Source organism: Macaca nemestrina, chromosome 13, assembly GCF_043159975.1.
Source record: "Macaca nemestrina isolate mMacNem1 chromosome 13, mMacNem.hap1, whole genome shotgun sequence".
NCBI classification, from domain to species: domain Eukaryota; kingdom Metazoa; phylum Chordata; class Mammalia; order Primates; family Cercopithecidae; genus Macaca; species Macaca nemestrina.
This window is the reverse complement of record NC_092137.1, coordinates 118372731-119526163: the sequence shown is the minus strand read 5'-3', so window position 1 is coordinate 119526163 and position 1153433 is coordinate 118372731. Positions and strand designations below refer to the sequence as shown.

Genomic DNA, 1153433 nt, shown 5'->3' with positions numbered 1-1153433 from the left:
CTGTAACCAAGCTATAAAATCTGCATGTGGAAACAACAGGTGCTGGAGAAGATGTGGAGAAATAGGAATGCTTTTACATTGTTGGTGGGAGTGTAAACTAGTTCAACCATTGTAGAAGACAGTGTGGCAATTCCTCAAGGATCTAGAACTAGAAATACCATTTGACCCAGCCATCCCATTAGTTAGAAATACCATTTGACCCAGTCATCCCATAGTTGGAGTTGGTAAAGCCCCTGAAGTATATCAAAGTATTTATATTTTGCATTGTGAAGGGCCCGATGGACAACCTGGTACTAGTCAACCAATTGTAACTTCTGTACCTATAAATTTATGGGGAAGAGATTTATTACAACAATGGGGAGCACAAGTTCTAATTCCAGAGCAATTATACAGCCCTCAAAGTCAACATATAATGCATGAAATGGGGTGTGTCCCTGGTATGGGACTAGGAAAATATTTGCAAGGTTTGAAGGAACCGCTTCAAGCTACCCAAAGGATTATAAAGCATGCTACTAGAAAGACACATGCACACGTACATTTATTGCAGCACTATTCACAATAGCAAAGACTTGGAACCAACCCAAATGTCCATCAATGATAGACTGGATTAAGAAAATGTGGCACATATACACCATGGAATACTATGCAGCCATAAAAAAAGGATGAGTTTATGTCCTTTGTAGTGACATGGATGAAGCTGGAAACCATCATTCTGAGCAAACTACTGCAAGGACAGAAAACCAAACACCACACTCACAAGTGAGAACTGAACCATGAGAACACTTGGACACAGGGCAGGGTACATCACACACCGGGACCTGTGACAGGATAGGGGGATGGGGGAGGGATAGCATTAGGAGAAATACCTAAAGTAAATGATGAGTTGATGGGTGCAGCAAACCAACACAGCACATGTATACATATGTAACAAACCTGCACATTGTGCACATGTACCCTAGAACTTAAAGTATAATTTTTTAAAAATCTGCATACGGTTCTTTTGGTCCCTGTTTTACAGCATTAAAGGAAGGGTATTGTTCTCCTCCTGAAGTGATTTTTTTCCCAAGCTCTAAAGCACACTCCTCCAAGCTCTTCTATGGCACCATCCTGCATGACCACTTGTGTATCTAAACCAGCCTGGTCACTGACACCCAAAAGTTGGTCTGCAGTTATATTAATTTGAGGTTGGGCCTAGGCGTTGTGAGCAGCCTGAATGGAAGCTTCATCTGCCCACCAAGTTTTAAATTGTAAGAACTGAGTAGGAGTTAGATAAGCTTGAGTAAGAGCATCCCAGTCAGTAGGAATCATTTGACTGGAGACAGCAATATTCTTTAACAGTCCCATTACAAAAGGAGAACCTGGTCCATATTGATTAACAGCTTGCTTAAATTCTTTGAGTAATTTAAAAGGAAAAGGCTCAAACGTAGCTATAATATTTCCCTGTTGATCTGGGGGGGTGTATCCTAACAGGGGACTGCCAAGCCTCTATATCACCCTCTCATCTAGCTTGCTGAATTCCTGCCTGAATAGAACTGAGAGCAGTAGCTTGAGGCCCTGCTCGAACAGTCACTGGGGTAACTACGATTTGCCCAGTGTCCTCTGGAAAAGAAAGATCTGGAGGGTCAGGCCACTCTTTTTCTTCAAAATAATGAAGGGGTGCAGAAAGGTAGGGACAAACCTCTCCCTCCTTTGCCGCTTTACCTTTAACTGGCAAACAAACCTGCTCTGTCACCTCTTCTGTTACTTCGTTATATTCTCCTTCCTCCTCCTCATCAGTGTGAAAAGGTTCCAAGGTGGAACAAACCAGAGCCCATACTTGTCCCATTGTTACCCTGATACTTCCGAGCTCCCCTTCTTACTCACCACATGGATTGCTTAAGAGGTTTTGTGTGTCCTCCAGCGTAGTTCCACATTCTCCAACCGACGCTCCGGCAACCCTTCAACCTGGGTTCGAGCCCCACGTATGGGTACCACTTGCCAAGACCAGCTTGGTCATGGAGACCCTAACCCAGTGGTGCTAGAGGAATTAAAGACACTCACACAGAAATAGAGAGTGCGGAGTGGGAAATCAGGGGGCTGACAGCCTTCGGAGCTGAGAGCCACAGACAGAGTTTTACCCACATATTTATTGAGAGCAAGCCAGTGATAAGCATTGTTTCTATAGATTATAGATTAACTAAAACGGGAAACAAAGGGATGGGCTCTGGCTAGTTATCTGTAGCAGGAACATGTCCTTAAGGCAGAGATCGCTCATGCTATTGTTTGTGGTTCAGGAATGCCTTAAGCGATTTTCCGCCCTGGGTGGGCCAGGTGTTCCTTGCCCTCATTCCAGTAAACCCACAACCTTCAACATGGGCGTCATAGCCATCACGAGCACGTCACAGTGCTGCAGAGATTTTGCTTATGGCCAGTTTTGGGGCCTGTTTATGGCCAGATTTGAGGGCCTGTTCCCAATAGATTCTTGGCTGGAGACATCAGGGCAGCACGTCACCCACAGGAAAAAAACACTGAGGGGAGCTTTCCAGTGGCGCTTAGGAATGAACAAAAAAATTATGAACTGTAAACTGTTTCCCTCAGAAGTCAAGGAGAAAACAGAGTCACAAAAATCTTTTTTAAATGCCTGGATGCTTTCCGTGTTGTGTTTTCTCTTAGCTTAGAAAGGACAATGCCTGCCAGGCTGTAATCCATGTTGTTACATCAGGCTCTAAGGACAGTTACGAACAGTCTTCTCTCCTGAGATGTTTCAAATAACACATCCCAAGGCAACTTTATCAAATAAGGCAGCTGCAGATTCTCCAAGACCACATAAATACTGTGTTTTCCTGAGGATTAGGTTGCATAATTCCAGAGATGTCTGTGGTTTGAAGCAAATGAATTATCAACAGAAGAGTCATGTGTCAATGAGCGAAATGGAAAAACAAGGGTAGAGGCAGTCTTTCATCTGAGGAGCATGCAGGGTCACCCTTCAGGATGGACAGATGGTTCACCCATCTTCCACAGGAAAATGAAACCACAGCTGCAGGTCTGAGTGCCAATGTTGGATGAAAGCTGGAAGCTGTTTCTGAAAAGCAGGCTTCCCCCAGGCTGGATGAGTCAGGCCAGGGTGCTGCTCTTCTGGTAAAGTCAGAATTCCACTAAGCAAGTAAGAAGCCCTTTGGTGTGAAGTGTCAAACATGCATGTAACAAAGAAAATATTTTACAATCTTCTAAAGCAATTATGTCCAACCTGGGCCTCATGCAGTCCAAGACAGCTTTGAATGTGACCCAACCCAAATTAGTAAAATTTCTTTTTTTTTTTTTTTTTTTTGAGATTGGGTTTCGCTCTTGTTGCCCAGGCTGGAGTGCAATGGTGCAATCTCAGCTCACCACAACCTCCGCTTTCTGGGTTCAAGCAATTCTCCTGCCTCAGCCTCCCAAGTATTTTTAGTAGAGACAGGGTTTCTCCATGTTGGTCAGGCTGGTCTTGAACTCCCAACCTCAGGTTATCCATCCATCTCGGCTTCCCAAAGCCCTGGGATTACAGGTGTGAGCCACTGCGCCCAGCCCGTAAACTTTCTTAAAACATTATGAGATTTTTTTTTTTTTTTTTTTTTTTTTTTTTTTGAGACGGAGTCTCGCTCTGTCGCCCAGGCTGGAGTGCACTGGCCGGATCTCAGCTCACTGCAAGCTCCGCCTCCTGGGTTTACGCCATTCTCCTGCCTCAGCCTCCCGAGTAGCTGGGACTACAGGCGCCCGCCACCTCGCCCGGCTAAGTTTTTGTATTTTTTTTTAGTAGAGACGGGGTTTCACCGTGTCAGCCAGGATGGTCTCGATCTCCTGACCTCGTGATCCGCCCGTCTCGGCCTCCCAAAGTGCTGGGATTACAGGCTTGAGCCACCGCGCCCGGCCGAGATTTTTTTTTTTTTTAAGCTTATCAGCTATCATTAGTGTTAGGGTATTTTATGTGTGGCCCAACACAATTCTTCTTCCAGTGTGTCCAGGGAAGGCAAAAGATTGGACACCACTGTTCTAAAGAGAAGGAAGAGAATATATAGAGAGAGGATTAAAACCAAAACAATTTCAGGCTTCTCAAGAGTAACCCTAAAAGCCCAAAGACCAACAGAGCAATGCTTTAAAAACTCCAAAGGGAAATTATTTCCAAACTAGAATTCTGTTCCAGGACAAATTCACTAATTCATGTGAGAATAGAAAGAAAGATATTTTGGACATGGAAAGTCTCAAAAAACTTATCTCCTATTCACTTTTCTCAGAAAGCTGCTAGAGGATGTGCTCCATCAAAACAAAGGAGTAAGCTGAGAAAGGATGTAAAAAATGAAAGGTGCAACACAGGACAGCTACAAAGGAATATGGGACAGGGGATCCCAGGATATTTGTAGAGCTTTCTGACTTACCTCAGACAGGAGCAGGTCAGAAGTTTCCAGGAAAGAGTTCTTCATGAAAAATAATTGATGGACTCTCTGACATGAATTACCAATTAAGAGGAAATTTAGAGTTGAACTAGTGATAAGTACAGACAGAAGTAAGGCAGCAAGCAATGGATAATTATTAACTCCATTATTATTCAAGAAAGTAAAATAATCTCGGATGATTATACAACTCAGCTGTAAACAGTGTTTGCATAATATCTGATCTGAGACCAAACTATTTTTTGTGATGTAATTCACAGTTTGTAGGAAGAAATCTCTGGCATCCTAATAGAAAAATCTTGTACTTGAAAACAAACAAATAATAACTTTAATGTGATTAAGACTTACACTGAGACACCAGCCCCCTACACACCCAGCTGTCAGCCCAGAGTTTAGTGATCTTTAACCAAATATTCTTTTCTTTTTGTATTGTTGGGAAATTTAAAATCTCTACAAAACATCAAAACGAAAGAAAGCAGTTTTATTATTGAATAAGCAAAAACCAGCATACCATGGACAAAGCTTGATCATCTGCAAAGAGATTTTACATGCAGAAAGAAATTCCACCCTACTTAGGCAGCCAAGAAGTTACAATCCTTTTTTCATTCTCAAAAGAGGTGAGGAGTTACAATCCTTTTCCACTGCTCTATTTTTAGCCATTACATACATATGTTCTCTATTAACAGTAACCTGTCCTCCTATGAGAAGACTTAACAGAGCCATTTGATGTACATTCTTTCATAGTTTAGCCTAAATTCACCTTTATCAAAAGGAATAATAATGGCATGGCAACATGGTGAGACCTCATATCTAAAAAAAAATTTAAAGTTACCAAGGCGTGGTGGCACATACTTGTGGTCCCAGCTACTCAGAAGACTGAGACGGGAGGATCACTTGAGCCCAGGAGCTCGAGGCTGCAGTGAGCTGTGATTGTGCCACTGCACTCCAGCCTGGGTGACAGAGCAAGACCCTGTCTTGAAAAAAAAAAGGAATAATAAATTTGTCTTATCTCTGTGACAAGCAGATTAAGATGGAGACAGAAAGATGCTCAGAGGTTAAACTTCCACAGCGAATGGGACATAGAGACATTATTTTCCCAGGTGTTTACATTTCAAAGAGATGGCTGTCAGATTTCTGAACAAAACAATATGGGTTGTAAAGCTGACAAAAGGCTAAATCAGGAAGACGTAAAAAAAAATTTTTTTTTATATCCTTTTCATTGGGTAGGACCATCCCGCCCAGCGCAAACTGCAAAATATTTAGCAGTCTTTGCCCACCCACTTCCCAAAATACCAGTAATGTCTAACCCCAACCGCCTACCCCAGACTTTGTAACAATACCAAAAGAAAGAGAATGAGAAGGGAGGGTGGGAAGAAAACTGCCCTCACATATTTTCAAATACCTCCTGGAAAAGGAAGGCCAAGCTAGAGTGACCAACTCATCAAATTGGTCAAAAAGACCAATTTGCCTGGGACTTTTCAAGTTTAATTTTACCAGTTGTAGCACTAAAAACTGCATGTCCCAGAAAATCCACTAGTTCCAGGCAAACCAGGCCAGCTGGTCAACTGAACACCCCATGACATATGCACACATGTGCATGTGTGTGCCAACCATCTAATTATGTACATGTGCCACTTGGGAAAAAATTAAAACTTAAAATAAAAAGATGGGCTTTAACATTGAAGATATCTGGGTTTGGATTATGGTCCTGTCCCTTACCGGTTTTGTGACCTAGGGCCAGTTTCTGTTGATGAATTACAATCATCCCTCGGTATCCTGAGGGACTGGGGCCAGGAGCCACCCAAATCCATGGATGCTCAAGTCCCTGATACAAGATAATGGAGGGTTTGCATATAACCTATGTACAACTTCATGTATACTTTAAATCATCTCTGGATGACTTATAATACCTAATACAATGTAAATGATATGTTAATAGTTGTACCGTTTAGGGAATAATGACAAGAAAAAAAAGTCTATGTTTACAGTACAGATAAAAAAATTTTTTTTTTCTTAAAACAAGGTTTCACTGTGTTGCCTAGGCTAGAGTGCTGTGGTGCATAGCTCACTGCAGCTTCAAACTCCTGGGCTCTAGTTATCTTCCTGCCTCAGCCTCCCAAGATGCAATTTTTTCCCCAAATATTTTCCATTCACATTGAATCCACGGATGCCGAAACCATGGCTATGGAGGGCCGACTATACCATCAACAACTCTGGTTGCCACTTCTCTTGTCTGTTCAAGGGAATAAAAACGATGCAACCTGTCAGGGCTGGTGTGAGAGCAACACCTAATAAATGGCCTTGTCTCTTGCTTGTGTGAATTTGGGCCTCAGTTCTCCAAAATTCACCTACTGATACACCCTTGATTTTTTTTATTTCTTCTTTAGCGAAATTAGCTTATTGTGTTCTTGGCTAATTATCTGTATCTGAATTAGAAAAGGAGCTGATATGGCTTGGCTGTGTCCCTGCCCGAGTCTCATCTTGAATTGCAGTTCCCATAATCCCCACATTCCCATTACCTCCGTGCTGCTGTTCTCATGATAGTGAGTGAGTTCTCACAAGATCTGGTGGTTTCATAAGGGGCTTTTCCCTCTTTGCTTGACTCTTCTCCTTCCTGCCATCATATGAAGAGGATGTGTTTGCTTCCCCTTCTGTCACGATTGTAAGTTTCCTGAGGCCTCCCCAGCCGTGAGGAACTGTGAGACAATTAAACCTCTTCCTTTACAAATTACCAAGTCTCAGGCAGTTCTTTAGAGCAGTGTGATAATGGACTAATACAGGAGCCTTTGTGGACAAGGACAATGTCTTTGCATCCTGGTTTTATCGTTCTTAATGCAGTACCTGCAGATAGAGGATTCAGTAGGATTCGTTAGTTGCTATATCATCTTTATCAGTCTGTAAAGTGCTGATTTGTACAGATGATAGAATGGGACATGAATAACTTTTATAGAATATAAATCTTCAAATTCAGTAATTTACTAGTACAGTGCACAGCCAATGTGCTTGCGGGCAGCTCTGGCTGATGAATTACCTCCCATGGCCCGGCTCTCTTGGTGACTTAAGTGCCCCCAAACAAGGGAATAGTTTAGCTGCGTTAGAGATAATTTGGGCAGGAAAATTAGGGAGTGTGGGTGTAGGAAAAGGTTCAGTTGTCCAGGAAAGGAAAGGAGACAGTAGCTTTCATGACAGAGAGACAATTCTAGGGTTAAGATGATGCCAGAAAGTTAGCAAGAGACTTTCCTGAAGCCATTTCATGCAGTAGATGGGACTGGCTGCCATCTTATCCTTTTTCTCATCAAAAATTTTCTTTTTCTTTTTTTTTTTTTTGAGATGGAGTCTCGCTCTGTCGCCCAGGCTGGGGTGCAGTGGCCCAATCTCGGCTCACCGCAACCTCTGCCTCCCGGGTTCACGCCATTCTCCTGCCTCAGCCTCCTGAGTAGCTGGGACTACAGGTGCCCACCACCACGCCTGGCTAATTTTTTGTATTTTTAGTTGAGACGGGGTTTCACCATGTTAGCCAGGATGGTCTCAATCTCCTGACCTCGTGATCTGTCTGCCTCAGCCTCCCGAAGTGCTGGGATTACAGGCATAAGCCACTGCGCCTGGCAAAATTTTTCAATTAAAATTTGAAACACTGACTTTTATCAAAGAAGTTAATGATAGGATTGCCAGATAAAATACAGGAAGCCCAGATAATTTTGAATTTTAAATAAACAGTTAGTAATTTGTTAGTATAAATGTGTTCCAAATATTGCGTGGGACTTATACTAAACAATTACTTGTCATTTATCTGGAATTCAGATTTAACCTGGGCTTCCTATATTTTTGTTTGCTAAATCTGGCAACGCTAGTCAGTGAAAAATAAAATTCACTTCACAGAAACCCACAGCACGGCTAATGTCCACGAGAATGCCTTTAAAGAAACACGGCCCTTGATCCACACAGACAGACACTACACACCATAAATGCAGGTCAAAATGCTTCCTTTAATGTGATTCATGTTATTTCAACGACTTTTAGGTTAAACTCAGATTCCCAGTTACAGGTGGCCTTGGCTAGTTTTATCCGGGTAACATTTGAGGCTGCACATGTGATCACGGTCTTGGGTTTCCTCTGAGGTGTTAAAAGCCATGTCTCTTGAGGTACTTGGCTCGCGCAAGGACATCATTGCAGAAGTCACAGCTCAGGTCCTGGCTGCTTTGGACATAGCCAGCACCCCCACTGTAGGCACAGAGTCCACCTGAAATGCACGAGATGATAGGTGAATACTGACCTAGGGTACTCAGCTCGGCAGTTAACTCTGAGTCTCTTTACTAACTGCCTATCAGGAGGCAGCTGGGGAATCTGGTGCACTGTAATACATTTGTCCCTATTAATTCTGTGCTTGAGACAACTGACTGACAGCGTTACACGTACCTCTCAGGTACTGGTCAGGGGTCCAGGTTGGAAACCTCCTCTGGATTTCTTTGATTCTAGTAGTCAGAGCTTCAGTCATCTGGGAAACCTGAGACTCACTAATCCAGTATGCGGGAGCGTGAGAGCCAGGTTCCTGGAAGGAGGGAGGCAAAGAAGCCACGTAAGCTGGGTGGGAGGGTGATCTGGCTTCTTGGGCTCAGTGGCGCTTGTTCATTTCCTTTCTCTTATTCTCCTTTCACCTTTGATGGAACCAATGCCACCTTCAGTCTCCCTGTGAGGTAGGTTACATACGGTGGTCATAGCCTCCCTTATGGGGAACAAATTTACCAGATAGATGGAGAGAACAAACCACTGACAGTGCACAAACTACATTCGGGACTCATGGTCAGAATATCCTACAGTGCCAGGCTCATGCCTGTAATCCCAGCACTTTGGGAGGCCGAGGCAGGTGGACCACTTAAGCTCAGGAGTTCGAGACGAGCCTCAGCAACATGGGAGAACTTCATCTCTACAAAAAATACGAAACTTAGCCGGGCGTCATGGTGTGCGCCTGTAGTCCCAGCTACTTGGGAGGCTGAGGTGGGAGGATCACCTGAGCCTAACAGGATGGATCGATTGAGCCTGGGAGGCAGAGGTTGCAGTAAGCCATGATTGCTCCACTGCATAGCCTGGGTGACAGAGTGAGACCCTGTCTAAAAATAAAAAAAAATAAAAAATAAAAAAAATCTGCGGTAAGCAGGACAAAGAACAGAAGGGAAAATCCCCAGATCCATGCAAGCACAGAAACCCATGATGAGTATCCTTGGGTTGACCTATGCTCATTATAAGAATGAAAAAAAAGCACACCCCTAGGTGGAGAATTCAGATGCGGAGACACGCGATATACGTGCTAGCATGCAAAGCAATAGCACATGTGCATGCAGGAGACCCCGAAACATGCATAACAGCAACAGCCATCCCCTCTCTCATACGAATAATCATATAAGCTTTCCTTGAAGGGATTTCCCCATGTCACATGAGGCTGTCTCATTCTCCACCCAGCTACCAGAGTGCACTTTTGCTTTGCAATACACTTCTTCGCCTACTTTTACTTCGGACTTGTGCCCCAATTCTTTTGTGCAGCAAAGTCAAGAACTTGACCTGGCCCTCCAACAGCACCTGGAGATCAAACAGTAAAGCTATTTATACCGGTTAGAATAGCTACTGTCATGCAAAAATGCAAAAGACCGGTGCTATAATTTGAATGTTTGTCCCCTGTGAAACTCATGTTGAAACTTAATCACCGATGTGGCAGTGTTGAGAGATGGGGCCTTTAAGAGGTGATTAGACTGGCCGGGCGCGGTGGCTCAAGCCTGTATTCCTAGCACTTTGGGAGGCCGAGACGGGCGGATCACGAGGTCAGGAGATCGAGACCATCCTGGCTAACACAGTGAAACCCCGTCTCTACTAAAAAATACAAAAAAACTAGCTGGGCGAGGTGGCGGGCGCCTGTAGTCCCAGCTACTCGGTAGGCTGAGGCAGGAGAATGGCGTGAACCCGGGAGGCGGAGCTTGCAGTGAGCTGAGATCCGGCCACTGCACTCCAGCCTGGGCGACAGAGCGAGACTCCGTCTCCAAAAAAAAAAAAAAAAAAGAGGTGATTAATCTATTCATAGATTAATGAAGGGGTGGCCTGCCCCTCCACACCTGTGGGCGTTTCTCGTTAGGTGGAACAAGAGACTTGAGAAAAGAAACGAGACACAGAGACAAAGTACAAAGAAAGAAAAGGTGGGCCCAGGGGACCAGCGCTTAGCATACAGAGAACCTACGCGGGCACCGGTCTCTGAGTTCCCTCAATATTTATTGATCATTATCCTTACCGTCTTAGAAAAAGGGAGGTGGCAGGATAATAGGATCATCGTAGGGAGAAGGTCAGCAGTAAGACATATGAATAAAGATCTCTGTGACATAAGTTTAAGAAAAAGTGCTGTGCCTTGATATGCATACGTAAACATCTCCATAAACCTTTTTAGTGCATAAAGAGCAGCATTGCCACTAGCAAGTCCCACCTTTCGCCCTAAGGCGGTTTTCTCCTTTCTCAGTAAACAGAACATACAATCGGGTTTTACACCGAGATGTTCCATTGCCCAGGGATGGGGAGGAAACAGATGCTTTTCTCTATTTCAACTGCCAAGAGACCTTCTTTCCTCTTATACTAGTCCTCCTCAGCACAGACCCTTCACGGGTGTCAGGCTGGGGGACGATCAGGTCTTTCCCTTCCCATGAGGCCATATTTCAGACTATCACATGGGGAGAAACCTTGGACAATACCTAGCTTTCCCAGGCAGAGGTCCCTGCGACCTTTGGCAGTGTACGTGTCCCTGGGTACTTGAGATTAAGAGAATGGTGATGACTTTTAACCAGCAAGCTGCCTTCAGGCACTTGTTTAACAAAGCACACCCTGCACAGCCCAAAATCTGTTAAACCTTGAGTCACCACAGCACATGTCTCTTGCAAGCACAAGGTTGGGTCGGTCACAGATTAACAGCATCTCAAATACAGAACAAAATGGAGTCTCTTATGTCTACTTCTTTCTATACAGACACAGTAGCAGTCTGATCTCTCTTTTCCCCACAGATTAATGGGTTAGGGGGTTCATGGTTCTCACAGGAGTGGGGCTGGTGGCTTTTTAAGAAGAGGAAGACAGACTAAGCCAGTACAGTCAGCCACTCACCATGGGAGGCCCTGAGCCACCTTGAACTCTGCAAAGGGTCCCCACCAGCAAGAAGGCTCTACCAGATGTGTCCCCTTGACCTTGGGGTCCCCAGCCTCCAGAACTGTAAGACATAAATTTTACTTTTCATAAATTACCCATATTGAGGAACCCATGTTATTTTATGTTGCTTATTCTGTAAAAAGCAACAGAAAACAGACTAAGACAACGAGGGTTGGTGAGGATGTAGAGAAACTGGAATCATTGTACATTGTTGATGGCAATGCAAAATGGTGCAGCTACCGTGGAAAACTATACTGTGGTTTCTCAAAAAATTAAAATTAGAACTACTATACAGGCTGGGTGCAGTGGCTCACACCTGTAATCCCAGAACTTTGGGAGGCCAAGGAGGGTGGATCACCAGGCAGGAGTTTGAGACCTGCCTGGCCAAAATGGTGAAACCCCATCTCTACTTAAAATACAAAAATTAGCCAACTGTGGTGGTGGGGGCCTGTAATCCCAGCTACTGGGGAGGCTGAGACAGGAGCATTGCTTGAACCCAGTAGGTGGAGGCTGCAGTGAGCTGAGATCATGCCATTGTATTCCAACCTGGGCAACAAGAGTGAGACTCTGTCTCAAAAAATTAAAAAAAAAAGTAAAAATGAATACCATATGATTTAGTAATCCCCTTTCTGGGTATTCATCCAAAAGAATTGGAATCAGGATCTCAAAGAGATATCTGAGCTCCCACATTCATCGCAAAGCTATTCCCAAAAGCCAAGAGGTAGAAACAACGTAAATGTACCTGACAGATGAATGAATAAAGAAAATGTGGTATACACATATCATGGAATATTATTCAACCTTAAAAAGAAGTAAATTCTGCATTATGTGACAACATAGATGAACCCTGAGGACACTATGTAAGTGAAATAAGCCAGTCACAGAACAAATATACTGCATGATTTCACTTATATGAGGTATCTAAAATAGTTAAGTTCGTAGAAGCAAAGAATAGAATGATGGTTGCCAGGGGCTGATGGGGAGAGGGAAACTGGGAGTTGCTAATTAATGGGTATAAAATTTTAGTTATGCAAGACAAGTAAGACCTAGAGATCTGATGTATGACATTGTGCCTATAATTAACAACACCGTATTGTACACTTACACATCTGTAGACAGCATTAGCCTTAGCAAACTAACACATGAACAGAAAACCAAATACCACATGTTCCACATGTTCGCACTTATAAGTGGGAGCCAGATGATGAGAACACATGGACACACAGATGGGAACAACACACAATGGGGCCATTGGATGGTGGAGGGAGGGAGGAGGGAGAGAATCAGGAAAAATAACTAATGGGTAGTAGGCTTAATACCTGGGTGATGAAATAATCTGTACAACGAACCCCATGACACACGTTTACCTACGTAACAAACCTGCACATAAACCCCTGAACTTAAAAGTTAGGAAAAAAGGCTTTCTTTTTTTTTTTTTTTTTTTGAGACGGAGCCTTGCTCTGTCGCCCAGGCTGGACTGCAGTGGCCGGATCGCAGCTCACTGTGAGCTCCGCCTCCCGGGTTTACGCCATTCTCCTGCCTCAGCCTCCCGAGTAGCTGGGACTACAGGGCCCGCCACCACACCCGGCTAGTTTTTTGTATTTTTTTAGTAGAGACGGGGTTTCACCGTGTTAGCCAGGATGGTCTCGATCTCCTGACCTCGTGATCCGCCCGTCTCGGCCTCCCAAAGTGCTGGGATTACAGGCTTGAGCCACTGGGCTTTCTTTTTTTTTAAAACTAGGTTTGTGACTGTAAATCTCCCTTAAAGCATTTTTACCGTATCTCATAGCTTCTAATATCTAATATATTTCTATCATCCTGTTTTAGTTATTTTTAAGTTTCACTATGATTTGTTTCTTTAACCTAAAGAGTTACTTAGTGTTGTGTATGTGTGTGTGCATGTTTAAATTTCCATATGATCAGAGATAATTTTAATTTTTAAAATTATCTTCTAGCATAATTGTATTATTGTGAGATCTGAAATTTTTGAGGGTTTCTTTAATAGATGATATATGATCAACTTTTGTAAAATGTTTCTCATGTGCGTAAGACAATTGTATATATCCTAATGGATACATAAATAATTATATCCCCCTCCTTCTCTCTTTTTCCTTCCAGCTCTCCCTCCCTCCCCCAATTAACAATCAAGCCTGTTAATTGTGTTCTTGTTACATCTGTTAATTGTTTTACTTATTTTTCTTCTATATCTTTGCCGGTTTGTTTATTGTATAACCTGTAAATAATCAAGAGAGATGTGTTAAAATTTCCTACTATGATAGCGGGTTTATTATTATAGTAATAATAATTTATGCTGCATATATTTTGAGGTTATTTTACTGGCGTCTATTTGTTTTAAATTGCTTTACTTCCTTAACAAATTCAATCTTTTTGTTATGTCATGATTCTCTCCATCCCAAATATTTTTTCTTCTAAAGTGTATTTTATTTAATGTATCATAGTTCTCAACATTATTTTGGTTATTGTATTCCTGGTAGGTCTTCTTTTTACCATACTCTTACTTCAAACTTTTGCATATTCAAATGCTTTAAGGGTTTCTCACACAAACCATGTAAATCTGAATTTGGGCTTTTAATCTCATTCATACATCTGTGTCTTTAAACCAGTAGGTTTCCTCTATATTTATTGCAATTATTAATATCTTGTAGTTGCTACTATCATCTTAATTTGTTATTTCAATATGTCCCTCTTTTTCTACATTCCTTTTGACTCCTGTCTTAATTATAATAATAATAATTATTATTAAAATAATGGAGACAGGGTCTCAGTCTCTCACCCAGACTGGAGTGCGGTGGCGTGATTTCAGCTCACCGCAACCTCCGCCTCCCAGGCTCAAGCGATTCTCCTGCCTCAGCCTCCTGAGTAGCTGGGATTACAGGCACCCCGCCACTACTGCCTGGCTAATTTTTGTATTTTTTGTAAAGACAGGATTTCACCTTGTTGGCCAGGCTGGTTTCAAACTCCTGACCTCAAATGATCCATCCACCTCAGCCTCCCAAAGTGCTGGGATTTTAAAGATACGAGCCACTATGCACAGCCTATTTTGTGACTGAAACTATGTCTCACCCTAAATAAGGCAAGGACTCTCTGATCCCTTGGCTCCCCACCCCTGCTTGCGGCACCCATCATATTGACCAAACCTATACCCCGGCTTTTACTTAAAATGTGGTCCAGGAACCAGCAACATCAGCAACAACTGAGAACTTATTTAGTAGAATTGCAGAACTTTGGGTCCCATTTCAGACCAACTGAATCAGAATTCTCATGTAAGCAAGAGCTCCAGGTGTTCATATGCACAATAAGCGTCTAGAGTCAGTAAACTAGACTTAACAACAACAACCAAAAAATCTGTGGCCAGGCAAAGTGACTCACTCCTGTAATCCCAGCACTTTGGGAGGCTGAGGCAGGCAGACCACTTGGGTCCAGGAGTTCGAGACCAGCCTGGGCAACATGATGAAACCCCATCTCTACAAAAAATACAAAAATTAGCCAGGCATGGTGGCGCATGCTTGCAGTCCCAGCTACTCAGGAGGCTGAGGAGGATCACGTGAGCCCAGGAGGCAGAGGTTGCAGTGAGCTAAGATCGTGCAACTATACTCCAGCCTGGGTGACAGAGCCAGACCCTGTCTTAAAAAAAAAAAAAAAAAAAAAAAAAAAATCTGTTAAGATGATAGATCTCACGTTAAATGTTCTTGCCAAAGAAAAAAGGTAATAAAGTTTCAAGGTTTGGGCTAAGGAAGGGACGAGCAGACATTTCACTGCTGCTTCAGCGTAAGGGTGTAACTCAGTTAATGACTGAGTTAGTGTAGGTAACAGTGGGATGCCCTTCTTCAACCTGCCAGTGCAAACCCTCCAAACAGGCCAGAAAGGAGTTTTTCTGTCTGAACTTGTCATTCTTTTTCCAGATGGTCTGATGTCTAAAGGGACTTCTAACCCTTCTTATATACCTTTGATTACCACTTCCATGTAGGTTTCATCATATTTGGGAGAAATGTCCAAATCTAGAGAATTCTCTTTTTTGTTTTTGTTTGTTTTTTTGAGATGGAGTTTCCCTCTGTCGCCCAGGCTGGAGGGCAGTGGCGCGATCTCAGCTCGCTGCAACCTCCACCTCCCAGGTTCAAGCAATCCTCCCACCTCAGCCTCCCAAGTAGCTGGAATTACAGGCATGCACCACCATGCCCAGCTAATTTTTGAATTTTAGTAGAGGTGGGGTTTCACCATGTTGGCTGGGCTGGTCTCGAACTCCTGACCTCATGTAATCCGCCTTCCTCGACCTCCCAAAGTGCTGGGATTATAGGCATGAGCCACCGTACCTGGCCCAAATCTAGGGAATTCTTATTTCATCTTCAAAGGAGATGGACTCATCCTTTCCTCAAAAACCAGATTTTGGCCGGGCGCGGTGGCTCACGCCTGTAATCCCAGCACTTTAGGAGGCCGAGGCGGGCGGATCACAAGGTCAGGAGATCGAGACCACGGTGAAACCCCGTCTCTACTAAAAATACAAAAAATTAGCCGGGCGCGGTGGCGGGCGCCTGTAGTCCCAGCTACTCGGGAGGCTGAGGCAGGAGAATGGCCTGAACCCGGGAGGCGGAGCTTGCAGTGAGCCGAGATCGCGCCACTGCACTCCAGCCTGGGCGACAGAGCGAGACTCCGTCTCAAAAAAAAACAAAAAAAACAAAAAAAAACCAGATTTTACAAAGGAGACAAAACAGCACAGCAGAAATGATCCCAGCCCTAACATCACAAAATACTGTCCTTGGTCCCAGTTCTGCCTCTTGCAGCTGCCATGTGACTCTGCAGCAGAGACTCCTTCCTTGTGATTCTATCTCCTCACTTGTCAAGGATGGATCGCGTGCCCCTCACCTCATCAGATTATTGGATGGGTCTCCAAATCCAAGTAAAATAAAGTATTTGAAAGTACTTGAAAAGTATCATACAAAAAAGTCAAGGGAAGCAAATTTAAAGAGATCATCGAGAAATACATTTTCCCAAAATCTTAAAAAATGACTGCAATACTCACAGGTTCCTCAACAACAACCACCACAAAAGCAGTGTGAGATCAATGGAAAAAAATCGAGCCTCATTCTCACCCCGGCCATCACTGATTCCCTGGTGCAGAGTTAATTCCACAGTGGATTAGTGACCAGTTCCCCAGAAGTCTCTATCTGACAAGTGATACCAGGCAGAATTCATGCGAAACTAAAACTCAATCTTCAGAACTAAGAATTGTATAGAAAAAAGATGGGGCCGGGCGCGGTGGCTCAAGCCTGTAATCCCAGCACTTTGGGAGGCCGAGACGGGCGGATCACGAGGTCAGGAGATCGAGACCATCCTGGCTAACACGGTGAAACCCCGTCTCTACTAAAAAATACAAAAAACTAGCCGGGCGAGGTGGCGGGCGCCTGTAGTCCCAGCTACTTGGGAGGCTGAGGCAGGAGAATGGCGTAAACCCAGGAGGTGGAGCTTGCAGTGAGCTGAGATCCGGCCACTGCACTCCAGCCCGGTCGACAAAGCGAGACTCCGTCTCAAAAAAAAAAAAAAAAAAAAAAAAAAGAAAAAAGATAAAGGAAAAGAAATTTAACATTTTTTGAGAATCCAACGGATATCAGGTACTTTTTTTGCATTATGTCATGGAATCTTCATAATCATGCTGTAAGAATGGCATTCTATAGGTAGAGAAACTAAGGCCCAGTGAGATTAAATGGTTTATTCAAGATCACATGGCTACAAAGTCACTGAGGAGAAATTTAATCCATGATCTTTCTCTTGGACCACTTAGGTCCAGAAATCCAGAATAGGGTGACCCGGATGATATTCTGGAAACATGGCATTATTTACTGTGAAAAGAAATTGTGGCTCAACATGAAGCAGAAATATTGCTGCTCATATCTCTCAGGCAGAACTTTGACTGTCACAGCTCTAAAGAGCTTCATTCGTGCTGTGTTCTACGAAGCTTTGCCATCATCCAAAAAACAAAGCAGTGGTGCCACATAGCAGAATGGCCACATGTGTCAACAGATGGAGAGTTACCTGCACCATGCTAGTCCTATCGCCCACGTTGACCAGAATTTTGTCACCAGGAGACTTCCTGGACAAGATACCAGCGATCACGGCAGGATCCACGCAGTACTTTTGGCCGATGGTTTGCATCGTGGGTTGATATTTCAGGAGGTATGGCATGTCTATTTCAGCCAGCCTTTCAGAAGCACGAACTCCTAAACCAAACAAAAGGAAGGATGCAGCTTGGTGTGACTTATGCTGCAACGGGAGCTCAAGGGAAGAGAGAAAGAACAGTCCAAGGATCTGGGTAGTGGTCGAGGACTGAGAATCCCAGATTTTGGTCTTAAATCTTTCGTAGTGGCCGCTCCCTGACCTGAGGTTAGGACTGTCCTCCCGTGAACTTGAGTCAGCATCTCCTGAGCCAGGGTCCCCTATGGCTGTCAGTGCCTTTGGCTGGGCTCTCAGGGGCTGCTCTGGCCCGCCCACGACAATTCCATGGCGATAGGAACCATTGATCCCGTTCTGAGCACACCAGTAAAATAAAACATGTCTGCCTATCAGCTGCAACATGACACGAAGGAGAAATTCTGCCAAACCCTTCAATAAGTCTTTAGATAGTGTTCCTCAACAAGTTTGTTCACAGTTGCACAGTTTTCCACTCCTAAACGACACCAAGAAATCATGCGAGTTTAAACCTTTCTGAAATAATAAGAATGCTGGGCAAAAGGAAAGCCAATATTAATCTACTTGGCTAGCCTTGCCTTCTAGGTGCTTTTATGGTTTAAAAAGAACTCTCGACCGAGCACAGTGGCTCACACCTGTAATCCCAGCACTTTGGGAGGCCAAAGAGGGAGGATCACCTGAGGTCAGGAGTTCAAGACCAGCCTGACCAACATGGTGAAATCCCATCTCTACTAAAAATACAAAATTAGCCAGGCATGATGGCACATGCCTGTAATCCCAGCTACTCGGGAGGCTGAGGGAGGAGAATTGCTTGAACCTGGGAGGTGGAGGCTGCAGTGACCCGAGATCACACCATTGCACTCCAACCTGGGCCACAAGACAGAAACTTCATCTCAAAAAATAAAAATAAAAACAAAAAATAAAAATAAAAACAAAAAATAAAAATAAAAACAAAAAATAAAAAGCACCCTTATCCACATTGTGTCGGTCAAAGCGCACAACAACACTGTAAATACTGTACTGCTAGCCCCCTTTCCATGGATGCAGGAGGCAGCTAAGTGACTTGTTCAAGAAGCAGAGCTTTGGGACCCCATACCCAGAACCCAGAACTCTTTCCAACAGTCAGTAGCGTGAGGCATGGGGAACAGTGAGAGCCAGGGGGACAGGTTGAGAGGGCGAGAGCTCATAACTACCACAGTAGTTCAGGCCGTGATGTCTTCCAATCCCACAAGATGCTCCAGGGGTGTCCAGGGTTTGGATGTTTCCATAGCATCCCCAGTTGCTGCTTTCAGACAAGTCTACAAGTTGAGAAAAGTTCAGCCTAAGGCACGGAACCAGTTCTTATCATTCTGCCGTCCATGAATGAAATTACGTTAATAAAAGTAACTATAATAAAATCAATTACATCACCTTCACTCTGCAACTGAAACTCTTTTGAAATTTAAATGAGACATATCCCAATAAATGATCACAAAAACTTCCTCAATACTCAATTCTCACCTGCTCTCCTGCAGACATGAGTAACTATTGGAGCTACTGAAGCAGTTACACTCTTTGTAAAGCTCTGGTGCCTTTGATGTTGTCAGCTGGTGTCTTGGAACACATCAGAGAGGATCTGTTCCCTGTAAAGTAGTCCTCATCTGACTTTTTTTTTTTTTTTTTTTCTGAGACAGAGTCTGGCTCTGTCACCTGGTCTGGAGTGCAGTGGCACGATCTCGACTGTTTGCAACCTCTGCCTCCTGGGTTCAAGTGATTCTCCTGCCTCAGCCGAGTAGCTGGGATTAAAAGTGCATGCCGCTAACCCAGCTAATTTTTGTATTTTTAGTAGAGACGAGGTTTCACCATGTTGGCCAGGCTGGTCTCGAACTTTTGACCTCAAGTGATCCGCCCGCCTCGGCCTCCCAAAGTGCTGGGATGACAGGTGTGAGCCACCACACCCAGCCTCATCTTTCATCTTACATGAACTCTGAGCACTTCTCCATCAAATACTCCTAACTTGTTGCTCTGATGAAATATTTATGTTTGCTCTGAAGAAACAATATAAAACTTGGATGTCTCTGGGATATCAACCCAGATCCAAAGTAAGGCACTGCTTGTAAATGGGGATTTGAGGCTGGTTACACTTTCTCTCAGGTACACTTCTAGATAAGAGCCGAAGGCTGCAGAAGGGAGTGAAGGAGAGAGGCATGGGACCAGTCTCCACATGGGATCACCCACTTTCCACTTCTTCCCTTTCTCTCTTTATCCTTTCCATCTCTCTCTACCTGTCATTCCAGTCATCACGGAAGGGGAGGAGTGGTTTCAGACACTCGGGATTTCACAAAGGCCATTGAAGAGGAGAATGTTCCTTCTCTTCACCCCAGGAGGAGGGTGCATGAGTATTTCGATCTACAATTCACACAAGGTGGGTGCACAAGTATTTATAATATATCTACAATTCACACCAGAATGGGGGCACATGAACCAGTACTGAGATACCTACAGTAGGCAGGAAATTGCTCCTTTTGAGAATCATGTCACCATTATAAGGCTGTAAGAATGTCTCATTAGATTACCTTTTTATTTATTCATTTATTTATAGACAGGGTCTCACTGCCACCCAGGCTGGAGTGTAGTGGCATGATCATGGCTCACCACAGTCTCAACCTCCCAGGCTTGAGCTGTCCTGCCACCTCAGTCTCTCAAGTAATTGGGACCACAGGCACAAGCTACCACACCTGTCTAATTTTTGAAGAGATGGGGTTTTGCCATGGTGCCCAGGCTGGTCTCAAACTCCTCAGCTCAAGCAATTTGCCCACCTCAACCTCCCAAAGTGCTGGGATTACAGGCGTGAGCCACTGCACCCAGCCAGATTACTCTTTTCAATGTATTTGATCCTTTAAAGTAGATTAGATTATCAAACCTTAATGATTTGCAGATCTTGGGAGATATATCTATTGCATATAATCACATGTTCGTGTATTTACATAAATGCATTTTCAGGTTCTATTTTCTTAAAACTTTATGGGGTTGATAAATACTCGTCTTTTGGAGTAAATACTTCTACTTTACAAACTTGTGATAAGTAACCTAAGAGAAATGTGGAAATGAAAAGACTCGATCTTTTATGAATATACTAAAAAGTAAACCAGCTGACATGTTCTTTTTTATTTTTTAAACAGTGCACCTTTATCTTTATGACTGGTGACAAATGCCCTTAGTATTGCAGTTGATTGCCTTCACTCCTTGGTTCCTGCCTTGTGAACCTCTCCCTAGCCACACTCTCTGATCCTCAAAGTTCTTTGTATTCCCGATGCTTAGCACCTGGTAGGCATTTTTAAATATTTGTTGAATGGGTCAATAACTAAATGAATGACTATAAGACCTCATCTGATAAATATATTGAATTTAGAGTCAGGAAAATGTAGCTTCTCCTGAGGAACTTTGCTTCCTCCTTTTATTAAAAAACAAGTAGGCCAGGCGCAGTGCATCACCCTGTAATCCCAGCACTTTGGGAGGCCTGATTGTGAGGTCAAGAGTTCAAGACCAGCCTGGCCAACATGGTGAAACCCTGTCTCTACTAAAAATACAAAAATTAGCCGGGTGTAGTGGCAGGCGCCTGTCATCCCCGCTACTTGGGAGGCTGAGGCAAGAGAATAGCTTGAAACTGGAAGGCAGATGTTCCAGTGAGCTGAGATTGCGCCACTGCCCTCCAGCCTGGGCGAAAGAGCAAAACTCCATCTAAAAAAACAAAATCAAAAACAAGTACGTTCTCTGTTTCCTCCAGCTGCAAAGCTGAAGTTCAATCACAGCAACTGAATCAGCCTCAATGTTCAGCTTAGTCACCTGTTCTCAGTTGGCTTGATTCTGGTTTTCTATTTGAATTAGTCTTATTCATTAGTCTTATTCTGGCAACCACCTCAATTCTTCTATGGAAATATATGCTCTAGAAAGAAATTCAATTTGGCATTTTTTATAGTGGACAATGAGCAGCTGTCGATGGTGTATATTTAAAGTCTGGCTTCGAGCAGTGCTGTTTTAAGCCCACCTTGCATTCCAGAGAACCCCACTCTTTTGTAGGACATCTGGGGAGAGGCTGCTTGTTGGTGGCTGTTCCTAACTCCGGGATTTGTTGGACAGTTTAGGAAAAAAAAAAATAATGTTTTTGTTGCATTTTCAAGTATTAGAAGTGCCATTATGTTCCTACGCCTATCCTTCCTATCTCCAAAGTCATTTGGAAAAATCAGCCACACTCACCTGTCAGGGCAAGGAGGCCCAGCAGCAGCCACAATGCAGACATGATGACGATCTGGCTCTACGGCTCCTGAAACACTTTTAAAACAAAAATTAGCTTGAGAATACAAAAATGTCAATCATCATCATAACAACATGTAATGTTTCTAGAGAAGCAGGGGTGAAAAGAACAAATTTCCCCCATATCTGACCTAAGAAAATGAATGATTTGAATCATAGTGGAAAAAAGCAAAAGTAGGACAAGTAAGTACTCCATTCATCCTTTCAATTAATCTAAAAATGAGAAGACTCTTACTCAGCCCACAGGAACTCAACATACAGTCAAGTTACCAACCACTTTCTCTCAAGAAGGCAAGAAGCTTCGAATCTTAACCACGGAGAAACATACTGACCTGGCTCCAGACCCTGAAAAGCAAATTTCTGGTGCTCATACCTCATCCCAAGAGCCTCTTGATTATCTCCATTATCAAAAGGAGAATTTTGTATGGGTGATTTCTTGGAATTTAGGTCCCTTCTTCTTGAGGTTTGAGGAAAGGCCACACTTTCCTCAGTGCCCTGGAATGTACACAGGTTGGAAAACATTTCCCACTGCTCTAATCCCAGCCGGGAATCACAGACCCCCTTTATCACCTTGAGCCGTGTTCCCCATTCTCCCTCTGTAAAACCCCAGTGTGGCAACAAACCTGGACTGGAGCCCGGGGAGAATGGAGAGATGAGCTACCTCCACCAGCAAATCCCCAAGAAGCTGGCTCATGGGCAGGGGTCCCGGGATTGAACTCATGAGGTGCTCACAAGACTGGAGAATGAAACACCTGGCCACCACGGAGCACCCGCTCATGTGCTCTCTCTCTCTTATCCCCGCCATTCCCCTAGTCACCTTCCACGAGTACAGACAGCCCTGGTTCTCCTACTGGCTACCAAACCAATACACAAATACCACCCCGGATAGTTTGCTGTTGACCTCAGGGAAAGGTAGCGTTTCGGGACCCTTGTCTCCAAAGCGCCTCCCACCAAGCCCTCCCACTCCAGCATGTATGTCTTCATTGCCCCAGTCAGCAGAGCCCGGCAGCCTAGCATTTTGAATTATTACTGTCATTACATGTGGGACTGTGCATATAAACATGGCACTTAGTACTTTCATGATGCTTTTCTCATCTCTTTTGTTTTGAAGTTAATCGTATGGGTTGTTTCTTTCAAACACCCAGGAAGAGATTACATCTCAGGATAGAGAGGCTTTAAGGAAGTCATTTGAAGCCAGGTGTGGTGGCATACACCTGTAGTCCCAGCTACTTGGGAGGCTGAGGCAGGAGGATTGCTTGAGCTCAGAGGGTCAAGGGTGCAGTGAGCTATGATCACACCACTGCACTCCATCTTGGGAAACAGAGCAAGAGCCTGCCTCAAAAAAATAAAAATAAAAATGGAAGTTATTCGATTTCTGTCTTCTTAAACTGAGGGAGCATATGCCCTTCAGATGCAGTCATGCTTTTTGTTATTCTCTCTACAACATTGAGATAGTCTGTCCGATTTTGCTTAGTTGAGCAGAAAATGTCATGCTCAGTCCCAACACCGAAAAGACTCAGGGACCTGGAATCTTAGCTGGGTCTGCAGGAACTCTCAGATTTAATCACCCAACAGGAGTCATTTGTTCAGCACCCTGAGCCTCCAGCAGTAAACATGAGAGGACAACCAATCCCAGGAGAAGAGAATGGAGAAAGAGCTGCTTGGATGTAAGAAAAGCTCATGGCCTCATGAAAGTGCACCACTGGCTTTATGGAAGGGCCCTTCAGGAAAAAGCACTGCTCACATTCAAATGCTCCACCCAGAGTATTTCACTCTTTTTGCTGCTTTTCCAGGAAAGAAAAATACTTCCTCTTGGAAATCCAGGTGGAAGGGCCAGCTTTTATTGTAACAGGAGAACTACCTTATTTTCCATGCTTGGAACTAAATACCTTTGTTGAGAAGTCGCTTTAATGAAAGAGTCTCTGTAAATACATGTGCCACCTAATGGAAACACAGAATTACTTTCTGGTTGCTCCTGGGACCGGGTCATCAAGGTAAAGTTTTTCAATTTCATCAGGGAAGAGCAAGAAGTGACAATGGACTTTTTCTTTTTTTTTTTCTTAGAGCCAGAGATTCACTCTGTCACCCAGGCTGGAGTGCAGTGGCGCGATCATGGCTCACTGCAGCCTTGACCTCCTGGGCTCAAGTGATACTCCCACCTCAGTCTCCCAAGTAGCTGAGACTAGAGGCATATGCCACCATGCCCAGATAATTTTTTAGTTTTTTTGTAGAAATGGGTCTCACTATGTTGCCCAGGCTGGTCTTGAACTTCAGGCCTCAAGTGATCCTTCCACCTCAGCTTCCCGAGTAGGTGGGATTACAAGCTTAAGCCACCACACCTAGCTTGGAATTCTTAAATGGATGAACAGTGTATTTTGTCCATAAATAAGCATGCTGAAGCAACCCAAACTCTATGGCCCAACTTTACAAGTGCTGAAAAGTACCGTATGTTTAGAAGAGATTGTTGAGACATCACTCAGGTGTGCTCAGAGAGTGTCTGTCAGTTCCCTATGACTCATTCGTTAATTCCCCTGTGGCTTCCTGCTTAAAACTATTATGAAGATGTCAGACCAAGGCAGCACAGTGGTCACGATGTCGGGCACAATGTCTCTGGTAGCATCCCTCTTCTCCCTACCCAGAGAGCAAAATAGTAACAAACAGCGAGGAGGTGTCAACAAGCTGGAGCAACAGGCCTGCCAGGCACACTGGAAACTGACAACCAGAGCAGCCCTCAGGAGCTACCTCACGTTCCTGGCGGCTTGGATGGGGACATCTTCCTCTACTCACCCTCTCTCCACTGAGTACTTTGGAATTCCCAAAGCACTGTGCAAGTTTGTAAGGCATAATGGACCATGTCTTCTTCAGTTCATCAATGTTTCTGGAGAAGGTGGAAACAGGTATCTTTGGTCTCATGGTTTTCTCACCTTAGAATCTTTTCCATGAATGCTCTCAATCTTTACCTTAACCTTAAACAGCATCATTGCAGGTCACTGGGGCCCTCCATCCAGCCCAGAAATGTGACGGATTAACACCTCAACATGCTGAGCAATGAAGGTGCCCCTGCCCCCTTGTGGTGTCCCCATCTAATCATGAGAGAAGTGAGAACTGCTGTATGCATCCACATTAGGTATGGTCTCCTGCTCTAAGCTGTGTTGTAACCTTTGTTTATTGCTAACATGTCTCTGTGCCTATCTACTCATTGTGTGCTGATAGGCCTTTCTTTTTTTCATGTTTAATTTTAATTTTATTTTAAATTACTTTTTGGTTTGTTGGGGTTTTGCTTTGTTTTGTTTAAGACAAAGTCTCACTGTGTTGCCCAGGCTGGAGTGCAGTGGTGTGATCTTGGCTCACTGCAACCTCCGCCTCCTGAGTTCAAGTGATTCTCTTGCCTTAGCCTCTCGAGTAGCTGGGATTATAGGCATGTACCTCCACGCCCAGCTGAATTTTGTATTTTTAGTAGAGAGAGGGTTTCACCATGTTGGCCAGGCTGATCTCGAACTCCTGACCTCAGGTAATCCACCCACCTCAGCCTCCCAAAGTGCTGGGATTACAGGCATGAGCTACCGCATCTAGCCCCTGCGTTTTTTGCTTTTTCTTTTTTTCTTTTTTCTTTTTTTATTGAGACTAGGTCTCACTCTGTCTCCCAGGCTGGAGTGCAGTGGCCCAAAATTGTGGAATCATCTCACCATTATAAGCCTGTAAGAATGTCTCATTAGATTACTCTTTAATTTTTAAAATTGTTTTAATTTTTTGTTGTTGTTTTTTGGGTTTTGTGTTTTTTTTGAGACAGGGTCTCACTGTCACCCAGGCTGGAATGAAGTGAAGTGCTCTTGGCTTACTGCACCCTCGACCTGCCTGAGGTCAGGTGATCCTCCTGCCTTCACCTCTGAGTAGCTGGGATTACAGCCGTGTGCCACGATGCCCGGCTAATTTTTGTATTTTTAGTAAAGACAGGGTTTTGCCGTGTTGGCCAGGCTGGTCTCAAACTCCAGGGCTCAAGTAATCTGCCTGCCTCAGCCTCCCAAAGTGCTGGGAACCACCAGCACCAGGCCTATTTTTAAATTATTTTTAATTTTTTGTTTTTTTTTACTTTTCACTTTTTTTAATTTTTTTAATTTTTAAAATGTTTATTTCATTTTTTAAATGTTTAAATTTTTAAATTTGTTAAAGGCCTTTCCAGTAGCATCACGTCGTACTCATCCTCCTCTCGCTATTCTAATCTTCTCCCTCCCTACATACACACACACACACACGTACACACACACACACGTACACACACACACACAGCAACACTCCAGCCCATTGCCTCACAGATTGCTAGGCACCAACAGGCCTACAATTAAAATAGTAATAGCAATGCAGTCATGAATATAAAATAATATAAATTATTCTGCCACTAAGATCCTGTTTTCTTGAGAAAAATATAACTTTTTAGAATAAAAACATAAGGCAGCAACATGAAGGCTCATTTTAAGCTGTTACGTTGTATAGACTTGCACTTTCACACGGCCTGTGAAAATATGTATTTACTGAATTTGGATTGTGATCAATAATGACCAGCCTAGAAGACCTCTGAAAGTTTGATCATGCTCTTCCCTCTGGGCAGGCACAGCCTTTCCCTGCAGAGACAGACTGTGAGCTGGAAGGGAGTTCCTTCTCTCAGCGTGTCCTCTGTGCCTGCTTTTCCCATTTGGGTTTTTGAGAGTTCAGAACTCCAGGAAGGATCTTCCTATGCTGGAGATTTCCCTGCGAATGTTTCATTCTGCACAAAGAACAAATCAGAGAGACCTTGGCCTCTCTGTTCCGTCTGTGGACTCTAGAGGCTTATCTGTCTTTTTATTCTGTTAGCCGAGACTGTTAGACATGTTGGCCTTGGTTCTTTCACAGGTTGCAGAGAAAATAAGACTGTTACAGAACCAACACTTATGGCGTATGGGTTAATGTAGCGTTGGCAAGACTGCCCATGAGGTCAGGCAAGGGATTTACCATCCGGCAAAATACAAGCACCTCAGTCTTTTGGCTTTCGGTTAACAAATGCGACATCGCATGTGGCCCTATTACAGCTACAGTTAAGTGCACACACATTTCTTTTCTCCCATTATTCGATTTGCACATGCTCACACATAAAAAGTAACGATATACTTGCATTAAAAGAAATCTAAATTTTGAAACATATTGTAATGAACAGGAAAAATTATTCTATCATCTACATATCTTTTCAAACGTGGGTTTTCCTGGCAAGGTCCTTAAGTTTCGCCTGAGTCCAATATTCCTTAGGCAGCAGCGACACAATGATTGCCAACTGATCACCATACACTGGATTTTCATCCTAAATAAGCCCGAGTGTAAGATCCACGCCTCTGCTTCACACTCACCTGTCTTCAGTCAGTGCTCCTCCTTAGAGGTGGTGAGCCCACAGCGATTTATATAGAGTCCTGTTCTCCTTTTAAAAGTGTTGATCTCATCCTCTTTTGGAGAGATTTATGACATCTCATAAATTATAATAATAATCATAATAATTATAAATACTTTGAACTTATATAGGGCCTTTTATTCAAGAATGTCCTGGCATTTTGCAAACATTAACCAATTCGTTTCTTGCCATACCTCAGAAGGCAGATCCTGGTGAAACTAGGCCGCATAAAACTTAGAAACTAGGCCTCATAAAAAAAAGAACTTAAAAAAAAATTAACACCAGGTGGCTCTGGATAGGGTCCCACCCTGCCTCAATAGGGTCCCACCCTGATAGGGTCCCACCCTGCCAATTCCGGGAAACAACCTCATGGGGTCCCACCCTGCCAATTCCGGGGATCCCACCCTGCCTCGAAGTTCCCGGAATCAACAACTCCAGGAAAAAACCTCATAAGGTCCTGCTCTAACCAATTAGAACAAGACACCTTGCTCAGGCCATAGACAGACCCAATTACCACGCGCCTAAAGCTTTGTTTGAATTTCGCGCCCTAAGCTGTGTTTGAACTTGTGTTTGCCTATATAAACAGCCTGTAACAAGCAGTCAGGGTCCCAGGGCCAACTTAGAGCTTGGGACCCTAGCGCGCTAGTAATAAATAACTCTCTGCTGTGAATCTCATGTCGGTGATCCTTCGCGGCGACCCCTGCCCAGGAAGGAATCGACAGTTCGGTTCCAACACTGGTTGTAGTTTAACTTTGACACATTCAGGTTCAACACTTGTTTTTATTCACATCAGTTGATGGGAATATGCGTTAGGTAAGAAAGCAAGGAAGGAAGAGAGAGAGAGAAAGAGGGAAGGGAGAAAGGGAGGACGGGAAGGAAGAAAAGGAATAGGAAAGAAGGAAGGGAAGGGGGAAATTGAACTTGACACTTGATGTGTCAGAAACTCATTATTAGTTTGTATTTCAGGTAAGCAGAGCTCCTAGACTGGGGTTGGCAACTTTTTCTTATAGGCCCATATAGGCTTTTGGGCTACGTGATCTTTGTCGTAAATACTCGCCTCTGACATTGTAGCACGAGAGCCATCATAGATAATATTTAAATGAATGGCCATGACTGTTCCAAAAAACTTTCTTTACCACACAGGTGGTGGCCCTAGGGCCTTAGGTTGCTGGCACTGTTCTGAACTACCGATACCAATCCACAGGTCCTCAGTTCAGCCACATGGGGAGAGGTGATCGGCTGGATGATGCTATTTTATAGACACCCAGGACCTACATCGTGTTCCAAATGTCTACATCAATAAGTACTTTGAGAGGGTTCGTATGAAGTTTCCAGGAAGGATTATTTCCCCAGTTGTGGAAAGGGTGCATTTCATGACTGAAAGAGGGAGCCCCTCCCTCACCACGCCCTGTGCCCCAGTTCAGCTGAACAGCTTGAATTTCCCAAACACAGCACCATTGTTTGCACTAGGCCTTCCTACAGGCTCTTTCCTTTTTATCTAACCCCTCAGGGACAGGGGCTGTGTCTCATTTGTCTTTGTAACACCAGCGTGCAACACTCTGCCTGACACATATTAGACACTCGATAAAAAACATGGAATCGATGGCGCTTATCGGCTGGTTGGTATATAGTCTGACTCTTCTGCATCCTCTGCCTTAGCTCCTTCCCCACACCACACCTCAAACACAAGCTCCATGAGAACTGTGAATCTGGCTACTTCATTTATAAGACTGAGTCTTCAGTGCCCAGATAACAGCCTGGCACATTGTAAAGTGTTTAGTAAATCTCTGTGGAATCAGTCAATGAATGAAGAATTCCTACAACCTCACCCAGCAAGATTTGAACTGGGTTTCCAATGCTGGGCCCCAGGTTAGACGTGGGTTCCTTGTGTTTCAAGCAACATGTGGATATTTCTACCACAGCACCTACAGCACTTGGGTCTGTTGTTGTCTTGAGAACAAAAACAAAGGCTTTTTTCCCCGTTTTCCTTATGGCACATAAGGGGTATTCAATACATGTTTATGGGTAGCAGGATGAGCCGCGGACAAAACTCCTCAGACACCAGATTAAAGAAGGAAGAGGTTTTTTTATTCGGCCAGGAGCGTCGGCAGACTTGCGTCTTAAGAACCGAGCTCCCCGACAAAGAAATACTTGGCCTTTTTAAAGGTTTACAACTTTAAGGGGTCCACGTGAAGGGGTCGTTATAAATCGAGCAAGAGTGGGAAACGTGACTGGGGGCTACATGCATCTCAGCTAACAGAACAAAAAGTTTTACAATGCTTTTTTCATACAGTGTCTGGAATTTACAGATAACACAAGTAGTTTAGGCCAGGGGTTGATGTTATAATTATTACTTTGTTTAACTCCTAGGGCCGGGTGGTGGTGCCAAGGTTGTCTGGCTATTTATCTTACTTTTGTTCCTTTCTCACTTTCCTCCTGTCTTGTGAACGAGGCAAGGTGTGAGGAGGAGGGCAGCAGGAGTAGTAGCGGTCTCCTTCCTTAATGGAACGAGTAAATGAATGATTTAAAGCGTATTGATGACTTTTTGGAAGTCACTGACTCTGCATCCTCAGTGGAGACATGGAGGGTTAAGTTTCTGTTGTTCTCGGCCGGGCACAGAGCCTCACGCCTGTAACCCCAGCGCTTTGGGAGGCCGAGGCAGGTGGATCACTTGAGGTCAGGAGTTCAGACCAGCCTGGCCAACATGGCGAAACCCCATCTCTACTAAAAATATAAAAAATAGCCAGGCATGGTGGCAGGCGCCTGTAATCCCAGCTACTCAGGAGGCTGAGGCAGGAGAATCACTTGAACCAGGAGGCAGAGATTGCAGTAAGCCGAGATCATGCCAGTGTACTCCAGCCTGGGCCACAGAGCGAGGCTCCATATAAAATAAATAAATAAATAAAAGATCTTGTTGTTCTCTACCTGTGGCTGAGATGGTGAGACCACAAGGCAGGGCACCGTGAGCAAGGATCCAGATTTGGACACCCTGGGAGTTCCTGAACTTTTACTCTGGGAGGGGAGTGTGAGAACACTGGATTCCTCTCTGTTGTTGGCAGAGTTGGGGTAAAAAGAGAACTAATGCACCCATTAAAAACTATATCCTGACTCCCAAAATGCAACTCTTTCATTTTTTTTCCAGCAAGCTCTAGCACATACCAACAATTCAAATGTATCACGGTGTGGGGAAATTTGGGGATGCCCGGCCCCACCTACAAAAGCACGCTGTCATCAGCCCAGAGGGCCACGTCCGCATCCTGGGAGGTTCTCCTGGGCAGCGGCCAGCATGTTGACTGGCAGTGGCTCCACAGAGACGATGCCCACCTGCGTCCTCAGGCTTGTTCAGTCCTTGCCAGCCCCTGTATAGATAACCTTCCTTTCAAAGAGCAGGCATACACTCTCAAATACTCACCTCCCAGACAGAGGGAGGATCCGAGACAGCCGGTGTGGGAGTGGAGGAGGTATTGAAAAGAAAGCTAGGTTGGGCATGGTGTTTCAGCCCTGTAATCCCAGTACTTTGGGAGGCTGGGAGGGAGGATTTACAGGAGTTCAAGGCCAGTCTGGGCAACATAGTGAGACCCTCCATCTCTACAAGAAATGAAAAAACAAAACAAAACAAAACCATAGCTGGGCATCATGGCTCACACCTGTAACCCCAGCACTTTGGAAGGTTAAGGTGGGCAGATCACTTGAGGTCAGGAGTTGAGACCAGCCTGGGCAATATGGTGAAACCCCATAGCTACTAAAAATATAAAAATTAGTGGGGCGTGCTGGCCATCTGTAATCCCAGCTGCTCAGGAGGCTGAGGCATGAGAATTGCTTAAACCTGGGTGGCAGAGGTTGCAGTGAGCCGAGATTGAGATCGTGCCACTGCACTCCAGCTTTGTTGAGAAAGCGAGACTCTGTCTTAAAAAGGAAAGAGAAAGGGAAGGGAAGGGGAGGGGAGGGGAGGGGAGGGGAGGGGAGGGGAGGGGAGGGGAGGGGAGGGAGGAAGGAAGGAAGGAAGGAGGGAGGGAGGGAGGGAGGGAGGGAGGGAGGGAAGAAAGAAAGAAGAAAGTGCTGGGATTACAGTGAGCCACCACGCCCGCCGGACTGGAGTAAGGGTTTTAAAGGAAGTAGAAGGAGCAAGGAAAAGCAATACCCCCACATTCTCACCCTGAAGTAGTTTAGAGTTTGAAAGAATGAGTACTCTCTACTTGAGATACAAGGGAAACAGTGTCCTCAAGAGAAACCAGGTACAGTTAAAGCCAGGAGTCACAGGAGACCGTCAATAAAGAAGCACTCTCAGGGAATAGGGGAGTTTGCTAAATCATGTGGCTGGACTTCAGAGAATATAAAGTTTTGTCAAATAATTAGACAGGAAAAGGATGTTGGGGAAAAATCAGAATATTATGGTGATGTTGATGAAAAGAGTTAAACTTTGTAAAATATTTTAAGAGATGTATTCTGCGCCAAATATGAGTGACCATGGCCCGTGACATGGCCCTCAGGAGGTTCTGAGAATATGTGCCCAAGGTGCTTGGGGTACAGCTTGGTTTTATATGTTTTAGGAAGGCATGAGACATTAATTACATTTAAGAAATACATTGATTTGGTTTAGAAATGGCGGGACTGGCCGGGCGCGGTGGCTCACGCCTGTAATCCCAGCACTTTGGGAGGCCGAGGCGGGCGGATCACGAGGTCAGGAGATTGAGACCATCCTGGCTAACAGTGACACCCCGTCTCTACTAAAAATACAAAAAATCAGCCGGGCGTGGTGGCGGCGCTGTAGTCCCAGCTACTCCGGAGGCTGAGGCAGGAGAATGGTGTAAACCCGGGAGGCGGAGCTTGCAGTGAGCCGAGATCGCAACACTGCGCTCCAGCCTGGGTGAGAGTGAGACTCCATTTCAAAAAAAAAAAAAAAAGAAAGAAAGAAAAAGAAAAGTCACAATATACAGGGTTAAATAAAATCCATCTGATGACAATTTAAGGTTTGTAGGGCATGAATCGCTAGACCCCTTAGGTAGGAATTTGGGTAAGATAAAAAAATTGGAGCTTGGTCCTCAGTGATCAAGTATGGTTGAGAATAGGAGAGAAAAGGGGCTTATGCTTTGGGTGGTGATCAAAGAAACCAGTAAAGTTCAGCAGAGAGGGTTTCTGCATCAGACAAAAGTGCAGCCTCCTTAATCATCTGGCAGGGAGGGAGGCATCTCAGGTAGGGAGCAAGGAAGTCCAAATCCAGTTATTAGGCGCTCGGGAGTGGGTAGTCATCCACCAGCTGTGACTCAACGTTTCTGGTTCTAGTTAAAAATAAAGCATCACACCAAGGAACACAGGGCCAAGGGTAAGCTAGGACACGCCCAGGTCTGCTCTGCCGCGCCCCCTGCAGGATCCCGTCCACACACGCACGCAGGAGCAGCCGCTGGTGCGAGCTTGGGCCCTTTTGCTTCCCTCCTACCTGCCCTCTGCTGCCACAGGTTCGAGCCCCACCTGCTTTGTCTCCCACCGCCAGCCTATGGAGGTTCCCTCTCTGGTCCTCCGTGTCCCACGGGTAAAATGGACGTAGCGTGTCTAATTGCGCATGTTCCCGCAGTGATGTGAGGGACTGAAGGGCTTTGAACGCTGTCGTAAGGGAAGGCGCCTGGGGCACTGACTTCGTCCCCTTTTCCCAGTTCCTGCTCAGAGCCGCTCTCCCAGGCCCCCGGCCCCTAACCGTATCCCAGCCCTCCGATCAGCCTTTGCCTACTGAGGGCAAAACTACGGGGTACAAGCACAGGGACTGCGACGTCGCCCCATTGCCTCTGTCTTCCATTTCCCCTGCTTGGTCCTAAACCCGGAGACGGGGCCCTGTGCCGACTGGCGGGGCGCTCCCGGGTTCGGACGCGGCGCGGGTCACAAAGCGCGTTCCGGCCTGGAACGCCCGGAGGAGATAAAAGCCGCGCAGGCCCCGCACTCGCCGCGCACTCCGGCCGTTCCGACGAGAGAGCGCTGCACGCGTGAAAATGACTCGAAAGCTGCCCCGCATCTCCGCCCCCCAGCCCCGGCGCCCGCTCGGCGCCACCCCGCAGCGCCCTGGCCGTCGGCTCTTCTTTCCTCCCATCCGTCCTCAGTTTCTGGACCCGCACACCACGCTCCTGTTCCATCCCACCTACTCGTCCTTCTGCCCCATCTGCTACCCGTCTCTGAACCAGTTCGTGCCCGTCCACTACCCCGTCGTGGGCATCGCCCTGCCGACCTCTTCGTGCGTGCATCTTCAGAAGGGCTGCATCTGCCGCCCGCACGTCCGCTGGGGCCCCAACTTCCACTACATCCCTCCCTATCCCCCCACGCCCCCGCCCAGCCCCTGCTTCTAGAGCCTGCCTGCAGCCCGCCCCCCGCCCCCAGCCACCCACGCGGCCTGACGATCCACGACCCCACGGAGAGGCCCCTGCAGGGACCGTGCTCGCGCAGCGAAGGAGCGGACCCCGGGGTCCCCACGGCCTGGCTGTGGACACGGGGACGCAGGACCACGGACACCCACCCTCGGCCTCCGCTGCCTGCTCAGCCGGCCGGGCCCGCCTCTGCATTTGGAACTGGCTTCCCCGTGGGCCTTGGTGTGGAACCCCCAGCAAACTGCTGGCCCGAGACGGAGAAGGGAGAGCACGAGGAAGCGGCGCCTCTGCTCGCTGCGAGGGAAACGACTGGCCAAGGTGAGGCCTAACCACATGCCCATGACCCCCGGGTCTGTCCCATGACCGGAAGCCCTTTCCTGGAGGGGTAAAGGCTGGATCGCAGGAAGCTGGGGCTGTGGGAGCGCTGTTGCCTGGAGACCGCGTGGGACGCCGTTGCCTGGAGACGGCAGAAGCCCGGGGCCAGGGAGAGAGGCACGAGGGAGCAGAGAGCGCATGGAGCCCGATGGAGCAACGCCAAGGCCATGGCGGGACACCCCAGGGAGAAGGTGACCCAGGATGAGGTCCGTCAGAACCAGATCTTGCAGCAGCTGTACTTCAAAGAGCTACCAGCCCGGAACGTCTATGTCCGGCATCACGTGAACTCCTCCACGAGGTCCACAGATCACCAGGAAGCCCGTGTCTTGGCATGGTAACCTGGAGGAGCCTGGAGACGCCAGGTGTCAGAATCTCATTCACCACGCTGCCCAGGGACCAAGGAAGAAGGACCCAGACACAGACTGAAAATTAGGAAACTGCATGGGACTCAGAGCCCTGGCTCAACCCAGAATGCCCGGATCGCAGGCTGAACCACTGCAGGGTCTGCAATGACATCGCTCTGTGCAAGGCTCAGATGTGGGGGCTGGGAGACGCTGATCGCCACCAGTGACATCCCAGCGGTGGACTGAGGCCCTGGATTTCACGTCCAAAGTGTGCACTGCCCCGAGAAATAAATGTTATTTTAAAGCCAAATAAATAAAAATTAACTAAGTTTTAGATGTTGGAATTTTGTAGTATGATTTTTCCCAGGAATTGTTCCCCATCTTCAGTCCTCCTGTAGTACAGGTGAGTGCCATGAGAGTAACCATGGTGACCTAGAGAGTAATATGTTGACCCTGCCTCCTCTGCCAGTCCTTTGGATCAGGGATGGGAAAGTGACCCCAGCTAGGCTAAGAGACAGCACAGAACCAAGAGAGAGCGGTGACTGTCTCTCTCCAAATTGCTGAACTGATGAGGACATGTGGACTTACTATCGGTATTAGTCTGTTCTCATGCTTCTAATAAAGACATACCCAAGACTGGGTAATTTATAAAGGAAAGAGGTTTAATGGACTCACGGTTCAGCATGGCTGAGGAGGCCTCACAATCATGGCGGAAGGCAAAGGAGAAGCAAAGTCAGGCCTTATACCGCTGCAGGCAAGAGAGCTTGTGCAGGGGAACTCCCCTTCATAAAACCATCAGGTCTTGTGAGACTTATTTACTACCATGAGAACAGCAGGAGGGAAATGGCCCCCACGAGTTAATTATCTCCACCTGGTCCTGCCCTTGACATGTGGGGATTATTACAATTCAAGGTGAGATTGGAGGGGGGCGGGGTGACACAGCCAAACCATATCAGTATCTATTGGTATTCTAGACCAGGGCCAGCACCTCTTTCTAAATAATTTTTTTTCCCCTTTTACTCTAACCTTTCCTTTTACTCTAGCCTCTATACTCTAAAAAATAATGTTTTGGTTTTTTTTTTTCCTTTTACTCTAAATCATGTTTTCTAGGAACACAGTAGTGGCCGTTTGTTTACCTGCTGTCTATGACTGCTTTTGTGCTCTAACGGCCAAGGTGAGCGGTTATGAGAGAGACCTCATGACCCTCAAGCCTATGTGACCAGTCCCTGAGGAACTCCAGAACTTAGGGGCTGGGTAGAGGAAAAAGCTGATAAATGACACCAGCTAAGAGAGGCTGTAGAGTAATGAAAACCAGGAGAGTGTCATATCATAAAGGTTGGGGCCTTTTCAAAAACCTGCCAGGCCGGGCATGGTGGCTCACACTTGTAATCCCAGCGCTTTGGGAGGTCGAGGCAGGCGGATCACGAGGTCAGGAGTCCAAGATCAGCCTGACCATCATGGGGGAAACCTCACCTCTACTAAAAATACAAAAATTAACCAGGTGTGGTGGTGCGCACCTGTAATCCCAGCTACTCAGGAGGCTGAATCGCTTGAATCCAGGAGACGGAGGTTGCAATGAGCCAAGATCTCGCCACTGCACTCCAACCTGGGTGACAGAGTGAGACTCTGTCTCAATAAATAAAATAAAATAAAAATAACAAAAAATCCCTGCCAATCCCAGTGGAGGTCTAGAATCTCCATTAGGTCTGAGGAACTAAAAAGGCAGCAAGAGAGAAAAATGAAGTAACTGCACACCAAGAAGGGGTGAGAGTTGAAGAAAGTCCTGACTGTCCAAAGCCAATGTTCTCAATAGTCTTGAGGTTCAACCACATTCCCCAAGTTCACTTGAGACACCCCCAGTTGTCTACACTAACTTCCTCTTTTTATTTAAACTACTTTAAGTTGGGATATCATGTTATTTGCAACCAGAGGGCACCATTAATTTCTTCACTCATCTGCTCCTCATTCATTCCTTCATTCCGAAGTTTCACGGACTCTTTCTGTGTGAGACAGGATGCTAAAAATGGGTGATACAGTGGCAAACAGGACAGCCATGGGCCCTGACCTCATGAAGTTTCTATTTTCTTTTTTTTTTTTTTTTTTTTTTTTTGAGACGGAGTCTCGCTCTGTTGCCGGGGCTGGAGCGCAGTGGCCGGATCTCAGCTCACTGCAAGCTCCGCCTCCCGGGTTTACGCCATTCTCCTGCCTCAGCCTCCTGTGTAGCTGGGACTACAGGCGCCCGCCACCTCGCCCGGCTAGTTTTTTGTATTTTTTTAGTAGAGACGGGGTTTCACCGTGTTCGCCAGGATGGTCTCGATCTCCTGACCTCGTGATCCGCCCGTCTCGGCCTCCCAAAGTGCTGGGATTACAGGCTTGAGCCACCGTGCCCGGCCTGAAGTTTCTATTTTCATATAACAAGTTAGGTTCTGGTCCTGGGAGACTGCCAAGACGTCACAATAGGCCGGGTGCAGTGACTCATGCCTTTAATTCCAACACTTTGGGAGGCCGAGGCAGGTAAATCACTTGAGCCCAGGAGTTATAGACCAGCCTGGACAACATGGCAAAATCCTGTCTCTACTAAAAATACAAAAATTATCTGGGCATGGTGGCATGCACCTATAGGCCCAGCTACTCAGGTGACTGAGGTGAAAGGATCAATTGAGCCTGGGAGGTCAAGGCTGCAGTGAGCTATGATCGGGCCACTGCACTCCAGTGTGAGTGACAAAGCAAGACCTTGTCTCAAAAAATTTAAAAAAAACAAAAAAAGTCCCAATAGCAGTTGCAACTCAGAAACGAGGTCTGAATTGAAGAGTATAAATTTGGGAGTCATTGCCCTGTTGTGGGATTTCAAGACAGGGAAATAAAAGACATTGCCTAGGAAGAAGGTATCAAGTGAGAATTGAAGTGTGCATGTGACCAGTCCTTGAAGACCTCCAATATTCAGGGGTTTGGTAGAGACAAAAGAGTGGATTCAGGAGACCAGAGAACAGAGGCTGTAGAGGAGGAGAAACACCAGTGAGCATAATATCATAGAAGGCCCGGGTGTGGTGGCTCACACCTGTCACCCCAACACTTTGGGAGGCCGAGGTGGGAGAAATGCTTGAGCCCAGGAGTTCAAGACTAGCCTGGGCAACATAGTGAGACCTCATCTCTACAAAAATTTTAAAAATTAGCTGGGCATGATGGCACACATCTCTGGACCCAGCTGCTTGGGAGGCTGAGGCAGGAGTATCGCTTGAGCCTCAGAAGTCAAGGCTGCAGTGAGTTGTGATCATGCCATCGTACTCCAGCATGGGTGACAGAGAAAGAATCTGTCTCAATATGTGTATATCTCACAGAAGCCATGCTAAGAGACTGCCTTAAGGAGTCAGTGGTATGTTTGTCAAATGCTGTCAAGAAGAGAAAATGAGACTGAAAGAGATTATTCTATTTAGCTACGTAGAGGTCAATCGGAACCAGGCAAGAACAATTTTAATACAAGTGTCTCAAGCTTTTTTAATTGCAGGTAACTAAAAACTAGGTAACTAAAGACTCAAACTGACTCAGGCAATACAGATTTATAAACCCACATAATAGAAAACTCAGGGATAGGGTGAGTTTCAGGGATGGTTTGATTCAGCATTTCAACAATGTCATCAGGCACCTGGAATCCTTTTGTCTCTCTGCTCTGCTTTCTTGCATGTCAGCTTCATCTTAAGGCTCCCGCCTTCCCCGAACCACTGCCCAAGATGGCTGCCAGCAACTCCCAGGGTTCAGACTTACTTATCCAAATGTGCAGGTCAGGTGATCACCTTAGCAACTCTCAGACTAGAGAAAGCTTCTTTCCTTCAAACAACCAGGAAGCCTTGCCTCCTGTCTTACTGACTCCAATTGAGCCAAATGTCCATCTCTTATTAGTGATAAAGAAGCAACGTCACTGTCACTAGGGACTCTTACGGCCTTGACAACCCTAGAGTCCAAGATGGAATCAGATCCTCCCAAGCACCTACACTGTTTCAGGTAGATCGGTAACGCAGTGGAAGTCAGGTTAGTTGTAAAGAGAAGAGGAATAGATGTCAAGGAATCAAGCACAATGAACACAGCAGAGGAGGAGTTGGATAGGAGAAAATTAAATAGTGAATGGGGGTGAAGTACTGGGGACAACACACGACACACGGAGACAACACTTTCAAGAAGTCTGGCTGTAAAGAGGGATAGAGAGATAAGGTGCTAACTGGATGGAGATGTGGAGGGAAAGGAAGGGTTTTACAACTTTTTTTTTTTTTTTTGAGACGTAGTTTCTTTCTTGTTGCCCAGGCTGGAGTGCAATGGTGGGATTTCGGCTCACTGCAACCTCTACCTCCCAGGTTCAAGCAATTCTCCTGTCTCAGCCTTCTGAGTAGCTGGGATTACAGGTACCCGCCTCCACGCCTGGCTAATTTTTTGTATTTTTAGTAAAGATGGGGTTTCATCATGTTGGCCAGGCTGGTCTTGAACTCCTGACCTCAGGTGATCTGCTCTCCTTGGCCTCCCAAAGTTCGGGATTACAGGCGTGAGCCACCACGCCCGGCCATTGTTATGATTTTTACCAGAGGAGCTACTAGAGCATCGCTGAATACTAATGGAGGGGTGGTTAGGAGGTGTGGATCCAGCAGGGGAAGAGGTTGAAAATGCATGGAGGAAATAAGAAATGGAGCAAAGTCTCCATGAAGATGAGAAGGGGTGGGGTCCTGAGTTGGTGTGAGGGCTTGGCTTTTACTGACCAAGGAGAAAGAGTGTCTGCAAGCATGAACTCCACACCTGGAGGATCTGGGTGACTTTGGGCAAGTTCATCTTGTTGAGCCTGTTTCCTTGGCTTTTAAAATGGAGGTGAAGCCTTTACTTCACAAGGATGTTGTGAGGATTAAATGAGATAATGTGTGTAAATGACTCAGTGATATCTTTTAGCTTTGTTCAGACCTTCCTCCTTCTCCTTCCAACCCCAATTCACTGTACCAACTCATTTTAAGCCAGTGATAAACATCTAGTTAAGTGTCAGATTGTCTTTTGGGGCTGTGAGACCAAGTAACACACTAAAGGAAAGGGAGAGGGATAGGCAAGAAGGAGAAAAGATGGATATAAATTTATGTTTGCAAGGCTTTTTTCAACAAATAGCCTCCAAGTTCCTTACCAAGGAATCTTTAACAAAGTCCTTGAGGCGCTTTTCAAGGTGGCAATTACACAAATCCTGCTGAGAAGAATATTGGCTACTTGGAAAAGAATGCAGTCAGCAGAGTCCTCCTCCCAGATGTCATTGAAAGACCAAGTTGTCATTGTTCTTCAATCATTTTTGACAGCTTTACTAGGTTATGGGCGGTTCTAGCCACAGAATCAGGAAGCAGACAGAAGGAAATAAGTCAGAGAAGGGCAACTACGAATGAGCCATCAGTGCTGGCTTTGGACACCACCAACTTGCTATGTCTGTTGTGGAAATCACTGAACTTCTTGCATTCTTAGATTTTCTTTTGGTGAAGAAAACAAACAAACAAACAGTAAAACAGGCTGATATGGTTTGGCTGTGTCTCCACCAAATCTCAACGTGAATTATATCTCCCAGAATTCCCACATGTTGTGAGAGAGACCCAGAGGGAGGTAATTGAATCATGGAGGCTGGTCTTTCCCGTGCTAGTCTCCTGATAGTGAATAAGTCTCATGAGATCTGATGGGTTTTTCAGGGGTTTCTGCTTTTGCTTCTTCCTCATTTTTCTCTTGTTGTTGCCATGTAAGAAGTGCCTTTCACCTCCCACCATGATTCTGAGGCCTCCCCTGGCATATGGAACTGTAAGTCCAATTAAACCTCTTTTTCTTACCAGTCTCGGGTATGTATGTATCAGCAGCATCAGAACGGGCTAATACACAGGCTGGACACAGTGGCTCACGCTTGTAATCCCAGCAATTTGGGAGGCAGAGGTGGGCAGATTACTTGAGGTCAGGAGTTCAAGACCAGCCTGGCCGACATGGTGAAACCCTGTCTTTACTTAAAAAAAAAAAAAAAAAAAAATGCCAGGCATGGTGGCAGGCACCTGCAATCCCAGCTACTCAGGAGGCTAAGCCATGAGAATCGCTTGAACCCAGGAGATGAAGGTTGCAGTGAGCCAATATCACACTATTGCACTCCGGCCTACGCGACAGAGTGAGAGCCTGTCTCAGAAAACAACAACAACAACAAAAGAAAAAACGTAAAACGAACAAAAAATGAAATCTTCTTCCTGTTTAGATCACTGGAACAGGCTAAATTGTTTTCAATTAAGGGTGCTTGGAAATACAGTATTTTGAGTTGCCATAATTCTGGAGTGTGCTACTGGCGTTCAGTGCCCCCTCCAGAAATGCTGTCGACTCTGTCCAGTAGGAAGCTTCGGTTGTGCCAGTCTTTTAAGTTCTGTACTACCACCCAGTTTGGAGTCCAGGAATGGTCCTGGTGATATTTCACAATAGGCGACTGGGTGGGGGAGAGGCTGCGGTGTACTCTGCTAACGTCTCCGGAAGAAACCTGGCAGCTCTCCTTGCCCTTCTCTGAGGCTGTTCCTAGGACAGTGTTCCAACTCCCAGCAAGTACCCAGTAGATATTGGGTGTGGCATACACTCCTATGACAGGCAGACTCAAGAGGACTCTCTGTTTCCACATCTTGGAAAGACTTTGTTAGTGCTTTTTTGGAAGGAACTGATATGATTCAGTGGGCACCTATAGCACCTTTGTAGTCAACTGAAGAGACCCCATAAACCTTATCATTTGGCCTCTACCATAGATAAGCGGAAACATCAGGAACAATAAAATCTACTTTATTCGTTTCACACCTTGAGCGCAGAATTTATGCGTTTTTTTCTGTTTTCACACTGTGTGATGCCATCTTCAGAAACAAAAGTTTACACGTAGTCAGGCATTCTCATTGTATATTTGTGTTTTAATTAAGGTCATGGAAGAAAGAGCTGTGATGAAGTTTCAGCATAAGAAAGGTTTGCCTGTGTAAAACTGTCAGATGGAAAAGAGTGCTGTGTCTCAGCTTGCTGCTGGCTGTGACCAAGGCAGTTCAAAATCTTGCTGCTCTTGTGAGTGATTCCCAAAACATGAGAAGCAGATTGGTCACTCTTGCCCAGGAAAACCTTCTGCTGGCTCTGGGGTTCAGAGACTGTTGAACTTGTCCCTAGTAATCAAACCTCAGTCTATTGAGAAGTTCTACCACGTTTGTTTATTTTTTCAGGGGGAATAAAACCCCCTCTAGTTTGCATTTCTACTTTTCTTTTTTTTTTTTTTTTTTTGTGACGGAGTCTCGCTCTGTCCCCGGGCTGGAGTGCAGTGGCCGGATCTCAGCTCACTGCAAGCTCCGCCTCCCGGTTTACGCCATTCTCCTGCCTCAGCCTCCCGAGTAGCTGGGACTACAGGCGCCCGCCACGTCGCCCGGCTAGCTTTTTGTATTTTTTAGTAGAGACGGGGTTTCACCCTGTTAGCCAGGATGGTCTCGATCTCCTGACCTCGTGATCCGCCCGTCTCGGCCTCCCAAAGTGCTGGGATTACAGGCTTGAGCCACAGCGCCCGGCCGCATTTCTACTTTTCATCTTTGATGAGGCACATCCCTAAATTGCACACACACATCCTTTGTGTGCTAAGATCAGTGACTCATACCGAGTTAGAACGCATGAGTACTTGTATAAATTCAGACACGTCAACATGCATCTTTATTGGCTTTCCTCTTATACCTAATAAAATCTCCAAGAGAAATGCTTTTCAATTATCAAAAACCTTAAATTACATGGACCTGAAACTACCTTTACCTGAAAGCACTGGGGAGAAGGGCTACAAAAGAAAGCTGGTTCTTTAATTTGTTTTAGAGTTCTTCCAGTTTACACACAGAAAAATAATAACTTGACATTTGAATGATGAACCTGAGATAGGTATTGTGTACGTATTTTCAATTAATATTCATGGTGCCTTTTCTCCTATAAGTGTGAAATAAAATACTGACCCCATGTGACAACAAAATATCACGCAAAAAACAAGACAAATAATGGTTATGGACATAGGCAATTCCAGGAAGCAAGTAACAACCTTATCCCTTCCAAAATATTTCTATCCATCCATAAATGTTTATCCTGCCCTAAATGTTTACTTAGCACCCACAATGTGCCAAGCACTGGGCTATATGCCAGGAATAAAAAGTTGAGTAAGACACAGCTTCTACCCTCAAGAAGCTCACTGCATTGGCCAGGCATTGGTGGTTCACGCCTGTAATCCCAGCACTTTGGGAGGCCAAGGCAGGTGGATTACCTGAGGTCAGGAGTTCGAGACCAGCCTGGCCAACATGGTGAAATGCCCGTCTCTCCTAAAAATACAAAAATTAGCCAGGTGTAGTGGTGGGAGTCTGTAATCCCAGCTGCATGGGAGGCTGAGGCAGAAGAATCGCTTGAACCTGGGGGACGGAGGTTGCAGTGAGCCTAGGTCATGCCACTGCACTCCAGCCTGGGCGATAGAGCAAGACTCAGTCTCAAAAATAAAAAATAAAATAAAAATAAAAAAATAAGAAGCTCACTGCTAGGTAATGAATGGAGGGGCTAAATTGCTGGGTCTCACTAGAACCAACATCAAACCCTTTATATTCATAGATCATAGAACTCCGTAGAATCCAGCAGCCCATCAGCCACAAACTGATACGGTAACGCTAAGTAGAATTCTTTATTGTCCACAGGCACGGGCATGTGAGCCATATTTAGGAACCAATAACACTGTCTTAGGTACAGTAACTCATGCAGCTTGTCTACAATATCTCAAATACCCCTGAACTGGTGCCCAGGGGACCAGTCCTACCTCACAGTTGTGGATTACTTCCCAGGGAATAAAGCACTTTCATGTATGCTATTACCACCTCCATGACGAATGTAGGGCAGGCATAATGAATACTCACATTTTATAGATGAGGAAACTGAAATACTTAATGAAATGACGAATCCAAGTTACCAAACCAGCAAGGGGCCAAAAGTCAGGTAAGGTAGACTTGTTTGTTTTCATTCAAATATTCTATAACTCCCCAGAGAACCTAGAGTTCCTCCCTTAAATGTAATGGGACCTCTGGGAAGTGCTGTGAGTTGAGAACCAGTATGAATCAAGGCCACAAAAAGTTGGCTATAATGTGGGGACTGGCCTGGTGAGGTGGCTCATGCCTATAATCCCAGCATTTTGGGAGGCCACAGTGGTGGGTCACTTGAGGCCAGGAGTTCAAGACCAGCCTGATCAACATGGCGAAACACCGTCTCTACTAAAAATACAAAAATTAGACAGGTACGGTGATGCACACCTGTAATCCTAGATACTCAGGAGGCTGAGGCACGAGAATCACTTGAGCCCGGGAGGCAGAGGTTGCAGTGAGCCAAGATCATGCCACTGCACCCCAGCCTGGGCGACAGAGACTCTGTCTCAAATAAAAAATAATAATAATGGTCGGGCGCGGTGGCTCACGCCTGTGATCCCAGCACTTTGGGGGGCTGAGGTGGGCGGATCATGAGGTCAGGAGATCGAGACCATCCTGCTAATGCGGTGAAACCCCGTTTCTACTAAAAATACAAAATATTAGCCGGGCGTGGCGGCGGGCACTTGTAGTCCCAGCCACTCGGGAGGCTGAGGCAAGAGAATGGCGTGAACCTGGGAGGCGGAGCTTGCAGTGAGCTGAGATTGCACCACTGCACTCCAGCCTGGGTGACAGAGCGAGACTCTGTCTCAAAAAAAAATAAAAAATAAAAATAATAATAATAATAACAATGTGAGGACCAGTGACCCAGCATGATTGTATAGGGGTGATTCCCTTAGGTGGTGTCTAAGATCCCAGGGGCATGCTGCATCCCGAACCAAGCTGGGGAGTTTGCTGTTGCCTCAGGTCAGGGAATGGATTAATGGGCTTACACCCTGGGGACTGCATTTGGGAAGGGGAGATTGGATGCACACTGACAGCTTCTATCGAAGAGCATAGAGCTCCAGGTGTTCTTAACTAAAATCAGATTGGGTTTGGGGATGGTGGGGGGAAGCCTTGGTTGCAGAGTCACTGATACCAGGTCTTTTCATGAAGATTCTATGGTACTGGAGGGTGACTCTGGAAATTCTGAAATGGGGGTTTACCTCAGTATTCGGATTTTTTGCCTCAGGAAGCAAAGAGCTGGGTCTTGGGGATTTCTTATTACTAGCCAATAACTTCAAGCCATCTAGGGACTCTTTAATAGTGGCCACTTGACTAAGGGGAGGAGGAAGCCCTATAGCTTCCACATGTTTCCTAGAAAAAGAACTGCCTAGTGTCTGTAGTCCCTGGCCAAACGTCTTGAAAGTGTTGTCTCCGTGTGTCGTGTGCTGTCCCCAGCACTTCACCCCCATTCACTAATCTTCTCCCATCCAATTCCTTCTCCTCTGCTGTGTTCATTGTGCTTGATTCCTTGACATCTATTCCTCTTCTCTTTACAACTAACCTGACTTCCATTGGGTTATCGATCTACCTGAAACAATGTAGGTGCTTCGGAGGATCTGATTCCATCTTGGACTCTAGGGTTGTCAAGGCCATAAGAGTCCCTAGTGACAGTGACGTTGCTTCTTTATCACTAATAAGAGATGGACATTTGGCTCAATTGGAGTCAGTAAGACAGGAGGCAAGGCTTCCTGGTTGTTTGAAGGAAAGAAGCTTTCTCACTAGTCTGAGAGTTACTAAGGTGATCACCTGACCTGCACATTTGGATAAGTAAGTCTGAACCCTGGGAGTTGCTGGCAGCCATCTTGGGCAGTGGTTCGGGGAAGGCGGGAGCCTTAAGATGAAGCTGACATGCAAGAAAGCAGAGCAGAGAGACAAAAGGATTCCAGGTGCCTGATGACATTGTTGAAACGCTGAATCAAACCATCCCTGAAACTCACCCTATCCCTGAGTTTTCTATTATGTGGGTTTATAAATCTGTATTGCCTGAGTCAGATTGAGTCTTTAGTTACCTAGTTTTTAGTTACCTGCAATTAAAAAAGCTTGAGACACTTGTTTTAAATTGTTCTTGCCTGGTTCTGGATTGAACTCTATGGAGCTAAATAGAATAATCTCTTTCAGTCTCATTTTCTCTTCTTGACAGCATTTGACAAACATACCACTGACTCCTTAAGGCAGTCTCTTAGCATGGCTTCTGTGAGATATACACATATTGAGACAGATTCTTTCTCTGTCACCCATGCTGGAGTACAATGGCATGATCACAACTCACGGCAGCCTTGACTTCTCAGGCTCAAGCGATACTCCTGCCTCAGCCTCCCAAGCAGCTGGGTCCAGAGATGTGTGCCATCATGCCCAGCTAATTTTTAAAATTTTTGTAGAGATGAGGTCTCATTGTGTTGCCCAGGCTAGTCTTGAACTCCTGGGGTCAAGCATTTCTCCCACCTCGGCCTCCCAAAGTGTTGGGGTGACAGGTGTGAGCCACCACACCCTGCCTTCTATGATATTATACTCACTGGTGTTTCTCCTCCTCTACAGCCTCTGTTCTCTGGTCTCCTGAATCCACTCTTTTGTCTCTACCAAACCCCTGAATATTGGAGGTCTTCAGGGAATGGTCACATGCACACTTCAATTCTCACTTGATACCTTCTTCCTAGGCAATGTCTTTTATTTCCCTGTCTTGAAATCCCACAACAGGGCAATGACTCCCAAATTTATACTCTTCAATTCAGACCTCGTTTCTGAGCTGCAACAGCTATTGGGTTTTTTTGGTGTTTTGTTTTGTTTTGTTTTGTTTGAGACAGGGTCTTGCTTTGTCACTCACACTGGAGTGCAGTGGCCCGATCATAGCTCACTGCAGCCTTGACCTCCCAGGCTCAATTGATCCTTCCACCTCAGTCACCTGAGTAGCTGGGCCTATAGGTGCATGCCACCATGCCCAGATAAGTTTTGTATTTGTAGTAGAGACACGGTGTTGCCATGTTGTCCAGGCTGGTCTACAAGTCCTAGGCTCAAGTGATTTACCTGCCTCAGCCTCCCAAAGTGTTGGGATTACAGGCATGAGCCACTGCACCTGGCCTATTGTGACGTCTTGGCGGTCTCCCAGGACCAGAACCTAACTCGTTATATGGAAATAGAAACTTCATGAGGTCAGGGCCCATGGCTGTCCTGTTTGCCACTGTATCACCCATTTTCAGCATCCTACTTCACACAGGAAGAGTCCATGAAACTTTGGAATGAAGGAATGAATGAAGGACAGATGAGTGAAGAAATTAAGTAATGGTGCTCTCTGGTTGCAAATAACAGGATATCCCAACTCAAAGTAGTTTAAATAAAAAGAGGCAGTTAGACAACTGGGGGTGTCTCAAGTGAAATTAGGGAATGTGGCTGAACCTCAAGACCATTTAGAACATTGGCTTTGGACACTGTTAGGACTTTCTTCAACTCTCGCCCCTTCTTGGTGTGCATGTACTTCATTTTTCTCTCTTGCTGCCTTTTTAGTTCCTCAGACAAAATGGAGATTCTAGACCGCCACTGGGATTGGCAGGTTTTTTTGTTGTTGTTTTTATTTTATTCTACTTTATTATTATCACTTTTATTGAGACAGAGTGTCACTCTGTCACCCAGGTTGGAGTGCAGTGGTGAGATCTTGGCTCATTGCAACCTCCGCCTCCTGGGTTCAAGCAATTCAGCCTCCTGAGCAGCTGGGATTACAGGTGCACACCACCATGCCCGGTTAATTTTTGTATTTTTAGTAGAGGTGGGGTTTCCCCATGTTGGTCAGGCTGGTTTTGAACTCCTGACCTTGTGATCCGCCTGCCTCGACCTCCCAAAGTGCTGGGATTACAAGTGTGAGCCACCATGCCTGGTCTGGCAGGTTTTTGAAAAGGCCCTGACCTTTATGATATCACACTCTCCCGGTTTTCACTCACTCTCTACAGCCTGTCTTAGCTGGTGTCATTTATCAGCTTTTTCCTCTACCCAGCCCCTAAGTTCTGGAGTTCCTCAGGGACTGGTCACATAGGCTTGAGGGTCATGAGGTCTCTCTCATAACCACTCACCTTGGCCGTTAGAGCACAAAAGCAGTCATAGACAGCAGGTAAACAAATGGCCACTACTGTGTTCCTAGAAAACATGATTTAGAGTAAAAGGAAAAAAAAAAAAAAAAGAAAACATTATTTCTTAGAGTATAGAGTCTAGAGTAAAAGGAAAGGTTAGAGTGAAAGGGGAAAAAAAAAGTATTTGCAAACAGGTGTTGGCCCTGGTCTAGAATACCAGTAGATACTGATATGGTTTGGCTGTGTCACCCCGCCCTGCTCCAAATCTCACCTTGAATTGTAATAATCCCCACATGTCAAGGGCAGGGCCAGGTGGAGATAATTAACTCTTGGGGGCAGTTTCCCTCCTGCTGGTCTCGTGGTAGTAAATAAGTCTGACAAGATCTGATGGTTTTATAAAGGCGAGTTCCCCTGCACAAGCTCTCTTGCCTGCAGCGGTATAAGGCCTGACTTTGCTTCTCCTTTGCCTTCCGCCATGATTGTGAGGCCTCCTCAGCCATGCTGAACCGTGAGTCCATTAAACCTCTTTCCTTTATAAATTACCCAGTCTTGGGTATGTCTTTACTAGAAGCATGAGAACAGACTAATACCGATACTAACTCCACATGTCATCAGTTCAGCAATCTGGAGAGAGACAGTCACCGCTCTTGGTTCTGTGCTGTCTCTTAACCTAGCTGGGGTCACTTTCCCATCCCTGATCCAAAGGACTGGCGGAGGAGGCAGGGTCAACATATTACTCTCTAGGTCACCATGGCTACTCTCATGGCACTCACCTGTACCGCAGGAGGACTGAAGATGGGGAACAATTCCTGGGAAAAATCATGCTACAAAATTCCAACATCTAAAACTTAGTTTATTTTTATTTATTTAGCTTTAAAATAACATTAATTGCTCGGGGCAGTGCACACTTTGGACGTGAAATCCGGGCCTCAGTCCACCGCTGGGATGCCACTGGTGGCGATAAACGTCTCCCAGCCCCCACATCTGAGCCTTGCACAGAGCGATGTCATTGCAGACCCTGCAGTGGTTCAGCCTGCGATCCGGGCATTCTGGGTTGAGCCAGGGCTCTGAGTCCCATGCAGTTTCCTAATTTTCAGTCTGTGTCTGGGTCCTTCTTCCTTGGTCCCTGGGCAGCGTGGTGAATGAGATTCTGAAACCTGGCGTCTCCAGGCTCCTCCAGGTTACCATGCCAAGACACGGGCTTCCTGGTGATCTGTGGACCTCGTGGAGGGGTTCACGTGATGCCGGGCATAGACGTTCCGGGCTGGTAGCTCTTTAAGGTACAGCTGCTGCAAGATCTGGTTCTGACGGACCTCATCCTGGGTCACCTTCTCCCTGGGGTGTCCCGCCATGGCCTTGGCGTTGCTCCATCGGGCTCCATGCGCTCTCTGCTCCCTCGTGCCTCTCTCCCTGGCCCCGGGCTTCTGCCGTCTCCAGGCAACGGCGCCCCACGCGGTCTCCAGGCAACAGCGCTCCCACAGCCCCAGCTTCCTGCGATCCAGCCTTTACCCCTCCAGGAAAGGGCTTCCGGTCATGGGACAGACCCGGGGGTCATGGGCATGTGGTTAGGCCTCACCTTGGCCAGTCGTTTCCCTCGCAGCGAGCAGAGGCGCCGCTTCCTCGTGTTCTCCCTTCTCCGTCTCGGGCCAGCAGTTTGCTCGGGGGTTCCACACCAAGGCCCACGGGGAAGCCAGTTCCAAATGCAGAGGCGGGCCCGGCCGGCTGAGCAGGCAGCGGAGGCCGAGGGTGGGTGTCCGTGGTCCTGCGTCCCCGTGTCCACAGCCAGGCCGTGGGGACCCCGGGGTCCGCTCCTTCGCTGCCCGAGCACGGTCCCTGCAGGGGCCTCTCCGTGGGGTCGTGGATCGTCAGGCCGCGTGGGTGGCTGGGGGCGGGGGGCGGGCTGCAGGCAGGCTCTAGAAGCAGGGGCTGGGCGGGGGCGTGGGGGGATAGGGAGGGATGTAGTGGAAGTTGGGGCCCCAGCGGACATGCGGGCGGCAGATGCAGCCCTTCTGAAGATGCACGCACGAAGAGGTCGGCAGGGCGATGCCCACGACGGGGTAGTGGACGGGCACGAACTGGTTCAGAGACGGGTAGCAGATGGGGCAGAAGGACGAGTAGGTGGGATGGAACAGGAGCGTGGTGTGCGGGTCCAGAAACGCAGGACGGATGGGAGGAAAGAAGAGCCGACGGCCAGGGCGCTGCGGGGTGGCGCCGAGCGGGCGCCGGGGCTGGGGGGCGGAGATGCGGGGCAGCTTTCGAGTCATTTTCACGCGTGCAGCGCTCTCTCGTCGGAACGGCCGGAGTGCGCGGCGAGTGCGGGGCCTGCGCGGCTTTTATCTCCTCCGGGCGTTCCAGGGCGGAACGCGCTTTGTGACCCGCGCCGCGTCCGAACCCGGGAGCGCCCCGCCAGTCGGCACAGGGCCCCGTCTCCGGGTTTAGGACCAAGCAGGGGAAATGGAAGACAGAGGCAATGGGGCGACGTTGCAGTCCCTGTGCTTGTACCCCGTAGTTTTGCCCTCAGTAGGCAAAGGCTGATCGGAGGGCTGGGATACGGTTAGGGGCCGGGGGCCTGGGAGAGCGGCTCTGAGCAGGAACTGGGAAAAGGGGACGAAGTCAGTGCCCCAGGCGCCTTCCCTTACGACAGCGTTCAAAGCCCTTCAGTCCCTCACATCACTGCGGGAACATGCGCAATTAGACACGCTACGTCCATTTTACCCGTGGGACACGGAGGACCAGAGAGGGAACCTCCATAGGCTGGCGATGGGAGACAAAGCAGGTGGGGCTCGAACCTGTGGCAGCAGAGGGCAGGTAGGAGGGAAGCAAAACGGCCCAAGCTCGCACCAGCGGCTGCTCCTGCGTGCGTGTGTGGACGGGATCCTGCAGGGGGCGCGGCAGAGCAGACCTGGGCGTGTCCTAGCTTACCCTTGGCCCTGTGTTCCTTGGTGTGATGCTTTATTTTTAACTAGAACCAGAAACGTTGAGTCACAGCCGGTGGATGGCTTACCCACTCCCAAGTGCCTAATAACTGGATTTGGACTTCCTTGCTCCCTACCTGAGATGCCTCCCTCCCTGCCAGATGATCAAGGAGGCTGCACTTTTGTCTGATGCAGAAACTCTCTCTGCTGAACATTACTGGTTTCTTTGATCACCACCCAAAGCATAAGCCCCTTTTCTCTCCTATTCTCAACCATCCTTTTATCACTGAGGACCAAGCTCCAATTTTTTTATCTTACCCAAATTCCTACCTAAGGGGTCTAGCGATTCATGCCCTACAAACCTTAAATTGTCATCAGATGGATTTTATTTAACCCTGTATATTGTGATTTTTCTTTTCTTTCTTTCTTTTTTTTTTTTTTTTTTTTTTTTTTCCTTTTTTGAAACGGAGTCTCACTCTCACCCAGGCTGGAGTGCGGTGGCGGGATCTCGGCTCACTGCATGCCCTTCTCTTGCCTCAGCCTCCTGAGTAGCTGGGAGTACAGGGGCTGCCACCACGTCTGGTTATTTTTTGTATTTTTAGTGGAGACAGAGTTTCACCCTGTTAGCCTGGATGGTGTGGATCTCCTGACCTCGTGATCTGCCCGCGTCGACCTCCCAAAGTGCGGGGATTACAGGTGTGACCCATCGCGTCCCACCTGTGACTTACTTAATCTAACTCTGGCATAACATTATAAGACAAGGAAACAATATTTAACCCCAAAATGTATTTCCTTGCCATACCTTAAAATTGCCCTGCAAAGTTTCTTGTGGGAAAAATCCACATTCTATAGAGAACCCCCTCCCCGTTTGTTTCCCTTCCTTTCTTTCTAGATCCAGGAGATAACGGACTAAGAGCCAGGCATCCTTTTAAGTCTGATAAGAAACATTTTACAACGTGCTCTCTCTAAAGTTTGCTATCTGAGAGCTTCTTCTGCACAATAAAACTTAGTCTCCACAATCCTTTATCTGTAAGCTAAACATTCCTGTCAATGCCAAGTCTTTAAACAAACTCAATCAATTGTCAACCAAAAAACTTTAAATTTACCTATATCCTGGCAGCCCCCACTTTAAATTGTCCCATCGTTCTAAACCAAACCAATGTATTTCTTAAATGTAATTTCTCATGCCTTCCTAAAACATATAAAACCAAGCTGTACCCCAACCACCTTGGGCACATATTCTCAGAACCTCCTGTGCAGGGGCCTTTGAAAACAGTATGCTGAGAATATATAGGGCTCAAGGACGGTATCTCCAACTGAACTTTTAATGAACTCCCGTAGGCGCCAAGAAGGCGGGTAGATAAGAAAGAATATAGAAACAAGGTACTGAGTAGAAGGTTACGTGTGGGAAAAAGAAAGTTTGTTTTGCATTGCATTCTTTCTGCTGACGTGAGGTTTATGGAGTATAAAGTGAGGCGGAGGCTCTGAGTGCGGCCGCCATGTTCTCTGTGTGTCTTTGTCTTTTGTGTGTTCTTTCATTCTCCACCACCCCCGGTGCGGCCCCCAACAAGTGGCCCAGGGAGCAGGGTCAGCACGGGTGAGTAGGGGAGAACAAGAAGGGGAACCACCTAGGAACGGGTAAGGCTCAGATATTGTTAAGGGGAACCTTCTTAAGCTTTCATTATGGGAATTCCATCTCTCTGGCCTCAGAATATTTATGGCTGTTTCAAGGACTGTTGCTGTCTATGGGAGTAGAAGTGAAAGAAAAAGACTTTGAAGCGATTGTTTGCCCATGTTGAACAACATTGTTACTGGTTTCAGTATCAGACTAAAGTGCAGCTGAATCGGAAAAAATGGTTACAGGTAGTAAAAGCTTTGCTTAGAGCTCTCCAGTTAGGGGATATTATGCCTCTAAAATTGTGGACCTTGTGTACTCTATCACTCAGACATTAGAGTTACTTGAGACTGATTCGGAGTGTGGTAATGTAGCCACAGGAGGAAAGGTATCTGAGGATTTGGAAAAATAAAATAAAATAAAATAAATCTGAAATGGAGCCCATTTGTGCCAGGGTAGCAAAAGGGGGAGAAGAGAAAAAGCCAGCTCTTCCTTCTTCTAAGGGAAATTCTGACATGCAGTGTATTATGGAAATGCTTCAACAAATATTACAGATACATTCTTTTTTTTTTTTTTTTTTTTTTTTTTTTTTGAGGCGGAGTCTTCACTCTGTCGCCCAGGCTGGAGTGCAGTGGCACCATCTCGGCTCACTGCAATCTCCGCCTCCCGGGTTCGCGCCATTCTCCTGCCTCAGCCTCCGGAGTAGCTGGGACTACAGGCGCCGCCACCGTGCCCGGCTAATTTTTTGTATTTTAGTAGAGACGGGGTTTCACCGTGTTAGCCAGGATGGTCTCGATCTACTGACCTCATGATCCGCCCGCCTCGACCTCCCAAAGTGCAGGGATTACAGGCGTGAGCCACCGCGCCCGGCCCAGATACATTCTTCTAATTCACCTTTGTGAGCTTTCCCTGTTTCTTTTCCTTCTGCCCTGTTAAAAGAGAATTTTCCAGTGCCTCCAACCCCCGGGCTTCCTTATATTTACCTTTGTTTGGCAAAGTTTTCCCAGTGCCTTGCCCGCCATTGGGGGAGGGAGAAAAGGAAAAGATAAAAAAAAAAAAAAAATTTAAGTAGCTGGATCTGTTTCCAATTATTTGTGCTTCTTTTGCTCCTAATGCTCAGTTTTCAAATGGCGGCAATAATGTCCAATTTAATGCCTTACAAATTAAGTTTTTAAAAGAAATGAAAGCTGCCATTTCTAACTATGAACCCCTATCCTTGGTCTTCTTGATATTTTTTCATCAGAAAATTTGATAATTTCTATAGACTAGAAGACTTTGGGGAAGGCTTTTCTTGATCGTTCTCAGTGGTTACAATTGCACAGCTGGTAAATGAACAAGGCGCATGTACAGGCTAGAAAAAATGTTATGTGTGATCCCCCAGGAGCCACTGAGGAACAACTCACAGGCACGGGCCAATATGCTACTCTTAGTGCTCAGGCTGGTCTAGAAGATGTTGCCCTTACTCAAATCAAGACTTTGTTTTTAAGGGCCTAAAATAAGGTAGAGATAACAGGAAAATCTTCCCTTTCCTCTGTGAAGATTTTACAGGGCACAAATGAACAATATTCAGATTTCGTAGCCCGTCTTCAGGATGCTGTCTTGAAAATTGTGGGTGCTGACCTTGCTTCAAAAATTTTGTTACAAACGTTGTCTTTTAAAAATGCTTATGCTGACTGTCAAAAATTGTTAAAATCATTAAAGGCCAATGGGGCCAACTTAGATAAATGTATTAAAACTTGTGTTAGTGTTGGAGGGGCTATTTATAATGCTCAATTATTTGCTGGAGCTTTGTCTAAAGCCTTAAAAGGAAATAACAAACAAGGTGTTTGCTTTCAGTGTGGTAAACCTAGACATTTCAAAAAAGAATGTCATAAAAATTGAACACTTTTATCCCTCAAGGCAGAAAGCTGCCTTTAGAGGTGTACAAATGTTGTGGTAAAGGTCGACATTGGACAAATAAATGTCGTTTCAAAACTGATAAAAGTGGAAATTTACTGTCTCCTCTCCTGGGAAATGGGAGCCGGGGCCCACAGGCTTGGGGCCCCAACAATTTATGTCACCAGCTCTGAAAGTGTAGTTGGTTTATCAGTCTTTACAAATGAGAAATATAAGAAAGGAAAAGAATGCACAAACTAACTAGGTTTCTTGTAATAAATCACTAAACTAGTCAAAGGACCAAAAAATACAAGATCAGCGTGACTCTGAAGGATGTGAGATTATGGTTCTGCACTTGTTACATTAAAGAGCTAAAATAAATAGACGTAATATTAACAATAATAACAGTAATAATAGCCATAGTATACTGAGTACTTACTATATGTCTACTACTGTGAAAAAATCTTCACTTGCATTTAGTTCTTCCAACATCCCTTTAAGACTGACAAATTTTATAATTATTACCATTTTGTAGACAGGAAAACAGAGTTAAGACAGTTTTATAAATATATCCAAGGTCATATTGCTATTATATTTTGAAAATATGACTTTCTGTCCCCAGAGCTTACATGCTTAACCCTTTCCTCTAGACTGCTCTATAAAGTACAAAAATGGTAGTCACCCTCCTTGGAATAATTGGAGGAAAGAAAAATCAATAACTAAGTAAAAGTTGTATCTCAGCACCAGATCCAATCCCAATTTCAAGTATCCATTTAGCCTTGGATAGTATCACTGTGTTTTGAAAACCAAAATCCGTTGAGTATTTTGTGGTCCACCATCTTTTACAAAGCAGATACTCTATTGAATAGTAAGCTACGAACTGAATTTCTGTACCTGTAATCACCTTATTTGTTTGCAAATATTTGTTATTGACTAAATCTGCATACAATACCCAGTGAGCAATGGCCTACAACATCAAGGAATAAATTCAAGTCCTCCTTAAGGATCCCACACCTTACCCCAGTTTCTCAGCTTTATGTGGCAACTAAGCAGAGCGCCACTGCTGACTTAGTTATTACTCAGCCTTATACTTTGTCTCCTAATAGAGGAGTATATAAATTAGCTATTAGAGTGTGTGGCCCTTTGCCAAAAGGACATGATGTTACTAATAAAATTCTTATTATGGTTCAAGTCTCACAATTTATATGCCTAGAGGCAGGGGAACGTATTCTCAATAGGGAGGGTTTGGTAGCACAGAAAAAACTGTTTTTTGGGAAACTTTAGTTTCTAATCAAAAGCCCTTATGTTCATTGCACATTAATGAAAGTTTTTAAAGGGTTAATTGATACGGTGGTGAATATGTCTATTATTTGTTTAAATTAGAGGCCTATACGATAGAAAAAAGACAAGTTTCAGTTATACTCACTGGCTTGGGTGCTGCTTCTGTGATTTATCAAGACGTAGAACCTTTAACCTGTGTCGGTCCTAAAGGTCAACAAGGTCAAGTGGTTTTTTTTTATTTTTATATTGTTCCTATCAATATTAATTTTTGGGAACAAGATCTTTCACAATAATTTGCTGCTTTTTTAAACATTCCTCATATTTCCTCAGCTGCCAAAAATATGATGTTCAAAATGGGCTACAATCCTTTAAACTCATAGCCACCACTCCTATTTAGGTGAAACAGTGACCATTATATAAAGAAATACTTAGGACTCTAAAAGAGTAAGTCAAAAAACAAATGGCCGAGAGGAATATAAAGCCACGTATTTCTGCATGGAATTCCCGTCTCTGTCTTGTCTTAAAACTATAAATGTTTACATTAAACCTAGGGAAAGTTTACAGCCTGGTCTTCCTAATCCTGCCCTTATCCCACAAAGTTAAAAATTAATGGTCATAGATCTCAAAAATTGTTTTTTCTCTATTCAGTTACAACATCTTTTTTCTATTCTAGAAGGAGACAGTCACTTGGACAGCTCACGTCATTTAACTCCTTTGGCTTTACAGGAACTCCAGCTTGTGGAAGAGCAACTTCAAAAGGCTCATTTACATTATATCCTTCCCAATGTTCCCCTTTCCCTTTGTTTATTTCATACTTTACATTCTCCTACAGGAATGATTCATCAGACCAATCGGCCGCTAGAATGGATCTTTTTGTCCAATAAAACATCTAAACGTTTGGCTATGTTGGAACCGAACTGTCGATTCCCTCCTGGGCAGGGGTCGCCGCGAAGGATCACCGACACGAGATTCACAGCAGAGAGTTATTTATTACTAGTGCGCTAGGGTCCCAAGCTCTAAGTTGGCCCTGGGACCCCGAGTGCTTGTTACAGGTTGTTTATATAGGCAAACACAAGTTCAAACACAGCTTAAGGCGCGAAATTCAAACAAAGATTTAGGCGCGTGGTAATTGGGTCTAGCTATGGCCTGAGCAAGGTGTCTTGTTCTAATTGGTTAGAGCAGGACCTTATGAGGTTTTTTTTCTTAGAGTTGCTGATTCCGGGAACTTCGAGGCAGGGTGGGACCCCCGGAATTGGCAGGGTGGGACCCCATGAAGTTGTTTCCCGGAATTGGCAGGGTGGGACCCTATCAGGGTGGGACCCTATCGAGGCAGGGTGGGACCCTATCCAGAGCCACCTGGTGTTAATTTTTTATATGAGGCCTAGTTTCTAAGTTTTATGAGGCCTAGTTTCAGCTACTTATATCGATCGTTTAGCTGAACTGATCATCAAAGGACGGCATCACTGTCAACAACTTTGGGGAGGAGATCCTTCCTTAATTATCTCTCAATTCACTCATAGTCAGATCATTTATCTTCTTGCAACTTCTGATTCTTGGCAAGAAGCTTCATCAATCTTGAGTTATAGTTTATCCTTATCCCTCGGTGCAACAGGGAGAATTGTTTGCTATTCTCATGGTCTTACTTGATTTCCCTTCTACTGGTTGTAATATTGTTAGTGATTCTCAATATGCCGTTTATGTTACTTCTTATATTTCTCAGGCCACTTTACCTCTTTGTGCTACTTCTTCTCTTCAAAAACTCTTTTCCTTGTTGTTTTCTACTTTGAGCCAACGTCGAGCTCCTTTATTCATCACTCATCTTTGTTCTCATTCTCAACTGCCTGGACCATTAGTTCATGGAAATACTCAGATTGATTCACTTCTAATTGGCCACTTGCAGGCTGCAGAACAAGAACATGCTCTACATCACACTAATAGTTCTGGCCTTCAACGACGGTTTCATTTAACTCGTAAACAAGCTCGTTCTCTTATTCGAGCTTGTCCTTCCTGTGCTCCTTTGAGCATTCCATCCTTCCATCCTGGAGTTAACCCGAGAGGTACTCAAGTTAATCAAATTTGGCAAATGGATGTTATACATATTCCTTCTTTTGGACGATTAAAGTATGTTCATCATACCATTGATACTTTTTCTCATTTTCAATGGGCCACTCCGTTGCCATCTGAGAAAGCTGATTCTGTTATTACACATCTCTTAGCTTGTTTTGCCATTATGGGCATTCCTTTTATACTTAAAACTGATAATGCCCCTGCCTATGTCTCTCATAAATTACAAGTTTTCTTACAGCAATACAATATTCAACATATCACCGGGATCCCGGGCAACAGTCAAGGTCAAGCCATCATTGAGCGCGCAAATTTAACTTTAAAAACTCAACTATTAAAACAAAAAGGGGGAAATGAGCCCCCCCAAAAAAAACCCAGATTTTTTTGAAGGTTAACCTTTCTACCTTAATTTTTTTGATTTTGAAGGTTCTTTTTACCTTAATTATTTTTTGAATCAATGGAGACCATTGCAAGACTCCGCTGTCGTAACCCATCTTTCCTCACCTCCCTCGGTGATAGTCCCCGCTGACAGTTTAAAGGTCTGGTATCCTAATGAAGAAGGTAAGTATGTTCAAGGGCAAGTTCTTTTTTTTTTTTTTTGAGACGGGGTCTCGCTCTGTCACCCAGGCTAGAGTGCAGTGGCCGGATCTCAGCTCACTACAAGCTCCGCCTCCCGGGTTCACGCCATTCTCCTGCCTCAGCCTCCCGAGTAGCTGGGACTACAGGCGCCTGCCACCTCGCCCGTCTAAGTTTTTGTATTTTTAGTAGAGACGGGGTTTCACTGTGTTACCCAGGATGGTCTCGATCTCCTGACCTCGTGATCCGCCCGTCTCGGCCTCCCAAAGTGCTGGGATTACAGGCTTGAGCCACCGCGCCCGGCCTCAAGGGCAAGTTCTAAAACAGGGACGGGGCTATGCTCTTGTCCTTACAGGGAGCGGACCTGAGTGGTTTCCTACAAGATGATTGAAACCCTGTTGAAAAGAAAACTGGATTCAGCATGCATTTCTTCCTTTGTTGGATGTGCCTCGGCGGGGGACTTATTTCTCTTAGTGAGGCTTTGTATGAATATTGGACTTATATTCCCTTTCCGCCCTTGTATCAGGGAGTCGCCTGGGGGGAGGTGGAAATTAAGGTTTTCACCAATGACACTACTTGGATGCCGTCCCCCTATATAGACAAGGACAATATAGAACAGGAAACGGGAATTATAAACAACACATACCAATTTGGAGTGGAAGAACTTCCAATATGTATGGGAAATAGTCCTCATTGTCTCCGAAAATCGCATGAAGCCTGGGCTGTTCGCTTTAATCATAGTCATGTGGCTGCTAATACTGTTATTATTGTAACTAGAAGCTTTTAATATAATCATACTGTATATAGTAATGAAACTATTCCTAGTTCTTTACCTTTTTGTCCTATTCCAGAGGTTTCTCCTAATATTGAGGTGCTGGAGTGGCAACTATGTCGGGGAAATAAACCCCGGATTTTATTAGAATACAATGGGATGCAAATAACTGATTGGAGTGTGCACGGTGATTTTCAAACAAAATTTAGTCACATGCCTTTGAAATGGCACCGGGTAAATAAAAGTATTGCTGCTAACAGTAATGAAACCTTGGTACGGCGTGAAGGAGGCCTAAGTACAGAGTCATCTTTGGAAGTTGTTAGCTGCAGGCGATGCCATTAGCACTTTTGTGGGGAATATGTCTCTTAATCTTTCTAACCCAACTAATTCCTTTCATATTCAGTTATATCGGAATACCTCTCGATATATTATTGCTTGTGTCCATAAGCCCTACCTATTATTAGCAGGGAATTTGACATGGGATAATAATACGGGAATTGTTAACTGTACAAATACGTGTACATTTTTGTCTTGCCTCAATCATTCTTGGTGGCACAACTTTGCTGGGGATATTTATATCCTCAGGGCTCGTAAGGAAATTTGGCTACCTGTTAATCTTACGCGACCGTGGGGGGCATCACCTCTTGAAACTTATATTTGGACTTCTCTTCAGCGAACCCGCCGTGCCCTTGGACTTATAATTGCCTCGGTGATGAGTCTTGTTGCCATTGCCTCCACTGCGGCTGTAGCAGGGCTCGCTCTACATCAAAGTATACAAAATGCTGAATTTGTGCAGCAATGGCACGAACAATCTCACCGGTTATGGCTTCAACAACGAAACATTGATTCTCAACTTGCTGAAAGATTGGACAACATGGAGCAAGCATTGACATGGCTTGGAGATCAGCTCACTGTACTCAGTACTCAGGTAACGTTACAATGTGATTGGAATTCCACTCAATTTTGTGTAACGCCTGTGCCTTTTAACATCTCTCAAAATTGGACTGTAATCCGAAAATTATTAATTGGCCATAAAAATATTAGTTTGGACATTCAAGAGCTCACTCAGAACATTTCCGAAGCATTTCGACAACAATTACATGTGCTGTCTGGAACTGTAACCTTGCAGGAGCTGGGGCAGCGCCTTGCTGCCTTTAACCCATGGACTCAGATAAAAACATGGATTTCTACAATCTCTGGAAGTATATTGCTTTGGGCACTTGGTTTGGGTCTACTTCTTTTGGTGATTCGATGCTCCCTCCGTCGCCACCAAAAACAAAAGAAAACACAGGAACAAATATGGGCTACCTTTTTAGGATTGAGGCAAAACAAAATTAAAAAGGGGGAAATGCAGGGGCCTTTGAAAACAGTATGCTGAGAATATATAGGGCTCAAGGACAGTATCTCCAACTGAACTTTTAATGAACTCCCGTAGGCGCCAAGAAGGCGGGTAGATAAGAAAGAATATAGAAACAAGGTACTGAGTAGAAGGTTACATGTGGGAAAAGAAAGTTTGTTTTGCATTGCATTCTTTCTGCTGACGTGAGGTTTATGGAGTATAAATAAAGTGAGGCGGAGGCTCTGAGTGCGGCCGCCATGTTCTCTGTGTGTCTTTGTCTTTTGTGTGTTCTTTCATTCTCCACCACCCCCGGTGCGGCCCCCAACACTGCTGAGGGCCATGTTACAGGCCATGGTCACTCATATTTGGCTCAGAATACATCTCTTAAAATATTTTACAAAGTTTAACTCTTTTCATCAACATCACCATAATATTCTGATTTTTCCCCAACATCCTTTTCCTGTCTAATTATTTGACAAAACTTTCCGTTATACTCTCTGAAGTCCAGCTACATGATTTAGCAAACTCCCCTATTCCCTGAGAGTGCTGCTTTATTGACGGTCTCCTGTGACTCCTGGCTTTAACTGTACCTGGTTTCTCTTGAGGACACTGTATCCCTTGTATCTCAAATAGAGACTACTCATTCTTTCTTTTTTTTTTTTTTTTTTTTTTTTTTTGAGACGGAGTCTCGCTCTGTCGCCCAGGCTGGAGTGCAGTGGCCAGATCTCAGCTCACTGCAAGCTCCGCCTCCTGGGTTCCCGCCATTCTCCGGCCTCAGCCTCCCGAGTAGCTGGGACTACAGGCGCTGCCACCTCGCCCGGCTATTTTTTTTTGTATTTCTTAGTAGAGACGGGGTTTCACCGTGTTAGCCAGGATGGTCTCGATCTCCTGACCTCGTGATCCGCCCATCTTGGCCTCCCAAAGTGCTGGGATTACAGGCTTGAGCCACCGCGCCCGGCCCATTCTTTCAAACTCTAAACTCCTTCGGGGTGAGAATGTGGGTGGGGTGTTCCTTCTCCTTGCTCCTTCTAATTCCTTTAAAACCATTACTCCACTCTTCCTATTAGAAAATCTCTGCTCCTTAGAAGCTTGTGCTATGAGCCACCATGTCCCTGGCTTTTCCTTTCAGATCTCCTGGATCCTCTTTTACAGTGAAAACGTTCACACTTGTCTCAAAGTCTGATTCTTGAGTCTGTCATGCTAAGTGGGTTCCATGTCCATTTAGATGGCTGGATTCAATTCTCTGGCCTCTCCTTTTTTGTGTGTTTGTTACTTATAAGAAATTATGTATTTTGTAAAAATTTTCTCTTTTTTTCTTTTTCTTTTTTTTTTTTTTGAGATGGTGTCTCGCTTTGTCACCCAGGGTAGAGTGCAGTGGCCGGATCTCAGCTCACTGCAAGCTCCGCCTCCCAGGTTCACGCCATTCTCCTGCCTCAGCCTCCCACGTAGTTGGGACTACAGGCACCCACCACCTTGCCCGGCTAGTTGTTTTTTTTTTTGTATTTTTAGTAGAGACGGCATTTCACCATGTTAGCCAGGACGGTCTCGATCTCCTGACCTCGTGATCCGCCCGTCTCGGCCTCCCAAAGTGCTGGGATTACAGGAAAAATTTTATTTTTCATTTAAACATAAGAATTGCATAGATTTATAGGATAAGTTATGTAATGATCAAATGAGGGTATTTAGCATATCCATCACCTCAAATACTTATCATTTCCTTGTGATGATAATATTAAATAGCTTCCCTTTTAGATATTTTGAAATATACAATATTGTTAAATATAGTCACTGCAGTGTGCAGTAGGACACCAGAACTTACTCCTCTTATCTAGCTGTAATTTTGCACTCAACCACTCTCTCCTCATTCCTCCCCAGCCTGTAGTAGCCACTATTCTGCTCTGTACTTCTATGAGATTACCTTTTTTTCTCATTTTTTTTTTTCTTGAGATGGAGTCTCGCTCTGTCTCCCAGGCTGGAGTGCAGTGGCAGGATCTCGGCTCACTGCACCCTCCACCTTCCGGGATCAAGCAATTCTCCTGCCCCAGCCTCCTGAGTAGCTGGGATTACAGGTGCCCACCACCATGCCCGGCTAATTTTTGTATTTTTATTAGGGGAGACGGGGTTTCTCCATGTTGGCCAGGCTGGTCTTGAACTCCTGACTCAGGTAATCTGCCTGCTTTGGCCTCCCAAAGTGTTGGGATTACAAGCATGAGCCACCACACCTGGCTATTACATGAGATCAACTTTTTAGATTTCACAAATGGGTGAGATCATTTGATTTTGTCCTTCTGTGCCTTATTTCCCTTAATGTCCTTTAGGTTCATCGTGTTGCTGCAAATGACAGGGTTTCATGCTTTTTAATGACAAAGTATTATTCCGTTATGTATATATACTGCATTTTCTTTATCCACTCATGTTGATGGACACTTAGGATGATTCTGTATCTTGGCTATTATAAATAATGCTGCAGTAAACATGGGAGTATGTATTTCCCTTTGACATATTCATTTTCTTTGAAAACATACCCAGCAGTGAAATTTCTGGGTCATATGGCACTTCTACTTTTAATTTTTCGAGGAACCTCCATACTGTTTTCCATAATGGCTAGATTAGTATATATACCCACCGAGAGTGTATAAGGGCTCAATTTCTTCACGTTTACACCAGCATTTGTTATTTTTTGTCTTTAAAAACATTTTTAGATTGAGGTGTACATGTGTAGGTTTGTTACACGGGAGTTAAAAGGGAGTTAAAACTTAATCCTTTTTCTTTTTCGTAAATAGAGACAGGGTCTTGCTGTGTTGCCCAGGCTGGTGTTGAAGTGCCTTGACCTCCTGAAGTGTTGGAACCACAGACATGAGCCACTCCACCCAGCCTAAAACTTTATCTTCTTTTGTAAATGTGCTTTTATCTTCAGCATTCCAGACTTAGTTCCATCCTCCCAGGCACTTAGTCCTCTTCTTTTCTCATCCTTGGCATGTTGTCCCTAACTGAGTCCTGTCAATTCCACCTCTAAAATGGATCCGTAGTATCTTTCCTGTTTGTCTTAGCCATCTGTATGAGTCCACTTTCATGCTGCTGATAAAGACATACCTGAGACTGAGCAATTTACAAAAGAAAGAGGTTTAATGGACTCACAGTTCCACATGGCTGGGGAGGCCTCACAATCATGGCAGAAGATGAAAGTTACGTCTCACATGGCAGCAGACAAGAGTGAGAGCCAAGCAAAAGGGGTTTCTTCTTATAAAATCATCAGATCTCATGAGACTTATTCACTACCATGAGAACAGTATGAGGGAAATCACCTCCATGATTTAATTATCTCCCACTGCCTCCCTCCCACAACACAGGGAATTATGGGAGCTACAATTTGAGATGAGATTTCAGTGGGGACACAGCCAAGTCATAGCCCCATCACTCTAGTCCAACTGTCATCTCTCATCTGGTCTTCTGTGAAGTCTCCCGAGTCATTCTGGCTCACCTCCAATGCAATCAGCAGCCAGGGGACACTTTTGAAAACATAAATCTGACCGTCATGTGCCTGCGGAGTGTCCAGGAGGCTGGAGGGAGGACGCCCTCCTCAGCTTCTAGGATTCTTAGGCTTGGGGACCCAGGTGCAGCAGGCGAGGAGTTGGAAGTCATCATAGAGAGGCAGGATTCATGAGAAGCCATTTCTCATAGGAATTTATGGGAACAGGACACAATAGCTCCCCTTGGGACTAAAGGCAGCTGGAATGTGGGACAGGAGACTGAAGAAGCAAGAGTCCAGGAAGCACCTGCCTAAAAGGAATTACCTAGAACTTAAGAGCTGAATGCAGCCAGGGACAGTACCCACAGGAAAGGAAGCTTTGATGTCAGCCTAGACTTGGGTTTCTAGCTGAGCTCCTCCATTCTCAAGGAAGTCACTTTTGTCAGCTGTCAATTCAGGTGAATTAATGAGAACTCAAAGAGATGACATTTGCAAACGATCCTGATATCCTCAAGAAATACTTTCAACCTGTATGCAACCGTGTCTTTTCTTATAATATTTATTACAATATTGGAGTAATAGGAAATGTTAAGAGGTACCAGACAGACGGAATGAGGAAGAAGACTTTATTTATTTATTTGAGACGGAGTTTCCCTCCTGTCACCCCAGCTGGAGTGCAGTGGCGCAATCTTGGCTCCCTGTAACCTCTTCCTCCTGGGTTCAAGCAATTCTCCTGTCTCAGCCCCCTGAGTAGCTGGGATTACAGGTGCACACCACCACGTCCAGCTAATTTTTTGTATTTTTAGTAGAGACGGGGTTTCACCATATTGGCCAGGCTGGTCTCAAACTCCTGACCTCAGGTGATCCACCTGCCTTGGCCTCCTAAAGTGCCGGGATTACAGGCATGAGCCGCCGCTCCTGGCCAGGAGGAAGATGTTTAGGAGACATTTCAGAGGAGAAATAATATGAGTGGGAGCAGACACTGTCTGAAACTTTGAAGAGACCACTGAACGAAGAGGATTTTTAGGAAGTCTGCTTTTCTGATGTGTGAAATGATTCTTTTTGGTGCCTGCAAGGTAATTTTCTCTAAAGCTCTGTTTTCATTTTACAGGCTTTTGGTGACTAATTTGTGCTCCTTGGAACAAGTACCAGTCAGAACCTGGAGTAAAGGTAAGAGAAGACTGAATTCATTTGAGACACTAATGGGAAGGTGTAGTCACAGCTCACCTGGCCCTGAGGGTGTGGCAAGGAATATCTTGTGCTGTTTCTGCTTAGTCCCATCTAAGTCCAGGTGCAGCAAGCATTCTTTTTCTCTTTTTCTTTTCTTTCTTTCTTTTTTTTTAAGACAGAGTCTTGCTTTGTCAACATGGCTGGAGTGCAGTGGCACGATCTCAATCTCGGCCCACTGCAACCTCTGTCACCCAGGTTCAAGCAATTCTCATGCCTCAGCCTCCTGAGCAGCTGGGATTATAGGTGGCCAGCACGACCCACTAATTTTTGTATTTTTAGTAGCTAGGGTTTCACCATACTGCTCAGGCTGGTCTCAAACTCCTGACCTCAAGTGATCTGCCCACCTTAGCCTTCCAAAGTGCTGGGATTCAGGTGTGTGCCATGATGCCCAGCTACGTTTTTGTTTTTTTCATTTCTTTTAGAGATAGAGGGTTTCACTATGTTGCCCAGGCTGGTCTTGAACTCCTGGCCTGCAGCAAATCCTCCCTCCCCAGCCTCCCAAAGTGCTGGGATTCAGGTGTGATCCATGATGCCCAGCTATGTTTTTGTTTTCATTTCTTGTAGAGATGGAGGGTCTCACTATGTTGCCCAGGCTGGTCTTGAACTCCTGGCCTCAAGTAAATCCTCCCTCCAAGCCTCCCCAAAACTGGGATTACAGGGCTGAAACACCATGCTCGACCTAAATTTTCAATACCTCCTCCACTCCCACACCGGCTGTCTCGGATCCTCCCTCTGTCTGGGAGGTGAGTATTTGAGAGTGTATGCCTGCTCTTTGAAAGGAAGGTTATCCATACAGGGGCTGGCAAGGACTGAACAAGCCTGAGGACGCAGGTGGGCATCGTCTCTGTGGAGCCATTGCCAGTCAACATGCTGGCCGCTGCCCAGGAGAACCTCCCAGGATGCGGACGTGGCCCTCTGGGCTGATGACAGCGTGCTTTTGTAGGTGGGGCCGGGCATCCCCAAATTTCCCCACATTGTAATACATTTGAATTGTTGGTATGTGCTAGAGCTTGCTGGAAAAAAAATGAAAGAGTTGCATTTTGGGAGTCAGGATATAGTTTTTAATGGGTGCATTAGTTCTCTTTTTACCCCAACTCTGCCAACAACAGAGAGGAATCCAGTGTTCTCACACTCCCCTCCCAGAGTAAAAGTTCAGGAACTCCCAGGGTGTCCAAATCTGGATCCTTGCTCACGGTGCCCTGCCTGGTGGTCTCACCATCTCAGCCACAGGTAGAGAACAACAAGATCTTTTATTTATTTATTTTTTTAAATGGAGCCTCGCTCTGTGGCCCAGGCTGGAGTACACTGGCATGATCTCGGCTTACTGCAACCTCTGCCTCCTGGTTCGAGTGATTCTCGGGCCTCAGCCTCCCGAGTAGCTGGGATTACAGGCGCCTGCCACCATGCCTGGCTATTTTTTATATTTTTAGTAGAGATGGGGTTTCGCCATGTTGGCCAGGCTGGTCTGAACTCCTGACCTCAAGTGATCCACCTGCCTCGGCCTCCCAAAGTGCTGGGATTACAGGCGTGAGGCTCTGTGCCCGGCCGAGAACAACAGAATCTTAACCCTCCATGTCTCCACTGAGGATGCAGAGTCAGTGACTTCCAAAAAGTCATCAATACGCTTTAAATCATTCATTTACTCGTTCCATAAACATGTATTGAATACCCCTTATGTGCCATAAGGAAAACGGGGAAAAAAGCCTTTGTTTTTGTTCTCAAGACAACAACAGACCCAAGTGCTGTAGGTGCTATGTTAGAAATATCCACATGTTGCTTGAAACACAAGGAACACACGTCTAACTGGGGCCCAGCATTGGAAACCCAGTTCAAATCTTGCTGGGTGAGGTTGTAGGAATTCTTCATTCATTGACTGATTCCACAGAGATTTACTAAACACTTACAATGTGCCAGGCTGTTATCTGGGCACTGAAGACTCAGTCTTATAAATGAAGTAGCCAGATTCACAGTTCTCATAGAGCTTGTGTTTGAGGTGTGGTGTGGGGAAGGAGCTAAGGCAGAGGATGCAGAAGAGTCAGACTATATACCAACCAGCCGATAAGCGCCATCGATTCCATGTTTTTTATCGAGTGTCTAATATGTGTCAGGCAGAGTGTTGCACGCTGGTGTTACAAAGACAAATGAGACACAGCCCCTGTCCCTGAGGGGTTAGATAAAAAGGAAAGAGCCTGTAGGAAGGCCTAGTGCAAACTGGTGCTGTGTTTGGGAAATTCAAGCTGTTCAGCTGAACTGGGGCACAGGGCGTGGTGAGGGAGGGGCTCCCTCTTTCAGTCATGAAATGCACCCTTTCCACAACTTGGGAAATAATCCTTCCTGGAAACTTCATACGAACCCTCTCAAAGTATTTATTGATGTAGACATTTGGAACACGATGTAGGTCCTGGGTGTCTATAAAATAGCATCATCCAGCCGATCACCTCTCCCCATGTGGCTGAACTGAGGACCTGTGGATTGGTATCTCTCGGTAGTTCAGAACAGTGCCAGCAACCTACGGCCCTAGGGCCACCACCTGTGTGGTAAAGAAAGTTTTTTGGAACAGTCATGGCCATTTATTTAAATATTATCTATGATATCTCTCGTGCTACAATGTCAGAGGCGAGTATTTACGACAAAGATCACGTAGCCCAAAAGCCTATGTGGGCCTATAAGAAAAAGTTGCCAACCCCGGTCTAGGAGCTCTGTTTACCTGAAATACAAACTAATAATGAGTTTCTGACACATCAAATTCAATTCCCTCCCTCCCCCCTCCTTCCTTCCTTCCTTCCTTTTTCCTTTTCTTCCTTCCCTTCCTCCCTTCCTTCTCCCTTCATCCCTTCTCACTCTCTCTCTTTCTCTGTCTCTCTCCCTTCCTTGCTTTCTTACCTAACCCACATTCCCAGCAACTGATGTGAATAAAAACAAGTGTTAGATCTGAATGTGTCAAAGTTAAACTACAACTAGGATCTGCCTTCTGAGGTATGGCAAGAAACGAATTGGTTAATGTTTGCAAAATGCCAGGACATTGTTTTGTTTTTGTTTTTGTTTTTGTTTTCGTTTTTGTTTTGAGACAGAGTCTCGCTCTGTTGCCCAGGCTGGATGCGGTGGCGCAATCTCGGCTCACTGCAAACTCTGCCTCCCAGGTTCATGCCATTCTCCTTCCTCAGCCTCCCGAGTAGCTGGGACTACAGGCGCCCGCCACTACGCCTGGCTAATTTTTTTTTTTGTATTTTTAGTAGAGACGGTTTCACTGTGTTAGCCCAGGATGGTCTCGATCTCCTGACCTCATGATCCGCCCGTCTCGGCCTCCCAAAGTGCTGGGATTACAGGCGTGAGCCACTGCACCCGGCCTACCAGGACATTCTTGAATAAAAGGCCCTATATAAGTTCAAAGTATTTATAATTATTATGATTATTATTATAATTTATGAGATGTCATAAATCTCTCCAAAAGAGGATGAGATCAACACTTTTAAAAGGAGAACAGGACTCTATATACATCGCTGTGGGCTCACCACCTCTAAGGAGGAGCACTGACTGAAGACAGGTGAGTGTGAAGCAGAGGCGTGGATCTTACACTCGGGCTTATTTAGGATGAAAATCCAGTGTATGGTGATCAGTTGGCAATGATTGTGTCGCTGCTGCATAAGAAATATCGGACTCAGGCAAAACTTAAGGACCTTGCCAGGAAAACCCACGTTTGAAAAGATATGTAGATGATAGAATAATTTTTCCTGTTCATTACAATATGTTTCAAAATTTAGATTTCTTTTAATGCAAGTATATCGTTACTTTTGGATGTGTGAGCATGTGCAAATCGAATAATGGGAGAAAAGAAATGTGTGTGCACTTAACGGTAGCTGTAATAGGGCCACATGCGATGTCGCATTTGCCTCTAGAGTCCACAGACGGAACAGAGAGGCCAAGGTCTCTCTGATTTGTTCTTTGTGCAGAATGAAACATTGGCAGGGAAATCTCCAGCATAGGAAGATCCTTCCTGGAGTTCTGAACTCTCAAAAACCCAAATGGGAAAAGCAGGCACAGAGGACGCGCTGAGAGAAGGAACTCCCTTCCAGCTCACAGTCTGTCTCTGCAGGGAAAGGCTGTGCCTGCCCAGAGGGAAGAGCATGATCAAACTTTCAGAGGTCTTCTAGGCTGGTCACTATTGATCACAATCCAAATTCAGTAAATATATATTTTCACAGGCCGTGTGAAAGTGCAAGTCTATACAACGTAACAGCTTAAAATGAGCCTTCATGTTGCTGCCTTATGTTTTTATTCTAAAAAGTTATATTTTTCTCAAGAAAACATGATCTTAGTGGCAGAATAATTTATATTATTTTATATTCATGACTGCATTGCTATTACTATTTTAATTTTAGGCCTGTTGGTGCCTAGCAATCTGTGAGGCAATGGGCTGGAGTGTTGCTGTGTGTGTACGTGTGAGTGTGTGTGTGTACACGTGTGTGTGTGTGTGTGTGTATGTAGGGAGGGAGAAGATTAGAATAGCAAGAGGAGGATGAGTACGACGTGATGCTCCTGAAAAGGCCTTTAACACATTTAAAAATTTAAACATTTTAAAAATGAAATAAAATAAAAGTTTTAAAAATTAAAAAAAATTTTTTTAAGTGAAAAGTAAAAGTAATAAAAATTTTAAAATAATTTAAAAATAGATCTGGTGCTGGTGGTTCCCAGCACTTTGGGAGGCTGAGGCAGGTGAATTGCTTGAACCCTGGAGTTTGAGACCAGCCTGGCCAACATGGCGAAACCCTGTACAAAAATTAGCTGAGCGTAGTGGCACACGGCTGTAATCCCAGCTACTCAGGAGCCTGAGGCAGGAGGATCACATGAGCTCAGGCAGGTCAAGGGTGCAGTGAGCGAGATCAAGTCACTTCATTCCAGCCTGGGTGACAGTGAGACCCTGTCTCAAAAAATAATAATAATAATTGAAACAATTTTAAAAATTAAAGAATAATCTAATGAGACATTCTCACAGGCTTATAATGGTGAGATATTTCCACAGTTTTGGGCCACTGCACTCCAGCCTGGGAGACAGAGTGAGACCTTGTTTCAATAAAAAAAAAAAAAAAAAAGAAAAGAAAAGAAAAAAAGAGAAAAACCCAGGGGCTGGGCACAGTGGCTCATGCCTGTAATCCCAGCACTTGGGGAGGCTGAGGCGGGTGGATCAACCTGAGCTGGAGACCATTCTGGCCAACATGGTTTACCTTCATGGCCTCAGGCACATTTCTTTTTTCCTTTTCTTTTTTTTTTTTGAGACAGAGTCTCACTCTATTGCTCAGGCTGAAGTGCAGTGGCACAATCTCGGCTCACTGCAACTTCCACCTCTCAGGTTCAAGTGATTCTCTTGCCTCAGCCTCCCGAGTAGCGAGATTACAGGCACGCGCCACCATGCCCAGCTAATTTTTGTATTTTTAGTAGAGATGGGGTTTTGCCATGTTGGTCAAGCTGGTCTTGAACTCCTGACCTCAGGTAATCCACCTGCCTCAGCCTCCCCAAGTGCTGGGATTACAGGTGTGAGGCACCGCGGCCAGCCTCCTCAGGCCAAGTTTGAGTCGGCTTCATCATCTGTAAAATGTGAATAAAAATAATACCTGCTTCATAGGGTTGTTGTGATGATTACTCAAGATGAAATATTTGTGACAGATCATCACAATAGTAGTACAACTAACTCATCACAGTGCCTGGCCTGTAAATGTTAGTTGTTAACTAAAAATAAATAGGTCATTGGGAAGGTTAAATGGCACCTACAGATTAAACACATCTATGGCAGTGCCAAGTACATGTATAGAAACAGAATATATGATCTCCTTGGAGCAGAAGATTTTGTGGTTTTCTTTTTTTGAGTCAGAGTCTCACTCTTGTCCAGGCTGGAATGCAGTGGCCCAATCACAGCAGCTCACTGCAGCCTCCAACTCCTGGGCTCAGGTAATCCTTGTGCCGCAGCCTCCCAAGTAGCTGGATCCTTGGCCTCGCAAGGTGCTGGGATTACAGGCATGAGACACCACGCCAGCCCAGAGCAGTGGTTTTCAATGGCTGCTCATTCGAATCACTTGGGGAGCATAACAGCATCTTGACGCCCAGGCCACACTCAAGGCCAATTACATCAAAATATCTTGGGGCGGAGCCCAGGTAGCGGTACTTTTTGAAGATCCCCAGGTAGGGTAGGCAGAATGATGACCTTTGGAAGAAGGCCCAGCCTACTCCCTGGAACCCATGTACATGTTAAGTTACATGGCACAGGAGACTCCAGATAGTAGATGGAATTAAGGTTCCTCATCACCTGACCGTAAAAGAGATAGGATATCCTGAATTATCAGGGTGGGCTCTTAAATGTGGAAGATGGAGGCAGAAGAGCCAGTGTCACAGAGACGGAACCAGCTATTGCTGCCTTTGAAAACAGAAGGAAGGCTGGGCGTGGTGGCTCACGCCTGTAATCCCTGCACTTTGGGAGGCCGAGGCGGGCAGATCACGAGGTCAGGAGATCGAGACCATCCTGGCTAACACGGTGAAACCCTGTCTCTACTAAAAAATACACACAAAAAAAACTAGCCAGGCGAGGTGGCGGGCGCCTGTAGTCCCAGCTACTCCGGAGGCTGAGGCAGGAGAATGGCCTAAACCTGGGAGGTGGAGCTTGCAGTGAGCTGAGATCCGGCCACTGCACTCCAGCCTGGGCGACAGAGCGAGACTCCATTTCAAAAAAGAAAAAAAAAAGAAAACAGAGGGAAGGGGCCAGGAGCGAGGGACTCTTGTCTCTAAAAATAAGTAAATTAAAAAAAAATAAACTTAGATTCTTTTAAGCCACCGACATTGTGGTGGTTTTTATAGCAGCAGCGGGCAACACAGTCAAGTTTATGAACCACTCACTGCAGAAGAGGTTCTGCTGCCTCTTGGCCGTCATTTGCCAAAATCTTTTCTCAGCTCCTTCCTGAGAGGCAAAGGCTGGTCCCAGCTGTTTCCAGTCGTCTTGATCAGAATTTTCCCCTTATTTGATTCACCCTGCTTTAGTTTTATTTGTGTCTTTTTCTTTTCTTTTCTTTTTTTAAGAGACAGGATCTCCCTCTGTTGTTCAGGCTGGAGTGCAGTGGTACAATCACAGTTCACTGTAACCTCAAACTCCTGGGCTCCAGTGAACCTCCCATCTCAGTCTCCCCAGTAGCTGGGACTACAGGTGGGTGCCACCACACTGAGCTGATGTTTAAATTTTACTTGTTTTTCAACTGGTCTTCTGACACAGGATAATTTTTTTTATCTTTTGTAGAGATGGGGGTCTTCCTGTGCAGCCCAGGCTGGTCCCCCCACCTCCTTTTTTTGAGGCAGGGTCTCTCTCTGTCCCCTAGACTGGTTTGCAGTGGTGTGATCACAGCTCTCTGCAACCTCAAACTCCTGGGCTCAAGTGATCTTCACACCTCAGCCTCTCAACTAACTAGGATTACAAGTGCGTGCCACCATACCCGGTTAATTTTTAAATATTTTGTAGAGATGGTGATGGGGAAGGGGTCTTATTATGTTGCCCAGGCTGGTCTCCAACTCCTGGGCTCAAGTGATCCTCGGCTTTGACCTCCCAAAGCTGAGATTACAGGCATGAACCACCACACCTAGCCCTCAGGCTGGTCTTGAACTCCTGGCCTCAAGCCATCCTCTATCCTTGGCTTTCCAATACCCTGGGATTACAGGCATGAGCCACCATGCCCAGCCCTCAGGCTGGTCTTGAACTCCTGGCCTCAAGCCATCCTCTGTCCTTGACCTCCCAATCCTCTGGGATTATAGGCATGAGCCACGATGCCCAGCCTTATTTTTGTCTTTATGATCAGATCCTTATTGTTGTTACCCAATTTAAAACTTAGAAAACCATAGTTTTAAGTAACGAAACTTAAAGTTTTATTCCATTAGCACAAGGATGCTAATGACAAGCTCAAAATTATTTGTCAGTTGGTTTAAAAATACATGAAAAGAGTTAAGCATTTACAGAATGTATAATAAAAGAGGACAAACAACAATATACATTTAATCAGTTTTATGAAGGCCATAACTTGTCTGAATGAACCTGGGAGGCTGAGGGGGCTCAGGCCCCTCAGAGAAGGGGCAGAAAGTACAGATGCAAGACCCTGGCAGTCATCTCTAAGGGAATAGAAGCCCCTAAAGGGGTCAGCACTAGTAAAGTAATAGCAGGAAGAGCCTGGTTCCCCCTCACCTCTTCAACCACTCCCCGCGGACCAAGCTCACACCCCTTATTCTGTGGACATTTTCCCAATAAAATATTTTACTTGGCACTTTGGGAGGCTGAGGTGGGTGGATCACTTGAGGTCAGGAGTTCAAGACCAGCCTGGCAAATATGGTGAAACCCCATCTCTACTAAAAATATGAAAAATTAGCTGGGCGTGGTGGTACACACTTGTACTCCCAGCTACTGGGGAGGCTGAGGCAGGAGAACTGCTCGAACCCGGGAGGCGGAGGTTGCAGTGAGCCGAGATCGCACCACTGCACTCCAGCCTGGGCGACAGAGCAAGACTTTGTCTCAAAACAAAAAAAAAAAAATTGTTTTTTTACTTGGAACAAGACACTTTGAAATGGGAAGGACTGGAGAAATTTCATTCCCAGCCTTGGACTTCTCAGTGGGACTGGTGTATTCAGTAATGTGTTTTTATCATACAATTAAAAACTGAAGACAGTTCTTAAGGCTATTTCATAATCTGTAATGTGTGCTTTACATATTTTGAACCCACACAGCCTAGTACTTTGATGAAGATTTTTCATGTTTATACCCTAAGATCTCATTTAGAGATCTGACTTCCTCTTGCTTTGTGGAAGAGGTTTAAAAAAACCCCAAAACCCATAGTCAAGCTTGCTGGTCCATAGCAGTCCAAATTTTCCTTCTTGTAGAGCTGAAGACACAGGGTATTTCTTAAAATAAGGGCTTTGAGACATGTTGAAAAGAAACAGAAGTCCAGGCCGGGCACGGTGGCTCAAGCCTGTAATCCCAGCACTGTGGGAGGCCAAGGTGGGCAGATCACGAGGGCAGGAGATCAAGACCATCCTGGCTAACACGGTGAAACCCCGTCTCTACTAAAAATACAAAACATCCATCCTGGCTAACACGGTGAAACCCCGTCTCTACTAAAAAATACAAAAAACTAGCCGGGCGAGGTGGCGGGCGCCTGTAGTCCCAGCTACTGGGGGGGCTGAGGCAGGAGAATGGCGTAAACCCAGGAGGCGGAGCTTGCAGTGAGCTGAGATGGTGCCACTGCACTCCAGCCTGGGCGACAGAGCGAGACTCGTCTCAAAAAAAAAAAAAAAAGAAACAAACAGAAGTCCAGAGGCTTTCCTCCTTCACCTTTGCCTGATTAAGAAATATGTTTGCCATGCGCAGTAGCTCACACCTATAATCCCAGCACTTTGGGAGGCTGAGGTGGGCGGATCACCTGAGGTCAGGAGTTTGAGACCAACCGGGCCAACATGGTGAAACTCCATCTGTACTAAAAATACAAAAAATTACCTGGGCATGGTGGCACATGACTGTAATCCCAGCTACTCAGGAGGCTGAGGCAGAAGAATCACTTGAACCCAGGAGGCAGAGGTTGCAGTGAGCTGAGATCGTACCACTGCACTCCAGCCTGGGCTACAGAGCAACTCTGTCTCAAAAGAAAAAAAAAAAATTTGTTTCACGTGTACCATCTGCACAATAGAACACTTTTCATTAATTAAAGAGAGAGGCAGCACCACCGTGATGACATAAGAAAATGTGCAGGCTGTACAGGTAAATGGGGAAAAAAAAAAAGCTGTAAAATAGAATGTACTCAGTGACCCCATTTAACAAAGACAAATGTTAGTGTATGTCTAGAAAACAAAAATTTGGGAGAAAATGCATCAAATCTTGAAAGAAGTTATCTGTGAGAGATGAGACTAGAGAACATTCTTATTTTTCATATTTCATATTTCCTTAATTATTGACTTTGTATGCCTTATTGCTTTCATAATCAGAAAAAAATAATGGTGTAATTAATGATAAAAACTGCCAACCAAGGCTAGGTGTGCTGGCCCGGAGGCCGAGGTCGGCAGATCATCTGAGGTCAGGAGTTCGAGACCAGCCTGGCCAACATGGCGAAACCTACTAAAAATACAAAAACCAGCCGGGTGTGGTGGTTTGCGCCTGTAATCCCAGCTGCTTGGGAGGCTAAGGCAGGAGAATTTTTGAACCAGGAACCGGGAGGCAGAGGTTGCAGTGAGCCGAGATCATGCCACTGCACTCCAGCCTGGGCTACAGAGTGAGACTCTGTCTCAAAAAACAACAACAAAAAAAAAACAAAAAAAGGAGGGATGTTCAGGATAAACCAGAAAGTCCAAGCATGTCATAATAGTTGGTGTAAATCACAATAAAAGGATTTATATATTTAAAAAAAACTTTTATATAATCAAGTTGTCATACTATTTTTAAATTTGGGTTTGCTTAGGGGAAAAAAACTGAGATAAAAATTTTTTAAATTAAGATTATTACATCCATGTATCTTCCTGTATGTGTTTTGAAAGTCCTTGCGACATTGAGTTACAGGGCTTTAACTCAAGTCTAAAAAAGACACCAATTCCTGCTAAATCTTAAACACTGACAGCAATTAAAGCCTCATCTTCAAGCCCCTGCAGAAGATACCAATCAAAATAAACTGCATTCCCAAGACACAGGGCCAGAAATTAAAGCTATTCAACTCCTCAAGGCCCAGGCACTATCGTGAAAGAGGGGGGTGCATAAGATTGTAAGGGGCAATTTTGAAAGATAAAGTTCAGTTTCTCTGTAAATTAATCATTAATGTCAAAGGCACATGGATGCAAAACCAGTACATGGATCCATGTCAGATTAACAAGGTTTTCTGGAAGCTTTATCCAACACTTTAATAAAGGCTATAGAAGGCTTATGGAAATTATATTTTACAATCAAGATTAAATTTTATAGATTATTCACAAAATTTTAAAAAACAAATGTAATTGGCTTCATGCTGTTATTTTATAAGTCTGACCCTCTCTCAAATAATGAAGACTTTTGCTTCTTTTGAAATCCTTGAATTATCACTTTAGTTAAATAAATGACTTTACAATGACCTGCAATTCTATTTTGTGATATCGAGTGTTTTAAACCTTTTATGTTTGACAAATTTTCCAAAATCAAATTATAAATTATATATATTTTAACCCAATTAACCCTTTAAGATATTAGGTTTCCTAAAGTCTAAAAATGACATAATTTGGCTTATATGGTATAAAAATTATACAGGAAGCATTGTCAAATATGAAATGGTGTTTGGTTTTATTTGGGCTATATTTGTATAAGTATGTGATTGGTATGTGTTCCAAAATTATGGGAAACTCCTATAATTCTGATACAACTTAGTGTATATTATCACTAATAATCATAATTGTTATGTTAAAATTATTGTGTGCCAGAGAGGTAACAAATTTGTCAATTGTGTCTTTTGACTATGGCTGCCTTAAAACTTTTTTTTTCATCCATGGACAATTGTTGTCTTGTTTTGGTCCTCTTTAGAAGGTGGTTTAATAATCAGCAATAAAACTCCAACAGGTGCTCTTAAATGCAGGTTTCTGATAACTTTGGAGATTGTGACATCAGAATAGAGGAAAACTGAGGACTCATGGAGAGGTAAAATGTTCAGAGTATCAAGCAGAACAGGAATTAACTGCACGAACTAAAACAATCTTTTTAACTTTTGCTTAAAATGTTTGCTGATCCTTTGTTTTGTTTTTCAGAGTCTTAAATCTTTTCTTTTGAGCTACTGACAGCTTTTTAAAATTTCGTATACTCCTATTAACAAAATTTGGAGCATATTTGTTTCCCTCTACCTGATTTCTCCAGAATTTGGAAACTATTTGTGAGTTTTCTCAACTTATGGCAATACAGTTATTTGCATAAGTAAGAATCTGTTTTCTTTTCTTTTCTTTTTTTTTTTTTTTGAGACAGAGTCTCGCTTAGTCGCCCAGGCTGGAGTGCAATGGCGCGATCTCGGCTCACTGCAAGCTCCGCCTCCCGGGTTCACGCCATTCTCCTGCCTCAGCCTCCCGAGTAGCTGGGACTACAGGCGCCCGCCGCCTTGCCTGGCTAATTTTTTGCATTTTTAGTAGAGACGGGGTTTCACTGTGTTAGCCAGGATGGTCTCGATCTCCTGACCTCGTGATCCGCCCGCCTCGGCCTCCCAAAGTGCTGGGATTACAGGCGTGAGCCACCGCGCCCAGCCAGAATCTGTTTTCATTTGTAACAGGATGCAATTGGAGAAATTGGTTATTTTACCAAGTCTTCGACTGGAATGGTGTGCTTTCCTTTAAGGAATCAAACTTAAGTAACGAATAAAGCCCTTAAAAAATCTGGCCTCATATTTTGTGTATACAGTCCCTGTGCAGAGTTTCTGACCTGCGTAAGTAAAGAATGTCACTTTCTGATAGGCACAGAAGCTCCAGGTTTAACTTGGAACCTCAAGAGGAGAGGAAATTCACCCAACTCATAGGTATTTGATGGCACAAATCCATAGCTGGGCTCTGCTTTAAAAAAGTCTTATCTGAGATTCCTCCTATGGAACAAAGTTCTGTCAAAGTCAATTAAAAAGCCTATGTAAAAAATAATTATTCTTGCTGCACTGTATACAAATAATTAGGCCAAGTAACAAATAAATAATAAAGCAAACCAGTCCTCCATGATTTGTCTTTAGTAAAAATGGGAAACTGGAGCAAGAAAAACAATTATTTTTCAAAACTATAGTAAACCTGTTGTTAAATTCTAGTCTTGCCTAATGTTTTTTTCAATTTTTATTATTTTCTACGGTTTGGACTGAATTCTAATTTTTCTTGGCTACAAGTCTTCAAAATAATGTTTTCAATTTTTTTTTCCTTCTTTCGTTTCTCAATTTTTCCTAATTTGGAGTCACTGAAACCTAAGCTGTGCTTTCTTAAAACCCTACAAACTGAAGCCAGACAACTTAAAACTTCAGAAGAAAATAACAGCAACCTATGTACATACATAAGCTACTTTCATACCTGGCTATTGATGTATGGACTTCAGAGTAATGTGGCCTATATTGATTTTTCCAGGAATGTTCTTTTGTTTGTTGTTTTCTCCCTCCCCACCCCCCCATTTTCTCTTAATAGGACATGAGACTTCATAACCTGCTAAAAATGAGCTTTTGAGACCTACACATCTTGGAATATACTGTCCTACCCATGAGAGATCAGATGAAACCTGAGACCAGAAACTCGTTTTCTCTCTTTTTTTTTTTTTGAGACAGAGTCTCGCACTGTTGCGCAGGCTGGAGTGCAGTGGTGCGATCTCGGCTCACTGCAACCTCCACCTCCCGGGTTCAAGCAATTCTCCTGCTTCAGCCTCCTGAGTAGCTGAGATTACAGGCACCCACCATCATGCCTGGCTAATTTTTTTTTTTTTTTTGTATTTTTAGTAGAGACAGGGTTTCACCATGTTGGCCAGGCTGGTCTTGAACTCATGACCTCGTGATCCACCCGTCTTGGCCTCCTAAAGTGCTAGGATGACAGGAGTGAGCCACCGTGACTGGCCCAGAGACTCATTTTCTTGTAAAATGCCTTCTCCAAAAGATTTTTAAAAAGAAAAAGGGGGAGATGTGAAAGGAAAATAATTTGGGCTTCTTGAAGCTGGGAACCACTCAGGGCAGCAAATCAGCCTCCCATTCTATTTAAGGTCATCCCTCTGCCCACAGAGACAGACATATATTCTGACTACCTCCTTTGGAAAGCCTTATCAGAAACTCAAAAGAATGCAACCATCTGTCTCTCACCTACCTGTGACCTGGAACCCCCTGGGAGGCTTGGGGGGCAGGGCTTTGCTTTGAGTTGTCTCCACCTTTCTAGATGGAGCTAATGTACTTCTTACATATACTGATTGATGTCACATCTCCCTACAACGTAGAAAATCAAGCTGTGCCCCAAACATCTTGGGCATGTGTCATCAGGACTTCCTGAGGCTGTGTCACGGGCACGTCCTCAACCTTGGCAAAATAAACTTTCTAAATTCACTGAGACCTGTCTCAGATTTTCTGGGTTCACAGTATTTTCTGTTCAGTTGTTTTGGTATTCTCCTACAGGGACTCCTGCTATGATGAATCTTCTTTGCTTAGGTTCTATATTTAACACTTTATTATTATTATTATTTACTTTTTGAGATAGGATCACACTCTGTTGCCCAGGCTGGAGTGCAGTGGCATGATCTCAGCTCACTGCAACCCCCACCTCCTGGGTTCAAGTGATTCTAATGCCTCAGCCACTTGAGTAGCTGGGATTTTTTTTTTTTTTTTTTTTTTTTTTTTTTTTTTTTTTGAGACGGAGTCTCGCTCTGTCGCCCAGGCTGGAGTGCAGTGGCCGGATCTCAGCTCACTGCAAGCTCCGCCTCCCGGGTTCACGCCATTCTCCTGCCTCAGCCTCCCGAGTAGCTGGGACTACAGGCGCCGCCACCTCGCCGGCTAGTTTTTTGTATTTTTAAAGTAGAGACGGGGTTTCACCGTGTCAGCCAGGATGGTCTCGATCTCCTGACCTCGTGATCCGCCCATCTCGGCCTCCCAAAGTGCTGGGATTACAGGCTTGAGCCACCGCGCCCGGCCGAGTAGCTGGGATTATAGATGCACATCACCATGCGCAGATAATTTTTTTATTTTTAGTAGAGACAGGGTTTCATCATGTTGGCCAGGCTGGTCTTGAACTCCTGGCCTCAAGTGATCTGCCTGTCTTGACCTCCCAAAGTTCCAGGAATTATTGGCGTGAGCCACCACACCAAGCCCTGTATTTAACCCTTTAATCTCTCTTGGTTGTGTCTATTTTCTCCTGTGTTGCTTACTTTTTAGTCTTCATTCATGAATTTCTAAAATTTAAAAAATTCTTTCCTAAACTCTGTCAGTACTCTTTTTCATACTGTCCTGTTTGTCTTATTTGACTTATTTTTATTTCTCCTTCACAGTTACTTTGAGATCTATTTCATATATCATACAATTCACCCTTTTAAAGTGTAGAATTCTATTATTTTTAGTATATGCACAGAGTTATGCAACCATCACCAAATCAATTTTAGAATATTTTCATTATCCCAAAAAGAACCCCATAGCCAAGACTGGCCATTCCCCATCCCCCAAAAATATTCATCCTATGCAACCACTAATCTATTTTCTGTTTATATAGATCTGCCTTTTCTGGAAAGAAACTGGCTTTCCTTTAGCATGTTTTAAGGTTTATTCATGTTATAGCATGTATTAGGTTGGTGCAAAAGTAACTGCAATTACTTTGCCAAGCTGAGGATGTGCGTCCATGACACAGCCTCAGGAAGTCCTGACATGTGCCCAGGGCAGTCAGGGCACAGCTTAGTTTTATACATTTTAGGGAGATGTGGGACATCAATCAATATACAACATGTGGTCAAAAGTAATGACAATTACTTTTGCACCAACCTACTGATGTGCTACTGATGTAACACTCCTTTTCACTGCTAAATAACATTCCATTGTATAGGTATGCCATATTTATGTATTGACATTTAGTCTGCTTCCATTTTTAGTTAAAAATAATGCTATAAACATTCGTGTACAAGTTTTTATGTGAACATGCATTTTCAGTTCTCTTGAACATACACTTAAGAGTGGAATTAAGTTGGGTGCAGTGGCTCACGCCTGTAATCCCAGCACTTTGGGAGGCTAAGGTGGGCAGATCACTTGAGGTCAGAAGTTTGGCCAGGTCAGCCTGGCCAACATGGTGAAACCCTGTCTCTACTAAAAACATAAAAATTAGCCGAGCGTGATGGTATACAACTGTAATCTCAGTTACCTGGGAGGCTGAGGCAGAATTGCTTGAACCTGGGAGGCGAACGTTGCAGTGAGTGAGATCATGCCATTGTACTCTCACCTGGGCAACAGAGCAAAAGTCCATCTCAAAAAAAAAAAAAAAGAAAAAAAAGGAAAGAGAAAAAGAGTGAAATGGCCGGGCGCGGTGGCTCAAGCCTGTAATCCCAGCACTTTGGGAGGCCGAGACGGGCGGATCACGAGGCCAGGAGATCGAGAGACGATCCCGGCTAACACGGTGAAACCCCGTCTCTACTAAAAAATACAAAAAACTAGCCGGGCGAGGTGGCGGCGCCTGTAGTCCCAGCTACTCGGGAGGCTGAGGCCGGAGAATGGCGTGAACCCGGGAGGCGGAGCTTGCAGTGAGCTGAGATCCGGCCACTGCACTCCAGCCTGGGAGACACAGCGAGACTCCGTCTCAAAAAAAAAAAAAAAAAAAAAAAAAAAAAAAAAAAAGGAAAAGAGTGAAATTATTGGGCTGTATAGGAATTATGTATGACTTTTTGGGACTTCCAAAATCTTTTATAAAGTGGTTGAAGCACTTTACAAACCTAAAACAATACATGAGGGTTCCAATTTTTACGCATCCTTGTCAACACTTATTGTCTGCCTTTTTTATGATCATCATCTCAGCTGGTACAAAGTGGGATGTCATTGTGGTCTGTATTTACATTTCCCTGATGGTTAACGATTTGAGCATCTTTTCATGTACTTACTGGCCAGTTGTCCATTTCCTTTGGGAAGATGTACAGATCCTTTACTTTTTTTTTTTTTTTTTTTTTTTTGAGACGGAGTCTTGCTCTGCTGCCCACGCTGGAGTGCCGTGGCACCATCTCGGCTCACTGCAAGCTCCGCCTCCCGGGTTCACGCCATTCTCCTGCCTCAGCCTCCTGAGTAGCTGGGACTACAGGCGCCCGCCACCACGCCCGGCTAATTTTTTGTATTTTTAGTAGAGACGGGGTTTCACCGTGTTAGCCAGGATGGTCTCCATCTCCTGACCTTGTGATCCGCCCGCCTCGGCCTCCCAAAGTGCTGGGATTACAGGCGTGAGCCGCCGCGCCCAGCCCCTTTAATCATTTTTAAAATTGGGTGTTTGTATTCTTCTTATTGAGTTGAAAGACTTCCCTACACGTTCTGGATACATTTTATCAGATATGTGATTTGCAAGTATTTTTCCAATTCTGAGCTGCTATTCTAATCTGTTATCAATTGCAGCAAAAGTGTTTTTATATTTGATGTTCATCTGCTTTTTCTTTTGTGACTTGTGCTTTTGATGTCACATCAAGAAGGCTTTGTGTAACCCAAAGTCGTGAAGATTTACTTAGATTTTCCTCTAAGAGTTTTATAGTTTTAATTCTTATATTTAGGTGTTTGATACATTTCGAGTTTAAGTTTTGTATGTCGCATAAAGGAGTGGTCAATATTTACTTGTCCCAACACCATTTGTTGAAGACACTATTCTTTCCCATTTGAATTGTCTTGGCACTTTTGCCAAACATCAATTGGCTACATAACACAAGGGTTTATTTCTGGACTTTTAATTCTATTTTGCTTATCTTTATGCCTGTCTTATAAGTGTAGTTTTGCCCTAAGTTTTGACATCAGAGTGTGTGAGTACTCCAAATATGTTATTTCTCAGGATTATTCTGGCTACACTGGCTCCACATAAATTTGAAGATCAACTTGTCAATTTTTGCAAAAAGGTATCTGGGAGTGGGGGTTTTTGGTTTTTTTGCATTTGTTGAATCTGCAGATTAACTTGGCAGGGGCAGTATTACAATCTTAAGACTTAATATCAAGTCCTCTGACTCATAAAATAAAGCTTTGCGTTTATTTAAGTTTTCGTTTATTTTTTTTAAACTTAAGATCATTGAAAAAAAAAAAAAAGAGAGACAAGGTCTTGTTCTGTTGCCCATGCTGGAGTATAGCGGTGCAGTCACAGCTTACTGCAGCCTCAAACTCCTGGGCTCAAGTGATCCTCCTGCCTCAGCCTTTCCAGTAGTTATGAGGTACATGCTACCACACCTGGCTAATTTAAAAATTTTTTTTTGTAGAGATGGGGTCTCACTATATTGCTCAGGCTGGTTTTGAATTCTTGGCCTCAAGCACTCCTGCCTCACGCTCCCAAAGTGCTGGGATTACAGGAGTGAGCCACAGCATTGGGCCAATGGGTTTTCTTATATACAATGAGTAGTTTTTATCTGTTTTCAAGATTTTTTTTCTTTCATTGTTTTTACTATAGTTTTGGTATGGATCTATGTTATCTTACAGTTTGTTGATCTTCTTCGATATGTATGTGTTCATCAAATATTGGATTTTCAGGCATCATTTCTTCCAATAATTTGCTGATTCTTTCTACTGTGAACACCATCTACTGTGGAACTCCAATGAAGTTTTCATTATAGTTACTTCACTTTTAAACTCTAGAATTTTTATTTGGCCCTTTAAAATTCCTTTCTTTTTTGATATTCTCTGATGGAATACTGTAAGCATACCTTCCTTTACCTCCAGCAGTTTCCTTTAGTTTTTTTGGGAACACACAATAATACTTCGAAGTTTTTATCTGCTTCCAACCTATTGATCCTCTCAGTTTCTTTTGATTGCTTTTTCGCTCCTTGTATGGATTAGTTTCCTATTCTTCTGCATGTCGTGTAATTTGTTGTTGAGGACTGGATATTTTAGATACTGTGTCATAGCAGCTCGGGCTACTAATTTCCTTCCAACCCCTACCCCCTACCCTCCAGCACATTTCTTCTTGTTTAGTTTCTTGGCTGGATAAGTCCACTTATCCTGAAGTATACAAGCTCTGATGTTCCCCCTCAGAGTACAGTCTGGGCGTGTGCAGTCACCATGACTACTCCCTCTAGCCCCAAGGACAGTGATTTTGATAGTGCTCTCTTTTACCTTTTCCTGATCTTTTGGGAAAGGTTCTAGTTAGTTAGAACCTCTTCTGTTACCACATCCTACTATTAGCACCCACTAATTTCCTAGCTAACCACTCTTTTTTTTTTTTTTTCATTTTTAGTAGAGACAGGGTCTCACTATGTTGCCCAGGCTGGTCTTGTACTCCTGGCTTCAAGTGGTCCTCCCGCCTCCGTGTCCCAAAGTGCTGGTATTAGAGGCATGAGCCACCACACCTGGCCACTCTATAGTTTCTGACAATGCTCTGGGGCACAAGTCGCCGCACAGTTTAATCCAGTTGAATTCAGGGTCCTTGGGTTTGTTCTAACCCTAGGACTAATAACAGCTGCCTCTATTTTTTTGAGACAGGGTCTGACTCCGTTACCCAGGCTGGGGTGGAGTGATGTGATCTTGGCTCACTACAACCTCTGCCTCCTGGGTTTAAGCAATTCCCATGCGTCAGCCTCCTGAATAGCTGGAATTACAGGCACATGCCACCACGCCTGGCTAATTTTTTTTTTTGAGACAGAGTCTCGCTCTGTCACCCAGGCTGGAGTGCAGTGGCCGGATCTCAGCTCACTGCAAGCTCCGCCTCCCAGGTTCACGCCATTCTCCCGCCTCAGCCTCCCGAGTAACTGGGACTACAGGCGCCCGCCACCTCGCCTGGCTAGTTTTTTGTATTTTTTAGTAGAGACGGGGTTTCACTATGTTAGCCAGGATGGTCTCGATCTCCTGACCTCGTGATCCACCCGTCTCGGCCTCCCAAAGTGCTGGGATTACAGGCTTGAGCCACTGCGCCCGGCCAAATTTTTAAATTTTTAGTAGAGACAGGGTTTCAGCATGTTGGCCAGGCTGGTCTTAAACTCCTAACCTCAAGTGATCTGCCCGCCTTGGCCTCCCGAAGTGCTGGGATTACAGGTATGAGCCACCATGCCAGGCTCTTTCTGTTGAGCTTGTTAACATTCCCTTTTGCTTGTTGCCATCAGGGAGCTATCAATCTGCTCTTGATTTCTCCCTTCCCCAGATCCAACGTATTTGGTGGCACCCTTACAATTCAGCATCTTCCCTCATTCTATTCTAGTCAATCCCTTTATGGAGTGTTACGGAGCTGTTTTTTCCTTTTTTTAGACAGTCTCGCTCTGTCACCAGGTTGGAGTGCAATGGTGTGATCTTGGCTGACTGCAACCTCTGCCTCCCAGGTTCAAGCGATTCTCCTGCCTCAGCCTCTGGAGTAGCTGGGACTATAGGTGCTCGCCACCATGCCCAGCTAATTTTTTATATTTTTAGTAGAGATGGGATTTCACCAAGTTAGCCAGGACGGTCTCAATCTCTTGACCTGTGATCCACCCACCTTGGCCTCCCAAAGTGCTGGGATTACAGGCGTGAGCCACCGTGCCCAGCCCGGAGCTGTTTTTATGACTTGCCATTTCCACTGGACAGAACCTCTGTTCTGCTGCTCCAGAGCTAGGGATGGGGACAATGGCCTGCTTTTCTAGGAGTTAAACCCACAGTCTACAAGGGGGAAAAGGGTGATATAACTCCGGGTCTCCTCCAAGTGCATCTCCTTGCATGGAACCTTCACCCTACGTACGAGCAGAGAGCCTTCATCCTCTGAGTAAGCTGGGGCAAAAGCAACTGAGGCCCAGGATTCTCAGTCTGCTATTCCTGGGTTAGAGTTTCTGTTCCGTAAGTGGGGACTGGGTGGAGGAAGGAGCGCCAAACCTCTTGGCTACTCTTGCTTACAAAAGGGCTTCCGCAACACAGAGCTTGAGGGAATGAGGCATGCTAGTAATCTACTCTCCCAGAGGAGAAACTGTAGTCTGGGACTGGGAACTGGAGAGAGGGAATGGGGTCATGGCTCAACTGCCACAGACTCCCTATTCCAAGATTAGAAGACTTTCTTGAAAACATGTTTTTGTTGGATGTATGCTTATATGACAATTTCCACATAAACTTAAACTTCTAGTTACAGGTGTTTTATTGAGCAGAGACAGTGAAGTTCCTTATGCTGTTATTTCAAAAGTGTTTCCTGATTTCTTTTTAACGAATGTCTTAAAATACAAGCAATCAGGACCCTTTACATAAGGCAGCATGTTCACAAATCAAAATAGCTTTCTGCTGGCATCAGTTGATTCCACATCAACATGCAGTGTCCAGAATTAATAAGCAGTTCTTTAATGGTTAAATATATTCCAGAGGAGTGTTTATAATTCATTTACAAATGTAGTACTGCGCCAGTAAATGGCTACTTGATCTCTTGTATAAATAATGCCAATTAAGTAGTAGTCCTGGAATAGTTTTTGAATTTCTAGCTCTGTAGATCAAAACACAATTGTAAGTGGTATAAAGACGTAAGAATCATATTGTGATAAAGTCAATCTCAAAAATAGAGAATCCAGACCCTTCCCAGATAATTTAAGAACTGAGAAGTTTTCCTCAACGTAAACATGATGGCCACACAGAAAATAATAAAGACGCCTTTCGATGTGATACAACTGTATCAAACTTGAGAATATGAGTATTTAGATGACCAATGTACGGACATTAATAGGATTTTAAAAACACATTTAAATCTGAAGCAGAAAAAAGGACAATTTACAAAGAATTACGGAGCTCTAATCATCATCAGAGTCTGAATCATATTTCTTTCCTCGGATAGTTTTCTTTTCCAGCTTTGTGAAGTTTGTTCCAAATTTCTTTTGGTTCTGAAATGGTGGCTCCATTAAATTTCCACTAAAAATAAAAATAAAAATAAAAAAAGCATTTTATTCTTTATGATTTAGTACTAGTATACTAAACTGCACAAAAATCTCTTTGCTCCCTTCCTGTAACATAGAATAAAATTTCTTTAAAATGCTGGTGGGTGTCAAGGAAGAGGTATAATGCTTATATTGATGGTTAATAGCCGTCAACCTTATTTCGTACTACTAAATGTTTTAGATCCATTTTATTTTCCTTTCTTTTTGAGACAGGGTCTCACTCTGTGGTCCAGGCTGAAGTGTAGTGGTGTGATCACAGCTCACTGCAACCTCCACTTCCTGGGCTCAAGTGATCCTCCCACCTCCGCCTCCTGAGTAGCTGGGACTACAGGTGTGTGCCACCGTGCTCAGCTAATTTTTAAATTTTTTGTAGTGATAACATCTCACTATATTGCCCAGGCTGGTCTTGAACTGTTAGGCTTAAGCGATCCTTCTGCTTTGGCATCCCAAAGTGCTGGGATTATAGGTATGAGCCACTGCACGAGACCTATTTTCCTTTTTATCATTAATTATGGATTAACATTTGGTTAACACAGTGCTCAGTTGTCATCAGAAATGAGAGAAACCAACACACACCTCCTGATACGATGCATCACTTCCATAACATACCTGTCAACAATCGATAATCTGAATCAAATCTTGAGGAAAGACAAGACAAACCCAAACTGGGAGATGTTCTCCAAAATAAACAGTTTGTACTCTTCAAAAACATCAGTCTTAAGAACCAAAGAATAACAACAGGAACTAGAGACATAATAACTAAATGTGCTGCATTTTTGGTATGAAGGACAATATTGGGACAATGATAAAATATGAAATACGAGCTGTAAATTACACGATAATTCCTGTTTTAATAATTGTACTGTCGCTGTGTAAGAAAATGTCCCTGTTCTTAGAAAATACAGGTGGAAGCCTTTAGGAGTAAAGGGACACTGTATTCACAGCTTCCACTCAAATGGTTCCCAAAGTACTTCATGGTATCTATAAAGACAATGAGAAAACAAATATAACATGCTTAACATTGGGTAATATGGGCAAAGGGTCAATGAGGATTCTTTGTATTAGTCTGCAGGGGGTGGTTTCCGCTAGTTTTTTGTAGCGACGAGGTCTCATCTCACCATGCTACCCAAGTTGGTCTCAAACTCCTGGCCTCAAGCGATTCTCCCACCTCAGCCTCTCAATGTTTGTAATCTTCTGGGATTATGGAAGTGCCCCACCTGGCTGCAATTTCTTTAAGGTTTAAAATTACTTCAGAATATATAACTTTAATAAATATTAATATGTTAATATTAGGAAAAATGAAACCAATTTCTACAACATAGGAATGATTTTGGCATGTGTAGGAGAATCAGAGAAAAGACGGGAGGGAAATGGGGGAGAGAGAAAAAATGGGAGAGAAACTTTTACTTCCTGAAAGGCACCATCACTCTGGAATGGTAATTGCACAATTTTACCTGCTACTTTTGCAAATCAAGAAAACGGCAAAAAAGACAAGATGATATGCTCTGATTTGTGGAATTAGATAAGTTATTTGTCTGAAGAAGTGGACAAAGAAATGGAAGTTGGAGTTTTAGATTGTTTTCAAACTAAAACATGGCCAGTAATGTAAGCTAGGCATAGAAACCTTTTTGTATTCATTAGCCTCTATAAGTAAAACAGAAATATCTATGTTAAAAATGTAGTATTTTAAAATACAACTTTCTTTGCAACAGTCTGCTTTTAATTTTTATTTTATCAAAGAGAATCACTTAAGTCAGTATCCATTTGAGTAATCTGGCTTAAATGAGGGAACAGCCAACTCTGGATTGCCATTTTAAGTTTCCAGATTAATACAAAATTAGTGTCAACAGCACATGTTAAGCTGACAACTTTTACAGTCAGGAGTACTGTGAGACTCAATTTTACCTATAAAATCAGTTCTATCTGTAACTTTGATTTTGCTGTAAAATCACGCTAACAATACACACTTCAAAAAATATGGGTTTCCTTTGAGAAACTTTGTACACCTCAGCCAAAACGCCCTGATTTCATATATGTTACAATTACAAAAATCTTCTGTAAAAACATCAACTATATATGAATTAAAATCAATCTCTTCTTTTGTTAAAAGTTACCTGTAATTAAGAATGTCCGAACAACCGAGCCTCCATTCTAAACTTTCTGTGGTGAAGTCATCTGTATTTCCTAGGTCAGTAAACCCAACAACATAATCCTGTGTTTTCCCGTCTTTTACCAGTGCTAGTGTGGGAATGACTTTGATACGCAGTCTCTCACAAAGGAAAGGTGCTTTTTCCACATTCAGCTTCAAAAATTTGGTCTCGAGGTGTTTCTTGGACAATATAGCCAGGTGTCTGTCTAGTATTTTACATCTGTAAGTAACCACACATAGAAAACTATAAGCTAAAACCACAGATCGCTGTTTTTCAAAATAAACGTCATTAAGGGAAATCTAATTATATAGTTTTTCTGTTGTCTGACTCTCATAACATGGCAGCCAACTTGCACTTGTGTCAGATGACCTCACTTCCAGATCAGAGGTTAGTTGCCTGATTAAGAGATGGGAAAACAGCCTATGAGATTCTAGAAAGTCAGATTTGCATTAATTCTCTTTTAAAATATTAAACATATGCTTTAAGTCATAAAGGAAGTTGTCGTATCTCTCATACAAGAAACTGGATGAGGAACAAATTGAAACTTGACAGAACTCAGAAGAGACAAGAGTCAGAAATGCACACATGGTGCCATATTTGGAAGTCACGAAGAAAAACTGAATGGCATTGCCAAGGAAAAACTTCTTACTCCTAAATACGCAACTCTATCAGTAAGAAGCACATTAAGACTAAGGGTTACTAATAATATTTAAATAAATGTGGCCATTATGCTTCTAGGGAATTAAAAAATATCAGTAATAACCTTTTTTTTTTTTTTTTTTTTGAGGTGGAGTCTTGCTGTGTTGCCCAGGCTGGAGTGCACTGGTGCAATCTTGGCTCACTGCAAGCTCCGCCTCCTGGGTTCACACCGTTCTCCTGCCTCAGCTTCCCGAGTAGCTGGGACTACAGGCGCCGCCACCACGCCCAGCTAATTTTTTGTATTTTAGTAGAGATGGGGTTTCACCATGTTAGCCAGGATGGTCTTGATCTCCTGACCTTGTAATCCGCCTGCCTCGTTCTCCCAAAGCGCTAGGATTACAGGCGTGAGCCACCACGCCCGGCAGCCATCTTCCAATGAAGAGGGAAACAAAAGTGAGATTTTCTTGGCTGAGCGCAGTGGCTCACGTCTGTAATCCAGACTGGAGTGCAGTGGCGTGACCTCGGCTCACTGTAACCTCTGCCTCCTGGGTTCAATCAATTCTCCTGCCTCAGCCTCCCAAGTAGCTGGGATTACAAGGGCCCACCACCATGCCTGGCTAATTTTTGTATTTTTAGTAGAGATGTGGTTTCACCATGTTGGCTAGGCTGGTCTTGAACTCCTGATCTCAAGCAATCCACCTGCCTCAGCCTCCAAAGTGCTAGGATTACAGGCGTGAGCCACCACACTCGGCCTGCAATTAGCCTTTAAAATATCCAGATGAATCAAAATTCTCTGGCAGTGGAGTTGAGAAACATACAGCTGTTCTTATGCTCAAACAAAGCTTGAGAACTACCTCTTTAGATGACTATCACACAAAATACTGCATGATTCTTTTTACCAGTAAGCTTTTTGTGCACTTGATGTAGTTTTTCCTGAACTAGGTTTGGGTCTAACATAAATTACGTGTAACCTTGGTGCCTCATCACTTTTTCCCTGGATATATCTTGTCATATGTCACTCATGTAGTTCAGTAATGAGATTTCAGTGAAAAATGGTTAAGAGAGAACAAATTAATAAATGGTTTTTAAATAAAGCTCAAAACAAATGATAAATGAACCATCATATGAGAAATATGTTCCTGAAAATTTGTAAATAAATCAACTCCATACTTTAACTGCAGTAAGGAACGTATTTTTTTTTTTTTTTTTTTTGAGATGGAGTCTTGCTCTGTCACCCAGGCTGGAGTGCAGTGGCACGACCTCTGCTCACTGCAACCTCCACCTCCTGGGTTCAAGTAATTCTCTTGTCTCAACCTCCTGAGAAGCTGGGATTACAGGTGCCCGCACCATGCCTGGCTAATTTTTGTATTTTAATAGACAGGGTTTCACCATATTGGTCAGGCTGGTCTTGAACTCCTGACCTCAGGTGATCTACCGGCCTCAGCCTCCCAAAGGTGCTGGGATTTCAGGTGTGAGCCACCACACCTGGCCACGAACCTATTTTAAATAAGTCTATGATTATACCATTTGTCAATCAATTTTTTTTTTTTTTTTTTGAGACAGAGTCTTGCTCTGTTGCCAGGCTGGAGTGCAGTGGTGTGATCTCGGCTCAGAGCAACCTCTGCCTCCCAGGTTCAAGCAATTCCCCTGCCTCAGACTCCTGTGCAACTGGGACTATGGGCACGTGCCACCAGGCCCAGCTAAGTTTTGGTACTTTAGTAGAGATGGGTTTTCATCATGTTGGGCAGGATGACCTCGATCTCCTGACCTCGTGATCCGCCTGCCTCAGCTTCTCAAAGTACTAGCATTACAGGCATGAGCCACGGTGCCCAACCCGTCAATCAATTTTTAAAAATCCAAAACAACAGTCATGGTATGAATAGCTGTAGGCCTTTATGTACTTTAAAAATAACTAAAAGAGCATAATTAGATTGTTTATAACACAAAGGATAAAAGCTTGAGGTGATTGATACTCTATTTACCCTGATGTGATTATTAAACATTTCATGCCTGTGTTAAAATATCTCATGTACCCCATATTTACCTATTACTACCCACAAAAATTTAAAAAATAGCAATAGGCTTAAAACATGGGTTCAGCCGGGCATGGTGGCTCATGCCTGTAATCCCAGCACTTTGGGAGGCCAAGGTCGGTGGATCACCTGAGGTCAGGAGTTCGAGACCAGCCTGACCAATATGGTAAAACCCCATCTAAAATTACAAAAATTAGCCAGGTCTGGTAGCATGCCCCTGTAATCTCAGCTACTCAGGAGGCGGAGGCAGGAGAATCGCTTGAACCCGGGAGGCAGAGGTTGCAGTGAGCCAACATCGTTGTCACTGCACTCCAGCCTGGGCGACAGAGAGACTCTGTCTCAAAAACAAAACAAAACAAAAAATCCAAAAAACATTGGTTCAAATCTTTTTTTTTTTTTAATTATTTAGTATCTGAGTGATACTAGGTGAGTCACTTAATTTCTCCAAATCTTGGTTTCCACACATGAAATACAGGAATAATAATAAGTGCCTCTGAAGATTATTGTGAATGTTCTAGGGATAATATACATGAAAGCATCCTACCTACTATGAGCTAGAAACTTTGCTAATATATAAAGTTAACTGGATGATTTTGATTTTTCAGTTCTGTTTGAAGGTGAGTACTCCTGGTGATGCACTGTTTATATACCGATCAAACGTATTTATTGACTACTATGTGTCAGGCAGTTGCCTTAGGGCTATGATCCCAGAGCACAGTGGGCCACAATACAGGCAAATGCTCTGCCTCTACAAAAACAACAATCTGGTTGGGGAAGACATACCACACCCAAGTGAGGCCGAGTGCCGTGGCTCATGCCTGTAATCCCCAACACTTTGGGAGGCCAAGGGGGGTGGATCACCTGAGGTCAGGAGTTTGAAACCAGCCTGGCCAACCTGGCGAAACCCCTTCTCTACTAAAAATACAAAAATTAGCCAGGTATGGTGGCGGGTTCCTGTAGTCCTGGCTACTCGGGAGGCCGAGGCAGGAGAATCACTTGAACCTGGGAGGTGGAGGTTGCAGTGAGCCGAGATCCCGCCATTGCACTCTAGCCTGGGTGACAGTGTAAGACTCTCTCTCAAAAACAAAAAAACAAGTGGACAAATAATATTTTACATACTAGTATATTTATATATCACTTCATCCTATTTGTCAGAGGTTGGCAACAGAGGAATGTGTGCCAATGGGAGATGGTTGTGTACCACAAGGGCAGAGGTTTCTCTGCTACCTTTCTACCTTCCTAATCCCTTCTCTCACTGTTCCTCACGAGGGATTTCACCATCTCAATATTTTCTTTCATTTTTATTCTCTTAGTCAATGAATACCAGGCAATCAATTCTTGAAAGGTGTTAACTAACAACGAAGCTGTTGGGTTGTGAGATGAAGACAAAGGGGCAGGCAGGCCACAGAAATGAGAAACACAGCAGGCCCAAAACCACAGTGAGTGCCAGAGACTCCAGAGCACAGTGCTTGTCTGTCCCGGGTGGGCAGGTGCCAGTCAGCAGATGACTGCCATTCTAGTTCCAGTGATGCTATTAGTAAGTTTTCTGATATTTTTTAAAGAAAAATTCCGAATGTGGATATTTTCTAAAGGGGTTATCTCTCAATTTTTAAGTGTTGGCGACTAATGAAATCTGTGCACCAAAACCCACAAAGGCTTGGGTTCTTTGGTTTAAGATAAGACTTTTTTTGGGGAGGTGTTAACATTTTATAAGAGATCGGCCTCCTTAGAGAGATATGGAGACGTAGGGTGGTCTAAGAAAAATCACTTCTCCTTCCAGCCAAGACTGGTATATCACAATACTAGAGGGAAATAATTACTGTCATGCTGATAAGAATTTTAAGTGGGCTGAGCGCAGTGGCTCAAGCTTGTAATCCCAGCACTTAGGGAGGCCGAGGCGGGTGGATCTTGAGGTCAGGAGATTGAGACCATTCTAGCTAACACAGTGAAACCCCATCTCTACTAAGAATACAAAAAAGTAGCCGGGCGTGGTGGCAGGTGCCTGTAGTTCCAGCTACTTGGGAGGCTGAGGCAGGAGAATTGCTTGAACCTGGGAGGTGGAGATTGCAGTAAGCTGAGATCTCACCACTGCACTCCAGTCTGGGCGACACAGCGAGACTCCGTCTCAAAAAAAAAAAAAAAGAATTTTAAGTGTACATTTCTAAGATGTTTTTAGAGTTAGCTAGTGAAAACACAATTCAAAAACATAAGCCGTTTATATGAGAATACTGACTTTCAGTAATATCCATTTATACTTTTGCAAGAAACTGTTCTTTAAGTTACTCCTTAAAATAACGATTAACTCTTTTTTTTTTTTTTTTTTTTTTTTTGGGACGGAGTCTCACTCTATCGCCCAAGCTGGAGTGCAGTGTCACGATCTCCACTCACTGCAACCTCTGTCTCCGGGTTCAAGCAATTCTCCCACCTCAGCCTCCCCAGTAGCTGGGACTACAGGTACCTGCCACCACATCTGGCTAATTTTGTAGTTTTAGTAGAGACAGGGTTTCTCCATGTTGGCCTGGCTGATCTCGAACTCCTGACCTCAAGTGATCCGCCCCCACCCTCGGCCTCCCAAAATGCTGGGACTGCAGGCTTGAGTGATTGGACCCCCACCTGCTTAATACTAAATAACATATGAGAGAGTACAATGAAACAACTTAGGAAGTTTTTCCTTTTAGTTTTCTTCATTTCTCTAGTAAGCCAGTGTATCTTTATCCAAACAATTCATTGTGGTTTTTTTAAGAAAAAGTCACAGATGGAAACAAAGTTACCTGAATGCGGAGTCTCTGTAGAAATGGCAAACCACTTTTTTACTCTCCTTGACTTCTTGAAAAAAATCTCTTTCACTAGGGATTTCTCTGTATTCCCCGTGTCCTTTAGAAAGCCATTCCTAATTTGGAGAGAAGCAAAACATGACACATGTGAAATCTCTCTTTCAGCACCACTTGACATTTTAAGTGTCCAAATCACCGTCGTATTTTGTAATGAATTTAAAAACAAACAAAAAAACCACTTTTTTTTTTTTTTTTTTTAGTTCCTTCAAGTAGGGACTGAAGGAACACGATTCTCAACAGCTGTTGCCTGTTCCCAATATCGTGGCTATATCACAATACTGGAGGGAAATAATTACTGTCACGCTGATAAGAATTTTAAGTGGGCCAGGCGCGGTGGCTCAAGCCTGTAATCCCAGCACTTAGGGAGGCCAAGACGGACAGATCATGCCTTTTTTTTTTTTTTTTTTTTTTTTTTGAGACAGTTTCACTCTATCGGCAGGCTGGAGTGCCGTGGTGCAATCTCGGCTCACTGCAACCTCCACCTCCCGGGTTCAAGCAATTCTGCTTCTGCCTCCCCAGTAGCTGGGACTACAGGCAGGCGCCACCATGCCCAGCTAATTTTTGTATTTTTAGTAGAGACGGAGTTTCACCATGTTGGCCAGGATGGTCTCGATTTCTTTTTTTTTTTTTGAGACGGAGTCTCGCTCTGTCGCCCAGCCCAGGCTGGAGTGCAGTGGCGCGATCTCGGCTCACTGCAAGCTCCGCCTCCCGGGTTCACACCATTCTCCTGCCTCAGCCTCCCGAGTAGCTGGGACTACAGGCGCCCACAACCGCGCCGGGCTAATTTTTTGTATTTTTAGTAGAGACAGGGTTTCACCGTGGTCTCGATCTCCTGACCTTGTGATCCGCCCGCCTCGGCCTCCCAAAGTGCTGGGATTACAGGCGTGAGCCACCGCGCCCGGCCCAGTCTCGATTTCTTGACCTTGTGATCCACCTGCCTCAGCTTCCCAAAGTGCTGGGTTTATAGGCGTGATCCACCATGCCCGGCCAAAAAGTTTTTTGTTTGTTTGTTTTTTGAGAATGGGTCTCACTAAAGTTGCCCAGGATGAAGTGCGACGGTGGCATGATCATAGCTCACTGCAGCCTCAACCTCCTGGGATCAAGAGATCCTCCTACGTCAGTCTCCCAAGGAGTTGGGACCACTGGCACACGCCACACCATGCCTGGTTAATTTTTTTTTTTTTTTTTTTTGGTAGAGACAGTGTTTTACTATATTGCCAGGCTGATCTCAAACTCCTAGGTTTAAGCAATCCTCCCACCTTGCCCTCCAAAAGTGCTGGGGTTACAGCTCTCTCAGTGGCTGCCACCCAAGCCTCTGCTTAACTCCTATTTCTCACCTTATCCCTCTGTTCTGGTCCCTACCTAAGTGCGCCAGCTCTAGTTAACAGTAGGAGGGTGCTTGGCTGACAGGAGAATATAGATTCGCCTAGGCCTATTAAGTGCTGATCTCCCCAATACCCTCAAAGATCAGAAAATCAAAATTACTGTATCATCTAATTACTGTATCATCTCTTATAAAAAGAATATCTACACAAATCACTAGGTTTCTTGCCTATTTCCAGAAAGCATTTTAATAAAAAAGATCTATTGAAATGAAATGAAAGTTCTAAAATAAGACCTTCTGAATTACTCGATGACAAATTCATTTTACATTGATTTATACATTAATAAAAAAAGGCCTATAGCCGGTTTGCCTTAGTTGGTTTTAATTATAAATACTCAGACCACTGTTTTGAACTGCCAAAAAAGTTCCTGTAAGACATGATTTAATGTATGTTCATCACTGCGAATCCGGTGAATTCAGTCTCTCTGCAAAAATATCCTAGTTACAAATAATTATTTGTAGTTGCACATTAGCAATTAGTACTTAAATGTGACCATGAAATATGAGTTTGTGGTGGAACCTAAACATATATTACCTTAAATTCCAATAATCTGTCCTCTGCACACTAATTATCAGCCCTATACTATGAAAAGGAGCCAATTGGGCCTGGTGTGGGGTGGCTCATGCCTGTAATCCCAGCACTTTGGGAGGCCGAGGCAGGCGGATCACTTGAGGTCAGAGTTCGAGACCAGCCTGACCAGCATGGTGAAACCCTGTCTCCACTAAAACACAAAAATTAGCTGGGCATGGTGGTGGGCACCTGTAATCTCAGCTACTTGGGAGGTCAAGGCAGGATAGGCAATAGACTGAGACTCCCTCTCAAAAAAGAAAAAAGAAAAAGAAAAAGAAAAGCAGTCTATTTTCTAAAATAGGGTACATGTAAAAGCCATATAACATACTCTACTTTAGAAAACTCAAAATGTAAAAATTTGGACTCATTCATAAAAGATTTCCTTTTGTAGTAACTCTTCTAAACATATCAACTCTTCTAAACATGAGGGTGTAAACATATAAAGTGATGCTACAGCAATACAAACAAAACTCCTTCTCTCTTTTTTTTTTTTTTTGTGGGGGAACTGGGTCTTGCTTTATCGTCCAGGCTGGAGTGCAGTAGCATAATCTCAACTCACTGCAACCTCCACCTCCCAAGTTCAAGAGATTCTCTTGTCTCAGCCTCCTGAGTAGCTGGGACTACAGGCACATGCCACCACACCTGGCTAATTTTTGTATTTTTAGTAGAGACAGGGTTTCACCATGTTGGCCAGGCTGGTCTTGAACTCCCAACCTCAGGTTGCCTGCCCGCCTTGGCCTCCCAAAGTGTTGGGATTACGGATGTGAGCCACCATGCCCAGTCAAAACTCTCTATTTCTTCAGAAAAGTTAAGCCTCATGTTTAAGTCACAGGCAACTGAAAAGGAACCAGAGTTGGTGATAATGTATTTCCATGCAACCCAATGGAAAAATGTTTTAATCAAAATTCAATTTACAGAATTTGGCCGGGTGCGGTGGCTCACGCTTGTAATTCCATCGCCAACCTGGGAGGCTAAGGTTGGTGGATTACTTGAGGTCAGAAATTCCAGGGCAGTCTGGCCAATATGGTGAAACCCCGTCTCTACTAAAAATACAAAAATTAGCCGGGCGTGTGATGTGCACCTGTAGTCCCAGCTACTCGGGTGGCTGAGGCAGGAGAATTGCTTGAACCCGGGAAGCGAAAGTTGCAGTGAGTCGAGATGACACCATTGCACTCCAGCCGGGGTGTCACAGCGAGACTCTAGCTCAAAAACAAGAAAAAAAATTCAATTTACAGAATTTAATCCGTTGGTTTCAATCCGAGTTTACAACTCTGTGTTTATTCTACACAAACATTCTAAGGGGCAACGAGGATAGAGCTGTGACCACCATTCTTTGTTACAAAGCATGCATTCTTTTGAACATGCCACTAATTAAATATTTCATTGGAAATGCCTGAAATAATTTTTTCAACATAAACTGACTTAATAGCTATTATCTCACCTGTCTTATCTTGTTTGCTTTGAAAATAGCTAAATTTTGATAGGCTTTAACATTACCTGAAATGGAAACCAATGACTCCCTTGCCCTCCATTCAACCACACAAATCCAAGCTCAGAAAAACGATCTTGGGCAGATCTTTCTTTTACTCGACTGTGGATTCACATAGAGATTGGGCTAATTTTGAATGTGTCTTTAAAACATATTTTTTTCTGGGCAAAATTTTAACAGTAATAGGTACTCTAAATTCCCAAAACCCTAAAAACAAAGAACGAAATGTAACTACTACGGCACATGGATATATAAGTTGTTAGGCGCATACTGTTATAGCAATTTCAGAAAGCAGAGCAGAGAGGTTACTTGTTTCTGCTGTTGAGCTTTCCTTAGGGCCTCAAGTCTCTTTTCTTTCAGGCGTTCCAATTCATCCTCATCCATCTGATCCAGTTTTTGAATTTCAGAATCCAAATGTTCTTCCACTAGTTTGGTTGTCTGAAGCAGCTGATTCTCCAGGACTTTGGAAAACATGTCAACAGATGCATCAGCTTCCATTCTTCCGAATGGTGCAGAGTTCGGCCTGGGTGCTGGGGAGATTTACAAACTATATTTTAAAAAATGCAAACAATAAGCCAGCTTTTCTCTACCATTTTTTTTTTTTGAGATGGAGTCTCGCTCTGTTCCCCTGGCTGGAGTGCAGTGGCGCGATCTCGGCTCACTGCAAGCTCCGCCTCCCGGGTTCACGCCATTCTCCTGCCTCAGCCTCCTGAGTAGCTGGGACTACAGGCGCCCACCACCGCGCCCGGCTAATTTTTTTGTATTTTTAGTAGAGACGGGGTTTCACTGTGTTAGCCAGGATGGTCTCAATCTCCTGACCTTGTGATCCGCCCGCCTCGGCCTCCCAGTGCTGGGATTACAGGCGTGAGCCACTGCGCCCGGCTTTCTCTACTATTTTCAAAAATTCTGGCACGTGTATGTCTACTCTATGGAGTATTCTAAAGACATCCAAGCCCCTGATGTTGGGCTTAAGAATTTTTATGTGTTTTTAAATTTAATTTTCAATAGGTTCTAGTCACACCACTCAAAAACCACTTATAGCAAATTTAGGGTGCTTCTGATTTAGCGTATGTTCTACTACACTAAAGCCAAGGCAAGTCTTTAAGACCATCACCAAACCACAGATAAATGAGTTGTGAAGTTATACCTAGTGATATATACTGATAATCAGTGTTCTTTACCAATGGGTAAGAGAAGTCAGAAACAACTGTCAACAATAGAAAGGTATACCTACTGAGGTTTTACACACACACACACACACATATATATATATATATATTTAACCTTACTGAAACACACAGAGTAGAGTTGAGCAAAACACATATTTTTTCATGGCTGCTGCCCAAATGAGCTTCATTTAACTCCTAAGACGTCTTATTACCACTTATGTAAAGAACAGTGCCTGGTGTTCCCTAAGCATTAATGTCCATTCCCGTTCTCCCATTACCTAACAAAAAAAAATCTGAGGCCACAAAAATTAATACTGGTTTCCATTTACTGACAGTGTTCCTAACTTTGATGTAAAACACTCCAAATACTTTTTAAAACTTTGGGTTTTTTTTTTCCATCATCACTCCTCTGTACAAAGTAAGAGTTTCAAAATAGAACTCATTCAGATTAGAAACAAAGACCCATCTCAATTAGAGTCATGCATTACTTAACAATGGGAATACATTCTAGGCTGGGCGCTATGGCTCACGTCCATAATCCCAGCACTTTGGGAGGCCAAGGTGGGCAGATCACTTGAGTTCAGGAGTTTGAGACCAGCCTGGGAACATGATGAAACCCTGTCTCTACTACAAATTGAAAAATTAGCCAGGCCTGGTGTTGTGTGGCGGTAGTCCGAGCTACTAGGGAGGCTGAGGTGGGAGGAGGATAGCTTGAACTTAGGAAGCGGAGGTTGCAGTGGGTTGAGGTCGCACCACTTGCACTCCACCCTGGGCGACAGAGCCAGACCCTGTCTCAAAAAACAAAACCCAAAAACCCACAAAAAATGGGAATACATTCTGAGAAATGTGTCATTAGGTGATTCTGATACTGTTTCAAACATTATAGACTGTATTTACACAAACCCAGATGGTACAGCCTGCTACACACCTCGGCTATACCATACAGCCCATTACTCCTAGTACAAATCTGTACAGCATGTTACTGTATTGAATACTGCAGGCAACTGTAACATAATGGCATTTACGTATCTAAACACAGAAAAGGTACAATAAATACAGTATTATAATCTCATAAAACTGAAATGTCCTTATGTGGCACATGACTACATATTTTTAAAACAATGGAGTATTTTGTACGAGAAATTTTTTTTTTTTTTTTTTTTTTTTGAGACGGAGTCTCGCTCTGTCGCCCAGGCTGGAGTGCAGTGGCGCGATCTCGGCTCCCTGCAAGCTCCGCCTCCCGGGTTCACGCCATTCTCCTGCCTCAGCCTCCCGAGTAGCTGGGACTACAGGCGCCCACAACCGCGCCCGGCTAATTTTTTGTATTTTTAGTCGCGACGGGGTTTCACCGTGGTCTCGATCTCCTGACCTTGTGATCCGCCCGCCTCGGCCTCCCAAAGTGCTGGGATTACAGGCGTGAGCCACCGCGCCCGGCTGTACGAGAAATTTTATACCAACAATTAGACGGCAATTTTATGTGTATCTCAGGATTATTACTGCAGAAATGACTTATAATTTGGCTATTAAAGCAGGAGACTGTTGCATGTCAATAAACTATGATACATTTGCAAATAATACCTAAGCACCCCAAACTTGATAATAAACTGTGAATTCATTCACTCAGCTTCTGACACAGATCCTGACCCACACGGGCCCTCTATCAACGTTGAGCTGAAGAGAAATATTCTTGCAAACTTCAGTTCTGATTCCTTTTTCTTTACAGGAAAAGCATTTCAAAAGGATACTTGATTTCATCTTTGTATCTCCATAGAACACAGCAGGTACTCAATACACATGTATTTAACCTTGAATGAACACGTGCCTAACTTCCATTCAGATTACTACACTGCTAAGTTTCAAAAGTATTTGAGTTTAAAAAAACAAATTGTAAGCTCCTCGTGAGTGCTATAAAATTGGAAAGGTGCTGTATTTCAAACACAGCAAAGATTTCCACACTCCCTACCACCCAAGAAAAATGTCAGTAGTACTGTGACCCTCGGTGAGGAAGCTGGAAGGAGAAAATAAGATACTGAATTGCACGTTGGAAGCTGTGCTCCAGGGATAAGCACAGAGAATGCTTATCCCTGCAATTTTATAGGATGAGGCCAGAATTTAATTATGGGATAACTGGAAACAGATGCGATTAAGAAGCGCTATTCTGGGTGTAGGTGTTGGTGGTTAGAGCATTGAGAACGGGGTAAAGAGACGATGCAATCCCCCGTTAGCTTTTCATTCTTCAAATCACAGCCTCTGATTCTTCCTTTTTACAGCTCCGCAGGAACGGTGGGACGGGACACCGCGCGTCCTCAAATTCCCTAGTCATTTCCTGGACACCCTTACAGGTATCCACCAAAACAATCAAGGGGCCTGGTCCTTAACCGAACCCCAGGTACCTCCCGAGTGGCATCCCGGCCACTCCCTGAGCCCGGGGAGACACAGGAAGGCACAGTCCCGGCTGCCTCAACTTCGACGCCTCCTGGTGCGCATGCGCAAGAGCCTCCACCAGGACCCCGACACCGGTGCTGGGGCGGCGCCCCTCCTCCGCTCCGGATGTGGAGCAGCAACATGTTCACCAGCACGCGGACGTGGTGGTCGGATTTTTCTCACTACCCTCTGCCTCACCTGAGCTCTCGGTGACGTCTGAGAAGTGAGACAGCAGCAGTTTCAAAAGAGAGGTCCACTCCGGCTTTTGCCTTGCAGTAGCTGCCGGCGGCTGCAAACCGGCCGTCACATCAGCCTCCCTATTGGCTGCGGACCTCTCGCGATATCACCTTGGACGCCAGAGGAAGGGGCGGGCGGGCGGCTGCCGGACAATTCTGCGCGTGCGCCTCCCGCCCAGCAGCCCGTAACCGGAGGTGTCTGACCCTTGCTTTCCTCCCGGTACACGGCCGAACTGGAAGGCCGCAAGGCATGGTGGGAGTTGCAGTTTCTTAGTGCGCAGGCTGGCGTGGCCGGACTTTTTCTGTACCGTGCTTCGGTACTCACGGTCCAGTGCGCGAGACTGGAAATGAGACAGCTGTGCTCTCGCTCAGCAGTGACGCTTGAACTGCGTTACCATTCTGTTAGTGTTGAATAAACATTTTTCTTTTTTTTTGTTTTATGTTTTGTTTTAACATTTTTCTTCTTCTTAAAGTCGAGGCATAAACATATACAGCACGATTAACTTTTCCATAGTTAAAACCCAAAATATCACCGGCCATATCCAGATATAGAACATTTTCCACCACCCCTGTAGGTTCCCTCTTGACTCTTCTAAACACAGGAATGTTTAGAACTCGCCCTCGCTTTGAGGGTAAAGATGAAGACCTATGTTAGGGAATTGATCGGATGTGTCCTGTTCTATGTTTTATTCAGTGACTGTACATAATGCATAACGCACGGATGTTACTGAGAGGTCCCTATTTTGTCCTGGATTTACCTCTCTCGCAAACCCCAGAGGACTCATTATTAGTTAGTTGTGGTTCTTTACTGAACTTCGTGCGGCTGAGAATACAAAGATATAAAGGGAAGCCCAAAGCCTACTCCTGAACCGAAGCGTGCGTTCCCCGTTGGGAGAGGGCTGAGGTGGGGAATTGACAGCTGCATTGTCCACCTCCGGGTTCTAGAACCTGGAAACCGCGCGGGCGTCGGCTCGCGGCGGACGCTTGCGGGCAGGGGGCGCTCGGGCTCCTGCCTGGCCGGCGGGTCAACCGGAGACGCTCTACCCGAAGCGCAGCTCTCGATGAGCCGCGCCCTGCGTCCTCACGCCGAGGCGGCGGGGCGATGCGCTTGCGCACTGAGAACTCACACCATATGTGCCCTGTTCCAGTGCGCGGGTCTGAGGAGAGCCGGGTGCGAGCGGCGGCAGTCCGGGGGGAAAGGAGCTGAGCGGAGACCAAAGTCAGCTGGGAGACAGTGGGTCTGTGAGAGAACGGATAGAGGAGCTGGGGCCACGAGCGCCGTTGACAAGCAATGGGGAAGAAACAGAAAAACAAGAACGAAGACAGGTAGCTAGGGGTTGGGTCCGTACGGCGGCAGCCGCGGTGGCTCAGTGGGGTGTGCGGGTCTCGCCGGGCGCGGAGTTGGACCGGGGTCTGGGCTCGCGACGAGCCTCGCGGGGTACCAGGCCTGGGCCCAGAGTGGGCGACGCGGGCCCAAGCCCCCGGGCCGGGTGGGCACGTAGGGCCTCGACGGCCGGTGGGTCCTCCCAGTTGAGCCTCGGTCCCCCGGCTACCCCTTCCCCGTCCTGAGGAGCGGGGCAGTCATTTCAGGGTTCCTGGCCGCGCGGGGGGAGTCAGGCGGCTTCGCCAGCGTGGCCCAGGCCAGTGTGAGTTTTTTTCCGCGCTACTCTTGGCGAGGGTGGGGAAGTTCTTTTTATGCCTCTTGTACCTGTGAGTAGTTGGGAGAGAAGGGAGCCTGAGTGTGATGTGCGGCCGGGTTTCTCTACTCGGGGTCTCAGGTCCATTAGAGTTGTGGGGAGGTGTTTAGCAGTTCGCTGTCTCTCAACTTAATCTGATTTGGATACAGTTCTCATTTATTTAAGGGCTGATTGTCCAGCCCTCATGCTTTTCGCTTTCCTTCTTCCGGCCTTTTGGTCGTGTCTTTGCTCTCTAGCCCTCCCCTAGGAAAGGAAATGAAAGGAAAGGAAGAAGAAACCTACCAACCGGGGTCGCTCCTTTCTAAGCACCTGAAATGATTTGGGGAGGGAGGATAAGGGTGTATGCGAGTTACTGACCTAGAGATTTTTGAGACGTTTCTGTGTGTCACATTCGATTGAGTTCTGTTACTCTCCTGATGGAAAGAGTTCACTTTCTGGGAGTGAACAACATCTGTTACTTTTCACGTTCGTACCCTACCCACCAAACTTAAATACGAGGCGGAGAGTAAGGTAAATTAAAAAACAAAACTAGTGCTAGTTCATTAGTCTGACTCAAAACAGGTATGTTGTCTTGAAGTTAAGTTTACTGATTATAAATTGGAAGCCTGGATCGTTTTCTCACCTAGCGTTTGACTAGCTTATGAGTAGAATTAAAAGACAACAGAGATAGTCTTGTATTTCAGTTTTAGGTATATTGGAGGAAGTTAATTGGTTTGGGGAATATAATTGTTAAACCAGATCAATGAGAAAAAATAAGGATTATGGGTGATGTAGTGGAACGCAAATTTCTGTACTTTTGACAGGAGCTTTTGATGTATAGGGTACTTTTTTCCTCGCTAGAGACATGTTCAGCTGTATCTAGAAAATGGAGAAATGAGTATAATAAACCTTTATATATTAATTACTTGCCTTCAACCGTTGTTAGCACATGACCTATTTGGTTTCATCTCACCTACTAGATATCTATAGATACATAGATTGATGTCTATCTAAATAGATAGTTTTGTTTTTTGTTTTTTTTTTTTTTGAGACAGAGTTTCGCTCTTGTTGCCCAGACAGCAATAAATTTAGGGCAATGGCGCGATCTCGGCTCACTGCAACTTCCGCCTCCTGGATTCAAGCGATTCTCCTGCCTCAGCCTCCGAGTAGCTGGGATTACAGGCATGTGCCATCACATCCGGCTAATTTTGTATTTTTAGTAAAGATGGGGTTACTCCATGTTGGTCAGGCTGGTCTCGAACTCCCGACCTCAGGTGATCTGCCCGCCTCAGCCTCCCAAAGTGCTGGAATTACGGGCGTGATCCACCGCTCCCGGTCCCCACCTACTAGATATTTTAAAGCCAATCTCAGTAGCTTTTCATCTGTAAGTCCACCAAGTATATCTGTAAGAAATATTAACAGTGATTCTTAAACATTAGCAAATATTCAGTCAGTTTTCTGATTTCCCTGATGGTCTTATTACAATTTGTTTTTTTCAATTAGTTCGTTTGGTTTAGGATTACACAAATGTGTTCTTTAGATTTAAAATTACATATATATGTGGTTTTGTTTTGTTTTGTTTTGGAGATGGAGGACCAGTCTCACTATGTTGCCCAGTCAGGTCTTGAACTCCTGACCAGTGATCCTCCCACCTCAGCCTCCCTAGTAGGTAGGACTACAAGCGTGAACCGGCTTATATGTTACCCTACTTACACTTTTTACTTTCCAGGCTCTTTCACAATGGAAAAAAGCCATTGGGAGACAAGATGTTTATTCTTGTCTGTTCTTTTTAGGGAAAAGTGAGTGTCTCATTGATTTATAAAGATTTTCAGGGATGGTGTAAAGTTTAAATTGCACACCAGACCCTGTTGTTAAATGATTGGTTTGGTAGTGTAGAAGAAATGCTGGTTTTTTTCCCCCTCTCAACCTAATCTGTGTTTTTTTGTTTGTTTGGTTTGTTTTGGCTCATGATGAAGGGAAAGTAGTGGCAATATAATTTTAAAACATTTATTTTCTCATATACCAATATATGAAGTTGATACATTTTGTGAGTGTGTGTGTATAGATGCCTCATGGACTCCTTTATATGTATGACTTTCAGATTGTGTCTAAGAAATCCTGAGCTTTAGCAGAGTCCCCTTTGACCAGAACTGCTTGGGTTTTTATTTTGGTCTTCCACGTGAGATATTGGGAGATGGGGAATGGGAAGTTCCACTCCTTTGTGAGTCAGCTTTTTCCCTTTAATATTTCTTTCCTTTCTTCAGGGATATTTTGAATATTTGTAAACGGGACAAGAACACAGACTGGAAAGAAAATCTAGAGGGAGAAAGTCCAATTTTAGGATTAGTATTCTTGTTTGTGTAAAATGAGATAGAGATCTTGTTTTATTCTCCTGTGTGAAGGTCCACACAGGACAGTAAAATTTAAAGATTTTACTGTCATCCCACCTCCCCTCCTTGGCTGTGTCAGGCATGTGTCTGGCAAGGTGTGAACTGGGTGAGAAATGCACAGCTGCTTATTTAGTTATCAAGAGAAGGCATGGAGCAACTTTTCAGTTCTTGGAAAGAACATAAAATACTTCACGGTCCTTAATTCCTGTATTTAATTAATCCTTATTTTAACTTCTTAGCCACTCAGTATTCATTTAAAATTAGATTTTAACTTATCTAATTTTATTTGTATAGCATGTGTCAATGATCAAGATATTTATTCTTGTCTGTGTATTTTTAGAATTCTAGAATTTTGGTTAAAGACCAAGTTCTAGTATTCTGTTCCAGTTTGTGTAATTCTTTTTTTTTTTTTTTTTGAGATGGAGTCTCACTCTGTCGCCCTAGGTGGAGTACAGTGGCACAATCTCAGCTCACTGCAACCTCTGCCTCCTGAGCTCAAGCGATTCTCCTCCCTCAGCCTCCCAAGTAGCTGGGATGACAGGCGCCCAACACCATGCCCGGCTAATTTTTGTATTTTTAGTAGGCACAGGGTTTCACCATGTTGGGTGGCTGATTTCAAACTCCTGATCTCAAGTGATCCTCCCACCTTGGCCTCCCAAAGGGCTGGGATTACAGGTGTCAGCCACCATACTCAGCCCCAGTTTGTGTAATTCTTAACAATGAGATTTTGATACGGTGTTGGTTCAGCAGGTTTTCCTGACCTTTTTCAGTTGACTTGGGAAACTTGTTGAGACAAAGGCTAGGATTCAGCATCCACATACCAAACAAATATAATACAGATAGCCTCGGTTTAATAAAGGAATTAATTTCTTACTTGCATATATTTGAATAATAAAACTCTTGTCTGCATAAATTACATCAAAAAAAGATGCATAGAGTTTTTTTGGTCTAGTCTGTTCCTATCCTGACGCTTTAGGAAGTGCTAGGGGAAGAAGTCCTAGTTTGCTGTAAATTAATAAGAAAACAGATTATAGATTTTTGTTGGTAGTAACCTCTCTAGCCTTCCATGCTGAGATTCCCTGTGGGGAGCTCATTCAGCTACTTTTAATGTTATTTGATCATTAGTTGTGCTTTATTTATGCTTCTAAGTTTATTCCAGTATTGCAGTTGATCTGTAAGGTGGGCAGAGTGTTGCTTTCCCGAGGAACTGAGTGTCAGTGGTTAGGTTAGAATAGCAATTCTCAAACTCTGGTCCTAGACTCCTTTACACTCTTAAATTCCTAAGGAACACAAAAGCCTTTTGTGTATGTGGGTTATATCTACCAGTTACAAGTATTACAACTAAAACTGAAAAGTTCTTCAAATATTTAATTTAAAAATAAAAATAAACTTACATTGTTATACATAACATTATTAAATAACCATGTTTTCAAAAATAGTGAGAAGAGCTAAACATTTTTGCAAACATCTTTACTATTATGACTTAAAAGATAGATCCTCATATCTGCTTATGCGTTTGATCTGCAGCATCATCACACATCATTTAGCTTCTGAAAAACTTTTCTGTACAGTTGTGAGAAAATGAGAATGAAAAGGCTAGTAGCCTCTTAGTATTATTTTGAAAATAGTTTTGACCCCCTAGAGTAGTTTAGACTCCCTAAAGAGATCTTGGGAACGAATTTGAGGACTGTTGGTCTAGGGATTTCTGAACTAGATTTAGGCATTTGTGAGATTTCTCAAGCTGTTTGACCATCATTTGTGTATGTTTTATAGGTGCTGAGAATGCTTGAGAATCACTTAAAGACAACTTAAGACATCTGTGGGCATGTTCATGTTCTTGATATTTTAACAATTTGAGATTTTTCCTTATTTTTTTAATGTAATACTTGCAAAGGTAAATATCAGTTGAGATTGATTTTAGTTGGGAGTCCATTAAGTTTTTAGATTATTTGTGACACTTGACGTCTTTATGGTATTGAATCATTCCATTCATTGAGGTTTAAGTGCTTGAGTGCCAGTTATTTTTCTGGATGCTAGAAATATATTTGTGAACAAATAAGTAATATACTTTGCCTCTCCATTTAGTTGGTTAATTTAATTGTATAACAGTAAAATGTTATTATTCACTTTAATCTTTAGGATTTGACTTTTTCCCAGGTATCTCAGAATTTTTCTTGCTGTTAATGTAATCATTCATCCCCTCCTTTTTTTTTTTTTTTTTAATTTGCTAAATAGTAAGCTTTTTATCTCCTTTTCTCCTTCCTTTCTGTTTAGAGATGGAATCTCACTCTGTCACCCAGGCTAGAGTGCAATGGTGTGATCATTGCTCACTGTAGCCTTGAACTCATGGACTCAAGCAGTCCTCCCTCCTCAGTCTCCCCAGTAGCTAGGACTGCAGGTATGCACCACTGTACTTAGCTTATTTTGAAAAATTTTTTGTAGAGATGGGGTGTCGCTTTGTTGCCTTGGCTGGTCTTCAGCTCCTGGCCTCAAGTGATCCTCCCATGTCAGCCTCCCAAAGTGTTGGTATTACAGGTGTGAGCCACTGTGCCTGGCCTGAGTTGTCTTTTTTTATTTCTTTTCTTCCTTTTTTCTTTTTTTTTTTTGAGACTGAGTTTCACTCTGTTGGCCAGGCTGGAGTGCAGTGGCGTGATACCGGCTCACTGCAACCTCCGCCTCCCGGGTTCAAGCGATTCTCACGCCTCAGCTTCCCAAGTAGCTGGGACTACAGGCGCATGCCACCATGCCTGGCTAATTTTTGTGTTTTTAGTAGAGATGTGGCACCATGTTGGCCAGGCTGGTCTTGAAATCCTGACCTCAGGTGATCCACCTCCCAAAGTGCTGGGATTATGGGCGTGAGCCACCGTGCCCAGCCTGGGTTGTATTTTTGTTGTTGGGTTGTAAGAGGTCTTGATATGTAGTCTGGATACTAGATCCTTATCAGATGTGTGATTTGCAGATACTTTCTCTCATTTCTGTAGGTTGTTTTTCCACTATCTTTTAAAGTTTCTTTTTCACAGAAGTTGTAAATTTTGTTGAAGTCCACTTTATTTTTTGTTGTTGTTGCTTGTATTTTGGTGTTGTATCTAAGAGAAACTGTTGCCAAATCCATGGTCATAAAGATTTACCTGTATGTTTTCTTAAGAGTTTTATTGCTGGCCGGGCATGGTGGCTCATGCCTGTAATCCCAGCACTTTGGGAGGCTGAGGCAGGTGGATCACCTGAGGTCAGGAGTTTGAGACCAGCCTGACCAACATGGTGAAACCGCGTCTCCACTAAAAATACAAAAATTAGCCGGGTGTGGTGGCGGGTGCCTGTAGTCCCAGCTACTCGGGAGGCTGAGGCAGGAGAATTGCTTGAACCTGGAAGGTGGAGGTTGCAGTGAGCCGAGATTGCGCCCCTGCACTCCAGCCTGGGTGACAGAGTCGACTCCATCTCAAAAAATAATAATAAAAAAAAAACCTTCTATTGCCTTACCTCTTGCATTTTGGTCTTTGTTCCAGTTTGAATTAATTGCTGTGTATGGTATGAGGTAGGGGTTCATCTGCATTCTTTTATGTACGGATATCTAGTTGTCCTGGTACCATTTGTTGAAGAGGTTTCTTTCCCTGTTGAAAGGTTTTGGCACCCTTGTCAGATCATTAGATGCTAGATATATGGATTTATTTCTGGACTTTAAATTTTATTTCTTTGGTCTGTATGTATGTCTGTGTCAATGTTGTCACCACAGTTTGTTGTTGTTGTTTCTGTTTCTGGGTTTTTTTTTTTTTGTCACCCAGGCTGGAGTACAGTGGTGTGATCTTGGCTCACTGCAACCTCCATCTCCTGGGTTCAAGCGATTCTCCTGCCTTAGCCTCCCGAGTAGCTGGGATTTTAGGTGTGCACCACCAGGCCTGGCTAATATTTGTGTTTTTAGTAGAGACAGGGTCTCACTGTGTTGGCCAGGCTGGTCTCAAACTCTTGACCTCAAATGATCCACCTGCTTCAGCTTCCCAAAGTACTAGGATTACAGGTGTGAGCCACCGCGTCCAGCCGGTACCACAGTTTTGATTACTGTGGTGTGAATTTCCTTAAATGAAAAATTTCAAACACATACAAAAGTAGAAGAGTCTAATGAACAAACATGTCCATCACCCAGGTTCAAATTCATTCATAGATCTCATTTCATATGTATTCTGTCCCCTCCTTTCTTTTCTCCATTATCTTGATACAACCTCAGACATTTGTAAATAGTTCAAGAAATTATATATCCATTATAAGAAACATTTATATCTCAAATATAAATTTGTAAAAGTGGTACATTTCATTCATTTGGAAAATTCACATACAATGGAATCCTTGTCTGTTGTCGGATAAATGAAATGTCATTGTACTTTTTCAGAGGCATTTAAACTACCGTTTCAATTTATTGCTTCAGAAAATTCCATTTGGAAGTTTTGTGATCAAAAGTATAGTAATTATTATAGTGTTAGACATGTTTTTTATTAAACTGCTGTGTTGAAACTGATTAGCTTTGCCTGTTGTATGAGAGTTGTGATTGCCATTCCAGAATAGGACTTTTTCCTTATTTATTAGTGCCTATTTGAAACATCTAACATGCGACCGGGCATGGTGGTGGCTCATGCCTGTAATCACAGAATTTTGGGAGGCCGTGGCGGGTGGATCAGTTGAGCGTAGGAGTTGGAGACCAGCCTGGCCAACATAGCGAAACCCTGTCTCTACTAAAAATACAAAAAATTAGCCAGGTGTGGTGGTGCATGCCTGTAATACCAGCTACTTGGGAGGCTGAGGCACAAGAATTGCTTGAACCTGGGAGGTGGAGGTTGCAGTGAGCCAAGATTACACCACTGCACTCCAGCCTGGGCAATGGAGTGAGACTGTCTCAAAAAAAAAAAAAAAAAAAAGGAATGTCTAACATGCCTTTCTGGTTGCCACTTGTAGAAGGTAGGTAGGTGGGCGGTGTGCAGTGGCTCATGTCTGTAATCCCAGCACTTTGGGAGGCTGAAGCAGGAGAATTGCTTGAGGCCAGGACTTTGAGACCAGCCCGTGCAACATGGGGAGACCCCATCTCTACCCCCTAAAAAAAAAATAGCTGAATGTGGTGGTGTGTGCCTGTGGTCTCAGCTACTCAGGAGGCTGAGGTGGGAGGATTGCTGGAGCCTTAGGAGGTCAAGGCTGCAGTGAGCCATGTTTGTGCCACTGCACTTCAGCCTGGGTGACAGAGCTAGACCCTGTCTCCAAAAAAAAAAAAAAAAAAAAAAGGGCGGTGAATTGGGAATACAAAACGGAGTTTTCTGTTCTCAGAGGGCATTACATTTTAATGTAGCAAATAGGGATATGCACAGATAATACAGAGTGAAATGCTGAAGGGAGAAAATGGAGTATGGGAGTACCACCATATGTGAAATGAGATTTCACATTTGCCTCTTAAAAATCCTTTTCTAATTAAGTTTGCCATCAAGAGAGCATGCAGATTGGAAGGAATGGGAGTATGCTGTGTATTTCTTTGTCTCTAGAGTACCAAGGGGGTGACCATGAGGAATATTTGAGATCTTCGGTTGCTCCTGTTTTGCCAATAATTTTGTACACAGGTGCAGCCAGACCATTCTAATGATGGTGTTCACCAAATTGGTTATTCAGAAATCCAGTCTTGAGAGTGGTTGTCTACATAAAAATTTTTGTTAAAATTTATTAGTAATTATTAGATTGTTAATATTAATGATTTATTAATATTACAGTGCCAGGCACTATACAAGTTAGGTGGGAAAAGGCCTCTAACAGTGATTAAGGATCAGAGTCAACTTCTATGGAGTACAGAGACTGAGTTTGCCTTGAGCACTTACCATGTGGTCAGTTATTTTAGAACATAAGTTATATATATATATATATATATTTTTTTTTTTTTGAGAAGGTGTCTCAAGCAATCTCAGCTCACTGCAAGCTCCGCCTCCCAGGTTCACACCATTCTCCTGCCTCAGCCTCTCGAGTAGCTGCGACTACAGTTGCCCACCACCACGCCCAAATAATTTTTTGTATCTTTAGTAGAGACAGGGTTTCATCGTGTTAGCCAGGATGGTCTCAGTCTCCTGACCCCGTGATCCACCCGCCTCAGCCTCCCAAAGTGCTGAGATTTTGCATTTTCAACAAGATGATGATACTGATGCTGATGCTGCTTGTCCTATAACTATACTTTGAGTAGCAGGATCTAAATGACCATTTCCATTGTGAATGTATTGCCTCTTATAATGGATTTCTTTTGAGTTCAGTTCAGCATGCCTGAACTAGCAAGAGCTCAATTCTTCTGATACTTTTTTTTTAATTTGAACTAGTGATTTTGAGCTTTATATGACAGTATCTTCTCTTGACAAGAAGGTTTAATTTACCTATTAAGTGTGCATCTGATCTTTTTCATCAACCAGAAACAATTTTGGGGGAAGGGGGTTGTAAACAAAAGCTTGGGTTGCCGTTCTGTGACAGTATACTGTGATAAGGTGGCTATCCATATTCATCTTAAATCTTTATTATCAAATTAAAATTTAAAACAGATAAAACAGAAGTTACTAGAGAGAATTTTGAAGCTTCTGAAATCCCTGCAACTCTGTTCCTCCCCACTCAATCCAGTTTGTAAAAGCTGTGCTGATCTGATAGTTAGACATACTGGAATCTATAATACATAAGAACTTAGGATATGTGTATCGGGGGGTCTACAAGATTTGTGTTCTTTTCAAATTAACGTATCATATTTAGAAAATAAAGGATTAGGTTGAATTTTGTAGAAGGTGATAAGATACACATATCCTTTGCATTGCGTTGTATAATATAGTAGCAGTATGGTTTCATATCCCTTTTAAAGGAGTCCAGTCTTCATAAGGACATCATAAGCTGGGAGGGGTTTCTTTTGAGACATAACTAGTTCTCAGCATATTGATTGTAGTACTTGAGCCATAACTTCATTAAGGGAGTCGAGAGTGAGAACTGTTGAGATTTGTGGTTATAAGTGGTGGGGGCCACTGAGGAGCAATGACTGCTGGGCTTTCCCTTCTTTTGTCTTGTTTTTCCTCTTTTTATATGTAACTGTTGATGATCAAGGATGTTCTGGGTAAGAAGATGAAGACCGGGGAAATGAGATGTCAGAAGGCAACCTGTAGAGAAGGTGGGACTGAATTTCCAATTTCTCTTATTGCAGCTGTTATTGCTGAGGTAGAGTTGAGAATAAAGAGAAGGATTCCCTCTTATGCTCTCAGTCTCGTTAGCGGTTATTAAGAGTTTTGGTGGGGAGGGACAGAAGCCAAATTAAGTGAAAAAGGGCAGCAACGATGTTATAAGTGACTTACCCTTCCTTTAGTACTTTGAGGTTTTGGACAATTTGTCCATCAACTTGGAGGTGGGGATGGAGGAAGGAGTGGTGTAGTTTGGATTTTACACTTCTACCAATGTGCTTTCCATTACTTTAGGCCCTGCTATTGATTAGGAATAGGAAGAAATATGGGGATGATTCGGTTATTATTGTATCATAACAAGTCATCCCAAACAGTGGCTTAAAACAAGAAAACTTGTGATTATCTTCCATGGTTCTGGAGGTTGACTGGGCTTAATCAGCTGGAGTTGTCAGCTGGAGCATCTCTGTTTGATCTCTCCTGACCTGGACATCCCCATTAGCTTGGCAGCTGCCAGGTTAAGGCCTGGGCCTAGAAACTATAACAAAAGCCGCATCCTTCTATTTAGCAAGCAGTCCTACAACTCCCTCATTAAAGGAGATAGACCTCCACCTCTCAAACAGTATCAGAGATATTTTGGGCCAGGTTTTAAAACCTCTGCAGTGGATAAAGAGGCATTGGAGAAGAGAGGCTGCTAAAAAGGACTCTTTAGACATCTTGGAGATTTTCAAGTGTGGAATAATTTGGAAAGGAGTTGGATTTCCTGTATTTCTTGTCAAACTTTACAATCATTACACAGTTTTTCAGTGGAAAATACCTATCATTATCAAGTGAAATTTGCTAAGTTTGGAATTGAGAGGAGATTTGTACATGAGGTTAATTTTCCTTTTCTTTGCAGTGAACAATTTTTTTGTAATATGTGTCTTTAAAAGACTTTGTACTATATTGGTCACAAGATGAAGTACGTGTCTTACTTTTTATTTTTATGTACGGTTTTTATTTAATTCCAAAAGCCAAACTCTAAAGTTGAGTACATGCCTGCACACACAATAAAATACTGTTTTTATACAGTTGAAAAAATACAGGTTGTATTTTGTTCTTGATACATAATAATTGTACATATTTATAGGGTACAATGTGATATTTTGATATCTCTACACTGTGTAATGATCAAATCAGGATAATTAGCGTATCACGTCAAACACTTGTCATTTCTTTGTGGTAAGAACATTCCAAATTCTCTTTTCTAGCTGTTTTGAAGTATAATACATTATTGTTAACTATAGTTATCCTACTGTGAAGTAGAACACCAGAACTTACTCTCCTAACTGTAACTTTGTACCTGTTGACCTACCTTTCCTCATTCCCTCTCCTCCCTACTCTTCCCAACCTCTGGTAACCACTATTCTACTCTCTACTTTTATGATATCAGCTTTTTCTGATTCCACATATGAATGGGATCATGCAGTATTTGTCTTTCCGTATATGGCATATTTCACTTAACATAATTACATTCGAGTTTGTATGTGTTGTCACAGAATGACAGGATTTCATTCTTTTTTATGGATGAATAGTATTTGCCTTGTGTAGATGTACATTTTCTTTATCCATTCATCTGTTGATGGACATTTAGGTTGATTCCATATCTTGGCTATTGTGAACAGTGCTGCAGTAAATGTGGGAGTGTAAATATTCTTCAACATAGCAATTTCATTTCCTTTGGCTATATAGACCCAGTAGTGGAATTGTTAGATTATATGATAGTTCTGGTTTTTTTTTGAGGAATTTCTGTACTGTTGTCTCTAATGGCTGTACTAATTTACGTTTCCACCAACAGTGTATAATAGTTCTCCTTTCTCCATATTCTCGCCATATTATTTTTTGTCTTTTTGTAAAAGCTAGTCTAAGGCGTGGTGATACCTCAATGTGGTTTTGATTTGCATTTCCCTGATGTTTAATAAACGTTGAGTGTTTTTTTTCCATATACCTGGTGCCCATTTTTATGTCTTCCTTTGAGAAATGTCTATTCTGATCTTTTGCCCATCGTTTAGTTGGATTATTTGCTTTTTTGCTATTGTTGTTTTGAGTTCCATATGTATTCTGGATATTAATCCCTTGTTAGATGCATAGTTTGTGAATATTTTCTCCCGTTCTATAGGCAGTCTCTTCACTCTGTTGGTTGTTTCCTTTGTTGTATTTGTCAGTTTTTGCTTTTGTTGCCTGAGCTTTTGAGGTCTTACTCAAACAATGTCATGAAGCTTTTTTCCTGTTTTCTTCTAATGGTTTCATAGTTTTGGATTTTACATTTAAGTCTTTAATTCATTTAGAGTTGATTTTTGTTAAGTGGTGAGAGAGAAGAATGAAGAAATAAAGAATAAAATGTTTTTAAAAGACTCCTTCATTAAACATCATTTTAACTCCACATTACTGTGTTTAATAGAAATTAAGATACTAGAAAAAGATTATAGATTTGTTCTTGTTTTTGTAACTTATAAAAATGGATAAAAGGGCCAGGCATGGTGACTCACACCGTAATCCCAGCACTTTGGGAGGCCAAGGCAGGTGGATCGCTTGAGCCCAGTAGTGACTATAGTTTTCATGTTTTATTTTTGGTCACTGTAGTTTTGCCTTTTCTAGAAATTCATATAACTAGAATGATATAGTACGTAGTCTTTGTTGGCTGACTGGGTTTCACTTAGTACAGTGTACTTTTGAGATTCATCTATGTTAGCGCTTGTAGCATTAGTTCTTCCCTTTGTTACCTGGTATTATTATTCCATTGCCTGGATATATGACAGTTTATTTATATATTATCTGGTAGATGGATATTTGGGTTGTTTCCAGCTTTTCCTGATTTTGGGTAAAGCTGCAATGAACATTTAAGTCTTTGTGTGGACATGTGTTTTCATTTCTCTTAGGTAAATAAATACCTAGGAGTGGGATTAGGAGTGGGATTGCTGGGTCATATGGTAAATGTATATTTAACAAGAAGCTGTCAAACTGTCTTCCAAAGTGACTGTGCCGTTTTTGCATTCCCTCTAGGGATGTATGTGTTCCAATTACTCCATATCCTGTTTCAGCACTTGGTATTATTACCAATCTTTAATTTTAGTGTTTCTAGTGGCTGTGTAGTGACATATTGTGGGTTTTTTGTGTGTGTGGTTGTTTGTTTGTTTGTTTTTGAGATGAAGTCTCACTCTGTTGCCCAGGCTGGAGTGTGGTGGCATGATCTTGGCTCACTGCCACCTTTGTTTCCCAGGTTCAAGCAATTCTCCTGCCTCAGCCTCCTGAGTACCTGGGATTACAGGCACGAGCTACCATGCCCAGCTACTTTTTTGTATTTTTAGTAGAGACAGAGTTTCACCTTATTAGCCAGGCTGGTCTTGAACTCCTGACCTCATGTGATCTGCCCACCCCAGCCTCCCAAAGTGCTGGAATTACCTGAGCCACCGCGCCCTGCTTTTATTGTGGTTTTAATTTACTTTTCCTTATTAGTGATAACATCTTGTCATGTGTTTGTCATTCTTTCATCTCGTTGGTTATGTGTCTGTTCAAATCATTTTCCCATTTAAAAAATTGTGTTGTTTCTTTGTAGGCAAATCCTTTGTGAGATATATGTATTGCAGATATTTTCTCTCGCTCTTTGTCCTGCCTTTTTTTTTGTTCTTTTTTTTTGAGACGGTTTCACTCTTGTTGCCCAGGCTGGGGTGCAATGGTGTGATCTTGGCTCACTGCACCCTCTGCCTCCTGGGTTCAAGCGATTCTCCTGCCTCAGCCTCCTGAGTAGCTGGGATTACAGGCATGCGCCACCACACCTGGCTAATTTTGTATTTTTAGTAGAGATGGAGTTTCTCCATGTTGGTCAGGCTGGTCTCCAACTCCCAACCTCAGGTGATCCGCCCACTTTGGCCTCCCAAAGTGCTGGGATTACAGGCGTGAGCCACTGCGCCCGGCCTGTCTTGCTTTTTCATTTTGCTAATTGTCTTTTCTTTTTTTTGAGACAGAGTTTTGCTCTGTTGCTCAGGCTGGAGCACAGTGACCGTCGTGCCTTAGCTTCCTGAGTAGCTGTGATTACGGGCATGTGCCACTACGCCTGGCTAATTTGTTTTTCTATTTTTAGTAGAAACAGGATTTCACTATATTGGCCAGGGTGGTCTCAAACTCCTGGCCTCAAGTGATCCACCCACCTCCCAAAGTGCTAGGATTACAGGCATGAGCTACTGTGCCTGACCTATTTTGTTAATAGTGTCTTTTGTAAAGTTAAACTTTTATTTCAAGATTATTATAGATTCATATGCAGTTGAGACAGGGTCTCACTCTGTTGTTCAGGTTGGAATGCAGTGGCACAATCATGGCTCACCATAGCCTCCCTCTCCTGGGCTGTCAATCCTCCCACCCCAGCCATTAGAGTAGCTGAAAGTACAGACACATGCCACCATGCCTGGCTAATTTTTTCTTTTCTTCTTCTTTTTTTTTTTTTTTTTTTTTTTGAGACAGAGTCTCGCTCTGTTGCCCAGGCTGGAGTGCAATGGCATGATCTCTGCTCCCTGCAACCTCCACCTCCTGGGTTCAAATGATTCTTCTGCCTCAGCCTCCTGAATAGCTGAGACTACAGGCGTGCACCGCCACACCCGTCTAATTTTTGTATTTTTAGTAAAGATGGAGTTTCACCGTATTGACCAGGCTGGTCTTGAACTCCTGACCTCGTGATCCACCAGCCTTGGGCGCCCAAAGTGCTGGGATTATAGGCATGAGCCACCACGCCTGGCCTGCCTGGCTAATTTCTTTGTAGTTTTTGTAGAGTCAGGGTTTCGCCATGTTGCCCAGTCTGATCTAGAACTCCTGGGCTTAAGCAAGCCACCCACCTCGGCTTCCTAAAGTGCCGGGATTACAGGCATGAGCCCCTGTGCCCAGCCATTACCCAGATAATGACACTGATACAATCCACTGATTATATTCAGGTTTGCCCAGTTTCATTTATACTCTTTGTGTGTGTGTGTTTCTATATTTAGTTCTATACAATATTGTTACATGTGTAGGTTTGTATATCCATTACACAGTCAAGATGCAGAATATCAGTTCAAGAATCCCTCATGTTGTATGTTTGTAACCACCTCCTTCCTGTACTCCCCACCCCACCACACACACTTCACCTGTCTCTAACCTCAAGTGTCTTATACATTTCTAAAGTTTTGTCCTTTCAAAAATGTTGTATCAGTGGAATTTAGTATGTATGTGACCTTTTGAGGTTGGCTTCTTTCTACTCAGCCTAATTCTCTTGAGATCTATCAAAGTTGTTGCATGTATTAATGGTTCATTCCTTTTTATTGATGAATAATATTTCGTGGAATGGAAATGAACCACGGTCTATTCAACCATTCACCTATTAAAGGAAATGTGGGTTGTTTCCAGTGTTTGGCTATTGAAAATAAAACTGCTATGAACTTCTGTCTGCAAGTTTCTCCATGAACATAAATTTTTGTTATTTAGGTATAAATGTGCAAGAATGCAGTTGCTGGGTTATGTGGTAAGTACATTTTTAGTTTTGCAAGAAACTAATAGACTGTTTTCCAGAGTGGCATTGCCATTTTATATTTCTACCAGCAGTGTGTGAATTTTCCAGTTCCTTTCTGTCCTTACCAGTATTGGTTATTATCCCTATTGTGGGGGAGGAGGGCATTCTCATTGGTATGTAGTGATTCGTATGTAGTGATACCCCATTGTGGTTTTAACTTGCATTTCCCAAATAGCTAATGATGTGAACATTTATTTGCCATCTGTATATCTTTAGTGGAATGTCTTTTCATGCCTTTTGCCCATTTTTTGATTGGATTGTTTGGATTTATTTTACTGTTGAGTTTTGGGTATATTCTAGTTGTTAATCTTTGTGGTTTGGAAATATTTTCTCTCATTTTGTATCTTGTTTTTCATTCCCTTCACATAGTCTTTCACAGCAAAAGTTTTTAATTTTGATGAGTTCCACTTCTTTTGGATTGTGCTTTTAGTTTCAGGCCGTAACTCTTAACTCTTTGCTTAGTGCTAGATCTGAAAGATATTTTACTCTTTTCCTAAAAGTTTATGCTTTTATTTATTTATTTTTTAAGTATATCATATATCTTGGGTTCACTCTTGGGTAAGGACTGAGAGTGAGGTTCATTGTTTTGTGACAGATAGGTGTCCATTTGCTCTAGCACTGTTAAAGAGGCTGTCTTCTGCTTTTGCACCTTTGTCAAAAATTAATTGTTTGTACTTTTTTTTTCTCGAGACAGTGTCTCCCTCTGTCACCCAGGCCGGAGTGCAGTGGTGCTATCTCAGCTCACTGCAACTTCTGCCTCCCAGGTTCAAGAGATTCTCCTGCCTCAGCCTCCTGAGTAGCTGGGATTACAGGCGCCCACCGCCACACCTAGCTACTTTTTGTATTTTTTAGTAGAGACGGGGTTTTACCATGTTGGCCAGGCCAGTCTCGAACTCCTGACCTCAAGTGATCCACCCGCCTTGGCCTCCCAAAGTGTTGGGATTACAGGCATGAGTCACTGTGCCTGGCCTGATTGGTTATACTTCTTTGGGACTGTTTTCCGGTTCTCTCTCTTCTCTTGTCTTGATCTATGTCTATTCCTTTGCCAGTACCAAGAGCTTTGGTTAAGTCTTGAAATCTGGTAGAGTGGTTTCTCACATTTTAGTCTTTTTTCAAAATTGGTTTAGCTATTCTAGTTTCTTGCCTTTTCATATAAATGTTAGGGTAACCTTGTCTATATTGGTTATGTCCTAAAAATCTTGCTGAGATTTTTATTGGAATTGCATTAAACCTATGTATCATTTTAGGGCTGATTGTCATCTTTACTGTGTTGAGTCTTGTAGTCCATGAACATGGCATGTCTCTTCACTTATTCAAGTCTTGGATTTCTTTCATAAGCATTTTGTAATTTTCCACATGTAAGTACTTTACTTGTTAGATTTAAGTATGTTACTTTCTTTGGAATAACTGTAAGTAATATGATGGTTTTTCCCCCCTCAGTTTTTTTGTTTGTTTTTTGTTTTTTGGGGGTTTTTTTTTTTGAGACAGAGTCTCGCTCTGTTGCCCAGGCTGGAGTGCAGTGGTGTGATCTCAGCTCACCACAACCTCCATCTCCCAGGTTCAAGCGATTCTCCTGCCTCAGCCTCCGGAGTAGCTGGGATTACAGGATGCGCCACCACGTCCAGCTAATTTTTGTATTTTTAGTAGAGATGGGGTTTCCCCATGTTGGCCAAGCTGGTCTTGAACTTCTGACCTCAGATGATCTACCTGCCTTGGCCTTCCAAAGTGCTGGGATTACAGGCATGAGCCACCGCGCCCAGCCTCCCTGCTCAGTTTTTTTTTTTTTTTTTTTTTTTGAGACGGAGTCTCGCTCTGTTGCCCAGGCTGGAGTGCAGTGGCCGGATCTCAGCTCACTGCAAGCTCTGCCTCCCGGGTTTATGCCATTCTCCTGCCTCAGCCTCCCGAGTAGCTGGGACTACAGGCGCCCGCCACCTCGCCTGGCTAGTTTTTTGTATTTTTTAGTAGAGACGGGGTTTCACCGTGTTAGCCAGGATGGTCTCGATCTCCTGACCTCGTGATCCGCCCGTCTCGGCCTCCCAAAGTGCTGGGATTACAGGCTTGAGCCACCGCGCCCGGCCCTTTGCTCAGTTTTTTAAAAATAAACTTTAATTTGTAGAAGTTCTAGATTGTGAAGACAATACAGAGTCTCCATATGCCCCACACCTAGTTTCCTCTGTTATTGCTATATTAGCATGGTACACTTGTTTCAATCAAAGAGCCAATATTATTAAGTGAAGTGCATACTTTGTGTAGATTTCTTTAGTTTTTCTCTACTGTCCTGTATCTGTTCCAGGATCCTATACGGGATACCACATTACATTTAGTAGTCATTTATCCTTAGATTTGTCTTATCCGTGATAGTTTCTCAGATTTCATTATATCACTGATGTCGATGTTGATCACTTGGCTGTGTTTGTCAGATTTCTGCATTATAATGTTACTTTTTTTTTCTCTTTCTATATTGTATTCTTTGGAATGAAATCACTGTACACAGCTCATTGTTTAGGAGTGGAAAATTATGTTCCACTTCCTTGAGGATGGAATTCTGCATAATTTATTTAGTTTTTTTCTGCACACGTTTGTCTCTTCCCCATTTATTTACTTAATCATTTCTATTTATGACTAGTGGAATTATTTCGTATTTAGGTTATAATTTAATATTGTTATTTAATTTGTTCTTCTAATTAATTAACATATTAATTTGTTGCTCCCATTGCCCATTGGGAGCTCTTTCAGTTGGCTCATGTGTCCCTTTGTCATAGACTCAACATTGTGTGTGTTTTTGTGTGTTTTAGCATTTTCTTATTTGTGTGTGTGTTTTTTGTTTTAAAATCATTTCCTTGCTTCCTACCATTACACAGTGCTCTAGGCTTATTTTGTCTATGTCTAGCCCCTGCCCTAGAATCAGCCATTTTGCTTTCTTACCAGGAATTGGTATTGTCAGTTTATTGGATTTTAGCAACTCTGATAGGTAAATACTACTATCTCTTTTTTTTAATTTGCATTTCCCCAGTGACAAATGATGACGAATATTTTTAATCTACTCCCCCTGCCCCTAATTTGACAAGGTGACTGCCCATATTTTAATTGGGTTGTTATTGTTGAGTTTTAAGAGTTCTCTGTGTATTTTGGATACAGATGTTTCAGCTAGTAGTGCTTTGCAAATGTTTCTTTCAGTCTGTGGTTAATGTTTTTATTGTAATACTAGTATCCTTCTCAGAGCTCTATTCATGGGCTACCTGGTCTGTTGCCTGGATCTATGTGTCTCTTCTTTCACCAGTACTACACTGTCTTGATAGTAGCTTTGTAATAAATCTTAAAATTGAGTAACGAGTCTTGCAGCTTTGTTCTTCAGTATTATGCTGACTTATGCTAAGTCTTTTGCCTTTGTATGTAAAGTGTAGGAATTTCATAGCTATGTTTGAAGTTTTCAAGCAGGTAATACACTAGATTATTTCCCATTTTCTAGGAAGGCAGTAGAATCTGCTGTTAAAATTTGGGCTTGAATTCTTGGTATGCTACTTTGTAGCTGGGTGGTCTTTGAAAAATTACCATCTTTAAGAATAGTTTTATGGAATTGTTATGAATATTAAGTGTCAGTATATATATTATGTCTAGGCATTAGTCAGCACAATGCCTGAATATAAGCATATTACAAAACTGTTCATCTTATATTGTTAGCTACAAGAAGCCTTTCAGACTTAATAATGTACAAATGTAGTCCTATACACTGTTATCCTAGAGATGTTTATTGATGAATTCTCCAGAAATATAGCTAATCACAAGAAGATTCTTGAAGCTATTTTGATGAGATGAATACAGTTTGGGTGAGGGCAGATAAATTTTTGGAAATGAGATGCCAAACTTCAACCTTCTCTTCTCACACAGTTGTCAGAAGCTGCTGTAGTGTGGAATGTTGCCAGAGATGCCTTGGGGGATACTCCTGGGAGATGCTAGGGCAGATTTAGGTTCTTGTTACCTGATGGGACCTGAGAATTGTCCTTGATTCTTCCTTAGGACTCCTTTCTATATACATCCTGTTGATCACTTAAGTGTTGTTGATTTGATTCCCTTAATATTTATCTAACTGATTTACATCTTGCCTGCCACTGGGCAAGTCTAGGTGCTCATTGTTTCTCCTTACACTTACTACAAAAGCTTCCTAACTGGTCTCCTTGCTTCCTGACTAGTCAGGATTCAGCCCTGCCATTCATACCAGAGGTAGCATTCTAAAATGCTTTTTTTTTTTTTTTTTAAACAGGGTTTTAACTCAGTGGCACAATTCTAGCTTACTGTAGCCTCAACCTCCTGGGCTCAGGTGATCTTCCCACCTCAGCCTCCCAAGTAGCTGGGACAAGAGGCATGTGCCACCATGCCTGGCTAAGTTTTATATTTTTTTAGAGACGGGGTTTCACAGTGTGGGCCAGGCTGGTCTCGAACTCCTGGGCTGAAGTGATCTGCCTGCCTCGGCCTCCCACAGTGCTGGGATTACAGGTGTGAGATACTGCGTCCAGCCCTAAAATGCAAATTGGATTATGTCAGCAGAAGTAAGACATCTGGCTATGGAATCAGACTTCCTGGGTTTAAATCCCACATCTCTGACTCGTGTGATCCTGGGCAGATGATTCTCTGTGCCTCAGTTACTAGTTACTTCATTTATAAAGGAAGAAGAGTGACAGTGTTCAGATCTGATGCACAATCACCTGAAAATAATGTTGCTAAAAATATACTGCCTGGCTTCCCCCTCAGTTTCTGTTTCCCTGTATCTTTGGTGGGATCAAGAAATACATAATGCTCAAACATTTCTTAGGTGGTTCGGATGTCTTTTGTGAGCCCTCTTGAGGCATAACACACCTTGTTGCCTTTAGCTTTTGGACTTACTGTGTCTGGTGTGTGTACCCCTTTAGCTAAGAGTAAGATGCCCCTGACTTTCCCATTCTAGATTTGGTGCTGTCGGAAGTCCCCACCACTGCAGCAGATCAGTGTCAGATTATCTAAAATATAGGAAGAAAAGGAGCACATTTCAGTTCTGGCCAACTATTTATAAAAGCATTACGTTCTTTTACTTCAAGGCATTTAACATTTTGCAATTTGTGCTTTACTGGTTTGCTGTCTGTCTTCCCTATTAAGCTCCTTAAGGCTAAATTCTATATCCTCAATGTCTTGTCATATAATCTTTTAATTATATTTATAATATAGTTGGAAGTTACTTCTCTTTATAAATTTTCTTTACTGAGGCTGGGTGCAGTGGCTCACCCTGGATGCAGCACTTCGGGAGGCTGAGGGTGGCAGATCACAAGGTCAGGAGTTTGAGACCAGCCTGGCCAATATTGTGAAACCCCGTCTTAAAATACAAAAAAAAAAAAAAAAAAAAGCCGGGCATGGCGGCGGGCTTCTGTAATCCCAGCTACTCAGGAGGCTGAGGCAGGAGAATCACTTGAACCTGGGAGGTGGAGGTTGCAGTGAACCAAGATCACGCCACTGCACTCCAGCCTAGGTGACAGAGTGAGACTCTGTCTCAAAAAAAAAAAAAAAAAAAAAAAAAACAAGAAAAAAAATTTTTTTCTTTGCTGAAATAAAGCATCTCTTTACAAGGCGTCCATTATAAAGGCCACGTTACATGAGTTGTTTTCTTACTGTGCCATTCATTTGGATTCATCTACCTTTGCTACTTGTACATTTTAGACTGGGCCGCCTTCATTTTCTGTAGGTTTTAGCTGGAACTTAATTTGGTTTACTCCAAGTAATGTTGGTAGGTGAGGACATTGTTGGATGGATCCAGAAATGAAACCAGATGCGAACAGGTTTAGTTCTGGATTTTTGGTTAAGTATTTTATTTAGTGAATCATTCCTAATTCATTTAGATTTGAATATGTAGTTATGTTTTTCTCAGGACATTCAGTCCTTGTGCATTTTAGTTTCCCCATTGGTAAAATGAGATTACAGGCTAGATGACTGATCTCTAAACTTCCTTCCAACTCTGAAATTTTTGCTATTCCAAGTAAAAATGCACAGGGGTCCAAATATTTAGGTGTTGTTACTGATAGTTGAGAAATAAGACTTGTTTTATGTTTTAAGATCTCTCCATTTTATAAATAACTTCATTCAGACACACAAAAAACCTTTGGAGCTTTTCATTATCACTCTCCCTTATTTGAGTGTAATCCAGAAACTTCATTGAAGCAGATGTAGGGAGGCTGATAAGTAGAGGTAGCTTGTGCTGTTATGAAAGAACTTGCCAAATGATTTTTCTCAGTGTGCTGCTAATGCATGAAGAAGGTCAAAATGATAAAATTTTCTATGTAAATGAATGATTATTTTACTTTTGAGTAACATTTAGGACGTCTTTGTTTTCATTTAAGTGCCAAGGATGACATTGATCTTGATGCCTTGGCTGCAGAAATAGAAGGAGCTGGTGCTGCCAAAGAACAGGAGCCTCAAAAGTCAAAAGGGAAAAAGAAAAAAGAGAAAAAAAAGCAGGATTTTGAGTAAGTATATTTTAAATATATTTGATTTTTATTTGTTTTGGTACTGAATTCACTTAATAAAACTATACCAGTGCTTCACAATGTATTTTAATCCTTTTCTAGTGAAGATGATATCCTGAAAGAACTGGAAGAATTGTCTTTGGAAGCTCAAGGCATCAAAGCTGACAGAGAAACTGTTGCAGTGAAGGTGAAAGACCTTTGTTACCTATTCCTGTTTCATATTGTATTCTTCTTAATGTTGGTTTGGGGAGTTACATTTGGAAACTTTGAGCAGTGTACAATATGTTATTTAAAAGCTTCTGTGAAATCTGATGCCAAAGGGAAAAATAGGAATGTAAAGGTATTTTGTGGTATATTGTTTATTCATAAAATTGGTACATTTGGAGATATGATGTAATCACTCATCTCCACCTTCAGTTTTCTCTGTTGTTTCTTTTTCATCCTTCGAATTTGGATAAGCCTCAGAGTAATGGGAAAATGATAAATATTTTTTCTTCTTTCAACTTGTCCCTTAAGCTTTGTAAAGTTAGTAAATGTGGAGTGGTGATTAGTGCCTGTTTCAAGAGGCCCTGGATTCTGAAATTTATAATGAATGCGAGATGTGTCTGAGGCCAAGGCCAACCTCTTGTGCTTGTTTGAATTTTATATTCCTATGAAAAAGACTTTGAAAAAGATTTTGAAATCATTTGAGATTTAAAAAAAATGTTTAGTTAATGAAGCGCATGACTCTGGTCTCAAATGTAATTCTGTTAATCTTTTCTAACAATGGAAATTTTTTAGCCAACAGAAAACAATGAAGAGGAATTCACCTCAAAAGATAAAAAAAAGAAAGGACAGAAGGGCAAAAAACAGAGTTTTGATGATAATGATAGCGAAGAATTGGAAGATAAAGATTCAAAATCAAAAAAGACTGCAAAACCAAAAGTGGAAATGTACTCTGGGAGTGATGATGATGATGATTTTAACAAACTTCCTAAAAAAGCTAAAGGGAAAGCTCAAAAATCAAATAAGAAGTGGGATGGGTCAGAAGAGGATGAGGATAACAGTAAAAAAGTTAAAGAGCGTTCAAGAGTAAATTCTTCTGGTGAAAGTGGTGATGAATCAGATGAGTTTTTGCAATCTAGAAAAGGACAGAAAAAAAATCAAAAAAACAAGCCAGGTCCTAACATAGAGAGTGGGAATGAAGATGATGACTCCTCCTTCAAAATTAAGACAGTGGCCCAAAAGAAGGCAGAAAAGAAGGAGCGCGAGAGAAAAAAGCGAGATGAAGAAAAAGCGAAACTGCGGAAGCTGAAAGAAAAAGAAGAGTTAGAAACAGGTAAAAAGGATCTGAGTAAACAAAAGGAATCTCAAAGGAAATCTGAAGAAGAAACTGTCAAATCCAAAGTGACTCTTGATACTGGAGTAATCCCTGCCTCTGAAGAGAAAGCAGAGACTCCCACAGCTGCAGAAGGTTGGTTAATACTTTACAGGAAAGAGCAACAGGCTTTTGATTCACAGTATAAGTTGTCATCATTATGCCCCAAGGTCATTTTGTTATTTGTCCATGGGTATAAAGGCACTTTATTGTAAGGAGCCATCTAAAAAATTACATCTAAGTATTTTACTTGATTTGCATTGTTAATCCTTTACATATATAGTATAAATATCTTTCAGATTATTTCTGTACAGACTGGAATTTTTATAGAATTTCATTATGAAAACTCTTTTTTTGCTGTTGATGAAGACTATAGAAGTTATTTAATGAAAAATTGATTGTTTCTGATAAGTCAGTGTCAGATAATACTTGAATTCTTTCCTGTCTTTAAAAACCTAGTTCAAGGGCCGGGTGCGGGGGCTCACGCCTGTAATCCCAGCACTGTGGGAGGCCGAGACGGGCGGATCACGAGGTCAGGAGATCGAGACCATCCTGGCTAACACGGTGAAACCCCGTCTCTACTAAAAATACAAAAACTAGCCGGGCGTGGTGGTGGCGCCTGCAGTCCCAGCTACTAGGGAGGCTGAGGCAGGAGAATGGCGGGAACCCAGGAGGCGGAGCTTGCAGTGAGCTGAGATCCGGCCACTGCACTCCAGCCTGGGCGACACAGCGAGACTCCGTCTCAAAAAAAATAGTAGTTTTTCTTTTGACTGGACAACTTTTAATGGGAAAAATGACACAACTTTTCTTTCTCTTTCTCTGTCTCTCTCTCTGTCTCTTTCTCTCTTTCTCTCTCTCTTTCTCTCTTTCTTTTCTTTGTTTTCTTTCTTTGACGGAATTTCACTCTTGTTGCCCAGGCTGGAGTGCAATGACGCGATCTCAGCTCACTGCAACGTCCTCTTCCCAGGTTCAACTGTCTCAGCCTCCCAGGTAGCTGGGATTACAGGTGCCCGCCACCATGCCCAGCTAATTTTTGTATTTTTAGTAGAAATGGGGTTTCGTCATGTTGGCCAGGCTGGTCGCGAACTCCTGACCTCAAGGTGATCCACATGCCTCAGCCTCCCAAAGTGTTGGGATTACAGGCGTGAGCCACTGTGCCCGGCAACTTTCTTAAATGCTAAGATTTTTATTATCTGGGTATCTTTGAGTAGGAACACCATGAAAGTGCCTTCATAGCTTTTAATTCTTTAGAGTCCTGGGTGTATAACTACCTATATTTTTGTATTTTATCCTACTAATATCCCCCTAAAGTAGACATCATTCTCATTATCTCCATCTTGTAGAAGTGAAATTAGCTACAGAACTTAGGTGGGTGTTAGTTCATTCTGATTGTTAGAACTTCATATAGGCATCTGTTGGATACCAGCCACTCAGGTACCATGGATTAAGAGATACATTAAGTACAGGATTGCCCTTTTGCTGCTGACAGTATCCTTCTGTCTTACTGTATTCCTCGGGACGTCTGAGACCAACACCAGCATTGCAGACTTCTCAGGAGGCCATCTGTGAGTTATTCTGAGCTATTCTAGTTACCGAAGTGCTCAGGATGCCTTGATGCCTAGAGAACTTAGCCTGCTGCTGGCATCAGCCTTGGCCCATTATGGTCCTTAAATTATGGTTGGGTTTTGCTCATCATCACCACAGGGAATTGTTTTTTCATTTCAATGCTTTGCCTTTATTCTTTTTTGGTAGATGACAATGAAGGAGACAAAAAGAAGAAAGATAAGAAGAAAAAGAAAGGAGAAAAGGAAGACAAAGAGAAAGAGAAGAAAAAAGGACCTAGCAAAGCCACTGTTAAAGCTATGCAAGAAGCTCTGGCTAAGCTTAAAGAGGAAGAAGAAAGACAGAAGAGAGAAGAGGAAGAACGTATAAAACGGCTTGAAGAATTAGAAGCCAAGCGGAAAGAAGAGGTATGTTTTCATGAAGTTGGTAACACTGATCCTGTGTTTAACTTAAAATCTATTCTCTGTAAAATATCTTTAATCTTCTCATTCTGAGAATTTCATAGTTGCATGGTAATTCAGTTTTATTATTTTTCTGATATAATAAGATGAGGTACAGCACATCTTTATTTTCTCAATAATAGATTGCTTGATACATAAGTTGCTTATGTATCATTGCCAATAATCTGATATTAATTAATAATCATGTACAACGTTTAAAATACTTTGATTTGGAATCTCCAAACATACTTTGCATGTGTCTCGAGATTTATTTGAAGTTTGGATTGTTTACATTTGGATTTTATAGTGTGTTAAATGAATACAGGTTTTGTCTGACATGTACTCTTTTATAGGAACGATTGGAACAAGAAAAAAGAGAAAGGAAAAAGCAAAAAGAAAAAGAAAGAAAAGAACGCTTGAAAAAAGAAGGGAAACTTTTAACTAAATCCCAGAGAGAAGCCAGAGCCAGAGCCGAAGCTACTCTTAAACTCCTACAAGCTCAGGGTGAGTGGTACTCTTCATTAACTGAACAGTCAGAGAGCTCTGCACATGCAGTTATATCCCTTAATGTACAGAAGGAGAATGGAATTTGCATCAGGACAGTTCCTATGAAAATCTGTGAAAAAGTTCAGTAAAACGTAAGGAATAGGTGATGTAATTTCATTGTTTAGGAAGATGACGTCTACACAAGAATACAAATGTATATGTAAATGATAGTATGTCTGAGTTCTCCCACAAACAAGAATAGTGATAATAATAGAATGAGTCCCTGTGTACCTATCAGCCAGCTTCAACAATCAGGACCATTTGACATTCTTGTTTTGTACTTCTCCATCTACTTTTTATCCTGGTGTGTTTTAAAGTGAATCCCAAAAAATAAAAAAGAAGTACAGTGAGTCTCGGACAGCATATTAGTTTACCCACATGACCACAGTGAAAAAGTATTCATGACCATTTTTTTTTTACCTTTTCCTTACTTTCTGACACAATAGGATATCCCAGGTTCATCTTGCATGGCCTGAGACCTGGAATCAGTTGTTGATCCAAAGAGCTTTGGTTCCTTTTAGAGGGGAATAGTGTTTAGAGATCACAACTGGGCATATAATTTATTACTTTTTTGAAAGGTAAGATGATTTAAAATAGTGTCTTTGCTCCAATGAGAAGAATATATTGGAGCCTCTCTTAAATTTCATGTTCCTATATTCCCTAGATTTTTAGATTGTAGTCATTTTGGTGTTTATGCTGTAATTACAGTAATAGCTACCATTTATTGTGTGCTTGTGTGCTTGGTGTGTAACTGATGCTGCAATGTCTTTGACATTGTCTATTTTTCCCTCATAAAAATTCTTATAGCTATTTTTACTTCCATCATATAGATGAGGAAATGGTGGTTCAGAGAGTGTAAACAGCCTACCCAAGGCCACAGAACTGAAATTTAAGCTGGTCTGTGCCACTTTTTCTTACACATATGTTCAGCTAGGAGCATTAGATGTGAAGAAACCCAGTACTTAGATTTTAGAAAATTTTATTCTTAACTGAGAATATAGCTTTTTTAAAAATTTTAAATGAAATTAGGTACGAACTTGAATATAGTTAGCATTCATACATCAGATTTCATCGTTGACTATTGGAGAGGCTAAAAGCACCCATGAAGAAATTGAGATGGGACCAAGCAGGGAGTAATTTGCCAGTCTCAAAAATGCTGTTTTAAGGAACAGTTAGAGTTGTAGTTATGGAAATTACAGTGTAAAATGATGGACTTTTAGCATCAGTCTTTAGCATAGGCTTGTAAGAGATGATCTCTCAAGTGGCATCTCTGACCCTGGTCTCTTCCTCTTCATAGTGTTGTCCAGTGTTTACCATCTTATTGGTTCCCTATTGTCTATTAATAAAAGTCCAAATTCCTTAGCTTCACATTCAAGGTCCCCCCTCACAGCCCACTCACAGGAGTCATCTCGTTAAAAGATCCTACGGTGTTGTTTCATCATATGTTTGGAAGATTGCTGCTTACTACATTTATTACCTAGGTATTGTAAAACTTAATTCATTGAGCTGAAAATGTACTCTCAGAGAGTGTAGGCATCTGCAGGTGTTTTCATATAATTACTCTGAAATGTGCAGCAGGTTAACTTTTCAATCATCCTTTAGCCTGTGACTACTAAGCACAGTCTCATATATATATATGAGTATATTTTATCAATAATTTGTAATAAACTCATTTCAGGCAAAGAGCTTCTTCAAGAACTTGATTGTGATGTCTCAGTTTGCAAAGTGAATGGAATGTCTAAACACATACAAGTCTTGGTGTTGATTCCAAATACAGCGGCTTATTTAAGAGTCCATGACTAGAGGAGTAGTCAGTTGATTAAGTCTGGGGTGTTACTGGGACCACCCTTCAGGTAATCCAGCCTACAGTTTCCCCTCAGGCCCATGCTTTTCATCTTAGTAGGTGTAGGCTGCTAGGCAAGGAAAACTTTAATCGAAGTGATGATCTCTGCATTCTCAGCTGGCTTTATCCTCTGTCTTTGGTTTGTTTAATGTATTTGTCTTATCAGTCATAGCTATGGTTTTACCATTCTAGACATTCTTCAGCACATGCACAGCACACATCCATATATATTCCTACTTTAGAGATAACATTTTTAGTCATTTTCCTTTATTAGTGACTTCATTCAAAATCCCATGGTATACAATTTCTGTTGTCTTTATTCTAAGGCTTCTGCCCCTAGTGAGAGACTGTGTCAGTAATCCAGTAATCTATAGATTCAGTTCAATCCCAGTCAAAATCACAGCATGATATTTTGTAGCTATCTGTCAACTAGTCTAAAATGGATATGAAGAGACCAGAGAGTTAGAATGGCCAAAATAAGTTTGAAAAAGGAGAACAAACTTAGAATACCTGATTTCAAGACTTAGTATAAAGCTATAGGAATTAATACAGTGTGATATTGCCAGAAAGATAGACAGATAGTCTATACACGGTTAGTATATAGGTGAAAGGTAATTCGGTGGATAAAATACAGTATTTGTAGCAAGTGGTACTAGAACAATTGGACGTCTGTATGCAGAAAAATCCAGAACACTAGTTTTAATCCCCACTATATAAAAATTGACCCGGCAGGGCGCTGTGGCTCATGCCTGTAATTCCAGCACTTTGGGAGGCCAAGGTGGGCGGATCACAAGGTCAGGAGATCCAGACCATCCTGGCTAACACGGTGAAACTCCCTGTCTACTAAAAACACAAAACAAAGTTAGCCGGGTGCTGTGGCACGCGCCTGTAGTCCCAGCTACTCTGGAGGCTGAGGCAGGAGAATGGCGTAAGCCGGGAGGCGGAGCTTACAGTGAGCCGAGATTGCGCTACTGCACTCCAGCCTGGGGACAGAGCGAGACTGTCTCAACAAAACAAACAAACAAACAAAAAACCCAAATGGGTATTATATCTAAATGTAAAATATACAATAATACTTTCAGAGGAAAACATAGGAGGATATCTTGTGTTAGGCAGAGTGCTTAGATAGGACTCTGAACCATAAAAGGAAAAAAGATACATTTTGAGAAAGACCAGTCAAAACTTTTCTCTGCAAAAGACACTGTTGAGAGAATTCCAAGACAGTACCTCCAAATCAGATATCTGACAAAGAATTAATGTCCAAAATATATAAAGACCTCTCAGAATTCAACTAGAAATAAGTTCATTTAAAAATGTGCAAAAAGTTTGAACAGACATTTTCAGCAAGAAGCTATACACATCTGAAAAGACTGTTCTAAAAAAAGAGAAACTTATCTTTACCACATTCAGAGCAGCTGAAACTCTCTTTTTTTTTTTTTCTTTTTTTGAGACAGAGTTTTGCTCTTGTTGCCCAGGCTGGAGTGTAATGGCGCAATCTCAGCTCACTGCAACCCCTGCCTCCCAGGTTCAAGCGATTCTCCTGCCTCAGCCTCCCGAGTAGCTGGGATTATAGGCACCCACCACCACAATATAATATTTTTTTTTATAATATAATTTTTTGTATTTTTAGTAGAGATGGGATTTCACCATGTTGGCCAGGATGGTCCCAAACTCCTGACCTCAGGTGATCCACCCACCTTGGCTTCCCAAAGTGCTGGGATTACAGGCGTGAGCCACCACACCCGGCCGAAACTCTTCTGCATTACTGGTGGGAAAGCAAAGTAGTATAGCCACTTTGGAAAACAACTGGCAGTGTCTTTATAAAAATTAAGGTCATATTTACGTTATGTTTCATCTTTCACACTACAAAATATTTGCCCAATAGAAATGTTCACACAAAAACCTATCTGAAAATGTTCATACCTGCTTTATTCATAATTGCAAAAAAGCAGAAACAATTCAAATGTCCTTCAGCTGTTGAATGGATAAGCAAACTGTGATATATCCATATGATGGAATGCTGCCCAACAATAAAAAGAAACGAAGTATTGACATGTGCAACAGAGTGAGTGGTTCTCAAATCCATTGTGATGATAGAGGCCAGACTAAGATTCCATTCATGTGACATTTTAGAAAAAGCGAATCTTTTGGTTGGAGAACATACCAGTGATTACCAGAGGCTGAGAAGGAAAGGAGGGTTTGACTACATGGAGCAGCACAGGGTGATGGAGCGATGGAGCTTTTCTGCGTCTTCATTGTGATGGTGATGCACGTATCAAAACTCTCACTGTGTATAAAAAAATAATTTTTACTGTATGTAAATTTTAAAATACCTTATATAAAAAAGATACAAGTTTTTCCATGAATATCCTTTCATATTTTAGGGTATGTGTCTCTGTGGTGAATGAAATGCTATTCTTTAAATAGTACTTCTCAGGTGACATGTAAGTAGTATAAGCCTGAAGTTTTTCATTTTTATCCCTCAGGTGTTGAAGTGCCATCAAAAGACTCTTTGCCAAAGAAGAGGCCAATTTATGAAGATAAAAAGAGGAAAAAAATACCACAGCAGCTAGAAAGTAAAGAAGGTTTGTATACAAAATAGCCTGTAACGTAGGAACTATTTTGTTTGCTGTTACCCCACAGTCTTCAAAACAGTATCTGTAAAGAAGAAAGGAAAAAATCTGAAATGCATATTGAAACTTATTTTCTAAACTTATTAATGCCATTATTCTCACTTGATTCAAATGACAAGCTAATGGAAAAAGTATTTTACTTTGAAAAATCTGAGTTCTACCCTATGAATATTGTAACTGTTAACTCTGAGAAGTAAAACTACAATTCTTATCTTTTCTTGGTTTCCTTCTTAGCCTTCTGTGATTTTTGTGTTTTATTTATTGAGCAGAAAGAATAGTTTCCTGTAAAACATATGACTGTATTTAAACATTTTCTAAACTTGGAGAAATAGGTTTGTACAGGCTGGGCGCGGTGGTTCACGCCTATAATCCCAGCACGTTGGAGGCTGAGGAGGGCGGATTACCTGAGGTCAGGAGTCCAAGACCAGCCTGGCCAACATGGTGAATCCCCGCCTCTACTGAAAATAAAAAAATTAGCCTGTCATAGTGGCAGGCACCTGTAATCCCAGCTACTTGGCAGGCCGAGGCAGGGAGAGTTGCTTGAACCTGAGAGGTGGAGGTTGCAGTGAGCTGAGATTGTACCATTGCACTCCAGCCTAGGTGACAGAGTGAGACTCCATCAAATAAATAAATAAATAAATAAATAAATAGATAAATAGGTTTGCACTACTGTTTTTTATTCAGTACTTAATGGAGTATCTTAACAGAAATTATACATCGGGAAAAAACCATTATCTTGGTTTCTGCCCTTTTTTCAGTGTCTGAATCAGTGGAATTATGTGCTCCTGTCGAAGTTACGGAACAAGGAGTACCAGAAAAGGAAGAGACACCACCTCCTGTTGAACCAGGTGGGTAGCATTATCTGATTAATTAGTAAATTCTTATTAAATAGTGTTGATGTGTCATACGTTGTCTTAGTTATTATAAATAGTTGGGGAGAACCAAATAAGTATCTGACTGGATGGCTCTCTTTCTTCATAGTTCTTTCTTTTCTATTTCTTTTCATTTCTACTTTGAATAAGTACCCAAGTGAGACTTGCATCAGTTTTATTCTTTCCAGCAGTGTTAATAAAATGTTTTGTAGAAAGGATACACTTTGGGAGGGTGAGGCGGATGGATCACGAGGTCAGGAGATCAAGACCATCCTGGCTAACATGGTGAAACCCTGTCTCTACTGAAAATACAAAAAATTAGCCAGGCGTGGTGGCGGGTGCCTGTAATCCCAGCTACTCGGGAGGCTGAGGCAGGAGAATTGCTTGAACCTGGGAGGCGGAGGTTACAGGGACATTGCAATGAGCTGAGATCATGCCATTGCACTCCAGCCTGGGTGACAGAGCACAAAAAAAAAAAAAAAAAAAAGGAAGAAAGAATAGTAGGTTTTGGATTTTCTCTGATGTTTTTATTTATGAGTCAGAAATCTCAAAAAAAGACCTGAAGGTCTTCATTTAATACTTGAGAAGCAAATTCAAAGCATTTTTAACTAGAACTTTTTAAGAACCATAAAAATTGGCATTTTTAGATCTTCCTAAAGGTCAACTTCTATTTACAATAATCAGAGAATTCAGCTTACTCATTGTGGGGTATCTGTGTATGTGTTGAGGAGTTGAGGAAAATCTCTGGCTTAAAAAAAAAAAAAAAGAAAACATTGTTCTAATTCTTTTTTTTTTTTTTTTTGAGACGGAGTCTCGCTGTGTCTCCCAGGCTGGAGTGCAGTGGCGTGATCTCGGCTCACTGCAAGCTCCGCCTCCCGGGTTCACGCCATTCTCCCGCCTCAGCCTCCCAAGTAGCTGAGACTACAGGCGCCCGCCACCACGCCCGGCTAGTTTTTTGTATTTTTAGTAGAGACGGGGTTTCACCATGTTAGCCAGGATAGTCTCGATCTCCTGACCTCGTGATCCACCCGCCTCGGCCTCCCAAAGTGCTGGGATTACAGGCTTGAGCCACCGCGCCCGGCCTCTAATTCTTAAGACTAGATATTGATAGGAGAGCTGGGGCTGCCTAAATGTATGTTTGGTATTCAAGAGAATCCCCAGCGTTTAAAGATAGGATCAGGAATGGGAAAAGCCTTTAGAGAATACTAAGTCCGATTAACACTGGTGAATTATATTATTGATAGTTCCTTTCCTTTTTCTCTTTTCTCTTCTGAGCGAATAGGATCATTTCACCTGGGTAGACCTCAGCCTAGCATTGATATGACGAGATTAGAGAAATTCAGATTGATATGCTTAATAGCAGTCCATTATTTTAGGTCGTATTTTTAACACCAGAAAGAATTGCTAATTTAGATGGATGTTTTGGGTACCTGTTTCTGAGTCTTATTTCCTCCTCAAGATAATTTACCCAGACTTGTTAGTAAATAATGATTATTTCAGGGAAGCCAGGTACTGCATGTCCTGTCCTACCCCTCATCTTCCTTTCATTTAAGAATAGTTGTGCCTGGTTAGATTTCAGTAAAGAAAAGCATTCTTGTTAAGAAGAGTATTAGGTCTGTAATATCTAAGTAATATTCAGAATTTAGCTTTCTGGCTGTTTTGGGGTTATGAGCACAGCATTCTATTCTTATTTTGAACTGGAGTGATGGTGGTACTTTTGTACCTTCTACTTTGGAATTTATATTTAAATACCTGTAAAGGTTAAAAGCAAAATAATAAATTCCTTGCATAAAGCATGAGTTGGATGATCAAAAAGAAGACATATGTGAAATTTCATTTGTTTTCAAGAACTGAGTACATTCATATAGCTTTTTCAAGATCTAAAGAAACATTTAAATTGATTAAATTAATGAAACAATTAGCTTGAATAGAAAATCGGTTATGTTTAATATGATGACAGTAGTAGGAAATGGAAGCATTTAGTAATAGTAAATTGTAACATGCTAGCTATATTAAAAAGAGTTCTAAAGATAATAGCTGCATACATATTTTTTACATAATTGAAAAATTATTTTTGTCTGTAATTTTTTACTTTTTTCTAAATTATTTAGAAATAAATAATTTTTTTCTAAATAATTCATGTTTCTAAATAATTTTTGTGTCTTAAATGCAAATTTTACTTACAGAAGAAGAAGAAGATACTGAGGATGCTGGATTGGATGATTGGGAAGCTATGGCCAGTGACGAGGAGACAGAAAAAGGTGAATACCTCATAAGCACACACTGATAAATCCAGTGGCTATTAGAAATGAATGATATATATTTAAATGAATAGTCTTTTGATTATGAAAGACATATGAGCATTTCTGGGGATGGGGATCAGTCTCGTGTTCTCTTCTTTGCCGTGGTTTCTAAGTCCTCATGTGGATCTTCGTTTTGTGAATGAGTGGTTCCTCAGAATGTTATTTGTAAGATAACTGCCTAAGGTTTAGAATGCATTTTTTCAGAGTGATGATGTTACAAATAGGGTTGTTACTAAAACTGACTTACAAAAAGCACTGCTAAAAGGTAATGAAGAGATAAATACTATAGTTCTTGATAAGTATGAATAGAGAGTAAGCGTTTTTGTCATTATTTCCCCTTCTTTATTACTAAAATCTCTACTTTGAGATTTAATTTCCTGTTAATTTTACTAACTTACTGATAATGATATCTGGCCCTTTGATTTTTTTCAGACTCCCCCCATCTTTGTGTTTAAAGGTATACATTTTTCTTTAAGCATGACTTTAGTCAAATTCTGTAAGTTCTGATATGTTGATATTTTCTCATTTTCATTTTGATGTATTTTACCTAAGATTTATTTAGTGTATTTCTTTTTTTTTTTTTTTTTTGAGATGGAGTTTCACTCCTGTTGCCCAGGCTGGAGTGCAATGGCGCAATCTTGACTCACAGCAACCTCTGCCTCCCGGGTTCAAACTATTCTCTTGCCTCAGCCTCCGGAGTAGCTGGGACTACAAGCATGCACCACCACACCTGGCTAATTTTGTATTTTTAGTAGAGACGGGGTTTCTCCATGTTGGTCAGGCTGGTCTCCAACTCCCGACCTCAGGTGATCCGCCCACTTCAGTCTTACAAAGTCCTGGGATTGCAGGCGTGAGCCACCGCACCCGGCCTAGTATATTTCTTAATTTACAAAAATGGGCATTTTCTCATTGTCTTTTGTTACTTCATTGTGATCAGAGAACATACATGATTCTATCCTTTGAAGTATGTTGAATATTGCTATACAACCTAGCATGGTCAGTTATTGTAAGTGTTTCATATTTGGAAAGAATTCATATTCTGTAGTAGTTGGATGCCTTGGTTTCTATATTTAGGTCAAGTCTGCTAATCATTTTGTTCAAGTCTTTTATAGCGTTCTGAGGGTTTTTTTGTTTTTGCTTTTTTTTTTTTTTCTGATCTGCTCTTTCTCTCTGTTACTGGGACCAGTGTCTTAAAATCTCCAATCATGATTGTAGATTTTCTGTTTCTCCCAAGTTCCGTTAATTTTTGCTTTATGTATTTTTATGCTATGTCATTAGGTGAATACAATCTTGTATCTTTCTAATGAATTGACTCTTTTATCATTTTTATATATATATATTTCTAACAATGCCTTTTGATATAAAAGTCTGCCTAAAACTCATATAGGTACATGAGCTTTGATTTACATGATCTTTTTTGTTCTTTGTTACTCTTTCTGTATCTGTAAATAGCATTTTAGTCCATTTGTACTGCTATAACAAAATACCACAGACTTGGTAGTACTAAAGAACAGAAATGTATTCCTCACAGTTCTGGCGGCTGGGAAGTCCCGAGATCAAGGCACCAGCACTGGTGTCTGGTAAAGGCTGCTCTCTGCTTCCAAGATGGCACCTTGGTGCTGCATCCTCCAGAGGGAAGGATGGTTGTGTCTTCACATGGTGGAAGGGAGGGAAGGGCAAGAGGAGCAAACTCTCTTCGAGAAGGCACTTTTCTGCGGGCATGAATCCATTTATGAGAGTGGCTTAATCAGTCCCCCAAACCTTCCCCACCACCCTGCTACCCGCTACCCGCAAAATGGGGATTAAGTTTTCAACGTGAATTTTAGAGGGGACACCATTTACAAATCACAGCTAGGATCTAGTTGAGATTTTTTTAATCCAGTTTGTCAATCTTTATATTTTACCTAGAGTACTTAGTCCATTAAAGGTAACAGTTGGTGTAATTAACATTTGGTGTAAGTATATTGATTTTAAACATTTCATCTTACCAAGTCCTTTTTTGTTCTACGTGGTTCTTTTTCTCTCTAATCATCTTTTGGGTTACTAGGTTTTAAAAATTTTATTTTTTTCTCCTTCCATGAGCTTAGCAGTTGTATACTTTTCTAAAAAACTTTTTAGTGATTAAGAAAATTTTTAGCATGTACCTTTGAACTAACAATGTGTAATGTTATCCTCTAACAATGCAGGGGCTTTAGAGTACTTGAATGACATTTACCCAATACTCTGTTTAGATATCATTGCTCTCGGCTGGGCGTGACGACTCGCACCTGCAATCCCAGCACTTTGGGAGGCCGAGGTAGGCAGAGCACTTGAGATCAGGAGTTTGAGACTAGCCTGGCCAACATGGCAAAACGCCACCTCTACTAAAAATACAAAAATTAGCTGGGCATGGTGGCATGCGCCTGTAATCCTAGCTACTCACGTGACTGAGGCACAAGAATCGCTTGAACCCGGAAAGCGTAGGTTGCAGCCAGTTGAGATTGCGCCACTGCATTCCAGCCTGGGCAACAGAGTGAGACTGTATCTCAAAAAAACCCAAAAAAGATATAATTGTTCTCATTTTTTTTCGTTATCTATTTAAAACCTCATCTTAGCTTATATTTTATATAGTCAGTACTTACAAGTTTACCCACATTATTAACATTTTGTCGTGCTTCATTTCCTGCATCTTTGACCTTCCGTTTGAGATAATTTCTTCCTATCTGAAGAACACTTTAGAGTTTTGTTTTTTTTTTTTTTTTAAATGAATCAGTTAGACATTCTGTTTTGCTTTGTAAAAACATCTTTATTACATCTTCGTTCTTTAGTTTTATATATTTACTGAGTGAGGAATTATTGGTTGAAGTTTAACACTTTTAAGTTATTATTCCCTTGCCCTGGCTTTCATTGTTCCTGTTGAGAAGTCAGGTATCAGCCTCAATTTTTCATGTGATTTTGGTTTTTAGCAGTTTTATCATGATGTAGCCAGAATAGGTTTTTTAAAAATACATTCTGCTTGTAGAGCTTTGTTAACATATGGTTTTATGTTTTTATCAGTTTTATGTTAGGAGCCATTTTCTCCCTCAGAATCCCAATCATGTCTCTGATAGGCCCTCTTATTGTATCATTGTTTCCTGTTTTCTTTTCTGTATTTTCCACCTAGTGAGTCTCTGTTGTGGTTCATTCTGGATTGCTTCTCTTGACTCTCTTCTAGGTCACTGATTTTCTCCTTGGCTCTTTCTATTCTGAGGTTAGGCCCACCTTTTGAATTCTTAATTTCATTTGTTGTATTTTTCAGTTTTAGTATTTCCATTTAACTTTTTTTATAGTTTTAATTTACCTTCTGAAGTTTTAACTTTGTCTTTTGCTTCTGACTGAACGTTAGAAGCACAGTCATTTTAAAATTTTGGTTTTATAACTTTATGAAAGTCCTTTTGGTGTTTTATATGTTGGTTCTTCTCATGTAAATTGTTTTCTCATGTGCCTTGTTATTTTTATATATGTGCTGGATATTTTGCTTGGAGAAGTAATTTGAGGTCAAGAATGATGTTTTCTTTTCTCCAGAGCTACTTTATATGTTACTTCCACAAGGTACCTGAGTGAACTAGCAATATGGAATCATCTTATTCTAGACTTAGAATCCAGAGGATCTGAAGGTGATCTGCCAATAATGGGGAGATCCTGTTTATTTCTTATTCATCCTTATTCCTAGGGTACAGCTCTTCATGATTTTACCCCACAGTAAGAGTGTAACCCAATGTCTGCTCACTGCACCCTCTTGAACTCTTAGTATTCTTGTAGGTCTGGATTCCCAGTGCAGCTTAGCCTTTCATCTGCCTCCTCCCGAATCAACAAATGACCATAAGGGGAAAGTGGCACTAAAGACTGTTCTCACCTCCTTGGGTTTCTGTTCTCCCATGGATTCTGGCTTACTAATGCTGACTTCAATATGGATTACTGCCTTAAGGTTTTACTGTTAAGTGACAGACTTCGTTTTAGCATGTAGACAAACACCTTGCATTTATGATGTATGAAAACACCGTGTTACCTCCCTAAGTACAAGTTGAGCCTCTGAAATTCAAAAATCTGAAATCTGAAATGCTCTAAAATCAAGTTTGAGCACCACTACGTGACGCTCAAAGGATATACTCATTGGAGCATTTCATATTTCAGGTTTTTCCTATTTCGGATACAAATATTCCAAATTAAAAAAAATACGAAGTAAGTATAGAATGCAAATATTCCAAATTTTAAAAAATCTGAAACAGTTCTGGTCCAGGCGTTATTTCCTTCCCCTACTTTAAAGCAGGCTTGTCCAATCTGCAGCCTGTGGGCCACATGCAGCCCAGGATGGCTTTCAATGTGGCCCAGCACTAATTCGTAAACTTTCTTAAAACATGAGACTTTTTTGTGTGATTTTTTTTTTTTTTAAAGCTCATCCACTATTATTAGTGTTAGTGTGTTAGTGTATTTTATGTGTGGCCCAAGACAATTCTTCTTCTAATGTGGCTCAGGGAAGCCAAAAGATTGGACACCCCTGCTTTAAAGTCTCTTATCTTGATATAAATCGATCATATTAATGCTTATTTATTTAAAAATATATTTGCCTTTCTAGTAGAAGGAAACACAGTTCATATAGAAGTAAAAGAAAACCCTGAAGAGGAAGAAGAGGAGGAGGAAGAAGAGGAAGAGGAAGATGAAGAAAGTGAAGAAGAGGAGGAGGAGGAGGGAGAAAGTGAAGGCAGTGAAGGTGATGAGGAAGATGAAAAGGTGTCAGATGAGAAGGATTCAGGGAAGACATTAGATAAAAAACCCAGTAAAGAAATGAGCTCAGATTCTGAATATGACTCTGATGATGATCGGTCTAAAGAAGAAAGGGCTTATGACAAAGCAAAACGGAGGATTGAGGTATTTATTCTACCCTTTCTCTTTACTTTCTTTCTTCTCACTCCTCTGTGATTATTAAAACTGTACAACTAAAGGCTTTGAACAGCACTTTATATATCCTCAAGAATAGAATACTTTTCAGTTTTTGTAATGTTGAAATATTATTGGCCTTCGATACTGGTCTTACCCAAGGACCCCCCTCTCTTACCTGAGATAGAATGGTGTGACTACTTTATTTTTTTCTTGTTTTCTCCAAATTTTAATGTGCTCTTGGAGTGATAGTTTGAAAGTATGCAGAGGTATTCTGAGCATGTGCCCTCTGCTTATAAACATCAGTTATAAGCAGTTATAAGCATCAGTTTGCCTCACATATTTAGGTTAGTCGCCCTGAGGTATCTGATCACTTCAGTTGTTTAAATCTGGTGGGTTGATGAGGCTTCTGTTTAGTAAAGTCCAATGCCTGATGGGCTTTCTGTATTTTTCCTGCTTAATGCCGTAGATTTCAGTGGCTTCAAGAGAAAGTTTTCTTTAGTTCTGTCAGCTTAATGTAAATAATACATTAAAAACTAGTTTGCTTGAGGATATTATACTATTTTAAAGCTAAAAACTATTTTAGCTTTCCTTTTTGTGTATTACTAATTTTTCAGTTTTTTAATACCTATATATCAACATTTGCCTTTTCTCCTGTAAAGTCTAAGTATGGATAAATTGTCTAAATTTTTAAAGGACTAAGAGGGTTTGTTATTCTAAATTAGGGTTTCTCAGCCCTGGCACTATTAAAATTTGGGGGCCAGATAATTCTTTGTTGTTGGGGACAGGGACTGTTCTCTTCCTTGTATGATATCGAACAACATCTTGGCCTTTACCTGCTAGATGCCTGTAGCATTCTTCCCCAACTGGCACCTCCGTTACGACTGTCTTTTCCCATAGCACCTGCTCCCACCAGCTCCCTTGCCATATACTCATGTTCGAGAGAGTGATGGAAAATCTGTACTGTGCTTGCTGATTTACAAACAAAATAAGTATAAAGCAGAAGAGCTTCTCAATTATCCTACTCCCTAGATTAGTTAATGGTAGTGTGTATGAGCTTCATGTTTTTAAAAATAAAGGCCCTAGCCCCCAGTATAGTCATATGGAGGGTTAGGGCTTCAAGGTAGGAATTTTGGGGAAATGTTCAGTCCATAACAAACTTCATGGATCCATAAACTTTGCTACGTATTATGATTTTCTGAAATTCACTCCATTCCTGGGTCAGAATCTCCATTGTGGAATGGGATTTGTATTCTTGTGCTGTCATTGCTTCAGTATACTTAGAATTTCTGAGTCGGTTTGTAACTCATTGCCCTCTAAAAATTTTGATACTTCACTAAGTGTGGGAGAGAGAGGCAGTCGTCCGCCATGTCAGATAAAGTCATGATGTTTGAATTTGAGTTGTATGTACTGTGAGGTTGTTGGGTACTACTGTTTGCTAGTGAATAAGTCCTACTTTGTACTCATCCCTGGCATCTCACTTTTGGTATTTTAAAGAGTTTTTCAGTTTCAGTTTCTACCAAAAAATCTAATGTCTAGTACTAGAAATGCAAGTAAAGAGTTCTTACAGAAATGGTTTTTAGATGAAAAATAGTTTTGTAAATGACATTACTTCATAGTTTTTGCTTCAGGCGTTTAATTTGAATGCCAACTTTATTTGAAAGGTCATTTCAAAGAAAAACTATTGCTGGCATGTGTTTTTGGTCCTCAGAAAGCTGAAGCATTTCGGTCAGTGCAACAGGAAGCACACTGTGGTTCGAGGAAAAGCTTTCTCGCCCTTGCTGGTGTTCATGGGAGTGGTAGAACCTCGGAAAGTCAGGACATGTTACACTTATTTAAGCTGAAGCTTAAATAAACGGTCTCCTCCTTGAGAAGTTTTATAGCGTTCGTATATTGGATAAAAGTGTGTAATACATTGCCTTTAAAAATCTTTAAAATTCTGGCCGGGCGCGGTGGCTCAAGCCTGTAATCCCAGCACTTTGGGAGGCCGAGGCGGGCGGATCACAAGGTCAGGAGATCGAGACCACAGTGAAACCCCGTCTCTACTAAAAATACAAAAAATTAGCCGGGCGCGGTGGCGGGTGCCTGTAGTCCCAGCTACTCAGGAGGCTGAGGCAGGAGAATGGCGGGAACCCGGGAGGCGGAGCTTGCAGTGAGCCGAGATCGCGCCACTGCACTCCAGCCTGGGCAACAGCATGAGACTCCGTCTCAAAAAAAAAAAAAAAAAAAAAATCTTTAAAATTCTTAGGCTGCAGTGAATTTTTAAAAATGTGCACGCTCACCTGTTTTTATGTAAATCCTCACACAAATTCAGGGTTGCTCTATATAGTCAGTATTATGGGAAGATTGATTCGTTTCGTAGTCATTCTATTCCATTAAAGTAACTATGTACAAAAGTATTCAAAAATTTTGAAATGACACTTTATAATATTCCTATTCATATTCAGCAGTGCTACTGTGAGATCTAAACAGGTTTTTCCTTGTCCAAAGGTGCTGTGGTGGGAATTAGATTGTAATGTTCACATTATAAATTGCAATTATGTGTAGTCAAATCAACAGAGAACTTGGATGCAGGCTGTGGCATTCTTTTGCCAAGGCAAAACAGAAAATAAGGATAGTGAGGATTTGATGTATTTAATTTTTGATTTTTTTTTCTTTCCTAGAAACGGCGACTTGAACATAGTAAAAATGTAAATACCGAAAAGCTAAGAGCCCCTATTATCTGCGTACTTGGGCATGTGGACACAGGGAAGACAAAAATTCTAGATAAAGTAAGAAACTATTATATGTATTGATAGAATTTTGAAAATAAGTGAATGGTACCTTATAAAAAAAAAAAACTTTTGAGACCAATAGGATATATAGGCAATTCTGCTTACAATAAAGAAGTTGCTAATCTCTTATTATTTTTGCTGCTATCTTTTCTATGTCGAAATACCAATCTGAACTTGCTGTCTTCTCATAGCTCCGTCACACACATGTACAAGACGGTGAAGCAGGTGGTATCACACAACAAATTGGGGCCACCAATGTTCCTCTTGAAGCTATTAATGAACAGACTAAGATGATTAAAAATGTAAGTACATTGTATTTCATATATTTTAATCTCTTACAAAAATTAAGATATGAACTATTTCAAACATAGAAAAAGGACGGAGACTAGTGTAACAGCTCCATATAGTCACCATTCGGAATTAATATGTATTATTTTGCCTATTTTGCTTTAGATCATTCTTTTTAAAGAATAAAACACTACATATTATAGGAGCTCTCACATTCCATTTCCTTCCCTCCCTTTCCCAGAGGCAGCCACTATTCCAGTTAAGTCATTCGCCTCCATGCTTTAACACTGATACCATTTATCCCCATAATTTAAAATTTTGTTTCGTTCTCTACTGTTTTTCCCTTCTAATCTAATCCATTTCTTTTCTTTTTGTCCCATATTTTTCTACTTGTTTGGAGGTATTCAGTTTATGTATGTTAGATGTAACACAGATAAATGTAAAGCTTAAAGAATCAGTATAATGCACACCACCCTTTAAGTGTCACCTTTGTTGGGCAGTAGAACCTTGCAGGCTACTTCAGAAGCCCTCCAGGTGTAGCTTTCCAATCAAAGATGTCCAGCCACAACTTTTTAAGATAATCTCTACCTTTTAATATGTTAGGAGTTGCAAAATGTTGATACTTGAACTCCATCAGCCATTATTGGATTACTTCTATAGAGAAATGTTGCCTAATCTACTATTTGGTTATTCAGTGATGGGTTATTTAGGAAAGGTAGAATTAATACCTGATCCTTTACCTTCTTTTAACCAGCTTTTAAAATAAAAAGTGACCAATATGATTTTTCTTTTTTTCTATTTTTTTTTTGCCCCTCATAGAGACAGGATCTCCCTATGTTGCCCAGGCTGGTCTTGAACTCCTGTGCTCAAGCGATCCTCCCACCTCAGCCTCCCAAAGTGCTGGGATTACAGATGTGAGCCACTGTGCCCAGCCTGATTTTGTTTTGTATTATTATGAACTAATGGATTTAAACATATTTACTGTGCATTAGTCCATTTCAGTTATTATTGTGCTGAGATAGTCCCATCTTTGCCCAGTGGTTGGCTCCTGAATCTTTCTCATACAATTATGGTTGTCCTAGTTTTGGTTGCATTCATGCTGTCTGGTATAGCAGGATATTCCAGGCTCATGTAATACAGAAACTACCCAGACTGAGAACTGGGCCTTGAAACAATTCCTCAGTTTCATTATCACAGAGCAGGTGAAAGTGGTAGCTTTGGAACTGAGAAGCAATAAGTTGAAAAACAGAGCATATGTTATTACATGCTAATGTCTCCTTTTTTTCCTTATTTAGTCTTGGTTCTGCATGTAAAAAGAGTCTATGAGTTTTGTCTCTCCAGTTTTTGTTTTGTTTCTTTGCAATTGGGTTTTATGAAGCTTGTCTTCTAGTCAATTCCTAAGGAAGGGATTAGAAGAATTAACATTCCTTGAATTTTTAAATATTGAAGAGTTATTTTGTGGCCTTTATACTGGAAAGTCAGTTGGCCACATATAAAATCCTTGGTTGACATTTTCATTCTTTAAGTATCCTGTGTCCAATTTCTTCTCGCATAAAGTATTGCTGTTAAGTTTGATCATAAGCTGATTTTCATCTTTTTACAAGGCATATGGTCATTTTACATCTTGGTGTTGGTTCTGAGTTTTCCAGTTATGTGGTGTTCTATTATAATATGTAGTATTGAATTTTTATTTTAGAACAGTTTTTTTGAATTATAACTTTTCAAATTTATAATTTATTTTCTTCCTATTTTAAGTAATATTTCTATGTTTTAGTCACTAGAGAAGAGGGTTCATAACACCTTATTCCATCAGTTGCCAGAACTTGAACTCTCATTGTTATTTTAGAACATCAGGAACAAGGTTATTATTAGGCCTGTATTAAAGTTCTTGGGATAACCTTTATATGACAATTGTAATTACTTATTGTTAGTATATAAGACACTGAAGTGAAAATAATTGTGGTGCTTAGTGAACATTGATTTACGACCACCAGAATGCATATCTGAAATGTTTTACGTTGCATTATTTTTATGTAGATCAGGATACCAAATTTTGAAAGATCATTTGGAGATTAGCAAAAAGAAAATGTAGATAAGCATAATACAAAAAAGGTGTGTGTGTGTGTGTGTGTGTGTGTGTGTGTGTGTGAGAGAGAGAGAGAGAGAGAGAAATTAGTTGGTCAGTGTTACTTTTTATACTAAAAGGGAATGTCCAAATGAGATCAGTTGTAATGTTATTTCCATTCATTTATGTGCTTTTGTCCAGAAAGTCAAGCATTTATGACATTATTTGAATACAATAGGGTATGCATTTACTCTTTAACATTTTTGATCAGTGTGGTAAATTTACTTTACAACATACTTTTGGGATATATTTGGAGTCAGAATTGCTTTAAAATTGGACCAGGTAACTTTTCCCAATGCTGAGAACCACCTCTTGCATGTCAGATTTCTATGGATTATTTCAGATGACTGCCCTGTGATTTGTATCACCACTTACTTAATAATCTGCTCAAACTTGGACTACAGTCATAGTTTTAAGACCCTAAGAAAGGAGATATTTTCTCATTTAATTTTTTTTTTTTTGGTTAAAATTTCTTTGGATTTTAGTGAAAATACTGACAATTGTACTTTGCTGGTTAACTCACTGTTTTTAAAGTCACTCATATGGAAAAGGGACTAGTGATACTTCCAGAGTTTTATGGCAAAAAGATTGTTTTGTAAAGAAGCTTTCATGTCTGACTTCCTTAAGCTTTGCACTTTTCCCCACTGTTTCTAGTTTGATAGAGAGAATGTACGGATTCCAGGAATGCTAATTATTGATACTCCTGGGCATGAATCTTTCAGGTAAGACCAATTTGAGTCTTTTCTCATCAAGCAAACTACTTGAAACCATTAAGTCTAAAAGTTCAGTGGAGTCATTAACCTTTGAGTAGTAATTTGATCTCTATAACTACCAATCCTCCTTTGTACTTCATTGATTTAGTAGTGTTGTCTTTGAATACTTGTTTTTTGTAGAGGGAAGTCTTTACTGCTTGAAAGGAGCAGAAAACGTGCTAATACATGCCAGGCCTGTCTCCCGTAAAACCCGTTACAAGTGGAATATTGTGCTGTTGTCTCTTGCCCATGTTGTTTAACACAGAAAACTTGATCAGCAAAATTATCAGAAATATTAGTTGGTTCTAAAACTAGCTCATTCCACTTGAGGTCGATTCAAGTGACTGTTATATGAGCATTTGGCAATTTAAGGGCTAATAGTACTTGAACAATTTAATACATATACTCTGTTTGTTTGGGTTTTACAAAGAAGTTTAAAAGTTTTAAGAAAAGTATTTCAAGATTTTCTACTTATAGATCTTTTCCTTCTTTTCAACAGTAATCTGAGAAATAGAGGAAGCTCTCTTTGTGACATTGCCATTTTAGTTGTTGATATTATGCATGGTTTGGAGCCCCAAACAATTGAGTCTATCAACCTTCTCAAATCTAAAAAATGTCCCTTCATTGTTGCACTCAATAAGGTACGTGCGCCTTCTGAAAAATTAACCTAGGAAAACACGTTTCTTAATTTTTTGTGATTAAAAAAAGTGGTATAATTAACATACAAGCATGGCTTATTTCATTGTGCTTCACTATATTGTGTTTCACAGATATTGTATATGTGTATAGTTTTTTGTTGTTTTTTTTTTGTTTGTTTGTTTTTTGAGACATAGTCTTGCTCTGTCACCCAGGCTGGAGTGCAGTGGCACGATCTTGGCTCACTGCAACCTCTGCCTCCTGGGTTCAGGCAATTCTCCTGCCTCAGCCTCCCAAGTAGCTGGGACTACAGGCGCTCGCCACCATGCCCGGCTAATTTTTGTATTTTTAGTAGAGACGGGGTTTCACCATATTGGCCAGGCTGGTCTCGAACTCCTGACCTTGTGATCCACCTGCCTCAGCCTCCCAAAGTGCTGGGATTACAGGCGCGAGCCACCGCGCCCAGCCTTTTAAATAAAATTTGTAAGTTTATAGCAGCCTTGCATCAAGCAAGTGTATTAAGTCTATTGGTGCCATTTTCCCAACAGCATGTGTTCACTTCTTGTCACATTTGTTAATTTGCAATATTTCAAACTTTGTCATTATTACATCTGTTACAGTTATCTGGGATAAATGATCTTTGTTATTATAATTGATTTGGGGTGCCACAAACCACACCCCTATAAGATGGCACACTTAGTCAATACATGTTGTGTGTGTTCTGACTGCTCCAGCAACCAGCTGTTCCCTTGTCTCTTTCTCTCTCCTTGGGCCCATTTCCTGAGACAGTATTGAAATTAGGCCAATTAATAACATTACAATGACCTGTAAGTGTTCAAGTGAAAGGAGGAGTCGCATGTATAATATCAGTCCAGCCGCAACACTCCCTTAAGCCAAAGCCTAATCTAAAGCAAGGCCCTCTCTTCAGTTCTAAAGCTGAGGAAGGTGAGGAAGCTGTCGAAGAAAAGTTTGAAACTAGTAGAGGCTGGTTCATGAGGTTTAAGGAAAGAAGCTGTTTCTGTAACCTAAAAGTACAAGGTGAAGCAGCAAGTGCTGATACAGAAGCTGCAGCAAGTTATCCAGAAGCTCTAGCTGAGATGATTGATGAAGGTGGCTACACTAAACAACAGATTTTCAATGTAGGCAAAAAAGCCTTCGGTTGGCAAAACATTCCATCTTGGACTTTCAGAGCTAGAGAGGAGAAGTCACTGCCTGGCTTCAAAGCTTCGAAGGGCAGGCTGACTCTCTAGTTAGGGTCTAATGTGGTTGGTGACTTTAAGCTGAAGCCAATGCTCATTGACCATTCTGAAAATCCTAGGGCCCTTAATAATTATGCCAAATCCATTCTACTGTGCTTTATAAATGGAAATATAAAACCTGGATGATAGCACGTCTGTTTATAGCATGGTTTACTGAATATTTTAAGCCCATTGTTGAGACCAACTCCTCAGAGAAAAAGATTGCTTTCAATGTATTACTGCTTGTTAACAGTGCACCTGATTACCCAAGCTCTGATGGAGACACACAAGGAGATTAATGTTTTCGTGCCTGCTAATATAGCATTCATTCTGTAGCCCATGGATCAAGGAGTGTCTTCAACTTTCAAGTATTGTTACTTAAGAAATACATTTTGTATGGCTATAGCTGCCATAGATTGAGATTCCTCTGATGGATTTGGGCAAAAGTTGAAAACCTTTTGGAAAGGATTCATCCTTCTAGATGTTATGAAGATTTCTGTTCATGATCCATAAAAGTACAAAATATAAACATTGATAGGAGTTTGGAAGAAGTTGATTTCAACTCTCATTTATGACTTTGAGGAGTTCAAGATTTCAGTAGAGGAAGTCACTGCGGATGTGGTAGAAAAATAGCAAGAGAACTGGAATTAAGTGGAACCAGAAGATGTAACTGAGTTGCTGCAATCTTAAGATAAAACTTGAACAGATGAGAAGCTGCTGCTCATAGGTGGGCAAACAAAGTGGTTTCTTGAGGTGGAGGTCTACTTCTGGTGAGGATATTGTGAACAGTGTTGAAATGACAAAAAAGGATTTAGGATAGCAGTCAACCTAATTGATAAAGCAGTGTCTGGGTTTGAGAGGATTGACTACAGTTTTGAAAAAAGCTCTATTATGGGTAAAATGCTGTAAGCAGCATTGCATGCTACAGATGGATTTTTTTTTTTTTTTTTTTTTTGGAGACAGAGTTTCACTCTTGTTGCCCAGGCTGGAGTGCAGTGGTGTGCAATCTCAGCTCACCGCAACCTCCGCCTCCCGGGTTCAAGCGATTCTCCTGCCTCAGCCTCCCGAGTAACTGGGATTACAGGCATCTGCCACCACGCCCGGCTAATTTTTTATTTTTAGTAGAGATGGGGTTTCTCCATGTTGGTCAGGCTGGTCTTGAACTCCAGACTTCAGGTGATCTGCCCGCCTCGGCCTGCCAAAGTGCTGGGATTACAGGCGTGAGCCGCTGTGCCCAGCCAGTAAATCTTTCATGAAAGGAAGAATCAGTTAATTGATGGGACAGATTTCTTTGCTGTCTCTTTTAAGAAATTGCTACAGCCACCCCAGCTTTTATCAACCACCATCCTGATCAGTCAGTAGCTATCAACATCGAGCCAAGACCCTCTACCAGCAAAAAGATTATGACTTGTTGAAGAATCAGGAGTTCGTTAGCATTTTTAGCAGTATTTTAAATTAAGGTGTATACATTGCTTTTTAAAAAAAGATATACTGCTATCACACACTTAATAGACTACAATATAATATAGTATAAGCATGTGTATAAGAAAATGCACCCCATGCTAAGTGTTTATTTTAATTTGACAAATTTCCAACCACTGTCATTCCAAAAAAGTTCTCTCACATTACTTTGCAGTCATTCTCCTGCCCTCCCTAAACCCAGGCTAGTATTGATCTTTCTGTGTCATACGGACTAGTTGTGCCTGTTTTATGATTTCATATAAATGAAATCATATAGTATGTAATTTTTTAAGTTTGGCATTTTTTGTTACGTTATTACGCTTTATTCATGTTGTCATTATATGTATAAAAGGTTTTTCCTTTTTATTGCTGAATAGTAGCCCACTCTCCGAATAATGCTGCACTTCATCCATTTGTCTGTTGAGAATTCCTGTTTCTGCATATCTTTGTGAATAGTCGCCCTACCTTCAGCATTCTAGTAGGTGTGTAGTTGAGGGCTAAATTATTGTGGTCTAGTTTGTTTCCACAGTGACTAATGGCTTTATGCAGCTTTTCACGTACTTATGCTTAGAGAGAGATGACAATATCTGTTTCTTTGAAAAGTTCAAAATCCTTTGTTCTTTATTAGATTGTTGTTTTATTGTTGAGTTTTAAGAGTTCTTTATACTTCTGGTTCTATGTATATAACTCCTTTTTTTGGGCCGGGCACGGTGGCTCACGCCTGTAATCCCAGCACTTTGGGAGGCCGAGGCAGGTGGATCACGAGGTCAGGAGATCGAGACAATCCTGGCTAACACAGTGAAACCCTGTCTCTACTAAAAATACAAAATATTAGCCGGGCATGGTGGCGGGCACCTATAGTCCCAGCTACTCGGGAAGCTGAGGCAGGAGAATGGTGTGAACCCAGGAGGCGGAGCTTGCAGTGAGCCGAGATCGCACCACCGCACTCCAGCCTGGACGACAGAGCAAGACTCCGTCTCAAAAAAAATAAAAATAAAAAAATAACTCCTGGCCGGGCGCAGTGGCTCACGCCTGTAATCCCAGCACTTTGGGAGGCCGAGGCGGGCGGATCGCGAGGTCAGGAGATCGAAACCATCCTGGTGAACACGGTGAAACCCCATCTCTACTGAAAATACAAAAAAATTAGCCAGGTGAGGTGGCGGTGCCTGTAGTCCCAGCTTCTAGGGAGGCTGAGGCAGGAGAATGGCGTTAACCCAGGAGGCAGAGCTTGCAGTGAGCAGAGATCACGCCACTGCACTCCAGGCTGGGTGACAGAGTGAGACTCCGTCTCCAAAAAACAAACAAACAAAAAAAACCAAAAAACTCCTTTTTCACTTGTATGTACTGCTGATATATTCTTATGGTCTGGGACTTGGGTTTTCATTTTCTTTGTTTTGTTTTTTTGTGTGTGTGTGTGTGTGTGTGTGTGTGTGTGTGTGTGTGTGTTTTGGTGACTGTCTCTCGCTGTATCCCAGGCTGGAGTGCAGTATGGCACACGCTTGGTTCACTACAATGTCCGCCTCCCAGGCTCAAGCGATTGTTGTGCCTGAACCACCAGTAGCTGGGATTATAGGCATGCACCACCACACGCGGTTGGGGCTTCTTTTCTTTTCTTTTCTTTTCTTTTCTTTTCTTTTCTTTTCTTTTCTTTTCTTTGTGTGTGTATGTGTGTGTGTATGTGTATGTATGTGTGTTTTAGTAAAGATGGGGTTTTGCCATGTTGGCCAGGCTGATCTCAAACTCCTGGCCTCAAGTGATCCACCACTTTGGCCAACCAAAGTGCTGGGATTACAGGCATGAGACACTGTGCCCAGCCTCCTTTTCTTAATAGTGTGTTTTGAAGAGAAGAAATTTCTGATTTTGGTGAAATGCAATTAATTTTTATATTTTATTTATTTTTGGGACAGGGCCTTGCTCTGTCGCCCAGGCTGGAGTACAGTGGCATTATGTCAGCTCACTGCACCTGTGCCTCCTGCGTTTAAGTGATTCTTGTTCCTCAGCCTCCCAAGTAGCTGGAATTACAGGTGCACACCACCACACCCAGCCAATTTGTATTTTTAGTAGAGACAGGGTTTCACCATGTTGGCCAGGCTGGTCTTGAGCTCCTGACATCAAGTGATCCGCCCACCTTGGCCTCCCAAAGTCCTGGGATTTCAGGCATGAGCCATCATGCCTGGCCCCCATTAATTTTTTTTATGATTTGTGTTTTATGTAAGTAATCTTTTCCTATCCCAAGTTCATTACATTTTTCTCGGGTGTTTCCAGATGTTTAATAGTTTAAGCTTTTACATTGAGATTGATGATCTTTTTTTATATAGTGTGAGGTCAGGGTTTACTTTTTTTCCATAGAAATATTTTGTTATTTAAAGACTCTTTGCTGAAAAGATTATTTTTTCCCCCATGGAATTAGTTTGGAATCTTTGTCAATAGTTAGTTGACCATATATGTCTGTTCCTAGAATCTATCTTTTGTTCCAGTGTTCTGTGTACATTCTTATGCTACTACTACCCTGTCTCATTATAGCTTCATAGTAAAGTTTTGAAAACTGGTAGTGGTAAATCCTTCAACTTAGTTTTTCTTTATATTGTTTTGGCTATTTTAGGTCCTTGGATTTCAATATAAAGTTTTCAAAAAAAGCCTTTTAGGATTTTGATTGGGATTGCTTTTCAATCTGTAGATAAATTTTGAGAGAATTGGTTCTTTTAGCAATATTGCATCTTCTGATCAGTGAACCTGGTATCTCTGTACATTTACTTAGTCCTTCTTTACCATTTTTTAAAATTATTTTTTATTTTATTTATTTTTTTAAATAGAGACAAGATCTCACTGTGTTACCCAGGCTGGTCCTGAACTCCTGGGCTCAAGCAGTCTGCCTGCGTCAGCCTCCCAAAGTATTAAGATTTAAGACAGCCACCATGCCTGGCCAGGCCTTCTTTACTTTCTCTTGGCAATATTTTGTAGTTTTATTGTCCACACGTTGAACATATTTTTCTGAATTTATCCCTAGGTATTTCATGGTTTAATGCTGTTGTAAATAGCATGAACATTTTTTTGATTTCCAGCTGTTTATGACATTTACATTCAGTTTGTATCTTGTGACCTTGTTAAATTCACTGATTAGGCCTAGTATCTTCTTTTGTAAATAATGTGGGTTTTTCTATGTATGTGATTATGTTATCTGCTTATAAATGCAGTTTTTCCCCCTTATCTACATGCTTTCTACTTCTTTTTCTTCTTTATTGTACTAACTAGACCTTCTAAATAATATTGAATAGAAGGAATGACAGTAGACGTCATCCTTTCGTTATTCCTGATATTAGGGGAAAGTGCTCAGTCTTTCACTCTTACGTATGATGTCAGCTGTAGGTTTTTTGTGTTTTTTGTCAATGCCCTTTATTAAGTTTGAGGAAGTTTCCTTCTATTCTAGGTTGTTTAGAGTGCTTTATGTTTTTATTTCTTTAATCATGAATGGTTGTTGATATTGTCAAATTCTTTTCCTGCATATTTAGAGATGTTCACGTGGATTTTCTCCTTCGTTCTGTTAACAACATAATTACTGTTGAATTTTTAAAATGTTAAACCAACTTTATTAAAATAAACCCTGGTTGGTTGTCATTTGTTATCCTTTTGATATATTGCTAGATTTGATTTGTAATGTTTCATTGTTGTTTTTGTGTCTGTGTTCATGAGTGATATGCATATGTAGTTTTCTTGTAATGCCTTTTATCTGGTTTTCATATCAGAGTAATGTTGGCCTCGTAAGATGAGTTGAGAAGTATTTCCTCCTCTGTTTTCTGAAAGAATGTGCAGGAATTGAATTATCTGCACATTCAAATTATTGAATTAGCTTTTGGTTATTCAATAACCAAATATTGAATTATCAAAGAATTAGCTTTTGGTTTTATTGATATTCTTTTCTGATATAAGCATTTAAAGGTATTAATTTCTAAGTACTAGTTAGACATGTTTTTATTATTTAGCTTTACAAGCTTCAGGCTTTTCCTTTAAAGGTGTTGAACATGTTTATAAATACTCTAAGGACCTCATATTCTAATTTTAACATCTGTCATTTCCTACTGATTTGTCTCCTTAGTAGCATTCAGAGTCATCTGCTTCTTTATTTGATCACCCTAAACTCAGTCCCCAGATTATGCTTTTGGTTGGGTGGTTGTTTGGCTAGTCAGTATTTTTCATTTCTTCTATGCTCATTTATCTCTCTTGTTGAAAAGTGAGGGAAAATAGATTCTGTCATTAACAAAACAGGTTTAATCCTAATTTGAGCAATAAAACAATTAAAATAGGCTGTTCCCTAAGACAGAAAATATATATACATTTTTAAGTTTTTGGTATATAATTTTATAGTGATGGTACTTGCTGGGATTGATTGTTCCTGTTACAAAAACTGTTTTGGAATTTCAACAATATACATTAATAGTTTTAGGATAATTCTAGGATATTATCTTTTGCAAACAAATGACAGCCACTTAGGAACTCATGGAGGTTGACAGGGCAGCATGGCACTGCAGCAGTTTCTAATTTAAGAGCAGGTGCCGATAAGCAGTCTGAAAGGAGCTTTTGGTACAGTAAAGTGTATGAGTAAGTCAGTCACACTGTTCTGTATAGATGAGACATACATGAGGAATTTTCTGGAGCTATTAATGCAATTCTTGAATGTTCTGAATTTTTTAGAGCTCTTTCTCATGAAAAAACTTTTTCAGATTGATAGGTTATATGATTGGAAAAAGAGTCCCGACTCTGATGTGGCTGCTACTTTAAAGAAGCAGAAAAAGAATACAAAAGATGAATTTGAGGAGCGAGCAAAGGCTATTATTGTAGAATTTGCACAGCAGGTAAGAAGGCTTCCTTCTTTCCGAAGAGCCTATCTCAGAATAGTTATTATGTTATCTTTATAAGGAAGTCAGTGTTTTCGTTAATACTGGTTCTTTTCCTCTGTTGACAGCAATTACTTTTTTAAAATTCTTCTTCCTTTTTCTCCTTTTTCTTTGCAGTCTGAATACTTTAATTTAGAAAACTGAGTTGACTTAGAACTACTTTGCTGTAATACAGTTAATGCTTATAGAATATACATGATGATTTTTAGTTTTTATGAGGAGTTTCAAAATGACGAGCCATTTGCTCATTCGCCTTCTAGTTAGTCACACCTATTCCAGATACGTTTTCTTTACAGCCTGGCGTTTTGGATGATTTTTGCTCCTAGGGTTTGAATGCTGCTTTGTTTTATGAGAATAAAGATCCCCGCACTTTTGTGTCTTTGGTACCTACCTCTGCACATACTGGTGATGGCATGGGAAGTCTGATCTACCTTCTTGTTGAGTTAACTCAGACCATGTTGAGCAAGAGACTTGCGCACTGTGAAGAGCTGAGGGCACAGGTGATGGAGGTAATGATCAATTTTTCAGTTTATTGTTTTTTTTTTTTTTTTTAAATGGCAAGTTCCTTGAGTGGAGGATATTGACTACTTTCAGATTTAATGAACATGGTGCATTGTATGTACGTCTTTCTCTTTGTAATAACGTCTTGTAGGTTAAAGCTCTCCCAGGGATGGGCACCACGATAGATGTCATCTTGATCAATGGGCGTTTGAAGGAAGGAGATACAATCATTGTTCCTGGAGTGGAAGGGCCCATTGTAACTCAGATCCGAGGCCTCCTGTTACCTCCTCCTATGAAGGAATTACGAGTGAAGGTACGCTGAGGTGGTAAGCGTTGACACAGGGGGACTTGTAAAGTTCTGCTGAGATTGTTTCCTCACCTTTAAAGCTGTTTGACTTAATACAGAACACATAACATCCCTCGCTCTCCCTTTTATCTTAGATGTCATCGTACTGGAAGGCCTGTCTGTCAAGAGTAGAGATGCGTGAAAGTACCTGCTTACCAGACTAGGCCTTTCCCAGATACTAAACTACATTGTTTTGGTTCTACACTGCTAACTACAGTTGACTCTTGAACAACATGAGGGCTAGGGGTACTGACTCCCTGGCCAGTTGAAAATCCACATATATTTTTTGACTCCCCAAAAACTTAACTCCTAATAGCCTACCATTGACCAGAAGCCTCACCGATCACATAAACAGTCGGTTAACACGTTTTGTATGTTTTATATATTACATACTGCATTCTTACAATAAAACAAGCTAGAGAAAAGAAAACGTGATTAAGCAAATCATAAGGAAGAGAAAATAGATTTCCTATTTGTTAGGTGGAAGTGGATCATCATAATGGTCCTCATTCTTCTCCTCATGTTGAGGAAGCTGACAGGGAGGAAGGAGAGGGGTTGGTCTTGTCTTTGGTGGCAGAGGTGGAAGAAAATCTGAGTGTAAGTGGACATACGCAGTTGTTCAAGGGTCAACTGTCGTTTTTTATTAACATTTTTAATTGTGAAATAAAATAATTGCTCCTGAAAAGTACACAAAACATAGCAGAAAAGTTTAACACATTTTTGGGAAGCAACCAGATGGAGAATGAGAATGCTGCTGGTGCCCAGAAGCTTCCTGTGTGCTTCTTCCTGATCAACCCTCCCCACCTTCCCCTCCTACCCCCAGACCTTTCATAGTTAACCATGGTTGCATTTTATGATAGTAACAGATATCCTTGCTTTGCTTTGTTTTTGTGTCTGAGAGTACTTCCCTTAGACGTGTCTATAGACTTTATGTAGAAATGGAGTTATTCTAAGTGTGTACTTTTATAGCTGGCTTTTTTTTTTTTTTTTTTTTTTTTGGGAGATAGGCTCTCACTCTGTCGCTCAGGCCGGAGTGCAGTGGTGCAGTCACAGCTCACTGCAGCCTCAACCTCCCTGGGGTTCAGGCGATCCTCCCACCTCAGCCTCCTGAATAGCTGGGACTACAGGTGCACACCACCACACCTGGCTAATTTGTTTACAGATGGGACTTTGCCATGTTGCCCAAGCTGGTCTTGAACTCCTGGGCTCAAGCAATCCACCCACTTTCATCTCCCCAAAGTGCTGGGATTATAGGCATGAGCCACTATGCCTGGCCTATATCTGGCTTCCTTTAGTGAAAAAAATGCATATAATTTTAAGATTTCTTTTCCATGGTGTGACTGTATCACAACATATCTATCTGTTCTGTTGATGGGAAATGTAGGTGATCTCCAGTTTTATTTTATTTTTTATTTTTTTTTGAGACGGAGTCTCACTCTGTCATCCAGGCTGGGATTATAGGTGCATGCCACCATGTCCGGCTAATTTATTTATTTTCAGTAGAGATGGGGTTTCACCATGTTGGCTAGGCTAGTCTCGAACTCCTGACTTCAGCCTCCCTAAGTGCTGGGATTACAGGTGTGAGCCACCGCACCCAGCCCAGTTTTTTATTTTTGTTCTTACTAACGATGCTGCTGCTGTGAACTTTTGTGTATATCTCTTGATGTGTTTGTGCCAGTTTCCCAGGGTATGTATACCTAGGAGTGAAGGCCACACTTGTCTACAGTGGGTGTAACAAATTATATTCTCAACCGCAGTATTAGTTTCATTGTTTTACATCTTCATCAGTTCTTGGATGTCAGATGTAAAATTTTTTTGCCATTCTGGTGTGTAGCTCATTGCCGTTTGAGTGTGCATTTGCCTAATTGTTAACCTGGTTGGTCATTTAAAAATGTTTATTAGCCATTTCTTTCCTCCTTCGTGAGATGTACGTGTTTCTTCTGCATTATCTTCCTTACAGATGTAGATGCGCTTGTATATTCAGGATGCTGGCTTGTTAGTCGGTGTGTTTGGCAGGATCTTCTACTCTTGTGACTTTTTTTTTTCCTGTGGTGTTTTGAGAAATGGAAATATTTCATTTTAATGTTAAACTTATCAATCTTTTATTTTGTGGTTATTGCTTTTCGTGCCTAGTTTAAGAAACCTCTAAGATCATGATGAGATTCTATCATCTCCTACTGCTAACCACTTTTAAAGTACATTTGGTAACAAATGTTTTTCTCTCTATAGAACCAGTATGAAAAGCATAAAGAAGTAGAAGCAGCTCAGGGGGTAAAGATTCTTGGAAAAGACCTGGAGAAGACATTGGCTGGTTTACCCCTCCTCGTGGCTTATAAAGAAGATGAAATCCCTGTTCTTAAAGTAAGTTCATTTAACATTTTTTTCCTCAAAAGTTCTGGCACGTGTCAGCATTGCACACGCTAGGGATGGTGACCACAACTGGCTTTGTCTTTGTGAAGCCCGCCGTCTCTTGGCCTCTTAGCAAACTTGACGCTTTTGAATTACTTCAGTTTGTACAGTCATAGGAATTGGTATGATTTTTATGTGTACTAGAATTATAAAAATAATGCATTTTATTCAAATAAAAAAATGAGTCAAAAGCTACAAGTTGGCTGGGCATGGTGATGCACGCCTGTAACCCAGCTTCTTGGGAGGCTGAGGCAGGAGAATCACTTGAACCTGGGAGGCAGAGGCTGCAATGAGCCGAGATCATGCCACTGCACTCCAACCTGGGCGACAGCAAGACCCTGTCTCAAAAAAAAAGCTAGAAGTTGTATATTCTTTTTTGGCCCATGTCCATTGTAGTTTCATAAAAGTGGACTTTGAGCCATAGTTTGTTCACTTGCCAAAGAGAAAATATAACTGTTCCCAGCACATGGCTCTTGTGTCCTGGGGCCATGTTTGTTAAGCAGCATCAAGTCATGCTGTTGGGAATAAGCTAGCTCAGGGCCAGGGAGAGATTAGAACAGGCCTGCCTCTTCAGCCAGTCCTGAGTATGGAGTGGACTTATGTCCCTTCAGTGGCTTTGATAAACTTGTTTTACTTATTTCTGGTTAAAATCTCTTCTTCCATTTCTAGACGAGCAGTGATGGAGGAAGGAGCTGCTGAGATCATGAGATTATGGTATTTCCTAGTTAACATAGTCAAGCTGAGCTTTTGGGCTATCGTAACACATTACAGTTTTTTTTTTTTTTTTTTTTTTTTTTTGAGACGGAGTCTCGCTCTGTCGCCCAGGCTGGAGTGCAGTGGCTGGATCTCAGCTCACTGCAAGCTCCGCCTCCCGGGTTCACGCCATTCTCCTGCCTCAGCCTCCCGAGTAGCTGGGACTATAGGCGCCCGCCACCTCGCCCGGCTAGTTTTTTGTATTTTTTAGTAGAGACGGGGTTTCACCGTGTTAGCCAGGATGGTCTTGATCTCCTGACCTCATGATCCGCCCGTCTCGGCCTCCCAAAGTGCTGGGATTACAGGCGTGAGCCACCGCGCCCGGCCCACATTACAGTTATATGGTGCTTTTTTAACTTTAAAAATATTTTTCTTCTCTATTGTTTAATTCTACCCACCCATCTATTATATTTGCCAAGTGGAGCAGAGATTAAACATATTTCAAAATTAGCAAACTTAAGACACAGGTGAAGTGAGATACAGTCAGGGTGTGGCCCCCAAATCTCCTCCTCCATTCCAGCACAGGTTCTGTTATGCCCTGCTCTATCTAAGCCTTAGTTTCATATTTGCAGATAAGTACTTGACCAAAGAAACACGATTTAATTCTAGACTGCTGAGGATAGAGGTGTGTTGACAACCTTATCAAATCTGATTTCTTTACAAGGATGAATTGATCCATGAGTTAAAGCAGACACTAAATGCTATCAAATTAGAAGAAAAAGGAGTCTATGTCCAGGCATCTACACTGGGTTCTTTGGAAGCTCTACTTGAATTTCTGAAAACATCAGAAGTGCCCGTAAGTAATTACACTTAGCTCCACAAGTGAGTGGTGGTTGGTCGTGGTTTTTGGTGCCATTACCATTACCTGATACATAGAGATAAACATGGAAACTCCCATTTTTTCAGTATGCAGGAATTAACATTGGCCCAGTGCATAAAAAAGATGTTATGAAGGCTTCAGTGATGTTGGAACATGACCCTCAGTAAGTAATTTTTCTTGCTATGAAGGCTTTCATGTTACTTACCTATCTTAAAACTGTCCTATCTTTAAAAACTGTCCTCTGTGACATACTGTTTTTCATTGAATGGTTTTTGATGTGTTTTAACCTTTTAGGTATGCAGTAATTTTGGCCTTCGATGTGAGAATTGAACGAGATGCACAAGAAATGGCTGATAGTTTAGGAGTTAGAATTTTTAGTGCAGAAATTATTTATCATTTATTTGATGCCTTTACAAAATATAGACAAGACTACAAGAAACAGAAACAAGAAGAATTTAAGTAAGTTACTGTTTTTATTTACTTCGACTCTTTGTTAATGAACATGATTGAGAATTACTGCATTCTAGAAAGGGCTGTAAACAGCAAAATCATGGCATTTACTCATCTACCAGAGGCTGCATCCTGAAATGGTGTGTTGCAAACCAGAAACCCAACATACTGGGGACATTCCAGCAGTATGCAAACAAGTCTTGTCTGTGACTTCAGTTTAATATAATCTTAGCAGGCTTGGGTCTTGTTAATGGGTTAGTAGTTATTAAATTTTGGGACTTTATCTTGCTCATCTGGGATTACACAGATTGGAAGTAACAAAACTTGAGTGAGGAAAACTGGGAAATAAGGTGAGAGATTCTGTGGGAGAGAAGTCCATTCCTGTAGCAAACTTTCCAAGTACTCACAGTGTAGGAATTAACTACATTGCTGCAGTGGTAGAGGAAGCATCAGCCAAGAACCAGGCCGGCCTCCCTCCTCTGAGACAGGGTCTCGCTCTGTCACCCATGCTGTAGTGCAGTCACATGATCACGGGGTACTCCAGCCTCTGCCTACTGGGCTCAAGTGAGCCTCCCACCTCAGCCTCCCGAGTGGTTGAGACTACAGGCTCACGCCGCTATGCCTGGCTAATTTGTTGTATTTTTGGTAGGACAGGGTTTTGCCATGTTGGCCAGGCTGGTCTTGAATTCCTGAGCTCAAGTGATCCACCTGCCTCTGCCTCCTGAAGTGCTGGGATTGTAGGTGTGAGCCACTGTGCCTAGTCTGGGACAGGCTCTTATTGCAGGACAATCAACACATGTTGAGAAGTGCTGAAAAACCAAATAAAGCAGGGAAGGGCCTAGATAAGGAGAGGAGAGACTGCGATTAATGATGTGGTTGAGGAAGGCATCTCATCTCTTCAGACAGAGCGCCCATGGGGAGTGTCCAGAGAGAACAGCAGTGTGAGGCGGAGTGACCAGAAGGGACAGTGATAAATGAGGTCAGAGAGGGTGGTGGGACCTGTATCGTCAAGGATCTTACAGGCCATGGGAAGGATTGAGCTTCTCTGAGTTGTGCAAGAAGCCATTGCCAAGGCTGTGTTCACCATCAGACTGGCTCACTGGGTTGTTATGTGGACCTTGGGTTGTTAGGAAGTCAGTGGCAAGACCCTGTCAGGAGGCTCCCACAGTCCAAGCAAGAAGTCTAGGTGATTCAGACCACAGTGAGGATAGGAGTGATGGTGTAGTTTGGGATACATTTTTAAGTGGCGCTTACTAGTAAATATTCGGATTTAGACTGGTATGTGCTCACTTTAGATCACGAAAGCTGGAGTGAGAAGAACTCTGCTTAAGACGCGGCCGGAAACACTGACCGCACTTTTAAGCGTGTGCTCAGGAAGCGGGGTCGCCATGTAGTGGCCTTCTGGATCCATGGTTTGGGAATGTGGTGGAGAAAAGCAGGGTGATAATGTGGTTTGATGCCTCTGTGGTCCCCCAGTAGCCTACACACGTGCCCAACGAAGCCCTGCCTGTCACCAGGTGCTGCCTAGGTTCTAAGCCCCAGCCTGGCTGACATCTTCAGCAGCCAAGCTCAGTGTTCAGACTAGGAACAGAACGCTACTGTGATGCAGCTTCTGTTGGAGGTAGGGCTTTAAAAGAGAAGAAAGCCCAGACTTGGGAAGCAGTAGAATGGGGAGGAGGAGGTTAAGAAGAAAAGGAAGAAGCACCTTGTTCCTCTAATGCGAGAAGCCTGATGTTCAGCTGCAGTTTTTCTGTTTATATTTAAGTGATTCTGTAAGCTTAAAAATTCTTCTCTTTTTTTCTTTCAGGCACATAGCAGTATTTCCCTGCAAGATGAAAATCCTCCCTCAGTACATTTTTAATTCTCGAGATCCGATAGTGATGGGGGTGACAGTGGAAGCAGGTCAGGTGAAACAGGGGACACCCATGTGTGTCCCAAGCAAAAATGTAAGTTCTAGTTGTACATTTTGTGGGTCATTTCTTAAAGCAGTAAATGGGTGTCCAAGAGTCGTAGCAACACAGCTTTGTGCCTGTAGGTCACAGTACTGGGCTGTGTATTTAGTGTGGTCTCCACCTTCTTAACAAATGTTTCAGTGTGTTTTACCTCAGTAGGAAGAAAATGTGGTAACTTTAAAACGAGCAGAGCCTGTCACCTGCTGTGCTTCAGTGTTGGTAAATACCAGTGCTCCATAGTCAGTGTTGAGTCAGCCCTGATCTCGTGCTTCAGTTAATTGGGCTCCAAGGCACTTGAAATTACTGCCTTTTATTTTATTTTGAAAGGTTTCAAGCCTGTGGAAAAGCTTAAAAATTAGTATAATGAACACCCATGTTTACCTTCCCTTTGTATCAGCATACCTAAGAAAAATTAATAATATTTCAACAATATCCTATAATTTGCAGCCCTCAGCATTTCACCAATTATCCCAAAGATGTCTTGGTAACTCTCCCCACGGATCTGGCTCAGTGCCCTGCAAACTGCATTGTACTGGGGCTGTTTTGTGGTTAAGCCTCAGTCAAAAACAGTCCTCCATCCTTTTTGAAGTGTCCCAGTGGTTTTGCAAATTCCTTCTCCATTTGGATTTATCTGTCTCTCCCTCCCGAGTAGACACAGGTTAGCATTATTGGAAAGACACTCATGCGGTTTCCCTGTGTGCCCGCGTCCTGCATGAGCCAGCCTGTCTCACTGCTGCCGACGCTCTTCTTCCCTGGGGAAGTGCTAGCCGCCAGTCATCTCCATGAGAAACTTGCCCTTTGTAATTACTCTGTAATCTATCTGGTACCTGGAGTTCCCAATGGACATCCTGTTTCCCAACAGCCTTTATCCCAGTGGTTTTCGTACCCACTGGCAAGCCTTGCCTGTCAGCTGTTACATAGATGGTGGCAAAATTGTGGATATACCTGTCCCCCCATTTCTTAGAAAGAACCTCTTCCCACTGACCTTTTTATTGACTCATAGACTTAGCAGGGGTTTTTTTTGTTTTGTTGTTTTTTAAATATAATCCATTACCTTTATTCTTTTGATAGATTGTCCAGTGTGGTCAGTAGGAGCTCATTTAAACTGGCTCCTATATCCTTGACACACAGTAGTCTGAGCATCTTCTTCCTTTCTGGTGCAGTGAGATGTTCCAGCCTCATCTGGTACTTTCCCTGCCCCAAACCTGGTTCCTGTAATGGGCAGTGGCACTTAGAAGTTGTCACTGATTCTCTACCATTTCAGTGGACTAAGCCAGGACATTTGTGTTATTTTCTATGTGGCTTTGGCCTCCTAAATCAAACAGAGCTCTCTTTCTTTTCACTCTTACTCTCCTGAATCCTTTTCTCCACAAAGGAGTCAGGGTTTTTTGCCCCAAACTCTGAGATCACATCACTCATCTGCTCACAGGCCATCATTCTTAAAATTTCAGGATCGGTCCTCACTCTGACTTCATTCCCACCAGTCACTTCAAGCTCATTCCTGACTCAGACCCGTTGTGCCTGCTGATCCCTTCTATTATGGCACCTGTCATGTGAAATGGTAGAGCAAAAATACGAAATGACATTGGGTCAACAGGGCACTTGGAATGTTTTGCAAAGCACATTATCTCCTGTCATTCTTACAGCCGTCGTGAAGGGAACAGGGTGTTGGTGGTGCCAGCCTAATTTACCAAAACATTACACTGTGAGACCTTAAGGGATGAATGAAGGATCGCACTGCCATGACTTTTAAAACAGGCTTTTGCTCCAGTTCTTATTTCAGTTGTCCAGCCATGGCGCCTGTGATTGGCATGAATTCTTCAGCATGCATTGTAATATGTTATTTTACAGTTTGTTGACATCGGAATAGTAACAAGTATTGAAATAAACCATAAACAAGTAGATGTTGCAAAAAAAGGACAAGAAGTCTGTGTAAAAATAGAACCTATCCCTGGTGAGTCACCCAAAATGTTTGGAAGACATTTTGAAGCTACAGACATTCTTGTCAGTAAGGTAAGCATTTCGGCAAAAGTGGCAGACTTTAAGAAATGGGGAATCACTCTTCTCGGGTCACCTGTGCCCAGAAGCTCCTTGGGCTTCAGTTTGATTGTAGTATCTGATGGGACTGGATCCCCCATTAGGGCCTGACCTTTAGCTGGGCCTTGTCTTTTGAGGAAGTTGCCCCATCAGGAAAGCAGCACCAACAGAGAAAGCTAGGACTTTTAGATCCCCTTGTGCCTGACATACCAACCAGATGTGATTTCGGAATTCTACTCCCTTAGGCAGGCAAGCCCTGCATAAGCTTTATTACGGTGAAAGCGGGCGTCTGGGGCCACAGCTTTCTTTGGCACATGTTTGTTACGTTCTGTTTACCCTGTTTGTGCCTCGGGCATTGCAGATCAGCCGGCAGTCCATTGATGCACTCAAAGACTGGTTCAGAGACGAAATGCAGAAGAGTGACTGGCAGCTTATTGTGGAGCTGAAGAAAGTATTTGAAATCATCTAATTTTTTTCACACGGAGCAGGAACTGGAGTAAATGCAATACTGTGTTGTAATATCCCACCAAAAAATGGAACAGACGTATCTGGACACTGATGGACTTAAGTATGGAAGGAAGAAAAATAGGTGTATAAAATGTTTTCCATGAGAAACCAAGAAACTTACACTGGTTTGACAGTGGTCAATTACATGTCCCCACAGTTCCAACGTGCCTGTTCACTCACCTCTCCTTTCCCCAACCCTTCTCTACTTGGCTGCTGTTTTAAAGTTTGCCCTTCCCCAAATTTGGATTTTTATTACAGATCTAAAGCTCTTTCGATTTTATACTGATTAAATCAGTACTGCAGTATTTGATTAACCAAGCTTCTGCAGATTTTGTGATTCTTGGGACTTTTTTGATGTAAGAAATACTTCTTTATTTATGCATATTCTTCCCACAGTGATTTTTCCAGCATTCTTCTGCCATATGCCTTTAGGGCTTTTATAAAATAGAAAATTAGGCATTCTGGTATTTATCTGCTTTGTGTGAAACCACGGTGTAAAAGCACAGCTGGCTGCTTTTTACTGCTTGTGTAGTCATGAGTCCATTGTAATCATCACAATTCCAAACCAAACTACCAATAAAGAAAACAGACATCCACCAGCAAGCTCTGTTAGGCTTCCATGTTAGTGTAGCTTCTCTCCCACAAGCTGTCCTCCTAGGATAAGAATTATCTTACCAACTATCACACTACCTTGTATGCCAGCACCTGGTAACAGTCGAGATTTTTATACATTAATCTGGATCTGTTTTGTCTTAGAAAATTCCATTATACATACATCTCCTGGTATTTGGGCTTAGTGCTTCTAAATTGTTGCGGACACAACTTAATGATTCATTCATAGTAGTAATCTGTAGCTAGTTTTAGGGTTTTGTTGAAGTCAGTGTGGGGTGTTTGAGGAAAAAGTTCCAAATATCCACTAGCACAGAATTTTAAACTACATTTTTATTTTAAAGTTACGGCATAACATAGCATAAAAATATTTTATATCCGTTTGAAAATCTATACCGTTCTTTTTTATCATCAAAGTTTCTCAATGGCCAGTAGAGGCAAAGACAACATCACCTCTGATCTATGGGACATAATGTTCCCAAGAAAAAATCTTCAAGTGGGTGTGAGGGTGTTTCTAATTCAAAATATGTAGATTTCTCCACATGGAAGAAGTAAAGATTTTCTTAACATGCTCCTGTGTTCATGCTTGGAGACAAGAATAAGATGGTTTAGAGGCTTTACCCTTTCTTGGAACAAGTAGAATCCCGGTCTGAGACCTCTCAGGAATTTCAGAGCTTAGCAGTCTGGCCTGGAGGTTTTTCAGCCTTTTAGTATAATAAACAGTAGTTGCTTCCTAGAGTTGAGTTTTTAAGGATTCACAAAAAGGAGCCTGTACAAAATATACATACAGTTCTTTATTAAACAACTGTAAACACTTCACTGTAAAAATCCATAAAACTTTATAAACAAACATTTTGTAAATAGAATCTATGCTACAGTAAAAGAATTAACACAATTATTTACATGCAATACTGACAAATTTGGCACTTTTTGAAAAGAAATGTACAAAACACTTGCTTTAAAAGAAATTTAAAATTATAAAAACTCCAAGCATTACTATCATGCACTTTGCAAATACCTCACAAGCACTTATGGCACAGCGATCGGAGAGCACCAGGCTCCCTGGTAATATTTATGTAACTTTTAATGTGCTTCCGTACGTTTGTTGTAAAACCACCTGAACATTGTCAAGAATAAAGTCAAACGCCATATTCCAAACTGATTCCACCGATTGCTGCATCAACCTAAAGGTGGGGAGAGAAGAAATGCCATCAGGAAAAGTCCTTAAGACTATTCCTTTTTAAAAATAAAAATTGATTTTGGCGAAAAAAAAAAAAACAAAAAAAAAACAACTCATGCCTGTAATCCCAGCACTTTGGGAGGCCGAGGTGGGCAGATCACCTGAGGTCGGGAGTTGGAGACTAGCCTGGCCAAACATGGTAAAACCCTGTCTCTATAGAAAATACAAAAATTAGCTGGGCGTAGTGGCACATGACTATAATCCCAGCTACCCGAGAGGCTGAGGCAGGAGAATCACTGGAACCCAGGAGGCAGAGGCTGCAGTAAGCCAAGATGCCACCACTGCACTCCAGCCTGGGTGACAGAGTGAGACTTCATCTCAAAAAATAAAATCCTAGAACACTTAAAAAAAAAAAAAAAAAAGCTTGTTTTGAGACAAGCTGTCAGGCTGGAGTGCAGTGGTACAATCATGGCTCACTGCAGCCTCTACCTCCCAAGTAACTGGGACCACAGGTGGGCACCAACCACGCCCAGGTTATTTTTTTTTTTTTGTATTTTTTTAGTAGAGATGGGGTTATGCCATTTTGGCCAGGCTGGTCTCAAAACAATGCACCCACCTCAGCCACCCGAAGTTAAGTGCTGTGATGACAGGCGTGAGCCACTGCGCCCAGCCCACTTCCTGTGGTCTTCTAATCACATGTAAGACTTGAGGGCGACACACTTGGAACCTCATTTACTACTTAGTCAACATGACAGAATAATGGATATCACTTTTTCATTAACCCTAATGAGGACAGTTTCCTAGAAAGTTTAAAACTTCTCAGTACACCCTCACTTAGCCATTGTGACATGCCATTTTTTCCCATTTGATAAAAGTGATGAATTACTACCTTTTCATGTATTTTATAACTAGATCCAGTTTTTCCAAATCTTTTTCTTCTATTAGATCAGTACAATATTTCACAACTTGGAGAATGTCTTCTTCCATTGGATCTAGGAAGGGGAAAAACTTCAAATGAGGACCAGTATATCTTTTTGAAGGAGAAAGTCAGAAATCTACACGGATAAAGGAAAACTGCCTTTCTACAAGTACGCCGCTAACAGCTATCAAAGGAATGGGCTTTGTTACTTGTCAAAGCAAGCCCCAGAATTTAAAAGATACTGGGGTAGCTGCTTTAAGCTTATTAGAGTTAGAGAAATGGGTTAAATCTACATAGTTTAGTCTGTTTATGTTCTCAAATCATGAGACGACTACATCTCAGCCTTGGGCCATCTAACAGGCCAAGCCAACCTGAAATTGTAGTTATCCATTCTCTGAGCAAGGTCTTCACATCATTGAATTCAACAGCTCCAGCTAGATTGGGTGCTGGAGGTCTCACACAGCCAGCTGGGTCAGACTGCAAACTAGAAAGGCCTGGCACACCTGAAGTAGAAGCAGAGAGTTCTTCCTGTTAAGAAAACAAAGGATAAAATTGCTATATTCACACATTATCCGGGTACATTAAGATCTCATAAAGGTCAAAGTTAAAGAATTACCAGGGGTTTCTCTGCAGGAGTTCCTTCATGTTTTAGAAACCCATCAATTAACTTCTGGGGACTGCCACAGGCCCCTGGCAGAGTTTTTGCAGGACTGTTTGGCAGCTTGTTTTTCAAAGGACTCTGAATCCTTTTTGGGGAACCGATGGTTTTTTTTTTCTTGTTTCTTTTCTTTTCTTTCACTGCTGCCTTTAGATGAAGTAAAGGATTCTTTGGCACTAAGAGAAGATAGATAGATACAAGATCCTCAACAAACTGATAGTATGGATAGTCTGGATGATAGTAGGTTGGGTTCTCTTTTCTCCTCCCGGATACAACAGGCTCCCTAGCCTACACCTCCCCTCCTGCCCCAAGTGAGAGGCAGTGAATGGCCATGGCCGAAAGTGCAGGCTCTCCAATTCTCTCTTTGCTTTGCCACTTACTAATTCGGCCTTTGGCATGTTGCTCATCTGTGATGGGTAGTAATAAATGTGGGTTTGGTGTTTGTGATGCATTTTGAACCTACATCCTTTGATTTATTCATCTCAAAGGACAACTAGCTGAACAAGTATTCAAGACACTTCTGGTAATGTCCTATCCCAACTTTTTAAAAAAGTAATAAGTGGTGTGTTTAAATCCTGAAAGTACAGACACAAATCCAACTAAAATATGACAATATTTACTCATACTGTAAACTTCAGATATTATCCCAATATAAAGAGCTCTTAATGCAACGAACAGCTTAGACTTTGGCCATTATATACTGCAATAATTAGACAACAGTGACTCCATTACTCTTTATCTTCATTTTTGTTACATGCCACTTCCAAGGCTCACCAGATGCGCTGGCTGACTGCTGGTGGCTGCTGTTCTCGCCCTGCCTTTGTCTTTGATCATATGCTGCTTTCAGCTCCCTTTGAAGTTCAGCAGGTAGGGCAGCAAATACCTCAGGGTCCACCTAGTGGAAAAGACAAGGTCAAAGTCAAACCTGAACTCCCTTCTAGATGGTAGCTGGTTTATCTTTTTTCACAAAATAGATTTTGTTTTCAAATCTTACTTTTCTGATCTGTACGAATTCTTAACGGTTCCTTAATATCAAAGCTGATTAAATCTTCAAAATGGTTAGAGCAAGAACAAGGAATTAAGAGTACTAACTTAAAAAAAACCACTACAACAGCAGAACAACCTGGGCAAAATGCACTAGTAGAAAATGGGAAGCAAAACATGAAAACAGGAGCTCGGGTTGTTGCTGCCCCCATGTAGGATTACACATCTCCACTCTGCTGTATTCAAGTGTGGCCACTGATCTGTTTGCGCCAGATCAATGTGCTTCTGTCTTATCGTGCCCTCCCCCGTCTCTTCCCTCTGCTGGCTTCAGCAGGAGGCTGCTCGGAGTGTCTACATCCTGCAGACGCAGGAGATGGAGACAAGCCCACTCTTCCCTCCCTCCCCTTCCCAGTGGAAGTGGTGTCAGATACGGGAGAAAGGGAAGTGAGACAGGTCCTGAGCTGGAGCAGGGGGGTGAGAATACTGAAACTACAGCAGAGGGTTCCCATATTTAACTTACCTGTGAAAATGCTGGAAGGGCTATTACATTTATTCCTGTGTCACTGTTCGATTCTTGAGGTTCTGGTATTTGCAACAAGACTGTCCCAACTGGTTGTGGCAAAATTCCTGTGTTACAGCCATTCACTGGTTCTTTCCTTTTGTCACCATGTGCCTCTGCTTGCTGGACAGCACAGACTTGCTCTACTTGTTCCCGGAGATCAGGTGGAAGTGCTTCTAAAACAGACTGATCCAGCTATAAAATGCCAAACATATGAGTTTGAAGTTTATTAAAGCATGCTCAGAGAGGAGGTGTTTGGGAGTTAACATGCCACTTTCCATTTCAATTTGAACACTGGATAATCAATGTAAGGTACAGACAGACCATCAGGCTAGGAAAGCCACCCCTAAATCAGCACATTTTTGGAACGTCTTGGCCTTTTGTCATTGAAGCCTGAAGTATGTGTAGTCTGGAGAAAAGTGTATATACTACTGGCCACTACCATATGACCAGGTAAGTCCAAATATACTCACAGAATGTCCTGCAATTGGGGCCAACAGATATGGATACCTTGGTGAAGCTCAAATTAGATCCCACCCCTGGGGAGGGGTGAAGGCCTGAGGCACATGTTAAAATTCTGGACAGGTTAACAGTCCTGAGTCAAAAGTTCACCTCTCAGATGAGAGACTGCCCAAAAATACAGATAATTCTACTCTGAGAGCAGCACACTGGAAGAAAGGGTTTCTAGAAGCTGAATTTTCTCTAACTTGCAGGACGGAGCCCACTGTTCCTTTGACCAGGGCCTCCCTCCATCTGTCCATGCACATCTGGCCCTCTGCAAACATACAATCCCGTCAACTTGGGTAGGCCAATCTTACCTGCCAGGAGTAACTAATTGTGGGTATCTGTCACCATACAAGCATATCAGCATTGCCCCTTCCCCTAGTTTTACAGCCAGTATGTAACATCTCCTGCCTCCTTCCATGCAGGGGGAGCGGGGGCACAAATGAACTTGCCCAATATAGCTTAAGGTGCTACCTTACTTTCAAGGACCAAAGGATGCCAGCAGCATATCACATGTACAGCCCACACAAGCTGAATTAAACCATCCAAAACTCCAGAGACCTGTTTGCAAATACTGCAAAAGCCCTTTGACATAAGGCCTCTACTTCACCACTAATCACCAAAGCTGCCTTGCTGAATACAGTAAGTCTACATGATGACCACTGTCACAGACAATGGCAGTCCACAGGAGGACTGCCTTTCAGCTATGCTTTACAACTTGCAAGAGTGGCAAATCTTTGCAAAAGCACTTTCATTCAACCCAATTATTGCTTATTTAGAATCCAACATCATGATCTACCCGAACAAGTGACCCATTCTCCCTTTCTTGGTTAAATGAAGAAATAAAAATGCCATTTTCATTTGTAAACTTATATTTTTGTACTTATATTTAAGAGTATAAAATGTACTTATATTTAGGACTATAAAAATGTACCTGGGAAGGTGACGGGACCTCTATACTCAGGTTAAGTCTTGACTGCACACTGACAGGAGAATGCAGACCGTTCCATTTCCCTGAAGACTCGGCCTTGTTAGTATCAGGACTGGTCGGCAGATGTGCGGGAAAAGGTGGCAAAGTGCAACTTCTAGAAGCAGATGATATTTCCAGATCCACAGCAGTCCGAAATACTACGAAGAGAAAATACATAAAATAGCCTCTTCAGATCATCGGGCAGGGCCTTTAATCCCTGATTTCCTCTGTCCATTACAAATAAAAAAACTTTATTATTGATACATCATAATGAAGAATATAATTTTTTTAAATCACATAAAGCTGTGTCAAGTTTAAAACCAACTGCCGTCTTTCCAAGGACATAAGCAGCACCTAAACGAGAACCCCACTGATGACCACCAACCTTCTTTGTGCTCCTCTTCTGTGGATTTCTTAGCTTTCTGAACTTGGAAGATATCACGGACAGAGTATGACCCACCAGGAAAGTGGCTCGACTGAACTGATGGGCGACTGGGACATGTGGAAGGGTTCAGATTAGTTGGAACCAACTGATTCACGTGAATCCCAACCTAGAACCCAGAATAAAGAGTATGCTTCCAGGAAAACTAAAGTAAAATATGAATTCAGCTAAGCAAAATCCTCAGCAAATCCTTTTCACTACCTCCTAGATCCTGTTTCTAGAATAAAGGTAAATGAAAGTATTCAAACAACAGCATTCTATATGAGTTATTACAAAAACAGTTTCTAGACTAGCTAGTGAGTGGTCATTCATCTCAAACTTCAGAGTATCCAATTCTCCCAAAATATACCAAAACGTCTTTAAAATCAGAAAATCCAAACAAGTGGAATACTGTATTTCACTGATGTTCTGGTCAACTAAGGTTTTAAATTAGGATAAAAAAAAATTAAGAGAGGACAGGCTACTTGGAAACTTAACTATTTTTATCTTTTTAAAATGAAATACTTCTCAAAAAATACTGGTGGGACTGGTGAACAGCAGGCACACCACAGACCCCTCTATAAAGTGCCATTGTAACAGTATTTCAGGGAGAAATTACAATTATGGCCGGCTTAGTGACTAATCCTTCAACAAAGTCCACAATCAAGCCAGAACAACCCTTAACTTACACACGCACACAATAAACTAAACCTACAAAGGTTCTTTTTTTTTTTTTTCCTCTTTTGAGACACAGCCTCATTGTGTCACCCAGGCTGGAGTGCAATGGCATGATCTTGGCTCATGCAAGCTCTGTCTCTTGGGTTCAAGTGATTCTCCTGCCTCAGCCTCCCGAGTAGATGGGACTATAACAGCATGTACCACAACACCCGGCTAATTTTTGTATTTTTAGTAGAGATGGGGGCCAGACACAGTGGCTCATGACTGTAATCCCAACACTTTGAGAGGCCGAAGCGGGCGGATCACCTGAGGTCAGGAGTTTGAGACCAGCCTGGCCAACATGGTGAAACTTCGTCTCTAAAAATACAAAAGGGCGTGGTAGCGGGTGCCTGTACCCACAGCTACTCGGGAGACTGAGGAAGGAGAACTGCTTGAACCCAGGAGGTGGAGGTTGCAGTGAGCTGAGATCGCGTCACTGTACTCCAGCCTGGGCAACAGGGCAAAAACTCTGTCTCAAAAAAAAAAAAAAAAACCCACACAAAAAATCTATGGTTTTGACATTTTGATGCCTCTTGCCTGTTTCAAAGGCATCTTGTTGTGCCTGTGGTTTCACTCCCTTCTAGGTCATCATATGGCAGACAGCAGAGTATGTTTCTGATTAAAAAGGAACTTAAAGGCACAAAATTTATGTATTCATACTCCTCAGTCATATCTACTTCTAGGAAACAAGAACAGGGAGGACATGTATATTAGCCCCTGGTTAATTAGGGATACCTTGGAAAAGCACAGTAAGAATCTGAGAAAATTATTCTAAAATGAAGAAGATCAAAATGGAGAAAGTCAAGAATTTTTGTTTCTCTTTTCCTTATATCACAAAGCAGCTAAAGACCTACATATAAAGTCCCTATATGCCAGCAATAACCATTCTGAGAGCAAGCCTCAAATGACACAAAAATTACAGAAAGTCAGAATTTACAATGTTACTATACACTTACCCCTCTCATGTCTGATATATTTAGTTTCATTGTATGAAACATGTTTAGCATCGCCTTTCCAATTATTTTTGCATTATCTGTTGCCTGGTCAAGAGTTACAGTCCTGTAAGTGATAGAATTATACAACAAAAGCTTCATTCCATATGTATTCACTAGTACTAAAGTAGTATGGAACGGTTTAAAAGAGTTACAGAAAAGTTGTAAACAGTTACAAAGATTATAAAAGTGAATGCCACAGTCCCCCTTCCAGGAAGCCAGAAATACCAAATTAGTTACACTGGCAAAGAAGGGGGAAAGGAAAATTATGGAACACTGGAACTTCAAGGTAATAACGATAACGGACACCTGGGTCAACTACAAATCAGTTGAGAAATTTAGAAAAAGGCATATTTTAGCTAACACATGCACAAATGAATACATATTTTCCAGCTAAAGCACAAATGAATGGTAAACACAATGTTCTTGATTCCAAGAGAAGTTTTAGGTTCCAAGATTATGTATGCTGAGGTACAGCAAATATTCAGAAGAGAAAGATGAATTCTCGGTATGTTGTTTCTTGACTCTCCTTCGTGTTTACAGTAAAGCCAATAAACAATTCTTAGATCTTTAAGAACTCTTGAGAGAGGACCAAATGATCCGTCAGCATTACTTGGTCCCAAAGATGTGATGACCTCACCCACCATTTCCTTCAGAGCTGTTTGAGCTTCTCTGGCATGAGCAGGGTGTCCCATTACAAACAGAATTACTCACTCAGTAACAGATTACAAATTACTACCAGTTCTCTTTCCAAAGGAAAGTTATTTCGTGTTTTAGATTAATGAACAAATGAAGTTCCAGGCCTTTAAACAAGAAATAGTCCCAGAAAAAAAATACTATAAATTGAATCTGATTTTCCCATAGAAATGTTTAAGAAGACAATCGCATTACTTCATCTGCTTATAGAAATGACCACTAAAAACTGGGCACAGTGGCTTACACCTGTAATCCCAAAACGTTGGGAGGTCAAGGCAAAAGGATTGTTCAAGGCCAGGCCTGGGCAACAGGGCAAGATCCTATCTCTACATAAATAAGTTTTTAAATAAATAAATGACCACTATTTACTATTTGAGATACATGTATATATCGTAACACTTCAGTAAATATAATTCAAGATAACCAACTGATAAAAAATGTATTTCATAAATCATGTTGTCTAATTGTAATTTGTAATTCCTGCTTTCATGGTAACTTGGGAGTTTCTCTGTTTGCAAAGAGCCGTCATCTCATGACTTAGCAATATCATCATATACATGAATGCACCATGTATGGTTGGCATGAGCTAATCTTCAATGAAACTGTACTTCATAGTTCCTTATAAGTAGCTTTCAAAAGTGTCAAAAGCCTCAAAACTTTGGTTTCACAGATGACATACAGTCTAACATAAAATGACACATAAAACCACATATCTTCATATTGGTCACAAATCTTACATGAAGTTTAATATTAAGTAGTTGGCCCTGACATAAAAAACGAGGGTTTCAGTCCAGGTACATTGGCTCACACCTGTAATCCGAACACTATGGAAAGCTGAGGTGGGCGGATCATTTGAAGTCAAGAGTTGAAGATCAGCCTTGCCAACATAGTGAAACCCTATGTCTACTGAAAATACAAAAATTCGCTGGGCATGGTGGCATGCCCCGTAATCCCAGCTACCCAAGAGGCTGAGACAGGAGGATCGCTTGAACCCAGGAGGCGGAAGTTGCAGTGAGATCAGATCACGCCACTGCCCTCAGGCCTGGGTGACAGAGTCAGAATCCATCTCAACAGAAACAAAAACAAAAAAACCCAGGTTTTTAAATGCTTTCACCAGTTTTCAGACATTACAGTGATTCACTCATCTTTTTACCAATTAAATTTATACACCTATGTAAATGAAATTGCTCTCCTTCACCAGCATTTTTCTAGCTACTATTAGCCTGCCTTTGTGTATCGTTTTTTTTTTTGAGACAAAATCTCACTCTTGCCCAGGCTGGCACAATCTTGGCTCACTGCAACCTCTGCCTCCTGGGTTCAAGCGATCCTCCTGCCCCAGCCTCCTGAGTAGCTGGGACTACAGCCGAATGCCACCAGGTCCGGCTAATTTTTGTACTTTTAATGGAAATGGAGTTTCACCATGTTGGCCAGGCTGGTCTCAAACTCCTGGCCTCAAGTAATCCAGCTGCCTTGGCCTCCCAAAGTGCTGGGATTACAGGCATGAGCCACCACACCCGGTCTGTATCACTGTTTTTAGGAACTACACTGAAATTTCCCTCAGGAAAAAAGTTTCACCAAGTCCAAAAATTACAGCAGTCCCTTTGCTCTGCAGCCTTGCCCTTTCTTTCTGTCCATGCAGTAAAGTTAACAGCCAAAGATGCCAAGCAAAGGCTGCCAAGGTCTGGAATGCTGTCAAACCAACCTCCTGTGTGTGGGCCTGGCTGAAACCAAGTGTATTAACCTAAGCTGAATGCCTTAGGCTGATGCCTGCTTCTACAGAATACCAGATAACATGGGCTTACAGGTCTTTATTCAAACTCCTCCTTGGTTTTCTTCATTTTCTATTACTTACACAATTTGTACTGAAATATAATTACCAATATCATTTTTGAGGTGAGCTTACCTGGCAACGTTATCACAAATTCCATGGCCTCCAAATTTTGCAGTTTCTATAGGAGCCCCGGCCTTTCGTACCATGATTTTGAGAGTTAGACGTTTACCCTTCATGCCAGTGGCTTCTAGTCTTCTTTGAATTTCTTCTGAAAGACTCAGAAGAAAAGCTTCTGCCTCTTTTGGCTATGGAAAGACAAACATGGAGAAACTTCCATTCCATTTTCCTATATACTTAATAATTGTTCTCAAGTATTTTAACTCTGAATATTAAACATGTTGGTTACTCATTATCATGCTCAGCATCTATTAAAAAGAAACGTGGCCAGGTGCGGTGGCTCACACCTGTAATCCCAGCACTTTCAGAGGCCGAGGCTGGTGGATCACCTGAGGTCAGGAGTTTGAGACCAGCCTGACCAACGTGGTAAAACCCTGTCTCTATTAAAAATGCAAAAATTAGCTGGGCATGGTGGCATGCGCCTGTAATCCCAGCCACTCAGGAGGCTGAGGTAGGAGAATTGCTTGAACTCAGGAGACGGAGGTTGCAGTGAGCTGAGATCACGCCACTGCATTCCAGCCTGGGTGACAGAGGGAGACTCTGTCTCAAAATACTAAAACTACAACAACAAAAACCGTTTGGTATACCCTCACTATTAAATAAAAATACCCACCTTACCAACAAAGTGAATGTAATGAGTACTTTTAAAAGATATTTTTCCTTTCTTTCTTTCCTTTTTTTTTTTTTTTGAGACAAAGTGTTGCTCTTGTCCCCCAGCCTGGAGTGCAATAGCATGATCTTGGCTCACTGCAACCTCTGCCTCCCAGGTTCAAGCGATTCTCTTGCCTCAGCCTCCCGAGTAGCTGGGATTACAGGCGCCTGCCACCATGGCTGGCTAACTTTTTTGTATTTTTAGTAGAGATGGGGTTTCACCATGCTGGCCAGGCTGGTCTCCAACTCCTGACCTCAGGTGATTGGCCCACCTCGGCCTCCGAAAGTGATGGGATTACAGGCGTAAGCCACCGTGTCGGGCCCCTTTCTTTCTTTTCTATGCCATCATTGACTTGTTGAAATTTTTTTGTAATTATGTTAGTAAGTTCTGCTAATAAAATGTGTTCCAACACTGTGCTTATAGCCCAAACATCATCCATCTCCATGCCTAAGGAAACAAACTTCTGAGGTCCACAGTGTAGGCAGAGAGGGCAATTAACTCATCACATTTCAAATCCTTATGATATGGTGTTGTTCGTACATACAAATTCCAGACATATCCAGCCGGGTGCAGTGGCTCACGCCTGTAATCCCAGCACTTTGGGAGGCTGAGGCGGGCGGATCACGAGGTCAGGAGTTTGAGACCAGCCTGACCAACATGACAAAACCCCGTCTCTACTAAAAATACAAAAAATTAGTCAGGCGTGGTGGCAGGTGCCTGTAATCCCAGCTACTTGGGAGGCTGAGGCGGGAGAATCTCTTAAATCCAGGAAACAGAGGTTGCAGTGAGCCAAGACTGTGCCATTACACTCCACGCGCGGCAACAGAGCGAGACTCCATCTCAGAAAGACAAGACATACCCAAATCCATAATCTGAAGGAAAATGGAAACCACTCAGCCATCTGTGCTGCAGCTTTCCAAAAGCCTGCATAAGGAGGGGCTTGCTGAAACTTAATTTAACTACAGCTTAAAAAGTATTTCCAATTTTTCTCATCTTTGTTATTGTTTCACTGTAAATTAGATTATAATCCCAAGTTCTCTAATAACTGGCCCCCAAGGCATAATCTTTTAGTATATTTCCTCAACAGCTAAGTTTCCTCAGTCTCAGCCTTATCTGGGGCTATACCTTACCACACACTGCCTTAAAAGGCCTTCTTGAGGCTCTGGGGATACAACAGTTTTAAGACTTAATTTCAAGCATCAAGGGTCTTATGGTTTAGCTGGAGAGGTAGGACTATGTAAAAATGTGAGGGAACAACAGATGGTAAAATCTGTTCAATGATCAGTACCTGGGTAAACCTTATTCCATAGTTGATCTCAGCTGACACAGATTTTCTTTCCTTTTCAGTTCGAACTGGTCTATCATCCAAGCCACGGCAGAACCTATAAAGCATCTGACCTGTTTTGGGACCAAATTCTTTTTGGAGTTTTGCCATGGTCATATATTGCAAGTCTCCACAAGTTTTAATTCCCAAAGATGCCAACTTAGATTCCATTGAACATCCAACTCCTAGGAAAAGGAATATATATAGTTCTTTAAGTATGCAGACTAAGCTACTAATAACAAGTTTATTAACACAAAATACCCACCATTTATGCACAAAATAACTAATTTAAAATAATCTTTAAAGTCTTTAGGTGACGTAACTGAAGCATCCACAGGTTGAAGAATTTCTTGGTGCAAAATCATGCTAGTAGGTGTATTTCTAGACTCTACTTCTCAATTAGGACTCCACACACAGATGAACAAGAAACTTTTAAAATACGTATAAACTCAAGCTATCAAAAATGTCCTTTCTTTATTAGTGAATAATATCAACATACCTATCTTATTCACAAAATCAACTAAGGAATCAACTGTCATTTAAACAAGTCTATAGTGTGACTAACAGACATACTAGCCGACTCACGAAATGTAAGGGACTCTGTTATGATTTCGGGCATCACCAAATCTCACAATGGTGTGTAAGCTGTATTTTTTCAGTGAAAAACAGAACAAGAATTCACAAAATGGGCCCAAGTCCAAAAGTGTTACATGCTATCATACGTACCACTGACCTGAGGATGAAGGATCCTAACCAAACCAACTCGTGGTGGGGTAGAAGACAGACTTTTTTTTTAATCGAAAGGATGATCTCTCTGAAGAGATATTAACTCTCCTACAGCTGGGTCAGCAGGCAGCAGTCCCTATGTCCTATTCTGCAAGGTTTGAACCCCACCCAAAGGATACTGATTCATTCTGTTGTTCTAAGTTGGAGTCTTGGTTTTCTTCAATTTGCCCTAAATGCTTAAAGGTACACAAATTTGGGAAAGAGGTTTGGAGTAACCGAGGGAAACTATAATGCTTACTAAAATGGTTCCACACCATCAAGTAAAACTTTTCCATTAATGAGGAAAAGACAGCGTTGTGTTTCTGGTCTTCTGTAGGAACTTATCCAAAGAGAACTCAGGCTGGGTGCGGTGGCTCACACCTGTAATCCCAATACTTTGGGAGGCCAAGGCAGGAGGATTTCTTGAGGCTAACAGTCTGAGTTTGAGGACAACCTGGGCAACTGAGGGAGACCCTGGCTCTATAAAATAGAAAACAGAATTAGCTGGGTGTGGTGGTGTACTCCTGTAGTCTCAGTTACTTGGGAGGCTGAGTTAGAAAGATCCCTTGAGCCCAAGAGTTCGAGGCTATAGTGAGCTATGAACCTGCCATTCCATTCCAGCCTAGGTGACAGAGCAAGACCCTGTCTTTAGACAAGAGACCTCAGAGTGAAGTCTGCTAACTTCTGTTCATTGTTACTATTGTTAATTCTAGCTCCTATCCTCCTGAGTGGTCTTCAGTAGCAGGAACCACCATCTAGTCCAAGTTCTCCCAGGAAAACCTCTGGAACACAAGGTTAGGAAGTCATCAATGTGGGTCCGACAAGTTTAAACCCAGATACTTTATTCCTTAATGGAAGTGAGATGAAAGGCATTAAGGGTGCTGGTTCACATCTGTGCCATTTTAAAGTCCAAGCCAGAACAAAAGGCAAGTAAATACCAAAGACCTCAAGTTAATAATTGAAAAAAAAAAAAAAAAAAAAATCCTCCAGAGAAGTACCATTCACCAAAAGGTAAAATTTTAAGTGAAACCTAAGTGCTTTTCAAAATGGGGAGGAGAAACACAAGGGAATAGACAAATTACATACTTGGTTGGACAAAGGTAGACACTTTGCACAGCTATTTGCTTTTAGGAAAGGCTTTTTTCTTCTATTTGCCCTTTTTGTATTTCTTTTTTGTCATAAGACTTCTCAACATCAGGGAAGACTTTCTCTCTTTTTTCCCTCCCATTGTTGCCCCACTTCCCACTCCCATAATCTGACCATGATCTTTCCCTTACAGTTCTGGGGAACCAATCTGTTCTCAGGGACTTGCAAGGTCAGCAAGAGAAAAGCATCATCCTGGGTTGTGTCAGTGTGTGCATGTGTGTTGGGGTGGATGGGCGTGGGGAGAAACCCATAGTTTAAAATTTTAGAGTATCCTGAGTATACTAGAACAAAATTATTAGGCACTACAGGTGCAAAGGAAAGGCTCTATTAAACATCACCAAGTTAACCATCATCGATCTAATCTAAGTGGACGTCCCTCTATGAAAGCAGCACAGCCCTTCTCCATGCAAGCTCATCTGATGGAATGAAACGGCCTGGACTGGAGGTGGGGGAGGGAGGCAGGGGTGTGGTGTACCTCCAACTCCTACTGAGTGCGGGTGGGAAGATTAAACTTGGAGCCAGGACCAAAACCTCGAAGAAGGCTGCTAGTTTTAACTAAATGCGTCAATTAAGTAGGTTTTTATAAGGGAAAGATGGCAACTTTATGGACAAAAGTAAGGGGGGTTCCGGGCCCAAACAGTGCAGCCACCTATTAAGAAAAAGATGAAGGAAAATGCGCTCCTTTAGAACCAAATCTCAAAGAAGAGAAGAAAGAGTGAAGGAGGTTCCTGGTCAAGCAACTGGGACAAAGACCTGGCGTCTGTCCTTGAAGGGGAACTATTACCCTAGGTTAAAAGTGGCCAACAATGTCCCCTCCTTGGCATCCAGAACTTGGCTATCCAATACAGACACAGAGGAGTAAACGTCAAAGAATAAAGTTTTCACCATCTACACGAGTGCTGTTCAACGGAACTTTCTGGAATGATGGAAATGTTCTCGTCTGCTATCCAATCCAGGAGAACCTTGCTCCATGTGACCACTGAGCACCTGAACTGTGGCCAGGGCAAGTGGGGAACTGAACTGCTAGTTTTATTCAACTTTAACTCTAACTGTACTAGCTTCATTTGGCTAAGTAGCTACTGAATTAGTGCAGATTTTATGAACACCTACGTGATCATGGTGGTTCTCTGAAAATGGGACAGAGATGGAACTCATATGCTGGATGCACAAACCCAGCAAAAGCTGAATGAGGTGCAGAGGGTCCTTCATTCGAGAGTGCATGCAAGGGTGAAAAGCCCTGCAAAGATCCAAAGAAAAAGCAGACACGGTTCTTCAAACTGTAACAGTCGTTGGGGTCCATCCTTTCTTTCATTAGGTCACCAGATCATAGTCTCCTAAAGCAAAAACTTATTATTGTTATTTCCTTCTTATGTAGCTATTCTAATTGTGTATTACTGTGCACAGCACGTGTGTGGTCGCTAAACATTTATGGGTACAAGGGGCTAAAGAGGTTGGAGATAGGGCAAGTTACCACTGAATTTCTCCTGGTTATTGGTTACAGGACCAAGTTCCCCAAAGCATGTTCTGTAAGATATAAATAGGTACTATAAATTTATCACCAAATATCTTTGAGAAATTACTAGTCTTTAACAAAGATAAACAGGGTTCTTTACTAAAGTAATTCTCAGGTCTTTCACTGTACAAACCCCTCCACCACAGAAGGTTCCCTCTCGTGTATGAAACCCCTTTTTAAAGTAACAGCTTATAATCTGTGGAACACATTTCAGGACAGGAGTAACAATGGAGAAGGCAGATATTTTACAGACCTGAAATGCTCTGTAACAGTCAGGTTAAGGATTTGGGGATTTTACGAAAACCACATGGACCACTTGAGCGATGCAGACCGTGGCTCTGGAGAAGGCCAGCTCTGCTGCCCTTTCAAATATCCCTTAGGAAATTCAAGGCTCTGCCTCAGCTTGGCCAGGACATGTAACTTCACACTTGCCCTTTAAGAAAAAAAGTCTTTCTGGCCATGAAGCAAATGAAGGTGAATGGTAGGATTACTAGGTCAAGTAGCTAAAACATCCCTATTTCTATTAAAAAACACCACCACCACCACCACGAAGAAAACTACAAAAAGCATTCAATTTAAAGATGGTGTTTTTGACTACATTGTGTCTTCTCCCAAATTATATGCTGAAATCCTAACCCCAGTACTTTACCATGTGACTGTGTTTTTGTTTTTCTTTTGTTGTGTTTTGTTTTTTCAACATAGTCTCACTCTGTCACCGGTGCTGGAGTGCCGTGGTGCGATCTTGGCTCACTGCAACCTCTGCCTCTCCGGCTCAAGCGACTCTTGTGCCTCAGCCTCCCGAGTAGCTGGGACTACAGGCAAGTGCCACCTACCCCTGGCTAATTTTTTTGTATTTTTAGTAGAGACAGGGTTTCACCATGTTGGCCAGGCTGGTCTTGAGCTCCTGGCCTCAAGTGATCCACCCGCCTCGGCCTCCCACAGTGCTGGGATTACAGGTGTGAGCCACCGCGCCCAGCCACAGTGTGACTGTATTTGGACACAGAATCTTTAAAGGGGTAATTAAGATAAAACAAGGTCATATGGATGCGCCTAATCCAACATGACCGGTATCCTCAAAAGAAGAGATCACGACGGAGACATGCATATGGGGAAGGCCATGTAAAGACACAGGGAGAGGGGGGTCACCTACAAGCCAAGGAGAGGCCTCAGAAGGAGCCAACCCTGCTGACACCTTGATCTTGAACTTCCAGTCTCCAGAGCTGTGAGACAACGCATTTCTGTAGTTTATGCCCCCCAGTCTGTGGTACTCTGTTATGGCACCCCTAGAAAACTAATAGAGATGGCTAGTGTAATAAACTTAAAACTCAAAATTTACATGCAGCTTTAAATATACCAGTTCCTTCTTACAGAAAACTGCAGTAAGATTTCTTATTAAAACTGTTCAAACTGTGCTGTCTACTAAGATAATTTGCTAGTTTGATTTTATAAAGTATTCTCAAATTAAATGTAAAACTAACCATCAAAAATGTCATATTACACATTTCTGACACTAATACATCATTTTAAGTTATATACTAAGGGGGTCAGGAAGTTTTAAAACTAACCTACCATAAAATCCCATTTCTGTCATTTAATGTTTATAGCCTGTTAACAGAAACTTCTAAGTTAGTTCGCACATTTTTATTAGGCTTAAAAATAGGCATCTAAAAATGCCACTAAATCTACTTTTAACAAATGAATTTTAAAACTTTCACTATAAATGAAGATGAAGACTTTACAAAGCTGACATAGGCACTTTATAATAAATAGGTAACTACACAAAAATATGAAATAATTCAACATCCTGCCCCTTAGGTGAGAAAGGTTAAGATGGAAGGTTTTCTTCCATGAGTGAGTCAACTGAAAACACAGTCCTTCTTTAGGTTTCCTTTTTCCTAATACAACTCACATACATGCTACTTTACTTCTAAACTACTTGTTTAATAAACTCAGAAAAATGTTGCTAGTCCTGCAGCATGAAATAGGAGAATCAATGCTCAAAACTTTTATCTTTGGCCCAGGAGTAAACTATTTCAATAATTGTTTATTTAAAGGACTCAAAGTCAATTTCATCATCCACCCTTTTAACACTGTTTCTTAGAATCTTGCTACTTGAGAAATACCTAAAGTAAAAACCCATTATAAGCAAAACAAAAATGTAACATTAGGGTCCTGACAAATCATTTGAGGGGATATTCAATGCAGAATTCCAAATTTTGTTTTTCATGGCACTCAGTAAGACTTAAAAATTTTTATAATATTCATGTCTAGGCAAAAAGAGGTCTCATAGTTCTATATTATAGACATGAAAAGGATTTATGATGCCTGTAATAAAAGTATTGTTAAAGTATTTGTATTTACCTGGTAGATTAGTAACTAGCTGACCTCTGATAAAATCATCTACTTCTTCTGGTTTTAGGTGGTACTGCCCATCTGGTTTTGCTTTTCTAGTTGCCATTCTAGCCAGGAGAATATTAGAACCTGTTTAAAAAAAAAAAAAAAAAGTCATCTAAGAAATAGTCACAATTATTCCTTAAATTTCCCAACAAAGATCTCTTCATACAGGTTATCTATCAAGTTTCTAAAAACAATGAAAATAAATTTTGATTATTTTAAATAAGGTGTAGAATTTTGCTAAGTATTTTAGATCATAACCTGAACAGAGGTTTCTCTTTGCTCTAACACAAGTGCCATTTCAGCAACTACCCAGAAGCAGGAATGGAGAAAGCAATCCTGATCTTATTTTTTTTTGTTTTTGTTTTTGAGACGGAGTCTCTCTCTGTCACCCAGGCTGGAGTGCAGTGGCGCGATCTCGGCTCACTGTAAGCTCCGCCTCCTGGGCTCACGCCATTCTCCTGCTTCAGCCTCCCAAGCAGCTGGGACTACAGGTGCCCACCACCTCGCCCGGCTAATTTTTTAATATTTTTAGTAGAGACGGGGTTTCACCGTGTTAGCCAGGATAGTCTCGATCTCCTGACCTCGTGATCCACCCGCCTCCGCCTCCCAAATGCTGGGATTACAGGCGTGAGCAGTCCTGATCTTAACAGTGGGTGTTTGTAGGAAGTGAAGGCCACGATCAAAGAGTAGTTCATGTTCCCAACCACAGGAGCCAGGACTTGTAGGGAAACGAGAATACAAGAGTGCTACTGTACTGGGGAAACCAGAAAGCCCAAAGAACCAGCAGGAACTGAGGGTAGAAGACTCTTCAAAACGCAGAGACAGGCAGTGAGGTTCACAGTGTGAGTGTGGGCAGGGGCCACAGAAGAGGTGGAGGAAAAGGGCACCAAGCCCTGAGGAAGGGGCAGGGACCTGCAGAGCTCGGCCGCTAGGTGGGCTTCTCTGTGAATACTAAAATCTCCAGACACAGAGAAGACCAATATTGAGGACATATGTTGGTTTTACAGAAGACTTATGTAAAAACTATGCACTTTCCTAAAGTAAATACAGAGATTCACGAAGAGGGCAAGTTCTGGGAAGTCACACCAAAATGATACAAGTAGTGAGTTCAGGGGAGGGAAAGGAACTGAGGAGTGGGAATATAAAGTGGGACTCTGGCATTACATATGCTTGAACTTAAAAGAATGGATTCATATGATCACTTATCAATGAAAATTAAGGACAATTAAAAACAAAAAAATAAAACTGTGCCTGACAATGGAATACAGAATTCCTAACTGAAATGTTACCAACGTCTGTGGGTCAACATCAGGGGGTAAAAGGTAAGCTAGCCAGTGGCTGTAGGAATGCTGGGAATGTATTAATCATACTTTTTATTTTCTGTATCTTGTGGTGTTTTGAAATCTTTACAATCCTGCTGGCTGAGGAGAGACTGCCCTCCCAGGGCTGGCTCATTCCTAAAGACAGTAAGCCTCTTACGTGGAAGCACACTTGTCACCTAACCTAACCACCTCCTGCCCCAAACTGTCCCAGGGCCAGCTACCAGGCAACTAGGGACCACCCTATGGCCCACAGCCCACCAGAATTACTCCAACTAGCCACTCCTAAAGTGTTTCCTCAGCCCTGCCTTGCCTTTCTGAAAACAAACAAACAAACAAAAAAACGCTAACAAAGGCTCTGGAGCCTAGGCTTTCGTTCCACCACTCCTCCTGCTTCTGTCTCCTAACCACCCTGGTGCTTCCCCGGTAGTCCTGTGTAGCATGGTATGCCCCCTCCTCTCGGGAAACAGAAGTAACAAATTCTTCTTTCAATGGCATTAGCCTCTCTGCATCACCACTCAGTCATCAGTAAATTTCATGGGTACAAAGGAGACAGGGAACTTTGGAGGAAGAAGAGTTTTTGGATGAAGATGAAGGAATAATAGTTGAAAGTGACAATGGCAAGCCAAGACAAAGTTAACTTTACCTTCCAAGCCTGTGGTATACTGAGTATGGCAGCGACCAACTGGCTCTAGTAACAGAATGGCAAGAAAAGGGGTATCTTGACAGAAGGTAATGAGTGGGTTAAGAAAGGAAGGGGTGACTCGGGGAAGCTTAAGTATGAAAGAGAGAGTTCCAGAGGACACGGCTGGAAGAATCAACAAAAGCAGGGTAAGTATTGGGAGTAGCTGTGGAAACAAAATGCAAGGCTTCAAGAGGGCACGGATGCAGATGGAGAAGAGACTGAATAGTTACTGAGAGCACTTGGAGTCAGGGTGACTTCTAGAACTGAGTGAAGACAGGAACAGCTCCATGTGCCGGGAGGCTAAGGTGCAGAGAGTAACAAGACTCAGACTTAACATGTAACTCTAAACCCATACCACCACCTAGCTTTAAATACAACTTCCGTTCACTTTTGGGGGGAAAAAATTGTTTACAAATGTTGAATTAAACCTTTCCAATCTTTTAAGAACAAGTAAGAAATATTCCAACTTATTTATTGTGAAGATTATCAACCACTTACTTATATTTCCAACACTTATCTCGTGTATCACACAATTGCAAGCAATGTTAAAAACTTTTACAAGTGAGAGGAAGCTAATAAAAACAAAAACTCCTTAAAATTAACTGAAATTCAAGAATCTCAAAGCAACTCTTTTGAGTACAAGATAAGCTAGATACTAACCAATTCCAACAGAGGCAGCACACTTCGTCTGGTCTTTGATTTCCATACGAACAGCATTTGCAAATTCATCAGGAGTAAGTTTGGTCTCTGCAAGGATTTCGGTGATGTCCACCAGTGCTTCATCACAGCTGACAGCTTCAATGTTATGAGTGTAGCTATCAACACAGAGCAAAGGCAACGAATCACAGCCACAGACACCATCTGGTAGACCCAATGTAGCAAAATAAAGGCTTCTTACCCTATCTTTTTTCTATTTCCTCACAAGGCATTTTAAATGAATTGGCTGAAGTACCATTTTAGTCACCCAACTTTTAACTACAAAGTTAATTAGTGTGTTCTCTTTCTCCTTATTAACTACCAAAATACAGCATATAGGACACGAAAACGTTTGAGGAGTAAAATAACCAACACAAAAAAATTTAAACACAAAAAAACAAAAATACAGCATAAATTATTATTTCAGTTTCTCTATACTGACAATACTTCTATAAACCTTTGAAAAGTTGAAAACTGGTGGGTGAATTTGAACTGTCAAAACATTTAATCTAATGGTTTATGAGACTCCTTTAAGGAACAGAAAAATGAGACAAATCAGTCAAATAAGTAATTCCTGCTCTCCTAAAACAAAAATATCAGTTAAATTCCATTCACTGTGGCAGGCCTAGAATACAGAAGGAAAAAGTGGCCAGTCATCCCAACTGCTTGTCTGAGAATAGCATCTACACTCTCTGCATCTGGAAATACATTTTAAAAAATCATCTCACAGGATCTATCCACAAAAAGGATTTGTTGTAATTAGAGAAAAGAAAAAGGAAGACAAGAGCTCCTATGTGGCCCCCAGAGGAATATAAGGACTAAGAAACCACAAAATAGAACCGGACCGAAAATGGGAGGAAACCTAAGAGGCCTAAGGATCAAAACTATGTCTTTCATAATCCACTTGGTAATGTACACTAGGAAGGCAATTCTCATCTCTCACCTACACCTTACTATAGGCAGATTACAATCAGATTAATATCACTATTAAGAAATAATCTCCCTATATTAAAGAAATAGGTATGTTTTGTTCAGGCTTAAACTGTGACATTTTTAAGAACAGAAGGGTATGACTGGTATGAGGTATTTTGCTTCAGAGTGAAAGTTGCCCTGAGACAGGGAGAATATGAAGCTGAGACAGGACTTCCCAAGGGTGGCAGAATAACAACACTGGATATTTTTCCCCTGAGAACAGAAACATGCCACTGAAACTGTCTCCAGCCTTCTACCAGGACCATGTGCATGTGACTGTGTAGGAGTATGGTCACAGCTCTCTCACACCCTCCTAACCTCAGGCACAGGCTGATGGTTTGCTCTAGGGCTTCAACACGCAGGTCACAGGAGCACACAGTACTCACCTCAGTCACCCATCCCTATCTAGCCCTCATTTGGATGCTACCACTGACTTCACCTTTCAAAGAGGATTTAAAGCACATTCCACTTGACAATACCAACATTCCTGTATTTGGGATTTATTTATTTAGTTACCCAACTCATACCTGGAAAGTTAATTAGTGTGTTCTCTTTGTGTTAATAGGATAGCTATAATAAGTGGCTTAACATTCAGCACTCCCTCCTATATACTGATGCCAGGTAACAACCAGTTCCTTTACATTCTCTCTCTCCTACTAAAGCAAGCTCCCACAAGGGCAAGGATTAGATATTCCTTTCTGAGACTAGCAGCATCTAGCAGTCACCTGTACTTAGCAGTACTGGTGTTCAAATTAACGCATAAAAAGGAAGAGGCAGAGGTGAAGACAGAGGCAAGAAGTCTATCTCTTAGAACATTAATACTGCCCAGGAGTTGACAAACCTTGGCCTAACATCCAGTAAATGCATTTTTACTGGAACTACACAAAGCCCATTCATATACATTTCCCATGGCTGCTTTCCATTCACAACGCAGAATGGAGTACTTCTGTTGAGTGACAGAAACTTTATCTGGCTCCCTTCAGAAAACCATGCTGACCCCTGGTTTACAGCATACATAGGCTGGTTATACTTTTAACAAATTTCAGTTCTGACTTAATATAAAATATATCTACATTTTAAAATATTTTTAAATACATCTACGATTTTAAATATTTTTAGCATTAATCACCTTTTCTCAAGCCAACTCATCAACTATTTTGAAACTATTAATAAAGACCCACTTTTATGAAAACTAACTCTTGGCATATCCAATGATTTTTAAGAAGATAAAGGGTTTAAAGTGTCTCCACTTGTTATCAACCCATCAGTTCTAAGTTTGAACAAAACCATAATTAAAATGAAATAAAAGAGAATAACCAGGTTAAAAAATTCCATCCTTCATCTATTTGGCTCCATGGGAAGAAAACCAGAACCACAGACTAGAAGTAACGTAAGTGAATGATCAGATCTTACATCAACCAAGGAAGCACATGAACAATTGTGGCAATACAAAACTATCCTTTGAGATTGAGCTACCTGGAAACTGCCCAAAGAAAGAAGGTCTCAGCCTGGGATGCTGAGGAGCGGTTCCTGAGAGAGAAAAGTCTAACAAAAGCGATCCCAACAATCCTAAAGAAAACTTGAACTATCTTTACTATTAGCTAAGAGAAGGAAAACAAACACAAAATGACAGTTTGATACACTGTACCTTGCCAACGTTTCATACAGCGTTCGTGCGACTTCCTTATATGCATGAAAATCGTATGGGACAGCTTGAAGATTGGGACATAGTTGTTTAGCATGCCCAAAAAACATTCCGTTCTTAATGCCAAGTTGCCTAGAGAGAGAACAAAACACAAATGGAGTTATTCTAGGAATTTTTAAACTCAAATATTTATCAAATATGTTGGTATCTCCCCATGCCACTAATTTATAATTTCCACTGAACTCCATTCTCAACAGGGGTTAAAGATAGGCATTAAAATTTACAGGCTTGTTTCCCCCCCAAATAAAGTCACAACTGTCTCAACAGTGCAAACATGACACATGTAGATGTGCCAACCATGTCATTAAAAGACCAGGTTTGGCTCTTGTCTGTATCTGAAGCTTTCTCATAAAACTCATACTTCTGGCCCCTTTGCAGAGATGCCAGCATGCCATATGCTGGTGATATCACAACCACCACAGAGCAGGAATATGCTGTCAAAAAGAGGTTTTCTTCCCCTAATACATGGCACAGTTTGGCCAGGGTTCATCCCCCAAAGACAAAGAATATAAACAAAAGAACTACACAAAACAGTGCTATGTGACAAACAGACAAAATGTACTCATCCTATTACCACCCAATTCCCAATTGACCAATTCCATGCTCCTGAAGTGGCTCCACAGTGGTTGAGATGCCAACAGCATTGTACATGGTAGGACATCACTCTGGGCAGGAGCCAGGGTTCCAGAACTTTGAGGGACCTAATTGAAAATGGTAAATTTTAAATCTGTGTGTCTCAGTGCCCCACATTACCTTTGATATTTGGAGCATTCACCACAAAACTATAATTATGGAACTATATATAATTAGTAAAATTCTATTTTATCACTCTATAAAGAATCAAGAAAAAAATTAGAGTAAAAATAAGCAAAATAATAAAGCAATGTTTCACTAAATTACATATTATTATGTAATACGATAATGGTCATTTGATGTATCTGTTCAATAAATATTTACTAACTACACAGCATGAAGACGTTCCCCGTTTTAAGAAACATATATACAAACAATCGCCAATTACTCACAGGCCTCTGGCACCCTCCCAACATTCAGACTCTGAGAGCCAAGAAGGAAGAGTCCTCCAAGAGACTCAGCGGTAGATGCAAAATCACATGCACTTTTTATGTTTCTAAAAATAGTAATATTATAAATGGCCTCAGTGCTAAGTCCCTAGTAGATAAGAAATACCTAAGTGGAAGGTAAATGACAGAGTCGTCAAGAGAACAATTGTTAATGTGTCGAGGACTCAGCGAGGTGCTGGGTACAGGATGGCAAATAAAGCAAACTCCATGATGTCCATGGGGACAAGCCCGCACTCGCCTAGAAAAGATGGCCTGTGGTCAACAAGCTTTGTCCACTAATGCAGGAAAGTAAATACCTAACAGTTTAGACATATATAGAGAAACATAAAATAGTTTAGAAACATTATCAGAAACAAAGCAGAAAAAAGGTCTAGTGTTGAAAAGGGTAAACTTCAGGTAATAATTATGCCAGATATATAGATTCAACATGTAAAAGCTGAGTTTACAAATTAAAGATAACTCATTTTTTAAAAATGTGTTTATAAGTCCAGGCACGGTGGCTCACGCCTGTAATCCCAGCACTTTGGGAGGCTGAGGTGGGCAGATCACCTGAGGTCAGGAGTTCGAGAACACCCTGATCAACATGGAGAAACCCCATCTCTAATAAAAATTAAAAATTAGCCAGGAGTGGTGGCGCATGCCTGTAATCCCAGCTACTCGGGAGGCTGAGGCAGGAGAATCGCTTGAACCTGGGAGGTGGAGGTTGCGGTGAGCCGAGATCATGCCATTGCACTCCAGCCTGGGCAACAAGAGCAAAACTCCATCTCAAAAAAAAAACCAAATATGTTTATAGTCCAGGCGTGATGGCACACGCCTGTAATCCCAGCACTTTGGGAGGCCAAGGTGGATGGATACCTGAGGTCAGGAGTTTGAGACCAGCCTGGCCAACATGGTGAAACCCTGTTTCTACTAAAAATACAAAAAAAACTAGCTGGGCGTGGTGGCGTGCACCTGTAATCCCAGCTACTCAGGAGGCTGAGGCAGGAGAATTGCTTGAACCTGGGAGGTGGAGGTTGCAGTGAGCCAAGATTGTGCCACTGTACCTCAGCCTGGGCAACAAGAGTGAAACTGTCTCAAAAAAAGAAAGAAAAAGAAATGTGTTTATAATCCCTGTAAAGATCATGTTCTTATATTTACAATATTTTCATTTTCAAAACATTTATTTATGCAAAAATTTTCCGAGGCACATTACTTAGTAAAGTATGGTACATCTACTTAGGTACTCATGTAAAATGTACCCAGAGAAAACTGTTTAAAAGCCATTAGACACTATAAGGAAGTTAAAAACAAAAAAGGAAAACCTTTTTCCTTTGGCTTGCCTTAGGTTTGCCATACTAAGGGAAGCCAAATACCTTGAAGATGGCTGGGAAATGAGGTTTGTTCCATAGAAAATAAATGAGTAAAGACAATTACAAGAAAGTCCAAAGTGACTCTTCATTACCATGACTCATCTATTACAACTAAAATCCCATGCAGGACAAATTACCAAAACTTCGTTAAGTGTATGCTGCAAAAACAGCTTATTCCCACGTTCAAAGCACAGAGGACATATTCTGTCTGGCAATATGCTTTGTTCAGACAGCTGTATTTGGTGTTGGATTCAACAATATTAAAAACTTGCTGGCCGGGTGCGGTGGCTCACGCCTGTTAATCCCAGCACTTTGGGAGGCCAAGGCGAGCGGATCACGAGGTCAGGAGTTCAAGACCACCCTGGCCAAGATGGTGAAACCCCACCTCTACTAAAAATACAAAAATTAGCTGGGCGTGGTGGCGGGAGCCTGTAATCCCAGCTACTCGGGAGGCTGAGGCAGGAGAATTGCTTCAACCCGGGAAGCAGGGGTTGCAGTGAGCCAAGAAAGGACCACTGCACTCCAGCCTGGGCAACAGAGCAAGACTTCGTCTCCAGGAAGAAAAAAAAAATTGCCATCAAACCACTGTCGCTGTCCATTCTACATACTAAAATACATCCATAAAGTAAGAAAGGTAGGGGTCCTTACAAAAGCACGTGAAAACGGGGTTTAGAAATTATTTGACTTTAAAAATCTATGATTCTAGGATACCTGTGTATCATTACCTATTCATGTACAATCTGCCTTCTTCTCATTTATTCCATACAAAGTTTGCTCTCTACTGTAAGTATAGGCCAACTACTAACAGCAGTGCAAACTGTGACCCACATATACACATTCTACCTTGTATTTCTACCATTTCATATTCACATTCTATCCTTTGCTGGCCCCGTTATTAGGCTATGTATAGTGAAAACTCACGAGTGCATAAAACTGAGCAGATCATCCCCACAATCTAGCCCCCACTCCAAACTCAGAAACATTTGTCTTATGCAACTACTTGTACCTGTTAAAAAAATTTTCCTCAGAAAAGGAAAATATAACCTGTTGGATGGCCACAAAACAAGTATCCAGAAACTATTTTCTAGAAACTTTCACTAGGAATAGTCTTCTAGAAAACAGAAAATTACAATTAAGGGACAAAAAACTCATGGTTGCACTTTTTTTCTTCAAGTTAAATTCATTTTCATCACTTTATGCATCTTAAACATCTGCACTTAAGTGGCACTTGAATGGCTCACTATATAGTATTCTGTCCTCATATACTGTCACCCCAATTATTTTGCAAGGCATGAAGCTTGACAGTCACCGTCCATGGATAAATACAAATGCACCATCCAAAGACCCAAGAGAAGCCTAGTGCCTAGACACAATGGTGGCTCCTGGAGTCCAAAGCCACCAGAGCTGGTGACACTTTCAGCTGGAGGCAGTCCTGCTTCCCAGCCAGCATTCATCTTGGTGGGGACCGGGTATGAAGGTGTAAAGGGAGACCCTGCAGAGGCAGTCTAGCAAGGGTAAACGGAGCTTGCATTTTACCAACTAGCGAAATTCAAGGACTGAGAGTATTTCTGGGCTTCATCACACCCTCCACATACTGCACGTAACTGTCTAGCCATCTGAAGTCCAGGCCACCATTCAATAACTTAGTAGGAAAAAAGAGACTACATAAACTCAGCTCTAGAGTGCCTGTGCTAATAAAAAGCAGTATAACAGTTCAAAACGTATTTGTATTTAATTATCATTTAAAGTGAGTTTCAATTCCTTGGCCACAGCATCAAGTGACAATGAAAACCATTAAAACATAATTCTGTCAATGAGAAAGGCAAAGTTAGCCTGGGAGGAAAAGTTTGGCATGTCATGAATGGAAAACAATTTAAAATATAAGCATGCATGTTTAAACTTAATGCTTTTACTTAAATATACTTTAAAAAAAATTAGCAAATTTAAAAAAAAACTATTATGATTAGACGATGCTGAGCTCAAATATCTTTTCTTCAGATTAGATGCTTGAATAGCCACAATTTTGAATCAAGATTAAGAAGATGTAACTGGGCCGGGCGTGGTGACTCACGCCTGTAATCCCAGCACTTTGGGAGGCTGAGGCGGGTGGATCACTAGGCCAGGAGATCGAGACCATCCTGGCTAACGAGGTGAAACCCCACCTCTACTAAAAAAATACAAAAAAATTAGCTGGGCGTGGTGGCGGGCACCTGTAGTCCCAGCTACTAGGGAGGCTGAGGCAGGGGAATGGCGTGAACCCAGGAGGCAGAGCTTGCAATGAGCTGAGATGGTGCCACTGCACTCCAGCCTGGGCGACAGAGCGAGACTTGTCTCAAAAAAAAAAAAAAAAAAAAAAAAAAAAGTAACTGATCTAAGACTGTTTCGTTTTGAAATTATTGAATACTTTAACACTTGCCAGCTATGTGTAAGGGCTTGCTGTGTTATACAGGTAAAAATGTCTGTTTGGTCGACAGGGAAAAAAAAAAATTAAGACTTCTCTTTAATTATTACTCCCTCTACTTTTACAACTATTCCAATTATTTCAAAAAGATTTTTTAAATTATGAGGAATATATATATATGTGTGTGTGTTTCTTCCTATACTGAAACAGCCAATTATAATTATGGTTTCAGATCACTATAACATAAACACCTATTCAAAAAGTTGGTGCTAACAAGCTGACAACACTATTACCACTTTTAAGTGAAGAGATATTAAGAATGTTAATAATTAAATTACTTACAATTGAATAGGCAATTGGGTTTTAACATTAAAAAAAAAACTGAGTATCAGGAAGAATGGATTACAAGAGATTTTTCTTAGCAATAAAAACAAAAGATTAGAGTAAATAAATATTAAAGTCCTCTTCCATTCAAAAACAATCTAATTCTTTTATTTCATGCTTCAAAAGACAATAAAAATGACAATCCCCAATGTCTTTTGGTTCCTACTACAGGACCTATTGGTTCTCATCAGGGAACTACTAAGCTGTTTGTTTAAAGTTATCTAGCACTGGTGAGGGGTTGTGGGGGGCATAAATGAAATGATTTAAGGCTGAAACCATTTATTTCCATAACACGTCTGTAACGTTTAAATCACTGGCCTGACTGGCAGGTCTGAATCCACTTCAAAAGATTACAGTTCAAAAAATTATATAAAAATAATTAGCCAAATTGTTCATTAAGAATTATAACACATAACTTCTACATACCTGGCCTCATAACTACAAGATGCAATTTCAGCCTTTGACAAAACAGAATCAATTCCATTTGCTTGTGCAGAATCTGGATTCTCCCACAGTGATGAATCTGGTATATCTGCTTTAAAAATTTAAAAAAAATTAATGGTTATTTGTTATAAACTGATTTTCCGTAACTTTTTCAAGAAATTTGTTTTCCATTACTTTCATATAAAAATGTTTAGTAAATTCCAAATACAGTTATCTCTATTGGCATTATCTCCTTATCTAATAAAAGAAAACTCTGTAACTCTAAAATGGTTTGCTTCCATTATATTCTTCATCAGCAGATAAAAACTTATAATAAATTCAAAGTGTCCTGGGAGTTGTTTTTTTTAAATACACCAGAAGATAAATATAGAATATCCTATAACACAGTCCCTTGAGGTGGACATGGATGAGAAGTGATCAGGGAGATGAACTCCCTCCTATAACCTTACAAGGACTGTACAGCTCTCGGTAATGGGGAAAAGTTAATGAAAAATATAAATTTCTCTGAATATTCGTTGCTGTTTCCTAAAAGATTTGCAAAACTTAAAGCTAATTAACGTGTACAACAAACATGAAATTCCTACCATCTATCTGATCAAACAATAATTTAGTAGGTCACAAACCATGAAGAGGTTTCATTCTGAATTCAAGCTTTTTCTTTTGAACAGACGTCACATTATCCCCTGCTACAGGTAATTGTATTTTGGTTTAATAACGCATGTTCAATTAAAAACATTCAAGTGTGATCAGAGTATCGATGCTTTAGAAAACACAGCTGGAGCTCAGTGTGGCTTACCAACATGTCTTAACATCCGAACCAAACGTACAACTTTACACAAGAATACAAAAGCACACACTCTGGAGAGCCTACTGGCTGCATGCCACTTTACTTCCTTTGCCACCTTTAGCTTCACTAGTAATTAAGAAATAAATTAAAACACAACTTCATCGTAGGTCTCTTGGGATACTACTATTAGGTTCCAAGAAGAGTATGCTGTTTAAAAAAAAAAAAAAAAAAAAAAAAACCACATTCTAAAACCACAATCTCAGCCACATCTCTACTATTATAAACAAAAATACCATTAGTAAAACAAAGCCAAAATATATCACTTCAGCTATTCCAGACAAATCTATTGTGAGTACACTGTAACAATACATAACTAACAAACCCAGCATTTCTCTTCTGTTTATTTCAGACTTACTGTTCTGTGAAAAGTCAGCCAAGTTAATGCACCACCAGGAAAACTGGCAAAGTCTCTGGCTTCATGGGCTTAAACAACTCTTCCTGGTTTGACTAGTAATCATCAACATCTTTCATCTAACTATGCAACCCATACAAGCATTTCTGGATTTCAGCAACCATATATACACAGCATAAATGCAAATCAAACTGATTGGCATCTCAGTGGGGTCAAATCCTACTTGCTTCAAAACAGCTGAGTGTGTAATGTGAGCTATAGTTTCTGACATATGAGTAACATATGCTAGCTATACTATTACAAATTAAAGACAGAATCCCAAGCAGACTACCCAGTGTTTCTGGACGGTTTTAAAAGGCTAAATATAAATTTTAATAGTCCATTCATCTAAGCTGAAAAACTGTAAGAATTTCAGGACTGTCAGTATCACTCTTCAACAGAGGGTGCTACTAGACCCCAAAAAAAGGAGTGCTGAAGCTTGAACAGCCACAACCGTCTTGTAACCATGGTGTAACCATGAGTTATGCCTTACAAGTTGGAGAATTACCTGACTTTGATATCTGAAGGGCTAGTTATCTAAGACACTGTCTTGAAAATAACAGAAAACTTATGCTTGAGGAGAGAACAGTCTCTGTGGTCCATGCGCCCCCAATGCCCTGGCCTGAGAGGCAGCACCATCGTGTTCCTCTCCATTGGGCTGGCTGACCTGTTCCACAGTGCAGCAGAATGCGTGGGTCCCTCCACGAGCGGAGTGAGTTGCTTCATGTGAGATTCAGGGAAATGCAGGGACACACTGTCCTCACTGGAGGGCAAAGTAGAGAACTGCTCATCAAAACTTGACAAACTAGACGGGCACATGGAGAATGTGGAGGAACGGTTGGAGAAATCAGAGGCCAGGACCCAAGTCTGTGAAAAAGAAATCGCTGAGAATAAATCTATGACTAATACGATTTTTAAAACTGTTGTTCTTTAGAATGAAAACTGAAGCTGTCGATGGGATAGAAAACATCTGTATCCTGGAAATCCAGGAAGGGGTAAAAGGCCCCAACCATGAAATTTGGAGCATAAATTGTTCCAAACAATGAGATCATCAATGAGAAGTGCCACTACTGAGTATTGCTCAGGAAGCAGCCTCCAAAAGAAGTCATGGATGGATGAGATATCCTGGTTGCACTGGTCTAATTAAAGAGCTTTTGGATATGACAACTAAGAAACTAAAGTTTCAAAAAGGACTAAGGATGCTATTTGTCCTAATACGTTGTCTAGACATATAAGCCAAACATTAGACTGATCTTTTTTTTTTTTTTTCAAAGCTAGTGCACAGAAGCCAAAGATTCTAATTCCTAAACTGATCCTCAATATTCTTCTATTTGGTGCCATGTCTGATAATGACCCAGAGAAAGAAAGATCAGGGAATAACAAGCAAAGAGGAACAAAAGCATTGAAAAAAGTTCTGAGCACAAGCTTAGTTGTAATCAAATTTTATAATAATCTATTCATTTTATATGTAGCAAATAATCTGGTGAGCTCCTAATGCATGAAAAGGCTTAGCATATAAAAGTAAATGGCATCAAGTTAAAGTAAGAGTATAAAATACAAACTGTCATATCACCTTTTCTAGTGACGGGACAATCTCCTTTTGACAGTTTTCAATGGCAAGTGAAATTTAACTATTTCTCCTAATACTTCCCTTCTGGTTTACCACCCACATTTAGATGTGAAGGGGATGTGATTAGAGAAGGTCATTAAAATGTTGTAAAAATTAGGTGACTAAACTGATGAAGACAATTAAGTAACCAATGACAGTATTGTGTTAATAAACCATTTATAGTAAGATTGTCTGTAACAGAAGAAAAGACAAAAGAGAACTAGCTCTCTGCTACTCCTAAGGAATGTGCGCTTGTCAAGGTGAAAATTTTAAATGTAGACTGCCGACAGAAGGACGTGTGTAGCAAGACCACCCACCAGAGAGACTCTGAGCACTGAAGATGCTACTGCACGTATATACATGGTGGTTTCTCTTCTTTCAACCTTCTTTAGTATTTCATAAACGCCTAATATATGACAAGTATTGTATACTTCCTTAAGCTATTTATTTCTTATTTTCTAGAACTTAAGATTTCACATGTTTAATAGCACATAGAATATACAAAAAGAAAAACCAACCTACCACAAAAACCATACTACCAATACTTAAAACTACCTATACCATAATACAACTAAATGTCAAGTTCAGTAACAGCTACTCCACACCTACTCATGACACACAAAATTCTAGAATCTCAAAAATCTCTGCAAAGATTTAAACACCAAGAAAACATTTATAAAACTTGGAAATAAATGTACACACAAAGCGTAAACATGTATCTAAAATTATGTTCTTTCATACTTAAGACCACATAAACAGATGATCAAAACCAACAAAAAGACTATAATCCCAAAAACGGTCCTCAGAGATGTTCGCTGGCTTTCCTTTTGCCTTAATTTCATTGGAGTCATTGTGACAAGTAAGCCCAACGTTTTATAACTGACAACAAGGGCACTGAAATAACTGCAGTAAAACTAAACTGCATGCTTTCCATTTCACTGCATATCTAACTTCTGACTACTTTCTGGGTAATATATTTCTGAGAAACTAATTAAAAAAATTCTCTTTGGCTTTGCAAAACAACCATGAGAAAACGAATCAATTATTTAAAAAATTTAATTTCTAAGAAAACATTTCTCAGCGAATTTACTCAGGGGAAGAAAGTAATAGACACATGAAAATCTTAATAAGTATCATGACTAGTACAACTTATAATTTTGCTTAATAATATCCAAAATTAAAAAGTCAAGAGAGGCAACAAGGTTATATCTCATAACAAATAGGTTCACTAAAGGATGTGGAGAATGATTACTGGTGTTCACTTTTAATTCCAATAAATTAAAAGTTCTACTGTTTGTTATCCTACTTCCTCATACAAATATCTTGAGCAACACAAACTTTAACATTCTTACAGTGATGCAATAACCAAATGACCAGTAATTAACTCTCACAATAAACAGAGGCTTCTTTAAATTATGCCCATGATTTTTATCCCCAATCTACATTTATACAAAGCAAATCAATCATATCTTGTAAAACATTCTTCACTCTCTCTTTCAGGAAAATGTCACCCTCCAATTCAATACAACCTAACAGTTGAAATCCTTAAAAGCCCTGAATGAAAAAGCTAATTGCTACAACTCTGCTCTCATTTCTGTAACAACCACGCCGACAGCAAAACCCAGAAGCCGTCCACAGGAGCACTGAGACTTCAGAGACAGCTCATGTGTACCTGCTTTGCCTTTCAGGATTTTATTCTGGTAATACTGCCACTCCAGCTGGGGGTTAGCGCCAGGACGTAAAGGTGCCCTTCCTGTGCCTCTGTTACTTGTAACAGCCACTGGTTTGCCTGTGAGGAAAATATTAAATTATTTCTGCATATGGGTATAAGAATGTTAACAACATGTCAGCAAAAATTTTTCAAATGATTTTTAAAACATGCCTTTTTTTCCTTTACCTTTACTTATGACATTAATCCTTAAAGAAGCTAATACTTTAAAGACTATCAATCACCATGTAAATGTCATCTAAGTTTCTCAGCACCTCCAAAAAAGCCAATTATTTGTGACCATTCTGATACATTTTTTCAGCCTGAAAGCAGTAGTCAACTCAGCCTTCCAGGGTTTTTGTTTGATTTCGTATTGTAGAAAACAGGCAACTCAAGACTCTAAATTCAGACATTAAGTGGTGGGGAAAGAAAAACTAAGTATACTTTTTTTGTATTTCTAGAGTTAACATCTATACTTCTCTCTCAATTTTACAGCAACAGAAACTAAATACATACACATCGGAATCACAATCTGACCTACCACATTATCAAACATGAGCATACAGCCCCTCAATTTTTGCTTTAGTATAAACTTACTTTCCTGTATCATTTCCTTTTGTATGTGTGTTAAGTTACAAGATGACTAACTTTGTAAAGCAACAGCATGGATAAATATGTATTTACTGAATGCATTATTTTGAGGACCAATAAATAAAATCAACAATGCATTAAAAAGTTACTCTATGAAAATCAATTATTTAACATTCTAATAACTCCTTTCAGAGCTGAGGAACCACTACCCATGACAAAAATAAAGTCCTGGTTTTAACACAGCAGCTTCTGTGCCACAGTGATTCCTTATTTAAGGGAAGAAAACACTAAGTTGTCTCTTTCAGACAGAGGCAAACACTGGAAAACCCAGAATGTATGCTTTTCAAAGTACTAACTAGTTCACAAATATCTGCAATTTCACTAAGACAAAGACTGTCCACACGACTTCACATATTTTAGCAATATTCAATAATGCAAAATTATCCTACAATCAAAACGCTGGGATGTTCATGGGCATCAAGACAGTTAATCAAGTTATTTGCTCAAAAGAGAAAGCATAATGACCCAAGTCTCACAGACAAGAGCCACCATAAAATTTCCATTCATTAACAAGGAATACAGATACAAATTTAGAAAATGCCCAATATAGACCCTGCCTACATTAGTCTTCGATGACATATCCTTCAGGTGAAGATGAATATTGCTCCCCGAAGATCTCTACAGGGAGAAAGAAAAACTCTAATTTCCCCTATACCTTCCTTGATAACTGAATACAGAAAATTTGGAAAAACTGATTTTCCCAAGAAAAATCACAATTTTTTAAAAAAAGATTTTGTAAACTCTTTGAATATGTATTTACAACAATATATCAATTTTCTTAAAACATAAGCAAGAATACAGACCTTTGAGATCTGGTCTATTTCGTATACCCACTGACACAAAGAAGCAATCCATATCAACATGCATTATACAGCTCTGATGTCTGGGAGAATTCAATACTGACATATCTCCTAGAAGGAAAAAGACAGCATTCAAACCCCAAGCTAATTTTTATTATTTAAAACATCAGGTCTAGTTAATTTTACAAACTATATTTAAAACATGCTTCACCCAGAATGGAGTCTTTTTAAAAAACCAGAAATGACTACAGATTATTGCTATCACCTCAAGAGAAGCCCAATTTAATTAAGTCTCTAGTTTGTCAAAAAGTACACCTTAAAATTATTTCATTGTGCTGATTATTTTATAAAAATACAAAGGTGTTGGCATACATTTAGTTACATGAAGCTAAGTAAAACTTATCTTGATGATCATTATTCCATGCAATCTATAAACACGCCTGGATAAAATAACAACAATAAAAATGGCTACTATTATCCAGTGCTTGGTAGGTGTCAGGCACTGCTGTTAAGAGGTTTACATGTATGTATTTATTTAAATTCTCACAACTATGAGGTAGGTAACCATATCATCTCCATTCTGTAGACTAAAAGTTTAAGTCACACAGCCTATTATTAAGTGGTTGAGCTGTGATTCTGTCCCAAGCAGTCTGATTTCTGAGCCTTAAAACTACCATGTTGCTGTTCTAAGTACTTGAAAAACAGTCTATAAAACATAAATCTGTAAATTTTTACCCTTATGCCATTAAATACTATTAAAGATCAGAGCTGAATGACATAGACCACATTTAAGGATATAAAGGTGAGTGTCCTCACCTAAGGACAAAAGCTTCTAATCATCCTGAGCTACAATGAGATTCATCAGGGTCACTTTAACCCTAATCCAGGCACAAGCAGAGCTTTCCTCTATTATCAGTCTCATCCTTAGCCTTTTCCTCTGGTCCTCTAAGATACACAAGTTCTGGAAATAAGAACCCTGAGCTTGTAAAAAGTTCTGATCTCATAAAGGAGTTTTTCTCAGGCTTGAAAATATTAGTACTGAGGGTTAGTCTTTATAATAGGCTTCCAAAAACAGATATCCCCTAGCAGTTTTGGACCACTCCATTTACCAAACTGTGCCTGCGATAGATAGCATGTACCTAGTTCTCCCCACTTTTTTTTTTTTTTGAGATAGGGTCTCACTGTGTTGCCCCATCTGAAGTGCAGTGGTGGAATCTGCAGCCTCAACCTCCAGGGCTCAAACAATCCTCCCGCCTCAGCCTTCCAAGTAGCTGGGACCACAGGCCCGTGCCACCACGCCCAGCTAATTTTTTTTTTTCTTTTTGATAGAAACAGGGTCTCACTGTGTTGCCCAGGTTGGTCTTGAACTCCTGGGCTCAAGCAATCCTCCTGCCTCAGCCTCCCCAAGTGTGGGAATTACAGGCATGAGCCACCGTGCCCAGCCTGCTCATGTATTCTTAAGCTCACAACCCCATGAGGCAAACATCGTGGACTATCTATCACTTCTGTTCACAAAGAAAACTAAGACTCAGAGAGGTGAACTAACTTGTCCATAGTCCTGCAGCATAAGAGTGGCAGAGTAAGGATTCAGATTCATGCTAAACTATCTAACTCCAAAGCCACGTACTTCCTTACTGCCCTCTGTATTATCTCAAATGATTCATAAAATAATCACAATTCTGCTGTATAGAAGTATTTTTCAAAGTATCACATAAACATAATGCAAGCAACTCAAAATAATGCTTTTAAACATTCAAGTAGTACAGAATGCGTAAGCCAAATATCTACCAAATGCTTTCACACAATAACAAAATTTCTCATTTTATTCCCATTCATAGAACTAATTAATCATAGTTCTCTGAAGCATTCAGAATTAAATAACCTTCAGGTAACAAGGCCAAGACATGATGTAAGGATAATCTAGTATCTATATTATTCTGAAATATTTCCTAAATACCAAACAGCATTTTTTGACTAAAAGTACGTAGGAACACATCAAACTCAGTAAAACGTAACAGAAAACACCCCACATAGAGTCTCTATCGCTTTCTAGGACAGAACCATGAGCTTCTCTCTATACCTCAGTTTCCACAGCTATAAATTAAAGGATAGTATTAATCTCTGAGGTCTCTCCCCATAAAAAAATCCTATAATCTGTAAAAGGAACTAAAACTTCAAACCAGATACTAATTTATGACTGGCACAGAAACACAGTCTGCTACTGTGTTTGCATTTGTTTTTGATAACAAGAAAAGTATTAAAATTCAAAATACAATGAACCAATGCACTTAGATGTCAAATAACCTCACTGAAAGTTTACCACTGTTAATTATAACAGCTCTATGTCAAAACTGATTTAAAAAATCATTATGATGCAAGCTTCTAGAAATTTAACAATTCCTCTTATCAAACCAATTGCATTCTTACAGGGGTTTAAGCACTGGATAGATGTTACATTAACACAGTTCAAAACTTCACCAACCGATAAGGTCTACATGAGGAATGAATGCTCAGAATCCCAACCATCTTACTGTTTAAATTCTCTGAAAATTTTCAGTCAGCCACAATTAAATCTAATTGTTTTAAAAACATTTTAATAAATAAGCTTTCTATAATGTTATGCTTACTGTAGATTACATGACTTGACATTCTGAGACTTTTATATTATGAAAACTTCATATTGACCAGAAATACCAATAATAGCGTAAGAGCAAAATGATCAAGCGTGACTGTTTCTTAAGAAAACAATTTTAGTAAGTATCTACCTGTGTCAGTTACAACAAGTGCAGACCTGCCTGTTTTCATTTTTTTTAACTTTTCCCTTCCTGGAAAGATACCATTACTTTGTCTTTGTAGGGTATTGACAAACTCAGTCAATTCACACTTCCACATTGATATGTGATGCAGTCTTGAATGAGAATAGAAGTTTGAAATAAAATTGCAGTCTGAAGGTTTGGATGGCACTGAAGGTGCTGCCTTGCTAAGAGTAGATACTGAAGAAGTGCTTTTTGTGCTTGAAGGCCCCTGAACAGTGGAGTGGTGAGCACCATTGATTTTAGTGTTACTGTGCAAAGGTGATAATGAGAAAGAATTAGTTCTGTGTGGATTCCGCAAAGCATCTGTGTTTCTGGTGCTTTGCTGCAACTGCTGCAGAGTGCAGTCTCTGAAATCAGTGCTGCTCTTCTCAGCCTTATCCTCCTCCTGGGAAGAGGCTGGAGAAAGCCTGCTGGCAACACTATTGACCATGGGCACCAAGCAATCCTGTGTCTTTAAGGCACCATTAGAGCTAGAAGTGTGTCCATTAAAAATGGCAGTGCTGCCTCTGGGATGAGGAATTCCATTCTGTTTCCTTCCCGGAGAGGTCTGTTCCAGATCCACAAAACTAAAATCATTATTTTCGTCTTCTTCATTCCAACTGTTCATGCCATTGACTTTGACTTCATTTTCTGCTTCAATCTTCTTAACGATGTGATTTCTAAAGCAGGAAAAAAAATTTAAGTTAATACTGTCTGACTTTTAGGTTAAAACAATTTTTTCATTTCAACATTTTCTTAGTGGTACACACTTTGGTATTTCTCTCTTTAGAAACAGGAAACTTTTTTTTTTTTTTTTTGAGACGGGGTCTCACTCTGTTGCCCAGGCTGGAGTGCAGTGGCACAATCTCAATTCGCTGCAAGCACGGCTTCCCAGGTTCACGCCATTCTCCTGCCTCAGCCTCCAGAGTAGCTGAGACTACAGGCGCCGCCACCATGCTGGGCTAATTTCTTTCTGTATTTTTAGTAGAGACGGGGTTTCACCGTGTTAGCCAGGATGGTCTCGATCTCCTGACCTCGTGATCCGCCTGCCTCGACCTCCCAAAGTGCTGGGATTACAGGCTTGAGCCACCTCGCCCAGCCAGGAAATTCTTATATCGAATATTGACAATGAAAAAAAACCCTGAAAATTAAACCACAAACTTTATATTCTGATTTGACAAAAGATCATTCTTTGCAAAAGTAGCAAGGTAACTAGAAAAATTCTAGAATATTAACAGCCCTTTAGGTGTTTTTTGTTTTTTATTTTCACTTCAGATAGTACCAAAGAAGAAATAAAATAGAATATTTCTCATGGCTGAAGAAAAACCCAAAAAACTTTTCAATTATTTTTTCCATAAAGAATTCATTGGAATCTATAAGCTCTAAATATCCAGTTCTGAAGCACAATGCTTGGCATTTACTCCATGGTCAATAAATATCTGCTGAATTAATATACTAAAAATAACTTTCACAAAAATGGATTTTAAAACCTTACTTGAATTCTTATTCCTAGTTTTAGTTTCTATGGAAGGTACTATTCGACACATTAAAAATCCAGTATGAAGCCAGCTAGTTTCAGTAGGAAAAAAAGTGACTATATTGATTAACCTATTAATGAGCTAATTGTTGCACAAGTAGACAAAAAGTAAAGCCATGTCAATGTGTGGGGGTAATTCAGTAAAATTTACACCCAGAAAAATGAGGACACTTGCCTTATTAACAAGGGAAATTGCACTTCATTTTAAGAAATGCACATTTAGATGCCTGGGTGGTACAAGGCAACATGGACCAAGTTTCCTGATGACAGCTTTATAAATGTAGAACCTATGACATATGTTATGCTAAAGTCACATCCTGGCTCCTCTAGACGTTTGTTTAGAAATGCATTCACAACAATCATCTAAGTAACAAAAACAAAAACCTGAATTACAAAGCAGTAATTCATTCTACTTAGAAATGTCCAAATGTCCATAGCACTAATTCAATTACAGTGCAGGCTCCAGATGTAGAGCTACCCTACAGAGTAGTAAGCCACAGGTGAAATTACCACAGTATTACCAGGTTCCACCAAAAGTCCCTCATCCTAATACCAACTTGGTTTCTCAGTAATGAGAGCCTGACTACACAGAAAATCTCCACAAGCTGGATGATCACCCATTTCAGGGTTAGCTCAGGCCCTGGCTAAACATCACATGGAATGTGACAGGCAACTCTGAGTAGACGCCATCCTCACAGATGATCATGCCAGTGAAGGGGAAAAAGACAAACTGGATATGATTAAAAGAAGAAAAAAAGAAAACCTAATTTGTCACATGCAGAGAAAGCCTCGAGATAAAGAGAATGCAAGGGAGCAAAATGTCACAGATAAGCATTTCAAAGAAATGTACAAAATGTACTGAATATACCCTCCAAAAAACCCCAGAAAACAACAAAAGTGATGTACGTCAGAAAGTCTTACATCTAGTTTTGTGTCAAAAACATTAAGATCCTTTACATGCATTATAGCAACACATCCAACAGAAATCCATATACTGGCAGGAAAATACACTGTTAACATACATTCTTCCTGTACTATATAGTTTCTCAGCCTAGACAAATGGACATTTGCAAAGTAGCTGTACTGGAAATATCATGGGTAGAGCTACATTTCTTAGGCAATGGCATAAATGTATTAAGAAGTAAAATCTAATAGGTAATTTCTTCCTAAAAGTGTCACAAAGAAGATCTTGAAAAAACATATCTATTTTCTACTTTTATTAATGTGGGTAAGAAGAGAAAGATAAAGCTATGTATTCTGTGAAAAGTTTTCTGGTATTATTTGCTATATACCTTGATACCACATTAGAAAAATTAAAAGCTATAGGTAACATGAAAAATATTTGAATACGTTTGTGAGTACAAGTTAAATAACAAATGACAACAAAAATTACAGAAGGCAGTGATACTGGATCCTCTCAGATTAATTAGACTCCTGGTCTTTTCAGAAAAAAAAAATATATACAACTCCCAAAGCAAGCAATTTAATAAAGAGAAGGCTAACAAAAATGAACCACTTGATATACAAGGTAAGGCAACCCACCAATTAATTGTGAAACCAATTTATCCAGGGTTGCAACTAAAGCTTTTATCAATATTTAAAAAAAAAAAAAGCAGCCACACGGAATAAAGTCTAGATTCACTCTCAATTCTATAACCAAGGGTCACCAACTAAACTTCCACTTATATATTTACATATTTAGAATTGTAGTTATGCATTTTGAATTTTTCAAAAACCACCCAGAAGTGTTAACATTTTCATTGTCTTTTTATGCATGGAACACAACAAAAATATAGCTGGTGCAGTTAGTTCAGTTTTTGAGAAAGCAATACAAAATACTTGTGAGGAAATAATTACTTTCATGAAAATCCACGAAAAAACTAACAATTAAGATCCACTAGCTTAAGGTGAGAAACTAGTATGAATGTAAAATCTTACTTACATGAATGAAATTTTCATAAAAATAATTCATTTTTAGATAAGACACTCATACACATAATTTCAACATATTCATTATAAATGAATAGCCAGGGTTCGTATCTGCTTCTGTCTGTCTGTAACAGAGCAGGGGCCATGCTCACTGATAAAAACCAGCTTTGCGGCCAGGCATGGTGGCTCATGCCTGTAACCTCAGCACTTTGGGAGGTCGAGGAGGGTAGATCACAAGGTTAGGAGTTTGAGAACAGCCTGGCCAAGACGGTGAAACTCCACTTCTACTAAAAATACAAAAATTAGCTAGGTGTGGTGGTACACGCCAGTAATGGGGGAGGCTGAGGCAGGATAATCACTTGAACCTTGGAGGCAGAGGTGGTAATGAGCCTAGATTGTACCATTGCACTCCAGCCTGGGCAACAAGAGCGAAACTTCGTCTTAAAAAAAAAAAAAACCCCAGCTTTGCAGTAATCCCCAACTAGACAAACTTACACCCTGTTGTTGAACTGTTTGGCTATATTGCTTGGACCTGGCACAGGATCCTCAGGTCTGCATACAGGATTAAAGCTGAGACCCTTCTGCACACTGGACTGCTTGGTGTACAGCTGATATGGAATGTAGGAGAGGAGTCGTCCAGCTTTGATGCTGAAACAAAAAGCAACATCAATTTAGAGTTCCATACTTGGTGACAATGAGCTTCATGAAAAAAAAAATCAATGTCTTCAAAGATACAGTATTTCACCAACAACAGGCCATCATCTGTTTTCCTAGTTTATTCCTTCTTGCTCAGTTTTAGTGGTCCCAATACAGTATGATCTTAGAGTGGGGAAACACTGCAAGCACAGAGCTGAACTAGTCAATATTTTAATCCTCATGACTTTATATTTACCACCCTGTCAACAGTTAAGACAGAATATTTAAGACTTCATCAAAATCTCATCTCACATATTAAGGTTTTCCAGGATAAGTAAACTGAATAAGGATTCTAAATTTCCAAATTCATGTCAGAAACTTAATAAAAATATAGGACAAACTAAAGAATCTCAACTTCAAGAGTAATAATTTATACTATTTTTATGTATACAGGAATGGTAAGAGCCAAGGCCATTTGAAGATATGAACTCTACAGGGGCCAAAACTACCATGTACATCCTCACAGCATATCACACATCACCACTCAAATCCAGGGAACACCAGTATTACAATGCTAGGTGGTACTAGCACTGTAACCGAAGCTCCCAAATGTCTGCTTTCTTGTGTACTTCAGAACTAAAACTAATTTGACTGCAGTATCTTAAACTGATATTTTCTTGCTAATAAACTGAGTTATATATGGCTACTCTACCTTTAAAATTATCATTTAACTTCAAATTTAAAAACAACCAATCAATATACTTAGGCTATCATCCAAATTTCAAAACAAGCTCCTTTAACAAATTAGAAAATATTTCAAAACAACCTCTGGATTTTAAACCTAAAAATATATATATATACCAAGGAATCATCACTTAGTTATTTAGAAAAAGACTGATAAATAACATGATAAAAATATATTTCTTATTGTCTCATAAATCTAAGACTTGATAGTTTCATTTTCTTAAATGGTGCCTCACAAAACTTTTTAAAAAATAATAATCATTTAAGAAATGACTGAATTGGCTTACAGAATACTAATTAAAAATAACTGAGTCAACAACTTGGAATACAGGAAAACATACTAACAGATTCTAAAAATGGAACTATATACGATACAGAGTATGTCCTTTATATAATTATGTCAATATATATTTAAAAATTCTACCTAAAGTACCTTAAACTATATCAAATGCTATAACTACTAAATTATGATAGTAAAGAACATACTATACTAGTCACAAGACATGTACCCAATGAATTTATTAGCAGGCTAAATGTTTTATCAAAATTTAGGTTACCTTCAAAATACATTCAAACACATTCAAAATTTGAGGTTACATTCAAGTATCAGAATCAAAATCCTAAAATTAGACTATTTTTTACTTTATTCTTCCTCAAACCAACTTTTCTTCCCTTTTTTGAGATGGACTCTCACTCTGTCGCCCAGGCTGGAGTGCAGTAGCACGATCTTGGCTTCACGCCATTCTCCTGCTTCAGCCTCCCGAGTAGTGGGACTACAGACACCTGCCACCAGGCCCAGCTAATTTTTTGTATTTTTTTAGTAGAGACGGGGTTCCACCTTGTTAGCCAGGATGGTCTCGATCTCCTGACCTCGTGATCCACCCGCCTCCGCCTCCCAAAGTGCTGGGATTACAAGTGTGAGCCACCTTGCCTGGCCCTTTTCTTCCTTTAATAGTTGGTCTCAATTGCCTAACTATAAATCTTTGTTCTGTGGTATTATGTGTATCAACCCACTTGCTTCCCCTGCCAAAAGAAGTACAGATACTTAATACCTAAAATAAAATCCCAACCTTAGCTTTCCACCCTTTATCATAGATAGCTGTAACTAAGAAATAAGTAGAGAGTGAAACTACACCCACTGTGCCAGCTGCACATCTCAGGTAAAACCAAAGTGCAATGAACAAAATGACAAAATGCCCTATGATCATGCTCGCCTTTCCTGACCTACTGACAGCATGCTGGAGTGATGCAGACTCTACAGGTGCTCTCTATGGTCAGCACTCATCATATACAAGACTGTCAGGCCTTGTCCAACTCCTAACAAGAGCCATGTGGCCACCCGCAGAATTCCTAGGCTTACATAAGTCAGTCCATGGAGACTGCTACAAAATTAGACAGCTAATTTGAATACTCCAAGTCTCAAATCAGATATCCTCAGAGATACTCAGTAAAAGAATTAAAGCCCAACACACTATAGTAATGTTAGCCAAGTAATGTCAGTTATAATCTGAAGCCTAAACCACTGATCTATCAGTTGTATACTCCTAATTATCCCTGCTTACCCATTTATCTATCTACAGATATATAGACAGAAATATTATCTGAAAGCATATTTGTGTAAGACCTTTTTAAAAATCTCTCTGTGATTAATTTCTCACATTTACTAATTTCCCCTCTTGTCCTAAGCGCAAAGAAACTGTACTGACATTTTCTACTATTCTTTCAAAACCAAAAGGAGGGGATAATAAAAAAAACCATCTTTATCCAAAAGATAATACTACACGATTTCCTTATACACTTTTTTCATGTACATTGAAACTAGACTCTGATATATATATATATATGAAAGAGTTTACATTCTATACAACGAATCAAAACATAGTCATAGCAAGTGAAATATTCACCTATTTTGCGAAGTCTTACTCTTGCTTTGTTCTATAGCCTCTGTGTTCAGGCAGAACAAAATAAAACACAAGGAATGGCAAAAAAACTAATGAGAAATAAAATTGCAATCAATTTTTATTTAAATGAGTTGAATAAGCACTCTAATATTTACACTGAATGTAATTAGAAACCAAAGTTTTGGCTCATATGTAAGCACATGACAAATGTAAATGGTTTGGGAATTTAGAAAGAAAAGATAAACTGAAAGTTCTACTAGTAGATCCCATTGAGTTGGCATGAACTGGAACAATAAATTATTCTGTCGCAACTCCCAACAGATCTACGTGACCATCTAATCACAGGATATACAAATATAAAAAGGCCAAGCTACGAGGTTCTCAATCTACAAGGATCAACACAAAATCAAGAACAACAAAAACAAGAACAATCTGTAGTAACTTAGGACAATATTTTAAAATTACGCTCCATGACACTCCTCAAGCTTGATGGGCCAGTGGGGTATGTCATAGCAGCTTCTCATCTATTCCACATTCCAAATTTCAATGTAAAATTATCTCAAGACAAAGACTGTGACAAAAATTTTTAAAACCATTACTTTCAATACACTATGTACAAGTTTGAGACTTACAAAACAAAGGGTTTAGTAAAATAATTTCAGACTTTAACGTACACAGGCTCCTCATTAAAGGACTCCCTTGCCTCTTCAAAGTCAGGGCCCTATAATGCAATGATTATGCCTACATTAACTCAGTTCTACTGACATACAGACCTCAGGGAACTGAAATGAAAGCAACACCCCACGTACTTACAAGTGGCAGTTTCTTTTCAAACTGCTCGAATAAAAACAAAAACTAATTATTCAGAATAGTATGTATCATTTATTAAATAGCTAATACATGTTAAGATTTTTAAGTATAATAAAATCTCATTAAAGCACAGCTAAGAAGAGATCAACCAGGGATTAGAGTGTGAATAAAAACAGTGCCATGATTTAACCAAAAGGATTCCATGTTACAATCACATAATGGACTCCTAGCATTTAAGACATATGAGACATATGCCAACACTGATCCATTTCCCCATGGGCCATCTGTAACAAGCTGAATCTAATGGTAAAGGAGGACACAAACAGGATTCAGAACACCCAGACTCTAAAACGTACTCTGTTCTTGGGCAAGTCAGTGAACCCTACTAGCCCTGTCTCCTCAAATACAAAATGAGGCCAATAGGATATATAATCATGCTGTCCAAAGTCACTCTTAAAGACAAATGATTCAGTCTCAGTCCACACTAAGATAAAATCCATTAAAGTGAATTTTAAAATGTATTATCGAAGTTGCTTTTTCTATCTTATTATCTCCCTAGCTGCATTTGGCAAAAAGAAAACGTGCAAAAAACTCAACTGTAATGGAAAACAGCATTTTCTTTTCTTTTTTTTTTTTGAGATGGAGTCTCGCTCTGTCACCCAGGCTGGAGTGTAGTGGTGTGATCTCAGCTCACTGCAACCTCCACGTCCCAGGTTCAAGCAATTCTCCTGCCTCAGCCTCCTGAGTAGATGGGATTACAGGTGCTTGCCACCACACCTGGCTAATTTTTGTATTTTTAGTAGAGACAGGCTTTCACCATATTGGCCAGGCTGGTCTTGAACTCCTGACCTTGTGATCCACCCACCTCGGCCTCCCAAAGTGGTGGGATTACAGGTGTGAGCTACCGCACCCGGCCGGAAAACACCATTTTCTACATAAATCAAAACTCCCCAGCAACAGCCCTTTCCCCTCGACGCTCCTCCCGCTCATAGAAATCCCCCATTCCCTCCAAAGCCTAACTATTGCTCCCAGATAAAAACTCTAGCTCTAGTGACAACACAGCTCAACTCTGAGTGATCCAACTTCAAATACTGAGAACAAGTCCTCTGAAGAGACACATCCCTAAAAGCCATTTTAATCAATACTATATCACTGATAGACAGTGGCTAGATCATGAGATCACAGTGTAAAGGAAGGAATCAGTGGGATGTTATAGGGATGAGCCTTTAACTTTATCCCTCAAAGTTTAAAAAATCCTTAATATGTCAAATATATTTGACTTTTTTGTTTGTTTGTTTGTTTGTTTTGAGACAGAGTCTTGCTCTGTCGCCAGGCTGGAGTGCAGTGACATAATCTTGGCTCATTGTAACCTTTGGCTCACTGCAACCTCCACCTCCCAGGTTTAAGCAATTCTGCCTCAGCCTCCCAAGCAGCTGGGACTACAGGCGCGCGCCACCACACCCAGCTAATTTTGTATTTTTAATAGACATAGAGTTTCACCATGTTGGCCAGGATGGTCTCGATCTCTTGACCTCATGATCCACCTGCATTGGCCTCCCAAAGTGCTGGGATTAAAGGTGTGAGCCACTGCGCCCAGCCAATATATTTGATTTTCTAGAGGTAGTAATGTACTTTTGAATTTTTGGAATTTTCTAATTGTTAATGTTACAGAATAAAAATAAAACAGTAACAGGAGCTTCTCATATATTACACCTCTACAACACGCCAGGCGGGCCAGGCTGTACACACAAACAATTTTTATCTCTCACATAACCACAGCAGGTAGATATTAGCCTTCTTTCACAAATGAGGAAACAAGGTTCTGAGTGACTGCATAAAGTTTTTTTTTTTTCCTTTTTCCTGAGACGGAGTCTTTCTCTGTCACCCAGGCTGGTGCAGTGGTGCCATCTCAGCTCACTGGAGCCTCCCATCTCCTGGGTTCAAGTGATTTTCCTGCCTCAGCCTCCCAAGTAACTGGGATTACAGGCGTAAGCCACCACACCCCAACTAATTGTATTTTTAGTACAGACGGGGTTTCACCATGTTGGCCACGCTGGTCTCCGCCCACGTCGGCCTCCCAAAGTGCTGGGATTACAGGCGTGAGCCACCACACCGGCCAAGCATAAAGTTTCTAAAATTATACCAGGTTACATGGATACTGGACTGCCGAGTTTGATGTGAAGCCAAGTATGTCTCCAGAGCCCAGGTGCAGCCTTTTCCACCATGTTGCTTCTCCGTGAATTTATGCAGCTAAATACACTATACAAAAGAACTGAGTTAATATATAACTTGTGGAACAGTTAATGGAGGGTGTTATAATTAGTAAAAGCAAGAACCAGAAAAAAAATTCAGGAACTGACTTAAAAAGATAAGCAATTTCTCATATACTGATTATAAACTATCCATACATAAAATTACTATTTTAATATTTTAATTCTATCTTTATAAATCAGCAACTGCTCATATGTATTGTATACCTCATGTCATTTAAAAATATAAACCACTTAAGTTTTGGCTCATCCCCAAGGTTTCAGATAACATATTTAAACTTAGGAAGTCAGTATGAATGGCCACCACTGATTTACAATTATCATTTCCAAACCAACAGCAGAGAAACCACAATATAATCATTAAAAAACAGTAAATAATACTGCGAACTGTACTCCCTCCTTTCCCCTACTCCTAGCATTCTAGGTCCACATTATCTTGATGAATTAATATGCTAAAAACCCATATAATAGGCAACATGGTATAATTTACTCATACATTACTCATTCTTTCTCTCCCAGCAGAATATAAACTCCATGAGGTAGTGAAGGGATCTTTGCTTTGTTCACTGTTATTTCCCAAGAACACAGAACACCGCCTAGTCTGTAGAAGGTGCACATATATTTGTTGAATAACATGCTTGATCCACCTTCTCCAATAACTGCTTCCTGACACTTTCCTGAGTCATCACCCCTAACTCCTGGCAAAAATATTAACATGCTACTTTTATTAGGATGCCAAATCCTAGGCTATAGTATTATCAACATGAGGTTAAAGGGTAGTGTTAAGACATTATTTTTCACCTTGTCAATTAGGAGGCAATACATTACATACTTATAAAAGAAATAAAAAGGCCAGGCACAGTGGTTGTAGTCTCAGCACTTTGGGAGGCCAAGGCTGGAGGACTGCTTGAGTTTGAGACCAATCTGGGCAACACAGTGAAACCCATCTCTACAAAAAATACAAAAAATCAGCTAGGTGTAGTGGCATATGCCTGTAGTCGCAGCTACTCAGGAGGCTGAAGTGGAAGGGTTGCTTGAGCCTGGGAGGTGGAGGCTGCAGTGAGCAGTGATTACACCACTGCACTCTAGCGTGGGCAACAAAGCGAGACCCTGTCTCAAAAAAAAATAAAAAATAAATAAATAAATAGTGTTCCAATTTTAAAAACTTATTAATTAAATTTAATAAAAAATTAAACTTACCTTTCCACAATCCATTCTGGTCGAATTACTTTTTCCCCCTTTAATTCTTTAATTTTAGCATTGGGAAGATTTGTGGCAATAATATGTGTTGTTTTAGATCTGGAATAATATACATGGTATTGACCTCCATGCAACATCATTAGTTTTCTCAATTCCTCAGCAGAAGGATCTGCAAAATTTATATTAAAATATATTAAGAGTCTTACCTGCAAGAAAGTAGAACCCTAGTGAATAACTCCTCAAATAGGTCAACTTTAAGAATGTCATTGGTTCACCTTCTCCTTGGCTGTGCTGCCAGGTAAACAAAGCTGGGAGGTAAATTACAAAGTGAGGAAGCTATGTTGCTTTAGTACATCCTCCTTCCCTAGCTGCCACACAGCCAACTAATACAAAAACATCTAACAAGTGCCTAGCAGAGCAAATAGGGACCTCAAGTAATGAATCAAATACTAATAACAGAACAAATATTTTTACATTTTTGACGTTACTTAACATATGACCTTGATATTGTTTATAAAAATTAACTATAAACCCATTTATGAATCATTTTATAAAGACTAATCCTTCAGCTCCTCCAGACTATACGAGAGGAGTCAGATAAATAATACTTACTCACACTTACTATAAAGGAGACTTACTGTAGGGCTTATTAGTAGATTTTACTTCTAGAAAGCTTTATGATTTTTATTTTTATTTAAGAAAATATCTTAAAACTTAATCGAATAGTAAATATTATCCAGTTCCCTAATATGAAATTTCATAAAGTCCAAAAAATAAAGTCCAGCAACACAAAAAGGATTGCAAACCAAGAAACACCATTTTTTCTTCAATTTTGTTTCAAATGATTTATTCTTAATAAAACTACAGAAAATATCTTAAATGTCTTAAATACTGGAAATATTTTAAGAAAATATCTTAAAGAAGCAATGTGACTTATGCTTCCCCCTAAAAAGCAATGTCTGATTCACTAAAGTCATATTATGACCTGCATTACTAGCATCACATTAATCATCACTGTTCTCTTCCTTTCACCTATCATCCTAACGAATGCTCTCACACCTCCCCTAACAACAGCTGTACCCAGGAGTTTCCACATGTGGCTTATCCCAAGCTTAATCCCAAGCAATATAGGTCCAAGTATTTAAATAAACATTTTCATTATGACAATAATTAGGTGAGCTTTAGTTTCTAGAAGATAAAAAACAGCACATACAGACATACTAGGTTTGTCTAAATTTTACAGCACATAATTTGACATTACTGATTACAAATATTAGCACTATTCAGCAGAAAATATAATGCAAGCCACATAAAAATTTTCTAGTAACCTCATTACAGTGAAAAGGTGAAATTAACTTTATTTAACCCAATATATCCAAAATATTATTTCAACATGTAATCAACAGAAAAAATATGAGATTTTTACATCCTGTTTTCTTCTTAAATCTCTGGAATCCAGTGCATATTTTACATTTACCACACATCTCAATTTAGAATAGCTGTATTTCAAGCGCTTAACGCATGTTACTAGTAGCTACCAAACTGGGCAGTGTCATACAAAGAGATTTAAAAGCATCCTTTTAAACAAAATGAATTCAAAATTAATAATGGAAGTTTTCAGGGTTAAGGTTAAGTTAAAAACTGAACTATAGCATCAGAGTGATTTAAAGTAAAACAGTGGAAATTAAACAGCTAGCCAGTCAGGAGTCTACAGTTCAGTTTCTTTCTCTAATATTAAAGAACCTGGCTGATCTTATAAAGTAACAGTGAGAAATATCAAATTAAAGGCTATATTATAACGCATTAATATGGGCACCAAATCCAATGAAGTCACAGAAATCTAAAAAATTAATTTGCAAGTTAATTTGTAACTTTCCTAAACTAATTCTATTTAATGACTTAAAGAGAAAATGGCTGTCCTTTACCAAATAAAAAGACATGTCAAGAACACATTAACTTTCCATATACATACTCATCAAGTACTCCCCCCTCTACTAGCTGCTCTTTGAAAACTAATTACTCCAGAAATTTGGAACTGGAAAATACATTGCCCTTCTACTGGATGAAGCGAAGAGGGCTCTTTGAAGTTCACTTTTGAAAGCTCTTACATATTCTTCAGTGTGAAGTGAAGCATGAAAACCAATCTAGTTAAAAGGTAAGATCATATAAACTATGGAATAAGACTGAACTGAGTTTAATCTTAGTTTTCACACTCCTGAGTTGTGTGACTTTGGAAAAGTTGTTTAACCTCTTTAGGCTTTCTCCTCTTTCTCCATAAACAAAGCTGTTACCATGAAATGAATCTGGCACGTAGATGGCACTCAATATGAAAACTGCTGTTATTATAAACTACGATCACACTAGAACTCCCTTTCGAGTAATGTATATGACCTCAGGATCCTGCCCTAGATTCTACAAAAAAAAAAAAAAAAAAAAAAAAAAATGACAGAAGACAACATACATAGGCTAGCACACGGTGACCCGAAGCTTCAACAAAAACAGACCTGCCAATAGTGCACTATGGACAGCAGCCAGGGACCACTTTGTCAGGCCCAACAGCCTGGCATGCTAACTCTTGGCGTGTACGATAGCTGGAAGCTACCCTATTTTGGTGTTTTGTTTTGTTTTTTTTTTTAATTTTTAGAGCAGTATTTCTCTCTGGTTCTATTTCTTCAATACTAGAACATACTTTCTTATTACAAGTCCAAAGGAACATACACTATAACTGCAGATTTGCATAATAAATTCATTTTTGTATTTAACACTCTCCTTTAATTCAGCAGATGGGTGAATTAGAAAAAAAAATTGGGAGTCAAGCACAGTGGCTCATACCTGTAATCCCAGCACTTTGGGAGGCCAAGGCGGGCAGACTGCTTGAGCTCAGGAATTCAAGACCAGCCTGGGCAACAAAGTGAGACCCTGTCTCTACAAAATATGGAAAAAAATTAACCAGGTGTGGTGGTGTGTGCTACTAGGGAGTCTGAGGTAGATACTTTGAGCCAGAGAGGCAGAGTTTGCAGTAAGCTGAGCTTGCACCACTGCACTCCAGCCTGGGTGACAGAGCCAGAGCCAGTCTTTAAAAAAAAAAAAAAAAAAAAAAAAGAAAAGAAAAGAAATAAATGGAAAAAAGAAAAAAAATGGGGAGATAATATCCAACCATGAAAGCTATGACATTAAACACTGTGTGACACACTGCCCACAGAACCCATCCCTGCAATGTACTGTAACAGTTAACTTTCTCCATAGCACTGATAATCTGAAATTACCATGTCTGTTTTTACTTGTTTACTGTGAGATTCCCCCCTGAAACATATGCTCTTTGAAGGCAGGAACCTTGTCTGTCAAGCACTTTCATATCCCTGACACAAAGCAGGTGCTCAGTGAGTATTTGCTCAATTCATTAACATCCTCAATGCATCAGACTCCTGCCTAGAATCCATCCTCCAGCAAAAGTGGAGTACAAGTGGTACCAATACTTAAAATCTCAAAACACTTATTCACTCACTCACAAATCAGAGAGGCCGTACAATGTATTAAGAGCACAGACTCCAACGCGGGAATGACTAAGGTCAAATCCTGGCTCCATCACTTGCTAGTTATGTGGATTTCAGGCAAGTTATTTAACTTCTCAGAACCTCAGTTTCCTCACATGTAAATTGGGGATAATAATAGTGTCTCAAAGGACTTCTGTAGGAATTAAGAACTAAAAATTATAAATTACTGAGAAAAGTATCTTGCACATAGTAAAAGTTATGTGGCCAGGTACGGTGGCTCACACCTGTAATCCCAGCACTCTGTGAGGCCGAGGCGGCAGATCACGAGATCAAGATATCGAGACCATCCTGGCCAACGTGGTGAAATCCCATCTCGATTAAAAATACAAAAATTAGCTGGGCATGGTGGCATGCACCTGTAGTCCCAGCTACTTGGGAGGCTGAGGCAGGAGAATCCCTTGAACCCGGGAAGCGGAGGTTGTAGTGAGACAAGATCACGCCACTTCACTCCAGCGTGGGTGACAGAGCAAGGCTCTGTCTCAAAAAAACAAAAAAACAACAACAACAACAAAAATCGAAACAAAACAAAACTAGATTCAGAGAAATTCTATCCTCCAAATTTTTACAATTGATGTCACTGTTTTGAAATGTTAGAGTGAGTGCTTTTCTCTTCATTGTTCTTTCCATTTTTATTTTTTATTTAGAGACAGGGTCTGGCTCTGTCACCCAGGCTAGACTGCAATGGCTCTATCATAGCTCACTGTAACCTCATCTCCTGGTTCATGCTTGTAATCTGAAAGATTTGGGAGGCTGAGGCAGGAGGATCATTTGAGGCCATGAGTTTGAGACCACCTAGGCAACACAGCAATATCCCGACTTAAAAAAAAAAAAAAAAAATCCACAAAACAACAAAAACAAAAACAAAAAACAAACAAAACAGGCTGGGCACGGTGGCTCACGCCCGTAATCCCAACACTTTGGGAGGCCAAGGCAGGTGGATCCTCTGAGGTCAGGAGTTCAAGATCAAGTCTGACAAACATGGAGAAACCCCGTCACTACTAAAAATACAAAATTATCTGGATGTGGTGGCATGTGCCTGTAACTCCAGCTACTTGGGAGGCTGAGGCAGGAGAATCACTGGAACCTGGGTGGCAGAGGTTGCAGTGAGCCAAGATCGCACCATTGCACTCCAGCCTGGGCAACAAGAGTGAAACTCCATCTCATAAAACAAAAAAAATCCAAAAATTAGCCAGGTGTAGTGACACACACCTCTAGTCTCAGCTACTCAGGAGGCTGAGACAGGAAGATCCCTTGCGCTCAGGAGTTTGGGGCTGCAGTGAGCTATGATCAGTCCACTGCATTCCAGCCTGGGTGACAGAGCTTATCTTAAATAAATAAATAAATAAAATTCCACAATACTCCTACTATTAGTTTCATTTTGCAGAACATTCTATATGCAACTAAATTTGAGGTTTAACTAAAACCAGACATAGGGACAGACAATTGAAAGCACAGTAAAAGTAAAAGCCATATACAAGGACCACAATTTGGCCGACATTTAGGCCTAAAGCTCTACAAGTAAAATGTCACAACAGCAAATGCCACCACCTAACATCAAAACAGTCATATGAAGACCACTTTCATGTCTGTAGGTCCAGCTTATAGAAACTGTTGCTCATCTGGTTAAAACAAATTCTATAAACAAAAATTTAAAATCTTGCACAAAAGCTTTCCTAGCTAGATTTCTACTGAGAAAACATTTACTACAAGCACCATTTCACCCTGCATATCCAAAGAACTTAACTGTTGGCTGTGCTATATAAATCACCGAAAAAAGTGAGGTGAATGGCTGCTTATACCTCCTGTGGTCCTACCATAGCAAGACCATCATCACTTCATCTGAGTTTCACAATCTTATAAATTAGAAAAGATAACTTATTGATGAGGAAACAGAGAAAACTTACTGTGCACACGCGTCTGTCTTTGGACTCCTGTCCCCCAGTTTCCGCAGCAGTGATACTTACTCTCTTGACTCTTCTTTCCCCTAACTACCTCAGACTTCCAACAAAGACCACAATCAACTAGAAGCCACAGATGCACTCAGCCAAACAAAAACCGAAGAAAAGTTTCAAATGCTTAGGGAACAAATCTTTGAGTACCAACTAGGTGCAAATTTCACATCAGGTACTAGCAAAATTACAGGAGGTGGCAAAAATTAATACAGTAAGTCTTCTCCTATGTCAGAGGTTCAATTCCTCCACCTCTGATCTACAGGATCAGAGTCTTACAGGAAATGGAAGGAGATATATCCATACAAAATAATATCTGGGAGGCATTTATTTCCAAAAATTTAGACTTGTCAACAATAAAGAGAATCCTCTCCTAAATCACCACATTTGTATGTTTAGAAAACATCAATGTAAGCTGTCAGCTTTCAAACAAATCCCTATCACTTGAAATGTAAGTCTGTTACACTTGCATATTCCCTTGTTTCATTTGTGAATTGTGCTAAAGTACTTGTCCGCCCCGCCACCTGCCCCATCTGCTTTTTCACAAACTTCAGCAGTGCCAAAATCAACAGACCTGGTCTTTTACCCACGTACTAAAGGAAGCAGAAGATAACCCGAACACCTCTTTCCATATGAACTGTCCCAATCTCATACCACTAGAGTGCAACCACTGTCCACGAGGTCTGAAGCACTGACTCCCCTAGGCAGCTTTCACAAAAATAAACATGCCCAGAGCTTACCTCCCAGAGATTACAATTCAGGCCTCAAATGTGGCCCATTCCTTAAGACTGAGTGGACTTAGCATGAGTGAAAATATTTTAACATTCTGATGTACAAATACAAAACCTGTTATTTATTTATTCACTCAACTAATGTTTATTGAGCATCTACAATGTGCCAGGCAAGGTAGGTGCTGGAGATACGGCAATGAACAAGACTCAAGTCTGTGCCCCGTGATAGCTCTTGTATTCCACTGAGGAGACAAAAGCCAGTCATGCAAGTAACACCACTTTAGGTGCAAATAAATGCAATGAAGTAGTTAAAGGGTTAGAGAGCGACTGGAGGGCAAAGTACGCCTGTTTTAGATAGGCGAAGTCAGGGATGGAGGGCAAAGTACGCCTGTTTTAGATAGGCGAAGTCAGGGATGGAGGGCAAAGTACGCCTGTTTTAGATAGGCGAAGTCAGGGACGGTCTGGTAAAAAGGTAACATTTGAGCACAGATGTGAATGATGAAGACCTGAGGAAGCAGAAGGAACAGCAAATTTAAGGCCCTGAGGTGTTATCTCTACTCCATGTTGGGCAAGGGATCACTACACATAAAACAGGCTTCCTAACGCCAGAGAACTTAATATAGAATTAAGACCTAACAACACAAGACACAAACCAGGTGTCAAAATAAATGTTTCTAGCAATAATGCTATGGACTATATATCTCTATATAAAATACTACTACTATGGACTAGCTTAGCCAGGGAAGGAGGCAAAACCTAACTTTATCTGGATCTTAATGAATGAATTTAATTCCAGTTCACACAAGTGAGGAGGGAAGGAGTTTTTCCTCAGAGGCAAAAGAACAGAAACACAGAACTGTAAAAGTAAAAAGACAAATCTAGAATATCAGAGTAATCTTGTTGAGCAAAATTTAAGAACATGAGGTTGGAAATGTAGGTTAGAATTAGGACTAGAATGTTTTTCCCCATTTTCATTTGAAAAATGCCTGTTTATCTAAGACCAAGCTAAACATTTCAACTCCTTTATGAAGTATTCACTCCCACTCCCAAAGGCAACTGTTTCCTCTCTTCTGTGTTGGCACTCACCTTCCTCTGTTCATGTCTAAGGCTTAGAGATTACTTTTTCATCACAAAATCTACATTCTCCATCAACTGCTATCTCTTTTCAAACATAGTTCCTAACCCACAAGCAGCATCCAAAATATATCTGTTCAATCAACTAAAGTAAAATAAAATGGGATGTAAGGTGTGTAAACTAGAAAACTCAACATAGTAAAGGTGCCAATTCTCCCCAAACTGATCCACAGGTTTAATGTAATTCCTATCAAAATCCCAGCAAGGTATTTTGTAGATAAATGACTTATTTTAACATTTATACAAGTCAGATGCACTGGCTCATGCCTGTAATCCCAGCACTCTGGGAGGCTGAGGCAAGCAAATCACCTGAGGTCAGGAGTTCGAGACCAGCCTGGCCAACATAGCAAAACCCCATCTCTACTAAAAACACACAAAAAATGAGCAGGGCGTCACGGCATGTGCCCGTAATCCCAGCTACTCGGGTAGCTGAGGCACAAGAATCACTTGAGCCAGGGAGGCAGAGGGTGCAGTAAGCTGAGATTACGCCACTGTACTCCAGCCTGGGTGACAAAGTGATACCCTGTCTCAAGAAAAAAAAAAAGAGAGAGAGAGGCATAGGTCCTAGAATAGCCAGAACTATCTTGACAAAGAAGAAACAAGTGAAAGGAATCACTCTACCTGATATCAAGGCTTACCACATGGGTACAGTATTTGATATAGTGTGGTACTGGTGAAGGAACAGACACAAACGTCAATGGAAGAGAACAGAGAACCCAGAAACAGATCCACCCAAATATGCCCAACTGACTGTGCTGAAACAACCAGAAATACACAAATTAAAAAAAAAAAAAACAATGTTAAAACCTCAAAATGAAACATGAACTTCAATGTAAAACATAAAACTACACAAATAAAAAAAAATGTTAAAACCTCAAAATGAAACATGAACTTCAATGTAAAACATAAAACTATAGAATTTAAAAATATAGAAGAAAATATTTTGGATCTAGCACCAAAGCGACAAGTTCTTAGACTTGCAAGCACAATCCGTAAAAGGAAAGATCTACATATCAGATCTCATCAAAATTAAAAACACTGTTCTGCAAAAGACCATTTCAAGAGGATGAAAAACCATAGACTGGGAGAAAATATCTGCAAACCACTTTTATGACAAAGCAGTAGTATCTAGAATATATAAGGAAATCTCAAAACTAAACAGTAAAAAAAACTAAACCCAATTAGAAAATGGGCAAAAAAACCATGAACAAACGTTTCACCAATGATGATGTAAAGATGAGAAATAAACACATGAAAGAATGTTCAACACTATTAGCCACCAGGCAAATGCAAATTAAAATCACAAAGAGATACAACACCATCTATTAAAATGGATAAAATGAAAACCACTAAATGCTGGCAAGGATGCAAAGACAGTTTATCCCTCATACAAGGCTAGTGGGAGTATAAAATAGTATAACCACTTTGAGTAACAGTTTGGCAGTTTCTTACAAAAACTAAAGACGTAACTATTACGGGAACCAACAACTGTACTCTTGTATTCATACAAAAACTCATACACAAATGTTCATAGCCTACCAAGAAATAACTCAGATGTCCCTAACGGATGAAAGGTTAACATACACATCCACACTATGAAATATAACTGAACAATAAAAAGGCAACAATTTTGATGACCTGAAAATTTATGCTCAGTGAAAAAAGCCAATCCCAAAAGGTTATATACTGTATGTTTTATTTATATAACATTCTTGAAATGACAAAATTATAAAAATGGAGACCAGATTAGTGGTTGCCAGGAGTTAAGGAAAGGCGGCGAACAGAAGTGGGTGTGACTATAAAAGAGTAACATGAAAGACCTTTGTAGTGTGGAAATGTTCTGTATATTAACTGCATCAGTATTAATTTCTTAGTTGTGATATTGTTTGCTAGTTTATTAGATGTTACCATTTGGGGAAACTGGGTAAAGGGTTCACAGTATCACTGTGTGCTATGTCTTACAACTGCAAGTGAATCTACAACTGCAAGTGAATCTACAATCTAAAAAAAAAATTTAATTTAAAAAATGGATGGGCCAGGCATGGTGGCCCATACCTGTAATCTTGACACTTTGGGAGGCTGAGGCAGAAGAATCGCTTGAGCCTAGGAGTTTCAGATCAGCCCGGGAAATACAGCAAGACCTCGCCTCTATAAAAAATTAAAAAATTAGTTGAGCATAGTGGTACACACTTGAGGTCCTAGCTACTTGGGAGCCTGAGGAGACAGGATGGCTTGAACCTGATGTAGAAGCTGCAGTGAGCCGTGATAGTGCCACTGCACTACAGCCTGGGTGACAGAGGGAGACCCTATCTCAAAACAAAGAAACAAACAAAACAAACAAAAAGGATAGAAGGCAAAGAAGTCAATCTTAACAAGCAAAAAACATTTTTGGGTACAGGTGGAGGGACGAATAGGTTGACAGGTGAACTATCAGAGGGTCTTCTCTCCAAGTTCAAGTTCGATGTTAACTTGGTTGGAAGGGACAAGGACCATGAAATCATGAGAGGCTCAGATGGCAGAACTGGGAGCTTTAAAGGAATCAAGAAAAACTTGGATTATTAAAGTCTGTGGGGAGCAGGGTTAAGAATCAACAAGAAAGGACCACACCTTCTTTTACAGTGAAAGCTGCAACTCCCAGGTTTGCAAACTGTTCACTGGAATGAAGTCTCTTTCCTCCAAATTCCTTTTCAGATAACTTTCTATTTTCTTTTTTTGAGAGGGAGTCTCACTCTGTCGCCAGGCTGGAGGGCACTGGCACAATCTCACCTCACTTCAACCTCCACCTCCCGGGTTCAAGCGATTCTCCTGCCTCAGCCTCCCGAGAAGCTGGGACTACAGGCATGCATCACCATGCCCAGCTAATTTTTGTATTTTTAGTAGAGATGGGGTTTCACCATGTTGGCCAGGATGTTCTCGATCTCTTGACCTTGTGATCCACCCGCTTCGGCCTCCCAAAGTGTTGGGATTATAGGCGTGAGCCACCGTGCCTGGCTTGAGAACTTTCTTTCACAATAGCAATGAACAAAACTGACAACGCCTGTAGCTTTGGTGTTACATGCTAATGGAGAAGAAAGATGATACAATTAAAAAAAAAAAAAAAAAATATATATATATATATATATATATAGGCATTCTACAAAATAGCTGACCAGTACACCTCAAACTGTGAAATAAAGCTTATTTTTTTTAATCAAAAACAAAATAGCACCCCCAACTTGTCTTACTGCATCTAAAGAGTTATTCTTTACTTGCTAATTGTTAATGCTGTTTTATCTATAAAGCTGTATTCACTAAAACTGAATTTTTCTAAAAATACAGTTATTTTATAGCACCACAGTTTGGATGTCTCTGTGAAATTCAGCATAATGGAACTTTATTTGTACAATTATAATGAAATCTTAATAACAGCAAAAATATTATCATCTCTATCCTACAGAAAAGGATAGAGATAATAGATCCAAACAGAAAATGTTTTACAGTCACAAAAATTAGTGATAAAAGCAGATTTAGAATTCCAGATTCTCAATCAAAAAAGTGATTACTGCAATATTAATTTGTCCTCCCTCACACAAAGAATCTCTTTTTCTTCCTTCTATGTGAATAAGGGTGCTCTCTTGAACTGGAGACTTCCATGACGGGCTAACGTAAGAAGCAATGCCTACCTGTTTTCATTAACATTTTTAATTTTTCATAGCGCATCTCAGAAGTCCACAGAGCTTGAATTTGTTAGGACACCTACCTACGGAGAAAAGTTACAAGCTTTCTGCATGTGAACTTCCCAATGCTGTACCAGCATTTATTTTGAGGTGACATTCTTAGACTAAACTCATCATCAATGATGTCTAATAAAACCCTTAATTACAAACAACACACTCTTCTCTTACTAAACCAGATAAATGTACCAGTTAATTAATACTTAACTCCAATTCAATAAATATGTCCTGAATGACTGTGTCCAGTCACTGTAGAGGCACCAAGGACAGAGTGATGAAAATGTAGCTCCAGCTCTCGTCCAGTAAACAGACAACTAAGGAAAGGTCTAAAAAACTCTAAGATGCAGATTCATTTAGGGAGCCGTAGCTCCAGAAGAGCACAAGTCACCTAAACCAGTATGAAGGGTCAAACTATCAAGGGGAAGTGAGGCATGGAGACCTGAAAGATAGCAGGTATCAGCCAGCTGAGAAGGGGCCAGGGGAATATGAAACAGACTGACACAAATATTTACAGCCATTCACTTCAAAAAATACAATGAAATGATAATAAGGAGAAGAATCCCCCAAGAAAATAAAGAGAAAAATTTAGGTGAAAACCTGATAACTAACAGACAAGTGCTAACTGACTTTACAGTTCAGAGAAAGATTAAAACTGAAGCTGGCCATATGGAAGCTCGGAAAGAAGCTGCTTGTTGCCAGTAAAACAAAGAGAAAGTCATGAAATAAAGACACAGGCACCTTCAAAAGTGGATGTGTGGATAAAATCATCCTTGAAACTGTGCCACAGACAAGTAAGAATTCGCAGATTTCTTTCCTCATTCACCAAGAATAAAGACTACACTACTCCTTCCAGATACCGGACTCAATGACAACAGGCACAGCTGGTGGAGAGGAGGTAGGAATGAAAAAATGAATAGAGAGATTAAGTGAAATTTTACTTCCTAAACTGTGAGAATTCAGGTCCTTTCCTTTCCTGCTTGGTGACCCAAATGCTGGCAGTTTACACTCTTCTCCAGACGAGACAGTAAAAGATTCTTCTCTAGGAAATCTGACACTGACACACACCCACACACCACCCTACCCTAAAGGACCTATGGATAATGACATCTAGAGTGTTACCAATGACATGGACCTACAGTGAAGCTCACAGTTTACAAGTCCTACGACCCATATGCAGTAATTTCCCAGTTAGCTTACACATTTTAAACCTCATGTGACTTTTTGAAACTACGTACTTTGATAAAAGTTAAAGACAATGGTAGGTAAAAGCAACATGGAAAGGAAAAAGAAGTATCTAAGCAGATGATTTATTTTTTATCATCTTACAATCATTTATTTATAATAAAAGAGTAAAAATAGAATTTTAAAACAAATCCTTCTCAATCCTAATAAAAATACATGCCAAAATAGGGTTAAGTAAAAAGTACTCAACCTGTGTATCCATTAACATAGATAGCAACTCCACTAAAAATTGTAGATGAAGTCCCATCCTTCTGCAGAGCAGCATCTGATCGAAACTGTTCCTCCAATTTCTGGACCTTGGCAGCCATATACCCACCCTAGAATTAAAGAAAAGATAAACCAATCACAAAGGTTACATTTTCTCCCCCCTTTTTTGAAAAAAATAAAAATTATATTTTAAAAACTAAATAAATGGACCTTATTCTGTGCTAGTGATCAGAACACAATGACAACCTCATAAGCGTAAACCACAGGCAAGGCAATACGTAAAACAGGAAGGCTGGGCCAGGTGCAGGGGCTCACACCTGTAAGGAGCCACCTTTGGGAGGCCGAGGCGGGCGGATCACCTGAGGTCAAGAGTTTGAGACCAGCTTGGCCAACATGGTGAAACCCTGTCTCTACTAAAAATACAAAAATCAGCCAGGTGCGGTGCCCAGCGCCTGTAATCCCAGCTACTCAGGAGGCTGAGGCAGGAGAATTGCCTGAACCCAGGAGGTGGAGGTGGCAGTGAGCCGAGACGGCGCCACTGCACTCCAGCCTGGGTGACAGAGCAAGACTCCATCTCAAAAAATAATAAACAAACAAACAAACAAACAAACACGTAGGTCAAAGAAGAATTTTCCCTCTATCAACTCATTTTAACTTTATTACATTCTTATGATTATAAAAGTTACTTTTAAAAAAAGCTAGGTCAATAATAATAATAATACCGACTGGGCACAGTGGCTCACACCTGTGATCCCAGCACTTTGGGAGGCCGAGGAGGGCAGATCACCTGAGGTCGGGAGTTTGAGATCAGCCTGATCAACATGATGAAACCCCGTCTCTACTAAAAATACAAAATTAGCCGGGCGTGGTGGCGCATGCCTGTAATCCCAGCTACTCAGGAGGCTGAGGCAGGAGAATCACTTGAACCCAGAAGGTGGAGGTTGCAAACAAGCTGAGATTGTGCTATTGCACTCCAGCTTGGGCAACAAGAGCAAAACTGCATCTCAAAAAATAGTAATAATAATAATATCACAACATATTGTTCTTATGTACGTAATTGAGCAAGTTACACCAAAGTTTAAACCAATTACAAATTTGACAAGTGGTCTCAGAGCATACTTCATTTTATTTTTTTGAGACAAGAGTCTTGCTGTTGTCGCCCAGGTTGGAGTGCCGTAGTGCAATCTCAGCTCACTGCAAACTCTGCCTCCCAGGTTCAAGTGATTCTCCTGCCTCAGCTTCCCAAGTAGCTGGGATTATAGGCGACCACCACCATGCCCAGCTAATTTTTGTATTTTTAATAGAGACGGGGTTTCACTATCTTGGCCAGGATGGTTTCCAACTCCTGACCTTAGGTGATCCACCCACCTCAGCCTCCCAAAGTGCTGCGATTACAGGTGTGAGCCACCGCGCCCAGCCTCAGAGCATATTTTAGACTGGCTTCCACTATCTCCCATATACAGAGAGCTTAAAATGAATTATTTCAGGTAAAAATGAGGCAACTGGATAAACCAGTGTAGTCCTCCCTACACATGGATAAGAATGCAATGAATGCTCCAGTGGGTAAATTCTGGATCTAATCAATCTATTTGACAGTAATATTAACTTTCATTAGATAACATCCACCTCACAGTAAATATTAAAAAATAACTTTTTTTGCTAAACATCTTGACAGATCTAGGGATTCAACTATACTTTTCCTGAACTTTGATATAATTAAGCTTGATTTCAATTATTAGGTCTTTAAATTAAAGCTGTAGGTGGCTAGAAGTACATGGTTTTTTTCCGAAAATGGAAGTGACTGCATAATTTTTGCTGATTATTATTACATGCTCACTATAAAGTCTCTTTTCAGAAAATACAGGAAATATAGGGAAGAAAATTAAAACTGGTATAATCCTATTCATTAAAACGTTGAAGTGTTGTTTTCAAAGCTTATTTCTGTATCTCAGAGCATAGAGGTTTTACAAAAATATAATCATGCAAAATATTTCTTTGTAACACACTGTTTTAGTCAAGGTTATCTTTCCAGGTTAAGATATATAAAGCTGAATAATGACTGTACAGTGCTCTACTATACACAGATAACTTATTTGACCAATCCCCTATTATTGGACATTTATGTGTTTTCCTGTTTTTCAGTATTATTAGCAATACTACAATAAAATCATCATACAGTAAATTATTGTGCACTAGGCGTATTTATTTCCTCAGGGTAAAATTCCTGAGAGTAAAGCTTAGGGGATAAAGTTTATAAACATCATAAGGCTTTCAATACATTATGAAAACTCAAGGATTTGGTGTCTAAAGTAATTTACAATTTAGAAAACAAGTTAAACCACATTATAAACTAAAAGAAGAATGAAAAATATCTAGACAGTTCGATATAATTATTTTTACTCTTTTAAAACACACCCATTTTTCCCAGCCATCATTTTCAGCTCGCTTCCTCCATCCACCTCGCCTCATGGTGGAGCTTCTGTATTGGGGAGGAAAAAAAATACGTCAGTTTTATAACATAATGTATTCCTTTTTGACATTTTATTTCAATATCAAGAAAATAAATTAAAATAAATTCAAATGTCCAATTGATGAAAGTCAAGAATACTAAGTAAACTTTTTCTGAAGTTCTCCATTCTCCAGCTTTACAAGTGAAATTTGTCTATAAAACACCCTCCTACAGATATGTTTAAACTGTAACTGTTAAATTTAAAATTCAATAGAAAAATATCTTTATGTATTCCTGAGCACCAATCCTAACACTCACTTACATAAAACATCACCAAATCCAACGAACATGGCCATGCTTACTTTACTTGTTACCATTATAAGATAATCTAACAAAATATTTCCCTTCATGAGTTGTCCCATAGCACGGCTCTTAAACTCTGTCTTTGCTTTACATACTGGACACTTAAGAGTTCAGTCATAGTGTGATTCACATATTCTGCCAAAGCCCTAGAAGAAGTCAATTAAAAATGATGCAGAAAAAATCACCATTGATAATAAACTATAACAGTAAATCTGTCATTCTCCTTAAGGCAACACTTACTTAAATAACTATACTACCACCAGGATGACCAAATGATGGTTCACATTAAGTGGCAGCTGGCTTAGTGGCTAGCAAAATATAAAATATAACTCATAAAAAGAGGCTAAATGAAACCCCTTGTAAAGTCAAAACCTTCTAACACAAATGACTACATTTTGGGATATGACTACATTTATCCTTAACAAAATTAATATAACTTCTATTTAGATAATTTTCTTCTAGTAACTATATACATGTATATCAAATGGTTACCATATGAAGCCTTATATATTATCCACGTCAAATCAGCTCTGACATGATCTATGAGAATTTTTTACTTAACACTTTAAACCATTGACACTTTACCCCACACACATTAGCGGATATTTTCTTTTTTTCTTTCTTTTGAGACAAAGTCTCGCACTGTCACCCAGGCTGAAGTGCAGAGGCACCATCTCGGCTCACAACCACTTCCGTCTCCCGGGTTCAAGTGATTCTCCTGCCTCAGACTCCCAAGAGCTGGGATTACAGGCGCCTGTCACCACGCCTGGCTAATTTTTGTACTTTTAGTAGAGATGGGGTTTCACCATGTTGGCCAGGCTGGTCTTGAACTCCTGACCTCAAGTGATCTGCCCGCCTCTGCCTCCCAAAGTGCTGGGATTATAGGCATGAGCCACCATGCCTAGCCAGCAGATATTTTCTTAAATATTTTTATTCTTAGTATACTGCAGGATTTAGTTTTTCTGTGTTGACATTTATAACAATTTGAATTTTTACTGTCACCCTTAAAAGATACCTAAAAGACATGCAGAAATGTTGTCAAAAGGTTAAGTCCCAACAGAGACAAGATAATACAAAAGTTTTAGGGGCATGTGCAAGGTGCTCTGAGAAAAGGTGGTAAACTGATTAACCCTGAGGAGAGATTTTATTTTTAAGTCCCAAGGTAGGAGGAGCATGAATACCCAATGTGCTCATTATCCAGTCCCAGAAGTGCCACATGCTCTGTTAAATATTTCTTCTGTTTTCAAGGGGCTCACTTTGTCCGGTCCCAACAGACTTCAGCCCTTAAACGAAATCTAGGAGACACATTAACACCCAGCTCTGGACTACATGTAAACTGAATCCATACACCTGCTGGAACAAGTAAAGAGTTTGGAGTTCTGGCCATTATACACTAAAAACACATACCCCGATAATTAAAGGCAGCTATTAAACTGTTAAACAAAGGTAAATAAAGGAGTAAAGTGTATTTTATACATGCGGCCCAATCATTTAAGAGCTCCAGTGTTTAACGTCTGTTGTATACCTACTGCACAAGGCCAATAAAATCCTTAATGATGGTTTAATGAGGGTAGCAGCATGAAGCACAGTTGTAATACAAAAACAAAAACAACAGCAACAACAACAAAAAATAAAACAGGTATTAAGGGTTCTTGCCCCCAACTCCAAAGTAACAAAACCACTCCAGACAAACGTTTAAAACTTTAAAAGGAAAAGGAAAGAACGAAGGACTGAACATTTTAGTTTCGTCGTTTCCAATAACTTGACTCATGAACAACAAACTCCTATTGATCCAGAAATCAAATAGTCAAAAATTACTAGCCAACATTCCAAAGAGGACAAAAATCTTCAGAGATCTGCCACCTCACCTCTCTTCCCCAAACCAGATTATTTTTCCCTCTGAGAATATTTGGCAATCCTAGAAGAGTGGCTGAGAGACTGGACAAAGTTTCTGACAAACAGTGCTGAGAGAGAAAAAGTGGAGTACAAGGGTCTTCCAAGGATACAGATTCCCACAATTGGTATTAGAACCCCACGAGTAACAAGAAATTGGAAGCAGACAGACCAAACTTTGCAGAAACTGTATTCTGCCTTACATTATTTCAATCTCTGAAAAGAGATTAAGGTGATCGTGGGCCAGGCGCGGTGGCTCACACCTGTAATCCCAGCACTTTGGGAGGCCAAGGTGGGTGGATCACCTGAGGTACAGTCTGGCCAACATGGTGAAACCCTGTCTCTATTAAAAATACAAGATTGCTGAGTGCAGTGGCTCACACTTGTAATCCCAGCACTTTGGGAGGCTGAGGTGGGTAGATCACCTGAGGTGGGGAGTTCGAGACCAGCCTGACCAACATGGAGAAACCCTGTCTCTACTAAAAATAAAAAATTAGCCGGGCATGGTGGTGTGTGCCTGTAATCCCAGCTACTCGGGAGGCTGAGGCAGGAGAATCGCTTGAACCCGGGAGGCGGAGGTTGCAGTGAGCTGAGATTGCACCATTGGACTCCAGGCTGGGCAACAAGAACGAAACTCCAACTCAAAAAAAAAAAAAAAATTAGCCGGCACGGTGGCTGTTTCTGCTACTCAGCAGGGATCTTCGAAAAAGAGACTCCACCAATGCCTCTGTACTCACATCCAGGGAAAAGTTCTCCACTCTAGATGACTGATTTGCTTCTTTAAACTCCATTTAAATTTTGCTCCATTCCCTAGAACGGAGGAGGGCATTTAATCAGGATACCACTACTTGACAGAAATATCCTTCAGAAATAACACATTCCCTCAGTTTTTTTCCTGTTCCAAGCAACCTCCTGAATTACAACGTGTCCTCTTGACTAAAGGTACTCACTGAGAAGTGACTGCGCTGCATTGACAAACCATCCAATTACCAAGCTAGACTTGTAAACAAAAATTGCCTTCCAGTTTTCAGAGGCACTCTTGCAGACCAGGCTCCCAATTTAATTCCACAGAACTTGATGACCTTGAGGAACGTGATAACGGTTTCTGAAACTGTGATTCACAACCTAAAATAACCTGCCAATCTCTCCTTATCCAGTCACATTAAAAGGGCAGCCAATTACTGTCTTTCAAAAAATTAGTTTAAAAAACAGATGAAGGGTGAATACACGAATGCAAAAGTACCCTTATCCTTAACATTTAGGGTACGCCTTCAATAAACACGAACTACTGTTACAGTAATCTACTCTGCCAGTCCACAGAGTGAAAATCGAATGAGACTACATATGTGGAAACCCTTTGAAAACTGTAACACAGGGAACACAGTTATTTTAAGTTAGTTATCCATGGTCTACAACATAACGATAACAGCAGACTAGTAGATTTGGTGATAAAAGATGGGCTCAAATCCCAGTTCCACGACTGCCTAACAGTGTGATTTGGAGTGAGTCCAACAGAACTGAGCCTAACATTTCTTCACCTATAAAACCAGAAAGTTTGACTGCAGAATCTTTATGGGGCCATGACTGGATGTAGGGTGGATGTGGCGGGGAGAAGAAGAGAGTTGGGGGTAAAAACAGCAAGCAGGCAGGGTTCCACTCTCCAAACCCACCTTCAATTTTAGCAGCCATGCTTTTTTTTTGTCCCCCGTGAGTTTTAGGTTTAGGGTCTGAACAAGATTGTTCTTGAAGAAAAAGCACAACAACTTGAAAAAGACTGATAATTAAGAGTAATGAACTAAAAACTAAGTACAAAATTTCTTCGTTCTTTTCTGTTTCCATATGTGACTCTACAAGAGAGTCATATGTGGAAATCTCCCAACCCTCGAAAGGTTCACAAGCTAAAACTCACCTACAAGCTAAAAATCAAATTATACAGACCAACTAAATTACAGGCTGTCAATACAGCCATGCCCAGTCCCCAGTGCTAACAAGCAGTAACAACTAGCCAGGTGAGGTAAGGTGAAGGCAAATGGGAGAGTAGCTCTGTCTACGAGGAGCCCAGGGATCCTGAACGCCTACACAAAACACTTCCTCTCTCCACTCTCTCAACAGGGATGTTCAAAACTCTATTAAGGGTCTCATCAAGGACATGCTTATTTAAAAATATAACAAGATCACTTATGCATGCATTTTTCCTAACGTTTATCTTCTGCTGGAACATACTACTCTCAGTTCATTCTAAACTTTATTCTTTCTTTTTACCATAGTTATTGGTGGATTTTACTATCTAGCCCAAGAATGATGTTTATCACCAGGAACATTCATTTTCATGTAAATATGATATTTCCCAGCACTTTGGGAGGCCGAGGCGGGCAGATCTTGAGGTCAGGAGATCAAGACCATCCTGGCTAACACAGTGAAATCCCGTCTCTACTAAAAATGCAAAAAATTAGCCGGGCATCATGGCAGGCGCCTGCAGTCCCAGCAATTCAGGAGGCTGAGGCAGAAGAATGGTGTGAACCCGGGAGGTGGAGCTTGCAGTGAGCTGATACCGGGCCACTGCACTCTAGCCAGGGCAACAGAGTGAGACTCCGGCTCAAAAAAAAAAAAAAAAGGTATTTCATCTATTTACAAAAGAACTACTAACATTACAAGGTTCCAAAGAGTTCATTACACACTAGAAAAACTCCCACTACAGGCCGGGCACGGCGGCTCACACCTGTGATCCCAACGCTCGGGGTGGCTCACACCTGTAATCCCAGAGCTTTGGGAGGCCGAGGCGGGTCGATCACATTGTCAGGGTATTGAGACCATCCTGGCTAATACGGTGAACCCCCATCTCTACTAAAAATATAAAAAATTAGCCAGGCGAGGTGGCGGGCACCTGTAGTCCCAGCTACTCGGGAGGCTGAGGCAGGAGAATGGCGTGAACCCGGGAGGCGGAGCTTGCAGAGAGCCAAGATTGAGCCACTGTACTCCAGCCTGGGCGACAGAGCGAGACTCCATCTCAAAAAAAAAAAAAGAAAGAAAAAAGAAAGAAAAACTCCCACTACATACCCACAAAATGTTCAAATGTTCAGTGTTAATCTGATGGTTACATATCTGTAACTCTAAAGTCTGTTGATTAATGAAACTGATTTTGAGTGGCTTTTAATCAGTCTTTATTACTACAGTCATATATAAATGTACACATTTATAAAAAGTAGAGGTTCCTCTTCAAAGACTTTCCTCCCCATCTAATTAGGAATAAATAGTAACTTCTCTTAGAAGCAAAATTTATTCAAAGACCTGTGTTAACATTCTTAAACATCTGCTAGCCGTAATAAAGAAATCAATGTACTTTATGTTCTTAGCTCCCACAATGTAGCCTAAATACTTGCCCTGGCACATATATATATATACACACACACACACACACACAAATACTGGTCCAAGTCAGCATTAGGTCATAGCCTGTTCCTCTTCCTTATCTGAAGGTGTTTTTACCTTTCTCTGCATTCCACAAGTTACTTCCTCCTTCCTTTGTTCTCCTCTGCCTTTGCCTCTTTTAAAAAGTTCTAAGTTGTTAGCCAATCAGGACAAATACAGAATGTGAGGTCCTGTTCCAGCCAATGGAAACCAGACATAACAGTAGGGTGGGCACAACAGGTTATAAATAACCCTGCCTTCTTTGTTTGGTGTACTCTCAAGGCAAAACTATTAGCGAGTGTACCCTTTCTGCACAAAGTATAAAACTGGCCTTGCTGAAGAAATTAATGTTCAAGTGCTACTTCTTTACAGCACCAGGGAACAAGCATTTCAATCAGGTTTATCCTATCTTTATGTAATAGTTACCTAAAAAACATTTGCTGAATGTAGTGAGAATCGACAGGCAAAGAATATGCAATGAATGAATGTGCACATTATAGCAGCATAACATAATTCATGAATGTGACACAAATGCAAAGAAAGCAGCCTGTGGCCACCCGTTATCTAGCAAGGCTGAAACAAAATTTGCCTTTGGCACCCTGCCATCTCTCTACTCCATACCTCTTTGTTTTCAGGGCCTCTTTGTCTTACTTAGCTGTCAATTCTCTGCTAAGGCATATACTGACAACTAAGGAACTGGTTAAAAACTGGCTTAAGGTATGATGCAACCCAGGGTCATCTGTGTTTAGAAGAACTTCTTCATGACCATTCAATGAGGAAAGGACAATCTTTTCAACAAATGGTGACAGGAAAACACCACGTTAAAAAAAAACTCAAAGTGTATGAAAGGCGTAAATATAAGAGCTAAAACGATCAAACTCTTAGGAGAAAACATAAAAGCTTCACGACACTGGATTTTGCAATGACTTCTTGGGGAAAATGTAACAAAAGAAAAAAACAGATAAACTGAACTACATCAAAATTTAAAACTTCTGTAAATCACAGGGCAAAAAAGGGTAAAAAGGCAATCCACAGAATGGGAGAAAATATCTGCAAATCATACATCTGATAAGGGGTTCATACACTTCCCATTATAAACAACTCCTACCATAAACCGTAACAATAAACACATAAAACCACTAAGAAATAAACAAAGGATCTAAACAGACACTTCTCTAAAGTTAGACAAATGGCCAATAAGCACATAAAAAAAGTTCAGTGTCATTAATCACTATGGAAATGCAAATAGAAACCACAATGAGATACCACCTCACACCCAGCAGGATAGTGACTATTTAAAAAAAAAAAAAAAAAAAGTGTTGATAAGGATGGAAAGAAATTGGGCCCAGTGAGCCCTGCTGATGGGAATTTAAAATGGTGCAGCTGATATGAAAAACAGTATGGCAATTACTCAAAAAATCAGAAATAGAATTATCCTGTAATTCCACTTGTGAGAATATATCCAAAGGAACGGAAACCTGGGACACACAGATATTTATGTGTACATTTATATTAATAAGCATTATTCGCAATAGCCAAAAGGCGGAAGCAACCCAAGTGTCCATCCACAGATGAACGGGTAAACCAAACGTGGCACATACGTACAATGAAATGCTATTCCGCCTTAAAAGGAAGGAAATTCCAAAGCTTGCTACAACTTGCATGAACCTTGAAGCCATTACGGTAAGTTAATTCACAAAAGGACAAATACTGTATGATTCTACCTATATGAAGTATTTAAAGTAGTTAAATTCAGAGACAGAAAGCGGAATGGTGGTTGCGGGTGGAGTTACTGTTTAACAGGTGGGCTCAGGCAAGATGAAAGAGTTCTGGAGACGGATGGTGGCGATGGTTGCACAACAGTGTGAATGTACTTAATGCAATCGGACTGTACACTTAAAAACAGCTAAAATGGTAAACTTTTACATGTATCTTACCACAATTAAGAAGAGTTTTTTAAAAAAAAGTACTTCTGAAGCTGCAAACACTCCACAGGCACCTGCAAGCTGCAGTAGACAGGATCTTCAGGTGGGGTGCAAAGCTGGGAAGAAGCCTACCTTCAAGAAAACTGTACAGCAGTATCTGGGTGTCTTGTTTATTTTTTACTTTGAATTGGGGGCAGTGGGAGGCCATTTGAGAATTTACAAGAACCAGGTATTGTCTTTATGAGTAACTAAGTACATAAAGTGCTAGCTAGCACACATGCCCTAAAAAAAGTTTGGTAACAGTCTGCTCCAATGTGCTCTTATTCTGTCCTTTAATGGTAAAAGTTTTAACACCAGAAACAGCTTTTTATGTAACATTTAGATACAAAAATACAGCTGTTTGTGGATCTTATTTTGATTCAACCTTAGAGACCATCATTGTCTAAGGCTACAGTTCTCAAACAACTGCTGAAGTTGTATGGGTACTACAGACATGCACATCCCACAAACTAGTCAGGTTTTGATCGTGAAGGGACTCTCACCAAGGTATATAAAACAAAACAAAAGGCCAGGCCTGGTGGCTCATGCCTGTAATCCCAGTACTTTGGGAGGCTGAGGTGGGCAGATCATTTGAGGTCAGGAGTTTGAGATCAGCCTGACCAACCTGGTGAAACCCCATCTCTAAAAATACAAAAAAAAAAAAATTAGCCGGGCATGGTGGCGCATGCCTGTAGTCCCAGCTACTCGGGAGGCTGAGACAGGAGAATCACTTGAACCCAGGAGGTGGAGGTTGCAGTGAGCCAAGATCGTGCCACTGTACTCCAGTCTGACAGAGTGAGACGGGAAGGGACGGGACAGGAAAGGAAGGGAAGAATTCAGACACCTAGGTGAAGGGCACAGTTTCCCAGAAGTACAAGTACTGGCTCTAATCTTCAACCTGTACTTGCTTTTAGCAACTGATTTTAAATCAAGCCAACAGTTCACATTCTAAGCATAGTGCTGTGTGTCTTTCATGTATTTAAGATATCTTTTAAAAATACACAAGTCCAAGATATTTAGATCAGGTTTTATTCCTAACCTAATAAAACCCATTTTTGCCACTTTGTGTGGTTTTTTTATACCTTCAGCATACTGAAACATTTTCCTGTTACTAATTTTTTCCTGCTGCAATAAAACAATTTCTGTACCAGATGAGATACTGTCTTGATAAACGCAGAACTCAAAGAACTTCAAACTATCAAAGTGGCACACAGCACTCTCCATAGAAAAAATTATAGGTTTTGGTATGTAAGCCTTTTCTTGAAGTCAGTATGATCTTTCAATCTTTTCTTGGGACATTCTCTATTATTCCCTCATCACTGAATTGTGTTTATACACTGCTTTGTAATGCTAAGTACATTATGCAATCCTGCTAAGTGTTCCTTTTCAAAAATAGCTTTTCTTGCTGTATTTATAAAAGCAATTCGTGTTCGTTGCAGAAAATTGGAAAATACAGAAAACAGAAAAGGAAAGGAAAAAATTACTCACATTCCTACCACCTAAAAAATTCACCTATTAACTGACACTTTATATTTCCTTCCTTTTAGTGTTCCTTTAATTTTTAACATTCAAATTTAATTTCTTTACATTTAAATACATTACTAGTAATACCTTTCACTTCTCAAGTGTCTTCAGTTTTCCAAGACCCCTTTACATCTACCATTTATCTTTACAACTCACCCATAGAGTAAGTCAGCCAAGTACTATTTATTTTGCACACAACAGTTGCCTTCTAGGGTAGAGAAGCTAAAAAGTTCTATAAGGCTGCACTGCTGGCTCGTGGTACAAAATCATACTCATCTTCTACAAAATTATGTTCCAAAATCTTCAATGGAAAAAATAATAATGGTATCAATATGAACTGCTAAAAAGTTAAGAACACTCCTATTGAACTGAAGTAACCTAACACAAAACAGATTCTTTACCAGGAAATCTAGCAACAGTCTGGATTATAATACAGCCATACATGTAACAAGACCAAGGAAGGAAACAGGTCCTACAAATAAGCTCCATCTAGACCCCAACTAGTCCATATTGATAAGTAGAGGTCGGGTGTGGTGGCTCACACCTGTAATCCCAGCACTTTGGGAGGCTGAGGCAGGCGGATCACTTGAGGTCAGGAGTTTGAGACCAGCCTGACCAACATGGTGAAACCCTGTCTCTACTAAAAAGAAAAAAATCAGCCAGGCATGGTAGCAGGCACCTGTAATCCCAGCTACTCGGGGGGCTGAGGCATGACAATCACTTGAATGCAGTAGGCAGAGGTCGCAACGAGCCGAGACTGTGCCACTACTCTCCAGCCTGGCGACAGAGCGAGACTCCGTTTCAAAAAAGAGAAAAAAAAAAAAAGTAGAGACCCAAAGACAGCATCAACTTTGTTGCTAAGCAGTTCTCTGAACTTAAGTCATAATCAGTCATATTTTAGTTCCTCTGTATGTGGAAAGAGTTGGACCTGTTTGAAATGCTTGTTCCCCGGTGCCATAAAGAAATAGCACTTGAACATAAATTTATTTAGTAAGGCCATTTTTATTTCCTGCAGAAAGGGTACACTTGCTAGCAGTTTTGCCATGAGAGTAAACCGAACAAAGGAGACAGGGTCATTTATAACCTGATGTGTCCATCCTACTGCTGTGTCCGGTTTCCACTGGCTAGAACGGGACCTCACATTCTGTATTTGTCCCGATTGGCTAACAACTTAGAACTTTTTAAAAGAGGCAAAGGCAGAAGAGAACAAAGGAAGGAGGAAGTAACTTGTGGAATGCTGAGAAAATTAAAAACACTTTTAAGTAAGGAAGAGGAAAAGGATATGACCTAATGCTTGCTTGGACCAGTATAAGCATGCCAGGGCAAATATTCAGGAGCAGAGGTCTTTGAATAAATTTTGCTTCTAAGATAAGTTAGCCAGATGGAGAGGAAAGCCTTTGAAAAGGAACTTCTACTTTTACTTTTTACAGACCTGACAAATTCTAGAGTCTTTTGCAATTGTTTAAATGTACATGATTCTATGCCTGAATCCAGGAGGCGGAGGTTGCAGGGAGCTGAGATCGTGACACTGCACTCCAGCCTGGGTGTCAGAGCAAGACTCCGTCTCAAAAATAAACAGGCAGTGGCTCATGCCTGTAATCCCAGCACTTTGGGAGGCCAAGGCGGGTAGATCACAAGGTCAGGAGTTCAAGACCAGCCTGGACAACATGGTGAAACCCCATCTCTACTAAAAAATACAAAAATTAGGCTTGGCGTGGTGGCTCACGCCTGTAATCCCAGCACTTTGGGAGGCTGAGACAGGCGGATCACAAGGTCAGGAGATCGAGACCACCCTGGCTAACATGGTGAAACCCCGTCTCTACTAAAAATACAAAAATTAGCCGGGCACAGTGGCGGGTGCCTGCAGTCCCAGCTACACGGGAGGCTGAGGCAGGAGAGTGGCGTGAAACCCGGAGGCGGAGCTTGCAGTGAGTGGAGATCGCGTCACTGCACTCCAGCCTGGTCGACAGAGCAAGACTCCGTCTCAAAATAAAAAATGAAAAAAAGAAAAAAAAAAAAAATTAGCCAGGCCTGATGGTGGGCACCTATAATCCCAGCTACTCCAGAGGCTGAGGCAGAGAACTGCTTGAACCTAAGAGGCGAAGGTTGCAGCAAGCCGAGATCACGCCACTGCACTCCAGCCTGCGCAACAGGTGACTCCGTCTCAAAAAAATAAATAAATGAAAATAAACAAACAAATAAATAAATAAATGTATACGATTATATACATCTAGTTTTAAAAGAGCTTTCAACAAACGCATACATATTAGACAACTTTATATAACTTTTTCTATGCTTTCCAAAAAACAGTAAGATGCGCCTATCCACAGATGTGGCTGTGCAGTAAAGATCCTAACCCGGAGGTTTGGCCTTTGCCCTTGGTTCCTGGGAGGTAATCCTTTCTTTTCCTCACCTTCACATGGTCCAAGATGAGACTGGGAGATTGTAATCTCTAAGCCCTTAGAATGTCCACTCTATGGGAGCAGTGGCTCACGCCTGTAATCCCAGCACGTTAGGAGGCCGAGGCGGGAGGATCACGAGGTCAGGAGTTCGAGACCAGCCTGGCCAACATGGTGAAACCCTGTCTCTACTAAAAATACAAAAATTAGCCAGGCACAGTGGCGCACACCTATAATCCCAGCTACTCAGAAGGCTGAGGCAGGAGAATTGCTTGAACCCGGGAGGCAGAGGTCGCGGTGAGCCAAGATTGTGCCATTGTACTCCAGGCTGGGTGACAGAGCAAGGCTCTGTCACAAAAGAAAAAAAAAAAAAAAAAAAGGATGTCCACCCTGTTAAGGGCTTTTGTTAACTGGGGGCTTTGAGCCACTCCAGATAGTTTCGCACTATGATTTACGGTGAAGGGCTTTCAGCCATGTATTATCAACTTCCTGAAGGGCTGAAAACGAAAGGTCACCATGCCAACAGTCAATCATATCCAAGTGACCAAGCCCCAGTACAAATGCTGGATGCCAAGGCTTGGGTGAGCTTCCTGATTGGCAATCTCCATAAGTACTGTCAGAAGTTGGCACTGTCCACAACTTCACCAGCAGAGGATAACTGGAAGTTTCGCAAGTGGAACTCTTCTGTGTGCCCCATGCACCTCTTCCCCTGGCTGATTCTATTCTGTATCTTTTCACTGTAATAAATCCAACGATAAGTAAAAGCCCTTTCAGTAGTTCTGTGAACCCTTCTAGCTAATTATTTAACCTAAGGATGGTGTAGATCCCCAGATTTGCAGTTGGTCTCATGAGGGTGGTCTTGGGACCCCCAACTCCGCGATGGCAAAATGGCACTGTCCTCCAGTATTCATTCTTCTTTCTTACTTTTAGTAATGGAACACCTCTCCTGCCCCTCTTAGCAGGACGCAGAGTGGGCAAACAGAGACTACATTTCCCAGGCTCTTCTAAAAATCAGGGGTGGCCACGTGACTCGGTTCTGGCCAAGGAGGTATGAGCAGAGTGATGTGCACAAAAATATGAGCCATATTCCTAAAGAAAGCTGTTTACTTCTTTTTCTGGGATGCGGTTGTAAGGTAACCCAGCTTCACCCATGGGAATAAGGACAATACCCTACGGAATGGCTAAGCACACAGAAGAAATGTGGAACCCCTAAAATACCAACGTGCTCACCCACTACGGACTGCCTGTCTACCTCTGGGCTATTACAGGAGAAAGAAAAACTTAAATATTGTTTGTCCTGTTGTATTCTGAAGTCCCTGTTACAGCAGGTTGGCCTGTACCCTAATGTATAAGTACATCTGAGCATTTTAATATGATTTTGATTCAGTATCTACATAAATCAGAGATAAAGAGAAAGACACAATAAGATGTACTGTATAAAAAATATTTGGATATATTAAACCTGAAAATGCATAACAAACATTTGTATGTCCCAGTTTGAGGCTGATCTGATTAAAAGGAAAGCATCTATCCCAAACAATTCAATATAACAAAGAGTTTTCTCTTATTCTTCTTGCTATTCATAACTACCAAAAAAGATGCTTGATTTAACAAAATCAATAGTTAATACAAACTGAAGGGGGCTTCCTGAACGAATGACTAATGCTTTTCTTCCCTTCAATCAGATTTCCACAGAAAAGGAAAGAAGTAGAGACACTGTTTTAATAAAGTACCTAGGAGGCTGGGCATGGGGGCTCATGCCTGCAATCCCAAGACTTTGGGAGGCCAAGGCAGGTGGATCACCTGAAGTCAGGAGTTTGAGAAGAACCTGGCCAAAATGGCAAAATCCCATCTTTATAAAAATACAAAAATTGGCCGGGCGCAGTGGCTCAAGCCTGTAATCCCAGCACTTTGGGAGGCCGAGACGGGCGGATCACAAGATCAGGAGATCGAAACCATCCTGGCTAACACGGTGAAACCCCGTCTCTACTAAAAAATACAAAAAACTAGCCGGGCGAGGTGGCGGGCGCCTGTAGTCCCAGCTACTCGGGAGGCTGAGGCAGGAGAATGGCGTAAACCGGAAGGTGGAGCTTGCAGTGAGCTGAGATCCGGCCACTGCACTCCAGCCTGGGCGACAGAGCGAGACTCCGTCTCAAAAAAAAAAAAAAAAAATACAAAAATTAGCCAAGCGTGGTGGTGCACACCTGTAGTCCCAGCTACTCGGAAGGCTGAGGCAGGAGGATCACTTGAACCCGGGAGGCGGAGGTTGTAGTGAACCGAGATCATACCACTGCACTGGGCAACACTGAGACTCTATCTCAAAAGAATAAAAAATTTAAAAAAGGAAATACCAAGGAGAACTGCCTTCTCTAGTTTTCCAGAGTGCAGCCAAATCACCCCGTTTCCAAACACCTTCACCTGAATTTTCCTGCTTTCCTGTGTTCCAAACCACGTGGCCCAACTGCATTTATTAAGCACCTCCATCCACTAGGATGTTCTACACATCTGAAAGTCAGCATGTCCATAAGTAGGATCAAGCTACAAAGTATGTTCTGGAGATGACATGATAAAAATTAAAATCTAGAGGCAGGAGATAAGAAGCCACTGATCTTCACTAAGGAGAAGTGGTATAATCTCACAGGAAAGCCAAATGATTATCTTTAGAAAAGTTCAAGGTTGCAATAAATAAGGGATTCCAAAGGCCACAGTAGAAGAGCTAGTAACAGGAACAGAACTTAGCTGAAGAATAAAGGAAGTAATATCAAAGAAGAGGGAAATGTATCTAAAGCAGTAATTCTCATGCCTGAGCATGCATCGCAATCACCAGCACAGGGCCTGTTAAAAGACAAGATGCTGGGCCCCAACTCCAGTGTTTCTGATTCAGTGAGTCTAAGGTAGGGCTGGAAATTTGCATTTCTAAAAAGTTCCCAGGGAATGTTGATGCTGCTGGACTGTGGCATACACTTTGAGAACCACTAGTTTTGCCAGTACCTAAAAATGTAACTATAGTGGTGAGAACAGAAAAGGACAGTTCAGTGATAATGAGAAAGGTTACATACAGTAGAAAGAATGATGCTACAATGTGTCCTAAGTAGAATGAATTTCACATCAGGAGTAATGCAATTCACCAGGTGAAGATTTTAATTAGATTGCAGGTGACAGGCTGGGCGCAGTTGCTCATACCCGTAACCCCAGCTCTTTAGGAGGCCAAGGAGGGCGGATCACGAGGTCAGGAGATGGACACCATCCTGGCCAACAAGGTGAAATCCCGTCTCTACTAAAAACACAAAAAATTAGCTGGGTGTGGTAGCACTCCCCAGTGTCCCAGCTACTTGGGAGCTGAGGCAGGAGAATTGCTTTAACCAGGGAGTGGGATGTTGCAGTCAGCCGAGATCACACCACTGCACACCAGCCTGGGTGACAGAGCGAGACTGTCTCAAAAAAAAAAAAAAGAAAAGAAAAAAAAAAAGATTGCAGATGACAAAATCTCTCCTGTCCTGCCCCCCACTTCCCCTTAACCCAAATTCCAGGTCTGAGCTAATGGTTTTTCTCCATTCACTTAGCATTTACTATAATCTTCAGTTTTCAAGGTGAGTAAAATGAGTATAAACCACAATCCAAGGTTATCAGAGATTTGCACACAACTATAATATGAGATCTGTAATCCCAGCATTTTTGGAGGCCAAGGTGGGAAGATCTCTTGCATGAGACCAGCCTGAGCAACATAGCAAGACCTCATCCCTAAAAAAAAAATAAAAATAATAAAAAGAGCCAGGCATGGTGGCACATACCTGTAGTCAGGAGGCTGAGGTCACTCGAGCCTGGAAGGTCAAGGCTGCAGTGAACCACTGCACTTGGCCTGGGAGACACAGCAAGACCAAAAAAGTAAAAATAATAATACTAATAAAAGATTCTGCATTATAGGCACTAATGGAATGAAATAAATGCACAGAGAAAACAGCCATAAATCTCACGTTCGAGAAGACACCCAAGAAAGCATCACTGAGAGTAGATCTAAACTAAGAACAATCAGCAGGATTTTATGGGATAGAAGGTAGGTGGGAAGGGGTGATATGAAGGCAAAGATTTCAGGAAGAAGAAAAATTCATAATCAAAAACTTAAAAGGGCCGAGCACAGTGGCTCACACCTGTATCTCAGCACTTTGGGAGGTTAAGGGAGGAGGACTGCTCAAGCTCAGGAGTTCGAGACCAGCCTAGGCAACAAAGTGAGACCCTCCTTGTCTCCACAAAAAAAAGTTCTTTAATTAGCCAGTCATGGTGGTGCACGTCCGTGGTCACAGCTACTTGGGGGACTGAGATGGGAGAACTGCTTGAGCCTGGGAGGTTAAGACTGCAGTGAGCTGTCATCACATCACTGCACTCAGGCCTATACTATACAGCGAGACCCTGCCTCATAAAAAATAAAAAGAAAAATACAAAAAGACGTTTAGGACAACATTCTAGAATTTACTGGTATGTAGGAACATGGCCAGATGTAGAGGTAGACCAACTAAGGTAGGTGGTAAAATATAACAGAAGGCCTTGAATATATCATACTAAGAAGTTTAAACCTTACTTTCTAAGTTTTAAGCAAGTGTAAATTGGGTGGGAGAGTGTCTGGCTCCTAAGCCTAGCCTACACCATAACCTATAAATCTTAGCTAAAGTCCTCACCTTGTGCATTCCACCCACACAAGTCATTAGATCTCTGAACTCACAAGGTAACTGGCATAAACAATGATACATAACTAAAAACAAATCCCTCAGAGCAACTGCATTTCAAAAATATAGTCAAACTCTTCTTTTCTGGACCTGCTATCAGTTCCAGCATTCATAAATCCCTTTTCTCACAAATCTTTCTATTAAATATAATTGCAAGTAAACAAAAAGGGAGCAGAAGTTGCCACTGCTTCTGGAATCTTCCCTTGCTTACATCAATAATTTAAAATTATACACTTTTAAAAAACAAAAACATAACACTACAACATGCTACATTCTTCATGACACCAGAAGTCTTATTCAATGTAACAATTTAGCACACTATAATCTCTGAGAAACAGTGAGTTCCAAGATAATTTAATATAATCTTTAAAGTGACAATCTGAAATAAGATTAGGCATAAATATGCAAAAGAACATTAACCTCCAACACAGTAAACCTGAAGCGTTAGTAACTTTGACTCAAGTGCTAAAATTCAAAACAGCAATTAAGTTACCGAAACATTTTACAACCCGAACACAGATTATCAATGCCTCCACCCCACCCATAAAAATCTCACTTCATATTTTCTTCTTCCAAATAACTAATGAATAATTACGTACATCTAAAAGTACAAATTCAAGAGCAATACCAAAATTCAAACTTTTTACAACCAATTATTAAGCTTTAAAGTATCAAATATGTAGTTTATAACCCAAGCTACAACAAAATTTATGTAATTAAAACATTTAACTCAAGTGAATAACCCAAGTTTTAAATTCTATTGTATCGATAAAAGAAAATGTTATGTAGCAATTCTCAACAGAAGGCAATGCTTCTATATATATTTAAATACAACCTGTTCCAATTTTTAATACAACAGAGGTAACTGGGTTACTATCACTACCACTAGTTTTAGCTGTCACAAATTGAGCAAGTATCTGTTCTCACTTATTTAGCCAGCATTGTGTAATAAAGAATTTGGGGCCCAGGCACAGTGGCTCATGCCTGTAATAGCAGTACTCTGGGAGGCCAAGGCAGGAGGATCACTTGAGGCCAGGAGTCTGAAGCCAGCCTGGGCAACATAGGGGGAGACACACACACACACACACACACACACACACACACACACACACACACACACACACACACACACACACACACACTACATGCCAGCCTGGGCAACATAGGGGGAGACACACACACACACACACACACACACACTCACTCTCTCTCTCTCTCTCTCTCTCTCTCACACACTATTTAAATTAGCCAGGTACGATGATGCATGCCTGTAGTCCTAGCTACTGGGGAGGCTGAGGCAGGAGGATCACTGTGGCTCGAAAGCTGGAGGGTACAGTGAGCTATGATAGCACCACTGTGACACAGTAAGACCCTGTCCCCAAACAAACAAAAACAAAAAAAAATTGGCCATTGTCTGATTCCTGGAAAACTCTACTCTTGGAGTCTCCCAACTGATAGGAGTGTCTTTGCTATCCATGAATCCATAATGGGTCCCTCTTGGCCCACAATTGAGTTTCTATTAACAGGGTGACGCCCAGTAGGCCCCTAGTCTCAGGATGGGGGTTGGCCATGCTAGAAATGCCAACCATGTGAATAGTGGGTTGGGGCTTTGAGCAAGCTGACACGAGCCTAACAACTTGACCTCCAGGGAGAAGCGGGCTGGCGACTGAGTTCAATCATACCTATGTAATAAAATTCCCACAAAAACTCTAGATGCTTGTAGAGTAAGAGAGAATTCCCGGTTGGCAACCACTCACTGATGTACTGGAAGGATGACACGTCCTGAGGACGTGGAAGCTTCATATTTGGGACCCTCCCAGATCTTGTTCTATGTGTCTCTTTGTCTGGTCCTGATTTGTATCTTTTAAAAAATAACTATAATTCCAAGAACAGCACTTTCCTGAGGTCTGTGAGTCATTCTAACAAATTATCAAACGTGAGGTGTAGTGGGAACTGATAAAGTCATAGCCAGTTGGTCAGAGTGTGGACAACCTGCAAGTTTGTAGAGTTTGTAGCTAATATACGAAGTGAGAAGAGTCTTGTAGTCTGTACCCTTAACTTACGATGCCTTACCTCACTCTGGGTAACGGATGCCCAAATGACACTACGGCTATAAAACAGGATACGCTGCCTTACCTCTCTTCCCAGTACTCTTAAGAGAATTAAATGAGAAAAAAGTTAGACAAAGCACTCTTTAAGATATAAAGCGTTGTGTTTGCTTCGGCCGCACATGTACTAAAACTGGAATGACACAGAGAAGATTATCATGGGAAAAAATTCTGTATTAAAAAATTTACACTTTGGGAGGCCGAGACAGGTGGGATCGCCTGAGGTCAGGAGTTCGAGACCAGCCTGGCCAACATGGTGAAATCCCTTCTCTACTAAAAATACTAAACTCAGTTGAGCGTGGTGGCAGGCACCCGTAATCTCAACCACTCCGGAGGCTAAGGCAGGAGAATGGCTTGAACCCGGGAGGAGGAGGTTGCACTGAACCAAGATCACGCCATTGCACTCCAGCCTGGTTGACAAAAGCAAAACTCCATCTTAAAAAAAAAAAAGATTGTTAGGCTCCTTAAAATATTGAAGAAGAAATTGTTAAAATATTTTTTAAAGTTCAGGACTGTCCAGGTTAAATGGCTTAAAAAAAAAAAAAAGGCTTAAAACAAACAGCTAAGGAGTCAAGAAACTGAATTTATAAGACTAAAATACAGAACTTAATGAAAACCAATTACAAGAACAAAATATCTAAATAAGAGTTTCAACTACATAATTCAGACCAGTGCCTAAAAGATAAAAATGCATTAAGTCCATTCCTAGAAATTGCAAATATAGAAATGATGGAGCTTAGAGAGTGTAAGATACAGCCATTGTTTCGTGACTAAACCTCCAAAAAGTTCATTTTAGCCTTGGGTATGATCAGGAATGACTGAGGTCAGTAAGCAACACTTTGCTTAATCAGATATGAGTTTGAATACGAACTACTCACATCACAACCAACTTTTCTTGCCCATCACTACCTAATATTTTAATTCAAGCACAAAGTCATGGGACCCAACTGGTCTTTAAAAGGTTTCTCAAAGTATCCTACATAAACAAGGCAGTTACCTGCCTACATGAGAAAGCATCACTTTCAACTGCATTATAATAGAGGACAAAATTTTTTTCTGCTATGTTCCAATAATAAAATCAAGACTTTAAATCATAATTCTACAAGAACGTATCATTTTATTTTCTGTCCTCTTGAATATGAGATACTAAGTGTTGCTGGTCTTTCCCTCAGTAATGCAGGGAACAGTTTAGTGTAGCAGGGGAAAAATGGCCTTGGGGGGAAAAACCTAGGCTCTAGTCTTATTTCTCCTCTTTAGCAGGCAAATGACCCTTGGGGTCTCACTTTCCTCCAGTAAGATATAACAGCATGGCCTATGGAATCTGTAAGATTCTTTCTACCCCTGACATTCTGAGGTGTTGAGAAGCCAATAACTCGTAATTTAGATATTCTTACAAATTAAAAAAGCCTTCCAAGGAAATGTCAGAAACCATTAAAATTTATGTAAAAACATCCCACCTATGTGTTCCTCCTTACTGAAGGAGATCCAGGTAAAGATCAGATATGTAGACTATTATCCTTAGCAAACTAACACAGGAACAGAACACCAAACACCACACGTTCTCACTTGTAAGTGGCAGCGGAATGATGAGAACTCATGAACGCAAAGAAGGGAGCAACAGACACTGGAGTCTACTTGAGCATGGAGGGTGGGAGGATGGAAAGGAGCAGGAAAAGTAACTATTGTGTATCAGGCTTAATACCTGAGTGATGAAACAATCTGTATAACAAACCCCCATGACATGAGTTTATCTATATAACAAACATTCATATGTACCCCAGAACTGAAGATAGAAGCTTAAAAAAAAATTGCCCCATAATCAGCAGGAACACATCACTAGGAACTTTCATTAAATATTTACTTGCTACCTCCAATTTAGCCTTAAGCAAACTTAGACGTTTATGTTTTCTTCAGTCTAACGTATTAGATGCAAAACCTTTTCAAACTATTTACAAAGCTGAAGCACCAAGACACAATTCTTTGACTTATTTTTAATGACTTTTAAATGTGAGTGAGAAAAACATTAATTATGATGCAAGTCATCATCCTATTAAAACATTTCACACTTATAACACAGGCATTTTAGTAGTTAAATCTAAAAAAAAAAAAAAAAAAATCAAAATATTAGCCATAATGATTAAGCTGCCAGTAGTTACACACACTCACAAATAATGTGATAAATTGTAACGGCAAGCTTCCAAACAAAAACCTTGTCATTTTTAACATGCCTCACAGCACACTGGGTATGACCTCAGCAACTAGCCTGAAATCTTGGCTCCTTTCTTGTGCAACCAGCCAAGTAACAACATCTCTTTAAATCTGTTTCTTTATAAGGTGCCAACCGCATATGGCAGCTGTAGATATTAAATAAGACACTGCACCTAGCAAAGAGCCTAGCACACAGTAAATATTTAATAACTTACAATTAATAAATTTTGGATGAAATGTTACCCAAAGCAGCAGCCCTTTGACTTTTTTTTTTTAAAATTTAGGCCTAGGGTTTAGGATCCTATTGCTTGTTAAAGTTCAGACTGAGAAATAAAATAACAAGCCTACAAAGAAGCATTTCACTAAGGACAAGTGAATTTAAAATAACCGGTATTATGCAAATTCAATTACCACAGGCAGAATTTTAGTTTATGAGAATAATTCAAGTTGTATTAGCTCAAAGTATCTATTATTACAAAGTCACTGTCTCCATCAATTCTTTCTCCTATTTCTGTAACTGCTAAAGAAAAATAAATCATATTATGAAAAGAACAGAAAGATGAAAAGAACAGAAAGATACAAAGCACAGCTGGGTTAAGTTCCAATTAATAACCAAATACAATTTGAGGGGAAAAACCCACTGAAAGGAGGGAGAAACTGAACACAACTGAAGATGATAAAAAATTTCCTTCCTAAATACTACAAGACTCATATTTCAACTGGATCTTCAAGGACTTTCCCTGTCTGAAGACAGGAAGCCTCTAGCAAGTCCTTTCATCACCACAATCGGATCTCAGCTGAACTTCAAAGGGAACTATATAAAAGCCACTTTGGTGGGCAGTTGTTGAGATAATCACTCTTAGCATCTTCTACAGATTGAAGACTAAAAAAACCTGACTTACACATTAAGACCAAACACCAGTCACCATTCTCAGCAGTTTATTTTTTAATTTGTTCTAGACATCCACAAAATGTATTTTTTAAAGGAGTTCCATAAATATAAATTTGGTAGCTAACAAAAATTCAGCACCAAAGTAATACATATAAAATTTAACCAGACACAGTGGCTCACACTTGTAATCCCACCACTTTAGGAGGATGAGGCAGGAGGATCACTGTAGCCCAAGAGTTTGAGACCAGCCTGGGCAACATAGTAGGACCCCATCTTTACAAAACATTAAAAAACTAGTCAGGCATGGTGGCACACGCCTGTAGTGACAGCTACTCGAGCGTCTGAGGCAGGAGGCTGGCTTGAGCCCATGAGGTTGAGGTTGCAGTGAGCCGTGATCACACCACTGTATTCCAGCTTGGGCAACAGAGTAAGACCCTGTCTCAAAAAATTTAAAAAAAGAAAAAAATTCAGTTAATCCAACTTTATCTCATGCCAAAATACAAAATCCTAAGTGAACAAGCTAATTTCAAATAGTTCTTAGAAGGTCTAAAATTACCCTGTTCTAAGCACTTTACATATATTAACTCAATTATTACTCACCATAATCCTGTGAAGTAGGTATTATCATAGTCATCTTACAGATGAGCAGAACTGAGGCACCACCAAGTTATTAATTTGCCCACGGTCTCACAATCAGTAAATGGTAGGAGCCAGAGAATTGTGACCCAAGCTGTCTGATTCCAGAACCAATATTCGAATCAACTATACTATTCATTTACTCAACAAGTTTTACTGACAGCCTACTATGTACCAGGCGCAGTTCTAAGCACTAGGGATAAAGCTGTGTACAAGTCAGACAAGGCCTCTGCTCTCTTATTGAGAAGAGGGCTGGCAGCAAACAAGTCTAAGCGGGGAAATAACTAAGTAAGTGAAAAAAACAGTGTATCTTCACCTAGTGATAAATGCTATAGAGAAAAAGAGAATAAAGAATAAAAGATTATAAAAGAAGGGGCTGATTCCTATTTTAGAATTAGAAAAGGCCTCTCTGAGGCGATGACATTTGAGCAGAAACACAAGATGTAAAGAGCCATGACCACTTAGAGGAAGGGGTCATGCTAAGAGAATAGTAAGTATAACATCCCAAGGTAGAAACACTTTGTTCAAGAACCGGCAAAATGACTATGGGACTGGGGTAGGTTGCTGAAAGTCTGTCACCTAATAAGAGGTAAGCTGGAAGTTGCCAAATCATGCTATACCCTGATGGGATGTGCTAAGGGCTAAGATTCAAATGTTAAGTGTTAACAGGAAGCTTTTGGAGGATATTAAGCAAGAAAGTGACAATCTGATTTCCATTTTTAAAAAGATCCCTCTGGTTGTCAAGGGGAATCCCTAGGGAACAGTCAGGGAGCAAGACAAATAAAGAAACCAGTAAAGGCACTATGGCAACAGTCCAACCAAGAGATAATGGAACTTAGACTAGGATTCATGTACTGTTTATAAGTAGATGCTAACAGAAGAGCCTGCAACCTCATTGCCTCTGAAGAGCCTTTTTAATATCCATTTTCCCGTCTCCTCTCCTCACTTGCTTTTGGAAACAAGAAAGATTCTTTTTTAATGTCCATGTTAACGCTTCAGCTGGTGCTATTACAGTAACAGAAAAAAACTTTTCATTTTTAAATGTTGTTTAACATACCCTATGATTAGTAATATGCCACATATACACGTCCATACATTCTTGAAAAGCAGAGAGCGCCACAATGCTCTTTAGTGTAGGACTTGTTCATTTATTTGGAGAGAAGAGGTACCTGTCACCTCTTCTGATTACCTTTCCTCTCACGCGTTGTCTCTAGCACATCCTGGCTCATTCTAGATTGTGAACTGCAATAAACTGGTATACCAAAGGGAGTATGTATTTACTGAGCACCTCCTGAGTACCATGGTGTCACTAGATGTCTCACATTTAAGAACTCATTTAATTCCCAGCTACCCAAGGTGGGAAATGGTATCTTCATGCCACAAACGAGAAAAAACCAGAGATACTAGTAACTTGTCTACAGTCACCAGCTAACAATTTGCAGGGCCAGATATCTAACCTCCATCTAACTGTGAAGTTCCTTTCTTTCCACTACAGCTGCTATCAAAGAAAGTGCTTTCAAACATATATTATATGCAGTCACTGCAACTTCTTACGAATAATGACCAGTCTGTTGCTGGTGAGGACAAGGTTTCTTTAATTCTCTTATGTAGAATCAGAGTTTTGAAGCTGGGAGTGGGGGAAATGTAGCGATCTTATACATTCAAGCACATTATTTTTCAAAAATTATGTTCTACTTGAAACTTCCTAGAAATTAATCCTAAAAGAGCAATTCCCATCTTTAGGAAAAAAATATTAAATATGTACTGTTTACCATAATATAGCGGTTAAGGTTCTACAACAAAAGACAGGAGTTTGGTACAGACTCTACCCTCAAAGGTCCTACAAAATAAGAGAAGACAGGGCCAAAAAAATCATAACACAGTGAAGGGGGCAAACAGCCTCAGAATTGAATGTAAGAGAGCCTTGTATACCGGAGAATGATTCCTGCAAGAAGAGGAACTTTAGGTGAGCTCTTAAGGGTCCAGAACAGGAAGGCAGGGAACAACATGCAGCACTTGTGCTTGCACGGGCAAACGCAAGGATATGTGTGAAAGGTTGGCGGACAGATAGATGGTTCCCAGAGGCTTATTGGCTATATACAGCACTCCACAGAGAGAACCAAGGTTATGGCTGGTCCTACCCTACCTAAACAGGAAATGGCTTATTCTCGGAGACTCAAGTGTAAAGTCAAGAGAAAAGACCAGACAGATACACAGAATTACGGACTGTTACATAAAGTCCTTAATAGTTACAAGACCTTGTTGTGCTATGTGCTAGTCTGCATTATTTTCACCTAAATGAAACCATTTCTACTTACTACATGGCGTGAGAAGACGTGGAGATAAAGAGAATTAGCAGACGTATATCACCTGCAATTTATTTTACGGGGCAGTACATTAAGGAGTGTTACGTAAGATTATTTCTTTACAAACTGGGAAGAGGCAGGAAAAGCAGCGAAACACAGAGTGGCATCACTGTAACAGTACGCAGGTGGGCAAGGGGCGCTCGGAAGGACAGTTGGGGAACGACGCCCTGCGTATTAAGGGAACAGACAAGCGGCAAGGAAAAACAAGCGAGCAGCAACCGCCTTCGGACGTTCCGACCGGTGCCGGGACGCCCCGGAGGCGTCGGAGCCGGGGTGCGGGGAAACGCTGCGGCTGGAGCGCGGCTGGGAGCGGCGGCTCCGCCGGGTCCACATTCTACAAACGCTTGTGGAACGAACGCCCGAACGCGCGCGCGAATGAATGGCGCGGAACTGAATGGCCGGCCGAGGCGCCGGCGCAGGAGGAAGGAGTTTGCGGCGCGGTCTGGCCGGGCCAGCGGGACGCGGGGAGCGCGGGGGGAAGGGCCGCAGGGCCAGGGGTCGGCGCAGGGCGGCCACGGAGCCGGCGGCGGCGCGGGGCTGGCCGCGCCATGACGAAAGGGAAGGGGAGGTCACACGTTACATAACCCGGCGGCTGCGGGCACGAGAGGAGGGCGCCGCGGGCAGCCCAGGCCGCGAGAGGACGGCCGCGGGGCCGGGGCCAAGCGCCCCTCCCCCGCCCCACCTCAGGCCGGCCGCGCTCTGGCCGCTGCCGCGCGGGTCTGCGGCGCCTCCGGGCGACGCGTGTCCGGTCCCGCCCCTCCCCCACCCGCCGCCGGCCCGGGGGTCGCTCACCTTCCGCGTTGCCCCAGACCACCATGCCCGGGCCCGGCCGCCTCCTCCGGCCTTGCGGACCCCGGCCCCGCCGCCGCCAGTGCCCCCGCCAGGGACCAGGGAAGAGGGCTGGGGAAAGGCAGACCCACCGCCGCGCCGCGGTCCACGCTCCGCCACGCTCACGGCAACCAACCCCGCGCGCGCTCCTCGGTGGCTCTCCGCCCCTCCCCCTCCGGCTGGCGCGCGCGCCGCAGCCACGCCCCCTATAGCGTCCCGCGCGCGCTCCCTGGCCCCGCCCACGCCCCCTCCTAGGCCCCGCTCGCGCTCACAGCCGCGCGGCGCACGCGCCCTGCTGCCCCCGGCCCCTGGCGACCCCAGCCTCGGGCGTGGCACCACGGAGCCCGGCGTGGGCCGTCGTGTTCCTCCCCTCCCCAGTCCCGCCCTCTTGTTCTGCAGCCGCCCGCAGGGGGCAGCGCCTGGGCGGCACGTGACCGTCTCGCTAGCAGGGCGGAGGGGAGCGTGGCACGGGCCCACCCCCGCACTGCGCCGCCCGCCCGCACTGCCCCGGCCACCTCCTCGCTTCGTGCCCGGGTAGCGGCGCCTAGGTTGCCATTGGGACAGCGCGCGGCTCCGTGCACAGCGAGTCACCGCGCCCGCTCCGCCTTGGGGCTCCCCAGTCGGGAAGGACACAAGTGCAGGCACTGACCGGGCTTCAAACCCCGGCACTGTGTGAAGATGCGCCAAACACCCGGGTTCTCTCCTTAAGCAATTGATTTACAGTGACATCTAGTGGAGAAGGGGACACATATGAACTGACATTCCTATGGCGGGAGCAACAGAGAACCACAGCCCACGCAGGTTCGCGAGAAGGAGCACTGCGCCACGGCGTTTTCGGGATTCGTGGCCAGCTCCCGCAGGGCACAGACACTTCTGTCCTTTGAGGGCCCGCGCAGCCTTGCACCTGGGTATTTGTAAAGGGAGGGCCGGTATCCCATCCCACGTACAGCACTGGAGTTACATGAGAAAGCAATTTTCTACGAATATAGAAATAATATCCTGTATTATGAATGCATATGTACAATTCTAATTGAGGGCCTTCCAGCTGGAAAGTATCCGTCCATAAGGACCACTTTCTCCCTCTTGGCAGGGTTGCTTTGAAGACGCCACGTTGTTATATAATCGTCTTTATTGTTGTAATGCACAACGTGAAAATACTTTTTACCCCTCATTCTCTTGCCTAAAATGCTTCAGAGTTTACAGGTACTTAGGAAACAGTTTCTTTTGAAAACTGATTTGCAGAGTTGGAACTTGTTTACTAGCAAGACAGAATACTCATAGCTCATTTCTCTCCCTTTCGGTTTTTGCCATTTTATAGACTTCTCTAAATGCCCTTCAACTTCAGTATTCTCACCCAACGAATTCAGATCGCATGCTTTTCAAAGACGTCATAATTTAAAACAAATGGCGTAAGTTTTTTTTTCTTTTCTTTTTTTTGAGACGGAATTTTGCTCTTTTGCCCAGGCTGGAGTGCAATGGCGCCATCTCGGCTTACTGCAACCTGTGCCTCCCGGGTTCAAGTGATTCTCCCACCTCAGCCTCCCGGGTAGCTGGGATTACAGGCATGCGCCACCATGCCTGGCTGGTTTTTGTATTTTTAGTAGGGACGGGGTTATGTATTTTTAGTAGAGAGGGGTTTCACCATGTTGGTCAAGCTGGTCTCGAACTCCTGACTTCAGGTAATCCACCCGCCTTGGCCTCCTAAAGTGCTAGGATTACCGGCATGAGCCACCGCACCTGCCCATAATTTCAATAGACTCACAACCAGTTGCCGACTGCAACACCAGGAGGTCATCTGCTGAGATGCTACAGAAAAACAGTGGCAACCCCTTGTTATGGGTGGTTTTGTTTGTTTTGGTGGTGGTGGTGGTTGCTGTTCTGCTGTTTTTAAATGTCTTGCAGCATTTCCATTAATGAGAAATGGCAAAACTCGATTTGAAAATGAAAAATAATTGGTGAACTCTGCCGGAAATGTACGATTGTATTTCAGTTTTCTTTTCCACTTTCCTACTCAAACCGAAGATCTTTTTTTTCTTCTTTCTGTATTTTTCTCAAGGAAGAAACACAAACCTTCAGCCAACTGACCTTGGCAATACCTTTATAGAATACAGTAAAATGGTATTAACTGCAAACTGGTAAGCAGCCTCCGTAAAGGAGGGAAAAAAATCACGTTGCTGTCTACATAAAATAGGATAAAAAGATAGATGGGGAATACATAAATAAAAGTGTATTTATCGACAAATTCTAGCATCCTTGTGACAGGGTCTTGCTCTATTGTCCAGGCTGGACTGCAGTGGCAAGATCATCGCTCAGTGTAACCTCAAAATCCTGGTCCCAAGCGAACCTCCCGCCTAGGTGTTCCAAAGCACTAAGATTACAGGCATGAACCACCTCACCCAGTCCAAAGTTTTATTTTTGTCCGTTCCAGAATATTCTGTTTTATTGCCATCACATAATGATTGAAGTCCTCTTGTTTCAATTTCATGCACCTACATTTATTCACCCACTTACCTATTTATATTTATTCTCATAGGATTATCTTTCTCATGAAGGGGAGTCAGGCTGACCTTTGGGCCACTCTGGGGGTTTAAAGATGGCCACTCTGGACCCCCACACTTGGGGGAGTGCTTTGAGGCACTGTACCTTATTTCTGTTTTCTGAACCTCATTAAAATTCATTTTTGAAAATTCTATCATTACTGCTATCTCAAGGGGCCTATGAAAGTGCCGACCAGTGACCTTTGGAGGGACAGCCATGGGTAAGGACATGACTTCTACTGTCCATCTAGTCTCTCAAATACCGGGAAAAAAAAAAAAAAAGCATGAAACTATTAAAAACAGAGGTTTGTACTCAAGACCCTTGGCTGATGTAGACACAATAACATGTGATTTACTCCATAGTAAAGAGTGTGCTGATTGTTATAAGGATTCTGTGCATTATGCTTAAAACCCTTAAGGTTTTAAGCAATAAAGTGAGTTTTGAAAGTCTCTCTGACTGATGCATGGAGAATGGGTTTGAGAGGTGGTCACGGGGTCTTGCAATAGTCCAGGAGTACAGGTGCAGCCCAGAGAAGGCAGGGGGCTAGATTTCACCAGGGCAGGGCGTCCGTAAAGCAATATAATGAAACAAGAAGAGGGCAAGAAAGTTGAGGGTGTAGGCAAGGGGGGAATCATAATGATTGATTGTGGCACTTAAGCTGAAGGGGGAAGAGCACATGCCAAGGGTAGGTGGAGGTTGCTGAAAGATGGTATCAATGGATGGGGGTGAAGGGCAGGTATGGAAGTTGTTTGAAAGGCTCTTTGGAGTCAGGCATTAACATTACATTACATGTGGCAATGACAAGCTTGCAGAGGGAGTTAGTGGCTGAGATACGAGGGAGAACAAAGTCATGGAAGAGAGAAGTTCAAGGATATAAGAGGCCACAGTGAGAGAAGGATCATCTCTGTGTACATTGAAATCATCAAGAATAAAGACTGGAGTCGTGTTGGAGCAAGGGACAGTGAGCCCGAATACTATCTTGATGGCTCCAGGTCAGAAGGATGAACATCATTCAGTATACTCCATTCTAATATAGTAGTGGTCCTAGGGCAGAGGTTCCCAAACATTGTCTGTTCATGGCATCCTTAGTGCATCCTTAGTGCCTCAGTAATTTTTTTCTCAACATCCCTTTTTGCCAAAAGTTATACCCAACAGTTTTGCTTTTTAAATAGGTAGGACCAAGCCAGGTGTGGTGGCTCACGTCTGTAATCCCAGCACTTTGGGAGGCCGAGGCAGGCACATCACTTGAGGCTAGGAGTTCAAGACCAGTCTGGCCAATATGGTGAAACTGCGTCACTACTAAAAATACAAAAGTGAGGCATAGGGGCGCATGCCTGTAATCCAAGCTACTTGGGAGGCTGAGGTATCAGAATTGCTTGAACCCTGAAGGCGGAAGTTGCAGTGAGCCGAGATGGCACCATGGCACTCCAGCCTGGATGAAGGAGGGAGACTCTGTGTCAAAAATAAAAATTTAAAAAAAGGGCTGAGAGCAGTGGCTCATGCCTGTAATCCCAGCACTTTGGGAGGCCAAGGCAGGCAGGAGTTCCTAGAATGGGTCAGGAGATGGAGACCATCCTGGCTAACATGGTGAAACCCTGTCTCTACTAAAAATACAAAAAATTAGCCGGGCGTGGTGGCAGGCGGCTGTGGTCCCAGCTACTCAGGAGGCTGAGGCAGGAGAATGGCGTGAACCCAGGAGGCGGAGCTTGCAGTGAGCGGAGCTTGGGCCACTGCACTCCAGCCTGGGCGACAGAGCAAGACTCTGTCTCAAGAAAAAAAAAAAAAAAAACCAAACTACATTTTCCCTTAGGTGAGCTCTAGAGGGGTAATTTTTTTTACCAAGTGGATATCCTCTTCAACAATCTTTTCACCGTATGGTTTCAACATCTATTAATGATTCTGGCCTGAATAAACCATTTTATTGATGTCTTAGTCCATTTTGGTTACTGTAAAGGAATACCTGAGTCTGGTTCATTTATAAAGAGAAGAGGAAGGCTGGGCACAGTGACTCATGCCTGTAATCCCAACACTTTGAGAGGCCAAGGCGTGTGGATCACCTGAGGTTAGGAGTTTGAGACCATCCTGGCCAACACAGCGAAACCCCGTCTCGACTATAAACACAAAAATTAGCTGGGCATGGTGGCAGGCGCTGTAATCCCAGCTACTTGGGAGGCTGAAGCAGGAGAATCACTTGAACCTGGGAAGCGGAGGTTGTAGTGATCCAAGATCATGCCTTTGCACTCCAGCCTGGGTGACAAAAGCGAAACTCCATCTCAAAAAAGAAAAGAAAAGAAGTGGCCGGGCACAGTGGCTCATGCCTGAAATCCCAGCACTTTGGGAGGCCAAGGCATGCAGATCACAAGGTCAGGAGATCGAGACCATCCTGGGTAACATGGTAAAACCCTGTCTCTACTAAAGATGGAAAAATTGGCCAGCCGTTGGTGGCGGGCACCTGTAGTCTCAGCTACTTGGTCGGCTGAGGCAGGAGAATGGCTTAAACCCGGGAGGCGGAGCTTGCAGTGAGCCAAGATCGTACCACTGCACTCCAGCCCGGCGACAGAGCAAGACTCCGTCTCAAAAAAAAAAAAAAAAAAAAAAAATTCCAGTGACTTTCCCAAAGCTTTCTTGCTGGTCATTTTCCCACAATAGGTGTTTCATTTCTAAATTGTTGTATACTTTGATTTGGTCTTTCTGTGTTATTTTGTTTATCATTTATTTTTCCCTTCAAGGTAAACGTGCTTCTTCCTATTTTGAAATCTTTCAAGTTTCACCTATATCTCTGTTTATTTGCTGAATACTCCTGAGACAATAATATCTGGGCTTGGCGCTCTGCTTGGCTGAAATGCATTCTGCCTGTTAATCATTTCTACTATCGTCACCCTTTAACTCAGCCTCCTGGATATCAGTTATTGTTCCTAGATGGGACTCTTCATTTTGGCAATTCTCTACACTCTCCCTTTGTGAGTAATGAAATTGTCTTTTCAAAATCTAGTCTGTCTTTATCTCTTTTGTACTTTGAACCCTTCTGTTTTCCTGTGTAATAATATTTTATGTCTGTATATGGTTAAAAAGCCTATGATGATGAATACTGCTTGCAATATTGAGCCCCTTGATTTTTAAAATATTTTCCTGATTAAACTCATATCATGATTAATTCTGCTTGTCTTTTATAATTCTCTTATCTTTATTCTGGCTTCTTCATATTATTTTTCTTAAAAGACCTGAAACAAAAGTCTTCTCTAGTGTTTTTTCTTTTTCTTTCTTTCTTTCTTTTTTTTTTTTTTTTTTTTTTGAGGTGAAGTCTTGCTCTGTGGCCTAGGCTGGAGTGAGTGGCATGATCTCAGCTCACTGCAGCCTCCACCTCCTGGGGTTCAGTGATTCTCCTGCCTCAGCCTCCCAGGTAGTTGGGATTACAGACACCTGGGAGACAATAGGTGTTCCCCTCCAAATCTCATGTTGAAATTTGGTTACAGACACCATCAAGCCCAGCTAATTTTTGTATTTTTAGTAGAGATGGGGTTTCATCACTGTTAGATATGAGTTCTAAATTTCTTTTCAAAGAATCAATATGTCAGTATGTTCAATTCTTTACCTTCTGCTTTTAAACTTAATTTCCTCATAAAGCAACCTTTTTCAATTACCTGCTCCACCCTGATTCATTTCAATCACCTGCTCCACCCTGACTCATTCGGATTACCTGCTCTGTCATAACCATTTTTCCTGCCAAACCACTCACCCCCATCACTCTCTTTAAATTAGCCAGTCGGAATTAGTTTAGCCTGTGCGGTCTAACCCTAGCCAATAGGTGAAAGACAGCAGCAGCTGCCACGTGCCTCAGGGATAAGAACCCCTTCCACTCCCTCCTCCAAGTGTTTCTCACCATTGCTTCATCTATAAGGGCACACCCTTCTATAGAGGTACCTTGCCTTGGCTAGGCACAGTGGCTCACGCCTGTAATCCCAGCACTTAGGGAGGCCGAGGCTGGTGGATCACCAGGTCAGGAGATCAAGACCATCCTGGCTAACATGGTGAAACCCTGTCTCTACTAAAAATATAAAAAATTAGCTGGGCATAGTGGCAGGCACTTGTAGTCCCAGCTACTCGGGAGGCTGAGGCGGGAGAATGGCATGAACCCGGGAGGCAGAGGTTGCAGTGAGCCGAGATCGCGCCACTGCACTCCAGCCTGGGCGACAGAGCGAGACTCCGTCTCAAAAAAAAAATAAATAAATAAAAGAAGTACGTTGCCTTGCTGAGAATTAAAAAGAAAATTTTATATTCGAGTGCTATTTCTTTCACAGCACCAAAACTTTATATATAAAACAATCAGGATGGCCAGACTGGTCTCGATCTCCTGACCTCAGTTGATCCTCCCACCTTGGCCTCCCAAAGTGCTCGGATTACAGGCATCAGCCACCGCACCTGGGCTATCTTCCTTTAATTGAATATATTTCTGTAAACATTTTATCTTTTTAAGGTTATAGTAAATGAATTGTATTATTAATGTTTCAAGACTACATGATATCATCATTTCAACTCACCTTCAAAATCCTTAAAATGAAGGTTTTCATACAATTTGGGAGCTAGAGAATATATTATGTACTTCGACACTTCCGTTTTCAGACCGAGTCTTTGAGGTCCAGAGAAGTTAAATTATTTGTCCAAAATTAAACAGCTCATTAGTTACAATGTCAGAACGAGAAACCTGGTTCCTGACTTCCGTCCAGTGCTCTTTCTACAGCAGGACTGCATCTCCATTTAAAGTGTCACTTATATTTGAATACCATGAGTATAAGTCATCATTTTCACATTGTGTGCATTTTTCCCCTTCAGTATCCGTAATTAGAACACGCACAACAGAGAAATCTTCCAATAAAATTCGATGTCCCTACAGGTCCCCAGAGTTATTACTGACGGCGTGGGCAGTGGAAGCCCCTGGGCTTTGTGTTCCGTTCTGCCGCTGATTTGGTGTATCACTTTGAGATTATTTCCCCCTTGGGCTTTCCTAACGTGTTGGATTCCAGTTATAGGCAGAATCTCTGAAAGCCCTCATCTAAGTCAGTCTATTGAGAAAAAATGTGTCTGCTAAAATGAAAAATAGAAAATAAAAAAGACCGTCAAAAAACAAGATATACAGCATCATTTAGGACATTACATTTGAGGAAGTGCACTTACTTTTAATCCAGAAACTTGATCCTCATGTCTCTCATGGTGGGTAAGGGTATATTTCTAAGCCTCTCCTCCTAAGTATAATCATCACTTACGTAGATTATTGATCTATCTTGGCCAGAAAGCACAGACCCTGGAACATCTGATGTGTTATAAAGGACTGACCTATAATTAACTGACCTAAGTATGAAAATAATCATTTGTTAATTTGAAAAAACCAAACAAGGTGACTTCCAGTGAAACTCTTGATTGAACACACATTAGTTTCTCTGGACCTTTTCAAATATAAAAATTACTGGAATTTTTTTTTTTTTTAATAAAAGGGACTTAAATACACAAGGAAAGGAGACTGGGAGAGGGGAGGAAATGTGTACAAAAGTTTGGAAGCTGGAAATCAGAAGGTGGGTGGCCATATACGTGACTGCCCAGGAGAAGCTGAAGGCCAGTTGCCAGTGGGGTGAGTCAACAGGAGGGTTCTCAGAAATTGGAAGTGCCATGTCCCTCTGAAGGCAGGGATGGAGGCGAGACCGTAAACAGGAGGATGGGTTGGAAGTCTGCTCCTCTCCATCCTCTGCATCTCTGTACATGGCAGCCAAGCAGAGTGCCAAGCCCAGATATTATAGTCTCAGGAGTGTTCCGCAAATAAACAGAGAGATAGGTGAAACTCGAAAAAAAAGTTATGGGAAAAAACAAACAACCCATATGAATAAAGATTTCAAAATAGGAAGAAGCACGTTTACCTTGAAGAGGGGGAAAAAAAGATAAAGAAAAGAACACAGAAGGACCAAATCAGAGTATATAACAATTTAGAAATGAAACACCTATTGTGGGAAAATGACCAGCAAGAAAACTTTGGGAAAGTCACCGGAATTTTTTAGAAGCACCATTTGGTCTCGTTTTTAGACACAAAGTAGTCACACATAACCAAACTTCAGGCACTTCTTGAGGTCATCGCTGTGATGATGAGGGAAAGCCAGTGGCTGGGCCGTCCTGAACACATCGATTCTTAGTAAGGATTATTTGCAAATTCCCACACGGGAAATTAATTTAAAATGCTAAGTCAGAGGCAGAAGTTGCCCAATTTGAGAGTCAGCAAGATGTAGGAAGGTGGCCCATCAGTGGACCTGGGACCAGGACATCACTGCTGAGAAAGTCTGTTAGGCAGGGGACGGTGGCTCATGCCTGTTAAATCAAATTTAGCCTAAAGCTGCCTCCTGACATATTTTAAGTTTGGCGGAAACATTTCTCTGTGCATGGTGAACTCTAACAAGTGGAGGTGTGAACAGACCATAGCCTACACTTGTGCCAATCACCAAGTTTTGGCCAATCGAATGTAGCCAACTGTTCAAATAAGGTAAAAGCCAACCTGTAACCAATCCAGCCGTTTCTGTACCTCACTTCTGTTTTCTGTTGGTCACTTGACTTTTTCTGTCCATACATCTTCTTCCATCACCTGGCTACACTGGAGTCTCAGAGCCTACTCTGGGTCGGGAGGCCACCCAATGTGCGAATCGTTAATTGCTCAATTAAACTCCTTTCAGTTTAATTCAGCTGAAGTTTTTCCTTTATCACACCTGTGATCCCGGCACTTTGGGAAGCCGAGGTGGGCAGGATGCTTGAGCCCAGGAGTTTGAGATCAGCCTGGGTGACATCGTGAAACCCTGTGTCTACTAAAAAATGCAAAAATTAGCTGGGTGTGGTGTTGGGCTCTTGATGTCTACCAAGGAGGTGGGGGCCGGGGGGTGGCTCAGGCGGGAGGATCACTTGAGCCCAGGAGGATGAGGCTGCAGTGAGCCCAGATGGTGCTACTGCACTCCAGCCTGGGTGAGAGAGTGAGACCTCGTCTAAACATAAAAATAAAAAAATAAAATGTTAGACACTAAGAGAGGAACTTGGGAAGGGCAGTAGGAAAGGAAGAAAGAGTGAGGGAAGGGCAAAGAAAGGAGATTTTGAGGTGAACAGCCTATATCTGTGCAATCTGGTTCCTCCTCCTTAGCAAAATTCTATTCTTGGCGTCTAAGACCCGGTGAGATCTGACCCTGCATCCTGTCCAGTGCCTCCTTTCTCACCACTCTGCAACCGAGCTCCATGCCTTTGTCTCATCTCAGGGTCTTCGCTCTTCAGTTCCTGGAATAATCTTTCCAGGCTCTCTGGCCAGCTCCTGCTTCTCACTCAGGTTTCAGCTCACAGCTCACTGCAACAGAGCCAGCTTCCCCCACCATTCTGTCTGAAGTTGCCACCTCCAGCCCTTGGTTCACTCTCCATCACACCATCATCCCTATCTGCTGGCTCTCCTCTTACACATGCACTGGTGGTCTTTGTCATTGTCTTCTCTCGTGGGAATATGAGCTCCTTTCAAAGAAGGACTCAGTTGTCTTGTTTAGCACTATGTTCCCGCACCTGGTATGCATTGCTTGCGTGAATGAATTCATGATAATTATTTAGTTCCTACTAGTTCTTACAAAATGTCTTTTCTTCCAAAATGCCACCGTCTTTATATACAGTCTTGGCACAATCCCTCATCTCTTTACTCTGAGGTAAGCACAGTTGTTTCCTAATTACCCAGAACCCCACACGTTACTTCCAGGTGATTCTTCCTAAAGCATCATCTTTGTTGCGAACTCTCCCTAGGATGGTGTTGTCAATGCCTGTCAGTCAAAGACCACCAGGGACACACTGGTAGTTGAAGAAGTTGGGTTTATTACTCATTGCAGTGAGGGAGAACACACACCATGGGGACTCATGGGTGTCTCAGACAAAGGGCGTCAGAAAGAACCTATTATGTGACTTGGCCGGGCACGGCGGCTCATGCCTGTAATCTCAGCATTTTGGGAGGCTAAGGTGGGTGGATTGTCTAAGGTCAGGAGTTCCAGACCAGCCTGGCCAACGTGGTGAAACCCCATCTCTACTAAACATGCAAAAAAAAAAAAAAATTAGCCAGGCATGGTGGTGCACACCTATAGTCCCAGCTACTCAGGAGGCTGAGGCAGGAGAATTGCTTGAACCTGGGAGGCAGAGGTTGCAGTGAGCTGGGATTGTGCCACTGCTCTCCAGTCTGGGCGACAGAGTGAGACTCTGTCTCAAAAAAAAAATAAATAAATAAATAAAATAAAATAAAAAATAACCTATTATGTGGCTTGGCTTTGGTTGAGTGATTTGAGGAAAGGCCCAAGGAAGTGGGGTATGCTCTAGATTGGATGTTGCCAGAAAGCAGGGGTGATTCTATGATTTCATGTCTTAATAAATCTTGGTTTTTGTTGTTGTTATTGTTTTTGTTTTTGAGACAGAGTCTTACTCTGTCACCAGCCTGGAATGCAATGGCACGATCTTGGCTCACCAAAACCTCCGACTCCCAGGTTCAAGCAATTCTCCTGCCTCAGCCTCCCGAGTAGCTGGGATTACAGGTACATGCCACCACGCCCAGCTAATTTTTGTATTTTTAGTAGTGATGGGGTTCCATCGTATTGGCCAGGATGGTCTTGATCTCCTAACCTCGTGATCTGCCCGCCTCGGCCTTCCAAAGTGCTGGAATTACAGGCATGGGTCACTGCACCTGGCCAGTACATCTTATCTATAGAGACGGGAATTTAGAACTAGGATAAAGTTATAACTGGTAAAGAAGCAATAGCCACTCTTTGGGATGGGAAAGGGGGTGTTTGGTATTTTGTGATTGGGAGAGTCACCTTGTTTTGCCTGTGCTTAGATCAAATTAGGAAGTGGTCTTGCTTTTTCTCATTTTATCATGATCTCATAATGGCTTTGTCTGAGATTGGGATTCTGTGAGATTGTTTATACCTATCTAACAGGAGATTAACATGCTTAATTGGGAGAGTCAGACCTGCTTCTGAATGTCAGGGGCTGCCTTTTTTTTTCTTTTTTTATTCCTTTTATTTCCCTTTTGGCCAACGGCAGACAAAGTCAGACCACAGAACATAATGATTATATCCAGATTTTCACCGTTGCCAAGATATTGTTGATTAAGATCAGAAGATTGCCCGTTGAATGTAGCCTCTGATTGATCTAGGGTTAATCTTTCCTTTACCTTCTGTTGTAGGATGAGTGGCTGAACCTCTGATGAGCTAATGGCTACACAGAAGCATTTAAGACTCTGGACGGGATCCATCAGCCAACTCCACCACAGGCCATTATCAGAAGCAAGATGACAATTAGTTTTTACATTACGGTTTGAGGCCAAGAGCCTAGATCATGAAACCCAGGCAATGAAACCATGTCCCATAATCCATCTGAGAGAGCCAGATGGCTCTTTCTTTTAGCTTAGTCATATACTGTTCTATTTACCCAGAAGTATTTATGTAGGTGCAGCTGGAGTGTCTACCGTGGCACAAACTCCTGCTTGGCTGGCTAAGAGAAAATCAAGGGCTATACAATTGTTCATGACAACTCTAGCTAATGAATTTAGATGAGTTCGCTTGGCTCCAACAGTAGGAGTAGTATTGTTTACAACTTTTGCTAAAGTCAGGGACAAATTTCTAGCCACTTTTTTTTTTTTGTTTAAAAGACAGGGTCTCCTTGTTGTCTAGGCTGGAGTACAGTGGCATGATCATGGCTCACGGTAACCTCAAACTCCTAGGTTCTCTCTCTTCCTCTCACCTCAGCCTCCTGAGTAGCTGGGACTATAGGTGTTTGCCACCACACCCAGCTAATTTTAATTTTTTTTTTTTTTTTTTTGGTAGAGATAATATCTCACTTTTTTTTTTTTTTTTCTGAGACAAAGTCTGGCTCTGTTGTCCAGGCTAGAGTGCAGTGGCATGATCTCGGCTCACTGCAATCTCCGCCTCCTGAGTTCAAGCAATTCTCATGCCTCAGCCTCTTGAGTAGCTGGGATTACAGGCGTACGCAACCACACCTGGCTAATTTTTGTATTTTTTTAGTATAGAGGGAGTTTCGCCAAGTTGTCCAGGCTGGTCTTGAACTCCTGACCTCAGGTGATCTGCCTGCCTCAGCCTCCCAAAGTGCTGGGATTACAAGCATGAGCCACTGCGCCCGACCAGGATCTCACTATGTTGTTCAGACTGGTCTTAAACTCCTTGGCTCAAGCGATCCTCCTACCTCAGCCTTCCAAAGTGCAAGGATTACAGGCGTGAGGCACCATACCCAGGCTCAAACCACTTTTCTAATTGTATGATTCCTGTTATAGGAATCACAGCTTGCAGAGTATACATGAAGAGGAAATGGGTATTGCTCCTGAAAGTTCCCCCCAATAATCTGTGTTTGCTTCATTTTGGAGGCTTCTGGATATGCTTCTCAAGGATATAGGGTCCAATAGAAGGACAATAGTTTTAAACATTTGGAAATCTCTGACAATTGCTCTGAACACACAGGATCAGTGAGTGTGAGGTAGGGAGGTCTATGCCTGATGTCCCTTTAAGGAGTAGTATCCTTAGTGCAACACGGACTGAATTCCCTCGAGATTAACAAATCCTTTGAGTGGAATTAAACAGTTCCTGCAAGGCAGGCTGAAGTATCTCAGAAGAGAACAAACTATCACAATCAGGCATAGCCCAATATTAGTGCTTATTACCTATTTACTAGACTTTGCTGATAGGATTGTAATGATCTGAGTAGAAATATTTCATTGATATGAAGTTAAGATCAATTTTTTGCAAGATGAGAGGTTGGGATTAATGACTTGAGGAAAACTCAAGTACCAGAAGCGTTCTGTAAAAGGGAATTTTCCTTCTAAAGTATTTAAAGGAACAGCTATTATATTTTTGTCCACAGGGTCAGTTAGGGGATTACAGATTCAGCAATCCATTGGCTTCAGAGCCACAGCTGCGATCTGGGAAAAACATATGAGAGTTTTGCTTTTCATTAAGGAATACAAGATCACAAGGGTCAGAAATATCAGGATGGGTCAGGCGCAGTGGCTCACGCCTGTAATCCCGGCATTTTGGGGGGCCAAGGTGGGCAGATCACGAGGTTAGGAGTTCGAGACCAGCCTGGCCAACATGGTGAAACCCCATCTCTACTACTAATAAAAAAATTAGCCGGGCATGGTGGTGCACAAAAAAAATATATTAAGATGAAAATAAGAGGCATTTATTAGTATTCTAGAAGGTGTTGAAGTGGCACATTAGACAACATTGTATTGTTAAGGGAAATCAGAAAATTGATGACAAATCTGAAAATGTATCTTGTTCCCTCATCTTCAGGAGAAGGTGTCCACTTTGGAGCTCCATTATTTTTTCTGTATTCTGGGGTCAATGCTGTCCATTTCTGAAGTTGACAACTTCTAGAGAATTCCTAAGAATCTTCAGTTTAAGGCTTCAGATGAAATGGATGTTTAGTAGTCAGGAGGAAGAGATGTGTATTTTTTTTTTTTTTTTTTTTTTTTTTTTGAGACGGAACCTTGCTCTGTTGCCCAGGCTGGAGTACAGTGGTGCATTTTCAGCTCACTGCAACCTCCGCCTCTCGGGCTCAAGCGATTCTCCTGCCTCAGCCTCCCAAGTAGCTGGGACTACAGGCACGTGCCGCTGCACCTGGCTAATTTTTGTCTTTTCAGTAGAGACGGGGTTTCACGGTGTTAGCCAGGATAGTCTCGATCTTCTGACCTCATGATCTGCCTGCCTCAGCCTCCCAAAGCGCTGGGATTACAGGCATGTGCCACTGCGCCCGGCCGAGACGTGTATCTTTTGAACTGGGAAATGTGAATCAGAGGACCTTTACTTTGGCGTTATACTGCTATGCTATTTGGCAATAGTACCTGGTAAGGTCCTTTCATTGTGGTTCAAGGGCAGTCTTTCTCTAGTGTCTTTTCCAGAAGACTAAACCTCCATGTTGCAGATAATATAGAGGTTGTTCAGAAGGTGGTTTGGAAATGCACCTTTTGCTTGTTGATGAAGTAATTAATCATATCTGCCTGTAGAAAGATAATGTGTTAGTTTCCTAGGACTGCCAAAACAGAGTTCTACAAACTGGATGGCTTAAAATGACAGAATACAGTTCTGGAGCCCGGAAGCCTGAAATCAGTGTGTTGAAGAGCCATTCTCCCTCTGAAGGCTCTAGGGAAGAATCCTTCCTCACCCTAACTTTTGGTGATTGTTGGTAACCCTTGGGTCTCCTTGGCTTGTAGAACCATCACTCCAATCTCTGCCTCCATCACCACATGGCCTTCTTTCTGTGTGTGTCTCTGTATCCAAATTTTATTTATTTATTTATTTATTGAGAAAGAGTCTTTCTCTGTCACCCAGGCTGGAGTGCAGTGGTGTGATCTCGGCTCACTGCAACCTCTGCCTCCCGGGTTCAAGCGAATCTCACACCTCAGCCTCCCTAGTAGCTGGGATTACAGGCATGCACCACCATGCCTGGCTAATGTTTTGTGTTTTTAGTGGAGACAGGGTTTTGCCATTTTGCCTGGGCTGGTCTCGAACTCCTGAGCTCAGGCAATCTGCCCACCTTGGCTTCTCAAAGTGCTAGGATTACAGGTATGAGCCACCGCACCCAGCCCAAATTTCTCTTTTCTTAAAAAGACGTCTGATGGCCAGGCTCACGCCTGTAATCCCATCACTTTGGGAGGCCAAGGTGGGCAGATAGCTTGAGCCCAGGAGTTTGGGACCAGCCTGGGCAACATGGCAAAGCCTTGTCTCTACCGAAAAGTACAAAAATTAGCTGGGCGTGTCAGTGTGCACCTGTAGTCCCAGCTACTTCAGAGGCTGAGGCAGGAGGATTGCTTGAGCCCAGGAGGCCGAGGCTGCAGTGAGTTGAGATCACACCACTGCACTCCAGCCTGGGCAACAGAGTAAGACTCTATCTCAAAAAAAAAAAAAAAAAAAAAAAAAAAACAAAAAAAAAACAAAAAAAGAAAGAAAGAAAGAAAAAAGAAGGAAAAGCACGAGGACAACTTGTAATTGGATTAGGGCCTACTGTGATCCATTGTAACTTAATCTTGATTGCATCTACCAAGATCCTGCTTCCAAATAAAGTCATATTCACAGGCATCAGGGGTTAGGACTTGAGCATAAATTTTAGGGGAGACAAGGTAGAATATAAGATTGGGGGTGAAATTCCCAAATACATGGGGCAATCTGTTATTAATTCATAAAGAGATAATCTATGGGTTTTCAGAGGGGGTTCATTTTATAGACATTAAATCTAACAGTAATACTTCAGGCCGTGGGAATTAAGAGTTCCTGAGTGCTTTGCTAATTTTATTTTAGAATTCCATTAGTTCTCTTTGTTCCCTGAGGATTATGGATAATGCATTTTTGAGTAAAAGACCAAACTTTACAGAGTGTTGTATTAATAGTACTAATAAAAAGAATGTCCTTCTCCCTAGAGAGATAAGTGGGAATTTCCCAAGTTGGAAAAACAAAAGCAAGATTTTTTTTTTTTTTTCTTGCCATAGTTAGAGGGGTAGCTCTCTGGCAAGGAGAAGATTCAACCTGCTCTGAGAATAAATAGACAATAACCAGAACATATTCATAACCCAGTGCAGGAGGCATTTATATAAAGTCCATCTGGAGTGTTCAAGGGGCCCTCCAGGTTTGGTTTCTGTCCATGTCTGATCTTTACAGTTTTGCCAGGATTTTGTCACTGGAAGGTAGGAGATGTTTTGGAAACATCCTCAGCAATACCTCTAAATTTAGCCCGCTTATGTTAGTCTAACATTGTTGCCAATTTATTTCTGCTATTATGCGTAATATCATGAAGCATCTTTACTAAATTCCTTTTTCCATTTTTTGGCACTACTGGCGGATCATCCTGCAAGTGCCAAATATTATCTGTATGCAATGAGCATCCCAATTTTTTCCATTTGCTTTTTTCCAAACCAGGAGTTTGTCTCTGACAGTCAATAATAGCCTTTTTGAATTCTTCAAGGCCTCTCTTTTCTGTGTGATTACAGGAACAATTATGTTTGGCTAATGTTGCCTTTTTTGGCATAGTGGTCAGCTAAAGCATTACCATGAGATTTGGGATTCTTGCATTCTATAAGCAAGGAAATAACTATCATAAAAGTGGAAGGTCATAAATTTAGGGTCCAGCCCTAAAAGTTTCTGTTTTTAAAAAGAAACCATCCACGAATAAAATTACATCAGACAGTCGGGTGCGGTGGCTTATGCCTATAATCCAAACACTTTGGGAGGCCGAGGCAGGCGGATCACCTGAGGTCAGGAGTTGAAGACCAGCTTGGCCAACATGGCAAAACTCCGTCTCTACTACAAATACAAAATTAGCCAGGTGTGGTGGCGAGTGCCTGTAATCCTAGCTACTGAGGAGACTGAGGCAGGGAGAATTGCTTGAACCTGGGAGGTGGAGGTTGCAGTGAGCAGAGATTGTGCCACTGCACTCCAGCCTGGGTGACAGAGGGAGGCTCCATCTCAAAAAAAAAAAAAAAAAAAAATTACGTCAGGGATATCCAGGGAATTGGTAACAAATCTGTATAAGATGCAGGTGAATCTGTAAGACAGACTTAATTGTAAAGTACTCCTTCAGATAAAGGAAAGGGAGTGGCTAGGTTTGGTGTGTTGCAGCGATAGTGATATTTGAAGGTGAAAGCATAGCATTTGATAGGATGTCAGGCAGCTAGCTGAGAAATGCTAACTATTTTCCATTAACAAAGGAGTATGTACATGGGAAACCATTAAGTTTCATGGAGAAACTAGAACTGAGCCACTTGAGGCTTCCATAAATATACAGGTGCTGCTATAGTTCTTAGACAAGGTGACTATGTCTTAGCTGCTGGATCTAATGGGAAGACTGAAATAAGCAAAGGGCCTCTGATGGTTGTCAGGTGATTGAGTTAGTATTCCTAGTGTTTAGACTTTTTTTTTTTTTTTTTTTTTGAGACGGAGTCTCACGCTGTTGCCCAGGCTGGAGTGCAGTGGCGCGATCTCGGCTCACTGCAAGCTCCGCCTCCTGGGTTCACGCCATTCTCCTGCCTCAGCCTCCTGAGTAGCTGGGACTACAGGCGCCTGCCACCGCGCCCGGCTAATTTTTTGTATTTTTAGTAGAGACGGGGTTTCACTGTGGTCTCGATCTCCTGACCTTGTGATCCGCCCGCCTCGGCCTCCCAAAGTGCTGGGATTACAGGCTTGAGCCACCGCGCCCGGCCCTGTGTTTAGACTTTTTATAGCAACATAGGAAAACAGTTTATGATAAAAAGGTGACCCCACATTTGGGGACTGTTGCAGAGACTTTTTTAGGTTTCGGAAGTATTATATGAATCTTCCTAGGGTAAGAGGTTCAGGATCTAAGGACTTAATTCATGGAAAGGGATTGCAATGGTAGAAGAGGTTGGCACCCATCACCCATAACATACAGTCACCCTAGGAACCCTCAAAGTTGTTTTGTAATAGTTGGTTTGGGAAAACTGAATAATTTGTAATTTTTATGCAGCGAGAGATGTGCCTTCTTGCGATGGTGTGTGCCCTAAATAATGAACATTTTGTTGTTGCTATTGTTGTTGCAGCAGAATTTTAATTTCTCTTTGAAGGCTTTATGTCTCTTCTGAACTAAGGTCTTTAATAAATACGCAAAATCAGTCTTAAAGTTTTGCTCGTTTTTTTTTTGAACATAGTAACAGATCATCTACATATTATATTAGAATAGACTCACAAGGAAATCTCAAATCCTTGAGGTCCCAATTAAGAACCTGAGAGAAATAAGAGAAAATCTTCAGTAAATCCCTGAGGCAAAACAGTCCAGGTACAGTATATTGTTGATTTTCCCATGAGAAGGGAAATAAATATTGACTGCCTAGATCTAATGGGATGCTAAAAAACATAAGCCCATCACAGTGAAGTGAGTGGCTTCAGGTAGTATTGAAGACAAAATAGAATTTGAATTAAGGACCACTGGGAAAAGAAGAATCACGATCTTATTTATGACCCCCTGGTCTTGCATAAATCAATATCTATGCCTACGAGGCTTTTTACAGAGCAACACTGGAGCATTACAAGGGCTGGTGCAAGGAATAATGAATGAGTCCCTGTTTATAAAATCTTCCATCGTGGGCCTTAATGTTTTCTTAGCTTCGGGCTTTGAAGGGTATTGAGCAAGAACAGGTTAAGGTTTAGAAAAGTCAGTTTCTGCTTTGATGGGCTTGGTCCCAGAATGCTTCCTTTATCAGAACTCTTGTCCCAGGCAGAATCAAGAACCTTACATTGGACCTTACCTCAAATAGACATTGGGTTAAATGTACAGGGACAAACAAAGTGCCATATGAATTGCATTATTAAAAGATCATGCCTGGGAGAGTTTTCAGGTGCTTTTGGAAACAGCCCATCTGAGGAACATTTGAGTTGGCAGTTCCATTTACATAAAAGATCCGTCCCGGCCGGGCGCGGTGGCTCACACCTGTAATCCCAGCACTCTGGGAGGCCAAGGCAGGCAGATCACGAGGTCAGGAGATTGAGACCATCCTGGCTAACATGGTGAAACCTCATCTCTACTAAAAATAAAAAAAAATTAGCCGGGTGTGGTGGCGGGCACCTGTAGTCCCAGCTACTTGGGAGGCTGAGGCAGGAGAATGGCGTGAACCTGGGAGGCGGAGCTTGCAGTGAGCTGAGATTGCGCCACTGCACTCCAGCCTGGGCGACAGAGTGAGACTCCACCTCAAAAAAAAAAAAAAAAAAAAAAGAAGATCCCTCCCAATGCAATGTACTTGGGTGGTGTCACAGAGAAGAAATGCATGCTGACTGGTGGAGGGGCTAAGAGTGATAGTCACAGGTTGCATAATAGGAAGTATTTGAGTGCTGTTTTGAAATTCCAAAATAGTTTAGTGACTTTAAGGAAGATGGGTAGGAATCATGGTAGAATTTGTATTTGACAGAGTAGCACCTGTACCTATCAGAAAGATTTGCTTTCTCCCTCTATTATTAAAGATAATCCTACTTAATGATTTGAAGGAGAAATTGGGCACTATAATATTGCCCTGAGTTGTTTCATTACTCCTATTTAGAATAACAGGGAAGAAACATTACTTCTGTTTCATTTTAGTTGAGATGGGTTACTTTTCCTAGTGCTCTGCCCTTTGTTAAGAGCAGTTGGCACTCTGTATCTGTGGATGACACATCCATGGATGTAACCAACCTCAGATCAAAAATATTTGGAAAAAAATGAAAAACAATAATACAGCAATAAAAAAAAATGCAAAATTAAAAAACAATGCTAACAACATGGTATTAGGTATTATAAGTAATCTGGACATGATTTAAAGTACGGGGGAGAATGTGTGTAGGTTATATGCAAATAGTACACCATTTTATTTTAGAGACTTGAGCATCTGTGGATTTTGGTGTCTGCAGTGGGTCCTGGAACCAGTCCCCCTCGGATATCAAGGGTGGACTGTGCAAGTAAGTGTTTTTGTCAAAGGGCAAGTTTTTACTGTCTCTTGAGGTACAGGAGGATAGAAATAATTGCTTTAATTGTTACATGATGTGCTTTGTGTGTTTGTTTTCCTTTTGGGTATCTAAAGCCTCTTCAAAGTGTTCGGCCAAATGTTGAAGTTCAGGCAATATGGTAATTTGTAAGCTATGTTTTTTGAGTTTATGTTCCATATCTGCCCAACAAAATGGTGGAAAGGGCACTAGAAATGCCAACACCAGGTGTTAACTTAGAACACTATCCGAATGTGCTCATTAGTCTGTAACCAAAGTCTCTTTGGTGTCTCTTTTGCTATTTGCAAGATTGAATCAAGGTCCAGTTTATTTTCTTCATTATTTTTATTTTTAAAATTAAAACAAAATTATGACAGTAATAGTGTGACCATTTTATTTTAGCAGGAAGGTTTCGTGTTATAATTCCAAGAGGTTGTCACCCATCTGCTGTGTTTTAAGTAATCCCAATTGAGTAAAATGCATTTGATTTTTTAAATTAAATTTTATGTGTGAATTCACATGCAATTCTGAGAAATAATACGGATACATCTCATGTATTCTTTACTTGGTTTCCTCCAATGGCAACATCTTGCAGTTATAACACAATTTCACAAAATACTGGCATTGATACAATCTACCCATCTTGTTCAGATATCCACAGTTTTACTTATATGCATTTCTGTGGGTGTATGTACTTAGTTCTATATGATTTTATGGGTAGGTGTAGTTTTGTGTATTCACCACTGCAATCAAGATATAGAACAGTTCCATTATCACAAGGACCCCCTTTGTTGTTCCTGGATAAACCCGTCCACCTCTCTCCCACCCCTTTTCCCCAAACTTCTAACGTCTGGCAGCCAATAATCCATTCTCCATTCCTAAAACTGCATCATTTCAAAAATGTTGTATAAATGAAATCCTACAGTGTGTAACCTTTTGAGATTGGCCTTTTTTACTCAGCTTACTTCTCTGGAGATTCACCCAGTTGTAACGTGTATCAAATAGTTTCTTCCTTTTTATTGCTGAGTCATATTCCACTTCTACCCGTTCACCCACTGAAGGACATCTAGGCTGTTTTCAGTTCTTGGCTCTAACGAGGAAAAATTGATACTAGGACACATGTACATGTTTTTGCACAAACATAAATTTTCATTTATCTTAAATAAATGCTCAAGAACATAATTACTGGATCATATGGTAGTTGCATGCTTAGTTTTATAAGAAACTGCCGAACAGTTCTCCAGAGCGGCCGTACTGTTTAACATTCCCACCAACAATGCATGAGTGATGTAGTTTCTCCACATCCCTGCTCACATTTTTTTTCTTTTGAGCCAGAGTCTCTCTCTGTCTCCCGGGCTGGAGTGCAGAGGCACGATCTCGGCTCACTGCAACCTCCACCTCCTGAATTCAAGTAATGCTCCTGCCTCAGCCTCCAGAGTAGCTGGGACTACAGGTGCACACCACCATGCCCAGCTAATTTTTGTATTTTAGTAGAGATGGGGTTATACCATGTTGGCCAAGCTGGTCTCGAACTCCTGACCTCAGATAATCTGCTCACCTCGGCCTCCTAAAGTGCTGGATTACAGGTGTGAACCACCGAGGAATCAACTTATTTCCTGATGAAGCCATTGTTAGTTTTGAGTCTCTGTCATAAGCAGCTGAAGCAAGACCTAGCTAATTTTTGTTTTGAGCCACCTTTGCCTGTGAGTGACAAAAATTCTGCCTCAGTCAACTTACTTTCCCTCAGTTTTGTCTAAATTTGAGGGTCTTCATGGGACCTGGGCACTTCAGGGTCCTTACGGTGTCCATCTCCACAGGCTGATCCTGCTGTCATCCATGCTGGCTGCCGGTCCACATCCATGTCCTCCCGAAGCCCAGGCACCTCCACACTTTTCCTCTCTGGGTTTGCTGCCTTCGCGGGCTCTGCTGGGGAGGAGGGCATGGCCACTTTCTGCTCTTGGCTCCCACACACGTATCTAGGGGTTGCACTGTCTGTAGCGCTCTGACCTGGAGCCAGTTGCTGGGCCTTCCCTGGAACCCATTTAAGTCAATACTCATACCATATCCTCAGCCACACTTCCCTCAGTCAGCCTGGGATCACTCTCTAGTGTCCTGAACACCTACACTCCTACTCTTGTCCTCTCCCTTTCCCTGGGGGTTTTGGCTTTTGGGTTTCCCTGTCTTTTAGCCTGACACATCTTTCTCTTAAGACAATGAGCACAGAATATTGAGAGTGCTTGAATTCTAAGGTGAGGACAGGTGATAAGTTTAAAAATGTGGGAAAACAACTGGCAAATACCTCAAAAAGTATTATTCTAGCCCAAGAGGAAATATTTAATTCCTTATTGACTCTGCTAATATTCTGTATACTCTACTTAATTCTTCTCCTCCTTCCCTTCTTCCCTTCCTTCTTTCTCCTTTTTTTTTTTTTTTTGTTTTGAGATGGAGTTTCATTCTTGTTGCCCAGGCTGGAATGCAATGGTGTGATCTTGGATCACTGCAACCTCTGCCTCCTGGGTTCAAGCGATTCTCCTGCCTCAGCCTCCCGAGTGGCTGGGATTACAGGTGAAGGCCACCACGCCTGGCTAAGTTTTGTATTTTTAGTAGAGACGCAGTTTCACCATGTTGGCCAGGCTGCTCGCAAACTCCTGACCTCAGGTGATCTGCCTGCCAAAGTGCTGGGCTTACAGGTGTGAGCTACTAAGCCCAGCCTTCGTTCCTTTCTTCTATCCTTTCCTTCTTTTATTTATTTATTTATTTTTTTGGCTCATTCAGGATGACTTTTTAATCCTAAGCGTAGTCAGCGCTGGAGTTTATTTTCATACTGCTTTGTGCTATTTCACTTCCAATAGGAAGATGACCCTCAGCCTCAGGCATGCCAGGGGATTAAGTGCCTGTACTTACGTGCCAGCTTTATGAGGGACCAGCATTTCTTTCAGAAATGCTTCAGTTCAGCGGATTCTGGAGGCCTCCTTGCAGTTTCGCAGGATCAGGTGGGCAGGTGGAGGAGGAAGAGGAGGAGCTCTGTGGCCACCTTTAAGGGAATTTCGATTGCTCAATTGAAAGACAGAGCTAGTGCCAGGTGTGGTGGCTCACACCTGTAATCCCAGCACTTTGGGAGGCCGAGGCAGGCGGATCACCTGAGGTCAGGAGTTTGAGACCAGCCTGACCAACGTGGTGAAACCCCATCTCTACTAAAAATACAAAAATTAGCTGGGTGTGGTGGCGGGCATCTGTAATCCCAGTTACTCAGGAGGCTGAGGCAGGAGAATCCCTTGAACCTGGGAAACAGGGGTTACAGTGAGCCGAGATAGCACCACTGCACTCCAGTGTGGGTGACAGAGCAAGACCCCGTCTCAGAAAACCAAAAAAAAAAAAAAAAAGAAGAGAAAAGAAAAAAAGAAGAGGAAAGGAGCTAGCGGTTGGCTGATGCCACTCTGGATGACGGCTTGTCTGAGAGTGCAGAGCGAGGCTGACAGCAGGGTGTGCTCCACCTGGGAAGCAGGTCTGAGGGGCTTCCATGGCTGGGCAGGTCACTGAGGGTTTCCTCCCCTCACACTCGGGGCAGTCACAGGCCAGTCACTGCCGGGAGCACATTAGGCAACAAGGGACACCTGTGAAAGGCCAGTGTTTGAATAAGGACCATCTGGAATAAGCAGTCATCATCAGAGAAATGATAAAATACTTTGCCTAGGATTCAGAAAAGTTTCGGCAACGGATCTAAGTACTAAGGACCTCACTTTATTGACAGACATCATTTTTATTAGAGACCAGCGTTTATTTTTATGGTTTAGTTAATGGACTCCTAGAAATAAAAATTGCATATAGACAGCAACAGTTACTACTCATGTAACACTAGAAAAATCTCTAACAGCCTTCCCTTCTTCTTTCTCCCCCTTCCCTCTCTTCCACCTTCCTTCTCCCTCCTTCTCTCGTTTCCTTTATTCCTCCCTGACTCCTTCCTTCCCCCCACATTTATTTGTTGGGCATCTACTCTGTGCTAGACATAGTAGGCTCGGTATTGCAAAGCGAAATAAAAGAGACCCCCCTGCCCTCACAGTCTAGTTCACAGTCTGGTGCCATTAAAGGTTTGCGTGCAGGTGATTACCAGGTAGTGCAGGAAGTGTCTGGATGGAGATCCATGCAAAAATGCTTTGAAGTTCAAAGGCAGTTCCCCTCACCCAGGTGGCGGACAGGGAGCAGTCAATAAAGGTTGGATTTGGGAGTGGGTTGGCTGGATGATGCCAGAGTAAGTTTTTTGTTTGTTTGTTTGTTCGTTTTTGTTTGTTTTTTTGTTTGTTTGTTTTGAAATGGAGTCTCCCTTTTATCCCCCAGGCTGGAGTGCAATGGTGCAATCTCGGCTCACTGCAACCTCTGCCTCCCGGGTTCAAGCAATTCTCCTGCCTCAGTCACCTGAGTAGCTGGGATTACAGGCGCCCGCCACCACACCTGGCTAATTTTTGTATTTTCAGTAGAGACGGGGTTTCACCGTGTTGGCCAGGTTGTTCTCAAACTCCTGACATCAGGCAATCTGCCTACCTCGGCCTCCCAAAATGCTGGGATTACAGGCCTGAGCCACCGTGCCCGGCCTTCAATGCTTTTAAAGGCACCTTTTTTCCTGCTTCTTGAACAAGGGGTCCCATAATTTCACTTTGCACTGGACCTTGCAAATTACATAGCCAACCCTGGGGGTGAGGTGGGGGGTGGGATATCCTGTGCATTGGAGGATGTTTACTGACCTTAACCTCTTGACCATTAGATGCCAGCGGCAACCTGTGTCCGTGATGGGACGATGAAAACTGTCTCCAGACATTGCCAAATGTCTCCTGAGGGGCAAAATTACCCCACATTGAGAACCACTGCTTTAGAAGAAAATCCAACCTCTCTGATACATAGGACCCTTAGTGACGTGGTCCTTGCCTCTCTTAACCCACTCACTTCTCGCCATGGAGGGCTCCCATTATGCTGAGCCTACTTGGGGATTCTTGAACAAGCCACACTTGAATGACTGCATGCCTTGGTGTACCCTCTTCCCACTCCCTAGACCACCTTTCTCCAATTTCACTCAGTCGATTCCTTATCAGCTTTCAAAACTCACTCTGGGTCGGGTGCGGTGGTTCATGGCTGTAATCCCAGCACTTTGGGAGGCCAAGTTGAGCAGATCACCCTGAGGTCAGGAATTCAACACCAGCATGGCCAACAGGGCAAGACCCTGTCTTTATAAAAAATACAAAAATTAGCTGGGCTAATTGCTTGAACCCAGGAGGCAGAGGTTGCAGTGAGGCAAGATTGCCCCATTGCACTCCAGCCTGGGCGACAGAGTGAGACTCCGTCTCAAAACAAAACAAAAACAACAAAAAGTATTAAAATAATAAGGCCAATATGGTGGCTCACATCCGCATTCCCAGTGCTTTGGGAGGCAGGAGGATCTCTTGATGACAGCCTGGGTGACATAGCAAAACCCCGTCTCTGCAAAAAATTTAAAAATTAGCCAGCACGGTAATTTGTATATGCCTATCGTCCCAGCTACTCAGGAAGCTGAGGCAGGGGGATCATTCGAGGCTGCAGTGAGCTGTGATCACACCACTGAACTTCAGTCTGAGCGATGGAGCAAGACCTTGGCTCTAAAATTTTAAAAAAAGTTTTAAAACCTAAAGATTTTTTTCCCTTTTTTCCATCGTCTCTTTTTATTTGTCACGGTGTATTTTATTTACTATTTAATGTCATTCTAAGTAAATAGAAATTTTAAAATTTAAAGTATGAGCATGAATTTTACCTTTTCACCACTCAATGCCAGTTTTAAATTGCAAACATAAGAATATTTAATTCATCTGCAGAATCACCAAAATTATGCTATTTGTATGTCATAGTTCATACAGACATATGTATTTTGTTCTTACGAGAACGGTAGAAATGGTGCACAACACTCAGCCACCTGTTTTTATTTTATTTTATTTTATTTTTTTGAGACGGAGTCTCGCTCTGTCCCCCAGGCTGGAGTGCAGTGGCGCGATCTAGGCTCACTGCAAGCTCCGCCTCCCGGGTTCCCGCCATTCTCCTGCCTCAGCCTCCTGAGTAGCTGGGACTACAGGCGCCCGCCACCGCGCCCGGCTGATTTTTTGTATTTTTAGTAGAGACGGGGTTTCACTGTGGTCTCGATCTCTTGACCTTGTGATCCGCCCACCTCGGCCTCCCAAAGTGCTGGGATTACAGGCTTGAGCCACCGCGCCCGGCCTCAGCCACCTGTTTTTATTTCACTTCTTCATATTGGCACATTCCACCAATACTCTCTACCTTCTGCCTAGTAATGAGGGAGGAAAGGCTGAAAGGAAAAGGAACGGAGTTTTCCTTTCCTTCTATGCAGGGTTACCTGATAAAATATAGGATTCCTAGTTTAATTTGGATTTTAGGTAAACGACAAATAAAAATGTATTTTAAGTATGTGCCATTATATATTTTGGGACATATTTATACTAAAAAATTATTTGCTATTGATCTGAGATTCAAATTTAACAGGTATCTTATAATTTTATTTGCTAAATTAAACCCTACTTCTGTAACATCATTTTCAGCAAAAGTAGTTGGCAAGTTCAGGGAAGTAACATTAGTAAGAGAGTATGTTAGAGTTTCTTGGTCATTTGCATTTCTTAGTAGGCATTGCCTGCTTTCTGCATTCGAAGCAGGTCGGAAAGCACCTTGGGGCTATCAGGGATGCTGTTTACTCAACTGCAGACTCAACATACTTATTTTGTACTTGCTTTTTCACGGAACTTCCAGGCATCATGGGTCCACCCAAATTCTGTGCTGTGGGGCACTGGGAACATTATATTGCAAATGGGGCATCAATGGCCATGGGCGTGCATCCTGCATGTATCTACTCTGCTCAGGGGCACACTGGATTGTCCCATTGAATTTAACTTACAAAACACAAGTTTATTTATTTATTTTTGAGGCAGAGTCTTGTTCTGTGGCCCAGACTGGAGTGCAGCGGCATGATGTTGGCTCTCTGTAACCTTCACCTCCCAGGTTCAAATGATTTTCCTGCCTCAGCCTCCCAAGTAGCTGGGACTACAGGCATGCACCACCACACTCAGCTAATTTTTGTATTTTTAGTAGAGACCGGGTTTTGCCATGTTGGCCAGGCTGGTCGCAAACTCCTGACCTCAGGTGACCCTCCCCCCTCGGCCTCCCAGAGGGCTGAGATTACAGGTGTGAGTCATTGTGCCTGGCCACAAAACACAGGTTTAAAGTTAAGCTTATTAAGAACGTCAAGATGGTGAAGCAGAGCAGGAAACCAGGTAGAGGGCCCTTCTGAGCACCTGGCCCTATGGGATTGTGTGAGTTGCATGCCCACGAATCCAGCCCTGTATGTGGCCCAATACTGCTGAGGTTGGGAAACCCTGTTCTAAAGGAAATAGAGAGCCATTGAAGGATTTTAAAAAGTTAGAGAAGACTGAGTTTGGGGACGGGTGGCAAGAACAGATTATGCTTTAGAAGAATCTTTCGGACAGACAGTGTAGCATTTGGATCCAAGTAGGGGAAGAGTGGACTTGCATCTTTCTTGCAGGGGAGAGGTTTAATATATTTTATTTATGTTTTTTTTTTTTTGAGATAGAGTCTCGCTCTGTGCCCCAGGCTGGAGTGCAGTGGTGCGATCTCAGCTTACTGCAACCTCTGCCACCCGGGTTCAAGTGGTTCTCCTGCTTCAGCCTCCTGAGTAGCTGGGATTACAGGCGCCCACCACCATGCCTGGCTAATTTTTGTATTTTAGTAGAGACAGGGCTTCATCATGTTGGTCAGACTGGTCTCGAACTTCTGACCTCAAGTGATCCACCTGCCTCTGCCTCCCAAAGTGCTGGGATACAGGAGTGAGCCACTGTGCCCGGCCATTAATATAGTTTAAAAAGTGTGAATTGAAACAATTGTGTGCAGTCAAATGCCCTTAAAATCCCTTAGGAAGGTGCTGGGTGGTGAAAGTCACACCTGCTTGCCATGTGCTGCACCCAACCAGGTTTCCTCCAGCTTCGGTGCAGATGATGTGTTAAGTTGGGAGCTTATGTTTAGCATCTGTGTTGCACGAAAAACATTTAAACACTGGAATTGCACTCAAGGTGGGGAGATGCTCATGCCACCAGCAGCCCACAGGTACTGAGACTGACTGGGAGGAGAGCAGACACTGGTCTCTGTATCCTGCTGACTCTAGAGTGGCCAGTCACTGGCTCACGGTACATACTGGTGGGTGGAATTAGCAGTGCCATTTAAATTGCTGCTCCAGCATCCATGATCTCCTTGCCCCATTTTGTAGCAGCCATATTGTGTGGGGAACTGACCCCAACCCTAGCCCTAGGCAAGGGTCCTGACTAGGACTAGTCTAAGCCAACCAGATTAATTCTATCTCCTAGCCACAGTGAGATTGGCTGAAATAACTCAGGCCTAAGTCAACAGACAATGGTGGTCCCATGGTCACAGCAAAGTGACTTGAAGTCAGGACTTCTGTTCCATGATTTGGACCTGCTTGCTTTTTCCTTCTTGGTGTAAACAAGGAGTCCCAGATGCCACCAGAAGCCATATTGTCATGATGAGGAAAGCCATGTCGGCAAAAAAGCCAACACATGAAGGAAGATAGAGCTGAGAGTGTAAGAATTAAAGAAAGAGGAGAGAAACATGAAGGGCAGCTTGACAGTCAACAGGTTTATTTCAGAAAACAAACCTGGGAGGGACTTCTGAGTTGGGTTAGGAGCTGCACCCTCTTACAGAGTAGGAGTTTTTAAGGATTCGTGGTTGGAGAGTTTATTAGAGGCTTGGACTGCTTCTGTGTCTCTTTGTTGTGCTTATCTGGGAGGCAGAATTGTATGTCTGTTCCCATACATCTTGAGGTAGCTGCAGGCATATCCCCCGAGTCTGCTTTTAGCTTCCCTATCTTAGTGCACTTGAAGGGAAAGGAATGTGCTTATTAAGGCCCACTGTTTTACTGGGGCCCGTTGTATGAGGGTGAAGTTTGGCAGTTACCCAAGAGACTTTCTTCCCACCTCCCAAGGAGCCACTATCTGCTCTTTCTGGCTCCTTGTAGTTAAAAGAGAAGTAATTTCCAGCCGGGTGCGGTGGCTCACGCCTATAATTCCAGCACTTTGGGTGGCTGTGGGGGGCGGATCACGAGGTCAAGAGATCGAGACCATTCTGGCCAACATGGTGAAACCCTGTCTCTACTAAAAATACAAAAATTAGCTGGGCATTGTGGTGTGCGCCTGTAGTCCCAGCTACTTGGGAGGCTGAGGCAAGAGAATCGCTTGAACCCGGGATGCAGAGGTTGCAGTGAGCTGAAATCCAGCCACTACTGCACTCCAGCCTGGTGACAGAGCGAGACTTCATCTCAAAAAAAAAAAAAAGAGAGAGAGAGAGAGAGAGAGAGAGAGAGAAGTAATTTCCTTGAAATGGATGAGGCTAGAAAGGGAGCTGGAATTTAAAGTGGTGGTGTTTGTCCAAGATAATGGTACTCCTGCTCTGTCAGAGAGAACTGCCAATAAATGAAGCCAAATCATTGACTGAATTACACCTGAAGCCTCCTCCCATGAAGCTCTTAACTTTTGGGTTACAATCCTCTTTATGGCTTACTCCGGTTTGAAGTAAACGGAAGTTGAGTTTTGTGATGTTCTCAAGCACAGGCATCCTGCCTTTCAAGCAGGACCCCATTGCACACACAAGATGAAAGGTGTGCCATCTTGTTACGGAACAGAGAGAATGAACTCTTAGAGAAGGGGGAAAGGGTTTTGCTAGGCGTTCTCAGTTGACTCATACCCATAACAGCTCCCTTTGTGGGTGTATTGCCACTGTTGTATCCATCTTGTGGGAGGTTTTATGACTTACCCACTGCCGCAGTGAAGTTGAATAAAGATGACTCTATTATCTATTACCCTGTGCAGATGACTTCCAGAGGTCTGATGGTCCTTGGGTTCCACAGCAAAGTGATACTGATGAGGCTTAGGATGCATGAGTGAGAAGGCTGTGCATAATGAGCCAGTGCACACTCAATGTCTAGTGTGAACTGGAGTAGTCAGAACTCCTCTATCCTCCCCAGCCAACACTCCTCCTCTCTCCTGGTTTCTGCTTTGCTCTTAGCCAGTTCCCATGTGGTAGGCAGAATTCTAAATTGGCTCCCCAAGATTTTCCACCTTAATCCCTGGGCCTGTGACTTTAATGAGATTATCCGTCCATGATTATGTTGTGTTACTACTCGCAAAAGAGATTTCGAAGATGTAATTAAGGCTAATAGTCATTTGGCTTAGAGTTAATCAAAAGGGAGATTATCCAAGTGGGCCTAACTAAATCACATCCTTTTTAAAAGCAGAGTTTTCTCTGGCTGGTGGAAGATGAGGAGGTCAGAGAGATTCAAAGCATGAGAAGGATCTGATATGTCCTTGCTGGCTTTGAAAATGGACCACAGTCAAGGACCAGAGAGAAGCCACAGTTGCTGATGGTGACCCTTCACCAACAGCCAGCAAGGAAATGGACCTGAGCCCTATAGCTGCATGGAACTTAATTCTGCCAGCAACCCACAAAGAATTTGGAAATGTGTTCCTTCCCACAGCACCCCAAATAAGAGCCCAGCCAAGCTGACATCCTGATTTCAGCCCCTGAGTAGAGAACCCAGTAGAGTTTGCCTGAGCTTCTGACCCACAGAACTGTGAGATAATAAAAGGGTGTTGTTTTAAACCATTACATTTCTAGTAATTCATCACAAAGCAACAGAAAACTAATACACTCCATTAAGGTGTCAGCTAGTAATTCCTCAAGTGCTTTTAATTAGGAGCTCTGGAGGTAGACAAACTTAAACATGCAAATGTATGAATCTCTATTTTAGGCACCTGGTTGAAGAGGAAGATATTTCGGGTTAAGAGGTATGTCTGGCATCTTATTTTCATTTATTTATTTATTTAGAGATGGAGTCTCGCTCTGTCGCCCAGGCTAGAGTGCAGTGGTGTGATCTCAGCTCACCGCAACCTCTGCCTCCTGGATTCAAGCGATTCTCCTGCCTCAGCTTCTTGAGTAGCTGGGATTACAGGCATGCACCACCACACCTGGCTAATTTTTGTATTTTTAGTAGAGACGGGTTTCACCATGTTGGTCAGGCTGGTCTCGAACTCCTGACCTCATCATCCGCCCGCCTCGGCCTCCCAAAGTGCTGGGATTACAGGAATGAGCCACCATGCTTGGCCTATTTTCTTTTTTTAAAAGCTGAGACCAATGGTGTGGGAGCGATCACATACCTCCTATGCATATATAAAAACCAGTAAGATCCTTAAAAATAGGTTTGGTTTCCAATCATTGTTAAGGTTTTCAGGCCGGGTGCAGTGGTTCACGCCTGTAATCCCAGCACTTTGGGAGGCCGAGTGGGTGGATCTTTAGGTCATGAGTTCGAGACCAGCCTGGCCAGCATGGTGAAACCCCGTCTCTACTAAAAATACAAAAATTAGCCGGACATGGTGGCACGCACCTGTTGTCCCAGCTACTCGGGAGGCTGAGGCAGGAGAATCGCTTGAACCCGGGAGGCAGAGATTGCAGTGAGCCAAGATTGCACCACTGAACTCTAGCCTAGGCAACAAGAGCGAGACTCCATCTCAAAAAATTTTTTTTAAATAAAAATTATAAATTGTGAAAGGCACAATTATAGCTTTGTGAACAGGCACGTAGTAACCCTGATAGGCAAAGGGGCTGTCTTAGTCTGTTTTATATTGCTATAACAAAATACCACTGACTGGGTAATTTATAAACAGTATAAATTTTTTTGGTTCACTGTTCTGGAGGCTGAGAAGTTCAAGATCAAGGGGCCACATCTGGTGACAGCCTTCTTGCTGCCTTATACCATGGTGGATAGAAAGAAGGGCAAGGGAGGGCAGGAGAGAAAGCATGAGGGTCAGACTCCTTTTTATAACGTCATCTTTTTATTTTTTTGGGGGATGGACTCTTGCTCTGTCACTCAGGCTGGAGTGCAGTGGTGCAATCTCGGTTCACTGCAACCTCCGCCACCTGGGTTCAAGCAATTCCCCTGCCTCATCCTCCCAAGCAGCTGGGATGACAGGCATGTTCCACCACACCTAGCTAACTTTCCGTATTTTTACTGGAGACAGGGTTTCACCATGTTGGCCAGGCTGGTCTCGAACTCCTCACCTTAGGTGATCCACCCACTTCAGCCTCCCAAAGTGCTGGGATTACAGGCATGAGCCGCTGTGCCCGGCTCTCCCTTTTATAACATCTGGCTCCCTCAAGATAACGAACCCACCCCCACATTAACAACACTAATCCATCCACTTCTTATTCACCCTTGCCTCCCAACATTTTTGCATGTTAAGTTTCCAACACAGGAACTCTCAGGGACACATTCAAATCACAGGTGTTCTAATATAGTGACCTGGGAAAAGATAAAAACAAAAAATATTCCTTGACCTGTCTAATGACCCTTTTAGAGGTGAAATGCTGCATTAGGTACTAAATAATTTAAGTCTAAAATACATATTCAAGTAATGCATTTTAACTTTTTTTTTGAGACAGAGTCTCACTCCATCACCCAGGCTGGAGTGCAATGGCTCAATCTCAGCTCACTGCAACCTCCGCCTCCTGGGTTCAAGTGATTCTCATGCCTCAGCCTCCCGAGTAGTTGGAATGACAGATGCGCATCACCATGCCCGGCTGATTTTTGTATTTGTAGTAGAGATGGGGTTCTGCCATGTTGGCTGGGCTGGTTTTGAACTCCTGACCTCAAGTGATCTGCCCACCTCAGCCTCCCAAAGTGCTGGGATTACAGGCATGAGCCACTGCACCTGGCCAAGTAATCCATTTTAGATTGGTACAAATGAAAGCAAAGAGGCAAATGCATGTATTAGAGTTGTAGTGCCAGATTCTGCCCATGAGGGTTTGTAATTCTCTTTACCTGAGTCTTCAGGTGGAGCGCATGAGTGTTGCCAAGGGAAACATCTAGCCCTTTCCTTGTCAAACATTGCTCTGAAAGCCAATTCATATGGCTATCTGTACTCTTAATTGGACACCCAGTAATTTTGCAGTATGTGCAAAATATCATTAGGCTGGAGGGTTAGGCGGAAGGATGAGCAGGCGGAGCACAGAGGATTTTTAGTGCAGTGAGGAAACTCTGATACATGTAATGGTAGATACATGTCAGTATACATTTGTCCAAACCCACAGAATGGACAACGCCAAGAATGAACCCTGAGAGAAACTATGGACTCTGGGTAATAAGAATGTATCAGTGCAGGTTCATCAGTTGTAATGAATGGATTACTCTGGGGAGGGACTTTGATAATGGGGGAATAAAGCTAGTCATGTGTGGGGACAGAGGATATATGGGATATCTCTGCACTTTCCTCTTAATTTTATTGTGAACCTAAAACTGCTCTGAAAAATAAAGTCTTAAAGATGTGGGCAGGAAAAAAAATACACCGGGCCTCGGGAAGCTGGAGAAGATGCCTTTTGACCTAATGCGCTGATCAGGGCCCCCTTTCAACATGAATACACCAACGCCCAATTATTGCACCTCTGTCTCATGTAAATTTCCTTCTTCCAATGTTAAGAGCAATTGCAGCCTGTTCAAAGGTTTTCTTTCTTTGTGTGTGTCGCATCAATCAACAAACAGGTAAAAAGAAAAACCCACTATTTTTCCAGATATTAAGAATGCAGAAGGCAGGAAGTATCAACAAAGTCACTTCATTCATTCATTCATTCATTCATTCATTCATTCATTCATTCATTCACAGAGCGCAGGACTCTGCACAGCACACCACAGTCCCTCACATTGGTTTTGGAGATCAAGCGGCTCACGAGGCTTCCCAAAGTCTAGGACCCTGGATCACCAATCCTCGTGTAAAAGCCAGCATCTGTGAGTCCGTACTCCTGTCAATTCCTCTTCCTCTTCAGAGCCTCCCTGCATCTTACTTTCTGTGCACTCAGCAACTACCTCTTCTACTTCCTAATTGTTGACCTCAGATGTAAAATTTTCTTTCTTGTTTTTTTTTTTTTGAGACGGAGTCTCTCTCTGTTACCCAGGCTGGAGTGCAGTGCCACGGTCTCGGCTCACTGCAAGCTCCGCCTGCCAGGTTCAAGCGAGTTTTCTGCCTCAGCCTCCCAAGTAGCTGGGACTACAGGCGCGCGCCACTATGCCAGGCTAATTTTTGTATTTTCAATAGAGACGGGCTTTCACCATATTGGCCAGGCTGGTCTTGAATTCCTGACCTCGTGATCCACCCGCCTTGGCCTCCCAAAGTGCTGGGATTACAGGCATGAGCCACCGCGCCTGGCCAAGAGGTAGAATTTTCAAGTCACCGACTATTTGGAGATTCTCAGGCCAAACCTGTCCATTTTCAGAATGAGTCTTTCATAGAAAGATACGAAGCGGCAATCCAGTGGGAAAGGATTGGTGGGCAAAGATTCAGCCTGTGTGCCCTGTCACAATCTGTCAGACTCTCGGGATCATTTAACCAGACGGAAGGGGCCTCCCTGAAGGTGGGAAATTATTTTTGTGACCTCTGATACACACTCATCTTAGCACGGATGATGGCTCCCTCCTCCCCATCTTAATGAATCCATGTGAATTAAAAGAAATCAGGCAGATCTAAAGACGTCATTCAACTGTGTTTCCCTTCCTCCCTCCCTGCTTCTTCTCTCTTTCTTCCTTCCCTCCCTCTCTGCCTCCCTCATTTCCTTTCTCCTCTCTCCCTTCTTCTCCCCCTCTAGGGCTCAGGTGTGCACCATGGTCAACAGGTCTCTCCCTTATTACCTTGAGCTGTAGAGAAAGAGGCTGGGACCACAAAAAGAGGGCAAAGGGAAGAGAATCCACGGAAACCTCTAAGAGTCCTCATTTTTCCTGGTCAGTCTGAGGTTGGGTTATATGGCTATAGAGGAGAACAGGATGAGAAGAACCTGTCCCTGCTTTACTCAGTGATTTCTTCATCGTGTTCTGGATCATTTGGAAGCTCCATGAGTAGAGTGAAGGAGAGAGGTTGAGCACCATCCCCGCTGCCCTCAGCTGTGTGAAGAAGTTGCACGGTTCCAGTTTCGCCATGTGTAAGCCAACCTCACACCAAATAGGGCGCCCTAGCTTCCTGCCCCGCATGTTGCAAGGGCTCGGTCAATGGCAGGCCTGTGTGCAATGGGTTATTACAGGAAATGCCAGTGTGGAAGTGATTGTAGGGGTCATTGAGCCCAACTGCTTGACCTTTCTGATGTGGAGACCACAGCCCAGAGAAGTTAATGCACTTTTCAAGGTCACAGGTGTTATTTCGCGGCACCATTCCCTGGGCGTCAGAGTCCTCGGCTGGAATTGTCAGCGCTTCCTAAACCCTTCTTGGAGTGAATACATCAGAACCATTGAAATACGCATTTGCGTCTTCCACGTTTTCTTTGATATGTGTACTGGCCATTGCCGAATACAGGGTTTGAAGCTATCTTTTTTTACACCAAAACAAAACAGAATAAAACAACCCATTCAAGTTGATTTACAAATTGAAGACACCTAATAACAACACCTTGCATTTCTGGAGAGCTTTTTATTTGCAGAACACTTCCCAGACAGTAACTAATGAATTCTCCAACTCCCCTTAGGAATGGAGACACATGCATTCCCACGCACACCAGGAACTTAATTTACATGAAATGAAGAAAAAGTCATTATAGAGCGGCATTCCCCTAAATCATAATTACAACCTTCAGCCCGAGGTAAACACGCTGAACCCTCCCAGGGATGCTGCGATGTTCACCCACAGCGGGGGTCTCCACTTCGATCCCAGCACTGCCTGCATAGGGAGGACAGACCAGGAGTATTCATGTAAAGTCTGCTCTCTCTGGGATCAAAGTCCCATTTTCCAGCCAAACGACTGGAGGTGAATGGCTTGTTAGGGAGCAAGTGCTGGGGCAGTGGTCTCCTCCTGTCAATCAAAAAGAAGACAGGGTGGTGAGATGTCATGGAGGTGCCAGGAACTCATGTGTGAACCAGGAATGTGCGTTTTTACAAACAGGAGCATGGAGGTGGACCTCTAGGAGTTTTTGGTCCCTGCGGGAGGAGCAGCAGTCTTTCCAGCACTTTATGAACCACATACTGGCTGTTGCTGCCTTTGCCTCCCCAAGGGACTGGTCTCATGCTCTGGCGGACAGGCTCAGGCGTCCACCTGTCCACTCAGCGCCCTGGCCCCTGCCGTCGGTCTTGCCTTATTTAGCACAAATAACCCTCAGTGCATTGGGATGATATAAGCCACCAACGTCGATGTCTCCAAGTACCACATTTGAAATGTCTCAGGCTAAATAGCTGCTTTTTTTGTTTCATTTTGTTTTTTAGATGGAGTCTCGCTCTGTTGCCCAAGCTGGAGTGCCGTGGTGCGATCTCAGCTCACTGCAATCTCCGCCTCCCGGGTTGAAGCGATTCTCCTGCCTCAGCCTCCCGAGTAGCTGGGATTACACGTGCCCACCACCATGCCTGGCTAATTTTTGTATTTTTAGTAGAGACAGGGGTTTCACCATGTTGGTCAGGCTGGTCTCGAACTCCTGGCTTCAAGTGATCCATCCACCTCGGCCTTCCAAAGTGCTGGGATTACAGGCGTAAGCCACCGTGCCCGGCCAATGGCTACTCTCTTAAGGGCACAGTGACCAAATATGGAACTGCCCCTCTCTGGTCAGCAGGCTCATTGAGAATGGGTCTGAGGGAGAGGCCTGCACTCTTTTACCTGCTCCTCACTCCTCAGCCTTTTCCTGCCCATGGCTGATGCCATGCGCCCCAGGCTCTGGACTCTGGGCTGTCCTAAGTCAGGAGCCACATCTCAGCCCAGGTGGCTCAGTCCACTCCCCTTGTGCTGCTCCAGCTCATGTGTCCCCACATTAATTAGTGGCTTCTGGCTGGGGGCGGTGGCTCACGCCTGTAATCCCAGCACTTTGGGAGGCTGAGGCGGGCGGAGCACGAGGTCAGGAGATGGAGACCATCTTGGCTAACACAGTGAAACCCATCTCTACTAAAAATACAAAATATTAGCCAGGTGTGGTGGTGGGTGCCTGTAGAGTCAGCTACTCAGGAGGCTGAGGGAGCAGAATGGCATGAACCCAGGAGGCGGAGCTTGAGTGAGCCGAGATTGCGCCACTGCAATCCAGTCTGGGCAACAAAGCGAGACTCTGTCTCACAAAATTAAAAATAAATAAATAAATAGGCCGGGCGCGGTGGCTCAAGCCTGTAGTCCCAGGACTTTGGGAGGCCGAGACGGGCGGATCACGAGGTCAGGAGATCGAGACCATCCTGGCTAACACGGTGAAACCCCGTCTCTACTAAAAAAAAAATACAAAAAACTAGCCGGGCGCGGTGGCAGGCGCCTGTAGTCCCAACTGCTCGGGAGGCTGAGGCAGGAGAATGGCGTAAACCCGGGAGGCGGAGCTTGCAGTGAGCTGAGATCCGGCCACTGCACTCCAGCCTGGGCGGTAGAGCGAGACTCCGTCTCAAAAAAAAAAAAAAAAAAAAAAAAAAAAATAAATAAATAAATAAATAAAAATGAATGAATGAATGAATAAATAAATAAATAAATAAATAAGTGGCTTCTGGCCAGGTGTGGTGGGCGGATTGCCTGAGGTCAGGAGTTCCAGACCAGCCTGGCCAACATGGTGAAACCCTGTCTGTACTAAAAATACAAAAATTAGCTAGGCATGGTGGCACAGGCATGTAATCCCAGCTACACGGGAGACTGAGGCAGGAGAATCACTTGAACCCGGGAGGCAAATGTTGCAGTGAGCTGAGATTGCACTACGGCACTCCAGCCTGGGTGACAGAGCGAGAGTCCGTCTCAAAAAAAAAAAAAAAAAGAAAAGAAAAAAAGAGGTGGCTTCTGCCCTTGTTCCTGGACTAGGTTCCTGGTTCATACCCAGCATAGGATGTACTGTGTTGACCTGCAGTAGGTGGGAACCATTTGGCCTGACTTCTGCGTGCACCTGTTTCAAGGCCAGAGTAGAAATGGTCCCAATGTGATCTCTGATAGATAAAATATTTCTGCCTCAAGGGGATATTTTTAAAGGCGAAAGAAGGGGTGCCTGCCAAAAATCCACCTCACACTAGACTCACAGCTGTGGCTGAGACAAACACAGTTCACAGGGAGAAGGGAGCTCCCCAGGGTCCCACTGGGTGCACTGAGCAGAGACGTGGCAAAGCAGCCAGCAGGAATGCACAGCAAAGTGAACCAGAAAGGCCAGAGTAGCCAGAGCCAAGTAGGGTGGCAGCCAGCAGGGTTGCAGCCTCAGTGAGGTGCCCAGATGGCCAAGCCACTCTCAGAAAGCAACTTAGACGGGGCCAGGCGCAGTGGCTCACACCCGTAATCCCAGCACTTTGGGAGGCTGAGGCGGGCGGATCCCTGGAGGTCATGAGTTTGACACCAGTCTGACCAACATGGTGAAACCCCGTCTCTACTAAAAATACAAAAACTAGCTGGGCGTGGTGGCACATGCCTGTGGTCCCAGCTACTTGAGAGGTTGAGACAGGAGAATCACTTAAACCTGGGGGGCAGAGGTTGCAGTGAGTCAAAAAAAAAAAAAAAAAAAAAAAAAAGAAAGTTAGGAAGAAGAAGGAACCCACCCACTAGCATGCACAACACCCCGTAGGAAAGTCTGAGCTGCATCAGGTCTGAGTCTTACATGGAAATTCCCCTGCCACCGGCAACCATTAAAACTTGATTTATTTTATTTTATTATTTTATTTTATTTTTTGAGAGAGAGTCTTGCTCTGTCTCCCAGGCTGGAGTGCAGTGGTGTGATCTTGGCTCACTGCAACCTCCGCCTCTTGGGTTCGAGCAATTCTCCTGCCTCAGCCTCCCGTGTAGCTGGGATTACAGGCATGTGCCATGACGCCCAGCTAATTTCTTTTGTATTTTTAGTAGAGATGGGGTCTCACCATTCTCGAACCCCTGATCTCAGGTGACCCGCCCGCCTCGGCCTCCCAAAGTGCTGGGATTACAGGCAGGAGCCACCATGCTTGACTGATGTTTTTAAAGGAGAGAGAGGATCAAGATGGCCATAGGGAAATAATAATAATAATAATAATAATAATATCCACGATTTCACTAAAAATCAAGAAGGGGTGCCTTAAAAGGTCCAGGAGCTTTGAGGCACCTCTAAGAGACGGAAGAAGCCTGGGATCATCGTGAAGAAGGAAATCACAGTCCAGAGGCTATGCAGAATGAAAAATATAAAGGCTGAGTACAGGCTGGATCATGCCTGTAATCCCAGCACTTACAGAGGCCGAGGTGGGAGGATCACTTGAGAGGCCAGGAATTTGCGACCAGCCTAGGCAACATAGGGAGACACTGTCTCTACAAATACAAAATTAAAAAATTAGTTGGCCATAGTGGAGGCACACTTGTAGTCCCAGCTATTCAGGAGGCTCAGGAGTCCAAGGCTGTGGTGAGCTATGATCACATCATTGCATTCCAGGCTGAGGAAGAAGAATGAGATCCTGTCTCTTTAAAAAAAAAAAAAAGAAAGAAAGAAAAGGCACAAAAAGAAAAAAAAACCCCAAAGGATGGGCTGCTCGTGCTTGTGGAAGATCCTCAGAGGAGCAGCCGCCGCTCCATCCTCAGGCCAGGAAGCAGGCAGCAAGATGTGGGCCCCTAGTAAGAGCAGAGGACTCAGACGGTTGGGATGGAGAGGTCGCTGGGGCCCCAGCAATGCCCAGCAGGGATGGCATGCTCTTTCTGTCCAGGAGGTGAAATGCAGACGATAGAAAGAGCATTGGTGGAGAGGCGGCAAACTGAAACCCAGTGTTGAGCTCACACCAATAACCCCTCAACACTTGAGAAAAGCCATAAAAGAGAGGCATCCATCCCAAGGGATGGAAAAGTTTACATCCAAAGAAGCTGCATTAATAGAGGAACCCGAACAAGGATTTGGCATATATATAATTAGAATCCTCAGAGAGAAGTAAAGTGATATTGCACCCATAAAAACGAATGTTTGAGAGATCTTGGAAATGAAAAATTTGATGATTGAAATAAAAATCTCTGTAAATGGGCAGAAGCATTGAAGATTATAGAATAAATTGAAAGGCCGAGCCACAGGATGTTCTTAGAATAGCAAAAATGGACAAGGAGATGGGGGTACAGAAAATGGTTAAGAGAATTTGAAGATAGACCCTATAGTTCCCAACATGCATCTAACAGAGCTTCGGAAGACAAGACAGCGGGACCAGAAGAGAGAGTGTGCTCACAGCAATCATGGAGAATGGGCTCCTAGGTCAAGGGCAGGTGACAGCCCCAGAGTGAAAGTGCCTGGGGATGGCTGAGCAGAATCATGGACAAGCTACAGCACGGTGACATTTCAGACATCGGGGATAAAGAGAAAATCCCAAACGCTTCTGGGGTCAGAGGAGTGGGGAGAGGTGAGACCGTATTACTACAAAGATGTACTGAATGCAAGAAGAAACTGGAGCAATCTCTTCCAACTTCTGAGGAAAATACTCCTGAATTAGAATTCCACAGCAAGGCCGGGCACGGTGGCTCACGTCTGTAATCCCAGCACTTTGGGAGGCCGAGGCAGGTGGATCACCTGAGGTCAGGAGTTCAAGACCAGCCTGGCCAGGTACGGTGGCTCACACCTGTAATCCTAGCACTTTGGAAGTCCAAGGCAAGTGGATCACTTGAGGTCAGGAGTTCAAGATCAGCCTGACCGACATGGTCTCTACTAAAAATACAAAAATTAGCTGGGCGTGGTGGCACATGCCTGTAGTCCTAGCTACTCAGGAGGCTGAGACAGGAGAATTGCTTGAACCCAGGAGGCGGAGGTTGCAGTGAGCTGACACTGCACCACTGCACTCCAGCCTGGGCAACAAGAGCAAAACTCTATCTCAAAAAAAAAAAAAATTCTGGAATTAGACAGTGGTGATGGTTGCATAATCTTGTGAATACACTAAAATCCACTGGACTTTGCACTTTAAAAGATAAATTTTATGCTTTGTGAATTACATATCAACTTTGAAAAACGTAATGAGTCAACTTAAATATCCATCAATAGGGAATGTTAAATAAACCAAGATGAGTTGTACTGTGGAGATACGGACCAGAAGTCCCAAGCAATGAGGTAGATCTTTCTGTACTGATACTGAACAATGTCCCAGATTTCCTACTAGATGATAAAAGCAAGTTTCAGAACACAAAACAGCATGTATAATGTGAATCTATTTGTGTTCAACACACACACACACACACACACACACACACACACACACACACACACACAAAGACATGTAAATGAATATGGACAAATATATCTAATTGACAAGAGTGGGTGCCGTGGCTCACACCTGTAATCCCAGCACTTTGGGAAGCTGAGGTGGAGGATCACTTAAGGAGCTCGAGACAAGAGTGGCTCTCTTTGGGGTGAAATGTATGGGGATTAAGGGGAACGCTTATCTATTTATATTTTGTACTTTTTAAAAGACAGTATTGTATTACTTGATTCAAAATAAATTTCAAAGAAGAAAAGGACAAAGAAATGTAGTGAACTAAAAATGGCTTACGTTAGGGTTTAGCATTGAATATTTTAAATGTTTGTCTGCTGGTTGTTTGAATTATGTCACAAAGTAACAGCTTCTATTTGCACACTGCTTTACAGTAAATAAAGCTTAGACATATTAAAAACAAAAAAGCAAAAAAAAAAAAAAAGCCCTTTAGCAAGAATAATCCAGACTGTATTACAGGTTGTTTCTTTTTTACTCTAACGTGACACTTTTAACATTCTCTTCCAAGAGCATTCTGATTGGCGCGCCTTTATCTTTTCTTTTTTGAAACAGGCTCTCATTCTGTTGCCCAGGCTGGAGTGCAGTGGTAATAGCTCAGTGTGATAATAGCTCACTGCAGCCTTGAACTCCTGGGCTCAAGTGATCCTCCTACCTCAGCCTTCCGAGTAGAGCAGCTGGGACCACAGGGATGTGTCAACACGCCTGGTTAATTCGTCTTTCTTTCTTTCTTTTTTTTTTTTGAGACAGTCTTGCTCTGTCACCAGGCTGGAGTGCAATGGTGCGATCTCAGCTCACTGCAACCTCTGCCTCCTGGGTTCAAGCAATTCTCCTGCCTCAGCCTCCCAAGTAGCTGGCACTACAGGCGTGCGCCACCACGTCCAGCTAAAGTTTTGTATTTTAGTAGAGACGGGGTTTTACCATGTTGGCCAAGATGGTTTTGATCTCCTGAACTCGTGATCTGCCCGCCTCGGCCTCCCAAAGTGTTGGGATTACAGGCGTGAGCCACCGCGCCAGGCCAATTTTTGTATTTCTTGTAGAGTCATGGTTTCGCCATGTTGCCCAGGCTAGTCTTGAACTCCTAGGCTCAAGCGAGCCGCCTGCCTCAGCCTCCCAAAGTGCTGGGATTACAGGCGTGAGCCACTGCCCCTGGCTGTTCCTTTCTTTACAGCGATGTTACCCATTTTGGTAGTTTGGGTGGATTCATACTTTTGTAGGGGAAAAGGTAGTTTTTTAATGCTTAGTTGATTATATTTAAGATAAAACGTAACACATGTGAAAGGACAACATTTTACTTGGAAAGAAGTTTCAGGAAGAGACACTGGGATGTTTTAGAGACAGAGTGATGTTGATTTCAAGGTTTATTGAGGCACTAAAAAAGTAAAATCACTGATGAATTAATATTTCCCTTTAAATATAAAAGTGCCTATGCTTACAAATCCTTAAGGCTCATTCTGTTACGGGACAATAAGATGTTTCCCCATCCCAAGAACTGCACTGTGTGAGTTTCAGGTGAATTACAGAAACAGCAAAATCTCCAAACAATAAAGGAAGTGGTCAACGACTCCATCATCTTTGCACTTGTAAATTTTAGACTCAGACAAAATACAAGATCCTTGTAGACAAATTCTTAACATTAGATGTGTTCTCCACTCCTTCCTAAGATCATGCCAAAATAATTCACTATTAAATTATTCATGATTTGAATGTGGAGTTTTCTTTGCAATATGACGAATGCAACTGTGGGGACATGAGAGAGAGAGAGACAGAGAGAGAAACAGAGAGAGAAAGAAAGAAGGAGGGTTTAACATTTGCACTGCCTCATGCAGATATAGGTAACCCCCAAAGTGAAGACTTTTGGTTCCGGGTGTCCAGGTATCTTAGAAGCAGACTGGGAGATGGGATTCCTAAACAGGAGTAAGAGATTTGGCCTGCTTAGTGGGAGAGATCCACTTAAACTTCCTAGGAAGACTTACAAGGTCACTGTTTCAGCTGATATACTTTGCAACCTCACTGCAGATTGCAAATTATTTTTGCACATTACTACACTAGAACTATGCGCAACGTCCTCATAGTTATGTGTAGATGTGCTTTCAGGAAGAAGACATTTATTGTAGGTTTTTATAATTTCTTTTTTTGTTTAGATAGAGTCTTACTCTGTCGCCCAGGCTGAAGTGCAGTGGCGCGATCTCGGCTCACTGCAACCTCCGCCTTCCAGGTTCAAGCAATTCTTCTGCCTCAGCCTGGTTTTTAGAATTTCTAATTTCAGAAAAATCACAAGCTCATTGCAGAAAATTTGGAACACAGAGATAAGCACAAAAGAAAACACCAGTCTTCCAAACGGTGAAATATTTTGATGCATGTACTCTCCAGTCTATTTATATGAATGCCTTCAAATACATTTTTATCATATATAATGTTTTGGAGTAGAAAAAAACTAAAGTTTCCATGCAAGAAGGATTCACAGATTTTGAGAAGAAAGGGCTGGAATAAGTGATTCTTACTAAAGCCACTGGTCTTTTTTTTTTTTTTTTTTTTTTTTTGAGACGGAGTCTCGCTCTGTCGCCCAGGCTGGAGTGCAGTGGCCGCATCTCAGCTCACTGCAAGCTCCGCCTCCCGGGTTCACGCCATTCTCCTGCCTCAGCCTCCCGAGTAGCTGGGACTACAGGCGCCCGCCACCTCACCCGGCTAGTTTTTTGTATTTTTTAGTAGAGACGGGGTTTCACCGTATTAGCCAGGCTGGTCTCGATCTCCTGACCTTGTGATCCGCCCGTCTTGGCCTCCCAAAGTGCTGGGATTACAGGCTTGAGCCACCGCGCCCGGCCCGCCACTGGTCTTTAATGAATTGCTTGGATTAACTTTTTTTTCCCCCACATACTCAGATACACAGATAGGAGCCCGCAACTTTCTCAGCAGTGGTGTTTGTAATGTTGCTGCTTAACAGAGCCATTACGGCGACTTGGATTAAAATAGTCACTGTCGTCTTTTTTTCTTCCCGTGCCGGTATCGCTCTCGCAAGCATGGTTAACGTCCCTAAAATCCGCCGGACTTTCTGTAAGAAGTGTGGCAAGCACCAACCCCACAAAGTGACACAGTACAAGAAGGGCAAGGATTCTCTGTATGCCCAGGGAAAGCGGCGTTATGACAGGAAGCAGAGTGGCTATGGTGGGCAAACTAAGCCGATTTTCCGGAAAAAGGCTAAAACTACAAAAAAGATTGTGCTAAGGCTTGAGTGCGTTGAGCCCAACTGCAGATCTAAGAGAATGCTGGCTATTAAAAGATGCAAGCATTTTGAACTGGGAGGAGATAAGAAGAGAAAGGGCCAAGTGATCCAGTTCTAAGTGTCATCTTTTATTATGAAGACAATAAAATCTTGAGTTTATGTTCAGTTAAAAGAAAAAAAAAAAGTCACTGTCAACACTGATGCTGGATTTTCTCCACAATCACATCCAAATGCACTAAGAAGAAGCCCCAAATGAGTATTAGATAACAAAATGAACTTGATCTGCTTTAATAGAGAATAACTAGAAGAGATATGAAAATGGTATTGGACCTAATAAAACTGCATTTTCATCAGTGCTACAATATGTACATTTTCACGACATATATTACTATACAGAATTGTCTTATTTAAAATCCTCTTCCATTCTTGAAACCATCCTAAGATCGATGCCTATAAGAAGATGAAGATCCTATAATTTGTTTTTGTGACTGCGAAAGCTGGATCACTGGAAAATTCTCGAGGGAGATAAGCTGGCTCCCAAGTTGCTGACAGCTTTCCCAAGACTGAAACACAGAATTTGAAACGGTGTTCGATATGACACACTAGGCCTTTGATATCAGAATACTGAAGTAGAGTTGCTAGCTCCATGAATAAACCTCCAAGATGACACACACAGCATAAAAAAAAGGTGGAACTTTAAATTCCTTCACTGACTGGGGCAGACTTCATGCAACGGACTTTAAATGTTTGCAGAACTGTGCTAGCAAGAGACTATTACACTGTAACAGGAGTATCTGTCCCTTAGCACCCTGCCTGAGAAAGGGTGAAGTCCAAGTGTCCACCTACTGTATTTCCTCCTGCTAATAAATATTGTGTTGCCAGGCTGGGCGCGGTGGCTCACGCCTGTAATCCCAGCACTTTGGGAGGTGGAGGAGGGCAGATCACCTGAGGTCAGGAGTTTGAGATCAGCCTGGCCAACACGGTGAAACCCCGTCTCTACTAAAAATACAAAAATTAGCTGGATGTGGTGGCAGGCGCCTGTAATCCCAGCTACTCGGGAGGCTGAGGCAGGAGAATTGCTTGAACCTGGGCTCGGGGGGTTGCAGGGAGCCAAGATTGCGCACCTGCACCCTAGCCTGAGTGACAGAATGAGACCCTCTCTCTTAAAAAAACAAAAACAAAAACAAAAAACAAAAACCGAAAGATTGTGCTGCCACTCTAGAAGTTTTTAGCCAACTACTTGGAATTTGCTTGCACTGGGCAAGGTCTCGTGCTCCTGTGAAAACGACATTAGCATTGAGTCAGGCATAAATCAGGCTGAACCTTTCATCATCTCCAGCCATGGTTCCTTTTTTTTTTTTTTAAACTGGAGAAAGGTTAGGAAAGGGGTTTCCAGTGAGTATGAAAAGAAGGGACTCTTGAGTATGTCACGATTACTTTGGTTAAGCTCAAAGCACTGATTTACCGATGCAAGGCAGACAGACACGCTGGCCCTGGGCCTAAATAATATAGCAGCTAAATATTTCAATCCAGCATTTAGGGCTTTGACCCTAGTGGTGTGCAACATCCAGATCACTGGTTGGATTTCTAGTCTTTGTCTGCATGTGTGGGGCTAGAAGGTCCAGTCATGAGTTGGGCATCACAAAGATCGATGAGATCATATGTTGATTTTCCCCTCTACTGGTACAGACACTAAGGTTTCTCCTACAAGTAAATAATTATGTTGATGCAGCCACCTAAGCCCCTAGAGAAAAAAAAAATCACCCATTTTCTCAAGAGAGGTTTCCTCTTTCTTTCCCGAAGCTCATGCGTGCCATACCTAAGTCCCTTATGACAGATCTCCTTTCTCAGAGATGAACCTCCCTGAGCAGGTGTCCTCTACCTCCTACCTCCACCCCCTAACAAAAATTACCATCAGAGGCACAAGATCCACATGAAGAGAACTCACCCTGGGGACACAGGAAGCCCGACTGTGCCACAGGCCTCTGGTGACACTCATACTGTGGTGTGCAGTACGCACGCTATTTTCTCATGGAAGACGGCAGCCATTGGAAGCTTGGACCCCATGGTGCTTCTTCCTTTTCCCATCTGGATAGCCCCTGCTTTTTTTTGGAGGGGTGGGGGGGGGACGGAGTTTTGCTCTTGTTGCCCAGGTTGGAGTGCAGTGGCACAATTTCAGCTCGCTGCAACCTCCGCCTTCCGGGTTCAAGCAATTCTTCCGCCTCAGTCTCCCAAGTAGCTGGGATTACAGGCGCCCACCACTACACTCAGCTGATTTTTTTTTATTTTTAGTAGGTTTCATCATGTTAGTCAGGCTGGTCTCAAACTCCTGACCTCAGGTGATCCGCCCGCCTTGGCATCTCAAAGTGTAGGGATTACAGGCATGAGCCATCGTGCCTGGTCCCTCTGATTTCTTGAAACTAGGGTGTGATGAGAAAGAGGAGGATGGGGTGTACCACCCACAGTGGGGTACTAGGTAGCCCTGCTGCCCTGCCCGCTTTGGTCTGTTAGAACTCTGCCTACAGCCAGGAAGGCCTCAAAGTGGTAGCCACACAGGTGAAGGAGCTCCCTCTTTGGTGTCTTCCCTGGCTGTTCCTGTCCCCTCCCATCTCATGGGGGTGGGTATAGCTACCCTGCTCTCACCCTCTTGGTCTGCTAGATCCTAGTCCAGATCTAGACCCTAGGAGAAAGTTCCATCTCCCACATTGTACACGTGTGCACCTTGGTGCCTGCAGACACAATGCATTTCCTTTGCCTCTGTTCCTACAGTAATGTTTAAAACCCTGTCAAGTGTGACACTTAGGTATTTCAAAAAGCTTGCCCAGATCTGTCGATCCTCACAGTCGCTCAGTAAGGTGATTGACATGTTGAGTTCCACTTCACATAGAGACAACTGAGGCATGGAGAGGAGCTTTATTCAAAGACCAGGTGCAGCAGGGCAAAGGAAGAGGGTGCTTGGACACTCCAGCTACTGTTCCAGCTGCTGGCCTGAACATGAGCACATTATTGTACTGGAGCTCTATTTCCTTAAAGCCTCCACTGTTGCTAACAACTGTTCTATTAATAGTAAGGAGTCAAGAAATGAAATCTGACTTATAGAACTTACAAGGAAAAAACTCTAAAGGAACAAAAAATCAACCCAGTCCAGAGGAGGACGTGTGTGTGTGTGTGTGTGTGTGTGTGTGTGTGTGTGTGTGTGAAGCCCTGGAACTTCAGGGAATTCATAATCAGTCTGCAAATTACTCAAAAGAAAGTGTCAGTGCTGCTACGTCACCACTTAAACAGGCCTCAGAGATGGCTGGTGATGCTGTGGAAGTGTCTATCAGTAAAGATCCGTGTGACGCATGCTTAGAATTACGGACATCTCAGCTACATGGCCATCCTTTGGGCTTTGTAATCACTCACGCTACAGATGAAGGTAAGATGGGAGACTCCAAGAACGTTCTTCGAAAAGTCAGATACCCTTGGCTCTTGCGGACGGAACGCTGCTTAGTGAAGTAACGCACATTCCTCGCTGCTGAGTATGTTCTTTTTGCTCCTGTGGGCATCTAGAAATGAAGGGATCCTGAATACTGGGAAAAATTCATTTTGTTTTATGGAAAATTGGAAAAGCAGCGATAAGGAAACTAGAACATCGATATTATTTTAATAACCCAACAGCACTCTGAAAATCCTAAACATGGGTACTATGTTATATCATGTCTAGATCCAAGTATTTCTGGATGAGCTTTCCTATTTTAAAAATGGGTAAAAACAAAACAAAACAAAACCAAACCCAGTCCTTGATTCAGCTTTTCAGGCTACATCAATACCCCCGGGGCTTCAACAGAAATGCTGACCCTTGTGTTGACTTGCAATTAGTGCCCTGAATTCAACCCTCAGATCAATGTCTATAAAATTGGCTGTAAGAGGTGGATTTTTAAAGTAACACACAGAGATTTAATCCCTTGATTCCCATTACTGTAAGTAAGAGCTGTGAACCTAAATCCCCTTGCAACCGACCCAAAATTTACCCCTTGCTGCCTCGGAGTGCCAATTAAAATAATACAAACCAAAACCGTGGTCAGATGTAATTAGTTTGAGAACCGAGTTTATAATTCTCCTCATGCCAGGCAAACAAGTTAACCCCTTTGGTGACAGATACAGAATAATCTGGACAAAAGGAACACAAATCTCAAGTCTGAACATTTCTTGTGCTATTTGCTGGAAGTTGTGATATTGAAAAACTGTGCTCTTCTGCGAACGGGAAAACGAGGACATAAACTCCGGTTCCAAATGGTTGGAAGTGCAGTTTATGTGGTAAGGTAGTTTTTCCCCTTTCATTAAAAAAATTTCAAGATGCCTCTTGATCGGGTTTCTTCGAAAACATATTACTTCTTAAAAATATAATTCTTATAGGGACAGACTTCAGCTGTGTAGCAGGCGAAGCTGCAGAAGAGAACGTTCTTGAAAGACTGCTGGGTGTTTCTTAGCACAAACCACCTCTGAAAGAGTATCAAGCTCAGCGGTTGGTGAAGCAAAGTCAAGTCCCTGTCCCACCCATCTTTGGGATGAGAAGTTCCCCATGGTGACCCTGAGTTAGGCTTCTTCTGTGCCCCTCTGCTTGGTTAATGAGGACTCAACTGAACTGCCCATCTGCAAACAAACCCTTTCTGCATTTTTCTCTCTAGACACGAGTGAATTGTGTCAGATGGTATAGGGGGAAAAAGACAAAGGATATTTGAATCTCAGGATATGGGCTGGATCGGGTGAAGGGATGGTTTTGCTTTTGTTGCTGTTTCTGCTTCTTTAGTTTGGGGAGGAGGATAAGGAAAAGGGAGGGAGATAAGGCTAAAAATGAGGTTAACAAACATACCCTCCCACATAGGGGATACTTCATGTCAAGCCACTGGTCTAACACCTCCGTCTTCTTTAGTTCAAAATTCTCTTATTTTACTCAACCAAAAATTGCAAACATGATTCCACCATGTTCGTTTCAGTTGTGCGCAGTTCCCTGACTGCACACAAGTCATGGAAGTAACTTGTGACTCTAAAGAATGACAAGCAAAGAGGCATCCCAGGGCTACTGGTTGAAGAGGAACTCTGTGGCCATTGAGATGACCTTCTCAAGCTTCCTGTTGAGCCTTCACTGGGACGCTGGAGAGTGTGCATGTGCATATGTGCATGTATGTGCGTGCGTGTGTGTGTATATGTATCAGGAAATAGCAAAGACAAATAGTAAACTATAGTTATAATGAAGAAAAACATACTTTTTTTCCATGAAAAATGTCAGACTTCATACTGATAATCTGTGGGAGCTACATTTAAGCCATTTATGAAACAAAAAGATTGCTTTTAAAGAGATTATAAACTGGGAGCCAGAACAACTGACTTGAACGTATTTTGATTCTCAAGTTTCCTTGTAAAAATATTCATAGAAATTGGTAGACGTCTTTTACGTACAACTCAACTTCTCTCATTTACAACATAAATCATTTAATGTAACATTTGCAACCTTAGAAAGGCAGACATATTTAATCCAAGTCCGTTTATAAATTCCAATTTCACATGGATTAAAAACTGCAGATAAATTAAGTCACAATAATATCCTGTACATGCATTAAGGCTGGTGACTGCTAAAGTCTCTTGGGAATCTACAAATAAGAAATCACACGCAGATTACTGGGTCTGAAGAGTGTCTACATTATTAAAAAAATCTTGCTTTTTTTTTTGGTGATGCAGATTTCAACAGTAACTCTGGAAAACTGTGAAAAATGTTATTTAAAAATATATATGTATATGCTACTGCACAGTTTCAAAGATGTGATTCATAAATAATGTTGGCTGCACTGATTAATTTTATAACAATTACTGCACTTCCAAGTTGATGCGAACACGCAGTGACTTTGACTCAATATTAGGCACTAGTAATATCCTTCAGGCGTACTACAGTTTTATGTTAGCTGTATTGTACATATATATTTTTAAATGTATGCATTTATACAAACTGTGTCTATTATGTATGGGTGTCAGAAATGTACACATCACTGTTATATAATACACATATCATTGTTGTACATATTAGGAGAAGTTTTAGTGCAGAACGTCTCATTGCATTGCATTCCATGTGTTCAATCTAGTACACAAATTTGTCAACTCTTCAGAGTATTTTTCCAGTACATTCCTCATTAGATCGTGGGTTTCAAGTTTCCATTTGCAATTTGAATGTTGCCAGAAATCTCTGTCTTAACCAAACCTCTCTCTCCAGGCACGATTCTGCACGTGAGTCTGATCTGTGCAGAGCAGTATCATCAAAAATGCCAAATTTTGATTAGGAATATACCTGGGCTACTCTCTTTCAAAGGCAATTGAACATTGTGATAAAGGATAGCATCCATTCAGGTCATGGAAGCATATGGTCAGTTGAACTTGGGTTGAACTTCGGAGGCAAATGTACGTCTTCAAAGAAAAAGATGTGGTGATAAAAATTATTTGCTTAAATGTGAGAGTCTCTGGAAGGATATACATCAAACTGCGAGCAGTGGTTGTCTCAGGCAGAAGGGACAACCGGGGACTTTTTCTACTTTCTACATTTCTGTACTGTTGGAATTCTTACAATGAGTAGGTATTACTTTTCTAATCAGAAAACACAAGAAAGATATTTCAACTTGAAACAAAACAAAACAGGCCAGGCATGGTGGCTCATGCCTGTAATCCCAGCACTTTGGGAGGCCGAGGCCAGAGGATCGCTTGAGCCCAGGAGTTTGAGACCAGCCTGGGCAACATAGTGAGACCCCATCTCTACAAAAAAATAAAGAAAAAATTAGCTGGGTGTGGTGGCATGTGCCTATCTTCCCAGCTGCTTGGGAGGCTGAGGCAGGAGGATCGCTTGAGCCCAGGAGTTTGAGGCTGCGGGGAGCCACGATCACGCCACCGCACTCCAGCTTGGGCCACAGAACCAGACCCGGTCTCAAAGCCAAACCAAACCAAACCAGTAACAACAGCAGCAACAACAAAACTAAGTAAAAGGAACAAGTTATGAATGGCTTTCACAAGCAACAATCGGAGGATGGTTTCTAACCAAAATCACCTATGCCAAACGCCACAGAAACTGCTGTGCTCCACAGATGAAACGAGAGACGGTCATAGGAACTGCATGCTCTGACCACTGCCCGCAAGGGCAAGTTGCAAGAAGTTTTCCTGGGAAACGTGGGCCATCAGAGTGCTGATAAAACACTGCTGGCTCACCTGTCAAACGGGGCTTCACAGGGAAGCTCATCACACAGATGCCACAACAAAGCCTGCAACTTTCCAGGAAGGCAAGATCAGAGAAGCTCTCCAGGGATGCAGGACAGACCTCCAGGGCCATCCCTTTATGTGTTTGAATATTTCATCAGGATTCTTCAAGAGTAAGTAGGACAAAGTCTCAGTCCTCCAAAAAAATGACTCAAAATTTCTTAAGTTAGGTTCAAGCTTCCGACATAGGATGAGATTGTGAACTCTGACAAAAATTAGTTGAAAGGGCTGGGTGTGGTGGCTCACGCCTGTAATCACAGCACTTTGGGAGGTGGAGGCGGGTGGATCACCTGAGGTCAGGAGTTTGAGACCAGCCTGGCCAACACTGTGAAACCTAGTCTCTACTAAAAATACAAAAATTAGCTGGGCATGGTGGTACATGCCTGTAATCCCAGCTACTCGGGAGGCTGAGGCAGGAGAATCATTGAACCCAGGAGGCAGAGGTTGCAGTGAGCCGAGATCGTGCCACTGTACTCCAGCCTGGGCGACAGAGCGAAACTCGTCTCAAAAAAAAGTGAAAGGATTGTAAGAAGCACCGCAGTTGGAGACATGTAAAATGGAAATTATCTTAATATTTCCAAATGCTTGAAGGCCAAAGCCAAATGCAAATCCCACAAGCCCTCTACTTGCTGTTTTCAATTTATTTCAAATCATCTAAGTTGTTCAATCATTTATACAATTTTGAATCAGTGCTCAGAGCTAGGGAATCACAATGATCTTATTTCCCACCTACAGATCAGGCTGACAAAAATGTTAACAGTACAACCCAACCTGAAAGAATATCAGTGAATGTATAGAGACCAGCACCTAGTCTAAGTATTTTGTGCCGTCATCACCTTGAAAAAATGGATTGCTCCATATGCTGCACCGCCTGCCTCTCTCAGACCGTCCTGGTGCAACTTTATCAAGCAACAGACCTCGAGGACATTATTTTTGTTTTTAAAGTGTGGCAAGATAGACCCTCTTTTTCAGGAGTTACTTTCTCTTCGCCAAGATTTCCTATCCAAATATATGTAACAAGATGACTAAATCTAGGGCATAAGACACTATAAAAGAAAAAACATCAGACAAAAACTGTAAACAAGATGTCAAAGAAACTAAAATGTAAGCTTAATTAAAAAAAGAAAACAAGAGAAAAACTCAGAGCAAGGTGTAAACACACCAGACACACAGGACACAGGAAGAGGCTCTGGTTGCTGCTGCCCCAGAAAAGAACTGTGGTCCGCACTGCAAGCAGCCTGCTAATCAAAGCCGGAAAACTCGCCCCCAAATCAAAACGCATCACAGGGCTGCAGTGGCACACTCTGCATGAGTGTGAGAGAATCAGACAGCATTATCATGGCAAAGAGCTCTTAGCCTGGTAAGCAAAGGATTCAGGCTCCTACTGAAGGGACATTCTAGGTCATGGCCTCATTTAGCCAAGAAAATCTGTAAGAAAGCTACTGGTGGAAAGAAAAGACTTGCAACAGATTGGCTGACAAATGCCATGTGGCTCTACAGCCACCGAGTCACAGTGGCAGGAAGAAGAAATGCATGTGGCTGGTGGGTTTGTTATCACAGGCGCAGAAACCTTCAACTCCTAACTGAGCTCCAACACACAGGCACTGCTGCTTCAGTGTCTGTGAACTTTCAAAGATGCGGAGTTTTCGCTAAATCTCAGTGCCATCTGCACACTACTTGGAGGTGGGGCTGGGAAGGGCTGTGAGTGTCCATCCGTTTGCCTGGAATGCATTGAGCTGACAATAAAGTCAGATGGGGGAAGGGAATTAGAGGAAGAGCAGGGTATTTGGTAACATGCAATCTAGGAAACTTCTGGCACAAAAATATCTGGCTTATTTTCATTATTCAATTACCCATTAATACATACCGATCAAAAAATAATTGGGGAATAGTATATTAATACCGAAAGTAATCAACAGTATAAGAGCAGGTCTATGTTCACCAGCAGTCAAGCTTTTGGTGTGCTGTATTGCACCTGGTTAACTAACCCATGAGATTTTGGTTGAATTTTCTAAGAAGTCATGGTTTAGCACTGGAATAGAAAGTGTGCGTCTGTGATTGTGTGTGAGTATGGTGTGTGTGTGTGTGTGTGTGTGTATTTCTTCTAACTAGAAACCTCTGATCACTTTGTCTAGCCTGGGATTATGGAAACTAGACAAAGAAGGTGTGTTCTGAAGAGCTGTGTTTCTTACACACATACACAGGCGGCTTCTTATATACCCACACATACAAACACACATGCCCTGCAAAAGACCATTGTTCAATGCTGAGGAAATGTTCACCGCAGTCTGATGAATGCTGTGGCTGGGAATTTCAGTAGCACAGTGTCCAAAAGTGTTGAGCCATCTGTGGAGACCAGAGCCCGATCTGGCTCCAGGGTGAGGTCCCTATGACAGGTGGGCGCTGTTCCGCAGCCAGTGCAGGCCCTGTTGGGAGTACTGGACCAGGTGCTCCATGCTGCTGTGCAGGGTGACCGGCCCCATGAGCAGATCCAGGTCGTTGAAGAATTCTGGGGGACAGAGAGAGTCGTTAAGAATGCCACAGATGCGAGGTGTGCTACCCTGAGCAAACGATGTAAGAAAAAATTGCATTCATGGTCTCTATATAAATCAAGGGTTCTCTGTTCCATCACGGAACTTAACATTCCTTTGAACAAAATAAAATCCAAGGGTGGGGAACTCATCCTATATCCAAATAAATAAATACATGATATCTGCCATTTCTAAGTCAAATCAATAGTATTTGCTTAGCCAAATCGCAAAGAAAATCCATATCCTCTGGCTGCATTCTCCTAGTCCAGTAATGCTTCCCACTCCTGAATGTGAGTGTGGCTCCATTGTCCCTCACCCTGTATTCAATTCAGGCCTGTGCTGAGCCCCCGGAGTGAGTCCAAGGGGTGAGGCTCTAGTTTTCTAGGGGTAAATCAGAGATGGGCCATGAGACACCTGAACTGAAGTCACCTTCTAGCTTTTGAACATTCCCTAGGTTTGCCCTTTCACCAAACATTTATGATGTGGCCAGGCACAGTGGCTCACACCTGTAATTCCGGCACTTTAGGAAGCAGAGGCCGGTAGATTGCTTGAGGTCAGGAGATCGTGACCAGCTGGGCCAACATGGCAAAACCCAGTCTCTACTAAAGACATAAACAAACATTAGCTGGGTGTGGTGGTGCACACCTGTAATCCCAGCTACTCCGGAGGCTGAGGTGGGAGAATCGCTTGAACCCGGGAGGCGGAGGTTGCAGTGAGCTGAGATTGTGCCACTGCACTCCAGCCTGGGCCACAGAGCAAGACTCTGCCTCAAAAACAAACAAATATTTATGATGTACCAAGGCACTCTGCTAGGTGCAGGGGGGTAGGGGAGGATAGCAGGATGAATCGTGTGGGCTCTGCTGTCTCTAAGATCATAGTTTGGTAGAGGCAAACACATTCTTATGGCTACTCTACTGTCATGCTGGCCACTGAATACACTTCTCGGTAAGTATCTGGGAGAAGTGTCTCAAAGGTCCTCACATACATGTTGAATGAAGACCTGCTGGGGCAGGGATGGGGAGGTGGCTGGGAGGTTGGCCGGGGCAGGGATCCAGGGGTAGAACAGAGGAGGAGCAGCAGGCAGGGGCAGGGGAACAATGCCAAGTCTGCACTGGACACTCGGCACTGAGCCCCCTGGTGGGAGACATCTAGCAGGCAGCTGGCAGCGCCATCTGGAGCTTGGCTTGCTCATAGTCTCCCAAACTAGACACGTGCATTTCTACACATTTGTCCTTTCTGTGTTGTCCACTGGTGACACCCACCCCACCCATTTCAGTCACTCAACTGCTAAGCACTTTTCTTTTTTTCTTTCCTTGAGATGGAGTCTCGCTCTGTCGCCCAGGCTGGGGTGCAATGGTGCGATCTTGGCTCACTGCAACCACCGCCTTCCAGGTTCAAGCAATCCTTCTGCCTCAGCCTCCTGAGTAGCTGGGATTACAGGTGTGCACCACAACACCCGGCTAATGTTTGTATTTTTAGTAGAGACGGGGTTTCACCATGTTGGCTAGGCTGGTCTCGAACTCCTGACCTCAGGCGATCCACCCACCTCGGCCTCCCAAAATCTAAGTGCTTTTCAAAGCCCTGTTTCATGATTCCATGCCAGACCCTCTAGCAAGCTCCTCTTTGTGGCTTCTGACCCCCATGGCATTCTCACTGGACTCTCTCTGGGCTGCATGTTATGTACTATGTGGTTTTATTTACAATCTCATGCACTCTGCCACACATTCCTTATCTCATCCTGAACATCTTGCTCTTCACTTTGGAGCTATCATGCCTCCATGCTATCACGGGAACATAATTTGCATTTCATGAGCTGAAAGTGAACTCAGATTTGCACTCTTACCTGCTGCTGCAGGGACAATAATAAATTAGTATAATCTTTCAGGAGAAGAGTTAACAGCATATGTCAATATAGAGAACAATATATATCTTAAGAGAATGTATACCTGTTGACCCCCAAATTTTATTCCACAACTCCCTCCTAAGAAAATAATCAGAAATGTGGCCAGGCGTGGTGGCTCATGCCTGTAATCCCAGTAATTTGGGAGGCCAAGGCAGGCAGATCACGAGGTCAAGAGATTGAGATCATCCTGGTCAACATGGTGAAACTCCGCCTCTACTAAAAATACAAAAAAATAGCTGGACATGGTGGCACACGCCTATAGTCCCAGCTACTTGGGAGGCTGAGAGACTCGCTTGAACCCGGGAGGCAGAGGTTGCCATGAGCCGAGATCAGGCCACTGCACTCCAGCATGGCAACAGAGCAAGATTCTGTCTCAAACCAAAAAAAAAAAAAAAAAAAAAGAAAAAAAGAAAATAACTAGAAATATGAACAATGACTTATGTAGGGATATTTATCCCAACACTATCTGTCACAGTGGAAAAAAACTGGAAGGAACGTAAATGTCTAACAACAGGAGAATGGTTTGAGAAATCAGGATACTTTGTGACTATATAATCAGTGTACTAGGATATTATCATAGAACCACCGTAAAGGGTGTTTTTGAACTAGTTAGTGACATGAGAAAATGCCTGATACAATGTCAAATGAAGAAAGGATATACAACTGGACGAGTATCCCAGCTACTCAGGAGGCTGAGGCAGAAGAATCGCTTGAACCCAGGAGGCAGAGGTTGCAGTGAGCCGAGATCACGCCACTGCACTCCAGCCTGAGCAACAGAGTGAGATTCCATCTCAAAAAAAAAAAAAAAATTATTGATGATTTAGAAGTTGTTTTCTCTGAAGTTTTCTGTGCTTTACAAATGTAGCCATGGTAAGTATGCATTATCTTTTTTTTTTTTTTGAGATGGGAGTCTCGCTCAGTCGCCCAGGCTGGAGTGCAGTGGCACTATCTCAGCTCACTGCAAGCTCCGCCTCCCGGGTTCACGCCATTCTCCTGCCTCAGCCTCCCGAGCAGCTGGGACTACAGGCGCCGCCACCATGCCCGGCTAATTTTTTGTATTTTTAGTAGAGACGGGGTTTCACTGTGTTAGCCAGGATGGCCTCGATCTCCTGACCTCATGATCCGCCTACCCTGGCCTCCCAAAGAGCTGGGATTATAGGCGTGAGCTACCATGCCTGGCTTTTTTTTTTTTTTTTTTTTTTTAGATAGAGTCTCGCTCTGTTTCCCAGGCTGGAGTGCAATGGCATGATCTTGGCTCACTGCAACCTCTGCCTCTAGCAAGTCTTTCTCCTGCCTCCTGGTTTCAAGCCATTCTCCTGCCTCAGCCTCCCGAGTAGCTGGGATTATAGGCGTGCACCACCATGCCTGGCTAATTTTGTGTATTTTTAGTGGAGACGGGGTTTTGCCACGTTGGCCAGGCTGCTCTTGGACTCCTGACCTCAGGTGATCTGCCCGCCTCGGCCTCCCAAAGTGTTGGGATTACAGGCGTGAGCCACCGTGCCCTGCTTTATATTACTTTTATAATTAGTAAAAACAAATGTTATTCAAAAAGAAATACAGCTTACACATAAAACACTCTTTTCAACTGTAAGCAGCCGGCACTCAGAGTTAGTAACATTCTCATTCATTCATTCATTCATTCATTCATTCATTCATTCAGTGTTTCAGAGCTCCACCTGTGTTCTAGGCACTGGGCTAGGTCTTAGGAACACAAACTTGAATACAATATAGTTCCTCCCTTCAGGAAGCCTGCTGGCTAAAGGGAAAAGTGTAGGTGTGCGTATTTATACCTGCACCTGGGTGTGTCTCACACCATCTTCCACTAAGGATAGAGGGAGACCAAGGCATTGGAGGTCCCGCGGTCAGGGAGAGGGCAGGAAGGGTCTCCCACCACTGGCGACAACTCCTCCTATTTCTCTTTCGAGAGGTCATGGAAACTTGCCCACCGCTGCCCCGATCAGGTGGGCTCCTGGTTCCCTGCGGGGCGCACTCACCTCGGTTTTCCTTGGCCAGGTTGTCGGCCATCTCCCAGTAGTCGTAGCTGTGCAGGATGCTGTTGGTGATGCTGACGTGGTTGGCCGCCATCTGGTGGATGCGCTGTGGGATGCTGACGATGGTCGACGGGGACAGGGCGCTGGCGTTGGAGAGGCTGCCCTGAGACCCCACTGAGCTGGCGGGAGAGGGGTTGGGAGACATGGGGGATGGGGTTCCAGTGCTCCTGGAAGGGGAGAGGTAGAAAAACCAGAGTGGCGAGGTCGGGAGCAAGCGAGGCAGGGCAGCCCCTTGGGGAACGGAAAGCAAAGCGCAGTGGCCCAGCACCATGCATTGTCTGGCTTACGGCATTGACTTTGGAAAAGTGAACTTACTTTCCACTGGCCCCCCACGGGGATGGGGCTTGGGCGGCTTTAGATGAGTTCTGCAAGAAAAGAACAACAGTGACAGTGAGTGCCATCTGAGGTGAAACAGGTGACACGAATGTGTTTTCACGTGACTGCAGAGAGAAGCAAAGGCAGACACTGCAGGAGAAAGGCCCCTTCAGAGAAACTGGACCTGGGAAGTCTCCATCACAGTTCTCTGTTCCCTTTCTGGAAGAGAGTCAGGGAAGCTGCTGGACTTCCGAAGCTTAACAATATTTCCCTTAAAGGAACTTGCTCTGGAATACTCCTAAGAGAATATACTTAAATGTATTTCCCTAGCAGACAGGATACTCCAAAGTTCTAGTTCATCTGAATATTCCGATTTAGAAGTTATTTTGCACGAACAAGGTGCCTGCATCAGCCCTCAGTGAGGTAAGTGAAGGGCTTCACCCACAGCCTGGGTTTTTATGCACAAATTTTAGGTACCACGTTAAGTCATAATCCCAAGGGTCTGTTAAATCTTGAAGCAGCCATATTTTTTCATTGTAAATTAATTTTTCTTAAAAGGAAAAAAGAGCAGGAACTCCCTCATATACCCCCTCATACACTTTATATTTAAAAGTAGGACATATTTGCAGAAACAGTCGACATACATTTACTTAGTGCCTGAAAATATATGACATCAGATTACATTGTTTTAACTTAGAAAGTTTAAAAGTATTTCTTCTTGAAGGAAGTTGCTATTGCATATTCCTAAAAGAATTGATTAAAATATATTTCCATAACTGACAGGATGTTCAGACATTCTGGTTTATCTGAATATTCTGGTTTGGGAAGTTCTGTTGCACAAGCCAGGGGCTTGCATCGATATTTAAAAGTTTGGCCTCTAGTTAGGGAAGCTGCTCAATGCACAGTTAGATTTCCTGTCAGAACCCAATCATGCCTTCGTAGGACTGTTAAAGAAGAAAACGGTCTTTGTGATGCTGATGGGAGTTTTTCCTTTCCAGAGACAAGAAAACAGCCTCAGGCTGCTTCTCCAGAGACAACACGTTTCTTTTGGTTAGAAACGACTTTATGGAGTGGTGACTGATTTTTCTGGTTTTAGCGCGGGTGTTATTAAAACGGCAAGAAATGGCCTGTCAGAACTCTGAGGTGCTACGATGGCAAGATGTACGTGTAAGGACAGCATTGCAAACCATGCCACTTCTGCCTGTCTCAGGAAATACAATTATTTTCATGAGGAGAATCAGGAAACCTTCCGGAACAGGGGAGCTTATCCTCCCTTTCCTGACGGAATGTTACTGACCCCTTTCTCAAGCTGGTGCTACTGGATGGATCGCTTTGTTTCCATTTCATCCTGTGGTTCTGAGAACGTGATCTATAGAATGGATGTTCTGGATATGAGAACACTAAGGGCAGAAGGGGAGAAAGGCTTGGGGGTTGCAGAAACAGTCCAATAAAGGCTACTGAATGGAGGAAGAAGGTGGTGGCTCACGCTTGTAATCCCAGCACTTTGGGAGGCTGAGGTGGGTGGATCACCTGAAGTCAGGAGTTTGAGACCAGCCTGGACGACACGGTGAAACCCTATCTCTACTAAAAATACAAAAAATTAGCCGGGTGTGGTGGCACATGCCTGTAATCCCAACTACTTGGGGGGCTGAGACAGAATCGCTTGAACCTGGGAGGTGGAGGTTAGGGTGAGCCAAGATTGTGCCACTGCACTCCAGCCTGGGTGACAGAGTGAGAATCCGTCTAAAAAAAAAAAAAAAAAAGAGGTCTTGAGTTCTCTTCCTCTACCCCTAAGTACCATGCCCAAGAAATATTGGCAGGAACAAAGTTCTTTTTTTTAGAGCTAGCTCTGTACTGATAAAACACATATAGCCACATTGTCTTGGGTACCTAAAGATTTCATAGTCTCTGAACTCAAAGTAGCATTTAAATAGCCCTTGAGGCTGGGTGTGTGGCTCACACTGGTAATCCTAGCACTGTGGGAGGCCGAGGCGGTAGGCTGGCTGGAGGACAGGAGTTCAAGAAGAGCCTGGACAACACGAGGAGATTCTATGTATACAGAAAATGAAAAAATGAGCTGGGTGTGGAGGCGTGTGTCTGTGGTCTCAGTGACTTGGGAGGCTGAGGTGGGAGGACTGCTTGAGCTCAGGAATTCACAGCTGCAGTGAGCTCTGACAGTACGACTGCACGACGGTACGACGATACGACTGTATGACCGTACGACTGTACGACTGTATGACCATACGACTGTACGACTGTATGACCGTACGATGGTGCGACTGTACGACTGTGCGACTGTACAACCGTGCGACTGCACGATGGTACGACTGTATGACCATACGACTGTACGGCGGTATGACTGTATGACCGTGTGACTGTATGACCATGCGACTGTACGACCGTACGACTGTATGACACTACGACTGCACTCCAGCCTGGGCAACAGAGCAGGACTCAAAAAACAAAACAAAACAAAGCCCTTGAAACTTTGTATCCCAGTTTCAGTTATCAGGAATAAGTTCTGGAGATCTACTGTAAGGCATGGTGACTACAATTCATAATAATGTATAGTATACTTGAAAATCTCTAAAAGAATCGATTTTAAATGTTCCCATCACAAAAACAGTATGTGAGGTGATGGATATGTTAATTAGCTTGGTTTAATCATTCCACGATGTATAAATATATCAAAACATCACATTATACATCATAAGCACATGCAATTTGTTGTTGGTTAATTAAAAAAATTTTAAAAATAGCTTTTGATGAAGGGTAAATGACATTAACTCCCAGAGGAGAAACTCTGATTTTCTTTTTTTTTTTTTTGAGACAAAGTCTTACTCTGTCGCCCAGGCTGGAGTGCAGCGGTGCAATCTTGGCTCACTACAACCTCCGCCTCCCAGGTTCAAGTAATTCTCGTGCCTCAGCCTCCCGAGTAGCTGGGATTACAGGCGCCTGCCACCAGGCCCGGTGTGTTTTCTACCCATTCTGTATGTATTCGTAGACTGCAGAGAATATTAAGAACTTGTATTCCTTAAAAGTTTGTTGTAGCTCCTGGCTGCTTACGGAATTCAGCTTCCTTCTTTATTCAAGCATTTTCCTTGACTGTAATAATTTTCTTTAGTATTAGCTCTTATGGTCTGGATTTCTGAGCACTATTGATGCTCAGGTACCTGAAGGAAAGGAAAGACTCAGTGCTGGTGCTTGTCCTGACGACACCAGAGGGTCAGCAGGCCGAGGAAGTGATGTCCACGGCCTAGCACCTGGTTACTCATGTGGACAATTAGAAGGCAGTGTGCTGAACATGCCTCAGGAACCCCCAGCACAGCCTGGCCATTAGAGATCACCTCTAGAGGAGGCTGGGCATGAACAGATCTCAAATGATGGTTGTGTATCTGACAAAGGGCTGTTGGAGATAGAGATGGCATAATTGCTAGTTTCTATAGACAAACAGAGAAGAGGCCCAGAAATCCCAAATGAATTATTAATGTAAGGTCAATCTCACAACAGTACATCAGAGAACGCTTTAAAAAATTTATTCTCCCAGTGAAAATAATTTCATTCCCTGAGAAAAATAAAAGGTGGCATGGTTTGCGATTTTATCCCTATAGCTACACATGACTATCTACTGCTTTCAACAAGCCATCTCTTACCATTTTAAATAACGCCTCTATTAAAAATTAAATTAGCTACCAGAGACTAGCTAAGAGGGAATGGCTCTAAGGGGTTACTTATAACGAAAAGAAGCTCTAAGTGAGCACAAGGAATTTATGTTAGCTATAAAGATGAATTTCCTAGGACACTGGAAAGAGTAACTGGATCTTCTTTCTCTTGAAGTCATAAAAATACTTGGACAAGGCTGGGCGTGGTGGCTACACCTGCATTCCCAGCACTTTGGGAGGCCAAGGCGGGCACATCACCTAAGGTCAGGAGTTCAAGACCAGCCTGACCAACATGGTGAAACTCTGTCTCTACTAAAAATACAAAATTAGCCAGGCGTGGTGGCAGGCACCTGTAATCCCAGCTACTCTGGAGGCTGAGGCAGGAGAATCGCTTGAACCCAGGAGGCGGAGGTTGCAGTGAGCCGAGATCACGCCCTTGCACTCCAGCCTGGGTGACAAAGAGTGAAACTCCATCTCCAAAAATACAAAAAAAAAAAAAAAAAAAAAATACTTGGACAAGGCAGGGAGATACATTAGATGGGCTCTCAAAGGCCCATTCTGAGTCCTGAAAGCCACAAGGGTGGCATCAATTGGGTTAGCTTGGGGACCAGAGGTGACCTAATTAGCCCCAAAGCAATGGGTTCTACCAGGTGCTCCACAAATGACCTTGACAGGGAGACAACTGAATTTAAGGAACAACTCCGCTCGTTCACTAGACAGTACCTTGAAATAGTCAATTAGTGCTTTTGAATACTTTACAGCGTGGTCCCTTTTGAGTCGAAACATCCGCCAGTACAGGAGAGCCAGGCATCGGTAACTGCAGGCGAAAAGAGAAACAGGCCCAGAAGCGACTGAGTGCGTCCTGTGCAAACAAGACTTAAACGTTTTTGTTGTTTGTTCTAAGGCACTCAATAACTAAACCTTGTTTCTATATAGGAAATCTTTCTCTATCTGCATATAATGTCTGTGAGTGAACGCCTTTTGTCCAAAAACAGAATTCAACATTCCAAGAAGGTTTTCCATAAATGCATTTACCACTAGGTAATTTCACAGCATGACGGAATCACTGTTGGGTCACAGGGGCTGGCCGCTTCCCTCTTCCACCACGAGAGGGCACTGTCTCTCCACGAGAGGCGCGCGGTACCTCTAGCACGCAGCCTTCACTGCTTCCTGGGCCAGCCCTGCTCTGCGGAAAGGACGGGGCTGCCACCTGACTTTACTGAACCATAACCAGCTCCACTAAAGTCGCAAACATGAATGTACTTTATAAACAATAAAAACACTACGCTGGGAATGGGTGCCATCATTTTATTGTTTCCTATACTATTCTGTATACTTCCATCAGTATTCTATCTTATATCATAATATTATTGTCATTTAGTGTATTATTCCAAGATGGGACTTAAAGTTTGAAAGGGGCACAAAAGGCATTTCTGAGACGTGTCCTCTCTTCCTTGCAGCTCTTCACTCAGTTATTTGCTAACTCGGATCTCATGCTTGACATCCAGAATGTGGACATTCTGGGTACAATGGCACCATCTCCTCCTAGCAAACCAAACCCAGGACAGGTAACAATCTGAGACCTTTTTTTGCGACTGTTGCTGTTATTATTATTTTTTAATTCAACTGTCTTTATTTCACTGCTTGATAGACATGTATTCTATCAACATTCTCTGCCTTCCACCTACTGATGAGTAAGGAAGGGCTGACAGGTAAAGGAACTATAGGTGACCCCATCGTTCCCTTTTTTCTATGGCATCATTTTCAAAGTAAGTGGCTGTGCCGCAGCTCACGCCTGTAATCCCAGCACTCTGGGAGGCCAAGGCGGGCAGATCACTTGAGGTCAGGAGTTCAAGACCAGCCTGACCAACATGGTGAAACCCCGTCTCTACTAAAAATACAAAAATTAGGCCGGGCACGGTGGCTCGTGCCTGTCATCCCAGCACTTTGGGAGGCCTGTCGATTTTCAATCACTGTGAATTCAGATCATGTATACAGCAGCAAAAAAATGGTCTGGACTTTCCCAGGTCATTAGAACTGCTCTGGGGCTTTGTATGTTAGAAGACACTGGGCCAACACTATGCATTTCAGCACCTGGTTTGCCAGTGACGGCATGCGAGGCTGGGGCTGCTATTCTAAGCGGAGAGGGGCACTCACCATAATGCAGCCAGTTGTTTGTCTTCTGGTGTGGCGTTGGGGCCTGAGTGGGTTTTTAGTCTCATGGCATACCTTAGAAAAAGGGAGGAGGAGGAATAGAATAAAAAATATAAAAAGCCAAGAAATTGTCAAACAAGCTTTCTTATTAACAGAACTTCTATGATGGGAGTTCTCCCTGCCTGATCCTTCGCTTTGCATAGTACTTGCTGATAATTCTTTCTTAAAAGCTAGCTGGTGCTGCTCCATTTTCCCAAGTGTTACAGTACTGTGATGACTAGAACAGCTACTTTCTGCTCTTTAACAATACAAGTTCGAATGCTACAGATTGTCGGGAGCGATACCAGTTCAAGAACTATTCATGTATATGGTAACATGTCCGTTTTTCCAAATTTTGATTTATGGCTGAGTGTCTGACAGATGGAGGTGAAGTTCCATCCTTCTGTGCTTACCTCCGGAAGAATTTCCACCCTGGGTATGCAGAGGAATGCTTAGATTTACCCCTCTTTCTTTGTTATGTAACTTTTGACAGCTATGTAAGTGTCCTGAGTACATTTTAAATCTCTATTTGCTTCTACAGACAGGTGTGAAGAGAAACTAGTGGCTTTTATGGGCTGCACTTAATTCCATTTATTTTTCTGAACCAAGGGGACTGTGGCCATTGCTTTCTCCCAACAACATACCAAATTACATATGTAGACTCTTTGAGAGAGCTGAGGCAATAGGTGTAATGATCAGATTGTCCTAGGTTCAAATCTCAGCTCAGCGACTTATAAGTTGTAAGAGCTTAGACAAATGGATGAACATATTTAAGCCTCCATTTACTTACCTATAAAATAAGACTAATACTGCCAATCACATAACATTGTTGTAAAAATTAACTAAGATAGTGTTTGTGAAGCTCTTGGGATAACAGGCCGGCTTGTAAATTGCTCAAGAAACATACTGTTACCATCGCACTATCTCCACAACATGCAGACTTGTAGCATGTTTGAGTGTTATCTCTTTGCATAATTTTTACAGTGGTTGCTCTGGGTTTTACAATATACATGTAATTTATTGGTATCAACATTTTATCACTTTGGAAGTATGGAAGTCTTACTTCAATTTAGATACCTTTACCTTCCCCACTTAAAAATAGCATTGTATCAGATGGTGGTATAATTTTTTTAGTTTTTTTTTGTTTTGTAGCAGTGGGGTCTTACTATGTTGTCTGGGCTGGTTTCAAACTCCTGGCCTCAAGCTATCCTCCCACCTTGGCCTCCCAAAGTGCTATGATTACAGATGTGAGCCACTGTGCCTGGCCTGCTGGTATAATTTTTGTTTCAATCCTCAAATCTGCTTTATAAACTCATAAGGAGAGTAGTATATTGTATATATCTATGTGTCTGTTCTTCTTTCTTTCCCAATGCTCCCATATTCCTTCTTTTGCCATTTTCTTTCTGTTTGAGAAACTTCCTTTAGTCAGTCTTTAAGGGTGGGTCTTTTAGAGACAAATACTTGTACTTTTCCTAAATCTGAGGATATCTTATTTCCCTTCATTCTTGAAGAACAGTTTCACTGAGTCTAGAATTCATGGCTTGAGAGTTCCTTCTTTCAACCCTTGGAAACTGTCACGCCAGTCCCTCCCAGCCTGCATAGTTTCAGAGAAGCCTGCTGTCATTTGAATTGATTCTCCCCAACAGATAATTATCATTTCTCCCTGGCTGCTTTCAGGATATTTGGTCTTCAGTTTTTGGAAATGTAATTATGGTGTGTTTTTGCATGCATTTCTTTGGGTTTATCTTATTTGGATTTTTCTCTGCTTCTTAAGTCTGTAGGTTTATGTCTTTTGACAAATTTGGCAAGTTTCAGCCATTATTTCTTTAAATACTCTCTCAGTCCCACTCTCTATTCCTCTCCTCTGAGACTTCCATGACACAAATGGATCTTTTCTTACTGTGCTTGAGGCTGTGTTCATTTAGCTTTTTCAGTCTATTTCTTCTTTACTGCTCAGATTGGGTAAATTATATTTTTTTGTCCTCAAGTTCATTGACTCTCTCCTGTCATCTCCACTCTACTACTGAGTCCATTTTTGGGGTTTATATTATCCAATTCTACAGTTTCACAATTTCCATTTGGTTCTTTTTAAAGTAACTTCCATTTCTTTGAAAAGATTTTGTATTTTTTGTTTGTCGAGTGATAACTGTGATTATTTATTGAAGCATTTTTACGATGGCTGCTTTAAAAACCCTTGTCAGGTAATTCCAGCAACCGATTCATCTCTGCACTGAGGTCTTCTGATCATCTTTTTTCATGCCAGTGGTGACTGTCCTGGTTCTTGGTATGAGGAGGGAGCTCCCGTGGTATCCCGGACATTTTGACCATGAGGTTAGGAGACTCTGAGTCCTATTTTAAATCCAGCCGCCCTGTTTAGGTCTAGCAGGAAGGCTCTAGCCTACTCTGGGGGCCGTGGTTCCAATTACAATTTAATTTTCAGGCCTTTCTGATACTATTTTAGTCTGTGTGGTTGATCTGGTGTCACCAGGGCTTCTGTTCATCCCTGATAGTGCTGCCTGCGGAGAGCGGGAGGGTGGGAAGAGAGGGTCACCAGGCTGGGCTCTTGTGGTGACAGTGCTCCAATGACCCACGCCCGCTTGGCCATCTGGAGTTCCCTGGTGGAGAAGGAAATTCTCCTGTCTGTAGGGACAAAGTGTACATCCTGGGCTGGGTCATTTTTGGTGGTGAGAACCCCTTGCCAGTGCTCCAGGCCCTTCAGTGTCTCAGTAGGGGAGAGGAGGGTCAGCAGGGTGGACAATGTGTGGATGTAATTCATGCTGTTTTTTTTTTTTCTTTTTTGAGATGGAGTCTTGCTCTGTCACCCAGGCTGGAGTGCGGTGGCACAATCTAGACTCACTGCAAGCTCCACCTCCCGGGTTCACGCCATTCTCCTGCCTCACCCTCCTGAGTAGCTGGGACTACAGGCGCCCGCCACCACGCCCGGCTAATTTTTTGTATTTTTATAGAGACGGGGTTTCACCGTGTTAGCCAGGATGGTCTCAATCTCCTGACCTTGTGATCTGCCCACCTCAGCCTCCCAAAGTGCTGGGACTACAGGCGTGAGCCACCGTGCCTGGTCAATTAATGTTGTTTTCTAACGTAGGTTGAAAAAACAGCTGGCCAGGTGCGGTGGCTCATGCTTGTAATCTCAGCAGTTTGGGAGGCCGAGGCAGGCTGATAACCTGAGGTCAGGAGTTCGAGACCAGCCTGACCAATATGGAGAAACCCTGTCTCTACTAAAAATACAAAATTAGCTGGATGTGGTGGCGCATGCCTGTAATCCCACTACTGGGGAGGCTGAGGCAGGAGAATCACTTGAACCCGGGAGGCGGAGGTTGTGGTGAGCCGCGATTGTGCCATTGCACTCCAGCCTGGGCAGGAAGAGTGAAAGTCTCAAAAAAAAAAAAAAAAAAAAAAAAGAAAAAGAAAAAGAAAAAAGAAAGAGCCAAACTTGTCTTTTTGTCTCCATTTTCTCTGTATTTTACGTGATTCTATTCATTCTGAAGTATCTAGAAGGTGGACAGTGTTCTCTACCTGTGAAAGGTTACTTCCAGCAGTGGGCGCAGTGGGTGTGGTACCCCAGCACCCTCTCCTTGATGGTATATCTGGCTGGCATTGTTTTTTGTTTGTTTGGGCTTGCTTGTTTGAATTTTCAAGCGTGAATGCCTTTAAGCAGGTCATGATACCCCAGTTCATAGCAGGTCCTATGGCTTGCTTATTCATTGATTCCTCAATTGTTTATTTTATTTAATTTTTTTTTTGAGGCGGAGTCTTGCTTTGTCGCCTAGGCTGGAGTGCAGTGGCGCGATCTCGGCTCACTGCAAGCTCCGCCTCCGGGGTTCACGCCATTCTCCTGCCTCAGTCTCCCGAGTAGCTGGGACTACAGGCACCCGCCACCACGCCCGGCTAATTTTTTGTATTTTTAGTATAGACAGGGTTTCACCGTGTTAGCCAGGATGGCCTCGATCTCCTGACCTCGTGATCCGCCCGTCTCGGCCTCCCAAAGTGCTGGGATTACAGGCGTGAGCCACCGCTCCCGGCCTGATTCCTCAATTGTTTATTAAGCACATACTATGTGCCAGAAAATGTTCGAGGGGCCGAGGATTTCCAGTGAGCAAATCAGACAAAACCCCAAAAAATCCTTGTGCTCAAGGTACTCACACTCTAGGGCATCTTCCAGCTTTGTCCCTGTCCAGTTTCTCCCACTTTCCTCCCTTGCCTGCCAATAAACATCTGAGGCTGGGCCTTGTTCTGAGGAAGGAATGTATGGATCGAGGATCTCTTAGAGTAATTTTTACCAGTCTTTTTACTTTGCTGTTTTTATTTCATCACTGCTGAAAGTAATGTGCCATATAAAAAGACAGTATAAAGGATTTGCCAATATATTGATTTAGTGGAAACACTTTATTAAGAAAAATGGGCAGTGTTGACTTTAAAACATTCCTGAAAAATGCTTTTGGAGGTGATGTGTTCTCTGATGTTGGAATGACAGTTTTGAAGGCTGGAAACTATTTACTGAGGGAGAGTGGTGTGTAAAACACCAAGTAGCATCTTTGGGCCAATGTAGACCAAAAAGATCACATCCTAAGACGATTAGAAATCTTCCATGCAGAATGTTGGGACATGGAAAATGTCTCAGCTTCAATTGCACAGAATCCCGGAATCAGAAAAACCTTTAAAAGTTTGTTTTAGGAAGAATTATTTCTCATTGTGGATATCAGACATTATGTCAAGCAGTTACACTGGCTAAAAACATACACCATACAATGAAGGTGCTCAGTAGGGCTAATGGATGAAATTCCCTGAACTGTTCATTACAGAGGCGTGACGGAGGTGCCTTTCCAGGTCTGCATCACGGAGGACGAGTGTTTTCCATCGAATGCCTTGACACGTCTGCTCACAGCTCTTAACCCAGGTTGGGGGATGGTGCCCATGGCCAGGTTCGAGAGCAGATAGAAGATGGGTTCTCCTTCCATAAAATCCCCCTGAATCTTCTTTCATTAAATACTCCAGAAGTATTTACTGATGGAGGTAAGATTTAGATGATACTAACCTGAACCAGATTTTTTTTTTTTTTTTTTTTTTTTAAAGCAGCCTAGGGCTGAAATAGGCTCAAAATCTTCCACTTCCTAGCTGGGAGGAGCAGGTATGTCACAGCCCACTCAGATTCAGTCTCCTCCCTCGGCAGTCGGGGGCCATAGCAGCTGCCCTCTTGCTCACGGAGGACAGAGCGGGGCAGGGTGTGCCAAGGTGCCTTGCACAACCTTACCCTCTTATTTTGGAGGATGAACACTGGTTCCTGGTGGGGGATGGTGCAGGCTGACATTCTTTTTTTTTTTTTTTGAGACAGAGTCTCGCTCTGTCGCCCAGGCTGGAGTGCAGTGGCACGATCTTGGCTCACTGCAAGCTCCACCTCCCGGGTTCACACCATTCTCCTGCCTCAGCCTCCCGAGGAGCTGGGATTACAGGCGCCCGCCACCACGCCAGGGTTATTTTTTGTATTTTTTAGTAGAGGCGGGGTTTCACCGTGTTAGCCAGGATGGTCTCGATCTCCTGACCTCGTGATCCACCGGCCTCGGCCTCCCAAAGTGCTGGGATTACAGGCGTGAGCCACCGCGCCTGGCCAGGCTGACATTCTTTTCTCTGTTTCCATAGTACTTCCCCACACTCCTCACCTCCTCCCCTCATCCAGCAAGAAAACACAGTGCTTACCTGATGAGCTCTACTGTTTCTGAATACATCGTATAAGGAGATTTGGATTCCATGGGGCCTTGTTCCATTGCATTTCCACACTCAATAAACGACAACGCCGCTTCAGCATAGTTCAAAGCCTTTCCAAACTTTTCCACCTGATCAACAGAGTTAATATAGTGTTTTCCTAAACAACAGTTTTTTTAAAAATGGCATTGTCATGTAGTTTATACACTTTGAGAAACCCAACTCTGACTTCTAAAATCCTGTGAATGAAGCTGAGAGAAGAAAGAAATAGAATACTTCTTTTTCTAGTTATTTTCTCAAACTGCTACTGGCTTGGAGTAAGTGAGCAAACAGTTACGTACAGAATTGTATCAAACCCATGTGACAGCTGCCAATCAACACAGCTCAGAACTGCATGGCTGCTCTGATTTCTGTTTCCCTCTTTCCAACCCCTAATGGTTTGGAGACTTCATTCCTTGTTCCTCCATGCTATGCTAAATATGCATCAAAGTTCATAGGTCTGGTCCCATATAAGAGTTTTCATACTTCTTTTGGTACATCCTCAACTCGGATGGTTCCAGGCCTTGGTTATTATCTTTTTTTTTTTTTTTTTTTTTTTGAGATGGAGTCTCGCTCTGTCACCCAGGCTGGAGTGCAGTGGCCGGATCTCAGCTCACTGCAAGCTCTGCCTCCTGGGTTTACACCATTCTCCTGCCTCAGCCTCCCGAGTAGCTGGGACTACAGGCGCCCGCCACCACGCCCGGCTAATTTTTTGTATTTTTTAGTAGAGACGGGGTTTCACCGTGTTAGCCAGGATGGTCTCGATCTCCTGACCTCGTGATCCGCCCGTCTCGGCCTCCCAAAGTGCTGGGATTACAGGCGTGAGCCACCGCGCCCAGCCTTGGTTATTATCTTTTACATTACTTGTGGCACTTACATCTCCATGCCTTCCTCTTCTCATTTTTTTTTTTTCTTTTTTGAGATAGAGTCTCCCTCTGTAGCCCAGGCTGGAGTGCAGTGGTGCCATCTGGATTCATTGCAACCTCTGCCTCCTGCATTCAAACGATTCTCCTGCCTCAGCCTCCCAAGTAGCTGGAATTACAGGCGTAAGTCACCACGCCTGGCCTCAATTGTTTGTTGTTGTTGTTGTTAATATTTAGAACCTCACTTAAGAGTGAGAGTGAGTAGGGGAAAGGAGAGGAGACAAATCTCAAGGAGCTATTTCAGCTTTGCTAAAATGGGGCAAAAAGTTGAAAATACAAATGATTTTTGGTTGGGCATGGTGGCTCATGCCTGTAATCCCAGTGTTTTGGGAAGGTGAGGCAGGAGCATCACTTGAGCCTGGAAGTTTGAGGTTACAGTGAGCTATGATCACCCCACTGTGCTCCAGCCTGGACACCAGAGCAAGACCCTGTCTCTAAAAGCAAAAGAAAACAAATTTCTATGGAATTATCTGTAGCTGTCTAAATTTGTGTTATTCTTTTCCCACATCAGCAAGGGCAGCCAGAGAGCAGCTTTATATTCTTAAGATCTCATAAATCTAAACTTACACATCAAGTTCCTGGCTCCATACCTTACTACTCTTTGTAGGTAATTACATAGTCTAACTCTGGATTGCAAAATCTCCACAATTTTCAAATGATTCATTCATCAATTAAAACCGAATGACATAATACTCAAATACTATTCCAAGTCTTGCCACTAAAAATACAAAAACAAAAAACAAAAAACAAAAAACTTCATTAGTAACGATAGCTTCAAAAACAGAAATGCGGAGCAAAACCTCCTCTCACTAGCAAATCAAATTTGTAAACAGCTTATAAAGCTAGTGTAGGTTATAATGCAACATTTCTTTTTTTTTTTTTTTGGAGACAGGGTCTTACTGTGTCACCCAGGCTGAAGCATGGTGGCGTGATCTTGGCTCACTGCAACCTCTGCCTCCTGGGTTCAAGCGAGTCTTCGTCTCAGCCTCCCAAGTAGCTGGGATTACAGGTGTGCACCACCACATCTGGCTAATTTTTTTTTTTTTTCTATTTTTAGTAGAGACAGGGTTTCACCATGTTGGCCAGGCTGGTCTCGAACTCCTGACCTCAAATGATCTGCCTGCCTCAGCCTCCCAAGGTACTGGGATTACAGGTGTGATCCTGTAATGCAATATTTCTTGGTAACACTTTCAGATGTTACCTGAAAGTGTTATGGCCTGTAATGCAGTATTTCTTGGTAACACTTTCAGATGAAGTCATTTCATTTAGTATTAATATTTCCTAAAGCACCGAATTCTGTGGTATGTGCACTCCACAAGCCAAACATATAATATACTTGGAGAGAGAAAATGTACACCTACAAGATAGCTCAAAGTGCAAGTCAGTCTGTGATTACCCAACAAAATGCAAAACGAGGCATCCAGTGCAAATGAGATGGAGGGAAGGGAGCTAGTGACAGGGCTGCAGAGAGGCTGGGAAGGCCACAGGGAGGAGACTGAACATGATGCCAGGAAGGAATGGTAGGGTTTGGCTAGATTTGGGGAGGACACTGAGGGTGTGAGTATGCCCGTGAGAGTATGTGTGACAGTGAATCCCTGCAAACGCCCGCTGGCTGGCAGGAGCCAGGTGTGCTTAGAGGTTAGTAGGGGACCAGCCTGGCTGGAGCAGTGTCTCCTCTTGGGAAATCGTCAACAGGAAAGATAGGGTTGGGCAAGAAGACAATGAATGAATAATGCTGTAAACTTTAGATGCTGGATTCAAGCAGAAAATCTCTTTCTCCTTAAAAATCTGATGCTCTTCTCCAAGAGTGGCCATACATCAGCTTCTCCAGACGACCAGAACTGTCCATCAGACTCAGATTGTGTGGACAAGAGCTTACCTTCCGCTGCCCTTCTCTATTTTCTGATACGTAGGGATAATTCCTCCTGTACCCCAGTGTGCCTAGGCAGTGGTCTTCACGTAAATAAGTGTTTAATAGGTGACGTCGGTAGCACTGGAAGAGGGGTATGTAACTGTTTTTTAAATTTTTTTTATTTTTTAAATTTTTTCTTGCGATGGAGTCTCGCTCTGTCGCCCAGGCTGGAGTGCAGTGGCCGGATCTCAGCTCACTGCAAGCTCCGCCTCCCGGGTTTATGCCATTCTCCTGCCTCAGCCTCCCGAGCAGCTGGGACTACAGGCGCCTGCCACCTCGCCCGGCTAGTTTTTTTGGTATTTTTTAGTAGAGACGGGGTTTCACCGGGTTAGCCAGGATGGTCTCGATCTCCTGACCTCATGATCCGCCTGCCTTGGCCTCCCAAAGTGCTGGGATTACAGGCTTGAGCCACCGCGCCCGGCCTGTAACTGTTTAAACATCTTCAGTATTCTGAAGGTCACTGGAAATGCCTTCTTCACGTCCAGCACCTGCCTCAATCTCAGTTATGAACACTGGAGGAGACTAAACTCGAGTTACTAGGTGGGAAGCAGTCCCTCTGGACTTCATTCATTTAAGATGGAACAAGCATATGACCTCTTTTAGAAAACAAAACAAAAGTTTTCTATCTCTTGCCTGGCAGCTTCAAGCTTTCCAAAACAGGAGATTATCCAAGCAAGAAAAGTTATTCTTTGAAAACATCAAATCATGGTGACTTTAGAGTCTTATGCACAGATAACAGTTCCCGTGTTGTACGGTTTCAGAGAAAGCATTCATTTTTGGCAGATACATGTGAAGAACACCAGTGTTTTTGAAAAGAGATTTGATCCTGGGACTCAGCCAAGGGTTTGTCAGGCTAACAAGAGAAAAATGCAAATCTAGATTTCACTTTTTGAAGGGGGAAGAAAAAATACTACCACCCACTGCCTCCACTGGCTCTAGTTACTATTCAAACCTTAGGACTAAACTGAAATATTCATTTATCCAGGGCTTTTTCCCAGTCAGGCATTATTGGTTGAAGTCATAATTTATTGGGCTATGAACACTTGATTATATAAACATTTCTCCATTTAACAGACCCAGCCATCCTTGTAATAGATTTTATAATTACCCTAGCTATATTGTCCCAGTGATGAAGATGCAGTACACACGTAATTTGGAAGAACGTATCTGGAAAGAAAAGGGTCTCACCATTGCATCTGCTTTATGCTTCATTCGTTTAGCTTCTTGCATAAAATAATCGGCACTGCGAGGCCTACAAGGAGGGAATGATATTAAACGTCATTATGCTTAAGTGCAAGATCTTTTTAAAATATTCCTTCCTTTCACTCAAACTTAAGGTGCAATTTAAAAACTCTGCTTAATGCGGAATTAAGTGTGTTTTCTGTCTTTCCAAATTACTGCCTATATGTCAAATATCACAATAAACTTTCTCTTAAGTTAGCAATTCGAAACACACTCAACATATGCCAGTAGTCGCTATTTACAGTGGCTTTAACATGGCCCCCTAGTGCCTAATTTGTGAATATATTTTTTATTGTATGGCAAAAAAAACAAGTGAGAAATCTTATTTTATGCAATATTTAAATAAAACAATCCGCTTTTAATGTAAACATTGTACATATACCTCATAATTGTATGGATATATATGGGTGAGTATATTTATGTATCCTTATGAAAATAAGTGCATTTATATGCATATCTAGTACCCAGAGTTTTATGTATATATATTGAATTATCTTAAAGCCTCACAGTGAAAAATAAAAAGAGATAGTGCTGGATGATTACATTCCAGTTGTAATGAAGTTAATTGTCAAATGATGTCTACCTTGTAACAATGCAAACATGCCATGTATTCTCTAGAGCTCTGATTAGCTAGCTGGTAAACATTAACAGCAGACATGTGGATTATTAAAGCAATAACCCTGGCCAGCGGTGACTCTGCCGGGAGATGAAGGTAACTCATCCAGAGACTGATTTGAGCGTGTGTAATGAGGTCCAGTGACGCTAAGGTACTCATTGGACAGTGCCTTTAAGTGTTTAGCCCGACAGATTAAAAAAATGACCTCCTTATAGGTACCAGCAGCATAAACTTTATATAATCAATAAACTTGACCTATTCATGAATATCAAATATAAGCCAGGACTCTCTGAATGGGAGATATGGCGGAATAGTGATATTCATCATGGACTGTTTAGCTTATTATTGCAGGCTTATTCTGAACTGCCTTATTTCAGATCCTAATGGGATCTTTTACCTTATTGTAATATTAGGTAGTCAGAGCGTTCGTGTATCCAGAGAGGTCAAAATGCTTAGAAAAGCAATGTGTGACAATGCTTTTCTGTGACAATGACATTGCCTTTTAATCAAACAAACCAGAATCACAGCATAGTTTTGGGGTCCAGATGGCTCCTCACCCCACCCCACGCACCCCACTGAGGGCTGGAACTGTGCATTCACTGTGCTGGGTCTTTCACTGAGGGTGAGGCCTGAGGTCTCCTTCCTAGGAAGGCCCTGCTCCTACCACTCCATCTTCTCTCTTCCAGCTCCTGGACACCCATGCTTTCCCCATATGAATGGCTTTGTTGTTGCCTTGGTGAGTTTTCCTTCTTTGTCCACAAATTGACACATATTGTCAGAATGTCCACATATTGTCTGGTCTTTGGTTCTAACTCTGGCAATTGACGTTATTGTTGTTGTTATTGTTGTTGTTTGAGAAAGGTTCTCACTCTGTTGCCTAGGCTGGAGGGCAGTGGTACTATCACCGATACTGTAGCATCGGCCCCCTGGGGTTAAGCGACCCTCCCACCACAGCCTCCCAGGTAGCTGCGACTACAGGCGTGTGCCGTGATGCCTGGCTAACTTTTTGTATTTTTAGTAGGGACGGGGTTTCGCCATGTTGTAAAGGCTGGTCTTGAACTCCCGAGCTCAAGTGATCCACCTGCCTCAGCCTCCCAAAGTGCTGGGATTACATGGCTTTCATCACCTTGCCATCCTGCTCACAGACCTAAAATCAGTCTCCAGGGTCTATGAGATCAAATCTCAGTTCAGATCCCCAAAAATCGTGCCTAACCCACTTAACTATGTCACTCATTCAAGAAGGCCCTTGACCAAAGTCAGAGGTGGCTCCTCATTGTCTTGATAACATGGCCTCCTGGTCCGAGGAGCTCTGCTCATCACTTCCGCCACCTGGAACACTCTGCTCGCTCTTCATTCACTGAGTGTCTTCCAGGAGCCAAATGCTGCCTGCCCCTCAACTTCCCCCGCTGTAAGGCATTCCGAGTAACCTTGGTCCATGTTCACCTTTGTCCTTCCTGACCTCACACAGCACTTCTTGTTTCCTACACTTGGTATTTCATTATCTTCTGAGCTCTACTGGGCATGTGTGCAACCTGGTTGCTGGTTCATTTGTAGTAAGGACCATGCTGTAGACCTCTTTGATCTTCCCCACCCTGTAGTTTTTGGCACACGGTAGAAGGTAAGCAGGTCTCCCTTGGATGAATGGCACTGAATTCATTTTGAGCTTAGAAGAGTGGTGCCTTCCGACGGGGTGCAGCATCGCGTCCAGTGAGCCAGAGAGTGTCTCCATGGCAACCTGAAATTCTCCACATCATTATCTGTTCTATACTCTAGTATATAAGTTAGGTCATTTTTTTTTTCTTGCCCTGTTTTGTCACTAACACATCGCTACTTCAAATGCATTTCGTTTTCATTAAAGGATTATCTTGGTAATAAGCTATGGCTTCTTAGTTTCCACCAGCCTTCTAAGTTACCCTTATGGATGGCAGGGGCTCATAATTCCTAATATAAGCTCCTTAATCACTATTGTTTTCATCTGCAGCATAGTAGCATATTTTAAAATCCTGATATGGAGGCTGAGTCACAGACTCTCACAATAGCGCATGTGGGTAAGTAACACACCTAATTTTCTGACTGTATCAGAGCAGCTATAATCAGAGCAGTAACCTGAGATGCTAATAGCATAGGTACCATCTGGAGGCCACTTACGAACACATTTGTTAGAACTCTCATCTTTGCATAGAATGGAGGGCTCACTGTAATGAGTCACTGAAGATTGCCTGATGATTGGCCCATTTTCTCCTTTTGGGTGATTTCTAGTGCCGTACTTCCAGAGCAGATCATTATAAAGCCAGTGGGACCAGTGGGATGTCACCCAGTGTCCAGCCTTGCCACCAACGCACGCTTTCACAAAGGCATCCCTTCTGACAGCAATACACAAATCAGTAGGAAAAGTAAAACTGCTGTCACCATTGTGACCGTTATAGAATAGAATACAGCAAAGGTACTAAAATGAGATCTTATCTCAGTGTTCAAACAGATTTTCCATCTAATCTTCTATTTTTTTTTTAACTTGGAAAACCTAGAGTTTTTGTCTTCCATTTGTGTAATAAAATTCCTCCCATTGTTTTCCACGGTGATGGTATTTTATGATGATAGATGAACAAACCTAATCAAAGTTTAATTAAACACCATAAATGTAACTAACTGTGAATCTCGGGCTCTTCAGAAACGGGGCGTGAGTGATCTGAAAGCCAGAGCTTAGCCGCATGCGTCTTCATTATGAGAGCTCTCTCCAACAAAAGCATTCTGAGCACTTGATCCAAATAGAAATGTTTTCTTTTCTTCTCTTCCCCCTCCTGCCACCCCAACCTAGAAACACACGGCCTTGGTTCTCAGCAACATCAGGGTTTGAGCTACCCCCATATTTCTTCTGGCACAGGAATATTAAAGCAACCTTGCTTTTTGTTCTCCTTTGTGACTGGGATAGAGTTGAATGGTCTCCCACGGAGAGCCTGGCAGGCTCCTTTCTGTAATTCCTACCTCTGTGAAATGCCGCCCTCGGTAGAACCAGCCTGTTTTGTGAAAACTGGCAGGGATGAGAGCTCAATGTGTTTGAACAACAAGTTCCTCGGCGCGGCAGAAATTGGATGATTTTCTTCGGGAAGTTGAAATCCAAATCAGACGAATAGGCAACTGCATACCAAATGAATTCATCATCTGCTATCCGATATGTCAGCTTGTCATCTGACAAGCCCCAGAGGTGTTAATATGTCCCAAGCTTTGCGGAGAATGCATAAGAAGTTAAGTAATTATTTTTAATACACAGAGTCAGTGATGACTACGGATGAGGGGACTTCAGAGTCCGCCGCTCCAGGATGCTGGCACCGGCTTTCCAGGCCCTTCCCCACAGACGCAGGTAGATTGCATCTGGGTAGCAAGGATTCAAAACAGCTTTTATTTCCACAACTTTGATGTTGGCTGGGGCCCCAGAGTCCCTGGAACCTGGCTTCTCCCAGGCACAAGCGGTCATTCACTGTGTCTTCCAGGCCACAGGCTCCTGCAGGCGACTGCTTCCCTCTCAGCTGGGCACAGGAGGCAGGGTCTGCTCTGCGGGATGCTCAGGTTAAGTGGGGCAGGTTTGGGTCATTGAATCCAAAGTAACTTTGTGTTGAAATGGGAAATTATCAATCTGATGATTGTTTTTCTCTGAGTGACATTTAAAATAATCTTACAAAACCCTAAAAATGATCGGACGGCTGAGATTTCAATCCAGGAGATCTGAATGTCCTTGTCCTCCCGCACCCCGCCTTGGCAAATCCTACTCTCCATTTCTTTCTCTCTGTCTCACTCATGCTTACTCTCACGCTCTGTTTTGGTTCGAACAAAAGAAGCACCTGGCCTTGAGACAGGGATTTCATAATGGGAGAAATTCTAAATGAAGACCAATAAAGGCTTAATGATTAATCAGGAAAACAAAAAGGTAGGGTCCTGCTTTGAAAGGACTAGGAGAGGAGACCCTCAGGAGAACATGCCCACTGCAAGCCCTGGGTTGGGGGGCGGTGGGAGCACCTTCCCTGCTGTAATTTCGCCTACTCAAGGATCTCAACTGGTGTCCTTTGACTAAATCATGCTGCTAGGGATCCAACCTTTTACAATATGGGAGTCTTCCCCTCCTCTATAAAATTAAAATCCTTTTAGCTTTGAGACTGCTGTGCTAAGTACATTACAAATGTCAAGTCCCTCTTCCTTCCTCGTGGCCACATTTCACACGCCATGACCTTCAGTGCCTGGCGTCTATAGTCAGTCTTTCCTCACTGTCAGGAGGTTCAGGTAGCCGGGCTCCTGTTATGGGCACCATGGGGACAGAAGGGACGTTCGGTGGTTTGGCTGAATGTGCTGATTGTGACTGACTTTTCCATGTGACATACAGGCAGCAGCCAGCACTTCCTCCGGGGAGCGGCAGGCGGCCCTGGCACCTGGGGTTCTCTGGCTTCCTAGCACAGCAGAACGGCGGCAGGATGGAGGAGGTGGTTTTCCAGCCAAGCATCTCATCACCACATAGCTCCGTTCAGGACTTCTGTACCGAGGCCTTCGTGACACAGGTGTTCGCTCTCCATTGTCCCCAGCCGAGAATTCCCCTGTCACTAATTATGATACCAAGTGACTTACAGCTCATGGCTTTGCACTAGTAAGATCAGTTCCTAGGCCTCAAGTTGAATCAAGTGCTACCTATTCATTGACATACATTCTTACAGATCTGTTTTTTAAACAAATGTTTGGTAATCATACGAGTGTCACCTTAATACTGCAGCTGTCAAGCAGTGAATGTTGTGTTACTTGCTAAATGTCAGGGGAGGAGGTGAGGTCGCACTGCCGCCAATATGAGCCCACAACGTACAAAGGACAGGTTGACCTGGATCACATTTTTAAAATAAATGTTATTCTGCTCAGTTCTGTCTGTATCCCAAAGGAACTAACTGGTGCCTGTTTACAGGCATTCCAGGAATCACAGGCGCACGCTACCATATCTGGCTAATTTTTGGTAAGTAACATAGGAAAAGGGGCTTGGAAGCCCATGAATTTACATTTACCTGCATGTAGATTCCTTACAGTCATAGAAAAAATTGCAGGCACTCTTTCCTGGGAATGTCATTTATAATTCAGCTGGGTTCATTCAACACTTGCTATTGAGAGCCTACTGGCTTCAGCTGTTGTCTGAATCCCATGTTTATTCAACCATTAACACGTATTTATAATACAAAGGGATGAGTTTACTTTTTTTAAAAAGCTGCATGATGCGGCTTTAAAAATTAAATGACAGTGTGGCATCTGTTACTTTTTGGATCACTGAAACTGGATTTTCATCAACTTGAAATCACTCCAGTGCTAATTATCTAGTCCTTTCTTTTCTTCCATTGGTGGCCTCTCTTTGGTCATTTCACTGCTTGTTTTTAAAAAGGGCTAAAGTTCACTCTTCACCCTGGGTGAAGAGAAGTCAAGGAAAGTGATGGGGCTGAGGTCCTCCTCTGTCACTGAGGGTGCTGGTGGGGAAGCTGGCACAGAATGGAGGTGGGCAGGGAGGAGGTAGAGAATTAAATTTAAGTAATCCTAGGAAACCTTCCTGGAGAGGTCACCATGTGCCTCTCTCTCCCCTGAAGAACTGAGAATTAATTAATCATTATACTTCAACTCTTGTGCCTGTACTTGGCACTTAGTAAGTACTCCATATGTACCAAATGGAACCTGGGAGACGTTCCTGTAATTGGTAAATTTGTTACCAATTTTAGGTAACATCTTAGCCCAGTGATCTCTTGAAGGTTGCTTATTTTTACTGCTTAAAGGAAGAGACGATGCCTATTTTTGCTTTTTTTCTTTTTGATATGAAGTTACACTCTTGTGGCCCACACTGGAGCGCAATGGCGCGATCTCAGCTCACTGCAACTTCCACTTCCTGGGTTCAAGTGATTCTCCTGCCTCAGCTTCCCGAGTAGCTGGGATTACAGGCACATGCTATCACGCCTGGCTAATTTTTCTTTTTTGTGTTTTTAGTAAAGATGGGACCAGCCTATGTTGGCCAGGCTGGTCTCAAACTCCTGACCTCAAGTGATCCACCCCGCTCGGTCCCGCAAAGTGCTAGGATTACAGGCATGAGCCACTGTGCCCGGCCTATTTTTGCTTTTCAAGCTTGAAGAATCTTTCCACAACTTTCTTAGTTCGACGGTTGAGTGGCTGTTTGAGTTGCATATTTATTTTACTGTTATGGATTTCAAATCAGTCGGGACACATGGCAATTGGAATGCGACATCTATCTCTCCATATGATGGATATGAAACAGTGCTTTTTTATTCTATTATATCTATATCCATAAAAGGAGAAACAGTTTCATTGTGGCTGTCAGCCAGGCAAATTATACGTATTGCTAATGGGAAGAACAAATGATAACAGCCTCTTTGTTGACACTGGTAGTGACAAAATTATATTAGTTTCAGCCATAGCAGATTGAGAGACATTTCCTCTTATAAAAAGTCCAAGGGCTGCCAGCCATGGTGGCTCCTGCCTATAATCCCAGCACTTTGGGAGGCTGGGGTGGGAGGGCTGCTTGAGGCCAGGAGTTTGAGACCAGCCTGGGCAACACAGTGAGACACTTTTTTTTTTTTTTTTTTTTTTGAGACGGAGTCTCGCTCTGTCACCCAGGCTGGAGTGCAGTGGCCGGATCTCAGCTCACTGCAAGCTCTGCCTCCCGGTTCACGCCATTCTCCTGCCTCAGCCTCCCGAGTAGCTGAGACTACAGGCGCCCGCCACCACACCTGGCTAATTTTTTTTTCTTTTCTTTTTTTTTTTTTGAGACAGAGTCTCGCTCTGTCTCCCAGGCTGGAGGGCAGTGGCGCGATCTCTGCTCACTGCAAGCTCCACCTCCTGATTTCATGCCATTCTCCTGCTTCAGCCTCCCGAGTAGCTGGGACTATAGGCGCCCGCCACGTTGCCCGGCTAGTTTTTTGTATTTTTTTTTTTAGTAGAGACGGGGTTTCAACGTGTTAGCCAAGATGGTCTCGATCTCCTGACCTCATGATCCGCTCGTCTCGGCCTCCCAAAGTGCTGGGATTACAGGCTTGAGCCACCGCACCCGGCCTTTTTTTTTTTTTGAGACAGAGTCTCGCTGTTGCCCAGGCTGGAGTGTGGTAGCAAGATCTCAGTTTACTGCAACCTCTGCCGCCCAGGTTCAAGCAATTATCTGCCTCAGCCTCCGGAGTAGCTGGGCTTACAGGCACCCACCACCACGCCCAGCTAATTTTTGTATTTTTAGTAGAGACGGGATTTCACCATCGTGGTCAGGTTGGTCTTGAACTCCTGACCTTGTGATTCACCCGCCCCAGTCTCCCAAAGTGCTGAGATTACAGGTATGAGCCACCGTGCCCAGCCATGAGACACTTTTTCTACAAAAAAAAAAAAAAAACTAACTGGGGGTGGTAGCATGCATCTGTGGACCCGGCTACTCAGGAGGCTGAGGCAGGAAGATAGCGTGAGCCCAGGACTTTGAGGCTGCACTGAGCCATGCTCATACCACTGCACTCTAGCCTGGGTGACAGGGCAAGCCTGTCTCAAAAAAAAAAAAAAAAAAAAAAAAGTCCCAAGTACCTGTAGATCAAAGTGCAATCATTTAGTCGTTGCTGTTTCTGACCTAGCTTTCTGGTTCATACACTGGAAAATTCCTTGCATTTTAATATGACATATGTATTTGTATTTTGTGTGTATATACCATGCTCTCAAAACCATCCACTGTAAGTATGCGGTGGTGTGAGTACCTCAGGGTCTAATGCTCCTTCTGTTTGATCATGTTGTTGGGTTATGACTTCCAAATGCAGATTTCTACATTATCCTTATACACAATTCTAATCTCTTCTTTTTACAAATGGCTGAAGTTCACATGAACAATTTATGTCCTGAACCTTAATTATAAATGTAGTTTGCCACCTGACTGTACTCCCACTCCATGCCCTCCCTGGGGATTAATCACCCACCTACCTCCCTGGCTGCTTGGCAAAGGCGATGTAGACAGTGAGAGGAAGGGGGCGGTGAGGGCCAGGAGTGTGGGTGGGACGCAGCTGCCACCACAGGAAGAGAGGAAACACACATGCCTTCCTGGGCTGCCCTCAAGCTTTCCCAAACCCAGTTGCCTTGGAATGTGTTCATTTAACAAAATAAACAACGAATGTGGACTTGGCTTTCAACCCCAAAACTCTGTACCCTCATTAGCTTACGGGAGTCCATGCAGTACTTGAAGACTACAACTTAGTATTTTAAATTTCCCAAGGAAGCGTACAGAGGTGAATAGATCATGCCAAGACTTCGGGTGGCAGTTATGGATGGAGGAGCGGGGCGGACGACGAGGCTGGAGTAGCCACCCCTGCATGGTGCTTTCTCTGCTCCACGTGATACACCTTAGGAGATGTCATTTAATGGATCCTAGGAGGGCCCCGTGGAGGGAGCCGTGGAATTTGTCATTGGGACTCTCGGACATGTAGAACCATTTTATTTTCCAACATCCAGTGGGGTTAGTGGTTTGCAGTCTGTCTCCTCAGCTAGACTAGAAGCCCTTAGAGGGCAGGAGAGCCTACTTCTGCAGCTGCTCCACCCTGGGGCCGAATTTTTCCTGCCTCACCCAGCCATGTATTTGACGTCCGTAGGACCACTAAACCTGAAAAGAGGATTCACACTGAGTATCTTCTGCCTTCCAGGCTTGTCCTTAACACATACATTTTCCCTAAGAGCCGAAATAATTTTCAGCATCATTTGATCATTTCTCATTTGTCATTTTCAGCCTCTCGAGAGCATTCCAGGATGTTATTTTTATTCATCTTCTCCTCTTGTTTTTCCTCCTTTTAAAATGATGCCGGGAATGGAAGTTATACTTGGGTGAGACTGAAAGTGCTAGAATTGGGTGAAGGATGATGGCATTTTTTTTCCTATAGAAGAATCATTTATACTATTATAAAGAATATAGCAGTTGGAGGAAAAAAGCTTTCAGGAGTAAATCACTATTATTCATTGCCTATTATAATTTACAACAACAACAATGCTTCTCTTTCTAGTAGCATAAAACCGCCAACAACCCACAGTACAAGTGCTTAGAAGCGTAAGACTCATTAATGCTATTCGCCTTTGTTTTCTATGTCCAACCCCGTTAGCACTGATTATTCTGTCTACCCAAAAACCCCACCACGACTCAGGCATGCACTCAAAATTAAGGCTCCAATTCCCTTCAAGAGGGACATTTAAATGACCAGGGGAAAAAAAGGCCACACTGTTGCTGAAGGTGGCCACACCAAGGTGTCCACGCCCCTTCCACCTGAGCAGCTTCTATTCTGTCTTACCCCTCACCATATTAAAAAAAGTCTGAACTTACATATCATCGAAGATGAGTTTCTGCCTCTTGCAGTCCCTGTGGCCGTTGGAGCCTGGAGACCACGGCTCCGTCTGCGGTCGTGACTTGTGGAGGGGAATGTTTTCAGAATTGTTGTGAGCTGCTTTCTAAACAAGAAACAACACATGTCTTTGAGAAATTGGCCACCTGGTGAAGCGAGCAGCCCATCACATACATATATACATACATACATAGAATATCTTTGGCTCTACAGAACATCTTTGTGTGCTGTATTAGAATGGATGGTGATTGTGTCTCAATAAAGAAACACCTGCCTTCTAGGTATTTGCCGAGGGCTTCTACCTGCGTTCTCAACCGTCATTCTCATGACACTATCCAAAGGGAAGTCATGACGCCCACTCTCACAGATCCAGAAACAGGCTTGGTGAGCTTCAGCAACTTGTCCACACTCAGTGACTGTGGTGGAGGCCAGGGGTTAGGGTTTAGACGCCTACTGTTCCCAGTCCGCTAGACCGGAGGCTGGCCAGTTCAGTTTTCATCAATCACCATCCTCCAGGGGGCTGGTGAAAACACAGATTGCCAGGCTCCGCACTGAGAGTCTGGGATTCAGCAGGGCTGGGGTGGGGACCTAGAATTTGCCCTTCCATCTGGTTCCCAGTGATGCGGATGCTGCAATCACCCATGATCCTGGAACCACGCTTTCAGAACCATTCACCTTCACTGCCTCTTGCAAAAGATAAGTCACTCAGCTCACAGTCTGTGAAGTCACTGTCTGTGAAGACCAGAAGGAGTCAACGGGAATCACTAGGAATTATTAAAAAATAAATTCTAGGCCAGGTGCAGTGGCTCTCACCTGTAATCCCAGCACTTTGGGAGGCCAAGGCAGGTGGATCACCTGAGGTCAGGAGTTCAAGACCAGCCTGGCCAACATGGCAAATCCCCGTCTCTACTAAAAATACAAAATTTAGCCGGGCGTGGTGGCGGGCACCTGTAATCCCAGCTACTCGGGAGGCTGAGGCAGGAGAATCACTTGAACCCAGGAGGTGGAGGTTGCAGTGAGCTGAGACTGCACCATTGCACTCCAGCCTGGGCGACAAGAACAAAAGTCCATCTCATATATATATACACACACACACACACATATACACACACACACATATATATACACACACACATATATACACACACATATATATACACACACACATATACACACACACACATATATACACACACACACATATATAAACACATATATACACACACATATACACACATATATACACACACACACATACACACACATATATACACACACATACACACACACATATATATACACACACATATACACATATATACACACACACATATACACACACACACACATATATATGGAACACATTAGTCTGTGGAAAAGTTTTAAAAATCACATTACTCAGGATAGAAACATTTACATGGCACCTACTGTGTGCTAAACACATGGATCATAAAACCACATCTGAGGTTAGGAAATGCAAATGGTTTCTCTGAAGTAATTAAAATTGAGTGTATACAAATGCTGCTTTAAATATGGACTGCTTTTACGTGTAACACTGTACAGGTTAGAGTCTACTGTTATAGAAGACCAGGAAACTCAGATGTCAACATTTAAAAATTGTTCTTAAACTCCTCCAGTGGCCTCTGCTTGCTATTGGTAAAAGGAGCGATCCCAGTCAAGTGGCCCCTCAGCCATTCTTCGCCTGTGGCCTCTGTGCCCCAGACTCATGGGCTGGTGTCCGGTTCTTTCTCGGGACCTTTGCACTGGCTGCTTCCTCTGCCTATAATGCTCTGTGCCCCTTACTATATGCCTACTTGCCTTTTACAGATCTCGCATCAGGGGTCAGCCATCTATGGACAGGGAGTCAAACCTGGCTCTTCTTGTAAATAAAGTTTTATTAGAAATGAATCCTGCCTATGCATTTATCTATCGTCCGTTTTCCTGCTACAATGGCAGAGTTGGGTAGTCAGGATGGAGACCGTGCAGCCCATAAACCCTTAGGTTATTTATCTGATTTTTTACAGCAGCAGTTCTCAACAGGGGGCAAACTGATAATGCCTGGAGACATTTTTAGTTGTCACCACTGCCAGTGGGTGCTCATAGGATCTACTGGGTGGAAGCCAGGGACACTGCCAAATATCCTGCGTTGCAGAGGACAGCCTCACCACAAGTAATTGGTCAGTCCAAAACGTCAAAACCTGCTTCGCAGAAAAAGTTTGCCACTCTTAGGACTAATTCAAGCCTCTTTGTTCTAAGAGCTCCTAGTTTTTTGTGAGTTCCCTTTTTGGCACTGAAACCGCTGGTGCTGAGTCATGGATGTGTGCTATCCCCTGTATGAGGCTCTCTCCCAGCTAACTGTAAGCTTCATTCAGGCACAAATGGAATCTGCTGGATTGTGACTGCATCTCTGGTGCCCAGCACGTAGTAAGTACTTACCAAATAAGCACCTGTTTGGTGAAGAATAACTAAATAAGATCTATAATTGGTTTACAGTTCTCTGTATATCATAGTTGCTCATGACTTAAGGATCTACAGGCAAATAAAAAAAACTTGAGTTGGTGTCTTTTTGTTCCACGTTTTTCTTTTTTTTTTTTTTTTTGAGACAGAGTCTTGCTCTGTCACCCAGGCTAGAGTGCAGTGGCCGGATCTCAGCTCACTGCAAGCTCCGCCTCCCGGGTTCATGCCATTCTCCTGCCTCAGCCTCCTGAGTAGTCGGGACTACAGGCGCCCGCCACCTCGCCCGGCTAGTTTTTTTGTATTTTTTTAGTAGAGACAGGGTTTCACCGTGTGTTAGCCAGGATGGTCTTGATCTCCTGACCTCGTGATCTGCCCGTCTCGGCTTCCCAAAGTGCTGGGATTACAGGCTTGAGCCACCGCGCCCGGCCCCATGTTTTTCTAATATAGGTCTTCCCCAATTCTTTCAGTCTAGAATTAAAGACCACTGCTCCCAAGTGAGGGTGCACAAAAGAAGGTTAATTTCCTGAGGATGCTGTAAGATTGAGGCTCTTGAGGGAACTTTCAGCAACTTTTAACGATCTTTAACTCATGGGATAAAGTGTTACACACTGCTTCCTCCCTCATCCTTCTTTGCAGAGTCCTGTTCTTTTTTTTTTTTTGAGATGGAGTCTCGCTCCGTCACCCAGGCTGGAGTGCAGTGGTGCGATCTTGGCTCATTGCAACCTCCACCTCCCAGGTTCAAGTGATTCTCCTGCCTCAGCCTCCTGAGTAGCTGGGATTACAGGTGTGTGCCACCACGCCTGGCCACCCAGCTGGTTTTGATAGGCACAGTGACTACCATGGGAGAGGGTTTGGAAGTAACTAATGTTCTCGAGAGGATGAGGGGTCCAGGGCCACTGGCTGTCAGAGGCTGGCATGGAGGCGAAGAGGAACTAACATACAGTGTTAGTTGCATAGGTGTCCCTAGGTGTTGGAGTTTTTTTGTTTTTTTCCATTGAGACAGAGTCTCGCTCTGTCACCCGGGCTGGAGTGCAGTGGTGGGATCTCAGCTCACTGCATCCTCTGCCTTCCAGATTCAAGCAATTCTCCTGCCTCAGCCTCCTGAGTAGCTGGGACTACAGATGCCTGCCACCATGCCTGGCTAATTTTTGTATTTTTAGTAGAGACAGGGTTTCACCATGTTGGCCAGGCTGGTCTTGAACTTCTGACCTCAAGTGATTCGCCCGCCTCAGCCTCTCAAAGTGCTGGGATGACAGGCGTGAGCCATCATGCCCAGTGGGGATCTTTTCATAATATTGTCTCTTTTAAAATATTGCAGGTAAAGAAACAGGAGCAGAGAGATTAAGTAACTGGCCCAAGATCACACTGTAGCTAAGAGGTGAGGTCAGACTGTGAACCCAAGTCCCCTGCTCTTCCCCTGGGGCGTGCTGGAATCACCCTTGAGATCACTGGAAAAGGGGTAGCGGGGGAGTTCCCCCACTGTGGCTGCAACACTGGCCAGTGAGGGCCAAGTGCGGGCCCTGTAGCTTTCAGTGTGGGGTTTTCAATCCCAGATTTAACTCTACCCTGGGCTCAGACATTTTTCCCAATAGAAAAGTTGGTTGGTTCAAACTCCTAATTTACTTTGTCCCGGGATGGTATTACTTTGAGGTCTTGTCTTTTCAGACAGAAAAATAAAATCCTGCCTAAGCAACAGAGGCTTAGAATTCTCCCTCAGTTCCTCTTCCCCGCTCTCTGTTGGGAGGGTGAGGGGGGATGTCTTTTGCTGGGTCTTCCTAGAAGCGGCTGGCATTCAGGAATTCTCAAGGGGACCTCAAGCATGTGTTTAGACTGTGCTAGGTTAGAGACAGAGCTTGGGGGTGCTCAGTTTCTATTTTTTTTTTTTTTTGAGACGGGGTCTCGCTCTGTTGCCCAGGCTGGAGTGCAGTGGCGCGATCTTGGCTCACTGCAAGCTCCAGTTCCCAGGTTCATGCCATTCTCCTGCCTCAGCCTCCCAAGTAGCTGAGACTACAGGCACCCACCACCATGCCCGGCTAATTTTTTGTATTTTTAGTAGAGACGAGGTTTCACTGTGCCAGCCAGGATGGTCTCGATCTGCTGACCTCGTGATCCACCCGTCTTGGCCTCCCAAAGTGCTGGGATTACAGGTGTGAGCCACTGTGCCCCACCCCTCATTTTGGTTTTAGTTGGAAAGGAAGAGAGAGCATCAACGAACCGTGAGGTCTCCGCCGTGAGGCTGCAGCTGGCTGTCGGCCTTAGGCTTTTTGCTGGAAGAGGCTGAAGTGAACAAACTGTTGCCATTAGGTCGGCTGGAAGAAGTTAAGTCCTCGCTGGTGTATTTGTGTTTAGATGCATCGGAGAGGGGTGAGATGGGCGACCGAAGCATTTTTTCATTTTTATTTATTGGTATTGCCACACTGAAAAAGGAAATGACAGCAATGGAATGTCACAGAGTCTGCACAGGGAAAGGTAAATGTTTTCCTATGACCCAAACCACCCAACTGGGACCTGTTGCTAGGAGAAGCTTCTTGGGAATTATTATACCAGGAAACAAGTTAATGGCATTAGGATCATAACAAACAAGAAGCAAGTCTCACTCACTGTTTCTTTTCTCTCCCCATCAGGATGATAGTAATTCTGGAGCCGGCACCAAAGGACGCAACTAAGACTAGTAACACTTTCATTTTCCAAGTCCTTTATCCAAGGATCTCAAAATACCCAGAAAACAACTTACTGTTTTCCTAACAAGCATCAGGAGCAAGCAGTGGGAAAGTCAGTCAACAACAATAAACGAATTCTACATTTCTTTCTCTTCTTGAGACAGGGTCTGGCTCTGTTACCCAGGCTGGAGAGCAGTGGCAGGATCTTGGCTCACTGTAGCCCTAACCTCCTGGGCTCAAGCAATCCTCCCACCTCAGTCCCCTGAGTAGCAGGGACTACAGGTATGCATCACCACATCTGGCTAATTTTTCATATTTTTTGTAGAGATGGGGTTTCACCATGTTGCCCAAGCTGGTCTCGAACTCCTGGATTCAAGGTGCCTCGGCCTCCCAAAGTGCTGGGATTACAGACATGAGCCATTGTGCCCAGCCAAATTCTACATTTCTTTTTATTTTTTATTTTTTTGAGACGGAGTTTCACTCTTGTCACCCAGGCTGGAGTACAATGGCGTGATCTCGGCTCACTGCAACCTCCGCCTCCTGGGTTCAAGTGATTTACCTGCCTCAGCCTCCCGAGTAGCTGGGATTACAGGCACCTGCCACCATGTCTGGCTAATGTTTTTATTTTTAGTAGAGACGGGATTTCACCATGTCAGCCAGGCTGGTCTTGAACTTCTAACCTCAGGTGATCCACCCGCCTCGGCCTCCCAAAGTGCTGGGATTATAGGCGTGAGCCACCGCACCCAGTCTGAATTCTACATTTCTTTTTTTTTTTTTTTTTTGAGACAGAGTCTCACGCTGTTGCCCAGGCTGGAGTGCAGTGGCGCGATCTCGGCTCACTGCAAGCTCCGCCTCCCGGGTTCACGCCATTCTCCTGCCTCAGCCTCCCGAGTAGCTGGGACTACAGGCGCCCGCCACCGCGCCCGGCTAATTTTTTGTATTTTTAGTAGAGACGGGGTTTCACTGTGGTCTCGATCTCCTGACCTTGTGATCCGCCCGCCTCGGCCTCCCAAAGTGCTGGGATTACAGGCTTGAGCCACCGCGCCCGGCCCTGAATTCTACATTTCTAAAAAGACTTTTGCTATCTCATCTGAGCTTATACTAAATATTATATAGAAAATAATAAAACCAGAGAACAACCTGCAATGTGTAAAGCCAATTCTTAATATCTGAGTTTATGACTTAAACAGGGATTGATCAGATTAAACCTAGAATATAAAAACAGTGAGTAGGAGGCTGGGTGTGGTGGCTCATGCCTGTAATCCCAGCACTTTGGGAGGCCAAGGTGGGCAGATCACTTGAGGTCTGGAGTTTGAGATCAGCCTGGCCAACATGGTGAAACCCCATTTCTACTAAAAATACAAAAATTGGCTGGGCGCAGGGGCTCACGCCTGTAATCCCAACACTATGGGAGGCCGAGGCGGGCGGATCACAAGGTCAGGAGATCGAGACCATCCTGGCTAACATGGTGAAAACCCGTCTCTGCTAAAAAAATACAAAAAATTAGCCAGGCATGGTGGTGGGCACCTGTAGTCCCAGCTACTTGGGAGGCTGAGGCAGGAGAATGGTGTCAACCCAGGAGGAGGAGTTTGCAGTGAGCCAAGATCGCGCCACTGCACTCCAGCCTGGGGGACAGAGCAAGACTCCACCTCAAAAAAAAAAAAAAAAAAAAAAAAAAAAATTAGCCAGGTGTGGTGGTGCATGCCTATAATCACAGCTACTCAGGAGGCTGAGGCAGGGGAATCACTTGAGGGAGGTGGATGTTGCAGTGAGGCGAGATTGCACCACTGCACTCCAGCCTGGGAGACAGAATAAGACTCTGTCTCCTAAATAAATAAATACGGTGAGTAGAAGTTACAGTTTCTGATTCCTAACTCCTTATTTCACCTTCAAAACTACTGTCTGTGCTTGAATATAATGTTCTCCAAAATCAACCATCAGTGAAGAGGGATTCACTTACATTTGAGTTTGCAATGTATATTACATTGTTAGGGCTCTATTCCTTAAAGTATTCTTTGGGGAAGACAGATTAGTCTGAAATGAACTCAGTCATCGCTCATTTAGAATACTTATAGAGGTCACCTGGTAGAGCCAGTTAAAACATGGTAAAGTCATCTAACAAAGATTGACTCATTATTCTTGGGCTTGGGCTCTTTTAATTGCACGTGTTCGTTATCACCGCAAACAAGCCATTAAAGTCACTTCGAAAAGCAATTTCCTTAGCTGGTGGTCACCGTGGAGAGATTACAAACACAGGCCTCTAGAAAAAATGACAAGACCAAGGTTCTGAATGTTATGCAAATGGATACATGTGGGGATAGAATTTCTGGTGATAGATTTCTGGTTCCAAAAGCACTGTGTGTCTAACAACATAGAGGCTGTGTTATGCAAAAGTGCTTTGGGAGAATCAAAAGTTACTCATCTAGCGATGGCAAAGATGCTGATGTTGAAGATAATGCGAACTGCCTGACTATAATTGTTTGTCGAAATGTGAGTGAAGAAAGACCTTTTCCTCAGTCTCTATTATTTGACGTACTTCATGATTTTCACAGGGCATGAAAAACAAAACTGTGACATTAAATATTATCATGGACATCATGATTGTCGGTTTTTCATCATTGCAAGTTTATAAATATATATATTCAAGTTGACCAAAGAAACTTTCTCGGGAGCTCCTCTTTGAAATTGGCAATCCCTTGGCCAGGCGCGGTGGCTCAAGCCTGTAATCCCAGCACTTTGGGAGGCCGAGGCGGGCGGATCACAAGGTCAGGAGATCGAGACCACAGTGAAACCCCGTCTCTACTAAAAATACAAAAAATTAGCCGGGCGCGGTGGCGGGCGCCTGTAGTCCCAGCTACTCAGGAGGCTGAGGCAGGAGAATGGCGGGAACCCGGGAGGCGGAGCTTGCAGTGAGCCGAGATCGCGCCACTGCACTCCAGCCTGGGCAACAGCGTGAGACTCCGTCTCAAAAAAAAAAAAAAAAAAGAAAAAAAAAAGAAATTGGCAATCCCCGTCTCTGGGACTGCTGTGCAGCACTGGTAAAACCTGATAGTAGCAATCACAGTTCCAGAGGTACACAGACCACCTTTCCCAGAAAGAACTCTAAGCATTTTATCTGCATTGTGTCACTACTTAACATAAATAAAACCATCAAAACTAGGAGGCTCTGCCAGACTAAGTCTCTAGAGCAAGAGTTTTTTTAACCTGGGGTTCAAGAACTTGAATGGAGAAGTGACCTCTTCATTTTCACTGACCTCTCACTGTAATAGAACATTTCCTTCAACTACGAGTAAAGGTATGAAACCAGAGTCGTGGTTTAGCAGGAGCAGTAGTATCAACACCTGTGACTGTGTCATCGGTATAAATCACAGCTATTTTCTTTTTTTCTTTTCTTTTTTGAGATGGAGCCTGTCTGTCACCCAGGCTGGAGTGCCGTGGTGCAATCTCAGCTCACTGCAACCTCCGCTTCCCGGGTTTGAGCGATTCTCTGGCCTCAGCCTCCCGAATAGCTGGGACTACAGGAGTGTGCCACCACACCCGGCTAATTTTTTTATATTTTTAGTAGAGACGGGGTTTCACCATATTGGCCAGGCTGGTCTTGAACTCCTGACCTCATGATCCGTCTCCCTCAGCCTCCCAAAGTGCTGGGATCACAGGCATGAGCCACTGCACCCGGCCAAATCACAGCTATTTTCCTATCATATTGCAGTTGTGCAGACACACAGTTTATATTCCTCACTGCTTAGAAATTATGGAAGCCACCAGATCAGCTAGATCATTTAGTGTATTAACACGCACTAAACGGTATCGCACATTTAAAAATATTTGGGTACCACATTTTCCCCATTTCCCCTTTCTCAATAATTTGGGCTGGCATCCACCCTGCACAGAGGACCGAGGAGTGGGCAGCGTGCAGGGGCAACCCTCCCTCCCATTCAGACCCACAGGAGCCCTCGCCTTCCAAGGTGATTCCGGCAGTGCAGTGGGCCTGTGTGTGTGCACCCTCGCTCTCCAATTTCCTCGCCAAGGTTTAGCACCGCTCTACATCTTTTCCTAACCTTTCAGTTTACATTTTTATGTGTTGTGCTGAGACATTCATCTCCCTTTAAAATTCTATGTATACGGTCAGAGAGGGCGAGGAGTGTCTTAGAGAGGAAAAGTGGCCTCTGTGCTGTGGTATTTCAAAATGGAAAGCGCTTCTATGACTGATGATAAGCTACTCGTTTCTAATAAATACCTGGGATTTTGCCTTGCTTGTAAGCCATTCATCAAAGATGGGAGTCAGTGCTGGGTGGGTCCATCTGGAACCTCTTGAGAGGAGTGTCTGGGTGGCCATTTAACCTTGGGAGCACGGACCCTTCTAAGGCCACAATTTTAGTCTATATCCAATTAATTGCTTTAGGTGCTACACATGGAGATTCAGCTCCAAGTGTGTATTTCTTCATTTGCGTAATAAGCTTAGTGTTCTTATGAGTTTAGTGGTTACCATTAAAATATTGATTAGAAATTCAGTTATTAAGTTTTTTGGGAGAAGGGCATGTCTTGGGGAGTGCAGAGCTGTGTGTAACTAGTATCTGGTCTTTGGTTATGGAGAAGTACCTTGCATGAGTATCTGGAGCTATAGTATGTGGCACATGTAGTCATAATGATAAGACTTGGGTTAAAGGAGGGAAGCAAGTCTGCAGACCTAGACCAGAGTAGTCCTCAAAAAATCCAACCCTCCTCCAACCCAGCAGGTGACTTTCAGACCCACAGATCTCTCCAGCTCACTTCCACTTTGGAGGGAATGCACGTACCTGTTGATGTTCATGTTGCAGTGGTTTGCAGACAAAGTATTACCGGTGGAGGTGGCCAGTCTTGAAGAGCTGTCTTTCTCTCCCTGGGCCTTCTTGATCTCCCTGTAGTCGTCTTCGTTGTCACACTGTATGGGAATAAAGTCAATCAGCACTGGATTTCAAGAGTTCCCAGGCGCCGACTTCCACAGAGCAAGGCCTCCTGGGAGCCCCACTCACCTGGCTTCCCCGAAGCATAACCTGAGCAGCTGTGCCCCTGCCATAGCTTCCCCATTAGCTCCTCAACAAGCAAGGATGAAATCTGTCGGTTTTACAATCGACAGCTGATGGAGAGGAGAGGCACGACGCCATGATTCAACATTTTGAATTCTGACAGCTGCTCTGCCATCAACGGGCCTAGGATTTAGTCCTCCAAAGCGGCCCTGGTCTGAGTTCCTACTGCAGCTCCAGTGGCACTCACCTTGGCATTTCTTGGTTTCGGAATAAAGTACAGCAAGTGTGTGTTCTCTGGGATTCATGCCATAAGGTCAGTGACAAGCTTGGACTTTTCTGCTTTAAAAATTCTTGCCTTGGCCAGGCGCGGTGGCTCATGCCTGTAATCCTGGCACTTTGGGAGGCCAGGGCAGGCAGATCACGAGGTCAGGAGATCGACACCATTCTGGCCAACATGGTGAAACCCCATCTCTACTATACAAAAAATTAGCCAGGTGTGGTGGTGGGCACCTGTAGTCCCAGGTACTCGGGAGGCTGAGGCAGAAGAATCGCTTGAACCCGGGAGGCAGAGATTGCAGTGAGCCAAGATCACACCACTGCACTCCAGCCTGGTGACAGAGTGAGACTCCATCTCAAAAAAAAAAAAAAAAAAAAAAAAAAGAATTGCCTTTTGTGAACTGCAACCAGAAGCTATTATCTCTTGATGCCTTAATTCTAGTTTTCAATTACTATCCCATGACATCTTAGAATCCATAAAGCACCTTTTTCTAAAACAGTACTTTGATTGGATCCTTGTTGCCATGATTGGGTTTAATTTTATTTATTTATTTAGAGATAGAGTCTTGCTCTGTCACCCAGGCTGGAATGCAGTGGTGCGATTATGGCTCACTGCAGCCTCGACCTCCCAGGCTCAAGTGATTCTCCTGCCTCAGCCTTCCAAGCAGCTGGGCCTGCAAGTGCGTGCCACCATGCCTGGCTAAATTTTTGTCTTTTTTTGTAGAGATGGGGTTTTGCCATGTTGCTCAGGCTGATCTCAAACTCCTGGGCTCAAGTGATCCTCCCACCTTGGCCTCCCAAAGTGCTGGGATTACAGGTGTGAGCGAACAGGCCAGCCTGTGTTTAACTTTAGATATGGGTTAAGGTGCAACACAAATATATTCGGAAAGTACCATTTTCCATGAGCTAACAGGAACCTAGTATGGTATCCTCAGGGCTGTCTGCCTTGTTTTGCAGGAGACAAGCGCCAGCACCAAAGAAAGACTCTGACCTTCTCGCTTTGGCTGGAATTTTGCCACACAGCCTCTGCCACAGGGGCTCCCAGATGCCCACACTGTAATAGTGCCCCCATGGAAGCCCCAAACCAAAGCTCCGAGATCTCGGTCCTTAGCTCCAGGGCTCCAGCAGGGCGAGACTCCACAGGTTTGTCAGCCAGGTCTACGGGGTCATGTTGGCCCATCTCCAGCACCCAGTACGGGGGTACTAGTGCCCAGAATACCAGGTAACGAGCACTATGGAAATGTTCTTTCATTTCTCTCGTGTCTGTGTTTAATGATGATTCCTTAGATTTTATGAGTACAGCCCGGTGTCAGGCTTAGTGTAAATGAAGTTTCTTAAGTTAAAATAAAAATGGCCATAAGTAATACAACTATTTTTTTTTCTTTTTCTTTTTTTTTTTTTGGAGATGGAGTCTCGCTCTGTCGCCCAGGCTGGAGTGCAGCGGTGTGATCTCGGCTCACTGCAAGCTCCACCTTCCAGGTTCATGCCATTCTCCTGCCTCAGCCTCCCGAGAGGCTGGGACTACAGGCGCCGCCACCACGCCCGGCTAGTTTTTTGTATTTTTTTTTTTTTTAGTAGAGACGGGGTTTCACTGTGTTAGCCAGGATCGTCTTGATCTCCTGACCTCGTGATCCGCCCGTCTTGGCCTCCCAAAGTGCTGGGATTACAGGCTTGAGCCACTGCGCCCGGCCAGCAATACAACTATTTAAACACAGAATATTATGGAATTTTATGTACATCTTTCTGCACCTCTCTCTAGTAAACTCTGTATGCCTGGACGGCTTTATGTATCTCCAATCTGTCTATATATTACCAATGTCTATCTCTGCATATTTCATATATGTGTATATTTCCATCAGCCTATTCATTTAGCCATCCATCCCAGAGGCAGTAGCCACACGCATTCCCAGATGATTAATTGATAGATTGATTCCTACACTCAACAAAGATTCAGTACCAGCAAGTAGTAAGGAAGACAGGGTGTATAGAGAAAAACAGGAGGAACAGTGGGTAGTGAAGAAAATGAGCTGCTAGGTATTACTGACTTGCATTGTTTGAACATATTGTGTGAATCTGACAGCACCTCTGCGAAGATGTCAGCATTTTCTTTTCTTTTCTTTTTTTTTTGAGATGAAGTCTCATTCTGTTGCCAGGCTGTCATGCAATGGCATGCTCTCAGCTCAGTGCGACCTCCGCCTCCCGGGTAGAAGTGATTCTCCTGCCTCAGCCTCCTGAGTAGCTGGGATTACAGGTGCGTGCCACCACATCCAGCTATTTTTGTATTTTTAGTTTTTTTTTTTTGTATTTTTGTTGGCCAGGATGGTCTCAATCTCTTGACCTTGTGATCCGCCCACCTTGGCCTCCCAAAGTGCTGGGATTATAGGCGTGAGCCACCATGGCCAGCCCCGATGTCAGCATTTTCTAGATGGAGAAACTGATGTTCAGAGAAAGTAAGGTCACCTGATTAAGGTCACCCAGGAGGCCAAGGACCATATATAAACTTTCTGGGTCTAGTGCAAAATGAAAATGCTGGGCCCCTTGTTCAAAAAGCAGGAAAAGAGTGATGCTATAAAGCCCTCAAATAGAAAACATTTTCCTTTCTTTCACAATCTCTGTCATGGAGGTGTCTACAGAATTTGCTATACACGTTGTACTTCTCTGGGCATGGGGATACCTGGAGTGGGGGCGAGGGTAGCTTCTCAAGGGCCCTGTCTGCCTTGGGATGAGGCATATGTGTGCGGCCCACCAGTGTGGGCGTGCATTCCCCTCCTGCCAATCAGAGGCCCTACCGTGGTGTCCGAGTCGTCAGGCATTTCCCCAATAACCCACAGCAATGGGCAACCCCCAGGGATTGCAAGACCCTCTTTGGAATGTCTTACTACCTGGATCAGGGATGGGCAAGATCCTTCCTGTGCCTGCACCTAGGCCCCTTCTTGGGGCAAGGGCAGCAATGGTCCCTGGACTCAGACAGGAAGTGGGAGGCTGCCTAGGGCCCAGGGTGCCAGGAGGCAGAAGTGCAGGCAGAACCTGCCCTGCAGAAACAGGCAGGAGGTGGGAACACAGTGAGTCAAAGCTCCATATGCCCCTGCACATGTACAATCAATTTGCAGCATCACAAATTCAAAGATTACAGGAAAAATTTTAAGATGGCAGCCACAAGCATTCAACTCCAAGGTGCCCTGGGTGATGCACACCAGTGTGGTCCCATGCATGGGGCCCATGAAAAGCTGGCCCTGCAGGAGGTAAATGGTAAAGACGGGATTTGAGGTCAGGTCACTTTGGTGTGAAAATCCACACAATTTCCATTATATGTGAGTACTCTCAGGGCAATGGGGACCAACTAAGGGCGCCCACTGTAGGCTCATAATGGCCAGTGCTGGGTGGAAACTATGTTGGGGTCTCTTTATAAAATCATCTTTGCTGGCTGGGCGCAGTGGCTCACTCCTATAATCCCAGCACTTTGGGAGACCGAGGCAGGCGGATCACCTGAGGTCAGGAGTTCAAGACCAGCCTGACCAACATGGTGAAACCTGTCTCTACTAAAAATACAAAATTAGCTGGGCATGGTGGCGCATGCTTGCAATCCCAGCTACTTGGGAGGCTGAGGCAGGAGAATCACTTGAACCCGGGAGGTGGAGGTTGCAGTGAGCCAAGATGGTGGAGCATCACTGCACTGCAGCCTGGGCAACAAGAGCGAAACTCCATCTCAAAAAAAAAAAAAAAAAATTGTTTTTTTCTTTGCATCCATACCAAGGAAAAGTAAAAAGCTGCCCCTTGAAGATATTTCTTTTCATGAACTTTCTTGCAAGGGCTTCAAATTCTACTTTATAGGCATAAATTACTTAATGTTATTAATACTATGTGAAGAAACACATCCTTTGGTACTTTATTTTTTATTTTATTTATTTATTTCTTTGAGATGGAGTCTTGCTCTGTTGACCAGGCTGGAGTGCAGTGGCATGATCTTGGCTCACTGCAACCTCCACCTCCCAGGTTCAAGTGATTCTCCTGCCTCAGCCTCCTGAGTAGTTGGGACTACAGGTGCGCACCATCATGTCCGGCTAATGTTTTGTATTTTAGTGGAGATGGGATTTCACCATGTTGCCCAGGCTGGTCTCGATCTCCTGAGCTCAGGCAATCTGCCCACCTCGACCTCCCAAAGTGCTAGGATTAGAGGCGTGAGCCACTGTACCCAGCCTGGTACTTTAGAATAAATTTCTCTGGTCATAGGTGCCCTTAGGTCACAAAGATGATTGTCATAAAAAGGAGACTGCATGCCTCCTCCACGCACACTTACAAAGCAAGGAATATATTCACTGTAGCCAGGACAAGGTAACAAGGCGTTCTCCTTAGTCCCCTTCTCAATGAGGGATTCGAAATAGTTGTGAAACATATGTGTCCAGTCTAACTTTTCTGTTGATAGACTAGACTGCCTTCAGAAAACTGTAAAATATACAAACCTCAGACTGATTTCTTATTGTGACGCTCTGAAGGCAGACAGCCTGGGTTCATTCCTGGCTCAGCCCCTGAGCACCTATGTAACCTTGGGCAAAGCTGCTTTAGGCTCTCTGAGCCTCTGTTCCCTCTCCGTAAGTGGGTATGACAATAATATTTGCCTCATAAAGTTATAAGGATGAAATGATTTAACATGTATAAAGTGCCTAGAGCAGCATCTGCCATGGGGACCTATAGACCTGTGAGCTGTTACTGAAAACTTTGTCCTGAATTTGGAGCCATCCATGCATATTGCAATCTTGGTCTGTCACCCATTGTATTTTTCACTGTGGTAAAAATTGCTTTTGAATACGCAGTAACAGGAGGGGTTAAAAATCCTCAAAATTGGCTTTAATGGATGATTAAGGTACTCCCTTGCGCAAAAACCTTCTTCGAAATGGGCTACACGTTCAGTGTCTGCTGCCAGAGATGCCCCCCAGCTCTCCCTGTCCTTGTGCTGCCCTTCTCACTCCCTGGCCTCACCGCTTCCATCCCCGAGCCTGGACGTATTCAAATGTCCCTCCTCTATAGAGCCCTGTTTTCAGGGCCCCTCCACCATGAAGCCCTCCTTGACCAATGCTAACGGAAGCAACAGCTGCTGGTTCTGATGCTGCATTAGGGTCTGCCGTGTTCATTTTCACCTGCCACAGCCTTGAACTTCATGAGGCCACTGGCCTCTTGGGTCAATGAGTGATCCCACCATCAATGTCACCCCATTCCTCCAGGCAAAGAGTGGGGTTCTCATGTGTTTAGCTTTCTCACAGAGCCTACATCCAGCTGTGTGTGCACACACTTGATACATATTTCCCATTCTGACATGCAGTGGGATAAGGCTTAATTACCTATAACTATAAAATAGGGATAATAGGCCGGGCGTGGTGGCTCATGCCTGTAATCCCAGCACATTGGGAGGCTGAGGCAGGCAGATCACCTGAGGTCAGGAGTTCGAGACCAGCCTGGCCAACATGGTGAAACCCTGTCTTTACTAAAAACACAAAAAAATTAGCTGGGCATGGTGGTGGACGCCTGTAATCCCAGATACTTGGGAAGCTGAGGTTGGAGAATCGCCTGAACCTGGGAGGCAAAGGTTGCAGTGAGCCGAGATCGTGCCATTGTACTCCTGCTTGGGCGACAGAGCGGGACTCCCTCTCAGAAAAAAAGGATAATAATGGTACTTTCCTCACTGAGTAGTTCTAAGGACTCAGCCAAGTTAGATGTTAAATGCTTACAACAGTGTCTGGATATAGAAAGTACCCTAGAAGTGTGTGTTAGGTAGGGACACACAAAATTCCTGCGGCAGCCTACGGTCCCTAACAGCAGCCTATGGGTGCTCTACCCAAGTACCCACAAGTTAAGAGATAGCCCCTTCCCCTCCATGTCCCCCCACCCCCCGCACCCCAGTCCCAGCCCCAGGCCTACCTTGCGTTTCCTCTTGGATTTTGGCAAAGCCTTTTCTGCAGGTGTGTCTGAGGTGTGGCTGGGCAGTGCGCTCTCAGAGTCCTTGGTGGCAGGGGCGCTCAAGACCCCTGGTTCCTGCGGCAGGTGCTCTGGGATCCTGGACAGGAGGGTCAGGTCGATTTTGACCCAGAGAGACCTGACCTCATCACTGTCCTTTAGAGGGGACAGAAGTTCGTTCCGGCCAAAGGGGACCAGGGTGTAGAACTGCTCCTCCAGCTCCTTGGCGATGTCACTGGTGGTCCTGGCGTTGATGGAGCCTACAGGGGCCCTGGGACCATTGCCCCCGTTGGCAGCGGCCTCCTTCAGCCTCTGATCATTCCCGGAGGAGGCAGAGGCAGCCACGGTCTGTGCTTTGGACAGAGGGTACTCCTCCTGCTCGGACTCCAGGTCGGAGTCCGAGGAGGAGGACGACGATGACGACTCTGTCTCAATGAACTCCTTGGATTTGGGGACGATCCTGCTCAGCCCCCGCGTGCGGCGCTTCTCGCAGGTCACGGAGGAGCGCAGCTCCTTGCGGTGGCTCGCTCTGTTGTTGCCACAGGGCCTGGTTTTGGTGGGCTCCGGGGGGACCACCACGCTTGCGCCCAGTGCGTCCGGGGCCGCGGGCTCCTCGGGCCGGTGGAGGTTGGCGCCGTCCCCGGCTGAGGTCCTCTCCGCGCGCCTGGTGGGCTTCTTGCCCGCCGACCTCCGGGCGGGCGCAGGTGCGTTCTCCGCGGGCGCACAGGGCACTGCGGGCGGCGGGGCGGCTGCGCTCACAGCCACGGCCACGGCCGCGGGCGGGGACTTCTGCTTCACGCCTTTACTCCCAGGGGCCTTGTTGGCTGTCCTCGGCCTCTGCTCCTCCTTGCAGGTGCTCTTGACCTCCTTCTCCCTCAGGCTGGGCTGGCAGACGTCGGGGACTTTCCCACAGTCCTGGACGTCCTCTTTCACCGGGTTGTAGTACTGATTGCTCTCTGGCCCGTGGCTTTCGTTTTGGATCAGAATAGGAGGCTTGTGGGGATTAACTTTGTTCAGCCATTTATCCAGCTGCCACTTGTTAGAGGATGCCGGTTCAGCCTGAAAGCAGGAAACCGGTGACAAACAAAACATCTTTCATTACGGGCTCACTTAACAGGGGCCTGGCTGTTTTCATCTTGACTTAACTCCTCTAAGGGTATGAGCAGAAAACGAATGGGCCGGAAGCAAAGGTAAAATGGAAGCATTAAGTGTGTGTCACAGCCCCATGTGGCACTCAGGATGCCTGGATGATGCTGTCCTTACCTGCCCGTGGCACTAAATGTCCTTGCAGCACTTTCAAGTGTCTTTGAAAAAATAACGAAAGCATTGTGCCTCATTAGAACCCATTTCCTAGTACTTTTGAGTGTTAGTATATATATATATATTTTATAATTATATGTACATATGTAAACTTGACATTCTCTAAAACTTAACTAGAGAATAGTTTAGAGGCCCTGAGCATAAATCCCTTGTTTTTTTTGGTGAGACTTAAACCTTTGGGAAGATCTGAAGAGGGGACTAAGTGGAACCTGCAATCCCAAACAATTAACACACGATTTATGTGTTGAGGGCAGGTAGGCTGTAGTTATTTGGTGGTAGGAGCAATGACCTTGGGAAGATGGCTTGTTTTGCATATAGATCTATTTCAGAGGGACTTGTGTATCTCTGGCAGCCTGACTGGGTCAGTCTATCTCCAACCTGCTTCCATCACACTTTGCTAGAAATATTTCGGACATGGAGGTGAGATGGAACACTTTCCCGCAAGCAGTTTTGCTGACTTAGAGCAACTCAAGAAAGTCACTGGTTTGGAACTGTGGCCTACAGGTTGGCTCTGGGACTGAAGGTGTGGGGATAGCTAGGGAATGCCCTGAAATGGATGGGAAATGTGTCGATGCATATTGTTCCTTGAAGAGGTCTGTAGTTTTCAGTTGTGTCTCTAAGAATCTATGTCTCGGAAAAATAAATAAATAAATAAATAAAGGACCAATCCAATAATTTTACAGGGATTAAATGCCGATGTCTAAAAAAAGTCAATTTATCCAGTATTATGATTAGTAAGACAAAAAAAGATGTATTGAGAATAAGAGAATTTTAGCCAGAGTATTTTCAATTTGTGACTCTAAGTGAAATGGGGAAAATATGTTGGCTAAGGTGATATGTTTTTTTCTTCCCTGTGGCCTTCCACCTTTCGAATTCGTGTCATCCGTTGTTTCAGGGGAGACCAGATACAAGGCTAGAGTAAGAAGACACTGCTTAGGCTCCATACTTCAAGCTTGATCAGTTTAAGTCTAGAGCAAATTGAGTCTGTTGCCAGAGAAAAAACAGTTTAACATAATAAATTGAAAAGGTTCCTTTGAAGTATCAGGTTTGTTTTTCAACAGTGAGGCCTGTATTAAGAGCAGAACTTGGCTGGGTGTGATGGCTCACGCCTGTAACTTTGGGAGGCCCAGCACTTTGGGAGGCAGAGGTGGGCGGATCACAAGGTCATGAGATCGAGATCATCCTGGCCAACGTGGTGAAACCCTGTCTCTACTAAAAATACAAAAAATAAGCCGGGCATATTGTTGGGTGCCTGTAGTCCCAGCTATTCGAGAGGCTGAGGCAGGAGAATGGTGTGAACCCAGGAGGTGGAGCTTGCAGTGAGCAGAGATCGCGCCACTGCACTGCAGCCTGGGCGACAGAGCGAGACTCCGTCTCAAAAAAAAAAAAAAAAAAAAGCAGACCTCAGGGCTCTTGGCCTCACCCCAGGCATTGAGGATTTCAGAGGGGGAACAAGAGGGCTGCATCATAGATGCAGGGGCCCTGGCTGAGTCCGGGGCACAGCTCAGGGAAATGGGAAGCCTCTGACGGACCAGAGGGGCCTGGGGCCAAAAGGAATTGGCCACAGAGCATGGGGATCGGGCAACCAGAGCTATGACATGGACTGTAGACATCTTGCTGGTTGCCCGAAACCAGATGGGACCAACTGCCCTTCAGGGCAGACTGGCACAGGGTGGCTGGTGACTTGGAGAAGCAGGAAAATTTCAGTGAAGGCCAGAAGGAGGATGAAGGCCCCTTCCCTGGGCTGTGAGGATGCAGAAGCCCATCCTGGAGTGTAGGTGGGGAAGGGGGGACCCCCCTGGCCCTGACACAGATTCTGGTCTCTGACATGACTTTTTTCTTTGCTTGTTTTCATGCCACCAACAGAACCAGAGGCTCCAGAGAAATATGCAAATGAGTAGAAAGACAACGTTTTTGCTCTGAGTTCTATGTAAATCATGATCTCGCTTTATTTAGCTTCTCCAGAGAACGGGAACATGGGAAACCTATGGAGCTTGCCCGGTGCATGTGGCAGTGGTAGGTGTCCTCCCATGGTCAGAGAAAGCAGGACAGTGGGACACAGAACAGCTTCTCGGCCAAGGGGATCCCTCACCTCCCCTGAGATTAGCTGAGACCGCCTGAAAGCTACTTTGGTGGCAAAAATCAATGGCTTCTAATTTTGTCTCCCCCAACCCCCTTTTCTCTCATTAAGTCAGTGCCTTCACCTGTGCCTCAGCTTCCCTAGAGAAATGGGGCACAGTAAATAGGAACGGGTGCTGAAGGGGCCTCCTGCAGAAAGGGCGCACATTGGGAGAGGGCGCACACACACACACACACACACACACACACACACACACACACGGTAGAACACACCCTTCAGGCTGGCCCCACCACTGCGTTTCACGCTAGTTCTCCTCGCTGCCACCATCCAGAGCCTTCTACCGCTCACATCTCTTATGTGAGAGAACACGGAAGTCTGTCTGTAGCCAAAACACAGCTGCACATGGGAAAATTCACACTGAAACTTCCCAGCAGGAGCATTAACAGAAGGGCAGAATTTAATACATTTAGTACAGGCCCACTGCCTGGTATGCTTTAGGGTCATTTTTTCGGCACTTCACAGCTGAAGAAATCAGTTTGAAGTACCCACTTTCCACACATCACTAAATCATACTTTTTTTTTTTTTTCTCAAGGATCTACAATAACCTCCTATTGCCTCTCAAACAAAATCCAAATTCCTAAGGCTGGCGTTCAAGGGCGTCCATTATCTTCCATTGTCAGAATACCTACAGTTTAACTCCCACTTCATGTGTATTATCTCATTTAATCTTTACCGCTAAGCACGGTTATCACCCCTAACTTGTAGATGAGGCTCAGAGAGCCTAAGGGACATACCCAGCGCTGCACAGCTACCGGGCTCTACCGAGACTAACTTCGTACTCATCTAGGTTTAAAGACCAGCTGTCTCCACTGCTGCATCACTGTGTCTCCCACTACTGTCTGGCAGAGCCTCGTGAGAGGGGGACCGCATTCCTTCGAGAAATGTCAGTCTTCAACCTAAGATGACAAAATTAGATCCGAATTTTGGAGAAAACACCAAGAACACTCCAAACAGTACTTGTTGCCCTCTGTTACACTCAATTGCCTTGTCTTTTGATGTTTGTATTTGTTTCATGTGTATATATGTCTTGTGTCTTCAAAAAAGCCAAATGCTTCTTTCAGGCGAGGGCCAGGTCTCTGTTTCTTTAGTATCCCTTGCGGCATCTATACTAGGTCAGGGAGGCAGATTACTATGTCTCTCCTCCTAATAAGAACTCACAATGAACTGTCACTCACATTGTACCACTTATTCCTTTATCATCATCATTCCCGCCCCCACCCACAACCTCACAGATTAGGCAGAGCAGGAATATCTTGCATTCTGGAAATGAGGCAATTGTGACCAAGGAAGCTGCAAGGATACAGAGTTTAGTGGCAGTGAGGAGGGGAAACTCAGGCTGCAGACGCCAGGCCACGGCATGCAGCAGTCCGCCTCCTGAGCCGTCCACCCGGGGTTTCTGCCCAAGCTTCTGGTTTGTTTGCTGGCTCGCTGCTTTATATTTTCAGCCACGACTCTCCTCCCTAATTGATCTTCCCTCTGACTCAGGCACCAGCTCTCCACCATGCACTCTGCTCCCTGCTTCATCTAAATCCTTCAAGTACCTGCTGCCACGCACCTCATAGGCACCTAATAAATGAGAAGCTTGTTGAATCAGTGAGCAACTTGAATCGCATTTCTGCTGATTTTAAAGAACGATCTAGGGCAGCATTTTCCAAAATGTGCTCTGAGCTCATCTGTCCCATGAAGGAGGATTTCCAGAGTCAGATCGATTTGGGAAATGTCACAATGGAAAACACAGTACACCCAAGCCATAGTAAGGGCTGGGTGATGATTCTGTAGGTAAAGAGGTGGGATAAACCTATTTTATCCCAGATCTCCTCAACATGATGTGTCTGGGATATTTTTTTTTCTCCTACATAATATTTATTGTACAACAAAGGTCGAGGGAGTTCCGTGTGTGGGGTCAACATGTTAACTGAGTGGAAAAGCAACTTCCCCTGCAAAGCTCTGGTGTAAGAGGCTGCACAGTGCCCGGAAAGCAGATTAGACGCCGGTGAGAAAAAGTATTCTGAGACCAATGAAGCCCACATCATGCCACAGAGCAGGCCCCTCCATGCCGCGTGGGAACATGGCATTACCATACTACAGTGATTTACGTGAAACAAATTGGCTCTCAACACACACAGCAGAAAGAACATCTCCTACACATCTCAGCTGAGCCCAGTGGGTTTTCTGAGTGCTGGGACACGGTGGGGAGAATGCAGGGCGCCTCCTACGCCCACAGCAGGATGTTACAGCAGGGGAGTGAGGAACAAAGGCGTTCTGCTTCAAAGCAGCACAAACTGGTCTGAGCAGCGGAATGTGAGGTGCATGGCTATGAAGAGCCCGACTGTCATGTGGGGTTGAGGAAAAGGAGTCTCACTGCTCTCTGTAAGGTGACCTGGGCCAGCTCCGCCAGACCAGGCAGCACAGTTGCGGAGGACACACAGGGTGATGTTACTTCCCGCCTTTGCCATTTGCAGTCTGCAAACTCATTTTCTTTCTAAAGGGTGTGTGTGTCTGTATTATCCTTCGGAAAAATGTTAAAAGAACTTTGCTTTTATTCCAACAAATACATTTCTTTCCTGCAGAAAGAAAGAACGTGCAGCGTGGCTAACACACGACCTGCTGCTTCTGCAGTCCTCTGTGTAGGGAAGCCAGGAATTCAAAACCACACGTAGCCTCAGGTGACTTAAACTTTTAAGACTGACTCCTTTAGGAGGCTCTTGCCGCCTCTCCTTAGTGAGGGGCCTCTGATAGCTGCTGGAAGAAGTGACAAGAGCCTCCTTTCATCACCCAAGAGTTCAAGTCTTTGTAATTATCTCAGTGACATTTAAAAAGCACTGGCTTAAAGCACTTTATAACTGCACTGCTCTTTTTTTTTTTTTTCTTTTTCTTTGAGACGGAGTCTGTCTCTGTCACCCAGACTGGAGTGCAGTGGTGTGATCTTGGCTCACTGCAACCTCCGCCTCCAGGATTCAAGTGATTCTCCTGCCTCAGGCTCTTGAGGAGCTGGATTACAGGCACCCACCACCACGCCCGGCTAATTTTTGTATTTTTAGTAGAGACGTGGTTTCACCATGTTGGTCAGGCTGGTCTCGAACTCCTGACCTCGTGATCCACCTGCCTCGGCCTCCCAAAGTGCTGGGATTACAGGTGTGAGCCACTGCGCCCGGCCAACTGTACTGGTCTTAAATGAGGTTTCAGTCAACACGGGAGCTCTAGGACCTACATTTCAGGATGAAAATAAGACTGAACATTCATGAATTTAACCTGCAAAGCCACAAGGAGGAGCCTGGATGGGGGATCTTCAGACACATGAACACTTTTTGGATATCCCCACTGCCTACCCTGTCCTTGTACTGTCCCTGGGACACAGTTATTTCTTATAACTAGATATTCCAGAATTTCTCTACAAAGTATAGCATAAAGCAGGCTTTAAAGAAGCCGGCTCAACTCTTCTACTTTATCTAACTCCTGTATGTTTTTCATTTTGAATTATCCCCATTAGAATGTCAGCTCTATGAAGATAGGGACATTTTCTGTCCTATAATTGCATATTCCAGGGCCAAGTACTGTGTGACTGATGCTCAGTAAATATTTGTTGAATGAATTCTGAATGAGTAAATGAATGAATGAATGAGTAAATGAAATTATGCGGAAGGAATAATAATTTAGTTTCTGGGAAAAGCCAGGGTTATGTTACCATAAGGCTTTCATAGGTTAATGTTGCTAAGAGCCTTCTCCTTATACAGAGATAGACAGTTGGATAAATAGATGGACAGATAGACGGATAGATGGAGAGACAGAGACAGAACCTCATGGGAAGGAGAGCGTGGAGAGACGGCATGGTTCAAGATGAATGGAGAGTCCTGAGGCAGGGCAGAAGGATGCTGAGGAGAAAATGAGGAGAGTGGGGAAACAAAATCTCCCTGATTTCACAGTGCTCCTGCAAAAATCCTCAGCCTCCTGAAAGAAGTAGGGAGGGGAAAAACCTGAAGGGACTGAAGAGCCACTATGTGAACCTGAGATGGAAATACCACTGCTTTCAGGTATGATAACATCTAAGGCACCGCTATAAAAGCTGGACACGGGGAGGCTGATCCGGCCCATTAAGATGCTCCCCTCCCACTATGATGGTTTGTAGAAGTGGGTTTAGTTCCATTTCAGAGCCTATTTAGGAATATGGTCCCCCACAGGGTACAGAGGGTTGCAAGTAAAAAATTAAACCTGACCATCATAGTCATGTCAAATGTTTACACACTCAAGAAGAAACTCTATTTTATTCCTTGTTTAGAAATTGGAGTCTACCCTTAAAGCTCTGCAGCCTGGGGAAGTTTCTCTCAGCCCTCTCCCAAGAATCTTCGTGCTCTGAATTACTATTTAATTTTCCCCTTTCTACTTTAAAGTAGAAATAGCAATGGTTTTTATTGGTACCTTCTAATGTTTTTATAGGAGGCACCTAAATCTTCCACATAGATACTCATCACAGCTCTAAAAGGTTCCATCACTTTTTGGAGGTTGATGCTAATTTTTCTTTTTATATTTTCACAAAGAAAATACAGTTAAGAAGGTTTTATTAATATTTATAGCCCTTGTTCTTCTGATCCATGACAAACGGCAAAAAGGTAAGAATCTGACCACGTCCAATCCATAAAACCCCTTTCCCTGTGATTTACAGGTGGTCACACTTCCCAGGCGGTGAGTGGCCCTGTCCAGTGACTGCCCTGGCTGACCCTGAGGGAGACCTGAGCCATAGGTTATTTCCTGTCAGTGATGTTTACAGCATACTTGGAAATTTCTGGAAGTCAAGATAGAGATTTGGGAGCAATGAAAGTTGATGTTTCTGTACTTCAAAGGAAGCTGTGTAATTAGGACACTGCGAGGTGGGGAAAGCATGGGGAAAATGTGGAGCCCAAGGCCCACAGCCTCCTCCTGTCCAGCACCTGGCTTGGGGCTCTGCAGGAGGGAGGAGACCTGCAGCAGTGTGACAGGGACGATGCCAGGACTTGCTATCATCCTGGAGACAAAAGTGGGCAGAGGAGGGGCCTGAGCCAGGTAGCGCTTACCTCAGGGCTGGAGAAGTGGGGGGGCTTGCTGCCCTCACTCTCGCTGGAGCTGCTCTCGGTCTCCGAGTCAGATCCTGAGCTGCTCTCTGAGTCGCTGGAGGAGCTGCTGCTGCCGCTGCTGCTGCTGCTGCTGCTGCCCTTGCTGGAAGGCACTGAGGTTCTGCAGTTGGGCTGCTGGACCACGGTGCTGCCAGCCCACGAGACCCCCGGGAAGGAGAGGGAAGGAAAGCCAAGTGAGCAAACAGGAAAACACCACCAAGCTGTCATGCACCCCAAGGAGGGAGGAGGCACGCAGCCTACACATCTGTCAACCATGACCTGGAACTCAAAGAGCAGGCGTCGAGGTCAAAGTCATCCTAAAGGTTAAAGCAACTCATATATAGAAGTAAAATCGGGAGTGAAGTTGGTGCCCCTTGGTAGTCGGGCACTGGTTATTCGTGTGGCCATTTTGGAAGGGAAGGTGGTGTAACATTCAAATGGCTGTTTCTATTTTGCTGCTGTTCTGGGAATGGCTTTTAAAATGCATCCCCAAATCCAATCATCTACAAAAATGCAAGGAAATCCAAAAAGCTTGAACTATTTTGCAAAGTATGAAAATGACTGCTTTATTTTTGCCCTAGAGGAAAATGCAGCATGATGGCAGGGATTAGGCAGAGGGCTGTCAGGAAGGGCATGGCATTCTGCTCTGAGCTTTCATGGCCTGCTGGAAGGTTCCAGAGACCGAGGGACTGTCCAAGTTCATGTCTTGCTTCCTCCCTTTTCCCACCTGTAGTTGAGTGCTGTAACGATTACAGGTGCTGGGATGTTGTTATAAACTGTAACCTTCCTTTGAGCGCTTTCCTGGAGAACTGAAGATCCCTCGCTGACACACTTTTGTATATTCTGGGCTTTACAATTCAATCCCAGTGCTGTGGCTTATAGGAACTGCATTTCACATTTATACTTGATGTTTACATCCATGCTGAAATTTGCCAGAAAGTCATTACATACTCAAAGATAACAAGAAAAATTGACTGATGCTTTCCAATAGTAATTCATTAACCATAAAAATTCAAATAGCATACATCCACCCAGAATGTGTTCGAGCAAAAAAGAAAATTTCAGTCCTCACATAATATTCAACATCTTCAACGTCCTTTATTAACAAAATCGAAAGACACCATAATGTGTTCTTTTGAGGTCAAGCTCTAAATACCAAAAATGCCAGTCACTCTTGTATGTTGAGTCAGCAAATACCTGCTTGCTTCCACCTATGACCAGCGCTTCTATAGGACCGAGCATCAGTGAAGGCCAGGGGCCAGGGAGCTTGTGGGGGTTGATGGTCTCAAGTGCAAAGCAGCCTGGACACGATAAAGGACTCCTTTTACCCACCCCTTAAATCTTTGATACATGCTTTGCCCCACGAGGACTTTCATGAATCCTGGGTATGGGGGTGGGGATGGAGGCAACACTCACTGCAGCTTTGTTTCTATAAAAACCGCCAGACAAGAAACTATCTTGCAGGATAGCTAAAAATAAAAGCACCTCTTGGAACGGCAGGGTTAGGGGAACTAGAGTTTGGATATAACTTTCCCCAGTGGGGTTTTCATTTCTTTCACCAATGTTGCCGCCCATACTGATTGTCTGGCAAAATTCTTCAGCATCAGACAACATCTGCACGTTCATGCCTTGCCTGAGCTGCAGCACTTTCTTTTCCAGCCTGTTGTTATTTGTGTCTAGAATTGAGTGAGGGATCCTGGATCTTAAGACAGAGTAGGGCAAGGGACAGTTAGAGCTCAGGGGCCGTAATATTTCTTTCCTTCCTTATGAACAAAAATCCGTCTTTCCTGTTGGCTGAATCTAGATGGTTACTATCAATGGAATCACAAAAAAAAAGACGATTGAATTCTGACTGAACATGAACATCTGGGATCCAGGTTAATAGTTTGTAGAACCTGACAGAAACAAGCAATGGGGAATATTTAATAAATGGTGCTGGGAGAACTGGCTAGCCATATGCAAAAGACTGAAACTGGACCCCTTCCTTATACCATATACAAAAATCAACTCAAGATAGATTAAAGACTTAAATTTACAAACTAAAACTGTAAACCCCTGCAAGACAACCTAGGCAACATCATTCAGGACACATGAATGGGCACAGATTTCATGACAAAGACGTCAAAAGCAATTGCAACAAAAGCAAAACTTGACAAATGAGATCTAATTAAACTAAAGAGCTTCTGCACAGCAAAAGAAACTGTCAACAGAGTAAACAGACAACCTACAGAATGGGAGGAAATTTTTGCAAACTATGCATTTGACAAAGCTCTAATATCCAGCATTTATAAGGAACTTAAACAAATTTACAAGAAAAAAAAAACTTATTAAAAAGTGGGCAAAGGACATGAACAGACACTTTTCAAAAGAAGACATACATGCGGCCAACAAGCATACGAAAAAAAGCTCAACATCACTGATCATCAGAGAAATGCAAATCAAAACCACAATGAGATACCATCTCACACCAATCAGAATGACTATTATGTAAAAGTCCAAAAAAAAAACAGGTGCTGGCGAGGTTGTGGAGAAAAAGGAACCCTTAGACACTGCTGGTAGAAGTGTACATTAGTTCAACCATCGTGGAAGACAGTGTGGTGATTCCTCAAAGACCTAAAGATAGAAACATCATTCAACCCAGCCATCCCATTACTGGGTATAAACCCAAAGGAATACAGATCATTCTGTCATAAAGACACATGCATACGTATGTTCACTGCAACACTATTCACAATAGCAAAAACACAGAATTAACTCAAATGCCCATCAATGACAGACTGGATAAAGAAAATGTGGTACACATATACCATGAAATACAATGCAACCATTAAAAAAAAAAAAAAAAAGATTATATCCTTTGCAGGGACATGGATGGAGCTGAAGGCCATTATCCTGACCAAACTAACACAGGAACGGAAAAACCAAATACTGCGTGTTCTCACTTATAAGTGGGAGCTAAATGATGAGAACACATGGACACTGAGAAGGGAACTACACACCCTGGGGCCTACTGGAGGGTGGAAGATGGGAGGAGGGCGATGGTCAGGAAAAATAAACTAATGGGTACTAGGCTTAATACCTGGATGATGAAATAATCTGTACAACAAACCCCCATGGCACGTTTACCTATGTAACAAACCCGCACATCCTGCACATGTGCCCCTTAACTTAAAAAAATAGTTTTTTGGTAGGTCCCAAAACACCCCAGACACTGGGGGGGAAACACACAAAAATAAACAAAAAAGCAAAACAACACATGGCTCAAAAGCTTCCCTGTTAAAAGGATGGGGTTGGGGGACACAGATGTGGAGGAAAGATATGTGTTTCTCTGCCACCCTCTGGAGTGACATCTGCCAACGATTAGCAAATGAAGATGAATAAAGAACATTCTGATCGGTGATCAAAACCACTGGACACCATAGAAAAACCAATCAGTCCATTCCATCTGCTTGCACTCAACAAAAAAACATGCGATGCTGGTTCTGTGTGCTCTGGCCTTTGTGTGTACAGCACAGGCAGCGAGGTGTGTGGGATTCCTTGTGGCGTGCACCCCAAAGTGACTGTCTTTTGAAAAGCGGCACTTCAACTTCTTGGAAAGTGCCCATTCGATAGTCACCACGCTGTCCGCCTTTAATGGCTTCGGTCCTGAAGTGATGAGGCACACTAGCCCAAGGAGGCAGCATCTCCGATCTGAATTATATTGGCAGAAAAACCTTATACTTTGATGTTTTCCTTTCTTCAATTACGAAATTCACTTAAAATGACAGCTTTACTGGCATAACTATTATCTGTTTCTAAAACAGCCGAGAGAGCCAAGAGTTTAGGTTTTTCTTCATACTTCACTTGTAAGGGTTGTGCAATTTACGATGTCTGGATTAAATATATTCACGTTTCAATGGTCCCGGTAGAGAGTATGTATTATAATCTAGAAACAGTCATAGCAAAGATGGGGCAGACTTTCCTGCGATGGTGCTAGTAGCTCCAGTTGTGGGATCAAGATCACTCTCCCCACTTCCACAAAGGCAGCTCCTTGGGGGTCAGCTGACCATTCTGGCCTCAGTGTAGTGACTGCTCCCACCACGGGTGCTTGCAGCTGCTTTACCCACCGTGGGGCTGCTGCGACAGCGAGGGTGGCAGAGCCAAGATGAGGAAGCCAGGAATGGACTTCCCTGCAGACAAGTACCAGTGAAAGGACGGACTCGGCTGAGTCACATACACACACATATACACACATCTCTAGAATTTGTTGTTGCCCAGGCTGGAGTGCAGTGGCGATCATGGCTCCCTGCAGCCTCAAACTCCTGGGCTCAGGCAATCATCCCTCCTCAGCCTCCCGAGTAGCTGGAACTACAGGTATGTACCACCACACCCGGCTAATTTTTCTATTTTTTACAAAGACAGGATCTTTCTATGTTGTCTAGGCTAGTCCTGAACTCCCGGCTTCAAGCAATCCTTCCACCTCAGCCTCCCAAAGTGCTGGGATTACAGGTATGAGCCGCTGCACCCGGCCTAGGCTTTATATATTTAAAATTGCAAACTGAAAATTTTGGTGTGCCGATTGGTTGTCATGTTTACGTACCAAAGATGCCTAAAAAAATTAACTTAAGCCTGGGCAACATAGTGAGACCCTGTCTCTACCAAACCCCTGCCCCCCACCCCAAAAAAACCAACAAATTAGCTGGGTGTGCTGGCGTGTGCCTGTGGTCCCAGCTACTCAGGATTACTTGAGCCTGGGAGGTCAAGGCTGCAGTAAACCATGATTGTGCCACGCACCCCAGTCTGGGTGACAGAGCAAGGCCCTGTCAAAAAAAAAATATGTTATAGTGGATTTTTTTCCTGAAATGATAACGCGGATTGGTTGACATGATGACACAAACTTGGACAATTTTTAGCATACTACCTACCAAGTTCTTGGACCCAGTGCCATCTCATGAACATGGTGCCATTTGACAGCAGCCGTAAAACATTACTGAGATCATGGAATAAAAGTCTTTGTGTCACCAAAGCTCAGCACAGTGCCTGGCACATAACAGGCGTTCATGTGTGATTACTGAATGAAAAAGTAAAGAGAAAAAATCCATCATTGGGTTAATGAGTTTTTTTTTTCATTAAAAAAAAGTTTGAATCTTTTGAAAAGGTTATACTGTCAGTTTTCCAATTAAAAAATATTTGAGAGTACTTCAGCAACCTTTAAGACAGACTTCTTCCTTTCTGAGAATATTTCTTTAAATGTCCTCTTAAGTTTCATCTGCTATAATTTAAGCACAGTTCCCTCTCGGATGGTTTGTTTACTTTTTGCATTTTGATTTCATGAAATGTTTGACTGGTTTTGTGAGTGGTCAGAGCCAAATACACCTTTGAGAGAGGTCCAGCTTTCTCTAAATGATCTGCTTGGTGTGTTTCTTCCTATGGCTGCAGTGACACCTTCCTTTTGGAATCCAGCCTTGGCTAAGTCTGAATGCAGACTGTAAAGTAAAAGACCTGGAGGCCGGGCGCGGTGGCTCATGCCTGTAATCCCAGCACTTAAGGAGGCCAAGGTGGGCAGATCACGAGGTCAAGAGTTTGAGACCAGCCCAGCCAACATAGTAAAACCCCGTCTCTACTAAAAATATAAAAAATTAGCTGGGTGTGCTGGCGGGCGCCTATAATCCCAGCAACTCGGGAGGCTGAGGCAGGAGAACTGCTTGAACCTGGGAGGCGGAGGTTGCAGTGAGCTGAGATTGTGCCACTGCACTCCAGCCCGGGTGACAATGTGAGACTCCGTCTCAAAAACAAAAAAACAAAAAAACAACAACAAAAAAACAAAACAAAAAATAACCCAAAAGATTTGGAACCCAAATGACAAAACCTTGGATCTCACAGTCAAGGGTGCTCCTGCCTGCCAAGTGTATTGTGGGGCCTGAAGACATATCCAAAATTGTCCACACACTTTTAACTGACAGGTAACTTAGAGGCTCTCTGCCTGGTTGGTGCTGTGTGGACAGCTGTGGTGCCCACACCGCACCACACATGCTGTGGACACTCCACTGGGATTGACTGAATAATAATGTTTCCTCCTCCTCATTCAACACTCTGAGAACACATGCTTGATATCCAAACCGTAACCAGTGTCCTGGCAACAGCAATCCTTTATTAATAGCATCACTATTGATATCAACTCATCTAACACCATACCACATAAGTAAAAATGGTAAATGCGGGCTTCAGGAGGTTTGCTATTGCTAGAGTTATCGTCCAAAAAAAAAACAAAAAAACAAAACAAAAAAAAACAACAACAAAAAAAAACCCAACTGGCAGGCTGTTGCTTCTATCCTGAAATGTAATTGTTTGTTCTGCAATACTTCCAAGAATGATTTCTCTATAAAACTTGGCTTTTGAAGCTCTTCAGGGTCTGGTCTCAACCAGATTCCCAGCTTCACCTCAGTGGGTTTATCCCTAAACCTTGGCAATAATACATTTCTCAGCATCTGGACAGGCTGGGTCTGTTTCGAGCAGGGTGTCCTTGCACATGCTATTTTCTGTGCCAGAAGGTCCTTTTTCTCTTTTTCCTTTGAGTTACTGTTACCTCCTACTCCTGCAGGACTAAGCGGCTATGTTTCCCTACTCTGTAAAGGTTTTCCCAGCTCCCCCAGGCACCAGTGATGTTTCCTCCCCAGTCCCTCCAGCACATTGCCCACTTCTCTATTGCAGCCCTTGCCACATTAAGGATTGGAATCATCTAATTTATTCATGCAATGTATTTTTTTCTGTTCCCTTGGGAATTGTAGGAGTTCTTAAAACTGGTAACTTTAGAACGCTACCATTTACATGTGTATCAGGTTGAAAACTGAGAACCCACAGGGGCCACACAAGTAGCATCCATGAGGGAAGTGTTCAGGTATAAGCAAAACAAACGTGTAACATGTGATTATAAATGTCAGCGGACCCTCAGCTCCCCAGCTGGGGCGAAGGAACCAAACTGGAGAATCCCACTAGGTCGAATGCTGCTTCTCCAGGCCAGCCTATCTCTGTACCTGGAGACAAGAACTCATTATTATCAAATCTTTTGATTTTTTTCACACGAAGTCCCAAATCCTTAGGTTTATATCAGATCTCCTGATTTTAAAATGCTGGTGACTAATCTGAAAAGTTTTAACAATGAAAAGTTTCATTGTATTTTAGCAATGAAACATATCTGCGGGTAGGACAAGGCCGGTGAGGCACTATTCTGAGACCTCTCATCTACGTCCCATTATTACACATTTTGAGATGGCTCAGTATAAAATAGAAAAATATAGAGACCCCAACCAGGAGAAGTTTTACCCACTCAGGAATCTACACTAGTAGGGCCAGGGACAAACAAGGGGTGAACCAAATACTTTTACTTCCTCAGCCCACCCTTTTTCTTCTGAAAGTGAAAGCAAGTTTATTAAGAAAGTAAAGGAATCAAAGAATGGCTACTCCATAGAGCAGTTACCAAATATCTTTCTTTTTCTTTTTCTTTTACCTTAGGAATATATATATATTTTTTTTTGGGACAGAGTCTTGCTCTGTCCCCCAGGCTGGAGTGCAGTGGCGCAATCTCGGCTCACTGCAAGCTCCGCCTCCCGGGTCCACGCCATTCTCCTGCCTCAGCCTCCCGAGTAGCTGGGACTACAGGCGCCGCCACCGTGCCCGGCTAATTTTTTTGTATTTTTAGTAGAGACGGGGTTTCACCGTGTTAGCCAGGATGGTCTCGATCTCCTGACCTTGTGATCCGCCCGTCTCGGCCTCCCAAAGTGCTGGGATTACAGGCTTGAGCCACCGTGCCCAGCCAAATTTGGCATTTTTAAAGCCATTATGAGTTTGAATACTTTCTGGATAATTTCCAGCCTCACTCTCCTTCTCTTGTCCTTCTGAAACTCTGATGACAACCATGTAAGATCTTTTCTTATAGTCCTGCAGGTCCCCAGGGCTCTGTCCTTCCCTGCCCCCCAGTCTGTTTATTCTCTGTTGTTCCTATCAGGCAATTTCTCTTGTTCCATCTTCAGGTTCACTAATTCTCCCCTGTGTTCTCTTCATTCTGTGGTTGAGCTCATCCACTGAGTTTTTCAAATTTTGCTTATTGAATTTTTCAGTTCTAAAATTTCTATTTGCCTTTTCCTTGTATTTTCTTTATCATTGTGGTGAGACCCCCTACTTTTTCAGTTGTCTCAAGCTTGTTTTTAATTGCTTATTGAAGCATTTTATGATGGCTGCTTTAAAATGCTTGTCAGATAATTACAACATCGGTGTTGGTCTCAGTATTCACATCTGTGGATTGTCTTTTCTCGTTCAAGTTGAGATTTTCCAGGTTCTTGGTATGACGAGTGATTTTCTATTGTATTCTGAACATTTTTGGTATGATAATACGTTGATTTTTAAAAATATGGCTTGTTTTTGCAGGCCTCCACTAATGCCATGTTGGCAGGTGTAGGGAGGGGTGTCTCCCTACAGTTGTGCAAAGGTGGACGTTTAAGCTCCCCCCACTCAGGCTTTGCTCATGGGGATGGGGACCACAGTTGTTTTTTTTTTTTTCCCCCATGGTATTTGTCTGGAATAGGGTGGTTATTGTCTAAAAGTTTTCCACGGTGGTTCACACCTGTAATCTCAACACTTTGGGGAGGTCGAGGCGGGTGGATCACCTAAGGTCAGGAGTTCAAGACCAGCCTGGCCAACATGGTAAAACCCCGTCTCTACTAAAAATACATAAATTAGCTGGGCGTGGTGGTACGTGCCTATAATCCCAGCTACTCGGGAGGCTGAGGCAGGGGAATCGCTTGAACCCGGGAGGCAGAGGTTGCAGTGAGCCGAGATTGTGCCACTGCACTCCAGTCTGGGCAACAGAGAGCGACTCCGTCTAAAAAAAAAAGAAAAAGAATGTTCATCTCGCTAGGATATGCATTTCCTGACCCTTTGGTTACAGGGAACTGGCTTTCCTGTGGCTTCTGTCTGTGCCTGCTGCCAGGTTGCTGGCTTCTCCAGCATCTACTCTGTGCTATATAAGGAAAAAAGGAAACCCAGGGAAGTCACCACCATGTCTTTTCCTCGGGCCCGAAGGCCCGAGCTGATTTGCCTTCTCCCTGCCTCTCAGCCTTGTTATGTTTGTTTTATATGTAACATCCATGGAGTTTAGCTGTACTTAGCAGGAGGCGGAGGAAAAAGGGCATTCACATCTTGTCCCAGAACAGGCAACCACCACTTGGTATTTAGCCAGTAGAAAGGAACCCTCTCTCAATACTTCCAACCTCCAGCTCTGGTTAATTATCTCAGAAGCTGATGAATGAAACAATTACAAAAGTGTCTGCTATAGTTCCTGCCCATTTTATCACCTCGTCAAATTAGGCATTAATTCATTCATTTTAAAACTGCTATTATGAGAATGAAGCTCAGATTTCACAAGGGTGTATACCAAACCTGAAAAGGACATGTTACCAAGAATGTACACAGCCTCGTGAGAAAAATGACTCAAATGAAATGAGGCTGTAAAAATGTTAAGGATAGAAAGTCGAGTGCTTTAAATGTTATGTTCATAGTGAAAAATTCTCTCAATAGATTTGTGAGGAAATGGGCTTTCCAGGATTCCAGTTAGCTGGGGACAGAGAAACGGATAGAATATCTAAGGGTTGACTTTGCTTTTTCCCTGGGAGAGGATAGGGTTTTGCTGATGCTGGGTTTTGCTGAAGATTGAGTTAGAGCCTCTCGGGGCACCTGGGATCTGAGCTGGTGCACGGCACACCTGTTCCAGCTCTGTGGGAGCACCTCTGCCTCAGCCGTTCCTGTGACCTTGGCTGAAGAAGCCGAGGACCTCATCTAAACTCAGAGGGTGTAAGTGTGTGGTCTTTCCCCGCCAGTGTGTGGATTACAAAGCAGCATGATCACAGTTATATAAAAATACACACACAGAGGAAAAACATGCTGAAAGGATATTCAAATGTTAACTGTGGGTGTTTTTGGATGGTGGAAATATGGGGATTAAACGGTTTTTGAACTTTTCTATATTTTCAAAATTTTATTGTCTTTTCACCAGTAAAATACATGTCACCATTTTCAAGTCTATGTGATTGTGGAAAATGACTATGCATGTATTCCTGAATGTCGCTTGCTAGCATTTTGTTTAGGAGTTTAGGGGGTTGATATTCACAGGTGAACTAAATATTTACATTGACATATTTTACATTTTGGGGGAGATTTTTGACAGCTTTGTATCATGATGGTTTTAGCTTAAAAGAATCAATTGGATAGTGTTTTACCTTTTCATAGTGTTCTGGGAAATGTTAAGTAATATGAAAGTTACCTGTTCTTTGAACGTTTAAAATCATTTGTCACCTATAAAATCATCTAATCTCAGAACCTTTAAGAATGGCAATTCTCTGATATCTTTCACAATTTATTATTTGGTTATTGGCCATTAATTCTTGTGTCAATTTTTAAATTTTTTTCCCAAAAGATTCTATTTAATTTATATTTTCAACTTTATTACCACAAAAGTTATATAATATTCTCTTATAATAAAAGCATGGTGTCTATTATATTACTTCTTTTAAAATTTTTCCTGTTTCTTGTTTCTTCATTATATTTGCCAAAAGTTTTCTAGAAACAGCTTTTGACTGATATACCATAATAACTCTAGTGTTTTCTGGCTTTGCTGCTACATTTTTCATGTTTATGTATAATACTTTTACAAACTTCTTGAGTTGAAGGCTTGTTTCAGCTATGTTTACTCTTCCTTAATAATAGCAGCCTCTGCGACTATCATTCTGCCTGAGTATACCCATGGTTGCAGGCGATCATCCTTGTTATGTTCTGTTTTTATTTTCCTTACTTTCTAAATAGATCATCGAAGTCATTTTTAAGTCTTGTTTGATCAAATAGTCATTTAGAAAAATGCTTTTCAATACCTGATGACATTTCAGTGGGATAAACATTATACTTAATTCCAAAAATAAACAGGATGGGAATGTGTAATAGCTTAGCACATGTGGAAACCTCAGTGGTCAGTGGCTTCAGCCTGGGGCAGGAACCTTGGAGCTGTTTTGAGCCGATTTGGACAAGGTGAGAGGAGGGACAGGCAGCACAGCTCATTAACTCTGAACCAGGAGTAGGATGGGAGTAGGGAATGGCCTGGGGAAGGGATTAGGCCATAAAGAAGACTTATGCACCACTGTGATATCCCGAAGGGCCCTGAAACCTTCTACTGGCCTTAGGGAACAATAAAAGTCAACAGAACCTGCCACATTTAGCTGAGGAGAAACTCAGTAATATAGGAGGTCCATAAACTTGGACATAAATTAAGTCTCATATTTCACTGCGGATGCTATTGTAGCATCTGGAACTCTTTCAGTTACAAACCAAAGAATTCAGAGATCCTCCTGACCAGCCCATTAGGCCATTTACACAGACGTATCAGAGAGTGAGGTGCTGAGGCCCAACTTCCAATTTCAGAAGAGTGCTGAGACACAAGGCTTGAACCCCAATTTGAGATACCAGAGAGACAGATGTCATCTTGTGGGGTCCTAGTTACTTCCTGGGTTTGTACCCTTTATGACATAAAATGTCACAGGTGACAATAAGCCATTAGTTCTTAACCAGCTGCCGGATCCTCTGCTCTCTTGCTTAGAGGGCCACTGTGACTTGGGGACTCTGTCCCAACACTCGAAACATTTCTTAGTATGGAATTCCTGAGTTTACAGCATCACTACCTGACTACTGACATTTGCTAAGAAATACAATTTCTTTTGTTCAGGGTTCAGCCCTGCTTTTGGATTTATCAGCTTTTCTTTTTCAGATGGGTGAAGAACGTTCTCCTGTAGATGAACCAAGACAAAAAAGCTATGCTTGGAGCTCTGGGTCATATTGGGAACAAAGTTTTACTTTCAGTTGAATAAAGATGCACGGGTAGCCCCACCAAAGAGAAAGGCATTTCACAAATAAAGAAAAAACACAATAATGTACAGACATGCATTGGTTCCCAAAGATTCGTGGGCTTGAAAGTTCTTCTGACTATAATGGAATAACATATTTATTTAATACTGAAAGTCCATCAGAGAACAGTTTCCATACAGCCGTCTTCTCTGGACCCAAGGCTTTGAATGGGGTAGAGTCCTCTAGCCTGTCCTTCGGACGGAAGTGTCTTTGGAGATCTGTACATGTCACTGGGCAGCATGGAAATGGCTACGGATCTTTTTATGTCCGAACATGAATTAGGCTGGGAGTCTAGATGGCGGAGGGCCCTGGAGGACGCCAGGCTTGTCCCCTGTAAAAGCCTTCTCTGAAAGCCCTGTGTTGGCTTGGCCAGGCCCCCTCTGCACCACACAGCTTGGCAAGACCAGTTTGCAGCTGCATTTCCCGCCTGTCCTGGGCCCTGTTTGAGAGACTGTGACAAGCAGCAGCTGCCTTCTGGTGATACAAACTTGCCTCCCCCTCTTTCAGGCGGGTGATACCACTAGAGACACTGAGTTGAAAAGCCCTTCTTGGCCCAGAGAGAAGCTCAAGCAGGGAATTCAACATCCTTCCTTGACAACTGGGATGGGAGCTGCCATGTGGCCTGGGCCCAGCCATGAGAAAGCTGAGAACATCCACTTGGACAACTTCTCCCCTGGCAGAGGGAGCTGAACGCGTGGACGGAGTGACGGCCATCTGGTGGGCGTGTGGGAGCCAGGGTGCATGGGATGGGAGGCGCTGCCTCTTCGGAGGTTAAGCTGACCGGCTGGCAGGTGGGACGGCCATGCCAGGGGTTGGGGGCCATTGCCCTCCAGCTGCCAAGAGTGAGCAGGCTGCCCCAGACGAGCGAACGACCTCGGCAGTGCTTCATCTGACCTGCTGGCAGGACACGGCTTCCGCATGCTTCCGACTTCCTCTGCGTGCTTTCCCTGCCTCTGCAGCTGCTGGATGTGGGCAGGGAAGCTCCCACGCGATGGCTTTTCAGGCACCAGGTCTATGGGGAAATGCTGGGAGATTCTGGGCTACAAGAATTGCCCGACACTCTGAGCTTCCTTCTAGCCCTGTCCTCGGGCGTTAGATTCCCAGGGACTGCTTATAGAGGTGAAAGCATGTTGAGGGCACCTCTGTAAACCCATCTGCTCCCTACTTCAATCCTGGAAGAGAGAGGCTGTACTGTGAGGCACACTTCTTTTACCCCAAGCAATGGGAGCGTTTTAAGGCAATATGACCCATTAGAGATCCTGCCACCCATATACTTATTTATAATAGTCCTTCCATTTATTCAGATATATTTTCAGTTCAAGGAGGCCTTTGGATAGCGCGGCCTCAAACTGCCATCCTCATGGAAACTCCATATTCCATATGGCAGTAACACTTTACCAGAGTTCTTTTTTTTTTTTTTTAACAGCTTCATTAAGATATAATTTACATACCACCCATTTCAAGTATATAATTCAATGTATTTTATAATCTTCATAGGATTATACAACTACCACCATGATCTAATTTTAAAACATTTTTTATCCTCCTTAAAAGAAAACAGCACTTTGGGAGGCCGAGGCGGGTGGATCATCTGAGATCAGGAGTTAGAGACCAGCCTGACCCATATGGTGAAACCCCGTCTCTACTAAAAATACAAAAAAATTAGCCAGGCGTGGTGGCAGGCGCCTGTAGTCCCAGCTACTCAGGAGGCTGAGACAGGAGAATCGCTTGAACCTGGGAGGCAGAGGTTGCAGTGAGCGGAGATTGCGCCACTACACTCCAGTCTGGGAGACAGAGCAAGACTCTTGTCTCAAAAAAAAAAAAAAAAAAAAAAAAAAAGGAAAAGAAAAGAAAAGAAAAGAAACTGTGTATCCATTAGCAGTCAACTCCCATTCTTCCCACTCCAAGCTTCCCTGACCCCAGCCCTAAGCAAGCACTAATCTCCTTTCTATAGCTGTAAATTTGCCTATTCTAGACATTTCATAGAGAGGGAATGATGTAAGTATGTGGTCTTTTGTGACTACTTCTTTCACTTAGCATAATGTTTTAAAGGGTCATCTATACTATAGCATGTATCAGCACTTCGCTGCTTTTCTTGGTTGAATAATATTCCATTGTATGAATATACCACATTTTGTTTATCCTTTCATTAGATGATGGACATCGGATTGTTTCCATTTTGGTCTACTATGGATAATGCCACTATGCGCATTCATGTCTAAGTTTTGTATGAACATATGTTTTCATTTCTCTTGGGTATACACATAAAAAAGGAACTGCTGGGTCCTTCGCTAACTCTGAGTTTAATCTTTTGAGAACTGTAAGACTGTTTTCCAAAGCAGTTGCACCACTTTGCATGCCCACCAGGAGTGCAGGGGGTTCTAACTTCTCCACACGCTCGTCAGCAATTGTTATTGTCCATCTTTTCGATTCTGCCCATCACGCTGGGTGTGAAGTGGTGTCTCACTGCGGTTTTGATTTGGATTTCCCCAGAGGCGAATGATATTCATTCAGTATCTTTCCATGTGCTCGTCAGCCATTTGCATATTTTCTCTGGAGAATGTGTATTCAAATCCTTTGGCCTTTTTATTAACTTGAGTTACATTAATTCTTTATATATTCTGGATACAAGTTGTTTATCTGATATACATTGTGCAAGTACTTTCTGTCTGTGGTTTGTGTTTTTACTTCCTTGATGGTATCATTTGCTACAACACAAACATTTCTAATTTTCTGGAAGTTCAGGTAACCTATATTTTTCTTTTGTCACTTGTCCTTACTTGACTCTGCTTAATAGTAACAGATGCTTAAATGTATAGGATTCTTTAACTCTGCTTAATAGTAAGAAATGCTTAAATGTATAGGATTCTTTAACTGTTTTCAAGGCATTTTTTTTCAAGTCCTACCTCTGAGCCTCACAACAAACCAATGGAGTAGGAAAGTCAGCTACAGTTATGTCTACGGAAGGCAAAGCAGAGGGGTCCAGTGACTTACTTTAGGCTGCACATCAGGTTAGTGGAGGAGAGAGGCTGGAGCGCAGATCTCGGGCACCTAATACTACCCTGTGCTTTCTCAACAAGTGGGGATAAATTTCCAGCCTTTCTGGCCCCAGTTGGATACATTAGGTCATTTTGCCCCGTGAGGCAGGATGACGCATAGTCAGACAGACCCAAGTGGACGTTTTACTGCCTCTGCTTGCTGGCTATATGACCTTTGGAAGTTACTTACCCTCTCTGCGCCTTGGCTACCTCACTGACATTAAAGGGGTAACAAAAGTGACAACCTCATAGTGTTGCTAGGTGGGTTAGATGAGAAAATGCTCATAACATTCTTTTTTTTTTTTTTTTTTTTTGAGACAGAGTCTTGCTCTGTCACCCAGGCTGGAGTGCAGTGGCGCGATCTTGGCTCACTGCAACCTCTGCCTCCTGGGTTCAAACGATTCTCCTGCCTCAGCTCCCTGAGAAGCTGGGATTACAGGCACCCGCCATCATACCCAGCTAATTTTTGTATTTGTAGTAGAGATGGGCTTTTGCCACGTTGGCCAGGCTGATCTCGAACTCCTGACCTCAGGTGATCTGCCTGCCTTGGCCTCCCAAAGTGCTGGGATTACAGGTGTGAGCCACCGAACCCAGACTCATGACATTCTTAACATAGTGCCTAGCACATAGCAAATGCTCAATTAATAGTTAATATTATTCTATCTATTTATTTATTTATTGAGACAGAGTCTCACTCTGTCACCCAGGCTGCAGTGCAGTGGTGCGATCTCAGCTCACTGCAAGTTCTACCTCCCAGGTTCTCCTGCCTCAGCCTCCCGAGTAGCTGGGACTACAGGTGCCCGCCACCAAGCCCGGCTAATTTTTTGTATTTTTAGTAGAGACGGGGTTTCACTGTGTTAGCCAGGATGGTCTCGATCTCCTGACCTCGTGATCCGCCTGCCTCAGCCTCCCAGAGTTCTGGAATTACAGGTGTGAGCCACCGCGCCCGGCCAATATTATTCTTTAATTTTTAATACCTGTAATGCTTTTTCCAACATAGTAGCCACACCAAGTAAGAATTCTTCCAGTTTACCTGCATTGTTAACTCACAGGACCCATCTGGTCATTTTGCAGAATTATAAATGTTTTCTCAGGAAGGAATTGAAGGGATCAGCTAGTCCAACTCCCCAGAAAAGGAAAGCGGCATGTACAAGATTGCACGACAAGTGAGTTTTGCAACACGACCTCTCAGGAGTCTCCTCTTTTGTTTCCATAAACCTGGGTGCTTCAGTGCAAAGCTACAGATAGCTCTGATTGACTGATTGATTGATTGATTGATTCATTCATTCATTCAGAGACGAGGGCTTGCTATGTTGGCCAGGGTTGTCTAGAACTCCTGGTCTCAAACAATTCTCCCAGCTTGGCCTCCCAAAATGCTCAGATTATGCGTGTGAGCCACCATGCCTGACCCAGACAGCTCTGATTCAGAACAAGGTCAAAGGAAGCTCCGAAGAGAGACTGGAAGGGCCCAAAGCGATGGCAGTGCCCAGATCTTAGTCTGGAATCATGTTTGGCTCCTGCTCCTGAAAACCCTCCTTCTAACCCAATCTCTGTCTGAACAAACCAGTTCCATTTCTCTCCTGTGTTTAAAGCAAATAAAGTGAGCTCTGAATGTCAGCAGCATGTGGTGTTTAATTTGCATCTCACCGAGGAATACAAGACTTAAGGATGATGAGCGAAAAAGATTTTTATGGAAGCCAAATTACAGCATCTGAGACACAGGCTTGTGGCCGTATCAGCTCAAGCTGTGATCTTGTTAGCTGTCATAAACCAAGCTGGGTTTGTTCCTTGGTTGAGGACTCTCAGGGCAAATGTGTAAAATATTACTCAGGTGTTTCTTCAGGGAGTGCTGTTTGTCCTTTTCAAAGGCTGCATCACAGAGCACAGCTGATAGACTGTGTCTGGTGACAGGGAACAGGGACCACAATTAAAATGAGTGAAAACACAGTTAGAACATGCATGTCTCGCCATCAGAAGCCCCTAAGGACGGCCGTGCCCAGATTTGGGTAATTCTGAGGCTCAGGGGCCTCACCAAGGACTTGGGCTCTGTCTGTCTGTCCTCACTGCCACCCTTGGCTTGTCTTTAGGTGGATTTGCCTCACTCCCCTGATGGCTGCTGCGGTTCTCACATGCAGATGACAGTGTCCAGAGAAAGGGATATTACTGCCCTGTGTCCCTTGCTAAGTAGATCACCCCTCACTGGCTTGAATGTCACCACATACCCATGACTAAACCGGTTCTACAGCGAGGGTAATAAGGCAACAAATGCTAGCTTAGGCCAATTAACAGTCACCCCTTAGTATGGAGGACAACCAACCTCCCCTGAAGACTCCGGCACTCCGAGGAGGGTGACCCAAACGGCTTCTCTGTCAGGGAGTGACAGGTGACTGCTGAGCAGGCAATCAGTGGTGTCTCTCTCATGCAGAAGGCCGGCTCCAGTCATGAGATCCTGGGTGTTCCAGACAAACCAGATTAGCTAGACATCTGCTCCAGACCAACAGGGCTGGCTTGGTGGGTCATCCCAACTGAGACTCGGGGAGAGAGGCACTGGGCCTAGGAACCTGCACACCAGGCCTCTAGTCACAGCTGTGCTGATAACCCCACTGTGGGTCTCAGTCTCCCCATCTATGAAGAGATGGGCTTAGACTAGATGATTTCTGTGGTCCCTGTCACTTCTAATACCCTTTGATAAATGTATACTTAATTAAAAAGAAAAAAACAGGCCAGGTGTGGTGACTCACACCTGTAATCCCAGCCCTTTGGGGGGTCAGGGTGGGAGGATCACTTGGGGCCAGGAGTTTGAGACCAGCATGGGTAACATAGTGAGACCCCTGTTTCTGCAAAATCAAAAAAATTTGCCAGGGGTGGTGGTGCATACCTGTAGTCCTAACTACTCGGAGGCTGAGGTGGCAGGATCACTTGAGCCAAGGAGTTAAGAGTTTCACTGAGCTATGATGGCATTACTGCATTCCAGCCTTAGTGACATAGCAAGGACCTGTCTTCTCCAAAAACAAAGAAAAAACCCCAAAGACCCTCTGACACTTCTTTGTCCCCTCCAAATCACATGGTGAAATCTGATCTGCATTGCTGGAGGTGGGGCCTAGTGGGAAGTGTTTGGGATGTGGGGGAGGATTGCTCAGTAATGGCTTGGTGCCCTCCCCCAGGTAATGAGTGAGTTCTCGCTTTATTAGTTTATGCAAGAGCTGGCTGTTTATAGGACCTGGTACCTCCTCCTCTTCTCCCTCTTCTTGTCATGTGAGACACCTGCTTACTCTGCCTTCTACCATGAGTGAAAGCTTCCCGAGGCCTCACCAGACACAGATGCTGGTGCCGTGCTTCCAGTACCGCCTGCAGAACTGTGAGCCAAATACACCTCTTTTCTTTATAGATTACCTGGCCTCCGGTATTCCTTTATAGCAATGCAAATAGACTAACACGCCATTTTAAAAAATTACTGTCCCTAGAGATGCCTAACCTGAATTTCCAACTAGAAGCTGTGTTAATTTCTATTTTAATTCTTTCTGTTCCTCCCATTTAGGCTGATGAGCAATGGTGAGGCCAAGAAAAGACCAGAGAACCCTGGAGCCAGAGTCACAGATGATTCACTCCTGCTCGTCTTCAGTTGACTATAACAAGCTGCCTGGGGTTTCCTCCCTAACTTCGCACACAGCATTGCTGTGTAACAGCTGAGCAGGTGCCAAATTCCTGGCTTTGCTACCTCTAGGAGTCTAGGTAATTGTCATCATAACTAAGTCTGCCATGCTGTGCTGTGGGTAGAGATTTCTTCTCTCGCTGTGTATAAAGTGGCTTCAAGGGATCTGCCTGCGACCACATCCACCCAGAGCATTTTGGATTTCAGGTTTAGGTGGGTGAGGATTTTTCTGCCATGAAGAAAGGTCGGTGCTCCTCGCCTGTCACTGTTGCTCTGCAGCCATATGTGCCTGGTACTGTTCTGAGTGTGGAGGGGGCAGAAGGCACAAGGTTAATCATGTCCTTAGAGTTGGAGGGCCTAGAATCACGTTCAAGAGAAAACTGTCTGTCAAGTGCTCAATGCGGCCATCAAATCCCAAGTCCTAATTCTTAGTTCTTAGACTTCAGAGGCCGGGGGGAGAACAAGGAATAGAGTTTCCAGGCAGGAATTCTTGGAGGAAGTGGGGCCTGAAACACTGAGTCGGATTTGCAAGGAAAAGAGAGAAGGGGGCAAGCTGCAGGCAAAGTGGGTGGAATAACAGGAGGCTGGGATTTGCAGGGTGGGTTGTGTGGGGGAAGCTGAAATAGATGCAGGCCCCGGGGAGGAACCATTTATGCTTCCTTCAATTTTATAGCATCCAGCACCAGGCAGCCCTTCTATTTAGATATGGGTGATCACGAAGAGAGCTGAAAAAACAGACTGGGATTGCCTGGTTTCCTATAGGGTGTGAAGCTGACATTCTATGAGCAAATCTGTGTAATTTAAATAACACTACACCAACTAGGAGGTGCTGAGAACAGTACAGGAGCAGGGGTCTCCAGCCCCACTTTGGTACAGTCACTGCTGGAGTGGAGGGAAAATGAATCGAGGGTGGGAGCGTTCTCCTCCAACCATGGAGACTCATTTGAATGCACTGCAGGGGGCTGTGCCCCCAGAGGACTCTCAGGGAGGTGGTCCTGATGGAAAATGGCACCCATGTGCAGACGCCGAGAATGAGCCCAACCCGTGACAGGCAAATTACCACGAACACATTTTATTCAAGGGAAGGAATGTTAAAGCCAGGCTTTTGTTTCTTTAAGGTTTGCTGAAAATAGAAAGGTTGTTTTATGGGCAGGCTGAGCAAAGAAAGAGAAGGCAGAGAGGGGGTGGTAAGAAAAAGAAGGGGGAATGAAATAAACTAGAATGCGGTCAATATAATTTTATTTGCTTTATTATTCCTGAGTATGGTGCCAATAAGTCTGAGTTCTGCGACTCCCAGCTCCACCATCACAGAGAACGCGAGCAATCTCGCTCCCAGAAATGAGCTGCCCACTAAAAGGAAAAGAATCACCACATCACAGAACAGGCCAATAAAACTCTCAGCCCAGCCCAGCCTGATTGGATGGAGTCCTCCCAGCAGGGTCTGAATGACCTGTGCATCAGTGCTGGAGGACAAGCCAGGCCTGCCAGGCTGCAGCCTGTTCTTTCATTGAACTCACACCACGGGGTCAGTGGATGCAGAGTCAGGCCCTGGCTGGGCATGGGTACAGGCAGGACAACTCAGACATGTACTGGAGACAGTCCTTGCCAACAGGGAGCTCCTGGTGAAAGCTCTGGTTCATGTCTTTGATCAGAATGACTCTGCTTCAAACAAAGGTAGCCTTGCCTGTTTCCACTGCAGAAAAGATGAGTGAGAGAGTTCCGAGGAGACTTTTGGTGGTCGAAGGGAGAGAGGACAGGAGGAAGGTATTTAGTCAGACTTCAGAGCACACCTGGCAGTGTGTGCCTCAGTTAACTCCAAGGAGCAAAATGCATTTGGAACTTCCATTTTTTTTTGTTGGCCTCTGTTTTTTTTTTTTTTTTTTTTTTTTAAACTTACAAGATAGGCCTTTCCTGATGCCATATAAGGGCAATGATCAGCTTCCCCATTCCTGGAGCCAGGACTTGCCACATCATTTGCAGCGCAAAATGCAAACGAGAGCCCCTTGTTCAAATAGCAACATCAAAGTGCCATCCTAGGCGCTCAAAATACAGAGGTTCTTCCTTTCTTCTATGGTGTCTCAGTTGGTCAAGGCATTTTAATTTGCTACTTAATGGCATGCTTTCGGGGCGATGGAATACTCATGTGGTGCATGTAGGATCTCACAGGTATCTGGCGGCTCGGCCTGCAATCTAGCATGTGCAGGGAGCTCACCACCTCTGCCAGCCCAGGATGGGCGTGCAATGCCCTGGCTGGGGTTAGTGAGGTCGAGCCAGGTATCTCTGTGTCTCGTTGGCCCAGCAGACATGGGAGAGAAGACAATCCCCATGGGGACTGCAACCTTTGAACTGGGACACACGATGCCTCTGGGTTAGGGGCGGGGACAGGCTCGCTCCGCTGCCCAGCCACCCACCGCATGTGCCCTCATGCTGTCAGCTTGTGGCAAAACGTGGGTGCCATGTCTGGGCCTGTGAGCTCTGTCCTGACCTGCCATGCACCTATGCCCTCCTGGGCTGCTGGATAGCAGCAGTTACTGTGTAGGGTGGAGCAGGAAAGGCCAGGTGGGGCCAGGGCAGCAGGCTGGAGCTGGCAGCTGAGAGGGACCCATGGGAGCCAAGGCTCTGAGCCCAGGCAGATGCTCCATCGTCCCATTGGACTTCACTTACAAAACATGAATTCAAAGATAAAGTTATTAAGGATTTCAAGATGCCAACCACACAGCATTAAACTAAGTAAGAGGCCATCTGCGTACAGGGCCCTGGGAGGCTGCGCAGGTCACTACTCCTGCCTGGAGCCACCAGTTGTCTTCTACCTTTGTCTTCCTCTAAGAGAAAATGCCCAAGCCACAGCTGCCACCAAGGTTCCGGGGACTGTTGCCTTCTGAAGCTGTCCAGTTCCTGCCAATCATCTACCCAGCTACCTATCTGCTTGAATTCCTCTAGGTGCTTGCTAGTAGAAAGGTGGAAGAAAATTTCCCAGACTATCTTCAGGTTACCAAGGAGGTGACAGTTTAGGAAGCTTACAGAAAGCTCTATGGAGACAGAATTTTAAATAAGCTGGAGTCCCATGTAATTAAAATAATTTTGAATTAAAACTATCACTTCAGTAATTGCTTTTATAGTGGAATATTTACTACCATTGCCATTGTGTAACTTACATCATTAGTTACTGTTGGAAAAAAGTCAGTCAATGAATAATTAATGGGATGTGATAACCAAGGGAGGAATGGTGCTTAAGAACAGAGCTTGAAGGCAAGTTTCACCCACACGCAGCCCCATTAATGAGCGCCTCGCAGTCCAACGCCACTTGCAAGGAGGTGAGGCCCTGGTCCGTTGCCTCCTGTTATTAGAGGTCAATAGAAAAATCTCCTTAGCCTCGTCACAGATGTGGACATAGGTCAGGGATTCTCCTTAGTGGCAGCAAGAAAAAACTTCCATTTTATCAAAGCAGACAGTCCTTCGCACAAGTAACTCAGCAAAACTACAAATTAGAAATAGCACCCAAAGGCCAGACTGGTGCTGAGGCTGCCAGCCATGCTTCAGAGAAAGTGGCAGTCTCATGTTTGCCCTCAGGAGACTAAGGCGGGAGGGCAGCAAGTGGGAGTTCCGCCAGATGCCTCCGACCTGCACACGGCCCCAGCCGACCGATTTCCAAACAGGCCCGGCGCGTGCAGCAAGCACCACACACACTCGACACACACAAGATACAGTCTCTCGTGGAAAATCTGGGGGAACGCTTGTGCACAGCTCCTGCTGGAAGTGAGATGCGGATTCTACTGTTTGGAACGAGAGGAAATTCATTTTCAAGGAAGCTTTCTTGAAGGGAGAGACAGAATTTTGACTTAAGTTGCATCCACTGTTTGTATACAGATGGTCTTTCAAGATCCCGACATTTTCTTACGTAATTTCCAAGAAAGATCAAATAGTTTTAGAGAACATTTTTTCTTTCTTTTTTTTTTCTTTTTTTCTTTTTTTATTATTATTATACTTTAAATTCTAGGGTACATGTGCATAACGTGCAGGTTTGATTCATATGTATACTTGTGCCATGTTGGCGTGCTGCACCCATCAACTCGTCAGCACCCATCAACTCGTCATTTACATCAGGTATAACTCCCAGTGCAATCCCTCCCCCCTGCCCCCTCCCCATGATAGGCCCCGGAGAACATTTCTTTCTTAATGGTCTTTCAATCAAAGTATCGTTTGTGTAGGGTTGCCAGGCAAAGTACAGGGCACCCTGTGAACTTTGAATTTCAGATAACAATGAAAAATATACAATATTAGGGATACATTGAGACTACAGAATTATTCATTGTTCCTGGATTTTTATTTGCTAAATCTGGCAACCTTAGGTTTGCAATCTTTCCTATCCATCCAATGTAAAGATGTGTGGTGCTGAGCATGTCTGGTGCTGAGTACAGAGAGGGCATTACTGGAGGGGTTGTGTATGGATTACTTAAGGAAGATAAATGACACCTGGAAACAGCGTCAACATGAAATCATGTGCAGGAGACTTCCTGCTTGAAATTTTGCAAAGTGTCTTCTGGGTTGTGTGACAGGATCCTAGATGAAATGACAAGCGAGAGGATTAATTATAATTAATCACAGAAGGAAAGTTTGGGGGCCTGGGAATTCGTATTTCAGGTTGCCAAAGCTATTTAAAAAGCAATGTAATACAACAGTTGTAATGGAAGAACAGTCAGAAGATAAAAGTAAAGCACTGATAAACTATCGTATGAGTCTATTTCAAAGTTGCAAAATTCAGGGTTAAAATATTTCTCTTTAGAGCTTTTGAATTAGTTGAAGAGGATGAAAGGCAAGCTTTATGTAACCACTTTTCCAGTGAAATAAAACCTGTTTACATCTTGGTGACTGAAACACCTTCCAGCTAATTTAGAATTCTCAAGTGGCCACATGAAAAGATTAGAATTTCTATAAAAAGAAATGTCCCAGGTGCGTTCCAGTTCAGGTATAGAGAACGCAGTTACTGAAGGGTCTTCAGTTCATGGGAGCTAGCCAAGTGCCACCCATCGGAAGCTGCTGCATTTGGACGCTAGAACATTAGAAGATGCTATTTTATCCAACAGAACCAGTTTGGTAGACATGTTGGAATTTAATAAAGACCAGTTCTCTTTGTGGTGTTTTACTGAAAGAACACAGTATCTGCAAACCTAGAGTCCATTTTCCAAGTTCAAGTTTGTTGCTGCCAGTTCTATTTTTATACTACATAAAAGGTAGAAAATTCCTTCGGAAATCCTTCCTTCCTTCCCTCCCTCCCTCCCTCCCTTCCTTCCTTCCTTTCTTCTCTCTCCCCTCCCTCCCTCCCCCTCCCTTCATTCCTTCCTCTCTCTCTCTTTCCTCTCCCCTCCCTTCCTCCCTCTTTCCCCCTCCCTTTCCTTTTCCTCTCCTCTTCCTTTCCTTTCCTTTCTTTCACTTTTAAGTTCAGGGGTACATGTGCAGGTTTGTTATATAGGTAAACTTATGTCACTGGGTTTGATGTGCAGAGTATTTTGTCACCCAGGAGTTAAGCCTATTACCCATTAGTTATTGTTTCTGATTCTCTCCCTCCTCCCACCCTCCATTGTCTGACAGGCCCCAGTGTCTGTTGTTCTCCTCTAGGTGTCCATGTGTTTTCATCACTTAGCTTTCACTTATAAGTGAGAACATATGGTAGGTGGTTTCCTTTCCTGCATTAGTTTGCTAAGGATAATGGATTCCTGCTCCAACCATGACCCTGCAAAGGACATGATTTCGTTCTTTTTTATGGCTGCATAGTAGGATAGTATTTCATGGTGTATATGTACCATATTTTCTTTGTCCAGTCCACCACTGACGGGCATTTGGGTTGATTCCATGTCTTTGCTATTGTGAATAGTGCTGCAATGGATATATGCATACATGTGTCTTATAATATGATTTATATTCCTTTAGGTATATATCTAGTAATGGGATTGCTGGGTTGAACAGTTCTGTTTTTAGGTCTTCGAGGAATCACCAGTGTCTTCCATAATGGCTGAACTAAAATTTACACTCCCACCAACAGTGTATAACATTCCTTTTTCTCCACAACCTCACTAACATCTGTTATTTTTTTGACTTTTAAATAATAGCCATTCTGATTGGTGTGAGATGGTATCTCAGTGTGGTTTTGATTTGCATTTCTCTAATGATCAGTGATGTTGAGCTTTTTTTTATATACTTGTTGGCCGCATGTATGTATTCTTTTGAAAAGTGTCTGATCATGTCCTTTGCCTACTTTTTAATAGGGTTGTTTTTTTCTTGTAAATTTGTTTAAGTTCCTTAGAAATGCTGGATATTAGAGCTTTGTCAGATGCATAGTTTGCAAAAATTTTCTCCCATTATGAAGGTTGTCTGCTTACTCTGTTGATGGTTTCTTTTGCTGTGCAGAAGCTCTTTAGTTTAACTGGATCTCATTTGTCAATTTTTTTTCTTTTATTGCAATTGCTTTTGGCATCTTTGTCATGAAACCTTTGCCCATTCATACGACCAGAATATTGCCTAGGTTGTCTTTCAGGGTTTTTATAGTTTTGGAGTTTTATACTTAAGCCTTTAATCTATCTTGAGTTGATTTTTGTGTATGGTATAAGGAAGGGGTCCAATTTCAATTTTCTGCATATGGCTACCCAGTTTTCCCAGCATTATTTATTAAATAGGGAATCCTTTCCCCAATGTTTGTTTTTGTCAGCTGTGTCAAAGATCAGATGGTTATAGGTGTGTGGCCTTATTTCTGGGCTCTCTATTCTGTTCCACTGGTCTATGTGTCTGTTTCTGTACCAGTACCATGCTGTTTTGGTTACCATAGCCCTGTAGTATAGTTTGAAGTTGGGTAGTACGATGCCTCCAGTTTTTTGTTCTTTTTGCTTAGGATTGCCTTGGCTATTAGGGCTCATTTTTGGCTTCATATGAACTTTAAAACAGTTTTTTTTCTAATTCTGTGAAGAATGTCAATGGTCGTTTAATGGGAATAACACTGAATCTGTAAATTACTTTGGACAGTATGGCCATTTTCATGATATTGATTCTTCCTATCCAAGACCATAATTTTTTTTTTCATTTGTGTCCTCTCTGATTTCTGTGGGCAGTGGTTTGTAGTTCTCTTTGAAGAGGTCCTTCATTTCCCTTGTTAGCTGTATTCCTAGGCATTTTATTCTTTTTGCTCCAGTTGTGAATGGGAGTTCATGATTTGGCTCTCTGCTTGCCTATTGTTGGGTGTATAGGAATGCTAGTGATTTTTGCACACTGATTTTTTTATCCTGAGACTTTGCTAAAGTTGCTTATCAGCTTGAGAAGCTTTTGAACTGAGACAATGGGGGGTTTTCTAGATACAGGATCATGTCATCTGCAAACAAAGATAATTTGACTTCCTCTCTTCCTATTTGAATACCCTTTTTATTGTTTCCTTTTTTCTTGAGATGGAGTCTCGTTCTGTCACCCATGCTGGAGTGCAACGGCATTATCTTGGCTGGCTGCAACCTCTGCCTCCTGTGTTCAAGTGATTCTCCTGCCTCAGCCTCCCAAGTAGTTGGGATTACAGGCACGTGTCACCATGCCCAGTTAATTTTTGTTATTTTTAGTAGAGATAGGGTTTTACCATATTGGCCAGGCTGGTCTCAAACTCCTGACCTCAGCTGATCTACCTGCCTCAGTCTCCCAAAGTGCTGGGACTACAGGTGTGAGCCACTGCACCCGGCCTAATTTTTGTATTTTTAGTAGAGATGGGGTTTCACCATGTTGGCCAGGCTAGTCTCGAACTCTTGACCTCAAGTGATCCACGTGCCTTGGCCTCCCAAAGTGCTGGGATTACAAGTGTGAGCCACCACACCCAGCCCCTTTATTTCTCTTGTCTGACTGCTCTGGCCAGAACTTCCAGTACTTTGATAAATATGACTGACTTTTGATTAGTTTTGACCCAGTACTGCTCTCGCGAGGTTAATCAGCCATTTCAGTTAAGGCTTGGCCCTGAGTGACTTTTGTCAGTGAAGTCACCAGATACAAACTTGACATACAAAAATCACTAGCATTCCTACATACCAACAATAGCTGAGCTGAGAGCCACATCAGGAATGCAATCTCATTCACAATTGTCCCAAGAAGAACAAAATACCTAGGAGTACAGCTAACCAGGGAGGTGAAGGACCTCTACCATGAGAACTACAAAACCCTGTTTAAAGAAATCAGAGATGATGCAATTCCTCTGTAGACCTGATTATATAGACCCTCCGACTGTACTGAGTGCAGCTCCCCTTTTTTGGAACAAGCAGGTAGGATGGTATCTCGGTCGGTTTGGGCTGGCTACAACAAAAAACTGTAGACTGGGAGGTTTAAACAACAGACATTTATTTCTCACAATTCTGAAATCTGGAAATCCAAGATCAAGGTGCCAGTGGATTTGGTCCCATGGGGAAGCTCCTCGTCCCGGCGTGCAGATGGCCATCTTCTTGCCGTGTGCTCACATGACCTCTCCTTTGTGAGTGGTCTGGTCCCTCTTACTCTTCTTATAAGGACTCTAATCCCATGATGGGATCCTATCCTTATGACTTCACCTAAATCTAATCACCCTCACCAAAGGCCCCACCTCCTAATACTATTGGGGATTAGGGCTTCATTGTGTGAATTTTAAGGGAACATGAACATTTAGTTTATAACAGGTGCTGAGATAGATAAGCTGGTGACAAGTACCATGTTTCACTATAGGCCCCCTTCTGAGGGCTGCCTATGGGGGCAAGCGTCCCCACACCTCAGAAATGCTAACATCATGGAAGGGCAAGCTCAGGAAGACCCGTATTTCTTTTAGGAGCTTTGCCTTTTCCTAGGTTTTAGCATCCAGACTTCCAGGAGATGCTCTTCACCAGAAAGCTCACGGCCAGAGGTAAAGATAACACTGGAAGCATGACGGGGATGTACTGCACGAAGCTTGCAAAGGGGGAAGTTAACACGGAAATGTTAAATACGAACCAAAGTGACCGCAGTGGTGTTAGAAAACATCAGTCTACAATAGCTACTGAACACCTGTCTCAGAATCAAAGACATGGCTAGGATACACTCTTTACTGTTTCCTCAACAAATTTACAACAAAACTAGAGATTAGGGCAGAGTGGGAAGGATTACAGTCCCAGGGAAAATCCACAGGGGTGCTTTCACACAGTTGGGGTACAGCAAAGGGGCCTCTGCCTTGGTGGAAACAGAGGCCAGGTGTATTAGCTCATTTTCACCCTGCTATCAAGAAACTACCTGAGAGTGAGTAATCTATAAAGAAACAAATTTAATTGACTCACAGTTCCACACAGCGGGGGAGGCCTCAGGACACCTACAATCATGGCAGAAGGTGAAGGGGTGGTAGCAAGGCATGTCTTACGTGGTGGCAGGAGAGAGACAGAGTGAGCAAAGAGAAAGTGCCACACTTTAAAACCATCACCTCCCATGAGAACTCACTCACAAGAACAGCATAGGGGAAACCACTCCCATAATCCAATCACCTCCCACCAGGTCCCTCTCTTGACATGTGGGGATGACAATTGGAGATGAGATTTGGGTGGTGACACAGAGCCAAACCATATCACCAGGCGTGTTCTGGGCTCACCTTGTGGAGGAAGCGACGTGGCAGAGAACACGGGGTTTCAATAGGGTCAGTGGAGCTGAGACAGAGGAGGACATTTCAGAAGGAAGCAGCTACCAGCTAAGGCTGGAAGACAGGGAAGCACTGTGAGCTGCTGCAGGGAGGCAGGCAGAGCAGAACGTGGAGCGGGGCTTAGGGAGGGCCCAGCACCTGGGAGTGCCTGGACGTGTGATCCTTCCCCCTGGCTGCCGAAGTCCCGGGACTAGCACTCCAGAAATGTGTGCGCTCTTCTTTCCCAAAGAAGCCCAGCCCCAGGTCAATGAAAGGGTTAAGCTGGACTTCTCTCCATAGGTGGCCTGATTCTCGTGTGAACTGCCACCTGTCATGACACCCAATCCAGACAATGTCCTTCAAATTTGTCTCCTTCTGCCTATCCAGAGGTTACTTATAGTAAAATACATACAATACACAAATAACCATGTTAACCATTTGTAAGTGTCCAGTTCAGTAGTGTTAGAGTATATTCACACTGCTGCACAACCATCACAACACCCATCTCCAGAACCCTTTTCATCTTCCCAAACTGAAACTCAATACCCCGAAACAGCAACTCCCATCTCCCGTCACCCCAGGCCCTGGCAATGACCACTCTACCTCCTGTCTCTATGAACTGGACTACTCCAGATACTGGATATAAGTGGAATCATATAGTATCTGTCCTTTTGTGACCATCTTCTATCATTGAGCACAATGTCCTTAAGATTCATCCGTGTTGCAGAATTGTGTTAGCATCTCCCTCTTTTGTAATGCTGAATGATATTCCAGTGTATGGATATGCCAGTTTTGTTTATACAGTCATCTGTTGATGGACACTAGGATTGCTTCTACCTTTTGGCTATTGTGAATAATGCTGCTGTGGACGTGGGTGTCCAGACATCTGTTCAAGTCTCTGTTTTCAATTATTTTGGGTAATACCTAAAAGTGGAATTGCTTGATGATGTGGTAATTTTATTTTTAATGTTTTGAGGAACTGCCATACTGTTTTCCATAGTGTCTGCACCATTTCAGTTCCCATAAAAAATGCATAAGGGATCCAATTTCTCCACAACCTTGCCAACACTTTTTTTTTTTTTTTTTTAGACAGAGTCTCGCTCTGTCACCCAGGTTGGAGTGCAATGGCACAATCTCGGCTCACTGCAGCCTCCACCTCCCGTGTTTAAGCAATTCTCCTGCCTTAGCCTCCCGAATAGCTGGGATTACAGGCACCCACCATCGTGCCAGGCTAATTTGTGTATTTTTGTAGAGAAGGGGTTTCACCATGTTGGCCAGGCTGGTCTTGAACTCCTGGCCTCAGGTGATCTGCCTGCTTTGGCCTCCCAAAGTGCTGGAATTACAGAAGAGAGTCACCGCGCCTGGCCTCAACACTTAATTCTTATTTTAAGTAGCTGTCCTAATGGGTGTGATAAGGGGTACTGAATTTCAGTTTGGGAAAATATGATATCTCATTGTGGTTTAAACCAGGACACTTTTAAGAGTGAAGGAGGCACCACCTATAATTATACAGGGGCACGGGTGCAAGCTGGGGTGACAGCAGCTATGGTCCGTCCAGGGCATCTCACGGGGAGTGGTGCCACTGTGGCCTTCTCAGCTCCCCGGGGCTGAGGTTTGGAAGACCAGAGCATCAGGCTTCGCTGCAGAGCAAAATAGCCTTCTTAGGGGCCCAGCTCCCGCCTATCATCTACCCAGCTGCCTGTCTACTTGAATTTCCCTAGTTGCTCACTGAAAGGTAGAAGAAAATTTCCCAGACTATCTCCAGGTAATCAAGGTAGAGACAGTTTTAGAAGCTCAAGGAGGCTCCTGTGGAAACAGGATTTTAAATTAGTTGAAGTCTCATGTAATTAAAATGATTTTGATTGTAATGGTCACTTCAGTAATTCCTTGTCTATGAAAATCTTTACCAGCACTGCTATTGTACACCTTATCATATCAGTCACTGTTTGAGAGAAGTCAGCTGCCGCCCTAACCACGGAGGTGAAGAGTTGAGGGTGAAGGAGGAAAAGGAGTGTTTGACTTTATCCTTCATCACTTGTCAAGGCTAATGGCGAATCACGTTGCTTTTCATTTTTTTAGTGCAACTGGACTACCTAGAGACACGGGCTATTTGGAATCAGCTTTTTGTTTTCCATGCCTCTTTCCCCAAAATCATCTGCTAAGGCTGACAACAAGGCTGAGAGGTGGACGGGGGTGACTATCACTCTCTCCACTTGACAGATGACAAAAAAGACTCAGAGAAATAGTCAGTCAGTCAATATCCAGGGGTGCATCAGGCACCGTACATGTGCCGAGATTTGACAGGCACAAGCTGGGGTTTGCTGTCCATGGCAGGCAGGAAATGAGGTGTCTCGGCACAGCGGTGATGAGGGTCGCCAAAAGGCAAGCAGAGGGTGCTGTGTGGACGACGGCAATGCGGGGAGCGCCTGCTGGCAGACAGGGTGTTTCAGCTGCAGCCTAACGTATGGGTAGAAGGTGGCCAGGTAAGCCGGAGGGGAGGGAAGAAAGGCAGCCAAAAGGAAAACAGCTTCAGGGAGAAGCGCCAGCCTGTGTGCTATAGTTTGGATATGTTTTTTCTGTCCCCCAACAAAAGCAACGTTGATTTGGATCCTCACTGTGTGGTTTTGGGCCTGGTGGGAGGTGTCTGGGTCATGGCCGCGGTGGATCCCTTATGAAGGGCTCGGTGCCGTCCTCCCAGTAGGGAGTGAGTTCTCATTCTGGCAAGATGGGATTAGCTCGCACGGAATGGATTAGTCCGTGAGGATGCATTGTTACAAAGCGAGTGGTTCCCCACTGCCTGGCCCCTCTTTGCACCCGCCCACTTCTCCTTTGCCCTTCTCTACCATGTTTTGAGGCAGCACAAAAGCCGTCACCAGAAGCCAAGCTGAGTGCCCCACTTCCTGTATAGCCAGTCACCAGAAGCCAAGCCAGTGCCCCACTTCCTGTATAGCCTGCAGAACCGTAAGCCAAATAAACCTCCTCCCTTCCTTCCTTCCTTCCTTCCTTCCTTCCTTCCTTCCTTCCTTCCTTCCTTCCTTCCTTCCTTCCTTCCTCCCTCCCTCCCTCCCTCCCTCCCTCCCTCCCTCCCTTTCTCTCTTTCTTTCTTTTTTTTGAGATGGAGTCTCGCTCTGTCATCCAGGCTGGAGTGCAATGGCATGATCTCAGCTCACTGCCTTCTCCGCCTCCTGGGTTCAAGCGATTCTCCTGCCTCAACCTCCTGAGTAGCTGGGATTACAGGCATGTGCTATCACGCCCAGCTAATTTTTGTATTTTTAGTAGAGACAGGGTTTCACCATATTGGCCAGGCTGGTCTCGAACTCCTGACCTCAGGTGATCCACCTGCCTCGGCCTTCCAAAGTGCTGGGATTACAGGCGTGAGCCACTGTGCCCGGCCACATCTTTTCTTTCTAAACCACCCAGTCTCAGGTATCCCTTTATAGCAAGAGAAAACAGACAAGAGAATGTGCATGAGCAGATGAGGGAGAAGGAAACCTCTGTGCCTGCAGTCACATGAGGCTGTGGCAGAGCCAGGCTGTGGCTTGGCAGAGCCGAGGCTTGAAGGGGACCCAGGAAGTCACTGGGGAGTCCTTCTGATTATTCAGGGAGTCTGCACGGTCTCTACAGCCCTGGAGTTTCACCTCCTTATTGAGGCAAGGGAGTTAGGATGACTGAAGGCCGGTGCCCAGAGCAACAATATATGGGCACAGTTCACATTTTAAAGACCAATGGCATACAAAGTTGGTGTAGAGAAGGGAGCAAAATCTGTCCTTCATTTTCAAATGTTAGTGAATAGGTAATAGTTCTCCAGTCAGTTGGAACGAAGAGGAAAAGCTTCAAGAAATATGTCTTAGGAAATAATGTTGGCTTGGCACTCCCCTCCTTCATTATATATCTAAACACGACCATTTGGAAGGCTGAGGCAGGAGAATGGTGTGAACCCAGGAGGAGGGTGCAGTGAGCCGAGACCACGCCACTGCACTCCAGTGGAGGCAACAGAGCAAGACTCTGTCTCAAACAAAACAAAACAAAACAAACACAACCATTGTACTTTTCAAGTTTTTTTTGTCATGTTCTATTTTTAAGTGAAGAACACAGAAGGATGGCTGAAGTCCCCAGATCCACTTCCTTGGCTAGAATAGAACTAGACGAGGTGTGTTCTTGCAAGCAACCCCCAGCAGAATCCAGCCATCTGGGCAGGAGAACAGAGCAGCCCCTGGCCCCATGTGCAGTGTTCAGACTTGTGCTGTGAGCACGACTCGAGGCAAAGCTGGATTCTGTCTCTCATATATATATGTATACACACACACACACACACACACACGGTTGCTGTATGTATATCATGTATATGATATATATCTCTAGGTATATGATATATATGCACATACCATATCTATGTATATGGTATATACACACATATCATTCATATATATATATATATATATATATATATATATATATATATATATATATATATATATGAGACAGGGTCTCGCTGCATCACCCAGGCTGGAGTGCAGCAGCACAATCACAGCTCACTGTAACCTCTGCCTCCTGGGCTCAAGCAATCCTTCCACCTCAGCCTCCCAAGTAGCTGAGACCACAGGTGTGCGCCACCATGCTAATTTGTGTGTATGTGTGTGTGTGTGTGTGTGTGTGTGTGTGTCTGCAGAGATGAGGTCTTGCCATGGCATCCAGGTTGGTCTCAAACTCCTAGGCTCAAGCGATCCTCCCACCTCGGCCTTCCAAAGTACTGGGATTGCAGGTGTGAGCTACTATACCTGGCCAATTTTTTTCTATTTCAAGGGCACTCAGGCCGATGGAGGAGGGATCTCTCAGACACCTAGCTCCATCTGCCAGGCCCTCCCTGCCCAAGACCACACTGCCACCCCTAAACCTGGGCTCCAGCTGGCTCTATCCCCTACTGTGTTCATTAACCTTGGGCAAGCGGCTCCATCTCTCTAGGCTTCAGTTTCCCCATGTGTAAAACAAGGATATTGACACTTGCACCCTGGGCTGTCTGGGGATGAAATGGGATGATGGCAGCAAGCCCCCAGCACAGGGCCTGGGGCAGCAAGCATGCAACCCTGAGAGACCACGAGGTCACATACACCCCCCACACCTGCCAGGACCCCATAGCTTTGTCAGAGAGGGGCACGTTATCATCTGGCTTGGTGGGAATCTTCCAACAACAGCAAAGGCCACGACCACAGTCCTTCTGTAATTCCACTAAATAGCTTAGTGGCTGGGGCCATGACTCAGAGAGAACCTGGACCTCCTTCATGTAGTCCCTCAGATGACTAACGCCTTAATTTGCTCGCTTGTGTTGGGTCCATGGTTATTTTTCTTGGCTTCTTAGCAGCAGGATTAGCCAGGCTGAATAGGGGTTTCTGTCTCCAAGGTAGGATGAGGAACTGTGGCCTAATGTGGCTCCCTGACTCACTGGCTAGGAGCAGGGTGAACAGGGCCACAGGGAGGCCACGTGGGGGAGCTGCCAGGGCTTCAGACTCTTGGCCTGGGCTGGGCTTCATCGAGGCCCTGTCCAATCGGCTGGACTGGGGCTAGCGAGCAGGCCCAATCTACTTTGTCTGTGAAATGGAAAAAAGCGGCCATGGATTCACCCTTCACAAGCAGTTGGTTCACTTCAACATTTTAATGGAACTGACCTGAAATTAATGAGCACTGTCGCACTGAGTAAATGCCGCCTCTCGGGACGAGAGGGGCAATGGGTAGAAGGCAGTGTGACAACTCAAACCCAAGGCCACGGACAATTACATAGAGGAAGTCTGTTCGGAATTTGGCGGATCGAATGGCTGTCCCCAAATAACAGGGATGCAGATGGCTGGGGTCTGATGCTGCCTGGCGAGAGCAGAGGCGGATGCTGCATTCTGAGGGCCAGCGGGAGGACACGACGCGGCACTGGGCCAGCCAGCCACAGCCGGGAGCCAGCACAGGAAAGGGAGTTGGATGGAGTCAGAAGGTCAGGCCGCCCCAGTGAACAGAGAGCACATTAACCTTTTCCACAGCAGCGGGGGAGCTTATCAGGCTCCAAAATGCAGTCATCAAAGGCCAGCCAGCCCAGTGCAGCCAAGGCTGGCCCGGGGCTACCTCTGGGAGCAGGTCACGGGGCGGCAGCCTGCAAGCGGAGGCGAGGGCAGGCCCCGTGCCCAGAGCGAGCAGCTGCAGGGTGGCGTGCGCCAGCTGGCTCTGGGAGTCCCAGGCTGGAGAGCGGAATGGTCAGGGTGGGACCGTTCCAGGGGTGGGAAAAGGTGGGAAATGGAGAGGATGGGAGTGGGTGGGGGGTGCTGGCCTGAAGGGTTCTTAAAGCCAGAGAGAAAAGATTCCATAGGCTCTGGCCCGTTTTCTTCACTCAAAGGAGATGAAAAACAGAACAAAACAGATTTGATATCATGACTTTAACTCCCTGAAAAGTAGTGAAGTAGTTTGGTTTTAAACAAAGCAAAACAAAGCAAAACACCTCAGTCTATCTACTGGCTTTAAAACCACCCACTCATCACAAATGCTTCTGCGGCACGGCCTCCGCCCACTGCGGGTACAGGCGTGAGTGATGAAGACAGCGGCACCTACGTTCAGAAACACATACGGCCACCGAAATGCATCTGCTTTGAATCTTTTTTTCTCCCTGTCAAATATATCATTTGTTGCCTTTGGGTGGCTTTTAAGGTCAGATCTGGCTCAGTGAGAATGGTGATGACATCTGCAAAATTAAAAAGTGGGGACTACCAGTTGTACCTTCACATGGCATCAGTGTAAACATTCTAAAAGAACCGACCACCAATTAACCAATCACCAACCAACACATTCCATGCAGACAGCAAGTGCTTAATTTAATCTAAGTACATTCAAGAAGGAACAGGTGTACTTCTACTTCAGAAATAGATATTTTAAAAAAAGAAGTAGGGTAGACAGCAGTGACAAATACTGAAAACTATGCTAATCAAGTCTTCTCTCTCTTAATTCCAACTATGAGATGTCACGTGTATTGGATACTTAAATTTTGTTTGGATGTAAATTTAAATACAAGCTAAATGAACCATTAAGCATTAGACACACAGTGTATGTTGTCCTTGGTCTAGAAGGGACAGCTACATTGGCATTCAAAAGGAGTATGACATAGTGACAAAGAATCAAGTAAAAATAATTTATAGCTTAGTGATTTCAATACTGTACCCCTGGTAACTTAATATACTTAGTCTGAGGATGAGTTCAGAAGAGAGGGAGCACAGAGTGGGATGACAATGTGTCAGAACCAGTATTTTTTTTTTTTTTGAGTTGGAGTCTTGCTCTGTTGCCCAGGCTGTAGTTCAGTGGCATGCTCTTGGCTCACTGCACCTCCGTCTTCCGGGTTCAAGCAATTTACCTACCTCAGCCTCTTGCAGGTGCACACTACCACACCCAACTAATTTTTGTATTTTTAGTAGAGACGAGGTTTTACCATGTTAGCAAGGCTAGTCTCAAACTCCTGACCTCAGGTGATATGCCTGCCTTGACCTCCCAAAGTGCTAGAATTACAGGCGTGAGCCACCGGCCAGAACCAGTTGTCTTTTCACTGCCTCTAGGGAGAGTCTGGTCCCTTTGGCCCTTTCCAGTGTTCACAGACTGCAGTGAGGCTGGGGGGCTCCGGTGGCGCGGGCGGGGGGCTCCGGTGATGCGGGTGGGGGGCTCCGGTGGCGCGGACGGGGGGCTCCGGTGGCGCGGGTGGGGGGCTCCGGTGGTGCGGGTGGGGGACTCCGGTGGTGCGGGTGGGGGACTCCGGTGGTGCGGGTTAGTTTTTCTCTTCCGTGGTCACAGACACCTGGCTAAGGAGCAGGGGAGGGTTGGTGTGTGGGGCTGTGCCCAGCTGTCCCCCCGCCCACAGAGGATCTGAGTAACTTGCAGGAGTTCTTCTCCACTAGCAGAGAGGGAAAGGAGGGATGTCCAGACTAGAACTCCAGCACCTCAAGCCCAGGAGAGAGAACATGGGATTCCCACCCCAGGCCTACGAGAAAGGGGGCGTCTGGAAGAACCTGGGATACTGGGATCTGCAGGATGTTCGCTCTTCCCTGCTGCCTGTTTTTCCTGTTTTTAATTCTGGAAACAGACATGTAACATCAGATTGGCCAAGGGTGTCCAGTTCGGTGGCATTAAGTACATGTACGTTGTTGTGCAGCCTAGACCACTATCATTCTTTCTGAAAGAGGTCAAAACTCTTCTAACTGTGCCCCAGACCGAGTCATCCCATGTGTTCCTGCAGGCTCTTGGGAATTGTGAGCATTGACTGAATGGGTTAAAACTGAATTTCACCCAGAGGCGCCTTGGGCTGTGGCCTCCTTGCCAGACATCAGGCAGCAAGTCTGTATTAATCCTCAGGAATCCCTGGCCACGAAACCATCTTAAACGGCAATTAGTGGCTTGATACAACTCATTATTTATTTACTCAAAAGACTGTATCCTTGCCCTGCTCTCTTCTTCTATTGTGTAAACTACATGTTTGGGACCTTTGAACATGTGTATTATGTACCTGATAGAACTCAATGGCTTCTCTGGAGCCATTCCGTTTTATTGTGGAAATTAGTACTAGGGGGCTTTTAAAAGCTGATTTTTAGACCCAACAGCCTGCGTTTGTTCACATTAATGCAGTGGATGGAGCTAACAGCCACCAAAGGGCTGTGAGGGACACCTCTGTGGCCTGTTGGAGCAGTGAGCCCCAGGGGCTCCACTTTTGTGAATACAGATGGTACTCGCTGGGCCTGTTGGAGAGGAGAGGGCTGCATGGAGAATCAGTTGGCACTTATCTCTCTTCACACCACCCCCGACAGTCCTCTGCCAGGGTTCCCCCATGTTATCTGGGCATGACTGTTTGCTTTTGAAATATTAAGTGTTATTTACTTTGAAATTGTAAAATGAGACCAATTCGTTGGAGATGAGCTGGAAAGGTATCAGGAAATGACCCATGGTGACTCTTTTGTTTTTTTTTTTTAAAATGCCTATTTATTTATTTATTCTTTTGAGATGGAGTCTTGCTCTGTCACCCAGGCTGGAGGGCAATGGCACAATCTCGGCTCACTGCAGCCTCTGTGTCCTGGGTTCAAGTGATCCTCCTGCCTCAGCCTCTCGAGGAGCTGTGATTACAGGGGTGTGCCACCGTGCCCAGCTGATTTTTGTATTTGTTTTGAGTAGAGGTAGGGTTTCACCATGTTGGCCAGGCTGGCCTTGAACTCCTGGCCTCAAGTGAGGGGATCCCAAAGTGCTGGGATTACAGGCGTGAGCCACCGCACCCGGCCCGGGATGACTTTTTTTCTGTGAGTAAAGGAGAAAGACAGTGTGGCAGAGAGAGGTGGTAGCCTCCTCAGAGGCATGCAGGAGCCTCATCTGGCACCCAAAGACCCACAGTTTGGCTTTTAGGACAGAACAGGGTCTACTAAAACATACTTCAAAATAGGGATGGCATGAGTAATAGAAGGGATATTTCTTAGGATTTGCTGATATTTGTTTTTCTACAAAATCAATGTAAAAACATGCTCCATACTACTAGCTATGAGTTGTTTCATACATTAAACCCATACTCTGTTATTTTCTTCTCTTGGTTTTTAAGCCTCTTGGTAGGACTTATATCAAAGAGCATCTTATGATACCTCATGCATGACTTTTCTTGGTGGTGCAATGAGGTAATTACTCTCATATGGGAGGAGAAAGGAAGTGCCTTTTCTATTCATCCCCTCTTTTAATCTGTACATAAACCTAACAAGGAGGGCATTAGTAGCAACCCGCTTCTGCAACTGGGAAAGCTGAGACTTGGATGTGTAAATGCTTTGCCCAAAGTAAATTCCAGACCAAGTTCAAGGACTCAAAGTCCTGGGCTTGCTTCATGATGTCTTGTAAAAAGAGGAGCGAGTGGGGAAAGCTGGGCCAGAGGGTTTTTGTTTTTTGCTTTTGCTTTCTTGTCTCCTTATCATGACAGCATAAATGAGTGCCATCATTTGCATTCTTGGTCTTAGTGCATTCGATAAGTCATGATTGAGCAGTCATTTTGTATAAAGTACTACTAATAGTCAGGATGTGGTTCTTGCTCTCAGTAGTTGAGACCAGACATAAATACATAAAGGAGGCAGAGACTGTAAGCTGGCCTGTGCCAGGAATTACATGAGGTGCTTATGCAATAGGAGCTGCGGGCGCTGGGGCAGTTGGCTGTTTAAGTTTTCCGCGGAAGAAGAGGCTTGATCCCATGCTTGAGGGATGTGCTGCATAGCAGAAGACCCCTCCCATGCCTCCTTGCATTGGCCGCTGTCTAGAGCTGGCCTCACACTTTCTACTCGGACGCCCACAGCCACAGAAGGGAGGCCTGCCACTCCCTGTCCACCCTGCAGCCTGGCCCTGCCCAGGTCATTCCTTCTGTGTTCTCCTCCCTTCTCCACTCCTGGGTCACCTGATGCTTCCTGTCCTCCACATGACACCTCATATGTCCCCTCCCCATTCTCCTTCCCCTGTAATCAGGGAGTAGGGTAATGTTATACCTGTGTCCCTCAGTGACACTGATTTCTTCATAGTCTGACGCAGAGGGCTGCTACTGAAGTCGCTAAAAGCACCAACTCTGGAGCCGCATAGACACTCTGTGGCTTTCCAGCTGTAAGACTGGGGGTGAATTACCTGCGTTTGGAAACCAAGACTCACTAGGACTTCAGGGAGAGTACTTTAGAACATGAAATGAGGCCAGGTGCGGTGGCTCACGCCTGTAATTCCAGCACTTTGCGAGGCTGGGGTGGGCGGATCACCTGAGGTCAGGAGCTGGAGACCAGCCTGGCCAACACGGTGAAACACCATCTCTACTGAAAATACTAAAATTAGCTGGGTATGGCGGCTCATGCCTATAATTCCAGCTACTTCGGAGGCTGAGGCATGAGAATCATTTGAACCCGGGAGGTGGAGGTTGCAGTGAACTGAGATCGCGCTACTGCTCCAGCCTGGGTCACTAGTCCAGCCTGGATGACAGAGTGAGACTCTGTCTCAAGAAAACAACAACAACAACAAAAGAACATGAAATGAAATGAAATGGACTTTCATGAAAAATGTCTCTTTAAGGCCCTCACATTGCATTCTTCCTTCCTCACTGAGAGAGTTGTCATGAGGATTAAATAAAGTAAGGTATGTGAGATGCTCAGTATACTACCGGACACGCGACTGTTCTAAGGAGATCTATGACTACTTATGTGTATGTCGGCATTGTAATATACTCAGTATTCATGCATGTGCCTACATGTCCTCTACCACACTGTAGATTCCCTGCGAGTGGAATCCATGGGTAATGAATTTTTTGGTCTTCTACGGAGACCAGAAGAATCCCTACCATTCTAGGGATTCAGTACTGTCAATATTCACTGAATGAATGAAGAAGTACAAATGAAAAACATAAGTATGAAGAGTTGGTGAAGATAGCACATTTTAAGTCATGTCAACAGTATACAAAGCACAAAAATCAGGGGACAGGAGAAGGAGGGAGGAGCCAGCAGCTATCTGGCCCAACCCTGATGTGGTACAAGAGACTTCTGGATAGCATCCTATAGTTCTCTTTTGTTACTGAGTTTCTAATCTAATTCCACTCTAATTTCATCATACTGAGTGGTTTTGATCTTTTTTTTGGAACTTTCTTGCCGACTTTTGGACTGAGTTTTTTTCTCATTTTTCCATTTCTTCCCCCTGTGTGTTTGTGGATTCTATAACATCCAAACAAGCAGGCATGAACACCTCTTTGAGACACTTAGCGATGAGCCCCTGATCATCTACCTCTGACTCCTGAGGCATCTGCTGCAAGGATGGATAGCCACAGTTGCAAAAAATTATTTTCTCTTTTAAGCCCAAAGTTGCCATTATTTTAACCACAAAGCATTGGTCTAGTTCATCCATTCATTTATCAAATGACTTACAGTGTCTCCTAATTGCCAGGTACTGTGCTAGGTGCTAGAGATAAAAAGGTTACCAAGCCAGAAATAATGTTAAGATGCAAAACGTGGCCCAAACCTCCTATCTCTGACCCCAGCCAAGCTGCTCTACTGGTGCATGATGGGAGGCAAGAGAATCATATTGACTGGGAGTCCAGGGACCTGGGATCTAGTCCTGGCTCTGCCACTTGCTCCTGTGTGGCCCTGGGTGAGTCACATCACCTGTTCGAGGCTCAGTTTTCTCATCTGTAAAATGGGTCCTATCTATCTTTCAGGGTTGTTGTGAGGACCATAAAATGAGGCAGTAAATGTGATAGTGATTCTAAACTCTAAAGCTCTGCAAGTTTTTATTCGCAACTTAATTGTACACTTAAAAATAACTAAAAGAGTATAACACAAGGGATAAATGCTTGAGGGAATGGATTTTTTAAAAGTTTTTATTCACATGGCATACTTAAAAGACTTCTTTTCTTTAAAGACTTTTTTATTTTTTTGAAACAGAGTCTTGCTCTGTCGCCCAGGCTGGAGTGCAATGGTGTGATCTCGGCTCACTGCAACCCCAGCCTCCCGGGTTCAAGCGATTCTCCTGCCTCAGCCCCCTGAGTAGCTGGGATTACAGGCGCGTGCCACCATGCCTGGCTAATTTTTGAATTTTTAGTAGAGACGGGGTTTCACCATGTTGTTCATGCTGGTCTTGAACTCCTGACCTCGTGATCCGCCTGCCTCGGCCTCCCAAAGTGCTAGGATTACAGGTGTGAGCCACCGTGCCCGGCCCTAAAAGACTTCTTTATAAGGAGCCGTCTTGCTTCGGGGAGATGGAACACTGCTGAGGGCCTCAGGGCAGAGTTGATGTGCACCTGCCAGCACACCACCTTCACATCTTCATGGAACCTTCACACTTTCTTAAAAGTGCTCCACCTCCTCCTCTTTTTTTTTTTTTTTGACCCTTAAAGAAGAGACTGTTACTACTGTGTGGCAATTGTGCCTGTCCTCTCACATGGCCAGGGACTGGATGACACATTATCCAGAAAGGTACACTTCTGTGCTGGTGGCCACTCCAACACACTTCCTTTATTTGGCTGGAGCTGGTCCACTTGACAAGGGGTCAGGAAGATGAAGCTGAATTCAACCTCCCACCCTGCCAGGCAGGCACCTGCCCTCCCCACCTTGCTATGGGGCCATTTCTGATCTGGCTTCTGACAGACCATTTCACATTCTTCTACCTACGTGGAGGTGAAACTCCCTTAGTTTTAGGCAATTCCTCATTTACTTGATTTCATTATATTCTCCCTAATGGGCAACAAGGAGATTTGATGTGTGAGATTGATTCAAGAAAGGACAAAACTGAGGGCAGCAAATGTGTGAGCCTCGAGTCCTTTCTCCTTGCAAAGGCAACACTCGCCTGGCTGGTGAAGCCAAGAGCACAGCCACACGGCTGCTTCTCATATCGGCACCCCCAGCCCCAGCGCAGCACCCCAAGGAGCATGCTGGATGCGCTCAGTAAATATTTGTGAAATAAATGAATAAATCAATGGCAGTTGTTTGGATTTCAATATAAATGGATCTTGGGCCTGAGATCCTGCCAGATGGGCAGACAGGTTACAGTCTGGTGATGCATCTCCAAGGCTATAAAAATGTAGCCATTGCTGGAGTCGCAGGCTGACATTTCAGAAGATGATTATATGCACAATTTAACCACATGGCTATTTGTGCCCTCCAAGTGCCATCGCTTCAACAACTGTTTTCATGTTGGCTTTTTTGCTCGTTCCTCTGTCTTTTTTTTTTTTTAAGTCAAGCATAATTTTTTGCAGCCTCTCATATTTCTAGCTGAATGTGATTTATTCATATAAAATTATGTTCCATTTTTATAAAACCCAAGTTACTGCAAATGATGCTTGAGGTTTCACAGAAAATATTAATTCCTGGTCGGCTGCTATAAAGCATGCCTGCTCGCCGAGAGCAGTGCTCTCGCTCTGAGACAGATGGAAGCAGTCCAAGGGTATGATTAACTTCTTAGTCCTGGCAATTGCCTAGTGCTCCTCTTGCCCTGGATTTCAAGATTGACCTCCAGCTTCTCTGCAGATGCACAGTTGCTCAGCTTGATAAATCACACGGATCCCTTTTTTGATCAGAGTTATCTACTATTGACTACTCATGAAGGGAAGTTAATCGTATTCAAGGCACTTCGTATGCTGCCCACATATCCTTGCTTCTTCCTAACAGCACTTTGCGTATTTTCTACATTGGAGGTGATGTGGCATCTTTCGCCGTGCAGAGGGTCCACACCAAAGATCCACCTTTATCCTGTTCATGCCTCTTTCTTTGTCTCTACCAACCAGCATCAAATACATCGACCCATAAGAAGAAAAAGCACGTGAGAGGCACACAATAAGCAGGGAGTAAGTGAGACGAATTGCGTCCCTTTACAAACTGAGATTTTCTTATAATTGGCCTGTTTACTTTGTCAAGAACTTTGCCGGGCCGCGTGCAGTGGCTCACACCTGTAATCCAGCACTTTGGGAGGCCAAGGCAGGCAGATCACTTGAGCCCAGGAGTTCAAGACCTGTCTGGGCAACATGGCGAAGCCCCGCCTCTACGAAAAGTCCAAAAATTAGCCGGGCGTGGTGGCTACCGTGGCACTGGGCAGGGCATGGGGAGGGCCGAGATCGCTCGAGGCTGCAGTGAGCTGTGATCGCACCACTGCACTCCACCCTGGGTGACAGAGTGAGACCCGGTCTCAAAAACCAGAAAAGAAAAAAGAATTTTGCCATCTCTTCTTGCCCTGTTTGTCTGCTTTTTTCATTTTTGGGGGACATAAATGGGCCTCTGGTAGGCCAGCTGACTCTCAGTGGTATAAAATAGATTTAAATATTCTACTGTCAGGGGTAGAAAAGAACAGACAACGCACCATCCCACTCTCACACACCCCTTCCGTCACGACCCCTTGCGTCACTGGTGGGCAGCAGGTGCAAGCGAGTGGGGCTGAAGCCCAAACTCCCGTTCGGCTTGCCATGGTGATCCAGTTTCACCCTGAAAGTACATTTTGCCTATTTGGGGTGAGTCATAAATTAAGTCCATTGGTCAGGCAAGACCAAGCAAAGGAAAAGGTTTTTTGGGGGATGATCACAGCTGATTTTTAACATTTATGTAATGGAAACATCACAGTTTTAATTTATCAAGATTGTGCGTCGATTACAGAAGATTCTCTGAACTTTAAAGCATACAGTCTGAACTGTCAGATATTGGATTTGTGCTGGAATGCCAATTTAGAAAATAAACCAGGAGACTGGAGAAATGAAAAGATAAGATTGACTTTCCAAAGACGTCTGGACATTCTCCAACCTCCAGCACCCCAGAGGGATGAGATTTTTTTTTTTTTTTTTTTTTTTGAGACGGAGTCTAGCAAGGGAAAGGGAAATGCACCTCTTTCTTTTTTGTATAACTGGCCTCATCAGGTCAGATCTCAAGGCTTTGAAGTCAGGTTTTCTTATAGGGAAACAGAGAACAAAAACCGGCTTCCAACAGTGTAAACTCATGTCCTTCCACCAAACCCAAGTCAATGAAATCCTGTTTCATCATCGATTTGTACATCTTGGAACACAATAGCTCCGGCCTTGTCTAAATGTCCTTGTGTTCACTGGACACTCAGGGTTGAGGCTCAGTGGAAGTGAAATGAGCCCACGGATGAGCAAACTTGCAGGACACTGAGGACCTGAAGGAGGATAAGACCCAGAGTGTGTCACAGACATGCTCCTCCATGAGGAGCCAGTGTGCATGGCCAGAGCCAGGGTGGGCTTTTCTGTCCCATCCCAGAATTACAGAACTCAGGAAGCACCTTGTGAGGTCTGAAAAGTGCTTCTTCCTCCAAGAACAAAGAGGAAGGCATGACCTAATCATTATGGAATTTTCTATAAAGAGCTGATAACAGGCTCAAAGCAAAAAGTTTACGAAACCAGGATGGTTTGTGTAAACGAATGTATAATAGCTTCATACCAGGCTCCAAGTAGCCAGAGGTATTGGGCCTAGAACCCCACTTTGGGATATTCAGGACCTGGGGAGACCTTTACTCAATTCCATTCCCACCCTGAGGTTCCTCTGGCAGACAGAACATTAGGCAAGTCATACAGTAAGTAGCCTGACTTGAGGCACTTGGGGCATTTTTCTAGAAAATATTGGTTTATTCAAAAGAGTAAGTAATGTGATAGAAAATGACATCTGTTGCTTGATAAGTTATTCTCTACTTACAAACTAGAAAATATGAATGCAATTAATTCAGTAGGTATTTTAAAATCATTATTTTGAAGAAGGGTTTTAATTTCCATCTTGAAATTTCTATCTTGAAATTTCTATCTTGAAATGGTTACAGATGCTTATCACTTATGGGGACTACTTCTGTGGCCCTGAATTCGTAGCAAATATACAATAGAAAAAGAATGGCTGTTATTGAAAAGTCAAAAAACAACAGATGCTGGAGAGGCTGTGGAGAAAAACGAATGTTTGTACACTGTTTGTGGGAGTGTAAATTAGTTCAACCATTGTGGAAGACATTGTGGCGATTCCTCAAAGACCTAGAGGCAGAAATAGCATATGATCCAGCAATCCCATTAATGGGTATATACCCAAAGGAATATAAATCATTCTACTATAAAGGCATATGCACCTGTATGTTCATTGCAGCACTGTTCACAATAGCGAAGACATGGAATCAACCCAAATGCCCATTAATGATAGACTGGGTAAAGAAAATATGGTACACATATGCCATAAAATACTCTACAGCCATAAAAAGGAACAAGATCATGTCCTTTGCAGGGACAGGGGTGGAGCCATTATCCTCAGCAAACTAATGCAGGAACAGAAAAACAAACACTGCATGTTCTCACTTGTAAGTGGGAGCTGAATGATGAGACCCAAGAGGGGAAACATACACTGGGGCCTGCCGGTGAGGTGTCGGGGGAGGGAGAACATCAGGAAGAACAGCTAACAGACGCTGGGCTTAATACCTAGGTGATGGGTTGACAGGTGCAGCAAACCACCATTGTACACATTGACCCATGTAACAAACCTGCATATCCTGCACATGTGCCCCTGAGCTTAAAATACAAGTTGAAGAAAAAAAAAAAGAAAAAAGAAAAAGCACAGAGAAGGTCGCTTTACACAACCGCATTGCTAGAATAGCAGACAAGGTCAACTCATCACTTTGAAATGACCAATTCTGAATAGAAAAAGTGCTACATGGCCGGGCGCAGTGGCTCACGCCTATAATCCCAGCACTTTGGGAGGCCGAGCTGGGCGGATCACCTGAGGTCAGGAGTTTGAGATCAGCCTGGGCAATATGGTGAAACTCTGTCTCTACTAAAAATACAAAATTAGCCAGGCGTGATGACACATGCCTATAATTCCAGCTACTCGGGAGGCTGAGGCAGGAGAATTGCTTGAACCTGGGAGGCGGAGGATGTGGTGAGCTGAGATCGCGCCATTGCACTCCAGCCTGGGCAACAAGAGTAAATCTCTGTCTCACCAAAAAAAAAAAAAAAAAAAAAAAAAAAAAAAAGAAAACAAAAAGAGCTACAGTACAGTAAGGGAAATGCCCTATTATATTTGAGAATAAAGAAATGTGTAAGAAGAATGGTGACAGTGAAAACCTCTGTTTTTGGGTGAGGAATGGGCTTGACAAGGGATTTTTTTGTGAAAATATCAGAAAAAAAGGAAATGGCATTGTTCATCATTAAAATCTACGCACATTTTCTCTTTAGGACAAAGTCGTATATCTTTTGGGAAGAAATCTTCAAATGTATCAGTCCTAGTTTCTGATGAATCGTCTTTGTATTTGCGACCATGTCTTCAAAATGAATCCATATTTTACTAAAATAGGTTTTGATTCATTCTACTAAAGGTCGTAATGACATTTTGTATTTATATGTGTAGCTTTACTAAAATATAATTTACATTCCATAAAGTTCACCCATTTAAAGCATACAATTCAGCGGTCTGGTATACTTACAAGGATGTGCAACCATCACCATAATCTATTTCTACAACATCATCATCCCCAAAAGAAATCTTGTACTCGTTAACAATGACAAAGTTTTGTAAACTTTGAGGGTTTTCCCTTGCGTCTCAGTGCATTTTGTTGAAGGAATTGCTTACTTAAGAAGAAAAGTCAGAGACAGAAAAGAAATATGTATAGGAAAGAAATGCCTACGTTATATTCTAAATGTGTTTTGATCTAGACTCTTTCCTCCTCCTACTAACATACTCAGAAGCACCGCAGTCATCAGCTTTTGTGAAAATCCCAAAAGCAATTCCAGAAGATCATGTGCCAGCCACTCAGGACACACAGGCTTGTGTGGTTGTCATGGGGAACGTTTTGTAATGGAAATAAAAATACTCATGCTCAGTCTGCCACCACACAGAAAATGCTTTTCACTCACGCACACCAGATAATTCGCCTAAGTGACAGGTTTTACTTTGGAGGAAGCACCAAGCTAAGCTGGTTTACACAGTCAATGATGGCTCATTCCATGAAAAAGGAACTGGAAAGAAAGGCAAGGTGGTGAAGGTTAGCTAGACAATGAGGAGGTGCCAGCCAGCCAGGCAAGGCACAGCTCCTCCTGCTGCTTTTAATGCTGTGGAGACACACAGGTACTTCCTCTTTACCTCCTGACAGTTCCTTAAAACATGCACACACGTGCGCACGCGCACACACACACACTCTCTCTCCAATCTTAGTAAGTTCCTTAAAACATGCACACGCGTGTGCACGCGCACACACACACTCTCTCTCCAATCTTAGTAAGTTCCTTAAAACATGCACACGCGTGTGCACGCGCACACACACACTCTCTCTCCAATCTTAGTAAGTTCCTTAAAACATGCACACGCGTGCGCACGCACACACACACACTCTCTCTCCAATCTTAGTAAGTTCCTTAAAACATGCACACGCGTGCGCACGCACACACACACACACTCTCTCTCCAATCTTAGTAAGTTCCTTAAAACATGCACACGCGTGCGCACGCACACACACACACTCTCTCTCCAATCTTAGTAAGTTCCTTAAAACATTCACACGCGTGCACACGCACACACACACACTCTCTCTCCAATCTTAGTAAGTTCCTTAAAACATGCACACGCGTGCGCACGCACACACACTCTCTCTCCAATCTTAGTAAGTTCCTTAAAACATGCACACGTGTGCGCACGCACGCACACACACTCTCTCTCCAATCTTAGTAAGTTCCTTAAAACATGCACATGCGTGCGCACGCGCGCACACACACTTTCTCTCCAATCTTAGTAAGTTCCTTAAAACATGCACACGCGTGCGCACGCACACACACACACACTCTCTCCAATCTTAGTAAGTTCCTTAAAACATGCACACGCGTGCGCACGCACGCACACACACACTCTCTCCAATCTTAGTAAGTTCCTTAAAACATGCACACGCGTGTGCACGCGCACACACACTCTCTCTCTCCAATCTTAGTAAGTTCCTTAAAACATGCACACGCGTGCGCACGCGCACACACACACACTCTCTCTCCAATCTTAGTAAGTGAAAAAACCAAAACCAAAACCAACCAAACCAAACCAAGGGTCTGGCCTATTCTAGAAAGTGACTTTACACACCCTCATTCAACTCTCTGTCTCCAGCCTTTCAGACAAAGCAGGATATAAAATAGAGCCTGTGTGTATTTCCTGATGAGGTTTACACATCTCACTCAGTAACACACGTCAGGAGAAAGAAGCCAAAGCAAGGAGTAAAAAGTCAAGCACGTGGGACCGTGAGTTGTTGGGTTATGTGCATAAAATATTTCAAGAGAGAGAATCTTATCAAAAGATAGATAGCTCCCAGTGAAATGATATGGAAAAAGTCCGAAGAAAACATCTCAAAATAAATGAAGTACTTATTGCTGAACAATGAGCTTAGAGCTCAGCCAATTCCAAAGTTCAGAATTTACCGCACCATTCAGGCCTCTCTCTCTAAGTTTCTTGTCTCTTGTTTCATTGCACAACAAGGGATTCTTCATATTTGCTATGAAATACAACAAGGCGATTTTTGCAGTGATAAACTCCACACATGCATGACAAATCCAAGCATGCAAAATGTTTAACATCCCAGTTCACAGATACTTTAGGGACAAAATCTGATTATGAATTATATGCCACAATAGGGCTCAATGTTTCATAAAGCAATTTATAGTTCATAAAAATGACAAAATGTACCTGTCAGACAGAGTGCGGAGAGCCGTTCTCTGAGCTGCCTGTTGGAAGAAAGAAAGGGCAGAGATGTTTATTTAATATTCTGACTTTTGAATTATGTGCTCAATCAACACTTAAAAAAAAAACAAAAACCCTGTGTTACACACATTTTTGCCATGTGGCCAAATTTTAAACGACTAGCAATGTAGTAGAAAGCACTGTTGTAAAATGTGTGCGATGAAATGAACCTTCACGGAGAGTTAACTGAAGCCTGGCAATGCACACTTGCAAACAGGGAGTGAGTTTGGGGGTGCCAAAGGACTGCACCCAGGTAAGCCTGGACAGGCCTCCGGCAATTGGCAAAGACCACAGCTACTTCTCTGAAATCACTTTCCCATTGTTTTATTGTTCTTTCCTATAAGAAAACAAAAAGGTCTGTTTTGGTTTCTTTGTAGCTTCTTTCCCAATGAAGGTGTAATTTCTCACTCAGATTTCAGATTGAAAAAGTTTCTACAGTTGGAATATGGAACGCCACTAGAAATCTCAAGGGATTATTGCTTTGTTTTAGGCATAATGATATTATGGCAATGGTTTTTAAAATTCACATAGAAATGTTAATGGATACAATTATCTGATGTTGGGATTTGCTTTAAAATAATATACGGGGAGGGCTGCGTGTGGTCCCTTATGCCTGTAATCGCAACACTTTGGGAGGCTGAGGCGGGTGGATCACCTGAGGTCAGGAGTTCAAGACCAGCTTGGTCAACATGGTGAAATCCCATCTCTACTAAAAACACAAAAGTTAGCTGCGCGTGGTGGCGGGTGCCTGTAACCCCAGCTACTCAGGAGGTTGAGGCAGGAGAATCGCTTGAAACTGGAAGGCAGAGGTTGCAGTGAGCCAAGATCATGCCACTGCACTCCAGCCTGGGCAACAAGAGCAAGACTCCATCTCAAAAAAATAAAATAAAATAAAATAAAATAAAATAAAATAAAATAAAATAAAATAAAATAAACACAAAAAACAGTGGGAGAAGGGCAGAGTGAGTGGGCACATACATAGATAAGATGGCCCTGGGTTGAGAACTGCTGATGTTCGGCAATGAGCACGGGGCAGGTTCTTATATTATTCTGGCTACTTCCCTACATGAGATGAACAAAACTTTCATTTTGTATTGAAAATGTATTGATTTGTTTCTTGCTTTTTTTGGTCTACTAAAATTAATGTGGGTGTGTGTGCTGAAATTTCCCATAATAAAAAACTAAAAGAAAAGATATGAAGAAGGCTCCATTTTGGCTGGGCACGGTGGCTCACGCCTGTAATCCCAGTACTTTGGGAGGCCAAGGTGGGTGGATCACCTGAGGTTGGGAGTTCGAGACCAGCCTGACCAACATGGAGAAACCCCATCTCTACTAAAAGTACAAAATTAGCCAGGCGTAGTGGCACATGCCTGTAATTCCAGCTACTTGGGAGGCTGAGTCAGGAGAATCTCTTGAACCCGGGAGGCAGAGGTTGCAGTGAGCCGAGATTGTGCCATTGTGCTCCAGCCTGGGCAACAACAGTGAAAGTCCGTCTCAAAAAAACAAAACAAAACAAAACAAAACAAAAGGCTCCAGTTCTCCATCAGATTCTCCTAAGTTTGTACTTGCTTTCCTTTTCTCTGGCTATTCTATTTTTCACCCATTTGCCTTCTATCTCTGGGCCCAATGAGGCCAAGGCAGGCAGACGGCATACGATGCTGTCTGTCTCAGAAGTCATGATTGGGAGGTCAGCAGACCAGGTCTACTCAGCATGCACCGGGAAACAAGGAATGTGCAATGGTCCTTTCCTCCTTGCATGATGCACAAGTCACGTTTACTGGTTTTTTTTTTTTTTTTTTTCTGAGACAGAGTCTCTCTCTGTTGCCCAGGCTGGAGTGTAGTGGCATGATCTCAGCTCACTGCAACCTCTGCCCTCTGGGTTGAAATGATTCTCCTGCCTCAGCCTCCCGGGTAGCTGGGATTCCAGGCGCTTGCCACCATGTCCAGCTAATTTTTGTATTTTTAGTAGAGACGGGGGTCTCACCATGTTGGCCAAGCTAGTCTCGAACTCCTGACCTCAAATGATCCACCCACCTCTGCCTCCCAAAGTGCTGGGATTACAGGTGTGAGCAACCGTGCCTGGCCTGCGTTTACTGTTGACCAAGGAACTCACAATACTTGTCATGCTGATCCCCCATCACATTTAGGTATCAGGAAAAATAGAATCTTTCGGTTAGAAAAAAATGACACCTCAGAACCATTTTCCCTGTTATGGAAATAAAATATACCCTTGGTGACAGTTTCACATCTTGGGATAAAAACAAAAGTAGAAGTAGTCATTGTCCCAGAAAAGCTCCTTCCTAGGTAGGAGCTGGATGACCTCGGTACACTTTTAGAATAACATGGACATGAAAGATTAAGGCGGGGCAGTGTCAGGAAGGGGCAGGGATGGGTGGCCGCTCCTCAAATGGTGCCTGGCACTGTGAGCAGGTGTCCGTACATATCTGCTGAGTAAATGTTAGAGGAACGAATCAGTCGGGGAAGCCTTCCCACTGAAATCTGAGCCTAATTTTACAGACAAGGAGGGATGTGGTCAGGAGAGCGGAGGCATCGGTAGTACTGGGTTAGATGGCACAGCAGGGGCCTGTCCCAGCCTCTGGCAGCAGCTCTCAACCAGGGCACCCATGACTCCCAAACCCTGGGTGTCTGGGAATTGATGAGGGTGTTTCTGTGCATTACATTCATGAGGGGGATCAATAATAGAAGTTAGTGTCTGGGGCCAGGGTTACTAACGCCCTTCAGAGAGCAGGAAGGTCCCTTGTACGATGAAGAATTGTCCCCTTAAAATGACAAAGGGTGTCCGCCGAGAAACAGTGCGGCAGAGTAGGAATGAAATGAGAGCCAAAAGAAGGGACGTAGCGAACATGAGCTCCGGGGCCTGGCAAAGGTAAGAGGAACTGAGACAACTTCCCTAAGTAATGCGACAACACCGAATTAGGAAAACCATCTAGTCTGTCGAGCCGGGGGTGGAGAGTCCGACATTCTGGGACAGGTTTCGCCATTCATTTGCCTTGCGTCTGGCCTTCAACCTCCGACGTAGTTTCCCAACCACCCTTTCCTCATCTGGATGGGGTGCTGAAAGAGACAGTCAGTCCGTGTCCAGGCTACTATGGACAATCCAAGGGGTTACTGTCCCCTCCTCATTCCCTAGATTCTAAATGAAGACCCCTTGTCCTGGCATTCCAGTGTCATAGGATTACCTCAACAGATAAAAAAAATGCAGATCCACCGATCTTCTTGATAAGGAGAGCTGAGGGAGCAGCGAGAGGCAGGGGAAGAGGACTGGAGCCCGAGGAGCCCACACAGACACCTCCAGGGATGGTGCTTCCCTCTCCCCTCAGTCCTCCTGGGCTCCTCCAGGGAGCCAGCCCAGAGCATGCCGATAAAACGCACCCAGCAGGCAACAGGTGGCATCACTGCTGGCAGGTCTGTCTCCTGGAGAGTTTCCCTCTCACTCAGCAAGACGGCTTTCGCTTTAGGCAGCGATACTTGAGTCGAACTTAACTCCCTACTCCTGACTGTTTGGCTGAATATACAAGAAGTATTTTTGAACTGCCCCAAAGAAAGGTGGAACGTATTATGAGTCTTGTCTCTTAACATCATCTCAGCAGGAGCCATCAGAGACTGGCTATTCCTGGAATAACAGAAATCGTAAGAGGTGTGACTAAAAGTTCAATAGAAACCTTCAACATGGCATCTGAATTTCCCCTTAGCCATGGAAATAGACCAAGGCTGTCAATATTTTAAAAGGCTATTGACTCTTTTCTCTCCCGCCTCCTTCTGTGATACGGAAACAGTGCTTGTTGGTGTGCGGCTTGTCAGAAAATGATTTAAAAAGCAAAAGGAACACAAACAAACAAAAAGCAAGAAACACTGCTGCCTGGCCACCACTGGAGTGCCTAGGAATTGAGGCATCCCAGGTGGCGGTACCTGTTGGCAACGCCACAGGACTGATGTCAGCCCCGTCTTCTAATATAAGCTGAGTTGGAAGCTTGGAACAAGGGCTGCTTTCCTTTAGCAGACTGGCATGATGCTGGGAACAAAAGGTCCTTCTCGGCTGAGAGACAGAGCACCCTACCGGGCACTAAGCAGTGTTCTCCTGTCATTCTTCACTCTTCCAATCTGTCACATGATGTATGCTACCATGCATGCAACACCGTGGTACTTAGCACCATCAATTGCCTGCACTGCTATTTTTTTTTTTTTTTTTTAGATATTGTTTTGCTCTTGTTGCCCAGGCTGGAGTGCAGTGATACGACCTCGGCTCACTGCAACCTCTGCCTCCCTGGTTCAAGCGATTCTCCTGCCTCAACCTCCCAGTAGCTGGAATTACAGGCCCATGCCACCATACCCAGCTAATTTCTTGTATTTAGTAAAGATGGGGTTTCACCATGTTAGGCTGGTCTTGAACTCCTGACCTCAAGTGATCCGCCCGCCTCAGTCTCCCAAAGTGCTGGGATTACAGGCAAGCACCACTGCACCTAGCCTGTTCTGCTATTTTTTAATGACCGATTTTCACTGTGCTATTGAATTTGCAGTTATTCTACATCATTAAAAATTTTACAAAAACTCATCATCGATTATGAAAGAAGAGGAGTTTATGTTAGATGTTTAAAATAATTCCTTGAGGGAAAAACCCTTTATGGCATTATATTAATTGTATGTCATATACCAGAGCAAAGAACACCAAGATGTTTTTACTGACTCCTCTTTTTAAAAAAAACTTCGTTTTTTGCACACTATTTTATTTTACCATTGGAAAATAATAAAACAAATAAATATTGGAATTAAATGGCAAAGAAAAAATTACTTAGGTGACTCATGGTTGAAACTTGAAAGAGCATTCATAGTAAACTAGATGAATCGCCCAATTTCATTCCTTCAAGAGTTATCCATTACTGGCCGGGCGCGGTGGCTCAAGCCTGTAATCCCAGCACTTTGGGAGGCCGAGACGGGCGGATCACAAGGTCAGGAGATCGAGACCATCCTGGCTAACATGGTGAAACCCCGTCTCTACTAAAAATACAAAAAACTAGCCGGGCGAGGTGGCGGGCGCCTGTAGTCCCAGCTACTCCGGAGGCTGAGGCAGGAGAATGGCGTGAACCCGGGAGGCGGAGCTTGCAGTGAGCTGAGACCCGGCCACTGCACTCCAGCCTGGGCGACAGAGCGAGACTCCGTCTCAAAAAAAAAAAAAAAAAAAAAAAAAAAAAAGAGTTATCCATTACAGCAACTATATTTTTCTCTTCCTAAATCTCTCATCATCTCTTCCTTGCAACTTTCCTTTTATTCAGTTCTCAGCAAAATAGGTTGAGAGGGTTAAGAGAACACGTCATTGATCTTTCCTGAGTTCATTATTCATTCATGAATGACTCTAAGCTCCAGTCTATGAGACAAAACATGTTCTTTTTTTTCTGCCAGAAATTGCCATTTTCAGGTTCTCCTCAAGAGATGACATATTTTCTCTGTCTTTATTATAGCAAGCTTGTTGCTTGGGAACACAAGCAGTAGATATTCAGGTTTCAATGTATGCTAAATGAATTACAAGTCACAATCTGTTATTGAAGGGAAATCAAAGAGGAAATTAAATGCCCTTACTGTAATTGGGTCAAGCACTGAACAAGTTCATGCATCCTGCAGTGGGGAGGAAAACAAAGGGAGAGGCTGAAATTCAGAGGGCTCTCAGAATGATCCCATTTTTTATTTGATAGAAACAGAACTTACGCCCAGACAGGTTTGTAATTCAGTCTGAAGCACCTACTATGTGCAAGCACTGGACTTGCCTTGGGTGACAGTCACAACAGACAAAGCCCTTGCCATGTTGTGCTTAGTGTCTAGAGGTGCGACAGACATGAAAAGCTACACACACACACACACACAACAGTCTACATTCCAAGGGGCATGGCTGAAGAGGACAGGGTGCTCTGAAACCAACTAATGAAGGAAACCTTGTTTGGAATGAGTGTCCACGGAGGCTTACTAAGTAAGAAATAACAAAGCTGAGGCTTAAAGGATAAAGAAAAATGATCAGATCAGAGAAATGGGGGTGGGTGGTGAGGGGAGTGCTCTAGGCAGGGAAGCTCTAGTTTGGGAGCAAAGGCCAGGAGCTGACCTAGATCCTGGCTCAGTTGAAGAACTACAAGATGTCACCGTGCTGCAGTTCAGCAAGTGGTAGGGACAGCAGCGCAGCAAGATGAGGCCAATCCCAAGGGTTTTAGAGGTCAAGTGAAGTATTTTAGCTATTAACTATAGGACAATAGAAAGTCATCGAAGGGTTGACATTAGGGGAAGCTGGGTGAAGCATGCATGGGGCTTGTTTACATGTTCTTTGCAACTTCCTGTGAATCTATTATATATCTTTTAAAAATAGTAGGGAGTGAGGCAATAAGATTTTTCAAACATCACGCTGGCTTCTGCATGACGAATGGAATTGGGTAGGAAGGGACAAAGTTTGAGGTTATTGCAGTGATGTGGGCAAGAGAGGAGCATGGTAGTAGTGAAGACGGAGAGAGCTTGTGTTACATTGTGAAGGTCTGATTGAGGGAACAGGTGACTGATTGGATGTGGCAGGCCAGGGAGAGGCGTGAGGCGTGAGGTGTGAGGTCCAGGTTTCTGGCTTCGGTGCCTGGTATGGATGGAGATCCACTTGTTAAGTGGATTAAACTGGGGGTATAAGAGCAGGGGGCAAAGGTAGAATTGAGTGTTGGGTGTGTGAAGTTAAAGTTGCCTACAAGATGTTTCAGTGGTGACTCTGAGTAGCTAGCTGGATACATGAGACTGAAGTTATTAAATGCCAATTAAGTAAGAAACATCAATAATAGTCAAATGGATTGAGGTTTCTGGGTCTACATTTTGCTACTGTTCTAAGAGAAAAAGATTTAAGTTTCAACTGGTTGGGATATATCTTTGTGTTTTCATTATGGATGTCAGTAATCTCCATTTTTGCTATCAACAGTATCAGATTTATTCTGCTACAATAAAGGAGGTATCTCTGCACAGGGATTTTAATCAGCTTGTTGCACCTGTGATAGGATGTTGTATCCATATTCAAGTACTTGAATAAATGCCCTTGCAGCCAATCTTAGTTTGTGTTTTACTGTTTTTGAAGCACACTGTAAAATTTAGACCCAATCACATATTTTTATACAAGTTCTATTTGTAAAGCCTTACTTTTTTGCTGTTCTTTTTCAGGTTGAGACTTGTACTTATTAATTTATTTCACAGTTTAATTTCCTTCCACATCTACAAGCAATTTTATGTTTCATTATCTTCACTTTTATGCCATTATTTTTCACTTTAGTCCTAGCTAATGGGTCTCTTAACTGTTTATGTTGTGGGCTTCCATTTAGTATTTTTCAACCCATTTAGTAATATTTGCAAGACAAAGGAAAAATTCTTACTCCTGTTTTTTCCTCAGTAATAATGAGTATTTTGCATTTGCGGATTCCTAGAAATAAATGCTGCCTAGAAAGCATTTTGTTCAGCCGACTTTGACCTCAACCCATTCTCAACAGGGGTCGGGCAGAGTCAGGGATGATAATATAATTTATCATCCAAATAAGAACAAATTTGAGAGTGGAAGGGGATGCTAACCAGACTGGAGTCAGAGACAAAATGAGAAAATCTGGCTGTTCCAGGCACATAGGGCTGTGCAGTCGCTCTAATAAGGACTGCTCTGTGCAAATATGCCTTGCTGCTTATAAACCTGTTAAATAAGATCATCACAAGAAGGCAGACCTCAGCGCCTGAGGACCATGCCAATAACGAAAGCACAGGGCTGCACGGGGTCAGCAGAGGACGAATCCCTCCAATTCCTAATGTTGAGTCCAGCTGATGCTTGTGTGATTTTCTGGCTCTCTGTCTGTCGGCTCCTCCCTCTGTTCACTGCAGACACTCGGAGGCCTAGCTCACCCTTTCTGTTAGGTGTTGAACTCTTTTGTAAAAATTCTCAAGCTCCTCTCCACGCACTCCTAGTCTGTACCATGGGGTAGCCCTGGATTCCAGTCATTTTTGGGGAGCATGCCGTCTGCCTCATGACAATTTTAGTTTTGGTTTCCCAAGTTCCTTACAAGGACACTGACGGCAGAGATCCTCGCTCATCTTCCCTCCACCTATAAGAGCTCTCTCTCAACCCATAACACTTACAAGATGTGAGCAGGTAACCTCAGGGGATGGCAAATACCACTACTATTTGCCACTATCTCCAATCTAAGAGGTGTGTGGAAATACGTATTTTTCATATCTGTGTATTATTTCCCTATTTGCTTTGCTTAAATACTTGGATCTACTTTCCTCTTTGAAAAATATTTGACTATCTTCTGCTTCCCCACATTGCTTAGGTTTGTTTACGTCTACTAGAAATTTGATAGACAATAACAAACATTTATTAAGCACCTAGTATATTCTGAGAAAAATGCTGACTAGGGTTGACCACACCAGATGAAGTTTGCACAGGCAACATTATCTCATAAGGTGGATCCTGTTATCAACAGAGTGATCTGGGGGCCTCATGTGAGGCCAGATTGTCAGGGAAGGCTCTGATTTGGCAGGTCAGATCTGAGAGGACTGAGAGGCATACTCATTTTTGTTGAGCATTTCTAGGACATTTCACCCCCTAGAGATACACCCACGTGTGACATCCACTTCGTGATTCTCCCTGCTCCAAAGCACGTGGCTCTTCTAGGCCCTGGAGGCTTTTGCCATCACAAATGAAAACGTAGGCAGCCGCTCTCAGTCAGGAGCAAGAAGAGAAAGGTGTGAGGACAACGTGAGAGGGAGTCACAGGGACTGTCCCTGTCCAGGCTAAAGCTCTACGGAGGGCACGGAAGATACGTGGCACCCTGCAGGGCAGGACATTCCGAACACCAGGAAAGCAACATTATGGGTGAGAGGGGCCCTGAAGGATGCTGGAGGAGGGCTATGGGACACATGACTGGTGTGGGGGTGGTAAGAGGTCACTCTGAAGTGGGAGGATGATGGCAAGAAGACCATGACCATGCGTGAGTTTATTAGTGTTCGCCATGATATAGGGTGGGTGATATCTAGCCCTAAGCCAGATTCTCGGGGGCAAGTCACAGTTTAAGAGATGCGGCATCACTGTCCTATAGGGAGTAGCAGCTGGACACTAACTCCATAAAGGCCCAGGCTTAGGGAGGCTAGATATCAGTTCCTTGAGGACAGGAAGTGGTACCAGTTACAGGACTGAATAACCCTTGGCACAAGGTGCAACCAATAGCTCTGGGTGCACCAATGCTTGACAACTGTCAGCAGATGACCAAGCTGTAATAGTGAACCTTTTGGAGGATGATGAATTAGCCTTCAACTCATTCATTCTTTTGATTCAACCTCATTTCAAAAAGCTTTTGTGTCAGAGGATGAGGCCATCAAACTGGTAATGAGGCTTCATTCTTTGACGTGGATTCTGAAGTTTAGTCAAGCTTCTGTTAGTACAATTACAAATTAAGCATTCCTTTTCTTTTCCCAAAGGAAGGTCTGCTTTGAAACAGGCATACTGTCAGGCCTCTGAGCCCAAGCCAAGCCATCGCATCCCCTGTGACTTGCATGTATACGCCCAGATGGCCTGAAGTAACTGCAGAATCACAAAAGAAGTGAAATGCCCTGCCCCGCCTTAACTGATGACATTCCACCACAAAAGAACTGAAAATGGCTGGTCCTTGCCTTAAGCGATGACGTTACCTTGTGAAAGTCCTTTTCCTGGCTCATCCTGGCTCAAAGAGCTCCCCCACAGAGCACCTTGTGACCCCCACTCCTGCCCGCCAGAGAACAACCCCCCTTTGACTGTAATTTTCCTTTACCTACCTAAATCCTATAAAACGGCCCCACCCTTATCTCCCTTCGCTGACTCTCTTTTCAGACTCAGCCCGCCTGCACCCAGGTGATTAAAAAGCTTTATTGCTCACACAAAGCCTGTTTGGTGGTCTCTTCACACGGACTGACACGTGTGACACATACCTCTTCGATTGTCAATTACTCTTTTAGGGAAAAGGATCTGACAAATTGTCACTGAACTGTTATTTTGCAAAAAATTAAAATGGTATTCTCTCTAATTCTCCTTGTAAGAAATTTATTTTTTTTCTTGTGACATTTTTTTCAGCAAAAATTTCTCTCAGGGTACTAGATTAGGGATTATTAAACTATACATGATCCCCACTGGACAGGTGGTAAAGTTACTAATCTTTCTCCTTTCTGTTCTAAACGTAACTATTTTGTCCTTCTAAAGAACATAGTCACAAAACTCCATTGCCATTAATTATGAGCTAGGTTCTGTTTGTTACCTCCACTCTCAACACTTCTAGTTTGCTCTGGGAGAAAGAAAATAGAGTCATACAAATACCAATATGTAACATCTAGCTAAAAGCCTTCAGATTTCAAACTTCTTCTTTATTGCATGCATAGGATACACACCGGGTGGGGGCGTTAAATTGTTCTAAACATACTAAGTAGTATATGTTTACCGCAGAAAAAAATAGCACATATAACAAGTAAAAAACAAACCCAACAAACCAAAACAAACACCACCTCCATCTCACTACTGTGGTGATACTACCATTAGCAGTCTGCGGTGAATCTATCCCTATTTTACATGTAACCCAAATAAATTAGGGCTGTCTCAGGGCCAGTCCAAACATGGTATTGCATCTGAAAGAAACACAGATATGCTACAGAAGCCTGGAAAAAGAACGTAAGTATCAACGTCTCCTGATAAGAGAAGTCCAAGGAAGAAACAGACTGTGTAAAATATCGTAAAACCCTCTGAATCTTCTGTACTCTGCCTTTTCTTCGTTTTTTTGAGATGGAGTTTCACTGCCACCCAGGCTGGAGTGCAGTGGCACAATCTCGGCTCACTGCAACTTCTGCCTCCCAGGTTCAAACAATTCTCCTGCCTCAGCCTCCTAGTGGCTGGGATTACAGGTGCGTGCCACCACGCCTGGCTAATTTTTGTATTTTTAGTAGAGATGGGGTTTCGCCTTGTTGGCCAGGCTGGTTTGGAACTCCTGACCTCACGTGATCCACCCACCTCGGCCTCCCAAAGTGCTGGGATTACAGGCATGAGCCACCGTGCCCAGCCCACTCTCTGCCTTTTTTTTTTTTTTTTTTTTGAGACGGAGTCTCGCTCAGTCCCCCAGGCTGGAGTGCAGTGGCCGGATCTCAGCTCACTGCAAGCTCCGCGTCCCGGGTTCACGCCATTCTCCTGCCTCAGCTTCCTGAGTAGCTGGGACTACAGGCGCCCGCCACCTCGCCCGGCTATTTTTTTGTATTTTTTTTTTTTTTTAGTAGAGACGGGGTTTCACCGTGTTAGCCAGGATGGTCTCTATCTCCTGACCTCGTGATCCACCCACCTCGGCCTCCCAAAGTGCTGGGATTACAGGCATGAGCCACCGTGCCCAGCCCACTCTCTGCCTTTTCTAAGTCCCACACCCTGTGGCAGTTGTCCAATCTCTTCTCCTTTTCAGAGAGGAGGCAGAAATCTCCTTTCTTTCTCCTTATCCTCTCCCCTAAAATTCCAGAGCACCATTCTCATCTCTTCCTCCTCTTCCCACCTTCTAGATCTCTTCTTCCATCGATAGCTCCCTGCCTTTTCTTACGTAAATCAACTTTCCTAACTTCTTCCTGTACTCCTTTTCTTCTATTATCTAAATAAGCACTGCAAAAAAAAAAAAAAAAAAAAAAAAAACTTTCAGCAATGCAAATAAAGAACATTCCTGAAGAGAGGGGAATGGAGATGAGGGTTCCAGAAGGGAGAAGGAGGAATTTTTAATTTAATTTTATTTTAGAGATGGAGTTTCACTCTTGTCATCCAGGCTGGAGTGCAATGGCACGATCTCGGCTCACTGCAACCTCCGCCTCCTAGGTTCAAGCGATTCTTCTGCCTCAGCCTCCCGAGTAGCTGGGATTACAGGTGCCTGCCACCACGCCTGGCTAATTTTTGTAGTTGCTTTTTAGTAGAGATGGGGTTTCACCACGTTGGCCAGGCTTGCTTTCATTAATTTTATACTAATGTTTATTTATATTCATAGAAAATATTTTATATTCATCTACTTTAATATTTTTGTCCAGTGCATTTAAGATACTGAAACAGAGGTCCAGGAAGATTAGCTTGCCTATGGTCTCAGAGTCAGTAAGTAAAGGAACCAGGCCAGTGAGGGCTCCACAGAGCAGCCCCATTCTGCCTCGGCCTCACTGTGGACTCCTGTGGCTGGAGGTAGAAAGCAGACGGGACTAGGTGAATTCTGAATTGTGGCAGTCTCAGTGAGAAGAGGACTGCCAGGACACTGGATGAATGCTAACAGACACTGGGGGAAACCTTTATCTGGGGGTGCTAGTCAAGGGGAATAACAGGAGTCACCTCTTAGACAAGTGTTGGCAAAGGAGATGGGAGGATTTCAGGTTTCCGAGATTAACTTCTCTTTCTCAAGAGGGTTATATCCTTATTGTTGATCTCAGCCCTTGTCAAAATCTTCTAGGGAAGAATTTTTATTTATTTATTTATTTATTTTTTTACCTCCAGGGCTCATCATGACAGAACTATGTAAAGGAATTACCTGCTGGGTGAGGTCTGGGTAGGAGCAAACATCACTGAAGATTCACCTGGCAGAGCAGGCAAACCTACTGGTGCTGTTGGATGCTAGTGGAAGATCCAAGCTCAGCTGCCTGTTCTCAGAAGCAGGTGGCTGAAACCTGGTTTCTGGGACTGAGTTTTGGCTAGGCAATTGTGCCTTCTGGATGTGCACACACGCATACATGTGCCTGTCTAGCTACAATTTCAAAGCGACAGCAAACAAACAAGAGTAGCCATTGGACCTAATGCTGGCTGAGCTGCTAGGAGATACAATGCAGGTAGTATATGCATTTCAACTCCTGGTTCTTAGGAATGGAAGTTTAAATGTGGAGTGCAGATGGTGATGCTGGTCAAAGTGAGGAGGTGGTTTACTTTCTGGACAGCTGCCTTGGCTTCCAGATCTCACTAGGATGGGCAGATCTTTTCTAGAGGTCTGTGACACACAATTTTAGGGGAAAAAAATAGAAAGTAAATCACCCGTAATAAGTGCTAAGTTCTAAAAGTGACAGTTGACTTGTCCTTCCAGCTAGTTCCAGCCTTGGTGGGATTTAATGCAGAAGAGATGACATGTCAGAGTGACTGGACTGTGGGGCGATCGTATGCACACGATGAAGCTTTGCATAAAGGTGATACCAACGTAGCTCCTCATCACAGCCTAGACTATTTAGGTCCTGCTCGGGCAACGGATCAAAAGTCCTGGCACAAAAAGACCTGTGTGCGGAGAAACTGCTGCTTTGGGGTCCAGTCCCTCCACCAGATGAAAGCACTAAGTACGGCAGGTTCCATCATGACTCTGTGGCCTGCTCGTCTGGGCTTGGGTCATCCACAGGTTCCAGGAACTCATCTCACAGGGCAATCTCAGTGCAGGCCAGACCTTGAGCAAGGCCAAGATGGCGATGCCCATTAATGGCTTTCATCTTTGGCTCAGCAGGTGGATACTGGGATTAGTCACTTCCTATTTTGTTGAGTTTGCCAAATACATTTTGGACCTTGAAAAAGTCCTTATGCGATCGCAATATGATGCTTCGGCAGAGTCCTGTCCACTTTCCACTGGCCTTGGCAGGTGGTTGAGTATTATGAGAGCAACTAGGGCCTAAATTGTGAAATACAAATGTTACTTTGTTTTTGTGGAAAGACCAGATGAAAATAACACAAAATGTTTTGGTAATTTTGTTAAGAATGCAATCTGTGCTTGAAGAACTTAAATCTAAGCCTGGCTTTATGTTTCATTTAAACCTTTTTTACTCAGGCAAAATAGCAATATTTGAAGGTAAAAATAGGTTTGTAATGATTAGGAAAGATTCTCCTAATTGCACTTTGCAAACCAATTGTATCAGAGAAAGCTGAACCGGTTCTGAGTGTGTTAGTACTGTTATTAGGATTTTCACCTCTCAAGTGAATAGTGCTTTACGATTTATATGTGAAAGTGCTTTCGCATTTAATGTCTAATAATCACACAGTCTTCTTTGAAATGCCTTGAACTTTAAGAACAAATCCAGGTTGAAAGAAGAGGTACTCAGAGAAATAGTGTGAGTCAGATCTCTCTGGAGAATCCGATCTCTCTACTGGAACCCCTGTGTGCAGGGTTTTCTAGTGTGTAGATGACCACGTCTGGGGGCCTAACATTCTAGCCACTATCTGGTCTGCTTCTTAAAGATGGTCTTGTTTTATTTAACACAACCTTTTGGCTGCAGATCTGGTGGGGATGGAATTGGGAAGTGCCAAGGGACTTTGAAGGAACACACGTGATTTTTCTCCATGTGGAAACAACAGGCTAAGAGAGTCTCCTGAGAAAAGCTGGGCTTATGAGATAACCAGCTCTACCCGGAGAAGCTTTGGAAAATCAAAAACAAAAACTCAACTTTACAACTGTGTATCTGGACCAAACACCTGAGTAACTGTCGGTAAATCCTTTATTATGTGACACTGCCCATGCCTGGATATGAGGGACAGCGTATACTCCAAGGAAAAACATCTCTTGCAGGGTTTCACTTCCTAAAAAGCTACTGAAGAAAAAAACCTGAAGTCATGGGACAAAGGGCTATTCCTCTGAGTTAAATAGGAATGTCCCCTGGAGGGAGAATTCCACTTCCTCTGCCAACTAGCAACCCTGCTGGCAGCTGTGTTTGAGAAAAGCGTGCCTATCAACTAATGAGGCCTAGCCCCTCTCCTGGTTCCTGAATGGAGAGTCTGTGTTGGTGGTATTGATATCCACCATTAACAAAAACTCGGCTTACTTTCAAAAATGTAGATCCTTTTAGGAATTCTTCAATATAACCAAGGCAATGGTTTCCCATTTTTGTGTTAACTGTATGTTTGCCCTAATTTGATGGATCGCGTTTTGATTTTTATATAATTTTCTCATTTTCCAGATTTCCATTCAGGGTCCTCAGGCTGAAATTAGGCATATCCCATGGCCCAGGTTGGTGGGGCACAACTAGTTCTCCATAAATCTCTATTGAGTCTCCAGAGGAGATTCAATGAGAAAATATTTTAGGAAACAGGGTTGTGAGCCTTTGTGCTCAGTGATGTTTAAGTTGACTGACCATTTCAATTTTGGAAATTATAGTCCATTAACATGAAACAAAGGCAATTACACGTTTGTATATTTCTACCTATGCTTGTGCTTTTTGCAAACGTTTATAAAGAGTGCCATGATAAAATAAAATAATTTTGTGTTTGCTTCTGGTGACAGTAAATTTTATTTATAAAATACAATTACTGGCCAGGCTCGGTGGCTCACACCTATAATGCTAACACTTTGGAAGGCCGAGGCAGGTGGATCACCTGAGGTCAGGGGTTTGAGACCATCCTGGCCAACACAGTGAAACCCTGTCTCTACTAAAAATGCAAAAATTAGCTGGGTGTGGTGGCGCACACTTATAGTCCCAACTGCTCAGGAGGCTGAGGCAGAAGAATCGCTTGAACTCGGAAGGTGGAGGTTGCAGTGAGCCAAGATCGCGCCACTGAACTCCAGCCTTGCGACAGAACAAGATTCTGTCAAAAAAAAAAAAAAAAAAAAAAAGCAATTACTTAACTAAAAGCTTTAGGATGGTTAAACAAACAAACCAAACCTTCTGCTGAACATTTGAGTTTCACTGATTATGATGGGAGGTTCAAATATATGATTACTTCATATATGGACGCGAAAAAGGTCTGATAGGCAGTTTTCAGTTAGAGTTATTGTTCTGTTTCCATATTAATAGAAACCAATTAGTTATTATGAATAGATTGGGTATTTAGCTCAGGCATAACATAAAATGCAAGACTAAAAAGAAAAACGAACATACAGTATTCTTTTTTACTATGTTGCTATGAGGTTTAATATATTTAGTATATACTTTTTGTATGATCCATTAGGGCAAGGGATTTCCTGGCATTGAACATTTACTTAAAATATCTGTGGTTATCATAATGAATATTACTAATGTGTAATTCATTAATACCAACAAGCCAGCATCTTACATGATGTTTGGTACTTAGCAGGTATTTGAGACTATGCTCAGGTTTTTGCAAAACCTGTCTAGCTCTTGTTTGCCTACAAATAACATTGACAATACAGTTCATTTCTAACATAGGAGAAACTTGATTTTGGAGCCTTGCCCCTCAAACCTGGTCCTGATTACTGCTTCAACTCCTGTTTATATAATTCTACACAATTTTGGCAGGATTCAAGAGCACATACCAGGGTGTTGGCTTTTACGAATCTCCTGGGATGTGAATGTCACGCTGACTGGATGAACCCTGGCCACAAATCCCAGACAAGCACAATGACTCTATTTATTCAGACTTGGCTGCCTGAATGCAGATTGACTCTGTGGGTAATAAATTTTCACAGGCCAAGAGCTTCAGGATCAACCAAGCTGATCCTCAGAAGAAAAATGCACCTCAGGAAGCAGAGTTGGGCTGCAAAAACCTCCTATGTTTTTATTTCATGTGTGCATATCATTTAGCTAATTCATTTAGTTACTGATTGACATGTACTGTCAATGCTTTCAGACATTTTAAAAGCTCTGCTTTGTGTTATGCAATTGTCATATTAAAAAGAAACAAGGGAAAAAATGAAGAGCTTCCATTACAATTGGCAATCTGCTTTTAATAGTACACCCCAAACTGATGTGAGTCATCCAGTAATCTCTATGGTAAAGAGCACAGAATTGAGATGGGAATGTTTCTTGTGCTGCTCCATAAGAAACCAAGGGAAACAGCAATAAGAACTGCAATTTTGTGCTCAGAGCAACCTCACCTACAATCTTGGTATCTTGATGAAGCGAGGCTTTCGATTATTTCTAAGAGACACGATTATTACTCAATGCATTATAAATAAGAAAATAATTGGCTCTTTAATTTGCAGATTTATGTTAATGATCTAGATATCTATTAAATTAATTGCATGCTCTCCAAACATTGATTGAGGATTAAAAGGTAACTTTTCATTGTGCAAGAAGTAAATTAACGCCAATGGGGAAATTTCCCTCTACAGATTAGATCCAATGATTGTCGCCTGTAAAATTAAAATAGTCAGTTAAAGTGGACAAACCATGCTCATTTAAAGAGAAAAAGGTGGCTACATAGTTAAAAATGAAAAGACTGCCCAATATGTTTGGATAATGTAATTACTGGAAGCTGCAGGCATGTACATAGCCATTCAATTTAGATCTCTGGTCCCTTCCTTTCCCTAAGCTATGTATTTGTCATCTCCGAAAAACCTGTCTGCAGTTGACACTATCTCGGCTGCTCCTTGCTGAAAGTCTTAATCATGTGTCCCTCTCCTCACGCCTTAGCTACAGTAATGCCATCTATATATTTGCTTGTGTCCAACCTCCCAAGCTTACCCTGACTTGAGAGGCAGAGCTCATCTTTTTGCCAAATGGGAAGACTTGCAATATAATTCATCACTCCCTTCCTAATCTATTATTATTATTATTATTATTTTTTTTTAGTACTTAATGTCTTAAGTCTTCTAATTCCTTCACACTGTTTCATAAAAACATTGGCCTTTGGAATTGTTAAAACCAACAGTTACAGAAAGGAGATCAAACAAATTACTCCAGGTATCACATGCCTTTCATTTACTCAGATAAATAAGAAAACTGATTCTCAAATCTTTTGTGCTATTTCCAGTTGGAACCTCATCCGGTATGAAAACCATAGGTGCAACCATAAGGCTATGCTTCCATTTCATTTATGTCTGTAAACTTTCTAAGGAAACCCCGTCACAACCCCAGCACTAGAGGCTACAACCAAAATTTGGTTATCCTTGAAAGGAAAGGCTGTGGAGAAACCCAGTCTCTTGGTTGTGAAGGCTTCTGTTTGAGATAACTTATGAAAACTTGTAACTTCAATATAGCTTGATGTAAGCATCTTTAAGAAGTGGCTATAGACATTTCCATGGAGATTGGATAAATGCTTTTTTCTCAAATAGGTTACTTTTGTATTAATCTACAGCTAACCTTAAGGTATTGGGCCTTATGTTTTTGTCATCTCTGTCAATACTTTTGATGTTTGGATAGAACTCATTTGAAAAATCACAGAGTTCAGAAAAAGGAACAAAGACAGAGCAAAGGTCATCTTTGATACTGTACAATGGACAGTGGGAAATACTCTCAATTGAAGGCATCACTATGCATTTATCCATGCATTCATTCAACAAATATTTAGCAGTTCTGCAGTGCCAGACACAGTCCCTGCCCTCAGGAAACTTCCAGTTTAGCTGCTGTAGACAGTTAGAAAAAGTAAACATAACAAGTAACTAAAATTACAATGAGATTTAGGTAAAAAGATGAAGGATACTGTGAGAAGGACTAACCGGGAGTCGATTAGATAAGAGGGAGGTCTCCCTGAGGAAGTGAAAGTTATGCTGCACCTCCAACATGAGTAGGTGTTCGCAAGGCAAAAATGAGGGAGTAGAGGCCTATGGAGGCCCCGAGGCAGCTGAGCTCAACTTCCTGCATCAGCTGAGCTCAGCTTCCTGCAGGAGCTGGGAGAAGGGCTAGGCTTCAAATGAGCTCAGTGTGAAGATGAGACGTGGACAAAGCCAGATGGTGCAGGGTAGTGGCGGCCATGCCGAGGGCTCTGAATTTGATCCCAGGTGGGATGGGAAACCCATTTAAGATTTTAGACCAAGGAATTACTTGATCTGATTTTTAAAAGATCACTGTGGGGAGGCTATATTACAGAGGGCAGGGAACAGAAATATGATAGTTCATACCAGACTGGTTTAGACTAGCTGGGAATGGAAAGAGGTAGATGGACCAATATTTAATTTTAGAGGCTGAGTTTATAGGACTTAGAGATGAGGTGACTACCTGAGTGAGGAACAGGGAATCATCAAGGATGAGTCTGAAGTTTCTAGGCTTGAACAGCTGGGCATTTGGCAGTGCTAGTTTTGGAAATGGGAACACTAACAAGAGGAACATGTTTGTGTGTCTTGGGTAGAGCGGTGGCAAAGGCCAGAAGTCCAGTTGGGCACAGAGTGAATTTGAAATGTCTGTGAGACATCCAAATGGAAAAGTCAAGTAGGTTTGCGGTTCAGAAGAGAGTTCTGAGCTGAGGATATAACTTTAGAAATTGTCAGTATATAAAAATTGAAGGTCATAGGAATGGATGAGATCACCCAGAGAACAGACATGGAGAAGAAAAGTCAGGAATAAACACGGAAAGTTTCTAACATTGGGGAGAAAATCTGAGTCAGCAAAAGAGCCTGAGAAGAGAAGCCGGAGAGGCAGGACCCAAACCAGGAGAGTGTGGGGTTAGACTCCTACAGAGAAGTGGGTAATGAACAGTGTTCAATGCTGTAAGTCATATAGTAAGACAGGGGACTGAAAAGAGCCCAGTATAATTGGCTCTATGGAGGTCACTGGGGGCCCAATGAGGAGCATTTCTGGTAAAGAGATGGGGCAAAATGAGATCAAAAGAACAAGTCTCTAAGTAGCTCTGAGGAAACGGATGAACTTTGGATAGGAGCAGGGCAGTGTCCTCTCACAACAGGAGAGCGGGGGGAGGATGAGTGAAGATGGAAGCAGGGGTGCAGATGTGGTATTGAGAAGTTTAGGTTTCTCTGCTAGAAGTCAGTCAGCCATGGCATGAGGTACAGAAATAAAGATAAATAAGACATACAGTGAAATTCAGGTTGTTTACTCATGAAGTTGGGAAGACAGAAAACTACATTTGTATGATCTATTAGTATAAATTCTATAACAAAGGTTACAGGATATTAAGGGAGAAAGCTTGCGAAATGACAGTACCAGTGAATTGTTATAAGTTATGTATATATAGCACAATACCTTGAATAGCCACTAAAAAAGCTGTACAGAGAGACACACACACAAATGTTACAGACAAATAAAAGTAGAAGTCAAAAGGTTTAAGGAATACACAGAAAGGCAACAAAAAAGAAAAAGAAAATAAAAACCAGGAAGAAACCCAACATAAAATAGAGTGGTAGACGTAAGCTTTAACAAATCAATAATTACATTAAATGTAAATGGTCTAAATGTATCAATTAAAATAACCTGGCAAAGTGAATAAAAATATGACAACTATTAATATATGCTGTATATAAGAAACTCATTTCAAATATAACAATATTGGTAAGCTGAAAGTGAAAAAATGGAAAAAAGTTACATTATGAAAGTATTAACCAAAAGAAAGCAGGAGTAGCTATACTGCTATCAGAAAAAGTAGACCTCAGAGCAAAGAAAATGACCAGACACAGAGTGGGTCATTACATAATGATAGAAGGGTCAATCTAGCAACAATACAGCAATCCTAAATGTACACACACCAACTAACAGAGCTGCGAAATATGTGAAAACAACCTGATTGAAGCAATAAATCCACAGTGATAGCCAGAGACTTCAACACCTCTCTGTCAACATTAGATAGAGCAATTAGACAGAAAGTCCAGAAAAGATACAAAAGAACATCAAATAAGAGAAATATAATTGATATTAATAGAACTCTCTAACCAACAACAGCAGAATATACATTCTTTTAAGTGCCTATAAAACATATACCAATACAAACCATATCTTGGGTGATAAAAAATCCTCAACAAACGTATAAGAATTGAAATCATACAGACTATGTTCTCTGACCATAAAGGAACCAAACTAGAAACCAATAAAAATTAAGATTAAGGGGGATCTCTGAGCACTTAAAAATTAAACAACACATTTCTAAATAATCTACGAGTCGAAGAAGAAGTCTCATTGAACTGAATGATGACGAAATACAACACATCAATATTTGTGGGATAAAGTTTATAGCATGGCTGAGAGTCAAAAGAACGAATCTCAAGTCAATAATCTAATCTCCCTCAAGAAACTAGAAAAAGGGTAAAAATGTGCCCAAAGCAAGCAAGAGGAGAGAAATAAAGATAAGAAATCAGTGAAACTGAAACAGAAAAATCAAATAGATAATATTAATGCAACAAGCTAGTTCTTTCAAAAGATCAATACAGTTAAGAAACCTCTAGCAAGACTGATAAAAAAAAGAAAGAAGACAAATGATGAGTATCAGTATTGAAACAGGGCTGACACTATAGATTTTGCAGTCGTCAAAAGGATAATAAAGGAATACTATAAACAACCCTATCCACATAAGCATGACAACTTAAGTGACACGGATAGACTTATTACCGAAGAGCACAGTACTACACACACCCAGTATGAAACAGATAATCTAATAGCCCTATGACTATTAGATAATCTGAGGAGCTCTATAACTATTAAATTTTTTTTTGGCTGGGCATGGTAGCTCACGTCTGTAATCCCAGCACTTCAGGAGGCCGAGACAGGTGGATCACGAGGTCAGGAGATTGAGACCATCCTGCCTAACATGGTGAAACCCCGTCTCTACCAAAAAATACAAAAAATTAGCTGGGCATGGTGGTGGGTGCCTGTAGTCCCAGCTACTCAGGAGGCAAGGCAGGAGAATGGCGTGGACCCAGGAGGTGGAGCTTGCAGTGAGCCAAGATTGCACCACTGCACTCCAGCCTGGGGGACAGAGCGAGACTCCATCTCAAAAAAACAAAAAAAAAATTTTTTTTTTTGAGACCATGTTGGCCAGGCTGGTCTCAAACTCCTGACCTCATGATCTGCCCTCCTCAGCCTCCCAAAGTGCTGAGATTACAGGCATGAGCCACCATGCCCGGCCAGGAAATAGAATTTTTAACTTTAAAAATCTCCAGGCCCATATGGTTTTACTAGAGAATTCTGCTAAATAATTAATATCTTTTTTTCTTTTTTTTTTTTTGAGATGGAGTCTTGCTCTGTCACGCAGGCTGGAGTGCAGTGGCACGATTTTGGCTCACTGCAACCTCTGCCTCCCAGGTTCAAGTGATTCTCTTGCCTCAGCCTCCCGAATAGCTGGGATTACAGGCGTATGCGCCATGCCTGGCTAATTTTGTATTTTTAGTAGAAACGGGGTTTCATCATGTTGGTCAGGCTCAACTCTATGATTTTTCAAATGAGTTTTATCCAAACATCAAAAGTATTGACAGAGATGACAAAAATATAAGGCCTAATATCTTAAATTGGCTATGTATTAATACACAAATAACCTATTTGAGTAAAAAAGCATTTATCCACTCTCCATGGCTATAGCCACTTCTTAAAGATGCTTCCATCAAGCTATATTGAGGTCTCGAACTCCTGACCTCAGGTGATCCATTCACCTTGGCCTCCCAAAGTGCTGGGATTACAGGCCTGAGCCACTGTGCTTGACTTAACATCGTTTTTTAAAAACACAGTCTTTTTGAGAAAAGGGTAGGGGACCCTTCTCAATTCATTTTATAAGGTCAGTATTATCCTGATATCAAAACTAGACAAAGACAGTACAAAACAGAAAACTTCCAATCAATATCCCTCGTGAACATTAAAAAGACAAATGTGTGGTGAGGATGTAGAGTAACTGAAATTCTCTTACACTGCTGGTGGGAGTGTCAACTGGTGGAACCATTTTGGAAAATGGTTTGAGATAATTTACTCAAATGAAAATGGTCTAAATGTATTAATTAAAATGTATCCGTAGGGTGTGTAAATATGCACACACCCTACTGTTCAGCATTTATACTTCTGGGTATAGACCCAACAAAAATGTTCCCATGTGCTCAAGAAATGACCTGTACAAGGATGAAAAGACCTGTACAAGGATGCTAATAAGAGCACATTATTTTACCCCCCAACCCCCACCGAAATATCCACGTGCCCGTTAGCAGTGGAATGAGTAAGTAAATTATGGCGTACACACATAATGAAACAGGATACAGCAATGAAAATGAACAAACTTCAATTACAGGTAACAACATGGGTGAACAATGTTGAACGAAAGAAGCCAGACACAAAAGAGTACATGCCAAATAATTCCATTGATATAAAGTGCAAAAATAAGCAAAATTACACTATGGTGTTAGAAAACAGGAAAGTGGTTATTCTTCTGTAGAGTGGTGACTGGTGGGAGCATGGGGGCACCTGGGAGGCTGGTCATGTCTGTGTTTTCATCTTGATATTGGTTATATCATACATATATATATAAAAAATCATTTTTAAAGACACATCATTTTTATAAATCATATACAAACAGGCTGGGCACGGTGGTTCACGCCTGTAATCCCAGCACTTTGGGAGGTCGAGGCAGGTGGATGACTTGAGGTCAGAATTTTGAGACCATTCTGGCCAACATGGTGAAACCCCGTCTCTACTGAAAATACAAAAATTAGCTGGGTGTGGTGGCAGGTGCCTGTAATCCCAGTGACTTAGGAGGCTGAGGCAGAAGAATCACTTGAACCCGGGAGGCGGAGGTTGCAGTGAGCCAAGATCGCACCATTGCCATTGCACTCCAGCCTGGGTGACGAGTGAAACTCCGTCTGTGTGTGTGTATGTGTGTGTGTGTGTGTGTGTATACATACAAAAAAAGTGCCTATTGGATCTAGTGACATGAAGATGATGGGTGACCTCAAGTTTTGACAAAGTGGCAGGCTTGGGGATCTAGCATTAATTCCAATTTTACAAACAGAGACACTGAGGCAGAGAGCAGTTCAGAGTCTGGGCCAAGGTTACAAAACTAAGTAGCAGAGTGGGGATTTGAATCCCTGGCGTGGGGCGGCTGTGCTCTTAACCACTAAACTAGACTGTCTTTTGACCTTTAGGATCACAAAGGCAATGGGGAGAAAAGGAAACTTCAGGTAGGAGTGTTCAAAAGCACGAAGTCTGAGGCGATCTGAGGAAGGGCAGGCAGGTATATCAACTTGAAGCTCTCATAGACACCTCTTTATTACAGTGGCACATAGGCTGGTTGGACCAATATTCACAAAGACAGCCAGATATAATGTCAGAAAAGGTTCAGGATTTTCACACACTGTACTATGTTTATTGAGGCAAGGGATTTTAAAAATATTTTGGGTTTAAGGTACAAACTCTGATTTTACATCCAGAAAAATCATTTATGTTAAATGTTCAATTATCTCGGAATGCCAGGGAACGATTGTGTGTGTGTGTGTGTGTGTGTGTGTGTGTTTGTGCACAGGCTATGCTGTTTCAGGGATAAAGCATAGTTTGGTCTTGAAGAGAAAAAAAATACCGTATCATTTGTCTTGTTTAAAAGTAGGGGAATTACAATTTTGTGATTAGACCAGGGTATAATTACAGGCCAAAGCAGGACAACTTAATGCAATTACTGTTGAAGCAATAACTTAAAGTATCATATGTGAAACCACTGTCTGGAGTCTTAATTAGGAAAAAGGGATTACTGTATAAAAATTATTCATTCTGTCAGTTCCTTTTATTGCAAAAATAGGAAGGTATAGTCACATAGGAATTAAATGCAAGAATAAAGGATCTGACCTGTACATTCATAACACAATATTATCAGTGAATACGGAATGGAAGGGAGTAGCTTAAAAAGCAAAATGAGTCAACTAAAAGCTCTTGCTGCCTTGGAGAACATGTATAGTATGTCATTAGTAATGTTTATTAAAATTGAGTTTTCATTGGAAATACTTCCTGGAAATAGCTCAGGAAATTATTTCCAAATTTAAAAAGGTTTGCAGATTGAAATAGTCTGTGAACCCTTTTTCTAATAAAAAGCATACACAATTTACATGTTTGATATGATTTAATCCATAACCTATGTATCCAGGCCACTTAATGGGAAAAAACACAAAGAGGTGAAATCATTTGCTTATCGTCATGTAGATAAGAAGCCAAAATTAGGAGTGAAGCCATTCTCCATTTCGGCTGAGACTGCTGTGTGGCAGATATCTGGCTGCCCTGGAAACAAATCAACAGATCTCTAAAAAACTCAAAGCCTCAGTGGCCTTCTTTGCCCAGTTAACCTTCTTCCACTGGGTATTCTCCACCTGCCAATCTGGTTTCCAGACTCCTCAAGCTCTTCTACCTTTTTGGTGCCTCAGTTTCTCCCATGAGATGAGTAACCTCTTTTTGTGACCTCATAGCTATGCTATGCTCAGATACTCTTACTTGAAATTCTCCTTTGACTTTTTTTTTTTTTTTGAGACAGAGTCTCGCTCTGTTGCCCAGGCTGGAGTGCAATGGTGCGATCTCGGCTCACTGCAAGCTCCGCCTCCTGGGTTCAGGCCATTCTCCTGCCTCAGCCTCCCCAGTAGCTGGGACTACAGGCACCTGCCACCACGCCAGGCTAACTTTTTGTATTTTTAGTAGAGACGGTTTCACCGTGCCAGCCAGGATGGTCTCGATGTCCTGACCTCGTGATCTGCCGGCCTCGGCCTCCCAAAGTGCTGGGATTATAGGCGTGAGCCACTGTGCCCAACCTCTCCTTTGACTTTTATTTAACCTCTGCTTGCTCTCTCTGTACATTATTTGTATTTGCATGTCTAGACAGCAAATCATCTGCATAGCATTTCATGATACTTTTCTATTAAGTTCACTATTCCAAAACCAATAGAATAGCATTAGTATTTTGTATTGCATACAAAAATGACTTATTAAAAAAAGCCTCTCTGAATTTTCTTTCTACACATCACATGTATCTAAACTTGACAAAATGCAACATGGGGGATGAGAAAAAGAAAATAGAAGTGTAGAAAAATCTGCCTTTAGTGTTTTTAAACTTGCTTTGAAATACAAACATTTCTTGAAATGCAGAAGTGAAAGTGATGAATGTTAAGTGGATATTTTTTCACCTTAACTGACTGATCAGAAGAGTATTTATAACCCCCTAACTGATGTCTGGAGCTGATAAATCAACACCAGGGGAGAATATTTCAAGCACATTTATCATTTAAGACAAACAGCCTATACCGAGCATGATTATTTTTTATTCATCATTTTGGCTCACCTCTACGTTTGCTCCTTCTCAATGTTAATAATATCTGTATAAGACTTCTCAATATTTAATGTTACAGATTGCCTGTTGCGTGCTGATGAAGTTAAGGTCATATGTTTGATCTCCAGAAGGCTGGTTAGCTAAATACACACACACACAAACACACACACACACACACACAAACACACACACACACACAGAGACACACACAGAGACACACACACACAAACACACACACACAAACACACATACAAACACACACACACAAACACACACACAGAGACACACACACAAACACACACACAAACACACACACAGAGACACACACACAAACACACACACACAGAGACACAAACACACACACACAAACACACACACAGAGACACACACACACAGAGACACACACAAACACACACAGAGACACACACACAAACACACACAAACACACAAACACACACACACAGAGACACACACACACAAACACACAAACACACACACAGAGACACACACACACAAACACACACACAGAGACACACACATACACACACAAACACACACACAAACACACACACAGAGACACACACACAGACACAAACACACACAGAGACACACACAAACACACACACACAGAGACACACACATACACACACACAAACACACACACAGAGACACACACACACACAGAGACACACACACAGACACACACACAGAGACACACACACAAACACACACACACAGAGACACAAACACACACACACAAACACACACACAGAGACACACACACAAACACACACAGAGACACACACACAAACACACACAGAGACACACACACAAACACACACAAACACACAAACACACACACACAGAGACACACACACACAAACACACAAACACACACACAGAGACACACACACACACACACACACACAGAGACACACACATACACACACAAACACACACACAAACACACACAGAGACACACACACAGACACAAACACACACAGAGACACAAACACACACACACAGAGACACACACATACACACACACACACAAACACACACACAGAGACACACACACACACAGAGACACACACACAGACACACACACACAGAGACACACACACACAAACACACACACACAGAGACACACACACAGAGACACACACAAACACACACACACAAACACACACACAAACACACACACACAAACACACAGAGACACACACACACACAGAGACACACACAAACACACACACAAACACACACACACAGAGACACACACACACACAAAAAAGGAAAAAAAGGGCTCTATTTCTGAGGGAAGCCTGATCTTAGCTTCCTTATAATACCCATTGGTGGTCTCAACATCATAAAAACTACAGAATTCAAGGTTTAAGGGAAATTATGGGCAAGCTATTTTAACATACTGACCCAACTGCATAGAAGCTCACACTTAGCAGACGAAAGACCAGCATCCTGAGTGCCACCATTCAGCTCCGTTAAAACCCAGCACAGTCCACCAGGTCACTGTTCTCAGTGTCACCTCCAAAGGATGCTGACATAAAAGAGAATCTTACCTGTTCATTCTCCTCTTCATCACTGCTTAGCTTAAGGTCATCTTCCAGCATTCTGAAAGAAGGTACAAAGAGGTACAGATAGTTAGTGGATTCAGAATAATTCAGCATCAAAATATCACCTTAATGTTGCTAATAGAGCAACATTTCGGAAATAAGTCTATTTGATTTCCTATTTTTTTCTTTCCTTTTTATGCACTTCTCCTCCGGTGCACTTAGGAAGTAGCAGACAGTCCCATCACAAAAATTAACCCTCACAACAGTCATCACCTAAGACGGGCAGCTTTCAGAAGATGCTGTGTTAGCAGGGAAATAATACTTAACAATAACGTATTGTATATTTCAAAATAGCTAGAAGAGAAGAATTGGAATGTTCCCAACAGGAAGAAAAGATAAATATTTGAGGTGACGAATATCCTAGTTACCCTGATTTGATCATTACACATTGAATACCTGTATCAAAATATCACACATTCCTGAAAATAGCAATAAAAAAGAAGATGCTTTTTTTCTTTCTCCCAAATACATAGGGGCTTTTCCCCTGGGCAGTTGGCATTCCACAATTACTTGTTTAGTGTTTTCCAAGCTCCCAGTAATGGGCTGTGTCTCCATGCCTGCCCCAGGGGCTTTCATGGTAAAGAGAGAAGAGAACAAGAGCCATAAAGCCATAAACTTGAGTTGTGAGCGAAGCTTCTCAGGCCATCCATCAGTCAAAGAGCTGGAAAAGATGTTGTCCCCCAGATCCTATCTAGTGGGGAAACCAAGCAGGAGGGCGTGTTCAGAAAAGCCTGTGAAGGTGATTCCCCAGCCCACCCAGATCCCCCCATTCATCCTGAGGAGACAGCGGGGAAGCATGAGGTTAAAAGTGAAAAAAAGAAACACAACTTCAGACTCTGTTATTTGTGATGATAACACTGTATTCTTTTCAGCATGGCTAAATTGTTTCTTTATAGAATAGTAGTTTTCAGATTAATTCACTTCAAAAGAAATCTTACTCAGAAGAGCACTGTATAAAAGCGTGCTCTCCACGCAGAGACGCTCTGAGGGAGCAGGGGAGAGCCTGCTTCTGAGGGACCCTGGGGCTCCACACATCAGTGCGAAGGCCGCTGAGCCCTTGTGCTCAAAGGCCTCATTGAAGCCAGCTTCCAAAGGCTGTCCCCTAAAATGTACCCGGTGTCCTTTAAAAGCCAGTTGTAGGCCCATCACTGATACATGCCTCTGAACATTCGTGGAAGTCATTTCAGTCACTTTTGGGGCAAACTAGGGGGTAAAGAACTGGCAGGATAAGGCATGGCCCAGGCTCTGCCGCACCTGTCTATGCATTTGGGGCGAGTCGCTTCATGCACCCTGCCCCCGTTTCCCTATTTGTGAAGTGACAGGTTATAGAGGGCAATCCTAAGGTCGAATCCTGCTTTAGATTCCGTCGCTTTAGATTCCGTCGTGAGTCTACAAAATAAATATGCTCCCCAGTTTCGTCAAGTACAAAAACCCTTCTATTTGTTCTAGAGAACACAACGGAGAAACTTCTAAGTAGTTTTTGGGGTATGATTTAGGGCATTGCCATCAGGGCACCAAATCTGCTTCCTCACAGGCTCCTGCTCATCTCCCCATGCTGAGAGGTGTCGTTCTTGTATTATTTAAACCACAAGTGAACAAATGAACACGTCAGCAGAGGCTGTAGAGCGGCACCCCCCAATTCCTCTGCACGTCTGGCATGCCATTCATTTCCTTCACCTCCCAGACACATAGGCTTGGCTTCAAAGAGAACAGAACTCTTGGTGATTTATTAGAGCATTGTTTGGGAGCAGCCTGGGGAAGCCGGCCGTGTTTCCTTTGTCCTTGAGTCCCCAGTGACGAGCACAGGGCAGCACAGAGCACAATACCAGTTTGCTGGCTGGGCTGAGGCGCCTACCCAAGACCATTTTCCTACCCAAAGGCACAGATTTCTTCCTAATGAAAAAGACTAGAGAAGGGGACAGGTCCTTGCGTCCACTGCCATGCCCTCTTTTGGGTAAACCACCACCGCAGTGTGGCTTAATCTCTAGGACTGTCCAGCAAGCGCTGGGTCTTTTAAAGGTGGGTGGTCCAGCTGGTGGGGGTGGAAAGAGTGGGGAGGACTCACATAATCATGGTTAATAACCCCCTTGCTGTCAGATGGAAGCTGTGTGGCTGGGAAATTTAATGTTTAAGTGGACAATAGTGTGCACGGATTGGAAGGCCATCATTCCCCCAAACAGGAAGGCCCAACATGCCCCAAAGTGAGGGTGCTTAGGCTGGCTGCAAACTAGCCGTGCAACTCAGTCACCACATGAGGCTGGCATGGCTGAAAGTCACAACAGTCAAAAGGCTTTGGGAGGCTCTCTTTCAAGGTAGGGAATGCAGCTTACTTTTGTTTATTTCAAACATATGCTAAACGTATCCACACATAGACACGTGTCTGTGTGAATCTCAGAGTCCCCTGCACCACGATCTCGTGTGAGGTGCGCCTCTGGGGCTAAGCGTTTGTGCTTCTGTAAAGAGACTCATCTATCTCATCACCATTTCCAGAAGAAAAGCAGTCAGAGATCAACCTTGCTTTGTGGATCATCATCACTCTGTTGCTGACTTTACCTCTCTTATATTAAAAAAATGAATTGACTGTGTTTCTGGCTGGGTTCTGAAAACAACAAATCACAGGTAAAAATACTCTGCCTTCAAGAGAGACTTCAAGAGAAATTCAAATCTAATTAAACTTCAGAATACCTCGAAGTACGAGAAACTGGCCATGGAAACACAAAATCACACAGCTGATATAACATTCCCAGAGCAACCCTGGGTGGTGCTATTTCCAAAGCACGAAATCACAGACCTGGGAAAGATGACTATGGCCCCGCCGCATCCCAGCCCCGACAGGCACAGAGGCACACCCCGAGGAGACCCGGGCTCCCTGCAGACTGAGAGCAGGAACCCTCTGCTTTCTTATTTTTTCTTTTTGTTTTGAGACAGAGTCTGGGTCTGTCACCCAGGCTGGAGTGCGGTGGCGCCATCTCGGCTCACTGCAAGCTCCGCCTCCCAGGTTCACACCATTCTCCTGCCTCAGCCTCCCGAGTAGCTGGGACTACAGGCACCTGCCACCACGCCCGGCTAATTTTTTTTTTTTTTTTTTGTATTTTTAGTAGAGACGGGGTTTCCCTACAGCAACTCCTCCAAGGTGGGAGGTGGGCGCTATAGGGAGCTGCGACCGTGCTGGTCACAGCAGCGACTCCAGGGTCACACTGCCCAGGACGAATGCTAGCTCTGCCTTTCATCTAGCCCAGAGCTCGGGGACCTGCCTCAGAGGGCTTCCCAGAGAACTTACTCCACAATCCTTGGATAGTGCTAAGCGTGGGACCTTACACCAGGGAGCCTCCAATCAATGCTCATTTTTACCAATATTCCCTTTTCCCTAGGAGGGAAGTGGGCCTCAGAGCATTTAAGAAACGTATGTGGATAAACAAGTTGAGAGACTCTTTGTAATGATGCCTCAAAACAGAGCCATTGGCTCTACTTTCAGGCCGTTTTGAAAAGAAAGGGTGGAGAGATGGTGGAGGGAATATATTTTGGCCTGTAACTGCTGTCAGCTGGTCTGAGTGGCTTTATGTCGACACAACAGAAAGCATGCCCATCAGCCCCAGTGCCCGGGGAGGTCCACCCTGGGAGCCAGCAGGTGGCCACGAGGCCAGGAGTCCCTCCACGAGGAGTCAAGAAGGCGTTGCCAGATGACAATGGGGAAGCTGAAATAAAATAGGTACTAAAATTGAACTTTTTGGCTGGGCGCGGTGGCTTGCTCCTGTAATCCCAGCATTTTGGGAGGCCGAGGCTGGTGGCTCATCGAGCCCAAGAGTTCGAGACCAGCCTGGGCAATATGGCAAAATCCCATCTCTATAAAAGAATATAAAAATTAGATAGGCACGGTGGTATGGACCTGTAAATCCAGCTACTAGGGAGGCTGAGGTAGGAGGATCACCTGAGTCTTAGCGGTCGAGGCTACAGTGAGCCGAGATTGTACCACTGCACTCCAGCCTGGGCATGAGACCCTGTCTCGAAAAAAAAAAATTGAACTTTTTGAATTGAGAGCAGAGGTGCAACCTGAGGTGTGGACAGATCTGAACATCATGGCCTTAACACTGAAGAGTTATCAAACTACTATCAGGGACACTCCACGTTAACACCTCATAGTGATTTTACAGTAGAGTCTGAACCAGGTACGTGAGAACTGTGATGCTTTAAGGACACAAACAAGATTTTTTTTAATGTGCAATTAAGTGATTGAGAGTCCACCCATTTTCACTTGGGAACCTGTCCTTACAGTGATCGTTGGGCATGTCCTAACACCCTCCCAGACAAGGAGTCGAAGGGTTCTGAGCCCCCAGCTACACCGGCTCACACTTTCATGCAGGGAGAGAGGGCCGTGCAGGAGCTCCGTAGAGGAAAGGATGCAACGGAACTTGCATTCAGAACTCTAAAGAGGGAGCCAAAGATAAACAGGTCCATTTGCAGTTTGCCGAGCACTACCTTGGAGGACCTTTTACTTTCTGAAAGGGAAAGATGAAGGAAACATGCCTCATCACCACCAGTGGAACCAGCATCCAAACTCCCAACTGTTGTTTTGCTTTGCTTCAGACACAGGGTCTTGCTCTGTCATCTAGGCTGGAGTGCGGTGGCGCAATCATAGCTCACTGCAGCCTCAAACTCGTAGGCTCAGCAATCCTCCCACCTCAGCCTCCCGCGTATCTGGGACTACAGACACTGGCTACCATGCCTGGCCAAACCTCCAACTGTTGATTCTTTCAATTACTTCTGTGTCCACTGTGTGGCAGGCACCTATCTACAGAAGGTGCACGTACCGTCTCCCAGAGGTGGTTCCCCTCACACATGACATTCAAATCAGCATGTCATTTTACCTATTTTTAAATGCCTTCAAATTGTGAAGCTCTGGCATATACAACTTTTGCAGAACCCAACTGTGTCATGTGAAGGTAAACTCAGTACTTTTCAGAAAAGGGAGTAATTCAATACCACCTTTGCAATGTTAACATTTGATTACCATAACTTCCCTGTGTGTATTATTTTCTTAATTGAGCAAGTGATACACTTATGTTGTAGCTGGCGCCTGCATTTTTGAGGCCTAAAATTTCTTGGGAAGCAGAAATAGCAGCCTACACTTAACAGATGGCCAACGGCTGCCAAAGCTCATCTGTATCTTCCACAGGTATTGCAAACGGGCACATTAACTACCTACAAGTGTAATGGCAGCCATTTCACAGAGCAGTGGTTTTTAATTAATAGGATTTTCCCTGAATTAGTTGTCATTTGGGGCCCTTAACAGATCGGAATCCTTTAGTCCTTTAAAGTTCATTTCATTTTGCTTTGTTTTAACGGTTTTTTAAAAAATCTGAGTTTTAATTGGGCTGTTTGATTTTCAGATTTGTTTCTATAGCTGGTGCTGCTACTATCTCCACCCATGTGAGATTTAAAGCCAAAGACAAATGTTTATGAATCTCCATTAAACATATTCATATATGCAAATATCTAACAATTAGCATTGCCCGAGAGCCTATTCATTATGCAAGTGCACCTCTCTGCAGGTATTCCCCAAGCCATCATCTCCACTGCCTGGAACACGGGAGGGAAAGTTATACAACTCATTTCATTCTTTCTGAAGTCTACTGCTTTGTCAGGGTCAGTGCTACCATCTGCCTGTGGTGATTTTCATTAACAAGTAACCACCTTCTTCTCGGCATTTGTTGGTAAGAACTTAGCTCATGCCATCCCAGCTAACTGGGAACAGGGAAGGCTAGCGTGGGCTCACTCTAGGCCTTGGCAATTTCGTGCATCCAAGGCACAGATGAAGTCCCTTAGTCAGGAGGCAAATGGAGAAATCAGGAACAAGATGAAGGGCTGCTCTACTTGACCTAAGTGTTTCCAACTCTGATGTTTTAAAACCCAGGGATCTCTACATGTTTTGAAGCAATTTTGGTCCATAGCAAGGTGGTATTTGCTCATGCATATCTCCTTCCTGGACTGCCTCCTTCCCAGGACCTGTTCTGATTGTAAGTGAAATCATCCATGATCCTGTAACTCTGCCACGTTGAACCTGGGGTGAAGGTGCACTGTCTCGCTTATGTTTAGGACCTTATTTTTAGTTAGCGACAGCAACTTCTGATGGTCCTTTTCTCCACTGATGTGCTGAATCCACTTGCCACCTTCTCTGCAGGCCCATCTTCCCTGGGGGATGGCATCTCATCTCCTACCCTAGAAGACCCTCTCAAAAGCCAATCTCATTTGGGAAACCTGCCAAATCCTGCTGAGATGCTGGATGATGTGTGTCTTCAAAATCTCAATCAGCCAACTGTCTTTCCCAACGGTACGCATAACTATATTAATAGAAAATAAACAGAAATAAAAGGAAAATGGAAATCAACAGTCATAAGAAGAAACAGTCAGTGTCACAGAGTCTGGGGTGGTGAAATAAGTTTTGAAATGGCAGCTTGGAGGCTATCCAGTATTATAGTCTAATTCTGTCCTTAACTAGCTCCGTGAACTTCGGCAAATCATTCACTTCCCCTAGACATTGTTTTCACATCTCTAAAGTGAGAGTTGGATAAAACAACCGCTATATCCTCTTACTGGTCTGAATTCCTTGGTTCTGTGCCTTTACCAATGGGTAGAATGTCCAGGAAGACTGCTGGAGAATGAGATGATCTGATACTACTCAGTTGAAAGTAAAACAAATAGGTTGGCATTTGAGTAAATGGCACCAAGATCCAACAGGATTGTGGAGTCCTAGGTGAAGTTCTCCATTTCCTTATAGTTCAAGTTACATGTGCCAAAGGGGTGTTCTAAAATTCAACAGAAAATGGATGTGGGATGTGGCAGTGCTTCCAGACAGTGGAGTGCTGTATAAACAGAATGTCTGAACACTTTATGAAGATATTCCCCATGTAATATGGTATGTGGCATAAAACCTCCCTCTCAGGCTCTAGTCCTATAAACATGTAACACTGAAGAGGCATCCCATCCCTGAAACAAGAACAAAGGCAACAGCCAGACTGTGCCCAGGTTCTCCTGCACAGGGAACGCCGACTACTGAACCGGGGGATGGTGCCAGCTCCCTACCTGGGCCTGAGACATGGGAAGTGTCTGTACTAACCAGTCAGCTCTAGTATTCTTTAGACTCTTCCCTATTATAGTGAAATATGACCCCCACACTCACACCTGATAGCTTTTTGGTAGTTAAAAAGAGAACTGAATGATAGAATAAGGTTCTGATGATCTATTACACAGTATAGTGACTATAGTTAATAGTAACATATTATGTATTTCTAAATGGCTAAAATAATGGATTTTAAATGTTCTCACTACAAAGAAACAATAAATATTTGAAGTGATGGATATGTTAATTATCCTGATTTGATGGTTCTATAATGTATATATGTATCTAAACATCACACTTACTCCACAAATATCTACAGTTACTATCTGTCAATTAAAAATGAAACTTTTTAAAACGAAAAAAAAACAACCTAAGAGGATCTTTATGTTAATAAAATCAGATGACATATAAGTTGATCATTTCCATAGATGCAGAAAACGCATTTGACAAAATTCAACATTTTTAAAAATTAAAACACTTAACAAAGTAGGTATGGATGGAATACACCTTAACACAGTAAGGCCATATCATATTTGACAAGCCCACAGTTAACATCAGACTCAATGGTCAAAGATGGAAAACTTTTCCTCTAAGATCAGGAACAAGACAAGGACACCCACTCTTATCATTTCTATTCAACACAGGACTGGATGTCCTAGCCAGAGCAATTAGGCAAGAGAAAAAAATAAAAGGCATCCAAATGGAAGAGGAGGTAGAACTGTCTCTGCAGATGACACGATCCTGTATATAGAAAATTGTAGGGATGCTACCAAATAAAATCCTGTTAGAACGAATAAATAAATTCAGATGACGTATAAGAAGATGGCGAACAGAACAATAAAGTAACCTGCAGTGTCTCAGAAGACCTTTCACCACGTTCTCTAGGCTCTGTTCCACATATCACCAGAAGTCTGTGTCCTCTCAAAAATCCTACATAATCCTTCAGTTCTTTCAAGGAACAGCTTGTTCCCAAACCCCACCATGAAGACACATGTAGAGAAGCATGAAATCACAAAATACTCTTCAAGGTAACTGAAATAATAAGTGGCATAGCTTGGGAAAAAAATAAAGTCACCTGGTATCAAAGTAGAGAAAGCATTGCTGGGGAGTACACAGCCTTCACCAGTCAGACACAGAAAATACCAAAATACTGCTCTCCACATTTTAACAAGAGGTAATCTATAAATGAGGACTTCCCAATGAAAGCTCTGAAAAATAGTCCACATTTTTCTTTTCAAATCATTTCATAGGCGGAGTGTACTAAGTTCCTCATCTGATCAGTCCTCGGGGAAGTAAAGGCTTTGAGAGTGCTGTGGGAAAATGTTTACAAAGGAATATGTGTTCTTAGAGCATGAATTGCTCTTACTTAGCTGTGGGGAAGTAGAAAGCTCCTTAGGAGCTTTAGGCATGAAAGTTAGGCCAGTGACTCTCAAGCTTGAGCCTGCATTAGAACACTAGTTAAAAGCTCCATTGCTGGTCCCATCCCCAAGGGTTTCTGATTTAGCAGGTGTAAATTAGTCCGTTTTCACGCTGCTGATAAAGATATACCCTAGACTGGGTAATTTATAAAGAAAAAGAGGTTTAATGGACTTATAGTTCCACGTGGCTGGGGAGGCCTCACAATCATGGCAGTAGATGAAATCATGTCTTACATGGCAGCAGGCAAAGAGAGAATGAGAACCAAGCCAAAACGGAAACCCCTTATAAAACCATCAGCTTGTGAGACGTATTCACCGCCATGAGAACAGCATGGGGGAAAACCGCCCCGTGATTCAGTTATCTCCCCCCCAGGTCCCTCCCACAACGCGTGGAATTATGGGAGCTACAATTGAAGATGAGATTTGGGTGGGGACACAGCCAAACCGTATCAGTAGGTCTGGAGCAGACCTCGCCCCAAGTTGGTGTTTCTCGTAAGTCCCCAGGTGATGCTAAGGCTGCTGGCCCAGGGGCCACACTTTGGGAATCAGTGAGCTGGGCCACACCTCCTTCCCACAATGCTGTATATATCTGGAGCTAGCAGCTGAAAGCAGAGTCTGTGAGGCTCCCTAGAGGGGCCTCTGAGGGCATATTAGGGAGGGCCGAACGGTGGGGACCTGAGGCCCCGACACCTAGACACTGCCCTGGTATGTATTCCTAATCAGATCTCACCCACAGTGACTGCCTGTCCACAGTGGGGATCCCAAAGAGAATCGGGAACTGCTAGGAACTGCTGCTCTTTCACTCAATCAGCGGAGCCCATCACTGGAATACAAATTCCACAAAGGCTTTGGACTTGCTCTCAAAGGGCTCCTGGTTAGTAGGGGACAGAGATGGGTAACCCCATGATTTTAACAAGGTGGAATGAGCTCTAGAGCAGACATGTGCTATTACAGACCAGGGGCTCAGGAAACACTAGCTGGAGGAGGGCATACCTGCGCTGTCCTGGGAGAGCCGGCGAGGCCAGGGAAGGCCAGCCACCCTCCACAGGGTGACAGTCCTGCAAAGGAAGGACAGCCTAGCACCGAGTGTGTGGGGGAACGGAGGCGGTTTCCTTCCCTCAGTTTTATAGACCTCTTTTTAAAAAAAGACAATACGGCCGGGCGCGGTGGCTCAAGCCTGTAATCCCAGCACTTTGGGAGGCCGAGACGGGTGGATCACGAGGTCAGGAGATCGAGACCATCCTGGCTAACACGGTGAAACCCCGTCTCTACTAAAAAATACAAAAAACTAGCCGGGCAAGGTGGCGGGCGCCTGTAGTCCCAGATACCCAGGAGGCTGAGGCAGGAGAATGGCGGGAACCCGGGAGGCGGAGCTTGCAGTGAGCTGAGATCCGGCCACAGCACTCCAGCCTGGGTGACAGAGCGAGACTCCGTCTCAAAAAAAAAAAAAAAAAAAAAAAAAAAAAGACAATACATAAACATGGCTAAAATATCTCCAAGTAGAAAAAGGTATCCAGTGAAATGTCTCCCTTCCAGCCTTGTCTCTACTTGCCCACTTCCTACTTTCATCCTCCACCATCACAATTGCTTAGAGTTTCTATTATTTCAGAGTGTATGTATTAGCATGTAAATGAATGGAGACCCATTAGAGTCAGTACCAGATGTTAAAGAGCAGCCGTGTGGTGGACAAATAGAAGGCTAACTGGAATCTTTTGTTTTTGAGGCAGGGTCTCACTCTGTTGCCCAGGCTGGAGTGTGGTGGTGTGATCGTGGCTCAAGCGATCCTCCTACTACCTCAGCCTCCCACATAGCTAATTCAGGAGACCTCCCAATTAGTGAATGCCTAGCTAATTTTTAAAAATATTTTTGTGGAGATGGGGATCTCACGATGTTGCCCAGACTGGCCTTGAACTCCTGGGCTCAAGCAATCCTCCCACCTTGGCCTCCCAACGTGTTGGGGTTGGGATTACACATGTGAACCACAGTGCTTCGCCTGGACTCTTATCTGTGAGTAGGAAGGTTCCTGATGAGCCCTGCCTCCTGCTATTCACACCCTTGTGTAATGCCTTCCCCTGAGGGGGCTGCAGCAGCGACTGGCCCCTATTGAACAGCATAGTGCCAACAGGGATGTTACTTGTGAGATTCGGTGACTTCTGCTTGCCAGCATGCATGCTCTTTTGCACTTCTTGCTGGCTTGTTTTGACAAAGCAAACTGCCACGTTGTGAGTCCCCATGGCAAGGAACTGAGGACAACCTCTGGACAACAGCCACTGAGGAACTGAGGCTCTCAGCCCAACAACTCAGAAGGAAACAGCCCCTGCCAGCAGACACAAGAAATGCATGTTTCCCCAGTCAAGCTTTGAGATGACTATAGTCCTCGATGGCAGCCCTGTGTCAGACCCTGGGCCAGGGGACCCCACTGAGCTAAGCTCACATTCCTGACCCACAGAAAACTATGACATAATAGATACTGTTTTAAGCTACTATGCTTTGGAGTAATTTGTTAGATATCAATAAATGATTGGTATGCTGGTGGACGGTATTTGATATTTAATGTGTCCCTTCTTCAAGACCGCTCCCAATTGCTTGAGCCAAAGCGTTCATAGCTATCATTCAAGTTGTCCAACAGAAGTATAATATGAGACAAGTTGGTAATTTAAACTTTTCTGATCTTCACATTAAAAAATACGGCTGGGCGTGGTGGCTCATGCCTGTAATCCCAGCACTTTGGGAGGCCGAGGCGGGTGGATCACGAGGTCAGAGATCAAGACCATCCTGGCTAACACGGTGAAACCCTGTCTCTACTAAAAATACAGAAAATTAGCCGGCCGTGGTGGCGGGTGCCTGTGGCCCCAGCTACTCAGGAGGCTGAGGCAGGAGAATCGCTTGAACCCGGGAGGCAGAGGTTGCAGTGAGCTGAGATCGCGTCACTGCACTCCAGCCTGGGCGACAGAGCGAGACTCAATGTCAAAAAAAAAAAAAAAAAAAAAAAAAAAAAGTAAAGAGAGGCTGGGCATGGTGGCACATGCCTATAATCCCAGCACTTTGGAAGGCCGAGGTGGGTGGATCACCTGAGGTCAGGAGTTTGAGACCAGCCTGGCCGACACGATGAAACCCTGTTTCTACTAAAAATACAAAAATTAGCCAGGTGTAGTAGCGTGTGACTGTGATCTCAGCTATTTTGGAGGCTGAGGCAGGAGAATTGCTTGAACCCAGGAGGTTGAGGTTGCAGTGAGCCAAGATCGCGCCATTGCACTCCGGCCTGGGCGACAGAGCGAGACTCTGCCTCAAGAAAAAAAAAAAAAAGAGAAATAGGCGAAATTAATGTTAATAATATATTTCATTTAAGACAACATGTCATTTCAATAGGATAAGATACACATCTCAAGTGCTCAATAGACACATGTGGCTGGCGGTTCCCATATCGGACAACAAAGGCTCAAACCTCTGGTCTGAAGGTGAGGGTGTTCACATTTCCAGGAGTTTTTGTTTTTCCCACTCACACTAAGCCCTCAGCCCCTCTCTGTCTCTTTTAGGATGGCAATAGCTTCCATATTTGCTGCCTAATAGGGTATACCAGCAAGCCTGTGAAAACAAAGATCCTGAAACATTTTTTTTATTTTTTTTTGAGACAGCGTCTCACTCTGTTGCCCAGTCTGGAGAGCAGTGGCACGAGGCACAATCACAGCTCGCTGCAGCCTTGACCTCCCCGGACTCAGGTGATCTTCCCACCTCAGCCTCCCAAGTAGCTGGGACTACAGGCATGTGCCACCATGCCCAGCTCATTTTTGTATTTTTTGTTGAGACAGGTTCTGCTATGTTGCCCAGGCTGGTCTCAAACTCCTAGACTCAAGTGATCCTCCCACCTCGACATCCCAAAGTGTTGGGATGAAAGGCATGAGCCACTGCAGCCAGCCAATCCTGAAAACTTAAGCAGGTAGAATTGCTGAGGGAAGAGAAATGGGAGGCTTTGGTCAGGATCAGTACAAATACATACCGCCACTGACTCTTCCTGGCGGGTAGTGGGATCCTAAAGGCCCATTTTGTCCCAGTTAAACCTGTCAATGACAAATCTTGCTACTAATTCTGATGCTACTGTTTATTTATGATCGGGCACTCCACAAGGTTCCAGTATGCACCGGCTTCACGGAAGAGCTGGGAAGTAGAAACTAACATGTAGCTGCAGGTGGCCCACAAGAGGAATAAGCTCAGCTCAGGGCAATGGGTTTAGGAGCCACGTCCTAGGAAAACTGCACAGCAGGCAGGCTCGCAAACACATCCTGTAAAACTGACCATTTGGCAAGGTAAGTCTGTACCCTTGTTGCTCTGATTTATCTCTTCCCCATTTCTCTTGGATGCAGTAAAGACATACAGTAAATCACTAAAGTTACCTGAAACTTCCCAGCTTAAAAAAACAAAACAAAACTGTATTTCAAAGAATGGAGTAACAGATACTGGGGTCTGTTTGAGGGTAGACTTTGGGAGGTGGAAGAGGAGCAGGAAAGGTAACTGTTGGGTACTGAGATTAATCCCTGGGTGATGAAAAAATCTGTACAACTAACCCCCCATGACACGAGTCTACCTGTGTAACCTATGTAGTCTACCTTCACATGCACCCCTGAACCTAAAATAAAAAGTTAAAAAAAGAATAAGATAGGAAAAAAAAAAAAACCCAAAAAACAGTGTATTCACAAAGTGTGCTGATTGTCCTTTTCACTTGGAATTGCAATGCTAGCTAGGGGAGCAGCACAGAGCGAACCCTTTGTCTTAGAGAACTGGGAGGCTGGGCCCCCTTTCCTTGAACATCCCATGATGCTTTCCACCCAGAAATATGTAAGTGCCACACACGGTTCATGTGTGATTGTGAAAATATAAAAATGCTCCATCTTTTCCACTTAGGGCAATGTAGGCCACAGTTATGAAGTAGCATTCTCCAAATATATTAGACTTTAAAATTGCTTCCTGCTAAAAGAATTACAGGGAAAGAGGGCTGGATGTATTCTATCATTTCTATCAGAAAACTGGGGCTTTAGAAAGAGCACTTCAACCCGGAGTGCTTTCTCCCTGAAGATGGGTTTAAATCCTGTCTTTGTCTGTTATAAGGACTTCCAGAAAATTAGTTTCTGAGCTCGATGTTCTCAGTATTAAAGAATTGACTTTCTAAGGCTAAATGAATGCAGGTACAGTTTGTGAAAGAACACAACACTTTCCCGGGCAGACAGCAGAGGACAGGTCAGAGGATCCCAACTGGGAACATAGTTTCTGTGGCTGTACAGATTTGATGGTGAACATTACTTAAACCTCTTCAAAGGGGGAGTTGCACCTAACCAGAGGGGAAACGAGATATGTATGTATTTATTTGGCTCAAATCTGATGTTGAATATTAATAATCAGTAAATAAGTTAGCTGCCTATTCTGTTTGCTCACTAGTGGTTTGCTTATTTAATAACTTTTGACATTAAGAATGTATTGAATCTATAAGGGTCATAACATACATCAGGTTAAGATTTGTTCTTTGGTTGGAAACGTAAGTTTTTGCATTTTTATGGCTGCTGTTATTGACAAGTTAATTGCTAAAAGAGTCCCTAATTAAGAGATTTGTTTGAACACATAAACGGTCAGAATTAGAAAAGAGAACCAAGCATCATCTCCTAATGAGCAAATTCATGCACTTTAAGCTATACCAACATTCACACGTTACCTGAGAATGGCATCACACAGGGGTTTCTAACCTTTATTGCACATTGGAGGCACCTGGGGATCTTTAAAAACTATTGATGTCCGGCTCCACTCCAACCCCATATTCTGATGGGATAGGTTTGGGGTGCAATCTGGGCATCTATTTTTTTTTTTTAAGCTCCCTAGGGAGCTGATTCATGGGCCTCATCTCCAGATATTCTGATTCGCAGCAAAGTTTGGGATGCACTCTATAACATAGAGCTGGACTGAGTCATAAGAGCTGAAAGTCATGAAGAGCTCTGCACCTTGGATAAAGTCCCACACTCTAAGTTTTAGTCTGTTCATTAATATAAGGGGATGATAGTTGAGATTCAAATAAGACAATAAAGGTGAAAGCCCACTGTTAACTGTAAAGCTTCACAGGAGTTTTCAGTAATGGGTTTAGCATTACCTGGGATGTTTTGAAAGATACTGGTCTATGGGCCTTACCCCCAGGGATCTGATTTAATTGTCTTGGATTGGCCACAGGCATGAGTACTTCTGACAAGCTGCTACGGTCTGAACGTTTTGTGTTCCCTCAAAATTCACATATTGAAACCTAACCTTAAATATGATAGTATTCAGAGATGGGTCTTTTGGGAGGTGATTAGCTCATGAGGGCAGAGCTTTCATGCATGGGATTAGTGCCCCCGTAAGAGACCTCAAAGAGCTCTTTCCACTTGGTGTCCTTTCCAACGTACGAGGACCCAGCTCATAGGTGCTGCTGATGAACCAAAAAGCAGTTTCTCAACAGACACCAAATCTGGTTTCTTGATCTTGGACTTCCCGGCCCCCAGAACCGTGAGGAATAAATTTCTGTCAGTCAGATGCTTCCTAGTTTATTTTGTTACTTTAGCCTGAGGTATTTTGTTACAGCAGCCTGAATAAACTGACATGAACATTCTAAGTGAATCTTCTATTCAGCCAGGGTTGAGAACCACTGCCTTAATTCTTTTTTTTTTTTTTTTTTTTTTTTTTAGACAGTGTCTTGTTCTGTCGTCCAGGCTGGAGTGCAATGGTGCGTGTTGGCTCACTGCAACCTCTGCCTCCCGGGTTCAAGTAATGCTCCCTACCTCAGCCTCCCAAGTAGCTGGGACTACAGGTGCCTGCTACCACGCCTGGCTGATTTTTGTATTTTTAGTAGAGACAGGGTTTGGCCGTGTTGGCCAGGCTGGTTTTGAACTCCTGATCTCAGGTGATCCGTCTGCCTTGGCCTCCCAAAGTGCTGGGATTACAGGTGTGAGCCACCACGCCTGGCCACTGCCTTAATTCTAACTCAACTATCACCTTCCTATTAAAGTCATCTCCAATCCACAGGACAGAATTAGTCACTTCGTATCTAACTGACTAATTTGTACATAGCTAATGCATTACGTTGGAATTTTCTAACTGATCTGGCTTCACTCTCCCTGCCATCTTCCACTGGAATAAGAATGCTTGAAGGGAAGGGGTGTGTTTCCTCAACGCCTAGGATAAGGCATAAGCCCATCATTACTAAGAAGTTAAGGAATTACCATGAGGCATTTTAGAATTCTTCAGTGGTTGTTTTCAGAAACCACAAGGCAGCGCTGGGGAATCTGAGATCCCCAGCTTGTTCTTCAGCCTCTGGGAGGAAACAGAAAATTATATGAATGCCACGCCTTCAAGCTCCCTGGAGAAGACCCCACACTTTCGTCAAGACTGCATAGGATAGTATGCTGGGTTTTCTGTCCAGTGGCAACTTGGCATCATCTCCCCTTTGAAGCACTCCTTTCTATCACAGGGGCTGGAGGCCTAGGAACTACATTTCCCAGAATCCCTGCCGATAAGGTTTTTGGTTAAATGTTGCCAGTGAGAGGCACCTGAATGGGGCTTGGAAAATCAAAGATTAACAGAAGCCTTTACTGCTCCCAGGACAGTGAAGCAGGTGCAGAAACTTCAGCAGATGGCAGATACGAGGTTCTGTGAGTGGCTTCCAGGCACCCTTCAGTGAATAATGCCTGCAGGTGCTGCAGACATCTGAGATTATTGTTAGCAGTTTTCTGTTATTCTTGCATTTATTGATTTCTTGAAATGACTTTCTGAACTGATGACTGATTTCCTGTTAGTCCCCCTTCCCTGGCCCTCCTGATGGGTTTGCAAGGCACTAATTCCCTATGTTAAGTGTCTTTCTACTTGAAATACCTAGAGTGGTTCCTCTTCTCCAGATCAAACTGACTGATGTGTATAGTAATTAAGAGCATGAGCTCTGCAGTCAGAAAGCCTGGTTTATTGATTTCTATCCAGATGCTGTACCTCCGGCTAGTTGTGTCCTTATGCAAAGAATTTAAGTTGCTCTGCCTTCCATTTCCTCATCTGTAAAATGGAAAAACGAAGTGTTTACCTCCTAGGAATGTTGTAGAAATTACATGGGGAAAATGTATAAAACATTCTATACAGTGTCTGGTATGTAGTAATTAATAAGTATTCAGTATTCTAACTGATATTTTATTACCCATTCCATCTTGTGGCAGTAACTATGCTACAATTTAAGACAATTTTTCCTTTTCTTTCTCTCTTTTTTTGAGATAGAGTCTCACTCTGTTGCCCAGGCTGGAGTGCAGCTGTGTGATGTCACGGCTCACTGCAGCCTTGACCTCCCAGGCTCAAGTGATCCTCCCGCCTCAGTCCTCCAAGTAGCTGGAACTGTAGGTGGCCCACCATGCCTGGCTAATTTTTGTAGAGATGAGAGGTTTTGTTATGTTGCCCAGGCTGGTCTCAAACTCCTGGGCTCAAGTGATCCACCTGCCTCAGCCTCCCAAAGTGCTGGGATTATAGTCATTTACTTTCTCTAACAGAGAAGATAAACTTCTTAATTTCTCGACCACCGCCAATGAGCACATTCTAGGTGTTAGAGATATAAAACTGGAGAAGTCTTTCTTTTCAAATGGCTCACTGTTTACTGGGAACAGAAGAAGAAAAGAAAGCCAGTGAGGTGATAAATACTATGGGAGCACAGATGACCATCTTCTTTCCTTGTCAGACAATCTCAGCCCTTTTATTTTTCCTTGTAGGTTTATTCTTCAGTCTGTAGTTCTCTTCTGTAAGTTCCCCAGTGTCCTTCCCAATTTATAGTCATGTGTGGGACACAGTCCACTCTACAGGCTCTATCGTCATGGACTGTAGGGGAGAATGACCTGCTTTATGTTGCAAGTCAACAGCTCTGAGAATTAAGGCCTAAGACCCACAACTTAAAGCTTTCTCCACCTAAGCTCATTGAGTCTCTCCTTCCCCAAATGTCTTGAGGAAAAACGTCATCTGTCCCCTTGTTCAGGACAGCCATGGGGTCACTTAAGACTCATCAAGGAATTTTAACAACCTTATCCTACGCTGTGTGGACCAAGACGACCATCTGGCTCCTGTGACTGCAGTGGGGACCACATTGTACCTGGGTACTACAGGGGTGCAGCCACCCCACCTCTCCTGCAGCCATCCAGTCCCTGGAACACGTGCTCCCAGGACCTGCAGCTGCTCGTGACTAGATGGAGGCTTTCACACTAATCCACAAATCCTCTCTGCCACAAACATCATAAGCAGATCGTATAAACGTGAAGAGGAGAAAAATACTTCAATGTTCCATATTAAAGAAAAAGCATCCTATGAGCTGTTTATTGGCTGGAGATCAGTAGATGATCCTCACACTAAGGCATTTCCATGAATTCATTTTTTTTTTTTTTTTTTTTGAGATAGGATCTCACTCTGTCACCCAGGCTGGAGTGCGGTGGTGTGATTACAGCTCACTGTAGCCTCAACCTCCTGGCTTCTAGTGATCCTCCCACCTCGGCCTCCCAAAGTGCTGGGATTACAAGCCTGAGACACTGTGTCCAGCCCATGAATTCAGCTTTAATACTACCACTTTTGTAGCACTTGGCATGTTATCTCTGATACTTCCAGAATTTTTCATTACAAAACGAATCCAGGTGGTTTGAATATAGAAATCAAATAACTCAAATCTCAAAAAATCTCACTATATACCAGGACTTTTTCTTCCTTTTTTTTTTTTTTTTTTTTTTTTGGGAGACTGAGTCTCACTTTATCGCCCAGGCTGGGGTGCAGTGGCACTATCTCAGCTCACCACAACCTCCACCTCCCAGGTTCACGTGATTCTTGTGCTTCAGCCTGCCAAGCAGCTGGGATTACAGGTGCCCGCCACCACGCCTGGCTAATTTTTGTATTTTTAGTGGAGACAGGTTTTCGCCATGTTGGCCAGGCTGGTCTCAAACTCCTGACCTCAAGTGATCTGCCCGCCTCAGCCTCCCAAAGTGCTGGGATTACAGGCCTCAGCCACTGCCTCTGGCCTTCTCTCTTTCTTTTTGAAAAATAGAGCTGAAAATTAGGCCAAGTATATTAAGTGTTCTAAATCCATTTTCAGGTACATATAACTGGCTTTTGCAATGAGAAACCTGATTACCCAGCCAACATGCATCTCTTGTCACCAATTACATTCTCCTGGGAGTTGTTCAACTCAAGGTGACACAGAATGTGTCGAATAATCCATGTAAATTAAGCCTCGCCATATCCATTGCAGAGGAGTGGTGCATTTACTGGGCTGGAACTGGGGTCACCAGGACCAGTCAAGGCCACTCTTTAAGAAAGGCTCAGCATTTCGTCATGGTTTTATATATTAGGTATATTTCGAGTTTACGTAAAAAAGAGTAAAACTGCAGAATCAAGTCCTTTGTTGCCTACCTAACTTTTAAAACATATTCATCTATTTCTCTTTCAGGTAGAAGAAAGGAATCTTAAGTACAAGAAAAAAATTCATGTGAAAAGCTCTAAGTGGGAATGTTCACTTTTGAAATAGGATCAGACTACAGAATAGTGTTGCTTCTGCTTAGTGCTTAAGAAAATAACCAGGAAAATAACGATATATTTAGTTACTATCCTAGAAGTCATGGTGTCCATACTGCTAAAGTGGGTCTGGCCGGGTGTGGTGGCTCACGCCTGTAATCCCAGCACTTTGGGAGGCTGAGGCGGGCAGATCACAAGGTCAGGAGATCGAGACCATGGTGAAACCCCGTCTCCACTAAAAATACAAAAAAAAAAAAGTAGCCAGGCGAGGTGGCAGGTGCCTGTAGTCCCAGCTACTCGGGAGGCTGAGGCAGGAGAATGGCATGAACCCAAGAGGCGGAGCTTGCAGTGAGCCGAGATCGCACCACTGTACTCCAGCCTGGGGGACAGAGCGAGACTCTGTCTCAAAAAAGAAAAAAAAAAAAATAATAAAGTGGGTCTATTCATTGATGGAGGACAGGAGAGTAGGGATAAAAACAGGCCGGGTGCAGTGGCTCAGGCCTGTAATCCCAACACTTTGGGAAGCCGAGGCGGGCGGATCATGAGGTCAGGAGATCAAGACCATCCTGGCTAACCCGGTGAAACACCGTCTCTGCTAAAAATACAAAAAAAATTAGCCTGGGGTGGTGGTGGGTGCCTGTAGTCCCAGCCACTTGGGAGGCTGAGGCAGGAGAATGGCATGAACCCGGGAGGTGGAGGTTGTGGTGAGCCAAGATCGTGCCACTGCACTCCAGCCTGGGTGACAAGAGTGAGACTCTGTCTCCAAAAACAAAAACAAAAACAAAAAAACAGACAGGATCCCAGTCCAATGCAGACTTTCTGACTTTCCTATTTCAGATGAGTCAAGAGTCCTGATCCACAGTTACAATTAAAATGACAGAAAGTCAACTGATATCAGGGCCAACACCAAATAACACTGTGAAGGAAGTTGAGTTTACCTTTGAGAAACCCCCACCACTTTAGGTGCACCCTCCCTCTCCAGGGCTCATAACCCCATGCAGACTATTCCTTTCTGACGAAGGAACTGGAGCCATTCCCATGGTCTGGAATGCGTCTCCTTTCCTGCCTACTTGCAAAAATGTTTCTCTTCTTAGTCCCATATCCTTGGGACTCCTTGTGAGCCAGCCACATTGCATATTGAAGAGTTGGTAAGATTTGACTCCTTCTAACAGGTTCCCAAGCACTACTGACCTGCAATTGCAAAAAATACAAATAAACAAAACCCCAAGAGCAACAGAGATCCTGAAGGAGTGACATTAATGGTAGAATTTTTAAGGTACAGTGGTAGCCCCCAAATGGGCCATTTTTCCTTCATTTAATCTTATTGCATGGCAAATATAGACAGCAGCAGGACCGAGAGCCCTGGTGATGGCCTGATGGAATCAGAGATGACACTGTAGGGCCCCTAAAGGGTCCTCTACAGCTGGGAGCTTCCCCTGTTCTGTAATAACTGCACATCAACAACCTCTATCATTGTGGCAATGGTAATCAATTATTTAAGTCATATTTCATTGACTGCCTTTAGGTGCCAGGCATGTTGCCAGCCAACAGCAAACCAATGATGAACAAGAAATGGTTCCTCCCTTAGGGAATTCCAGTCTGGGAGGGAACTCAGGGTTACTGAATTTTCTTATCCAGGCACCAAACCATCCCAGGATCTTTTAAATAGTTCCCTGAGTGCAATGAGTATGTAACATTAAACTCAGAACAGAGAGAAGGATCTAGGAATGCAATTTCCTATGTGGCCAAGAGATGTGTAGCTACCACAAATGTATCCCCGGCTTCTGAGGCACTGTGATCATCGTCACCCACGCAGCCATTGTTAATAGTAAAGAGCTAAACACACAGAAATAGGCACTTGGCAATTATTTATTTGATTTGGGTAGTGTCAGGCTAGGGAAACACTACCAGGACACCAAGACAAGAAGAGAAATGTCCCAGTATGGCAGGAGCCAGATGCGGCAGGAGAATCAGTTTCATCATATGAGCCAGGTGGGTGATGGGAGTGAGTGGGAGCTTCAAGTCAAGAAGAACAGAGGGAGTGTTCTAAGAACTCAGCGAGGACACTCTTCAAGCCACGAGGCTGAGCTCTCGGAACTCTAGGAGAGGGGAGCTAGAGGAGAGGCGGGCTCTCACTGGCCTGCAGAATAAAGAGGCTGACGAACATTCCGGAGCGAGGGTCCCACAAGCAGGGAGGAAAGCACGGGGCTTAGAGGGAGAATCAGGCGGGTGGCCAGTCAGCTGTTGTTATTTCTAAATACGCTTTTTATAGTAGTTTTAGATTTACAGAAAAGTTACCAAGAAAACACAGAGGGTTCTCGAATACTCAAGTGTCCAGTTTTCCTTGTCCTTAGGATCTTACAGCAGAATGATACATCTGTCACAACAAATACACCTGCACTGATATGATAACGTAAGTCCATTTGTAACGGAGTCTTGCTGTCACCCAGGTTGGAGTGCAGTGGCGTGATCGTGATCTCAGCTTACTGTGACCTCCGCCTCCCAGGTTCAAGCTATTCTCCTGCCTCAGCTTCCTGAGTAGCTGGGACTACAGGCGCATGCCACCACATGCAGCTATGTTTTGTGATTTTAGTAGAGATGGGGTTTCACCATGTTGGCCAGGCTGGTCTTGAACTCCAGGGCTCAAGCCATCCACCCGCCTCGGCCTCCCAAAGTGCTGGGATTACGGACATGGCCACCATGCCCAGCCCCATCCTTTATTTCGATTAGCTACTATTCTCTCCCTGTCCCAGGATGATGCCATCTAGGACAGAATGTTACATTTAGTCATCATGTCGCCTTAGGGTTCTCTTTGCTGGGACAGTTTCTCAGACTTGCTTTGTTTTCGATAACCTTGACTGTTTTGAGGCGATTGGCCACGATTTTGTAGAATGTCCCACAATTTGGGTTGTCTGATGTTTTTCTCACGATTAGATGGAGGTGATAGGTTTTTAGGAGGAAGACCCCAGAAGTAAAGGACCATTTTCATCACATCCCATCAACATGACCCATCACTGTGGACGCGGCTGAGGCTGCGTTTGTTGGGTTTCTCTGCTGTAAAGTTACTCTTTGTACTCCCTTTCTAGACAGGACACGGAGGCCACCACGCAGTGATATTCTCCCTCCTTGAGGGGCATTATCTATAATGCTTAGGTTATTTGGAGTTCTGTTTTATGGGAGATTTATTTGCCTTATTATTTATTCCAATCATTTATTTCTATCAGTATGGACTCTTGAATGCTTTCTTGCTTTGGATTATAATCCAATACTAGTCAACTGTTCCTGAATCACATAAAAGGTACGACACTGCAGTGGCGCAGACACTCTGCACATACAGCAAAGGGGCAGAATTACCATGTGCTGCCCATAGTAGTGACGGACACACATCCAAGGCTTATCATTACCTGGGCAAAGTGGTTAAAATTCTGGCCAAAAGGACATTTTCAGTCCCAACGAGGCAATCAGATGCTTGACCAGCAAAAGCAGTATTCTTTCCAAATTATAGTTATCTGCATATCCACACATATACCTTAGAACTAGTGGGGACATTTAACTGCCAAATCAAATGGCCACCTTGGTCTCCTTGTCTTCCTTGGTCACTCTGATTTATGTGACATTTCGTATATTCCTTCCTTGAGCTGCTCTTGTGCAACTTCTCTGATTCTCAAGGTGCTCTTTCTTTTCCTTTGATGATTCTACCCCTTTCTGGCCACTCTTCAGAGCTGCTGTCACCCTAGGATCCGGCCTCAGTTCTCTTCTGTGCTCTCTCATGTCCTCATCCACTCCCAAGCATGACATCCATGACTGCCTCCTCCAAGTGCCAGCCCCCTCGGGCCACTGCGTCTGGGTATCTCTGCATTGTGGCTTCCTGGAGGCTCGAGCTCCTATTTGATCTCACTGGGCATCTTCAGTAGCTAGGAAAATGCCCAGCATGCAATCACCACACAATAAATGTTTGTTGAGCCAATAAATTAATCCCTACTTGGATATGCCTCCACCTTGACTGGCCTCAAACCAGAACCTGTTTTCTCCCCACCTGGAATCCAGCGTGCACCCACCTGGTCCTCTACACGTGGGTTTTGACTTCCTCTCTCTCCTCCCTATAGACGACAAAACTCCTAGCAGTGTCCATCCTATTTCTCAAGCTTTTCTTGTAATCCCTCCCTTTCTCCATCCCGTGTGACGCTGCTTCTGTTCACATTTCATTTCTCACTGGCGTAACTAACTCTTCTCTTCAGTCCCTTCTCCAGGCTCTATTTCCCACCTTGCTGCAGTCCCCCTATGATTTAAACTCCTAACACCGGCTGCTTCTCAAGGTATACAAGGCTCTTCATGGTTGGCCTCAGCTCAGGGCAGCTGCTGCCTGGTCACAGTCCTGTAACTCAATAGTGGAATGATGCAAAGACTTTACAGTTCCGCTTCTCTGAGTCTTGGCCTGGGCTGCCCTTCCTGCCTGATGTCCTTCTCCCTGTTCTCATTTATTACTCACTCCTCAAAGGCCACCCCAAAGGGCACAGCTTTTTGGTGCTCAGTGACCTTATTGAATTACCTTCTGCTGTACACATGTCTATTAGTGCACTTGCCACTCCACGTTGGAATTACTAGTCATCATGTCTGTCTCATCTGCCTAACTCATGAGCTCCTTGAGAGTACTGTCTGAGCCTTACTCCCTTCTGTACCTCCAGTGCCTTGGAGACACAGGTATTTATTTAATTGCAAAAAACATGCGCATTCACCCCTTCAAAATAGGAGACAAGACCTGCAAAAGAGCACAGAAACACCCGATTCACAACTCCAAATGGAATGGAATACATTTAAAATACATCTGGAGTGAGCAGAAAAAGAAAAATGAGCTCAAAATACGTTATAAAAGCTTACTTTAAAAAAACAACACTTAGGCCGGGTGCGGTGGCTCAAGCCTGTAATCCCAGCACTTTGGGAGGCCGAGACGGGTGGATCACGAGGTCAGGAGATCGAGACCATCCTGGCTAACACAATGAAACCCCGTCTCCACTAAAAATACAAAAAAATTAGCCGGGCGTGGTGGTGGCGCCTGTAGTCCCAGCTACTCGGGAGGCTGAGGCAGGAGAATGGCGGGAACCCGGGAGGCGGAGCTTGCAGTGAGCTGAGATCGCGCCACTGCACTCCAGCCTGGGCGACAGAGCGAGACTCCGCCTCAAAAAAAAAAACAAAACAAAACAAAACAAAAAAAACAACACTTAGAGGCTGAGGCAGGCGGATCACCTGAGGTCAGGAGTTTGAGACCAGCATGACCAATATGATGAAACCCCATCTCTACCAAAAATACAAAAATTAGCTGGGTGTGATGGTGTGTGCCTGTAATGCCAGCTACTTGGGAGGCTGGGACAGGAGAACTACTTGAACCTGGGAGGTGGAGGTTGCAGTGAGCCGAGATCACATCACTGCACTCCAGCCTGGGTGACACAGCGAGACTCCATCTCAGAAAACAAACAAAAAAACCCCAAAGCCCCCATAACACCTAAATTTGTAATAACCACAATCTTTAAAGTTCATAGTCTTTTATCTTTAAAAGCAAAGGAGTAGTTGGGCAGATTTGTCTATTATATCATCAGACCAGCAGCGGGAAGGGCTCAACTGGAAAATGCTGAGAATCCCAGGGCTTCGACTGGTTGTGGGGCTGCTTATGAAATAAAAGTTGGAGAATGAGTGAACATGTACTGCTGTTTGAATCCATGTACGACTTTTTAGCCAAAGCTTTTCCCAGAAAAAAATAGACTTTTCACAAATATATTTTGGTTAAAAGTATACTAACCCAATGTAAGGGGTATTTTGAAGAGTTTATACTCAGGCTTAGTGGAGATCCCTTCTTTCTGTTTTCTTGGTGGGAAAGGCAGAAGCAGAGAGGCCAGGAGGAGGGAGATGGGGGTGGACAAAGGCACAGTGGGCAGTGCCAGGCACACTGGGTGCGTTTCTGTTTGAATGTTCAGGCTGTGACAAAGGGAAGTAAGGAATGCATGTTAGAGGGATCCATCTCTCATTTGCCCTCGTGTCTAGGGCCCAGAGGATCAGGCACTAAGGCAGCTGACGCCAAGCAAGCAACTGTTGGACATTTCTGGCCTTGTCTCCTCTTTTCCCTCACCAAAATGGTATTAGCCAGGACTTCCTCACCTCCTATCCAGAATGCATTCCCTGTTCCAGAAAAATCTCAGGCTGCCAGATTACCAAGGCTGGACCCAAACCAGGCTGTGCTCAGTCCTTGCTCATTCTGCCCATGTGGAGGAAAAGGTTCAAGGGGATACTTAGCGTCTCATTTGTTCACAGAGGGCTCCAGAATACACTTCTGCTAAAAATGCATGTTTCTCCTGAGCTTCCGCAGCCTGCGGTTTGGGACAGAGTGTTATTCTGGAGCATTCAGTGTTGCTGAGGCTCTTCTGCCCTTGTCCCTGCTTGGTGTCCAAACTTGGAGCATTTCCTTGCTTTCTTAGAGCTGCCGTGACTCGAGGCCACAAAAGACTCACACTATTAATGAGCTTGTGCACCAGACCAACTGCCGCCTGGTCATCCTCAAAACAACCTAGAGAAGTTTTTAGAGGTGAAGAGGCTTTAGTGATTATCAAGACCAACAGTTTATCAACTTTTGCTCTTGTTTGTGGCACCCCAACCTTTTCTTCAAAAGAGTCTTAAGGAAAGTGGTATCGCTTATCCTTCCTGTGGAGACAGAGTTGCAAAAATACAAGTGGTCACTCTGCTGTCTCTGGAGTCAGTTGCTCACCTGCTGTCAGTGACAGGGTGCCGGGTAATGGGATGAGCCCTGCAGAGTCCATGATCACAGGATTAGGTCAGGAAGAAGATTAACTCCAGGGAAAAGCTCCCACAATCGTAGGGCTCTTAGCTAGAGGGTAGAAATTCATTCTAACGGAGGTCTTGTTCAGAGGTTTCTACAAGCATATTTAATTAGCAGCAAGAGGCCAGAAAAGGACGACATTCGTGTAATTTAGGATGGTCTAAAGTATGGAAGGCTTTATGTACATTTCTGAACAGCCTTCTCCCACTTCTTGGAGGCAGCTGTTTCAAGTAGCGACTCGTGCTCAGCCTCTGGAGCTGGCAGCAGAGCCCGTGGGTGTGGCGGGGTCAGAAGAGCTTTGCTCAAAGCCAGGGTGTGGCTGCCTCTGCAGCCCTGGTCCACACCCTGCCTCTGTGGACTGAGGCCTCCTCCTGCCCAAATCCAGAGAGGACTCTTAACTCTTCCTCCTGCAGGACTCAGTCCTAAGGCCCAGGAAAGCCCCAGTTGCTAACTCTGATTTGGCCCTTGGTGAGCTCTCCATGGACACGGTGGCCCCTGTGGCCAGGGAGACAGGAGAGTGGATTCTGCTCTCCCCCTTCTTCAGCAGCGCGTTCCTCATTCTCACTCTCTCATTCACGGCGGCAACAGTTGGGAAGATGTCACAGCATATGGGGGCAGGAGGCAGGGGCTATGCTTCAGACAGGCGAGTGACCGCAAAGGACAGGCTGATGAAGGGCCTGGAAGAAGGTTAGGAGGGGAGTGGGGAGGGGGCAGTGAGCCTCATCCCATGGTGCTATATGCTGGGCTCCCACCTGCAATGCCTGGCCGCCTTCCTCTGCCAATTCATATCCTACACACCTCTGAGAGTCCATCCCAAGCATCACTCCTCTAGAAGCCCACCGGACATTCCTGCCTTCCCCGACCTTCCCTCTTCTCTGAGCCCCATGGAGGACATGTTGTCTTGAACTGAGCCCTGGCAGATCTTCCTTCACCAGACTTCTGGACTGAGATGACGCATTAAACTCCTCTGTGTCCTCCAGAGAGCCAGGTTATCAGGCACTAGCCTAATGCAGAAGGAGGTGACTTAGTCTCAAGCTGTATCAGCTTCCTGAAGGCCCAAGTGCCTTCCTGGGACAGGTGGCTCTGTAGAGCTCTGAGCCTCTGTGAATGGGTACCTCCTGTCACCTTCTACTGAAGTGACCATTCTCACTCCAGCCTCACCCTCTGCAGGGCAAACTGCTGCAGTCCCCAATCCATACTCCCATATTCATTTTGTTATTTCCAGGGCATTGCATAGAATTAACAGGGCAGGAACTCAACAAATGGACAGATTCCCAACAAACCAAATGGAAATTAAGACACTACTGTGAAGATACAGAAAAAAAAACTGGTTGATGAATAAGGAGAAGTGGGATTTAAAAAAGTCATGATGCAAATTCCATTATAAACTGGAATCAAAGTCAGCATTAACTAATAGTGACATGAAAATTATTGCCCAAAATGGGTAATTTTCAATGCGACTGTGCAAGAAAAATCTTATTTTTTCTTGTGTATGTTTAATCAGATTCTTGGAAATAAACTTTCTTTCTACTCCTGGATACTGCAAGAACTGGATATGCCCAAATCTAATTTTCATATGGAAATAGTTTATATACTACTAGGATTTTTAATCTGTGGGATTTTGAATTTTCTTCTATTAAAGAAAAATGCATAATTTTTTGAGAAGTCAGGATGATTTCAGTCAAAGAAAAATCAAAGAGTTGATGAGTATTAATAGAGAAATGGCCTCCTGGATACTGCAATTTGTAAGTCTTAGATTTATGGCCGGTTCCTTAAGAGCAGAGAAATAGCTATTGTATGTTCCCAGGCATGATTCTTTTTATCCAATTATTCTAATATTTCTTTCTATCTTTCCCTTATTACCAAAAAATAATGTCATTAAAATATTTTTAAGGAATAAAAGTGAAAGCCAGTAGGTTTGGGTTCCTTATTCATACTCTTAGGTTTGTAAATAAAGAAAAACACCCCAAACACTTATTTCCCACTGCATCATTATTTCCAATGTCAAGGTATCCTATCTAAAATCTAGGCTTTTCCCTGTAGAAATCTACATTTCTCATTCCTTAATACTTTTTCTTTCTTCGAGACAGAGTCTCACTCTGTCACCCAGGATGCAGTGCAGCAATGCCATCTCGGCTCACCGCAACCTCCACCTCCTGGGTTCAAGTGATCCTCCTGCCTCAGCCTCCTGAGTAGCTGGGATTACAGGCGTGCACCACCACACTCGGCTAATTTTTGTATTTTTAGTAGAGACGGGGTTTCACCGTGGTGGCCAAGCTGGTCTCGAACTCTTGATCTCAGCTGATCCGCCTGTCTCAGCCTCCCAAAGTGCTGGAATTACAAGTGCAAGCCACCGTGTCTGGCCTCATTCCTTAATCCTTTGTTAGAACTTTCTAGTCAATACATTAGAGATAGGTGTTTTAGATGTTCAAAGGATTTTACGCACATTAAGGTCAAATTCTGACTGAAGGGAAGATCCACTGGGCACTCTCCGCCCACTAGCCAGACAGCAGGTGTAAAGACAGGGGCACATTTGGTGTGAGCCATGAGCAGTAGACCACAGTGGCAGGCAGAGGAAGCTGGGTGCCCTGGACATGAGTGAGGGTGCTGGGTGTGTGCTGAGGCCACCGAGGAGCCAAGGAGAAGCCAGGGTGGCTGAGGGCTTTTAAGAACACAGACGCCTACTAATCAGTGTGACATTTTTTGCATTGCTCTCTGTAAGTCCCTTCCCCGTCCACCCCACATGCTGAATGTTTCTCTAGAACGATGTTCTCTAACAGAAATACGTGAGTTGCCTATGTAGTTTTAAATTTTCTAGGAGCTATGTTAAAAAAGCCAAAAAAAAAAACAAAAACAAAAATCAATGAATTTTTTTTTTTTTTTGAGATGGAGTCTTGCTCTGTTGCTCAGGCTGGAGTACAGTGGCATGATCTTTGCTCACTGAAACCTCAGCCTCCTGGGTTCAAGCAACTCTCCTGACTCAGCCTCCTGAGTAGCTGGGATTACAGGCACGTGCCATACGCCCGGCTAATTTTTGTATTGTTAGTAGAGACGGGGTTTCACTATGTTGGTTGGGCTGGTCTCAAACTCCTGACCTCGTGGATCTGCCCATCTTGGCCTCCCAGAGTGCCGGGATTACAGTCGTGAGCCACCGTGGCTGGAGTTAATTTTAATAATTATTTATTAATTTTAATAATAAATTAGTAAATTTTAATAATATATTTCACTCAATCCAATTATGTTGTCCAAATACTGCCATTTAAACATATGAAAATAACTTACGATACTGCTTACATTATTTTGGTACAAAGTGTTCACCATCATCTGTGTATTTAAGCCTACCTCAGTTCAGGCTCCACATTTCAAGGGTTTGACAGCCACGTGTGCCTAGGGGTTCCTGGAATGGACAGCACCAGTGCCCCCGGCTGGGCCAGTCCTTCGTATCTTGGGTGTTTCTGGCCTCACACTCAGTTCTTCACTGGGTGAGTCTCCCAGGGTGGGACCCTCCTTGCTGACAGCTTGATTCATTTAATTCATTAGCTTCCTAACAACCAGGGGATGTACTGCTGGCTCCTACCTCTATGGGCACACACGTATTCTTTTTAGTCAGGTCTCTTGAAAGAGCCTGGAAGTATGCCCTTAAACTGCAGGGGAAAAAAAATCTGGGAAATGCCTTTTCCTGTAAAAGCTCTGATTTTACATGCATGCCCACAGCCACCGCAGTCAGGGCTGCCACACAGGACAGAGAAGGAGGGGCTGCCCTTCCCTACTTTGCTCTGTTTTAAAAGAACATGTTCAGTTCCAACAACCTTAATAAGCAGAAGATTTCTCAACTGCACAACACAGTACTCCATTTCTACTTTTTTTATTGGCAAGCGATGGGATTTCATTTGTAATGTATAATCCTGAGAATTCGTGGACACTCATAAGCACTTTTATGCTCTCAGATGATTGAGGTGATGAAGAGACTGCAATAAGACATCTGTGAAAACAAAGATGATCAATCACAGGGTCGTTTTCCCTAGCCAGAGAGCTCTCTAGAATCTGTGAAAAGATTACTTACTGGAGAAAACGAAAAAAAAAAATCAAAAACCAAAAAACAAACAAACAAACAAAGCCCCAAGCTCTCCAACAGGGCTCTTTAACTGAACATTGGTCATCCCCTTCCCAAGAATGACATTCACTCCTCACAGCCTCACAGCCTCAGACAAGTTAGCTGTCCAAACCCATTCAGACAAAATTGATTATTTTTTTCTTTTTGGTGAGGGGTGCACATAAAATTCTCAAACGAATTGCCTGAGAAGTCAGTTTGACATAATATCCCATAAAATCTTTGCTGCTTGGAAGAACTATAAAAAGTTTCATTAACATAGAGCTTCATTCCACTCCAACTCTTTGCACCAACTTCATGGCACGTTAGAGCATCAAGGCTCAGGTGATTTACACACAGGGAGCAGAAATCATTGCATCTCAGCCAAAGAGTGTGCAATTTTAAGTCGGTCTATCTAACACTTCCATTACTCAAACTCTGCATTTAATATTTGCAAAAGGTCTAATCCAGGCAGTGCAACAGCATCCTACACAGTTATATCTGCACCCACGTGGTTTTCTACAAAGAGAAGAGATTCAGGTCAAACTTAATATTATACTAGTATTGCTCTTTCTTCTTTCTGTACTAGACATGGTCTCTGGAAGCCCAGAACATGGACTAACAAGCTCTGCCACATCTTACAGCACAGCATGTGCTTTCTAACTATGCAATAATGAAATTTTTTGTTTGTTTGTTTGTTTTTTGAGTCAGGGTCTCACTTTGTTGCCCAGGCTGGAGTGCAGTGGTGCAATCATGGCTAACTGCAGCCTCAAACTCCTGAGCTAAAGCGATCCTCCTGTCATAGCCTCTAGTGTAGTTAGGACTACAGGCATGCGCCACCATGCCCAGCTAATTTTAACATTTTTTTGTAGAGATGGAGTCTTGCTATGTTGCCTAGGTTGTTCATAAACTCCTGGCTTCAAGTGATCCTGCTACCTTGGCGTCCCAAAGCACTGAGATTACAGATGTGAACCACCATGCCTGGCCTGATGAAATTCTTGATGACTACAGGGAGGGACCTGCCAGCCTTGCAGTTCCCTTTGCTTTCCTCTTCTACCACCCATTTCCTTCTAAGGGGGTGAGACCCTTGTCATACCCTGAAAGTTTTGAAGGCATCAAGTCTCTTAATCTAACTTCTCTTCTCACCTCAGAATTTCAGTCCAGGGAAAAAAGTCCACCTAGCTCTTGATAAGCAGAGACTAGAAGTAGGAAAAAGCTGGCGAGGGCGTGTTTTACGAGAGTTCCAGTCAGCTTCCTGCAGATTTGAGAATCCTAAATGCCACTTGGAGTCCTGCCACCCACTCAGCTGGGCAGCACGGCAGGTGGGGCGAGATGGCCTTCCTGCCCAAATTCTGCCCAACTTCGGCCCATCACTGTCCTGGGTGTGGGGGATTGGGGGGGGCATGTATGTATGGTTGAGATTGTGGATATCTTACTTTGAAAAGGACTTTCCAGCCCAAAGAGCAACTGTGAAGAGTCCAGAGTTTTTACAGAGAAAAAATGCAAGTCTCAGGACTACAGAGCAAATACAGTGAGGAAGAGCAATTTGTGAAATACTAAATTAGGTTTCTGGACATACCTCTACTGTTAAGAGTAATTCTTTATTTAAATAGGCAAGGCTTTCTGCTCTTGCAGAAAGGCCCTTGGGATCAGAATAAGCAAACAGATCCTGGTAAGGACCCAGGTTCTGAGAACACCTTTTAGGGTCTGACATCTCTGCCAGGTGTGAAGAGCTGAGAATCAGTGGATCTGAGTTCTAGCCCGAGTTCTGGTGTGAACTCCTCAGCCATAACTTCCTCGTGCTCTCTTTACAATGAGGATAATAAAACCAGCCCTATCTTCTCCACAGGCTACCGCTGAAGACAACATGATGTAACAGAATTGGAACTACTTTCACAAGCATTGTTTTATGAACGCAACGTAAGGTAGTGAACAAATACCTGACTTCGTGAATTTGCATGCTGCCAATATCTGCACACCTGCATCATACGGCCTCATTTATGATGCTCTACGTTTGTTATATTTTTCCTTTAAACATTTTCTGTGTATTCCCAGCTGTTCAAAATACAATTCCAAGTGTGTATCATCTGTAGAACTGGGCAGAGAACTATGTTGTTCCTGAACCTAACCCAAAGTTCCAAGAGCCAGCCCATCTCTGAACTTCTCACCAGCATGAAAACCCTAATCTAATCTGTGCAACAATGATCTCTAGATAGGCATCTCTCATACTTGCCTTTGGAGTACTGTTTTAGTAGCTTATTTGTGTTTTTTAAAGTTCATTTCTCCACCTACAGGATAGCTCTATATCTTCCAGCACCACTAATGAGGGAGTATTAGGGCCAAGCTGGTATCTGCAGAGTGCTGACTGGCCAAGAGTCTGCCTGTGACTCATGGCTTAGGCTGTCCAGCATCGGGGTGCTGGGGGCTGTAGCCGTAACATTTGCAGGATTTGGAAATTCCACCTCAAGCTCTGCTCCCAGGGTGTAGATTCCGGCTAACCACGTTTATGCAAAGCAATCCAAGCACTTTGACTCACTTTGGGAATCTGGCATTCTTGGGCTTTTGATATTGAGACAGTGGAAAACTTTTATATCGGTTTAGGTCCTGCCAATAATTGCTATCCACTTAAGCACTTGATTTTTTACATATTTACCAGCAATTTCCAAGGCTTTAATGGATGGAGTTAGCACTCTTCTGCAAGGAGAAATTGCTCCACGGTGCCAATCGTCGTGGATTCACAGGCACCCAGTGAGAATATTTTAGGCATAAGCTTAGTTTTATTATTGTACCTTAGAGAAACCTTGCATTTTTAACTAGGTGGTAACTTTTTATTGTATTGGTTAATCAAAAGAAACATAAAAATAACCAAAATGTTATTTTTAGTTTGTACTGGATTCTATAAAAATATGATTACCCGTTCTAGCTTTATTTTGATGTTAATATTTACCTTTAAATAGAAAAAAAAAACAGTCAAGGGAGCGCATCAATGTAAGAACAGTGTATGGCTTTAGCAAAATATATAACAAACTTTGGTAAACAGGGGTTTAAAAAACTCGAATCCCTTCACCAACTCAGAATGCCAGTTTCTTACAAAGCTGCAGACCTAGGCGACCACACACATGGTTTCTGTGGATGAGACATTTAAATGATGCGATCATTTCGGGGTAACAGTTACATAATATAAAGGTTTCACACGAGTGTCCAGTTGAAAAATCACTGGGTTTTCCTAGGAATGCAGAGACACCTCTGCTCAGGTGTTCAAAGCGGTGCCCCTCCAGCTGCCTGCCATCTTCCACCCCTTCACCTAGGGCTTTTGCTGGTTTCTGATGGGCACCCTTTGATCACTGGGGTCAGTTCAATTTCCTGGGCCACTGGGTCATGGGCAGGACGTGAAACTGTAAGAAGAGGGACCACGGGATTCACCTAAATAACACTCATTCAATAACAACATCCAAATCCTTGAGGTGACAGGACCTATCGCCTGGCCTAGTAAAAGTGGGGAGAACAATTCTCTCATCGTCTGTTGTAGTTAATGATGTTTTCCTAAACCTGCATTAATCATAAAGTGAACGTCTAGGGATAAAGTAACTTCTGGGAGAATTTAAACTGAGACTGAATTTGCATCTCAGATGGTAGTACCCACAGAGGTGGGCAGTGGCACAGGCTTCCTTCAGCTTTATGTACCGGGTTTATGGGAGAACTCTTCTCCCTGCCCCTCGATCCACACACACACAAGTGCGGAACAGGATTACAAGTATAGGCCATGGGCAATTTCATGTACAGCTGTGCCGATCTCTGCCTCACTCCTTGAGGTCACCACAATGCTTTCCTTCTGTTCAGAACTATAATGGTTTCTGTGTGTCAATTCTTTGTGGACAACTGCTGAAAGGCAATTGAGGGGTAAGCATGATTCGAACCAATCGCATTCTGTGGTGTCTATGGGTTTCCTAACACATGGGAACCTTCCTCAATTCAGGGTCATCCTAAAGGATGATGAGGATATTTTCAAAAACTTTAAATCTGAAATATTTCTAGCTTCCCATGACGGTGTCACAAAATGTACAGGGAAGTCCTGAGCACTCTTCACCCAGCCTCTGCCAAGGTAAGAGTCACACATAACTGTAGTAAAATGTCAAAACCAGGAAACTGACATTAGAACAATCCACAGAGCTGATTCAGATTTCACCAGTTACGCATGGACTCATTTGTGCATGTGTGTGCACGCAGCTATATGTAATTTTATCACACATGTAGCTACATGTAACAGTCTGCCACAACCAAAGTATTTAACCGCACCATCACCACAAAGGTCTTTCATGCTAGCCCTGTATAGGCACCCTCCAACCCCAACCCTAACCACAGGTAACCACTAATCTGTTCTCCATCTCTCTAATTATGCTATTTCACAAATGTTATATATGTGGAATGTGAGGTATCTATCCTTTTGAAATTGGCTCTTTTTTCCCACTCAGCATAAATTCCCTGAGATCCATCCAAGTTGTGTGTATTAATAGTTTATTCCTTTTATTGCTGGGTAGCATTCAATGGACCTTTAGGTAGTTTCTGGTTTTTGGCTATTGCAAATAAAGCTGCTCTGAACCTTCACGTACAAGTTGCTGTGTGAAAATATATTTTTATTTCTCTGGGATATATGCCCAGGAGTGTAACTGCTGGGTCCATTTTAAACTATAAAAGGAACTACCAAACTATTTTCTGGAGTGCCTATACCATTTTACGTTTTCACCAGCAATATGTTCGTGAGCCAGTTACTCCACATCCTCACCAGTGTTTGGTGTTATCATTATTTTACGCATTCTGGTAGGTGTGTAGTGGTATCTCATTGTGGTTTTAAGATGCATATTCCTTTCTTTTCTTTCTTTTTTTTTTTTTTTTTTTGAGACGGAGTCTCACTCTGTCACCCAGCTGGAGTGCAGTGGCACCATCCCAGCGCATTGCAATCTCCGCCTCCCGGGTTCAAGCAATTCTTCTGCCTCAGCCTCCCGAGTAGCTGGGATTACAGGCATGGGCCACCACGCCCAGCTAATTTTTGTATTTTTAGTAGAGACAGGGTTTCTGACCATGTTGGTCAGGCTGGTCTTGAACCCCTGACTCAAGTGATCTGTCCGCCTCAGCCTCCTAAGTGCTGGGATTACAGGCGTGAGCCACCGTGCCCGGCCTTAAGTTGTATTTTCTAATGGCTAATGAAGTTCAGTATCTTTTCATGTGCTTATTTGCCATCTGTATATTCACTTCAGTGAAATGTCTGTGTATGTCTTTCATCCATTGTTTTAATTGGATGGTTTCTTTAATGCTAAGGTCTGGGAGTTCTTACTATATTCCAGTTACAAGTCGTTTGTTGAATATGTGGTTTACAAATACTTTCTCCCAAGCCATAATTTCTCTTGACATCCTTAGTAGGTCTTTCACAGAGCAAAAGGTTTTTAATATTGATGAAGTCCAATTTACCAATTTTTCCTTTTATGGATCAAGCTTTTGGTGTCAAGTCAGAGAACTTGTCCGTTTCCAGGTCCCAAAGATATTTTCTTAAGTTTTCATATTAGTTTCCTATTACTGCTATAAGAAATTACACAAATTTGGTAGCTTAAAACATCACAAATGTATTTACTATTCTGCAGGTGAGAAGTCCAAAATCAGTATCACTGGGTTAACATTAAGATGATGCAGGGCTGCGTTCCTTCCGAGGCCTCTAGGAAAGAATCCATTTCCTTGTTTTTTTGTTGTTGTTGTTTCTAGAGGCAGCCTGCCTTTCTGGACTCATGGACCCATTTTTCCATCTTCAAAGTCAGCAGCTCAGCATTTCCAAATCTGTCACTGGCTCTGCAAAGCTCCTTCTGCCATGTAAGGTAACATATTCACAGGTTTTGGGGATTAGGATGTGAATGATATGGCAGGGGGTATTATTCTATCACAGTTTTTTTCTAGAAGTTCGAATGCATTTTGAATTAATTTTTGGATATGATGTGAAGTTTGGATCGAAGTTCATTTTTTTTTTTTAGCCTATGAATATCCAATTGTTTCAACACCATTCACTGAAAACGTTCCACTCCACCAATCTGTCTTTTAATTGATATATTTAGATCATTTACATTAAAAGTAATTATTGATATGTTAGGATCGAAGTCTGCCATTTTCTTCGTTTACTGTGTTATTCCTTTTGTTTCTCATTTCTCTTTTTTTTTCTTTTCTTGCCTTCATGTGGGTTACTTGAACATTTTTCTTCTTTTTTCTTTTTGTTTAGAGACAGAGTCTCACTCTGTCACCCAGGCTGGAGTGCAGTGGCATTATCGTGGTTCACTACATCCTCAAACATCTGGCCTCAAGCAAGCCTTTTGCCTTGGCCTCCCAGAGCACTGGGAATACAGGCATGAGTCACTGCAACTGGCCTGAACATTTCTTAGAGTTGAATTTTGATTTACTTGTAATGTTTCTGAGTACACTGCTTTGTACACAGTTTCCTTAGGGGCTGTTCTAAGTATTGCATACACATAGATAACTTATCACAGCTTACTGGTGTCAACGTTTTACCACTTCCAGTGAAGTGTAGAAATCTTACCTCCATTTAGATCTCTGTATCTCCTCCAGTTTTAAAATACAATTATCTTAAGTACTTCTTCTACATGCACTAAGCAGCACCATCAGATGTCATTATAACTTCTGCATCACCATTTCTTTCATATGATGAAAGAAGTTCATGAGATAAAGAATAGTCTAGTATGTTTACTTCTATTTTAACTCATCCTGTTCTCCCTGCTCTGAAAATCCTAGCTTTGTGCTGTTACCATTTTCTTTCCGGTGGAGAACTTCCTTTAGCTATTTCTTAAGGGCAGATCTACTAGAAACAAGTTCTCTTACTTTTCCTGCAGCCATGCTGGAGACCTGTATGCCTTAAAGTCATCAGTGGCTGAGCCTCCTGGAAGACCTAGCACCTACCCACGTGGCACTCTGTAGACACTAACATGCATCACCTCAGCTCCTGGCACCCTGGTAATGGCCAACACCAGGTGGCCAGGTGCAGCCTAGGTTCCCCTTGCCCACTCTTGGTCTTGGGCCCACGGAAATTAGAGTTGAGGCCTATTCTCAAGAGAGACAGATTCCTTAGGAGGTCAATCAAGGAGAGGAGTGCCATGAAAACTATCTTCAATAGCTCAGTCGGGTCAGAATAGTGTTCTAGAAGTTTGAGTCTAAAATATGTGAGTCCTGAAATCCTTGAACTTTTAGTATGACCTTGAGGTGTCAGAGCCATTCCTATATCCTGTAGTACTCTATTGGCACAGGCCCCAGGCCTGAAGGTACCACATATAACACACCCTCCTTTATGCCCAGCGGTGTACCTTACAGGAATAAGAATATAACCATTCAGTATGGCTCAGACCTCAGATGTCAAAAACTCTTAGCAGAAGGATTGGCTAAGAGCTCCAGGAAGACATCAGAGTTAGAGATCTCGATCTGGGAGGCATCTGGACAGAGATGAAAATTGAAGCTATAGGAATCCATGAGATCACCCTGAGAAGAACGGAGAGGAAAAAAAAAAAAAAACCAAAACAGACCAAAGGCTGAACCCTGGTAGGACTATCAAGAGTATATAGTAGGATGGCAGCAAAGAATAGACGGTTCGAAGAAGGCCTTGTCAATGGGGTTCCATGCTGCAAAGAGGTCAAGGAAGTTAGACTGGGAAGATGTCATAGGCTTGGCCCAGTGGCAACTAAACCATGGGGGTCCACAAAGCACAGATGCTGGGAACCAGCTGTGAGGGAGGAAGGGCCAGTGAGAAGTTAAAGGATGGGAAAGGGAGAGAGCGCTCAGTAGGCACAGTGGTTGATGGATTTGCCTGTGTTTGTATTGTTTGTGAAAATATGGACATGTTATAAGCCTAAGTAGGAAGAACAATTAAGAAAACAACAAGAGAGGCCGGGCGCGGTGGCTCACGCCTGTAATCCCAGCACTTTGGGAGGCCGAGACGGGCGGATCACGAGGTCAGGAGATCGAGACCATCCTGGCTAACACGGTGAAACCCCGTCTCTACTAAAAATACAAAAAACGTTACCTGGGCATGGCGGCGGGTGCCTGTAGTCCCAGCTACTCGGGAGGCTGAGGCAGGAGAATGGCGTGAACCCGGGAGGCGGAGCTTGCAGTGAGCTGAGATCTGGCCACTGCACTCCAGCCCGGGCGACAGAGCGAGACTCCGTCTCAAAAAAAAAAAAAAAAAAAAAAAGAAAGAAATAAGTTTAAGGTGAAAAAAAGTGGAAATTTAGGATGCTGCTCCAAATGCACTACACAGCTGACTAGCTTATTTTTCTTTTGCATTAAAAAACCTTTGGGTTGGCCAGGCGTGGTGGTTCACGCCTGTAATCCCAGCACTTTGGGAGGCCAAGGTGGGTGGATCACCTGAGGTCACAAGTTTGAGACCAGCCTGGCCAACGTGGTGAAACCCTGTCTCTATTAAAAATACAAAAATTAGCTGGGTGTGATGACGGGCACCTGTAATCTCAGTTACTCAGGAGGATCACTTGAACCCAGGAGGCAGAGGTTGCAGTGAGCCAAGATCATGCCATTGCACTCCAGCCTGGGCGACAAGAGTGCAACTCTGCCTCAAAAAAAATAAAAAACAAAAAACAAACAAAAAGAAAGTCCTCTAGGTTGCTAAAATTAATGTGATTCTGTTGGGGCAATGATGGTTTCCAAATCTGATCAAAATCGATTAAGAAACTTTGCAAAAATACAGATTCCCAGGCCCCAACCCAGCCATACTTAAGCAGAATCCCTGGTAGAGGGGCCCAGGAAGCAGCATTTTAAAGTTTCTTTTGTGATTTAGAGGGTTAAACCAGGTTTAGGACCTCTTGAGCTCTGATGTTCAGCCATGTATGTGTATTAGAATCACAAGGCAGATATTGGTGGACCCAGACTCTCCAGATTACAGGTATTAATATTTTTAAAAAGCTCTGCAAGTGCTCTGATGTACACCCTGGTTATGAACCATAGTCAGGAGACTGGATTGGAAAAATAACCCGTATGAATAGGATACTTGACTTTACCATACTGATTGGTCCTCTGTCATTCAGATCACCTGACAGTTCTCTTTACACTTTTCTCCTATTAAAACAGCACCTGCTTCTATCCTGGCTGTCACTCGTGGGCTGATGGTTCCCTGTGGCTTCTCAGCTGATTTCCCCAGGCAGCCAGGCTTGTGGGGTTACCATCTCTGGCCCTTTGGAGAGAGCCTGGCTTTGGAAGTTTTTGTAGTATCTTTAATGTAAAGTATATGAAATCTCATTGTTCTTTATCTGAACTAACCACACAATGCACCTTATAAAAGAAATAATAAGACACAGAATGGAGGAAGGACTACAGAAAAAGCAATAATAGTTCATATTTCACTAATTAGAAAAAAAAAATAGGTAGATCCATCATTAATTTGGTGAGAAAATTCTTTGCACCATTAGCTCGATTTGTTTTAAAGCAGCAGTAACATCATCAAACAACTACAGAAATGATAGTCTCGCATATAGCTGTGTGGCTTTGAGGGAAGCTGTAAGCCCAGCCCTTTAAATGCCTCTCAAAGAAATACAAATTCTTCTTTTATCTAAAATGATGGTGTGATCCAATTCCTGCTCCAGCAGCCCCAACATATCATCTGTTGGACTCTTTAAAGTTTACGGCACAGACAGAAACTGTCAGCTCCTCTCCTCTTTTATAGGACATTCACATTTGCATATTCAGCAGACAGCACAAGCCTCAAAGGCCATATTCCCCAGAATGCAATAATCATACTCTTGAAATACTGAAGATATAATAGTAAAATGAAAATATTCTTACCCCGATGAAGGCTGGCTCCAGTTGTGGCTTAGCAAGTCAAAAACTAGTAAACTTGCCTGTAACAACATCCTAAAATTCCAAAGGTTATTCTGCCCCATCCACAGTTAAAAAGCCGTCTCCTACAGAACAGTGTCACATCTGTGACGTGTCCAAGATTAAGGGAAGAGCCTTCTTGCTTTTAGTAATTTGTCTGGTTAGAGATTAAAGAAAAAAAAAATCTTGAAGCTGTCAGTTAATATTTTTAAATTAAAAAAGTCATCTTCATGCTTCATGGGAGAAATGTGTGATTTTTAAACAGAGGTAAATTCCTGTCTGTATCAAGTATCAGATAATTTTTTGCATTTCAGCAGGAGGCAAACAAACAAAAGGTTATCCACGAAGTTTCAAACGCGTCTTAGTAACATAAACTGAAGTTAGGTAGCCTTCTTTGATATTGAATTACCGAAGTATCTCGCTGAAAAAAAAAATCCCCCTTGCAATTAATAAACAAATTGTGGTATTTTAACAAAGTTCCAAAGCTAAGAATCTTCACATTCCAAATCTTTCCATTCCTGGAAGAGCTTTGGTATTTAGATGTTCATAGGATGCCTGCCTTTTTTTTTTTTTTTTTCTTTTTTGGCCAATCTTCAGGCTAAAGAGTCTGTGAAGCAGACTTTTTCCATCCTATGACCTCAGTTTTAGGATTTCTTTCTCGCAAAATTTAGTTATTTTAGTTGGCAGATTGCCAGAATTCATTCTTATTTTGTTTCTCCTTCTGGTACTTTCTCTCTTTACCCCCTTCTGTTTCTCTTCCTTCTTCACCTATCTTGTATTATTCTATGAACTGAGTTAAGAATTTAAAGTTCAGTTGGTGGACTGGACTACAGCCTATACGGTGCTTGGTAGGCTTGTTAGAATTAGCAAATGAAAATATAGGATGCCTAGTTAAATCTGAATTTCAGGCAAACAATAAACACATTTTTAGCATAACTATGTCCCAAATATTGCATGAGACATGTTTACACCACAAATTATTTTCAGGTATTGCATGGGACATACATATTGTAAAAAATTACTCATGCTTATCTGAAATTCAAATTTAACTGGGCGTCTTATATTTTATCTGGCAATACTACTTTGGAGGTTCAAGGGAAGGGATTAAAAAAAAACAAAGGCATCCATTTACAATTCCTGGAAGAAGAGAAATTTCCACTCCTATCCTTTTGAACGCTTTTTGTCTAGATGTAATGTTCTCGACTGCATCATTTTAGTTTATTTTCGACCCAGTAAGTTGTACTAAAAGCTCCACAGAGCATGTCACATCCTGATATTAAAGAAGTCTACCCCAGGTTTCAGGTCTCACTATCACGCCAGACCAGAGCTTGCAAAATTGGTCCCCCAGGCAACAAGGGCCTCAGTGCAGTAACAGAACAATGCAAATACTCCAGTTTTAATTTTTTCCTTCAAAATTTGAACACCAAATTTAGTACTTTTAAAGGCACTGATATAGTTTTCTCTCCTCGATGCTCACTTTGGGGCAATTCAGCATGATTAGTAACAGTGATTATCAGAAAAACCAATAGAATTCACATGAATGTTGAAACATAATAAAATGATCACTTCTTGGGCGTTTGAAAGGGCAGATAAAAATACTGATATGCTTCTGACATTTAAAGATAAGATGTAGATCTTAATTACATTAATTATTAATTCAGGTGTATTTTTGAACATCTAAAGAAATCCAGGAGGGTGATACATAATTCCAAAATGCCGTTCTCTTATTTAGAGACACATTGATATTCAGTATTTTGGAAATATTTTGATGCTTAATAGCCGAAATGGAGGCCGTACTTTAAATTCTTAAACCGGACTTCAAATTCTTAGTTCAATTCACAGAATACTACAAGATAGGTGAAGAAGGAGGAGAAACAGAAGGGGGTCAAGGGAGAAAGTACCAGAAGGAGAAAGAAAATCATCACACAGAGGTGTGATTAAAAGTGTGGGCTCTAGGTGGGTTCAGACTCAGGCATTCTAGCACCTGTTTGTGACCCCAGCTACTCAGGAGGCTGAGCAGGGAGGATCACTGAAGCCCAGGAGGTCAAGGCCAGCCCAGGCAAGTAGGGAGATGTCTGTCTTTTTGTAAAAAAGTATGAGTTCAGGAGTCGAACTGGGTTCAAATCCTAGCTCTGTCACAAACTAGCTGTGTGAGCCTGGTCCAGTTTCCTAATCTCTCTGTGCACATATTCCTTATCTGAAAATGGGGGTAACCACCCCAGAGAGCCGTGAGAGTATGAGTCAAGCACTCAGAACAGTGCCAAGAACACAGTAAATGCTCAGTAAGTTTTGGGGGTGAAGATCACACAATGTAGCCCAAACTGTCAACAGAAAGATAAAACTCACAAAATCAGAGAATGTCTCCACTTTGATAACACGGTCATGAGAGAAAAGATGTTTCTCTTGCAGTCAAATGCGTATTTTTAAAAAATTATAAATAGCAATATTTTATGTATTTACTCATTAAAAAGAAACTTCTCTTTATTTTCAGAGGATACAACTTCCAAGGTTGTGTGAAATCAGCATGCTACTACTGTTCCGACAAGTGAAGCTATATGGTTATAGTTCTATCCAACTCTTGGTTATTCTTGTCTCACCCTGCTTATTATTCTATTTACTCCTAGAAACTCCACAAGCAAATAAATGACACTCTTTCTCATCCCTACCCCCAAAAGTCAATTAATCGAACTCAATCGTCTAGCTTTAGTGTTAAGCAGATTTTCAAATGAAATAGTCCCAAATCACTGGGTTTCCAGCCATCTGGAAACCACTTTGAACTTCATTTGTTTATCCATGTTTTTAATGCAGCTCAGGTGTCTGTAGTCTCAGGCAGTGAGGAAAACAAGTGCTTCTGCCTCAAACACCTCCGGGGTAAAATCCTGGCTTGGCCACACTGCCTACCTGGGTGAGCTCTCTCTGCCTTGGTTTCTTTATCTATACAATGGGAGATTCTAATGTTGTCTCCTTTCTGAGTTGCTATAAAAATTCAAAGAGCTGATTCATCTATAGGGTGATCCTGTATTTCACTTTACACTTATTGCCCTTGCAGAATTGTTACACTATTACCTTTATTTTTATAAAGCATTTAATACAGAGCCCAGTACACAGTATTCAGTATTTGTTTTTTTCTTTCTTTTTTTGAGACAGAGTCTCACTCTATTGTCCAGGTTGGAGTGCAGTGTTACGATCTTGGCTTACTGCAACCTTTGCCTCCTGGGTTCAAGGGATTATCATGCCTCAGCTTCTTCCCAAGTAGCTGGGATTACAGGCGTGCACCACCATGCCCGACTAATTTTTGTATTTTTAGTACAGATGAGGTTTCACCATGTTGGTCAGGTTGGCCTCGAACCCCCGACCTCAAGTGATCAGCCTTCCAAAGTGTTGGTATTACAGGTGTGAGGCACCGCGCCTGGCCAGTATTCAGTATTTGTTACCTCTTAGTCATGATACACCAACACCTGTAGTATTCTAACTCAATCCTTGAAATCCCATGGAATCCTTATTTTTAAAGCAAGAATAGCCTTTTTTTGACATAAAACGGTGAGTGCCTGCCTGAGTGTGAAAGTTTGGTCACCTGCCCATTATCTCCACATTCCCTGTCCCTTTGGATATTTCAGTCATTGAAGAAGTTAAAAGTAGGGGTGGAATTCTCTGCGGTGGAACCTCGGAGGCAGAGGCTAACATATTTTACATGCTTTGGCAGGATCATGTGAACACAGCTTTACTGAAATACACTCTGCCAACAGCAGAAGGCCCTCTGAGGTGAGCAGGTGGGACGAGGCTTGGAAGCTGTCACTTGACTTCTGCCAGCTACTCGGAATGTCAGATGAATCCCAGACTGCAGCCCCTGCGGTTTCCAAGGCCCCCATCACTGCACAGAAATACCAGGCTCACTCAGCAACGGGAGGGAGCCAGGCTTCCTCCTGTCGCTCCTCCCCGGCCTCCTCACAGCCTCAAGCTGCAATTCTCCTGACAGTAGGGAGGGAGGGCAGATATTAAGGGCTTTTAGGGAAATACCAGCCCTTTCTTCAGAAATGGGGTTTCTTCCTTAACATCTCTCCCATTTCACGCGCCCTCTGTGCCAGGCCACGTGCGGTGTCTCCAAGCGGCTCTGGAGCAGGCGGACCCAGTCGGAATCTTGGCTCCACGGCTCATGACTGCAAACCCCTCCAGGAGCCAACTCACTTCTCTGAGACCTCGTTTTTCTCTTCTGTAATACGAGATGTAATCATGTAATAATACATCTCATTGGATTGTTATGAGGATTAAATGAGACAACATGTCCAGTAGATTGCCTGGTACAAAACAGGCATCTAAGGCATGGGAAGTATCTTTATGGTCCCAGGCTGCGTGAGAAGGGGTCAGCACTAGAGGCATGCAGGTGCAAAGAGAACCTGCGATCTAGGGATGGAAGGTGGGTGGGCTTCAGTGTACAAATATGCAAGCTCGGCATTTAGGAGGTTTACATCTTAACTAGAATCCGAGGGAGAGTGAGAACAAATCCAGCGGACAGTATTTCTGAAAGAAGATGCACAGTCAATGTATGTATTCCAACCATCCTTTGTGGTATCCTGCATTTCTTCATTTCTTCATACCGTACTTGCTTATTGAATAAGTACGATGCTCTCAATGCTAGAAACACTCCAACACAAGAGCATGAAGATTCATTAAAAATAACACTGGGAGGAAGCACAGGCAGTCTGTCAAAGCCAGGCAATATTTATTGATTGCTTGCTGCAGTCAATAAATATGGTAATACAAGCCACACTCTCCCACCGTCTGGGCGACTCCTCAGAAAAACGTTGGCAACTGTTAAAGCCGCGGTGAGTACGGAGTAGATGAAGTTCCTTAACTCATGTCTTTGTGGACTGAAGAGCTCATTGCAAAAGAGCCAAACTCGCTTCCAGAGACTGTGCCCCACCGTAATCACGACGGAAGTGAACCATTGTTTATGTGGTCTAACGGGAGTCACTGAAAACTTCCCTCCTCCCATGACATATACTCCAAAGGCCTACTTGCTGAACCCGTGAATGGGACCTAAAACACTCTGGGTTGTCACCTTTGGGTTAAAACTTTCCTAGGTCCTACTGGCATGCTCCTGGGTTCTCCAAGGGGAATGCTTCAGGGAGCCATACACTCTAGTCGCCTCTAGGCAGCGCGCCAGAGGGAGGGCCTGTGTAGGGAGACGCTCACTGGCCGAGCTCTTTCAGCCTCGGTCTCCTCATCTGTCAAATGAGGAAAGATGAGCCCACCTTTCAGAGCTACTGGGAGGACTGAAGAGATCATTTACAGAAAGGGACAAGGCCAGGGCTGGAAACACGGCAGGGCCCCCTGCACGCCATTTCCTTCTCCTTCCTCACTCCTTTGGCACAAAGCATCTCAGGAGCTGGTCAGTAACCTCTATTGTGTTTTGTGAACAGGGGCTGACAAAAGTGAATGTGTGCAATTGTGACTTTCATTTAAAAATACGAAGAACAGAAAATGTCAGAGTAACGGCAGGTGATGTCTGCAACACTTTGGCTTCAGTACACACATTCACATGTGTACTGAATATGGTATAAAATATATTTGGTATAAATATATTTTATTTATATGGTAAATAAAATTTGGTATAAATATATTTTATTTGGTATATTTTATTTTATTTATACCAAATATATTTTATACCATATTCAGTACACATGTGATATGGTATAAAATATATTTCTGACTGTGTAAGTTATAGTCAAAAAGTTTTGAGGTGGGTATATACCCCAAAAAATCAAGAACAGGGGCTCAAAGAGGTAATGTAAACCCATGTTCCTAGCAGCCTTATTCACAATGGTCAAAAGGTGGAGCTAACCCAAGTGTTCATTGATGGATAAATGGATAAACGAAATGTGGTCTGTACATAGAATGGAATATTATTCAGCCTTAAAAAAGGAAGAAAATTCTGATACATGCTGCAACATGGGTGAACCCTGAGGATATTACAGTATGGAAAATAAGCCAGACACCCAAGGACAAATACTGTATGATTCCACTTATATGAAGTCCCCAGAGTAGTTAAATTTGAAGAGACAGCAATGGTGATTACCAGAAATGGGGAGGAGCAGGGAACGAGGAGTTACTGTTTAATGGGTACAGAGTTTCAGTTTGGGAAGATAAAAACAGAGTTCTAAGGAGAGGGTGGTGATGGCCGCTCAACATGTAAATGTATTAACATTTGATGCCACTGAACTGCATACCAGAAAATCACTAAGATGGTAAATTTTATGTTATGTATATTTTGCCACCAGAGTTAATTTTTTTGTTTGTTTGTTTGAGACAGGCTGCAGTGCAGTGGCACAATCTCAGCTCACTGCAACCTCTGACTCACTGGTTCAAGCGATTCTCCTGCCTCAGCCTCCCTGAGTAGCTGGGATTACAGGCACATGCCACCATGCTCAGCTAATTTTTGTATTTTTAGTAGAGACGGGGTTTCACCCTGTTGGCCAGGTTGGTCTCAATCTCCTGACCTCATGATCCACCTGCCTTGGCCTACCAAAGTGCTGGGATTACAGACAATTAAAATTTTTAAAAATTAAATTAAAAATATTTGAGGAATCTTGGCCTAGATAACCCCCTGAGTAAAGGTACATTTGGAAGAAGCCTGGGTGTAGAAGACAAAGGGTGGGCCCCTGAGCAATCAAACAGGAGACAGGGGGATGTAGACTCCCTAATTTTTTTTTTGACAGTCTTGGTCTGCTGCTCTGGCTAGAGTGCAATGGTGTGATCTCAGCTCACTGCAGCCTCCGCCTCCCAGGTTCAAGCGATTCTCCTGCCTCAGCCTCCTGAGTAGCTGGGATAACAGGTGCCCGCCACCATGCCCAGTTAATTTTTGTATTTTTAGTAGAGATGGAGTTTCACCATGTTGGCCAGGCTGGTCTTGAACTCCTGACCTCAGGTGATCTGCCTGGGATTGCAGGTGTGAGCCACCATGCCCAGCCAGACTCCCTAATTTTAAAAACTCTCTTTTCTGACCTCAGGGACTCCGGACCTTCCAATGTGGTGCCAGAACACAGAAGATGGGGTTTGCAGTCTTGTTCTATGATGGGATCATTTCCAATAGACAGTCCTGTGTTTTACTGTTTTATTCCGAGAGCAAAACAAATACAACAGCAAAGCCTAATCGCCCTCTCAGGTGAAACTGACCTTTCCTCCTCACTTCTTCTCCTTCAGTAACTCTCCCCAGCCCAAAGCTGACTCTTTGGTAGGCGAAGCCTGGTCAAAGTCTTCCTTCCTTACTCATTGATAAGCCACGCCCCTTTGCAGGCCTTCAGTCTAATTTGTGATTCTAATTAATGAGGGGTCTGAGGAACTTGAAGAGGCCCTTCCTATTTCATTTTTTATTCTTGGTATCTAATAGTTGGAGAAACAGGATCTGGCCAGCTTTCTCTAGACAAAGGCTGTATGCTAGGTTTTTCATTTTCTTAGCCGAAACGATTACGGCAAATCATTTAAACAGATACAAAAAGGAGTTCTCTGTGGACAGGCACCTCATAGACGAAAAGATCAGCCACAGTTCATCATTTTAGACACGTATTGCTGGAGCCAAAATAAGTATCAGGAAGGTTTCAAGTTTCTCCGGAAAAAAAAAAACAACTTTTCATCACAATTCTCAAATCGACCTTAATCTCTCAACTTCCAGACACTATTCTATGATCAGTTTGTGTAACGTTACTGTTAAATGCACTTGCATAAATGATAGATTTCTTGATATGTTTAGCACACAATTGTTCCTCTGTATTTCTTCCCTCCATATTTAATGTTTTCTAAGATAGTGCCACAATGAGCTAATGAAACATTTTAAATGAATACTATATCAATGCAGGGACACTGACATGAACATGTTGCACTTTGCATGATGACTCCGTTGCACATTATGTACCTGGAAAGAGCCTTTGGTATCATCCAGACCGGCTCCACCAATCTGTGGTGCTCACGTCTTCCAATACATTTTGAAATAGAAGTCAGTGGTGGAGGTGAATTCTTCAGCCTCCTGCAGGACCTGCATCCTTCACTCTGGGGAGAGGTAAAGCTACACGCTTCTTGCTGATGTTCCTACTCTCGGAGAAGGTCCTGTCTTTGGAGAAGAGCTCACTCTGGCTGGCATCTCTGGAGTAGACCACTCAGTCTCTCTTCTCCTCAGCCCCTAGCTTCACGAGATCTTTTAAAACTTTCTATTAATTTTTGTTTTTACCACCCTTAACATCTTCTTAGTTTTCCACTTTTTACTTTTAAAAAAGAAGAGAAAAATTCTAGTAAAGCTCTGATCAGTACCAACGGCAGACATGAAGCTGTTTTATAGCTTTTATAAGTTATGAATATTGTTATAACAGGAGGAACAATGATTTATTTAGTGCCTATTAGGAAACAGGTACTTTCCATATATTAATTCCAACTAATATATTAATTTTTGAAGAAGGAACATTTCATGGGTCTGAGCTTATAATAGTTATAGGACTTATAATGCAGTCTGAGCTTATAATAGTTTCCAGGTCTTTTACTGTACAATGGTACACACCTGGCTGGATCATTTTCCTTCTGCCTCATTTAAACACTCTGTGTTTAATCCTGTTTCTGATTTATGTAGGTCATTTCAAATCTTTTTTTTTTTTTTTTTGAGATGGAGTCTCGCTCTGTTACCCAGGCTGGAGTGCAGTGGTGCGGTCTTGGCTCACTGCAACCTCTGCCTCCTGGGTTCATGCCATTCTTCTGCCTCAGCCTCCAAAGTAGCTGGGACTACAAGTGCCCGCCACCATGCCCGGCTAATTTTTTTGTATTTTTAGTAGAGATGGGATTTCACCGTGTTAGCCAGGATGGTCTGATCTCCTGACCTCGTGATCCGCCCGCCTTGGCCTCCCAAAGTGCTGGGATTACAGGTGTAAACCACTGTGCCTGGCCTCAAATCTTCATTTTTTTCTTTAAGGCTACAGTTACTTTGTACAATTGAGGGTTATCTACAAAGGTAGAATGGTATGTTCTTGGGATCTGTCTAAAAGCCTGTGTAACTGACCCTTGACTTGAGAGTGGATTTTCAGTAGTGGTCAATGGGGACTGAGCATGCACAGTGATCCTGCCAAATTGTGGCCTTCACAGAATCTTGGAAATCTTCATTTGCTCATTATTCCTAGAATTTTTTCTAGTACAGTCAACAGTCTAGCAGGATGTTGACCTGCTGCTTTTCAGGCATTATTTCAATTACTTGGTCTTCTTGGGATGGTTGTCGTCTCTAGAGAAACAATATAAGAGCTCTGGGATAGTAGCAGAATGGGACAGTGGTTGAGAGCTTGGCTTCTAGGACCTGAATCTTGGGTTCAACTCTTGGCTTTGCCACTTTAAGCTAATAAATGCAGGGACATTAATTCGCCTCTTTCTGCTGGTTAAAAGGGAGTATTTCTGGATTGTTGTAAGGGTTAGAGGGGATAAAACATGTCAAGTGCCAAGAGTTGTACCTTGTTAAGGTAAGTGTTCAAAACAGGTTAATTATTATCAGGTAAAAAAGCTGTCACATAAATATTTTTATCATATATGTATATAAATACATAGACTGGGTGTGGTAGCTCACTTCTGCAATTGCAGCACTTTGGGAGGCCAAGGTGGGTGGATCACTGGATCAGGAGTTCGAGACCAGTCTGGCCAACATGGTGAAATCCCATCTGTACTTAAAATACAAAAACTATCTGGGCGTCGTGGTGCTTGCCTGTAATCCCAGCTACTTGGGGGCGCTGAGGCAGGAGAATCTTTTGAACCCAGGAGGGGGAGGCTGTAGTGAGCTGAGATCACACCACTGCACTCCAGCCTGGGTAACAGAGTGAGGCTCCATCTCAAAAACAAACAAACAACAACAACAACAAATATATATATATATATATATCCCATCATGGCAACTCCCAATCAATCCCCAGCCTCTCAGAGCAACCCCGGTTCCAAATTCTATCTCTGTAGATTAGTTTTGCCTGCTTTTTTGAACTTCATATAAAGCAAATTTTATAGTATACACTCTTGTGTGTCTGGCTTCTTTCATTTAACATAAGCTTCTGTGACTGATCCATGCTATAGTGTGAGCAGTTTGTTGCTATTTGATTAGAAGTATTCTGTTGTATGAATATACCACAACTGTTTATTCACCAGTTGATGGACACTGGGGTTCAGTTTTGCACTGTTACGAATCAATTAGCTATGAATATTCTTGCATGCATCTTTTTAATGAATATGTTTTTCATTTTTCCTGTATTAATGCCTACAAATGCAATGGCTAGGTCATGCAATAAATGTGTGTTTATTTATGAGAAACAAACAGTTTTCAAAAATTGTTACGCCATTTTACACTCCTACTAGCAATGCATGAGAGTTTACATTGTTCCATATGCTTACCATGATTTAGTGGTATTGGTCTTTTTAATTTGAGCCATTCTAGTCAGTGTATAGTGGTATCTCATTGTGGCTTTCATTTGTATTTCCCTAAAATAAATGTTATTAGTGAAAAGCACCTTTTCATCTGCTTATTGGCCAATTTGTGTATCTTCTTTTTTCTGTTCAAAGCTTTTGTCCATTTAAGAAATTTATCATTTTGTCATTGAATTGTTAGAGTATCTTATATATTCTAGATACAAATTATTTGTCAGATACTTGTATTGCAAATATATTCTTCCGGTTTGTAGCTTGACTTTTCATTCTGATGAGCAGTTATCTTTAAATTTTGATGAAGTCCAATCCATTAGAATTTTCTTTCATGTTGTGTGGTTTTGTGACCTCTGTAAGACATCTTTGTCTGTTCCTAGTTGTAAAGATACTGTCTTCTGTTTTCCTCTAGAAACTTTGTTGTTTTAGCATTTATATTGAGATCTATGCACCATCTCAGTTGTGTGTGGTATGAGATTCATTTTTCCCGAGAAGTTGCTCTGGCATCATTCGTTCAAAAGACCCGGCTTTCCCCACTGGACTGCTTCGGTGCCTTTGAGGAAAATCAGTTGACCATATCTGTGTGGATCCATTTCTAGACTATTTTTTCTATTGATTTGTCTGCCCTTATATCAGTGCCACACTGTCTTAAATTACTTCAGTTTTACAATAAGTCTTGAAGTCAGGTACTGTAAGGCCTCCAACTTTGTTGTTTTTCAAGATTATTTTGGCTACCTCTTTTGATTTTCTATAAAGATTTTAGAATCTGTAAAACCATTTTCTACAGAAATGTCCTGCAGGCCTTCGGATCAAGATTGTGTTGAATCCATAGATCAGAATGAGAAAAATCAAGATGTCAGCACTCTCAAGTTTTCCAATTCACGAACATCTCTCCATTTAGTTAGGTTTTAAATTTCTCTCATAAATGTTTTGTAACTTTCATTATACAGGTCTTACACAGGTCTTTGGCTACACTTATTCAGTTTTTATGTTTTTTTATGTCAGTTTAAATGGAATTGCTTTTTAAATCTCATTTTCCAATTGTTTATTGTTGATAAATGGAAACACAATAGATTTTTGGATATTGACCTTTTTAAGTTTACTTACTGATTCTAGCAGTTGTTTAGTAGTAGTCCTTAGATTCTTAGGACTTTGTCCATAAACAATAATTATTTTCAGGCTTTATGTCTACTACTTCCTTTCCTTGCCTTACTGCACTGACCAAAACCTCCAGGACAATGTTGAATAGAGGTGATAAGGGTAGATATCATTGTGGTATTCCTGATCTTAGGAGGAAGTGGTTGGAAATTCGCTATTGAATATGATGTTAGCAGTAAGTTTTTCAGGTTTTTTTTTTTTTCAGATGGCCATCATTAGATTAAATAAATTTCCTTCTAGTCCTAGTTGGCTGAGAGTGGCTTTTTTTTTCTTTTTAAATCATGAATGGGTGTTCCATTTTGCCAAAAGCTTTTTCTGAATCTATTTAGAGGATCATGTGGTTTTTCTCCCTTATTCTCTTTGTATAGTGGAATACATTAAGTGATTTTCTAATGGTAAACCAACCATGCATCCCTGTGATAAATCCTGCTTAGTCATAGTGAATGACATTATTTTCATGTATCACTGAATCAGATATGCTAATATGTTGTGAAGAATTTTTGCATCAGTGTTTGTGTAAACATTGATGGGATATTGTGTGACATTTTTCTTTTCTTATAAAGTTTACATCAGGTTTTGGTATCAGGATTGTACTGGCCTTATACAATAAATTGGGTAGTGTTCCTTCTCCCTTTATCTTATGAAAGTTTGTATAAGAGCGTTAGTTCATTTCTTGGTGTTCATTGATATAAATATGTCTTAAGGTTTTCATAGAATTTACTAGTGACCTTTTGAGTATTATAAAACATCCTTTTTTGCCTCTTATACTCTTTGTCTTGAAGTCTATGTGGTAGCACTAATACAGTCACATCAGCTTTCTTATGCTTATTATTTACACAGTTTATCTTTTCTGTCTTCTGGCTTCAACCAACCCGTGTTTTATTTAAAGTACGTATCATGTAGATAGCCAGCAGTCTTAATTTTGTAGCTGGTCTGACAATCTTTTCCTTTTAATTGGAGTTTTCAGTCCATGCTATAGTTTGGGTAGGGTTTGTCTGTATCCATCAAATCTCATGTTGGAATTTGATCCCCAGTGTGGTGGTATTGGAAGCTGGGGCCCGGAGAGTAGTGTTTGGGTCACGGGTGTGGATGCCTCAAAAATAGATTAATGTCCTCCCTGAAGCTGAGTTCTCACTCTTGAGATAATAAATTAGCTCTAGAGGGGATGGAAGAGTTCCTGGAAGAGTACATTGTTGCAAAGCCAGACCATCTCTTAGGTTTCTCTGTTTGCACCTGCCCACTGCCCCTTTGCCCTTCTCTACCATGTTTTGATGCAGCACAAAAGCCGTCACCAGAAGCCAAGCAGATGCTGGTGCCCTGCTTCCCATACAGCCTGTAGAACTGTGAGCTAAGGGTGCCTCTTTTCTTCACAAACCACCCAGGCTCAGGTATTCTGTAATAGCAACACTAAACGGACTATGACAGTCCATTTGTATTTAATGCAGTTACTAACATGACTGGGTTCAGGTTTACTATTTTTCAATCTCTTTTCTATTGATACCTTCTGTTTTTCATTTCTGGTTTTTTTCCTGCCATCTTTTATGTTAATCCATTTTTTGGTATTTTATTTTAATTCCTGCAATGACTTCTTAGCTCTGCTGGTTTTGGATATTTGTTTTTAGTGGTTTCTCTGGGTATTATACCACGCATCTTTATCTTATTCCCAGTCTACTTAGATTTAATATCATATCACTTCACATAAAATGTAAAAACCTTGCAGATGTGTAAAATTCCACTTGCTTTCCCTTACTGTTTGTGCTATTTTGTTATATATTTTACATCTGCATACATCACAAATCTCACAAAATAATATTTTGATTCTTCGGTTAATTTAAAAAAGATTTACCCATATATTTATTATTTCCTATAAATATTTTCTTCTCTTAGGTTTGAGCTTCCATCTCATATTATTACCCTTTGGTCTGACAAATTTTCTTTGTCAATTTACTGTAATGTAGGCCTACTGGAAATGAATTCTCTCATATTTTGTACATCCCAACATGTCTTTATTTTACTGTCAATTCTGAAGGATATTTTTGCTTATTTAGAATTCTGGGCCGGGTACAGTGGCTCATGCCTGTAACCCCAGCACTTTGGGAGGCCAAGGTGGGCGGATCATGAGATCAGGAGATTGAAATCATCCTGGCCAACATGGTGAAACCCTGTCTCTACTAAAAATACAAAAATTAGCTGGGTGTGGTGGCGGGCACCTGTAGTCCCAGCTACTCAGGAGGCTGAGGCAGGACAATTGCTTGAGCCCGGGAGGGCAAGGTTGCAGTAAGCCGAGAGAGCACCACTGCACTCCAGCCTGGGGACAGAGTGAGACTCTGTCTCACAAAAGAAAAAAAAAAAAAAGGAGGAAAAAAAAAGAATTCTGGCTTGACAATTCTTCCTTTTTCTCTTTTTGTCTTTCAGCATCTTAAAGATGCCACTGTGCTGTATTACAGCCTCCATATTTGTGATGAGAATTCTTCAGTTAATTGTATCTGTGTTCCCCTGTGTATAAGACTGTTTTTCTCTGACTGTCTTAAAGATTTTCTTTTTCTATTTAGTTTTCCATAATGTTCCACGGTGTAGTTTTATTTGTTTATCTTGCTTGCAGCTTGCTGAGCTTCTTGAATCTATAAAGTAATGTTTTCATCCAGTTTGGGAAGTTTTCAGCTATTATTCCTTCAGATATTTTTTGGGGTCTATTTTGTCTCTCCTCTCCTCCTGGCACCACAATGCATGTATATCAGACTACTTGATATTATCTTATAATTCACTGAGGTTTGATTGTTTTTTAATCTTTATTCTGATTTTCACATTGAACAATTCTTATTGATATGAGTTTAAGTTTTGTCTCTTCTATGCTTCATTTATTCCAAATGTTACATTTTTCAGTTCCAGAGTTTTCATTTGGTTATTCTTAGATTGGTTTCCATTACCCTGCTGAGATTCTCCTTCTTTTCAGTCATGATGACTATGTTTTCCTTTACATCCTTGGACATATTATAGTAGTTGCTTTATAATTCTTGTCTGAAAATTCTAACATCTAGGTCATCTCAGGGTCTATTACAGTGGCTATTTTTTCTCTTGATTATGGGTCACATTTTCCTTCTCATATGTCTTTTAAGTTTTGGTTAATGAACACTGTAAATTTTGTTTTAGAGATTCTAAACTCTCTTTTCTTCTTTTAAACAGTGTTGATTGTTTTTTATTCTATCAGGCAATAAAACCTTTAGCTGATTAGCTTGAGCTTTTAGATATTTAGTGTTATACTTTGTTAGGAAGGATCTGTTTTGGTTTTGCCCTTAATGTTAGGGTGACCCCTTTACTCTGAAAGCACATTCCCCTTCTGGGGTTTCAATAGAAAATCTGAGGCATTTACCAAGCCCCTCTAACTTGGGTAGGATTCAGATTCTGAACTTTGTAGGCAGTAGCTGTAGGCAGTAGGCAGCAGCTGAAATCTCTGCTCAGCATTTTTGGCTTTCTAGTAATTGTTTTCCACTAGGCTCACTGGCATATTCCCCACACATATGCAGTTTAGAGGTTATTCAAGGATTGATGGAAATTTATATACAGAAGGGAGGGCTCTTTTCTTTCTGTGACTTACTCAATTCCCAGCCACTCTGGCAGCCCTGAACTCTATCCCCTGACACCTCAAGCCATTACAGTTCTGGCTTTCTCCTTGAGTTCTAGTTGTTCTTTGTGGACTGGGGCATGCCCTCATGGGAGAAGCTATATAAACGTAGTTCTCACTCAGTCCAGTGACCCTCTTTCAAGGATCAAATTTCCTACATTCTCTGCCTTCTTTTAGTTAGACTACAAATAGTTATTTTTAACAAAAGTATTTTGTCCAGAGTTTATAACAGCTATCTGCCGGACAGTTAGTCCAAGATAAGTTCTTCCATCATTAATATAACTAGAAGTCTGTCACAGACATTTTAATTTGTGCTTTCGTGTGTGTGTACATGTTAAGATTAAATTACTTCTTTCATCATCCTGAATGCTCATAGGATCACTAAATAATACATATTGATGGGTTACTCAGGTATTATCCAGACTGTGTTGTACTGCCAGGCATTGACCATCTGAAACCAATCATGACAGATCTCCTGTTTTTAAAGGGGGCCATGAAGAAAGATGCTTCATTAGGAAATAAGCTCTTCTGTTCGGAGACTCCCAACCTTGGATTACAATTTAAGCCCATTTAATGGCTTTAGTGACTCAGGGTCATAGAGTTATACAGACAGAGGGATGTACAGGCACCTTTGCTGAAGCCACACCAGTTCCACAACACCATGAATGTGAAAGATGCATCTTTCCTAATGCCCCATGCTTGCTAGCCCCATTTTCTTTGCTCTGCTCCACTCCTTCAGCTGCCATGGAGCCCATCATGTTTCATGTTTTACTTAGGCTGTCTCCTCTTTTCCCATTTTCATAAATCTGTATACCCCTGGTTCTGTTTACCTGACTCCTGAATCATTCTGATTACTCTGCCCCTTAATGTTATGGGCCAAACTATTTCTTCCCAAAATTCATATGTTGAAACCCTAACTTCCAGTGTCTCAGAATGTGACTTTATTCAGAGACAGGGTCTTTACAGAGGTAATGAAGTTAAAACGAGGTCATTAGGGTGGGCCCTAATCCAATATGAATGCTGACCTTATACAAACAGACACAGAGATAGACGTGCACAGAGAGACTGCGTCAGGACATGTCGGGAGGAGATGGTCAAATACAAGCGAAGAGAGGCCTGGGACAACTCCTCTCTTTACATCTCCCAGAAGCAACCAACCCTGCTGACACCCTGACTGGGACTTCCAGCCTCCGGAACCATGAGAAAATAAATTTCTGTTACTCTTGCCACCTACTTGCTGGTACTTTGTTCTGGCAGCCCTACCAAACTAACATGCTTCCCACTTAACAAATCCTCTGCTCCCAATTTTCCTACTTATTGTGACTCATGGTCTTAGTTTGTCTCTTGAGACCCACACCCACCTTAGTATGGAAAATGGGTAAAAATCAGAAGGTTTATGCTCTAACTCCTCACTTACGTGGAATGACGCTTTTTTCTTTTCTTTTTTTTTTTTTTTGAGATGGAGTCTTACTCTGTTGCCTAGGCTGGTGTGCAGTGGTACAATCTTAGCTCACTGCAACCTCTGCCTCCCAGGTTCAAGTGATTTTCCTGCCTCAGCCTCCCCAGTAGCTGGGATTGCAGGCACGTGCCACCACACTCAGCTAATTTTTGTATTTTTAGTAGAGATGGGGTTTCGCCATGTTGGCCAGGCTGGTTTCAAACTTCTGACTTCAGGTGATCCACCCGCCCCGGCCTCCAAAGTGCTGGGATTATGGGTGTGAGACACCGCACCTGGCCTGGAGTGATCTTTCTGATCCTCAGATTCCTTATCCATAATATGCGGATATTATCTCTATCCTACCTACCTAAAGAAGCTCAGATAGATGCTGCACATAAGAATGTAAAATGCTACACAAATCGAAGGCATTCTGAATCTCACTCTTTATCCGTAACATACTGCACCTCATACCAATTATAACAGAACCTCTGTTAGAGGTCTCTTGAGTGGTTTCAAGTTCAGAATTCTCCACTTTTAGGAGAGATGCTTGCAACCTGTTATTTCTAGTTTAAGAGGCAGGTGCCTAAGAAACTGCTTTGCTCAAAGAGGCAGGAATATGGGGTGATGCTTCAAGCTCCCATTGTTTTTATATTTCCAGAGGGTTTAAAAGTAATTCCTCAGACAACATATATATATATATATATATATATACACACATATATATATATATTTTTTTTTTTTTTTTTTTTTTTTGAGATGGAGTCTCCCTCTGTTGCCCAGGCTGGAGTGCAGTGGCGTGATCTCTGCTCACTGCAACCTCCACCTCCCGGGTTCAAGTGATTCTCCTGCCTCAGCCTCCTGAGTAGCTGAGATTACAGGTGTGTGCCACCACACCCAGCTAATATATATATATATATTTTTTTGTATTTTTAGTGGAGACAGGGTTTCAGCATGTTGGCCAGGCTGGTTTTGATCTCCTGACCTCGTGATCTGCCTGCTTTGGCCTCTCAAAGGGCTGGGATTACAGGCGTGAGCCACTATGCCTGGCCAATATACTTACTTTTATAAATATGGTAAGAAATAAGGTACAGAGTAAAGCAAACCAATGCTTTTAGGGAATACACTTTTTATTTTTTTATTTATTATTTTTGAGACAGAGTCTTACTCCGTCACTCAGGCTGGAGTGCAGTGGCATGATCTTGGGTTTAAGCCATTCTTGTGTCTCAGCCTCCCGAGTAGCTGGGATTACAGGTGTGTGCCACCACGCCTGGCTAATTTTTTATTTTTAGTAGAGACGAGGTTTTGCCATGTTGGCCAGGCTGGTCTCAAACTCCTGGTCTGAAGTGATCCACCTGCCTCGGCCTCCCAAAGTGTTGGGATTACAGGTGTGAGCCATTGAGACTGGCTGGGAATGGACTGTTTAGAAATACGTGAGGGAAGGAGAACTTTAAAAGCACTTCCAACTGTCCTAACCAAAAGGGTGCCTACTGAATGTGATTTTAAAATACGTAAAATTAAACGTAGGATGCTAGTCACTTTCCAACATACTTTTTACGTTCTTTATCAGTCTTTAAAATAATTTCATTATTGAGAATTTGAAAAAAAATGTTTCTACAATTAAAACTTTTATAAAATAATTTATTAAAAAATACAACTTCCCCCAAATAGCTTACATTCTGGTCGCATGAATTTTTATGCAGTTTCTAATGTTACTCAAAAGAACTGAATTTCCAATGATTCTACCCTTTTCAGTTCTCTAGAATGCCTCCAGATGGCATTAAAAGCCTTTCCCATTATATTTTACAACACACAAAAATTAAAAATTAGTAATATTTTAACCATTTAAGACCAGTCACATTCATTATATCATCTGAAAGCAGGACAATGGAACTATTTAGAACTTTTAGGGAAGTATCTTACGAAAGACAAACATATATTCATATCTCTTATGAAATATACATCTCTCCTATTTAAGCCAAAGGATCTTTCTAGACCAAGAAGCAGATTTTGGGCAAAATAAGACACTCAATATTTTACTGCAAACTGATTTCCAATCAATAGCACTTAAAAAATGCTTCGTAATAAGAACACTGATCCCCATACAGATAAATTTACAAAGCCTGTCTTATAATAAGAAAACACACGCCACTGCTCATAAGTGATAAAAATAAAGATTTTTAAGGAGCAAACCTGTTACTGACTCTTACGGAGCTAAAATAAAGTCACGTGTTAGCTCATGAATTTTTTAATTTAAATGTTGGTATATCAATTTGGCATCAAATTAATCAGTAAAAATACATTTGGATTCCTTGAATATTGAGAAGAAACAGACAAAACACAGAGTGAGGAGCACATGTTTTATAAGGGCCTTTTCTTATGTTTTTAAAACTGCTTTTGTTAATTCAAAAAAATAAACTCTGGAGATTCCATAGATACCGATCATTGTACTTTTCACATAATTCCAAGGTGAGGTTGCAGATGGCAAGCTTCTGAAGTGACCCTGTTACTGCACAGCGGTGTGGGACAGTACACTTCCCAGTTTAAGTGTGAAAAGTTCTGTAATTCTTAAGACAATGCTGAAAATCTCCAACCAAATCCCCCCAGCACACGTGCTCAAATCTCATTACATTTCTACTTCATAAAGAGAAGCATCTGCATTTTTCAAGATTCCTCTTACTCTGCTAAAGCATAAAAAAGCCCTCAAAATGCATCTGCACCCAAAGCATTTAAAAAGACATTATCATGAGAAAAGAGAACCATGGGCTTCCTTCCATCATCATTATTACTATTACAAGATACTCGCACTATCTCATTTTATGAGGCATATTTAAGAAGAGGCATCTCTGATAGAAAAACGAAAGAGACTTACGATGTATTTGATGTGCCATTGTCTGGACTCTCTGGCTCTGCATCGCCTTTCTCTTAAAAAGGAAGCAGAAAAAAGTACCGACATATGAGTCTTACAGTCTTTAAAATTTAAGAGAGATTAAATATATTTCCATGCTCCCATTAACAATCTTTCAAAATGTGTAGCAGGAGGCTTTTCAAACATCTTTTATTGTCTGAGAACCCGATTTGCAAAATAATTTCTTCTCTGCAACAGAATTGCCCAGGCACAGATCTGTGAGTAGGTACCGAGGAGCTATTTGCAAACAACCAGAGGCTTGCAGTGGAGACCTTACCAGAAGATGAATATCTTACAGATGGAACCTGTTTCCTTCCACTTCACTTTACAGAAAATTTCAGGAAATAAACCCATTGGCATTCTAGATCCAAGGCACTTTGAACTTTGATTGCTTCTGCTAACACAAGCCAAACCAGGTCAGGCTGAATCAGGACTTGGAGGAAAGATTTTTTTTTTTTTTTTTTTTTTGAGACAAAGTCTCACTCTGTTGTCCAGGCTGGAGTGCAGTGGCACAAGCTCGGCTCGCTGCAACCTCCACCTACCGGGTGCAAGCAATTCTCCTGTCTCAGCCTCCCGAGTAGCTGGGATGACAGGCACCTGACACCACACCTGGCTAATTTTTTGTAGAGACGGGGTTTCATCATGTGGGCCAGGCTGGTCTTGAACTGACTTCAAGTGATCTGCCCGCCTCGGCCTCTCAAAGTGTTGGAATTACAGGCGTGAGCCCCCGTCCGGCCAGGAGGAGAGAATTTTTACAGAACACTGAGGTTGCACTGTAGGTCCCAAGATCCCCCCTTTCTTATACCCCATGGAGAGCCCTGGTGGCAGGTTCTGGGGCCCAAAGCTTAAAGCAGAATGAGATATAAACCAGAAATCCTTTCTGACCATCCGAAAGGCTAGTTAAGGAAACGCTTCTGTGGGCTGTGATCATTGAGGAATTAACAAGTAGTATGTAGTTGGAGGAGCTTGGAACCAGTTCACTTCTTGTAGTTTGCGGTAGGCTTAATGTAATTCCCAATCCTTAATCAATTGGTGGTTTGAACCATGCATCCTCATTTTGTAAGGACTTTCTTTGTATTTCCTTGAGGCTTGGCGATGGAAGAAGTCACTGATAACTGAGACTGTGGGCTTGTGTGTTTCCTGATGGTTGTGCAGAGCTAGTACACCCCAGAGAAGGCTGTGAGTTGCAAGAAATAGGTCTGTGGTAGTAACTTGCTTTGCTGTGCTCTTTCAAGTCAGGCCTGGAGATCTCTAGAATCTCTTGGTCTACTGCTCAGGTCCTCGGGCCCACACATTGTACCATACCCCTTTTGTCAGCTGTCAACATTAGCTTGTGTTCACCTAGTCCCAGGAATGACTCCCTCAATTACATAATGAACATATCCCAAAGGTACTGCCCAAACTGAACTCAAAAGCAAACTTTATATTTCCTTCTCTTTTTCTTATAGGGATAAAGAGTTGTGAGAAAAAGAAGACACAGTTTCTACAGTTCGTACATCTATCTCAGACATTTATCCAGTGCCAGAACAACTATGAGTGACTTTGGCTAAAAGCTGGTCAGATGAGGGGAAAAACAAAAAAGTCACAAAATCTATTTTAACTGCCTTGATAACAAACATTGATTAGACAGGGCCTCAATACATATAAAACCATGCTGGAATAAAGTCTAAAGTAGCAAATTAATAAACTTGCTTTACAGCTCCTTCTTGTGTATTTTCTTTTGTCTTCCAGGCAAGGTCTGTGGTGCACTCATTTAGGAGGCTAGTAAGGCCTGTTCAACTGGCTTCAGTGATGGAAAATAATTTAGTACTTTGCAGTAACATTTTTTCCATGGACTAACCACAATCCCTCCTGTAATCCTGAAACAGAGAGTTATAACACCTGCATTATATAAGACAAAACTAAATGGAAGTACATTTTTTTCCTCAAATATATGGATCCTTTTCCCCAACCTCCTTTAATTTGGTGAAATTGGTTACTTTCCCCAGTCTCTAGCCTCCAGTAGTCACCACATCCCATCTTAATGAAGAATGTAAAACAGCAGACTTGGAAGCGGCAGGCAATGGTAAAATTCCCAAAGAATTTATGTCAGAAAACAGGAAACTGAAAATAAAAACGAAGGCACTGTTTGGATGTTTGAAGAAATATGTTTCGCCTTGACCAATAACGCTGCCCAAGTCTTGGGCCGGCTTCAGCACAGGGACAGATGCGCAGCTGATTATCTTTGTTCTTAGTAGCACTTATGTTGTGGCAACAGGGCAAACAGAATAGGTTCTGGCAAATAGGAAGGATGTAGTGGGGCTGAACAGGACATGGCGAACAGTCTGAGAGGGAGTGTTCTCAGCAACTTCAGTGCTGATAACGAATTTGCCTTTCTGTGGGGGGAAAAGTAAGCAGGTCAGGAATGAGATGGGGTTAAAAGTATTTTTGTCCTTCAGAAAGATTAAAACACAAAATTTCCCCCAACATCTTGAAATGTTAGGTGATGCAATTTCTGAAGTTAACTTGAAATGTTTAAGTGCATACACCATTGAGAATTATTTTCTCTTTATTAGGACCCAAGGGAAAATGATGAATGTAATGGAACATTCTAGAACATTAGTACGATTTTTGTTTTTTTTCAGTTGGGTGCACAGGAGATGTTTCTCGTCCCGCCCCACCATCCAAAGAGAGTTCTCCAGGGTCCTCCTGTTTGTGTCAGCTGTTTTCATGATGGATACCACACGAGTCTCTTTGGGAGGGAACCTGCATCGGTCACTAATAAGCTGGGTGCAGCGAAGCCATTTTACATGTGGAAATACAATTACAGAGAGGAAGAGGGGAAAAAATGAGCCACAGAAAGAACTATATATGCACATGTATATGTATATATGTAAATATATGTAAAATCTTTGCATCTATATGTATTATCCACTTTCAATTTGACAGTCCATATTTGTCTGACTGGGCCTTCCACATTGCCTAACATATACTAGGTGCTCAGTATGTGTCTCCTGTTCCGACGATCTGTCACTAATACAGAATCCCATGCTGCAGTGGGAAAAGATGGGTAAGGTACCCTCGCCAGTGAAATAGAATATACAGTTTGAGGCATGAAACAGCTTGCTGACTCCAGTAGGTCACTTAAAAAAATTATAACAGTTACCTTTTTAACTCAATGTATAGAGGACTTCTACGTTGGGTGCTGTTGGGAGCATAAAGATAAATAATGTGGAATTCATGCTCTTTAAACATTTAAATGGACTGCACTGTTGGAGTATCTTGCTTTCCATCAATAGTGTCATATAGGGACTAAATATGTTTTTTGAAAAGGAAATCAAAACAATCCTTCATTAAACTGAATTCTGCAGAGGGAAGTTTTGCTATACCGCAACTTTTTTTGTTTTGTTTTTGAGATGAAGTCTCACTCTGTCGCCCAGGCTGGAGTGCAATGGTGCACTCTCTTCACTGCAACTTCTGCCTCCTGGGTTCAAGTGATTCTCTTGCCTCAGCCTCCCGAGTAGCTGGCACTACAGGTGCACGCCACCATGCCCGGCTAATGTTTGTATTTTTAGTAGAGACAGGGTTTCACCATATTGGCCAGGCCGGTCTCCAACTCCTGACCTTGTGATCTGTCTGCCTCAGCCTCCCAAAGTGCTGAGATTACAGGTGTGAGCCACCGTGCCCGGCCATATGCTGCAATGTTTCTACATAGTTATATTAAAAGCAATCCATGTTTATGGTTTTAAAAAAATGAACAGAAAAGAAAAGGTAATGACTTTGCTTGCTTTTTAAAAAAAAAATTCTGTTAGTCCTTCAATCATTAGTCTAAGTGACGTGTTTTTCCTTTTTTGAGATAGAGTCTCACTCTGGTGTCCAGGCTGGAGTGCAGTGGTGTGATCTCGGCTTACTGCAATCCCTGCCTCCCGGGTGATCTCACATGATTCTCCTGCCTCAGCCTCCTGAGTAGCAGGGATAATAGGTACATGCCATCACGCCTCGCTAATTTTTGTATTTTTAGTAGAGACGGGGTTTCACCGTGTTAGCCAGGCTGCTCTCAAACTCCTGGCCTCAAGTAACCTGCCCTCCTTGGCTTCCCAAAGTGCTGGGATTACAGGTGTGAGCTACCGTGTCCAGCCAATGTGTTTTTATTTCTAGATGTACCAACTTTAGACGGAGGCCAGGTATTTAATATTCTCCCCCCCACTTATAATTTTCATTAGTTCTGTTATTACTTTTAGTGCCTCTAGTGGGCATTTGTAACTTTAAATATATTTAATCTTATTTCTCTTGATTAATCACCTTCTGACAGTATCTTTTCTGAAACTCACCCATCTATCCTTCCCTCCCGCCTCCCCATCACAGCTATATCTTTCCTTTTATATCACCAAGATTTAAAATACTTATATCCTGTTCAGTAACTATTGAGTCATCCTCCTTAATATTAATTTAGTTAATAATTTAATTTTTGGTCTTGCCTATAGGTCAAGTAAAAAACTGTAAGCCAATAATGAGAATTTGCAATATTGTGACAATATAAATATTAGTCACTAAAGAACAAAGCAGCCTGAGTAGACCTGAACAGAAGTAGACCTGAATGTCCCTAAGGTGGAATGAGTGCAAATGTTCCTGACATTTATGTTAAATGAATTCTCATTGTTATGTTCCGCCACGTCACGGGTTTGTCTCAAGTTAAGGTTATGTTCTCCCTAAAATAGTGTTATATCGAGTACACATTTAGTGAACATAAAATGTATATTTACATGAAATGTACATAGACACTTTCAAAGCAGTAAAATGAATGAACTGTGAAAACACCTTCCAGGCCAGGGATGGAACATCATCAAACGTGCCTTCACTGGCTTCCATCTCTTCCCGCCCTTCCCACCAGCTACTGGTCAAACAATTGTGGCTGGGCGCGGTGGCTCACGCCTGTAATTCCAGCACTTTGGGAGGCCGCGGCAGGTGGATCACGAGGTCAGGAGATCGAGACCATCTTGGCTAACATGGTGAAACCCCGTCTCTACTAAAAATACAAAAAAATCACCTAGGCATGGTGGCGGTCACCTGTAGTCCCAGCTGCTTGAGAGGCTGAGGCAGGAGAATGGCATGAACCAGGGAGGCAGAGCTTGCAGTGAGCCGAGATCGCACCACTGCACTCCAGCCTGGGCGACAGAGTGAGACTCCGTCTCAAAAAAAAAAAAAAAAAAAAAAAAAGAATTGTGTGCCAATCATTCTCTTTGTTTTCTGGAGAGTTTTTTTTTTTTTTTTTTCTTTTTAACCACCTATGTGTGTATTAATAAATTAACTCTTTTTTGGTCACTGTTGTTTCTAAACTTCATACGACTCTAACCATACCTAGGCATTCTTCTGAGACTCACTTCTATCATGCAGCGTTATGAATTTTAGATTTAGCCATCATACTGCATGTAGCTACAGTTTGTTCATCTTCACTGCTGTGCAATACTTTATTGTATAAATATACCAGAGTTTCTTATTTGTTCTTCTCCTGATGGACATTTAGATTTTTTCCATTATGAACAACAGAACAGAAAACATTCATGAACACGCTTCCTCACGCACATGTTAGGAGTTCTGGGCCTTAAGACTTCCATATGGCCAACTGGAGCAGGGAATCCAAAACTGATTTCCAAATTAACACTCCCCAGACAGTACCTGAGACTTCCAACTGATTCACCTCCACACCAACACTCGTTATGATCAAGGTTTTAAAGGTTTTTCTAATTTAACAACGTCAAATAACATTTTGTTGTGTTGTTTGCATTTCTCTGAGCACTAATGAGGTAAATATTTTGTGCTTGCTCTTCTGTGTCGTATCTTAAAAATTATTTTTTAGTATTAATTTCTTATTCATAGAAACATTTTATTGTCTCAATAAGAGGCATACATATAGTCGTGTGTGTGTGTGTGTGTATAACTTTTCAATATACAGATAAAACTTGGCTGGTGTGGTGGCTCACGCCTGTAATCCCAGCACTTTGGGAAGCTGAGGCAGGCAGATAATGAGGTCAGGAGATGGAGACCATCCTGGCTAACACAGTGAAACCCCATCTCTACTAAAAATGCAAAAACAAACCCCCCCAAAAATTAGCCAGGCGTGGTGGCAGGTGCCTTGTAGTCTCAGCTACTATAAAGGCTGATACTAGAAAGGCTGAGACATGAGAATCATTTGAACCCAGGAGGCGGAGGTTGCAGTGAGCCGAGATTGGGCCACTGCACTCCAGCCTGGGCAACAGAGCGAGACTCCGTCTCAAAAACAAAAAAAAAAAACAAAAAAACTTTTCCCATTGTTAGCCTTTTTACCTTCTCTGTTATCTTTGGATAATATTGTTCTTAATTTTAATGTACTCAAATTTACAGATCATTTTCTTTATTTCACACTTTTTGTGATTTAAGAAAAACATCAGAAAAATGTTTTATACTGTCTTCTAAAAGCATATACTTTTACTGATCTTTAAAAAACACCTGCATTGGTTTTTGTATATGGTGTGAGGTAGGAGCTAGTTTCGTTTTTCTCCCTAGAAATAACCAGTTATTATGGTACTCAAAGTCCATTCTTTCTCCATTGATCTACATCATCATCTCTGCCATGAGTCCAGTTTTCAAACACCTGTGGATCTGCTTCCAGGTCTCTATGCAATCGCTTTCATTGCTCAATTTGTCTATTACCGCCCTCATTACTAAGCTTTAATATGTATTTTAAAAATATTGGTAAGGCAAAGCTCCAACCTTGCTCTTCAGGAACATCTGAGCTATTCCTAGCTCTTTGTTCTATTGTATAAATTTGAGTATCATCAGTTTGTCAATTTCCACATACACACAAGTTGGAAATTTGATTGGAGCTGTACTAAATCTACAGATACTTGGAGAAAACTTGTATCTTCACAACATTGCATCTTCCAATTCACGTACTTGGTATTAGGCATCTCCACTTATTTTGACCTGTCTTAACATATTTCAATAGTTGGTTAAGTTTCTCCATAGAGGTCTTAACACATCTTTTGACAGGGTTATTGCTTAGTAAGTTATATTTTTATGCTAACATTAAAAGTTGTATTAAACTATAGGTTTCAGTTGTTAGTGTAGGGAAATGAAATTGTGTATACAGAAATCTTGCTAAATTTTCTTATTAATCCTAATAATTAGTCTGTTGATTCTTTTGAGTTTTCCGCATAGACAAGATAATTTGAGAAAATGAATTTTTTTCTCCTAACAGATACTTTTTTTTCTTAGTTTATTGCCTCGACCAAGGATGTCCAGGATAATGTTGCATAAAAGTGGAACTCATGTCTTGTTCCTCATCTTGAGGGGAAAGCTGCAAATGTTTCAACACTAAATAGGATGGTTGTTTTGAGTTCTTTTGGCAGATACTGTTATTGTGTTAATGAAGTGGGCTTCTATTCCTGATTTGCTATTTTTCCTTTAAATCATGTATAGTGAATTTTATCAAATGCTTTTTCTTAACTTATTGAAACAATCATATTTTTCTCCTTTAATATTTTAATATAATTAATCATGTTAATATTATAAAAAGAATCCAATTTTGAATTCCTAAAATAGGTGCAATTTCTTAATTATGAGTTATATTTTAAAATATATTTTGTACTTTGCTGGATGGAATTTACAAATATTTGACCTAGAATGTTTACATTTATGATCATGAATGATACCTGTAAATTATTTTTCTTGTATTGGCTTGTCAAGTTTTGATATCAAAGTTATACTGCCTTGACAGAATGAGTTGAGAACCGCTGGCTTTTTCTAACTATCTGAAGAAGGGTGTAGGTTTGGAATTACCTCTTCCTGTGAATTTGGTAGAATCCCTGGTAAAAATGTCTAGCCTTGAAATTGTGTGTGTGGAATGATTTTTAAAAAATTACTGGGCCAATTGTTAAAATGGTTATAAGATTATTCAGGTTATATTTATATGTAAATTTCATATAAAACATCTACATATATACATATAATGCCTGAAGAATCATTTTAATCACAGTCATTTCATCTAGTTTTGAAAACATTTTGGCACAATTTTGCTCATATTTTTGTTCTTGATCTGCATCACATTTTTTCCCTTTTTGATTCCTAATATTATTTATTTGTGCCTTTTCTCTTTTTGTCCTGACCAATCTCTCTGGAAAGTGTGTCAACTGTATTATATCTTCAATGAATACACTTTTGGCTCCATTGACATTTAAACTTTTATCTTTGCTATTTTACTAATTTCTGCTTTTGTCTTTGTTTTGTAAATCTCTTTTCCATTTGTTCTGGGTTTATTTTCTCTTCTTTCAGCTCTTAAGATGGATGCTTAGTTCATTAATTTTTTTGTTTTCTAGTATGAGGCATTTCTTTACTTATTTACAGACGAAGTCTCACTCTGTCATCCAGGCTGGAGTGCGGTGGTGGGATCTTGGCTCACTGTAACATCCGCCTCCCAGGCTCAAGCGATTCTCCTGTCTCAGTCTCCCGAGTAGCTGGGACTACAGGTGCCCGCCACCACACCCAACTCAATTTTGTATTTTCAGTAGAGACGGGGCTTCACCATTTTGGCCAGGCTGGTCTCGAATTCCTGACCTCAATTGATCTGTCCACCTCAGCCTCCCAAAGTGCTTGGATTACACACTGCACCCGGCTTCTAGTATGAGTATTTTAGAGGGAAAGCTGCAATTTTCCCTCTAATTTAGTTTCTTCCTCCAGTTTTAATATTAGGTATTTCTATTACCTTTCAGTCCCAAATATTTACTAATATCTGAAGAGATTCTTAATTTCTAAACATGTGTTTTCCCTACTAGTCATATTTTCATTATCAACTTCTAATTTAATCATATTGTGGTTGGAGATCATGGTCAATATAATATTTTTATCTTAATTTATTTATTTATTTTTTATTATTATTATACTTTAAGTTCTAGGGTACATGTGCATAACGTGCAGGTTTGTTACATATGTATACTTGTGCCATGTTGGTGTGCTGCACCCATCAACTCGTCAGCACCCATCAACTCGTCATTTACATCAGGTATAACTCCCAATGCAATCCCTCCCCCCTCCCCCCTCCCCATGATAGGCCCCGGTGTGTGATGTTCCCCTTCCCGAGTCCAAGTGATCTCATTGTTCAGTTCCCACCTATGAGTGAGAACATGCGGTGTTTGGTTTTCTGTTCTTGTGATAGTTTGCTAAGAATGATGGTTTCCAGCTGCATCCATATCCCTACAAAGGACACAAACTCATCCTTTTTTATGGCTGCATAGTATTCCATGGTATATATGTGCCACATTTTCTTAATCCAGTCTGTCACTGATGGACATGTGGGTTGATTCCAAGTCTTTGCTATTGTGAATAGTGCCGCAATAAACATACGTGTGCATGTGTCTTTATAGCAGCATGATTTATAATCCTCTGGGTATATACCCAGTAATGGGATGGCTAGGTCATATGGTACATCTAGTTCTAGATCCTTGAGGAATCGCCATACTGTTTTCCATAATGGTTGAACTAGTTTACAATCCCACCAACAGTGTAAAAGTGTTCCTATTTCTCCACATCCTCTCCAGCACCTGTTGTTTCCTGACTTTTTAATGATCGCCATTCTAACTGGTGTGAGATGGTATCTCATTGTGGTTTTGATTTGCATTTCTCTGATGGCCAGTGATGATGAGCATTTTTTCATGTCTCTGTTGGCTGTATGCCTGTCTTCTTTTGAGAAATGTCTGTTCATATCCTTTGCCCACTTTTTGATTGTTTGTTTTTTTCTTGTAAATTTGTTTGAGTTCTTTGTAGGTTCTGGATCTTAGCCCTTTGTCAGATGAGTAGATTGCAAAAATTTTCTCCCATTCTGTAGGTTGCCTGTTCACTCTGATGGTAGTTTCTTTTGCTGTGCTGAAGCTCAATATTTTTCTCTTTAAAAATTTGTTGAAACTTGCTTTATGGTCCAGTAGTTGTCAATTTTCATAACTGTTCCCTGTCTGCTTGAAAATAATGCATATTCTGCAGCTGTTGGGTAATATAGTCTCGCTCATTGTGTTGTTTGAATCTTATGTATCCTTACCATTTTTTCTGTTTGCATGATATAACAGTTACGAATTTATGTTTACATCTCCCATTAAGATAATACATTTCTCCATGTAATTTAGTGATTTTTACTTTTAAAAATTTGAAGCTATGTTATTTGGAATTTACATATATCCAATTATTTTGTCCATATGGTAAGTCGTACCTTGGGTAGTGACCCTTTTTAACTGTAGTAATGCTTTTTGCTTAAAGTTTATTTTTCTGGTATAAGAATACATATATCATCTTCTTTTTCAGCAGTATTTGGTTGGCATATATTTTCCTATCCTTTTTCCTTTCAAATTTTCTGAATCTTTAATTTCTAAATGTGTCATTCTAATAGCACAGAGCTAGAGTTTTATTTTTTAATCCATTTGGCCATTATTTGTTACTGAATCATTGCATCTAATCCATTTGTTTAAATTACTGATTTTTTTTTTTTTTTTCTGTGAGACAGTCTCACTCTGCTGCCCAGGCTGGAGTGCAGTGGTGCAATCTTGGCTCACTGCAACCTCCGCCTCCCGGGTTCAAGCGAGTCTCCTGCCTCAGCCTCCTCAGTAGCTGCGACTACAGGCACGCGCCACCACACCCGGCTAATTTTTATATTTTTAGTACAGATGGGGTTTCACCATGTTGGCCAGGCTTGTCTCGAACTCCTGGCCTCAAGTGATCTGCCCACCTCAGCCTCCCAAACTGCTGGGATTACAGGCGTGAGCCACCACGCCCGGCCTTTAAATTACTGATTTAATTTATGCTACTATATTTTCCCATATACTCTGTTTCATTTTCTCTTCTTTAATTCTTTTGGATTAACTAATAATATTCATATTCTATTTTTAACTTGGTTTGTAAGATGTTCTCCACATTTGGTTTGCAGGTTAAATACCTTTTACTATAGTTTAGTTGGTACCCTAAAAATTGCAAATATTTACTTAATTTATCAAAGCCCAAAGTTAAAATTTTTATCCTTCTCTGAAATAATTACAGGAACTTAGAAGATTTTAATTCCAAATTCTCCTCATCTTATGTTATGCCATTGTTTTGTGGATTCCAATTGTATTTATTTTGATTACTTAATACATTAACAACATTGTTTAAATTTTCCCCATATTTACTTTCACTGCATTTAATCCTTCTCGCATCTCACATTCCTTCTGAACAAAGTATGTCTTTTAAAATTTCTTTTGCGAGGATTTACTGGTGGTAAACTTTCCCAGCTTTTGTCTGAAAACGTCTTGATTCATTACATTTTTTTTTTTGCAAGATCCACAATCCTAAGCTGATAGTTATTTTTTCTCAACTCAGTGATGCTTCAGCTTCTCTGCTTGTGGGTTCCCACTGATGCTGTTGTGAAGTCAGCTGTAAGTTGGCTGAGTTTTTGAAGATATTAAAGGGTATTTTAATTTTCATGTGCAGTTTAGCTACAATGTGTGTAGTGTGGACTTTTTTTTTTTCTTTTCCATTTATCCTTGGTATTCACTGGGTTCCTTGACTCTGTGGATTAATGTCTTTCAAGTCTAGAAAATTCTCAGCCATCAATCATCTTCTTCAGTACTGTCTCGCTTCCCTTTCCCTTTCTGAAATTCTAGCTAGATGTATGTTAGGCTTCCCCACTTTATCCCCATGTCTCTTAACTCATTTTCTGTTTTCATTTCTGTCTCTCTAGGCTGCATTCTAGATAATTTCTTAAATTCAACTTTCCAGTTTGTTAATTCTTTCTCAGCTATGTCTAATGTGCTGTTATGCCTGCCTATGGAAATTCTAATTTCTATTATGTTCTCTTATTCCTAGAAGTTCTGTTTAACACTCCTCCAAGTTTTCTTGCCTTTACCACATTTCCAGTCCTCTCTTTTATTTCCAAAAATTAACGCAAGGGCTCTAATTTTATATTCTGGGCTCGATAACCCCAGTTTCTGAATTAGGAGTCTGGTCCTCCGCTGTCCTGTTTGTTCTGGCCCTTGCTCATGGTCTTGTTTCCTTTTTTAGTAATCGTTTCTTTTCTGATTGTAAGTCGCTCATTTCCCTTAGTACTCTAGTTCTGTTATTATTCATTCCTCTCCATTTTCTTTTTTCTGGTATTACTACTAGCTGGATTTTGACCATGCCACCTTGACTGGCTGTGTACCTTCAATCCCTTTCACAGTTTCCATTTGTGTTTCGCTTTATACTCAGAAAAAAAAAAAGTCTTCAACTTTACATTCAAGGCTTCAGACTTCAGCTATTATCATCCCTCCTATTGATTTTATTTTGTCAATCATATTTTTAATTCTCAAGTGTTCATTTGTTCTCTAATTACCTCTTTTTCATACCAATCTGTTCTCTTTTTATTTAACACGAATAATTTCAAATCTTTCTAAGGACTGTAATTATACTTGAAACTTTTTTCTTTTTTTCCTTGAATTAGACTTCCTAGATTTCCTTTGGGACTAGTCTTTCTTTTTGGTGCTCACTGGTTATATATTCCTATTTTTAAATAAAAAATTGGTTCACCAAGGTAGTTGGTATGGCTTTCCTGTATCAGTATACCGAGCGATTTTTCTAACACACCTATGCCTTATAGGGAAGAGCTGATTTATGGCTCTTTGTAAGTGGGCAGGGTATGCTGACGTGAAGGATTCATTCAGGGCTCAAGAAAAGAGAAGCCTCCAGGCAAGCTGCAGGACCAAGCCCTTCCTCCACCCGCTCCTCTAAGAAAAATATAAAGCACTGTACTTTAGGTGTGTAGAATTTTTGTTTATTTCCCTCGAGAAATAGTTGACTCTTCTGCCATTACTCGATGTCATCTATTTTTAAGGTCTGGTACTATCTTAGAATCTATTCTGTTTCTCTCTTTGCTATTAGTTCCCAACGAGGAGTGAACTGTTTTTTAATTTTTTTTTTTTTAAGCAACTATTACTGTATTTTTTGTTTTGGGGGGTTTTTGAGAAAAAAAATCACCCTGAAAGCTCTGTGTGGGAATCCGTGAGGATGGGGCTGGAGGGGTAATGGTTGAAGGATGGCCAGGTGTTCCCATTACTGCAAACAATTCGCACTTGTTCTCTCTTGGGGGTCAGTGGAGATGTGGTCTTTCCTGGGGCTCCCGGGGGCTGTTCCCACCACCACTAAAGCTTGTTCCTGTTTGATTCTTCCTTTGCTGTGTGACGACCTTCCCTGTTCAGGAGTATTTTTCAGTAGGGTCTTATTACTTTTGTCTTTCCAGAAACACAACTAAATTTCTGGTTTGCTGATGGCCCTTCTTCCCAGTTTCGGTGCTATTTTGGATTTATTTCCATTTCTACAGCTTCACGGCTATCAGGTGGGGATTCTGAAGGGAGGGGAAGAAGTGCTCAGGTGCAGTCTCTCAACTGAACAAGACGTTCTCATAATTTTTAAAAATGTAGACAAATCATCCATGTTAATATTCAAGTATCTCAAGGCTTAACTAGATTCCATTTTATAATATCAAGTTCAATTGATCAGTAATTCAATGAACAATCTACCTTTTAAAAGATTTGTATTGAAAGTCATTTTCTGTTTATACAATCTTTCCTTTAGTTTCTACAATACAGTCTTTCTCACTTCAAAGAGAATAAAAGCACTGGCCTAAAATAATGAGTGAGTAATCAATCCACACAGATATTCTGTTTCTGGTTTCTCTGAAGTTCAATATTTCTTTATTTCCTACACGTTCACTGGAATCATGATTCCAAACCAAATACAAAAACAGCATGGGAAATGGTGGTGGGGTCAGTTCTCCTAAAGTTTCAAATGTGCTGTAAATTGCAGACAATTCTCAGACTTTTAATAGGAATATTATTTTTGTGTATATGTGCTGGGGTTTTGGAGAAAGATTTATTTAAAAATGAAAAAAGGCCAGGTGTGGTAGCTCACACCTATAATCTCAGCACTTTGGGAGGCCAAGGCAAGAGGACCACTTGAGGCCAGAAGTTCAAGACCAGCCTGTGCAACATAGTGAAAAGCTGTCTCTAAGAAAAATTTTAAAAAGTGGTATGTGCCTGTAGTCCTGGCTACTTAGGAAGCTAAGGTGGGAGGATTGCTTGAGCCCAGGAATTCAAGGTTATAGTGGGCTATAATTGTGCCACTGTACTCTAGCCTGGCAACAGAGCAAGACCTTGTCTCAAGAAAAAGAAATTAAAAAAAAAACCCTTATTCCTAGAAAAGAAAAAACTAATCAAAAACTTTTCCTGGACAATGAAATGCCAGAGGGTTTTATATCACACAGGGATAGTACCACATCATGTCCCATAGAAGAAGGGTCCATTTTTATATAATCTAAATTGCAGTGACTATTACGCATGCCATAAAAATATGCCAGACGCACACAGAAATCACAGCAGATAGTCCTCGGACAAGAATTCAATCTCATGGTGAAGTGATGGCAGCAGCTTTCCGGGAATCAACATAGTGGGATGAAAAGTTTGTGTCTTTGGGGCAGAGAGCTCTGAATTCAAATTCTAGCTGTCATTTTTTTTTAGCGCAGTGTCTAAGAAATGACTGGTTTTTAGCCTCAGAATCTAATTTTCTTCATGTGTAAAACTGAGATCCTAATGCCTCGCTCATGCAGCTATCGTGACGATTAAGTGAAATACCGTAAGTCAGGACGCTAGCACAGAACAGACACTCAGCAGGAATTTCTTTTGCTGTTCTGTCTTTTGTCTGTCAAAAGTGCCAAGCTGGCAGAAGGTACATGTATTCATCTATGGGATCTTCCATTTACTCTGAACGTTTAAATTCAATGGTGAGACACAGTGAGGAAAGCAAGGACAACTCTTCAAGACATTCTAGTCTGTGGTATGCGATGCTGACGCCTGTGTACCACCACATGGACTTAACCAGGATTTCTTCTGATCTCTTTTCTTAGAATTAGATTCATCATTTTCTTCAGATTTCATGTCTTTTGGCATTTTGCCTCATCGCTGATGCCTGTGCCCACAGCAAATCCCAACGGTGGGTTGGATAATTAAGAGATATTGCCTCCACACTACTATGCCATCACCCCCTCCACCGGCCTTTCTCTAGCTGTGCATGAAAATTCTGCTGCTTCCCAGTGCATTTGCCAGAACATCTTTTTTTTCTCCAGCCCATTTGTCTCCCAGACGCCCAGTGGTTGAGTCTCAGTTCCACAGAGAGATCTGCAGCTCAGAGGATGTTCAGTCTTCAAATGCAGCTTCGTAATTGGCAAGGGGTGCTCTCAGCTTGCTGGCTGGTCGTGAAACTAGCAAAGCCCAGTCTTTGTGAGTGTGCTTTTAGGACACAGGGTCACTTATGCATTTTTAATGCTCAAGACAACGTTAATACCAATTAGTAGTGCCAAAGAAGAGAATTAAAACACAACTTCATGGAATGATAACATCCTCTCTTTGACCAAAAGCCCATGTGTTTTATTAGCCACCAATTCAGTAAGGAAACTGCTTCTTAGATAGTTGAGTCTGTCTATTTCTGGAAGAGGACACAGTACACATACCCAGCTGGTTGTGACTTTTCTTCATGGATTCTAAGGTCATTTGTCTGAAGGTCTACTGATTGGTTTTCTTTGCCCACTCATTTTCCTTTAGTTCAGACAACCAATTATGTGCCTTTTAAGTTTTTTTCTCCCTCCACATATACTAGGAACAGCCATAATAAAGCACGATATTCCCTTCTCTTGGGATGGCTTTGGAATTCACTGTTTTCTGTTTTGGCCCTCCTTTCCTTGAATATGTGCACTCAAGGTCATCTTGAGTGACCTTTAATGATAAATCTTATCATTCATTCGGGTAGCACTTGAACAAATGGCCCCTTTCCCCAGTTTTTTAGTGCATTTCTTTGAAACCTACCATCCACTGCGTGCTCATCTTCCCGCCCCCTCTGCCCTCTGCCCCTGCCCCCTGCTCCCCATATGAAACTCCAGAGTGAAGTCTTTCTTACTTGGATTATTGTGTCCAGAGGATACAAGCTGAGAGTCCTGAAAGAACAAGAAACATCAATTAATTTTCTTATTGTGACTTTCAAAACCCAAGTTAACCACGAGATCATGTTTAAAACCGGTCATTCAGAACTGATTCATCGCTCTCAATCTCTATCAGCTACTTCAGTGAGAAACATGGACACGAAGGTGGACATGTACATGTTAAGCAGTTCTGGGAATACACTTCACAGTCATTTTTCTTTTGTATTAATGACTTTCTGTTTATTGAGGTGAAGTTCATGTAACATAAAATTAACCATTCTAAAGTGAACAATTCAGTGGCATTGGGTACATTCATAAGGTTGTGCAACCACTACCTCTATCTAATTACAAAATATTTCCATCACTCTGAAGTAAAATCCGTTACCCATTAGGCAGGGTCTCCCCATACCCCTGCCCCCCAACCCCCTGTGCCCCAGCCCCTCACAACCACCAATTTCCATCTGTCTCTTGGATTTATCTATTCTGGATATTTCATATAAATGGAATCATGCAATACGTGGCCTTTGTGATTGACTTCGTTTACTTAACGTAACGTTTCTGAGGTTCATCCACCCTGTAGCATATATCAGTACTTCCTTCTTTTTTATGGCTGAATAATATTGCATTGCATGGATATACAACAATGTGTTTATCCATTCATCTGTTAATAGGTATTTGGGCTGTTTCTACCTTTTGGATATTGTAAATAGCACTGCCATGAATACGCAGGTATGTACACTAGTTCGAATCCATGTTTTCAATCCTTTTTGTATATACTTAGGAGCAGAATTTCTGGGTTATATAATAACTCTATGTTAAACTTTTTAAGGAACTGCCAAGCGATTTTCCACAGCAGTGAAACCATTTTGCAATCCAACAATGTTTGAGGGTTCCAATGTATCTACATCCTTGCCAATGCTTGTTGTTTTCCATTAAAAAATTATAGCTATCCTTGTGTGTATGAAGTGGTATCTCAACATAGTTTTGATTTGTATTTCCCTAATAACTAATGATGCCGAGCATCTTTTCATGTGTTTGTTGGTCATTTGCACATCTTTGGAGAAATATCTATTCAAATCCTTTGCCATTTTTTAATTGGTTTGTCTTTCTGTTGCTGAGTTGAATGAGTTCTTGATATAGTTTGGATACGAGACTGTTACCAGATTTATGATTTGCAGTATTTTCTCCCATCCTGTCAATTATCTTTTCATTTTATCAATAATGTTCTTTGACGCATGAAAGTTCTAAATTTTCTAAATTTAAAATTCTAAAAATTTTCAATAAAGTTTAATTTACCTAATTTTTCCTTTGTTGCTCATGCTTTTGGTGTCATAGCTAAGATCCATTGCCAAATCCAAGGTCACGAAGATTTAAACCTACATTTTCCTTCCCGATACTTATGGTTTGGGTTCTTATACTCATGCCACTGACCTATTATCATATTGACTTTTAATCTAACTTTTCTTTGAATGAACCCTTCCTTCTACCCATTTCCTGTAGATGGGTTTGACAATCATCCCACCAGTAACACTCTATTAAACAGCAACTGCTGTCAATCTCACAATGGTGAATAAAAAGATTAGTATGGTATCTACTTATCTGCAGTGGAATAAAGCCAGTACTACACAGTATTTTAAGTTTAGCTATTGCTCAGGTTGAATTTGATTTTACTTGCATTAAAACAAACTATTAAAATCTGTTTTGAGGATTTACATCCTCTTTCTTTGCAAAATTCTCATTTAATAGAAAATAAACCACACACCATATGTTCTTATAAGTGGGAGTTAAGCTATGGGTATGCAAAGGCACACAGTGTGATATGATGAACTATGGAGGTTCAGAAGTGGGAGGATAGGAGTGGGACATGGGATAAAAACTACATACTGGGTACAATGTACACTACTTGGGTGATGGGTACACTAAACTCTCAGACTTCACTGCTATACAATTTACCCATGTAACCAAAAACCACTTGTACCTCAAAAGCTATTAAAATTAATAAAACTTTAAAATATGAAAGACTTATAAAAGAATGAGTGAAGAGGAATGTAAAAAAAAAAAAAAGTAGCAGGACATAAAATCCAGAAAAACTCCTTTAAAATTCCAGCACATGGAACAAAAATCCATTGAAATTGAATGAACTTCTATTACATGGCTTAACGTATTTTACCAGAATTTTGTTCCATGAGTATAGGTTGTTATGGGGTAAGGGGTGTCATTTGATGTGACTTGCGTTATACTCAAATCCAAGTACTAATGTCTGCTTTAAAAAGAAATTCTACTGAAACGGTATAAAATGAGCCAGTCTGGTGGGCAGAGGCTGGGTAGGAAAATGGAGACGGGAAGGGATTCCCACTCTATTAAACAGCCTGAGTCATATGCAGATGCCCAATAAACCTCTTTCAATTATGGTAATAATGAACTATTCATCTGAAGAAAAAGAACAAGCTCAACTCTCACCCTGAGATTCAGTTTTTGGAAATTATTATATGAAGATGAAATATCGTTCCTGAAATGGACTAAAATATCATCTGTAAGGATGATGTTGGCCTATTTTGGATAGATGCTGTCACTGAGAAGACATCCACAATTAAATCCTCCACGTAGATTGGTACGTTTTCCTTCTCTTCAAGGGAATTTAAGAGTTTATATCTGGACATGAGTTAGTTTTAGCTTTGGCATGTGAAAAATACTGTGAGTCCCATTTAGTTAACTCCTCTGTGCTGTCTGTAGATCTGGGCCATTTGGAGGCATCCATACTAGCGAGGGGAATTACTCACACACCATCAAACGGACAAGAATGGTAATTGACATAGTTTCCAGCATTAAGTTCATTTAAAAAAAAAAAAGAAAAAAAAGAACAGAATTTTTTCCAAGACCGTTAACACAAAATAGAATTATTTTATTTATTTATCGATTTATTTATTTAGAAATGGAGTTTTGCTCTTGTTGCCCAAGCTGGAGTGCAATGGCGTGATCTCAGTTCACTGCAGCCTCCGCCTCCCAGGTTCAAGCAATTCTCTTGCCTCAGCCTCCCACGTAGCTGGGATTACAGGCGCCCGCCACCAGGCCCTGCTAATTTTTTGAATTTTTAGGAGAGATGGGGTTTTGCCATGTCGGCCAGGCGGGTCTCGAACTCTTGGCCTCAGGTGATCCACCTGCCTCGGCCTCCCAAAGTACTGGGATTACAGGCATGAGCCACTGCACCCGGCATATTTTATTTATTTTTTAGAGACAGGGCCTCGTTCTGTTACCCAGTTTGGAGGGAAGTGGCACGATCATGGCTCACTGCAGCCTCAAACTCCTAGGCTCAAGCGATCCTCCTGCCTTCGTAGCTGGTACTACAGGCACGCGCCACCATGCCCAGCTAAAATTTTTAATTTCTTGGTGTGTCCTAAAACCCACAGGATGATTGTTGATCACCGACTCTTCAGCAAAGAACCAGAGATGAGCTTATAGATGACCTGAGTTAGGATGACAAACCGTAAGATCATGTATCTCATAGATAGTAAACTTTAAATTCTAACTAAAACACCTGTGTAATTAATAACTGTTATTATTTCTGTTTTGTGCGATAGGGAGTGAAGAGAGACTTCAAAACGGTGGAAGTAACTGCTATAAAAAAAATCTCTGTGGAAGTCTTCTGCAGGAGAGGCAAGAATAAAATCAAAGACTTTGTCCCTAATATATACTCTCACGTTGCCTGCTGATGTTTTCTTGGTGGTACACTGAAACAACTGTGAATGCAAAAGTAATGGCTATAACCTCAGTGTTCTAAACGGTGCCATTCTGTGGGTACAAACGTCATATTAGCATTCTTACCGGCATTTGGCCAGCCTGCTTGTGGAGGGGTCAGCTACCTTACCAGGCCACTCCTACCTTTTAGGTCCTCTTATCAGACACCCTGATAAGGTGTCTGCTGGCAAACCTCGGGTCTTGGGGCTGCTGCTTTTGAAGGAGGACTGTTCTTCCCAGCCAGCTACAGAACCCCAGGGGGCCCCACAGGCTATGCAGATCCTTCATTCTTCATGGAGCCAGAGCAAGGCTGGGTCCAGAACAGAGGGAGAGCAAAGCTCCTTTCTCCAAAGGGACCACACACTGAAGTTCTTTCCATTTTTGTGTCTCCTGCCACCCCATTCAGAGACCCACATATGTGCAGCTTCTGTCTCACCCGCCTTCTCTCCCTTTGCAAATGTCTTCTGTAGGTAGGTGCCTGGGGAGGTCCAGCCCCATCTGTGCATTGGTATTGTCTTTCTCTGGGAGCACTCGACTAGGCCTGCAGGATTCTCTACTAAGCTTTTTAAGGGTTACAGAAGTGAGTCCAGCAAGTTAGGAGTGGAGGTGACATGTGTACAAATCATTAGAACCCAGGGCTGAAAGTGATGTGGTGACTGCCACTCCCAGTACTTCCAGCTGTGTACCCTGTTCTGATCCCCTCCCCCTCGAATGCTCATCCTGCTGCCTTCTGTTTCCTGCCTGGCAAACTTCATTCTTCCTTCGAGGCGCTGCACAGGTAAACTCAAGGGTTACCCTGTGCTTTGAAATCTTCTTGACTCTAATGTTTTTGCTACACTGTGTCACACTTCCATTCCAGTAATTATTTTTTCAACAATGACTTTTGTTTTAAAGAAGTATGTGACATAACACAAACTGCACATATTTAAAGTATACAATTTGATAACAAGTCTCATATGAGGAAGGCTACCTTTATTACTTTCTTGACCCGAGGATGGCTCTGTAACACCTATTCATTGAAGAAAATTTAGCAGAACAGGAAAGTATAAAAAGGTTGCCTGTCATCCCGTATCAGGACATTTTCAAGGTTAATCTGCTGCTTTTGATTTTGTTAGCGTTGCTCAACAGATGTGTGTCATTCTGGGAGTCAAGTGCATAGAGGGAAAGCTACTCCCGATACCTAGAAGAATATCTACAGATGGGAATTAATTTTTCTCCATCATTAAATCCTAAAGTCCCAAAACCAAAACTATTTTTGGTACATGGGAATCCTAAAATCCTTTAAATGTGGTATTTAGCTGTGAAGTTTATACAAATCATCTTGCTGAAGGCAGAAATAACCAGGTATCCTGGTATCTGAGAAAACCCTTCAATGAAATACTAAGATAAATATCATATTTCATTAAATGTAACATGCCATCCAAATCGTATGAGGCTGCGTTATCTCATGTACTACCAACTGCTGCCAATTAATTGGAAGATGTCATCGACTATAAAACAAATCCTGATTTTAGGGATCTTAAAACGTAAACAAAAAAAAAATGCACCTTAGGTCAATGAAATACAGAAGTTCTTTAGCCATGTTTCTGATGCAGGACAGTCTGTTGTGACGGCATTACTTAAAAATGGCTTTTTGAAACCACTTGGGAATGGCTCCACCCCTCATACCTCTCTTACCCTATCAGTCCATCGCTGGAACTACAAAAGGCAAGAAATGGAAATATATCTCCTTATATTTCCAGAACCCCATGGAAAGCTAATTATGGTAGGAAAAATTACCATCTGATTTCGCTGGGTCTGCCTTCACACTCACTCTTAACTTGATAAAGCTCAAACAGTTGAAATAATTTGTTTTACAATTAATTTAAATGCTTATTTTGAGGTAATGCTAAACATGGAGTTTTAGTGCACAGAATTTTGTGGTAGTTTTTGAAGCACACTAGCAACCCAAAGAAGGAGATGCATAACAAACTTTCCAACTTCAAAGTACTCTCCTTTCACACTTGCTGGCTTTCATTCTCATTGTGATAGGTGAAGAGAAAGGTAACAGGAGTCTCAATTCTGTAAAGATGCTAGAATTCTTCTGTATAATGCTTTAAAAATCAATCAGCAAAAACAGTTTCAGGGCCAGGCACGGTGGCTCACGTCTGTAATCCCAGCACTTTGGGAGGCTGAGGCAGGCGGATCACTTGAGGTTAGAAGTTTGAGACCAGCCTGGCCAACATGGTGAAATCCCGTCTCTATTAAAAATACAAAAATTAGTTGGGCGTGGTTGTGGGTGCCTGTAATCCCAGCTACTAGGGAGGCTGAGGCATAAGAATTGCTTGAATCTGGGAGGCGGAGGTTGCAGTGAGCCAAGATCACACCACTGCACTTCAGCCTGGGCGACAGAGGCTGTCTCAAAAAAAAAAAAAAAAAAAAACTGTCTCAAAAAAATAAAAAATAAAAAAATAAAGTTTCAGGCCATGTCTGAACCTACCAGATACAGCATCCATGGCCACGTGAATGCTTGAAAAATGGCCTTAGCTTTGGACATCCACTTTCTTGAGGGTGGTAAATGCCCTACAATTTTGATTTCTTTATTTGCATTTCAAAATGTATGATATTGCTGCAGAAATGAAAGGAAAAAAGCAAAGCAAATACATTTTCTTCTCTCTTGGTTGAAATACCCGATAATGGCAGTCAATTTAAAGGAGTCATGGATTCTTTTCTTTACCAAATTCAATTACTTTTGAGATTTGAAGAACGAGGCAGAAATGTCTGGTGGTGTTTGTCTAGGGAATTGCGACTCCAAATTAAGTCCTCAGAGGATAGAAAATAGCCAAGTTCATTATCAATTGACTTTATTATATATGATATCCTTCAATACCCAGACAAAATGAGGAAATTCTAGGAAGTATTCAGCTAACTAATTTAGTGGTACTGGGAACTCAGAACCCACAGTTAAATCGATTTAACCCACAGTTAAATCAGAACCTACACTTAAATCTTATTAAGATTGCCCCCTCAATCTTAATAAGGGCTCAATTCTATTGTTTATTAGTCATTTCGGAGATTCTGCACCTCAAATTCCAAAAACAGTTTCAGCTCCTACACACTAGAAATGGTGAACATCTCAAAGGTTAACTGTCTCATTCATGAACTGCAAGGGCCAGCTGTCAGAATATAAAATTTGGCGAGATCCAGGTTCAAAGAGGTGTACTCTGTGTGAAAATTAGTAACACTCTTGGTTATAGGCAGAATAATGCCACCCCCAAAGATGTCTGTGCTCTAAGTCCCAGAACCTGTGAGGATGTTACCTCCCATGGAAAAAGAGACTTTGCAAATGTGATTAATGATTTGGAGATGGGAGATCATCGGGGCAGGGCCAATGTAATCACAAGGGCCTTTATAAGGGAAAGAAGGAGGCGGGAGAGTCCGAGAAGGAGACGTGAGAAGGGGAAGAGGTAAGTGGAGGTCACACTGATGTGAACCATGAGCCACGGACAGGGGGAGCCTCTAGACACTGGGAACAGCAAGAAAATAAATCCTTCCCTGGTGCTTGCAGTATGATTGCAGCTCTGCTGACACCTTGATTTTAGCTCAGTGACACAGATTTCAGACTTCTGACCACCAGAAGTATAAGATAATGAGTGTTGTCTGAAGTCACTAAGTTTGTGGTAATTTGTTATAATAGAAATAGGAAACTCACGTAGTCTTGTTTCATTTGTACAAGATAAATTATCAGTATTCATAGTGAACTTTTTGAAAAAAGGCATTACTAAAATCTGCAATGTTCCTACACTTTGTAAAATCACTTGTTCTTTTTCTTGGACAAGGCAAAAACATCTAGAGATGAAACAGCTCCATGTAAATCCTATAGTGGTCCTAAATAAGACACTTTTCTTTTCATTTAAATTTGAAATTCTGTGCTCTACCTGATAGATAATAATGTATTTTTGAGTGAAAAATAAAACACTTCTTATTTTCATTATTATTATTTTTTTTGACACGTAGTTTCGCTCTTGTTGCCCAGGTTGGAGTGCAGTGGCAGGATCTCAGCTCGCTGCAACCTCCACCTCCCAGGTTCAAGCGATCCTCCCGCCTCAGGCTCTTGAGTAGCTGGGATTGTAAGTGTGAACCACCACACCTGGCTGATTTTTGTATTTTTGGTAGAGACAGGGTTTCACCATGTTGGCCAGGCTGGTCTCGAACACTGACCTCAGGTGATCCGCCCATCTCCCAGAGTGCTGGGATTACAGGCATGAGCTGCGCCCAGCCTATTTTCTGTCTTTAAAATACAAAATTTTAACTATAGTCATGTTTCTGTGCATGAGGATCTCCAGAACTTATTTATCTTGCATAAATGACACTTTGTATCTTTGACTAACACTCCCATTGTCCCCTCCCCAGCCCCTAGCAACCGCCATTCTCCTCACTGCTTCTGTGTTGATTTTAGATTCTACATATAGGTAATGACATATAGTATTCAGCTTTCTGTGTCTGGCTTAGTTCACGCAGTATAATGCCTATGCTATGTGTGTGTGTACACATACGTGTGTATCTGAATAATATATGATGTATCAGAAATGTGACTATAGTTAACCATGAGGGTAGATCTTTAGAAATTTGCTAGGAGGTAATGTTCTCATCACCATAAAAAGAAAAGAAAAAATGGTAACTATGTGAGGTTACTGACATATTAATTAGCTTGATTGTGGTGATTACTTCACAATATCAAAACATCAAGTTGTTTACCTTAAATATATACATTTTTTGGTCAATTATAGCTCAATTGAGCTAAAAAATGAAATTTTTGTACTAATGGTTTAAAGTCTCAATATGACCTCAGAAATCAGTACTTGCACTTAAGTATCTACATGAAACGAAACAGAACAAACTGGTACAGTATGTTTGGAAAAGTCACAACCAACTATGCTTTTGTATATGCCCAATTAGATAAAAAGTTGTACTTATACCATGATACCTACACATAACAAAAATGTCCATGATTCTATTTTGAGTCTGAATTATTTTGGCTAGATTATGTACAAAGATTGTAAGCACTGTGCATTTTATTCTAAGGATGGCAGGATGCCACTGGAAGTACATACTGAATAAACTGTTCAGCTAAATTCCCTTGTACTGAATGAAAGGGCTAGAAGCCTGGGAACTTCATTTTGTATGGCAAATTCATACAAAATATTTTGTTGCTGTTTTGAAGAATGAAGAAAATCTCTATATATTCACTTGAAAAGGTCTTCAAATACATTTTATTGTAAGAAAAATCAACTCTTAGAATGGAATTTATCTTTGTGATAACAGCAATGAACAATTCTTTCAATAATTCACCTTAGAAAGCGGTGATATTGATATTTATTTTTTTGTTTGTTTGTTTTTGAAACACAGTCTCCATCTGTTGCCCAAGCTGGAGTGCAGTGGCACAATCTCAGCTCACTGCAAGCTCCACCTCTCAGGTTCAAGTGATTCTCCTGCCTCAGCCTCTCGAGTAGCTGCGATTACAGGCATGTACCACCATGCCTGGCTAATTTTGTATTTTTAGTAGACATAGGGTTTCACTATGTTGGCCAGGCTAGTCTTGAACTCCTGACCTCAACTGAGCCACCTGCTTTGGCCTCCCAAAGTGCTGGGATTATAGGAATGAGCCAGCATGCCCAACCAGAAAGCTGTGATATTGATATTGATATTGATAATGATACATATTGTTGAAAAAAATCAACTTTTGGAAAAAGTACTTTTAGTACCATACAACTTAGGAATTGGAAAAATTGCACATGTATATATGTGCCTATAATGCACAGGGAAAATGACTGAAATGGCACATAAACTCTTGATAGTAATCTCTGGGTAGGGAAATAATCTCTGGCTTGGAGTGCCACGGATGTTGAGATTTTGGTCTCTTCCCATTTGTATAATTTGATCCTTTATAATAAATATGTAGTATGTGTCAGTTATTCAAATCAAAGAAAGTCTATTACACTCATGATTACAGTCATTTATTCTGTGGCCAATTTTTTGGTGTGCTTTTCCTGAGAAAATACAGATATCTTTTTTTAAGTCCTAGAAAATATCTTAAGCTTTAAAAAAGATATTCAGGGAAATTAAATACCACATGTCTTCAACACTAAGACACTGATTTTAAAATACATCATTAATTTAATAACAGCTTTTCAGAAAAATCCAGGACATACAATTTTATACATCACATTGAATGTTTAAAATGATTATAAGATGCATTTCAACTTCACAAATGTTTTTTAGATAAAATGATAATTACAATAGTATCACATTTTGCAGAGAAGTGTAGGTAAGTAAGATTGGAGGCTTGATTCTCCCCCTTTCATAAATGATTACAGATGTGCTTGCAAATTGTTAAGAATCAGATTCACGTGCCTCTGGCAGGAATACTTACAGGAGAAAAGACAATCACAGGTAAACCCACTGCCCACTAGAAATGCCTGCATGAGTAAAGCATATTCCTCCTGAGGGGTGCAAGATCTCACCTTATTTGGAAATGGAAATTTGGTTGGTTCCACTTTGCCAGGTGCTTGAATAGCAGAAAGTGGTGGAAGCCAGGTCATCTCCTAAAGCATGGGAGAAAAAACAAACAATATTATGATATAGACAGTATCCAAAATCAGCGATATGTAAAGCGGCTGTACAAGCGGGCCTTCATAAGGCAGGGAAGGGGTAAGAAATGTACAAAGGCTGAAAGAATAAAAAAAAAAAAGATGTGAAATCCACTTTTATGATTTCATTTCCTAATTTTACCAATTCTTGATTCCTTGGCTCTCCCCATGCTCCCTTTGTACCTTAAAAAGGCTTGCAAGGCTGTCCTATTTTCACTTCATTTAAAGCGCTGAGTAAAGGGACAATCTAGTAGCAAAAGTTCTATGGAAAATGCCACATGAAGGGGACTTGGACTTGATCCCACAAAATTCACAGGGTGTCTCCAAAGGAATGCATAAGGTACTTTTAACTTTATGGATCTTTATTAGAGGAGTTATTTATACAATTAGAAATAAAGTATCAGTTCTCAATCAGGCCCACACATCACTGTGGTCTTCAGAAAAATGTCATTCACAGAGAGTGAAGAAACCAATCACGCCTATGAAATACAGAGAGAGAATGGTGTCATGTCTTACAACACGGTAGTAAGAACACAACATGAGCTTAACATGGAATAATTTCTCGTACACTTTTTCACACATTTTCTCTAAGCCTTGGGAGAGGGAAAGAAGGGCTGTTTTATTCACTTCCAGTATTCACCTTCAGTTTCATCTCCGGAAAAGAGCTCCAATCAATAAATGACTACAGAATTATATTGATTTCTGATGACCAGGACGCCAACTTGGCGTTTACGAATTGGATCTGAACCTTATTATTATTTTTTTTTTTTGAGATGGAGTCTCACTCTGTCACCCAAGCTGGAGTGCAGTGGTGCGATCTGGCTCACTGCAACCTCCGCCTCCCAGGTTCAAGTGATTCTCCTGCCTCAGCCTCCTGTGTAGCTGGGATTACAGGTGCCTACCACTATGCCTGGCTAATTTTTGTATTTTCAGTAGAGACAGTGTTTCACCATGTTGGCCAGGCTGGTCTCGAACTCCTGACCTCGGGCGATCAGCCCACCTCGGGCTCCCAAAGTGCTGGGTATACAGACATAAGCCACTGGGCCCGACAGAACCCTATTTCCTGATTTGCCTGCACTTCCAAACCTAAGCAAGCACAGAAGCAGTGGTCGATCCATTTTCAGAAAAGTGCGAAGTTCTCTCTCTTGAGGTGAGGACATTTCCTTACCTCCCTTTGGCGGGTGGGTGTTGAAAAGGGATCCTGTCAGGCTTTCGGAACGAAAGAGCTCTTGGGAACGGTCGTGCGCCTTCTTTTCTCGGGTCATTCACCTCCCCCAGCACCTCAGATAATGCAGAACCCACACAGGAAGCCGTGGGAGGGCGAGTGTGTTCAAAGCCATGCGGGAAGGATTTACTGACCCGATATCTTCTCTCCCACACCATGACACGTGACACAGGCAGTAGGTGGGTCAGGCACATACGCATTCCAGGTGTCCCTTCTCCATTCTGCCGTTACCAACGCTCCCCCAGGAAAGCAAAGGCAGATCCAGTGACCCTTTAAAACGTCCCTCTCTCCTCCCATCTCTGCCCTGCTGGTGCCTTGGTCTCCCTTTGAGGAGGCTGAGAAGCAGGACTGTCAAGTTTGTGTCCACAGTGGCATATTTGTCCATAGAGTCAAGGAACTATTCGTCATTCTCAGAGTTGGGCCACCTCGTCTAGGACCTGGTGAATTCTTACCCAGAGTGTCGCTACCCAATTAAGAAAGCCATAAAGACACAAGTGGATTTTCTACACCTCGGCTCTCCCATAGGGCCATCTCTCCTCTATAAGGTTTCTGATTTTCTTCTTCCATTTTCAATACTGGAGAGGATACGTGTTTTGGCTATAAGTGGCCTCAAAGCTTTTGTAGAGAAATTACTCATCAATTACAAACTATTAAACCAATCGTCCTTTTCCTCTTCTGTTGACTGTCTGATGTGTTCCTGAGTCCATCCCACTGCTAATCAGCCACTCCATAGCTGCCTTTGCAATCACTCTTTTGCTTACACAGTTTACACCGTTAAGATCCTCAGGGGCCAACATTGCAAAGTACAAACTAATTACTCATGATTAAACATCAGACTTAACACATACCACCCCGGTATGTCTATGTTAACTTTGCATACAGACTCGCTCTGTGTATCAGAATGCCTCACATTTGTGCAATTTGTCTCCGACTGTAGCTAAAATCCAAAAAGATAAACTATTATTTCAGTGTGTTCTCCAGCAACTCAGGAATAAAAAAAATGAAAAGTCCATAAAAAAAAATGAGTAACAGTACTTTCAAAAGAACACTTCCTAGACCAACAGCTTCTTACAACTGACACTTTCAGGTTCAAATCTGTTTAATACACTGTTTATCCAAGAGTGGAAGAGCAGAAAAACTTTGAGATACCATTGAGCTGTGATTCTTTTATTTTTTTCAGACGGAGTCTCGCTCTGTCGCCCAGGCTGGAGTGCAGTGGCGCGATCTCGGCTCACTGCAAGCTCCGCCTCCCGGGTTCACGCCATTCTCCTGCCTCAGCCTCCCGAGTAGCTGGGACTACAGGCGCCGCCACACCCGGCTAATTTTTTTGTATTTTTAGTAGAGACAGGGTTTCACCGTGTTTGCCAGGATGGTCTCGATCTCCTGACCTCGTGATCCGCCCGTCTCGGCCTCCCAAAGTGCTGGGATTACAGGCGTGAGCCACCGCGCCTGGCTGAGCTGTGATTCTTTAGGGCAGAAACCGTCCTCCTGATCTTTGTATCTTAATTGCGGTCCATCCCTGAGCACCCACTCGTTCCCTGCATGAACATTTCCTGAAAACTCACCCTTGGCAGGTACTATGACCATGTCTTATGTACACAAAGTGCTCAGTTCAGCATCTACTGAATTTGAAAGTTAGGGTGTCGATTCTGGCTGTGTCTATCATCAGTCTTTCTTCTCTAATTCCAGCAATGCTTGTAATCAATCTTTCCATTTCTTTCTTTCTTCCTTCCCTCCAACTCACCTGTTCATCCATCCAGTAACCACCCAACCTCAAAAGCAATTTCCACAGAAGGCAGATGACACATTCTCTTAGCTTGCTGACCTCATGCAAATACCCCTTCTCCTTTGAAGCTCTCGCCAGGTGGTTCTGGACCCTCACTAAAGACGCACTAAAGATGAGCTGTATGTTTCTCTGTCCACTCCACTCTTTTAAATCAGACTAATGGCTCCCTCCAAAATTGCCTCCTGCCCTCCCTGCCTTCATGATAGCTTCCTATTGTTTTTTTTTTGTTTTGAGATGGAGTTTTGCTCTTGTTGTCCAGGCTGGAGTGCAATGGTGTGATCTTGGCTCACCGCAACCTCCGCCTCCCGGTTCAAGCGATTCTCCTGACTCAGCCTCCCGAGTAGCTGGGATGACAGGCATGTATCACCACACCTGGCTAATTTTGTATTTTTAGTAGAGACGGGGTTTCTCCATGTTGGTCAGGCTGGTCTCGAACTCCTGACCTCAGGTGATCCGCCCGCCTCAGACTCCCAAAGTGCTGGGATTATAGGCGTGAGCCACTACACCCGGCCCCTATTGGTTTTTAAAGGCAACTGGGCAATCCTGTGGGTACCCCCAAGCATTTCACTTCACCTTCTCGACATGTTCTTCTTTTGAGTCCATCTCTGCTTCCCTCAAATTTTTGGCTTCACAACCCTGACTTTAACTCTGACCTTTGAACTTTGTCTTGAAGATTCGGAATCTTGGCTTTTCCTAGTCGACTCTGAGCCAGCTCATTCCAGGGAATCTCCAAGCCCTGTTTCTCATCAGGTAAAAATTGGCATATTAAATTGCTCTTGAAATTTAACATCCAACACCAGCCATCTCACAAACATCTTAGCTGGCTTCTCCTACACAAGGGGAGAATCACTGGTAGGTCCATATACATCTGGATCAAGCCCTCATGTCTCCAATTCTGGATCAAGCTCCCATTCTGGCTTCTCTGATTCTGTGATTGGGCTCCTTAGGAAAAGGTAACGGTGCACAATGGTGGGATACAGAAGTAGGACACTGACCTCTCTAAACTTGAGCCCTCCTTTCCTTCTCCTTTGAGGCTCTCACCAGGTGGTTCTGGATCCTCACTAAAGATGAGCTGCATCTTTCTTTGTCCATTCCACCCCTTTAAATCAGCCTAATGGCTCCCTCCAAAATCACCTCCTGCCCTACCTACCTCCCTATCTTTCTATTGGTTTTTAAAGGCAATTGCGCAATCTGGTGGTGGCTTGGGCCATGTGGCTTGGGCAGTCCTTGCATTCATTCCTAGTCCGTTCCTTTTTCTGAGTTCCTCGGACACTCTTTCCACATGGGTGATTTTTCTTGAGCCTCACTTTGATCCCTGCTTTCTCACAACAGGTGACCTTGCCTCCTATGGCACTGAATAAACAAAGGCTCTTAAGTGTAAATGCTTCCCAAGGACAGACCTGTGGGCATTCATGCCTGACCCTGTTGCCTTCCCTCTGGTCTGATTGGAAGAGACATGAGTTCCAAGCTGATGCCTGCCTGCGCCCTCTGTCTGTCTGTTCCTCTGTCCTTGGGGATCTAGTTCCATCAGTATCCCACTGGTACTGCTTTAACGTCAATTTTTCCTTCTCCACTGGCTTCTTCCCCTAAGACTGACAAATGATCTCAGGCCACAGCCCTTCCTGACCCTGTATTCCTTCCCCAGCTGCTCTTCATTTCTCTATTTTTCTTGATAGCTAACATTCTCAAAGAAGTCTTTATACTTGCTGTTTTGATATCCTCATCTACGATTTCTATTTTTGACTTAAGACTTTTTGTTGCAGATTATACACACAGGAGTCCATATAATATTGTGCATGTGTGTGTGTAAGCTTAAGATTAACGAAACGAATACCTGTGAACTCATGACCCACCTTCACATTTCCAAGACCTTAGCAACCATTTTCAATAGAAGCAGCCCTTACATAAGCCCTTCTGTTGTCAAGGTCATTGGATGTCCTTGAATGCTCATTTCCTCCTGACTCTCTTCCCCTCTGGCTCCCACGCTGTCCTCCTGGCCCAGCGCCACTCTTGGAGATCTCATGCTCATTCGTTTTTGCTGAAACTTCTTTTCTCTCACTGTTCCTCGGGTGTTCTGTGTTCAGCCTTCCTCTCACTACCCTTCTTTCCCTTGCTGATCTTGCTACTGTGGCTTTATAAACCATTTAGTATGCTAGTGATGCCTAAAAGCACATCCAGGTCTAATGTGCCCACTCTAGATGTCTACTGAGCCTCTCAACCTGGGTGCTCATGAGCGATTCAAACTTACCATGTTTAAAGCTAAACTTACACACCACACAAACTTTTATTCTTCTTGTATTTTATATCCTGGTTAATGACAGCAACATCTATTAACCTTCAAGTCAGCATACCTGGAGTTATCCCAGATTCCTTCTCTTTCACTCCCTCTCTCATAATAACAACAATAATTCTCATTTATTAAGCATTTAAAATATATTATGCATGATTTTAAACGCTTTAGGTGATTTACTTAATTCTCATACGCACCCTGAAAGGTAGGACTTACTATTTTCTTATTTTATAGATGAGGAAACTAAACCATTAAAAGGTTAAGTGATTTGCTGAAGTTCACGCAGCAGCTGGACTTACCGTATCCTGGGCTACCTCTAAGTGGATCCAAGACCTCGTACATTCTAGCCAGCTCCTAATTCCAGCCTCCCAAGCTGAGATCCTCTGAATATACCATGGTTTGCACGTGCTGGTAGCACCTCCCAACCTCCTACTCTGTGTTGGGTTGTTTACTCATCTGTCAAGACCCAGCTCCATTTCCTCCTTTGCTATGAAGCCTTCTTTGGCCAAACCAAGCCGCCGTTGACTTAACCTTCCTTCATGCCACATTTCCCACGTACAGGTCTCTATTAGAACACTTGTTCCCCTCTGTTGTGGTTACTTGTTTATACATCTGTGCCTCCCCTCTGACCTGTGATGAACCCCTCAAGGCTGTGTCATTTTTGTCTGGTGGCCCAGCACCTAACACAGAGCCTGGAGCAGAATGGGTGCTCACTTTATTTCTGAACAAATACTGAACTGAACATTCAGCACTGAATCTCTGCAGTGTGTTTACCTTTCTCTCCTTTCTGTTACCTGAACTGCCATCCTAATCACACCTTCATTATCTTTCACCTGAAGTACTCTTATAGCATCCTGATTGGTTCTCTGTCTTCTGTTAGCAGTCCACCCTCCACACTGCTGCAAACTGAATTTTCCTAATTCAGAAAAACTTCACTGTTCTAAAAATCTTCATAGGTGGCCGGGCACAGTGGCTCATGCCTGTAATCCCAGCACTTTGGGAGGCCAAGGAGGAAGGATCACCTGAAGTCAGGAGTTGGGAGACCAGCCTGGCCAACATAGTGAAATCCTGTTTCTACTAAAAATACGAAATTAGCCAGGCGTAGTGGCGCGCTCCTGTAGTCCCAGCTAGGGCAGCTGAGGCGGGAGAATTGCTTGAACCTGGGAGGCGGAGGTTGCACTGAGCCGGGATCGCGCCACTGCACTCCGGGCTGGGTGACAGAGCAAGACTCCATCTCAAACAAACAAACAAAAAACAACAAAACTTCATATGCATCATCACATCACAATGATGATGATGATGGCAATGGTGACTCTGAAGATGATGATGCCTCCTGTTAAGTTTTAGTTTTCAAAAGACTTCTTAAGTTTGTCAAAAGACTGTTAAGTTTGTCACTTATGCCCAACCTTTAAAGCAACAATTACCATCTCCACAGTACAGCGAGGAAGTTAAAGCTCAAAAAGATTAACTGATTAGTCCAAGGTCACTCAGTTCCTAGGTTTGGCCAGATAACTCTTTATCCCAGTCCAGTATTTGTTTTCCACTCTACTGCATTTACTTCCAGAAGCCTCACCCTAGTACTCAAGACCTTCTACAATAACGTCCCAGTGTTCAGCTTCATGCCTTTTTATTGCTCTGCAAATACTCTACTTACAAGAAAAACTAGCCTCTGCTTTTACTTACACCATCCCCTTAACGTGTGAATGCCCTTCCTCATAAGTATCTGGGTCTCTCTTTATCCATTAAGGCTCATCTCAAACATCATTTACGTCTTGAGGCTTTTGCAGATTTCCCTTCTATGCCAATATAATAGGACAGTTCCCTGCTCATGCTCCTCCAAAGCACGTATTTCTTTTTCTCTTACATTCTGTTTTGTGTTGTAGTTTTATGAATATGTACTTCAATCTATACCCAACCATTTCTCTCTCTTTGAATGCTCTTTCTCCAGGGTAAAATAAAAGCAATACTTAGGAATCCTAATAATCTCTTTTAAGAGCATTCAGTTTTACTAGACTTAATCCCCAAATAGGAATTCTAATAATCCCTTTCAAGAGCATTTGGATTTACTAAACATAATCGCCTAAAGAAGGACTATAAATTTCCTCTGAGAGGGATATTATCTACTTATCTTTGTGTAGACTGGAACATCTTACATAGTAAGTGCTCTATATAAACTTGTTGAATTGAACTGAACATCCACATTTCAACGCAAACTTGCTTGCTAATTTTGCTTTAATTATACCTAAGCATTTCTGTGTGATTTTTCCATCTAACGAATTCTACTAACTACCTGAAGGAACAGTAAAGAAAATATGGTTACTTAAAGCATTCAGGTCGGTAAGAATTTCCAAAAACTTAACAATTATTTATATGGATTATTTTAACACATGTGTAATGTAATACGAATACAAAATACATTATGTAATATATATACAAAATAAAATGTAATTTATGAGGTGCAATGCTTTTATAAGATTATCCATTACATTAAAATTTCACACTAGAATTGCATGGGAAAATCAAGGGTGAATAGACTATCTCCACTTCCTCTTCTATCACTTGCTAGCCTCCTGAACTTAGGTAAGTCACAGGCTCAGTAAACTACTGTGATTTCAAGCTGTGGACTTTGTGATCAATCAGATCTTAGTTTGTGGTATCTTAGAAGAACCAGAGGAAATGAGGATATAACTATCCCATGGTTTAGTCCATAATAAAGATTACATGAGATCATACATACATACATATACAAAGAAACTAGCATAGTTCCCCTCACATTTAAGCATTCAATAAAAGACAGCACTGATTAACATCAAGCTGAGTTTCTGAATTGTCTCTAAAACGAGAAATATAACTTCACTCTGATCTCTAGTTGTTGGGAGTCTGAGATGAGAGAATATATGGGAGTTTTTTAAATTAAAAGAATAAGCATCATGCAAATGTAGCCTATAATGAAGCTAGGTTTATTAATGCCAACTATGTATTACTAAAACAGAAAGATATTTAAAGAGATTATTAGGATTCCTAAGTATGATCTGCACTTTTTATTGGAGAAAATGTCCCTAAGTTTTATCATAGAAACAGATTTCTGACAAAATAATAGCAGTCAGTGGGATAATGCAATTTGATAAAAATGTATTTCATTTGCACCTCATTTCTCATAATGATTTAAAATATAAGCAAAGGTAAAATTTATCATTCCTGCTAAAATTGCACTTAGCTTGCTCCACATTCTTTTATCACTGAGAAAGAATGCTATTTCATTACAAGGACACTGATCCCATGTCACGTAGCGATGGTCCTCACCCCTGCCTGTGTTCCTGACTTCACCCCCAACCGCCCTTTCATTGCTGCTTTGCCTCTACTGACCTACTTCGGCCATGCTTTAACCACTTCCCATACCACATGTAAGACAGGAAGAGAAACGTAATGTTTAAAACCACTTACTCCAAAGTCTAGCTGGCGACCTTCCGACCTTATAAACTCCCCTGTCCTTTCTTTGATCTGTCTGCCTTCTCTCCTTTTTCATTTTCTTGTCACTCAGGAATAAGACTGCACCCTATTCCCCCAGCTTGAGAGGTCCTCAGTGTTGCCCTTGGGTTTCTTAGTCACCTGCCCTTGTTTTTGAGATAAAGTCTCACTAAGTTGCCCAGGCTGGCCTCAAACTCCGGGGCTCATACGATCCTCCTGCCTTGGCCTCTCGAGTAGCTGGAGCCACAGGTGCACGCTGCTATGTCCCACTCCTTAGCCTTTTAGATACTCCAAGCGATGGAACTGAGAATCCACATATCTGCCTCAACACAGCACCGCCAGTCCCTTCTCCCTACACAGATGTCTAGTTACTCAAGGGACATATTCAGGTGACTTCTTATTCCTTGTATAGACTTATAATGCCAAGACTCTTTATAGTAAATATACTCACTTTTCTCCTAAAATCAAAGAATAGATGGTTAAATAAGGGTACAGAATATTGCTCTTCATAACTGTCTAACGTTTTCTCTATCCTCCATATCCCAATTTTTAGAAGGTCATGGGCACATGGGCCAGTTTTCATCTTCACGTCTACTTTACAGCAAGACTGATGCCAGTCTCCAAGAACCCACACCTGATGGTGCACAGCCTTGCATGTACTCAGTCTGCACAATGCCCTCCATGTAGCTGACCACTTTTCTGATGCCAGCCGCCTCTGCCTGTTTTAGGACAACCGGTAGGAGGCCTCAGGCATCCCCACCTCACGTAGCAGCTCTTTGTTACCAAAGGAGAGAATACACAAAAATAGAATTTTTGCCTGAAGTTAAATCTTCGAGTTCAAACTGCAGCTATGAAGATCTGCAAAGTCTATTTAGCTTACAAATAGGTTCAACTAGAAAAAATTTAAACCAGGTTTTAATTTCCCTGTTAAAACAAGTGAGGAGAAACACATTTTTCCTGGTTTCTCTCCCTTGTCTGTCGCCACCACAGGAGTGTTCCATCTCAGTTACTATGTCACCTTTGCTCCGAAGTTTCCAGTGACCCCGGTCCAATTGTTCAAGATCCTCTGCCACATGGCACCATCAAGGACCGCTGTGGCATTACCGCCTGCTGCTTTTCTAAACATGGTCTTCCCCAAGCCTGATGGCTTACTTCCTGTCCTGCCCCAGGCTTTCCTGCCCCCACCTTGTTTCACTTTTCCTTTCACGTTATTCCATCTCACTTACCTCTGCATTCTTTCTCATCCTGGCCTGTCTGTGAAGGTGACCTGTACTACCCTGAGCGAGCCCTCTCTACCCTCCACTTAGACATAATCAATGCCACTTTTTTTTTTTTTTTTTTTTTTTGAGACTGAGTCTCCCTCTGTCGCCCAGGCTGGAGTGCAATGGCATGATCTCGGCTCACTGCAACCTCTGTCTCCTGGGTTCAAGCGATTCTCCCACCTCAGCCTCCTGAGTTGCTGGGATTACAGGCGCACACCGCCACGCCAGCCAATTTTTGTATTTTTTAGTAGAGACGGGGTTTCACCGTATTGGCCAGGCTGGTCTCAAACTCGTGACCTCAGGTGATCCACCTGCCTTGGCCTCCCAAAGTGCTGGGATTACGGGTGTCAGCCACTGCGCCTGGCCAATGCCAATGATTTAGCAACTACATGCTACTCAGTGCTGGGAGCTTTCTTGTCATGTGTCACCACTATCAGAACATTTTAAAAATCCCTACTAGATTACAATCTCTTTGAGGGAAGGGATCATGTCTAATAATGCTCATATAACTCCTCAAAGGCCTAGCACAATGGTCAGAAAAACAGGAATGCATTGAACCTCTCTGTAATTCTCTTTTCTTGCCTGTAAAAGAATGGTAGCAAGAAATTACACTGGTTTCACCAAGCATATATGACTGTTGCCAGGATCGAGGGATCTGCCTGGCAGGTGACCGCAGTTCACTCCAGAATTCTTTGTGCTCAGAAACTTACTGTTTTCTAAACAAGACACGGGATGAATTCTGTGACTCGGGAATAAAAATGCAAGATGCCAGCGCTGATGTTTATGGCAGTGGCTGCTGATCAGAGCGTGATTTCATTTTCAGTTTCTGTATCAGAATAATCATTCAGCTTTTCAGTTCTTTCACACATATTATTCGTGTTATGACATTCTTATCAGATAAGTGCTGCCAACAACAGACATGGTAATTTTTACTACACTGCATTTCATCTAAATGCCGGCAGCTAATGCCACTGTACCTGGTGAAGAGGAAGCACTCCCATGGGCCTGTACCTGGGACACCAGGCGGCAGCCTTGGAGTCAGATCAAGTGGGGAAACACATTCCTTCCCTAGTGGGACTGCAGAGTGCATTCTGCCTGTCAATCCATTCCTGGCATTTGTGGGCAAAGACCCGACATACCCCTTTAAACACAGATTCCAGGGTCAGGCTTGAAGGCTCAGGACTAGTAAGTGACACTTAAAACCTTTAAGTTGGCCTCTAAATCAACAAAAATTCACAAACAACCTTATTTTACCACTCTATAGTCAAACAAAACAAAACAAAACAAAAACCCTATAGTTTGAAAAGTAGTAAATATAACACATTCATATCGATTAATAATAGTAACAGGCCAGGACCAGTAGCTCACGCCTGCAATCCCAGCACTTTGGGAGGCTGAGGTGGGAGGATCTCTTGAGCCTAGGAATTCTAGGTTTCCGTGAGCTATGACTGCGCCACTGCACTCCAGCCTGGGTGGCAGAGGAAGATCCTGTCTTTAATCACAACAACAACAACAACAACAACAACAACAATAATTAGCATTTGGATGGAAATACTACTGATTGAAAACTTTTAGGAAAATAGTAGCTGCTGAAAAAAGTGCCTTTAAAAGAGAGCTCTTTCTCATAGTATAACACAGGCTGTAACATGCCAGAAACCAAAATTGCAACTGATTCAGACACACAGACGAGCAAATAACCAAAAAGACTGCACAAAAGAGGGTGAACAAAAATCACAGCAAAATCTTGTTTCTTCAGTCTGAAAACCCAGGAATATGTCCAGTTTGAACTGAAACAGGCCCGAGAAGGGGATTCCCGGGAGCTGTACACGTGTTTTCTGGTCTTATACGGACCCACAGGATGAGGGGATCTCAGAATGGGACGCTGATTCATCTACCTCATTGCAGTGCCTGAGCTTCTGGACTCCGCCCCTGCCTGCGATGAGGTTAGTCATCAAGGGATGAAATGGGGTGACAATCAATAGAATCAGTTTGAGAGGCAGCTTTCAGTTCAGGTTTTGCAGACTGACAAGTACTAAAGTAGCCCTTCAAACTGGAAACGCTGAGGGTAACTCAGACCTGTGCATTACACTTGCTCCTTGGTCTGTAGATTCTCACTTATCTAAAAGCAGAGGGCACAGGGCATCTGGCCTTTCATTATTTCCTTTGCATCGTCAAAAGCGCTCCTTATTGCCAGGAAGTCAATTCCATGCCGTTGGAGACCCTACCTTTCACCTCCTTGACTTCAGCTTCCCTGGAAACTGAACTCTCCACAGAGAGGATTAGAACATTGAGAAAAGTCAAGATACAGTCCTCACCTTAAAAGTTTGTTTCATGTTAGATCCCTTAATTTTGGACCTTTCTGGAGACGTCTTGTTCTCATTTTGCATTTTTCCAGCTTTCTTTTGGGGCAGAGGATGAGAGTCACCTGCCTTACTGGCTCTCCGTGTCAAGTACATTCCTGTTCTATTTATTTACTTGAAACTTTTTCGAACCATAAAAATGAAACATTAAAAAAAATTTATTCTTTGATCCACCTGGCTTTCAGTGTTCATTTGATTACTTGTGTTTAAAAAGTAATATGATTCTCATTCTTTAACTTGGAGATTGTTTTTAGAACTGAGCCTTGCGTTAAAATATTAAAAGTGGTAACATTTAGATTGGGTTTTCAGAATTTTAGGAAGATGGTTCTGCTGCTGAGTGTACAGCTGCATGGACTGAGTGACTCTTGTTAAACCCAGGTGACTCCAACTTCACCACAGAGCCCCTGCTGCAATAGACACACACCTGCTAGTTTCTGGCACTCGTACAAATCTCATGCTCATGAGGAGAAGCAATAATTGGTCTAATTTTATATTTTAAAAATGCTTTTTTTGACAAGCAAAAAAAAAAAAAAAAATTAAAACATCTGAGGGCCACTGAGAGAATTTCCCAAATTCTGAATCTGGGGCTGACACATCGCTGTGTCATTTCTGAGCCAAATCACGTTAACTTGAGGTTTATAAAAAATGAGCCAAATTTCTGACTGGCTCAGGAGAAAATGCACGTTACTAACTATGCCACTGACACTTTATTTCTGACTCACATAATACCTTTTAGTGGTAGCACAAACACCCAGAAGTGGGCCTTCCTAACAGACAAATAGATGATCGTTGAACTAACTGTGGTTTGCAACAATCAAACCGCTCTTTCATATATACTTAAAGGAAAAGATGGCATTATTTGGGACAGACCAGAAGACTGTGGAGGCTGGAAGGAGAAGAGGGTGAAAATTATATTCTTGGCCATGTTTTCCACACAACCCATTCCTGAACCCCTTTCCACAGACAATCTGGAAATGTGCATTCAATAAAACCCCTGTGGCAACTGCAGAGAAGCAGAGGTAGAAGAGATCAGGCTTGGAGTCCGCATCTGAGAAACCTTGTATAATTTTGGCCTTGCCACAAACCAGCAGAATGACCTTGGGCAAGTTCACTTTTCCGATTATTAGTGTCCTTATCTGCAAATTGGTATTAATCATCCTATCTGGCAGGATTACCTGAGTGGTTAGTGGTAAATATACAAAGAACCTAGCATAATAGCTGGCACATAGCAGGTGCTCATAAAAAATAAGTGCTGTATTTACTACCTTTATAACTAGTGTTGGCAGCTTCTGGATTCGACCTAGTGAGGAAAGGGGATGAATATAGAAGACGTTTATGAATTTGTTTTTTAATCTATTTTACTCAGTTAATTATTTAATATTTAACCGGTTAATTATTCATAGTCAAATAGAAGGCTTAATAAAAATGTGCTTATTAAACAACAATTTGCTTCCTTAACTCCCTTCGCCACTAAAGCAGCATGTGCATAAAGGGAATGAAGAATGCTATCTCAGGGTCCGGACTTTTTCTTGAAAGGGACAGTTACTAGAAATCAGCATCCTCTTTCCAGTTTGAGGCTCTACAGATCAGGAGCTTTGCCCTCATGCCTATACACTACCCGGGCAGGCACCAGCTTGTAGTATAGGAGGTGTTGGGCAGCCTGGGAGTGTAAGGCGAGGCCACCCGGCTATGATGACAAAGCAATGATTACTGTCCAGGCAGGCGGCTGAGCAAGGTGACAAGCCTGGGCAAGAATAAACCCTGGAAACTACTGGGGCTGGGATCAAACTCCCCGGTTGGGTGGGACTTCTGGCTTACTAGAGGGAAGGCTGGGCCAATCCTGCTGAAAGCACATGCCTTTCTCCCTTTCAAATGCTTCCCGGCTAAATCATTTCCAAATGAGCAGGCTTCTACTAACCTTATGCAAGTATTTTTCTCAGTTTTGAGAGGTGATTTATAAATCACTGAATGGCACTGCCCTAGGCCAGCAGGGATGTGTCTGGGTCTTACGGACGAATGTGAAAGGCAGGATGACTTTACAGGAAACAGAAAATGTCGACTAACGTGCTCCAGATATTGATAGTCACATCCAGAGGCTGTAGGAAAGCTGGTTAGCCTTGGAAAAACCATCTTTTCTTTTCTTCTTTTTTAGAAATAAGGTTAAATTATTCTTGAGAATAAGAAGGAAAATATTAAAACATTTACCCCCAGAAGGTCGTAGATCTTCAAGAAAAGAGAAGTTAGGACCAAAATCTAAACAGGATGACAACTGCTTTTATTTGAAGGAAACAGTTTTCTAGAAGACTGAATTAGTATAGCCTGATAAAGTGCTTATCCGTTGGGAAAAGATATTCTATGGGAGCAAATATATAAAGATAAAAGAGGAAGACACTAAATTAATCATGGCTAAAGGAGGTGAGAGTCTAAACTCAGTTACTAAATGTGTCTTTAAAGAGGGAGCCAACATGATCTTGCAAGAGTCTCTATGAGAAGGTGAGAAGGAAGGGTCTTAGTACTCAAGGGCAAATAGGCAACCTACAAATTTCAGATGAATGTTTTTATCCCGTGATGTTCACTGACAACACAGACGCAGTTCCCTGTTTTGAAAAGAAGTCTAACGATCATGCTGAACAGTCTGAGACTTAATAGAGCCAATCAGTTCAGTTTCTATTAGTGCACCTGTACATTCAGGCATGTGTTCAACCAAACACACATTTGAACATCTGAGCTACTCTAGGTCTTGGGAAACAAAGCAGAATACAACAGACATGGGCCCTGCTCTCAGGAGGTATAAGCACCATGAGAGGAGAGAATCAACAAACAATGAACAAAAACATGTAAACGCAACAGATCTATACTCGAACAGTTGCTGTATGGGTCTGACGGGTCTAATTAGCATTTTGGCAAAGAAGCAGCATGAGAAGGGCATGGATTCTGTGTCAGACATTTGAGGGGCTGGTTTGTGGAAAAGACACTATATGTGGTTTAAAGCCACAGGGAAGATTTTGGTTTTAATAAACTTCCTAACAATTTCTGTCAATAAACATTCCATAGGTGTTTTGTGCTAAGCACTGCTCCAGGTGGCTACATTCTGGTAAAATGAGGTAGACAGTAAACATGTATATGACACTATGTAACATCACATGCTGTAACCCAAAGCAGCATAATTTAGCATAATGTAATATAACATAGTAACCATTAAAACTGTGCATCAGGAAACTGGCCATCACCATCAGTAAGATGGTGAGCTGCAGCCGGGCGCAGTGGCTCACACCTGTAATCCCAGCACTTTGGGAGGCTGAGGCAGGCAGATCATGAGGTCAGGAGATCGAGACCATATTGGCTAACACAGTGAAACCCCGTCTCTAATAAAAATACAAAAAATTAGCCGGGCGTGGTGGCGGACACCTGTAGTCCCAGCTACTCGGGAGGCTGAGGCAGGAGAATGGCGTGAATCTGGGAGGCGGAGCTTGCAGTGAGCTGAGGTCACGCCACTGTACTCCAGCCTGGGTGACAGAGTGAGACTCTGTCACCAAAAAAAAAGAAAAGAAAGGGTGAGCTGCTTATCTTGGAGGCATTTGGGATCACAAGCAGAGTGGGATGTCTCTGGGAATCCCCAGCCTGGAGCAACTTCCTCTGACTTTGGTGGAGTCACATGGAGGGCTCAGGGCAACTTCTGCTCTCTATTCTTCTTCATGACTTAATTGTTGTGTCTCAATATTTTCGGTCTCTATTCCTGACTCAATGAAGTTCTTAATTTCATATGTGGTCCCTGGTGGGTTTGGGACACATGATTTCATTTTAGTTTTTAATTTAATTGAAAAAGTATTTCCATAATATTTTCTGCTTACATAAATAACACATGCTTCTGGTTAAACAGTTAAACATTGAAAAAAAAAAAAAGCAAACGCAGAAGAGTGAAACCCCCAGGATCCTAACACCTGCAGATAATGTCAATGGTGAACAGTGTTAAGCACTGGGTACTTATCTGATTTTTATATACATGCACGAAGATGGGGATTATATTAATACATGTATATTTAATGAGGTCATACTGTTTGTTGATATACTCTTTTTCACTGAGCATCTTTCCCAACACAACATAATGTGTCTTCTTTTCTTTTTTTTGGAGGTGGAGTCTCACTCTGTCGCCCAGGCTGGAGTGCAGTGGCGCAATCTTAGCTCACTGCAACTTCCGCCTCCCAGGTTCAAGCGATTCTCTTGCCTCAGCATCCTGAGTAGCTGGGACTACAGGCACACGCTGCCATGCCTGGCTATTCTTTTGTATTTTAGTAGAGACAGGGTTTTACCATGTTGCCCAGGCTAGTCTCAAACTCCTGAGCTCAGGCAATCCACCCGCCTCGGCCTCTCAAAGTGGTAGGATTACAGGCATGAGCCACCGTGCCCGTTCGTGTTTTCTTTTTTGTAGTTATTATTTTTGACTGGTTCATCTTTTAGTCTTTCTACCTAAGAATAGTTTATACACCACAGTTACAGTGTTATAATATTCTGTTTTTCTGTGTACTTACTGTTACCAGTGAGTTTTATGCCTTCAGTTGATTTCTTCTTGCTCATTGTCTTTTTCTTTCAGATTAAATATCTCCCTTCAGCATTTCTTGTAGGACAGGCCTGGTGTTGATGAAGTTCCTCAGCTTTTGTTTGTCTGGGAAGGTCTTAATTTCTCCTTCTTGTTTGAGGGATATTTTCACCAGAGACACTATTCCAGAGTAAAATTTTTTTTCTTTCAGCACTTTAAATATGCCATGCCACTGTCTCCTGGCCTGCAAGGTTTCCGCCTAAAAGTCTCCTGCCAGATGTATTGGAGCACCCTAGTATGTTACTTGTTTCTTTTCTCTTGTTGCTTTTAGGATTTTGTATTTATCCTTGACTTTTGGGAGTTTGATTATTAAATTTCCTGAGGTAGTCTTCTTTGGGTTAAATCTCCTTGGTGTTCTATAACCTTCTTGTCCTTGGATATTGATACCTTTCTCTAGGTTTGGGAAGTTCTGTTATTATTTCTTTGAACATACTTTCTTCCTATCTCTCTCTCTCTGCCTCCTCTTTAAGGCCAACAATTCTTAGACTTGCCTTTTTGAGGCTATTTTTCTACATTTTATACCTGTGCCTCATTGTTTTTTATTCTTTTTTTCCTTTGTCTTTGCTGATTACACATTTTCCAACAGCCTGTCTTCAAGCTCACTAATTCATTCTCCTGCTTGATCTGTTCAGCTATTAAGAGACTCTGATGCATTCTTCAGTATGTCAGCTGCATTTTTCAACTCCAGAATTTCTGCTTGATTCTGTTGAATTATGTCAATCTCTTTGTTAAATTTATCTGATAGAATTCTGAATTCCTTCTCTGTGTTATCTTGAATTTCTTTGAGTTTCCTCAGAACCGCCATTTTGAATCTCTGTCACGTATCTCTGCTTCTCCAGAATTGGTCCCTGACACCTTAGGCCTTATCTAGTTCATTTGGTGAGGTTGTTTACCTGGATGATCTTGACGCTTGAAGATGTCATTGGTGTTTGGGCACCGAATAATTAGGTCCTTATTGTAGTCTTTGCAGTCTGGGCTTGTTTGGAGCTGTCCTTCTTGGGAAGACTTTCCAGGTATTTGAAATGACTTGGGTGTTGTGATTGACCCTGTATCTGCATTAGGGGGCACCCCAAGTCCAGTAACCTTGTAGTTCATGCAGACTCACAGAAGTACTGCCTTGGTGGTCTTGGATAAGATCAGGAAGAATTCTCTGGAATACCAGACAGAGACTATCGTTCTCTTTTTTTTTTTTTTTTTTTTGAGACGGAGCCTGGCTCTGTCGCCCAGGCTGGAGTGCAGTGGCGCGATCTTGGCTCACCGCAAGCTCCGCCTCCGGGTTCGCACCATTCTCCTGCCTCAGCCCCCCGAGTAGCTGCTCATTCTCTTTCCTTACTTTCTCCCAAACAAATGGAGCCTCTCTTTCTCTCTGTGCTGAGCAGCCTGGGGCTGGGGGTGGGGCGACATAAGCATCCCCGTGGCTACCACCACTGGGACTGTGCTGGGTCAGACCTGAAGCCAGCACAACACTGAGTCTTACCCAAGGGCTACTGTAACCACTCCCTGGCTACGGCCTATATTTGCTCAAGGCCCTAGGGTGCTATGATTGGCAGATGGTGAAGCCAGCTGGGTTTGTGTCTTTCCCTTGAGAGCAACGAGGCACCCCAGCCGGGTCCAGTGATGCTGTCTAGGAGCCAGGGACTGACGTTAAAAACCTTAGAAATCTATGTGGTATTCTATTCTACTGTGGCGGAGCCGGCACTCAAACTATAAGACGCAGTCCTTCCCACGGTCCCCTCTCCTTTCCACAGGCAGAAGAGCCTCATCCCAAGGCCACCACCACGACGGGTCCACAGGGAGTATTGCCAGGCCACTGTTGATGCTAACTTAAGGCCTAAAGGCCCTTCAGTCAACTTGTGGTGAGCGCTGCCTGGACTGAGACTCACCCTTCAGGGCAGTGGACTCCCCTCTGGCCCAGGGAAGGTCCAGAAATGGTATCCAAGAGTCAAGGCCTGGAATCAGGAACGCCAAGAGCCTGCTTTGTGCTCTACCCTGCTGTGGCCCAGCTGGTACCTAAGGTGCAAGACAAAGTCCCTTTTACTTTTCCTTCTGCTTTTCCCAAGCAAAAGGAGTCTCTCACTATAGCCACCACAGCTGGGAATGTGGTGGGTCTCACCTGAAGCCAGCAGTCTCAGAGTCTCACCAAGGCCCATGGCGTATGACCTGGGTATCACTGCTGGTTATTCAGGGACCAAGGGCTCTTTAAGTCAGCAAGACATGGATCCTGCCAGGACTTGGTCCTTCCCTTCAAGGCAGTGTCTCCTTCTGGCCCAGGGTGTCTGTCTAGCAATGTTTTCTGAGAGGTGGGGCCTGAAAATGGGGTCTCACAACTCTGACTGGTGCCCTATCCCTCTGTGGCTTAGCTGGTAACCAAGATGCAAGACGAAGTCCTCTTTACTCTTGCCCCTCCTGTCTTGAAGCAGAAGGAAGGGGGTTCTCTTTTGAAGCTGTGAGCTTTGTTACCTGGGTTTGAAGGAGGGGTAGTGTAAGCGTTCCCTTAGCTTCCCCGGATGGTGTCTTAGTAAGTCATGCAGCCCCCAAATCCAATGACTCTGAGCCCAGCTCAGCACTAGGACTTGTCTAGGAATTACAGTGCTTGTAGCCTTGACTGCCTTTGAAGTTTACGTAGGGCCCCGGAGCCCACAGCATGTTGGTGGTGAGGCTTGAGGGAACTCAAGTTCCTGCTGCTCGCATGGGGACTTCCTCTCTGGCTACAGCTCATCTAAACACCCCCTCTGTGGGCAGGTGTCAGCTGCGTTCAGCCAGTTTTACCTTCCGCTGTAACAGGGCAGCACTGAGTTCAATGCGAAGTCACACAGTCACTGCACTCTCCCTCTCCCAAATGCGCAGACTTCTCTGTGCCATGTGGCTGCTGTGGGGGGATGGTGGAAGAGCAGCACTGGTGATTCCAAACTGTCTTTCCTACCCTCTTCAGTGCCTCCTTCAGTGATAGGAAGGTCAGACCAAATACTGTGAGTGCTCATCTGATTTCTGGTTCTTATGAAGGTACTTTTTTTGTGTAGATAGTTGTTAAATTTGGTGTTCCCACGGTGGGATGGGGGGTGGTGATTGGTGAAGCTTTCTATTCAGCCATCTTGCTCCATACCTCCCAAAGCATATCTTATTTTTAAAAGGCTGCACAGACTATCTCACTGCTTAGAGGTGCCATAGTTTATTTGATCAAAAGACAGAGAATTGAGTTTTTGTCATGTTTTCATTACTAAAAATCATGCTTTGGCAAAAATCCTTGTACATGTATCTCTTCACAGTTCCGTATTTCTTGTGTAGGATTAATTCCTTGAATAGAATTTCTAGGTCAAATAGCATAAATATTTAAAATTTTAATACATTGTCAAATGGTCTCCCTGAAATGGTCTGTCACTTTATATATCCTCCAATAGTACATGAGAGTCCCTGGTTCTAAACACTTTTACTAACATTCTTTTAAAATATTATTTTCTACATTATTGCCAACCTTATAGAAAAAATATTCTATTGTTTTAATCTCATCTCTAATTATTAGTGTACTATACTTATTAGTCACTTTCTGTTTGTGAAATGCTAATTCACACCCTTTGCCCATTTTTCTATTAGAATCTACACTTTTCATATTGGTGGTTAAAGAGTGCTCTGAGTATCTAGGAAATCAGTAATCTATCTTGCCAGCTGGCTGTCACATAAATATATTTTCCATACATGCATATATGGAACTAATTCCTAATGTAAAAATGAACAAGAACACTTGGAAGAAAAAAGAACTCTTGAGAAGAAAGAGTGAGTGATATAATTGTACCACGGAAAAGTATTGAACGCAGCCATCGAAGTATGCGGCAGGCAAGTTTTATTGCCTAGCAGCAAACTTTTCTAAATGTTGAACCAAAGAAAGTTTATTTCTAGAAATATTTGTAACAAAAACCTAAAGTGGCCAGGGCAGTAATGTTCCAGTTGTTGAACCATTAGGTGTGTGAATGAGGGCAAGCATGTGCTTGTGTGAGTGACTGTGAATGTGTGTGTCTGTGTGTGTTTTTGACTGTGTGTGCGTGCAAGTGTACGTGTCAGTGTGAATTTGTGAGTGTGAGAGTGAGTGTGCATGTGTGTGTGTGTGTGTGTGTATGAGATTATTTCCTATGGACTTAGCAAGGCATTTGCCACCAAAAGAGATCGAGAAGAAGCCAAATATATGATTCCTGTGCTCAGGCTATTCACAGATGGGAAACAAAACAGAACAAAAAACAAGTGTATCAAGAGTGATGTATAACTGTCCCGTGGTATCCATGTGGGATTGGTTCCAGGGCCCCTCTCAGATACTAACATTCACGGGTGCTCAATTCCCTGATATAAAATGGTGGAGTATTTGCATATATCTATGGACATCCTTCTACAACCTTTAAATTTTCTCTAGATTACTTATACCCCAATATGATACCTACACATCACTTCATTCTATTGGATTCAACATCGTACTCAGCATGGCAAATTACAGTTTTGTCTTTTGGAACTTTGTGGATTTTCCCCCCAAAACAGTTTTGATTTATGGTTGGTTGAATTCACCAATGTGGAACCCATAGCAGATATGGAGGGCTGACTACACATGCACATGCACATACACACACACACACACACTCTTACACACACACACACGTGCGCGCGCGCACACACACACACACATACACACACACACATATACACACACATATACACACATACACACACACACACATATACACACATATACACACACACAGAGTGGGCATAAGGAATCTTATTAGGGTGGAGAAGTGTTCTAAAACTATATGATGATGATGACTGTATAACTGTAAATTTACTAAATTTACTATATATTGCTGAATTGCACAGTTGAAATGGGTTAGTATTTTGATACACAAACTGTATCTTCTAAAGTTGAAAAAAAATGACGGATACTTGGTGCTTAATTACGTCCTGCAGACTATGAGTGTAATAGTGGTACTGAGAAGAGAAAGAGCTTTCTGACTTAGGGCAAAGTACACACAGAGAAGGCACAGCAGGTTTTGGAGGAGGTGTCAGAACCCACCTAAGTGTGGCTCTTCAGACAGTGGGAACGGAGCCTGACTGTGCAGGGGGAGGAGGGAGATTGTGTGTGCTCTGGCATAGTCAGTGATGAAAATGGAACAGGTGATGAGCACCCGGCTTATGGACACTTTAAAAAAAAACAGAGTAATTCATGCAGCACTATTCACAATAGCAAAGACATGGGATCAACCCAAAGGCCCATCAATGGTAGACTGGATAAAGAAAATGTGTACATATACACCACAGAATACTATGCAGCCATAGAAAGGAACAAGATCATGTCCTTTGCAGGGGCATGGATGGAACCGGAAGCTGTTCTCCTCAGCAAACTAATGCAGGAACAGAAAGCCAAACACTGCACGTTTTCACTTATTAAGTGGGAGCTGAACGATGAGAACACATGGACACATCGGGGGGAACAACACACACCGAGGCCTGTCATGGGGGATCATCAGGAAGAATAGCTAATGGACACTGGGTTTAATACCTGGGTGAAGGGTTGATCTGTGCAGCAAACCACCGAGGCACACGTTACCTATGCAATAAACCTGGATATCCTGCACATGTATCCCAGAACTTAAAAAATGAAGGAAAAAAAAAAACCAAAATAACAAAAAACCCAGAGCAATTCAGACTCAATAGCAAGCCAGGGGAGATGTCTCAGCCCTGGTGTCCTGACAAGAGCAGTTTCGGAGTAGGAAGAAGGCTGGCACAAATGGATACAGCAACACATTCCAGAGATGCAAAGTTCCCACAAAAGCATTTTAAAGGTCACCTTGTTTATATGATATTTATGTTTTAAGACTTTATGATTTCCCCCAATATTTCAAAGCTCTCAGAGACAAAAGAATAACATGGTATAAAGAAGTGGAACTCGGAATGAGGAGACATGGACTCTGGTCTCAGAGCCACAGGGAACCGTGGACTCTGGAGGTAAAGACAACCCCAGGAAGTGCTGTGTTTCTAAATTTTCTGATGAGGACACCCGGCCCCAGGAAGCTCTGTGAGCTGCCCAAGGCCTCTCAGTCACTTGTGATACAGCAGATAGAATGCAGGGCAGGGGCTACTGCACCCTTCTATGTCCCTTCAGTCTGCAAAACAGCGGTAAGAATAGCTAACTGGGATTTTCTGAGAAATTACTGTTTTGGAAACCATAAATATGTCACTTAATGTAGAACAATGAGCTTCGGCAGGATTTCTTAAGTGTGAATGCAGTCAACACGCAGTATTCCTGCCTTCTTGGTCCTCTCGTCTCGTACTCAACTCTGATCCCCTTTCCCATCCTCCTCCGCCTCGGAAAACAAGAAGTGGGACAAAATAGGAAAGGAGAGAAGAGGAAGAAAAGAGCGGCGATGAGCCCTGGGCGAGGTGGCAGGGGCCTGAGAGGCAGGGAAGGCAAATGGGGAGCTTTGCTCTGACCAGGCCATGTGCTTGGTCTGCGGGGCCTCTGGCTTCCCATCGGTAAGTCCTATGAGAAGAACTGTGATAGTCAAAGTGTCTGCCAAAAGAAGGGAGTGAATCAGATGGAACCCATTCCACCCTGCCCTAAGAACAATGTTGCACAAATACATGCCAGGATTCTCCCTGAACTTTACATAGAAATTGCCTGACTATGTTCGGTCTTCTCAGGGAGAGAAACAGAAAGTATTTGCTCTGGAAATCTCGTATCAATATATAACCAAGATCTTAACGTTTGCACACTTGCCCCTTCCTTTTTCTGGCATTTGTTGTTTCTTCTGTATCTCCTCAGGAACACATGGTAGCAATTAAAAGAAAAATGATTCTGACCAGCCTGAAGTGATATGGCTAAGCCTAGCACCACTTTTATTTCAGAGTTAAACAACCATGACTTAATTCTCAAATTGCTTCCCAAACCTGGGAAGTTAAGGTCCTAGTCTCCGGCTAATTCTAGAACCATCTATCGTTAAATGAAGTTGAACACAAAGAAGGGGCGACTGCAGCTAAGGGAAAGGCCATCAATCCTGACACCAGATTAATCTTCCCCAAGACACCTTTCCCGCCTGAGAGGGTTGGTGGCTGTCTGTTAGACTAGATCCAAGTTCTCAGCCTCGTCTCAGGCCTGCCCTGGCCACTGAGTGTCTGGCGTGCTTCCCACCATTCCTCATGGGAGCCTGGGTTCAGACAGGCCAGGTTCCCACTCCCGCTCACAGGAAGGAGGCTCTGCGGCTCTCACCTGCAGGCTCTGCTCACCTGTTGTCACTTCCCCATCCATATCCTACCCTTCTATCACATTTTCCTTCAAGAAGACTCACACTGCTCAGGAAACACCTGCTCACTGCCTCCTCTTCTTAAGTTCCTTTCTCTCAATGTCTACAGTGTTAACAGTTTGTAGCACTCAATCCGCCGATTGAGACCACAGCTAAGTTTCTGAGGGCAGAGACCCCCTCTGTTTAGTTCACTGCTGCTTCTCCAGTGCCAAGCTTAGCCAGGTGCTCATTAAAGAATTACAAAATGAGCAAATGGTTACTTAGCTTGTGAGGTAGGATAAGACAACGAGACGGATTCTTAAACTACCTCCTATAACGTAAATTCCTATAATTTTTTGTTGTTGTTGCTACAAAGCTGTCACCTAGGCAGGTGAGTCTTTTATTCCTAAAATGCCTGGAGTGCTCAAATGTTTTTTGAGTTCTTCTTTGGGAACTGTGCTACGTCAATTTCTGGCGTTGGGGTGGTGGGGGTGCAGGTTGGTGTGATGGGGGTGGGGGAATCTTCAGAGTTAAGAGTGGATATGAATTAACAAAGAGACAAAAGTTACTCAGGGCCAAGCCTTAACTGAAGTGGCTGATGAAGCTAGTGAGAGCAGTTCTGGATCAAAACTGATCAAAAGTCAGTCCTATTCAACATAGTATCGGAAGTTCTGGCCAGGGCAATCAGGCAAGAGAAAGAAATAAAGGGTATTCAAATAGGAAGAGAGGAAGTCAAATTATCTTTGTTTGCAGATGACATGATCCTATATCTAGAAAACCCCATCATTTCAGCCCAAAAGCTTCTTAAGCTGATAAGCAACTGCAGCAAAATCTCAGGATATAAAATCAATGTGCAGAAATCACAAGGATTTCTATACACCAACAACAGGCAAGCTGAGAGCCAAATCATGAAGGAATTCCCATTCACAACTGCCACAAAGAGAATAAAATACCTAGGAATATCACTAACAGGGGAAGTGGAGAATCTCTTCAAGAAGAACTACAAACCACTGCTCAAAGAAATCAGAGATGACACAAACAAATTGAAAAACATTCCATGCTCATGCCCAGGAAGAATCGATATCATGAAAATGGCCATACTGCCCAAAGCAATTTATAGATTCAATGTTATTCCCATTAAACTACCACTGACATTCTTCACAGAATTAGAAAAAACTATTTTAAAATTCACATGGAACCAAAAAAGAGCCCGAATAGCCAAGGCAATCCTAATCCTAAGCAAAAAGAATAAAGCCGGAGGCATTACACCACCCAACTTCAAACTATACTAGAAGGCTACAGTAACCAAAACAGCATGGTACTGGTACAAGACCAGACATACAGACCAATGGAACAGAATAGGAAACCCAGAAATAAGACCACACACCTACAATCATCTGATCTTTGACAAATCTGATAAGAACAAGCAATGGAGAAAGGATTCCCTATTTAATAAATGGTGCTGAGGCCGGGCGTGTAATCCCAGCACTTTGGGAGGCCAAGGCGGGTGGATCATGAGGTCAGCAGATCGAGACCATCCTGGCTAACATGGTGAAACCCCGTCTCTAATAAAAATACAAAGAATGAAACCCCGTCTCTACTAAAAACACAAAAAATTAGCTGGGCGTGGTGGCGGGTGCCTGTAGTCCCAGCTACTCGGGAGGCTGAGGCAGGAGAATGGCGTGAACCCGGGAGGCGGAGCTTGCAGTGAGCGGAGATGGCGCCACTGCACTCCAGCCTGGGCGACAGAGCGAGACTCTGTCTCAAAAAATAAAATAAAATAAAATAAAATAAAATAAAATAAAAAAATGATGCTGAGAGAACTGATTAGCAATATGTAGAAAACTGAAACCAGACCCCTTCCTTACACCATATACAAAAAATCAACTCATGATGGATTAAAGACTTAAATGTAAAACCCAAAACTAAAAAAGCTCTAGAAAAAACCTAGGCAATACCATTCAGGACATAGGCATAAGCAAAAATTTCATGACAAAGATGCCAAAAGCAATTGCAACAAAAGCAAAAATGGACAAATGGGATCTAATTAAACTAAAAAGCTTCTGCACAGCAAAAGAAAGTACCAACAGAGTAAACAGACAACCTACAGAATGGGAGAAAATTTTTGCAATCTATACCTCTGACAAAGGTTTAACATCCAGCATCTATAAGGAACTTAAACAAATTTACAAGAAAAAAATAAACAGCTCCATGAACAAATGGGCAAAGGACACGAACAGACACTTCTCTAAAGACATACACGCAGCCAACAAACACATGAAAAAAGCTCAACATCATTGATCATTAGAGAAATAGAAATCAAAACCACAATGAGATATTATCTCACACCAGTCAGAATGGCTATTAATAAAAAGTCAAAAAACAACATCTGGCAATGTTGTGGAGAAGAAGGAATGCTTTCACACTGTTAGTGGGAGTGTAAATTCAACCATTGTGGAAGACAGTGCGGCAATTCCTTAAAGACCTAGAGGCAGAAATACCATTTGACCCAGCAATCCCATTACTGGGTATTACCCAAAGGAAGAGAAATTGTTCATTATAAAGGACACATGCACGTGTTTGTGCACTGCAGCACTATTAGCAATAGCAAAGACATGGGATCAACCTAAATGCCCATCAATGATACACTGGATAAAGAAAATGTGGTACATATACACCATGGAACACTATGCAGCCATAAAAAAGAATGAGATCATGTCCTTTGCAGGGACACGGATGGAGCTGGAGGCCTTCATCCTTAGCAAACTAACACAGGAACAGAAAACCAAATACTGCACATTCTCACTTATAAGTGGGAGCTAGATGATGAGAACACATGGACACATGTGTGGGAAAAACACACACTGGGGCCTGTTAGAGGGAGGGAGGAGGTGGGAGGAGGGAAAAAATCAGGAAGAATAGCTAATAGGTACTGAGTTTAATACCTGGGTGATGGGCTGATAGGTGCAGCAAACCACCATGGCACATATTTACCTATGTAACAAACTTGCACATCCTGCACATGTACCCCAGAACTTAAAAGTTGGAAGAAAAAAAAAAAAAACCCAACTCAGGATGCCATTCCTCATGGCTCATCCTTCTTGCTCTGAAAAAAAAAAAAAAAAAAAAAAAAGCCATTATAGGAATTCTTGAAAGATGACAACAACATTAGAATGAGTATTTAGATTCTCAAGACGACTATTTCCAAGGACAGGAGCTCCTTGAATGCACTAAAAATACTCCCAAACACGAATACTTCTTTTTAAAAATGAATCTAGCAACCAGCACATCGAAGGAAACAAGTCAATACCCAGTGACCCAGTTGTGGTAGAACACTAGTTTAGTTCTGGGCAAATATAAACTTTAAAATAAACCCGATGCTTTAAAAATACCAAGCTTCCATAGTAGAATGATAAAATAATACAACAGTAGGAGACATGTGAAAATGCATGACTGTGTCTCAGGAGGAAAGAAAGCGTGGGGAACTTTTCAAATACAACTCTCAGAGGGGTTTCAAATAGCACCGGGGAGAAAAGGAATGCACTCAGTGTTCCTGGAGTTCCTTCTAATGGTGTCTCTTTGGCTCCTAACAAAGCAGCAGCAGCAGAGTCAAAATTATTTTGGGCAAATTTCAAGAAATGAAAACAAAGGTTTAAAAACCACAGAAGAGTAGGGGTCAGTTTGTTTACCTAGCACAGACAGATGGTTGTGTTTCTGTAGTCAGAGGAGCAATGCAGAAAGACTTGCAAAGTTCCAGAGGAGGCACATTTGCCAAGAAAATGCTTCAGGTTGGCAGAAGGTAGAAACGCTGTATTGGGTAAATATTTAGCAACACTGAAGAATTTTTAACACTAATATCTCATTTGGAGTGGAATATGCTTTATGGTCTGAATTCTTTCCCCGCTCTGTTTTACACGTGATGATAAAAATCAAAACATAATCACCTGTCGAGGATGAATCCTGCACCTGTGAAATTATATTTCAAACAAGCCAACTTCCTAATTACAATGGAGAGGGAACTGGCATGAGGAAGCAAGCTATTTCTACCATTCCGGCAGTGGGCTCCAGGCTCTCAGATGAAGGGCTGTTGGTACAACCACAAAAAAAAAACTGCTAAAATCATCTTTTATTATTCCTGTCTGCACAACAAATAGCTCCATCTGGGGCTCAATGGTAGACTCCAGCCAAAATTTGTAAGGGCTCAGCTCTGAGGCATCTGACAGCAGCCTGCATAAGGTAGAAAATCAGACCATCATCAGCATCAGGATCACTGTCTACATGAGTTGATGAAGGGTTTGTGCGGGGCACGGGGCTGAGCATGTCAAGGGGCACAGAAAATTGGAAGCATGGACCCTGCTCTAAAGAAGCTTACAGGGCAGCTGGGGAGATAGGAATCTACAAATGCACATACGTAAAAGCACAACAGTCCCTCAGTTATGTGTGGCAAATTCCAAATGAGGGACGGGAGGTGATGCTTGGAATTGAGCAAAGTCAGAGCCCGCTGTGAGTGGCAGTAGCCAGTGCCACACAAAGCAGGCAGGGTGTGAGCATCTTCCGAGAACTTCCTACCCGTAAGTCTCCATGCTAAGTTCCCACCCAGGTCCTCTCATTTACCTGATTCCTTTCCAGGAGCATCCTGGGAGAGTGCCACTAGGAGACCACAGTTCTTTCTGCACAGAGGAAACCTTCCATTTTTCCAAAATGTTTGCTTGATCCTACTTGACTCCAGGTCCTTCCTGCTGGGCTTCAAAGACAGTTGATACCAGACAGTGGCTGGTGCCACTCTGAAGGGAGCATGTTCAGAGTCCTGAATCCCTAGACCCTGGGCATCTACAGACTGAATGCTGCTGCATTCCAGGGCTCAGATGCCTGAGTCATGGGGAGTGGTCCTTGGGCTTTTCTCAAAGGAGTACACTGCACTGGATAATTGTGTCCTTACTTGGGTTGGGTTAAGCATTCCCATCTGCCTGCCCTGGTAAGTTTCTCTAATAGATGTTATGTACAAGGTTCTTCATTCGTAACTCTTTCAAATATCTCAGGTAAGGATTGCTAGCTCTTCGCCTCCAACATCTGGTAGGCTTTCCACCTGGTTCCTTTGCTTTCTGTCTCTATGAAAATGCTCTGAAGAGCTGGTCTCGGTCAGGCAAGCTACCTGTAGGCCGTGTCTTCACGCACACAAACAAGTTGGCTGCCTTCTACCAGCTCCCAGTAGCCCCACAGAGTAGAAGCGCCACAGGCTGTGTCCTGTACACTCTGGTCCTGGGAGCGCAGGCTCCGTTTGCACAGCATTACTGAAGCAGGCCCTGGGGTCGTTAAAAAAAAGCAAAAGCAAAAAAACTGCAAAAATTAGTTCCAGCACTGCCAGTTCAAATGGGCAGTGTGCACGTCCATATGGCTGGGCTCCTCCAGGTCTGACTGTGCCATAAAGACAGGTTTCGGTCGGCTCGTTCCAGGCCTGAGAGCCAGAAGGCAGAGCAGTCTTGGAAGCACCGAAGCCAGAGTGACTCCTGCACATTGCATCCCTTCTGGACCCTGCCTGGAGCTCCGTCTGCCCGGAACACCCTTCTCCCTCTGTCTTCCTCTGGTTTCCTCCTCCTCCTTCTCATCTCTTACCTCCTTCAGGTCTGTGGCTTTCCCCAGCAGTTTACACAGTACCTGGCACTGGGTGAAGCTCAACAATATTTGTCCAGAACATGAAGGAATGTACAATCGACACAAGGAAGGGATGACGCAAGGTGCCTCAGAAAGGCAGAAACAGAGGGGATGAACAGCACACATAGAAAGCAATAGATGTATTCACGCATAACCACACCAGCAGGATGCCACCCCACTCCCACCATAACTGGCTGGGACAATGCTTGCCAGCCTGTATCTCCCCACTCCCATCTCTAGATGTTCTTTCATTCATGTGATTATCAATGTGATCTACATGTCATCGGTCTGAGAATCTAACTTAACAATATTAAGTCTTCCTATCCATGAGCATAGAACATTTTCCCACTTTTTTAAGTTTTAATTTCTTTCAACAATGTTTTCTAGTTGTCAGTGTACAAGTATTGCACTTTCTTGGTTAACTTTATTGCTAAGTGTTTTATCCTTCTGATGCTATGGTAAATGAAATTTCCTTAATTTCATTTTTTGAATTGCTCATTGCTAGTGTATAGAAATAAAACTGATTTTTGTATATATTGATCTTGTATTCTGCAACTTTGCCAAACTTTTTTTATTACCTATGATTGTGTTTGTGTGTGTGGTGGGGGTGGCTCTTCAGGGTTTTCTATATAGAAGATAATGTTATCTGTGTATTAGAGATAGTTTTACTTCTTCCTTTCCAATTTGGATGCCTTTTCTTTTCTTGCCTAAGTGCTCTGGCTAGTACTTCCAGGATAACACGACTGGAAGTAGTGAGCAGACACCCTTGTTTAGCTCCTGATCTTAGGGAGAAAGCATTTGCTCTTTTATCATTAAACATGACGTTAGCTGTGGGTTTTCCATGGGTATCTGTTCTAGCTAGAGGAGGGCTGCCTCTATTGCTGGTTTGTTGCATGTTTTTATTATGGATGGGTGTTAGGATTTTGTCAAATGCTTTTTCTGTACCTATGGAGATGGCCATATGGCTGTTATCATTTATTTATAGTTAGAGTATGTTCTATTAATTTCAATATATAAAATCAACTTTGAATTCTTGGCATAAATCCCAAAGAAATAAATTCTCAAAACAACAAGAAGATGATAAATACGCTCATAATATTACATACCAATGCGGTGATTCACATTTTTCAGGGAATTTTCACAAACAAAAAACCCTGGGTAAGTGACCACACAGTTATTATTCTTATTAGTCAGTTATGTATTTTTGTGTATTCAGGGGGTACAAGTGTAGGTTTCTTACAAGCATACACTGGGTAGTGGTGAAGTCTGGGCTTTTAGTGAACCCATCACCCGAAGCATAAACACTGTACCCAGTAGGTAGTTTTTCAGCCCTCATTCCCCTCCCACCCTCCCACCTTTCATGGTCTATTATTCCGCTTTGTATGTCCATGTGTACCCGTTGATTAGCTTCCACTTGTAAGTAAGAACATGTGGTATTTGATTTTCTGTTTCTGAGCACACAGTTATTATTATTAGTCTTCATTTCACAAGTAAAGAAACAAAAGCTCAGAAACTTCTCCAAGGATACAACATTGGCAAATGGCAGAGCCAGGACCCGGATTCAGGTCTTCTCATTTCCGGTCTAAATAGTCACATGCACAGACAGAGTGTTATAGTTATACTGAAAAGATAGCTGCAGGATCATTACAAGAAAAGATGAAGAACACGTCTCATTCAAAACTGGAATCCCAGCATCTGAAGGACCACGGAAATCACCAAAGTGTTTAATGAGCATCTGTTCATAATCCCTTCTGTGGGTCATTCTGATCACTGTAGGAAGAGCAGGACATATCTCCCATCTCCAAACACCCTCCCTTGACCTCACAGCAGACTAGAGCAACCATCCCATTTATCCGCTCCTCTTTATAGCAAAACTCTCCGTCTAAACTCCCTGTCCCGATTCCAGTCTGTGCTTCGAGCTGATGCCAGTCTGGCATTCTTGGGGCTGATTCTCAGTTTCCCGCCTACGGAACCTCTCAGCACTCTGTTTGAGTAAATAATTCTCTCCTCAATGGATCACTTTCCTCCTGGCCATCAAAATATCTACTCTTAGCTTCTCCTTCCCAGGTTCCTTTGTAAGATCCTTCTCACCTTCCTGATTTTTATATGACTGTGCAACCCAGGGTTTGGCTCTACAATTGCTTCTGTTTTCCAGGTATACTTATGTTCTGGATGATCTCATCCTGGCCACGTTTACCCTGCCAAAACTATACCTTTCGCCTGAATGCCAAGCTTGTGCATCTAACTGCTTCCCAGCTGCCTCCACTCTGATATCTGAATAGAACCCTAAGTTAACACATTTAAAACTGAACTCTTGAGTTCCACCACAAACCTGCTTTTTCCATTGTCTTCCCCATCTTAGTGAATGGCAACTTCATTCTTCCAGTTGCTCAGGTCCAAACCCTGGACTCATCTTGACTTCTCTCTTTCTTTCACCCTAAGCATGCAATATATTAGTGAATCCTGACAGCCCAACCCTCAAAATGTATCCTGGATCTAGTCACTTGTGACCTCCAAGGCCACCACCTTAGTATACGCCACTGTCATCTCTCATTTGACTTTTCCTGAGGTCTCCTGCTTCCACCCTTGTTCCCTGACAAGCCTCCTCTCCCTATAGCAGCCAGTGGGATCATTTAAACACAAACAGATCATGTCAGTCTTCTGCTGATGTGGCTTCCTGTCTTACAGAGAATGATATCTTCCTATCTTACGGAGAATAAAACCCAAAGTTCTTGCATCTGGCCCTGGTTCCCTCCATGACTCAGTTCTCATCATTCTCCCCTTACTTACTGTAGTTTAGTTACAATGATTTTCTCCAAACAAACCAAACAGGTGCCTGCCTCAGGACCTTTGCACCTGCTGTTCCCTTGGCCTGTCCATCCCCCTCCATGACAGCAATGCCACTCCCTCCCCTACTTGATAGGTCTCTGCTCAACCACGACTTCAGCAGAGAGGGCCTCCCCGTCTGCCCTTTCTTACATAATACCAGCCCAGTTATTCTCTATTGCCTCACCTTGCCTTATTTTCCTTCTTAGCACTTATCACTGCCTAATATTTATATATTTATTGGTTTATCTGTTTCTTGTCTCCCGTTGCTAACATGTAAATATCATGAGAACAGGAAACTTTCTGTTTGTTCATTGCTATATCTTAGGACTGGGTCAGCAAAACAATGGCGGCCAGGCCAAACTGGCCTGCCACATTATTTTAAATTATGTTTTACTGGAACACAGCCATACCACTTCATTCACTGCTGTTATCCATGGGTGCTTCTGTGCTACAAAGGTATAACTGAGTAATCACATCAGAGACTGAATGGCCCTCAAAGCCTAAAATGTTGACCATTTGGTCCTTTCCAGAAAATGTTTGCCGGCTTGTTTTGGGGTCTAGAAGATGATGCTGGCACACAGTAGAGGCACCAAACGCATTTGCTCAATGAATAAATGCATGAATGAATGAAATAAAAGAAGAAACCAAGATGTGGGTAAACACATATTATAGCACAAGGGCATTTGCATTTGTTACTAGATTAAGTATAGCAAAATATTAGAAAGTGATTTAAACTTAACAGAAATCCAAATAAAGAGAAAAAAACTTACAATTCTATTTTCTGTAAGTTGGGAATAATATGAGGCGAGGGAAATGCTGGGGTGAATACTGCTAGCCTGTGTGACATTCAAGCTTATGTAGAACTTTATTATCCGGGGAACTTCAGTTCAAATAAATGAACACACACACACTAAAAACGATTGCCTCAGAAACCTGAAAGGGTTTTTTTTCTTTTTCTTTACATGTCTTCTTTACATTCAGGCCAATGCTTTGATCTTCCATTTCCCCTTGGGCATGAAGACAGTTTTCTTTTGGAGTTGGGGTCCCCACATTGTAATAACTGTTAACAGAGTGCACCTGAAAGGCTTAAATGTAGACATTACCGAAAGCCCTTTGGCCCAAACATCTGTAAATGCTAGCGAACATTATAAAATAAAAAAACAGGATTCCCTTTCTGGTATTTTTTTAAGGCACTAATTCTGCCAGCATGAGAGAGTAGAAGGAACAGAACTCAGAAAGCACAAGGTCAGAGTTAAACTTTTAAAAGACGGTACAAAGTCGCCAGTGAACATGTGCAGGACACACTGCCTGAGCTGTGCTGCCACCATAGGAAGAGGGGCCTTCCAGGGCCCTGCAAAGCTTTTCCACGGGAATCCATCTGAAACTGCTTCTGAAACTTTTGTCAACTTTGACCTACAACTCTGGTTCTCAAGAGAGCCAGTCAAAAAGCATTTGCTCAACTCCTTCTATGCTTTACTTTGAGTTTAACATCAAAGGCTCAGGCCTCTCTTCTGATATTTGACCATTTTTACTGGTAATTGGGTTTGTGGATGAACACCTTCATCCCAACACACGTACAAACGCAGTGTTCACGGCAAACTCAGACACAAGACTTCTGCAGGTAACATTAGGGTTCTCAAACCCACAATAACACACAAAATATTTTAAACGAATGGCATTCAGATATCCAGAAGCAAAAAAGACACAAATTCTTATTTTGGCGCATGAGTGTGTAGAAGATCTGTTTTCTTAAGCACAAACATTTTCCAAACAAATAGTTTTAAACATCCAAAAAGTCTGTCTTGCCTTGCTGTTCTAGAAAAGTTCCTAGGGCTTCTGAGAATTTTACGGGGGATTAAAGACGTGAATGGCTGCTTGGTACCTGGCGCCCAGGCTGGCCTTATCTTTCCTTGGCATATCTTTGGCAGAGGATAGTAGTAGATAAAATCCATTATTGACAGGAAAACAGACAATGAGCAGAGAAGTAAATGAGAAAGGCTCACTATTTACCCAACTTTCAAACAGTAATAAAGCTTTTGCTCTATCCCAAAGTTTGACAATTGCCATGCACTGCCAACCCCTACCTCTCAAGTCCCCTTTAAAATCCTCCTCCAAACTTGAGGGGTTCCAACTGCGGAGATTCTGAAAAGCTGTTGCACACCACCTCCTCTTCTAGAGCCTGCCTGTCCCGAGGGGCTCACGCATTGTCCGGGACGCTGGGTAGACAATGCAAAGGAGAGGGTGTAAATGTAAATTCTGTATTTGGGTACCAGTGGCTGTGCTGCTGTAGTGTGAGGGAACTCACCCATCTCAGGAACTCTGGCCTCTCTCATGAGAAGAAAGATGCCCTGTGAGAGCAGAGGAATACATGGCACAGGAGGATTCACGTCTGCCTCACACTGTCCTGAGGACTAAGCCATGCTGGCCACTGACGAAACACGTGTTCTTTTATCAACCAAACCGTATCTTTGCTCAAACCATCTGTAGCCAATCATTTAGCCTGACTGCTTTTCTGGAATCCAGAGCTGTCTTTCTGGAATTCGTGATGTGGAAGCTGTCATTTGCAGAAACTTCCAGAAAACGAAAGGACGGTCAAGAGACCATCCTGAAGGTATATATCCAGCCACTTTTCTAAAATATTTTATACTTGCTCTGGTACATGACAGGGCCCCCCCTGGAAAGGGAAAGAGATTCAAGAGGGTCTCCCATACCTGACTTGAGTGGTAAATCAACACACCCTTTCAGCACCCACTATGTGCTAAACATAGATATTGTATTTCATCAATTATACGTTGCCCACCGCAAGTACTTTTTGAAGCTGCCTTAACTCTCTCTGATCAAAAAGTTACTTTTTAAGCACACCCAGGTGTTTCTGAAAAGCATTCAAAGAAAACACTAAGGTAACCTCTGCAGATGCCTTGCTGAGAAGCCAGTCTTGCATTCACCTTGCCAGCAGCTCTAGCATAAGTGACTAGCAGGGGGGTTAAACCCCAAAGCCCCTCAGGGAATCAGGACACAGCATCTGTCAATCAGAACCAAGCCCAGACAGCCCAGTTACCAGAACTTTGTCCTCTCTGATAGTTTCTCGTCTAGAAACAAGGTTTGGGTGAGTCTCCACAGGTCTGCCGTTTTCAGCACCCTCGTGGATAGTCTGGAGGCATTCTTTGGGTTGTCACGGGGCATGTGTGTATATTTCAGTGTAGTACTATCCTGCCAAACCCCCGCAGGCTCTAAATATGATAGAGCACAGGCAGTCTCACAAAGCGCCTGTGCTGCACAGCACAGAAAGGAAATGAGGCCGGGCGCGGTGGCTCAAGCCTGTAATCCCAGCATTTGGGAGGCCGAGGCGGGCGGATCACGAGGTCAGGAGATCGAGACCATCCTGGCTAACACGGTGAAACCCCGTCTCTACTAAAAAATACAAAAAATTAGCCGGACGTGGTGGCGGGCGCCTGTAGTCCCAGCTACTCGGGAGGCTGAGGCAGGAGAATGCTGTGAACCCGGGAGGCGGAGCTTGCAGTGAGCTGAGATCCGGCCACTGCACTCCAGCCTGGGCGACAGAGCGAGACTCCGACTCAAAAAAAAAAAAAAAAAAAAAAGAAAGGAAATGAAAGATACAAGGCCCGGGAGTTAGGCCCGGGAGTTAGCCCCTCTAGAGGCCTGAAACAAGCTCAGAGCAAAGGGTGACCGGATGGCAAATAAAAGTGCATAGGTCAGTGAAGTATGCAAGTTCACCTTACATGCTAGTATGATATTCGAATGACATAAAGCTTTGTGCAGTATTAAGACATTCTGTTTCTCAACTTTAAAATCTTAGGCTATCGGCATTTGGGAGAACAAGCTCTACCAGGCATTTCACTGCAAGAGCAATTTTATTCTACTGAATAATGTGGACACCTTTTCTCTCAGCCACTTTTTATGTCAGGATCTGAAGTATTAATAAGTATACACCAAATGTGACTGTATTGTCCTATCATTCAGTCCATACCTTTTAGGTGATCTCTACAGGCTGATCGTGAGGTGAGTACATTTTAAGTTACTAGGATTTAAAAACTCACGATAACCTGATCGGGAGGCTGTGTTGGGCTTCCTCTTTGCAAATATGTGTTTGCTACCTTGGCTAGTGCGTTTCCTCACTCCTTCACTCCAGCTCTGCAATTATCCGGACTGTTGTTTATTTAAACCGTTGCATGTTGCTGAGTGTTTGCACATGTGAGGTTTTAGTCACTTATCCTCCTTTACATCCCTGCTTGTGTCCAGGCAGCCAGGAGAGGATGCAGGTGTGGTAAGAGCAGGACAGTGAGTTCCAGTTACTGCAGGTCAGCCTGAATTAGCTTGTCTGTTCCTAACTGAACTCTGGCAAAGCCATTCCAAGTTCTAATCTACGTGGACCTCTATAACAGAAAGCGAGTGAAATCGAAAATTACAGTCATGCAGTCCACGACAAATGAAAATTTATGCTATACCTTACTGCCACACTCACATTAAATGGCCATTTCCAAATTTACAGTAATAGCACAGAAGTGGATTCCACCTGCCTTTATAAGGACAGCGTTAGTTAGAAAATTATATCCAAACCTCCAAAAGTTACCTGTAAAGGTTACAACTACCAGAGACAGGAAGATTAGCTTAGAAATAATAAAACTTTACTCTCTCCTTATTCCTCTTCTCTTTTTACAATTGACTCTCATCAGAGGTTCTACATGGGCAATAAAAGGGGGACATTTTTATTTCCCCTCAGGTTTCTTTAACTTAAAAGTTCTAAAAACTGTTGTAGATAAAAGGCTTTTCTGCTGTCTCCTTCCACTGAATACGTGGAAGAGTTCAGAACTCTTCAGAAAACTTCCTACTCTTCACATACACTCAAGAAATTCTGAGAGTTTGAATCAGCATGAACCTTAAAATGATTTTTTATTTTATTTTATTTTTAGACAGTCGTGCCCTGTCACCCAGGCTGGAGTGCAGTGGCATGATCTCGGCTCACGGCAACCTCAGCCTCCAGGTTCAAGTGATTCTCCTGCCTCAGCCTCCCGAGTAGCTGGGATTACAGGCACGTATCACCACGCCCGGCTAATTTTTTGAATTTTTGGTAGAGATGGGGTTTCACCGTGTTAGCCAGGATGGTCTTGAACTCCTGACCTCAAGTGATCTGCCTGCCTTGACCTCCCAAAGTGCTTTAAGAAGAACCTGAATTCACTTAGTGCCTGTTCCCCATTGACATAGTCTCTGCCTGATGCCCCACGACCGTTCATTGAGTGCGGACTCTCAAATCTCGCACAATTACAGGTGCTTTCTGCAAAAGCACGGTAGGGAGATGAAGGGTTTGGGCTTTTTACTCTGACTGCCATTTCTTCTCTGTACTCTTGGGAAAGTTGTTTAATCTCTCAGGCTCAGTTTCCTCATCTGTAAATGGGGATCAGAGATTGATAACGGCATTTGACTCATGAGGCCAATGTGAGGCTCCATGAGATACTGGCACTGAAGCCACCATCAATCAGCACACAATAGGTCAGTGCACATTCGTAAATGTCAGTTGTGGCTATTGCAATGATTAAAGATGAACATGGCCATAAAGCAAAAGGTAGAATATTGAATGTTCAGATAAAGTTCATCTTTAAAACAACAAATGTTTAAAAAAATCAAGATTTTCCACCTTTTACTTCTCGATCTTATATGGTAATAATGCACGTATGACAGCGCAATGCAGTAAGGATAAGGCTGATAATTGTGACTCTGCCCAGAAATCAGGGGTGTGGGGGCCAGTAAATACAACAGATACTGAAAAACATTTGTGGGTTTTATGCCATAGTGCTATAAAGTTGCATAGTAAAAAAAAATAAACTACAACTTCAAACTAATCCTTTTATGCCAGCGTGCTGTAAAATATTTAGAGGATTCGGGCTGGTTTTAGTGATGGATTCAATGTGCCATGGAGTTTTGTCCTTTCCCAAACTTTAGCTGCAATGGCTGAATTCCTACCACACCATCTGTTCCTGACACTTGGTCTCATTAGTACAACTATTTTTACTGATACATGCAGCAATGCTTCTCATAGCATCTTAGCTAAGCATTATTTATTGTATCTATATATACAACAATATTAACACAGTCAAGCACCAGGATCGGTACTTGAGGGCATCATTAAAATCAGCCAGTGTTCAGTGAGAGACTTAATGATGGATTTAATAGTATTAAATGGGCAAAAATGCCCTTGGCCTTTACATTCTCATTTAAAAACATATAAAAGAGCAGTAATTCAGGCAGTTATACTTCTCTCAAAGATTTTGCTCTAAATCACAGATGGCAGCGGGAGGCCACGGCTGTGTGCTGGCTCACACCCCACTCACTCCAACCGAAGCCAGAAGTGCTCGTTGGGTCATAATTAGCAAACTACCCGCAAACTCGACTCTTTAAATCAGAGGCCAGTGACTGCCAGGCTGTGGCATAGATGGGAGAAAACAAGCAGAAACGTTCGAGGTGTTCTCTGGAGGCTGCCTTTGGATAGCTGTGACCCCCAGGTTTGGCATCGAGACAGGGTTCCACACCTGCGCCACCACCCCTGCAGTGTGCAGCGCTGTATTTTGCTTTCTGAGAAAGCCTCACGGTTTGGCTCTTCGGTGCATGAGGCTTTAAGGCGATGTGCCCCCTGCCCAGCTCTTGCCCTGCTCCAACCCCTTGCCACAGACGGCATACATCTCTGTTTTAGAAACAAATCATTTAGCCACTTAATCACGAATTCCCAATGATGTACATCCTGCAGAAGTCTGAGCTGGGGCTGCTGGTCTGAAAGTCTACCTACTTCTGACCAGAGATCTTAGGCTAGGCTGGGTTTCCAATTTGGATGAAGACAGTTTTGGCTGAGCAGGGAAAAGAAAACAAACAAACAAACAAACAAACAACCTTGGAGCCTGGAGTTTGCTGAGAGGCTCGGTTCTGCCTCTGCTCAGCTGTATACCAGCTCTGAGATTGGGGGCTGGCCATCCTTGGAGTCTGCTTCCTTATCAGCAAATGCCTCTTAAAGTTGTTATGATACTTCTCAGAACTAGACAACATATATGAAATTAGATAATGCATAGTCACGCACTACTTGGCGACATGTTGGTTAATGACAGACTGCATATATGAGGTGGGTCCTGGAAGATTATAATGGAGGGGGCGTCCTATCACTTAGTGACGTTGCAGCCATTGTAATGTCACAGTGTACCACATTACTCACGTGTCTGTGGTGATGCTGGCGTAAATAAACCTAATGCAATGCCAGTCATATAATAGTATGGCCCATACAACATTATGTACAGGACATACTATTTCATAATGCCAATAAACAACGATGTCACAGATTTATGTATTTACTACATTCCACTATACTTTTATTACTTTAGAGTGCACTCCTTCTACTTACTAAAAATAAGTTAACTGTACAACAGCTTCAAGCAGTTCCTCATGAGGTATCCAGAAGAAGGCATTGCTATCAGAGGAGAGGACAGCTCCATCCATGTTACCGCCCCTGAAGACCTCCCAGTGGGACAAGATGTGCAGGTGGAGGACAGTGATATTGATGATTCTGACCCTGTGTAGCCTACATTAATGTGCTGTGTCTTTGATTTTAGCCAAAAAAATTTAAAAAGAAAAGCAGTTTTAATTAAAAAAAAAAAAAGCTTGGCCGGGCGCCGTAGCTCAAGCCTGTAATCCCAGCACTTCGGGAGGCCGAGACGGGCGGATCACGAGGTCAGGAGATCGAGACTATCCTGGCTAACACGGTGAAACCCCGTCTCTACTAAAAAAAATACAAAAAAAAAAAAAAAAACTAGCCGGGCGAGGTGGCGGGCGCCTGTAGTCCCAGCTACTCGGGAGGCTGAGGCAGGAGAATGGCGTAAACCCGGGAGGCGGAGCTTGCAGTGAGCTGAGATCCGGCCACTGCACTCCAGCCTGGGCTACAGAGCGAGACTCCGTCTCAAAAAAAAAAAAAAATAAAAAAAAATAAAAAAAAATAAAAAATAAAAAAAATAAAAAAAATAAAAAAAGCTTACAGAATCAGGACGTAAAGAAACTATTTTTGAATAGTTGTACAATGTATTTGTGCTTAAGCTAAATGTTATTACGAAAGAGTCAAAAAGTTACACAACTTAAAAAATTTATAAAGGAAAAAGGTTACAGTAAGAATAGGCTAAGGTTAATTTATTACCGAAGAAATAAAAGTTTTTTTTTTTTTTTTTTTTTTTGAGACAGAGTCTTGCTCTGTCGCCCAGGCTGGAGTGTAGTGGCCGGATCTCAGCTCACTGCAAGCTCCGCCTCCCGGGTTTACGCCATTCTCCTGCCTCAGCCTCCCGAGTAGCTGGGACTACAGGTGCCCGCCACCTCACCCGGCTAGTTTTTTGTATTTTTTAGTAGAGACGGGGTTTCACCGGGTTAGCCAGGATGGTCTCGATCTCCTGACCTCGTGATCCGCCCGTCTCGGCCTCCCAAAGTGCTGGGATTACAGGCTTGAGCCACCGCGCCCGGCCAGAAATAAAAGTTTTTAAAAAATAAATGTAGTGTAGTCTACGTTCACAGGGTACAGTAGTGTACGGTAATGTCCTAGGGCTTCGCATGCACTCAGCACTCGCTCACTGACTCACCCAGAGCAACTTCCAGTCCTGCAAGCTCCTTTCGTGGTAAGGGTCCTATACAAGTGTGCTATTTTTAAAAAATCTTTTATGCTGTATTTTCACTCTACCTTTTGTGTTTAGATACATATATAGTTATCATTGCGGTACAATTGCCTATAGTATTCAGTATAGTAGCATGCTGTGTAGGTTTCTGGCCTAGCAGCAACAGACCAGACCATACAGCCTGGGTGTAGAGTAGGCTATACCATCTTAGTGTGTGATGTTCACAAAACAATGAAATGGCCTAACGACACATTTCTCAGAACGTATCCATATTGTTATACCATGCATGACTGCATATGAAATGCTTCGTACAAAGCTTGGCATTCATAATTTTAATAAGAAGTTGTTGGCCAGGTGCGGTGCCATGCCTGTAATTCCAACTCTTTGGGAGGCCAAGTTGGGAGGATTACTTGAGAGCAGGAGTTCAAGACCAGCCTGGGAAACACAGCGAGACCCTGTCTCTGCAAAAAATTATCTGGGCATGGCAGTGCATGCAGCTGGGTAGAGTGGTACATGCCTGTAGTCATAGCTACTTGGGAGGCTGGGGTGGGAGGATCGCTTGAGTTCAAGAGTTCGAGGCTACAGTGAGCTAACTGCGCCACTGCACTTCAGACTAGGTAACAGAGTGAGGCCCTGTCACCAAAAACAAAAAAACAAAAAACAAAAAACAAAAAAAAAGTAGTTGAGGATTCGGGCCACTGGTGCTGCCTTCTTTTCTAGACAGCCTAAAAATCATGAAAACGGAACCAGAATGACAGTATGGCTGCCCTCTCCCAGAACTTCCACCAGGCCTCTCTGCATGCCCCCAGGATTAACCTGCATGGATGGCAGCCCAGCTTCTTCCTGTCTCCGGCCTCAGGAGAGACTTTCATTTTGGAACTGCTGACAATCACACCAAGAACAGGTCATGTCAGGAGAGGCTGGGAGTGACGCTGCTCAAGGATTTGGAGGCTGCTTCCCTGGGAAGTTACAGACCTAACTGAGTCCTCCTCACACTTTTTAAAGGCTTTCAGGAAAAATAAAAATCAGTGGCATAAGCGCAAGCTCTGTGAATTAAAAGATGGCTACAAAATGATCTTCTCTGCATTTTAAGCAAATTATAGAATCATTCAACTAATTTCAACAATGAAAGGAATGTAGATCCAGTAAAAATTACACATGCATGGACCCTGGTGATGATACCTAAAATTAGATTGTTGATGGCAGCTCCTGCAAAAATAAATGCAAAGTGATTGCTCATCAGAAAATACATACTGAGTTCCCATGTGAAACTCTTGCCTGTGATAAATTCTTCCAACGAAATGACTACTCAAGCATTTACCAACCTGCCTTAGAAAATAGTGCAAGCTAATGTTTCTTGTCCAAAAATGTGTATACAGCACAGATAAGAAAAGAAATGTGACAGTAACAGCAGAGTCTTGACCTGGCTAAAAAGCCCATACAATAAGTGCTATAAGGACATCAACTAGGAACTGGGCTAATGTGTTAACCGGTGTCTGACAGTAGCACCCACAACAAAACAACTCAAAATTTATTAATAAAACTACCATATGCTTTCAACATCTACACACAATGGGCCTAAGGCTTTGTAATTTTTGAATGAAACCCACTACACAGAACCTCCGAGTGAATGAATGAAAGATCTAAGATTTGCTTCTCCTGCAAAGGAACCCTGAGCTGTATTTATGCATTTGAGGATAAGATGTTTCCTTTAAGGAGGAGTTTGCTTTTGCAGTAACTGAATTCTATAGCAGGTTTCAAACAGGGGCAATGTCTGGAGATATTTTTGGTTGCCGTAACAGAGCGGATGCTACTGGCATCAAGTGGCTAGACGCCGGGGGTATCGCTAAACATCCTACAGTGCATAGGACAGTCCCACAACCAAAAATCATCTGGCCTAAAATGTCCATAGTCCTAAGGCAAAGAAACCCTGATAAATATACAACAATCTACAACTCTGATAAATGTACAGTGATCATACTCTGGGTATTTACTCAAGATAAACGACAACACATGTCCACATGAAAACTTGCACACACGAGTAGCTTTACTGACAACAACCCAAACCGAAAACTTGAAATATCCAAGGCAAATTAACAATGGAGAAAGAAATTATGATATACTCATAGAATGGAACACTTCTCAGCAACCGAAAGAAGGGACCGAGTACACAAAACATGAGTAAATCTCAAAAACAGTTTGATAAGTAAAAGAAGCCAGGCACGAAGAGTATATACCATTTGATTCTAGGCAGGTGATGTTCCAGAACTGGTGATGCAGAACTAGGCTATACGGACTGCAAGCACTTTGGTGATCACGTTGGCCTGGGGATAGGAGAGTAAGGGTTGGGGTTCCTCTTTTTTTTTCCTTTATTCAAGAAGGAAATGTGTTGAAAATTAGTTGGCCACATACAGTTGTCCCTCGCTATCCTTGGGGGATTGGTTCTGGGACCTCTGTGGATACCAAAATCTATGGATGCTTATATAAAATGATATACAATGGTGTATTTCCATGTAATTCTCCTATATACTTTAATAAATAATCTCTAGGTTACTTATAGCATTTTATGTCATGTAAATGCCATGTAGATAGTTGCTCTATTGCACTGTTCGGGGACTAATGACAAGAAAAAGAGTCTGTGCCTGTTCAGGACAGACGCACCACTCTTTCCCCGGCCCCTGAACATTTTCGATCTGTGGTTGATTTAATCCGTGAATGTGGAACCCACAAATACAGAGGGCCGACTGTACAGTCAATCTTCATTATTCATGGATTCTTTATTTCCAAATATGCCCCCTCATTAAAGTTTACTGATGCCCCAAATTTCACACTCACAGTGCTTTCCTGGTCATTCATGGATATGCACAGAATGGTGAAAACCATGACTGGCCCAAGGTGCATGTTTCCAGCCAAGGCTGAAAAAGATGACACGCTGTCTTCTTGTTTCAGCTCTCATATTGCAAATGACTGTCCTTTTTGTGGTATATTTAGTGCCATATTTTTTGCAATTCCGTTTTTTTGTTTGTTTTTTAATTTTTCTGTTTAAAATAGACCCCAGGCATCGTGCTCAGAGCTGTCTAGTGATCCCAAGTGCAAAAAACATTGTAATGACCGTTATGGAGGAAATAAGTGCGTCAGATATGCTTCATTTGGGCATAGGTTATAGTGTTGTTGGCTGTGAATTCAGTGTTAGTGAATCAACAGTATATGTTAAATAAGGTGTCTTTAAACAGACACACATACATCAAGGTTATGTATTGATTGGCTGATGTGTGGTCGAAGGCTCACAGGAACTTAACTTGGCATTTTCCCTAGGTTCAGTATTTGCTAATTCAGTATGAGTTGGTAAAACATAATACTATGAATAAAGAGAATGGACTGCATGTGGGAGTCTTTTTCTAGACACTATTACACAGCACTCTGGCGTCGAGGCTAGAGGATCGCTTGAAGCCAGGAGTTCAAGACCAGCCTGGGTAACAAGACTCCATCTCCACAAAATATAAAAAAATTAGCTGGGCGCACTAGCAGCACATGCGTATAGTTCCAGCTACTTGGAAGGCTGAGGTGGGAGGATCTCCTGAGCCCAGGAGTTTGAGTTACAGTGAGCCGTGACTGAGTCGTTACACTCCAACCTGCCTGAGTGACAGAGTGAGACTCTGTCTTAAACAAACAAAAAACAAAACAACAACAACAACAACAAAAACCCAAACAAAATGAAATTGGCAAGAGTACATCTTTGCCTTACTATCTTAGGAGGAAAGCAATTTGTTCCTTTACCATTAGTTAAGCTACTATAGGCTTTTTGTGGATACCCTTTATCAAGCTGAGGAAGTTTCCATATATTCCTAGTTTGTTCAGAGTTATATATATCTTAAATTTTGCCAAATGCTTTTTCTGCACCAATTGAAATAGTCATATAATTTTATCCTTTATTCTGCTAATATGGAAAATTACATTGATTGATTTTTGTATGTTAAACCTTCTTGGCATTCCTGGAGTACTTTACTTCTTATAGATTTCTGAATTTAACTAGCTAAGTTTTGTGAAAGGTACTAGTCTGTTATTTTCTTTGTCTAGTTTTGATATCAGGCTAATGTTAGCCTCTTGAAAAACATATCTGGGACATGTTTCCTCCTCATTTGTTTTCTGAATAATTTTGAACATGGTTAATATTTCTTCCTCAACCGGTAACATTTGAGTGACACCATTTGATCATGGTGATATGGTTTGGATATCTGTCCCCTTCAAATCTCATGTTGAAACGCGATGACCCCCGGTGTTGGAGGTGATGCCTACTGAGACTTTTTTGGGTCATGAGGATGGATCCCTCATGAATGGCCTGGTGCCCTCCCCACGGTCATGAGTGAGTTTCTAGCTCTATTAGTTTCCACAAGAACTGGATGTTAAAAAAAGAACCACGGCACTTCCTTTTTCTCCAGCTCCTTCTCGCTCAGGGTGAGACGCCTGCTCCCGCTTCGCCTTCCATCCTGACTATAAGCTTCAGGAGGCCTCACCAGAGGTGAATGCTGGCACTGTCCTTCTTAAACAGACTGCAGAACCCTGAGCCCAAACAAACATCTTTTCTTTGTAAATTTCCCAGTCTTGGGCATTCCTTTACAGCAACACAAAACAGTCTAACGCACATGGAATTTGGGGGAATTACAAATTCAATGTCTTTAACACAGATAGGACTACGCAGATTCTAGTTTTTCTGGGGTAGATTTGGTCATTTTTATCTTTAAATAAATTTGTGCATTTCCTCTAAGTTGTTGAATCTATTGGCATAAAGTTGCTAACGGTAGCCCCTTATTTATTCTTTTAATGTTTGCAGTATCTGTGGTGAAGTTCTCTCTTTCATTGCTCATATTGATCATTCATGTTTTCTCTTTTCTGTTGTTTAGCTCACTTAGAACTTTATTAATTTTATTGATCTTCTCAAAGGAGCAGCTTTAGATGTCATAAATTTTCCGTATCTTTGTCCATTTTCTATTTTTAATGAGTTCTGCTCCTACCTTTATTATTTCTTCCTTCTACTTCCTTTGGGTTTAATTTACTCTTTGTACTTGAGATTCTTAAGGTGGAAACTCAAGGAACCTGATGTTCGACCTTTCTTCTTTTTTTGTTACGAACATTTAAAGCTATAAGATGTCCCTGACGAACTGCTCTAACTACATTTTACATATACATCTTCATTAGGGTCAATATCTCTTCTAATTTCTCTGATGATTTCTTCTTTGACACATGGATTTAGAAATTATGTTGTTTCATTTCCCCATATTGGGGGATTTTCCAGATATCTCTTTTATTTCTAAATTAATTTTGTTTTGGCCAGAAAACATATTCTGTATTTCAGTCCTTCTAATTTACTGAGATTTGTTTTAGATACAGAACATGGTCTATCTTCCTTTTGCTATGGGTCACATTTGCTGCTTCCTTTTCTTACAATTTTGGAACGGACGCTTAACATTTTGGATGTTGGTAAATGTTTTTCTTTTCTTTCTTCAGAGATTGATGAAGTTTGCTCTGTCAAGAAATTAGGTTACTTGGGTATCAAAGCTTATTTTTAAATTTTGTTACGGTGTAGCCAATCCCTTTATTCTAGAAATACTTTAGTTGCATTACTAAGACATAGCTAGTATCTCTACTTAATGCTCTGGGTTGTTAACGGGGTCTTTCCATTAAGGCTTGTGAGAATTTCAATGTATCTCTGCTGTATGTGAGTTCTGGGAATTGTTCATCTAGTAGCTCCATGGCAATTTTTATTTGCATAGCCTTGTGGAATTTCATATTATGCATGCAAGGATTAGTATTCAGCCAAAGACTCAAGGGGTCCCCTATGCAGATTTCTGGAGCTCTTCCTCTGAGTATCTCCACTTTAGTATTCTGCCTTGCAAATTCCAGCTGCCTAGGCCTTTTCAGTCTATTTTCCCTCAACTCAGTGCGACTTCTAGGTTCTGTTTAAAGCTCCCTCTCTTCACTACAGTCTAGAAAGCAGCTCTGAATATAAATCTGAGATGACTACAGTAGTCACCTAATTTATTTCCCTTCACGGGATCATGATTCTGTACTGACTGTTTTCCAATGTCTGAAAACAGTGATTTCATATATTTTGTGTAGTTTTCTAGTTGTTTATGGCAGGAGGGCAAATTCTATACCATTTATTACTTCATAAGAGGAACTAGAGTAATCACTCAAAAGTATGAACCTGATGATATCACTCCCCAGCTTAAAACCCTTCCATGCTGACTGTGTAATTTACTGTCTATACTGGTATATTTCTGAAGTGTTAAAATGCTAATCAGAAGACGTGCTGGTGATTCACAAGAGCAATGATATGGAATCAACCTAAGTGCCCATCAATGGATGATGGATAGAGAAAAAGTAGTGTGCATATAAACACACACACACACACCATGGAATACTACTCAGTCATGAAAAAGAATGAAATCATGTCTTTGGCAGCAACATCCCTGGCTGCACTGGAGGCCATTATCTTAAGTGAAACAACTCAGAAAGTCAAATACCGAGAGTCCCACTTATAAGTGGGAACTAAATAATGTGCACACATGGACATAGTATGTGGAATGACAGACACTGGGGACTCAGGAGGGCAGTGGGTGGGGGGCAGGTGGGAGGGCAGTGAGGGATGAGAAATTACATAACGGGCACAATCTACATTACTCAGATGGTGGATACACTAAACACCCAGATTTTACCACTGCACAATACACTCATTTAACAAAACAGCACTTGTAGCCCTTAAATTTACCCAAGAAAAAGGTGTGGGGATAACGAGCACAAAGCAGGATGATCACAGGAAAACTAGCACCTCTGTCACTGCTAAACTCCTCGGCTTGGCTTCTAAGCTCTCATTACTTCCCCTCCTCACTTCCCTCCCACCTTCATTTCTTAAGCTTGAATGCATCTACATTGCTGTATTTCTTACGTGTAGCGCCTCTCCTCTCTTGCTCATCTAGTAAACTCCTCTTTTGCCTTCCAGGCGGTTGAAACATTACCTTCCTCTAGGTCTACACAGTGCTTTGTACCTGATTTGGCTTGCACCTCATGGTATTCTATTAATTTATTTGCATGTTGCCTCCTCTTCTAGACTAGGTTTTTGAGAAAGTGAGAGAAAAATCAAGAAATCTGTTTTAGAAAAATTAATCCAGAAACAATATTTGTGAAAAATTGAATAAAGGATGAGGAACGGGGGCAATTTAGAAGATGGTTTAATATCTACATTCTTATTTAACAGCAGCCTTCAAGGCTAAAGAAGCCCAAAGGCCTCTTAACACCTAATCACCCCATTTATTCCTCTTAAACTCTCACCCGCGATCAAAACCTATTCAGAGAACCAGAATTTTAAAATGTAAAGATCTCAGTATGAAGGTTTTTGGTATTTTATGATCTAACCAAACCTTCCAAAGTCTGGTGAGCGTCAAGTTGGCAAACCACCTGCAATCTTCCCACTAAACTATATTTAGTATCCCACTGTAGCACCCACTGCAACCGACATATGAATACATTGTGCTAACAAATACATTATTTAATACAAAACTCTTCAATTTATTACATTGTATTATAAATTTATTTTGCTTTATAAGAAAATAGATTTTAACTCAAAAAGTTTCTTATTTGGAACAAATACACGAAGCAAAGGTTTTCAAGCACTAGACATCAAGCAACCACCAACTTAATTCCCAGGAAATGAAAAACTGCTGAGGCAAGCTGTATGACTGCCCCAGCTTACTGCACTAAGAGCTTCTGGGCTATAGCACAGGGAGCGGAGGCCCTGAGAAAGCCCAGCAAACACACTGAGCAGAGAGTCTGGGGAGAACAAGTTGACTTGAGTTTGCTGCTCAGAACACAAGAGCGGAGATTGCTGTAGAGAGAGAATCTTGGAGATCTGCAGGTCTTCCTTGAGTATTCAGCAGAGTTCTGAGTGGCACAAGTATATGAAAAAATAACCTGAGGCTAGGGAAAGAATCATCTGAAAGGATTACAGAAAAAAATACCAGGTGCTCACCAGCCAGACTGTAAAACCTTATAATTAACAGGGCATTGGATAGAGCACTCAAAAGAATCTTGCCTCAGTATTAGGCAATAATTAGCCATAGACTAAATGATGCTCTTTCTAACCTAACAAATTGTGGAGACAAAACCCAAAAGGATCAAACTATTTCCAAGTAACTTAACTATATCCCAGAACAAAGCACAGGGAGATCTGTAGAAATACAAAAAAGCAAAACTCTGTCTGGTGTCCAACCAAAGATGACCAGACAGACAGATTACCATACATGCAAAGAAGCAAGAAAATGCAACCTATAGTGAGAAAAAAATAAGACGGCCCAGAACGGCCACTGATGCCAGACTTATTGGACAAAGATATTAAACAGTTACTATTTGTAATATGTACGTCCAGAAAGTTAAGTAGAGACATAGAAGATACACCAAAGACCCAAACTGAGCTTCTAGAGATGGAAACTATATGAAATGAAAATATACATTGAATGCAATTAACGGCAGAATAGAGATTGTAAAAGAAAACATTAATGAGCTTGAAGACAACAACAGAAACTACACAAAATGAAACACAGAGAGAAAAAAAAAACATAAGTAAATGGCAGAATGACTTCATGTGTGATCTAATGTACATAAAATTGGAGTCCCTAAAGGAGAAGGGGAAGGTAGAAAATATATTTAAATAAATAATGAAGGAACAAAACCTTAACATTTGATAAAACACATAAATCTACAGATGTAAGAAACTTGGTTATGATAGATACAGAAAACATGAAGAAAGCTACAAAAGGACAAAGTATAATCAAACTGCTCAAAACCAGTGGTAAAAGAAAAACATTTAAAAGCAGCCAGAGAAAGACAAAACAGATTAGGATTACAACAGATTTACTGTTGGAAACAATGCAAGTAAGAAGACAGCGGAGCAACATCTTCAAAACATGGAAAGAAAATAAATAACTCCAAAATATATATATGACAAAAATATTTGTCAAAAACTAAGGTGAAATACAGACATTTTCAGATATGCAACAGCTGGAAAAGTTCATAACCAGCAGATCCGCACTACGGAAAATGTTAAAGGAAGTCCTTGAGGCAGAAGGAAAGTGCTAACAGATGGAAATATAAATATACTCAAAGGAATAAAGAGAACTGAAAACTGGTAAGTCTATTAAACATATTTTATAATTTGAATATGTTTAAGATATAATTGATTAGTTAAGAAAAAAATAGTAATATTTTTGGAATTGATAACATACAAGTAAGATGTTTAACAACAATAGGGAAAAGGTGGCTGGAGAAGGAGTAATGAAGAATTGTAAAGTTCTTACACTGAACATGAAGTGGTAAAATATTACCTGAAAGTTAGTTAAAGATGTCTACTATAATTCCTGAAGCAACCACTAAAATAACAAAGCAAAGAGTAATAGCTAATAAGACAACAAATGAGATTAAATGAAAACAAACAAACAAACAAAAAAACAAGTTAATGCAAAAGAAGACAGGAAAAGAGGAAAGGGTAATAATTATTCAATTACACTGAATAGTTGCATTCAATGTTAATTGCATTGAATTACATTGCATGTAATTATTGATATGGTTAGGACTGTCTATTTTCCAACCTGTTTTTATTTATCTAATCGGATCAATAATAATTAAATAATAAATGTAAACACTATAAAATCCCAGTTAAAAGACAGAAATGAGCAGACTGCATTAAAAGATCAAGACCCAATTATATGCTGTTCATAAGAAATACACTGTAAGTATAAGAAAAACCAAATAGATTAAAATAAAATGATAGAAATACATACATATTCCACGCTAACATTAATCAAAAGAAAGCTGAATTGGCTATATTAATATTAAAGTAGATCTCAATGCAGCCAGGGATAAAGAAGTTTATATCACAACGTCAAACCGACCGATCAACACAACATAAAAGTCTAAATGCTTATGTGCCTAACACAGCTTCAAAATACATGAAGCAAAAACAAATACAACTTCAAGGAGAAATAGTCCCTTAATTATGGTCAGAGATTTCAGTATCTCGCCCTTAGTAATTGATAGAATATGTAGGAAGAAAATCAGTCAGACTTTTCTGACTAATGTAGCCTCGACGAACACTATGACACCATGGTCTAGGTAGAAAATGTAATAGAATCTACAAAAAAGCTACCAAAATTAACAAGTTAGTTTCACAAAGTTGCAGGATACAAGATCAGTAAACAAATATAAATTACATATCTACATGCCAGCAACTAGTAAACAGAACCTGAAATTCAAAAAATAAATGCTATGTATATCAGTATTAAAAATAAAATATACTTAGGAATAAATCTGACAAAAGATATTCAAGTCCTGTGCATTAAAAACTATAAAACACTGCAGAGAGAAATTAAAGAGATCTAAACTCTAATGGTAGAACAGAGATTATAAAAGAAAGCACTAGTGAGCTTCAAGGCATAATAACAGAAACTACATAAAATGAAACACAGAGAGAAAAAAGAGTAAAAAGAGAAAAAAGAATATAAGTGAACTGTGGAATGATTTCATGTGTGGTCTAACCTAAAATTGGAGTTCCCAAAAGAAGGGGGAGGGTAGAAAATATATTTGAATAAATAATGAAGGAAAAAAAAAACCCTTAACATTTGATGAAAAGCAAATAGATATACCATGTTCATGATTTGGAAGAATCAATATTGTTAAGATGCCAATTCTTTCTAAATTCATTTGTAGATTCAATGCAATCATAATAAAAATCCTAATAGGCTTTTTTGTGTGTAGAAATTGACAAGTTGGTTCTAAAATTTACACAGAAAAGCAAAGGTGTTAAAATAACCAAAACAACTAGAAAAACAAGAATAAAATCGAAAGACTATACTATGTGATAGAAAATCATACAGCTATAGTGACCAAGACAGTGTGATACCAGTGTAAGGACTGACAAGAACCAGAGAATCCAGAAATACACCACATATCTACAAACAACTGATTTTCAGCAAAAGTGCAAAGGCAATTCAGTGAAGAAAGGACAGTATTTCAACAAACGGTACTGGAATAACTGGATACTCATGTGCAAAAGCTGAATTTCCAGCCACACTTCACGATGAATCTTAAACCCAAATGTAAAGTCTAAAATTGCAAAACGTTCTGAACCTAACAGAAAAAAATCCACCGTGACTTTAGATTATTCCAAGATTTCTTAGCCACAACTCCAAAAACAAGAACCACAAGCTAAAAATTGTAAAACAGAACTTCATAGGAATTAATTTTTAAAAAAAGTTTGAAAGACGTGTCTTCACAATCTCTAAAGACAAGCCCCATACTTAGAGCAGATATTTGCAAAGTATGTACACGACTTGAATGTAGAACATATAAAAAAGAATTTTCAAAAATCGACAATGAGAACAAAACAACCTAGTAAAAAAGGCCAAAGTTTTGAACACATCACCACAGAAGACATATGGATGGAAAATAGGTATATGAAAAGATGCTCAATACAATTAGTCATGAAGGCAATGCACATTAAAACCACAATGAGATACCACTACATACCTACTAGAACGTTTAGGATTAAAAAAGACCAACATTCCACTCCTAGGTACTTACCCCAGAGAAGAGAAAGCACAAAGACATTTTGTGTGTTATAAACATGTGCACAAATATTTATAATAGCTTTATGTATAACTGCCCCCAAATGGATACAACCAAATGTCCTCTGACAGGTTAAGGGATAAATAGATTTTGTTATGTCCGTACAAAGGAATGCAGCTCAGCAATGAAAAGTAATGAGTGACTGGGCCGGGCGCGGTGGCTCAAGCCTGTAATCCCAGCACTTTGGGAGGCCGAGACGGGCGGATCACAAGGTCAGGAGATCGACACCATCCTGGCTAACACGGTGAAACCCCGTCTCTACTAAAAAATACAAAAAACTAGCCGGGCGAGGTGGCGGGCGCCTGTAGTCCCAGCTACTCGGGAGGCTGAGGCAGGAGAATGGCATAAACCCGGGAGGCGGAGCTTGCAGTGAGCCGAGATCGCGCCACTGCACTCCAGCCTGGGTGACAGAGCCAGACTCCGTCTCAAAAAAAAAAAAAAAAAAAGAAAAGTAATGAGTGACTGATACATGCAACAACATGGATAAATTTCAGAATAATTACACAGAGTGACAGAAGCCAAACAAGAAAAGTACATGCTGTATGATCCCACATATACAAAACTCTAGGAAAAACGCAGACTCACCCATAGTGATGGAAAGCAGAGCAGTGGTGGCCTGGGGATAAGTGGGGTGTGTGGCGAAGGGTAGGAGGGATCAATTACAAGGGGTCTGAGAACGAATTTGGCAATGATGGATACATTCATTTGCCTTATCAAAACAATAAGAAATAATGCAAATTCCATAGCATGAGTTACTTATATATAATTATATGTATGTGATATTTTCTCCAGTGTATATGCCAATGTGAAAGTTAACCGAATTATCTTTCTAAATATTTGCAGTTTATATGTCAATTATATCTCAATAAAGAAATGGAAAAACGATATTTCGTATTTCTTCCTAATTCCATGCAATTTAGACTTCGTACATGTAATACTTTCTGTAAGCTCCCAGCAAGGTTTCTTTCATCAACATCAGCTACATAATTTGGAGAAATTTATCAGAAATTTCAAAGTATGTCAACTTCAATTTCTTTTTGTCATTTCATAGGTTAACTTTCTACTCTAATCTTAGTCCAAATGCGCTACAAAATACTTTCTCATGCCTTCATTAACCTGGTCTTCAGTGCTTCAACAGATTTTGGTGACTGTGATATTTACAGAGTCAACAAAGTGAAGCCAATAGCACTACTGATTGGAAAGGCAGGGGTGGTCCCCAAGCAAGGTAACCTGCAGACCAAGGAGAAGGTCCTGAGCAGGTACTTCCCCACTCTGCAGGGAGTCTCAAGTTGCCACTACTGCAGCACAGAACTTGTACTTCCCATCTCCTTCGGGACAATCTGGATGCAGGAGCCTGCTCTGCGAAAAAGTTTTCACCATGTCACTAGCTTCACATCTACTTTTACGACTCTCATTCTTAATCATCTCCCTGAATCCCACCTCCTGAGCTCATGTATTTACCTCTGCCCAGAAAAGAAGAAATTGTAAAAACAAATTCTATAGCATGAGTTACTTATATATAATTGTATGGGGGCTCTCTATTACTTCAAGTCATTAATCAGCCAAGTTCCATTATTTTCTGTAAGTCAATCCTTTTGCAACGCTCCCCATAACCACCTCCCAATAGAACTATTTCCTTTGTTAAATGCATGCATATGCAGGTTTTTACATGTATATTATGTATCAATTATCATATAATTACATAATTACTGTAATCGGATTTAACTGTATAATTAGAATGTGTAATTACATAATTAAAACATGTAATTACCAAGTTTAGAAAGTTATGGAAATTATTTCTTTTAAATGAATAATGCATGTATGGGAGACAAACTTTCGAAGCTCACTACTTAGGCCTTCTAAAAGTCACTTTAACTAAAAGCACAATTTAAAATCCAGTAAGCCAGTTATTTCACATGACATGCTGAATATCTTAAAATTTTTTAATGGATTTTTATCTTACGAGAATATCAGAAACCTTCAAGAGCTCAGCATCTGGATGCAGGAAAAGGAGATAAAAAGGGCAGCTCTCTTCAAGTGATCATGAGGTCTCACTGCATTTTTAACTTGATCCCGCTTACATTAAAAGTTTCTTGGCCGGGTGCAGTGCCTGTAATCCCAGCACTTTGGGAGTCTGAGGCAGGAGGATTGTTTGAGCCCAGGAGTTTGAGACCCGCCTGGGCAAGATGGTGCGACCCTGTCTCTACAAAAAATTTTAGAAACTTAGCCAGGTGCAGTGGTGTGCACCTGCAGTCCTAGCTACTCAGGAGGCTGAGGCAAGAGGGTCACTTGAGCCCAGTAGTTTGAGATGGCAGTGAGCTATGATCATGCCACTGCACTCCAGCCTAGCCAATAAAGCGAGACTCTGTCTCTAAAAAATAAAAAGTATTTTCCTAGGTTTTTTTTTTCAGCTATTGTAAAAGGGATTGAGTTCTTGATTTGACTCTCAGCTTGGTCATTGTTGGTGTATAGCTGTGCTACTGATTTGTGTACATGAATTTTGTACCCTAAGACTTTACTGAATTCATGTATCAAGTCTAGAAGTATTTTGGTGGAGTCTTTAGGGTTTTCTAGGTATACCATCATATTACCAGAAAAAAAAGATAGTTTGACTTCCTTTTTTCCAATCTGAATGCCCTTTAGTTCCTTCTCTTGCTTGATTGCCCCAGCTAGGACTTCCAGTGCTATCCTGAATAGGAGTGGTGAAAGTGGGTATCCTTGTCTTATTCCAGTTCTTAGGGGGAACACTTTCAACTTTTCCCCATTAAGTATGTGTGGATTTGTCATACGTGGCTTTTATTATTTTGAGGTATGTTCCTGCTATGCCTAGTCTGTTGAGGGTTTTTATCATAAAGTGTTGCTGGATTTTATAAAATGCTTTTTCTGTTTTTATTGAGAAGATCATATGGTTTTTGTTTACAATTCTGTTTATGTGATGTATCATATTTATTGTTTTGCATATGATGAACCATCCCTGCATCCCTGGTGATCATGGTGAATTATCTTTTTGATGTGCTGTTGGATTCTTTTTGCTAGTACTTCATTGAGGATTTTTGCATTTATGTTCATCAGGGATAGGAAGTGAAAGATCTCTACAAGGGGAGCTACAAAACACTACTAAAAGAAACAGTAGATGACACAAAGAAATGGAAATACATCCCATGCTCATGGATTGGAAGAATCAATATTATAAAAATGACCATGTGGCTCAAAGCAATCTACAGATTCAATGTAATTCTTTTCAAAATACCAACATCATTTTCACAGAACCATAAAAAAATCCTAAAATTCATAAGGAACCGAAAAAGAGCCTGAAAAACCAAAGCAATCCTAAGCAAAAAGAACAAAGCCAGAGGCATCACATGACAGGACTTCAAACTATACTATAAGGTTATAGTAACACAAACAGCATGGTACTGGTATAAATGTAGATACACAGACCAATGGAACAGAATAGAGAACCCAGAAATAAAGCCAAATACTTAAAACCAATTGATGTTTGACAAAGCATACAAAAACATAAATTGGAAAAGGGACACCCTATTCAATAAATGGTGCAAGGAAAACCAGATAGCCACATGTAGAAGAATGAAACTGGATTCTTCTCTCTTACCATCTACAAAATCAACTCCAGATGGATCAAGCACTTAAATCTAAGAACTGAAACCAGAAAAAAATCTAGAAGAAAACCTAGGAAGAACACTTCTGGATACTGGCCTAGGCAAAGAATTTATGACTAAGAACCCAAAAGCAAATGCAACAAAAACAAACAAACAAAAAATAAATGAGACATAATTCAGAAGCCCCATCACTGCACAATTCATCATGTAACCAAAAACCACTTGTACCCCAAAAGCTATTAAAATAAAATATATGTATTTTAAAAAGTTTTCTTAGTGTAATTGACAGCAAATAATGAGCAGTGATAACTAGTACAAAAGTCATCACCCAGCTGATGTTTTGGTAAATCCAGGAAATGGTATAACTGATTCAATCCCATGCTTGGTTTCAAAGGCATAATGTTACTTAAAAAAAATGTTGACTATATTTCTTTTGCACAGCAAAATAAATAATCATCAGAGCAAACAGATAACCCACAGAATGAGAGAAATATTTGCAAACTATTCATGTGACAAAGAACTAATATCTAGAATCTACAAAGAACTCAAACAAGTCATCAAGGAAAACCACATAATCCCATCAAACCATAGGAAATGACATGAACAGACATTTTTCAAAAGAAGATACACAAATGGTCAACAAATATATGAAAAAGTGTTCAACATCACTAGCATCAGGGAAATGCAAATGAAAACCACAATGAGATACCACCTTACCACAGCCAGAATGGACGTTATTAAAAAGTCAAAAAACAATAAATGTTGGTGTGGATGTGGTGAAAAGGGAACACTTATACACTGTTAGTGGGAATGTAAATTAGTACCGCCTGTATGGAAAACAGTATGGTGATTTCTCAAAGAACTAAAAGTAGATCTACTGTTCAATCCAGCAATCCCACTACAGGGTATCTATCCAAAGGAAAATAAGTCATTATCTTAAAAAGACATCTGCACACATGTTTATCGAAGCACAGTTCACAATTGCAAATATATGGAACCAATCTAAGTGCTCATCAACTGATGAGTGGATAAAGAAAATGTGGTATATACACCATAGGATAGTACTACACCATGAAAAAGAATGAAATAATGTGTTTTGTAGCAATGTGGATGGAGCTGGGGGCCATTATTCTAAGTAAAGTAGCTCAGGAATGGAAAACCAAATACCCTATACTCTCACTTAGACATGGAGGTAAGCCATGGATATGCAAAGGTATACAGAGTGGTAAAATGGACTTGGAGACTCAGAGCGGGGAAAGATGAAATGCGGGCGAGGGATAAAAAAACAACACACTGGGTACAATGTACACTACTTGGATGACAAGTACACTAAGATCTCAGACTCCATCACTACACAATTCATCATGTAACCAAAAACCACTTTTACCCCAAAAGCTATTAAAATAAAATATATGTATTTTTAAAAGTTTTCTTAGTGTAATTGACAGTAAATAATGAGCAGTGATGACTAGTACAAAAGTCATCACCCAGCTGATGTTTCGGTAAATCCAGGAAATAGTGTATGTGATTCAATCCCATGCTTGGTTTCAAAGGCATAATGTTACTTAAAAAAAAAATGTTGACTATATACCTGCTTGATAATAAGAAACATCGACCTCTCTCATTTAAGTTCAACTTAAAGAAGAAACATTTTTGAAAAGTGAGAAGTGTGTTACATCGGTGGTATTATGATAATAATTCAAGTGTGCTTGATGCTGGAGATAAAATGACAAATCAGATGTGTTCTCTGGCCTTGTGTTGTTCAGACAAACACATGAGCCAATAAATAAAACACAAAGAGAATACGGACAGTAATGGCTTTCAAAACTTCAAAGAAATCTAATAATAATTCATTATAATTTGTGCCTGAGGAAATAATCCTCATCATGTAAACCAGCAGTCAATTATTGATTTTTCTGACCACAATCAACACCACAGCTGAGTGCGCTCTGTGCAGGAAAATCCCTACTCCTCTTCAGACCTGCCTGTAACACCTGTACATACTTAATCATTAATACATAACACTTATCCTATTGCCTCATAATTATGTATATGTCTATTTCTTCCTTTGGATGCGAGTTCCAGGAGGGCAAATGCTTAGCGCGGGAAACATTTTTCTCACCTGCACTGAATGCCTGCAGGAATCTCTCTCTCTCTCTCTCTCTCTCTCTCTCTCTCTCTCACACACACACACACACACACACACACACACACACACACACAAAATGAAGGAACATTTGCCTGTTCTTTTCATGGAACAGGATGTTTTTGTCTCTTTACATCACATGTAACCAGCACATCTTTCAAAACTCAACAGTTTAACCTGGAAATGTTCATAAAGATCATTCTCAAATGACAACTTATTCTTGGACAAAATAAGAAACGCGGCCGGGCGTGGTGGCTCACGCCTGTAATCCCAGCACTTTGGGAGGCCGAGGCGGGTGGATCACGAGGTCAGGAGATCAAGACTACCTGGTTAACATGGTGAAACCCCGTCTCTACCAAGAATACAAAAAAAAAAATTAGCTGGGCGTGGTGGTGGGCACCTGTAGTCCCAGCTACTCGGGAGGCTGAGGCAGGAGAATGGCCTGAACCTGGGAGGCGGAGCTTGCAGTGAGCCGAGATCGTGCCACTGCACTCCAGCCTGGGTGACAGAGCGAGATTCCATCTCAAAAAAAAAAAAAAAAAAAAGAAGAAATGCAAACACAAAATGAAAGAATGTGTCCCACAGCGATGATAGAAGAAAAAAGAGCAGAACAGTTATAGTAAACTACAGGCTCATATTATACATTACATCAGTCATGATAAATAAGGTCTGCATTTGTCAGATCCGATCAACTTGGTTTCTAGGGTAGTCCAATTTCAGCAGACTGCTCTAGCACTAATCATCTTGTGAATTCATCTGCAGTAGGTTAATGTTCAATTCATTAATTAATTACTCCCATCAACATTTATTGAGCTTCTGTCTACTATATGTGAAGCAGCATGTGGGGTATGGGATATGCAACACAGAGCGGGAAACAGCAAATGCTCAGCTCTGTGATGGGAGTGTGAGCCAGGACCCTGGGAGGATGAGGATCCCTGAACAAATTCAACGCCGTGCACCAGGAATCTGGCTCCCTATTTGTTTCCTCTGGGTAACCACTTCAGACTTGATGGGGGGAAAATCCTAGTTGAACTTGCTATGACAGAGCAAGTAACTTAGAACAACCCTGATTCTGCAGAACCTGGACGAGCAGACCTACTAGTCTCAGGAGTCCCATCCCCTCTTCATATACCTGTCTCCACCCCCCCCTCCCCTCATTCAAGATAAAAAATTCACCAGCATTCTTCTTAATGCATCTTTGTTGGGAAGATGACTGAAGCCCAGCCCAGTGTATGGCAAACAGTAAGCACTCCATGTTGAATGTGGAATACTTACATGAAGGCCACTGAGAATCCACAGTAAAATACATTTGCGTGTTTTGGTTTTGTTCCAACAGATTTTCATCAGTTCTGAAGAAAGAGACATACTCCTGGAATGTGGCACATGGAAACTTCCCGGTTTATCACGCAGTGGATCATGACCTCAGGGGTGTAAGAGCTCAAAGCTCAGCTGAGGCTTTTGCAGAACTGGGAAGCATGGCATTCATCTCAGCCTAAGCCCCCACATTCCCTGTGTTGCTTGTGTGGTGTTACTGACACCACCAGGGCTATCCCTTGCATTCATCAACAAATACCGAGAGAAAATTGTTCACATGGTCATGAATTGAACCTGTCATCCATGAATGCACTTTTGGCTCATCAGATTAGCTGGTTGTCACCTCATAAATGAGGAAACAGGGTCCTGGATGGAAGAGGATGGTGCATATGACAAGGCAGAGAAAATGAAGTGGTGGGTGGGTTGCTGCATGGTCTGTTGGCTCCTGAAGTCTGATCAGATAGTTTGGAAAGGACCCTGGACTAACCACGTACCCAATGCATGAACTCCTACCAACGCACCCAGTTTCTGTTCTTCCTGGGATGGAGAACTGTCACATCCCCTAATCGACCATTTGGCTTTCTGATATCTCAGCTGGTGGAAAGGTCTTTTTGGTAGAGTCCCAATTCATCAATTCTACTCCGTGGTCCTGGTTTTTCACTCTGAGGTCAAAAGAACCAATTTAGTCACCTGGTGCTGTGATCTTAGTCCTGAAATTAAGAGTCAATACTACTTGCTGCCTTGACATCTGGTAAAATAAGGAAGGCCTCCAATGGCCTAACCACAAGTTCTCCCCACACCACCCTCAAGGATACGGTCTTGTAGCCAAACACCCTCTTTAGCAAGGGGAACAGGCACAGTTCCTGATCATCACTGAGTGGTGGGTTTAGCTCCCTGCCAGCCTGTGGAATTATTCAAACAAGCCAATCACATCGTACTGTGAGAACCGGGGGTCAACCTACCCTCCTGCTACTACAAAGCTGGCCTCCGGCAGTTCCCGCTGGCTCACTCTGCCCCTGAACACAACCCTGTGTGCCCCGAGCCCCTTGCCAGGATGTGAGTATATGAAATTAGTAAGCACCTGTCAATCTCAATCTCATCTGTCCATTGTCAGGGGCTGTGTGTTCAGCCATCCCCATTACCATAGGGTGGGAATCTCTCCCTCCCCAGTGGGGTGAAGGGGAGGCAACCAAGATAGCTACGTCTTAGTAGGAGGCTCTGGGAACCTTAGAAGAGTGGGTTCAAGAGAGGCCAGAAGAACTCTGTTTGATTAGAATTTACAATTCCCATCTCCTCACTCTTTCTACCTTTCCTAGACACCACTCTGGAGGTTTTCTTAAGCGACTGTGGGTATGGAAGCTGATGTGACACAACGGCAGGAAACAACAAGAACAAGAACAAGAACAAGCGAACAAGGCAGAATCAAGAGTCATACTTTAGGAAAAGGTATACAAAGAAATATTCTGGGATCCCAGGACCATCGATGACAGTAAGCTTACTCTAGAAAACAAGTGTAATTATTCATTGGATTCACCAGCACACTCTGTTGTTCTTACTGTAGTTCTTTGGCTATCACATGCCAAGGTACCAGAACTCCGTTTGTCTCTGTATGAAAACACAGAGTGATGAACAAGAAACCAGCGGTTACAATGAATGCATGTGTTCTAGTTACAAACACAAACCTGCCCTTCCCCCTCCTCTGAGCTAATGGATGAACCTCAATCAATACACTCAGGAAAGACCGCAGAATCAATAACAAGGCTAATTTAACAGAATTAAGAAGTGGCTTTTTTCAAAACAAAAGAAAAAAACAAGAAAGTAGACACAATTGCAATAACTGCATTCTTATGTTGCCTGGCAATGAGATATAAAAATGATGTACAATGTCAGTACCTTATTTTCACATAGAGAAGCAGCCCCCTGCCTTGGCAATGCTATAATGTACTTTTCCCCAACTAGAACTCCACAGAGACTATTAATGCTACCATTTTCCATAATACACCGTTAAACAATCATGTGTTTTTGTTAGTGCATTAAAACACTGAATTTACTTAATGACTACTCAGTGAGGCAGCGGCTACAGAAAAGGGAGGAGTTTGTGTTTCCTTTTTAAGCGCAGGAGATCATTCCGTGGGCAGGAGAATTTAATACACAGCAATGGAAATGAATCAAAGCACTGGAATTCACAGACCTAGAGAGGAAGGTGCACTCTTACGTCTTTTCAAGGGAAAGCAGAGAATGAAGTCGAAGTGCTGTATTAGTGTTCCTTGACTTTAAAAATTTTTCTTTAGAGTATGAAAGAAGTTTCTGGAAGGCAGAAAGCCTTTGAGGTTCCAAGACATATCCTTGGACAGGGGAGTGAAGGGTCAATAGAAAAGGAAAGTGACAGCAGAGAGATTTAGCTGAGAAGAAGAGAAGAACAAGGAGCCGCTACAGAGGCACCCAGCTCTCAGGGTCCACGGGGCAAGCCCTCAATGCGGGGGGCCAGCGCTCATACTGCAGCCTGAGCCTCTGGCAGTGGGGAAGGGGCACAGGTTTGCACCCTGCTGGGGACCATATATACATTAGCTCATTTCATCCTTCTATGAAAGCCCATTCAATAGAAGCAGAAAATAGACTCAATGGGATTAGGTGATTACCCAGCGTCTCTCAGCTAGGGAATTGGAAAGCTGGAATTCAACACCGAGCCCGTCTGTCCTCAGAGCCACCGCACACCTTTGCCTCCACTGGCTGTCACTAATTTCCAGCTGTGGGCGATGTTCTGGGATTGCCGCCATTTAGTGTCCATGGAGCACAAGTAAGGTGGAAACGTATTTCCTCCAAAGAAGCAATAAAACAAATAAAAACCAAGAAACCACTTTCCTGATGAGTCCCGCATCACACTGCACCCTATTTATGTGCACATTGGTTAACGTGCACGCTTCCATGATTTTTTGCAAGCTTCTTACTCATTGTTCACTAACTCCTTTGGTACAGGGCCAGGTATTATATTTTTTATAAGAAATAGTTTTAAAAAACTGTTTTCTGCTGAAGAGAGCATTTTATTCAGGAGACCTCCAGTAAATACGGATGGACAAGTTGCGAGTAGGGGAATGGTCACTTTGTTTTATGATATCTTTTGGGAAAGGAATCTGTCTTAGTCACAGTGCTAGCTTCAACACCTGCACTGGACTACAGTAAGTGCTCAATAAATAGGTACAAAAACAACATCAGAGACTCAGGAATTTCAAAGTCTTCCTGATATGCTGATTGATCAGTGATTTTTACTCAGGATCCTCTGGGGCTTGAATCAATACTGGTACCTCACAGCCTAACTGAAATGAGCAAAAAGACGGATAAAGTGAAGTGGAATGCTGTGGTTAGTGGAAAGGGCGGACAATTATAGGTAAAGACAACTTGATGTCAGCTCAGCATCCTCCCGGTTGCTATGCAACCCCAGAGAAGTCCCTTGTCTTACCTGGCCACTTTAACTTCACCACACCTGTTCCCCCATCTAAGAGATAATTACAACACTTACTGTGTCAGGCAGTCAACAAATATTTATGAAATGCCCACAGGGCACAGAGCAATAAACCTATTGCTTACTTAAGCCAGGAAATCAAGCCACAGCAAAGCAGAGGATTAGTACAAATACCTGGGCAAACGAGGCACCCGCAGAAGCATTAAGTTCTTAAATCCTCCAGGTAATTGTGGTCACACATTAGTCTTGGCTTTAGGGCCTTTTAAAGTAGTATCTGAAAAATCTTGTCTATCCACTTTAGTTCAAGTGTGTGTGCCTGTGTGTGTGTTGGTTTTCCATCTCCGCTTAACAAATCACCTCAAACTTAGTGGCTTGCAACAACACTGATCTTAGGGTTTGGCTGCTAAACGTTTAAAATGCATGAAAATCAAGGTGCTGGCAAGACCATGTTCTGTTCTGGAGGCCCTAGGGGAACCTCTGTTCTTGCTCCTTACAATTTCTCGGGGCCATCGCATTCTTTGGTTTGTGGCCCCTTTTTCCATCTTCAAAGCCGGCAACACTGGACAAGTCTTTCTGATGCTCTCATCTCTGGAATTCTCTTTCCTCTGTCTTCCTCCCCACATCTAAGGGCTTTTATGATTACATTGTACCCATCCAGATAATCCAGGATAATCTCCCCAACTCTAGGTGAGATGATTAGCAACTTTAATTCCCTCTTGCCATGTTACCTAACATATTCACATGGTCCGGGGATTAGGACATGGGGGGGATGCTTTTCTGTCTACCACAGTGTGTGTCTGGCTGTAATTATTTATCTGTTGAGAGCAATGAAAGGTCATTCATTCTATGGGTACAACTCAGGACCTTATGCAAGATCATCTACTGCCTTCAGAACTTTATGCTCTCAGGAAGGTGATAAGTATGTAAAATATTAACAACCAAAACCAACCCTGTAGTTTGCAAAGCACTTTGACATTCATCCTTTTGGTTAGAACCTCACAGCTACTTTGCAAGATAAATAAGGAAACTATTATTATCTCTGATTTACAGATGAGTAAACTGAGGCACAGAGGTTTTTTTTTTTTTTTTTTTTTCTTAAGGACACAAAACAGCATATTCAAACCTAGGCTGTGGTTTTCTGGTCTGGTGCTCTTTGTCCTCCCCATACTGCAAAAACCTTTACAGTATGTGTCATATTGACATATGTTGCCAAAAGAAGAGATTCTGCTCCTATTTCATGAAAGGAAAACAGACGTGAGGTTGTTCAGAAATCAAATAAAGTGCATAAAGTATGCCCCTTGCAGAGCTGAGGCACCAGATTCTCCCTCCATTAATTCAGTCTTATCCCTGATCCATGCTTGCAAAGCAAGAGACAAGGGAACGATAAGACAGAAAGAACTTTCTACAGGCAGAGTCACCATTTGGATGCGGAGCAACGTGGCAACGTGGGCACTTCGTGCACACAGTTAAAATAAATCACACACTTTATGTCTGCATATTTTCTTTGTATGAATAAAAGAATGCAGCTGTACGATGGCCTTGGCCTTGTGTGGACAGTGGTAGCTATGTACCTGAACACAGATAATGGGAAGTTGAGAACTTTCATTAACATATTTCAGTCACATAAGTCAATGAGCATTATTTTAGTCTCCATAAAGCTGCATTGTTTCAATAGAGAATCCAAGGCCAAAAATGTGCTCATTCTAACCACAATCTCATAGTCTGTCCTGATGTCTTACCTGAAAGGGGTGTGGGCAATGATTCTTGTGCCCAGGGCAAAGAGATGCCCTGATGATTAGTGTAAGGTGGCCAATCCTGATGACCAGGTTCAGACATCCAGAGCCTGCCAGCCAGCAAATCAGGCCCTATGTTGTCTCTTTCTCCATCTTTTTCCTTTCCTTTCCAGAAGCAGTCAGCTTCTAGAAGCCACCCACAGTGGCCTCTACCAGTAAGATATTACTTCTGAAGTAAGATCATTGTCTTCCTTCCAATACCCTCCGAAGAAACCTCTGAAGGTGAAACACTAGCAGAGGCTGAAAAGTCATGACTGCCTGCTGGTAATGCCCCACAAAGGCACGGAGGACACACGTGCTGGGTGGTACCTGATGCAGCAGCCTCTGGAGATAAGACTTCCCCCAGAATCCCCAGATTCTCACTGTACGTGGCATCGTCCATGACTCTGACAGTTACACTGATGACAGATAAGAAAAAAGATAGTCGTTGGTATCATAGAGGAAAATACATAAATGTAAATGCATAAAGGGAAGTCGAGTGTGACTCCCTTTCTTAATTGCCTAACACAATTCCCACTAGATGCATAAATTGCAGTTCCTATTAACAGCACTATGAATAATAATCGGTTTACTTTCTGACTTGTATCTAAATATACTTTCTATATGATTTCATCTTTTATTCAGCTGTTTAAAAGCAGAACATGTAATTACAGTTCCTATTAGTCAACATTAATTTTTTTTTTTCTTTTTGCCATGGAGCATGTGTGATGACTGATTTTCTAAAAACAGAATTCTTTAGCATATGGAACAAATCGTGTTATTATTAATGCATTCCCAGATGACTCTGCATTTCAATTCTCTTAATTATTTAGTCACTGCTGATTATGTCTTTTTATAATTCATTACCCTATTTCTCGCAGTGCAGGCATTTTATTCATTAAGTGTCAAAATGAAGGGCTTGACCTCTAAAAAAAAAAAAAGATAATCAGGAAATACCGACATAGTTTTACAAGTCTGTGCTTCCCTTCGGGAACATTTTCATGCTGTGTGATAACATGCTTTAAACAACTTTTTCAAGGGACGTCAGTAGGTACATGTGACAGGGTTGTAGGCGGAGGCTGGAGGGGCGTCGAGCAAGGGAGGCTGTGGAGTTGCTCACACGAGGATTCTCTAAAGATGAGATGGCACCAGTTCCAACTACAGCTCAATCACACTGCCATGTTCTCCTTCTAAATGAAAATGCCATTTGTGTAATAGATTTTTATACCAGTTTTATTCAAAAGCTAACATCATGTTTCCAAAACAGTTCTTTAAGTAGTAGTACTGGGAAGCCTAGGATAAGAAACATGTACTAAATTAAAAGAGGACTAGGTCTTAATAAGAATTCACTTTGTCCTCAGGCCGATCCTACTGAAGTTATGAAACCTGACCTGGGGTACACAACAAGGCCTGTGTATTACGATCCTCACGCTCATGTTGGCTTATTCTTTCAATGAGGTCTGTGCACCTTGTCTGAGACCAAATTCATTATTTATAAAAGGCAAATAAAAAATATGAAAAAGAATCAAGGAAGCTGAGAGTGTGCGGAGGTTAAAGGAGAACAAACACACCTACTTCTACCTGGGTAGAGCCTTCTCTGTATCTGAGATGTCAGCTTCACAGAGAGGGAATTTTGGGAGGAATCTCCCCAGGCTTCTTCAACAACTCTGCTTGATTTGTAACCTAGATGGCAGCCACTACAGCAGCAAAGATCACAGTTACATAGAACAAAACAGTCCATCTTTTATACAGTGCACCTTCCAGCTAAACACATGTCTCCTGACCCTGCTAAGCTGAGTGTTACTGAGCAAGCTATTCTAATGAAACTCATTCTGTCTGTGTTTCCTAAGAGCAAACAATAGATGCCACATACTCAACGAAGGGGTGTACCTAGGCAGGGCCAACCTTGGAATGGAGGAATCCAAGAACAGCATTACGACCTTCAGCTCAATATCCACCCGAGGGTCTACAAGGGTTGAGGCTGAAGAGGCCAAGAAAGACACTTTCTTGGGGGAAAGTTGCTGTAGTATGTGGCATTTCTCCTCCCCTATCTGAACTGGGTAAGGGGATGACAGATATTTCTTTCTCACCTCCAGCCTCAGTAAAAGAGCTTCTAATCACACAAACCACCACCACCACCACCACCACCCTCAAAGGACTTTATATGTGTTCTGGGGGCTTGAGGATACCTAACTTAAGCCTGAAAAAGCCCACAGGGGAGAGGTGACTGAATGGCGTGAGATACAGCACAGAAGGGTATACTGGATGTGAACTTCACTTCCACCTACAGAGAGACAAAATACACCACTGCATGCAGAAGCTGAGTTGGAGCACGCATAGGGAAGGAAGGGCAGGTCCTGCGGAAGACCAAAAGGGAGGTACCACCTTCATCAAAGGAGCTACAGCTCAACATTCACGTGGGGAAAATCTTTCCGGAAACACGAAAGCATCCCACAAGAGAAAGAATCCTCCAATCTCCAACGCCAGCTCACGAGAATAGCCAAGTAAGATTTTCCAGCCCGTTACCATTCTTTTACCACACTAGCTCCAGCTCCTGGAGGAGCCAGGGCCCCAGCTAAAAATCAAAAGGAGAAATGCAAGGCAGTGGAAGAGAGAAGGCGCAACCATGTCCCTCCCTCCCTCCCAGGATTACAGCCTGAAGAATGCCCAAGGTGGAGGAAGGAAAAATTTGAAGTTGAGAGCTTTGACTATGCCATATGATTTGGCATTTTAACTACACTTTTTTTTTTTTTTTGAAACGGAGTCTCACTCTGTTGCCCAGGCTGGAGTGCCGTGGTGTGATCTCGGCTCACCGCAACCTGTCTCCTAGGTTCAAGCGATTCTCATGCCTTCGCCTCCTGAATAGCTGGGATTACAGGTGTGTACCACCCCGCCTGGCTACTTTTCATATTAAAATGACACATTTTTGTCACTAAGAGTGACTGGAGAACTTTTTTATTACATAACAATGTCTAGAAACACCATGGAAGCTACCTGAGATTTCATCCAGGGGCAGGGGAGGAAGTAGCCCACAAATAAAGGTCTGCAGAGACAATGAGAAGAGAAACAGAGTTGCTTTAAGATCATAGGTTGTTCAGTCTTATTCCTTGGATGTAGCAGTTGCATTTTTTATTACAGCAAAACATATACACCATAAACTTTACCACTGTAACCCTTTCTAGATGTACAGTTCAGTTGAAATATGTTCACATTGCTGTGCAACCAGCACCACCATTCATCTGTAGAACTTCCTCATCTTCCCAAACTGAAACTCCATACTGATTAAACAATATGTAATGATTGCATTTTAATGAGCAAATAGAGGAATTCAGCACAAGTCCTGGCTCCTGCCTTTGGCACTTACTCATGCTGCTACTTCTGTTTTACTTTTACGTATTCAATTTCTGATGCTCTTATTTTCTTTGTGTAGATCTGACTTTCTGACTATATTATATTCCTTCTGCCTAAAAAATTGCCTCCAACATTTCTTGTAGAGTATGTCCACTAGCAATTAATTCCCTCAGTTTTTGTTTGAGAACGTATTTCTCCTTAACGTCTGAAGCAAATTTTTGCTGTGCATAGAATTCTGGGTTGAGAGTTTTTTTTTTTTTTCTCCTTCTTTCAGCATGTTAAAGATGTCACTCCACTGTTTTCTTGCCTGTTAGCTTCTGACAAGAAGTCTGCTGCACTTCTTATCCTGGTTCCTTTATGAGTAATGTGTCATTTTCTTTGGCTAACTTCAAGATTTTCTGTCTTTGGTTTTCAACAGTTTGAATACAACATACTCTCTCTCCCTCTCTCTCTCTCTCTCTCTCTCTCTGTGTGTGTGTGTGTGTGTGTGTGTGTATGTATGGATATTTACCTTGCAAGGTATCCTCTTGAGTTTGAGCCTCTGGGATATGTGGTTTGGTGTCTGTCACTAATTTTGGAAAATTCTTGGGCCTTATTTCTTCTGCCCTTCTTCGGCCCTGCTGTCTCTATTTTCCCCTCTGTGATTCCAAATACATGGATGTTAAACCATTTGATATTACCCAGTAGGTCTTAGATGAACTGTTTTTTTTTTTTTTTTTTTTTTAAATCTCATTGCATTTCAGTTTGGGTAACTTTAGTTGACTTATCTTCATGCTCACTGATTCTTCAATGGTGTCCAGTCTATTGATGAACTCATTAAATGCATTCTTTATCTCTGTTTTCCATTTAAAAATTTTTTTCATTTGGCTCTCTCCTGTAGTTTCCATCTCTTTGGTGACATGGCCTATATAATCTTGCACGCTGTTTACTTTCTCCATAAGAGCCGTTAACATATTGATTGTGCCATTTAAACTCTTAGGCTGAGAGTTCTAACATCTGTCTCAAATCTAATTCTACTTCTGATGACTGTTTTGTCCCTTCAGACTGTTGCTCTTGCTGTTTTGTAAGTCTTGTAATTTTTTGTTGAAAGCGAAACATGTCGTCTAGGACAGTGGATTCCGAGGTAAACACGCTGCATGACTGCAGATGAGGATGCCCTCCTCCTCCGTTAGCTCTTCAGTGTGGAGGTTTCTGTTAATGTGGTCAGGAGTTGCGTTGTGTGTGAAGACTGCTCTCTGCTTGGCTATGAGTCTCCCTCCTTGGCTTTGGGTCTCCCTTTGCGTGGTTCTCCAGGTTGTATTCCACTGTTATTCTTCTCAAAGCTTGTTAGTGTGGTGGCTGGAGAGTGGAGGAGAGAAGATGGTATCTGATGTTCTGATTAAACCTCAGCCTCAGGTAGGCACACTCTGAACAACAGTCTTGGTGATGTGTCCTTCACAAGTGTCCCTGACCTTTCTCCAGATATACCGTGATGTTAGGTAGTGCACATTCCTGCCCCTTCCCCGTGGGTAGAGTTTTTTGTGTTCTTCTTTTCTCCTCCTCTGGGTATAGCGAGTTTCTACCAGGAACCTCGGGATACATTTTGGTTGCCCTTCCTCCTGTAGATGAGGGCATTTGTTTCTTAGGAACGACAGGGGATATGATCCTGAGTTGAGTATTGCTGGTGGTTGCCATTCTTCCCCTTCTCTAGTAGGATCCACCAGTGCCTTCAGGCTGCAGTTCTGTATCCTTCCTGCAGATTAATGTTCTAGTCAGTAGGAGAGATGAAGGACATGGGTTCAGCTAGAGGTTCTGCAGTGGTTGCTGTTCAACTTCCTCAGTCAAGACCACAGCAGAGGCTTCTCAAGGTTCTCCCAGGTCCCCCCCTGGAGCACCTGGCAGAGGAGAAGCCTACAAGAAAATACAAACCTCCCAGGTCTGCCACCCTCTCCTGTGAGCCCACGTTCAGCCTTTAGCAATCTGTTTAAAGCTTCTAGCCGGATCTCCTTACTGGCTCCTATGGTCTTGTGTGGTATCCCATGTAAGCAAATGTTCAGGTCCTGCTTCTTCCTGACGCATCTGTCTCTCTTCATATTTCAGATTGTTGTTTTCCCTGCTATTTCAGATCTCTCAAAGGAATTTTCTGTTTCTTTGGCTTTTTTTCCTGTTGTAAGAGGGGGATTAGTGCTCCTTCCAGATTTCCGCCTCTAGCTCTGCGTTGAAAATTGCTGAGTTTTTGTTTTGTTTTTATTTGTTTTTAGAGATGGAGTCTTACTATGTTGCTCAGGTTGGCTTTGAACTCCTGGGTTCAAGCAATCTTTCCACCTAAGCCTGTGCATGCCAAAGTGCCCAGCCTGTTGCTGTATTTACTAGCACTTTACAAGTTGTGTGCAATCTTCAATCTCCGAGCTACACTACTAGCCTGGGTCAAGCACATGTTGCAGCTTCCATGGTCAGAGAAGAAAATGAGTTAGAAAAATTATTACTGTATTTACTACACTGAATATGCATGCCCAATCCTTCATTTTCAAGTAATTACAAGTGTCATTATAAACTCTAAATTCCTTCGAAGGTGACTTCTTATCAGAAGTAAAAAACAAAGTTTGTAATTTTAGACGCCTTTGCCTTTTTATGAAGACATATGGAGAATTCCATCTCTGACTCATTTCTGGACCCTGGAAATAACTGGCTTTGTACAGTAATAACTCAAGGGAGTGAATATAATTTAAAAGTAATATATCCAACGCAGGTTGAGCATCCCAAATTCCAAATTTCAAAATTGAAAATCTGAAACTTTTTGAGCACCAACGTGATGCTCACAGGAAATGTTTATTGTAGCATTTAGGATTTCAGATTTGGGATGTTCAACTGGTATAATGCAAATATTCCAAAATTCAAAATCTGAAACACTTACGGTCCCAGGCATTTCAGATGAGAGATACTCAAATCATTAAAGTACTTATTGAGACTATTAGGTGGGTGCTACAAAATCATTTCCCGACAGAAATGTAGGGAAACTCATTCTAATCAAATTAAAACTGCACATCAATGAAAAATACAATGTTGAAAAGAAATAGATAACCTTTCATCCATGGTAAAGGAATGTCAATCAGTTGCCCCTCGTGTGTCTTTGTTTAAAGGTCTATGTAAAGTCTGGGGATTTTCTGAGCCCATCTCTTTGGAAACTCCCACTATTTTAATTCACAGTCCTTTCAAGTCCAAGTAAATTTCTGAGTTTCACATTGCTTTCCTAGTTGGATAAGTCTTTATGTAGAAAGCACTTATATTTAAGTAGGAGGGTTTAGTTATTTGTCAATAAATGAGATAGCTGGTTCAAGCAATCTACCAAGTTTATTTCTATGTGAAAATATTGCTAGAAGTTAGGAGTTATACATGACTTACATGATTTTAAATTCTTTGTTAATTCTCAAAATAAATCTTTAGAAATATACTATACTAAAACATGTATTATAAAAATTACTTTGCCTGGGTAATCTAATTCATCAGTGGGCATACTTAGTATAGCCATATATACATACTTATAAACAAGGCAAAGACATTTACATAAGCACATCGTATTTATAGAGATAAAAAGCTATCAACTACCTATCAAATGTATGTTCCACCAGGGGGTGTAGTATGCATTTATTATGTCTGCCATCAATTTACCTGGCATACGCACCTAAAAAGAGTTGAACGAAAACTACATTTTTGTAGAATGATTTATGATGTCCCACTGGCTTTCATTTTTATTCCAAGGAAGCTTTGTCTGAATATTTTATTGCTTTTCAATTAAATCCAAAGTTATTTCCAACACTTTTGTTTTTCAAATTAATGCTAAGTTGTAAAGAAACTGTAAGCAAATATCTAGATCCTTCAGGGAAGTTTGCTATTAATGCTAGAGTAATTCTTTCCTATAGCCAAGAATCCTTTAGCAAAGCAATTGTTTCTTAGCATTAAGTACAATCTCACAAATATTCTACAAATGGATTTTATAGGTTGAGATTTCTTTTAAGTAAACCTCATTGCTAATGAATCTGGAAATATTCAGTTATTTTAACAAGAATAATAGCAGCTCACAGTCATTAGTCCCAAAATAAAATGTTTCCTTCAATCTCAGATTTACAAAATTGGTTTACCTCCACAACCACATTTGATGAATGAAAACATTTTATTAGATATGTTGATTCACTAAGATGGGTGTATTCACAAATTTATCCAGCAACAGATGTAACAAGCATATGAAATAATAAATGAGAACAGTCGCTTTTGTCCTTGCAAAATGTACCCTGTATTGACATCTATATTGGGTCAACGTCACCCAGCCAGTAAGCACCAAAGCTGTTGTCGAACGTAGGAGTGGCTGATGCTAAGGCTCAAGCTCTGGTGAAAACCCACACTGTGTGGTCAGGGGAGCCAGAGCGTCTGCCACCTGGAAACTCCTGGTTTCTCCTGACTCTCCATCTTCACCATCCCCCTCCTGGGGAAGAGGACAGCCTTGCCTGTTGTTGTTTTTACTGGGGGTAATGTGGGAAGGATGCCTCCACCAGGAGGTGCCAGTCATCACAGAGCTCCATGGAAGGCAGCATAGCACAGGCGGATGCAAAACGAATCCAACATTTTGAGATGCATTATTCAGTAACTAGGTTACACATGAACACACACTCAAGATCAATTTGCAAGGAACTATCAAAGGCACAGTCATGCATTGCTTGACGACAGGGATTCACTCTGAGAAACGTGTCGTTGGGTGACTCTGTCGTTGGGCAAGCATCATAGAGTGCACTTACACAAACCTGGGTGGCACAGCCTGCTACACACCTAGCCTATATGGTATGGCCTATTGCTCCTAGCCTGCAAAACTGTGCAGCATGTTACCGTACTCAATACTGTAGGCGACTGTAACACCCCTGGAACACAAGGGTAAGTATGTTGTATATCCGAACATACCGAAACATAGAAAAGGTGCAGTAAAAATATGGCACAAGAGGTTGAAAATGTTCCATCTGTATAGGGCTTTTTCCATGAATGGAGTTTGCAGGACTGGAGGTTGCTCTGGGTGAGTCGGTGCGTGAGTGCTGAGTGAAAGTGAAGGCGGAGGACATTACCAAACACTATTGTAGACTTTAGAAACACTAGGCACTTAAGCTACACTACATTTATAAAAATGTTTTTCTTTCTTCAATAAGAAGTTAACCTTAGCTTGCCGCAACATTTTTACTTTATAAACTTCTAAAGTTTCTTACTTTTTGACTCTTTTATAATAACATTTAAAACACACACACATTGTACAACTGTACAAAAAAGTTTCTTTATACCTCTTCTGTAAGCTTTTCCCTATTTTTACGACTTTTAAATTTTTTCTTACTTTTAAAATTTTTTTCTCAAAATTAAGTCACAAACATACACATTAGCCTAGGCCCACACAGGGTCAGGATCATCAATATCACTGTCTTCTCCTCCACATCTGTTTTTTTTTTTTTAAATACAGAGTCTCACTTTGTCCACCAGACTGGAGTCCAGTGGCGCAATCTCGGCTCACTGCAACCTCTGCCTCCCGGGTTCAAGTGATTCTCCTGCCTCAGCCTCCTGAGTAGCTGGGATTACAGGTGCACGTGACCATGCCTGTCTAATTTTTGTATTTTTAGTAGAGACAGCATTTCCTCATGTTGGCCAGGCTGGTCTCGAACTCCAGATGTCAAGTGATCTGCCCGTCTCGGCCTCCCAAAGTGCTGCAATGACAGGTGTGGGCCACTGCGTCTGGCCTCCCCCACACTTTTTCCCACTGGAAGGTCTTCGAGGGCAATTACATGCATGGGGCTGTCATCTCCTACGACAGCAATGCCTTCTTCTGGAACACCTCTGGAAGGACCTGCCTGAGGCTGTTTTACAGGTAACTTTTTAATATATAAGTAGAAGGAGTATGCTCTAAAATAACAATAAATATTATAGTATAGTCCAGGGGTTTGCAATTTTCGGCTTCCCTGGGCATGCTGGAAGAAGAACAATTGTCTTGGGTCACCTATAAAACACACTAACACTAACCATAGCTGATGAGCAAAAAAAAAAAAAAAAAAAAGAAAGGTCTGTGCATGAATCTCATGTTTTAAAAAAGTTTACGAATTTCAGTTGGGCCGCATTCAAAGCCGTCCTGGGCTGCACGCAGCCCGCGGGTTGGACCAGCTTGGTGTAGTCAATACTTAAACCAGTGACACAATTGCTCCTTGTCACTCTCGACTGTTCAGTGCTGGACACACCTGTGTGTGCTGGGCTTTTATCTGACCGGAAGCACAGTAGGTCTGCCTGCACCAACATCACCACAGGCGGTGAGTAATGCCTCGTGCTGTGACCTCGGGATGAACAAAACGTTGTCGTGCGGCACATGGCTAATCCTAAACTCACTAGGGCCCCTCGTGTCACACAACAGGCATTTGAGAGCCTCCGTGTAACTCCCCACAGCAGTCTGCAGCTTCTCACCAATGAAGAAACAAAGGCAGCCAGGGCACCACCTTTCCTTCCCCCAAGGCTGTGAGAAAGAGGTGATATAAACACAAGTCTTATGTCCCCACAAGAAGAATTTATGCCTTCTTACATTTTAGAAATATTGATATTTTTAAAAATTACTCTGTGTGGTTTTAGGAACGTGAGCCGGGCTCTGGGACGCTTGAGTTTAAACTGTCTCTTACTCGCTGTGTTAACCTCTCTGCATCTCAGTTTCCTTCTCTGTAAGACAAGATGATGTCACAAAACGCCTGATATCCCTGTGCCTCAAAGAAAGGGCGGTCATCACACAATACTGAGTTGACTGACCCTTTATCATTGTTGGGGAGAAGAGGTTTCTTCTTTTGTGGGAAGACAAGTTTTCCCGGTGATGCTAAGACACTGGGGATGGGGGTAGAGGTCAGGTTGGGGGTGGGGGTTGGGGTGGGGAGGTGGAAGCACACATTAAAAAAAAATTGCCAAACCAAATATATTGCTGATCTCATTTTCTCAGCATTTCTTCCACATTTATCAAATATTGTAGCCACTGCCTTTTCATTTCATTTTCCTCCAGTTGCACGTGCTTTGCTTTTGATGTGGCACACACTTTGAAAATACATTATTAAACAGATGAGCCCGTCACCCCTGGAGCTGGCACTCTGTCCCCTGCTTATTCTTAACAAATCTCTCTTTGTGTTCTTTTGTGCTGAAGTGATTAATCATTTCCACGATCCAAGGGCTGCTGACAATCTTTCTAGATGGCTCCGCTGCCATGACCCCTCCCCGCATCCACACGGTTTGAAACATGCTAGGAATCTGCTGCTGTTCCTGGGGCCTTCTTCCCATCACAGTGGGCTCCTCATCCATACGATAACTAGCCAACCTCTAAAAGAGCCCCGTTTTTATTTCCTGCCTTTTTCCAGAGTTCGGGGTGGGGGTATACATGAAGGGGTTCCTGGCAGACTTCAGCGGGAAAACAAGGAAGCTGCAAGTTAAAAAGTCAGAATGATAAATGCTTATTTTGTAGACCAGACAGGAGGTTTTTATCTCACTGTCTGGACAGAACCTGCTGCACCTCATTTTTCTGGGCAGGATCCTCCTCTTCACTGCACTGTGGCTGGGTTTTCTTCTCCCCTTCATGCTTTCACTCTGGTTATCTGTAACAAAGTTTTCAAATGGCTCCATACTGAAAGCCCAGCCTTTGACTCACCAGGCTCTCAATCTGTAATTTGGTTTCCACAGATGCAGCCTAGGTAGGTTTTGGGAAGTTGATCTTTTATTTCTAAGTGTTTACAAACATTTTTAGCTAACTTTAAAGGTACTATTTTTAAAAGCCTATCCTTCCGCAACCCCCTGCCCACCCCAAGCATGCACCACTGAATTCAAAAACATGTTCAAAGAACTGACCAAAAATACTATTAGATCACAAGTTACTGCCAGAGAAGGGAAAGCTACAATGATTCATAAAGTATCAATAAATATGCAGAAATAAGTATTCTGATAATGTTAAGGTAATTAGCATAGAATCCCAGGGTCATTTTAAAAAATAATATGTACTTTACAGGTAGAAATAAATCTATATTTGAGACTATTGAAAAGATATTTACAAGTATTGAGGAATAGTTTTAAATTAATACATTTTAAGTGGATAACAAGCATGCTGATCATATGATTTTAACTAGGTTTCAGAAACGTAATCACTGTTCATAGAAAGATACTTAAAACATGAGTAGTCAGATGTTCTTTGTAGTGCTATTCACAGTAGCAAAGACACGGAATCAACCTCTGTGTCCTTCAACAGTGGACTGGATAAAGAAAACGTGGCACATATACACCATGGAATATTATGCAGTCATACAAAAGAATGAAATTCTGTCCTTTGCGGCAACATGGATGGAGCTGGAGGCCATTATCCTAAGTGAATTAACGCAGGAACAGAAAATAAAATACCAGGTTCTCATTCGTAAGTGGGAGCTAGACACTGATCACACGGAGACATCAAGATGGGAACGACAGACATTGGGGACTACCAGATAGCAGTGGCTGAAAAACTAGAAATTGGATATACCAGGGCTCACTACCTAGATGAGGGGATCACTTGTACCCAAAACCTCAGCATCATGCAATACAGCCATGTAACAAACCTGCCAGGTACCCCCCAATCGAAAATAAAATTATTAAAGAAGAGAATATAAAATCCTTTTTTTTTTGTTTTTTGAGACGGAGTTTCACTCTTGTTGCCCAGGCTGGAGTGCCATGGCATGATCTCGGCTCACTGAAACCTCCACATCCAGGGTTCAAGCAATTCACCTGCTTCAATCTCCCGAGTAGCTGGGATTACAGGCATGCACCACCATGCCTGGCTACTTTTGTATGTTTAGTAGAGATGGGATTTCTCCATGTTGGTCAGGCTGGTCTCGAACTACCAACCTCAGGTGATCCACCCACCTCAGCCTCCCAAAGTGCTGGGATTACAGGCGTGAGCCACTGCACCCAGCCCAAAATCCTTAATATTTTTAATTCCACAGAACTGCAGACCTCTAATTGTTTAGAGTCACAATAAAAAGGCACTAAAATAAAAACTTACTAACCAAAAACTGCGATAATAGAGAATGAACTGCCCATAGGATATAACTTTTAGAACTTTCTAAGGAATCCAGGGGAGACAGAAAGACACACACTTGCATACACAGGTGTACCTTATTAGTGTGTGTATGGGAGCTATGATAAAATATACAGGCGAGTGCTAGCATATGATAATTCCTTTCAAACCTAGTGTTTGGAGACACAGGAAGAGGTCCACCTACCCTGAGCTGTCATCAGAAACTGAAGCTGCTTAGGAAAGTACTGGTGGCAGAGGGAGGGTCTTTAGAGCGCCAGAGGTGTTGCACACGGCACTTTTCTAGAATTTCCGGGTACAAGTGGGCCCAGGAATGGAGTTCTGGGCTAACGAAATAATGGCTCATGTTCAAAAAACAGTTAATTTAGGAGGCTACAGAACCCCAGCGGTGGGTTAGCGATTCTGCAATTATGGGCTGTGTGGACTGCTTCCAAAATCAGAACAAAACAACATGCAAATAAACATGGGAGCACGCTGGAGGAGTTCTGGAAATGTCTGAGTTCCAACCCTGCATTTTCCCAGAACTTACATGCCACTGAATCCAATGAGCATAAAAACAAAGAACGGCACATCCACACATCAGATTCATCAGAGCTTACAAAACAATGGATAAATGCAACGGCGAAGGAGAAATTAGGTTTCTGAGGTTTTTTGGTTACAATGAACTAAATAATTACGAGACTATAAGAAGGTAATTATGTCTTATTTAAGATATATGATTATTATCTAGGTAGATGTTCTAATTTTTCAAGGCTTATATCGCTTTCATCCTCAAATGATCATTTTCTACCTTAGAAATTATTTTCTAAGATCTGTGTGTGTACAATAGTAATTTGCAGCAAATCAGTGTGATTTCACAACCCTTAATTTGAAAAAATAACAGAGGACACTGTATGTGATTTTCATGATAATAAATACAAATTTAAAATGTATGTCTCGAGTTGATGACTTTGGATAGACGTGTTTTAATTGTTCCAAGAACTGCTTTACACAGAGCATATTAGCAGTGGAAACAGTTTTGACTTCCAGCCCTTGATTCTACCAGCAGCAACATGGTAATTAACCAAATCATCCCTGCAAATGTATTATCTTGATTTCTTCAACTTGTAAAAATTCATTACCTATCAAAATGAAAGGCTCAGTCTCATGAAAGATACTCAGGATACAAGTGGCAGATACAAAAGGTCGAGTTTTCTGACACAAACTTTAGCAGGAGCTGCTGCACTCCCTCCTGTTTCTAGCCCTTCGGGGTTAGCATGTGAATTTTCCTCTCTTGTATTTCTGCCAATTATGCAACCCAATGTGTTCTAATGCTTCCAGGTAACACAACAGTCTTGGCAGTCCTTGGAGAGCGGATGTTTTAGGGGATGGTACCTTGAACCTTTTGCCTCAGGACTAGAAGGACAACAGGGTGAAGAGCAAGAACAGACACTGGGCAAGAGGTCAAAATCACTCATTCAATATTCTTCATCCATTTATTCACTTAATTTTTTTTTTTTTTTTTTGAGATGGAGTCTCACTCTCTTACCCAGGCTGGAGTGCAGTGGTGCGATTTTGGCTTACTACAACCTCTGCCTCCTGGGTTCAGGTGATTCTCCTGCCTCAGTGTCCCAAGTAGCTGGGATTACAGTCACCCACCACCATGCCCAGCTAATTTTTGTTTTTTAGTAGTGATGGGGTTTCACCATGTTGGCCAGGCTGGTCTCGAACTCCTGATCTCAGGTGACCCACCCGCCTCGGTCTCCCAAAGTGTTGGGATTACAGGCGTGAGCCACCCCGCCCGGCCATTTATTCACTTTTTATTAAATGTCAACTATGTGCCTGCCATCGTGCACACCCATGGAGGTAGATGACAACAGTCCTGGAGGAAATAAGAAAGACCATTACATATTAAGTGTTGCAATAAGAATAAAGGGTAACTGGCAGACACGGAAGAGGAGCCTCTAACTCAGACTTTGGGAATCACGATGGCTTCCTGGAGGGAGTGATATCTCTAGTGAGGCTTGGAAGATATGCAGGAGTCGGTCAGCTACATGTGTGGTCAGGGGTAGGCAGAGTGTGTGCCAGGGCTGGGGAAGAGCATGAGTTGCACCCACAGGTGACAGTGAGAGCAGTGGTTACACCTGCAGAAGTGCAGCATGGATTGTGAGGGGCATCGTGGTGAAAGATGAGACTGGAAGCATATGCACGGCCACAGCACGTGCAACTCTGCAAACCACACCTGCGGGTCTGTGGTCTGACTCTATCCTGAGCCCAGGGGAGAGCCACGAACAGGTTTCCAGCAAACCTACGCTTTGGAAAGTGCATTCTGCCTCCATCGTGGAGACTGGCGGGAGGCAGAGGGCTGGCAAGCAGGTCTCCGGAGTCGTGTAGGAAAGGATGGTGGATGAACAAGGAGATGGCTGGAGATGAAGAGAAGCGGACCCATTGGAGGGAGACAGAATGGACAGGCTTGGTGAGGAACTGCACATGGTGAGTGTGAAGGAGAGGAAGAACCTGACAGCACGGACAGCCGGAGAATGAAGATAATCCAAGCTGCAGGAGGAGCCGGCAGAGGTGTGAGATGAGTTAAGGTGCAGGTATCCACGACGCATCTAAGTGGAGCAATCAGGTGGCCGCTGGGCAGGTGACAGGAAGTTCAGGAAACAGAGCTGGGTTGGAGACACACTTGAGACCCATCCCCACGCAGATGTTACCAGTCACCATGGAAGTACAGCGTGTGAGAAGAGAAGAGTGAGGACGGGACCCTGAGGAACACCAACATCGAGGGGGACTTACAGGAAGCGAGGTCCACGGAGGAGACCCAGGAGAAAGGACCACAAAGTGGGTGAACCCGGGAGGGTGTGACGGACACCAAGGGCATGAGCATTTTCACGTGGATCCTGCAGTCAGCAACATCAAATGCCTGCCAGAGATCACACGGGGAAATGCTCTCTGTACTTCTGATAAGCAAGCCTGGGGTGATGACCTCAGTAAAAGCCATTTCAGGAGGGGAGGCGGTGGGAGAGATGGCAGTTGGTTGAAGGGGAAATGAAAGTGAAGATGCAGAGAGACTGGTCTGGAGAGTCTAGTTAGGAAGGAAGACAGAGCTGCAAGAAAAGCAGCACTGAACATATATATATACACACACACACACAAACACACATATACATATATATGTACACGCACACACATATGACGGAAAGAATCTGTATGTGTTTACCGAGAATGAGACGCTAGTAGAGAGACAGGTTAGAAGAGGGCAGAGAGAGGGGGTGCTCGCTCCTGTGCTGGCTTCAGTAGTGCCTGTTTTGCTCACCCCTGCACCCCCAGCACTGAGAACAGAGCCTGGCACAGTGACCGTCTGATGTCACTGGCCCAGGGGTGCCCACTGGATGGCATCCATCTCTTTGGGGACAGAGAAAGTGAAGCGTCTGTGGAGGGTGATAAAGAGAGTGACAAGGAGGTGCTGGTGTCACAGGTGTGCAGCAAGCAGGGATGGTCTAAGCCAGGCATTCCCAATGGGCACCTTACAAAATTGGTTCTTGGGGATGAGAAAACCTTACTCTGTGTATGAGCAGACTCACATACCATATACAAAACAGACATGCGGTATCTCTGTGGTATAGGAATTTCATTCAGGAGCAATTGGGATAAAAGTGTGTTAAAGGTTCCTGAGGGGGTTGATAAAGTCCATGGTAAACTGACTGAAGGATACCCTCCAAGTCAGTAATGCTGGTGAACATCGCATTGATGGTGAGCTCCAGCGGGGAATAAGTCACCCTTCAAGGAAGAGAGGATAGTTTAGTTACTGTGATCCTGCCCTGGCAGTGAGATCCAGCATAAAGCAGAGGTCGGTCGTAACCGGCTGGCTGCCTGGAGGGGTCCACGATCCAGGCCTCTAGCACTGGCTGCTGGAGAGAAGCAGCCTGGACTCCATCCTGTCAGTCCTGGAGTGACTCAGGAGCAGTGCAGACCAGAGAGTGGACAAGCAAGGCACCAAGCATGAATGTGCAGTGAGCTAGCAGAGACTGCCATGAGAGGGACCCACTTCCAAAGAGGGCCATGACTCAGTATACCGATCCCAGCCACAGGCTGAAACCAGCAAGGCTTTTGGGAAGAAACCAGCAAGGCTTTTGGGGAATTTGATGGAGGCAGTAATGGGACTGAAAGGTCTTTGGTGGCTTATACTTGAGGACCTGTTTGTAAGGACCAGCTGCCTGATGGAATTCCTAGGTCAGAGTGAAAAGTTAAAAATGTTGGGTAGAGCTGAAGGTCACAGAGCCCTTCATGCTAGGGATTTTATGGCACAAGAATTGCACACACACATCACACACGTACACACATTCACACTCCAACAATACTTTTAGTAGAATCTTATTTGCCTTCGTATTTTAAGTACTAATATCACTTCAGCAGATATTTTGGTGTCTCTACAGTAAGTCCTCACTTAATGTCATCAATAGGGTCTTTGAAACTGAGGCTCCTCAGTCTTTGAAACTGAGGCTCCTAAGTGAAATGCTATATAATAAAACCAGTTTCACCATAGGCTGATTTTGATATAAACAGCACATTTCTAATCACAAAAACATCACCAAACTTCTTCATAAGGTCCAAACACTTTTAATATTAAATACTGAAAAAATGTGAGCTATGCCTACATTAAGAAAGACTAATAAAACAAGTAAGAAAAATACCATTCAGGACATAGGCATGGGCAAAGACTTCATGACTAAAACACCAAAAGCAATTGTAACAAAAGCCAAAATTGACAAATGGGATCTAAGTAAACTAAAGAGCTTCTGCTCAGCAAAAGAAATTATCATCAGAGTGAGCAGGCAACCTAAAAAAGGGGAGAAAATTTTTGCAAGCTACCCATCTGACAAAGGTCTAATATCCAGAATCTACAAGGAACTGAAACAAATTTACAAGAAAAAACAACCCCATCAAAAAGTGGGCGAAGGACATGAACAGACACTTCTCAAAAGAAGACATTTATATGGCCAACAAACGTATGAAAAAAAGCTCATGGTCACTGGTCATTAGAGAAATGCAAATCAAAACCACAATGTGATATCATCTTATGCCAGTTAGAATGGAGATCATTAAAAAGTCAGGAAACAGATGCTGGAGAGGATGTGGAGAAATAAGAACGCTTTTACACTGCTGGTGGGAGTGTAAATTAGTTCAACCATTGTGGAAGACAGTGTGGCGACTCCTCAAGGATCTAGAACCAGAAATACAATTTGACCCAGCAATCCCATTACTGGGTATATACTGAAAGGTATAAATCATTCTACTATAAGGACACATGCACACGAATGTTTATTGCAGCACTGTTCACAATAGCAAAGACATGGAACCAACACAAATGCCCATCAATGATAGACCGGATTAAGAAAATGTGGCACATATACAACATGGAATACTGTGCAGCCATAAAGAAGGACAAGCTCATGTCCTTTGCAGGGACATAGATGAAGCCGGAAGACATCATTCTCAGTAAACTAACACAGGAACAGAAAACCAAACACCGCATGTTCTCACTCATAAGTGGGAGTTGAACAATGAGAACACGAGGACACAGGGAGGGGGACATCACACACCAGGGCCTGCCAGAGGGTGGAGGGCAAGGGGAGGGAGAGCATTCGGACAAATACCTAACGCATGCAGTGCTCAAAACCTAGATGACCGGTCTATTGGTGCAGCAAACCACCATGGCACATGTATACCTATGTAACGAACCTGCACATTCTGCACATGTATCCCAGAGCTTAAAGTAAAATAAATAAATAAAAATAAATAACCAAGTAAGATAATTACTGACACCATTCTTGGTGAATCAGTGAGTGATTGCAGTTGTAGTGGTGGTGGTTTCCATCAAGGAATAAATGTCTGCAAAGCAAAAATTGTAAGGAGCACCTCCTCCTGCCATGAAGTTTAAAGATAATCACGGGCCAGGCGTGGTGGCTCATGCCTGTAATCCCAGCACTTTGGGAGGCTGAGGCAGGTGGATCCCCTGAAGTCAGGAGTTCAAGAACAGCCTGGTCAACATGGTGAAACTCTGTCTCTGCTAAAAATACAAAAATCAGCTGGGTGTGGTGGCATGTGACTGTAATCCCAGCTACTCGGGAGGCTGAGGCAGGAGAATTGCTTGAACCCGGGAGGCCGAGATTGTGCCACTGCACTCCAGCCTGGGTGACAGAGTGAGACTCTCTCTCAAAACAAAACAAAACAAAACTAAAACTAAAACAACAAAAACAAAATAAAACAAAGACAATCACAACAGGGCCTGCTCACCTGGTGCTTTCATACCACGCTGTTTAGTGATGTGCATCTGTATGACTGTTGTAGACTTGATGAATTTTTATGTTAGAATCATTTCTATTCATTCATTCTTTTTCAGGCCACCTATCCTAGTTCAGTGGGGCAGGTGGCTGGAGAAAGGCAGGCACCAGCCCTGGTCAGGTTGCCAGCCAACCCCTGGCAAGGCACATCCACACTCACTGGCACTAAGTGAAGACATGCCAGTGAACCTAAAGGGTACATCTTTGGGATGTGAGAGGAAACTGGAAAAAACCCAGAGAAAACCCACACAGGCATGGGGACAATGTACTGGCTCCACACGGTGGCCCTGGATGGGAACTGGGTTTTTTTCTCATCAACCTTATAACAAAACAAAGTTGAATGAAATGACGTTATTCGAGCACCTGCTGTATGCAAATTGCATTCTAAAAATCCTTTTAAACGCCTTAAAATATAATAACTATAAAAGTAATCTTCAGCTCTCATCTCCAGTAAGTTTTCAAAGTCTGATGAATACGTATGGTGATATAAAGTATGGGAACAAGAAAGAAAAAACAAAATTGCATTGGTTCTCTTAAATAAAGTCAACAAATGACATAAACCAGGTTAGCTGGCTAGTACCGAACACTAGCATTTCACTGCTGGAGAAGAACACTCAAATGAAACCCAGATTGAACATAAGTTAAGCGTTTTGGGAATTCACACATTTGAAAGTATTGATAGATACTATGATTTGACATGTATTAACCTTTCCAACTCTGTACAACTAAAAAACACTGCAATCAAAAACCTCATTCATGGATAAAGACAAGAATTTGTACTTATTGTTCTATGTGATTCACATTTAAGCACTTATTTTTTGAAAATGCTCACTCAAATATAAAGAAGAACAAACCATAAAGATGTTATGAAAATGTGAACGGACTATACGAATGACAATGTGTAGTCCAACAGCCCACATACACATGAGAGCAGTAAGGCTGTTTTCTCTCAGCTCCAGTCCCACCCCTCTACCCTCTTGTTTTGTGTTGCTGGGGCTGGACTCTCTGCAAACCACCTTTCAAGGAAGTCCTGCTGTTGAGAGAAGCACACCGCTGTTTTCTCCCCTGCATTCCTCCTCTAACTCACTAATCCCACCTGCTCAGTGCCTTCTGCATGTGGTAGGTGTTCGAAGGTACTGAGTACATCTACTTCTATTTGACGTACTTGCCTTGGTCCTCTAGTGTAGTGCTGAAGTTCTCCAAGTATCTCCAAGAAACTGTGAAACCTTCACAGTAAAATACTGACAAATGCCCCATGAAAAGATACTGACTGTGGTATCAGAACCCACTTTTTACTGTTAGGGCAGAAGTTATCATCTCACAGACTTTTAGATGCTTGGGCTACTAACATTCCCTTCATCTTCTAGGCATATGGTTCTGCAAACAACTTTGTGATGTCTAACGACATGCATCAAAATGAAACAGGTAACCATCGAAGCGCAAAGCTGTTCATTCTCAACAAGAGCTTCTGGACTTCCAGTGTTCCTTTACCCATCACCCCAAAGCCTCCGGGCTCAGAACAGATTCTGAATTAAGGTGGTCCCTTGTCCCACCTCTGTTAGAAAATGAACACCTCCAGAGCCACTGCCAAGTCCACAGATTGTAGTCACAGGGCCCTGCAACACAGTGGCAAGCTGTTGGCCACAGCTTGCAGGCACCAGGGTGCCCCTGGCAGGTAGAAGTGGAGCCATTTAGGAAGGGCTTTCGGTTTCACCCCACAGGATTAGTATAACAGCATTTATTAACAATTAATCTCACAGATATAAAATGAGATATGAAAGTATGGTATTTCTGTCCCTAACCGTTCACATGGCCAAATGCAAAAAGAAAACACAGGACTACCAAGTCAACTAACTTATCTTGGCTAGACTTATTGGAGGTTTTTCTCAGTGAATTTCTCTACCCCTCCATTGTGCTGACTTTTGAGTTTATTTAACTATAGCAAGTAATGGGATATATTAATGGCGCACCTCTACAGTTACACCTGGATTGATTTTGCCATTGGTGGGCTTCATTTCATCACTAATGAAATCTTTGCTCTTGGAAACAAATGAAATAACTTATAAAGGAAACAGTATGAGCAAGAGAAAAAAAGCCTGCCTGGTCTGAAGCAGGGAAGATTTGACCCGGATTGAACATAAGTTAAGTGTTTTGGGAATTTACACATTTGAAAGTATTGATAGATACTATGAGTTGACACGTATTAACCTTTTCAACTCTGTACAGTTAAAAAACACTGCAATCGAAAACCTCATTCATGGATAAAGATAAGAATTTGTTCTTATTGTCCTATGCGATTCACATTTAAGCACTTATTTTTTGAAAATGCTCACTCAGATAAAAAGAAGAAAAAACTATAATGATGTTACAAAAATGTGAACGGACTATATAGATGACAATGTGTAGTCCAACGGCCCACATACATACGAGGCCCCAAATAGGTCACTGAAAACAAGTTATCTCTTTGTCCTCTACCTTCCGGTAGGCATAGAATGGCAAGTAGGTTTTCATTTGATTGATATTTGTGAGCATAAGGCTTCTCTTGTCCCACCATCCGGGGGTCTGTACATGTGAGAGGCTATCATGATGTGCATTTCCCAGGTGAGTGCCCTCAACTCACACATCTCCCAGGACCACAACTGGAAATCATCCCACCCAGGATGCTCCTGAGTTTCTGGAAAACCAAGGAAAAAATGAGTTCACTTTATTTGCCTCAAGTGTGTCCCACTATAATGTCAGGAAACTGGTTGAGGTCTCCAAAATTTAAACAAGTACCCCTTACCCCCTTCAGATAAACAGAAATGCAACTCTATGTAAATGTTCCCTAAGAATATTTTGCAGCACACTGGAATTAAATTAGTGGCCGAAGATGATGACAGCCAAGAAAGTAATCTGCTCAGATGTTGCACTGAAATTGTCTCTAAATTCATTCCTTAACTCCAAACCAGAATCTCAAACACTGGTCTCTTATTGCAAAGGCACTCTATGTTATGTGTGTCTTCAACAAATGCCATGTAGAGCTGCCTTGCATAAAACCTGCACATCCTAGATTCCAGCCCTGCACCCCTACCCATTAAGTTGTAAACCAATTTTATTTGCTGAACAAATGTTAATGCCATTCTACGTTAATGGATAATGCTATGAAAAGCACCTAAGTATTACAGCACTGGAACCTTTAAGGATGAAATAGAGTGTAACTTAGAAAACTGCTTGTTACAAACATATGTCAGCCATGAAGGCTTCTAGCCCTGATCGCCCATCCTCACAGAACTCTGTTTTAATTTCTCCCTCAGTTAAGAGAAATTTGCAATAACACACAGATTTATTAGGTCCCAGGATTAAAATGCTCTGAGTAAGGATAAAAAATAATTATATGTTAGAACACAATGTAATATTCAAATGACTTGAAAACAGTCACCTCAGCAAAAATAAGGAGGAGAGAGGAACAAGTTAAAGATGAGGTTGATAACATGGCTATAAAACCTCTGAATTTAAGTGCCTAAATGCATAATTTGGCACTTTCGAATCATAGACAGGTAGAAACGGGAAACCTCCCGTTCACGACGAATTGCCTGAGTGGTTTTGTTAAAGAGCCAGGGGAACGTCTTCATCTAGTAAGTCAGCACGATAGTTAAGAGAGGTTGCTGTGCAAGGCGTCCTCATTAGAATCCCAGCTCTGCCACTTGCTAGCTGTGTGACCTTGGGCAAGTTGTGTCTAACTCATCCTCACTTCAGTTTCCTCATCTGTAAAATGGGAATGTTACCAACGCTGACCTCATGAGGCAGCTGTGAGGGTTAAATCACAGCTTAGAACTGTGCCTCACACACAATGCACGCTCAGTCAACATCAGCTCTTCATCGCCTGGTGGTGGTTACTGTATGAGGGACGCACTGCAATTGGAAAGGGAGCTGAAGGGAAGCTACAGCCTTTCCTCCCGAGAGGTCTCTAAATTCACTGACTGCATTTTCTCTTTTCTCTAGTGTGGCTTTTGCCCCCTCTACTCCACAAAAAGGGCACTCGCAAAGGTCACCAGCAACGTTTCTAGGCTCTCATCCATCGCGTGGTTTTAGATCCTCATCTTTCTCGTCCTCAGAAACTCTGAACACCACTGAGCTTGAATCCCATTCCTTGGATTCCACGACTTTTCACCGTCATAATTTTCCCTCCACGTTTCTTGTCACTCTCTCTCACTTCCACTTGCCAGCCGCTATTCCTTCCCTTGGTCTCTAAAAGTCAGAATTTAGATTCTCACTGTTCCTGGGTCTCTAGTCTCTCTCCAGAAAAATTTACCTATTTCTATGGTGTTATTACCAATGGCATGCTAATTAATCCAAAATGTTGGTCTAACAGCTCAGACCTCTGCTCTGACCTCCTGACCTCCAACAGGTTGTTCTATGTTCTCCGTGGTTTACTCGAATGTCCCAAAGCCACGTCAAACTCACTATGTCTAAAAATGAATTTATGATTTCCACCCTTCCCACAAGCCAGGATCTCCCCTAATGTTTCCCATGGCCGTGAGCGCACCACCAAGCATCTCTGGTCTGGACTCCTGCAACAGCCTCCCACTCCTTCTTGCTTCTCCTTTTCCCCGTGGATCCTCTCTCCATAGCAGCCAGAGTAGTGCATTTAAACTGCTAATGTGATCACATCACTCTGCTCAAATGCTCAGCTGATCTGCATCTTACAGGATCTATGACCTAGCTCCTTCTGCCTCTGCCACTTAGCTTTATCTACCTACTCACCAACCACTCTGGCTTTCCCTCTCCTTGGGGCCACAATCTTGGAGGAAGGCTGGTGTGTGACAGATACACAACAAATACTATGGGCGGTAACCAAGAAGGAGTCCTATGCTTGTGTTTGGAGGTTAAGAGGGGTAGATGATCTTGGAGAATGACTAATGTCAGTGATGCAGGCATAGACAGAAAGCCGTTCCAGGAAACACTGGGAACACTAACGCGATCCCCTAGGAGCTCCCCAGATACCAACTACTACTACTGACACCTTAGGCTGACAAGTAGGGAGAGAGAGTAAAAAGCTCCAGGCTCAACTAGTGCCACCATCATCCCTCTTTCCTCCTTGTCCATCCCACTTCCCCTCCTGACTGCTGCTCATGGGCTAGGAAGAGTGGAATTTGGAGCTCAGCTGCCTCCTGATCCAGCCACCATCTCCACTGCCCTCTTGCACACACATGCAAACTTCAGCCTTGCATATGGACACAAATCAGTGATCCGGTGGGTCCATGTTCTCCCTTTGTTTCAGGGCTCATCTGAAGAGGGTGTGGCACAGGTGCAGCACTGGCGGTGGGAGGGCGGGGAGGGGAGGACTGGGGTGAGGGGACATGAGGCTCTCATCAGCTCTCTTTAGAAAACAATAAGTGTAAAGCTGAATGAGCTATTGATTGTGACACTCAGTTTTATTCAAATTGAATTTTGCTTTACCTAAACTCTATTCTTTTGGTGTGTAAATTACTCAAGTCTTTATTCAAACTTCAAGCCTTGTATGGAAAACAGAATAGGAACATCAAAGGATGGATTTCTTCCATATCCTCAGAAGGGCCAAGACAGAAAAAGAAGGTAGAATTTTTCTACTTAGGGAAACCAAAGAGGGGATTGGTGTGTTCTGGTATTACCTTTTTGCGGACATAAACACCATAACCAATCAAAGGAAAATGGCTTAAAAATGGAATACGTGAACTGCAAACATGAAAGTATGTTGAAAGAGAAAAACAGGAAAAGTTATATCAGCATCTTATGTTGATTGTTCTTTAACTGGAAACAAAGTCCCAGAATAGAGACAATATAGATATAAAATAGACTATGTATTTTATTTAACATATACTTAAATACCAGAAATGAAGCTGCCTGTTTTGACAATTGCTTTCTCTATAAATCTCTGCCAGAAAAAAAAATCATTATGAATTCAACAAATCACACTTCAATTAGTTATTCTGGTCAACGTGCGACTTATTTATGAAATAATGCTTTCCAGAAAGAAAAACATTCTGCTTTTTAAAATCGTTGTGAATGTAAAATTTTAACCCAAGTAATTATATTACTGTAATTCACCAGCATTAAAAAAAAAAGTGTGTAGGATGTCCAAAAGAAAGGACCATATTAAATGAAAATAAAGTTTTTTCTTTTAACAGTGAAATTCCATACCATCTGGCCTAATTTGTCTTGGTGTTTTGCCCAGTGTAGTATCAGCTTTTTGAGAACTATAAATTATTAGGTAACTCCCCTGAAAAAATATGAGTGAAGGAAAATATGGGTTGATGACGACATCCTGATTATGTGTCTGAATATTTGGGAAAACACTGATGTGGCAGAACAGCTCAACCTAAGTCAAGCTGGGCACGAAACTGGTTCAGGGAGGGAACCCGCACTAGCCACAACAGTGATGAAAAGGACAGGCTCGCAGAGGGTGACAGGGCGAATAACATGTGGAACAACAGAGAAATAAGAGCTCCAGATCCTCAACATTACCTCTTTGTCAAGTGCTTCTGATTCCAATTAAGTTTACAGGAAAAATAACCAGGCAACCCCTGCCTGACTCAAAAAAAGTACAGACTATTAAAGGATGCTTTTAAACAGCAGGGTGATAAATGGGGCATCCAAATGCGAGCACCAGCATATTTTTCATCTAAATTCTCTCCTTCTGTCTTCCAGCTGATCACTTTAATAGGGTGTCACCTCAGCCTGTGCAGAGGTGCCCAGAGGGGGTACAGCTGCTAGATTGCTAACAGAAGTGTTGTTTCAAAAACTTATATGACCACTCTCAGAAAACGTACACGTCAAACAACAAACTATGGGCTCCTTTATCATGGAGCCACAGGTTTCCTTCCCATTTAGAGTCTATGTCCCACAGACTGGTAAGATTGTTTAAAGAATTATCTTACCCGGATTATTTCTTCAACACAGCTGTTGGTTTCTCCAGATCTACTCTCCTGAAAGCAAAGAAAAAAAAATTAAGCCTGATGGAATAGATCGATGACCACACAGAAGACATGCAAGATTCCAAATGAGTGGCCCCCCGCGCCAAAAAAAATTCATCGAGTTACAGGTTGAGGGGATGCCTGACCTGGGACTGGCAGACAGGCTCTTTCCCTAACAGCCAGCTCCCATTGTGGCTGCTGCTCCCCCTTCTCCGGCTGGAGCACCACGCACACACCCGAGAGGCTCAACTGTGGCCCCTGAAACCACACCCCTTACCCGGGATGGGCTCCTAGGGGCACAGAACGTGACCTGCAGGTATGAGCTCCATCCACCTTGGGCGCCATTAACGTGCGGAAACTGTGGCCTCCACTACAACAGTGGATCCAATTTATCCACCAAATACACGCAGTGGGCCTACCAAGTACCACAATGAGTGCTGCTGCTTAAGTAAAAGTCTGGTAGTTCCACCGTCCTCAGAGCCTTGGTTTACCGGTTTGATGGGCAGAAAACTGAAAGACCAAAAAGAGAAACATCCTCTGGATGTTGGCCTGGCATGTGGGGCGTCACGTTTGGGTCACTCGTTCTGTCACTCACGCTGCCCTGTGCTGTGCAGATTAAAGAAGTTCCGAGGTGCAGTGGCTTCAGGTCACAGCCGACTCGGGGGAGCATTTTAAGTTCCAGAGATACTACATGTTTCCTGCTGGCTACACAGCCAAGAGCGTAGGATGTGGGTTGGTGGGGACACAGAAGCAGTGGATGCTGGTGAAAGTGCCTACCTGTGGTCTCAGGGAGATCACTTCTCTTGGTCCTACAATTCAAGGATGTCAACCTGAGAGGAGATGTCACTGTGACATCCTGGAATGAGGCTCTTCTCCGCAGTCTCTTCTCCAAGCCCACTCTCCCTTCCTCCTCACTGTTCCCTCTCTACCAGGAACGCTATCTGCACCTTTCCTGGTTTTGCTAGTTAATTTCCTGAATTCATTCCTAGTTAGTTCCTAGTTAAGTCATCCTTCAGACAGCAGCTGATCCACAGCTTCCTCAGAGCAGCCGCCCTGACCCTGGAGTGCTTGCCCACAGCAGCCTCCACTTCTTCAGAGCCCTCGCCACGACTGCAACTCAATAATGAAGTCTCCAGTAATATCTCCTCCCTCTGAAACATCAGCTCCCTGGATTCTGGGGCTCCCTGTCTTCCAGCACCATGCTTCACACAGCATGGGGCACACCCCATAACTATTGGCTGGTGGTAGGTGTATGAAGAAATGAATGAGTTTACTGCCTGCAGTTCTGAGGGGCATGAGGCTCATCAGAATCAGCACTAGGACTTTAAACAATATTACAAAGGCTCTACCAGGGACCGTGCCATCACACTCTCCGTGCCCTGTGTCTGCCAGCTCATTCCTTGTCCTGGGGAAGAACATTTCCTTTGAAATACTCTCCCCTTCACTCGAGTAAGGTGCCAGGGTGAAGGAAGATCCATGAGGCTTGAAAAGGCCCCACACGTGATCGAGACCTTCTCCTACCCAGAATTAAGGGATTTATCCAAGTCTTCTTCCTAGGTCCAGAAAGTTTACACGACTTGCCCAAGGCCACGCAGAGTTACCACATGGTAATCTCTGTCTTAACTTTTTTTTTGAGACCGAGTTTCTCTCTTGTTGCCCAGGCTGGAGTGCAATGGCATGATCTTGACTCATTGCAACCTCATTGCAACCTCAGCCTCCTGGGTTCAAGCAATTCTTCTGTCTCAGTCTCCCAAGTAGCTGGGATTACAGGCTCCCACCACCATGCCCAGCTAATGTTTGTATTTTTAGTAGAGATGGGGTTTCACCATCTTGGCCAGGCTGGTCTCAAACTCCTGACTTCAGGTGATCCACTCGCCTCGACCTCCCAAAGTGTTGGGATTACAGGCATGAGCCACTGTGCCTGGCCTGTTTTAACTTTTTGAGGAACTGTCAAATTGTTTTCCACAATGGCTGTAGCATTTTATATTCCCACCATCAATGTATGAGGGTTCTAATTTCTCCACCTTTTCACCAATACTTGCTATTTTATTCTACTTTATAATAGCTATCCTAGTAGATAAAAAATGGTATCTCATTGTGGCTTTGATCTGCATTTTCTTTTTTTTCTTTTGAGATGGAGTCTCGCTCTGTCACCCAGGCTGGAGTGCAGTGGCATGATCTCGCCTCCCAGCAACCCCTGCCTCCCAGGTTCAAGTGATTCTCTGGCCTCAGCCTCCCGAGTAGATGGAACTACAGGCATGTGTCACGATGCCAGGCTAATTTTTGTATTTTTAGTAGAGATGGGGTTTCACCATGTTAGCCAGGCTGGTCTTGAACTCCTGACCTCGTGATCTGCCCGCCTTGGCCTCCCAAAGTGCTGGGATGACAGGCATGAGCCACTGGATCTGCATTGTCTTAATGACTAATGATGCTGCGCATCTTGTGTTTACTGATCATTTGTTTATCTTCTTTGGAGAAATGTTTATTCAAGTACTTTAACCATGTTGTAATCGGGTTGTCTTTTCATAGTTTTGTTATAGGAGTTCTTTGTATATTCTGGATACCAGACCTTTAGCAGGTATATGATTTACAAATATGTTCTTCCATTGTATGGGTTATTTTTCACGCTCTCGGTAGTGTTCATGGATGCACAAAACTTTAATTTTGATGAAGTCTAATTTATCTGTTTTTTCTTCTGCTGTTCGAGCTTTTGAGTATCATATCTAAGAAAACATTGCTAAATTCAAGCCATGAAAATTTCCCTGTATGTTTATTTTCTTTCAAGAGTTTTACAGACAGTTTTAGCTCTTTCATATAGGTCTTTGATACAATCGTCTGGGAACTTTTAGGTGAAGTTTATTTTCTTGTGGATTATTTGGTGAATTTTCGTTAAAACAGGAATGTTATCTTCTTGCTTCATTCTAGTCTCATCATTAAAAGACCAACAACAAAATGTGCAAGGCACAGCCACCGTTACGAGTAGTGCATGAAGATAACATGCATATCTATCCTTATGAGCCAAGAAAAAGAGTGTTCAACGTCATGACACCAGTGCTTTTACTAATACTTCACACCCTTTCCAATACTCATCCTTCCTTCTGTGTTCCCAAAAGCTTCAGCTGGCCACGCACTTACTACAAGCTTTCACTCCCATTCCCAATTCCTTACCCCGGGACTGCTCTGGAAACACCACCATTCTGACATTCTGATAAAACTAGATCAGAGAACTCTTTTGGAACCTGATCCTCTTCCAGGGAAGCCCGAGGTGACCATCACAAAGGTTATATAGGAAAGTCTCAGTCGGGCCAGGGCTTGATGGTCAATGGAAGAAAGATTTCCTTTGGCGCTCACGGTGGGGATGAGTGGTCTGAATTAGAAAATCTACTGTCAAACCTACAGAATCATTAATCATGTCTCTTATCCTACTTCTAAGTCCCAACCATTTCCTACTGTGTCACATGCTGGCAGGGCAAATGCTGAATTTTCAATGTGCTTTCTGTTTTCTACCCTAAAACAATTAATCAAAAAAATACTTGACCTCAGGTCTTCCTGGTGGAATCACCCAGATATAACAGCATACTAAAAACACTCTTCAGATTAAACTTTGGGTTTGAATCCTTAAAGCTAAGCTTCCCTGAATACCACACTTTTTTTGATGTAGTGTATATAAATGACAGGTTGCTTTTATAACTATCTGTTTTACAATCCTATAAGTTTCAACTATTCTACTCTAATAAGGAAATGCACTGAGAGAGAAATGCAGGATAGATGCCTTATTAGACACTTCTCTCATCACTGGAGACACAGATGTAGGATCTTTACACTAGGTCATCTCTATGGCAGCTCCAACCACAAGCCTTGATGGTCTGGACAGACATCATTCCCTACTAGGAAGGCCCTTTGTAAAGCTAAGGAGGCAGCAGAAATGAGGCCAGGATCGGAGCTTGCAGTGAGCTGAGATCTGGCCACTGCACCCCAGCCTGGGCAACAGAGCGAGACTCCGTCTCAAAAAAAAAAAAAAGAAAAAAAAAAAAGAAAAAGAAATGAGGCCAGGATCAGGGACTTCTAACGACAGTCTCAGGAAGTCCTGGCCTTAAATTACAGCATGGACAGTCTTTGGCAGAGGAGCCTCTTGAGTCTTTTCAGAACCCTGAGAAATGTTCTGGGGACTCAAGAAGAGTACCACATTGGTTTGAATCTCCAGGACCCCACTTAGATTGGAGTGAATCCATGGGCTACAGTATCATAGAAAATCTGAATGGGAAAGAACCTTGGAACTCCTTTCAGGCCAAGTCAGTGACTTTAACAGATGGAGACACCGTGGCTCAGAGAAGTGAAGGGCTCTGTCCAAAAATCATTGTGGCAGCAAGGCACAGTTGAGGCAGAATCCACTCACATTTCAACACCAGCTCGCTGAGTTCTCTACTTATCTCATGCTGTCTCCCTCAGCTCAATCCCTAGAGCTGGCTCATGTTGAGGTAACTTGCATGATCACAGCATGAAAATCCAAAAATGCAGACAGTATTGAGGTAAATTTCCTTCTCCTTTCCATGTGGCAGATTACTCAATGCTTGACCATTGCCTCTCACTAGCTAATCTCCAACACCACACGTGTAGACCAAAGGGGGAAGAGAGGAGAGGGGAAGTAGAGAAAAAAAGTCAAATCTACTACCCATTTGTGACATTAGAAAATAAGGGATAAGGATTTGTGTCCTTAGAATGAGGAGGATGGAATTCCACCTCATCTTCTCCAAATATACAGAAAGGGTAGGTAGATCGATAGGGTTGGGGTTGGGGGATCTGGGGGACCTTTTACCTTCTTGAGGTCTTTCTCAAACCTGGTTTCAGCTGCAGTTGTGTGCTGACTGTGATTATATTTACATTTTGAAAACTTTCCATGTTTATAGACAAGATTAAAATATGCATGTAATTTACGTCTCCAAATTCATGTTTATATTTTTCACAATAAAGTTATTGCTTTCCTTGGAAAGGTACCCACTGAGAAGGAGGGCTGCACAATGCACATTTTAATTACTCTGTATTTTTTCAGGGTTTGTAGCTGTTGTTTCACGCTGAGTTGCTGAGCCGTTGCTCCGTATTTACCCTGACTTTGATGAACCCACCTCATTTTCCTATCATTACATTTTGAAATCTGTCATAACAGTCTCACCTCACTGCACCTCCAACTAAACTTCAATTAAAAGCTAGCAACCCCAGCTGATTCTCCTCCTCTACAGCGCTGTCTATCGTGTGATTTCCCTAAGTCCTACCACTTACATGTACATGCCACACACTGCCAGGAAATGTACAGAACTACACTGTGGGTAAGTATAGCTCAGGGAATAGCCAGGAGCATCCCATCCCCGATGGCGGAAGTCCCTAATGACCACGCCGAGCACAGAATATGGGAAGGAGCAGGGCTTAAGAAAAAAGAGTGTGATCAAATCAGTGGGAAATGGTCTTTCATTGCAGAGACAGGCTGCACACGTCCTCATTTCTGAAAATAGTTTAACTCTTTATCAGACACATTTCAGGCGGGACTTCCATTCTAAAATACTACTACTTTCAAGTCACAATGCCTTTGTTTATCTTCAAGCACTCAAAGACCATCAAGCGTTTAGAAATTGCATATCCCATGTACACTCTTAAACATTCCTGCAGAAATATTTTTAAATCAATCTATTCTTGATTTATCAAAAAACTGACATACAAAAAGTTAGGTATGCCGTCAACACTGCAAAAGCATTGGTGAGGATCTGAGCTCAAATGCAGGGACCATCGTAAGTCCATGGGAAGCCCATCCCTACAACTATGTCTCCTGCCTTACCTTTTAGGATAGGGTCACCTGTGAACAGAGGCAGACAGCCAGTTCTCTCCCAAATTCAGCCTGTCTCACACCTAACCTGCCCCATCCCCTACCATGGGATTCACTCTGCTCCCAAACCCCAAGCTAGAAGCCCAGCTGCCTCTGTTCTCCCTCTGATCCTGCTGTCTACACCATCATCTACATATGTAGATGAGGAAAATGCAGAGGAAAAATACACAAACAGCCAGGGCTTTAACAGAGCATCAAAATAAGATATGCTAGGAAAAAGGAAGAGAAAATACAATTATTATAGTTAGAAGTATTTAATCCATCCCTATTTTTCCTAACAGACAAAGAATACAAAAGCTCAGCTTTAATACTCAATTTAAGGGTCTTTTTAAATTATTGTATCACCAAGGGAAAATAAGTCAACTGTATTCATATCAGCTTACAGAGTTTTTATCATAAACCTAGAAAAACTGAAAATACTCTACTGTTATTTTAAAATCAGGTTAATAATTATATTAGTTGAATATAAACGAAACAGTCAAATCTCAATAGCTCTTCTGTGTAGCAGTAATAAACAGTTTAAAAATATTTTAAAATCCCATCCATAATTTAAGAAAAATAAATAAGGATAACCTCAACAAGAAATGTTTGAGATTTGTTTTTAAAACTTCAGAGTTAGCCAGGCATGATGGTGTCTGTGGTCCCAGCTACTCTGGAGGCTGAGGCAGGAGAATCGCTTGAACCCAGGAGGTGGAGGTTACAGTGAGCCAAGAGTGCGTCACTGCACTCCAGCCTGGATGACAAAGTGAGACTCCATCTCAAAAACAACAACAATAAAAACAAAAAAACAAACAAAACGAAAATAAAAAACTTTCGAATTTTACTGAAAGATACAAAACAAGACCTGAAAGGGACTGAGCTAGACTTCGCAGATACCTCCGAATTCCAGTATATGGTATAAAGTCAAATCAATATATGAACAGGAACAAACCACAAACTACATTAACTTTAAAAAAAGTATTGAGGCAGGTGGGGCGCGGTGGCTCACGCCTGTAATCCCAGCACTTTGGGAGGCCGAGACGGGCAGATCACGAGGGTCAGGAGATCGAGACCATCCTGACTAACCTGGTGAAACCCCATCTCTACTAAAAATACAAAAAAACTAGCCGGGCGAGGTGGCGGGCTTCTGTAGTCCCAGCTACTTGGGAGGCTGAGGCAGGAGAATGGCGTGAACCCAGGAGGTGGAGCTTGTGGTAAGCCGAGATCCAGCCACTGCACTCCAGCCTGGGCGACAGAGCGAGACTCCACCTCAAAAAAAAAAAAAACAAAAAAAACCAAAAAAAAGTATTGAGGCAAAATTCAAGTAACATAAAATTTACCATTTTAAAGTAAACAATTCAGGGGCATTTAATACATTCACAATGTTGTAAACCATAATCACCTCTATTTGGTTCTGAACTATTTCCACTGTTTCAGAGTAAACCCTGTACACAATGAGTACATTCCCCATTCCCCAACAATATAAGAACTTTCTCTTTCTTTTTTTTTTTTTTTTGAGACGGAGTCTTGCTCTGTCTCCCAGGATAGAGCATAGCGGTGCCATCTCGGCTCACTGCAACCTCTGCCTCCCGGGTTCAAGTGATTCTCCTGCCTCAGCCTCCTGAGCAGTTGGGATTACAGGCATGCATTACCATGTCCTAATTTTTGTATTTTTAGTAGAGATGGTGTTTCACCATGTTGGCCAGGCTGGTCTCAAACTCTTGACTTCAGGTGATCTGCCCGCCTCGGCCTCCCAGAGCGCTGGGATTCCAGGCATGAGCCACTGTACCTGGCCTACTTTTTACGATGGTTTTGCTGTATTAAAACATTTTACACTGCACTGAAAAGAAGAAAATGAGAAAATGTTCATGGGTGCCATCTGCTTGTATTGGTAGATTTTCCAGTGGATGTGCTGCCTCTCGTTTACGTATTTCTGACCAGTTCCTAGCAGAGAACTCAGTACAACAGAGCAGGCATTCGATTATATTTGTTGAATGAATAAATAAATTAGTAGCCAATACACTAAAAAAAAAAAAAAAAAAAAAAAAAGACTATTTACAAAATGAAAGTCCTAAACTTAAGAATAACGCTGGTTATGGACATTACAAATAAATGTCTTTGCTTTATCCAAAAACTACAACAGCAGCAAACCACCAATGTTCTAAATTCTTAGAACACCAACATTTATTTACTTCATTAAAATTAGACTTATATCCATTAAGTACAGAAACCATTAGTAAGTCATTTGACTTCCCTAATTCCCACATTGGTACCTGTAAATTAGAGAGTAAGTATTAACCTTCTATTAGCAGACAATATTGTTAAAGAGCTAATAATTTTCTATCAGATATTTAGCAACAGGACGAGGTGTTTCAATTATGTTATTATATTTGTGAACTGAAATTAGCGATCTGAATCAGAACTTGTAGTTAAAAGCGTATTTGGTTTTCAGAAAGTTAAGTGGTCTGTCAGTGTGCTGACGATGTCAAGAACCTATTGATGGCACAAAGAGATGAGAGATGAGAAGCAGAGGCAGTGATTTCATATCCTGATCACTAATTGATATCGAGTGCTTATCCACAGGGTCATGTCTCAAAAAAGTGCCGCAGTACTGTCTACTGAGGTCGTCTTCCACACTGCTCTGTCAACACTGGGAGAAGAAACCATGTTACAGGGCTTCCCACTTGCAATTTGACATTGACGAGAATACTTTAAGATTTCTGTGTTCTTTCGCCTAAAACCCTGTAGTCATTAATTTTACCAAGAAGATCACACAGGTTCAGGCAGGAGTGACAATGCCGAAGTCATTTAACTCTCACATTACAGGCAAACTTCAGTGAGACTTTGTACATGTACCATTTCCTCTTGACCATTTTCCTGAATCTTTAATTTAATTAATTAATTAATTAATTTATTTATTTATTTATTTTGAGACACAGTCTTGCTCTGTCGCCCAGGCTGGAGTGCAGTGGTGCCATCTCGGCTCACTGCAAGCTCCGCCTCCCAGGTTCATGCCATTCTCCTGCGTCAGCCTACTGAGTAGCTGGGACTACAGGCACCCGCCACCACGCCTGGCTAATTTTTTTGTATTTTTAGTAGAGACGGGGTTTCACCGTGTTAGCCAGGATGGTCTCGATCCCCTGACCTCGTGATCCGTGCACCTTGGCCTCCCAAAGTGCTGGGATTACAGGCGTGAGCCACTGCACCCGGCCTGTTTATTTATTTTTGAGACAGAGTTTGGCTCTTGTTGCCCAGGCTGGAGTGCAATGGGGTGATCTCGGCTCACTGCAACCTCCGCCTCCCGGGTTCAAATGATTTGCCTGCCCCAGCCTCCTGAGTAGCTGGGATTATAGGCACACACCACCACGCCCGGTTAATTTTTGTATTTTTAGTAGAGATGAGGTTTCACCATGTTGACCACGTTGGTCTCGAACTCCTGACCTCAGGTGATCCGCCCGCCTCGGCCTCCCAAAGTGCTGGGATTACAGGCGTAAGCCACTGCGCCTGGGCGAACATTTTCCTGATTCTTTATATAATTCCATTTATGTAATCTAATATTCTTTTTTTAAGGGATGGTAGGAAATGTACATGAAAACACATCTGATTATCACTTATTTTCAGTTTTCTAATCATGAAATTCTGAACACAAAAGCTTGCAAGACAAACAGAGTAATCTAACGTGGCTGAAGAAACTAACCATTTAAAGATCCTACTTAGCACCGCTCTAATTTGTGTCCCATAGTAAGATGGATAATCAATTCCCTTTTAGCCATGAATGGAAATGACCACTGCAAATGGCAAAAGTGCTGCTGCGTATTTGACGATATTCTATTTGGCACATTATATTAATTTTATTTAAGCATTTTGCTAAAAGACGTAAAGAGCAGACTCACAAATCACCCTTTCTATGTCACGTTCTTTATGGATCTTTCTCTCCATTATCATCTGACCTTCCGAACGAGGTCTCAGCTCTTCCCAATCCTCAGAACAGAGCTCATTCTGCATACTCAGCATTGGCCATTTCTATGTATGCTCTCTGAGGTGATATGCTGGAAATAAATGCTGAATAAATAAATCCAGCTGAAATCAGCCAGAGCACAGGAGAGAAGGCTTATCTGAGAGGTGGAAGCAGGTAGCACTGGAAAACATGAGTGAGAAACTGGCACTTTTATTTTTGTTGGCTGTTGAGGAATTTTTCAATACTCCAAGTTTTATATTTTTAAATCAATCTACCTACAATACCCTAAAGATTTTCTTTTTTTAAAAATTTACGAACATTTATAGCATTTTCATTCTTTTAAAAATTATTATTATTATTATTATTATTATTATTATTATTATTTTTGGAAACAGTTTCACTCATTGGCCAGGCTGGAATGCAATAGCATGATCTTGGCTCACTGCAACCTCCGCCTCCTGGGTTCAAGCAATGCTCCCACCTCAGCCTCCAGAGTAGTTGGGATTACAGGCACCTGCCACCATGCCCAGCTAATTTTTGTATTTTTGGGAGAAGCGGGGTTTCACCATGTTGGCCAGGCTGGTCTCGAACTCCTGACCTTTGGCTCATGCCTGTAATCCCAGCACTTTGGGAGGCTGAGGCGGTTGCGTTTTCATTCTTTATTCTACTGGTGTAGCTTTACTGTTAGTCTTGGAAAACAGTTGCAGGATATGAAGAGAGCTATTATAGTAGCAATCTGTTTTATCTTTTCCCTTCTACTCCCATAAAATGTTCAGATCCTTGAAAAACAAGGCGTGTGTCCCAGTAAAAGGCAGAGTGAGTCCTTCTGCTTGTAGAACTTGGGGTATACGGGGCTGAACTCAGATGTTAATCCTCACATGTGTCCCCTCTCCTTTTTCAGAGCCGGCTTCAGAACGTCTCAGCAGTGACTGCTGACCATGGAATTTTCACGTAAAACATCACCAGCTAAAGTTAGCCCCAGGTGATCCTGCTCAGCAACTCAGAAGGGAAGGGAGCTTCAGAACTGCTTTCTATCATCATTCCAAAACCTCTGGGTAGGACCCAAGGAGAAGACAATCTGTATCTTGACGCACACACTAGTATTAGAAAACTCCATGGTATTGTAATCCAAAGGGAGAAAAAAATGGTTATACAAAAGGGTCAATAAGAAATAGACATCAGAGGCCAGGTGCGGTGGCTTATGCCTGTAATCCCAGCACTTTGGAAGGCCAACGTGGGAGGATCACCTGAGGTCAGGAGTTCAAGACCAGCAAACATGCTGAAATCCTGTCTCTACTAAAATTAGCTGGGCATGGTGGTGTGTGCCAGTAATCCAAGCTACCTGGGAGGCTGAGGTGGGAGAATCGCTTAAACCTGGGAGGCACAGGTTACTGTGAGCCAAGGTCATGCTGGTGCACTCCAGTCTGAGTGACAGAGCCAGACTCTGTCAAAAAAAAAAAAAAAAAGACATCACATGTAAAATATGCTCAGATTATTCCGGCATGATTCTATTTGGACAGAATGCAGGACATCCCCTCTTCAATGCCACCTAACACCGTGTGTGAGATCCTCCAAGTACAGGGAAGGGCTGGAAAGAAAACCACGTGCTTAGGTCACTTTTTGGCTTCACAACCTTTGGCTTCTCTCAAGAGAATATTAGAGTATAGAACTGATCATAAGGCAAATTTCTGCACCAACAACTTACCTTTCCAATAGAGAAAAGTTTGTGTTTACTGAATACAAAATAAATTAACTAAAAAGGCTTGTAATCCAACTAAAACACACCCAGGATGATGTTGGAACAATCTAACAAAAAAAATGACGTAACAAAATGTTGTGATAAACACCCATAAGAGCAGTCAAAATTAAGTCAGTAAGTGTCAATGAAAAATTGTCATGGTTATTTTCTATCTAATGCCATGACTTAAAGGCTTACAGAAAAATAAAATAAAAATCGTTCAGTTATCTCTCAAATCTCCTCTCCAATCATGCTAAGGAATAATAATGTGCTTGATTATGGATGTGATTTCTAGCACTGGGAAAATAGATGGGTTTTAGAAACTACTTCCATTAGGCTAAAAAAAAGAGGACACTTGGAAACATAGCAATAGCAAAGGAGTAAATGATACAGACTATTTAATGTAACATGCAACCAAATGGGGGACATGGAAAATCTGCAAGGTAGTCTAAAAAGTGAATGTAAGAAAAGGCTGGCTACTGCTTAGGCAGATGGTGTAGTGTGAAATGGTACAAAATCAATGGATGACAGAGAAAAGCATGATTCCACTTCTGCCTCGCTTCTGCCTGCGCACCATAAACCATCCTCAAAGTTACAAGCAGAACGAATTAAGAGAGGGCGCACCCCAGTTAGGTGGCAATAGTAAGAGAATGTTTTAAGCACTTTACATGGCAGCCCCAGAGAAAACAGCACCCATGGCATTGGAGGGACAGGCAGATACAGTCACAGAACAACTCTCTAAAAGAAACCACAGCCGGGGAAAGCAAATGTCCTAGCTCTTCCCTAAGATAGCATCCCCAAATTGCAGACTAATTTGTTGTTGGGTCCCCAAAATCACCAGAGGCTGTGTGGTGCAGTAGGTAGGAACATGGGCCTTTGCAAACCCAATTCTGCCATTAGCTACATGTGTCCCCACAGTGGGGGCATCATCTGATTTCTCTAGACCATATGTTTTTCGTTTGTAGAACTGAGACAGTAACAGCACCTACCAAATGTGAGGGCTAAAAATGAGGCAACGCATATAAAGCATTTACAAGGTGTCTACTACACAACAGCTGATCAGTATAGAAATACAATTATTTTATTTTAGAATTACACAGAAAGTATTTTCGTATTTAGAAAAGAAAGCAATGATTACTAGGAGGCAACAAGAGGTCACAAGAACCAGATGATGATATCCCTACCATTTTCCTCTGGTTTTGAATATAATGTGTTTAGATTTCTGCAAGATTGATTTCCCAGTGGGTAGAAGGACATGATGGATTGGTTGCTCATATAGCTGGACGGACTGGTCGCTAATTGAACAGCCATGCCTAAGAAGTATTGTTCAACATACTTTACCGTGTGCTTACTGTGTTTCTGGCATGTCCTATATGCTAGGGATTCATAAGTGAGTAAGACAGACAAAAATTCCTATCCTCATGGAGTTTATATTGTAATGAAATATAAACAGTAAAATAATAAATAAATTATACCATATAGTAGAATATGAAATGTTATGGGGAAAAATTAGACCAGGGTAAGAGTTTGGGAGTGTGGGATGGGGTTTTATGCTTGTAATCTGTCTGTTAAATAAACATGCTATCTGACAACCAAGACACAGTATAAGCCCCAGGCTGTTAGCCTCCTCCCCTCTTCCTACCTATAAACCTATAGTATTTTTTCCCTTCCACTATGAGAACTTCATTACTCTGAGTCTTAACTGCGTGTTTAATGTTTACCTGTCACTAAGCTGAAAGCTCCAGAGTCTAGGGACAACAGCAAGACCGAGGAAGGGTCTCAGCATTTGAGGAACGGCGGAAGAAAGTGTCACGGGAAGGAGAATCAAATGAACCACACTGGACGCCTCATGTTTGTAAAGGATATTGTTATTTATGGGACAGGGTTCAAACTCATTCTGGGTCATTCCAGACACAGGAGTTTGAACGAATGGGGGAAAGTCCAGGGATGATTCCAGCTTCCCAAAAGTTCTTTTTCACACTTAGAATAATCTACAAAGAAAGTAAGTATGATTGATTCCATGTTCAATCGGAAGTCAAATGACTGAGTGGAAGTTACTCATTAACCTGCACTTCTAAAATGTAAGATTCTAACTTTAAGACTCTAATTCTGGTCATTTCCAACACATTTTTTATTAATAAAATGTTGAATGGTAGATTTCTGTATCTTCTGGGTTAGTGTAGTAGTAAGTCTATGAGTTCTTTGTTAAGAAAATCCATACAGAGAATACAAAGACTATTCTAAAAGTACCAATCTAAAACTATGAAATAAGAGTAATTATAGTAGCCAACAAATTAAATGGATTAATTGGGTAGAGATTTGAGAGATTATAATTAATGATAAATCAATAAAGTATTCAACATGAAAATCTATTACAACCCTGTTTATGTTATTTAACTTCAAGCATTCAGTTCTGTATGCTTATAATTAGCAAGCTATAAAAGATGCCATCCACAAAAACATAATGAGAAGAACTGTTTATAATAATTAAGATTCATATGCACAGAGAGAAGGGTTCACACAGCTACAGGTTGCAGCAAACAAAGGGTTAAGCTCATTATTGAGGAAAATACTACATTTAGGCAGCATTTATTAGACACTTAACCCTATCAGGCAGAGCCCTGCTTGGAAAATACATCATCAACAATGCTTCTTACAAGATAGGCGAGATTTTCCAATGTGAGGTAGCAAGTACCGGGAGTCCATGACATTCTGTAACTTTGCTAGGCTTGACTCATCCAACTGTGTTAGTAATAATTAAACTCTAGCTGATGGCTTTTATGTTCTCTTCCTGGTTTCTCAAGTCTTCCCTGCACTGATGTTTTATTAAAAATATATTGTGTATTGTGAAGGCCAGTAGAGAAAAAAGTTTACATTTTCCCTTTCCGTCTCTGGGCTGGAGTCTGCCTTCTCTAGCACTTTGTCTCATACTCTAAGCACTGTTTGAGGCTTCTCATGGGCTTGCCAGTGGCAAAATCGACGCTCAGAGGTGGGAAACATAAACCCACAGTACAAAGACCCTCGCTTTTTAGATCCTTTTGTAATTCTGGCTTTAGAAAAATCAAAGTTTTCATTCAGCAGAGAAGCAGCTTCTTCCCCCTTTCATAGAAACTCTAATATCTACAAAGACCCACTCAGTGAAGCCTAAAATGCTTTCTAGACACATAATTGTAGCAATAAAAGTGTGTCTTCACCTCCCACTGTACCTCTGAGTTGATAGATACAATTTGTTACTCCATTGACAACCCGCCAACGCTTCACAATCATTAGAGTCAATGGTCCTTTTCTAGATATAGCATAATGTAACCTTCAATATTAACGTGGTTTTTTTTCCCCCATCGGTGCAGGCCTAAGACAGAACAACTCTAAGACTAGTCCCAGCCTGAAGTCACAGAGATCTTTAATGCAGGCCACGGGCAGGACAGCAATGATCAAGGAAGGGTAAACTCTAACACATATGAATTGGTAACCCAGCCAACAGCCACTGTGTGGCCTGGTCCATTAACTGCCCTCTGAGCCAAGCAGGCACCCCAGCAGTCCTCGTTTAAAAAGGACAAAATAAAGGAATCTTAATAGAGAGATTGGGGGGCTTATTTTTCACGATCACATGCCTTTAAAGGATAGTCCTGGAGTCAGCTCTGATCAATACAGCCTCTCCTGCTTCCTGCTTTCAATCTGTTAAGCAAGAAAATGCTTTTCTGTTGGCACTAATCCCACTGTGCCCCCAAAGAAGAGAAAAAAAAAAAACCTCCCGAGAGACTGTCTATTTAATATCCACACAGTCGGTTTTTAGAAAAACAAAACAAAACAAAAAGCCCAAGGAAATGAAGACGATCAGAACACTCCTGGAAAAACCCTCCTGAAAACTTGCCTGAGTAAAAGAAAAGTCAAAAGACTACAGAAAGAAATGATGTCCAGGGAGCTCATAATCTGCTTGTGGCAGAATTCTAGTTTCTAGAAAGTCACAGATTAATAAATTCATGTGCTCATTCATTCATTCACAGATGACCGCTGGGCACCAATGCTGTGCCACCAGGGATACCATGGTGAACAAAAGCCGTAGGGCCTACCTCTAAGGGAGCTGCACATTTTACAGGGGAGCAGGCAAAAAATAAACACCACAATTTTAGATAGTGACAGGTACTTGCAAACAAAGTAAATAGTGTGACGTAAAAAGGCTGGTCTGAGCATGACGATTCCTTTCAGCATGAAGCTTCCCTCAGATCCCAAGGTATAATGAGGACTTTTAGTCCTTTGGATGGAAGTTCTAAGATGAGAGACTATATTAATCATCATAGGTGTAAAAGCCAAAAATACAACAATGTAAATTTCAAATGAAGAAGGAATATACAATCTCAATTTCTACCACATCCCCAAGACCCTTGGAAGAACCTATTTATAGCTTTATCGCAGCCATTCTGAAAAGGTAGAGAAAAAAACATCACAGGTTTTTGAAAAGAAATTTTGCAAATAACATGGCAGTATTGCAAAATGCAAATGGAAATGCTGCTGAGCCATCTGCTCAATATTACAGCAACATTGGGAAAAGGCTCTGAAAGAAATGATGTTTGAAATCATTAAAAAAATAACATGTCAAGTTTAAAATACTCAAGAATCTTAAAACCAGCATCAACACATTCAGCAACCATATGGCCCTACAGCAGGTTAAAAAAATAATCGCCCTGCTTGCAATTTCTACTTCAACCCAATGGTTTCTAAAACATGTTTCTTTTTCCCATTTGAGTACCTTTTCTTTCCATTGAATTTCTTGGTGTTTACAGTTACTTGAATTATACCTGGAGCATAATTTTTGTTTCACCCTTTCCGAAGTAGAAATAAGATAGTAAGGAAGATTAAAAGTAACATGTTCAAGAAGAAGGAATGTGCAGATGACTCTGTATAAATTGTTGAACACATCTTGTTTTAGGTTTATTGATTTCTCCATCCTGATCTCACAGTCTCAGTAATAACTGCTAATCTCATCGAGTATTGTAATTTCCCAGGCACTCTGCTAAGTGCTTTATAGTCATTATATCATTCAATCACCACAAATTTATAAAGTAGATGCTGTTATTAACTGCATTTTCTAGATGCGAAATTTCCTCAAGGTCATACAGGTAGCATGTGGCAGGGCCACAGTCCAAACAATTGTGTGAGCCACGTCTGTGCTCTTAACTGCTATTATATGCAACGATTCAGTGTTCAGATGTTTGTGTTGACGTCTCAAGGTTAAAAAATGAGCAATATAGATTTCAGGGTAGAATTAGCTCCCTTGTCTCATCAAAAAGAGAATCTTGGAGAAGTGTTTTAAACTAAACTCTAAACCAGTGGTGTCCAATCTTTTGGCTTCCCTGGGCCACACTGGAAGAAGAATTTTCTTGGGCCACACATAAAATACATGAACACTAATGATAGCTGATGAGCTAAAAAAAAAAAAAAAACCACAGAAATATCTCATAAGGTTTTAAGAAAGTTTACAAATGTGTGCTGGGCTGCATTCAAAGCTGTCCTGGGTCGCATACAGCCTGCAGGCCATGGGTTGGACAAGCCTGCTCTAAACAACAGAATTAGATGTCTAAAGAAAAATTACTGCAGAAACAGAAGACAGAGAGTCAAAGAGTTGGGAAAACCAGGAGCAAATGGAAGAAACTGAGTGAGTTAACACCATCAGCAGGGTTTTAGAAGATTAAGATCAGAAAAATTTACCCTGCTCCCCACAAGAGGTCAGAGACCCAACATGTCAGCCTGACTTTCAAAATGACCTTGACAAAACCATCAGTTCCAGGGCCTTCAGCAGATGATATGCCCTACTGCATAACAAAAAGCACCTACCTCCAGGTAAGTAACTATTGCAACTATAGCAGCAGGGTTTCTGTCTGAGTAAACTTTCCAGCATTTATCTGAGGATAGGCCAATGGCACCTAACACAGTGCCTGACCAGCACTGCAGAGACGTGTATTCAGCAAATTCAGTGAAGAGTTTGTGACACAGAAAAGTGACACACTTTTCAATATGTGACACAGAAAAGTGATCTGAAATGGGTTGCTTTATTGTTCAAAACTCATAAGCCAATACCAATGTTTGGTAAAAATTACAAAATTTGGCCAGGTGCAGTGGCTCATGCCTGTAAACCCAAGGCTTTGGGAGGCTGAGGTGGAAGGATGGCTTGAGGCCAAGACTGAGACCACCTGGGTAACATAGCAAGCTCCCATCTCTACAAAAACATAATAATTTTTTAAATTACAAAATTTATAAAGGCCCAGAGAATTACAAATTTATAATGAAAATCCTTGGTGTTTCAAATGAATTAAAAAAGTAGTTTCATTCAACTTACTAGCTTCACATAGTCCCTTGTGGATGGAGTGGGAACTCAATACATGATTACTGATAGCAGTATTAATTCACATATAAAAATATTACATCGGGCTGGGCGTGGTGGCTCACGCCTGTAATCCCACCACTTTGGGAGGCCAAGGGGGGTGGATCACCTGAGGTCAGGAGTTCAAGACCAGCCTGACCAACATGGAGAAACCCCGTCTCTACTAAAAATACAAAATCAGCCAGGCATGGTGGCACATGCCTGTAATCCCAGCTACTTGGGAGGCTGAGGCAGGAGAATCACTTGAACCCAGGAGGCGGAGGTTGCGGTGAGCTGAGACTGCGCCACTGCACTCCAGCCTGGGCAAAAAGAGCGAAACTCTGTCTCAAAAAAAAAAAAAAATTACATCGAATGGTCAGTGTCTGGTGCATGCATTTTAAATGCTGAAGTTGTTTTTGTATCTGGATCATAAGAAGACTTTTTAAAATTATAAAGCATATTTAAACGTGATGATTAGTTTAGAATGGACCTGAGGGAAGTCAGGCAGTAGGACTATCTGCCAAACATGTAAATTCTCAAAATGTAGAGATATAAATGAAGTTATAAATGTAACACTATCAATAGCAAAAAAAAAAAAAAAAAAAAAAAAGACAAGGAATAAATGAGCATTACTGATGCACATGGCCTCATGCAATGGTCTCAGTGCAGAACTTTATTTGGTCTTATGAAATACTTTCCCAAAACTTCCACTTGGCATTCCTCTGTCTGCTGCTTTTGCCTAACGATCTTATCTCCTGACTGATTAGCTATCTTGTCTGTCTTTAGCAACCCTTTAAATCTCATGCAGCCAAAAGTTATAAATAAAACAAAGCGAATAAACCACAACTTGGGTAAAACAAACCAGTGTGATAAGCAGTTGTGAAGTTACAGACTGATCACAGAAAAATCCATGTAAACAAATCCACTAAACACACAGTCATGAATTACAGCTCACAACCTCCCATCACTTCTGCCTTCTGTTCTCTAATTTGGGGTGCTTGGTAAATCTCTGGTCTAGAGTGGCATCTTATTTTTGCAATCCTTGGCTGTAGGTAGAGCTTGGCCTCTTCTCCACTCATCAGGAAGTGTTGAAAACAAAGACGCTAAGGTTTAGAGTGTCATAACTGGAAATATGAAAGGCATTTTGCAATATTACCAAAAACTTGAAATGAAGGTTAAGAAATAGATCTGCATATAATGATCCATTTATTTTTGATGAAAATGATTTGTCAAAAGGTAACTCAGTGAGGAAAAGGTAATGTTTTCAAAAATGGTTCTAGAACAACTGGCTATCCATATGCAAATAGATGAACCTTGAACCTTGCCCCACAGCACGTAATTAAATCGTCTCAAACTGGATCTCAGACCTAAATATAAGAGCCAAAATGCAAAATTTCTAGAAGAGTAAACATGGGTGAAAATCTTAATGACTTTGGGGTTAGGAAAATATTTCCCAAATAAGACACAAAAACACAAACTACAAAAAAATCGTTAAAATTAAAAACTTTTATTCTTCAAAAAACTGTAAAAAAAAGGAAGAGATAAAGGGTAAAGGGTTTCTTTTGGGTGTGATGGAAATGTTTGAAAATTGATTGTGGTGGTGGTTGTGTAAGTCTGAATACAGTAAAAACACTGAATTGTACACTTTAAATTAGCGAATGGTAGGATGTGTGAGTTATGTCTTATAAAGCTGTCACAAAAAAATTAAGAGAATACACAGTCTGGAAGAAAATATTTGCAAAACATATATTTGGCAGAAGGTTTGTAACCAGACTTTAAAACTCTTAGAGCTCACTAAGAAGACCATCACGTCAATAAAATGAGAGCAAAAAAACACCTGGATGGGGTATGTCAAAAGGACAGATAGTCAATAGAAGGAATTCTAATGGCTAAAGCTTAGAACAAGAAAATAATTAAACAAAGTAGCATTGGATTATAAGGTGAAGTATTAAAAGAATGTTCATGATCCTATATTGATATAAATGAATGCCCAAATAAAAAAATAGGATAGGACAGATAAATATCTTGTGCATAAGAATTAAAATAATTTACGTAGCTACTCTGCCCTGAAGAAGGTGGAGCGTAACTCCCCACTCCTTAAGTCTGTCTGAGCTGCCAATAGTGACTTCTTTCCAACAAATATAGCATGGAAGGAGGGAAAAAGGATAACTCTGTAGTGGAGAAACCTGGCAAACACTGCCTCCGCCAAGTAATTAAAGTCAATGTCAGCTGTGCTAAGTCATGTTGATAGTATGTAGACCTGACATGATGTGCTTGGACTGGCACTCTGCCTGTGTGGTCTTCCTCCCTAAAACCCATAATCCCAGCCTAAACATAAGAAAAACATCAGACAAAGCCAAATTGAGGGGTAGTCTATAAATGTCAGACCAATATTCCTTAAAACTCAAGGTCATCAAAAATAAGGGAAGTCTGAAAAACTGTCACAATCTATAGAAGTCTAAGAAGATATGACAACAAAATGTGTGTTATCCTAGATGAAATTCTAGAATAAGAAAGACGTTAGGTAAAAACTAAGCAAATCTGAATAAAATATTGACTTTAGTTAATAATAATGTATCAATATTTGTTCCTTTGTTGTAATAAATACGCAATACTAATATAAAATGTTAACAATATGATTTAAACAAGAACCAGAATTTTATTACACAATATTCAAAATGTCCAAGACATAATCCAAAATTACTAGGCATACAAAGAATCAGGAAAAATATGAACTCACATGAGGAGAGACAATAGATGCCAAAAGTGAGATCATTCAGATATTGAAGTTAGCAAATTCACTGAATTGTCCATTTAAAATTGGTGGATTTTATTACACATAATTATGCCTCCAAAAAAATAAACAAAAAAGGAGTAAAAATTTTAAGAGTACAGATAACATTGAAATATTACATTAGAAGTAGTTTAGCTTGAGAGTGAGACAAATTGATTCTTATGGACTATTCTGCAACTCAATAACCACTATTCATACCATTATTTCTTAGATAAGTCACGTTTTAAGTTTCAAACAATCAGCTTACAAAAAACTTGGCACCTAATCCTTTCTTAAATGGATGGCCAACCATTTCAGAAAATGTTGAACTGCAGAAACCCCATCTTAAACCCAGGAACATGAGACTTCTGATTATTTGGGTATTAAATTATATATAAATATGTCAATGTTATTCATATCTCTCAAAGGATTTTGGACATAGTCAATTTGGAAGAAAGGTAGGATTTTAGAAACCTCTCTAAAATGATGACTTGGCTGACATGGGGCATATAGGAGAGAACTATTAAACTTTCTCCCTTCCTCTGGCATTGAAATTACTGTTAGGAATGAATGAGTGCTGCTTTTATAGAGTACTACTCATTAAGTCCCTCAGTCGTTTCCTAGAAAGAACCACAGAGACAGAGTTCTAATTTTCATCTTTACTTTTTACTCAACTATTTGCATAGGTACATAGGTTTCAAGAAGATAGCTCAAATGAATATTTATTTTCTCACAGAGAAAAATCTGTGAAACTGATAATCTTTCACTCTAAGTAAATAAATAATCATAATTGGTATCTATGTTTGAGAGCTCATTTGCAAACGGTTCCTATAATTGTGCCACTCATTTACAGGCACAACAGAGAGAATCAGAACATAATCCTGCACCCTACTTATTTGCATGAATTGTGATCAATTGTCACAGTTTGTTTATAAGACTGAATCATTTTTAGTCCTAAAATAATTATGCTGATGATCAAATGATTCTGTATTATTTAGTTTTTAGAAAATGTTTAATACAATCAATGCATTCTCAGATGTTGAACTACAGGGCTTTTTATTTCACTGTATTTGCTTTACGTCCAAGAATTGAGAGGTTTTTTTCAAGTCATTCTGTCAAGAGTTCATTAGAAAAATAAACTAAACTGAATCTACATTGTGCTTTTTAGGTGTAATAACAGGAATGTAACATTAGAGCTCATACACACACATCCCAGCTTGCAGCAGACCAACTTCCTGTGCCTGATGGTGAAGGATCCCCCTCATCCTACAACCCTACTCAATTCAGCCTTGGTCCTAAAAAGAATTCATCATTCTCTTGTATCTTCTTACAAAGTACTTTGTGTCTCCATTGTCCCATTTTTCCTTGACTACCTTTATTAGGGAAGTCTTTCTCCTCAAATTCACCTTTAACCCATGGAATTCAAGATCTCACTAATGGCTTTTTTTGCCTGACATAAACTAAAGAAAAATAGCTGGTTTACTACATTATACTGGATTCCTGTCCAGAAAATATTCACTCCCCTCCTTCTCCCACTGTGGATGGAATATCCTAACCTGCCCCTTGAGTTTGGTTGGTCAACTAACTTACTTTGACCAATGGGATGGACTGGACACGACAGCAGCTGAGGCTTAAAATGTGCTTGCTCAGCAGGGCTCACCCGCCTGAACTCCCACCATCACCATGAAAAGGACATGCCCCAGGTAACATATGGTTGAAGGACTGACTTGCAGATCAGATCTGAATTCAACCTTCAACATGGAGCTGGGCCCAACCAGTTCCAGCCTGGGCTGGCAGGCCCACAATGGAAGCAAAGTGAATAAACTGCTGTTTTGGCAGGGCATGGTGGCTCATGACTGTAATCCCAGCACTTTGGGATGCTGAGGGGGCGGATTACTTGAGCCCAGGAGTTTGAGACCAGTCTGAGCAACATGGCGAAACCCTGTTTCTACAAAAAAAAAAAAAAAAAAATTAGCTGGCCATGGTGGCATGCACCTGTAGTTCCAGTCCCTCTGGAGACTGAGGTGGCAGGGCTGCCTAAGTCCAGGAGGTCGAGGCTACAGTGAGCCATGATCTCACCACTGCACTCTAGCCTGGGCGACAGAGCAAGACCTTGTCTTAAGAAAAAAAAAATAGAGCCATATAAAAGAACGAGATCATGTCCTTTGCAGGGACATGGAAGGGGCTGGAGGCCATTATCCTTAGCAAACTAACCCAGGAACAGAAAACCAAATACCACATGCTCTCGCTTATAAGTGATAGCTAAATGATGAGAACGCATGGACACACAGAGGGGAACAACACTCACTGGGGACTTTTGGAGGGTGGAGGGTGGGAGGAGGGAGAGGATCAGGAAAAATAACTAAAGGGTACAGGCTTAATACCTGGTTGATGAAATAATCTGTACAACAAACACCCATGACACAAGTTTGCCTATGTAACAAACCTGCACTTGTACCCCTGAACTTAAAAGTTAAATAAAAAAGAAAACAAATGTTGTTCTAAGCCCCAGAATTTTGGGGTGGTTTGACCTTCAGTAATAGCAACTGATACACCTGCCTTATGAACATGGAACTTCATTCTCTATGAATATGGCTGGGTTAAATCACATTTTGGAAAAACTGCCAAAATAAAGCAGCTCTGCTTCTTCTGTCATAAGCACAGCGCTAAATTGAGTTTGGATGGCTTTCCTCTAATAGAATTATTTTACACTTGCCCACATCAAAGCTAATGTTTCTCCTTGCTGCCCACTCAGTCTTTCAAGATTTTCCTGTGAGTTATCCTCAGCACTCTGGTGCACTACTCTTCAGAATAGCTGGAGCTATCTGCAGACATGCCACTCTGCACCCTGCCTTCTAGAACCACATCCTTTTTAGTATGGAATTTCTTTTTCTTTTGAGAGCGGTCCGGGAACCACCAGCAGCACAAGCATTTAGAACTGCTGTTAAAATTACCGATTGCTGGGCCCACTCCAGACCTACTGAGTCAGAATCCCTGGGGTGGGATCCAAGACTTTACATTTTTAACCGGCTCCCTAGGAAAGTCTTATATTACAACAAGGTTTGCGAAACCCTGATTTATGAATATGCTAACTAACCAGAGCCCAAGCCAATACCTAATCCTAGAGGATTGCGATGATTATCCACCATCATCTAGAAATGCACTTGTTTATTCCTAATTTTTGTTTTCTATGTGTTCATTTTCCGTCTACTTCAACACATTTTCTTCACTTTTCATCACATGAAAGCTCAATTTTTTTAAAAAGTAATCTTGGTACAGCATATTTTCAAAGCCTTTGTTTGAACAAGAGAAGAAGTTGCAAAACTCTGAGCAAGCACCAGGAAAAATCATTTTTGATCAGTTGGTCGTAACTCACAACATGCTACAGAAGGGCCAGACGAAACCGGGAGCTTAGGCCTGGGGGTGCCCAGCCAGGAACATCCAGTCTTAGCAGACCAGGCTCCCAGAACTTTCAGTCAATAAAGCTTATGGTCACTCCCCCAAAAAAGGATAACCTAAATAAGTGATTTCAATGCCTCTTCTTTACTAAGAAATGCATATATTCTCTCAAAAATGTGATACTTGGGTCAGTCAGGTATTTTCCACATAGAACAATACTCTTTGCTCTTCAAAGACTTGTCCTTGCACTTTTAACTTTTTAAATTTATTAACAATTTTTTATATTAAAATATTTAATTGTGGCTGGGCACAGTGGCTTACAACTTGAAATCTCAGCACTTTGGGAGGCCGAGGCGGGAGGATCACTTGAGGTCAGGAGTTCAAGACCAGCCTGACCAACATGGCGAAATCTCATCTCTACTAAAAATACAAAAATTAGTGGCCGGGCACGGTGGCTCACGCCTGTAATCCCAGCACTTTGGGAGGCTGAGGCGGGTAGATCACGAGGTCAGGAGACAAAGACCATCCTGGGTAACATGGTGAAACCCCATCTCTACTAAAAATACAAAAAAAAACTAGTCAGGCATGCTGGCGGGCTCCTGCAGTCCCAGCTACTCGGGAGGCTGAGGCAGGACAATGGTGTGAACCTGGGAGGTGGAGCTTGCAGCCAGCCGCGATTGTGCCACTGCACTCCAGCCTGGGCAACAGAGTGAGACTCCATCTCAAAAAAAAAAAAAAAAATAGCTGAGTGTGGTGGTGCACACCTGTAATCCCAGCTACTCAGGAGGCTGAGGTAGGAGAATGGCTTGAACCTGGCAGGCAGAGGTTACAGTGAGCCAAGACCGCGTCATTGTCTAGCCTGGGCCATGAGAGCAAAACTCCGTTTCAATAAAAAATAAAATAAAATATTAAATTGACAGATAAAAGTTGTGTATATAATTCAAGGTATACAATGTGATCATCTGATATATGTATGTATTGTGTAAAGATTATCACAATAAAATTAACATGTCTGTCGCCACCCATAGTTATGTTCTGTGTGTTTGTATACACGTACAGTTAAGACACTTAAAATCTGCTCTCTCAACAAATTTCAGGTAAGCAGTGCAGTATTATGAATAGTCACCATGCTGTACACTAGGTCCCCAGAACCTATCCATCTTATAACTGAAAGTTTATACCCCCCCCTTTTTTTTTTTGAGACAGAGTCTCCCTCTGTCGCCCAGGCTGGAGTGCAGTGGCCAGATCTCAGCTCACTGCAAGCTCTGCCTCCCGGGTTCACGCCATTCTCCTGCCTCAGCCTCCTGAGTAACTGGGACTACAGGTGCCCGCCACCTCGCCTGGCTAGTTTTTTGTATTTTTTAGTAGAGACGGGGTTTCACTGTATTAGCCAGGATGGTCTCGATCTCCTGACCTTGTGATCCGCCCGCCTCGGCCTCCCAAAGTGCTGGGATTACAGGCTTCAGCCACCGCGCCTGGCCTGAAAGTTTATACCCTTAACCAACAGCCCCCGCTTTGAATTTAGTGATTCTCTCCTTTGCAGAAAGAATCACAGGGCTTCATACGGAAGTGACTCACAAATCCAAATTCTTTGGGTTTCTTATGGAAAGAAATCCTACTGGTAACAGACCAGATTTTCAGCAACGTTGCCAGTTAAATGACGGGTTTTGGTCAACAGCTCCAAAATTGATGTTGCCACTGATTCCGTTTCATGTGCAGCTTCCAACATCGCCAATTCAAAAGATAATGTTGATCCTTTCTATGTAAGAACTCATGCAAACTTACATACAGGCTCTTTCTATGGTATGACAAGAGGAGTAGAGAAGCGGCCAAGAATACGGGCTTTAGAGCCAAACTATCTGGATTTGACCCTGGTCACTCTCTGTGTCTCCTCAGTTTCCCCCACTGCATAAATGAGGGTAATGACCTACTGCACAGACCATGTGTACAAGATGGGTTACACACTTAAAATAAATGGCTAAATAATGTCTCATGCACTAGAAGAGGCCAAGATTTGAGAGTTATCATTCTTCTGAAATTCTGGACTGTATTCTTGGCACTGTTATAAAGCTTGGGTTGGGCTGCTCTGTACTTAACCACTTCCTCTTTTTGTTTTCTTAAGGGTCTTATCTTGAAACGCATCATACACATGAAAGAATGGACATAATTAATGTGTATGTACCTTGCAGAGAATAACAGTAAGTAAATATTTGTGTACCCAAATAGTGTAAGTTAGAACAATAAATGTCCAGAGCCACTGTGCTCCTCAATTATCTCATCAAACCCCCTTCACCATCCTAATTGGTGTTTTGTCATTCTTTTGCTTTTCTTTATAGTTTTACTATATATTTGTTTATCACTATTTTTAAGGAAACTTTGCAAGTTGCTCAAAAATTTGTTTATGGACCATTTTCTTGTTTACCTTCCCCATCTGCCACCGTTTTTAGGCTTCCCTGCTCTCCTCAACCAGGGAACCGCTGCAGATTTAGAAAGAAGTTTTCGTCTCCACGTTGGTCAAACTGCTTTTCTTCACTGACGAGTTTTTGAAGTCTTCCCCGACCCTTCCCCCGCCCTCCCCCAAGACCTCATCACTGTGATCCTGGGTAGTGAATGATAAACACATTTAAAGTTTCCAGGTTTTCTTTTAATTTCTATACTTTTTATTTTTTTCCTAAAAGCTGAGTTTTACTGTATTTTCTCTTAAATCTGTCAAAACAAGGGGTAGAGTTCTCCGGTTTTGCCGAACTCACTGGAATGGACTAGCTTCCGGCCAGGGACTGTCCTCTGTAGCACACTACTTCATCCACAGATAATGCCCAGGGGCGTTTTCTACTTACTGGGGTCAAAACGTGCTGAACATTTTGGGTTCTGAGTTTCATGTTTCAGAAACAATCGTATGACCTACCTACCCACCTTACTCCAGCACAGAGGACTTTTCTCAAACCCCGGATCACCAAAATTCCATGTCCACAGCCTTGCCTAACTTTTTAGGTGCATTTACAGATAATGCCCCACATCACCAGGTCTGGCCCAGTGCTCCATGGTGTGGTCCTGATGTTGGCCCAAATTACTGAGGAAAGGGAATTTCCACATTCCTAGCTTGTTCCTTTATGCTCTTCATCCTGCGTAAGAACTGAGCGTAAAACAATATTTTACAAACATAAAAGGGATCTTTGAAACCTATTTGATGTGTCAGCCTACCAAAGGCAAAGTCATCACAAAGGGGACCAAATGAGGTTGTGATTCAACTTCCTTAATTTTCTCTTCTAAATTAAAATCCAGTGCCAGACACCAAAAGGTTTCCTCTTCCTGTCCCTCTTTTATTAAGTAGTTACAATGGCAATTAAAAATACCCCTTTGGTCATTCCACACTACTCTCTACTCCAACCACGTCCTATAATCTAATGATGCTATCTTGGTAAACTAATATTATAAAGATTTTTTATTAAAATAAATAGGTTTTGGATGAAGCACTCAATCAAGTATCTCAGTGGATGTTTTCCCTGCAAAGGCAATGGCAGCACAGAAATTAAAAACGAATCCATCCCTTCTAGACAGCTGCCCACCTTGTCCCATAAAGACTCGACTATTCATTCCTTATGGCCATTGATTTTTGCAAGTAATAACAGAGGTTGAGAAGAAATGCGTGAGCTTTTTTACAGGTGGATGTTTCTATCGTTTGCCCACAGCTTCTGCATTGTCTTTGTAATGGGGAAAATGTAAAAATTTATCTTGTGCTAAAAGTATAACTATTTCAGAGTAACAGTAATGGTTCTGGGCAATAAAGATAAATATTTCAGTGTAAGTATTATATTTTCTTTTGGGCTACCGAGTCAGATGATGGCTGATTTAAACCATACAAATATCAAGAGTTAGACTATTCTATTTGTTGCCTCTTTAAGAAAAAAAAAAGGTTCAGAGAAGAGTTTGCATAATCCCAACCCTAACTCTTCAGCCACTATATAAAGTATCTTAAAATAAATATGACTTAGAGACGCTGGAAAAATATTTAGATTCCTCTAACTGATTTATGCTTTTAACATGCAACGTTATAGAGAACACTTCAAAAACTCAGCTGTTGATGTATATATGATACTCTGACCCCAAGATACAATCAATATTATTTGATGGAGACTAATTTACCCACATGGCAGACCCTTTTGAAACAGGGTATATCCAGAAGTTACTGGGCTAAGTGTGGCGAGAATGCATGAGTCGGCTGGTGGTTAGCACCCAACTGAGCAGCCCTGGGCCGGATTAGGATGCACACAGCAGATGAAAGAACATGACAGGGTCATGCTCAATTTTCATTTGAAATGCACATGCCACAAAGATGTCACTTCTTTCACCATGGTGGAACAAACTCTCCACGTTGGAAATGACAAAGAAGGGACACAAGACAGATAGCGTGAGGACCTTCTAAGCCGTCAGAATATCAGGAAACAGAAGCAGAGACATCAACCATCTACTTGGTACCTCCACTCCACAGAATCCTCCAGAAGGAAGTCAAGAAAGTCCGTCATTGCCACAGAGTCCCGAGCAATAATTCACCACTACTGGCAAGATCTGATTAGATGAGCTACTTACTAATCTTACCCACTGTGGTCTTGCAGAACTGCAACTTATCTAGCTTTTCCTTGCTTATGTGATACAAGGAACCTCATGATGGCTGCATAACACAGGCAAAAAACAGACGGGGAATAAGTTCAAGGTCTATTCTCTGGGCCTGTCACCTTTACCAAAGGTGTCTGATCCCACTGGTGGACCTCCATTCTGGGTCCCTGATAAGTTTATCTGCTGATAAAAGTCCCTACATGTACCACCTACTCTTTTCCTTGATGAGGAAGCCAGGAGTGGCAAAAAGGACTGAATCAATAATGTCTCCAATGTGCCTGCAGTAGAGCCCCAGGGTTGCTCTCCTGTATTCAATCTATGTTATACAATTATTTTTAAAAACACAAAAATAGATTTGTAGGCCGGCAGAACTATCCATCTAGTTCTTTGGGAGAGTCTCTCAAGTTAACAGGCTACCATTGTCATGAAAAGGCCTCACGACCAGCCATTCAAGGGCTGCCTGCCCACAACTGCTCTGAAAGACACACATATTCCAGACACTAGAAACACTCCGCTGTGACTGGTATCCGGCAAACCAACAATAAGGAATCAGAAGCTGAAGTTAACACGTTAGCCGGTGCCAGGGAACACTATAAGTAACCAAAGGGCTTCATCGGGGAAAGAGAACTGAAAGCTTTGCCTGAATTCTGCTTCACAGTCTGGTGTGTTCACCGGGCACAAAATAGTAAGGGCTAGGTAGTATGTTCTTTGGGAGTGTGACAGGCAGAGTTCAGCATCACGAAGACCTCACAAAACTCCAAATCAAACGAAAGGGCAGAGTCACGTTTTCCCAGCAGTTGGAGACTGAGAGGTGACACGAACGTTGCATGTTGCTCCTGAGGCATTTTAATCAGTGTCCCCTATGAACTTCCTTTAGCACTGAATAGAAAGAGATTCTGAAACAGAGCCAGTCTGACAACACTGCAACACTCAGAGTATTTGCTGAGCCCACGCTGCTGAGAACATGTGGTAGTTGGATGGAAACCAGACAGTTAAGCAATGATCGGGTGAGAGGCTGAATGGACATGAACATAAGCTGGGTGGGTGGACAAAATCCTCTAAGGGCACAATGGCACAGCTTCCATTGCCATGGCCCAGCCGTCAGGTGTGGGGGAAAGCAACAGTTGGACGATCTTAGCCAGTGGAAATGAGACAGCTTCTTTGAGCAGCCTCTGAAGCCTTCAAGGAAAACAGCAGGCAGCTTTGGCCCACGAGCAATACGCTCTGGAGACAGAGAGTGGTGAAATAACAAGCCAAAGAAAAATTTACATGAGCATGGAAGCTCCTGGCTGTCAAACTGCTTGGGTGAGCCACACGGAGTTCGCATGTTTAACGACAGAATCAGATTCAGAAAGATCTCGGTAAGCTGGATGGACCAACCCAGCAACATGAAATGTAATAAAGACAAATGGGTATTACATTTAGGTCCAATGATGAAACTCCAAGAACATATGAGTGGCAGCTCAGCAGCCCTGTGTGTCTCAAACTTAGGAGTTATGGTTGGGAGCCATCAAAGAAACAAGTTGATGAAAAATTAATTTGATTAATAATGTGAAACGAAGAAGGAGACAACTCTGTTTATAGACCAAAGGCAGTGCACTGTGCTGGGCTCCAGATGCCATCCATTAGGAAGGCGTTCAAAGAAGAGGAACACAGGAAGTCACTGACAGTGTTTACTCGGTGGGTGTGAGAACTCAAGGACATCAAGGCTCACATTTTTAAAGGGTTATGATGTGGACAAGAGATTGAAGTTATTCTATAAGGCTCTTATGGACAAAGTGAGAGGCAATGATGGACATTACAGTTCAATCATTCATTCAACAAATACCTGTTAAGCTCCTACTATGTGTCAGCCATTGTGCCAGGCAGCCCGATTGCCAGTTAAGGAAAACTTTCCCAATACTCACGCCTTCCAGAAATAAACCGGGCTACCCTCTGGAGACAATGCACACATGGTTGCTGAAGAGAGGAAGGCCAAAGTTGAAATTTCAGTCTTAGACTGGTTGGAAATGGAATGCACGCATCTTAAGCTCCCCACCTCAGAGAGGTTCACAATCATCTGTGAGTTACACTGTGTACCTCTCTTTTTCAGTTCTTCCACACTTCAAGAGAGATGCTAACCAACTCCACATGGTGTTCAGCAGAAAGCAGCCAAAGCCAACACTGGCAAATTTAAATGGAAATGAATGGCATTTTTAAGAGAATACTGGGTTTCCCGTAGGCTCTCCAGGAGACCTGCAAAGATAGGCTTGAAGACCTCATCAACAGAAAAATATGCCCAGCCATGCGCTGCAGAGCTGGTCTGGGACGACGCCTCCGCTGCGAACCATGAGCTCACATCACTATCAAGGGACACTGGATGGTGCTACAGGAAAACAGCAGCCTGAAAACCAGAAGAAACTGCCACCATCGTCACCCTCCTCACTGGAAGGGATTCCACGCATTCCCCAGGTCTTTGTGTCACCAGTCTCCACAAGAAAGTCTGGTGAGGCTGAATCAGACTGGCAGAGTCTGGGTCACGCTGGGTCATGGCTCTAAGTCCTGGCTTCAAGGCAGGATAAAAAATCAAGCACTGGCGGTCGGGCATGGTGTCTCACGTTTTAATCCCAGCACTTTGGGAGGCCAAGGCAGGCGGATCACCAGAGGTCAGGAGTTTGAGACCAGCCTGGGCAACATGGTGAAACCCTGTCTCTACTAAAAATACAAAATTAGCTGGGTGTGGTGGTGCGTGTCTGTAATCCCAGCTACTTGGGAGGCTGAGGCAGGAGAATCACTTGAACCGGGGAGGCGGAGGTTGCAGTGAGCTGAGATCACACCACTGCACTCCAGCCTGGGCAACGGAGCAAAATAATAATAATAATAAATTAAAACAAAAAACAAAAAACCCACGCACTGGCATTTTCAGCTTCTACAGGTAGGCCCTGCCTCACAAGAAAGGAGATTCTATGAGTACACTAGATGCTGAGTTTCAACATCTTAACAAAGACCCAAAACATTCAGCGTGAGGTACAGCCCTTCTTCTCCCACTACTCATTTAACAAAGCCCAGTACCTGAAGACAAAAGGTGAGAAAATTAAGGTTAGCAACACAACTTCCCTAACACGATGAAGAGTATTTGCTTCCAAGGATCCCTCTTCAGGAAGAATTGTGGTGGTCACAGTCACAAATGGGGTTGACATTGACTGGGAATTGTCCTAGTGGGTTTGAGAAAAGGTTGTTCTCCCCTGAATGGAACTGACAGGAGGACAAGTTGAAGAGAAACCAGGAGTTTCAGCTTGTATTATGGCAGATGAGTTTTCAGGTCATTCTGATGGGAAACTAAGTGACCAGGAATAACTTACTAGTATCACAGGAGTAAGAGAAACCTCCAGCAGTCAAGAAATCCACCATGCAGTCTCCCCAAGGCCTATAATTCTAAAAAAACAAAAAACAACAAACAACAAACAAACAAACAAAAAAAGATGGCTGGCAGCCCCCTTTCTCCAAAAGCCTTGAGAGAAAGTCGTCTGATAAGCGAGAACTGCAGGTGGTTGGAATGTTTCTTGCTAATGTCTTGTTCTTTCTCTCCATATCCCCCCAACCCCCGGTAGTGAAAGCAGAGTGGAAGGGCTCACCATCTCTTCCATTCATTTCCCTGTGGTTTCCAGAGGACAGTGCTGGGGTCAGAGCCAGGATAACCTCTCTGGCTACACAGTGAGGCATCCACTGGGGCATTCCAGACTCTGGGTGACACTTCAGAACGCCAGACTTCCTCCAGGAAGTGTGAGCAGGCTAATCACGCCCCTAGGCCAGGCGGGCACGTGGAGGGAGAGATTAGGTTCCCCCACAGCTGTCAAGCTGGGCCCCTCTCATTAACACCCACGACTCTCTTTCTTTCCTTTTTTTTTTTTTTAATTTTTATTTTTTTAAGGTCCTTTGACGGCAGCTCGTGTACTTGAAGTATGTCACTGAAAAATGCACAGATGGGATCTACCAGATCATAAGAATGCTTTCGCAGCTTTTCAAAGAGTGCTGGGTTTCTCTCCCTCAGAAGAAAAAAGAAATCCTGTATTCTCAGGTCTACCCATTTTCCACTCTCTTCCTGCTTTAGAAATAAACTACTGCAGAAGCCAACGTAGTAATAACCAACAGGGCAATACCTAAAATCTAGGTCTTTTGATTTTTTTTTAATCCTAAAGCAACTAATTGTATCTGCTAATCATATCTTCATAGTTCACAGAGAGGGCACAGCATCTGAAATACATTCAGCATTAGCTGCAACCTACCGAAATCCAATGTCAGGCCAGGAGGGAAGACAGCAGGCCAGGCAAGCGAATGTCTGACAGGTTGTGCCCTGAGGGAAGATGTGTCCCAAAGCAGGAGGAAGCGGCTCAGGGAAGGGATCTTTTATCTTGTTATAAAAGTTCTGGAGAAGGGTCTGGGTGCTTTAACATGGAAGCAGTAAGACAATGAGGCCTGGAGGAAGAGGACCAAGAACTGTGAGTCTGTCTCGGACGATCCAGAGGCTTCTTGAGCATCTTAACCAGCATCATCTATGATCCTTTGAACAATATCAAAGAGGTAAAGAGGATAAGGTTACTATTCTCTGGGCGGCCACTGTGTTCTCTTTTGTATGAAACTGTCTCTTTGTGCCTAGAAGAAAAGGAGCCAAAGTAGAACAGTCCTATTATTTTTTTGTTTTAGAGACAGGGTCTCCCTCTGTCACCCAGGCTGGAGTGCAGTGGTTTGATCATAGCTCACTGCAGCCTCGACCTTGTGGGCTCAAGCGATCCTCCGGGCCCAGTCTCCTGAGTAGCTGAGACTACTGATGTGCACCACTGTGCATGGCTAACATTTTTACTTTTAGTAGAGATGGTCTCGCTTTGTTGCCCTGGCTGGTCTTGAACTTCTGGCCTCAAGTGACTCCTCTGCCTCTGCCTCCCAAAGTGCTAGGATTACAGGTGCGAGCCACCGTGCCCAGCAAACAGTCCTATTTTTAATATAAGTTCTTAGTTCTGGACTTCCAGGTGGCACCTGCCACACCTACTGCACCCAGTCAGCTTAGGGGTTTTACCAAAAAAATCTGACACCAAGCAAAGCGGGTCCCCAGGAAGCTGTAAACTATAAGAAATGGCCGGGATTTGCAATCTTCTCAGAAAATACCCAGCAGCACTTATCTGTGAAGACGTTGCTGCTGATAATATCACAGTACTTCTTAAATCTCAGCAAGGGCCTTCCATAAAAAGAAGGCATTCACTCAATAAACATTTACTCAGCACCTTCTATACCCATGTGTCAGCTGTGGAGCTGAGGGGTGGGGGTGAGAAGAGAGGAGGGAATCTAAGATGACTTGATAGGCTCCCTACTGCACAGAACCCCATCATTTAAAATGCCACTAATATAATCTTGGAAATTACGACGTTTGGGGACTTCACAGGACTTGGACTGATAAGTAAGGTTGAAAACTAATTACTCAAACATGCCCACTTATTTCCAGCCCAGTATAGCCACTACTGTGCATCCTTTCAAGGGACATCAGGGCAGCACAGCTTACCCTGGGGTCCCCCTGGGGCAGCACCCCAGTATAAGCACTGATGTGCCAGACAGCCACCAAAACCAAAGCATAACTACAGAACCTTGTTCCAAAGGGTTCTGGGGGAGATTCAGGGGGGAAAGTCACATCTTCTTAAAATTTTGATCACTGGTGGATGCACTCAAAATCCTGCTTTTCTCTGGGAGTGGTTTTCATGCTGTTCCTGAAAGCCCGGAAAGAACAGGAAATTATGTTCAGTGATAGACAGGCTAGACGATGGGAAACCTGCCCTGAACCAGGCACAAAGGACCTAGCAGAGGTGATGCCTCAACATCTGCAGGGACCCCACTAGTAAGTTTCTATGAAAATGAATTAGACTGTGTGCCTTCTGGTCTGCAGGTCAGTCTCTTACCTCAACACCAGTGTCTGGACTGAACAGAGCCTGGCAGATTCTGATTCCCCCTCCAACCACTGCCCCAGCCTTAGCGTCTACACCATCTTCTTGGCTCTGCTCTGCTGTCAGGAGGAGCAAACAGTGCAGTCTGTGGTTAGCACCTTGTCACTTATCAGCCATAAGCCCCTGGACGTGACAGAATTACTCCTCCGAGGTTGAGGCTGTAGTTGGCTATCTGGACAACCTGCATCAACTTCCTACACCCTTTGGACCTAGATTTCCACCCTGACTCTGCAGCCACATGGGGCCCTTCCCCACAGCAGGTGGAGGAGAGGGCAAGGTCATGCCTGCCCTTTTCCATCATGTGCGAGGCTGGCCGAGACAAGCGGGGTTGTACCCTGAGCATCCTAGCTCTGAGAAGACCCTGCACCAGCCCTGTTGGATCTACCCACACAGACTCCATCCCTGTGATCTCCTGGAGAGCTACTTCCTAGATAAGGAGGTGAAACTCATGGAGAAGATGGGTGCCCACCTGACCATCCTCTGCAGGCCAGCAGGCCCCCTGGCAGGCTGGCCAAGTTCCCCCGAGAAAGAAATTGAAGGCACTTTGTAACCACCTTGGACCCTTCTCTCTTGAGCCGTGGAAAAAGTGCAGACAATATAGCTTTTTGTTGGAAAAAAAATAGCAACCACAAGAAACAGAATTTGACAATTGATCAACTAGATCAACTACACCAAGAAACCACTCTGTGGTCCCTCAAATTGATTTAAATACCATAATAAGTCATTTAAAATGTGGACTCTGGAACTGGGCTGCCTGAGTTCAAGCCTCTTTGTATCTCAGTTTGTTCTCCTATAAAATAGGCAATACCAGATTATTCCCTTCATAGGCGTTTTGTACCTACACACTGCACATCCTTAATCTGAAAATCTGAAATCCAGAATGCTCCAAAATCTGAAACTATTTGAACACCAACAGGACACACAAGGTGAAAATTCTACACACAAGCACTAACACAAACTTTGTTTTGTGCACAAAACTATTAAAATATTGTATAAATTACCTTCAGACTATGTGTACAGGTATATATGAAACGCAAATGAATTTCATGTATGGACTCAGGTACCATCCCCAAGATATCTCATTATGTCTATGCAAATATTCCAAAATTTAAAAATAAATACATAAATAAGTCAGAAACACTTCTGGTCCCAAGCATTTCAGGTTAAGTGATACTCAATCGGTCTCAGATGGACAGCAAAGTGCCAGGCACTTAGTGAGTGCTCATCTAACCAAGTAACTATGAGCTATCATTATTTTTATTAAATATTTATTTGTATCATAGAACTATTCTTGGTTCTATTTCTCACCTCAATGAATTATCTATGATCCATCACGAAAATAGATTAAAAACCCAGATAAGGTGATTAAAATTACTGTTCACCTTAACGATAAGGAAAGGCTCATAAAACTGGCTTATGTTGCAGATGTTTCTTCAAGGCTGACTCTTAATCAACAATGAATGGAAGGCCATATTATGAACACTGTTATTACACATGGAAAATATATTTTGAGAAATAAATGACAAAAGTTGTAATGTGAACTCTGAAATCATAACAATGAACTTTAAAAACTCTGTCACATTAAAATCTACTGGTCTTAGACACTGGAGACTCCAAAACAAGGGAGAAATGGAGGGGGAAAAGGGTCCAAAAACTACCTGTCAGGTGCTATGTTCACCATCTGGGTGATGGGTTTAGTTGCAACCCACACAATACATGAGGAAGCCCTCAGCCTCACACAATGTATCTATGTAACAAACTTGTACATGTATCCCGCCCTCCCAAATCCAAAATAAATATAAAAAGAGAAAAGTGGGCCGGGCGCGGTGGCTCACACCTGTAATCCCAGCACTTTGGGAGGCCGAGGCGGGCAGATCACGAGGTCAGGAGATGGAGACCATCCTGGCTAACACGGTGAAACCCCATCTCTACTAAAAATACACAAAAAATTAGCTGGGCGCGGTGGCGGCGGCACCTGTAGTCCCAGCTACTTGGGAGGCTGAGGCAGGAGAATGGTGTGAACCCGGGAGGCGGAGCTTGCAGTGAGCCGAGATTGCGCCACTGCACTCCAGCCTGGGCGAGAGAGAGAGACTTTGTCTAAAAAAAAAAAAAAAGGGGGGGCGGGGGAGTGGCATATGGCAAGAACATCTCTCATTAGTGATCACTGTGGAAATGCCTTAAGAACTTACTCCATATATGTGCTTTTGCCTCTGAGTCCAAAGCTATTTGTCTAAATACCACGTTTTGGGAGTTTGGGGGAAGCATTTTTGCTTCCAACGATGTGGAGACAGGCACTGAGAAAAACCACCACAGAGCGAAGGGGATTGACACACGCAGACAGGCAAGTACTGTGTTGTCTCTGCCTAGGAACCATCCCTCCAATCTGGGGAGAAATCCTAGGTCTCATTTTAAAAATATCCTTCAGAAAAGAAATAACCTCTTCAACCCATACAGTTCCCAATGAAGTCCTATGCAAAAATGCTTCTTACAAAAATAAAACAAAATTCTATCTTGTTTTCTTGAATAAGAAATTCTATCTTGAACAAAATTCTATCTTGAACACTAAATGAATCTCTTACACACGAATAATTTTATAACATCGTGCATCGGTCATTTAGAAAATCCTGGTTCACTGAGTTGTACTGATTTTCCAATATAACATCTTTCGCTATATGACATGAGAAAAAACCCCATATTCGGCCGGGCGCGGTGGCTCACGCCTGTAACCCCAGCACTTTGGGAGGCCGAGGCGGGCGGATCACAAGGTCAGGAGATTGAGACCACGGTGAAACCCTATCTCTACTAAAAATACAAAAAATTAGCCGGGCGCGGTGGCGGGTGCCTGTAGTCCCAGCTACTCAGGAGGCTAAGGCAGGAGAATGGCGTGAACCTGGGAGATGGAGCTCGCAGTAAGCCGAGATTGCCCCACTGCACTCCAGCCTGGGAGACAGAGTGAGACTCCGTCTCAAAAAAAAAACAAAAAAACAAACAAAAAAACCCCACATTCATTAATATTACCACTGATCTCCTTGAAAAAATTCTTTAAGTATTTAAGTTAAAGTAGTTGTCAAACTCCTGGTAGCAGATACAAGTTTTCTAAGATTCTAACTTTTGCTTAAAAGCTCAAATGTTATCATTAACAACAAACACTGTCAGTTGTTTTCCTTGAAGTGACAAGTTCACTCCATTCATTTCCGAGAAAATGTCTGTCAAATACTCAAGTTTGAAAATCATAGTCTGTCTCTCACCCATTCTTTAAGGTGAAATAGTGTTTCATGAATAAAAGTAGCTTTTCTCAAGACAACCATTCTACCTGAACAGGCAGAAGTACCTTGCACATATTTCATATTTATAGAGTATTATAAAGCACATACTCCACTGTTGAGAGTTGATAAAATTGGTAACATTTGTTGCTTCATCAAGGACATTCTTAAGCGAAACTGGCATTTTTTTAAAAACTGGGTGTTCGTGGCAGAAAAGAATAAAATGACTGCTAATATCGTTTGGTGGCAGCGCTTTGATTCCTGCTCAGGTGCCTGCAGTACTGTCATCCATTGTTTTTACATCTATCTAGTGTATTATCAACACAGGGAAAAAAGACAACATTTTTGTATTATTATGAAGATAGTTTTGATCTTGGGTATTCCCCATAGGGATCACCGGGCTTTCAAAGACTCTACTTGGAAAATCACTGCCTTAGGTAGATTCCTTCACCTCTGCATGCCTCAGTATTCTCATCGGTAAAATGGAGAGGATTCGCAGTACGTATCCTGCAGGGATGTGGTGAGGGCTAACTGGAATAAATCATGTAAACCATGAAGAACAAAGCTGGCTTATGGAGATGCTATCTAAGGACTGGCTATAAGGAGATCAGGCATCATTTGAGGCTCTTGGTTAATCCAGGTGTGACAAAAATCACCATCTTAGTGTTTTGTTTTTTTTTTAAGAGCATGTATCAGCTATCGCCACTGCATTTATCAATTATCTCCACTGAGAACATTCCTGAGATTGTTAGAGACACCAACAGGTCAGAGACTCTTTCAAACGCCAAAACAACTAGACCTCTCTTGAAGAAGCTCTACTCACTGTAATTTCGCCTGACGTGGCCTGAGAACATTACCTAGCCCACTTCTTCAGAGACTTCAGAGCACGTCTTCTCAGGGGCTGCCACTCAAAAACACTGGAGGAAAAAGGTGGATGTTTATATTCAAGTCCTTTTGTGTGTCTGTGTTCTCAAAATATTGTGACACCAAGACAGAGAAGAGAAATTGCCTGGTCTCTGAACCTGATGTGCAACGTCAGTTCTCTTTGGTTCAACACGGTTTTCAGAAACGGACAGACTCTGAACAAAGGTATCTGTCCCTTTAGTCAACAAGACGGGAAACTGATTTGGGGGGTTGTTTTTTCCTAATGATACTAGGTTGAATTTTAAAAAATAAAAGCAGATGTGGATATATTAGGAAGAAAAATAAAAATTTGCATAATTTTTTAGGACAATTTTTTTTGTGACTAAAGAAACATAACTTACTGAAATGCATGATTCTGGATTACAGGGCAGAAGGTTGGGGCGTGGGAGGAGCTACAAGAATCTTTATTAAGAAAACTGGTGAAATGTGAATATATTCTGTGGATTATATAATAGTGTTACATCAAAGTTAAATTTCCTGAATCTGAATGATTGTGTTTACGTAAGAGCCTCTCCTTGTTCTTAGGAAATACATTGAAATATTTAGCAGTAAAGGGGCATGATGTCTGCAAGTTACTCAAAAATGATTAGGAAAAAAAAAATTAGAGTGAGAAACAGAGAAAAAGAAGCAAATATGGTAAAATATTTAAAATTGTGGAATCTGAACGAAGTATATACAGGAGTTATTTGTATTATGCTTGTAACTTTTCTGTAAGTTTGAAATCATAAAATAATCACAAGTTTTAAAATGTCATTTACAAAAAGGACAAGACATTCTTTTGAGTTTCTTGTGTCACTTATTAATGACAGTGCTCCCCAGCAAATTTGCTCTCTGCTTATCTGTTTGGCCTTGTCCTGTACCATCTCCTTGTCCTGCTCAGAGCACTGCAGCCTCTGGGCCCTCATCTCTGACCCTCAAGTGGGCCCTGATCTGTCCCCAAGGGCACTCTGGGTGCTCCCTAGTCCTGGCTACTCTCCAGGCTCTCCTCCTCCAGGGCTGCCTGTATCACCACCTCAGAGGCCTTTTCTCATCCTCCTATTTAAAAGGAGTCCCCTCACTTCCACTTTTGTCACTCTTTATAACCATTCCTATTTTATTTATCTTTCCAATAATATTACCACTGCCCAAAATTGCCTTATTTACAGTTATCTCTCTTCCTCCAACAGATTATTCTCCATCTGGGTAGAGACCTTGCATTTTTGGTCACTACCACTCGTGCTTGGAACATTGTAGGCACGCACTAGATATCTGTTAGCTGAATGAATGAACAGATGTCCTCAGGATCTGGCAGTGGGTATTCAAATTCTTCCTCCACCAGGGGTACTGGGCATGGCAAGTACTCAATATAGATCTGTTGACTGAATGACAATATGTGAGTGAGTGGATAAATCAGAGAAAGGTTCTGATTCTAAAAAGAACTAGTTCTGCAAGGCCCGTGAGCTCAGGAATTACACAGAGAAAGCCACATTCAGCCTGGCTCAATATGGTCTTCCAGGCATGCACTCTGACATTTACCCTCCAAACAGCCCCAGTCTGGCTTTCATTCCATTGCTCCACAAAAGCCGTCCCCGCGAAGGCCATTCATGATCTGCACGTTGCTGAATCCAACAGGCTTTTCCATCTTTCCCTTCCATGTCACTCTAAGCAGCACTTGACAGAGTGGGCCCCTCCCTCCTCCTTCAGTGACTATTCTCCAGGCTTCCATGGCACGGGCGACTTCCAGTTTTTCCCTGATTCTCACTCTCCTCTCCTCTACCAGTTCCTCTCCAATCACTTAAGATCCCTAGGGGTTACAAAGAACCCAGTCCTGGGCCTCCTCCACTTCTCACTCCATGCTCATTCCCTAGGACATGCTATGAATCCCTGTGGCTTCGAAGACCATTTGTATTTCTAAGTTGAGTCCTGAATTTGTATGTCCATCCCAGATTTGCTGGCTGACCTCCAGGTGCATTTATCCAACCGCCTAGCTGATAACAACCATTTGGATATCTCACAGAAATCTCAAAATGTCTAAAGCTGAACTCTTGATCTTTGCTGCTAAACTTCTCCTTCTTCCATCCTTCTCGCCTCAGGGAACGTCTACCTTATAAACCCCGTGGATCTCTCCCTCTCACATTCACTTCATCAGTAAGTCAGGACAATTCTGCCTCCAAAAGATATCACACATCTACGATACCGCGATCCATGTCTAGTGCTGTCACTGTATCTTAAGGTACCATCACCTCTCTCCCCGCCTGTGTCCCACTTTCCATTCATGCTCAACTCCACTCTTTGCATAGAACCCAGAGGAGTGTCTGTAAAAGAGGAATCAGATCATGTCATTCCCCTGCTTGAGATCCTCTAACGGCTTTCCATGGCCAGTGGGACGAAAACCAAAATTCTTAACACAGCCTAAGTGGTCCTATACGATGTAGTGCCTCCCCACCCTCATGCCAAAATACTTCCTCTTGGCTCACGAAGCTCTAGTAACATGGATCTTCCCTCAGTTTCCCTAAAATATAAAGAAATCTCCTGCCCCAAGGCCTCTGCACATGCTGTTTCTCAACCTGGAATGTATTTCCTCCAGCTTTTCAGCTCTCTAAGTCAGCCACCGGCTCTCATTCATATGGAAAGACTTTAAGAAGGAAAACTGCTTAACATTGAGATGGATTTTATAGTGGCAAAAGAGTAGAAGCTGAATTGGAGTGGCGCAGGACCTAAGGGCAGGCTGGTAGAGTGGGTGGAGGCTGCCAACGCTGACGGAGAGAGGAAACTAAGAAGGTCTAACCTAACACCATCTCCGGGACAGGGAGGCATACACAGATTCTTGGGAAATTCCTGTCTCCCGCCGTTGTTGGGAAACATTCCTTAAGGACAGTCATGGGAATCAGCTGGACATGGTGGCCAGCATGGAAATGCTGAAGATGCCCTCTCAGTTTCTGGGTTGGATGAATGACTGGCCAAACAGTGAAGCTACTGAGATAGGGGACTGAGGGGGAGATATAATCGGTATGAAGGGCGGGAGGAAGATGATGAGCTCAGTTTGGGGCATGCATCTGGGATGCCAGGGGGCCTTCAGGCACAGATGTCCACCACCTGCTGTGATGGGGACTTGGGAAAATGCTAACAATTGGAATCACCACTACGAGAAATGAGACTGAAAGTGATTGGAAGCATGAAGAAAGAGGCTGTGAGGCCCATGGGTGGTGAAAGCCATTACAGTTGATGGCAGAACAGACAGGGAACCTCCTTTATGATGAGACTGCCACTGGCACTTTATTAAAGACCATCATTCTGTAGTCAGAAGTTCAGAGCATGTTCACAAAACACATGAAACCAGCATGACTATTTTTGGAATGCAATGAAAAGATTTAAATCAAAACATAAAACTATTTTATGAGTATAATGTGCTACTTTGTTCAGAAAAAAAAATACCATTTGTTTGTTACTAGTAGGAAGGTTGCTAAATACAGACTAGACACTATCATCTAGACTCTAGGTGTTAAATTTTTCCATTAAAAAAAAAGTAATTCACCAAAACACGCACTATTTATTCACGTAATAAATATTACTAAGTCCCACTGTGGGCCAGATGCTAATCTAGGTGATGGAGAGAGAGTAGTAAGAAGTACTGAAGGCACTTAAAAAATGCATGTTGGATGAACACATCAAATCAAATCACTCTATTATTACATCACACCCTCAACACTGCTCCCCAGTACCACAGACGTGATACTATCAGTTTACCTTGATTAGCAATCATTAAATGTTCCAAAAACACCTATCGGTTAAGTCCCATGTTGAAAAAAAATAGACATCCAATACAATGCCATTTTGTGGGAAGCAGTAGGAGAGAACAAGAAGCAGAAAGAGGAGGGCTGTCTAACCTTCGATGGCAATATTTTCTAGGTCATCCGTGAGTTCTGAGTCGAGAAGAAAAATCCAGGCAGGTCAGTTTGACCTTGGAATAAAATTCTTTTGGTTGAATGTTAAGTGGCTAAATTACAGCTTTGGGGAGAAACAGTTCTTGCAATGGAACGCTCTTCCCTGCGTGATTAGACTTTATCAGACTGTTTTGTACTTCAGGGTCAGGGAAAATTTTTGACCTATGATCACCTACTTATGGGACATACTAAGAGTTCATGACGGATTTGTAAACACCCAGAGCCTTCCAAATTAATTCAAAGTCTCATGGTTTCTCCCTTTAATATGTTACTTTACAACAAGCAGATTTTAATAAAAAATTAAGGGAAAAAATTTCAGGCTTCTTCCAGGAGGCACTGACTTGTATTTCTTCCAAGTCTCACGCTCTCTGGGGGTATGTAGGTATTGAATTCATAAAATAAAAACATACTAAATGGTCAATGTAAATGTAAGAAGAGGTAAGACATTTTCCTCAGTTCCCTAAGAAAACTATCACCGAACTCTTGATTTGGAAATAATGAAGTCTCCCAAGTAAAAGGAGTGTTGGCTAGGTGATTTCCAATGCCTACCAACAAAACTTGGTTTAGACTTTCTGTTTTAGAGCATTCTGGCCAATAAACTTCACAGGGATTTAAACAATAGCCCTTTGTATACACTTTTGATTCTTCACGTCCATAGACTGTCTTTCAAATATCTAAACAAAACATAGAAGTTAGAAAAAAAAAAAAAAAACAACTAGATAACCCTAAGGCCACAAAACTAGGTAACTTCAGAGAGAAGATGTCAGGATTTTTTTATGTGCATCAAGTCTACACTCATGGGCAGCCCAGGAATCTGTGGGGAAGAAGCACTGAAGTGATAACTCACAGGGTTGAAAAAAATTCCAGAGTTGGTCATGGTGAAGGAAACATAAAGCACGCAGTTCTAAAGCTGTTTTCCAGATTATATTCTTTAACAAAGATACCTATTATTTATGCTTTTGAAAAAAGTCAGTGACAACCTTACACAGTTCATAATGAGTTCTGCAGATTCATGGAATTCCTTTCTTGAAATCATTTCCTTTCCCTGAACTTTTATGTTTATACCATCCATAGTATCACATCCATCTTCCAGCTTATTTAAGTTCTGACTGTGAACAGGGACCATGTTTATATCTTCTGAGCTGTGCTCATCAACTTCCTAGTAGCTCCATAAATGTGTATAACAACAATATTAATAATATTAATGAAGCACTACATTAAAAACGACAGCGTGTGTTTCAGTATTTCTTCTATTTCCTTGAGGTACAGCAAGCAACCTTTGTAGAATTTCTCTATCAACTCGTGGGTAGGAGAATGAAAAGAGGTTCTCTGTCAAGATAATTTGGAGCTTTTGGATAATTTGCTCCAAGTCAACAGGGCATAAACAAATGGTCCTTATACTCTTGTGTATTTTGCCAAAGGCAGCAAAATAAATCAGTCATCATTTCACACATGGCCAAGTTCACAAACCATCACATCTTGCCAACATGCCCAAGGACCGTATCTGTGCTCTGTGACCTAAATATAGAAACCCTAGTCTTAATGTCCACCACTTTCTTATTTTATGTCCTTTTTGATTACTATTAATGTCCATGGGAACAGGTAAAGTAGCTACAAACTCTTTTAACAGGTATGAGTATCAACTATCACTGTAACTTTCATTAAAATATAAAAGTGGTTAAAAACCAACTAGAGTATCAGTTTTTAATATTACCTAAAATAACAGTACAGGTGGTCCGATGGGTTACATGTTCATTTAATTGCTAATGAAGCCAGACCAATGAGTCAAAGCTGGATTCCCTGTAGAATATCGATTTGAAGTATTAGCAGCAAGGATCATCTGATAAGACAGATTTAAAATAGGAGTAAAGATTTTACTTTCCAAGGATTCATCTTTGAATTCTTGTGGGTGGTTGTTTCATTTCCAGCCCGCTAAAAACCATAAGATCACCTGAAGCAAGCAGGCATGAGCCTGGAACGGGAGGGAAATGATGAGGAAACATTTGTACATGTTATTAAAGCTAATGAAGCAAGACACACACTGCATGGTTTTGTGTCACGCGCCCCTGGAGAGCCCAACTGTGCTCTGGGGCTGGCTGAGGCATCTCCCCAGGATACGGCTCACCCTGAGGCCTCTGATTCAGCGGCAGAGCTGTTTTTCCCCTCGGGAGAGACCAAACAGACACCTGACCTTTTATAAAACCTCTAGGATGAATCACAAGCAAAGTTCTTTGGCATTCTGAGGTGGTGGGTGGAAATCAAGGCTTGACAGGCGGCCACAGGATGGGCAGCGTGGGCTGGCGCTGTGGGCTGTGCCACAGCATGGAGAATCCCTCACGATAGGACCCCTGGCCTGCGTGTCATCTGGCATCCAGGACTCCCACTCAATTTCCAAAAGGTGCTACCCACCCTGGAAAAAAATCTAGCCCCCTGCGTAGCTGGGAAAATCCACAGCCAGGGAGACAGATGGCTCAGGAAGCAGCAATCTGGAATAATAGTGAGGGTGTGGGAGTTGGAGTGTAGGCTGGGCAAGGAGATCAGAGAGGAAAGAACGGGCATCTGTATGTGGCGACAGATGACGGAGTGCTGTTTGGGACGAGCAGTTGGAGGAGGCAAAGGAAATGGAAGTAATGTATTTATGCATAAGGGCTGTATCATAATTAGGAAAATTCCCCTTCTGTCTACCCCACAAGTCCCGCTTGGTTCAGATGGGGGCAGGCAGCAGAGAGCACTCACTTCACGGAGGAAGCAGAGGCTATCCGCTATTCCAACAGGCTTTCTATTTCTGATAGAAACAAATCCAAACTGAGCTAATTTGTGTACAGCTGCAGGCAATATAAACACGGCTATTTAGAATTCTTTATAGAGTCTAGGCCTTTGTACTCCATACTTCATGGAAGTTAATAAGTAGGTGTCAAACTCTGAATTAAAATTCCCAGAAGAGGACACAGCACAAAGGACAATAAAAATGATTTTTAAATAATCATAGGGATAAATAGCATCCACTTCTGACAAATGTAAGTGCTGGCATAAAATGTTATTAGGCTACAGAGATTGTCTTTTGTTCAGGAAGTATATTTTATTCTCCTGCCTCGTCATTCATCATCCTAATGAACCCTCAAAATGTAAATTAAATAGCAAAGATGGATTCATTTGAAAAGCATCTTTTCAAAAAAAAAAAAAAAAAGCTAGGTGTTAAACCATTTTTTTCTACCTTTATTCTATATATCGGTTCATTTTTTCATTGAATAAAAAAAGCCCTCAGTACTTGAACACTTTATGGGGTAAGTTCATGCAATTCATATTTTCAGTAAACAGTTCATTCATTCTCCAGTACTACGGGATTGGTGATTTGAAAAGAAAAAAAAATTGCATTTTAAAATGGTATGCCCTATAAATGATGTTTGATCTGGAAAATCTGAGAAACCTGTGCATGCATTCACTTCTTTGTTTTATTCAGAAGTGATTTGGTCCAGGGAAACCCTCAATGGAAAAGGATTAGCGAAAATTTCAAACAGCTTTAGTTTACTGAACTGAATGCATTAATGGCTAAGCAAACACCATTTCAACCATTAATGATAAAAGAAGAAGGTCATGAGCCAAATTAGTTGCGATTTCTTGTTATGTATTGATAAGAACATTACCCGTTCCTATGATGAATAGAGAAATCAGGGTTTTGTACTTGACCTGAATTTATGCATGAGCACACACAACAGAAGTGACTGAACAGCTCTGCTGGGGAGGCACCCAGGAAAAACACGCTGGGAAAGGAAAATAGCAGCAAATCATGTCTCATTTCAGCATGATTGGTCCTCACTTGCCTGTCTCTCTCTCTCTCTCTCTCTCTCCCGCACTCTCTCCACCCTCTCTCACTGCAACCCATAAATCATTCTTCGCATTCTTTGGCTGTCCCTGCTTCTGTGAGACAGCTCAGCTCACCCGTGTGTCTCTCCAGCTCCCAGCTCTGTGTGGGTGAATGTATATAAAATGAAGACACAAGTAACTGCACTGTTGAGGTTTGCCAGATGTCCAGGGAACAGCCATTAATCTGTGCAAGGAGGTTTCAAAGGCCCCGCTCTGCTGAATAAATTATTGTTAACCCATCTAGGCATTCTGAAGACACTATATTTTTATGAGGTCAAATGTTACAGAAATATCCCAGAGGGAGGGCTGCAACTATCCAGCTGTGAAAGGAGCAAGTTAGTGACAGCACTGCACAGAAGCCTGGGGGGTCCTGCAGTGGCTACAGATTGGCTGCAGCCCTGGCTGAAGGGACATCCCTGAAGTCGGCCTGGTTCATGGGGACTGCTGCATTCGGGAAGCACTCATCCCTCACAGCAGTGCCCGATGCAGGCTCACCTCTAGAAAGGGGCATCTCTCTTGGAAGGTCTGGCTGATGAAAGAGTATATCACGACAGACAGGAGCTCACGGTAAAGCCTGCAAAATCTACTGGCCATCCTGTTCCAGTGTACTTACTCAGTTATTTTTAATAGAGAATGTTTAATATGACAGAACTGAACTCAATGCAAGACTCAAGGCTGTCGTCATGACAGTTGCCCACATAAAGAAACTGTAGTCTGGGCGCAAGCCATGGCCCTATCAATTTCCAAATAATGCACATTTTGATGGGCACATCAGTTGGTTTATGATGTAAGAACAACACTGATTAGTGAGGAAGAAGCCAATGTCCTGTGTTGATACGGCTCGGTCAGTTTAAGCGATGAAGTGGATGTTACTTCTAACAAAGGAAAACAAGGTATTATTCTGCACAGATATTTAACTCTGGAGAAGTGTTGAACAATGATAGATGTATTTTAAAGTGGAATTGAAGCCTCATCCACAGTTTGGAAGAGAACTGGCTAGGATATCAATAAATTGTTTTATATTTGACCCCAGGCAGGAAAAACAACATACAACCCAAGGAAGGGATGGTGCCTTGCTGTGAAATATGTGCATTTTAACCTTCGCAATATGTTAATAATTAATATGAATTCACACCAATAAGATATCTTCATAAAAACACAGAACTCTCATGTATAAAACCTTTCAAGTATAAAAGAAATAAGCTACCCCCTAAAGGTTTTCTGAAAAAAATTCCCATTAAAGAAGGTTCTCACAGTTTGAATGTATAGACTTTTAACCAGACCTAAAATTCTTGTGACTAAGCCCCATGCTAAATGACTGACAGTACCACGAAAAACCTCTCAAAAATAAAATGCATGCTTCATTAGTCTCCCAGCTGAACTCAAAATCTCTGGCCCAGAATAAATCTTAGCCTTTAAAAATAAATTCTCTTCTGAATTAACATCTCAGAGTCATTAATCTTTGGAGTGACCCTTCAATTTCATTTGGAGAACTACTACATTTCTCAAAGGTCTTTTTTCCTTTTGGCAAGCCATGATTTCATGGAGAGAAGGAAAATAACACGATCTTTCTTTTATCATTTCCTCATTCTCGCCCTCAGGGTGGCTTCTCTTCCCTTCCCAACTGAAACATCCTAAATCTAAAATCAACAGAGAGCCTTCTACTGAGTCAGCAAGGGACTAAAATTTAACTTTAGGGATATGTGAAAATAAAAACAAGACTAGGTGGAATTATGATTATACATTTCAGGAAGAAAGGAAGCATTATCACGAACACAATTTTGCCAAATTAAAAACGGTACAGACTTTATTCTCTATTTTAGGGACCTTGTTTATTAAGCAGACAGAACTCTGCTTGATTATTCCACGAAGTCGCCAACCGTTAATCATGCACATTTGTTTAACAGGTCAAATGAAGAGAGGAAATCTGTGTGCAGTCACGGCAAATTCGGCCTCATTTTACCCACTGTGTGATACTAAAGGTACAGACATCGTGTTGTAAGTACATTAGGAGAGATTGGTCCATAAAGTAATCCGATTGTAATTCCTTCTTGAGCAGACAATTATTTTTGAGATGCAAATAACTATTTCTTTTTTGATTTATTTTTAACTGACAAAAAGTATATGTATTTATGGGGTTACAATGTGGTGTTCTGATAGATCTATACATTATGGAATGATTAAATCAAGCTATTTAACACATCCATCACCTCACATACTTTCGTTGTATGGCTCGAACATTTAAACTCTGCTTAGCAATTCTGAAATATACATTACTATTAACTGTAGTCACCATGCTTATTTGTTTATGTATGTATGTATGTATTTATTTTTGAGACAGAGTCTCACCCTGTTGCCCAGGCTGGAGTGCAGCGGCATGACCTCGGCTCACCGCAACCTCTGCCATTGGGGTTGAAGATATTCTCCTGCCCCAGCCTCCCCAGTAGCTGGAACTACAGGCACATAACACCACGCCTGGTTAATTTTTGTATTTTTTTTAGTAGAGATGGGGTTTCACCATGTGGGCCAGGCTAGTCTCAAACTCCTGGCCTCAAACGATCTGCCTGCCTTGGCCTCCCAAAGTGCTGGAATTACAGGCGTGAGCCACTGCGCTCGGCCTGCTTATTAGTCAAGATTTTCAAAGTTAGATGTTTAATTAAAGGAGAATATTTCTATACCACCCCTCCATCAATTTTCACTGTGAAGACCACATTAGCCAGCTCCCAGAGGAGACCCATTCTGGTGAGGGGGTGGCTGGGTTCACCATATTCGCTTCTACCATCCTTCAATCCCAGCCTTTCCCTCTACCTGGGGGATTCACTGGAACGATCCATTTGTATCACCACACTTTTGTGTTACTAAGCCAGAAATGTCTCCCGTATAGCTTGCCAACTGCCCACCCCTTCCAAACACCTCTATCCTCTACTGCCACGTGAATCTTAAAACAGAGCTTCCACTGTGCAGTTCTCCACACTTACCAGCCATTAATGGCCCCTCATCACCTACAGGATAAATCTGTAGTCCTCAGAGCCAAAAGCAGCCCTGCCCTCAGCCTTCCCGTCTGGCTCATTTGGGCATTTTCTTCTGAACAGTCTACAGGCGTTCCTGTTGGGAACATCTGCTCATCCATTCTACCTGCAATGCCTTTCAAACTGTGATTCAAATTCTTCCTCCGAAGTCCACTTTACCCTACCTCACGCAGAAAGGCCTTTCCCTCATTTTCCTCCTCTAAACCCAATGCCCACACTGTCTTGCTTGATACGCATTCCTTCCTGTCTCGCGGGGCTATTTAACATTTCACTTAAGTCTTATCCATGTTTCCCTGAGAGCAGGAATTGTGTTTCGCACTCACACGCACACAGCCTGCACGTAGCATCACACCTTTCCTAGACTAAAACAAAAATGTAATCACTTAAAAATTATTTTCTTGTTCCTTTTTTTTTTTTTTTTTGAGACAGAGTCTCGCGCTGTCGCCCAGGCTGGAGTGCAGTGGTGCCATCTCGGCTCACTGCAAGCTCCGCCTCCCGGGTTCACGCCATTCTCCTGCCTCAGCCTCCCGAGTAGCTGGGACTACAGGCACCCGCCACCACGCCCGGATAATTTTTTGTATTTTTAGTAGAGACGGGGTTTCACCGTGTTAGCCAGGATGGTCTCGATCTCCTGACCTCGTGATCCGCCTGCCTTGGCCTCCCGAAGTGTTGGGATTACAGGCGTGAGCCGCCGCGCCCGGCCTCTTGTTCCTACTTTCAATCAAGGCATCATGAGTCTCAGAGATACTCCAGGCCCCTAAATCTGTATTTGTGCCCAGGAGTTGCTGATTTCAGGGATGGGAGTTTCAAGGAGAGGGTGCAGGGTCTTTTTCAAGTCTTGACAATTCCATCCAGGGCCCCTTGTAAGTTTTAGAGGCATCAAAGATACTGAATTCTTGGGGTTCTTTTCAGTGACCATGATCTTGTCTGCAGTGGGTCTGTGCGTTCACTCCATCACACTCTAGCTCGACAGAGAAGCTCAGCCACTCACTTGGGCCAGTGGAACAAGGTCATTTAAAGGGCACAACTCAGTTTCGGGGCAGATCACACGTACAGGATTGGCTTTGGAATCTAGCAGGTGATAGAGCTTCTCCACCTACCTTCTCTTACTACGTTAACCCATGAGAGAGGCTTACCTGTTACCAACTAGTTTCATCACCTACTGTCTGGAGATATGCCAGGAGATACTGGAACAGGGAACACGTAGACAGTGAAAGTTTATTGATTCAGTTTACATTTAATGATCGATTGGTAGAAAGAGGAACAAGTCCTGAACCAAGTGTGCCCCTCCTTCTTGACGCCCCAACATGCATTTAAAAATCTCTTTCAAACGTACTTCGTATGCACCCTCTGCCTCACACCTAACGCTGATCACATTTTGTCCAGTTAGATTGCATCTTTCCTGCCTCAGAAAGGTTCACCTGACCTTACCTGACCACGCTAGCGAGGTCTGGTCACCACATTCCACGCACACGTTTTAAAGTTGGTGGAGCACTTACTTTGTCCCTGGCCAGCTCCTGCTGGGGAACCTTGTCTTTCAATGGATTGGCCTTAGCCTGTCCCAACATACACACGTCCCAAGATGCTCACAGTAAATTGCAATGTATTCACTGGAGTCATTACAATTTTTTTTTCCCCAGGAATAAAGGAGGTACGTGCAAGGTCAGAGAGCCTCCTAAAGCAGTTTGGATACATTTCCATGGTATCAGGCCTGAGAGCAGAGCTAAAAGCATCCACCATCCTCTACTGCCTCCCCTTCCCTGCTAGAAAAATGTAAAAGATGCACATTTGCCAGTAAGAAAACTCCTCATTGCCTTTTGGACTTTAATTTCAAGTCCACTGGAGTAGGGCCATTTAAAAATGGTCTATATACCACGCTTCATGAACAAGTTTTATTACCCAAACTGAAAAAAATTAGTGATGGAAAAAATAAGGCAGATGTATATTACATCAGAATAACGGCTGCAAAAAAAACTCCATCATCACAATTCATCTGAAGATTTCTTGAACGGCCAAAGAGCAGTATTTGTGAAAACTTTTACCATATTAATTTGGGATACTTTCTTAAAAGTTTTATTTTTTAAAGACTTCAATCTAGGAAAACCATGTTTAAAATGTATTGACTTCAACTCATACCTAGTGCTATAGGAAGTAATGCATCTCCCTTAACGAAATGTCCAGTTACTCCTAATTTTTAAAATTTCATCACTTCTCTCTTAACTTCCCTTAATGAGAAGGCTGAACTATCTCACCTAGCTGAATTTATCAGTAGTCCATGCTTGAAAGAGAAATGGTTCTGCCCTCTGTTGGGGGCTGGGTGCCCTAAAGCAGCAGGTGTGCTGATGGAAGACAGATGCGCTAATCTGTTCACCTGAACCCTCTGTGTCGTGTTCAATTTAGCCTCAATCTTTAGAAACACAACCTAAAAGGTCTAAGGCAAGGAGCAGCTGTCCAAATCAGAGACCAAATCAGAGACCCCGTCCCTGAGTCCAGAAAGGGTAAAAATACTCTACTGTTTCCTCACCATCTGTTTTTGGAAACACAAAATTATAGGAAGGGGGGAACCTTATTGTTATTAGAATCATCTTTCAGCAAGAAAGACCATAAATTCTAAGACCCTTAGCCTTTTGTATAACGGTTTCAGTCAGGGGAGGGTCAGCACTGTGCTTGTTAATTCAGAATCTAGTTTATGAAGCTGATTATCTTTTTAAAGCAACACATTATCCCTGCTCACAAAATATCATAGTATTACTAGGAATGAAGTTATCACATTAGATTGTAATTATCACTTAAATATCTGTGCTGTTTACCAGGAAATACAAGCTCTTCAATGTCAGGAGTTACTCCTTTTTTAAAAAAATCATGGTTCATAACACAATATTTGAAACATGGTTAGCATTCAATAAATATTTATTATTGCTATACTTATTAAACTATGCTAGTAGATATCAACTATTGAGTTCTTATTGCAAAAGGCATCGTGCTCAACTCTTTCTATACATTGTCTAATTTAATCCTTTATGGCATCCCTATGGGACAGGTATTACCACCCTCTGTTCACAGGTAAGCAAACAAGGCTTAGTAAGGTAGGTAATTGCTCCAGATCATTCAGCTGTGTAGGGAAGATACCGGCTTCCATCCAGGGCCACCCAACTCCAAACGAGCACGTCCCTAAATGCTACACTAAACATCCATGGACGTCCATGATTCTGAGAACTAGCTCTCCGCACTCACTATCTGTAATCAAAATCAGCAAGCGTTACATTAATAACTTCAGAAACGCTGTCATAGTCAAAAATTTGCATCAAATGTCTTAGTAATGAGCCTAATATTCACATACTCATAATCCCCAAGAAAGAGATGAAAAAGTATATTCCCAATAAAATACTTGGATGGAAAGGCACAACTCGAAAAATAAAACACTGTAAAACTTCACTGTAATTTGAGAACAAATGAAGAGAGTAGATGATGAAGGTATTGGAATAAATTAAAGAGAGCTCATCTATAAAGCATAGATATCGAGGACAATATTACAACTAATTTCAAATGAATAAAAACTCTTAATTAAACAGGAGCTTCAGGATATATACAATGTTTGAACTCTGCCACTTAAAAATAGCATTTCATTTTCTGCACCATTAGAAACTACATTTTGAACACAATCAGAATTTCACAGCTACAATACTAGAAATGTTTCTTCCAATTAAATGTTACAATTACTCTATTGTGTATTATCTTTTCCTTAATTTCTCCCTATTTCATCAATTTCTTTTTAAAACTCGTGTAAGTCATGCAGTTTTTGAAACTCACCATCTTACAATGACTTTTATTCTTAAGTATGTCAGACGGACATTTAACTCGATGTGACTTTAAGAACTCTTTCTTTTACGTAATCAATCACTTGTCCTAAAAAGACTAAAGCATGTGCATCAAAACTGTATCTTTTTTTTTTTTTTAAAGCATGCAGCTGCCTTTGTCAAGCACTGTGTCTTTTCAAGGAAATGTCAGCAATGTTATTCTTGGGCCTCCTTCTGCCCAAGAGGCCAAGGAGGGATGAACAATGAAGCCAACAAGACACATAATCAATAGCAGTCACAGCACCATTTTTTATCCTCCAGAATCTTCATTTTCAATGAGGTTTACATCATTAAAGAAAACAGGACCGTCAATCTCCATTGGCTTCAAGTGGTGGATGGAAGAATTAATATGACCGTCATAAAAATAATGATGCAGCTGTATGCTTTAAACCTTTAAAAATTTATTTTTAGGCTTAAAACCAAAAAGGAGGTCAGACATGTTGCCTAGAAATAAAAGCACTGATTTATCAATTCTTTCTTTTTCTCATATTCTAGATAGATTTTTTTTTTTTTTAATTTTATAGATGTGGTCTCACTGTGTTGCCCAGGCTGGAGTGCAGTGGCTATTCACAGGCGAGATCACAGCTCACTGCAGACTCAAACTCCTGGGCCCAAGCAATCCTTCAGTCAGTCTCCTGGGAAGCTGAACTACGGGCATGTGCCATTGTGACTGACTCCACATAGATTTCTAACAGATCTGAATCTTGTAAAGAAAGGCAACAGGCTTCAATCCAAGTCCTTTAAGGTGTTATGAATCATCTATTTGAAATATATGTATTAGCAGAGGTCCCGGTGCCATTGTTTTTGAATGATGTTGACACATGCCAACTCCAACAGGTGTTCTCACTATGACAGATTTATATGAAAGGAGTAAAAACATCACAAAGCACCCACATAACCCCTTCCCAGGGGCAGAGGCAGGTTTTCATTATAACCCCTTAAAGGCTATAATGCTATCTTTAAAGAAAAAAGCAAAATTATGGGTTCGAAATTAAGTAGAGGGCCTTAGAAGAGGACCACTGAACCCAGGAGCCCTGAAACTTAAGCTTTTTCTTTTTTTTTTTTTTTTTTTTTGAAACAGAGTCTCACTCTGTTGCCCAGGCTGGAGTGAGGTGGTGCGATCTCAGCTCACTGCAACCTCCGCCTCCAGGGTTCAAGCAATTCTCCTGCCTCAGCCTCCCGAGTAGCTGGGATTATAGGCATGTGCCACCACGCCGAGCTAATTTTTTTATTTTTAGTAGAAATGGGGTTTCTCCATGTTGGCCAGGCTGGTCTCGAACTCCCGACTTCAGGTGATCTGCCCGCCTCGGCAGAATGCGGCAGTGTTGGGATTACAGGCGCGAGCCACCACATCCAGCCTGTAAGTCAGGCTTCTTGAATGGTAAATCCGCCCCTGCCTCATCCACCAGAAAACACAGGTGTCCTTCGCGTGTGCACCGGCGAGTTCTGAAATAGGAGGGTTCTCTGTCTGGTCTTTGTGTTCCCCCGGTGTTCTCCCCCGAGTGCCCCAGACATTCTGTGTGAGTTTGGTACATGTGTGCCCGGAGTGGTCACGGGACACCAGCTCAGCCAGTGGTGCTCTGTGAATTTTCTGGAAAACTACACGTGGCCACTTCCACCCAATGAGGCAGCAGCAAGGGAAATGGCAGGACAGGTGAAGAGTTTTGATTTGTACACAATTCAGGGAACACACAGGCTCTTCTGTCATTAGGTGTGTGTTCTGGGTTCTCACGCCTAGCTCTACACACTCCAATACTTGGCTTCTAATCCTTTAGTTTTGGTATTCACTTCAACCGAACATTGTCAGAAACGCAATTAAAAACACTTTTAACAAGTGATTGAGATACATGCATTCCCGGCTCATTTTCAATGATGACAAAAACAAAACATGCCTTGCCTGAGACGGTCACGAGGCTTGACCAGGCACACTGAATGCTCAGAGGTCAGAGCGGGCAGGAGCCCCGGAACAGCAGGAAGAAACAGATAACCTCTGAGTTCTGCACTTTCTCCCAACCAGCACTGTCTCACACGTGCACACTAACTGCCCCTCCGTGCCCCCTGTCCTTCAAAGGGCAGGACGGCGGGGGTGCTGGGGGCAGACTTTGGCGTGCACCACTTCTGTCTGGGCAGAGTGACCTCTGCATGCCCCTGGCCTATCAGGTACAGATCCACGGCCTGTCAGTTGGACCCTCCCCGCCTCTACCACAGGGACCCACATGGACTGGGAATTCATTTCCTTGCTCACTGGGGCCTGCCTTCCCCAAGCTGGTGTCTTCTGATAGCCAAACGGAGGGGTGGGAGGTATTTTGAAATGCAGATTTAATTATTCACGTGTGGTGAGGCCTATAGATCAGGAGATGACTGCCACTGAAATGAGTTTGTTACTCACAGTTCCCAATGGGAGGGGACATGCCACACACGGTGGGGGTCACACAGGGAAGCACCAAGGTCAGGAGGGAGGTAGAGGGAGCCAGGGAGAAACGTGGGCAAGAGTCTTTATTGTTTTCCACGGGAGGGAATGGACAAGGATTTGAGTTATCAGGTTTAGGATTGGCTATTTGGAATAACTTCCGTGGGATCCAGAGCACAGAGGCTGTCCTGAGCTATCTGGTGCGTGTCCTGGATTGATTAGGGCGGGGGACAGGGGCCCAGAGTGTGAGAGCTGAACAAGGAGGCGGGGTATGGGCTTTGGAGCAGTTGTTTGTGGGTGAAAGGGATGTTCACAGCAGCAGACCAGTCTTTTGCTGTCTCTGGGAATTAGCTAGCTTTTCAGGGTCAGCGAGGCCCTAAGATGTCAAAGCTTCAAAAATGCAGAATAAAAAGACGTGATCAGTGCAGGACAGAACACGTAGCAGGCAGGTGAGCATCACAGCCTCCAGCAGAGGCACCCAGAGTCTGCCCAGCCCAGCAGGATGCTGAGGCTGGGGAAGACAGATTTCTCTCACCCCTGCTGCAGGTGCGGGCAGGCGGGCGACTGAGGTTTCCACTTTGGTCCTGTGACACATGGAGGACAGCTGCAGGTGGATGTTTCACCCAACACCAAGGAAGCAGACACAACCTCACTGCGGGAGGCGATACTACCTCCCTGTACAGATGAAGACACGGAGGTTCAGCGTGTGTGGAAGCGCTTTTCCCAGGGTCCCACAGCTCATAGTTGGTAGAGCCAGGATTGTCTCCATTTTCTCTCCCAGGCCCTGGGCTGAAATCCCACCAGCATTTTTTTTTTTTTTTTTTTTTTTTTTTTTTTTGTGACGGAGTCTCCCCCTGTCGCCCAGGCTGGAGTGCAGTGGCACGATCTCGGCTCACTCCAAGCTCCGCCTCCCGGGTTCACACCATTCTCCTGCCTCAGCCTCCCGAGTAGCCGAGACTACAGGCGCCCGCCACCACGCCCGGCTAATTTTTCATATTTTTAGTACAGATGGGGTTTCACCCTGTTAGCCAGGATGGTCTCCATCTCCTGACCTCGTGATCTGCCCACCTCAGCCTCCCAAAGTGCTGGGATTACAGGTGTGAGCCGCTGTGCTCGGCCAAAGCCCGCCAGCTTTTGAAGGTCGTGCACAAATGTTTGAGACCTTTAGAAGGGAAATACATGGGCTCCAAAATAAAAAGAGAAAGCAATCATGTCAAATTCATAATGTTTAATTAAATGTCTAAAAACATATTCAGCCATTTTTATTCATTGTTACATTTAGTTTTCATTACAAAATTCATTACGCTTGAAAATAATATGTAGCTGAGATTTTTTTCCCACATTCTAAGAATTCTTGAGTTTGCCTAACGATTACTGAGAAGCCAACGATAAATTAAATTACTCATAGTCAGATAACTCCAAAAGCGAAATTATAAAAAGCTCTTTAGAAAGTTTAAAGAAGTTTTTAAACTGTTGTATTTAATATGAGATGTGAGTCTATTTTAATCTGTCTCCCAGGATGCGGTGGGGCCTCTGAAAGAAAGCGGGCCTACTGTTTTTGGAGGTCTTCGAAGGGCCCTGCCTGCACCGACCTGCTCCCAAATTCCAGCTCCTTCTACTCGCATTCCCTCCCCAGCAACACCTGCCCCGGACGGGAGTTCCAGAGGTCCCTTCAGAGCAGACCCACTGCTGAGAATGGCTCAGAGGCTCTGCTTCCTGCTCAAGACAGCATCCAAAGTCTGTAGTGCTGCAGGACCTGACTGCTCCCACAGGGCGTGATGGCCTCTATGCACACCAACATCCTGAGCACCAGAGGGAATCTTGGGAGATCAATAACGTGGAGAATAATTCTAAGATTACCTCCTAGCTCGTGGTGGGGCCCAGCATTCAACCCTAGGTCCTTCCATCCTAGAAGAGCATGGAGGGAAGGTGTGGACTTGGGGGGTGACCAATGCCAGTGACTAAGGAGAAGCTGTTCCAAGGGTGGGCAAGGAAGGGAATGTGGTTGCTTAATTCTCACCTCCCTGGTACTCCCACAAATCATTCTGTGCCCATGAAGACATCACGGGGTGAACCATGACCATGAACAGTTTTGCCAAAAAAAATCCATGTAACTGTCTTTGTTACCCACGGCAGGGCCCGCCTGCTCCCTGGTGCTGGGGACACCTTCTGCTCAGGACGTGACAACGGTCATACCTTCTCAGCACCTTCCACAACAGGAATGTATCTGAATATATGAATATATCTAAAGTATTTCACAGAGTGTGCTACACAGAGCAAGCATTTAATACGTATGTCTGACTGGGAGCTTGACAGTCTCTATTGAGACGACGGCACTGTGGACTCAATATACGTTTTTCCTCAAAATTCACAAGTTGAAGCCCTAATCCCAGTGTGATGGGATTTGGAGATGGGGCCTTTGGGAGGTAATTCGGGCTGGATGAGATCAGGAAGGCAGAGCCCTTGTGATGAGTGTCCTTCTAAGAAGAGACATCAGAGACACAGCACAAAGGTGGCTGTCTGCAAGTCAGGACCGGGGCTCTCACCGACACTGAACCCTGCCTGGCCCTGATCCTGAGCTTTTCAGCCACCAGAACTGGGGGAAAATAAGTTACCCTTGTTGAACTCTACAGTCTATGGCATTTTGTTACGGCAGCCCAATAACACTTACAGATGGTTTTATAAACTGGAGAAGAACTTCAACTAACACTATTTGATTTTCATAAATCGAGAGGGGCTAGCCACACAAACTCCTAAATGCCTTTATCATTATCCTCAAATTCTACTTGAAATTTTTATCTATCAGTATTTAAGGGACTCAGAAACTAAGAATCTGGGTTCAGACTACTTGAGTTTACATCCTGTTCTGCCACTTTCTAAGTTTTGAGGCTCCGTGTATCTGAACCACAATCTCCTTATCTGTAAACTGGGACTAATAACTGGCCTTCTCTCACGGAGTGGTTGTGGAAATTAACCCATTTATGCCAGAGGTTGCAAATTTCTTTTTTTTTTTGTGCAAAATCAGACCTTTGCAATGACCTTGAGCAGTAGGGATAAATAACTCCCACAAGCTTAGCAATAATGGGACCAATAATGGAACACTAGGCATAAATGGGTTAAACAGGATGTTCCTCACAAAGCACAGAAAAATACACATGGAGCAGAAAAATGCACATTGATATGGTGCCTGGATGCCTTTTTTTGAAGGAAAAAAAAGGAAAAATAAAGATAATATTTATGGCTACATGTGTATCTGCTTAAAGAAAACTCTAGGACACACAAGATAATACTAAATATGGTTGTGGTGGGTTGAATGTTGAGAAAATATGTAGTGGGACGAAACAGAATAGATGGAGAACAAGGGGCAGCAGAACTTCATTATGCAGTTTAAAATACTGTTTACATTCGAAACATTACTTATTCAGAAGGAAGGAAGGGAGAGAGGAGAAAGAAGGAAGAAAGGAGGGAGGGAAAGGAGGAGAGAAAAAAGGGAGGCGGAAAGGAAGGAAGGAAGGAAGGAAGGAGGGAGGGAGGGAGGGAGGGAGGGAGGGAGGGAGGAAAGGAAGAAAGGAAGGAAGGAGGGAAGGAGGGAGGGAAGGAAGGAAGAAGCAGTGTTTGGTACTTCATCAGCATTCTGGCAGTTTGACATTTTTTCTGATCGGTGTCAGGAATTATTTTTTTTTTTTTTTTTTTTTTTTTTTTGAGATGGAGTCTCGCTCTGTCACACAGGTTAGAGTGCAGTGGCGCCATCTCGGCTCCCTGCAAGCTCTGCCTCCCAGGTTCATGCCATTCTCCTGCCTCAGCCTCCAGACTAGCTGGATCTACAGGCGCCCGTCACCACATCCAGCTAATTTTTTTTTTTTTTTGTATTTTTAGTAGAGGCGAGGTTTCACCATGTTAGCCAGGATGGTCTCGATCTCCTGACCTTGTGATCCGCCCACCTCAGCCTCCCAAAGTGCTGGGATTACAGGTGTGAGCCACTGCGCCCAGCCAGAAAAATATTTTTAAAATGCTTAAATTATGTAATACTTAGGTGTATGCTTTTCGAAACATCACACAGTACAAAAGCACATAGATTTAAAAATTTAAGTCCCTCTTTACTTCTGCTTCAGTCTGTATCCAAAATTAAGCAATTACTAATAGCTTTGTGTGCCATTATTTAAAAATAAAAATGGAACCACGCTATGTACTGGTGTGGCAGCTGCCTTTCGTTCGGCATTTCTCGAGGCCCTTTCATTGCCAGCACACATAGGCTGGCTCCATTCTGTGTAACTGACACATGAGAAACCACACCATGATTCCACCACAATTTACTGAACTTCTTCTGTATAAGAAAGCACGGGGGCTGTTGACAGTTTTTCTGTATTATGAGTTGGTGCATGAGCATGGCTATTTCTGCTGGATATGTTCTTAGTGTGGAACATCAAGCTCAAAGGACTCCCACTTTCAGATTGTATAGAACTGCCAAATTACACCCTGCAAAGACAATGCCTGTGTCCAACCCCACCAACAAGGTGTTTCCCATACTTTGGAAGAGAATGTATGTAAAAATCATGTAAATATTTTTAATGTGTTTTTTAAGTCGAACCGCATTTCAGAAACACAGAGTAGAAGCATGTCTTTGATTTTAAAAAGATGACATGCTGAAATTTAGATTACGCTAAAGTGCAGAGATAAGCTTGTGGAACAGGGATCAGAGCCTTCCCTTATATATTATTGAACTGCATCTACTTACATAACCTTCTGAAGTTAGTTTTATAAAGAGGCTACCAGGCTCACGGCAGAGAGGATCTTATCCCTGATAAAGGCTGACCTCTGACACTGCAAAGCCCCTCACCACCATGCTGGCCACAGTGAGCGTCCGGGCTATGCTCTCCATCCTTCCTGATAGAACAGAGAGAGCACACAGCAGGGATTCGGCGGGAGTGATTTAAAGTACTGAACTGAAGAAGGGAATAAATCGTATTTGCACATTCTCCATAGCTGCTTCTACAGTTATAAAAAGCTGTCTTGGACAGGCGTGGTGGTGGCTCACGCCTGCAATCCCAGCACTTTGGAAGGCTGAGGCAGGTGGATCACCTGAGGTCAGGAGTTCGAGACTAGCCTGGCCAACATGGTGAAACTCTGTCTCTACTAAAAATACAAAAATTAGCCAGGTGGTGGCACATGCCTGTAGTCCCAGCTACTCGGGAGGCTGAGGCAGGAGAATTGCTTGAACCCAGGAGGCAGAGATTGCAGTGAGGTGAGATGGCACCATTGCACCCCAGTCTGAGTGACAGAGTGAGATTCCGTCTCAGGAAAAAAAAAAAAGCTGTCTCATTTTTTTCTTTTTTTTTTCCCCTAAATTTCAATAGAGAAACTGGCAATAGAAAACTCTGTCCACCTTCAGTTTCTGGATAAATAACTAGGGAGGCCTAAGTTGGTTGTATAATAAGAAGGGCATTTATATGACCTTGTAAATTAATATGAAACTGTGTACTATGGAATGAATGAGCCAGACATTCCGCATTGAGGAGCTTCCTACTACTATCAGAGGCCTCTGAAGCTTCCCCACCTAAAGACTCACCTATGATCCCCAAATTCCAGAAATATAGAAATCCATCCTGACCTACTCCCGTGCTGCAGCCACCTGTCCGTAAGAGCACTCCTGCCACTTCTGCAGGAATCCCTGGTTCTTGGGGTATTTTCCCCGGTCAGTGCCTGATGCCTTTCGCGTGAACCATCACCCAAGAAGCTGTCAGAAGTTTCCATCTGAAGTGAAGCAGATTTAAGTGAAACGACTCTAAATTTCTAGTCAAGATGTTTCATTTGATCATTTGTTTCCCTGTCAAAATGCTTTTTTTTTTTTTGAGACGGAGTCTCACTCTGTCACCCAGGCTGAAGTGCAGTGGTGTGATCTCGGCTCACTGTGACCTCTGCCTCCCAGGTTCAAGAGATTCTCCTCCTTCAGCCTCTCCACTAGCTGAGACTACAGGCGCCTGCTACCATGCCCGGCTAAATTTTTGTATTTTTAGTAGAGACGGGGTTTTACTGTGTTAGCCGGGATGGTCTCTATCTCCTGACCTCGTGGTCCGCCCATCTAGGCCTCCCAAAGTGCTGGGATTACAGGCGTGAGCCACCGCGCCCAGCCCTGTGCATTCTTATTCAATAGTTCTCTCTCCATCTTCCCAGGTGTACATAAACTGTTATGCAAATATACCCTGTAAATTTTAAAGAAATGGTTTACTTTTATTAGTTACTATGCATTATTTTTTAAATTGTATTGTGAAGGCTTTTCTAAAAGCTGAATAATAGTTGGTTACTTTATCTACTAAAGTTAAATGAAACAGATATTTACTACAAAATAAATGAAAGGTGAATTCGACTAATTTGCCATAATTATGATTACCATTTTGGGATAACAAAGACCAATATTTAAACTGTATTTCAAGACTTTTTTTTTTTTTTTTTTTTTTTTTTGAGACGGAGTCTCGCTCTATCGCCCAGGCTGGAGTGTACTGGTGCGATCTCAGCTCACTGCAAGCTCCGCCTCCTGGGTTCATGCCATTCTCCTGCCTCAGCCTCCCAAGCAGCTGGGACTACAGGCGCCTGCCACCTCGCCCGGCTAGTTTTTTGTATTTTTTAGTAGAGACGGGGTTTCACCGTGTTAGCCAGGATGGTCTCCATCTCTTGACCTCGTGATCCGCCCATCTCGGCCTCCCAAAGTGCTGGGATTACAGGTTTGAGCCACCACACCTGGCCATTTCAGGACTTTTTATTCAGCAACAAGTATAAGACAAATTGGATGGTAAACACACATACTTTGAAATTTCATTTTCAGTCATGTGCAATTAATTTGAAAATAAAACAACCCCCTGCTCCCATTCTCTCCCCTAAAACATCATTCCAGCCTGATTTCCATAGAATCGTAGGAGTGAAATGGAGTCACACTCTGTTGACTCTGGGACTGTGGCAATCAGGCCCCCTCAGACTTACTCAAAATATCTCTTTGGCCGAGGTCTGCTCATCCTTTGGTGGAGACCTGCTCTGACCCACTCGGTTCCCTCTGCTGATGCTGGTCATCTCTCCTCACATTGACTTCCCACTGCCCACACCTGACAGCCCCTTCAAAGCCCAGCTTCTTCTCTCCCTGTGCAAAGCCTCTGCGGAGGACTTTAGTGCCTGTTTCTAACTTCTTTCCCGTTCTGGAGAGCTCACTGTCTAGGCCACTCCTATTAGTCCTCATTCACTTACTGTCTTCTATCATCATTTGACAGTCCTTTCCGATAAGATCCTTTAGGAGTGAGACACACATATATTGTTTTATTTGACCAGTAAGGTAATGAATATGTAGTTAGCAAATGCCAATAAACACTGAATTGAAATATGTAGTTGGAAAAAAAAATGTAGGCAAATGAATTTTATGCACTTAAGAGCCCCAGAACAACCCTAATGCAAAATTATAATCTGCCAGTTTAATAAAAACACATTAATTGTGAGTTGATAAGAAGAAACAAAGCCTCTCAAGTGATTCAAGGGATTACCTTCTGAAAAATACTGGAGACCTCATCTGATAAGCTGGGTTGACAAGTCTTAAGCTTTTCAAAGTCCAGCTCCCTCTGAATTTCCACCAAGTACACCACACAGTTATATGACAACCACAGAAAAAAGGTGGCTGTTTCTCTTCCTTCCTGTTATTAAGAAAAATGTTTGCAGAGTGGGAGATGCCTGAGTGCTCATTCCCTTCGTTTCTGCTTCAGCTTCTTAAAGAATGGACGTTTTTCCCCAAAGGATCTTCGAAATAAAAACCACTCCCATTTACTGGGCACCCAACCCATGTACAGCACAACGCCAAATGCTGTATGGGATCATCTCACTTGACCAACACTCCAGTCATAGGGGCAGGTCCTTCACAAGGACACTGAGGCACCGAGAGAGAGTGGGTACCACGATGCCATCTCGCAGCCACATCCTTGCCCTGCTGCCAGGCTAGCTCTTGATGCTGACCACAGCTCTCCAAGCCCATCGCCTAGGAGAAGCTGTCAGTGCAAACTTCAAGAACAAGCTCTTCCTCAGTAAGAGTGCTTCTGTGAGCCAGTGGATCTGGGGCACCTTCTCCTTTTCCATCTTCTCCTCTGCCCCAGGGCATGGCATCACAGTCTTGTCCTCAGTCCTGCACTTGCTCATGCTGACACTGGGGGCTGCCATGGGTCACCTCTGACCCGCCTGCTACACCTGGATACTGAGGGAGCCCATTCCCCAGGAAGCCTCTTGCAGCTGTCCACTCTGATCACCTCCTGCCACCAGACCCATTTTTCAATCACACGTTTTCATCTCAGCATAAAATTCTAAGACAGTCCCCACTGCCTTCAGGCCCGACATCCAAGGCTCCACTGCCTGGGGCTCTTGCTTTGGCCAATGCCGCCTCCCACTCTGCTCCACCCTCACAGGGCCCGTCCCGCCTCCTCCCCACCAGCAGCCCAGTCTCCTTCCTGTTTCCCGTCCTCCTTGCTCCCACTCTTCCCTCAAACCTCTGCTTACGCTAATCTCACCTTCAAAACCAAGACCACTGCAAATGCCATATTTCTGTTACGGCCATCCTCACAGGGCTGGGCACACAGATGTCGTTAAGAAGTACCTGTGGATTTGACATGTCTGGATTTTGGCAACACAAATGGAATGTAAAATACTGAATAGATAGGAAAACAAAAATGCCTATTTCGGAAAAAATACCTCTTCCTACTTTCGCGCCACATTCACAAATATACACAAGTTCTTCCAACTCTCCTAATCTTGGCAAGTTTAAACTACAGTTTTCTGAAACAAAGGTCACTTGCTCAGCTACAGATAAATAAAAATTCACAAGCATCTCCAGGAAAATCAATACAGGTACTAAAAAATCTAAGTTGATAATAAATTTCAGTTCCCCTTGCACATAGCTCAGGAATGTCACTATTTACTGGAACCACTGTAATATCAGATATTTCAGAAGAGTATTGATTTTGCCACTGAAGTGTGACTAAAGGGATAAATAAACTGCTCCTGGGGTCAATCGATCCATTTATCTTCACTGGTATTTTATAAAAAGTCAAAGTAGCATAAACTTTGATAAATAAATGTTATCATGAAAGAAGTATTGCTGACATAAGGATTTGAAGGAAAAAAGAACAAACAATTCTGCTACCTGAAAGCCACACAATTGGCTTCACATTTTAGTAGTTTTAATAGTAGCTACCCACATAGAAACATTCTTTTTCACCTGCCCTACATAATCCATGGGGCCAGGTCAGAGTTTGAGCCACATGGCCAAGAAACAGAGGGGCCACAAGTCAGGTCCTAATGAAATAGAAAAGCAAAGGAAATAACATTTTTCTTCTGCCTTATTAGAAAGTAACTGCTAGGGTCTCCAAGGTAGACACACGTCTTTGGATATTTGAAAGGCACGTCTGGAAATGGCAGAACTATCTAGACTTAGAAAATCAGGATGTTGTGCACTCTGAAGTGGCTTTTTAGGGCTTTATTGCTAAACCATGCTGTACCAACAACCACTTAACTGCACCGCAATGATCCCATAAAGATTTCAACGCAAGGCCATGGAGAGCTCGCAACCTCGTGGCTGTAATAGGATATTAAGGCTTCAGAAGAATTTTAATTCAAGTGTAGGAAATGTGGGAACCCTGTGAAGAGGCTATAACTTACCATGAGGAATTACACTGGCAAGGTTTTTACTGCAGTTGGATGGAGACAGTATTACCATCTCGTGATGAAACAAAGTGACGATGATGAAAGTCCACGAGTTGATACTGTAATTTCAGCCCAATAAAGACTTTGCTTAAATGACCATACCCCAGGGGAACGCACAGCTTTCAGGACGCAGAGACTGTTAAAGATCAGAAATCTGGTCTGGGTCACCTCTAAGAGGGCTCTTAAGCTTTAAAACATTTCCAATCCAAATATGTAGCTCTAAGATTCAGGCCCGCCCCCGCTCCCCCTCTCAGTGACCACCCAGGGCTCATTCAGAAGCTCCTTATTTTAATTCTTGCCTTCACACAGACCACTGGACCACTGCTGCCTTCAAAGACCCCTGCCCAGAACCACGATGTTTTTCAGGGTCCTACTGGAGGAAAGCCCACTCAGCATTTGGTGAGGCAGCGAAAAGGGCTGTATCTCCTGCGGGCTGTGCAGTGCCCAGCAGGACACAGTGGGCCCTGGATACAATGGCATTTACTGACTGGAAGTGTCTGGGTGGCCAGACCAGGCCTGGGATTCTCTGAAGGTCACAGGATGTTGGCAATGTGGTTCTAGCAGCTGCTAGAGCTACTCTGGGCAAGAACAGAGCGGTAGCCATGGGTACAGTCAAAGGGGGAAATGCCCATGACGAAAGGCTGTCTGGCAGGTTTGATGATCTCCGCAAAATAGGTCTGGCTCAATTCCGTGACGGCAGGTTGCTAGAAAGAGTCCACAGACTGAACAATGCTACTCATTTTCCTCCTTCTCCTTAAAAGCCGCAAGTGCAGGATTAGCCACAGGCTCGTAAAAATGCAGGTCCCCTCTAACGGCAGGTGGCTCCATGTCTTTTGAAGAAACAGACTGTGTGTGTACATCCATGTGTACATGCCTGCATACGCATGTGGTGCATGCATGCAATCTGGCTCTGAACGCATTGTAGAAAGTCTCTCCGATATCGTGGCAGTAAAGAAAGAAAGTGCGGTTATCTTTGATAGGATGTCTCTTCTCTCTTTTCTACCCCTCGATTCTTCTGAGGTGTCCTGGGATCCCTGAAAATACCTCCCCAAGGCATTATGTCTGCGTATTTTGAACCTGCTCTTTCTCTACCGTGGATCTCCTCTACATGTGGATTATTTAGTTTGGCTACAGCAAATCTAAACATCACTGCAGCTTCGTCTGGGTGCTTGGGCTGTGCAGCAATCTGTGTTCCTCTCGCTGTCAAGTGGGTTCTGCCAACCTTGCTGGCACTACTAAACCATTGCCCTCCTCTCTCTTCACAGCGGAAGGGACACCTCCACGTATAAGAAACTCATTATCGTGACCCCAACCGGCTACTCTTCAGGTGTTCACTATTTCAGAGAATGGCTGCCACCTCTACCCTTCCCACTGGCCACACTGGGAATCCGGGGCTCAGCCTCTCCTCCCTCCTCATTTCACCCCCATCCAATGCATCCTCCAGTCTTTCTGAAGAGCCGTCTTCTCTGGAGACTCCTCTCTATCGCTGCAGTACTGAGTCTAGCTCACGTTTCCACTCATTCTTATCAAATTGCTGCAGTCGTCTCCCTGCATCTGCTCTTTCTCCAGTGGTTTCCCTCGCTGCAGTCACAGGGATGTTTTTGAAACACCAGTCTGATCATGTCACTCCCTGCTTGAGACACTCTGATCGCTGTGCCCCCAGAACAGAAGGCCAACTGCCTGTCACAGCTAAGAAGGCATTTCATGACTGGGCCCACAGTCGTCTCTTTCAGCCCCTGTCACAACTCCACGTTCCGGCCTCTCTCCACTCTCACCCACACTTCGAGGCTCTGGAAATGTTTTTCCCTCTGTGCCTCCTTTGCGTCTCTGCTTGGATGTAATTTTCTCCTACTTAGAGGCAGAGGTCCCTCCTGGGTGCTCCCACAGAACCCTTGTGTGCGGGTGAATACTGTTTATCGAGTAGAGATGTTTGACATGTTTGGAAATATATTTGCTTATGACTGCTTAAACTGTAGGTTCATGGACTTTAAAACGGTATAAACTTTAATAAACGGTATAAATAACTTATAGCCCTGTAAATTCTTAAAATCTAGAAGTCACATGCTACAATTAGTATTGACTTGTTATACATATACAAGGAAGGAAATAGTTCTTTTTTATGGACAAACTAAGCATTTGTTTAAAACCAATGAGGGATAAACTCCGATTTCCAGCGTGCGACTCTTCTGAACGTTTCAAAAGCATAAACACACAAACACACACTGTGCACTCACTACATGCTTGGGCATATTCCGCGGAATTCAACAGTCAACTCAACTCAATGCAGGTGTCCCTCATCAAGGCAGGTGTCCCTCGTCAAGGCAGGTGTACCTCATAAACGCAGAGGTACCCCATCAATGCAGGGGTACCTCATTTCACATGATAGACATTCTTTTAAAGTTGCATGCAAACTCAATTTTTGTGAATCAAAGTTGATTTTAAATGTCCCATTTGAGCAAATTCTATGGTAATTGTATGTTCAAAGGGAAGAATCACCTCCAAATTTAACCTTCTTGAGTAATCCAGACTTTCATAATTGGATTTACTTAAAGCAGTATTATAAAGTAATTAAATTGATTTTAACGAAGAATAAAACACAAAGAAAAAACAGTAAGATGTGTGGATCACATTACACACTGCCAACATCCTACATAATGCAAACACTGAGATGATTAAGCTGTCTGAAAGGCCTCCCATGCATAATGATGGAAGAAATATAGGAAAGTTTAGCGTTTATATTCTTCTGAATCCCATTTTATCTACTAATTCACATTTTTCTTTCTTTTTTACTCTCAATTTACAACCACCAAGGACACACACAGCATTCTATATTGAAGCCGTTTCTCCTCCAGAGGCATAACAGTGGGTTTCATGGAACAAGAATCTCAATTTTCTGAATAAATATGAATAAGTAAATAGTGGCTTAGGTACACCAGCATATATGTATAATATTATTACGTAATTGTACCATTACACCCTATTTCAAGGATTCTTAGATGCTACCAGTAGAAGACAACACCACGTTGTGTGCCATTTAGAGAGAAAAACTGCCAACCAAATTATGACACATAATAGAATGTAAGACACAGTCCAATTTCAGAGCTATTAAAATGTGAGAAATGTGTATCTTTTCATCAATGATATATGGTAACAAACTCTGTTCTACTTTATCCCCAGCATTTGGAAAAGTGCTTGGCAACAGTAAACACGCTATAAATATTTGTTGAGTACAAGAACAAATAATAAGTGAATATTCAAAACAATGAAACAGGTATGTATCTTGCATTTAGGACAATTATAAAATGATTGGCACTGGTCACACGTTTTAAAAAGTAGTTGGTGCTTTATATACTAGATTACCTCTTCTTTAAAATTAAGAGTTCAAGAAATTGGAATATAAATAATAAACATTTAAAGATTTCCATCACATAGATAACCTCATCAAGTTTAAGACAAATAAAATCAGATATGAATTTAATGAGATTTTTTAAAAACTAGATGGTGAAGATTTCTGTTATAGTTTGCGATATATTGGTATTTGTCTCCCAGTTGACTTCTCTCTCAGGACTGGGGTATCTTAATGTTACTGGACACCCTATAGGCTTCTGTCTTGAGTCACATCCATTGGAATGGAAAATGCTATTTGATCATTGCTAACAACCTGCTGATGCTGCCAATTACAAACCTCCTTCCTAAATACATTACAGGAAGTCCACTCTATTTATCTTCTCTATTCCATCCGTCTTCGCTATCTGACATCCTTTAAGACATTCCCAGTGCAGAGCCCTTTTCCAAATGAAGAAAGAATTCAATAACATCTCATTCCTGCTTCAATCTGCTAAGTTTAAAGCAATCGTTTTATATATCTTCTTTATTAATTTTATCATTCATCTGAAAACCCTTCCCTTTTCTTCCTCACTTGTTCTGCCTTCCTAGGCTCGCGAGTATGAAACTGGAAACTGGATATGTCATTTCTGATAGCTTTACCATCTGACGCTCAGCTGGAAATGGAAGCTACGATTTCCCCCAAGCCTTGATCTTCATGGATAAATGCTGGGCCTGTCAGGTGTGAGATAAATCTGTGTCTCCTCTGTGCCCAATACACAATGCAAAACAGGGTCCACGCCCCTGGAGAGCAGCTATGCAAGGACATCATGTTCTGTCTTTCAAGTGAAATGCACATCCTCCCATTAAATGGCAAATCCTTCATTTCTAATGGTTGAATAGGACAGTACTTACAAATGAATTCCACTTGGTTAAATTTTGAGTTCGGGAAAAAAAAAAGTCCTATCCAAAAATACAGTCTGCCTTGGGGCCCTTTTTGTCTGATTGTGAATTAATGTATTTACACCCTGTCCTCTCAGTATCTTGTGAGACAAACTACTAGTTGATCTAACAATATCAGACTCTGGAATCTGAAACGTGAATACTCTGATTTAGTTTCCTTGTACAGTTATTTATTTAAAGGGGGTTTTCTTTTTATTAATATGCTTTTCAGGGACGGCACTACTGAAAGCTTGTGTGTTTTTTGTTTTGTTTCTTCAATGATCAACCTTACCTTTGCCGCTTCCCCAGGCAACCCGGGAGTCCCTCCTTTCCCTTTGAGAGAGGGGAAGAGGTCCTAAATGAGCATGGCCTGTTCCACAGCCCCTGAGAGAGGGGAAGATGTCCCAAATGAGCATGGCCTGTTCCACAGCCTGCCTCCTTCAAGATTCTCTCTGCAACACTAACATGATCTGTGGGTCCTCTTTTTCAGGGCCCCTTAGGTCCAGAGGTCGAGCCCTTCCCATATTGCTGGTGCTTACAGCCCTCCCCACAGCAGTGCTGGGCTCCTCCAGGATGGTACCTAGGTGCCCAGTGGTCCCATCATCCTGACTCTTCTTTACTGGGTTCTCCCCACTGCTGCTCCTACCCCTGGCTTCTTCCTCCTCACCCCAGACTTTGTGGCCCTTCTCCTCTGTGGCTGTCACTCCAGCTTTTCCTCCTCCTGCTCTCTCTACCATCTCTTCTCCAACGCTACGTCTCTACCATCTCTTCTCCAACGCTACGACAGAAACCATGCTACTCATGGCGGCATCGAGGGATGTGTTCCGGCTGCTCACAACCTCGTGGGAATCTGATGGCGCGTCTGTTCTGGAGGAACCTGCTCCTCTTGCCCTCCGTGGAGCCCACGTCTTCGCAGAGTTGCCCTGGAGATGCCTGCTCAGCTTCTTGCTAGCTAAACCCCGCCTGTCTGGGGAAAGGCTTCCAAAGAGAACTTGCCTAAGAGCTCTCTTGGTCATGGTGACCATCAACACAGAAGGCCAAGGATGGTCAGCCATGAGCCTGCCTCAAACTCTCAGTCCGAATACTTCTCGTCTGCCCCTCTGCCCTCCCTTCCTCTTGCTCAAAAATTAAGACTATATCGTCAGCTACAGTTTCTTCTCTTATCGCTTCAGATGCCGGTTATTGTAAAATGCCAAGGAGGAACCGCACCGGCTTACTGTTTGTTCCCTTTGCTCTCCTGTGTTTATTCCTAGCTTCCTGCATTTCTGCGTATTGGTACAAATATAAGGCTTTTGTTTGAATTTTGTATTTCAAAAACTATAACAGATATTCATGAGTTTAATTTAACTGTCTACTTACTAGCAGCCATGCTTGTTAAGGGCTGCAATAAGCCAACTGAAAAATTAAGCACTCCACTTCCTCACATCCTAAGCAATACATTACTTTAAGAGTCCCGTTATTAGGAATTCAGTGGGTACTCATACCAGCAGCAGCAGATCCTAATGACTCCATTTGGTATTCATACAGATGTTATCATGTATCACGCCCTCCACTGCCATCAGAGAATCATTCCCATTCAATGTTTTTTTTTTCCCCCCCAATTCCCTGTGTTTGATAAATAAGCTGATCATCTTTGCTCTGCACAATAAAAGAATATTAAATTCAGGCCGAACGAATGCATGGCTGGAAACACAAAAGAAAAAAAACTTTCATAGGTCCCAACACCAAAAGACTCTGACCTATTCCTACTACTACAGCCAGCTGATTCTTAGGCATTCTTACATTTCTGGATGCCATTCTAAATGATGCGAAGATAAAACTCTCTAAATTGAATCTTAAATCTTAAAATGTACCAAACCATAACTACCTTTGACTGTTTATCATGCCAGATATTCACTTGATCGTCTTAAGAGCCCCACAAAGCCAGCACTATTAACCCCATTTTATGTCAGAGGAAAGCGAAGCAAAGAGGTTAAGAAACACACTTGGCCACAGAGCGAGGATGTGGCAGAGCTGGGCTTCAGATTCAGGACTTCTCAACTACCAAGTGGGCACTTTGGGACCTATGTGTCAGCAAGCAATGTAACCCTACCCCTGTCTATCTGGGATGGTCAGTTGTATGTGTCAACGAGGCAAGGCCTCAGTCCCCAGACGTTCAATCAAACAGAAAGGTCATTCAATCCAGGTGCTGCTGTGAAAGTATTGTGTAGATAAGATGAAAGTCGATTACAATAATAAAAAAAATCTATCATCAGTTGACTGTAAGGAAGAGCATCCTAGACAATTTGGGTGGGTCTGATTCCATCAGTTAAAAGGTTCTAAGAGCAGAAATGAGGCTTCCCTGAAGAGGAAGAAATTCTACTGGTGGACTTCAACTTCAGCTCCTGACCACACGTTTCTACACTGCTCTTCCTGATGGCCTGTCCACGGCTTTTGGACTTGCCTGCTAGCCCCACAATCGTATAAGCTAACACCTTGCAATCAATCAATCAATCAACCTACCTATCCATATTACATACACACACACACACACACACACACAATCTATGTACACATCCATATATCGCCTACTGTTTGTGTTTCTCTGTTGGAGCCCATACTGGTACACCATTGAAGAGCTTTTATTGATGACTGAAGAGCTCTCAGGTGCTAATACTATGCTAGGTACTCTCACCTGTTAATGTACTACAAGTCTATACTGAATGAGCCATATTCTTTAAAATCCACCTCCCTCAACCCCTTAATGACAAGCAATTTAATTCTAGCAACACGCACGGCTATTTCTCCTTTTGTAAGCGGGGCCTCTTTTTATCCCAATGGAGGTGGAAAGTTACAACCCTTCCTCGTCACACATCTGAAGCCACTTGTGTTTATCATGTCATTGATAAAAAGATGCTAAAATTATGTAAAACTTGTAAGTTGCCTAACACTGTGCCAATTCTGTTCACTGTGTGTAATTTTATTATTTTATATAATTAACAAGTTCATGCAGAACTCAGTCATTCCATGTGCAAGATTAAAGTGAAGTATTTCGAGTATTACCAAAATATTATTCCTTAGACACCAGTTTAGAAAAGCCTATTCTTCTCTTCAGGTTAAATAACCCACGCTTTCTTAATGCTTCACCGTGAATCATGCACCCAGACTTGGAATTACCTCCCCTGCCAGCTGTGGAGCTTTTACTATTCATTCTTTTCTCTCATTCAAAGTAGCTAACATTGCCTTTGGTCTTTTAATAAGGGATTCTGAATTGTTGAGGAATTCTGGTTTTTGTTTTTGTTTTTTTTTTGATAGGGTCTCACTTTGTCACCCAGGCTGAAGTGCAGTGGCACGATCTCAGCTCACTGCAACCTTCACCTCCCAGGCTCAAGCGATCCTCCCACCTCAGTCTTTCAATTACAGGTGTGAGCCACCATGCCTGGCTGGAATGCTACTCTTAATATAAAACAAATACCATGTTTACTAATCACATTCATTCTTGAGTTCACTGTATCCTTCTTGTCCCACTAGAGTCTACCTTCTGATTCTCCCCTTCCAAGCAAAGAGAACCTTGATCCTTTACTGTCAGTCTTGATTTGAGTGAATGAGTGCTGGCCTACGACCACGTGATGTGTACAAATTGTCTGGTCTTTAAGAAAACTCTCTACCTGATGCTTGTTTCCATTCAGGTGGCTTATGCTTGCCCAACTTTCTCCTATTTTCCATAATAAATTGTAATCTATTTTGGCTATGTCACCTCCTGCCTATTGGTCTAAATCAGTAACTGGTCACCTATTTGCCACTGAACATAGTTTTCAACTTTTCACTCATGTCACTGATCAAAAGATGTATAAAAATGACCTTTTTATGTATAGCAGCAGTATGTTCAATCTGAAATACAAAACATACTGATTTGGATTGAAAAGAACATTACTACAATGCTATCCCCCTACCTCAGAGACTATTCACTAAATATTAATTTTATTAAAATGACCATTCAGGAGAAAAGCAATCTTAATGCCTGATTTGAGAATAAGCATACTTCTGTTTAGACAATGATAAAAACATTTCTCCCATTATTTATTCACTAAGCATTGGTAGTTAACATTTTTATTGCTCATTTGTTTTCATTCTCAAGCAGATTTTTCAAAACTAGACTTGATTAATAATTTAATATATTATATTATGTAGTAGCATTTGGATTTCATAAAACATTAAGGAAAGATCTAGATAGAGGACACAAACATGTTCTTCCTCCACTGCTACTGTACTTCATTTTGATCATAGTATGTGCAAAGGTACGCATCAGAAACTTCTAGATGAAAACTGCTGATTATTACAAGGATGCCATAAATAATCTTGCCTTCCGCATCACCGTGTAGTAGTGCAAACAGGAATAAAGTGTCTTGGACCAAAGTGTAAGGAAAACTGTGCTTCTCTAAGTTGCTAAGTTTATATTTAAGGACAATATGACTCTCAAAGTCATAAGGACAATATGACTCTCAAAGCCCTTTGAGTTTCTCTTTTAACTTCAGCTGCTGGGAAGATCAAAGCCTGTCCACAGACTACTTTTACTTACAATGTAATAATTGCATGAATTTTGATAAGTCACCTTACATCCTCTTCTAAAGAAGGACATACGAATGGCATTGTAGTTTGGAAGGCTAAGATAAATGCGATCATTTCGGGAGCTCTGACCAGCTTTGCCGTTTGGCTGGACAAATCTCGTAATTAGAGCTAACATTGGACACTTCTCCAAACAGGAAATTAGGACTCTACAATTCCTTCCCTCCTATCTAAGGTCACTCTGACATTTGGTGAAGTTTAACTGAAGAATCTTAAAAGAAAGCTTTACATAAAAGCTAAGGAAGGCATAAAAAAATGCTTCTGATTTGCGCACACGTGCTGTGTGCCCACTCAGTGCGGTGTCGTCTGCGTCAGAGCTGCAGGGTGTGGCTTCCTGGGGCGGGGCATCTTAGTCTATCTATTCTGTCAGCTGTCTGATGCTTTCCTTTTGACAGTCGACTGACCTGCTTTGTAGGAAATGTGGCACTACGGGTCTTCATGATTTTTCATGTGGCTACCACACTCACTTCAACCACTGTTTGATCTATTATTTGTACGTGTCATTTTTTTTTTTTATAAGACTAAGCCCATACCAAAATTTAGTACAAGTAGAAGATTTTCGTAAGAAAAATACTTTTCTCAAAATCTCAGAACAAACACCTGGAAATTATGGACCTGCTGCCTCAATAGTTTCAACCAGTTTTACTGAATGTTTGTGTCCATTTAAAGATTTGCACTTTTTGGCCAGGCATGGAGACTCACGCCTGCAATCCTAGCACTTTGGGAGGCTGAGGTGGGCACATCACCTAAGGTCAGGAGTTTGAGACCAGCCTGGCCAACATGGCGAAATCCCGTCTCTACTAAAAATACAAAAATTAGCTGGGCATGGTGGCGGCACATGCCTGTGATCCCAGCTATTCAGGAGGCTGAGGCAGGAAAATCGCTTGAACCCAGAAGGTGGAGGTTGCAGTGGGCCGAGATCATGCCACTGCACTCCAGCCTGGGCAACAGAGTGAGACTTCATCTCAGAAAAAAAAAAAAAAATGCACTTTTTATGCTGACGGACAGGCAGTGCAAAGGATGCGGGTCTGGCTGCTGTCGCAGGTTCTGACCCCTTTGACGTGGAAAAATTCCAAGTAGGAAGGTTTAGTAGTCATTTGGAGTTTCCAGTGCCCCAGGACTCATACTGAACTTTACTGATCAACACTTGAACTGCACAGAAATGCAGACTGTAAATGCAGGTATTATGTATTATTTGCAAAATGGTCCTTTGAAAAATTAAGCTGCTCTTCTCAGCAGCAGCTGCCATCATCTCCCTGAAAGAAGGCTCAGTGGTAAATGACTGGCAGCCCAGGGACTGCAAGGGAAGACTTGTACCAAAAACATGTGCACTACAGAGACAAAACCCACTACCTGTGCCAGGTGTTAGAGAACTCTGTGTTGTTATGCCATCATGTGAAATTTCAAGAAGAGCTGAGTATCTGCAAAGCAGTTTAAAATTGTAAAAGCTCTAGGTGGTAAAGGTTGACTTTCCTGGTGATTCATCAGGACTGTCTTGTTAGGAGTGGCAGAATTTACAAGCACAAAATAATAGCTGGCAGGAGAAAGTGCCCAAATGAAAGAGAGGAATAGAATCCATCTACAGCCAGGACACCATGCCTCAGAAACAGGATTCCTTGGCATGTGGAAGTAATTCAGAGATCAATGGGAGTAATATATTGCTCTTTAGCGCAAAGGAGAACAAGACTACATTCACAAGACTAAGGAATAGTGAGTCCCGATTTCTACAAAAGATTAGCCTATAAAAGGAAGACTGTCCTATTTATTAACAAAAGAACCTAGCATTATTAAGAGGCTTAGGGCAAAAATCCACCTTGACCCATGGGAAAATATTTGCCCAGAAACTAACAATCAATTGTTTTACATGTAGCTAAATTTTATGCTTGATGACAAACATAGTCCATAAATGCCACTTTGTAATTTGCATTGGTAAAAATTAGCCAAAAGTCACACTTAGGGCATATGTGCTTCCAAATACCACATAACTTGTTAAAACATGTCCTCAAATTTACAACTATGTTGTATGTCCCCATTAAAACTCAACAAATAATTTATCTTCACCAGTTAGATTATGAAGATTTTTCTTCACTAGAGTAGCTTCCATTCATGCAGTGATTTCAAAAGGTCATATTTTTAACCCTCATAAACATAGTTGTCGTTCTCACCAAACGGGCCCTCGAGATCAGAAATCACTAGGATATGAAAGAGATAGAGAGCTACATATTCAATCAGGAAACCATAAATTTAACGAGGCAAAATCTCACAGGGTCATACATCCCCAATTGATAACACGGGGAAACAAATCCTTAGCTTACTGTTTCTCTATTAGGGATTGATTTTTGCCAAAACTGCATCTCCATGGGCAACATAAATTGTTATGGCTACTTTAAGCCACTTAATTTTGCAGTGCTTTGTTACACGGCCATCGCTGACCCAGAAACGCCCTTAAAGAGAGTGCACAGATGCACGTGAAGGGCTGTCCTCTTTACAGAGACACACACTAAGTAGGACCAAAATAGACAAGAGAAAGGAAAAACCTCCGTCTGTGCCCCAACACACTGTTCCCCACTAACCCCACACTCCATCAGAGCCTGAACCCACAAACCATTTACTGTGTTCTGATAACCACTGGGACAAAACCAGTTCAATCTCACCCCTTCAGTTCAGAGGGGAACAGAAGGAAGAGAAGGAAGTAATTTAATGACAAAGAGTGTCTTATTCAGCTCTAGCCCCTACTGTACCTGCATACAGGAGACACTTATATAAAGGACACTTATATAAAGATTTATACTAAACAAATATTGAATTCTAGATAGCAGCCTTGATTTTCACAGTTGTATATGTTAGTAATTTTGAATCTACTTTTTTGTGTATTCTGATATTGACCAAATAAGTAAGTATATTGTGGATAGTGGGAACAAAGTTTCTTATTGTCAGAGAAGGGACTTATAAATGCAGACGGGGAACACTAGAATAAACCCTGTGAAAATGAACTAGAATTGGAGATACCGGTATGAACCCTAGTTTCTGTTAGATAGATTGGTAGACAGATAATAGATGGTCGATACTGACGTAGATGTGGACAGATATGCATATGCATGTGTATATATGCACATGAAATACATATACAGACTAGCTCTGTCCAATGAACGGGCCTAGAAGACACAACACTTAGGTAGCAAATACCATGTCTGCAATCAAAGGAACCAGGGCTCTCTTGAAAATAGGCTGATTCTAGGTCAGGGCTGTAGAATGATGAAATGATTATAGCACATCTTGCTGTACTGGAAAAAGAAATAATGAGGAATGATGGGGATGTGTCAAATGAAAACAAGCCAACTTGAAGGAAATCCCCTTGACCAAATCTCAGATAATTTGACAAAAAAAAAAGTGAATCATCAATCATAATCTATTGAATAAAATAAAAATCCACAAGTTCATCCTGATAAAATATAAATAAGGTAGAAGAGAAAGGTCTTCCTTATAGAGGAATGCCAAGTAATACGTGTAGAAATAATGACGCATTTCTGGAAAATCACCATTTGGCAAGCACCACTGTATTAACTGATTCTGGTAGGTATCACCAACAAATGCTAAAAGTAGTGACTGAGAGCTTGATAAGAAGATGTCCACACGGTCTCAAAAAGACACTTACTAATAACTTCAGTGGAGAAATTTGGCAGATCCCTCTTAACCAAGTGATGGCATTCACATCACCAGTAATGGGACAATTCAATGTCACCTGCCTCTGGACATGACGTACAATGAACTGAGAAGGACCAGCATCTCTCTTGGGTATTCCTGCAAAAAAACGTAAAACTTGAATCTAATCATGAGAAAATATTAGACAAACCTAAACTGAAGAAGAGTCTGAAACGCTGGCTTTTATTCTTCAAAGATGTAAAGTTTGTAAAAGACAAAGCAAGCCCGAGGAACTGCTACCTATCAAACGAGCCTAAAGAGACATGTGAACTAAATGGAACATGCATGAGCCTGAGTGGATCCTGGACCAGGAACGAGAAAGAGCCATCATTAGGACAACGTGAGAAATTCGAATAAGGTCTGTAGATTATAGCATTGTATTCATGCTAACTTCTGGATTTTGATCATTATATTATGGATATGTAAGAGGATATTCTTGCTTTCTGGGAAATACACACTGAAGTATTTGTTAATAAACATCATGCTGGCCGTGCGCGGTGGCTCACACCTGTAATCCCAGCACTTTGGGAGACTGAGGCAGGCAGATCACAAGGTCAGGAGTTTGAGACCAGCCTGACCAATATGGTGAAACCCCATCTCTACTAAAAATACAAAAAAAAAAAAGAATAAAAATTAGCCAGGCATGGTGGCACACACCTGTAGTCCCAGCTACTCAGGAGGCTGGGGCAGGAGAATCGCTTGAACCCGGGAGGCAGAGGTTGCAGTGAGCCGAGATCACGCCACTGCACTCCAGCCTGGGTGACAGAGTGAGACTCCGTCTAAAATAAATAAATAAATAAAATAAACATCATGCCTGCAACTTACTCTCGGTAGATGTGTAATACATGTATTACACAAACATATACAGAAAGGGGCAGACCAGCAGGGTGGGGCAGGGCAGAGCAACGTGGTGAAGTGTTCAAGTTCAGGGAATCTGAATGAAAGGTGTAAGAGAATTCTTTGACTCTTCTTGCAACTTTTAAGTATGAAGTTCTTATGTCTTAAAATTAGATTGACATAAAAAGATTTTTAAAAGGCTCTCAGGAATGGAACAGATTAATGAAAACATTCCATATTATCCTCTAACAGCAGTTAACATAAAAAAAAAAACAGAGCCACATGGATCAATAGGGATAGATGCTGAGAACACGCTGAAGGGAAAAGCAAGTTAGACAACGTCACGGACAGCACAGTACCATTTACGTAATTTAAAACACATACAGGACACATCACTACATATTATTTACATAAAGATACAAATGTAATAAAAGCCATACAAACCTGGCCTGGATACCTGTTCAGTTTCATCATACTAATGATCTCTGCAGTGGGGAAGAAGGAACTGAGAAGCAAAAGCCAGGGAGGGGAGTTCAAATCCCTTTGGAGCCAGGGCTGCCTGACGCAGGCACAATCTGGACGGTCACACAGGGCCTTGAGATTTGTTTAATGCACTGCATGATGCCTTGAAATTCTTAATAATGTTTTAATTATTAAATTAACTAATCCCACATTTTCATTTTGCACTGGGCCCCATGAATTATGCAGCCAGTCCTATTTCTTTTACTTCTTTCATAAAAAATAACCGAAACGTATTTGCTATTTCTGGGTAGTACACACGCAGGTGTTTACTGCATTAGTCTATGTACTTTTTAGGGCTTAAATATCTTTTTCAAATTTTTAATTATGGCATTGAATTGAGAAGAACCAGCATTTCTCCTGGGGATTCCTGCAAAAAATATAAAACTTCAATCTAATCATGATAAAATATTAAACAGACCTAAACTGAAGAAGAGTCTGAAATGCTAGCTTTTATTCTTCAAAAAATGTAAAGTTTCTGGAAGACAAAGCCATGGAACTGCTACTTATCAAAGGAGCCTAAAGAGACAATGTGAACTAGATGGATCTTTTCTCAAGTTCACCTTAAGGTGTTACTGGAGCCTGTGGTGATAAAACTGGGAAAAACCCCACAACAAATCAAAATTCAGCATTTCAAAGTGGGGTGGCCCTACACGAGGGCTCAGTTAAAAGAAAAGCTCTCCGCCTGGGACACTCTTCTCTTCTGCAAGGCCTTGGCATTACTTCTTCCGGTATTTTCTTTAACTCCTCATCTGTAATCCCTCCCGTCCTGCCCGGACTATCACTTCATTCCTCACCCTGCTTTAGTTTTTGCACAGCATTTACTACTGTCTAAAAGTCTATCACTTATTTACGAAGTTATGTGTATTTTATTCTCCCTCATCAGAACCTGAGCCCTTGGAGGTCAGGGGCTCTACAGGCCTCGCCTCCTGCCATGTCCACAACCCCTAAAACAGGACTTGGCACACAAGACATCAAATATAGGGTGAAGAATTGAACTTAGGATGAGAGGCAGAGACAGAGAGAGACTGGCAAAGACAGAGAGAGGCCTCAAAGTGTCCATCCTTTTGGAGAGAGCTCAGAGCAAGATCTTCCAACAGGTTCTCCAACGGCCTGCAGTATGCAAGCACAGTACAACTACAATCAAGAACCAGCAGGCCAGTGGCACCCCGGTTCTGGAAAATCACAGTCTCCAATCACATCCTGAGCACACGTATCATGGTAACACTTCCCAGGCAGAATTAGGAACCACTTCTTCAGGTGCAGCGGCCTCCCTAGGTCATCAATTCTGGTCGTCTCAAACTTCACATCACAGGAAGGCTGTGACCAAATCTCATCCTCATGAGGCCACGAGGCAAAGACACCTACAAAGACGAGGGCCTGATGCTTAAGGGCGGGGATTCCTTGGCATCTCCTTGGTGAGGCTAGGATTGCCAGAGATCTCTCAGAATATTTGTACTTTCTGTGCATCTCTGCTCTTGCTCATGCTGTTGCACCTACAGACTCAAACTTCCCTCATACACTTGCTGTGACGACTGAGCCCACTGTCCAGGCAGGGTCCCGGCAAATGGGGCGAGCTGGTTCCTGGCAGATAAGGGTTTAATAAAGGGACTGTTTGCCTGCTCCATTGCAGGGATATGGTACGACTCTGTCTGAGGTTAGAAACAGAAGGGTAGTGACCACCCTTTGGCCTGAAGGGCCAGAGCCCTGAGGCTACTAGCAGGGTATCTGGGGAAGAGGAGAAGACCTCACTCCTCTCCCTCCCTCTGGTCTCTTGATACTCCTCATTGGCTGAACCCACCCAGAAGCCAGAGGGCAAGAGACCCTGATGTGGTACCTACAGTGGACTTCCCTGGCACAAAAGGGGATGGGGGAGTAGATCCAGGAGCCACCAATAGAAGAGACTCTGCATACTCACACTAACACTTATAACAGGGAGTATGGATTCTACCCCTTTTGTGAGTTCTGCCCTGGTTTCCTGTGTGCTCGCCCTGTCTCCCTGTAAGAGCTTAGATTCTAGGCTCGTCAGGGAAGATGAACAACCCCTAAAGAGCTTATCATATAATCATACATCATATCATAGAATGACAATAATTTAGTGATTATATAATAGATTACTGAATAGGCTCCCAGATTCTTCTATATTAAAAAGGACCCAAAAGTACGAGAATTTATGATATTCTGATAATAGTGATAGCAGTGGGTATCTATCTCATTAACAGTAGCCAGAATTCTACACAACTAATTTACATTTCTACATAGGGTACAGCATTACCTAGTAAGAAAAGTAAATGATGGAAAATAGTTTGCTATTCGACAAGGAAACTGCATTATTTGCCCCGCAAACAGCACACAAAAAAATTCTGTTGGGTATTTATTACATGGCCATTATATGAAAATATTACAGAAATAAAAATCCTAGAAAGAGAAAGAAAATCTTCACAAATTCTTATGGGCCCAAATGGTAATATGCTAGTGCACAATCAATTCCGACAGAAAATAAGGGAAAAGAAAAAATCTTGCTTTTTTCTTTTAGTGTAGTTTTCTAAGGGGAATAAATAATTCACTATTCCTTCAACCAAGAAACTCTCTCTTATTATTTAAAAATATTTACTGGTGGCAGTTACAAAATATGGTGCATTTTTTTCCTGGCTTGCCCTTTGTATTGTTGTGTATCTTCTGATGATGAGAATGGTAACTCAGAAGTCATAAAGAAAAGTTTTTTGAAACACCATCTTGCTTTAGAGACAGGAAGGAAACGGTAATCAATCAAAGTTTGAAACACTCTGGGAATATCTTGGGCCACTTAAAATAATCTGAAATAACTTAAATTAGACTAATTCACATCACCTTCTCTGTTCTTAAAAACTCTCCTAAAAACAGGTCCATTACCCCATTCCTAGTTCTGCAGCACTCCAGAAGGCAGAGTAACAGATCAAGTCACCACTTGCGATGTTCTCCTGACAGTGTTTGTAATACTAATTGCTCTAACCTTTAATTCATTAACAACTTTGCATTCCTTTATTCATTCATTCTGACAACAAGTATTTATGAGGTGAGACAGACCTAACGCAAATAGGTATTCAATGATGGTTACACTCAGTGCTAACCTAAAGGCTACCTCACAGAAGTGGTAATTAAGTGAAGTATGAAGAGTGAATACTAAAACCCAGTGAAAAACCAAAACCCAGCAGAAGCAGCCTCTCCAAATGCAAACCTTTCACAGGTTTTAATCTCATTTTCAAAGGTTGTGATACAAATGAATAGCACCAACAAAATGCAGTAGAAAAAGTTTCGCATGAAGACCGAACTTGGATATCTTAGCCTCTTTGTCATTCAAAACCATTTTTGCACAAAACCATTATATTCCCCCATCTCCCCATAGAAAAGGTGATTTCATCAGGGGCATGAAATGCCTGGCTATCCCCCTTTAAAAAGCAGGCATTAATACCAATTCTAATCATTATTGTTACTGCTTTATGGTACATCTTAGGTTACTGTCTCATTTTTATGAATATAGACAATAATCATTAATTCCCCCCAGTAGCAGTATAGAATCATCTCCCTCCACTGCAACGTTTTCCCTCATAAAGGACACGGATGGAAAACATTTGGGGTACCTAATTCTTCTTTTATGGATGATCCATGAGCATAAAACTATTAATGTTTATCTCTTAAGTGTAATTACCATATTTCCCACATCAATGCCCACGGCTGAACACATCAATTAAAACTAGATGTATAATTTTCACGTTTCAGATGAATTTAATTATGTGAAGAAATCTGTTTTATGCCCTCTTGTCTATGTATTTCTGGAGGTGTTACTTTGCCAATTCTAGAATGGGTTGTGTGATGTGGGATGGCTCCCTCTATGAACTAACCCAATCCTCCAGGCCGCTGCCATAAAGAGCAGAGAAGCCATGACTGTTCAGATTATTTTATGTTGAATAGGCGAATTTTGTTCATTTTTAGAAAACTGATATTAAGTTCAACTTACCTACAATATTTTTTATTAAAAAGTATTCATTACTTAAAAAGTATTTCATACTAATTAATCTCTTTGGTTCCCTTCCTAACCAACTGGTAGTTCCTTTAAGACAAAAGTTAAAAAGCAATACAGTTCCCCAAATTAAACCAAAAGTATGTACAAGAAAAATAATACAAATAACAGGAAATAAATGAAACAACTGAAAAACAGAAAAGAAATTAACAAAGGCAGAAGTCAGTTCTCTAAAAAGCCTAATACAATTGATGACCATTTGGCAACACTGATGAAAATTTTTAAAAAGAGAGAAAACCACAGTTACCAATATCAAGAATAAACCAGTGAGTATGACTACAGATTATACAAAAATTAAAAGTATGAGGGAATGTTGTGAACAGCATTATGCCAGTATATTCAACAACTTAGATGAAATAGAGAAATTCCTTGAAAAATACAACTTACCAAAAAGGACACAGAAAGAAATAGAAAATCCAAATAACTCTACATCTGTTTAAGAAACTGAATCTGAAATTAAACAAATTCCCAAAAGAAAACTCCAGGACTAAAAGTCTCCACTGGTAAGTTTTTCCAAAAAATGAATAAAGGAAATAATACCAATCCCACACAGTGTCTTAGAAAATAAAGGAGAGAACACTTCCCAACTCATCCTATAAAGTGATTATAATCCTAGTACTAAAACAAAAGACATTATAAGAAAATTACCAACCAAAATCCCTCATGAGCACAGATGCAAAAATCTTTAACAAAACATTATCATCTAGAAATATATTTAAAAAATAATACACCACAATCAACTAGAGTTTATTTCAGGAATTAAAGGTTTGAAATCAGGGTAGTCCAATACATTAACACATTAAGCAGGAAAACTCATGATCATTTCAGTAGACGCAGGGAAAGCACTGACACATCCATTTATGTATTTAACATAACCCAGTTGTGATACTACACCTATTTATTCTAAAAACTTTCAGCAAACAAGGAATAGCATTTGCTTAGCCTTTAATGCACATCTAGAAAAAACGTATAGCTAAAGGCACTTAACAATGAAATTTTAAATGTTTCTCCCTTAGGTTGGGAAGACAAAAATGTCCATTCTCACTATCTTTATTCAACACTGTATCGGAGGTCCCAGACTGTACAGTCAGATAAGCAAGAGAAAAATGGGTGTACAGATTGGAAAGGAAGAAGTGCAACTCTATTGTTGATAATGTGTATGTAAAAAATCTGAATAAATCTACAAGAAAACTACTAGATCTGATAAATGAATTTAGCGATGTTTCAAAATACAAAGTCAATCTATTAGCCATAAAAATTGTTAAAAATGCTTTTTACAAAAGTATGAAAAACATCAAATACATACTTAGGGATAAATGTAATAAAAGACATGCCAACTTTTTATCCTAAAAACTCTAAAACATTACTGACTGAACACATAAATGGAGGGATATACCATGCATACATGAATTGGAAGACTCAACAGTGCTTAGACGTCAATTCTTCCCAAATTGATCTAAAGACTCAGTACCATCCAAGTCAAAATCTAGCAGACTTATCTCAAAACAAAACACATAAAAATACAACTTCAAACAGTCATAGACCTAAACATCAAAGCTAAAAAATGTTATTAGAAATAATGAGAAGAATGCACCAACTCTGTAACATTCATTCTTCCTAGTAACCCATAACTGCAGTCTCATCACGAGAAGAATTTCAGATAAACACATATTGATGGTTATTCTACAAAATTCACAAGAGTAGTCTTCAAAAGTGTCAAGGCTATAAAAGATAAGGGAAAACTGAGGAACTACAACAGATCGGAGGACACTGAGGAGTCATCACAACTAAATGCAATGTAGTATCCCAGACTGGATCCTGGAATGAAACAGGACATTATGGGGAAAATTGGTGAAATCCAAGCAAAGTCTGTAGTTTACTTAATCTACTGTAATGTTCATTCCTTGGTTTTCATAACTGTACCATGGTCATGTAAGATGTTAACATCCAGGGTAGCTGAATGAAGTGTACGTAGGTATTCAATGTACCATCTTTGCAACTTTCTGTAATTTTGAAATTATTTCAAAATAAAAAGCTTTAGAAAGAGTTATTAGAATGAAGGACACATTTCTTAGAACACAGAAAGGAATAAATGTGAAAGAAAAATTGGACTTCATCACAATTAAAAATGTCTGTTCATCAAAGAGTACCATCAAAAGAACAAACAAGTAAGCCATGGCATGAGAGAAAATATTTGCAATACATATATCTGACAAATGACTTGGATCCAGAATATAAAAAGCACTCTGGTACTCAATAATAAAAATTAGCAACAGCACTATAAAAGATAGGCAAGGCCGGGCGCGGTGGCTCACGCCTGTAATCCCAGCACTTTGGGAGGCTGAGGTGGGTGGATCACAAGGTCAGGAGATTGAGACCATCCTGGCTAACACGGTGAAACCCCGTCTCTACTAAAAATACAAAAAATTAGCCGGGCATGGTGGCAGGTGCCTGTAGTCCCAGCTACTCAGAAGGCTGAGGCAGGAGAATGGCATGAACCCGGGAGGCAGAGCTTGCAGTGAGCCAAAATCCAGCCACTGCACTCCAGCCTGGGAGACAGGGAGACTCCATCTCAAAAAAAAAAAAGGCAAAAGATTTTAAGCAATCCTTCACAAATGAAGATAGCAACTGGCCAATAGCACACAAAAAAGTGTTCAACATCTTTCCTATGTGGGAAATACAAATTAAGGCCACAATGAGATATCAACACTCACTCACTAGAATAAATGAAAAAGACTAATAACACCAACTGTTGACGAGGATATGGAGTAACGATACGGAGTAACTGGAACTCTAAGAAACTACTGATTAAGTATGTAAGATGGCATAATCCCTTTGGAAAACTCTTTGGGAGTTTCTTTAAAAGTTAAACACAAATCTACCCCATAACCCAGCAATTTCACTCCTAGGGGTTTATACAAAAGAAATCAAACCATGTATCTACAAAAATTGCTATACTACAATATTCACATTCATTTTATTCATAACAACCCTGAACCAGAAATAGCCTGGATTTCCATCAAGGGATCAACTAACTATGGTTTATTTATATAGTGGATTACTATTTAGCAATGAAAAAAAGAATTACTGATGCAGACAATGATATGGATGAATGTCAAAAATATTAGTACTGTGCTGGATAAAAAGAAGTCAGAAACTTAAGGCACATACTGTACGATCCCATTCCTACAAAATTCTAGAGTTAAGTAAAGGACAGTGACAGTAACCAGAGCAAAGCCTGCTTCTGGGGGCCAGGACAGTGACTGGAAAGTGGCATGGGGGAGCTTTTAGGGGTGATGGATATGTTCCGTGTCTTGATACGCATTCATCACAACTGACTGAAAGGTGCCTTTAGTAACTGAACATTTCACTGCATGCAAATTATACCTCAAAGAAAGTAATACCGTTTTCAAGAACTAAAAGAACCATTATAACATCTTCTCAAGTAAACATTTGAGAAGTGTTTTTTCCTTCATGCCTAGACTCTTTTCTACCTCTGGGGCTAAAATAAACCTCACAGTTCCAGGACTCCGGCCACTCCTCTGCTAACAGTAGTCTACATCTATTTTCTACCCAGACTTTTGGAGCTCTCAGCCAGGGAAGGTTGCTGTGTGTTCCTGAAATGCTTCTCGAATGTGGTATACTCCATTCATGCATATACCATTCATTCAGGAGCAGCAACTTTCTAAATGTTTCTCATTTTACAAACTTTAAAAAAGAATAGTAATTTCTGCCCTGTACCACCTTTGGAAGACCCGAAAACCACCATGCCAAATTCATTATGTTTTAAGCTAAATCTTCCTCACCCCACAGGAAGCACAGCAGTACTGAGTTCCATCTCCATTCTAGATTAGAAACACTGAGGAAATTTGAAGACAAGACAGAATTGGGGTTCTCTTTAACCTCGATCTCTTCAGACCACACTGCTCAAAACGGAATGGCTCCTTAGAGAGTTACTAGATTTTGTTCACACAGTGTTGATAAGGTCTGAATCTGTGGTACAGATTGAATTTCTATATATTAGCTATATATTAGTTAATTTATATATATTAGCTTTCAATTTTGAAAAGAATACAGAGTAGCTGGAAAGAAATAGGCTCTGGACTAAAGAATCAGCAAGTATTTTCTTTCTTTCGCATTCTACCCAAGTACTCTCAAGAGCCACAATTGCAAGTTCTACAAACTTCAGAGTAAACTTGTATTTATGCAAAAGGATCAACGAAAGGTGACCAGGATCTTCTGAAGTCTAGCTGGATACAGAGTGAGGTCCAATGAATTCGCTCAAAAGAAATATAGCGCAAAGCAACAATGGTTGTTCAAAATGGCAAATGAACATATTGTTAGTTCTTTCCCAATAAAAATTCAATTTTTCTTTGTGAAAAAAATTCCCAAAATAGAAAAGTTCTGCATCCTTGGTTTCTGACATTTAAAGAGGCAAAAAAAGAAAACAAAGAGAACATGCTATGGCCTATCGCAATACGCAGGCTCCAAACATATTAAATACTGGCTGCCTCTAGACAGTCACGGTGTATAATTCACTTTTAATTTTATAATTATTACAATTAAAATTAAACAAAGGTAAAGAATAAAATCAATAACTACCTATAAAAGATAGGAAAATCTCACTTTAAGAAATATCTCTGCTTTCTGAGTATAGAATGGACACGAGAGAATCTGAGCAGACGACAATGCAGTCTGCTGGGAGTGAACCTACCTAGGAATTGGCCTGCTAGACATGACCGACCCTGAAAGAGGCATCAGACATTTCTCCAACTTAAGCTATTCCCATGTGTATTATAAAATTCTTCCCTTGAGCTCACCTGCCCTGTCCTTTCCAAGTCTCACTGAACAACCTTCAGTGCTCCACACTGGACTGGGGGATTCGGAGAATTTCCCAAAAGATATGATCCCTGTTGTGGGGGATTAAATTATTTTGGAAAACACATAAACAAAAAACATATACACAAAGACAACAATGTATATCCTCTCCCTTCATTCAACACAAATCTTAAATATCCTTCAAGGTTCCACTTGTACGTCAGTTCCTTTGAGTTGTTTACCTAGAGTCCCCAAAGAAATGAACCCTGCTACCCATATTACGATTAGCATCTTTATTATAGCTCTTACTTATAATTCATGTCTGAAATATATGCAGTAGGTTCTAAGTTCTTCTCCAGTCCTCTCGGAATTTTTTCCATGGTGCTTAGCATAGCAGCTTGTATGTAGTTAGTGGTCACCAAATAACAGTTTTGTTCCCAATCTTTTCATTTAAGTCTGGAGTACGGAAGAGGGCTGTCATAAGGAGGAGGGTTAAGGAGTAGAAATCCTGCTACTAATTACCAGCACCATTATCCAGTCTGTCACATTACTTATAAACTCAAACTTCCTTTTACCTTTGCTTATTGCAATGAATTCAACGTCAATCTGGAAAAACCGACATCATGAGGTCAATCTATCACATGCTATGCTGCAGATTTAGGAATTATTAAAATGACATGTAGAACTCAAAATGCTATTTCATCAACTTAATTTTCCTGTGTCTACACAAACCAAAAGGGATTTATGAGTATTATTATTTTTTGAGACAGGGTCTCACTCTGTCACCAGGTTGGAGTGACATAGCTTGATCATGGCTCACCGCAGCCTTGACCTCCTGGGCTCAAGTAGTTCTTCCACCTCAGCCTCCTGAATAGCTAGGACCACAAGTGTGTGACATCATGCTCAGCTATTTTTTTACATTTTTTGTAGAGACAGGGTCTTACTATGTTGCCCAGGTTGGTCTCGAACTCCTGGGCTCAAGCAATCCTCCTGCCTCAGACTCCCAAAGTGCTGGGATTACAGGTGTGAGCTACCACACCAGACCCAAAAGAGAATTTTTATTTTAGAACTACAGTATGAAGTATAAATTACTATGGGTTTTTTTATTATTATACTTTTTTTTCCTTTTGCTCACACTGATTTATTAAAATTCATGTCAAGCTTGACATGGATGATCAATCATTTTTTTCAAGTTTACTAAGGATATTTTCCTACAAAATAAGTATATAAATATGTTTATATGCAAGCCCTTCTAAGGAATGATCCTCATCATCACAGATCATGATCTAGGAATTTCTGTCAATTACTCTTGAGCTCTTTGAGTCTTCGTACTTTCGGCACATGGCACAGTGCCTGGCACATAGTAGGTACTCAGTCAAAGTTCGTGAAATGAGTACTCTGCCATGAGTCTTGGGCAGATGAAAGAACAACTCAAAAGTGAAGACAGACAGTATGCTGAACTCTCAGCCGTCTGCTACCATGGAAATATCTCTTTACATGCAGGGGTCAAGTCCTGGCCCTCACTGAGGCTGTCTGGGCAGAGCATGCTGTTCAGAAGTCAAGTGCAGGTGGAGGGTAGGGATGCTGCATACAAGAACATGATTGAAGACCCAGTCCCTGACACGGGCTCAGCACAGAGCAGACATTCAGTGAATGTTCAATGAAACCGCTTATGTTGTTCTAAAGCCAACAAGCTGAGCTTCCATTCCCAGGGAGTTGCTGTACTATAGGGAGTCAACCAAGGTCTCAAAACTATGGATCAGGAACCAATAACGTTGAGATATAAGTCAACGTCCCTTGCAACTGTGTAGTCTTTGCAGGCATTTTGATTAATATCTGAAAAGGCTGCTCATAGTTACATGAAATCATCATTTAGCAAACATGTATTGAGCCCCAATTCAACTATTCAAGGAGTTGAGGATACAAAAATAAATAACCTGCAGACATCAGTACTCACGCAACTCTCAGGCATGGGGTTACAGCTGTAGCATAAACCAATGAGTACTATACCAGAATCTAAATATACACGCCTGGAAGGGAAAGGGAGAGCGCTAGTGAGACTGCAAACGCAAAGTGCACATACAGGGGTGCAAGAGCACAAAAGATATTTAAGCAGTGCCATTGCTCCCACCTGCCCTTCTCCCCAGTAAGCACGCACACCCGAGTACACTGGAATGAGAGCCCAGGGCCTGTTAACTCCCAGAGTCAGGCACTGGTTCTTTATGCTTCTGATTTCTCTGCACTGAGCTGGATGCTACTGTTTAAAGATACAAATTTTTTATACAACAAAGCCTCCAAACTCAAACCACCTACTTTATGCATTATTAATTTATACATATACATTGCACATGCATACATACATACAGGACCGGGTAAATTAGAACATGGATTAGCTGGTTTTTTTGTGAGAGATTTAGGAAGCCTCAAGGACAATTTCGACTATATGTGATTTCTGCTTCATACCCTGAGTATGAGTCTAATGGTTCTGTGGAACATGCAAAGTGCTTCAGAAGCACAGGACCTGGTAGAAGGGGAAAGCCTGCCCTGCCTGGGGGATTGCAGAGGATTAAGGATGGTCTGTACTGTCATGATTCAACAACCTCTTTAAAAATACCATATATGCTTAGCAATGCTTCTGTTGACCTCTGTCTGGAAGCCTGATTTCTTTCCTCTGCTTATGTTAACAGATTAAACAATTTTTTTTAAAAAAACACAATTTTTTAAGTAAACACAATCAAGATTTTGCCCCCAAATGTAAATCTCCAAAAAATCTGAACAGCAGCATCAGAGCCAGGTGATGCCAATCCTGGTCTGCTTCTACTGTGCCTCCAACTGAGTCCTGCAATCTCACACAGGCCCAGGGCATAAGCTAATGTATAGGGTGGTCCTAGAATTGTTGAGAGCCTGGACTCCTGCCTCCTTGAAGGAAAGGATGTGAAAACTGTACTTCGGATATCCCTGCTTCTCATCATGCCCCTACTTGCACAAGCCAAAGCTTGCTTCAAGTCAAAAACTTAGGATATGAGCAATTAAAGAATTTTCCAAAGGCTTCTAAGTGAGTCAGAAACAATCCAGCCACAGGGCCTCTCCAGGGTACTCTTAAAAGTACTAAGTGTCATGCACACATATGTGCATTGCAGCACTATTCACAGTAGCAAAGACATGGAATCAACCCGAATGCCCATCAATGATAGACTGGGTAAAGAAAATGTGGCACATATACACCATCGGACACTATGCAGCCACAAAAATGAATGAGATCACGCCCTGTGCAGGAACATGAATGGAGCTGGAGGCCATTATCCTTAGCAAATGAACTCAGGAACAGAAGACCAACTACCACATGTTCTAACTTACAAGTGGGAGATAAATGATGAGAACACATGGACACGGAGAAGGAAACAACACACACTGGGACCTTTCAGAGGGTAGAGGTAGAAGGAGGGAGGGGATCAGAAAAAATAACTAATGATTACTAGGCTTAATACCTAGGTGATGAAATACTCTGTACAACAGACCCTTAAGATGCAATTTTACCTGTGTAACAAACTTGCCAATGTACCCGAACTTAAAATAAAAGTTAAAAAAAAATTTTTAATACTAAATGTCCTAATCAGAGAACCATGAATGTATATACTGAGAGGCCACAGAGCACATGGGAGACTGATATGGTTTGGTGGTTCTGTGTCCCCACCCAAATCTCATCTTGTAGCTCCCATAATTCCCACATTAGCTCCCATAATTCCCACAGGGAGGGCCCTGGTGGGAGATGACTGAGTCACAGGGACAAGTCTTTCCCGTGCTGTTCTCATGACAGTGAATGGGTCTCAAGAGATCCGATGGTTTTATTTTTTTTTTTTTTTTATTTTTTTTTTTATTTTTTTTTTGAGACGGAGTCTCGCTCTGTCGCCCAGGCTGGAGTGCAGTGGCGCGATCTCGGCTCACTGCAAGCTCCGCCTCCCGGGTTCACGCCATTCTCCTGCCTCAGCCTCCCGAGTAGCTGGGACTACAGGCGCCCACAACCGCGCCCGGCTAATTTTTTGTATTTTTAGTAGAGACGGGGTTTCACCGTGGTCTCGATCTCCTGACCTCGATGGTTTTAAAAACGGGAGTTCCCGTGCACAAGCTCTCTCTTTGCCTGCTGCCATCCACGTAAGATGTGACTTGCTCCTCCGTGCCTTCTGCCATGATCGTGAGGTCTCCCTAGCCACGTGGAACTGTAAGTCCAATTAAACCTCTTTCTTTTGTAAACTGCCCAGTCTCGGGTATGTCTTTATCAGCAGCATGAAAACAGACTAATACAGAGGCTGTTTCATGCTTTAGAGTCTACATCGCTATTGTGGGGTAGATGTGCTAATATGGGAAGGGAAATTAAAGTTTAAGACTAAATAACTTCATGAAAACCTCAACACAGCACGTAAACGATATTATGTAAGTTTTTAAAATATATAAAACATTAAGCCAGGGGTTCTTCCTTGAATACAAGTTCAGGGAAGCTTGAACTTCCTCTTTGAATACAAGCTCTTTGTCCTCACAGACAACTACAAGGGAAAGCTGTTATTTCCAGGTCATCTTCACAGCACATACTCACCTAATTACATTTCTATAACTAGAACGAGTTGTTGTTCTAGTAAACGCTGTTTTCCAGTGTCAGGTGCAGCTTGAAAGCTGCTATGGATGAAAAACTCCTCCTTCAAAAGCTCAGTAACTGTCTCTGTGTAAATTAAGTCAGGTTCCTCTTTTTATCATATCATTTCAGTAAATAAGGCCAGTTGTGCTCATTCGTCAACAGGAAACACAGAAAGGAACCAGAAAACAAGATGCAGCTCCCCAGGCCGGTCTTGGCCACGTGCTGGGTAAGGTAATACCATGGCTGTGGTTTGAGACCACCCCAACTTCAGTTCACTTGAATGGAGAATTTTATCATCTCAACTCGAAGGGACCTGTCAAATTAGTCCAGGGTGAGCTCAGACCCACTCTCTTGGAGTGGCAGCAGCCTTTGATGATAACAACACTGACCGCACAAACACTACACAGCAGTGTGCGACTCACACATCACAGAAACACTGCGGGAGCCACACTTTCAGGTCTAGAAGGAAATACTGTAGATTAAAGTCACCTTTTAAAGAAGTAAAAAATGAATAATTGAGATCATTTTAATACATTTTGGACTATGATTTAAGAAACGGCATGGGTAAATGAGAGTAAAAGCTCAGCAAGGTGAGGCTGGGAGTTCGAGACCAGCCTGACCAACATGGAGAAACCCCATCTCTACTAAAAAGACAAAATTAGCCAAGCGTGGTGGTGGGCACCTGTAATCCCAGCTACTCGGGAGGCCGAGGCAGGAGAATCGCTTGAACCCAGGAGGCAGAGGTTGTGGTGAGCCAAGATTGCACCATTGCACTCCAGCCTGGGCAACAAGAGCGAAACTCCATCTCAAAAAAAATAAAAATAAAAAATAAAAAAAAGCTCAGCAAGGGAGAGAAAACTCAGACTCATTACATTACTTAATCAAAATTAATAAAACCTGTGGAGCAACTTAGCTCCAGCAACAGAAAGAACCGAATCATCCCTTTCATCAGTAACTGCTTATCTTCTTCATTTTAATTTTATGTTGATGTGCTTATTTATTTTTATTTATTAATGAATCTAGTTTCTTGTTACCCTGGACTTCCCATATTAACAATCTGAATAAACAACCTTATTCAACACGTATCTTTTTACCAAAAAGTGTCCTCTTAGACAAAGCAGACTCTGACACCACATTGCCTTGCCTTCACTTGATTTAGACTCCAAGTTCACAGTGCAATAAAGTACAAGGCAATTGAGAAATTTTAAAGCAAATGTGTTTTGGGTACAGCATTTTACAACCAAAATAGCTTTAAAATGGCATTTGTGAACAACTGAAGAGGCTAGAATGCCAACAAATATCTGAAAATGAGCATGACATTAAAATACAGTTTGACATGTTCAGTGAAAGAGAACTGGGGGTAAACGCACCATCATACATTTTGAATTTTTAGCTTTTTCTTTAAAAAAATGAGTATCTGACTTCTTCATGTGTTACAAACTCAGGAAAGCAGACAGTCTTGGGATATTAAAATAGATAAAGTGTTTTCAGGATGAGATGGAGACTGCCACAGAACTGTACACAAGCATCTCTCTAAACTTAAAGAAAACACTGATTCCGGGCTAAGACAGTGTTTACTGTGTAGATAAAGTCTACAGGATAAACTCGATTTATCCAAATCCTGTGCCTTCCAGCCAAGAAATTATAAAAGAAGACTTTGTAGAATGAAGCAAAAAGTCATACTTCCTTTCCTAAGGATTGCAACCTGTTCACAAGACAGGCAGAGCTGAACAGCTGGTCTCCTTCCAGGGCTCCAAGAAATGTGAATTCCAAGGACAAGGTAGCCCTGAAATGCCTCCCCATGGGAGCCTGCACTGTCAGTAGTAAGCATCTTCAAAGTGACTCTGGCAGGTTGGTCTCCTCAATCACAAGAGTTCAGACAGAACCCTGACACCAGCCACGTGTACCATGCGGTCATTTGAATGTGTAAGGAACTTGTTTTGAGAGGAGAGAAGAAAATTCTGTAGTAGGTGAGACCAGCCTCTCTCTCCTGCTCCTTCTCCCTTTCTTTTTCTCTCTCTCCTCCTTCTTCTCTCCCTCTCTCCCTCTTTCTCTCTCACACAGTTCCTACATTTCCGCACTGTGGGATAAACCAGGCTTCTGATCAAAGGCAATCTGAGACTTGGGTTCAAAAGCTTTGAGGAAGATTGGTACCTGCTACGCAGATGGGGAGAGGGAAGAAGAGACTAGCCTAGGGCTTTTATATTTCTTTAACGCATCAGCCATTAATGGGCTAAGTTTACCACTGGGACCCAGAGAGCTAGTCCCCAGACACGAGCTCAAAATGTATGTATTTTCCAATCCATGGTTTTCAAGGACATGTTCCATTTCTATGAGGCTCTAATGAGATCTGAGAGATGTACATATTTTTTAAAGTCACATTTAAAATGGCTCTCACAGCACATCTGGGAGCAACTTAGTAACTTGTCTAAGCACTTACATACTGAAGTTCCGACAACCGCCAGCTTCAGCCTTAGAATTGAAATCCACAGACCCAGTCTGCTTTTTTCAACTCTAATCTTGTAGACGGTTCATAGGTTTAAGACATTAAATAACCATGGATTATCATGACTCCAGAACCAGTTGGATTTGTGACAAAAATCAGCAAAATGATGAAATAAATGTAAGGACCTTCTTCCCATCTCATTACGTTGGTTAGTTTTTGCCCCACATGGGATGGGTCAGGACTTAAGAGTCATCCGTTCAAGGAATAATTATTGAACTCACACCACTCCCTGGACAATGTCAAGAGAAGTGAGTGGTTCTCTCTGCAGGAAAGCCAAAGTATTAGGTTGGTGCAAAAGTAACTGCAGCATTGCCATTAAAAGCAATAACAAAAACAGCAATTTCTTTTGCACAACATATGGATCTTTTATTTAGGGAGAAAAAAGGTATTATTGATCGATATGGCTAGAAACAGACTGGACCTTTGTGGGTGTAAACCCAGAAGGGCCCTGGTGTTGAGGTGTTGGAAGAACACTGATGGATTCTTTATTTTTTTTTTTTAACTACTTAAAACAACAGTTATTGATAGGGTACTGTTTAGAGATCACTACGATTCCTTTGCAGTTATTTGATATATAAACCTACTATAGGCTGGGTGCAGTGGCTCACGCCTGTAATCCCAGCACTTTGGGAGGCTGAGGCGGGTGGATCACCTGAGGTTGAGAGTCTGAGACCAGCCTGGCCAACACGATAGAACCCAGTCTCTACTAAAAATACAAAAATTAGCCAGGCGTGGTGGCGGGTTCCTGTAATCCCAGCTACTCAAGAGGCTGAGGCACAAGAATCACATGAATTCGGGAGGGAGAGGTTGTAGTGAGCTGAAATGGCGCCACTGCGCTCCAGCCTGGAGTAAGACTCTGCCTCAAAAACCAAATCCCCCAAACCCAACATACTACAAGTGAAAGGAATCTGCACTGTAAGGTTTGCTATGTGCCCCGGTCTGCCCACAGGAACCTTGAAAAACAAAATGTTAAATGGCACAGCCTTTGTAACTGCAAATGCTAGGTGCACTGACCTTCCTTAATACAACCCTGTGATCACATGTATCATGGTATAGATCAGGCTTGTCCAACCCACAGCCCATGGACGCAAGCAGCCCAGGACGGCTCTGAATATGGCCCAATATAAATTCATAAACTTTCTTAAAACATTATGAGATTTTTTATGCGATTTTTTTTTTTTTTTAGCTCATCAGCTATTGTTACTGTTAGTTTATTTTGTGTGTGGCCCAAGACAATTCTTCTTCTTCCAATGTGACCCAGGGAAGCCAAAAAACTGGACACTCCCGGTGTAGATGGTATGGCTCATTCTGCTCATCCTTCTCTGAGAAAGGGCATTTCAGAAGCTATTTCTCCTCATTCCAGATTTTATGCTGATTAAAGAAAACAAGATTTGCACACAGAGCATCCTCTAGTTATCTGGGTAACAGACAAAGCCATGAGAATGTTCCGCTCCGTAGGGACCATCAGTGCCAATGGCCTTCTCCACAGTGCATCGACCCCTTCCCCACAGCAAGCTTGGCCAGGGTCCAGCCAACCAGTGCTGACCTCCTTTGCTCGGGGAGGGCGCTGGGCCTTGCATACTATGGCACCTGACACGCTCCACTGCAGTTTTGTTCATCTCTCTCTGTCCAGTTAAACTGTAGAAATCCGGAGTGTAAAGACTGTGTCTTGAATTCATCTGTGTCTGGCACATGCAAAATACTCCTCAACGTCAGTTCCACACTCTTAGGATAAGAACATGCATTTTCAAGAGTTTTAATAACTACAGAGAGGTGGCAAGGTAAACAGTTTCCACGTGACCCCGTAGACTTCTCCATTAATCATAGTTTCCAATTCACTTTTTCGTTGTGCTACATAGATCTTCTTGTTCTATTCCTGATCATAATGTACAGTTTCAATAATGTGGTTTTTTTTATTGATGTTAACTATGCTCCTAGAAGCTGCATTGCAACAAAGTAATTTCAGAGAAAGGCAAACTGGATTCAGTTTTCAGATAATAAATATATATGTGCATAATTAAAACAGATTGATGTTTCCAGAAAGGAGCATAATGGAAGAAGGTGGTGCAGAAAGGCTGAGCCCTGTGCTATTAGTGATGAGTTTCACCTGAGATCTTTTTTAGAAAATAAAAATTTAATTTCTCTTTCTTCGAATTCTATGAGATCTCTTTCAGACAAATGCAACATTGGACTCGGGGATTACTTGGGAAAAGTTCCTTTAAGAACTCATCAAGAAAGCAAGGAGCTTAAACTTGAGGCATAGTATTTAGCTTAAGAATTGGAAAGACTCTTTGTTGTTGTTGTTGTTGTTGTTTTAAGTTCCAGGATACATGTGCAGAACACGCAGGTTTGTTCCACAGGTATACGTGTGCCATGGTGGTTTGCTGCACCCACCAACCCATCTTCCAGGTTTTAAGCCCCGCATGCATTAGGTATTTCTCCTGATGCTATCCCTCCCCTTGTCCCCCACCCCTGACAGGCCCTGATAGATGGGGTGTGATGTTCCCCTCCCTGTGTCCATGTGTTCTCATTGTTCAACTCCCACTTATGCGTGAGAACATGTGGTGTGTGGTCTTCTGTTTTTGTGATAAGTTTGCTGAGAATGATGGTTTCCAGCTATATCCATGTCCCTGCAAAGGACATGATCTCATCCTTTTATACGGCTGCATAGTATTCCACTGTGTATATGTGCCACACTTTCTTTATCCAGTCTATCATTGATGGGTTTTTGGGTTGGTTCCAGGTCTTTGCTATTGTGAATAGTGCTGCAATAAACATATGTGTGCCTGTGTGAAAGGCTCTTTCAAACACGAGACTTGACATCTGGTAGAATGAATAATTAATTGTGTCCGGAGGTAGTTAAAAAGGGAGGGATGGAAGATAAGCTTCAACTCCAGTGCCAACCCCAACCGAGCACCATGACCGTCCCTGGGTCCCGGTGGCTGTCGCTGCATAATGTCCACCATGAGTTACAGGCTTTGGAGGTAGCACCAGCATCTCTAGGGCAGCCAGTTATTTCTCTAGAATGGTGGAGAACAATAGCACCAGGAACTGAAAGGAACCTGCAGGACAACACAGCAGGTGAACAGAAAGCCTTGCCCGAATCTCCCCACCAGAGGTGGGCTCGGACTGGGTCTCGGACTCGGGACGCTTCTTTCTGCCATGCGCCTGGTGGCAGTAGGATCTAGACAGGGGTATCCAAATGAAGTGTCAGGTCTCCTTTAGTCCTGTGGTTTGACATGTTTAGGTCAATGGTTTCACACTGAACACTGACCAAATGGGTATTTTCATGTTTAGAAGGCGAATGAACATGTTCTGTGAGTTTTCATAAAGTTCTGCTTAAAACGTTTCCCAGGAGAAGGCCCCTCTGGGACCCCGCATGTACAGAGCTACAAAGGGAATTCCCTAAAACACAAGACAAACCTCCAGGGCCTCCACGGTGCTGCACACATGTTCTTAAGTGTCTCTGAAGCAGCCAATGACAAGTAAAGCAAATCACAGTAAGGGAACCACAGAAGCAAGGTAAGGAAAGGGTACATCCCACAAAACCTCTAACTACAATGAGAAAATCACCCAGAGGGAAGAACCCCGCCCCCTCAGAAGCCACTGGGAAGGGGCACTTCCACCCAAGCTCAGCCCCTCATTCACAACCCCCTGAGCAGGAGGGCCGTCTTCCATTAGTGCCTCTGTCGGGGAGAAGAATGGGTGCACACAGCTCAGCTAAGTCCTTCTGGATCTTCCCAAGGAGACAGTGAATCTATGCTGCTCTCCTGCCATGCAGGCTACTCTCCTGCCATGCAGAAAACGCAGCTAGCAGGGCCTGCCCTCAGGAGAAGCTGTGGCTGCAGAGCATCACCTGAGACCAGTGGGACTGCGATGTTTAATTCCAGGGAGAAGAAACACAGTCTGAAGGCCACCTTCTCTGGTCTGCTTTGTCAGCTGGGACATTGACCTACATTTGACTGTCATTTATGCCTTATTTCTCAACTAGTTTTGAATTCAGGGGGGAAAGAAAAGATGTGTGTTTATAAGCCTCCTAAAATCCTGGCACATTCATGTCTGAACATGGGAGGTCATCTAATATTTAGCATTAGCACAGTGATGGCAAATGTCTACTGCCTTCTCTTGCACATGTGGCATTCTCCAGAACCATGAAGACCCATCGGAATCCCTGTCAACATGGTATTCACGGCAGGGCAGTTGCCTGGTGGCCACCACTGCAACATGAAATATCACCTATGTGTTATGGCCGAGCTCTGCCTATGGGACAATGGACATGTTACTTTCAGAAGAACCCCTTCTTACTGCACTTAGCCAAACAATTTACCTATAGAAATTATTCTCATTCAGCCATTCTACAAATATTTCATGAGCACTTTATAACTCCTGGAGCTGGCATTTTCTTTCAGGATCTTCTCTGAAATAACAAAGTACTAAGAACAAAGCACCATGAACCTTACTGAGAAGACATGTTCTCACTACAGCAGCATGTACAATCTAGGAAGAAGGGGACTGAAACATTCCAAAGTGTGCAGAGATGGTGGGCCACCCCCTGATGATGGACTGTGACAATCTTACATTCCACAGGATGGCTGACAACTTCCTGAGACCTTAGCTCCACCATCAGTGTTTCTAGGACCCTATAAATAGACCGTATCAAAGGGCTATTATCTACCTGAATACTCCAGGGCCACTTTTCTATTTTGGCAGGGTCTGCCCTCAGGAGAAGCTGAGCATCCCCTCACAATCTGAACACACTTCCATTTTTTCCATTCCACTGAAAGGAGCTAGGACAGTAAGACATCAGAGTCCTTAGTGACATGGAGGAAGGAACTGAGACCATCTATGTGAAACAATACGCCTTTAAATAAAAGGTCTTCCCAGTAAGTAACCCAGTTACTCATCCTCAGCTCAGGGAGTTGCATGATGAATCACTGAATAAAGGCAGGAGGAGGCAGGAAGTAAGAACACAAATTCAAACAGAAATCTTAAAAAAAATATCCATTATCTGTATTCTAAAATCAGAAGAGGAAAATCACCCATACTAACTGGCTAATCTAACCCTCAGGAACTACACCCTCTGGGGAAACAGATTTGGGTATTTACGAGCTGGGTATTAATTAGAGGATCTCGGCTGGCTGGTACGGAAAGATTAGCAATCACTAGCCATGCGGTCTCGGCTAATCCCCCATCTGAGGCACAGGAGCTGTTACAGCCTGGCGGGGCTATGTGGGCAGGAATCCCCAGGAAATCTGAAGGATCACTTCCTGACAGCTTCGTGTGCTGAGTATCAGCACCTGGCCTGCTTTGATGATGGGTTTTACCCTAATCAGACCACCCAGAAATGAAAGGGATGAGGGAGCCAGCTGAGTTTCAGGGAGATGTCCGAGAAGCAGCCAGGAGGATTAGAGAGGAAAGGTGTTCTTGTTACCTGTCAAATCCCCATACGCGCTGACACGGATGGGAGGAAATGCCATCTGAGGCTGTGTACTTACACAGTTTACAGGCTGTAACTTCATCTTCTAACTTGCAGGAGGAATTACCCAAAACTAAAGGGGCAAAATCCAACTTCAAACTCAGAAGACCCCAGGAAGAAAAAGGCAGGAGGGTGCATTCATTTTGTCTGCAGACTCGGGCTCTTGGAGAGAAATGACTGGACTTCCGAAGTGTAAACACACTTGCTAAAAAGGCAAACACACTTGAGAGTTCTAACGACCTTCATCAGGAAGGGTTTCTTCCTTCAGTAACTATTGTCATGCATTTTTTTTTTTCCCTCTTAGCTCAGACACCAGCCCAAGGTGGATTTAACTGTGGCACTTTTCATGAGCAGTGTCAACTCAGGACACCTCGGTAAGCACAGCTCTCAGCCTCTCAGGTCTAATCCCAGGACAGCTATGGTTTTTTCATGGGTCCAAAAGCCCAGAAAATAACACTCTGAAATGACGATTTATGTTCAGGAAAAGAGAAGCAGGGTAGGACCTATTTCTTGATGGAGAGGAACAGGTCCATCTGAAAATGCTGGGGCTGGAAGCATTTTGGATTTTGGATTTTTTTTTTTTTTAATATTTACATTACAGAATACCGGTTGAGCATCCCAAATCCATAAATCTGAAATCCAAAATGTTCCAATGAGCATTTCCTTTGAGTACCACGTCAGGGCTCAGAAAGTTGAATTTTGGAGCATTCTGGATTTTGGATTTTCGGATTTGGGATGCTGAACCTGTATAAGAGCCAGTGATGTCCTGGTCTGAAAGGCTGAGAGAGAAGGGAAAAGGTCATTCACAAAGACCTTTAGGAGGATATGGAGGAGCTACATATATAAAAGCCATAGAATTTAAATGAATTGAAGGATTTTTAACAGAGAAGATGTGAAAACAGTAATAGAATAACACATTTTGTTTAAGGATGGTATGTCTTGTGGCAATTGGTCTAACATGAGAGTGTTAAGGGGAGGGTGGTTATAATTGGGAAGAATGTCCTGGAACATTCAGAATGCGCAATCCCTGGATTTAAGGAAAAGGTTACAAAAATCAAGTAACCAGTCGTTCATGTATTTCCAGAGTCATCTATTCTTTCATGTAGGCTTGATTCTTTTAATACTGGTAAATTTTCATAGGCATCTCACAATCACAAAGAGATGAATGTGGATCCTGGCTCCATCATTCAGAGCTCTATGACCTTGCTCGGGTTAGTGGCTTCTCAGAGCCTCAGCTTTCCATCAGTTAAAATCTCTACTCTTTAGATACTTTTCAAGATTAGGGTGCTTAACCCAGTCCTAACACACAGTAACTGCTCAAAAAACAGTAACTACCATTCACTCAGTGAACAATTACTGAGCACACATCAATGAAGAAGAACACCAGCCATGTCTTCCAGGAGAATTTATAGGCAAGACGGACATGCGCACAACCAAATTAGACTAGCTATGGAAACTGTGGGCATGTTATTTGACCCCTCTGACTGCAAACCTATCATCCACAGAATGCATATAGTAAGAGTGTATGTGCCTGACATGGTTGTGGTAAGGAGCCAACGAGTTAATACGCATCAGGTGCTCAAAATAGGACATGGTGCACAGTCAATGATGACGACGATGATGATGATGATGATGACATAATGGTTAGCTTTATATGTCAACCTAGCTAGGTCACAGTACCCAGACATTTGGTCAAATACCAGTCTAGTCATTTCTTTGAAGGCATTTTTTAGATGAGATTGACATCAAAATCAGTAGGCTTTGAGTAAAGCAGATTACTCTGCATAATGTGGGTGGGCCTCACCCAGTTAGTTGGAGGCTTTAAGAGAAAAAGACTGAAGTCCTCAGGGAAGAGGGAATTCTGCCGATCAGACAGCCTTTGGACAAGACTGCAACATCAACTCTTCCCTGGGTGTCCAGCCTGCTGGCCATCCCTGCAGATATGTGACTTGCTAGTCCCCACAATTATGTGAACCAATTCCTTAATATGAGTCTTAGTGTCTTTCTCTCGCTCTCCATATATATAATATACACTTGTTAGAGACAGAGATTCCATAGCCTTTATACATGCAGCTCTTCTGTATACACCTATAGAATTACCTTTTTCCTGTCTCTCTCAGCCTTTCAAACCAGGTCATCACTCGCTCTTACGTGGCTTGAGCATTCCAAATCCGAAAATCTGAAATGCTCCAAAATGTGACAGTTTTTGAGTGCCAACATGACACTCCAAGGAAGCACTGCTGCTCTCTCTCTCTCCTTCGGTCTGACATACCCTATTTATCTAATACAAATGTTATTTTATTATTTTATGACAAAGAAAGGAAGTGTGAGAAATCAGTATCACAAACAAGATTTCTGCTTGATTGACTTTTTCTGCGTGGCCCTGGAAGGACAATTCTGTTTCATCTTGGTTCCATAACTACGCTGGTAGAATGCCAAGAGAAGTTGCTTAATGCATACCTGGTCATTTGCTTTTTATTAGAAAATAAATACAAATGTTTAATTAAGATAAACTTGAGTAACATCCAACCTTCCTGATGACACCATGGGGCAAAGGTCTTTCCACTTAACTCCGTTAATCACATAAACATAACGAAGTTGTTTCATCCAGGAGAGAAAAGGGCTCCGGTGAATCTCCGTCTTTACTCTGTTAAAGAATACCTAAGCTCCTCTCCTAGAGAACAGCTCATTTCAGTTTAGATTGACACTGTATTTAAGGAACACTTAAATATTTGCAACAAATTGAAATGAATCACCCCAGATGAAAAATCCAACTTCCATACTGCAGCTTTAGAAAAGCTATGATATACTGAAATAGAAACCACCAGTTGTCTTACTCTGAACTCCGCACGGGAATGTACACGGCGATTTGTTAAAACTAAGCTTCCTGAAGCATCTGATATTCTTCTTCTGCTGGATTAGTGAAACACTTTAAATGTAAAAAATGCAATCTGTATTTCTCTCATTATCTGTTTATAGCACTAATAAGAACCACTCTGCTCTACTGTCAGTTTTCTGCTGGTATAATTCTAAAGTTTTAAGAGTGCGCAAAAGCTTTATATTTAAGTCTTGCTCTCAATGATGGGTGTATAGTTCTGGGGGGGGGGCCTATATAGCTTTAGGTGATAGTTAGATGTGTTATGCCATATTGATTTAAAAGCTAATTTTGGGGAAACAAAATTCCTCGATAAATACTAAGATCTTAGATTTTTCAGTAACTTCCACTCCCGAATGCATATGTCTAATGTGGCAAATGCCTCATTCTATAATCTGATGTCAGGACACCCGATGCTCCAGGGTTTCTAGACACGTCTGTGTGTGAGTGTGCACAGGGTCTATGTATGCTGGTACACTTAATCTGCTAGACGGGCTTTCTTCTGGGATTATAAAGTATTTTACACGAATTAAGCCATGAGAATAAAACTTCTGTGAAATGGAGAGAATATTCCAGTTCTCCATATTATCCTCACCGTGTCAGAGGCATGTGAACCAGAGCAACTCCCTCTTGCATAGGAGCTGGGTAAAATGAGACTGAAATCTACTGGACTGCATTCCCAGATCGTTAGGCATTCTAAGTCACAGGATGAGACAGGAGGTCCCACAAGATACAGGTCACAAAGACCTTGCTGATAAAACAGGCCGCAGTAAAGAAGTCGGCCAAATCCCACCAAAATCAAGATGGTGACGAGAGTGACCTCTGGTCGTCCTCACTGCTACACTCCCATCATCGCCATCACAGTTTACAAAGGCCATGGCGACGTCAGGAAGTTACCCTATATGGTCTAAAAAGGGGAGGCATGAATAATCGACCCCTTGTTTAGCATATCATCAAGAAATAACCATAAAAATGGGCAACCAGCAGTCCTTGGGGCTGCTCTGTTGATGGAGCAGCCATTCTTTTATCCCTTTACTTTCTTAATAAACTTGCCTTAGCCTTGCACTTGCGGACTCACCCTAAATTCTTTCTTGCATGAGATCCAAGAACCCTCCCTTGAGGTCTGATCAGGACCCCTTTCCTGTAACAACAGTGTCATAAACCAAAACCAGAACTAGAACCGGGAGGCGATTCCAGCTTGTGATTCTTTCTGTGTGTCACACCCCCACCTGTCTTTGTTTCGTGGCCACCCGCTCCCGGCTCCCATCTTTGTGGTGCAACACTCTGGGACCACTGGAGAGGAAATCCGAAAAGGCTGGGAGAGGCTAAAGACGCTGCAGTAGAGCAGCACTCCCAGGCAGCAGAGGCTGCGCTTCCGAAGCCCTGAGCAGGGAACGTGAGCGCTTGCTGAGGGCACACCAGGAACAACTAAGCCCTGCCAAGAAGGAAGTTCTGTCTCCAGGCCACAGACGGTGACCACAGGGGAGTTTCTCTGGCAAACAGTCAGAGAAAAAAGAAAACAACGATCTCAGCACCACTCTGAACTCAAAGGACAGCGAGGATTCTTCAGAAGATTGGGCAGCTCTCTCTGCTATGAGAGGTTTCACCTGAAAGAAAAACTGAAGTCTCATGGGCAGTTTAATGATGTACCGTGCTACTGTTATTTACTGCACTTATTAGAGCAGCCTAGCACACCATGTGAAGTAAACCTACTAGAGTTTTACATGACCCTAAGTATATATGGTGGCAGAGTCCACCAACTGCATAGCACGATGATCCATTCTTCCATTCTTCATGACTAACAACCCCTGAATTTTGTTGGATGAGGCAATGTACCCAGCTTAAAAACTACATTTCGTAACTTCCACTGTGACTACACATGTCACTGAATTCTGTTCAATGAGATCAAAGAAGCTCTATCTGGGGGCTTCTGATAAAGCTTCCTAAGTGGGAACTTAGTTAAACTTCTCTTCTGTCCTCCTTCTTCTTCCTCCTTCCTATCAGGAGTAGAGACATGATGGCGGGAGCCACAGTATCTTGTGACAGTGAAGCAATTTTGAGAATAGAAGTCGCACACTAAGGATGACATGACAACGAACAAGAATGAATCTGGGGTGCTGATGACATTACGGAGCCTCTGCTCCACCCCTGCAGCGCCTACCTCTGTACTTTATGGTATATGAAAGAAAACACAAATATCATGTTGTTAAAACCACTGACTTTCAGGTCATTCACAGACAACTGCAAATCCTAACTGAACGAATGTACACTGAACACACAGATACAACATATATATAAGGGTAAGCAGCCTGTTGAGATCCACCAATCCATCATTGAAAGATTATCTTCCAGGCAGCTGCAGTCATCCCTTTCTCGAGTGAATCATTCTGCACTTACTGAGTGCCTACTTATGAGCAAGTGTTGAAGATAAGAAGATGGATGAGACACAGCTCACGCCCTCAAGCAAATGACGATCTGTGGGAGGACACACTCGGGAAGGAGTGGTACCTGTTGTATGAACAGTAAGATACATGCATTGCATCCATTTAACAGATGTCTGCTGCACACCTACTAAGTTCTAGGCACTCTCCAAGGGTTATGATCACAAGTCTATACACTAGATGGCATGGGGCGAGCAAGTTGGAGGGTAGAAAAGAAAAATAATAAAGAAGAAAATGAAGGAACAAGACAACTTCAGAAAATAAGGATGATGTGCTAGTGAGTGACTGCTGGGAGCTATTTTAGACACGGTGACCAGAAAAAGCCTCTCCTTAAAAGTAATATTTAAGCTAAGATTATGAATTAAGTTGGGGGGCTGGGGCAGGAGGTCACGGCACAGGGAATGGCCTGTGAAGGGCTTGGGGAAGAAGATTTTTGGCAGAAGGAAGATCAAGTAGAAAGGTCCTGAGGCAGGAATAGCTCAGATAGAATGTTAGAGGTGCTCATGGCTCAGAGAGGAGCTTTGATTGTGGGGAAAGGGAGAAGTCAAGGAAAGTTGCTCAAGTTGCCCTTGACTGCAACTAAGTCTTCCTCCTCTCTAGAGCCAGGACGGTTCCCATCAGAGAAGGAGCAAAGCTGCCTGAACCCCCTTCTCTCCACCCACCCGGCCTCACAGCTGGCTCAGCGACACTGTTATCTGTGCCTTAATCCCAATATATTTTCCTTCCCTGAAGAGCAATATGAATGCCTTCTCCCTCCAAGTATAAGACTTGGCTGTGGGAAGCCGAGACGGGCAGATCACGAGGTCAGGAGATCAAGACCATCCTGGCTAACATGGTGAAATCCCGTCTCTACTAAAAAATACAAAAACAACAACAACAACAAAAAAAACTAGCCGGGCGAGTTGGCGGGCGCCGGTAGTCCCAGCTACTCGGGAGGCTGAGGTAGGAGAATGGCGTAAACCCGGGAGGCGGGGCTTGCAGTGAGCTGAGATCCAGCCACTGCACTCCAGCCTGGGCGACAGAGCGAGACTCTGTCTCAAAAAAAAAAAAAAAAAGACTTGGGCTGGTGGGGGCAGGGGGAGGGGGGCTGGGAGAAGAAACCCCTCCTTCTCCTTCTGCATTAGAGAAAACCATTTTTCAGCAGCACTACCACTTCAAAAGCAGTTGTCCTGAATAAGACCCAGGCTGCTCTCAGATCAGTGGCCATACAAAAGCTCGCTAAAACACTATTCCTGTTCGAGGTTTGCCTAGTACCACAGTTCAAAAGGATGAAACCCATTATCATGGGTCATAGTCCAGGCCAGTGCAAAAGAGCAACAGCCCCCAGGATCTAAAGCTGCAGAGAGCACCAGGCAGGATAAAATGCAACCCGCCCGCTTACTGCAAAACCCTAAGCTGGTCCCGTGTGAGGGTCCATGAACACGCAGGACCATGCTGGACAGCGTCTGTAGTCCTGAGTACCCTCCAACAGCTTCATGACAAATACCAAAAAGATGATGACATCCCTAATCCTTTGATTCAGTTACTATTATTTACCCATCAGGAAAAGCACTAGGATTACACTAGCCACAGAACCAACTTTAGAAAACTTCAGGGGTGATACATCTGATTTTCAGTGAATGGTGGGGTTATTACACAGACAGTGATTCTTTGATCAGTAAAAGAAAATATGACACTGCCTTGTTCCCAAACCCTAGCTCTTTTCCTCTGAAAACTATGACTTTATCAAGTGAATGAGTTTTTTCCCCTGTTTTAACAAAGACTCTTTCTTTCCTTTCAGAGATTCACTGCACTAAATAAATTGTCAGATTATTACCTGTTGATCTATTTCTAGTGAATTCTACTTGGTTAAAAAAGTAGAATCGTAATTTCTCACTGATTTTCTATTAAACCTCCACTCAATGTTTTTGGTCTCCCATCTAACAATGGACCTGATGAGTTTAGTGGAGTCTTCCGGTAATTTCCTTCTTGTATTGTATGTTTCTCTCAGGTGAATATTTCAGTGAAAACTGAGACTAGTTGATAATCTTTCCCACTGAAGTCTGTATTCTAATTTTTTTTTTTAATTTGATACAGGGTTTTGCCCAGGCTGGATCACAGTAACACCACCAAGGCTCACTGCAGCCTCAACCTCCTGGGCTCAAGTAATCCTCCTACCTCAGCCTCCCAAGTAGCTGGGACTACAGGCATACACCACCATGCCCAGCTAATGATTTTATGTTTTTGTAGAGAAAGGGTCTCCTTAAATTACCCAGGCTGATCTTGAACTCCTGGGCTCAAACCATCCTCCCGCCTCTGCCTCCCAAAGTGCTGGGATTACAGGCATGAGGCACTGCGTCCAGCTCCACTATTTTTGTCTGGTTGTTCATCTGGATCCGACCGAGTATGGCCTATCCACCTCACCCACTTCTGTCTTCCATAAGCTCTGTTTAATGTCAGATAACAGGTATTGACTTTTTGTTCTATCTGCTAAAATTGGGGTTGGAGTTGAGTGTCTTGGGTTGGAGCTGATTATATTCTTTCCAGGTTGTCACACTGTGAATGTTTTTCACTCTAAAATTATAGCTATTTAAATACATTATCTGCTCACCTACAAAAACTCTCCCTTCTTCGGAAACACAGAGGTTGGTCAATGCTTCCCATTCCACTGAATTCACACACTCTGCTGGGAATCCAGTGATGAATGGAGAATGGGGAGGGTCAGCCTCTCCTTCTATGCAGGTCAAGATGTTTATTTTTAAAGAAGAGTCAACCTGTTCTACTACTTTTTGTTTTTTTAAATCCTTAGCACTCACACACTACGAACCATGCACTCACGTGCTACGAACCACGCCTGGGGAAAGGCACAGGAAGGATAAGACAAGGCATCGGGTGACAGAGCTGCCGGGGGCTCGCCTCTAGCCAGAGTGACATATAGTCAAGGGTCCATAGGACCTAGGTCCAGAAAGAGTTTTCTTTTACCAGCAAAACATAATAATCAAAATCTAAACTATGTATTGTCTTATACTTGAGAGAAAAGATATGAACCATAAGAAGCTATTTACTGGATTTTTTAAAAAAACAGACTTAGAGAAAATGCAGTCATAAGGACTTCACGTGAGTCTTTGAGTGGAATTCATCCATGTAAGAACTCCCCACTCGTTGGACACCTATGCACGTAGGCGCTGCTAGTGCTAGAGTAACAAACGCACGACCTGCACCCTGCTCTTGGGGAGACCTGGCCCTTAGACATAAGCACATGTGGAGAGATAACTCATGCAGGATGATAAGGCTGGTGGAGAGATGCAAACCAAGCACACAGGAACCGGCAATCAATCACAAAACAGCCTTCGGCTGGTTGTGGGAAGACCACTTTAGCAAACAGATGCTTAAGTCTTCTTTACACACAGAATTAGCAAAACTAGCAGCAAAACAGATCTTTGACCAGGTAAAGCCGGTAGCCTAATGGGACTCTGAAATAAGTTTTTACACTTTCCTTGAAGACTCATGCAAATGGGAACCTCCTATTTCTGCTGATGGGCTGAAGAGCGGAGGTCAAAGAGCCTCCCTGGGTCTCCCAGTCCCCATCGCACTTTCTCACCTATGAGGGCAGATGCCCACCCAGGCATCCCAGTGGCTCCTACCCCGGGAGTCATCAGGTTTGGCCCCTTTCCTTCTTTTCACTGAAGACAATGAACAGGAAGGCTGTTAGCAACAGTTCCTGTTTTCTACTTGCTCAATTTTTACCTCCTGCTATGTAGCAGGGAAAAATGAGAAATTCTCCATTGGCCTCACCCTCACTGGAGAAATTGTATGTGATCCAGGTTATATAAACAACTCTTCCTTCAAACAGTTTCTTGTGGACTTTATAACCTCGTCTACCAGTACTGTTATAGATGGCTCAGCACTAAACTCTGAGATGGATAACTGATATAGGAGCCATACTCCCTGAAAGTAAGCCATGCTTATGGAAGATGGTTGGGGTTTAAAAACAAAGGCTGTCAACAAAAACCCTCCCAGCCACTCAACACTGATCAGAACACCTGTGAAGGATGTGACAGAGAGATCCAGCACACCCAGAAGTCTGGATGATGCTCTAACTATAACTCTTGAATGATTAGTATCAATGACTATCTACATGCAAAGCCAGTTAACTCAATTTTGACACACAAAAATTCCTTGGTTAACTATTTCAATGATTTTCTAAACATTTCATAGGCAATGAAATTCAAGAAACGTGGATCTTTCACGCAGTCCTCCTCTGGGTTCTACCAGACACAGCCCCTACCCCCAAAGAGGCAGATTATAGAGAGACCACATAGGCAGCAACAGAGTGATAAAAAGATGGGGATGGGACAGGGCATGGTGGCTCATGCCTGTAATCCCAGCACTTTGGGAGGCTGAGGCGGGCGGGTCATTTGAGGTCAGGAGTCCGAAACCAGCCTGGCCAACATGGTGAAACCCCATCTCTACTAAAAATACAAAAACGGGGCATGGGTAGGTGCCTGTAATCCCAGCTACTTGGGAGGCCGAGGCAGGAGAATTGCTTGACCTGGGAGGTGGAGGTTGCAGTGAGCCGAGATCACACCACTGCACCCCAGCCTGGTTGACAGAGTGAGATTCTGTCTAAAAAAGAAAAAAAAAAAAAAAAAAAAGATAGGGACGGAACAGAAAGAAGCTCTGACTTCTGCCAGTGGGCTCAGGACACCCCACTGTCTGCAGAATTTCCCCATACCCCCAAACTCAGATATGGAGCTTCCCTAGCAGACTGACAGTTACCAAAATGTAGTAACTGTCTATATTTGAAATATAGACAAATACAGACACCTGGGGTACCCTAATTTGAAATCAGTAATAAATAGGAATTAGGCCAAAGTTTAAGTTTTTTACTATACATATAAAATGGTCTGTTGGAGGAAACAACAGTACCAAGAGATGTTGTGTAGGATAAGTCATCCTTAACCTACTTAGGAGACTGGAGCATCTCAGACATCTCTGCATCCGCAATTATATACAAATGACTAACATACTAATTACAAACCATTAAGGCAGTAACTATGTCTTTCACTTGTGTGTCACTCAAAGGGCCTTGCCCCCCATTCTAGACAAAATGATCTTTATTAAAATGTGTCATTTATGGGCTTCTACTTGGCAACATGTTGGTCATCTCCTGCAAGGAGATATATTATTTGATTCAGTCATTCATTAGGTAAATATTTATTTAATACCTATTGTGTCCAAAGCTCTGTATTAAGTGCTGTAACTGAATATAAAGGTGCATAACACATCTAAACACATACACGGGATATAAAGTCAGAAAGTGAACATCCAGCCGGGCGCAGTGGCTCACGCCTGTAATCCTAGCACTTTGGGAGGCCGTGGTGGGCAGATCACTTGAGGTCAGGAGTTTGAGACCAGTCTGGCCAACATGATAAAACCCCGTGTCTACCGAAAATACAAAAAAATTATCCAAGTGTGGTCGCAGGCACCTGCAATCCCAGCTACCCCAGAGGCTCAGGCAGGAGAATCACTTGAACCCGGGAGGCAGAGGTTGCAGCGACCCAAGGTCGTGCCATGGTAGCATCTGACCAGGGAGATCAGAGGGAGGGATTCAGGACTGGTTTGGGGAATGCACAGGATTCTGGTGTGTGCGGATAAGAGGGCTGGACACCAGCTTCAGAGAGACGGAAAGCATGGTACAGGGGCCACGGCAACACTGACACATCTGTTTTTCTCAGCGCTGGAATAAAGGGCTGGGGTTGAAGGGATGAATCAGAAGAAAGAACATGGACTCAGCACAGAGCATCCTGCAGCCAAGATCAGGCATCTAGATTTGGCAGTCCAGAGTGAGTCACTGAATGCTTTTAAGCCAGGAAGGTTGTGACAATTGCATTTAAAAGCAATAAAACCAAGTTCTTCTCCAGTCCTCCATAACTTAGGGGAGCCTCCTTCAGGTTGGCTGACTCCCCTCTCCCATGCGGGTCTGCGCTGAGAGGCTGCTGTACAGGTCACCGTCTAGGGTGGGACTCGGAGCTCTCTGGTCTGTGGGTGAGGTTCACTGCCTGTCGTGACTGCCTGTGTCCACCTTTTTCCTGAGGGTTGCCTGACTGCTCCCCATCTGCAGTGCTCAGTTCCTGCAGAGCTCACCCCTTTATGAAGTTCTGAGTTTTGAAGACTCCTACCCCCTAACACACCCCACAACAACTGCTCATAGCGCCTCGGGTTCCATCTCCGTGCCCCATTACACGTTTTAATATCTGCAGCACAGTCTGAGGACCCTGGTTGGCTTTCTATGCAAATAGCATGGATAATTTTCTTTGATGTTTTATTCTATTGTGTTTCATTTGGAACACAGAAACTCAAAGGAGGAAGGATGATGAATGAGAAAAGAGGGCAGCAAGCGCCTCCATGTAAGGTGCTCTAACTTAAATCAGCTTTTTGCAGATTCTCTGCTATCCCCAAATCGACTTCCTTGCCTAATTCTCAAAAAGAACAAAACTTCTCCAGACAGAGACCACAAGGCCAGTGCAGGACAAGCAGTGTGTGCATCCTCCTCTCATCCCAAACCAGCAGGCCATGTAGAATTAAAACCAGTCTCAAAAAACACAAATAAAACAAAAAAATCAGACCAAAAACCCCCAACTATCTTCTGTATCATGAGTCACAACGAGATCCAATCCTCCCAATTAGAGCAATATGAATACTGGGAAAGAAATGCATGAAAACCTCCAAAGTATCCTCAATTTACCTCCTCCAAAGTAAATTTTATCTGGGAAAAATAAACGTAAATACATAACAGAGGGCCTTTGTTTAAGTTGATAATAATATTTGGCATAGTGTTGATTTCAGTTAGGAGGTAATGCCAGGGCACAAGACAAATCCATGGATCCCCTTGGGGGTCAGAACACCTCGAGATTTAAATCCTAGCTCTGCCACTTTCAAGGATGACCTTAAGCAAGTAACTTAGGCTTCAGATTCCTCATCTGTAAAATGGAAAAATAATATGACCAACCCAATAGGGCTGTCAAGAATTAAGTGAAATACTTGCATATAAAAGTACTTAACACATCCATTTAGGATATTTTATTGCTTCTAGGATTCACGTATTTAAACTGTTTTAACTATTTCTATCTCCTTAAGTAAAATATTTGTTTCTTTTTAGTTCACCTAACGCAGCAGCCCCCAATCTTTTGGGCACTACGGACCAATTTTGTGGAAGACAATTTTTCCACAAACTGGGGAGCAGCGGGGAGGATGGTTTGGGGATGATTCAAGTGCATTACATTTATCGTGTACCTTATTTCTATTATTATAACATTGTAATATATAATGAAATAATGATACAACTCACCACAATGTAGAATCCGTGGGAGCCCAGGGCTTGTTTTCCTGCAACTAGATGGCCCCATCTGGGGGTGATGGGAGACAGTGACAGATCATCAGGCATTAGATTCTCATAAGGAGAAACCTAGATCCCGCACATGTGCAGTTCACAATAGGGTTCATGCTCCTATGAGAATCTAATACTGCTGCTAATGTGAGCTCAGGCAGTAATGCCAGCAATGGGGAGCTTCACACAGATGAAGCTTTGCCCACTTGCCAGCTACTCACCTCCTGCTGTGAGGCCCGGTTACTAACAGGCCACTGACCAGTAGCGGTCCATGGCCCAGGGGTTGGGGACTCTTGCTCTAAAGGCAGAAGAAAAGATAAACTTTAGGAAAATATGTGGATTCCATTTGGTGTATGAATGTTCTAAATACTCATAACTCTTATAAATATTTCAAATATCAAATAACGGAATAAAATGTCTTTTCACATCATCACACAAGAACCATGAAATGATATCCAGGTACTGAAATCACTTCTACTCTTCTATTTTCCCCAGCCACAATGAAAAAATTCTAAAACATCCAATCTCTGACATTAGCTATTTGATTTATAAGAGACAGACAACAACACACTACTAACAAAGGGACTTTAGCTAAATCTTATGTGCATGTGCCACTGCATCACCTCAGTTTGGACAAATAATTATACAATTAATTGTGCAGAAACATTAAATGTAACACAATAGTAAGATTAAATGGATTGTTCCTATACTCTTTTCCTTAGCCAAGTATTTCTGGCTGTGAGGTTGGGATTCTGGTTTTTGTTTTATTTTATTTTAACCTGTCAAAAAGTAAGGGAGAAATAAGTTAAAGAAGAGTAAGTATGTGGGTGAATATATGGTAGAGGTTCTAGTTGAGGAAGAATAAAAATATATGGGTTGAATCTGAATATTTTCTGGTTACAGACATATAAAGTCACTGTATTCTGTATGCCAGAGCCTGGGTCATGTTTGTTTCTTGAATGAATCATTACAATAATTCCTTGCTACTATTAATAATGAAGATAATATGACTGAATGAAAATTTAGAGGGATTTTTCCTCTTTTTCACTAAATTGTCATATCCATGAAATCATTTTATCTTGCAACCTCAAAATAAGGACAGATTTAGCCAACTCCAAATTCATAGATTGAAAATTTATGCATCCATTTAGCAAATATTTCATAAACACCTACTATACATAATTACAATCAGACTCATATCAATATGTGAATTTTAAACTGTGTATTATTTATGTTTCTTGCCTTACTGTGACAAACTCTTGAGAAGCTGAAAACGTACTTCCTGTCTATGACAAAATCCAATTTGTAGACAGAAAACTGAAGTTGAAAAAATTAAGATAATGAGACTACATATGTCTATATCCAAACACGTGCCTGTGTGCACACACATACACATATGTCCCTTTATTTAATTTGGTGTCCACAAGGGGCTGCATAATATGAATCTACTGAAAATAGAGGTCAAAGTTCTATACTCAATAGTGAAATAAGCTTTTATTTATTTAGCCTAAAGACTAAGGAAAATTTATTTTATAGCTTAACATTTTTAATGCTCTAATTGAAACTATACATTCACCCTTAAGCAAAGAATGAATCAAGTCACAATTATTTTTCAAAATAATTTTTCTGACAAAGATTGTGTGGTTTCCCTTGAAAATATCTTTCTGATTTTGTATTCATAAAGAGGACCATTTTTGCAAAAATAATGTAGGTTTCTGCGATTCTTGCAAGAGCTTCTCTTTTTCTAAGATTCCTCCTATGCCATCATCCACTCGATTTTTTCTTCAATTGCTAACTTGGCCTAATCCTGCCAAATGCTCATTTGCCAGAGGCTCTGCCTGTGATGCCAGCAGCTCTCCAACATCACTTTCACTGACATCATGAAATCCCATATTTTTGTAAGATTTACACTTCATATTTCCAAACTGCATCGTACCTGCAATTTCTTGAAAGATGTTTACAACAATCTATTACTGAAGGACAAGTAGAATGGATGGGTACAAGAGATGGCAGGTTAGGAAAGAGGGATGTTTGATAGGGACCAGTTTTACAAACGGTCAGTTTATTAGTAAATACTGTCACATTACAATAACTTTTTATTTTATTTATTTATTTATTTTGAGACAGAGTTTCGCTCTTGTCCCCTAGGCTGGAGTGCAATGGCGTGATCTCGGCTCACTGCAACCTCTGCCTCCCAGGTTCAAGCCATTCTCCTGCCTCAGCCTCCCGAGTAGCTGGGATTATAGGCGTGTGCCACCACACCTGCCTAATTTTCATATTTGTAGTAGAGACAAGGTTTTGCCATGTTGGCCAGACTGGCCTCGAACTCCTGACCTCAGGTGATCCGCCTGCCTTGGCCTCCCATTACGATAACTTTTGATTGTCTTTGCAATCCTGGAACTGACTGAATTCTCTGAGAATAACAGCTTGGAGGACATAAAAAGAAGGGCTAAGTTGCCTTGCTTAGGGACCAAGAGGTACAGGTTTGGTTTCTCTCCCTTTATTTCAGAAAGGCCTTTGTTTTCTAGTATGGTTTGGATCTGTGTCCCCAACCAAATCTCACGTCGAATTATAATTCCCAGTGTTGGAGGTGGGGCCTGGTGGGAGGTGACTGGATCATGGGGGTGGATTTGCCCTTTGGTGCTGTTCTTGTGACAGTAAGTGAGTTATCGCAAGATCTGGTTATCCAAAAGCGTGTAGCACCTCCTCTAAACCCCTTCCTCCTGCCCTCACCATGTAAGACATGTCAACTTCCCCTCTGCCTTCCACCATGATGGTAAGTTTCTTGAGGCCTCCCCAGAAGCCATTATGCTTCCGGTACAGCCTGTAGAACTGTGAGCCAATTAAACCTCTTTTCTTTATACATCACCCAGTCTCAGGCATTTCTTTACAGCAATGCGAAAACGGACTAATCCACTTTCCAGGCTCCTAAACCCTCTTGCAGCCCCCTCTGTCCCGCTGTCCCCATCATGAAAGCACCCTGCCCTGGCTGACCTCCCATGTCTTGCTTTTCTTCCTTCCATGACTGCCAGTCCTGTGTGGTATTATTTCCAGGCTTTATTAGAAAAATGAATACATCAATATATAAATAACTTATATAAAAACTGTATTAAAAATCCATCTGAACGACACTAGTTATGATGAAAAGGGTGCGCCTGCAGAAGCCCTCTCACACGTCTCATGTGTCATGTTTTCCTTTACCAGGGTTCTTCTGCTCCTTATTCAAAGGACTGACTCATTCATGCAAGGCACCTGCGCCCTCTTGGTCAGGAATGTGAGTGTGGAGGGCAGGCAGCCTGGGTGCAAATCCTGCCTCTCAAACTTACTATGTGACCGCAGGTGAGTTGTTGAATCATCCTGTGTTTCAGTTGCCTTACCTGTAAAATGGAGGTAATTATAGTGCCATACTTACTCCGCTGAGTGAGAGGATGAAGTGATAATACATCGGAAGTGCTCCACGGTCCCTGGGGTCCAGGAAGCACCAAGTGCTAGTCTTTACCGGGAACGTCAAACACCAACTGGTGCTCAGCAAACACAAGGCCCCACGCTAAGGCCTGGGAATACAGAGATCATATACATGCCTCAGGCCTGAAGAGGGTTCTAAGATTTTAGAATTCCAAAGGTATCCTCACATTCACAAGCTGTGCAATTTGGGGATGGGGAACTGGGACGGACATTCAGTGCCACCTGTGTCTCCTGGCACCCCTACAACTCTAGATTTCGCATCTCTAATGTCTTTAGACTTTCCTCCACTGGGGAAAAAAAATGGAGACAATACACGTTAATTCACAAGGTCTTTGGAATAAGTATGGCATATCAGACACACTTAAGAAAGCGTCTAGGACAGACTCACCACAATACTCACAAATGTGCATTTCCCTTCCTTTCTTTTTAAAAGAAGACCATAAATGTAACTTGCAAATACCTAGAAGAAGATGTGCCATTTAAATAAAAGTGCTCTGTGATTAATTTTAAATCCTTCTATGTCCAAACTACAAGTCTTAGAAGATTGTGGATCGGTAATAGCCATAACTTCTCAAGTTCCTCAAAATTTACTTTTTCCTTCTGTACTGAAGTGGCTTAACAAAGAACTAAGAAAGTTATATTGTAATATCCATTCTGGGGCTCTGTTTTATATAGAAGAAGGGAAAAATAACAGTTTCTAAAAATAGGTAAGAAAATTATGTGAAAATGAGAGAGGAAGTGAGGAATGGCAAGAACTGTAGAACCAAATCAGTGGACTGGACACATGGGAGATGGTGAGAGACGGTGTGGGAAGAACCCCAGTGGCAAGCTGGCCTTCCACTGCCTTGACCTCCACATCACTTCTCTGGCATGTTCCTTCGATCAATGGTCCAAAGTGGGAGAGGCTCAGCTCTCACCCATGCACGTGAGTGAATGACTTGGGAGACACAGTAAATGCGGAGTAAGCACAGAGAGCCTGTATCTGGTAGGTATGATGGCTGGACAAGGCTATGGCCTAAGTTGCCTTGTATATTTATTCCAGGGACTTTTTGTCTATGTGTTAATGGAGTGATATGGATCCTTTACCACTACTGGACACAAATGAGAAATCTCAAAGAATAAGCACTACCAACAGCGGATGCATGGCACAAAAAAAAAACCCACTTAATTAACAATTTCCCATTCTGATAATTACACATAGAAGGCATTGTTTAGGTTTTTCTATCTTGGGTTACATTTTAGGGCTATTCTGATTTAAAAGTACAGAGACGATAGATTTCATATATTTTTGCAATAAATGGTGACCTACACATAACACAAATCCTGAAACTTTGTGGAAACGTTAACAAGGTAATTGTATAACATACAAAACACTGTAGGGAAGTATAGTGTTTAGAAATGCTCCAATTATCACCAAGGTGATGTAGTTAAATGAGGATAATAAAATATAATTAAACATTAATTACAGAAACTATCAAAAATAATTGACTTGTACAAAGCACAGCACTCCTATTAAAAAGAAACTGATGGATAATAAAATACATAGAGTATTCTGTCCTCTAGACATAATTATTCCAAGGCAGCAATTAAATTTATAGAAAACTGTTAAGTTTCTTCTGTGACGCTTTACTACTGCGAACTCAAGACGTTTTGAGTGAGAATTGCCTCCAAAAAATTCTTACAATTGTTTAACATCTTAATAAGAAGTACTGCCATAAACTCAAATATATGTGTTATAAACAAAAAAAGATGAATTTTAACGTGCTTAGGACTCTGCTATATTTGTCATATTTCTGGTGTCCACAGGATTGACTTTTGCTCCAGCTGAAAATATCTAATTCTTCTATAGCCAAATATGAGCACAGTTTAATATTGAAAAAAAAATTTAATGTAATGCAAAAATAACATTCTGCAGAAAGAGTGACAATATATTTTTATGACCAATTATCAGACCAAATTTTTTATACAAGTTTGTTTCTTCATCATTTAAGGAAGCAGGACACCGTTCCATGAAATCATTCCAGTGTCTTATAGGAAGCCTAATGTTTTTAAAAGGGTACAAAAAATCTCTCCTTTTGGCCTTTTTCTAACATATTCAGAGAGTGCTGAGAATTCTCTACATAGAGGCAGTTGTAAACATAAATTTCTTTACATTGCTGCTGGAGGTGAGAAGAGAATAGGATATATTTTTATACTGACAAATGTTTTAACCACTGGAAAACGAACGTGACTTTAGTAAGTAAAATTATCAAGTACAGGCATCAGAAAGGCAAAATAAAAGCAGAAAAATTGAGAACTGTGTGTGGAAAACAGCCTTCAAAACTCCAATTGTATTTCATTTTTCCTCCTCATTTAGTCTTTTTTTTTTTTGTCTGCAAAAGATGCTTTAAAATATATTGTTTTAGTCCAAAGATACTCCTGGCACAAGTGACGATAATACTACAGGGACATTAAATTAAGGAGAGAACCAACTGATATGTGTCTATGAGAGAAGAGCTACAGGGTGAGAGACTGGGGACAAAGGAGGAAGACACTATTAGCAAGCACTGGGGCCCTCCTTTATTGATGTGAGGGAAAAGTCTGAGTCCCAGAATGAATATTTCCTGAAGCAGAGCTGAAATGGAACTGTGACGGACATGTAATGTAAACCCTGATATCAAAAGTCACTGAAGTGGGGGTGCTGTTTGTTACCGAAGCATAACTTAGCATAAGCTGACTGACACAAAGCCTAACATCCAGTTTTTATAAGCAAGTTATGGTTTAAGGACCTGATTTTAAATGACTAAAAAAGTTATCCCTCACCTGCAAAGCCTTGTTTTTACATTAAAATAAATTTAAATGATTTGGCAACATTCCTTAAATATGCCAGATTTTGACAACTCAAAATTATACCACTAAAGAAATTCCAGAGACATATGTGTTCATCATCCATCTCTATTCATGACAGAACATTTCAGCATAACTGAGCAAGAGGCAATTTTTTTTATACCTGGAGTGTGGCGCTAGGCAATTCTGGCAAGGAGTTTCTGAGAGAGGAACAGAAAATGGAATAAGGAAGTCATTGATACTCTATGGAAATTCACCACTGTTGCTGCCCTGACTGAAGAGGCAATGTGAGTTCTGTGCCATAAGAATCACAATGCAAACTAGGTTAAGTATAAAACAAAATAATATAAGCACCTACCTACAAAAATTAAAATTTATGAAAGATTCGGTAGAAACAGCTGAGAGTGGTGCTTAATAAATCCCGGGCCCTGTGCTAAAGCCTTGGGCTATGAAGATAATATGCATTCTGTTGGCTGTGAAATCTGAAAGGGGTCTATAACTGCATGAACTGCAAAGACACCCTCACATTCACAGGCTGTGTGTGGGCGTGTGTGCGTGTGTGCGTGTGTGTGTGCGTGCGTGCGTGTATGTGTGTGTACATGCATTTTTAGGTAGAGACCAATTATATACCTTATTTAATTCAACGTAGACCCCTGAAAATCTGGGAGGTCATTTCCCTGTTATTGTTAAACAATTTATCACTCTTACTGGAAAGCAAGTAATGCTTAACACCTTAGGGTTGCATGCAGAAATCGATTAAAATCTAAAGACAATAATCCAGCATGATATTTCACTTAAATTTACCTCCACAGCCTGTCAAATTAGAAAATTCATTTATGTATGTGTGTGGGCTGTGGAAGGGGGAGAAAACAGAACACAGAAGGGAGTCATTGTATTTCTTTACAGAATCAAAACGACACGGTGCAGACACAAAGACACCGGCTCTTTGGTGTCGGCCTACAGAGCACTCACGAGGGAGCACAGTCTCCAAAGATGGCATGAAGTTTTAAAAGGACCAACTGGCCCATCCAGGTTAGAAAGATCTTTCACTAGAGCCGTCTGTGACAGACAATAAACCACTGTCAGTCTGTGAAGGTCTGTAGCAGACAGAAGTCTGCACATTCAGTCTTTTTCAGAGGGGAGTTCACTGAATGTGTGGAAACAAGGGCTTGGTCTTGTTCTGCCTATGGAACCCTCAGCATCTGAGGCAGGGGAGCAGGGGGTCTCTGGATGGCAGGCCAGGACTTCTGAAGCAGGCAGACAGGCCTGGCCCAGTCACACTCAGTCACTGGGGCTGAGGTCAGTGTGACACGCTTTTTAGATGCTTGACGAATTCTTGGTAGACCTCACTTTGCCACAGTAATTAAAATGGGATGGTTTTCAAACTCCTGGGTAGTTTTACCCCTAGAATGAGGAAACTGGCCACTCTGTTGCATCCTGTCCCAGTGAGAACACTGTTCTAAGTTTTAGACACACCTGCAAGAGGGACATGATCCAAATAAGACCAAACAGAAAGACAGGCTTCAGAAATGTTGATGGGAAACCATAGATGTAAAGCCTGGAAAAATTGTTGGAACTGAGTAGTTATCTCAAAACACTGGGGGATACAGGCAGGGCAACAGTGGCTCACGCCTGTAATCCCAGCACTTTGGGAAGCTGAGGTGGGCAGATTACTTGAGGTCGGGAGTTCGAGACCAGCCTGGCCAACATGACGAAACCCCGTCTCTACTAAAAATACAAAAATCAGCCAGGCACGGTGGCGCACTCCTGTAATTTCTGCTACTCAAGAGGCTGAGGCAGGAGAATCGCTTGAACCTGGGAGGCTGAGGAGCCGAGATCATGTCACTGCACTCCAGCCTGGGTGACAGAGCAAGACTCTATCTCAAAAAAAAAAAAAAAAAAAATGGGGGGATACAATGCGACACAATTCAATAGATATTTACTGAGCAATTTCCAGGTGTACAATCCTATGCTAAGCACCTTGCGTGGGAAATGCAGACACCAATAAGAAACAGCTTCTGTCCTTAGGGAATTTGCAATCTAAATGGGGGATGGGGGAAGAGGAGGTTGAAAATAAGCAAGTAACAAACACAAAACAGGCCTGAGGAAACACACAGTATTATGGGTGGAAAAGACCATGTTTCACTAGAGGACCTTTCTGAGAAATAGATAGGATTTTGGGAGCCAGAGGACTTTCGAGGGGAGGGTAAAGAATAAGAACATTATCAAGGCCAGGTGCGGTGGTTCATGCCTGTAAGCCCAGCACTTTGGGAGGCTGAGGCAGGAGAATAACTTGGGCCCAGGAGTTCGAGACCAGCCTGGGCAACACAGGGGGGCCCCATCTCTACAAAAATTAGCCAGGCGTGGTTCACAGCTACGTGGGAGGCTGAGGTGGGAGGATTGATTGAGCCCAGGTGTATGAGGCTGCAGTGAGCTGTGATCACACCACTGTACTCCAGTCTTGGCGACAGAGCAAGACCCTGCCTCTAATAAATAAATAAAGGAGAGGAGAGCAAGAGTAGATGCTGAGCAGGCAAAGACCAAATGCTCTTAGGGAAGAATAAGAAGGTAGCAATTTAATCAGCTTCCTTTCTGTCAAAAGGCTAAGCTCTAAGTAGTTTGAATCCTAATAAAATATTGCTTTTGTTGTTGTTTGTATTAGAGACAGGGTCTTGAACGCCACCATCCACACCCGGCTAATTTTCGTATATTTTTTTATAGCAAGACTCTGCCTCAAAAAAAAAAAAAAAAAAAAAAAAAAAAAGAACATTATCAAGAATAGGACAAAGAGAAAACAAAATGTATGAGGCTGGAAAAATATCAAGACTACTCTAGTTCTGGCTAGAAAACAGGGTTTGACAAGAAAAGGAAGATTAGCACATCTAACACATATTTCCAAGGCATATTTGTACTTAAAAATTTTTTTATCACATTAATATAATGTTCTCATCACATAGTTAGGAAAATGAGGCATAAAAACATCTTCTTCACAATCCCTCTGTTACACGTAATCCTTTTAGTCCAGCACACTGCAAGCGCTCACAGATTGCCGAGTTGAATGTAAAATGAACTTACATTTTAAAAAACAGTGTATAGCAAATATATATATATATATGCGATTATTGGCATTTTTCCTCCAAAAATCAGTCATGTGTTTCTCCCCTTTCTATCTGCTTGTAAACACAGCCCACTCTTGCTAAATCAATGTTCACAATACGTTCCCCGTTTTAACCCCATGTTAGCTTCCTCTCGACACCCAGCATAGCCTATAGCTTCTCCCTGCTTCAACCAATCACATCTGCACCCAAGCAAAGGACCACAGATATTTTAACAGTATCCTAAACAGAATAAACAAGGACAGGGATTTTTATGTATGTTGTTTACCATTACATTTTTAGTGTCTAAAACAGTAACTGGCACAGAGTGTGTTGATCAATAAATATTTCGTTGTTGAATAAGGTAAACAGATTCGTAAACTTACACAGAATAAGCCAAAATAAAATTATGCATTTTATTTGCTTACCTGCTACTCAAGATTATTCATGATATTAATGGAATAGCACAATCAAGACTTTATAACAAACGAAATGTGAAAATGTATCCTTTAAAAAAGGTGGCCGGGCGCAGCAGTGGCTCACGCCTGTAATCCCAGACCTTTGGGAGGCCGAGGCGGGCGGATCACGAGGTCAGGAGATCGAGACCATCCTGGCTAACACGGTGAAACCCCGTCTCTACTAAAAATACAAAAAATTAGCCGGGCGTTGTGGTGGCGCCTGTAGTCCCAGCTACTCGGGAGGCTGAGGCAGGAGAATGGCGGGAACCCGGGAGGCGGAGCTTGCAGTGAGCCAAGATCGCACCACTGCACTCCAGCCTGGGCGACAGAGCGAGACTCCGTCTCAAAAAAAAAGGTAAACTCTTTTCCTTCTTTGATGGGCACTCGTGTTAACATCTGAGTAATCACTCCCCCAGAACTCATCTTTAAATGTTTAATTGTGTTTAAACAATAATAATACAGGTTAGTCTTTACTGTGATTTTTAGACTCAACCTGAACTTTCTGGTCATAAATAACGTCACATATTCTTAACTGTTAAAAAAAAGAGTACTGTAGTCATTCTGATACTTTGTTTAATATTACTATTTACAATTATTTTTTATGTTTACTGAGAAAACAACTAGCACCATATGGACTAACTCAGAGGTATCCTGCCGAGATGCTATGCTTTATCAACAATATGCTAAATGCTGCTCTCCTTATGACAACCCCCAAACACTTTCTCTTCTAACAAGTGCTTTACTTCATATTACAACCTTTTGTTAAGAAGTCAAGCTTGCTCTCTCCGTCCTCAGCTCTTTCTTCTAGGCCTCTCTCTCCTGTTCTATCCTTTGTGCTTGCTTACCTACTAGCTACGACAGGGGTCCTCCAAATTCAGCCTGGAGCTTGCTGCATTTGGGGAAGAGACATTTGCAAGTTCCAAAATGGCCTGGATGTCAGCAGCAGTGCACATTGAAGAGGGGGGCCTTCCAGGAGCCCTAGAACACTGTGATATGCTAATCAGGACCCAGCCTCCACCCTTGCCAGCCAGTATGATGTGTGCGGTTCCTTCTGAACTGTCCTCACGTAGCTGCCAAACCTGTGACCTACTTTCACACAGCCCTGTGCTCCTGGCTCCCCACAGGCAATCTCCTTCCCCAGCGTGGACTTGCTACCTGTTTTCTCAAAACTGGAACTTACACCGAGCCAGCCAGATCCCTTTTCAGCCTTTCAGTCCTACTGCCTGTGGGGCTTCAGTCACCATGTGTTGGCATTTTAAAAGCCATTCGTTCTCACAGAGTTTTCCCCATCGCTCTTCTCCCACTAACATCTCCCCACCTTACCTCCCACTCCCCCAGCTTCACCATATGGTGAAGCAGGGCCAAGACAACTTGGGAAGGTGTCTTGTTTTAAGATGCTCATCTCCAGCTTTCTGTTCTGTTCTGCCAGCTAGAGGTCCCTTTCATGTGAAGAGCATGTGCTCTGGGCATCACAACTGCTGAAAAACTGTGGTTATTAATTGCTCAAGTCAGGCTGGAAGATGTATTGATCTTTCCTCCCTCGGGGGCCCCGGTGTTTCTTGCCCGTACCACTCACTTGGCAATTAATCACATTTTGCCGTGAGACATCTGCGGTTTCACTTTTGCCATTTTCCTTAGCTCTTTGTTCCCCGCTGGCCGGTCCACTTGACACACGCAGATTTTAGAGATTATCTGTCTCTGAGTTTTCCACAGTCCTACACAAACTGGGTCTCAAAAGTATTTTGGACTAACGTGTGTACTTCTAGTCTGGAAAACATGGTGTAGACTCATTCCTGGCTGCTCCTCTCTGCTAAGCACAATGATAAACCCTGAAAATAGCACAAGGGGCAGCCAAAGGTTCCACGTGAAAGGTGAAAAGAGTAAGGTAAGTTGGTCAGAGATGCTAGGTTTAGAGAGCCACAAAGTGACAAGGCATCCTATGCTGCCCTGCCAATAGAAGAAGGCAACCAGGACCCGGCATTTCCCAACCCACAGCCTACATATAGCAACAAAAGGCAGTCCCCTAAGTGCGTTCCTTCTGCAAATTAAAAGGGTCCCACTGACAAAACCGGGAGGAGTAGAACCCACAAGGCAGACAGATCAATCACCCCACTGAAAAAATGTGGCCAGGTGAAGCACTCTCCTACCTCTCTAGGCCTCAGATTCTCCTCCCCAACTCAGACCACCACGCACAGGGGACAGCCCAGCCCAGGAGGGGTTCTCTTTCCCTACCAGGCCTCAGAAACATGAGGCAGCCAGGCACACCAGAAAAGGGAAGCCCACCACGAAAAGTACCCAGCCCAGGAAGCACTCCTCATCCATTCCCTTCTTATAGGCTACATGCTCCATTCCTCCACACCATGCACTAGGGAACCCAGCCTGACAAAAGCTCCCTCCTCCTCCTCAAGCAGCTGCACCAGCAGCGCAAGATAAACCAAGCAGACCAACGTAGCACCACAAAGGCTTTGAAGGTTAAGTCATTCCTACAACCGCAGTCCCCAAAAGTAGCCTGTGCTAAATGTAAAAATGGAGATTCAAAATAATAGCCAGAATGTCAGGAGATGATAAAAAATCACCCATCAGGCCGGGCGCGGTGGCTCAAGCCTGTAATCCCAGCACTTTGGGAGGCCGAGGCGGGCGGATCACAAGGTCAGGAGATCGAGACCACAGTGAAACCCCGTCTCTACTAAAAATACAAAAAAATTAGCCGGGCGCGGTGGCGGCGCCTGTAGTCCCAGCTACTCAGGAGGCTGAGGCAGGAGAATGGCGGGAACCCGGGAGGCGGAGCTTGCAGTGAGCCGAGATCGCGCCACTGCACTCCAGCCTGGGCAACAGCGTGAGACTCCGTCTCAAAAAAAAAAAAAAAAAAAAAAAAAAAAAATCACCCATCATACCAAGAACCAGGAAAATCATGACCTGAATGGGAAAATACAATGAGGATGATGCCAACGCTGAGATATCAGTGTTAAAACGATGACACAAGAACTTTAAAGTTGTCATCAAAAAAATACTTCAACAATGAACTATAAACCTATCTTGAAACAAATAAAACCAAAATATCAGCAGAAAGAGAAGTTATAAAAATGAACAATATTGAAACTATGTAATTTAAAAATACTATAATAGAAATAAAAACTCACTAGATGGACTCAATAGTAAAGTGGAGATGACAGAGGACAGAATCAGTGAACCTGAAAACATATCAACAGAACTTACTCAATCTAAACAGTAGAGGAAAAAATACATCTCATTTGTCTTTTCCTTTTTTAAAAAATATTAGCAACATCTACACTGATATTTAATTTCTTTTCTAATCATGAGAGTACCAAAAGGGAAGAGGAAAGTATGGATGAAACAGTATTCAAATAATAATAATAATAATAATGGCTGAAAACTTCTCAAATTTGGTGAAAGACATAAACTCGCAGACTGATGAAATCCAAATAGCATAAACAAACCCAACCAAATCCACAACAACACACATCATAATTAAACTTCTAAGACCTAAAGACAAAGAAAAAACCTTAAAAGCAGCCAGAGAGAAAAGGTGCATTACTTCTAGGGGAGTAACAATTAGTATGATAGTAGATTTCTCATCTGAAACCATGGTGGTCGTCCTTAGCATTCGTCAAATACTGAAAGGAAAGAACTATCAACTGAATTCTATATTTGGTAACAATATTCCTAGGGTAAATAAAGACATTCCTAAACGAAAGAAAAGAGAATTTGTACTAGCAAATCTACCCTTAATAAGTGGCTAAAGAAAGTTCTCTAAACAGAAAAGATAAACAGAACCAAGTTTGAAACTTCAGGAGAGAAAAAGAACATCAGAACGGGTAAAATTGAAGGTTGAAGCAAAAATTATTGCAGCATCTGATGTGGTACACAATGTATATATAGGAAATACTTAAGACAATTATACACTTAAAGAGAGGAAAGGATAAAGATACCCAACTGGAAGTCAGGTTTCTACATTCTACATGAGGTTTAACACTCATTCAAAGTGGTAAAACACTGATACTGGCTGTGATAGGTTTTTTATGTGTATTGTCATACCTAGAGATATCATGAAGAAAGGTGATATACAAATAGATGTACTAAAAAAAAAAAGAAAAGAAAAACCCAAAAAACAAAAATCACTGAAAACAAATCAACACAGAACCATTTTTCAAATGTTCAAATAACCCACAATTAAGAAAACAGAAACAGAAGAATGAGAGGCAGTCAGAAAACAATAAAAGACTTATCCCAAACATATCAATAATTACCTTAAAAGTAAATAGTCTAAACAAACCCCGTACAAGACAGAGATTGTCTGAGTGGATAAAGTAACATGATCCAATAATATGCTGTTTATGAGAAACTAATTTGACATACAACTTCATATGTAGATTGAAAATAAAAGGATAGAAAAAGACATGCCATGCAAACATAAATAACATGATCCAATAATATGCTGTCTATTAGAAACTGATTTCACATACAACTTCATATGTAGATTGAAAATAAAAGGATAGAAAAAGATATGCCATGCAAACATAAATTAAAAAGGCAGAAGTGACTATATTAATATCAGATAAAGTAAACTTATGAGCAAAGTAAAATAAGAAAGACAAGACTGTGACATGATCATAAAACAATCAATTGACTAGGAAGGTGTAACAACCCTAAAAGTATATGCACCAAACAACAGGGCCTCAAAATGCATGAAACAAAAACTGATAGCGCTGAAAAGAGAAACAGAGTCCATAATTATAGCTGGGGACTTAAATATCCTACTTTCAGTAATAATTAGAACTACTAGACAGAAAATCAGCAAGGATATAGAAGAAATGTACACCACAATCAACCAACAAGATATAATGGACATGTATTTTAAAACTACTCAATAGCAGAATACACAATTCTACTCAATAGCAGAATACACATTTTTCCAGTGTTCACAGAACTAATGTTCATCATGACAGAGCATATTCTGTGCTACAGAACAAAATTCTACAAATCTGAAGGAACTAAAATCATACAGAGCATGTTCTCCAGACCATAATGGAATCAAACTAGAAATCAGTAACACAAAGACAACAGAACAATCTCCAGATACTTGAAAATTAAACGTTCATTTCTAAATACTGAATGGTTCAAAGATGATATCTCAAAAGTATATTTAAAAATCCATAGAATGTAATAAATATAAAAATATAACACATCAAAATATGTAGCATGCAGCTAAAGTAATGGAGAGGGAAATTTACAGTACTAAATGCCTACATTAGAATGAGGAACGTCTGAAGTATTACATGCAAAAATTCTCCATAAAATATTAGCAAATTGAATCTAACAATGTACAGAAAGAAATTATGCACCATGACTTATTTGGGATTTATTCCTAGGACACAAGGCAACATAAGGGATCTCTGTGGTCTTGAAACTCTTCTGTATCCTGACTGTATAAATGTCAATATGCTCACGGTTGTGTTGTAAGATGTTAGCACTGGAGGAAAATGGGTTAAGGGTACACAATCTCCTTGTGTTTTTTTTTTTCTTACAACTACAAGTGGCTCTACAATGATCTCAAAAATTAAAGCACCTGTGGATGCTGACTGTAATTCAACTCAGCCATCAATCTTTAAGCAATGTTATGTTATAAAAGACGGACAGTGTCGTGGTTGTTGATACTCAGGGGTAAGACTCCCCAAAACTAGGGTTTGAGATTGTTCTCTGAGATTTCAACTTTATAAATCATGCAAAATGAACAGAAGATGAAATACACAAATTTTCCAAAAAAAAAAATCACTGTGATCATTATGATTGTTAGACATATAAGACTAGATTATAAGCTGACAGAACTCACCTATTTAAAGAAAGGACATGTGGCTCAGAAGGGTGGTTGAAGCAACCATGCTAACAGAGAAACAAAGAAAGCGCACAGCATCCATCGCAACTCCTTCCATAGAAAAAGAAGACTTAGTCAAATCTATTACTAATACCCTGTTGGTAAGGCATCTGCACCATGGAGGCAGAAACACAGAATTGTACTCACTGGACTTCAATTATTTCAGTCCTGCTCTCTCTCATGAAGTACATAGTAGATAAATGAAAATATTTAGAAATCCATGTTAACTTGCATCAGAAAACTGAGAACAATAGCTGAAATTTGTGGTTGTACACACAGGTCTGCCTTTGCTTTTTTCCTCTAAGCTCGCCAAGATCACAATCCTATATTCTTTCCAAAGCTTTCTAGTCCTTTTCCTGTTTAAATGAATAAATTGACATTCTGGTTTCACATGTTTGTCTTACTAGTTTATGTGAGTCTACTCTTAAGAGTTTGGTGGTAAAACTAGCCTTCTGAGCCCAAGGCCCAGCCTATGGGCTGTGGGAAATTCACCACTGAAATGGCACCAACCACAGGTGACCTGTTAGAAGTGGGGCAAGCTCTCAAGATGATGGACATTCTTTCTGTTTGTTTAGTGGTCCAGTGTGTTCTTTCGAACCTACTAGTCATATTTCTGCCAAAACCAGCTAATTAGATATGGTGCTTTGTTCTTTGACTATATATTAACACAAATGCCTCATGATGAGTAGAAATATACTATACGTGAGATTTTTATTTTGACTAGCAAATAATTTTGCATTTTTGTTTACTTTAAAGCACTATGAAAAATCCAAGATATTAAAATTGTTATTATAGAGACAATGAAATTCTTTTCTTCCAATACCAAATTTTGATTAAGACTTTTATTAATAAATTTATATTGAGTTTTCCAAACCACATCCATCTTTCTCCATCAGGATTCCCACCTAGCTTCCTCATGCCCAGTGCTCAAGTGGCCTGTCAGGAAAAAGCAACTAAATTAGATGGGCTTAATAGGTTTGTATTTAAAGATAAAGTAAAACTTACACGGCTATAATGGCCAAAGATTACAATTTACACAGAGGAAATACTGCCTAAAGAGTCATCTGTTATTTATGGACAAAAAATAATAATAACAACCCAGGGAAACTAAACCCAGAAAAGATGGCTTCAAAAGAAAATGAAGAATGACAGAGGATATAATCAGTAAAATTCAATAGAGATATTTTTAAGTTATTAATAAATAAAATCTTTTTCACAATATTTATGAGGAAAATAATTGATTCTGATTTAAATAATTTCATTAAGATAAATATGAAAATGGGAAGAAACTGGAAACAGATTAATAGTACTCTACGGAAAATTGATTATGGGAAGGAATTAAATTGGCTTAACGATGTTCCCCCAGGAACTTCAGGAAAATTAATTCATGCTGGGCCAGTTCTGATTAAAATGTTTATATTCATAAGTTGGAAGTCAAAACATCCTATGTCCTGATGACATCACTGTGTTTCTTGGACTCTGCTGTCTTCCATATTGCAATTCTGCCTTCTCACAATTCTCACCCCAGCCCTTCTGTTGCTCTCTTTCCCCCAGTCCTTCACTTTTGTGTTGTTCCCCATCTCTCACCTTTATACACAGGTACACAGGTATTCCCCAAGGTTCCATTTTCAGCCCACTTCTGTAAATTCTGTCTCCCTCCCTCCTTCCCCCAATTTCTTTGCCTCTCTTGCCCACACCCCCACCGCAAGCACTTTAAGGCTGATGACTTCCATCTTCACGTCTTGCCTGGTCCTTTCTCCGGAGTGCCAGCTCCAGGTTTCTAGTGCCTGCTTGACTCTTTCCTACAGACGTTCCACTGCTGCATTAAATCTGAACCATCCAAAACTGGACTGGCATCTTTCTCCGTAACCTACCGGACACAGAGGTATGCTGGAGCTGGCTCAAACCAGCTTGTGAACGGACTGTGTCCATCTCTTCCCACCTCCACGTTCGGTGGCACCATCCTGGGAGTAGGCTGAAATGGGCGTTGGTGAGGGCATTTAAGCCATGGAAACTGGCAAACAAAACAAAGCAGAGCCCTTTGTTCACCAGAGAAAAAAGCACACCCTTGCTTATATGGTGCCACCAAATCCTTAAACAGCAAAGAAACTTCAAGCAATCTCACCTTACCCTCCACATTTAATTAATTACCAAGTTATTTGTATTCTACTTCCGAAATGACTCTCACACACCCACTTTCTTTCCAAAACCAAAGACACTGCCTTAGCTCAAGGTCACCAGTGTGTGCCTACGCTCTTGCAACAGTTTCCTAACTGGCCTCCTTGACTCCTATCGTTCACAACACAATCCATCCCTCACACAGTCACAGGATTGCCTCACTTTCAACACAGCCTGCAACATACCATTCTGCTTTAATGTCTCACCATGTTCTAAGGAACAAAGCCCCAAAGCTTCTCAGCAACAGATAATTCTGTGTTCCCTGACCACAAAAACATGCACCCACGCACATCCATCTACGCCTTGTCCCCTGAGTTCCCTCATCCTCCTCTCGAGGCCCGCTCAGCTGAGAAGCCCCTTCCCAGCTCCCCTCAGTAAGAATGAACTATTCCCTCCTCTATGCCTACAGGACCTTTGTCTTAGCGCCATCGTGTTCTTCTGGCCTCATGCTTTAGTGCCTCCCACGTGCTTAACTTGGTCAGCAATTGACTTCATTTCCTTCCATTTTTAAAACATACTTTTGCCCTTAAGTGGATTCTATTTTCCTCTCAACCATGTATTTTCTTCATTTTGCTTCCCTAACCCAATTGCAATTATCCCCAAACCATAAGCCTCTACAGAGTTAAGGATGCCTATTCTGTCTGTCACAATCACGCAAGATGAAAGGATGTTTAACCCCAGGCTGGGTGTTCCAAGTGGCTGCAATTAAAGCAAATCTTTTTTTTTCTCCACTTTGGTAGACTCTATGATTAAAAAAGAAAATGATTTCATTAAAGATAATTTAGTTGACATTTCTGCTTCGGTACAACTTGGAGTTGAGACGGCTTTCACTGCCCTGAAATAATTTAGCATGCAGGAACCTCAAGAAACAAGGAGCAGGAGCGCCATCAACACAGACGAAAAACGGGGAAAACACAAAGGGAACCACAGGAGACAAACGGCCCATGGTAAGTTTGGTTTGTCATAAAAAGCATGGGCAGCCACAGCAGTTTCTGGCTAGAAGGCGCATTGGCACCCTTCCTCCTGCTTTTCCCTTTCCAAGCTTCACCTCCTTCTACCTCTCTCTGCTCCCCACTTCTTAAGCAACTGAAGTGCCATCTTCTTCATCATGGGCCAAAATTTAGAAATGTTCCATTGCAAAGAAAGGGAACCACAGGCTCCAGGGTCCTAAGCGAGATGAGATGAAAAAGCAGCAAGAGGGAGTGCGGCTGCAGAAAGAGCACAGCAGGCCCTGGGGTCGGGAGGAACAAACCGACTTCTGTCCCACACTCCTGCTCTTCTCGGAAGATCCAAGAAGCAGCAATGGCATGTGGGGGCAGATTTCTGGCTGCTTCTCCCCGTCGCTTGGGTATAAGGAAGAGGAGAAGACATATGTGCACTGCCCCAGCACGCATTCCACCTCTTTTGTTCATATGAATCCCTGTGGGTGTCAGGCCACAGCGTCACTCCATTTCTAGCCTCAGAGGTGACACACAACTTCATGTTCTCTTTGGGGGACTAGTGGCCCCAGTTCACTTTGAACAAAATCTACTCACTTTTGTGAAGATCCATGTTTGGACAACTCCTCTTGTATACAGGGTGGAGTAAACTCCTTTGTCTATGAAGACAGATTATTTCTTATTAATGGAAAGTTATTCACCTGAAAATCTGCACCATATCTACCAGATCATCTAGATGCAATTTATTTATTTATTTATTGAGACAGAGTTTCATTCTTGTTGCCCAGGCTGGAGTGCAATGGCACAATCTTGGCTGACTGCAACCTCCACCTCCTGCGCTCAAGAGATTCTCCTGCCTGAGCCTCCCTAGTAGCTTGGATTACAGGTGCTTGCCACCCCACCCGGGTTTTCGTTGTTGTTGTTGTTTGTTTGTTTGTTTGTTTTAGTAGAGACGGGGGTTTCACCATGTTGGCCAGGCTGATCTCGAACTCCTGACCTCAGGTGATCCACCCGCCTTGGCCCCCTGAGGTGCTGGGATTACAGGCGTGAGTCACCATGCCCGGCCAAATCTAGACACAAATTTTAAAATTAACACCTACCAATACAAATAATATTTAATATTTCTAAGTCTGAATATCCATTTAGTATCTTGTATGATTAGAACTTACGAAATTTTACACAGAATTATCAGAAAAGTGTCATACATTTGTACAATGTTCTCCTCTTGCAGGCATTCTCTCTCTCAGTCTCACAGCAGTCTCTGTGCTGCTCTCCCAATGCTGCAGGAGTAAAAACAGCATATCGCATAATAGCAGACGAATGGTAATCTGCTCTGTGAGAGGTAAAGACATTTTCTGATAAGGAATAAAGGAAGAAAATGGCAAAAAGCACAGACACAAAAAGATGTGCTCTCTCGTTTTTCTTTAGGGCATTTATGTGATAGATGACAACAGACTGGGGTTGTCTGTGTACTGTCCTGAAGGGAGAGGTGACCCCATCTTCTCTCTCCGTGACCGAGAGACGTTCCTTCTCTTTCCAGATCATCATCCTGACCCTCTCCACTGACCATCCTTTCTCCCCTTCCGCTTTCCAACACTCACAGATCTTCCACAGCCTGAAACAGCCACTGATCAGGGCTGCTGCTTTTCTAGAAAACCTCTCCCTCCTTCCCCTCCCCTTTCCTTTCTTCATTACTAACTTTGGTTTAGAATCAAAACCTCTTTTATCATCACCCACCCACACACTTTGACATCCTTCATGAACTGGCTCAAATTCTTTATTAAACTATTTTTATCGCTTGCATAAAAGTCAACAACAACCTTCCCTTTGCCACAGATACAAGCCTTCCTTGTAGCCTCTCCAGGCATGGGACTCAGTTTCCCCCTGCCCCACTCCTTCCGGACATAGTCTCCTTCCTGCACAATCAAAGCCTCTAACCCTCCTTCTCCTCCCTTTCCTATCGGGGTCTACCGCTGCCCCTAGTGACGCAGGGGCTTCGAGGTGGAGTTCTTAGCTTCCTCCTCCTCCTTCTCTACGTCTCCTTCCTGAAGAGTCTGAATCACTGTGCGGATGATGACATGGGGGAGGTGCGTCTCAGGCACCTTTGCTCTACCTTCCGTGTGTCCTCAGCGCTCACTGCCCGAGATCCCCGACCGTCAACCCGGCTTCTCCATGCTCACAAGCCTTGCACTCCCTAAGTTTCCTAAGCGTCTATGTCTATAATATGAGCATTGAAATAGCTTTCCTGCCTGATCCAGAGGGTGGTTGGAATAATGGAATGGCTTTTAAATCTTTATAAACACATAAAGTAGCCGGGCGCGGTGGCTCACGCCTGTAATCCCAGCACTTTGGGAGGCCGAGGCGGGCGGATCACAAGGTCAGGAGATCGAGACCACGGTGAAACCCCGTCTCTACTAAAAATACAAAAAATTAGCCGGGCGCGGTGGTGGGCGCCTGTAGTCCCAGCTACTCGGGAGGCTGAGGCAGGAGAATGGCGTGAACCCGGGAGGCGGAGCTTGCAGTGAGCCGAGATCGCGCCACTGCACTCCAGCCTGGGCAACAGAGCGAGACTCCGTCTCAAAAAAAAAAAAAAAAAAAAAAAAAAAACACATAAAGTATCAATTCTCCTACCAACCCCGACTCTAAATAACTCTTTTTATTAAGCCACAAGATCTAAATCCTCTCCAATTTGTTCTCCCTTCACCTTGGTAGGATGGTGAATCTCCAGGTCCTACAGTTTTCCTCTGATGTGTCTCACAAGCCCATTCTTGCCCGTCTAGTTCCTCCTTCCTCGCTCTTTCTGCCCAGGTCTCCATCCACCAGGACTTGCTTCCTGCAACAGTTGCACTAATTCACACATTTCCAATTTTCCCTCTTCAATCCATTCTGCTACCCCCAGAATAATCTTCCTAAAACTTAATTTCTACCACATCTCATCCCATTCCCTAAAATGATTATAGTTCCCACTATGGCCAGGAAAATATCCAAACTCTTCTGGCTCACTCTCAAATTCTCTGCCATATAACCTTTTCTCTCCAGCCAAAATTATTTCCAAGTTATTCCAAAGCCACAAGCCACAACCCACTACGCCTAAATGTAAATGTCATATCTCCCCTTGCAGCTCCTTGTGTGTCTGTGTCTACATGTTAAATTTATTTTGTGTAATTCACACTGTGCAGTCCACTGTTGACTGAGCATGTAGTGTTTGATCCATTTTGTATTGAAAACTCTAAGCAGGGTTATATGATCATAAAATATAATTTGAAGGGCATTTTGGTTTACATAACAACTCACCATCGAGCCCTCCACTGGGGAGTCGGGCCCACAGCCAAACCAAAAAAAAAAGAACGACAAGAGTCAATGCATTAGTTAGAGGCTTCAGCTCAGTATGAATGACTGATCTGGAAACATATCCTGATGCCTGGTTAAGAAAGCTTTATGGCAGAAAAAAAGAAAAATTTGAACTGATGTCCACTGTCTAAATGAACAGGAAACTAAAAAAGCTTGATGTGTCTGTTTTAAAAATAAAAGAAGCCTAAATCCATTAACCGGTGAAACAACTGACAATGGACCCACATCAAGCCAGAGTTCTTCCCAGTGTCACAGAAATCTCCTCACCTAGGGCCAGCTGACCATCTGCCAGATGGCTAGTGGTTCTAAGAAATCCACCAGGGACCAAAAGCGGGCGACTATAAGATGAGGCATCACACAAATGTATTCCAAATCCTGGTGCTGGGGTCACTGATAGTCTACTACAGAAATGAAAAGAAGTGCCTCAGAAGACACGGGCTGGCTTCACAGTCATCCATGTGTCTACCCTGAGATCTCAGAGGTCACAGGAAGACCCAAAGATCTATCCAGCAGAAATATTTGGACAGAAGCAAGTCCAAGAGAATTCTTTACATTCACAGCTGCTACAGTTGGTTAACTCTTGATTCAGGCAAGTTTCAGGCAAATCCTTCTCCCCTCCCTGGTCTGCACAGGGGCGATTTTAGGGAATCACAGGGGAAGAAGGGGAAGTTTAGAAAAAGACAAAGAGTGGCACCACACACAAAGTTTCATGGAATGTCCATATTGCTTTGCAGAGTATTTTACTTCATTAGTTCATTCATTTGACACAAAGTTATTGGACCTTTACGGTACGCCAGGCATTTTTTAGGTGCCAAGGATATAGCAATAAACAAGACAGACACAGCCCTTAATTTGTGAAGGAAGCAGGCAATAAGTCAGCAAATGAATAAGACAACTGCAGATGGTGCTAAGTGATATGAAGAACCTGTAAGTCTACAAAGAATGGAGAATGACTGTAGAGTGGTCAGGAACTTTAAGCATGGTCAAGGAAAGAACAGGAAGGAGGCAAATATATGTTCCCAACTCCCAGAGGTGAGAGGTGCCTCCTGGCTCCAGCTCTGTAGCCACTTCTGCTCAAAAGGTATGCTGCATTGCTCTTTTTATTCCTTTGTTAAACCTGGCACCATCATAACAGGTGCCTCAACACCTATAAATGGTTAAGAGTAGATGGGCATGCAAGCTTTTCTCCCCTACTGATTTTGCTGTGCACAATAGTACCTTTTTGATATACTTGATCGGATCAGAAATAAACCCAAAAAACAACACATGATACCTGTCATTGTTCTCCCTGGTTCACCTTGTGTCATTTCTAAGGCTTAGATTCCCATGACCCCCAGCTGTTCTCCACTGAGTGCTCACTGTAGAGAAAGTCGCTCTTCGTTTTCTTCCTGTTCTCCAGTCGCACTTACCTCTCTAACTGTGGTCTGTGCCTCCTTATCATGGCACAGATGAAGCTCAAAAACATTCCACCTGCTCCCTAGCAAAGGACTTCTTTGTTAAGGTTTAGATATAAGGAGGGAAAACAGAGACCTCAGGACTTCTATTGTGTTGACATTGTTTTAAGCAAGGTGGGAAAAGAGAACAGATAAGCAAGTCCACTTTCCCACCACCTAAGTCAATTCAGAGTATTTCCCGAACATTTTTTACCCACAGATTCAGATTACCCCTAAGACAGGTGGTTATGGTTTACTGTTTTGTGCACAGAGGGGTAAAACTCACTTAAAATTGGACTCAAATTCCTTCAAAGTTTGATACCTGCCAATCACCATTTCCTCTTGGGTATACAAAACCATACTGCATCAGCTTCAACTGCCTGATTCTAATTTTCAGTGTTTTCCCCTTTCCAGGTAAACACCGTCTTCTGTGTTTTGTGTTTTTTAAAAGAGCGGTTTAATGGAAAATAATTGCTCCAGGTACAGGTCTTTTAAGCACATTTTGTCTCTGCAGCTATTGTTTTAATTAGCGGGCCTGCTTGTTGGCTGTCCCTTTGTTGTGGTCCGCTCTGGGGCAGGGGTGCCCGGGGACAGTTCCTCTTGTGGAACGCAGGCGTTAATGAGCCATTTCAGTAGGAAGAGTCCTGCCTTGAGCCAGAAGCCAGAGCACCCGAGTCGCCCCAAGCAGCAGAAATGCTCATGAATTTCTGAAACTGCTTCTAATTTGCATTTAAACATAACTTCCGAGGAATAATTTCACCTGTGATTTTCTGAGCTGGAAAGGTAAGGGACTTCGGATGTTGAATATGTACAAATTATGTTAATATAACGGAGGTAAATGGAAGTCAAATGCATTGTCATGTAAAATGCAGATGTCTTCTCTAAATGCCTATTTTCTACCAAGGCTTGTTTTATTTTCCCCCTAAGTGAAATGTGATAACGTTTTTTAATTAAGTGAATCTTTATAATAATTCCTATTTGATTGAAACTGATTATTGCTCATTCTGCCTGTACCCTAGACTTCGGAAACCTCAGCAAGAGGAGGCTTAGTTGGTGCCTGGTGACTTCATACGATGGATTGAAACCAATCTAATTTAACACCTGTGTGCTCATCAATAAGTGTACTCAAGCACAAAAGTGACTGACACTGACTGCATGACAACCACAGACTCTGTATCCAAACACTCGCAGACAAGAAGCTAATTGCAGTGATGAAAGGCGCACCACTAAAAGCGTGAGTAATTGCTGCGGTGATGCACAGACAACCCTCTCTCCTTTACTACCAGGGTGCTGTGGCATTTATCTCCCACCTGTCTCAACCCAATCTGACAGCCTTTTGTCTCTCTGACCAATGGGAAATGGAAATGATTTTTCACTACTGTACCCGCAGCACTGAAGGGTCTCTTCTGAGTGTGGAGATTTAGTTCAGCAGTTGAGTATAAAATACATGCAAAAGCTGACATGTGTCATCCACGGCAGAAATAAAAGGCTAATGAATGAGATCTGTTGGAGTCCCTTCTCCCAGTGCACCCACCGGTGCCCACGGAGAATACAGACACACGGCTTTCCCAAATTGTGACACAGGCAACAAACTCTACCAGAGTGAATGACGGTCCGGGAAAGGTATAGCAATGCAGCTCCGTGGCGTGGCGAAAGGAAGAAAACATCATCAGATTTCCATTCAAGGTAGTGGCAATTAATAATGGACTTCCTGAAACCTGGAGCTCATTCACTAGGGAATATTAAGATTTTTCCACTTGAAATAACCAGGATTCTGTGGGCCATCCCAGAAGCCTGCTGAACTGGAATGCATTCATACCCTGGAAATCCTACTAACTTACCATTAGGCCAAGGTCAACTGGATTTTGTGTTTCACCAAAGCTCACTGGGTCTTTTCTCTTGACAGTCACTGGGCAAGTGAGGGATACATAGTTGACCTGAAGCTGGAATCCACCCAGACCCAATGAATCAATGACCTCTCATTTTTAACCCTAATGCATTGGGGTAGAATTAGGCATTTTGAACTACCATACAAAGCAGAGAAAACCCAACAATCTATCAGAATTATCTAACTATCTGGACTGGACAATTTTACTTGGAAAGTATATACCTGTTTATGAAATACTAATGATGACAGCAAGAATGTCTGATTTCAAATCTGTGGGTGCCAACATTCTATGTATGATCATGGAAATACACATGTAAACCTGATATACTGACAAGTCATTTCCTATCACATGTTGCCAATCAAAACAAAGTAAAACAAAGAAAATTGTTTAGAAAATCTGGATCTTGTTTCCTGAAGCTGTATGTAGGAGGGGGCAGTAGGAGGCAGGAGGCATTTTCATTTTTATTTTTATTTTACTGCACCAGTTTGGAGCTCAGCAGCTGAGATGGGGTGAGTAACACATGAACTTTGATGAGCAATTGTGGACACAGCCCTTTTTGCCAACATCTCATTACCATTTCCCTCCACTTTTTTTTTTTTTTTTTGCCAAACCACCCTACTAGATTATAGTAGTCTGCATCAAGAAACATTAAATTCTGGAAAGGCACAGCCATGGAGAGAGAAAACTAAAATGCAAGAAAAAGGAAAAAAAAAAAGAGAGAAAACCCACAAAAAAATGAAACTAAGAAACAGATTCTGAAAGCAGCATTTCCTAATTAAGAATGCCCAAGAAGGTGACAGATGTACCCAGGTCCCCACAACCAGCCAGTGGCAGAACCACCAGCACAGCTCATTTTCCTAGTGCCTGCGTGGGTTTTTTCTACAATGCTCACAGCATCGTAAGGAGAAGTTAATTCCAATTCTTATTCAAAATTAAATTCTATTAGATATTAAGGATTTCTGGTGGGAATACTTCAGAAATGAAAAAGTATTTTCAATTTAAATTAAATTAAATTTCCAATTAAGTCACAGAGAACGGTACAACAGGAATCTGTTTTACTCTACCCCTTTATAAAAAGAAAAATTTCACTTTTTTTCTTTCTGGTCATCAATTAAGAGTTTTATGTAAAATGTGTCACTTTCATCTCTGATTAAAACGCATCCTATTTTAGGTTTTGAGATTAGAATCTGAGGCCCAAGGACTCAATGAAATTGTATGGCATAGTTCCCATAGGTATACATACGTACGTTCCTAGGGGAAAGGCTCTTAGCATTTATCAGATTTTCAACTGGATCTATAACTCTTCCAAAAGATTAATAACCGCTGTTCCAGATAGAGCTGAGGTTTTGGCAAAGGTAAGGAATCCTTACTAAAGAATCTTGTTTCTCTCAATAGCCCCTAAATCTCTTCAACTCACATAATTGCTTTTAAATTCACAAAGGAAATCCACAAGGCCTACAAGGAAAGGCAAACTCCAGCCCCCACTAAAACGGGAATGGGCAGCAACTGATTAATTCTGCAGTAATAAAAATTTAATATAAAACCTTTAATTTCATTTCAGGTAGACTGAACTTCAGATTGGACATTTTCAGTAGGAAAAAAACATTTCTTTTTGTTCCTGGTTTTTTTTTTTTTTTTCCTAAAACAGGCTTATATTGACTTGATTTGAATTTTGCTAGTATGCTTTTTCTTCTGAATTCAAGTCACTAGAACTGAAATTATTCCACCTGGGGAGGAGAGAAAGCAGAAAGCCAATTTAGTACTGGTTTTCAAATACATGAAGGGTACTCAAGAGAGAGGATGATTGCTAAAGAAAATGGTCTTTGAACCATATGAAGAATCTCGGCTTGCTCTAAAGTTAAATTTCCTGACTTACAGAGTTCATAACATTAAACTGACAGACCAAGGGATCATTTCTGGAGACTTCAAAAATAGGACAGATCCTTAAATTGCCTGAGAGGGTTTGGATGTGGTGGCCTTGTCTGAAGTCAGGAGGATAAATCTTACCACTGATGGTCCCTTCAGACGTGTGAATCTATGGGTTTGACTGGCATGTCAGAAGCTAGAGCGCCAGCCCAGGACATCTAGAGAGTCACCTCTCCAAGGCGGGGTAGCAGTCGATCGATTGCTCTCACTGCCTCAACATCTCTCAGCCCGCCTCCACCACCACAGGGAACCCAAGGCCTGCTCCTGTCTGAGGCTGATTTCCAACGTTGCAGAGAGCTCTGCTCCCTCGCTGTACCCCAGCCTCCACCAACCCCTCAGAGAGCCTGAGTTTTTGAGTAAAACAAAGAGAGGTCTCATGTGTGGTGGTAGAAACTGTGTGAATGCCAATTTTTTTAAATCAGTATTTAACTTTGCAGTACTTTTTCCTTCTTGAGGAAAGCTAATAGCCCAGCTCTGCTTCCAAAACAAACGTCTCTAAGATCGGACCAGTCTTTGCTTTTCTTTTTGCTGGACAACCCTATCCCAACTTAGAAATGGAGGAGATATCCACAGCCTTAGACCTTCGGATTGGGCTCGAGAGCCATTGTGTGGACTCAAAAGGGGAACCCTAGAGGACGCACAGGAGCTGGAAGTTCAACTCCCCCTTCATCTCACCCGTTGTGTCCTCACAGGCTTAGAGATGCTGAGTTGTTCAGGGATCCTGGAAAACCTCTGGTCAAACCTTATCTGCAATGCATGCCCCTTAGTCAAAGCTCCCAGTATTTGCCCAGCTCCTGCTGCAGCTCCTCCAGAAAAAAACTCCATACTCACAATCGGTCCATCCCAACACTGTCCTGCTCTAAGGAGGAGAAAGAGCTCAGCTGAAACCTGCCTCTTCCTCTTGTCCTTACATGTCCACTCCACACTAGTCTGTAAAACTCCTGAAGATCTAAATGCAGAGAACGTTCACCTGGGCAGTAAAGTTCAAAGACAGCTGCACTGTCCGCTCCCTCTGAGGTTCAGGAGGAGAATTCCTATTAGGTTAGTGCCATTTCTCCTTTTAAAATGAAACAAAATCATCTGAAAAGCATGTCTGAACATGCTTTATAAGTTAAGACCGCTCACAGAACTCTGACTCATAGGAACTACAAATCTAAATAGGATAAACATGTTTATATGTGAGTGCCTGTTGTAAAGCTAAAAACCCAGCAGATACCAAAAGATGCTAATAAGCTCAATATGGAAAAATTACTTAGAAAAGGTTTATGTTATGGTCTTCACATTGCCAATGTCTACATTATTTATTGGTCAATAAAAAACCCAATGCATCGATGAGAGTAAAAGTGGAAGTTATTAGCCACTTCTAAGACAGGCCCAGCAGCTGACATGACAAATACAAAAGCTGGACACCATTGGGATAACGGGAACATCATTCTCCCCCCAGACAAACCCAAGGTGCCATGTGTGTGCATGGCATGGCAGGGAAGAGATGAACAACCGCTATAATCTCACTGTCTGTGTCCCTATAAAATTTGCATGCTGAATATCATAACCCCCAAGGTTATGGTATCAAGAGGTGGGGTCTTTGGAATATGACTAGATCATAAGGGCAGAGCCTTCGAGGTTGAGAATAGTGCCCTTATAAACCAGACCCCAGAGAACTGCCTTACCCTCCCACCATGTGAGGATACAGCAAGATGATGTTATCTATGGGGGCAGCACCTCACCAGATGACGAATCTGCCACCACCTTGATCTTGGCATTCTCTGCCTCCAGAACTGTGAGAAATAAATGTTCATTGTTTACACATCACACATACTCAGTGTATGGTATTTTTGTTACAGCAGCCCACGTGAACTAAGACAGCAACTAACAGGAGGCAGGTGGTGGAAGGACTGACTACATGGGCAACTGAAGAGATCAATGTCATGACGGAATAGAATAGTCTGTCGAAACTCTGGAAGGATATAAATAGGGCATATTGTATTAATAGATACATTTGCTTGCCGCCCTAGCATCCTCAAAAGATAAGGACCGGGACTAAGTTGTTCTTGTATCACACAAAGACCCTGCAGTGTGTTATACGGTGTGGGTTTACAGCAAGCATTTATACTGAACTCCACTGCTTTTTTTCCCAAGGGAAAAATCAGTGCCTAAGAACTAGCTCCTCTTAGTGAGAGGCAGCCTGTGAGACGGGCTTTTGAAGAAAAGGGGTAAGAGGGTGATCCAAAGCTCAGAACAGCTGTGACTCTGAGACTGAGAATATTTAGATTCAGGGAGAAGTCTCATAAACCATGAGAAAGGCCTATTCAGATTCCATGAAAAGGAGAATATACAGCTCCCCACCTTTAGAAATTTTTTTTTATTCTTTATCTTTTTTTTTTTTTTTTAAGTTAGAGACAGGGTCTTGCTCTGTCACCCAGGCTGGAGCGCAGTGGTGTAATCACAGTTCACTGCAACCTTGAAATCCCGGTGTCAAGTGATCCTCCTGTTTCAGCCTTCTGAGTAGCTGGGATTACAGACATGCACCACCACGACCAGCTAATTTTTTAACTTTAATTTTGTAGAGATGGGGCCTCTTTATGTTGGCCAGGCTGTCTCAAACTCATGGCCTCAAGCAATTCTCCCTCTTGAGCCTCCCAAAGCACTGGGATTACAGGCATGAGCCACTGCATAAAGGCCTATTCTGTTCTTCACTGTTTATTTTTAAAAAATCATTCCCTAGTTCTACTATCTCTATATTCAAGATCCTCTTTCCTACTATAATCTACTACCTGAACTCCAAATATCACCAAGAACTGGAATTCCATAAAGTACAGGCAATGTAGATACGCAAACATGGCTCTGAGAATCATACTGCCTGTATCTCTCACACTCTATGGTTTTCAACTACACCTCTTGCCATAATTGTGTGCCCTTAATTAAATCTAAGTTTCCAGCCTTTTTTTTTTTTTTTAAATGTGAAAACTCATAACAATGTCCTTGGGTTTATATCACCATTATCGTCATAGCATGCTATTCAACCTCAGCTACTGCCTGACTTCACAGAAAATTCTGAGTTTCTTCTTCATTGTAGTAACATCACTCGTGGAAACAAATGCCGTGCTATTTGCCTTTCCCCTGCTGTTCCTCGATCTCATTTCAGCCTCAAAGGCGGTCTGGTACACTTGGTTCTTGTGCCAGGATGGAAGACACAAGAGAAGTCCTCAGCGACGTGGTGTCAAGCAGTCCGTGTTTTCTTTCCTCTAAGTGTAGACAGAATGACTCTCTGGCAGGAGCATACACGAGTTGGCAGTTAGACACAGCACAGCTCAGAAACAACTATACTGGAGGGACATGAAGAAAAGCAATGATTTCTCTTTCCCAATATGCGGCAATTTTCCGACGTCAAAGGAATAACAGACAGATACACCCTATGAAAGGATTTGATTTGTGGCAACTGCTTTTCTTTTCCTGATTCCATTAATGCCAGGTTTGTTGGCCTTAAGAAGAGAGTCAGGTATTTTCTTCTTATTTAGTGCTCCCTGGGCAGTTATTATCTGCATCAGTTTTCTTTTATGCAGGTCAATTCTCTTAAAAATACATGCCTTTCAGTCACTGTATTGTATGTAACCAAAATATGTGTTGGTACAACATGCTCTTATAGGTCATCTTCGGCACCTTTAAGTCACAGTTATTTTTAAAGTATATAAGTTACTTCTGATTATAAAAGTAATTCAGGTTCACTGTAACTGGAAAAGAGCAAAAAGGAATGAATAACTCATAATGCCACCAATCAAGATAAGCTCTAGTAACAGAGACTGCGTATTTATAAAATTGGGATCATCTTCTATATATTTCAGTTAACATGAAAATTTTCTTAGGCCATTAACTCCTTTTCAGAACCATGTGGTTTTGTTTGTTCTGTTTTGAGATGGGAGTTTCACTCTTGTTGCCCGGGCTGGAGTACAATGGCGTGACCTTGGCTCACTGCAACCTCCACCTCTCAGGTTCAATCGATTCTCCTGCCTCAACCTCCCAAGTAGCTGGGATTACAGGTATGCGCCCCATGCCCAGCTAATTTCGTATTTTTAGTAGAGATAGGGTTTCTCCATGTTAGGCAGGCTGGTCTTGAACACCTGACCTGAGGTGATCTGCCTGCCTCGGCCTCCCAAAGTGCTGGGATTACAGGCATGAGCCACTGCACCTAGCCCAAAATCATGTTTTTATATCACATTAGGGCATAGAGAATTTTTCCAATTCCTTGAAGTGCTTAATGAAACTGTGATACATATTCATGTATCCAATCTTTTCATTGTCTTCACTCATATTCCAAATTGCTCTTCATAAAGTTAACAACGATTTAAACTTTTAGAAGGATACTAGAAGTTTAGATTAGAACCTTGGTTCCCAATCCTTCACTTTCTCAAGTGAAGGATTTCAAGTTTTGTCAGTTTGCTAGATAACACATGACAATGATATTTTTATTTGCATGTCTTCATATTCATTTTCCTATATGTTTGTTGAATATCTGGAATCTTCTTTTGTGAATTGTCTGCTCAGTACCTTTCCCTATTGTTTTTGGAGTACTGGAGCTTTTTCTAATTGATATATAGAGTACTTTGTATCCTAAGGATATTAACAAACTGTCTGCAAATTTTTTCCCAGTTTGTCATCTGCCTTTAAATTTGAGATCATGTTTTTAAAAATTCAAATGAATAGGAACTTAGTATCATTTCTCACATGAAATTCAAAATGTCATTGGGAATTACTCCACTTACAATAGTCAGGTGCATGTTATGTTCTTGTCCAGGGACTGTTAACTACTAGAATCTTTTTTAAAAAGAGAGCCCTGAACTGTCAACTGTGGGAAGAAGCCAGTACCTTCTGTTGCTTTTTTGCCATTCATAATGTGAGGATCTAGCAATGCCTCAAAGCTGCCATTCCTGCACAGGGCTCTTCCTCAGCCTGGCAAAGACACACACAAGCAAGCAAAGGCGGGTGGGACCAAACTACCACTTTCTGGAGTTCAGTTTGGCCTCCCAAGGTGACTGATATGGTTTGGCTGTATCTCCACCCAAATCTCATCTTGTAGATCCCATAACTTCCATGTGTTGTAGGACAGACCAGGTGGGAGATGACTCAATTATGGGGGCATGTCTTTCCCGTGCTGTTCTCGTCGTAGTGCACAGGTCTCACAAGATCTGATGGTTTTAAAAATGGGAGACTCCCTGCACAAGCTCTCTCTTTGCCTGTTGCCATCCACGTAAGACGTGACTTGCTCCTTCTTGCCTTGCCTTCTGCCATGATTGTGAGGCCTCCCCAGCCATGCGAACCTGTAAGTCCATTAAATCTCCTTTTTTTTTTTTTTGGTAAATTGCCCAGTCTCGGGTTTGTCTTTATCAGTAGTGTGAAAACAAACTAATACAGTGACAAACCAAAAGAGCATAAACAAAACAGAAAAATGCAATCCAGCTTAGGAGCTTAGGCAACCACAGACAATAAGTTACCTGAATTTCCAAGTTTCACTCTGGCATGCTCACTGCTGGAGACATTCCTTATGACTCTTGAGGTCTGAGTTTCCAACTGCCCCCATGCTGTGGACCCAGGATACTGAATGGACTAGACATTTGCAGAAAACTTTAAATGTGGAGTATTTAACTCATAACGAAACTAAAAACAAGGCAATCAAGAAAGGAATGATGATTTTAAAAAATACAGAAAATCATAACAGAAAAAAGATCCGAATTAAAGATGGGAAATTTCATTCAACAGTGGAGGAAACAGAACATTACGTGCTTTATGACTTAGATGCACTCGCCTATAATGACCCAGGTAATTGCCACCTATGGGTAACCCCCCTGAGGAACAGGATGTAATCTTAGTCACAATTTGTAAGTACTCATTCATACTTCAAGTACATAACCAGGCATACATAGTATAATCCATACACAGTTTAATAAAGACAGAAGTCTCAGCCCCTTAAAGAACTATCCATGTGTCTGTGGCTGATTAGAACGTAACCATAATTAGAAATATATTAGATGAAATCTAACTTCTGCTTAATCAGAAGAGCCTGGTACAAATATGTGATTAATTCAAAGTCTTCCTTGAAGAGGACGGCCTTGTAAGCCGTCAGCTACCACCTATCCAATGGCCGAGGTGGTGAACCTGACTGAAGCCTACTCCTCATCTGGCACATTTGCTCTGTCCTGCTCTGAATGGTTTACAATATTCCAATCCTTCAGATAAAGGCTGGTCCCCAATAGATCTTGATCCTATTAAGGGAGGAGACCACCCCTCACATTGTCTTATGCCCAATTTCTGCCTCCAAAGAAAGAAGAAATAAAAACTAAAAGGTAGAAATGAAATCCACAGGCAGACAGCCCAGCACCGCACCCTAGGCCTGGTAGTTAAAGATCGACCCCTGACCTAATCGGTTCTGTTATCTATAGATTACAGACGTTGTATAGAAATGCACTGTGAAAATCCCTATCCTGTTTTGTTCCCATCTAATTTCCAGTGCATGCAGCCCCCAGTCACATACCCACTGCTTGCTCAATCAATCACAACCCTCTCACATGCACCCCCTTAGAGTTGTGAGCCCTTAAAAGGGACAGGAATTGCTCACTCGGGGAGCTTGGCACTTGAGACAGGAGTCTTGCTGATGCCCCCGGCCGAATTAACCCCTTCCTTCTTCAACTGGGTGTCTGAGGAGTTTTGCCTGTGGCTCGTCCAGGTACACTATCTCTGTTTTTTTTTTGTTTTTTTTTTTTTTTTAATCCAAGATGATACAATTCTTTTTCTGTGTGCATTACTTGTGAATTATTTGTCAATGTCTTTGTGATTACTATTATCATTACTGTTATTAATTATAGCCTGGAATAATATCAAATACTTGACAACATCTCTGCTAACCAGGCAGTGACTTGACCTTCAAGGGTCTGCTGTTGTTTACCATCTGAGGGGAGAACCTCAAGGGCAACAGGACGAGTTTCCTTTTACCTACTGACTTCAGAAAGGCCGGAAGGCAAAAAACATAATGATCCAGGCAATCCAGGTGAGAAAAATTCACGTTTCCCTGAATTCTCTGTGTAAAGAGGCTTTAACAGACTGAGTTACTCAGGTAATTGTTCTGCATTGGTATGAGTTTAATAAAAATAAAGAGGATAATGCTGTCAGGGAAGCAGTTTTCATAAGGTTTAGGGTTTTGCAATCGTACTACGGAGCTCCAAAAAGTGCCAGCAGAGCAGAAAAATTAATGTAAACTTTAGTTTTAATTTCACTCATTTTGGGGAAAAAAAAACAGCTTCAAAAAGCTTTTATAAAATGCTGGTTTTCAAGCATGAGAAAGAAAAGCTCTTTTACATAAAACAAAACAAAAAAAAAGCTCTTAAAAAAAAGATCTTTTACATAAAATGAAACAAAATATAGAAGGGTTTTGCCCCCAGATTGTAAGAATAAGCTTTGTTTTTGCATTTGTTTTAGTCTTTTATTTTTTAACTTTACAACGTAGTGTACATTAAAACGTAAAATGTCAAACTTCAATTGTTAAGGCAATTGTGGCTAGAGCTGAACGTAATATGGAGAGTGAAGAAATACATAATGTATCCAAGATTGGTATGTAGGTATCAACTGCTTCCAATGAAACAGTTCATTGGCTTCTCTACAGGAAAGGAATCTAGGAAGCTTTCAAATCCAGTCCTGAGTAGAAAATTGTAACAGAGAAAGAGATCACCTTCACTCAGCTTCTATTTCCAGTTTTTTGCCAAGTCCTTACTTTAGTATGCTAGGAAACATATTTGAGAGGGAACAAATATTAGCCCCTCTGTGGCAGCCTGGACCAAATATTAAGGCTGCTTAAGAACTAACCTGAAAGATCATCTAAATGTGTTTTACTTTGTTTGGCTAACCTACAGGATCATAAACATGCTACAGTTCTATGAATGTAAAAATAATGGAATAGAAATGGAAAGATGCGGCCGGGCGCGGTGGCTCACGCCTGTAATCCCAGCACTTTGGGAGGCCAAGGCGGGCGGATCACAAGGTCAGGAGATCGAGACCACGGTGAAACCCCGTCTCTACTAAAAATACAAAAAATTAGCCGGGCGCGGTTGTGGGCGCCTGTAGTCCCAGCTACTCGGGAGGCTGAGGCAGGAGAATGGCGTGAACCCGGGAGGCGGAGCTTGCAGTGAGCCGAGATCGCGCCACTGCACTCCAGCCTGGGCGACAGAGCGAGACTCCGTCTCAAAAAAAAAAAAAAAAAGAAATGGAAAGATGCATATTAAAAAATCTACAAATCTAAAGACAAAATAGTGTATTAATACCATCTGTTCCAGTCCTATATGGTCCAAGTCTGCCCAACCCCACCAACCCCCCAACCCTATCACAAGGATCTAGTTAATTCACAGGAACTGCTTGCTGCCTGAAATTCTTGCCAGAACACTTAACAGCCCCCTCATTTGTTGGGTGGTTTTATAGGTCTCTGGTGCTGAGCTGAGGCAGGACAGCTTGCAGTGTGTGAGGAGGACAGATAAAACCACCCTGCTGTGTAGATATAGTCCATTTGCACTGGCTCTCAGACAGAAAACAAATGGCAACCTCTCACAAAGCGGCCCCTTTCTGCACTAGCAAGCCTGAAAAATGCAGGCAAAAATGAGTAAATCAGGCAACTTCACATCAGGAGGAAAAAAAATGGCTACCACTCCAACAGCTGCTCTCGTAATTAAGAACAGATTTCATCACTAAACTCTTCCTGGTTATGTCTGCAGCAAAACAAATACACAGATGTGAGGCATTTGCATATTAGAAATTGTGTACTGGGTAACCAAACCAAATTTACTTTTTCTGCTTTAAAATATTCCCTTAAAAATATCCAGTCAATAAAGTATAAGGCAATGTCCAAACCTAAGTACAACTATATTTCTGTCATCATCTTGCAACTAAATTTATTTTGGCATTCTACCAAATTCACTTTCTTTTTACATATTCGAAATTGCAATGGACTGCCATGAACACGACCTCCTTTGAATAATGAAAATGTGCTACCCATTTCTTTACTCATAAAATTTGCTAAATTTATTGCTGCCTCATTTATCCATGTTTTAAAAGGCTGCATGGCACATGCAGCAAAAGGAATCGCATTTGACCTTTTTAAAGGTAAATTGGTGTGGAGTTAAATCAGAGAAATAGAATTAATGAAATGATAAAATTACAGCAAAAAGTGAGAGGTAAGGATAAATTAATGGAACCACTCCACTACCATGAGAAAGAACAATTTAAAATTCACACAACAACATGGATGAACCTCACAAACAAAATGCTTAGCAAAAAGGCCAATAATATAGAGCACAAAAATGAGCAAAAGTAATTGTATCATCGCAAGTCAGGATAGTGGCCACCCCTGGGTGGGTAGGGTCCTCACAAGGAGGGGGCCCAGGAGAGCTTCTTCAGGTCTTGTCATACTCCATTTCTTAATTTGATTGATGGTTATACAGGTGTGTGCAGTTTGTAAAAATTCTTCAAGTTGTATACTTAGGATCACTTTTCTATATAGAAATTGTACTTCCATAAGAAGTAAAAAAATTACAAGGTAGGACTGGGCGCGGTGGCTCACGCCTGTAATCCCAGCACTTTGGGAGGCCAAGGTGGGCAGATCATGAGGTCAGGAGATGGAGACCATTCTGGCTAACACAATGAAACCCCATCTCTACTAAAAATACAAAAAACTTAGCCAGGAGTGGTGGTGGGCGCCTGTAGTCCCAGCTACTCGGGAGGCTGAGGCAGGAGAATGGCGTGAACCCAGGAGGCAGAGCTTGCAGTGAGCCGAGGTCACGCCACTGCACTCCAGCCTGGGCGACAGAACGAGACTTCATCTCAAATAATAATAATAATAATAATAATAAAGGTAGGACATGCACTGAGTTTTCTGATTTTCAGTGTCAGCCACAGCACTTACCACTTTTAGCCACAACCTCTTCAAGCAGCAAAATCCATCCTGCGTTTACACACCTTTATGACACTGTAATAGCTGTGTCCTTATCAGCCATTTTTATCAAGTCATAAGTTTCACTTTCTAAATGAATAAGCTGGCCAAATGCTGAACCTTAAATAGCACAATGGTCTAAGAGAGTCCCTTATTTAATACTTTAAACTGATTTTCCTCCCCAAAGGTACAAATGCTACGTAATTTTTTATTGTGAACCGCATTATCTGTACTATATTCAAAGCAAATCTGTTTTAAGCCTGTAATTTGCAGTAAAATGTGATTCTAAGTGCATTTTTAAAATGACTTCTTATACTGTTTTACCCAAAGAACAATAATTCCTACAGAAATCCATAGACGCAAATAGGCTGATACAAAAGTAGAAAAGGAAGATAATGCCTACTGAAGATGACCTAGTCTTTTCTAAGACCCTGAATTAAAATGACATTTCAGTAGGGTTGGCTGGGAGTTTAAACAGTGGAGTTTTCATTCAGAATTGTACTTTTCCAAATTGAAATTATGCTGTTGAGTAACTATTAAGGCATTAGAGGTCCTAGAGAAGTAAACTTAGGAAACAAGTGGTGGTTGTTAATGATGAGGGTGGTGTTAAAACATGCAGGGTGCTCCACAGGCTCTTTCATCCTAGTTAGGTCTTTGGTGAACGAAAAGGCCGATCGTTACAAACATAATCACACACACTTTGCTCTAAGTGGCTTCCCAGCTGCACTTCTCAATTGGTGACCATCAATGCATGAACCAGGGGTCAAAGGCATAAAGAGACTTTCTTTCCCCTAAGAGGAGGGTCTCTCTGACCTCACCCTTTGGGTTTGTTCGTCTATTTCAATATTGTTGCAAAGGCTGAAGTCATTAGTGTTTAAACCATTAAACCTAAAAGACAGGGGTACAGAGAACTTTATCCACAGTCTTTCCGTTCATCAATGCGGGGTCCTCATTTATAAGTGAAAGTCACAGACAACGTGTATCTAGCACAATGAAGCACTCCACAGACGGGTGTTTAGCTCTCAACTGCAATGATTGCAGAAATCAGACGCTATACTCCAGGCTGGTGCATTAGGCTAACGTCCACAGACCCTCCTGTAATTCCAGTCTGAGATCTAGCTGGGGGCCCAGGGCAGTGCCACAGCTCATTCAATTGTATTTATTCTCAACTTTAGCTGAAATAAGCAATGCTACCTGGACTTCCCCTTATGTCTAACTGGGGGCATTTGTTTTCAAGCACTTTTTTCTGTACCCACAATTTGAACAAACTAGGTCTGCGTCCTTAACGAAATTGTAAGATCTAAAATTCCCATTCATTCTTACAGTGTGTACACTCTCCTACCTATCATCTGCTACTCCAAAGGAAGGTCCACCTGTGAGCTTACTCTTCCAATGCCCATGTTTCAAAAATGTATTCTATGCTGTTTAAGAAGTTAATGTCCAGGCAGAACTCTGACAGAATGTAAGAAATAAAGTGTGCTATTTTCTCCATCTCCAGCCTCAGATAATGCTTGCGTATAAAACACTATGAACCTGTTATGAAAAAGAACTGCTCTGTGATTTTTAAAGCTTTTTTATTTAATTCAGCATTAATTTATGAAGCACCTGCATGTTAACACCGTACTCAGTGCCAAGGATATAAAGAAGAATAAGAGAGAGTGCCAGCCCTCCAGGAGCTCACAGAACAATAAAAGAGGCAGCTATGGGAACCGACTGAAAATATAATATGATGGATGGATGAATGGATGGGAGGAAGGAAAGAAGGAACAAAGGGACAAAGGATGATAGATAGATGGTAGACAACAGAGAAGCCAGGGAGTGAAGGCGGCAGGAGAAGTGCTATGCAGGAACACAGAAAGCAACTCATTCCATGAGGAGTAGAAAAGCCTTCTTGGAGGTGATGATAAAGATTTAGTGCCAGCTTGACTTCATCGGGTTGGGGTGAGTAGATGCTATTTCTGGTATGGAGAAATTCACGCTAAAAGCATGGAGGCCTGCAAAGTGCACAGCATGTTAGGGGGACGACAGTCAAGCTCTGAGTAGCTAAAGTATAGTGTACCTGGCACAGCATCCTGAGGTTAAAACTGGAGGGGCGAGTTGATGTAAACGGTCCTGTACGCTGAACCCACAACTCCAGCTTTTTCTCTTCTAGGTTAGTGTTTTCTAGCATAAGTTTCCTAGAATACTAATTCTATGGGTTGCTTTGCAAAAGCAAAAACAAACAAACAAAAAACCATTTTGTGGTCAAGTACATTTGGGAAATGCTGCCTCCTACCATCTCCTTTCAGAGATTAATAACAGACATTTGGTCTCGAGAGGGCTGATAAGCGTGGCAGGAAAGAAATCAGTTTAACTTGGACACCATTTTTGCAGAACTCCTGACATCCCTCAACACTGGGTTCTGCAGAACACACGGGGGACACTGAACACTGCTCTAGGAAAGACAGGACAAAAGGAGTCCTTTTGGAGCATGAATGTAACACGATCTGATTTATTTTTTCCTTTTCCTTACTACAGAAAAATATTTATTTAGTAGTCTATGTCTGGTAGTGATATGGAGGTTGAACTAGTTTGGAAGAGATTAATGGCAAGAAGCCAGGCGGTGATTAAACGCAGACGTGAGAGAGCCCACTCAAGAGACTTTCTAGGATAAAATTAAAAGGAATTCACAGTGGATTAGATATGGAATGATGGAAGCAAACCAAAGAATAACTTCAAAGGTTCTAGCTTAGGAGCCAGGCGGAAGAGTCTCCTGTAACTAAGAGAAATACAGAGGAGAAGCCCGCTCTACAGAAAAGGTAGTATGGTCAGTGCTGGTCATTTTAAGTATGGAATGTTGCAAAAATATCCACGCAGGCATATCAAGAAAGCAGTTAGAAATACGGTTCCTCAGCTTACAAGGAAGGTCAGGACTAGAGATACACACTGTAATCACAGAGCCCACAGAGGAAGTCATTGGAATAAAGTCCTTCCAGGAAAACACACAGGACAAAAGAACCCAGAATCCAGGATACCCACATTTCAACATGTAAAATACAAAATTAATCCATCAGCTTTATGGACATACAACATTCTTTAATACTGCAGTCCGAGATCTGCATTTACATTATCCAGAACAAACTACAGTGATGAGCCTGACAATGGTTTATATTTTTAATATTTGTCATTAGGATATAGTATAAAGGAACCAAAATATGTTTGGAATAGAATAGGATCTAATTAAATGCACCTGAAGGCCAGAGCAATTAGGAGAATTGACCAAAGCCTTACAGCTAGTCTCATTTGCAACTAGTTCAATAATGATTTTTTTAAAAAAAGAAAGAGTGAATCATGGACTCAGGTCCGAAAAGGACCCTGAGAGGTCCATCTGTGAATTTTCATCAAAATTGTATTTTTAATTCCATGAAAAAAGGTTGAAAATTAATTCACAATATGATATTCTCTTTCATTTTACTTGTTTCTAAGGCATTTGAGAATGCAAATAAAATCAGATAATTCACTTGAAAGTAAGATCATTATCAGATATTAGAAAAGCATTTTGCTGCTTTCACAATCTTTTTATTTTTAATTGCTATGACAGGAGAGTGCTAACAATAGTAGCTGTTTTTTCTTGATGTAGTTGAGTTGTGTTTCATCAGAATATCATGGGAAGTAGCCTGTATTCTTGTAAGGGTGGTCAAGTAAAGCAGTATCCTAGATAACAATGATCCTATCAGTCCACGCAGCCACTCAACAAACATTACCAAGAGCCTTACATGAGTGAGGCAGGAGACACGCAGGAAAGGGATGAGGGAGTAGCCCACTCACAACGGAGTTCAAGGAAGTTTCCAGTGGCCACCAGTTAATTGACTATAATGCATTCAGTGACCACTATGAAGTCCTTAAACACTTTAGTATATATATTTACAATCCTGCATTAAATGTAATAGGATTTACAAGCCTCTGTTGTGAGGAATAAAACCAAAAACCTCAAGAATTACGGAGTTTTGTTGCACAACAATGTGAACAGACTTAACACGATCTAATTGTTCACTTCAAATAGTTAGGATGGTGGGGCCTGTTGTGGGGGGGTGGGGAAGGGAGAGCATTAGGAGATACACCTAATGTAAATGACGAGTTAATGGGTGCAGCACACCAACATGGCACATGTATACACATGTAACAAACCTGCATTTTGTGCACATGTACCCTGGAACTTAAAGTATAATAAAAATAAATAAATAAAATAAAACAAAAAAATCAAAAAAATAGTTAAGATGGTAAATTTTATTTACTTTACATCTTTACCTACCACCAAAATTTTATTATGAAATTAAAATATCTTTAAATAACTGATGTTTGTCCATAAATTGTTCTACATCCTGCAAGGATTGGGAACTTGCCAATTTTTTTGAGCTGAGGAAGAAAAGGGGTGAAACTGGATCTTCAGGAGGATTCCCCAGATAATGCTACTTAGGGTTTATGAAAGAAAAATTGAATCAGTGGACACTCCGAAGTTAGGAAAGTCAGCATGAAAGTGAAATATTTAAATAGGAAGGTAGCAGTAAAATTGGGAAGAATATGAGAGCCCTTTGAGAAGAGCCATCAACAAGGTATGGATACGGTATGGATACAGAAAAAGAATCCAAGACAATTCCAGGATATCGAATTTCAGCAAGAACATGGTACTTACTGTTATGGTCAACCTGAGTTGAAACCAAGAAAATGAAAATGCCCAGGGAGCAGCTGGAAAAAGGAGACCACAGTTTAGATGCTGAACCACCACGACCCCCAAAGATAACAAGCTGTGGTACATGCCAGAACCATAGGCTCAAACGAGGCCCCGCTGCAACCAATCTCTACCAACCTTTATCATCAGTGGAGCCATCATCACGTTCTCCCAGAGAGACCACCCTGCTCACCTGCCCCTACCCAGTCTTCACCTGAGGTTTACTCAAGCGGGGAGAAGGGATTAACAGAGGAAGGTGAAAATAATTTCACTTCAAATTTGATGAGACTAAAGAAATTTCTGGAGGGCCAGGTCTCTTCTGAAAATTTCCCTGGCTCTAGGGAGACAGAAGAGTCAAGCCCTTCACACACTTAATGGCCTTCCGGATTCTGACAATTGTTGATCTTCCTTCCATGTTTGGGTCTTAGCATTGCAGGAAACTCACAAATTCTCATGAGATCTGTGCAGAAGGTCATTTGGTGTCTCCAGATCCATCTCTGCCATGTTCCTCTCGATAAAACAGCAGATTAAATGAACGCTTGCTGTTCAACATTCACGAGACCTGCAAGTGTCTCCTCTCTGTTGCCAGACTTAGAGGGGAAAAAGCTGAGTCAGAATGTCATGATTTGAAGTTGGAGAATCTTATTGGGATGTATAGCATTTCTTAAAAAAGGAGATGAAGAAAAAGAAAACTGAGGTTTTTAAACTAAAACCTTCAGAACCTTATCACAAAATGGGCCAGGCGCAGGGGCTCATGCCTATAATCCCAGCACTTTGGAAGGCAAAGGTGAGCAGATAACTTCAGGTCAGGAGTTCGAGACCAGCCTGGCCAACATGGTGAAACCCCGTGTCTACTAAAAATACAAAAATTAGCCAGGCGTGGTGGCGCGTACCTGTAACCCCCACTACTCAGGAGGCTGAGGCAGGAGAATTGCTTGAACCCGGGAGGCGGAGGTTGCAGGAAGCCAAGATCATGCCACTGCACTATAGCCTGAGCAACAGAGCAAGATTTTGTCTCAAAAAAACAAAACAAAAAAACAAAACAAACAAAAAACCTTATCATAAAATGTTTCAGTCTTGACAGATTAAATGGAACTTTTCCACTTACAAGAAGCATAGCCAATTTCAAGGATTAAAAAAAAGGAACCTGGAAAACTGAATTTATTTTCACTAGAATGTATACATTTAGAGTATCTTCCCTATCTCTGTCCTTTAAATTTAAGCTTAAACATTTATTTTTCATTTAAAAAGTAAGCATCCTTTAATTTCCAATCTAAGGAAAGAATGGTTTACTTAAAATTTTATTTATTTATTTATTTATTTATTTACTTCTGCTAGCTATTTAATCTGTGAAATACAGCTCAGAAAAAAATACAGTCATAAAACCTGTTGGTATAAAGATAAGCAGTTTATTTAATATCTAATTAAATGTGGTCACCAGAGAAATCACAGCTTATGAAACTTTATCAGAAAAAGATTAATCCATTTCAGGCTTAACCCAAATGTCATAAGAGAACTCATGAATTTAGATAGGAATCCACTTATTATCCAAAGACATTTTCATATCAAGTAAGGAGAGCCTATATTACTAACTATATTTATACTTTAATCAAATTTATACACTTTGTAGCTATCACTGATTTTGGGCACAATTATCAAACTAGAATAAGATAATAGGGAGCCTTTCTGTATTTATCAAAAATTTCTAGAATGTTCTAAAACACTTTTAGTTTATAGACCCCATTCCTTCAGAAATTAAAAATATTAGACTGTCATTTTAACTGAAAAGCAATTCCACAACTAACTACTAAACACCTATTAGGTCTTGGGCTCAGGTGTTAAGAAATTGAGGATGGAGAAAATGATTCCTTCCTTTAAAGGGCTCAGAAAGTCATAAGCTAGATAAACCCTTAAATAACCACTGATAAAAAGTAATGACAACCATAAGGCAGGGGTTGCTTGTTTTTCCCCAATATCTAGTCATGTCTGGACACATGGTGACCCAGCTTAAAGACCTCATGTCCCAGACTAAAGCTATAGCCAAGTGATCTCTGGCCAGTAGGGTGTGAGAAAAAGTAGTTCCTGCTCCTCCAGGCTGCACCTCTATGGGCAGGACATGCCCTCCCCTTTCTGTTCCTTCTTCCTGATGGCTGGAAGGGAATACGGACCATCTTGGATCACGTGGATGAGACTAACACTCCTGTAGGTGGCAGAGCAACAGAATAAAGGGAGCCCAATGTCACAGAGTAGAACCAGCACACTGCCTCAGATTGACAATGATAGAAAAATAAACTCTTGTCTTGTATATAAGCCACTGTTATTTGGAATCTATCCCATGCAACAGCCCAATGCTCTAATTAATATGTAATAGAGATGCTTCTTTTTCTAAGGATTTTTGGTACTGAAAAATGCCCCCTTAAAAGAAAGAACCAAAATTGAATAGAATAAGCAAAGAAAAGTTTAATTTCTAACTTTTTCATGAAAAATAACACCTTTGATTATGACAATAAATTAATCTTATAAATTACAAAATAGAGATTATAATTAAAATCTTGTAAATTCTCAGAAAAGAATAATTAAAGTACTCATTGGAGGGCAAAATTTTAAAAATAAAACTATATAACCACATGCTAGAACTAATTTTAAAAATTAGAAAACTAGAAACTAAAGATAAAATATACAAAAACTAAAGATAAAAATAATATACAAAAACTAGAGAGAGCTGGAAACAAAACGGACACAAAATACAAGAAAGGCTTAGGAAAGTAAGAGTGAATGTAACTAAAAATACAGATCAAAGCAATTAGAGAGAAACTAATAGATATGAAAGAAAGACAAAAATGATTAAGCATAAGGGTAGATTCAGTAAGGGACAAATCAAAAACAGTTTGTGCAAATAATGTGTACAACCTTTTTTTTTTTTTTTTTTTTGAGATGGAATTTTGATCCTGTTGCCCAGGCTGGAGTGCAACGGCACGATCTCAGCTCACTGCAACCCCCATCTCCTGGGTTCAAGCAATTCTCCTGCCTCGGCCTCCTGAGTAGTGGGGATTACAGGCGCCCATCACCACGCCCAGCTAATTTTTGTATTTTTAGTAGAGATGGGCTTTCACCATATTGGCCAGGCTGGTCTCGAACTCCTGACATCAGTTGATCCGTCCGCCTCGGCCTCCCAAGGTGCTGGGATTACAGGCGTGAGCCACTGCTCCCAGCCACACTTAATCTTTTGTTTTAAAAAATTCCCTGAGCTAGAACAAACTGATATGCAGACTGAAAGAATACTCTATGTTTCAGGAAATGCATAATACTGAGACATATTTTGGTTAAGCTTCAGAAATTCCAAATAATTGTTTAGGGACTCAAACAGAAAGAACAAATGACCTGTAAGAGCAAACAGAGTGGGTATCTTAAAAGATATCAAAGTTCAAGAGAGGCTCCAAATTCGATGAAACCGAAGAAACAGAAAGAGAGAGGTAAAAAAGTGAGACACTGTCATCTGAAATGAAGCTCAATTCATGTTTGTTAGTTTTTTTTTTCAGGACAGTGAGATTTGAGTTGATTTTTAAACTTCATTTTTCTTAATTATCCAAATTATCTAAATGAGCATGTAACCTGTCAGTATAAACAATTCAAAATTAGAAAAATATCAAAAATAAGATGGAATGCAAATATCCCAAAGACCAATTTCCAAAGATTACTATCAGTTTTTAGTAAGAGGAACGGGCCTTGAAGGACTAATCTGGTGGGAAAACTAGAAAAGGATATCACTCCAGGCAGAAGCAAAGACAGAAAGGCATGAAAGAAAATGACGGTTTCAGGAAATGGCAAGAGGTCTGGTAAGTGGATGGAGATCGAGCCTGGGTCAGATTACATGCTATGCTTGAACCTCATTCTAGTGTTCTTCTTTATTTTTGTCACTGATCTGCCTGACATCATTTGAACCAGTGAAAGTAGGGTGCACCCTACCTATATCTGAGGTACAGAAACTCGAGTCCAGACCTCAGGGACGAAACTATTAGAGCTGGAGTACCAGCTCTAATAGGACCCCATCCTAGAAGATGACAGCCCAAAGACAAACGAGAAGGGGCCTGTCCTCAGGAAATCTGTGAGATCAGATGACACCAAAGAAAAATACATAATAATATATGGTAATTTAATACATGTGGACATTATGGGAATTGAGAAGAAAGGAAGCACTTTGGTGGCTGAAGCAGGCGGTGGAAGTGGGTAAGACTTGCACTAGGGACTTGAAGGAAGGACAGAGCATCTTAACTTAAGATTTCCAGTTTCACAAGACATTGTCTTCATAGGTGACTCCTACCTACGGCTATAATTCCATAAAAAGAAAGCATTTTTTTTCTTGCTGAAATTATAAAAAAAGGATGGACTAATAAACCAATTATGTTGGGATTTGACTATTTAAAAAACAAATAACTAAAGTCTTATATCAAAACAAATTTCAGATAGATAACTTTTCATCTATTTATTTTATAGTTAGATTTAACTATGTTAGATTTAACTCTAATCTTTGGTAACCGTCTTTGTAACCATACTAACAAAGGAAGAGATCAAAAAGGAAAAGACAGAGATACAAAATTTAATTTGTCCACCAAGAGCAAAGGTTAATCAACAAACTGGGAAAACTGTTTACAATGTAATTAGGAAAGATTGATTTTCTTAATATTTAAACAGCTCTTAACTCAGTGAGAAAAAATACATATAAACACTTCAACAGAAAAATGGGTAAAGGATATGAACAAAAAATGCACAAAGGTTTATATATGAGAATTGCTCACTTTGGAATTATAAATTGGATGTCTAAGAATTTTTCTTAGGAACAAATCACACATATATACAAAATTTACTTAGCCCCTCATTGCAGAATAATTGGTAATAGTGAAAAAACCGAAAACAGCTTAGATGACCAATAAAAGGATTATACAAATAAACTATAGGATAAAATCACTGAAGTAGTTCAAATAAATGAGATGCTGAACCACTAAAGACCACACACTGAATGTTGCCAAAAACTGTATAATAACATGGGAAAGTGGTTACAATAAGTAAGGAAAATAAATTAGATAATAACCAAATATAATAGCTTTAATCCCAATTTAATCAGAAAGACAAAGTACAGAAAAAAGACCAGAAGGATCTGCTCTTTAACCAAAACATTAAATGTGATTATTTCCAGATTATACAACCACAGGTGATTTTTTTCTTCTTTATGTTCTTTTTTTTTTTTGAGACGGAGTCTCACTCTGTCTCCCAGGCTGGAGTGCAGTGACACTGCAAGCTCCGCCTCCCGGATTCACACCATTCTCCTGCGTCAGCCTCCCGAGTAGCTGGGACTACAGGCGTCCACCACCACACCCAGCTAATTTTTTTTTGTATTTTTAGTAGAGACGGGTTTTCACCGTGTTAGCCAGGATGGTCTCGATCTCCTGACCTTGTGATCTGCCCACCTCGGCCTCCCAAAGTGCTGGGATTACAGGCATAAGCCACCGTGCCCGGCCCTTCTTTATGTTCTTAATGTTATCTAAATTTTTATGATGAAGACCTATTACTTACAAAATCTTTGCTGTCCTGTGTGGCAAAACTTCCAGAAAGACTGTATGTAATGTCTCTAATGCCTCTTCTCGTTTCTCTCTCAAACCCAAACAGACATTGGCCCCAAAAACTCTCATCAAAGGAAATGCTGACCTCCATGTTACTAAGCCTAACACAGCAGAGGTGACACTGGTAATAACTCCCTTCCCTTCTTGAGACCCCCCTTTCCTCATGGCTTCCCAATGCTATCCTCTGTTTTCTTCCTACCTACTGATCCCTTCTTATCTTTTTTGCTGGTTCCTTCCCCTCAGACTGACCCCTTTAGGTAGGAACACACCACAGCTCAGCCCTCGTCACCTGCCCTCACTCCCTGGGTTACGACATCCAGGCTCAAGGCATTAGATGCCACGCGTATGCTCACAACTCCCAAATCTACACCTCCAACCCAGATATATATTTCCTTCTCCAAACTCCAGACTTGTGGGTCACCTCCACTTGGATGTCTAACAGACAACTCAAACTCAGTAAGCCCAAGTAAGCAAGAGAATTCTTGCTCTTGCCCCCAAAACCTGCCTCACACATAGTTTTTCTCATCTCAGTTGATAGTGACTTCTTCCTTTCATTTGCTCAGATCAAATATCTGTACTCAGTTCCTCTGTCTATCATCCAAGCTGTCAGCCAATCTTACTGGCTCTCCTTCAAAATACATAGAGAATCCAATCTTACCACCTTTGCTGTCCCCATGGCCCCAGCAACTATCACCTTCCCTAGATTAGCACAATAACCTGCCAAGCCATGTCCCACTTCTCCCTTGCCCCAATACAGCTCATTCTCTGTGCAACAGCCAAACCAATTCTTTTCGTACCTATGTCAAATCATGACACTCCTCTGTTCCAAACCCTTCAATGGCTCCCAATTCTCACAGTAAAGCCATAGTCCTTACCAAGGCTTGGCAGGCCTTGTAAGACGTGGCCTCCCCTGCCACTTCTTCTACCCCATGCACGCTGCTGGGTAAGGACGCACATTCCCACTCAGCCTTCGCTCCAGCTCTCCATCCCACTCCACCTGGCATGTGCCTCCTCCCCGCCATGTCTTCCTGGCTAACTCTACCAAGTCCCGGCCTCACTATCCTCCTGCTCACATCTCACTATCTCAATGCAGTGACCCAGCCACCCTCTCAATGCTGCAGCCAGCTCCCACCCTCCACCCCCATGGGCATCCCCAGCCCTCTTTCCCCTGCTCTGCTTTTTCCTCCCTCCATACCACTTACTGTCAACTGCCAAAGGGCTAAAAATCAAAATTCTAACAGGAATTCAGGTAGGCTATGGTGACACAGGAAGGCTCCTCTGACTTTAATGTCTGTCTGGTAAAGGGCGGCGTGATCCTGTGTGAGGGACTGTCCTGAGGGACACAGTAAGGACCTAGTAGGTACAAATCAGTCATCAGAGATGGATGAAAATGAAATCGCCAGCAATTAAGAAATCCCAAGGGCACGACCAAAGCTAAGAAGCGTAAGTTACAGAAGGGTTGATTTGTCCATCAGCATAAGGGTCAGAGCTGCCCAAAGACAAAAAAGGCACCGCAGGAGGGCACAGTCCCCTTCTGCTGTGGGGTTTCAGTGTAGCAGCATGAGCCTCAGCAGGGATGCCACAGAGAGCATCGAGCATCCCTCGGGGGATGGAGGTGGCCTTCATCACTGATGGAGATATCCAAGAATGAGGGAGGAGGTGGGCAGAGGGCCTGTCTATACTTTTTGTCAGGGCTTATAGAAATAGGTGAATGCATACATCTTCCTATCTTCTGCTGTTAATCCTTTTGTTACACACATAAGGGGTCAACTGTTTAGTGTGTATTAAACACATGCCAAGGCCTATATGGACACAGATGCTATTCCTGAAGGTTATGTCCGTCAGACAACAAATACACAGGGCTCAGGAGACATACACAGCTTATGCTCGCCAACATTACGAAACAACGCGGCGTTCCCACGAATAACTGAATGAGGAAACGTGACAGAAACAGGATTGGTGAAGTACCAAACGGCATGCAGAGACAAACGCCGAGAGACATTCTGGGAAACAGCACCCCACGGGGCCAACGGGTGTTTCTAAGAACTCCGCATATTTTAGGCCTTTTGTACGTTAAAACCTAGTTCATGTGGCAGACAGGCTGGAAATGTGGGCTCTCTCCTACATTGCTCTGCTCCCCTCATCACCCTCCTCATTCCCACATCATCTTGTGGCCAGAGAACACGACCATCTGTGGGAGCACACGCACAGCACACCCGCACACACTACCCCCGGGCAAGGACTCCTGCTCATGAAAATCAAACAAAGAAGAACAAGGAAAAAGAGGCAGAGGACGTAGCGTCCCACTCAGAGCACTGCCTGTTAAGCGTTTGTTTCTGAGGCCAGCAGCTAGCTCTAAGATTTATTTTACATGTGCTGTGTTTACATACATCAGTAAATACGGTTTCTATTTCGCTTTGTAACAGCAGCTATAAATTATATGTTGGAAGCGTTTGGCTCCTCTCTTCCCATAAAGGTCTGGCAGGGATTACCGAGGCCCCAACACGGGGAGGCCCAGGATTGGTGGGGAGCACCTTCTTTCATCCATATCCTTAAATTAATTAACTCATCCAATAAGCATCTATTGAGAACAAACTATGTGCCAGGAACCATTAGAGATGCTTCAATAAGCAGCACCGTAAAAAAAGGAACAAAATAAACAAAAATCCCTGGTTTTGTGGAACTTATAATCTAGTGAAATTCATCCACCTCTCTTCAATTTCTACATTCAGAGCTGTCAACCCATCTGGGGTTGGACACAGGAGCAGGTAAATGCGAAGCAAACAGAGCCACTATAAATAACTACAGGAATTATTATGAGTGTGAATTGTTTCTGAAGGCTTACTACGTGCCAGCCACTGTGCTAAGCACTGTAAGTACTAACTCATCTAACAGTCATAAAAATGCTATCAGTAGGTTCTACCACGATTCTGTCACAGATGAGGCAACTGAGGCACCCGGCCATCTGGCCAGGAAATGGAGTGAAGAAACTCAGACGTTCCAGCTCTAGAACCCACACTCCTCGCTCTGCTCTAGAACCGGGCCACTTACAGCAGAGAGAGGGGTTCCAGTCAGTATCACTTCCAGAGGCATCTCTCGGTCCCACAGCCCACCCTTTAGTCAGAACAGCAACGGGAGTATCCAGGCATGGTCCACTGGTGCCTGTCACACGCGTAGCTATGGAATGGGATCTGCGAACAGCACCAGGGAGACTCCATTTTCATCTACTGTAAATGTATTGCTAATGCCGGTTAATCATGTGGAGATAAGTGATCCTACTGCTCAGCCCAATTAAACACACTATTTAAATACACTGTGGCTTCAAACAGATCTGTCTCAACAAGTCATTCTAAATGCTTACTCTGTGAACATTTTACTACTTGTCCTCAGCTCCAATTGTGTTTATTTAGCATTTCATTTGATTAATAAAGCTCTCATGTGATAGGTTCCCCTATAGATAATAATAGCTCAGAAAAAAACAAATACACAGAAAAAGAGAGAAAAGGTGATCTCAGACTGGAAAATAAAATCTCAGGAGGGGGTTAGCATCAAATAAGGAAGAATCACACTACTCAGGCTTTGTGATATTAATCCAGGATAATCTTGGTTTTCAAGATTTTAGTTATGTCTAATACAAAGGAACTTTCACAATTTCCTCTCTCTCTAGCGCGCGCACGCACACACACACACACACACACACACATAAAATCGCTCTCAACAATATACTCGCTTTTCTATTTTGTTTGCTTTTCTTTCAAAGGTGTTTAAATAACAGAAATGTAGCCAATATTTACCAAACGCTTACTATGTTACCACTGTGCTAAGCACATTACATACGTCTCATTCACTCCCCGCTGCTGCAATAACTCTGCCAAGCAGGTATCATTACCATGCTCTCCACCTCACACATAAGGAAACTGAGGCCCTGAGGAAGTAAACCACTTGCTCCCCGTCACTCGGCTGACAGGTAGCAGGCCCGGTGCTTGCTGGTCTCCATAGCTGCACCCATTCCACAGCATTCTACCTCTTCCCTGTGTAGCTGAAAGACTGCACAAGATTTCTGACCAAAGAGAGGATGAAACACACAAGAAGAGGCTTTTCTCACGAAACTGGAAGAGTGACACCTCCTTTCTGGGTGGCAGAAATACAGGATCACACGTCACTTTCAACTGACTCCAAACGCAGAGGCCCGGGGGTTCCTGAGCAGCTCCAGGTGCGCAGCTCGGGCCCAGGAGGCTGCAGCTGAAGGGAGAGCAGCCCTGTAACCTGTTCAGACGCTCTCCGGGGGAGAAAGCTTTCTGAGAACTGAGAAAGCATGGAAAATAAAGTGGGCTTGCTAATAATCTCCCTCCAGGTCCCGCCCTCCACGCCTCCCGGTCAGTGGTGGTTTCCCACCCTTAAGGCTAGAAAACTTGGCTTAATGATGTAAATCTGAAGAAGCCTAGAGAGGAAAGAGAAAGGAAAAGGTCTCTAGCACCTTCACACAACAGGATACATTGGAATGCATTTTCTTCAAATTTCTCATCACAAGACTACAGAAACTGAAACTGAAGTTTTTTCATGTTAAGTGCCTTACCTTTTTGTTTTGTTTTGGTTTTGGTTTTTGGTTTTTTTGAGATGGAGTCTCACTCTGTCGCCCAGGCTGGACTGCAGTGGCGTGATCTCATCTCACCGCAATCTCTGCATCCTGGGTTCAAGCAGTTCTCCTGCCTCAGCCTCCTGAGTAGCTGGGATTACAGGCATGCACCACCACGCCCAGCTAATTTTTGTATTTTTAGTAGACACGAGGTTTCACTATGTTGGCCAGGATGGTCTCCATCTCCTGACCTCGTGATCCACCTGCCTCGGCCTCCCAAAGTGCTGGGATTACAGGCGTGAGCCACTGCACCCAGTCCAAGTGCCTTACCTTTTAAGACCCCACTGGCCGACCATAAAAGGACTGGAAAATGTGGAAATATTTCCACTTGCCAGTCTTCATTACGACCTTCAGAATGACCCATCCAAACTACAGAAACCACGTGCTTCCCTCCAGCATCTGAGATCAAGGTCTGGGTCTCCGCTCTTCCAGGTATATGCAGTACAGGCACTCCACGTTCTAAGAGGACGGAAGCTGCCCATAGAGCAGACAGGAGGAAGCGCAGAGCGTAACCATCAGTGCTGTTGCTATGCCATGCTGTCCTGCTGGATGTGGCCTCCAACTGCCATGGGTGAGCGAGGGTGATGGGAAAGACGACACCACGACAGGTGGGGAAACTGAGTCTCCAGGCTTGCCACACACCCTCATTTCTTCCAGGAGCAATCAGATAGAATACTTCAATTTGAAAACATTATACATCTCAAATGTAATTAAGAAATTCTACTGGCATGAATATGTAATGTACACATTGCTTTACAGATGCCTTTTTTGCCCGACAGGCTGGTGCCGACTTTAATTTGGAAGAAATCCATTTTCATACAAAGGTAACCAAGAGTGACAGGAAATAGGAAGCCTACATCATTTATCTTCTGTGAACTTTAGAAAAAATCAGTTAATTGCTTTTCTAGGAAGCTATTTTATGGAATCACAGCGCTTCATCTTTCTATTCTTTTTCATGGCATAAACGGCGATTTTAAAATGCCCTTCATGAAAATTCTATGATTCATCAATACATCTTAGACTATTTAATTACTTATTTTAACAAATAAAATTCTGATCAACCACAAATGGTTTCTCTGTTCTTATAGATAAATTATCAACCACTACGAAAACATCTAGGATATCACAGTCTACTGACTGATATTCAAATTCAGGTGTCCCTTTCCTTACCACTGACTAAGCTATGGGCACCAGCTCCTGGCTTCCTTTGCTCCCCTGGCTTATCAAATGAATTCTGTTCCCAGCCACTGGAGCCCTCTGCAACAGCAGTTTCAAACTATCACTACTTATTAAATTGCAAACAGCAAACTATAATGTGTAGGTTTTGGAATATACCGCTGGAGCTGTAACTTGTCAAACCACCGACTGCAAAAGGCCCAGGGCGCTCCTGTGTTGTCTCACTGGCTCTGCATGTTAGGTTTTGCACGCCACTGTCCTATTTTTGTGCCCTGGCCCCATCACCTAACATATACATACGTATTTTTAAATTCTACCAAGTGTAGGCTAATATAACTTTTTTTCCAAATCTAAAATGATCATCTTAGTAATGATTTTATATTATTCCATGAGCCAAAGACAGATACACTATGAAGTTAATGATGCTTACGCCTCAGGGTCTCCAAGGCCCAGGGGAGTTGGGGGTGGGGTGGGGTGGGGGTGGTACTGTGTTCACACAGTTACATTTTTTTTGAAATAATGGCAAGGGTGAGATATTTTCTATTCCTTTATTCCTACAGAAGGTCCCCAAGACTACGCAAATTTGAGGTCCCACAAAACTGTATCTGCCTCTCTAGGTTAACTGTCCCCAGTGTTTGGATCTGGAATTACACGTTGAGCACAAAATATTAATTTGTGTGTGCGTGTGAAACAAAAAATAATTCACTTCAGTCCGAAATAAAATTCAGTGTGCCGGGCCCTAGAACATTCTAGAGGGCCTGCTTTGGCCATTCGTTAGTCCCTGGTCTCTCACCTAACTGTAGACACCCTTCCAGGGGGCACTCCCAGGGAGGCTCACTTAATGAGGGGCGGTGTTCAGAATAAAAGAGTCAGCTACAACAACGAAAATATGTTTTTCATTAAACACAAAACTGAGTCGGGAAAAGCCAGCCAAGAGGCAGGTGTTTGAGTTAAGGAATTCTCTTGAGGTCTTTAACTTCCACATCAAATTGCACTGGATTTTTCTGCACTAATTACCTATTATTGAAGACTCAGGAATTATTGCAAATAATTTGCCATAGCAGCAGGTAGGGTGCCAATGTTGTAAGGGAAAGAATGAAGAGTTTATGACGTGTAAAACCAGGCAAAAGGGATTCAGATTTTCCCAATTTTTAAAAATAATACAGAATTGTTTTTCTACTACAAGGGTAATGAAGGTGAGGGAATTTTCCTAGGACTAAAAGGCCAATTTTAAACTTAATTTGGACTGTAAATGAGAGAAACTGCAAATTAAAAGCTATGTGCTGGAGTCTAATTTATTCAGTTAATGTAAATTTCTTGGAGGCAGAGATTACATCTTACAATAAAAAAAAAAAAAAACCCATTCTCATCGCATTGCACCTAGTCATTAATCTGATTTTCTTATGAGGAATGTACCTATACAATGCCAAACAGCTATTTTTGCATGACCCTCCTTGTTTCTATGTCACTTTTACCTAACCCTTCCAACCCCCAAATTCTTCACACTGTGATAAGTCTTGCTCTGTAGCTAACATCCTGAAACACCATAGTCAAGTAATAACCTTGTAGGTCACTTTCTTTGGAAATTTCCCTGAAAAACACCTTCTCTACCTCACTGGAAATTAATGTCTGTACTATTGAGAGGAGATTTTCACACCTGCAGTATCTTTATTTTTAAAAATATTCACATGAATATTTTTGAAATGGTTTGTCACATTAAATTGTTTTACCTCTTTTAAAAAATAAAAATATTTATTCCCTCAAAAGTAAAATCTGGTTGATAAAATTCTTCGGCTTCTATGTGATGATTGTGAATTTTATTTTCTCACTTAATTTTTGTAGAGATGGGGTCTCACTATGTTGCCCAGGCTGGTCTTGAACTCTGGCCTCAAGCAATCCTCCCACCTCAGCCTCCCAAAGTAGTGGGATTACAGGAATGAGCCACTGTGCCTGGCCTGATTGTGGATTTTATTGGAACAGACTATAAACATTGAATAATGTGCCTGCAAAAGAATATTTCTTAATTTTCTCTTGGAATACTGTCAACAAAAATCTCTGAGTTTGAAGGGTAGAAGTAACTTACTACTCGACTGCTAACTGTGAAATTTAGTCATGTTTTTATTGTGGGAGTGAGCCCAGACAAGTGTTATAAGGTTCAAATTACAATATTTCTCCTAATATGCAGTGCTTTTTACTAAAATAAATACTGCACCCCCCTTCACCAATTAAAAAAAAAGAACCCACCCACCAATTTTTAACTTTGTTCTACAGACAACACCTCTTATCTCTTCTCTATCAAAGAAAGATTGGCCTTTTGGAAATATTCAGGACAAAATGTTAGGAAGAGGGCAGGCTCGCTAGTTCAATGTCACTGCATATAGGGGAAATGGAACACTTCCCATAGAAAAGCTCTGATTTCTCTCAGCACGAGTCTCTGTCTGAGGCATCCCCTGCTCTCTCTGCTAACCAGACACCGTACACAGCATGTTCTTTCCAATCTGAGTCCTCAAAGGGCATCCTGAAAGTGTCCAGGTTATTAATGACATACCCAAAAGCCTCATAAAAACTGCACAGTTATCTGCTTAAGGCTTTACTGGCAATCAAAAATTCATCTTTTTTGTTTTAACTAGAGTTTTATGAACTCACTGAATTCCAAAATAAACAAACATGTAAATTATTACCTAATAAATCTGAAGTTTCTCTGGTAGATAAAAACCATTTTAACAAGAAGTCAATTGAGACTAAAATAATGCAGGGATTCCTGATGGCTGTAAAAGTCAGTCACCACTGCTTAAGGATACACCAGAATTTATTTGCTGCTACCAGTCATTTGATGATGATGAATCAAACAGCCTGATGAATTCGGTTTTGTAAGGTGTTATGTATGTGTGTTTCCTACAAACTTTTAAAAACATAAATGCCTCTAGAAATTACATTTTGCTTCCATTAATTCCAAGTGAACATTTTCTAGAATCTATCATAAAAGTGTAATTAAAAAAAAGTTACGGTATACATGTCACTTAATTTTCTCTGCAAAACCAGTGTAAACATCTCATAGATTAAAAAAGAGGTCTCCTCTAAGGGTGATATGTTGATCTCCCTATCAGTCCATGGTGATCTGAGATGATAGTTCAGAAATGTTTAAGCTTAGTCTTGTCAAAAACGCAACAACAAATGTCAAATCATTGATTTCATTTGGTTATTAAGATACAAAGAATATTCTGGCCACAATGTTACTCAGTCTTTAAAGAATATGTTAAAAAGAAAAAACTGAACAGTTCCTAAGTATAATGTTCTAGAACTCACATTTAATTTTAGTTAGTATACCATATCACAGCGAAAAATATGTATGCATGGTCATATTTTTTTCTTCATGTACTCTTCACAACCATCATCAATTTGGAATATGGTCTGACACAGGACAGGATTTCTAAAATATTTGAATAATTCACCATATTCAAAGTTGAATAATTTAAACAATTAATTTAAAAACTATTATGAGGTTTACTTGGTAAAGTTTGTGTTAAAATATTTCAAAACACAAAAATGTTAAAAGAGTTCTGGAACTCTTTCACATAAAAATTTACCTATTTAGATACTGAAATTATAGCCTGTAAGTGCTTTTCTTATTTCTGAAATCACTTATTCACTTATTTCTTAATTTTATTCATACCTCAGTGAACACTAGCTGTTCAGAAGAAAATCCTCAAACCATACTGAAGGGGACATTCCTTCCCTAACTAATACATACACACACAACTGCATTTGCTGGAACTCTAAAAATTTCATTTATAATAAATTTGAGATTTTTAAGACATCATTATGTAAGTCTGCCTCCCCTTTTAATGACGGCTACAAATCCTACCACATGAAGTCAACCCCATCACTGAAAAACAAGAAACACGGAAACTGAATTCACAAGGGTCAAGTTGCCACTTGTAACTACGCAGTTGCATGTGAACAGTGCCGATAAAGACTCACCTCCACCTGCTTGGGGATGCTGAACTTGGAGAGCTTGGCCTTGGCTCTGGCTGGCTCCGGCTTGCTGGCGGGGACTCCTCTGTACGATGTGCAGTGCACGCTGGTCTCCGAAGGCGACTTCAGCTTAGGAGACTCATCAGGGGCCTGATCTTGGCCGTCCATCGGCCGCACGTACGCGGTCGGTTTCTGCTGGACCAGGCTGGGTTTTGAAGCTAGGGATGGAGGAAAGTTCTGAACACAGTGTCCGCTGCTGCTGTGCTTGGCCGCCATGGCAGGTGGTCTCTCCTGGGTCTGAAGGCCCACCTCCACATTGCATACTTGTTTGGCCCGTGGCTGCTGTCTGCCAACACCATCTCCAAGCAAGGTCCTGAGAGAGCCCTGTTGTGCTGAGTTGGAAGAAGAAGAAGAGGAAGATAAGGATGAGGGGCTCGATACACGGGGATTTTATTTTTTTATTAAGGTTCTCTGGGTTTTAGCAGATTTGTGCAAATTAAGCAAGCTGTGCCTGTGCTTACTTGCTCTCTGTTGGCCGTCGGAGGGTGGGTGCCCAGCCTTCTGCCAGCCCATAGTGCCTCTCTTAGTCTGCTGCACGGGGACAGCTGCTGGTGTGGAAGTTGTAGTGCTACCGATAGATGAGGGCTGGGTCTGGGCTCTTGAATCTGCAACAAAATGTTCATCGATCTTGTTCACAGGAGTCTGAGGAACCCCAGGTTTGGGAACTCCGACGAGATGACTCTGATTGGATCTATCAGTTAAAAAGTCTTTCATTTCATCATAATTGCCTAAAGTGTTCTGGATCCGGTTGGACAGTTCATCCCCCTTGTTAGTCTGGAGAAAGAAAAACATATCCACGCTATTGTTAGAGACAACAGAAACACGGGAGATAATGGACAGGTGCCCTTATCAATCACAGAGTCAGGGTTGTCACATGCGGAATGAGATCTGAGAGATGAGATCGAAATCCTCATCGTTTCTGAAGGTGTCTGTCAGCACTTGGGGATGCAACAGGATAGGAAGCCTGTAATGGCCTCGGGGTGCATAAAAAGGCATCTATCCGGCCAGGCACAGTGGCTCATGCCTGGAATCCCAGCACTTTGGGAGGCCAAGGTGGGCAGAATACCTGAGGTCAGGAGTTTGAGACCTGCCTGACCAGCACGGCGAAACCCCGTCTCTACTAAAAATACAAAAATTAGCAGGGTGTGGTGTCGGGCTCCTGTAGTCCCAGCTACTCGGGAGACTGAGGCAGGAGAATCACTTGAACCCGGAGGCAGAGGTTGCAGTGAGCCGAGATCGCGCCACTGCACTCCAGCCCGGGCGACAGAAGGAGACTCCATCTCAAAAAATAAAAAGGAACAGGTGGATCGATCCTTGGTCTTGCGTGTGTTGCAGCTAAAACAGATTACCTGGAAATCAGGAAAATTAACTATTACAACTTTAAAAAATGACCTGGATTAAGTCTTTCTATGATTGGATTGTCCTGTAATTGTAGTCCCATTAGAAGTTTTACTTGAAAATTCAGATTTGGCTCAGGATTAGTCTAAATATCATTCTTGCCAGAAATCCAGAGTGACAGGCAAGAGATGTCAATGTGAAGCTTAAAGGAACAGGGGCTAAACGTGCAGGAAGCCGGAATAACCCAGAGCTCCACACAGCCTAAGGTATTTGTGAAATCTGGGATGACATTTCATTTTGGAAGCAAGGTTATATTTCTGGCCTTTGGTAAAAATGAGAAATAATCTTAAGACTTTCTTTCTCATTAGCCCTAACAGGTACTCTAATCCTAGCGTGATCCATGTACGACAAATATGTAACACAACCTCCTTCTAATAGTGTTTGTTTTCCTACATCTGAGAAAACATAACAAATGGGATTGACCTTGATATGTTAATGCAGAGATGAAGTCTGTATTATTAATAAAAATCACAGCAAGCAGGTGTCAATAGTAAACAAAAGTTGCATGTTATTGAGGGAGTAGCCAGTAAAGCCATGTGAACCACACACCTCAATTTCTGGGGGAAGACCCTGCACTTGGTGGCTGAGCTGTCTTCCCCGGGCTGAACAGACAGAAGATGCAGTGAAGTGTGGTCAGACAATTCTTTTAGTCAAGGCCACCTTCACAGGGAGTGAGAGAAACAAGTGAAAGGTAGAGATGAACAACTGAAAACCATCTACCTTGTAGGGCTCACTGAAGAGAGAGTAACTAGAATTAAACGTGCCGTCATCCTGTTGAGTTTCTTGATTTCTTCTTTCTCGTTCTTTCCTCCGTAATGCATTTCTATCTGGCTCATAGACACTGCATCAGGAGAAAGAAGACAGAACAACCACACACACAAATTAAACTGTAAAGCCCAACGTAACACTCATGTGAGCGCAGAAGTCTGGTTCGTGGACAAATGGTGATGATAACAAGAACACGGACAAGACAAAAGCCAGAGTAATCAGGCAGCGTGCTGGGGTGTCTAACAATTACATGCATCGGGGGAAAAAGAATCCTCAGGACCAGTTCCAACCAGTACTAGGTTTCTCTTCCTAGTGTGTGAAAGAGGAACTATCTAAGCAACTTTGACAGGAGAAGACTGAACGTAATCTTAAGGCAGACGGTAATTACAGTGATGTGTAAATAGAAATTATGAGCATATTTTCTCTATGACAGAGCTTCTGAGTGTTATACGGGAATGCTCCTGTTCTTTTTCTTTCTTTCTTTTTGCATGGCTGTTTCTGTAGTGATTCTTTCATTAACTAGCTCCCTAAAGAGCTGTTAAAACTCCATGCTGCAGTGGTTTTCACAGTTATGAGTCTTCTTCTGATCTCTGTTAATCAGTCAAGTCGTCAAACGACTACTGAATCAATTCTTCCTTCTGATATATTTGACACTATCGCTCCTCCTAACTATGAAAAATGTGCCAGCAGGAAGGGGTGCAGGCAACGAGGGGAGAGAACGGAAATTGAATTATGTTGTGTCATCAAGGAACTTGGCCTTTTGTTGAAGAAAATTAATATCTATTCTCTCAAAATACAATTATGAAGTGGCCAGGCACCAGACAACTGGAAGAAATGAGGAAGAAATAAAGTGTTCCTTCCCCCTAATAAGGAGAAAACAAGGGGGCTAATTCAACTAGTGATGAGGAAGTGACCTGTTTACTGAAGGAAGGAAATGCACTTGTTTTTCTGGCTCCCTGGATAAAGAAATCTGGCCTCCATGTAGACAACAGAACCAACGCTACCCAACGAAAAGAGCTTACAGATCCCTTAAGATGAGCTCTGTCCTCGTTTCCCAGCAGAAGCAGGTGGGTTCAGTGACCTGGCCATCATTCTGCTTCCAGCTCCCACTTGGTCAGGTGGGCAGACGCTGAGCTGGGAGTCGGGACCCTCACCTGCAAAATGTGGTTCTCCCCAAATCAGCGACAGGGGGATGGAAAAGGCACTCGGTCTCTTTACGCCTTAGTGACTTCATTATAAAGCAGGGGTGTTTCATGGCACTGTTATAAGGCTTAAATGTGAAGGTAATCTATAAAATGGCTTTGGAGTAGCTTTAGATGCCACAGAATCCAACATATTGCTAATAAAATATTGCTAATAATAAAAGGATCGGTGGCTTCAAAGGAACTTATAAAAATTGTGATTTTTAAAAGCTAAGTAATTATCTTTAGTAAAACAGAGAGTATTTGTATCATGTAGCTGTAGGGGACACACAAATTATTGTGAAATAAATATTGCTTATCCTAACTCTGCCCGCGTGGCTGGGGTGCACTTTAAATTTGCTGTGTGAGGGGTGATGCGATGCTAAACACGCTTCTGGCAAAGCTGCTGCAGCACCTAAGGCATTTAATTTAAATTTAAGATTAGGGAATGTAACGATATCCAGAACATGGAGCCTATTAGCATTTTAATTCATCCTTAGTATATTACCCACAGTTATTAGATTTGGGAGTCCAACCAGTGACCTTCATATAACGGGGACTGCAGCCTCTGGAATCTTCTACCAACTGGGAGGCTCACAGCTCTAACATCATGATCACTGATCACTAAGAACTCTCTGGGGTCGCTGTGGTGACTGACAGCGACCAGCCTAAGGAAGGTGGGAGATGGGAAAGACACTCTTATTCACAGAACCAGACTTCCAGTTCCCAGCAGAGGGTATGAAGGTCCTGCCCTGCTTGTGGACATCTGTAATATGAAACCCCGGCTTTCACGAACATTCCATGGATTTCAAATGGAGACTGCTCTGAGAACATATGACCCACACTGTGGATGGATATGAAGTAGTCTTTAATCAACAGGAGAATTCTAGTTTCATTATGAACTTCTAGCTTTTGGAACAATATTGACACCTGCAGTTAAAAAACAAAAAGCGGCCAGGCGCAGTGGCTCACGCCTGTAATCCCAGCGCTTTGGGAGGCTGAGGCGGGCGGATCACGAGATCAGGAGATCGAGACCATCCTGACTAACACAGTGAAACCCCGTCTCTACTAAAAATACAAAAAATTAGCTGGGCGTGGTGGCGGGTGCCTGTAGTCCCAGCTACTCGGGAGGCTGAGGCAGGAGAATGGCGTGAACCTGGGAGGCGGAGCTTGCAGTGAGCCAAGATCTCGCCACCGCACTCCAGCCTGGGCGACAGAGCGAGACTCCGTCTCAAAAGAAAAAAAAAAAAGGCTTGCACAGCATGCATCACAACTCTTCCCTCTTCCCATACACACAGGGACTCCCACACCCATGCTTGTTGCCCTCAGTCAGGTCAACTCAACCAGACACACAAGACCAGTGTGATGCACAGAGTGGCCTTATGTAAGATGGAGCAGGCAGGTGGTCATTGAGAATGATTTTGGGGCTTCTCAGAAAGCCCCCATGCCCAAAGTAATACCTCCTGCATCTGCTGGCTGATGACTGAAATTCCACAACTAGAGAGTCATTCCTCTGGTTTAAGATGTCTTCACCCCTGCAAGAAATATAAACAGCACAAGAAGGGGAAGCACTTTAAACCTGATTAGCCTTGAGGAGCTTAGCATGCACGAGTCTGTCCGCATATTTTCCAGAGGCCAAGGGGAAGGGATCCAGAATCCCAGAGGGGGCAGAACGGGAGGCAAGATGAACAAAGGAAGGGACCACAGCAGATGCAGCCCTGAAAACAGATTCATACACTCCACTTATTTTTCAGTGTGGCTTAAATGTTTAAGACAAAGGCAATAGGATAAAAACCAAAATGAATCAGGCAGATATCGGACCCAATACATTTCCAGGGTCTGGGAGTTGTGAGTCATGTCCTACTCTGAAGAAGTTGGAGGTGAGAGAAAAGAGGCTCCTCTTTAAACCTGCCTCATCCCCCAACCCCTTTAAGCTGAAAGATACCCCCAAAGCACTCCGAGATGCTTTCTAAAGCATCCAGATTGCTAGATAAAATCCACTAATGAGGTTCTACCCACATAACCAGCCTACAGCTCCTAAGACCAAGAAGGAGTGGACACCCTCAGGACCACTTACTCATAATCTATGAATGGAAATCCACTAGCCGTCTTTTCAGGGGCCGGCCATCCTGCTTGTGCCATGCTTCCACACCCTAAGGTGAAGCCAGGATGACCCAAAATGGCAACGTCCCCACTTCTTCAAAGGAGAGGAAAGGAAACTTGAAAAGGCAAGGTCTTCCCTTTGGTTTCTCTCCTCCTTCCTTGGTGGGCGGCTCTGTAGCCTCTACTAAGCTGCTTCTTAAAACTAACCCACCCATTCCTTAACTAGAACCACAAGCCCCCCCACCACATGTCATTTCATGGCTAGGGAGCTAAAATGTCACTTGCTTAAAGCGGCTGTCACTGTAAGAGAAAGGCTGGGCTTCTCACCCCCTGTATCTCCCTAAGTGTCTGAACTCTCACCTTTCCACCAATACTAAATGTTTTGACTCATAAAGACAGTAGCTTCTCGACAGTGAGCCCCCGTTCCACTAATTACAAGTGAAAATCGTGCTGGTGCTCACCAGCCTGCAGAGTGCCTCTCTCTTCATCTCTTGCCATGAAAGCTTAGCCCTCTTCATCCCTCTGCCATTTGAGCAATGTGAAGATCATGCTTTAAAAGCAAAGAAAGCTTTCCCCTGACAAGCTGAAAGTCAGGTCAGCTTCCCCTGGGATGGCTGACTTAGGTCTAAGAGAATTCCGATTCCCGGCATGCCGACATATACATTAAACTCAAAATATGCCACACGTTATGAGTTATGTTTCTTTGTTACCAGCAGATGGTAAAAACTTCTATCATCTGTAAAGTTGTTCCTATTTCCATAAAAATTATAAAAATCACATTCCTCAAATGTATGTCACCAAATGTATTTATTTATTTTGCATGAAATTGGAGGTAGCCAACTGCTTCAATATTATTATTTGTTGCAGATGTATAACATTCCCAGAAAAATGAAACTTTTTAATCAACTCCTTTTAAAGGGCCTATTTAGGCCGGGCACGGTGGCTCAAGTCTGTAATCCCAGCACTTCGGGAGGCCGAGACGGGTGGATCACGAGGTCAGGAGATCGAGGCCATCCTGGCTAACATGGTGAAACCCCATCTCTACTAAAAAACACAAAAAACTAGCCAGGCATGGTGGTGGGCGCCTGTAGTTCCAGCTACTCGGGAGGCTGAGGCAGGAGAATGGCGTGAACCCGGGAGGCGGAGCTTGCAGTGAGCCGAGATCACGCCACTGCACTCCAGCCTGGGCAACAGAGCGAGACTCCGTCTCAAAAAAAAAAGGCCTATTTATTTTTTTAGAATTTTTTTTTAAATAGCAAATAAAAATGTAGTAAAAAACATTTTTGATCATTTCTCACTTATTTGTTTTAAATCTATAAATTGAGGTATCTTGTAGAGCTCCAGCCAAGGCCAATGATGGTGGTTAAGTAGAAATAGATGTCTAAACATGAAACTGTCATCATTTCCAAAATTCATCTATTCTTGATCCTATGGTAACAGCATGAAACTAAGTAAAAGTAACATCTATGAGCCTGATGGCTTCTCTCTTCCACTGAGCTCAAAACATTTCACCTATATGTCCCTTAATTATCCTCACAATGCCCATTGGAGAAAGACAGTGATGGTGAATATTATGACTGGGTTAACTTTTATAAAGATCAAGAAACTTAGGATAAGAGTTTGATCATCAAAACAATGTCATAAAGAGACACTGTGTAGAAGGAACAGCAATGTCCAAAGTACCTTACTCAGCTCTGCCCAGAGAACAGGAGCTACCCTGGAGCCAACAAGTGGTGGCGCCTCCTAAACCCTGATGTCTACAAGCCCAGTAGTGAAAACTAGTTAACATGAGCCCCACAGAGGCAAAACAGCAATAAATGAAGTAAGGCAAGCTATTTCCCAGTCAGACAGAGAGAACCATAGGAGAATTCTGGAATAAAGTCTCAGCTGTTACAATTGTTTACAGCCCCCAATTGACAAAAGACAGAAATCAGTCTCTTTCCACAGCACACACACAAAGCAGACCCATGTAACCTAGAACTGTGGAATGGAAGATAGAGGAGTGAATAAAAAAAAATTTTAAATGATAGATTCTAAAGTTGCCCAGCGAGGGCTACTGATGTCACTACTTTTATCAAATGCTACCCATTCATTAGCCTGCTCCAATCTCTCCCTAGGCTGCCCTACTGGTGAGAAAGGTGCTGGAGCCAGGACAGCCTGCCCTCTGGCTGAGCCACAGGTTGATTCAGCAGACCCAGCCAGCCAGGAGGGACAACCTCCTCCCCACCGCACACATCCACATGCAGCCTGATGAAATCTGATGAAATGCAGTTTGTTTTGGAGCACTTGCTCCAAGCAAACTGCATTTCCCATGGAGGAGACTTTTAGGCAAGGGTAGATGAAGCCAATTGTATCCCTCGACTAGAATCATCAAAATGTTTTATTCTTATTTTTTAAAAATTATCCAAACTACCGATGTATCTCCAGGGTTGTGGGGGTCTAAGAAATAAATGAATTCAAGGAGAAGAGAATGAACCACCTCTCCCCTATCTTTTGGAAAAAGTTATCATGTTTTGCATGTTTTTAAAATACTGTCCTTTTCAAGTAACAAAAACACAATTCACTTTCACCCAAAAGCATTTTCTGAATGCCACTGTGTCAGATACTGGGGAGACAGGGCTGTGATTGAGCCATCCTGCTGATGAGAAGACAACAGTCTGGGGCAAGGAGAATGGGGAGAAGGAGGAAGGGGACCCCTTCACAAGCAAACAATGTGAGTAGCCTGTGGTCAGGGCACGGGCAGGGGTAGCACAGGGAATCAGCATTGTTTCCTTCAGGAGACCAGCTTTGAGCTGGGTCTTGAGAAAAGGGCAGGTTAAGGACAAGGAAAGGAAGAAGGGCTTAAAGGTACAAAATACATGGATTACTAGTAAGTGGTCTTTGGGAGGATAACATAACAGAGGCTGTTATGTTATCCTCTCCATACCACCTTACTTCCTTTTTTTTCTTTTAGACGGAGTCTCACTCTGTTGCCCATGCTGGAGTGCAGTGGGGCGATCTCATCTCACTGCAACTTCCACTTCCCAGGTTCAAGTGATTCTTCTGCCTCAGCCTCCCGAGTAGCTGGGACTACAGGCGCATGCCACCACACCAGCTAATTTTTTTTTTTTTTTTTGTATATTTAGTAGAGATGGGGTTTCAGCATGTTAGCCAGGATGGTCTCCATCTCCTGACCTCGTGATCCGCCCGCCCCGGCCACCCAAATTGCTGGAATTACAGGTGTGAGCCACCGTGCCCGGCCCACCTTAGTTCTTTAACAAGGTGGAATTCCTCATTTAAAGTTTCATTTATGTGGTTTACCCACCGCTAACTTATCACTGCTACCTCACTCTAAATAGTTTCGTCTGATCCCTTCCTAAGAGCACGTTTGGTTTGGAGCAAATGCATGAAGGGTGGATTCAGAGGAAACAGAAACACTCTCCCCCTTTTCACAGTTTGCATCAGGCTGCCTCTAAGCAGCCTGGCCACAGAGAAGACAATCTTTTCAGATACTTTGAGACCTGACGATATGGTAGCATGCTCCCTGGGCATGGACTTGGAGTCATGAGGGTGAGCAGGAAGAAGAAAAGGCGTAAGGAGGAGAGAAGACCATTCCCCAGAAACTCTCCTGCTCCCCAGAGCAGCAGCATAAGCACCGTGTATAATTAAGGAAATTTAATCAAACACTCCAAAATTATAACAATTGTTTTAAATTTAACGAGTCAAACTCATTAACATCTCTTGTTATTTATAACACAAATGACAAAAATCAGAAATTGTTTTTTAAATTAGAGTAAAGCAAGGTTGCTGAAGTGTACTTGCAAATTCCCTTCTTAATCTATAGACGTAGCTGGTGGACTGAAAGGCAGAGAGGGAGCATGGGACAGAGTCAACTCAGACAGAGGAGGTGAGGCTGAAGGTAGAACGTGGTAAAAAGGCAAGAATCTCCCAACTGGAGTCTTTGAAGCCCTGAGTTGTTGTGGTTGTGATGATACAGGTGCAATGGTGGTGACAGTGGTGGTGGTGGTGATAGCGGCAGCAGAAGTCCTGGTAGTAGTGATGATGGTGGTGATGGTGATGATGGTTATGGTGGTGGTGGTGGCAGTGGTGGTGATGGTGATGGTGGTGGTGGTGGTGATGGTGATGGTGGTTGTGGTAGCACTGGTGACAGTAGTGGTGAAGGTATTGGTGGTAGTGGCCGTGGTAGCAGTGGTAGTGGTGATGATAGTGATGATTGTGATAATGGTGGTGATGGTGGTGGTAGTGGTAGTGATGGTGGTGGTAGCAATGGTGATAGTGATGGTGGTGGTGATAGTTGTGGTGACGCTGATGATGACTGTGGTTGTGATGATAATGGTGACAGTAGTGGTGGTGATGATGGTAGTGGTGGTGATGGCAGTGGTAGCGGTGGTGGTGGTGGCCGTGGTAGCGGTCATGATGATGGTGACAGTAATGGTGGTGAACATGTTAGTGGCAGTGATAGTGATGGTGGTGGTAGTAGTGATGGTGATGGTGGTGGTTGTGATAGTGGTAGTGATGGTGGCGGTGGTAGTGGTGGCCATGGAGATGATGGTGGTGGTTGTGTTGATAATGGTGATGGTAGTGATGCTGATGGTGGTGGTGGTGATGGTGGTGGTAATGGTATTGGTGATGAAGGTGGTGATGGTGCTGGTGGTACTGATGGTGATGGTGGTGACTGTTATGATAATGGTGATGGTAGTGATGCTGATGGTGGTGATGGTGGTAGTGGTGATAATGGTAATGATGGTAGTGGTTGTGATGATAATGGTGGTGACATTAGTGATGGTGGTGATGACGACAATGCTGGTGGTGGTGGTAATGGTATTGGTGGTGGTGAAAGTGGTGGTGAAGGTGCTAGTGGTTAAAAATCTGTTGAAGAGTAAGAAATAGTCAACAGTGCATATAACAAATTTTTAAATCCTAAAGAATATGATTATGCCCCTGCTCACTTATACTGGATTTTTCTTATGAGCCAAGTAATTTCAGTTCCCATGAATGTTCTGTCTACCTTCCCCCAACAGCACTATAACATTGGGTCACCAACACTCCCTCCACCCACTGTGCATTACTTCTACCATGGACTCCTCAAAAATATCGGTTCCCTTTTACTTGTTTGTCTCTGACCACAAGCAAGTAAAGGTTTTCTCAATCTTAATTCAATCTTGAAAATATTTTCTGGGAGCATTTCTAGATCTTTACTTTAGCTGTGCTGACCTGTTCTACCAGAACAGGAATGATACTGAGGGTGGTCTGTGCCATAACCACTTCTGTACTATATCTTTTGAGAAACTATGACATTAAAGGGAGTCACAAAGTCACAAACAACCATAGACACGTTTAACCCACAGTCGTCATCCCAAATAATTTTCTGGATCTATGTCATCCTCCCAGGTCCATCTGGCCCACGTTAAATGTTGCTCGTTAACAACTACTCTGCATGGACTTTACATGAATTGCTGCATTTAAAACCTCAAGAGGCATTCTCCCTGTTTACAGTGAAGAAACAAGAGGCTCTTCACTGTCCAAGTCCCATAGCCAGTAAGCGACATCACTTAGATGTGAGGCCAGGCAGTCTGGCACCAGACACCAAATTCTTAGACTCTGCTCCACTGCCTCCCTGGGGAACTGCTTACTGACAAGCTTTGACAAATGGTACCTTCATCCTTTGTTAGTAAATGCTAGGCAAAAGGGTGTTAATTTACGGATCATGACTGTTTCAGTTCATTCTTCCAAGATCTGCTAAGCCTCCTTGGTTGATATATATAGGTTAATTTTAAGAATTCTTCTAAAACCTATAAAATATAACTGGAATACGCAATTCAAATGACACAGCACTAGCAGTGAACTAATACCCTAGTCCCTATATTTTTTCAAACAGACGATTTCAGAAGCTGTAAGGTAAACCGACTCCCACATTCTACCAGTTTTTCAGTGTGAATTCTGCATACTGAATTCCTTAAGAGATACAGAATGCCACAGTGAGTTCATTTTATGAGAGAGCTAGCACAGTCGAGTCGCTGCAAACTGGTACTGGACACTCATCAGTTTTTCACTGATCATTCACTGAGTCCCAGCTCCATTTCTAGTTCAGCAGAACGATGACTGTTTCAAATCTCTCTCGTAAATACACTCCAGTGGGTTTTAGAGAGATGACAGATAAATGACAGCTTTGCATTTCCAAGGGTTAAATGCTTTTCCTGAGGGATCCTAAGTCTTGGTGCCATGAGAACAAGTGTCAGGTTCTAATGGAATTGTTCCATGATAAATAAACTGCCAGGCTGTATGACAAGCAGCTTTCCGAGTCTTTCCATATAGTATAAACAGCAGAAGTTAATTTGAGTTTCTTAACAGGACCTTCTTCCTTTACAATATAAAAGTGCCTTGGGATGAAGCAATTACTCTGATTTACCATCTTCTCCTTGGTAGAATATAAAGATGCAGCAGAACCTCACAAAGGCAGTAACTTAACCAAATGAGACCCACTTGCAAAGTCCCTACTATGCTATTTCAAAGCGCTCCTTTCCCAGCAGCAGCGCGGGGCTGTCATTAATCACAGGTGTCTGCGATGAGAAGGATGCTGAATCCCAGGGCTTTTCATGGGAGAGCCAGTAAATTATTTTTCCTCCGCCAAATGCTCAGTTAAATTTCATTTTCACTTTACGGCCCCAGTTTCTAAACTTCAGCTCCTAGGAATTTTAAAAGCTATCTACACAATGCGTCATATTTTATAACATGCTTATGTATTAACCATGATGCCCTTTCCCACAATCCTTGCTGTGGCCACTCAGGGTCATGGGCTGGTGCCTGAAGTCGGAAGGGAGAAGGGTGTCTGAGTCCTCTCAACCAGTCCCGACACTTCAGGCGGGTCAGTCTCATGGACCCAGAAGGCCCAGAAACCCTCAACATTAGCCTTAAAAAATAGCTCACGCTCTTCCTGAATCCAACTCGACTCCAGGACCACTGAGGAGATAGGCTGAGGTTGAAATGGGATTTCTGAAAAGGAGTAAGAGTCACCTTGAACTACTGCTATCCACTGAACTGAATCAACTTACCTGTAAGGTAGAGGACAAGCCCTAGGCTAGAAAGAAGATAAATAGAACTGACTTTTCAAAAAGGAAGAATTAAATGGAGATGCATGGCCCCAAATGCCTCATGATAGCTAATCACCCTGACAGGCCAACCATCACGGTTCTCCACGGAGACAACACAGGTGGAAACTACCAGAATAAACTCACGAATGTACCTGAGAGGGAAGGACACCCTGTGTGAAGAGAGAATGACCTGTTTTGGTACGGGCAGTTTGTAAGCTTAGCTAGCAGTCTCAGTGGGTCAAGAGGACAGAGAAGAGAGAAATAAGACAATAAAAATATCAGAATCTGGAGGAGAACACAGCGCAGCCCCTGCGGTCACCACAAAAGCGGAATCGGGGTATGAGGTCAGGGGCTCGGTTCCTCAGTCACCAGCGGTCAGACGCGCCTCAATTTCCCTCCTCCAACCTTCCCTCACTCAGCCTTCACACCCCTTCCTCCTCTCTGAGGGCAGCCCTTTCTCCTCCCCAGGCTAACTCTCCCACCTGGGCTCTGAGGCCTGTCCCCCCTACCCCACCTTCCCACAGATGCCACTTTCTCCTGTTTGCTCTTGGTCTCAACTGGCTTTTTCGAATCAGCAAATAAACCTGGTCAAGGCCCCTCCGTATTTAGAAAAAGAGAACGATAAGCCTCCCTGAGCCTCTTTCTTGCCATTACACCTTCTCTTACCAGCCGTAGTTTTCTGCAAAGCTGTCTACACTTGCTCTCTCTCTCCAATTCCTGGTTTCCCTAAACATGCAATCTGGTTCTCCTGTTCGCAGCCAGGATTCAACTTCCTCATGGGGCAATCCGTGGATGCGTTTCACTCTCCTACCTCCCCTTGGCTAGCATTGCCCTTCAGAGCCCTCCTTCCCTGGCCCTCTGGTACCATGAGATCACGGTCTCCCTCTTGTCTCTCTGGTTGCTCCTCAGTTTGCTTGCCATGTTTCCCTCCTGTGCCACTCCAGGCTCTGTGCGAAACCTGGTCTCTTCCCAAGTGACAGTCTTCCTGGGACACGTCATTCATTCCTTGCCTTCAGGTGCCATCTTCATGTTGATGTTGTGCAAGTCTCCAAGACTCACTCAAATCTCTCTTCTCAGCTACCAATTATCCAACTCCCTATGTGGCCTTCTCAAGTCAGGTTTCTCATAGACAGCCTGCATGTCCAGACTTAGCTCACCAACATGCCGACCCCAACCCCAGCCTCCACTTGTTGCCTGTGTCAACAGATGGCAGCACTACCCACCTAGTTGCCTGGGTCAGAAATCTGGGCATCATCTGGACTCTGCCATTTCCCATGCCCCCCATATCCAATCAACCCCCTCTAGACCTGTCAACTCTACTACCTGAAGACCGCTCACATTTGTCCAACTCTCTCCTTCCACACTGCCAACTCCTTGGCCCAGGCCTCCATGTTCTCCCTCTCAGCCCCCTGCAAAGCCTCCTAAAATACACCTCCCAGCTGTCCTTCCTACCCCAGCCCAATCGCTCCTCCACCGTCAAGCCAAGGTGGTGTTTCTTAAAAAAAGAGCAGTTGGTCATGCCACTGCCCTCCCCTCAGGAGAGAGTCCCAGTCTGGTAGCCACGGCTTTGCAGGACCTAGCCCCTGCTCATCTGCTCAAGGTCAGCTCCCAATCTTCCCAACTGCTATGTTATGGCTCGTTCCTGTGCCTTGAACACCTCTGCTGTCCACCTGCCCACCTCCTCCTTGTCCTGAAGGTCTCACTTTAGTGATTTTTCCCTTTTGGGAACATTCCCAGACTCCCCTCACCAAACCTTGGGGCCCTGCATAAGTCCTACATAGAACCCTCCACTCTCCCGCATAATGGCACTTCTTATGCTAATTATCTGAATCCTTTATTAAACCGTACCATAAGAAGAAAGTCTACATCTAGTTTCTATCAAACTGTATCCTCAGCATACAGGAGAGTGCCTGGCACTCTAATTCCTGGTTTCCCCAAACACGCAATCTGGTTTTCCTGTTCGCACACTGGCACAGAGTTGGCACTGAATAAAACAGTATAAGATACATTAAGAATATGTAGTAAATGAATGTTTCATGCTTTTTCCTTCCTTTTCAAAATTTAGGCTGTATGCATATCACCATTCGAACACACAGAACTAAACCCCATTCAGATCCTGGGTCCTATGTTTTATTTATGGTTAAAGAATTTAGTAATAATGGGGATCATAATAACAGTAATATTGAGCCTGGTGCTGGAGAACTTGTAAAGAAAGTTTATATTTGTTATTTTATTTACCCCCCTCAACAAAACTGTTATGTTGTCCTTATTTATAATACAAAACACAAAATTTTAATAAAAGCATATAAATCTAAAAATGATACAAGATCTGCGCCATAAACATTATTATGCTCATTTTATAAGACAACGGCCTTTCATCAATGAAAAAAGTGGGGCTTAGAAAATTTAAACAGTTTGCCAGAGTCACACAGTAAGTATTAGATTCTAAGTTGCATAGGAAATTGTGGATATTAAAAACAATTTAAATTTTTTAAAGTTTATGCTTTTTAATTAAAAAAATATTTAATGCTCATTATACACAAGGTACCAGCTACACAGGACAAAAAATGTCTATGACCACAACTTCCACACAGATACTGCAGAGGACGTTTCTACAACTTCCTTTGGTGAAAACTCTGTAGTCAATTAAGCTTGACTCAGAGGAAGACATTAAGAATTATGAATTATTTGAATTCCACAGTTCTATAATTCATTCCATGCTAGTGACACTAAAGACGATTAATTCTAAATATCCATATAACAATGTCAGAAAACCAAGGGGTCTTCCTACAGCTGTGGCATCACTCACAAGTTCCCAATTTCAGTTAGACACCTAATCTATCATACAAATATTTTACTCGATTCCCTAGAACATTAGGAATGTTATACATCATGGGGCTGCCTAAGCACGATCATTATCACAAATCTTTAAGAAATGTTGCAAAGAGGACATGAAGTCCACTCTGACAACGTGTTTGTTTCCTCTCACCTTAAAATGTCTCCCCTCTTTTCTTTTTCTTTTCCTCCCTTTCCCCACTTTTTTGGGGGGAGACAGAGTCTCACTCTGCCTTCTGGGCTGGAGTGCAGTGGTATGATTTCGGCTCACTGCGACCTCCGCCTCCCGGGCTCAAACGATTCTCATGTCTCAGCCTCCCAAGTAGCTGGGATCACAGGCAAGCGCCACCATGCCTGGCCAATTTTTTTTATTTTTAGTAGAGATGGGGTTTTGCCATGTTAGCCAGGCTGGTCTTGAACTCCTGACCACAAGCGATCCACCTGCCTTGGCCTCCCAAAGTGCTAAGATTACAGGCATGAGCCACCGTGCCTGGCCCTGTCTGTCTCTTTTTATGTTTTCCATATAGACCCACATAAAACACAGCAAGTCCAATGCCACAGGCAATACAGGCAGCTAGCTCTGTGATACGGAGATAAATGTATAATGTGAAGAGAGCCCATGAAGAGCCATGAAGCCATGAAGGCTCTTCTTTCTCAAAACACTGCACAGAACAAATGACAAGCTAGGGTAGGTGGGGTCAGGCATTTAGTAGGACACACAAGAAGAGGTGGGGACAGACATTTCACATTTCTCCACATCCTTGATCTCTGCCAACTCAACATCAATTAGCCCTCTGCCGAGGTAGCCGGCCTCCATTCTGTGGGCTTCCATCTGGGTTTCCCAGCTGTCTGGGCCCTTTGGGGTCTGCATCCCCTGGACTTCAGAGAACACACCTCTCAGCTTAGCTGAGAACAACGCCTGGCTCCCAGTAAGCACTCAATTACCATTTGTCGAATGGATGGATGAATAAATATCTGGTGTTCCTTCTCACTGAAGCCCTCCCTTCACTGAACAAGTAAAGATAAACAATAAGTGAGATTTGTCTGGTCTTCCTGGAGAGTAAAGCACATACTATAACATATAAAGCTGCTTCAGGTACATTCTGGAAGCAGCGGCCTCAAGCAGTTGATCAAGCTAGCTTTTACCAAATTTTGTTTATGACTGGCACAAAGAAACACGGAAGCGTCACATTGTCCTTTTGGAATTAAAATTCTACATGCATTAACAGAAGATACTACATATCTTCTGGGAAACATACTAGAAAATTACTAAACTTGAAGGTGTCTTGAACAAGAAGCAAATGATTCTGGGTCATCTCAGAATTACAGAAGAGGGAGAGACAGCAAGGCTTCCCATCAAACAAGAAGAATACTTCCTATCACTGGACCCATAGTTTCCATGGAGCCCCCTCTACCTTCAAAGATATTAACATTGTGCCAGAAATGAGAAGATTCAGCTAAGGTCCAAGCGGAGACAGGTCAGGACTCTGTGCCTTAGACCCTCATCTCAAGCAGGGTTAAGAAACCAATCCATACATTGTGATCAGTGGTTGGCAATGTTAAATTGCTCTGCCGAGGTAAAATATCATTAATACCTGAATGAAAGACGATTAACATAGCCACAGTTCAGAAAGAAACACTCTCTCTCCATCTCAGACAGGTAGCCTCGGTAGACTGTCATTAGACACTGACTTTGAACCAGCAATAGCACATTTAGGAATATACCTTTCATGTTTAGAATTTCACTACAAAGTGGCCGGGCGCGGTGGCTCACGCCTGTAATCCCAGCACTTTGGGAGGCCGAGGCGGGCGGATCACAAGGTCAGGAGATCGAGACCACGGTGAAACCCCGTCTCTACTAAAAATACAAAAAATTAGCCGGGTGCGGTTGTGGGCACCTGTAGTCCCAGCTACTCGGGAGCCTGAGGCAGGAGAATGGCGTGAACCCGGGAGGCGGAGCTTGCAGTGAGCCGAGATCGCGCCACTGCACTCCAGCCTGGGCGACAGAGCGAGACTCCGTCTCAAAAAAAAAAAAAAAAAAAAAAGAATTTCACTACAAAATTATTTATAATTATAAAACAAAAATAATTGTAAAACAAATGAAATATCCATTCTTAGGACGCTGGTTAACAAATTATAGCACTTCATACAATGCAAGACTGTAGTCATTGCACTGGATGGAGTGGATTTAAATGTATAGATATGGGGAATATCCAAGATATAAATATTAAGTGAAAAGAATAATTTGTAGAAAAGCATGGACTATATAATCTCTTGTACGTAAAATGTGTGTGCATTTATAGACACATGAAAATTTTAAAATAGTTATCTTGGGGTGAAGGATAGAATGGTGAGTAGTAGGGAATAATTTATATTCTTCTGCCTTAGTTGGGGGTTTTACCACACATATTACTTTTTAAATACAAAGCATTACGTTTTTAAAATATTGACAATGTAAGTTTCAATTTGTTCTTTCCCTTCTAAACTATCTATAAATGTGAAAAATGTAAAATTAAGGTAGTAACTATCAAATACAGCACAGGATTATGTGCTACTCTATACCAAGATCCTGGCTCTTCCTAGCAGGCTAGGCCTATTTTCTTGGTTCTCCTTCCTTCTAACCAACCCCTTCCTTCCTTACTCCTCAAAAACGAACTAGACCATTCAGTAGCTCTCCTATACACCAACAGCAGCTAAGCAGACAGTTAAATCAGGAACTCAACCTCTTTTACAATAGCTGCAAAAAAAGCAAACTACTTAGGAATATACCTAACCAAGGAGGCTAAAGACCTCTACAAGGAAAACTACAAACCACTGCTGAAAGAAATCACAGATGACACAAACAAATGGAAACACATCCAATGCTCATGGATGGGTAGAATCAATATTGTGAAAACGACCATACTGCCAAAAGCAATTTACAAATTCAACGCAATCCCCCATCAAAATACCACCATCATTCTTCAAAGAATTAGAAAAAAAACAATTTTAAAATTCATATGGAACCAAAAAAGAGCCTGCATAGCCAAAGCAAGACTAAGCAAAAAGAACAAATCTGGAGGCATCACACTATCTGATTCCAAACTATACTATAAGGCCATAGCCACCAAAACAGCATGGTACTGGTATAACAATAGGCACAGAGACCAATGGAGCAGAATAGAGAACCCAGAAATAAACCCAAATACTTACAGCTCACTGATCTTCGACAAAGCAAACAAAAACATAAAATGCGGAAAAGAACCCCTTTTCCGCAAGTGGTGCTGGAATAACTGGCCAGCCACATGTAGGAGAATGAAACTGGATCCTCATCTCTCACCTTATACAGAAATCAACTCAAGATGGATTAAGGACTTAAATCTAAGACCTGAAACTTTAAAAATTCTAGAAGATAACATTGGAAAAACCCTTCCAGACATTGGCTTAGGCAAGGATTTCATGAACAAGAACCCAAAAGCAAATGCAATAAAAGCAATGATAAATAGCTGGGACTTAATTAAACTAAAGAGCTTTTGCACGGCAAAAGGAACAGTTGGCAGAGTAAACAGACAACCCACAGAGTGGAAGAAAATCTTCACAATCTATACATCTGACAAAGGATTAATATCCAGAATCTTCAACGAACTCAAACAAGTCAGTAAGAAAAAAACAAACAATCCCATTAAAAAAAGTGGGCTAAGGACATGAATAGACAATTCTCAAAAGACGATACACAAATGGCCAACAAACATATGAAAAAATGCTCACCATCACTAATCATCAGGGAAATGCAAATCAAAACCACAATGTGATACCACCTTACTCCTGCAAGAATGGCCATAATCAAAAAATCAAAACACAATAGATGTTGGCGCGGACATGGTGATCAGGGAATCACCCTGATGGGGGGAATATAAACTGGCACAGCCACTATGGAAAACGGTGTGAGATTCCTTAAAGATTTAAAAGTAGAACTATTATTTGATCCAGCAATCCCACTACTGGGTATCTACCCAGAGGAAAAGAAGTCATTATACGAAAAAGATACTTGCGCACACATTTATAGCAGCACAATTCACAACCACAAAACCGTGGAACCAACCCAAATGCCCATCAATCAACGAGTGGATAAAGAAACTGTGATTGATATATGTGTGTGTGTGTATACATATATATGTGTATATAAAATGGAATACTACTTAGCCATAAAAAGAAATGAATTAACGACATTTGCAGTGACCAGGATAAGACTGGAGATTATTATTCTAAGCGAAGTAACTCAGGAACGGAAAATCAAACACTGTGTGTTCTCACTGATATGTGGGAGCTAAGCTATGAGGACAAAAAGGTGTAAGAAAGATACAATGGACTTTGGGGACTTGGGGGGAAGGATGGGGAGGGGGCAAGGGATAAAAGACTACAAATAGGGTGCAGTGTTTACTGCTCAGGTGATGAGTGCACCAAAATCCCACAAATCACCACTAAAGAACTTACTCACATAACCAAACACCACCTGTACCCCAATAACCTATGGAAAAATAAAACCAAATAAACAGAGAAAAAAGGTGAACTAGACCAATCTTTCCACAAACCTATCCTATAGACTTTAATCCCAACCAAACTCCAGGTTGACTAAGGACATCCCAAATCTCAAAGTAATTATTCTGTACTCAGGCAGGCGAAAAACAAAAATAAGTTCACTGTATCTATTTTGCATCTGCCCCAGAATAATGGGGGTCTCTGATAAATAAGCTGCATTATTCCCCAGGATACCTCAGAAGACAGCAGGTCTTCTGACACTAGGCCTGAGGGTTTCTCTTTATAAACTCAACTTGTCTCCTTCCAAGAGATACAGGACCTCCAGACTGAACTTGGGTACCAAGGCTTCTAGAACTTTTTAGTTTGTAGATAAATAACAATGTACTGACCTGCCAAGGTCTTCCAGGAACTCTGAATTCTACTCTCCTGGCTACAGATTTACTAACTGTCTATTCCTCTTCCTTATTCATCTCCCTAACCATCTCTCTCCTACCTTTAAAATTTCATCAGTAGTCTTCCGTTTTTGCATAAAACCATATCCTTTACTCCTATCTAGTCACACTTTGCTGTTTGATAAACATGACTTATTATTTCTTCTCAAGTTAGTATGTAATAAAATTAGAATTTTAGATAAAAACGTGTTCCCTGTTCCCAAATATTTACATTTTAAGCGGTTTTTTCTGACTAGGATTTACCAGTCTTACACAGCAAGGAAATCATCATTATGTAACACCATTTTTTAATATTAATGTTAAGCATATTGTATTTTCTTAAACATTAAAAGTTGTTAACTAATAGTATCTCATTACTGTACTATGAAAACATTGGTAATTCTGCAAATTCACTGTGCCATTTACTATCCATGTGAATTATCAGGCATCAGGCACATTAAATTCACAAAAGAATGATAAATATCTGAAAACTGCATATCTTCATTAATCAAGAAGGAAATACAAACCAAATCAAGGTGAAACCATTTTTACCTACGAAGCTGAAAGAGTTTTTTTCAATTAGTTGGAAAGGTAACATTCAATACCGGTGACAGTGGTGTCCCCCAGCCAGCTGAAGGAAGAGTAAATCAGAAGAAACTTCCTAAAAACAATTTTGTATTTTGCAGTACATATTCAGAACCTTTAAAAAGAACCTTTTACCTCGATAATCTCCTCCTAGGAATCTGACCAAAGAAACCTGTCAGAAATGTTCAGATTTGTATGTATGAATTTTCCTCAGAGAATTGTACAGAAGAGAGGCAAACTAGAAGAAATCTAACGTGTAATAATCAGAAAATAATTAAATCATTATGTAGCTATTAATACTTATGTACCTCAATAATATGTAATGACACAGGAAAGGCTCATAATGTAATGTTAAATGGGAAAATCATATAAACAATATAAAATGTTTACATTATATAAATGGATATTTGTGCGCATAGACATATATATACATGAATATATCCATAAAATAAAATCTAAAAGACCACTAAGATGTTAACAGTGGCTATTCTTGAGATACAGAAGAAATAAAATTTCATTTTTCCATTTTCTGTTCTTACCATTTTTGAATTTGTTTATATTAAACATTTATTATTCCTTATACCTAGTAGGATGGCTACTCTCAAAAAAACAGAAAATAACCAGGGTTGGTGAGGATGTGGAGACACTGCAAAGAAACCCTTGAGCACTGCTGGTGGAAATACAAAGTGGGCACAACTACTGTGCAAAATAGTATGGGAGGTTCCTCAAAAAATTGAAAGTAGAATTATAACATGATTCAATAATCCTACTTCTGGGATTATTCCAAAAGAACTGTATCCAAAAGAACTGAGAGCAGGGTCTCGGAGAGATATCCACATACCCACGTTCACAGCAGCATAAAGCACAATAACCAAGAGGTGGAAACAACTCAAGTCTTGATCAATGAACAGATTTTTAAAGTGTACATGCTCATACAATGGAATATTATTCAACCTTAAGAAGAAAGAAAATCCTAATATGTGGTCAATGTGACAGGCTGAATTATGTCCCCCGAAAAGCCGTATGTTGAAGCCCTAACCCCCAGTAGCTACTGTATTTGGACACAGGGTCCCTAAAGAGGTGATTAGTTAAAATGGGGTCATTAGGGTGAGCCCTAACCCAATCTGACTGGTGTCCTTGTGAGAGGAGGAAACTGAGACAGACACAGAGCGGCATCAGGGATGCTCGGGCACAGAAGAAAGGCCACGTGAAGAGGCAGCAAGAGGCCACGCGCAAGCCAGGGGCAGAGGCATCAGAGGAAACTGGCCAGCACCTTGATCATGGAATTCCAGCCTCCAGAATGGTGAGAAGATAAGTTTCTGCTGTCTAAGCCACCCCGTCTGTGGCATTTTGTGATGGGATCCCCAACACACTAATGCATACAACAAGGATGGGCCTTCAGGATATTATGCTGAGTGAAATAAGCCAGTCACAAAGAGACAAATGCTGCATGATTCCACTTACAAGAGGAATCCAGGGTAATCAAATTCATTGAGACAGAAAGTAGAAGGACAGCCACCAGGGTTTGCAGAGAGTGGGAAAACAGCATTTGTTGTTTAATAGATATAATTTCAGTTTTGCAAAATGAAAAGAGATTGGTTGTACAACAACATGAACGTTACTTAACACGACCGAACTACATACTTAAAAATAGCTGGTTGGGCACAGTGGCTCATGCCTGTAATCTGAACACTTTGGGAGACCAAGGCAGGTAGATTGCTTGAGCCCGGGAGTTTAAGACCAGCCTGAGCAATATGGCAAAACCCTGACTCTACTAAAAATACAAAATAATTAGCCAGGCATGGTGGTATGTGCCTGTAGTCCCAGCTACTCAGTAGGCTGAGGTAAGAGGATCACCTGAGCCTGAGTGGTCAAGGCTGCAGTGACCTGAGATCGTGCCACTGCACTCCATCCTGGGTGAGAGAGCAAGACTCAAAATAATAATAATAATAATAAAAGAAGAAGAAGAAGGAGGAGAAGGAGAAGGAGGAGGAGAAGGAGGAGGAAAAGGAGGAAGAGAAGGAGGAAGAGAAGGAGGAAGAGAAGGAGGAAGAGAAGGAGGAAGAGAAGGAGGAGGAGGAGGAGAAGAAGAAGAAAAGGAGGAGGAGGAGGAAGAGGAGGAGGAGGAGGAAGAAAGTAAACTTATTACTATATATATTTTACCACAATTTTTTAAAAGTAGATTTGAGCCTTAAAAATTGTTTCACAATTATACATGTTGACACATTTCATTAATATTTCAGATAAAACACTATATATGTAATTTTCCTCACTAGGTATCAATAGCAAAATAACAGCATCCTAGAAGTTTAACCTCAATTTTACACTATGGTTTGTCATTGGGGAGTTGCAAAATAAAACAATGAGATATTGCTACACACCTATTGTGATGACTAAAATCCAAAAAGCTAACACAGCTGTTGGGAAAGATGCAGAGCTGGCTGGAATATAAGCAGCTGGATATGGCTGCTTAGGAAGGCAGTTCGGCAATTTCTTAGAAACTAAACATAGTCCCACCATGCAATCCAGCAATCATGCTCCTAGATATCTACCCAATTGATCTGAAAACGTATGTCCATACAAAAATCTACGTGCAAATGTTTATAGGAGATTTATTCATAATCACCAAAATCTGAAAGCAATCGAGATGTGCTTCAATAGATGAACCATTGGTGGTACATTCATAATGGAATATTATTCAACAATGAAAAGAAATGAGGTAGCAAGTCACAAAAATACATAGATGAATCTTAAATGCATATTGTTAAATGAAAGAGGCCAGCCTGTAAAGCTACATATTGGATGATTCCAATTATATGACATGCTGAGAAAAGCAAAATATAGAGTAGTTTCCAGGTTGGGGACAGGAAGGTAGAGAGGGTTGAATGTAAAGTACAGGAGATGTTTTCAGGCAGTGAAACTATTCTATATGATACTGTGATGATGAATGCAAGAAATTAAGCATCTGTCAAAATCCATAGAACTTTATAAACACAAAGAGTAAACCTTAAATCTCATTCAGGAGATTAGGGAGATCTCAGGAAGAAAAGCAGAATGAGATAAAACAATATATACGCATTCTAAATGTATTTTAAAAACCTCACTTAACAGTATGAGGAAATAAAATGCTGACCCAAATAATAACTTTAGAAATAAGTGGAGTCTGTAAGAAAAAGACAAAAGGAACTTCATATAAATATCGTACTCTAGTTGATAAAGCTGTTTCCCAGTGGGAGTACAGGATGATAATGCTGAAACTGCTATACATGTATACTGGAATTGAAGATTTAAGTAAATAGATGGTAAACAATGGAATCAAGATTTCTCAATGTTGAAGCAGAAGGGAGATTACACACAAGCAAGGGAAGGAAGTTAGAATGATCCATGTGATAAATGGATTAGAGTCAGAGACACCAGGATGAACTCAGTAGCCTATATATTAGCTTACCCTAGATAGAGGGTTACATATAGAAATGTATACATACACACACAGAGATTAGTATACAGACATATATTTCCTTGCCCTGTGAGCTGAGTGACCCTGCACCCAGTAGCAATGAGTACATCTAGCATCCCGATTTTCATTTCTAATAGAACCAGGACTCTTTGGAAAAATGGCTGATTCTAGGACTGGGGCAAAAAATACACAAAATAGACCTGAGGCATCTTGTAGTGCAGAAAGCAAGAAAATGCTCACAACAACAACACAATAATGGGTATGTATCAAAGGGTAACAGGAGGCAACTGAGTTTCCAGTGGCTAAAGCTCGAGCAATTTGAGCAACACAATAACATAGTATTGGCTTATTACTTGAAGTATAAAACAAATATCCACATCCATGAGTCCACACAGTAAATAAATAAATGGGGAATAGCTGAATCACCCATGCAGAAGATTTCCAAATAATGTATGTAGATATTCCAACCTTAAGGAGGTGATGCATAGCACTGCACTCTTTAAGAATTACAGCTATATGCAACAACATCAATCTCACAAACATAATATTGAGTGTTACATATTGAAAGTATGTTACACTGAAAGAAGCAATACAGAGAAGAATACCTACTACATAACTCTATGTCTGTGATGTACCAAGCGAGTAAACTTCTAGTCTTGGGATTGAGCACATAGTTACCTCTAGAGAAAAGGGAAAGGGTAATGATTAGAAGAATGCCCAAGAGAGGCTGAGTGTGGTGGCTCACGCCCATAATACCAGCACTTTGGGTGGCCAATGAGGGCGGATCACAAGGTCAGGAGACAGACACTATCCTACCCAACATGGTGAAACCCCGTCTCTACTAAAAATACAAAACAAATTAGCCGGGTGTTGTGGCGCTCCTGTAGTCCCAGCTACTCACCAGGCTGAGGCAGGAAAACTGCTTGAACCCAGGAGGCGGAGGCTGTAGTGAGCCGAGACTGCGCCACTGCACTCCAGCCCGGGCGACAGAGACTCTGTCTCAAAAACAACAACAAAAAAAACAAAAAGGTATGCCCAAGAGAGATTCTGGGATTCTAGCTGTGCTCTGTTAAATTTCATCACTGATCTAACTTCTGTCAAAGTTTTCAAAGTTCTAACCAATTCAATGAATTGTGTACCTCACACTGTATACAAAACCAATTTCAGTTCAGAAAAAGAAAGTATGAACTTAATTTTGATTTAATGAAGAGATCTAGTAGAGTTTTTTTCACATGGTGATCCAACTGACCCACTAATGGTTAAACAGACCATTATTTTCCCACTGCTCTGCAGTGCCAATTTTTGTCAAAAGTCACGTCTTCATATATGCTTAGTTCTGTTCCCAGCTGACTTTTCAATTCTATGTGTCTATTTGCCTATCCCTGCATCAACACTGTGTCTTAATTACTACAAATTTATAGCTTACTTATCTATTTATTTACTATAAGTAATAAGAAAAATATTTATTATAAGTAATAAGTAATTACCATAAGTAATAAGTAATAATTACTATCCATATAAGTCTTGATGTCAGTAGAGTAAGTCCAACAACCTTATTCTTTTTCAAGATCGGCTTGTTATTCCTTATCCTCTGTACTTTTCATACATGGTTTGGAATTGGCTTGCCAATTTCCACATACAATTTTGTACACAACTGTTGGGAACTAGTTTGGGAGCAAGTACGTCATATCCTTGCATATGCTGTACCCATATTTCCTTCCTTGCCAAATGTGGAAGCATGGAAATGGAGTTTCCCTTTGCCTGGGTCCCTGAGTGAGGCCGATGTGGCAAAGAGCTTTCACTCGCATCAACACATGACACACACACAGGGTTATCAAGAAATAAACCTCATTATTAAAAAAAAATTAAATTATATGGCCCTAAAACTTAAGGTAAGAGGAAGTATTAAAAGAAAAAAATTTGAGATTTACTTTGGATTTATTTTAAATATCTGAGCTATGATAAGCTATATGCGTACATATACTCCTGAACACAAATGTGGGATATGTGAATTGTTACCGCCATGTGAGTTACTTGCAACTCTCTGAAATTAACTCAAACCATTTACCAGATGGTAAATTCTGGAGATAAATTTAAAATATGCAAAACAATGCTAACTGACGTTTCTATGAAACACAGAGTACCTAATGGTAACTTAACATTTTAATTGTGGGAAGAGGAAACAATACAGAATTTTTATTTCTAATATTAGCTTTGAATGATAATCAATTCTGATTTGCAACATGGTCTATGTTTTGTGAACAAATCAGCATTTCCCACTTGCTGTTTTTATTGGACAATAAAAGCCATATGGGCTAAGAATTCATCAGGATTAATAAAAAAGATGCAAATTCTTATAATACAATGTTCCACATAACTTTATAAGAACCTCTGCAACAGCTTTTCGTGTATATCAAATTAAGATTTACTATATAATAAAATTATGTAGTAATAATATTCAACCTCTATCTAAAGTCATATGATTCTTCAACATTTATCCACTGCTACACCACAGTACATAAATCATGCAGGCAAATTCTCACAATACATATTATATAGGGCACAGAATTATTTTGATTTAATTCTCAATAAGAAGTGAAGCAGTAACTTGTTACTTTAGACTGGCAAATCAATAGCAAACGCTTGTTCTAAGATTGGTTATCACTCCAGTCATGCAAGTAGCTTAAAAACTGACATATTAGCATTGACAAAAGGATTGCTCTATTTGTTTTCCAAAGGCTTTCCCGCATGACTCTATACTTAGTTTTATGCCAAAGAAAATCAATCTCTTTATTCAACTTGTCAATCAGAAAACACATGTAGAAACAATGATTTTATTGCAACACATAAAAGGACACTGAATCATATAGGATGAAATAGAAATAAAATGCCAAAGTATTAACACGCCTGTAAACAGAATTAACATATATATAGACTTAAATGCAAAAACAAAATTAAATATAGAAATTAAATCTAAAGGATAAAAATCAGTTGAACAGACTTACTCCAATCCTCAGTTTTCAAATACACCAATCTCTTTTCATTTCAGAATTTTAAAAACTCATTAGAAGGACGAGCTTCTTCCAACACAATGAAAGTCCACAGAAACCTAATTTTCCCTTTTTTTTTTTTTAATCTGCAAAAACTAAGCTTTCTAGATGGATGATAATGCTGGCACATTTATATCAGAATATCAATGAAGAAAACATTTGTCTTCAAAGCAAGGATTTTGAGTGATTCTAAATTACACTTTACATAACAAAGAACCAAGAAATATAGATGCCTGGCTTTTGATCTAGTGCCTATAAAAAGAGCCCCAGAAAGGTCTACATGGAATACCAAGGTAGAAAGCAACATAATACACAGGATCTAATGATGACCTAAGTTCCCCCGGTTCCATTAAAGGTCACTCAAGTTCCCATGCATGAAGTATTCAATGTCATTCACATTAACTCCCTTATGTAAATTTCCCTTTGTTTTAATGGATGAGTAGCATAGTGCCTGGTTGTAAAATACGAAGTCTGACCTAGGAAAGGAGCCAAATCTTTGTCCCAGTGTCCATTCCCCTGAGGATCCTCATGTCCCCAGACTTCAGCTCCCTGTATCCTCAAGGCCACCAAGGAGGCAGCACACCACTCCACACCGCCACATCATAAACAATACACCCCCATGTGCCAACCATGGATCTCTCTGCTATGGCAACAATCATCTATATATCCTCAGTACCTAGCCGTGTTTGCAAAACTGTGAACTCTCAATGAAAGAACAAGAGAATATATAGGACATATGTGATCTTAAGCACTTAACATTGTAAGTGGTAGCTGCCTCCATTTAAATTTTAGTCTCTGGGCACCTGTGGAATCACACAGATGCACAAAGTGGCACATGCTTTGAAGACGCTCAGGCCAAGACATAACCTCACTTTACACCAACTCTGTCAAAACAAGGCTGCTGATGAAGCATATTTCACTCAAGTATTAGCATCCTACATAGAGCCTTTTATTATGCTAAAGAAATCGTCACTGAATTAGACAACACTTTTCCCTGACCTTATCCAAGAATACCGTTGGTGTGCAAGGAGTTTTCAAGGGTGAATAGATCACATTTATTCAACAGGAGTAAGCAGACATCCCAATGATGAATAAAAATGATTGTTGCAGATTATGATGACTCTTCAGTGAACTAAGGATGACCACCAAATTCTTGTAGCTGAAGCAACCCACTAACTTTTTTGATCAGCCTTAGCGGAGAAGCATATGGGAGCAGACACCACAAAGGATCGTGTAGCAGAAAGAGCATTACTTGGATTCCACGATACGAGCTTTAGTTCCAGTTCTGCCTTTTAGTTTACTTAAGCACTTGAAGAGCAAAAACCTTCTTTTCATCTATATATCCTCAGTACCTACCAGTGTTTGCAAAACTGTGAACTTTCAATGAGTATTTGTTCAATGAAAGAACAAGAGAATATATAGGATGTATGTGATCTTAAGCACTTAACATCTTTGGGTTTAAGTTTCCAAATCTTTAAAAACCGGGACACAGTAAGGCCATGCATGCCTTTTACACTGGGTTGCTGAAAGAACCAGGCAAACTAGCAGATATGAAAGTTATCTGTTAACCATAAAGTCTGTTACAAAGGTGCACTGTAAGTAAAGAAGCATTCTTCAAATTGGGGGTGGTGGAAGCAACGAGGCTGCTTCAAGGAACATGGCCTTGAAAAGCCCAGATTTCTCCTCTGTCCCTTGAATCCCTTAATCTACCTCTTGGCTTAAAAGGGTGTTCAACTCACTGAGAGAGAAAATTGATATGGTTCTAATCAAAACGAAAAGTGTGTGCCAAGCTCTGAAAAATACAGTGCTAAAAAAAAATTTAGAAAAAAAAAAACTTTCTCAAAGTCTTTCCTGGCAACAGTCGCCCTCATGAATTTCCCCACTAACACGATGGCACCACCCTGCTCACAATGTGCCAGCCCTTTCCTAGCCACCCCAGGTCCTTCTACTTGATAATCCCAGCATTGCCACATGTTACCCTAGCACCCACTAGTATCTTACCAACTTTTCTAAAAACCTAACTTCATAGAATTACAAATTCATGAAGAAAAGTGGGTGCTTCAGTCAACTTACTTTTAGATTTTAGAATAACAGGTAAAATATTTGGGAGAAAATACATTTTATTCTTACCTTGTATTTAAAAAAATGAATTCCAGTAAATTAAAGAATAATTACTTTTACATAAAGCCCTTAAAAAACAAGACGGAAAGGCAGGGGCTAGCATTCCTAATCATTAAAGCAATGAGAGAGAATGTAAAAAAAAATGGATATATTTGATCATGCAATCATATACACTTCTATGCTTCTGTAACTACCACAAAGTTACAAGATTAAAGATAAACTAGGAAAAAGATATGTGACGTATAAGAGAAGGGGCAGTAGTCTCATAATACATACAAAGAGCTCTTACAAATGAAAATGGTTGAAAATCAGAGAAATATGAGTTAGGACATGAATAGTAAGTCATGAGGTGTGGGTTGGGGGCGGAGAGAAAGTAGCCAAACAAGTATAAAAGCAGCAGCCTACTCCAAAAATAAATAAATAAATAAATAATAAAAAGAAGAAAAGGAAAAAACAAGGAAATACCATTTTTACCTACCAAGTAGGCAAAGAACTAAAAAGTGTAACCCTCAATAACCTACAGACAGCTGTGCAGAGCAGCAGGAGGTCTCATGCGCTCCTGGTGACAGCCAAACAGGTAAAATCCTTCTGAAGGGAAACTTGGCAATATATCAAAAGCATTCTGAAAGCTCGCGTCCTCTACTCAGTAATTCCACTGTTAAAAACTGTTACTAAGAAAATCAGCAGTAACGTGTGCAATGATTTCTGCACAAGAATGCTCACCATAGCACATGTTCACATAACAGCCGAAATACTAGAAGAAAAAAAATCTCCATGTCCAATGGAAGAATAGTTGTACAAGTTATGGTATATTTATGTAATGTAGTTTACAAATGTGTTTTCAAGAAAAATATGGTGTTTAATAATAAATGTTTACAATACTAGTGAAAACATAAGATTCAAAACTATACAGGGTATGATCTGAACATATGTGAAAGGCCCAAATAGGAATACACGCATTTTATACATACACGTATGGGAGGGTATATTTATTTTATATATATTTATTTATATATAAACATATATTTATTTGATATATTTATATATTTGATATATATATAAAAATATATAAATATATCTATTTATATATAAATACATAAAATTTATATAAATATATAAATATATAAAATATATAAATATATCTATATATAAATATATCTATTTATACATATATTATAAATATATCTATATAAATATGTATAAATATATCTGTTTATATATATATAAAATATATGTGTGTGTATATATGTGTGTATATATATACACACACACACATATATATCAGTAAGAAGGTCAAGGACAGTAGTCTCAACTTCAACCTTGAGTGTTTTTGTGTTTTTAGTTTTGTTTTGAAATTATTGGATTTGGATCTCTGCAGACTATGAAATGACAATGGGTAAAAGAAAAATTTTCAAGGACAATTATTATTTCAAATTAGAAAACTCTAGGCTTTATTTCTTTGCACCCGAGACCTCGAGAAGTCCTCATCAAGCTATTAAGGGAAGAGGAGAGGGTGAAGACGCTGTAGCCATCAGTCCCCTGCAATGAAGTCTAAGACACAAGGATCAGCAGGAGGCGCCCAAGGACACCTCGACTGGGCTGGCACATTTAAGCCCCGCCTGCTTCCCCACCACTCCAAGAGATAAATTCGCTATCTGGTCTTACTCCCGCAGATTAAAACCACATGAGCCACCTGGACCCCAAGCCACTTTGGGATTCCAGCTTTCTAGCAATAATCAAGTTATCTTATATTTTCCTCAAATTAAAAAAAAAAAAGGCTCATTTATAAAAAATGGAAGGGCTGCTCAGATCAAAAAGTGTTTTACAGAAAGACAAAGAGTGAACAATCTCAACCATTTCGTGAGCTAGTAACACAAAGAGAACTTTGATTTTATTTCTCATATATTTTATAAACACAGGAAAGGGTGCGTAAAAGACATCATGTGGGTTGCAGTTGAGGGGACAGCGGCTGGGCACGGGTCCAAAATCTCCCCATGATGTTACCCGTGACACATACATGCACAAAAAGTCAGACATATAACGAAGCATTTAAATAATTTAATTTGTATGTACGAGTCATGGGACCATGGGACTATGCAGCATATTTATTTTCTTTTTCTTCTTCTTCTTCTTTTTGTTTTTTAGACAGAGTCTCGTTTTTGTTGCTCAGGCTGGAGGGCAACAGCGCTATCTCAGCTCACTGTAACCTCTGCCTCCAGGTTCAAGCGATTCTCCTGCCTCAGTCTCCCGAGTATGTGGGATTACAGGCACCCATGACCAGGCCTGGCTAATTTTTTGTATTTTTAGTAGAGATGGGGTTTCACCATGTTGGCCAGGCTGGTCTTGAACTCCTGACGTCAGGTGATCCACCCGCCTTGGCCTCCCAAGGTGCTGGGATTACAGGCCCACCGTGCCCGGCCTATTTTCTTCTTTACAGTTTTCCTACTTTTGAATTTTTCTGAAATTAATCTGTTGTACTTTTATAATGAGAAAAAGGTTTTACAGCAGTGTCTAAAATTGTTGTAGTTAAGTGAAATACCGTCTTCACTGTGTCACTTTCAGCCTCAAAAATCTACAACAGCTTCCCCAATAGCCATCCCATCGACCTCACAGTCCTCCAAGTGTTTTCTGCCAGACCTGATGTCCAGAACTCCTGGCATAACACAAAAGGTCCTCTTGGGCAGGGCACAGTGGCTCTGGCCTATAGACTCAGGACTTTGGGAGACCTAGACAGGAGGATTGCTTGAGCCTAGGAGGTCGAGATCAACCTGGGCAACACAGTGAGACCCCATCTTTACAAAAATAAAAAAAAACTAGCCAGGTGTGGTGGCTTGTGCCTCTAGTCTCTGCTCCTTGCGAGGTTAAGGCAAGAACATCACCTGAGCCCAGGAGTCAAGGCTGCAGTGAGCTACAATGGCACCACTGCACTCCAGTCTGGAAGGCAAAGTGAGAACTCCTCTCTTTAAACAAACAAAAACAAAACAAACAAAAAAAGGCTTCCCCCGTGGCCAGTGCCCTAGCCTGTCTCCCTTATTAGTTCTACCCGTTACTCTTCTGCATGGGTCCATATTCTTGATGTCCGGGCTGGCTCCGTACTGGGATGTTCGTTTACATCCATATGCCTTCACTCACTTTCTAACTTTGCTTGAAATACCTCTTCTTCCCACCACATCCCACTTACTGGCTGGCTCTGGTGAGAGGTCCCCTCCTCTTGGAAACGGTCCCTGAGGTGATTGCCTGTTGCTTCCTCCTTGTTCCAGGCACCTCGTGCTCACGTTCAGTACAGACTGATTTTCCATTGTTCTCTCTAGGACAGGAACTCCTCTTTGCTGTCCCCAGCACAGAGCCCAATGCCTAGCCTCAGTGGATAAATGTCTGTTAAACTGTGTTTTCATCTTAACCATTCTTTCTTATAAATCTCCAATGCAGACTCACTACCTCAGCCTTGCAATCATCTGCCTTAGCATGAAGGATGACTGCAAACCCAGTAACTGTGTGTGCCATGCTTCCTAACTGGAATTTCATCAACCTAAATGACTCATACCTTTGCCCCCTTTTCACAACCCTCCATGCTCTTTCACAAGAAGCCTCCCCTCCTTGACCAGTTATTAAGGAATATGACAATTATTGCTCACAACTTACCCTGTTAGACTGCAATCTCCTTCATGAAAGAAAATGTGACATATTATTTGGAATTCCATCTCTCCCGAGTCCCTATACAGTGTTTCACACAAAGAAAGACCTCCAACGCAATGACTGCAGCACTACTTTGCTTCTGGAAACAGTTCCAACCAGCTGAGATGCAATTGTTTTACTAATTTGGCCAATATACATCATTGAGTTTCAAATGCTCCAAATGTTCCTGGAGATCACCCTCTTCTCAGTAAGAGGCAGAGGGAAAACAAGATCATGAATCCCTTTTCTAATCATGAGCAATGAGAGAAACAAAAATGTCCCGTTTTATCAGCTACATCAGAGGACCACCAAGAACCCCTGATGAGAGCAGGATGTTGAAGCAGCGACCAGGGCTGATGTCAGGTCACCTGCCTGTGAGGGCAAGGCAGAACCAGGGCTCTGGCACACCTGCTTCGTTCCCCTGCTACCGACAGGCTTGCTATTTCTTTCAAAGATTTTCTCATGGACCTTCACAAGCGAACACGGTGTTAGAAAACATAGTTTCGGGCTTGGGGAGGCAGTGTTGTTTTAGACTGGCTGGGAAGTCACGCTGAGCAGCGAGAGGACAGATCTCTCTTAGAGGAGACAGCCCCACTTGGCTGCACCCTCCAACGAGGCCACAGGGCATATTATCCTGGTGGGTCAGGTGGCACTGGGGCTCACAGTCAAGCCATCATCAGGTTACTGCCTCTGTTTCATCATCGTGAAAGTTAAGCCATGATCCAGGTCTCTGGGTCTTCCCAGGCAAGTCAGTGCAGAGCCCAAGCCTATGCACAAATGAACCACCTCACAAGGATGAGAGCTGTGTGTGACCGACGGCTCTGCAAAAAACATCTCAGCAAAGGAGTTCACTCAGAGCCTTGTGAGCATATGACACTCTCCAGCTCCACTAAAGTGATCCATGGGTTCATACGGAAGCTACTAAATGGGCCTTATTGCAAAGGTGTGGCTTCAGCCATAGCTGGACTCTAGGGAGCATGGTGTTTTCAACATATACTCTGGAACATTCCTCACTCATAAGTAAAGATTACATATGCAGGGGCACAGTGAATGCTTGCCTAAAAGACAGTGTAATGCTAAGCAAAATCGTCTGTGAACAGGAGAAGAAATATCATGATTTTAATTCTGGAATGCTCAGTCACCTAATCTTCAATGTTTTGTGTTCAGATGACAGGCAGGAAACCGAGCTAGAGTTTATGCTTGTCCAATTAATCAAATAACCTCCATGCCACTTATCCTTGGAATTGGCATCAGAAAAGCCCCCATGTGCCCCCAAATCATATAAATTCCAGTTTCCTAGTCATTAAATCCAGGTTGGCCTAATGCTAATATGTCATATTTTGACATGTAGCCACAGGGGATATACAGTCAAAATTAAGAGGAGACCTCAGCTAAAATCGGCATGCCCTGCTCGGATGAACAATTTATGCCCACACATAGATAAAACTGCATATATCTTCTCCAAACGATGAATATTAAAATGTTAGAAACACAGAGAGACATAATTCATTGACTCATTTTGCATAAAACATTTCTTTTAGCTTTCAACCAAACATATAGAAGGGATATTTACATCATCGCAAGTTCACAGGCTATTATTACATGTAATTATATACAGACTTTCAATACTACTATCATCATGGTATTTATTGAATAAACCTGAAGCATTAACAAAATCGTGTTTCCCCCAGTTTTAAACCCGACATGGCTTCCCTATGCACTTAGCATAAACGTTTATCCAACCCCTCACATCACCTCCAAGGCTCTCTAAGCCCATCTCTACCTCCCCCACACCATCCCAACCTCTCCAGCCCCGGCCCCACCATCACTCATTCTGCCCTGCCACACTGGCTCTCTTCCTTTGTTCTTTGTCCCTTGAACAAGCTAAGAGAAAGGCCCTTGTCCCCGCTGTTTTCTTTGTTTGAAAGGCTTTCTCCCGAAACCTCCGTGTGGTAGTTAACTCTCCAATCTCAGGTGAGACATCACCCCACTGAGGGCCCTCCGCAGCCAGCCCCACGAGCGCTGCCTTTCACCTGCAATCACCATTATGCTCCCCGTACTCACTTCATTTTCTCTAGAGCATAAGTATATTCCAATCTGAAATACATCGTTGTTGTTGTTTTTTTTTTCTGATTATCTGGACCACAAATATATAAGCTCCAATAAGAAAGTAGTTTGCTTCCACTACAGGGTCTACAACTGCGTCTGGCACATAATAAGTCCACCATAAGCATTTGTTACACAGATGAATGCTGTGCTAGAAGGTGGATAAAGCAAATTACAGACATGGCGACCCACCGCCTGGAGCTAATGATTGAGAAACAAGTGGACGAATAGCCGAGAAACACAGAAAAAAAATTTAGCAGTTGCATACTGAATTATGATTAAGTAATCGAAGTTAGCTGAACATATCAAACGTGAATAAATTAAGTCAAAACAAGTCATATGGAAATGCTAATGACCTAGGCTGGGAAAGCTCTCTGAGGTTTGAGAACGAGGAACTTTATGAACTTTCTAACACGGTCCCCAGTATGGCACCTAACTGCCTAGAACATCAGAGTTGCTCAATAAATGTCCCCGCTGAATTGCTGAATTTTGCAATTCTTAAAGTAAGAAAATGTTAAAATATGATTTTAGCTTTCTTAGTGAATATTTTTAAAGACCACTTGTCTATAATTCACACTGATGTTTCTCTCTTGGCATAAATACCAGATATATGAGTATGAAACTTAAATAGTAGAAAAATCATCCATGGGTGCAGGTAAGACACAACCCAGAATAATTTTTTTTTTAAAAACGCTGAGAATTTTTTTTTAGCCTGACAAATTTCAAAGAGGCTTTACAAGTGCAAACAGACTTCAGCTTTTTCACATTCCTATGCCCAGAAACTGGGACGTGAAAATGCCAGGAACCCTTTCAATAACTCAACTATGTGATAGATGCAGGAGAAACTCTCCAACGACCAAGATTACTCCTATGGAGCTGCCAAAGAACCAGATGCTTCCTTCAAAAGCATATCAATTTGGCGGTGAAAAATCCTGTGGCCTCGGCTCCAGTCGGGAAGGGCAGGTGGGATGGCACGGTGCGGGATGCCTGTTCCCACTTGCCTCAGCAACCATCTTCTTCTGACAGTAAAACTGTGTTACTCCCAGGCTTGCAGGCATGAGCAAAATACATGGCTTTGCTATATATAAGGACGGGACTTGGAAATATTTGGTCTGAGGCCATGCAAAATGAATTCCATACATGGGGAGACTGTAATATCGAAAAAGATGAAAATAGTTTCACTGCACTTGAAATTTTTATCTTCAAAGAAATTGAACATAGATGAAGGAAAAAATAGCTGCATTAAAAAAAAAGTTTCATAATGCAGGACATTAGAAAATAAAACTTTTTTTGAGCAATACATACAACAAAGAGCAATTGTTTTTACGACTGCCATCTACCAAACCATCAACTGTGAAATCTTTCTCTTTAATCATGAGTTTTTAAAAGGCTCTATTCATGTGCATCCATTTTCACAAACTCTTGTGAAATGAGCATGACCTGGCTTGAAATAATAAACCCAAAGGGTTTCTGTTGTACTTGTTGTTGAGGTGAGGCATTCGCCTTTTTTTTTTTTTTTAAGAAAGCCAGGACTTCATTTCTGCATATGAAGCTCCTCGTGTTGTTCATCCTCATTTAAATGTGCAGCTAAAATTATTTCTTCAGTCTCTTTAACCCTGGTGGGCCCCCTGAGAGTCTGTGCGTTCCGGGCTTTTGTAATTACGCAGCTTGCACCTGAGCGTCTCCATCTCTGGTAATTAGAGCTCATGGCGGCGGTTTCCTTCCCAGCCGACCTGGCCGTGGGGCCGGGAATGAACACATGGAGGAGTGGTGAGTGTGGCGAGCCGCTGTCTTGACCTCTTCTGCACCTTACCCTACTTCAGGATGGCAGGGTTCTCCGTTACACCGGGGGTGCCTGAAGGGCAGGACCCACATCCTCCATTCTACCTTCTCAGCACCGAGCAGGATCCTCTCTCATGGAAAATGGCTCACCCCATGTATTCATGCACAATTATGTATTTGGAGGGAAGTGGCTCTTTCTGTTTTCATCCGTCACTGTCCACTAAGATACAAATACAGAAAAAACCTCTGCATCTCTAAATGAAAACACTGAACGTATTCAGAATAGCTCCTTCTCACAACCCCCTTCCACCTGTCTACCCAAGTCACAGAGTGCAATGAACCTCAATGTCTTTTTTTCAAGCTGTTTTTCATTCTCAACACCTAAGTTGACTTTCTTGTTCCACGGCAGTAGCCAAACACTAAAACTAAAACTAAAACTAATTTCCCTGGGCAATATATAGAAAGGCATACTCTCTCACTGTTTTCCTTCGTGGGCTGGACAGATGCTTGCTGGTTCACTTGCCAATAATGATCAACATGGCACTCAACTGAGCCTTCAAAATAGAAAACATATCAGCGGCCCCAGGTTGACCTCTGAGATCTACTTTGGAGTAATTAACAGGTTTATAGTCCTTAAAAAAATCTATGGACGTGCCAAAGAAAACTGGAACAGTACTGTCCATTTACAGGCCCCATCAAACATGGGGTACGTCTGACGGGGCCTCTAAATGGACAGTACTATTTCTAAACATGGGGGATACCCCACAGCTGCCTCGCTGTCCAGCCAGTCAGACCACTGCGTCAAGCAGATGTGAAGAGACAGACGGGAACAAGCCAGAGGGATGTGGACAAGATGGCAATCTGCTTTGGGAAGAAGAGCCTCAGCCCACAGCATCTTTTTCAATCTTTCCCCAGAGGCTCCAAAGCACCTCCTCAGCCCAACCAGCCTCCCTGGTGAAACTCACGGCTGTGGCTGGTCAGGAAGAGAAGCAAAAGGAAGGGGAGGGGGACTGGCCGTGGCAACGGAGGTGGGGAAGGCGAGGAGGATGAGGAGCCGTCTGTTTTCATTAATCAAGTGGCCAGTGGTAGAGAAGACTGTGTGGTCACTCAGAAGACTACACAACTGAGCTAGGGAGCAGCCGAGTGCCGCGGTCACTACCCGCCAGCAACTGTCGCGTGTTCACCAGCACTTTTGTATTCTTGTTCTGCCTCTAAGAGGCACAGAAAACAGCCAAGCAACTGCAGACAAATGTACTTCTTAATAAGAACAGTAGCTGCCGTGACTGAGTTCTCACCCTGTGTCAGACACTCTGCTAAGAACTGCCTTATGTCTTCGCCTTTAAGGGTATCAATGAATATTTATTATTTTAAGTGAGGACTTCCAAAAATACAGTTGATCCTGAAACAACATGGATTTTAAAAACTGCACGGGTCCACTTACATATAGGGTTTTTTGAGTTTTTTTTAATAAAAGTTACAGCAAATGTGCCTGCCTGCCTCTCCTGCCTCCCTTTCCCCTCCCTCTACCTTTCCCACCTCTGCCAGTCCTGACACAGCAAGCACACCCCTCCCTCTTCCTCCTCCTCCTCAGCCAGCATACTCCACGGGAAGATGGAAAGAATAAGACCTTTATGATGACCCACTTCCACTGAATGAAGAGTAAACATATTTTCTCTTGCTTATGGTTTTCTTAATAACATTTTCTTTTCTCTACCCTACTTTAGTGTAAGAATAATATCTGTCATATTATACAGTACATATTATATAATACATGTAACATACAAAATATGTGTTAATCAACTGTTTATGTCGTCAGTAAAGGTTCCAGTCAACATTAAGCTATTCATAGTTGAGCCTTTGGGAAGTCAAAAGTTACATGTGAATTTTTGACTGCATGAGGGTTGGCACCTCTAACCCCAGAGCTGTTCAAGGGTCAAGAGCACACACTCCTGGGTTCCAAGAATAGTCTACCACTCGCTGATCACATGAGCTAAGGCAAGTAACTCAACCTTCAAAAGAAAACCTTTCTTGATCTGTAAAACAGGAATAACAGAATTTAAAATGTACGCAAGGCATGTACTTAGCTGGTGCAGACAATGATCCTGACAACAGCTAACGTTTACATTATCCTACACCCACTCTATAATGCTACACACACCAACAGAACAAGGCACAACAGAGGTCCGGTAATGTGTCTAGCCCCACAGCTAGTCAGCGGTAACATCAGGATTCAAACCTAGAAGTCTGGTACCAGAGTCCACGTTCTTAAACCATTAACCTACAATGCCTCTCGAGTAAATAGTCAATAAGTGGTAGGTGAGAGGTTGCAGGAAAAAACAGGAAAGGAAGGGACACGAAAGCAGTCCTCATTGGAAAACTAGGTTTCGACTGGCACTGTCGGACTGGGCTGCAGTTTAGGTCCTCCCGCTGCTGAGTTCCCTCACTTCATCTCCTGCTGCTTCTGGTTTCCCATCTATAAAATGCGAGCGAAGGATTCTATTTATCTCACAAGGTGCTTCTAAGGAGTAAAAAAAGTCACATGTCGTGTTCGACCAATTTAGTCATATCAAGATTTGTTTTAGATAAATTGTCTGTTAGTTTTAATCGCCATGACTCAGTTTTTATGTTCACTTTTTGGTCAAAGCCAAATAATATATATAAATATATACAATTTGGGCTCCAGCCAGACTCCCACACACTCTTAGCCAGGCATCCCGAGCAGGGACCATCCCTCTTGTCTAATGGCTGTGGAACAGTGAGGGCAGGAATCCTCCTTGACAAAGAAAGTTCAACTCCGTGTTTCAAAGTCTAAACTCAGTGGATTTGAAACTATTTCAGATTCAGAACAGAATTTCTCAGGGTGAAAATAAATCTATGACTCCTCTTAACAGCAAAAAAAAAAAACTTGAAATAATGATTTTAAGAGTAAGACTTTAAAAATACAGATCTACACTTTCCACTATAAGAGCCACTAACCACACACATATGGCATTTAAATGTAAATTCATTAAGTTAAATGATAAGCTCAGTTTCTCAGTCCTGACGGCCACGTGGAGTCAGGGGCACCCGTGCTGGACAGCTCAGATCTACGGCCTCTCCACCATCGCTGAAAGCACTCTTGAGCAGTGCTGGGCCACGTGCTTTGCGGACAAGTAAATTTTCCTTTAACGTGTGCTCAGTGTACTTTATTTAAAACATTGAACTTCTTATAATATTTGTCACTCCTACATTATTCCATTATTTAGACAGTCCTTCCCTTTGTTCCTTGGCTCTCTCATAGCGGTGACAGAAGATGAACGCAATCACTGATTTACTTTTCTATCTCCCCAAGGAGACGGTGAGTTCCAGAACTCGGTAAATGCTGAGTCTTACAATTCCCAAGGGCACAACACAGACCCTGTCCTTATTACATTACCATCCTACACCACGAGCATAAACTCCAAACAACCTGAATACAACTTGAAAACATTTTTAATTACTCAAAAAATAATCCATAGTATATATTCTCAACAATTTTTTTAAGCAAGATGCAGTTGGGGTGATTCAAATCTTGAGTTAAAAAAAAAAGTCAACAATCAGCTCTAAGCCAATGTTTAGGCAATGCAGTGATGCTTAAGTTCTTTATTCAACCATTAGCGTACTGATGAAATTCTCTGTAAGGAGTAAAACATCATGTCCTCTGTGACAAATTAAGGTACAAAGCTGTTTCCTCTGTTCTCTGCTTTCCAGCTTGTATTAACTAGTGCCATAAAAGAAAGCCTTTAAGATAATATTTATCTGCAGAAACAAACACTGATTTAAGGCACTTAGAAGCACATATGTGCAATGAGGGGAACACTCGAGGGAATCCTAATATTTTATCACGTCGTGGATATTACTGCCGTTGTACGTGCGTATCTCCATACTCAACCCACTCTCGATATTTCATGTCAAGCTCTACCCCCAACCAAAGCTGTTCTGGTGGCATACCTGCAGAGTACCCACAATAATGGCACCAGTAAATATCACGTCTTACCCTTTGTCAGAACTGTCTAAGATTACATAAACATGACATATTTTAAGAAGGAATGCATCCCTGTTGTTTACAGTGTAACAAAGATAATGCCATGACAAATATCCTAAGCTATAAATAAAGACATTTACCATTGTACTGCACTTACTCATCTCTGGGTTGAACAAATGTTAATTATAGAGAATTTGAAAATGGGACTTGTTAATGTCATTTTTAATTTAGCATGTTACAGTGTAAATGTTTTCCATTGTGTTAATTTACACCTGTTATCACAAGCTTCATTATTAGGTTTATCGTGGAGCAGCTCTCTGTGACTCTGAAATTTGCTTAAAATGGCAGAAACAATTACTAATTAGAAGGGCATGTTTACTTTAATTATATTTATTTCCTAGTCTAGTTTTATATGTAATGTACTATGGAAGTGTATGATTTAATTAGTGAAACCCATTTATCAAGAGTAATTTCTCAAATGAGTACTGCTGACAAAATACAACAGATTCTTCCAGTGTTTCATAAATTCCTTGGGTGATATTTCTACAGAGAGGTATCCACATGGAAATCTTTCACTCATAAGTTCAGAGCATTTCCCGTTTTTGTTCCAAATACTGCAATAATTACCAGTAACAATTCAGCTCTAGAAATTTTTAGTGCAAATCTTAAGATATGGTGTGCAAAATGTAGAAATGTATGAATACAATCTTTAAAAATCTATAACCAAAATTAACATGGGATTTCTTTATTGATGTTCATACTCACAAATTTCAAATCCTACTTTATTAAATCCTATTGATATTCACATGCAAAAATTTAAAAATCCTTCCTTAATGTATAAAAAGCAAATTCTGTTTTATAAAATAAAAAATACATGGCTTTTTTTCCTCTCTGGAGTCATTTCTCTGACTTCCAAAGTACAACTGCCTTTTGTTTTTGTCAAATATTGGGGCACGGCAAGTACCAATCCAGTCGGCAAGTACCAATCCAATAATCAATTCAGGCAAAGATCATTCTGGGAAAGACTGTGGGGAATGGTCTCAAAAGATCACCTGGTCTCAAAAGATCACCCTACAGGCACCTTAATCACAAAAGGAAGAAAGAACCTTATAGCACAAAGAAATCTGGTGGCCACTGCCTTATTCATGTGAGCTCACATCACCACCAAAGGGACAGAATGACACCGCATACTTCCTGTAGTGCCACAGGGGAAGGCCACTCTGTCCTGATGGGATATTCTCGCATCTTCTAGGAAGAAACAATTGGGACTGGGGGACATTCCACAAGACCCAGCCTGGACTTTTCAAGCTGCTACATGTCACAAGAGACTTTGAAAAAGCTGGAGGACTATTACAGATTGAAAATGAGACTAACGAGATGTGACAACTAAACATAATGTGTGATCTCTGGCTAGATTTAGGACTTTAAAACAGCCATAAGAAAAATTACTAAGACAATCAGGGAAATTTGAATATAAACTGTGCACTAGATATTAGTATATTGAGGTTAAAATTTCCTGAGTTACACTAGAAATGTTTAGGGATGAACTGTCGTGACCTGAGTCTTTCAAATGTTCAGAAAACAAAGTGAGAGCTATCAAGAAAATGTGGCAGAATGGCTAGTGAATGGGGGTGAAGAGTATTCCCCCATCTCCATGGCACCATTTTTTGAACTTTTCCATATATTTGAAATTTTAAAAAATCACAGTTGGGAAAATAGAAATAATCCAATGGGCAGAGTGGGAGGCCAAACTAGGAGTACTCCTCATACAACATCTTACACCTCAACCTTCAAGAAACATTACCACCCTATTCTGAATGTAAGCTTTCTAGCATTAATGTTAAACCCATTAAAATGGCAGTTACTCGGCCAGGCACAATGGCTCACACCTGTAATCCCAGCACTTTGGGAGGCTGAGGCGGGCAAACCACGAGGTCAGGAGTTCGAGACCAGCCTGGCCAACATGGTGAAAACCCGTCTCTACTAAAAATACAAAAATTAGCCAGGCATGGTGGCACGCACCTGTAGTCCCAGCTACGTAGGAGGCTGAGACAAGAGAATTGCTTGAACCAGGAAGGCAGAGGTTGCAGTGAGCCGAGATTGCACCCCTGCACTCCAGTCTGGTTGAGAAAGCAAGACTTCATCTCGGGGAAAAAAAGGCAGTTACGCTTGCAAATGGCTTCATGGTTGTCTCTCAAAATATTTAGTCACAACATTCCCACGAAGCACATTCTTCACACTGTCACATAAACATTCTTATGTTTTATTTTACATTTTTGGGATAGGGTCTTGCTCTGTCACCCAGGCTACAATGCAGTGGCACGATCATAGCTCACTGCAGTCTTGATCATAGCTCACTGCTGCCTTGCAGTTCAAAACTCCTGGACCAAATATTCCTTTTTTAGATCCCAGAAAGAATCCACGCCACAGAGCAGCCAAGATGTTTCTTGTATAAAGACTCGTGCATCTTGCCAGCTTAGGTGAGAGTTCCTGTACTTGTTGTCTAGAAAAGATGTATCTGCAGAGTGTGTTTCAATTTTAAGATCCTTACTATAAGGTCCACTACACAGCCCTGTGCACAAGTGTGCAAAAACACACTTTCTTAAAGGAAAGTAAACGTCAGTGCATGCAGGATTTTATCTGACCGAGAGAAATCCCCCAGGCACCCTAAAGGGCAGATCATTACCCCTCATCTCCCAGCAGTCCCTGCTTCATATTTCCACACTGCCCCTGCAGATGCAGATGGGCTTGACTGATGCACCAATTTCCATGCAGCAGCAGATGCTGACAACCTCTTCTGGGGATGCTGCTGTTGACTAACGTGGAGTAACAGCCAACGAGGCAACAGTCCCATGGAAAGAAGACCTGCCAGAAGAATGCCACATTCCAGGTTCCCTGTCTCCCATCCTCTCCTACCCAGATAGAGAAACTGTCCAACATGCTCTCCGCTAATCCTTGTGACTGACACAAAGCTTTCCAGCAACCCATGTCGTTTTTAGAAATGCTGGGGAAGTTATTTACAAGAGTCCTGATTTCTCCCCATGGCAGAGCCCGTTTCTTCCACCTCAAATCGTCATTCAGGTAGTCTTCTTTAAATGTGGTTATCCTGCCGATTAGGGCAGATATCAAGCCCCTTTGTTTAAATGTGCACCCACTCCCACCCCAGCCCAGGATTTAACCTCTGGGGTAGACCAGCCCTAAAAAAGGAGGTAAAAAGGTATTTTGAAAGAGAGCTGGAGAATACGAGCTGAGCCTGTGCAATGGCTCCCAGGAAGACGTCGAGGGGCTTCCGTGAAGAACTAGTTAAGGGGGGAGCCAATCTGCAGATAAATCAGCAGCTCAGCAGCTTTCAACTCAGTCTTCAAACATACTGCTCTTGCAATGTTCTGAGGCTGAAAATAGATCTTCTGTCTCCAGAAAAGGAAAGAATTAGGATGAGGCCAAGCTTGTTAGGAGAAACAAGAGAGGCTGGTATTGAACCTGATTAGACAGGAGCATCTTGCTAGTCCCCTTTCCCAAGCTGTAAAAAGTTAAGATGAAAAAAACGAGCACGGCTCACATTTCTTATCTGCTAATACAGAGCTTAAATTAAAACTCAGGGCGTCTCTACACGGACAGATGACTTGTAAGTGTCCGCCTCTGTGTGTTCACAGATCTACAGCATACACTGCGTGTGTGTTTCAAGAAGGGACAGCCCAGATAAGGGGAGGTTACTGAAGCAGGCTAAGTTTCAGCAAAGTGTAACCTTCACCTTAGAAACCAGGAACCAGAGTAATTAGATTACAATCTTTCCAACACTGTGGGAGAGATTTGATCAATTAAAGCCAAGATCAGTTACATTATTTGGTTTACCTAAGTAATGGATCCTTAAATGCAGTCAATACTTCTCTAGGCTGTGAGTCTTCAAGACCTGAGATGCATTCAACAAAAAACACAAATGGATTTTCAAAGGGCCTCAGGATGTTCATCACAGGCTGGGGAAGAGGACTGCAGAGGATGGGGGGAAGGAAGAAACAGACAACAGATGCGAGCTTGCTGTATGAAGCCTTCATTTCCCTCCCTCATTGGTGTGCTGTTTTCATGTTTATTTTGTAGTTCATGTATGAATTACATTTGTTTTACCAAAGAACCTTAATCCAGGGATGGGCAGCCATGCCACTCAATTCATTTTAAAATTGCAGCATTAAAACTCATTTAATAGGAGAAAGAATACAATTAAGATTTCTATTTGTGTTTTTGAAAATCCACAAAAGTTACATTGCAAAGTTACGAAGAAAAAGGCAGAAGTAGCTCCAGATCTTCTACCTCGTCCCCCATCCCATCCCTTCCATAACTTGGATTTAGGGAAGGACAATGACCCAGTATGCTTGGGACCTACCTGGAGCTGACCATATCCTGCCTTCTAGGACCACCCTGGCTTAGAACGGATCCATAAGAGTCCCGTGTTAACAGCAAATGTTCACACCACCTACACTCCTTATCCCCACTGTATGTCCAGGGTCTGTTTCCAGTCCTCCCCTACCCAGACACAGGAACTCCTCCAGAGGAACCCAGGAAATGCTCCTGGGCTTAGAGATTGTGATTCAACTTGGCGGGTCCATTTGCCAAATCATACTGTTTTAAAGCCTAAAAATAATGTATCTGTAGGTCCACATAGAACACTGCCCAGGCCACTCTCAATCCATTCACTAATGAGGACTCCTCCAGGGGCAGGGCAGGGCAGGACAGGGCGCTGCACCTGCTCACGCTTCCTCCAGCCGCCTTCCCCAGTACGAGCTCGAGCATGCGCACCTGCAACATGGGAGGCTCTTATCAGTGATTTTGTTTAACACACTTGTAATAATTAGAAAACGAAGCAACTAATTCCTGACTTCCCCAAGAGCAGGGCTTCTGTTAAAAGATGTGGGTGAATGCGACAAGAGGGGAAGTGGAGAGGGGGAAATTGATCCTGAGAGTTTACTTTGCATAGCTTTGAAGTCTTTGCAGTAATGATGAAGACAAGCCGAGGTAATCTAAAACAACAGGTAATCAAAAAGTCATTTATGTTTACCTTTTATCATCAATTATCTTCCTCTTGGCAGCCGTTGAAAAATTATGTTTTACTCAAAAGTCAGCCTGTTGACTTTATTTATACAACACTTGAACTGTGTTGGGTGTCAGCGTGTTAGCCACTGTGGAATTCCAAATTCTGCCGTTTGACAGTACCCGAGAGTTGACTCTCAGAGTGGTCTTGTAATAACTGTATTCTTGGTTCCTAAAATGAGATGTTTTAGCTCAATGCCAAGAGTGTGAAAACACACGGGCGCATTACATTAGAAACCTGGACCTACCTGTCAGTTAATATCATTTCCCTCCAACATGAAGAAAACACATCCAGAGCTCAGTCTTCTCATTTATGGAATGGGGATAATAATAGGTAGCTTGCCTTGCATGGTTGTCTTTTAGAGCAGGAAAGATAATGTATAAGAAGCACCTAGAATTGTCTTTGACATGGGGTGGGAGCACAGCCTATTATGATGAGCCATATCCCTGAAAAAGAGTCCCTTTGAGTGTCTTCGTCTTTCTGGCTGAATCATCTGCTGATTCAAGAGGAGGAGGCCATATGCAGAGAGCACAAAGGGAGCTCCCCCACGGAGCTTCAGATGGTGGCCCTGCACTCACCTAATTATGCACGCCAGCATGAAATCTGCCTGACATCCCTCTTCCTCATCCTCTTGACAGCAATAGCATTAAAGGATTAAGTAGTATTTGGGGCTCTGAAGGAGCCTGAAGAGTGTTTATGTATAAAAGGAAGAGCTCATAATCCAAGTACATAAGACAACAGACATCACTTGGGTTTACACTGACCTCCTCTGTATCTAAGTGATGGTCTTTTCAAAATCGAGCACCACACTCCCAGTGGCTGCCGTCCTCTGTCCTGGTTAAGGCCTCTCCTTCTGAGGAATGACTTCTTCCATTTGTTTTAACAGTTAGTCTAATCCTGAGAGCTGGAGAGGGCCACAGAGGTCATTAACACAACCTCTACACCTACTGAACAGGGTGGCAGGAAGAACACATGGCTGTGGGGTGAGAAGACCTAATAATCCAAGAGCTACCTCGGCCACTGACCAAGCGGGGGCACCTTGGGAAAGTTATATCCTCTGAGACTCTGTTTTCTCATCCACAAAATGAGGAAGTTGCATTAGATGATCACTGTGACAGCTGATTTTATATGTCATCTTGATTGAGCCACGAGGTGCCAGACATTTAGTTAAACACTATTCTGGCTGTTTCTGGATAGAAGTAACATTTCCATCTGAGTAAAGCAGGTTGCCCTCCCTAACATGGGTAGGCCCCAGACAATCGGCTGAAAGCCAGAACAGAATCAAAAGGCAGACCCTCCTAGAGGAAGGGGGAATCTCTTTCTGCCTGACTGCCTTGAGCTGCGACATCAGTTTTTCCCTGCCTTTGGACTCAAAATGAAACACCGGGTTTTCCTAGGTCTCAAGCCTGCCAGCCGTTGAACTGGAACTCACACCACTGGCTCTCCTGCATCTCCGGCATGCCGAGGCATTCTGCAGATCTTGGAACCCGTCAACCTCCATAGTCACATGAGCCAATTCCTTATCCTAGGGCTTTACATATATTGTTTTCCATCCATCCTATTGGTTCTATTTCCCTGGAAAATCCTCATACAATCCCCAATGATGAACTTCCATCTCTAACTCCTACCAAACGGCCATCTGATCCCTGCTTGTATACCTCTCAGAGACAAGACCGCACTGCCCCCTGTGGCACCTCAACCTGCTCTAAGGGCAGTGGAGGTCAGCCTCTTGGGAAGTACTATCCCAGGGGACTCCAAAGCTGAACCAGCTGCATTCCCACCCACAAAGAGTGTTTCTTCAACAGGTGTGATCTGACCTGAGCAGATACAGTAGCAATTTTACCCTTGCTTTCACTGTAATTATGTCAATGTAGGCTGAGATTGCCTTGGTTGTTATTGTCGGTTTTGCCTCGTTTCTGGGTTTCCTGGTTATCACACACTGTTTGTTGGCTAATATTGAGCCTGCAGTTAACCCTTAACTCATTTTCACGTGCATTTCACTGGGTGTGGCCAAATCACCACCTGATATTTCTGCAGAGACTTTTAGTACATAAGGAAAGCCTTTACATTTTTTGCTATACCAACATCATCTTGTTACCTTAGGGCCAGAAATTTCGCAGTTCTTACCCTATCATCTAAAGAACCATGTCTACCTCTCCCTCTGTGTCATCCAGAGATTGGATTGCACAGTACGTCATTAACCCTCATAGAAAACACGACATGGCACCCAGGTCCTTGCTGCACTCCCCACTAGCACCCTCCCTCCTGGTCAGTGGTCTCCAGCTCTGACTTCACATTATAATCACCCAGGAATCTGAAGAGAAGGGAAGGGGAGGGGAGGGGAGGGGAGGGGAGGGGAGGGGAGGGGAGGGGAGGGGAGGGGAGGGGAGGGGAGGGGAGGGGAGGGGAGGGGAGGGGAGGGGAGGGGAGGGAAGGGAAGGGAAGGGAAGGGAAGGGAAGAGAAGAATGCCAGGCTCAACCTCTTATTCTGTTGGAGGGGCTGAGGAGGAAAGATGCTTGGGCATTAGTAAGAATGCTTTAGGTGATTCTAACGTAGAGCAGGCTGAGAACCAGTGTTCTGTCTAGGCCAGAGGTCAGCAAACTTTGTCTGTTAAAGAGCCAGAAAGCAAATATCACAGGCTTTGTGGGCCAAATGGTCTCCAAAGCAACTGCTCAGCTCTGCTACTGTAGCATGAAAGCAGCCTTAAACAATACATAATAAACAATGGGCACAACTGTGTTCCAATAAAACTTTATTTATAAAAACAAGCAACAGGCCATTTTGCCCCAGAGGCTATATCATGAGTTGATCAATCCATTCATCACCCAGTTTAAAAACGGTTGGGGGCCCAGCACAGTGGCTTACACCTGTAATCCCAGAACTTTCAGAGTCAGAGGAGGAAGGACTGCTTGAGGCCAGGAGATCAAGGTTACAATGAGCTACAATCATGCACTCTAGCCTGGGCAACAGTGAGACCCTGCCACTTAGAAAAAAAAAGAACACACACACACATAATGATTGTGGCAGCGAATATAAACTCATCAAACTGTATTATCACACTAGTCACATTTCTCTATCTTGTCTGTGACACCAGAGACTCTCAAAGTGGCTGGCTGAAATCAATATTCACTCTCTATCTGGCATTCCCTTCATGTATCAGACGAATGATCCCATCTAAACAAGAAAAAGACTTGTTCTTAGAGGATTCTTTCTGTCTCCCATTACTCACTGCTGCCTTATTATATGTTCACAAATGTCTGATTAATATTGCTTCTAGAATTCCTCAGAAACTGACTTAAGCTCACCCATCTGTAGTTTCTAAACCATGCTTTCCCCCTTGAAAGCTGGGACATGTTTGTCAAAATCATTTACAATCTTCTGGCATCCTATTCTCCTTGATTCACAAAATATTATCTAAAGTGGTTCCACAATCACATCTGCAAGTTCCTCCCGTGCCCAGGAGAAGTAAAGGCATTTTTCAGTCATTCTCATTATCTCTTCTATCTTGGGTTTTAATATCTCCTAACCATGTTTATTCTACCCTTTCCAATGTAAAGATCATTTTTCCTGATAGATAAAATCAAAATAGAAGTTGAGCAGTTCTGTTTTCTCCATGTCATTTGTTGACTCTATACCATCTGTTCTAAATAAGGCTATGTCCTTTTTTGTGGGGAGTGCTCCAAATAGTATTGTTTTAAAACTCTTACCTACAGGCAACCATACCTTCTGGTTCACCTGGGGCACTCTGGTATATACTGTCTGCCCTGGGGTAGATATGAATAGAGGCTCTTTACTCTCAAAAGTGTCTGGTTTTTTGAACAGCTGGTTTGATAGGTAAAGCTAAAGAAATGGTATAGCACTCCATAGGGTTCATGGACTCTCAGGTCTCCTACACACACAAGAAAGAGAAAACGATTTCTGTTGAAAACTTTAGCCACACTGGGCCAGGCAAGGTGGCCCATGCTTGTAATCCCAGAACTTTGGGAGGCCAAGACAGGCAGATCACCTGAGATTAGGAGTGCGAGATCAGCCTGGCCAACATGGTGAAATCCCGTCCCTACCAAAAATACAAAAGGTAGCCAGGCGTCACTGTTCACAATAGTAAAGAGTTGGAACCAACCCAAATGTCTATCAATGATAGACTGGATTAAGAAAATGTGGCACATATACACCATGGAATACTATGCAGACATAAAAAACGATGAGTTCATGTCCTTTGTAGGGGCATGGATGCAGCTGGAAACCATCATTCTCAGCAAACTATCACAAGGACAAAAAACCAAACACTGCATGTTCTCACTCATAGGTGGGAATTGAACAATGAGAACACTTGGACACAAGAAGGGTAACATCACACACCAGGGCCTCTCGTGGGGTGGGGGTAGTGGGGAGGGATAGCATTAGGAGATATACCTAACGTAAATGATGAGTTAATGGCTGCAGCACACCAACATGGCTCATGTATACATATGTAACAAATCTGCATGTTGTGCACATGTACCCTAGAACTTAAAGTATTAAAAAAAAAAAATTAGCCAGGCGTGGTAGCGGGCACCTGTAATCCCAGCTACTCAGGAGGCTGAAGCAGGAGAATCACTGGAACCCGGGAGACAGAGGTTGCAGTGAGCCGAGATCATGCTGCTGCACTCCAGCCTGGGCAACAGAGCAAGACTTTGTCTCAAAAACTGACAAACAAAAAACCGAAAAACAAACCAAAAAAAAAAAAAAAAAACCTCTAGCCACAGTGGATTCATATCCTGGGCCTGCCATTTACTAGCTATATGACCACAGCATAAGTTATCCAATCTAACTCTCAGCTCTACTCACTGGAATATCTGTGCCTATTCAATACTAAATGCACGATTAAAGCACATAGCATTTACACATATCACACGATAAATGCTCAAGACCAATTATCATTACCACCATCACTACCAGTGTTATTAATTCCCTCAACCCCTCCACAGCAGCATGGTATCTGCGACACTTTATTGGCGCAGTTTGTCCTTCCTTTTCTGAATGTCACATCTTTTATTCTCACCAATCTCTTGCTACTAGTTTAAACTCAACGCTACCTCCCTACAGTCTTGTAAAGTCTTCCTCATCTTGACAAAGAAATCTTTGTCTTCACTAGAAAGCTGGAGTACTCCAAGGAAGCTTCTTCTCTGGCAAAGAAGCAAACGGCATTTATAACGAACATAATTTGTGAGTTGCTCTGGAAAGAAATGCAAACATGTATTCCATGAATCCCTCAGCAACTGTCTTTCCTGGAATCAAGATAAACTATTATCCTTCATGGTTCCCTTGGGAACACACTCTGAAAACTTAGGAGACTGCAACTCTCAAATAGCTTGAGTAAATCACCCTAGTTAGAAAATAAAATGACATTAACTTTCTGAGAAAAGGACTGACCCAAGGCATATTCAAATAGGGGCATCATAAAAGGACCACACAGGAGAAAAATGAGTGGGAGCTGCAGTTTTAGTATCAACTACAAAAATAGTAACCATTTACTGAGTAACTAAGACATGCCAAGAAATGGTATACCAGGCATTTTATAAACATGATTTCATGGATTCCTCTCAACAATTTTGCTGGAAATTGAGGCTCAGAGGAAGCACTTGCCCAAGGGACATAACTAGTAAATGGCAGGTACAGCACTCAGCACAGGGCTTCTGTACTCTAAGTTCAAGCTCTTTCAGACACACCATGCTACGTGTATTTTTTTACTGAAGGTGTTCCAAACTAGTTTTTTTAAAACACAGTTAAAAATAAAAAGCCTCCATGAAAAAAGCAAAAATAACAGTTGCATAGCAAAAATAATAGTTGCATACATTTTAGGAAAAAAAATGTATAAACCTTGTTGGTTAAGTGGATAGCTGACCTTTAGTTAGCAATTTTGAATGATGAAACAGCAACATAGGTGTAATGCTTCCGGCCAGGGCAGCTCATTAGGGACTCAGTATCCAAAGTCTTTTTTTTTTTTTTTTTTTTGATGGCTAGCCATGTATACCCACTGTATAGCCTCTACCAAAATTACATACCACTTAGCAGGAATACAAGAGATCCCTTCCTTATACCATAAACAAAAATTAACTCAAAATAGATCACGAACCTAAATGTAAGAGCTAAAACTATAAAACTCTTAGAAAATATAGGCCTTGATTAGCAAAACCTTCTTAGATATGACACCAAAAGTACAAGTACAAAAAAAAAGTTTTCATCAAAACTAAAACCATTATTAAAAAAACTGAAAAGATACACACAGAATGGGAGAAAATATCTGTAAATCATGTATCTGATAAGGGACTTGTACCTGAAACATACAACGAATTCTTACAACTCAACAATAAAAACAAAACCTATTTTCAAATGAGCAAAGGATCCTGGCCAGGCACAATGGCTCATGCACGTAATCCCAGCACTTTGGGAAGCGAATCACTTGAGGTCAGGAGTTCAAGACCAGCCTGGCCAACATGGTGAAACCCCATCTCTACTGAAAATATAAAAATTAGCCGGGCGTGGTGGAGGGTGCCTATAATCTCAGCTACTTGGGAGGCTGAGGCAGGAGAATAGCTTGAACCTGGGAGGCAGAGACTACAATGAACCAAGATCGTGCCACTGCACTCCAGCCTGGGCAACAGAGTAAGACTCCATCTCAAAAAAAAAAAAAAAAAAAAAAAAAAAGCAATGGATCTCAATAGACACTTCTCTAAAGAAGATAAACAAATGGTAAATAAGCACAGGAAAAGGTGCTCAACATCTTTAGTCTTTAAGGAAATGCAAATCAAAACTACAATGAGACACCCTCACACACGTAGCATTGGGATGCCTATATCAAAAAGACACAGAGTTAAGAAGTCTTAGTGAGGCTGTGGAGAAACTGGAACCTTCATACACCACTAGTGGGAGTTCACTGGTAGGGTCATGAAGATATTCTAAAATTATGGTGATGGTTGCACAACTCTGTAAATATACTAAAGCCACTGAACTGTACACTTTATATAAATGAGGTGTATGGTATGTGAATTATATCTGAATACAGCCGGTGTTGTTGTTGTTGTTTTAAAGAAAATGGTATGTCCTCATTTCTTCCAAATCCAAGGCAAGTTAGCAAAGGCACAATGGGAAAAAGAGGTCTAATTTTCATTCAGGGGCCACATCAGTGCTCTCATCTGGACAAAGAGTCAGCCAAGAAGCCAACTGCCAGGAGTGGAAGACGAACTTCCAGGATCTGGCAGACAGACCCTACAAGAGCCTTTGAAGGAGGACAACGAAAACGTATCTGGCATGAAACACAGCAGAAGCCAAAGAACAGGCTTTGATGTTGCCAGTCACGATGCGTGTCTTTAAGATCACAGATAACGTTCTGCGTAACAACAAACACAAAACGCCTATGACTAAGTGCATCCTTCTGATCCACTCGTGTGCGGTTACAGAGCGCCCAAGGGGTCCACACACACACGTCAAGGGGTGACTCCCAACCCATAAGGGAAACACACCCTCCATCCTCCTTTGGTTCAACCCCAGCCTCCGAGAACAGGTAATTTCATAGGAGCTTGCTCAGCTTTGTGCTATCCACAAACTTGTCACCTTTATAGTCACTTGAAGAGGTTGGGAAAAAGAAAACAGTGAAGGTCCTGGTGCTACAACAGAGGTGTAGCCCATGCCAGATACGCTTTACATGTGTTACCTCATTAGTCACTCAACACAGCATGATCATCTTACGGGACGAGACACTGAGGCACAGGAATGTCAACTTGCCTAAGGTCACAAAGCTAGGAGGGACAAAATAGGGCTTCAAACCCAGTCATTCTGGCTCCAAAGGCTATGCCTTAACCACTGTGCTAAGCACTGCCTGTTTAACTGGGCTACCTTCTCCACCACAATTTCTCATCCCTTCTGAAAGATGGTCACAGGTGTTGCTGAAATGCAGGTAACACTACAGATATATATCAGCTCTCTGAGCTACCAGATAAATGGTTTTAATATTTATTTTTATTTTAAAATATTTAAAAATTCTACTTAAATAGAATGTTACAATAGTTTTAGATTTAGAGGTACAGAAACTTTACAAAGACAGTACAGAGAACCCCTGCATACCCCTCACCCCCTGTATACCCTCACTTGGTTTACTCTGTTGCTACCATTGACATTACTACGTACATCTGTCACAATGAAAGAGGCAACACTGGTATGACACTATTAACTACACGCTACACTTTCCTTGGATTTCACAGCTCTTTTCCCCTAATGTCCTTTTCTGTCTGAGGATCCCATCCCATTATGTTCAGAGCTCATGGCTCCTTTTCCTGGCCTGGTCAGTGACACTATGCTCAGACTTCCCTTGTTTTTGATGACGTTGACGGTCTCGAGAAACACTGTCAGGCATTTGGTAAAATATCCCTCAATGTGGGTCTGACTGATGCTTTTCTCACTCACCACTAGACCCAGATTATGGGTTTTTCAGGTCACAGAGATGAAATGCCCTTCTCACCACATCCTGTCAAGGTGTGACATGGTTGATGTGAACTGATCACCGGGATGAGAAACTGTTTGCCCGTTTTCTCCACCTCTAAGTTACCTTCGCTCCTTGCCCTAGTGTGATGTTTGAAGCTAAGTCCCAAAGTGCAGCCCACGCTGTAGGAATGGGGAGTTAAGCTCCATCTCCTTAATGGGGAGTAACTATATAAATATAACCTTATTTTTAATGATGGTTAATCCGTGTGGCATTAAAAAAATAAAACAACATGCCAAGTGACAGTGTACGGCCCTGCCCTGTTGCTGGTGACTCTGCAGTGGCTATAACGGCTTCCTGATCATCTTTATGTCTCAGAATCACAGGGGGTAAGAAGTACTATCTCCAAGGTGACAAAAAGTAAAACAACTGGGCATCAGGGAAAGAGGGAAGCCCATTCCATTCTAGGTGACATTTAACAAACAGGAGTCAGAGAAAGGAGAAGAAGCCATCCCATGATGGAGGCAACACATGCTGCGTATGTCTGTATGGACAGGTATTAAACTGGACGTTTCAAGTAAGTTACCAAGCAACGACAGATACACATTTCCAAAGTGAGGTGCCAGGCTCTTCAAAGGAGCTTTTCAAAGTTAATGTGTCATATAAATAGTTTCATGATTTTTTTTTTTTTTTTTTTGAGATGGAGTCTTGCTCAGTCGCCCAGGCTGGAGCTGGAGTGCAGTGACGCAATCTCGGCTCACTGCAAGCTCCGCCTCCTGAGTTTATGCCATTCTCCTGCCTCAGGCTCCCGAGTAGCTGGGACTACAGGCGCCCGCCATCGTGCCCGGCTAACTTTTTGTATTTTTAGTAGAGACGGGGTTTCACCGTGTTAGCCAGGATGGTCTCCATCTCCTGACCTCGTGATCTGCCCGTCTCGGCCTCCCAAAGTGCTGGGATTACAGGCATGAGCCACAGCACCCAGCCATTAGTTTCATGCTTTTTTATACCGCTGACCCACTCTGAGTGAAAAACAGAAGTCAACAGAGAATTTTGTTTTTCTCTGAGGGGGAGAAAGAAGAGCTGTGTTGTGATCCCCTCCACCATCACCAAATAGTTGGGTAGCGCAGTGGGGGTGGGGTGCCTACTCTCAAGTTCACTGACAGAGGCTTCAAAGCAGAAATGCACAGCACTTGATATAATTTCCGTAGAACTTTGGAGGCCTGCTGGACTGGCAGCTGGTACACAGCTAGAAGCTAGAGGCTAGCTAACATTGTGCTGGGAAGGATCTGCACCCCATTCTCCCTCTGAAGTGGAGGAAAGGCACCTTAATTTGGGAAGCCAGATGTAGAATTTATGATGGGGATGTCAACCAAGGGCATCCTGCCCAAGACATTTCTTCCAGGGGGTCAGATGGACCCAGCAGGGTCTGGATGAGGCAGACCTCATAAAATCAGAAGCTGCAAGCAACGTGGGAGCAGGGGAAGGCAAGGCTGCCAGAGCAAGGCTGCTGCCGCCGCAGGTGCCCAGCAGAGGTGCACAAGGATTGCCCACGTGAAAGGCCCCAGCTCATGCTTCCAGAAGTACGGCAGACTAACACTCTTGTTGTTTTACTGTCTACCAGTAATGAATGAATGAAAAACAATTATTATTGTTTTGTTGGGCTCAGAGGAGATGAAAAAAAAAAGTCTACCGGGGCAAAAAGGAAAAGGAAGAAACAGTAACAACCAAAAATCCCTGGGCAGTGAGCCTCAGAAAAGGGAAGGTTCCTGTGAGGGCATGTGGTGATCTCACGTGGCCGCTGGGAGGCTGGGCCTCAGCTCTGCGGCTGGGAGGGGGAACTAAACTAAAACTCCGGGGTTATGTGGCAGCATCTGGAAGGCAATGGAATTGTCTCAGGACAGCAGCACCCTATGACTACTGGCAAACGCAAAAGCAAATACTCTGAGAAGAGCATCCTTGACTCCGACCTCAAGACTTTTTCTACAGATTAGGATCAACCAAATATGAGCTAGCAATTAAGGTTTACTAAACGGACAGGGAAACGAAACAACATCAGGAGTGAGAGACTGAAGAAACAACAAAGAACAGATGCAAAGTACCAAGGACTTCAGATGCTTCAGTTACCAAATACTGACTATAAAATAACTACATATGAAAGGCTAAAGAAGCAAATGATACAATCACAAAAATAAACAAGCAACAAGTGACTATCAAAAATGACCAGGCAGGGCTGGGTGCAGTGGCTCACACCCGTAATCCCAGCACTTTGGGAGGCAGAGACGGGTGGATCACCTGAGGTCAGGAGTTTGAGACCAGCCTGGCCAACATGGTGAAACCCCATCTCTACTAAAAATACAAAAATTAGCTGGGTGCGGTGGCAGGTGCCTGTAGTCCCAGCTACTCGGGAGCCTGAGGCAGGAGAATCACTTGAATCCAGGAGGCGGAGGTTGCAGTGAGCCAAGATCGCCCCACTGCACTCCAGCCTGGGCAACAAGGTGCGAAACTCCATCTCAAAAAAAAAAAAAAAAATTGACCAGGCAGTTTCGGCTTTGCAAACTGAACAGAGCTGTGGAGACTGGCAGAATAACAATGTGAATGGACGTAATATTAACTGAACTGTGTACACTTAAAAATAGTGAAGATGGCGAATTTTATGTTATGTGTATTTTACCACAATTTTTTAAATGACAAGGAAGATTTTTAAAGAACGAACTAAAATTTTTTTAAATAAAAACTATAATTATTGAAATAAAAGCTTGCTAGCAAGATTATACTGCATTTAGTCAAAGCTAAAAATAGAATTAGTGAATTGGAAAGAAGAAATGAAGAAATTTCCTGAAAGGCAATAGAGTAAGACAAGGAAATGAAAAATATAAAGTAATGTTAACCTAGATGGAGAACACAATGAGAAGGTCCCAAATATGTCTCATCAGAGACCTAGAAGAAAAGAATAGAAAGGAAGGAGGAAAGGGAATATTTAAGGAGATGATAACGGAGATGTTTCCAGGAGTGTTAAAAGACATAAATCCACCAGATATACTAATCAGGGTAAATAAAAAGAAATTCAGGCTGGGCACGGTGGCTCACGCCTGTAATCCTAGAATTTTGGGAGGCTGAGGCGGGTGACCTGAGGTCAGGAGTTCGAGACCGTCCTGACCAACATGGAGAAACCCAGTCACTACTAAAAATACCAAATTAGCCGGGCATGGTGGCACGCGCCTGTAATCCCAGCTACTTGGGAGGCTCAGGCAGGAGAATCACTTGAACCTGGGAGGCAGAGGTTGCAGTGAGCCGAGATTGCGCCAGTGCACTCCAGCCTGGGCAACAAGAACAAAACTCCATCTCAAAGAAAAAGAAATTCAATCTAGGTGATTGTCATAAAACTGATAAACAACAATGATAAAGGAAAGAGATGTTAAATTGCAACAAGGCCCAGAAAACACAAAGCCAGAATATGACCAGACCCAGTGAGAAATCCTTTCTATTTCTTACCATCTCCTTCCCCTCCTCTACTCCTTTTCTCCCCAGCATTCACTCAATGAGAAAAAGCAGCTGGAGGGGGTGAGGAGAGGATCAAGATGACACTAAACCCACCTCCTCCCACATAATCTGGATGGATGCCTACAGCCATGTCTTTGATGGGCAAGGAAAGTCTTACTTTTAAATAAGTGAAATTTCTGAAGTTCTCATTAACATATTAATATTCTCAACTGAATATCCGAATTGCTACTACATTAAGATGGTGTGTTTTCAACTTAACGTGACTGTCCATCGTGGGAAGAAAGAGAGACATGTGAGTTAGCCTTCCTCAACCAAAAGCTTGTGATAAATTCATTACCTCTACACTGCAAACTGCAGAAGAAACCAAGTCTATCTCTCACCATTTGTTTTCCCAGGGCCAGAAACCACTGTCATCTTGATAAACACGGCCTATGCAAACACAAAAATATATCATCATGCAGTGATAATGTCAATGCCTTGCACTCACCTCCATCCCATTTCTAATATGCAACGTATTAACTGCCAACTCGTTGTGAAAAGCATCTATGCTGTTCTTTTTATAAATTCTATAGATTCATTATGATTAGATACTCTCCATATACACCAGCTAGCCAGAAAAGGGGAGGAGAGAATGAATAATACCCAAGGGAAGGAAAATCCCTTTTTCAGCTGGTTTAAGTCATGCCGATAATGTGCACACAGCACTTTGCATTTACCATAAAGCTTTTCAATTAGTTCATAGACAAGTTAACCTTCTAACTCCCAGAAAATATAATTCATGCACATTTTATACCACGCAGCATCCTGCTATTATCCATCATTTACAAGTGTTATTTGTCTATAAAAATGACACTAAATTTTTGAAAAATGAGGCTGCTCTGCCTTCTTCTGGCTGTGTTTTAACAAATGGTATCAATGCAAAAGGCTTTAAGTCATATAAAAAGCAATTAGTCAAAGGAGAAATAAATATTTTTTAAAAGGATATAAATGACTGCTTGTCTAGATAGCCAAATGTCTAAAGGCTGATACACAATAAAATAAGGGTTAACATAAAAGAGTACACTTCATTATTTATTGTTAATAAAGTTAATCAAATTCAGTGCTTCTTATGCATGCATTTAAACAGAAACACAAGTACGATATGCATATTTATAGAAAACAGCCCTAAAGATCATTATCTCTAAAAGAAAATCCAGCAAAAAGAGATGCATAAAATGTAGTTGTTACCCTTTTACAACATAAACTGTTTTGCTTAAAACGCAAACATTTATTTTAAGTAAAACTATTAAACTGAATAATATTTTCCACAACTGACAACCATGACTAAAACATGAATTCTAGAATTAACATTAAAACGATTTTGGGACAGAGAGAAACAGAACCCTTCCATTTTTCTTTTGCGGGTATCTTATCCACCTATACTAGTTTTGTTCTTCCACTCAAAAATCTATTCTCAAAAGATATATTAGAATCTTTTTAAAACAAAATTAGATAAGCATAAGCTCATCAATCAGCAATTTCTAAATGCATTATCTTCAAGTAGTTTGGTCTTTTATGTCACTTATCTGCTTAAAATTAAGTATAAAAGAGTTTCCAAGAAAAGAAGATATAAAATTAACTTCATTTCATAATAAGTTCTCCAATCATGCCAGCAGACAGCTGACATTATTACAGCTCACACTTATAAATCAGTGATTATATACACTAGTTAAGCAAGAAAAGAAATGAAGAAGGCAATTATATAGTGGTGAAATTCCCAAGAAGCACATTTGTAGTCAATGTTGCTAAACAGTAGTTCACTCGTGGTTAAAATAAAAGCCCCCTCCCCCAGTCAGATATTTTTGGGGTTGTGAGTTTTGAGGGGAAGAAAGTAGAAACTATGCAATTTGTCTTACAAATAAATTTAAAAGCCAGCAAGAAATCAATGAACTGTAATTGTAACTCATTTTCCTGTTTACTTTGAAGTTGAATTCTAAAACTTCCACATGACATGAAGCTATAAAATAGTCCTGAATCAAACGGAGAGAAGAATACTTTGGAGGAAGGGGTGATATCCGAATATCTATAGACATTTGGTAATGAACGAGCCAGTGACGAATGAAGATACAGGGAACTGAGCTGAGGTCGGTTTCCACACCCTCTTCTGTTCCCTGCCACTGGAATAAGGGCCAAAATGCCACTTCTAATCTTATTTTCCATTTCTTAAATGTGTTTTATTAACTCCTCTTTTATTGCAAAGCTAAGTATTCTAACTGGCACACTGTAGACAGACAGCTACTAGACGTCGATTACACTTTAACGCGTTTGTAATGCTCCACAGCAGTGAGATTCTGGCAGACCCAGTGAGGTCCCATTTATTTCTTCACTTGTAATAACGGCAATGACGACACAACCCAAGCAGTGCCTCGGAACACAGCAGTTGGTATCACTGCAAGAGAAGCATTCTCTCTTCCATCTTCGTTATCTTGCTTTGAAGAAATGAGATTACCCTTTCTACTCACTCCAAATGAGAACCAAACAATGCCGATTATTTCTGAAGGACCTTTTGGTTTTCAAAGCATTTGCTAATAATCCGTTAATTAACCCACTCGGCACCTCTGCAAGGAAAACTAGAGGAGAACTGTGCAATACCGTACTGACATTTGAGAGAGGACAAGAGGAGGGGATGGATATTTGGAGAACCTGACAAAAGTCTGAGAGCGTCTACAGAAACAACCTGTAGAAAATGTCACTCGATTCACGCCTTCAACTCCAGGGTAATGCCCTGAAGGAAAGGCACTCACGAGGATGTGCCACTGCGATTTGCGAGCCTGTGTCTTCATCTAAACCATCTTACCCACAATTCATTCCCTCTTACCTAGCACACTGTAAGATCCGTTCATACTTCCACACAGTCAAAAAAAAAAAAAAAAAAAGGTGGGGGAAGGGTGTAGTTCAAAAGGCTAAACCCCTTTCGTCCCAGGACTTTAAAAGTTTATTTCTTCCAGACCAATCTATAGCCAAAGGAAGAAGCAGGATAATCTACAAGGGGAAGTGCCTCTTACCTGTTTCCTTCCTGAGAACAAACGGATTAAGCATACAGATGTGAGTGTACACACGTGTGCACACATGTGCCCCTCTCAAAGTGCAGCTGAAGTAAATCAAAAGAATCCTTTCTGAGTGATCAGTCTATTCCCTGAAAGGTCAGAATTTTCTAGTAAATATTTTGGATAACTCCACCCTGTCTAAACAGCAACAACAACAAAAATTTTAGCTAAACAGCATGCTTAAAGAAGAGGCTAAATTCCACTGATAAGCCAATAATGGCATTAATAATAATGGCAATGAATAATGCACACTAGCACGATGTTGTTTTCTGTAGCACATTTTTCTAGATACCTTAAGACTCTGGGTAGCCCATATTTTTATCATCCCTCTCCATGAGGTAGGACAAGGGTACTTATTATCCCCATTTCACAAAAGAACTATGGCCTAGAAAATTAAAAGACTTGTCTAAGCTCTAAACTGGTAACAAGGTAGAGACATGAATTCAGGTCTCCAAACTCTCTGCTAACTAAATAATGGCCCAGAAGAGACATACAAAAGTCAACACAAACAGAGTGCCAGCTGTTATTTACACTGCCTACAATAAATGTTTGTTCCAGAAAAAATAGTTCAAACAAGATGAGAAATAGTTTAAACACAAAAGGCTGAAGGGTTCAATATAGGAGAAAAAATATGTTTGCTTTTCATACAGTGGAGGAACTGTTCAGGAACAGTCTGTTCTCCTGTAAAGGCCGGCCTTGTTGTACTGCCGAAGGCCGCAAGATCGCGAGCTGTGTGGAATTGAGATGCCCGCTCACTTCAGCACAACCAACTTCTCTCTTAATGCTCTAAGTTCCTGTCTTCTTCATAGCTTTGACCTGAACCATGAGTGAGCGTTTTAGAAACAAAATTTAAATGTGTGTTATAAACGGGGAACAAGTGTCCTAATTGTGATATAGGGTACTAAGAAATACAGAAAACAAAGGAAATTAACTGGGAGATCCAGGGAGGCTAAGAAACAATCTGCCACTGGGAAAAACAGCCATAGTTTCTGACGAGCTGGGAAGATTTTGTGGTTGATATCACAGTTGTTTGTTGAGGCTGTGGTGGGATTTCTCTTTCAAGAGGGTGAAGGGAGATTTGAACCCGGCACCCGACACAATTATTCTAAAGTAGGAAAGCCTCAGTTGGAAGAGGATGGGTTTCTTTAAATAGCCCAAAGGCTGTCATGCACAAAAAGGACTTGACTTATTCTGGATAGCTCCAGAGGGCAAAACTAGGAAGCGGCCAGCAGGAACACACGTACCCAGCATAGAGCAGAGCTTGCTAATAGTTAGGACTGCCTCGTCCATAGCAAGGAACACTCAGAGGCTCATCTCCTCTGAACTACTTCCAGCTGGGACTCCGAGGCCCACCATCAAGGAGGCTGGGAGGGAAATCCCACATTAGGAAAGATGATGGACAAGATAAATGCTAGGATTCTTTCAACTGTTAGGATTTGAGGGTGATTTCCCCATGACAGTCACTTCCAGATTATGAGGTGTAGAGTCACACAGAACTGAGTCCCAACCTCAGTTCTATCACTTTGGGTTTTTGTTTTTTTTTTTTTCTCCTTACATGGTAAGCAAACCTTTTATTTTTTAAGTTGTATTTGAAGTTCAGGGGTACATGTGCAGGTTTGCTATACAGGTAAACTTCTATCATGGGGGTGTATGGAACAGATTATCTTGTCACCCACTTGTCACCCAGGTGTTAAGCCTAGTACTCTCTAGTTAATTTTTTTTATCCTCTCCCTCCTCCCACCCTCCACCCTCCACCCTGCAATAGGCCACTAAAAGAACAAGATCTTGCCCTTTGCAGGAACACGGATAGATTTCTATCATTCTTTTTTCACTGTGTGATACTGAGTGGCTCTTCCAAACAAGTGTGACCTCCGAACCAAGGTGTTATTAGAATCAACTGGGGAAACTACTCAACTCTAAAGATACTCAGATCTATACCCCAGAACTTCAAAATCTTAACCCTCCAGAGGGGAGTCCAGGAATGTCCATTTTTTCCCATCAGTTGCTAGCAGTCCAATTTTGGGAACCACCAATAAACATTTTTAGCCTATGAATTCATTTATAAAATAGGAAACATGAGAGTTTTTGCCTAAATGAGTCATGGAGATATTTAAATAAGGTAACACATAAAACACTTATTATGATGCCTCTACCTAGAAAACAATCATAGTTCCTTTAAAAAATGTTTTCTGCAATATATGAACAAGCTTAAGAGCATTCACTGATTAAAAATGAGGACAGTATGGCTTATACAGAGTTAATGTTTAGCCATCTCCTATTTTCTTGTCTGTTTTTTAATCCTGTCTTGTTCTTCAAGCAACACAAAATCAGAAAGAAATCTGATACGATATAATTTGAATCAGTTGAATCAAATGCCTTATCTATGTGAATAATGCCTTAAAAATAATGTATCATCAACATGCATTTAAAAAGTTGAAGGCAGTAATAGAAAGCCTGTGATTTTTTGTTCTTTTATAATAATCAGAAGCTCCGGATGTAAACTCCTCACTCGACGAAGTTTAAAATTCATACTTATCTCCCCATTCTCAGGTAAAGACCAAAGATCCCATGTCTCTTCTTTTATCACGCAGCGACACTCACTCGTTTAAAATCCTGCAAGGCATTGAAGTGGAAGAATCATCCTGTCCTGACATTTATATCTCCACAAACGGCTTCAGTTCTCTCATTGTGAAGTTGCTTCTACACATTAGGGTGAGTGGTAAGATACTTTCAGACAGAAAGGAAGAGGGAAGGTAATGGGAGTAATTTCTATCAAGTGAAAAAAGTGTCTCCTGGATTTCTGTATTCCCAGTTGCAAGTTATTAGACTGTTTCTGTCTGGGTGGTTTTATACCAAAAAACTGTAGAACGTGGTTGCGTAAGCACATCTAAAGGTTAAACTCCGAGCAGCTAATCTGCATGTGAGAGCAAGTAACTGTCAAACATTTAACCTTTTGCAGATTAAAACCGTCTGACTAACAGCTGTGAAACCATCGCTGCTGTAATTGTTAGAAGTAGAAATCTGAGCATTCTCAGAAGATACAACACTTTCCGGAGCAGCCATGTTTATGCTCCAGGTCAACTTTCCTGTTCACGACTGAGATACAATCACAGCCTCTCATTTATTTTCACACTGTGATTCTCCTGAATTGTGATGCGATGTTCATAGTTTATTCTACAGACATGTTCTTAGAAAGTTGTAAGTTGAATTCTAATCATCAGTTATATTTTCACACCATTTCATACATGATAATATTTTTTTTTCCATTAAAACACTTAGTTTTCTTAACAGTACATGATAATTTTAAGACGGCATTAGCTTCATTGCCAACGGATCCTAACTGGCCACGGCTCCTGAAGATTCTCTCTTCCCTTCCATTTCTCTATGCTCATTTCTGTCACATAATTACAAGTGTCAGCTCATGGTAGACGCTCAACCAAGATTTGTTGAATGAAGTAATTATCTTTAACACCTAAAAGATCTAATCCCTGAAGACATTTTTTTCATGAAAGTCTTTTTTTGTGTTGCAAATTGCCATCTCTAGTGAACTTGCATGCTAATTTTTAATTTTAATAAATGAGATTTTTCTTATAATGGGATATATTGTTTCTGGTTTTCAGTATTAAAATTGCTGATAGGAACGAACATTTTATAATATATAAAAGGACGTAATAGAATAATACTGTAGTTAATTTTCTTATCCAGCACAGTGTAGACACTCAAATATTTGTTTAAAATTACTCTACATTTCAGAAGTTGTAGCGTTAAAACATTTGACTTGAAACACACTGCAATTTAATGCTAAATTTCTTCATGTCAACCAGGGTCTAACAGTATATGACCTGTTTCTAAGAAGAAACAGAATGTATGCAAAAGCTTTTAATTCTGGAAATGTCATCATATACAATAGAGAAAAAAAAATTAAAACAAAAATTTCTGATACTAGAAAAAATCTGAGGTATCTTTTACGTGAAAGTATAAAAGAGACAGGAGGGGTTCAAGTCTCCAAATTCTGAGCTTTTTATGCGAATAGCGTATAAAACAGGAACTGTGAAATATACACCAGGCCATCTGTGAGTGAGACGACTCCATGATGCCGTTCTTGACAAACACAGACCTAGGTTTGAAAAACACGCAAAGCAAGCATCCACTTTACCCCTGAAACACGTCGGGAGAGAGGAAGTGTGGTTTTGTGAGGCCCCTGGTCTGTAGAAAGAAACCACCACGCTCTGGCTCCTGCCTGAAGCTGCACAAATGAGCTGGCTCAGAATTAGCGTCTTTTTTAAAGGTTAGCACCTTTAAATTGTTGGCATGGGGATTAGCGGGAGCTAGGTGTACCCCTAAACATTATTTGAGCAAAACCGTAAATACCAAATGATGACATAAAGGGGCTGCTACTTTCTTTACAAAACCTCGACTTGTGGCTTGTTTCTCCTCTGTGAATCAACTGTCTTTTTCCAACAAAGACACCCAATTCAGGGTCTCAAGGGATCTCTATTCAAGGCACATACTGTACAGCATATGTGGTTATCCGCAGGTAGGACAGCCTGTAAACCCAGCTTGCTCAACTAAACAGCATTTATCATGTATTTTTATGCCTTCTGACATCTGCTACTAAATATAAACAATGAAAGAGTCTCCGAAAACTGGAGATTTCTACTCTAGGAGATGCGATGGCTGGTAAAATCATCTGCACTTTAACCGCAGAACAAGACGTTTCCCCTCCCCATGTCCAGCCCATGCTCAGACTGTCCTCTAAATCAGGAGTCCCCAACCCCCAGGCCATAACAGTCCATGGCCTGTTAGGAACTGGGCCGCACAGCAGGAGGTGAGCGGAGGATGAGTGAGCCTGAGCTCCACCTCCTGTCAGATCAACGGCGGCATTAGATTCTCATAGGAGAGTAAACCCTATTGTGAACTGCGCATGCGAGGAATCTGGGTCGAGCGCTCTTTACGAAAATCTAACTAATGCCTGAGGATATGAGGAGGAACAGTTTCATCCTGAAACCATCCCCACCCTCACCTCCTCGTCCATGGAACAACTGTCTTCCATGAAACCGGTGCCTGTGCCAAAAAGGTTGGGGATCACTGCTTTAAATGAACCCTTGGCCTTTAAGGGGCCAGGGCGCACACCGGGAGCTGGACCCATGGAGAGCTGATCCTGAGCTGGGCTGGGGCAGGCTTGCTGGCTGGGCCATACCATCAACTGCCCATCCTATTGGTAAAGCCTGCAACCCCAGAGAAAGTGCCCATTTCAGACCAAGAAGGGAGGTGCTCACAACAAACGGACACATCTCTGAAGTCACACCAACCCTTGTTCATCTTGTATATTAAGTGCAGGATTAATGCCATGAATGCCAGGAATCCACCTTATCACAAACATTGATCTGCTGGGTCAACCTGTTTCCAAAATAACCTCATTGCTGTTTCTTCTCATTTGTATTTTATCTTTGCCTTTTCACTTTCATTTCCCTCTTTCCCGCCATTCCTTTTACCTTAACTGAGTTCTTTCGTTTCCTATTTCTGTTCCCATATTAAATGACTTGGCTAGTTCACTCGTTGATTAAAATATGAAGAAGTTATTGTTGGACTTCACTGCGACGTCTCTTTTCGATGGAGAACAAGATAAAGGCCAACACTGTGAGTGTGAATGTTGACGACAGGTTCCCTAACTTCGGCCTCAGAGGATCTTCCCACGCTGTAGTCTAACATGCTGTTATGGGTTGAACTGTGTCCCTGCAGACCCCACAGAATTCAGATGTTGACATCCTAATCTCCGATGCTTCAGAATGTGACTATTTGAAAATGAGGTTGTTGCAGGCCTAGTTAAGATGAGGTCACTCTGGAGTAGGGTGGGCACCTAACACAGTGTGACTGGTGTCCTCATGAAAAGGGGACACGTGGACACAGGCATGCACACAGGCAGAACGCCCAGCGAACGTGAAGGCAGGGTCGGCTGATACATCTACAAGCCAAGGAACACCAAAGATTGCCAGCATCCACCAGAAGCTGGAGAGGCACGAAGGGATTCTCCCTCACTGCCCTCAGAGGGAACCAGCCCTGCCAACACTTTCCTTTCAGCCGTCCAGCCCCCAGGACTGCGAGGTGACACACGCCTGCTGTTGAGGCTGTCCAGGCCGTGGGACTTCATAGGGCAGCTTCATCAAATTAACACACATGCCATGCATTTTCTCTATCAACCCTGAAATTCAACAAAATGCGTTACTTGGTCGAATACAATGAAACACAGAGCACCAAATGACTAAGACACTAACCTCTTTCTCAAATAAAGGCAAGTCCATATATCATAGTCAGAAGTTAAAAATTAGAAGAATAATTGTCGCTGTCTATAATTCAAAGGTTGCTGTCAGGGCTTTTCAGATGACCTCTTCATAGGAACCCTGTTTATTCTTTGCCAGAGAAAACTTTGTGTTGCCCCTAAGTTTAAAATTGTAAGTAAGGAACCTAATGTGCAAAATGCAACATTTTACTTTATCCACGACTTTAGGGACCTGAATAAGAGACTAATGAAATGAGACATTGTTAAATTACGAAAAACAAGAACACATGATCTGTATAATAGGGTACTATAAACACAGTCATATGAGAGGAACTAACCTCTCACAAGTCAGAAGGAGAGTGAATAGAGAACTGCAGAACGACCACCACCTCTGGGCCCTCGTTGTAACTCAGCCACGGATCCGACGCTGAATCGCTGTGAACCTTGGTTTCCCTGTGTGCATCCGTCAGGTGTCTCAGGCAAGGCTACCCGCTCCACTGTCTCCCAATCTCACGGAGCTCAATGACTTTGCTGCGTTTTACTCTGCTGACCCCTCACCCCTTGTAATTTCCCACTTCCTGAGCTCCTGGACTTCTCTGCCTTCTGGCCCTCCTCCTGCTCTGTTCCTCCTCCACCTGTTCAAAGTACTCCTCAGTACCCTCTTGTTCTTGCCACTCTCTGTGTTCTCCCAAAGGGAGCTGGCCCTCTATTTCCCTGCCTGCATGTCCAATCCTGACCTCTCACCTACCAAGAGCAGTCTCTAGGAGAGCAGCTATGTTAATAACCATGATAATATGCCTGCACTTACGTATATTTATACTGTGCTGAACACTATGATTTTACAGTTGATCCATACAGCATGAAGCAATAAGGTGACTTGAAAAATGGTTTGCTAACAGATTAGTTTCTTTAAAAAGGTCAAAATACCCTAGCACTTTGTTTACAGTATTCTTTGGTTTAACAAGGGCTTTTATCTCATTTCACTTGGTGAAAAGTTAAAGCCCAATTTGTCTCTGAATTCTAAATTAGAGGGTACACAATAGGCAAAGTGCTTTCAATTGCATCCAAGGTGAGGATGTGCAGGTCCTTCCTAAGACTCAACACCCAGTTAGAGATAATGGACAAAGCCCCAGCCTAGGGCTTATTGATCTTATTTACGCCAATAACACAAACTCTGACTCTGGAGAATTAAGGGATGTTGGAAACAGTCACTGGCACTTGGAGGACAGTTAAAGTCTACCTTTGAGCGCTGGTGGAGAGGAGGCAGGAAGCCTGCAGAGGTAAAAGTATCCTAATTTAAATGTTAAAAGGACTATTACAGGATCTTAATTCCTTCTAGCAAATAGAGCATGCACTTAGATGACAATGAGTATAAATACAACCACTCTAGAAAAAAAGATAGGAGCTCTCTGCTCCAGAGACTATCTATAGCTTTCACAAGCTGAGGGACCTGAGCTAATGTCTCACGTTTATAGGTGGGTGATGGGATAAGTTTACAGAAGACCCATTGAGGGGGACCATGGGCAAACAGAAGCAGACCATGAACTACGTTAAAATTCAAGGCCCTCACATAAACCAGGGCAAACATGCTTGACTCCCCAATCCACCTCTTCTAAAACTCTCTTCAGAAATACCATGATCAGTGTCTTCACTCAGCAAACACGTCCTCGAGAACCACAGCTCATGTTTGGGGCAATCGTTTTGCTCCCTCTAGTGAGGGGGCATCTCTTTATATTAGAGCCCTGAGAATTAAACAAAAACAATATGCAGAAAGTACAACAAATTATTGTCCAGGCTGTGCACTTCTCTTTCTCAGAACATCCTATTAAGATTCCTCAGTAGCCGGGCATGGTGGCTCACGCCTGTAATCCCAGCACTTTGGGAGGCCAAGGTGGGTGGATCACGAGGTCAGGAGATCGAGACCATCCTGGCTAACACGGTGAAACCCTGTCTCTACTAAAAATACAAAAAATTAGCTGGGTGTGGTGGCGGGCGCCTGTAGTCCCAGCTACTCAGGAGCCTGAGGCAGGAGAATGGCATGAACCCGGGGGGCGGAGCTTGCAGTGAACGGAGATCATGCCACTGTACTCCAGCCTGGGCAATAGAGCAAGACTCCATCCCAAAAAAAAAAAAAAAGATTCCTCAGTAAAGAATGCCCTTCCACGGAGCACCACCAGACAAGAGCTTGGAGAAGAAGTACCTATACTTCCTAGAAACTGTCAGATCAGAATAATCCCATTTCTAGACATGGCAACAATGGTGGCCAAAAAAACCGTTTATTAGGGAAATAATTACGGAAATTTCACTATAATTAGGGGAAATCTCAAATTCTGTATTTTATGTTTCCAGCTTTTACTTTTTCTGATAGGTTCTGGCCAAATTCCCAGAATGCATTTATCTGATGATGTCTCAAGTGATGGCAAACACAGAATATTATATTTCAGTTGTTTGCACTGCTTGTTTCTCCGGAGTTCCCACCCTCGATAAGATGTTTTGTGCCTCTGGAGGCACGGTGCTGTTCAAATGCTTTGGGCCTGTAGGATGGAGCTTGGTGTGACCTGGCCACTCAGACACAGCCACACCCAAAGGCAGCTCAGATTCTCCTTAAAGACCCTGGCCAGTGTCTCTCTGCCACTCCAGGTAGTGTTAAATCTGGTTTGTGGACAGGTTAGCAGGCAAAGCAAATTAGAATATAAAAATGGGCTGCAGACGTGTAAATGTCTCAGGAACCAAGTGAGTTTCCTCTGATGACACGAATGTCGACGTCAAATCAGGGTACGGATGCAGAGCAGCTGGTGCTCACGGTGGAAAAAGATGTGACTCAAGTGCCACTGATTGCTTCTCCCGAATTCTGCCGTATCCTCAATTATGTCTAACTACAAACCGAGATATCTTATCTAATGCAGTGACAATTAAAATGTCACCCTTGCGATAATTAAGAGTAGGGCTTCGGCTGCAGAGAACTATAAAGACAGTCAGTATCACACTCAGACTGTGTGCAGGAATTTCTTCCCCACAGAGGATCTCATAACTTCCCAGGGCTTTAAAAATGCCTCGATACCTAAAAGTAAACCTCAACATGGAAGGCAACGTGGCCACTGCAGGTGAACTCTCAAAATGTAAAACCTAATATCTCACCAAGTTGCCTAAGAGACGGGTCTCAAAACACCTATGGCTCCAGCCCCAGGAACCCCTTTGCCTTTTCCTCTGTACCACTGAGTCCAAATAAACAGCACACTCTGCTTCTGAGGACACTGAGGTTGACTCCATTTGAGTTGATAAAACTGCCTCCCAAACATGTAGTTCTTTTCCCATTTTCTCTCCTTTTTCCTTTTAATAAATTCCCTGCTGTGGTACAAGGGACCAGAACAGTAAAGCTGAAAGTCTCTCATTAATGATAAAAATGATTTAATGTGCTGGAAATATTTATTTCCAGAGAGGGAAGTGTGGTGTCCCAGCTCTTCAATGCTATCAACGTCATGTATGTGCAGTAAGTAAAGTAGAAGAAAGGCTCCCCCAAAGATGCCCACCTCCTAATGCCTAGAACCTCTGAATGTGTTCCCTTCTATGACTTAAGGGACTGTGCAGATAGAAGTTAAAGATCAGGCCTGGCCAGGCGCAGTGGCTCACACCTGTAATCCTAGCACTTTGGGAGGCCAAGGCAGGTGGATCACTTGAGGCCAGGAGTTGGGAAACCAGCCTGGCGAACATGGTGAAACCCTGTCTCTACTAAAAATACAAAACATAGCCGGGCGTGGTGGCGGGCACCTATAATCCCAGCTACTCAGGGGGCTGTGGTAAGAGAATTGCTAGAATCCAGCAGGCAGAGTTTGCAGTGAGCCGAGATCATGCCACTGCACTCCAGCCTGGGCAACAGTGAGACTCTGTCTCAAACAAAAATAAAACTATTAAAAATAATTTTTAAAATAATAAGATCAGGCCCAATGCAGTCGCTAAGGTCCTTCTAAGGAAAAGAGGGAGCAGGAAGGTTAGACAAGCGAGGGCCAGAGTGAGGAGGCTGTTGGCTTCAAAGATGGAGGATGGGGCCATGAGTCAGAGTGTGGAGCTCCTCTAGAAGCTGGAAAAAGCAAGGAAACAGATTCTCCCCTAGATCCTCCAGAAGGAGCACAAGCCTGCCAACGCCTTGATGTTAGCCCAGTGAAACCCATCGTGGACTTCTGACTTTCAGCACTCTAAGATAATAAATGTGTGCTGTTTTAAGCTGCTAAATTTGTGGTAATTTGTTATAGCAGCAATGGGAAACTATAGTATCTGTCACTTTCTCCCTCCTGATCTAATCCAACCCAGGAGTTTGGAGAAGTGGAGGGGGGAATCTAGCTAATACCCAAATTCTCTTTCTCTACTATTTCCACTAACAAGTATCTGTTCCATTAACAGAAACTAACCAAGTGATGGCTTATTTATCTGGAAACCACCCAGCATCATAGAGTTTTTAAGACTGGATAAATTAGAGGCCATTTAAGCCAAGCCTCTAATTTTATCCAAGAGGGAAAGAAAAAAAAAGAAAAAGGACAAAGAAGGGTTCAAGGAATGCCCTTGGACACCAGTTAATGGGTGAATTTTGCTGGCTTTCTAATCCAGTTCTCTAAATTTCTCATCTCTTGCTAGTATTGTTGACAACTCACTCCTTCGGAGGCATTCTTCCTTCCCTAAGCCAGTTCCCTTGGCAAATTTTCCTTTAAAATGAATATTTCAATTAGTAAACTATGCATATTTTGCATATTCCAACGAGGAAGTAGCACAGACTGGCCAGCAAATTCATGCCAAGCTAGACTGGCTCAAAGAACTTCAGTTCATATCACAACACCCGTTCACAGGCTCAGCCCAGGTACTACATCATTTCAAGATTGAAATTTTGAAACCTGGTGAATTCAGCTTCTGCTGAAATGCGGAAGATACTGTAAGTGAATATACAGGTTTGTCAAGGTCTACGAATTTCATCCAAAATACTAAGGAGAGGTTTTACTACCCTACACTCACAGTTTTTACAGGCCTTGTTTTTATTTTTTATGTTTTTGAACCAAGAGATTTAGATTTTTTTTGAACCATAGATTTAGAGTCGGAAGTGACCTTTGTGATCATTATTTCAATCCTTTCAGAGAATTCTCTATGCAGGAGTATCTACGTAGGACTTGGATTTGACCCAAGCACATACAATGTCTCAGAGGGCTCTCTGCTCCCGGCCAAGAGCATCAGGTCTTGTTTTTAATATAATCAGTGTTGTAAATTATGGCACAGAGAACAGGCTCATTCAGCTGTGGAACGAACTGAGTTAAATGGACTTGTAAACATCCCTAAATGAAAGAATTAAAAAGTCAAATGAGGAATTATACAGCCGTCCCTTGCTATCCTCAAGGGATTGGTTCTAGAATCCCTAAGGATATCAAAATCCTAGGATGCTCAAGTCCCTGATATAAAATGGCATAGTATTTCAATATAATCTAAGCACATGCTTCCCATATACCTGAAAGCATCTCTATAGATTACTTATAATACTTAATACAATGTAAAAGCTATGTAAATAGCTGTTATACTATAGTTTCTTTATTTCTATTTTTTTAATGTTATATTTTTGTTGGGGTTCTTTTGATGAATATTTTCAATCCAAGTTTGGTTGAATCCACAAATGTGGAACCCGCAGATATGGAGGGCGAACTGTATCGTGTCAAATGTAATTAAGTTTTACTTACACAGTAGTATCCTTTAATTAATTAAAGCCAACTATAAACTAGCAAATGAGAAAACACATTTCAAGATTCTCAGCTAGGTTACAAACTCCTTGAGGACAGACACTGTCTAAACATACTTCTCTCTCTTGCCTGCTGCACCTTATTTAACCACAGGTGCACAATCGATATGGGCTGATTTCAAGAGGAATACACAGTCCCTCCTTAGCTCCCAGAAATGAATCTAGAATACATTTTCTAGGAATCTAGAAATATGAAGCAATATAATGAACCGTACTTTCTTCTGGCCCTCCAACAGAACTCACGCTTCCCCAGCTCATAACCACTTGCAGACATAATTGAAATCTGTCCTAATGGCCCAGGTTCCTGAACCAGTGTTTGCTCCTTGGTCTGAAGCTTATTTTTCTCAGGGTCCAAGAAAGGTCTGATGCCGCAGGTGCTATGTCTGCGTTCTGGGTCAACGGGGTGCTATCAGACTCACCACACAAAAAGAAGAGTAAGTCAGCCTCCTTGACGTCTGATGTTCCTCAAGTGCCTGGCCATGAAGACAGAACTTCCTGAACTTATTTTCCTTGCTCTTAACTCACTACGCATTTCACTGTGACTCTTGTCACTATCACTTCAGCAGAGTTCATCACACAGCAGCACTCCAGTGGCCTAGCTTAGACACTGCAAACCAACCAAGAATAAGAACCAGAATTCACAAACATTTTTTAAGAGAACGGTACTATCCTTTAGAACAGCCAGAGCCAGAGTGAACACCTGCTTGTTCGACCTGATGCCAAATTTGGGCTGAAACCTAACTACGCCTTGGTTTCCTTGTATGTTCCATAGAGGCACTACGTCTGCTGCGTTAGGTTATTGTGAGGACTAGGGAGAATACAGGTAAATATGCTATTATTAGTAGTTAGACGGTTATTTAATTTTGTTTAGCTCGGTCAAAGAATATTACTTTTAATGAAAACATTAATATAGTTCATCTTAAAGATTTTCTTTTTCTTTACATTTTTATCTGGGGCCTTAGCTGAAGCTAAAAAAAAAACAACAAAAAAACACTCTATGCAGATTTGTCACCTCTCTTACAAATCATTTTCATTTTCTTGAAACCTGAAGAGGCAAAAGTAAAACCTACCATCTCTTCTAAAGGGAGGGAGGGAGGAAAGGACAGTCTGTATATTAGCAAACCAAAAAAAAAATTAAGGCAAGACTCCGGAAAAAGAGAAAACATAAGCATGAACCAAGCACTAACCAGTGTGCCTCAATGTTTTCCTTAAGGGAAATAATCCGTATGTTGTCCCCACCCCCGGCCAGGATGCTGCCAAAGGACCTGGATAGTGAACTCTGTAGTTCTCTAAAAGAAATGGCTCTCAAGAAGCTGGAAACCTAGGATGACAGCCAAGACAAGGTTGGAACCAGAGGCGGGGTCTTTATTGGGCTAGGACAGACTAAGTTGTACCCAGTAGCTGGCAATCAGGATCAAGGAAGAGGCTACAAAGTCAGTTCATAGCAGAGATCTGGGATACACACAGAGGTCGAGGAAAAGCAAGGTTCGGAAACCAGCAATGCAGCCTGAACCACAGGCAGAAAGCCACAGCAACACCAAGATCTGATGCTCCTAAGTTTCCTGCTGGTGGCAGGGGCCTTCCACGAGGTAAGTCAAGCCCACAGTCCACGAGTGGAATCAGGTCACTGTCCTCAGGAAGTAGGACGACAAGGGTTAGAAATTACTTACTGGGTACGATGTCTGTCATTCAGGTGATGGAAATCCTACAATCCCTGACTTCACCACTGTACAATCTACTCAAAGTTACAAAATTACACTTGTACTCCATAAATGTATACAAATATTTTTTAAAAAGAGAAAATGTCTTGATACAGAGGTCCATTTTCTCTAACCAGGAAGGAGTTTCCAAACTACAAGCCGATTCTTTCTGGAAGTACCTCTCTCCCCTTCACTCAGATCTGGAGACAGAAGAGGATGCCTCTGGGCAGCCAAGCCAAGCAGAGCTGGGCAAGTCAGAAAATGGCCACCACGTCAGTGACTACCTGCTCACCCAGGCACTTCCTCCAACAGAAGACCTTCTGTTGAGCCTCCACCCTGCATCTGGCCTTCCTGAACATCCCCTGACCTGCACCCCCCCATCATCTGGCTTAGGAACCATTTGGCCTCTGACCCACCCATGTTCTATATTCACAGACAAAAGAATAGGGAGAATGTGGATTAGGATCACAGGGCCTCTAAAATTAACTCTGGTTCACCCTTCACACCTTCTGACACACAGAATCATCGGGGTAAAATTCTTCTGATTTATTGAGGGTTGAGTGTAAGGTACTGTCATAGGTTAGCTGTGAGAATTCATTTAATTCTCACACAACCCCATGAGGTAGACAGGATAGTGTTCCCATCCTCACTTTATAGATATGAAAATAAAAAATTAGATTCCAGTGAGTGGCATGGTCAGAAGTAAGCTCACACTTGGCCTCTGGTTGATCAATAGTTCTCAATAGGCAGCCTCTGTAGAGGAATTATGTCTCTTAGGGATAAAACTGAGATGTAATCTCATAGAAAGCTCTTGTGTGTTTTTTAAATTCCTTTAAAGAAAAATTCATATTGATAGTTCTTCCCTTGATTTAGGGATTTTTTTAATATCTGGTTTCTTGAAAAGCTTTTTAAGAGGATTTGTCAAATTACATAAGCATTTCCAGTTTTTCTTAATTTTTATTTCTCATTATGAGATTCTCTCATCAAAAATAATTCAGATATATCTAAAAATGTCCTGTAAGTAAACAACGTCAGGAAAAAGTGAGATATTGTTAAAATAAGAACACACGAACGAATGGACAAACTTCAGAACAAACTATCTTACTGCAGCAAGAATTGGGACTGGAAACACCTAACCAATGACAACCCCACAGTGGTTTCTGGATGCTAAATATAGACAAGGTCCAAATTCCCAAAGTCTAACTCTGGCTTTATCACACATACTTGGCAAAAGAATGTTATCCTGATAAAGCCCTCCTGTCTGGCCATGCTTAACTAAATGCCTCAACACGGACTGTCTTCCACCTAGCTGCCAGGGGAAAAACGGATCACTTCTGCACTCTTGGTGTCTAGCCAGACTATATTAAAAAGTCCTTCATCCTGCCTCAGCAACAAAAAGTGCACTGCCATCAGTTATGTTAAAGCTGTTGTATGATAAATTTGAATATTGCATAATGGAGGGGAAAAAATCAAGGACTTACACTACAGCTATAAAAGGGACATGTGAAGCTATTTAGTCATGATTTTGTCATGGAGTAGTGACCTAGATAACTCAAAACTCCAATTAATACTTGAAAAGCCCTTGGGACATAGTGTGATATGCATTCTTATAAAATGGCTCTTGGCTGGGCATGATGGCTCATGCCTGTAATCCTAGCACTCTGGGAGGCCAAGGCGGGCAGATCACCTGTGGTCGGGAGTTCGAAACCAGCCTGACCAACGTGGAGAAACCCTGTCTCTACTAAAAATACAAAATTAGCTGGGCATGGTGGTGTATCCCTGTAATCCCAGCTACTCAGGAGGCTGAGGCAGGAGAATCGCTTAAACCCAGGAGGCGGAGGCTATGGTAAACCAACATTGCGCCAGATCATGCCATTGCACTCCAGCCTGGGAAAAAGAGCAAAACTCCATCTCAAAAAAAGATAAAATAAAATAAAACGGCTCTTAAAACAATGCATCTGAATTCCTAACTCTTTATATATGACATTGCCCCCTTAATTTTATTTTAAGCAAAGAACAATGGTATTTTTCATTTAGCAGTTGTGCCTTGATATGAGAAAGTCTATGTCAATCAGCTGGTTTGCAGTGAAGGCAAATCTAAGCCACCTGACTCCACAGTGCCACAAGGAAATGACAGACAAGAGAGTGCCCTACAGGCGCTGAGGTTTTCCCGGAGTACCTTCCAAACACGGCCTGCATTGTGCTGATGACCTGGCCGGGTCACTGCAAGCCCCTGCTGATCCAGGCAGTCAAGAAGGGACTCCGCAGTGTCTTCACAATCACCGCACTTCTGCCTGGCACGACGGCTTTGCCAAGCTGCCCTCTTCATGCCCACCGCTTCCTCTGCTGCTGGAAACACTCACAAAGGAATAGAGTTCTTACAGTTCTCTGAGCTCCACCTCAGCGTCTGCTTATAATGGAAAACGGCTGCTGCCTGAGCTGCTTCCACCCTCACGGAAGCGGGGTCACGGCTGCCTTTGGGAGTCTCATGAAAGCTGTAGGCTCTCTTCTCAGGAAAGACAAAAAAGAAAGAAAGGAACAGAAATGCAGAGACGATGAGAGGGATTCCCTGACTTCCAGGTTAAGGATCCTTGGCTTTACAAGGCTAAAGGAGGAAGAATGGAGAGGGTGGGGGAAGGAGAGGCAGAGAGGGAGAGAAGGGAGTACAGAGTGAGCCAGCCACAGGGACCAGCCACTGAACAAAGTGCTGCTCTTGTCTCAGCCTGGAATCAGATGGTCTGGGTTCTGGCTCAAGCTCGACATTCCCGCTGAAAGCCACAAAGTTCTACGACTTAATCAAAAACGCTCCCTTGCCCACAGTGCCATTAGCTATTCCACGTGACCACACCAATCTTTTTGACCAAATATCCTCTCTCATTGATTAAACTATTCTACTACAAATTGTTGATGCCTTTGGGCATAAACAAGATGGAAATAGCTTAGAAAAAAAAAAAGCACTCTATTTAACAAAACTTTACAGTAATTGGTACAGTCCCTCATTTAATCAGTAAACACTCGGTGACCACACACTACGTGTCAGGTCGTATGCCAGGTACCATTAATAACAACTTAAAAAGTAATCATAGCTAAACCCATTGTGCACTTAACTATGTGTCGGGCACTGTCCTAAACACTTGACACATATTAACTCATTTAATCCTCACATCAATCGTTTGATGTAAGTATTATTCCTTCTTTTCCACTGTGCACAATGGACAAAATAGAGCTGTCCACAGCTAGCAAGGGGCAGAGCAGGGGATCAGAACTCAGACTATCTGGTTCAGAGTCTGTGCTCTTAATCCTTACGGTTCCTGCCTTCAACCAACCTAGACAACAGGGAAAAACGTAACAGTACCAAAAAGCACTGCTTGTGTTTGACAGTTCAACAGTGAAATGAACACAACCAGACTTGATCATTACACGTCGTATGCATGTAACAAAATATTATATGTACCCCATAAAAATGTGCACGTATTACGCATCGAGTTTAAAAGTAAGTTAAATCATAAAGTTAAATTTCTTAGAAAAAGAAAATGAATGTAGCTATAAAATAGTTTTTTCATAAAAGGGGAATTGTTTGATGTCTTTTATATACATCGGATAAATAAAATTTATTAGGAAGGATTTATATAGAATTGTTCAATTTCATGTATCTTTATAGTATCAAAAGTTCCATAAAGAGAATTCACTTTGAGAGAATAAAATTATTTTCAAAAATAGTTTATAGATGTTAAGTGTTTTCATTGGTTGTTCATAGTACACCTCTTTATCCAAATATATTAGCATATTGCAAAAAAATTACTTTATTAACAAGAAATTCAGAAACTGAGTATACAAAATTATCAGTGTCTGTCTCAGAACTATTTTGGGAAGGCAGTGAACAGGTTAACCATGATCTGATGATAAACTAAAGAAAAAAAATCACACTTTGTTGAATACAATCAATTTGGGATTGAAGAATTAATTGTGATGCAATTATATACTTTCTTAAAACTAAAAAAAAAAAAAAGTCAAATTGACTATCAAGATGTCTTGAGCAGAAATATACTCAAAGATCTTTTTGAAAGCAAATGTACAAAATCTCCTACAGCCCCTTGCTGTCCAAGAGAGTCACGTGATGTAAAACATCTTCCTCATCACCTCGGCCACACCAGTTCCCAATTCCATATGCTCACCGAAGGCACCCCTGTCCCCAAAGGCTCCAGTCTCCCTCGATCTTACCTGCCCTTTATGCAACATCATCTCCTCCCTGAGGCTCTTTCTTGGTCTTTCACTGAGCTCCCAAAATCCCAGATTCCAAAACCACTCTCAGCCTGTTACCATTCCCAAATCCAATAAGCAAACTGTAGGACTTATGAACTAAAATAAATACCTGGGTCCCTACCCCAGGCACTCTGGATCCCCAGTTGATTCTGGGAAGCAGCTAAATTTGAAAAGCTCTGGACTACACCACAGAAATAAGTATTTAGTTACAGGCATCAGTTTCTCTGCTGTACATTGAGGGAGGTGGACTGGAAAGATGATCTCTAAGGTTCCTTCCAGACAGATCTAACAGTCCAAGAGTCCAGACTCTATAGCTATTTCATGGAAACTGGTTTCTCGCCACACAGACTCCATGCTTCTTCAGAGCAGAGGCCACATTACTTTTTCACTGTCCCCAAGCCAGCGTGGTGTGTTATGCATAGTAGGAGCACAATACACTTGTGACTCGTGGGTTTCTATGACTGTGCCCGCTGACTGAGGGTAACTAGAAAGCTGAGCCAGGCACTGCTGTGGCAGGGCTACTTGGCAGGTCTTGTGCAGATGCTGAGTTACATCTTGCTCCAAAGGAACCTCCTACAAAGGCATCAAGATGTCAACACTGGATTTACTGTGGTCAGAAAACTGTAGAAATCAAACTCTTTCAAATGCTAGTATAACAAGAGACAACAAGTTCTGACTTTCTGTTTATATGTTAAGGAAACCACAGAAACCCCTCAGAGATAATGTATCTGGTTTGTAAGAATTATGATGCATACTGCCATACTGTCATAAAAATTCCCGTATCTGGAAGGGTGCGGTGGTTCACACCTGTAATCCCAGCACTTTGGGAGGCCAAGGTAGGCAGATCATGAGGTCAGGAGATTGAGGCCATCCTGGCCAACAAGGTGAAACACAGTCTCCACTGAAAAAACAAAAATTAACTGGGTGTGGTGGCACATGCCTGTAATCACAGCTACTCGGGAGGCTGAGGCAGGAGAATCACTTGAACGTGGGAGGCAGAGGTTGCAGTGAGTCAAGATCACACCACTAAACTCCAGCCTGGTGACAGAGTGAGACTCTGTCTCAAAAAAAAAAAAAAAAAAAAAAAAAAAAAAAAAAAAAAAAAGAGAGAGAGAGAAAAGAAAAAAAGAATTCCCATATCTAAGAGAACCTAATGGCGAGAAGAACATATCATGGATCTTTTTACTGGAATGACAGTGGGGTGATCCAGGTAACAATTCAATTCCAGGAAGTATATTAAATGGGCTTAAATCTATTACCAAGGTTATTCTACTACTGAAAAAAGATGTTTCTAGCTGGTCTTCTGGAGTTGTCCAATGCCTGGCTACCAAACCTTCTCAACAAGAAAATCACCTTTGTTGAGATTATAGAAATTTAAGATTTACACAAACACAGAAACAACATTCCACACATTTATAAAGGACTTAATAGTTTGAATCATTTCTATCTGTTATGCCATTTAAACCTCTCATAACCACCCTTTGAGTTAGGCAAGACACACATTATCTGCATTTTACAAATGAGAAAATGAAACCTTCCCCACAGTGGAGCTGAAGCTCAACCCCAGGGCCTTACACCTGGTCAGTGACCCCTTGAATGAGGGACTCTACAGAAGCAGATGTATGATGACTGGCCAAGAAAGTACAGGTGTGGATGTGTGTTGTTTATTGTATTTTGCTTGTTTTGTTTTTCATCTGAATGTATTGAAGCAAGGTAGTAGAGCTTCAAATGGACCACAAGCCCTATCACATCCAACTGTGATACTGTTTCAGACATTTATTTGGTCTACTTGGCCCTGAAGGTATTTGAATTTGTGACCCCTGTGCTAAATAATTATACTTACATACTTATATAATTACATCTTCCCATCATGTAACATCTTATGAGCATATTCACACCATATTTTATTTCTTCCTCATAATCCTGTTTACTCATTAGAAGACTAAGCTAAAAAAAACTGAGTGACTTGCACAAGGTCAGGACTTGAAATCTAAATATGTCATATAAGAAATTACATTATGTGAGAATTTCTTAAGCAAGTGTCAAATTAAAATTCTTTAGAAAATCATTGTATAAAAGTTTCTGAACTTCAGTACTCAAGTACTCAAATCTCTTTTGAGATTTGATTATTCTTACTTACAGGACTATCATTCAGAGTATACGCAGAAACAATGCTTTCATGTTTCCATGGTCAAGTCCTGAGAAAGTCATATTCCTTTATTTTTATCTCAAGTGTTCATGAACTTCCATTATCAAAGAAGAAAACAGACAACTATGTTTCTGAAAAAGGAAGTTATTCAACAAAATACTAGCAAAACAAATCCAGTGATATATAAAAGGATTATATACCATAACCAAGTGACATAGTCCAGGAATGCAAGGTTGGTTCAACATATAAAAATCAGTCAATGTATTAAAGTATGTTAACAGATTAAAACCCATATGACTATCCCAATAGATGTAGAAAAGCCTTTGACAAAAATCACACACTTTTGTGCTTAAAAACACTCAACAAACTAGGAACAGAAGGAAACTTCCTTAACCTGACAAAGGGCATCTATGAAAAACCAACAGATAATATCATACTCAGTAGTGAATGACAAAGCTTTCCTTTCAAGATGAGAAACAAACCAAAGATGTCTTCTCACTCCACTACTATTCAACATTCTCCTGGAGGTTCTAGCCAGGCCAATCAGGCAAGAAAAAAAAAATTAAAAGCAACCAGATTTGAAAGGAAAAAGCAAAACTATCTCTATTCACAGATGACATGATCATGTGTATATATAAAATCCTAAGAAATACACACACAACTATTAGAACTCACGAATACACTCCGCAAGGTCACAGGATGCAAAATCAATATACAAAAAAGAAAGTAAAAATATCAGTGATCCATGTTACCATCACTAAATAATCACTGGCACCTAAAAAGCTTCGTCTTTTAGTTTTATTACTCTCAAACTGGGATATAGAAATCTAAAATCCAGAATTTACTTTAGCTTTTAAAACTATCTATGATATCAGGTTAAAATAAACATTTCCTGGTAGATGCACAGCTCTGGAAAATTTTGTTTTCCAAATGTCTGGAAAACAAAAGGAAAGCTCCCTTTGTTTACACAGCCAAGAAGGCTGAGTGATGAGAATCAGAAAAGATTTTGAAGCTACAAAAGATCTTCTCCTAGGGCCATTAGAGAGCAGCTAATCTGTTCAAGTTTTAATTCTCTTCTAATGGGTTTCCTCAAAGTACTTTACAGCCGTTGCAGTCAGTTCCAAATATTGCATCGTGATACTCATATAAACTGGAAAGTAATGGTTACATTTCCATTTATTTTGTTTATATTTTTACTTTGGCCCAGTCTCCCAGAGATTTTAAATACCATTAAGTACTTCACAATTTGGTGGGGACTGTTTCCTTCTTCATTTTCATTAGAATAAACACAAAAGTGGTATCTATCCTAATAATACAGAACATGCTTCTTAGGTAATATAAACCAAACACAAATAGAAAAAAACATTGTTCTACATTTCAAAAAAGCATTACATTTATTTTTCTGTGGACCTGAATACAGACCCTGCCCACTCTAAAAGTCACGAGGTATAAAGTGTGAACCTATGCTCGGGGGCTCCTGATAAGTTCCAGGAAACTCCTTTCACAGCCTCTATCTCAGGGCCACATCAAATACATGTTCATTCACTGGCCTCAACAGTCGATTATCACTCCCTATTTATTTGTAGGTTCACATATTTTTGCCATTTAAATTTTTTCAAAAATCAAAACCTGGCTTTTTGAAAATCAAAAACTTTTCAAAAAAAGTTACAAGTAAAGCTTAGGTTAAAGAAAGCATTCCTGAAACATTTTGTTTTCTGTAAATCAGATAGTTTATCGCCTGGTTCCCTTCCAATATATATGTGGGCTTTACTCTCCATTCAGAATTTGATTCTAATTTTTAAGCGGCAAGCAAAGTCGAATTATTAATTAAAGAATCAGGACATACAAGTATAACGTACTCTCTACATGGTGAAGGCAAACACGTACTTTCAAAGACAATTTCCCTAATATTTTAAACCTATCACACAAAAACTTTAGCCCTTTGGATGGAAACATTTCATTAACTTTCTTCATCAGTCCCCCTTTTTTTGCCATAAAAATTCACGAGATAATAAATTCCAGTAAAAAGAAAACCACATACCGTAAGGCAGAGATCTTTGACAGCATAAAAGAACATTATCTAATTTAATCCCTATAACAAACCAGTGGCAGTATTATCTCATTTATATATAAGGAATCTGAAGCTCAGAGATGCTGAGTTACCAAAGATGGCACAGCTAGTAAATGGCATGTCAGAATCTGAACCCATTACTGGATGGCTCTGAACCCTTTGCCCTTCCCAACATTAATCCATGCCTTTCTGGAATTTTGCCAGCCAAGTGGATTTTTTTTTAACCTAACTTAAAATGTAATGTCTTATTCTCTAAGATTTTTAAAGAAGACATTTAAAGTTGTTTTTGTCATCTGTTTCAATATGTCCCAATCCCTTAAGCTAAGAACCTAATAATTTTTACTTTACCCAACTATCTCGTGATATAAATTAAGGCTATTTACTCTTTCCAGGTCACTGAAGCAATGCTTCTTTCTAGAACTAGAGTCATACAGCTAAAAGAGATGGTCTGACTTTGTACAGAACCTAAGCAGAAACAGCAAAATTATCTACATGAAAAAAAATCACCTTACAGACAATTTCAGATGACTTTCACGAGGTAGTTTTACAAATTGTATTGCTGTACTATCATTACTGTTATTAATAAAGTCACATTTAGGTGTTATGGCAGATTTGACCAGATGTGGCAAACAGTTGTTACCATTTTCTTCATCCATAAAATTTGTCAAATTAGAGGTTTTATGGAGTATACAACTAATTAAGAGAAAATATACAGGCAGTGTATATTTATACATTTTAAATACTAACAGAAAGAGCAGGACCTAAAATGACAGTGAACTACAGACAATCTATGCACAGTGAAGCCTGTTTAATTAGAATTCCACTAGTCCAAATTCTATAATAGCTTGAACACAATGTACTATGTTATTCATTCTGAGTTCGAAAGTTTAAAATAAATCTTAAGATGTTTTTCCATACATACCTCACTATACCTGCTGGAGACCATTTACATGTGTGTATATGTGTATATATAAATAAATATGTGTGTGTGTGTATATATATATATTTGTTTGTTTTTGAGACGGAGTCTCCCTGTGACACCCAGGCTGGAGTACAATGGCACGATCTAGGCTCACTGCAACCTCCGCCTCCCAGGTTCAACTGATTCTCCTGCCTCAGCATCCCAAGGAGCTGGGATTACAGGTGTCCACCACCATGCCCAGCTAATTTTGTATTTTTAGTAGAGACAGGGTTTCACCACATTGGCCAGGCTGGTCTGGAACGTCTGACCGCAGGTGATCTGCCCACCTCAGTCTCCCAAAGTGCTGGGATTGCAGGCGTGAGCCACCACGCCCAGCCTATATCACATATATTTTAAGGTTGCATGGGACCTCGGTACTCATGTCCTCTGATTCTGTCATTAAGAGATACATATTATAGGATGGTGGTGACGGGTAGGGGCTCTGGAGGCAGGCTACCTGCATTAAATCCCCAGCTCTACTTTACTAACTATGGGACCTTGGGCAAGTTACTTTGTGCCTCTGTTTCCTTCTCTATAAAATGGGGAATAGTAGAATCCACCCTACAGGCAATGAAGACTAAATGAGATAATACATACCTGCGAAGGGCTCAGGACACTTCTTAGGCGTAAGAAACACAACACCCCGAGGCCAGCTGGCCTAGGTGCCTCTCCAAGGAAAATCTGCCCTCAAATCTTAGGACAACATCCTGGGACTCCTTTCTGCCTTTTCTACTTGCAAATAGTTTTTTAAAATCCATTTAAAACAGCCCACAATTAGACAAGCTCACTAATTTTCCCTGGCTATGAACACTCACCAAATTACTTCTCAATCAAAATTACTTTAAATTACAGATAGTACGACACAGATGTATGCCAAAGGGGCATATGCGGACTTTTAAGTCGTATATGCAAAAATAAGAAGAACCTACTAGCTTCCCTTTATAATCTGTTTCCTATTACCCTCTTCTTTGCAGTTCCATTCTGTGAAACTTCCATTTCTCATAGGTATTTTATTAAATATCGCCCCTACCCACAAGGTTTATCCCAAAGTATCTACACAGATGCCACCCTCGCGTTCTTCCTCTGATTCTGGGCCTGGCCTGCCCACATCTCCTCTGAGGCCTTCCTCCATCAGTTTGCCCATCTTTCCCCTCAACAGTCTGAACACGCATAGCCGCCCTCCCACCTCCCATCCATTCTTTCACCCCCACTGCCAACTCCATAAAGCAGCTGGCCACAGACCCCACTGGCTCACGGCTTCACCCTCACTGACCTTTCCTTTTCAACCCTCTTCACCGGCTGCTTTCCCTCCCACTGCACCGTGGTGCCCGCAGCCTACTTCTCATTCTCTCCTCCTCTGCCCTAGACAAGCTTGTCCAATCTCAAGGCTTTCACCAGCACCTGTATGCTGATAACGCCCACTTATTTCCATCCTGACCTTTTCCCTAAATGTCAGGGTCTTTAGTAAACTTCCCACAGGCAATTTTATCTTCATGGTCATGGGCATTTAAATGCAATACATTTAAATCCAAAGGGGTCCTCTTTCCCCACTCAGCACGCTCTTCCTCCTACTTTCCCTAACCTCATCACATAAGCTAGATAGTCTCAAAGCACCCTCATCCCCTCCTACCCAGAAAATGAGTGAATACTGCCTGTGTCATGCCCTCAACAGCTCTCTACTCCCTCTCCTCCTCTCCATCCTCACTGGCCCCGGCTAGTCAGGCCTCACTCCTCACTGACCTCCTGACCTTCAGACATGGCCTCTCACAGCCACCAGACTCATCCACATACAGTCCCTTCTAGAAATAATAATAAAATGCAAATGTGACCATTTTGCTCCCCTGCTTATAGCCCTCATGCAGGCCATCAGCTACAGGAAAATGTTCGAGCTCCTTAGAAAGCCATGCAAGGCCCTCCGAGAGCTGCTCCCAGCTCTGCTGCCCAGCCTCCCATCCTGCCATTCCTTACCTGAATGCCGGGGACCTGAAACTGACCTGCACTGGTCACTGTCATTGTTCACAACTTGCTAATTTTCACCTCTTTGCCTTTCCTTACATTATCGTACCTGCCGTACGATACCCCACCCTGCTCCCAGCCTGGCTAACTCTTATTCTTCCTTTAAGACTGCAATGAGATGTCACTTTCTCTAGGAAATCATCCCTAAAATACCCTGCTGGGTCGGGTACCCCTGTATATACTCCACAGGATTTTGAGCAGGTAAAAAGTCTACTTAGACTAATGAAATAATCTGTTCTTATTACCAGGCTAAAGTATAAACATATCGAGGGCTAGAAATGTGGTCTCTTCACTTCTGTGTCTGGCTCAATAAAAGGATGCTCATCTCAACCCAGAAACCTGGAAATCCAGAGGAAGAAAGTTACAAAGAGCAGCTTTAAGTCCTCTATGCTGAAGACAGATTGTGTTACATTATTATCTATTTTAGGGCTCTAAAACATTACTTTTTTTCTTTCTGAGACAAGGCCTCTCTCTGCCACTGAGACTGGAGTGCAGTGGCGCAATCATGGCTCACTGCAGCCTTGACCTTCCAGGCTCAAGCAATCCTCCCACATCAGCCTCCCAAGTAGCTGGAACCACAGACGTGCACCACGATGGCCAGCTAATATTTCTGTAGAGATGGGGTCTCCCTATGTTGCCCAGGCTGGTCTCAAACTCCTAGGCTCAAGCCATCCTCATGCCTCGGCCTCCCAAAATGCTAGGATTACAGGTGTGATCAGCCTATACCACCATGCCCGGTCTAAAATATGACTTTTGTCCTGCTGAGGAATAAAAGTAAGGAAAAGAAATCAATTTATGGAACTACTTATTTACCTAAACATTAGAAACCAATATACCCTACTTTGTTTCAGACTCCAAAGAATTTCTTCAGGTGTCCTGTCCATACTAAAAGATTAAACTCTACTTATTGAAAAAAATTAAAGGAAGTAACTTACGAGGACTGGTTCTCAAAAGCAGCTATGCCACGTTCTGGGGAAGGAACTACCTTCGGTGAAAGCAACACAAATAACAGAGTCCTGGTGGTACCCGCTGAGCTGCCCTCTCCCACACGGAGACATGCTTCTGTGAAAAACTCAGCAGGCTCCAAGTCAGACTCTGTCGCGGGCTCTACAATATCCCGCCACATCTGATGATCACTGGTGCTCATGCAGAATGGACTTTATCGGCATCACTGTAACCTGAGTCCAGAGAGGTTAAGGGTTTCATCCTAGACAGCCATACAGCTAGGGCCACAGCTGGCACACCATGGTAAAAACGTGAGACCATCGGATTAGCCATCAAAACAGAGAGACTACTACACATAGACAGAGATGTGAGTTGGAGTAGTGCGGTCTTCCCATTTCTGATGTTGCTATTTCCTCGAGATGACAGACAGCTCATACATTTTGCTCAGAGGGTTGCTAGAGCTGTATCCTCCTTTCAGGCGAATCCTCATTTCCACTCCCACAACAGCAGTGGTCCTCAACCTCTTTGGCACCAGGGACCAGTCTTGTAGAAGACTATTCTTCCATGGACAAGGGGTAGGGGGATGGTTTCAGGCTGGTTCAAGTGCATTACATGTATTGGAGACTTTATTTCTATTAGTACTTTGTAATCTATAATAAAACAATTCTACAACTCACCATAATGTAGAATCAGTGGGAGCCCTGAGTTTGTTTTCCTGCAACTAGAGAGTCCCATCTGGGGGTGACGGGAGACAGTGACAGATAATCAGGCATTGGATTCTCATAAGGAGAAACCTAGATCCCACGCATGCTCGGTTCACAACAGGGTTCATGCTTCTATGAGAATCTAATGCCAGTGCTAATCTGACAGGAGGCGGAGCTCAGGCAGTAATGTGAGCAATGGGGAGCAGCTGTAAATACCGATGAAGCTTCTCTTGCTCACCCTCCTCCACTCACCTCCTGCTGTGTAGCCCAGTTTCTAACAGGCCCGGGACCAATACTGATCCACGGTCCGGGGACTGGGGACCCCTGCACTCCTTAACAAAAGAGGGGCCTGGCAGGATGTTTCAGAAAGTGGAAGGATCTAAACATTTGAATCCTTAGGACACCGAGAAGGCCTTGCAAGGAAAGTCTACCTGCTTCTTCCCAGGATGCTCTGAGCTTCTATTTTAGTAAACTGCAGAGTCTATGGCCAGTGAAGATACCTACTTCACAGCCTGAGATAAGGTCCTCAACCTCCAACTGCACTTTCTACCGCAGCAGTTCTGAGAAAGGACACCAGAAACCTCCCTGCCGTGGAATATGATTGGTGGGACAAGAAGCAAGTGGGCCATGTGGGCAACCTATCCTCTCGGCCAAGGCAGGGTCCCAGGGCAAAAGCTCAAACAATGCATCTAAAGGTCAGAACCTACCTGATCATCATCAGTAGCTTTTACTGTTCTTAAGGAACTCCTGAATGTTGCTTCTTAGGACCCAACAGAGTAAACCTCTGAGTCTGACAGTCTTTTTTTTTTCTTTTGGGGGGGATGTCTAAATCACCTGTTATTTGTACTATTTATTGATAATCAGTAAACTGTATTTTCTTAAATGTAAAAGAAAATGTATTAATTTGATGACACTAGTACTGAAACAATAATCAAATACTTGCTTATCACAGGCCTGACCTACCTTCAGGCTTGGGGGCAACTGTTTTCCTCTCTCCTCCCCCGCAATCTGAAGGAAGAGTTAGAACAGTGGAAAGTAATGTTGCATATTACAAGAAACGGTTAAACACAATTAGTCAGATCACATAATGGACTATGATGCATTAAGGCAGTATCATGGCTACCAGGAGTATAAATACAAACTATGGCTCCAAATGATGCTAAACACGATTGCAAGAACTACGTCCACTAGTTTACGCGTCTCAAGAAGGCAAGATTTAAATTTGCCCTACTATTAGTGAAAATTAACCTTTCTTTTCCAAATCTGAAATACCCCCCATTGTTTAAATCCAATCTGGGTTTCTCTCGTCAGTAGCAGTCTTCAATGCCCACTTCAGAGAATGAAAATGTGTGTATGTACACTCATATGCTTATGTGCATGCACACACCCTCCTTAGAAAGATAGTCAATAAACTTCCTGTCAGTATCACAGAATACGCAAAGTCAATTGTGCCGTATTTCCCTGCATCATCCATCCTATATGCAAACATTTTTCTAATGAAATAGAACTGGAAATTACACACGGAAACTGTACTAAGTTTGACCACCTAATGGACTCAGGTAATCCAGTAAAGGTGCAGAGAGAAGATGGTGAGCCGAGCGGGGATGCAAGGTCCCCAACTGAGGTATGTGAAACCTACTATTGGTTCCATGTAGAGTCTTGAGTTGTGTTTCTCCTAAGACACCAGGAAAGTTGCAATTTGCAACTATGGCCACGGGGTAGAACAATAATTCTGCAAATAGCTGACCCCACCCCCAACACTCCTATCCTCCCCACCCCAGCCCTCCCAAAGAGAGAATGACTAGGAGAGAATGGGGACATTTGGTCTGAATCCCAGGCATCTACAAGGGTTACTGAGAGATTCTCCACAAATCCAGAAGTGTCTGTAAGACTAGCCAGTTACTCTCAGCATTTGAGCCTGATACAACAGAAGGTCCTGGGCTTTGAAGGAATGATGAGAACTGAGAGGCTATAAAAAGTGATTAGCCTATTTATTACAAATTGTGTTTACTTAGGTTTTTATGTTTACTTCCCACCATATCTCCACTAAAATACAATTAACCATCCCCTCACTCATCAGAATTGTATTAGAAAGACTCACAAAAATAAAATAAATACTGCATCTAAATGTAACCGTCAAGCTTTATGGAATTGGATTATTATTACACAAAGGTGTCCCCAAAACAAGAAAATGCAAATTTTGAAAGGGCTTCTTTTCAAGGCAAACTTTTATCCATTTAGTCCTTATAAGTCAAAGTTTGGTCTGTGGACTAAAACTATTACTTGGGAGCCGGTTAGAAATGCGGACTCCTGGTTCTATCACATTCGAATGTGTATTTTAACAAGGCTTCTAGATTATTTGGATGCACATGAAAGTTTGAGAAGCATTCCCTGAGTGAGAGCTAAGCATACTGACCTATGCTCTCAAACCTGTTTTCTACACTCTGGGTCTTTTCTTCTTCTAGAAGCATTCTATGTGAAAACAAATATATTTTGAAATTTTAAAACAAAAATAGATTATTTCCCAGAACTGGTGGTGATCCACTACAGTAAAGCCTCTATCTAAACTGCCAGGTAACTAATTAACACGTCAATGAACACTGACTGAAATTCTGTTCTGTCACTTCATAACGCAGGTAAACAGTACAGAGATGACAAGAAAAATTTAAGACCAACAGACTCACATCACGGTCCTCTAGGGAATTTTCGAAAACTAATTTCCTGTCCATAAAAAAGGAAAAATAAAATTATTTCCAGGATCAAGTTAAGCACATAACTCTCTAAACGGAGTTGCTATGTTAAAGTGGTCTCCAAATTACAGTCATTTTTGTTTACCTCCGCTCACAATGAGCCTCCTGGGAAGAAATTATGTGAAGAAGTTTAAGTACCCTCTCTGCCTTTCTCCACAGGTGAGTGGGGAAATTGCAGAGGGAAAATACACAAGTGAATACAATTAATGACTTCTGCACTCTTTGATTCCTGCTACCCTGTGAGGGGAATGATCACAGAATTTTGAAGCTGGAAGGAATCTCGGAGATACCCTATTGCTGCCGCTCTGCTTACCCAGGAATGTCTTTCCACAAAGTCAGGTAATTGCTACCCTTTGAGACAGCCCACATCACATCACTGTTAAATGCTCTCACACCCACTGATCTTATTCGTGCCCTTGAGCAACCCAGAACAACTCGATTCCCAACTTCCCAGCTAAATGCCTTCAAACACTTGAGGCCCCGATCACATCCCAGGTGTTAGTTTCCTTAGATTCGACCCATTTAGTACCTTGGATTGGGTGGTGTCCTCTTACTCTGACATAAACACTGTGTATTTTGTTTCTAGTGAAACTCAATTATAATTAGCCTGACATAATTTAATGAGACCCACAGTGCCAAATGAAGTCATTCGATGTAATGGCTGGTAACGCAATACATTCTCAGTGAAACATAAAAGATTATGTAATGGTTAATAGATCTACATATGTTAGTAGTACGACCATAAGTAAGAGCATATTTGTCTGCTGGACTATGATGCATGACTGAGAAAAGCTACCAACCTCTGCTCAAAACCATCCCAGGGTCCTATCGCCAGAGACAGAACGCTGCACCGCATGGACTGCTGAATCTGACTCGTACGGCCTTTCTGTATCCTTCCTTGTTTATGAAAAAGAGACATTTTTAAGAAAGCAAAGGGTATAGAAGAGCTACATTTGGCATCCAGAGCAATTGACACTTTTATTACTTAACATCACAACCTTATGAGGTAGGCCAGTCTAAGTGCTGTCATTTTATAAGTGATTAAACCAAGACTGAGAATAGGAAATGAGAAAAATCATGAGCTGCCCAGGGCCAAACAGAAAGCGAGGTTGGAGCCAACTGAATTCAGAAACCTCAATTAAATTCCAAGACAAAAGGGAACAGTCGACATTGAAAATAAGTTTTATGGATTTCACTTTGAAATAAAACAACAACAAAAAAATTACGTTACCATTAAATGATATTAAAATCGTCTTTTATGGCCTTGATTTTGTCACCAAGGCTTTATTCCCAAAAATTAAAATAAAAAAAAAAAATCAAACAGGCAAATCTATTCCAGGTTAAAAATTCCACTTACACACAAAACCTTCCATTCCATATTGAGAGGTTTTCTTTTTTTCTTAATTTACCTATTACTTTAATCTGTATTAAGCCAAAGGCCCTCGTTCAAGTTGCTCAAGTGTCATTGATTAGACCCATTGTGGTTAACAAGGACATTCTCCCAAAATAGATTCTTAGCATTTTAAAACCCTCCTACATTTTCACAAAAGAGAATCTGGAACACAGGAAGGAATCATTTCCCCACACACAATACTCATCTTCATCGTCATCCAAAGACATTTGGTGAAAAACCCATCCGCACATTAATGCGCACCCTCCCTGGGCTCCTCCTCCCTGCCATCCTCTGGGGTCCCAGCCCAGCTGGAGTCCCCAAGTTCTTGGCGCCCTGAACTAACCAGTCTCTCCATCCGGCTTTCTCCAAAACACGCCCCATACAAGGGCTGAGCTCCTCCACAGCACATGCAACACTCCACTGCTTCCCATCGAGGCCTCCTGCCTCCTCCAGGCTGATGAGCGGCCCCTTCCCCACTGCTGCCCACAGCCCTAGCCTTGGAAGCCACTCTTCTGAGAAGCCTTTGCCTCCTTGTATCTGCCGAGGCCCTTCCAGTCGCACGCTGAGGGCCAGTGAGAGCCAGGCAGTCGACTACACGGTGCCCTTTGGCCAGTGTGAGTAGGCGCAGCTCCCAGGGCTGCTGTCTGCCAATCAGCTCCAGGATACCTGGGGCTCAGAGAGGCGCACTCTCCTTCTGCCCTTTCTTTGTGCTCTGCTTTGACCCATAAGGGCTGACCAAAAGGACAGGAATAGGCCTTAAAATGTTTGCTTTACTGCCGCTGGAGGAAAGGGTAGAGGCACCTGAAAGTCCAGATCAGGGATCTGTAGCATTTTCTGGGACTATGAAGGGAAATCTAAGAAGGCCTGGAGGAAGTCATCCACTGACCTGCGCATGTCCCCCCGCGGCTGATTTGAAGACAAGCAAAAGCGTCAGTGGGCACTACTGGGCAGCAACCTCAGGGAGATTAAACTGCTAGTGGCTCTGGGTCCCTCCCTGCCTGTGTTAGCCCACCTTCACCAAACCAGATCCACACTTTATTCCCTCCATGTTTCTACTCACAGTCTTCCCACCACGTGGTTTTCCTCCTTTCCATTTCCTCCTGAAGTTCTACTCCAGGACCCATTTCAAATGCCACCCCGCCATGAATACCTTAGTTTCAACAGGATGTGCCCGTACCCCTCAAACGGGCAGTGTCAGCCTCGGATTGCAGGTATTTATGGGTATGGCTTATTCTCCTATTAAGTTCCTGAAAAACACACTCTCCTTTGCACCCTCTACAGCAGGGTTTTCTGAACTGCAGGTTTCAGCCTATGAATGGGAAATTTAAAAGAAACAAAGAGAAAGAGAGAAAGAGAGAGAGAGAGAGAAAGGAAGGAAGAAAGAGAGAAAGGAAGGAAGAAAATAGGAATATCCAAGTGTATCACACATAGTAATAAGCGTTATTTCATGATGCTCTTGTTTCACTTATGTGTATGCATGTACAAGGGGTGGTAGGTGGCAGTGTTAAATGTATATTTGTTACTGGGGGTCATGATCTGAAGCATTTGGAAGTCACTGCCCTAATGGTACTTCTGCTCTGCTCTAATATTCTGTGAATGATTCTGAATTGAACAGGTTGATGAGTATGAAATGATCCATGTATTATAACTTCAAAGGCTCCAGCTTAAAGGAATATAAAGAATAATGCCTATCTGAACAAAAGTGTGTGGATTCTGGCTTATATGAAGTTATGAAGGAATGGGGTGAGTGGTAGGGAGGATCAGAATATTTATTATACTATTGTATGTTGCTAGACGATTAAAACATGTTAACATTTAAGGAAGGTGAAATACAAGCTCATTTTGGAAAACTTTTCTCATTCACTGAAACTACCTCATTACTACAAAGTTCTGCATCTTTAAAATATGCCGTGTAGGTAATTCCACCATGACGCATAAAAGGATCTTTCAGAGACACCATGAAAGCCCTTGTTCAAGTTTTCTTTGCCCAAGATGCCTCCAAGTACTCTCAATACCCCCACCCACACCATCTGTCTTCCAAGACTTAGTTCAAAGGCCACCTATTTCATGGAAGCCTTTTTCCTTTTTTTAACTCAATTTTTCCTCTTTCCATCCTCCACCCAAGTCCCAAATATGGTCTCTTTTCTGAATCACCAGTGTTGAAAACTTCCTTTTTCATGTGTGTACTTGTCTTAATTTCCTCACTAGACAATAACACTAGCATGTACAACCTACGCCTTACTCATCCTTACATCCCCCACAGCAACGGGCACAAGGTCTTCTACTTAAGAGATGATCAATAAATATTTGTTAAATGAATTAAATGAAAGCAACAGTTAGCCCGTTAAAAGGGATGGTCATTATTTTAAAGGCCCTGAGGAATGCCTTATATGTCTAGCACCTAATCAAAAGCTGGTGGACCACAGAAAGAGGACCAGGGAGCGGAGGGGGCAGCCTTGTGCCTCTGCATATCTGCCCCTGTAAACTCACGGAACGCCCAATTCTTCAAAACTCTACAGAACAAAGCTACAGCGTCGGGTGCTGAATGAGTTACCTTCACCTTTTTCCAAGTCCTCCAGTCTTGCTTCAAACCAAAAATTGGAAGTGGAAATAGAGGTGGAAATTAGCGCTATACTTTTCAACTTTAAGGTATGGCTGAAAAAGCTGAAACAGCCATCTGGATAATTCAGGCTCAAAAAACCCATCCTGAAAAATAAGTATGGATGTTTCTGAGCGGGACGAAGAGTATGCAAGAAGGCAAAGGAGGTAGTTCTAGAATCATCAATTGATTGTGTATATCGATTATATTCAACAGAACTGAGCTTTTCCCTTTATATCTTCTATACAGTCATTTGAGGACACTTTCTGTGACTGCAAGAATAAACTAGCTCAGATCAAAGCCACACTCACAACTAATAAATTCCAATTTGTTCAATTGGAAAATGATGTCCATCAATTAGAAGAAGTTCTTAGGGATTAAAATAAGATTCTCTTTTGCCATTAATCTGTACCTCCTCCTTCCCCGCTTCAGAAGTTCTCCTATGATGAATCAAAGAAAGAAGCTTTCAATGGTCTTTAAAATATATATTGCTCTAATACAATAATTCATAATTAACAGGTATACTCTCCTAACTGTGGTGTTTTATTTTCAAATTTCTAATTTTAATACCATTTAGGGCTCTAACTCTCTCTTTGATATTTTAGCAGAACCATAACTTCCAATCCATCGAGGTTTTGTTTTGTAATTAATTTCAGAGCTGTCCTTATAAACTGAGAGACATTTGAAGTACTCTAGAAAATGGCAATTGTCTGACTGGATTTGAAGTCAGATCGTTGGGCTTTGAAGCTAATTTCTGGTGGAAATATGGCTGCCCCATTTTTAGATGTGTGACTCTGGGCAGGTTACCCTATCTCCCCATCTTCAATTTTCCTATCTATAAAATGGAACTAGTAACAGTATTTGCTTTATAAAGTTGTGAAGATTAAATGAGCTAAAACATGTAATGTACCCAGAACAGTGTCTGATAAATAATAAGTGTTCAGTAAATGCTAGTGTTAAAAAAGTCTGCTGTCATCTGTTTTATGACCTCAGTAAAGTCATTTAACAGTTCAAAGCTTCTATTTTCTTATCTATAAAATGGAACTACCACCACTTACTCCTTCCAGGATTAAGAGATTCAAATAAGAAAACAATGGATATGAAAATACTGGACACACAGAAAGTACTCAAGTATTAGTTATTTTGAACCATCCATAAGCTTAAAAATAAACCATAAACTTAAAAATGTACATAAACCATAAAACTGAGAACATAGCATCCAAAAATTTATCTGTGAGAAAATGTCTAAACATGTTAGAAATATATACTCAAGTTTGGTTTTTCTTTAACTTATCAGAAACACATAAATTTTTGTAAAATGTAATTCTACATCTGCAAAACTAGAAACCCTCCCGGTCAAGCCAAACTGTCCTACTATATTGTGATCAAGAAAGTCTGGGTGCTTTCATAAGCCAAAACTCGAAGCACTGATTAAAATGTGATTGCAGGTAAATCAACTTTTCAAAAAATGTGTAAGTTTCTGCTTTTTTAAAAGTAATAAATGTACTGTAGCTAATGTAAATTTCCAGTCAATTCAACAGATATTCATTCTGTGACACTGCTTCAGGGTAATTCAGCTGGGAACGAAGGCTGCAAAAGGACACAGAGCTCAGGCTCTGTGCAGGAAGACCCCACAAATTATGGCTGATAATCTCAAAATGTTACTTATGAAAGTCATAAGGGGGTTCGTTTTGAGTCAGCAAGCAGACAAGCAGCATAAAAATATACCGAAACAGTAAGTTCTTCCCTTAGACTGAAAAACTGCCTTTTAAAAGCAAACAGCATTGTAAAAGTACAGTTGCTATCTGGAAAGCTATTGAATTTGCGCCAGAAACCAACATTTCTAAATGTAAACCTATAAAATAATAGGTATCTGTAAATGAAAGGCTGAAATAACCCCAGGAGCAGCAACACAGTAATTAGCAACTTTTACAGAGTCATAACAGGTTTCATATTCTTTCTGCCCTGGCTCTTTGAAGTTTCAGTGCAATATGTAAAAGTTTTATTACATTAGGGCCCGTCCTTGTGTGTTTTATAGGCACCAACATTAGGCAGAGCAAGCTGTACTCACTCATCATAGGATCTTTTCTAAGAAATCGTTCGATAATGTGCTAGCTTTGTGTCCAGTTTATTTTGTTACACCTGTTTTTAGGAAAATAAAAGTCACTGGAAACCTAAATCACAGAAAATACACACAGATCTACATATCCATATGAGTTAAAAATCATAAAGTAGTTTAGCTTTAAAATTGTACATTGCATATTCATGTGCACACCACTTGCAGTTGTAGACACATATGAACTCTTTACTGAATTAAAGCAAAAGGAAAAAAAAAAAAGCTCAGCTCTACAATAAGCGATTACCAGAGGCAGAACAGAGTGCAGTTAATATGCTTGTTCCAGCAGATGTTCATCCCCGTAAATATTAAACATAACACAAGTTCCTCCAGGAATATGCAGGCAGTAATTTTACCACCTGAATAGCGCTAGTTGGAAACATTTAAGAGATAGTGGGGGTGGGGGGGCGCAGAGAAAGAAGGGGGAATAACAGGGATATTGAAGCAGCCAATGGGATTTTTAAGACACCGGCAACTGGAATTAAACTGCTTCCAGCGGCGATTTACCTACAGCAGCTCCCCAGTGTGAGATCCCCGAGAAACGGAACCTGGAGTGCCCCCCGGGCTGCGAGCTGTGAGCGTGGCATAAAGGGATACCTGGGGCGCCCGGGTGGGGTGGGGAGGAGGAGTGCAACTGTGACGAGGTGTGAAGAAAGGGCCCAGAGGAATTGTGAACCCCGAGGCAAGGAGTCTCCCCGGGCTAAGGCCTCTGGAATTCCCGCACGGAGAAACACTCGTTTCCTGCCCTGGGTGTTCACTTTTCCATCTCGGTGGAAGTGGGTGGGAGAGACAGAAAGGATGCAGCCGAGATCGGGCGCAGGCGGGGAGGCTGGAGCATCCTCTAAGGGCACTTCGCAGCAGCACCAACTCCAGGGGGTCGCTGGTGCCAGCCGGAGGAGGGAGGGGGCGCAGTCGGAGGGAAAGGAAGTGAGAGGAGCAGGGGGCCCACGGGTGGATCCCCAGGCATTAGTGACACAGTCTTCAAATCGCTTCTTTTCCTCCCCGCGGCTGCGCTCTGCCCCTGGCTACCTAGATCACCAGCTCCTGGGCTGGGGCGGGCCGCCGCGAGGGAGGGGGACAGGAGAGAGGGAAACAGACGGACAGGCGGCCACGCATCCCCCCCCCACCCGCCAGGGAGGCAGGAAAGGGCTGGAAAGGCAGGCGCCCCCGACCCACCCCACCCCCACGGCGGCCGGCAGCCCGGAGCCCCCGGCCCAGGTGAGGACGCGCGGGCCGCCGCGGCTGCTCCCGCCCGCCCGAAGCGGCCGGCACGGGGACTTACCACAGCGACTCGAGGTCCCATTCCTGGAGCAGGGCTAAGTCGAAGCTGTCCATGGTGGGAGGTGTCAGCGCCGCCGCCGCCGCCGCCGCCGCTACCGCCGCCGCCGAGGCTCGGGCCGCCCGCGCGCTGCAACGAAAGGCGCCGCTCAAGGTGCATCCCAGCCGCGCCAGAGCGGCCGCCGCCCGTCCGCCGCCCGCCCCCGGGTCGGGGCTCCCGGCGCCCCCGCCCCCGACTCCGGGCCGGCCGGGCTGGCGGCAGCGGCCGGCGCACTCACCCGTTCCCCGGCTTGCGCGCAGGCACACTCACGAGAGAGCGGCGAGCTCGCCGCGCCGCGCCGCCGCCGCCCCCCGCCCCCCGCCCCCGGCCCTGCGCCCGCCCCTCCTCCCCTCCCTCGCGGCGGCCCGGCCCGCTGCAGCCGCCGCCGCCGCCGCCGCGGTGCTCTGCGCCCGCCCGCCCGCCTCTTTCTCCTCCGGGAGGCGCGTGTGCGCGGGCGAGGCCGAGGCGCGCGCGCGCCGTGAGCCCCGCGCCGCGCCCGCCCCGCGCGCCCCTGCACTCCCCACGCCGCTCCTCGGGGTCCCGCGGCGCTCGCAGGCCGCACCGCCCTGCTGCCCCTCTCCCGCCGCCCTCGCGGCCCGCCCGCCCCTCGGCAGCCCCGGGGTGTCCGGGGCGGCCCTGCGAGCGGGACTGAGCGGCGAGGCGGCGGCGCCGAGTGCGGGGGGGATGCGGAGTCGTGCTCGGCCCTGCCGCATCCCTCGGCCGCCCGCCCGCGCCCGGCCCCGCCCGGCCTTGCCCGGGTTGCACGCACTTCTCCCGCGGCCCAGAATCCACTTGACCCTGCTGGGCGCTCCCGCGGGCCGCGGACCCGGGTGGGTGCGGGGGAATTCCCCGGCCGCCCAGGCGCGGGGAGAGTGAGCTGTGCCTCCCGCTCCAGCGCCCCAAACAAACCGTTTAAGGTCTCTGGAGCCCGCAAGTTCAGCGAAATAAAGCGGCGGCGCGGAGGAAATCTCTTCCACCCGGACCTGCTCTCCGTTGCGGTTTGGCCTCCAGTGGGGGTCCCACCCACCCTCTAGCTGGCCAGCCCTGAAAACCAACCTCCTTTCTTTTTAATTCTTACGGGGAAGGGGGACAAACTGGCCTCCGGGTGTCGACTTCAAACTTGCCGCCTGTCTCCGGTCTGGAAAGGCAGGTGATCAGCTAGAACGGTGATTAAGAGTGTATCATCGTGGCTCCTAAAGAGTAATAATAACCTCCCTCATTGTACAGACAGCTCTTCCCCTGGCTTACTTTTTTAGACATGCTGAGAAGCGCATGTCTCCATCAGGGCCGTACCTCTGCTTCTCCACAGCTGGCCCAGAACCGGAACCCCCCCCCCCCAAGGCCCCCTGACTCTCCTGACCTCTTGGCCACAGCTCCGGATTCTCACCAGGGATTCCCCAGAATTCCTGGAGAGCAGCTCCGAGCCCTGCAGTTATGCCTCACCACGCGAACCAAACCTCGCACTCCCCGCCAAAAGGGAGTCCCTTCCAGCACTCTCCCCTTTGTTCCTTTTTCTGGACAAGAACCGCTGACTGGAGCTGCCAGAAATGGAAATCCTGGGTGCCAGTGACGGGATCCCTCCAGCGTCAAGCCGAAGAGTCACCCTCTCACTTCACCCACCTCGGAATGAGGATTCACAAACTCAATTCAGGACACAGGTAGAAGACCAAACGGCCAATGAGTCTTCTTTCTTATTTGAGATTGGATTTCAGCCTGGCTCCCTTCTTCCCCCAGCTCTGAATCAATCCTTTCTTCATCAGCATCCATAACTAATGTGCAAAATGTAAAACGCTAAATTAAGGCACAGTCAGCATCAACATAGTCTGAGAAGAATGGAATTGTTATTTTACAAGCTGGTAACTCTCAGCCCTTAAAAACCCCTCTCATTAGCTGAAGGTAGCAAGATGATTAGGAAAAAACAGAGAGAATATGAATATAGGAAAAAGTACAGGTGTGAAGGGCTGGCTGCCCAAATCCCAAGGCACAGTGTATTTGGAAAAAGAGGAAAAAGAAAAAAAGAAGAAAATCTGTCTTTCTAATATCCCCTTAGCCTACGCCTTGTTGGAAATGTTTGCTTTGGCGAAAGTGAGATGGAGACACTGAGACAGCATTCCCAGGAACAAAGGCTGGGGGTGGAGGGTGGAGGAGGGAGCAGGAACAGCCCCTGTCTGGAAGAACTGCAAGTTCTGAGGCCTGAACAAGAAATGTGTCCTGTTCCCGTGCTCCTGGGTGCAGCTGGGAAGCTTCTTCAGAAAGGAGACCTCCCTGGCCCTCACCGGGATCTGGCTTTCCTTCCCTTCCCACCACATCTGTTTATACAAAGGAGGGCCGCTGAAGGACAAACATAACCGTGTTTACTGCGAGTCCCATGCTGGGCTTGGAGCTCAGATACAGATTTACCCTCACCATGGAGGCTGAAGATAAATAGATGATCCCAGAAAAGGGAAGAGGGAAGGCTCTGGGATGGTATAGAGCTGGTTGAGGGGTTTACTCATGAAAGGCCTCTCCCAAAGAGCCATGTGGTAACGGGCAGATTTACATTTGAATTTAAACTCTGGTGCCTTGTGTTAATATATGAGAGTGCGTGCACCTCAAGCAATTGCAAGGCGGGTATTTAAAAATGTTTCTTTAGGAGTAGCCATGATTTTCTGTTTGGGGCCTCTAACATGGGGATAGTTGGATTGATTATTTCCAGTGTTATGGTTTCGTCTAATAGTGTCTTGGAGAATGAGGGCTTTTGAGGAAACTCAAATAATAGTTGCAGATCCTGTCTTTTACTAATCTGTCATGGAGGTAAATCCAAAATAGTTTTTACAAGTAAAATGTAAAACAGTTAGTGAGAGCCTTTATGGGAGATCTTTATTATTTATCTGGTTTATGAAGATGTTCCTATTATCCTCCAGCCTCTGGGTACGCAAACCAAAATGAGCACTTAATCTAGTTGTCAAAATTTTAACTCCTTAATACTAAGCAAAAAAAAGGGTTTGGACTTTTGGGGATTAGAATGTCAGAACTAAAAGGGAAGTTTTTTATGTAAAAGAGAAAGAGACTAAAAATAAAAAATTTAGAGTGATGTTTTCTATGAAGCTGCCTTAGCTTTTGCTCATCCTATAGTGCTTGTGACCTGAGGGGCTTTTCTCCCCACACTGATGCAAGCAACACCCCTGGGAGCTGAATCAAACCCCCAGCTAAGGGGAGGGCTGGTAGGGGAAGCTGCTGAATGAGAGGAACTGCTTGGCGTCCTGGGTCAGGTTGGTTGGTTGGTGTAGACTAAATGTACCAAAGAAAGGGACTAACAAGTGAGTCCTACTCAGTCTGGGGCCCTACTCACATTCTGCCAACCTAGAGCTGGAAGCCTCCTAAATAGACCCAGAAGCAAACGTATGGCATCTAAGATCTCCCTTCAGATATGATTTGATAGAAGAGAAGCCTTGCATGGCTTTAATTCATGCCTTTTTCTGAAGACTCAGCTGCAACTCAGAGGTCGCTTTTGTAACCAAGTGGAATTTTTTCTCTCTCTCTTTATAATCCCACCATTCCCCTAGAAAAATATGTCTGGCCAAAAGCTGGCTCTGCAGGTGGTCCTGCTGGAAGGTGATAGGAGCAGCATCAAGCTGCCTCAGCCCCTACAGCATCTCCTCCAGCTTTGTCCCTAAGGACACCATTCTCTCCTGTTCCAGCAAAGCTGCAGACGCATCACTCCATCTGCTTCTCCTTCCAGAGGCTCCTTGGGTGTTTGTAGCTGTATCCAGAGATTGCAGGATAAACCCTCTAGGCTTTCTCCTTGCAAATTACATGCTAATATGTCGAGCTCCGGGACAGCATAGATTTTAGATCCACCCAGGAGTTCTTGTGTCTTCAGACCTTTCCCTCTCTCTCCACAGGTATCTCTGAGTGGTTCTAACCTAGGATTCGAGGTGCCTTTCTTTCTGTATTTTTTTCATCATTTACCAGGTCCCGAGCAGATGGTGTGGCTGTGCTGGCTGTCATCACTCCTCCTATGTTTCCATGGAAACATGGGGCATAGGGACCATCTCCGCCTTGGGCTCTCTGACAGTATCCTCTGGTGAAGAACTTCAGTACTCGTACCCCTCCCCCGAGCCTGTCCGCTGTCCTAGGGAGTTGGAGACCTTTCTGGGGCCCTGGGAGCCAGAGTCATTTCAGAGATCATCTAAGGACATACTCCCTGCAAATTGTTGTGAACTGGCTGGGAAAAAGAGGGAGGGTAGAAAGGGGGCCAATACCCCAGTCGAGGGCTGAGACCTGTTTTAGATGGCAACATATTTGGACTATATGTCCCTGCAGCCAGCTTCCATAATAGCTGGTTATTGCCCACATGTCAAAAGAGATGCTCCTGGGGTTTCGTCTGCTCATCAGATGACAGATATTTATTGAATGTAAGTAGTTGCTGAGATTTTATGCTTCACTGACATTCTATCCCCTGGGAATGAAGGTTCCTGGGAATGTACATTTCTTTCTTTCTTTCTTTCTTTTTCTTTCTTTCTTTCTCTTTTTTTTTTTTTTTTTTTTTTTTTTTTTTTTTTTTTAACAAAACCAGGTTTTTCCCTAAGGAATGCACCTTCCTCAAAGTTTCCAGCATCCTCCTGCCTACATAATTCACTTATATAGTCACTATGACATTAATTAGATTCAGAAGTCTGTGGAAACAGCAGAGCTCGGCAGGGTCAGAGGGCAAGCAGGGCAGAGAAAAGAGAGGGGAAAATGAGCCCTGGGAGAGGGGAAGGAAGTGGAGGGAAGTTTTTCATGCCCTTCAAGTTCCAAACAAAACAAAGATAATTTCAAAAGTGGTCAGCCACTATAACATTGCTTAGAGAATTAAAGTATTGACAAATTGAAGAGTGCTTTAAAATAAAATGGATGGGGCATCAGGGTGTATGTCTTCATGTTAGTTCCTCCTTATGCAGCTGGTACTAAAGGCTGGTGGGTGAAGCTTACCACATTTTAAAAAGAAAAAGGCACACATACTAAAGTTGAAAATGCAGGCAGGAAGGACGTTTTTCATAAAAGCGGATCAGAAAAGCATCTCCTATCACATATCATGTATTTTATGCCATGCTGACCTATGTTGGGGGATAATCTCATTATTTTGTGATCTGAGAAGATCCCTTGATGCTGGTAACAAGAACCAAGAAGACTTAAATCTTAATATCCCCACAGGTTCTTTGTCATGCTTCTCCAAGATGTGCCCTGGCCATTCATGCAAGTTTCAAGGACTCTGAACCTGTTGAGAATAGAAGATAACTAATCTTGTCATTAGCAAACATGTCTATATTACTATCAACTGGGTGCTGTTCTAACGTATCAACTCCTTTTAGTCCTCCCAAAAGTACCTGAGGTATGTTGCCATTGTTTTTATTTTGCAGGTGAGTATGCTAAGGAACAGCTAAGTGTCACAAACCAAAGCATGGCAGATCAGGAATTGGTATGGTATTCCTGGTAGCTGTGATACCATACTCCACCTCCCACAACTTTTGCCTTAATTATGTATAGCATTGGCACATTCTCATGCTCACAGGCACTGAAATAATGAAAGTAATACAGTCCCAGTCAGAAGGTGAGAGAGAGCCCTCTACCTCTCTCTGCAATTCTCCTCCCACCCAGTTTTGCCCCTTGAGTTCTGCCATAACCACACCTGGAGTGAGGCACTCCTTGTCTCTAGCCTCAACGTCTTCCTTTGCAACATGAGAAGACTGGATTGGATGTTCTTTGTCTCTGTCAGTTTTTGTCTCTGACAGTTCTGAAATGTTAGAGTTCTGTTTTTTCAGTTGTTCTTCCTGAGCCCTGCCAGACAGGAATCCCTGGAGTATGTCAAGAGAGTCATAAACCTTTTCTTTTTTAAAGGTAGGACCTCATTCTTGGCTTAAACAAATCTCAAGGTGTTGGTCTGCTTCAAACAGGAGTGCTGTGCCATCTGTGAAGTATTAACAGACGGCAAGAGGAACGTGTTCAGGAAGAGGACACTTAGCTTAGGTCTGGGGGAAGCATGGGTAAGAAGTCACAACACAACTGTGGGTGTCAGGCTCTTTTCTCTGGGGCACCAGAGAGTATCCAAGCATGGATTGGTGGTCCCCATGCAGCCCTCGGAGGAAACCAAAGCTGCAAATGCAGCAGTTAGGGCTTACAGCCTGAAAATGGTGACATCGCAAAATTGCATCTTAATGGGTAAAACATTGATGGTGAAAGGGCCACGGAAGATCGCCACAAGGTCCTTCAGGTAGAGGCATCTCCCACTGCTCAGAGTCCTGCTGGAGGTCCCCAAGTCCCAAGCGAGAAGAAACAGAGAGCAGAGTTCACCTCATCAGGAGCTTAAGATAAACAAGTTCATGCAGCAGACATGGCTGGCTGCCCACCCAACATCCATCTGCACTTGTCCTTGATAGCAAAACCTGAGTCTGATTTGGGGAAGTCACAAGCCCAGCTCACATAACTGTATTTTCCAGTCTCTCTTATTGCTAGAACTGGGCATGTTACTCAGTTCTGGCCAATAAAACACCCGTTTATGTCAGCCAGGATTTCTCAGAATGTTTTGCTTCCATGCAGTAGACACCACCCCTTCCTCTAGGTCACTTTCTTCTTCCTGTCCAGAAAGGTGAAGAAGCCATCGTGGATTTTAGGAGCAAAAGCCACAGACTAAAGTTGGCAGGTCCAAAGTTAAAAGGAGGCTAGGTTCTTGATGACTCTGCTTCATATAACCCTACCGTCTTTGGACCATCCTACCTAGATCTGGACTTTTAGGAATAAAATAAGACCCTATGTGGCTAAGCCACTCTAGCAGTGTTTTGAATATTGCAGCTAACCCATTGGAGAAGTCACAGTCCCTTAAGTGTGCCCCGCACATTGCCGTGTATAGTCAGGTCTACCAGCTGTCCCAGCCTATATGCCCCAATGAGGGCAGCACTGCTGAAGAATTAAGCGTGATTTACAAAAACCTATGATTACTTCCTTACATGTAATCTTGACTTCTGAGTTCACTCCAATTGTAAGCAAGTTAATTAATAAGAAACTCATGCTCAATTGTCTGAAGACTGATTAATCTGGCTCCAGCATTTTTTGAATAGTCCATATTATTGTTTCTTTATTTTCATGTGATTTGTTAACCTGGTTAAGTTGCTGTGACATCCTCACAGGGATACTAACAGATTGCATTTATGAAAAACAGTGTAGGAATAATAATAGTCAGCCTCTCTTGTGTCCTTGCCACATACACAAAAATATGCATGTTTGAGAGTTTGTCATTGTTTCTACCAATAAACTAATTATCACTGTATGAAGCTGATTTACTTCAGAAGTAGTTTAGGAAAACAACTAATTAAGTACAGTATGTTGAAATATAAACTGCATTACAGGGTTAGAACCCTATAATAAGATCACAGAAGCTTGAAAGTTGGGAGAAGCCATCGAGTCTCTCTCTAGCTAACCTCCTACCCATTGCAGCACTTCCCTCCATATCAACCCTGCTATGGCCAGTGTCCACGTGAATGTTTCCAGTGGTAGGGAGTGCACTCTCTGAAGAGCCTCCCTATTTTATTTTTCAAGGGCTCAACTCTAGCCGGAACAACATTCTTCCTTATATTTATGGATCCCAAATTGATTTCCCTGTACCTTCTTAACATATCACAGGCTCACAGTAAGCATGCAATTAGAGCTCAGCTTTGCTGAATTCCTTCTATTGGTTCTCCATATATTGAGACTTACGGACTCAAGTATTTCCTCAGCACTCTGGTAGAAAGAAGTCTTTGCTCAGTGGAATACCATACAGAGAGGGGGGAGTCAGTCTCTCAAGAGGAGCTCATGGCCATGGAGATGAGAGAACCCCCACCTTCTTCTAATTTGTAGTTGGTTTCTTGGAAGAAGGGAGCTTCATAGAGAAGTTGGAGCTGGCCACAAGAAGGAAAATGCCCACTGCAAGATAGGAGGCAGGAAACCCCTGGAAAGAAAGATACCTCCCTGCTAGTTCGCAAGGAAGAGGCTGGGCCAGGCGTGGCGGCTAATGCCTGTAATCCCAATACTCTGAGAGGCTGAGGCTGGAGGATCACTTAAGCCAGGAGTTCAAGACAAGCCTGGGCAACATGGTGAGACCCTGTCCCTACAAAAAATAAAAAATTAGCTGGCTGTGATGGCGCATGCCTGTAGTCCAAGCTACTCAAGAGGCTGAGGTGGGAAGATATCACTTGAGCTCAGAAAGTCAAGGCTGCAGTGAACTGTGATAGCACCGCTGCACTCCATCCTGGGTGAAAGAGTGAGACTCTGTCTCCAGTGGAAGAAAAAAAGAAAGAAGGTGCACAATGGGAGGTAGAAAGCAGGAGCCCACGGTCGTGAGAGGAGGAAAGTGAGTGAAGGAAGGGGCTCTGATTAAAGCTACAGGCCCGAGGGCCTGCCCCGCCCCACCACTATCAATAGAGGGAGCTACTCTTTCCTGGGATGGCTCCCAGTGTTTTCCAAAGCTCCTACTCACCTGTGATGCTTATTATAATTCTATATACTTGGCACAGACAGTTACAATTTTATGAATTTAGCATTGCGTTCTGTCACTCTCTAGACAACAATATGAGGTTTATTACAACATAAAGGGAAATTCATCCTCTTGGACTTGAGTGAGTGTCAGCCCGAATCCCCATGCTGTCATCCCTGTCATCTTCCCTTGAAGAATGCAACCTCAAGTCAGGGCTGAAGTCATTGGGGATACATTCCCAAACCAGGGTTCTGGGGTCAGGCCCCAAGAGGATAATCTCAATGATCACATAAGTCATTTCAGATATTGATTTTCTGAACAAACATTATTGAACACCTATTACGTGCCAAGCAGTGAGCTAAGAAAGAAGATGAGAAAGAGAAGTTTAAAGGGCCAAAGAACCCACTGTCTGGAAGATAATGCACACACATCTTAATGCACTTACTCATCCTTGAATTGAACAAATACTTCTTGACTCCAGTGCTTAGAACTATGCTAGATACTGAGATTATTACCAAAGTGAAACAGACATGGTCTCATGAAACAGGCCATATATAATGATGTTTTAATATGCTTAGTGCTATGATGAGAAAAGTGCAGGTACTCAGGGAGATCTTTTCCAGAAAGAATGACTGACTTGCATTCCAAGTCAAGAACTGAATTATCAAGACTAGGTGAATAGGGGAGAATGGAATAGAACAAACGTGGTGTACTATAATGTATTACCTGCTATGACAGAAGCATGTCTGTGGAGCTATAGGAGCAAAAGCAAGTGGATGATGACCAAAGCACTCCTAAAGGGCTTAATACAGCCCCTCACATGGGGTTGGGTCTAATGGAATGAAAGTCAAAGTGAGAGTGAGGTGGCAGTGATGGAAGAGCATTCTAGACAGAGGGAAAACCACAGAATAGTGCACAGAGGCCAGAAGAAGCATGCCATGTTCCCCTAGCAGAGAAGGTGCTATGTGGTCAAAGTGTTGCCTTGAGGTGGGGGAGTTGTAGAAGTCAGTAGATCAAATGGGGTTTGGGGGAAGAAGCAGAATGAAGGGAGAGGGAAAAGGAGCCAAGGCCAGGGCAAGAGACTGGGGCCAGATGGGGAAGAGGCCTGTATTGATGTTGTGAAAACATTTTCAAGTAAGCAGGAAACCAAGATCAGCGATTCAGTAAAGCAGCTAGTGAACACCCAGCTGCCAAACCTAGGGGGACAACTGAGAGTTGAAAAGAGGAAATGTCTTCTGAGAAGCCAAAGTATTTCACGGAGGATTCAGCCCAGGGGTTTTTCTTTTCTTACTTGTAAAATCCAGCAAGTCTGGAAACCCCTTCCCTCTGTATAGAGCTGGTCCAGAGCACAGTGAAAATGTGAAGTGCCTGTTCATCAATTATTAAGAATTTAAAATGTTGACAGCAGAGCTTTAGACAAAGGTAGCACCGCTCTAAGGGTATAGCCCTGTGTGACTGCACAGGTCACAGGCTCATGAAGCCAGCCCTGCATTTTGTTTTGTTTTTTTTTCTAAGACAGAGTCTTGCTCTGTCACCCAGGCTAGAGTGCAGTGGTGTGATCTCAGCTCAATGCAACCTCTGCCTCCCAAGTTCAAGCGATTCTCCTGTCTCAACCTCCCAAGTAGCTGGGATTACAGGGGCCCACTACCACGCCTGGCTAATTTTGATATTTTTAGTAGAGACCGGGTTTCATCGTGTTGGCTAGGCTGGTTTCGAACTCCTGACCTCAAGTGATCTGCCCGCCTTGGCCTCCCAAAGTGTTGGGATTACAGGCGTGAGCCACCGCTCCTGGCCAGCCCTACATTTTTGCACCATCAGGCATCCTTTCACTAACAGAATAGGTGGGTGTTGGCTCCCTGGAGCCGGGGTCACGAGGAGTAGTTGAGCAGCACATTGAGAGATCAGCACTGAACTCATAACGTCACGCAAGCCCCCGTGTTGAGTTCATTCCAAAATGAAAAGCTTCTTTTAGTTCCTGATCATGTTGATAATATACACACAGGAAGACAATTCAAGCCATGCACAGCAGTAAGTACGTGATTGGGATGGAAATGCCAAATTATAGGTATGTATTTCAATTTTTTTCTCCCCTTTCTATGAGAGAGTCCTCAAAAAGACTTTTGTTTGTTATTCTAGGTGATGATCAAGATGTATCTTAGGGAAACTGAGAGGAGGAGGAAATGGCTGTACAAAATTAACATGTGGGATTTCCTGGTGATCTTCCTAAAATTGGCTTGTAGCTCAATTGCATTGTAATCACAGAGCAGACTCTGTCTTTTGGATACTTTAAGACTTGTTGAGATTTGCTCTGTGATCCCACCTATAGCTAATTTTGTAAGTTTTCCATGTGTGCTTAAAACTATGTGTATACCAGCCAGGAGTGGTGGCTCACACCTGTAATCCCAGCATTTTGGGAGGCTGAGGCAGGTGGATCACTCTGAGGTCAGGAGTTCCAGACCAGCTTGGCCAACATGGTGAAACCTCGTCTCTACTAAAAATAGAAAAATTAGCTGGGCATGGTGACGGGCACCTGTAATTTCAGCTACTAGGTATTTGGGAGGCTGAGGCAGGAGAATCCCTTGAACCCAGGAGATGGAGGCTCCAGTAAGCTGAGATCATGCCACTGCACTCTAGCCTGGGTGACAGACGGAGACTCCGTCTCAAAAAGTAAAAATATAAGAAGTGTATTTTGCTATTGCTGGTATGGTATTCCTTATTCGTTAATCCTTTATATTTTCAGCTTATTTTTTTTTCAGATATTTTCATTCTTACTCATATGATGTCTGATGTATTATGTCTATCTTATCTAAGAGGTTTGTCAGAATACCAGTAATTCCTATGTTTCCACTGGTGAAAAATTCTCTTTTTCTTTTAGTCTGGGAACATCACCTTTTCTTTTGTTTCTTTCAGTCTGGAAATACCAATTTTACATTTATAATTGAAGGATATTTTTGCCAGGTTTAAAATGACAGATTAACAGTTCTTTTCCTTAAGTACTTTGAGTGCTGTCAATTTCATTGTTGTTCCTATGAAATGTTTGTCAACATTTTTCTCTATATTGAAGGTTTTTTAAATTTCTTCTTAAAATTTTTTCAAGTTTTTCTTTACATATTTGAAATCATGCTATTATGTGCCTAAGATTTAGAATAGTTACACCATCCTGTTGAATTGGCCCTGTTACAATGGCGAGTGGTCTCTCTTAATCTCTAATGATGATTTTTGCCTTAAAAATCTACTTATCTCATACAGATATAACTACATCAGCTTTCCTTGGGTTTATGTTTGTAGGAAAAGTATCTTTCCATACTTCCACTTTTTGTCTTTCTATATCCTTATGTTTTATATGTGTCATTTGTAAACAACATATAGCTCTATATTTGCTTTTTTTTTTAACTCAGCCTGAAAAACTTTGCCTTTTAATTAAAGAAATTAATCTATTTACAGTTAATGTAATTACATTTATATTGGGCTGTAAGTCTACCATTTGCAAGGAGCTGTTTGTTCTGATTGTTCTGTTCTTCTGTCTATTTTTGTGCTGTCCTCATTTGGATTATTTGAGTATGTTTTTATTATCCTATGTTCCTTCTCTATAACCCTGGAACACACATGGATTTTTACTATTCTTTAGTGTTGAACTTGAAAGCAAAACATGAATTCTTGACTTATCAAAGTCCAATATTAATTATTTTTATTTTCTTCCAGGAAAATTCAAGGACCTTAGAACACTTTAAATTCATTTACTCCTCTCCATATCTGTGTACCATTGTTGTCATGTATTTAATTTTCTATATATTAAACCCCTAAAGACATTATTATTTTATGTAGTTAATTTTCATTAGCATTTTGCTTGCCCTTCATTCATTCCTGCATCTCTGGTCTTCCATTTAGGATAGTTTTTCTTCTCCTTAAAGAATACCAGTATTTCCTGTATTTCCACTGGTGAACAATTCTCTGTTTCTTTTAGTAAGGGAACATCAACTTTTCTTTTGTTTTTTTCAGTCTGGAAATATCAATTTTACATTTATAATTGAAGAGTATTTTTACCAGGTTTAAAATGACAGATTAACAGTTATTTTCCTTAAGTACTTTGAGTGCTGTCAATTTTATTGTTGTTCCTATGAAAATAAAACCCCTTTTTCCTCTGGCTGCTTTTAAGATTTTCTTTTTGTCCTTGATTATCACCAGTTTTACCATTATGGGCCTAGGTGTGGATTTCATTTTACTCATCCTATCTGGAATTCATGGGGCTTCTTACCTAAGTTTGACAGCTTCATCAGTTTGGGAAGTTCTTAGCCATTATCTCTTTAATTATTTATTTTGACCCATTCATTCCCTTTCCTCTTCTTCTGAGTCTTCAATTTTATGCATATTAGAATTTTTAGCTGTCTTTCTTTTACTTTCTCTTGTGAAAGTTTACATTTTTGTCTTTTAAAAGCATCTTTCTGAATATTTTATTTTTCCAGTCAACTAGTTTCTTCTTCAGCTTTATGTCATCCATTGTTAAACCCATTCACTGAGTTCTTAATTTGGGGTATCACGGGTTTTTGATTTTAGAATTTCCACTTGGTTATTTTTTATTGTTTCTAGGCCTCTGCCAAATTCTCAGCTTTATCTTTTTGCCTTTTGGAGATTGTAAGCATAGTTATCTTAAAGTTTGGGTCTACTGACTCTTTTATCTGGAGCCCATAGGTGTCTATTTCTCCTATCTGTTGTTTCTGCTGACAACATTTCATTAATCTCCTTGTAGCTAGTTATTTTGAATTACGTGATCAACATTGTATTTGAAAAACAGTAATATGCAAAAATATTCGAGACCTAGGGTGATATTATTTTTCTACAGAGAGCATGTCTAATTCTGCCAAGTACTTGGGGACATTAGCAATTCAGGATTATCTTTACATAATTTCACAAGTTCAGGGGATTTTAAAATATATTGCAGTCCCTTTAGGGACATGTGTACTTTCAAGACGTTATTTCTTCTAGTGTATGCTTTCAGTATTCCAACCCAAATGATAGAGATTCACAGATTCACTGTACTCTAGTTTTCCTGGTTGGAACCTCACTTCATTGCCTCACCTGAGCTCCAGAAGGCTGTCAAGAGCATAGTTCACCTCTCTTCCACCGCCTCCAAAACCAGGGAAGGCCACCGGGGAAAAGTGATCCTGAATACCACATTTACTTCCTTTGATTTCTACCTTTTTCTGGAGCAGGGTGCTGTAATTATTTACTCAATTGTTAGATCCCTAATGCCCTTATATCCTAATTATTTGAAAACTTATTTTAGATGAACTAAATACATGCACATATTCTGTGAAAAATAAAGTTTTATTTGGATTTGAGTAACACGCTCTTCCACTGACCTGCACAGGATGGCTGTGAATGGGCTAAGAGCACAAGATTTAGAATGAGCTAATCTAGTTCTAATCCTTGTTATGCTCCTAGAAGCAGTGCAATTTTAGGCAACTTACTTAAACTTTCTAATTACCACTTCCCTGACTGGTAAAGGGAGCTGATGATTATAGCTCCATGGTTGAAAAATCAATGAAATAACATTGCAAAGGTATATTACAGTGTTGGCATCTAGTGTAAGCACTCATCAAATGGTATCTCTTCTTATTTGATATGAGCCATTTCAATGTAACATTACCAAGGATAAGTATTTTAGATTGAAAATGGTTATAATTATGGGAGGTTTTGTTTTTGTTTTTGTTTTTGTTTTTGTTTTTTTTCTGGTCATTGTATTTCAGGAAGGAACTATTAGGCCATCATTTTTGGCCCCTGGGAATACCTGCTTCATAACTTTTCTATACCCAAATCTTAGCACTGTTTATGGTATAGAACAGCCCTTTGGAATACTTCCTTGCATTCTTGGATCAATAACAAATTCCAACTAAGGAAAGTTCTGTCTTTTTTTTTTTTTTTTTGAGACAGAGTCTTGCTCTGTCACCTAGGCTGGAGTGCAGTGATCCTGGCTCACTGCAGCCTCCGCCTCCTAGGTTCAAGCGAATCTCCTACCTCCTGAGTAACTGGGATTACAGGTGTGTGCTACCACACCCAGCTAATTTTTGTATTTTTAGTAGAGATAGGGTTTCACCATGTTGGGCAGGTTAGTCTTGAACCCCTGACCTCAGGTGATCCGCACACCTTGGCTTCCCAAAGTGCTGGGATTACAGGTGTGAGCCACCACACCTAGCCCTAATTCTGGTTTTGTGTACACATAGTCTTAATGCATACCTTCATGCAGAGATGTGTGAGACCCCTGCTTATGTGTCTCAGTTTCTACAATTGCTCCAGTTGTCTTAATGCCTTTACTAGCTCCCTCTTTACCCACAGGAAAGGCCAAAAGTGCACTAGTAAAGTCCCTATGATTACCCTCAGGGGCTTTGTTGTTACAGCTCTACTTTAAGCTACTTGTCCCTGTTTTACATGTCTAGAGATTATCCACTCTTCAGGAGACCATTCCTGCTAATTCCCACTGTTGGGCATTTGAAAGCATGCTCATTTAAACATCAGTAACTAGGAGTCTTCATTGGCCTCATGCTGCTTAATTCCTAACCTGGTCTTGACCCCAGAGTCAAAGCCCTGTGAAAAGTCAACACAAGCAGCAAACAATGGTATGTTATTCTTGGCCGACTTTGCAAAACAATGAAAGAGTTCAACAATAGTTAATTATGGCTTAATAGTTGCTAACAAGTATTGAGTGTTAATAAAGTGGCAGGCAATGTGCACACATTCTCTCATTTGATTCACATAACAGCCAAATGAGGTAGGCACTGTCATTATCCCCGTTTTATAGGGAAGAAAGTGTGGTTTACAGGGGGCAAACTATTTAATCTGAGTCCACAAGCCAGCAACAGTGTTCATGTCAGCCATTCCCGGAATCTGTGTGCTCCCCCACATAGAATACTTGCCTGAGAAACGCAGACCTTCAGTGCATTATGGAGGAAGCCTTTGTGAAGTTTTTGAAGGAATGTCTAACAAGTGAATAGGTCTGTAGTTATTAACAGAATCGCTCTGTTAGAATGGAGTAGATTATGCTTCTAAAGACTATCCTGATGGGGATAGAGCCTGAGGACCAAATTAAAGCTAACAGGTTAGCAACATCAAAACCAGCTCATCACAATAGGGGGAGAAAAGTCTGGCAGCAAAGGGATATCATCTAGTCACATAAGTGATGATGTTTAATATATAGTCCGTAAGAGAAGCATTATCAGGACTTGAGAAGTAGCTTCTTAGAGAGGCTTCCAATTGACAAAATGGAAGCGACACGCCTGCCAGTATATGCCTGTGAAAAATCAGCCTTCCAGGCCCAGCTAGAATATGTATTTCCACAGGATCTCTGACTGGACACATTCAGCATGAAACCGTGGTCACAGAATTTACTCCCATTAAGGATTCTAACAGCTCAGTCTGAGGCTTCCCACAGAAATCATTGTATTTGAGTATCTTTCATGGAGGCAAAATGAAATTAAGAAAAAAAATCAGTAGTTACTTAGTGGTCTGGCTGCCTTGCCTTCTTAAGCAAGGTTTTCTTTTTTATTTTGCTTCTGCACCCTGCCCCCACCCTCTGCCTTGTGAATACTTATCCAACCAAAAGCCTGTAGCCAAAAGGCTGAGACCCACGTTTACCCAAATAGTTTTGGTTATTCTTATGTATCTGAGAAAGGGAAGAAATTCTCCCCTTAACTTCTTGAAGCAATTAAAATGTAGCTTTGGAAAATTATTATGAGATTGAAGAGTCCCTTCACTTCACCTTAGCCTTTTTTTTTAAAAAAAAGAGATTGGGCCTAGCTCCATCACCCAGGCTGGAGTGATCATAGCTCACGGTAGCCTTGAACTCTTGGGCTCAAGTGATCCTGTATGCCTCCATGCCACCATACCTGGCTAATATTTCCTTTACATTTTGTTAGAGATGGGAGTCTCCCTATGTTGCTCATGTTGGTCTCAAACTTCTGGCCTCAAGCCATCCTCCTGCCTCAGTCTCCATGAGTATCTGGGATTATAGGCATGAGTCACCATGCCTGGCCACCTTTGCCTTTTACCCTAGTCTCACCAAAGTCTAAGTAAGGATAGAAATAGATTCAGGGACTGTTAATGTCAAGGTTTAGGTGTGAAGGTGAAAAGGTCTAAAATATTTATTACAAATGATAGGGACAGGAGGCAGAGAAATTCTGGGAGGGCAGGTCCCTGGTGAGGGCCCCACCCTCAAGCTGAAAAGCCTGATACCACAGCCCAAAGTGAGAACTGACAGCCCTGTTTTCCTGCTTGAATGCTGCCTTTTCCAAAACCACCCATGGCCCACCCTGCCCTCCATCCAGTGCCCATAAAATCCTCAGACTCAGCCGGCAGATAGAGGAGAAGCAGCTGGGTCTCGGAGACTATAGTTGAATATCAGAGAGAAGTGGTTTGACTTCAGAGGGACAGCTTGACAGTGTAGCTTTGGAGAGGAGTCCAACCAGGGATGGGAATATCCTGCTTCACAATGACGGTGGCAATGAAGGAGCAGTGGTTATATAGGCTAAAGCGGTGACTTCCCACAGTGAAGATATGGAAATGAAATTCTCAATAAACTAGCTCTGTACGCTGCCAGGCAGTAATCCTGGATAATACCTGGCACACAAAGTGCTCAGTGAATGCTTGCTAGGTAAATAAATTGATTTTGACAGTGTCTGAGCTGGCCAAGCTTTTCAGCTGAATCTTAAAGGATGAGTTTGGCCAGTGGAGAGGGGATGAGTTCAAATCAAAGAAAGCACATGCAGAGGCACCTGGGGTGAGGATGACCTTCAAGTTCTTGTTCAGGCAGTTAGGTGGGCAGTGATGCCATTGATAAAAAAAGATGGTGGATGGGGGAGGAGGTGTCAGTGAAATTAATAACACGCATATGATATTTTGCCACAAGTTAGGGAAATTAATGTTTAAGAGACTGGTACATCATGACAAGTGTTACTGTCTAAAGTTGCCCTTCTCCATATTGACACAACTTGCATCATTCTACAGTCTTTTTCATTGGTGTATTCTTTGACCGTCCTAGAGCCCATCTTTTAATTTTGTCATTTAGCACAATGGGGTATTATTTACTAAAGATTGAGATGAACATGAGAGAACCATCCAAAATCAGGAACTTTATTTCAAATGTATTTATTATCACCTTCCTGTAATAGCTAGGCTGTCACTTTATTTAATTTCTTGCTAAAACCTATGTGTTATTGTGTCAACATTTTGTAGATGCAGAAACGAAAGCATTAAAATAAAGCATCACTCAAGGATGTGCAGGGCAAAATTAAGAGATGGTCATAGCAGAGAGGCAGAGAGTGAAGACGATAATAATAAGGTTGCCCAACCCAAAGTTGTAAAAACTGAACATATGAGACCCTGAATTGGAGAACGACATGCCTGAGAGTCATGGCCCAGGTGCATGTAATTGAGAACAAGTATGTCTCTAGAGAAGAGAGGAAAGCAAAATGGCTCTTTGATAAATGAAGTCAATGTTTCTCACAATGTGAGTTTTCTAAAATGAGCATTTCCCAAAATGTACATTTTTCAAATTTTAAATCTTTAGAGATTCACAATGCATACTGGCAATGAAAGATTCTGAGAATACCGGCAACAAAGGAAACTATTTAACTTCATTTAACCCAATGTGGATCAAACTAATTTGACCTTGGAATGCATTTTTCATGGAACATCCATTACCACCTTCCAGGAAGGTGTGGGAAACACTGAGTTAAGAAATGAATGTTTTAATTTGGTAGGTGATCAATAAATGCTTATTTTTGAATTTTTAAAGGAATTTTCTAATAAAATCTACATCTGTTGTCAATAGTTGTTCCAAAACGGATGTGAAAAAGTGAAGTAGCCATGACCTTCAGAATGAGAAGAAAACCTTAGAATTAGGAGGAATATGGCTTTACTAACATCCACTAAAATAATGCAAAAACATCTACCATTTGGCTTGGCCAACCCAGGGATAAATTAGTCCCTCAATTTTTACAGCATGTAGTTCCTCTGAAACCGCTAATTCTGCTTAGATGCCTTCTGACTGTAAGTGAAGTTTAATTATTTCATTTTCTTTAATAGCAGAAGGTTGATTAATTGCTTAAGAGGAACAAACAATGTCTTGTTACATAGGTGGAAGGATGCAGAGTCCTGGTGTGCTCCTGGTGACATGACCATCAAGGCATATGGAAGTCAATATTTATAAAAATAGAGCTAATGATTCATATAACACCATTTTTCACTTTACATTGAAATGTGTTTGGGTTTGTGGAATGAGAATGTATATGTTCATCGGGCATACTCCAGTTCAAATTTTGGCTTCATTACCTGTAGCTCTCTAATCATAAGTCTCTGTGCCTCCATTTTGTATTTGTAAAACGGCATCGATGGTATTCAATAGTGTAGAATAAAGGCCTCCTCATTTTGGCACTTAGAAATCTCCAGGAGAACATAGCTCATCATCATCCTACCCTAAAGCAAAGTGTCCTAGCAGACATGCCCCACCCCATCCCACTCACAGTTCTAACGGAGAGAGGTCAGAGCCAAAACATAGACCTGCTAACAGTAAGCATGTGAAACACAGTCACTTAACCCCACTCCCTTAGATAGAAATGTAAAGCCAAGGAACCACCAGGCACATAAAGAGAATGGCAGCATGAAAGAAGAAGAAACAAGAATGCCTTCCCCCCTCCAAAAAAAAAAAATGACAACTAAGGAATGGAAGACATTAAAAGCACTCTAATTAATATGCCAGGGGATTTGGGAATCAGAACAAAATGCTGAGAAAAAGAAACAAAGAATAAAAGAGAGTTCACAGGTTTAAAAACAGGACTAATTGCATTTTTAAAATTTAAAACACTTAGAAAATAAGCCCAAGAACTCTCTTTCCTCTCTCATAATATAGGAAGAGAAAGGCAAAGGAATTGAAAACTATGAGAGAGATCCTTGAAGATGAGTGTAGGAGGTTTAACATATAAGGCTGGAGTTGGAAAAAATTATCAAAGAAATACGTGAAGAAAAATTTTTCAAAGCTGAAGGACAAAATTATTCAGACTTAAAAGGGTTTCCTGAGTGCCCAGAACAATTAGTGAAAAGAAAGCTTGCCTAGACACAGCTTTGCTGTGTCAGAGTACCAAGGATAAAAACAAACTTCTGAAGGCTTTTATACCCAGCCAGATATCAATCAAGTGTGAAGGCAGAATAATGGTATTTTCAGACAGAAAGATCTCAGATAGTTTATTTTTATACATCCTTTTTTAAAGGGTATTATAGACATACTCCAGAAAAACAAGACTGAAATAGGAAGTTGTGGGGTCCAGCAAATTGTGGTTCCATCCAGACCCCTGATAGCAGTTAGAAGAAATTTACAACATGGCAATTGTGTTGCCAACTTGGAGGGCAGCCAGTACAGATGGAGCAGAAGAGGGGAGATGGGGAGTGGGGCGGATCAGGAAAAGGGGGACTTAATAGAAATGACTTGGGGAAAATTAATCAAGGGCAACTAATGCAAGGAAACAACATCAGTTGGAAACTCTGAGAATCAGGTGGATGAATGTATAATAAACCTGAACGTATACTAAGGTCATAATTCATATGTGAAGCAAACTAAAATATGGCAAAATTAGAGCATAAAGACAAAAAGAGAGAAATTCCACTGAATCTTGATTCTGGGAAACTTGATCGGCCCAGGGGTCATGACGTTAGACATACTAAAAAGAACACATTCCTAATACATGACTTCACCAGTCAATGACAGAATCAGCAGCTTGGTTGCAATTTCAACACAAAAACAAAAGGTAAACATGTATCTGGAAATGGGACATGAATGGTGGGGATAGAAGGTGGAGAAGAGGAGAGGGCCATCAATAACTTTATCTTTTAAAGTGGGAAATAAAGAGACATATTATTGAAAGTTGATAAAGCGAGAAATGGAGATTTAGCATAACACCTTACATTACAACAATAAACACAAGAAGAACAGAGATAAAAATGCAAATGTCAGACCCTGGGAATGTCCAAGATTCTGGGAGGAGAGGGGTGGTAGTATGGAGCTATATCCTCAACTTTCATATTATGGAGTCTGTAAATATCATCTATTATTGGCAAATGAAAAAAAAAATAGAGGTGTAAGCATGTTGTCTAGGTGAAGGCAAGACCAGAAGAATAGAGAATGGAAAAATGGAAACAAGCTCACAGAGTGGGGCCCACGCCTGTCTCATTTGTTCAACGTTGTATCCCTAGAGCCTAGAATGGTTGGGTGCTGGGAATACCTGATTAATGAATGAATGAAAAGAAGTTCACCCTGGGCAATGGCATTGGAGGTGAGAAGGGCCAGGGGCTGTTGCTTTCCAACATTGAGTAGTTGCAGATGGAAGTATTATTTTGGTTAAAAGAAAAAAAATTGTAATTGTGAAAACGTATGGAAGAATGGGGCATGCTGTGAAGGGGGTGGTCACCTTGGGGAGGGGAATGTAGGAAGAGCTCTGGAGGAGGAGCCAACCTCCTCCAGAGGAGGAGGGAAGGAGAGGAGGTGTCCCCAGCTGAGGAAATAGTGTGGAGACTCCAAGTGGAAGGAAGACAGATCCAGGTGGCTGGAGCAAAGCAGGGGGTGGGTGACAGGCTCCGTGTGAGCCTGGGGAGGTAGGCAGGGGCCAGGTCTACGCAGGCATGATAGGCCACATTCAGGATGCTGATGAATTGCTCAAGAAATGCTCTGTGCACACACTTGGGACCAGGTGCCATGACATTCTGTTCTTAGCCGATCAGGAATGGCCTGGACCTTTGGATTCGGTGTATAGGATCTACTCACTTTGAGCAACCAAAAAAAAAAAAAAGAGAGAGAGAAGAAAATGCTACCTATTAGATAACTGAATAAATAGAGTGTGGCCAACTTCTCACACCCATCCTGTGCTTATTGCGTGAGGTGAATGAGATGTGCTGGGAACACCGGGGAAATGGCTGGATTTTCTCCTCACCAAGGTGTTGCTGCTTGTCAGGAAGCTGCGACACTGGTTTAGCACGGAGGCAGAGAAACATTATGAGGACAATTTAGGCACTGATCAGTGGCAAAGCATGTTCTGTTCGAGAAGCCAGGAGAGTGTTTGCTGGGCTCTCAGGAGCATGGGGCCGGGCCAGCTGCCAAGGATAATTGTAAAGATATGGGCTCTATTCTGAAGAAGTGCCCATTCTTAGAAGACAGAAATAGATGTGGATGCACACAGATCCAGATTCTCACAGAGCACAAATGCTGCACAGGGATTAGGCTTGGTGCACTGGGAAGTTGAATTAACTCTTCCAACCCACTAGGGTCCTTGTTAGTGCATCGAAGCAGTAATTTACTCAATGACAAGAGTTCACGTCGCTTTCTAAGGCACTTAACTTACTCCCAGGATGTTGGTTGCACACCAGGGGAATCCGGCTCACTAATCTTTAATACTTGTCATAATTATTTTTCTTTCAATAATACTATTTCCCCCCTGAGAAACTCAAAATTATTACATAAGAAATGTAGAAATATAAGTGTGTGATATTTTTTAATAAAATGTAGTCAGTGGCCCCAGGGAATTTTTGTAGCAAAAGCCTCTCAAATCAATTATATTTTCTCATTTCTGTTTCCAATAATTGAATATTTTATTTCTATATTTATTTAAGTTCTTTCAAAATGGAAAGGTGGAGTTGTGTTGACACACTGGGAGAGGAGGGTATTATTAATTAAAGTTGTTTAAAGTCTAAGATGGAAACAGTGCTGATGCATATAAATTTGCTTCAATGAGCTGTCAGCTGCTCTGTGAGGTTACAGAAATATTATTGGCAATTCCGGGTGGTAGCACTATTATATGCATCATTCCATCCTCTCTGGGAGGTCCCCGGTGGTGGCCCTCCGAGAGGCGTCATCCCATCATCTCTAGGAGGTAAGTCTGCAATCACAGTTCATCCAGTCAGAGAAAAAATGACCGATGCTCCCCTAGGTGTTTAGAGCCCATGACTCAGCTGTTTAGAAAATCCAGGATTACAGACTGCATTTGTCTCATTTTAATCTGAATGTTCAGTCCTGCTCCCTCCCTCTGTCACTTCAACTGGCCCTCATTGTCATGTACCTCCATTGTCTCATCTGATTCTAACATTCCTGCTGTGATGTGGGTGGGGGTGAAGGTCATTCCCCTTTCATCGGTAAGGAACGCAAGGTTCAGAAAGGTTGAGGACATTTGCCCAGGGTCACAAGGCTGCTTGGTGTCAGAGTCAGAACTAGCCTTGGGGGGAAAGTGGGTCTTCTGGTTCCTTGTGGGCACTTCCTGTGGACTCCCTGACCTCCGGTCCTGTTTGGCTTGACCTCTCAGCTTCAACTGCCCTTCCATGCCACTGCTGCACAAATGCTCTGAATGTTTGAATAAACAACCCCTGAGAAGAGCAGCCCAAGGAGGCCCCTGCCCAGAGACTGATGAGTTACCCAGAGGCCTGGAGCGCTCTCGGGATGGCAGACACCGCCTGCAGGAGTTGGCATTCGTCAGAAAACAGTTCTTCACGGAGCGGGTAGATCTTCAACCCTGTCTGGCTAGCTCCCTTTCTAAGCTGGAGGTGTCAGAGGCGTGTGAACCAGAGCAACTCCATCTTGAATAGGAGCTGGGTAAAATGAGGCTGAAATCTACTGGGCTGCATTCCTAGACATTTAAGGCATTCTAAGTCACAGGATGAGATGGGAGGTCAGCACAATATACAGGTCCTAAAGACCTTGCTGATAAAACAGTTTGCAGTAAAGAAGCTGGCTAAGACCCACCAAAACCAAGATGGCCATAAGAGTGACCTCTGGTCGTCCTCACTGCTACACTCCCACCAGCACCATGACAGTTTACAAATGCCATGGCAATGTCAGGAAGTTACTCTATATTGTCTAAAAATGGGAGGCACGAATAATTCACCCCTTGTTTAGCATATCATCAAGAAATAACCATAAAAATGGGCAACCAGCAGCGGGGCCGCTCTGTCTATGGAGTAGCCATTCTTTTATTCCTTTACGTTTTTAATACGTTGCTTTCACTTGACTCTATGGACTCGCCCTGAATTCTTTCTTGCGCGAGATCCAAGAACCCTCTCTTGGAGTCTGGACCGGGACCCCTTTCCTGTAACAGAGGCTCCTTTAAAACAGGTTTGGATAATGCCACCCCTAGTTCTCTCTCTTTCCTCTAGCCCAGCCTCATGGGGAAACCTCTCTAGAGGCCTCTGATTTTTTCTGCGGTTGGTTAAGGAAGACCAGAGTGACCTACTCAGGGAAGTTAATTTCAGAGGTCAAGCAATGACTTTCCCAGAGTTTGCCTCTTCAAACCCATGCCACTGGAGATTAATAAATGTTAGTTATTGTTATTTGGCCCCAAGGAGGCTTTGAACACAGAGAATTATGACCCGAGTGCCTAAGTCAACCCCATAGCCTTAGATCGATCCACTGTGACACCAGAAGGCGAAATGGGACACAAGGGTAGAAATTACAAAGAGGCTGACTTCAGTTTGAAATAAAGGACTTTCAAGTAATTAGAACTCTTTGAAAAAGGAATGGCCCTGTCAAAAGGTTCCATTGCCAGAAGTAGTTAAAGAGAGTTGTTGACTACCTATCAAAAGTGCTGGGAAGGGAGAGGACGGTTAGAAGAGATGACCTCTAAGGTCTCAGCACGGAGATATTTAATTTGTATATCCTTCCTGTGGACACATTTCCATGTCCTGGAGTACAGAGGGAGGGAGTGGGGCCAGAGGTCAGGGCCAATGGTCAGGCGGCTCCAGAGCATCTGTCTCTGGACACAACACAGGCCCACAGCTCATAGGCCTGGCCACCTTCTCAGTTCCCCTGATTTCATCAACACTGTCACCATTGACTGGCTTAGCAGCAGCAACCACTTAACATAACCAAAAGATCTATTTTGATGAGATTCTGGGATAAAAAGCCCGAATGACTTTTCCCCTCGAATCATAGGAAACGGCCACGGAGATATCACTGTGTCACTTGAATATGTACCTGCTTGCCAGTCACTCCGGATTGATGCTTCCTGATGTAAACAATGGCTGATCGGAAGGTCTAAATCATACGTGTGAAACTTCATGCAAAACAAAAGTGATTGGGTATTTAGGCAAAAACATCAGTTTAGTAGTTTTCCTGGCAAATGTCCTATAACTGAGTGTGTGTGTGTGTGTGTGCGTGCGTGTGTGTGTGTACATATTCATGTATAAATCAGTTTGCTTTACAAGCAAGTAATAGTCAGGTCATTCTGCTGGGCAATTTACGCTCTAGGAAACCAGTGGGGCCTGTGTTACATGCGTGCTTTTTTACAGGTTACTCAGAACCATTTAGAAAATTACTATTGTGCTTCACAAAATGGCCCAGCAGCCTGAGGAATTAACCCTCTTCCCAATACGTCTAATTCACTTGTTCTTCAGGTAATTGGCACATTAGAGCTGATGCAGGTCCAGTGTCTATATAATAAAAACAGCTAATTTTTACTGAGTGCTTAGCATGTTCCTGGCACTCTAAATGAATTGGATACAGCCTCAATAAATCCTCACAACAACCCAGATGAGAGTTCCATTATTGTCCCCATTTTAACGGAAGAGTAAATTGAGACTCAGAGAGAAAAGTAATTTGCTCATGGTCACATAGCTTCTAGTGCCTGGCACTTAAGAGGCACTCAATGAGTGATGATTAATATTATTTTATAGTAGGAGGCACAATTGGGATTTCAGTCCAGGTCTAACACTCAATGAAGCCTTTGCACTTGGCCTCTATGTAGTCCTGCCTCATACAATTCATACTGTGCACAAAAAGGAGGCATGCCATGGCCAAGTGCTGCCAGTGGAAATCCCTGTCCTAAGGGAGGCATATTGTGTATGTCACACTTTCAGTAGCTCCCTGTCAGTTGGCATCATGTGGCACGTAAAGCAGAATGATTGAGATAGGAGTCTCCAAACTCAGGTAGGGTGCATGAAGTTTCCAGAAGTTCATCAATTCATTCAGTGTTAGTGCAACCTATGGCAAGGTTCATAGCTTGCAGATGTCATCCTTCCTAAAACTGATGTGCCGGAGAATGCTCTGTGGGCAAGGCTCCCTGCCAGCTCCAACTTTCTGCACCCCAGGTTTCTGCCAGACCAGATACTTCCCTCACCTGGGCCTGTCCTCTGCACAAAAGTAAGAGACTCCCGCTCTGAAGAGTGCATCCAATGGGCACGGGGCTCGATGAGATGCCAATGCGTTTGTGAGCATTAGAAAACAGGTTTCCCTTTCTCAGAGCGAGTGGAGTGTGAGCTGGATTTTAGTCTCCATCCATGGGCTCAGCCGTGTGCCCACAGGCACATCACCGCCTGCACAAATCTTAGAGGAGTGTATTGCCCAAGAAATAAAATCCCCTGGGCACCAAAGAGGCAGTTTCAAATACTGATTTCCAGGAAGCCTCAGAGTATGGAGTTTCCTGTAGTTCTTTTAGGAGGTTTGTGAGCAAAATCACTGGCTGCAGTGCGGGTTGATGAGATCACTGGGCTGCCATCGCAGCTCCCTGGGGCACGAGCTGCCTCCGGGACAGCCCCACAGAGAGACTAGCAGTACCGCAGGCTTCTCAGCTGAGATGACAGAGGGCACCTGCCAGGCCAGAAGGTTAACCACTCACTCTTCATTTCTAAACAAAGATTGTCAAGCATCTCTTAAAGTACAAAACTATAATTGCAGGCCAGACAACAATAGAGATTGAATAATAGACTCGTAAAATTAATGGTCAGAAACTCCATAGCAGTATTTCAGCTCCACGTTTCTCTAGTCCCAGATTATAAACACCCTACATAAAAAAAAAAAAAAAAACAAAAAAAAGATGCACTCAACATTCCAGCCACTCCTTAAGAACAGGGCAGCTTACTAATCCTGGGAAAGTCACACCTGGGGACAAAGTTTATTATTGGTTTAACCAAACTGAGAAAGTGTTGGTGTAGTCTGTCCACGGTGCTTTCTCGTCCCTTCAGCTACTTGAATGAGTATGATTTTCAGGTTAGTGTTAATGATATGACGTGAGTGCAGTTTTCCTGGGAGAGGCTGCCTTTTAAAATAGATTTCTGAGAATTAAAGAACTTCTGCAGCACCCTCTCCATTATATATATGAGTCAAATGTTGATATAAAGCAATGTTGCCGCCAAAGACTACCACACACCCCGGGGATCTAGGGATGAATGAGTGAAAGAATGAATAAGCTTTTTTTTTTTTTTTTTAAGAGAGAGTCTTGCTCTGTCACCCAGTACAGTGGCACAGTCTCGGCTCACTGCAACCTCCGCCTCCCGGATTCAAGTGATTCTCCTGCTTCAGCCTCCTGAGGAGCTGGGATTAGAGGGACGCACCACCACACCCAGCTAATTTTTGTATTTTTAGTAGAGACGGGGTTTCACCACGTTGGCCAGGCTGGTCTTGAACTCCTGACCTCAAGTCATCCACCTGCCTCGGCTTCCTAAAGTGCTAGGATTACAGGCATGGATAAACATTTTTAAAGTTCCATCTGTGTGTCATGCATGGCTTTAGAAGATAATAGTAATGTGAAAAGCTAATGTTTGTTGAGCACCCACCATATCCCAGACCTTGTTCTAAGAAGGGTTCATACCTTTGCTTATTGAATCTGCCATCCCCTTTTACAGAACAGGTAGCTGGCTCACCCTCACTCAGCCAGGACATAAAGGAGTCAGGGTGGGATGGAGCACCTGCCTTGAGGGGTACACTGCTCCCAGCTGCGAGGGAGGACCGGCCCACCACACACTCCCCCTCCTTTGGCAGAACACTCTTATTCCACATCTTGGAGATCTGGTTCCCATCTAAACCCATAGGCTGTACCTAGGACTCTGCTGTTGAAATTGAAGGATGCCTCAGCTAGACAGGAAGAATGAGTTCAGGAGATCCATTGTACAGCATGGGGACTACACTTCATAACAACGTGTTATATACTTGAAAATTGCTAAGACAGTAGATTCTAAGTATCCTCACAACACACACAAAATAAGTAAATGACAAGTAACACATAGGTTAAATAGCTTGATTTAGCCATCCCACAACGTATACGTGTATCAAAGCATCATGCTGTGTGCCGTAAACATAGACATTTTTCTCAATCAAAACATAATTAAAAATAAAGTAAAACAAAATAGTCCAACTCTAGAAACCACAAAACAAAGCCAACACTACTAAAAAGACAAAGAATGTAGTTAAGTCTTATTTTCTGCTTAATCAAGAGAAAGATCAATAAGATCTAGTAACTTCATGAAGAGAGAGAAAAGAAAAAGACTAACAAATTTAGAGAAGTTTCTTGAAAAAGAAAGGGTGCGATATCTTTTTTCCTCTTCATCCTCAGCCTTAGTTGAAAATTAAGTGAAGTATCAAGGCAGTGTACATACTCTAATGCCAAGTGAGTAACCAGAACCTCGCTGTGCACTACGGTAACCACATGTGACTGCTGAGCATCTGAATTGTGGCTAATCTAATTTGAAGACTTAGTGCTCAAAAAAATGTTAAATATCTAATTTCCTGTTTTTATATTGATAGCACATTGAAATGACAATATTTTTTCTTGTTTTGGATTAAGTACAATATATTATTTTAAAAAAATTAAAAATCGAATGATGCTGGTCTTTTCAAATTTGAAAGGAGAAATTAGGTCAATGGGTTGGGTTTTCTCAATGTTCTTTTTTTTTTCTTTTTTCAGATGCAGGGTTTTACTTTGTCTTGCAGGCTGGAGCGCAGAGGTGTGATCAGCTCACGGCAGCCTCGAGCTCTTGGGGCTCAAGCGATCCTTCCACCTCAGTCTCCCATAGCTGGGATTACAGGCACGCACCACCATACCTGGCTGTCATATTTTAAAAGACTACATTGCTGGCTGAGTGCAGTGGCTCACACCTGCAATCTCAGCACTTTTGGAGGTTGAGGCAGGAGGATCACTTGAGCCCAGGAGTTGGAGGCTACAGTGAACTGTGATCACTGCACTCCAGCCTGGGTGACAGAGCCAGACCCTGTCTCTAAAAAATAAAATAAAATATGAGAAGTAAAAAGGATAAAAAAACAAACAAACAAAAAAACCCTGCACTCATCCACAATTCCATCACTGGAAATATCCACTTTAATGTTTGAATATGTATCTCCTAGTATGTAGGTTTCGTTGTTTGCTTTTTAACCAGAGGGCAGTCATACTATACATACTACTTTTTTTTTTCTTTTAGAGGCAGGGTTTCACAGTGTAGTCCAGGCTGGAGTGCAGTGGTCATTCACAGGCATGATCACAGCGGCCTACAGCCTGCAACTCCTGGGCTCAAGCAATCTTCCTTTCTCAGCCTCTCCAGCAGCTGGAATTACAGGCACATGCTACTGTGCCTGGCTCTCATATACTACTTTTTAGCCAACTTTTTTTTTTCACTTAATAATATAGGCCCGGCACAGTGGCTCACACCTGTAATCCCAGCACCTTGGGAGGCCAAGGTAGGTGGATCTCGGGGTCAGGAGATTGAGGACATCCTGGCAAACATGGTGAAACCCCGTCTCTACTAAAAATACACAAAAATTAGCCAGGCGTGGTGGCGGGTACCTGTAGTCCCAGCTACTTGGGAGGCTGATGCAGGAGAATGGCATGAACCCGGGAGGTAGAGCTTGCAGTGAGCCGAGGTCGTGCCACTGCATTCCAGCCTGGGCAACAGAGCAAGACTCTGTCTCAAAATAAATAAATAAAATAATAATAATAATAATAATATAAAGGGCCCATCTTTATATTTCAAAAGAAATATGTTGTCAGGATTTTACATGACTGCATACTATTTCATTGGACTAATATGGTACAATTTGCTCAAGCCACTCTCTATCTTTGGAAATTTAGCTTATTTCCACATTTTTGCTATGATGAAACACATTATGACAAATATCTTTGCACATACACCCATCAGGAGAAATATCTAGTTTTTAAGGCTTTTGACAGCTACTACAGGAGATTACCCACAGGAAAGTTTGTACTAACATGTATTCATATAAGCCTTGTACAAAAATACGGATTTTCCAACACTAATACCAGCATTAAAATTTCATCAATATTATTGTATTTCAATGTGTAGCTTTGGTTTACTAATAAAGTAAAATTTTTCTTCCCAACTGCTTATTAGGCATCTGTATTTTTTTCTGAATTTATTTGATGGAACTCCTTATGTATGAAGGATAGTAAGTTGTCATTATATATCGAAGTATTTTTCCAGGTTTGCTGTTCATCTTTTTGTGTTTTTATGGCATTTTCGACAGAGTCAAAGCTATCCTTATTTTCATTTATACTTTATTTATTTAGTATCAGGCTTACAAAAACCTTCCCCATCCCAAGATCATTTAATCTTTACCTGAGTTTTTCCCTAGCAATTTTACAGCTTTCTTATCTCACATGATGATCCTTTTAGAATTTACTTTGGTTTAATACACTAGGTTTGCATCTAGTTTTTACTCTCCTCGCCACCACCCATAGCAGTTAGACAGCATCTCAGTATCATTTACTGTATCGTTATCCAATCATTCATTTATTCAGCAAACAGTTTATCTAAGGCCCACGATGAGCAGGCATTGTTCTAGGTCCTTGGGATACAAGAAGGAACTTTCATTCTAATGGAAACAGCAGATAATGGCAACTAAATATATATGGTAGATGCAGCTGAATGCAGTGAACAGGGAGAGGATGGCTATTTTATGCAGGGTGGCCAGGGAAGCTCTCTCTGAAATGGTGGCATTGGGCACAGACCTAAAGGGAGAGGTGACCTGTGCGTCTGAGGACGAGCTCCAAGGTGCTAGGCCGTGACATAGGAGTGTTCAAGAAATGATGAAGAAACTGCTCTACCAGAGCAGTACCACAAATAAGGGAGAGAGCGCTAGAACAGTTCAGAGGGGTGACAGGAGCCAGCTCACGTAGCCCCTGATAGATCACGGAGAAGGCCTTGGATTTTGCACTGGGTGAGGGTAGTGGATTGTATTTCCCAAAGACGACCACGGCGGTGCGCGTCAGCTCTCTTGCAATGTGACATTGTCATGCCTCCCTCAGGAGGTGGAACCTATCCCTCATCCTCGTTGAGTCTGAGCAGGCCTGGTGACTGCTTTGGTCAACAGAAGATGGCATAAAGGCTGCTGTGTATTTTAGGAGCAACTCCTAACTGGTATGGCAGCTTCAGCTTCCTGCCTCTTAGAAACCGATCACAACGCGAAAAGTGCAACCACTAAAAGACTGCCATTCTGTGAGAAGCCCAAGGCACAGGGAGAGCCCTGGAGAATGAGATGCCACATGAAGAGAGATGGCATCCAAGGAGCTGCAAGGCACCACACATGAGAGTGGAAGGGGATCCTTCTGCTCAGCCAGCCCAGACAAGCAAAGACCCAGATTCATGACCCATGACATCTTGAGCAAGTTCAGAAGGTTGTTTTGAGCCACCATGGTTTAGGGTAGTTGGTTATGCAGCAAGGGGCAACTGGAACAGTGAAGTAGGGACCCACAGGAGAGTTCTGAGCAATCATATATTTTGACTTAAGTGTTATAAGAATTCCTCTGGCTCCGTGCTGAGAACAGAGTGAAGGAGGGAGAGTGTGGAAAGAAGGAGATTACTTTGGAGAGCGGAGGAGAGATCATAGGGTCCAGGACCAGGGAGGTGGAGGCTAAAGTGGTAAGAAGCGATTCAATTCTGGATGATTTCAAAGAACACAGAGATGGGATTTGCTGATGGATTAGCTATGGGTTGTGGAGGAAAGAAGCTAAGGATGGCTTCAAGGTCCTAGGCTGACACTGGAAGAATGAAGGGGCTTTGTGGGGATGTGAGAAAACTGGGGGAGGAACAGGGCTGGAGTCAGAGAAATGAGCAACTCTGTTTTGGACATGTTAAGATGTGAGGTTGAACACACATTCAAAAGGAGAGACTAAGTGTTGTGGGAGAGCTGGGTCTGTAGTCGGGAAAAAGTCAGGGCTGGGAGATGTAAGTTTGGGCATCGTTGGTGTTTCATTGGTCACAGTGGACCAGATCATCCGGGAGCGAATGCAAATAAAGCAGGGGCATCCGGGGACTGAGGCGCTTCACCAGCCGGAGATGTGGGAGAGGTGGAGAAGGTACCCAAAAGGGAGACTGAGAAGGTACGGCCAGTGAGGTAGGAAGAGAGGAAGAGAATGATGATCTGGGAGGCAGAGGAGGAAGGTTTCCAGAAGGAAGGAGTGAATGTGTCAAATCAGTAGAAGAATCAAGTCAAAGGAAGACTGACAATTCTCACTATGACTGTCATCATTCTTGAAATGACTGATTCAAAAAGGGGCTTTTCCCATATTCTAAATGGGCACATGTGGGAGTGTGTGTGCACGTTCACACTTTCCCTTCTCCCCCATTGATCTGTTTATCCATTTGGAGCTATGTGACCACAGAAGCTTTTGTATCTGACAAAACAAGTATCACACTTTCTCTTTTTCTCATCTTTGTTTTGAAAGTATCCTGGTTATTCTTATCTAAAATTAATTTGAAATTTGACATTTGAATGTTATCAAGTCCTCTCCCTCCCCAAATGCAGTGGAATTTTAATTTAATCTTTTAAAATAAAAATTAGTTTGTTGAAAGTTGATATTGAGTTTTCTACTTGGTATATGTTGCCATTTATGTATGTTTTACATCGCTAAGTAGATTTTATAGATTCTTTTTATATAGGTCTTGTGGTGTTTCCTCTTAAATTCTTTTCTAGGTATTTACATTTTGATGCCTTTTATGAATTGTATCCCATTTCCCCATTACATTTTCTTACTGGCCTTTTTTTCTGCCATAAGGAATCTATTTATATACAAAGAATTCTATTATTTTGTATTATTTTACAATCTGATAAACAGATTGCAACACTTTTAATATTTTCACCGCATGAGATCTCACATGTATGAAGTTACACAACCAATGTATAAGGCTGTCCTACTCTCTGCTTGTAAAATCATTCCTAGTTTGGAGAATGGGATTTAATATATCAGGATTTCATGGTGTTTCCCAAAAAACTTCATGATTTCCAGGTGCTCTGGGAATGACTGTAGCCACACATCTCAGAATGTCCCAGATATTCCCAATTTCAAAGATTTTTCCCTTTGTTAACCCATGAGTCAGACCATATGTCCTTTGATCTCTGCTTCAGAAAATGTTGTCATGGTATTTAGAAATAGGGACAGCCAGGCAAAGTTGTAACACGTGGGGTGTTTTTCCTCTGAGCCCCTAGCTTTCCTCTCAGTATTCTCCCTGGTTATGTGCTTCTGGTGCGTGCATGTGTGCATGTGCACACGTGCGTACACACACACACACACACACACACACACACTGGCATCCTGGAGGAAAGGGATTTTATTCAAATACAACCACATGAACTGCCTATACAGCCTAGACTCATGATCGCCCTGAGGGAGCTGGCATGGGAGGTTTCAGAGCTGGGCAGACTGGACGAGGACCCCTCTTCTGTGTTTACTGAGGGTCACTTAGCCTCTTTGAGCCTCCGTTCTCCATAGGTGAAAGGAGTGTATCATATCTGCCTTGCAGCGGTGTTGTGGGACTCAGAGAGAATGTCCGTAACATCCATGCCCAGTGTAGAGTAGGAGCTGGGAAGTAATACCCACTACTGTGATTTTGTGAGGTGTTCCAGATAACTGCTCAGGTCTTTAAGAAAATTCCTTGGGCTTCATACTCCATTCCTAGCTGTGGAAGCAAAGCAACCAGAATGAGAATGCAGGAAGCATGGGGTGGCCATCTGCCAGTTCTCCCTTTTGTATGCCTATCTCTGCAAACAAACCCACCAACGGCTAGATTGCCCATGATAACAAGCCAGCCTCCACTCAGAGCTCACTGTGCAATGACTGTGTGGAAGACGTTTGTGATTTTTTTTGCTGTCACCACCAACTATCTACCCTTCCTGTTACCACCGCAGTCTTCCTTCGGGGGATGCCTCACTACGCATAGATGTGGGAGATAGGCCGGAAGTCTAATGGAGGGTCTACCTTTCCCCAAGGGGCAGGCGAGTGATCTAAACAGGGGTCATCACTCTCTTCCCTCTCTCTGGGATTTTAAATAAGTGACATCCCAATATGGGGACAATTGAGGTCATATCTGTCACTGTGGCAGCCACATCATGTGGCCCAGGCTGTTGCCAGGTTTCCATTCCTGTGGTTCTTGATGGTTTTCTTACCTTTGCTTGCCGCTCTATTTTAAGTCAGTCAGCCCCCAGTATTGTTCCGCCAGATTGACATTTTGTTCAGCATAGCCTGATTCGGTTTCTGTCTTTTGCAACAGGAGCACTGTCTGATACAACCACAATCCAAGAGGAAAATAGAAAAAGGGAGCTCATACCACTTCAAAAGATTTCTCTTTACTGTGGTCATCATCCAGGGCTTGGGAGAAAGTGAAATCTTAAAAGATACCAGTATGCCAGGCGCAGTGGCTGACGCCTGTAATCCCAGCACTTTGGGAAGCTGAGGGGGGGGTGCATCACCTGGGGTCAGGAGCTCGAGACCAGCCTGGCCAATATGGTGAAACCCAGTCTCTACTAAAAATACAAAAATGAGCCGGGCGTGATGGTGGGTGTCTGTAATCCGAGCTCCTCAGGAGGCTGAGGCAGGAAAATCACTTGAACCCAGCAGGCGGAGGTTGCAGTGAGCTGAGATCGTGCCACTGCACTCCAGCCTGGGTAACAGAGCAAGACTCTGTCTCAAAAAAAAAAAAAAAAAAAAAAGTGTCCCACTAAATGGGACACAACAACTGAGTTACAGTTATGCACCATCCCATTAGAGAGGATCTGGGGGTAGAATGCCTTTCTGTTTGCCAATTTATCATCAAAGGGGCGAGAGGTTGAAGAGGCGGAAGGGGAGTGGTGAATATCAACTTATGCAACCACCACTCAAACACAAACTCTTTGCATCCTTTTAGGAGAACTTGAAACAATTTCAATTTTCAATTTTCAGCTGCTAATACTTACTGAGCCCTTTCAATGTGCCAGGCACTCTTCTAAGCACTTTGAATGTATCAGGATGGGGAAAAGTAAAAGCCCTATTTGCCCTTTCTCTCTTCTTTATCCGTGGTCTCCACATTGCTCCTTGGCCCTGAGAAAGCTGCCACAAAGCGTTTTACTAGTTATCTGATTGTCATTCTATTTAACATGTCCCCTGGTCTGCTGGCTGATGGTAGTTTAAGCAGGATCTAATTGGTAACATATTGCCAATTGAATTAAGTGCCATATGATAGAGATTTAAACCATGGTAATTTTTCCATAAAGAAAAAATCTGTCAACAGGCTATAGTCAAGGAACAGCAATAAATCAAATTGTCATGTTTATTAGTTATTGCAGGAGTCTAGTTGTCTTGTATTCATTATAACCCCCCATTTTTAGCGCAGATAAAAGCTATAAAGAGGAATACCTGTGCAAGATGCTTTTTAATAGGTTTATATTTGTACACAAACACCTGCTTGTATTTTAATGATGAGAACAATGGTGCCATTTCACTTTGAAAGGAGCATGTATTTTTGGCTGTTTTCTGGATGAAGAACAATGTTTTTAGTTTTTGGCAAAGCTATGTTTTAAAACATTGAGAATCAACTCACTAATAACCAAAAAAAAAAAAGGCAAATGAAAGCAGAAATGAGATATGACTTGTTTGACAGACTTGGAAATACTAAAAGAACAGATAGGATGATTGCACTAAAGGATTTCTAGAACAGTCATTGTAATTTAACTTGTAATATTCAAAAACTGGAAATCAACTACATTTTCATATATGGGAATGGTTGTACAAATTATGGAACATCAGTTCCAGAGGGTGCAAATGGGTCATTTGAAAGAACAAGTTAAATCATACCTAATGGCATGTCATTAAGAACCAACATTATTTATACTTTTCCTTTCCATTTAACTTGCCTTTACCGAAGGTGGATTTCAACACGTTTTCCTTACATGACTCGGAAATAATATAACAGTATTTTACATATGTAGACTCATTGAGCCCTCATAAAACCCTGTGAACTCTGTAGGACAGGACATTATAGGACACTTCACAGAAAAAGACGTGGAAGTGCAGAAGAGAAAATTTATTTATGGAAGGGTCCATAGCTGTCAACCTTGATAGGCAGGACGTCAGACTACGGGTCCTTCCTCTGAGTAGTGGTGTAGAAAAGATGGTCGGAATTTGGAAACCAGCATCCAGCTCCTCACCATGCCTTCAGCTTTCACTGTGACTTTGAACTTGTTTCTTAAACTCTGAAACTGGACATCCTCACTGGTCACGTTTTGTTACTACTTGCTTTGTATTCTGAGTGTGACACGTGGGGGATTGGGACACAGGATCTGGAGATGGCCAGATCCCAATGCTGCTATTTCCCAGCTCTGCACTCTTAGGCTACCTACCAGTCTCTCCTCTAAAATAAGCATAATCGCAATGGCTCAGATACAATAACGAAATGTGTGTAAAATGCCGAGCGCCATGTCTCACACCTGAGAGGCACTGAACGCATATGATGTACTATCATTTGGATGTCACCGTCCCATGTGCCTATTTCCTGGTTTGCTGTACAAGATGTGTATGAGTACATGTGATTGAGCCCCCAGAGCTCCAGAGCAGGTTCCTCTCACAAGCAGGCCTCGTAGGGAGGGGTGTTCTGTGCTTTTCCTCTTTCCTGCTTACTACTTGTCTGTAGCTGCAGTGTAAGGACTGTAATGTCACTGCTCTGGCCTTAAGTGTCACCTCCCAAACCCATTTTACACACACCATCTCCCACCTTCCACCTTTCCCAAACTTTTACCATGTCCCTTCGAGTTTGATGGCTTAATTGTACAAAAGATAGTGATGATGATAATGATGATGATGACAATGATAACAGCTGTTAATACCAATGATAATAGCTGCTAATACTTACTGAGCCCTTTCAATGTGCCAGGCACTCTTCTAAGCACTTTGAATGTATTAGCTTATTTAATTCTTACTTAAGAGGAAGGACTACTGTCTACTATTGTACTTGTGTTACAGATGTGGGAACTCTGATGCAGAGATGTATAGTGACTTGCCCAAAACCATCATGTTAGAGTGGGGATTTAAACCTCGAAATCTAGAAAATAAGCAATGTATATATTTTTCTATTTTCTGAATGCAAATCAAATATAAATATGCATAACACAACTAAACACTAAGTGAAGTCACGCCTAGAACAAGGGAATAGCAGTTGACAGAAACACAACCAAAACTAAGAATACTGAATATCTGTATTACTTTCACTGCAATCATTTCACTTCAACAGTGAGCTGGGACAGCCCTAGGTAAAAAGGCTCTCTTGTAGTTAGAATATTCTTAAATTCTGCACCAAGGAACACATACTTTTAATAATGGCAGAGACAATATTTTTGGAGGATTATTTAGTTTGCACGATCAACATTCAAAGAATGAGTTTACCACCACTTTGTTATTGTAAACACTTGGATTTTAGCTACCTGAATGATCCCCCCTTTGAATAAAAGGAATATGAAATGCATGTGTAGACATTATTTCATTTTTATATTTGTGAGACTTGAATAGCAAGGAAATCACATATTAGGAAAAAAAAGCCCTTCGTCTTACAATCAGTTCTCTTTGGTTTCAAAATTCTGGTCACTATGTATATTGCATTATACCATATGTGTGTGTATATGTATATACACACATAAACACACATACACACAATGTAATGTGTATAAATACATGATGTGTGTATTCACATACACATACATAAATACACACATATACAATGTTCCATCCAAGGAATACAAAGATAGTGCTGTTAGCCCCTAACAGTGAGGAGGTCATTATTCCAAGTCATTTCTGCAGGAGTGACGGTGGCCTTAGGTGGAACCGCCCATGCTCTCTCCTTGTGAGCTCACTCACTGGGGCCGTTGACTGGGGTCCAGTCTGTGGCCATGTCATGGTTTCTTTTTCTGAGGTTATAGCTAATGGGCCACATGAGGTTAAAACACACTTTTCATAAGGCCCCAGCCAGCATCATACATGTGTGTATGAGCATGTTCATACCCAGGTTATGTCTTCTTTATGTGCACCCTCCACCACACACACACACGTACACACATGCACACACACACACTCTCACGGCTTCAGCGACCGACTTTGGTCACATCCCATCTCTTCCTTTTCAATCCCTCTGACTGTTCACCAGGGCCTGGACCATCTCCGTGAGGCTGACCAAGAATGCTCCCCACTGCCCTGCCCAGTGGAGCATGGGCACAGCTACTTGAAGTGCCACCCTTCAGGGCACAAAGTGGGGGCTACCTCTCTTCCACGCAAGGCATCCCAGAGGGCCCACATGCCCTCCAGTTTGATCTTACCTCTCAGCTCCCGTTCCTTTTCTTTCTCTCCCCAGTAAATCATTGAACGTCTTTCTTCTGAGGCTGAGCGTGGAGCTGTCTTCTCGCTGGCGAGCTTTCTGAATGGCACTTTCTGTACAAACAGGAAGAGCATGTGTGGTCACAACCCAAGTGTGCAGGTGTTGATAGAGGATGTGAAAGTGTGGAGGCGAGTGACTAAACCAGATACCCAACCGGCCAACTCTCACTTGTGGCAGGGCCTGGTCCAGAAGGCTGGAAGCAGGAACCTGGACTCACTCTGGGGAGACCAATTGACAAAAGTAGAGGACGGTGGCCATGGAGGCCAAGGGAGAAGGCCCTTTGACTCCACTGCTTTCTAACCCTATGCAGACCCCATAAAAGAATCCCAGGAACATTTTGGAATCTCTTAGATATATGATTACTGGGAATGTTGATTTCAATGGGCTGCTTAACTTGTCCAAAGCTCTGCTGGTTTACTGGGCTGTCTGGGCATCCAAGAGATCAGGACCAAAGGCTCATCCTGCCTCAGGACTGTGACAAGTCTTCCAGACCTTTCTAGAACAAAGCCACACCAGGAAAGAAGAGTCTCAGGTGAGGAATCAGATGTCCCAAGGCCGCTCTACATGACCTACGTGACGGGTGTTACCTCCTCGTCTCCCAATCAGTCAACCCGCAGGAGCTGGGCTTCCTGCCCCACATCCGTCCCTCTCCCCATTCATGCCTGCAATTATTTTCACTAATGACACCAGGGATTCGCCAATGGATGCTTTTTCAGTTCCTGTCTTATTTGCCTCCCCTGCAGTGTTTGACTTCCCTGTAGTGTTGACCATTTCTTTCCTCCCAGAACTTCTGCCTGGGCCGCCATGACTCCATACTCTCCTGGTTTTTGCCAGGTGGTCTCTCACACTGGCAGGTTTCCATTCTTTGGTCTTAATTTTCACCCTCCCACGAGCTCCACTCTCCGCCTTGTGGTTCCTGTTCTCCATGGGTGGCCTCTCCTCAACTCCAGATGCAACTTGCCAAGCCCACATCCATAGCGTCACACGTTTCTGCTGTTCTCCTGGAACATCCCCCAGCACCTCCTGACGGAATGGCCGCAGTGAAACCCTGCTCTGTCCTCTGCCCCCCTCATTGCTTACCATGTGGCCTGTGAACTCCCTCCTGCCTGGTCCCGGCTTGCTCCTTGGGTCTCTACCCCCTTCTGAGTTTACCACCTTCTGACCTCTCGCTTTGCCCCTGCTAATCTGGTTTCTTCAGGTTTGATCCTCCGTTATCCTCATCCAAACAGGCCTGTCCTTATCCTGAGACTGGATACCTAGACACTTCCCCACCCAATCCTATCCCAAGCCCTGGCAAATTATCCCAGTGTTGGCTGCTTTATGTCCCTGGTAAGGGGAAAACCTTTCTTTGTCTTATACCCAAACCAGAAATGGGGAGGCTTCCCACATTCTTCTCTTTCCTGAATACTCTTCAACCTTCCATCACCAAGCCCTGCCCATTCTACCTCTTCAGTCACTCCTCAGATCCTTTTTCTCGTCTCCATCTCCACAGCCACGCCCTCCTTCCATCGCCTCTCATCACTGCCCTAATCCCCAAGGGGCACGTGCACCCAGGGCACACCAGACCGTTCACTGAAGGATGAGAAGACAGGACTTGAATGTCTATCTACCCACACTTGTCTGGTTTTTGTATTTAATTAAGACTCACATGCCATAAAATGAGCCATTTTAAGATGGGGAATCCTGTGGCATTGAGTACACTCACAATGTTGTGCAGCCACCACCTCCATCGAGTTCCCAGACTTACATCTATTTTTACGTCATGTTTTTAGTGTTTACATTTTGTGTATGTTTCAAGGCGTGCAATGTGTGAATACAGTTGTATTGTATATCATTTGTGAATAATCATACATCTGCTCAGAATAGGCGGCAAAGACTTTTTTGCTGAAGAGGATACAAAATTAGAAAAGTGGGGACACGTGACCTCCTAACTCATCTCCCACATGTCAGGCTCTAGAGTGTTTTCCAAACTGCCTCCAAATTTTCTCTGCAAAAGACTACAAAAATGATGACAGTACACTCCCCTCACCCAACGACCAGTCCTTAAACCCTTCAATGGCTCCGTCCGTCACCCACAGGAAAATCCCTAGGCTCCATGGCTGGGCAAGCGAGATGTTGGATTCAGTGGCCTCTGCCCACTCCCCAACACTATCTCTTGTCATCCTTGATACCACTTCCTTCCTTACCACCCAACAATCCCACCACCACTCATGGTTTCTTGAGCTTTCAGCTGCTTTAGGTCACAGCTTTGCCCACGCTCTTTCCTCTTTCAGGGTGCCTTCACTTCCGTTGGCCATCTGGCAGATCCCCACGGGTATTAAAAACCCTTCCGTCCTGCTCCTCTCAGAGCAGAATTCCTCACCTGTGCGGGCTGAAGCCATTGCCTTCATGTTAGATGATACTATGGGCAATCTGACAGTCAGGAGGATGGGCTCTGCCTCCAGAAAGACCTGGGTTTGGGTTCAGCCTCTATCATTTACTAGCAAGGGTACCTTGGGGATATTAGGTTCAGCTTCCTCTGTGAGTACCCACTCACAGAGTGACAGTAGAAATTAAACAACATAGTGTGTATGCAGGATGTCATAAGTATTCAGTAAGCGGTGGGGATTATCACGATGGTTATTCTGTTTGTTTACCTCACTATTCTGTAAACAGCTTGTAAAATTTATAAATTTCGTACCAAGGAGAGCTACTGCTTCTAAGGCAGAATGTCTTCATTTTAATTAAAAGGTTGGCCAGGATTGGTGGCTCACTCATGTAATCCCAGTGCTTTGGGAGGCTGAGGCAGGAGGATTGCTTGAGGCTAGGAGTTCGAGACCAACCTAGGCAACATAGTGAGACACTGCACAAAAAATTAAAAATTAAACAAAAAATAGCTAGGTGGTTAGACGTGGTGGCTCGTGCCTGTAATCTCAGCACTTTGGGAGGCTGAGGTGGGCAGATTGCTTGAGGTCAGGAGTTCGAGATCAGCCTGACCAACATGGTGAACCTGACTAACGTGGTGAAATCCTGTCTCTCCCGAAAATACAAAAATTAACCAGGCATGGTAGCACACACCTGTAATCCCAGCTACTCGGGAAGTTGAGGTAGGAGAATCGCTGGAGCCTGGGAGGTGGAGGTTGCAGTGAGCCAAGATCACGCTGCTACACTTCAGTCAGGGTGACAGAGCGAGACGCCATCTCAAAACAAAACAAAACAAAACCAAAAAAACCAGCCAGGCATGGTGGCATGCAACTGTAGTCCCAGCTACTCTGGAGGCTGAGATGGAAGGATGGCTTGAGCCCAGGAGTTTGAGACCAACCTAGGCAACATAGTGAGACTCTGTTGCTACGAAAAATAAAAAATAGCTGGGCACGGTTGCACACACCCATAGTACCCGCTACTCGGGAAGCTGAGGTGGGAGGATCATCACTTGAGCCGGGAAGGTTGATGCTGCAGAGAGCTATGATGATGCCACCGCACTCCAGCCTGGGTGACAGAGCAAGACTCTGTCTCTAAAAAAAATAGTTAATTTTTTAGTATACAATTGAAACAGAAGTGCCGAGAATGCACTTTCTGCGAGCTCCTTAGGTGTGGACATCTCTAGCCACACCACATCCACGTTGTCCTCCACTTACCCCTGCTGCCCACCAAACTCCAACCAACCCCTCTGGGCTATGTCTGGCCACTGTGCATTTGTATGAGGTCCTCGCTGCCCCTGAGCTGCCTGGGAGGACTCAGAGGAGCCTGCCTGCCACCATCTGCCCCATGCAGACATCCCTGCCGTGGCCAGCAGCTGGACACGCTGAAGGCAGACATCAAGTGTGAGCAGCAACAGGTCCCTGGAGTCTGGACTGGTCACAATATTCATTCATTTAAAATTATTTCCAGCCTCCGGCAGACCATCTAGCAGAATGGTTAATAAATGTACTTCTTCTGCCGCAACACCCACCACACTTAATTACAATCAATTAGTCACTTGTGTGTCTTCCGCCTAGGACTGGAGGTTTTGTGAGGTCGAGGTGGTGCTGGCCCTGCCCACGCCTGTCTCCGCAGGACCTGTTGCACACAGTAGGATCTCAATAAGTATTTGCTAAATGAATAAATCAATGAAAAGTTTACTGGACTGCGGTGGGGGAAAACAAACTTAGTGCCAATTGGGTCAAATAGTCACTGTGTGACCTCGAGCAAGTTGTGACATCCTGGAGCTTCAGCTTCCTCCACTGCAACACGGAAAGCCCAATCGACACCCATCCTCCCACAGGGGCACGGGTGCTGCCAAAGCAGGTCGTAAACCGCAAAGCTTTTTACAGAAGTGATACAGCTGGGTGTATCTGGACTCTTCTCCTTTCCTGGTGTAGCTTTCTTCTAGAAAGGTCTGGAAGACTTGTCACAGTCCTGATGCAGGATGAGCCTTTGGTCCTGGTCATTTGGATGCCCAGACAGCCTGCGGAGCCAGCAGAGCGAGGTGTGATATTAGAGGATGGTGGGAGGGTTCAGGGCCATGCTCTGTGTCCAAGCAGGTTGGCAGCAGGAACGCTGTGCACCAAGCAGGCCCTACTTCTCCAGCAGGAGAAAGCGGGGGCTTCACCACCACCCCCAGAAGGGCTGTGTCTACGGCTGTAGCTCCCCTGGGCCATTTCCCTGTTTACCATGCAAAGTTCCTCTGGCTTTCCTGGAGGGAAGAAGTGCATCTTGCAGCCGAATCATGCCCTGTGACTGGGAATGAGACCATAGGAAATACAACCTGTGCTGTCCTCCAGGACCCCGGAAATGAGACCACACAGCCCGCACTCTCTCTGGGCATGAGGATGGTCAGGACACAAAGGGGCTGCGGGAGTCCCCTCCCAGTGAGGCTGGGAGGGGACGGAGACGCGTGTATGGGAATCCCCACTGAGCAAAGGGACAGCTAAGGTGGTAGTGGGTGAGCGAGGACTGGTTAGAACTAACTGGGGCCATTTATCATAATTCCCAACCAGGCTGGGTGTAGGTGGCCCATGCTGTCCTGGTGCTAGGTTGGGTACAGAAATGGGCAAGGAGGGAGGAGGGTCGTGAATGCCCATTAGAGGCCTATTTCATCTTCACTGACCCTGCGGGCTCCCATGTCACAGCTGACAAGATGGTTGCCCTCAGCAGGTACCCCAAATTTTGGCTGAGTGAACAGGGGATTGAATCTAATCAATGCCTGTTCTGTGTATATTTATATCTCTCATTTATCCTATGTGATAATAAAAAAGCTGTAATTTATTGAAGCTTACTATGCACCGAGAAGCACTTCTATGCATTAGTGTATTTAATTTCATGATTACATGAATGTATTTAATCTTAGCCTCATGAGGAAAATGAGGCACAGATGTTTAAGAAATTGCCCAAGGTCAAACAGATCATTAATAGTAGATGTAAGGGCCAGGCATGGTGGCTCACTTCTGTAATCCCAGCACTATGGGAGGCCGATGCAGGGGGATCACTGAGGTCAGGGGTTCAAGACCAGCCTGACCAACATAGTGAAACCCCGTCTCTACTAAAATACAAAAATTAGCCTGGTGTGGTGGCATGTGCCTGCAATCCCAGCTACTGGGGAGGCTAAGGTAGGAGAATTGCTTGAGCCTGGGAGGTGGAGGTTGCAGTGAGCGGAGACAGCTCCACTGCACTCTAGCGTGGGTGACAGAGCTAGACTCCAACTCCAAAATAATCATAATCATAATCATAATTATAATCATAATGGATTTAGGGTTCGAATACAGGCATGACTGCTCCAGAGCATACAGTCTCTCTCTCTCTCTCTCTCGCTCTCTCTCTCTGCACACACACACACTCACATTTCATTCACATACATTTGTATGTATGTGTAAAGACAGGTGTACACATTGTGTTTATATTTGTATGTAAATCTATATGCATAATGTTTATTCCTGGCATGGCTGTCCCACATGAAATTTTCATTAGATTATTCAGCCTTGCTATAAACAACCCAAAATATACACATGTATATAAAGTGATTTTACCTCATATGTTAGAATCACATAAATCAAACGGGGGAGAAAACGAGAAGAGGCTAAGTTAGTTAGTTGAACAACATATCTCTGTTAGAACCAAATGACATCTAGTTTTAAAAGTAGATTAAGGCTGGGCACAGTGGCTCACGCCTGTAATCTCAGTGCTTTGGGAGGCCGAAGTGGAGGACTACTTGAAGCCAGGAGTTCAAGCTCAGCCTGGGCAACATAGTGGTACCCTATCTCTATAAAAAATTAAAAATTAGGCAAGGATGGTGGCATAGGCTTGTCATCCCAGCTACTCAGGAGGTTGAGGCAAGAGGATAGCTTGAGCCCAGAGGTTAGAGGCTGCAACCCCTACTCTTAAAGGAATTTTTTTAAGTAGATTAAAAAAAGGAAACACAAGGAAAGGAGGCACAAGTCCCACACGTGCATTTTAGAAAGACATTGTGTAAGCGGGGAATGCATTCAGGGGAGAGACGTGGAGCAGCGCACCACCAGTAAGAAAAATTGCTGCCTGGGCCACTCCGTATGTAATTCATGACTGGAACATGAAGCAGGGACTGCAGCAGTGATATAATAAGACACAAATAGGGCCGACAGGGATGGAACATAATTACAGAGACACTCAATCTGCTGGTAGCGTTTACCGAAGAATAAGTTGCATACACGAGAATTTGCATACAAATGAGATACTGAAAGCACAGGAACAGGATAGTGATAAGGCCTCATACATGGTATTAAAGCATGTCAGAAGGCAAAAAAAAAAAAAATCATTAAGTTGATACTATGTAGGGTTAGCTATATTACATCACCAAAATAAATTTTAAATGGCTTACTGAGCTTTAAACAGGTACATGGCTTTCAATTCACAATGTTAGCCAATATTTGGTGAGTGTGTGTCTCATTTTTATTGGTTGGCCTTATGTATTTGAAATATTATTTTAGGAAATAATATTTTAAAATAAATGCCAAATTTTCATAAACATTATGTTTAATTCTCTTGTGACAGGCTGCATACAATTCCTAGGCAAGACTTCTTAAGAATAATTTCTTCAAACACTTCTTTACCATTGACACAAACTCTGTTTACACAAATAGGTCAGAAAAATATAAACTTATAAATAACCATGCAAAATGTTACAACAGTTACAATTATGTTTAAAGAATCTAATAGTGTTTTTACTTTTCTTGAAAAATGCATTGTTGAAATAAATTGTGGGCCAGGCACAGTGGCTCACTCCTGTAATCCCAGCACTTTGAGAGGCCAAGGCTGGATGATCACTTGAGCCCAGGAGTTCAAGGCCAGCCTGGGCAACGTGGTGAGGTTTTGTCACTACAAGAAGTGAAAACATTTGCCGGATGTGGTGGTGCATGCCTGTATTTCCAGCTGCTTGGGAGGCTGTGGTGGGAGGATCCCTTGAGCCCAGGAGGTTGAAGCTGCAGTGAGCCGTGATTAGGTCAACGTACTCTAGCCTGAGTACAAATACAGTAAGACCCTGTATTTGAAAAAAAGAAAGGAAAGAAAGGAATTGTGAACTGTGAATGGATTTTGTACTGAACTAAGCTACATATCTATGTTTTAAAACAGTACTTGGGAGATTGAGATGGGAGAATTGCTTGAACCCAAGAGGCAGAGGTTGCAGTGAGCTGACATCGCGCCACTGCACTCCAACCTGGGTAACAGAGCGTGACTCCATCTCAAAAAAAAAAAAAAAGTGGCAGTGAAGCCCTCATTTGCAGTTTGTGCATGCATTGCTAGGAGGATTGCTCTGCTCCTGGAAAAATTTTGGACAAAAATTTCCAAAGTATATAATGACAGAGTTTTAGGGCTGAGACCTGGACGTGTTCCTGCTCACTCTCCCTGATGCCCAGCCTCATCCCTGCTGTGTGACTTGCTCCTTGGGCACCCCTTAATGAATTTATCTGCTCCATGAGGGGCCCCTGCAGATCTCTTTGGGTGGCTATGGAATCAGATGCCCAGGTGGTAGACACTTCCTGGCCTGTACTCAATGTATGCAGTCCAGGGAAGAGCGCTGGGAGTAGCTCCTTGCAGTCTGTCTCTGACATACCGTGGGCCATGTGGTCAGACTCTAGTCAGCTTAGGCTGTCATTAAGGAGTCTCAGAAAAAGCTGCTCAACTTGGAGGTGGGCAACCTCAAGTTTTCAGCAGCTGTAAGCTCTGTAGATGACCTAAGGACTCAGGTGATCCTCTGGCACAAGAGTGCTTATTGTTTGGGAAATTTTGTTCTAAAGAACAGAAGCTAAGAGTTTGCTATTATTTTCAAACTCAATATGCCATTGGCTGATATATCTTTGTTACTGTAGCCCTTCCTTTGGGGTTTGTTAATTACTTTTTGTCTTACAATTTTTGCTTTCTGTCTTTTGATGCTATGTGTTTGGACACATGAATTTCCTGCTAACTTTACTTTCGATATTGATTAACCAATTTACAAAATGATTCAATTTCTCATTATAACTGTAATGTATTTTACATTGAATTTGAACTTGTTTGCATAGAAATACCATAAACCCTGCTTCCTTTATGTTTAGCATTTTCCTGAGTCTTTATTCTTTAAATTTTAATATTTCTTTATCATTTTTATTTATATGCTAGGAGCCTAGACGCTTACTTAGAGTTTGTTTTACCTGGTATTTGCCCTTTAGAAAAGAAATTTTTCCCATTTACTTTTATTGTCTTAATTAGTTTGCCTCTTCTGTTTTTTAAAGACTTCTCTTTGATGATATTTCTTGCTACTTTTCTTGTTTGGATATTTCTATTTGAATTGTGTATAACTTTCTTTAAGATAGAGATCCTGTTTTAGTTCCATTAGTCTATTATTCTTTAAATCTAATCATTCTGAAACTGGTAAAAACCAAGCAATATTTAAAGGTGGAAGCTTAGTAAAATGGATACTATGTTGAACAGAGTCACATGTTAAGTAGAACTACAAATGGCACAACTACAATAATTCTAGTAATTCTGGTAGGAGCTACTGTGAGCTGAGTGTTTACCACATGCCTGAAACCTGGGCTGAGTGTTTCAAAGAATGCCTCAATGACAGTTTGCTAGGCCAAAGGGTAGCAGAGGATGGAGCTGGAACCCGAACTGCAGGCTGTGTGATTCTGGAGGCCAAATCCCAACTCAGAAGGAAGGGCCCTCAGAAATCTTGGAAGGAACAGCCTCTCCCAAGGTGGCCTTCTGTGGTTCCTCTGGGGATGTTCAGAAGGTCTCGTGAACCAGAGATAACTGGTCCTGGGAAAACACCACTTAAATCCACTTAAAGCAGGACCAAAATTTGACACTCAATAGAGGAATAGTAAGTTTAATTGTGACTTTATCTTGATAAATAGACTGAAAGTTATGAAAGTAAGTTTATGTTACATTTATTAAAATGTACATTCTAACTGTAATTATGTATGTGCTAAAGACAGAAAAGGAACAAACTGAGTGGTATTTGGGTGGCTTTTGGGTACAACATTCCTGACAAAAGAGTAGGGTAGCTCATCAGGACATCCTTTACTTCACACAGAGTGCTGCATCACAAGCATATGGAAAGTGTCTCTTTTATTTAAAAAAAAAAAAAATAGATGCAAAGGATTCATATATTTCCCTGATGCCTCTCTTGATCCTTTGGCATTAAAATCACTTTCTTTTGCATTGCCTAAGCACTGGTTTTCCTTTCCATTTATAACTGGAGAAAGTGCCAAACAACAGATTAAGAGTTTTGCATGTGATCCGTACAATTCTTCAACATCACTTTTGTCTCCTTCATGAAATCCCACCATCTTTTGCAAGAGGTGTTATTTCACGGTGCAATTGACTTGCATTGCTCTTTCATTGTATCGTGTGACCTTGTGCTACTGTCTGACAAACAAGGTGGGGCAAACTGTACCAGCCCTGGTCCCTGCAAGGAATAGATGGCAATACTCACCCAGACTGCATAATTGAGGAGAGTTTAATAAAGAAAACTTACAAAACGCTGTTGGGCAGGGTTGGGGGAAACAAAAGATGCTGAAGGATATCTGGGGTTAGCATCAGCAGGAAGCCATTACAACCCTCTCCCCCAACCTACCTGTGACACAGAGAGCTGTAACCAGAGGGGAGAGCTGCCTCAAAGGGGCTGTGACTTAGGTCACAGTCATTCGTGCTAACCCAGCTGAGAGGAAGCTGAGAGAGCAATTGCCCTGATTTCACTCTCTTCCTGTCTCCTGGTCCTCCTGCCACTGACTCCCACTGGTCAAGCCCTAATGGATTCCAGAGAGTAAAGGAACCCCTTGATTACACTGATAAAGTTCAGCTTCCCAGGACAAAAAGTTGGGTAGAAAGGGAGAAATTGGGCCGGGCGCAGTGGCTCATGCCTGTAATCCCAGCACTTTGGGAGGCCGAGGCGGGTGGATCACTTGAGGTCAGGAGTTCAAGACCACCGTGGCCAACATGGTGAGACCGTCTGTACTAAAAATACAAAAATTAGCCGGGCGTGGTGGCGGGCGCCTGTAACACCAGCTACTCGGGAGACTGAGGCAGGAGAATTGCTTGAACCCGGGAGGCAGAGGTTGCAGTGAGCCAAGATCATGCCACTGCGTTCCAGCCTGGGAGACAGAGTGAGACTCCATCTCAAAAAAAAAAAAAAAAAAAAAAAAAAAAAAAACAGAAAGGGAGAAATTGGATCAGGAGGGACAAACAAAAATATCTTTTATACAGACTTAAAACTTGTGGATTTGTTGACTCAGTAGACTGATGTGAAGTGGAGAGGGATGTCTGAATGGGAGCAAACTTTATAGGTGGTCAGTTTGTTATAGACCTTCTATCTTATAAGTTGCCCTTGCTACATTACCTCGTAACTGTGGTGATTCAGATAATGACTACTAGGCTAATGTAATCTTCTATAGTTTCCCTTCTAAAGGAAGCAGAATATTTCTCTTCTATTGAGAAGAGAGTAGAAACAGAACCAAGGGTAAATTGGACTTCTTGGGGGGGGGGAAGATATATTTGTATACATGTACACATAAACAGAAATGTGTCATCTATATTGTGTGAGTGAATTTACTCAGTTAGCTAGGAGTGATGGGCATTTCGATCGCTAGAAATGCTTTCTGGCATTTTAAAGCGAGAAGACATATTTAAAATTTAAGATTTTAGGCCAGGTGTGGTGGCTCATGCCTGTAATCCCAGCACTTTAGGAGGCCAAGGCGGGTGGATCATGAGGTCAGGAGGTTCAGACCATGCTGGCTAACATGGTGAAACCCCATCTCTACTAAAAATACAAAAAATTAGCCAGGCATGGTGGCGGGTGCCTGTAGTCCCAGCTCCTTGGGAGGCTGAGGGAGGAGAATGGTGTGAACCCGGGAGGCGGAGCTTGCAGTGAGCTGAGATCACGCCACTGCACTCCAGCCTGGGCGACAGAGCGAGACTCCGTCTCAAAAAAAAGAAAAAAAAATTAAGATTTTAAGCCTTAACTTAACCACCAGTTTCATAATATCACCTGATTTACAAGGTTTAATGAGAAAAATGAAACTTTCAGAAAGGAATTAAGTTGAAAATCTCTCCCTATCGTATCATACTTTCAACGACTTAAGAAAAAAAGTTAACTTCTGATTCCTTCTGTAAGTCTATCAGAAGATCTGAAATGAATGCCATCTAGAATAATGATCAAAATCTACTTGGTTCTATACATTCAGGGTAATTTTCCTCTTTTTGAACATTCTGCTGGTTAATATGGGACAAATAATGACAAAGGAAGCAGAACGCATCATCCTGATAAAAAGCTAAGTATAGGCTCTGCTTTCAAAGAGAAGCACCGGTGTGTAGCTGGTGTTTTTCAGTTATTTTCAAGATGCTATCTTATTAGTATCTACCCAAATAGGAAACAGACCACTCAGTAGTGTAAAGGATTCTTTTAAATGTATCACCCCTTCAACAAACAGTCACAGGGCCCTCTGGAAGGCTGACCATGACCCATGCCCCGAAGCCCTCATGCATCCTCAGCCTTTCATCTCTGGAGTCTCCTTGTCTCCTCTAGTTGCTCTCTAGGAGCCAGGTCCTGGCACATCTGCACTAGTCCAAGCCAAAAGTCTTAGTTTGCGTTGCTCCGGAAGTGGACTCTGAGACAAGGATTCCAGAGTAAATAGCTTCTTTGGTAGGTAACAGAAATACCAGTAGGAGAGTTGGGGAGAGAGATAGGGAAAAGAAAGCAGCCCAAAGGGGGTACTATCAAGCACTGTGGCCAACTGGAGCTGAACCTTCTGGGGAAATGACCTGGGAACCAGCGTAGAACACACAGCTCAGCTCAGGGGTGGAGGGCTGGAGTATTTATAGTGAGTATTTCAACCAAATCTTATCAGCTGAAGGCTGCTTGCAACAGGCATTAATTCTCTGGCACTTCCAGTCTGCCATAGACAAAGGCAACGTGGGATTTGGAGGCCGGTGAAAACTCTCAGTCAAACAGGTTCAGGTAATGGCAGCTGGAAGTCAGACTGGCAGCTGTAAGGTAGGTCCAGAGGGCCAGGAGATGGGGCAGACATCCACAGCATCTGCTCCATCATGGCTCTCTTTAGGCATGCTCTTTTCCTATCACCGCCAACTCAGGGAAGCTATTTTCTTGTCTTGGAGTGGGGAGAACTCTACTCTCTCCACTCTACTTTTCTCAAAAATTTTGTGGAGTTCTTAAATTCTCTAAGTTATTCTATAGAACCAAGTTTTGGGCTGGGAGTGGTGGCTCATGCCAGTAATCCCAGCACTTTGGGAGGCAGAGGCAGGCAGGTTACCTAAGGTCAGTGGTTCGAGACCAGACTGTCCAACATGGTGAAACCCCGTCTTCACTAAAAATACAAAAATTAGCCAGGCGTGGTGGTGCATGCCAGCCTGGGCAACAAGAATGAAACTCCATCTAAAAAACAAAACAAAACAAAAAAAACCCCTAAGTTTTGGAAACACCAAAGCCAGAAACATACAGGCCTCTTTGACTCTGTATTCGACCACATTGTCACATAAGAAAATGGATGCAGAGCAAGCAGTCTGCACAAATGGATAAAAACAAAAGGTGGAAATCATGGAAGGTTTATCTCAGAACTTTATCCTTTCCTAGAATCCACTGTTGTTACTACCAACACAACCATTAGTTATTTTATCACTGTAAGCACATCAGAAAATGTTATTATGAAAACACTCATGAATACTAATACTAGCAAGTGTCAACCACTATGGTCCAAAAAAATAATATGCAGTCTTTGACATTAGGAGCTTGTAATTCAAACTCCTTTTTATTAAAATCCATCAGAGTATTTCTCTTCAAGCTATGATGGAATGACGTGCAGTAGACTAAAGCTTCAGCTGAAAACAAGTAGAAAAACTGGAGAAAAAAACAAGATAAGCTTGTTTGAAGGCATTGGAGAGATGCTAGAATAGATGCCAGGACTTTAGGGGCCAAACTCCTAGAGAAAAGGGAAGTTCATTGAGGATAACTCAGTCATTTTTATTCTACTCATCCTCTTAGGACATTTGCTGATTCCTGATCCAAACACAGTAAGGTTAAACCGGGCAAAAAGAGAAAAAAGGATGCCAAGAATCAGATAAGTCTGAAGAACTTTTAATAATCCCAAATAGGAGTGGAAAGGCAAACAGGAACTTAGGGTTGCCAAGGCAGTCAAGACTTGAAGGGCCAAGCATTCAAAGAGAAGTGAAGTTCAGAAAAGTGGGCCTAATACGCCACACTAGTTTCTGCATTGAGACTTTTGGTGATTCTTAACTTTTGCAATGCAAAAGGCTCGGAAATCTCTGACAAAACAGCTGGAAAATAAAACAGAAGTTTTAGTGTCCTTACGTAGCTGGGGAGACAAAAATTGGAGTCTGGTGTTTCCAAGCTCTAGTAAACACCCTAGATCTCCATTTAGAGTCTGCGGTATATACCAAATGTAGGTTTGAATGAGAGATAGATTCAGTCTTACAAAGGCTACAACATAGCTTTGAACCAGGGATTTAAGTAAACTGCCCATATTTGAGCTGTCTGGCAGAGAGTAGGATTAATCCTCTCTGAAGGAAGATAAATCATCCTCAGACTTTTCAATTTTTGTGTATAATATTTGCCATTTAATTGAAGTATCAGGTATATATGACACAAAGTTAACAGAAACAGGCAGTAAAAATAGATCCCAAAACGATCAAGATATTTCAGTTATTAGACACAGGTATTCATGTGTTCTTTTTTGAAAGAAGATGACAAGATAAAGGATTTCTTTTTTGTTGTTGTTTTTTGAGATGGAGTCTCACTGTGTCATCAGGCTGGAGGGTAGTGGTGTAATCTCGGCTCACTGCAACCTCCGCCCCCTAGGTTCAAGCAATTCTCCTGCCTCAGCCTCCCAAGTAGCAGGGATTACAGGTGTGCACCACCATGCCTGGCTAATTTTTGTATTTTTAGTAGAGATGGGGTTTCACCATGTTGGCCAGGCTGGTCTTGAACTCCTGACCTCAGGTGAGCTGCCTGCCAAAGTGTTGGGATTACAGGCGTGAGCCATCTCACCCAGTCAAGATAAAGAATTTCGACAGAAAACTCTAATATATTAAAGTATTATGAAAATTCTAGAAATTAAAAATACAACTAAAATTAAGACCTAATAAACGCAACAGATGGAAAACAGCTAAGGAGAGGATTAGTATATTTGCAAGTCAGTAGAAAATGTACACATTGACATAAAGATTTAAAAAGGAACAGGAAATATTTTAAAAATGTTAACAACATATGAACTAGGATGAAATGGATTATAATGGAAAAGTCTAAAAATATGTACCTAGAATTTCAGGGGGAGATAGATTGATTGGGATACAGAAATAATATTTAAAAAAATAATATCTGAGAGTTTTCTGAAACTGATGAAAGACATGATACCACAACTTTAAGGATCATGCTTACCCTAAAACACTATAAACAAAGACAGAAGAAAAAAAAAAAAAAAACAATCCTATATACCTAGGTACATCACAGTAAAATGAAGAATCTTAGAGACAAAAAGAAAATCTTAAAAGTAGAAGAAAAAAAAAACAGACACAGCAACACTTTCAAATGAGTAACAAACGATAAAGCTAACAGCTGACTTCCCAACAGAAATTTCAGAAACCTGAAGACAATGGAAAGATGTCTTTAGGCATTGAAAAGAAGTAATAGCCAAACTAGACATTTATATTCAAAGAGATGTTTTTTAAAAATTAAGAAAAAATAATAATACTTTTGAACAAACATGGAGAATGTATCACCATGGGTACCCACACAGGAAACACTAAATTGGGCTTTTAAGGCAGGAGGAAAATGATCCCAGACTAAAGTACAAAAATGAATGGAGAATAAAGGAGAAACACACATGCACAAATGAATAATACATTAAGGAGAAGAACAACAACTTATGTATCTTAAAATGTACGCCCATTTAAAGTTCATGACAAGCATATCACAAAAAGCAGAAAAGGAATAGAGTTAAAAGTTCTAGCCCAGGAACTGGTAAAATAACTAATTTATATTGACCCTTAAAAAGTAAAAAGCACAGGTAGTAGTCTCTAGGGTAGCCGTTTAAAAAATAGTAAAAAAAAAAAAAAAAAAAAAACTAAACTAAAAGCAAATACATAAAAATTGTAGAATAATAATTTTTTTTAGTTATGTAACAGAAGTTTTTTTAAAAGGCTAGATAAAACATGTACATAACAGGGAGAATGGCAGCTACCCAAACAAATTACTGATTACATTAAGACAAAATGGCCTATTTAAAATACAAAGACTTGGCCAGGCATGGTGATTTACACCTGTAATTCCAGTACTTTGGGAGGCTGAGGTGGGTGGATCACCTGAGGTCAGGAGTTCGAGACCAGCCTGGCCAACATGGCAAAACCCCATCTCTACTAAAAACATAAAAATTAGCTAGGCATGGTGACGGGTGCCTGTAGTCCCAGCTACTCAGGAGGCTAAGGCAGGAGAATCGCTTGAACCCAGGAGGCAGAGGTTGCAGTGAGCCAAGATCGCGCCATTCCCCTCTAACCTGGGCAACAAGAGTAAAACTCCGTCTCAGAGAAAAAAAAAAAAAAAAATACAAAGACTTAGGCTAGATGAAACAAAACAAAACAAAACCCAAACTCAATTATATATGGCTAACAAGAGACACAGCTAAACAAATGACAAAATAGAAAGGTTGAAAATTAAAGGATAGAGTGAACTGTGGGTTGCAAACACTAAGGAGAAGAAAGCAGATATAACTGTGCGAATCTACTGACTACTAGTCAACTGACAAGGTAGACTTTAAGGCAAGAAGCATTTCCAGAGTTAAGGAGAGGCTTTCTTAATAATAAAAAGTTCAAGCCTCAAGAAGCATATGTGTTTACTTAATTACATGGTTACAAACTATGTAAAGCAAAGCTGAACAGAAATAAACCAATGCACAACTTTACTGGGACGTTTTAGCTTAATTTCTAATTAACTGACAGAACAAGGTAAAGAAAAAAAAAAATTCAGTAAGAGCATAAAAGACTTGCACAACATGACTAAGAAATTTGACCTGACACATAGAAAACTCCACCCCAAAATGCAGTGTCTTCAAATCTACATTGCATGTTTACCTAAGTCGAACACATTGTGGTCCACAACATAAGCAGTGAAATCATTCAGATCATCTTATCTAAAAGTGAAATTAGGCCATAAATCAGTGACAAAATACAACTAGCAAATCCCCAAATGCTTGGAAATTAAGTAATACATTTCTAAACAAATCGCGGGTCAAAGAAGACATCAGAATGAAAATTAGAAAATATTTTGAAATGAGTGATAAGAGGCTCTGTTCTCAGCAATGGTGGAAGAGCCTGGATTAGATTAACTCACTCACAGATAAAAACTGTAAGCTCTGGGGAAGATACGAACAATCTCTGAACAACAGCAGCAATGAAACCAAATGACTATTTGTAAATTAGTCATGTCATAATAAAAGTGCTTAAAACCAGTAAAAGAAAAAAATATAAAAGCTTCAGATGAAAAAGACAAATTATGCACACAGGAAGAATCCAGCAGACCTCTTGATGGAAACAATGTCAATTAGAAGACAGTGGAGCAAAATATTTAAAGTACTGAAAGAAAAAAAGCTGTCAACAAAATCTTTATTCAGCAAAAATGATGACATTTTCAGGCATACAAAAGTTGGAAGAATTTGTCACCGTCAAACTTGCACTTCAATAAATGTAAAAGGAAATTCTTGAAGCTGAAGGAAAATGATACAAGATGGAAATCTGAATCTACACAATGGAATAAGGAGCACCAGTAATGGCAATTATATGGGTAAACAAAACTTTCTTACTATTTAAATGTCTGCAAAAGATAATTTCTGGGTAAAAGAAAAATAAAAACAATGTATTTTGAGGTTTATAGTATGCAATAATTCCCTCCTTATTCATGAGTGAGATGTCAAGACCCCCAGTGATTGTCTGAAACCACAGGTAGTACTGAATCCTAAATATATTATAAACAAATTCCTTTTTCCTTCCTTACAATTTCATGGATAGAAGATTCATTCTTACTGCAGACCTCAGAAACCTCAGCATGCCATTTTTTTCTTTCCTGATTGTCAATAACTTTCACCGCTTCACGTAAAGGAAGCACTTTACAGCTTCCTTGCCATATCTGAATTGCCATCATCACCACTCTTGTGTTTTGGGGGCATTATTCAATTAAATAAGAGTGACCTGAACACAAGCATTGTGGCTCCATGACAGTCAAGCTGATAACCAAGAAAGACATCTACTAAGTGACTAATGGCTGGGTAGCATACACAGCATGGATACACTGGACAAAGGGATGATTTATGTCCTGGGTGGGACAGAGCAGGATGGTGTAAGATTTCATCATGCTACTCAGAAAAGCATACAATTTAAAACATATAAACCGTTTATGTCTGGAATTTTCCATTTAACATTTTTGGACCATGGTTGACCATGGGTGGTTGAAACTGCAGAAAGCAAAACCACAGATAAGTGGGGACACCTGCATGTAGAAGAAAAAGGCATGACAGCAGTGGCACAAAGGCCAGGAAGGGATAAATGGATATAATCTATTGTAATGTTATTAAACTATATGTAAAGTGCTTTATAATACCATTTGAAGATAGATTATGATAGGTAAAATTTGTATACCATAAACCCTAAAGTGACCATTCAAATAACAAAACAATTATAGCTAATAATCAATAAAAAAGATAAAATTAAATCACAAAATACACTCTATTAATCCAAAAGAAGGCAGAAAAAGAAGGAAAGAGAACACACAATAGGTGAACAAATAGAAAATAAATAGCAAGATGATGGAGGGAAACCAATTGTATTGAAAAGCACATGAAATGATCCACTACCTCAAGACACAGATTCTGAGATGGGATAACAAAATCAAGACCCAAGTATATGCTGCCTAGGAGAAATGTAAGAGAAATGTGAAGACACAAATAGGTTAAAAGTAAAAAAATGGAAAAAGGTACCACAGTAACATCAATCAAAAGAAAGCTTGAATAGGTATGTTAGTATTCCTTGGAAATTGATTTCAAGGACAAAGAGGGTGATCTATAATAATAAAAAGATCAATTCATCAAGAAAACATACAATTCTAACATGTATATATCTAAAACAGGTCTTCAAAATATATGAATCAAAAATTGGAAGAACTGTGAGGAGAAATAGAGAAATCTACAATTACGATAGATTTCATCATCCATGTCTCCATGATTGAGAGAACAAGTATACAGAGAATCGGTGGATAAAGAAGATGATCAACTCTATCAATGTACCTGAAATAATTGACATTTATAGAACTCTCCACTCTATAACAGCACATAGAAATAGACCAAAACAGACCATATTTTGGGTGCACATAGAAATAGACCAAAACAGACCATATCTTGGGTGCACATAGAAATAGACAAAACAGGCCATATTTGGGGCCATAAAACTATTCTCAATAATTTAAAAAGAGATCAAGTCATACAAAGTATTGCTCTCTACAATGGCATTAAATCAGAAGTAAATGACAAAAATCCATAGAAAATCCTCAGATATTTTGACACTAGATAACAGACTTCTAAATAACCTATGGATCTAAGAAAGACAATCAAAAAGGAAATTAGAAAGTATTTTGCACTGAATGAAAATGAAAACACAACCTATCAAAATCTATGAGATGCAGCTAAAGTTATATTTAAAAGGAAATGTATAGCACTGAATGCCTATTCCAGAAAAGAAAGAAAATTCAAATCAAAGACCAAACATTAAAAAGCTAAAATAAGAGAAGCTAATGAAACCTAAAGTAAGCAGTAAGAAAGAAAATAATAAAGATCAAATCAGAAACTCATTCAGTAGAAAACAGAAAACAATAAAGAAATATCAATGAAACAAAAAACTGGTTCTTGGAGATTAATAAAACTGATGAACACCTAATCAAATGGCTTTCCTGTGATTTTTGCTGAACATTCTTTTCCAGGTTACTGTCTTTTATTGTACAGTATGTGTGTTACATATGTTGCTTTTTTTCTCACTCTATTGCCCCCATTCTTGTCCATATTATCAAGACTTTTATTGAAGTAGTTTAACTAGTTTATTTTACAGCTGGGAAATTTCCATTGATAGAATCCACTGACCTTATTCAAATTTCATAAGTTTTACAAGCCCTCATTTGTGTGTGTGTGTGTGTGTGTGTGTGTGTGTGTGTGTGTGTGTGTGTTTAGTTCTTTATACATGTGTGAATTTCTGTGACCACTACCATAAGCCAAATACAGAACAGTTCAGTTGCAAAGAGCCCTTTTACTACCTTCACATATCGATAGCCACCTCCTTTTTAATACTATCTCCTGCTTCATCTCCAATCCTTGGCATCAACTACTTTCTTTTACTCTATAATTTTGTCATTTTAATAAAGTTGTATAAACGGAATTAGACAGAGATTGGATTTTCTCACTCAGCATAATTTTCTGGAGACCCATCCACGTTGTTGCACAGAATAGTAATGAACCACTATTAATGCTTCATTCCTATGTGTTGTTCCATAGAATCCTATGGAATAGATGAACCACAGTTTGTTTAAACTTTACCTGTTGGAGGACACTGGGATTGTTTCCATTTTTTGACTATTACTAATAAAGCTGCTGCAAACACTTCTGTACAGATTTTTGTGTGGACGTAAGTTTTCATTTCTCTGCGATAAATGCTCAAGCATGCAATTCTGGGCTGTAAGGCAGTGACATGTTTAGTTCTATAAGAAACTGCCAAACTAAATTAGCACAAAATGAATCATACAGCTACATGTAAAACCTAAAACCATACATTTCTAGAGGAAAACAAAATAAAGATATTCATGAACTTAGGTTAGGTATCATATTAGATACAATATCAAAATCAGGATACGCACCAAAAAATTGATAAATCAAAGTCAACAAGTTTCATTTTTCAAAATATATTTTTAAGACAATGAAAAGTGAACCACAGATTGGGAGAAAATATTTGCAGGTCCCATTTCTGATTGAAGACCTGAATCTGGAATATATAAAGAACTCTTAAAACTTAGTAGTAAGAAAACAAACAATCCACTATAAAATGGGCAAAGATTTGAACTGACACTTCAAAAAGATGATACACAGATGCCAAGTAAGCACACGAAAGATGCACAATACTATTAATATGAGAAATGCACATTAAAACCACCGCAAGATATCACTACACATAGATTAGAATGTCTAAGATTAAAACGTCCAAACGTACCAAGTGTTGGAGAGGATGTGGAGCAACTGCGCTTCTCATGCATTGCTGGGGGGAATGTAAATGGCACAACTATTTTGGAAAACAGTTTGGCAGATTTTTAGAAAGTTAAACACATACCTACCATATGGCCTAGCCATTCTACTCCTAGATAGACGAGACAAGAAAAGAAAGCGTATGTCCACGCCAAGATTGTATGCAAATCTTTTTAGCAGCCTTATTTGTCATAACCCCAAATGGGAAACTAACACTCATCAAGAGGCGATTGGTTAAATGAACCGCAGTGTGTCCATACCATAGAAGTATCCCCTAGCTCAAAAAAAAAAAAAGAAAAAAAGATTTATCGATACAAGCACGATGCAAATGAATCTCAAAATAATTATGCTGAGTGAAAGAAGACTGACAGAACAAATAGACTTATGATTTCACCTCTATTAAATTTAAAGAAAATGCAAATAATGGAAAGTGCCATCAAGCTGAGGGGTGAGGCATGGGGAGGGCAGGGAGGGAAGTACCACAAAGCAGCACAAGCCGTCTTGTGGGAATGCTGGAGATTTCCATTATCTTGATTGTGGTGATTGGTAATGGTCTCAAGGGTGTATATATATGTTGAAATGTATCTAATTATTTACTTTAGGTATGTCTGTGTTCTCATCTGTCAACTCATTTCAATAAACCTGTTAAGAAATTTAAATAAAGTTTTTCTACAAAGGTATCTCTTGTCCTAGATGCAGTCACTGGTGAATTCTTCTGAACATTAAGGAAGAAATCATACCATTCTTACACAAACTCTTTTAGAGAGCAGATGAAAAGAAAATGCTTTCCAACATGTTCTATAAGCCCAGCATATTCTTGATAGCAAAACCAGACACGAGAAGACAATACCAAAAAAAAAAAAAAAAAAAAAAAAAGGCCAGTTAATCTCTCTTCTGATGCAAAATCCTAAAGAAAATATTAGCAAACTGTATCCTGCAATTTATGAAGATTGTAACATATCACAAGGAATTGTTTTTTTTCCCAATAATGCAATGTTAGTGTAACATTTGAAAAATCATTCAATGTAATTCATGTTATGGATGTAATTTCACAATAGATGTGAAAAATCACATTGTTTCAACAGATTTATAAAAAGCATTTGATTAAATTCAAGACTTATTTACTTTAAAAAACAGCAAACTGAAACAAAAGGGAACTTCCTTAGAACGATAGAATATTTACAAATAGTCTATAAGAAACATTTGGCCGGGCGTGGTGGCTCACGCCTGTAATCCCAGCACTTTGGGAGGCCAAGGCGGGTGGATCACGAGGTCAGGAGATCAAGACCATCCTGGCTAACACGGTGAAACCCCATCTCTACTAAAAATACAAAAAATTAGCCGGGCATGGTGGCGGGCGCCTGTAGTCCCAGCTACTTGGGAGGCTGAGGCAGGAGAATGGCGTGAACCTGGGAGGTAGAGCTTGCAGTGAGCCGAGATCGCTCCACTGCACTCCAGCCTGGGCGACAGAACAAGACTCCATCTCAAAAAAAAAAAAAAAAAAAGAACGGAATGAAACAAGGGTGTTCACGCTCACTGCTTCCTTTTTTTTTTTTTTTTTTTTTTGAGACAGAGTCTTGCTGTCACCCAGGCTGGAGTGCAGTGGTGTGATCTCAGCTCACTGCAACCTCTGCCTCCCGGGTTCAAGCAATTCTCCTGCCTCAGCCTCCCGAGTAGCTGGGATTACAGGGATAAGCCACCATGCCCAGCCTCACTCTCACGGCTTCTGTTCACTATTATATTGTATAATATGACCAGTACAAGAAGATTAGAAAAAAATTACAAGAATTGACAGGAAATAATACAACTGTTATTCTTCACAGCAGCATGATTGTTTACGTAGGAAAGATTCCACAAACACTCAGAATTAATAATAAATTTAGTGAGAACACGGAAAACAGAGTCAACATACAGCAATCTATCGTATTTCTACGTATGAGGAACAATCACAAAATAAAAATTTAACAAGATACCATTTAAAAGAACATCAACAAATATCATATAACTAGGAATAAACTTAATGAAAGTTGTGTAATTCTTCTGCACTGAAAATTACAAGATAGTATATGGAGAAATTAGAGGAGACCTAAATAAATGGAGGATATACCATATTTATTTTTTATCCCATAAAAATCTCATTTCTCCTCAAATTGACCTTGATTCAGTAAGTTTATATGGGAATGCAAAGGGCCAAGAAGAGTCAAGACAACCTTGAAGAATAAGAAAGATGAAGAATTTATCTAACCACAGGGTAATTATTTATTTATTTATTTATTTATTTTGAGACAGGGTCTTGCTCTGTTACACAGGCTGGAGTGCAGTGGCATGATCATGGCTTACTGCAACCTCCACCTCCTGGGCTCAAGCAATCCTCCTGCCTGAGCCTCCCAAGTAGCTGGGACCACAGGTGTCCACCCCTGTGCCCGGCTAATTTTTGTATTCTTAGTAGAGATGGGGATTTGCCATGTCGGCCAGGTCAGTCTGGAACTCCTGGCCTCAAGTGATCTGCCCACCTTGGCCTCCTAAAGTGCTGGGATTACAGGTGTGAGACACTGCGCCCGGCCATACCCATAGAGTAATTTCTATGGAAACAATAGAGAGTCCAGAAACAGACTGCCATGTACACTGTCACTGATTTATGACAAAGGTGACACTGCAGCACAGTGGGGACATTTTTTCCAAAGGCAGTGCTGGGCCAATTGGATACCCATAAGGGACAAAAATCTTGATGTCTACATCCCACCATACAAAGATACCAATTCCAGGTGAATTGTAAATCTACCTGTGAAGGGTAAACCATAAAACTTCTAGAAGAAAACATTGGAGAGTATCTTTGTGACACAGGGTTAGGCAAAGATTTATTAAATAGGATACAAAAAGCATTGACTATAAAGGAAAATTGATAAATTTAAGAATTTAAGAATTAAGAATTTCTGTTCCTCAAAAGAACAGAATGCTAGAGAGTTAAGGTGCAAATCACTGAATAGATCAAAGTATTTAAATTCATATCTAACAGAGAGTTTGATAAAGAAATTGTACCAATAAATGAAGAAAATACAGACAAACCTTGGACAAAACATGCAAGCAGCTATATCACAAAGGGAAGACAAATGTTCAATATGAAAGTGTTTCACATCATGAGGTATCAGATGAATACAAACCAGAATCACAAGGAGATACTACTGCATATACACCAAAATGGTTAAAATAAAAAAGACAGACAATACCAAGTGTTGACAAGGATGTGGAACAACTGGAACTTCACTATTGATGAGTGTGTAAATTTATACAACTCTTTGGCTATAAAATCTACTAATGCTGAATATCTGCATACCTTATGCCCCTGGGTATATCTCCAACAGAAATGTGTACACACACATGCCAAAATGCACATGCAAGAATATAGCAGCATTACTGATGAACGCTGAAACAAAAAACAACCCAAACATTCTTCAGCAGTAGAATGAATCAATAAATTGTGGTATAGTCCTGCAACAGAATACTCTACAGTAGGGATCAGCAGACTCTTTTGTCAACAGCCAGATAATAAACATCTCCAGTTTTGCAGACAGCAGATTGCCTCTGTTGCATGGTCTTCATTGTTTTTTTTTTTCTACAACCCTTTATAAAATAAATGCCATTGTTAGTTTGCGACTCATACAACAACAGGCCATAGTGGGCTGTAGTCTGCCGGTCCCTGCCCTAGATCAAGAGCAATGAATGTATTACCGCTACATGCAATAATAATACAAATGGATGTCACAAACAGAATTTTGCCTGAGAGAACCCATTCACAAAAGAGTGCATACTTATAATTCCAGGCAAAACTGATGATGGTAGAGGGCTTGATAGGAGTCACCTTTGGGGATAATGGTAGTGATGAAAGAGGGCACATAGAGAGCATCTGAGGTGCTGGCAGTGTTGCTTCCTGATCTGGGTGGTCATCATATGTGTATGCATTCAATGAAAACTTAGAGTTACACACATATGATTTGTATAATTTTCTAAATGTATATTTCCACAATAATTTTACTTAAAAATCCTATAAAATCACCGATGTTTAGTTTCCCCTGCAATTCTTAGTTGCCAGTAAAATTTGCCAATTCTGAACTGCCACTGTATGCCAGTTTCTTTTTAAATGTCCTAATCAGTAAAACCTTAGCCCACCAAAATACCCAGGGCCATCTAAAATGTTTACCAGTGGCCCAGAAGATCATGTTTGTGACTCATAGTCACTGGACTGTTGTTAAATAAAAGCAAAATATTGGCTTTCCTTGTCATGAGGAGGGGGAGAGAGATCAAGAAAGAGAGAGAAAGAAAGAGGGAACAAGACAGAGTTGGAAAGCAACAGAGAGCACAGCCCTTGAGGACAATGGCCCCAGCATCTGGCCCGCGGTCATTCTGCTGGATCATAACACTTCTATTTCAGTAGAAGAGAATTAAGAACACTCTTTCGTCAGAAACAAAAAGCCTAGTCGAACATATTTTTCTCATTTGTGCTTTATCCTAAACATTTGTAAAGATTTAGCAGCTCACCCCAGCAAGCCTTTTTAATCCACATTCCAGTAATAGAGATTTCAGCAATGCTTTCTCAAGGACATTCTTGTGTCCAGGCTTCAATAGAGCCAGGATACTTCATCCTCTTAGGGCGCTTGGTGAAACCTTGAGATCGTGACCCACAGGACAGACAAGAAGATGATTCTCTGAGCCTGGTGTTCTCAGACCAGCACTCTGCCAGGGTGGGATTGGAGGGCAAGCCCCAGGGTGTAGCATGAACAGTGGCTCATGCCTGTAATCCCAGTACTTTGGGAGGCTGAGGCAGGCAGATCACCTGAGGTCAGGAGTTCGAGACCAGCCTGGCCAACATGGTGAAACCCCAACTCTACTGGAAAAAAAAAAAAAAAAAAAAAAGCTGGGTGTGGTGGTGCATGCCTGTAGTCCCAGCTAATCAGGAGGCTGAGGCAGGAGAATTGCTTGAACTCAGGAGGCAGAGGTTGTAGTGAGCCGAGATCAAGCCATTGCACTCCAGCCTGGGCAACAGAGTAAGAGACTGCCTCAAAAAAATAAAAAAGAAAGAAGAAAGAAAGAAAGAAAGAAAGGAAAAGGAAGGAAGGAAGGAAGGAAGGAAGGAAGGAAGGAAGGAAGGAAGGAAGGAAGGAAGGGAGTTCCTTACATCGGATAGCTGTAGGGGAGTTACAGACCAAGGCCAGGACCTGGTTGTAACGACTGCAGTGTTGCTGTATCTATTAAATGCTCAACCCTACTAGGTCTCTTATGCTAAGGTTTCTTATGTCACTACATTAGGACACTGTAGAGAATAAGATGCACCCTAAGAAATGAGATGGGGACATTTGGGCAGACAATAGAGGAGAGTTTTGAACTACCAAATCCCCCTTAATCCCTTGAGGCAGAAAGCAGACACTTGCCCTTCCCCAAGCACCTTCCCTCCAGCCTTTCAGTAACTGCACTTGGCAGTTGTAGCAGGAGACCCACTGCCACCACCCTCATTGCCTCTGGGCCCTAAAGAGAGCTCCATTGCAGGCCAGTTGGAGATGTATCGGGACGGCTCTGTGAAGCGATAACCCACACCCTTACAGGGTCTCACAACTTTGCTGAGTTTTATCAGCAAGGGTCTAGGAAGCATGTATGGAAGTGAATTCTCTGGACATAAAAGCAAGGAAGAAAAATCCAAAGCAAGATTGGGATAAATTAATTAATATAGATGTGCTTGCTCAGGGTCTGGGATTTAAAATACTGGTCTAGGCAGGGTGCTGTGGCTCACGCCTGTAATCCCAGCACTTTAGGAGGCCGAGGCAGGCAGATCGCCTGAGGTCAAGAGTTTGAGATCAGTCTGGCCAATATGGTGAAACCCCGCCTCTGCTAAAAATACAAAAATTAGCCTGGCGTGGTGGCATACACCTGTAATCCCGGCTACTCGCGAGGCTGAGGCAGGAGAATCGCTTGAACGCAGGAGGCGGAGGTTGCAGTGAGCCAGGATTGCGCCCCTGCACTCCAGCCTGGTGACAGAGCAAGACTCTGTCTCAAAAAAATAAAAAGTAATTAATAAAATAAAATACTGGTCTGCACACTTGACGATGGCATTAGTAGTTGGTTAGGACTCGTGGAGGTCTGGACTCAAATGGTGGCCTATAGTCAACGAGGCTGAACTCCCCTCATAACACATTGAAACTTTGGTGTGCCTAAGAATCACCAGGCCATAAGAAGTGCACTGGAAAAGAAGCGGGGCCTACAATCCTTGAGAATTTCAGTAAAACTCAGCAAAGTTCTGAAATTCTTTTGAGGGTATGGCGTATCACCTCTCAGAGCAGGCCTTGTGTCCCTGCATGAGGGCTGCAATGGAATGAACTCTTTTTAGGTCCTCGAGGCAACAAGGGAGCTGGCAGTGGGCCTTGTGCTACAACTGCCCGGGGAAATTGTTGAAAGTCATTGAACAGCAGCTCTGAGGTGGTGTGTTCTGAAAGTTGGAGATATTGGTAGGTGTGGCAATTTATTGAATTTTCTTATCTAAATGGAGACTTGACATTTTTGAATCCAGGTGATTCTGTTTAACCTTCAGGGACAAGGCAGGTGCAATTATCACAATAAACAACAGAGGGGCTGTCATCAGAATGCTTTAATGTGCATATGATAACAGCTGGGTCCCTGGGGTCCCTGAGAATGAAATAGATGGTGCTGCTTGATCTATGGAGGTAAAAAAAATTCGAGGTCTGATTAATAGAAGCCTAACGTGAGTTGCCATAGTGGGAATTCAAGGTCTCTTATGCAATTCTAAGATATAAGCCATTTTGTAGCTCAAGGACATCTTTTTTTATTTTTTTGAGACAGAGTCTCATTCTGTCGCCAAGGCTGGAGTGCAGTGGCTTGATCTTGGCTCACTGCAACCTCCACCTCCCTGATTCAAGAGATTCTCCTGCCTCAGCCGCCCAGGTAGCTGGGATTACAGGCATGTACCACCACACTTGGCTAATTTTTTTTTTTTTTTTTTTTTTTTTGAGACGGAGTCTCGCTCTGTCGCCCAGGCTGGAGTGCAGTGGTGTGATCTCGGCTCACTGCAAGCTCCGCCTCCCAGGTTAACGCCATTCTCCTGCCTCAGCCTCCAGAGTAGCTGGGACTACAGGCGCCCGCCACCTCTCCCGGCTAATTTTTTGTATTATTTAGTAGAGACGGGGTTTCACCGTGTTAGCCAGGATGGTCTCGATCTCCTGACCTTGTGATCCGCCCGTCTCAGCCTCCCAAAGTGCTGGGATTACAGGTGCCCGCCACTGCGCCCGGCCTAATTTTTGTATTTTTAGTAGAGATGGGGTTTCACCATGTTGGCCAGGCTGGTCTCAAACTCCTGATCTCAAGTGATCCACCCACCTTGGCTTCCCAAAGTGCTGGGATTGCAGACATAAGCCACCATGCCAGGCCAAGAACTTCTTAATTGAAGGGGTGACTGGGTTCCTTTGAAGAAGGATACAGCACTGTGTACACAGAGGTACAGTATACTGTGAAGAATCTTCCAAACCTCCCCAGAGAGACCTGAGGCCATTTTTCAAGACTGTGTCCTGAGGTACCCAGACTTTCCAGGTGTTATTAGACCCTGACTCTGAACTTGTGCTAATCCCTGGAGAACCAGTAGCCACTGTAAGGTTAAGGGACCGGCAGGACTTGTTTTCTGGTCATAACCCTGCTGACTGACACAGAATCTGGTCCAGATGGGATAAAGTGAAAAACCGGCAGAAACCAGCAGATGGCGATGAAAGTGATCCCTAGCTGCCCTTACGCTCATTAACATAAGACACTCCCACCAGCGCCATGACAGTTTACAGATGCCATCGCCATGACCCGAAAGTTACCACCCCTTTCCATGGCAACAACCCGGAAATGACTGCCTCCCTTCATAGAACGTTCTAAATAACCTGTCCTTTAATTTGCATTGGCCTACCCCTTAATTTGTATATAATTGAAAGTGGGTTTACATTAGTATAAACAGATTTGCCAAAAGCCCTCCTTGCCAGTCTAGGTATACTGCCTGTGAGGTATCTCTGCTGCCCGAAGAGCAGTACTGTTCAACATCACCTGCTTCTCCTTAAGTTCTTTCCTGGGGAAAGCCAAAAACCCTCCCCACTTTGGGACTCACCTATTTTGCAGCAGTTGTGGGCCACACATCACAGTAGAGACATTTTGAAATAAGTGGTAGATAAAGTCTTTGCCCTAGACCATGTCACAGAAGGTCTACTGAGACTGGGAACCCATCCTGTGGTTAATTTCCCTACTATCAGGATTACAATGGGAATGGATACACTTGGTTCCTGGACATGGCGCGAAGACTACTACAGTAGGAAGAATCAAGTAGAAGTCTCTGGAATTTCCCCAGCACCCATGATTAAGAAAGTCAACCAAAGACACGCCATGTTCCTGGGAATTTGCAGAGATGAGTATTGCTATCAAAGACTTGATATAAGGAAGAGCAGAGACTCCAGCCACATCTCTACTCCAATTACCTGTTGAAATAGCCAGATGGCTCCTGGAGAATAACTAACGAGATCAGAATCTTAACCAGAGGGTGACAGTGATTACAGTGGTGGTTCTGATTACATTGTAATTATTGAAGTAAATCCACAGATTGATCTGATTACCAAAGGGGAGATGGGTGACCTCTACAGCATGGAGGAAGGAAAAACTCTGTTTCTCACCAGGGGTTCCCTAGGGTACCTTTTAGCACTCACTTGCCAGAAATCCTGGACAAATAAAAAACTTTGGCAACCTGATGAAGGCAAGACCACTGAGGACCGAGATTTTGCAGGAATAAAGATCTGAGTCACCCTATCTGTCTGTCCAAGGTGGTGGCAGAGGGAAAGGTGGAAGAAGGAAGCGATATCATCAGCTCAGACCTTGACCAAGTACAGAAGAGGGGACAGTAGCATCTGTGTGTCTGATAATGAATTGTGGTTCCTCCTGTTTTCTCCCCCTCATGAAGAGTACAAGTCATGGATAATGTATTAGGTTTCAGGAGAGTGTGACCAAATTAACCCTAATACAGTCACTGAGGGGACTTTGTGGTCCCTTGGTTGGAGATACAAATTATTTCCTGAATAAAAGAAAGGACTCTAAGGGGCAGAAGGGTGAAGTCGGCTGGCTAGTTCCCTTGTCCGGGGACACTAGCCTGTGTGGACCACCCTAACAGATGCCCCAGCCCTCTGCCTTCTGGTTAGAGGGTGGGGAGAGAGTGAGGTGGAGGGATTGATTCTGCCAGCTCTCTGCATATGGACGGTCTTGGGCTGGCTGCCTCCCTCCACGAAGGCCACGACGTCCATCAGGCAGCCCTCCTCTCTCCAGTCCTATCTCAGGGTGGTAATGGCTGTTTCTAATGCTTCTGTTGATTTCCCTAAACTCTGCCTGTACCTTTGTAAATAGCTCCTTTACTAAATCATCCAACTACCCAGTTTGTGTTGCTCTCTGTGTCCAGCCAGGACCCTGAGTGATACATGGATGAATGGTTTCAGCCCCATTAAAAATTTTCAGTTCCCACCTGGCAATGCTTGGGCCGGAGATAAGGTCACTGGGGGTCAGAGCCACACATGCCCTTGACCCCCCTCTATGTCTCCTTTCCTTCTAACCAGACAAGGATTCGCGGAATCCCATGAATACCTCCCGACCTGCAGCATCTTCTACCTCCCATCCCACCTGGGCCTTCTTGATGTGATCTTCTCTTTCCTCAGTTTCCCTCAATGACGGTGTCCTTCCCTGAGGTCCAGCCCACCTGGCTATGATACTCTCACTATCTCTGTCTCCAGCATCTCAAATCTCTTCCATAGGCAGTGGATGGATCTCCAGGAACCAGGACTCAGCCTCTCAGCTGCCTGGCCGGTCACCTATAACTAACAACTTCACATATCAGAACCATTGTCCCCACTCAAGCACAGTGCCTGACCACCAGTTGCACTTTTGGAGCCAGGTCAGCCTCTATTCCCTCCATTCCTAGTCAGAATTTCTTGACCCCTGCTTAACCCTAAATAGTTCACATTGGAGCTGCCTCCAACCAGACACACACATACTCCAAGGCTAGACAGTTTCCCAGCCCCTAATGCCGTGCCTTGCACATAGCGGTTCCTCAATACATGAAATGACATGTCGGGAGGTATCTTGTGTGAAGTCCTAGAGACAAAGGGTGTGATTTTAATTATTTGTTGAATATGTCAAAGGACCAGCATGTACACAAGAGTTTTGAGATTTGACATAGTCTTTTACATAACTGATGTCTGTAATGTGACAGTGAAGAGAATCACATATAAAGGTATTTTATGAGTGTCTTTTTTTTCCCCTTTCTTAAAGGTTCATTAGGGAAAGGCCCAACTTTGAATCCACGTGGAAATGGTGAAAACATTCTGGTGCACTCTCTAGGGATGAACTGGAGTCCGTGGAGCACCAGGAATGGTGCACAACAGTGTGTATGTGGTGTGTGTTTGTGTGTGTGTGTGTGTGTGTGTGTATGTATGTGTGTTGGGGCAGTTAGTGCCCCAAGGTAGAGACAGAAGACAGCAGGGCAGCCAGGCACAGTGGCTCACACCTGTAATCCTAGCACTTTGGAAGGCCGAAGTGAGTGGATCATTTGAGGTCAGGAGTTCGAGACCAGCCTGACCAACATGGTGAAACCCCACCTCTACTAAAAATACAAAAAAAAAAAAAAAATAGCCAGGCGTGGTGGCACTCACCTGTAATCCCAGGTACTTGGGAGGCTGAGGGAGGAGAATCGCTTGAACCCGGGAGGTGGCAGTTGCAGTGAGCCCAGATCGCGTCACAAAGCAAAGAAGACAGCAGAGCTCAGGATTCTGAACTACAGGTTCAAAAGAAAACTTCGGCAGAGGGGGTATTAGGAAGCCAATGGGTGCCTTTCCCTGAGCAGGATGGAGCAGCTGCAGCCAGGGCCATGCGAAGGTTCCAGGCCAGCACAGGGTCAAGAAGGAAAAAAATCACATTCTTAGGTCTCAAAGAAGACAATGTTTAATGACACAGGAATTACAGCAGTTAAGTAGTGATAGGAGGTTTATTTTGTACTCAGGGGTTACATGTATTTTAACCCTTGCTATACCTGGTGGCAATTTGGAGTTTATGAAAAGAGAAGTAATAATAATAGCAATAATGCTGATGGTAACTAAGTCATGATAAACACCATGTTCCGGGTACTGCACTAAGACCCTCACTTCTACCAGTTCATTTAATTCTGAAACAACCGTCTGAAACATATTCTATTAGTACCCCCACTTCACAGAGAAGGAAACTGAGGCACAGAGGAATTGAATGCTAACTTGCTGAAGTTCGTACAGTTGGTGGGTAGTGGAGCCAGGGATCCCCATTCCAGCTAGTGTGGCTCCAGAGTCTTTGGGGTCTACCTGCTAAACTGGGTCATGTGGAATTTGTCATAATACTTTTATGTCTGTAGATAAAGCAAAGAGAGTGAATCTTCTGTTTGATTTTTGCTACCCAGGTCTGAAAACACGGAGTCATTTACCTTACCATACCTTAAATTGACTACCCTGATATTAGCTAAAAGCAGCGTGACCGACTGCCCCGTTTTCCCCGAGACTGCAGGTTTCTCTTGGGATTTTCGGTGCTAACACAGGGAGCATCCAGGCAAACCAGAATGGTTGGTCATCCAAAAAGGTGTGCTATTTAGAAGGAACAAATGCATCTCTATGGACTCTCACTGATTTACTTTGTTTTGGCAACAAAAATATCACGGGGCAGTTCTTACATTTTGTCTCTGGCAACAACTAATACTGTAGTTTAAGTACAATGGCCCTCGCCGGGCGCGGTGGCTCAAGCCTGTAATCCCAGCACTCTGGGAGGCCGAGACGGGCGGATCACGAGGTCAGGAGATCGAGACCATCCTGGCTAACCCGGTGAAACCCCGTCTCTACTAACAAATACAAAAAACTAGCCGGGCGCGGTGGCGGGCGCTTGTAGTCCCAGCTACTCGGGAGGCTGAGGCAGGAGAATGGCGTGAACCCGGGAGGCGGAGCTTGCAGTGAGCTGAGATCCGGCCACTGCACTCCAGCCTGGGCGACAGAGCGAGACTCCGTCTCAAAAAAAAAAAAAAAAAAAAAAAAAGTACAATGGCCCTCATTTGCTTTTCATTAAGCAGTGGCTTTCTTCCCAGGTGTCCTGGGAAGATGTTGCTTTGTTATTAGAGGGACGATGTGGCTAAGGGGATCCCCAGGCTTTAAAGCCACTGCAGGTGGGGGGATGTAGGCACAGCTGGGTGGAGGGAGTGGCCCCCACAAAGGGAAAGGCCTCCAGGGAGGATGAAAATCTTCTGGGCTGTGGGGACTCTTCCTTCCAGGAGGTCTGACCTCTCGAACCTTGCAGGAACTCCCCTTGTACCGTGACTCTCCCTGGGCAGGCCTAAAAGAGGATGTCATCTGGCGAGGACACACTGTAAAGGCCCAGACACCCGCACGCACCACCTTGCATCCGTCAGACAACGCACACCGGGTTAGCCTTTCCATTCTTTGAGTCACTCGAAGATTCAGCGCCTGGTGCACAGCCAGCGCGCCTTTGATTTCTTCGCAGTAATTGGGCCATTGTCCGTGTCTCTCACCTCTCCCCAGTGCGGCCTCAAAGCGTCTTTCCCATTGTGCCCTTGGCTTTCTTTGTCACTTGGCCTCCTGCCATCCGCTGGAATCTTTCCCTTCACTTGAGTGACTTGGGAGACGCACATTAATGCCAGTCTCTCTAGTGAGATCACACTGTCTCCGCTCTGTGCGCTATCTCATTTTATGCAACAGTTCAATCGTCCTGGGCGAAAGAAAAGTCCCTCTTGCTGGCTCGTTCCATTTTATCAGACCAGGCAGCAGTCACAGTGAAGTGACAAGTGCTGGCGGGTGCTCATTCCCTACGCCTCCATTTGGGCTCACTAATGATCTGCAATATCTGGGCCGAGGCATGTAGATTTGCAGAAATAAGACCTAATGGCTGCTAATTTCAAGTGGCCTCAACAAAGTCACTCGGTCGGAAAGGCGGTATGCAGGTGGCACAAATTGTACAGATAGCCCGTAATGGGGATACTTTCAAACTCAATTCTTGCTTAAAAGTGAATGATAATTGAGAAATGAATAACCTGGGATTTGGAGTCATTTGTGTAGAATTCTATTTGCATAAAAAGAACCTATGTACCAGAACCAGAAACCGGTTTCTGTAGCAGACTAAATCATCCCGAGTGGTGATTGCTAAAATGGAACTCTGAATAATTTCCTGACATTTCCATATCTCCTCTGCATGAGAAATCAGTTCTGAAACCCAGACAGCTCCTCAGAAAAAAAAAAAAAAGAATTATAAATATGAAATTATTATTTTCTCCCTATTTCTAGAAATCAAGTGGTAGCACTTCAAAAGAGGTGCAATTAAACCGTTTGAAACCCCAATCTTAATCCATCATAAAACTCTAATAGTACAATTCTTCCTGGGGGTAAACTCGAGTCTGCTTTGAGGTTCCTGCTTATAATTATTTTACCGTTATAAGCATAATCGTCTTTCCGAAACCTGGTGTTTACTCTTCTAATCTATTTGCTTTACTCCCAACCATCAGCCGGTTCCCAGTTACAAAGACAAGCCTGGAAGGGAATGAAGCCCTTTCTAAGAACTAATAAAAGACCATCTCTTCTGCAAGTGGTGTTTGTATCATGTTTGTCATCATTTGGCTGGAAGACACTCTAGGAAATGGGAGGGAGATTATTACACAAGAATACATATTGTAGAGAGAAATAAAGATGTGCCTATCAATTCTGTGTTCTATCCCAGAAATTGGGTGATGCAGATCCAAGATGCTCAGCGATGCTCATTTATTTGCTTTGGAGAGAGAGAGAGTGGGAGAGAGATGAGAGGAAGAGAGAGAGTTGGAAGGTGTTTTAGCCCTGGGAAGCCAGCACTATTGTGCTGGGCCCTGGCATGGCACTGAGGACATTGCTTAAGAGCTCACAATCAACTTATGATTAAATATATGATGGAGAAGATTCCTGGCATTGTCTGGCCTGGCAGACTCTTCAAGCTTAAAAGGGGAGGGAGGTTTCCTTTCTGTCAAGTTTTGCTTCGTGAACCAAGAGAAATTGTGTCACAGGTCCAAATTTAAAGAGTGTTTAAAGGATATTGCCTAATGACATATTAACTTGTGGGCTTATTTATTCACTGCTGACTCGTCTTTCATGGACTCTTCTCAGCTCTGCTTTGAACTGGGTAGGAGGCGACAGCTGTGGGTAATGCGAGAATGCTGGGATGCTGAGGTGGGGGTGGGGGTGGTGGCAGTGGACAGATTGGTCCCTCCTCATCTCAGTTGTCCTTCCTTTAACCCTGGGCACTATCTCAAACAAGCCCTGCTTCCTGAGGGGTGAGATCTCAAACAAGGCTCACCATCCAGTGCAGCCTGCTGAAAGCATTCTCTCCACCTAGGGCCTCACCACCCCAGACCTGGGCTGCTGCCCACAGCAGTCTCCCAGCTCCAGGCTTATCCCACATCAGCACCATTCTGCCAGAAGCTGTATGCCTTGCCAGGGGAAATCTCTTACCCTGCCACATTTTCGTTATGATACTCCTCTCACCTCTACACCTGCAGTTCTAACTCATTGGCTACCATATTGGCGAAGCCCCAATTCAGTACCATTTCCACCCCTCTACCAGGCAGCAGTGTTGCCAGCCTACCAGGCAGTGGAGCTCTGCCTCCCAAAGGCTGAGGAGGATGTCGGTCATTGATGACCACACTCTGATTCTCCCAAATGTTTCTCAAAGCGGCCATCCAAATGGTCACTAGCTACAGGCATGAGTTAGCAAGGAAGACTGCTCAGGAAGTAACTATTTGTGGCTCCTATGCTCCAAGCACCCTTCTGGGTCCTAAGGACAACGCAGAAAACACAGAAAAGCATATGCCCTCATAGGAGACAGACAAACAGGTATACAATTGAACGTCAGACAGGGAAAATAACATCATGAAGAAAAACTAAAGCAGGGTAAGGAGATGGAGTTTCCTGGGGAGTTATTTTGCTAATGGGATTCAAAAAAGGCCCTCTGAGAGATGGTATTTGAATAGAGAACTGATCAAAGTGAGGGAACCAGCCCTGCAAACATCCAGGGGGAGAGCCTTCAAGGCAGAGGACAGCAAGTGCAAAGACCCTGGGGTGGGAGCCCACCTGAGATCTGTGAGCCCACCTGAGATCTGTTTGCCATCCCTGTCCCCCAGCCTGGCTCCAATCTACTGCCCCATCCCATTTTCCTCTCCTAGCCAAGGGCAATCATTGTTCACACGCACGTAATTCTCATCTTTGTCTCTGAGGTTGCAGTTACAATAAAGTGCTTGCAAAGTCTTGTTTAAATGGCTGAAATCCCTCCTGGAAGCTGCAGGAATTCAGAGGCTTGGATGTAGGTAAATGAAACAACCCTTGTTTTGCTTTCTGGTTAAATGTTGACCCTTCTTATTTATGTAAGGAGATCAATTGGTCATGGAGAAGGGGTCAACTGACCTCTTGGATGTTTGGTCCTGAACCATTTAGGAAGGTTTTGCCTTTTATTTAAGATCCTTAGCAAGCTTCCCTCAAAGTTATGTCAATTCTTATAGCCTGCCCCCGCACGTGCCTTCCTTCCTTCTTTCCTCCCTTCGTTCCCCGCTTCCTTCCTCCCCACCTCTTTCCCTCTCCCAACCTGCTTTTCTCCCTTGTCTCCATCCTCCCTCCCCACACCTCCCCTGGTGTTCTGTGATGAACCCAGTGATGCAGCTTTGGGCTGGTGGGTCTTCCCCAAAGGACTTGTGGAGGGGGCTCCTCCTTGATAGCCCCCATGCTGCCTGTTACCTGCACAGTGGGCGTCTTAGAGTTCATCCTGGCCTCCTGCCTGGGAGGACCCTAGCAAGCTCCACCTTTGGGATTTTGTCCATCCCTGTCCAGTTGCTGCTTTGCATCCTCTTCTCGGTTTGGGTTTGCTGGCATATGTTATTCAAGGTGGATCTCAGGGGATCTCGCGGGAACGCTCAGCACACGCACAGTTCATCTACTCAGGCTCCAGCGTGACTTGGCTCCTTGATGGTGAGGCATATTTTGTTTCCATATTACTGGATCCACCCAGAGTCACTTTGACGATTTTTCCGGTGATACTGTTGGACGATGGAGAATCTCTGGATATGTGTGGGGGCAGGTGGGCAAAGGGAGTTGGGCATGGAGGTGGATTATAACGTCAAACATTCGTCTCCAGCTCTCAGAACAAACCAAAGTCAAATATCCACATTGTGAGTTTTTTTGCTTCTGCCAGGGCTTTTCCATTTTGTTTGTACCTTTAGGGCCTGTGTCAACGACCTCCCCTCTGACCTTTCCTACATCTGAAGAACTCTTATTTTTATTTTTTATTTTTTGAGACAGAGTCATGCTTTGTCGCCCAGGCTGCAGTGCAGTGATGCGATCCAGGCTCACTGCAACCTCTGACTACTGGGTTCAAGATATTCTCCTGCCTCAGCCTCATGAATAGCTGGGACTACAGGCATGCACCACCACACCTGGCTAAGTTTTTGTATTTTCTAGTGGAGACAGGGTTTCATCACATTGGCCAGGCTGGTCTTGAACTCCTGACCTCAGGTGATCCACCCATCTCGGCCTCCCAAGGTGCTGGGATTACCGACATGAGCCACCACGCATGACCAGAACTCTTATGAAACTCATACTTTGCTTTTTGTTTCATTCAGGGTATGCTAGTTATTAAAAACAAACAAACAAACAAAATCTGAGTGGCTTAAGGGAACGACAATGTAATTCTTGCTCATGTCACAGTCCACGTGGGTTGGGCACTGGAACCAAGTCCCTTCCATTGTGGCAGAAGCATCTTCAACCCGTGACCTCCTAGGGCACCAAAGAAGGATGGAGAGTGGAGGATCTCCTTGGAATGTTCCAGAAGCCAGGTCTGAGAGTAGCAGGTGTAATTTCTAACCATGTTCTTTTGGCCAGAACTCAGGCAGCTGGCCCTGCCTCTCTGCCAGAGACACTGTAATGTAGTGAAGGTATTGGCCCAGGAGGAAAAGGGACACATTCGGTGTGCAAACAAGCACTGTCTCTGTTCTATTTGTTGATGCTTCACTTTGATTATATGTTGTCTAATTATCTTCATGGATGCAGAAAAGTGTTAAGGGGCCCCAGAAGTTTAATTTAAACATCTCATTTTGCAGATGAGGCCCAGAGAAGCAAGGTGACTTGTCAGGTGCAGTTTAGACTAGAATATTCCTCTTCAGATTCCTGGCCCAGAACTTACAATTCCACCCCTAAGCATTTTGCATTATTTTTACCTGACCAAGAAGTCATATACTCACTGAGGTTGGGAATTAGGTCTCTAATCCCAGCTCTTAGATTTGTGCTGGGTGTGAAGTAAATCCTATAATTGATAAGAAGTGAAGTTGCAGGGCAGAGCTTTCCCTTTCCATAGCTGAAACTCTCACCTGGACCTTTTTTATACAGAGGGAGAGAGTGAAAGAAGGCATATGGCCATATTTCACAAATCTAGGACGTCAGTGTCTGAAAGATGCATCATCATTTAGTTACCACCAAAGAGAAAAAAAATGCTGGAAACTAAACGTAGCAAAATGCTTTCTTATCACTTCAATTATAATTTTATACTTAGTAACAGAGTTAATATAGGTTTAATAAGATAGATTTGTTAAATTGGAGTTACATATCCATAATATAAAATTCACCATTCCAACCCTTTTTTGGGAGGGAGGGGGTCTCTCTGCCACCAGGCTGGCTTGCAATGGTGTGATCATGACTCACAATAGCCTTGAACTCCCAGGCTCAAGCGTTCCTCCCACTTTAGCCTCTTAAGTAGTTGGGACCACAAACACACACCACCATGCCTGGCTAACTTTGAAAAATTTATTTTTGTAGAGACAGGGTCTCACTCTATTGCCAGGGTTGCTGTCGAGCTCCTGGGCTCAAGCAATCCTCCCACCTTGGCCTCCCAAAGTGCTGGGATTACAGGCATGAGTCACTACACCTGGCCTCCAACTATTTTCTAAGTGCACAGTTTTGTGGCATTAAGTACATTTACTATTGCTATGTAATCATCACCCTTTATCTCCAGAACTTTTCCGTCTTTTCAAACTGAAATTCTGTACCCATTAAATAATTCCCCGGTAACTCCTCCTCCGAGCCCCTACTACCCACTACTCTGTTTTGTGTCTCTATGGATTTGACTATTCCAGGTACCTCATGTAAGTGGAATCATACAGTGGTGGTCCTATTGTGAGCTGCTTATTTTACTTAGCATAATGTCTTCAAGGTTCATCCACATTGTAGCCCATGTCAGCGCTTCCTTCCATTTAAGGCAGAATAATATTCCGTTGTGTATATGCACACTTTGTGTGTCCATTCGTCCATGGATGGACACTCAGGTTGCTTCTGACTAGTGTGAATAACACCGCTATGAACATGAGTGTACAAATATCTGTTTGAATCCTTGCCTTCAGTTACTTTGGTGTATAGCCAGAAGTGGAATTGCTGGATCGTGTAATTCTATCTTTCATGTTTTGAGGAATTTCCCTACTGTTTTCCATACTGGCTGCCCCATTTTACATTCCCACCCACAGTGCATGGGGTCCCCCTTTCCCCACACCCTTGCCAGTATTTACAATTTACCATTTTAAAATAATAGCCATCCTAATTAGACATAGATTTTTGTCACATAGCACTCTTGCAATTCCGTAAAAATGAAAACATGAGTGAAATTAATCATTTCAGGCATTCCTAAAACTTCTTTGCATGCAGTCTGACTTTCCTGAGGCACTGTGTGATTCAGAGAAGGTGACATTTTCCTGTTCAATGTTACGCTCTGTGCTGTAAGACCATCAAACTCACTGGTGATACAGCATTTTCTGAAGAAGCCCCTAAAAGCACTGGTGCTGGGCTCCTCAGCTAACGTTCTTTCTGTAGAGCCAGCCCACTTGTGGCTCCTGCTTTGAGAATATTGCTAAATATGCCTGGTTTACCATCTAAATATCATCTCCCTACCCTGTCCTGACAACCCTGGCTTCCACGAGTTTAAACAGCACTCTACTCTGACCTCAGAGATATTCGTCCCAGCAGCTGATCTCTATTCTGCATGGTTTCGATGCTGGTATTTTAGATGTCAGTGCCTGCCCAGGCAGGGGCAATTATACCAGGACTGGTGACAAAAGACGTACGATGTCATTGATTGCAAGGCGTGTCTTAATTCCCAAAAGGTTAAAGTTAAAAAAAAAAAGAATGTTTGTCTTAGAAATGATGACATATATTGATAAAGTATAATAGGTAAGTATTGTATTTTGTACATGGATCACTTGATAGGAAGCCTCTAAAACTGTAGCCCAGCCCCTCATTTAAAATCACCATTTAATAACTTGGTGAGCAGGGCAAGGACGGCACAGCCCACCTCATTGAATGGGACTAGAGCCCCTTTCCTCCTGGAGACACATGAGCAGGAGTAGCAGGGCTGTCACGACAGGTGGAGAAGGCACAGTGGGTGGCTTGCAGGGTGTGGACCCTGTTACTCTTGGAGACAGAGGTTAGCCCAGTCCTTTGTAGAAGAACAAGGCCTATATGGAACAAACACGAAGGCTTTTTACAGCCATGAGACAGGAGAGTGGACATCATTTGTGCACTGAAGAGAGTCAGTTGTGCTTTCTGATGTGTGAAACAATTTTTTTTTTTATCTCTGTCAATGCTTTTGGAAAATGTTAACCCTTTCATTCGTCCCTGAACTCTGTTCTGGGTTTATTTACTGTGCTGCAGGATCGTAAAGAAGTGTGCAACCTGACACCTGTGCATCTGGATTACTCCTGAGATGTTGGAAGGAAATGAATGACATGGTAGAAACACCCAAAACAATCATGAAAACAGAGAAAAAGATCCCAGGAGAGAAAAATTTAGAAAATTCACTAAACCCACGATGATGAATTTATCTTTATCATTTGCTTGTATTTTTATAATTGGAAAATATAATATAGATAGAAAGAAGTGTATTAAAAACACACATTCCAGTAAGTCATAATTATAAAGCCCACGGATCAATAACTGGAATGCAATTAGTACCCTAGAAACCCAGCCCTGCGTATCCCTCCGTCCTACCCGCCCGCTTGTTGCACGTGTACCTCACAGCTTGAAGCTCTTGGCTCCAGGCAGGACTGACTTCATGGATGCAAGACCTGCTCAGGCCCATGGGACCCTGCTCTCAGAAGGGTCCCAGGCTGGATATTCGATGCTCTGCTCTCACCAGCTTTAAATTCTTAATAGCTCTTTGAACTTGCGTTTTGCAAGTTAAGTCCAATGTGGCAATGGAACATGCATATGAACAGAGGAGATACGTAGGGAAGTGAAAACCTTTTTATTTTACTACCTTTTTCTTTTTTGAGACAAAGTCTCACTGTCACCCAGGCTGGAGTGCAGTGGCACAATCTCGGCTCTCTGTAACCTCCACCTCCTAGGTTCAAGCGATTCTCCTGCCTCAGCCTCGTGAGTAGCTGGGATTACAGGTGCGCCCCAGCATGGCTGGCTAATTTTTGTATTTTTAGCAGAGACAGGGTTTCAGCATGTTGGCCAGGCTGGTCTCGAACTCCTGACCTCAGGTGATACTCCTGCCTTGGCCTCCCAAAGTGCTGGGATTACAGCTGGGTGTGGTGGTGAGCCACCACACTTGGCTGTATTTTAGTACCTTTAATGGCACTTTTTTCCCTCTTTTTGGACAAGGGGCTTCATGTATTCATTTTGCACTATGCTCTGTCAATTGATTACAGAGCTGGTTCTGGCAATAGAAATACTTTTTGCAAAAAAAAAAAAAAAAAGAAAGGAGAAGATTAAAAAAAAAAAAAGGAAGAAAAGAAAAAAGTTAACTGACAATTCTTGTTAAGGAAACCTGTGGATATTTTCTACTGACCCGTCTGGGGGCGGACCTCCAGCTATTTTGGCAGTAAGGGAAGGGATGACGACTCAGCAACTCATCTCAGTCACTGAACAAACATAAGAGCCAACCATACAAAAGGTGCTGTGACAGATTAAAGAAGAGATTCCTCAGGGAACTGAGTTTCTGGGACAAAATGAAAGATACATCTTCCTCCCCAACTCTTATTTTGCCTGTCAGTGTCCCTTTATTTCACCATAGTGGGAGTGATCCTTCAACTTAGGACACTTCTCTCCTTAAAGCCTTTCAATGGCTTCCCAGTGCCCTAGGGATAAAGTGTGAAGTTCCTAACCAGTGGTGATGACTCCGCACATTTCCTGCAGTAATTATCAGACAACAGAACTCATAATGGGTCAACAATAAGAAAATTGAATACCTCACAGAACAAGAAGTCCCAGGAAGAGAAGCTTCAGAACGTCTTAATTCTTTAGCCCAATGATCTCATCATGGACGAAATTCTCTGCATCTGGCCGCTCTGCCTTCCAGCACATTGCTGCTTCTTCTGAGGTTGGTTTTTCTTTTGATCCCAAGATGTAGCCAGAATATACCCACAGGCAAATAAAGGCAGAAGGCGGGGAGGAGACCTTTGTTCCTGTGCCACTCTTAGTCATCAGGAAAATCTTTGTAGAAAGCACTTTTCCCCACTGTCTTCTCCGCAAGTACAGCATTGCATTCTTTCTAGTGTGAAACCAGTTCCCGCAGTGGTCATGGGATATTACCGTGATTGGCTTAGATTTTGGAGTGGGGAGGGGCCTCAACTCCTCTCAGTGACTTGCTGCCTCCTAGTTAAATAAATTAGGTTCAGTTGTGAAGAAGTATGGCCAGGGATAGCACAATCAGCAGTGCCTCCCACACTGGCCCAGTAAGCCCTTCTCTACCAGCCCTGCTTGTTCATTCAGCCTCTCCACGACCATGTCTCCTTCATGTCCCATTCCTCAGCCAATGAAATTCCTCTTCTTTTCTCAACCTGCCAGCTCTGACTTTGTTTGGGATGTTTGCTCATGCTGTTCTTTTTACCTGGAATTCTCTTTCTACTGAAGCACCTATTCCCAGCCCCTACCATATGCACTCACATATGTGTGTGTACACTAACACACACACACACATACACACACACACACACACAGACTTCTCTACCTGGCTAATTCTTGCTTGGCCTTTAGGTCTATAGTTTAAGCCAGCAATGGGAAGTTGGCAGCCTCTGGTCTCTTGACATATTGCATTTGGTTCCCTCAGTGTTTTTCTATTTTTGGATTAGTTCTGGACATTTACAAATAAAAACCCAGTGTTTTGGACATCTCTTGAAAATTGGGAACAGACACCAGGTCCACATGGTCTCAGCACTCCATTTACTGAAGCTGAGGATCAGTGGCCCACTTTAGACAGGGCATGTTCTCTCCAATTCATTCAGCTCCCACCTAACTAAATTAATCACTTATATCACCTGCCTGGCCCTGTAGACATTGTAGGTTTCCAACCCTGGTTTAAGTGGCTCCTGACTGCCCACTCCCAATCTGGATTTTTTTTTGCTGGATATTTACAGAGTGACTTTCCCTCCACGAGTCAAAATGTCAGAGGCATTTGAACCAGAGCAACTCCATCTGGAGCTGGGTAAGATGAAGCTGAGACCTGCTGGGCTGCATTCCCAGATGGTTAAAGCATTCTAAGTCACAGGATGAGACAGGAGGTCAGCACAAGATACAGGTCCTAAAGACCTTGCTGATAAAACAGTTTGCAGTAAAGAAGCCGGCCAAACCCCACCAAAACCAAGATGGCCATAAGAGTGACCTCTGGTCATCCTCCCTGCTACACTCCTGCCAGTGCCACGACAGTTTACCAATGACGTTGCCATGGCAACATCAGGACAGTTACCCTATATGGTCCAAAAAGGGGAGGCATGAATAATCCACACATTGTTTAGCATATCATCAAGAAATAACCATAAAAACAGGCCGTCAGCAGCCCTTGGGGCTGCTCTGTCTCTGGAGCAACCATTCTTTTATTCCTTCACTTTCTTAATAAACTTGCTTTTGCTTTATGGACTCACCCTGAATTCTTTCTTGCATGAGATCCAAGAACCCCCTCTTGGGGTCTGGATCAGGACCCCTTTCCTGTAATAAAAACATGTCTCATACTCCATGGTAACAAGCGCTCAATGAATGTACAGACTAAAGTGAAAAGTAAAGGGTAACTTGTTTGGAAGAACATTTAGACCCTGTTCATTTAGCCTACAGTTCCACGTGCATTCAAGTGATGTTGACGAACTTTCCACCATAGGCCTGATAGTGTGGTAGATGTCAGGGGTGAAAGGTGAATATGCCAGCCTTAGGCCACAGTGAGCCCAGAGTCTTATGTGGAGACCAACATAGATATAATGATTACCATGAAGTTGATAAATGCCTCCAGAGTAGAATGTAGAGGGGCATCAGAGGGCAGCTAACTCATGTATCCTGAGTGGCAAAGTGAGTTTGTATTTGTCTGGGTCCCAGCAGGAAACAAAATTCAAGCAGAGGGAGTTTGATGAAAAGATCAGATACAAGGGTGTGAGAAGCTTAAGGAACCAACAAGAGATGTGTTGCAACACTGAGGAGTCATCGTGTTACTGGACCCACCTGGGGTCTGCTCACCTGGTGCAGTCAGACCAAACATTCACGCTGAGGTTTTGCAGTGAGAAAGGAGGGTGCCAAGCAAGGAGAACTGGGCAGCTCACGCTTAAGACCTGACCTCCCTGATGGCTTGCAAGCAAGAGTTTTTAAAGGCAGGGGTAGATTTCAGGAAAGCAGAAGTCATGGGCAAAATTGTAAATCAATGCATGCAGGTTAGACATCGGTTTGGCCTGAAAAGGTGGGATATCTTGAAGGTGGCGGAAGGCCTTACACATCATAGGTGGATTCAAAGATTTTCTGATTTGCAATTGGCTAAGGAAGAGAAGCTTTGGAGTCAGCAGAAAAGAATGTCGGGTGTGGCCCGTGGGTGTGACTTCCTCCAGGCCCCTCAGGAAGAAATTTAGAACAAACAACTGTGGTCAGAGTTTAGTCTGCAGTTTCCTCTTATCTGAGGTCTACAGGCCAGCAGATTCATTTGGTGAGGGCAGGGTTTCTGAGGAACAACTCAAGGACATATGTTAAGATGTTATCTTTAGTTTCCACAGGGAATCAAACATCTCGTGATTTTTAACTTCCATTGGCTATTGTTTTAAGTTGCTATCACCTTCTTGCTTACCAAGTTGCTCGTTTACTTTCTCAGGGCTAGCTAGGTTCCTAGAGTTTCCTTTGAAGGAACTCAAGACTTTCCTTTATTTGCATGTATGATGGGGAGTTGGGAGGGACAGGCCTAGTAGGCGCCTAGGAATGGGTCCTTGTTTCTTCTCAATTGCTTCTCCTGGGGCTAAAGGACAAGAAAAGGAAACAGTCCTGTTGGAGCAAACAGGCAGAGTTATGGACCTGGTTACAATTAGAGGCCTAGCCCCAAAGTTTGGAAGAAGGAAGAAGAAATTCCTTCTTTTTCTTCATGCCTTCCAATCTCTTGCCAGTCTCTCCCATTGGCTGAACTCAACCAGAAGTCCTGCCAGCACAATGCATTTTGCAGAGGGCAGCCTACTACTGGGGCACACACAGAGCAGAGGAAGGGAGAGAAGAGATCTGGGTGGGGAGCAAGCAGACAGCAACCAATGCAGAGTCCTTCTAAGAAGAGTTCCCCCTGGAGCTGAGGCAGAAGGACGGAGGAAAAGTATGGAGGAAAAAAATCCTGTTTTCAAGATTTGTTGTTGTTGTTCCTTTAGAGCTTTTTTGCTGTTGATGTTATTGTTTAGTTTGGCTTATTTATCAGTTATCATTTTTATATATGGGGAAGTTGCTGCCTGGTTTGCAGTTATTAGCACACGTAAATGTGTCTGCTGAGCCAGCTACCCCTTGTAAATCACAGATATGTATTCATTCATCAAGGCAGAGGAGCTCTATTTAACACTTGGCCTTGGGCGTAAAAATCAAAATGAGGTGCTGAGTAGTGTGGGGGTTTTGTCTTGTTCTCTCAATGACTGAGTGCATTCGCTGATGGTCAGACCTCCACAACGGCATGTGCAGCACGTGCTGTTTCCAATGCCACGGGGAAGGGTGGAAACTACTTTTGTGATCAATCTAGATTTGTCTGTAGCTCTGAATTAAACAGAAAACTTGCATAAATCTCCTCCTTTCAAAACATACTTCTCTTAAAAAATGAAATTTAGATTGGCTCGGTCCTTCTGTTTCTGAGACAGAAGGAACATTCGGTAGATTTGGTCCCTCCACCACTGTAAGGAGAACGGCCGGGGGTCAATGTCTGCACTGCTGGGAATGAACCTGGGCGTAGACTGAGAGGATCTCAGATCCCATTGTTATTCAAATTATGCAAGTTTAGAATGTAAAGTTTGGAGTAGATTTCTTACTCTGATTAGTCAGAAAAATCTCAAAGCCTATGTCTCTCCACCAGACGTTCTGAAAAATGAGACCAGGACAATAAGCATGCACTCTGTTGCCTCCCCAGTAAACACCCAGGGGCCACGCACTGTGCAGGTTCCCAGCTATGACTGGAATAACAGACTCACCTGGTGACCTCATGGAAGGGGCTCTGGTGGCGCTATTTATACTTAAAGTGCAGAGAACAAGTTCCAGAGCTCTGCTGCACAACACAGAGCCTCCAGTTAATTATGCAGTTCTGTGCACTTGAACATTAAGAGGGTAGAGCTCATGTTAAGTGTTCTTACCACACACACAAAAGGCGATAAGAAGGCAAAAGACATTTAAAGAACTTGAAGGCAGCAAAGGTGCTTTTAAAAGGCTTTAATGAGAGCTTGTACTAAAGGATTTTGACCTGGAAAACAGATTGATTTCCAATTCTCCATTGCTTTGTGCTATCAATGCTGGCAGTCTCATGGAGGCCATTCTCTGTATGTTGTAATTTTTAAGATTATGTAGATTTTAAAAATGAGTTATTTATGTCTATGCCACGTGCATTTCAAAGGGATACTTTAAAAATCGCCCCAGCAGGATGCTGATATCCCATGGGTTGTGGGGGCCATGGCTCATCCATCAGAACTGGAGAGACTTGGGTTCTAGCACAGGGCTTTTGACCCTGAGCAGCGGCGGAGCCTCTTTGTGGCTTAGTCTCTCAATGACTAAGCTATGAGGCACATCCCTGCCTTGCTTGTCTCACTGAGGGCCGACGGGGACAGAGTGAAAGCATGTTCAAGTGCTTCAAGCAGCACAGAGCATCATACAAAGGCAGTTTGCCAGGCACACGGGGGTATCACCTGGTTTGAGTCCTGGGGGAGTTGGAAGGAGGAAGCGGGGTGGAAAGGATGGGCTGTCCTCCAGTGATGCAGTGTGTCTTGGCTGCTCGTATGGCAGCCAGTTTGGGCAGATGTTGAAGGAGGTGAACCGCGGGTACACCCCTAGCTAGTGATGCCAGCCCCTCCCTGATCGCAGAAACTCTGAACCCTGTTTTTTCACTAATCATGACATGTGGTAAGAACAGGGGCGATCTCCGGACTACAGACAACGTGAGCCGCAGTGTTGTTCTTTCATCTCAAGTGTGTTGCCCTGATGTAAACATATATGGGTTGGGACTCCCAAACCATGGCAACCTGAGGCTGTGGTCACGGAGGTGGGTCTGCTGGTTGCTTTGCTCACTACTCCCTCACCCGTCTTCCCCCCACCCCACAACATCCTTCTAGCTTCCTGGCAGGGCTCCTAGGTTAGTCCCATGTGGTCCTTTGGGGTCTTTTGCCTCTGAAGTCAAGACACCACCCTTTCTTGTTCGCCGTCAGCAGCCTCCAATGCCTCTGCCTTCCTACGGGGCTGGTGACATGGCGTGGCCCTTGAGCAACTTTTGGTTTGGCCGTGGCCTTGATCTCTCGTTAATGTTGTCTACTTAGTCACCCCTCATTGCCAATGCTGGGCCTGCCTCCCTCTACATAATCCTAGCCATATGCCTTGTGCAGGGCAAAGGCTGTCTGTCTGTGTTAAGACCTAAAAAAAATTAAGTTGTCCAACAGGGAGGCTTAGAGTCTTACAGTGACCCTAGGTTGCAACGCTTTTCTTTCTCTTTTTTATTTTATTTTACTTTATTTATTTATTTATTTATTTTTTTGAGATGGAGTTTCACTCTTGTTACCCAGGCTGGAGTGCAAAGGTGCAATCTCGGCTCACCGCAACCTCCTCCTCTTGGCTTCAAGCAATTCTCCTGCCTCAGCCTCCTGAGTAGCTGAGATTACAGGCATGTGCCACCACCCCCAGCTGATTTTGTATTTTTAGTAGAAATGGGGTTTCTTCATGTTGGTCAGGCTGGTCTCAAACTCCCAACCTCAGGTGATCCACCTGCCTCGGCCTCCCAAAGTGCTGGAATTAACAGGCTTGAGCCACTGCACCCAGCAGCTGCAATGCTTTTCTTTTTCTCCATCTTTCATTTCAGTGTAGTGATCCCACCCCCTTCCCACTGGGGCCTTCATTTAAATTCCCTAAGGGTGGACTTCAAAACTGTTCCCTCCCATCTGTCCGGACTGGGATATGATAACTGCTGTTCCCAGGCCCACGGTGGGCATTTTTATCCCCATCTGATCTCCTCCCAGAAAAGCCAAGAGGAGGCCCTTTCCTTTCTATCCCTGGACATGTCTGAGGGTCCCAGTTGCAGGGTGGCCGTGACACGTTGGATCCTGCAGGCCTCTCTGCCCACTTGGGGAGACTTGATGCACAGAGCTGGACAAGCACACTGTCCTTTAAACTTACCCTGTAAATTGAACTTCAGGCCAAGACAAATATGGAGTTTTGAGCTCAAACCTATTAAAGGGATTTATGTGTCACTAAAAATAGAGAAAAATTCATTACATTCTTTTCTTGTAAGAAGCTGGATTTACTTTGCCAAGTGTGTCTCAGAAAGTGCATCTTTTTTTTTCCTGTCAATAGTTTTATTTGCTGCCATTCCCAGCAGGGCAGATTGTCCATTAAATAATCACAATATAAGGAAATCCTCAATAAAATAAAATGTTAGCTCAAGAGTACATAGGTACACCTCGCTTTAAAGAATAGAGATATTCTTCAAAGTGACTTTTCGGTAAAACAACTAAGAAATACCAGAAATGCACCAGAGGGAAATAAAAAATGTAGCTCTGACTCTAGACAAGAGGAGAGGTTGGGGTGTGGGGAGCAGCGGCCTGGGGGAGGGGCACAGCTAATGTCCTGGGCTCCAGGAAGCTGGACGCCGCCTACTCCTGGGAGGCTGCTGCCCAGAAGGCCAGCAGGGAGCTCGGGCCCCTCTTCCCCGCCCTCTCCCTTCCTCGCCTGCTTTGCACCATTATCAGCCCAAGGCAGAAACAGTGAGAGATGGGAAGCTGCCTTGGAGATGATCACAGAGCCAATAGGAGAACGGCCTTGCTTCATGGACAATTTACAGCAGCTGTCTGAAGCACAGTTGCTTCTGGAATGCAAGGCACAATGGGTACAGCTCGGAGGAAGGCATTTTATGTGCTAGAAATTTCTGTGCTGAGCTTGGGAAGCTGCCTTTTAGACACACAAATGGCTTATATAACCCAGAGGTCAGCTGGGGCCTCTCTGTCCTTGGAGTTGGAGTAAAGGTGGCTTCACAAACTCCCCCTTTTCAGTGGCCTCCTGCTGACTCCTGCCACCCCCAGGCTGACTCTAGGTGCGGGTCCCAGTGGCCTTCAGCTCCTGTGTCGCCTGTCCTGAGGAAGAGTCAGATGTGGACTCCCCCAGGCTCTCCCCCTGAAATCCACTTATGCAAAAGCAGCACGAGGCACCCTGAGGACTTACCTGGAGGAGGTGGTCAGGCTCACAGCTCCAAACTCCCCACAGCCTCTCCTTTAGCGGTGATGGCATGTTTTCAGACTGGAAAGGGGTGATGGCTGCATGCCTCTGGGGAGATGCAAAACGCTCCTGGGTGGTGCTGTGTGATTTTAAATGCTGCTTCTTACGTGTATCTCACCTTAATAAAAAGCAGAAACTAAAACCTTTTCCCTGCAAACCTGCCCTCGGCAGAGCACAGCCCTTCTCCCCCTCATCCTCCCCGCTCTGCCTGGAGCGCCACCATTTGCCGTCACCCACCCCTCAAGGGGCTCAGCAACTCCGGGCCGGCCGTGCACCGTCATGCCTCCTCACAAACCGTCAGTGAACGGTGGTCCTTGCAGACTGTGCCCTGGACTTGGCTGGAGGTTTAATTTTTGGTGAGCCAGCAGCTTCCGTGGCACTATCTCCCAAATGGGACTGGGCCCCAGTGAGCGGGATAGACAGATCCTAGCCTCAAAACTCCTCAGGTTCTCAGAGGAGAGCTTGTCTGCGCACCCCCGTGGTCGGCTGGGGGCTCTGGAGTTGGATGGCAGCCCTGGAAGTCAGCCTGCCGTGGCTTCTGCCCCACTCCGGGGCCTGTGCCCGCCCTCCAGGCTGTGGTGTCAGCCTCTCCCCTCTGTGAACGAGGCCATTCTGCTCGCCTCATTGGTGATGGGATATGGCCAGCACACAGTGAGTGACGGTGAGTATCATAGATCACCTTTCTTCTGCCTTGAAGCGGGGCCAGCAGAGGGACTCAGCTGTGTGGAGTTTTCACCTGGAGTTCCTTTGGCATTATCAAGTATATTCACCTTTATTCTCAGCATTCCAAGGGAACCTGCCCAATTTGGACTCAGGCATTGGGGTCCCTGGGATGGCTAGGGTGCCTGGAGAGCAGGCGGCTGGAGGTCCCTGGGCTTCACCATCAGTGCCTTGCAAGGCAATTGGATCTTGCTTAATTGCTTATATTTATATTAATTACAGTTTACAAAACACTTTCACAATAATTTCTCACTTGTTTTCACAACCATCCAGGAAGCAGATTTCATCTTCATATTTGGAGATGGGAAAGCTGAGACTCAAAGAGGTGAGGTGACTTGCCTAATGTCACACAGCAAACAGCAGAGGCAAGAGTCCAAACCAGGCACCTGACTCCCCAGGTGACCTCCTAGGCAGGAGCTCTGTCCATGAGGTTGTCCTTAGTGGGGCTCTGTGGTGGGCCCGGCACTGGGCTGGGGTTTGCAGGGACTAATGGAAGCGAGGTTCCCATGGATCCTGCCCCCGTGAAGCTTGCAGTCTCCATAAAGACAGTCGACGTTCAGCAGTTCCTGGCCCAAATGGTCACCAAGACACAGTCCTCAAATCTCCAGGTCATGTGTGATCATTTTTTTTTCTTCAAGGGCATATTGTGATGTTGAGCTGGCCACTGTGAGAAAAGTGGTGGCCGCCTGATAAGGTTTGGATCTGTGTCCCCACCCAAATCGCATGTTGAAATGTAATCTCTAGTGTGGAGGTGGGGCCTGGCGGGAGGTGATTGGCCTATGGGGGTGGTTTCTCATGGTTTAACACCATCCCCTACTTGGTGCTGTAATCATGATAGTGAGTTCTCATGACAGCTGGTCATTTAAAAGTGTGTGACACCTAGCTTCTTCCTCCTGCTCTGGCCATGTGAAGTGCCGGCTTCCCTTCGCCTTCTGCCATGATTGTAAGTTTCCTGAGGACTCCCCAGAGGCTGAGCAGATGCCGCCATGCTTCCTGTACAGCCTTCAGAATGGTGAGCCACGTACACCTCTTTTCTTTGTAAATTACCCCGTCTCAGGTATTTCTTTGCAGCCGTGAAAGAATGGGTCAATACACTGGCCCTCGGTGTGGTAAGGGAGGTGGCCCAGCGAAGAGCAGCCTGAACCCAAGGCAGAGTCAGGGACCTGGCTCCCTAAGCCTCTGCTCAGTTTTCTCATTGGCCAAATGGAAAACATCACAGTATCTGCCTCCTAAGCATATTCTAAAGATTGAATGAGAAAATCTACATAAAAATATTTAGCTAGCACAGTGTCCAAAGTTGTATTATCACCCACTCAGGCAAGCTCGGCTCCATGTTAATCATCTTCACTGATGGGCAAATTTGGCATTAGCTGATCCTACAAGTTTTGCAAATGATTGTGTCCTATGATTCACTATTTCACATGCAATTAGCCAATCAAAGTTGGATGTCCTTTATTCTTATATATGCATCTAGGTATAGATAAAAAATGTAGAGTACTAAAAACACGGCCATAATGAATAGCAGACAACAAAATTATTCCTTGAGAGCTTTTTTCCAAATCCTCCAGCATAAAAGAAATTTGGAGGAGAAAAATTTAACCACAAAAGCATTTTTTTACATCTACTATTTCATTTATTGTCAGATTAGGGGATATACCTTAATTATAGTTTTAAATAAGTATTCTTAACCTGTTGCATATATATATAGTGTTTTTCAAAGTTACTATAATACAGTAAATAATTCTTAATAGATTAAGAAGGTAATAACATATTTCTTTTAAAGAAAGATATTGAGAAATATATAAGAAATTATAGTCTCCTATTCTCATCTCTGTGTTCATTACCCACATGTGTTTTCCAGCAAGAAATGTGAAATAAAATGATTTTCAAAAGAGGGTTCTTCTCAAACAAATTCTGAAGGTTAACTGCTTTTACATAAATGGCAAGTTGAGTCAGCCACCATTTTTAATAGAACTGATTAATGACTAAGTGTGGACAAAACAGGGAAGTGAGTAATCAGGTGGAATTTATGTTATCCTAAAACTGGAATAAAAGGCTATGAGATGGAAAAAAAAGCCTTCAGGGGCTTGGCCAAGTTCTTCAATAATTGGGAGGCTGAGCAGAGAGGCTGCTCTCAGGAATCAGCATCCAGTTGCACAGACAGAGCCTATTAAAAATTAACAGAATAGTTTGAGATGACTATTTTAAGCGTTACGAATTGGCAAATGGCAAATGCCTAGCTGAACAGATGACTGGTTTGGATTCTTAATAGCCAATTGTAAAGGAAATGGACCACAACAGGCTTTCAGACACAGAAGTGGCCATCCGTGCTGAGACCGAGGCGTGGGGTACATCTAAATGTAAGGATCAGCGGTTCCCCAGAGAGCAAACACAAAGAGCTCAAGTCCAATTTCCCATCATTGTTGAGCATTTTCCAGCAAATTAAGGGCGAGTACGGAGCTGGAGGTAGGAGTGTGGGCAGCGTCTGCGCTGGAGTGAATCTTAGAGTGGGGGAAGCCCAGGGATGGGGTGAGACTAGTTGAGGCGTTATTTAATAGTCTAATAATTTGAGGGGGTTTCAAGACCATTGTATTAATCATGCTTTTTCTTGTCCATATTTCCTGGTGCTTTGACATCTTGGGGCCCTGCTTGACTCAGGAGAGACTGCCCCTTCCAGGGCTAGCCAAATCCTAGAGATAGTAAGTGACTTGCCTTTACTATGCCAGTAGGTTATAATCACCCAAGGCCAAGTACCAGACAACCCTGGAAGGCATCGACACCCCAGAGCCCACTGAAATTATTCAGACCAGCCGATCCTAAGCCTGCCTACCCTGCCTTGTCCTTTCCTTCCTGCAGAAACCACAATAAAGGCTCTCACCCATGTTTCCCCCTCATTCGCTCTACCTCCTGAGAGCCCCTGGTGCTCCCCATGTGGTCCTGCGTGGCATGGCCTGTCCTCACTTCTCGGCAACTGTGAGTAACAAACTATCTTTGCAATGGTTGTCATCTCCTGATCTCTAGGCCTCACCGCACTGGAACAATACTAAAACCTACATTTCAAAACAGCCACATGAAAATGTACCCAGCATCAAAGAAGCCCTATCCAAATATCATGTATCCAGAGAGGGCAAGGCCAAGAAAGTGACTTTGGGCTCCATCCTGGGGGCCTTACGTGCCTGTACGAGGGAACTGCACTTCATGCCTGGAACAGTAGGAAGCTTCTGCAAATTCCTGGGCATACAGAAAATGACCACAGATGTCCTTGAGGAAGACCAACCTGGCCCTAGACTGTAGGATGCACTGTAGAGGCAGGGAGACCAGAGAAGAAGCTGCAGTAGCTGCCTAGGCAAGAGGGTCCAGCCCTGTACCTGGCAGAGGGAATGCAAAGGACACTGTAGATTAGAAAGGACAGGATTTGCCAATGAATGGAACGTGGCGAGCAGTGGAGGAAGAATCAAAAAGACCCAGGGCTTCCAAATGCCGGCCTCTGGAAAGAGAGAGGAAACTGAGGCAGAAAGGGAGGTTCTGGAAAGATGAGAAGGTTTGGAAGTAAGGGATCATTAACTCCTTCAGTTCCTCTTTTCAAACCTGGGTGATGGTCATCATCACGCGTGTCCTCATCCAGGTATGGCAGAGCTCCTTCAGGCCCCGTCCTAGGTGCTGAGGAGAAAGTGGTTGAACGAACAAGCCAAAGTGCCCATCTGCACAGAGCTTATATCCTGGGGGTGGGGCGGCGGGGAGAGAAATGGAAATACACGGCTTTGTTTCTTTTGAGAGCATTATGACCTAGGAACTGCAGGCCGACCCTGCCCTTCTGCAACGATTTGCTGTTCATTCACCCCTGAAAACAGGTTCCCATCTGCTTCATCAACCTCACTCACACTGACATGAAGATATCATTAGAGCTTTTAGCAGGAAAGCTGGAGTCACTTACAGCCAACTTAGAAATCCACGTTTACTTTTTTTTCTCCTTCAGGTTGTCAAAGATATGTTCCTAAAGAGAGCCAAGGTGTCCCACAAGTATCAGTCAAGTGCGAGCGGGTGACCTGATACCTGCCAAGGAGAGTGATATTTCAGTTGTTACCCATTCCTAGTTCCTAGCACCGAGGCAGAGAAGCCCACCCTCCCGGATCCAAGGACCTCTCTCATTTACATGGCGCAAACCTTTCTCCTCTTTTCTTTTCTTTATTTTCTTTCTTTATTTTTTTATTTTTATTTTTTTTGGAGACAGAGTCTCGCTCTATCTCCCAGGCTGGAGTGCAGTGACACGATCTTGGCTCACTGCAACCTCCTGCCTTCCAGGTTCAAGGGATTCCCATACCTCAGCCTCCGGAGTAGCTGGGATTACAGGCGCGTGCCTCCGCGCCCAGCTAATTTTTTGTATTTTTAGTAGAGACAGGGTTTTGCCATGTTGGCCAGGCTGGTCTCAAACTCCTGACCTCAAGTGATCTGCTCACCTCGGCTTCCCAAAGTGCTGGGATTATAGGTGCGAGCCACCACACCTGGCCAGCACATACCTTTCTATTTGTTTTTCTTCTGCCTGCAGAATAATCATTTTGTTTCTGATTTCTTCTCCGACACAAAGACTGGGAGTCACAGGTCAAGAGGGAAACCACAGATTAGGAACACAAAGGAATGCACCAATAGGCAAGAACATATAAAGCTTACAAATAATAGGTTGAGAGCTTTTCCAACCGTCCATTTCGCCTCCGCCCTCTGAGGTTGGAGATTGGCTTATGTGTTCTGGCTGTGAGTAAAAACTGCCGTATTTTCCTTGTTGGCCTAAGTACCATAAATGCATCCTCCAGGTTCTCTCATTAAAGATGAATTTGGGTAGATTAGAGATGGGGAAATAAAAAAAAAAAAAACAGCGGAAGGTAAAAGGTTTTCATCACTTAATAATACCAATTTTATCATCACTTAGCATAATTTATTTCTGCCAATTTTATCATCACTTACAATAACTTCCATTAGGGTAATAAGGCATTAAGTATATGTTGATTGCAAATAATCTGGTTACATTCACTAATTATATGGAGACTGATTTTTTTCCTGTTTGAAATACAATTTTAAAACATCTCTACTTCCTAAAAACAGGACATATCAAAGTAAGGAGACACATATGCTGTGGAGATAGAAAATGAAATTCTTGTGTATTTGGCAAGTGCCTGATTACAAGATGAAAATAGATGGAGAATTCATCTGCAGAAATAAAGAATGTAAATGGCTTGCTGCGGCTGATTTGCTCTCACCTTCTCTCCCTTGGGGTCAAATTAATATATTTACTACTGATAAGGTGTTTTATATAGCAGAGGTGTTGGTGCTCAAATGCCATCTCACAGAGTGGGGGCCTGCCCTGAACACGTGCTTTTTAGAGAGATTAAGTATAAATTGCCAGGCTCGGAATTTTATGAGTCTTCCATAGCTGTGAAGTGCTGGTTTACATCGGGGATATAGAGGCTTTGGATGCATTAGATTGTCATTTAGGGCTTCCATAAAATTTCATAAGCCTGTCCATTCTAACCCAGCTTTCAAATGGCTATCATCGCTCAACGGTATTAATGACACTACCAGTATGACTAGCAAGTTGCAACTTGAAGATTGACACATATGGACTAAATGCAAACTATTGTTTCCAACTTGATGAAACACGCCTTGGCTGTTTTCAAGTTTATAAAATTCTAAATGCCCTTCGCATCCAAACCAGAGCTGGATTTTCCGAGATGCCATTTTCGGTATGTCTGGAATTGGAAGTGGTTTCCTATCAGCCAGCCACGGACATTTTCCAATTTATTTTTCAGGAAAGTGTTCAGATTTTTTTTTGGCTTAGAAGAAATAAAAAAATGACTCAGATTTCAATTAAAAGCATAATGATAATGATAGTTTGCACTGTGTCACGTTTTCAACTATTTAAAAACAATTTTGTGTTATTTTTTCTCTCTTTAAAAGATCCTGAGCATGAGGACAATTTGTGTGATTTATTGCACTTGTATTCGCTCCATTTTACAGACAAGGAATTGCGGCTTAGAGAGACCAGTGACTTGCTCAAGGTCACGCATCAAGTGTCAGCATGAAGACTGGGAGGTTCCAGGTGTCCTGCTCTGCAGCTTTCAACTGTAGCACATGAAATATGGATGACAGGAAATGCAAACCACTCAGTTCACTGTTAACTAAACCACAATGCGCTTTCACCACAGTCTTCCTGAGCCTGGCTCTTACAGCAGGATGTGACCTTTAGTGTGAGCTCCGGTCAGCTTGGGCCGATGTGAGGGCCTGCCAGGCTCACGGGATGGTGTCTTTATGTTTTGCACACTTGCCGTCAGATCCATGTGAAGAGGTGTCTGAGACAGCCAAAGCTGGGCTGCCTCTATGTGTGGAGAGTGGGGCGCATGTGAAATGGCTGTGGGAGACGCCAGCTGTGCCACCTGCATTAACAAGGGCCTTTAGGGCCATCTGCTTATTGATGCTACCTAGAGGCATCTCTCAAATTGTGCAGTCTCTGTGGTTTCCTTCCTAAAAGTAATGAAAGATGGGAATAAGTTCTGTCTCTCTGAAGGTTTCCAAAGACCAAATAAAAAACCCAGCATAGGGCCGGGCGCGGTGGCTCAAGCCTGTAATCCCAGCACTTTGGGAGGCCGAGGCGGGCAGATCACGATGTCAGGAGATCGAGACCACCGTGAAACCCCATCTCTACTAAAAATACAAAAAATTAGCCGGGCATGGTGGCGGGCACCTGTAGTCCCAGCTACTCAGGAGGCTGAGGCAAGAGAATGGCGTGAACACAGGAGGCGGAGCTTGCAGTGAGCCGAGATTGCGCCACTGCACTCCAGCCTGGGCCACAGAGCGAGACTCTGTCTCAAAAAAAAAAAAAAGAAACCTAGCATAGGCTGGGGCGCCATAACTCACGCCTGTAATTGTAGCACTTTGGGAGGCTGAGGGGGGAGGATCATTTGAGACCAGGAGTTCCAGACCAGCCTGGGCAACATAGTGGGACTCCACGTCTATAAACAATTTAAAAATTAGCCGGGCATGCTAGCCGCATGCCTGTAGTCCCAGCTACCTGGGGGGCTGATGTAGGAGGATTGCTTGAGCCTAGGAGGTCAAGGCTTCAGTGAGCCAGGATGGTGCCACTGCATTCCAGCCTGGGTGACAGAGTGAGACCCTGTCTCAAAAACAAAAAGACAAAACTAGCGTAATTCAAATTTGAACATGCCCTAAGATAGAATAAGTATGTCCCTTCTGATTGCAGATTGTTACCTGAGGGTACATTCATTCCTAATGACATTGCTACTATACTTGACGTCTCACCTTGGGAGAAAAAAAGGTCAAGAAAGTTTAAGTCAAAAAAAGTCACGGTCCAAGGAGGAGAGCTTTCCTTGATTTCAGTCTCTCCCATCTGTACGTGCCGTTCACAATTAGAATCACACATTGCAAGTTCCTGGTGATTCCGGGGCCAAGGGAAGCAAGATTTATATATTGCTGAGGAGAGTGCTCCAACCTGAATTGTAAGATGCGTCTTGCTCTCACATTCTACCTCTTTGTACTAAAAATTAGTGCATTTCTAAAACTGTAAAAAGGAATTGCTTGGCTTTTCTAAGTGTAAAATCACCCAGGTGAGATTATTTTTCCATGTTACGATGCCCCCATCACCCCTTGAGATGTACTGAGCAAGACGCCTTGTGGGAGGGAGTTTAAATGCACAGACTTAAGCCCTGCAAACCCAACACTGACAATCTTTACATTAACAAGAACACACTTCTAATTATTCCAAATTCTGTTAAAATTAAGCCCAAATGTTCAATTTTCCACGTGTTCCTCTTAATTAGAAATGAAATGAAAGAGAAAAAGGAACCCTTAAAATTATATAAATAAAAACAGATGGAAGGGAGTATTGGAAGCTCTTTTCTATAATAACATTCCCTTTAATAAAATTCATTGGTTAATTTGGTTGATAAAAACAGCGTTAAAATTAAATAAGAATTAACATACACTCGGATAAATATCTGTCACCTCTTTCATGTGCTACCATGATAAAGGTAATTTAGCTTAAAAGCAGTCATCATCTTTCTTCATAACTGATAAAGCATTACTAATTGTGTGTGTTAATACGGTACAATATGGAATTGAATAGAGATTTTATCTTAATAACATCTCCATTAAATTAAAGACAGTGTTGTATGACAGGAAAGATAAGTCTGTTTATTCCAAGCCAGCACATCAAAAGAACAACTGCAGGAGATGGTGCAGTAACTAACATTTTCCATAGTGTTCTAGCTGGCAGCATCACATTTATAGTCACTGTTGTAAGCAACACTGTTCTGTGGGATAATCTAGATAATGTTGCATTGAGAAAAGTGATATTTTAATTATGGTGTGAAAGATACGGATCTTTTCCTTTCTGTGTCTAATAGGATATTTCTACAAACAAGATGCTGAGTGGAAAATCATCTGAAAACCATCCTTTGAGGCAATTTCGCCACCCCTGAGCCTCTGTGGGCAGGACATGAGGGTCAGGGGTTACCAAGAAGAGAGTTGACAATAACAACTGGACTGGGGGAATGAGGGGGCCGTGGTGTCAGTGCCTTCCTCCTTCTGTCCCTCCTGGGGCTGTCGTGTGCAGGACTGCCTTCCTGCCCCAGGGCGGCGCACTCAGCTGTGTCCCTGCAGGCTGGTAGACCAGGATTCCCTCCGTGCATTAGCCAGCAGACGGCCCGGGCTGAAAAGGGGGAGCTGAACCCTGATGGAAAAGAGGGAGTTAGAGTCCAAAGCCCAGCTCCCTTCCCCACGTGAGCCTGGGGAGCTCAGCTCTGATGAATACGTCATTGCCTTGGCACCATCTGCCCTGGAGGACCAGGAGATGTTTGGAATGCCAGTTGTTGTGTCTGTTCGTTTGTATTTTAAAAGCACATGCCACAAACTGCCTCTTCGGAGACTGTGGATTTGCTGTGACTGTGAGATGCTGTGCCTTGATATGCTGACATTCTCCCATGTCATCTCTGCCTCTGGGAGCGAATGTCCTCCAGCCCTACAGACACATGCAGGGCCTCGGAAGACGTGTCTCCTTACTGCCACTCCGGCCACACACACCTGATAAGAAGCAGCATTATTGTGAATAACCAAAGTCAATATTAAGTACTGGATAAGAATGAAAGTAGTTTGGGAATAATTATAACCACCCCCCCTACCCCCAAAAATATACTGTTCAAAAAGTCAGTCTGGAGAAGCAGATAACAACCCTATTTTTATACCAACCCGACTGAATTCTTAATACGTGGCAAAAAAGAAAATCATGGCTTACCGTAAAGCAGGAGATGTCATAAATAATGAACTGCACTAACAGCTTAGCATCATAAGGAGACAGATGGAAAACTTCTCTCCCGAGATCACTGCTTCCAGAATTTGAGGAAGGGCTTCTGGACGTGTTCAGGGTGGATAGTTCAAGCCTGAATTTCAATGAGATGGGAACACTTTTTAGTATAAACGCAAGATTTTCATGTCTCCCTTTTAGGAAATACGGGGATTATGGCGTTCATCTGTTTCATCCAGGACTGGAAGCAAAACCCTGAATCTCAGACTCTTCCAGCATGTCTGATTCAATCAAACAAGGGAAGATGCTGCGGGTGCTTTGTATGCTAAGGAAGTGCTAGGATGCCATCGTCTGTCCAGGAGAAGAAAGGAACACCCATCCGTGTGGTTAAGCTATCAGAAAACTGGAGCACTGGGAATAAAGAAATTATTTCCACGAGACAAGCATGCCAGCCATTGGCTCGTAATGAGCTGAAAGACCAATGACTGCTTCTCAGAGACTCCCAAGGGCCCAGTGTCCTGGCTGCAGACCTGCGGCTGAGTCAGCATGGTGCACAGCAGAAAGTGAGGGGAGGGTGGCCAGTGCTGCCCCGCCAGGCTCTATCAGCATCACCTGGAGCAGCACAGACACTTCAGTCTCCATTCTTTCTTCAGGAAAGAGGCCTACTCACAGATGGACACACCAAGGTTCAGGTAACCTCAGGAAGCTCATTTACTCACACAGTCCTGGCCCATTGGGCTCTCTGGAGGCCCTTCTTCCTTGGCTGTCATCTATTTTTAAACTGATATGTAGTAGTTGTACATATTTATGGAGGACATGTAATATTTTGATACTTGCGTACAATGCATATTAAGTCAGGGTAATTGGGATATCCAAGACCTCAAACATGTATCACTTCTTTGTGTCAGGAACATTCCAAATCTTCTCTTCTAGCTATTTTGAAATATACAATATATCATTGTTAACTATAGTCTCCCTACTGTGCTATCAAACCCTAGAACATATTCCTTCTATCTAACTCTATGTTTGTATTCATTAACCAACCTCTCTTCATCCCCTTCTCCCCTGTACCCTTCCCAGCCCCTAATAACTATCATTCTACTCTCTACCTCCATGAGGTCAACTTTTTCTAGCTTGCACATATGAGTGACAACCTGCTATATTTGTCTTTCTGTGCCTGGCTTATTTCAATTACCATAATTACCTCCAGTTCCATCTGTGTTGCTGCAAATGACAGGATTTCATTCTTTTTTGGTGGCTGAATAGTACTCCATTGTGTATACATACCACATTTCCTTTATTCATTCACCTATTGATGAACACAGGTTGATTCCCTATATTGGCTATTGTGAACAGTGCTACAATGAACGTGGAAGTGCAGGGATCTCTTCAACATACCGATTGCCTTTTCTTTGGATATCTACCCAGCAGAGGAATTACTGAATCACATGGTAGTTCTATCTTTAGGTTTTTGAGGAACCTTTATACTGTTATCCCACAGTGGGTGTGCAATGTGTGTTCCATCCATCGACAGAGCACAAACATTCCCCATTCTTCACATCTTCACCAGCATCATTTATTTTTTTGTCTTTTGATAGTAGCCATTTTAACGGAGGTGAGATGATATCTCATTGCGGTTTTGATTTGCATTTCCCTGATGATTAGTGACATTGAGCATTTTTTCATATGCCTGTTGGCCACTTGTGTGTCTTCTTTTGAGGAATGTCTTTTTAGGTCATTTGCTCACTTTTAAATCTGATTATTTTTATTATGTTTTTTGCTATTGAGTTGTTTCAGTTCCTTACATAGTCTGGTGATTAACCCCTTGCAGGATGGGTAGTTTGCAAATGTTTTCTCCCATTCCACGTATCGTTGCTTCACTCTCTTGACTGCTTCCTTTGCTGCACAGAAGATTTTTAGCTTGATGTTACCCCATTTGTCTATTGTTGCTTTTGTTGCCTATGCTTTTGCAATCTTACTCAAAAAATATTTGCCCAGACCAAGTCTTCAAGAGCAAAATTTGCACAATATCTGATTAGGGTCTGGGGACCATTCAGAGCGAGTCCCCTGGGGGCACCTGAGCCAACAGGTGATCTAAACCTTCATCACAATTATGAGCCATCACATCAAATAGCCCATTTCTTCCAAAACCCAACTGACTCTTTACGGGAACTGTGCATTTAAAAATGATGAAGTCATGCTTCCTTATCTTGGGGACACTGCAAATAATGGGGTGCTGTAGTTTCACTAAAATGCCTCAGATGAACTTTCCAACCCACAACCCTTAAACACAAATGAATAGTAGCATGGATAGTCAAGTGCAAGCTCAAGTTCAAAATGCCAAAACACAGGATATCAGGCATAAGATTAATTTACCTCTTACTTGCAAGATAAGGTAGGAAATGATAAAATCAAAGGCACATATTTTCAAAACCAAAAGGAATAACAATACATACAAAATGTTAACAAATGAGATGATAATTGTGTCAGTAATTCCCAAGGTCAGGCTGGGGGAGAGTGTAGTTGGGAAGACACCAAAACTCAGAAATTGTGGATTCCTCACTGTCCTTCCTTCCAACACAGTGGAATGTGGACTGGTCTGAGAATGTGATGGTGTTCAGGACAATAGGTTGTAATGTGATTGGGGCAGAGCTTTTCTTTTCTTTCTTTTCTTTTCTTTTCTTTTCTTTTCTTTGCTTTGCTTTGCTTTCCTTTTCTTTTGGGACGAAGTCTCCCTCTGTTGCCCAGGCTGGAGTGCAATTGTGCAACCTTGGCTCACTGCAACCTCCACCTCCCGAGTTCAAGTGATTCTCATGCCTCAGCTTTCCGAGTAGCTGGGATTACAGGTGCCTGCCACCATGCCCAACTAACTTTTGTATTTTTAGTAGAGGCAGGGTTTCACCATGCCGTCTAGGCTGGTCTGGAACTCCTGACCTCAGGCGATCCACCTTCCTCAGCCTCCCAAAGTTCTGCGATTACAGGCGTGAGCTTGTTACTTAGAAAAATGTCAAACTTATAGAAAAACTACAGTAATTACTCCTATATATCCTTTATGTAGATTCACAAAATGTTCACATTTTGCCACATAGGCTCTGTCTCTCTCTGTGAACATATATAGTTTTATGTTATTTTATTTATTTTTTGCTGAGTCTTCTCAAAGTTGTAGGTATGATGATTCCCTACATACTTCGGGATGCATCTTCCATAAGTGAGGACACTCTGTTACAGAACACATTCACTCTCATTTTCCATTACTGCTTTAAAGATTACCACAAACCTAGCAGCTCAAGACAACACTCATTTATTATCCCATCGTTTCAGTGGGATTATCCCATAGCCTGGGTATGGCTTAGCTGGGTTCTTTGGATAGGGTTGCACAAGGCTGTAATCAAGGGTGGGTCAGGGTTATGGTCTCATCTGAGGCTTGCTTGGGGAAGAATCTGCCTGTCTTGGCAGAGTTCAGTCCTTGCAGCTGTAAGACTGAGGGCTTCAGCTCCTTGTGATATCTCTGCTGGAGGCTGCTTTCAGCTCCTAGAGGTCACCCTCAGTGCCTCCCATCACAGATAACCCACAGCATGGAAGCTTGACTCTTCAAAACCAGCAAGAAAGTGAGAGACGCCAGCAGGAAGGGGTTACAATCTTACATAACACAATCATGTAATGATGTGCACATAACTGCAGACTTCGAGTCACTTTTGCCATAATCCATTGGTTAGAAGAAAGTCATAGGTCTTGCGCCTTCTCAAGGGAAGGGTGTCACACAAGTCAAGAACACCAGATGGGTTAGGTGCAGTGGCTCATGCCTGTAACGCCAGCACTTTGGAAGGCAAAGGCTGGCAGATCACTTGAGGTCAGGAGTCTGAGACCAGTTTGGCAAACATGGTGAAACCCTGTCTCTACTAAAAATACAAAAATTAGCCGGGCATGATGGTGGGCGCCTGTAATCCCAGCTACTTGGGAGGCTTGAGCCTGGGAGTTGAAATTTGCAGTGAGCCGACATCACGCCTCTGCACTCCAGGCTGGGTGACACAGTGAGACTCCATCTCAAAAAGGAACACCAGGTGGTGGGACCATGAGGACCACCTTAAGTATCTGCCATAACATTACACAATGACCAAATTCAGGAATTCACATCGATATTATCCTTCTCAATGTATTGTGCCTGATGTCAGCTTGTCCCATTGTTGGTGATATTAACTCTGATTATTTGGTGAAAGTTTCTTATCTGTTAAATTTACCAATTTTCCTTTTGTAATTATTATCATAGCCTTTATCAAAATGTCACCCCACCATTTTAGCAAAATTGCTGATTCTTTGCCTGATTCAGTTATTACCATGATAATTGCAAAATACCGATTAAAAAAAAAAACCACTCCATCATTCTTTTTTAACTCCATTATTCAACATGTATTAGTTGGCAATTGACTGTAAGAAAGAGTTTTCCCTCTGTTGTATATCTGAGGGTATTTCCCTGTTCAGCATGTCGTCAGGCAGGGCTGCAGGATAGAATATAACATGCATATGGCCGACATTAAAAAGTAGGTAAGTGTCACCCAGGGAAGATACCAGACATGGTTTAAGGTCTTTGAAAACAGACAACATGCACACCTGGCTCGAGTGGCCCAGCGATGACTTGCAGCCAGGAGAGAGAGAGCATGCACGCAAGATGTAGCTCCTGGCATTGCGCTGGACCCCATGGCTGGTGGGTCCACTCCATAGGTGATGTAGGCAGTGTGATCACACACAACCCACTTCAAGGGCCCCCAGCTCTCCCCATGTAGGGTCTGAAATACAAAAAGCTGGGGATGTGTTTGATGGCCATCAGCCCACATACTGATGTGGACATGGAATTTGTAACAGAGAGCGGTATCCCCTCCCAGGTGATAAGCCCAGCACAGGCTATGCAGGCTCTTTCTCTTCCCATGAGAAAATGTTCCAGGCCCAAGGCCCATCTTCCACAGCTAAGCAGGATGCACTGACCACACGTGTCTGCTTTCCCAGTAGTGACTATGTATTTATGCAGGCATGGACTTGAGGAATCTTATTATTTTAATGGCTTAAAATATATGACCGTCATGACTTGTTTAGATGCTCTCAAATTGTCCCATATTTGGTCAGTGGGAGCCCTTTCAAGCTGGCTTCTGTCTCCTGAGTCCTTTGAACATGTCCCCAGCATTCTTTGAGTACTTCCTCACTTTCGGACATTACAAGATGGTCCAGGTCAATCTTGTTCTTTCCTGTCCCAGTCCTGGAGTCAGCCATTTCTCCAAGCAGCCCCGGTTTCTTGTATAGGGAAGTGGCATTTAGAGAACGAGATCAGTGTGCACGGGAGAGTTTCAAACAAAGACATGGGTGATAGAATTGGGAGAGGCCACTGCAGTGGGTGGGACATTGGATGCCAGCTGTACTGTGGGTCCTTGAGAGGCTGAGAGTTAACTATTAGCGAAGTTTCCTTGAATGCCCCCAAGTGTTTAGAACCACACTAAGCCCCGAATGGGTCCTCTTTGAATGCCTGGCTGATTGATTCGTTTATTCATTGACTGTATTTATTGCTTGACAACAGAGCCAAAGTTGGTTCATTAGATGTATTTTCATGGACTATTGCAATAGGTGCAATAAAGTGCATGAGCAGCTTGGAGGTCATCCAGGCCACACCTCCATTTGGCTAATGAGGCCTCTTGGACTTCAGCAGGGGGAAACGCCATCTCCAGGTCACACACACTTGGCGGACAGCAGAGCCAGGTCTGGACACCAGCCCTCCTGGCTCGCTCCGGCACCTCTCATCAGTACAGCCTGTGACGAGATGCCAGAAAGAATCCTTTCCTTTTAACAGCAGAAAAGGTCACATAAGGCTCACCGTGACTTGTCTATGGTGGCTTAGCATGGGAGACATGCATTCCAACCCCGCGCACCGCAGGCAGCGCTCCTAGCCTGAGGCTCACCGGCTGTCACTGAAAGCCAAACTGGAGGCTGCCTGTAGGCAGGCCTTCAGTTAGCAGAGTCACCCTCAACCATGGGCTCTCTGGAGTTCTGAGCCCAGCCAATCCACCAGGCTTTCTCCACCACTGACCATCTGCAGGCCACTGAGTTCTAGAGGCTGTGGCGATTCTGGGAGTCTCAAGGTCCCCATTTCTGCCCTGAGGTTCTCCATGTCTATTTCACTGTGAGAGTAAGCAATGTTACTCCTCATTCATTCAAAATAAATAAAATGTTCTGAAAAGCCAGTGTCACAAGCATAGCTGTGGTTCACTGAGGCCTTAAACCATGCCTAAACTCTTGCATACTTCCTCTCTGGTCATTGCAACCGCCATGCGAGGAACCTATAATTATCTCCTCATTTTTCAGATGAAAAACCTGAGCCAAAAGAGACAAGCAGCCTTGTCTAAAGTCAGGGTAAGGGTGTGGAAGTGTGAGCTGGCAGCTGAACCCTGATCCATGGACTCTGAGCAGGTACCTCCCCTCTACAAGGATGAAAGGACATTTAAGGCCCACAGGCTGAGTGGAAATGGCTGGACACTGATTCTTCTGCTCCCCACCACTGGGGTTGGCCTGCGCTTCCAGGATTACGGTGGCCCCTTGGCTCTTACCCTACCCCATCCCATCCCTGAGCTTCTCTCTGTCACTGTCTGCCAGCCCCAGGCGGGCTCCTCGCAGCCCCAGGCGGGTTCCTCACGGCCCCAGGTGGGCTCCTCACGGCCCCAGGCTCCCTTCTGCCAGCAGCAACTCCTGCACTGGTTTCCTGCCTCCCTAAAAGGACTTAGTTCCAGCTCTGTTTTTAAACCCCAGAAAATGTTCTGGCAGGGCCAGCCCATAAACATCCTTCTTTTGGCTGGAGCCACACCAGAGGTTTCCCCTTGTAGTCCTTGGCACTTTGCCTGGGGGCCGCTGTGTGCAAGGGTGGGCCTTGGCAGTAGAGGTTTTCCTGGCCCCCGTCCTGGGAAGCACTTATGGGACAGTACCTACAGATGGAGACCAACAGCTGGTCAGGGCTCAGACAAGTTTAACTTCTACTGTGGGACCAATATTCAAATAAAAACGTTTCAGTGACTCTGACAGGACAGATACTGGGGTTCCCAGTAGCCAAGAAGAGGTTACAGAGTTAGACCTGGACTCCGACGCCAGTCCTACCCGGTACTGGCCATGGAACCTCGAGCACATTACCTAACCTCGTGAGGGGCGAAGTGCACGTGACCCCCCTCTCAGGGGCTGATCTAGCCTAAAGCTAATGAAGCTTAAGGTTTTTGTATTTGTAATTGTGTATCCTTTGCTCAAATGGTATGAGCTGCAAACACTGGGAGCTATTTCTACCGGTTATTGATGGCTATTTACCTGTTTTAAGGGACAATTGTTTTTTCTCTCTAAGGAATGAGTGAAATGGTGACTTTGATAGCTTTGTGACCACAGAACCCAAGGAATAGACCCAGAATTCTCTGGAAGGGAAACATCACCGTCACAGAGCCCTCTAGGCCTTGGTCCAAACTCCTCCCCTTCCCCCACCAGTCTGGGTCTCCTGAAGCCATGCAGGTGAAAGTGCTTGGAAATGGCCAAGTGCCGTTCAGACGTCAGAGGAAATAAGTGCTGTTTTCAGGTCACGTTCCTCTAGCGTAGCAGATCCCACCTGGCTACACGCTGGAATAAGCGAGAGACTTCCAGACACACAAATGTCTGGCCTCTACCCCAGACAGATTCCATCAGAGTCGCTGGGACCAGGACTCAGGTTTTGGCACCTTGTTTAGGTTGCTCAGAGGATGCCACTGTGCGGCCGAGGTTGAGAGCCGCGGCTCTAGAAAGCCATCCTGGGCCTTCCAGATCACATGCTTCTGCAGCATTAATTCTGGAGTATTTATCTTTGCTGTTCATTTGGTGCTTAGCCTTGTCTCCTTGTCCTGTCATTTGTTGTTTCTCCTTCACAGACTAGGTAGTGAGGACCCTCATAGCCTCTCCCCTGCCATTGCCCCAGCTCTGGGCATTTATTTAATTCTGCCTAAAACCGCGAGCAGGAGAATGTATCCGACTGTTTACCGTGCACTCAGGCATGTCCGGTCTCGCTTGATAGGTGCTTCAGCCCGTCTTATATGCTAGCAGCCTCCATCTCATCTAAGCCCTACAAGAAACCTGCAAAGGAAGGAATTTAGTGGCTCTATTTTACAGGGGAGGGAGGTGAGGCTCAGAAAGGTCAAGTAGTTTGTCCAGGCCATGGGGCTACCCGGTGCTGGAGCTCTGCGTGCAAAGCCTCATGCCCCTCCCTGCAGCATGGTGCCCTGGCTTCGGTCTTGTCGAAGCAAGGACTGACCAGAGAGAAAGCGTGTTTGGGTGCAAAGCTGGAAGGCAGCTCAAATGGTAATGAAGAAAACTGTAAAGCTAAGATTTGAGTTTTTTGCTGCAGAGTTTCATGATATGATTCATGCTCATTTTGTGTGGCCAGGGTTAGCTCTGAATGATTAGGTCAGCTATAAAGTGTGGGTGCTTTCCTGAGTTCCTGCCGAAACAAATTAATAATAAAATGACCTATAAATATTTAATAGCCGATTAGAGGTTTTTCTCTTTTTTTTTTTTTTTTTGGATGAGTATCAACATCCTTGGATAATTGCACTTGAAAGTTGCAAATAATCTCTGACCCTTGTATTTTTCAATATAACCTATGTAAATTACCTCTCCAGAAAAATCTGTTTGGAGTCTAACAGACCTTGCAGGAAACAGGAATAGCAAAACCATTCAAATCTAGAGGTCACTTCACTCTGAGAGGTGAGGACAGCGTGCTGGACCAAGAAGAGGTGGCAGTGGGTGCTGATATTCCCTGAAATGACAGTTGATTCTGTGAAAGATACAGCTCCCCAGTGGCCCCAGCCCTCTTCCTTTACACCCAGAAGACCATCAGCCAAATTCCCCACTGACCTCAGATGACTCAGAACTTTCTCAGCCAGGCATGGTGGCTCATGCCTATAATCCCAGCACTTTGGGAGGCTGAGGCAGGTGGATTGCTTGAGGCCAGGAGTTCAACACCAGTCTGGACAACATGGTGAAACCCTGTCTCCACCAAAAATACAAAGATTAGCCAGTCTCATAACCCACTCTCAAGAAAATAAATAAAAATTAAAAATATTAAAATATTAACAAAGAAGAACCGACCTGCCTTGTAGCCATGCTGGAGTCAAGACCACAAGGATTCCCTTCTAAGGCAGCTGCTCTCTCTTAGTGGTTGGGTGAATGGTCCTGGAGCTTGCTAAAAATGCAGGTCAGTGGGGCTGGCCAAGGCAGGGCTCAGGAATCTGTCATATTAGTTAGTAGCCCAGACCCCTTGGGGTTGTGAATACAGACTTAGCATCACAGCCTCAGGACACCTCCGTGGTCATCTAGTCCAATCTCTTCCCTTTTGTCTGATCCCCAATCCCATCTCTGCCATTGGAGTTCCTCTGGGCTCTCAGGATCAACAGTAGAGAAGGAGGTGGGATTGGGAGGCTGAGAAATTGGGCTGTGATGCCCAGCGAAGGCCTCAGCCAACTGCGCAGGAAGCTCTGGAGCCGGGATGGTCCTTCAGAGGTGTCCACGCCAGCTCTGCCCCGAGAGCTGCTCACAAGTGTTAGACACATTCACTTTGAGAGCTGGGTCTTGGGTCCCACTTGTGAAAGGTAAACCAGGTGGAGTGAACTAAGGTCTTCTTTAGGAAAGGGTGTTAGAAAAGCCCACTCCCCATGGCCAGGGCATCAGACAGCCCCGCTGGGATGCAGAGCCCTTACTGCAGTAGTATATCAACTTTAGCACAAGGTCTTGACCAGTATCTCTCTAACATCCTTATATTCCAGGCTTTCCTAGGCAGAATAGTGTCCTCAAGGAATCCTCCAGTCATTATATCAGTAAGCCCAAATATCCCTGTTGAGTTCATCAGTTGATGAAGAAATTGAGGTCAGGGAAAAGAAGTTGCATGGTCAAGTTCACTGCACACGCTTGTTCTTTTTCAGGCCTTGGAAATATGACTCTTTTAAGGTGTATGTTTCAAAGCATCCCCAGATGTCTCAATAAAAATACGATGACATACCTCCCTGTATATATTCACATCCTATTGACTCCCTTTGTTTCCCAGAAAGGCTTTTCTCTAACTGGAGTGTTTTAATAGAAGCAGGCAAGAAGCCCCAAGATCATAGAAAAACCAATTAGCAAGGGTGGAGGTGATCCTTCAATCCCATCTAGTGTCCTCAGTGCCAGAGTCCTAACCAGGGTGGGGCACCCCAGGTTTTGTGTCAGGGCTACAAGATACAGGAGGTGCAGATGCCATATCTCATTGCTAATGCAACTGATTGAACAACGTGCAGTTCCTGCGTCAGCAGCACCCCCAACTCAAGGCACACCTCATCAGACTCAAGGCAGACCTGCTCCTGGTCCCCTAGCTAGCCGGAGGACAAGGACAGAGGGGTGACCAAGGCCTCCTGTGATCTGGGGGTGCAGTTCATGTTTGCTTATGAGGGTTGAAGTTTCCTTTTCTATCAAAGTGCCCTGCCTTGGAGACCTCATGCTTGTCCTGCTTTACCTTCCAAGGTCTCTGATCCTCAGAGAGAAGATCTAAGGCTGGCATGCTCTTCCTTCCTCTCTTTTCCCATTCAACTCCACTGCACCCCACCTCCTGCATCAAAAACAGCCCCTTGCTCAGCCACCACAACCCTGTGTAGCAGAAAGACGTACAATTCTGATTCTTTCAGCTTCAATATCAACTGAGCCCTTTGGTATGCAATGACCTACATAATGTTTAATATGGAAATATAAGAATGTTTATCTTAAAAAAAAATCTCTGACCCACTTTCAGGCCACCAGCACAGGTACTCTTGGGTAAGGCAGATTCCTGTTGACTCTGAGCAGCACAAATGCTAATATCATTAGCATGTCTCCTAGGATTTAGAGTAATTCAATCAAACCCCTCCTCCCTCCAGCAAGGGCCAGTTCTGAAACTCTCCTTAATTCATTTGTCAGAACCCAATTGCTGCATCAAGGGCCTGAATTAAAACAGCAAATTCTCAAACGCAGGCTCATGGCATAGCAATTTACACATCCTCTATAGGGTGCAGTCTTTTGGGGCAAGAGATTAACTTAAGCTTTCCAATGATGAATGTATAAAAGGAGTGCTTGTCACTCTTCTTCTCCTAGTTTTCAGTTGATCTAAGGAACTCCTTGAAAATTATTTTTTAAAGAATTGTTGTCTCATATTAAAGGGTACCAGCTGTGATTTAAAACCTCTGTCTGGGGAAAAGTAGACAAACTCCTTCCACATCAGTGTCGTTGAAAGATTTGGAATTTAGAGACCTGGGCTTAGGTCCCAGCTCCACTGTTCAATAGCAGGGTGACCTTGGGTGATCATTATCTTTATATTCTACTTTCTTTCCCTGAAAATGGGAATCACATTCATGTTTACTTCACTGAGCTATTTACAAAGACCAAATGAGATCATGCACATGCATTATCAATGGAAAAGTTTTATCCAAGGATAAGGGATCTTCCTTTATTTTTGATTGCCTATTAGAGGGGTCAAAGCCAACACTGAAAATCAAAAACGGTTCCTTTTCATCACCCTTTGCTTCCTAGATTATCTTTAGGTCCTCAGAGGTACCCAACGTCTCTCCATTTTTATCCATGTATAGCATGAAATGTGTGTAACTTTATTCATTACCAAAGTGTAAATGTCTCTCGTGGGGACATTTTCTTAGTTACGGGAAACAAAAACTGTGATCCGATCTGCTAAAGTTCTTTGAATGAGGGATTAGGGGACTCATTTGAGGTCAGGGAGGCATGTTGGTTTCCCAAAATTCAATTGATAGGTAGCTGTTTGCTCGTGGATAGTTAAGGACAACCCTGTGGTGAAGGGATGTGGTCTGAAAGGAGCAGTTCTTCACAAGAACCCAGGGTAACTTGCATGGATCTGTGAACCTGCTGGGAGTAATCACATCGCTACCTTTAATGGGGCCACTTGTAGTTGTAATCTTGACCAGAGGCTCCTCCCCTTAAAGCGGATGGCCCTCCCCACTGTGCAGGACCTCATCCAATATGCTGAAGGCCTGGATAGAACAGAAGGCTCAGTAAAAGAGAATTCTCTTCTTCCTCTTCTTCCCCTTCTTCCCCTTCTTCTTCCCCTTCTTCCTCTTCTTCTTCTTCCCCTTCTTCTTCCTCTTCTTCTTCCTCCTCCTCCTCCTCCTCTTCTTCTTCTTCTTCTCCTCCTCCTCCTCCTCTTCTTCTTCTTCTTCTCCTCCTCCTCCTCCTCTTCTTCTTCTTCTTCTCCTCCTCCTCCTCCTCCTCCTCCTCCTCCATTGCATAGGCTGGAGTGCAGTGGCGCAATCTCGGCTCACTGCAACCTCCACCTCCTGGGTTCAAGCAATTCTCATGCCTCAGCCTCTTAAGTAGCTGAGATGACAGACATGCACCACAATGCCCAGCTAATATTTGTATTTTCAGTAGAGACAGGGCTTCACCATGTTGGCCAAGCTGGTCTTGAACTCCTGGCCTCAAGTGACCCACCTGCCTCAGCCTCCCAAAGTGCTGGGATTATAGATGTGAGGCACCACACCCAGCAGAGAATTCTCTCTTCTGCCTCACCGTCTTTGAGCTGGGACATCTGGACTAAGACTCAAATTGGATCTATCCCATTAGCTCTCCTGGGTCTGGGCTTCTCAGCCTCCAGAGCCACATGAGTCAATTCCCTATAATAAATGTCTTTTTACATATACATATAAATGTATATATACACATCCTATTGACTCTGTTTCTCTGGAGAACACTAATACAACACTACTTGATCATGGTTTGTAATCCTTTTCACATGTTGCTGGATTCAGTTTGCTAGTATTTTGCAGAAAATTTTTGCATCAATATTCATAAGAGATATTGGTCTGTGGCTTTTTTTTCTTGTGATGTCTTGGTCTGCCTTTAGTATTAGGGTTATACTAGCCTCATAGTATGAGTTTGGAAGTGGTCCCTCCTTTCCTGTCTTTTGGAAAAGCTGTTAAAGAATTGGCATTCATTTTTCTTCAAATGTTCAGTAGAATTCACCAGTAAGACTTTAGGACTTGGGTATTTCTCAGTGGGTAGCTTTTTGATTAATAACTCAATTTCTCTTCTTGTTAGTAGTCTATTTAGATTGTTCTATTTCTTCTTGATTGGATGTTTGTGAAGAACTGCTCCTTTCAGACCACATCCCTTCGCCACAGGGTTGTCCTTAACTATCCACAAGATAGGCTCTTAAGAGAATCAAGTCACCTTTAAGAGTGAACACTATTGGAGGTAAAAGTCAAAAATTCTACTGAGTTGACACTTGCGGCTGAGTCTTTTCCTTCTTCCAAGCAACTAGATTGTGGTTGGGTCATCTAGAAACTTGTCTGGAGTGAACTGAACTCCCTGAACCATTTGATCCAAAATATGAGCTTGTGAATGAGCAAAAGTGTGATGAAATTAAATTACCATCATTTTGCAGTCCAGCACAAAATGCAACAGGTGTTAATTCAGATGCCGGTGGCACTTCTCTGAAGATGGAGATGGCTAGGTGATATTATGTGGCTTCTTGGAGATAGTCAGCTTTCAGGAAAAGCATTAAACAATGTCCTTGTTTTCTACCACTTTCGGATAGCTCAGAGGCCTCTAGAAAGTTGTCATCAACAATAAGCACCTCCGCCACCCCATTGCACCAGAGCCTTCTAGAGTTGTCACCATGGTCCCAGTTCCCTGTGAGTTATTTTCCATTCCAGCCTGGCTGCAAAGAAAGTTTCCATCTGCTTGACTTCCCAATCTCTTCCTATCTCTGTGAGGCGTTTCATTGTTATGGCTAATCACCACAAATGCACTGAGGGTGCCAAGCTAATAAATATGGGGAAGTTGCAAGAACCAAGAAACCCAACCAAGTTCTCCCATTCTTGGACTATGGTTATTGACTTCCTTCCTGCCTGGCACCCAGAAACTCTTCGTTGTTGTTGTTTTCTTGTTCTCCAAGTTAGTTCTCAGTGGAGACCTTGTCAAACTTCCTCAATTATTTACACTTTCCTTGTCTCAAAGTCCTATAGGTCTCTTCCCTTAGGAGGTCTGCAAAGGTAGAATGAGAACTGAGAGTGAAGGGCCATGATGGCATCCCCCGCTGACCACGCCCCCATAGCCTCTCACTTGGGTGACTGCAGGGATCACCTTGCAGCTCTCTCTGCTCCTTCCCTCGCCTCCAACTTTGTCCTTATCACACAGACCAGAGGAGAGCTCCACCTCTCCATTTGCTCCAGTTTCAGTGGTCTCCTTAAACACACCAGGGACACTCCTCCCTTTGCATTTGCTGTTCCTTCTGCCTGAAACACTCTTCCCTAGATATTCACAGGCTCGCCCCTTTAGTTCCTTCAGGTATTTATATAAGTGTCACTTTCAAAATTAGATTGTCTATGACTACTCTATGTACAGTGTAATCCCCAACCCCAACCCCTAAAACACTCTATCCTCTTAATTGCCTTGTATCTTACTTCTCAATTCTGTTATTGCCTCCTTCCCCACTAGACTGTAAGCTACATGAGGGCAGGAGATTTGCTATTTGTTCACTGAACGGATTGGAGGTTGAGTAAGAATGTTATTTACACTGCCTGAGAGCTCATCACTCAAGCAGCTGCCAGTGGTACCTAAAAACCTCGTTAACTGCATAATAGAATTTCTCCTGGATCTAGTTAATGGGCTGAGTGAGGCCCAGGCCACCATGTTAGTTAGGCAGCTTGAAGAGAAAATGCACCTTCTTCTTTCCCCAAGCCAGAGTTTTACCACCCTTCTTTTTAAATGCATTATCCCTAGAAGATGCCTTAGCAAAGTTCAGACTTTCCTGAATCAAGTTAGTAAGAAGTTAACTAGGAGCTAATTAGTAAGGCAGTTAACTTTTCAACTTATCTCTCTTAAGCTTTGAGCATTGTACATTTGTGCTTCTATAGGTATTGCTGTGACTCTTGTGTCTAAAGATGGGACTATGAAAGAAGCTATGTTCATGAAGAACATCGTAGTAGATCCTTTAACGTTTAGCCTCCTTTTTGTCCAGGATTAGATTCCAGTGGGATCATTCTCGTGCTTATCCCTTAGAATTTCTGGCCCTCTTGCCCTGCACTACACTTGCTGGCAAATCCCCAATCATGATGAAACCCAACCCTCTTCACACCTGCAACTGAGCAGCTGAATAGGGCTGACAATAACCACACAGCCAGCCAGCAGGTCTGAATGAAAAATCCCTCCCACTTGCTTCAAGTGGTGCCTGAGCACTCCTGAACTCCCCTCATCCATTCACGTGCCCACTCTGCTCTCCTTGACAGCTATTTTCACCCTTCTTGCCTCCAACCATCCTCTCAGCCAATGAACTTGCTGCTTATTCCAATGAAAAGAGAGAAGGAATCAGCAAAGAACTTCTGCAAGCTTCCCCCAACAAACCTAGGAACTCACCCGAATCTAGACCTAGGTCCTCTGCCTGTTCCTGCTGACCATGGAGGAATTGATCATATGCCCACTGCAGCCCACACTTCCACTTGGGCATTGCTCCTGTCCCCTCTTGCCTATTCAAGGGCTTCACACCAGCAATTGCCCCTCTTTTTCTCAAATCATAATTTCTCCCCTCTTTACATGAACATACAGGCATGGTGAAATATCTCCCAGTTTTATAAAAAAGGAAGATAAACCCTCTTGTTACTCATCCCCTGTGAACTACGGCCCCCATTTGTCAGCTCTTCTTTGTGGTAAAACGCCTCGAAATGGTGGTCTGTTAGTCTCCATCTCCACTTTCTCTTCCAATCTCTTTTCAGTGTGCTCCAACCTGACCTTCATTTGCATCTACATCAGCTTCTGTCAAGGTCCCCATGCTTAGCCACATGCTTGGTTTCCAGCCCTCCTCCAATGCACCATCTCTTCCTTGAAACAGGTTTGTTCACCTGGCATCGTGGGCACCACGTCTCTTGGCTCTCCTTCTATCTCAGTGCTGCTTCCTAGACTGCTTCCTCTTCATCAGTCCTACCTGGAGATCGGTGGAGTACCCAGGGCCTAATTCTCAGCTCTCAGCTCTTCCTCCCCTCCGAACCTGCTCCCTAGGAGGTACTATGACTTCCAGTTGCTCATGACCACTGGGTTTGGATTTGCAACCCAGGCCTCTTACAGGAGTGGCAGGCTCCCACCAGCTGCCCACTTCACATCTGTCCTTGGCTCAAGGATCGTCTCAAACTTCCTATATCCAAAAATAGAGTTCTGGAGCCAGTGTGCCATTTTCTACTTCCACATGAGTAGTACTTTAAGCCAAAAAAAATTTGAGTTGTCCTTGACTTCTCTTTTTCTCTCACATGTCACAATTAACCCACATCGGCCAATTCTTCAAACTACATCTAGAGTCCAACCATTTTTCACCACCTCCAGCATAACTCACCAGGAATATTGCAGTGGCCTCACTGGGCTCTGCTTCCCCTGCACCCCTCTATCATCTTTCCCTACACAGCAGCCAGAGGAGGCTTTTACAAAAAGCCATGTCATTGGTCATTGGTATCGACCACTTCCATGCCTCAAGCCCCAAGACGGCTTTCCATCTGCTTACAGTCAAATCGGTTCCCGGCCATGTCTCTCACCTCATCCTAACTTGCTGCTTACCAGCCCGTGGGCCTCCTGTCCTTTCTCTAATATCTGCCCCAGGGCCTTTGCATTGTCTGTATCCTCGGACTGGAGTACTTTCTCCCCAGATATCTGCTGGTTTGCTCCCCTATCTCTTTCTAGTCTCCTATAAATGAGAGCCTCTCTAAATACTCCCCATAAAATAGCTTGGACTCTGCCTCCCCACCACCCTTGATTCCCCTTAGCCTGTTTATTTTTCTTCACAGCACTGCTAGGAGCTTCACAGCTCCTGCTGACATATCATGTGCTTCTCCGTTTAGGATCTGTTTCATCTGCCTACAGGGGAGTGTGAACTCCTTGAGGGCAGTCCCTCTGTCTGATCAGTTCACTGCTATAGGAACAGTGACTGACACACAAAAGCCATCCTTTTAACATCCACTGTATGAATACAAGAGTCAATTGATAATAGTAGAATTCATAAACAACCCGTATCCAACAGCAGAAAAAGGATGAAGTAAATTACATTTTGGCTCTTCAATGGAATTTTAGAGTCAATAAAATAGATGAAATCATTCATAGGTATTACTTAAAGGACACGAACAATTTTCAAAAACGACTTTAAATTGTTAACAGATGCACAGGGCAAAAGTTTTACCCACCTAGCAAACAAGAAAAAGCAAATTAAAAGAACTGTGGGATATCATATTCTTGTTACTAAATTAGCACATGTTTCTCTTTACGCATACACCACTAGATTCTGGAAAGTCTTTCCTGGGGTAAACCCTCTCCTAAGGGATGTAAATTTACACAACACCTTTGGAAAAAAAATCTAGACAAAAATACATCATATTACATCAAGATGTTCATTCTTTCTCATCTGGTATTTCTCCTGGGACTATCACGTAAGAACATAATAAACACCATGGATATAAAAAACAAAATAAGAAAGCCTACATATTCTAATGGTTAAGAAGATAATGATGCATTTACTCCATTGAGCATTATAAAGGCACCAAATTATGTGTATTAAGAGTTTTATTGACTTGGAGAAATGTTTATACCATAATCTGACACAAAGTTTAAAAAAAAAAAAAAATCAGTCCTGGGAGGATGCCAGGTTATCTACATAGGAAGCAAAAGACATTCCCAGATTTCCTCTAGGAGCCTGGAGAATTTGGACTCCTGCTCACAATTACTGACTCGACGTTTTCTGTTATGTTTCCAATGGTCTAATTAAGTTTCTCTTCAGATAATGCTTTGGCCAAGCTCTTTTTTGTTACAAATATACAATATAAAAATTTCACTCTGCATTCCCCATTACCATCCTTCTGCATCAGTACCACAGACAATTAAGTTGATCATGTTAGAGGTTTTATGCTTAATTTTTACATGCTAAAGAATTATTAGCATTTTAATAAGTCACAGCACTTAACATCTATTAACGAGTATTGAAACTTTATAAACTATTTAATTTTCTACCACAGTGGTAGAAAATTTCCCCATTTTTTCCCCACTATTTTCCCACCATTTTTCCCATTAAAAAGCAAACAATCAAAGAACAACAAAAAAGTGTTGTGGACAAGGAAAGCCTCACCTAGACCAATGTCCCTGTTTTTAGAATTGATGCAGACACCTGTGTGAAATGTTGGAATCAGTAGTATTTGGAAGGGGAGAAGTGACAAAGAGGAGTTCCTCTAAGTGTCCTCATTCTCCAGAATCCAGGAAGGGTTGAAGCTGACAACTGAGTTGCCAGTTAACCCCATGGGACCCCGAAATCACAAATACTAAACCTGAGACTCTGTTCTGTATTGCATACATGCGCACCTGCACACACACACCCCAGCTTCAGTTCACCCAAAGAAGTAAATTACCCACTGATTGTTTTTAAAGCAATTTAAAACTTTTGAAATAGTTATAGATTCAAGTTCAGAATAACAGAGAGACACATTTATCCAGTTTTCTCCTATGGTAATGTTTCGCGGTACTACAGCACAATACCACATCCAGGATATTCACACTGATAAAAATCCACTGATTTTAGATTGCTCCAGCTTTACTGGTACGTGTGTGTGTGTCTGTGTGTGTGCGCACACACACACACACGAGTGCATGTGTGTACTCTACACAATTTTATCATATATGTAAGGGTGTGTGTGTGTGTATGCACACCACCACAGTTAAAATACAGAACAGTTCCCTCACCACTGGGATCCCTCTGTTGATGTTTTATAGCCACACACATTTCCTTCCCCAGACTCCTGTCTGTCCCTAGTCCCTGGCAACCACAAATCTGTTTTCTACTTCTATAATTTTTACTTCAATTAAATTACATAAATGGAATTATGTAATATGTACCTTTGTGGAACATCTTTTCAAATGCTTATTCACCATCTGAATATTTCCTTTGGTTAGGTGTCTGTTCAGGCCTTTTGCCCATTTTTAAATTGGGTTGTGTGATTTTTTGCTGTTGAGTTTTAGGAGCTCTTTGCATGTTTTTGATAACAGTCCTTTATCAGATGTGTATCTTGCAAATGTTTTTCCCATTCTGTGGCTTGTCTTCTCATTCTCTTGATTCTACTGAGTTTTCAGATACTACCCCCTTCATTGGATATGTGGCTTGGAAATATTTCCTCCCTGTCTGTAGCTTACCTTTATATCTTCTTCATAGAATTTTTCATAGAGGAGTTTTTAATTTTGATGAGGACCAAATTATCCATTGAATTGTGCTTTCGGTGTCAAGCCTAAGAATTTTTTGCCTGGCCCTAAGTCCCAAAGAATTTCTCTTTATTGTAAGAGGTAACCAAAGGGGTGCTCTGAAAGGTGGAAAGAGGAAGGTGAACTGATTGGAAACTAAGGAGTGGAGGAACACCATGGCAGCATGGCTATGCTGTGTGTACAACCTTCCACCCACTCAGAGAAAGAGACTCACAACTGTGATTCCCAACATCAAATTTGCAATAGGAAGTGGCCCAGGAAGGCTCATGCCTCTGCTGGATGAAACAAGAGTTCCCCGAACAATGCCAAGAGGGATGGATCAGGAGATCCACTGACAAAAAGCTACAAGGGCAGTACTCTCCTCTACTGCAGGCTTGAGACCTTTCTCCTCCACTGAGAGGCACCAGAAGCTGGGCAGTATTGGCAAGCAGGGTTTTGCCATGGGAAGCCCCGTCTTCTCTGTCTTTTGGTCTCCAGGGATCTGAGATTCCTCTCTCCCACCCAGAGACATGGGTGGCAGGGTGGCCCCAGCAAGAGGGATCCTGCCCAGGAAGCACTCTTTATTTCCAAGGCATAGAAGGATCCCTTTCCACCTTTAGAGGAACCAGCCTAGGGAAATTCTTCATATCCCCTTAGGTAGCACCAGCAGGGTCCAGTGGGAGCCTCAGCAGCTCCAGAAAAACCAGGAAGACCAAAGTAGCACCACAAAGGCTGTGAAAATGAAATTAGCATTGCACCCACAGCCCACAAAACCAGCATACACACAAAACCTAAAAAGATAATCTCCAAACATAATAGCCAGGCTGTTCAGGATATAATGTAAAAAGTTACCCATTGTACCAAGAACCAGGAAAATCACAACTTGAAAGAAAAGAGACAATCAACGGATGCCAATACTGACACAAATCAGATGTTGAAAGTATTTCACAGGTATTCAAAAGCAGTCGTTGTAAAACTGCTTTAACAATGAATTACAAATTCTTTGACACAAATGGAAAAATTTAAATTTCAGAAAATAAATAGAAGTTATAAAAAAGAAACAATCAGAAATTATAGAACTGAAAAACCCAGTAACTGAAAAATTGTCAAGGTATTACATGTGCTCAATAGTACAGTGGAGCTGAGTGAGGACAGAACTGATAAGCTTGAGGAAGGACCCGAAGGCTTCACCCAGTCTGAACAACAGAGAGAAAATAAACGGAAAAACAAAAGAACAGAGCTTCAGGGACCTGTGTCAAAATAGCAACAACAACAAAAAAAATCCAGCATTTGTAACATCAGAGTCCCAGAGGATTCTGTGGCTGAAAGAGAATTCAAAGAAGGAATGGCTGAAAACGTCTCAGATTTGGCAAAAAGACATAAACCTACACATTCAAGAAGTGAGCGAATCCCAAACAGGACACATCCAAAATAATCCACGCCAAGACATATCATAATTCAACTTCTGAAAACATTAAGACCAAAAAGAATTCTTAAACGCAGCCAAAGGATAATGACACATTACCTGTGGGGAAATACCAGTTTGCGTGACAGTGGATTTCTCTTCCTCTGACACTCTGGAGACCAGAAGAAAGTGACACGTTTTTCAAAGCTCTGAAAGGAAAAAAAATACCTGTCAGCCACAAATTCTATATCTGGCAAAACTATCCTTCAGGAATAAATGGTAAGTAAACCTATTGTCAGATGACAAGACACCAAAAGATTGTGCAGATAACAGACCTAATTTTAGAGAATGGCTAGACAAGTTTTCAAGCAGAAGGGTAATGATGAAAGAAAGAATCTTGAGCATCAGGAAGCAAATACAATGGAAAGAGAACATATATGGGTACATACAATAGGCTATCCTATTCCTTAGGAGTGTCATCAATCATATTTGATTGAGGGAATGAAAAAGTATAAGACCAGTTCTCACTTGAGTCAATGAGGGGAAGGTAAAGGGGTCTCAATGGCAGTAAGGTTTTCACATGCCACTTGCAGTGGTAAAATGTTGACAGCAGTAGAGGGCAATAAGTCACATATGTTCACTATAATACCCAGAGCAACCACTGAACAGGCTATTCAACGAGATACACTCAAACACATTATAAACACATCAAGATGGAATTCTAAACCTTGTGCAAGTAATCTATAGGAAATTACAAAAAAGAAACAGAAATGAGAATCATAGGAAAGTTACAAAAAACAGAAAATAAAATGGCAGGCTTAAGCTCTAACATATCAATAATTACCTTACATGTAAGTAGTCTAAATATACTAATTAAAAGGCAGAGATTGGTTTAGAGATTTAAAAAGTGTCTCAACTATATGTTGCTTATAAGAAATTATTTCGAATTCAATGACAGGTACATTGAAAGCAAAAGTATAGAAAAAGATAGATGCAAGCAATAATACAAAAACAGAGGTAGCTGTATTAATATATGATTAAGTGGATCTCAAAGAAAATTACTTGGGACAAACAGGGATATTATATAATAATAAAAGAATCAATCCACTAGGAAAAATAACAATCCTAAATATGTGCACACCAAGTGATGGAGTCTCAAAATCCATGAAGCAAAACTAATAAAACTGAAAGGAAAAATAAACAATTCCACAGTTGTAGTTAGATATTTCATCAGCTTCTTCTCAGCAACTGATAGAATTTCTAGAAAGAAAATTAGCTAGAAGAGAGAAGATCTAAACAATGCAATTAGCCAATAGGATCTAATAGGTACATATAGAACATTCCACCCCACAACAACAGAATGTCAAATATTTTCAAGGGCTTTTTGAAAACATACACTATCCTGGACCATAAAACAGACCTTAAAAAATTTAAAGAGATTTAGCTGAGTGCGGTGGCTCACACCTGTAATCCCAGCACTTTGGGAGGCCAAGGTGGGTGGATCATGAGGTCAAGAGATCGAGACCATCCTGGCCAACATGGTGAAACTGTGTCTCTACTAAAAATACAAAAAATCAGCTGGGTGTGGTGGTGCGTGCCTGTAGTCCTGGCTACTCGGGAGGCTGAGGCAGGAGGATCACTTCAACATGGGAGGCAGAGGTTGCAGTGAGCCAAGATCATGCCACTGCACTCCAACCTGGTGACAGAGCTAGACTCCGTCTCAAAAAAAAAAAAAAAAAGAAAGAAAAAGTAAGGGGATTCAAATCATACAGATTATGTTCTCTGACCATAATAAAATCAAACCAGAACTCAGTAAGGTAAGGAAGTCAGGAAAATCTCTAAACACTTGTAAATTAAACAACACACTTCTAAATAATCCATTGGTCAAGAGGTAGGTTCCAAAGGAAAATTTAAAATATACACAGAACTGTGTAAAAATGCCACCAAATTTTAAAAGCAGCCCTTGAAAATAAAAATTTTTGTAATGTGGGCTTATAAAATAATTTAAATGTATTTTATTATGTGATTTATTGGATGGTCAATACACAGCTTGTCATCTTTTAAATCAAAATTGTAGAATGCTGCTTTGAATTCCACAGTTTTAAGAGGTTATAGGATACTACATATTCCTGCATAAAAATGGTCTAATTTATTGAGAAGAGCCTATCTCTTATTTCACATATCCCAGGGACCGTGGTGGGGGGCAGGGAGCATGTGGTTGGGGTATAGGCCATGTTGCTCCTTTCCGTCTGCTCAGCTTTTAAAAGTCAGGGCCTTCCTCTTCTCCATTCACACTCTCTCCACAAGGTCTCCTCCAGTTTCACAGTCTTATATGCTGCCATGTGTCAACAAGTCTCCATTAGATGACTTTGGCTCTGGACTCCAGAGGCACTCATCCAACCACAAGCTTGACGTGTCCTCCTGGATGTCTAATGGGCATCTGGCCCACCCACAACAGGGCTCTCCATTTCACCTCCAACCTGTGTCTCCCTCATTCAGCCAGTCATTCAAGCTAGAATCCTGGCAGCCATCCTAGATTCCTCCTTTTTCCCTCACATCCGTTTAATATTCATAACACACATCAGCAAGCTCTGTGGACCCCACTGCTGTCCCTTCCTCTCCTTTCCACCTCCCTCCATTCCTTCCAGCAAAACTGCCTGATAGGGCTTGGCTCTGTGTCCCCACCCAAATCTCATCTTGAATTGTACTCCCATAATTTCCACGTGTTGTGGGAGGGACCCGGTGGGAGATAATTGAATCATGGGGGTGGTTTTCCCCAAACTGTGCTTGTGGTAGTAAGTCTCACCCGATCTGATGCTTGGATTAGGGGAAACCGGTTTCTCCTGGCCCTCATTCTCTTTTGCCTGCCCCCATCTGTGTAGGTTGTGGCTTGCTCCTCCTTGCCTTCCGCCATAATTGTGAGGCCTCCCCAGCCACGTGGAACTGCGAGTCCAGTTAAACCTCTTTCTTTTATAAATTGCCCAGTCTCGAGTATGTCTTTACGAGCAGCGTGAAAACTAATACACCGCCATCTTTCTGGTCTCCAGGAACGCAGCCACCTCCCACCTGCCCTCTTTGCTGCTGCTCTCCTCTGCCTGCAATCCACCCTCCACAAGGAAGGAAACCTTTTAAAACAGGTAAAGTAGATGACGCTACTCTCTGCCTACAAATTTCCAGTAGCTTCCCATCACACTTAACTCTTGTTTACTCATTTATCTCCTTCATCTAGAATGTGTATTCCATTAGAGCTGGTTCCTTTCTGTCTGATTCGCTCCAGTGTTCTCAGGACCTGGCCCTTAATGAGGGATTCCATAAGTATTTGTTGAATAAACAAATAAACAAACAGGGCTTGAGGAGGGTAGCAGCAGCCAGGATCGTGAAACAAACTGTCTTGGGAATCCGTATCAATGCACAATGACATGACTGTTATTCACATATATAATCTGATCACAACAATGTAAAAATAATGTGTGTATAGAAAGTGCCTGGAAGTTAATAAAAATGTTAGCAACATTTTCTTTAGGTGGTGGGCTTATGAGTGATTTTCCTTTGTCTTTCTTCTAAAATTGTATTCTCTAGGATTAGCATGAATATGTGGCCAGGCGTGGTGGCTCACATCTGTAAACCCAGCACTCTGGGAGGCTAAGAAAGGAGGATTGAGGCCAGGAGTTTGATACCAGCCCATCCCTGTCTCTACAAAGAAAAAAAAAAAAAGTAGCAAAAATAATTTTATGATGGAGAGAACTTAAGGAGCTTTTTTTTCCCCCTAAGTTACTTATTGGGGTTTTTACCCAGGCTGAATTATTCCAGTGTCTTTTAACTATTTCATTTCCTTACTCCTTAATCATCTTCTGGGCCCTTTGCAACAGAATCTCTCCCACTCATCACAACCCTCAACAAGTTTTCATTCAAACTTTAGTCCACAATATTCTGCAGATTTGAATATCCAAGGAAAATAATTTTTCTTTTCAAAGACGGTGTCGTGGAGCAAATGTGCTCAAAAGTGGTAATAAAGTCCTGATTCTAGGAATGTCTCCTAAAGAGAGCTGGGAAGGTTCTGATGGGATGTAAAAACACTGGTAATTAATTTCTAAATGAATACCTAAGAAATCCTAATGAGTCTTGCATGTTTCCTCTTTTTATAAGTGGGGTTGAATGAGTTATGTTATTCACACTCTTCAAGTGTGAATCTTAAAGTAGGCTTAATTGTGTTTAGGCCGAGTACTATGAAAGCAACATGGTACTCAAAAACTAATCTAGGAAAATTAAAGAAACATATGTAGTGCTACAAATGTGAGCATTTTTCTTAAAAAAATAAATCAGATATCGTTGCCGGGTACATGAATATATATAGCCTTGCCCTGCATCAGGCAGTGACCCCAGTGAGGGTGGTGACATATTAATTTCAGAAATATGTGTCTGAGAGGAGAAACACAGAACATGTTTATGAGCAGTTCCACTCAGGGGCAGAGGTCCAAGCTGGCTTTGGGGGTGGTCTTGTGGCCACCTGGACAAGTCAGGTTTCTTGCCAGTTCTGGAACTGGCTCATTTCCAGGCATCATTAGATGAGGTTAAAATAGAGCGGGTGGGAGGAAGGGCAGGTCACGTTGTCTGGGGAATCCAAACAGAGTGGACCCCCATGAACACCAGAGCCAATCAGATCCAGGGTAGAGTCAGAACCTATCCACCTAGCAACTTCCTTCTCATGGCCATCAGCACCCACCATACATGAGGTCTGTTGGGGACCAGCCAGCATATGCCCCATGCTGCGAGGGGAAATAGCTCAACAGGCCAGAGTGGAAGAGGATTAAAGACTGAGGTGGTGCAGGCAAGCAGGGCCGAGGTTCATTTCTCACTATTGGTCCTGCAAGTTTTATCTGATGTGAGGCATCACCCTTGGATTGTAGAGGTGGCTGCCTGATTGGCTGGAGAAGACACTTGCCTGTGAAACAGAATTGTTCTTCAGTGCTCTCATCCAGTTAATGTCATCCCTATTGTGTCAAGGCAGCTAGAAAATTTCTTGGTTATGAGTTTTGAATATGGTTACAGACACGTAGCCGGGCTAATGGAGGCGTGTAATGGTACTTGTCTGACAGTGACTTACTCTCCACTCTGAACTTTAGGGTGTGAATTTGCGATTTATTTGCCTTCTGGCTATGTTTTGCTAACTAAAACATCGACTAAAAATGTGTGGATACTTCCCATGTATATATACGTTAAGGGGTAAGAAGAGCCAAGAAGCAGCGACCGGCCAGGAAGAGGAAACCAGAGCTAATCAAGATGTGCTCACTAAACTGCAATGACATATTGTTCCATTTTCAAATTGACCAGTGTAAAAGTGGGCTGATGAAGTTCAGCACTGGTGAAGGTATAGGAAGTAAATGGACACCCAGGTACATTGTTGGTGCAAGTGTAAATCAGTACACCTTCTTGGCTTGCAACCTAGCAATATCTACGGAAATGTTTAAAGTTCTAATCTTTTAACTCTGTATTTCTGCTTCTAACATTTAAGCCTCTAAAGCCTCAAGAATGTTCCTTGGGGCTTTGTTTAAAGACTTTAAAGTATTAAAAACGTGAAAGTAACCCAAATGCACTCTGAAGAAGAAGATTAAATAAATGTTGGTACAGCCGAACGATGAAATATCGCACACATCTTAAGAATGGGTTAGACCTTCAGGTCCCTACTGACATGTAAAGTGAAACACACAAGCTCCGAACAGCATTGGCGGTATGAGTCCGCATCCAAAGTAATCAACAGCATCAGTAAGAGAGTTAGTAGCCGTGTAAAAAAAGACAGAGAATTATGCACCAATTTTTGGCAGCATGTCCCTAGAAATGAGATTACGTACATTCTTGTAAGGTTTGGAATTTTATATAACTTTGCACCATGTAATCAGAATGAAAAGGCAGGGCCCATCTTAGTGTAATGCTGAAACACACTTCCATTCAATGGCTATCTGGAGAGGTTATTCATGACATTTGTAAACGTGTGGGCATTCAAAGTGATATTTCACAGAGGCTCTAAGAGACAAATTTCCCATATGAATAAACAAAGGAAGGTATGGGCAAGTCTATGTGGCAAGGTTTATTTAGATCCTCGAATCAAGAGTTGCAATTGGTTATGTGTCTTTGAACAACTAATTGGTAAGCTTCCCAGAGTCCTGGTTTTCTCATCTGCAATGTGTGGTTGGGCAAGGCAACCTTCTTAAGGACTTCTCCAGTTGAAATGGGCTCAGCCTGCAGGTAAGTGGAACTCAGGTAAATGATTACTTCTAGCAATGGAAGGTGCTGCTCATGTCTGCTAGGACGAGTGACCGAGAGCTAGCAGACCTCAAAGTCGGCTAAACAGACTTTCCCAGCTTAATGTAGCTAGGTGACCTTTTCTCCTTCAGCACTGTCTTTCCTTCATCCCAGGTGGTCTCCTTCCCCATCTCTAGCTGACTGAAGAAAATTAAAGAGAAAGAGAGAGAACACGACTAAGACAGCGTAAAGAAAAACAAATGTATTAGGAAGAAGAAAAGATGAATGGTGAACGAACTGGGTCAGATAGGAGGCAGGGCAGTTAAAGATGAGTTACTGGAGGTGAAAATTACACTAACAAAAGTTTGAAAAACAAACGAAGGCCTGGCGAGGCGATGACTAACACAGCTATAGATCCGGGCATTGCAGGCCGTCCCAGAGGGCCGGCTCTACAACGTGGCCATTGATCCAGCCCAGGTGTGCACAGCCTCGGCCGCTCTCATTTCCCCTTCCTGCCCACAGCCTCCCCGCTGCTCAGGAAGCTGTGCAGCCCTGGCTGTGCATGCAGAACTCAACTGCAGGTCAGGAGCCTGGGGAGCTGGGGGCTCCGGGCCCTGTTCTCACTGTAAGAGCAGCTTTTGTGGCAAAGGCAAGTTCACAGCCGCTGAGTCTTCTGAGGCACTGCAGAGCTTACGCCTTTACTGCCAGCCGGGGCTGGGCCCAGGGAGAATGATGACGTCATCGAGGATATTAGAACCACCATAATGTATTTCCTGGGTATTTTATGCCAGCCTTACCTGCAGGTAGGTATGACGAGAAGCACATCAAGCAGATGGGGAGGTCAGATGACTTGTCCGAGTCACCCAGCCAGAAGTAACAGAGTCAACATTCAAACCCAGGTCCGCCTGGTTTCTCTTGCTCTGATATCACTGCCTTTGATTTTTGCCTTTGGATCTTTCCAGACCTATCTCCCACCGCTTCCTCCATCCCACTGAGTGTGCCCCATGGCTTTCTTGTATGCTGCGAGCCTTCCAGTCAGAAAGCCGGACCTGGCAGTGAAGGTGTGGACAGACCTTAACTCGTGGAGGTTAAGAGCCACGACGGTCGGGAGCTTACCGGAAATGGCTTATCGCTGCCTCTCCTGGGCATGACTGCCATCTGGGTGAGATTCCAGGAGACCAAGCCAACTTTAAGATGCCAAGGGGCAAGTCTCTAAGGGTTTTCAGACATCGGTGGGTGAAGGGTAGGGAAAGAGCTCAGAGGGGCAGGAGGAGAGGAGAGAGGGGAGAACGAGAGGCCTTCCTCAGTCTCTCAAATAACGTATCAGAGTCAGCTGTCTCCACAGCTGTTATGAGTTGAAGTGCGGCCTCCAAAATTCACAGGTTGAAGTCCTAACCCCTGTACCTCAGAATGTGACCATATTTGGAAATAGGCCTATTGAGATCACACTGGATTAGGATGGGCCCCTAATCCGTATGACTTCATACAAAGGGGAAATTTGGACACAGACCCACACACAGAGGGAACGCCGTGTGAACATGAAGACGGCTACCTACAAGCCAAAGAGAAGGGCCTGGAGCAGATTCTCCATCACAGCCCTCAGAAGGACACCTGCTGACACCTTGGTCTCAGGCTTCCAGCCTGCAGAGCTGCAAGAGTACACCTCTCTGTAGTTTCCGTTGCTCAGTTTGTGGTACTTTGTAAAGGCAGCCTTAGCAAACGAATGCAATCGCTCATTTCCAAGTCCTTCTAAGAGAAACCTGTGCCGTGGACAACAGTTCTCAGGTGTAAGAGAACTGCTAGGGCAAGATTCTAGATGGCTTCAGCATTTCTAGAATTACTTCTAATTATTACACCTTATAGTACAGCAAAGGCAGAGTGCGATTTCAGCTCAAAATCACCATGGGCTTCCTGTGACACTTCCCTCACTTCTCAGGAAACCTTCCAAGAACCATCCATGGAGAGGGGCGTTGTGTGTCCCGCACGAAATAGTTGTCTTTACTGACAGATTTCAAATAAGCACACGAACAAACACCTTAGGGAGATGAACCTCAAAGCACAAGGTTCCAAACTATTAGATGATAATTATACTGAATGCTTATTGATTACACTTAACCATGTTTTAGTCTTCTATATAATTGCCAATTGGAAAGTCTATGCATCTGACAAAATGATCTAAGTTTTCCACTTAGCATTCTTACATTTTTGTATCATACTGGGAAAGAATGTATCTGTAGAATGTGGGCTTCAAAAACAAATGGAATCAAACAAAGATGTTCTTTGTTTAAGGAACATATTCTAAATTAGGGCCATGAGAACATGCACAATTTTGTGGCAATTTTGCAAAACACGGTTTACTTTGATGACTTGATAAAACCCCGCACTGTATCTACAGACATTTCTGATTTTTCTGTAATCAGATATGCATTTTGCTGGGTGGAAGTATAAACACGAATTCCTTTCTGTATGTTTTCTCATGTCACCCAGCAGCCAGCAGGCGGTGAGAAGGACGTGAGCTCACCAAAGGTGAGGCTTGCGTTTAATTTGCTTCGTGCAGCACTAACATGGTACAGTGCGTCACACACACAGACTCTGAATATTTCATTCATTCATTCAACAAACGCACACTGCCCTCCCGTTACTGTGTTCGGCACTCGATGGTGAGGAATCCCACGGGGCAGACAAGCAACTCCTAGGAGGAAAGGAACGCGGAGCTGTCTTCGCCCTCTAGGCAGACGTAGTCTAGATAGGGGAACCTTCACAGCTTCACTTAAGATTATGGGAGGCAAAACTCATCAGGTCCGTTTTCTGTTTGTTCTCTGGGGACCTGGAAGGTCTGGGTTGATGACAACAGTAAACACTCAGGTCTTGTTGGGCCTCTCCTAAAAACCTTAGCCCTGGGACAGAGAGGAAAGCTGTCATACAGACTGTCTTTTCTAGTTTACTGCTTTTGACTAAAATAACAACATTCATTCTGACATAATGACCGCACCAATTAGACTTAATTAGACTTAGGCCAACACCCCCCCCACCCCTTCCACACACACACACACAAAACAAAAAACAAAAAAAAAACTCTGATGGAATAAGAGTTCTTTAATGTAGCGGTGGGAACGGAAACCTCCCCAGGAGTCCCTGCAGTCATTATCTACCGTCTCCCAGGGGCCGGGTGACAGGTGCAGCGCAGGGCAGATGTCCACGGGGGCATGAGTGTCACGGAGCTGTGGGCCTCCCCTCCACCAACCTCCTCCCTAGATGTGTCACCTCCTTTCTTACGATGCACCCCAGCACTATCTGCTGGGGAAGGGGGTGGGTGTCCAACAGGGAGAGCTGACCAGCAAGGCCCCGGGCAACAGGACAGGCCAAAGCCATCTAGAATCTCACTCAGAGTGGAAGCCCCTGAGGGCAGGGCCTCTTCCAGCCAGCTGTGCCCGTAGCACATATACATTCAATGAAAGAAGGGCTGCATCCAATTCCAAGGACATTAAAACCCTTCTTGTAACAGTCCTGGTCCTTTCTTGGGGTGTCCATATGGAAAAGGGGTTCCTCCAATGCAACCCCCGAGAGTGCGTGTGGGAGACCTAGAGTGAGGTGTAGGGTTGTTGTCACAGTTTCTTGGGGCCCTGAGTTACACATCGATAGACCAGGGCAACTTTAAAGACCAACTAAAATGGAGGTTGCATAGAAAGTAATTTTGAGTAATCGTTGAAAAAATACAAATGTCACTGCAGTATGGCCAACAGACACAAGTATTTATTCTGTTTTGTTTTTTAATTGAAACTGTCGGCAAAGTTAAAAAATCCCTTTTTCTCCCTGGCCACTGCCTAAAGACTGAATGAGGCCCGCCCTGCATCCACTGCAGATGCTGGCAGAGCGGCAGCGGCTCCCTGGGGATGTGATTAGTGTCCAGGGTTCCTTAAAGAGAGGGAGATGTGAGGAGCTGATTAGGACTCAGATCAGAGGCCAGGCCCAGGCTGTCTAGAGCTGACTTCGCCAGGTAAATAAAAGAGCAGTCACTGCAGCCCAGGCACATTCTCAGGTCCTGCGGTGGAAAAGTGCAGAGCTGCACCCACGGGATGCATGGCCTCCTGTGGCAAATGTCTGTAGTCCCCAGACACACGGGATGCTTTGTGCACAAGATATTTCATTATTTGACGTCACTTAGCATGCCCTCCTAATTCTCACATCCTTAGCCCTCAGGCATTGGCCAGTGTGGAGCTAGCGTTGAGTGGGGACGGATCACAGCCGGGGCCTGCTTCTCTGTTCCCCCAACATTTCCTGGGTGACACCCCTCTGTATGGGAACACTGTCCACTGGTCAGTAGTGACCTGTATCAAACAACAGCAAAGCCGTTGGCTCTGTGGCTTTAAATGAATAACCTAAATGACCTCTCAATAATGGCTAACAGTTACTGACTTCTTTCTCTGTGCCAGGGCTGTGCTTAATATTCATTATTTCACAGCAACCCTACGACGTTGTTATCCTCCTTGTTATACAGGTAGGAAAACTGAGACATAGGATTTTAGTGCCAAAGGTCACACGAGGAGTACACAAGGTAGCCAGGCCTCAGATGTTTTTATCTTATCTCCGGAGCCTAAGCCTTGACTCCTTCACACTGTCACAGCTGACAAAGCCCCTTGTTTTCCTGCCCGCCAAGGGTCAGCACAGTCTGTCGGGTTGTACAAAGTGTTCCTCAACCTCATACAAATTCTCTTTTCCGTGGGTATCAACCCAACTGTATCTAAAAGCCCATCTTCCAGTTAGCTTGCAGGGACTGAGGGGCCTCTCCTGGGAATGTCTATCTGCGGTAAAGACTAAACCCTGCCGCATAAATCTTGTCCGGGAAAAGAAAAGAACCTGGGTTGTGCAGGGGTCGAGTTACTCCAGCTGCCGGGACCTCCTGCTCACAGACTCCCGGAGATCAGAGGGGAGCCAGGCCAATCTGATTCTTGGCCCGGGGTGGTGGGGGGGGCCTGTTTGAAGTGAATCTTCTCAGGTTTCCAAGGAGGGCAGGTTGGCTGGGGAGCTGGGAGGGCTGAGACCCAGGGATGAATTCTGCACTGTGTGACTCCTTAGAGAAGCTTCAGGCTCTGCAGGCTGGATAGCCAGCCAGGCTCCTTTCTCCCGCAGGTAAGGGAGAGGTCCTCTTTCTCCCCGTGTGTTATTCATACTCTGCTCACGCTGCCGCCTGCCTGCTCAGGTGGGAAGAGGGGCGAGCACAGTTCTTTTCCTGCAGAGTGAGAGTCAGAAAAGGCAAGGGATGCCCCTCAACCCAGGTTATCTGAGGGAGGCATTGACAGAGCTGAGAGCCCACAATACAACGTCTGGGTCCTCATCCTGGTGTCAGGTAGGGGCGGGGGACTCAGCCCCAGCTCAGCCTGGAGGCTGCCGTCACTACTCTCTCTTTCCTGCAATGTAATCAGATTTAATAAAACATGAATATTGTATAATAAATACTGCCTTTTCATAAATCTGCCTGTGACATCAAGTGGCATGCTAGAAAATATTATGAAATATGTCTCAAAATCTATTACAGCCTCCTCTGAGCATTTTATATAAATCTTTACCTGCAAGAATAGTACAGGGATAGAATCTGGACTCCACGGAAGACCAGAGCCTTTTCTCCGTTACAGTGACATATTATTAGCATAACATTTTAAAAAATGCAAACTAGCCACTGGAGTTCGTTCCCAAGCCCTGCACGACTTCCCTAAGAAACAACACGTTTTCCATTCACACGAACAATAGCTGCCCTGGTCCTCGGCCCTGCACCATGCTAGCCCCATCGTCGGCAGCAACCCAGCTCCTGGGGTCAATGGTGTCCCCTCCTACCAACTCCTGAGGGCTGGCTCCCTCCTCCCTCCGCCCATCCTTCTGAGAGGACCCAGTCTGTGCCATGCGCTTCCCACCCTCCGCCATGGCCCTCTTGTCTTTAGTGACCAGGGAGTGATGTGCAGAGCTAGTTCATCGCACTGTGGGTATCCTCCTTCACACACGCCCATCTTTATCCCCTAATCTCTTCCTCCTTCTCATTCTCTTGCAACTCAAAGGAGTTTCTCCAGGAAAATCTCTATCTGTTTTCAATCCCTCTCTTCCTTCTGTTTGGGAGCTAAATATTAACCAAAATTAGGTGGCGAGCAATGTGGATGTGGTGTTGGTGATCAAAGTGTATTGAGGAAAAGCACACGCCCGTGTTTGGCTGGGGAGGTCACTGCAATGATGCTCCTGGGCCTTCCATTTCTAAAGCTCTGAAAGAGACCCAGAAGCACCTTTCAGTCTGAGCGCGGTCTCTAATGACCTCATTCCATTTCTCCAAGGAAGCCTGCTTTCCTCAAGCACCAGCATCCACGATGAACATTAAACATACTCTTCTACTCCAGATGATTCCTTTTCTGTTGACTTTCAGTGCAAGAGCCTTGATGTTTTCCTCAGGGCAGTTTATTCAGAAGGGGGTTCTGGTTGTTTGTGGACTCGACTACAAGCTCTGCCAGTCATTGTTTATTCATAACACTTTTTTTTTTTTTTTTTTTTTGAGACGGAGTCTCCCTCTGTTGCCCAGGCTGGAGTGCAGTGGCGCGATCTCAGCTCACTGCAAGCTCCGCCTCCCGGGTTTACACCATTCTCCTGCCTCAGCCTCCCAAGTAGCTGGGACTACAGGTGCCGCCACCTCGCCCGGCTAGTTTTTTTGTATTTTTTAGTAGAGAGGGGGTTTCACCGTGTTAGCCAGGATGGTCTCGATCTCCTAACCTCGTGATCCACCTGTCTCGGCTTCCCAAAGTGCTGGGATTACAGGCTTGAGCCACCGCGCCCGGCCCATAACACTCTTTCTATGGAGAATTGTGGTCTAAACACTGACCTGTTCCCCATGGTGGTCCACACTTGTGTGGATAACATCTCTTATAACTCAACCCAGCTCCTGCGGCCTCACCACTGCTGCAGGAACCAGGTCCCATCTGGTGACAACCAGCTTCACCCCGGAGTGAAGAACTGACAGGACCCTGCCTCAGGACCTCCCTGTGATGCCCAGGTGTGGGGCACCTGAAACCGTTTCACATCCCTGTCACCTGGGAGTGCAGCAGAGTTCATACCCTGGGAGGAGCCACTTGACCTGTGAGGCATGAGCGGGGAGTCAGTGTGCTCCCTGGTTTCTCAATTGGGTTCAGAAGATTCTTGAGAGCATCTATGACCCGTTGTAGTGCCCAATGCCATAATGCCTCTCCTCCCTGCCCTCTCTCCTGCCCCTCACTCCTACTGTTGAGGATTGCATCCCTGAATAAACCTCAATCCCATCACCCTTGTCTTGGGATGTACTTTAGGGGAAATCAGGCTGAGACTGGGTGTTTCTGTGTTTTCTGCTATACGCTCGTAGCCCATGGAGAACCAGGCAGGAACGTGGCTCCTCAGAGCAGCTCTCTGTAAGTGCAGCAGTCGCTTCATTTGGCTCCTCTGGGCGCCCAAACTAGAACTCTACTCATGACAAACCCCAGAAGAGTTTTAATTAACATGAGTGTCTCTAAAGACAATGAAAGGAATAGTCTTTGCTCTAGAGTGAAGACAAAAGACAGTTTGTCATCCAGTTGACTTACATAACATAAAGCCAGCTGTAGGTAATGCAGAATGATTCTGATATTAATGTTCAATTCCTCACACCAGCAAACATGAGAACATCATTCACTGCACATGGAACAGGTGCTGTGTCTGTTCTGAGCTGGTCCAGACCACCTGTATTTCTCATTGCCTGGGTCTGCCTTTTCTCCTCTCTAGATTTTACTTATCCTGCAAAGCTTGTGCTGGGATGTCATTTCTAGGATCGGGTTTAGGCTGAGCCCCAGGGGTCTTATTGGCGGGACTGTGGAGAAGGCTTGATCCCCTGCAGTCCTCTCTGGAAAGTGCCTTCCTCCGTCCAGAATCCCTGAGCTGGTGCCCCCTGCAGCCTGCACAGCTCTGGCCTCTCACCGTGGGTCTCACGGCCTCTGCTGCCAAAACTAGAGAGGAAGTTCATGCCCTGCTTCTGTGTAGAGAAGAGTCACTTGCTGACTGGGTGCGAGCCGAAAAGGGACTCCCCACAGAGCAGGAACAGCTGTCCCCTTGCTTCTTGCACTCAAATTCCCTCCATCGGCCGCGCTGGGGATGCGCTGTCGGCCACCTCCTGCCTGATGTGGCCTGGGCTGCCCAGGAGATGAGGCAGCTGTCCGAGGTGGGTGTTGTGTGCTCAGACCTCCAGAAACCGGCGAATGAGGCCTGATGGAAAGAACGTGAGGTGGCAGTGGAAGGGAACAAGAGTGGGGAAATCTGTCCAGGCAGCCTCCTGCACCCCCGGGCTCTGGAGACAGCCTTCATCAGAGGCTGGAATGTCAGGTGGGGTGAAGAGAGAAAACGCAGTGCTGGCCTGGCCCTCTTGCAAACACTCCAGTTTCGCAGGCTGAAGAGGGTAGGTTGTGAATTGTTTCTTCAGGAATAGAGAAACCCAGACACCAAGACCCGGAGGAGGCAGGAGGCTATGCTGCGTCTCCCCCACTTCTGGAAAGCACTGTGTGGGGTTCCCTCATCCCATAGACCAGGCCTGGCTTGGGCTCTCTGAGAGACACTGACTGAAGGCCGGAGGGGGTGGCCTGGCTCTTTCAAAGCAGGAGAAGCAGGATGTGGCCTCAGAGTGCCACCTGGAGGCAGAGGCGGTCTAAACATGCAGAGATGCAGGCGCGAGTGCCCCAGGGACAGAACTATCTGGACAGGGTCTACCCTGCCCTCTGTCCCCACCTTCATTCCAACCTCACACCTTCAGCCCTGAACAGGCTCCAGCGGGGCCAGGGCCCTTCACCCACGAGGGCCCAGGGATCATCTGGACGCAAGGAGAGCCCAGCAGGCCCTGCGCTCTGTCAGCTCTTTTTGGACTTTTGGTTTTGGTTATTTTCTTCACATTCTTACCAAATGTTTCCCAGCCCCACATATTATTAGATCTCAAGGAGGAAATGCTTATTTTTATGAACTAAATCAGCATAGAATAAGCAGGAAATCTCTATTTCTTAACTCAAATCTTATGACCTCCTTTGGTTTTTCTTTTGAGGAATCTACACTGTATCCAGCTAGGTGCATGTGTTGCTACTTCCCCAGCATAATCATGGCCAACTCGGAAAACACGATTGTGAATCCCTGTTTCCTAAAGCGTTTTCAGGTGCTTTCTAAATCTGATAGGTCCTCTCCCCAGGAGAAATTTAATGCACCCATCTCCAAACTAACTTAAATAAAGTTTTAAAACATTGATGAATCACTCCTCTCCCCGTTTCATCTGTGGATAGATTTAAAAGTCTATCTCTGGGCTGGGCACGGTGGCTCATGCCTGTAATCCCACCACACTGGGAGGCCGAGGCAGCCAGATCATTTGAGATTAGGAGTTCGAAAGCAGCCTGGCCGACATCTGACTGTAACTGTGTAAGAAGCCCTGAGTGGGAACCACCTATGTAAGCCCAGTCAGCCAACAGAATTATAGGAAATAATAATAAGTTATTGCTTTAAACCACTGAGTTTTAGAATGATTTGTTACAACACTACAGAAAACTGGATAAAGGTGGTTCCCACTCAAGGCTTCTCACACAGTTACAGTCAGAGGGTGTCTGGGGCTGGAACCATCAAAGGCTCCTTACTCACTTACCTGGGCTCTGCTGGGGTAGCAGGAACAGCAGGGGACTGGCTGGGTATCACTCTCTGCACGCTGCCTTTCCGTGAGGCTAGCTTGAACTGAATTGCTATTGGGTTTTCAGTTAACCTAGGGAAGGAACCAAGAAGAATTTGCAGGGGGGTCAAAACTAATTTAGGTTGTATCCCAGGGTGGCTCCCTCATCACAGCCTTGGTGGTCATTTCTCTGGTCATATCTTTCCTTGAGCTCTCTAAAAGAAAGGCCTTCCTGTTTTAGGAAGGGTGAAATCCCATCTCTACTAAAAATACAAAAAAAAAAAAAAAAATTAGCCGGGCATGATGGCATGCACCTGTAGTCCCAGCGACTTGGGAGGCTGAAGCAGGAGAATTGCTTGAACCTGGGAGGCGGAGGTTGCAGTGGGCCAAGATTGCACCACTGCACTCCAGCTTGGGTGACAGAGTGAGACTCCATCTCAAAAAAAAACAAAAAAACAAAAAAAAACCAACTCTCTGTCTGTCCTATGCCTGAGGGTGAGGTATTGCAGCTGGTCCTGAGGAGCTGGTTCTAAGATGGTTTAAAAGCTGTATCTGAAGGAGGTCTGAGGGTGCAGTCTAGGCCTTTGCACATGCTGTTCCTCCACTTAGAATTCTTTTCCACTCCTTTATCCAGTTATCTATAGTGGTAGAAAAAAATTATTCTAAAACTCAGTGGTGTAAAGCATCGCTTACTATTATTTCTCATAATTCTGTTGGTTGACTGGGCTTATATAGGTGGTTCCCACTGGGGGTTTCTCCCGCAGTTATAGTCAGAGGGTGGCTGGGGTTGGAACCATCAAAGGCTTCCTTACTCACTTGCCTGGGCTCTGCTGGGGTGGCAGGAAGAGCAGGGGACTGGTTGGGTATCCCTGTCTCCACACTGCCTTTCCATGAGGCTAGCTTGGGCTTCCTCACAGCATGGTGGTCTCGGATAGCTGTACTCCTTACACAGCCTCTGGCTTCCCCTGGGCATGTTTTCTGAAAGGTATGTGCAGAAGCTCAAGGCTTCTCATGACTCAGCCTCAGAAGACCCAGAAAGTCACTTTTACCACATTCTACAGGCAAGGCTAGGGTCAGCCCAGAGTCCAGGGGACTAGGAATTCAACTCTTTCAGAGAAAGGAGGAGCAAAGAATGTGTGACCTTTAATGTGTGTCTTTAATCTTGTGACCATCTTTAAGTCCTTTAATCTTGTGACCATCTTTAAGCCACACACCCTGTTTCTCTGGCCAAGCACTGTTACGTACTTTGAGTTTCATATTAAATGCCATTTTCCTAGGAGGCTCTTTCCTGAGCCACCAGACTAGGATAATTTCTCCATTTTGTAAGTGCTTCTGTAGAGCTCTAATACACCCACCCACATACACATAGGTTTTTCATACTTTCACACTTGTTTAATATCCATCTTCCCCATAGACTACAAATCCCACAGGGGAAAGGCCACGTTTTTTAGTCTGTTACTCACTGCTGGTCCCAGGCATTTACACAGTGCCTGGCTCAGTGTTTGGCTTCTGAATTGGACTGAACTGCTATTGGGTTTTCAGTTAACTGAGGGAAGGAACAAGGAAGGATTGGCAGGGGGGGTCAAAACTAATTTAGGCTGTATCCCAGTGTGGCTCCCTCATCTCAGCCTTGCTGCTCATTTCTCTCGTCATATCCTTCATTGAGCTCTCTAAATGAAAGGCCTTCATGTTTCAGGAGCCTGCTGGTCATGTGGGCTGACCCCTGTAGACTGGGAGAACTCCATCTTTGGGGTGGGACAGATCCTAGGGGTAGCGCCCTCTGGCAGGGCTAGAAGGAACTCCAGTCCCCCAGGCAGAACATGGCAGTAGAGGTGCTGGCACAGTCAAGAGGTAGCCAGTCATCCAGCCCCGCTGTCAAGCCAAGAGGCTCCACAGAGGCTACGGGTGTCCCAACAGCTGGGCAGAGCATGGAGACAGGGAATTCCTAGCAGGCCCTCTTCAGAAATTGAGTCTCAAGTGGATCTTGGGGAACTTGATCAGCAGATGGCATGGCTTCATCTGTCAGCTGGCGGTCAGCTCAGCAGGACTCCTGTCTTTGGAAGGGAGGCTCAAGTCTTTACTCTGTACCAACACAGAGACGGGGGCCAGGAAACAAGACTTGCAACTATTTTCCATCATCAAGGGATGAGGTGGTGCTTGGCATGAGGCAGAACTGGGCTCTGTCAACGCCACACGTCAGGAGACACCCCTTTTCTGTTTTGATCCCTCCTGTTCATGTGTGGTGCCCATTAGAGCTGGCGTATACTTTTGTTCTCCAGCGTCTGAGGACATGGAGGACGCACTTCCTCATTTTCCCTCTTGTGGTTGGATGGGATCATGCACCCAGTTCTCGTCGAGACCAAGATGCTAAGGTTACCGTTTTCTTTGTGGGACCAAGAAAAGAGCTCTAATTTGGCTTGAAGTGTGTGTGTTTGTGCGTGTGTGTGAGAGAGGGTAGGTGTGTAATGGAGTGTGTGTCAGTGTGTCCAGGTGTGAGAGTATGTGAGTGATTGTGTGTGAAGAGATGTGTGTGATAGTGGTGTGTGAATGCGGGAGTGTGTCTGTGGTGCATAACTGTGTGTGTGTGTATGTGTAGATGTGAGTGTGTATGTGTGTTAATGTGTGTATGCATGTGTGACTAAGCCGTGTGAGTGTGGTGTGTGAGCTTGGGCATGCAAGTGTGTGAGCAAATGTGGAAATGTGTGTGAGTGTGTACAAGTGTGTAAGCACGACAGTGTGTGTGAGTTTGGGGTGGGCAGAGGCCACAGCCAGTCCCTCCTGGGGCGTTAGATCTCTGCAGCCCAAGCACCCCAAGTCGCTCTCCTTCCTCACTCCATCCTGAGCTTCCCAGCTGACTGCCTCTGCTCCAAACTCCCATGGGGAAAGCAGCGTCTCGAGGACCAGGGGCTCCGAGCGTGGCACAACGCCAAGTCTCGTCTCTCGCCGCCTCCTGAGAACCTGGGTACAGCACAAAACAGTCAAATATTTTCCTCTTCTGTCATCACTAACTAGAGCTCCACAAGTTCCCAGTTCACCGTGTTAGCTCTTCGCCATAATTAGCAATTTTCTGATATCATACTAACACTCCTTAATTATTCCCTCAGAGACAAAGCAAATCCGTGGGATGCTGAGGGCACGCAGGTAACTTCTGCTCAGGAGAGAAGCCCAAAGTCCGCATCCCAGAGACCTGGAGTGTGGCCGCCAGCTGAGGGACAAGCAGGTGCGCCTAAGTGGTGGCTGCGGGGTCCCCGGACACTGCTCACCACTGGCCTCCAGAAGCACTAGAGGCTTTGGGGATCTTCTGGTCCTCTGGCCCTAAATGCGGCCCTGGCATGATGAGGACAAGTTTGCCATCTTCATCCTCCTCAAGCTGCCTGTGCACCCCGGTAGCACCCACCCTCTCTGTGCTCCTGTCTGCACCCCATGTCCTGGGGCCTGCTTTGTGCTGCACCAGATGACAGGAACCGGTGCCCTGACTGTGACTTGCTTCTCCTCTCGGGGACAAAAAAGCACTTTCACAGCAAGGCTACTTTTCAGCCCTTCTGCAGACAGGGCCTCCTGCAGGAATCCTAGATGCAGAGGCAGGGCGAGGACACAGGGCCTGGGTCCAGGTATAGCTCCTCTCACACCTGGTGCAGGTGGCCACTTTCCCCACAGGGCACCTCAGCTCCCTGGGGAGAATGAGAAAGGGGAACTGAGAGTTCATTGTTACGTGGGACATGCCACAAACCCCCAAAGACTCATTGGGTGAAAAGAAGAAAAACAACCGCAAAGCTATTTTCGCCCGAGGTAGTCTCATGGCTGAAGCGGACGCCTGGATTACTCAATCCAGGCAGGGTCTCCTGCCTGGGTTACTCAAATAATGACCCGGTGTGTCCTCCTTCCACCAGTGAGAAAGTCCCTTCTCAGTGAAACATTATGGGTCGAGGTATTTTACCTGGGGCCTCTTCTTTTTGTTTAATATGGTAGTTTAAAAAAATAGTCTTTATTTTTTTTTTAGAGAAGTGTTAGTTTCCAGCGAAATTGAGAGGAAAGTACAGAGCTTTCCCACGTCCCCCCTGCCCAAGCACATGCACAGCCTCCCCCGTCGGTTGTCCATTTGTGACGACGGATGAACCCCCCTGGACACATCATCACCACCCAAAGCCCAGTGTTAGCATTAGGGTTCATTCTTGGTGTTGTATATTCTATGGGTGTGGAGAGCATGTAATGACATGTGTCCACCATTTTAATAGAGTAGTTTCACTGCCCTAAAATCCCCCATGCTCCTGTTCTTCTGTTCTTTCCTCCAATCCCAGGCAATCACTGATCTTTTTACTGTCTGCGTTGTTCTGCCCTTCCCATAATGCCGCATAATCAGAAGCATTTATGTTTCCTCCACTTCACTTCAAAGCTTGGTACCTCAGTTGTTTTTAGTGCTGAATAATATTGCATTGTCTGGATGTATCTGTATTTATTTATTTAGAGATGCAGTCTCAGTCTGTTGCTCAGGCTGGAGTGCAGTGGAAGGATCTCAGCTCACTGCAACCGCCACCTCCCGGGCTCAAGCTATTCTCCTGCCTCAGCCTCCTGAGTAGCTGGGACCATAGGCGCCTGCCAACAAGCCTGGCTAATTTTTGTATTTTTAGTAGAGACGGGATTTCACCATGTTGGCCAGGCTGGTCTCGAACTCCTGACCTCAAGTGATTCACCTACCTCGGCCTCCCAAAGGGCTGGGATTACAGGCATGAACCACCGTGCCCGGCCGGGATGTATCAGTTTATTTATCCCTTCACCTACTGAAGGACATCTTGGCTACTTCCAAGTTTTGGCAATGATAAACACAGCTGCTATAAACATCTGTGCCCAGGTTTCTGTGTGGACATTAGTTTTTGGTTCATCGGCACAAATACCAAGGAGCGTGATTGCTGGATTGTGTGGTAAGGGGATGTTTAGTTTTGAAGGAAACCACCGTTTTTCACAGAGTTTACACATTTTGCTTCCCACCAGCAATGAATGAGAGTTCCTGTTGCTCCATGTCCTCACTGCAGTTGGTGCTATCAGTCACCAAGGTCCTGAAGGCTTCCTGAATTTCTTCCTGTATTTCTCCAACCAGAGCGATTATCTTTCTTTGAGCCCTCAAGTCCACACTGAGCTTCTTTCTCCTCCCTTAGCACATTCCTTCTCCAGAGAGACAGCCTAGAGGCTCGGGGATATGTCCACCTCAGCTCAAACCCCAGTTCTAACATGCAGCAGCTCTGTGAGCTTGGGCCTCAGTTTCCCCATCTGCAAAATGAGGATGGTCATAGTGCCTGTCTCATAGAGTCATGTAGAGGATAAAGGGAATTAATACATGTAATGTGGTGGGAACAGCTTCGGACACATGGAAATGTTGGCTATTATTTTAAACACTGAATCTTATCTTCCCTCCAGATTGTAAGCATCTTTCCTTTAAAAGAACAAAGTTCAAAGTTATTTCTTGAGTAATGATCACATGCCAGGTGCTTTCCCACCCAAGTCAATGCTCCTGACTCCAAAAGCTGGGAGTCATTGGCTCCAGTTCACAGGGTGGAGAAGAGGAGGTTCAGAGACGTGAAGAAATGGGCCCAGGTCACACAGCAGAACAGTGAAAAGATCATGGAGGGCTTAAAATAATGGCCCTTTCTTCAGCCTCTCTCTCTCTCTCTCTCTCTCTCTCTCACACACACACACACACACACACACACACAAACTCCCTTCATAAAAGTCTCACAATGGCAAATGTCTTATACAAGACACCCAGAGGAGAAGGTCCTGTGAAGAGGGAGGCAGAGATCGGAGCATCACAGACACAAGTCAAGGAAGGCTGACAGCCATCAGAAGCTGGAAAGTGTAAGAGCAGCTTCCCCGCACTGCTTCTAGAGGGCACACAGCCCTGCCAGTAACTTGATTTTGGACTTCTGGCTTCCACAGTTGTGAGAGAATACACTTTTGTTGTTTTATGTCACCGTTTTGTGTAATTTGTCATGGCTGTCACAGAAAGTGAATAGAAATAGTTTTCCATCAGCACAATCTGGCGATGCACACGTTCACTTTGAAAACACGTCATTTTTACCCGCAAAGGTTTTAGGTTCCTAAAAGGGACTGTGCAGAGGGATCGCTGCAGCTGAAGTCAACACTGGCCCCATTCTGTTAGAACACCTGCAAGAGATGGCTCAGGTGCCGACTGACCAAATCCTCTGCCTCTTGGGGTGATCCATTCCTTTACTGAATGCCTCCTTGTTGGGGTCATTCTGCTGGGAAGACATTCCCATTGGAAGATACTGGACCTTTCCTTTACCATGTCAGGCATGGCACTCCTATGTTAAAAAACTGTCCATACCAAGGGCATGACAGACAATTCGTAGAAGAAGAAAGCAGGATGATCAATGGCTTATGAAAGGATCCTCTGCTGTGGCTGGGCACAGTGGCTCACCTCAGTAATGCTAGCACTTTGGGAGGCCGAGGCAGGAGGATCGCTTGAGCCCAGGAGTTCAAGACTGGCATGGGAAACATGGCAAAACCCCATCTCTGTAAAAACTTAGCCAGGTGTGGTGGCATGTGCCTGGAATGCCAGCTACTCAGGAGGCAGGGGTGGGAAGATCATCTAAGCCCAGAAGGTTGAGGCTGCAGTGAACCACCACAGAAGCACCACTGCACTCCAGCCTGGGTGACAGAGTGAGACCCTGTCAAAAAAAAAAAAAAAAAATCCTCAGCTGTGCTAGAATCAGAAGAATGCAAATAAAAACCACAGCTAGACACCTTTCAGTCACATCAGATCACCTGAAATCAAAAGTGTTTCCCACCAGCATTGGTAAACAATGTTTTTTGTTTGTTTTTTGAGATGAAGTCTTGCTCTGTTGCCCAGGCTGGAGTACAGTGGCACCATCTCGGCTCACTGCAACCTCTGCCTCCTGGGTTCAAGCAATTCTCCTGCCGCAGCCTCCAGAGTAGCTGGGATTACAGGTGCACACCACCACACCTGGCTAATTTTTGTGTTTTCAATAGAGACAGGGTCATATCTACATGTTGGTCAAGCTGGTCTCGAATTCCTGATCTCAGGTGATCCACCCGCCTCGGCCTCCCAAAGTGTTGGGATTATAGGCATGAGCCAGGGCACCTGGCCGTAAACAATGTTAATAATTGTAGCTTTGTTTCATTCAGGGAAAGGAAAAAAAAAACCTAAATGTTCACTGGAAAGGGGATAGAGCTGTAAATTGAGGCACAGTTATACAGCGTTAATTACCAATAAAGCTGGGTTTAACCACAAGTTGCAGGAGAGAGATATATATATATGACACTGTGGAAGGCTGGTTGGTGTTTGAGGACTGGAGGAGTAAGAACACACACTTGGTTAAGGTGATTTTCACTTTTTTATTGAGGAACAGCAGACAAATAGCACAAAGAATGTAGCCAAGTTTAGGGATAAAGTGAACGGCTTAGATTCCTTTTTTTTTTCCCCTGAGACTATGTCTCACTCTGTTACCCAGGCTGGAGTGCCGTGGTGCGATCTCGGCTCACTGCAACCTCTGCCTCCCGGGTTCAATTGATTCTCCTGTCTCAGCCTCCTGAGTAGCTGGGATTACAGGGGTGCACCACCATGCCCAGCTAATTTTTTGTATTTTAGTAGAGACAGGGTTTCACCATGTTGCCCAGGATGATCTCGAACTTCTGAGCTCAGGCAATCCACCCACCTTGGTCTCCCAAACTGCTGGGATTACAGGCATGAGCCACCGCACCCTGCTGGCTTATATTCCTTTTAACGTTTTTAGTTCCTCAAACAAGCTCCATGGTTGGTGGTCTCTACAGCCTGTACAGAATGAGGAGTTTCCCAGGCTAGAGGCCAGATCTGAGGGCTCACTCACTGTGCGTATGTGTGGGTGTTTGTGTGTGTGTATGTGTGGGTGTTTGTGTGTGTGTTTGTGTGTGTGTATGTGTGGGTGTTTGTGTGTGTGTATGTGTGGGTGTTTGTGTGTGTGTTTGTGTGTATGTGTGGGTGTTTGTGTGTGTGTATGTGTGGGTGTTTGTGTGTATGTGTGGGGGTGTGTGTGTGTATGTGTGGGTGTGTGTGTGTGTGTGCGTATGTGTGTGTGTTTGTGTGTGTGTATGTGTGGGTGTTTGTGTGTGTGTATGTGTGTGTGTATGTGTGGGTGTTTGTGTGTGTGTTTGTGTGTGTGTATGTGTGGGTGTTTGTGTGTGTATGTGTGGGGGTGTGTGTGTGTGTTTGTGTGTGTGTTTGTGTGTGTGTATGTGTGGGTGTTTGTGTGTGTTTGTGTGGGTGTATGTGTGGGTGTTTGTGTGTGTGTATGTGTGGGTGTTTGTGTGTGTATGTGTGGGTGTTTGTGTGTGTATGTGTGTTTGTGTGTGTATGTGTGTGTGTTTGTGTGTGTGTATGTGTGTGTGTATGTGTGTGTGTTTGTGTGGGTGTATGTGTGGGTGTTTGTGTGGGTGTTTGTGTGTGTGTATGTGTGGGTGTTTGTGTGGGTGTTTGTGTGTGTGTATGTGTGGGTGTTTGTGTGTGTGTATGTGTGGGTGTTTGTGTGGGTGTTTGTGTGTGTGTATGTATGGGTGTTTGTGTGGGTGTTTGTGTGTGTGTATGTGTGGGTGTTTGTGTATGTGTGTGTGTATGTGTGGGTGTTTGTGTGTGTGTTTGTGTGTGTATGTGTGGGTGTTTGTGTGTGTGTGTGGGGGGGTGTGTGTGTGTATGTGTGGGTGTTTGTGTGTTTGTGTGTGTGTATGTGTGTGTGTTTGTGTGTGTGTGTGTGGGTGTGTGTGTATGTTTGTGTGTGTGTATGTGTGGGTGTTTGTGTGTGTGTATGTGTGGGTGTTTGTGTGTGTGTATGTGTGGGTGTGTGTGTGTGTGTGTGTGGGTGTTTGTGTGTGTGTGTATGTGTGGGTGTTTGTGTGTATGTGTGGGTGTTTGTGTGTGTTTGTGTGTGTGTATGTGTGGGTGTTTGTGTGTGTGTGTTTGTGTGTGTGTATGTGTGTGTGTTTGTGTGTGTGTATGTGTGTGTGTTTGTGTGGGTGTATGTGTGGGTGTTTGTGTGTGTGTGTGTATGTGTGGGGTGTTTTTGTGGGTGTATGTGTGGGTGTTTGTGTGTGTGTGTGTATGTGTGGGTGTTTGTGTGGGTGTTTGTGTGTGTGTATGTGTGGGTGTTTGTGTGTGTGTTTGTGTGTATGTGTGGGTGTGTGTGTTTGTGTGTGTGTATGTGTGTGTGTTTGTGTGTTTGTGTGTGTGTGTGTATGTGTGGGTGTTTGTGTGTGTGTGTGTATGTGTGGGTGTTTGTGTGTTTGTGTGTATGTGTGTGTGTTTGTGTGTGGGTGTGTGTGGGTGTGTGTGTTTGTGTGTGTGTATGTGTGTGTGCATGAATGCATGTGGCTGTGTGTGCGTGTGTGTGCACACACACAGACATTAGGGGAAGGATACACCAGTACTAACAAGCCTATTATTTTTATTATACTTTATTATATCATACTACCTATAATTGTTCACATCTTAAAAAATAAATATGAATCAAATCCATAAACACGTTAGGATTTGATAGAGTCAACAATGGGGCCAAAGGTGGGATTATATTCACTGGTCTTTTCTGTAGTACGCAACTTTCATTTCAAAAATCCATCCCTGGATCCTGTCAAGTTGCCATCTGCCATCCCAGGTAGAAGTCAGGAACCAGAACAACTTGCCAAGATTTGGGAACCTTTGCAAATGGACCACTTTTGGGCTTTCTGTAACCTGGTCTCTCCTTGCGGGGATTATCAAAGCAGTTCTAAAAGCAGTAGAGTCCTGTGTATATATGTTTTGGGGGTCAGAAGAAAGAACCGAGTGGCCAGGAGGCAGTGTGGCGTTTTCATGGATGACCCCCCGGCTCGTCTCCTCCCGAGCCAGAGCAGGCCGCCAGATGGGTGCTCCAGCCCAGGGGAGTGCTGTGCTCAGCAGAGCCCCAGCTCCGAAGAATGTGAGTCCCTGGGCCAGGGTGCAGGGGCCCGTGTGGTGAGACCTTGCTTCTGGCCCTAAAGAAGGCTTGGCAGGCTTTCCCACCCGGTGGCTTAGCTGGCTTCTGAGGTATCTTAGGGAAATGCTGCTCAGTTCTTTAGAACCTGAGATCTGGAGGATCTATTAACATGCTTTTCCCTGGACTCACCTTAGGACCAGATCCTTTACCGACATGATGCAGCACGGCTTTACAAATGAACAGTGGCGCCAAAGAGAACAGGAAAGCAGAGAGACCCGTGTCCGCACTGAACGGTGGGCGCAGAGGTCCCGGCTGATCACTCCCGGTCTTGACCACTTCCCTCCCCTCCCTTCAGCTGCAGCCTCTCATGCCTTTGGATTATGGTGCTGGTGAAAGCGGAGGAAGCAGCTCTTCTCTCAGCATCAGCTACTCCACCTTTGCAAGGCCTGCGTTTGGGTTGTGCTTTTCAAGTAAGGAGATGTTGCTACCGTGGGAATCACGTCAATGTGTTCTTAGTATTTAGGGCTCAATGGCACATGCCTGCTGACTCGGTGAAGGTCCTACTGGATGACAAAAACAAGCAGACCAAAAACTCAAAGTGACTGATGTGGTCTGAGTGGCCACAGCTTGATCTGGGCTCATTTTAGAGGCACCGGGCTGTGCTGTCCTGTCCCAGGCCACTTGCTACACACAGCTGTTGGGCGCTGGAAGGGTGGAGAGTCGAGAGCGGAGATGGGTGCCGAGTTGAAAACCCACACCAGATTTCACAGACAAAACAAAGGAAAATAGCTCGTGAGTAGTTTTTCTATGGATTACATGTTGAAATGCTAGTTTTTAGATATTTAATATATTAAGTGAAATAAAGTAATATGAAAATGGTTTCCTCTGTTTCTCTTCACTTTAAAAAAATATGGCTACTAGATTACCCACGTGGCTTGCATGTGTGGCTGACATTGTATTTAAGTTGTCTTAAGGGAATGTTACCCTATAAATACTAAGGGATACAGGCTTAAACGAACAAAAAACGAACACGCCGCCAAAGAAACAGCGACCAAACCACTCTGCCCGGATGACCTGGCTGTTCCAAAGGTTATTCCTCTTCTTATTTTTTAACCAATGGTGGTGGGAGTGGCTGGCCTGAGCACAGGAAGCAGGAGGTGCATCGTCTATGGAGAATTTAAAATGAGAAGAAAACTGATTCAAGGGTAGCCCTCTTTTCGTCACCACCGCAATCCCCGTTGTGAGTAATGTCAGTCCTGAATGGCAGCTCCGTGCCCAGATGAGCGGCTCCTGCAGCCCCTGCCCGGCCAGGTGTGCCATGTCAGGTGGCTGTGTGGTACCCTGGTGTGGCTCTTGGCCTTTTCTCCCCTCTGTAGAGGGGCCCTCTGCGTCCAAGTGGCCATTGCTAGCTTCCTACAACCCAGCCCTCCTGACTTCTCCCAATTTCCCCTCGGCCTCCCGGCCTTGGGCTCGCTCACCAACATAAAGTTCTTGCCTCTGCCTTGATTCAGGACTCTGTGGCCACCACCACCTGCTGGCAAGCTCCTGCCCTTGCCTCAGGACGCTGCCTGGCCTCTCCCCTTCGGTGAAGCACTTAGTGTCTTGGTCAGCTGGGGCTGCAGGAACAAATTACCACGGACTGAGAGGCCTCAACACAAACACTCACGCTTACAGTTCTGGAGGCCGGAAGTCTCCGGTCAGGGGCCACATGGTCAGGCTCTGGCGAGGGCCGTCTGTCAGCTTCTCCTGTGTCCTCACCTGGTGGAAAGAGGGTGAGGGAGCGCTCGGGGATCACTTTTACAACAACTCCAATGTCGTTTATGGGGGCTTCGTCCTCACGCCTCAATTACCTCCCAAAGACCCACCTCCCAATACAAAGCCATTACACTGCAGGGCTAGGACTTCAACATGGGACTCCGGGGGGCACAAACGTTCGGTCCATAACTGCTCATCCATGCGGAACGCCCCATCTGTTCATCCACTGAGCCTGCTGGACACCTTAGGGTTGCACTTTAGTATTGCATCATAATGTTTTATCATTAAGTAGAGCCAGACTACTTGGGTACACACCCCAGCTCTGGCCCTTGAGAGCTGTGTGACCTTAGGCCAATCACTTAACCTCTCTGTGCCTCAGTTTCCTCCTATATAAAATGGGGTAATAGTACCTCCTCCACGGGGCTGCTGGGAAGATGAAATGAATTAATATGATACAGTAGCCTCCCTTGTCCATGGCTTCACTTTCCACAGTGTCGGTTAGCAGTCATGAGTGGTGGCTCGAAAATATGAAACGGAAATTTTCAGAAACAAGCAATTCCTAAGTTTTTCATTGCTGCCGTTCCGAGCAGCGTGTTAGACTCTTGTTCTGTTCCACTCTCTCCGTTTGTCTCATCGTGCCTGCGTTTCACCATCTCGCTTCATCACAAGAAGGGGGAGTGCAGTGTAATCAGATATTCTGAAAGAGAAAGAGGCCGTGTTCACATAACTGTATTACAGTGTATCATTAGAATTGTTCTATTAGTATTAGTTGTTGTTAATCTCTTACTCTGCCTAATTTACAAATTGAACTCTCTCCTAGGTATGTACGTTTAGGAAAAAGCAGTATTACAGAGCCTGGTACTACCTCAGTTTCAGACATCCAGTGGGGGTCTTGGAACTTTTCTCCCATGGATAAGGGGGAGATCGTACGTGCGGCTAGAATAATACCAGGAACAGTGCGTGGCATGCTGACCACCATGGAAGGTGCTAATATTAATATTGGGGGCGACACTGTGTCTGTCTTCCCTTGAGGGCAGGCCTGGGCTTTGCTCACTTTCCTATACCCGGGGCCCAGCACACAGCCTGGGCAAGGGAGGTGCTTCATTGTTATTTTCTGAGTTAGTATGTTGTTTTCTGACTAAGTGGTAAGAAACAGATGTTGCAGCAGTCTGCTATGCCCTGGGCCCCTCTTGGGACACTAGGGTTGGCTGCGACCCCTGGCCCCACACCTCATCTCTGCTGGCGGCCCCAGTGTCAGGGGTGGCGTCTGATGGGGAGGCTGCATTCTGACTGCTGCTTGGGGACCACAGGCTGACATCCCCTCTGCTCCCAGCAGTCCGTCACTGGCCCCCAGTTGCTGCTGACCTCCATTCCTGACCCCCTCACCCACCACCCTGCCCACCTCCTGGGCCTGCGCTTCCTCCCACAGCCCTTCCTGGAGGGCAGGGAGGAGGAAATGCTCTTCTCAGGATGAGGGTCCGCTGGGCAGGGGACCTCTGGGTTCCAAAGGCCTTTGTTGTCCCCACCATGGCTTTGGTGCTTCACTAAGTGTCCTGGGGCTGCAAAAAGCATAGCATTGAAAAGCTCCTAGATGAGGGTTCCCTGGAAAAACAGAACCAATAGAAAGTGTGTATCTATAGTCACAGAAAGAGAGTTATTCTAGGGAATTGGCTCTCACAGTTGTGGAGGCTGGCAAGGCCCAAATCCACAGGCCTGATGTCCCAGTTAGAGTCCAGAGATGGAAAGTTATTGGAGAACCAGGAAAAGCTAATGTCCCCATTCAAATGAAGGCAGTCGGGTAGGAGAGGCACCCTCTTCGTCAGCCTTTTCGTTCTCTCTGGGCCCTCAGTTGATTGGAACCCCCTCACCTCACATTAGGGAGGACCATCTGCTTTACTCTGTCTATTGATTTAAATGTAAATCTCATGCAAAAACAACCTCATAGAAACACCTGGAATCATGTCTGCCTAAACATCTGGGCACCCTGTGGCCCAGTCAAGTTGACACATAAGATTGGTCATCACAGCTCCTCCCAGGTAGGTGCCAGGGAGTGATAAGGAAAGGAAGGGCCCCTGCCAATGAGAGAGACCAGTAAGTGGCACTGATTTTCCGGCTCAGATCCTTAGCTGTGCCACTGCCCCCTGTACAACCCTGGGCAGGCCAACTCGCCTCTTTGTGCCTGTGTCTCCGTCTATGCAGTGGGGCCAGGCCAGTGCCCACCTTGGAGGCAGCACATGCAAAGGGCCCAGGGCTGTACCTGGCACCCTGGGTGGTGTCATTGGTGGTTTTATAGTGTGGTTGGGACCCTGGCCAGAGAAGCTGGGGAAATTTGGAGCAAGGAGAATGAGGAGTGAGCCAGGAAGGCTCCCAATTAAACTAAAAAAATCACTCCCGTGGCTTTGCATCTTATTTTCTTTTATTGCATTTTAGCTTTTGGATTTAGGGCCTTTTGAAAGTAGAATTTCATCAGACTGAAGAACTGTGTGAAAATCTGCTCTTTCTGGACTAAATACACACAGGAGGGTTGGACACCCAGGAGGCCCAGAGCCCTCCCTCTACAAGGCATGGGCATTCCTCCCACCCTGTACCTTCCAGATGCCAGGGCCTTCAAGGTCCTGCATTTGTGCAGGGACGCTCAGTCCAATTCAACTCCCTGCTCTTTAATCCGAGCCGTTTCTAGCGGGGCATTTTAGGTGATTCGTGCTGCAGCTTGCACGAATCAAAGCTAAAAATAGGCACATTTTCATGGCAAGAGAAAACAGAGTCCTTAGAAAACACGACTTCCGGAAAAACCAAACCAGTAATCCGACCCGGCGGCCCTGGGCAGAAGAGCAGTCGTGGGCCCAGTTTGTGTTTCCTGAGCACCTACTGTATACAGGGTGCTGGGAATGGGACTCTTTTCTCTCTTCTCATGGATCAGAAGGAAGGAATTTCCCCTCCTCTGTCACCCCAGCAGAGGGCGCCTTCTCAGCTGAAGTTCAAGCTTGACATTCACGGTCCATCCTTCAGCTGTGGGCACAGCGCTCCTGCCCCTCCCACTCCTGGCTCCATGCTCACCATCCTGGAGGCATCCTCCTGGAGGATGCTCATTCCACAGACGTGCCCAGATAATTTAAGGTGCACAGACTTGGTTGGCCTAGAGAAAATATCTTCCAAATAAGCTGTCTTCCTCCTAGCAAGTCTCTTCAGAGACGCCCCACCGGGCCTGGGGGGCAGAGAGCTGGGGATGGCATTGGTGTAGGGCAGGGGTAACTCTGGCTGGGGTGGAAAGCCTGCTCCCCCAGTCCTCAGATGTGTGAATGGCAGCAGGGTCCCCTAAGCTCCCCGAGTCTGCCTTCCCTCCTCTGTAAAATGGGATAATAGTTGTGGAGCCGCATGGGCTTGTGGTGAGGAGCCCACAGATGTCAGATGCTGTGGCTGGCCTCGTCATCATTATTATTAGGACTGCTATTATGATGGCTCCAGCAATGGCCGTCTGGGCATTAGCCATCTGAGGGGTGTCCAAAGGCCACAGATTATCCCCACATCTACATCCATCCTTGTGGTACTTTCTCTTCTTTAAGGTTCTTAAGAATGTGCACAATTTTTTTTTTTTTTTTGGCAGGTGAATCTGGGATGGGACCTTATTACTCCCCTTACACCACCAGTAAAAATTGGCACACCTGGTGACCTCATCACACCTGGTGCCCGCTGCCAGATGCCAGAGCAGGGGATGGAGGAATGAGCAAGTAGCACCTGGAGTCTGATGAGGGGCAGCAGGAAAGGTAGGGTTGGGAACTCCCGAGAGGGAAGCGTCACTTTAAGGAAGCAGGTGCTGGAGGCAGACTCCACCAACAGGAGAAAGGCTGGGGCATGGCCACAAGCCACCCTTCCTCTAGACCAGTGCTTTTCTGACTCTCAAGCACATGCGTGGCTGCTGCGGGTTTGTTATAACCCAGCTGGCTGGGTCCCCACCCCAGAGCTTCTCATGTGGCAGATCTGGGATGGGGCCCAAGACTGCGTGTCTGGCAAGTTCCCAGGCAATGCAAACGTGGCTGGTCTCAGGAATGAGCTTTGAGAACCATTGTTTAAACCCATAATCTTCAAGTGGTCAAATGAAATATTTTGGAGGCAAAAATAAAGCAATGAGGCTGGGCACGGTGGCTCACACCTGTAATCCCAGCACTTTTGGAGGCCGAGGCAGGCGGATCACTTGAGGTCAGGAGTTGGGGACAAGAACGGGCAACATGGTGAAACCCCATCTCTACTAAAAATAGAAAAATTAGCTTGGCATGTTGGTACATGCCTGTAGTCCCAGCTACTTGGTAGGCTGGGGCAGGAGAATCGTTTGAACCCGGGAGGCAGAGGTTGCAGTGAGCTGAGATCACGCCTCTGCACTCCAGCCTTGGCGACAGAGCAAGACTCCATCTCAAAAAAACAAACCAAACAAACAAACAAACAAAAGCAAACCAAACAATAATAAAGCAACAAACAAGGTGATGGTATAGGGCTAGGGGCGCCTTGCCAGACACTTCCTAAGGCACAGTTCCAAACGGAATGGAAATTCTGAAGTTCCCCCTTGGCTTTAGACCAGGTATCAGAGAGCAGAGAGTCCAGGCCTTGTGTTGTGCATCTTAAAAGAACTGGTTACAACCACATAGTATTCAGGATTGGGTGTCCTACAATCAGTATTTCAATGAACCCAGATGCTTCTGAGCGTGTCAAGGCTTGAGAGGCGCTGTGTATATCACTTATAGTGGCTCCAGTTACCTGCTGATACCCACACCTGCACCTGTATCTCACCCTAGGTGGCAGCCTCAGGTCTCCTGAGCTCATGACCGGCTCCATCTGCACCTGCCTTTCCCAGGCTACTGAGAACTTACGTCTAAACGTATAGCTGAGCTCAGCACCTTCTCCCCAGCCTTTCCTCTTCCTGGGCTCCCTAACCTGAGAAGAGCATGGTCATTTACTAATTGCTCACCATGTGCCTGGCACTGATAGGTGCTCCATATACATTAACTCCAAACCAAGGTAGATATTAGAATTCCCATCCTATAAATAAGGCATTCAAGGCTCCAAGAAGTGAAGCACCTTGCCCAAGGTCACCTAGCTAGCAAAGATTTAAACCCAGGCCTGGGGCCTGCAGGACAGTCCTTTGTCTCTATCACACTACCTGGCATCATGCACCCAGCAGACGGAGCCAGAAACTCACTCACCATCCAGGGCCTGGATTTATTGCATTTAATATTCCCACCTTTTTACAGAGAAGATCTATAGATTTCATCAGCTGTGAACAACAACAAAAAGAGTAGGTAGGAGTTCCAAAATCCTATAATAACAATGAAAATCATGGTAAGAGTAATATTTTGGAAGAGTCAAGGCCATACACTAAGCGCCTTCCCTTCTGGCTGTGGGGAGGGACTTAGCATGTCCCAGGCAGCTCAACTTTGCAGAAAAGCAGCATCTCCCATCCTTTCCACAGGCAGCAGCTTTCTCCAGTCCACACTTCAGAGACAGAAGCACCCCACGGATGTCCCTCCATTCCTGAGGGTGCAGTGACCCCATGTGGCCAATTCCAAATGTAGCCACTTGATGGCCGTTGGGCTGTGACTGCTATTTCTTCGTCATTTAAACAATTCTCCAATTGCCGGCTTTTGCTGGAAGTTTTGCTTTCATTCCACTGAGGAGGAGAGGAAACAGAGGCAGCTGGAACCGGGAAGGGCGGGGCTGAGCGTGCAGGGACAATGTCCTCCTAGCCTGCTGGCCACAAGGACCCTCCAGCTCTGAATGTGGGCTGAGAGCATCCCCTTAGGGCTACATTGGAGGGGCAGCAACCCGGGATCCGGACAGCTGGCCTAAAGCCTTCTAGGCCCCAACCAGGCTGCTGCATTATAGAGAAAGGAGAGAGAGAGAGAGAGAGAGAGAGAGAGAGAGAGAGAGAGAGAGAGAGAGATGAGACCAAGGAAACTCTGCACTGAGTCACCCCCAGACTCAGGAGGTGGAAATGGGGGGCTGTCATGTGAGAGCTGGGAGGGCCCATGGGGTTATCAAAGTCATGCCCACATTTTATAAAGACAGCAAGCGCCAGAGTGTGACAAGGTCTCTCCTTAGCCAGCCACTAATAAGTGTGAGCCGGCGAGGAACTGCATATGGCTGCTACCAACATATGCCGAGTCATGGGGCCTTCAACTAAGTAGGGGGTGTCTTTCTCTTATGTAATCTGAAATTTCTCAGAAGCAGGTGGTCCAGGGCTGCTAGGGAGACCCCACGATGTCATGAGAGACCCCAACTCTGTCTTCTGCTTCACCAGTCCTAAAACATGGCATTTCTCCACAAGCCTACATCATGGTCACGGCACCTGCTTCAGCTCCCCTCTCACTCCTGAGTCCCAGGCGGGGAAAAGGAAGAAGAGGGAAAGCTCAGAGGCCAATTGTCAGAAGCATAAACTTCCCCTTCAATAGCATTTCCTGAGGTTTCACCCAATAACTTCCTTTTATCGTATTGGCCATTGGAACTGTAGTTTGTAAGCTGAGCGTATTCCTAGAAGGAAGGGGAGAATGAAGATATAGATTACTAGAGGCCTCACCTATCTCTACTCGGGATAATAACAGCTACCATTTCTTCGGAGCTTACTATGTTTACATGAATTTATCTATCCTCACAATAACCCTGGCAGATAGAGTTTGTGATCCCATTTCACAGGTGAGGAAAGTGAAGTTTAGTGAACTTAGGTTAACTGAACCACACCTAGTGAGGGCTGGGGACAAAATCTGAAAGTAGATATGACTCAAATCCTATGGTCTTCACCTTATAGCACCTAACAAAGGGGCAGAGAAACAAGACTCAGGCTTCAAAAGCTACGTTACAAAGCCTCTCTCCCTTGGCGTGGTAACCACTGATGCTTCCTTGTAAATGGAGAAAGCAGCATGAAAACATGCTTTCTGAGGAAGGAGCTGCGGCTGTTGTCACCATTGTTGGGAAGGACAGAGCACTATACTGGGTTTGTATCTAGTAAGCAAGTTTGCCCAAGAGTTCCTTTCCCCAGACCCTTAATCCGTTCTTTGACTTGCTGTCATTCTTAACAGAGTCAAGGAGAAAGCTTGCACATGACCATGAAACTTGGTGATTTCGGTTTCACCATGATCAGTCAAAGATCATCAGTTTATCCTCTTTCACTATTTGTACAGCTGTGTCCAGGATTTTGTGAAAAGTCTTTTAAATGTACAATCAAGATACATCTTTTGGCTTTGTGAAAAGATCCTTGGCTTCATAAAAGGACTCATTCCGGGACTCCTTTAAGTGAAGGTCTCCAGTATTTTCGAATATAATAATAATAATAATTATTATTATTTTTTGAGACGGAATCTGGCTCTGTCACCCAGGCTGGAGTGCAGTGGCGCAATCCCGGTTCACTGCAAGCTCCGCCTCCCGGGTTCAGGCCATTCTCCTGCCTCAGCCTCCCGAGCAGCTGGGACTACAGGCTATTTTTTTGTATTTTTAGTAGAGACGGGGTTTCACCGTGTTAGCCAGGATGGTCTCGATCTCCTGACCTCGTGATCCGCCCGCCTCGGCCTCCCAAAGTGCTGGGATTACAGGCGTGAGCCACCGCGCCCGCCCAAAGAGAAAATATTTTAAAGTTTTAGCCAATCAAGAAAGAGGCCTGAGCACAGAGAAACTCAAAGCTCGAGTGTGTGACAAGCGCCGCCTGAGGATCAGCCGGAGATGAAGGAGGGTCGCTGTGCAGGTCCGCGGGGAGATGCAGCCGGCTGACAATGGGATCTTCCAATGGCCTCTTTCACAGAGGGACGTCCAACTCTGCCCGGGGCATGTGAGAGTGGAGAGACATCTAGGGTGGTCCTGCTTCACCATGACTTGGCCTATGCTTTGTTGTCTTGAGGCCGTTCGTCCTGGGATCTCAGCCGAGCCTTGTCAACTTCGCTGATGTATCCCCCAAAACTTTGGAAAGCAGGGAAATCCCAGGCACTCCAGTCCTCTGCAGTACTGCAGGACGTCCAGCAGGTGGCGCAAAAGACAAGCGCTCGCCTCACCCATCTCCTTAAGAAGGAAATTTGACCAAAATGACAGCTCCTTCCTTCCTTCCTTCCCTCCCTCCTTTCCTTCCTTCCGTCCTCTCCTTCTCTTCTGTCCCTCTCTTTCTTCTTTATTCATTGAATCATCAAGTATCCATGAATGACTACAAGCAGAGCTCTGTGCAAGATACTGGGGGGATGAATTAGGACGGGGTCCCTTGCCTTTGAGGAACCTGGAGTATAATAAAAAAGTAAAATAACCACCAACTGAAATACAGGAGGTGGCACAGGTTTCTGAGGGAGCAGTGTCACTCTTGAGCAGTATCATCGCAGCCTGCAGGTGCTGGAGTCAGACCAACCTGTCTTGTCTGTCTTCTGGTCCCGATTCCACACTTGCTGCAATCTTGTGCAAGCGCCTTAATGCCTCAAAGCCTCGATTTCCTTATCTGTAAAATGAGGATAACAATAGATTGTCCTATGACGTGTTCATAAGGTGGGCATAAGGAGTTAACATACCTAAAACATTTAGCACAGTTTTTGAAAAAACAAAACGTTATTTAAAACATATAACTCATTCATTCTTGCATGCATGCATTTATTCTATAGACATTTGTATGACAACCTTGTGAAGAAGATTGTCCTTGTTATTTTAGGAGGTACAAAGTAAGTAGAAGGAATACCCCTGTGTGTGGGGTTGTAGTCAGGGTGAATATTTCTTCAACATCTTCTTGAACACTTTTCTCTGTGATAGTCAAAATCAGCCTGGACTGAAAAGAGAAGAAAGCAGCCCAATTGTTAATCCTGCTGGGAGGACAGACTCTGATAAAGCCAGCTTCAGCATCCACAGAAAATGCCACTTCTCCCGAGGTCAATCTGCAGCTGGAAAATGCCAGGATGATCTCCCTTGATTCCTCCCAATCACCATTCCTCACCATGAAGGAATGGCCCCAGACCCGCTTTGCCGCACCCCTCTTTTGCTAAGAATCCCCAAATGCTGAGCCCTCCTTCCTCTTACTGGCGCCGAAACTGTATGTAGTCCATCCTGCTGCTCCTGAGACTGTCTTGGAAACAGCAGCCAGCACAGGATGGACCCTGCTTCCTCAGACCCTCATCAGAGTCTCCAGGGGGAGCCCAGACCTTCTAGAAGGGGCTTCCCTCCCCTCCCCCACCAAGTGTGCAGCACCCCCAGGCTCTAGAGTCATGTCAGTCAGCCACGGTTTTCGGACCGAGGGGTGCATGGTGGTCATCGACAGATGGAAACTCACTTTTGTGGGCTCCCTGAAGTGGGGTGCAGGCCTCCACCTCCTCAGAGGCCCCCACGGGAAACCTTGGCAGGGAGGGAGGCAAGGGAGGAACGGGACCCAGCTGGAATTCTGACTTCAGCAAAGGTGTTGGAGGAAGGTTAAGGGCAGTGGCTGCAGTTATGTGAATCAGACGCAGCCCTGGCAGAGCTTCTGGTGCCCAGGCTGGAGCACCCCAAGTGCCCCTTGAGCTATGAGCATCCAGCGAGACACTGGGCGTGCACAGCCTTATGGTGGGCTGTGGCATCGAACCACTGAATGAGAGAAGGTCTCTGCTAGAATCTGCTGTTTCTTCCTTTCCTCCTTCTTGCCTCCCTCTTTCCCTCCCTTCCTCCTCCTTCCTTCCTTCCACAAGCATCTTTGTGCAGGAACTGTGTTGAGTGTTGGGGGCACAGATGCCTCTGGCCAGTCCCCATATCCCCAGGTTTCTGAAGATTTCGTCATGACACAGTGACAGTGGAGGGACAATCTCCTAGGTGGGGCGGCCTCTGGGGGCAGGTGGCACCTGCGCAGCCTTGAGCATGGGTTTGAGGGCACCGTAGCATTCCATTTTTGGGGCCTGGGCCGACACGCAGATCTGAGCCTCTGCAGGCCGGTGAGGCTGGTTCTGCTCAGCTGGCACCTTGGTTATCTGCTGGGCAGTGGCGACTGCTCTTTCAGGCCAGTGTGTGCCACCAGGCCCATGTCAGGGATCATAGGTCTCAGGGGTCTGTGGGATACCACGCCCCTCAGTCTCCCTGGGTATGGAGGGGTGCGAGACACACCACACGCTCCTCCCTAGCCAGACTGTGGGAATCTCCACCTCCTCCCCTAGAAATAAGGGCACAGTATGCGTAGTGCTAGGAATCAGAGCCCCCACCTCAGGACTTAGAGGAGGAAGGAAAAGGGCCCTGGGGCATGGAGAAAAGCTTGACTCTCACCTCCTAACACACACTCCCCATCCTTCTCCTTCTGCCCAGGCCTGAGCCCTCCCTCCGCGCAGGGAGTGTCAGCTGGGTGCAGGTGCTGGCCTCACGAATGCTGTGCTGAATCTTCCGGACGCTCCCGCACTGCCTGGCCTGCCTGGCCTGACTCCACCCTTCGGAGGCCATGGGCTCTGTGAAAGGGCGTTGGCAGCAGTTGTGTGAATCAGAAGCAGTGGTCCTGCCTGAGACCGTGGTCAGGCCAGAGGCAGGGATCCAGGAGGCCTGGGGCCTAACATAGGCCTAGGTTAGTCTGTGACCTTCGCAGTTCACTCCCTTACTTTGAGTTTGAGTGAGGGGTTGGATTGCTGTGTCCCCAGGGAAAAATTTCCCTTTGGAAACCCAGACATTTCAACCTGCAGAGCTCAGAATTCAGGGCATGGGAAACACAGATGCTCCGAGTAGGCTCCTGGGAGCTGGAGTCAGCACGTCTTGGTTTCCGGACCGGGGCTTTCTACTGGGGACAAAGTGTCATGTAAAAGTGCTTGATCCCAAGTGACTCCTGTATCCTGGAGGACAGCATCTCATTCTTGTCAAGTAGTGCCTGTGGGCTGGCACGAGGCCTTTAACAGCCACGCCAATTTCCTATAAGACCAGAAGCTCCTGTCTAGTTCGGTAGGTGACGTGCATCTACCATCACAACCCATGCTGCGCCCTTCACGATGGAGATGCTGTCCACTGCTGACAAAGCCAACACTCCATGAGCCCTGTCATGGTGCTTCTGATGGAGGCCCTGTGGTTGGGAGAGAGAAATCTCTACCCAGAGTAGCAGTCTATTTATATTTCAGAATGAATCAGTGGCCCTTCAGCTTTCTATCAAGTTCAGCATTTGTCCCCATTACCGGCAGATTGGACATCTGATGGAAGCAGTAGTTACATTTAGTAAGTAGAAGCCTGTGCCGTTGGGCTCACTCATAGCCTCCATCCCTGCCACCACTGTGCCAGCACTGGGAGGCCAATGACACAGGCTGGCCCGTGGTACCTGGCCAAGTCATTTGGCCTACTTGGCTGCTAGGAGCCTCCTCTATGGTGGATGATCTCCAGGGAGCACTACCACGTAATAAGACGTTCATCACGTTCTCCACCCGCCACTCCCGTTTGCGCACTCACGTGCCTCTACCAGACCTCCCTGCCCCAGATCTTGCAACCTTTGTCTTTCCAGGCTCCCGAAGCCAGACAAGCCATTTGGCACTGCCCACAAGTCCTTATATATTCTAACGCTGGGCTCGTTTTCCTTCCACACAAAGTGGATGACCAGGTACTCTGCCCCAAATTCTGTCCGTTGGGAGGTTTCTCCATCATTACTGTCTTTCGAGGCCACCCTTGATCGAGGCTGAATGCAGCCGCCGACTATGTGCAGCTCACACAAACATGCCACGCCCACTCGAGCATGATAAGCTTGGATGTTTTCTTCCTCCTTTGGTTATAGAGAATTCCCCACACAGCCATGCGTATGAACTGGTAAGATGCAGTGGTGCACACATGGCGATGACAGAGGCCTGGGCTATATGTTTGTGTCGTGTGCTGTGCCCTGCTCCTGCTCGCGTGTGGCTGTAGGGATACCACTTTAATCCTAAGATGGATTTCTGCTGGCCCACCCCATCTTATGACTGATGGTTCTGCCCAAACCTAACTCATCGGGGTTTGGGCTCATGGAGTGTTGGCTTTGTCAGCAGTGGACAGCATCTCCATCGTGAAGGACGCAGCATGGGCTGTGATGATGGATGCACGTCACCTATCGAACTAGACAGGAGCTTCTGATCTTATAGGAAATTGGCATGATTGTTAAAGGCCTAGTGCCAGCCCACAGGCTGTGGCTGCATGTCCACTTTATGCCACGGTCAAGGGCTCTGTCTCCACCAGGGCCCAGCAGCACGCTGGCAGTCTTGTGATTCTCCTATTATAACTTGCCATAAATTCCACACAGCTCCTCTTTTTTCTGTTGTATTATTTTGCTAGGGTTGCTATAACAAAGTGCCATGATTGAAAGGCTTAAACAACTGCAATTTATTTTCTTGCAGTGGTGAAGGCTGGAAGTCAGGATCTAGCTGTCAGCAGGGTTCGTCCCCTCTAAGGGCTGGGAGGGAAGGGTGTGTTCCAAGCCTCTCTCCTGGGCTTGCAGATGGCTGTCTTTCCCCTGCGTCTTCACATGAGCTTCCACCCTGGATGTAGCTGTGTCCAAATTTTCTCTTATATGGACACCAGTCATACTGGATTAGGGCCTACCCTAATGAGCTCATCTTACCTTTATTAGCTCTTCTGCAATGACCCTGTTTGGGTCACATTCTAAGGTACTGGGATTTAGGACTTCGACATACGAATTCCTGCGGGGGTGGGGGGATGTCAGCTGACACAATTTGGCCCATAATACCCCCCAGTGATCCTCTTAATGTCTCAGTCAGCCAGCTGATGTGCCCAAGCGTCAGCGCTCCATGGACCACAGCCTGGGTCCGGTGCAGGGCTCTTTCCTGCTCTTGGCCCTCCCCAAAGCAGGCAGCTTTTTATTGCACCCAGGACACAGGTCTGAGCAGCACTCCCAGATGCGTCATACGCTGCCTCCAAACCCAAAGAAGTTTACAAGGTACTGTGCTTCCTTCTTCACGGTAGGAGGTGCAAGATGCAGTGATTTCTCCTGAATGCCCCTCATCCCTGCCTCCCTAGAAATTTCGCTGATGTGGCAAAGCCCTGAATCATTGTAAGGTTTATCTCCCATCCTCTGGAGTGCATGTGTTTTACCCAGGCCTCTGATGTGCTAGCCACTTCTTGCTCATCCAGTTTGATTAGAGTGGCATCAGTGATGTAATTGATTGACACGATGCTCCACAAATCTTCTGGGTGGTCCAGATCTCTTCCTTGTTTGATTATGACAGAGGGCAGGTGGGTCAACATTAGCCCCGGGGCAAAACTATACACGTACACATTGTTTCATGGGAAAGTAAAGTGCCTCTTTCCTGACAGAAAATGCACTTGCAAAATCAATGTCTGTACACGATTTGCTTCAGTCTAAGTGACTATGCTGTAGCAAAGAGATAAAAATCTATCTGGCACGGCAGATGGCCATCAGTGCTAATCCTCAGTTGAGTTTAGAAGAGTCTACTCTCATTTTCTAGGGTCGACCAGGAGTTTTCAATGGCAAGACTTGTAAGTTACATAGATAAATGATGGGCTACAACCTCTGCATCCTCTAGATATTTAACAGTGATGCTAAATTCTACCACCCCTCCTGGGACATGATATTGTTGTTATTTACTAGAGTGGCTGAGGGGAAGAGGAAATAGTTTTGGAGGCTTCCACTTCTCTTCACTGTAACAGCTCTTACCTCTCAGGCCAAGAATACTCTAAAATGTGTCCATTCTGATACTATATTTAGGTACCAGAAGAATGACGCACTGTGACCCAAATCCTGACTGGGGCTGCATTTATTACCTGGTCCTCATGTACCCCACTCTAATAGGGGTGCCACGATGATGTTTCATGTCCCTGGAACAATGGGCATTTCTGTGGTCCTAGCTACTCAGAAGGCTGAGGCAGGAGAATCCTTTGAGCCCAAGAGGTTGAGGCTGCAGTGAGCTATGTTTGCACCACTGCACTCCAGCCTGGACAACAGAGCAAGACCCTGTCTCTAAAAAAATCAAAAGCAAAAAAAAAGAAACAAGGTGGGTAGGTTAAAAAATATAAAAAGGAGGATGGAAAAGGTATCATAAAGGTGCCAGGAAGTTAATAAAAATACTTTTCAGTATTTTGTAGAGTGTGTTATGCCAAGATTAAAATATTTTAATTTATGCCTTTAAAAATTCCAAATAAATATATGCTTTCATAGTTAATTCAGTATTTGCAATTCATATTCCTATTCTTAAGAAGCACTACCCCCTTCCTCCCAAATAAATAACTACACAAGCTTCATTTCTTATTAAATCTTACCTGCCTCGTATAGAAATGATTTTTTAAAGAATTATGGTTTTAAGTGAAAGCCAATGGCAGTCCTCTCTCCTTTTTTTTCCTACTAAAATTAAATTGGAATCGTTCCACATTTGCACTGTTCCTCTAAAGTTCATATCCACTAGAACCTGTGGATGTAACCTTATTTGGAAATAGGGTCTTTGCAGATGTAATCTAGTTAAGATGAGGTCATCCTGGATTAGGGTGGGCGTTAAATCTAATAACTGGTGTCCTTATATAAGGAAAGGGACATGTGGACACAGACACACAGAGGGAAGAAGGCCGTGTGACGATGGACATGGAAACTGGAGTGATGCAGCCGCCGGCCGAGGAAGGCTGAGGTTGGCCAGCAGCCACACCACCCGGAGGAGATGAGGGAGGAGTCTTCCTGGGGCCTTCAGAGAAAGCCCGGCCCTACTGGCACCTTGGCTTTGGATTTCTAATGTCCAGAAACGTGAGCGAAGAAAACTGTGTGATTTATTGTGAAAAGCCGCCAGTCTGTGGTGATGTGTTAGTACATCCCTATGACACTAACACAAAGGCCTAGGCACTGATTTGATCTAATTTCTCATCAGTCTAGCCTATTACTCAGGTGTGATCATTTATTAAAGAACATTTATAACACTAAGTTTTATTCAGTTCAAATATCACATATTAGATATACAATACCAATTAATTGGAAATGAACAGTACAAGAATACATGAAGTAAATACTGTAACATTTAAGTTTCGTCTCACTTAGGCAACAAGAAATGCTGAGTATTATTATTACATCTTCAAAACAGACTTAAACTTTGGAAACATAAGGCCAGATGAGTGACCTGTATCACATGATATGACAACACATCACTTATTTCCAAACAAGAAAAAGCATGATTATCAAGTTTATCTACACCGGCTTATTTATTCAAATTTGCTCTTATTAAATAGAAAAAAACACACACATTCAATTCCTAATTGGTAAAATCATTTCACAACTCTAAAATTAAGATGCTAATGACACCACTCTCCACTAGCATGAAAGAACAATATATGAATAGAGTACCCAGCTTTCCAACCTATTAACAGGTTTTTATTTTCAGAATTGAGTGGAAAATTGTATGTGGGGTAAATAGCATGAGAGAAAAATCGCTCACTGGTTGAACTGTTCGTAGTACAAAAGGTGACAAAACTATGAAAGTTAAAATATTATGGTAAATAATGAAGGCCCCAATGCAATTTTTAAAAATGATGCCTGGAAAACAAAAGGTTAGTGATACTCATGTTGCAAACTCCATCTTCATCCTTCAAAGGTCACATGTGCCAACCAACCGAGACTCATGACAGTAAACTTCCGTAGGGTTCTCTATTATGATCAGGGCCAATCCTTCACCTTGGGGACTGTCATAGTACCCAGGGAGCCTCACATGCCTCTCCCAGCCCCTCCCTGCTCTGAGTGACTGAGAGAAGCTTCCTTTGCTGCAGGGCTGCAGGCAGGTGCTTCCGTTCCTGAGCTCCTAAACACACCAAGGGGTGCCTGAAGGTCCAGGCCTGCCCCTCTCTAGAGGAAAAACCTACTCATTTGGAGACTACAAACCTCTTCTAGAAGCTGTAACCCGAAATGCTAGAATGAGCTTCTATTAATCATGCTTTTTAATAATGTACAATGTTTTGACATCTTGGGGACCTCACTGACTGGGGGAGACTGCCTTTCCCACGGCAAGCCAGTTCTTAGAGAGAGCGAAGGGGTCCCTTGGGAGTGCACCTTTGCACACTAACCAATTCAGAGTCCGTCTCCTCGATCTGACTCTTCCACCGCAGGAGGCAGTATCCCCTCGCCCTCATCACCCAGGTCCAGGCACCAGGCAGCTGGAGAACACCCCTGTAGCTACCGCCCAAGACATTCAAACCTGCCAATCCTACACTCTGGCCCCGCCCATCTTCGCCTTTGCCACGGAGACACAAAGGAAAGCTGCTTGCCCGTGCTTGCGCCTAGTTCTGCCTCCTGACCACTCCAGTGCCTCCTCCTCCTGTGGCCCTGCATGGCCTGGTGCGCTCCTTTTCTCCAGAAATGCAAGTAACAAACTTTTCTTTCAATGACATCAGCCTCTCCTTTATGAATTAAACATGCAGGTACATTTTGATACCACGGGCACAGTGAGCGGGGTAAGTCCGTGTGTGGCGGAGGGCATGCCTCGCCTCTTGGCTGCGCGCGGCTTACTAACTGGACCCCCACCCTGGGGAGCATGGCTGCTGCTGGCATGTTTGCACTCTGGCTGCACCACGTATGCTGTGTCTGCCAGAGTGTCTGTGACAGTCCAGCCTAAATTATAAGAGGACCGAGCTCATTCAATCCTTGGTGCTGTAGACTAGGGTGATGTCAATTGTAGTCCCCTACGCAGGACCTTCTGGGTATAACTGTATAATTGGATGCACTGAGTCCCTCTGAATTCCCTACCTGGACATACCCACTTTCTTGCCTGGTGGTCTCAGGGCAATGAGGGTGACTCCCTCCACAAGGAGCAAGGAACGGCTTTCCCTGCGAGCTTGTGCTGGACGAGAGTCTGATAACCGAGCCAGCAACGCTGAAGTCAGCAGTGCGCTGCTCACCTGAGGGGCCCTCCCCAGCATCCAGTGAGGAATGAATCGCACTCCTGGGCAAAGGATCTGGGTGTTGGTCTCTGAAGTGCTGCAGGGATCCTCCGGCCCTGTGGCTGCTGAGAGGCGCCCTCCTCACAGAAATGACAGCCGCCAAAAGGTTTAAATGTTGCTTTGAGAGCCTCGCAGCTGTTGTGACTCATTCCTCAATCCAGTGGGACGCAAAGGATCTGTCCATACAGACCAGTGGCTCCAGGTTAAGGAAAAGGGGAAGGGGTGGGACACTTTGTTCCCACTTCCCTGAGACCTGAGCTACGTGAGCCTGTAACACCCCCGGCCAATGTGCTTGGGTACTCTTGAACACCCTGTCTCTCAACATGCCAGGACCGCTTCCTTCCAACGAAATTGCCACAAAATCAGAAAAAAAGGAAAAAGCCAGAAAAAGCCTAGTACAAGGGGAAAAAAATTAAAGGTCACTAAATAGACTGTGTGCATTTATGTGTATGTGCACATATACATACACACACACACATATATACACATGCAGATAGAATATTTTAATGCAAATATATAATAAATTATACATGTATATGTACATATACAGCTACACTGACGGTCCCTAATCTGATCCAATTAGAAATCCAACACTTATACACTAAAAATGTATACAACAAATTATATATTAATATTACATATAAATAAGATTTATATACTAAAACACTTAACCAAAAGATAAAGCGGTGCCTATTGGCTTTTGTGTCTCCATAACTTAGTTTCTTTTGTGACATTTGCTAAAATGTACCCATTGACAAAGCTTCATAATCTTTTTTTTTTTTTTTTTTTTTTTTTGAGACGGAGTCTCGCTCAGTCGCCCACGCTGGAGTGCGGTGGCCAGATCTCAGCTCACTGCAAGCTCCGCCTCCCGCGTTCACACCATTCTCCGGCCTCAGCCTCCCGAGTAGCTGGGACTACAGGCGCCGCCACCATGCCCGGCTAGTTTTTTGTATTTTTTAGTAGAGACAGGGTTTCACTGTGTTAGCCAGGATGGTCTCGATCTCCTGACCTCGTGATCCACCCGTCTCGGCCTCCCAAAGTGCTAGGATTACAGGCTTGAGCCACTGCGCCCGGCCGCTTCATAATCTTAATACTGGGGCTCAAATTACAGTTATACCTGGAGATCTCACTAAATCTAAACATTGTACCCCTATAATCTTTTTAAAAATGCAACTAAATATAAAATGGCGGGAGGAAGTTATGCTTTACTTTAACTATAGCTTGTCTAAATTCTCCATGGTCATAGCACCCAATGCCCTAATATCCCATATTGGACGCAGACACTCTAATATAACAAATAATAAATTAAAATTAAAGTCAGTCTTTGGTACTTACAAACTAGCTTGATAAAACGATGCCCCATGAACTTCCAGTTAAAACAGTTAATATGAGGCCTTCAAGGATTAAAACTTACTAATTAATAAAGGGGTGATTATATCCATTGTTCCTCCATTGAACAGCCCAATTTTTCCTATCCTTAAACCTATAAAAAAAAAACAACAAAAAAAAACAGGTGCCTTATGGTGGATTACTACAACCTTATTGCTGTGGTCCCATCCATTATCCAATTTCCATTATTATTAGAATTACTAATTCTACACAATAAATAACTGGCCAATATTTGGCTCTTACAGATTTGGCTAACACGTCCTGTTAAGTGTCTGCTTGCACAGCTTTTCGGCTGCAGTTTGCCTCCTGCCCTGAAGGGGCACACACACCTGTGCAGGCCCCACAGGGAGCTCCACAGCTCTGCCACGGTACACCGTCTCTGCAGACAGGGTCTCCACCACATCCACGTTCTCCAGGGGCACAAATGAGGAGACTCGTTGTCACTCTCATTAAGGACATACAAGCCCAACATCTTTCAATACGTCTGAGGTTCTGATGGCAATGCAGTCCTCATTTACACACTCTACTTACTTTTCTTGCTGCTGCTGACAAATCAGCTTGCTTTAAATGGGGCACCCTCCAAAAACAACCTCTAAAATCAAACCTTGAAATCCATGGGCACTCCTGTTGGTGCCCTCAGAGACCCCTTCATTATAGAAGCTCTGGCCAGCTCTGTGCAGGCCTGGAGTCTCTGGCCCACTTAGGATGGACGTAAGGTGCCCAAGGGCTTCGGATGCAAGAAACTGCCCCTCTCAGCCTCATGCAATAGCCCATTAAAGCAGTAAATGGCTGGATGCCTAGTGGGCTCTCCTGGACACAGAGGCTCTCAAAGACCTGAGCCTAGGACCCCAATCTCCAGCTGCCCATTACAAACACCTGACAAGCTCAGCAAAACTACCACTGCCTCCTTAACACAGGACAGAGTCAAGCCTGGGCCCTCTGGTGTATCCTACCTGCAGGAGGGTGGTCTCCCACGTCCTCAGTCCCTTGTGACGTCCTCCTCCTGCAGACCCCTTGGCGTGCCTTAGATTAACTGAGTGAACAGCAGTGGGAGTTCACAGAGGGTACAGATGGCACTGCCAACCCTCATATAAATGACAGAGCCCAACAGCATGGTGCTGCTTCCCATCGTTTAGCCAGCATGGCCTGATACAAAATGGAACCCCAAAAACAGCGCACATGGCCAAAGTTAGGCAGTCGTCTTAACGCCAGATGCCCTCGTCAGCACAGGGCCCCAGCTTCACATTCATGGCCAACTGTTGGATTACTGCCTGACAGTTGCCCCCTTCAGGATGAAAAGCTCTGGGACTCTTCCTCACAGATACCCCAAATCCAACTCTAAATCACACCTCTCCATAGGTGCTACAGCTGGGATTCGAGGTCTTGCCGGGGCACTGCTTCACCCCTTCAGAGAGGCGGGCATCACTGGAAGTCACCGAGACACACATGTCACTTCTCGGACGGAATCCACAATGCTGGGCTCTGGGAAAAGACAGCTTCCGCAGCCCTGACAGGTTCCATACAATCGGTGTAGTGAAGACACACCATGGGCTCCTCAAACAACTCCATTTCAAACTCTGGTCTCTAAACAGACCCCAAAATGGGCCTCTATCTTGCCCCATAAACCTGAATCTCTTAATTGAGGGCCTCTCGGCTGACTCACACCTCACATAAACTTTAAAAAAACATGACCATAGTCGCCTTTAAACATAAAAAGAGGACTATCTTGCGTTCTTGTATATAAGAACTCATTACGTATTAGGGCCTTCCATAATGTTCCCCCCTATTCCTATAAATCTCAGATCTTGTCCCCACCCCATCAGGGCTGGAGACCAGAGAAAGAACACATTTTCTCCTGGACCCACTAACCCCAGGGCGCCCACAGGCCAGCCAGCTGCTCCTCTGACATGGGATCCATTTGAACCTAAACTTCCACCAAAAAGCAAGAACCAGAACCCTGCCAAGCACAGCCGCACAAATTCTGGCGTCTATTGATCTTGTCACCACTGATCTGGGGGCTTTTGCTGGCTTATGATCCAGAGGCCCAGACCCTCCAGCTAAGCCACTATTTCAACCAAGCACGGCGAATGCTGGGACCCACATCAGCATGAGTGGGGATCCACTTAGAAAGGAGACCCCAAGTCTCACGTCCCAGAAGACGCTGCCCAGCCCAGCAGCTCATGGCTGAAGATGACACGGCCCCAGCCACAACCTCGCCGTGGGAGATAACCTGTCCCAGATATTAAAATCTCTGCCCTGGTGATGCCCACGGGCTGCCTCTCCTGAGGCACAAAGCGGGCACATGACATTTTTGCTGTTCTTCCTTTAAATGTTGAGGAGTCCGCTAATGCTGATACACGCCCTGCTTTCTGCCAAAACATGGCCCCTACACTCCCACGTCCAAATGGAGACTCTGGTAGAAGGCTACTCTCTGTGCCATTCTAAAACTTAAGGGAGCGCCTTGCTTTCCCAGGAGGTAACTGCCCCCTATCAGTCAACTCCTCAACCCCTGGGGGAGGAGCACCCACCCCCAGTGCCTTCTCCTACCACCCCAGCCCGCTTTCCACCGCAACTTCCTGCCCTGCGTCTCCACAGCCACTCTCTCCCTGGGGTGACACATGAACACCACAAGTCTCTATTTATCCTTTACTGAACTATCAGCGCACACCCTCAGCCACACAACTGCCAGACTAGCCACCACGAGCCGAGACACACCACGATATCATCATTAGACTCTTATGTTTAACACATGTGAACAACTGCACCAGGAAATTGTTCGAGGCCCCCCCAAAACTGCAGAACTACGTTCTTGACTAATGCCACATACATCAAAGACCCAGCTATGGGCCAGCCTAAGGGACTCCTGTATCTCCACGTCTTCCTCCTTTCTACTCTCAAAATAAAACGTTTTCTATGCTCTTCAGGGCAACGTATGCCCTACTCTTGAAAGGTTTTGCTATCAAAAGTGACCTTAGTATGTCAACACAGCAGAGGACCAATTGCATTAATCATGATTTCTATATTTCATGATATTTTGACATCTCAGGGGCCTCACTGACCCGGGAGAAACTGTCCGTCCCAGGGTGAGCCAATTCTTAGACATAGCAAAGGGCTACCCTGGGAGCAAAGTGACCAATCCAGAGGCCATCCTCCTCTCTCTGGCTCTTACAACCTAGGAGGCAATATCCCCCAGCCTAATCACCCAGGGCCAGGTGCCAGACAGCTAGAGACCATCCATACAGCCTAGCGTCTGAGCTGCTATTCAAATCAGCCAGTCTAAGCTGTTTCCCTGCCCTTCCCTGCAGAACACACAGTAGAGGGTCTGAGCCACGTTCACCCTCACTCCTGCTTCTGCCTGTCTCCCGTGCTTCCCCTTATGGCCCGGTGTGGTCTGCTGTGCTTCTGGTTCTTTCATTTCTACAGGAATTGTGAGGAACAGTAAACGCTGTCAATGGCATCCACCTCTCTGTGTCCCTAATCAGTCACCTCTATCAGACCTGGGTGCAAATTCGAGTTTATGTCCCCAACTTGGGGGAGTGCAATGGTGGCACTTCACTTCCTGCATTATTTGTGCTCACCTAAAAGCTGAGCCACTGCTAAAAGGCTCTTTGATAGAATTCAGCAGTTGAGAAATGAAAGTCAAGGTGAGGCTGAGGTGAGGAGTCGTAAAGGGAAAAAGACTTTCCCCCGGGAGGCAGAGCCAGTGCTCCGAAGGAAGTGTCTCACCCCAGTAGAGAGGGGGTGACGCTGGCAAAGGGGTTCAGTTATCTCCCTGCGTGGGCGATGGCTCACGCGGCTCATCTTTCCCATCCACAACGGGCTTCCCTGGGAAGTAGGTTTCGGTGAACAATAGAAACAGAATGTGGCCTTCGGGAAGGATGATGTTGAAGGGGAAGAATTCCTTCCACTGACTGCCACTGCTGTCCGTGCTTAAAAAAATGGGGAGATGGGCTGGTCGCGGTAACTCACGCCTGCAATCCCAGCACTTTGGGAGGCCGAGGCGGGCGGATCATGAGGTCAGGAGTTCGAGACCAGCCTGACCAACATGGTGAAGCCCTGTCTCTACCAAGAAACACACAAAAATTAGCTGGGCGTGGTGGTGCGTGCCTGTAGTCCCAGCTACTCAGGAGGCTGAGGCAGGAGAATCACTTGAACCCGGGAGGTGGAGGTTGCAGTGAGACAAGATTGCGCCATTGCACTCCAGGCTGGGCAACAGAGCGAGACTCCATCTCAAAAAAAAAAAAAAAAAAAGAGAGAAAAAAAATGGGGAGACGGGGACCCCCCTACCCTACTTGATAGGTATACTGGGGAAAAATAAAACTTTGTGCTTTCAACTAAAAGAAATCAGCCACACTTATTTTCTTCTAATTTGCTATCACCTTTCTTCTCCGTATCTTTCACACTTCTTCTTATTTGATAGATAGTATTTAAATTTTGAAGAGTGGTATTTACCCAAGTAATTTAAGTGGTGGGGCACAAAAGAAAACAAGGAGAAGAAACAGATGGGTATTTTTTAACAGCACTTAAAAATTATAACAAATTTGATGTAATACAGGCAATGGAGTATTTTGATGGTAACAACTGTCAATTTTCCAAAAAGTTTATAATAAAGTGATAATAACATAGTTCACTGTAATTCTACCATCCATAAACTTCAATTGTTCCTTGATGATTCAAAAGTCCTGTGGTAAGACTTAATATATATTAAGTTGAGATACAATTTGTTGAACAGTCTTGGTGTGTTTTTTTGTTTTGTTTGTTTGCTTTGTTGTTGTTTGTTTTGTTTTGTTTTGAGAGAGGGAGGAGGTTTAAGTGCAAAAAAATTTGTGACCCTAAAAATGAGATAATACTGTTGAATTTGGTACATGAATTGGTTAAGAATTATTGTGTTTCTATGGATAAACCTTGACATTTTAAATTATTTTCTTTTGAAACTTTAAAAAGTATCCTTTCGATTCTGAAGATGAGGACACACAGGGGGGGATGGGATATGCTAAAAATGCCACAGGCTTTCAGAATGCTGCCTTTGGGATCCTACTTGCATTTCAAAGACACAGGCAGGTTTGGGCAATGAATGGAAAAATACCGAACAGCATGTATTGTTCCTCAAGAAGAAAAATGACTTCCCCACGCTGCTATTACTGTTTTCTGCTTTTATTCCAATGTAACGAGAGCATGACTACTGGAGCACTTTCAGTACAATTAAGCTGGAATGTCCTGACATTGAATGAGAGATTACATTATTTTCTGAGAAACCCTTAGAATTGGCATCTCCCCAACAGAAAAGAGGCAGAAGGGGGCAGGCGGAGGAGGAAGCAGACCGTTCTGCTTTAGCTTGATTGGTAGCAAACTGAAGCTGGGGGGTTGTTTTTTTTAGGTTTGTAAAAGGAGGCTTTCTTCATGACATGACCGTAGGATGCTGTCACCCTGACCGGGTTACTGATGCATGATGTTTCTAAGTGCTCGGTAAGTACCAATCTGCTCCCACGCTGCAGTATGCGGGGGTGTGATGCTGAACAGAGAGAGCACGACGTGATCATAGTTAATTCCCTCTGGTATCAAAAAAATAAAAACCTCTCTACCAAAAAATAAAAATGTGTGTTGCTCTCGTCTGCGTCATCATTGTTGTTCAGGCTTTTACATAACACACAGAATGAGAAGGCTCAGAAAGCCAGGCAGAACGGTGAAGAAATAAGTGAATAGTTCTGATTCCAAGAACTGTGTGACCTTATGACATTTAAAGAGTGAGGAAGAGAAAGCAACAGGTTCCAAATGGTGTAGCAAGCTTACCAACTAAACTTCAGGAAGCCTCGTGGAGAAGCTGTGATCACATTGTGGTTATTTAGACACCTCCAAATGGAAACAGCAATGACAACTATTCAGCTGTGATATGAAGGTACAAAAAAATGTTCCAAAAGGGAAAGGCCGAGAATGGTCAATGCACATCGATTTTCACGAACCACTTCTGGTAAAGGTCTTCGGGCATGTGAGATGCATTTTGTTTTATTTATTTTATTCCAATCAATGACTGATTCAGTTATTCCAATCAAATGATCAGGCTAGGTTATAATGCCTAAGAAAGCTGAATACTACTGTTAATGCATAAATTCATAAAATCTCTTAGAAATCACTTGGCCAAACTGCCATTAAACCATCTCAAGATGATAGCTGAGATTCACAATAAGTGAGGCACTTGAAACATTGGATTGGAAAATACTTTCACATTTTCTCCTTATAATTAAGTGACGCTGGTATTTTCTAACTTCCACGATGAGACTGAGTTTTATCTACTGAAAACTAAAAGAAAAATTAATAATATTATAAAATCTTTCTAACAAAATGCTTGATGGATTGATATACCATCAATATTGTATATTATGAGATATGTATATTTTAAAACTGAAACATCACATACGCCTTCAATGAACAAAGCAAAACTGGCAGCTGTGATGTGTTCTTTAGTGGTTGTGACCCTCTGGTTAAGAACACCCACCTCATAGAGGAAGCCAACTAAATGTACCAGCTGGTTGGGCCAGAAAGAACATATAAGTATCTCAGATTCAGTTATTCCAATCAGTATCACCAACGTGCATCACACAATGGAAATTACACTACTGTCCTGTAACAGATAACACCTGGTCTGATCACCGTAAAACTTTCTTTCAAAAAAATAAAGATAATTTTAGGTTAGTGTTGGAGAAAAACTTACTGAATATTTACATCCCACACCGGCCATCCTCCCTTCGTATATTCTGATCTATTTTCCTGGAACAGACAGATTACCATGGCATGGCAGATTTTTAATGTTCTTGTATATTAATAAACGGATAGTAAACTGAAATTTATGGATGGGGCTAATTTCTAATGCAAATCCCAACAGAAAAAGATGACTGTTTCCTAAATGCTTAGTAACCATTGAGCAATGAGACAAGGTTCTACTTTCAAGGCATTCTTTGTACTTGGTGGTTTTATGTTTGACATCCCAATGCATATACAATTTTAACTCACTTTTGCTCACTTTATTGTGTGTAAATATATATATATATGTGCCGGGCGCGGTGGCTCAAGCCTGTAATCCCAGCACTTTGGGAGGCTGAGACGGGCGGATCACAAGGTCAGGAGATCGAGACCATCCTGGCTAACACGGTGAAACCCCGTCTCTACTAAAAAATACAAAAAAACTAACCGGGCGAGGTGGCGGGCGCCTGTGGTCCCAGCTACTCCGGAGGCTGAGGCAGGAGAATGGCGTAAACCCGGGAGGCGGAGCTTGCAGTGAGCTGAGATCCGGCCACTGCACTCCAGCCTGGGCGACAGAGCCAGACTCAGTCTCAAAAAAAAAAAAAAAAAAAAAAAATATATATATATATATATATATATATATATGTATGTATCTCCTCCAGTGAACTATACTGTTCTCAGGTTTTTCTATATCCAAGGTACACTTTCTTATGTTTTGACATTCATTTGATTACAACATGCAATTTACAACACCTGGGACTACAACAGGACATTAAACACAGTTCTATCCGGTGGCTACTACTTCTTGGGTAAGGACTAGTTTGGGCTCCTGTACTGAACAATGGTGTGATTATTCAATTTCACAGACAACTTCACAGCAACACGCAAAGCCTAAGCGTAGTTTTGGTTAGCCTGTGTTCTAAGAAATCCACTTCCAGATAAAAACGTGGTTCCCCATATTGTCTACACACTAAAGCATGCCTTTACCATCTGGCAGAGCAAGATCCTGACTGGGAAGGGAATCCTCCTTTCTCGTGAAACCTAAACCACATGTAAACCATCTGCAGGGTCCTGTGCTGTCAGTGAACTGTACTCCCCAAGCACCTGCTTCCAAGAGATTTTCTTAGGTTTTTTTTTTTTTTTTTCCAACTATGGGCTCCATTCAGACTTCAGGCTAACCTTGTACAAGATCAGATCCCACCAGACACAGAATTGTCATTTTTGAGGACTCAATGTTTGGCAAGCGTCCCATTTTGGAACCTTATCCACAAGCACTTGACAAAGCACAATGAGTGGACGGCTATTCGTCCATGCCTGACATTTATAAAAGTACAAGGGCTTCCAGAAACCTTGACAGAGAGAAAAATCAATTATTTCTCTCCCTGGCATTAGCCAGCTCTTGCCGACTATTCATCTTACGCGTGATGATGACTAATATCCGTCGGATGGCAAGGAGCCGCTCTTTGAGTGAGGTCATGCCGAGGATGGCCAGCTGAGCCTTGCGCTCCAGGGGCAGCACGGCCAGGATCCACCAGGACCAGGCAGGGCCACTGGGATTACTCTGCAAAAGAGATGAGAGGAAAGTGAGATTAACACTGAAAATGCAAGCCTGTTCCCCAACACAGTCTTTTGCTCCGCCAACAGACACGTGAGCAAGAATTAAATGCCACCTTGTATTTCAGAGCTACTTCACAATTCATTCAGCTCTCAAAATACATCGTTTACTTTTACGGCACACATTTAAAGGTGGGGGAACCACAAAAGGAAGAATCTGCAAACAGAAGCATCTTCCACGGGGAGATTCTATGAATCAGTTGCTTCTGTTCTCTCAAGCTTTCAGTTAAGAGTATATACTGGTCAGAGGAGAAGATCATCACTTTAACCTTCACTTTCCAATGTTCTGTGCTATTATTTTTTACGTCTTAAGCATGCCATATAAAGCATAATACTGTTAAGGGCTAAAAGTATGTGTACAAGTTTGAGTGACATACTCAATGTGGCAAATGAGTGTATGAAACATATATATGTATGCATATCATATGTAAGAGTTATCACAAATTATATACATAAGAATTATTATGCCACCAAATAACCTTTATTTCACATAATCAAACAGAGTACCTCTGGGCTAAGTGCTAGGCAAAAGCCAATCATAAACTTGTTCTCAATATTCTTGGTATTGGAACCAAAATATCCAGGCCTTTTTGTTTCCAGGGTCTAGGATTCTTAACTCTATTCCTCCTCCAAAAATGTGCAGGATGCCAACAAGAGCTGGGAGGGTGGACTCTGGAGTCACCTTAGTTTAGGGTGAGGTAGATTATACTGGAGGATTAGGAATAGCACTGTGGCCAAAGCTCACTGGGGGTAGCCCAAGTCACTGTGAGGAAGACATCAACCTGCCCTTCAGAGGGAGAAAGGCACAGATGGAGAAAACAACCTTTTAAACAGATTCACACTCTTTTCCCTGCCTCATCTCGCAGAGAAAGAAGAAAACTGAGTAGCATGCTTAATGGGAAGGACCTCATATAAAAATCGATATATTACCTAAAATCCCTCTGTAGTCATCAGAAAAATGGTTCCCCCAAAGACTCTAATTCCTGAAACCTGGGAATATGGTACCTTATATGGCAGAGCGAATTGGAGGATGTGATTCAGTTAAGGACTTTGGGATGGGGGAATTATCCTGATGGGCCCAATGTGTTCATATAGGGTCCTTTCTGGGCTGTGGTCAGAGGGACACGTGGCTTTGGAAGGACCGTCGGAGAGAAGCAACATTGCTGGCTCTGATGGAGGAAGGAAGCCGAGGATTGCCACCAGCCTCTACAAGCTGCAAAGGCAAGGAAACAGACTCTCCCTCACAACCTCCACAGAGGAGCACATGCTGCCATCACCCGGATCATAGTCTGGCCTGCAGAACCAGGACTAGAAGATAAATACATATGTGTTGCTTTAAGCCACCACATTCGTGAAATTTCTTAACAGCAGTAGTCGGAAGCTAATATACCTGCCAAGTAGAGATGGATTAATTTGGTTAATAAACAAAAACTCCTAGAAAAAGAGTGACTCATATCCTAATGCAAGTCAATCTAACCATCATGTTTTCTGAATCTGAGTTCCAGGACATTGTAGAACAAAGGCTTATGCAAAAAGGGCAAGCCAGAAAGGACTTAATGGCTATTTCTGGCAGTTAAAGCATTTTTCTGTGTTTGGAAAAGAAAGAATTCAGGCAGGGGGTAAAATATAGAAGCTCCAAGAGATAGAAAAAAAAAAAAAGTTAAAGTGGATGGGGAAAGACACAAAAGACATTTCACATCACCCTAAACCAGCTGAGAGCCAATCTCCCTCCCGTACTGTCTTTGACAGCTGGGCATCCGTGTACAGGTGGGAGGTATACGCTCTCAGGCACAATCTTAAACCAGCCCAGCCTGGCTCTCCCATCTAATGCAGAGGAGAGGGCCACCTGAGCTTAGAAATTCTCCACAAACCTGAAGCTCATTCATTGCTTAAAGAACCAGCGTCACCAAGAGTACGCGTAGGGAGCACTGGAGAAAGCCCATGACAGCTGGGCGGCAGGGTCCTTACAGGACAAGGAAGTCATGCTTCTAATGTCACAAGAAGGATGGGATTTTTCTCTTCACTTATTCAACATCTGTATACCAGGTGCAAGGCAATGCTATGTGCCGAAGGTGGAGTGTTCGTGCCAATACAATAAAGTTACTACTTAAATTTTAAGATGTGAGTGAAAGAAGCAAAGGGCTGCAAACTGACAGTCAAGCAGAATAAAATGTTGTTAGAAAAGAAACTGTTCTGTTAGAAAGCCTTTGGTGTTTTGCTTCACAAGTCCTGTGCTACCACAGTAGGTGCTCCTTTGGGCTGTTAGTAGAAGAACTGGTTCATAAGCAACCACACTGGGGTACCCACCATCATACTGCCAGGCTCTCCACCAGAACGATGGCTCAGCACATGACAGCAGGAAATAACAGAATTATAAAGGAAAAAGGAGAGCATACCTGAGGCTCCGGTTCTCTGTCTGGCATTACCCCAAAATGACTTAAAATTTGTTCTTTCATGCGATCCTGGAGAGACGCGAACCAGGAAACAGACTGTTGATGCACGGAATCGTGGAGCGCGGCAAGTTCTTCATACGCCGGACCCTCCACCTGATCAGGGAAAAAGGCAGGGCCGTATGAACCATCCATGGTAATGCACATAACACAGTTAGCGACCTCTACACTGCCACTGAGTGGATTTGTGGCATTTAGCACTTTAATAATTCATCAATTTCACAAAAATGGTACATGCCCAATATAGAAATCTGCATTTTTTTTGCATAGTTGAAATCTATCAATTGTATCTTGATTTTTCTCTTCATACCATAATATAAGCACGTTTCACATAATTTTGAATAATTTTCAATGGCTGCATGCAATTTTATATTTGAGATACATGCCAATTTACTTAACTATTCACGTAAGTTATTTAGAATAGTCTAGCTTTTTATTTTTAAAAATAACACAGTAATATAAACACTTATGCAAAAGTTGTTTTGTTTTCTTTTGTTTGTTGACAAGGGAGGGAGGTATGGTTTCCTCAGGATAGTTTCCTAGAGACCTTGATAGAATTACCAAGCCAAAGGGTGACATTTTAAAAATTGTATTCCATATCACCAAACTATATTCCTAAAGGCATGATAGGGCAAGACTATCCTCATTACATTGGCCTGGGCTGATGGACTCCAGCTTGTCGTCGGCCACAGCACCTTAGACTGGCCAAGCTTGGCCTCTGGCCCCTATGTCACTGTCATGTCTGTCATTAAATTATGCCTCGCTCCTGTTCAGGAACACCTGGCAGAGGAGGAAGAGCATGGAACTGGGAATCACGGGACCAGGGTTTGTTCTGGCTTCATCACCAACTCTCCTGTGTGAATCTAGCCAGTCTCACAGCCTCGTGAGGGCAGAGTTTTCTCATCTGTATAACAGGAATAAACCACGCAGGTCCTTTCCTGTTATAAAATTCCAGTACCTACAAAAACTACGGTGTGCTGAGAAATTATAATGTAATGCATACACCACCCTCAATTTGATTTATATAAATCAAATATTCATATGTGATAGAGGATTTTCTTGTAAAAGCAAGCTAAAATTGTTTCATGTTGCATCTATTTAAGCCCCCACTTTAAAATAAACACATACACTATGAAAAGCTGTCATCTACAACGACGGTCAATAAACCCTGCTGTCAGGTCTGTCCACCCCACAGAGAGACCCTGAAGATGATCACTTTCAGCCATAGCTTTGAAATCCAGCTTTCTGGTCCAGTCTGGGGGCTGGGCTCCCTGCTCTGCTCCTCTGCACTGGGATGACCAGAAACCGCAGCTGGAGGAGGCAGAGAGGTAGCGTCCTGGGTGTGACTCCATTCACAAATCCTAAGTGTACACGACTGCCCCAAAAATGACTCCTAGTGTGATGTGGGGTGGCTGTGTACCCTCACTTCCACATTTCCAAATGTCAACCAAAGAATTTAAAAGAGGAATACGATAATTCCAAGGATTTCCTCCTTTTAAGTATTTTAAAATTTCTTGCTGCAGTATAATGTACAGACCAAAAAGTGCATAGATCTTGTTTAGCTCAAAGAGTCTTCTCAAAGAGTATACACCATTTCTCAACTGTATACACCAGTCTGACCATCACCCAAAACCAGACAGACATTTCCACTACCTAGAAAGATTCTTCACCGCCCCCTCCAGTCAATTACAAAGCCAACCCCACAAGCCTTTTCTGACTTCTGTCCCCAGAGTCTAGTTCTGCCTGTTCCTGGAAGTATACAGATGAAGCCACGCAGTATGTGTTCGCCCTGCGTCTGGCATCTCTCACTTAGCATGTCTATGAGAGTCATCCATACTGTTTAGTGCACTAGTGGTTCATTTCTTTTTATTGACAGGTAGTATTGCATTGCATGGATGGACCACAATGTGTTCACTGACTCAAGTGTGATCAGCACCTGGACTGTTCCTGGTTTGGAGCTATAATGGAGTAAGACTGTTATGGACATCCTTGTGTCAGTCTGTTGGAGAATCTCTCAAAACGTTTTGCTAATTTGTCAAATCATAGGTCCTGATATTTCTACGAGACACATGAAAAAATTCTTAAGGGGTAATAAATTCAAGTCTTTTCTATTTAGCTTTGGGAGGTATTTTTAAGTTGTAGATTTTGTCACGTTCTGAATTAATACCAATCTAGAGAACAGAGACTGACAGACTGCTGTTTCTGAGTCAAACCATGCTCACCACCATGTTTCCGGAAATCACATTTAATGGAAAACCGTCATGCTCATGCCTTCACACATTGTCTATGGCCGCTTTTGCACTGCAAGGGCAGAACTGAGTAGTTTTGACAGAGACCATATGGCCTGTGGAGTCTAAAGTACTTATTATCCAGCCCTTTACAGAAAAAGTTTGCCAGCTCCAGGGCTAGAGCATCCAATAGCAAATCACAAGCCTATTTTGCAATGTGCAGGTTTACATGTTGCCTAAGTACAGTAAGGTGTTTTTTTTTTGTTTTTTTTTTTTTTTTTTTTTTTTGAGATGGAGTCTTGTTTTGTCGCCCAGGCTGGAGTGCAGTGGTGCCATCTCAGCTCACCGCAACCTTTGTCTCCCGGGTTCAAGCAATTCTCCTGCCTCAGCCTCCCAAGTAGCTGGACTACAGTTGCCCGCCACCACGCATGGCTAATTTTTTATATTTTTAGTAGAACCAGGGTTTCACTGTGTTAGCCAGGATGGTCTCAATCTCCTGACCTCGTGATCTGCCCGCCTCGGCCTCCCAAAGTGCTGGGATTACAGGCGTGAGCCACCACGCCCGGCCAGATCATTTTTTTTAAAGGAGATTTCTGTACTAGCTCCCAGCTCAGGTAAAAATCCACTGAGAAAATAAATAACTGCCGAAGGCAATGGCTCATGCGCTTTGGGACTACTACGCTTTGGCCGAGGTAGGAGGACTGCTTGAGTCCAGGAGTTTGAGACCAGCTTGGGAAATATAGGGAGACTCTGTTTCAACAAAAAAATTTTTTTAATTAGCCACGTATGGTAGTGTGCACCTATGGTCCCAGCTACTGGGGAGGCTAAAGCAGGAGGATCGTTTGAGCCCGGGAGGTCAAGGCTGCAGCGAGCTGAGATCATGCTGCTGCACTCTGGCCTGCACGACAGAACGAGACCTTGACTCAAAAACAAACAAACAAACAAACAAATGTAAGTGACGAATTAAGGACTTAAGTAATATTGTCAGTACAAGTTTGACAAAGCTTTTCCACAACGCAAGAGGGAAACAAGAGGACAGACCTCTACAAAATACACCAGTACAATAAGCCTTACCTTTTCATCTTCAAGATACTCAATGTCCGCTGTGTTATAGCCGTCTCTGTGACGGTGGCTAAGCACTCGGAACCGACTGACGCCAATCGCGTCTACAACAGAACTTCCATCGGGAAACGTTTTCACGTCCTTAATCTCCAGCATGCATCCATATTCTGAAAGCCTGAAGAGACGGTTGGGAGAAATGACTGTGATTTTTAAAACGCAGGGGGCCTTTAGTTTTCCCTGGATGAGGGTTTGCTTTTAAAAGTAATACAAAGCCACACAAAACGGTGTCTCCACATCAGACCAGCAAGGTTACTGTCGCTGAGAGACACGTGCACATGGTCGCTTGTGTTAGACGCTAAATATAGTGGTGATGGTGGCTGCAGGGGAAGGGCTCCGGGTGAGACAGGACTTGTGCCTTAGCAGTTCCAACGGGCTAGTGTTTTGGGAAGGACTCGAGAGATGGGAAGAGATGAAATATCAAATATGGCTCCTCAGCCACCTTGGCGGGGCAACATCAGGACTGCCCAGCTGGTGCCATGCACACACTCGGCTTTCCAAAGCTCTCCCCAGCTCTTACCCACACTCTGTAACTATCACCCTTATCCTAGTGATATTCTCATGCTACCACGTGCCAAGTACCGCATGGAACAGTTTATAATACATATGCATTCAAGCCCACACTTAAAATTTGATTCATCAAAAGTCAACAAAGTGAAAACACAAGCTATAGGAGTTCCACGTGCACTGAGAATACAGAACACTAAAAAGAGTGTGAAAAACAACAAGAAAAACCAGATAAACCACAAAACATATGTCTCTTGAAGCCATCAGAGAGTGGAGATTGCCCAGGGTAACCAAACAAAGATCCCACAGGGAAAGAGTAGGCAGAGCCCAGGAAGAGACACAAAAGCGTGTAGGAAGAATTCAGCTATTTTTTTTTTTTAAACAAATTGCCAATGACCTTGTGTGGGCTGGCATCAGAGTGCAGGTCTGGAGAGCTGCATTCACAAAGGGAGTTTGCATCACACACAGGCTCTTAATCACAGATAAGAGGCTCCTTGGTGAGTCATGTCCTGCAGTGAGGCAGGCGTGGATGAGCTGACGCTTATTTGGAAGCCTCTGCTGGTGCTGGTTGCTGGGGCAGCAAGTCCTCCACTTTCAAAGGCACTCAGCTCCTCCTCCCTCCTGCCTTTGCCCACAAGGTCTTCACCTCATTCCAATTCTGCCAGCTCTGCCCTCCCCAACCAAAGTGCTGTGGAAAGCAGTCCCCGGCCACTGCCTTCATCTCCTTGCCTCCCCTTCACTCCTCCATATCCTACCGTTCCATTAAAATGCCTCCAAAAGTAGTCAGAGATGCCCTCTGAATTGCTCAGATCACTGGACAGGCTCCTGTCTGACCTCCCTAAGGCACGGCCCTGCAGACTGTTGCTGAGCCAATGCCTCTGCTCTCCTGCACCCTCTCTAACCAGCCCAGCCCTTCACAGCCCCTACCTCTGCATGTCCCTGCTGCTCCGTACTACCCAGAATGGTGCTCTAGGATATGGCTATTCTCATTCCAAAGCTCTCCCCAGCTCTTACCCACACTCTGATTGTAACTATCACCCGTAACCCAGTGATATTCTCACGCTACCACGTGCCAAGCACCACACACAGCAGTTTATAATATATACGAATTCAAGCCCACACAACACGGAGGCTCAGAGGAATTAACTTCTCTAAGGCCACAGGGAGATTCAGAGCCGAAATGAGAATTCATGGCAGTGTGATTCTAAAGTCCTCATGGTGAGCAGCTTTACTACACATCCCTCAAACTAAAGAGCAGCAATGATTCAAACTGCCACCTGGATGCCTCTACTTATACACTTAATAAAACTCTCTCTTAACTCTCTCTTCCTGGTATCTAACAGGATGATCTCATTCACAGCGTGGGGAACCTGGAGGCGCCCTGAAGATTCCTCTTCAAGGGAGGACTGAATGCCCCCAGCAACCAGCAGAGGCCTCCAAATAAATGTCAGCTCCTCCAAGCCTGCCTCGCTGCAGGGCATGACTCACCAAGGAGCCTCTTATCTGTGGTTAAGAGCCTGTGTGTGATGCAAACTCCCTTTGTGAGTGTAGCTCTCCAGACCTGCACTCTGATGCCAGCCCACACAAGGTCATTCGCAATTTGTTTAAAAAAAAAAAATAGCTGAATTCTTCCTACACGCTTTTATGTCTCTTCCTGGGCTCTGCCTACTCTCTCCCGGTAGGATCTTGTTTGGTTACCCTGAGCAACCTCCACTCTCTGATGGCTTCAAGGAGTGTATGTTCTGTGGTTTATCTGCTTTTTCTTGTTTTTCTTGTTGTTTGGATGGGAATAACATTCTTTTCAGGGTTCTATATTCTCAGTGCACGTGGAACTCTTATAGCTTATTTTTTCACTGTGCTGACTTTAGATGAATCAAATTTTAATATATGCTAATTTACTAATCTCTCCCTCTTTTATGTATTCTCAGCACCTGGTATAAAAAATCTTTCCCCATTCCAAATTATAAAGGCGGTCCCCAATATTTCCTCTTAAATGTTTTTATATTTTGTTTTTCACATTTCACATTAGGAATACAAATGTGTTATTTTTTATTTATGGCATAAAGTAAAGTTTTCTTCTCCCCTCTCATTTGGACTATCCACTAATTTTCTGGGCACCCTTTATTGAGTAGTTTGTCTTTTCTCATACAATTGTCTATAAATTTGGCGTCCATATACGAGTGGACCTGTTTCAGATCTCTACCTTATTGTTTCATTGGTCTACTTACTAAGGCTTGTAAACTTGATATTATAGGAATGTTCTCCTGTTTGTTCAGCCAGATCTGGGCTTGGCCTTTTGCTTTTCCACACGGATTCTAAAATCAGCTTGAGCAAGTCCATGAAGAAGCCTCCTGGAGATGTTGACAGAAATTACTCTAGATTTGGGGAACTGGGTAGATACGGAATCTCTACGACATCGAGTCTCTGCACCAACAGACATGGCATTTCTCTCCATTGATTCAGAACTTCTTGAATATCTTTCAAGTTTCAGAATTTTCTCCATAAAGGTCCTATACATATTTTAAAAAGTTCTGTCCCTAGGTATTTATGGTAGAAAATTCTGAGTGGCCCTAAAAATGCAGTCTCCTCTTCTTCCTGGGCACGTGGGTGGACTCTATTTGCCAGGCTCCTCTGCAGCAGGTGTGAACAGGAGGCAGCCCCCTTTCTCCAGAGTCCTTTAAGAGCACGTGCGCCTCCTCCACAGTTAGCACTTGGATGCAGTGACCTCATCATGACCATGTAGAGCTGACAAGGCCCTAAGGGATGGGAGGGTCCTGAGTCCCCAAATCAGTCTACAGAGGGGAACAACCTGCTGGCCTGCAACACCCTCTCTGGACAAAGACGTGAAACGAGGGGAGGGGAAAACCAAGCATAGTGCGTTTTTGTGAGACTGAAAATGATTTGGCTGTAGAGACAGAGAAAAAGCTTTGTGCAGGATATAGACATTTTTCTTTTTTAATTTTTTTTGTAGAGATGGGGTCTCCCTATGCTGCCTAAGCTGGTCTCCAACTCCTGGGCTCAAGCGATTCTCTCACCCTAGCCTCCCAACGTGCTGGGATTACAAATGTGAGCCACCAAGCCCAGCCGCAATTTTTCTAGACCTCAAAAGTTGGACTAGATTTGTTTGTATATAAATGAGGATAAAGAAAATTGCAGGCAGAGGGAAGCATGGAGGTTTGGAAGCATGAGGTGTCACAAGAGAAGGGCAAGTAGCACGGCAGTGGACTAGCTTGAAAGGAAGAGGTGGGCAGTGAGGCTAGAAAGAAGGGATGGGACCGCATTGTGGGCAGCCTTGAACTTGGACTTTGCTATGTAATGGGAGTCACTTGAACTTGGACTTTGCTATGTAATGGGAGTCACTGGAGGTTTTCAAGCATCAGCCTAAATCATTCTGCAAGAAAAACGTCAAACGTTGCCCTTCATTAGGACCCTTTGAAGGCTGACAGTTCTTACCCTGCGTGCTCAGCAGATAGACACATGCCAAACCGCTTGGTGCCAGTTTCCATGCATCTTCTTATCATAAGCCGATAGCGGGGCTCAAAGACGTGGAGTGGACACGGGACCGTGGGGAAGGCCATGGCACACACAAAGATGGGGACGTCTCTGGTCAGACTGCAGAAGTAAGGGGACATGTTATCTCAGATGCCTGAGCTGTTAGATCAGAGGGTAGTACTGGCCACCAAAACAGCAAAAGCCAGCCAACCTCAGTTCTCCCCTCTACAAAAGAAAACCCCCAGGCTAAGAGGGACAAGAAAGCCAAGGACTATAGTACATGAAAATTCTCTGCTCACCCAGGTTTCCTGACCAATCTGTCTTATTTAACTTGAGAAAGGAGAAGATGCTGAATTATATTACTTTGCTTGGAAAAGTTATACCTTTTAAGCACTCTATAAAAATTATAATAAAAGCAAAAACTGCATAGTACTCAAAGGCAATGAGTTTTAAATAGAAGAGTGGAAGAGTGATAAGATCGCTACTAAAATACAAAACTTTTGCCATTTTAAAAGATGAAAACTGTCAAGCCTGTCGTGATTCGCAATCCTGGGTATTAGTTCTCATTCTCTCTACTTTTTAAAACTGTGCTTCACTTTACTCCATTTTGCAGATATTACATTAAAACAATTTTTGAGGTAAAATATATAATTTACTATTCTTAAGTGTACAGTTCATCAGTAACAAATACATTTATATTATTTGCCTTTTATTTATTTTTAAATATTTTTTAAATACAGAGATGGGGTCTTGCTATGTTGACTAGGTTGGTCTTGAACTCCTAAGCTCAGGCAATCCTCCTGCTTTGGCCTCCCAAAATGCTAATATTATAGGCATGAGCCACTGTGCCCAGCCTTCTTTGCTTTTTAAATCCTGAAAAATTCAGTATCACTTATTTACATACAAAAAGCAACTATATAATTTTGTTAAAACACTGTAAAAATACCTTATTAAAAAAAAATTCTTATAACTTCTTGCAATTATATTTCCAAAAATACTTTACAACTAACATTTGTTTCCATTTACACACCAAGAGAGTTCTCTGCCATGAAAAGAAAATCTGAGGTGAAGCTGAAGTTGACAAAGTTCAGTCTGAACTTAAGACCAAGGACACACAACATGAGCACTTACTTTGACAGTTCTGACATTTCTTCATCATAAATTCTCTTCCTATCAGACAATTCATCCGGCAAATATCGAAATATTAATTCTTCGGCCAGAACAGTTATGTTAAAGTTCCTGCTTGCCAATAACTTCAACAAAAACAAACAAACAAAAATAGTCAAATGATACTGTATGGTAACTGACTCTAAAGGATGAAGCTTCCGTGAGTCAAAAGGTGAACAAAGAGGTGGCGGCTAGGATCTCTGAGCAGGTAAGAAGAAACAGGGATGGAGAGGGAGGCGGGCCAGTCTGTGCCAGGAGCCCGGACAGCCCCTCCGCTGTGAGAAAAGGCCAGGAGGAGGCGTTCACCTGGGCAAAGGATGAGGCAACTCAATCTTGACAGCATCTACATTTTCAACCAAGTGCCCTGATGTTGGTGAGAGGGGAGGGAGTGAAGTAGGGCATGTTGGGAGTGGAGAGACTTTTGCAATGATCAGCTTGGAGAGTGAAGAACTGGAACTACTAGAGAAAGAAGGTAAGAATGATTACTCATGTTTTGAGTCTAAGACTTAAAATTGTTAATTTAAACTGACACCAATCGTCTCAACGTTGTGTTTTTTTCTAGCTTTGTTGTGTTACTCAGGATGCATGCAAAAGGCAAAAGTTGACTTTCTTTGGATTGAGAAAGAGAGTGAGGGACCATAGATTAAAGCTGGATGTGAGGGAAAGGTGGAAGGAGACTCAACAAGAAAGTGCTGGGATCAGTGGGTAGAAGGGCCACAATGTGGCTGAACTACTACTCTGTGTGTGCGTGTATGTGTGTGTGCATGTGTGCACACAGAGTAGTAGTTCGGTAGGCTGCACTGTTTTATTGCAGGCATGTATACTAGCATATAGTAGCTCTTTTCACTGACATTCTGATACACATCAGGACCATTGCAGGTGCTTTATCGGTCCTGAAAACAGTATAATACTATGGTTGTTCTCTCTATTGTGCTCATAAAGCTGTGATTCAGAAAGGGTAAGGGGGTCAGTGCTGAGCCCCCCATGGCACACAAGGACCCCAGGCCTGGCGAGCTTCAGGGCTCTGCTCTTTCTTTGGTGGCCTGCTGTATTTCTGGGCTTGGTACGGCTCCACGTATTTCCAACACACGATGGCTGGGTGAGTCCTTCGCATACTGTCAGGTTTCCCTATAGCTGGTGTGAAACAAACTACATGTATTGCTGTGACTGACTGGGAACCAGGAGTTCAAACTTTGGAAACGCCTACGTTTGAGAACCACCATCACAGGGTAACTGGTAGAGAAACACGCTATCACCTCATTCACAAAACTGCTTTATAATTGTCATTATTATATGACATAGGTATTTAATAAATGGTTTATGACGTCCTTTTATTGAAGAGTAATATAATAAAATGTGTTCTACTTGGCATGATGCTAACCAAGGGTTCTGTAGATTCATATACAATTGATGATTCAAGTCCCTGGTAGTGCGTGCAAAGTCACCTATGCACATGATGTGACTTCTGCATTGAAGAAAGACGAAACTATAATTTTGGATTTTATTTCATTTTATAGTATTCTAATTTCTAATTTCTGGAACATTAGTAATCCATGTATAGTTTGCATGTAATCATTCATTCATTCATTCAACAAAGACTTCTAAAGTCTGGTGAATGTGCTGGTCCCTGGAAATACAGGGAAAACAGGTCACAGAAAGCCTCAGTACTTAAGCAGCTTCTATTCTAGCGCCAACCTCCAGCTATCACTTCTTCACTCAGCCCCCTACAAGGCAGCATTGAAACGGAAGTGAGTAAGGTCTGTGTTGTAAACAGGGCTCACACATACATGCATTTTATTCTTATAAGAACAGACGACCTGTTCTGGCCCAGGCAGGCACCAGAACAAGAGGCAATGGGTCCGATGCATCTACTAGCAAGAAGAGACAGCAAATGCCTGGAGGAAAACTGCACAGGGGCCACCAAGGAAACAGCTCTGCAGACTCAGAACACAGCCACCACCGTGACACACAGTGCACAGCACAATAATTGATGTTTATGAGAACTCTGAAGACTTTAAAAAGATTCAGTATGCATGCAATTTAATAAAGCAAGTATGCACATATAATGTTTTAGAAAATGGTTTCAGTTGTAACTAGTTATTTTAAAAATGTTTTGGCAGTAAATTTTCAAGGTTATAATTATTTAAAACTTCACTTAAGTATAATATCTCCTCTTATCACATCAGATTTAAAGAATAAATTTTACTGTACATTTGTAAAAAGAAAAAAAACTTTATCCTACTTAAAATGCATTCAATAAATTTAATCTCTGGAAAGTAATTAAGGCAATATTATCAGTCTCATTTAATGAATGCAAAACAAAGGAAGATGCTCCCCATCTCCTTAAGATGTTATATGACTTGCTCCATAGAAAGTTAATGGTGCTAATGGGACCACAGCCCAATACAGCTGACATGGATTCACTATTTCAGAAATTGATCAGAAGGTCTTCAGCTTTTAAATATTCTTCATTGTATTTACCATACCTAAAGTAAATGGATTTAATCGTTTATATTGGGGCTAAATATCATTAAATAGCTTCCCCATGGAACCCGACTTTTACTGGTTTTGATTTCAGACCAAAGACAATAATAACTGACAACTGGTAAAAGCCCTAAAGGGACTCACCAGTGGTCAGAAATGATCAAGTCTTCAATCCTACGAAAAACTCTCAAGATGAAAAAGAGAATTCCTGGAGCACATTAAGTGCACCATGACAATGTCTCAACCATTTACAATGAACGTAATGTAAGGGCTCATAATGTGAGCTATTTTCAATCTATCTCAACTAAAATTTCTACCTAAAAATGTCCTTAACATTTAGCAATTTCTGCATGTAAACCTTCCTTGTGTATTTCTTGATCAATCAAAGAGATGAGAAAAGACCTATCTTTGATTGGAGAAATCTCACTTTCTTTAACAACTGGGCGGGGGAAGCAATGCAAGACAGGGAATAAGCATCCACCAAGGGATGAGAGGAGGAGCTGTCCCGTCATTTCCCAAAATGTACTTACTTCTGAAAGTTTGTCTTTGCACAAAGGACAGTGTGGAGCATGGTCAAGGCAGCGCTCAAGGCATTTTAGGCAAAATGTGTGTCCACAGGGCGTAGTGACAGGTTCAAAGAGCAACCTGGAACAAAATATCTGTTTTCAGCCAGAAATGTCCAGGACAGACTTTCAAATCACGGATTGGTTTTCGAAGGATTCCTTATGCAATCCCCTTACTGTTCTAGAAAACACTTGCATGCACTGCCATTTTATATCCTCTCAAATCTTTAGAAGATAAATGAACTATTACTGAGCTCTCCATAGTTTCCCTGATAATAAAAAGCCCATTACACTTTGGTATACATTCCAGAAAGGCTGAAGTTTTAAAACAGTTGCATGGATTCTGTACCATCCTACCTCATGCAGAGGGCACACTCAAAGTCAGTTACATCAAGCGAGAGCCCCTGACTTTCTTCTGTCTCAGAGTTTGGGCTCCTTTGAGGTGAGAGATCTGAATGTGAAAAAATTTAAAACGCTGTCATTAACACCTAAGCACCTGAACAACACCCATGCAAGAAATGTATTTCCTCTGGACCAAACGTGTTGTATCAACGTAACAAATCACACTGGGCAGAAATAGTTTCTGTTCAGTTAATAGCATATAGCAATAATTTATCTGGATGGTAAGCATGAATAAAATTTAAAATTTTGGCTAAATTTTCTCTGCTATTTTTGACTATGAAGTCTTTGCAGTATAAAACACCTAAAATGCTCTATAATCTTAGAGCTGATATAATCATTTCATTACTAATATTAAATGGTGTAAAAATTTTTTAAATATATTGAATACTAGCTAGCATTCTGTCACTTTGGAGTCACAGAACTGCCTGATGAAAATAGTTCACTGACCTTTCTTGGGAATTTTTCCAGGGGCGTTCAGGTCAGGTGCATCCTCCACGTCATCTGGAAACTGCCTCTTTAAGCCAGCGCTGGGTGCTGTTGGAAGGATGCTTTCTAACGCCTTTTTATCCTCTTCAAAGTGTAGACCCAGTATAAAATACAAAACTGAAGAATTGGTATTTCCAAGCATATCAGATTTCTCAGATGAATTCTGGTTAAGTAGGAAAAAAAGGAATCCTGAATATTAAAGAAATCATAGCATAAGATAAAAAGAATGCAGTAGCCTGTACTAGAAATCTTTGAAAAAAAAAAGGGGGGGGCTTATACTCTTCCTTCATAATTGGTTTCATCTATTAATTTCTAAGATGAGCTTCATTCTTTCCACAGTAAAATACAGGATAATTTCTTCCTGAGCTGGGAAAGTGAAAAGTTATCTTCATATGCAATCTGTCTGTCTATCTATCTACACACACATGCGCGCACACACACACACGTACAAACACACACGTACACACAGAAAATCGTATGTCATATTCAAATCATCCCTTTGCTTTATTTTCTCCAAGCCAAAATAACTTCAAGTCTCCTGCCATTTTGCGTGATTTGGTGGTGTTCCAAAGCTTCTTTCGATCTTTAATCATTCTCATTACTTCCACAGACTTCATGTAAAAGTTCCAACTCCCAGGTTAAGGAGCTACAACTGATCTTGAGAAATATGTCTAACTAACGTAATGCCATAATGTGTGAATAATCTGTAACTGTTCAAAAGGAAGCAATTACATAAAGCTTAATCAAGAGAATCCTGACAAACACATGCCCGTCATACCTCCGAGCTCCCTGCATCACGTTCTTCCAGCAGAGCCTGGGCATTCATGTGGCTGTGACCCTGAGCCTTTAATCTGCTTTGGATGGAAGATGTTAAATTTTCATGCACATTTTCTGTAGCTGAAAACAGCACTTCACACATTACCTATAAAATTGCCAAGAAAAGAAAAAAATATATATTTTAAAACACTTTTGTGAAAAAACAGTATGTCTTATAGATTCAGAGGAAAGTAAGAGGCCAAATAAGCCTAAAACGTGAAAAGAATAATTTTAACTGCCAACCTTGTAAAATCCAAACATTTTTGAAACCAGAGTCAATGTATTGTTATTTTAGCTTCCAATTCCTTTCCGTCTTACACTTCCCAATGACAAAAGCATTACCACTTCCTTCTACCTGGTCCTTACACACTACATAAAATCTCCCCTAAAAGCCACACAGATAAGAGAGAAAGGTAGTGTAAAGGTTGCTGGGGGCTTTGAATTAAATCTAAGCTGTGATCACCCACAGGGCTGAGGTCACTATACGGAACTGCTTTATTTATGAGAACCAGAAGAGCCACCAGGTAAAGAACTTTAAAGGAAGAGAGAGGGAAAGGCCATAATTGTGGTTCAAGAACCAGGGAGCGGCATTGGGGGGGGGGGCAGGGGAAGGGTGGACAGCAATGGCCAGTTAGGCTTTCTAGCTGACACCCAGTTCTAGCAGACACTCAAATGGTCCTGTGGTCCTCATGGCCTCAGCTGCATCCAAGGTTTGAGGAAAGCAGACAGGAGTGACTGAAACCTAAACGAAGACTCCTCCCACCCTCCACTGTTCCTCGTGGTTCAAGGTGGATGCACTAGAATCCATGGCCCTGTAGCAACGCACACCACCACCCTCAGCAGGGTCATCAATGTCCTCAGCCCCAGCTCTGAGTAGCCTCAGCAGAGCTGCTGGAGATGGAGCCACATTCCATGTGAACAGGCTAACATTGTTTTCGGTACCTTCTGTGATACACGGTATCTTTCAGTCATAGAATGCCCAGGGGAAAACACCATGTCTGAAAAAGCTCCAGGTAGACAACAACCCACAAGACCTAAACCCTGGTCCAGGAACCTTGGTGAATGTGCTTCACCTCTTTGACCTTGGGCTGACTTTCTCAGAAAAGTGTTATGAGAATCAGTTGAGACATGTTTTAAGATTCTTAGGAAGTTTCCATATAGGACAAAGCAGGCAGGGATAGCTGAACAGCAGGCCGAAGATGCAGTATTATTTAGATAAGTTGAAATGATGGCCAAAAACCAATGAGTGACACTGGTCAATTGAACAACTGTCAGGACAACTGAACAGGACTAACACCATTCAACTGCACAAGAGAAGATAAAAAACAACGTTGCTATAAAGTTCCTATTTTAAAAAAAGATGAGCTAGGTACTTAAAAATAAACATGCCCCTAATGTGAACACAACTGGAGGTAAAATTTTACCAACCGTGGCTGTCAAATATAGATGCTAAAATACAGGGTACATTAGAACGCATCCAGAAGAGGAAATCTTAGAAACGCCACTCTGTGAGAAAAGAATGTTTGGCCCACAAGGTGACATTAAGGCAAAGATAATAGCTGTTCTCAAACATCTTATGTGGTTTGAATTGTATAAGGAAGAACTGATTCATTTTCTGTTGCTCCAGAAAATAGAACTAGACAGGTAAGTAAAAATTACAGAGTAAATACATGGTAGAAGTTGACAATAAACAGAGTTAAAACAGGGAAGCATAAACAGAAAAACATAAAAACTCCTGGTCATTGGAAGTGCTAAGTAAATACCAGGTAACCATCGTATAAGCTTTTTAACAGGATAGATTTCCACATTCAGTGCGACCGGATGATTGGGTAAACGAGCAGATATTTCGGCACTATGCTGGTGAAGCTTTGGTGAAAATCACAGGTCACCCTATAGAGCCGAATTGATACATTTTACATATATCATAATGTCTTTTATAAAGCTTCTACACAAACTATAATAACCTTGCCTTGTCTCACATGTGTCTTTATGTCAACAGAATCGAGGCATGTTTATGCTGTCTCACGAAACACTCCGCTTTACCCAGGGACAAAATATAATGTTTCCCTAGAAGTTATCCAATGCATGAACCTTATAATTATTGCCGTGGGCTTTTTATCACATCATCACGCACATTCAGAATTATATTTCTTGTTTATTTCACAGGCAAGGGTTACTCAGCAGGGACATGAAGGCTATAAACAAGACCTGAAGGAGAAAGTCCTTTAACAGAACTCTTACCTTCTGTGCTTCTTTCTTCATAGAGTTACACTCAGGATTTAGAGCGAGGCAGTAGAGAAACTGCTTTAACACTTCCTTACTTCTTCCCAATCCAGAAAGAGCCTGAGCTTTTACTTGATGTCCCTAGATTCACCGAAGACAAAGTATACATGTTTAAAACTCAGCATGATTACATACTTGAATACAAACTTCCCTGAACAAATTTATTAAAACAATTTGTTTTAACTTCACATTACACAGAATAAACAAAACCCACCAAGAATGACTCCATTGCTCCTGTCTCTCTCCACCCTGGAAACTTAGCAAACTTCAATAGCTCATAAATACAATCTACAGTCAGAACACAGGAGCTACCATACCTGAAATATGCTGCACAAAGGAGTTCTAAGGGATGTGCTAGGAGAAAACTGGCTATCCACTTTAAATTCATTCAGCAATTACAGGTCACTACCATCTTCCTGCCTTCCAGGAGTTTACAGTCTCATGAGCTAAGACAGACATGACTAAAACCAATTATAATACAAATCATAATATACTCAGCGCCACAATAAAAGTAAACAAAATACAATACAGATCAGTAATTTCCCAGGGCATTTTCTTTTCATCTTATGAATACCATATTTTCTCAAATCTGTAAAAATACTATTTTTGTTTCTTTTTTTACTGGTTTACATATAGTTGAAAGACTTTCTCTTAGTACTTGGAATATGTTGTTCCAATGTCAACCAGCTTCCACAGTTTCAGATGAGATGACAACCATAAATATTATCTCCCTGTATGTCATTTTTCTCATTCTCATTTCATGTCATTTTTCTTACTGCTTCTAAGACTTTCCTTTTATCTTTGGCTTACAGCCTAGCCATTTGATTATGATTTGAGTTTATCATTGCTTATAACTTGAATTAACCTTCTCGGGTCTAATATTAATGTTTCCCACTAAATTTGGAAACTTTTCACCCATTATTTCTTCTTTTTTTTCTTGCCAAACATTTTCTGTCTTCTTCTGGGATTCCAATTGCACATATATTGTACCACTTCATATTGTCCCACAAGTTTCCAAGATTCTTTTCATTTTTCTTTAATCTTTTTTCTTTCTGTTCTTTGCATTGAATAATTTCTGTTTCTATAGATCTTCAATTTCACTGATTATTTTGCCATGTACAATGTGTTATTAAGCCTACCTAGAAATTTTAAATTTCAGCATTGATAATTTTTATTTCTAGAATTTCTTTTTTCTTTCTTTCTTTTTTAGAGACAAGGTCTCACTCTGCTGCCCAGGCTGGAATGCAGTGGCATGATCACATCTCACTGTGACCTTTAACTCCTGGGTTCAAACAATCTGCCTCAGCCTCCTGAGTAGCTCAGACTACAGGCACATGCCACCCTGCCTAGCTAATTTTTAAACTTTTTGTAGAGATGGGGTCTTGCGACGTTTCCCAGGCTGGTCTTGAACTCCTGGCCTCAAGTGATTCTCCTGCCTCAGCCTCCCAAAGCATTGGGCATAGATGCATGAACCATGACATCCAGCCAGAATTTCCATTTTTTACAGTTTCCATCTCTCTGTTGAGATTGCTCTTGAGTCAAAGGTACCATACTTTCCTTCAATTCTTTGCAATTTAACTCTTTGAACTAATTCATAATAGCTTCTTCAAAGACTCTTTGTGGAAAATATAATATCTGGGCCCTCTCAGAGACAATTTTAATTGACTGTTCTTTTTTTGTGTGTGTGAGAGTCTTGTTCTCTCACTGGAGTGCAGTGATACAATCTCGGCTCATTGCAACCCCCGCCTCTCAGGTTCAAGGGAGTCTCCTGCCTCAGCCTCCTGAGTAGCTGGTACTACAGGTGCATGCCACCATGCGTGGCTAATTTTATTTATTTATTTATTTATTTATTTATTTTAGTAAAGATGGGGTTTTACCATATTGGCCAGGCTAGTCTCTAACTCCTGACCTTGTGATCTGCCTGCCTCAGCCTCCCAAAGTGCTGGGATTATAGGTGTGAGCCACCACACCCAGCCTCCACAGCTCCTTTTTAAGCCTTGTGGTTCTCCCTGATGCCTATGAAATTTGGAAGTCAGGATTTGGCCAGAGTTGGGAATCATCCACTCTGGGATTTCTCTGCTTTTAGGGATTTCCCCTAATTGTCAGCTGTTCTGTTAGAAGTCTGAACTCCTGTTAGATGGTGATGCTGCGTGCTTGTCCCAGTACTGTTTTTTTGCAGCTGTAGCTGTGGAGATAGAGAGAACTCAAGGACCAAAAAAACAAAACCAAAAACAAACCAACAAAAAACCCACACACAATTCTCATCCCTTTCAGGTGCAGGTTTTTTAGAAACTCTCTTCCAGCTCCTGTTTTTGGAGGCTTTACAGTGTCTTTATTTTTTTCATCCAGTCTTTATAACTGTTTTCCCCTCTGGATTCACACGACTACTTCACTCCTTCACTGTTACCAGAACACTGCTAGCCACTAACGGGTAAATGTGAAGGTCTATTTTCAGGTCCTATCTTACTGCACTTGTCTCTCCACTGTTTTAAATACCATGACTCTTCTGATGGTGCCCAGGTTCCAGCTCCAGCACCAGCATGTCTCCTCATGTTTGCTAACTGTCTATTCACCACATGCTTACCTTGCAGCTCTCGGGAAGAGCAGCCATTTCGAAAGACATCAGTATTCTACACAAATCAGCAGTTTCATCCCTGAGCTCCCTGAAGTCTCAAATACACTTCAGACAATCAGGATTCATCTATGGGACCTTACGTTGACAATAAATGTGGTTTGACTCATGTTCTTATTCTCCTTTCACAAAAGCGGAATCACAAAAGATTCTGCTTTGGTGGAGCCTGAATCTTACATCATTTGAAAAGTTGTTTAAGGAAAAGTACAAAATTGTTATTATTATTATTTTTTGAGATGGAGTCTCACTCTCTCGCCCAGGCTGGAGTGAAGTGGCACCATCTCGGCTCACTGCAACCTCCACCTCGCAGGTTCAAGTGATTCTCCTGCCTCAGCCTCCAGAGTAGCTGGGATTGCAGGTGTGCACCACCACGCCTGGCTAATTTTTTCCTGGCTATTTTGTGTGTGTGTGTGTGTGTGTATGTGTGTATTTTTAGTAGAGGTGGGGTTTCACCATGTTGGCCAGGCTGGTCTTGAACTCCTGACCTCAAGTGATCCTTCCGCCTCAGCCTCCCAAAGTTCTGGGATTACAGGTGTGAGCCACTGCACCTGGTCAGGAAAAGTACAAAAGTAAGAATACAAAGTTGCTAGGGCCCCTTTCAGGCCTTGTGAAAGTCCCCAACTTTCATGTTTCAGTAGTGTCTAAATTTGCTTCGATTATCAAAAGTTCTGAGAAAATAATACCTTCTTCTATGCACAAAGAACTTCACGTAAAGTTTCAAGTGTTTCATACATGTGCTCAGAATCCCAATCAAGATTTGCAGTTTTGATACCACAATGTCAATAAATATTTATTAACTGAATAAATTAACTGGCTTTTAAGTAATTTTAAGTCTTACAGGTTTGCTGTGTGGGTAAGATCAAACTGATCATATGCCTGTATCTATTTCTGCAAATGGGCAAATATTTTGCTGGCAATGGCTTATCTCCAGTTGCTCCAAAAGCTTTGAATCATTAGCCATGATGAATATTAGCCATGACTGGATGCTTGAAAGGGCAGTTTTGCTTGAATAAGACACACTGCTGTAACCCAACTCCCCCGAGAGTCTAGAAGTGCTTCTCAAAATGCTTGGTTCTAAACCAGCTTCCATCTCAGCTTGATCACACTCAGCCACCTTAGTCTTCTCCTCAGTGAACTTACTGCCCATCCCCTTGCCTTACCTTCCAGTAGCACTTCTTCCCCAGTCCTTACTTATAATAATAAACTTAGAATATATCTTTTACTATCTTCAACTTACTTATTAAACTACGTTTTGGTTGAAGCTTCTCTTCACTGGGTGTCTGTCAAGAACTGAGGTCCACAGGTTTGCAACAGACCCTGCAGATATGGCCATCATCTCATACCACCTCATACACTAGATATTCATTTGCTGCCTCCCTTGAAAAGTTACAATTAGCCACGTACCTCTGTAGGAATTAAGTCTATCTTTCGTCAGAGACACACTGTCAAGTTTTTAGCTCAAAGAATAATACTATGGAGAGGAATCTAGTGTCAGAGGGCAATGCAGGGCTGCTGTCAGTCAGAAATAATAGTTATAATTCATAATAACTAAAGCTTGATCATTACTGATAGAAATTAACTCAGAAGAAGAGTGGCAGGGGAGAGGAACTGGGGAGATGTCGGTCAAAAGATACAGAATTTCAGTCAAACAGGAGAAATAAGTTCAAGAGATCTATTACAATACCATATGTTGAATATGGTCGATAATAATGTATTGCATTCTTGAAAACTGCTAAGAGAATAGATTTTAAGTGTTCTCACCACAAAAATGGTATGTGAGGTAATGCATATGTTAATTAACTTGAATTTGCCATTTCTCAGTGTATACATGTTTCAAATCAACATATTGCACCTGATAAATTATACAAATTTTTGTTTGTCAATTGAAAACATAATTTTAAAGAAGAATGGATGAAGGCATAGGAGAAAAGGCATTCGAAACTGGAGTCTAAACTTCTTTTATAGGGAAGCAAACAAGCAACAAAATAGATTTCTGAGCTTAGTCCAACAAATATCTGCTTCCATCCTTGGGCTTATTCCTAGGTTGAACTTGACACTCAAGCTAACCTGAAAATATTTGTTTTAAAAGATGGGAGGGAGGCCGGGCGCAGTGGCTCATGCCTGTAATCCCAGCACTTTGGGAGGCCGAGGCGGGCAGATCACGAGGTCAGGAGATTGAGACCAGCCTGGTTAACACAGTGAAACTCTGTCTCTACTAAAAAATACAAAAAATTAGCTGGGTGTGGTGGCAGGTGCCTGTAGTCCCAGCTGCGCGGGAGGCTGAGGCAGGAGAATTGCCTAGCCTAGGTGACAGAGCGAGACTCCACCTCAAAAAAAAAAAAAAAAAAAAAAAAAAACAGGTGGGAGGGAAAAAGGCAGGCTTCCCAGAGCTTGTCTACTAACCTGGCTTAATGTCTCTTTAATGTTTCTAAAACAGAGGTGATATAAAGTAATAGAGCAGAATAAATATTTTTAATTATTCACTGACTAATAGAGCATGCTATAGCTGGTAATTTCATCACAAGCTCTTCAAAACTTTAACATTCAAAGATTCGTGAAAAAGCTTTTATTCTTTGGCTTCTTAAACTTCTTTAAATGCTACTTAAGCTATCATTATTAGATCAGCAAAGTTCTTTTTTTGTCATGAGAGAAATATTAAACCTTTCCAATCAAAACACAGAGACTAAAATTAGTGTAAAATGTACACAAAATGTTACCTCTTTCACCAATAGCATTGATTTGTTCATATGCATATTAGGATCCAACAGCTAACCAGGATCATTATGTGATCTTCCTATTTACGCTGCAATTTTAAATATTTTTTTCTTCACTTACAACTTTATAAAATTTGATTTTATTTATATATTTTTTCAATGCAGGCAGCATATTATTCAGCTAAATATCTATTAAGTGTAATCAAAATTCGTGTTTCTCAGCTAAATTCAGTTGGAGATTTAGTCTTTTAAATCAGGTTGCTTTAGTATGAGGTAAGGATTGCTAAATGTAGGCTACAGTAACTTGAGGGAAACATACTTTGTCTACAGGTACCTGATCACAATAATCTTACTTTTATTTTTAAGAAAATGGTATAAACTTCACATTGATTATCTCCAAAGCGAACACATACAAATACCTTAATCAAGAGAGGTTCATTCTGACAGACTGCACTGGCATCCTGGAACGCTTGCTCATAGTTCTTCATGGTCAAATATAACTCTGCCCGCAGCAGCAATAATGAATTATCATCAGGAGCTGAAAGACAGGAGGAACACAAATCAATAAAAATGACCGCATTTAAAAACAAGCAATCTTAATGTCATTCCATATATTAAAGTGTATATATACATACGTATAAAGTATAAAGACGAAATAAGAAAGAACTGCTCCCTCCAATCATATTTAGAGTTTAGTTATTTGGGAAGTATATTTTTGACAGCTCCTCTCAGGAAAACAGGAAGAAGATTAACAAGACTTGAAAAAGCACCAAGAAAAACAGAGTACCACTGAGTATTCCTATACACACACACAAGCTACATCATCTCCAATAATAAATTCAGCAACGGCTGAATCCTCTTACTGCTACAGCTAGGTATTTTTAGAAGAGATTTAAAATAATTTTTTATGAAAGTATGCAAGGAAATTCATGTTTAAGAAACAGAAAAGTAAAACATTTTTTTTTTTTCCCAGACATCGAGTCTCGCTCAGTCGCCCAGGCTGAAGTGCAATGGCGTGATCTCGGCCCATTGCAACCTCTGCCTCCTGGGTTCGAGCAATTCTCTTGCCTCAGCCTCCCCAGTAGCGGGGATTACAGGTATGAGCCACCATGCTCGGCTAATTTTTGTATTTTTAGTAGAGATGGGGTTTCACCATGTTGACCAGGCTGGTCTCAAACTCCTGACCTCAGGTGATCCACCCGCCTCAGCCTCCCAAAGTGCTGGGATGACAGGTGTGAGCCACCGTGCCTGGCCCATAATTTGTTTTTCTACACAACTTGGTAGATGCTGATTTGTCCCCATAATTGTACCTAGAGTACATTCTCTTAAGGGAAGAAAGAAAAAAAAACTCCTTTCTCTGCATTCCTCAAGAGCAGAGGTCCTGATAATGACTCACACGCTGCCACAGACTTAAGTCCAGCTACACAGAAGCCAAAACTGGCTCTCTCTTTGAACTGACTTGCAGTCTACGAAGTATTGACTTGGCAGAGTCCCATGGCAAAGGCAGGAAGCCAGACCTCAGAAAGGCAGAACCATCACAGCCTTTTTCCTTACTGTGGGGCCTGGCTCACTCTACCTACGCCCACCTACGATCCTTGTAGGAGGGCTACAGCTATGCATTTTAGTTCAACCACACATTTTCTGAGCTCCTAACATGTGTTCTCATCCCTCTACCTGATGTACGTTTTCAGTTTCCTCCAAAACCTCAACCTTGATTATTTTCAAATTATCCCCTTGGTCCTTTCCAAATGCTACTAGCTTCCTTTTAGTTGACGTAGGTAACTGAGCAAGCCTGCACCAAAGAACTGACGCATCAAGATATTACACCAAGACATGGTGAAAAGTAACTACTTATAAATGTGTCATCACCACATATACGTCACATAGAGAAGGTATAACAAGAAAAAAGTAGAAGTGGAAAGAAATAGCAAGAGTTAAAGAATACAATTTGAATTATTAAAAGAGACATTGCTGGGTATGGATAACTGGCTAGAGCAGGTGGCAGAAACTTGTTTTCTGTAACAGGCCAGATAGTAAATATTTTAGGCTTTGCAGGCAAAGAGGCAAATGGAAAGATATTATATAGATATTTGTTTAACAAGAAGGAAAACAAATTTTCACAGATTTCTTATTGATGCAATTTAAAATATGGTAAGGATAATAATTTAAGTACTTTTTTGGAATACAGATAAACTAATGAAAGAATGGAATTCTGGTTTGGGGAATAACATTTTTCTTAATTAAGTTCCCAAGTTAGTGTTTCCTATAATCAAAACAACTGAAAATATTCATCTGTTAATTATGATTGAACACGAGATTTTATGTATTTCATCTTTGAAAATGCGCATAGTAACTCTGAAATGCTGGCATCAATTCATATGACTTTAAATTGAGCATTTTAATTGCTGAGAAGACATTATAGAATTCTATTAGATTATCCTCATGATATCTGCCTTTTTAGCATGTCATTAGATTATTTCCAACCAAAAGACTGGTGAAAGTGCCTCATACACACAGTTAAATGCATTTTGAAATATACAATTCTCCTTTGGAGATTTTTGGAAATCTACAAAAAAAAATGTGCTCCTAGAAGTATAGTTTTTTAGGCTTGGGTTATATCTGCTGCAAATCTGTGTAAGAATGGAGATCTCGTATCCTGTTTCCACTTGGCTAAAGTTTCTTATTAGTCCAATCTGCCAATGGATTCTCTGGAATGTTTTAAACAAGAATGTCATGCGCAATTCGCTCTGACTTTTTCATTCTAGTATTTATACATTGTACCTCCTATTTTCTCATACTCTCATATTGCAATAATAGTGATAGCATTTTCTCTTATTCTTGAATTTAAAACGTGTGTCTAATGTTTTAACATAAAATACGTTTGTTGTAAGTTTCTGAGAGAAAATATTTATCCAGTTAGGTGATTTCTCTCCTATTCCTAGTTTTCTGTAAGGACTTTATAACAAGTAGGTGTTAATTTTATAGACTGCTTTCAGCATCTGAGAGATTACATATCGTCTATCTCCTTCAACCTGTTGTGGTGAATTACTCTGAAAGATTTCTCTAGCACTGGATTATCCTTATGGCCCTAATATAAGCTCTTCTTGGTCTTAACTCTTATTACACTGCTGGACTCAAACTACTAAGAAATTTAATTAGGATTTTGACATCTATATACATATGTAAGACTAGCCTATACATTTTTTTTTCTTGTGCGAGCTTTACCTGATTGTGGTGCCAAGATTATACTAACCTTATTAAATGAGATGAAAATCTTCCCACATTTTTCTATGATCTGAAATAAGATGGAAATCAGTCATTGAGAGCTGTAAGGACTTGCTTGACCTTAGCACCTTTTCAGCAGAAGAGAATCCCTGAGGGGCATTACCATTTTTTTACAGGCTCATGTCAGCCTTTTACTTCTTCAGGGACAAATATTGATAATTTGTATTTTACTTAAAATTGTCCTTTTTATATAAGTTTTAAAATCTTTTGTAAATATCCTTTTATATCCGCAATTACGCTTCTTTATTCCTGATGGTATTTATGCCTCGCTTTTTCTTCAACACATTTGTCAAATATTTGTCCCTTAATGGTCTTTGTAATGAACCAGTTTCTGACCTGTTAACTAAGTCAATTTTTTTCTGTTTTACTAATATCTTGTTCATTATTCCTCTGCTTATACTATCTTTGTGTTAGCTTAATTAATCTTGATAAAGCTTCCAGGGTTAAAAATACATTTCATTTACATTTATTTTTAATCATTCTTTTTTATATTTAAGTTTCTACTCACATTCTAAAGGGTGCTTTAACTGAAGTCCAAATTTCATAAAATTCACACCTCCCATCTACACTTGATCTTAGCCAAAAGGCCAAAAAACAAACACTTCTCATCTAGACACTGAATGAATCAAACTGTTTTCTCTGTTGGCTTCCACCTTTTGGTGATACATTTGTGAGGACAGCACTTCACAATTTAGTCTTTTAAAACACATAAAATAAATGCCTACACATTTTCTAAGGATTAAACCTTAGGCTTAACAAAACTAAAGGAATTCTCCAAGGATCACTCAAAAATAAGTAGAAGAGGAAGTGCACATTTAAAGTCTTTGTGGAGACAAAACATATGGAAGAAAAATGTACATATGTACTTCCCAAGGAATTGATGCAAAATTTCAGTAGGTTCACCAATTAACCCCTCTATGGGGAAAAGTCGTAAGAGGGCAGCCTACGACCCAGGCTTTGAGAGGAAAACAAGAGATGTCTACCACATCTGTGTTTAGGGTTCACCAAAGGCTGTCTTCCAATTGCAACCCAGAGCCACTGTTGTACTAGGAGCTAGGGTTACAGCTATAAAATTTGTCAAATGTGTGCAGTGGTGAGAAATGGAGAATTACATGTTATTTTAAATGAGTTAAATGAACCAGGCATGGTGGCACATGCCTGTAATCCCAACACCTTGGGAGGCCGCGGTGGGCAGATCACTTGAGATCACAAGTTTGAGACCAGCCTGGCCAACATGGCGAGACCCCATCTCTACTAAAAGTAAAAAATTAGTCAGTCATGGTGGCACGTGGCTGTAATTCCAGCTACTTGGGAGGCTGAAGCACAAGAATCACTTAAACCTGAGAGGTGGAGGTTGCAGTGAGCCAAGACTGTGCCACTGCACTCCAGCCTGGGTGACAGAGTGAGACCCAGTTTCAAATAAAGAAACAAACAAACAAACAAACACATAAAGTAATAAAAACTGGGTAGTGTTCCCTGTGAAAAGAAAGAATGGCAATACTCCTCAAAGCCTATTTATTCAAATTGATGGGAGACTGTAATTACAGAGTCAAGCCCACAAATCTTAGGTGTGTATCTTGAACTCTTACATATGCACCCGTGCCATCATCACACCAATCATCCCCAGGGCCTAAGCGGGTTCCCTTGTGCACTATCCCACTTAGTGTGCACTGCTAAAGGTAACCACCATTCTCACCTCTGTCACTTTGGATTACTTTTTCCAGTTTTCTAACTTCTCTAAATGGATAATTATAAATGGAATGTACTTTTTTTGTATCTGACTTCTCACTAAATTATCATTCTGTGAGATTCATTCATATTGTTATATGTCTCAGTAATATTTTTAAATTAATCTTTCAATAAAATTTAAAAATCGCTGTGTAATATTACACTGTAGGATTGATTTATTTACTCATTCTACTAGTGACGAACAATTGAACTGCTCCCCAAATGTTTCTGGCATATATAAATAAAGCTGTAATGAATATTCCTGTACACATATTTTGATGGACATAAGCATTCATTTTTATCTAGGAATATACTCAAAAGTATAAATGCCACATCAGAGGTTGTATGAGTTTTGCTCTAGCAGGTGCTACCAAACATATTTCTTAAGTTGTCACACAAACTTATGCTTCCACCAGTAATTTAAGAGTTCCAATTGCTGCAAATAAAAATGAATTATTGCCAGTTCTTTTCATTTCAGCTACTCTGGTGGGGATGTACTAACTTATTTTCATTTTAATTTGCATTTGAGCACTAATTATGTTGTGCAGTCTTTTAGATGTTAATTGCTCAGTTGGAGATCTAGTTTTAAAAAGCACCTGTTTAACTCTTTGCGTATTACGTAGTTTCAGCTCAAGTTGTTTCTATCAATGGTGTTAAGTGAGTACTTACTGTGTTTAGACAGATCGGCTTTTTCTTTTTGAATCATAGGCATTATTTATTCTGCATTAGAGGTCTCAGTAAGATATTTGTATACTCATCCCCTTCTCTTTTGGGGGCCTCTGAGGAACAGAAGTTTTATGGTTATGCTTTTTGTGTCTTATTTAAGAAACAACTGCCTACCCCAAGTCCTTGAAAAGGGTCTCCTATGACTCCTAGATACTTAATTATAATTTTGTTATATGATGTGAGATAGGTATTCAAGTTTTTTTTTCCATATAGAAAAGCAACTCTTTTCTCCCCATTGAATTCCATTGGCATCTTTGTAGAAAATCAAGAAACTGTATATGTGAGAGTCAGTTTCAATGTGTCTATTTTTAAGCCAATACAATGCTGTCCTAATTACTGCAGCATTATAGTAAGTATTGGTATCTGCTGGTGTAAATCCTCCAGCGTGGTTTTTTTTCTTCATTGTTGCCTTGGTCATTCATCAATTTCCACCAAAAACATTGGCTAGGATTTTCTCTGAGATTGTACTGAATTTACCATTCAATCAGCAGAGAACTCACGTCTTGCCAATACTGAGTTTTGCAATCCATGAAAAAAATGATATATCCATCCATTTAAGTCTGCTTTAATTTCTCTCAGAAATGTTTCATGTTTTCAGTGTATTGAAATGAAATTTTCAGTGTAGAGGTATTAAACATCTTTCAGACATTTCAGGATTTATTCCAAGGAATCTGTTTATATAAATTGTTTAAAAATTTTTTTCCTATTTGCTTTTTTCTAAGTATATAGTTAACTTTGATACCTCTATATTGACCTTGTAGGCAGCAATCTGGATAAATCATTTATAATTTCTAATAGTTCATACATTCTTCTGCAGTTTCTACGTATGCCAGGTCATCTACAAATAATGACAGTTTTTTGTTTATCTTTTATTTTTCCAATCTTAATACATAGCTATCTAGAATCTCCAGTGAAATGCTGAGTGGCAGTGAGAATAGAATATTGTTACCTTCTCATTCAATGGGAAAACATTATTTCATCATTAATTATGACAGCTGCTATCTCATTTTTATAGACTTTTAACAAATTAAGAAAGTTCCCTTTTATTCGTAGTTTCCTGAAAGATGCTAACACGCATCATACCATTTTTCTTTTTTCTGTAAAGATGGTGAATTACATTGCTTGATTTTCCAGGACTAAACAAAACTTAACCTGCTTGATAGTGATGTGATATTCTTTAAGGATATCAATGGATTCAGTTTGCTAATATTTTGTTTAGGATTTTTGCAACTATATTCATAAGAAATATTGGGCTGTATTTTTCCTGTCTTGTTACTGATTTTGGCTCCTTTATTTCCTTCTCTGTACTCTCTTTGGATTCTATTTGCTTTTCTTTTTCTAGCACCTTGAAATTGAAGCCTAGAGATCACTATTAGCTGTTCTTTTGTAGTATGGGCACTTAAAACAGGAAGTTTCCCTCTAAGCACTGTTGCACTGCATCCCATAGTGTTTGATATTTGTATTTTCATTATCATTCAGGTAAATTAGAAAAATTTCCTGGCCGGGCACAGTGGCTCACACATGTAATCCCAGCACTTTGGGAGGCCGAGGCAGGTGGATCACAAGGTCAGGAGATCGAGACCATCCTGGCTAACACGGTGAAATCCCATCTCTACTAAAAATACAAACAATTAGCCGGGCATGGTGGTGGGTACCTGTAGTCCCAGCTACTGGGGAGGCTGAGGCAAGAGAATGGCGTGAACCTGGGAGGCAGAGCTTGCAGTGAGCTGAGATTACGCCACTGCACTCCAGCCTAGGCGACAGAGCAAGACTCCATCTCAAAAGAAAAAAAAAAAGAAAATTTTCTAATAATTATTAGAAATTCTAATAATTCTAATAATTACTAGAAAATTAGAAAATTTTCTGCTTTACATTGTGATTCATTTTACCCATCATTATATAAAAATATATTGCTTAATTTAAAAATATTTGAAAATATTCTGTTTACCTGCTATTTAATTTAAGTCCACAGTGTTTAAAGAAGATATACAGTCTGATTTCAATCTTTTAATATTTATTATGATTTCATGGCCTAATCCAGGAGTTGGCAAACGCAACCACAGGCCAACTCCAATGCTCTGCCTATGGTCATGGGAGCCTAAATGGCTGTGTTTTTGCAGTAGTTGTAGACACATATTAATTAAATCAAAGTGCTGCAGTATGTTGTACCTATATCCTTACCTATTTTTCAATCCTTACTTTATCAGTTACTAAAAGTTTTGTTCAAAATCTCCAGTGATTTCCCCTTTCACTTTTGTCTCCTTTTGTTCTCTCCACGTGTGTGTGTATACACTTGTTGTTAGGTGCATAAAAATTTAGGAATATTATGACACATTATTTTTTCTGTTGAACTGACTCATTCATCATAAATGTCTTTATTTCTTCTGATATTCCTTGCCTTAAATAATACTTTATCTCATAGTCATTTTGCCATATCAGGCCTTTTTTTTTTTTTTTTTTTTTGTCCGTCTCTGTTGCCATCCTACTAATTTTAACCTTTTTGTGTTCTTACACCTAAAGTTTACCTCGTGTGTAAACAGCATGTAACTATAATTCACTTAATCCAGTCTGCCAACATTTAGTTTTTAAATGGAAAATTCAGGTCTTCACATTTAATGTAAATTAAATCCCCATTTTTCTATTTCTTTTCTAGTTATCCCACTTATTCTCTGCTGCTCTATTTTTCCCTCCCATTTTCTTTCGGATTAATCAAGTATTACTTTACTATTTCACTACAGGTTTTTAATTTTACCTTCCTATTGGTGGTTACTCAAGAGAACAGAACATGCAAACCTGATTTAGCAGTCTACTTTAAATTAGTACTTTTACTACCTCCAAAACAGTGTATAAACCATACAACAATTTAACTGTATTTGCCCATTCTGGCTTTGTACTATTGCCATATCCTTCACTTTTATGTATGTTACAAATACCACAAGACATTATTATTGTTATTTGAAATAGTCAATATTGTCTTACATTGTTACACCTTCTAGCACTCTTTACTCTGTGCATTAGTTCCATGCATCCATATGGATACTTTTCCTTTAGCCGGAAGACTTCCCCTCAGTATATTATGAAATGTAATTCTGATGGCAATAAAATACTTTAGCTTGAGTTACTTCTTTGGTTTAAAGAACCTTGATTTTGTCTCTATTTGTGAAAAATATTTTCAGCTGGGTAATGAATTCCAGCTAGGTTTTGTTTTTTGTTTCAGCACTTTAAAGACATTATTCCATTATCTTCTAGCTTTAATAATTTTGTCTAAAAGTCAACTGTCAGTCTTCTATGATTCCTTCGAAGGAACTATGTCCTGTCTTCTCTAACTGCATTTAAATTCTCTTTATCTTTGGTTTTCAGGAACTTAACTATAATGCACTTGGATGGGTTTTGTGTGTATGTTTGTGTGTGCATTTGTGTCCACCCTGTCGGGCTTAGTGAACTTTTTGATTCAGTGATTTAAAGTTTCTCATCAGATTTGGAAAATTCTCAATTACTTTTTTCTTTAAATATTTCTCTTGCCTTTCCCCTCTCTCTTCTTTCAGGATTCCAATTTCATAGATGTTGGAACTTCTGTCTGTGTCTCACATAACTCTCATGCTCTCTTTTATTCTTCTTCTGTGATTCAGTTTGGATATTTTCTGTTGACTTGCTTCTGAGTTTTCTCATTCAGACTTCTGATGTGTGCCATCTGGTTTGTAACAAATCTAATTAATTCTCAACTTCAGATATTGTATTTTGAATTTCCAGAATACTCACTTGGCTCTTTTTTATAGACAACTGTCTTCTGAATGCTTTATATTTTCATACATTTATTTACCTCTTACATACGTACTAGTGATTTTAAATTCTACTCATAACTTACTGGCCAAAAGTAGTCACATGGCTCCACCTAATCACAAGTGGACCAGGAAGTGCAATCCTACCTTGTTTGGGGAAGGTATAGAGATAGACCAGTACTAATGACTTCCACACTTGGCTAAGGTCACATAATAAATAAGTGTCAGAAGTCAGGTGTGGTGGCTTATGCCTATAATCCTGGCACTTTGGGAGGCTGAGGTGGGCAGATCACTTGAGGACAGGAGTTGGAGATCAGCCTGGACAACATAGTGAAACACATCTCTACTAAAAACACACAAAAAAATACAATGCATGGTGGTGCATGCCTGTAATCCCAGTTACCTGAGAGGCTGAGTCACGAGAATCACTCTTGACCCCAGGAGGCAGAGGTTGCAGTGAGCCGAGATCATATCACTGCAGTCCAGCCTGGGTGACAAAGCGAGACCTTATCTCAAAGAAAAAGAAAAAGCCAGGCGTGGTGGCTCATGCCTAATATCCCAGCACTGTGGGAGGCTGAGGAGGGTGGATCACAAGGTCAGGAGATCGAGACCATCATAGCCAACATGGTGAAACCCCATCTTTACTAAAAATACAAAAATTATCTGGGTGTGGTGGTGTGTGCCTGTAATCCCAGCTGCTAGGGAGGCTGAGGCAGGAGAATTGCTTGAACCAGGGAGGTGGAGGTTGTACAGCCATGCCACTACACTCCAGCCTGGTGACAGAGCAAGACTCCATCTAAAAAAAAAAAAAAGTCAGAGCTTGGATCTAAACATAGGTATTTCTGATTCCAAACATCTGTGGCCTTTTTTTTTTTTTTTTTTTTTTTTTTTTTAACTATATCAAAACTTCTTTAAAAGGGCTAATTTATTTGGAAATTAAATGTTTTCATAAAATTTTAAGCTAATCTTTGAATAGAAAAATGAATACATTCTATATAAGTTCTCATATGAATTTACTGAAATAGTCTATTTGAAAAACCTTTAAACTAGGTCTAATATACACATAGAAAAGCAAAAAATGTAAGTATATAGTGCAATGAACTGTTGCAAAGTGAACACACTTGTGTATCCATCCCCTAAATCAAGAAACAGAACATCACCACTATCCCACAGATCCCTCTCATACTTCCTCACAATCACTATTCCCTTTTCATTCACCCAAGGTAAACACTGTCCTTACTTCTAACATCCTACAGTAATTTTGTCTGTTTGGACTTACAGATACATAGGATCATATAGTAAAAACGCTTGAGTCTGACTTCTTCCACTTAACATTATGTTTGTGAGATTTGTCCACATCGTAGTTTGTAACTGTAGTTGATTTATTTTCTTTCTGTATAGTATGCTATGAAAACATAATCATATATTCACCCCTTCTGCTCTTACTGGACATTTGGGTTGTGTGCACTTTTGGGGTGTCTCTAACAATGACATACACTCTTGTACCTACTTGCACATTCTTTTGGGGGCACATATGCATATACCTCTTTGAAACTATTTGGCCAACGACAGGCTTATCATCTGTAGACACTACCAAATATTTTTCAGGGGTATAATATGCAGTCCCTTCAGCAGCATATAAACATCGCAGCTTTTCATTTTTCTATATCTTCTCCAACATCTAAATATAGATGAAGCATTTCCAATGAAAATTTGGTGTTGGAATTGGGTAGTGCAGTAAATGCAAAATATATAATGAATTTCAAAGGCTAAGTTTAAAAAAGGAAAATCTCAATTATTTTTTAAAATTGAAGGCATGTTGAAATAATATTTTGAATGCATAGGGTTAAAAATTGCTAAAATAAATTTCACCTGCTTTTTTCACCCTTTCAATGTAGCTACAAGAAAATTCCAAATATTTGTGGCTTACACGGCAATTCTATTGGGTAGTGCTGCTCTAACACCACCAATACGTAAATTAGTAGAAAACTAAAAAATATGCCTGTTAAAGTATGGATATGTTGGTTGCAAAAACTACAGAATACTTGTCAGAAAAGCTGAGTTAAGTGCTCTATTCCAGCAGAGAATATCCCAATTTAGATATAGATATTGAGCACTTGTTCAATTATTGTTTTTTTTTTTTTTTTGCAAGACAAAATTGGATGCTAGTCACCTTATAATTTGTGCTTTCTAAAAGAGAAAACCTTAATCCTAGGTTTAAAATAACATGCGAACTGACTGTAGCATGCTAGAAGATTCTTTTAGTAACAAGAGATTCAACAAGTCTTCTCGGCTAGTGCTTTAAATCACATACCCCCTATCATAAAACCGGTGAAACCAGAAAGCAAACGGTCCTCCTCGCACGGCCCCAAACAACTGCCAATAGAGCGCATATTCATATGTCAAAGCCCAAAACGATGACAGAAGTTTGGTCTTCCTTTCAGCTAAGTAGTGTTAACAGGTGGTGGTTGGGTGGAGGCAGGAGAGTGCCTGTTGCTGGTCTCAGGCCTCAGATAAATCAGGGAGTGACTGAATGAATAATTTTAAAATTACACACACTAGTCAGTGTAACTATCTTGTAAGTTAAATACGCCATGACATCTAATGATGGCCTCTGAGACAGAGAGCAGGCTAGAGCCAGAGCGTGTGACGTGATGACAGCAGAGTGGAGGGGCTTCCTTCCTGGCTATATTAGCTGAAACCCAAAGCAAATCCTGCCCCAGTACAAGGCACCCCGTTCCGCGCCTCTAGTGTGTCAGTTACGTGCATTTTCCCTCAGGATGAGCAAAAATATTTCGTCATCCTCCCCACTCCTCAACAGCGCAGAAGGTGCCAAAAGGCAATTACAGGACCTTACAGAGCTGCTCCCGGGGCCGCGGGAAACTTACCAGCATCCTGGAAAAGACAAAACCAGTGGGGTGCAGGTGGCCTCTCCTGGCTACAGGGTGTGGCCGCCCCCACCTTTCACCTTCCCATGGTTAGGAAGCAAAGTGACCCCTAAGCCCGGACAATGCACTCGAAAGCCCAAAACCTGTCAGGCCCACCGGTCAGCTCCCCACCCCGCTGCTGGGCCCGACAGGTGTAGGGGAGGCGGACCCTCCCCGCAGCCGACTCACCGAGATCCAGCGCCTGGTCGCACCTGAGCAGCGCGGCCTCGGGCTGCTGCTGCCGCTGCAGGCTACGCGCCTGGCCCGCCAACCTGCGCAGCCGGCACTCTGCCGGGAAGCACTTCTCCAGCAGGCCGCTCAGCACCACGTTCACGCGCCGCGCCTGCGGCCGCGCGGGCCCCGGCTCCACGCAGCGCTTGCAGACTGTGAGCCCGCAGGGCAGCGTCACCGGCTTGTGCAGCAACCGCCGGCAGCGCGGGCAGCCGAGCAGGTCGCGGGGCGCGCGGGGCGCCGGGGCCGGCCCTTCCTCGCCCGGCGCCTCGGGCTCGCCGCCCGGGTTCTCCGCGGACAGCGGCCGCTCGCGCAGGCCCACGGCGCGCACCAGGCCGCCCGCCAGCTCCTCCAGCTCCTCCGGCCGCAGCGCCCCGAGCCGCGCGGCGCCGCGGAACGCGCCCAGGGCCTCCGGGAGGCGGCCGGCGCGGGCCAGCGCGTCCCCCAGCCTCAGGCACAGGCCGCGGTCCGGCTGCGCCAGCCCGGCTAGCATGGAGCGGAAGAGCTCGGCTGCCATCTCGTACTCGCCCGCGCGGAAGGCCTCGTCGCCCTCCTCTAAGCGCTGGGCGATCGGCTCCGCGCGATCGCAGCCGGGACACTGGGGTGGCGGCGGCGGCGGGACCGGCTCGGGGCTCATCACCGCGGGGCTGCGACGACGCGGGTCCGGAGCGAAGGCGCGGAGCAGGGAGGACGCGCTGCTGCTGGGAACTGGTCTGCGGGAGCGCGGTCTCAGCCTTCGCCAGCAGCCACGCGCGGCTGGGGGCGGCGCGCTGCGAGCGGCTGAGACCGCGGGCGGGGGCGGGCGCCTGGCTCGGGCAGCGTCCTCAGCGCGGCGTGGGCGGCGAGCCCCGCAGGGCTGCAACCGTTCCGGGGCGGGGGCCGCGACAGGCACCCGGGCGCAACCTGAGCCCCTGCCCACGCGCGACGGCCTCCCAGTCCCGCGGGCTTCGGTAACTCAGGTCGCTGCGGGAACGCGGTGACCGCGCTCCAGGTCCGCGTCTTCTGCGCTGCTTCCCCCACACCCTCGCCTGGGGGCCCCTGCGCGACTGCGCGCGCGTCTCCTGCCCGCCGCCTCCCTACAGAGGTGCCGGGGCCCTGAGAGCAGGTGGCCTTGGCCAAGGGCTGCTGGCGCGCCGGCTCCGCGGCACCTGCTCTTCGCCAGAGGCCTGGTCGCCCCCACAACCTGTGGCTCTGCTTAAGCGCGAACCCAGGAAAAGTCACCAAACGCATCACGCATCTCTAGCTTCGACTTAGGAAATTGTCCTAAATGTCTGGGGAGGCTGAAGTGGGCACCCCGAGGCCCCGCCTCAGCGAGCTTCTGTTAACGAAACTCCAGGCTGAGGCCTTTGAGACCTCATTTTAACAGAGAACGTGGAGGGCCAAGAAAACCAGATGCCAGGAGGAGAGAGGGATTTGAGAAATGGACAATTGTATTGTGCCCTTGATTAGGAAGCAGAAATAGAATTAGAAATAGAATTCTAATTAATAGAATTAGAATAGAAATAGAAAGTGCACCCTAACATGGAGTACTGCAGACGTTAAGTTGCTGGGGAGAGGGAGTTAAACGCTCCGTTGGTGTACAAGCAAGGATTAAATTAAAATCCTCTGTGCGCATTAACTGGGTTCAGAATTTCTCCTATATAGCCTATATATTTCTCCTTATAGTTCTCCTGTATAGCCTGCTCCCTTCTTCCTGTTGTCACAGTATCTGTTTTATCCTGTGTATTTGAATACAATAAAATGCATTACGATATTCTAGAATTCATACTACTGTTCATATTTCAAGAAGAAATTTTTTTAAAGATTGGAGAGGTTTTTCTACATCTAAAACTGCTGGCTAAAGAATATATAAAATACCTTTACCACATCTGGCTTTGCGAAAGGAGAAATGCCTCATTAAGTGAGAGAACATTTTAGACCAGTTCCTAAAAGGGAAAAAGAGGCAACTTTTGGCCAGCCCTGTAGTTCTACAATAAACAAATGCAGAGCACCCCCTTCCCTTTCCATGAGGGATTTCCCCCAGCTGTCTACTTAGTTGATAACAGTCTACTGTTTGGGTCTCTTTTTCATTACTGAATTATTTCAAATTCACTTTTGCAATCACCATTTGGATTTTTATCTGCTTTGTTTATAAAATAACAGTTCACTTACATTTGAAGGTGATGTATCCATCAAATTCACAACAATCAGGAAGCAATGGGGAAAAAGCTTCAGAGCACAGACCATACAGTAAAGATTATGAAACCTTATGATCTCAGATCCTATTGTTCTTATTTTAGACAAATTTCTAGCAAGAGAACAGAAAGAAGCTGCCAGAGGTATGCCTGCTGAGAGCAAGTAATGTTTAAAGCAAAAATATGAGTGTGTTGTGAAGTTTATAACATGTAGAAATAAAATGTATTACAAAAATAACACAAAGGCAGGTAGAGGAGAAATGGCAGGATACTGTTGTAAGGTTCTAATGCTATATGTGAAATGGTATAATGTCACCTTAAGAAAGACTGTAATGAGCTAAGGATGTGTACTCTAAACCCTAAAGCAACCTCCTAAATAACACAAAGAGCTATAGTTTAAAAACCTATAGAGATGAAATGAAATTGTTAAAAACAACAGAAAAACTCTATTAATCCAAAAGAAGGCATTAAAAAGAGAGGAAAGAAACAATTAGATAGAACAAATAGCAAGATGGCAGGTTTAAACTCAACTATATCGGTTAATGTTCACTAAATATTGTCTAAATACCATAATTAAAAGGCAAAGATTATCAAAAGGAAGGCCCAGATATATGCTGCCTACTGAAGGAGAAAAAAAAAAAAACCCTTTATACAAATAAGGTAAAGGTAAAAGGATGGAAAAAGATGTTCTAGTTAACTCTAACCAAAATAAATCTAGAGTGACTATATTGATATCTGACAAAGTCGATTAAATAAGAACATTGCTAGGAGAAAGGATGGTCATTTCATAATGATAAAGGTGTTAGTTGGTCAAGAGGACAACAGTCCTAACCATGTGTGTTCCCAATAAGAGAGCTTTAAAATATTTGAAGCAAAAACTGATAGAACTGTAAGGTGAAATAGGTAAATTAATAATTATAGTTGGATATTTAAATATCACTTTTTCACCACTAAAAAGAACAAGATCATGTCCTTTGTAAGGACATGGATGTAACTGGAAGCCATTATCCTCAGCAAACTAACACAGGAACAGAAAACCAGACATCACATGTTCTCACTTACAAGTAGGAACTGAACAATGAGAACACATGGACATAGGGAGGAGAACAACACACACTGGGGCCTGTCAGGGTGGGATCGGGGGCGGGAGAGCATGAAGAAAAATAGCTAATTCATTCTGGGCTTAAAACATAGGTGATGGTTTGATAGGTGCAGTAAACCACCATGGCACACGTTTACCTATGTAATAAACCTGCACATCCTGCACAGGTACCCCAGAACTTAAAAATAAAATACCCCTCTTTCAGCAATTAATACAAGTATACTGAAAATCAGTAAAGATATGGAACACTTGAGCAATTCTACAAACCAACTGAATCTGATTGATATTTATAGAACACTCCTCCAACAATAGCAGAATACACATTCTTTTCAAGTGCACATGGGACATTTACCAATATAGAACATCTTAGAGCCATGAAACAAATCTCAATTTAAAACTATTCCTTCTAGGACACTGATAAATCGATACATTGGATCAAATTGAGAACTTCTGCTGTTTAAAAGACACTGCTAAGACATGCTGCACACTAGGAGAAAATATTGGCAGATCACATAGCTGATAAAATATGAACCAAAAATATATAAAGAACTCTAAGAACTCAATAAGAAAATGCAGAACTGGATTGAAAGGTGAGTGGAAGATTTGAACAGTTATTTCATTGCAGAAGACACATTGATGGCAAAGAAGCACATGAAAATACGCTCAGCATTATGAGTCACTGGGTAAATGCAAATGAAACCTCAAGCAGCCAGTACTGCGCACCTAGTAGAATGTCTGTGATTAAAGAGGCTGACCATGCTGAGTGCTGGCAAACACAGGGGGCATGCAGAACTCACACACCGCCAGTGGGAGTGTACCATGGTGCAGCCACTTTGGACTACAGTTTGGCAGTTTCTTACAATGTTAACGGTATACTTACCATATTAACCACCCATTCCACTTCTAGGTATTTATCCGAAAGAAATAAAAGCATGTGTCCATTCAAACACTTCTACATGAATCTTCATAGCAGCTTTATTTGTAACACCCCCAAGCTAGAAATAATTCAAATGTCTATCATCGGGTGAATGAACAAATTAGGATTTATCTACACAACTGAAAACTATTCAGAAATAAAAAGGAATGAACTATTAATGTATCAAACAACATGTATGAAATCCAAAATAATTATGCTGAGCGAAACAATACAGCAAGGTAGAGCGCATATGTATAAATCATTCCATTTATACAAAAATCTTAGGCTGGGTGCGCTGGCATACACCTGTAATCCCAGCACTTTGAGAGGCCAAAGCAGGCAGATTGCTTGAGCCCAGGAGTTCGAGACCAGCCTGGGCAAGATGGTGAAACCCCTTCTCTACTAAAAATACAAAAAATTAGCCAGGCATGATGGCACATGCCTGTAGTCTCAGCTACTCAGGAGGCTGAGGTGGGAGGATGGCCTGAACCCGGGAGGTCAAGGCTGCAATAAGCCATGATTGCACCACTGCAGCCTGGGCGACAGGAGTGAGACCCCGTCTCAAAAAAAAAAAAAAAAATATATATATATATATACACACATATATATATATATACACATATATATATATATTTTGAAAGTATGAGTGAATCTACACTAATAGAATCTACACTACAGTTGAGTGGTCATGTGGGGATGGGAAGAGGGATTACAAAGATCCATGAGGAAACTTTTAGGGGTGATGCACACATTTGTTACCTTGATTGTGGCGATGTTCTCGTGGGTGTATTTATGTGTCAGAACTTATCACAATATATACTTTTTTATTACAAAAACCATTTTTTATAGAGATGGGGTTTCACTGTGTTGCCCAGGCTGGTCTCGAATTCCTGAATTCAAGCAATCCATCTGCCTCAGCCTCCCAAAGTGCTGGTACAGACATGAACCACTGCACCCAGCCTATATACTTTAAATATATGCATCTTATTGTATTGCAATTATACCTCATTAGGGCCTCTTTTAAATATGTGTCAATTTAAAGAGAGGTACTTAAAAATTAAAATTTTAAAAAATATATAGGATGCTTCTAAAGCTATATTTTACAGAAAATTATAGCCTTAAATGCTTATATTAAAAAATAATAGGCCGGGCGTGGTGGCTCAAGCCTGTAATCCCAGCACTTCAGGAGGCCAAGGCGGGCCGATCACGAGGTCAGGAGATCGAGACCATCCTGGCTAACACGGTGAAACCCCGTCTCTACTAAAAAAATACAAAAAACTAGCCGGGCGAGGTGGCGGGTGCCTGTAGTTCCAGCTACTCAGGAGGCTGAGGCACGAGAATGGCGTAAACCCAGGAGGCGGAGCTTGCAGTGAGCTGAGATCTGGCCACTGCACCCCAGCCTGGGCGACAGAGCCACACTCTGTCTCAAAATAATAATAATAATAATAATAATAATAATAATAATAATAACTCAAAAGCAATGTGTTGAACATCTAACTCAAAAAGTTGGGGATAAAAACCAACAGAATAAACCCCAAAAGTAATAAGAAGACAAAGAGAAAAAACTAGTGAATAGTTGTTATCTTGGTAAGAAGATAACAGATATCAACTCAAAAGGTGAGAAAAAAGGAGCAAAGAGGCGACAAAATGAAACACTATAATTTTTTTTTTTTTTTGAGACGGAGTCTCGCTCTGTCACCCAGGCTGGAGTGCAGTGGCCGGATCTCAGCTCACTGCAAGCTCCGCCTCCCGGGTTCACGCCATTCTCCTGCCTCAGCCTCCCGAGTAGCTGGGACTACAGGCGCCCGCCACCTCGCCCGGCTAAGTTTTTGTATTTTTAGTAGAGACGGGGTTTCACTGTGTTAGCCAGGATGGTCTCGATCTCCTGACCTCGTGATCCGCCCGTCTCGGCCTCCCAAAGTGCTGGGATTACAGGCTTGAGCCACCGCGCCCGGCCCGAAACACTATAATTAAGAGGACAGACATAAGTTCAGATGTATCAGAAATTTTAATAAATGTAAGAAGACAAAACTTACCAGTTAATCACTGAATATATCAGTTTGTAAAATAATCCAGTCCAACTATATGTTATTTTAAAGAGGTACACCTCAATTATGACAACAGATATAAGTTAACAATAAAAAGATGAAAAAAGATATATCAGGTAAATACTAACAAAAATAAAGCTAGGATGGCTGTGTTAACAGCAGATAAAATAGATTTTAAGGCAAAAAGCATCATTAGTCACACCTAATGATGCAAGGTTCAACTCACCATGAATATACTAAATTCTAAGTGGGTATGAAATTAATAAAAGATTCTCAAAGTGTATAAAAGAAAAGACATTGACGCAACTACTTGGGTAGACCAGAAGTGGTGAGTGAAAGTGAAATTTTACTCTTTTTAAAAGGATTTCTTGTTGTTTTTATAAAACCCTTTAGTATATGAGATTTCAAGCAGGCATAGCCAAAGCAGAGAGGAGAGTAATAACAAAGCACCATGTATCCATCTCCCAGCTTCAACTCACAGCCTATCTTGTTTCTCACTTTTCCCTCCCCTGCCCTTTTCAACAGACATCTCAGATATCAAATCATTTCATCTGTGAATAACTCAACATGTATCCCCAAAAGGTAAGGAATCCTTTAAAAACAAAACACCACACCTTCATCACATTTTTTAAAAAGTCATGTGATGTCATCGAATTATCCAGTCAGTTCATAATTCTCTGTCTTGTCACTTTTTAAGTTTGTTTGCTTGAGTCAGAATCAGAATTCAAATAAGGTCCATATATTCTTATTGGTTTATATCTCTCATCAGTGTCTTTCAACATATAAGTTCTCCCTTTATCTTTTTAACCTTTATTTATTTATTTATTTATTTATTTATTTATTTATTGAGACAGTCTTGTTCTGTCACCCAGGCTGGAGTGAAGTCGTGTGATCTTGGCTCACTGCAGCCTGGAACTCAAGCCATCCTCCCACCTCAACCTCCCAAAATGCTAGAATTACAGGTGTGAGCCATGGCCTCGGCTTCCCTTTTCAGTTTTTTTGAGGAAGAAACCAGATCATATGTTTGTAGATCAAAATGTCAGGTTGTCTCTTTGTGCTGTTAGCAGCCATTGATGATCATTGCCCAGATCCAGTTTAATTCATCAGAAGTTGCCAAAAGGTGATGTTTTAATCACTGTTCAGTTCTTCTTAATTTATTTGCTGCAATACTTCTATAAAGAGAAACTCCCTCTTGTTATCTGTTTAACCCAATAATTTGAATGGGAATTTAAAAAAAAATATGTATCAGTTAAAAAAAAAAAGTTAGTTTCCTAACATCCTCCAAAGGTAAATGGTGTTTCATTATTCACCGTTATGAACATATAGATCTAAACATATTTGATATACTTTAATCCACTGCTATTATAATTTTTATTGATGTTCCCATCATTCCAGTAGAAGCCTCTGAAATTTGGGTGCTGAGATTTTTTTGACATGACCCTGGAAGTCTTTGAGAGCCTCCTTGCATTCTGGAATGACAAAATATTATATGCTCCTTTGGTACATTTTCTGTGCTGGGTTTGGAACCAGCTGTTTCTCCAAGGAGCCCTGGTTTCTTTAGTGGGAAATAGTAATCAGAAAATAATCTGAGTCAAATGGTATTTTTAATTCTAGATCCTTGAGGAATCACCACACTGTCTTCCACAATGGTTGAACTAGTTTACAGTCCCACCAACAGTGTAAAAGTGTTCCTATTTCTCCACATCCTCTCCAGCACCTGTTGTTTCCTGATTTTTTAATGATTGCCATTCTAACTGGTGTGAGATGGTATCTCATTGTGGTTTTGATTTGCATTTCTGTGATGGCCAGTGATGATGAGCATTTTTTCATGTGTCTGTTGGCTGCATGAATGTCTTCTTTTGAGAAATGTCTGTCCATATCCTTTGCCCACTTTTTGATGGAGTTGTTTGTTTTTTTTTCATGTAAATTTGTTTGAGTTCTTTGTAGGTTCTGAATATTAGCCCTTTGTCAGATGAGTAGATTGCAAAAATTTTCTCCCATTCTGTAGGTTGCCTGTTCACTCTGATGGTAGTTTCTTTTGCTGTGCAGAAGCTCTTTAGTTTAATTAGATCCCATTTGTGAATTCTGGCTTTTGTTGCCATTGCTTTTGGTGTTTTAGACATGAAGTCCTTGCCCATGCCTATGTCCTGAATGGTATTGCATAGGTTTTCTTCTAGGGTTTTCATGGTTTTAGGTCTAACATTTAAGTCTTTATTGCGGCACTGTTCACAATAGCAAAGACTTGGAACCAACCCAAATGTCCATCAGTGATAGACTGGATTAAGAAAATGTGGCACATATACACCATGGAATACTATGCAGCCATAAAAAAGGATGAGTTCATGTCCTTTGCAGGGACATGGGTGAAGCTGGAAACCATCATTCTCAGCAAACTATCACAAGGACAAAAAAACCAGACACTGCATGTTCTCACTCAGGTCGGAATTGAACAATGAGAACACTTGGATACAGGAAGGGGAACATCACACACCGGGACCTGTCGTGGGGTGGGGGAAGCGGGGAGGGATAGCATTAGGAGAAATACCTAATGTAAATGGCGAGTTAATGGGTGCAGCACACCAACATGGCACATGGATACATATGTAACAAACCTGCACGTTGTGCACATGTACCCTAGAACTCAAAGTATAATAATAATAATAAAAAAAAAAATAATCTGGCCTTTGAGGTGCTTTTTTCATTGTTTCTTCTGGGAGGGTCATCGTTCCCAGACTTCAATGGAAAGTGGGTTTCATTTTACCTTTATGCACCACGTTTTTGAAAAATATGCATATATGTATTTATTTCAAAAGTTTTTAGGAGTTATCTAGATTTTAGGGCTATATATTTTACATTAAAATATAACATGTTTAAAACACATATGGTATTCAACTTTATGCTTTTTATATTAAAAATCTAATAAATGTTAAAAATATATGTGGTACCCAACGTCATCCTAGTTCTCTAAAACTAAAAAATAATAGTAATAATCTTGCATTTCAAGATTGGTCTGAGAGTGGTCTGGTATTTCAAACAAAGCATTAACTATATGCTATTCATCTAGCAATAAATGTCTTTAAGGACACCAATAAAATAAGCAAATGAGAATTCCTGGCACTCTGTGATTTAATTTAGAGATTTTTAAAGGAACAGATAGTTATGAAATACTTGCTATGAGGAAGACCATTTGCCTTTGTAATTAATTCTAGATAATTTGATAAGCAGCACTATTTTTTCAGTTACAAATAACAATGTCCTAGAGGTTGAGATGTGTCACTTCTTACAGCACTGGAATGAAAGATATAAGTTATAAAGATACAAGTTATTTTTTAAAAAAGTTACAATAGCATGTTACAGACACTTCTCAGCAACACGTTCCAAGAAACATTCAAGTATGGTAACATTTATGTGGATGGTTACCTGTAAAATAAGTTAAAACACTTTTTAATAATTTTGTTATGATAGACAGCAGAGTTGTTTTTGTCCAACCTGACTTGTAGATTGTTTCTAAATATTTATATCACCACGGGCTCATAATCTTACTTCTCTGTGTCTTATTCCCTCTTGTATAAAAGGAAATTAATACACATTCCTTATACTACAATATATTCACTACCCTGTTTTTGGAAAAAATCACATAGAATTTCAAATTCTATGTGAAATGCGTTTGCAATGACATCTTTGGAAAAGTATACTTTTTTGCTTTTTTCTGCACATTCTAAAGGCTGTCATAGTATTTCTATCTTGGAACATGTTCCGGGGTAGCAGGGAGGGATTTCTGCTTTGATGCCGCAGGGCTCTGATCCTTCCTGCAGAAGGGGGGGCCCACCTTGACAAATCTATTCTTTACATTGCAAGATCCTCTGTGACAAAGTTTCTCAATCTTGTTTTACTAGTGAACACTTTTCATGGCAATATGTAATTACAGAACCCCTCCTGATCATAAGTTTTGTAAGATATATGAAAAAACGTGACTTTCAATTAAAATCTTTTAAGAACAGGATGTTATTTTTATTAAAAAAAAAAAAAAAAAAAAGTCACCGAGGCTGGAGTGCAATGGCATGATTTAGGCTCACTGCAACCTCTGCCTCCTGGGTTCAAGTGATTCTTCTGCCTCAGCCTCCTGAGTAGCTGGGATTACAGGCACCTGCCACCACGCCCAGCTAATTTTTATATTTTTTAGTAGATAAAGGGTTTCACCATGTTGACCAGGCTGGTCTCAAACTCCTGACCTCAGGTGATCCACCTGCCTTGGCCTCCCTATGTGCTGGGATTACAGGCGTGAGCCACTATGCCTGGCCAAATTTTTTTTATTTTTTTTTAAAGACAGAGTCTCGCTCTGTTGCCCAAGATAGAGTCCAGTGCCACAGAGTTCACTGCAGCCTTGACCTTCCTTGACTCAGGTGATCCTCCCACTTCAGTCTCCCTGTAGCTGGGGCTACAGGTGCATACCGCTATGGCCAGCTAATTTTTAAATTTTTTGTCTTGACATGTTCTCTGTATGGTGCCCAGGCTGGTCTTGAACTCCTGGGTTCAAGCGACCCTCCCACATTAGCCTCCCAAAGTGCTGGGATTGTAGGCATGAGCCATCACACCCGGACAGGAAATTATTTTAAAATTATATTTAAAGTAATTATAAATACTTTATAAAGTATTATGTAAAGAAAAATACTGTTTTCCCCATATTAAAGACATGTCACTCAATTTAATTATGTAAGAAAAGAATGATTTGTTGACAAATGTGGAATTGTTCACTGTTCTTGTTCTCAGAAATGAATGTGCACTGAAGTGTAGACTGAAATTTAATTAAGGTTTAGGCCTAAAAATACACAAAACCGCTGTTACGTCTTAATATTTGGAATTACTGAATTTTGGCTTCACAAAAAGCAACAGGTTTCTACTTAGAAGTGATGTTTTGTTACTAAACAACCCGATGACAGAATTTCAGACTGCTTTTTCTTAGACATTTTATCAGAAGAATAATGTGTTATAGATGTGGATAGTTCCTCCCTCTCTTGATAAAAGAAGAGCAAATTAGAAATAATTGTCACTGTATTTTGTCTTTCAAAATGTTGACTTTTTAAATACTAGAGACAGCTTGATGTTCTGTATTAGAATTTTGGTGAGAAGGAAGCCAGACCATCAGTTCATTGGTCTAATGAAGGTCCTTAAATTTTTAATTTTCAAATTTTTAAGTTCCTTATTAATTTTGTGTGTTTCAATAGCACTACTTATTTTTTTCAAACCAACAGTCCATTTTGGGGGTGAATTAAACAATTATTTCATGAGAATGAACACAATTTAAAAGTGTGTAGCAGCCAACCCCCACCCCTGGAAGAGAGGGATGTTCAGTGGGCACATTGAGTCAGGAGTCGCCTGTATGAGTTCCTCTCTGCTGAGCCTCTCACCACGTCCACACTCAGAGACTCTGAGGCTGCCCTGTTTTTAAAGGTAAAACCTATTAAACTGTTATTTTATTTATTAGTTATTAAAACAAGAAATGGCAGCAGATGCTATTGCTACTTTTAAAACACCGCCTAAGAGAATCAGACGTATTCACCCATATACTTATGACACTATTGTACACTGTTGGTTGACCCTAACCTCTCGTTTTTCATCTAAAGTCTTTTGGTGGCTGAATTACAGAATTACAGAGCTGGACAGAAACATAAGCAACATGTAATTTGCCCTGTTTATTTGTTTATTTAATGATTTATTTATGTAATTACAAATGCCCCTAACATTCGAGAGGTTAAGTTATTTTAGTTCAAAGTGAAGTCACACATCTATTCAATAGACAGAAATATATCTAGACCTCAATTCACTTTTCTCAGATCCAGTGTCCTTCAGAGAGGAGTATTTCATGGGACTACTGGCAACTATTTATTGGATAAATTCAAGATCACCTTTCAGAATTATAATGGCATTTCCCCCTTTACCTAATTTCCATTATGGCAGGTGTGTTGGCATTAATGGCAGACAAATTACTGCTAAGGACTTAGCAACAACAATTGAATACATGTCATCCATCTTTTTACTAGAAGCATAAAGTATGCTGTGATCTCATTTACCAAATCTTATGGTCAAAACAGACATACAACTGAAATTTGTAAATTATTTTAAAAACTCAGTCTTGCCTTATATCAGACAGAACAACGGAGCAGAACTCACATTCAGGGAAATGTGCTTTGACATTTTCTTTTACTTGTTCACACACAGTTGGAGAGAGAACAGGATTGAAGCCTGGAAAAATCTTGAAATGGGTGAATTAGTCTTTGGAATCTGTCACTCCCTTTTCCTGGGGCCTTTCCTTCCCTTGTATTTCAGCTGGAATTGGTGACGGGGCTGGTCAAATAGTTACCAATCTGTAGTAGGCAAACATAAAAAGGTCAACACACAGCATTCTAGCTCCCAAGCAAAAGATATTTGTACATCAATTAAGAGGAAGGTGAAAGAAACAAAACCAACCTGTTCTCTTGACTATAGCAAATAGGTAGTGAATAAAGCTGATCTAATCTGGTTTTCTCCATCTCCACTCCAGGCAGCTGAGCCAAAGTGATACAGGAGTGGGGCAGCGAAGTGCTGGAGAGGGTGGGGTCCCTGGCAGGGGCTCCACCCTAGAGTCTGCCCATGGACCTAAGTGAGGACAGGCACTCCTGTTTTCGTGCCTAAATGTTTCTTTTCCAAGACCACTCTGGCCTGCCACATGCCCCATCCTGTGCCCATAAAAACCCTGAGACCCTAGTGGGCAGAGACACAAGTGGCTGGACATTGAGAGAAGCAGAGGAGCAGAAGAGCACACTGATAGACAGCAGGCACCGGAAGGCCACGATAGCAGGACAACGTGGAATTTGGTCAGGGGCAGTCAGAGGAGAGTCCGGCCACTGGATGGCCTGACTCCAGGGGAAGACCACCTTCCCACTCCATCCCCCTTCTTGCTCCCCATCTACCTCGCTGAGAGCAACTTCCAACATTCAATAAAACCGTTCACCCATCCTCCAAGCACATGTGTGATCCGATTTTTCTGGTACACTAGGGGCAAGAACCCGGGATACAGAAAGCCCTGTGTCTTTGTAATAATCTAATTGAGCTGATTAACACAAGCCACCCGCAGAAGGCAAAACTGAAAGCGCACACTGTAACACATGCCCACTGGGGCTTCGGGAGCCGTAAACACTGAACCCTAGAGGCTGCCATGGAGTTGGACCCCAAAAACGCTCCCCACGAGCTGCCTGTTTGCTCCCGCCAGGGGGTTGAGCAGTGGGGCCCCGAAGAAGCGAGCCACACCCCTGCCACACGCCCTGTGAGGAGGATAAGGGAACTTTACCCCTTTCAAAAGGGAGCTGGGAGAAAAGGAACCAGGAGTCACACTTCCTTTTTCATTTTTTAAGATATAATTATGCTAAATGAGCAACAAAACAAAGGCTGAGTATATATATATATGAAAGAATTTAGTGCTATAATCAAATTGAATTTACAGCAGAGTTAATGTGATAGCTATTTAACAATTACAAATCAGCATAGTTATCCCCAAATGCTCGAAAAATGGATGTAATGTACAATAATTAGGATGGATAGTGAGAATTCATACTAATAGAGTCAATATAACTAATATATATAAAAATATGTCAATATAACATATATATATTATATATATATATAAAAAACAATATAAGTAACTAATTAATAGAAATTTGCATTTCCTGGGTCAACTGAGGAAAAGTGGAGTGGGCAGAGGTAGAAGCCACTCTGAGTCTCTTCTGAAAATCTCTGGAGCCATAATCCTGGGGATCCTAGGGTGCTCTGCTTTGCCGGTAGGTTATCTTCATCCTGTGTTTTCTGGAGACCAAGGGCTATGAACCCTCCTGTCCATTCCCCCTCTCTGGGGCCTGGCTTTATCATATGGAAGAGTAGAGTGACTGACAGCATTGCTACTGAAGTCAGGTAGTACTCCAGTCTATGATGAGTATGTAAACAGAGGGTAAGCACTTAGAAATCTCTGCAGCAATGTGACATGGTGACATTGTTGCGCTGTCCAGGCCGTGGGTTTCTCAGGGAGCAGGGCATCAACAAGTTTAGTGTTGTCAAGCCCTCAGGGTAAGCCTCCTGCACAGCAGGACCACAACACAACATGTGATATTTGCCAAATGTATCCTACAACTATAAAATGCTGAGAAAATGGAAACATTTATTTTATTTTGTAATTGTTATTTATTATAACTATTATAATTTTCACAAAGTCATTTAAAAAAATTTCTGGTTTACTGTTATAAGCTAAAACAGGGAAGTAAAATCTGTATTATTTATTTGAAACTCTGATTTACGGATTGGAAAACAAGCTTCTCTGGACTACTTTGTCAAGAGAAGATACAGGGTTTCTGCGTGCAGCTGTAGACATGAAACAGTAAACCTCATGATGATGACATAAACGATATGAAGAAGTAAAGACTAAAAACATTAGCTTCAGTTTTCCTCAGAAGTGTGATTTCTCCCATATTGAGACTGGGTTTGTGGCTGTGATTGGTGAAAGGCTCAAACCACAGGGTGTTATTTGCAGAGTGGTCCTGGCTAGTGAAACAATGAAGTCATCAAAGCCTAATGGCATTTACAATTAACCATAAGGAATTAAGAGTCAAAACTGAAATAACTCTTTAAGAGAAGGATTATTCTGAGGCAGGCAGATCACTCGAGGTCAGGAGTTTGAGACCAGCCTGGCCAACATATAGTGAAACACTGTCTCTACTAAAAAATACAAAAATTAGCTGGACGCGGTGGTGCACGCCTATAGTCCCAGCTACTCGGGAAGTTGGAGCAGGAGAATCACTTGAATCTGGGAGGCGGATGTTTCAGTGAGCCAAGATTGCACCACTGCACTCCAGCCTGAGCAACAGAGTGAGACTCTGTCTCTCAAAAAACAAACAAACAAACAAAAACAGAGAGAGAGAGAGAGAGCAGGAATATTGAGTAGTATAAAAGCCAACAGAAGAAACATTTAATATTTTACATATGACATGAGTGTCTCAAGCACATCTTACAAAGTAATACTTTGAAACACTGATCAAAAAGATACATATACACACACATGTATGTATATGTTAAGTGGAAAACTGCATCAAAGATGTTTGTTTAAAATGTTGAGTGAATCTGAGGCAAAGAGAATAAATAGCTCAAGAACCACTTCCCAGTGACATGTAGCTCGAAGGATTCAAGAACTGGCTGTTATGAAAAACCACCTTACAGAACAAGTGAAACTAGCAAAGCATTGTTTATGGCAACTTGATGAATGCACAGATATTATTAACATGGCAATTATTTCACTATAATTTGAACACTGTGTTGATGTGGAGAATCCCTTATTGCCAACAAACACAACGAGTTCTGAATAGTATACAGGTAGGAAGAACTGCATGAAAAGAATTACAGCAAAGTGTTTGGATTTTAGGTTTTGTGTAGACATGTGTTCTGATGGTGAAGTTGCAATGACAGGAAAACATTCTGGAGTTGTCAGATTAAGCAGTTGTACCAGAATGTAAAATAATGCACCACTGCTTTCACGGAGAAATGCTTGCTGTGAAAACAAGTCAGCTCAACTGAAGTGACATAGTACAAATAGTAAAATGTGTTAAATTCAAGATTATTCTTTTTATTGCGTGAAACCATGACAGCTGATCACAATAACTATTATTATTGGCTGTTGAGATATTTCAAAGAACAAAGTTCTGTTGAGAATGTCTGAACTTCAGAATGAATGCTTAGAGCTCCTCCTGCAACATAAGAAACAAGTTCAATTCCACTTTTAAAATATGTAAATTAGACCGTCAGACTTGTTCATTTGTCTGGTATTATTTTTAATTGTCTTAATAATACAGGAGCTATTAAGAAATTATTTTTAGGCAGTTAGAAAGGGTAAAAGAGTTCTTGGTGGACCTACAAAGAACTCAAACAAATTTACAAGAAAAAACAAACAACCCCATCAAAAAGTGGGCAAAGTATATGAACAGACATTTCTCAAAAGAAGACATTCATACAGCCAACAGACACGTGAAAAAATGCTCATCATCACCGGCCATCAGAGAAATGCAAATCAAAACCACAATGAGATACCATCTCACACCAGTTAGAATGGCAATCATTAAAAAGTCAGGAAACAACAGGTGCTGGAGAGGATGTGGAGAAATAGGAACACTTTTACACTGTTGGTGGGATTGTAAACTAGTTCAACCATTGTGGAAAACAGTATGGCAATTCCTTAAGGATCTAGAACTAGAAATACCATATGACCCAGCCATCCCATTACTGGGTATATACCCAAAGGATTATAAGTCATGCTGCTATAAAGACACATGCAGACGTATGTTTATTGCGGCACTATTCACAATAGCAAAGACTTGGAATCAACCCAAATGTCCATCAGTGACAGACTGGATTAAGAAAATGTGGCACATATACACCATGGACTACTATGCAGCCATAAAAAAGGATGAGTTTGTGTCCTTTGTAGGGACATGGATGCAGCTGGAGACCCTCATTCTCAGCAAACTATGGCAAGAACAGAAAACCAAACACCGCATGTTCTCACTCGTAGGTGGGAACTGAACAATGAGAACACTTGGACTCGGGAAGGGGCACATCACACACTGGAGCCTATTGTGGGGAGGGGGGAGGGGAGAGGGATTGCATTGGGAGTTATACCTGATGTAAATGACGAGTTGATGGGTGCTGACGAGTTGATGGGTGCAGCACACCAACATGGCACAAGTATACATATGTAACAAACCCGCACGTTGTACACATGTACCCTAGAACTCAAAGTATTAAAAAAAAAAAAAAAGGGTTCTTGGTGGAATATTCCTTCAATAAAAAGCAGCTCCCAAACCATTTCTTCTCTAACAGAAAGCAGCCTGACCTTTCAGGCGGCAAGCATAGATATACAAACCAGGAGCTTCCATATGTCAATGCCGGCAGCTGTACCTGCATCCAGGTACATTCAATATGGCATTTTCCACTCTCTTTTCCTTGTCACCATGTGTGCGAGTGTCATGGAACTGTCCAGGTAAAACCTGTGGGTGTCATGGCAACCACCAGGTAGAAGCCACATTTGCATAATAAAGATTAGGGTGGGAGGACCAGTCTTTTCTCGGGCTATGTAAAGGGCACACCTGGTCAAACCGATCTCCTGGGCCCTGTGTAAATCTATCACTGCCTCCTTAAGCCTCTGTATAAAATCTATTGTGTTCCGCCCCAAACCGTAGACCCTATCTTGGACGACCCGCTTTCTCAGCCTGAGGAAGCTTTCTTTCTCTTCTTTTTTGTATATTAAACTTTCCACCCCTAAACCCACTCCTCGTGTGTGTCCGTGTCCTGAATTCTTTCTCCGTGTGAGACAAAGAACCATGGGTAATTCCCCAGACAATGGAGCCATTTCATTAATACATCCACTCAAGGAAGGAGTGCAACATGTTTCTCAATTTCAGATAGGATAGAGGGCAAAAGAGAAAGTTGGAAGCGTGGAGGAGCAGAGCTTCTACAGCTCGTTAGAACGGGCATGAGCTAACCTCAATGATAATTTACGTAGGTGATGCTCTTGATATTGCATAGCTGTAAAAAGTTATCATCACACTTTTTACACATTCGATATAATGCTTCAAATTATTTTTTTGAGACAAAGTCTTGCTCTGTTCCTTAGGCTGGAAGGCTGAAACACAGTGGCACGATCATAGCTCACTGCAGCCTTGAACTCTTGGGCTCAAGCAATCCTCCTGCCTCAGCCCTCAGAGTAGCTGGGACTGTAGGCCTGCACCACTACACCCTGGTAATTTTTTATTTTTGTAGAGATGGGGAGTCTCACTATGCTGCCCAGACTGATCTTGAACTCCTGGCTTTAAGTGATCCTCCTGCCTCGGCCTCCCAAAGCGTTGGTATCACAGGCATAAGCCATTGTGCCCAGCCCTGAATTTAATTTTTCATCGAAAGAACTTCTCAGAAGAAAGTCATAGATCAGGAATAATTTCTTTCATCAAAAGATAATTTAAATTCAATTCTAACTTTACAGGACAAATTTGTTGGAACTGGCTACTCATGAAGGATTGAAGATTAATTTTGAAAATACAATATAGTATCACTTGCTTCATTTTGGAAAGAATTCAAAATAAATATCCTGAATTCACTGAAATTCCTTTAAAATTTAAATATTTTAAATTGAAATTTTGGTCAACATTCCTCTGTGATATGCTTTCTCTACTACAAATGTTATTAAAACAAAACATGGAGCGAAACAGAAATCTTGTCTTTTACAAATGGCACTGTTAGTAATCTAATTCAGATCAGACTAACACACAAGAAGTAAGCTCACTTGTCACTCTAAAGACTTCGTGTATTAATGTACATGGTGTTTATTCAGAGGGTGCATACGGACATTTCATACGGAGAATCATCTTTCACTCATTACATTTTATCTAGCTACATTGGTGACACAACCAAAAGTTACAAGTATATAGACTAATTACCCACAAAAATGCATGCTTTCAATACATGTGTATAATTTTTGTAATTCTTCCTTTTTTCCAATGTTATGTCTGTGCTGATTATATTTATTGAAGCATAATTTTATGTTGAACTTACTACTAAGTAGATTCTACTGAGTCTATTAATAAAAATCTGGGCTTGTATTTTGTGTATCTTTATTTTCTTTTGTTTTTCCTAGGAATTTGTTTTTTGTGTGTTTTACAAAAGTATTTATTTGCAGTGACTTGGAAATTAAAGATAGTTTGATAAAGACTGACTTGCTGAAATCCTAACTTTTTTCCTCATCCAATACTTCCTTTTTCTTTATGCAGATTAATCAGATTGAAATGATTAATGCTCACTCCTTTCTCTTCTTTCTCAACTCTTCCTGGGATATGTGTTTGGGTGATTTAGCCAATCCTATCCTTCCCTTACTGCTCCCTAAAATTCATTGGTGTAATTTTAGGAAGTGATAAGGGAAGGACAGGATTGGCTAAACCACCCAACTTGGCTGTGTGAGAGAGGAGGGAACAAAGCTAGCATTACTGTTATAAATGGTTTGGTGAATCTCTACCCCAGCTTTTTATGACTTCCTCTACCTGGAATATATTTTCAATATATTTCACTGCTGAACTACTGGCCATCTCCTCTCCCAATGCCTCTACTTCAAATCTCGAAATCTCGAAGTCTGTGTATGCACTCTCTGAGAGGAGCTAATGATGACTTACTGGCAGTGACTTACTATTATGAATAGGGCTTAATCCTCTAAAAGAATATTCATACTTTAAAAATGAAATGAGTTGACCCAAATGGATGAGGGCTGCTCCTGTATTTAGAAACCCATTTGTAACCATGCTGCTGTAATCCATCCTCTTTCCTTACCTGGTCAGGCAGCAAAACATAAAACCATGGAGCCACCACCCACATCCACCCTTGTACCATTTACAAACAAAGCTCAACTGAAACAAGGCCAAATAGTTTAATCCTAGAACCAGCAGGTACTGGTAGAGGTTGAACACCCAATAATGGAAGCCGGACCCAGCTTACTTTGGGGGATAAAATTTGAACACATCAATATCCTAAAACTGTTTAAATAATTCAAAAATGTAAATAAGATGAACCTGGCACCATCTGCACAGGTGCTGACAACTGACAGCCGGAGGACAACTCTGATGGCGCCATACTCCCTCACCATCTGCCATGTGTGCAGGCTTTTGTTGTGCCTGTCTCCCTCACGAAACTGTGAGTTCATGTAAGGGGATGATACATGTCCCCAACAGTTCCTAGCATAGGGTCTAGCCCATGGTTTATGCCTAATAAACCTCTGTAGGATGAATGCCATCTCACCTCTTCCAAATCCACAGAGCCCGGTGACCCTGGAGCCATATGGCTGGTTCCATTTATAGAAAACGGGAGCCAATGAAAGAGTAACTCAGATGCTTGCCTTTTAAGAGTGGCCATCCTGGAAATTTTCCTTATCAACCTACCATGTCACCTCAGCTCACACACCAGAATGTGCTTTGCTTTTGACTTCGGAGCCTCATAGAGCAGAGAGGAAATTGATTTGTCATCCAGGTGCATTGTGTCTAGTGATCCAGACAGAAGCATGAGCTCTCAATGATCTTATATGTTGAACAGCACAAACAAGCCATCTGGAGCAACAGGTTCACCATGCTCAGGCACCGAGTGGCCAGGGATGAGCTGCTTCCACCACAGCAGCCACACTGCTCCACTATCCTTCCCTTGACAGATCTCAAGAGGAGGCACTAGATGTCTGGGAAGCTAGACCAGAGACCAGCTGCCAGCTTGGCCTGTTGGTCCCAGCACGCTGGCCCGTCAGCACACCAGCTCTGCCAGCAGCTGCACACCAAGGATCAGGGTGAGCCAGTTCCACAGCTGGGACCTCAGAAAGGAACATTCAGATGCTGTAGTGAGCAGATGGGATGTTGCAGCCTCTGTGTCGGCTTCCTGACGATTTCCAAAGCTCCCACCCCAGACAGGAGAAGTTTGCGGACACACCTGTGCTCATCAGGTGCTGGGATACTTCCTTTCCTAATGAAAGACAAGGTCAAGAGCACACCCCTGATGTCTCCCACAAAAAGACACCAACACCCCAACTTCCCCCCATACTGCTCTTATTTTATGGTTAAAAATAAAAATGAGGAAACTGAGCACAAGGAGTTTTTGTACCTCACCTGAGAGGCTCCGGTAAGGACTGTGCTGATATTTGAATCCAGGCAAACAGGTTTCAGGTTCTCTGCTTTTGACCACTGTGTCCCCTATGCCCACTGGCCAGCCATGCTCATTTCTGGAATTTAGACATCTACAGCCCCATTTGTAGTCGGGGCCGTGTGATGATCCAGTTCTCTGACCGTGACCTTCCTCCATTCAGCTTTGGCATAAATGTACTTCCTATGAAAATATTTTTACAGTTGCTTTCTTTTTATATATTATCAGAGTGCCTTAGCCTAACCTCGAGATTATCTACAAAATAACCCACTTACCTTTGGCAATATTTAGAAAATGTCTTCTCTGTAATAGTCATTTTCACAGGGGTGACAACTTGGTTAGTGTAAATGAAAAATTATACGTCTTAATTCCTGAATTCAAGTGGGCCAATAAGAGCAAAATGTCAATCCAATGCATTTAATAAAAGAGTAGTATTTCACGTCCAGCTAGAAATAAAATTGGAATTTGTAAAAAATATTATGTTGGAAATTTTTTTTTTTTTTTTTTGAGACAGAGTCTCGCTCTGTCGCCCAGGCTGGAGTGCAGTGGCCAGATCTCAGCTCACTTCAAGCTCTGCCTCCTGGGCTTATGCCATTCTCCTGCCTCAGCCTCCCGAGTAGCTGGCACTATAGGCGCCCATCACCTCGCCCGGCTAATTTTTTTTATTTTGTTAGTAGAGACAGGGTTTCACCGTGTTAGCCAGGATGGTCTCGATCTCCTGACCTCGTGATCCGCCCGTCTCGGCCTCCCAAAGTGCTGGGATTACAGGCTTGAGCCACCGCGCCCAGCCTATGTTGGAATATTTTTAAATAACACGTTACTTACATTAGGTGCTGTGAAATTTAGCTACTTTCTTTTTTTATTTTTATCTGTTTTGTTTTGAGACAGGGTCTTGCTCTGTCATCCAGGCTGGAGAGCAGTAGTGTGATCACAGCTCACTGCAGCTTCGACCTCCTGGGCTCAATCAATTCTCCCACCTCAGTCTCCCTGGTAGCTGGGACTCCAGGCGTGTGCCACCACCCCGGCTAATTAACTACTTTCTTTACTGTTCAGCTGTGTATTCCAGATATGTGCTTAAATACAAAGTTAGACAGAAAGTAGATTGAACAATGTGTATGCATTTGTATAGGAGCAAAGGATGACTGTGAAATAATTACTAAAACCAGTTAGGGCACCCCCTGAAGACTAATAGAAATGTTTAGTTTGCTACATTACCGCTCTTACTCATAGATTCCAGAAGGCTTTAATTAAATTCATGCTTTATAATTTGTCAAAAATAAAACAGACATGCATAACGGAGTTATTAGATGGTTGTCACTGAACCAAAACAGGAATTAAAAGAGAAAGAGAAAAGAGGGCTCAAGAGGAAAGAAAAAAACCTCAGACTATTTGGAAAGAGTGAGTGTTGTTTTTATTTGTGTGTAAACTTACAAGCTGGCCAAAAGGCTGCTCTGCCTGGCATTCCCTTGAGCAAACTGACTTGGGGAATCAAAGTGAACCAGTTCAGTTATATGCAGAGGATCTGAAAAACTTTGAAAGTGTCAATGATAGGCCGGGTGCGGTGGCTCACATGTGTAATCCCAGCACTTTGGGAGGCCGAGGTGGCAGATCATGAGGTCAGGAGATTGAGACCATCCTGGCTAACACGGTGAAACCCCGTCTTTACTAAAAATACAAAAAAAAAAAAAAAAAAAAAAAAAAAAATTAGCTGGGCGTGGTGGTGGGCGTCTGTAGTCCCAGCTACTCGGGAGGCTGAGGCGGGAGAATGGTGTGAACCTGGGAGGTGGAGCTTGCAGTGAGCCAAGATGGCACCACTGCACTCCAGCCTGCGCGAAAAAAAGGAAAGAAAGTGTCAGTGATAACTGTGGCAAGCGATCTTTGTCCTTCTATGAGCTCCTCCACCTTAGATAGGCCAATGTGGGCTTTATTCAAGTGGATTTATTTTCAACTATTTTCTGGAAAAATTGAGATACATTTTTTCCATCTTAGAGAAAATGTAAGAATCTCTAAAGTCCAATTCTCTATATATATTTTTTTAGTTTTCAGAAAAGTTTACTCTGAAATTCCAGTAGAATTGATAATATCCATAAGAAATCTGGCAAATACTCAGGAAAAACTCTAAAAGAAATACTGCCTGAGCATCAAGCATGGTAGTAAAATAGTAATATGGAACTATAGTTTGAAATGTAATTGGATTTAACTGTATTCTGACTCTAAACATAATCAGTGGTTACATTAGCTATTGAACAAGGGGAAGGATGAACCCTAACTGTGCCCTTCTATGGCCGAAGCCAGGACAGTTCCCTGGTTTGCAGAGGAATTAGCTTATCTCTGTTCTGCCTTCCCCATAGGAAAAGCTGGGAACTTGTTGGGAGGTATTTGAATATCAGCCTCTGATGCAAGGCTCCCTCTACTCCCTCCTTCACCCTCTTCCTGCCTAATCTTGCACATTATTCTCTTCCTATGAGGTAAATTTTCAAATCTCCCCCAAATCCAGCCTCCCTAAGTGGCTGGTGCTAATCCTTGTCCTACTACTGTATTTGCAATCCAGTAATGCTACTGATAAGGATTGGCTGCATCCCCACCCAAATCTCATCTTGAATTGTAGCTCCCATAATCCCCACGTGTCATAGGAGGGACACAGTAGTAGGTAATTGAATCATGGGGGTGGGTTTTTTTCCCATGCTCTTCTCATAATAGTGAATAAGTCTCATGAGATCTGATGGTTTTATAAAGTGCAGTTCCCCTGCACATGTGCTCTTGCCTGCCACCATGTAAAACGTGCCTTTGCTCCTTTGCCTTCCACCATAATTGTGAGGCCTCCCCAGCCATGTGGAACTGTGAGTCCATGAAACTTTTTTTCTTTATAAATTATCCAATCTTGGATATTTCTTCATAGCAGTATGAAAATGGACTAATACAGTAAATTGGTAGAGGTAGAGTGGGGTACTGCTATCAGGATACCTGAAAATGTGGAAGCGACTTTGGAACTGGGTAACAGACAAAGGTTGGAACAATTCGGAGGGCTCAGAAGAAGACAGGAAAATGTGAGAAAGTTTGGAACTTCCTAGAGACTTATTGAATGGCTTTGACCAAAATGCTGATAGTGATATGGACAATGAAATCCAGGCTGAAGTGGTCACAGATGGAGATGATGAACTTGTTGGGAACTGGAATAAAGGTGACTCTTGCTATGTTTTCACAAAGAGACTGGTGGCATTTTGCCCCTGCCCTAAAGATCTGTGGAACTTTGAACTTGAGAGAGATGATTTAGGGTATCTGGCAGAAGAAGTTTCTAAGCAGCAAAGCATTTCAGAGGTCACCTGGGTGCTATTAAAAGCATTCAGTTTTATGTATTCACAAAAATATGGTTTAGAATTAGCACTTACATTTAAAAGGGAAGCAGAGCACAAAAGTTTGGAAAATTTGCAGCCTGATGATGCAATAGAAAACAAAAACCCAGTTTTTGAAGTGAAATTCAAGCTGGCTCCAGAAATTTGCATAAGTAATGAGAAGCCAAATGTTAATCACAAAGACAATGGAGAAAATCTCTCCAGGGTATGTCAGAAGTCTTCACAGCAGCACCTCCCATCACAAGCCAGGAGGCCTAGGCAAAAAAATGTTTTTGTGGACTGGACCAGGGTCTTGTTGCTTTGTGCAGTCTCAGGACTTGGTGCCCTGCATCCCAGCCATGGCTAAAAGGGGCCAACATAGAGCTCAGGCTATTGCTTCAGAGGGTGCAAGCCCCAGACCTTGGCAGCTTACACATGGTGTTAGGCCTTCAGGTGCACAGAAGTCAAGAATTGAGGTTTGGGAACCTCTGCCTCAATTTCAGAGGATGTATGGAAATACCTGGATGTCCAGGCAGAGGTGTGCTGTAGGGGTGGAGCTCTCATGGAGAACCTCTTCTAGGGCAATGTGAAAGGGAAATGTGGGGTGGGAGCCCCTACACAGAGTCCCCACTGGGACACTGCCTAGTGGAGCTGTGAGAAGATGACCACCATGTTTAGACCCCAGAATGATAGATCTGTTCCCGGACTGAACCAGGTCCGGCTGCATGTTCTCAGGACCCGATAATGAGATGCATATGAATTGGGAAAGAAGAGAGTTTGCTTCTGTAACTGGATACAGGGAGAAGCTCAGAGATAATTTGTTAGACCAACTGAGGATTGTAAAGTTTTTCCAGTGCTTACATATGTTTAGATTGTATGCCTATGTGCAGTACCATATTCGCCTAAGTTTATAGGTGATTAATTTTGTTTTAACTACAAGGTCAGAGACCAGAAATGTCCTCTAAATCTACTTAATCCATGAGGGCCCTGGTATCATGGTGATTAAGAAATGTCTCCTAAGTCTGCTTAAATGAGGGCCCTGATACTGGAGTGATTACTTCTGTCTTATCTTACCTACGATTTGTGTCTAGAGAGTTGCTTCAGACCCCCAGTAAATTTATTTGACCCAAGATGGGTCTTGGTATGAGGAATGTAAGGCTGTCTTTGTTATCTTGACTCACCCCAAGATGGGTCCTGGTATAGGGAATGTAAGGCTATTTCCATTATCTTTACTCGTTCCAGGCTTCAGGAGAAGTGTGAGCAAGGTTCTCCTGAAACATATGTTTCATTTCTGGCTTTGATGTCTGGGCATCAGTTTCCCTAGATTTAATTTTTTTTTTTTTTTTTTTTTTTTTTTTTTTTTGAGACGGAGTCTCGCTCTGTCGCCCAGGCTGGAGTGCAGTGGCCGGATCTCAGCTCACTGCAAGCTCTGCCTCCCGGGTTTACGCCATTCTCCTGCCTCAGCCTCCCGAGTAGCTGGGACTACAGGCGCCCACCACCTCGCCCGGCTAGTTTTTTGAATTTTTTTTTTAGTAGAGACGGGGTTTCACCATATTAGCCAGGATGGTCTCGATCTCCTGACCTCGTGATCCGCCCATCTCAGCCTCCCAAAGTGCTGGGATTACAGGCTTGAGCTACCACGCCCGGCCCCTAGATTTAATTATTAACTTACTGTTAAGGCAGATGCTGTGGAAGTTTGCCTGTATAACTGGAGTGCTATGGAACCCTGTCTGTGTGACTGTCAGGGAGAATTGGCCTGCCACAGATCACCAACAGCTAGCACCGTGTGCCTGGAAAAGCTGCAGCCCGTGAAATCAGCAGAGAGGGAGGCAAAAAGCCACAAGGGCAGAGCTGCCCAAGACCATGGAAACTCAGCTCTGGCATCAGCATGACCTGGACGTGAGACATAGAGTCAAAGGAGATCATTTTGGAGCTTTAGGATTTGACTGCCCTGCTGGATTCTGCACTTGTGTGGGGCCTGTATCCCCTTTGTTTTGGCCAATTTCTCCCATTTGGAACAGATATATTTACCCAATGCCTGTACCCCCATTATATCTAGGAAGTAACTAACTTGCTTTTGATTTCACAGGCTCATAGGTAGAAGGGACTTGTCTTGTCTCAGATAAGACTTTGGACTGTGGACTTTTGAGTTAATGCTGAAAAGAGTTAGGACTTTGGGGGACTATTGGGAAGGCATGATTGGTTTTGAAATGTGAGGACATGAGATTTGGGAGGGGACAGAGGTGGAATGATATGGTCATCTTGAATTGTAGCTCCCATAATCCCCACATGTCATGGGAGGAACTTGGTGGGAGGTAATTAAATCATGGGAGCAGGTCTTTCCTGTGCTGTTCTTGTGATAGCGAATAAGTCTCACAAGAGCTGATGGTTTTATAAAGGGCAGTTTCTCGGCACACACTCTCTTGCCTGCCACCATGTAAAACGTGCCTTTGCTCCTCCTTTGCCTTCCTTCATTATTGTGAGGCCTCCCAGCTAGGTGGAATTGTGAGTCCATTAAATCTCTTTTTCTTTGTAAGTTACCCAGTCTCAGGTATTTCTTCATAGAAGTATGAAAATGGACTAACACAGCTACTTCTTCCCCACTGGCCCAATTTGTTAAACTATCCTTAAATATACTCCAACAACTACATGGGAAGTCAATCCTGCTGAATAATTTTTAGCAGTTCATACATTAATTTGTTATTTATTAATAGCTGAAGGAGGACAAGGAGCCAGCAAATCTCCTAGAATGTTACAGGCATTTCTTTATCATGCCTGCACAGTCGATACTAACTTGGGAGTTACTGAGTAAATATAGGTTAAAAAAGAGGTTGGGATGGAAGATAAGCCCTAGTCTTATGGAAACTTGTGATTAACTCTCGCCAAACCTTGGCATATTTACACTTCAACATTAAATATTTTTCTATTTTTCTTCTGTAGAAATGACAGTTGCCTATTATAAATTGTAAATTTGGCACAAGTTAAGATCACCCCAGGAGTGCAAAATCCTGGCAGCTGCTGGAAGTCTGCTCAAGCACAGTGTGGCTGGTTTTTCTTACTTACCCTCATAGATATCCACAGCTGAAAATAGGTTGTACGGCTTTCAACTATAGAAATATGGTTCTTTAGGCGGTGGGTCTTTAGAGGATAAAAATGACCCTGGCTGCAGGGAAGTCATGAACAGAGGTGTGGATGAGGACTGGGAGGCTTTGCCCAAGGCTTAGTCACTAGGTCCATTTAGCTGATATGCCAGGAAAGGGAGGCAAGGCTTGGAAAATAAGTTGGTGAGGGGAAAAGGGCCCTAGTGACAAGCTGAAGAGTCCCTGGTCTGAAACCTAATAAAGCAGAGGAAATGGAACAGTGGAGAATGCAGTGACTCAGAAGAAGAAGAGTAAGGATTTTATTCATCCATTAGAAACAGTTAAAGCTCCAATGTAACCTATATGCTCCCCTTGGTCAAAAGCCCTTAGCACAGATTGTGGTTCATGAAAGGCTATTTAGCTACCATTCTAAAAATCATTCTGAAATTAAGGCAATATGAGCAGGAACTTCTGCTCTGGGCTCAATTGTAATATTGGAGAAAGGACTACACGGCCAAGGCAGAAATGATGGGAACTTGAGAGAAATTCCCTGCCATGCTGGAGTGAATTCTAGACAAAGGAGATGATGGCATTGACTTATGGGCCTTACATTTTAAGAAGACATATTTCATAATCTCCAGAGAAAAAACAATCATAAATTCTTGGTGAAATTTTATTTTTAAAAGACTCATATAAACATGTATTTTTGCTAATCTATTCATAATTGAGGTCACAGTGGTGGTGAGAATTTGAGAGGGGAGGGTCAAATTGTGCCCAACCTCACAGGCTACAGTAGGGACTTTAGCATTTACTGTGAGGTGGAACACTGTGGGAGGGCTTTGAGCATAGGATTGATGTGAGGTGACTGACATCTGAAAACGTTCACACTGGCTGCTCTGTTTACCTAGAACCTCCTCAATGATGATGCAAAAAGTTTACAACAATATGTAGGAGTTTACTTCCACTCCCTACATATCTTTTGGCTATTATGTCATACATATTTTTTTCTGACGAAAGTTTTTTATTTGCCTTTATTTTTGCAAGCTATTTTTGATGAGCAATTCGAAGTTCAAAGTTACTTTCTTTCAGCATGTTAAAGATGTCATTTCATTGTTCTGGCTTTCATAGTTTCTAGTGAGAAATCTGTGACTGATTCATATTTGTTCCCCTGAGTAATATGCTGTTTTTTTCTTCTGATTGCTCCTAAGATTTTTTCCTTTATCACTGGTTTTCAGGAATTTGATGTAGTTTTCTTTGTATTTAACCCTTTTGGGGTTCGCTGAGCTTGTTAAACTTGTGGGTATATAGATTTAATCAGATTTGGAAATTTTGGAGGCCATTATTTCTTCAAATAATTTTCTGTTCCCCATTTTCTCCTTCTGGTACTCCCATTACATGTGTGCTAGACTATTTGACATTATCCCACAGGTCACTGAGAACTTGTTGATTTATTTTCAGTTATCTCTTTTTTATTTTGCGTAGTTTCTGTGCTGTCTATTGCTATGCATTCTAGTTCACTAATCTTTTTTTCTGCATGGTCTAGTATGTGAATTTTTTTCCCACACAGTGAATGTTTTTTCAGATATTGTATTTTTAATCTCTAGGACCTTCCATGTGGTTCCTTTATATATCTCCCACTCCTTACTACACTCATGTTTTCCTTTAAGCATTTAAGCATAATTATAATAACTGTCTTTACATCTTTTGCTGCCACTTTCATTATTTCTATTATTTCTAGGTCTGTTTATATTGACTGATTTTTCTCCTAAGTTGTGAGTCACATTTTTCTATTTCTTGGCAAGTCTAATAATACTGAATTGGATGCTGCAAATTGTGCCTTTATTTAATGAGTATCTGGATTTTGTTTCTTTTTAGTACAGGGCAAGGCTGGCCATGGTGGCTCACAACTGTAATCCCAGCATTTTGAGAGGCTAAGGAGGGAGGATCGCTTGGGTCCAGGAGTTTGAGGTCAACCTGGGCAACAAAGTGAGACCCCATCTCTCCAAAACAACAACAAACCAATTAGCTGAGCATGGTAGCATGTGCCTGTGGTCCCAGCTACTTGGGAGGCTGAGACAGGAGGATCACTTGAGCCCAGGAGGTCGAGGCTGCAGTGAGCCATGACTGTGCCACTACACTCCAGCTTGGGTGACAGAGCAAGACTCCCTCAGCCCCCCAAAAGGTATAGGGCATTGTTCTAATAAAGTTACTTTCTGTTCCTTTCGAGGCTTCTTTTGAAGTTTTGTTATGGTGGATCTAGAGTTGCCTTTATATCAAGGATAGTGTAGCCCTTCTTCTAAGATGTGACCCATCTGGGGGTTTCTACTGGGTTCCCTGAGTGGTGAAGAAGGACTCTTTACTCTGGCTAATGGTGACCTTGCATAATTTCTAGGAGTGTGTGAACCCTGAGAACCATTCAGCTCGTAACTCTGACCTCTCTTTGCTCTACCTCATGGAGCTTCATCCTACACGTGCACACTTTATAATTCAAGAAAGTCTCAAGGCGACAGCCAGGTAAGTTTCTGTAGCTCTTCTTTCTCCTTTTTATTTTATCTTTCCATTCTTGTACTCTGTCCCCACAACTTTCAGTCGCCTGAACTCCAACCTCTGTCTCCTAAACCCAGGGAGAATTCTATTCACCCTTGGGATCCCCTCCCTACTCCATGGTCCAGAATGAGCCTCCAGACAGAAAGTTGGAGTATATATAGATTTTTTTTGAATGCATGGAATAATAGAGAGTTTAGTATCCCATATGCACCGTATTTATTACTGAAGTAAAAACAATCCTTCCACTATCTTAGGATCAATTTAAACTTAGTATGGTTAATACAACACTGAATACACGGAAGAAAATTACTAAAGCAAACAGGTATTTTTTTCCCCCTAGGCATTCCAAAAGAAAAGAAGCTGGTATTTTCAGTTTCCTGCAGGATCTTTACTCAGAAAGATTAACTTCAATCAAATCCAGTGCACTGCAGTGGAGCAATAGACAGCCCACACAATGTGATGCAAAGGTGACTGGCCTGTGAACAGGGAGCCATGGATTCCAGTCTTGATGATGTCACTGTGCAGTTTCAGGCTAATTCCCTCAACTATAAAGGAGGCAATGATGACTGCTCTATCCAAATCCCAGAGTTGTTTTCAGGATCAAACGAGCTAGTGGAGGCCAGGTGCCATGGCTCACACCTGTAATCCCAGCACTTTGGGAAGCTTAGGCAGGTGGATCACTTGAGGTCAGAAGTTCAAGACCAGCCTGGCCAACATGACAAAACCCCGTCTCTGCCAAAAATACAAAAATTAGCTGGGCGTGGTGGCAGGTGCCTGTAGTTCCACCTACTCGGAAAGCTGAGGCAGGAGAATTGCTTGAACTCAGGAGGCAGATGTTGCAGTAAGCTGAGATGGCACCATTGCCCTCCAGCCTGGGGACAAAAGCAAAACTCCATCTCCAAAAAAAAAAAAAAAAAAAAAAAAAAAAAAAAAAAAAAAGCTAGTGGACATGGTGGAAGTGCTACATAAGGAATAAAGGGCTGGATAGAAGGATTATCATTATTAGACTCATGAAAAGTACATTATGTTTGAGAGTAACTTAAGGCCTCTGTAGTAGACGTTCTCAGTTCAGAGAGGCAAGTCACATTGCACGTCAAGAACACAGCAGGAGTGAGTGGGCTTGACCTCTCCACACACTCTCCAGGCAGAGTCGTGGAGAAGCACAACAGAGCAGTTTGTAGGAGTCCATATTTTGTCATGATAGGGCCCTGAGAAGTCCACCTTCAGGGATCACTGATATGGTTTGGATTTGTGTCCCCACCCAAACCTCATGTCAAATTGTAATTCTCAGTGTAGGAGGAGGGCCCTGGTAGGAGGTGATTGGATCATGGGAGCGGATTTCCCCCTTGCTGTTTTTGTGACAGTGAGTGAGTTCTCATGAGATCTGGTGTTTAAAGTGTGTAGCACCTCCTGCTTCTCTCTCTTCCTCCTTCTCTGGCCATGTAAGATGTGCCTGCTTCCCCTTCGCCTGCCATCATGATTGTAAGTTTCCTGAGGCCTCTCCAGCCATGCTTCCTGTACAGACTGTGGAACCTTGAATCAATTAAACCTCTTTTCTTTATAAATTACCCAGTCCCAGGTAGTTCTTTATAGTGATGCAAGAACGGACTAATACGATAACTCTACTGAATGCTATCACCTCTGTGCCACTGGAGTCCCACGGTGCAGATTATTATTGAGGCTTGGCAGGACCTGGCAAGCTCTGTCCTTCCTGGCTCATGCTCATGGCCAGTCCCAGCCCCCTCCAGAGCAGCCTGGATGAGCTGGGCCTCAGGACCCTACTTGTCCCCGCTATCCTCCAGAGAAGTGCCATTCACTGAGCCTCCCACCCAGCCAGCTGGCTTCTGTCTTCTGTACTGACAGTCAGAAATCCATTCTCATTAACTGCTGCCTAATTATCAGCTTAATTAAGGGCACCTGCTGGTGAGATAGGCCCCTCCGTTCCAGGTTCCTGCCATACCTATCACGGTTAATTTGTTCCTGGAGAATCAGGACTGAAGTCTTGTGTTAGCTAGATGTTTGGTTATCTATAAGTCAGCTCCCACTCAGTCCCGCTGGATAATTGGGCATAGCCTGTGCCGCAGGGCAGGCCAAGGCACAGGAAGAAATTCTCCCTGAACCCAGCTGTTAAGGGTATCTGCCAACCAGTAGCATTGGCATCACCTGGAGCTGCTTGGGAATGATCCATCTCAGGGCCTGCCGCAAAACTACTGAAGCAGAACGTGCATTTTAACCAGAGCCACAGGTGATTTGGGGTTGAGAAGCACTGCCCCAGACTGAGGTATGACGTGGACAGCAGTGGAGCATTATTGCCAGAGGCAGCAGGGAGCATCCAAAGACAGCATTTACACTGCTGTATAGAGGAAACCGAAGGAGCAGTGAGCCAATTGGAGGAATAAAGGGAACACAGTTACCACCAACATGGAGGGGAAGGAGCTGGGTGGCTCTGAGGGTTATGAGGTCTGAGGGTTACAACTCCCTGCTGGGCAGATCTCTCTTAACAACAGTGGGAAGGGGCAATTTGAGAGGCACCATTCCGTTAACGCAGTTCACCTAACCCAAGAAAACTGTCAAAATATATCAAACAGGCATAAGCCCAGTCTCTGGATAATTTTAATTTCAAAACGACAACATTCCTCTGAGCCTACCTAAACAAGGTCAAACTGAACAGGGTCAGAACAAACCAAGGATTTATACAAAAACTGACAAACAAAAAACAAAACACCCAGCCAAAATCTGGCTGCAAACCCTCTACGCAAATTAAAATAAATGACACATATACTAGGTGATTAAGGGTTTGCCCTCTTGTTATCAGTGAGAAAGGGCAAGAAGATGCCATCACAGATGCATCAGCAATAGTTTGAGATAAGAAATTGGAGGAACTAAGTTTGAACCTTGGTTCCACTTCTGTGACAGTTTCAAACTTTCACCTTGTTGACAATCTTTGATAAAATAAAGCTCACAAGGCTGGGCATGCTGGCTCATGCCTGTAATCCCAGCACTTTGGGAGGCCGAGGCAGGCGGATCACGTGAGGTCAGGAGTTCAAAACCAGCCTGGCCAATGTGGCAAAACGCTGTCTCTAATAAAAATACAAAAATTAGCTGGGCATGGTGGCGTGCACCTGTAATCCCAGCTACTCAGGAGGCTAAGGCACAAGAATCGCTTGAACCCAGGAGGCAGAGGTTGCGGTGAGCTGAGATCCTACCACTATACTCCAGCCTGGATGACTGAGCAAGGCTCTGCTTCAAAAATAATAAGTAAAAGTAAATAAATAAAGTTCATAATATGTTTCAAGGGAGTGTCATGGGAATCAGCCAGGATGGCTAGAACACACCTACCTGCCTGGGACCTGAGTCAGCTTACGGTGTATTCTTCACTCTTCATTCCTCAGCCCAAGGTGATGTTGGGCTTAGCAGGGCTGGGACTGGGCTGCACCTGGGAATAAGTGGAATCCCAGAGGAAAGAAGGTGAGAGGACAAAGTGCCCTCTCTGCTGGAATCAAACATTGTCTTCCAGAGGGGAGTCCTTCTGGGGTCTGGATAAAATTCTGGTGCATGGGCCCAAGACTCGGAACCCATCCCAGCTCTGTTACCAGCCAAAATGATGCAAGGCAAAAATGATAATCCTCTCTCCCAGTTAATTTTAAAAGACATGAAATGTCCTCAGTTTTCTCCATGTATTTATATGTTTTATGCAATTTTGCTTAATATGCAGATCTTTCTTTTGCCTAGCCCAGCAAGGTCGAGAGATTCTCCTCTCAATTATTTTATAGCTAACCTGCTCCTATACAAGGAAGTCAGGGTATCGGGATATGTATAGCAAGCTCCAGCAGAAAATCAGAGAAGAAAAGAAAAAAAAAAAAAATCAGGGATATGAGGTGGATAGGAAATGTAGGATTTTCAGTGTTGAGTGAGTGGAAAGGAGAAGAAACTGGAAGCAAAGAGGTGAAGAAAATGATTGAGAGGGGTTTTGATGACAAAAGAAGCCTTTTAAATAGCAGAATCTATAAACCTGCAGGCTGAGCCAAATGAATATTCAGTGACGAAATATAACGTACCAGCAGTGAAAGTAAGGAAGGCATGGGCCACAGATGAATGAGGCATTAATAAAACAGTAAACCTGTCCCTCGCTGGAGCGCAGGTACGAGAGGTGCTAAAGCATAATGATGCGCAAGTTAGTAAATACCATGGCCAAACAAGCGGGTGGCAAAGGCACTCGAAGCCATTGAAATCACACTGAAGGTACTGATAAAAGATGTCATGAAACTCCTGGGAAATACCGCACTGATCTACTTACAGTTGATGGGGGTGGGTGGGGGGAGGGGGGCAATTTTGTACTCATTTGTAATTTTAAATTCCTTTTCCTCCTCCTAATCCTTCACTTTATTTTTTTAAAAAATTGTGGGCCAGGCCTAGTTGCGCACATCTGTAATCCTAGAACTTTGGGAGGCCGAGGCGAGTGGATGACCTGAGGTCAGGAGTTCGAGACCAGCCTGGCCAACATGGTGAAACCCCATCTCTACTAAAAATACAAAAATTAGCCGGGCGTGGTGGTGCACACCAGTAATCCCAGCTACCTGGGAGGCCGAGGCAGGAGAATTGCTGGAACTCAGGAGGCAGAGGCTGCACTGAGCCGAGATAGTACCACTGCACTTCAGCCTGGTGGCAAAGCGAGACTCCATCTCAAAAATTAAATAAATAATAAATGTGGAAGAAGTGCTCAGAAAAAAAGTAACAAGTATTTGGAAACAAAGCAAAGCATAGCACAGAAAAAAGGAGGAGAAGGGCGAAGAGGAGAAATTGTAGAATACAACTGGGACTGTCCTTCTATTTGTGACAGGAGAAAAAGGGTCCAGGGATCATAGTGAACCACAGACAAAACTCAAGTCAGCATTGTGGTGTACTTAGATAAAAAGGTAAATATATTTGTTGCCATGATGAGGAGCAGAAATAGAGTGTGTTTTAGAAAGAGCTCTGGACTGGGGCGAGAAACTGCTAGAAGTGACTGCCATGCACTTTGTGTTCATGAGGATCCTGCAGCTCTGTTGAGGCTCGGTGGGGAAGAGTGTAGGACTGTTCTCTGCCAGAGGCTCCTGGTCTATTAGATAAACCTGTAAGTTATTGTGTTTACGTTGCTATGAAAAAGCTGTGTGTGTGACTCAGGCTGTTTTCCCCAATTTACTTAAGCCTAAGTTTCCCCATCTATAAAACAAAGAGGATCGACAAAATGATCTCTAAGGGTTGAATTCTCTTCAGCTGGCTGGAGGGTGGCTGGAGGGAGGCTGGAAGTGTACTGCACTAGGATAAGATGGTCACTGTCACAGCTGGGTTCCAGGAGTAAGTGAGGTTCCCAGAACAAGGGGAAAATCAAGCCAATCCACATGGAGAAGGCCACCATCAGGCACTAGAAAGGCCAATAGGAACATGGACCTGGAAGACCAAACCTAGGGTCAAGATCTGAATCTTAGAGTCAAGAACTCCAACTCAAGGCTGAATTCAGAAGAATAGTCTGGGAAAAAGCACAAGGCAGAATGTCCAGTAGGGGCAAAATCATGTTGTTATCATAGTTTTCTAACTCTCCCTTAAATCCCCCTAATATCCCCTCCTAAAATTCCTTAAATCTCCTCCCAAAATGAATGAGGGCTGGGTGCGGTGGTTTATGCCTGTAATCCCAGCACTTTGGGAGGCTGAGGTGGGTGAAGCACCTGAGATCAGGGGTTCAAGACCAGCCTGGCCAACATGGTGAAACCCTGTCTCTACTAAAAAAAACAAAAAAATAATTAGCCAGGTGTGGTAGTGGGCGCCTGTAATTCCAGCTACTTGGGAGGCTGAGGCATGAGAATCACTTGAACCAGGAAGGCAGAGAGAAGTTGCAGTGAGCCGAGATCATGCCACTGCACTCCAGCCTGGGGGATAGAACAAGACTCTTAAAATAAAGAACGAGGACAGAAAAACTTGTGGACCACATCTTCAATGAAATTAAGTGACAGGATATCCCAGAAGTCATGAAATACGGATAAGTCGGCCAAACCATCAGACAACAGTTAGACCTTCTAAGTCCCACGTGAGATCTGCAGCTCTGGGCAGGGGAGAGTTGGGCCCAGTAGCAGACCCCAACTTGTGTGGAAACCCCTGCAAGTAGATCTGAGAACCACCGGCAGCATGGGGACGTCTCCGCAGGTTCCTTTGTGAGTACAAATGCGGAAAGACCACAGGGACCTACTGAGGGGCAGCAGGGAGATCAGAGGGGGGCCAACCCTTTAACACAACCTCCCTTCTAGAAGAATTCAGATGCACCATGAGGAAAACCTGCTACTTATAAACCTGAACGGAGCTGAGTAAGAACTGGGACATCAGTTCTGAAACATGGGAGGATCAGAGGAGCCCAACTGCAGAGAGAGGCCATTTTCTATCACCTCCTGGTAACAACAGAGTAAGAAGCCTTTGAGTTCTGCAGCTAGGAAAAAGACCCTGGCCCATCCACACCCTGAACTTTGGAATTTGTTCCTCAATACACAGGAAAATGCTTATTTAAACATGAACAACATGAGTAATTACTTAATCCTATATAAAGATTTGTGAATAAAAATAGAACCTAAAACAATATGACAGAACTAAAATTTAAAAATGTATACTTTAAAATACATGTCTAATTAAAATACATGACAACAGGCTGGGCATGGTGGCTCACACCTGTCATCCCAGCATGTTGGGAGGCTAAGGCGGGTGGATCACCTGAGGTCAGGAGTTTGAGACCAGCCTGGTCAACATGGTGAAACTGCATCTCTACTAAAAATACAAAAATTAGCTGGGCATCGTGGTGTGCCCCTGTGATCCCAGCTACTCGGGAGGCTGAGAAAGGAGAATTCAACCCAGGAGGCGGAGGTTGCAGTGAGCTGAGATTGTGCCACTGTACTCCAGCCTGGGTGACAAGAATGAAAGTTCATCTCAAAAAAAAAAAAAAAAAAAAAAAAAAACCATGACAACAATAATATAAAAGGAGGGAGAGTAGTAAATAAAACTAAAATAGCATAACGTTGTTTCATTGTGTGGGAAGGGATTAAAGTTGGAACTGAAAATATGCTACTTCCTTGCAGTCCAGACAAGATAGTTTGGGTTCACCTCTTCCTGCGTCTGTCCACTAAGGACAACTTGATAAACACTGGATATTTTTGTCAGTTGCCAACTGGATGTCTCCTTTGGAGATGTCAAATGTGGTAGGAAGATGGCACACTGGTTTGGAAACCCAAGACTGGAGAAATGGCATTGTGGCAGGTGTCCTATGTGTTCCTGCCCCCTTCCCCCTCCCCATCAGAAGATGACTCAAACCTGGAGTTTTCTGACCCTTGATGCGGCAACAGAAAGCAGCCCAGGTAAGCTTACCCTCCCCTGTCTCTAACGGAAGTCCATCTGATGGCATCAGGTAAGCCTGACACCATGAGCAAGGAGATCGCTGGGGATCAGCCAACAATAAAAAACTAACTACTATTAACACTTCCCTGCTAGGTTGGAGACTCGCCTATTCCGCCAGAGAGATCCCAGGAGGGTGGGACTGAGGAACCCCTTCTCTGATACGGTTTGGCTGTGTCCCCACCCAAATCTCATCTTGAGTTGTATCTCCCATAATTCCCTCGTGTTGTGGGAGGGACCCAGTGGAAGATAACTGAATCATGGGGGTGGTTTCCCTACACTGTTCTCGTGGTAGTAAATACGTCTCACGGGAGCTGATGGTTTTATAAGGGGAAACCCCTTTTGCTTGGCTCTCATTCTGTCTTTGCTGCCGCCATGCAAGATGTTCCTTTTGCCTTCTGCCATGATTGTGAAGCCTCCCCAGCCATGTGGAACTGTGAGTCCATTAAACCTCTTTTTCTTTACAAATTACCTAGTCTCGGGTATGTCTTTATCAGCAGCATGAGAACAGACTAATACATGCCCCCTTAGGCAGCGATATCACAAGATACTAGGATCAATGAAAACAGCACCACAAAGGTTCTGAATACTAAGTTGTAGGCCATGAAAGTAGGACAGAATCTGCATGATAATTAAACACGGTGACTTCTCATTAAAATAAAGGATTTTATAAGACCCAGAGTCTCTTAACATAACAGATAAAATGCTAAGGATATAATTTTAAAAATCACCTGTGGGAAAGAACACAGACAATCTGAATTTGAAAAATCAAACAATGGACATCAACACAGAGATGATTTTTAAGGTGAAATTATCTGACAAGTACTTTAAAGCAGACTTCAGAGGTCTTAAAAAATCAATGACAAATTATCTTAAGTGAAACGAATAGAAAATCTCAGCCAAAAAATAAAAGTTACAAAAAAGAGCTAAACAAACATTATTGAACTGAAAAATACAATAGATACTTCAGAAACTTCCAAAGGATAGAATCAGTGAATTTGAGGACAAATTGATAAGCTCTTCCAATCTGAATAACAGAGAGGAAAAAGACTTTAAAAAAAAAAAAGAAAAAGAAAGGAAAAGGAAAGAAAAAGAAAAGAAATAACAGAGCTTCACAGAATTGTGATAAATAACAAAAGATCAAACATTCATGTCAAAAGGAATTCCAAAAAGAAACAGGACAGAATGCGAGACTGACAAAATATTCAAAGTTATAATGGCTGAAAACTTGCAAATTTGATTAAAAACACAAACTACAGATTTAAGAAATTGAACAGACCCCAAACAGAATAAACCCAAAGAAAATGACATCAAGACACATTGTCTTTGTTTTCTATTGCTATCATAACAAATTGCCACAAACTTAAAACAACGCAAATTTCTTACCTCTGGTTCTGTAAGTCAGAAGTCCAATACAGAGCTCACCGCATTCCTGTCTGGAGGCTCTGGGGGAGAATCTGTTTTCTTAATTTTTCCAGAGTCTAGAGGCAGCCCCTACTTCTCGGTTCATGGGTCCCTCCTCCATCTTCAAAGCCAGCCATGTTACATTTCTCTGGCTTCTCTTCAGTCGTCATGTCTCTCTCTGACCACAACGGTTAAAAAATTAGGTGGATGTGGCCATCCAGGTAAACCAGGAAAATCTTTCCATCTCAGAATGTTTAACCGAATCCCATCTACAAAGTCCTTTTGCAATGCAAGCTAATATATTCACAGGTACTTGGGATTAGGGTGTGGACATCTTTGGGGGCCATGATTCTGCCTATCACACACATCATAATTAAGCTTCTGGAAACTAAAGGCAGTAATAATAATAATAATCTTGGCCAGGCGCTGTGGCTTACACCTGTAATCCCAGCACTTTGGGAGGCCAAGGCAGGCAGATCACTTGAGGTCAGGAGTTCGAGACCAGTCTGGCCAACATGGTAAAACCCCGTCTCTACTAAAAATACAAAAAAAAAAAAAAAAAATTAGCTGGGTGTTGTGGCGCATGCCTGTGATCCCAGTTACTCAGGAGGCTGAGGCAGGAAAATCGCTTGAACCTGGGAGGCAGAAGTTGCTGTGAGCAGAGATGGCACTGCTGCACTCCAGCCTGGGTGACAGAGCAAGACTCCGTCTCGGAAAAAAAAAAAAATATGGCTGGGCGTGGTGGCTCATGCCTGTAATCCCAGCACTTTGGGAGGCTGAGGTGGGCAGATCATGAGGTCAAGAGATCGAGACCATCCTGGCCGACATGGTGAAACCCCTTCTCTACAAAAAAAAGGCAAAATTAGCTGGGTGTGGTGGCACACACCTGCAGTCCCAGCTACTCAGGAGGCTGAGGCAGGAGACTCACTTAAACCCAGGAGGTGGAGGTTGCAGTGAGCCGAGATCACGCCACTGCACTCCAGCCTGGTGACAGAGCGAGACTCCATCTCAAAAAAAAAAAAAAAAAAAAAAAATTAAAATTAAAATTAAAATATTAAAAATAACTAAAAAATAAAAACAATATTGAACGAAATCTATTGTAATATAGGAAAAATCGGTGTTTTTCTTACTCTCTATTCTCAGTCTTTTTCCTACTCTCCACTTTGATACAGTCACTTGTAAAAGTTCCCAGAACCAAAATGGTATCACTTGTGTTAAAAAAAAACAAAAAAACAAAAATAAACAAAAATAAAAACAAAACCTAACAAATAGATCCTGGAAAGGCCATAATGGGAGAGTTCTCATGCATAAATAGCTGATAAAAACTATCACAAAAAATTCTGCAAAAACTGCAACCTTGCACAAGGGCTATGACTACACAAAAAATATACAGGACATTGCGAGGACATCTGCCCAGCAACTGCCTGTCCAACCCCAGACTGGCGCCATTCTTGTTATTGATCCTTGTAGCCAAGGATAATTAAGTCAAAAAATATATAATCCTACCAATTTTTCCTTTAAATACCTTGTTTTCTTCTGCCTCCCAAAATACACACACAGTTTACTATGGCATGCATATTCCCATTACAATGCTGTATTCCCAAATAAATGTCATTTTCTTTTAAAGGGCCTCTCTGTTTATTTAGTTCTGTCAACACTTTTGACACTAGATATGGGGTAGGGGGATTCCAACACAACTTTCTGGAAGATTCTTCAGAGGCTAGAAGCTGCATATCCTCTAATTTAACTCGATTCTGACACTACATATCTGGATGCAGCATGAGGTCCCATGTCAAGCATCAGTTCCACAAATTTGCCCCACTTCAGATGCCACTGAAGCCACTGACTGGCTACAAATCCAGGTTCCCTTAATGTCTCCTTGAGTTTGATTAATTGCTAGAGTGGCTCTCAGAACTCAGGCAAACACTTGACTTATATTTACCAGTTTATTAACAAAGGCTATAGTAGAGGAAACAGATGAGTCGCTGGATGGAGAGATGTGTAGGTAAGGCATGTGGGAAGAGGTGTGGAGCCTCCATGCCCTCTCTGGGTGTGCCACTCTCTAGGAACCTCCACATGTTCAGGTATCTGGAAGCTCATCTGAGGTACTTGGGTTTTTATGCAGGCCTCATTACATAGGCACGTTTGATTATATCATTGGCCATTGGTGATTAATTCAACCTTCAGCCCCTCTCCTTTTTCCAGAGGTCAGGATGATGGGGATAAAAGTTCTTACCCCCTAATCACATAGTTAGTTCCCCATGGCAACAGGCCCCCATGCTGAGGTTATTCAGGAGCCCACTAAGAGTCACCTCATCTGAACTGAGGGTGCTTCAGTCACCCAGGAAATTCCCAGGGACTTAGGAGCTCTGTGTCAGGAATCTTAGTCAAAGGCCAAAATTAGAACAGAAGATTCTCCTAGTATCCCCATTGCTCAGGAAATCACAGGGGTTTCAGGAGCTCTGTGCCAGGGACTGAGAGAAGACACTAATATAAGTATTTCTCACTATTTCACATAGCCAGAAATAAATGCAGGCAAATAGAGTTTTTTTTTCAAAAATGCAGGCAAATATCTCATAAATAAGCAAAAAAGGATAGTATTTGTTATTGGCAGAGCTGCCTTACAGAAAACAATAAAGAAAATTTTCAGGCTGAAAGCAAGTTATCCCAGACAGTAATTTCAACCCCCATGATAAAGCACAGACCACCAGGAAGATAATCATGTAATTATAACATATAGTACAAATGCATATTTCTTTTTATTCTCTTAACTGTTTTACAAAGTAATTGTATAAAATTATACGTGTGTGTGTATATATGATAGAAATTATATACATAAGACAGAAATTATATACATATGTGTGTGTATACAGATATGATATGTTATGGGGGGTCTATAATGTATAGAAATATATGCCAATAACAGCATAAGTGGATGAGAGAAAAAAGTGTATTTGGCTGAGAAAATGACTCCAGCTAGCAACTCAAATCCAGCGAAATAAAGAGAGCCAGACATAATAAATAAGACTGAAATAACAAAAGCTACACATATATACTTACTTTTCTTTCGTTCCTTAGCTTCTGTATTAGTTTCCTGGGGTTGCCACAACAAATTATCACAAAACTGAATGGCTTCAAACAATGAAAGTTTATTCTCTCACAGCTCTGGAGGCTAGAAGTCTGATATCAAGATGCTAGCAAGGTTGAGTCCTCCTGCAGGTTTCTGGGGGAGAATCTGTTCCATGCTTCTCCCTTAGCTTCTGGCTGGTGTTCAGCAATCTTTGACATTCCTTACCTGGTAGATGCATCACTCTAGTCTGCCTTCCTTGTGCCTTTCTTCTCCTTGTGTGTCTCTGCGTCTTCACACGGCATCCTCCTTTTCATGTCTTTCTCACTCCTCTTCTTGTAAGGACACCACTCATATTGGGCTAAGGGCCTACCCTACTCCAAAATTATCTCATCCTAACTAATTATGTTTACAATAAGCCCCTTTCCAAATAAGGTCATATTCTGAGGTTCTGGGGCTTAGTACATATGTTTTGGGGGAACATAATTCAACCTATAACAGCTCCTTTAAAATACATACAATTATAAAAAGAATAATTATTAAAATGTAGTGTTACATGTGTGACATTAGTATATGTATAAAAATGATGCCCCAGAAAGTGAGGAAGTGAATAGAGCTATAGTAGTGACATTTTTATATCTCATTGGAATGAAGCTAACTTCATACTAATATGTTCATACTAATTTGTTCATACTAATATGAACAAAGTTGTCAAAGCTTTAACTAGAATCACCAAGAAAAAAAGAGGAAGACAAAAACTACTAGACTCAGAAATAAAAGAAAGACATCACAGAAATAGAAAAGATTATAAAAAATATAATTGTGTGTCAATAAATTGGATACTTTAGATGAAATGGACAAATTCATTGTAAACTAACTCATAAACTACAAAAACTTATAACAAATAGACAATCTGAACAGACCTATGAAAAAGAGATTGAACTAGTAACAAAGAACTCTCTACAAAGATAACCACAGGACCAGATGGATTCACTAGTGAATTTAACCAAATATTTAAAGAAGAATTAATTCCAATGATTAATAAACTCTTCCAAAACATTTAGAAAAAGGGGAAAAACTTCCCCACTCATTCTATGAGGTAGGTGCTTCCCTGATACCAAAACCAAACAACGACATCATGAGAAATTGATAGACCACTATTTCTTATGAATATAGACATAAAAATCCTCAACAAAATATTGAAAAATCGAATCCAGAATTGAATAAAAAGGATTATAGATCATGACCAAGTGGGAATTTTCCCAGGAACACAATGTTTGTTTAACACTGGAACATCCATTAAATTAATATGCCATATTAATAGAATAAAGGAGAAAACCATTGATTATCTCAATTGATGCAGAGAAATCATGCAATAAAATCTGACAGCCTCTTACGATAAAAAGCACTGAACAAACTAGAAATGGAAATTCCTCCATCTGATAAAGGACATCTACAAAAAGTTCATAATTAATATCATACTTTATGGTGAAAGACTGGATGCTGTCTCCCTAAAATCAGGAACGAGGAAGGAATGTTGTCTCTTACCACTTCTATTTGATGTTGATTGCTACATGCTACAACATGGGTGAACACTTTGAACACTTAGTCACAAAAGCCAGACATAAAATACCACATATTATATGATCTCATTTATATCAAATGTCCACAATAAGCAAATCTATAGAGACAGAAAGTAAATTAGTCATTTCTTGGTGAGGGAAAAGGGGGAGAAGAAAGAGGATAATAGCGAAAGAGTATAGTGCTTCTTTTTGACTTGATAAAAATGGGTGCACATACCAATTATACTCAAAACCACTTAAACTGATGAATTTTATGATATATGAAATATATCTCAATAGAGATATTATAAAATTAGCAAACACTTTTCAAACAATTTGACATTTCCCTAATCCACAAAGGAAATCTCAACAAAAAATTAAAAATGTTGTCTACAGTCTGAATTTACTACCACAGTTTAGTGATACGGTAATCATTAAAAGGACTTAACAAGCAAACAAAATTTGAATTTCTAGCAACTATACATATTTATGTTAAAGGTATTTAAAAAAATACATCTAAAAAGAAAAAGTAGAAATTCTTTAGGACTAAATAGCAAAAAGACCTACAACTCAAACACTGTGCTGAGAGAAAAATTAGAGCCTAAAGAAAAATCTAAAAATTTTAAAATTTCTCTCAGGAAAAAAAAGCAAGAAAATAAACTTAAAGAAAGAGGACTAATCATAAAGGAATGAACAAAAATTAATAATAGAAAATAAATCAGATTTGACTAATAAAAGTCAAAAGCGCCAGGCATGGTGACTCACGCTTGTAATCCCAGCACTTTGGGAGGCCAAGGTGGGCGGATCACCTAAGGTCAGAAGTTCGAGACCAGCCTGGCCAACATGATGAAACCCTCCTGTCTCTACTGAAAATACAAAAATTAGCCAGGCGTGGTGGTGGGCACCTGTAGTCCCAACTTCTCAGGAGGCTGAGGCAAGAGAATTGCTTGAATCTGGGAGGTGGAGGTTGCAGTGACCCAGGATTGCACCATTGTACTCCATCCTGAATGATGGAGTGAGACTCCGTCTCAAAAAAATAAAAAATAAAAATAAGTCAAAAGACCAACATCATAAGACCAACATTTGAGAAGACCAACATTATAGACAAATATTTAGAAGTGTAAGACAAAAACCAGAAAGAAGATAGTAATGAAAAACAGAAGGAATGAAAGGAAGCTTAACTACAGATACAAAAGAGTTTTTTAAAATTAGAAAGTAGTATTACTTTATTTCATTGAATTTGCAAACTTAGATGACATAGGCAACTCATAGGATTATAAAAATTCCAAAGTTGGTCCAAAGTAGAGTAGAAAGCTTATGCAAACCAACAACCATAGAAAAAAATGAAATAACATTTGAAGAGCTATTCTGTCTGCCAAAGGTTCAAGGCCCATATGGTGGTTTGGGGTGTATTTTCTAAAACCTCCAGGGAACAAATAACTCATAGATTATGCAAACTGTTCCAGGGCACGGGAAAAAAAGTGGGGGGCAGGCGGGTGATGCTAACCAGCTCATTAGGAGTCCAGTATAATCCTGTGCTCAAATGAGACAAAAGAAGGACAAGAGAATTTCATCTTTCTCACTTTCAAACACTGGTTCAAAACTATGGTTAGTGATACTTCTAGTAATTGTCCTATTCTGTCTGCTCTGTTTATGATGCTCCCTCTTGTAGGTTCCTTGCTTTGTGGGGCTTTTGCTGCCCCTATTTTTAGTGCTGTTTCCCTCCAAGTGTCTCATGCTCCTTGGTTGTGAGCTTTGAGGTTCCCTGCTCCCACGTCATGAACTGCTATCTCTTTGCAGTGCCCTGCCTCCAGTGTTTGAGGAGAAGAAGGAGACATGTCTCTGGGAGGAAAGTGTGCAGCAGCTCATCTCCTGAGTTCCAGGCTCCCTGTTCCTCTTTTTTTTTTTCTTTGAGATGGAATCTCGCTCTGTTCCCCAGGCTGGAGTGCAGTGGTGCAATCTTGGCTCATTACAACCTCTGCCTCCCGGGTTCAAGTGAGTCTCCTGCCTCAGCCTCCTGAGTAGCTAGGATTACAAGTGCCTGCCACCACATCCAGCTAATTTTTGTATTTTTAGTAGAGGTGGAGTTTCACCATGTTGGTCAGCTGGTCTCAAACTCCTGACCTCAAATGATCCACCCACCTTGGCATCCCAAAGTGCTGGGATTACAGGTGTGAGCCACCATGCCTGGCCTCCCTGTTCCTCTTGAGTTGTGTGGAATCTCCAGCCCCAGCGCAGATCCACTTATTACTTTGAGCTGAGGGCAAACACCTCTGTTGTTACCTACTTGGCACAAGCTTGGCAAAGGGCCAGACCTAACTGGGTACTCTGAATGTAGTTCTCGACCCAGTCACTTTTCAGGTTCCCCAGGTTCCCTGCTGTTCCCCATGTCCAATGTCCCAGAACTTGCAACATTCCCAGAGTAGTGGCCACTCTGTGCTGCCACAGCCCTTTCTGGGTGTACTTTGAGGCTATGATTGTCTTCATTGATCGTATTCTGTCTGTTTTCTGTTTCTCAGGGATTACCTAAAATTTGCCTTCAATTGATGACCCTTTTTTCTTTTTCTGGCACTAACAGCATTGCTATTAATTTGCTTAACTAGAAAGATACTTGGTCACTTCCTCTCCAGCTTGGCCTTTGTTCGATGGGGACCCACACGGGTTCAACATGCTATCGAGAAGTGTTATTTCTGTTCGGGGCCCATCTACCCTGGCCACGGCACGATGTTTGTCTGCAACAATTCCAAGGTGTTCAGATTTTGTTAATCTAAATGTCATAGAAAGACATTCTTCTGCCATTGCTAGGGAATGTTCTTTCTGCTTCGCTGTGCTGCTTTGCCCCCAAGTGTCTGATGTTTCTTGATTGAGCATCGCTCATTATTGGGACTGAGATTCCCTGTTTGCTTGTTGGTAGCTGCTGCTCTTGTTTGTTGTCTCCTGTCCCCAGTGTTTTAGGGGAAGGAGGAGGACTTGTCGCCTGGGTAGATGGGCAAGAAGAAAGTTGCAAAGAAATAAAGCAGAGGGAAGGAGAGGTAGGTGTGTGTGCTCAGCCAGCCTTCTTGATCCAATCTTTATATCTATACTAATTTCAAGGTGCTTTTAGTTACAAACTACATGTTGTTCTGCCACTGAAATAGTGAACTACCTTTCTTAGATTGGTAAAATAGGTAGTTATACCAATGTTACTTAAACAATAGTAATACAAGTAACATTATGACTGCTTATCCGGCAGCACAGCTGTCAACTGGTTTCACCTTTCCCTCTTAAAGCCTACCTCTTTCTGCTTCTCCCTCTCTTATGTGGCACATTCAGTGCTCCTGGCCTCCTCAGTGAAATCAGCTCTTTGCACATCCAACACATCAAGATTCTCAACTAAAGGAGAAGAGCATCCTGAAATGACTTCCTACAAGAGGTCCAACTTCTCCACAATTGTATTTGCTTAAATTTACATTTTTCTCATTTGCCAAGAGGATATACTAAATGATTAGTTGATTTTAGAATGTACATTCTTAAGGGCCAGAGAGTTCCTATAACTAGATAATTCGCTCTTTGTGGATCATATATTATTAAGCCCTACAAAGGGGTGTTGTTTGATGGTGATGATGACTGGGATGATGCTCTATGCAATGTATTCTTCTGAAGGAGGGCCTGGTAGTGTCCATTTATCAACCTCAAAGTGATGAGTAAAACCAAAATATTCTACTCTCATCATCAAATTCTATACTTTATTATTTACTACAGCATCTAAGATCTTCTTGATCTTAAGCACATTTTTAGCCTGTATCACCCCCTAAACACAAACATTCGAGGAAATATAATTAGTTTTTGTAGCATAATATCCCAGGATGGTAGCTGGCATTATTGTGTCTACTGAAAAGTACTAAGGAACACAAAGGTGAAGTAATCAATCATATGCCAAGGCAGCGAGAGAACCGCAATGACGTGTTTTAGATGTAGAAACCCCTGTTCTACCTAACAGACTCGGTGCCAGCCCCTCGGCAAACACTGAGCATGCCTGTTCCTCATTTTCACAATCGAATTTACCTATCATTGCATCAAGAAGACATGCTGGACTGGGCGTGGTGGCTCACGCCTGTAATCCCAGCACTTTGGGAGGCCGAGGCAGGCGGCCCACGAGGTCAGGAGCTCGAGACCATCCTGGCTAACACGGTGAAACCCCGTCTCTACTAAAAATACAAAAAAATTAGTTGGGCGCGGTGGCGGGCACCTGTAGTCCCAGCCACTTGGGAGACTGAGGCAGGAGAAGGGTATGAACCCGGGAGGTGGAGCTTGCAGTGAGCCGAGATTGCGCCACTGCACTCCAGCCTGGGCAAAAGTGTGAGACTCTGTCTCAAAATAAATAAATAAATTAATTAATTAAATTAAATAAAAAAGAAGACATACTGATTCCCAAACGAGTAGGACTGGCTGAACATTAAAGCTGAATGATGGATGAGGAGTCCCTGTGGGATGGTGCTATGAACATGGGCCACCACAGTTAACATCATGACCACTGTCTTTACATACTGGCCCTTGGCAGACAAATTTTTACCATCAGGCCCAGATTTACATGATTCAAAGAGTATAAAAATAAACTATAAACAACATCCCACCTGCCTGGGACACATGCACATTGAACAGGAGATGGCACGAATTTCTGTATGAAGTGGCCATTAGTCATTCTAGAAATACAGCCCTTGTTGCCAGGAGTGGAAACAAGCCATCATTAGTGTTAGTGCAGTTATTGGCTGAGTGGGTAATGAGGCTATTGATTGGACAAAAGCTCTGTGGCCTTTTTTCCCTTACGGAAGTCCCTGAACCTGAGCATGTGTAGCATTACAATGGAAATTTCTCTCACCAAATCCTTTGCACATGTCCTGGTAAATCTTCTTCACAAAGTAGTTCTTATATGTATAACTCAGTTTCACAGATCTCCTAGATATCAGTTTGCATTCTCCAGAATTATGTGGCAAAAAAAAAAAAAAAAAAAAAAGAAGCAAGCAGGCTAAAAAGAAATTAGACATAGGCCGGGCGCAGTGGCTCATGACTGTAATCTCAGCACTTTGGACAGCCAAGGCGGGTGGGTCACAAGGTCAAGAGATGGAGACCATCCTGTCCAACATGGTAAAACCCTGTCTCTACTAAAAATACAAAAATTAGCTGGGCATGGTGGCGTGTGCCTATAGTTCCAGCTACCTGGGAGGCTGAGGCAGGAGAATCGCTTGAGCCCTGGAGGCAGAGGTTGCAGTGAGGCAAGATCGCACCACTGCACTCCAGCCTGGGAGACAGAGTGAGACTCCGTCTCAAAAAAAAAAAAAAAAAAAATCAAAGACGTAAAGCAAGCCTACCCATTTCTACTTCACATTCACAGCTCTTTCCACACTTGGTGCCCATTTCTCAGATTCCCTCACTATACACCTTCCTGCCCTTTATTCCTGGCATTAAATGACTATATCTGCCAAGGTGTTCCCAGGTAGGCAGGTTCACGTGCAGATTCCCACAAGTAATTGTCACCTAGGCTGCAGTGCAGTGGTGCAATCTTGGCTCATTGCAACCTCTGCCTCCTGGGCTCAAGCGATTCTCCTGCCTCAGTCTCCCAAGTAGCTGGGATTGCAGGTGCCTGCCACCACATCCAACTAACTTTTAGTATTTTTAGTAGAGACAGGGTTTCACCATGCTGGCCAAGCTGGTCTTGAACTACTGACCTCAAGTGATCCACCTCGGCATCCCACCTCGGCATCCCAAAGTGCTGGGATTACAGGTGTGAGCCACTACACCTGGCCCCTACAAGCATCTTTAAAGCCATCTGCCATTAATACCACAAAGACGGAATCAGCAGGATGCTGTGTCTGTGTGCAGGAGAAACATATCTCAGGTGATACAGGCTGGAGGTTGTCAGTGAAGTGTGTACACAATAACATGGGAAGCAAGAAAGCAGTCAATGTGTGGAGCAGAAGGCTTTTAAAGGAAGAAAAACCCCGCTGCATTACATAAAAGCAAAGTATACATTTTATCTCTCTTTGCCAAGAATGGAAGCTATAGCTGTAGGCTTACTGAAACCAACCTGAGTTATACGGGTATGTATATACATGTACACACACATAGTAAGCTTTTTCTGCATATCTTGATTTTACTGTTTGCTGGGTTCTTATCAAGCAAGAACATCTTTCTGAAGAATAATCTGCAACTTTGAGCAATCATTGAATAGAAAAATTGCTCACGAATGCTCCGTGCATTCAGTTAGATGGTTTTGTTGAAGCTGATGAGCACCATTCTGCCAGGCACGGAGAGGCCTCTTTTTCTAAAACTCCCTCCAAAGCCCTGAGGAGCCTCTACTCAGGCCAAGGTGGGCTAAACCCCCTGTGGCTGACAGTTGCTTTCTTCACTGCAGGCGAAGATGCCCCTTTGTAACTGGAACGGCTGCTCTGGGCCCACCACAGGTCACCATTCCTTTCAGAGGAAGACATACATAGTTAGAATGACTTGTCCCAACTATTGCTGGGGCAGGCTCCAGGATGAGTAAAATCATGGTGAAACCATACTAAGACCAAAGCAAGGCATTCCAGATTTCAAACACATCACCACCGCCGCCACTACCAACAACAACAAAACCACCACCACCACTACCAACAACAAAACCACCACCGCCACTACCAACAACAAAACCACCACCGCCACTACCAACAAAACCACCACCGCCACTACCAACAACAAAACCACCACCGCCACTACCAACAAAACCACCACCGCCACTACCAACAACAAAACCACCATTGCCACTACCAACAAAACCACCACTGCAACTACCAACAGCAACAAAACCACCACCGCCACTACCAACAACAACAAAACCACCACCACCACTACCAACAACAAAACCACCACCGCCACTACTAACAACAACAAAACCACCACCGCCACTACCAACAACAAAACCACCACTGCCACTACCACCAACAACAAAACCACCACCGCCACTACCACCACCAACAAAACCACCACCGCCACTACCAACAACAACAAAACCACCACCACCACTACCAACAACAAAACCACCACTGCCACTACCAACAAAACCACCACCGCCACTACCAACAACAAAACCACCATTGCCACTACCAACAAAACCACCACTGCAACTACCAACAGCAACAAAACCACCACCGCCACTACCAACAACAACAAAACCACCACCACCACTACCAACAACAAAACCACCACCGCCACTACCAACAACAAAACCACCACCGCCACTACCAACAACAAAACCACCACCGCCACTACCAACAACAAAACCACCACCGCCACTACCAACAACAAAACCCTGCGGGTTTTAGCAGCCTTTTACCAGGAATTATCTTCTAGGGAGGGAAGCTTTGCACTGTTTTTAGAACTTATGATTTAATAAAACAAGACAAAATTTCCGTTCCCACAGTTCTGAGATTTTTGGCAATCTCTGTACACTTGTTTTCCCATTCTCTACCTGCTCTTCAACAGAGAAAAATCTGACCACATATGTCCTAGGCCTAATCTCCGAACAGTGGTGTCTTGTAACTGTCATCATTGTAGCTTGGGAGAGTACCTTCCTGAGTTTCCCCAAGTGAGTTTACAGAAAGGGAACCTGGCTTTAGCAGGAGCTAGAATGGGAAGCAGCGCCCCCTGGAGGAACATGGGGAAACGAAGCTGGCAGAGAAACTTCCATGTGGATAGCTTTGAACGGTAGCCCAAGAATCTCCTTCACTTGTTAACGTTCCTGTTCTTTGATGCCCGTCACTGTAAAATGGGTACTCTCACTTCTGCCATTCTGTTCATCTTCTTATGCTTGGAAGTGTGGAAAATACTATGCAGGTCAGAGGTTCTCGACACTTTCCTCCTCGGGAACCACTTGGATTTATCCAAAATCATACACATCTTCATATTTGCCTCTTTTTAGGATCAATGGGAGGTAACATTAACGAGAATGCTGGAATGGTGAAACATCAGTACTTGGTGAAAGTGAATCACAAGGCTTCACGCAGACATGCTGGGGAGAAGGATTGTCAGCCTCTTCCCGCTTTCCACATCAGTTGTCATGGCACTACCTAGGGCAAGCATGGCCCCAACCTTCTAGACTCTGGTCTAGAAGTCTACAGCTTTTGGTCATAATTATCATATATATTTATACACACACACACACATATATATATATACATATATATATATATGTATTTTTATTTTCTTCTTTGAGACGGAGTCTCGTTCTGTCACCCAGGCTGGAGTGCAGTGGCACAATCTCCGCTCACTGCAACCTCCGCCTCCTGGGTTCAAACGATTCTCCTGCCTCAGCCTCCCAAGTAGCTGGGATTACAGGCACATGCCACCAGGCCCGGCTAATTTTTATTTTATTTTTAGTAGAGATGGGGTGCGAACTCCTGATCTCAGGTGATCCACCTGCCTCGCCTCCCAAAGTGCTGGGATTACAGGATTGAACCAGCGCGCCCGGCCATAATTATCTAATATTTAAGGATCAACTGGAGACCAGAAAATATGTTGCTGCTATTTTTATAATTAACCTTTTAGTTTTCAGATAATTTATCAGTGTAATTTGCCTATGGCTAATTCTTTAGTTCTATTCTCTCTGTAACATGGAAGTTGGACCTAGTTTTGCCCTTTGGAAAAGCCATAACATTGATTTGATTTTTCTTTTCATTAGAAAAAAAACATCTGTTTATTACCAGCAATTCCATGCCTCGATATCCCATGGAAATGAAAACATATACCTATACCAAGACTTGTATGCAAGTGTTCATAGCAGCATTATTTATAAGAGCCAAACCTGGGAAACAACCCAAATGTCCATCAAATGGTGAATAGATAAAATTGGTATCTCCATATAATGGAATTCCCATAGCAGTAAAAATGAATTTTTTTTTTTTTTTTTTTTTTTTTGAGACAAGGTCTCACTCTGTCACCCAGGCTGGAGTGCAGTGGTGCGATGTTGGCTTACCACAACTTCTGCCTCCTGGGTTCAAGCAATTCTCCTGCCACAGCCTCCTGAGTAGCTGGGATTACAGGCACCTGCCACCACGCCCAGCTAATTTTTGTATTTTTAGTAGAGACAGGGTTTCATCATGTTGACCAGGCTGGTCTTGAACTCCTGACCTCAATGATCCACCCGCCTTGGCCTCCCAAAGTGCTGGGATTACAGGTGTGAGCCACCGCACCCAGTCTACGAACCAAATATTGATACATGCAGCAATACAAATGGATCTAAAAGACTATACTAAGGGAAAAAACCATACTCAAGCATTTTCACATTGTATGAATTCATTTATGTGAAATTTCTAATAAAGGCAAAAACAGAAACAGAAGGAAGGTCAGTGGTTACCTGAGCCTAAAACTGGACCTCAAATGGGTATTCAGAAGCTTTTTTGGGTAACAAATGTGTTCTAAAACTAGATTGTAGTAATAGTCGCAAAAGTACATTTACTGAAACATAGAACTGCATAGTTACAACGGGTAAAATTTATGTTTTGTAAATTGCATGTCAGTTAAGCTGAAGAACGAAAACTAATTTTTAAAAAATCTATCTTTCCAGCTTATTAAGATTTTGTCCCTAAAAATAATACAAGTTTTTGATAACTGAACTTCGCAGTTATTAAGTTGACTTACTGACTTTTAGGGAATTTATTTTTGGCATGCTAGTTTAAATCAATCATGACAAAATTTGGGTAGCAAAAGCATCGTATTGTTCGGGGTCTGTGAGACAGGGCTCAGCCTAGGGGAAGGGAGTGGCAGAGTATGGCCGGTGCTACTAAGCCCCAGAGAAACTAGCAAAGTCTGAGGTGGCAGAAAGCCAGAGCCCAAGAAAGATAGCTAAGGCCAGTTCTACATTATCACCTGTGACCAGGGACAGAGGTGGACAATGAGTTTCCAGGTCTCTCTGGGGTTCTGGAAAACACAGAGGTCAGAGCCCATGTCAGTGTCCAAACAGTAAGGAGTCTGGGGCTCGGCCACAGAGCCTCCAAAAGTCTGGCAGCAACAGCAAGAGAGGAATAATCAGCTTATGGAGACCCTGTACCCAAATCCCACAAGTTCTGGTCTGTTCATTTCTGTCACTGAGAAAGGAAGAGCACTTAAAACACATGACGCAAAATTAAAGATGGGTGCATATATTTCAGATTTCAACATTAGTGTCAAAAATACACACTCTGATTTTACGTTAGAACACCAGAGACAAACATCATGGGTATGAGGAAAATAAAATGTTAAATAACTGAGAAATAAAATGAGTAAACACTAAGCTAACCGGGGTTTTTACCGTTGCAACATGTCTAATGAAGTGGTTTCAACCATACCAAAAGGATCAGGACATGAGTATTTCCAGTCTACTTGGAATAAATGGATCTCATTCTGTGAATCCTTTAATAAAAACTGGTCCTGGGTAACAGGACAGGATCCACTTCCTTGGTTGTTAACTTGGTACATTCTGTTCTATGTTAATTTTTACTTTCAAACTTGAGTACTGAGCAAATACTTTAGCTTGTCATTCCTCATCAACATTTTGGTGAAAACTGAGGGTTTGCGGGCAATTCACCTTCTGAAAAACGCAAGGCCCAGAGCCCATTCACTTATTTGTGTAGGGTCATGGGTACTAGTTCTGAATTTAGAAAATGGAGCAAATGTATTGGTGTAGAACCAAAGGGCCTGGAAGCCAGATGCTCCAAGTCTATTTCTTGCATAAGGGATCTAGGAGGAAGGTAAAAGGAATTCTCTTTTCCTTCCTTAGCACGTGGGTTCTCAGTGGGTTTTTTATGAAGTCCTTGAATGAATGCTTATTAAAGCATATTCTCATCCAGCCACAAAGCACCATTTCTAACCTCTACATGTAGCCAAATTTTATTACCAGAACAGTGTGGAGACAGGTGGCCATAGTTTCTTCTTCCTGGTTATGCTCAGCCCATTCCATTCCAGCTTAGCTTGCAGGCATAGCTACCTCTTCCTTTAGAACCTGGGGGCCTGGAGGAACTCATCGGGCCTCCAGGTCTTAAGGTGGAGCACGGCCAACTTGGCTGGCTCAAGATGAGATTCCCATGTCTTTATTTCCAAAGCAGTGAGGCCTGACACGAGTTGAGCTGCTCAATGTTCACAGATAGCTTTGATACGATGTGCGAAGTTCTCTAAAGTACATCGTATACTGAAGTTACTTTGAGATTAATGAAAGTGCAAATTGCTATTGTTGCTTTACATCTGACACTTTTCCAAGGGAAAAGGCAATAGAGGGCCCTCAAAAAGAAAATACGCATTTAGAAATTGGCAACCATATTTTTGTGGGAGTGCTCTTTTATTTTTCCTCATCCCCATCCTCAAATTATGGGACGGGATAAGGCTTTGGAATAGGGTGTTTGTGATAGGGTTCATGATAGGGTTTTGGAATAGGGTGAGGGTAGAAGGAGTTTCAGTTAATAACTTATTCCCTAGTTGAATCTTGGCAGCAGGGGAGGGAGGGAAGAAGATTCAGTGGTTGCTGCAGCCGTGCCAAGGTATACAACATATGGGTAACCGAGGAGGTCAGTGAATGTCCAGATAGAAAATGCCGTATACGCATGACCATAACAAGTCAATTCAACATTTATGAAGCACCTAGTTTTCAGGCTTGGGTGCTGCAGTGGTAAATGGAAACATTTCTTGCCCTGACCATCACATAGTGTTACAGCCTGAATGCTTGTGCTCCCGAGAATTACTATGTTGAAGCTCTAATCCTCAGTGCAATGGTAGTTGAAGGTGGGGCCTCAGAGAGGTAATTAGGTTTAGATGAGGTCATGAGGATAGGAACCCGTGATGGGATTAGTATCCTTATAAGAGGAGGGAGACCAGAGCACGTTCTCTCTCTGCCACGTGAGGACATGGTGAGAAGGCAGCTGACTGCAAGCCAGAAAGAGAGACCTTGCCAGGAACTGAATCTGCCAACCCCATGTTCTTGGACTTCTCAGCCTCCAGAACTGTGAGAAATAAATTTCTGTTGTTTAAGCCACTCAGTCTATGGTATTTTATTGCGGCAATCCAAGTAGACTAAGAAATTACCACCAAGAAGGGGGTTCTACTGTAACAAATAATGTGGAATCAGCTTTGGAAATGGATGATGTATAGATAATGGAGAAGTTTCAAGATGCATGCTAACAATATGGACAAGAAATATGATTCTGACGAGGATTCAGATGGAAAAGAGAGGCTGGGTGCAGTGGCTCACGTCTGTCATCCCAGCACTTTGGGAGGCCAAGGAGGGTAGATTACCTGAGGCGAGGAGTTCGAGACCAGCCTGGCCAACATGGTGAAACCCCGTCTCTACTAAAAATATAAAAATTAGCCGGGCATGGTAGTGGGCACCTGTAATCTCAGCTACTCAAGAGGCTGAGGCAGGAGAATTGCTTGAACCGGGGAGGGGGAGGTTGCAGTGAGCCGAGATTGCATCATTGTACTCCAGCCTGGGCGACCAAGCAAGATTCCATTGCAAAAAAAAAAAAAAAAAGATGGAAAAGAGGAGAGCTGTAGAGAAAGCATCCATCTTCTTAGAAGGTGAATATACACATAATTACGAAGAGAATATTGGTAGAAATATGGATGGTAAAGGCCATTCTAGTGAGGTCGCAGACAGAAGTGAGGAAAGTGACATTGGACAATGCAGAAAGGGTTATTTTTGTTATACAGTGGCAAAGGATTTGCCTGATTTATGTTGACGTTCCAGTGTTTTGTGGAAGGTACAACTTGCAAGTGATGACATTAAATACTTAGCTGAAGCAAGTTCTAAGTAGTGTTGAAGAAGCAGTTTGGTTTCTCCTGACTGGTTATAGTAAAATGCAAGAAGAGAGAAATGACTTGAAGACTGAATTATTAGGCAAAAAAGAACCAGAGCCTAAAGATTTTGAGATTCTCAGTCTGTCCGTGTTGCAAAAAATAAGAAAACATGTTCAGAAGAGAACAAGGGTATGGCTGACCTACCACTTGATAAGGAGATTAGTGTGGGTGTGAAGCATGGACCTCACCAACCATCTCAACAGAGATGGCCAAGAACAGAGATGGGATAATACCGACAGAAACACTGCCAGCTGACACTAAACACACAGCTGACAGCAGAGGCTGGGCGCGGTGGCTCACGCCCGTAATCCCAGCACTTTGAGAGGCTGAGGTGGGAAGCTTGCTTGAGCCCAGGAGTTTGAGACTAGCATGGGCAACATAGGAGGTGGGGCCACCAGGCCAAGCTACGGGAGTGACTTTGCCACCCCAGTGGTTCTGGAAGGTGAGGCCACTGCTCCAGTGGGTCTGGAGGGCAGAGCGTCAAACCAAAAAAGACTCATCTTAAGCCATAAACCCTAATGTGATTTGCTTTACTATGTTTTGGAACTGCTTGGGACCCATCATCCCTTTCTTTCCTCTGGCCGCCTCCTTTCGGCATGAGGATGCCTGTGCCTGTCGCACCATCATATTTTGGAAGCGCAAAACTCATCTGGTCTCATAGCTTCACAGATGGAGAGGAATTTTGCCCCAGGATGAATTGTATCTCAAGGAAGGGCATCTTGGGCTTAAGAGTTCCTAAACGCTTTCTGAGCTGGATATTAAGGGATGAATAGCAGTTAGCTCTATGAAGAGGAGGGAAGAGAATCCCAGGTGCAGGGAACAGCATGTGACAAGGTCTGGAGATGACAAGAGGCCATGGAGAACTCATGGAAATGAGAATAGGTGGCTATAGCCAAAGCTTATGGGTGGGGCATGGAGTGAAAGTGAAGGAGATGGTGAGAGATGAGATCAGAGGAACCAGAGTCTAAATCTTTAAAGACTTTGTACTTTATGTGGAAGAAATTGGACTTTTTTTCTAAGAGCAATGGGGAGCCATTTAACAGTTTCAGGTAAGGAGCAACACAATTAGAGTTTTATTTGACAAAACCCACTCTAGCTGTGGGGTATAGAAATGATTGCAGGTGGGGCCAGGCGTGCTGGTTCACGCCTGTAATCCCAGCACTTTGGGAGGATGAGGCAGGCGGATCACCTGAGATCGGGAGTTCAAGACCAGCCTGACCAACATGGAGAAACCCCTTCTCTACCAAAAATACAAAATTATCGGGGTATGGTGGCTCATGCTTGTAATCCCAGCTACTCAGGAGGCTGAGGCAGGAGAATCACTTGAACCTGGGAGGCAGAGGTTGCAGGGAGCCAAGATCGTGCCATTGCACTTCAACCTGGGCAACAAGACCAAAACTCCGTCTCGAAAAAAAAAAAAAAAGACACGATTGCAGGTGGCTAAAATCAGAGGCGGAGGCAGGGGGAGCAGCAGGGCAGGCGTCTGTTTGTGGGCGTGGCCCGCGTGAGACATCTAGTGGCCCATACTGGAGAGGTGGCAATAGGGATGGAAAGAAGTGGCCAGGAACCTGAAACCTGTATGTAGATAGTTGAATCTACAGGATGCGGTGACTGATTGGATGTGAGGAGTGAGTAAGAAGGAGGAGTCCAAGATTCTGACCCAGATTTCTTGTTCAGACACCTGGATGGTTTGTGTCACTGTTGTCTGAAATCATGGCCACATAAAAACCAACAGGTTTGAAGGGGAAGATGAACATTCTGCTCGGGAATTAATAAGTTTGAAATGAGTGTGGGGCAACCAGGAGGAAATACCTAGTAAGCAGGTGGTATAAGAGTCAGAAGCTCAAAAAAGACATGCAGACAGAAGGTACAAACTTGGGTCTAAATCAGCATTCGAAAAGTCTTCTTTGAGAACCTTGTGCCAAGCACTGTTTTAGACAGTTGTGCTGCTATAGTGGACAAAACACACAAAAGTGCTTGGGTCCCCATGGGGCTTATTTCCATGTAGACGGTAACTGAAGATCTGTAGGGAGGCCTCTTTGCCCAGAGAGCAACGACAGAAAAGAACTAAGCTAAGAATACTGGGAAGCAATAGAAATTAAAGGATGCACAGAAGAAAGGAATCTGGAAAATAGACTGACAGCCCTGAAAATTGCCAGATTCAAGATGGGGGCGACATGTAAGGCAGGGCCCCATGTGGGATGGGGAAAGAGCTAAGGCAGGATGGTCTTAGGATTCGAGAGCCCTGAACGTGCTTAAATGCCACTGGGAAAGAGCCTGGTGGGGAGAAGGGATGCAGATACAGGAGCTGGCACTAGAGCAGGAGGGTAATTTGGAACCGATGTGGGGAGGTGCGGAGT

General features: G+C 42.7%; 8 protein-coding genes, 2 long non-coding RNA genes and 1 pseudogene across 33 annotated transcripts; 5 read left to right on the top strand and 6 right to left on the bottom strand.

The window, feature by feature from the left end:
* Positions 1-8372: 8372 nt before the first annotated feature.
* Positions 8373-34108, bottom strand: LOC105490085 (lysozyme g1). Of its 2 annotated transcripts, none has more exons than XM_011755389.2 (6): positions 33983-34108; positions 22014-22088; positions 18971-19075; positions 17625-17809; positions 8823-8955; positions 8373-8646 (listed from the first exon to the last, which is right to left on the bottom strand). In XM_011755389.2, the coding sequence occupies exons 2-6, from the start codon at positions 22054-22056 to the stop codon at positions 8528-8530; spliced, it is 585 nt and encodes a 194-aa protein (XP_011753691.1). In that variant the 5' UTR covers positions 22057-22088; positions 33983-34108; the 3' UTR covers positions 8373-8527. The 2 variants fall into 2 exon arrangements, with proteins under 2 accessions (XP_011753691.1, XP_070933379.1); XM_071077278.1 differs by lacking the exon at positions 33983-34108 and adding an exon at positions 32953-33088.
* Positions 34109-48440: 14332 nt separating this feature from the next.
* Positions 48441-48919, bottom strand: LOC139357729 (cilia- and flagella-associated protein 144-like; annotated as a pseudogene).
* A 3063-nt stretch (positions 48920-51982) lies between these two features.
* On the top strand, positions 51983-60273 carry LOC139357976 (endogenous retrovirus group K member 7 Env polyprotein-like). Its single transcript, XM_071077277.1, has 2 exons — positions 51983-52079; positions 57744-60273. Exon 2 carries the CDS (start codon positions 59024-59026, stop codon positions 60041-60043), a length of 1020 nt encoding a protein of 339 aa, XP_070933378.1. The 5' UTR covers positions 51983-52079; positions 57744-59023; the 3' UTR covers positions 60044-60273.
* Positions 60274-85424: 25151 nt separating this feature from the next.
* On the bottom strand, positions 85425-101271 carry LOC105490088 (thioredoxin domain containing 9). Of its 2 annotated transcripts, none has more exons than XM_011755390.2 (5): positions 101115-101271; positions 97633-97853; positions 93817-93935; positions 88338-88592; positions 85425-86197 (listed from the first exon to the last, which is right to left on the bottom strand). In XM_011755390.2, the coding sequence occupies exons 2-5, from the start codon at positions 97819-97821 to the stop codon at positions 86080-86082; spliced, it is 681 nt and encodes a 226-aa protein (XP_011753692.1). In that variant the 5' UTR covers positions 97822-97853; positions 101115-101271; the 3' UTR covers positions 85425-86079. The 2 variants fall into 2 exon arrangements, with proteins under 2 accessions (XP_011753692.1, XP_011753693.1); XM_011755391.2 differs by lacking the exon at positions 101115-101271 and adding an exon at positions 100886-100983.
* An 888-nt stretch (positions 101272-102159) lies between these two features.
* Positions 102160-165150, top strand: LOC105490089 (eukaryotic translation initiation factor 5B). 2 transcript variants are annotated; one of them, XM_011755393.3, is made up of 24 exons: positions 102160-102478; positions 124313-124438; positions 124541-124625; positions 125219-125891; positions 127548-127765; positions 128152-128302; positions 132674-132772; positions 133579-133668; positions 135879-135953; positions 140593-140882; positions 143555-143662; positions 143857-143967; positions 146733-146800; positions 147330-147471; positions 154884-155015; positions 155384-155566; positions 155710-155871; positions 158134-158265; positions 159731-159862; positions 159973-160049; positions 160181-160345; positions 162144-162282; positions 164140-164301; positions 164687-165150. In XM_011755393.3, exons 1-24 carry the CDS (start codon positions 102444-102446, stop codon positions 164792-164794), a joined length of 3663 nt encoding a protein of 1220 aa, XP_011753695.2. In that variant the 5' UTR covers positions 102160-102443; the 3' UTR covers positions 164795-165150. The 2 variants fall into 2 exon arrangements, with proteins under 2 accessions (XP_011753695.2, XP_011753694.2); XM_011755392.3 differs by having other exon boundaries at positions 102161-102478; positions 140590-140882.
* A 136-nt stretch (positions 165151-165286) lies between these two features.
* Positions 165287-255101, bottom strand: LOC105490090 (REV1 DNA directed polymerase). 15 transcript variants are annotated; one of them, XR_011612117.1, is made up of 25 exons: positions 232624-232680; positions 229597-229660; positions 227165-227291; positions 214652-214820; positions 207586-207738; positions 203595-204304; positions 200833-200940; positions 199343-199459; positions 194806-194914; positions 189757-189864; positions 189107-189235; positions 186451-186605; positions 183751-183870; positions 177930-178150; positions 175945-176117; positions 173310-173412; positions 171601-171766; positions 171180-171373; positions 169703-169936; positions 168973-169093; positions 168157-168374; positions 167912-168068; positions 167511-167613; positions 166460-166625; positions 165287-166210 (listed from the first exon to the last, which is right to left on the bottom strand). XR_011612117.1 is itself a non-coding variant. In XM_071077272.1 (24 exons), exons 2-24 carry the CDS (start codon positions 229648-229650, stop codon positions 166514-166516), a joined length of 3861 nt encoding a protein of 1286 aa, XP_070933373.1. In that variant the 5' UTR covers positions 229651-229660; positions 254905-255101; the 3' UTR covers positions 166218-166513. The 15 variants fall into 15 exon arrangements, 14 of the variants coding, with proteins under 14 accessions (XP_070933373.1, XP_024651264.2, XP_070933374.1 ...); XM_071077272.1 differs by lacking the exons at positions 165287-166210; positions 232624-232680 and adding an exon at positions 254905-255101 and having other exon boundaries at positions 166218-166625; XM_024795496.2 differs by lacking the exons at positions 165287-166210; positions 232624-232680 and adding an exon at positions 254905-255101 and having other exon boundaries at positions 166218-166625; positions 189738-189864; positions 194806-194911.
* A 44122-nt stretch (positions 255102-299223) lies between these two features.
* LOC105490092 (large ribosomal subunit protein eL42-like) lies at positions 299224-299617 on the top strand. Its single transcript, XM_011755403.3, has one exon. The coding sequence runs from the start codon at positions 299256-299258 to the stop codon at positions 299574-299576; it is 321 nt and encodes a 106-aa protein (XP_011753705.2). The 5' UTR covers positions 299224-299255; the 3' UTR covers positions 299577-299617.
* A 3911-nt stretch (positions 299618-303528) lies between these two features.
* Positions 303529-924423, bottom strand: LOC105490094 (ALF transcription elongation factor 3). 7 transcript variants are annotated; one of them, XM_071077266.1, is made up of 24 exons: positions 924312-924423; positions 886444-886569; positions 793019-793093; positions 790330-790450; positions 788673-788985; positions 788158-788543; positions 616827-616874; positions 525685-525765; positions 515425-515461; positions 499435-499486; positions 440024-440075; positions 412508-412545; positions 364061-364247; positions 355516-356610; positions 349117-349241; positions 343876-344077; positions 339185-339309; positions 329169-329232; positions 325101-325237; positions 319353-319424; positions 317919-318012; positions 313534-313583; positions 313162-313385; positions 303529-309242 (listed from the first exon to the last, which is right to left on the bottom strand). In XM_071077266.1, the coding sequence occupies exons 2-24, from the start codon at positions 886494-886496 to the stop codon at positions 309121-309123; spliced, it is 3753 nt and encodes a 1250-aa protein (XP_070933367.1). In that variant the 5' UTR covers positions 886497-886569; positions 924312-924423; the 3' UTR covers positions 303529-309120. The 7 variants fall into 7 exon arrangements, with proteins under 7 accessions (XP_070933367.1, XP_070933370.1, XP_070933365.1 ...); XM_071077269.1 differs by lacking the exon at positions 924312-924423 and adding an exon at positions 887728-887909; XM_071077264.1 differs by lacking the exon at positions 924312-924423 and adding an exon at positions 887728-887768 and having other exon boundaries at positions 313162-313337.
* LOC139357975 (uncharacterized) lies at positions 461414-482551 on the top strand. The gene is made up of 4 exons (XR_011612116.1): positions 461414-461552; positions 471905-471980; positions 475810-475914; positions 482414-482551. It is a non-coding gene; the product is annotated as an uncharacterized lncRNA (long non-coding RNA).
* Positions 924424-984413: 59990 nt separating the features above from the next.
* On the top strand, positions 984414-1013932 carry LOC105490095 (uncharacterized). Its single transcript, XR_011612115.1, has 3 exons — positions 984414-984668; positions 1007692-1007781; positions 1011847-1013932. It is a non-coding gene; the product is annotated as an uncharacterized lncRNA (long non-coding RNA).
* A 43920-nt stretch (positions 1013933-1057852) lies between these two features.
* LOC105490096 (LON peptidase N-terminal domain and ring finger 2) lies at positions 1057853-1095852 on the bottom strand. Its single transcript, XM_011755406.3, has 12 exons — positions 1094823-1095852; positions 1082608-1082726; positions 1076801-1076923; positions 1074522-1074665; positions 1073705-1073906; positions 1073213-1073306; positions 1072823-1072937; positions 1069773-1069894; positions 1068603-1068761; positions 1064598-1064760; positions 1061242-1061391; positions 1057853-1058792 (listed from the first exon to the last, which is right to left on the bottom strand). Exons 1-12 carry the CDS (start codon positions 1095499-1095501, stop codon positions 1058598-1058600), a joined length of 2265 nt encoding a protein of 754 aa, XP_011753708.2. The 5' UTR covers positions 1095502-1095852; the 3' UTR covers positions 1057853-1058597.
* Positions 1095853-1153433: the final 57581 nt, after the last annotated feature.

Bases quoted from the DNA above. Each gene is read 5' to 3' on its own strand.
- LOC139357976 (XM_071077277.1), top strand. From the start codon at position 59,024: ATGTCTCTTAATCTTTCTAACCCAACTAATTCCTTTCATATTCAGTTA.
- LOC105490088 (XM_011755390.2), bottom strand. From the start codon at position 97,821: ATGGAAGCTGATGCATCTGTTGACATGTTTTCCAAAGTCCTGGAGAAT. The intron at 93,936-97,632 runs GTAACCTCTCTG...TCTCCAAATTAG, and splicing joins AAGCTCAACAGCAGAAACAA to GAATGGCTTTCTAAAGGACA. The intron at 86,198-88,337 runs GTAACTTTTAAC...TTTTATTTTTAG, and splicing joins TCGGACATTCTTAATTACAG to TGGAAATTTAATGGAGCCAC.
- LOC105490092 (XM_011755403.3), top strand. From the start codon at position 299,256: ATGGTTAACGTCCCTAAAATCCGCCGGACTTTCTGTAAGAAGTGTGGC.
- LOC105490089 (XM_011755392.3), top strand. From the start codon at position 102,444: ATGGGGAAGAAACAGAAAAACAAGAACGAAGACAG. The intron at 124,626-125,218 runs GTGAAAGACCTT...GAAATTTTTTAG, and splicing joins GAGAAACTGTTGCAGTGAAG to CCAACAGAAAACAATGAAGA. The intron at 155,016-155,383 runs GTAAGAAGGCTT...TTTTGCTCCTAG, and splicing joins TTGTAGAATTTGCACAGCAG to GGTTTGAATGCTGCTTTGTT.
- LOC105490096 (XM_011755406.3), bottom strand. From the start codon at position 1,095,501: ATGAGCCCCGAGCCGGTCCCGCCGCCGCCGCCACCCCAGTGTCCCGGC. The intron at 1,074,666-1,076,800 runs GTAAGAGTTCTG...GCAATTTTATAG, and splicing joins TGAAGAAAGAAGCACAGAAG to GTAATGTGTGAAGTGCTGTT. The intron at 1,073,307-1,073,704 runs GTCAGTGAACTA...TTTCACATTCAG, and splicing joins TGGAAAAATTCCCAAGAAAG to ATCTCTCACCTCAAAGGAGC.
- LOC105490085 (XM_011755389.2), bottom strand. From the start codon at position 22,056: ATGTCTGCATTGTGGCTGCTGCTGGGCCTCCTTGCCCTGACAG. The intron at 17,810-18,970 runs GTAGTTATGAGC...TGTTTGGTTTAG, and splicing joins TCACGGCCTGAACTACTGTG to GAGTTCGTGCTTCTGAAAGG. The intron at 8,647-8,822 runs GTACGTGTAACG...CGTGCATTTCAG, and splicing joins CCCTGACCAGTACCTGAGAG to GTGGACTCTGTGCCTACAGT.
- LOC105490090 (XM_071077271.1), bottom strand. From the start codon at position 232,715: ATGCCCTCCTCCGTTCTAGGGAATGGAGCAAAATTTAAATGGAGTTTA. The intron at 227,292-229,596 runs GTGTGTTTTAAA...CTTTAATTCTAG, and splicing joins ATGATGGCTGGGAAAAATGG to GGTGGGTATATGGCTGCCAA. The intron at 171,767-173,309 runs GTAAGTGTATAG...TCTGGGTTCTAG, and splicing joins ATATATCAGACATGAGAGGG to GTTGGGATTCACGTGAATCA.
- LOC105490094 (XM_071077269.1), bottom strand. From the start codon at position 887,753: ATGCGCTTCTCAGCATGTCTAAAAAA. The intron at 440,076-499,434 runs GTAAGTCTCTTT...ACCTTCTTTCAG, and splicing joins AATGGCACATCAAATACATC to AATGCTGGAAGATGACCTTA. The intron at 344,078-349,116 runs GTACGTGCATTC...TTCCTTTTTCAG, and splicing joins TGCAACATGAACATCAACAG to TGTGGCAATACCAATAAATA.